Here is a 1,028,833-nt window from a genome sequence, read left to right as displayed (position 1 = left end):
ATTTTTTTCAAAAACATGGAAAAAAACATAATAAGCAGCCTGGCAAAAGATGTCCTGCAAACCACAAAAAAATAATAAAAAAAAGTTATTTGAAAATTAGCATTGGGAGATTATTAAATATTATCAAAAATGGGGAAAAATATCAATGAAACTATATTTATTATCCTCTTGATTATATATTTTAAATTACATTACAGAAAAAATGACAACAATAAAAATCTATTGTTCTTCAGCACTTTCTTGAAGTAATTTCCATGTTTTTTGTTTATTTGTTTGTTTACTTTTCTTTTAGTTTATTTTTCTTGCTTATTTTTTGTGTATTTAAAATTGATTTTAAAAAAAATTGAAAAGTACTTTATTTACTTCTGAAATGTACTGGAGTAGAAGTATTATGTACTTTAGCAGAAAACAGAAATTCTCAAGCAAAATACTTCCAAACTGTACCTACCTTACTTATTGTAAGCCTAAACAGTCTACACACAAGTGTCTGCTATATACCTGGTCTACGGAAACATGCAAATGCACATATATCATTAAATGAGGATCATATTTTTGTCATTAAGGCATGAAACACACACAGACTATTTATTTCATTAGGCAAAGTTATTTATCACACCCTGCTGTCTCACACAGGAACCACACAGACAGCTGAGGTATGAAACAAGCCTCACATAGATTTCCATAATCCCACAGTTCCCTTTGCTTCCCATGGAGCCATTCCCAGCATCAGAGCGCCGCTGCTCGTTGCCAGACTGCCCGGTGTGGCTGATGTGAGTCTGGCAACCTGTCAAGAAAATGCGGAGCGGCTCTCTATCCCATCATGCAGCAGCACATGAGAAGTCAGTCTGTGCTGCGGGGATAAGGAGGTAGTGTTCACTGAAAAACCAGTAACCACCTCTCCCCCTTCTCCTCATCTCCTCTCTCTCACCACCTCTCACCAGCATCCAAAAATCTATTTTTTTGAACACTTGAAATTATGTAATGCGTTTCTAAAAAAAATTGGTATGCTCTGTGAAGCGCCCTGTCTTCACTGATTCAATGGGCACACTATCATTGATGGCCATCTTAGATTTTGACAAACAAGTCCTTGTCCACTTCAAGTCACAGTCAGCTTACAAGGAGACAGAAACAGAGAGGAAACAGAGGTGAAAAGGTCTTTTTAAAGTATGTAGTGCTGTAACATTTAACTTATAACACTGCCTGCAATCAAATAATATATATGCACCTATGAGAGCTAGTTAAAATGTGTGCACTATGGCCAAAGTTAGCTCCGTGCCCAAATAAATGGATAAAAATACAGGAAATCTTCCTTCACGAAGTTTCCAAGGATGAAGAGTGAGCAAGAGAGTGAGAAAGTGGTCTTACTCTTCAGTCTGATGATGGATAATAAGGTGAACGGGTTCAGTAAATGTCTCTCTGTGTTACTTTCTCTGCTTTCTTTCCTTCTTCCTCAACCCCTCTTGCTCACTTTCTCCAACAGATTTCCTGAAAAACAAGGAACTATTTACTGTTTTTATGACTCATAAACTCTGCAAAGTTTACTGACACTGATGGTGCTTTATACAAAACTGCACCTACATTTCTCACGGTGCGGACAACGTTTCATTAAAGAACTAATTCAACACCCAAAATGACCATTTGTATGTCATTTACACACACTTATATTTAATTTATTTTTCATGCTTGCCTCTACGATGAACAAAGAATCCAAAAATTGAAAAGATTCTTGGGGAATTGAAGTAATTGGGAACCACGTTTCACAAAAGGAGAACTGCAGTATATCGAAACATCCATTTACAAAGTCTCACACAACTGGTGCAGTATAATCCAAGTCTCAACTACATAATTGTATGCTCAAAACTTCCTAAACACAAGTATTTTCACTAAAACCTTACTGTTTAAAATTGAACATATTTATCTATGCTCTCTTTAAAGCCAGACTCCTCCGACAAAAGTAATAAGTTTACCTTTACAAACAAGGGAGCTGCTTGACCACTGTTGCCTCGATCGGTTAGTTTGTTTGTGTAACTGTGTGACATTGTAATTTTAAATGTTAGTTTGGATTTACAAAAGTCACACAACAAGACAAAGCTGCTGGACCAGCAGCTCCTGTGTTCAGTGAGGTAAAATGACTGTTTTTGTAAAAGGGGTCTGGCTTTAAAGACAGCATAGATAAGTTTCACTTTCTGTGCAGTTTTGATGTTTTAGTGAAAATATATGTGTTTGGGAAGCACAGAGCATATGATTTATTAAATGGGACTTGAATTATACTGCAGGAGTTGTGTGGGAGTTTGTTAATGGATGTTTTGATGTAGTTTTGCTGTTGTTAAACACAGATTCCTATGACCTCAATTCATTAACGACTTATTTTTTTCCATTTTTGGTTTCTTTGTTAACCAAGGCCAATGCATCAGCAAATACCCCACTCACAACCGTAGTGTAGTTACTTTATAGCCTAGAAATAGCTTTCTACTTCTGGCAACGACATTTAGGCTTCAAAAATCCTAAAAGTGGTGTTCATTTGTGAAGATTATCTTGCTGAACAAAACATGTAAGTATCATAAATGTTTGTTTACCACAGAGCTTATTTTCTGCAATGATCCAAAATCCAGTGGAAAAATCCCATAGGCTTTTTGACGAGGGAACCAGGGTGATGTTAGCTTCTGGGTTGGCTTATAAAAAAAACACATCACTCCTTGAGTTCTCTGTCTCTTCATGGTTCAAAGGTTTTAAATACTTGTGAAAGGCGTCTGAATGCAGCACAAGAAAAGTGATGTCAGTCTAATTTCAAAGGGTTTAGGTTTCTATTTCCTATTCTGCAAAATATAACTGACAGTTTTAATGAATCTCAATTGCTGGTAGTCAAATCCTTTTTTTGTGCCTTCAGGCTGAAATGTAAATGTAACTTGACTAGATTCCTCTGCAACTGTCATTAGTGTGTACATATGTCTTTGCATCAATGTCACTGAGAGGAATTCCTGCACACTTGGAAGTTCAGAGTAAGATTACAGCTTCCCAATGCCCCCAGAGGCCACTTGAATCATTTCCTACAACCCTGCAAAACTTCAATAGTCTCTTAAAGATAATCACACAATGATGATACTCATCCGTTTAGTCCAGATCCGCTCACCAGAGCTATCACTGCGGCTCATACATCCACACATATACACATTTATATATAGTGAGCGAGTCCTGACAGCCATAAAGCGACTATTCACCTCTATGGAGAGGCTGTAAAGAAAAAAATGTGTAGCCCTCTAATTTGATAAACTGCCAGAGACTGTGTCAACACACACACACACACACACACACACACACACACACACACACACACACACACACACACACACACACACACACACACTCACACACACTCACACACACTCACACACACACACACACACACACAGAGCCCCCTTCCTTAACGGATAGCAGGACGAGATGCCCAGCCAGGACTAGTTGAAAGAAGGCCTTATGACAGGAACGAACACACACACACACACACACACACACACACACACACACACACACACACAGTACGACAAGCTCCTTCATATTAGTGTTCTGTACCAACCACCCTGCACAAAATAAGGGAAGAAACTTGACATCAGAAAGTGATTTTACTTGTGCATTTAGTACCTGCAATTTCATATAATATTGCATGATCTCTTTTTAACTTTTAACAGATTAATGCATATACAGAATACGTTCTTGCTTGAAAGAGTCAGTGCCCTCTTTTGGTCAAGGAAAGATGCTGCAGGTCTCACTACAACAAATGTTCACACTTTAGTCTTACAAATGCATACACCATCATTGTAATGTAACTCTGTATTCTGCGCTTGGTAACATACTATAAAAATACTCAAGTTAAAGTAATCCCTCTCTCAATCATCATGTATGACTCACTTTGATACCCATTTTCCACCAAATTAGCTCTAGGTCTTACTCTGGTTCCGTTCAGGACTCGGGGAACCTTGCAGTTATCTAGTGAACCAGCCTGCATTTCCATCAGTTTCAATTAAATTTGAATTGTGCAACGACTCTATCCAATAGAGAGCTTCATCAAGTATTTTTAAACTTTTCAAAAAAGAATTTGAAAATGCTCAATGAAGATCTATGTTAGATTCAAACATTGCACAATTCAGATTTACCTAGAGCTTTTAATACAGTGTGCAGATCTTCTGTTTGAATCTTGCCGTCATTTATTTATTTTTGATCCATCACCTGAAAAGTTTTTTGAGTGCATGCGCCCTTCACTTTGCTTATGCCCACTGGTGTTGCCACCATTTGCATTCAATGAGGGTGGAAGAGGGGAAGTCATGGGCGCAAATGATGTCACACAATTGGGGTACAGCCCATGCACAGTGAAATCTGGTCTGCAGTTCCCGGGCAATCAGCCAGTAAGGCCCGGCAACTGCAGACCTGCTTTCACTGTGCGTGTGCTGTACCCCAATTGTGTGACGCCATTTGCACCTGTGACTTCCCCTCTTTCCACTCTACTTAAGTCAAAAAAACCCTGTAGTTTGTCGAGGTACTGAGCTAACTTATTTTTGGTCGAAATGATCTGATCAGTCCAAGATTAGGTTTTCAGTGTGTGGCAGAGTACTTATCTGCAGAGACTGTCCCCTCTGCCTGTATCTTTTTATTTTCTTCCTATTTTCTTTGTTCTGGACATTTCTGGGCGTATACCCCGACAGCACTCTGAGGAGGTTGAGACTTACAAAAAAGGTAGTGACACAGCACCAGACCTAAAGCAGCACCCATCCAAGAGACACAGTGCCGAAAAAATGCAAAAAAATATTGAGACAAAATGCCAAACAAGAGTGACACTGGGGTTCGTTGCATACTTTTACTTTTGCTGCAGGTGAGTTAACAAACAGTACGAACAATTCTGCATAGTATACATTTAAATTAAAAACTGAAATACGGTGAGAAAACCACAAATTACATGTTATGACCTTAAAACTGATCAGATCTACACCGAAGTGAGTGTGAGATTTTGAAGCCATGTGTAAGATAGCCATTATGTCATCATCCAGGTGCAATGGCTGGATATCTTTATTTTTTTTTCATCTCTCCAGTAAAGTTAAAGATACTCTATAATTAAGGCCAACTCAAGCTGTTCTGACAAAACCTTACATAACACTTTATGATTGTTTTACTTTAATTTCTAAATCATGTGTAGGTTTAACAGATTTAGAGATTTGTTATAGTCACTAGATTTATTTCAGAGGGTTTTTAAAATACTTGCCCAAATAATCCTCCTTATTTTGGACCTGAGTGACAATGAGGTTCTAAGTGCAACATCAAGTTGGAGAATTGTTTTCAGGTTTGTGCCCACTATTATATATTTAGCAACAGAGGTGAACTGATCCCCGTGTCCTGAATGAGCAGCTTCATTCTCTGTGTACTTTTAGAGAAAAGTAAATATGAACATGAATGTATTCTAGCCAGAAACAGTGTCAGGACAGTACGTTACGTTTAACATTAAATAAAACTAACAATAACTGTATACAAGCAGCCACAAACTGAACTGCTTGACTGAGAGTGTCTATTTCAGGTTTAAAACACAGGAAAGAATTTTCTCGCATCTATAGGATGTTGATGTTTCTCCAACTGGACCTTAAGGATGTTGCCGAGACACGACCGGTTAATGATATAAACTGTCCATTAGACTGAATAGACAGAAAAAGTCTGTGTGTTTCTGCCGGACTTATTGTCAGACCTGTCTGCCTGCCTCCCTTCTTGTCTGGTATTTTTCATATTTATCGACTAACTTGTCTGCCTGTTTCTAACAGCCTGTCTTTCTCTCTGTATGTTCTTATTTACAGTCAGCAGAGCGTACAAAATCATCTAAAACAAGTTTTTTCTGATGTACAGACCACTGACATTTATATGGTTATATATTCTGATATGGCATATTTGCAGTTGCAAATTAGGTGGTCATGTGTAACATGTGTGTGTGTGTGTGTGTGTGTGTGTGTGTGTACGTGTATGTTTATGTGTATTTGTACTCACCCGGGTGCTGGCTGTATATTCATACCCCTAGATTCTAAATCCGTACGTGTAAATCTGTTTATTTAAGTACAGCTATGTCTTTTTATTCCCTGACTTCTATATTTTTGGGGAGCTATCAGGTTGGCTTTGGGAAATTATTTGCAAATCATATAAGAGATTCTATTTTAATCTACAAAAGTGCACTCATGAGAGTGCATATCTCAACTGGGTCGCAAAGTGGCCACCCAGGCTGATTGCAGCAACTCTACATAATTCTTTTAATTCAAGTAGAGGCATTTCAGATGCTCCCAGGAGCTAAAGAAATGCCGGCCTTTTTATTTTTCTAAGTAGGAAATTACAATAAACAACAAAAATGGAAAGGGAAAATAAAACGTGTGACTACATAGCCTGCTTACTTATGGTAAAAGCACAAATATCAAGGAAATATGACAAAATTAACAAAATATGAAAAGCTCCGAAACATGCAGACCAATTGATGAAATGCTCCGGGGGTGGTAGGACGCTGTGCGGTGAACAGAGCAAAACTGGGTCGCAGCTAGACCACGGAGAGCTGTGGTCGGTATTATCCATCTCAGCTCACTTACAATCAGGATAGGAGCAAAGATAATAAAAATGGAGACTAATTATTCTTGTATCGTGAATGGAATTAATCAGCAGATGTTTCTCTTTAAAATAAGACCAAACTTTTCTATGGATGTCAGTTTTTTTAGAAACAACAAAGACCAAAATGTGGCCTGCAACAGATGGTAAGGCTCGTTGTATTTAGCAAAGACAGTTTCTAGAAAACTTGTGGCCCCTACCAGCATTAGAGCAGTGAGGATTCAACAGTGAATGATGGTATAGTACAGTTCATAAAACTTGCAGACAGGCAGATACACACCTACACACACACACGACCAAAACCATGATCCCTGCCAGGCTTAGGGAGGCGAAGATAATACACACATTGGTGCCGTTAGCTAAATGCAAACACATTTCAGTTTAGCGTGTCAGCCTGTCGACATTTGCGAATAATTAGCACTGAAAATAAACTGCCCGAGGATGATGCAAAGTATGAGTTTTGCAAGGAAACGTCCAGGGATCATTAAAGTTATTGTCTTTTAGCGGGACATAAATGTCTGTACTTAATGTGATGGCAATTCATCCAATAGCTGTTGAGTTTGTAGCTGTTTTCACCCAAAATCTCAAATGTGAACCTCAAGGGGGAAATGTCGGAGGAATCTGAGCCGTTAGGATTCATCGCTGGGGACCATGAACATTAGAACAAAATGTCATGGCATATAATCTGTAGTAGTAGCTGTCAAGACATGTCAAAAAAAGATAAAAATGTCAGGTCAGGTTCTGGTGGCGCTAGAGCAGCACATTCTCATTGCAGTCATCAAATATTGCTGCTTTGTCGGTGATTTTGACATAAAATATCAACACCAAAAGCCACCATTCTCTTTGGTATAATACACTGCGGGGCAGCGTCAGTTCGTAACACAGCCGAATGGAACCTTTCCCAGTGTTAGGACACACCAGTGGACGGTTGGACAGCACCTGTCGCAGCAGTGTGATACGTGGAAGGGCTGCATCAGTTGATAATGTGGCTGGATGGCACATGTAACAGCAGTATCATATGCCACTGGACGGCATCAGGTTGAAACACCGCCAGTAATAACATAACATACAGAGCAGAGAGTTCCCTATAGGGCAGGCGGGACGGGAGGGGGGTGAATGGATCCAACGAACCCTGGATTTACCTGGAAAACTATGTTTTTTTTCCCCCTAAACCTAACCATGTGATTTATGTTGCAGTATTGGTTGTGCTTTCACGGAAGGTCAACAGCAGATGAAGAAGGATATCTAGACCATACTATGTAGATGCAAAAGTCCACTCACAAAGTGATGATATGTGTCAACTTAGGATGAGAACTTGTTGGCAAAAGGGAAGTCAGGGGATCACCATCGTCTGGGAATCCTCTGGAAAGTCCGTACAAACCTCCATCTTAATCAATCCAATTATTATTTAGATATCTCAGTATGGACCAAAGGACTGACGCACCGACTGATGCCTGTGTGGCTAAAATATCAAATATGCTATACTTTTGTGCTGTGGTTTGAATAATGTGACCAGCTGTGAGAAAGAAGCCAGAATCCACAACACTGAATTTGTCATCATATGTTTTCTATGCATACTGTCCATGCAGGTGTGTGTGATGTCTTTGTGTCCGCGTGAGTGTGTTCATACAGTAGGTGGGTGTGTTTGCTTTTGTGAACAGAAAGTGCTTCAACCCATCAACCGAAACAGACACCTCAGCACTTTCTCTGTGCTTGAAATTTGTCACCCTCAAGAAAAAGCCCCAGTCTGGTTGATCCAATCCAAACTACATGTGTCAGCTATATTCCAGCTTGTTTCCAGCATGCGGCTGGCTGCCCATATTTGGATCATTTGAGGCAGAGAAGAGAGGAAAGACAAGCGTCTCTGTGTTGACCTCTACTCTGAGAGGTCTTTCAGGTGGACTCTGCTCTCTTGTAAGTCAAGTCTGCACTCACAGAGACTGTAAATGAGCTGAAATCAGTCATTACAAGACATAGTTTGGGTGTGTCGATAAAGGTGCGCAGAGAAACACACACATTTAAATACAGGAGGAACAACTTTGAGTGAACGTGAGTCTTAAGTAAACTCTAGTTAACTCATAAAACTAACTAAAATTCTTAATTTTCATGAGAACAAAAGGGTCATTCATGCTGGAGTCAGCATGCTATGTTGTAGAAATCAGTGCGCAAGAGGTTTTCACAGTCATTTAACTATTATTATTATTATTGATTTTGTGAGTCAGCTCAACACCGTGTCCCTATACCCGATTTCTTTACGACCCAGACTGTGAAAACAGATTACACGTCTGTTTCTAGAGACTCATTGTGTGCCTTAATATATAGTTTGCCCAACACATAAAGCTTATACATTCAACACTTTTAACAACCTATGTGCAATTTAAGGCCAATGACACTATAACATACTGGAGGGTGTTTACCTGCCGCTACAGACAAAGAAGTTCAGTTTTTCGAGCCCCACAGGACAAAATTACTGATAGTCTCTTGTTCTGACTTTGACTGACAGTAGTGTTAAGTGCCAAACTGGAGAAAAACTTGTTGCTATTAATAATGTGTCTCTAAATAACTTGGCAGTTCAGTATCCACTCAAAACCAGAATTTACTTTTAATATATTATATGTTTTTCATTTGATCATAATGTAGCAAAGCAGTTTAAAGCCATTACCATGTCAACATGGAAACTTCAGCAAGATTTTAACTAACAAGACCAACAGTCAAAAGCAATCTCCAGCGCTTGTATTGTTGCTTTCAACCTACAATACAAAAGTGTTGTGGTTAAATTTGAGGTTACAGATGTTAAATTTTAGCCGAGGATGGGGGTAGATAAGTAACTGGCATCATTACACCCAAAGGGCTCATCCTCTGAGGAGTATGAATTTGTTTTGCGAGTTTCATAGCAATGTGTTTTGCATGTACATTGCAATTAGTTTTTGATGTTTCTTGTGCCCTTGAGGAAAGATGAAGCACAGAAGATGAACAAGGGGTTGATTCTCTGCCAATTGGGAATATCCACAACAAATCATATGTAAGCACAGTTAAAGTCTTGGTCAAGGCAATAAAAGGTCAGATTGCCTTGAAGAATTTATGCCTACTTTACACTAAATGACTTAGCTCTGATTTTTTTGCTCGCAAATAGTTTTTGGAGCTCCCTGACAAAAGCCCCGAAAGACCTTCCTCAGATATCCAGCATGCAAAATATCTTGATTTGTTGGGGAGCTACAGCAAATGAGAGAGCAAGACGTGGGATGAAGACATAGACAAGGATGGAGCTCTGCAGCTCATAAGGTGTGTGTGTGTGTGTGTGTGTGTGTGTGTGTGTGTGTGTGTGTTTGAGAGGGAGACAGAGGAAGAGAAGGTGGACTAATGCCATGAATGTACTGTTGCATGCAATGTTTCTGTAAGTTATTGATAATCTCTCAGAATGCTGCTGTGTCACTTTTGACCAGCCTGCCAAACCTAAATGATATTTTCTAGACCTGCGTGTTGTGGCACATGACATGCTCATTGGGGATTCCTTCTGGTAAAAGATCCTGAAGTGTGTAACACCTGGTTGCTGGTCAGTTGTGTAGTATAAAATGCACAATGACTTGTGCATGATGACAAATGCAAGTTGTGTAATGTGAACAGTACAGCCATCTGACGACTTTGAAAGTTGTGTACTGTGATCTTAGTTTAATTGTCTATAATATCCACAGATGGAAAAGTAGAAAGACCTACATATGGGCAAACAGACCTGCAATGCCATCCACAGATAGGCCTCACCACAAATGGACCCCAGTGACAATGACAAATAACAACTTTTAGGTTTTAAATTTCAGTGGGCTGCAGCTCATTTAATGTGTCTTAAACTGTCAACGCCGTAGGTGTACATCTTTGAAGCCGCTAGCAGGTTTGTGAAAGTGTGATTTGACAGCAAGTTGGACCACTGCCAGAGTCACAAATTCACTTAGAGTGAGCACATACAGTGACATGTTTTGTTGTTTTTTTTTTGTTTTCCACGTCCACGTTTATAATGTCCCACTGGAGACTTAACCTGACAACAGAAATTTATATTTATAGTGTTCACTGAGGTAAGGGCTGCAGAGACACTTTGTGATTTGGCTGATAATGGCAGTGCTGCTCTAAGACAGAAATATTTATGCTTTAACATTATGAATAGATGAGCAGAGCTGTAGAAGAAATTACCTAAACCAGTCCAACTAAAAGGTAAAAGCAATTGAACTAACTGGTAGTTTAGATTTGTGAGAGTTATCATTGCTGGCATTTACAGCATACCTTTTACAAACTGAGTCAAAGTCTGAGTCATAATCTTATTTCTGTTATCTTAACAGATGACTCAGTATGTGTGAAAATAAATAACCCCTTTTTTTCAGAGAAATATGACGCAGTGGTTCTTCAACAGTGTGTGCAGTGGAAAAAATGGCTACAGCCTCATAGACTCGACCTATATACTGTTCTTTTGTCTGACATTTAATTTTTCTTTCATGGGAGCAACTGTAGGGTTTGACTCACCAACAGTCTTGGCTGTCTTTAACTTGAGAGAGACACACTCAGAGATCAAGACTGTCTGAGATCACAGCAGCAGGAGTGAGTTACTTTGTGGTTATTAGAGAGATTTTCCATGTGACTTAACTGCCAATGAGTGGTTCACTCTTTGGTACTTGGAGTTTTAACACTAACTGCTTGCACTCCTTTATATCCTCCTATAAATAAATGTATGACAAATTTTCAGGTCTTTTGGCCCTAAGATTATGGATGCATTCTTGTGACTTAAAGAGTGCCAGTTGGAAACCCCAGACCTGCTGGCTTTGACAGTGGGAAACACCTCTCCCTCTTCAGCAACTCCTGTTGAAGTTTGCCAACATTACAAGTTTCTAGTTGTACAGGCAAAATAACTATGAATTTATCTTAAAGAAAATGTGGATAATAATAAAGCATATATATTAAAAAAAAAAGCTATAACATAGATATTTGGAGTTGGCATGGTCTAAAAATGATCTGGTGCTTAACTTCCTGTGCTGCTCTTGAAATATTACCATGCAACAGCTGATTGACATGAATGATGGTGAGTAAATCTGATGTTTCTATTTCATCTGTGTGCAGCTGCCGAATAAACATCGAGTCTGCAAATAAGCACAAAATTAGAGCAAATCGGGTGCTAATACTTTCCCCTTTGAAGATGCAGACGGTAAGTGTGCGTCAGTGAGTGCAAGCAGCACACAGCCAGTATTTACACCTCTGAATAGAGTTTGGTGGGAGACGACCGTGAGACACACCTTTCCTCAACCTCAGGCCAACATTAGCATGTTTAACTTTAAACTGAATGCACACAGAAACCAGCGGCAGACACATGTGGCAGTATACAGTATATGTGTGCTGAAATGGGCATGCACATGTACTCAAGCACGTGCTCACTCAAGCACTCACACAAACATACCTCATGATTTTTGCCTCTTTAATCAGCTACTTGGTAAACACACAAGTACGGAAGCCGGAAAGGGCGATACCAGCACACATGGATGGCATCTTGGCAGCTGTAGCAACAGATTTGAGCAGAAAATATCAGATCAAGGAGTAACCATTACTGTTAAGACTTAGACTGTACTTCAATTAAGGTCTAACAAAGGCAGAAATTGCAATGTGTCTTTCTGTTAGAGATAACTTTCAGATCAGTCTTGACTGATCTCAAAGGCTGAAATCAGAGATGATCAAATAAACCAGACACTCATTTCTTGAGTTCTTCATAATTATCCTGATCTCAAGAAAACAAAGGTCATTTTCTGTGATTGATAATCTTGTAATCTTAAGATATCAGCCTTTTGTTTTCTTTCTGTTATCACAAAAAAACCAAGCTTTGTTATCAAGGGATGGTGAAATAATTAACCCATGATCTCGAGTAAATGGCATCAAAAAAAATGTAGACCTTGCAACTTTTTAGCACAAACAGTTTAAATATTTCACTTCTGAGGCATTACTAAAATGATGCTCATGGTAGTCTTTTGCATTGTATCTTAATGTAGAAGGAGTCGGCAGCAAGAGGGGTTGGCAGTCAGGTTAAGGCAACAAAACTACTTGGTTATAGTTAGTAAAAGATGGCAAATGTTACTGAAAGAAAACACCTGGCTTTATGTGGCACAAATGTGTCTGGAAAGACAGTATATGTCACTAAAAAAAAACACCCAGCTTTGAGTAGCACAAATGCTGCTATCAGTGTTGGTTTTTGTTGGTCTCCTGGGTCAAGGTCAAATGTTTGACTTTCATACTCTTTAAACTACTGCCGTTGCACTGAGCATCTGATAATGATGCAGATGGTATTACTTTGGAGTTGGTGGAAAGCCCAGAGCATCATTAAGTCTGAAGTGTCACCAGGGGCACTGCCCAGGCTGTGTATTTTGATGACCAGGTTTACACAGTAAAAAGACACCTTTACTCAATACCAATGACAGTTGACTGCAAATATCCTGCAGATAATGATCTATTTCATTTATTCTTTTGTTTTCAGGCAGCATGAACTACAGTATAAGGTAAGGAAAAATGTGAGTAAAATCCTGGTTAACTTCTACAGAGGAGCAGTAGAAAGCATACTGACTGGAAACATCGTGAACTGGCATGGTTGGTGCACGGCCCAGGTCAGGAAGGCTCTACATCACTGGTACCCATCTTGAGAGCATCAGTGACATCTGTGAAGTGAGGTGTCTGCACAGAGCCCAAAGGATACTGAAAGACAGCACCCCACCCAGCTAAAGTCTGCTCACCCTGCTGCCATCTGGAAAAAGATACAGAAGTATCCACTACCGTACCACCAGACTACAGAGCAGCTTCTTTTCTCCGACTCTGAGACTCATCAACCACTTCTTCAACTCCAGAAGATGTAGCAGGATCAAGGACAGATTTCAATTTCACTTTTTAAACTATGTTTAAATTAATCTACCCTGTACTTTGTACCTTGGACCTTATTAATTCAGCACAAGGAAAATCTTGGACTCACAAGTTGATATACAGTAATTGATACACTTTTTGCAATCAATAAAAAGCATAAGACTCTATCAGGATGTGAAAAACTACAACCATTGCCCCAAGCTGTAAGTTCTACTGTAGCAACAGCCATGCCACAAATACCTGGATGGATAGATGGATGGATGGATACTGCAAGATGCATCTGACTTTCTGTCTGTGATAACTAAAACTGAAAGTCACTCTGCAAATTCACTTCTGCTTAACATGAAATGATAGCAAGTTATGGTGTACTCGTTTAGATTCCTCATGTCCTATAATTGCGACAGGTTAGAGGAAAGACCAACCCCACACCGTATACATGGATACTTGTTTAGGAGGAATGTCCCACTGAATTTGATAATTTAACTGATGGTTTTACTGATCATAAATAAAATTTGTCAACATGCATATTAACCAATGAAAGTTTTTGAACTACTTGTCTAGTGCCTTTATAGTTTTACGGCATTTTGTGGGGGTATAACAACATCTATCGCCATTCAAACTGATTTGACGAGCAACTGCAGAAAGACTGATATAAACTTTGACATTGGCCAGGAGCAACAAGAAACCTTTCTTTTGCTTTGACATCTGATTCTGAGCCTCAGCTTTGATATTTAAGGCTGTTGTATGACCTCACCAACTGGCAGGAGAGAATCACATCTCTCTCTCTCTCTCCCTCTCCCTCTCTCTCTTCTCCCTCCCTCTCTCTTTCCAACATCTAAATCTGTGGTGGAGTTTGAATAAAGCTTCTTTCTGCTCTCCTACTCAGGCAGGAGTGAGAGGCCCCTGGAGTCGCTGGCACTGGGAGCTTTGCAGCATCAACGGTACGTTTCCGACTCACAACCGGAGTCTCTAACAAGGAATATTGTGAAGGGGTTTAGGGGATAATCTGACACTTCTTCATCCTCTGACTGGGGGCAAAGGTATTGGTGTATTGTACTGAAATGGCAAAGCAAAGGCATCTGAAGTTTCTTTTTTGATATTAAGCATTTCTGATCTCTGGGAAGTTAAATTATAAGTGATGCAAGTTATATTTGACAAAACAGATCACTTTAGGTCAGTTTTTGTGCTCGTGGGAGTTGTGATTTATTTGCTGGAAGTCTGAGATGGTTTCTGAGTTTTGCTGAGTTGACTTTAGTGAGGTGTTAGTGGAGTCAGCTTCTTTTTTGTTTGATTTGTTGGTTTAATCTTACTGCACATTCTGCACAACTTTGTTCTGTGTGTGATTTCAGATGTATAATGTTGCTAAAATAAGAATTTTAAAAGTAGAAATGTGTGTAAATTCTATGTAGAATATAGATATTAATCATATGTATTAATGAGTTTGCATTCTTGATGGCTTCCCTGGATGGATGAATGGATGGATGGAGACTGGCATGTATGAAATTGCATGTCATTACTGAATGATCAAATTTACTCAATGATTTGTGGTCTAAACCTTTCGGACTTGGGACTCCTTAAAATGAGGCAATATCTACTTGTCATCACTCGTTGCATATGTTTACCAATTTTGTGTACTTCAATCACAGAGCAATTTGAATTTGTTCTTTTTTATTACTTGTATAGTTTTTAGAGTGCCAAAAAGTTAAGACTAGATAAAAATTTACATGAAATAAAGCAAAACTTCAAGGAAAATCTGAAAAAATTAAGTATTTTGTGTAACAGAAATATATTTTTTGCTTTTCCTATTTTTCAATCATCTTTGCGATCCCTCAGATATATTCCACACCCACAACTGGAGGTCCGATATCTAAGGAGGTACTGATGGGATTATGTAGACTAAAATACAGAATGTGCAAAGCGTACAAATCTTTAATTATATATCAGATATAGCAGTCTCTGTGCTGACTGGTGAGAACGAAAATATTTTAAAGTACTGTCACACTCTCATATCAGCAGTTTCCAAACTAGTGCCAGACCTTAAGTCTTAAATTGAAAGAGGGGAAAAACATTAATTTCTTTTAGAATTCAAACTCAAGCATCTGGGCAGCAGAAAACAGTGTTTAAATATTGGGAAAAACATATAACTTCTTGCAACATAGGAAACTACTGTCAAGAGTGACACCCTGTTACTATGGTAACATGAGGCTGTTGGAGCACACGTTGTGAATTGTAATTTTGGGATGTCGGAAAATACAAAAACGAACTTCATTCATTTTTAGGTAAACCATGAAGTTACTAAACGAACATTTGAGACATGAGATTTAGATGGTGTGTGTCTACCTGTGAAAATGTCTGACACATTTAACTAATGCTGCTCAAGCATGTCTTTGTTTGTAGGCATGTACTAATGCACCTAAAAGCACCTGCAAATATGAATTTTCCCCTCCACCCACTTAACTGTACAAGAGTCTGTGTGTGTTCTCAAACACAGGTCTTACAGTATGTGTCAATGGCGACATATGCACACACACTCCCGTGCGTTTTCTTTACCAGAAGCATAGGACGTGCGCTCCCTCACATCCCCATGGTAATCTATGAGTGTTGGTCTGTGTTTCTGTGTGTGTATGCGTATCAATGTCAACTCTGTTCTTGTGCGGAGGGACTCTGGAGGGTTGGAGAAGAGTGGGAGGTGGTGAGCCTCCCCTGGATGGCCGCCTTTGTTTACCTTGGCAGGGTCGCAACCCCCAAGACCCTGCCCCTGTACGTTGCTGGAACAGACCAAGGCCTTATTGCCCTCTACCTCAGCTAGGAGCGGAACATACCACAGCGGCCTAACAGGGGAGTGAGCAGCCACCCCACAGACTGAATGGGCACAGTGTGGAGAGAGGGCTGATTGGCTTGACCTGGCCCGGTGTGGCTTGCTCATGAATGCTGGTGCACGTTATGAAGTGGCCACAGTTTAAATGATGCATTTAAAGAGAGCCGAAGGTATGCTCAATGATTGGCTGTAAGCAATAAGGAGTCGAGGTTTTGGTTGGCTTGCTTGCAGAATTGGGGAGAGTTTTGCCGGCGTTCTCTGTGTACATACATTGTGAGAGCACTGTTTATTGCAAACTCGTCATTGCCATCTTTATTCATTCTTAGGGAAGCTCATCATCATCAAAAAATATAAATGACCTTGTCATGAAGAGACCCTTTATATCTACTCAAAATATGATCTCTCTTGACAAAAAAAAAAAAAAAAATAATAAGATTTTGACATTTTCACAGCCCTCTCTGGTTGAGTTTCACCATCACTAATTGGTGTGATTAGGTGCAGCCAGAGGTGTGATCTATTATACTTATAACCACACCCTACAATGAAATCACACTGTGCTAACACCCCACACTTCTGCATCACTGCAGCGAGAGGAGACGTTAAGGCACTGGGTGTCTGCAAAAGCAGCTGTTAAGTTGCTGTTAATTTGAGATAGAAGTCTAAGGTTTTTAAATCAGGGACCCACGTACACTTGAAACTAGAGTCCAGTTCATTTGATTGGTGTGAACCCTTTACTGTACCTGAGCATAGTTCAGTCTGTGAAAAGTGTTCTTAAGTACGGTTCATGTCTAACCTGGTATGGTTCACATCAGGTGTGAAAACCAAGTGTACCAAAACATGGAAGCACACAAGATCTGCAAAGCCAATATTCAAAGACTGGCAGCACAGACAGATTACTGCTGATCTAATCCTCGTGACTGCACAGCCTTTGGTGATAAAGATGGACAGGGGTCAGGAAGGTCGTTCTTGACATTGTCTCCAACAATAAAAAAAATAGGAATAATGTAAAGGTTGACTGCATTGGGCCTATGATCTTGCGATTCAACTCAATCGTCGGAAAAAAAATGTTCACATTGTACACTTTTGCAAACCATGGATATTTTACTTTTGTACATTATTTTCTATTGGATAAAGTAAAACTTAACATTTCACGACAGCGCTGTGGTGAAGGTGTGGTTCATTTTATACATAAAAACCATTTGGTTATGGTTAGTAAAAGATAATGTTGTGGCTTAAAACGCCCATGTTTGGATGGAAAAAAGCCCTGGGAAAAGCTGCAATGTGTAGCTAAAAATATTACAATTCAGTGTCGCAAACACTGATGGAAATGCTGCAAAAAAACCCAACTAGTTTTGTTGTTTGTGGTCTTTAACAATGGCAGGCATCTTGCCTCAGTGTCACGCCATCCACCACCCCCCCGACCTACCAATGACAAAATCAACTCATATTCTACCTCAGTAGCGTATCCATGGTTTACAGAAACTTCCTCTAGCGACTGGGCTGTGCGATTGGCGCTTATTTCTACACTGTAGTGACAACATAAATGCTCAGCATCCTCAGGTTTAATACAAGTCAGTTGTACCAAATCTGAAAATCCACGTAAGTATTGCTTTTGTATGGTGTCCATATTGATCGTTTAATACATTTTTGTAGACAGTGAGAACATTTTTTTGGGAAAATATCAATTCAAAAAGGCAATGACAAGCAGGATTTCAACATTCTGGAAAATACTCATTTCTTTACTCACAAAAGACTATTTAAGGCGTGTTGTATTATTTCTCACTTGTCGTCGTTGTCTGGGAATATGCCGCTGAGCACAAGCACTTCATTGTAATTTTTTACACGACAATAAACTTGAACTCACTTTACTCTTGATGCACATGTATACAGTAAGCAATGTCTTAAAGGAGACAACTCGAACTCTGAGTTCACAAGAGTTTGAAATGTGGTATATTCCAGAAAATATAACCTGAAACTAAATAATATAATAAAAAATGCAAAGAAGTCAAAAAGTCTAAAAAAAAAAAAAAAGCAAAAAAATCAGAAGCCAGGAATCACCCCAGAAACTCCATAACACCATAAAATGTAAATGAGTCACAATACATCATCACAAAGAGGTTTCTGGGGCTGGACTGCACATCACAGACCAACAGTGCAACAGTGTGTGATTATTCCAGCGTGGATTTGTCCATCTGTCTTCATATGCTGTGTGGTATTCTGTGTTTCCTCCCAAACTAAGCAAACATTCACTCTCAGACAGATCTGAGACAGCAAGGCAAATATTAGTCCTACTGTACTGTATGCGCTGATCTGTGGAACTCCGAGAATGCTAGCAGCGCCCACACACACACACACACACACACACACACACACACACACACACACAGTCATGCAGTTACACACACAGACATATCTACAGTCTACCAGTGTGTTCTAGTAAATGTACTGTATATGATAGTGGGATTTTTTTTTTTTTGCGGAGTCGCTTCAAAATCAGAACTGTTAGGAACTCCATTTGTGTAGAAACATCAGTTCATACACAACACATTACTGAACATACTACAAACATATCTGACAACATGGGGTGCCTGGTGGCTCCATGGATAGAGCGGACGCCCCATGTACAGAGGCTGTGTCCTCACTGCAGCAGCCGCGGGTTCGATTCTAGCCTTTGCTGCATGTCCCCCCCCCTCTCTCTCTATCTCCCCTTTTCACGCTTAACAACTGTCCTATCAATAAAAGGCAAAAATGCCCCAAAAAATAATCTTAAAAAAAACAAACATATCTGACAACATGAACCTTGAACTTAAAAGGTCACTGCGTTTCTCTTTTGCTTTTCACTTCACTGCCAACCTCAGGTCAGCGCCTGCAAACGCCTTGTGGCTGTGAGCTCCAGGTTTATTGGCTGTAAATGTCTCTGTGTGGCTGTTTGGATTGAACTGAGTGCATTCTGCAGCCTGTCCTGGGGCTTGTGAACGCAGCACAATGAGGTTTCAGTTGGGACTCTCAACGGTTTCCTACATTTGGACTGTGCGGCACGTCACAGCAGTGGAACGCTGAGAAAAAAATAAGCAAAGTGGTCATCAAGGTCTGACAGATGTGGGTTTGTGATAGTGGAGCTGATGTTTTTGGAAACCTGCCAATGGCTAATATTTGAGGTGAAATTTGACTTTTTTGACCAAAAAAGGGCTGATAAAAAAAACAGAGTTTGGAACACATAAGAGCTATATAATTACTTCTAGTGTGTGTAAAAAAAAAAAAAAAAAGGTGGACTAAGAATCTATTTCTATGCTGCCACTGGTGCTTTGAGCCAAATGCCAATGTCAGCATGCTAAAATGCTCACAATGACAACGCTAACATGCTGATATTTGGCAGGTATAATGTTTACAGGTCCAGTGTGTAGGTTTTATGGGGATTTATTGGCAGATATTATGTATATTTATAATTATAATTTTATTAGTGTAAAAGTACCTGAAACTAAGAATTGTGTTCTTGGTAGCTTAGAATGAGTCCCTTTATATCTACACAGGGAGCAGATCCTCATCCTTGAAGTCCTCTATATTTGAACGGTAGCCAGACAAACCAAACACTTGCTCTGGAGAGGACCTTTTGCATTTTTCTTGTAAGTATATTTTGCTCAAGCGGCAACCTCCAGGGCAACACCAACACAAAGTGCCATAAGCTGCAATTCTTTTAATGGCCACTCGAGGCTGACTCAGAGACAAGTCAATCCCCATATACTTCTATGTTGTAATGCCTAACTTTACCACAAAAATAAACACGTTTACAGCCTGGTATGAAAAAAAATGTTTTAGTCACTGCACCAAATGGCAATTGACGCAGTTTTGAACACATCTGAACACAGTCTGGACCAAAGTTGCAAATTAAGAACTCAATTAAATAAAAGTACAAACAGATTTAAACTCAACAGTTTTTAAGTGAGAATTATGGGCTACAGCATGTCAAAAACAAACACACCACGCACATACATTGGTTCTAGATATGACTATACTGATACTGAAAACAATTTGACAGCAGCTGATTGTACTTTCATACATGCACTGACACTGTGAGTACACTGTGCACAGGCAAACAAAGAGACAAAGAAAGAACAATTTTAGGGTGGAAAAAAACCCCTCATTTAAACAGTCATTTCTTTATTAGGTTTAAACAAACGGAAAAGCATTTGCGATGAATGAATCATACCTCTCCCTCTCAGCCTGAGCTTAATTTTAGTACTAAAGACATTTCCTGTGCCTGGAGACAGAGGGGCTTTCATTCCTCAGTGAACATGTATGGTATTTCCAAATGATACTAGAGACTCTTGACGTCCGCTTTCCATTTTAGCCAGTCAGGCTGACGTAATAACCAAATGCACTGAGTATCCAGGATATCTTGGAATATGACTGTAAGCGCACAGAAGTTAGGAAAAAACACAGTGGCATTCAGGGGCAGAGGAAATTACAATAAACCCACTTATTCACTCTAACACTTACTTCACTGTTCATTCAGTGAAGTTAATCCCCTCTATATACTGTTCATCTTCTGGTCAAGCTAATTTTAGCCAATATCTTGACTCGAAAAGGCTAAATATCTGTCCTTTCTCTCAATAATTATCTCGTCCACACAAATTTGATCACACTGTTGTTAATTTGTCTGTTTTTTAGGTAACCATGAGCCCCCTGCTTCTGCTGTGCGTGTCCTTGCCCTTCATCTCAGCAACAGTATTGTTTGAACATGAGAGCCAAGACGGTGAGTGTGGTTTTATTAGATGGATTCTTGTCTTCATCGTCACTGTGTCAAAATTAAAAATCCATCTCCAGACCCTTTGGGAACCTGACCATTTGAAGATAATGAGAAATTCATGTTAATCAAAAGCTATTCATCAGTTCTGTCATTATCTTTTGTGTAATCTATCTGATTAGAACTTAATAAAATATGCCGCAAAGACATTGTTGTAGACAGTGAGATCTTGGCCAAGTCAGATTTTTTAAAATAATTTTTGCTTGTTTTTTTATCCCACCTTCAGAGTTTCTCTCTTTAACCTTTTTTTACAAATAATTTTGAGTTGCAGAACTCTCCCAAAACACGACAAGCAGTATAACAAAGAAGTAGTACCAGCCTTCTCTTACTCCAAACTCATCAAATACCACAATTTTTTCAGTGATCTCTGCATCAGACACCAACGTAACAGGCAACAACTCACCACATGCTGCTGCTCTGTCAGTGGACATTGGCATCACACAAGCAAAGCATGGCAGTTTTTGATGCTGCCAACAACAACCACAGTATCAAGAGCGAGAGCCTCTGCATAGGAAGGAAGTGGGGGTGGCAGAGGGGTCAAACGAACTCTGTATTGACAGCCAAAGCCCACTTTTCACTTCTTATGTGAAACCAAAAGTCAACTAACCTTTGAATAAGAGCGACAGTGCACTACTATGTGCAGCATCCAATGTACTGATGTATGTCACATGACAATGACATGATGTTGATAACGATCACACTTATTTTAAGGCAAACCATAAGGTTTTTTTTTCTAAATCTGATCACAAATGTTTGTTGCCTAAACATGAGGAAGGAAACTTAAAAAGGAAGTGTTTAAATATGTTGTAAGTTGGTTTTGAAAAAGACTGTATGCATGAAATCACCAGAGACTATACATTTCCTGTGAAAATGAACTGTAATTTGAAAAGATGCATGTAAAAATTGCAAATTAACACTGTAATGATGTAATTGTAAAAAAACACTGGACCTGCCATACATGCCATCTTGGACGGGTACCCCCCCTGCCAGCAAAACTGCTGCTGGGGCTTACACATCATATTTTTATGTGTAGGACCATAGACAAAGCAGTGGTATTTGACCGGTTGGGATGAGAACAGTTTTAAATGTGTTACTTGGATCAACTGCTGTTCACACTGGTGGAGTAAATTGTTCAATAGTTAGACGTAGGATTCGTGGAGCAAAACCTGGCTCTCCATTATTTGCTGTTGTCTTGAATGAGAGTTTTGCCACCACTGATGAGTGAAAATGTGTGCATCTGTTGTATCCTCATTAAAAATAAAGAGACTTAATTAACCTTTAATTTAACCTTGACCTATCTTTACCCCAGATTTGGATGGTACATTGCGTGTGAGCATCCCCATGGAGATGCCTCTCCGTCCTCTGCTGGGTAGCAAGGTTGTGGTACCCTGTTACTTCCAGGACAACACAGTTGACGACCCCGGAGCCCCGACCGTTGCCCCGCTTTCCCACCGCATTAAATGGACCTACGTCACCAAGGAGAAAGTCACTACAATCCTGGTGGCGACAGAAGGGAAAGTTCACGTGGAGACGGAGTATTTGGACAGGGTGACAATGATCAACTACCCACTGGTGCCCACCGATGCCACCATAGAAATAACAGAGCTGAGGTCAAAAGATTCTGGCACCTACCGCTGCGAGGTGATGCACGGCATTGAGGACAACTATGACTCTGTGGACATCCAGGTTCAGGGTACGCCACAGAAACACAGTTTTGTTTAAGTTCGTTCACTATGCAACTAAAGGTATTTTCAATTCACCACATCCAAGTCAAATTTCTATCAGTGCATAGAACAACTCAGCCCCAGCATTTCTATCTCAAAGGTTCTTTTTAACCTTAAGAATGTCAGGATCATTTTAAACCTCCATTAAGTGCAATATTCTATTAAAAAATATATTGCAGCAAAATCAAAGTGTTAAACATGTACACTAGGAGAAAACCCTGGTCCAAAAGTAAGTACATAAACAACGTTTGAAATTCTGAAACAATAATTCAGTGATTCAATTATGATTATCGAGCCCACTGTCTCATCTCGCAGAATTCAAGCACAAATGTTGTTAGACGAGACATCATTGAAATCGGTGTAATAAATTCATATCTCATCACAGTTCTTCTGTCCTCTGCTCACTTTCTGTATCTCACAGGTATTGTGTTCCATTACCGAGCCATCTCCACCCGCTACACCCTGACATTTGAAAAGGCAAAGGCCGCTTGTATCCAGAACAGCGCCACCATTGCCACTCCAGCCCAGCTTCAGGCTGCTTATGATGACGGATACCACCAGTGTGATGCTGGATGGCTCTCTGATCAGACTGTCAGGTAGTGTCCACCCATCCAGCCTTTCTTAATGTCTAAACTGCTTATTTAGAAGCTATGTAATACATTTACAGTCCCATCTCCATGCAATTAAAAATTACTAATTCACCAAACCAGCAGGTCTTTGGACTGTGGGAAGAAATGGCCAAAATTAAAAAGTGTACTGTCATAGAGAAGAATAAGATGTGATTAATCTACAAATATGGATTATGGTGCACACTTTAGGACAGTCTCTCCTCTGAGGTATTCATGGTGCCATTCATTGTAGGCACTTCATTGTAAATGGACTTAGTAAATGGATTTGCACTTTTCGAGCCAATTTCCCACTCTAAGCACTTTCATAGTACTTGCCATATTCACCCATTCCAATACACTGACGGCCAAAGTCACCTTACAAGGTGTCACCTTGTGACCCCTATTCACACCTTGTGACACCTAATACACACTCATATATCAAAAGCAATTTGGGGTCGAGTAACTTTCCCAACAATACTTTGACATGGAGGAGCCTTCAATCGAACTGGAGCAGCTTTCAATCGAACTGCTGATCTTCCAATAAGTGGACAACCCGCTCTACGACCTCTGCCTCTCACACAGTATGAAAAGTGATGTCAGTATGACAAAAGAGCTTGAGAATAAAATGCAAAACCTTCCTCCTTTACAAATTCCACACAAGTCATCAAATGCTTCATAAAACTTGACAGCCTTATTAACTAACACAAAGAAGTCAAGTCTTAATGTGGTTTTCTGCGTACCAAAGGCCTTGTTGTAGTGTGGCAGCAGAGTAAGCAAGGTAAGGAAGGGTGCCCCTTCTTTGTCCAGATCCATCAAGGGAATCCCGAGGATGTTCATACAGTCCAACCAAAATGATGCTTTGGTCCTTGGTGTCTTTTCCAACTTTGAAAGAGACAATATAAAACAAGTGAATGCCTTTAAAAAGACTTGAAAGGGTGCTCAGTAGCTCAGTTGACCAAATAATCTTTAAAAAGACTTAAAATAATAACACAGTAAAAAAAAACTGACCTTAATTCTATCTGCTGACTGACATCTCTCTTGACCTCTCAAGGTACCCCATCCATGAGCCACGGGAGCGTTGCTTTGGAGACAAGGAGGACTTCCCTGGCGTGAGAACCTATGGTGTGAGAGACGTCAACGAGACCTACGACGTGTACTGTTTTGCTGAGAAGCTGTCAGGTACACTTATCTGACAAGGGTAGCAACAAGCTGCCAAGCCCACATGAAACCTTTATACTGTGGACAGGACTGTCATGTCAGTGTGTGTGCTTCATCTCCCCTCTCTCCTCCCAGGCAGGGTCTTCTACTCCATGTCTGTTGAGAAGTTTACCTTCTATGAAGCAGGAGATCAGTGTGCCAAACTCGGCGCCAGGCTTGCCACTACTGGAGAGCTTTATCTGGCCTGGAAGGCTGGCATGGATGTGTGTAACGCTGGCTGGCTGGCAGATAGGAGTGTACGCTACCCCATCAACATTGCCAGGCCTCAGTGTGGAGGGGGGCTCCTGGGAGTGAGGACTGTCTACCTGTTCCCTAACCAAACAGGATACCCCTACCCAGACTCTCGCTATGATGCTGTCTGCTTCCAAGGTAAATCTTTCATGGAGACTTGAAGATACTTGATAACATGCTCGGAGCAATAATGATACTTCAGGAGTGATTTCTAGAATTTCTGTGATCCTTAAGACTTTAAGTCCGTCAATTTTGTCAGGGAAATATTCAACCTTGTCTTCTCAGCTGGTGAGGATGACGGTGCTGTGCCAGTGAGGACAACCCCTTTCCCAGACATCATACGCATAACACCTGCCCCTGGGATGTACCCAAGCCTCACCCCCGCACCTGGGGGAGAGGAGATCAAACGTGGAGAAGTTGACACCCTCTCCCCACTTCCCATCCCACCCAGTATGACAGACATATATGCTGCCATGGGTCCCACAGGTAGGTTGGTTATGTTCTTGATCAAAAACAAAACCCTTTGGAATATTTTTTTAAACTATGAAAGCACATTTCTACAAAAAGTGTAGCCTTCTGAGGACTGGAATCCAAGTCAGAGTATCCCCCTTGGCATGTGTGCAAGCTCTTGCTTTTGGAGAATATTTAGATAAAAGTTAGCTGCACATTTGAACACATCTTAAGAGTCTCTGGAGTGGGACAGCTTTGCAGAACCATTCCAATGATCTGTTTAAAAATGCCTAACTCAACAATTATATTTATGTTTCCAATTTAGGTTGCAACAGCTGGTTGTATCCTAACCAAACACAAACACATTGAGTATTCACGCAGCAGAATCCAAGTCCACCTTGTTATGTTCAGTACTTTCCTAACATACAATTTTACTTAGAAACTGCTTAACGTGCCACTTCCACAAAATCCTCTCATGCATGCTTGTGGCTTGTTTATTAGCCAGTAGTCCCACTGCCTCAATGCTGTCATTAGTTGACTTGACATTACAGAACCACAGGGCCAATAAATGACTCAAACTATGAGTAAATGACCACAATCTGCATCTGGAAAAAAAATGCATGAAATAAAGATGATGAAACAAATCAAGCTTGAAGACAAATATAGAATTAGACTTTTTCCTGTCCCTTGCATTTCCCAGGTGTGGTTTTCCACTATCGACCCATCACCGGCCGGTACACTCTGACATTTGTGGAGGCTCAGCAGGTCTGCAAAAACATTGGGGCAGTAATTGCCAGCCCCCAGCAGCTGCAGGCAGCCTTCGAGAAAGGCCTGCACCAATGTGACGCTGGCTGGCTCCGCGACCAGACTGTCAGGTGAGCTGGAGGCATGTGTACACCAATATCAAGATTCCTTGGGGATATTGTGGCAAAGCAAAGCCTTAATATACTGTACCACCCTTCTCTTCAATGCTCAGGTATCCCATCGTGTCACCCAGAGATAACTGTGCTGGTAATCTGCCACACCTTCCAGGAGTCAGATCCTACGGCCTGCGACCTGCTAACGAACGTTACGATGTATTTTGTTATGTGGAACGTCTGCAAGGTGAGCAGCCCACTCACTTTGTTATCTTTCTACTGAATCTGACATATCTGAACTCTTCTGAATGTTTGTGAATGCTTCTCCCAGGGGAGGTCTTCTTCACCAGTGACTATGATAGCTTCTCCTACGAGGAGGCCGTGCAGCACTGTCAGAAACTCAACACCACCTTAGCCACCACGGGACAGCTATTTGCTGCCTGGAACCAAGGGCTTGACAAGTGCCGCCCAGGCTGGTTGATGGACCGCAGCGTCCGCTACCCTATCACAACACCCAGGTCCCACTGTGGAGGCGGCCAGGTTGGGGTCCACATCATCTATGCCTATCCCAACCAGACCGGATTTCCTGATGAGCACTCGCGCTACGACGCCTATTGCTTTAAAGGTAGGAAAGGGTTAGGTGTTGTTACATTTAGATTTTAGAGGTAAAAAAATATACTCATCAAAATAACAAAGTCTCCTAAACATGACTCCTGAACCAAATTTATTAACAATAAATGTTATTGCTATTTCTTAAAAGTATAGTCTACTATGCAAGGACTGCGGGACACTGTTTGTAAACAGTCCTCCCCCTTACACTGCTTCTACCTCAGTGCAAGCTTCTATTGAAAGAACGTAGCATAAAAAAAAGAGACCAGCTCTGCGTCGCTCTTTAACCCCATCCTCTCCTTCAGTGCTAACCAGCAAAAGTGAAACCCAAACCCAAACACAGATTAATTCTCTTTTTGGAACAAGCTTTGTCCACTTGGCATTTTGCTTCGCTATATTTGTGTATTTTCTGCGCTGTGTACATGATTTTTGTAGTTTCCTCTTCCTTGTGCTGTTACTACATGGTCATATCTTTTTATCCAAAGTTTAAACTCACTAGCATGCTATGATTAGCTGGGGCTACACAGACAGAGATGTGCTAAAACAGCAAAGTGAGAAGAAAATAAGAAAATACAGGCATAGGGCAGAGTCTCAGCAAATACATTCACACTCTCACACACTTCTATTGGCACAAAAGTGATTATTGAAACAAATTACTTGATTGTTTTTCCTTTTTTTTACCAGATAAATTCGACATAGTATACCTTATCAAACTAATTCTGGCTTGACTAATCTGTCATTTACTTTTGTCCTTTTGCAGCTGAAACTCCTGTTGTTCACGTTGAAAATGAAACCAGTGTGGATCTAACAGTTGTGACGGAGGATGTTATCAACAGGACAACAGTGACAGTTGATCACTTTGCTCCTACAGGTGAGGCAGAGGCATGGCATTTGTTTTAGTTGTAACCCTAGTTTGGTCATGCAGTGTTCATTTTTCTCAAAATACATGGTCTTTAATATTATCCTAAAGGTTAAGTGTAAAGGATCTAGGGGCATCTATTGGCAGAGATGGTATAATATTCACAATAATGTATTCTTTGGTGTATAATCATGTGAAAATATTACTCACTGTGTTTTCATTACCTTAGAATCAGACGTTTATATATACGTACATACCTAGCAGTTCCTTTTCCACACAGTCCACCATGTTGTTCTACAGTACCCGGGAATGGACAAATCAAACACTGGCTCTAGATAGGACCATTCACATTTTTGCATCAGCCAGCATAGTTTTCCTACATGCTTGGCACCCACAAGAAGTTTTAGTTCTGCAACTGCACCGATGCCACTAAATCCTGCAAAGTAGATCTTTTTATTGTTTCATTCAAGTATTTTGTTAATTAATTTTATCATTATCGTATCTTTATCTAGCTTTATGGTCTTCTGTTTGTTTGTTTTAGTTCAAACTACTGTACACTACACCGAAACTGAAACCAGGGTGAATATTACAGAAGTGGAGGAGTTCATCAACAAGACAACCATTACAACTCACGAAGTTGCTCCTCCTGGTAAGACAACTGTAAATAACTTTGTAAATGGCCACAGCTTTATCATTTCAGTACAGCTAAACACAATGTTACTCTTTGCAAACCAGATAAAGCAGTGTAATTAATGTACTCTGGATTCTTCATATTTCCCAAAGTGAGACCCATTCTACCTCCAGTCCATGTTGATGAGTCCGGCTCTGGTTCAGGTGATCATTCAGCTACCTGGGAGATCTCCGGGGAGTCCAGCACCTCCGGTACCAGTGGTGATGCCTCTGCTTCAGGACAAGACATCATCTTCAGCGGACGCACTGATGTCTTTTCTGGGTATACGTCTGCCTCTGGAGGCCCACAGGAGGCAGAGGGGGGAGATACTGTCATCGTCCCATCTGAAGAACTGGGTAGTGCATCTGGATCTGGGGAGGGCTTGGACAGACAACACAGTGGTTTCGGTGTATCAGGATCAGGTTTTACCAGTGGAAGTGGGGACATTGATGCCAGCGGCAGGGACCCTATTATCATGGTGGATGAGAAGATGGAGGAGGTGTCTCAAACTCACCAAAGACCCTCTGAGCAGGAGTTAGGCCAGGGTGGGATTGATACCAGTGGGGCTTTCTTGGAATCCGGATCTGGAAGAATGTCCGGGTCAGGATCCGGATTTTCTGGCATCTCATTTGTCGACCATGGTGCTGTTGACCTTACAGTCCAGCCATCCGGTGAGCAGGAGGTGTCTGGTTATCGCCCCTTTGAATCCGGGTTCCACAGTGGCTTTCCAAGTGGTTTTCCATCTGGTGTCTCAGGTAGCAGCTCTGCATCTGGGGACTTTATCTCACATCGTGGTGATGTAATCTACCTAACTGATAACGAAATGATGGAGGTGACCGTGCCGCCACTGGTGCGCCATCCTGAGCAGGGCCGTGGGGTGGTGGAGGTCAGCGGGGAAGGAAGTGGGTCAGGGACCCATCATGAAATCAGTGGCACTTTGGACCAAAGCTGGCATCTTTCAGGAAGTGGAATGCCTCAAGAAAAACCAGAAACTGAGAAGCTTTCTACTGCCCTGCCACCTGGAATGAATTACTCTGAGTACATCGCCAGTCTCGGCCAATCAGGAAATGGGGAGGAGGGTCAGGAAAGCCATGCGGGACCTACAGTGTATGTAGTCACTCCAGATGCAGCCTACACCAGCCCAACCACAGCACCTTCAATGTCTTTAGCAACCCCTGCTGTCGTGGAGCAGCCTGACGTAGTGGAAGGTATGTGGTTAAGGTGCTTCTTTGCCGTAATCTTGTTGATTATAAACGGTTTTATCAGGCCTAACAGTTAATTGACCAACAAAGCATCTTTAAAATTCTCCCCCTCCTCTTTAGACCCCTGTGATCCAAACCCCTGCGGTTCAGGAACCTGCTCTGTGCAGGGAGAGCTCGCTGTGTGTCAGTGTCCTAGTGGTTTTACTGGTGAAGACTGCTCAACACGTAAGTCACCCAATTACCATTAAAGAACACATTATTGTTTTTAATGCCATTTGCCTTGTGTTAGATACCAATATAGAAATTCCATTTTTACATATGTTATGCTTTAGTCCAAATGTGTTGATGTGTGATGTGTGTGTGTGTAGCTGTACAGGGATGTGCAGAGGGCTGGCTGGAGTTCATGGGCAGCTGTTACCTCCACTTTGCGGAGAGGGACACCTGGGCTGAGGCTGAGCAGCGCTGTCAGGAGCTCAACGCCCACCTGGTCAGCATCGGCTCCCAGGAGGAGCAGCAATTTGTCAACTGTGAGTAGCTCTGTGTCTGTGACTGTACCTGGTCAGGGGGAGGTAAAGGGCATTTAAGTGTGTGAAAACTTACAAACACGCAAGTGTGATTTTTTTTAGCACCTATTGCAATAGTCATTAGAGAACATTTAAAAATATACGCTTGTAATAGTTATAAGTAAAGGAGAGAATTCATCACTGCTAGAAGGTTTTTATGCTACATCACTGGTTTTAGAAATTAACAGCTGACAGTGTTCATGGGTGGGAAGCCAGTTAGGGATCAAGTCCCTGACATTGCACTGGTGACCTGGGGGGCATGCACACAGTGGACTGGAATCTGGGAAGGTATTAACCTCTATGTAACAAGGACTGCAGCAAAGAAGAATTGGCCTTTCCAATTTGGGACGAAAAGGGTAAAAAAAAAATGCAAAAAAAGCAGATTTTTCAGAGATAATGCCTCTTTACATTACTTTAAAAGGGAGATGAAAAGGGTACGATTTAGTTGAAAGTCAAAGTTTAACAATACATCCATCTCTTCCTATGCATGCTAATACTTTTCATGTTTATCCCCACCCCATATGTTGGGTGAGTGGCAGGGTGCGACCTAAGAGCTGCCTGGGTTGGTTTCAGATTTGGGACCTTACTGCACTGAGCTGCTTTGCCTCAGAAAGGGATGACGCATCATGTTACTACTATGACCATTCTAAGGAAAGAAGGAAGCATACCGTGAGGAAGGACATGTATATATCGTTTCAAAGCTAAAATATCTTTTCTTTGCGATGCAGCCAATGGCCAGGACTACCAGTGGATTGGACTAAATGACAAGGATGTGCAGAATGAGTTCCGCTGGACAGATGGTAGTCCTCTGGTGAGTTTGCTTGCTTTAGAACTGTATCTCCATCATTTATATTTTTTAGGTCTGCATTGATCCTATGTGTAACTTCCTTAGACCTTCGAGAACTGGAGGCCCAACCAGCCAGATAACTACTTCAACTCTGAGGAAGATTGTGTGGTGATGATCTGGCACGAGGGCGGACAGTGGAACGACGTGCCCTGCAACTACCACCTTCCTTTCACCTGCAAGACTGGACCTGGTAGGCTTACTGGGTTTGAATATGTGTTTGTCCGAGAAGTGATTCTGAGAATTTGCTCTAGTAGGAAACATTGCTTGGGATGTGGAACAGTTGGATTACTAAAAAGTGGAACACTAACCATGATGAAGACAATGAAGACAAGTTTGTAACTACCAACTCTCACTTAATGTATATTTATCAATAAACTGTTGTCTTTTCTTTTCCAGTCATGTGCGGAGCTCCCCCTCAGGTGGAACATGGTAGACCGATGGGCAGCGGCAGAGAGCGCTACCCAGTCAACTCTATAGTTCGCTATCAGTGTAACTCAGGCTACACACAGCGCCACCTGCCTGTCATACGCTGCCTGCCAGATGGACAGTGGGAGGAGCCACAAGTGGAATGTACAGAAGGTGAGCTGAAGTGTGGATCGACCATCCATACTGTTAAAAAGTTTGTGTCTTAAAACAACATACAAGTGTGGCAGACTTAACAGATGAATTTAGCAGCATTAGAAAAAAACAATCAAAACAAAGTAAGACCAGATGTTATGTAAAATATTAACATAAAACCCAAAACAAACAAAAATAAAAAATATAACAAATATAGTGCTATATGGGGCATTATCTAGGGCTGAGTATTGTCAACCTCACAATTCAATTCAATTTCGGCGCTTTGGGTCATGATTCGGCTTCAGTTCAATTTGATATTGATCGAGATGCTTCGATAGCGATTTGGTTATGTGTCTTGATGTCAGAAATACCCAGATAATTCATTCGAATACCTTCTGATATGTGTTCAATGAAGAGTGCATTATCTGTATTGATTGAGAACAAACTGAAAAAAAAAACGTATTTTACCATTACTTTATTCTTTATTAAATAAAAATTGAAACTAAAATAAATTTAAAGTACAGAAAAGTGCACATTTTTGCCTGAGCCAAACTTAACAAAAGTGATAAACATTTATGCAGGATGCATCTACCTGCATTTGTGTGTGATCCACAGCTTTAGCGTTAGCAACAGGTTGCAAAACATCTGCGCTGTGTCGGCTAAAATGGTTACGCAAGTTCGTCGTATTGTTGTAGTGTTTTAACACTGACTCACAAGGCTCACACACGACGTAACTACTATCGACTTTGTGCATCCAAACGGCTTTTAATGTTGTCGGCGCTGATTTTAACACACTGCTACCTCGCGCCACTGTCGCCATTTTAATGAATAAACAACAGACATTGTTTGCCACGGGAGCAGGTCGTCATTAAAACGGAAATGAACGATCTCAGGATTTTATGAATCAATATTGAATTGGCAAAAAAACATATTGCAATGCACCGATGAATTAATTTTTTTACCCAGCCCTAGCATTATCTGTACAGTCTACAAAACACAAATGCTGACGTTTTCTACATATTATAGCTAGTGGATCCAGGATATCTGTTCGATAACTGAAGGGTTGCAGCATAGCTTCAGAGCTAGGGTGTAGTCAACATAGCTAAACTAATAACAAAACGGAAGCAATGTAGCTGCCAGTTATGCCGTATCTGACATTTGCCTCCTCAAAGCTGTAACTACATACAGCAGCTACAGCTACTACAGAGTGTTAGAAACCACAAAAATTGTGCCAGCATTGCCTGCTGACTAGCTAGTATGATACACGACGCCTCCTGCGGAGGTTATATCTCGACATTTCACTGATAAAGAGCCCGGGGCAAACAGACTCACTTCAACGTAGTTTACAAGTCTATTGGCAACTCATGTTTAGATGATGTCATCAGTATGCGTACTTTTTCTCCCCCAGCCGGCGCCAATAGTAACAGGCTACACAAAAGATCCCTCAAAAGAAGAAGTAAAGCGGTGAGCAGCCAACAGGAACAGAGGAAGCTGCTCTGAGCAGGAATGAAAAGGACAGAGAGCCACAAAGGACCCCCCTCTTGTAAAGAAGCATGGACACCAATGCAAATGCCCCACCAAAACGATAATATTCCCTATCATGTATATACACACTCACTAAAGCACATTTATACAGAGATTGACTGATGTTTTGGATCTTTGTGTGTCACCCTGCACCTTCTGAAGGCAGTTTTTGCTATGTATTTATACTGTCTAATTTATAGCTGTGATCTAGTATTTGGAAGCATTATCTCAATGTACGTGGATGACATTTTCTGCAATCGCTTGCCAGCACTGCACACAAAGTCAGGTAGATAAAATGGTCAAATAGTGATGTACGAGGCTTTAGAGTGACACGCAAAGTCCAAAACAGCCCAATAAAATAAAAGTGTTTTCGATTGCAGCTGGATTCTCTGAAGTCAAACACATTGATAAATAGACTTTTGCTATATTTTAAGGGTATTTTTGTAGATCTCTGTGTTGTCGTAGTTTTTTAATTTCTTTTATTTGGTCTCTAAGGACTACAATTGTGAGCTTCAGACTGGTGAAACAATACTGTTTCTTACATTAAAGGTGAAGACAGTGATTCTTAAACCTTTTGGTTGTGACCCCTTGAAGGTCTAGTGTGTGGGATTTAGTGACATCTGGTGGTGAGGTTGCAGATTGCAACTAAGTGAAACTTCTCTCCTGTGCCAAACTTAAAGGAGCGCTACAGTGGTCAATACAAAAACACAAACGGCCCTAGAGTCAGTATTTGGTTTGTTCATTCTGGGTCACTTGATTTGTAGATATAAAGTGCTCATTCTAACAAAGGATCTTAACCTCAGGATTCTTAGTTTCAGATGACAAAGAAAAACATGCATTTCTGCCTATAAATCCCCCTAAATCTGACACACCTGGCCTTTACAACACAGCAATGAGCACATGATACCCTTCACATCCCACAATATGGAGAATGGTGAAGTTTGGTCTGAGGGAGGCCTTGAGGCTTACAGAAGTGCATAAAATTCCAAATCGGGATAAAAGCAGGGTCAAAGACATGCCAATATACTGGTGAAATGTATCGCCATCTTTTGTCACAACCTCAAGTTTGAGAGCCACTGTGCAACAACACCACCACCATGTCAAATATACTGAAATGATTGTGCTGTTCCAATCAATGAATATAGAAATCCAAGTTTGTGACGTGATTGAAGTCACTGCGACACACCTGGGTTGAAATAATCAGCACTCATGCACTTTTGTCACTTCTGTGCTAATCATTTGAATCCAGTGCACCTTAAACATAACTTTAAAAAACCTTCATCTGTAGCAGACAAACTTTAAGGAAACTATACTGAATAACGAGTGAGATCTGCAGTGTGACACTGAATTGGCCGGCTTTTCTGCCAGGAGAAGAAAGTCCACCTCATTGGGTCATCTGTTGCAAAACGATACACACCCGGTTTTGAGGTTTGGGGTTTATATTTGTGACTTCTCAAGAGCAATCGATGACTTGTGTCGGCACCATCTGATGTGAGAATCATGCTTTTATGAGATTCAGTGCTTGCTGAATGAAGTTTCTCACTGTAAATATTCTCACTACATTCTCTGAGCAGCAGGATCTGTCAATATCGACCGCAGAGCAGACAATTTAATTGTTTGTTTGATTCATCATCAACCTGTTTGTTGATTTACTTTATAGTTTAATTAGATGGTAAGTTGCAGTTATGATTTACTTAACAAGTGGGTATGACTTAAATTTTGAGCGCCAGCTGAGCATAAAGCCTCATCTTTTGCAGAGGTTTCTGGCTGTGATTTGTATGACAGGGTCTTTAAACAGAAATGTACTTCTTAAAACTTGAGATATGAAACAATTTTAGGGAAAGAAGCTGTGAAAGCAGGGAAATTTTGTATAAAAAAATATGACAGCGAAGATGAAGGTGAAAGTGATAAGATGTTGACCATGACCTTTTAAAAAGGTCAAGATTTACTTTTCAACTCTGAGTACAGATACATGTGTCTGCCTTCTCTTTAAAAAATATCACAAAATCTGAAACAGCAAATACACACAGTCACACCGGTACTCTCATGGACACACACACACACACAGTCAGCATATGAAAGTGGAGGAGTAAGAGTGAGGACGCCACCAAGTGAAACACCTAGCCTGCTAAAAGTTTGTGCATTTTGTACAAGTAAATAAATGAACGAAGCTGATCTGGATGTAACTGGTGTCTGCTGGAAGTCTTTTACATGACAGAATTTGCACAAATTTCAAGCCAACATTTGAGTGAATAATATTTGGACAGTTGAAGAAAATCAGTGCGTCATTGTTCTGATTCTTCAACAAACTTTTGACAAAAGAACGCTGCACGCAGAAACGTCTGTTGTGACGTCAGATCCCAAAATCCTGATGTGAACATGCAGTATGCTGTACTGTGCTGTACCAAATAAAACTTGGAATCATCCGTCTCTGTGATATTATTGACTGAGTTTGCAAAATCACTTTCTACCCAGGAGTCACTCACATATTAAATTAAGGGACTGTACTATCTGACTTATGAATAAATCACACACTGAGATTTTCTGGAAACATCATCTTTCCCCAGAGCTGTTAAATTTGAGGTGAACTCGACGAGCCAGAGGAACAAACCTGGCATTTAGTTTGTTTTTACCTTCCTGTGGAACCCAACCGTGAAAAAACACACAGTAAATAGTCCCTTCATCGGCCTCTACAGCAACTACCTTCATCACTACAAACAGATCTGCTCTGTGTGTGCAGCCATGTATGGATATAAGTACCCGTGTGGTTGCATGTGTGTATGAAAGTGTATGAATCTACGCTGTGTGTTTGTGCAGTCAAACTGTACATGTGTGTACATCAATCTGATATGTGTGTGTAAGTATGTAAACCCTGTGTGTGTGTGTGTGTGTGTGTGTGTGTGTGTGTGTGAGTGTGAGTTCACTCATGTTTGACCAGCAGGTGTAAATAGGACGTTTATAAAAACCTGCTGGCCGTATAATCACTGGGACCTCTGTTTACACCTGGATGCAGGAGGGCGTAGCAACGTGTTCAACCCCACTCATCTAAAAGTGCATCATGCAGCCAGACAGAGTGACGCTGTTTACATACAGTGGCTGTTTTGTGTGGGTTAGTAACCAATCTCACCTCCCTGCCCTGGCATTCCTATTTGGACTGTCAGTGAAACTACATCGGACCTCGAGAGCAACACGACTAGTGGTCGGTTATGAAAGTTAGTGAAAAAATCTGAGTGTTTCCTCTGTAGAAATCCAACAATTAAAGGGCATCCAAAACTATTTCTGGACATATTATTCATTTAAGAACATTTTTAGCCTTGCCTGTAGGAATGTCTGTAGGTTGTTCAGTCAGTCCAACACATTTCCATGCAGACATATCTCAAAATTTGGCACAGACATCTATAGAAATTCTACACTTTTCATGTAGCGCCATCAACAGCTCAACATGTCAACCAACACTTCAGGTCTGGTTCCAGACTTCCAAATCACCACAAACAGATCTCTGATTTGTTCATAATAATTCGGGCACTTTTAATCAAGGGCGGAGGTTTCATTTCAGCCCACGGAGGGGTGGGGTCTCCTGACATGAGACAGCGGTTATTTGGTTAACCCTTTGAAACATGGAGTGACATCACTTCTTTTGTGTTGCTTTCAGACACGTTTTAGAAGTATTTCAACCTTTAAGAAACTTGGTATGAAATGTTTCACAAACTGCCAAAAATTAGTAGCTTAAGAAAATGATCTTTTAAAAAGCTAGGGAAAAAACAAGGGGCCAAACAAAAAGGGAAAAAAATACATATATACATACATATTGATCATGATTACATATTTAAATTGTGTTACAAAAACATTAGCAATTCCCTCCTTTTTTTATTTTCTTCTTTTTTGGGGAGGGGGTTGTTTGCTAAGTTCTGGGTGATTTTCTTGTGCTTTTTTCTAAATTCTGCTAATTTTGGGTAAGTTCTTTTTGATGCCTACTTCCAATTTTTTTAAAGAAGTCAAGCTAATTTGCTCAGGAGATCGGTTGAAGTGGACACAATGTCAGACTATAGATGGAAACAGAGTGTAACAAGTTGACAAGTCTTCCTGCATTGCATCAATTACAATTACAAATATCTTTAACTTTGTCAAATTTCTCTGCAGTTTTCATGTTTTTATTGGGGGGATAAATGTACATGCTCTAAATATTGAAGGGGGACATGGAGAGTCTTGACATTACCAATCAGAGCAGTCTGGGAATTTTCAGAAGGGGGCTCAAAGCGACAGGAGGTAAAACAGAGCATCTGGGACAGAGGAAAGTATGAGAAAACACTGTTTTTTGATCATTAAAGCATGTAGACATGTTCTAGTATAAACCTAAAAATTAGCATTATAGCCCCCCTTTAATGATAATGCTAACACCTATTATCCCAATATGTTAGCATGCTAACATATTAAATATTGGATTAAATGTTCATATTTCATTATCTGAAATATTGTGCTGACATGTTTGCCAATGTTAGCATAAACAAGAGATGATTAAAGTAATGAAACTTGAGCTAATACTGGTTTTAAACAGCCACTGTTCAAGTTATGCTATGATACCAAACTTCGAAGCTAATGTTTCTGCTATGTTGCAGGCTAGCAGCCTCACAGGGGCACAAGCATGAATGCAGAGTTTTAATCTTCAGTCTTTAGACTTTAAGTAAGTGCTGACTTCATTCAGTTAAAGAAAGTCGGGTTTGGCTCACCTGAGGCTGCAAAACTGGACTCGGTTTCACCCGTGCAAAGCACCGTCCCCTGGGCTGGTGGTGACAGTAGCTGTCCGGCTAGTAGGCCAGATTTGGGAAGAAGTCTCCTCTCATATTCCAACTTTTTACACGGTCCGAAACAACAGCAAAAGATAAAAATGGCGATATTGGCGAAAACATGGCGAAAATGAACATCTCCACCAGCTCTTGTGGCCTCTCCAGGTGACTCCTCTGTGACATCACTGCTAACGTCCTACACGCGCTCTGATCTAGCAGGGGTGTAAAACCAAAATCTGGGCACCGTGCACCAGCTGTCCTGTGGGCCACCTGCCCTTCCTCTCTTGATTCATGGCTTTCTCACACACCTTTTGATTTTTTTTTTTTTTTTTTAGTCAATTCTATTTCTTTCCCTTTGCTTTATTTTCTTTTTTTGGAATCCCAATTCTGCAGTGTTTATTTTGTGCCAAAATAATAAAACAAAACTTGTGAAAAAAAATTTTTTCCTTCTGCCTCTTTCTCACTGATCACAGTTTTGTTTTGCAGTCACTCACTTGGCATTAGCAACATTTCAGGATGAATCCTAGTGCAAGGGCGGACTAAAATATTTTTACATCTTTAAGGGGTGAGTGGGGCCTCAGAGAGCTCCAACTATTTTGTTACACAAAGTTCAGTCTTTAAACCAATTTATTCCACAAATTTTATATTGGTTATGGCACTTACTTAAAAATGAAATATTGCAAATAAAACCAAAATTTTGATTCCATGCTTTTCGAGGGCCCTCCTTCCAATGAGGCCCTGGGTAATCAATCTCCACTATTACAAAGCCCCTGTAATCAAATACACTATTTGTAACAGTTTCTAATGGTTGTACAGAATTATGACATTCTCACCCTCAGACTGTAAGTTTGTGCTTGTCATAAAGTTGGTTATCTAAGTGCAGGATTTAGATAAAAAATATATATAAAGTTTAGTTCCCCTGCATACTTTTATCTCTTTTTTAAATCCATATTTCAAACAAAAGTACCTCACATTAAAAAAAATGTTTCTATAGTAGTGTTTTTTAATTTATTTATTCATAGAAAATAGTACAAATGGGTAGACATATATCATGAAAAAAAGATACATGTAATGAAACACTTTTTTTCCTCCACAATGGATGTAAACAGTTAAATATTACAACAACACACAGATACTCACTCTTCTGCTTTGTCAATAAGAGAGCACTTAATCACCCAGAAAAATGAAAAAGAGATGCATTATACTTCATATAACAGGATACAAAGACATTTAAGGAGACAAAAAAGGGCATATTTCACAGTGTTAGAAAAAGTGAGAAAGTAATGTACAGTGAGTGTGCAATTGTGGACTGACTCGTAAGATCTGACAGGATAATGTTGAAAAACACTCTATTCCCTCAACCATACAGGTGCCCTTTAGTAAGGCACTTAACCCAAAAGTTTATGGTTGTAGATGGAAACTACCAAGATTTAATGTTAACATGTTCTCGAGGGCACTGTTAAGAGTTTTGTTGAATAAATAAATGGGAGATGAAGGATTAATTAAAAATTTTCTGAGTCCGAACACCTTCTCTGTGTTTGAAATTATCTGTGAGGAAAAATAATTAAATCTACAAACAAACTGTGGGAAGATGTTGTCTTTTTCTGCAGGATTACATTGTGGTTGAGACATTATACACTATATGGCCAATAACATGTGGACACCCCTATCTATGTAGTTTTGATCTGGAGTTATGTTTCACGGTAAGGGTTTGGCCCCTAAGGTCCAATTAAAGAGTAACTTTCATTCAACCTGGACCCTGATTTCCAATAGCCGCATTTACACTGCCTGTTCAAGGCGGGAATATCATGCCATTCTGCTACCATGGTCAGCCAATAGCAAAACTCAATTGCAAAAGCCAGGTTTCAACCCTTAGAGGGCAGTCACTACACATATTTATCACACAATATGTAGAAATGTAATACTTTGCACTCAGATGTCAAGAGTTGGACCTGAATCAAACAACAACACTACTAAATACCAAAATACATTGCTTTTCTACTGAAAAAAAGTGTTTTGAGGTTTAGTTACTCTTTAACAAACATTATTACGACAATCTGAGCCTGTCAGTGGCAAAAACAAGCACTTTTAGTGGTGGTAAATTGATGGGGCATAACTGTAGTCTGCTTCACTGTGGCTGTATGCAGCAGTCTCACTCAGTACTGGACCAATTTCAAAAATTGGTGTTTCTACTAGTCAGTTAGACACAAAACCATTAGCATTAAGGTTGCCCTTAAAGGGTAACCTTTACCCTTAAAGGGTAACCTTAATGCTACTGAAAAAGATGTATATTTTAGACAATGGTGTGCTTCCAACAGTTTAGGGATGGGACTGTCCTTGTCCTGTTTTAACATGAAAACGCCCCACACATTCACAGTTTGGTCTGGAAGGACCTGGCTGACCTGCACCTGACCACAATCCCATCCATCACCTTTAGGATGAACTGTAATGCCATTAGTGAGCCAGACCTGATCATCCAATATCTATGGCCGACCTAATGAAGACAGACAGGCTCCAAAATATTGTATCAAGCCTCCACAGGAGAGTGATGACTGTTGTAGCGGCAGATGAATGCCCGTATTTTTGAAATGAGCCACGGGTTTAATGTTTGTGTGTCCACATACTTCTGCCCATTAAGTGTAGACATTTTGTTAAAGCGGCATCACCTGATGGATATACATGACTTGAAGTAAAGTTCAATACTGATCAGTTACAGTCTTATGGAGGTGGAAAGCAAATGTCTTCAAAAAAGCGTAGAAATGAACAAACTGGCTAACTGCTAACGTGCTTCCAGGCTACAGCTGATGCTAACCTCTTAAGCAGAGCTTTAGACCAGTGCGCTGTTAGAACGGTTCGTTTGTGACTTGTGTTGAGCCGACGCACCTACCGATAACAGTAGACGCCAAATTTCAGGTACAGAGGAGGGAACCCAAAACTACGCACCCCTGGTTCTGGTGGTCCGCAGTTAGCGCGGGCCTTCGTGATAGGATAACGGACACTCCCATCAGCCAACCAGCCGGCGTCACAGCGGTCCAATCCCATGAGTCTCCAGGCGGCGTACATGTGTCCCACTTTGGCAATTTGACTTCCATCACTGGCACAGGCCTGGACCGCTTCCGTGAAGTTGAGCTTCTTCTGGTGCTTTAAGAAGTACACGGTGCCTAACCCAGGAGAGTTTAATTAAATAAAAAGAACGTCATGTATATTTAGGTTTAAAAAGTTCACACACACTCTTACTGACCTTTGACAGAGGCGGAGAAGCAGAAAGCATCATAGCGGTTGAGGAAGCGATGTCGTTGTCCATAGCTGCGTAGACCAGGAGCTAAGTCCAAGCCGCCGCAGCCGTCACGCGGGGCTGTGATTGGATACTGCACTGTGCCATCAGCTAACCAGCCAGCATTACACCAGTCTAGCCCCTCCTCCCACGCTGTGAAGAGCTGCTCAAATGTAGCCAGAGTGGCGTCCTGATCCTGGCACGCTTGTTGGGCCCCGAAGAAGTTCAAATGGTAGCGTCCTTTCTTAGAGTAGTAGGGAAACACCACACCTGTAAAGAGAGAAGTGTGTTATGACCGTGTGTTTTTTATGGTCATTCAGAGCATTGTATACAGGCAGGCGACCTGGCGCTTTGAATGACCATCGCATTTAGAGCTTTGATTCTCTGCCTGAGCCCAATTATGACAGAACGAACCTACCGGGCCGTAATTTCTTAACAATCCCCCAGGGTTTTTTTCTCAAGCAAACTGATTGAGCCAAATTTATGGTAGGGCACTCGACATGAGATGAGTGCTGCTCAACAGAGTTATGCATTTTTGACAGAAAAAAGTGTCGCTCAACTCTGCATTTACAGACATGCACCTGGAGAATTTGTTATGACATGTATGCTGTCCAGGGGTGTAAAAAACAGCCATGACAGCTGCCGTGTGAATAACTAGCGGCGTATCAAAACACCCTGAGAGTTTCCATCAAGCCACGGGGCCCCCAGATTATTTTCACTCCTGGGCCTTTTCATGGATGAATCCAGCCATGTGTTCATCTACTTTAAGATGTATACTTCAAGAGGGAGGGCGGCACGGTGGCTTTGTGGTTAGCACTGTTGCCTCACAGCAAGAGGGTCCCTGGTTCGAATCCTGGTTGGGACGGGTTTCGGTCCGGGCGGGGGCACTTCTGTGCGGAGTTTGCATGTTCTCCCCGTGTCCGCGTGGGTTCTCTCCGGGGTCTCCGGCTTCCTCCCACAGTCCAAAGACATGCAGCTCAGGTTAATTGATGACTCTAAATTGCCCTTAGGTGTGACTGTGAGTGTGTATGGTTGTTCGTCTATATGTGTCGGCCCTGCGATAGTCTGGCGAACTGTCCAGGGTGTACCCCGCCTTCCGCCCGATGATAGCTGGGATTGGCTCCAGCCCCCCCGCGACCCTTACGAGGACAAGCGGTTACAGAAAATGACTGACTGACTGACTTCAAGAGGGATCTGCTTCATCATGTCCCCTCTTCAACCAGCATGCTGCATTATTTGTGAAAATTAAAGTAAAAGATGCTGGTAAAAAAAATATATATATATGTTGCAGCACCATCACAAAACTGCATAGTTGACATCCCACTCTCATCTTCAAAAGGATTTGAAATGACAGAAATTTCAAATTTCACTGCATAGAAACTTACTCATGAGTTGAGTGTCCCAGATTCCTCACATAGCATGTCACCCTCATCAATATGCTTCACCCTTAACACACACACACACACACACACACACACACACATCCATTCCTCACCCCGCAGCTCCAGGTCCACCGTCACACTCTCGTCCTCCAGCCCATCAATCACCTCACATCGGTATCTGCCCGTGTCGTTGAGCTGCAGCTCATTGATCACGAGAGACATGTCCCCTGGCGCTGAGCGTCGCAGGCGCACGCGGCCTCGGAAGCTGCCATAGCTGCGATGACGGTTGCCCATGGCGACCATCACCTCAGTTTCCCTGGCGAAGGCCTCGGGGGAAGCAGGTGCACTGACGGTGTTGGCAGGCAGCCAGGACCATTTGACCCGGGTCCTGCGCGGCGTGGTCAGCTCAGGCTCGTAGTGGTAGTGACAGGGGAGGGTGACGCTGCTCCCTCTGGTGGCTGACACTGAGAGCTGCGGGGACTCCACGTGGAGACGGACCCCATTAAAGTAGACTAGAACAAGACACAAAAACCAAAAATAGAAATTGTATTTAGCAGTAACTTTGTTCTCTCCATTTAAAGCTGAATCTCTCTGGTCTGTGCCTTTAATCACTGCTGTGTGGAAATGTAGTGCACTGGTCAGAAATGGAGTATTTGCATGGTTGTTTTATTTTATATTCTTTGAGATTAGCCCATCCCAAAATGGACCTTTTACGGATTTTTAATATCTGTATCTATATCTGTTGATATATTCATACTTACACCTCTATTGATTCTCTGTATTTGAGCTCTTTTTACTTTCTACCACAACTGCTGCACAATAATTTCCTGCAGGATAAGTGAGGTTCCTTCTTATTTTATCTTATCTATAAGTATCTATCTATAAATTGGCAGGGGAAATAGCAGGGAAAGCATTGCTGTAGCTAATAGCAGTAATGATGGCTCTGTTCCATTAATGGGTTTGCTGTAAACCATGCCAATGAGTCTGGATGCACAATATCAGGACCCTGAAGTGAACACAGTGACACTTAATGCAGACATTATTTATGTTATTTGCATCGATTTTGAGAGGGACACAAGGGACTAATACTTTTCTTCTCCCACAGTTTGTAATGTACCCAAATGAACCATCGAGTTGATCTGTGTCTCACACTTGTAGAGGAAGTACTTCAATTTACTAAGAAGTATTTCTGTGCAAAAATACTGTTACAAGTGAAAATCATGCATTGAAAATCTTACTTAAGTTAAGAAATATTTGCATGAAAATATACTAAAAGTAAGGAAAGAAAAAGTAATAATTATGCAGAACAGCCAATTTCAGAAAAAAATCTATGTTGTAATAGCTTCTATTATATAACATTGTTGGATTACAATTAGTGATGCATTAAAGAGTACATCACTCACTGCAGCTAGTAGGTGATGCTGATTTTGATTGCTTTCTATCCCGTTGAGTATCTTAACGTAATACTGCATCCATCCTGAGACTTTGTTAATGTTCCCAATCAATTCATATATCAATATGCTATGTTCGCCATTTTTAATGGAGACCTTTTAAAAAACAAAGTTTTCTCTTATTTGAAGGTAACGCATCATTGACTAATGGATTTGCAAATGGTCATTTTGTGGGTGAAGTACTCCTGAATTCTACATCATTACCAATTTGATTATTATATTTTTATATTTTGTATAAATGTCCTGGATTTGCAATGTAACTAATGGCTAAAGTTGTCAAATAAATGTAGTGAAGAAGACTTACTCTCTCCGTTTCCGTTTCCGTTGCTGATGTCCTGGTAATAGAAGCCGTTGTTGTAGCCAGGGATCCAGCCCTGTCCGCCGGGCGGCAGCAGGTACAGGCAGACGACCAGTAGGGGGCGCAGCAGACCGAGCATGATGCTGTCCTCTGTTGAACCATCAGAATAAATAAATACTGTTTTATTCTGTTCGGCTGTCATACATAAAGCCTACCAGGAGGAGGAGGACTCTGTGAGATCACACACTTTGTTTGCCATACTTATTAGAAAGGATAATAAAAATCAAATTAACCTTTGCTCAAAAATGAAATTGCATTGATGATACTCCAGCTGAAGATTTTTTTTTTTTTTTTTTAAAGGGGGTTCATCCTGTTTTAGCCACAAAAATGAGGTGGAAACCCTCGAGCGTCTTCTTTTGTAGCATTTGATGTTGTTTCTTTTTTGCATGTTTGTTTTTTAGTGGGTTCACAGTTGTTCTACACATTCCTTCATGCTAAATACAAAATGTCTTTTCAGAGCAAAAATCTATTACTTCCGTTTAAATTTACTGTGACAACTTATTAAATCGATGATGTAGGCTACCATGTAGAAACAGAAGAAACTTTTCATAATCAGTACCGGCAATGGTCTGTCATGTGTGTTTATTGTCGTTTCTTCGGTAATTTTCTTTGCATTTTCCTCCTCCCGTTCTTTCTCCATATAAAAATGCAACCCTTTTATGTTTCAGTGAAACGATTCTTATCATGGCTGTTTATTTCTACTAAATGTATGTTTTAAAGCGGGTTATAAAGTATACGAGCCGCGTTTTAATAGTTGTAAAAACACAATCGCTCTGAAACTGTAAAGCCAGCTAACAAATATCGATCAAGCAAGCTACCTCCGCTTTAGATCTGCAGTGTGGACATCTGTCTGTGGTAAAGAAAAAGTCTGAAGACGTAAAAAGTCACTCACAGATAAGCAGTTGTCCGCCCAGCGTGTCTTCAGCTCTCCTCCTCCTCATCCTCTGCTGCCTCTCTGCGCACCGGACCCACAGTCATGAGGAGCGCGCGCCTGACGTCACGGGACGAGGCATCCCCTTTGAAGTGAACAGTGACCTCATCACACACAGCAGATACTATATCAGTACTTAATACAACATCAGAAATACTAGCAGTATAGGCAGAGGGGGAACTTTACTCAAGCGCTGCATAAAATCTGAGCTACGTGTGCTTTATTTGAGTCTGTTTCTTTAACACACTTTTCTGATGCTTTGTTAAAAAATAAACTGCCCAACAATGTAAAATGTTTGACTGTATATATGCAATAAATTGCTATTTTTCACAGTAAGTTACTGTATCATTGTAACAGTCATTTATTGTGAAATATTACATACACATTGTGTGTAAGCCTGGAAAATAATAACAGCAACTTGTACACTATTCATTATTTGCAGAGTTTTAAAGGATATAACTAATATTTCACAATATATTATTGTAAAAATGATACCATAACTTGCTGTGAAAGTAATGCAACTAGTAGCCAGCAATTTACTGTAAATGCACAGTCAAACACACATACATATATACATATCTATATCTATACACACACACACACATACATACATATACATATATGTATATATCGCTATAATTATGCAGTAATTTATTGCACAATATTACAATAAAAATAAATGTTACATCCTGTAAACCCTGGAAATAATCACATCTTCATATCTATATCACTGTAAAATTTTTAAAAGTAATTTATTGTGAAATGTTACAGTTACATCCTATAAAAGCCTGGAAATAATCATAGCAACTTTGTGCACTGTAATATTTCACAATAAATGACTGCAAAGTGACACAGTGACTTACTGTGAAAGTAATAGTAGCCAGTAATTTATTCTAAATGTGTAGTCAAACATTTTACAGTGTATAAATTGAAATTACTGGATGATTACTTAAATTAATTAGCAAGTATTTTGATCAAGTCACTTTTTATGCAAAAACATGTCACGATCCCAGTACCAGAAATTGGAAGATTTGTCGATTTTTCTTGTAATGATCTCAATGTATCTTTAATGATGTTAAGGTTTGCACTACTGGTTTGACAAAACAAGCATTGTAAACAAAGGTGTAGATGTCAGGGGGTACGCAAGGGACACGTCCCCCTTTTTCAACATGCGTATTTGTCCCTTCCAATAAAACATGAAAATAGCAGAAAAAAAAATAATACAACAAAACAATCATTAGTTGCATTTTTTGGACAAAACAACTAAAAATGAGCTCCACACCAACCAGCTTCAACAGTAAAATCCCACTTTTCCATAAATTCATGCAATTATCTTAACAATATATAAATCAAAATAAAAGTCACAGGGGCATTTTTCTGCATTGAGTACTTTTACTTTTAATACTTTTCTTGAATTCTATTAACAATTATGTTTAAAAAAAAAAAAACAAAACAAAAACAGCAATAGCCGACTAACACCTGTGCAGAGGCTATAACCACATTGCCACATCTTGCTCACAGATGTAACCTGGATTCTAATAGCGTCATTGTTTAAAATGAATGGGGGTCAGGTCAATCAGTTGACCCCTCTCTTGACCTCTTCTCATTCCACCAAAAATGTGGTCAAACCCGACTGATGGCCTCTTTCTCAATCTTTTTTTTAAACCATTTTTGGGTGTGCAATGAAGAGACACATACTGCAACATCTTGTTTATAAGTGCAAATATAAGGCTGAAACATGTAGCTTTGTGTAAGTGAACATTAGTTTCCTGGTTATTTTAACAGCAGAGGAAAATCCTCACTAACAGTTAACATTGCAGGTGTATTTTTATTGCCTTTTGTTTGTATGACGCTACTCAGAACGATCCAACTCTGACTCTGGAGTTTTAAAATATAAACGAGGGATATAAAGTGTTTTTCCACTGGTAAAATTCATTGTAAACTCTGGATGGAATCTTAATCCAAACCCTTAAAATGTAGTGCACGTGACTAAGAAACCAAGATACACTGCAAATTTGATTTATTACAACAAATAACTGAGATTAATGGCAGGGTTGGGGTTTTTTTTGTTGTTTTTTATTTTTGCAGAACTAAGTCAAGAGTTAAGAGTAAAAGTTGTCCTTTTAAACAACAGCACTGTCAGTGGTGGCCAGCTTCTGTATTTCTGGTATGTTGAAGCTGACAGAGCGTATTCCATGCCCTCTGTTTTGCCATGGCCTCAAGTAACACAGCAAATATTGCCACATGAACTCATATTTCAGTCATTAGTTGAAATAATAGCAGCAGTGGTGGAAAACAAGAGCAATTCCAGTTCTCCGCTGGGGCCCGAGAGAATGTGCCACTGCTGCGCTGCCTGAATATGTGAGTGACAGGCTGGTTATCACAGTGCAGATGGAGGCTGCCCTCCTGACACAAACACACAGTGAATCCTTGCACTGTACGAGGTATTATGGTCCGCCAGCCCCAGAAAAGCCACAACGCTCAGAGTCCCCCAAACCAAGACTTGAGCCTCTCTTTGTCCTGCATGCAATGCTTTCCCTCTGCAGCCACTCATGTTTTTCTAGTGACTGACTGACACCAAGCCGACATAACAAAAACCCAAAACCACCACCGTTTCAGCGGGGGGTGAGGGGGGTGGGTGATTTTTGGATACTGAGTAAAAAGCTGCCCTAAACCTTCTGGAAGACAACCAGGATGTTGAGGGTTTCACTTTAAATTACTGCTGTGGTCTCTGATCAAGGATACAATTTATTTCTTTACCACATTCACATATTTCTGCCTTTCGCCTTTTATTCAAACATAGAGCTACATTAGAGCAACTACTCCTGCGTCACAATACAGCAGCTGTGAGAGGACAACGGCAAAGTAGTGCATCGAGCTACATGCTAACAATAGCACAGTCATGAAGTAATGTTCAAATCTTTTACTTAAAAAGTGGCAATATCTCAGAAATACTACAAGCAAGAACTCTGCATTCAAAATTTCACCTAAGTCAAGTACAAAAGTATTACCATCAAAATATACTTACAGTACAAAAGGTAGAGGTACATTAACAAACATTGATTAAAATTATTTATACATTCATTGTGTATATAATACTGCAGCTCGTAGATGGAGTTTTAATTTTTTTTTATTATTATTATATATACTGCTAAGTAGCTTGTGAATTCCACCAAGGGATCAATGAGCTGTTATCTTTATCTATAATAACATTTTTTTTTTAATTATTGGTTTGATTGGTTTGGTATTTGCAAAGTAACTGAAGTTATCAAATACATGTAATGGAGCGCAAAGTAAAATAGTTGCCTCTAAAGTCTAGTGAGTGGAAGTACAAAGTAGCAGAAGATGGAGATACTTTAGTAAATTACAAATACCTTATAAATTGTACTCGGAGTAGAGTAGAGTAGAGTAGAGCAGAGTAGTAGAGTACTTGAGTAAAAATACTGGTGGTGCTGGGTAAGTTAGCAGTAGCTGCATTCCTCCTCGTGCGCAGTGATACAGTTAGTAGGTGTAGTTTGTTAGATGGAAAATACATGAAACTGATGACAATAAAGTCTGTGGATTATCTTGAGTGCCTGGATCATGATTTCTGGAAAGAGACGATGCTGTTGCGATTTTTGTGTTTTGTTTTTGGTGCTTTGAGCACCACAGGCTGAATGCCATCGAGTTCCATTATACTGAAGAGAAGATAAACATCTCTAAAGCTGATATCTCCAACACTCGACAACTCACAACAAAACTATTACACCGAAAATACTACAGGTAAGAGGAAAAATGTGTATTTTTGATTTCAAGATGAACACTTTCTTGAACTTCAGTTTGTAAATACTGTAGTAACATTTACAGTCAGCGGCTAAAAACAATACTGAATCCAGATCACCACCAAACATCTCATTAGCTGTGGTTTGCCCTAAGATGAACTCCTCATGCCAGTTAACCTTCAGTATCCATCCTGTTGTGCTGCTCCTCCCTTCATTCTTACTTTTAGTCTTTATATCCGCGAACCCACAACTACTGTCTGTCTGCAACTGCTCCTTCGACTACAAACAACAGTTTTATTGTGCTCTTCCCAACAAACCTACAAAGTGTGGAAATTCAGACGATGACTCAATGATTCGTGTTACAATCACATTATCAGACAGAGTCACAAAATAAAAACATTATTTTCACATTCATCACAAAAAGAGGTTAAATGTTCTAAATTAAAACACTATCGGTTGAGTTTTTGGTAAAGGTTTTAAATATTTGTATTTCACTTATCATCGCTGACACAGAATTCCCTGAATTACAGCTTTGTTTGAGTAAATTCCTCACGCTCACTTCTCTTTCCATCTCCTTACACTGTCTTCATTACCATCTAAAATATGTGTTTTGACAGAAAAATCACTTCCTTGCCTGGGATTTCCTTTTTAGCCACAACACTAGCATCTCTCTAGGGACAGCAGTGTTGGTCAGTCAGCCCACCACTTTAGCCCAGACTGAAATATTTCAGCAAATATGGATTGCCAAGACTACCATAATTTATGGTTCCAAGAGGAACTGACCTTAATAATCTCTTGACGTTTCTCTTAAGGTTAACATTTGTGTTTTGGGTGAAATGTCTTACCAACTATTGAATGGATTGCCATGAAATTTGATAAGAAATATTCATGGAGCAGAGAAGGTGTAACCTTGTGGCTTTGGTGATTCTAGGACTTCTAGCAACACCAGCAGGTCAAAGTTTTCACTTATCTGGTGAAATATCTCAACCCAACCAATCCTGTCAACTTTGGTAATCCCCTGACTTTTTAACCTGTGGCCAAAAAATCACAACGTAGTCTGAAAAATGAACAAAGTGGCAACCTCCGAGGCTGAAATATGAAGCCAATTTGGAAGTGCCAAAAAACGCAGTTCCGCTAATGGCCACTTGAGGCTGACTCCGAAACAGAGCACATCCCCATAAACCCCCTTGTTAAAATGCCCAACTTTACAGCAGGAATAAAAATGTTTACAGTCTGGTAAGAAAAAACGGTTTTGTTCTCTAAAGCTAAATTTCCCATTTATGACAACTGCACAGAGGGTACATTTTCATATACCTCATTTGTTTACATTTATGCCTTATAGATATGCATACTAAAAAGTGGCTATAAACATGGTTGCGTTGCCAGCACTACAAGGCTGTAAAGACGTATTTGTCACGGTAGGGCGTAATGACATTCTGTAGTCTAATTTAGCACTTGTTATCAACTGCCTTTTTTAAGACACAAAAGCTGCAGAGGTCACAGCTGGGTATTTACGGACGTATTTTATGTCATAGAACAAAACACTAATGTCTCATTAGCTTGTGTTAATCACAGACTTTATTTCCGACTTTGAGACAAGGGAACCGGAGGTGCTGAAATGCTAGCTGATTTCCGGGTTTTAGGACTGGGATACTCTATAGACAGTATAAATAATAGATCTAGCTACCGTAACGTCATGAACTGCTTTGTGGACTGCCATTTTGAAGCCTTGGGATTTGCATTATGGCCCTTGCCATGTTGTTTTACTGGAGCCAGAAGTGACCATATTTGGATGAGGAGATGGAGCTGTGGAGACGTGAGGAGTGGAGTGGACTTAGAAGCAGAGGACACCATTGGCAGACAGCTTGTGACTCCAGCGTCCCTGCATTTGTCATGAATGTTGAAATTAGCTAGAGAACAAAAATGTTTTTTGCATCTGGCTGTAAACATGTTTATTTCTGCTGTAAAGTTGGGCATTCAAAATAGGGGTCTATGGGGATTTACTTTTTGGAGCCAGCTTCAAGAGGCCACTCAGTGAATTTCACTTTCTGACTCTTCTCAATAGGCTTCATTTTTCAGTCTCGAAGGTTGTCGGTTGGTTAGCACACGTGCACTGTTTATTTCAGTGCATACAAAACACATGAACATGTTAGCATGATGGCATTAGCATCTAGTTTAAAGTTAAATCCAAAGTTTTAATATCTTTTAATAATAATGTCCTGAAGGATTTTTTTGAAAATATCCAAAAATGGCTCATAAGACAAAATGCAACCATGCAGACGACAAGCAGATAAATCTTGAGTATTGTGATTTCAATAAATAGATTTCAATTTCTTTTTCCCCACTTAAAATTAAACATCATTAAATTTTAAGAGGCAGCCAGATAAGTCATTAACAGCTCCTTAACCCTTGAAACCTCCCCTCAGTGTCTGTTAACGGCTGCAGCCCCCACTCTCATCGGTGTGACAGCCGTTTCCCTTCTCTGTGTGTCTCTAAGCCATTATCTCCCGATGTGTTTGAAGAGACCAGACTGGTGCTCTTCCCAAAGCCCCAGATGAAAGGTTTTGGCCTGGGGCCCCAAATACCAGCAGCCCCTCTGAACTGCAGGGTTGACTGCGGTGTTGGAAGGGGTGTAATTTCTGTAAGGCAGCCAAATTCAGGCCCAGAGAGGCCAGCAGAGCTTGGACCTGGAGCCCAGAGAGACCACATGAAAGAGGAAGAGATGACTGTGTGTGTTTATGTTTGTGAAGTTTGACTGAAGAGCCGAGCAGGTGATCGTGTCAGGGTGTGCAGTCACACGCTGTCATTAGCATAGTCGCAAAAGGTGTGTGTTTGTGTGTGTGAGAGAGAGAGTGTGGTTTCAGTGTGATTAGAGAGGAAGACTTCAATAAAAGACCAACAGGAGAGTGAAACGCTGGGCAAAGGGTGACAGTTTCCAGACTGATTAAAAGATAGACGTCAGAATGAGCTATAATACCAAATAAACACTACAATTTAGCATCTTTTTCTTACTCACTGATGTAAATTTAGCACCAACTAAACATACAAAACGCCAAATGAGGGGTGCAGTTATGATAAGAACTGCTCATCAGCTGCAAATCAACAGTTCCAGCATTTATTTGAGCAGAAATAACATAGGATTTCCCCTCTTTTAGATGATGTCCCTTGAGATGGTGTCTGTGTTGGCACGTACCTGATCTAAAATAGTAGTTGTTTTCCAGGAGTGGATCCTTCCTTTCTGAACCCGCTGCAGAGCCTCCGGTTTCCTGCCTCCTTTGGCTCGACACCGGTCCGTCCCTGGCCAGCTGTCAATACCAGGAAACCAAACAGACAAGCTCTGCACAGAGCTAAAGGAGATGCAGTGAGACAGATTAAATGCCTCATACTTTCAAAGACAACTGAGAGATTTATGCGGTTTACATAAATAAAAACCAGCAGCTTTGTGTTAAATGACCCTGGTAATGGCTTGGTTTGGATAACATTTAATAACATGGCAAATGTGGGCAGTAAAGACACTTTTGGAAATGCTTTATGAGAGAACCAGAAGAGCAAGTGTTGCTATACGCTGTAGAGACAATCCGAACATTATGGGCATTTCCGCATTTTCACGGGGTGTCATTTCCTTTTCCTTACAGACTGAATTTAAAGATCTAGTTTTTGTGCACTGATAGTGATAAAAATCTTTATTGTCCACAAACATAGCTTTAAATCTCAGGGGTTGCCACAGGACACAAATCCCCCATAAATATTTTGAACAAATGCATTTGTTCCCCTACCAACAAAAACATGAAAGGAGAAGAGGACTTTATTTTGACAAAATTGAATACATTTACACCATAAACTCAGTACATTTACATGTTATTAGAAAAAGTCAAATTATTGTGTTAGTGTGACTAAAACTGGATTTTAAAAATACATGTAGACTGAAGTCAAATTTCTTGAAGTAGGACTAGCACACCTAGATAATGCAGTTTGGGTTTGATTAACTCTTTCGTGTAAACACCTCAACTGGACCTGAACTGACCAAGCCGATCTGCGCATGCTCCATAGTCCCTGCACAAGGTTTTAACCCAGAAGTCAAACAGCATAAATTCACAAAAGACAAAAGAAGAAGATGGTAAGAAAACAAGACTAAGGTAAAAAGTAAGGGGTGAAGCGTACAAATGAAATGTATAGCGCCGAAAGGTTATTAATATTTTTGCCGTTCGTTATTCAACCTGTTTGACGCTTGCTATCTTGTTTGGTATGTGAAGTAATGGGTCCAATAGCAACTAGCTGAAAGGGGGCATATCACCACCTACCGATTGAATATACTTAAGTAAATAAATCGATTCTCCCCTGGTGCTTGGGACAAAGACATTAATCCTAAAATGGCCTTATCTAGCTATACCGTAGCTTGACTTAACTGTGCACATAAATGTAGTGAGTGATGCAGAAAAGGCAAAAACTGGTAAATAAAAGTTCACCAGAATGCAGGAAAGTAAGTGTTTTAATGTTCAAACCTTTTCTAGGTTAAGTTAATTTGTTATTATTATTATTATTTATATATATATATGTATTTATTTTTTATTTGTTCCTCAGATTTGTTTCTGAGAATTTCTTGCTAATATTTGGGTCATTTCTTCTTTTAGTATCCTTCATCTTCTTTTCATGTTTTTGAGAGAAATCAAGCCAATGTGCTCAGGTTTTAAAGGGTTAAGTACAGTTGACAGGCAATGGGGAATCAAACTTTAAGAACTGCAATGTAAAGGAGCAGTACAACGAAATAGAGCAATCATTTTTCTGAGAACTAGAGCGGTAAGAATCTCTCTCCTCAAGCTGTGCAGAGAAAAGGACAATAGAGGGAAGACAAGTTAGAGAGTTTTATTAAAGAACAAAGAGGACACAGAGGAGAGAGCTGTCATTAGGCCTTCAACACTTTAAAAAAAAACAGCAACTCCAAAAGGGAAAACAGCTGTTCTACTGGGGAGGTCTGGTAGATGAGATCATCATTTAAGACAACTGTTGTCTACATGATAATTAGCTGGTATTCACTAATTGAGCACAAACTAGAGGTACAAGGGATTTTTTCCACAACTGTTGTGCTGAAAACCTACAGAAACATTAATCCACACTGAGGTCCCTCCATCATTTAACCTTCACAGTGTCACAGTATGAATCCATTTTCTCATGATTCAACGCTTACAGAGGGATTTCACCACTTTAGTGTGACCTTCATAGACTGTAATGAGGCTGAGAAGGGGACGTGCCCTCCTCGGGTGAAGATACCTTTGGAAGATCGTATGGTGGTATAAAGAGAGATTAGGCCCCTGGGGGTGTTTAAATGCTAAACAGGCAAAACGACCCTCAGTGCTCTTCGTCTTTTGATCCTCCACCTTTTTAAATGGAAAACAGCTCCAATTAATTCAGCAACACGACTAATAATATTATCTAAATATTCCATCCTGTGATATACATAGAAGTACAGGCTACTGCTATATAAAGAGTCGATTTAAAATATTGTGTTTTAAATTCTTTATTTCTTCTTCATTTTAAGATACAAAGGCCAAACATAAAGGAATCCTCTTAGAAACACAATACTGGAATAAAAAAAAGCTTCAAATCCAGTAAAACTTCTATGAGGTCAACGGTCAGTATAGCAAGAAATCATATAATACCATAAAAACACATCAATTTTTGAATCAATCTTAGAAAACCGCTGGGAAACAAGATATCTACAATACTTTGAATGTGGATGAACACAGAGAAAAAAAGAAGCTATGTCACCAATAAATCCAAAAATCTGTTCAACTTTAAAGTACTAGTCGATAAAATGCATGCAGACGTGGATAACAAAGGCGACTGCTCATGGAATCGTCTGCAACAATAATAAATATTGTACAGTGTTTGACACCAACATCCCTCCTCGACCTCTCAGTGGCACCGCTATCCCCTCATGCATTTTTTAAGGATCTTGATTTAATATTCATTGTTATCAAAACTAACTCAGTATAATATTGCACGAGCCCATTATTCATAATTCATGGGGTAGAAAGGTTTAGAATACTGTGACGGGGGCGGCAGAAGCGGATGATATGGCGGGTCGTGTCACTTGTCCGTTGGAACCGTAAAAATCAATTTTTATTTGGTTTCTCTCTTACAGTCTTATCAGCGGGGCCTCAGCTTTCAACCGGAGGCTTAATGTTGGACCCTAAATAGATGGTCTGCAGCAAACATTTATATCTACCAATACTGACGGTTCGCAGTACAAACGTACTGTATATATGCATCTCACATATTAACACTAAACAAAGCAAGGGAATACCCTAGACTTTCAGTTTAACCTAACAAAGAAACTATATTTTCTTTTCTTTCTTTTTTACTTCTACATTTAATAATGAACATGTTTACTTGTTTATTTGTTCTTCAACGCTTCAACAATACTGTTTTTTTTTCCTTTTTGGTTTTTGAATATTTCAAATGTCAAAACACAAACATCAAAGTGCCATAAAAAAAACTGTGTGAACACAACTTGAGACACAGCCGAGCGCGCGCATGTGTGTGTGTGTGTGTGTGTGTGTGTGTGTGTGAATTAGTAACGTTTCAGTAGCATTAACTGTACATTGGGAGCAGATCTGCTTTGACCTGAGAAGATAACATCAATCATAAATTTTAAACTTGCTGTTTCTACACTATTGCCAGTCTCTATGTTAGCAATGCTACCCAACAGGGCTGGCCATCGTTTCCAAAATGACAATACCAGTACCAAAACCAGTTCCCTAAAGTGATGTGACTGGAGTGGCGTGTAGTATAGCCATAATTTTGAACGTTCTGGTGGCATCTGGGCACATTGAAGCCCGTTCCACCGCCAACTCCTTCAAACAAACATCTGTGAGAGTCTGCCCATCCACACACAGTGACAGGGCTAACTTTTAGCACCACAGCTAACACTACCAAACAGTTATCAACTGCTTAACAACAGCAATGAGCCGTTTCACTGAGAATTTGTGGGCACCATTTGGCAGCTCGGTGTTGGATGTTAGCCGCTGTGTTAGATCGTGGTTATCAGGCTGATGTTGAACTGAATGTTTTTGCTGGAAGAGCAGCTCCACAGACAGCAGTAACAGAAACTTTGTTCATCCAGCAGGGAGTTGGGACAGTCCCGGATCAGAGCCCCGTTGATAAAAAAAGGGTTAAATGCTGGTATCATTTGACTGGAAATGATTTAACACCATTTGGTACTGGGTTATTTTGGTTGACATCTTTAAGGTAATGGTACTGATACCCAGCCCTATCAACCATTTAATAATAAACAAAATTCCTAAATTATCTTGGATATTGAATACTGTCATTCAAGTTATTCTGAGAATCTGTCATCAATTAAAAAAAACAACAAAAAACTGAAGTCCAGATCTGAAGTGGTTCTGGTCAGCAAAATCTCAACACATGGTTAGTTCTATAATCATCCCATAGCTTATTAAAGCAAAAATAACAACAGACTGATCATAAACCCCTCTTTTTTATTATATAAAATTGTATAATGCTGCAGCAGACAATAACATGTTAATACTGCAATAACTAATTTCTCTTTTTCTGAATGAATTTTACCAGCTCGTGACATTATTCTCAGTCAACAGCTATTATTCATTTCCTCAAGAACAATGAAGAGTCTTTTCTCTTTTGGTCAACAATGACCTAAAACTCTTTTAGCCTTTTGTTTATATTCCTGTCTTCAATGAGGGCGCCTCCTCCAGCTTTGAGATCACATATGTTTGGCTGCTAAACTGACTGACTGACTGACTGACTGACTGTAATGGTTCACTGACCAATTCTACTTCACAATGACATGACATTAAATATATAATATGTCATTCTTTGTGTGCATCTATGCCAGTTCACTACATACTGCATTTTTCTAAATAAACCCAAAGAAAAAAGAGTGCACCGGCCCAAGAGGAGTAGATGACTTACTCTGATTTGGCCTGAAGTCTCAAACAGAAATAGAACAAGCCTGATAAAAGTTTGCTTTCGTGCAAATGATCAGTGAAAATGAGAATTTGTGTAAATAGTGGCATGTTCACTCCTTTCTTGTTGGCTGCAGAGTGAATACTATGTTTACATCTTGGATGTTAACCCACTAAAGCAGTTAAAACAAATGCGCTGTTGGAAACATGGACTGAGGATTTTACTGCCCAAACCACTGCAGAGAAATTTTAGGAACACTGAAATATACACAGCAGGACACCTTCAGATTTTGAGTCTCTTATATTTGCTCAACTATTCAGTATTACTTGCTATTTTTCCCACTAAAGAACAACAAGAATGTTTTTATTTTACTAGATTTCACTTTTTTGGTAAAGAAAAGTAACCAATGTATCCTCTGCAGATAACTTATATTCTGTGTGTCATGAAGTGAAGTGTTTGGTTACAGGATGTGTGCAAGCTGTTAAGTGAGGCTTATGTACATCACCAGCCATGGGTCTTGGAGGTTCAAATGTTCCAGGTAGAACTGATCTAGGATCAGAGTCTAGGCAGCACCAACTGATACAGCAGCAGTCCTGTTACCCCTGACCTCAGACACAGGGAAGAAGGAGTCATTACCTTTTATTTAGCAAATAGGTGAGATAAAAAAAAATCTGACTCCAGCTCTGCTCAGTGACAAAGAAGATAATACGATCGTTTCTAGAAATGATCACAGATTTGGTTCAGGTGGAAAAGAAGAGTGATCTCTTCAGGAAACGAACAAAGAGAGGATGCTGTGAGCTAAACTCAGTCAGAGCCCTGGTAACAGTGGTTAAGGGTAACATCTCCCACCTCCAACCAGCCAGGGTCAGTGGTGTGCTACTCTGGTGTTTGCTGCCCCCTAGAGCTGAGAGCAAGGCAGTGCAGGTGTGGCTCAGGAGGGAGAAGGGAGGGAAAGGGAGAAGGGAGGGAAAGGGAGAAGGAGGTAGAGAGAAGAGGAGGAGGAGGAGGAGGGTGAGGGTGGCTGAACCAGAGAGCCGCTACTCATCACAGCCAAGAAGCTCCATTCTCAAGGTGATGCGCTCGTGCCACTCCCACGGCAGGATGCGGACATACCGGCTGTAGAATGGAGGCTCAAAGATGTTCTTTTTGTGAACGTTGTTGTCGCTGTTCCCCGGGAAGATCTGCATTGAGAATAACAGCCAATCAAAACGACTCAGATTGCAGCTGCTGTTGGCCTCAATGATCCAGGTAAAAAAAACAATAATATATGCTTCTCTTGTCCTTCAACAATGAAATAACTATGTTCTTACACTACACTGTGACTTTACTTCTTGTATGTCATACCTATCTCATCTATTTTAGCTTGTGTTTATATTCCTCTTGACTCTATTGTTTTCAATTCTATCTAAATGTCCTTTTACACTACTTCTTTTGTACTTTACCTCAATGTTTTGAATGTTTTGTGTAGAGCCCTTTGAATTGCCTTGTTGCTAAAATGTGCTATATAAAACTTTACTTTTACCGACTAAATACAAATGGAGGATACTGGTGTCTTTTGGAGTTAGAGACAATGGATCACTTGTTTATTTAACCCAATTATTTTTTATCATGTCCCTCATCTGCTCAATTTAAAACTGAAGCAGATGAGCATGTTTATGCTCTTTTCAAGTGGTATTTTTCCTTTTTAACCAACTGAAGTCAGCATATCAGAGTCAACAACACCCTTTCAGAATCCAGATTATTCACCACAACAGGGCTGTGTCAGCTCCCCAGTTCTTTTTACACTACACACAAATGAACGTACAAACAGCGACCCAGGGAACTTTGTAACATTTTCTGAGGATACCTCTATCCTCGGCCTTCTGCACACAGACACATGCCCATCAGCCTATTTCTCTGAGATACAAAAACATTTTGTGCAGTGGTGTGACGTCAGCCATCTCATTTTAAATGTTGACAAAACAAAGGAGATGGTTCTGGTCCTGTGGTCATGTAAAACGTACACATCGATCACTTGCTTGTACAAGTACCTCAGTGTCCATTTGAAGGACGAGTTCAGCTGGACGGTCCATTTTAAAGGTTTGTGTTCTCGCTTACAGCAGAGGCTGTACTTGCAGACTCAGAGTGTTTGGACCAGAGGATTATGTTTTTATTTTATCAGGCAGAACCTGAGAGCTTAGTATGATGTGGTATGTCAGCATGGTATGGCAACCTCACTGTACATCAAAAAACTAAGCTCGCTTGTCTAGTACACACCGCCATGACAGTGATAATGAGGAGTAAATACCAGCCCCTCCAGTCAACGTATCAGCACTCTGTTCTTCAGCAAGCTCAGAAGACAATGACCAACCAATTACATATCCACGCAGAATATGGGCTCTGGCCCTCTGGCAGACGATACAGAGTTCCCCACTGCAAAATCAACAATTTTAAAAACTCAATCATTCCTACCTCCATCAAACTTTTAAAAGTCTGCAGGGATGTGGAATAGATCCTTGATGTTTTTAACAGCGTATGTGCAGTATTTTATACGTGCAACTTGGACTATGTGCAATTTATTGGTGTGATTTGGTACAGCTATGCTGTTTTATTCATATGTGTTTTGTTTTATTGTGACTTTAAAGGCATTTATGGGCACAGCATCTGAGTCCAAGACAAATTTCCCTATATGGACAATAAAGTATATCGTATCGAATCGTATCGCATTGTATCGCATTGTATCGCATTGTATTTGACGTTAAAGAAAGAAATAAAGAAACAAAACAAAACAAAGAAGAAAACAACAAACAAAAACAAAACATGACTGATCAAGATTTAAGCACATTTTAAAACAACACAGCTTTCCCAGCTAAACACAGACAAAAACGCACATCAATAAAATGTTTAAATCATAATATATTTAGGAATTATTTCCTGTGGATGTCAGATGACTGAATGAATGTGAAAAGACGCTCTGGCAGTTTGACATTCTGGGACGATGAAATGGAAATAAAATACAGTAAACGCCTCAAGCTGGCAGAGCAAAAGCAGAAAATCCCCAACTAAAATGAACCAAAAGAAATCATGACAAATAAACCTTGATAATTAGTACAACCTCATAAACAAACTCAAACATAATCCCATAAAAGAGTAAAACCATAAACTAAACCTCAATTACAAATGTTTCATCGATTAAGTCAGAAGAAACTGTCAATGCTTCACATCCGTAATTCAGTGACTTCATTTGGCTGTTCTTTAGGGCACATCTGGCAGGTAAAAGGATTTTTGAATATATTATGTTTCAGTGCATACAGAAAATTAACCCGGTGTCGACATTATTGGTTCCAGGTGTGTAGATGAGTGAGTCAGATACAAGCTAAACTCTTACTAATTTTTTTTAATAGTTTCCATTAAGACCACACACATGCAAAGCCCTCGCCGAAACCTTTATGTGTTCTGTCAATGATTGTTACTATTATTTTGATTAAGTGCTTATGTTTTTAGGGCTGTCTAAGTCTGAGTGAGAGTGAGATGGAGGGCAGATGGAGGAGGAGAGGCTTTGCCTGCTCAGACTGCGAGATAAACTTTTCTGCCTCCTTCTGCTTAGAGGTTCAACTTAAAGCTTGTTTACAAAATTATATGAACATCACTGTCACCCTGAACTTCCAACCAAACCTTGTTCAAACTTTTCACAGAAAAACGTGAAAAACACTTGAATATTTGAATTGAAAAGTACAATCAAATTCAACTAACTTAATTCTGAGTTGAGTACAGCTCCATCAGATTTATGTTTTTGCATGCACTGCAACAATGCTCTTCAATGAAATGATTTTTTTCTTTTTTAAATTTACATTCCTTTTTCCCCTTATTCTTAAGTTTGTGTTTGGTTTTGTTTGGTTTTGTTTTGTTTTGTTTTATAATTTCCACATGCGTCACTTCATTAGGTATGTTTTTGACTCAACATTTGTGAGCATGTTTCTAGCCGTAGCGGTACTGACCTTATCCATCTTTGTGTTCTCGTCCTTCACGATGGTCCAGAACTGTCCGTCATCACTGTGAGCCACTTTGAAGGCTGTGACAAATTGGACGGAGCCAAAGTCTTTGGCGCCCTGTGTGATGACTCCTGTGATCTTCTTGGTAGACCCCAGGTCCACCTGAGGACACAGAAACAACTTCACTTTAAAAACAAAGCAATAGGAAAACTAAAAAACCAACAATATGCAGCTCTGTCCGTTCCTCCTCTCCTACCTGCAGCCACTCAGACTGGTTGTTGGTAGCGGCGGTCCAGGCGTTGGTCTTGCCCTGCTTGTCCAGCCGGGCGTAGTGAGGGTGCCAGGTGAAGGCCTCGATGCCCCAGGTGCGGAAGGTGCTGGAGGATGTGATCTGCTGGTCGGACACCAACCGGGACTTCATGCCCATCGGCTCTGAACAACCTGAAGTGTTTGAATATACTGTGGAGGTGAGACAAGGCAGAGAGACAGAGGAAGAGAAAGAAAAGAAGAGGAATGGAAAGAGAGAGAAAGAATGTATGATAGACAGGGGACGGACAGGAAGCGGCCCAGGCCAGCCAGTGAAGCAGCAAACAAACAGCCCGAGATGATGATGCAGATGCAGTGGACAGAGACGTGAACGTGAAGCCGTGAATGTGCAGTTTTAGGATTAGATGAGCTCACATCCATAAACCGCCATCTGTGGTTCAAGTTGCTCACACCCACATTATTAAATTATACAGTGATCCTCCACAGGTTTGCAGCATTATCATACTTTCTGTATCATTTCATAGATTCAGTGTGAGTAGATGGCCAAACCTAAAGTAGAAACAAACTTGTGGAGCTCATTATACAATTTATAAAGGCAACAGACTTTGTAATGAGTGTTGGTTAGTGAAGCAGCTGCGCATGAAGGTTGGATGAACAGAGGGTCAAACATGCATGAAATATTTTCAGCTGTACTGTTATGGCATGCAAGTCCTTATGTAACATCCTCTCCTTTTCATAAAATATATTGCACTTCAGTTGATTCACTCAGTGAAGTGTAATAAACTGCGTTTGAAGTGCAGAACTATGACCTTCAGAGAACAAACTGTCATGTTAACATCTCATAATGGGTATTTTACATTAAAGCAAGTGCAGTGAAAATGTGTTTCAAGAAGGGCCAAAACTTATACATGCTGGCTGTGATCTCATGCCAGACAGACAGGTGATCCCAAATTTAGTGCAACATTGCTGGAGCTACCCCACAATGCAACAGCACTGGAGAAAGGTCTGGATGAACCCTTCATAATTCCACGCTAAAACAACTCTCGGTTGTTTGTAATAATTTAAACCAATCACAATTGTTTTGGGTGATGCTATGCCCAGGCTACAGTGCCCTTGAAATTTAGTGATGGCTGAAAATTTGTGAGACATTTGCATGTGTGAAGCAAGCCCTGGCATTTAAAGGCTAAATCACTGCAAAAGAAAACACCACATAAAACATTGAAAGGTATTTTAGCGTGTAGGTTGCTAGCTCTGAGTTTGTTTCATTCTCAACACTAAAACAAAGTGTGGAGATAAGTCTGGCTATGTGAGACTAGTTTCACACAGCGACAGGGATTCTGAAAACTCTTAACATGCTTCCTGTGTGTTACTGTTTTCAAAATAGTTGTCCCCTTCTGACAGTGGGCAGCCAATGACAGGCTCATATCCAAATTCTAAATTCAATGAGCCGGACTTACCCAAAACAAAAAAAAGCCCCAAAAACAGCAAGTTGGGAATCATGCACAGATCAAGAAGCATGACTGACAGACGAAGAAGAGACACTGATCTGATAAATGAGACAACCATCAAAAGAGATGAATATTCAGCAGTGTAATGCGACTGGTGAGTTCTAAAGAACCACACTGGCTTTACATAAAAGGAGCTGAAAGATGAAGAGACAATTGTTGCACCACAGAAGATTTAAATGAGAAATACATTTGCCCTAGGGAGTGACAATTATTGGATGATAAAGATGACCGAAACACTCTCTGCAATATAAAATTCTCTGAATCATTTTAGCATCAAATGTGCATTAAGCCTGACAGTATCGCTACAGTAGATTATGATCATATGGTTTTGATAAGTGTGCATCTGTGTTCAAAGTTACTAAGTAGTGCAGTGCTCTGAGTAATATCCTGAAATATGATCAATCACAGTGCGTAGGGCTGAAAATAATTAGGGAGGAGACATAATAAGGGTTAAATGATGGTTTAACTGTTGGATGACAAGTTTTCCCAGCTGGAGTTTGAGTGATGTGAAAAAAAAGTTTGAGTCACTTTCAAACATCTGTATACCAAACATCAAATGTGTGTACTGTGTACACAGTGTGTCTATGTTGTGTGTTTTCAGTGTCAGTTTACCGTTGAGCTCACAGCCGACCAGCTCCATGCGCATGGTGCACGCCTTGCGACACACCACAGGGATGATGCGGATGTACTGGGCAATGATTGGAGGGTCAAACAGGTTGGTCTTGGTGCCGTCATTGTCCACGTTTCCAACAAACACCTACAAAAAAACTAGGGGTTAGCAAACTGTGTCAAGTGCAAAATTGATTTGTTATTTCTTTACTTAATATTTAGAGACAATTTCTAATTAGATGTATGTATTCTGAAAAAAAAGCAATGAAACTAAAACATGTTGCAAAGCCCTCCCGACAGAATCCATCTTTGCTGCATCTGTTTTTAAGGAAACTTAAACTGTGTTTGTATAACACACACAAGCATGACTTCTCTCTCTGTTTCACAGCTGGTGTTTTGGTCACAGTGAGGATACAGTAAAGTGTGTCACTGCTCCCTCTAGTGGTTCATTTCTTATTTTTTAGAAACAGTGGGAAGTTGTGTGCATTGAAGATCAACATATCTTGGTTGGGTTAGGGTTAGGGGATCACTGTCGCTGAGGGGTCAATTAATCAGTTAAAACAGATGTAGTGCACTGTTTTTTACTGTGTTATGTTTCATCTCCTCACATTGTCCTTCCTCTGCCCGTCTGTTCTGTACATGGTGTATGTCCTGCCATCCAGGCTGGAGGCCACCTTGAAGGCCTTGATGAACTCGGCCGTTCCGATGCGACTGGCACCCTGCGTCACGATACCTGTGAAGCGCATCTTTCTTTGCATGTTAATCTGAAATTGAGGAAAGAGACAACATTAGCAAATAAAGTTTCCAAAAGTTCAACTACAACATAAAGTGATAAAAAGTAAAGGTGGGCAGTGTGGGGACAGCCAATAGTTTTCAAAATGACAAAAACATACAAGTTCTGAGCAAAAGCCTCTTCATATTACTTAAATTTATCAATAAATAAATTAAATTTTTTCATACTTTATGAGTTAAAATTATTTAATGGTGGGAAAAGTATTTCTAGCCTGGTAATTTTGCAAAAAACAATGTAATATGTCTGGATTTAGAACACCATCCTAACAGTCTCATCTTCGCACAATATCCATGTGTATGTGTTTCTGGTTTCACCTCTATCCATGGGTTCCTGTCATGTGCAGCGGCGCTCCAGGCATTAACCAGTCCCTTGTTATTGAGGCGGGCGAGCTCAGGTCCCCAGCGCTGCAGGCCCAGCAGGCTGTAACGGACTGATGAGGCTGAGATCTGGGACTCAGCGATGCCCCCTCCCTCCATGCCGAGCAGAGAAATACAGCCTGTGGATGGGGGGGCGTATTCTGACGTCAGTGTGAGATTCCCCACTGTGGATCTTATGCATAAATATGTAATACAGTAACAAAAAATTGCTTTTTTTACCTGCACTTTTTAACTACAACTTGAAATATTTATGGTGACATAGTCATAGCAAAGTCTGATACACATTTAACCACTGCCTCTGTGTGCTTTAACGTCACTCGGCTGCGTAAAGCATTAAGTGATGCAGAGCCTTGAATCAGTTTAATTGAATTGAAAGTATCGATTCCTCATTTGGCAGGCTTTCCATATCATCCTAAAATGGAGCAGTTTGGCTGCCTTCCCACTCCCATCATCTTCAATGTCTTCCTTAAGTTCTACTTCTTTAATTGAAATATTTTTTATAGCACTGGCAATAGTACATCATTTCAGATGTTCCTAACTACTAATATCCCTGAAGTTTAATCGGAAGTTTTAAAGTTTAATCGGAGGTTTTAAACGTAGACTAGTCGTCTAGTCTAAAAGTAAGAAAACACTCAGAAAACAGACAAAGTTGAGCACCATCCAATTTACAAGTTTAAACATTGTCCAAGAGTCATTATGACGTATTAGAAATCGCTTATCACATTTTCCAATAACGAAATCATATTTTAAATGCTGGTGAAATGTGTGGTACTTTGCACCGTGCATTATGTACATTGCACATTATCCTACAAAACATGAAAACAAGTCACTAAATAAAAGTTAACAAATAACATTTACTGAAAACATTATTCTTATAAAACATGCCTGATAATTACAGCATTTTCACTGGGTGAACACACTCACATAAAATAATAATCATTTAAATAAAAGTTTAACTGACTAGTATCTGCGGTGCTCACTAGCAAGGGCCAGAGCTGCCCATAACAGGGTGTAAAGCTTTCTGGGGCCCAGCTGCTGGGGAAGGAGGGGGGCTGCAATAATCAAGTCCATCTTAAATGATATTCACCATTAAATATTAAGAGTACAAAAATAAACATTGTGTTAATCCTTGCTTTAGTAAAATGTTGCTAGTTTCATGATGAAACATTTGTTTGGTATAAAGCCTTTGCTAAAAATATTTTTAAATCCCTGGACCTTTCTAGGGATTCAGCCATTTCTGTGGGCAGGCCAACATTTTATCAACTAGTTCATTAATTGCCAACATCCCTAACATCATGACATTCGGATCGAATGTGCTTGTATGTGTATTTTTGCTTACTTGAAAAAATGTAAAATAATTTTTAAAAAAACAACAACTTATGTGTAGCAAAATTAACTTATCTTATATGACAGTGGGTAATATGGCAGTAATTGTTCATGATTTATTCATCAATCTGTCCAGTAATGTTGACTCTTGTAACACTTACGCAGCTGGCAATGTTTGCCCACATAAGGGGATGGGCAGTTGCATTTGAAATCTCCCTCCAAGTCCCTGCAGGTGCCGCCATTCTTGCATGGCTGGCCGGCACAGTCATTCACATCTGGAGAGAGATAAAGCACAGCGTCACATACTGTAGGCATCAACAAAAACAGCTCATTGGTCAACTGTTATCAGCCAGTCTGAGAGCAGATCACAGATATTTAGAAATATGAGTGAAGATCAGATGTCATGCTTAGGAGACGGGGTTGGATATTTCTTCTTCTGCCTCACACTGATGTTAGTTGAAGCCATGCCAACAAGACTGGAGCTGTAGTAGAGAGGAGGCTAAGAGAGGAGCTTTTTTCTTGATGTTGGACAGCAGCCTTGATCAAAATATCGGGAAGAGCCAACTGCACCAGGAGATCATGCGGTCCGGATGTGGAGTATTAAATTAAAAAGATTGTAGGAGTAAATGTATTTACCAGAAAGAAAAAAATATATAAGAAATTTCATTATACATGCTAATTTCACAGAAGAGTTGAGCATCACTTCGGGTCATGTTAGTGCAGCATGTAGCTCTTTGTATTCCCTCTTGTATTGATTGTATTGACCAACACCAACACTGTGTCCAGCTCAAAGTCTGTATCAGATGAGTCAGAGATGAGGAAAACGAATCAGCAGAATGAAACGGGAATAAACTCAAACTCCCTTTCATCTCACCCTCACAAGAGCTGTCAGTGTGACTAAACCAGCTTTCAACGTGCTCTATATTGACCGCATACACAACGAACAAGGCACAAATTTAGCTGCTTTTATAGATGACTGCACACCAAAAAAAGAGGGATTTCAGTCAGTTGAAGCTTTAATCCTCAGTGGCTGTTATTATGGAGGGAAACGCACGCAAACAACCCAGGCACACTAACATGTTATGTTTCTATCCAACAAACACACACATGGCAGCATCTCCCTACCCACATGCTCTCTCCATAAATAGCTCCGTGTCCAAGCATTTATTTTCACACTGTCACAGGAGGAATGCAGTCATTTTGAAATGTGCATCCAAGTCAGGATAACGAGGTCCACAGTCATGACATCTGTGGCTCTGGGAGCTCATACTAAAATCACATAAAACATACTATTTATAGCAGCAGTGGCTGGATATTTTAAACTTCAAGCTTTCTATACTTTGCAAATAAGCTTTTTAATTGATTTACTGTCTTGGAAGAACTCAAGACACTTCCGTCTGTATATCTGCCAATATATTCATCATATCAAGGTATCATGGGGTTTTAAGAAATTGTAAAATGCTTTTTTTAAGGCTATAGGAAATGTAATCTAAGTTTGAAGTATTCTGAAAAAGAATACTGATTAAAGCCCTTACACATGGGAGTAGTATTACCTGGGGACCTCATTTGATTTAGAATTTATACCCCAAAATCTGTGTTTCATGTAGCGCATTCGCACGGGTTTAAGCAAAGTCTTCCTTTTACAATGTACAAGGTAAAAGTAGATTTATTTGCCATTTTCTTAAACATGGTTTAAGAAGAAATGAAATTAAAGTTGATTCATTGAGATTATCCACCAGATATGATGCTCACAGTCATTTCTAACTGCAGTCTACACAACACAGAAACACTATCGCACCATATCTGTTGTTGTTGTAACCTTTTGTGTGGGTTAAAAAAACAAAATGGATTTTGCCACATTGTCACATCGCGTCATCCATTTCATCATCCTTTGAGATTTCACTCTTTTGATTTATATTATCTTACTTTTTCTTCAAACAGGTCTCCATGCTGTGTAGTGAGATGAGCTGCTACTGTCAAAACTTTATTTATGACGCAGCCTCCATAACTCTCGACCGGGAAAGAAACTGAAATGAGGCATGGAGAAAACAGAAAACCGAAATATAAACCCAAATAACTAAGATGCATATTTGCATGGGACTAATATTATCACATGGCCTCGGTGTTTGGCAAAATATGGAAGGTAATTTGGGATGGAATTTTTCCTTGATAATCCTGTGCTAATAGGGCTTCAGAGTAACAGGGAGTAAAGTAACGATATTATAAACTGACATAGGCAGACTGTAGCAAATACTTATTTAGGTCAGTTGTATTTAATAACCAAATCAGTTAACATGATGAAAAAAAAATCTAAAACGTTAAAGGTTCCTCTTGTATTCAAGATTTGTTTGAGTTTAATCAAAATCAAACAGTTTTTTCATTTAGATGGTTGGAAACATTCAATACTCATTTGCTGCACAGGCCCCAAAGAGCTCGTACATGTACTATTTGAGTAGATTTCTAAAGCTAACTTCAGACTAAAAGAGGTCGACTGGACAAAATGTTGACATGCTCCATTATGTCGTCACTTCGTGGCATACAGACCAAGACCTCTTTTCCATGTCAGAAAATGCAACCCAGAGACCTATATCAGTAATTTATGACAGACTGATGGAAGGAAACTCCTGACATGCGTCAGCTGGTGACTCCTCCAGTAAGAGGATTGGGCACTGGGAGGACCTTACCGTCCCGTCAGCTCCAGGTTCTAATCCATTTATCTGAACCAGAGAGGGGGTGTCAGCTGAGGGAGGAGTCTTAAGACAGGTAGAGGAACGGGTAGATGCCCTATGACTGCAAAGGATTGTAGGGCTGTTTTTTTTTCAGGGCAACGCATGCATGAATTAGGGCAACACAGTATATTGGGATTCTTTTGTTTTGTTTTTTATCAATGCGATGACAACTTATGCAACAAACACAACACCTCATGAGTGACTGCAATATTGCATACTGCAGTTAGGTTGAAAGAACATATTAGAAGCATTTGAAATTTGTAACTATCCTTTTTTATAGGCGCCTTTTGTGTTCAGTTCAATGCTCAGTAAAGTTGAAAATATTTCTTTTTTTTTTCTATGCTAAAAGCTACAGAAAAGTAGAACTGAGAACACTTTAATATCTGTTTATACACCGCAAGTAATAATATCACAATGTTCTACAATGTTATGAGTATATTGCAAATTTCTGCTCACAGCCCTACCTGAAATGTATACACTTGTGGTATTCTAATTTACTGCAACAATGAAATACCTTATAGAGATGTTTCAGAAAGAAAACCTTGTTACTCTCAAATAACAACACATCTAAACAGCTACAATACTGACATCTATTCAGCTGTTGCATATTAAAGCAGTATCCGCTATCAGTACACTGTTTGCATATAGATTTTGGAGAGCAGAGCACATGCCAGACAGATCACCACTTCATGGCCTGTATGCACAAAACCCTACAGCTTATAAAGGAAACAGCACACTACCACAATATTCAGAGCGTCAATATCTGTCTCAGCATGAAGCAAAAACCAATACAAATCTCATGTGGCTTGTTTGAAACCTGACTCTGATCAATGCAAAGCCAAGGTCAGCTGCTAGTGCATGTGGTGATCAGCAAAGCTATCTACGTCAGGATCTGTGCTGTAGCCAGCAGGATTTGGGCCTAAAAAAAGGCCTCAGCCCACAAGGTACTCAAACTACACAATGTGCAAAGTTTACGGTTTGACAACAATGCCTAAAGCCAAAGAGCAGTAACTGTGTATGAGTCAAACTCAGAAAAGTTTTTTAGTATGGCTCTTAAAGAGAATAAAAGTATTCTATTGCAACCAATGATTACATGATATCAGGAAATTACAGGTTTTTAATCACAGCTCTCACCGTTGCCACGGTACAGCAAGGGGGAGCTCTAAAGGCATACTGGCTACAAGATAAAACATTATTAAAGTAAAAAAAAAGGCCCAACACTTTCCAGATGTGTAATTTGCCGTGCACTGTGTGGACTGGCTGCAGTACACCAGAGAGCTCTAGCAGCAACCCGAAATAACTCTGAACCGTATCCCTGCCACAGTGCCGCTCTGCTGGAGGGATGCAGGGCTCCGAGATGAAACTTCTGATGTCATAAAGTTTATTTACAGAGCATATTATTTAAAGCTGTGTTTCTAAGCACTCACTCTGAACAGATCACAGCATGGTGACATCAGATCCTGTGCACTGGTAAATGATAGTTGTGGTACTCTGCACTGCAACATCTGAAGCATTTTAATCTATACTATTGAATTTCTGCAGTTTGAACTGTATTATGTATTACTGTAAGATCAGCTCAACTTAACTCAGAAATTATATTTGCGACAGTAAGTAAAGACTCCTAGGTTGTATTTTTATTTGCCCTCTCTTTCTTTTTGACAAATGTACAGACAGAACCTCAAAAACATCTTAGTCATAGAAATAAAGTGCCATCAAACTGACAAAGTCATGACTCTTATGTCCTTGTGGTTCAAATAAAAGAGGGTGCTGGATTTCCCCCTGCTGAACGTCAAGTTATTCAACACCACATTATGGTCACATACTTACACAAATGTGGTTGTTATTGTTTTTGGAAGAATCTCAAGCAAGGCGCTCAACCCCCAACAACTCATGGCCAACAGAATTGGAGTTACAGATGTGAATGTGCAGCACGCAACTCTATGAGTGAATAATACAATGCTGATGAAAAAGAGCATACTTGTAACGTTCCTGCCAGATCACTAAGGTCCTCCCCCGCTTTACCTGTAAATATTCCTTTTACATCCTGTTTACAACTTCTGTTTTTTTGCCCCTAAACTGTGGAGATCACTACCTCTGAATATTAGAATAACGAGCTCTCTCAGTACTTTTAAAAGGGAATTATAGACCTATCTTTTTAATCTGACTTTTAATTTTGAGTAATATTACAACCTTTATTTTGAGCTTTAATATCTTGGTTTTTAATTCATTTCATCCCTGGTGTTCACTTTATTTTATTATGTAGACTTTTAGACTATTTATTGATTTTTAATTGTTAATTGTAATTTTCTAGTCTTACAAATCTTGATTAATTATTTTTTAAGATTTTTTTTGTCTTTTGCCTTTATTTGAGAGGACAGAATTAAGCATGAAAGGGGAAGAGAGAGGGGATGACAGGCAGCAAAGGGTCGAGGTGGAATCAAACCTTTGGACGCTGCAGCAAGGACATAGCCCTTATAAATGGGGTGCCCACTCTACCAGGTGAGCTACTGGATGCCCTGCAAAATGTGACTTATAATTGTTTATGTTATTCTTTATTTTCTGTCTTTTGATTCAGTTTTGCTATGTGAGGCACTTCGAGCAGCATGTTTGTATAAAAGGTTATATATAAATAAAGTTGAGTTGAGTTGATCAGCAAACCAATTTCTAATCTTTTAGGAAGAAAGGAGATTTTAGAAATAAAGATTTATTTTCACAAATCATTAGTTTTGCAGAGCTGAATATTCAGAATCTACTCTTGAGCTAGTCTAGATTTTTGTTTTCTATAGTGTCTTTGCTTATTGAAACCAACTTGATGGCAGAGCTTAATTAATAATTTCTTTTACAGCACATAATTTCAGTTTTCATGGTTAGAACCTGTTATATCAGCTGTACTGATTTTATATCTACAAAAGCAAACTGTGTGGGTAACTGTTTTCTCAGCCTCTGTAAGTGTGTTGTTGTTTTCATGTTGATGTTTACCAGTGAAGGTTCAGTATCAACAACCAACAGCTGCCTCTGTTATTTAAGATCATGTTGTGATCCCAGGTAAGCAGCTTTGGGAGTCTGATTGGACAATCTAATTTAGTTTATTGTGGAAAATAGTAAACCAGGGCTATTAAATAAAGGTTGGGACAGGGCCTTGGGAGCTTTGAGGTACGACACGTGCAATGTAACTGAAGCTTCGATGTTTGAGGGTTACAGCAGACAGTACGAGAAATAAAGGCATGGTGTCTGCTCGGGTGCTCTTTGGGCACGCTCTTTTTAGTCTCCTTGGATGTGCTTGGCATGGCACAAGTTTTTGGATACTCTGGAATGGATGGTGGACGATACACAATATATACACAGTTTTATATGGAAAGCATTTGAGGTTTTTTGAGGAACTTCTCAATAATTGCAAAATTGTAATTCTCACCCAAATCCATTTTTTTCATAGTTATTCTGACCAGAGGCTGACTGCAGCCTTTTTTTCTTTTTTTTTTTGCAGATCATACTAATCATACTACACAATCTGATTCCATGACTTCTCCTCTTTTTAACCTTCTTGTAGTAAACCAGAAAATGCATACCAGACAACACAAACACAGACAAAAACACACATATATATTACATACACACACACCCTGTACTCCATAGGGGGCATGGAGCCCAGTCTGCCCACATAACCACATCCTGGGAGGAACTGAAAACTCTCCCAAAACAAGTGAAAGAGCAGCACATACATACACACCCCCTTTGCTGACTTTCAAGAAGCAAATAACTGCCTTAATCTGTATGAAAATCTGGGATTTAGACCGTAACTGGAAAAGACTCCTTCCCTCTCTGTTTCCATCCATCTGCTTTGGCCCAAAGTGAAGTGAACAGCTATTGACAATTCTCTCTCTCTCTCTCTCTCCGTACTTGAGCCCCCCATACACAAGCACACAAACACACACTTCTTCTCTGCAACCCATAAAGGCTTTTAGGGCAATTTGAAAGGACAGTCAGAAGTGCTGCAGTCAGACCTGAGTAGTGAGTGTGACATTGTCAGGAGGGCAGACTTAATTCACCGTTCCGCCTCCGCCTTCACTTTTCCGCCCGGCAACAGTAGCAGCGCTGACGTTGCGAGCGCTCAGCGTGGACTGCTACTTTCTGTTGGCTAGACTGGCACGAGGGAAGAACCATGTGTGTATGTGTATGCTAAACAGTCTGTATATGAGATCATGAGCTATGTGTGGTTGTTAGTGTGGGATGTGCAGCGTACATGTGATTAATCTTTTCCAGTAGAAATTTTCTTGCTCCCTTAATCCATTTCTCAGAGGAATTCTAAGTCCTTTAAGGAGAAATATATTCAGCAAAAAAACAATACATGTATTAAAATTAGCTTTTGATACATATTGATTAAAAATGAATTAGTTGTTTTTAAAAACTTCTTTCCCATAACTGACAGCAGGCCTCAAAGGAGAGGATGGTACTATTTCTACCCTTACTCTGTTCTCAAATAGTCCATCCTCCACTTACTGTTGTGTTTTCTATTTATAGTTTTGTAGATGCAGTGGTTTGTGCGAGAACAACATATCCTCCTACATCTGACTCAAGTTTTACACCTCCTTGTCCGACTCTGTGTTTGGCAATTTTCTAATTTACAAAAAAAAAAAAAAAAAACAGTTCATTCTCCAATCACAAGCCTTCTTTACAAAAGACGGGAATATCGTGCCGTTATGCTGCCTCACCACTCTGTATAAAGTGTACCATGCTGGAGTGGGGGGACAGAATTGTCTCTCCTTTATGCCGTTCTTATTGTTTAAAGTTTACTACCGAAGTGTATGTTATATGTCACACTTGAGGCCGATGCTTTTGTGTAAACATTACACCTATCATTCCACTTCTGCCTCTGAGATGCAGGCGTGCTGTTTAAAATCACAAACTGGAGGGCTACAGTCTTCACAGTTTATCAGTGGAAGATTGCAGTTACATTTATGAACTTTTTACTCAAGTTCTGTCCTCAAATGCCTGCTTTAGTATGCGTTTTCATGTGTGAAGTGAGCGCAAGGATGCTAGTTAAATGTTTCATGACACTACGCCTCCCCAGATTCACCACAGTCACTGGTTTTCTACAGCTTGTCTCCTTCTCTGTTTCACACAAACCATAGGAACTGGCTGCCATGAGCCTCACTCGTTGCCCACACACACCAACACACAAATTAGAGAGCACTTAAACTGTCACAACACAGTCATCAGTAGCTGTGAATGGAGGGGTACCTCCCTGACCCAGTAGTCCTCAGGGGGGGCTCTCATAAACCAACACGGTCAAATAAATTCCCCTCATCATTATCCTTGAGGCATTATCTAATTAGTGTAAATGCCTGCTCTGCAGAGGCCTCATTTTCTGGCAGCAAGCTAACAGGACTTGCCAAGGGAACTTGTGAATGTATGGATTTTGATGAGGTGTGATTTTTGGTGCTAGGGGGTAAAAGAAAACTCAAAAACTGTTTTTAAAGTCAAATGGTTATGTTTGGAAGGTTTATACGAGGTAGTTAAATTCTAAATAAAAATAGATGGTTGGAAACAATTTTACCTTGCTCAAATGGCATGTCTATACTTTCAGTAAGGCATGAGGGAGTTGAATGACATCTTTTCGTGTGAAAGGACGTCTTCCTGTCTCAGTGGGCGAGCCCATAAAAAGGTGGTGTATCTAACACTGACATGATCTCGCTGCCGGTTGTGCTGATAGCCTTGACTCATAAACAAGGAGATATAGTGCTGAACTCAGCAGTTTCTCTGTCCCTGAGTGTGTGTACATGTGCATGTTGCGTGTGTGCCTCCGCATGCAGCCAAGAGAGCAGAGTGCACCTGGATCCAAGAGGGAAAACAGACCACAGCGCAAACATACACAAACCATTCTGTCCTCAAGTCCCACTCCCACTGTTACCTTTTCTCGAACTTAAATCTGCCCCTTGGACACCTAGGATAAAAAGGCATACATGATCAAACAAAAAAAGCAATTAGGCTGTTCCTAAAAGTCCCACTTGATTCCTGCTAAATTACTTCTTTGTGCACACTTGGCCACTGTTATTCTGCCGCCTTCTCGCGCAAACAGTAGCCACCTGTCTCTGTGTGCAGGGCTGCGGGCAGTTGGAGGAGCGCAGCACATGTTCCCACCGTTGCTTCCCTCTCTTGGGCTGACCCTGATTGAACCTCCCTGGTCTGAGTGACGCGTGAATGGAGCTCCCATAAGGACGACAGCTGTCTGTCTGGTGGCCATCACTCACAGCAGCTGTCTCCATGTAAGTGTGTCAGGTTAGACAGATTAACGGGGACCTCATTACACGCGTCAACTAATTATATAGGAATGTACTTTAGATCTGCACTCTGTAAAAGAGGGATACTGGCATATAAGCAGTACTGAGACTTTTAGTTTGGCGTGACACTGTGTGTGAAAGTAGTGAAGATGTTCTACAGAGATTAGAATGATCAAGAATAATGATTATGATTAATAATTGTTACAAAAATAAAATGTATCATTTTAAAGAATAGGTGTTTTCGGACCAATTGACCAATTCTAGCACTGCAAGAACTAGGAACCATGGTGGTTTTTAATATACTGTTTTGAGGGCATTTGTTAACTTCTTTTTTGGATGGTGATTGGTGAAACATATGAGCCAATGCAGCACAAGCAACTGGCATTTAAAAAACATTTTAGCTGTGTAAGCAACAGATGACACAAACAGCAGCTGGTAATGAAAAAATGTAAGAAAACATGGACAAGTGGACTGACAGTGACATCCATGCTTTACCTGAGCATATACTGTATATGACAATGGAAATGAAGCGCCAATTTGACTATCACAGCAAAAGTGACGTAGCTTTGCCAACCGCCGGCCATGTTACAGTATGTCATTTCAGAGTTCTTAATAAAAAAATGAATTAAAATTTTTAAAGCCCCTGAAGGTATGTAGTTTCTAGGACAGCTCAACAGTGGGCAGTTCCTCTCAGAGAATTCCCAGAACAGTTTGGTCAAAAAAGAAAAAACACCAACTGATCTCCATTGATGTAATTCTGATAAAACTACTGAGAAGGAAGAACAGACTTACTGTTTTGGCAGTGGACTCCGTCAAAACCTGGCTGGCACTTGCAGACATACTCGCTGAAGACGTCACCTCGACGGGAGTGGCCCGTCACCTCGCATATGCCGTCATTCTTGCATGGGTTGGGGTTGCAGGGCCCTTTTGGGGAAAGTCACAGAAGAGGAAGGAGAAGAGTAAAACAAGTTTAGCAGTGGTAAAGCAGTACCATGCGGTGCTAACTGGGTTAGGATGAAGGTCAAGGTTGTTCTGTGTAAAATCTAAATTAGATTAAATTCTGTTTGTTCTCATTTAAATTTACAGGCTATTTTGCTTTAGAGTTGCAACAAGTCAGGCATTTTCTAAGCACACCACATTGAGTACCAATAAGTGATTTATTTTTCTATATTGTCATTGTCCGACAAGCAAACTGGGGGGAAAAACTCAAATCTGACCTCAGAGATGGATTGTCTTACCAGTCTCAGTCTCATTGCAGGTTTCTCCAGAGAAGCCATCAGGGCAGATACAGATGAAAGGAGCTCCTGCCCCAGTCACGCAGGTTCCACCATTACTGCATACATTCACCTCACAGTAATCACCTAAAGAGAGACAGCATTATGTCAAGTTATAAAAAAAACTGATCAATTCACAGAATGTCATGAAACTCACAAACACAGAAAGAAACTCATAGGAATTATTGTGTGTCCCTGCCCATTTTCATTTTGTCCCTACCACAATCAAAGACAGATTTTGGGTGTTTGAGTTTGGCTTAAAGACTCATGACTGATAAGATGTTTGTTGGATAAGTCATGATTATTGCTTCCTATAATTAAAAACTGAACATAAGAAAAAAAAAGGAAATGCAGGCCCATATTTCAGGACAGAAAGAAGATGATCAGATACCATTACAGTAGTGACTTGCAATCTATTACATTAAAACCAGTTTGTATACCAATTTTCAATAAGAAACAGGTAAACCAAGTTCTGACAGGATATCAGCTAAAGTCGTATTTTCTTCAATTATTACATTTTCCACTCATGTCATGCTGCTGAATAAAGAGTAAACAGCCTGCTGCAGGTTGGATGTGATGGTCTGAACAGCTGAGTAAGCCATCACTACACTGTAAACACAACACAAACACTGGATGCTTCCACCAGCATCCCTGCTGCCTGGCCTGAATCAGACAATCTGGCAGCTCTCTGGGCACGAGGGAAATCATGTCAGTGGGTGGGGAGAAAAAGAGGAATCGGGAGGCGTGTTGTGGTTTTCAAAAGCATACAGACCAAACGAGCTATGATTTACAGTCAAAGAGTTTGATTCCAAAAGGACATTTCTGCCCTTTGGAAACTCTGACGACATTGCTTACAAAGTAAAGAACTGGAAAACTGGAAATGAAGCACAACACATCAGTGAGGTAGCCTTGCTCCTGATAAAATGACAGAATTTTAGCATCTAGTTTAAACAGAACATAGTCAACAATTAACCAGTAATTACATTTTTAAATACAGATACAGTGCAAAGCATTTTGGGGTTGAAAGTTACAATTATAGCCTGTCTCACACTTTGAATATGGAGGAAGTGAATAATTGGGAGCATTTTAACACCCGCAAAGGCAAGGCTTTTCCATGTCAACACGTATCATTTGGATAATTGTTAAGGAAATTGAGGCTAGACCCCAAGTGTGAAATTGGAGGTTTAAGTACCACAGTGTCTGCCATAGAGGCTAAAAGGAGCTCAGACCCATTTTTTAAAGTGTTCAAGCACGGTACCTATTCCCTCCTCAAACTTAGTAGACTCATGGGAGCAGATCAATATTTTTTTAGACTTCTACAGGCATTTTTAGTCCTGCTGAGGGTATAATTCACAGAGGCCAAAAGGCCAAAGTGGCATTTTAACGAGACTGCTAACTTCCTGTACATGTGTATGTCCTCTCCATTTTTCTAACCCGAAATAATACACACACACACACGCACGCACGTACGCACACACACATAACACACACATCTTTTCCTGATCTTCAAAATACTCAAGCATGGGAGCACTCTGTGTAGCACAGTGAAGCTCTCTGGAAAAACTCACTAGCTGGTCTTCAAAGACAAAGGATTAAATAATAAATAATACTTCAAATGTAGTTTGTGGGTTGCACTTAGCAGTTTTGTTACAACAAACTCTGGATTATTATTATCAATTAGCTATGGAGGAGATGAAGAGCAGATTAGTGTCATGTTAGCTGAAAGAAAAGCAAGAATGCAAAATGAAAGAGATCTCCTTTGCCAACATCCTGTTTGGCTGTTTATCCACTGATCTGCACTTCCCATGGATGTCCAGTGTTATCAGTGCTGTATCCAGTGTCATGGCCTTCAAATGCTTTCACATATTATGGGACGGTTAGGCAACAGGCTCTGCTGGCACTGCCAACACATTCTTATCCAGACGTTGCTGCGTGTTTATCTTTGGGAAGGAACACGGCCTCCCTTCCTACACTGGCAGACAGCTCCTCTCAGGAAACGCTCTTAAAACTGAGAAATAACAATTCTCAATACATGACTGTCCAAAAATATTTTAATGGAACAATCTAACTAATGAGCTTGAAATAAAATAAAACATGAACTGTCTCTTTAATCAATGCCTGTGGTTTTAAGGGTAATTCAGTTGGGAGCCTGCCTGGGTTTATGAGGAAATAAAATTTAGCGATGTATTAGTCAAGGTGGTCAGCCAACAGGCAGTGGGCGAACCACAAGAGCCTCTTTGAAAATCCCCTAAGTGATGCCACTATCTCTAAAAACCATGTCTATGACATTACATGGAAATGAAGAAAAGGGTGCTTTTTTGCCTTATTGTCCCTATTCACAGTATATTTGAAATACAGTGGGATTTGAACAGGTATTGCTTTGCACAAGGGTCATGAGACAGACTCAAAACGAGAAACAACTCTGAACTCAACCAATTTAAAAAAAAGAAAGTGGTTTCAACCCCACAGCAACTGTAAACTCTGCTGCTGTTTCAAAGGGAATCAGAGATTTGTTCTTCCCCATTATCTTCAGCTTAAATACCAATACAGTTTCAGATAAGCAGGAGTTTATATTACAAAGGAAATCTGTGGCCATAGTTTCAGTTAAGTTTATTGAGAAATCACAGCAGAAATAAAAGGCTAGGTTTTGATTTAATCTACTTAAAAAGACATGCCAGACACACCACAGTTCAAAATGGTAGATTTGCTCATGTAACACTTAAAAACAATTAAAAACTAACCTCAACAGTGATATCTAGCTTAGGGGCCTGTTTCAGCATGACATAACTCCTGCTCCTTTAGTTACTCTCTATGAACAGACAGAAAAGCCCATTTGTGGGAGCAGATGTGCCGGCAGTTTTGCTTTACATGCACATTTTATGAGATGTTCCTCCATGACATTTCTGCCTCCACCATAACACAATGCAGATGAATTTAATTTTGTGTGATGTGCTAACTGCACTGAGAAATTATTTATCCGGTCTTTGTTACTCAGTGTTCCCTGCAACTACTCTACTCCAGGTGTTTCCATTAAAACTGTTGTTGACAGAAACAGAAATGTTGCTGTTGAATTTTTCAAATGCCACTTTAAAATGCTGTGAGCAGAAAAAATGTGCGTTACATGACCATAGAAAATAGAGAGAAAGGGCTGTGGCATTTGCTTTTGCTGAAGAGGTAGAAAACCTACATCTCCCAGAATGCACTGCGCTGCATTGGACCAATAAAATGCCCCCACTGGAAGAAGAAATAGGTAATGCAGAATCATGTTTCATACTTAATTAGCACTATCTAGACTGTTTTTTTAAACAATATGCTTATTAATTTTGATTTTTCAAGGCAAAACAATGCACACCATTCAATGGATAATACACAAATAACAAGACACAAACATCTATAAAGGAAAGAGGAGAGGAGCATGGAGATGGGGGCACTGGCAAAACAGAGGAAAGTCTACTAAAGTTAATTCATACAGAGTCCCTATATTGTTATGATACAAAGCTGGTTGAAAATAAGCAAAGTGTCACTTTGAGTTGCTGCAGCTTCTATATAAGGAAAATACATCAAACGTGGGCACAACATCTGAACTACTTTTTTTCCCAAGAGGTCTCACTGGCCCCTGTATTAACTCTCTTTCAGCTGCATGTGCCTGATGTGAGACACTGTTAAAGTTGTGAATCCTTTATTACAAGAACCCAGATGAAAACAAGCCTTAACATGTTACGTTGTTTTGATATTGTACTAACTACTGTTGGTGTGGACCTGTAACCTGTAAACTCAGGCTGAATTCCAAAAACAATACAGAACGTGTTTTTACATAAACACTCTGATAAACTCTCTATGGTATTGTGATAGCTATGAGTCATCTGAGAGTAAAGCCACAAACACATCTATTTTGCAATAATACTTTAAAAAAATGTAATACATTTGTGAAATTGTTACTGCAGTGCTGACCCAACAGGGTGCCCCACTTTGCCCTCACTACAGTGACAGATTAGAAAGGTATGTGGAGTTATGTTTGGCAGGACAAACAATTTCCAAAGGGTATTGTGCTGTTTCTCACTCCTTATGAGTCATGGTCTGTGCCTTTCTCATGATGCCTCAGTCCAAGAATGAGGTTCAAATACCAGGCAAAAAAAATAACAGAGCCGTTAGAGCTGGATTCATATAATGATCTAGTGCCCAACAACAATCACAAAAAAATAAGAAGCTGTATATGATTCTGCAACAGCCTCATATATATAAGGACACAGCTGAGGTTTGACTTTACTTCAGTGCATGTAGGAATATTTCTTTTATTGCACACACATCAAAAGGTAGCAAATATCCCAAAAGAAAGTTAATTATTAAACTGAATTTTTTTTTAGTATCTTGTTATAATTTGTTATTATGGTCTGATCACAGCAGCTACTTAATGTGCATACAGCCAATAAAACAAGATTCAATAGGCCTAAATGTTGAACATTTTTTGCCTCTGTATGTAGGTTTTAACATATGCAATTTGGCTAAAAATCTCGTAGAAAACCAGCCACATATCACAGCATCTGTTGTTTGCTTCAGGGAGCTGGGTCTGGCATCAATGACCATGACAAGTCTTGTGTTTAGTTCTCTGAAACAAATGAAGTGAAGCAAAAAGACATGGTGCACATGTTTCCTGTGTAAGCCTAACAGAGGAGTTAATCGGCTGCTACTGAGAGGATCAACCAGCAGTCTGAGTCAACAACACATTTGCCCTCTGACCATATTAGAGGCTAGGTGAATAGAAAAAATGCAACAAAACCTCCAAGGCTAGGCAGACATCACAACAAGAGGGTAAAACACCTCCGGACTGTGTGATAAAACCATCGCTAGGAAGTCACTTAAGGACTCTGCGCCATGACTGAGGATGAAGACGAGGGAGCCATTTCAGGACGTAAGGGTGGGGGCAGAACTAATGAGGGAAGTTACTGCAGCCGGTATTAGAGAAACTGTGACTACGGACATAAAATAGCCCTAAAAATCGCCTTGAGAAATAAGCAGTTCATGCGAAAAACAAAATGATTTCTGGGGGCTGCAGTGTTAGAGAGAGGGTTCACGCTATTTGCTATGTTAGGAAAATACACACAGTGAGCCGCCATGGGCTGACATCTCTTTCATCTGAATTAATTTGAGTTATCAAAGATGACATGGGATGAGTCTGCTGTATTTGAAAAAAAAAAAAAAGACAATGAGACAGTTGCTGCTTTAGAGGATTTAACGTCAAAAATACAATGTCTGCCCCATAACTGGTAGCTCTGCTAAGGCTGATGGATGCATACATGTGAATGAACATGTGCATATGTGTGTTGGGGTGTGTGTGGTTATGTCAGAGCTCATATCTGATGTGTCCTAAGGCCTGAAAACAGTAAACGCTCTGCCCTCTGCTTTGTCACGCACACACTGGCACGCTGGAGCATATAGGCTGGCAGGCAAGTGTGGGAACTCAGTGTTCCAAAAAGAAAAGGAGAGAGGCCGACGTCAGACACACACACACACACACACACACACACACACACTTGTCCGGCCCTTGTTAAAACTGTTATGGATGTGCTGGAGCATAATAAAAAGGCTCAGGACCTGTAGAGAGCTCATCTAGTTTAAAGACTTGCCACTACTGAGTGCTGGAGACACTGGGAGAGGGGAACCTGGACAAGTGTAACAGGAAGTGGATTTATCAAGGCCAGGCCCTCCCGAGTGAGTCCTTAAATAACCTGAGTATTTTCAATGTTGGGATCAGCAGGACTCCAGCTGCAGGTGAGCTTTCTGTAATCTCCGAGTTCTACTCCAAAGCAACACAGCCATCTGCTACTGCTCCAAAAACATATAAAAAAGGGCCTGCCACTAAAAATACACACAGGCGTCACACACCATCAACCAAACAACAAGCTTTTCTCCTAAGTACTGTAACTGAAATAGAGCCTGGAGTGGTGTCGCAACAACTAACTGAATGGAGTTGTACCTATTGTACATAACAACACTGTCTCTGCACTGATCATATGAATATAAAAATACTGCATAAATATTTCTTGCTCTTGGATTTGACTACCTCCACTTTTGTCCTTGCCTCAGTATTTAAGTTCACATGACAGCGTGTAAAATATTCAACATGGCAGATTGGAAAGTGGGGCGACAGACACTAATAAAGCAGCCTAAATTAGAAGACACTCCATATTGCAATGAAACATTGATTAAGGAAGCTATTCAAAATTCAAATGGAAGAAAAGGTCCTTGGGGATTCAGTGGGAAAAGTAGTGATAAAGTCATCAGATCGGAAGAGGACAGCAGCCTGAAAGGAAGACCAAATATAGGCAGATGGTAAGAGCAACACAAACACTCATATTTCATTCACACATTTACAAAGTTACTGACAGAGGAACACTGGATCAGAGCTGCCTCTAGCAATGTTTTCATTCCATTAGTCTGCTAGTTATTTTCTTGATTAACTGATTTATCTGTGCGGCTGTGGCTCAGGGAGTGAGGAAGGTCATCCACTAATCAGAGGATTAGATTCCCAGCTCCTGCGGTGCGCATGCTGAAGTGTCACTGGGCAAGCTACTGAACCCCAAACCGCTGCAAACTTCCTGTTTTATTTCACTCTTGTGTGTCCCCTCTCTAAAATCAGACATTTTTGCAGTTCTGTAAATTAACTCATCTTAAGTTCTTTCTTCCCTCAGTATCAGTTTGAAGAGTTTGAGTGTCTTGTTGAATAATTTATTCATCGATGCTGTAAGAGCTGATCAGATTGATGAATGAGAGGAGGAGCTGCTGCAGCAGGTGAAAGCAAACTTTTAGACCCAGCACAACGAACTATTACGTTTCACTCTACAGCTCCGTCTGTGCCCTGAGTGCGCTTTACACTCCAATGCAATATTGTTATTTGTATTCCAATAGCACTTCTAATGAACCGTCCAACTCCAAAAATATAAAATCACTTTGTGGCAGCAGGTGTTTTAATTGTGGTGGGCCACCACAATTAAATGAATGCGTGGGGAAACTTGCTTGCCATATTCAACCAACAGTCCAAAACTCAAAGATGTTCAATTTATTATCATACGTGACAAATACAAGCAATAAATCTTCACATTGAAGAACCTGGAGTAAACTTGACCTTGTTTGCTTGAGAAATGAGTGGAACTATTTGTTGATTTTTAGAATTGTTGATTATTCTGTCAACTGATTAATGAACTAATTATTCAGCTTTAATGTACTCTTTGGTCTGATTTTATGGTAGAAAGTCCTCTAAAATTACATTTAAAACAAAAAAAATGAATATTTTAAGGCAGAATGTGCCACAACACAGGTTCAGTAATTAAGGGAACCTGATTAGTCAAACGAAATACTGTAAACAGAGGAAAGGGGCAAGAGGAGTTGATAAAAAGTATAGTTTCTCTCTCACATTAAAAGTATCTTTATGTATTGACTGTTGTAGTGTTACTGTGGAGGAGGAACATCCATCACAATTGCAGGAAATTCAATTCCTTGTTAATTAAGTCAAACAACTGCCTGACATACTGAACATTAAACCTTGTCTAACACCCACAAGTAAATTTGTATCAGTTTCAACTGAAAAGTTTTCATATGCACCTGCCTACATCCACAAATTACACATACACACATTCATGGTACGCCATTGGTCCAGCGTCTGGCTATATTTAGCTCTGGTTCACTCAGTTGCCCTAAGTGGTCTTGTTGTGAGAAAAGTCTGCCTCAGCCCTGATACAGAACACCATTTTCCACTTCTCTCCCCCTCAGCAGCAAGCACACAGGGCAAGTAAGCTATAACCCACTGAAATTAGCGTAATCAGGTAAAACACAGGAGGGAAAAACCCTTCCCTCAGCTCTTACCCTGCTCTGTAAACATTTTGCATGACACAGCAGCAACAAGTCCTGCCCCCCCCCCAGCTCCCTGACAGTGTGGAAAGGTCTCAGCGAGTGTTGTGGGTGCAAGTTCACTGGCATGCCTGTGTTGGCGTCTGCATCCGGAAAAGTGACTCAATGTTGTGGTCAGTGCAACCACACCTATTCTCTACGGCCGTCCTGTCCATGAGCCTCTAGGAACAAACATGCTGGGGCGTGTGCTTCGCTTCAGGCTGCCTGCTGTTTCAATGTCAATTCAAAAAAAAAAAAGGTAAACAAAAAGTATATTAAACATTTATGTAAGTGATGCACTGGGAAAGATTTGGCAGCCTCTCTGTCACACAAGTAAGGATGCTACAGGATAAGGAATGGAAATAAAGTCAAACTTTTAGTTGAGCAGAACAGTTTTGGATACCTATGAAAATATTTGATTCAGTAACCTGGTTGTAAGTTAGGTACCTGTGTTAATCTCCAAATTGAACAAATCCTCTAATCATCCTAAACCCGTGATGAAGTCACATGCCCACATCTGCAGCCTGCAGTGAGTTTGTCAACAGCAAAAGCTTTAAACATGTGCACACTGTGATGAAAAGCTCTATTTATTGTCCTGTTGAGGCTGTTGTTTTCAATTCTACTGTTTATATTTTCATGTGGAGTCAATTCACTGTTTTCTGATCTTTTTATTCGTCATTTCCTGCTTTATTGATACTGTGTAATTTAAATGTTGCTGTTATTTCTTGTGTGATCCTGAGTGAACCCCAGTAAGACTAGTGACCACTTTATGAGAGTTAATGGGGATCCAAATAAAGAATACAATGAATTATGTAAAATAGGATTTCATAAGCAGATATAATGCTGACGTCAGATTCACTGATTTTGAACCCTAGCAAAATGTCCTTATTAGAACACATATTTAGTAAAATATGATTTGTGCCTTAGTGAACTATTGTATGCACTACCCTGCAGATTTCCAATGCATCTATGAAAGACTGAAAAGGTTAGCATTGCTCCGTAAGGCATTAACTGTCATGAGCCCAAAGTCAACCATACAAAAAATACACAATGTCTTTCACACTTCGCACCAAACCAAGCCATGAATTCTTCTCTTTGTTAATGTGCAAAAAAAAAGCTCTAAATGGAAAAGAAACTTTCCTACATTTGGAAAATACATCATCACACCAAGAAAAACACTATTGTGTGACATGTGATGCCTTCTCCCTGCGCAGAAAATGAAGGTAGGAGAATCGCGACGTTTTTACCCTTTGTCCATCGGCCTAAATATGTTTGATGCATAGAAATGCAAACAAAGCCAACTGCCAATGGCACTGGGTTAACACTGGACAAGTATAATAGCCAGCCTATGTTGTGCTCCTTAAAAGGGGCACTCTGCACAAAAAATGCCCTAAGGTTCAATTTCTGCAAACATGCATACAGAACTAAGAGTATCTGGCCTACAAAAAAACCAATACGAATGATTATTTTCTTATTTTCTTGAATTATAAAACATCTCTGAACATCTGAGTGACTAATTTTACAGTTTCAGAGCCAAACACTGTCTCACTTGTCACATTCCCACACGTCCTGTCCACTCATTCAAAACAAGGATCGCTTGAGCACCAAGCTACAAATACCCACTGCTCGGTTACTTTGGTGATGAATTGACGGTGTCACTTGTGCCAGGCTGACATTTAAATGACCGCGTACCAAACACACACTTGGCGAATAAGAAAAACAGCAATTCAACCACTGCATTTCCACTCAGTAATTGTAAAACGAGAGTGAAAAAGAGCCGAAAAGAGGGCAACTTTAACGTACAACTGAAACAAAACCCCCTCAACACCAACGGACGTGTGCGGCGGCGCTTTGAACTGTAAACAAACAAAAGAGGCAACTTACCGTTCACCCCAAACACCAGACACGCTGTGAAAAGTTGCAGCCAAAGGAAAAAACTTCTCTGCTGCTTCATGGCTGCTGTTTTTCTCAGGCGCTGTTGAGCTACAGTCAGTTAGTTAGTTACTGAAAGGGACGGCAGGAGGACAGCGGTGCTCCCGGACGTTGGTGCTTCTGTGGCTCGAGCTCGTTGTGCGGCTCTAAAACTCCCAGGCAGCAGGCGTAGAGCAGGAGCACGTGCGCCTCGGCTCTCAGCCAATTGCAGCCTGGCATTGTAATTGTAACCCCGCCCCCCTCCTTCCCGCTGTCGGTGACCAAAAAAAGCACACGCACTACTGAGGGCAGTAATCACCCTGGAAACAAAAGAGGCGTTTATGGCTAATGTGCTGCATTTAATTAAATGTCTTGATTAAGATCTTTGATATCAAACCGCTGAGAGGAAAATAATTGCTCCCCAGTTTTGGCAAAAACCTTTGACCTAATTTTGTGTTTCCATGGGGCTAATTAATGCATACTTGTTTTTGTGAAAGACACCTGTGGTAAAAATTTAACACTTAATGTGCTAAAGGCACACATAGGCACACAAGTACTGTACTGCACAAATATGAGGTAGGCTACAATATGTCCATAAGTAGGCTATTTCTATTTAATGCCTCTTTATTCCAGAGGTGAAAGAAGTAGCTAACTCATGATTTCTACTTAAATAGCAATACAGCTGTCAAATATTATATCCTACGACATGGTAAAAGTCATGCATTCAGTGTTTTACTTTATTAATAAAAGTACAAAATCATTGGCATCAAAATAGCCTAGTTAAGTAGCAGTATGATTGTATTTTGTATGATTGTATTAGGCCCCATAGGCATAAATCGTATTTATGAATTAATGTGGTCATCACTTTGATATTGAACTACTTTGTTTTAAACTATTTCATATACATTGCCTGCTGCATAGCTAGTGAATTTCCCACAGGATGTGAATTATTTGTAACATCATCCTAATGTGTTGATCATGTTTTGTATCCCATTTTTAATCAGAATCTGCAAACTAGTGAGTAATACCGTCAAATAACCTAAATGTACTGAATTAAGAAGAGCAATCTTTGAAGTGAAGTGGAGTAGACATTTAAAGCCGGAAATGGAAAGTAAAGCACCCCAAAGTACCACTGCCTTGTACTTGTACTTCACTGTAGTGTAGAGGAAAATATATTTTGAATTTTATCTCTCCACGCTTATTGGATAACCATAGTTAGAAAGATTTTACTCAGCCTACAAAACACACAAGCTCAAATGTTAACATTTTTAAATGTATATCATTTCAAAATTATATGTCCCTTATAGAGAGAAAACATTAATTTTATATTTTTAAATGTGATGTTTTACACTTTACATAAATTCTCTGAAAACTACTTTTGAATTATGTTATTTATTTACATGTAAAATATTTACTTGAGTAATTTGTATTTCACATTTACACATGGCTGGATTACACAAGGGGGCAACTGTCCTGGGGCTACAACCCTAAATTCATACAGAATCTCTCTCTCTCTCTCTCTCTCTCTCTCTCTATATATATATATATATATATATATATATATATATATATATATCAATAATTTTTTTATTTTATGTATTTTTTTCCTTTGAGCTGCTATTTACGATGGACTTGTGTTGTTGGCCTATTTCTATAGTTCTGGGAAAATTCCCATGATGGTGCCATGCATGAAATCCTCCTCTGAAATGTAGATTAGGGCCAATGTTTTATTGTGTAAAAGCCAAAAGGTTCATCTGTGGGCGTTTCTCGAACAGAGATCCAGCAGTGGGTCAGAGTTGATTTCTGTGCTCTCAGAGGGAGTGGGCGTGAGGCGAGAAATTGTTTTTAATGGGTGTGAGCTTGAGAGGGATGTCCAGCACTGTCAGACCCTTTCAGTCTTCACATCATTCCTCTTCTGTGGATGAATATGATTTAGTTGTAATATTTCACCCTGCTCCAAATTTAGAAGACAAAAGCAGACTAAACATAACTACTGTCACGTGGTTGTCAACTTCAGAGGATATGGCACCTGCTTGGAAGTATCTCTCTGCCTATAATCATTACACTTCTTACTCTGTGGTTTAAAATGTGGCATTTACAGTAGCAGCAACAACGTTCTCAAATGAACTCTACACAATTTGATTGGCAGTGTAAAATTTACCCTTCTGTAGCCTAGTAACAAGCCAAAGTGATTTAAATGCAGCTTAAAGCGGTGTCAAACTAGGTGACTCACTCACATATACAGATCACAAATACTCCTGTGCCTCTATGGTCTTTTTTTATCAGTCGTCTCTCTGATCTCATGCACGTTTGGGTCAAACACAGTTGAAAATGATGATTCGAACTTGGACATATGCTGCGTGAAATCTATAGCTCCTCCTCTCACATGCTGGACCACAAGAACAAGAGAATTATTCAGCCAGATGACCTTTCTCCTTTAAAGCTAAATCTTTGCTATACGGAGCAATAAATCTCCTCTTACATTCCTTCTCATTAGTTTGATGAGCAGTAGGTCAGACAGAGGGTGAATATACTGTACGATGGGAACTGAAGGACTTCATGAAATGAGGAACATGCAAAAGAAATTAAAGTGCATATTTTGCTTTAGGAAGTCAAATATATCTCATACAGTGTTGTTATTTATATCCTTTATATTCAATTCAAATGGAAAATATGTTTTTAAATGGTCTGCCCATAAGACCCTTCACCGGGACAACATTAGTGCTCCAGAGTGAAGATGGACATCCTAACTGTATCAATGTTTTTTTCCATCTCTCTGACAATATCTATGTTTATTATGTATTTAACGTATTGAAAACAATAAAACCTATATAAAAAAACAAAAAAAAATCAATTCAGATGTTATTTGAGGTATGAAGGCAAACCAAGGATAGCTATGTAATCTTAAAGCAGCAGTATCACACGCTTATTTTGTTTATGCACATACTGCATGTTATGGAAATGAGTAATTAAGGGCTGGTTAAAAGGAATTAACTCGCTTATTAACCATTTGAAACCTCAGCAATTTGGCATGATTTCTTTCAAAAATATAAAAGAGCAACCTGACAAGAGACCTGCACAAAAATGAGCAGGAAATTAGTAAAATAAATAAATTACAAGAAAATTAAAAGTAAAAAAAAAAGAAAAACAGAAATACATTAAGAGAATATTTTTAGAAATTATTTTAAAATGATTTTAAATAAAATTATAAGAATTAAAAATAAATATAATTTTCTGGAATTTCTTTGCACATATTCGTTATGTAATTATATACTTTACACATTTTATTCACTCAGCATAATATACATATTTTACATCAAAATCTTTACATACTGGTGTGAATTTGAAGCATAATGCACATAAATGTTATTCTGTTTTTTAACTAATGCATATTCTTATTTAATTAATTAATTAATTAATTAATTAATTAATTAATTAATATACTTATTTTCTTATTATATATATATATATATATATATCTTTGTTTCAATTTATATTTTTACTTAATACCTCTTATTTCTACTTATATCACTCTTTATGCTTGGAGTCAAAGCGATTGCACTAAGCACAATTTCCCCTGGAATTCAATAAAAGTATTGCTAAACTCATACACCTCCCAGCATCCCAGACAGACACTCATCCTGTCCTGAAGACATTTAACATGACCAGCAGGTAACAACCACCACAAGCCCCTAAAATGTCTGATAATACTTTATAAAATGTGAAAAGTTGATGTGGACAGCAAAATTCAGGGATAGAGGAGATTTTCCCATCCTGTAGTGACAGGGTCACAGTTTCCTTTCCCTAAAATGCAAATGCTTCCATCATGTTGACGTGTGCTTCAGCAGAGTTGTTCAAACCCCCTCTTGGATTCTTTATTTTTGCCTCAGAAAAAGAGTGTCAGCAAAATCCCATAAACTGTGAAACTCCACAAGCAGAAGAAGACTTTATCTGTACAGTCATGAAACCATAAGAACAGTCATGTGCACTGTGGGCTGGGTGACGAGAAGCAGCCGTCAAATGTGGTGAGACTCCACAATGGCAGCATCCTCTGATGTTCCCTTTCTATCAGACAAAGCTTATTCTCATGACCACCCTGCACTGATTCTGAGCCACAGGATGAGGTTTATGACGGTTAGTTGGAGCCTCAGTGTGACAGAAGCCTGTTTGATGCTAATCCTCAATGTGGAGCGCAGAATAATCCTGCACACTCAAACCTTGTGAAAATGTGGTTTACCTATAGGGGACTCAAGATATGTGCCATATATTTCATAAATCTATAGCTGGTGTGTCTGTGAAATTTCACTTCTGTCTCCCACATCAAAATGAGGCCAAGCTCTTTTTCACTTCTGTCCTCCATCTGGAAACATGAGTGACGACTTCGAAACAACATCACAGATAAAGACGTGACAATAATCAAGAAGGGGAGGGAACATTCCTGTGGTGATATTTCTTTGGAAGAGGAACAGTTACAGTTCAACGGAAACCTCATATGACATCAATAGTTCAAACAGCTGTTTTTACTCAAATCAGTACGGAGCCAAACCAAATGGGTGCAACAACACAAACTGTCGTGTAGCGTCTCTAGTTTATAACTAAAGACAGGAGTGTCCAAACTTTTATGAATGGGGGCCTGATGAGAAAATGTGAGAATGCCTGGGGGGCAGCAGCTTCTCCCATCATATGGTTTATTTAACCCAATGTAACCTGAGCAAATTGACTTGATTTCTTTCAAAAACATGAGAGGAAGGTAGCAACAAAATAAGAATGAAAAGAAGAAAAAGGATTAAAACAATTTTAAAATAACAATAATAATAATAAAAAGGAAATTACTGGGAAAAAGTGCTTAAAAATATAATTCTGTAATGTAACTTAAATAATTAAATACGTATTTATGAGAATTAACTATAAACATAGTTTACCCTGTTTTTTTCTAGACATTTTTCCTTTGCTATTTCCATATAATTTTTTAAATCTACTCATCTCTTGTAGTTTGTGGAACATTTCTTACCAAGTTGCTCATGGCCTTTATTCCCATCTGCACCAGTTTGCTCAGGGTCCAAAGGTTTAAATAATTTTGAAGGCATCTGAATTTAGCACAAGGAAAGTGATGTCACTCCAGGTTTAAAAGGGTTAAAAAAATTATCCCATACAAATGATACACATGCAACTGTATTATCTTCCATTGAAAAAGCATTCAACTTTACGCCACCCCCTCACTGTCGACTTTACGCTTCTTTCTTTGTTTGTTTGCTTGTATCAGTCTATGAAAACACATAACTTTTACATGCATATTCTTTTTGGTAAACTGTATCATAGTGCTGCCATCACGAGGTGAACACAAAAAGTGCAAAGTGCTCTTGCTTGGTTAACCAATAATGTGGAATGGGCCACATATATCTCAAAAGACAAGTCCTCAGCTGTTTAAAATCTGTCCGCAGGCCACAGTTGGCCCCCAGGCCAGACTCTGGACATGCCTAACCTATGATGTAGACTGCAGTGTATGTTTGTACTGGACTGATTGGATGCAAAAATAAAGTAGGTGTGGACTCATGTTGCATGTCTTGGACTCGAGTCACAAATTCGATGACTTTAGACTAAAGTCAAAATTTTTTAAAAATCATTAATTGGTCGATGGGTCGGTCAATCAATTGGTCAATCGATTACTAAAATAAAATGGGTATATGGATAATGGTATCATAATCGGCCAAATTAGTTGTTTTATATCAGCATATCGGATATCAGCAAAAAAAAATCCAATATTGTGCACCCCTAACCTGCACTGGAAATAATAATAATAATAATAATAATAATAATAATAATAATAATAATAATAATTCTAAAAAATTGTCATATGACTGGCAGCAGCAGCTGTCAAGCAAAACCCCCAAAATTTAAGTGAAATATCCTTATTCAAAAAAAGAAAAGTGCAAAGACAATAAATTAACAGAAACTTTCATTGATGGTTTTGCAAAGAAACAGTCATTTGACCCCCCTCCCCCCAAAGTATTACAATCAAACACTTTCAATAAAGTGATGGCATTAAAAGATAAACAGAAAAACAATGTTCTCCAAATTTTTCCTGAATTAAAACAATAACATCTTAAAATGGAAAATGGAAAATTGTCAACTGTGTGGCAGCAGCGGCTGTCAGACAAAAAACATAAAATCAAAGTAAAATATCCTAATTCAAAGATATAAATAAATTTAAATACATTGTCAGGGGTTTGCAGAGAAATACTGTTATTTTACACTCTTTTCCAACACTATACCACACCTCACACTGTACTGTAGTATATACTATTAGTGGATGGCGCCCTCCAGTGGTTAAATACTCAATGAAAGAGAGTCGGACTGATCACTGAAAGCTGAGGTGACACCAATTACTGCTCTAATTTCAACAATTTCCCTTCTAAACATATAATAACCAAAAAGGCATCTGTTGATCTTACTGTTTTGTCGTCACTTCCCATAAAAACGTCACCCTACCTATAACCTATTTTTAATCTCTTGTGGTATCACAAACACTCCTATTTGTGTAAGCACTGCCTGTGAGATTATGCAAACTAAATCAGTTATAATTCCCAAATGACATTGCTGAAGCCATTTGGACACAAGACTCAAAAAAATGCACTGCAGGAATCAAATGATGCCACCAGTAGCAACATGCCCAAGGAACTGGGTGGATTATTCAAAGTAGCTGCTGATTTTAATCAACTCATCCTACTCCAAAGGTGTAGCAGGATCAAGGACAAAAAAAGAAAATTGGTTTAAAAAATGACCAATAAATCTACCTTCTACCTTTAAAAAGCTGCCTAACACAGTGGGAAGTTATGTCAGTATTTTTTATCATCATTACATTGTTTGACATCTGCCTGTTTTTGTCAAAGGTAAGCAAACAATGGTCTACAACAGACGGCTCTGAACAATCAAACCACAGCACACTGTGTTACTGTAAATTAACAGTTTCTCTAAAGTAGGAAGTAAGCTACACCGCTGTTTGTCATGCTGCCTTCAAGTACTGTCGGATTTCAGGAGTACGCTCGACGAATAAGGACGCTCAAATAGCCTCGGATATGACTCAGAAAACGGAGATTTCATAATAGATGAGCAACGATAACTATTATAACATGTAGGTTACAGAATTTAAACAGCTCAAGTCACGTAAAGAATAAGCTTAAATGCGTTAGGCTATTTCTAACTTGTTTTCGACTTGCATTTTCAAAAGTCGGAGCTTTATGGGTGTAATTGAACGCCCCCTGAGTTCCCCGCTGGTTAGTCACTGCTCTGCTGTAAACAGACGGTGTTCACAGACTGAGCTCAGCTCGGGGTGGATCCGACCAGAACCCGGACAGGCTGCCAAAAATCGCCATGGTAATGTCCTTTGTGTACTTTGTGTACTTTTTAGCACAATTTCAAGTACTTTATGTAAAGTCTATGTTGTGTCTGCGTTTGTTGAAGCCCTCAGCTTCACCTCGACTTTCTTCAGGAACAGTTTTACCTGAGTGACTTAACGAAAGAGTGTGAGGAACTTCAACCAAGGACACTTGCTGCACACTTAACCGCAGCCCAGCTGTCTATTCTATTCTGTTCTATTCTGTTCTACTTTTTTATCGTTTGTCGTTCATGCATTAACAATACTTTTATAGGTTATATTACACCATATAACATGGTGGTTTCGTATGTATTTGGTGTTTGCTTATGTTTTTTTTTTCCTGAGGCAACGAAACCAGTTAGTTTTTACAAATGGGATGAATTGTTTGTTTTCCAGCGCTGAGTAAGCATCATCCGACAAGAAGGAGGGACCACTACCACTGTACTTTCTTCAAAGTCAGATAACAAGGTGGTTAAAAACTTTTTTTTTAAGTCAATAGAGGGTATTTCTGCAGGTTAATACTGTAATTATAGTAGTTATTTATAGTAGTTGTATTGAATGTTTCGATTCACACTTAGTGTGAATCGAAACACTTAATACAAAGTAAAGGGAAGTGATCAAGTAGGTACTTGTACTTTACACAAGTATTTCCGTTTTTTCTGCTTCACCACACTTCAGGGGAAATATTGTACTTGTTTAGTCAATCTGTAGATTCAGATTAATAAAACAAAAATGTGATCAGTGAACAAATTATAATGTAATATAAGACTATACGTATATTAAGATAGAAATGTAGTAAATCACCAGACTCCAATATTCTCGCAATACTACAATACTACAATAGTGACAATAAAATATTATTGCGAATATGAACTTGAGTGTTGCTATAACATATATTGCAATTTATGACCTTTTTTTAAAAAAAATATGTCTGTTATGGAAAAATTTGTCAACATAGCATTTCAAAGATTTCTCACTTTAATATTTTTTTATCAACAAAATATATTTAGTAGACAGAACAAGCAATTGATTTTATTATTCAAGTAGCTACCAAAAGTTAATGTATATTTTAGATATTAAATTAAATTTATAAAACAAAAAAGAATACTTCTTGTTCGAGAATCAATACAATATTGGCACACAAAGTAACACAATATTATGCTGTATCATTTTTTCCCCTTTCCTAAATGCACACTTGAATGCATTACTAATTATAATCCAATCACATGATATACATTATGCCAATGTGGGCCATTCTATTTAGTATTCTGATGCCAGCACTTTTGTACTTAAGGAAACATTTGAATGCATGACTTATACATATAAAGGCACATTTCAACATGGTGGTATAGCTACTTTTACTTAAGTAAAGTGTCATAGTAGTTTTTCCACTTCTTCCTGGACCTGATATTTTGAGCCTACAGACAGTTTTTATAAATTTTGTGCCACGTATTCTAGGTTTGCTTTGGGTAAACTCTTCAAACAGACTTCAGAGTAACAAGAGAAAGTAAAACTTTCCGTTGACACCAGACCACAGATATTTTTTTCAGGGCTTGCAGCTCGCTAAAGAGAGTCAAAACAGCACACATCCTGAGGAAGGCAGACCCCAAAACCATCATGGGCAAACTGACGTACTGCATATATTGGTCTAATTCTATTTTTTTTTAATTATAAGGAATTTTTCTTACTCGATAAGTTAGATAATCCAGCGCCACATTATTGTATAAACAACACTCCACCTCCTCTGAGCTCATAATGAGTCATGAAAGTTAAATGCTTTTAGGTCCTGTCCTGTTCACAATGGCTACCCTCGAGGACGGTGACATGAGCACCTTTGGCCCGGAGCTGCCGGCCATGTTTGATGGCGTGAAGTTGGCAGCTGTGGCAACTGTCCTCTATATTATCGTCCGCTATCTGAACCTGAAGAGTACCACATCCCCGCCAGAGATCATCTACCAAGATACACCACTCAGCCGGTTCCTGCTCAAATCCTGCCCGCTGCTGACCAAAGAGTGAGTCGTTATTATTATACAATCCCAGTTTTACAAACTTGTGATGCACCTTGAACTGGATCATTGAATTACTTCAGTAATATAATTTTAAATATATAATTAAGAGAATCATAACTCTAGGATTCTTTTGGACATTTTTCCTCTTCTCTTTTTTTGTCTTTTTTTCACAATAGCCACTAATGCCCCCAAAGAGAGTGGCCTTTTGTTTATCTACATAGCAATGTGTGAAATAACATTAATGTTGTCCTCTTTATGCCAAACAAACCATTGCTGTTTGCACATGGATGAGTCTTATGTTGAGTTGCTCATACAGTACATCTTGATCTTGAGACTTGATCACTTAAGACAAGTATATCATTTTGAAGTTATGCTAAATCTTGTTGGCTGGAGACCCACTTATTTCTAACACACTGACAAGAACATGGGAGTAAGGTGTCTAGTTACATTATTTGGTGGTATGAAAATGTCAACCACAAATGAGTAATTTTCTCCAGCTCAAATCCAACTCATCTGGCTGGGCTGATTTGTCTGCCACCTCCTCTAGCTGGAGTGGTATGTGGGCCCATCTGTAGTGAGAAAAACTTTACTAAGACTCAGCTGAAACATCGTCAGGGTAGAGGTTATAGCCGTGATATGTAATATGAAACTTTTCTTTAGATACATTCCTCCCTTGTTGTGGGGCAAGAGTGGACATCTCCAGACGGCCCTGTATGGCAAGATGGGACGTGTCAACACTCCATCACCCTGCGGGGTCCGCAAGTTCCTCACCATGCAGGATGGGGCCACAGCAAGCTTTGACCTCTTTGAAGCTCGTGGAGAACACAGCACAGGAGGTCAGTGACAAAAGCTAGTCTGTCTGTTAAGGCACCAAAGCAGTTGGCTTTGGATTTACTGTATATTAAAGGGATAGTTCAGTTTTTTTTAAGTGGGGTTATACTTATCCATAGACAGTATATGACACACAGTAGGTGTCAGTTGGCGTGCCTTCAGTTTGGAGAAGCAGACAGGAGTCTGACATGGAAGCTAAGCAATGTACAGCTGTGGATGGAGTCAGCAACAAAATGCATTTTAGCCACCAAAAAACAGTCCCAACCAAAAATATCGATGTCTGTTTAACAGCACTCTGTTGAGAGTATTTTTTTACCTTTATGGTACACAATGGTTTCCAATGGGAAAATGAAGCCGATATATCGCTTTCTTTCATGCCAAACTCCATTGAGAAAAACAGTGATTTAACATCGCTGAACACAGGAGCTGCTGGTCTGCTGCTGCCTCATACAGTAATTTTGTTTGTGTTACTGTGTGACTTTGGCGTTTAAAGGGTTATTTCGGATTCACCAAAGTCACACAATAACACTTATTTACTGATTAAATTAGCGGTAGACCAGCAGCTCCTGTTTTCAAATTGCTGTTTTTGTCAGTAAAGTCTGGTGGCCTTGATGAGAGCATAGATGGGGAACTGAAGCCGCTAATTACTTTCAGACTCCAGCCTGCTTCTGCCAACAGACATCTAACTATATGCAATACACTGACTACCCCAAACAGCTCCACTTCTTCCCCAACACTACTGATCCTTTGTCATACTACGAAGATTATTTGTCTATGAAGACATAACTTATTATTTGTTATTTGTTTTGTTTTTGATTTTCCCGTCTTTCCTCCTGAGTTTTATGTGCTTGTTTGGATCGTGAGTACACTGTACGAGCAGTAAGACCACTAATGAAATCCCTATAGAGCGAGGATGCCATGCATTTCAGCAGCCAATTAAATCAACACACAAACGCAAACAAACACACACACACACACACACACACACACATCACACAACATTCAATTTTACACTCACACATGACTCCACTTTGTATGTGTTCCCTCTTGTTTGTCTGTGTGTGTATGTCAGATGACATTACCATGGTAATCTGCCCTGGGATCGGTAACCATAGCGAGAAGAACTACATTCGGACCTTTGTGGATCACTCCCAGCGGCAGGGTTACCGCTGCGCCGTCCTCAACCACCTGGGAGCCCTGCCCAACATGGAGCTCACCTCGCCACGCATGTTCACCTACGGTAATGAGGGAAACATCACAGGGGAGACTTAGAAGAAGGGTTTGATTACATGTTACAGCCCAAACCAAAGTGGGAAAGTTCACTACTAGTTCACTTTTAAAATGAGGGGAAGCAAACCAAAATGAAATACAACAGAGAATGTGGTCAAAACACAGAAACACACTGAGAAATCAGAAAAACAGAATTTCGAAAATCTTTTTTATCTAGTGTCATACTTAAATATTAATCACTAATACACAGTTTTTAAAGTGTCTCTCTTTCATACAGGTTGTACCTGGGAGTATGCAGCCATGGTGGGCTCCATCAAACAAACTTTTCCTCAGACTCTGCTGGTGGTTATCGGCTTCAGTCTTGGGGGGAACATCGTTTGTAAGTTCCTGGGTGAGAGCCGTTCCAATCAGGAACGAGTGCTCTGCTGTGTCACCGTCTGTCAGGGTTACAGCGCCCTCAGGTTGGTAGAATGAAGGACAAACAAATGTATGTAACCAGGACCTGGTATGACTAAAAATGCATAGCTTAATATGCTGATGTGCAGCTTTAAAGGTTAAGTGTGTGAGATTTAGGGGAATTTGGTGTTGTTTAGCAGTGAGGACTGCAGAATGCAACCAGCTGAAACTTCTCCTGGCTAGAACTTATTCAGTTTTGGTTGTTCAGGTGGTGTTACCGGTAGCCGAATTATCAGCAGAGGTCTCCTCCTCTCCAAAACAAACAAACCCTTTGATTTAAACTAGTAAAAACAGTAAATAAAGCATTTAATGTTACAAATATGTGTTTTTCCAATGCTGTTTGGTATGTTGGGGAAAGGCAGCTTGTCTGCCATATGCTATTGTGTGGTTACCCTTTTTCTTTATCTGTGCTCACATTTATTCTGATCCACTCACTCAGGAGATTTTTTGTGGGAGTTGAAGTAGCCGCAGAGGTCTCCTCCTCCCCAAAAACAAACAGACCCAGCGATTTAAACTGATAAAAACAAAGCAATTTCGCATTACAGATTAGTGTTTCCCCAACGCTGCTCGTTGCACATGGGCTTCTAACAACAGTGGCCAACGCTGAAATGCGAAAATGCAAAAAGGCAAACAGTCCTTTCTAGAGCCAGTGTTTGGTTTGTTCCTTTTAGCTTACTGTAGAAACATGGTGGTGAACATGGCATTTTCCATAAACGAGGACCCACTCCCTAAGTAGATATAAAGGACTTATTCAAAGGTAACAAAAAACCCCAATGATTTTAATTTTCAGGTGATTATACACTATAGAAAACATATTTATTATATTATATTTTATTTCTGCCAATATATTCCCCTAAATCCCACACATTTGACCTTTAATTTCAGCCCCAGTATGCATTATATTGTATGTTCTCATCAGAAATTAAGCTATAGTATCTTAGAAGTGGTCAAACACACTTTGTGTGTACATACATTTATGTGTCTGTATGTTTGTGAAGGGCCCATGAAACATTCCTCCAGTGGGATCAGTGCCGGAGGCTCTACAACTTTGCGTTGGCGTACAATATGAAGAAGCTCATCCTGTCACACAGGTGAAGAAACACAACAAGAGTTTCTGTTGTTAGTGATGTGATAATCCCTGCAAGTCTATGATAGTGTCATTTTATCATACATAAACTGCAGCATTGTATTATTCTTTTGTGTATTTCAGAAAGCAACTTGATGAAGCTTGAATTCTCCTTGCTTTCACATTTCACATTTAGTTGTTGCCGTGGATTTCTACAGCACCACACCAAGATAAACATCCAATACTTCCTTGACTGTCTATCAGTCAAGTATAGACAAGAAATCATTCCTAGACATCAAGCAGATGCTGAAAAATTTGGTTAATATTGTGAATGATTTGGAGTTGCTGCATTAAAAAACGTGTGGCATTTAGGTGTCCAGGCAAACACAGGTTTACCTTCTTGCCATGATTTATCTAAATACCTTTATTGCATCGTTCCTCAGGAGCACTTTGCTCAACTTGAACTCCACTAACATTGGTGACGCAGACCTGGGCAGACTGTATGCAGCCACATCTCTGATGCAGATCGACGACAGCATCATGAGGTGAGGTTTGGGTGAATTTTATATTTTGATTTTGATTCTAATGGCTGCCACAAACTCTGCAGCTTGTCACTGATGTTATCACACAATTTGTTCTGCAGGAAATTTCACGGCCACAGCTCGTTAAAAGAGTACTACGAGAAGGAGAGCTGTGTGCACTACATCAAGAACGTAAGTGTGTACAAGTTTGGACAGAAAGCTTGATAATGTAGTGCTAATATAAATACTACTAATTCTACTTTTACCTCTAATTCTACTTTTACTGCTGTTGATACCACTAAAGTACTCCAAATTTCACTAGTAGCACCCTTCTACCATTTTTCTACTTTAAGACCATCTTAGAGTGTTTTATTCAAACAGATTTAAAGTAACCCTGACACAGTTTGACAAGTATTAAAAAAGGTTTGCTTAAGTCATTTTCATTGGAACCTTATCTATATAGGAGTATTGCTTCTACAGCAGTACTACACTGACAAATCCACCACTACATCTCCTACTAACACTACTTCGACTGCTGCTCCGTACAAAGGCATTCACAAACAAACTGCTGTTTTATCTCCAGGTCACTGTGCCTCTCCTCCTGGTTAACTCCTTAGACGACCCACTCGTTCATCAGTCACTACTGGATATTCCACGCACGCTCGCAGGTTTGTGTTAATAGACAAGATTCATTCATTAATGGTGGATAATTAGGAGTATTTGGCTGTGATGTGAAGTATTTCATTTACAGCAGTATCAGATATTTCATGTGTTTTATCCAAATGGATTTTAAAAGTAACCCTGACACAGTTTGACATAAAGTATTAAAAAAAGGTTTGTCTAATCATTATGGTTAAGTGATCTTCACTGACACATAAAAAAAACGTGGTAGAAAAGTCTTCAGCAGATTCTCATGATTAAGAGACAAAGGCTGTTAAATAACTTTCAAACCTGCCTTAGTGAACCAATCAGATAATAGATCACACTTTAAAGCAATATATGATAATAAAATAATAATGTTCACACCCTTTAAAAACAGCCACATGAAGGTATGCAAGTATGATCTCCTCATAGACTTTCAGTTATGCAGCAACATGTGGAGGAGTTAACGAAACTGCTGCTATGACAACTCATATTTTGTTGTAAATGTTTTGTGTGTTTCCTAGAGATTGAATGACTACAACAGTGACACATTGTCCTCACAGTGACACAGATTCAGACCAGTGTAGAGCAAAATGAACCCGTTGTCCTTCCTCTGCTCTGGAGCTGGACACTGGAGTCGGAGTCTTAAGTGTTGATAAAGTCTTGTCGCAGCTATCTGCTCAACGCCGCCCAACCCAGACGGTCTTGTTGAATTTTTCAGGGCCATGTGATACGACTGGGCTGCTGGATTATATATATAGAGCAGTGTGTGTGTGTGTGTGTGTGTGTGTGTGTGTGTGTGTGTGTGTGTGTGTGTGTGTGTGTGTGTGTGTGTGTGTGTGCGTGCGTGCGTGCGTGCGTGCGTGCGTGCGTGTGTGTGTGCCCGTGTGTGTGTGTGCCTTGTCTTGCCTCAGTGGGTCACATGCACGGGCCCTTATGTGTGTAAATCAGTGTGAGTAATGACTCAAAGCTTGACAAGTGAAATTCTAAACCTGTCCTCACTGGTGCAATGTAACTAAGTAAATTTACTCAAGTACTGTACTTAAGTACAAATATGCCACATAATGCTACAGGTTTTCTTAGATCTTGACAATTCTTGAAACATTTTGGGATTTGGTGATTATATTCTGCAAAACATTTAAGATAAGAGTTAGAGACACTTTAGTGCCTAATAGAGCAACCCCCAATATCTAGTTAAATTTCAGCGTGTTAATGTGTTTGTGTTTGCATCTGCAAAAGTGTTACAGTAGGAGAGAGTGTGTAGGTGTAGAGTAACAGAAAGGGAAAGGAGGACGGCGTGTTTCTTTGTGGAAACCGAGCGTCTTGGCCAGTGGCCTCACAGTCAGTCACCTCCGCAAAGCAGCAGAGCTTAATTATTTACCTTCACACTGACAACATCATGAGGCCTTTAATTACCAAAGAAATGGGGATGCTTGACGGGGGGAAAAAAGTTACACAATGAAGTGCAGAAAAATAACAACCTCTCAAATAATACAGCAAAAATATTTCTGCTGTGCAGTCTTTACCAGCTCTATCCGAATCTGTATCTGTGATTGTGCCAAATAAATCCCAAAATGTCCTTTAACTTCCCTGTCAATGTTAATGCAGTGGTGGGTAGAGCACTAAGAATAAAGTAAAAGTAAAAGTACAACTACTTCCATAGAACATGAGTAAAGTGAAAACTACCATTTGAGAAACCTACTTAAGTAAAGTTTGTAAAGTAAAGTGCCTGGTTAATAAATCAAAGTGTGTAGGCCAGTGCAAACTAATGAAAAAATAAAAATGAACAAAAACATCATCTTTTTAACCAAAACATAAAGGTAAGAGGCAATGATTACTACAGCAGTTATTAACCCTCTGAAATCTGCACAATTTGGCTTGGTTTCTTTCAAAAATGTGAAGAAGACAATGAGCAATGAAAGAAGAAATGACCCAAAAAGTAGTAAGAAATTACTTTAAAAAAAAGAAAGTAAAATAAAATTACCTGCAAATTAGGGATAAAGAATGAATACAAAGAAAGAGAAAAACTAAAAATAAACAAGGAAATTACCCAGAGAAAGTGCTTAAAATTTATAATCATTTTGTCACATCATTTTAAATATGTAATTATGATAATTATATAGTATCTACTTATTTTTTTACAGTTAGTAGAATATTTCTTGGTAAGATGCTCATTGCCTTTTCCTCCATGTTTTTGAAAGAAACTGCACAAATTTGCTCAGGGTTCAGAGGTTTAAATACTTGTGAAAGACAGGGTGAAAGTAATATCAGGGTTTCCTACTTATTAATTTCTTTGTGGTTGCCTGCCATGATTAAAACATCTGCCGCCACCTATCGATTTCATATTTTTGGAGCTAGATCGTTTAAATGGATCGTTTTGTTACTCATGGCATCACACTTAAAGAGTGCAGAGCGTACTCAGACAGAGCAGCAAAACGCCAGAGGCAGTGACAATGAAACTTAATCGGGTTAGGTCTAAAAGTTTGCTTTCACTTCCTCTGCAGCAGCTGCTCCTCTTATTCATTTATATGATCAATTATTAGAGATAGATCAATTATCCACCCTGCTACTCAAACTCCTCAAAATGATGGTGAAGAACAAAGAATTCATAACGAGCTCCGCCTGAACTGTGTTCACAGACCTGCAAAAATATCCAAATTTAGAAACGGGACATTGAATAATAAAAAAGGTACACACACAAGCTAAAAAAAGGGAATCTTGCTGACAACAAGCCCCAAGTTTTTATCCTGTTGCAGATGTTTACACTACATTTCAACAGTTGTTTAGATAAATAGTGGGAGCAAATAAGGTGTTAGCCATGCTATAATAATTAATACTGTTGAGTAAAAAAGACAATCATCAATCCTCTCCCTCTGTTTGTAGAAAAGATGCCCAATATGATTTTTGCCCTGACCCAACATGGAGGCCACCTGGGCTTCTTTGAGGGAGCCGTACTGTTCCCTCAGCCCCTCACCTGGATGGACAAGGTCATAGTCGAGTATACCGACGCCATCTGCCACTGGGAGAAGAACCGGCCAGCCTGCCAGAGGAGCAGCCAGCAGGACATGAACTCCTGCCTGCAGAGCACAGAGGGGACACTCAGTGGGTAACATATTGTACATGGTAGTCTGGTGACAAAATTACCAAAAATACAAAAACAAACACACTCTTCTGCCTTTGCTCTGCTAATGGCCTTGCAGTATATAAATGATTTTGGGGGAATGTAGGAAATCACTAAATGGGTTAGAAAAAGTTGAGTGGAAGTAGGTACACCAAGTTGTAAACTGAAACTCGCAGAAGATACCTGAAAATGTAATATGAGCCCATGGTGAACTGGTCCTTCCTCTTGTTCCCAGTTAACCTCCAGTGTAACATGAGTTCACCCTCTGCTGGTTTTTGGCAGCTGGTGCTTCTTGAGTCTGGAAAGCACAGTGATATAATTAGTGGGGGAACATACTGCTGTCTGAGAATAAATTTGTGACCTTTGACTTGCATTTAGAAAGAAGAACAAGATGTATTTTTCTACATGAATTACATTTGACAACTTTTGAATATGCTCAAATATTCATAAGTGAGTGCACAGGCTTATGAGGCAGCTTGATTAGATTAGATTAAACTAGAAATGTATGTTATTGTGAAGGACACAGTCTAAAGCCTAAACCCTTAACTAGGGCTGGGCAATATGGTGAAAATCAAATATCACATTTTTTTTGTTACCAAATACCTCGATATTGCAGGATTTATTGGTTTTCTAGCATTAAGTCTAGTAAATTCATAAAATTACATCACTTTACTGTAATGTAGCACTTAAAAACCGGAAAAAGACAACACACTAGACAACACAAAATTTTATGATATCCAAACTTTAAGATGATTTTAGGTCTCACCACAATATCACAATATTGACAAAATATCGATGTACAGCCTAGCCCTAACCCTTAACCAGAAAAACTTTGATAAATGCCTGAAGACCCACATCAGTTATACAGTTATATTTTGAGACATTTTATTTTATATTTAAAAAAAGCCATTAAGATTTTAATTTGTTAAGTTTGTTATTAGATTTAATGCCTTAATATGAATGTAGTTCTGCAGCAGTTTTGGTTTCTGGCTTCTCATGAATCATTGAGCTACCTCTTGAAGCGGCAGTATGACGTGATTTATGGTTTACAGTGGTGATCTGCAGCTGTTGCTTAACAAACACGTCTACTGTGTTTAAACTGTACATTTACTTTCCTTAATGTTGATATACAGCAGTAACATCATCTTGTTTGTTTCCATTAAAAGAAGTTTGCAGTTTTATTGCAGGAAAAAAGCAATGTCTTAATAACAGCCAGTTTGGTTTATTTATGTAAATACTGAGGCATAATTTTGCTCAATTTGACTTTAAATGAATTTGATTTGAAGTTTTTTTTATTTTATATTTCTATTGTGTGCAGTGGACCATCAGCATGCATTGTTGCTGCTGACATTCAATAAAAGAATCAGGGTGTCAGGTTTTAAAGAGATTATAAAGAGGTTGTAGAGAGCTATAAAAACACGGACCGATTTTTTTTCTTACAGTCCTTTCTGTGTTGTTGAATGGAAATAAGGTCTCTTCATGCAAACTAGTGTTAACATTGTACTGCGTCAGGTCAGCTTGTCCCATTCCATGAACTGCTGCAGTAGCATGAGGATGGGAGTCAGACGATACAGTTTTACTAAATGCTGCTGTCAACTTCGATTATTACCATCAGAAAAGGTCCTTTTAGAATTTAGGACACAAATATTGAAAAAATTGACATGACTGTTGAGGACACAGCCGGGTCAAACTGTGTTAACAGAAACTTTGAACAGGGAAGAGAGAAGAGAATGCATGTGGAACAGTGAGTGTGTGTAATAGCTAATCCAATTGTGGATTCTCAGTCTATCTACACTGCTTACCAAACCAATGGACCAAAGCACTCTTCACTTTTCAATAAAAAGTAGCTCAACTGTGTTTTTTAGTGATTCTGGGGCATTTTGGCACCATTTGAGTCCCTAAAATAGGTACATGGCCTTGGCTTTAATACAATGGAGGTCTCATATCAGACATAACTTTGAACAAGGGCTAATTGATACGTTTCATAAGTGACCACATTTTTTAAGGGGGGGGGGGTTGGCTTTAAGCTGCTTATTATTGCTCCATACCAGCAGGGTGGTTTGTCAGGAAAAACAAACAAGTAAATGCAGTGAAGAGAAAAGAACAGACTGAAATCTTTGTAACAATAAACAGTTCATCCCCAAATCAAACATACATATTTTTCCTTTTACCTGTAGTGCTGTTTAGCAGTCGATATTGTTTGAGTGTGAGTTGCTGAGTGTTGGAGATATCAGGTGTAGAGATGTCTGCCTCCTCTCTAATGTAATGGAACTGGATGGCACTCTGTTTGTGGTGCTCAAAGTGCCAATAGAAATCATTTGAAAAAATCAACAGCATTGTCTTTTTCCAGAAATCATGATCCAGCTACTCAAGATAATCCACAGACCTTGTTGTAAGTAGTTTCATGTAGGAACTATTTTCTTTCTGCCAAATTACATCCGACAACAGTATCATTGCACAGAGGGTGTATCTACTAACGTTACAGCTTAGCCGAGGAGGACGTCATTAATGTTTAAATCTTGAGTTGTCATGAGCACGAGACTCATGTCCATGTGTAGATGCACGCTTCCTTGTGCGCGGTTATCCAGTTGGTGAGTGTAGTTCTGTAGAAAGAAATTAGTTCCTACATGAAACAGCCCACAACAAGGTCTTTGGGTTATTTTGACTAACTGGTCATGATTTCTGGAAACAGTCATTAATGTTGAGTTCAAATGTACTTGTTTCGAGCATCACAAGCCGAGTGCCATCTACTTCCATTATGTTGGAGAGAAGACAAACATCTCTATGGCCGATATCTCCAACACCTGACAGCTCACATTAAAAAAAAAATCTAGATTGATAAATAGCAATATAGGTAAGGCAAAAAGATGTTTTTTTGATTTGGGAAGAAGTGTCCCTTTAAAACACAGAATACATGAAAACTATCACACACAACTTACCTCTGTTATGTCTTATGATACAGTATATTTCAATAAGAAATGTTCTTACAAATATCTCAAACAATGACAAAATAAGAATTTCTCTGTTGCTGTAGTCTGCATGTTTGACATGAGTCACAGTTTCCTGTGGGTAACATCCTGTCAGACACTGTTAAATAAATGCAGAGGACTGCATCCGAGCTCATGCACGTCTTAATAATCAACATGCAAACATCAGACTTATTACAGTTTTAACTCCTTTAAAAGCTTAATTTCACCTGCAACAGTATCACTTCTGTGTCTGTATGTGCAATATGTCCCAGTTGTTTGATAAATGGACTGCTTTGCTTGCACTTTACTGTCTTAATGTTCTGTGTGGCACTATAGTGGGTGTAACATTTAGAGTCTAATCTTAATGTTTTTCCGATATGGTGCACAGTCATGACTGATTATTTAAACTCAACCATTAATAAATATTTTTACAGTATTTTTTTAATTATCTGATTATTGTGTCCTATTCTACGTTTTCTTCTTCAAGCCGTCCTCAGTCCACCACTTTAGTCTGGACTGAAATATCTCAACAACTACTGAAAGGGTTGCTGGGAAATTTTGTACAGACATTCATCGTGCACAGAGGATGAATACTCATGAGTTTGGAGTTCCCCGGACTTTTTTTCTAGCACCACCATCAGGTCAAAAATTACATTCTTTTTGATCAAGGACCTGTAAAACTACAGCCATCAGCCTAAGCTAAATGTTATCATGTCAATATGCTTCGCTAAAATCATAGGCGTGGTAAAAATTACACCAGCATGTTAGCACTGTCATTGTGAGCAGCATTATTTTTCTCCCCAAAAAAGTGGGTGCGCTTGTTTTCCTACAGCTTGGGCACAATCCAGCAAGACTTGGGATGAGAAAGTGTTGCAAATGGTCACTCATTTCTAGGTTTTAGGAGTATTTTCTCAGATACTCTTTTGTGATGACAATGTGTTTTACCTAATTCCACCCTACTGTGTTGTGATTGGCTCATACTTGTCACGCTGATGCATCGAGGAGAGAGGTTTCAGGCAAAGAAGCAAGTATACAAAGAATGACAGCACAGTAGAGCAAAACGGGGGGAAACACTCTTGGTAAAAGTGATGCTTGTGAGCATGTAAGCATGTTGATGCATTCAGCTCAAAGCACCACCATGCCCAAGCACAGTCTCACAGAGCCTCCAGCATTATTGACGCTTTCTCCTGTTAAGATTTTCAAATTGACGCAAAGACTACAGCTTATATTTATATACAGTTTATTGTACATTTATTGACATTCTTATTGGTGCACCAGGTAGCACAATGGGTAAACTTCATAAAATTTATATTATTGAAGAACAATCTAAAAAACACGACAGACAGGCACTTGTTGGAATATCAGCCTTGTACTTCAAGGAGAGCCGACGGAGGGCCAGAGGGTGGAAACTCAGAAAGCTGGAGCCTGCCAGTGTTCAATCAAGCTGTGCGGGTGAAGATCAAAACTAAGCACAATTTAAAGGTAAGAGACAGAGAATCTCAAGGTAAGTGCTCTCATTTGGCTTAACGTGGGTCAGCTAGAGTGCTTAGACTGAAAATCTGATCAATTTCTCATTCATTAAAGGGCATTAAAAGACTTTTGTGTATCTGAATGGTTGAAAAATCAAGCTGGTGCTTATGAAAATTTAACACATGAACAACAAGTTATGTATACTTAACAGTAACGCTGACTTTTTCCCAAAGCATGCCACTTTAGATTCTGTACTGCCTCCGAGACAGTCGCTGACTTCCATTCGTTTGAGTTTGGTATGAAAATCAACCTGCAAAGCCTTGAAATCTGCTTAAAATGTGTAATCCACCATCAAGGACATGTGGTCTGTGTTACTTTTTGATCAGTCACAGCTCAGAGCAGGAAAACTTCTCTATGTTGGTGACTGTAAGTGAGATCTAAGATCTTGTGTTTGCGAGTCGTTAAAACGATGGACGCAGGTGATAAGTTTGCAAATTTTGTCTTTAGAGAGTTTCTTTGAACACCTCAACAGCTCCTACTCAAAACTGCTTTACTGTGCAAAAACACCTAATGAGGCAAAAAATTAAGGCCTCTACATGTTCATCATGATGATTTGTCTACTTCAAGCCAGTCTCGAAGGTTAATTTAACACCGTACTGGTGCGAAGTGAAGCCTATGGTTGTCTGGAGGGTATAAAATCTGACATTGTCATACCAATGCTTTGGGAAAAAAATCTGTAAGTTAAGTATATGCAGTCTGTAGTTAATGGTGTAAATCAGACAGTGCCTCCAGGCCCATGAAAGGTGGAGATCTGGCTTTGGTGCTAAAAACTGAGGAACTGTAAAGTGTTTGAGTGTCAACCAAATGGTTTATAGAGGGTGACTGGTTTCCTGTTGGACTGTGCTTTGTCAGGCCCTCATTTGAACTTCTCGCATACTTTTCTTTCATTACTTCTTTTTTTTTTCCTCTACAACCACACAGCTAGATTTGGGCTTTGAGTCTCCACAGCCTGTGGGGGATTTGTTACACATAAAGGCTCTTTGCCTGGTTGGCGTGGAGGGAGGAAGGAGGCTTTAGTCGAACAGCTTGGCTGCTGTGCCCTTGCCATCATACTTGGAACCTTTTCCATCAAACTCAGAAGGGAGGATGTCAGCGTCAAACTCTTTGTAGTAGTTTTCCAGCTCATCTCCATGGACGAACACCTAAAGCAGAGACAGGGGCTGTTAAAGGCATTTACACAACCATTGTGTACTTTGACAGCAGGTGCGTTTTTATTTCTCAACCTGGTCTGAAAGAAACTTCTCAAAATGCTTTGGAGCTTCATTTATCGTCATATAACATGAAATCAGTGTGATCTTACATGCAAGCCCTGCACTTAAACTAGTTTGACTGTGTCCTCTGCCATGTTTGTATCTTATAAACTGAAGGATGGCGCAGCATTGCTGCAGTCTGTCATTATTATTGAATCATCTCAGTCTGACTCACTCTCTCTAGCAGCTTGCTCTTCATGAGTGGTTTGACCACGTTGTAGGTGGTGGTGAAGTACCAGGGCTGGTGGATGAAGTGCACAGCTTTGAAACGGGCAGGGAAGGAATCCTGGTGAACAAAAGAAACAGTAAGATGCTTTTAGTGATAGAATTCTTAATAAATACTTCCCTGAGGATGATTCCTGCAGAGAGTACCGGTTGATCAGTGAGCAGCAGAACATTACGACAGAGAAGAGCCCTTTCCTTAATCTAAACACATCTGATTCTCTAACCTCCAAACTGCATACAGACATGCATCTGAAACTCAAATGCAAAGTTGGTTTTCTACAGTATTTCTCCCAGCTGTCATTCCGCCTGTGGTCACACAGACCAGTTCAGGACATGAGTTTAGATTTTCCCACCTGCAACATGTCCACCATCTTCTTCAGCTCGGTGGGTTTGATTCCTGACGCCTGCTGCATGGTGAAGCCCTTAAAGTTCTCAATGATGCAGAACCCGTTGATCTGAGTCTCCTCGTTCTCCAGCAGCTTCTCCAGGATCACACAGTAGGCACGCAGGATCTGTACACACACACACACACACACAAACACACACATTTATTAGCTCTTTATTGATACTAGTAATCACATTTTATGTCTTCTGTTCATGTTTGAGTAAAATGGAGTGAGATGAAGAACAAATATTAAGAGATCCAATGGTGGAATGTAACTAAGTACATTTACTCGAGTATAGTATTCATCACTTACATCACTATACATCACTTTTCTTATGCTGCATTCAGACACAAGTATTTAAACCTTTGACCCCTGAACAAACTGGTTTGATTTATTTCAAAAACATGGCGGAAAAGAAGACAACGAGCAATTTGACAAAATTGTTTTGGAGATTTATATATTTATCTTTTAATCTAAGGAAAAAATTCCATAGAACATTATTCAAAATTAGCATAAATATATATTTCAAATCATTTGTAGTTTTTTAGCAGTTTTTTCAGCATTCTTTTGTTTGTTTTGTTTTTGCTAATTTTTGAGTAATTTTCTTGTATTTTTTACTAATTTCTTCCTAAACTGCTCATTGCCTCCCATGCTTCTGAGAAAAAAAAAGCAAATGTGCCTAGATTTCAAAAGGTTAAATAAAAGTGAGTTTGGAATTATTTTTCCAGGTGCATTGTGGGACATGAGGTCACACAGAAACCATCCAGTTACCTCATCAAAAGTGATCTCCTCGTAGTCCCAGTTCTCAATGTTGAAGAGCAGAACCACGCGACCGTATTTGTCTCTGCTTGGCAGGATACCAGGGTAGCCCGCCTCGATGGTGCTGCGTACGGCCTCTGGGGTCAGATTCTCAAACAGCTCGGGGTATTCCTTCCTGAAGCGCACGTAGCCTGGGTGGAAACACAGGACAATACTGTCACACCAGGCTGTAAATATGCCATTTCTTTTTGTTATCAGCTATTAACTGGGTTTTATATTTGGTGTTCAATAACACTTTGGAAGATTCATTCATAAAAATGCTGTCAGTATATTCATGTCTGCTTTCAAACATACCCTTCATCAGGTCGAAGGCTCTGGGCACGTCGTACTTCCTGGCGCGGATGAAGCGGACCAGCAAACTGTCTGGTTTTTCCCCAAACGTGTCCTGCACACCCTTAGCCAGGTCGTCACCTGCATCTGCCTTCTCCTTTATCATTCCTCGCAGCTCTTTCACTGCCGACACCCGCTTCTCATCTGTCTCGTTCAACTCGTCCTTGGCCTGAGGGGGGGAGCAGGACCAGACAGTTTGGAAACTTTTATACAGCTTAGTGACATAACTGTCCAAACCCAAATGAAACGTTATATTTGTTAATGAGAGGAGCACAGTGTGACAATGCTATCTAATCAATTAGGTTTAATCTGACTCCCTAGTTACGCTGATATTCAGTGCAATGTTGCCAATTAGCCATTCTCTGTTTGATAAACCCGTTATCCTAGGTTTCCTAAACAGGTGAAACGATGCATGTAATGCTAACCAGCTAGCCTGTTTTTCTAGAGTTTTTTGTACATTCTTTCAAAGAAATGAGTAAAAGAGCTGCAGGTGCAAAAGACAAAGCCTGCAAATGCACATGTCAGCATAGCTAAGCTTCAGTTTCCTGTGTCTGCTAATATTGCATTATAACCTCAACTCTCTCCTAGCTTCATTTCTTTATTTATCTCATATACACATTATGATCTGTGATACACTGTAGTATAGTGATCTCTTGAATGTAACTTTTTGTCTCCTGAAATTTCTGACTGATAACAGGTCTGGTTACCTTCTGCTTGGTGTGGTCCGGCAGGCTTGCACAGGGTCCAAAAACCGGCCCGTGGTCTTTGACGGTGAGACGTTCCAACTTGGCCCTGAGAGCCTGCTCCTCCTCCGACACCATACGGTAAGTTCCACTCTGAAAAGAGAGTATTCGTGTAAAAACAGACAACTGGCCATGATCAGCAATAGAAGTGGGTTGTGCACTTAAAGTCGTGAGTGTTGCTGCAGTTGTAATACTTTTTCACAGCAGCCATTTTGAACCTGATGATGGCTCTGTTGTGTGTCCCAGCACCAGTTTGCACACACTGAAACTGGGGCTGCTCAACTGCCACAGTTAATGAATGTAACACCCTTCACTTGTGTCTATCAGGAGTTTAACAGATGCAATATCTAGGACCAAAGCAAAGCATTTAAGCAAAAGGCAGCTTGCTATCTTGTTTACATTTTCCGTCCATTGTAGGATTTCATTATGGCTCTACAATGTGCAGTCATGTTAGGCGAATACGTAATTCAGAAATTGTATGGAGTCAAACATTCTGTCACCTGACGAACAAATAAAATCGACTTAAATTTGAACAGACCTTTTTATTCAAACATAATTCAATACCAGTTAAAATACGGTGGTTTGAAACCAAGCCCTACAAGCTACAAAACGTACTTTGTTTCGTTGTTGTCTCTAAAACACATTTGTGCATGCGAGTAAACAGCCCGTACTCATTCTGATCTCATCAATTACTGCCGCTTTGATAATGCTTTAGTGTACAATCCTGATGTCAAAAGACACCTTTCGCATTTGCATGATACGCCCCTGGACGTCTTCAGTTTACAACGCAGCCGGACATAACTGGTTTTGTTGTTAATATACACCGGCAGACAGCTGGACAGCACATGTTGCGTCAGTCCGATATGCTGATGGTCAGTGTTATTTGAGAGCACACAGTGTTAGTTGGAAACGCTGCCAGTAATGATGTAATGAAAGGAGTGCAAGGGCGCCTATAGGGCAGGTAGGAGAGGAGGTGGATGGGTCAAACAAGCCCCAGACTTTCATGCAAGAGTCCGGCGTTCACTTCCCTTCTGAATGTGAGGTTTTTTTCTACACCTTTCCATGTGCCTCCTTTGCCTAATCCTAACCATCCGTGCCAGCATGTGCTTTTGTTGATGTTACTGTGTTGGTTGTCATGTGATGTTGCTGCCTAAACACAATCACATGTTGTGTAATCCCACCATGTGTTTGTGTGGACATCGCGGTAGCAGCATCCCGAAATGTAAAGAGCAGATGCCAGCTCCCTAAAATCTAATATGTGGATGCAGAAGTCCACTGCAAAGCAGCAACATGTGAGGACTTGGGATGAGAACTTATAGGAGTAAACGCACCAACAGACATGCAGCATTGTCTGGTTGCTGTTCTGACTGTAACAATGACCAATGAAACATATATTAAAAATGTATTTTGTTTTGCTGGCCCTTTTTTTTCTGTGTCAAAAAGTGGCCAAGAATTGGTTGCCAAATTGTCAAAATAGTTGCTAATGGCAACCATTACTGTCGAGCCCTGGAATCCCATTATTGTCTATAATAATAACAATTGTCTCTGCTCAGCAGGCTGTTACATTATTGGCTTCACCTGAATGGATCGTTTCGACAGTAGGCAGTTTATAATAGCAGGAAAAGCACAGGTGTTATTAATAACATAAATAATGGATGAATTCTAGCTGTGCCAGTTTGAGGGCCTGGTCACATGAATGCTCTCTCACTGGCAACAGCTTTGTGCATTTATTGTTTCTGCAGAACCCCTGTACTCCTCTCTGCTGACTGCTACTAAATCTTTCTTTGTGCACGTGCATGTTGCTTTAGGTAAAATAAATGTGTTAATGTCATTTTTTTTAAGAAGACTGTTGTGCCGCGTGAAGTTTAAGATGTATCCACGTGAGACAAATATCCTTGAAGTGTTGCAGGAGCAATAATCAATAGGCCTCAGTGTTTGATTAATCTCCCTCACATGAGTCCAGTAAAGCCTGTAAATACACAGCCAGGACTTGTAGTGGAGATTAGCAGCTAAGGGCACTGTAGCCATTGACGGCATTCATAACAACTGCTTTTGGTCTTGTGAAATGTTGAGCTGCAGCTGAGTCCATGTAAGGGAGGATGAATAGGTATTTGTGTTGGCAAAAAAAAGTTTTTCCTCTGCCAACACTTCAAAAATCCATGTAAAATATCAGAATTGATCAAATGTCTTTGAGAAAAATCAACAGCTTTACACAGTTTGAAGAGCAGATACTTACAACCACAGCCATTTCTTCTGCTTTTTATATCAGCTTATCTGAAGGAAAAATAAAGGGAGGTAAAACACAAATTGACACATTGTACTCCACTTTAATCCCCCTTCATCCCACCCGCTCTGCCATCACAGGGTACCTTGATTCAGCTATATTTAGCACTTCAGCCATTCCTGGGTGATTTGTCAGGAGATTTAATATTGACAGTCTTTTAGTTTCATAATCGACAGGCTTACTGTTTAGTTTTTTTTGTCAAAGTTTAAACCCCCAAGAATCATTGCCAAAATCACTTAAAAAATCACTTTGTATATTATGTATTCAACAAGTTGAGCTCTTAGTTTCCCTTAAATCTACTGAAAAAGTAGATTTAAAATGGATTGAACATGTTTTCCTCAAAGTACGGTTGTAGCATCTGTTGTATCTTTTTATCTAATACAAATATAAAATACTAATAGAATTCTAATTTCTCAAGTAAAGTTCACCTCACTAAATTTGCATTTTAAAGACCAAAACTAATATCCAGCATATAAATCAATAAAAATAACAGTTATAGTTGCAGCCCTAACGTAACGTAAAATATATCCCGTAATTGAGTGTAAAAACTACATATTGATGTAGCTGCAACATTTTTTTAAAGTAGAAATATCTTTTGGATCATTTTAGACACATTTCCCATCAATTTTTTGATGGGTTTGATGTGCAGACATTTATGACTATCTAAAATAACTACTCCATTACTTTATACTGAGTATAAATTACATTTCCACACACTGCAATTTTGCAAGTAGGTTTGGAGAGACTAAAACCTTCCACTTGCTGTAGTATGACTTTATAGCATATTTCTAAAGACTGCAGATGTCTTTATATTATAACATAATAATGTCCCGCTCAATCGACATTTAAAACTGCAAAACCACGAGCACTTGCATATTTGGGATTGTTGGTCGCAGTACGAATGCAGCCCTGAACTCTTGCTAGAGTTAGTCCCATGATGCACATACTCAGCCAACAGTAGTCTTCACTCATTGAGATATAGTATTCGAATCCCTCAAAATACCAGAAAAACACATTCTTTTGATTTGGTTAAAATCTCTCTTCCAGTACCAACTAAGGAACCCAAAAGATCTGCGTGAGTTTAAAATACGAACAACATCTGAGGAAAAGAAGAGAAGTGAGGAGCCACATCAGTAGAGGAGTCTTACCTGAGGCAGATGTGAAGTTGCTGGCGGGGAGTCGCAGGGAGTCTGTGTGGAGCGAAGTGGACGGGAGCTGTGATTTGTAGTGTTGGGATTAATGGCGTCACACCAGATTACATCTGACTTTTTTTCACCTTTTCAATCAGTATGAAAGTGGCAGAGGGAGGGAGGAAGTGATGGTGAGGGTGTTTGGCCAATGGTGGAGGTGCTCCTTTGATGAAAGGCAGGGCCAATGCACATTTTGGATGATGTAATTTTGAGTGCATGCTTTAGGTAAGAGTGTTTTTAAGGGGGGGTTGGAGGGATTTTATTGCATTCCAAGGAGACTTGAGTGAAAAGTGACCATTGTGACCGCTGAGTCCCAGTTCGATTAGTGCAACGTGATCGCACTCGGGTGAGAGGAGGCCTGTATTCAGAGGGTTTGATTCACATGTTTAGACGATGAGAGTTCAGTGTAGTTTTAATGTTGTGACATTTAAATGGGACCAGCAACAATAGGAATGACTTTCTTTAATTAGTCTTTAATTAATTTGTACTCTGCAAACAAGGCACTGAGATTTAGAAGACAGTCTCAGTCTCTCTGACTAAAATCAATATTCTTCCCACCCTGATCAGCAGCTAAAGTCTAGTAAGTAAATCTAGTCAATCAAATTTTTATGGAAATCAGACAAAATCTATCCTAGTTTTTGAGACACTGCGCTGATAGAATAACATAACACATAACTTACAAACATGTAACAACATGCATGAACTTAATCAGCTGATGGTGGCTAACATTGTTTAGAGAGGCCGTTTAAGTCAGAGCGAGAGGTTTTGTGAAGGTGTGCATATTTTGGAGTGACGCAGCTGATCATATTCTGTAAACATGCTCTCAGTTCTGCAACATGATCGAGCTTAAATTCATTCAGCGACCGCTCAGTTTATCGATTATTTGATTATTCGATGGGCAGAAAACGAATCAGCAACTATTTGAGAATGAATGACTTATTTCAGTCTTTTAATGGAGCCGTTTGAAGGATTTGTCGGCATCTCACAGTGAGGTTTGCTTCCCACAAATCTTCAAACAGGCAGCACAGATTTATACAATCAACAGTTTCACACAAGATTAGTGTCATCAATTCAGTATCGAAACAAATGTTCCTGTTCTGTTCCTTCGACCTTTGACTTTCTGGATATAAAATGTCATCACTTCATCATTGAGGACATTTGTGTTAAGTTTTGTCATAATTAACGAGTGTATTCTGTTATGTTTTCTGAGGTCACAGTGACCTTGACCTTTGACCACCAAAATCTACTCAGTTCATAGTTAAGTCCAGGGGAACACCTGTGCCAAATTTGAAGAAATTCCTGCAGGGCATTAAAATAATGCATTTGAGAGAGTGAGACGTATGTGCCAACAAACACGATGCTTCTGTCCGCAGCCGTCACCAGTCTGTGGTCATACACAAGAGCAACTGTTTCCTTTTTATGTCATTGTTAATTGAATATCTCTGGGTTATGTACTGCGGGTCAAAAAGACAATTTGAAGACATCAAATTAGAAAAACTGTGATGGTAATTTTTTCCTCTACTTTAAAAAACAACAAATTTAACAATTTTATTACAGATTAATCAAAAATACTAATTATTAGTTCACGTGATGATGAAAATAATCAATAAGTGCAATCCACAAGGGAAAAATAATTAAGCAAAACAGAAGGGAAAGCAAGCACGACAAGGGAGAAAAGGACGCTTTTGACAGTTCACCAAAAATAACCTATGAGTCAAAAAGGTTATAAAAGGTTTCATTAATTCTAAACTAGAAATGCATCTGAGGAGAAAAGCTTCAAAATGTACTTCTCTCTTTTGTATTGTAAACCAGGAAAACCTACAACATGCACGTTCACACACTCAAGCAGCAAGGATTTGGATTTAGACTTAGGTGCATTCATATCAATAAACACGGACCCTAAACTATCCGCAATTCCCCGTTGATCAGATTAGTTCTCACACATGCACACATTATATCAGCATTAGGAGCTGAGAGCGATATAAAGCTTTATATAATGTAATCAGACTGTGAGCACTTCATCTAATCATCTAAAAAATAAAAAAATAAAAAATCTCCAGATTAATCTCAAATAATTAAACAACAGCGAGGGGTGCATGAAAACACATTCATAAAGACAGTAAATACACTACGATACTGGAATCATAGCCTTTGACATGAAATTACTATGTTTCTGCCCCATCAACAACTGAAATGCTACCTGTCCCTCACTGGGCTGAGAACACATTTGGTGTTTTGAAACGTTTTCATTAACTGTGGAAACATTAATCGCTGGCTTAAAATCAACATTCAACGTTAAGTCAACTATTTTTGTTGTCGTCGTTTTACCGGAAATCGACTTTAACTGTTCAAAAACACCCGAGAGCATTAATTTACTCATCATCCTCAAACATATCCGAGTTGCAATCATGGCGAAAATTCGGCAAAGCTGGAAAAAGAAAAACTTTCACACATTTTTGTAATGTAAATTTACTCAGGTACTATACTTGAGTACAATGTTGACATATGTGTACTTTACTTGAGTATTCCCATTTTCTGCCACTTTATACTTCTACTATACAACACTTCAGAGGTAAACAATGTACTTTTTACTTACTGTATTTATTCGACAGCTTTAGTCACAAGTTAATTTTTGAATAAAAACATGTGATACGCTTATATATGATGCACTATTAGACTACTATTTTACCCAGCAGTATACAACAAAGAGCGGGCCAAGCAGGCACAGACCCAGGGGCCCGAAATGTTAGGTGGATATTTTTTTAAATTTCTGTTTTCATTCCTCATTGTTATATTGTTGTTGAGTAATTCTTACATTCTCCAGCTGTAAAAAATTTATAGCTACACAACAAATAAGTTTTGATGTTTTGTCTACTAAAACTCCCGTTACACATCTACAGCCTGGTGCCTGTTCATCTAAATTTGACTAGCTATCGATTCAAAATCCCAAAAAGTTCATGTCTTTTTATTACGAGGCTTAAACATATTTTGCAGCCCCAGTCAGCTTCTTTTTTTTGGCTAAAAACATCTATTTTAATAAAGTTGTCGATCCCTGATCTCAACATCAAGGCCACCAGGACGTTTCTGATTGATTTTTATTTAAAGATCTCATTTCTTCCCTGAATGTGAGTCCTCTCTTTCTCTACATTCAACAGTTCACAGACACACAGACCTAGACAGTTATTTTTTTGCGTGGTTAATATTTGGAAGTTGTCTATTTTCGTCCATCCTCCCTGGCAGCGCTGCCGTCACTAACACACGTTTTCCTCCTGATGCAAAAATGAAAAAACAGGCAGCCGACTGCTAATCTGCTAAATCAGGCCTGATCTTGTTCAATAAAGCGATTTGGGGAACAAAATTAGATGGATTGGGCAAAACAATGCTGCTCTCTGTTTGCTCCCTTTAGCCTAAGCTAAGGGGGCCAAGTTCAGGCTTTAGAGCGTGTGTTCACTGAGCGACAAAGACAAAGCCGGGGTCGAGAGTTGCGGGGTGAAACAAATGTGCAGCTCCACCTGCAGCTCGCTGTGCAGTGAAATTCTACACTACGATATATCATAATCTAGTGTCACGCTCACATATTTAGACATTTACAAACGTACATCCATGTGATGAAATGCTGCACAGCTCTATGCATGTATTTTAGCTACTGGGCTTTAACTGGAAATGCTGGGAGAAAAGAATGAACCACCATAAATAAAAATGAACATGGTGCTTTTGTTTGACGATATTTAGTGATGTCAGCCCACCTTCACCGCAGTGGATTTTGTAACCTAATTGGACGTGGTGCCATTAGACGATTTCAGATCCTGATCCAGTGTTTGTGCCGGACTCTTTCCCAACACTAACAGAGCCGTGGTTTCTTAATATGCTGCTAACAATCCTGCCGTTAATGCTGATCTGGCACTGGAACAAGTGGGACGACTGTGACGCCACGGTTGTGCAGATTTTTCTTTGCAATTAGAGTGGCCCTTAATGCAATGAATCAAGCCGTAGATGTATATGAATACAAATGATACGTCGTAAAATAACGCGGCTGTATGGATAAGTATATCATCAGAATACGGTTTGTACTTCCTGTAACTAAAACTTTTCATCATTTTAACACAAATGTAGTTCATCAATTTGTAACATTTCAATAACGCGCAACACAGCAGTGATGTAATTTCACATATCCAGGGTTCCCACACATTTAATTTTTTTCCCTTAGTTTTCAAGGACTCAAGGACTGCAGGAAACACCACAAACACTGCCACTCTACGGGATTATTCATAGCACATGAAAACTGGGAACGTTTTCCATTTGTATCAATCGGCAAATAATTTGACATTGCGCGGCCTCATTGTGCATCACAGTGTTGATGCTAAAACGATATAACATGCTGCTCTAACGTGATATCAGAGCTACGTTATGTCCGCACCCATCACACCCTGGACATTTCCTGTTCAAACTGCTGCCTTCAGGCTGACGTTTCAGGTCCGCAAGAACAAGAACAAATAGACTCAAGAACAGTTTTTACCCAACAGCAATAACTGCACTTAACACTGCCAAAATTTTGAAATAATCTATGCAATGTCATGAAGATGAATCGTGCAATGTTTACCTGCAGAACGTGATACGGTATGAATGGTTTGAGGGTGTTTTTTTCTAGATCTTTTAAATCTGTCGCTTATATATATATATTTTTTTTAAAATTTATTTATTGAATGTGCTTTGCACTTTGCAGGACTGCATCCAATTTCGGTGTAAGGACAATTAAGACATTTATTCATTATTCATTCATTCATTCATTCATTCATTCATTTAACCACCAACTTAAACTTAAACATACGTCACATTCACTCACTGAGGGCAAACAAAGTGATAGTTTTTCATTTGAACAGGATGCCATTTTATTAGGACATTTTAAGAGTAACTGCAGCAGTTTTAGCTAGTTTTTAAAGTTGTTTCCCTTTTGCACGGTGAAAAATATTTTATAACTGTAACTTTCTCATAGCAGCCACATTTCAGTCGTCTCCGTGTCAGAGACAATTTTAAAACAACTGAAAAATACAGCAGTGTTTTCCAAAATAGCTCCATCTGTAGCCTTAGGGTCACTCTTATGTCATATTTTTAAACAGTTTTAAGAAACTTTCAAATAAGAGCAAATACTGATTGAGCTCTAAACTCACTTCGTGAGTTCATAACCCCAAACATTAAGAGCACTGACATTTATCACCCTATAAACATCATCCAATCTGTCAAAACCAACAACTCTGCAGGAAAATGTCTGGTATCACAGCAGAAACAACAAAAAAATGCTGTTAAGAACTCCAAACATGTTTAACATGTTAATAAGTAATAAGTTAACGTTTTCATTTCGGCAAAAAAAATGACCCATTTTCTTTTACTTGCATTACTTTTCATTCAGACTTAATTCACTCTCTGGTTGCTTTTTTCACATTTTTTTTTTTTATCTGAATCTGCTCTGATGACTCTGAATCACCATGTAATGTAATCTTCTGAGGTATTTTACTTAGGTCATAAATACTTTCCTCTCATTGGCTGTCAGCTGTGACATCATCCGGCCAGTACTCGTCGTGCATGTAGTGGTTTGAGGAGGCGAAGCTCGGCTCACGCGGAGCGTCGTCGGCCCTCAGCTTGTTCTGCAGCTCCTGCTCCCACTCGCCCTCCACCAGCTTGTACAGATCGAGGGCGGCCAGAGCGTCCTCGACGGAACAGTGACCCCTCCTCCCCACCTGTGCAGGTAGACACAGACGCCATCAGTGTGGTTAAAAACACTCCAAACTGCAATCAGACTTCAAAAAAGTGTCTCATTTGACTTGTTTTGTTTGTATGGAAGATCCAAATAAAAACAAAAATAAACAGAAAAATGTCTTTTTTTAAACAATTTTTTAACTGAATTTACAGAACAATTACTGTATTGCAATATGAAACTTTATATACAGAAATCGATTATCTTGGCCATATTGCCAAACTCTAGCAAGCTTCAAATAAAATCAACACAGTAAACTGGATATGTGTAAAAGGGTACAGAGTCACCAAAAGCAAAAATCACGAGCAGGACTGCTCGTCCACGGTAACAACAACACATCAGGAGATTTATGATAGGCACTTCAAATTTGGTTATTTGATAACTGTCTGTCTGTCTGACCAAGATAAATTGCGTATTAAGCAGCAGATTTCAGAGCAGAGAAATAAACCTGTCAGTGCTCTCTGGTGGACAAACATCATAATTACACTTTAAACTACATCCCAGATGTCTTTTGTTTCACTGTACTGCAGTTACTAATCAGTCCTTATACGTGATACAAATATATATCTGTAACTGGATAATATAAGTCAGTGATTCTGGCCATGTATCAATTGGGTTTTGGTACCCAATTTACCGGCATTTTAAATGTCAAATTAAATGTTTTAATGCTGTTCTTTGACGTACACTTTCTGCTTTGAACAAAAGCAGACAGACTTTGTCTCAGCTGATGAGGCAACTGGTTCAAGAGCTTTTTAACAAGTTTATGACTTTTCACTTAAGATTTCTCTGGCCACGATGTGTTTGATTCTGAGGGACACAACGTCCTTACACACGTTTGTGCTGCAGGTCTCTCTGTAAGAGTTCTCATACAGAGCTCCTCGACACACTGCAAATAGCCCGTTTGGTCCATTACTGCTAAAACAGATGAGATAAACTAACTTTAGAGTATGTGGGAACCCACATCTCTGCAAGACTTTTTCTTCATAAGTTGGGTCTTAACCTTGAGAAGTTCAAGTTTGCACGAAAAGAAATGTTAATGCACATTTTAAAAAAACAAACAAATTTTAAGTCATTTAAATGAAAGCCTTATTAATCATCAGTCTATGGAAACAAAAACCTGTGACTTTGTCATTTTAAAGCAGAAATAAGAATTTATAAACAAGAATCACATAATAACAGTGCATCAGGTGTGAAAAGTCTCACCTGTATCCTTCTGTTCAGCAGCTTACTGGCCAAAATTTTAAGGGAGAGGCAGCGTTCACGGGGGAAACCGGCCAACCGGCTGAGGTGGCGCGTTGTGCATGTGTCCCTGACCATGTGACCCGGATGGAGCATGTCCAACACTTCAAAGTCATTGTAGACGGAGTGACCGACAACCACTTTGCCCTCAAGTATACTGAGGATCTACGGGAGAGAAGCCACGCAAGCGCAGAGGAGGACAAATATTAATTTACCCGACATTGATAACCATGAATGATTTGAAATGTCAGCTGCGTTCAAACCTGGCAATTCAAACCAGATTTTAATATACTGGAGCTTAATGAATAATTTAAATGAAGAGACAGCGCAGAAGGCATCTTAAATAATTCCCAGACCCGTCCTCAGGCAGAGCAGGATTTCTACATTCAGAGCGACTCTTTAAAGCTGCTCTACAGCTTCACATTTTTCACTGTTACTTCCCCTCAGGTGATTTCGGCCAGATAAATTCATACCGTTTCATTACTTAGTTAGCTCCAAACTTTAAAGTAACATGCCGTAGACCTTTCATACAAACAGTGCTAAATGTTCCAATAAAATGATATATTTAATAACATGGGTGAAAATGACCTTCTTTTGACACATATGCTTTTTGCATAAACAAAAAGATGAAAATAGCCAACTACCTTTGTGAAGAATAAAACTACTGCTGCAACAATTAGTCGATTATCAGTTAGTTGATCAACAAAAGTATCCGTCAGCTATTTCAATCATTAAATCTTTGGGATTTTTTTTAAGCAAAAATGAAATATTTAAAGATGTCATGATCCTTAAATGTGAGAATGTGATGCTTTTCTTTGTCATACGTGGTAATAAACTGAAAAGGTTTTGATTTTTGGACTTTTGGTTGGATAAAATACATTTTGGGCTCCACAAGGCCTATTTCACAATTTTCATACATTTTATTGCAAAATTAAAATAATGGGCAACAAATCATGAAATAATTGATATCTGAAACCCTAAATATTCTGGTTACCAACTGTTAAATTCCATCTCAGCATAATGAAAAGGGATTCAAAAGCAGCTTATTATGATCGATGAATTTGCTCGGCGGTCGTCACTGCAGATCTACTGAAACCATTTTCATTTCATTTCATTTACTGGCAGCACTTTAACACGGCACAACAGAGGTGTGCTGAATAAGCTCTTCGGTGCTCGTCTGTGTTCACTTTGGACTGACACAGCAGAGAAAATTATGAATGCATGCTCATTTAAAGCCTTCACTTTTGAAGCATTTCAACTGAAGACGCATGTGTGTGTCTACCTCCCCATGTATGAACAAATGCATAACTATCTGTTTGAATATGCTGACCGTTTGGCAGGAAGATAACTTAAATAAGGCCTGACAACAGTGAGTTATCTTGCATTCTTGTTCAAAACAGAGGAGCATGTTGGGAAATAACTATATAGTATATGGATGACTGAAAAAAAAGTTTATTTAACTCAAACTAAACAACTCTGCATTTACCAACACTTTTTGTACTAAACTCACTTCCTACAGTGACTTTAATGAAGATTTTGGGGGAGGAGATAATCAGAAAATCAATGAGATCTTAGAACCATAAGTGGAGTGGGCCTCACCTCCTCCCTGGCCTGAGCAAAGGGGACGGCGTTGTCCAGGTGATGCCTCCTGATGCCGCTCCAGCGAGTCCTGTAGTCTGTGACGGGCTGACACGGTTGCACATATTTATCATACAATACGTTGCCATGATAGTCCAGGATGCTGCAGCGGGCCAGCTCGCTGCGGCACCCGCCAGGCCCCGTCCCAACCATCTCACAGTCCAACGCCACCACCGTGGTCGGGCACGAGCTGAGACATGGTGAGCTCCGACCGCTGGCCGGGGGACTTGTCTCAGAGGAGAAACCACTGTCCACCTCCCAGCTGTCTCTGAGAGCCGCAAGCAAACTGTGTCGCTCAGAGGCTTTCAGCTCAGAGAGTCCAGGTTTAGACACGTTAGTGCTTTTGTTTTCAGGGTTCAGAGTGTTTGCGTGGCTCGATTTTGTTTTTTTCACCAGTTTATCTGTATCCAGTGGTTCATTGTGGTTATCTATTGTTTTCCTCTTCACATTGGCAATAATGACCTTCTGCTGGCATTTCTTCCTGACTCTGGCGCTCTCCATGGCGTGAAGCATCATGGACTTCTTACACAGATACCGATAGTTGCTGAAAAGCCCCCACGAGGCCGCACTATTCATTTTTGACATCTCTGCCAGCATCAACAAATGAAACCGGTCCTGCTGTCATTTTCTGAGGGAAAAAAAACCAAACATCAACATCCTTATTATTTTTATTATTATTAGGAAAGAAATTCAATGTCTTGTTTCACTATATTATAATTACAGAAAAGAAAGAAAAAAAAAGAGTACCAACACAAGCAGAAAAAAAACAAAGAAAATCAGAAAACAAATCAGTGGGTGATCACTGCTATACACTATGCAGAATGACATTTCTTATTGTCACTGGGGTTGTTGCATAACCTTAGCTCTTATCTCAGTGAGTGTGCACATGCAAAGGGTAACATACATAAAGTGCACTGCTAATGAGACCATTCTTAGACAATAAAGATGAAGGACATTGACAATAGATACAATGTTAACAGATGTTTTTATAAATCTTTATATGTTAACAGGTCACATGGCAGTGATCACATCAGTGATTTTAAGAGACAGCCGGTGACTGACAGCAACAACTTACAACACGCCAATTCTGTGGGACTATCGTGTTTGATCTGTGAATTTAACAGTCATATGATCCTATTAACAAACAATGCCACCAAACTCCATTCAAAATTCTCTCGGTTTAATGTTAGGTTCCTTATCGGCCAATATTTTGTACTTAATCTAGCCTAAAATGTATTTAACCATCGCTAGACTTCAGTGGTGCATTTAGTACACTTGCAAACTTACTATAGCTTAATTTACAATCCACGTTTACAGCAAACAAGGATGTCTGCCTTCTCGTGCAGGCTGTGATGGGAGGTAACGTGAGCGAACAACGAGGCCCAACTATTGCTTACAGTTATCTATTAAGACGTGCTTGGTGAGTTGCGATTAAGCCGAATTAAACACTAACCCTAAAGATTAAAGGAAAAGCTCGGACTCATGTTTTATGGAGTGATTAAGTTTGTCGAGAACTAACACCATCTATAATTGGCAGATATTTCAACGGAGTTTGGTGGTCAGTTGTGAGGAACCGACTGACATTTGGCTAGCTAAAGAGAGCTACGTCAAATAAGACACTAAACGTCAATCCTCGAAGAAAAACGTTATGTAAGACTATGGCGACGAAAGACACCATGACAATAAAAAACAATATTCGACTGTCAAAAAGATGTGAGTTAATATTTGCGACATTACCTTCTCTGGTAGTACTCAGGGTAGCACGTGTACAGTCAGAACGTGCCTGGACTAGTCTGCTCTGCTCGCCGTCTGATTGGCTCTTTCTCTTCTTCGCTTACTGTTATTACAGGAAGCTTTCAACTCCCAAATATCTACAGAGTCGCCGCCTATTGGTCAGATGCGCTGTTGCCCAAAATAATGTTCCACAGACGCAACATAATTTAAAATTTAAACACGCGAACAACAGTAATCATAACCATTTGAAATCAGATTTTTCCCAAATTAACTAATTAGACATTTAAGATTTTTTCAACTATAGTGTGCAGCCAAGTTCCATTCACAAAAAACGGAACTGCACCTGACCTGATGGACCAAAAAAAAAACAGCAACAATAAAAAGAAGAAAAGCCTCTTTCTGAATTTATCCCTTAAAACCCAAGTGAATTTGCTGAATTTCGTAGAAAAAAAACAAGGAACAAGACAATGAGCAACTTAAGAAGAAATAACCAAGAAATTTGCAAGAAATTTGTAAAAAAATAAATAAATAAATAAAAACTGAAAAAGGAAAGAAAGGAAAGGAAAACATAATAACAAAAAAGCAAGAAAATGACCTGGAAAAAGCTCTTAAATTACCATAGTTATTCTGTAGCATCATTATTAATTATCATATATAATTGTGATAATTGTAACCACTGTTTCCTGGACATTAAAAGTAGTTTTCTAAATGTACAAATATCTTGCATTTTTCAGAATATTTCTTGACAAGTTGCTTATTATCTTATTCCCCCCATATTTTTGTAAAGAAATCAACTAATTGCTCTCGGTTCGAAGGTTTTAACACTTGTGAAAGAACACTGATGTCAGTCCAGATTTCACAGGGTTAAACACGATTCTTTAAAAAGACGTTTGATTTAAATGTACTGACAGTTTTATATAAGGCCCAAAAATTCAGACAAATAAGTTGAGCATAGTTGGTCTAATTAATGTGAAACTTATTACATTATGGAAAAGGTCTTAAGGCACCTAAATGACAAAATATTAAAAACTGGATGAACTCTATTACGCATTGCTTTGTACTATTCTTTTCTTTATCCCTTCAGTTAGGTGCAGTTTTTTCTCACATCCACAAAATTTATAACAAATGCTAAAAAATAAAAATGATCAGTCGATTGACAAAATAAACATTGCTGTTATTCAGGGTCATAGTGATCTGGAGCCGATATCAGCTCTGCACCAATTTCGAATAACTTAATAATTGTTCTTCTCTAAACTTCTCTAAACATGGCAAGCTTAAAAATTATTTTCCCCTTTTCTCTGTTTTATATCATAAATTGCATATCTTTGGGTGGAAAGGTTTTGTTTGTAAAACAAAATGTTACAATTAAGATTAAAATGTTAAAAAATGTATGTTTATAGTGATACACATCTTTTGCGTAAACACAAGGCTGAGGGAAGCCCCCTCAGTTTTGAGATTTATTAAGGGGGAAAAAAACTAAACCTAAGATTCTAAAATGTAAAGCTTTTTTTTTACTTTTCTTTGTTTCATATCATTATAAATTAATCACCTTTAAGTTTCAGACTGTCTTTTGAAAATAACAAGATATTTGTAGACCTTAGAAACGGGAAACTTTTGGACATTTTTTTTTTTTTTGCCATTCTGTCATTATATAGACCAGTAATCAATAACCAATAATCTGTTAAATTAATAAAACTTCTTACAGATTAATCAGTAGTTACAGCCCTGTATGTCTGTAATCAGTAATGTCTTGATGCAGTATTAGGAATTACAGGAAAAGTTGCCATTTCTGTTCATGAATGAAGATCACACAGCTGGATTTGGTTTTGTGGGCCTTTTTATTTCACAATCCTTCCAAATGTACAAAAACAAAGACGTGTTACAAAAACAAACAGAAAAAAAAAAAAAGGAAGTCACCATTACCATTATCCCCTGTGACGACGACAACAACAAAAACCAAAGCGACAGATGACGGGAGACTGGTGTCAAACCAAAGTGCATCAGCCTGAGGTGTAGTAGACAGACCAGGGGAAATAAAAATCTCAATTTTCAAAAGCCGTCCCCTCTTCCCTAAAAATTTGTTTTTGTTTTTAAACATTGGGCAGGCCCTGGCCACCACCTCTCCACCTTCCACAGTTTTCCCAGAGCAGCGGAGGACCTAAAGGGAGGGCCGTGTCTTTTTCGACTTGGCCTCAGAGCATTCGGTAGTTCACTAAGAGAGTGGAATATAATTTAGTTCTTTCTTTGCATGGATTTCCCCAATCTTCCTCCTCCTGTTGTGGCGGGGGCGTTGAGTTCCTGTTTGGAGCTTTTATAGCTCTATCTTGTCGTCGTCCTTCTTCTTCTTCTTCTTCTTGGTCTCTTCCTCCACCACCAAGGGGTTTGAGGCCTCCCTCTTCAGGTAGGAGATGAAGTCGCTCACCTCGCGACCTCCCTTCAACACGAGCAGAGAGACGGGAGCGTTAGCAGAGCGGATACAAAAATGAACTGTTTCAATGATCATTTCAAATCGATTCTCACCTCGTATTTCTTTGGGCTCATCTTGCGTCCGGCTGGGGCGAAGTAAAGTGTGGGGAAACTGGAAAAGCAAAAGTTTCGATAAGAGATCGGTAAGAATTCGTGGCATTAACATGTCGTACTTAACCATCAGGCAGTGTTGTTCCCTTTTATTCGAAATCTGCAATCACAGTGAGCAAGAGGCCAAAAATGACTCCTTATCTGGAGTTCCTACGCCCATGAACAAAAGTTTACTTTGAGCGAGACAGGCATCAATATTTGGGAGTTTAAAAAAAAATCCAAAAACAATACCTTGGCCAATAGTAATAAAAACTATTATTATAAACTAACTAAAAAAACTAAAACTAAAAAAAAATTAACACATAAGCAAAAAATCGTGATACACGTACCTGATGGTAATTAGGTATTTTTCAACCTGGACCCTATTTTCCCACATTTTATGGTCTAAGTGACTAATGGGAACAAACATTTTTGAATCTGGTCCAGTACTGAGCAGGAGCGCTGCTCTGTAATCCCTCTGGGCATGTGTTCACCATCAACTTATGACAACTAAAAGAGCATTTTTTTGCCACTGACTTTGTTTTGACCTTTTGTGTAACCAGAATCAGCCCCAAAATTACCTTCACTAAACCCGCCAGTCTCCATTTAAATAAACAGTCATTTTAGCATGTATGGAGCCAGCATATTTTCACATCTAACTGGGCGAATTAAGGGTTTTTTTTTTCAACCAAACCAGAGTTGGTGATTGTTGGAATAACAGAGAGACGAACGAAGGCGCTTTGTCTAAGTTGTACTTTATTTCAGTGGACTTTGAATTTAGTTTGTTTTGCCGTGGTAAAATTGCTGTCTATTTAAACGGAGTCTGGTGGCCAATATCAGGGCTGTTTCTGGTTTAAGGATTTTGCTCTTCAACAGAAAGAGTCCATCTCTGTAGGGCTCCTTTCCATAATGTTTTCCCACGGTAAAATATCTGAGTCTGTCAGCGGCAAAAACAACAAACAATGTAAATTATGCCCAGTTACCTGTTAAAGAATCGTACTGAGCCGCACACTTTAAAGGCGAAAAATGTGCTTGTCACCACGCTCTGATGGAGGAACATCATCAGAGTGACAGCGTCCCTGTTTTTTTCAAATTTCTTCAAACCTAATTTGACATTGCTGTGCTTAAATTCCTTGGTATTTATTGGCCGACATACAAAGCGATATATCTGCAACACCCTGATATATCCGCCTGGATGTTTAAACCTCAAAGAACTTTCATATCAGAGACGCATTTTCAGGAGTGTCGCTCCATCATTCAATTTCGAAGGGACGTGGCGAGCGACATTAATAAGTCCGGGTGTTAGAATTTGAAAATGTTATGTTCTTTTGTTTGGTTTAAGGGGAAACTTGCATATTACGCTGAAATAATGGCGACTCACCCGCTGACTTCATATGGAGATGGCACATCGTTAGCTGTGGCGTCCATCTTGGCAATGACGACGTTGGGATCACCGGCAAGCTTCAAGGGCAGAGGAGACAAACTGTTAACTGTTTGAAAGCTTGTTGGCAAAATCTACTTCTAGACAGTCTGTCAGTTTTCTGCTGGACAAAGCAATCCCGACAACAGCCAAACCAACGTTTATCTCAAGGCTTGTAAAACAGCACTGGCATAAAATGTTTTTTTTTTTTTTAATGGGTTATAGAAATGATTTTAAAAAATATAAAAGTACGGAGCTAAAACTAATGAATAACAAATCATTTAACTGTTTCTTTATGCCAAGAGTTTGATGCTGTTTAATCTGCTCTCTTATGGTAAGTTGACGTAAACACTTTAAGGGTCGACCGATACCGATTATTAGTAGTTTATGTGACCAATAACTGATATTTGGAATCGATATGCATTCACATTAAAAATGAAAATCTTTCTGTCAATATTTAACTCCAACACTGACCTTGTTTAAATGCCTTTGGCAAATGTTTAAGAAAAACTGAAACTTTCAACATCACATACAGCAATTTCCCGGCAAGTCAAATGAAGCTTTGAATGAAAATGAATAAATAAAAATAGCTCCCTGAGGTTTAACAAAGTAAAAGCTCATCCCAATCAGACATTTTCTTTGCACTTTTTAATTAAGCAGATTAAATTATTTGTCGACCCCTTTAACAGTTTGCTTCAAGCCATTTGTTGGTTAAGGTCACTAAAATGCTGCTTTCATTCAGAGTGTTGTCTCCGTTGGCTCACCTTCTCTCCCAGCTCGTTGAATTTGGGCTCCAGGTTCTTGCAGTGTCCGCACCACGGAGCGTAGAACTCTATCAGCACATCTTTGCTGTCGTCGTTGACTATGGAGTCGAAGTTCTCAGCCACGACGACCTGAAAAAACAAAAGACAGACGTCACGCATTTCCACATTATGGTTTGAAGAGTAGCTTTATCTTAACTTTGAGTCCCTCTTTAAGATAGTTTTTGAAGTCGTGACTGCTTTAACTTTACTTTTATACTTTGTTAGCAGCATCCGATGCTTGTCAAAAATCAAAACTGTACAAATCCGTGAAGGCAGCAATACTCTTAAAATGTTACATTTTGATAGACAGATAGATACGTGATGGTTAAAAAAAAAAATCTGTATTTTCTACGGTATTTTAATTCTACAAAGTTTTAGCTACATATCACGTTTAGTAACGTTTTTCATGCTTTACTGCAAAAACAAAATATAAGATCTTGGTGGAAGCTCTAAATCATTCAAATATACATTTTTGTAGCCAGGCAACACAAAACTTGAGACAGACTAACACCCACAGAGGTGTGGGGCTGAAGGACTAAGGACTTTTGTGTATATTCTCATAGCCATTACAATTATTAAATGTCATTAGTTTTACACAGCAGGAGTGTACCTATTACACATAAGGTATGAAAATGCAGGTGCAACACTTGAAAACTTTTCCCTGGAAAATCAAGAGGTCACATCTGGAATAAATAAAAATACAAAACAACACGGCACATATTAAAAGAAAATTAGGAAGTGTTCTCAATGTTTCATCTCACCTTGACGGGTCCGTCATTATTCTCTGGGATGGGCTCTGATTTGAGGTAACGCTTCAACTTGCCGTCAAAGTAATCCTCCAGGAAGCGCTGCAGAGCTTTTCCATCCGTACTGTTAGGATGACAAAAACAGAAGTTATTTAAGTAAAAAGCAGGGAAATTGAATGTTTGGGGGGAAAAGAAAACACTAAATCAATACATTTTTTTAAGTTTTCACTTGGATTAGAAGCCATTTATCAGACTTTAATGTGAAAGTCCTCATTTTTCAGCTCCCACAGGCAAATGAAAATGAGTGACTTGTATTGTATTTCTGCTCATCTGTTCGTGGTTTAATACTCTGGACATGCACCTCCGCACTGTGTTTAATCTGCATTTACTTGTAGTTAGACAGTGACAGCTTACAGAGAAACATTTTTAGCTCAAACTTCTATCCAAAGGGAGGGTGCGTGTGTATAATTACATGATCATTTAATTAAACGCAAACGAGAAAAGTAGAATTCCACTTGACTTACGAGAACTCCTCGGTCATGACGTATTTGTCTCCCTTGCTGGTGCGGATGGCCACCAGAGGCACGTCTGAGCCTTCATCCAAGCCGAACTCTGACAGATCGTCCCTGAACGCACCCTTGTTAGCCACCGCAAAGTTCAGCTTCTTGCCCTGATCCAGGAAACTCTTGGCCACCTTCATCACTCTGTGAGATGTTGAAGTTTGGTTCATTTTAAAGGTCATGCTTTTGACATTGAAGATTGAAGTGGCATCTCATATCAAAGGCTTTATTTAGGGGGTGAAGCGTTTAGCTAAATCCAGCTCTGAGGGGGACAGAATTTGTGAAAGGTGAGGGGAAAACAACACGCAGTCTCCAGCCACTGTACAGTGATCTGAAGAACAACACTGGGGTGCGTTCAGAGACACGTACCTGTTCCTCCAGTAGTTGGAGCCCTTGGGGTTTCTGTGATAATCGACATCATAATAAGCCACGAGCAGGTCCTTCCCCCTCATTTGGTCTCTGTTGTCTTGTGTCATGTGGGGGCAGATTCCAAAGCTGAGATGAAAAAGAGAAAGTACAAATGAATTTATTTAGACGAGCATTTAAACCGACAAGCTGTACTCCATTAGCTGGTCATGTTAAAAACACACAGTGAGTGCCACCCATGATTTACAGCAAACAAGAGTGGAATCATTTCGTTTGTTTAAAAGGTTCAGATCTGAACACACCCTCCAGACCGGCATAATTCTGTTCTGCAGACACCTGCGTCGCAGTGTTTACACAAAAACCGAGGCTAGAGCAAAGTGAAAGTAAAAGTACAGTCAGTCCAGATATCGTGCATCAAGTGGAAAAAAAAAGTTACGGTGAGATTCCTCTACAAGCTTTGTCACATGACTGTCAGTGGTAACCGCATGTAACTGACACATGCATGCAACTACCTGTGCTTGAAATTCCAAATGAAAAGCTAAATACATGTGATATTTAAATGTGACAGCAGAAACATTTTAAAAAGCACTGCAAAGTAGATTCATTTTATGCCATCGACTAAAAACACAATAACACATAAAATGCACAAATATGTGTCTGTGTATTGAATGCATTAGTTCTATACGGGGCTGTGTCTGCAGGCCTGGAGACAGAAATTGGATAGCAGCTAAATCTGCCACAACACATCGCTAGTCCTTGTGTGAAATCTATTTTTTTAAATACATGGTCCCTGAAAAACAAACAAAACAAACAGAAACTTATATGCAAGGTTTCCCACACATTAATTTATTTGTGGCAGCCTGGCACAATAAAAGCAGCCACATTTTAATTATCTAATTTTACAGTTGGAGCATTCATAAGAGAGCTGCTGACACACACACACACACACACACATATATATGTCATTCGGTTGTTCATTGCACTGAACTCTGAGTGTGAATGTACTGTGGGCAGCAGAGACCCAGGCACAGTGAAAGTGAAACTTTTCATTGCACTAGTGCTTAATCATCTCGCCAGCAGCCGCTCCTCTCACCCATCGAGCTGATCAGAACAGCTCAGATTGCATCGACTTACAAATTGTCCACCCTGCTACTCAAAACTCCACAAACACCTACGCTGTGTTCACAGACCCAAAAAACCTCTCAAAGTTAAAGAGAGGACAGACGCTGATACACGAGGACACAACAACCGAAAAGAGGCGTCACTCTAATGCTCTACAGTCTTATCTGAGTAGTTTCAGTGTGCTCCTTGGATGATGATCATGAGCACTGTCAAAGCCTACAAACAACACGGGCTTTTCATTTTCCTTTTCTGTAAGAGCCAATCAATTACCTTTATGAAACCTCTGATGTCATGACACCAGATTACTATTATTTGTCATCACAATAACTGAACACCGTTCGTTGCAGCCTAAATGTACACATTGCTCAGAGCTGCGCGAGCACTGACTGTGTTTGCAGAGTGGACACCTCACCTGCCACACAAGGTCCTGTTGGCCCTTGGCCATGAATGTAAATATGTGCTGTTACTATGCAAGGTTACTGTGTGTGTTTCACAGGAAGTATTAGGAGATGGACGGAGATAACTGTCTCCACTCGAGAATCGACACTCACATGTTGTCCTGGATGAACCTCTTGATTTTGGCGCTGCTGTATTTGTCCTCACTGTATTTAACGGTGTTGTCTTCGAACTTGTTGTTGAGTCTCGGTGGGCGGAACAGGATGACTCCCCTGTACAAAGACAAAAAAAAAAAAACAGGAAATGTCACTTGAGTGAATGCAGCACTAAGAGCAGCTACACTGGTGATATAAAATGTATGTATGCAGCGCCAATTATGTGTTTATCGGTCACACTTCTCATGTTTTGTCTAAGTATATTGCCGTGTGCTTTTGTTGTTTTATTTTGAAATGTAATCAGGGCGTCCTTTTGAAAGACAGCTTGCTCCCAATGGCCTTCCCTGTTTAAATAAAGGTTTAAAAAATGTGTATGGATGCAAGTTATTGGACTTTTTTTTGGAAATGTCTGCTCCCAAGGACACAAAGCAGGAACGATGACTGGGCCAAAGGCAAAAAGAGCTGCTTACTCTCCATCGACTCCGTGGCTCTGGAGGAGAGCCTCAGAGTTGGTGTGGGCAAAGCGGTAGTTGTCCCTCAAGGCGCTGGCTGCCTTCAGGAACTCTGCCTGTGCTGTGCTCTTATCATCAGCAAAGAACCCTGGGAAGGAAAGGTGAATGGTGTTCGGATCAGGATGCGATCGCCACAATCCCACTGCTTCCAAATGTCACCAATAGCAACTGAAATTTAAACAGGAACTCACCAACAACACTTGCGTCTTGGTCTGAAATGAACTTCTCCAAAGCTGCTTCATCCTTGAGCTCCACTGAAGCTGGTCCAGCCTGCTTCTTCAGGAAACTGACGATCCCATCTACAGAGGGCAAGACGCAAGCAGACAAACAACACAGAGGGAGAAGACGGAGAGAGGAAGGAAAGATAAAAATGACCATGAGGTGGCAGGAACAAGCCGATAAACTGAATATTTTGACTAGTGTGAGGCATTTTAAATGCATAAATAAATGACATCAGAGGCAAATACCTGCAGTTCTGGGTCCATCATAGGGACCACTTTCCTCTCCATCCCTGAAGATCTTTAGGGTTGGGTAGCCATTGACACCATATTTGCTGCATGTGTTGCTGTTGGCTGTGCAGTCAACCTAAAAGGAAGAGAAAATCATTCACCCTCTGGAGAGACACAGGGAGTATGAGAGTACAGAGTGCAGAAAGTCATGCTGAAGTGGACAAAGTTAAGTGAACTGCATTATGTAATACCTTGGCCAGAGGGACGATGCCTTTCAGTTGAGTGGCAGCTTTCTCGTACTCAGGTGCTAGCCGTTTACAATGGCCGCACCTAACGGACAGAGTCAAACAGGAGAAGAAGTTGCAGAAAAGCTGTATTCAAGTTTCAGCGTGGCAAAGATCCTGAGGGGAATGATTTCACAGTGTGGAATTTGACACTTCTGCGTAATTCAATAGGAATTGCAAAAGACAACCAGTTTGTTTAGTGTGGAAGAAAAAATGTGAATCACAAGATTTAAAATAATTTATATTTAATGAGTTAGTAAACAATATAAAGGGTGCAACTAACTTTTACTTTCACTGACTGTGTTGATCATATGCTAATTTGTTTAGTCCTTAAAATACGACCCCCTCCCCTGATGAGTAATGAACAGTCCCTAAATATAGCTGTTTCAGCATAGACAATTTTAAACCAATATTAAAGATGGACCTTTTTCACTTGCTTTTACTTCTATGACTTAATTTCCCCCCCTTTTTTTGTTAAAGCTTCTTAGTTTTAGTCCTGCCTTCTATCTTTTATTGTATTACATGTTTATATATAATATTGCCTTTTATGAATCTACTACTTTTTAATCACGTAAACTTGTGCTGAGGCAGATCCTAACCTACCTGCCTTGACCAGAATGCTTTTTGGCTCAACTCCTGATGTTTTTAAATGTGCCTGACAAATAAAAATGACTTGACTTACAAAGTTGCCATCACAATTTTCAAAAGCCTCCCTTGGCATATTTCGTCTGTGTAATTGTGGAAAATCAAACGACTTTTGGTTTGTTATCACAGGCACCTGGGAAAAGCAGCAGATATTCACATTTGATCAGATGAACCTGTTTATATATGCGAAATGTTTAAACATTTCGACAAACACTATAATGATTAACTTCTATTTGGTTCAAGTTTGGCACAGTGGACCACGTCACAGTTTCTCTGAACCAATCAGACGTGGACACCAAAACTTCTCTGGCCAATCAGAGCGTTACAACGGTGAAGGGACACACCTCTAACTTCCTCATAGCCTCATTAGCACGCAGTTTCCATTGATAATGAACCAAACCACTTATGAATACCTGTCAATACTAATTGTCTCTAATTTTGGCAGTTTATTGTTTAATGTATTGTCAATCTGTGGCATTCTTTGAATCACTGGTTCACTTAAACAAAAACTATGAATCCAGCCAGTTGGCGTACGCCTTCCGTTTTTAGCTAACATGCTAACGTTTGGTCACTAGCCAATAAACCGAAGACAATTTGACATCACTGCTAATATTAGAGGCGAACATATGTTTGTGCAACTAATATAAATAATTAAATAGGTTCACTCGAGACGTGTTCACAGTGTTGTGAGTTCTGCAAGTGAACGTCAGTTAACGTTAGCTAAACTGTTATCCACGAAGCATGTAAGCTAGCGTTGAATAGCGTATTTCCCGTTTAGAGGCAGTTTGATTGCCCTAATACTCTTTAAAACGTCTAAAAAAAGACTCACCAAGGGGCAAAAAATTCCACAAGAGCGAGTCCATGATCTCCAATCTTGCTTTCGAAATCATCGTCCGTGTAGTCAAGCACATCACTGGCCCAGGTAAAGCCGGTGAGAGCGGCCAAAAAGATTACCCTCAACATCGCACACCGCACTAGCTTAAAAGTCTATTTCACTTTGTGTTTAACCTAGAAAAAAAGTTGCCCCTTCTTCAGCTCTTCGGCGACGTGAGAGCCAAGGCTGCAAACTGCTCAGACAGGGCCAAATGCAGTCTAGTCGATAGAGAAAGAGAAAGGGAGAGACGGAGAGGCGGTGAGGATGTTCACGCAGACAGCCGGACCTCTGCTAACCACAGTGTGGCAGCCTCCTATTGGTCCATCCAACGTGTCACTCTGCCTCCTTCAGCCAATCAGATGCGGCCAAACAAGATACAATCATCTCTAAACCAATCACAACACGACAAAATCAAAACTCCTCTATCGCATTCAATATCCATGTTACCTATATTAGGGACTGTTCTTTATTTGTAAGAGGAGGGGGGTGGCTGGCGTGTGACTTTTGTTTTTATTTTTACTCTTCCCCTAAACTGCAAATGTTTTCCCTTGAGCCTATGTGAGTAACTTGGGGCTATCTGCCCGACCCGCACTTTACCATCGTTTTTTTTTAAAGTTAAATGTTGAAGAATTTAACTTTCAAGAAATCCTGGAATTGAAAATCAAAACAAAACTATGTTTTACTCTTGTCCTGCATACAGGTTAGTTAGTGCTAGCAGTTTATTTTTGGCAAAACACTAAATGGGACATGCAGAATAAAGGGATTTTGATGAAATATCTCTCATTAAAACTCAGATTTTTTTCTTCTGACAGATGCATTCTTCTCACATATGCCTAATATGTTCAAGGGCTGTAGAAAATTTGAAAATCCAACAATATTTTTTTATTTTACACTTTCTGGCTATGATAAATGATGTAATTTTGACATTTTTTAAAAGAAAACACGCCAATGCAGCCATTTAAAGTTGTATGTATGAAATATTCCATTACACCACATCCCACCCAGAGAAAAGAGGTTAAGCCTGTGAAAAGTTGAATTGAATATTTAGGGTTTCTTGTTATCTTTTACATCATACATACTGTTATACATATAACAATATTCAACAAGTCTTGATGGGGCCCACATCTTATTGAATGTATTTGTTGACCCTATGACCATATGTCTGATCTTCTCAAGTTTTATGTGGATGGCAACATGAGCAATCCAATGCATGAGATTTCCATTTTAGCATGATCAAGCATCTGGCATCTATGTGCAGTCAAAATAAATTGGCCCTAATGTAAAGCTAATGTAGGCTGCATTGCCTGTGTGGATGCAACTAATTTCAGATATTCTGGAGGGCAAAATGTGCAAACATCAGTACAGTGATGCATCAACAGGTGTCAGCAAACATACTTTAATGTCTGCTTGGAAATCTCTGACTCTCCTAAACAATATGTGGTTCAATGGCTAAAATCGCTTGTCTGACTTAATCCCAAAGGCCCTCCTGCATATTGCATTCTTATTTCTTAATATTGAAGACATAAAGCCAATAACAGGCTTCGTAACACAACCACATTCAGAATATGCCAAACAATTTTCCTTCTTGATGAAGTTATGCAGTTATATTATTTCTACACTAGAGGGAGATCTCTGACAGCACAGTGTGTTCCTTTATCACTGGTATACAGACTGAGGCACATGATTTAAATAACTTCCAGATAGATTAGTTATTTTTAAAACATTAAAGTCCATCACTGTTATATTAAGAGTCATACAACACCTGAGACAGTGTAAATGCCAATGAAGTTGTACTTTAATGGTTTCCCTTATAGACTTTTGAATAATTTGTAGTTCTATATTTTTTCCCCCAAGTGTTGTACTCCAGATATATTATACAATTAAAACAGTTACTATCACAACCTGTAGATTAACATGCTACTCTGATGCCCAGTTAGGTGTTCAAAAGCAGGAGGAACAAGCCTGATGCTGCAAAATTTAATACGTCCCTTTCTGTTACCTGCTTTCTGTTGTCTGTCATCTGTCAGCAATATGTCCTTTCGAGCTTAGGCCTTCATGACCTTTTCACTAGATTCATATTCCTCCAATGAAAGTGTGAATTTTAAAGCAATTCAAATGTTCATGTACCAACGTAACTTCAAATTTCTTGGTCATGTTTGAAAAAGACAGTTACAAACTAGTAAGATCTTGAAAATCAAAGAGACATAAAGTCACAAAATTAGGAGGGATAATATCCGGAGATCTTTAAGATTCACTCACAAACTCAAAATGTTTCTGTTCTGCCACATTTTTTTAAATGCACAGAACACCTGCCGATGTTCAAAGAGCTGTATGATCTTATTTTAGGTATCTAGAACATAATGAATAAGATGTCAGTCATAAACGCTGCTTTTCACTTATGCAGATGAGAGGAAGAGAGACAGATCAGAACTTCTCGCTCAAAAAATGGTGCACATCAAAAGTACAGTAATATCATATTTGACGATAGCAATGTGAAGTCTTTAAAATAAATTTAATTTAATTATTATGTATAATTTTGCATTCAGTATGTATTATTTGTATATGACACTTTTGCCAGAAAAACACATCCTGCAGGCCCTGTGTTAAGTCCAAGTTTAAATGATCATCTATGCACTGATTTACTCTCAACTTAAATAAAGCTTATACATTTAAAAAACATGTGTAAGAGGGTAGAGTATTCTGCTTTCCATTATTCTAAACCTTGCTTCCTAAAAAGACCCGTTTCTTTCAGAGACACCTCAGAAAGTCTCCTCATCTCTGTGTTGACTGGTGAGCCGTGCTAATCCTTTAAAGCAGAGCTGTCTTTCTTCCAGACCAGCCACCGTTTACTGTAAACTCACAGCTGTGATGGGAATGGCAGAATTAGATAATTTAGGGACCAAATGAGGTGAGAGGATCTGCTTGAGTTTTTTCTTTTTTGGGGGAGGGGGCTGACTGTTAAATGCTAGTGGAGCTGCGAACAGTGTTGCACTAAACAGCATTTTGTGAAACATCAGTGCTGTTTCAAGGGCACTGATTGGTCATCCACTGGCATCTTATTACACACTGCACGAAATACTGTAAAAGCATTTTATCATCATTTAATCACTTTCTCCCCCAGTATCGTCATCATGATGCTACCAACATTTTATCCGTAGAATCTGTTTTTTTGTGGCTGTGCTCTCTGCAGTGCTCATCTACACTGTAGAGATTTGTTTTCCGTTTTCCTCACAAAGCCCCTTCACTCACAAATCGGAGCCCCCATTGCCTCTGCGAAGTGGTTGCCACGGCAACCTGCTTGCTCCTCAGCCATATCTGGAACAAGTAGGAGGAGAGAAGAGGTCTGCAGCATTATGCTGGTGACATGCTCCGAGTACTGTGTACTGAGATACATAAGGAGGGAGGGAGGAGGAGGAGGAGGATGTATTCAGGACATCAGAACCTTCCTCCAAATCCGTGAAGAGAGAGAAACAGATTCCTCACAACAGCCAACACTTGACGTCTCAGCTGTGTCTCCTCAGAACACTGAACGCCTTGTTCATGTCAGCGTCCGGACCAAAACACTGGAAAAAACTGTTGCCTATTTCATCAGTGGAGACAATAAAAATCTATTCATCCACAATGGTACAAAGCAGTTGTTACATACTCCCTGCTCTGCAGAGAAAACACTGACGGCTTTGGACTCGCTTTTAAACAACAAGACAGTGACATACTGAGGTTCATATTCATGCTTGACTGCAGATGAGACACAATTTATTGAGCATATTTCCTGCTGTGGTTGCATACTGGGTGTTTGCATGGGTGGTGTCACAATTCTGGATTTTCCAACTTTAAAACAATACGTTAAAAAATATTGATATTAATTACCATTTTCAATAGCACAGAGAAAACTGTCATTGAGGGCCTACAATTACACATTTGTATCAAAAGTCAAACCTAACAAGGCTATAACATGACAACAATGACTCTTCTTGTCTTAGGTAGTAGGAGAGAAGAGCAGAATGACTGTAGCAAACATTAGCAAGAAGAGAGAGCTAGAAAGTGCAGCTGAGTACCAATAATAGGTAAAAATAAGTAAAACGGTAAAATGAGTAAAACTGTTATATAAATGCATATCATTTAACAATAGTTTGCACCATACTACGCATTTAAATTTAGATTTTTTAGTAATTCATCATGGAGCTAAAGTGATTAGTCTATTGATACTCTATAATTTTGTTGTCAGATCTTCCATTTCTATACAATTCAGCTTGGGACATTCAGCCCAAGAACACTGGTTCTTACATAACACATAAATCTTTTCAAAAATGGGTCACAAATATAAACTTAAATTTTCATTAAAGGCGAAATAATTACATAGGCTAAAGCTAACAACTGTTTTCATTATTGATTTGTGCGTTTCATTAATTATTTGGTCTATAAAATGCTAAACTATAGTGAAAAAATGGCATCCACAATTTCTCTCTGGCCATGATTATGTTGGTAATTTGCTTGTTTTTTCAGAATGGCAGTCTAAAACCTTAATCTAGTCAATATACTGACATATTTTTTTTTAAAAAGAAAAAAGAAAAGCAGCACACTGTCACATATCAGAAGCTATAACCAGAATAAGATATATATTAGGCTTTGGTGATCCAGGATAAAATCATTGTAGGAATAAGAGGAAAACTTTTGGCCAAAAAAAAGAGAAAATGGCACAAAAAAATCCAAGTCCAGGCACTCAAGTAGGTTTGAAAGGGTGCACCCTGAAGAAGGCGCAAGCCGATACGCGTTGGTGTAATTTTAATGAATTTAGCCCATTAAATTAAAGGCCTTTTACATTTTTCAAACCTACTTGAGTGCCTGGACTTGGATTTTTTTGTGCCATTTTCTCTTTTTTTTGGCCAAAAGTTTTCCTCTTATTTTGGACATTTTTCCTTTCCATGAGCACCGGTGGTTTGAGGGACACCAGCAGCGCTCCAGTCTCCTCTCTCTCTCAAAATCATTGTAGGTTTTGGTCTTTTTATGGGACTTGTTGACAAGAGGTCTGTCTTTGCAGTATAAATGAGGGTCCTGAAACTTTTAATTAAGTCAAGAAAATGTGACATCTCCCAGATTTAAGGTTCTTTGATCTGTGTGAAAACAAAACCCAGAACACAAGCCTTCCAAGCATAACACAGTTTTGTTATCTCTCTGACTGAACATTGCAACATGACACTCTTCAACCACGGTGATCATAATCACGCTCCTCAAGCTCGGTCACCATAGTTACCTAAAGCTTGGACTTCGGGCTGCAGCAAAATCGTCTTGGATATCAAAGAGTGACGCCTGGTTCATGTGGAAACTAAAAAAATGCAACGCTCTGTCAACAAATGAGAGGCAGGCAGAGAAGCTACTGTTAAATAGATGATGTCTTTATTAAAAGAAATGACACTGTGACATTCATGAAGAGCTGGAATGATATTGCTTCAGTAGCTTACAGTACAGAACCCAGCCCGGCCAGTGTGTTATAACATTACATTTTGACACCCGCGTGTCATCAGACATACAAATCTTCAACCCTGTTAATCTACATTCAAATCCACTCAAAATGGTGAAAATAAACTGTGTACACACGATCCACGATGGAAAGTAAAGCACAAATGGATGGGCTATAAAAGCACCAGATATTAAGGATGAGCAGTCAACACACAGGAATGACAGGAAAAGACAGGCTGAGTATAGGACGTGCGGCAGGAGGGGGATGAGGTGAGGTAAAGCCAGGTTTGGTGGGCTGAGGAGGGTTTTGGGAGCAGAGCCATAGATACTGTTTGGACATGCAGACGGGCATGCTGGCAGCCATCTTTACTCCGTTACAACAGTTTGTGCATCCTTCATTAATGTTTGCTGCCATTTTAGAGCAAGGTTAGAATTTGAGTTTGATATAAAACCCTTGAAATTCATCCGAATCACAGTAAAGCCCATTGCAGTATTGTGGGACTCTGGTTTGGTTTAGTCAGATAGCCGCGTATAATATATATACAGTAGATTATACTATAATATCTATGGGCATGGGGCGAAGGGGGGGTGGGTGGGTTTGTGCATGTGTGTGTGCCCAAAGGTTTGTAGGGTAGGGTCAGGGATCTGTGTCTACTTAAAATACTTGACAGGTGGGGGCACCTTGATGTCCTGACCTCTTTCCAGTCTCTTCTCACACTCGATAAGGTAGTTGACGCCATCAACCACTGTCTGCACCAGCTGGACCTGAGGGAAGGGCACATGACATTTTAGTTAATTTATCCATTTCTGCATGAGAAAAATGATCCCACACAAATTTTTACACCAAAAAAAAGAAAAAAAAAGAAGAAAATTTAACGTATCCCAAAACATGACTGGATCTATTATATTTTTAGTTCCCAAAAACATTTTTTTAGCCCTTGTTAAAGGGATAATTTTGATCTTTTGAAGTGGGGTTGTATGAGATACTAAGGTCAATGAACTAGCTGCATTAGTTGTCTGTTCGCACGCCCTTGGATTGCGGGAGCTGGCTGGAGTATCATGCGATAGCTAAGCGATGTACTGCTGTGGACAAAGACAACAGCAAAATGGATTTTAGCACCTAAAAACAAAGCCCCCTACAAAAATCAGTATCAGTTTAAGTGTTTGCTGCACTGAGAATATATCGCTGCTTTACCTTATCACAGACAGACCTTTCTGACAGAGAAGCCATTAATGGCTTCAGTTCCACATCTATACTCTTATCAAAGTCACCCAATTCTACGGAGAAAAACAGTCATTTAAGTTGAATGTGAAAGCTGCTGCTGGTCTACCGCTGCCTCAATCAGTTAGTTTGGGTTATTTTGTGACTTTAGCGAATCCAAACTAACACAGTGCTACATTATGAACCATCCACACCTCTCGGATCTGCTGGAACAGGTCTGCTTTGTGTCCCCAGAGTCAAGGACACCACATACCTGGAACAGACTCCGGTGAGCTGCAACTCTCGCTTCTTTTGAATCAAGGCGGAAGGCTTTTCTTTACCGCTGCTTTTTATTAAATCGATTATTTATTCATTTCTTACACTGCACTGTAATTTTTATTTTTGTATTCGATACCCGGCTTTATTATTTTCAGCTTGTTTTCTATTCTCTAGCTCTTCTAGTCTATAACTACATTTAAATGTCCTTTTATAATGTTTTGCACTTTGTCGCAATGCTTTTGATTTTTATGTAAAGCACTTTGAATTCACCTTGTCACTTAAATGTGCTTTAGAAATAAACTTGCCTTACCTTTGAAACATTAAGGTCACACAGTAACTAACAAACTAATTGAGGCAGCGGTAAGCAGGCATCTCCTGTGTTCAGTGATGTTAAACTACTGTTTTCTCAATGCAGTCTGGCCTGAAGAGATCAATATAACGACTTCAGGTCCCTGTCAGAAATCGCTGGTGGCTAGCTAACGCTATGAAAATAGTCTGAATTCAGACTACACTTAGATGGCTTAAATATGTTTTGCTGCTGCTGCCATCCACAGCAATGCATTCCCAAGCTTCCTTGACTGTACTGCTGACGTAATGTACTACAACGACTATGGAAAAGTACCTCATAGAACCCCACTTCAAATGATGCACACTATCTCTTTAAGAGTAAAAGTAGCAGAGCTCTCTTCAAAAATGGTGACCGTCAGTAACAACAGACACAGAGCAGTCTGTAGCCCTGACATCTGCAAGCCCTTCACTTACACTGTATGTTCATCACAACCACTACATTAACCCAAGCAGTCTGCACCCTTCACCAAACTGTGAGACATTATCAATTCGAGGGCGATAACCTGAGGAGGAATGCCTTATCCAAACTATCTTGAGCAGTACAGCCCACCTCCAAAACAGACTGCTGCTCTCAGCTACAACAACATCTGTAAGATAGTTTATAAGCTGTAGTTGCACAGTTTGGGATACAGAAAGCATCAACTGGGATTTTTTTATTTCTCATGTCTTCAACTAGCATGTTTTTCACATCCCGATTTAGATACTATTCAGATAACGCAACAAGGATGCAGTCGCAATGTTAATGTGTGTAAGGACAACAATACCACATTTTAGAAACAAACGGCCTGAAATAAGTTGTAGGGGATTTTTCTTCTGAGGAGCATGTATACTGCAACATTTAATTTAAGGTAAATATTTAGTTAATCATGAGGATATTTTAAAAGACTGATGAGTTCTTTCCCTAAGTTTGAACAGAAATCGAGATTTTTGTTTTACACATCCAGGATACTGGAAACCTTTCATTTATTGTCCTCCTGCACTTTGCTCCAGCTGTCCCTGCTCTGCCTATTCCTCCATCTCTTCACTTGTAGACTCTTAGACTCTCTAGACCTTCAGAGTGCTCCTCTCCTGAGTGGTCATCAGTCAGTATGATGGAGGACCAGGCAGCAGTGAGCACCCCACGCTCTCAAAAAACACAACAACAACAACAAAAAAAAAAACACAAGTGAAATTTGGAGTCATACTGCTGCACTGCTCCACTTCCCCTCCAACACTTCAACCTCTTTATGTCAACATCCTGGACATTTTTTGCACAGAGCCACTGTCTGTGTTCAGTCAATCACAGAGTCACATCTCCACATTACGTAAGAGTAATAAAATGAGATGAATGATTCTTTATCTGCACCAAATTAAGCGCTAATTTGTTCACTGTGCTCCATCTAGACACAGTGAGGAGAGCTATCACCACTCTGCATGTAATCAGAATAAAATAGGTGACCGAACGCTCACAGCAACAAAAGAGAACAGCTCTATTGTACTGTATGACTCTGTCAGGCATGACAGCATGAGACAAGGACATAACAAAGACAAACTACATGTGCAGCCTGGACAAGAACTCAACTCAACTCTCCTCTCCTCTCCTCTCATCTCCTCTCCTCTCCTCTCCTCTCCTCTCCTCTCCTCTCCTCTCCTCTCCCTATTGTAAAAAAAATTTAGCTCCATTTAGCTCCATTTGCTCTAAAAGAAATTAAAAAAAAAAAAAATCAAGCCTTCTTTGGGGCCATATTTAAACTGCTGCACCAAATAGTGCACTAAAAATTAAACTTGTTAACACAAAACATTTGTTTCATGATGGTCCAAATGCTTTCTGGCACATTAATAATATAGCCAATGAGACTTGCTTTGTTTGGGGATCACTTTTGCAAATGACAGGCAGCCAGGGGCCAGTTTATCAACAAACATTAAAAATCATTATATGAATAATTCACCTAAACCTCTGTTGGGGGTCTGGGAGAGCATCTCATGGCACAAGGTTTATTTTGATGGTTTTTTTCACTCTGGCACCTTATTTACAATATAATTTACACCCCAGTACCAAAAACATACCAATGTGAAGCAATTTATTTTCAGTGAATCAGAAAATGGTCAGCGGTCTGCTACTACTGCTAACACTACCATGCAATAAATATTCATATTAAATCTTTGTTTGTATAAGGATGATTTACTGGGCAAGCTTGCAATGTTCCTGCCAAGCCCTGATTATGACTGATATGTCTCCACACATTCACGCCCAAGGGACAACCATAGGCATGTACTGTCAGTTAAAGAGCAGCTCCAGGAAAGAAAAGCAGCAGATGAATGCTTTGCAGTGTCGATTTACGGCAGAGAATTACTTACACCCTTTGTCCTCACTCAGGTTCCATCCTTGCATTTTTTACAAAGGTTTCCCTACCTCAGACAGTCCCAGGCGGTCCAGGTTGGAGATGTCAAACACACCGCCCACAGCAGCCGTGTCCACGCCGCCAGTTCCTCGCTTCTGCAGACGCAGGTTGTCCAGGATCTTACTGAAGCGAGCATCCTTGGGGTTGGGTACAGAAGTTATTCTTCACAGTTTAAAAGCACTTCAATCCCCATATTAATCAATATGCAATATTAATTTACTTTTTTTTCATTCAGACATTTTGAGTTCACAGCCACAAACATTTAATAAATAAGAATATTATAAACATCGTATTTCTAGGTAAATATAACCAGTAAAAGTTCTGAAAAATGTTATTTGGCAGAATAAACGGTTGCACTGTATCATTTTCTAAGAGTAGTATGAAAGACACAATGAAAAACTAACTATTTAGGATTTTATAAGAGCCGTGCCCAGTAGAAAAATTGTAGCTGACGTGCATGTGGGTCCAAAATAAGCAAATCATATTTTAAAACAAGAGAAAACAGAACTAACTCTGCTGCTTCCCCCATTCTCATCTTTTCTGGAGAAAATACTAAAGAGCAAACATTGAGATCATTTTATGCTTTCTGAAGGTTTAAACTTTTCTAATTTAATACTTTATTTTTTATAGGCCATGTAGACGCTCTATTATTTAATGGGTGACACAAATACAATAACACAAAAGATCCCCCATTATCTACCACCTATTTTGACTGTTATCAGCCCATTAAATGTTCCAGTATCAGTTGTCATCACTACCATCATAATAACTACCAGTAGGCCAAAAGGTCCATATCTAACACATCCTAATACATGGTTAATAATGTGAAACTGCCGTAGTTCGGTTAGGTTTATGAAAACATCATGATTTGAGTTAAAATAAAGCAGTGACTTAGTGTGGGCACAATTATTCTGACGGGAGTAAAGGAGAAGGTCAGTAAAAAAGAGATACAAAGTCTGTATGGGGATGTGGTCCATACTACCACTAACCTAAGCTCCCTATAACAACTGGTAACAGCCACTTAATGGGCTGATAACATTCAAATGTATGTATGTTATCTACTGCACTATGAGCATTAGATTATTTTCTATATTTTCCAATTATTGTCTTACCTTGCTCAGCAGGGGCAGTTTGACGTGTACCCCAGCCCTGAGACCTGTGCCCAGGTTAGAGGGGCAGGTGAGGACGTAACCAAGCCTCTCATTCCACATAAACTCCCAGCCTCTCTCCTGGATCAGATGCTCCACCTTAGACAGGGAGAGAATCAGTTGCAACAAAATGAGTGTGTGTTTCATTCATATTATCTCTGACCTTTGGTATGTTTGATGAATGTGTACATGGTGTTCACACACAGCAAACAAGTAAAGAATGGAGAGCTGTGGACTTTTAGGGCTGTTGAATGAACTCTGGTGGAAATGGACTGACACAAACACTGGCACAGCGTTAGTACATAGTTTAACTGACACTAATGTAGCGCTGAGGTGTTTAGTCATCCAACAGTGCAGTGCCAGATGTTGCATTGCTTGTCCTTTGCTCTTGTTTTAATGGGGAACTTGGACCACTTAGATAAATAATTTATTTTTGCACTACCATGTTTGGTCTTTAGTCTTTATTTTTGTGGCAAGGCAAAGACTAGTTTGAGCAGGTTTTTTTTGGCTCTTGCAAGCATACACTAGATGCTTTTACACTATAATAGTGGCCTCCCTTTTGGCTGTTTGAACCCCTACAGCCATCTGATGACAAGGTCTGTTCCAGCTGCTAACTTCAAGATGCTGTGCCCAAGTACACAATGGCCCATTATGGTCCAGTTACTTGGTTAAATCATACACAACTGACAGCACACTGCTGTAAAATAACTAAACAAGTGTATGTGCTTCTGTGCATATCAAACTGGTTGGTGGTATTTTGGTGTAGTCCTTGTTTATGTGAGATCCTGCAATGCACTGAAAACATGGTGCTGAGTGAAAAATCTTTCAACGTTAAGTATCCTCTTCCTCAATCCAATACATAAACAATCCACACACAACAGCAGCTTCACCTCCTTGAGGCCTCTGCAGAACCTCTCAAAGACTCTCTTCATGTTCCCTCCCTTCTCCATGGAGATGACCCTGGTGTGATCCTCCTCATTGATCCAAATCAGGAATGTCTTCTCATTGTTGTGCCTACACACAGAGAAAAGTTATATCGAGTTATACAGTATTGATCCCCGTGGGGTTAGGGTTATTTGTCCTCTGCGTTTGCACCATCATAGCTATCACTGAGGAGTGGAGGGATGATGCAGCACCCAGGGAGAGTGATTTATTCTGATGCCGTAACTAGTATACTTAAACACGGAGCTGATATTCCTTTCTTATCCACAGATAATACATTAATTAAAATTTGAATCCTTTTTTTCCCTAGATTTAATCAGTATGTCTAATTATTTTTGGAAGCCTAATTGTAGAGTGTAGAGGATAAGTTAATTAATAGAAATTGTTGTTTGGTTTTCTCTACTTAAAGAGCATTACGATATTGGTCAGCTGAGAGATGGCCATTAACCATCGATCACTGAGGATAATGCTGCCACAGGTCAATGACTGTTGTGTTTCTCCGATTGGTCTGCAAGGCTGCACTGTCCGCATACGGCGTTGGGGTTCTGATTTAAGACATCGGATAAAACTCAGCTCAAACTAAAATATGTTGGATGGAAACATCACGACTCATGAGGATCCCTTTGTCAGTTATGGAGAGAAAAGCTTACAAGAAAGGCTTTTCTCTGATGGTTTAATTTCTGAAAATACTTCAAACAAATCAATATTTGAGTAAGTGTGCAGAAAGCGTTGTATTGACATTCCTATCTTTGGCCACACTAGCAGTGGGGCTCTATGGATGCTGGTGTCAGTGTTCATTTGTCTATCAATTGGTCCTACAAGAGTGTTCAGATTGAAAAATTTCAATAATTTTTGGATTAAATGGTACAAACTTTCATGGTCTTCAGAGTATAAATCTTTAAAACAAAATCCCTGACTGTTTAATGTTGTGCCCTTAGTAGGTAAAGCAGTTCACTTGTCTGACACTTTACTTGGGCAACCTGCCAGAAGGAATAACATGACATGAACGATATCTATTGAAAATTTTCATAACTGCAGCACAAAAAAAGCAATCACTTATAATTGGCTTCAAGCTGACCCGCCTACAGTAGATAACTGGCTTGAAATCATCACAGAAAATCATGACATGGAAAGACTGACTTTCCTACTAAGACTGAGAAAGGACGCTTACATTACAAGATTTTTGCTGTCTGTTCTGATAATTAAGGTAAATTATCTGTAATTTATTAAGTGCTGTAGTAGGCCTTCTGTTTACAACCCATAATATGGTCAGTCTGTTATCTGGATATGACAACTGTCATAATGCCCCCTATATCTTTGTTTCTTGAAAAAAGAAAAAAAAAAAACAGGAATTCTCTTGTCACCCACACAAAAAACTCATATAACCTTTATTCTAAGTCCCATTAGAGTTTAAGTAATATTGAACCGATATAAAGAGGGACCTCACTTAAAACTAGGCCGTCTCCGCAGTAGAAGGACACAAATGCTTTTTAATACTACTTTTTTGACACAAAGCTGATTGAAAATCTGCAAAGTATACCTTTAAGGGGCAGAGACCTGAGTAAACATAAATATACTTCAATAAAGATAAAAACAAGATACTGCAAAAACAAACATCTAAATTGTTGTGACTTTTGTAGTAAATATTCATGTCAGTATATTAATTATTAAGATTTTGATACCTTCTGACTTTCCCTCAAGTGCCACAGTTGGGCTAATATCTCGGCTTACACATATTATAATTAAAATGAAAATTAAAATGAGCACATTCATGCTCCCCAGAGGCAGTATCCACTGGATCTTGATGACGCAATGATCCCTCCTACCACCAGTCTCAAACCAAACTGTCAAACTTTTTTCACATGACATTTTTTAAAGTGCACACAGCCACTGCCAGCCTTTACAAAGACTTTTTGTCCACACTGACCTCCTTAATATTGTTAGATTTAATAATGTAATGGATATGTTACGGAGGCAGCAGGTTGGGGAGATGAAGAGAGAGAAGGGATTAGACAAGTGCAGGATACTTGAATAGCTAGGGAAAAAGAGCACGAAGGAGGAGTGAAACAAAAAAATGAGTATGGAAGGGTAGGGGGTGATAAGCATAAATGAGATTAAGCAGAACATGACATATGGGAGGTTAAAAAATGAAAGGAGAGAGGCGGGGAATGAGCCAGAGAGGGAAAGGAAAGCTGCCTGTGGACCTGACAGAGGAGAAGATAGAGGGATGAAGTGAAGGTGAATTATTAAGGAGAGGAGAGGCTGATACAGCTGGCAGACGAAGACAGGAGGGAGGCTGGTGATTGATTTTGGCTGGCTGACGCGCTGCATTTGGCTATTCCTGGGTACAAGCTAAAACTCAGGGCTGAGGGAGCATTGTCTGCATTGCTAATACACCACCACCACAGCTCAGCAACAGGGAAATTATATTACTGGTGCCAGCTACAAAGTAATCGGAAAGTTCATAAAACACATGTAAAACTGAAGATAATAGCCCCTTTTTTAGTATTTTATTTGCTGACGAGTTAAATATGAAAACTAAACAATTCAACAAAAGACTGTCTTGATTTGGGACAGAGGGATGTTTACTGTTCTGTTGTCAGGTTTCAGCAGTGCAGGAAAAGGTTCATACAAATCCTAAAAGATCTAACCAATCTCAGAATTATCCCCCAAAACTTATCACTACTCACTGTTAACCCACTATACCACTGTCACCCACTGTTAAAGAATTGCAGCAAATACCCCGCGTCTCACATTACTGACCATGTCCTGTCAAAACATACAGTAACAGTTATATGAACAGCACCTTAGAGAAATGATATAGAAAAAGGATGCCAAAGAGAATCTGATGAAGGGCTGAACATAAATATTGCAAAACAAACCCACAAGTTGATCAAACACACTATAATAACAACAAAGAACTGAAATCAGTGAGTCTGTTTACAATAATGTTACATCTTTTTTAAAAGGCCTGTCCTCAAATTCAGATCGAAGCACTGCTATACACTGTAAGAGTTCACTGTGTAATTTCTCCTCCAATAAATGAAATAATACAGAAGATAGAGTCTTCCACCAGCTCTGTGCAGCCCACTGAAATTAGAATTTCTTTCCTTACTAGTTTATTTATTGATATCTCATTCTAAGCCAAATGGTCACTCTTTAAGGAGGCATGTCATTTCCCTGCCTCTCATAAGCACGCTCACTTTTACTGAACAAACTAACAAAAAAACAAACAACACGAAAACATTTGTATTTTGTAATTCGATTTCAAATATCTTTATTGTGAAGCAACCTTACAGTGTTAATGTATGATTCCATATAAAGGACATATGGCTTCATTTTGATATCCAATAGAAAACCCCCAAAAATACCGCCATCAACCCCCTATCAACCCCGATCCCAACCCCGGGGTAGTGCTTCTTAGGTCTGAAAGAAGCTATGTACAGACAGTGCATCTGAACCATCCGTCCTTTCTATGTATGAGATCACATGATTCCAAATCCTTTCAAATTCTTCTGATCTGTCATTGAGGGTATATCGAATCCTTTCCAAGTGGAGGGTGTCAGTCAGTGTTGTTATCCAGGCTTTGAAAGTTGGTACGTCTTTCTTTTTCCAGAGCAAAAGAATTAGTTTCTTGGCGCAAAGGAGGCCATAGAAACGGAGGTGGTGCTGTGCAGATTTTTACAGTTTTCTGATGCACCCCATATAACTAAAAGTGGATCTGGGCTTATTTTAACCTTAAAAACATCTGTATAAAATGAAAAAATTGCAGCCCAGAATTCCTCAAGCTTGGGGCATAGTACATAACTATGCAGTAAATCTGCATCTGCCTGGTTACATTTTTCACAAATCGGTGACATTTCTTGGAAGATTTATGTATTAACCCGTAAATAATGTAATCTGTGTTAAGTTTTAAACTGGATCAAACAGTGTCTAGAATTCTGGGAACATCTATTCACATATCTTAGGCCCTTGTCCCAAATGTCCTCTGCTATTTCTCACCCTAGGTCTTTTTCCCATTCCCTCTTAATTGTATTTTGTAATTCAGAGATTTCTAGATTTGGTTGGTCTGTTGGGTTCTGTTTCCTCCTGTTTTTACTTACAGGATAGGAGTTCCTGTAATTCCTTTTGAAATTTAACATATGTTGAAACAAAACCTTTTTGAGTAGTTCCACAAGTGTCAATCCTGGGACCTCTACTTTTTTAATTTCTTAATGCTCTTGCTCAGCAGCATTAAAGGGAGATTTAATGTGTATCTTACTATTCATATAATGACACACATGCTGTATCTCCTTCTCCTCTGATGGTCCCAATTTAATAAACAACCCAGTAAAAGACACAGGAAATCTATTTACACTTAAAGTCACCATCTCTAAAATACAGTGAACAAGACAGCCTCAGTTATTTCAATAATATAAAAAAGTAAATAACATAACAATAGCAGCTACTAATTTGTTGAAGTTACAGAATTCAAAAAGATTTATGAAAGTGGCTAAATCACCCATCACAAAGAGGTCACAAATAACTTAATGTTGTATGCCTAAAATCTACTATGTTTACTGGTAATCCAGTGCATTATAATGCAAATAATAGAAACCTGTCTTTCCTTGAATAAAGAAGTTTATATGATCAGCTTTAATCACTTACCAGATACCACGGGCATCGGGCCAGTCACGAGCCATGCCTGCACAGGTCAGGAGGGGTGACACAGGCTTGTCAAACAGGAAGTGGTCCTTTTGTAAATACAGAGAACAAACATTTTATACTCAAAGTACCAACAGTGGCCAGCTTGGACAGTACTGCCATAGTGAGACAGAAACGCGGGTGTGAGACTTGAGAATTCAATAATCTGGTTAATCTCTCTCATTGTGGGCAGGAAAAATGCCATGGAAGGCTCAACCCACATCCATTTTGATTGCATGTGATAGAATTGTCTGCTCCTTATTTTGTTTTTTGGTTTTTTCTTCTTCTGGAAACTGTAGCATTTCCACATCCACAGTATGCTCCATGACCTTACTATGAGTGCAGTACAGTATGTTTCTACATAAGGAACCTCATTGGTGATCACATCAGCACACTAAGCACTTTGCATGTTGTTGCTGTGAGTGTTTTCAGATCCAAAAGTGTTCTAGCAGGTCTGCTGACACATTGTGTATAACCAATGCTGCTACACTATTAAAAAGACTCATTGTGAGATGGATATTGCAATTTATATGACAGTTTTGCAATAATAATAAATAGTTAACTGGTATTTTATATTTTACTAAAATTTTAGCTCTGAATGAGATTAAACTTGTACTTTAAGGGAATCTGCTTCTGTGATGAGATTCTGTTTACACAAAAACAAAAACCAAGCTCTCAGCCACACAAGGTAAAATACCCATGTTTGGAACATAACCAAACATAGCAATATGCTATGTTTTTTGTCTTTCTTTTACACTGCATACTGAGTAGGAATTTTGTGACCCCCTTAATAAGTGTTACCTGTCTTTCCTTTATTCTAGCTGAAAGACATTAATTCTGCAACTGTTATATGCCACTGCACCCCTCTTTTCCTCCTCAAACTATTTCTCTGCAAAACTGTTGCATTAGCACTGCAAGTGAAAGTGGTACCTCAGTAATGTATAAAATCATCATGTGCAAACAGCAGCGTCGCTGCATCACTCACATCGATGAGCTGTTGCTGCTCCTGATCTGTCATGTGGGTAAGACTGTAGTACCTCCCGGCTAGGTCGTCCTTCAGGCCGGCGAGGGCATCCACCACCACCCTCTCAACCTCCCTACGCTCTGCCCGGGTGCAGGCAGGGGGCAGGCTCAGCCCTCTGATACTGCGGCCTGTTCTCACTCTGGATGACAGCACGTAACGCGGATCAAAGTTGCCAGACTGGATCTGAAACAAAAGCAGGCAGGGAAGTATTTCTACATTTATCTTTGAAATCCTGATTTGAGATCTCTGAAAAAAAGATGCCCTGCATTGTCAGTGAGACTATTACCTTACTGGCATCGAGGTCGGTGGGGTGCTTCATGGTGCGGGGGTTGTAGCCGTTGTGCCTCTCTTTGATGATGGGGTCCAGCAGGTCTGCAAATACCTGGAAAAGACCAAAATTTTAACAATTAAAAAAAAAAAAAAGTTTTTATGCATTAATAATTTGTGCGCTGCAATCTAAACTTAATATTAGACATCTGACATTGTCCACATCCATGAAGTCAGAGGCTGTTTCTGGACCACAAGACTGTTAGCCAATCAAAAACTACCTCAAAATACAGTGATTTCTATCTCAGTTTGACAAAGATGCTTTACAGAGGTCTTTTTTTTTGGTATAATGCTATCAATGCACCTTTCCATCCTAATCTTATGCTTTATTATAGCTTTTACACAGGGTATATCTCATATACAGCATACTAAAGTTTAAAAATATGTTAATCTGTTAATCTACATTTTGTTGACTTGATAATTGTAAAGAACAGTTAAGCGATGGATGAGGACTTTTAATTGGATTCACCTCATTAATGTATGTCATGGAAAGAGTATGTGTCTCTGATAGTTTATAGCTTTAAGAGACGTGTGTATCAAAAATTTCCCTAAAATTACCATTGCTTGAATGACTTTGATGACAATAGCATGGAGTGGTCTGGAGGCTGGTCTGTATTACTATAAAGTCCAGTTATAAATCTGTACATTTCCAAGCTGCACTATCACAACTCTTACTACACACTGTAGGACAGGCATGTCAAACTGGTCCACAGGGGGGCCGGTGTGGCTGCAGGTTTTTGTGCCAACCAACCAAGAGCACACAGTTTGACCAATCAACTGTCTGAAGATGGAGATCAGTTGATTAAATGAGTCAAGTTTGGTGTGCTGCTACTTGGTTGGAAACAAAACCTGCAGCCACACCGGCCCCCCTGTGGACCGGTTTGACATGCCTGAAGGATCACTCCCTGCACTTCTGTGGTTGCCAGCACCAGTAATACCACACCCATATGACCAAGAACAAAAAAACACCCATGCATGCAAAAAGCAGGGAGTACTGACGAATCACACATTGCATTACATTTTAGAGATACTGTATGATGACATTCGCTAGACTACAAAAATGATGTATCAGCTAAAACACAACCACCAGGAGAGGAAACTGTAAAGAAGTCTTTCAGTGTTAATTCTGACTTGCAACACATATTTTACAGAGACTTGAGTTGCACCTGCTCCCTACACACTCCCACTGATTGGTGATTCGCGATCAGGGCTGGAAATTAAAAGCAGCCAAAAGCCAAATGCTGGTAAAATATGCAAGTGGCTGCTGGATTTGGTTCACTTACAACAAGCCAACAAAACCATGATAATCTATTGACTGGCTGTTAGATTTTGGGATTGAACAGCTACTGTGGCAGATAGACAGAAAAGTTCATTTCCAACCCTGCTTGTGATCCATAGTTAACATCAGATTAAGAAAACACGCAGACTACTGGAAGAAGTCTTCAATATTTCTGTGGCCTCTAAAGGAAGTACAAGAGTAAATGGAGATATAGTTAGACCCTCACTATAGATAGACACTCAGACATCCCAAAAGAGGTGTCCTAACCTAAAATTCTCCCTCTACTGTCCTGTAATACTCCTTCCTCTGAAACAGGATAGGGAGGATGGGTGGATGCATTTTTTTTATTGTAAGAAGACAAATTTCCCAATTGTTTTTGATGATTCAAGTGTTTTCGCCGATGATGAAATTGGCTTGACAGTAAAGGGAGGTTGAGTTAGTACCGAAATGTGAATACCACTATTACTTTGCAGTACTTCTATTTGCAATGTAACTATCTCTAGACTGGACTTTATTTATGTTGTCCTTGTTACTGTTAACTTCAGCTGGTGGCCTGAAGAGGCTGTGGTCACTGCCATGACTCTTAAACCACATACAGCGAGATATGATCTTCTTGTGAACAGTGAGGAACTTGAATGTGTGTGTTTCGAAAAGTAAAATATCTGACCTCGTATGACTCCTCGTCTCCTGCCACCATGCCAACAGTCTTGATGAAGGGGTGCCCAGGGTTATCCACACCTGTCTGGATGGCCTGGTCCAGCGTGTACCCGTTGGGAGTGGCCTTATCACACAGTTTGGCATAGATGGCAGGTGTCAGGTTGCTGGCCATGCAGTTGTTGTGTTTGCGCAGGTCAGGGTACTCCGCACTGCACAAATATAAATTCATGATAATATATTGCTGCATTGATCTTTGAGAGAGAAAAAAAATCCTTTTAGTTGTGTGGACACAGCTTAACCATGGAGCTGTGCCCTTGGAGCAGGCTCGGAGTAAGTGACTCACTCAAGGACACTTCCGAATGGCACGTACACAGGTAACTGGGTTTAATCCTGTGACCTTATGGCTATCAGACACCCTGCTGTAAAATATGCCAACTAATTATAGACGAGGACAATAGTGTAGGACACACTGGGACACTGTGAATAAAAAATCAAATCTAAATGATTAACATTAGGGACGAAAGAATCATATGGCTCAAGGCTGAAACGTGGCTGATTGACAGGCAAAACAGTGACTGTATAGTGTTTCAATTCACACGAGATGCTAAAAGTGCAATTAATTTAGTGCTGATGGGTAAAAAAATATTGTCTATGTAAAATAAAGCTGCTGAATTAACAAAAAAAGTAATCATTAAATCATCTCTATCTTTAAATTAATTATCCTATTTAGACTTTGAGGCAAGCCAGAATGGGAAAAAAATGCTGTCAAAGACTGGCCTTTATCCAAACAAAATACCTCCTTCAAGCCAAAGATGGAATGAAATTGGGTTTGGTATTACACAAAACTGCAGAGGCAGTACAGAGTAAGTATGGATTCTATAATAATCTAGTCTCATATCACGATGTTGATATAATATTGAAAAAAAGCCCTACTGATGACAATATGGGTATAAATAAAGATTTTAGTTACTGTGAAACTTCGCAAAACTTCCTCCACAAAAATGAGCTGAGAAGATGGCTATCATTATCAGTGCTAGCACGCTGTCTGTTATAACGATGTTTTCTTTTCTGTTTTTTAAAAATATTTTTTCAGGGCATTTGATGCTTTTATCATATAGCACCAATTGAAGGATTACAGGGAATGAGAGAGAGCGGCAACAAAGGCTGCAGCCTATGGTCAGCATCCCAACCCCTAAGGCACGGGGGAATCACATTACATCGTTTTCAGAGCCAGGAAAACACAGGTGGTGGCAAACACAAAATATGTGTCTATATTCAGATAGGTATAGTCACACTGAATGTGCATCAATATTATCTGCATATTGTACAATACGCTTTAGTGTCTATTTTCATTGCAGGATTTAACAAAGCCAACAAGCTGCCTGTTTGGGGGTCTGCTGCTTATCAGACAGGAAGGATGAATTTATTGCTGGATACCGCTGAGGTACCATGCTGAGCAATGCAGTCAACAGTATATCCCAGGAACTATGGAGTTTACAGATACAGGATTATTTTAACCAATGCTGCTGCAGTTACAAATCAAAAATAAACCTCCCCTATGGGCTAATGCTGTATAGGCTTGTAACATATCTGATATTGGTGCTTCTATATCATTGTTTGACTTTTCATATTTCTGATACACCAGCATAACTATAAAGTCTACATTTTTTTGTGAGCCTTATCTTTTCCTTGACATTACATTAGTTTTGATGATTAGGAGTTTGGTGTATCAGGTTGGCAGGATGTGGGGTATGACATCATATTATGATTAGTATTATGCCTGTTAATTATAGCAAGACTTTATAAGAAGAAGCCATAAAAGGCAGTTTGGTTACTCCCGCCACTGAAATACAATTGAAGTGTGTCCAATAAACCATTGGTGCCAGAGGACTAATCTTTAAACAAATGTCAACAACTTAACAGTCAGTGAAGGAAGGTAATTAGGTGCATTTCATCAAGTACAAACTCTAGGCAGTACTTCAGCTTCTTGATCAGTTTCATAATACTTTGCACTTTTAGTCCACTGCATTTCAGAGGGAACCACTGTAGGCCACTTTTCCCTCCACGACATTTGACAGCTATACTTTACTTTTCAGATCAACATTTTATACATCAAACTTGTGATCAGTATATAAAATATAAATCGTTATGGACAAAAAACGACCTAACAACATATAGAGTTGTTAAAATTATCTTTTATCATTTAAATGCCACTTAGACAGTAATGAATCCAGAATAAAAAATTCCAGTGATAATGTAGTATAATATATACAGTGTTGGGAAGGTTACTTTTGAAATGTACCAGGTAACAGATTGCTAGTTAACCTATGATAGTGTAATAAGTAATGTAACTATCTTAAGTACTTGATCAAATTAATGTTACTTATTACATTTGATTTCTTTGTGATCATGTTTTGCAACAAATGCTTTAAATTTAGCAATAAAGTTCAGGAATGGGCTGCGGAAAATACTTAATACCTGCAGTGAAAAGATGCAAAGCAACAGAATAATGTTATATAGTCTAAATATAAACTTTTCACCAAAAAGAATATAGTCAGATGTAACCACTTTTGTAATCACAATCATTTTGATTTTTAAACTGTAATTTCCTTACTGTACATATTTTTTCTCAGCAACTGTAACTGGCTGCATTTACATTTATTTGGTTAATTAATTACATCTAACTAGTTACTTCCCAACACTAATAATAATACGTTAAATTAAGATCTAATGACCTTTACTTATGGCATTGCTTATGCTGCCTTTACAGTTTTTGACAAAGGTACTGTGCGTAGGATTTAGGGGGACATATGGGCAAAACTGGAGTATAATAAAGTGAGGATGTTTTCTTAAGTGTATAGAGACCTAAAATACAAACACTTGTTCTAGATACTCCAGAATGAGCCAATTATATCTACACAGGGAACGGGTCCTCATCTACAGAGTTTGACACGTTGCACCAGCATGTTTTTACAGCGGCCCAGAACGGACACCGTGGTAAGAAGCCCCTCTGCAACAAGAGCACTGTAAAAATACCTATTTTTAACTGGAAAGTGCTTTATTTGTTGTGTTTTATCGGTTTAAATTACGTGGTGCACTTGTTTAAAAGAGGGAGAGATCTCTGCAGATAATTTGGCTTCTGGTAAAAACCTCCTGAACACTGGGTTCTTATGTTATCCATGAAAAAAGGTGAGAACACATAGCAGGCGCTGGGCAAGCAGCCCATCTGCAATGTGCCTGACAGCTTTGTAAACACCATTTTTTTTTTAACATGAGACTGCTTTATTCAGCATTTTTATCAGTTTTAATGACCTGGTCTGTCTGTTTTGGAGAGGAAGAGACCTCTGCAGATAATTCAGCTCTCAGTGAAAACCTCCTTAACAACGAACACAGAAGAAAATCTAACCAGGAGAAATTTCAGCTAGTTACAATCTGCAATCCTCATCCTTGATGCCACTAAAACTTACACCTGGACCTTTAAGTAACATTTTGAATGCCATACTTTCAACTGTAATTGTTTTTCATAGTGCACTTGCTACCTTTGCTCCAATAAAAAGTCAGAGTACTTCTTCCACAGCTCTTTATAATTAGTAACATTTAGCAGGTGAGTATTTGATTGCTTTTAGCGTGAAGACTCTGATGGTGAACTGTATGTGCTCTCTAGGTGTGACCAGTGTGTGATCATTATGCAACACACCTGGCAGGGTTTTATCTATCTGAGCAGCAGATAACTATCTTCACCTATGCACTGCCTTACACTGCCGCATGTAGTTGTACACGTACACATCACCTCAGACTATCTGTTCCCATTCATCAGTATGTCATCCTACACAGCAAAACCTATGAGGCAAACCAACTGTTTTTTATTTGTCTAATATGAGCCAGAATTATTTCTGATAACATCTATGTCATAGCATATAAAGTCTGTATTTTAGGAGCAGGTGTGTGTACGCCAAAACAAGAGCTGTAGAGCTATAAGGTTGTATCAAAATGGTGCGTTTAAAGCGACTGTTAACTGCTTTGATTCGTATGGCATCCAATATAAATATTCCTATTATGTAAATAGATGTTATGACAGTCTAAAGCAAGGAGTGGTTTTACATTCATACATTAGGTTGCACTTGTTTAAATGCCAAGGTTATTTAGGGTATTAGAGTGGCTAATCTGGCTGGCAATAGAGTGGCGAAGGAATGACATATTTTTGTAGGCCAACCAGGAAGGAGGCAACGCACTGGTTCCCTACGCAAAAAACCTAAGGGTTTTTTTAAATGGGATTTTCGGTTATCGCCAAAATAAGCTCTGTGACGAACACAAGTTTATGAGACTCAGAAAAAGTAATAACTCCATTCACTCCATGGATTAATTATAGTGATGTCGATTCACACCCAATAAATTTCTCCTCACCATTTCCATTATATGGTTGTGCTTATTAAAGGATGTCTGGTGTCATAAATAATTTTGTGGTTTTCCACCTCCATAATTAGCTTCTCTTCGCCCGTGTTACCGGTAATGACCTCCGAAAACCTCTGACCTGTTGACTCCAAGCCTGGATCCGCTCATTTTGACGTTTTGTTGATGTAGTTATGTGAAATACGATCAGACATAAACACAGAGTGTTTTATTATGAGAATTAACCGGGTGTTTTAATGTTGCATCGCGGTCTGATTTCCTACCTGCTCTATGTTAAATTCGGCTGAATTTATGCAGAGTGCTCCGGCGTCCGGTAAAAATAGCTTTTTTCATCCGCAAGCCTCCGGACTGCCGGAGCTGAGACGCAGCGGCATCAGTGGAGATGAACACAGACTACAGTGTGATCTATTTGCTCCGTCTGCCGTGACGGAGCGGAGCCGGACCGCACACGAATCTGGTGGAAATTTGGGGTTACATGTTTTGTTCAGCAAGGACTTACGCATTTTAGGACTCATCACTTCACCTATCTATTAAAATCAATCCCCCAGGAAGTGCGCCACCCTCTGAAGCAAAATCTACATAGTGGCAGAAAGTGCAACTACAGCGTCACATGATGCACACTGGCCCATAAAGACTTTGCTACATTTGACTTCTTTATATTACATGATTAAAATCCCTGCTTTCGATTTCACACCCCGCCTGTTTTCATTAAATTACTGAAAAACGCAAACAACGTAGCCTAGGCTTAATTTACGTTAAATCATAATGTATCAGCACTTCTCAATTAATGACCATACTGACATACAATGTGTTTATGAGGGGTCACTTCACCTGGCGGGGTAGCTCCTGCGGACGGGCACTGACGCGTTGACATGTTCCCGGTGGAGCAGAAATCCAGCCGTTACGGAGCCCCCAACCATCGACAGGATCCCGATTTTCCGTTTGGAAGATAAGATTCTTGAGAAGCTGCTTGCCATTTTTGTGTTTTCTGTAGAGGTGTTTAAAAGCAGGTCTTTTCCACGGTCACAGGGAGGGAGACGGGCAGGTTGATGGGAGCGTCAGTGATGAGGAGCCTCTGATGAGAGCGACGTCAAGACGGACGGAGAAACACAGCACGAGACCGGAACTGTACCTGCAGCTTCAAAATAAAAGTGTGAAAGACCAAGGCATTTTTTTAATGCTATGTAACAGGGAAAAAATGGAAAATTAGGCTAATTTTTTGTTTTGTTGGCCTACCTATGAAGACATACGGGATGTACTTTCCAGTGAAATGGCCTCAGTTTATGTTGATTTCTTTTGGGTGGGTAACCATGAGAAATTTGAGTTACATATTAGATGGGAACCTTTTTTGGGGGCGCCTTTATTTGCAGGAGGAGGAGTACTTCCTTTAATCCTAATAAGTACAAACATGCTCATCTGGTATACACAAGGATTATTATACTTATTAAACATACCTGCATCGTCTACAGACAGGCTCTATTACACAGCCACATCCTAAACCTGGAACAACAGGCAGATCAACAGCAGCAGGTAAAACGTCAGTAGACTACAAAATATAAATATAATACACATTACACAGTTAAAGAATTCATTAACTATTGGAGTTTTTACTATTCAGCTCATCCGGTTCCATAGACAAAATGAAGCTCAAAACTAAACTAAAACGACAGACTTGCAAATGTGAACCAACTTATATATATACACACACACACACACACACACACACACACACACATATATATATATATATGGATATAATCTTATCTAAAACTTAAAAGATAAAGTTAATCATCTTATATCAGTCACACTGACAAAAAAAATGACCACTGATGGCTTTATTGTGAAATTTTCATGGTAAAGGAAATGACACATCTTGTTTTGGCAGTCTTGACAGTGGTGGTGAGGAGCGTGGTGTGAATACTGAAGGACATGAGTGAATAGGGCTGCAGCACTGAGGTTTTACATCACGGTGGGTTACTCCACAGCCCAAAAACGCACAATGCAGCCAGTCATTCTTTTCTCTTTCACAAGAATAAATGAGTTTTTTTCTCTATATAAAAGCTTATCACAAAGTTAATCCAGTGTGTCCAGTGATTCCTAGGCTACCATAAAAACTGCTGCAGCTTCCTTACAACCACGCCTGATTTGAATTTACTCAAGAGGAAATTAAACGCACGGAGGCCTTTATTATCCAATCATACAAGTGCATATCACTAAAGGTAGCTATGACCTCCATGCAACCTTTAGCATTAGCAATATCAATATTTCCAGAAAATATCTGGTCCTAATTCACATCGTTCTTATATAATCCAATATTTTTTAAATATAATTAAAAGAGTAATTAAGCTTTACCAAAGCAATAGGCTAACTGAAAAATACCTGACAACACCTTGAACTTAAAGCTTGTCATAACAGACCTAATACCTCCTCTAAATTGTGAGCCTATAGGATCTATCCAGACTTTTCTATTACATTTGGTGTATGTTGTTTATGCATGTACATAACTATGTGCACCTTCCCAGCAGCATGGGGATATGTGGTAAGATTTTATATGGCTTATTTATGTCAAAACAGCTTGTTATTTGAATTGTTTCATCAAAAGGAAGTAATAAGATCTGTGCAGTTACAGACCTGTCCACTTAAGTCTGTAGTTCTCGGACAGAGGCCATACTGTTTCATATTGGGGGCCTGAGCTCCTTATGGAGGATCACTCAGTAATCTGTGGATTAAAGAGGAAACAGTGGGCATACAGTACTCGGATCAAAGTTCACATTGCATTTCTGCAGGACAAATTAGTTTACAATACGCTGCTGAACTTCAACTGCATGCATGATATTGGGAAGAGGTACTTACAGAGTTACTGGGAAAAACCTGTGGTGGTAAATTTACAGTGCCTATAAAAGAATTCATGTCACTTGGACTTGCATTATTGTTTTACAACATTGACACATAGCAGATCTAACTAGGATATTTTTTTTTAACATTAATACACATGAATAAGAAATCACATTTCTACACATTTATTCAAGAACAAATATAAAACTCATATACTGATAGCTCGAGTATTTACCCCCTTACTACTTTAGTGTTGGCCAAATTACATCTATAATGTGAAATGTATCAAAATAACTCACATGAAGTTCGACTTTGTGTAATCAGGGTGTGACAAGTTGTTAAATACAGACACACCTAGGAGCTGATTCATTTTATCAAAGAAAAGAAGAAGCAAAAGAAAAAGCATCAAATTCTCAAATTTAGGAAGCATGAACCCAGCAAATACTGTTTTTTTTGTATAAAAAAACTAATTGATAAATTGACTAATTGCTGTAGCCCTAGAGTACAGTAAGGTTCACATTAGAGAAATGGGAATCGCTATGACTTTGCCTCAAGTGTCCAAGCAAGAAAGTGAGAAAAGCCTGCCCCCGATGCCTGCAGCTTCATTCTGTGGGAGAAGGTCCTGAAAGGCTCCTGGAAGCACACTAAAGTACAGTACAGCATTAATGCTATAAAGAAGTAAAGTCAGAGTAAAGACCAAAGTACAATCCATCATTTGTTGCAGGATTTCAAAGCTGCTGTTCATTCATGACCCCTCTTGCAACATCACAGACCTCAAACAGTAAGAGGGGGAAATTTAGTTTTCATATCTGCAATGCTGCTACAGAGCAAGAGACTTAAGGCTGGACAAAAGGACATTAACCTGAAGTGTGAATACTTGTGCGATCAATACTGTTGTTTCATGCATTTAACTGAGTTCCATTTCTAAATGTCTCGTCACCTTATTTTTTAAGGGTTAATAATATTTGCCCAATGTGATTCAACGGGACTTTTTCTAGTATACATTTGTATTACTTGTCATAATATAAATAAAACGTGTTACTAATAGCATCAACAATGGCTCTGTTGTATTCTCGAGTAAGCCAGTACAGCTACAGTGAGCCAGCATGCACAACATCAGGACCATGAAACTAAAGCAGCTTCATAGCATTCAGTCAAGATTAACTTTATATTTTTATTCTTACCAACATATCTTATATTTTATGTAAAGAACTGCGTTGTTCACAGGGTAGAATGGTTTTCAGTAGCATTGTAAAATAGCATTGTAAATGCCAAACTGAACTGGCATACTAACACAGCATACCTAAAGGGTGTGTCACCTCACCTTATCAGCACACTGGTGCTTGATGCCAAGTTAATCTTGTGAGTAATAATAAACACATAACATATGACAGTTAACGAATTTTCCCTGATAACAGGTAGCAGTTCTGATGAAACAAAATACAATTTCAGATCAGATCATTATCAGGATAATTACATTTGGGGGTTTTAAGCAGCTACTAAAATGTAATTTCCCATGTGCAACACCTCCCACTGAATGCACAGGAAGAGTTTTATACTGACCTTTGAACAGGTGGGTGACTGCAGGACAAAAGTATCAGGTTTCCTTTTATTTGCTGGTCGCTGATAAAATTGAGTTGGAAGTTGCACTCAAACAGAGGAAAGTCCGTACAGTAAAGTGAAATGTTTTAGGTTACTGAACGTTTTTTTTAGTCTTTCCCTGCTTTGCCAAATGTTCAAAAACAAGAGTGAATCCTGACAAAGCAGGGAGAGTACAGAATTAAATAAAAACATTTTTAATAACTTAATTAAGAAAACTGATATTTATTTACATAAAACTTTGGCAACATAATATATTTACAATATGAATCACTCACTAGGCCTTCCCTTTGACTTAAAAGCAAGTTTATGACAAAAACAAACTAATAAATAAACATGAATAGTATTTATATCAACAAATTTAGGTTTAAACTTGATTGTAATATTGCTTACTACAATTTTGAAAAACACAATTTTCGAGCGTTTCAGCTTCAAAGACACCGATGCAGAAAACATGGTATATGGTGAAAGATAAAATCACTAATAGAACGGTTTTTAACATCTTGGCAGAACTGCATAGCTTTTCAACTCAGTGTTGAACCTCCCTTTAATCTTACAGGCGTAGCTTGGATGTTTTTTGAAGTGGGGTTGTATGAGGTACTCATCCACAGTCACTGTATTACAAGCAGTAGATGTCAGGTGGCACACTTCCAGTGTGGAGAAGCATCGACAGTGAAGTTGAACAATGTATTGCTGTGGACAGGGGCAACAGCAAATATTGGCTGCTAAAAAAAAAACCCATTATCAGTTGAAGTTTACGCTACATGAAGAAGATTCTGACCGCGTTACTTTGCTGTCAGACAGTGCTTTCCGACAGGGAACAATTACATCCATCTATGCTCTCTTCAAAGCCTCCACACTTCTTTAACAGAAACAGTAATTCGACCTCACAGAACACAGGAGTTGCTTGTATACCGCTCCTTGATTGGTTAGTGATTTTGGTGGATACAAACTAACCCAATTAAAAGTCAAAGTCGTACAATACAATAAAAAAACTAAGCAAATGGGGCAGTGGTAGACCAGCAACTCCTGTGTTTTGTGAGGTAAAATAACTGTTTTTGTCAAAGGAGTGCAGTTTGCTCAAGAAGGTCAACAGAGCACTGATGGATATAACGGCTTCGGCTCTCTGTCAGACAGGGCTGTCTGACAGCAAGGTACAGCGATAAACATATTCTAAATATAGTGTACACTTCAACTGATATATATTTATATAGATATTTTAGGTAGCTAAATATGTTCTGTTTGCTGCCCTTGTCCACAGCAGTACAACACTTGGCAGTACATCTTAAAACTTATGCCAACTACTGTACATGATACACTGACTATGGATAAGTACCTCATACAACCTCACTTGAAAAATCGAAAATATCCCTTTAAAATGTTGCAATTAAAATCAAAGCCACTGGTTAGAACAATAAATGTCAGGGTCAAAAGTGTTGGTGGAAGAAACTCAAAGGGACATTCGTTGTTCTGCGAAGCCTTTCAAGTGGTGCTTGAAAGACATCTTTCAGATCTGCCATCAAACGCCCTCCTGACAAAACACGCCTCAGAAAGGCGAAGTACAACACAGAGTGGACAATCTTTTCGCTTTGCTTGCCAGTTTTGCGGATCAGTGGAGCAGCCTCTTCCTACTGTAAGTCCTGCCTGTGTTTGAGCGTTTGATTGGCTGGCTGAAGGGAGAGACGTCCACTCCATCGACTTCTATCCTCCTCCCTGATGCAGCCTCATCTACAAAGTCAAGGAAATGAGGATTGTTAGTTTGGAACTTACAGTAAGGAGAAAGTCAAATTCATTTTATGTATCATGCATATTTTTGTCCATTCGTAGATTTTAGGCCACTGAAAAAACTTGAGCGCTGACGTACTAACTCACCTGATAAGCAGAAAATACACGACATGACCAAGAGTATGACAAGGCACACCTCACACCAGTGTGTTACAAGGGCTGCAACTAGCAATTAATCTGTCTGTTATTTTCTGTAGTTAGTAATTTACAGATAATCTGCAAAAAAATACATATGCTTCCATCTAATTCATTGCCTTGTCGTTCCTCTAATTGCCTTCCCCCGTGTAAACAAAAACGACCAATCGGAGCAGAGGAGTCTCTAATCCAGGTGCCAATCACGTCAATCACTGCTCATGAACTGCGGTCAAAATGTCAAACTAGGCAGCGCTGATAAAAGAGAAAACACACGACAAACAACAACAACAAAAAAAACTTACCTTTGAAATTTGGTGTTCTCTTACTAGCAGAGCCTGTTTTGCCCTTGAACAACAATGGAGAGTGAGTGAGGGCCAAAATCCCACTTGCTGTCACCGGCTTCCTCACCTTTGAGCTGGGCGGCGTCGCTACTGTGAAAATGTAGAAAACACCAATGATAAAATCATAACTTCATGGAATCAATCTAACAGCCAAAACATCATATCCATTTTCAAATGGTAATAAGTGCATCTGATATTTGACCATTTGAAAGTTAAATTATTTAAGACATTTAGGACACTACATCGAATTTCAGTCATTTACTCGGCAAAACTACAGAACATGTGCTCGTCACAGCTTGTTTTCTCTTGCTTTCCTCTCATATCATCGCAGACAAAATATTTGGTCAGAAAGCTATTTTAAGTCCACAATGAAGGTTTCTCATCTGACCTACTGTTGTCACGATTCTGGAATTTGAAAAAATGAAAAATATTGATATTCAGCATCAGTTTTCTATGCCACTGAAAAATGAGGGAATACAATTTAAAATTTTTATTAATGGATATATGTTACCATGACAATGACAAGCAGAGAGCAGCAGAATGACTGTAGTAAACATCAACAATAAGAGAGAGCAAGCAAGTTCAGCTGGTAACAGTGTATCGATACTGCAGAAAATGAGTATTGAAATGGTTAGGTATCGATTCAGAATATTTCAAATAATAAATCAATATTTTTGACAACACTAAGCTGTAATGCGTGAACCACTACTCACTTGACTTGACATCTCCATTTCCAGCGGCCCATATGACGTCTTCTTCAGCTCTCTGAGGATCAGCACGGTCAGCCTGCTGACCTAGCTTCTCCATCCAGAACAAGTCCTCCAGTGGAGACAGAGGAGATGCATCTGCTCCAACAGGGGGGGACTGTTTGGAAGTCAGCGCTGATATTGCAGCTTTGCTGTTTGAGGGTTCCTCCGTGTCCTCAATGTCCTGCAATCTACTAACTCCAAGCTCAGCCTCCTCCAGCAACTCCACCAGCAAAGGCTCCCCCTTTAGGCCACGATCCTTGCCTCCGACCACTCCAATCTGAGCTCTCTTCCTACGAGGCCAGCTGTTGAGGTTGTCAGGGGTCACTTTCCCGACACTCTGAGGTGAAGGAGTCAGAGGAACGATGTCTGTAGTTGCCACTGGAGACAATGTTCCTGCAGGATGGCGTGTAGGTGTGTAAGACTGACAAATGTAAGTTTGGACGCTTCCCCCTTTCCCAGGCGTGCTCTTGGCGGGGGTGACGTGAGTGCAGATAGATGGCGAGACACATCCAGGATCTCTGTGCTTTGAGAACAAAGCCAAGGGGCTTTCCAGCTGAGAAGGTTTCACACCAACTAAAGGGCTCTGAGCTCCTGATCGAGGACCTCCATCTGAGGCCAAATCGCCCGCATTCATGGAATCTGTGCGTTTGATTTTGAGCTTGGGAAGTCCTGATGTTTGCATTTCCATTTCCACCTGGTAAGTGAGAGGGTTCGGAGTGCCCGTGCTCTTTTGTCGACCAGGTCTTGCTGGGCCTCTCGGGGTTGAAAATCGAGGGGGTTCATTTGCGTACCCCAAACGAGCAGCAGCTTCTCTCTGTTGGCGGTCAGGGGTCTGCCGGAAGCCATAGCTGCGGGAAGGTGTGCCTTGGGGTGACACCCGTGTTTTAGGACAGACTGTGTTCGACACAAAGTCTTCGCTGGATTTTGAAGGCCTCCGTGAAAAACTAATGTTCATCTTGATGCGTCCACTAAACTGTGTCTTTACAACTGCAGCATCTACAATGTCCATACTATCATCGTCTGTGGATGCAAAATGTGAAGAGTTCAACTGCTGTGAGTCTGAATGGGAACTCAAGTCAGTTTCAGAGGTTTGGGAAGGTTCATCTTGTACCTCGTCTTTTGTATCTGACTGCGTGTTCTTTTCCACAAGGTCACAGTTCTCAGCAGAATCTGTGATCAGTTTGGGAGGAACACTGTTACTAGACTGGGATCTTAAGTAATGTCTGGTGGATCCAGCATCTTGACCAGACCTCTTTCTTGTCAGGGACTTTGCTGGAGACTTTATTGGAGTATTTTCTGAATTACTCGTACCTCCGACTGGTATAAAGGCTGGCTTACATGGGGATGCAACATTTGAACTTTTGCCTGGAGTTCGTCCAGAGCGAGTCATCATCATGTGAGTGGGACTAGGGGTCTTGGACTGTGTCCTAGTGTTGGGTTTAGGTGAAAGGTGGTGGTCTAGAGGTGGCGTGGATTCTGGAGGAGGAACAGTTTCACCCTTTTCAGGTGTTTTCACCATGATGGAGAGTTTTTCAGAGGGACTCTCATTTTTATCCTTTGTTATAAATACACTTTTTGCAGTCTTTTCTGGGGACTTGAAAATATCTTTCCTAGTGTTTGTGCTTTTGACAGGGCTACTGAACTTGTTGAGTGTTTTCATCAATCTTGGAGAACTGCGGGTTGCAGTGCAAGGCGACTCTGGCACCTTGAAAGTAACGCTGCTCTCTGCCACTCTACATTTTCGAGGGGATGGAGACCATGTGACGCTCTTCTTGGGAGTCTTGGAGATTGGGCTATTGAGAAGACGTAATCCAGGAGAGGATTGGCATTCAGCCAAGGCCTTGACTGGAGTCCTAAGAATACCCTTCAGCGGGCTCCTCACAGGGCTTTCCTTCGTAGGTGTCTCTACCACAAGTGTCTGTCTGGATGGAGATCTGAAAGGACTACCTCTTAGAGTCATAACAAGCTCACAAGAACTGCCTGCTACAGGGCTCTCTGCAGCAGAGAAAACATGCTTCCTAGATGGAGGTGGTGTTTTGGGGGACCCGGGGGTTCGAGGGGTCTTGGGCGTCCTGGGTGTTGAGATCCCATGCATGGCTCTCCCACGTTTGCCAGGTGACTTTGTTGGTGTTTTATTTGGACTCTGAAACAAGAATCAAACACAAACAAAAAAGTCAGAAATAAGTGATGTTTTTAGCCACTTGTGGGCAGCAGAAACAAGCTGTGAAATCAACATCTACTTATCTTTACCTTAAAGTAGTTCTAGTTATACTTGCTAGCAAACAGCTGCTTATTTATACACATCAAATAGTTACAGAGCAACATACCCATTTAATTGCAGCATTGTTTCTGGCCACTTAGTAAGGTTCACAAGTTCAATAATGGCACTCCTTTAGCTCTGTTATTGTTATGTACCAACTCCCAAGGTAAATATCTTTTTCTTTAGCAGCTTAACGCTGCACTATGTTCAGCAGCTGGTCACTAACTGCATCAGTCTGCTGATTGGTGCTGAGCAAGTAGTGTACAGTGGATCTCTTTCACTGAAAACAGCTGCCTAATGCTGCCAAAAACTGCGCAGTGAGGGCAGTGAGAGTCAAACAAAACTGTGGACTTGAGGGCCGGAAAGCTAAAAAATGAGCTAAAACTCACAACAAAGCTCAGTAAAGCTGAATGGAGCTGCAGTTTTGGGTGATAATTCTCTGTAGGTCATCATGAGGAACCTCTTTCACATCATCACATTGTTATTCGATATGGTTACTATAAAAATATCAATTAAAAGCACTTGAAATCAGACTCAAGTGTGACCTTAACACAAATTTAGAACTCTGTCATATGAACTATAAACACTTACTGTAATTTTTCATGGCACTGTAATTTTTTACTGGACTCAGTAAAGTAATAATTTAGCTTATGAGGAAGACACGAAGGAGCAATTGCATAGATGCGGTATAAAATCGATGTTTTCAAATATTTCTTGTACAAGCTGTACAAGCTGTGTTATATAACATTGACATGAAAATATATTTTTAAGATACATGCAAAAAAAAACTATGATGTGAAAATAAAACGTTTTTTTAAATTTTTTGTTTTTTGCACTATTTCACACTACTATTACAATCTTATCAAGATTCTGTCAGTGAGTTTAAGTGTTTAGGTGGTGCAGCTCCCAATGTATATGATTCATTTTAGTGAACCCTATTATCCAAAAGAGAACTTACCTCAAAGACACTCGAATCTGTAGACAGACGCGACCTGGTGGCCCTGGTTGCACAAGACTGCTCGGAAGGACGACTGGGGGAATCAGCTGCCCCAAAAAGCAGACGCATAGGAGACCGAACTGTTTTTACATTAACCCCACTGATTTTGCTATCGCTGAGAGTAAGCTGGGATCCAGAGAGAGCTCTGTCAAGGTTGCGGGAGCGAGGTTGAGAGCTTGAGTAGAAGACGTTTGAGTGTCTTCGAGCAAACTTCTTTATCCTTGGGCTTCTTCTGAGGTCTGAAAATCCAAGTGCGAAAAAGATGAAGTTATGGATACTGTTTCAAGGAAACAAAGCATAATTAAAATTAATTCCACAATGTACCAGTGTCACATGGAGGATTGAGAAGCATTCAAAAATACTTAGCAGTAAGTATATTTGACTTTTAGGTGAAATGTTAATGTTAATTAAGTCAATTGCTGTACACAAGTAAAAGCTATAATTCTTAAATTCACGTCGGTATATTTTGAGTTGAAAAGCAAAACAAAAATTTGTTTTCAGAGAAATACCTTCTGCAGGTTTTACTGGTGACTCTTCCACGATGCACTCCTCAGTTGGGACGGATCTCCTGGAGAAGAATAGTCAAAAATAAAAAAGTAAACATTTTTAGTTTACAATAATTCGCACCTGCAGATGATTTGTGTGTCATAAAATATATGTAATAACTAAAGAGCTGCAAAAAATGGCACTGTTGATAAATAAACGTACCTTCCCATTTTCTGCCGGTATAAGAGGCGATTGGACACTTGCTTGTGGAGGGGTGTTTCACAAACTTTCTTTGTTAGAAGTTTGTGCCTCTCTGAAAAGGAAACATTTTCTTTGAGATTAAGTGCTAAAAATTGAGATGAATGTGGTGGAACAAACTATCAGTGAAAAAATACACTAAACTTTAACAACAGTTTTCCCTATAATTAATTTGTAATAACAATTCAGTTTACCTTCAGAGTCAAGAGATCGCTTGCGTTTCAATCCTTCCACAGCGGACACAGACTGGCTCCTTGGCAGCTTGGCTCTCTTTGAGGGGGAAACAACCTCCTGGTTGAACAGGTTTCTTCTCACCTTCGTCACCTCTGTAGACAATAAGTACATGGTCTCAATTAAGGACTCTCATCTCGTTGTGGTCAAAGGCGATACTGCTCCCAAAATCCAAGGTATAAAATAATCTCCCCATCAGCTTGGAAAGAGGATGTAAAAAGTATCTAGCTTGCTTCTTTGTGAAAAAAGAGAGACTCAAGTCTCTTCAACTTAAACTCGGTCAGTTACAGTGCCTCGCCCTCTTTAAGGTCCATCAGAGGTTGCAGGTTGTTTTAGCCACAACTACAAATCATGATGACATACAAACTAATGGACAGCAGAGGAGTGGATTTTTTGTGGAAGTGGTTTACATTTTCAGAGGATGTTTAACATCACAACATAACATTTGAACCAAATTCATTCAAGCTGTTCACAATTCAAAACCTTCAGAGTTTCAGTTTCTTATTCAAAAGGATAGGATTTTGGGTTGAGTGGGCAAGTGGCTGTGATTGGATATAACAAACTTAGATGTAAAACATAAAATACCTTGTGTTTCTTGTTTCTGGGGTTGTGGTTCTGCAACAGGTTTCTCCAAAGCAACACAGACCTTTGATTTTGACTAGTGAAAACACAAAAATGCAGGTAAAATAATCTGGATCAGACATCCTAAATAACTATGAAGCATGTACAAAGGTCATCTCAGGTCTCTTCTCTGGATGATGGCTCTTCATACAGGAAAACACAGTGAGTGTTTGAGAAATCTGAATAACACATTTACAAGTTAATATTCCTTTTGATGACTGAAATAAAGGTTAAATCCTGACAATTATAAAAATAATAATCCTAATTAATTTAATAATGTGATAACGGTTTCAGCAGGGATTAATTATCCATTGTCATCTTACAGCTCTTGTAGTCTTTTTAGGGATCTCTATTTGGCGAAGACTTTGTGATGATTCGGTCATACTGCGATGACGAGTAAGCATCCCACTCCTAAAATTAAACAAAAACAAACAGACCAAAAAATTAATTAAAATTCTAGACTTATAATATATTCATATATATGTCTTGGTTTAATTATAGAATTGTATTCAAGATTTTTTTTTCATTCCCGCCCCTTCCTGATTTTCTGTAACCACACAAGTGTCCAGCTAACACACTGCCTCCCCTCACCTCCTCTTGCTAGCGGAGCGATTTCGCAGATCCTGCAGGCGATCTTTGCCATCTGAAACCAGGCTCTGTGTGGAGAGGGGAGGGGAGGAGGCTGAAGGAGAAATGCTGTCCTTGGCAACTGACTCGTCGCTGAAGAAGTCAGCAGGCAGAACAGCCACCAAAGCCTCAGGGAGCTGGGTGCCCAGACTGTGGTAGATATCTGCGAGCACTCTAGGAATGGCGGTCAGGAACCTGCCATGACACAGAAAGACTATATTAGAAACCAACAGCTATAGATGATAAATACTTGGCTTTTTAAAAAATTACTGTTTCCAATTACAATTTAACATTGAAGCTGTGCACCAACTTGGTGTTAAAGCTAGAAAACTTTTCATCACTTTTGTATTTAAAAACTAAAGATTTATGGCAATTAAGAAGGAGAAGTATGTTATTAAAATAAAGAGTGCATGAAATTTTGTACCTAAATATATGGTAACTCCTACAAATACCTTCAATAATTATTACTTCCATATATGTTTTATTACTGTTATTTTACTTTGTTTTCAAATGCTTTCCTATCAATTTTTAGCAAGAAACTTATTAAAAATACCAGGCTTTTATTATACATCCTATTCATCTGGGAGATATGCATTCCTGCAGCTCTAACACTTACCCTGGGAGGACTTCATCTTCAAGGAACCTTGCAAGGCAAACTGGGTCTTTTGTTAGAGAGATTATTCGGAGCATTTCAGCCACCTGAGAAAAAAGAAGAAGAATTGAGAATTTAATAGGTTTAGGTTTACTCAGTTGTGCCTTGTGAGTCAGGCTAGTTAAATACTGACAGAGAAGCACTTATTTTTTATTTCACGACTGACAATGTTAGACAACATACTCTATAGGCCCATAACAGACAAGATTCAACTGCAGCAGTGACTCAGTAGTGAGCATCTCACCTCCTCTGCCATCTGGTCAACATCCAGTGAGTCAGACTGCTCCGCCGAGAAAAGCCTGCACAACTGCAGCCTCAATAACACCTGAAGCTCGCACCTAGAGGAGACAACCTGTGTTAGGGCTGACCTCAGAATAGAAATAATCAAGGAGGACGGGCACACACGTTTGTTAAAGTAGTGGTCAGTGGACAGAGTTTTGCATGTTTTATTGACTAGAAAAACAAGGTAACACACAAAGGTAGAAGGCACTCACTCTCTGACTTTGCTCTCAGCATCAGCAGCTGTGCTATAGAGCTGCCTGATTGATTTGCCGGTCTTGAGTAGGTGTTGCTGAACAAACAGTGAGATCTTTTCCTGCAAAGAACGTTTTAGTTATGCATAGCAATCAAAGTCCTGCTGTTTAATTTGTCTTTAAACTACACTGAATGCTTTCATTATCCCGATAAGAAAAGTTTCAGCATCTTTACATCAACATCTTGTTATTGTTTTTCCTACAGAAGGCACATAAAAAAAATCAATCGACCAAATTTAAAAAACTAACCAAATTTGTACCTGTATAAACATGATTATCCACATGGTGCAGCACAATTATCTATTCAACTAACAAATAATAACCAGTCTGCAGTAATGATGAAAATAGGTCAGGTCAGAATCCTGCAGTACATTTAAAGTTGCCACACGTCTTACCTCAAGGTCTGATTCTGTCATGAGGAAGGTCTTGACAGCAAACAGGAGCTGCTGGACACCAGTGAGAAGGGGTGAGTCCCTCTCTTCCAAAGTCCTCTCATACCTTGACTTCAGATGGGACAGCAGCTCTGCCTCACTTGTGAAACCTGGACAAAGGGAGAAAATACATTGTTTGATTTGTTACTATATCAAAGGCAAAGTTTGATGTGTTGGGAAGTTTGCTTAAATGCTGTAGCACGGTGATAATTTGAGCAGGAGTGCTGTAAGTTTTAACAGGGACACTCACTGATGGTGCTCCCTCCTCCAGATTTGTTCCTTTCACTTGACCGTCTCTTCCCCTGTCTGTCTGTCCCCCTGCTGTCAGCCCCCTGCTGCTCAGCCTCTGTCAGGTTCTTTTGGGCTTTGACATTCAGCCGCGCGACATTCAGCATCTGTAAGGAGCGGCTCATGGTCTTCATCTTCTGTTTCACCGGCGTGCGCTGGGCGCCACCTGTAGATCAAAGACGGGAAATGATAGGACAAATTTTTTTGTGTTGCTTTCACTCTAGTCAAAATTTCAATAAGATAATAATTAATAATGAACAATTTTCTTCAGTTTTCTCACATTTTAAACTTGTGTTTAAAATGATAATTAGTGATTGCCAATATCTTAAATATGCTTTCATACTTTTTAAAAATGTCATGACCTTCATAGAAACCCTGGAATATGCTAAAAACTGAGGTTTCTCACGTTTCTTGCCCCTCTTGGCCTCTGCACCCTGGGATGCTTGATACAATTCAGCCAGACCACTGAGCAGCTCCTGCTGTAGGACAGACTCCTCCTCTTCTCTCTGCTCTGCTACTGCATGCAGCAACCTGTTCAACAAAGCCAGTGAAACATCAGGACTACATGTCACCTGAACTCTGTGCCAAAAATGAGTTTGTTTTAGGTTGCCTATGACTATTTTTGTGTTTAAATATTTTATAATTCTTACTTATTAAGCACTATATCAGATATCAGATACATATCAGATAAAAAAATAAATAAATCTTACCTCATTGACTCCATTAAATGGGAACTAACTCCTGACTGATCTGATTGAGGGAACCAACTCTCCAACACGCCTGTTGTCAGGGGGTAATGGCTGATTTCCTGCTGAGCCCATTCAGGAACCTGGTGATCTTTTGGTTGGTGTGAAGAATAATAAAAAAAATCAACAATAAAGGACTAGCAATACAATAAACTATCTATCTATCTAATCTATCTAATATATTTAAAGGTTTTGCTGTTGGTAATATTTGCAGTTTCACTGAGGCATACACATAGTCGAGCAACATAAAGATGTGGAAAAAAACAAAACGCGAAGCAGGCATTTTGTTTTGAGCTGAGTAAAACTATTCTGTCCTCACCATCAACACTATCACCATCCTCCTCCATTATGTCATACACTACTCCCAGAACGCTGCTCACAACATCTGGCAGTTCAGCTGAGGTTTCTGCTGTCGCGGGGGCAATGATTTCAGTGGTCAAGAACTGGTTCTGCTGTGTGACGCCAGACTGGAAGATGGTGAGCAAAGCTGTAGTGTGTGACAAGGGGGAGAGGACAGCCGAGCACACTGAGCTGCTGTCATTCACCTCAGAGAGCTGGAAGAACAAGCAAAAAAGTGAGGAAGATGGGTGAATGATAGGTGAATCAGTAAATGCACACAGAAAAGAAGGACATTCAGCAATGATGATGCAGCTGTATGTCTTAATTCCACTGAGCTACTCGCATGCTTATATAGTGCACAATCCACTCCCAACCCCAGATCTCTATGCTCTGTTAGGGCGTTCAAAAAAAATTAGTAACTGGATACTAAATTGATGCCATTAATTATAAATATTAAAAAAAATCTGTTCATTAAGAGTTATTGTGGGATAACGTGTTTAAATCAAATCTTTTCTGATGTGCCATGTGTCCCTCAATTTGTCTTATCTATTTGCTATGTTTCATAGAGTGTGCTGTGTTCTTCCTATTGAGATTTTGTTCAACTAGAAATGTATCTCAGCGCCTTTTCTGCAATGTCGCTTTCACTCAACTTTGCTTCTTGACTCTGAGGTAATGACATGAAAATCTGCAATGTACTGGGTTAATATTTTGATAATGACTTCTAAAAAACTTTAACAAACCTGATTGTAGCAGAGCAAAACAAACAGAGTCTGGAAATGGAAACGCATCTCAAATATTCCCTTGTTCTGTTAAATGAATGCAAAACTGGGGAGCGCCATCACACCAGAAGAATATAAAATATAAATTCCCCCAATGGTTTCTGACTTTTTTTCTCTCAAAGGAAAACAAAGGACTTTGTATTTACAGAGCAGATATGTATGCTGTGGCAGCAGCCCTTAGCAGTGTCAGCTGTGCTGTATAACTGAAACACAATTAGCTCATCAGCAGCTTGTGAAAAATACCACAGTTGTTTTTGGATGTCTCACCATGTGCAGAGCATGAGCAGACAGCTCCATTAGGAGATGCTGGAAGGCGGCCGCCCCCTGGTCACTGCTGCTGGAGCACTGTAGCACCCATGACTCTGTGGAGGTCTGCGTCAGTGAAGAGGTATCCCAGTTCTGCAGCACTCCCTTCAGACACACTTGAAATGACTCTGGGAGAGACCTTTGACCACGAGACACCGGTTCAACCATGACGCCACAGCTCTGTGTCACATCACCTGATTGGGTGAAGAATGACACAACACGTGTGAATAATGGCCGTTCATTTTTAACATTTTCCTCATGTTTGATGTGCTTTACGTCTCCTGCCTGGCACTAATGCATGTCATTTCATTTCATTTCTGCTGTTGTGTCTGATTTATGTTCAGATTTTGTTGTCTTCATGGTGTTGATTTGTTTCTTTTGTCAAGATATTATTACAAAGTTTTCTCTTCATCTGCATTTCCAAGACAATGCGGAGTACAGTTATAATGTCTCAAGCTAATGGAGCATCTGTATAGATCACACCAACAGTTTTTACACCTGCACTTTTTCAGAAACGTCTAAGTCATAACAGAGGATGATAAGAGTTCATTTCCAGGTCACCAACCTTGCTCCCATCGCAGAACACCGCCTATGACGGGAAAAGCCAGGCGGTGGAGCCTTTCAGATGACAGCATGTATGCGATGCTGGACTTGAATGCGAAGGTCTCTCCCTTGAAGCTTGAGTCTGGCTTCTGAGCAGAGCAGAGGTTCAACAATGCAACCACAGGAATCACTCTGCCACCCAGATGAGCTAGGATCTCAGACATCTTGTCAAAGCTGAGGTGATCCTCACACCTCATGACCTGCAAGAAGACATAAGATCAAAGTTGCTTTCATCAGTGGAAATGGGAATTTGTTTTAACAGCCACGTTAGCAGGTAGTTATCTGTAACTAATGACTGGATGTGTATAGTCATTCTAGATTTCACACCGACTAGTTAAACAGTGTAGAGCATGAGGTTAGTGTGATTTAATGCCTTTATTTTAAAATGTTTGCAAATGTTTAATTCCAAAAGATGCTGAAGAGCTTACTGTTTCTGACATATGAAAAGTAAACTTACATTTTAGATCTTAGTGACAGTGGTTTTGGGAAAAAATGAGAAAAACAACAAAGTTTTAGGTGAGTGACACATTAAAGCGTGTACTGGCTGGCCAGCCCAAACACCTACCATCAGAAAAGCACAAATGCATTTTGACATTCTTCATGCCTCTGCTGTAGGGATGGGCATTATTCTTCTAAAAGAGATTCCCTCATTTTGGTGTTTTGATGACAATGGAAGACAACGCAACCCAACTTTCAAAAATCTCCCATAGATTATCAATTTATATCTAATGACCAAAAAGGCCAAAGCAGAATGTGCCCTGTACAGACACATCTGTGGTGTTTGTCCACTCATCTCGAAATGGTGAAAAGTGTGATAGACACATTAGCCTAAAATATTTATGGTCTTAAAAGCTGCTTTACAATTAAGTGGAAAAGTTATATGAACTTCTATGACAGCTACTTTAAGAGTGAGTGACATTTATCTGCTATTATACTTACAATACTGATTATTTTGTTCTCAAATGCTATCATCATTGGGTTACGCAAGATTTATAACTCGATTGTTTATCAATAGATTTCCAAATAGTGATTACTCTGTGCTGTACTCACCTGAACATGTGATCTACTGTCAATCCAGTGCAGCACCACCTGTCTCTGAACCAGCATGTCATGAAGGGCCCTGGGTATTATGTGCTCCGTCACATCTGTAGGTAGGTCACTGTCTCCCAAAGACAGATAGTCCACAAGCTGTAACCTAGACCGTGGACACTCTGAGACCATAAACACCACGTTCCTCCCGTTGCTTGAAATCTCATCCTCATGAGAAACACTGGTCTTCCCAGGTTGACTCGACTTCCGCGGCCTCAGGGACAGTTTGGTGGGAGAGGTGATGTCTGGTCTGTCCCACTGGAAGTCCAGCAGGGTTTCTTTGAGTGCATTTTGAACTAAGGCAGATTGATTGGGTTGCTGTTTCTGCTTAGAAGGGCACGGTTTATCCTTCAGATCAAACTTGGCTTCAAACTCTATTTCAAAGTCATCAAAAGTTTTGTGGCGGAGCTCCTTGAAGTCTGACCCCCTTGATAGGAGACTTGCATTGCGGCCAGTCTTGGACTGAAAGAACTTATAACCCCAACGCACTTTGTCAAATCCATATTTGTAGCCGAAATGCAGCAGGGTTAATAATATTCCTCGTTTTACGAGATGATTTCTGACATCCAGCTGATCTCCTGAACAGTGATCTTCATAATCCACATCGATGACAAAAACCAAGTTGTGCAAAGCCATAACGTCAAACGCACTGAGCCAGAGTGGCTAAACAGCCCTATACTCACCGATAAGCCATGAAAACAGGTAAGCCTCGCTCATAGGTATTCAGGTCCAGTGTTATCTCACCGTGTGTGGGTACCTTCCCTATAATGCATCCATGGTGGGCACAGGGACGCCATTTACAGCTGCGACACTTTGTATTTCCAGCCAACAGTTAGTTGTCTTGCTAGCTAGCTATCATAGCTAGCGTCACTCAAGTTAACCTGATTACAAATTAGCCTCGGCTGGTGTGACATAGGTTTAGCACTCGCCGTTGTTCGACTTGGTACCTAAGGTAAAACAATCAAACACACACGGTCTCATTTAGGTATCAAAACAGCTTAAAGTTTCCATATAATGTTATTCCACAACCGAAACTCTTCTCTGTTCGCCATTTTCTCGTAGCCTCAACCGTTCGCGCTCCTTGAAGGAGAGCCCACCCCTTCGCCGTGATTGGTTACATCCTGTAACAACAACAATCTAATTGGTTCAAAATATTCCGCAAACTGGGCGGTGATTCGTCAAGAGCCGTAGGTTAACTTGTCATTGGGCAAATGCACTGTCAATCAAACTTAACCGACTTCTATTATAAGAAACATGAAATAAGAATCACTGCTCGCATTTAACTTTTAAAAGCTACTTGGTAACGTCAGGATCAAAGAAATAAGTAGGCCTGGTTTTCCCCGACTTGTATATGAAACATAATATTGTTATTTTTTGAAAGTTAACAGTTCTATATATTTAACTAACTGACATATCTGGCTACTCAGGTATAACATGACCTAAAAAAACATACAAAGTAACAGGGGCGTTTCTAGAGTTTAAGGACATAGGGGGCTTGGTGTGGACCTTTTCTGGAGCTGTTTTGTTTGTTTGTTGATGTTGTTTCTTTTTTATTAACAAACTCTTTATAGATGCTTTATAGGCACTCCAGCGTCTCATTTAGCCTTAAAATGTTCTTTTTTGTTTGTTTTTTACTTACTGGATTACTGATCTGAAAACTGTTTTGCAGTAGTTCCAGTACAAAGTAGAAAAGAGTGCAAAAAATATGAAATATCAATAAATGTGCAATGTCCATTTTGTCTCAACTGTCTGCTCTGTGTTCTTTTAAAGAAAAGAGACAAAACAAAAAATGGGCAACAGGCTTGGCGTGTTTTTTTTTTTTGTTTTTTTTTTTTGGTTGTTGCGTTTTTTATCACACTGGTCCTCAGTTGACTATTCACCTGCTCTGGTGTGCCAAGTAAAGCAGTGAGAATGAGAGCTTGGCATCCTCAACAATTCTGTCTCTCACTGCCTAAAATGGAAAAACTCTCATTCAGAGCAATGTTTGGCTTTGATCTGGAAGTCTGGGTCTTCTCACTGTTTTTTCTATGTTTCCTCAAGTTTTAAGCAAAGTAGGATGCTCTGTGTGGGTCTGCAGACCAGAAAAAAATCACATGGTGTCCTCAGTATGTGGCTGGTCATACAAATTCAATGATAACACAAGTAAAAATTAGATTCAGTGCGATATTTTGAGAATAAATACAGGATAATTAAGCACAATAAAACAGCAATGAGCAAATCCTTGACACAGGCAATATCATCTTTAAGTAGCTGTATGTTCCCGGCTTCTCTGCTTTTCAGATTATCTGTGGACAGTGTAAGGGTAGCATGTTCCTCCTGTACTCCCCAGGGCTAGAGGGCAAACCAGAAAAAGAAAGATTTAAGGAAATAGAACACTGGGAGAGGAGGTATGTGGGTCACCTTCTGTTTTGCATCCGTAATCACCTATTTTCTACAGCACCAGGGGGAGATGAAGAGCTTAGAAAAGCTTTGAAATAGGGAGAGATGAAAGAAGCATGCTGAATGTTCTAGACGGCTTTTTGTGTCCCACCAGACACCCCCTAAGTCATGAGACCAGGATGTAGGTCATGGATGCTTTTGGGAGAATGCTGCTGCCAAGACACATAAAATGCACAAATATTGTGTGCATAAATATGCACACACATGCAAAAGTGTAATACTTGTACATGCAATCCTACCACTGTTACCTTCAGGTCACTCAATACTGAATAATCTTTATAGTGGTAAAACTTCATGTTTAACAAAACTGTAGTAAGAGATGATTATAGTAAATATTATCAGGGGACTAAAATGAAAACAAGGGGAGTAGGAAAAAAAAGTTTGGTGGACATTTTGTGGGTTCACACACAAGAGGTATTTACAGTGTTTCGCGAGAAGTTGCAAGTCTTGGTTTCTGTGAGTTTAGTCGAAACATCTGACTACTTTGTCTCTGATCTCGTTATTTTAGATTTTATATGATATTTTAGTCTTTTTTTATTCTGTGTTCAATGTAATTCTTTCATCATTCTTAACTGAGTGCATCAGATTTAATTATTTTGGAAAACACTCTGTGTGCCACATAAAACGGGGAGAAAATGTCCCCAAAACAAGCCAGTTTGCCTTATCTGTAATATAAACAGAAACCAGGAGGCTGGTCCATAGGGACCGAAAGATTTATTTTTAGGGTCAGAAGGATCAGAAAAGCTTTTTCAATATGGCACTGATTGAAGACTGCCCCGCTGCGATGACTTAAAGAAGACTCCGTTTAGATCTTGGCATGACTATTCTCGTGATGTGCACTTGTATACAGGTCAGCATGAATAATGTCCACTACCATATTTGCTTTGGAGCACGAGTCATTTCTGCCAAGCTGAGAGCATCTGCTCAGTGATTCCACCCACAGCCTGCAGAACATTATGCTGAGCAGCCTGTCGGATCTATTGTGTGTTTGTACTGTTTCTGTCTCAGAGCTCACATCCGCACACTTGCCCTAATTGCATTTTGATGGATCTATTGACATTTATAGCAGCGGATGTATGATGACCAAATGCCTGGTTAGTGTCCATTGAGGTATTCAGTGAACTCCAAAATGACCTGCTGAATACTTTGGAACCCCTTTAATGTTTTAAAAATCAAACAAAGCTAAACATAAAACAAAATGATGGTGGTAAAGTTAACAGACAGCTGTGGTAATTACTACCACAAAAATAAAATAACAGTCACTTTCAAAAAGTACAATGTGCTTTACAAAGACATAAAAAACAAAGAACAATGAAAAGATCATAAATATATGCATTATATCAAAGCTTCTAATGTCACATTATATATGATATACATATATTTACTCCAGGATAGTGCCGTGAAAGGTGGTTGTATTTGACACCAACATTGCTACATTTCCTGCTGGGATACTGGCACAAAGGGTGGCTGTTTTTTTGAGTGAGGCATGGCTGTGTTTCAAGCAAGGATTGTGCCACCAAAACCATGAATTTTATGACAGAACATAATACATCTTTTCCTAATCACGGTACCCCAGTGTTGTTTTTTTATCCACACGTTAACCACAGGATTGTTGAAACGTAAAGAAAAGTTAAGTTTCAGTTATCTGCTGTAGAGCAACAAATGTAATGGATCAGTGATTTGCAGACACACACAATGTCGACATTTTTGAGGCAATTAGGTTGATTTTAACAATTCAACATCATGTCATTAAAAAGTACATGCTACTTTTAGCATGTAATATAAAATATTTGTCAGTTCTTGTAGACTACCACAGAGTGCCTCCTACAGTTCATTGTGTAATTCACAGCTGTTGATCCCTAGAATAAGATAAGAAGATGTGTTTACACTTTGACTTGGATGAATCAGAATGTTAGGAAACACGAACAGGAAGAGGCTGTGCATTTGTGTGTTTGCTGTCTGTTCTGTCTCGTACTGTCAGTCTGGTCAGACTCCAAGTAACGCACTGTCATCACAGTAGTGCACTTAAAGCAGTGATGTTTCCTTTCAAACATTTTGGCATCCCACCTTCAATAAAGGAAAAAAAAGGCACTTTAACAAGATTACACATATTCAGCCCACATGTACTCTCAGTCGCACTAAAGCTTTGAGGTTTTGTCGCTTTGTTAGCTGGCCAAACATGGTGTCTGTACAAATTGTCCCATGTGCTACAGGTTCTATTTAACAGATGATTGCCCTTTTAGGCAATTCTGTCTTCTGCCAGGTTGTTAACAAAGACACCATGCACATCACAGGGTCACATGATCCCTCTTTGAACTACTCTACTGTTGATTTTAAGATGTAACTGATTGCTTTCAGGGTTTGGCTCAGGTCTCGTCCCTACCTTCGATCTTGCAAAGGGTGAAGGTTTAACCTTTAATGAAGTGCAGTGTAATTTGTGTTTAAACTCGGATTTTAGAAAAAAAGGTGAAAAAGCCATTCGTGTCCTGGCACCAGGTATTATTTTTTTAAGTCGAGAAGTGTACAGTTAGTCATGCTCTTCACTCAGAAATTGGCTTATAATCAGTCTCTATAACATGCATTTCAAGCTTTAGGACACTGAGCATCTGTCATGCAGTCAGAATCAGAGTGTGAAGCTAATAAGGAGGGCAATATCCTCATACATAAGATTAGGTGGGGACAAAATCATTTTTGATTCATTATAGTGATGCTTTTGCACACTCTTTAATCTCCTCTGCAACATAAGAACTAGGTTGCTGGAGGAAGTAGGCGGAAAATGGAGGCATAATAAACTGGATCTATCTGTCACCCCAGAACGCAATGACAAATCTCTCTCTTTCTAGAAACGCTCTCGCTCTTTAGTGAGGAAATTCAGAAATTTCAGTGACGCAAATGCTTCCAGAGTTGTGTTGTCACACATAGAAACAGACAGTAATTCTGCTGTGGATGTGATGAAGTATGACAGCTCTACAAGCTCTAGATAAACACTGACTAATGTATGAGAGATGAGGAGAGATGTATGGAGACCTCTCATGTGCTACCAGTTGGGTTTTGTCTTTTCTCCCTATTGGTTAGGAGACAGGAATTAGCTGTAGTTAATAGAGGGGCAGTTGTGCTTTGTTTCATGTCAGGTGCAGTAGCAGGGTCAGCTGTCATGACGATTTGCTTTTCTTGCTGTGCACATATTAGTATGCATGATAGTCAGGAGAAAGGCCACCAAAAGACCAAAATAAATCAGGTAATGGAAACAGCATATTCCGTTTGGATATTCCGAATAAAGCCTCCAAACGTAGCATTTTCCATGTGGGATGTGCCAATATTATTCAGCTTTTAGGAGCATTCTTCTGAGCGCATTCACAAAATGCGTCTCAATTGGGGTTTTTACCGCAATTTGTGACACACGGCCTCTTTCTGTTTACACTCTGCTCTGTCAGTTATATACAAACAAGCAAGCCAGGAGTGTGAAAAGATGGGTTAGAGATCCATGTCCAAAAAGGAACGCTCACATTTCTGGTTGGAAAGAGAAACACCCCGCTTTTAAATATTATGAAAGACATGAATATCAACAGGTTTTTGGATATGGACGCAAATATCTCCCACTTATACAAGAAGGTTGTTTAAGGGATGAAAGAAGGAGGCTGTATGTGCACAGTTGAACAAGTCAGCCACCAGTGGAAAACTTTGAAAAAATCCTATTTTTATGTAAAGAATCACAGTGGCACAGGTGGCTCCAGCTGTTGCAGTTTTTCTATATTTTGATTCATCGTGGGGGCGCTTTATGTTAATTGCAGTATGCACAGCTGCATGTAAACACCAATACTAAGTCATTCATGAGCCATAACTGCCTATACTTTAAAGGCCTAACCACAGTTTCGGACCTAGAACCCCGTGGCCATGAGGCGACAGCGCTAACCACTACACCACTGTGTCGCCCTGGAAATATCAGTGGAATATTTATCGTCATTTATTTATTACTATCAGCCGTGTAAAAAGCTGGGAAGAAAAAAAACATTATTTTTTGCATGTAAATTGAACCAAAGAAATATGCCTATAATACCCAGGTAGCCAAAACGACCTGGCCCAGCATCAACCCGAAAATCGAGCCGTATCCAGTTCCCCAAATTGGCTGACACTTGGGATGAATGACACCCCAAAATCAGGTCAACTAAACTGGCCCATTTCCAGCTGGTGACACTGTTATCACTGAGCCATTATCTAAAATGACCTGACCCAGTACCGCCCAAATTTGGCATGCCGGAGGAAATAAGTAGGGCTTGCCCGACTCGGCTGAATCTTGGGATGAATGACGCCCCAGAATCATACCAAGGTAAACTGGCCCGAATCCAGTTTCTGTCACTGCAATCACTGGGTACTCAACACCAAATGTATATTAATGCCTGATTGAAAATAGTCCCAGTGAAATGCACAATTTACTCTTGTTTGATTAATGTTTGCTAAAATCAACAGTACCCAGCTGTTTTAAGAAATTACTTAACCTGTAAAAATGATAACACTAAATATTTGTGTCATGTTTTTAAAACAACAGGTTTAGGCTTAGTGCTACAGACAGGACCGGAAAGTCGGAAAGTGTGACGGACTAATGTATTGTTGGTCTTTTAGTCTTCTCCTTGGATTTCTTGACATTAAGTAAAACAATCATCTCCAGTCCGTGTCTCTCTGTCATTACATCTCCTTATGGCACAAGCATCACTGTCCACCTTTAAGCCATCATACGTCCAGAGAGAACGTCTCCCTCATCTTGTAGATTTACTTAATCAGAGTGTATTTTTAGCCAAGCCACATGCAACCCAAGCAGGTTCTCAACTAAAGCCCATGCAGCATTGTCTCCATCTGCAACAAGCTGCTGACTCGCACTCGGATGGAAGTCATTCATCACGTTTCTCTTGTCACCAAGTGGATTAGGAGAGTGGGGTTATTAGCAACAGGAGTGATTGCTGCAGAGGGCACTTCTCTCAGCAGGCTGGTGGTTGTTGTGGCTGAGTTCACTGATGACAACCTAACATTACTGAAAGTGCGTCACCAGGCCAGCAAGCATGCAGTGGACACAGCTCAAGTATTGCATGTTTACATATGGGTCAGACGTCAGTTTATCTTAACAATAACACTGGAGATGGAGAGCCAGTAAAGCAGGGACACTCAACATGCTCTGCTGTGGGTCACTCTTGCAAAATGACAGAAGGGCAGGGGCTAGTTTCTAAACAAACATTAGAATTAATATATACATAATTAGCCCATATCTTTGTAGAGTGGGTTAGGGGAATCATTCCCTAGCACTTTTTATTAAAAACGAGCTCTATTTGGATGTTTTTTTTAATGCACAATGGAACCTTTACATTCAGAGCACAAAGGGAATCCCAGTGTGAATGAATTTACTTTTACCACAAATTAGAAAATGATTAAAACATAACAACAACAATGATAACTTTGTTTAAATAACACCTTAAAAATAGAGTTTATAAGGTTCTTCTTTCTATATAGCAACAGGAAGCCAAACAGGCCTAGCAAACATAAGAGAGACAAAAAACTAAGGTAAAGTTAAAACAAGAAAACAAACAACTGCAAAAGGCATGTCACAAAAATGCCAATATAAACAAATACAAATAAAATGAACTAGAATTGTTGGTTCACAGTTGTATGCTTCTGTGCACCAATTAGGTTGCACTTACAGTTTACATCCATATCTGTGAAAATGTGGATGCTTCACACACATCTTCTCCCCAGCAGCACAGAAGATATATACAATAAGTACCATTTCAAGGTGGGGACTCAACCTAAGTGTCACCAATTCAATATCTTACCAAATGTTATGTTATGATGTAGAGTCATCGCCAGAAAAGTGTTTTTGCAGAACATTATGATGTCACAGAGCATCTGACCTTTGACTTTTTGGACATAAAATGTCATCATTTCATCATTTCATCCTATTAGACATTTGTGTAAATTTTGATCATAATTAGCGCATTCATTCTTCAGGCATGGCCAAAAGGTCACAGTGACCTTGAGCTTTATCCACCAAATTCTGATTAGCTGAGTCAAAGTGGACGCTTGTGCCAAATTTGAAGAAACTCCCTCAAGGCATTCTTGAGATATTGTGCTCATGAGAATAAGACAGACGAGGTCACAGTGACCCTTGATTACTAAAATCTAGCTGGTACATTGTTGAGTCCGAGTGGACGTTTGTGCCAAATTTGTTGTGTGTTCATGAGAGTGGGATGGACAGACGGATAGACAGGCAACCTGAAAACATAATGCCTACCTGCCTACATCAATGTATCGCTGCAGTAAAGGCCACATGACTCCTTTCTCTGTTATGTCATAAGACTTTGTGGTGGGATTTTACCTCTTCATCCATCTCCTCAACATTTTAGGGTCGGTATTGTTTTCTCAAACTGTTTTGATGCTGAGACATATTGCCCTTTCCATGTCCTCTTACTGTTAACTTATACTAGTTTCTATTTGTTTCACTTGACTGAGTGTAAATCAAGTTGGATTATAGTTTCAGCTCAGTTGATGTCAAAAGGAAATTTGAAAAGAAATGGCAACAGAAAATGACTCAAAATACTTGAAAATATTTATTAAAGTACATATAACAAACATTGTAACATATATGTATAAAGTAAAACAAATATAAAGTATAAAGGTTATGATTTTCTTTGAAAGTCAAGGTGACTTTAGAAGTCAGAAAGAGCAATAAAATATCACATCTACAACTCCACTTGGTTATGAACAAAATAAGAGAATAAATAAAGACATATAGAAAGGCATTTTCTTTTGCTCAGGAATCAAAGCAAGAGCAGAGATTTCATCCACTGTGAAGCTGGAAAACAAGAGACTGAACTCCTGACAAAGCTTTGCAACGGTACTCTGTTGCTTCAGTGACGGCCAAGTCACTGCTGACGCTCCGCACATTGCTACGTCAAATTATTTACAGTGTGGTAAGTCACAATACTAACTTAACAGTCCTTTATATGATGACTGGTCAAGTAGAAAAATCTGGATTGAAACGAAAATACCCATACAACTTTAAAATGGAAAAATATCAACCAACTTACATCATTCAAGTTTTCCTCATAAACATCTACAGTAGAAAAGGAATACATCTGAAGAGTGGTGTGTTCAACACAGCGTCATCTGCTACTTTCACACTCATCATATCTATACAGCAGTATAACCAGTTTGTGGCACTGGTAGAGATCTTTACGGATGTGCACCTTCGAGCTATACACTGTATGTTGATATGTTAGTATATATTAAATGCAGACTTTCAGCAGCAGCTTACACACACAGGCAGGCTGGCAGACAGGCCAGTTTGGTTCAGTTCAGTTGGCCTCCATTCAAAGCGGCGTCAAGGCGAAGCAAGGAACATGGGTGCCAGGAGAAGAGCACCCCTCACTGAGTGGAGTCGGAGTCACTGGAGTCCAGGCTGGCCTGTGTGGGTGTTGGGGTGCAGCTGTGGTGGGCAGCCGGTGGGCAGTGGAGGGTCTGTGTGCTCCGCCGCAGGTTCTCCAGGGACTGCAGGAAGGAACGGCGTGCCCTCTCCTCCTCAAGTGGTGAGGACCCCTCCTCTTCTACTTCTGCAATCTCAGCAAATGTAACGGGCTGTGTTTTGAAGCGAGCCTCACGAGGGCGACGGGAACGGCTTTTGCCCCTTGCTGGGCACTTGGGGACAGGCAGCTGCTGGGGGAACTCCTCCATGGCTGAGGCCATAAGGTGGGCCGGCAGGACGTGGAAGCCAGAGGCCTCCATAACCATCTGACGCACAGCAGCCATTAGTAGAACAGAGGCCCAAATTGGTACGGAATTAGTTGAAATATAATGCACCACCAAGTATGGGCACAGCTGGAAGATGACAGCTGACTGTCTGTGCACGTCTCAAACTTCCCTTTCCTTACTCTCTCTGGTGCTTTGTCCGGTTTGAAGAAGTCTTTGTCTCAGAAGCCGCAAAGCAAGAGTTTGTCCAAAGTCAAGCCAAACACTCCTCAAATCTCCAAGTTGAGTCACACTGACGATGAACAGTCTTAAAGGAATAACTGCTCTTGAGCTGCTCTGGTCAGCCTCTGTCCTTCACTCCTCGATGTGAGTGCTTCTGTTTCAACTCTGCTCTCCCTTTCCTCTCTGTCTGGGTCTCGTTTTGTGTGTGTGAGTCTCTGTCTGCTGAGGTTAATGCCAGCGACAGCTCCGGCACTCTCTTTTATAGTATCTCACTACCCACTCAGTGTCTCTCTCTCTCCCTCACTCCCTGCTCCCCGTGTTTGCCAGGTCCCTCCCTCTCCCCTCCTTCCCGCTCTGTCACGGTTCCGGCCTTCACAGTAGTCAGCCAGTCAGAGTCACCCCACCAAAATAAACACATGAGGAGAGAATATATGTGTGTATGCTTGATTGAGAGGGCTTTGACGAATTTATATGGGTGAGAGAGATTTAGAGACAGATGGAGAGAAAGAAAGTTGAGGGAGAAATAGAGATGTAAAATGGAGTGAGACATTCAGGATTCAGAATTAGAGCAGGGAGAAAAGTGGACCAAATTCAAGGTTGAAAAACTCAAATGCTATTCACAAAATGCAGGACAGAGTCCTTGGGACAGACATGGGTGGGACACAGCTCGACAAGAAATAACTACCTTTGTAAAGCTGAGTCTGTTACAGAGGTGTTGATTCAACTCTGTGGTAGTTTTGGTGTCTGCGAGTTGTGGTGTTTTTGTAATTAATAACATTATTTTGGGAGATGTTCTTTATTTTACGACTAATACATTGGCACATATATAGGAACAGTTTACCTGAAGTTTGAGCGCCTGAGTGAGAAACAAACAACCAGCCAAATGAAATAACATCAATCAATATCAATTAAAGTGCCTTCAAAAGTAACTAGATATACCGCCATGCAGTTGTGTGCCTCCGTGCACCAGTCCTGTTGCACTTAGAGTTGACATCCATATCTGTAAATACATGAATGCTTCACACATCTTGAGGGTTCTTGAGTTATGGCCGAAAACATGTTGTATGAGCTCACTGTGACCATGACCTTGGGCCACCAGATTCCATTTAGTTCATTCATGAGTCCAAGAGGAAGTTTGAGTCAAATTTAAGGAAACTCCCTCAAGGTCATCTGCAGATATTCATTCCTGAAAATGAGACAGATGCAAGGTCACAGTGACCTTGACCTTTGAACACCAAATCCTAATCACCACATTGTTGAGTCCAAGTGAATGTTTACATCAAGGTGTTGTTGAGATATCACTTTCACAATAATGGGACAAATGTAAGGTCACTGTGAGCTTGACCTTTGATCACCAGGATCTCATTAGTTCATCTACTTGAACATTTGTGCTGAATTTGAGGACATTCCCTCAAGGTGTTTTTGAGATATTGTGTTCAAAAGAATGAGACAGACGAGGCCACAGTGAACTTGAACTTTGACCTATGACCACCAAAAAAAAATGTACAAATGTAGCGTATCCTTTGTTTGCAAAAACGTACAATGCCAACATTTCTTTTTTGTGATTGTGTTGTTCACCAGCAAATTCTTTTGTCAGGAGGATCAAATAAGTCTGTTACTTGCCAAAGTTACTATTGTCTAGTTAGAAAGACTTACTAACAAGCCACCGTAGATAGCTTAATTTTCTCTCATATGCATTAGAAGATGCACATTCTGTTTGCTCAAATGAAATGTAGTTTAAAAGGGTACGCTAATGTGTGTCTGGATGGAAACACGTCAGGCAGCTGTGCTTACAGTGTTCATATTACATATATGTAAACAGGACTGCAGTAGAGATAAACAAAGTCAAGAGGTTTTCACAGTCTCTGTGTTGGTACAACCACCTCATTCTTTACCTTATGTATGTACAGTAAGATGGATGTACAATAAAATGTAGACATCTGGAATGGGTGTATTTGGATTGTGGGAAGAAACTGGAGCACCCAGAGGAAACCCAGAGAGAACATGCAACAAATGTCCAGGCAAAAAGCAGGACATTCTTGCTTAGCATCAATTAATTATTGAGACTTAATTAGTGTAATAATTGTTAAAAAAAAAAAAAAAAAGACTATCACTATCAGCCTTTGGCACTGCGGGTTCCTGGGTCAGACAGGAGAAAATCGAAATTTCTTTATCAAAAAAATAAAAAGGGGATAATGTTCCTCCAGCATAACTAAAGCATTCAGAGTATTCTGTCATCACTTATGGTGTTCGTCGGCATTCCCATGAGACATTTGGCATCCGTCACATTCACAGACAACCACAAACTAACAAGGCTATAATGCTGTGGAAGTGTCTCAGTGTACCAAATGAAGTCTATGAATAAATTATGTCTACTTCCACTTATTTGATGGGCTGGGTTGTGTTGTTTTCTCACACTTAAGTCCTAATGAATAAAAGAAAAAAATATCAGTGACAAGTTTGTAATGCCACGGAGGGAGAGGTGCAATTCGACTGAAAGCTGCTGGGGTTTGTAAAGGAGATGAATTATTTTCATTCTGGCCTATTTGTTTTTATAGTAGTCAAGACATCCCAATTAAGTTTGAAAATGACATACTGATGTCATATCATAGCCTCTTAATTACTTCAGTCAAATGTCACTCAATCTAATTTCGGCCAAAATATAGTTAAATCTCAAATTCTTTTAGTGATACATATATAATAGAGAAACAATTTCATGAAGAACAGCAAACCTGCGCCAAAAAAGTGCCTTCTCAGTCGCTACTGGACATCTGTCTGACTGACAAGTTAACACACTCACACACTTTCTTAAGCCCCTTTCCCACTGGACAAAACACCTGGCTTTTGTCTTTTGTGGGAGAGTTTACAATCAGTATTGCTTACCGGGACAAGTGACTCAAGAATTTAAGATTATTTAATTTAAAGACAACATTTTAAAGACTGTAGTCAGGACACTTGGTGTATGTATTTGCTAAAGTTTGTCTCTCAAATACAAAATGTAACTAAAAAATACTATAAAAATACTATATAATATAAAAAATAATAATAAATAAATAGATAAATGAATAAACAAATAAGTTCCCAATGAGACTAACACAGTAGGTCGTGGACAGTCACACAGGATGCACCAGAGACACCAGAGACTCATCAGCAGTCCCATCATCATCCAAAAAGTCACATCATCTTCACTGTAATCAGAATGTCTAAATTTATCAGAGTGGCATGTCGAGTTTGGTGTAGACTGACTGGCTGCTGCTGACTAACCCCCACTCACGTGTCACACAGGTTTTCTGATCAGAGGGACATAATTCAGTGTGGGGTCACATTTTCCCCACTCTCATCTTAAATTGATTTTTGATACAAAATGACATCCTGACTTTGTGACTTTAAACGCTCAAGAAAGAAATCTTCACTGCTACTATGAAAATAAACAACCCTTGTTTCTGCATGTGAGCTCGGTCAAAACCTTGAAGAAAATACATCCTACCAACATGTAACCGAGACACGGGACAAGCGTCTCAATAAAGTGGTATTTTATTAAGTTTGTTTTCTGCTCAATTGCTCTGCAATTTCTCAAAAAGAGATGGTTGTCTCCGGTCACACCTATCACCGTCACATGCAGTAATAATGTCATGTGCGACATCAAGGGTTGACGCACTGTGTGGGTGTGACAGTTCATTTACCACTTCCACAAACAAGTCTGGTAAAAAAAAAAAAAAAACAAACATGAAGGTATTGTTATTTCAAGTAATGAAACAGAATTCAAAGATATATTAGTTTATGTCTTATATTACGTATATTACGATGTCTACCTACTGTCACCAAGTTATGAATTGAGGATGTTGTAAGCAACAGGGTCTTTGAGAAAGTCAGTTGTTTAAGCATAAATGAACTTCCCAGAGTAGTAGAGTTCTGTCTGATGCCATTATAAACCTTTCAGTGTCTGATAAGGCTGAAGACTTATGGATCTATTGGTCAAATTGGCTGTCATTGTCTCACCAATATCAATATCCATCAACATGCCTCCACAAGTGCATACTGGACTTTTTATGGTCAAAATTTATGGTTACTTTGCAACTGCTTTATTTCCATGTTTGTAAGTTAATACTGATAACAGAGAGCGGTCATGTCCTTAAACAGACTTGCAGTGCAAATATGCCTCTGACACTTGAAAGCAGAAGTTAAGCTCGGAAAATTAATTCAATGAAGGAAATGGACAATATAATAACACCTTAAATGGACAGTTCACCCCAAAATCAAAATACAGTGTTTACTCTTACCTGTAGTGCTATTTATCGATCTAGATAGTGTTGGTGTGAGTTGCAAAGTGTTGGCGATATCAGCTGTAGAGATGTCTGCCTTCTCTTCAACATAATGAAACCATTTGGCACTAAATTCATGCTGCTCAAAGCGCCACAACAAAAACCTCAACAGCAACGACTCTTTCCAGAAAACATCACCTGGTTACTCGGGATAATCCAGACCTTGTTGTGAGCAGTTTCTTGTAGGAACTATTTTGTTTCAACTGAGCTACAGCTACCAACCACATTACCAAGCTGAAGAAAGGCGAGCATCTAATTATGGGCGTGAGGCTTGTGCTTGTGACAGTAAAAGATGTAAACATTAACAACTTCCTCCTCAGCTGAGCTGTAACGTTTACTAGCTCAGTGGTGCTCAGTGAGCTAGCAGCAGATGCACACTTCCTTCTGCGCAGTGATACGGTTAGCAAGTGCAGTTGGGCAGAAAGAAAATAGTTCCTACATGAAACTGCTTAAAACAAGGTCTGTGAATTATCTTGAATAACTTGGTCATGATTTCTGGAAAGAGACATCGCTGTTAAGTCTTCCAAATCTATTTTCAGAGAGAAGGCAGACAGCCAATATCTCCTACATTCAGCAACTCACACAAAAACAATGTAGACTGATAAACAGCACTATAGGTAAGAGTCAAAATATGCAGTTGGGATTTGGGGATGAAAATCTCAAATGCTCATACATGGAAGCAATGTGATAGATAAGTCAGTGGCACACGCCCACAAATTGTATCATTATCTGTAATCGCAGTCAGTGTCACAGTGGGCAAGGCAACATGTACACAAACACCAGAAACTCAGGGGGTAAACCCTAAGAGTCATCCACAGTTACTAATATTAACTTGTAGTATTACCAACAGTGGCATGGACATCATGCAAGGTACGATCCATCGAACCGAGGTGACAACGTTTTTGCATTTCAAGGGTTGACCTCACGGGCTTTCCTTTGCCATGTTTGTGGAGGTTTCAGGCATTACGTTATGGCCTAAAATGGCTCCCCCATTTCATCATGCATTCCTGAGATGACACCTCAGGAGGGTGAGACGGAGACCAGGTCATCCTGTTACCTCTCTCTCTCTCTCTCTCTCTCTCTCACACACACACACACACTCAGCAGGGCTGTAAGTCATGGAAGTGAACTTGTGAATACCTCCTTGCTCTATTTTGAGTAGATCTAAGGTCACCCACGATCGAGCCAGCAGCTGCTAGTCAAGTGACATCACATGACATCTGTGATTCCTGTTTAACCATATATGTGTGTGTATGTGTGTGTCCATACATGCATGTATAACCATGCTAGATTTTTTTCATTTCATAACATCACCCGTTTGATTTAGCGTACGTGTATTGCAACACGCTGCTTGCTGAGAAGCTTATCAAGCAGAAACTGTGTGTGTCCTTGGGGATGCCTTGTTTTCCAAAAAGAGTCTGCCAAGGCTGCATGTGTAGTACACAAGGACATCGTTTGGCAAAAACAATGCCCAGAAAAACACATTTGCACTGCACTCATCCTGTAATCATGTTGTTAAAAGCTTTATTTAAAATGAAGAGATGAAAAAGGACAAATTAACTAAAAAAATATCACAGGCCATGTTAGAATACGGTTCAGTTTTTAAAGCAATTATGTGTAGATGTTTTCTGATTTCTTATTTTAGAATTTATATTATTTTCTATTATTTAAGAAACATTTAAAAAACGATTGTTAGAGTCCTTTTTTTTTTTCTTTTTTTTTAGAAAAATTTGGAAATTCTGGTGAAAATCCTGATGTACATTGCATTGCTGTCAAAGAGTCTTTACAGACACTACCATAGCAGTCAGAGACAGAAATGTCATCAATAGCAAAAGGAGCCTAACAAAATGTAAAGGTAAAAATCTATAAAATTCTAGTGTTCTGGCATGCTTGTTTATAATGTAAAATGTTGAATTCAAATAACATTTTTGGCACTTTGCACTTTTGAAAGTCGGAGTTGATCACAACATGTCATCCTCTCTATGCACAAAAGCGAAGTGGGAGCGTAAGGGTTGGTTGAAAGTTTAAAAGAATCTTTAGAATCAACTAATGTGTGCAAATGGGATCACGTCTTCAGTTTATCATGGTTTCTTTGTTTCTATAGAACATAAGTATTTAATAAGCATTATCTGTATTGCTCTATGTCATCCTGTATCCTGAATTCAACAGCTGATGGCATTTCAAGTAAAATACTTCCAGCAGGGAGCACGGGCAGAGGCAGCTGAGAAATAATCCCCTCCAATCCTGTCCTTGATCACCTACACTACTGTTGTCCCGCCCTAAACATACGCACGCATGCACACGCATGCACACACACACACACGCACGCACACACCTATTAAAGATGGTTTGAAATAGACTGTCATAAACTATATATGGATTTGACTGTTAACCGAGGCAATATTTCACATAATAACCACAGACTGTTAAAATAATGCACCGTGACTTCATCATTTGTTTTGACTCCTGTTTTGAAGTCTTGAATTTGGCATTTTGAACATTGTTGGCTTGGATTTTTGGAGCCAAAAGAGATGAGAAGTAATCATATTTAGACGTAAGGAACCTTAATGTTAAATCATTTACAGAAGACCTGTTGGGTCCATGCTATTGAAAATGGCCTTAAAACCATTTAAACAAAATGTGCCAGAAAAACTGAACATTTGAATCCTTCTTTTACTCTTTTAGTACAATCAAACGCTGAACAAGACTATTTCGACTGTCATGAACTGAAAACTTAGTTATTTAAAAATACATCCCCTGTAGAGTTAATCATGAATGGGAAAATTAGCTATAGAGACCAAAACTGTTCTTTGTACCAGGCTTTATTTCTGCTGTGAAGTTAGATATTTTAACATATGGGCCTTTTCAATTGATCCTTTTGGCCATGCCAAGTCAAACCATGCCATGCTGAATTGTGTTTCCAATGTGAGTTTTAACATGTTGACCCGTGCCAGACATGGACCTTCTCTGGAGAAGGCTTTTGGAGCCAGTCACAAGTTGCCATTCAAGAATTGCAGTTTTTGGAATTGCAGTGTTGCTTCATTTGTCAGTTGCCGCTTTATAATTACAAATAATACAATTATTACATTCAATTTAGAAGTGGCATACTGCACTAATTAACGCCCAGAGAATTCACGTGTGTTTAGACCATCTAAGCATATTGTTTTATTATTACTTCACATTTACTGCATGATTCTCACTCACTGCTCTAATAAACCAACTGTTCAATCTGTCAAACCAAACAACTTCAATTTAGCTAATGGGAAGTGTGATGAAAAATGTCCTGATTTAAACCATGAAAACTATGCCACTATGTCACTGAGGCGAGTTCTTCAAAAGACGCTCACAAAATATGCTAGAAAAATAGATTCATTTCTTATTTGCATGTAAAAGTTATACAAAGGTGTTATTATTAAATCCAATATAATATACTGATGTTTAAAGAATACACCTACAGTATAGGGCCTTTAAAGGTTCTTGCAACAGTATATTCCTGATGAGATCTTAACTGGAATATGAACCAGTATCAGTGACATAATATGTATATAAATATTGCAGCCCTGGTTATGAAACAAGGGCATATGCTGGAAAAAGAATCAGGTGGAGTCATTGTAATTAACAAGTGGGCTCGACTTTCACTGGGTTCCACTTCAGTGGTGTGTAAGTGTGAGTGTGTATTGTATGTTTGTATGTAGTTGGTGTGTAGCAGGTAGAGTTACATGGCTAAATGTAAAGGATTAGTTTATGGGCTGACAGTAATTGGCATAGACGACACACAGCTATAGATGCACACCATGATAAGGATTTGGCAATATAGATTGTCTCAATATAGAAAAGATTGTGACTGTCATAACTTGAAGAACATTGCGAGCATTACTGTGACTCGCTGCATGTTCATTATTGCAGCTTAATCAGGCATCAGTGATAGTATCTGAAAAACAAATGCATAATAAAATGGACAACACTGCATAAGTAGCACTAAACAGTAAAAACTGTGCGCAAACACACACAGTTTGTCGTGACATGATTTCTTTTCTTTTGTATGTTTTTCGGGAGGTTTTTGGGGTGCTTTTTGTGCAGGTGGATTTTGGAGGGAAACATCTGTGTGTGTTTGTTGGTTTTTCTTTGTCTTTTTTGTTGAAAACTGAAGCATAAATGTTAAAAAAAGGACATACTGAAAGAATTTTCTGCCAAATCTTAGTGTTTTCTACAAGCTGTTTAAACATCCAATAATGCACAGTATTTACTATATGCAGCCTGAGCTAAATGAGACCACTCAAGACCAGTGTTGTGCAAGTTTGCATACAAAAAACAAAATCACAAAACTGTATATATACATTGACATTAAATGTCCGAAAGAATTACTTCCACTCAGTGTTTGTGTGGAAAAAGAGAATGAAAAGAGAAAGAGAGAAAGAGAAAGATTATCCAGAAGCACGGGTCAGGAGGTGAGGTACACACCACAGGCTACATTCCCGGACTGGCAAATCACCCTGTTCCCTACTGCAATGGGACGCCCCTGTTACCATGGCAACCCAAATGTCAAGGGACAGTGGAGAGGAGGGGAAGAAAAGTTGGTAAGTCACACAAAGCAGCTCAGGTACTGTATGTGTTCTCTACATCCTCAGCAACTACAAGTGAGCGCACTTAGGAAATTTTTTGCACACTGACAATGAAGTTTCAAATATTTATGATTATATATAAGTATTTCTTCTGTGGGAACAGTGTTGAAAAGAGATGCTGTTTAAATTGTATGCTTTTTAAACCAATTTACTGTTAATATTGATTTTGCATCAAGGTATATTCAAAGGTGAATCTAATGTCTTTGTTTTTGTACCACGTAAAACTGTAACACTATAATAGCCAATACCAGGTTGTATTTAATCAGTGTGTATGACTACTGTGTGACAGATATGTTCTTGTATGTGAGACTGCCTTGAGGAATTACTTAAAGTGCACTTTATTTTATTTTAATTAATTATTTTGGCACCAGCAGGCATTAACCAAAGCAACATTATAGCAAAGGTAGTAGAATGGGATAACTGTCAATGCCTAATTACGAACAGCTAGCTTGTTTTGCATTAGCTTGTTGATTAATCAAGTGCAAATTCACAATAGCTGCAACAGGCTTCAGGAAAGCTGCTCAGTCTATCTTCATTTTTTTTTCCCAATGCAGCACAAAAATTCCTATGTGGTCCAAAAAGCATTTACTCCATAGGCCACCATTGTTAAAGGGCAATCTGTAAAACTGTGGATACCTCAAACTGCAAACATTATCATTTTTTTTCTATTATGAATTTTGGATCCATGGAGGTTTTATAGTTGTCAAACTTTTCTCAAGCCAAGAAAAACAATTTAATAATTTGTGATGTCATTACAATGTAAAGTCTATGAGCCAAGACAGAACTCGTGGGGCGGGTCCAAGCAGGGGAAACGCCACTGCACATATTCAGTGGGCCACAGAGGTAAAGCTGGAAGGTAGAAACTTTCTTTGGCGTATGCACCAGGAGTGCAACTGCATTGGAATTAATAGGCGCCATCTTAGCATCTGGTATCTGGGTATTATTATAAATCTTTGCCCCAAGCACACACATGTATCCATGCGTTGTATCTTTTTGCCAATGGCCATGAACACAAACGTTTGAATGTCCTGCCAAATATCAGCCTCCTAGCACAAAAACTGCCAAAGGGATGGGGAATGTTTGTGGACTGACAGACAGAGTGGGCTATAGTGCTGCAGGTGACTAATGCAGCTAAAAAATATATTATTCACACGTTTCATTAAATGCATTAGTTATTGTAACAATAGTTTCCATTTATGCAGCTATGTTCAGTGCAGTCGTCAGTATGATAATGACTCACTCACGCTCGCTGGTGTTGTTTTATAAAGAGAGGTAGCTTTAAAATCATTTGAAAATACACAAGGTGGCAACAGAGGCAGTGTTGGTGTAAATCGATAGCCACGTCATCCTCTGGGGGTTGGCGTGGTTCCCCTTCCCTCCCTCTCCGGAGACTGAGTCAGTAAGACACCATAGGGACAACATGGTTATTTATAGACTAAGACTTGGACACTGGGAAGGGTTCCCATACAGGAACACTGTGTCTGTTTACGCTGCACAAAAACATCCATCTACAGAGAAATGCTGTTTAAGTGTCGCAGAAATTTAAAAATATTCTGTCACTTTTTGTTCGTAATTCTTTTTAAGGAAGATGTGTCAGATATCTTATTTACTAAATGCACAAGACCTGAAGCCCTGCAGCTTTTGCCACATTGGCAATGTATCAAGTCTCTGTTAAATATGGCGTGTTGATTATTATTGATTTGAAGTGCAGCTTGTTTGAACTTGGGGTTGCACTATCCAACTTCTTCTTCACAAGACATGTATTGATAGACAAGATACTACAGTCTAGACTGACCTGAATCCTGAATTTAGGTCAGAGGCAGTTTTGTCAAGGGCATACGGGCAGTGAAGTTTCCATCAACCACCGCAAAGCCTAGGGCTTTGATTCCTGGTAGCTGCCTCTCTGTCTTTGCCAGGCAGTCACATAAAAACAGTTTCTCTTGTTCACAGGTGGGAAACGGCAAATATTTCCTGTCCTTGTGTCAGTACGACGGATTCCTTAAACTATTTGTAAAAGAAACGTCTTAAATATACTAATACAAGTCTAAATGTCTCCATAAGGCAGATTTATTTCCATTGTAATTGTGGCCGATGATTGGTTAATAAAAAATTGCTGTTAATGGACCACAGCTGTGACTTCCTGGTTTCAGGACTGTCTAGTGAAATACTCTCCCTGTATATTACAATCATAGCACAAATAAAATGCATTCCTCCTGAATCAGTCTGCGAAGAGTTAACACACTGACGATGCGCTACAATCAGCTGTCATGTCCTCAAGATGCCTCTAATGATGTGTGTATTAACATGAGATCAGCACCAGCTGCTATCACACCGGAAGGACTTGTTTTCACAGGGCAGGGGGGCGGATATCAAAAAACAGTGGGAGAGACACACGAAGACCAGCTGAGGTCATATTTTCCATTCAATCCAGAATTAGAGTAAGGCATTCAAAAGAAAATATGAAAGACTGGCACATGAAAATGCTACTGCTTTTATCCAAAAACTGCATTGCCTTAAAAGACTGATAAATTCCACCCATGTGCGGTGAGGTTTAGGCACAAAAACCTTTGGTTGTGGTTTGGAAAAGATCATGCTCTGACTTAAAATACTGTGTTTTGGGGGCACAGCGGAATCGATACAAAACCTAAAGAGCTGCTGGGAACGCAGAAATGACTTGCTAAATCATAACTGTTTTTTTATTGGTGGTCCTGAACACTGGTCTGTAGCTTGGCAGATATCTCCAGCCACCATCCCCTCCATCTGGCAACGTTTATACATTACTTCACCTTACAAATATTTGTAAGTATGTGTAACGTAACATATTCTTGGTTTGCATATTCTTGTGGCAACTGGGCTGGCAGCAAATATCGTGGGACATTTAAGCAGCAAACTAACACCTGTAGTTAGAGTAGTAGAGGAAACAGAACTTTTAGCTTGTGAAATAATCAATGAAGTTAGGCTGTTCCTCATGTGGAAATGTGCACAGCATCTTCCTTAATGGGGAGTCCTACATGCCCATGGGCGCACGGCGCAATTTGTTACTTAAATGATGTGGATGCTGGCCATAAAAATGACAGATGTAAGATAGGGCACTTAATGTTATGTAGAAAAGCACACCTAATGTACAAAACAGGCTGTGATGTTTTATATTAGATGGTTTGACAATCCAATAAAACACGTTTACTTCAAACTTGAACAAAAGACCAAAAATGACAATGGTGGAAGCAGTGTAGTAAATACCAGGGAAAGACTGTGATGTATCCAGCAGCCGATCTCAAGTTAATACATTTCAGGAGAGAGACACAAACCTATTGATCTCTATCAGGGGTTGACTAAAGAGAGGCAGCCGCAATATGACCCGACCGACAAGACAACTTGACCAAGCCGGATAAAAGAGAGTAGCTAAGGTGAAAGACGACAGGGATGGAGAGGTGACGATGAAGAGGCTAATGGGTGGAGAAGGGTGAGAAGGAGAGGGAGAGGAGGAGAGGAAGAGGAGGAGGGGCAGAGGGCACATTAAAAAAGAGTGAACTTAAGGAATGAAGCCCAGGGGGAGGAGAGAGGAGGGAAATGGAGCTGGGAGGGTGAAGTGAATCGGTCAACTTGTTCCCAGAGCAGCTTCCCAACAAATCACAGCATGACTTCAGACAGCTCTTACGACTATATTAAACAAACACACGCGCACACAGCCACACAGCCACACACAGCCCCACACACACACACACACACACACACACACACACACACACACACACACACACACACACACACACACACACACACACACAAAGATATTGTATTGTATCGTCTTAGATATTGAATATTGTTTTATCGTGATATGGAATAAATTGTGCTTTTTGTCCTGATTTTAAAGGCTGCGTTACAGTTAAGTGAAGTACTTTTCTCAACTTATCACAGTTCTACTTGTTTTAAAACTTGCCTTTACCTACTTAGTCATTATATCTACATTATTAATGATTATTGATCAAAAATGGAATTTTTCACTCCTACAATATTGTAACATCATAGAGAGACTTCTGTAAAAATAAACAAATAAATAAATAAATAGTAATGTTCAATTTTTTCCTCTAGTTCTAGCATTAAAGAAGTGCTTTTGAGGAGATTAAAAAATAACGAGATATACATGGTGTACTGAGATACAGCCTAAAAATGTCGCAATATAATTTTCAGTCTATATCACGCAGCCCTTGCACATACAGACACAAAACATCTCACTGACTGCAGTGACACGTACATAAATAACCTGTTTTTTGGAATATGGTGTTCACATTCTGTGTATACACCTCTTCTTTCAGATTAATTGAGCTAGCATGTTCAGGTTTTTCATAAACAGATATGCTGTTTAAATGCTCAAATACATAAAGTACTAAAAAACCCAATCATAAACGGGTTATTCACGTCTATGTAAATGCACTGACTCATTCATTACACGTCATGGAAGATGCACTTGAGGCTATGTTTTTTCAAAAAGCCTCAATAGTGACACAGTCCCCAAAGCTGGGATGTTTCTGACCTGCTAACATCCTGCCTGCATACTCAGAAGCTCGTGGGCTGTTTTAAAAGGACTCTCTGCCATTCAACTTGTTGACAGTGTGTTTAACTTTAGGGCTCAGCCCCACCACGAAGGACATTACATGACCAGAATTTATTACTGTTCAAACACCTGCAGCTTTCCTGGAATACAAACATGACAGCATGGTCAAGACGGGCCCGCACAGAACAGCTATGTACTTCAGGGGAAAAATGCAACTGTCGAACTGTGATATGTGGCATAACCCATCCTTTTAACAAAAGTAAAAAAGCATAGCATATTCATTAAATGTGACAATGAGGTCTCAAATCTGCTCTTCCCTGCAGTATTTTGTTATCTCTATATACTGAGACTGGCTACAACAAAGAAAGAAAAAAAGCTTCAAGCTCAGTGTGATAGCGTGCCACAATACGGGCATCCCAGACAACAAATCAAAATGCACAACTGGTTACACTTTGGACATCAATGATAACTGTGGACTGACAAATGCGAGGCGAACGGCAACAACACTCTCACTGAGGGTGTACCGTACTTTAGCAGTTAATGTTTAACAGGTTAATAATCTTAATTTAGTGCTTTGGCATGTTAACATTTGCTGATTTGCAAAAAAAGCTGAGGAATTTGATCGCAAACTAAAGTACTGGGAAAAAAGATTCTGACCTGTTGATGCTGCTATAGGAAATGATAGGGGATCTCCAAAGTAATTATATTATAGTAATTTAATGGAAATTCCTTAATTGCAAAGACATTTCAGTGAGGAAAATAAAATCTGGAACTCATTGCGGTGCTGGAGGAAAACTCAGTGGATCAAGTCATTAGTATACATCCTCTGTAAACCTCCAACTAATGTTTCTTCAAAAATCTCAGTCTGGACCAAAGTGGTGAATCGACCAGTGTTGCTGATAAAAAGGCATCACTTCCTACAAAACACTTCAGTTTCATCAGTATACCACAAATCGAAGTAGGCAATTTTAGCATCTCAAATCAAACTAATTTTTTTTTTCACTGCTAAAATTAAACTAAAAAGGAAGCTTGGACCTGATTTTGAGTTGCTTCAGATAAGTGAAGGTCTGTCTCCGTCAGGCTGCTGCTGCTAAATGCATGTAATGGAAACACAGTTTGTGTGGACTCTGTATTGTGGTGTGTGTGTCGGCGGTTTGTTGATGTCAGTGGACTTCAGTTCCCAACGTTTGCTACTGTTGTACACTTTCAGCGCTGTAACGAAGCTGAAGAGAGGCAAGGCACTTGGGAATGTGAATAGCGTCACATCCTTTGGATTTTCCCGAAAGTCGGCGTAAAGTCACAATTTTTAAGTTACATTACAAACTTTTCACCTTTTGCCAATAAACAACAATGAACACAAGCAAAAAAAGTTACATACACAACCTTTAACTAAGATTAATTACACAAGTCAGACGTAATAGTGTTGCATCTATACTTCATGTACATAACTATATATTCCCCACTGGATTAATACGCAATTTATCTTAAGCTCTGTAATCAAACATGGTCCTATAGTTTACAGTTCCCTGTCCTCTAATGTGAGACTTAAGAGGCTGGTGGCTGGAGATCATGTGGCCACAATAAACAGCATGGACAGGAACATCGCTGGACTGAGGCCTAATCAGGTGTGATCCTTACAGTGGCTCCAGTGGCTCCAGAGAGAGCTAAAAAGGAGTTAACAGCAACCGCAGCTCTGAAACAGCTCCCGTAAGCCCACGTTAGTCGCACTGCACAACAGGTGTCGGGATTTGGAACAAGCAAACAGTGGCTAACACAGGAATGCCGGGCAGCTTGTTAGTTAGCTATCATGTCACATGCCAAGTTCCTTTCCAGGCAGAGTGGAAAACATCCGCAATGACAGGACAGAGGTGGGAAAGTGCTGCAGATACAGGAAGACAATGGCTATTTCTGAGTATATAGTGGGAATTAAAATGACCACATGCATTACAGGAGTTATTTTCTCGAACATTTTAGTAAGACTTCATTTATGTGAGTGTTTGTTGCTGATAAAAAAAGGCATCACTTCAGTTTTATTAGTATACCACAAATCGAAGTAGGCAATTTTAGAGTCTCAAATGGCTAAAATGAAACTAAAATGGAAGCTTGGACCTGATTTGTCAGGAGTTATTTTCTCGAACATTTTAGTAAGACTTCATTTATGTGAGTGTTTGGCAGTATGGCTATCTGCAGCTGTAATTCTTCATAAAACTTAAAGGGACAGTTCACGCCATCAAAAATACATATTTTTCCTCTTAACTGAAGGTGAAGTGCTATTTATGAGATTGTTAAGATTTGAGATGCTTCGTGTTGGAGATCTCGGCTGCAGAGATGTCTGCCTTCTCTCCAATATAATGGAACTGAATGGATTTTGGCTTATGGTAAAGCGCCAAAATAAAATAAAATAAAATAAAAAAAAATGCAATGTCTCTTTCCAGAAATCATGACCCCCTTACTCAAGATAATCTACAGACCTTATTGCGAGCAGTTTAAAGTATTTTTTTTTCTACTGAACAACTACAGACAACCATAAGACAGTGCAGAAAGAAGCAGGCAACTACCCATAGATGAGAGGCTCGTGGTTGTGACAGCACGAGATGTAAACATTAATGGTGTCCTCCTTGGCTAAGCAGTAACATTAGCTAGCTCAGCGGTGTTTTAATAAAACCACAGTTACATGATTACTCTTATTGTCATGTCTACATTGTCTTGCAAGACCCTAAGTTTGTTTTTTTGTTTTTACAATTATTGAAAAGCACTGACAGCAACTTCAGTGTCCACCTGTCTACAGCAGATGCAAAGGCAATGCAGAGTGACAGAATGAAGGATGTGAAGTGAGTGTTGGGTAGGGAAGATGGATATTTATTTTGATCATACTGATTTTATGTAAGTTACTCCGAGGTGTACCTATCAAACTAAACACCACTCGACACTGACAAGACTGTGTAAACTCACTGCTGCCTTAATTTTCCAAGTACCTTTCCATCAGTACAGCACTCAGAGTAACCATGACAACTTCTTCAGCTGCCCCATCTGACTCTTGCCTTACATTTGTCTGCTGTGTTTCGGTCTTACATGCCAGCTGTAATCTTGTCATTACTGAGCAAACAGATTTGGTAACACATAGTATAGAATAGTATAGTAACACATAGAATAGTATAGTAGCTTGCAGGATGTATTTTTGAGTACAAAGAATGGTTTTCAGGGACTCATACTGTGTTAGAGGGTCAGCAGCAGACACCCTTTCTCCTTGAAAGGACCCTCTCTATGTGTGTGTGTGTGTGTGTGTGTGTGTGTGTGTGTGTGTGTGTTGTGTGCGTGAGAGTTAATGAAGACCCATAGAAAGTGCAGCAGGTTGTGTAACAGGTCCTCGGCCTTTTGTTGGTGCGGTGCAGGTGAGAAATGTGCCATACTGTGCCCCGAATTTACAGGCTTTCCTGATACTGGGCCTCCAGAGGCACAGATTGGGACATGTTGTACCAGAAGACAACGTCGCACCACTGTACACGACATAGGTCTGAGCTGAACATTTTAATTTAGTTTTGGGGACAGTGCCCTCCTGTTCAAGATATCAAGACTAATGTGTTTGTATTTGGAAATGCCTTGTGCCAAATCTTGCACCTGCTCACTGATTACATGTTGTTTTGGAAGATGTTAAGATTCATAATTAGAATAATCATAGCCGAACTAGGAACTACAGGTCTTTCACATTTGTAAAATAAGGTTGGTAAAAATGAGTACGATATATTTGCTGTCATCTTTGTCCCTCAATGGCTCACACAGATTCAGCACATTTTTATTGTACCGTGCTGTTTGTTCTAAATCAAATATCTTTAAAACTGTACTATTCAATATCTTACATCAACAAAAACTCAAATACAATGTCTAATATGAAAGCTGCAAAATCACTGACTCTCCAGTGTCCCTTAGCTTTAGGGAGCATTTTAAAAGTATGTTTCAGCACTTTAACCTTACTGTTTCAATTTAAAGTGAATGTGTTGGAAGGAGCCTCCTGACTGCCCTGTAGCACATGATTTTAATAAAACTACAATATGAGCTGATCAAGTACTGTTTTCCATAAAACAGCCTTATCTTTTGGGTAAAGTTACAACAATGGTTGCATAACTTTTCAGGTCTCAGAGTTCCTTTCACTCTTCCCTGTATTTTGCAAACATTGTGCACAGACTGCAGTATATTTTTATGACACGCTTCCTATCACAACGTGGTATGTGGTTTGAACTTGCCTGTCCCATATAAAATTTTAATGCTGATTAAAACTAAGTGTTTAAATTCAATTGTATGTGTTAAATAAGGCATGTTATTTTTATTTGAGAACTATTTTTTTGGAACATAGTACACAATAGAAGATAATTCAGAGAAGTAATTATTTATTTTAGAACCACAGCAATCAAGAACACCTCTTGTATCTCTTTACTGTAACAAAATAAACAGAGCATCCCATCATGTGGATAATAAAGTAGTGTGTATCCCCCCTTATGTTGGAATAGATCCCAAAGTTGGTTTTCCAAAAGAAGTAGCTCCGGTAATCTGTCAAAGGGCCAATGTTGTTGCTCTTGTTATCCTGTCTGTTACACTAACGTCACATTTGAACTCAGTCAGCATGGAACTTATATAACTCAGGAGTCATATTCAAAACATCAAAAAGCCGTTCCCATTTGTTTCTAATAAATGGGAAGATCAAAATTAGGAGTTTTTAACTACAAACTTTGGGCTCTATTTGTCTTGGAGTCCTTGCTGAGAACACCAAGTTTTGTTTCATTAGTTAATTATGTTTATTTCAGGCTTTTGAAGCTCCTATACCACTGTACACGTCACTATGGCTACCTTAGCCACTTTTTTTTGTTTGATGTCTGTAGGTTGTTTCTAGTATAGTATATCAATGGCCTTTTTTAATTTAGTTTGCATTGTGATATTCCTTTTGATCAACAACAGAGTGTAGCATAGATCAACAAATCATTCAATACAAAAAAAACAACATGCAAATTAAATAAGTTATTTGGATTATTTAGTTGCTTCGCTGTCTTCAAGTATATATTTTCTACATAGTGTATGCAGTTTTTCAGCCCCAATAGCAACCAAGTTGAACAAAGGTAAACTGCATTTACTCTGTCTTAAAACACTTCACTCACTTGAAACACGCTCGCCTCAGATGAACTTTGACGATTCTGGTTCAGGACATATTAGAGGTTCTAAAAAAAAAAAACCCAAAAAACTGAACTACCGCCTTCAGAAACTGATAGACAAATCTTGTTCTACAGGACAATTAACTAATTCTAGTCCCAAAGGAGCTGTAATTGGACTAAGTGGCCACTTAACTTGTTCCTCCCCCTTTATAGCAACTATGTTCTCTCCAAAAACGCTCCCTGAGATAAACAGGGTAGAAAACCACTTACGTTTTCAGGCATTTCACTGAAAGTCACATCAACAGTGACTCACTGTACTGTCAATGGGACACTGTCTTTCACACAGACACTTTCATTGACATGTCATTTGGGCCAAAATGAGTGTTTAGCATAATAACCAAAGATTTTATCAAAAACACTGACTGAAACAAACAGAAACAAATGTCTGTGCTAAATAACGTCAAATTAATATGCAGAGCTGACATTTTATCCAGCCTTTAAACCTTTATTATCACCGTTCTTCTGTTTAGCTTCTCTGAAAACACTGATATCCTATAATCACCACTGGTCACGACTGCAGTGTTATTATGGTTCAATTATCCAACAGCTGAATTCAGGCAAAGTTGCAAATCTCTTTGTTTGAGTGTTGAAAAAAACTGTTATTCAAACTGGGGCCTGTGATTCAGTGATGTGTTTGTTAGACTTGTTTTAAAAAATTGCTTGCAAACTTTCTAAGAAGGATGATAAAATCTCTTCATTGCTTGCACTTCAACCATCAGATCTAACACTGTGTGGATCAGTATTTGAAAACACGGTTTCTTCAGCCTTAAGTACCTGACTTTGAGGCGAGTTTAACGCTGCTTGGGTGTGAATTGCAGCTTGGTTCCCGGCCTCTGGCCCTCTGGCTCTGGGTAGATGGTTCTGAAGGTTAAGTTGATGCGTGGGCCTCTGTCGTGGTACTCTTTAGCCACTTGATGCTAGTGGAGAAAAGAAACAGAGAAAAGCATATTTTTAATTTTCACTGCAAATATTTACATGTTGGTCTTTTATTCAAAAAGATTTATTTATTTATAAAGTTAAGAGGTTGAGCCTCCAGTGCCACATTTCCATTGCATAGCTTTAATCAAATTGTTTTTTTGGTTTTCCTTTAGCAGAAGTTGTTGATAGCACCTGGCACTTGTTTCAGTACCACCTTGGTCCAGGTATGGTATTCACTTGCCCAAGATTTTTTAAAAATGGCAGACTGCAAAACTACACTGCACAACTAAAGAAGTGTAGACATAAGCATTTTCAAACCAGATGCACTTTTTCCACTGTTCCGCTTCTATTGTGACCGCGCTGCAACAACGAGAAACAACATTAGTTCTTGGAACGCCGTTTTGAGGGACCTTTTAGCTGCTCTTTCAGAGTAGGCACCTTTTACAGCACAAGAGGAACTATGAGTGTTGTAAGTGCACAGTGACTGGTCATACACATGAGCCAATGCAACACTGGTAACCGCCATTTAAAAAAAAAAACAGACAACACAAAATGCAGCTTTTAACAAAAAAATGAAAAGGAAAAATGGACAAATGGACCAACTGTTAATTCTAGGCTTTACTGAGCACAAATTTTACTTTGTCAAAGAAGTATATAAGAATCATTGACAGCTGGCTTTCAGCACTTTAGCGCTCCTATTTGTGGTGCGAATGTAAACAAAAACAAAGTGCTCAAGGGTAGGTAGTTCTCCCAAGTGGACACTTTTCTCAGGGAGTCCACAAAACTGTTTGGTCCGAAAACACCCTGCTGTTGCAGATGAAAGAATCAAGTTTTACCCTGGTACCAAAAGTTAGACGAGTTGATTCAAGTTGAGTTCTCTGCTTTTGGGAAGGACATCTTGAGTCATTAGTTTTTCCCACCAAAAACATGGGGCTGACATGAGACCAGTTATATCTTCGTTCTAAATTAATCAAATTGACATTCCTTGTCAAAGGATCAGTACATGACACAAGTACAGGCACTCCTTTATGAATCTGTAATAGAAATATTTATCAATAATAGCTTCAACACAAAATAAAAAATAAAATATAGAGTATAGCCACAAAATATACTTTAATTTAGGAAATAAAGAGTAAAAGAAACAAAAAATGTTGTTTTAGGCCAAAAAATCTGACTCATAGACTCATGTGCCTTAGGTTAGAAAATAAACAGATCTGGAAACACAGATAAAGAAGATCCACATTTTGAGGGGTTTTCCGAAAAAGAAGCATATTTTTGTTTTGTGGCTGACTTTTGCTCTGCACTCCATACACAGGTCAACCAGAAAATGTGAAAACAGACAAAAGCCCACTATTGTGTCACCGTTTGACATATGGGTGAAAGGCAAATTTATTCCCCTTTGCAAAAACAATGATGAAACATTTTCTCTAATACCACAGACAAAAAAATTCAACTTATTTATGTGCAGACCTTTTGCATATGCGAATGACTTCCACGTGAGCATCCTGTGTCCTGAAAGCACAGACACACACTCCTCCCTCATCTACATCTGAGGAGGAGGTGAAAGGTTTGCTTCTTCACAACAGTGTCAAAAGAAAGAGTCCAGAACAGGCCGGTATAACCCCGTATCCTTTTTCAAACAAGAGAAGTACTTTAGCAGGATTGACAGATTTAGTTAAATATTTAGCACTCACTTCCAAACCTCTCTAACTGAGCCAGGGAGGTTTTATTTGGCAGAACAGGGCTGCAGTGACACAGGAAGAATTAATGGATGGTGTGATCTTCTTTTTCTGGCCAGATCTTTAAAGGAGAGATGAATCCTTTGTTAAGATACTCAGCAAGATGTCTCCATAAAACACCTGTGACCTTCTCCCTTTTTTCTCTTTTAAGCTCGAACCTCTGTCACCCTCTCTGTAGTCTTCCCTCTCTTTATTTCCCCTCATCCCATTTGTTTTTACACACACTCCTTTTAATTTACACTAGATTTTTAGTGTGACAAGCTAGATTGTTTTAACTTAAGATATTGCTAAAGCAGTGTCTAACGTATAAAAAAAAAAAAATCAAATCAGTTTGACTCACTATGTGCAACTGATGGACATATGATGTTTTCTGTCCTGATGCTGACCATTTGTATACTAACTGCTCACCCCCTGTTGATTTGAGTTTGAAAGGAAACTTTTTTTTTTCTTGCATGGCACTGGTGAACCAAGGCTACAAAAACGGATACAATTTTTGATGATCACGGTCTGTGTTTGATCAAAACTATACCAACTCTATCATCTATTCACAAACTCTCACACAACTCATGGGGTCTGATCCAGGTCTCATATATCCAGTAGCGTGCTCAGTGCTCTTGTGATGGGGAACTGAACTAGAAGTGTAACTTACCTATGCTTTCTTTAAAGACACACTGTTGACAAAAACAGCAATTTTACCTCACTGAACACAGGAGCTGCTGGTCTGCCACTGCTTAAGCTAGTTTGTTTGTATTATTCTGTGACTTTGCTAAATCTGAACTAACACTATAAAACACCAAAGTCACACAATAACGTTAACTAGCTAAATGATCGAGGCAGCGGTAGACCAGCAGCTCCTTTGTTCAGTAAGGTAAAATGACTGTTTTTGTTGAAGAAGTCTGGTTTTGAAAAGAGCATCAAAAATTTACACTTTTATGTCAGTGCCCTGAAAATGGCTGTTAGTTTGGGAAGCAATGAAAAAAGAAAGTGTCCCTCACACAGTCATCATAACACATGGTGAGTAATTGAAATAGAAATGGTCATTTGGGAGGTGAAGCGGTCCTTTAAGTTCTCACGGTGTTCCTCTCCTGCACAACTGTTTTGTTATGCATTCTTGTTTCTATTTATTTCTATAGTAAGTTTCAAAAAAGGTAAAAATAAATAGTATTACCTTTTTAATCTACTCTTCCAAAGACTGAAAACATTTAGTGGATATTAAATTCAAACTACTTTAATATAATATATTGTCACTGTCGAGTGCAACCCAATTCTTTTTAACAGAAACCAGTTATGCACTACTTCTATTACATCTATTACACACACAAAGACATTTCCTCCTCTTTCATGCTCTCATATAAACCTGGCCGCTGTCCCTGCTTTTAAAAACAAATGACTCATTATGCTGACACTATACTGCTTTTCTCTCAGGGCCGCTTCATCCATCTTTGCTGCCTGTCGGTCAGGGAAGGAACCTGAGTGCCTTGAACAAAAGTCTATCCTCTCGTGTGTTGACTCAGAAGCACATACACACCCATACGTACAGTTACAATGACACAACACAATCACACACAAACATGAGCAGAGCAGGTGAGGTCAGTCTTTACCTGACCTCAGCCAGCTGAGGCAGATGAGGTTTTCAGTACACAGCTATTTACTATAAATGTCAAAGATTACATGAGGTAATGGATTCATTTGTGTCAAGGTTAAGATTTTAATAATAGACAACATTTTGGATTTAAAGCCAACAAAAGAGCTGTGCTTACTGGCTGTAAGCGCTACTGTGAGCTGAACTTTTGCTGGACGCTGTGTTTCTACATATATAGATATATCTGATGCTCGGTTAGAAAGCGCCACAGTGGGAGAAGACTGGCTGATTCGCGAAGATGAAATGAGGACTTTTTTACATGAAACCTACTTTTTTCACAAAAAAAACCTAAGCACAGTGTCAGCTGGCTGAAGTGAGATCACCGGGAAGCTAAACTATTCCGCTGAGGTAAATGAGCATTGCACAGCATTGCTTTAGCTATCTTGTATGTAATATCCATTAAATATTACAATATAAAATGTGTGTTTTCTAATTTAAAAAGTAACATTATAAGTCGGCTTCTCAGCCATCTTTTAAGTGTTTACAGCTATGTGGTTTGTTTCCATAAAGTAACAGAGTTGAACATTTAATGGAGTCAGTGTGGACACAGAGCTCCAGTGTTACCCGATGCTACGTGATAGTTAGACACTCTCTATTGGGACACTGTGTCATTATGGTTCTGTCAGGATTGACTGTTGAATCATGTCAGTCCCCTGGCAAAATTCAGTCAACCAGTCTGGTCTGGTGCGGTCCGGTGTTTGGCTCAATATAAAACTGGTTTGAAAATGTTCATACTGGCCCAACCCTATTATGATTACACAGAAAATTAGGATTTTCTAAAGAAGGGGCTGCTTGTGGCTGAAACTGAGAGCCATTCAGCTTTTTGATTATTCCACAGCCAGGTGTGTCCCATAATGACTTGGGCAGGTCTGGCTCATCTCGAACAAGCCTAATTCATCTGTGTCAGCACCACCAGTGATGTGGACATCAGCTTGAGGAGTGACTGGCAGCTATGGGTGTGAATTAGGTGTGTCTGACAAGACACGGAGAGTTGACTGTTTTTTTAAAGCAACAATGGCAGCTTCAAAAGAGGCTAATATGGAGGCCACGACAGCATCAGTTATATTAGAACTGAAGAGTATTTCTTAGTTGAAAGACAAACAAAGGTGGTACCGAAGGCTTTTTTTGTATTTGATTGTTGATGCCTACCTGCCAATCATCTTGTGTGGCTCCTTCCATCAGCAGAAGCGTCCCGTGACTCAGAGGAACCCGAATCCGCTCCACATAAGTGTAGTCACCATTGTCCTCCTGACACATAAACATAAAGGGAGTAACGCTCAATGTACTACTGTCAAATGCACACACACAAACACACACACAATTGGTACAACAAACTGTCACACAACTAAACACACATTAATGTGCACAAAGGAGAACTAAAAGCCACAAACTAAGTTAAAGGCACATTCTGTTACTGCAAATCAAAATTACATGCCACTACAACTCGTCTACATTGTGACTAATGAAGCCTGCCTCCTAGGAAGTGTATACTTAAACACTTAAAATAGACAAAAATAAACACGGACCTCTAAATACTCTGCTGAGTCTAAACACAATACCTGACTTAAGCCTTCCCCTCTGTGTCCAATTTTTCACTACCTCAATTTGGCTGCTGTTCTGCACTCCACTGCCCTCAGTCACTTCTTTTTATTAAGATTTGCAGCAGCTCTGCTTTATTAAGTACAGTAGCGTGCGGTAGAAGCAGGAGATAGCCTTCTTGACTGTGAGCCAAGTCGTAACACCAAACTAACTCATGAGAAACAGCAAAGGTCAGAAAGAGTGTCTGCAGGTTTTAGAAGGCCAAATCAAATACTTTATGAGACCACTTTAATGAATACTGGGAGCTGGAGGACGAAAACATAATAAAACAAGACTTTTTTCTCCCTAAATTAACAAAAAAGGCATATAAGCAGGTATAATATTCTGAGATATTCAATGTTCATAATAAAGTTATAAAGTATCAAACAACACATTTCTTTTGCCACATATAGTCAGAGTATAGTCAGAATGAAAACCAATTTTCATGCTCTACTATCATCTCACAAGTGGAGGCTGTTTGCGGAGGCTGAACACTCTGGTGTCGCCGAGACTGAGCGAGGCGATGGTGGGCTTGTTACCCAATGAGGCCTCGTCGTCACTGTGCCAGCCAATGCTGTCATGGCCGTCCCGATACAGGTTACACAGCAGTGAGTTGAAGCTGTGTCCACTTGCCTGCTCTACTGCATTGCGAAGGGTTAATAGCAATGGATGCCACTGAGGAAAACAGAAAAGAAAGCGATTTCAGACATTAAGAAGATAAACAGTAAAATAATAACAATTTGAACAGAGGCAACATTGAAACAAATGAGACAACGACACAAGGACAAAAGTATTCTTAAAAAAAAAAGTTAACAAATGGAAATGGTGATCAATTAAGAAACACAACACAGAAACTAATGTAAAATAAAAGTAGGGATAACTTTAACTTCTTGGAGTTGGGACTTGGAGGTTTAATGAGTGAATCCAACCTGTGTGTTAGCAGCCATGGTGGAGCGGGCGTATGTGTAGGGCAACTCTCCATACCAGCAAGTCAGCCTGGGCTCCTCGTACGCCTCACCTGGACCAACGAACACAAACAAACTTTTACCTCAAAGAAGCCAGTTGAGACCATGTTCAGGACATTTTGCAGCCTCCACTTGTATCTAAGTCTATTGTAATTGCAGTTAGTTCTCAAAAACTAATCCCCTAAAATTCATTATTTACAGTCACTAAGTGGATAATACTACTGTACACTGTGCATGCTGAGTATTGTAAGATTGTAAAAACTGGTGACCAGAGTTTTAGCACTGATACTAAACACTTTTTCATGCAGTATTTTGGGGAATATAAACAAGTTTAAATCCCTTTTCCCCATTTAATAAAAATATGCCGAACTGTTCAATACATACATTGTAAAGAGTAACTTAAAGGAGCAGTTCAACCCCAAAGTGATCATTTGTATATCCGTTACTCACCCTGTGTTACATTTGACTCAAAAAACTGTTTTTCCTTCATGCCTCCATTAACAAAGAATACAAAAACTGAGAACATTCCCAATGAACTGAAGTTGTAGGGGTCTCATTTATTCAGTCATATGCTCAAACAGACAGCTCAACAGGGAGCTGAACAGAAACTCAGACTTGTCTATCTTGTCTATCTCTTCTCCAGACCAGCAGCTCCCATTTTCAGACGTAAAATAACTGTGTTTGTCAATGGGGTCTGGCTTTAAAGAGAGCATAGCTCAGATTCATTTTCCATTTAGTTCGCTGTCGGAGAGGGCTGAGAACTGAGCATACAACTAGATAAATGAGACATGGATTATACTGCTCAAGTTGTGTGAGAGTTCATAAATAAATGTTTTGATAGAGTTTTGGCTGTTGAACGCACACCACTATGACTTAAATTCCCCAAAATATTCCCCTGTTTTTGGACTCTTTGTTCACCACAGAGGAAAACCAGTGCCCTCTCTGGTTGAACTCTGACCTCAGCCAGCAGCACTGCTGTCTAAGTGTCTTGATTTAGATCATGAAATATAGAGGTAAAACTCTGATTGTGCAAAGCAATATTTCATACTTGTCACTTTTTCATACTCTATGCTACTGACAGTCTCACATCTAAACATTAATGTGGTAAGAGAATGTATCCAGTCTGTTTTCACTGCTATTCTTTTTTTTCGCTCAGTGACAATAATAAGTAGGGCAGAAAGCTGACATGGTTTTGTTCTTAATAGATTCCTTTCCAACTTTAACACACATGTACAATGATAATCTGCACCACAATCTATTTCTAGTAGAAGGTAAGGTAGGGTTAACTACTAAATCTAATTCCTATCTATCTGTTTTACCCTGCTGTTCTTGGTGTGTCTTTCTTTCTCTGGGAACAAGATCTCTTCCAAGAACCAATTCCCTGCCATTAGTGTATTTTGGCCGGCCTTCTGGTACGAGAACACGGCGAAACCAAAACAAACTGCTCCAGCAGCCGTTGCTTTTTATGGCGATGAATTATTCGGGCACCCTAGAGCTTAAACTAATAAATATGTGTGGTTATTTATCAACTGTCAAAAGTCCTACCATGAAAAGACGTTATCGCAGGAAAAGATTAAAAGCTACAGGATCCAATTTGGAGTCGTGAGCAATGGTCGGAAAAACTGAGTCAAGAGGGTTTTAAAAAAAAGACAGGATACATGACAGGGAACGAAGGAGAGGTGACTGGTGAGGGGTTAACATCCATTTTCCACTACTCCTTCTTTAACCCAAACATCACATGGACTTTGTTGACAAAGTCTCAAAGGGGAAGGATTAAGATTACACAACTTTATGTTCTGTGTTTAGATATCATCTCAGTCCCTTGTCTTTATCGTGCTGTTTGTCTGCTGCTGAGCTATCGCAGAGTTAACACACGATGGACGAGAGCCAGCTGAGAGAAAGGCTGATTCTGAGGCAAGTCTGGCTGCAGATCAACAGGCTCGCTGTATAGACTCTGTCTGGGTACAATGTGTGTTATTCTTTCCTCTTAAAAGGAAAATGCCAACTGTTTGCACAAGTTATGCACGTGCAAGGAGAGAGCGGCTGCAGTTTTTCTGTTTGGCAACTTTTGCAATCTCTGAAGATATATGGTTCTGTTTTTATTATTATTGTAATAATTTGTAGCAATGGTGGCAATAAGAGTGGGATTAGTATAAGCATTATTGTACTCTCTTTTTATTAATACAAATTTTCAATGGAGACAGACAGATAGACAATAAAAAAATGAGATGAAGTATATATATATATATATATATATATATATATATATATATATATATATATATATATATATATATATATATATATATATATATATAGTCAACTATTGTCACTATTGTTAATTACTATATTTTTTTATTATTTATTTATTTTTCTTTCAAATTTATTTACTTCGCTGGTGTCTGGGGAGGGTGAGGTGTGTGTGCTTAAATGTTTTCTATATATTTACTGAAAAAAGGTATAAATAAAGTTGAGAGCACTGTTTTTCAGTTCCTAAATAAAATAAAATAAACTCTTGATGACTGTTTAAAAATATATATATATATATACATATATATATATATATATATATATACACACACACACATATATATATATATATACATATATACATATATACTGTGCTAGCTTGAATGAAAGAAAAAAATCCAAGCACTTTCTAATTTTTATATGTTACTTAAAAAAAGTCTCAAAAAAAAAAACTCGAAAACAGACATGAACACAAAAATACACCTGCTGCAGCGGGGTAACTTTGGTCACCCTGCAGCTTACATCATAGGCACACATTTCACCCTTTCCATGCTGCTCATCCATAGGCTTCTGGTACCCACCCTGTCTGTAGTTGGTCTTCTGAGACCAGGGAAGCTCTGCCAACAGCTTACTGAACATCCAGTCAGCCTCTTCTGGGGGGAGAAACCCAGGCAGCAGTTGCAGTCTGGACAGGAAAGACAAAACACAGACAGACTAAGTACCCGAAAAAGTACAATGGATATATACAGCATGTGGCTCTTACATATTGAAGGTTTATACATGATAGTCAAAAATAGGGCACCTATGCGGCCGATGGATAAAGGGCTCCAAAAAAAAAAAAAAAAAAAATTCACTGCATCAAGTCTGGGCATGGATCTTTTTCTGTCACATCTATGATATCAACTGTCTGATAGAGGCATACAATTGCAGCTGATTTCTGAAGGTTTCTAACTGGTCCAACAAAAAGAGACTGCATTACACCAGTACTAGCATCCCTGCACTAACTCCCTGTCTCAAGACACACATGTTTTTGACAGCATTTTTTGCTCTTAGTGGCTGTAATATTTTAAGATTGTTTATTTTTTACAGATTGATCTTACAAGTCTAATTACGTTTTTGTTTGAGACGGTTGCCCTCTATTTTTTGAGTGCCATTTATTGCTGTTTTTGTTGTTTTATTTTACTTGCTAATGTTGTGACATTTATTTCTAGCTGTACAACCCTTTGGTCAACTGTGGTTGCTTTAAAATGTGCTATAAAAATAGTCTTAGCTTGACAATATTTCCCAAAAATAATATCAATGGTTAGTCAACAATACATAGGCTGCTTGCCTGATCCAGCGAGGACTTGGATGCAAAGCAGTCATAAAGTGCTTATTTTCAGTATCATGAAGAGTAAAGATCAGCAAAACAGCAACATTCCTGTTCTTGAGAAATGAGGTGTTAGGGAAACACCACAGGTTTACCTTTCCTTTTTCTTCTTTTACACGTCTTTCCAACGCTCTTCATGATGATCGATTACAGTCACAGAAATACTGACTGCTAGCCTTCTTTGGCTCAAAGCCTTAGTTTCATGCTCTCAGTTTTCTGTTATCTTATTGGTTCTGGGTCTTTATGTCCTGCTATAAGCATCAGATCAATGCCTAACAAGTATATGAAATTACCTAGATGTCAAAAATGCTATATGTATAACACATGCTACAAAATATTCAGTTTCTATTAACTCTTTGAAACCTGAGAAAATTAGTTAGATTTTTTTTTCCAAAAACATGACGAGAGGGAAACTTAACAATACCTGGTCCAAATAATAGCAAGAAATTAGTAAAAGATTTTAAGAAAGTTACCTGAAAATAAGAAAAAGAGTAAGAAATAAAACAAACAAACAAGAACATGACTAAAAAAAGTGCAGAAAAATACATATAAGGGTTTTTTTCTGTAACATAATTTTAAATATATAATTATAATGATTATAAATATGATCTTCTGGATATTTTTCCCTAGTTTCTGATACTTTTCTAATAATTCTCCCCACTTTTAACAACTATTTTTTAAAGTTTTTTTCTTCATCACCTTTCACTAATTTCATGCAATTTGAGGGAAATTTCTTGCCAAGTTTGTCGTTGCCTTTTTCCCCATTTTTTGAAAGAAATCAAACCCATTTGCTCAGGTCTCAAAGGGTTAAAACAATCCTATGTGTGCTAGTGTATAACAAAGGTGAGGCAGGACATTCACCTAGAACTACAGTATACTGTTGCTTGTAGGATGACTGCCATCTAGTGGATTTAAATATCAATCACAAATTTGTAATCATCAAAAATCATCTGACCAGTGACGCTGTACTCACCTAGACACTCCTGACGGTCCATGGCTGATCTCATAATCACCTGCTTCTCTATCCAAAACAAAATGATGCATGTTAGCCAACCAGTGAGTAGGATACAACCAAATAAAAAGACACAGAAACACATTTAAAAGAGAAAAGTCTATCACGTGAAGACAGCAATGTGTAACTTACTCTATCACCTTCTCGGGTGGAACATCTCTAACTGGCTGTGATGAAGAAGAGACAGATCAGAAAAAGAGTAAACACTTTTTGATTAAGCATTCGAACAGGCTGCTAGAGACAAAATTATACAAAAATTCAACTGTGACTTTCTAGGTTTACTGTCTACCTTGGTGGGTTGGTGAAACTCAAATGTCTTAGGAGTTTTCTGTGGCCCACATCCCCAAGAATTAGGGACTTGGTTGAGATTTTTGGGTTGTTGGTTGTTTGGGGCTGCTCCTAAATAAAATAAGAAAAATAAGATGCTGTTTTCTACAAATCAGGCAAGTTAAAAGGATTCTAAAAAATATGTTTTTTGTTGTTTTTTGCTTCACAGCAAGACACAAATGTCACGTTAGGGGCATTCCATTAGAAATAAATCACTCTCTGATCTAATCCCTTCACACTGCAGCAACTCAATGTATTTACATGACTTTGAAGGTGACATGGTTGTTGGTGCCAGACGGGCTGGCCTGAGTATTTCAGCAACTGCTGATCTACTGGGATTTTCACACACAGCCATCTCAGAGGTCAGAGGAGAATAGCCAGACTGGTTGGAGCTGATAGAAAGGCAACAATAACTCAAATAACCACTCGTTACAACCGAGGTACGCAGAGCATCTCTGAAAGCACAATACATCGAACCTAGAAGCAGACGGGCCACAGCAGCAGAAGACCGCACCGGGTCCCACTCCTGTCAGCTGAGAACAGAAAACTGAGGCCACAATTCATACAGGCTCACCAAAATTGGACAATAGAAGATCGTTGGTCTGGTGAGTCTTGATTTCAGCAGTGAAAGCATGGGTCCATCCTGCCTTGTATCAACAGTTCAGGCTGCTGGTGGTGGTGGTGTAAGGGTGTGGGGGATATTTTCTTGGCACACTTTGGGCCACTTAGTACCAACTGAGCAAATGCCACAGCCTGTCTGAGTATTGTTGCTGACCATGTCCATCCCTTTATGACCAAAGCATACCCATCCCTTGATGGATACTTCCAGCAGGATAAGTCACAAAGCTCAAATCATCTCAAACTGGTTTCTTGAACATGACAGTTAGTTTAATGTACTCAAACGGTCTCCACAATCACCAGTTCTCAATCCAATAGAGCACCTTTAGGATGTGGTGGAACAGAAGATTCACATCAGGGATGTGCAGCTGACAAATCTGCAACTGCACGATGCTATAATGTCAATATGGACCTAAAACTCGGGGGAAATTTTCCAGCACCTTGTTGAATCTATGCCTTTAAGAATTAAGGCAGTTCTGAGGGCAAAAGGGAGTCCAACCTGGTACTAGAAAGGTGTACTTAAAAAACTGGCTGGTGAGTGTACATGTTGGGGGAGTGCTAGAACTGGGTTAGATTATCTAAAATGACCAACCGTTAAGGAGAGCTCGGGGTTGGCCCATATTGGCCAACCACTCCACCTCACAACACAGATATCCACTTCAGAAATAAACATCAATATGGTTTTATGATCCTTTAAAAGTTAACAAAACAAGTTTATCCACAGTTTCAATACTAAAACGAGAAAAATTCACACCCATGTTCAAATCGAAAGGGGTGAGGCCAGAAAGCGATTAACCTCTGATGGAACTCCCCCTTCAGCATCTGGGGCCTTATAAACAATGATCTCATCCAATGCGGAGTAGGCAGAGGAGTTGTTTACAACCAATATAACAAATATAACAGCATATACATTGATTCTTAAATTACCCGTTGGTCCAGAGTGTTTTGGCAGTTGTTTGGCCCAGGAGCCCTGGACTCTGGCACGCTGACGCTTATCAGACATCACATCACATCTGCGAGGTGAGAGGGGAAGAACAAGCTGTCATCAAATTCTTCCCAAAACACAATAAATACTGAAATAAATAATGAGAACACAAAATGTTATGTCTAATATGTCTATTTTATTTCATTTGTTAACAGGTTAAAAACAACACCAGGTTTAAAGGTGGCACATGTCTTTTAGCAGTAAAGTTATCATTGACGCGGACTCAAGTGACACAGACATTTAGGTAGAGCCATACGATTAACTGTACAGTCATGAACTTTCTTTTTTTTTTTTTTTAAGTGCGTGTCTTTGTGTCCTATGTGCCCTTTGGTGGTAATACTCTAGTTTTGTAGTGTTTTGTATAGCTTGGTCTATTGATTTGAATTACATCTGAACTACTTATTACATTTGCAATTTTCATCCCATTTGCACAATTCACTGCATAATAGAAAATAGCTCTTTTTTCCATTTAACAGTAATTGTATTGCTTTTATTTAGTGCTGACTTACTTTTCTACTTTTTGTATTATTTTGTTTGTGTACTTGCATGTTTACAGCAGGAGTCTTTCAAACCCATCTAAGTCCTGTACATTTGGCAGAACTGACAATAAAGTTGACATGGACTTTGAAAGTTATAGTATATATGTTTAACTATGACTGGTTTATGATGGCTTTCGATAGGGTGGTTTTCATTTATGTTGTGCTCCACTACATGAGCTTTGATGAAGTTTGTCTGTCTGCTTTTTGTCTTAAAATTTTTGTTTGTTTTTTATTATTAACATCAATACCAAACAGCTACTAACAGAAAACACTTTTGGGCAAGATCTTGCACAATATACATCTTAAAATATAATTGAATTTGTGCTGTTCCGTTAAAAAAAAAAACACGAACAGTTACTATGAACTCAGCGGTATTTGTATTATCGTCCACACCGATCTTTTCTACACCATCACCGAGTTGTTGACTCGTAAAATGTATGTTTTTATTTTATTCTTTAATAAAATATGCACCAACTTCAAGACGATTAATTTACTGATAATTGCTTACGTTAAGTTACATTTAAGTACCACGTTGACGAACAATAACAAGTTTTTCACTCCTAATAATATTAATAATAATAATGATAATAATTTCTAAAGCTATCTATCAAATAGTATTTTAACGAGCTAGCTTGTCTCACCGAAACAAACAGAGGCTAATTTAGCTAGCTATGCTCACTTAGCCAAACCTTCGTTAAGTTACTTCAGTAAACTCTCTGCTAAGGTCAGAATTAAAAAAAAAAAACCCATTAACTAATCTTTAAACGACTTACCAAAATTGCTGCTGCAACGCAACACAACAGCTGAGAGAAGAGAGAAAAAGACAACTCTACATTTCTAAAACGCCTGTTTGACAGCCATGGTGTGTTTCAAGAAAACAAATCCTGCCTGGAACTGAGATGCCAAATATAGGTTCCGCCACGTTCTTAATTTTTTTCCCCTTTAAACTGTATTTGTAATGAAAAACTGGCTTTTACATTCATTAGTGGGTACATCAAGTAAAATTACAGACTAAGCGTTATTTGATTAAAATAAACAACAACAATAACAATGAATTAAAAATTTAAAAAATAAATAAAAAAGAGGAGACAATAAAAACAGTCAGAGATCTAGTCAGGAATTAAGATATGGGTCAAATTATTTATGTGCAAGGCCTGTTTAGTTCTAATATATTTAAGTGCTTTTTTTGAAATTCATCAACTCATTCATAAACTGCCACGTTTTTTAATATCTTTCTGCCCAAAATCTTTGGTTAAATTATACAGAGCCAGCTGTAGAAAGTAAATACGCATAACTAAAGTTTGTCTTTAAGTATATTTAAGTTCGGCTATTAGGTCTTTACATTATAAACTACTATATACTCCTTCTCCACTACATTTCAAATGAAATGAAAAGGTTTTTTTTACTCTTGTAATTTATTTGTCAGCTATTGGGTAACTAGTTTCCTTTTAAATTATTTTTTTTCATTCAACACATATGATCAATAATAAAACCTTGAAGCAACTAATGTACACATCTTTACAATACAAATAATCTAATATCTACATTACAGGTCTACAAAGAAATTACACGCTTTGAAAGAATACATTTTGTATGATCCGTATAATTATAACTATAAATTGTTTGTGTATTTTTATTTAATTTTTATTAATTATATTAATTAATTATATTAATTATATTAATTTTACACTGTTATTACTGCTACTTTTGGGCTACTTATAAATATTAGTACTTCCCTCCACTGTCCAGGTATTATTGGGTTTATTGTACCACTACACACAGTACAATCCAAAAAAATCTCAAAAGCTGTAATTTTAGTCAGCTATTTGGGAAAAATGAATACAAATACACAACAATGTCCTGTATGCAAGAGCTTTTTATTAACAAACAGTAGAAAACACAGGGTATGATTCTAGCTACAGGAATGTAAACAGTGCATTTCACAAGCAGAAATTTTAATTTTAATTTCCAAACACATTAAAAGTATTCTAACAAAGGAAATGCATTCACAAAACCGCCTGGTTAAGGCACAGGTCAGATGAAGTCATGCAGGGTATTCAACTGTTCACCAACTGTGCACAGAGGAGCAGTCCTCCTGTTTTTAAAGCAAACTTTTGACAGCATGTGAACCACGCTGTAGGGAACGATGTAAAACTTTCATATTTTGTATTTGCTCCACAATGACAATCCTTCCTGAGAAATCCTTTGAAAAACACACTGGAAGAACTTCTGTAAATGTGCAGCAATAGAGATTTTCCTTTGTCTTAATCCGTTTACATTTGGATTAAGAGAGAAACAAAATGGAGCAACTGCATAGTTCACATGGATGTGGCACCAGCTGAATTACATCCTTTCAGGATATGTTTTTAACCAGTCGACACCCGCTCATTGAATCTGACCATTTCCAGCATTAATGTCAGAAGGAAGGCACTTATGTTTAATGTGACAGTAATGCGAATCATGTGACAAACTTTGGTTTAGAACAAGTGATACACTGATGCAACAACAACCCACCACTAAGTATCATTTTAAATATACCAGAAACACACAATATTATAGAAAAGGGGGAAAAGGAGCCAATGCACGATGACAGCAGTTCAGTAATGCAAATAAACTGACATGATAGAAAGCACAAACTGACATTTTTAAAAGGTCTCGGTAATTTGTAAACAGGAGGTTGAAAGGTGAGTTTGGCTCATGTGTTCATACAAATATGAAATAAATAATTATACACATATAAACTGCATATTTAAAAAAAATGCCCACCACCGTTTTCCACTGCTTATAACAGCAGGGTTAACAAATAACTCATTTTTTGGTTGTATTATTTCCACCATCAGTGTCAGTGACAAAATGTATGAATGTCCTTTACCAAGAGCAGCATTTTATTACCATTTCAGCCTCCTGCCTTTGGTTATTCCTCTCCAGACAAATCATATCAGAGCAGAGTTTGCCGTTTTAAATACAAAGTCATACACATGCTTTGATGTGCACATTTATCGAAAGCACAAATGTGAAATCGCCGGCAACCCTGGAGGACCAACCACACAGATACAAACACGGTTTCTCCTTTGTTTTAACCACTGCACCGGGTCAGAGCAGAGTGGCTGCCTGCAGATTCATCTTCTGTTTTCCTAATCACTCTTCAAAATTTTGCCATTCTTCTCTTCTCGCAGCTTCCTCCTCTGCAGGTATCCAGTACGCTGCAGACGGTTCATCCTGGCTCCAAAGAAGATGACAAGGCTGCTTGGCACCAGTTTGGTGGTCACCCAACCCTGCGTGGAAAGAAACAACACAAAAATAGAGGTGTGTGGGTTTGGAATTGATTTAAAATATAGCTTTTCGGCTCATCTTAAAACAAAAACACACACAAATAAATTAAAACCTTTTCCAAGATCTTGAAAAGAGTAGGTTTCATGTCAATTATACTGATTTTGTTGCATCTAAAATATTGTTTTAAAAAATGCAAGTCATACACCATAAAATTCATCAAATGCTTAAAAACTATTATTTTACAGCATTATCAAAAATTTCAACATATTGCTTTAGACAAAATCCTGCACGGATGTATCACGATACATGCAATTCATTTAAAGTCCTCAAGGGGAATTAAATCAACTGCTCAGCAAGATAGTTCAGTCTTAAGGGGAAAGTTGGGGAATTTTTAAACCTGTATCCTATTTTTTTGCATGTTTTTGTGTTTAAGTGACTAATGAAGGCAATGATTTTTTTAAACTGGCCTTGTATTTAGCAAGACTGCTGCAGCAGTGAAACAGGCTGCATTGTAACTACTGTAACTACTAGCATTTGTGCACATTCGAGTTAAATCAATTTAAAGTGCTTCTTTTTGCCACTGAGAAGCTCAGATTGTGTATATTATTATGGAAACGATCCTTCCAGAGAAATCAAATGTTGCCCTTTTTGTTATTGTGACCAAGTCTCGCAGAAGGAGAAGTATCGGTGGTGGGAGCATTAGCGAGTTGGAGAGAGGAGTGCCAGTAAAAGTGTGTTGTGTTAAAGTACACAAAGTATAGCTTTGTGTTGATCTAAATTCTTGCAGACTTTTCCACACAACAGCTACATTTTCAATCATGACATTGACAATCTTCTAAATGGGACTTCTCCTTGGGCGTGACTTGGTTACACACAATAGCAGACAGACCAGCAAAAGATGAAGAAATACATTTAATTTCTCTGTAGGGTCCTTTCCGTGATGTTGTCAGACTCTTTCCTTTGTGTCATGGTTTGGCAGTCTCTCTGTAGAGAACAGGAACTCTCTTAATCAAACAGTAAAATGGTCAAGTAAGCTGATCAGTGAGACAGGGCTGAACTCAGCGTCCCTGTATACTAGACAGTGACAGCGGATAGCCAATGCCATTTTAAATGACCTACACCCTTTGCACAATTAGCTTCAGCTTCTCCCCTCTGGACAGGTTTTCAGTCGCAAGGTGTAAAATCAAGCGCCATAATAACATTTTCGTTCCAGCTGCCATCATAATGATGAACAAGGTGTAGAAAAATTCATTTCATCACAAGATCATTTTGAAGTCTGTATTTATGATTTATCTATTATAGTTTTTAGATTGTTATTATTTTAGGGTCTGGTCATGTACTTTAGTGGTTTCATTGGTATTTATAACATGTTTAAGAACTTGATTATCACTGGGGTAATGTTATCTTTTTAGACTTTATCTTCTAAAATCTTTAAAATGTTACTGCTTGTCTATAAATCACTCTGTGGCTCAGCGTCCAAATATATCTCTGACATAGTTGTGACATATGAACCTTCAAGGGCCCTCAGAACATCTGGGGCCGGCCTACTGACTGTCCAAAGAGTCAGAATTAAACACGGTGAAGCAGAGTTTTGTTATCATGCAGCACAAACCTGGAATAACCTCCCCGATGTTTTACAAGCCCCGACTCTGAATGCTTTGTAGTCAAAGCTAAAAACGTTCCTTTTTTACACTGCTAACTCCACCTGCTGTTTTTAATCATTTATAATCATTTGACCTTTAATCTCTTTTCTATTTTATTATAAATCTGTATATTTTAATTATGTTAATTTTTATTGCTCTGTAAAGCATTTTAAATTGCCCTGTTGTACGAAATGTGCTATATACATAAAGCTGCCTTGCTTTCTTGTCATGTTTGATCCAGCATGTTGTCTGTGGTGTCTGAAGCTGTGTTAAAGGATGCCTTGTACTTTCTACTACAAACCAAATTTACATCCAGGTATAAATAAAGTAACCTGAGCCTGAACCTGAGAATAACAATATGAGCTGCTCTACTGCAACATGCCAAATTCTTCCTGGCACTCCTTTCTCCAACTGTCACTAAGATTTCCACCATTGTTTTTCATGCAACAATTTATTTTGCGTGAGATTTCCGAACGAGAATTATCCTTGAGCAAGACAAACATACCAGCAAAAGGGTAAGGAAAAACATTTTTTTTGTAGGGTCCTTACCGTAATGTTTTTTAAAATAACTAGAATAATCTGAGCCGGTCAGTGGCAAAATGAGTACTTTTAACAGACGTAAATTGACGATGCACAAATGATCATAATGATTACATGGGAGCCAGTTTCGCTGCAGCGCTTTCTTTCAAGGCTCCACCAATTTCAAACATTGTTTTCTCCATTTGTCCATTACATAGAAACATGATAAAATAGTCCAAGTTAAAAAATACCAAAGTTTACCTTGATGTCTTGACATCTGATAACTACGAGCAACAACGAAGTTTACTTAATGCATTTCTGGAGAGGTATTTGAAAGTTGCCACTACTTACCATGACGGCATGGGGGAAATAGCCATTGGTCTGGCTCTGCAGACCCACAGTGGTGAGCTCAGCTGCCACATAGCGCTCTGGGGTGGGTTTGTCCAGTGTGGGCTTCCTGATGCGAGTCATTTTAGTGGCCACGAAGAAGGGCAGCACGCTCTGCATAAAGACAAGGGGAAAACACATGAGATTAGTTAAAAAAGCTCCTGGCCTAATCACAAATTAGGCATTTTTGGATAAACAAACTCCTTATTCCTTTTCAGGTTAGCATTAAGTTTCCTAATTTAAATGACAAACTTCCACAGTTGAACTCCAGATTTGCAGCACAGACAAAAGCTGTATAATGTGCACTCCTGTGAGGCTGACCAGTGGCACTGTGATGCACTCAAAATACATCAGATCTTTGCAGTAAACTGGCCTGATGCCTGTGGTTTCATCAGGTGAAAACACTCTCAGGGTTTGCTGAGGTGAAACTGCTGTGCACACTTCAACCACAGGGTGGCACATGAGTCAATACTACAGAGGATGCTAAAAACAGAACAAACAAGCCTTATGTGGAGCAACATTTTCAAAAATACCTCCTTTGTTAAAAATGCATATCAGAGGTATAATTGATGGATGTGTTGTCATTCCACCAGCCAGCGTTAGTTGGGAGTAACAAGATTTTCTTTTGAGTCAAAATTTCATTACGAAAGCATCTGACGGGCAGATCTCACATCCTTTGTCACAGAGTTTAGAACAAAATGCATCTATAAAATGAGTGATATGTAGTAAAACGAATGCGTCACGCACTTCACCCATTTTACATTGTTGTACTTAAAAGTAAAGCAACAATTTAAGTTTAGTCCACAGCACCACTCCAGTTGTCGCAGTCCAGATGTTACGTGGATCACACATACTCTACATGAAGGGGTGAGGTGTAACTGCTGTGTATAATATTTTCAGCTTTAATTGGAATAGCTTCACAAACGTCAAGTAATCAAATGACACCATGGTAAAGACTGGGCTTAAAGTGGTATGGTCTATGCTAATGTCTGTCAAAGTTAGTGTTGGGAAACAATGTTGTTAAGCTTCCTCCAGGCATCTGTCAGGCTCAAAGTGTTCTCACAGTGAAGGACACCTTCTTGAAAAAAAAAGAAAATCCTATCCCAAACTCACCTGAATGATGATGCCCTGACGCCTGTACTCCTCCTGAAGGCCACGTGAGAAGAAATCCACAAAGGCCTGCACACAGAGAAGATTGAAAGATTTGAACATATCAGTTTATAAAATGTTGGACTGTTATCACAACCTCTACATGGGGCAAAAAGGAAGGGTTGACCAGATTAAACAAGCTGGCCGATATTATGAAACAATTTGGGTTTTTTTTTTCGAGAAAACTCTTGCCTGTCTAAAGGTGACAGACAAGTACAGATGTTGCACATACCTTTGTGGAAGAATAGACTGTCAGCAGAGGGACGGGGTACATGCCGCTAGCAGAAGAGATGTTCAGGATGACACCTTTGGAACTGAGAAAAAGCACAAGGTTAATTTAGGACTAAAAACTTGATCAATTTCCACTGGAAACATCACAGGCAGCATGAATTGGGTACTGGAATCACAGATAAAGTGTAGAAAACCTGTGTTGAAAATATTTATTGTAGTTCAATAAATGCTTGACTTGCTATGATATAAATTAAAAGCTATGCCCAGATTGCACTGCTCTCCCTCTGGATCACAAAAAAATATTCAAATATACTTCACCCCTCTGTGGCAAATGGTCAAAAGACCAAGGAACCCTGCCTCACCAATTCCTGCAATGCCATAGGTTGCAAACTTTTTGGGGCCATTTATTTGATTTTTGTTGCCAAGGCTTTTAAGATTGAGTTTCCCCCTCCCCCTGTTTTGGAAATCTGAGAAGCTCCCCACATTTTGGGTCTGCGAGGGACACATATGTAATGGGGGGTTTGGAGGTCTTACAATGCTTTGCATTTGAGAATAAAACAGGCAATTTCCAAATGTTTACGCACCAATGTGTGCCTTTTTTTCCATATAAATTTGTGGTGTGACCATTTTTAGATTTGCCAAAAGTCCTCTGCTACTTTTTTATTTTATTTTTTTTAAATGGGGGCACACATGCACATCCCCTAAATCTACACCTATGTCACAGAGGCTTCATCCTTCTCTCTGAATTATGTCAAATTAAAACGACTAGCTGAAAATCCGGCTGCCATAACAAAAATAGACATAACGGGGCTTTCCTCAAGACATGGAGCACTAATCCCAGAACAGCACAACACATTTATTTTCAGGGGATCCTTATTTTGTCTTCAAATCCACAAACTTTCAGATTTTCCATGCCAATGGGAACCCTGTGTCTATACAGATTCAGCACACTTACAAATACACACAAAGGGATGTTCCCCCCACACACACACACACACACTAAAGCAGTGTGGTAGTGGCCGTGTGTGTTGCCATGGCAGCCTGTTGCTGCAGTGATGTAGTGGAGCGACGCTCCAGCCTCACACGGCACCAAATGTGCCTGCTCTGCAATTGGCCAGCAGGAGTCACATGGGAACAGAGCAGCCAATCGGGTGGGAAGAGCACTTTGTGTGAATTGAAAGCTTGTCAGCATTGCGAACAAAGGAGGAGAGGAAAAGAGAGATGCAGTGATGGAAAGGGCTTGGTGAGGATTTCTTGTCCCCCTTTCCATTAAAAAGAGTCACCTTTATGAAGTGTAACCTCCTAAATATTGGTCTCAGACAACAGAAAGGGGTTGTGGTTTAAATTTGGGATTCCTCACACAGCCTCTGTGCCACAATCCCTCATTCAAGACACTGATATTTGACTGCAGTCATGTCGCAAAACATGGAAGCCTATCATCTAACTCACCTCTCAGCCATTCTGGGCAACACCAGGCGGGTCATCTGGAACAACAACAACAACAACACAAGCTCAGTTTACATCAGCTGTCACACGAAACAATGATACAACTCATGAAGGAGAACAAGGGGGCTGGGGTAAGAAGGGAAAGTTTTATTTTAAAAAAGAAAGACTAAAAGTAAGAGGGAGAGAGAGAGAGAGAGAGGCAGAGACCGACAGGAAGAGAGGGTTGCGTGGGTGGCGAGTACAGACAGTGTTGGTGTAGTCCACCGTTGCTTTGGGAACAACTGAGACACTGCAGGTACCATGGTAGAAACAGCAGAACAGGAGGAGGGAAGAGAAGAGGAGGAGGAGAACAAAAGGGGGGAAAGTGAGGAGGAAAGTGATAATGCATGGATCAAACTTTGTTGGGGTGTGATGTAAATGGGTAGATTGCAGTTACTGGGCTGAAGTTTTTGGAATATTTCCTCCCTGGAGAGCAAAAGTGTGAAAACTTACCTGGCATACTGAGGTGATGTTGACGTTGATCATGTTTGTGATGAACTGAAACACAGAAAGCGACACTCAGATGAACATTCACATTTATAAGAGGATTGAGCAGAAATATAACAAAGGATATAAAAAGGAAGCAGATAATTGGTGTAAATATCATTATGAAACTATTGGGCAAGAGACAATGAAAGTACATGCTGAAAAACTGGTAATGTGATTTTTTTTCAAAGTCTAAGAGGAGTCAGCTCAGTCATTGAGAGATATTTATCTGCAAATAAATATAAAATGAGGAAAAACTCACATTGTCCAGATCAGGAATATGAAGGTAGTACTCAGGGTAGGGGTAGGACACACCAACATTGTTGACTGTTGAAGTAAAAAGGAAAATTATTCTACTGTTTTCACAAATAAACCTTATGCTGGAGAAATAAAACTTGTTGGAATTTCTAACACTAGGTGGCAGCAAAAGCAAATTAGATAGAAACAGGCATTTTACTCCACACAAGAAACAGCCACACCTTACAACCAGCAGAGCACAATTGGTATCATAAAAAGAGGACAAACAGTTCCTTAAATGTTTGGCTAAAAAGTACAACATGAACTCTTAAGTCTAACTGTCTGAATTACACCAACATGCCATGAGTCATGATGTCGGTGTCAACGTAATGTTTTCTGGAAAATCTCTAAAGCTCAGGACAGACTTTAAAAAAGGTCTTGAAAAAAATAATAATTTTCGCAAAAAAAAAAAAAAGTTATTTGTGTTCTGGTAACATGTCTCTTTCACAACAAAGTTGTGTAATTTAAACAAACAAAAACTCAGCAATATGCACATTGTATTTTTACTGTCAGGCAAAAGTTACCAGAGAGGTCAAGTATCCAGTTAGTGGGATTTCAAAATGGATCAAATGACCCAACTGTTCAGACAGAAACAGAAATCACATCACCTTACATTTCCACAATAAGAGTTGTACATTCTGCTGATGTATGTAATAAAATCCAGTGGGGAGGCTGACTCACAAGAAATAAGAAATCTGTCTGCAAGTTTTTGCACTCTACAACACGCTTCAATCCATGAATTATGCCCAATTTATAACATCAGCGACTCTTCAAGTGTCTCCCATTCTGCTACAAACGCAAGGCATCTCATGCTACTTATTACATGAGTGAATATCAAGTGTTTATTAAGTGATGTACACCTTCTGCTGTCACTTTGCTCTTTAGAATTGGTCTTTTCATTGTCTGCAACACACAGTTAACTGCACTGAAGAAAAAAGAAAGCCCAACATTATTTTCAGAATATGACAACATGCAAATGGTGCCTGTACGTCATCACTGGAGAGAGTTGTAGGATGAATAAATACTTGGTCCAGACCGAAAAACAGCTCTTACCGAGAACACCAATCTCCAAACCGACCAGCCCTTCCTCGATCTTTTCGTAGATGTCCGCCCTTCCAAAGTCAACTGCAATGGTCTTGGTCTCCACTTTAAACTGCTCCTCTGTGAAAAGAAAAAACAAGTGTCCATTATCTTTTAGGTTACACTGATATTTATGCATAGCAATGAACAAAAAGGGTTTAAACTGTATAAATGAAAGTTACATTGTAAAGTTTCTGAGGCTCAGAAGGAAAGCATGTTTTAGATAACTTATCTTTACACCACACTCTCATATCATGCATTCATGTGTCACAAATCAGCCAGCATTACATGGCTCAACAACAGAGCAATCCCCCTGTTTCAAAACCCTGGATCTATTCAAATGCATGAAGCATGAAAGCAACCACGGTCAGATTCAAACTGAAGAGGGCACTGCGTACCAACAAACCAGCCAAGCGTTCTTCTCCCCTCCTCCTCCTCCTTTTCTGCCCTCCCTCCACTCCCTCGTCATGTTTGACGCCTGCTGCAATTAGAATTTATTGTCCAAAGACTCGTTTAGCTGATAGGTGGCGGAGAGAGTTATAAGAGGAAAATTCCTGGGATGTGCCTCGGCTCAGACCAGGAGTGTGTCAGCGTAGTTGAGAAAAGATTAAAAAGGGGGAACCTGAGAGGGAGTTAAAAAAAAAAAAAAAGGGTGCAGCGTTCCTAAAATTTATATCTAGTTCAGACTATTTTAACTCCTCACAACCACTTTCAGTCCATGTCAAAGAAAATGATAAAAGCAACTTTGGACACAGGAGGAGAATATTAAGGCTGCCAAACTGAAGGAGACATTTGGGGTGGCCGATTAGGAGTCAAATGAGATGTTTGCATAAGAGAGGAGAAACATTATTGAAATTATAGATGGGACAGGGTGGCCGGTTACATGCTAAGGAGGGTGGGTTTGTCAGACTAATCGTGAGGGAGGAGTGCCAGAGTTTGGCACGCTCCATCCCGCTCGTGACTACCCATCAGCCCCCTCTGTGGACTTGAAGCACGACAGGGGAAATTGCGCTGTGGGAGACGTCACAGACAGATGGAAAGAGAGCGAGTCAGGGAGAGGGCACTATTTGAACAGAAGGGTGGTGGTGGGGGCACTTACCATTCAGTCTCTGTTAAAATCTGGAGACGGGCCAGAAAGGAAGAGGAAAAGTTTTTTTCCCCCTTCATATGGATGCTCAGTTTCTGTCTTTTCAGACTTGAATGAGGAAAGCCTGGTCAGTTTCTAACAAATATTTCAGGAGGAGGTTGGTTGACAAGTTTCTTTAAATCAGGCCAGTTACTTGATCTGCCTCTCTTCATAGTGACAGTGAGGAAGTAAAACACAGCATGCATTGTTGGCTGAAATGTTTCCAATTCATCAGCTCCCAAGCTAAATGGAGGAATGACTTAGCAGGTGCAAAAGAGCATGAATAATCAGATTTAGAGGGTAAATCTGAAAGGTGAAATTACTCACAAAATGACTCTGTAAAACAAATGAATTCTGTTTTTGAATAAGGATGTCCTACACCTCTGTTGCAATGCTTTGTGCAGAGTGAAACATCCCAAATTAATGTATTTTGTCTTCAAAACAGATCATTTTCTCTTTTCTTTTTTACTATATTCTAAATCCTTATGTCGAGAATATGCGCTCTTATGAAGGCCTGGGAAACCCTGTAGCCAACGGGGTGGGAGGTTGCACGTCACCACCTGCCCTTACACACATCCTCATCAGCCCACTCATTGTGCTCTCAACCCCAAACAGGTTTCCATGATGTGCAGACACGCAGACACACACACACACACACACACACACACACACACACACACACTTTTTATACACACTTACCAAGTGACCTGGCCACGTCATCCAGCTTGTCCTGGGAGCGACTGATCAACATCATGGCAAACCCTCGACGAGCCAGCTAGAAAGAAAATAACTAGTTAGTAACTAACACACAACTTTTCCATGATTTAAAGGACAAAGTCACACACAGTGTTGGCAACTATGGCAGGAGGAGACAGAACAGTTTGACTTGAACTTGTGTCTAGAAATCAAAGATAATTTTGTGTCTCATCATTTTCATCTCATATACAAACTCTCTAAAGGGTTGACAGTGCTGTATGTTACTCTGGAGAAAGACAGTGGATGTTAGTGTCATTTTCAGGTTTTCAAATACTGACACTACAACCCGAAAGGTCGCTTTTTGATGACTTTGGAATAAGACTCAACAATCGTCTTTCAATAAGTGTGCTTCAACTCTGGATCAGATAATTGAGAGGGAAATGGTAACATATGATCCAAAATGTATCCTGCAGCTGTAGAGTGATCATTTATCTCTATCTGCATGTGCAGCATCACTTGTTTTTCTCACTTTGTGCCAAGCATGCTTCCAGAAGAGACTTTGACAGAGGGCTGGTGAGCTGTAAAGACTTCTAAGATCACACTTTACTTAATTGTCTTCAACTTCTGTCCTATTTAGACCTGCAACGACTAATCAGTTAGTTGTCAGCTGTTTAATAAATTGCCGATAAATCTGATGACTGAATAATTCCCAAGTGTGAATATGTTCTGGTTTCTTTACTCCTCTATGCCAGTTGACTTAATACATTTGGGCTGTGAGCAAGACATTTGAGAATGTCAGCTTGAGGTCTGGGAAACACTGCTCAGCATCTTTCACCATTTTAGCACATTTTACAGACCAAAGAACTAATCAATTAATCGGGAAAATAATCAGCAATGAATATAATCTTTAGTTACATCCTTAGTCCCATTCTGCAGCTACTTTGGATGCACAAAAGACTCAAATCAACATGTGTTTCTTCAGCCAGGGTTGATCTCTGGGTATGTGGGCATGTTGCTGTGCAGAGTGAGCAAATCTGCTTATGCAATTCAAATGTTTGGAAATGATGCACATAGGTAGATTCATCATGTTCCATGTTTCTGCATAAATGTGAACATACAAAAAAACCTTTGCATGGCATAAAAGACTGGGCAAAATGGCAGCCTAGCATTGCGTGACAAGCAGCGAGTCCCACTGTAGCACCGACAGCAACAGTATGAGTCAAAGGCCCTACATGACTACATTATACAGCCAGCACACCCACATTAGTATGGGCCAAACACGTGGCAGGGTAGCCCCTATTCAACGTGTGCTTGTTACCTCTTGTTGAGGAGCCTGTATTGAAGTGTGTGTGCATATGTGTGTTGAGGACTCTCTTCCACGTTAATAGGCCTATAAGAGCTCTCCCCTACCGTGGCCTATGAGTGAACACAGTGTTTATATGTGTGTGTGTGTGTGTGTGTGTGTGTGTGTGTGTGTGTGTGTGTGTGTGTGTGTGTGTGTGTGTGTGTGTGTGTGTATGCATGAGTCACAGCTTTGCCATGAAAGAAATGAAATAAATAAGGGTCCAGAAGCCTCACCTCCTCCGCATAGGATTTCCCGATTCCATCCGTGGCTCCCGTCACAACTGGAGGGAGACAGAAAAGAAGAAAAAGAGGTTAGTACTGGTTCTTTTTCCAACACATTGACACTGTGTAGCAGGGCAGGGGTCAAGTCAACTTCTGTTCAACTAATGAGGGAGCAGGTGCTCATAAAAGTCCCCAAAAGTTGAGAATGAATGATTAAAATCATGGCTTCGCTTTGTATTTGGAATATGGGCAGACTTACTTGAACCCTGTCCAGTGGCACATTACATCAGTGACATCTCACTGACAAGTCACGCTAGACTGACTCATTATTCTGGCACATCTATTATGCAATCATCACTGTATCTGTTATCTTTGCATCTTGCCACAGTTGCACATAAAACACAAATATGACACTCTGTGTTCACAGGCTTGCAACACACCTTCGCATCAGGTTTGACCACTTGAAAATCATAGTTATATTAGCTCAGAGCCCCGACATGGAGTTAAACGCACGGCTCTTTCAGGTGGATATCAACTGGCAGCCACACCCAATACTATTCACCTGCTGTTTAGGAAAGCCTCTCTCTAAGCTTGGTGTCAAGGTGTCCATTCTCAAAGCGCATACGAAAAGGAGCAGATATGCATATACATAACCCAAGATAATATAGATAGGAGTCAATTCACAAAGATGAAGCTACAAAGACAACAGAGGGGATGGAGATTGCATAGAGGCGGAGATAAGATGGTAATGTATTAAAGCAGAACAAAGACAGAAGATAGCCTCCTAATACCTCACTGGAAGCAGCTCCCATGATGCAAAACAATATCAAGATCTCAATCAATCTCAAGATCATTTTTATCTAACTGGCAAGGTTAAATCAGCTACCTGCAGTTTAATTTTTGTTTTTAAAAAGTGGAGAAATGGTGGGAAAGTGGAGGATATATTTCATAGATGCAGGACAAAAAGATGGCGAAAAGTGGTCGAATGGTGGCACAACGAAGACGGAGAGAGGAGCTGATGTTCTTCTTGTGTTCAGAGTTTTCCTCACCTTGTCAAGCAAGCAGGGCTATTTTTAAACATTCACTGCCCATCAACCCCAGCTCCTGCTTGACTGATGGAGGATGGGGGGGAGAAGGGAAGGATGGAAGGAGGCAGAGAGAAGACAAACAAGAATAAAAAGGTGGTGGTGGTGAGGAGGGATTGGGGGAACTCACAAACACACATAGTTGTGCATCATGAATATATTATTAGCATGGCTTGATGAAAGATTAATAGAGGCAGAGGACATTCTCTGGCAAAGAGCTGGAGAGCAGGAAAAAGAGACAAGATGAGAGAGGGGATGCAGAGAGGAGGGAGTGATGACGAACATGGAGCAGGAGAAAGGGAGGAGGGCGAAGTGGGGTAGGGAGGGGAGTGAGGAGGGATCCTAGGGGCGGCTAAAAATAGAACTGGAGCGAAGCAAGAGAACGAATGAGTGAAGGAGAAAGAGACAGAATAGAGATGGCGGTGGAGGAGGAGGAGGAGGGAGTGGAGGTGGGGGGTACAAGTGAGTGAATGAGAGAAGAGGAGTGAGAGCAAGAGAGAGTAGCACAAAGTCAAAAGTGAAAAGAGAGCAGAATCCCTGGTTATTTTTAAACCTCCCCCATGTTAAGAATGAAACGCTCCGTGGCAGAAAAGCCTCAATGGGCGCGGGCTGTACCAAATCAGGCTCTTGTTGCTAATGCAGGTGGGGGCAAACAGAAGCAGGGAGAGGCTATATTCGCTGCAAAGTAAAATGGCTGAGGGGGGGGGGCAACAACCACCTCGAAATAAAATCAGCTTTTTCTGAAATAATCTGGGCAACTGAATGGGGCTTATTTTTGCAAGGAGCTCCATGGCTCATACTTAAGACAAATCCATATCACAGATGTGAAAATAAGGTTGAAAATATTCCATATCATGGCTGGCAAGTGAATATGTCATATTTCTAAGGAACTGTAAAGATCTGCTTCTTTTTTGGTGACAAAAATTTAAGTTTTGAGTTCATCTGATGAGCACTGAAGTAGTGTAACGAACAAAAGGGAGAGAAGACCAGCATGAAACAATTTAGATCATAAAAAATCAACATGACTGGTGTTACAAAGTTTCTAGACAGAACCCAAAAGACAGCCCTCTTCAGAAACAGTGAAGAAAAGCCCTGATTGACAAGGAATACCTTCTTTGACTAGGCCAACTAAACCTTCAGCAAAGAAATGACAGGCCATGTGGGCTGAAACTGAAAAAAGTAAAAACCCATAAAGTATAACAAGAGCACCGGACACACACCTGTCGATAAATATACCAAAAAGAAAAGCAGCTGGGATGTCTTTCACCTGCATGACTGAGATTCAGGTGCAGAGAATTGCACCTGCGTGTAAACATGCATGTAATGCATCTGAACTTTCACCTGATAGAAGAGAGCGTGCAAGAATGCATTATGTGCCAGAACACATGTGCAGCATGACTGTTTGAACTTGAACATGACAGCAAAGAACATATCTGTGTGCTACGTGGCACACAGTCAGTGTATTCAGGCTATGCATTCCAGGCATTATAAGAAAACAATATGGCGTGTCAATCCAAAGAACAAAAGAGACAACTGTCTCATCACTAAACAATGTGTGAAATCCTTCCTATCAGTCAAGTCAGCTGCATGTCAAGTGGAAAACCTCCTCTCTGCAGGTTTATGGTATTTGAATTAGTGGGATGCTGCTGCCAGCCAATCAAGTCCTTAAACTCATTAAATCAATCAGATTTTAGCAAAACAACATTAAAAGATATCGTAGAACTAGAACAAAATGACAGTTAAACAAAAAAACTGAACTACTTGAGCCATGTATTAAAATTAAAACACATAATGAGTGTAAAACTGAAGTATTCACAGGGGATTTTGTTGGAGAAGGCCAAACATGATGGAGACAAATTAGCCTCCTATCCACTTTAAAGAACAGCTGTATTAAAGAAAATGAGAGATAAACATGGAGAACATCAGCAACTATTTTAATCGCCACTTACTTTTTCTAAAAAACACTCTACTTTGAATTGTGATTTTCCACTCTGCATTTGTCAATCCCCCAACCCCCTCCCTCCCCCTTTCCCTCCCCACAACCTCCAAATCCTCGTGCTGTACTTATGAATGACTACACTCCTCCCACTCATTATATAATAGTACCATTTTCTCAATAAACATTGTCTGGGGAGTGAGTGAGAGTGAAGTGTGTGAGGGTGAAGTGTGTGTGTGTGTGTGTGTGTGTGTGTGTGTGTAACAGAGGGCTAGTACAGTGTGATGAGGACACTGAGTTCCTTATGTGTCTTGAGACATTTGCATCATCAGAGCAACTAACACAAAAAGAAAGCAAATGTTCTGTAAAGTAACATAAAATCATTTATGTGCAAAAACACAAATTAATATAAGACATAAATACAGCAGAGTGAGATTTGATGCCAACTGTTTAACCAATAACTGGTGACCCCTCAGTGATGAACACTGATGCATATGTAGCACACAGAATCCAAAAATACTGTTGTAAAGTTCAGTCACAAACACCCCAGAGCTCCCAGCAGGACTTAATTCCCCTCACGTGAACAACGCATTACATCTGTGACACACACAAATTGTATGAGACTGTATGGGGATATTGGGTGGCAGCAATCACTTCAGAGTGTCGGTCAGGACACTTGTTAATGTGCAGGTAAGTGCAGAAGGAAAACAGAGTCCAGGAATAAAGTTTCAGCTCTTTATGAAATCCGTGCGCATGTGTGTGGTTACTGCAATATAAACACAACAATACAGGCTGATTAGAAAATAAATCACCAATTAAACATAAAAATATACTGAGCTGGGATGTGTATCTCTAACAAGATAACAACGGAAATTACAGCTTCAAATGAGTTATAAACTCAAAGTCAGGATTGAACAATTAACACAGAATGATCACTTAGATATGCAACATAAGCAGAAGAGATGGTGCCACTGATCATAGCATGCAGTATGCAATGTATAAACAACAGGGACTAGCAAACAGCAAATACACCTCTCAGGCTATTGCTAGTTAGCAGTTAACTCATATCCAACTCCACTCATTAGCGGCTAACTGTTCATATTACCAAATCAGATGACAAACTATTGCTAAGTCATCAATTGACTCAAAGATAAACAGAATTAACAGTGTACCACATGTACAACATGTCAAACAACATAACTCACGGCTCTATGGACGCACACACTGCAGGGAATGTTCAGCCGACGTCTGCTCTGAGCCGATCGACACGTCTGTGGTGCGTTTAAGGACCTGTAGACGGTCGGAATTTTCAAATGCGGCATAAGCTTTAGTACACACAGATTTAATGTTGTAAAAGGAGTCTACGCAAGCAAGCACGTGACTGAAAGTAGCGCTACTGACGCTCAGACGCACACACTGACAACAAAGGCTGAATGTGTGTTGATGGGGCAACCACGTATGAGAGTGCAATGGGGGGAAAATAAAGATTCAGGAGAGGCCGGGGGTAGAATGTGTGAGTGCATGAATGTATTGAGGGAGGATGTGTGCACCGCTGCCCCCCCAATTCCAAGGCCTCTAAGTGAGCTGCTCCACCATGCCTGCTCTGAAGCGCCCTGACGGGGGCGCATGTGCGCTGCCTCTCTGCTGTGCTTAGTGCTGCACATCACGTCCAGCGGTATTGACATCCCCCAGCCTTTTCTGTCTCCCTCCCTCCTCAGCAGTGGAGCAGCCCCTGCCGCTGCCTGCTCACTATTCCGAGGGTCTAAAAAAAGCAGCAGGAGGAGTAAAAATAGCAGCGCGCCTGCACTGCCTCGTCTGGGAGCTGCCTGCCTGCCTGCCTGCCGCAGCACCTGAATACCAACAAGATCCCCCACCACCATCGCCATGACCACGACGACCAGGCTTGCTGCTGCTGCATCCTCAGCCCCCCCCCCCACCTAAAGAGCATGAGCATTGCAGGCTGGGGAGGAAAAAAACATCATAAGACCTGATCTGATGAGCAGTGGGAAATAGAAGGATACATGTGAGGAATTTAGATGAACTGCATTAGGATGAGTTATGATGAGCAGCAGTCAAAAGACACATCTTGCTGAAGATGGAGATTTCTATGAATTCCCTCCCGAGGTAAAGGTGTGCTGATAAGTTAAAAAAAATAGGAGAAAGCTGGCATGCTCCAAACTATCAGTCATCCACAGTTTTTTTTTTTCAGTTTTAAAGATCCAAATTCCTATGCAAAGAGGGCGAGACAGAGCTAAAATGAGCGCCCCCACCATAAACCCTCCCCACCACCACCAACCAAATCCCCAATTAAGATTCTCAGTGAGGAGAGACTGCGGTCCTTGTATGCCCCGCTTTCGTTACGTACTGTTATGTAATCTGTCGCACCCCAAACTCGCCTATCAACGAGCAGCCCCTCCTACCTCAGAGGGAGGAAAAAAAGATGGAGGGAGGGATGCAGCAGAAGATCCAAAGACAGCACCGCACCCCCCTCCTCCTCCATCCACCCTCACCCAAACACACACACACACACACACACACACACACACACACCATTCTCCATCCGCCCACCTCCCACATTCAAACACACACACACACACACACACGCACACACACCGCTTTAAATAGCAGGGGAGAGAAGTCACATGGGTGATATAAAAGTCGACAAAAATAAAGCTTGATCAGGCCGGGGGAGAGGGAGAAATGAGGGAGGGAGACAGAAAAAGAGAACATGTACTTCAGAGCTGCCCAAGATAGAAGCAGCATCTATATTTGGTTACAGAGCAAAAATAGCCCCCCCCTCCCTCCTCCAATCACATGCCTTGTTTAAAATAAATCAATAGTTTTTCACAATTAGCTGAATTGAGACAAGGTGATTTTTGAGCAAACTTCATTGTGCCATTAAGAGATGGACTGTGCTGTGTGGAGGTTCAAATAAAGCCTACAGCGGGTGATTTCACTTTGTTAGTCCATCTTGTCTGACTGAAGGAGTGTTAATCAGTGAAAGCACCTGCTGGAGTGTTGATTGAAGTTCTGTTGGATCATTTACATCCCGGCACTGGTAACATAACTCAGACTGGTGGATAAAATTACTCTACAAATGTAACAAACTTTGCATCTTTTAATCAATTAATTGTAACGGCGACCATTAATTTAAAAAAAAAAAAAGTAGAAAAAAAAGACACAGATAATCGGCAAAATGCCAAATATCTGCCTCATTCATTGGCCAGGCTGATAATCCGTCAACCCCTTATTTAAAAAGGTCTATTCTGGGGAATGATACCCTGGTATAGTTATGCTACCGATTCCTAACAAGACACCATAAGAGAGTTGGCCGAAAGCTCACATTAAAAATAATTTTTAAATCAAAACACAGATGCCTCTTTCTGGGTCCTAAAACTACATAAATTGTTGCACACCAACTCCATTTTACACACTGTTTGCACACATCTAATAAACTCTTCTCGGGTGGTTTATGTGGTCTTAACTTGCTTGCAGAGATTAGGTGATGACTTTGATCAGAACATGTCTTCATACATTCTTCTCAAGTTTGTCCTACAGAAGACAGACGCAGATGCCTCCAAGTACATTTCAACAGATACTCACAACTGAACAAACTGCCTTTCTGGCATGTCAGAGCGCAACCAGTGTAGGAAGGTGTCACTTTACTGAAAGCAATAAACCACTGACTCCAAATATGTTGGTGGTCCAGTATTGTGTGTTTAGCAAATTGCACTTGATGACCTTGTTATCAGTGTGTGTAAGATGTCGGTAAGCAGGAAAGTTGGCAGTTAAAGTTTGACTAAGTTTGCAAACAAAATTAGAGTAAGTGTACCTGACTTAAAAAGACCAAATACAAATAATAATAAGTATGTTGTTATGCTAGTGCGTAAACGAGTAATATTTTACTTAAAAGGGGCAATGTCTGGGTTGCTCCATCCAAGGAACTTTAACCAGTTTAATTCATCACTCAATGTTACCTTTATCTGTGGAGGCATTTCACTTGTCTTGGGTAGTGTAAGGGCTTCAAACTTCCGTTTTAGACCTAAACATTTAGAGAACTGAACAGTTAGTTTATCTACAGAAAGGTAATCGGCAACTATTTTTGGTAATTGTCTACTCATTTAGGCTCACAATGAAAAACGGAAATCCTCACATTGAGAAAAATGCCTCAACTAAAAGTAATATTGACTGATGAATGATGTTTGCTAGTTTTCAAGCAAAATTACCAAACATTCATTCCACTTTGTCTCAGATTGTAAGTTTTTGCTGCTTTTCTTTGTCTCGTGATGGTAAACCTGACTGTCTTTGAATTTTAGATTGTTGGTCAGACACACAAGTCGTTGCAAGAAGTTAATTTGGGTTTTAGAAAATCGTTTTTGTTTTACCATTCTCTGACATTTCACAGACTGAACAATATATTGAGAAAATAAAAATAATAAGATGATTAAATCAAACATTAATAGAAGTGGGAATCACCAGAGGCTCCATGATACAGTATTATCACTATGTTAAATCACAGTACATTATTACTGCGATTTTAAACGTTTTGCGATATGCAGAGGATTGCGCTAACATTTAACATGACATATTTTGACCTTTCTTCAACTGCAAATTCTGTCCCCAAAGGAAAACTTTGTCAACATCTTTTTTAATCTAAGATAAATTTTCAGTCTCTTCATCTCAAGGTCAATCATTTTTATTATATGTACTGGATGAAAAAGCACCCTAATTATAAGAATAACGGTAAGTTGCAGACCTAGACTATTTAACTAATCAGAAATGTACAAAATAGTCTATTTGTAATTCAGTTATTTAAAAAAAAAACAAATAAAAAATTGACAATATCAGTACTGTTCTTGATGGATAGCAAGCATTTAGGTATTTAAATTTTAAGAGAATACTACACTGATAAAAGGTAAGGATTCAGTCATGAGACAATATAAGCAGGGCTCAGTGGACAGGGAAATGTGCAGATCGATGGAGAATATACGAGAGCTGAAAGTGGAAAATAAGAACAACGTGCTCAGAGGAAGATGGTACTGTAGCCTCAAAGAGAGTGCAAGATGTAGAGAAACAGATACACAGACTGGCTGAATGGAGAGATGGGTGAGAGGAAGGGAGAGAGGGAGAGGAGGAGGGGGGAGGGATTGAGAAGAGCTTGAAATGAGAGAGATGCAGAGGATTTTTTTTTTTTACCCAGCATCCCCAGCTCCAGCACGTGTCATAGAGCGTGTTCATCACATGAACAGCAGTGTTCTCTCTCTCTCTCGCTCTCTCTCCGCCCACACACACACACATACACACACGTACACACACACGTACACACACACACTCTCTCTCATAAAAAACACTAGGGGGAACCACATTCACAAGGATGAAGAAGTGGAGACCCTGCCTCAGTTGATACACATGGATAAATTTCATTCACATATGTGCATTTTCCTTACCATGAATGAAGCCTAATGCCTATTCACAAAAAAAACACTGAAATTTATTTTCCCATAATAATTAAACGCCGCCCTGCCACTCTGATTCGCCCGCAGCTCCTGTTGATAAACTTGCACACCACAAATTTTTATTCCTGCAGTCGAATCAAACTCAACGAAATTCTTGCGTAAGTGCTGACACAAGTCTTTGTCACTCTGGTGCTGTACTGATGAATGGCTGCATCCCTCTTATATAATAGGACCATTTTCTCAATAAACTCTAATGTCAAAGAGAGGAGGGGGGGCACTTCTAAGGCGCATGTGACATCACTATCTACCCCTCCCCACCCTTTGCAAAAAGCTCCCTTTGGTCTAATTTACTTCCCTATAATGGAGTTTTACACACACGCAACAGAACAGACACTAGCTCCCTTATATAATATGAGATGCTGGGGGCTAAGAGTGAGTGAGCAGAGAGGAGAAAACTGTAATACACATTAGCTGAAAAGCTGCTCCACTGGATAAAAGCATAAATATTGAAGACTGCATCATGAAAATATTGAATACTGCATCATAAAAAATGTGCTAAAACACTATAAAATACTAGAGAAGGTTTAAAATTTAGACTAGATGTCTTAGAAATTGCAGGAATCCCCCTTCTTCTAATGCACCCATTAAAAAAAAAGAAATATGCTAAGAAATTAAAGACTAAACAATGTGCTGTGTTCCAGAGGTCTGCACTTCCTTTGCTCAAGATTTTAAAAAAAAACAGGCTGCAGACATGGACTGAGCTGGTAGGCGGTGGGGAGGGTGATGCACTGTGCAGCAGAGAGGCTGGGGAAGCCGCCTTCACCCTTTCTGCAGTGCTGCTCCTGTGCCACTAGGAGTCTCCTCCACTAAGGGGAAGACCAGCAGAGGAACTCCAGAGAAATCCCTGCCCTGCTCTGCATGTCAGAGCTACAGAGATTCAGCACTGAAGCATGGGCAGTGATAACATGGAAAAACTAAGACTTACAAAATCCAGCATTAAATTCAAGTTTACTTGACCTTTCATAAAAGGAGCAGTACTAACTTTTGTCTGAGCTAATTTTAGTGGTTACCAGGTAAACTACCTCAGTCACTTGCATCAAATAAACCTGTCCGACCAGGAAATGTCAGTTGCCTCCTGTGTTGCAATAACAGCCATGTGGATTGCAAGAAGCACATGTTTAAAGGATGATCTAAGTATTTAACGTGGCACATGTCAGGCTGAGAACTTTTTTTCACGGGTGAAATAAAACGTGGCTCATTTCGTTTCCTGGAATGATAATGTAGTGGTTGTTTGACAGGCCAAAATACTTATCATATAAAGGTCAAATAAAATTTAAATACAAACCTACTGGCAGATTATTAGTCCAACTACCACAGTTTTTAAAAGTATGATCTTAAAATGACAATGTGGATGTACAGCTAAACTCTTTCTCCATTCAGGTGAAGCATCAAATGAAGAAGTATCCTTTAAAAATAGTCAAATGTTATTAAATCTCAGACTTTAAATGTCATAAAGTGACTTTATATAAATATGTACTGCCATGGGTGGATACAAAAGCTTAAGGTTTGTGCAAAACTCTAAAATGAGGCATAATGGGGCTGTACAGCTCCAGAGAGAAAGGAGGTGTAAAAGAAAAAATGGTGAAAGACTGCAACTCCTACAAACTCTTACAGTTTCTGTGGAGCAGCTACTTCACGTAATACACTTGCTTTGCTTACTTTGGCATTAAAATAAAGAATACTGGGCCTATTTAATAGTCTGAGATAGTTTAACATGTTGCAACAGGTGCCACAGTCTTTCAGCTAAAGGTGGAGACATGGAGTCACACCACTTGACATAAGTATATGGGCATAAAAGAAATCACACCACTGCCTGAGCAGGCCAGACCTGCACATCTAGTACGACAGGCTGAGGAGGACACCTCATCCCAAGTAAACATCTATCCTCAGTCACCTGTTGACTTCATGTCATAGCTGCAACCGTTGGCTGGTCTGACTGGTGCCAAGAACTGGTTTCAGGGAGTGGCATTCATGTTCACATGTTAAGAAAAGGTATACAAATGTGACCAGTGTGGAAAAGCTAAAGGTTTTCATGAACCCTAAGATTAGATTAAATATGAATATTGTCTAAAAGTGGTGGTTTAGAGCTTTTTCTGCACTCTTTTAACTACAGAATCACAAGTATTACATTTGACCCATTAAACTGGATGCAACAGAAAACCTCTGAGAGAGCTTCTTTCCTGCACCAAAAATATAAAAAAAAATCATTTCTGGTTACTAAGAATTCAGAAAGGACACCTCAAGTGCGAAGTAAGAGCTACATCTGATAAGATACTGGGGCTGCTGGGGGTGGAGTGGAGGGAGGTGGGGGTGATCACAGTTTCTATATGACCAGTGGATGACGAAGCGACGAACAAGCGCATGACTCATCGGTGTGCACCGGTATTCCTCCGCATATTCCAGCAGAATCATACAAAAAAAATGTACATTAGTCATTCCTAAAGGCACCCTACCTTTGCGTCATGCGTTTCAATCCCTCTTATAGCGCACAGAGCATCAATTAAACACTCCATTCATAAAAAAAAGACCATTTGAAGGCAAAGTGCGTCACGGTGCAGATAAACATCTGGATTATTGTGGGGAAAAAAATGACAACAACAAGCATTCAAATCATCCGGGTCGCCTGGTTTAGGGGTGTTGGAGGGAGATTATCAACCTATCCCGATGCGAAGGGGAGCGCTCGGCAAATTGCGCAGCAAGAGGCTCCAGACGCAGCAGTCTTCTCCAAATAGGAGACTGGAGAAGTGGGTCAAGCCAAGGCAGGGCGATTCCTATGAGACTAGTCTATACCAAACCAAAATACATTTAGATTTGACTGCCAGATCGCTCCTTTTTGTCTAAGCACGTTAGAAAAGTACACTATAGTGTCACAATACATTAAAAGACGTTTTAATCGTATCTAACAACATGTAGGGCAAACAGAATGGAACAAGGAACCGACGACACAAGCGAAAGCATGACAAAACACCGCCTGAATGTGATCACACATAAAGTGAGGTCAAAGATTATTAACACAAGTGTGAAAATGTAGGACAATCTGCCCCGGTGAGACATATTTTGAGGAGTGAAAAATTGTGAGAACGATCTAGATGTAGGTCACGTTTTAATTGGGCATATGCGTTTGTCCTATATCATGCGGATGGGTTAATGTGGTTCGGTAGTGCGCTGGCTGAGAGCTCACCCACATAAAACAGCTCTCTAAAAAGTGCGCATAGCCTGCGCAATTTGGCTCCTGGCTCAATGTGGGGCATCCCCCAACCGCTCCAAATGTGGGTGAAAATGCTGACTGGAGCCCCTGGCAGCAGACGGTGCTGTGTTTGACGCGAGGGAAGAAAAAAACCCAATTGAGCTAATAAGGACCATTATCTTGCCAGTCAATCAGCTGCTTACCTGCGCTTGTTACGCAACACCAACCTCCCCTTGAATTAAGCCACAAAAAAACCGTACCAGAATGCAGCTCCTCTTTGTGTCAAAGTGAAGTTTGAGCCCAATAACCTCATTCTGGCGTTTGCACGTCGAGTCCACCTGCCTACTTATGAGCTGCCCTCTTCGTGACCGTGATGTAGGTGGCGTGAAAATTGATGTGACCCAACTCACCTGCCCATTTGCCCAGCTTCGGAGAGAGCAGCTGCCCGTTTCCCAAGACCCAGATCCTAAAGCCTGAGAGCAGCCTGTAGAGCAGCCACAGCGCCAGGGAGGCCACAGTGAACGCGCCGACCCAGAAGAGAGGCGTCTCGGCCCTGCGGAGCATCTCCTCAACGTTCATGCAGTTCATGGCAGCGGCTCGCGGTGACTCGGCGTGTGTGAGAGTGTGTGTGTGGAGACCTCAATTTTAGGCAATGTGCTCTAATTTCCAAGCCACAACGTGAGAGAGAGTCCCTTTATAAGGAGGTTGTAGCATCACACACACTCCCCCAACACTTGTCTAGCCTGATTTAAAGTGCACCGCCCACCTCCTACTCTGCACCGCCCTCCTCTGCTGCTCACTGGCTGTTGCTGCTGTCTCTCGGCAGATCCTCCCCGCTGGTTGGTGTATTTGCATGTCAATCGACTCCAGAGCTTCCCCCATTCATTTGATTTTCTGTATGAAGCAGGGTGGGTCAAAGGGAGACCGGGATGAGGAGCGATTGGGCAAACATTACGGCAGCTCCCATCCGGAGTCAGTCATTGGCTCTCGCCGGAGCAGGTTTGTCGGTTTCAGTCAGAATTATGAAACCCTCCAAACCCACGCTTTCGGAAAAAAACTGCCCACACCACTTTATGAATGAAAGGATGTCCTCATTGGTGAAAAATGTGAGCGTCCTCCCGCCCCTTGGAGGGCGCTTGGAGACACTTCATTGGCTAAAGCGATGCCAGTCTGCGAGGTCAGCTTGCTCCCACTTAGACATGAGTCACTCGTCTATTTTAGGTATTCTGTCTGCATCATGCTGATGAAAACCACAAAAAAAGTGAAAGCGGGTGCAGTCAGGCATCTTGGCGCATACATCCACTCATATTGCGCCGGGTAACTCTGTCACACTCGCCTCTCCTGCAACATGCGCGAGTACAAGCTCCTCATAAAGGAAAAACTACAATCCCCAGTCCATTCTCAAACTCTCGCGAGAGTACAACAATCGTAGTAAGTTTCCCATCCCAAACATTGAGGAGGGGGAGATGAGATGTGATGTGTGCGTTACATAAACACTGAGACAGGCATGTGAATTTCCATCGCTTTATTTTTTATTTTTTCAACATTTGCACGTACATGAATAAGCCAGTCATGCTCACACACGCTGGATGTTTCAGCACAACCAGCTGTCACCATTCTGTGCTCTCTGTTTCCCCACTCCGACCCAGAAAAGCTATTTGCAACAGCATCCCCCCCCGAATCATCCCCTCTGCCGCCATGCTCCCTGTCTCTCTCTCACTCTCTCTCTCTGACACACACACACACACACACACACACACACACACACCCAAACTAAACATAAAATTCTGACACACCGAGGCTCTATGGCACAAAGCAAAGCCTGTCATGTACTCAGCAGAGGGACAAGAGTATAAAAATGTGTCTACATGCTGACAGTCGTCGTGCAGCTGCTCGAATTCTTTGACACAAGTGGAGGAACCGAAGTCAGCGTGACATCGAGAGGAAGGAGCAGCAAGTTGTGTAACAATTTCAAACGGGGGCAAATTAAATGTATTTCTGACCAAATGCCTCTCAGTTACAGTTATAATGTATAGAGTAAAATATGTTTACATGTCACAAAATAATCTTCACAAAATACTTTCACAGCAGCGACTTTATACTGTGGCATCATTGCACATGTCAATATTAGCTATACATTAAAGTGCAATGTTAAAAAGCATTTATCAACTAATATGGACCTAGTTTTTGCACACAGATATTTGCAGACAATTTAAAACTGTAAAAACACAGCAAATGAATGAAGTATAACAGCCATCAAAATGACTATAAATTTGGAAGAGAGTAGCCTCAAAGTGTTTAAACTCATAACATTAAATAACATCAATTTTCACACATGACACACACACTCATATTTTTTGAGACTCCACCTTCACGTATCGGTCGTGTCCTCGCAGCCCAACAGCTGAAAACAAGAGAGAAAATGTGGATTTAGTGGTGCACAATTCCCTGAGAAAATCTTTATACGTGTGTGTATAATCTGCACGATTTTAAACACGCAGAGCACACAGAGAAAGTGCACAAACACGTTAGAACATCAGCTCGTCTACCGCATCTCAACACATTTTTTGCAATGGATCTTTTATTATAAAACACGCACGAGGCAAGATAAAATAAGTAATTTTCTTTTTTCTTTTTATTTCTACAAGGTTGTCCCACAGCGATACCACAAACCACAGGCTCTACTGTTCTTTAATTTCAGGTTCTCGTTTTGTATGCACGAAAAATATAAGCCCATTTACCCCTCCTAGTATCGATTGTCCTAAGCATACACATACACAGACTCAAACACACACACCTCCTCCCCTAAATCCTGCAACACAAAGCCTCTTTCACAGAAAAGTTTCTGCCCCTCCTCTCATCTCTCTCTCTCACACACACACGCTTTCTCTCACCTTCCCAGTCAATACTAGCCCCACGTTTGCCTCCACACACACACACAGACACACACACACCCTAAATCCGACCGTCCACTTTGACACTGCAACATGGCACATCAGTTACTCGGTCCACTGCGTTACTGCTGTCCTCTAAGTTCAAATCTTTTATTATATTAAAAAATACATTTACATATTTTTTTTTCATGCAACAAACGTTTTTAAAGTGAGCAAAAAATCACACAGAGACGGCGTGTCGGACTATACTTTTCTTTGTGCTGATCATTTTTCAAACTGATACAATTATGAAAAAAAAAAAATCCAGATTGTGATCACAGATTTCAGCTACTTTTTTTTCTTGTAAATTACATTCATACATTCTGAAGTTTTGGTCGGCAATAGTATAGTTAATACACACTTTTGTCAGAGTTTAAGGACGGTCGATTTACGTGTTTTTTCTTTTGTGTCGCTGTCCACCCCTGTGGTGCTGAATCGCGCATTTCAGCACCGCAGAAGTGGACGACGACGCACACAGAGACCCTCTTTAAACACATTTAAAGCCTCTCATATGTAAATGATCGACATCTGACTTGCACAGAGGTATCCACATCTGCACGAGCATCAGACACACACCTGTCAGAGACTCGCAAACTCACCACTCCTGCCCTGTCCTTAAGATACAGCTGTCCACCCTGCAGTGACTACTCCTGGTCCCGTTTAGTTCATGATATTCACCGTTAACATTTCAAAAGAGGCAAAACACACAGACAAACTCCTCTTTTACGCAGCAGTAAAGGGGGGAAACCTGCTTCACCTGAGACACAGCAGACCCCTGAATAAAATCACGTTTCATTTTCGTAACTCTAAATACTAACAGCTCCTTCCACAAAAATATCTGCACTATAAGTCATAATCCAAAACCTCAAAAGCATCTGATAAGCAAAACAGCCTCACTGCATCCTCTCAACAATAAGACCTTTACAATTAGGGGTTTTATGTTTATTTTATACATACCTATGGTTCTGTTTCATCCGGAGAACTGCAGTGACATTACAGCAGCTGCATCTGAGGACACAGAAATTAGCTTCAATTTAATTTCAGCATAACGACTCTTAAAAAAAACATTTGTGCATCTTATTGTATATTTTTATGTCTGACAAAGATGACTGAGACCTTACAGCAAATATGAGTTCATTTTTGGCAGCTGCAATTACAGCAAAATATATGTTCTTACTTGACAGATTTTCAGCTTTTTCAAACACTCTCACTCACAATTTTTACTCAATGGCATCTTCAAAATACAATTTAATAAAACGGGAGGTGAGAAATTACCCCATACTGTGTGTTGGAATTTCAAGGCTATTTCAGTGGATCTCACTGGATATATTTTCATATCTGCTGTGGTTTTTCATCATAATTTATGTTACAGTTTTTCTTGTTAAGTCAGTACTTAGGAGTCAAAAATAGATAAAGATGACATGTACAACATGTGTAGGTGGGCACTTTTACACAGAATATACTGTTTGCTGTTATTTGTTTTTGTGTAACATATAACATGTAACGCACCTGTGTGTATTTGTATGTTATGTCCAGTTATACTGCTGCTGCCTCACACGAAGCCTCGTCTTTTTCATCTGTTTATCCAGCAAGAGAAAAAAAAACACAGAGACATTTGAATCTCTTTAAACTCACTGTCATCATGCAGTAGACTTTTTATAAGACACACACACACACACACACACACACAATGACAAAGTGACAACGCATAGTAAGAAAAACACACACTCCACCTTGTGCTGATTTGGAAACAGAGGGGCCAACACACACACACACACACACACACACACACACACACACACACACACACAGAAAGAAGCAAGAATTTAAGACTTAAAACAACCCCCTACACATCCACATTTAATGTGTCTTCATGTCTGTACAATCTGATCTCACTATCATATTCAAAAAATTAAAATGAATACATGTGTAGACCCAACACACACACACACACACACACACACACACACACACACACACACACACACACACACACACACACCTCAACCCTGCACATATGACAATAATAAACTCACTCTTATCAGAAAAATGTGGACACACACACACACACACACACACACACACAGACACACACATATATACTATATATGTGCTCATCTACTCACACACACTCTCTGTCTCACACACACACGGCACCACATGTAACACTCCCTCCAATCTGTGGAACACATCTTTACATTCAACAGCTTGAATTACACTCTGAAGATACCTGCTTTAAAAAGCATCCCATAACATATAAACCATAAATGCATCAAAAATCATATTAAAAAAAAGTAAACTTCTGCTTTGCCAAACCTACACTGACATAAACTAAATAAATGACTTGAAACTCGTCTAAATCTGGGATTAATGAGGATGGAGGGAAAATATCTTCATTATAAATCAGTTTCTCTCAAATATCAAATAAGACAAGGAATAAGAAAATAAGTTTTACAATTGCACGTCATGTTTGTCTCAGTTTGGTGTGTTAGAATTAACACCAGGCGTTAACACATATAACACAAACATACTGATGCAAACACAAGTTGTACTCAATCATTAAATATAATATATTAAAATACAAATGTCTCTTTATGTATGTTTTGATGTGCAGTTGTTGTACGTTAGATAATTGTCTCTTAATTTCATCAGTTAAGGATTACATACTGACATACACAAAGACACACACACACACACACACACACACACACACACACACACACACACACACACACACACACACAAACAGCCGTTACATGTCTGTGACTCTTGGCAGACTTACGTAAGTAAGTGGGTTTTTTTCAGGTATTTTCCTTCACTTTTACAAAATATTTTATTCCAATTTAACTAATATTTTATAAAAATGCAACTGACGTGGATCATATGCATGTGTGTCGCTCAGCATTTACCCTGTGTGTCTTTAAATGAACTTACACTCACGTTTTAGACTTTAAAATATTAACACCTTACACTGACACCCCCAAACACACACAATTTCTTTTTTTTTTTTTTTATATTAACGTAGATGCTCAGAAACAGAGTCAGATATACACACACACACACACACACACACACACACACACACACACACACACACACACAGTCACTCACACTCTTGTGATAATAAAGCTGGTAAATCACACATTCAAACCAAAGCTACTTAAAGAGAATAAATAATGTGTTGAGATGTTCATATGGTTTAAACTAAAATAATGTGCTAAAAGCATTGGCGTTGTGGTCTTACATTTGCGTTCAATAATGCATCAAATGTACATTTAATATAACATTTAATCTGCAGTCTAATATTTCACGTATAGAAGCCTTAAACCCCATAACACTGCATCACCTCCCTCCACTGTACTATCTGTGGTCGCCTCCAAGTCAGCACACACAAGCAAGACAGACAAATAATGAACATACACTCACACATACACTCTCACACATACACACACTAGGACCGCTGAACTGGATGCATCAAGTATCTGGGAAGCTACCACTGTATCCAGATTAGACTCATCTGTCACCTGATATTTGCCTTTAAATGAAAACTGAATATGATCTTGTTCATGTCATCTGTCTTAAATATGATGGACATTTTTTTACTGAACCAGCTTCAAGCTATCATTCTGCCAAACCTGTTATCACACCCAACTTAATTAATTTCATCAGCTTTAAAAAGCAAAACGTTTGGACACATGTAGGTAGTGCGGTGGCAGTGCGTAGGAGAAGAGCATGGGCCGACTATAATGGAGTAAAGAACTCCCGCACATCGTCTACTACACTTGCAATAATCAGAAATTCATTGGGAACAACATTTTAGTGCAAAGACCTTCACCGGGTGATGAAGGGCGCACTGAAATGTTGGGAGTACTTTGCTTTGTCAGTGTAGGCTTCAAATGAAACTTCTTGTAACTTAACTGCTGCAAAAGACACTGGGGGGACAGTGAATATTTGAATTTGTTTGCCATCAGAGTAATCACATTTAAAGGTATTTAATGTATGCTTGGTTGCCAGTTTATTGGGCTAAAACTAATGCAGTCTCATATAAAAAAAAAACTGCAATATATCCTTCCTTTATGGAGTGTATAATGTTTAGTTTTTTTAAGCAGTTTAAGAGAGATGATGATACAAGGCTGCAGCGTTGCGTTATACTGACAGGTTTTTCTTTTATTTTGTCCACCCCATACAAATATACTAATGACAGTAGGCTAAATATCAGAAACACTTGCAATGTAATTCAACAGCACCTCAAACTACAGCTTCCAAAATGATCATACAGTTGAATCAACGCCTCTCTAAAACAGCTTGGCCAAAATTAAACATTATAACCTTCATGACGTATTTATTGCAACACTGTTGCATTAGACTGCATTTGTTTTAGCTAGGTGTATATTAATAATCTGGCAAATGAGCGCAAGCAATCAACAGATTTAATGCTGAAATAATTCACTGCAACTGACCGTAAAAACCCACATCAGAGAAAGTCTTGTCTGAATACAATTCATACAATTTTAGGAGAAAATAATTAATACTCTAGGGCAAGGATTCACCCAGCCTTTTACACTGTTAAAACGGGATGTAGAGCTGTTTTTCTGGGGATGTGTAGGCTCTCGTCTTAAGGAACAAGGTCCTCCTGTTGTTTTTATGTGCAAACCCCTTAACAGAGACACAAGAACTGCAAATGGAAAGCTGTTGTTGAGGAAAACAGATTTCAGATTATATTAGATATTAGGACCTCCTTGAGTCCCCCTTAAGAATTAAGATTAAACCAATGCTAATTTATATAACTATTAAAATTATGATCTGACAAAATTTCTGACTCCAGCAAAGTTTTGGTGACAACAAATGTAAACAGAATCTGCCACAAATGTCACCTGGTGTCACATCAGGCATGCTGGTTGCATCTAATGCTTGCCCTTCAAAAAACCACTCCGCAACTAAAAGGGAATTAAATTAACTTCCATTTTAATTCTTGAACCATTTATGATCATGGTGATTCATAAAACTCACTTATTCTGCTGCTGTCAAGTCGTGATCCGAATGGTCGAAATGTCAAATATCCTGGAGAGGTCTGAAAAGTGTTTTTTTTAAAAAGCTGGTACGAGCAGGGCTGCTTTTAAGCTCAGCTAGAGCAAAAAGTTTCTGCATTCAGGGACACGTGCCGGCTGGTTGACTGAATTTTTTAACAACTGAAATGACTCATTTGCCACTGTACTGTACTTGTTTGAACTTGGCCAGCCTTTTCCTTCTCCTTGCTCCACCTTTCGGCATGTATTTCCAATCTAATTTTCTGTTTTTGATACACAGATTTATGAAGACAAACTAAAGATCATTATAATGCATCATATTTGCAAAAAATTTAACATTTGTGGACAGATTAAATACATTGAAGCCTTGTTGTGGAAATTTTCAAAGTCAGTGTTACTCCACTTTTTACCTTCTGTTTCTCACATACAGTAAGTTTTAAATAAAACATTCATTCATTGATTTTACAGTTAAAAAAAAGAGGTTTAAATTAAGTTTATAATTTTTCTGTATGAATACCCTTTTGATTTAATCTGAAATTTATTTTCACCACCAAGAATAACACCCATTCATACTTAAGCAATAAAAGTCACACCCATTTACCTTGTGGTACTGCGATTAGAGGACACTGTGGCTCTGAGAGCAGGGGTGGAGGTGGACAGGCGTGTCCCACTTGAACCAGTAGACTCTCAAGGTTTTGGGTGGTGCTAATGAAAAAAAAAAAGGTGTCGGTTGATCCAAGCTCTCTCGCCGCCCGTAGGGCTGCCTCCTCCCTCCCTGCTGGGCTTCATTGTTCCTTTCTGCTTCATCAGTGACGTTAGTTTCCATTTTCTTGTCTCCCAAAATCTTCACTTCAATCCTAAAAACACAAAAAATGACAAATTCAGGTGAATAACACACATTTTAGTGGCATGCATGGACATTCACACACAATTGGGTGTAGCAAATGACCCTGTCAATGCTAAGATTTTCATTAAAAACATCTAAAGAGATGGAAAAAGTTAAATACAGCGAGGTTTTTCATATCCTGAAGCACATATTTAACACTGGACTGAGTTAGGACTGTAATTAATAGAAAAACAGTCTGCGTGCAAGCAGGTAACAAGAGTCAGACTTCTTTTTTGGGCGGCACACAATCCACAGGGGTCTCACTCTTTTCAGCCCCTCCGGCCTACAGGACAGACTGTTCACAGTTTCCCTTTTCTGGCAAGAATAATTCTGCATCTGCTTCAACGTTATGGTGAAATACACACGTTCATACACTCAACACATGTTAAATTATGAAGATATATCACGAGGAGACTATACAGTATATGTTAAAAACACACCGTTTAACATGCACAGAAACACAAAAAAGTGAGATAAGTCACAGGAATACAAAATGTATGGGAATCAATACACACACACACACACACACACACCTAACATGTAAATGAATGATGATATATATAACAAGGAGACTAAACAGTATATGTCAAAAACACATACTGTTTAACATGCACAGAAACACAAAAAAAGAAGTGTGGCCCGTCACAGAAATACAGAATGAACGGGAGTCAACAGATAGATACACACACACACACACACACACACACACACACACTTAAACAAGTGTAAATTAATGAGGAAATATTAAGAGGAGACATTATATTTTGTCCAAAACATACTGTTTAAAATGCACAGAAACACACACAAAAAAAGTGTGGTCAGTCACAAGAAACCCAAAATGAATAGGTGGCAATAAACGCACACATACACACACATACACACACAAACTTAAACACATGTAAATTAATATAAAAATATCATGAGGAGACTATCCAGTTTATGTCAAGAACGCACACTGTTAAACATGCACAAAAACACACAATAAAAGAAGTGAGGTAATACCACAGAAAAAAAATGAACAGGACTCCAGACACACACACACGCACACACACACACACACACACACACACACACACACACACACACACGTGTCTACATGAGGGGGTAGGTTTAGTTTCAGCACTGGGCGGGACACATGTAAAACGGAGATCCTCTGACAGAAAATGCTGAGCATCAAACTCTTAATTTCCAACATTCTGGTGAATATTTATGCACCATTTTTTTCCGTGAAAGGAAAGATTTACGGTGTAAATGTCTTTAATTTTGTCCTTGCAAATGAAAACTTTCATGGTTTTATAATCAGGGACAAATGCACATATTCTTTATGCTGAGGGCGATGTGTGCCCTTCATCTTCCCTAAAAATCCTTGCTCCTGCATCTGCACACATAACTGTTTTCTTCTTGGTTTTAATTCTTTATAACCTCGTGTCATTCTTTATATCATAAAAGTACACAACAATGTCGCAATAAATTAAACGGTATTTAGTTTACAAACAACATTCGCTACAACTGATATATCTTAGTATTTATCTCAACTCATTTGACAACTCTCCCTGGCATCATTGCAGACTATGTTCACATCACACCAACATAACTTCACCTATAAACTTTTATATATTCCTTTTGTGTAATTGTATTTTTACTCAGGAGTGTAGGTTTGTTCAACATTGAGGGGGGTACATATGTTTTGGGAGGTTTGGGAGTCCCTTGACAGAAAAGTTTGAGCATCAAATACTTAATTTCTGACATTCTGGTGAAATGTTATGCACCGATTTGTTACTTTTCTGTCTTCATTTTTCTTTCATTGCATCAAAATGAAATGTTACATGTTTTTATTTGGGGGGCAAAAAAAATCTACACCCATCCACCTACAGACATAACTGCCTTTCTTATTATAATTTTCTTAGTTACTCTCATACACACTAAAAACCAACAAGGCTCAAAAATAACAGTGTTGCAATATATTCAATGCTACTTAATATAGAACCAACAGTCAGTGATCACTACAGCTGATATCTAGCATGCCACTGTTTGCACTTAGTATTTATCTGGACTCATCCGACAACTTCACTGGCATCTTTAAACATCACACACTTAATTTGCTGCTTTCTGGTGAATTTTTCTACACCAGTTTGTTCCTTTTCTGCATCAATTTAGGGTGTAAAAGTCTTTAATTGTGTTGAAATAATTGATACTTTTATGTTTTGACTGGGGAGACAAATGCACATGTTCTAAATATTAAGGGGTTGCGTCCCCTGCTCCCCCCCAAAATCTACATATGTGGATTAAGTATGGTTTTGTCTATGCTACCTAATTGTATTTCTTCATTTTCGTGTTCATGACACCTGCATCAAAACAAAAAAAACACTTGTGTATTTTGTGAATTAAGTCTGTAAGTCTCATTAACTTACATTTTCTCACTAAGCCTTCAATTCTTAATATAGAGGCTTACGTCACACTCACAATAAGTGTGCGTGTGTTAATACGTGTGTGTCTGTGTTTGCGTCTCTCAGTGCAGACACAGATTTTGTTACTGTTTTTGAACAAGTTGCTCTTTTTTTAATCTTGTATATCTTTTCATTTTCTTGTAACACTATGTTGTGTTTAATTTACACATTATTTTCTGTTCTATGCATTTTTAACATAAAGACACTGAGTTAACATGCAGTCCGATATGCTAAACACACATGACTGCATTGCCTTAAAATGACCAAACAGATTCAATTTGCAAAACAAAGTTGGGCAATATCTGTAAAGATCAGTTTCCCTCACTTTAATTCAATGTTTTACAGCATATATGATCTAAAATACCATCCATTTAAATTTTTTGACATTTTGTCATGAAGCTCTTTAGGATCCAGCTCTCTGAAGAAACATACTGTGAGACTCAGGAGAGCAGCTCTGCCTCTCTGGAGCTCTGAGCCTTCAGCTGTACTGGCAGCCATTTTCTGTCAGACATAAGGAGGCTTCACTGCTCATGAAAGGAAACCTGTTTCAACCAAATTTGCCGAAAAACACCCCTACATCAAAAAACACAGGTATACATGGTAACAACAGTGCTAACGACATTATCCTTCAGTTATCCTTTAGCAGAAGCCCTAACATGCCAACCCAATAAATGGTCACAACAAGGACTACTTGTATGATTAAAAAAAACATCTGGGAGGATTTTACCTGCATTTGTACCTTTTTATCATTGAGCTGTTTGAGATGCTGTTTGTCAAGTGTTTGTTATGACAAAGTTTTGGACAAGATTTTTCTACAGCGGCTCCTAGGCTCTGGAACAGCCTGCCAGAGACCAACAGACAGACTGAGTCTGCTGATGCTATTAAAACGCAGCTTAAGGCCCATTTTTTATTCTCTTGCTTTTAATTGTGTTTGAGAGTTTGTTGTTGTTGTTTAAACATGTTTTATCTTAATCTTGTTTAACTCATCTATGCACTGTAATGTCTCTATGTGTTTAATTATTTGTCTGTCTTTGTTAAGCACTTTGGTGTTTTGCTTTTTAAAGTGCTATATAAATGAAATAAACTTGAAACTTGATACAATTTTACTCAACAGACTTTAAAGCCCATCTAAAAATGTCACCAGTGTGGGTTTCAAATGAAGGCTTTAGTGACTTATGATGGTGTAAGTGCTGTTGTTGAATGACTGAATAAACATGAATAGGAGACACTGATGTATGACCATTTTAGACATTAAAACAATCACATTTAAAGATACTGACTTTTTTAACCCACAAGTACTAACATTAGCAGTCTTTAAAAACACCTGTGAAATATAAGTTTAAAAAGGTCACACTGGAAGAGTTTAGCTTTATCTTTGTTTTTTTATCCATGGTGAAATACGTTGCATGGTGGCAAAGTTTTGTCCTCAGTAGAGAGATTACATTTAAAGTTATATCAAAACGAATCTTTTTTTTTTTTTGCCAAAATTCCCACAATTAGGCAAGTTTGAAGCATTTGACATTAAAAAGTCACAGCATTCAGCACTCACTCTGAAAATGTATCCAATAAAATACACTTTTCTCTCAAATTAAAGTATTTGTAATGCTTTATCAAGAGTTAATAATCATAACAAAGAAGAAAAATATTACATTTGAAACCAGTAATGTATGACCCTTAAATAAATCAACTTGAAGATAACTACATAAAGTGGTGAAGCAATTACAAAAAATGGTTTTGAATAATCTCAGCGAGACCAGAGAAATGATTCTGATTCAATTAAGAATCGGTTAAAAGTTTGAATTGTAAAGCTTTGGTTTCTCACGAAATAAGAACATCTTAAAAATAAGACGCTGTGTCTAAAAATGGCCCCATTGATAAGAAAGGCGGACTAATGCTGTTTACAACTTGGCTGAATGATGCCCCCGTCCCCCGAACCCCTCATAAAACAAAGAAAAACATCCGGCCACATATCCAGAAGTTAATAAGTGCTTGAAAACCCGCACACACTTACAGATATCCAGGCTCTTTTGTCCTTCTCTGCAACATTCAAACATTCAAATACACACACACACTTATGGACACACATGTACACACACACACACACACACACACACACACACACACACACACACACACACACACACTCACACACACATTAGTCCATTAAATTGTTTACTGAAGCTGCAGTCATTAAATACGAATTTTGGAGATAAAGAATGAGGGCTGACCACCCAGCTGCAGGAAGTCGTAGTGTCATTTTTGAGAGGTTGTAAGGTAACTATTGTTTATTTTTGTCTCTTTTGTCTAAACTTCATCAGATGTGAGATTCAGTACATAGATTAAAAATGAGAACAATTTAAATTATTTGGTATTATCTGCACATTGTTACTTGTGTTTAGCAGTAACATGCACTTATTTGATATGATGGTAAGATGCTTTCCTTGTTCTTGTCTCAGCTTGAGTTACTGACCATAATCATGATCTGTGAGATGAAGTTTTGCTTCGATGATGGCTACATAAATACATTTGCTGTGATTATTAATCACATCATATCACTGCATTAACAAAACAGCTGATTGAGTGCTCACACATGTACGCAGATATGTAGATTTAAAGGTTATGAGAGTTTTTGTGTTTGGTAACACCGTTTTTTGTTTTGTTTTTGTTTTGTTTTTGTCTGCATGCATCTGAGTCCTTTTAAAGCTGCAAATTAAAGAATGACTTTGAATTGCTGCGAGTTTTGACTGTTCAAATCAGTGCAGCACTGCACAGATCATGACTTTTTTTTATTGCAGAAAGATCATAGATGAGAAAACTTGAGATGTTATTGATATAATGATTTTTGTGATGTACATTTTTATTCAAAGCTACTGAATCAGTTTGAAGTAGAGCCTTTTTACTATACAATCTGCAAGAGCTTCCTTTGTGATCTCCTTTGTTTTACACCTCTCTTATGAGAAGACAGAAGGACATAAAACACAATAATGGGGCAGAAAAGGTTGAAACACCATCATATAAACAAACTATGTTCATATTTAACTATTAAAAAAATATATACACAACATTTAATTTGTCCTTAAAATGTTAAAAAGACAAAATTTCTTCATTTTCAGGTGTGCCTCAATTAGACACATAAACAGATCTAATTTAATCCTTAGTGTTCTTTTGTTAAGTTTGGTTAAAAATTTTCAGTGTATATGTGTTTGTTTTTGTGGTGCCATACATCTGACTGATTTGTAAATTGCAAATTCAATCAGAGTAATCTTACATTTCTGCTGTAGAGCATCCTTGATATAACACAGGTTTGTACTGTAAGAGTTATAGCTGGACTGCCCTGATCATGACCCTGTTAATGTGGAAAGATTAAAAGAGAACTGACGCGCTGAGAGAGGACACTAAAGTCGATACATTAGTTTATTTAATCACTCCCCACAATTAATACATGTCAAATTAAATAACCACTATACGTCTAATGGAACATTGTTAATTATAGTCTATAATTTGCTTTTCCATTGAGCTTGTTACAATTTTGATGTCACATCACACACACACACACACACACACACACACACACACACACACACACACACACACACACACACACACACACACACACACTGCAACTGTACATTGTAAATTGCAATTGCAAATAATCTAAAACTTTACATATTGTGTTTTGAGTTTGTTGATTTAATCCAAAATTTTAAAGCATATTAAAGTTGAAAATATGGTTTTGGGTTGAGTTTTTTTTTAAGTTGTAATGCTAAAAACTGCAGATATTATTGTGTGTGCTTTGGTAAATTCACAGCACAAGACAAACTGCCAAATCTCCACTGATCCACTGACACTAACATACCATTAAATCAACAAAGTCTTGTGTAAATGATTATCTTTCCTATATTACTATATATAACTATTACTATTATATTACTCCTTAATGTGTGTCACATTTGTGTGTCTGATTTTGGGAGGCCACATTAATCAGTTTTAACATTATAGAAACTTTGTTGACCTTTGTGCTTAAACTTACTGCATAAACCCCAAAAGCACCTTGTTATACAACAGTAAAAAAGAAAGAGTTAAATTACTTCAATTTTCTCAAATTATCTGAATGCTTCTTGAAATATGTTTTCTCTTTTCCTTTTCTCTTCCCATAGTCTTACTGTTTTCTCCAGATGTTCAGAAGTGAAAATATGAGACGATGATTTAAATGGGTAAGAAAACAGGATTGAAATAAATGTGTTTGTATGTCCTAATCTTTGCTTTAGTCATAATAGACACACCTTGTTATTGTTCTTTCATTAAATATGTCAAAATTAAGTAAACTTAAAAAAACTATTCAGATGCATGTAGCAATTAACTTAATTCAACCATTTCTCTCCATATATATCATGATACTTTACTTAAAAATGGGTTTTGAACTTTCTAGAGCTGCAAAAACATCAAATGTGTAACTGTGCTACTGTGATTCCCTTGTTGTTTCACAGAATAAAGAATATTATATTACCTAAACCTTGAGTTTCTCACAAGGTCATTGACTGATACATGTTTTTCACATTTCTAACTGAAACTAGTCATTAACCGGGGTTTAAAATAGATCTTTTTTCCCATCAATTTCAGCATGCTCCTTATTCTTCAAATCAGAATAAAAATGTAGGTCATTCTCAAAATTCATATCACAACTACATATTTCAGTAATTATTGGAGGAAAGAGAATAAAATGATCTTAAAACTCATGAGGGGCGAAAAACTGTTGAGTAAACTGTATTTTAGCATTCAAATTCTTCTGAAGTTAACAAAAATGTAGATTTTATTTCATAAGTGCTTAAAAGGTCAAAAATTAGCCAGACAGTCACACAGAAAGTTGTCATATACCTCTAATGTCACTAAGCAAATGTGTTTTAAAGCAGTGTGTTGCTTCAAGGTAATGCAAAATTTAAAAAAAAAAAATCCTAATTTAAGTCACAATTACTCCAGAATATACACAGAAAAACAGAAACTGTGTTATAAATTAAAGCATTCAAAATAAATGAAGAATCAGTTACTTTAGTGAACTCAGCTACTTTTGAAGACCCTAAAAGATTTTCTCAGCTCCAGTCCAGTCCTTTGTGTCTTAGCATCTCTTTTAACTTACAAAATATGTGTCAAAAATCGTTTTTGTAGTGTTTTAATATCAAAATCAATTTTTGTTCCGACAGGTTTTATATGATAGGGTGGTAAATGTATCCCATTAAAAATGATGTGTGTACCTATCAGAGTAAATTGATATTAAGAGTTGTACATGTGTTTGGATTTCAGCTCTGTCTACATCTCCAATTTTTTTGTGGTTGTTGTCTGATATATTCATTATTATCCACCTGATCTAACAATGCAGATGAGAGGTGTGTGTGTGTGTGTGTGTGTGTGTGTGTGTGTGTGTGTGTGTGTGTGTGTGTGTGTGTGTGGTAAACAGTCCTGTTCATAGAAACCATTTCACCTGGAATTATAACATACTACTGAGGGTGAAGATGCTATAGTCACTACTTTTTAAAATGTAGCTTTGCACTCATGTTTTTATTGAACTATGGAACTGTTGTGGTTTTACGTGAGTCTCATGGGTGTGAATGCTTGTTTTCATGTTGTTTGAGCCCTTAACAAAAGGCAGTTTTCTGTCATTTTATGATAGACAATAAGAGAAGAAGACAGAATTAAGCAGACTTTCTCTGTCAACACCTTTTTGAACTTTTCTATTAAATAACTGACAATTTGAAGTGTTTGTGGAAACTAAAGTGGATCAATGGGCACATAAAATCCTCTATGTCTCTCTAAAATAAGTGATGGAAAAACAAACTTCTCTTTTAGTTTAATTTATGTCTACCTTTAAGGGTTTATGATAGATAACGTGGAATTGTATCTTTGATATAAAGCGCTTTGCGGCTTTAATTAAGACTTCTGAATAATTTTAGCATCTTTCGGGCAGAATATTAGCTGTAAATTAAAATATCAAAAGTTTGCAGTATATTTTACTCAGCCACGAGTGGTCTGCAGGTATTTATTTATAAAGCCTCAGCAACCTGGACCAAAAAGGGTTTACATTTTTAGGTCAATTGCATGAGTGTATCAAAATTTGTAAGAATTCAAATCTTCTCTCATATTTGTGTTTGGGACTTGACACTCAGAGCACGACTGTGAGAGGAACTGAGAGAACGAAGAAGTAAGAAAATCAACCTGAAGCAATCAAACAGAGCATTTCCGCCTCACTTTGGTGGAGATGGTGGGAAGGAACGAGGAGAAATGCTCTGGACTTTTAGTTTTTGGATGTGGAAATATAAAGCAGCAGGTTAATATAAACTGACTTGTGTAATAATGTTTAGTTTGTCTGAAAATTTGGCAACAAAATGGATTTAGATTTATGTTTGGCTACCAAACATGACCAACAGACATAAAATAAAGCATGAATGATTTCTATCCAACAATTTCATGTTTTAACCTGTTAAGACTGTTTGTTAGTTCATAATAATTCTCAGAAGAGGTCGTTGACGTAGATTGAGGATAACACATTCAAGTTAAGTGGATGCCTGAAAATTTAGAGTTTAATTGTTTGGCTTAGTTGATATTATTTTTTATAGACTTTTAATGTTTTCTTCTTGGTAATATTGTTTTATTTTACTTCTAAAGTTACTCTGCAGTTTCTTGTACCACTCTCTCCCACGTCTTCTAGATGGTTTAGTGTGATTAATTCTTTCTAAAACACAAAAATAAATTTAGCATTAAAATGACCTGTTGTGTTTTTGTTCAGCTCAAGAGCACTCAGATTCACTGCACATGGCTTTTGGGCTCGGATAAACTTTGCCTTTAATCTTCGGCCTTAATTCTGGAAATCAGGTTGTGAATCATTTTCAACAATTTACTTAAGAGGTCACCGTAACACTGATGATTTCATGTGGTGTCACATACACAAGAAAAAAATGTTTTGTGCACAAATTCTCTCTAAACTGAGATGATTAACCTGCAAATTTAAAGTAGAATGCACCAGTGATGTTAAAACTTTCTTTGCTTTAAATTAGTGTTCCAGTTGCACACGACTGTACACATTACTGTGTGTTACTACCTGTCTTTTTATCATGTTCACACTGAAAATGACAGAATTGAATCAATTGACACTGCTGAGAAATAGACCCTGTCTTTAGGTTTTTCAAAGAGGCCTTTAGTTTTTATTGCTATTAGCACAGATTTCCACAAATTTTCATTATATTTGGTTGTTGGCAACAGTTTTAAAGGCAGATATCTTATAACCTGGACACATAAAACCAAATCTCTTGACACTATCTCCTACCAGGTTTAAGGGAACTACAATTAAACCTTAAATATTCAGGCTCTCTGTTGTCTGTACTTAGGTCTATTCCTAACAGCGTTCAGTCTCATAATGCAACATATAGGATTAAGAATCCGCTCTACCCATAAAGGAAGCATAAATCCTCTTTAAATATTAATAATATGACATTTGTTGAAGTTTTACATTTTGAGCTGCTACTGTTTCTCTTCCTCTCTGCAGCCAGTGTATCATTTCCTACACAAAACTTTTATTTACAATATTTTCTTGTAGACTACATACTGCAAAAATCTGTAATAAAACTGAGGTTTTCTTTTATATTAACAATAAAAACAACATGATTTTACCATCACATAGGATGGAAGTGCTTGGAATTAGTTTGGTGTCAGGCAAATGTAGGAAAACCATAAACATGTAGTTGCTTTTTTATTTTTTAATTTGCCCAGTAAGCTTCACATTTATTTACTTACATTTTATTGACATATTTACATCTATATTTGTGGATTTGATTTTCTGACATCAAAGCTTGTGATACATATGAACACACCACAAAAAAAAAAAAAACCCCACTAAAAAGGCTTTTGAAACAATAAGGGCACTAAATTTTAATCAGAGGAAGACTTAATTAATCGGGAACATGCATTTCAAAGTGTGCGATAAAAAAAGAGGGTTTAATTATGAGTGTGTTGCGTCCAAGTGTTGCGTAAACTGGCTGATAAGTGTAATATTGTTGTGGGATGAGTTTTTTGAATGAAGGGTAAATATGAGGATTATAAAATAGTCAATATGCTTTTCAAGCATCTTGGTTGGTCTGTGCTGTTCGATTATTTTGTTTAGACATTTTAGTTGTGGTGCTTTTACATTTGTGTGTGTTTGGGAAGGCTATATTTCTTTTCAGATTTGTGTTATTATATGTTTTATTGTATATTTTTTTGTTTACATTTTCTTTTTGAATCTCTAGCTTTTTTCTGTTGAGCCACTGTAATGTGTGGATCTCTCATGCTGTGAGATTAAGAAAGTGTATCTGATTTTATTTTATCTAAATAAAAACTTATACTTACTTACTGTACAAAGTGATAACAAATAGAATAACAATATTCTGCCATGTGCTTCATTTGGTTTTAAATAATAGTTTTTTACAGAAGGTATTAGGGAGGAAAACAGACATCATGTTTTTTTTATTACAAACATACAGTCAGTTATGTTTTTCAGTTAAAGCAGAGATGATGCTGTTTACATCAAAACTAAATTCTGCCTTCCTGTCGATCATGAAAATAATGTTATTTTGTACAGAATGCAGCAGTTGAACTTATCCAGTTGTTAAAGAGGAGAATCTCAATTTTACAAAATGACAAAGGAAATATCTAAAGAAGTTGGCCTGAAAACACAGTTTTTTGGAGGCAGTAATTCATGAAACATGGTCGTGTAACATTTGATATTTTGTGTTATGTACAAATTTCACATAGAAGATTTTTGATATTCAAAATGTTCATTGGTGTTTCTGTGAGCCTGCATTCATAAACATTACTTTATTCAGGACAAATTCATGATGAAACCATATCTGATGTTTGGAGAAAGTTTTGAATTTGAGAAACAAGATTTTGTTTATCAACAACTGCAGAATCTGTGTGTCTGTGTGTATGTGTGTGTGTGTGTGTGTGTGTCTGTGTTTGTGTGTGCATGCGTGTGACAGAAAATGAAGAGAGATCAAGGAAAAGAAAAAGTGCGAGGGTGAGTCACTAAGTGTCAGTGTGAGTGCGTCAGCATACGAGTGAGAAATTACTTGTGAAACTGTATTCAAGACATATGCAAGTGTGTGAGATTATGTGTTTGTGTGTGTATATATTTCTATGTACGTGTATTTGAGTGTGTGTGTGTGTGTGTGTGTATGTGTGTCTTAACTGTAAAGAGAAAGTGAGGGACAGAGTTTGTGATAACTTTTGGTTCCTCTTGTTCACAAAACCTAGTTGCTGGGAATGTAAAAAAATAAAAGAAAAATAAAAAAGAGATATAAATGAATATAAATAATTAAAGGTATCATGCAGAAATCATTTTGTTTTTTAATTGTAGCTGGAATCAGCTAAGTCTCATGTCATCTTAACAAAACAAATTAATTAGAACTTGTTTTGCTACGTTACTGGTTCAGAAGTCCGTGAACTCGAAGTAACAGGCGCAAACCAAAGGAACTATTATTAGTCGCACATGTACTTGTGCATGTGTGTGTGCCGGCGTGTGTTTATATGTGTATTCATGTAAGCCTTTTGATGTTTTGACCAACAGTGTATGACAAATATCCCTGAAATACAGTCAACCATCTGACGTGTGTGTGTCCACAAATATGATGAAATATTGTCTATTTATGTGTGTGTGTGTGTGTGTGTGTGTGTGTATTAAATGGACTGTATGCTGTGATGCTTCATTCATCTACGTCTATGGAGCCACAGAGGCAGCTCTCACAGCACTGATGACGTCCAGACATGCACTGCTGTGTGTTTTTGTCTCTATTTATGTGTGTTTTTTTCCTCATAAGTGCATGTATTTACCTGTGTGTGTGTGTGTGTGTGTGTGTGTGTGTGTGCGTGTGTGTGTGTGTGTGTGTGTGTGCGCTACTTTAGGGGCCACAGCGTTAGCTCTTACCAAACATTCACTTCCCCTTCTTCCCACTTTCCTGAATCATTTTCCACCACCCTATGGGATGAGCAAGCTGCTTTTTCTTGACTCATACACCTAAAAAGCGCATATGTGTGTGTGTGTGTGTGTGTGTGTGTGTGTGTGTGAGGTGAAATGAAGGGTCAGATTAAAAGTCATATACATATATACTGTACATCTGGGCTAAAAGTATGCAGAGATATCTGCCATAACCAGGAGGGTGGAGTCTGCTACAGGACATCCTGGCAGAGAACAAGGACCTCCGATCCAAACTGACGTGGCATTTTGCCCTTCGGTAGCACACACATACACACACACACACACACACACACACACACACACACACACACACACACACACACACACACACACACACACACACACACACACACACACACACACACACACACACACACACTGCACCACACTTCCGTCCGGAAATGTTCCCCCCCCCCCACCACACCACACCACTTCATATTTTGGTGCAGAGCTCGGCAAGATAACAAGTACGTCTGATTTTCACGCTTTGCTGAAAATATTGACTTTTGTGTGAAAAAATATAATGAAAAATATGAATCACATCCTGAATCTTTATTTATATTTAAAGCTGCTACATAAATGTCAAATCAGGTGTTATATGTAAACCACCATAAAGATGTAAGACAGTTAAGATAATTGTATTTAGTTTTGTTGATTGTCAATGTTAATGTCATGCAAAAGTAGTAAATATTAAAAGGCTTTATCAGGAATATGTTTTGCATGGAAATATATGAGGTATACTAAAATTAAAAGCTTTGTCTGAGTAATGGATAAAAAATGTTTTAAAAATCTGTATTTTTGTTCTTTATCATTAAGATGATCATAATCCAAAGTATCCTGTGTTAACAGACCTGTAAGTCAGCTTGAGAGTCAGATCTTATCTTGTGAGTTTTGGTGGTGAGGTTGCCATTATGTTTTCAGATGACTTTAAATTCATTCTGCCACATGTATGGGAGATATGTCTTCTTAAAGGAATACTTCACCCAAATAAATGATCATTTGCTTATCATGTTAGTCACGCCGTGTTACGCTGAATTCTTAAAGAAAACTTCCCACGCGTCTCTGTGGGAGGCATGTTGTGAACAATGAATCCAAAAACTGAGAAAATTCTAAATGAAGTGGAGTCAAAAGTGGGCCACGTTTCCTAATTTGTGTTTGAACTTTGCTCGTTCATTACGCTGAGCACAGCTTAAACACACACGCTCAGGTGTGCTACTCTTCTGCACGTGAGACAGTCTATGTGGAAGTGTTTTATAAAGTAAGATTTTGTTTTTTAAAAATGCATTTTTTTGGAAAAGAACTGAGCTCACATCTGGATAAATGAGATTTGGATGATACTGCACAAGTTGTATGAGAGTTTGTGAATGTACATCTTGATACACTTACTCCAATTCATTTAGATTTTTCTTCATTTTTGCATTTTTCATTCACTGTGGAGACATGCAAGGAAAAGCAAAGTTGCTTTCAAGAATTCAACAGAACATTAGGTGAGTTAATATAATATCATTTTTTTTTTGTGGGTGATGTATCTAAGCCAGTGCATGACACCACTTAATTATCCTTAAAGTACTGGAGACATCTTGGGGAACAACGTCAGTAGAGTCCTGTAATGCTATGAGACCTTGTATAGCATTACTTGAAAATATGAACACTGTTGTTTCCTGTGCTGCAATGCAAAGAGTATTCACAGTAACTGGGAACTAAATACTACAAATAATTCTGGACGTTGTCTGTGGACCTGATCTGTTCTTTTCAAGTTTTATATGAAACTTAGAAACTAGAGAGGAATCCAACAGACTCTACAGAACTGATATCTAATGTAAGAACGAGTCTGAGTGGACAAAGAAGGTGTGAAAATAAAATAAAGTGCAGCTTTTATGACTGTTGAAATGTATACTCTTATGTTTGGGCAGAGCCAGGCTATCTGGTTCCAGTCTGTGTCAAGCTTAGCTAACTGGCCGTAGCTTTACATTTCAAACACAGATATGAGAGTATGTGGGTATTGAGAGTGGTATTTTCTCATCTTACTCTGCCAAAAAATTTATTTCACAAAATGTTGAACTACTCCTTTAATGGACTCCTTAAACTCTGAGGGGCATGGGTTTGCAGGACACAGCAGTGTATGCTTCAGCGAGCTCCTTGACCAACTGACCTGTAAGTGAACATTTAATTTTATATGTTTATCTGCATGCATCTTATTAAAAAAAAAATACAGACCAAAATACCTGAATTATTTTGGTTTGATGCCAATTAGAATTTGGACTGAGTTGTAAAGTTTGGGCCAGTTTTATTTCCAAAGCTTGTAAAATTAGGCAAGCTAGACTGACTAATACAAAAATAAAAAAAGTGAGATTAGTTTGTTTGATGCATGTCAAGTATGAAGGCATACAGAATATCATTCATGTTTTCTTTTAAATGCTATATTTGGTTTCACATCTATGTCTAATGAAACTGAAAGTCAGCTTTGTAAACCCATTTGGGCATCTATTGATGTCAGATACTACATTGTTTTGAGAACACAGATTTGTTGTTTGCATGATTCAGTCCATCTACATGTAAATATATATTTATCACTATTTAGTTATATTTTAATTGAGATAATTTAATATTTTAATGTGAGAGGTCATTTGCAGTCAGGTAAAAGTCATTGGAAATCTGCAGAATAGTCTAATCCTGGTTGCAGCCAGGTCAACAGAAAATGAGCAAAAACCTAAGCGCATCTTCATAAATTGATAATACCAAAAAAAAGAAAAAAGAAAGTTTGGCCTGGGTTTTCCTGTAGGTTTAATTTTGGGGTTAAGGCAAAGATTACATTAATGTACAACAACAAGGCTACAGTTTTGCTAGCGGATCCAAAAAGGGATAAACTGACAAGAACACACATCAGGTTCACTGGACTCTGTGATGTGATGCAGGATTTAATGCTCTGCAGGTGAAATGGCATTTTTTTAGGGAGTCTCAATCCTTCAAGGTTTGGTTAGATACAAACAGGACTTGATTGAAAGATCATCATCACATTAAAAAGGAGATTTACACTGACTTCTGGTTAGAAATGGCAAATAAACCATTGTCCTCTTTGGTACACAGAAGAAATTGTAAGTGATTTATGGTGATGGTAAAAAACAACTGCCCCCTGTTAACCAAGCTGGTCCTTTTCCTTTCTATTTTCATGTGTACATAACAACATGTTTTAATTAAGTTCCCATGGTCCCAGAAGGAAAAACATGGTTCTTTTTTCTTTTCTTTTTCCGTTGCAATATTTTGTTAATTGCCATTTCAGTCTCTAAGTCATGGTTACACATGAAACTGTTTTAACAGAAAAGTAAGTAGAAAAAAAGGAGCAACTCCCCTGAAAATGTCAGACTAATTGATAAAAATCCAAAGACACAAGACAGGAAACAATAGGTGAAATCTAATACATGTCCCAAGAAGAACTGCAGAAACACTGAATACTGAACATTCAGAAGTTTGAATCAATCAATTTTGGATTTTGGATGAAAGGAGCATTTTGAATATATTATAACTCTCATTCATGCCGTCTAGCATCATCTCAGGAGCAAAAACTAATGAGGCAGATGTAGTTTTAGTTTTGAAATCTGTGATGCTAAAATGAAAAAAAAAAAAACTGACAGGAAACTGTTTCTTTTGTTGTTGCTTTTTTTCAGAAATCAAATTAATTATCTAACAAGGCACATTATCATTTTATCATCTATGGGATGGTCTCTGCTTCTGTGAAGGGTGACATTGTTGTTATTCTTAAAAGGCAAATTTTTAAAGAAAATTTACAGCGGGATCATTTTTACCACAACCAGTGACTCTGCTCAGTTTGTTACTGTAAGTGATGAACTATGGCAGGGGTCTTCAACATTTTTCAGGTCCCCTCACTGACAGACAGAAATAGAGCAGGGACCCTCCACTACATACAATAATGTGAGGGAGGCCTAAAGTGCCGGGTATGGACATATCTTTTTATGGGGCATTCAATATTTGTCTTTTCAAAATAATAATTATTGAGAGACATATTTATACATCATGTTAAACGTACATGTGGAAGGCACAGTGATTTAGCATAGGTTAGCTGGCTCACATGGTTGCAGGAGGATTCATGAATAACAGTTAGCATATTAATGTTGTGTACTGTAAATTAAATTGGTTGTTTTTAATGAATAGGACATTTTTTCTTTGATACTTTGCACTAATCTTAATGTGCATTTCTAAAAAAAAAATAAATAGAAATAATAATAATTTATGGGGAAGAAAAACTTTCAGAAAATGTTCAAACAATAATTTGGCATCCCCCACTTAGGTTACTCAGAGGACCACCTGTTGAGGACTCATGAATTATGGGAATTTCCTGTCATACAAGTAGCTCCACAGTCATACCTGTAGTCGTGGTTAGAATGCACTCCATGGACCACCAAGTGTCATCACTTCAGTGCAGTGGGGGTGCATTCACCGGGTGCTATGTTAAAAAAAAAAAAAGTACATTTTAAAAAAGTAAAAATCATATTGCAATTATTATGAAACTGAAATATGTAATTTATTGTACATGTCATCAACTTTTATTCACTCTAAATTTTCATTTTCAAAATGCACTAAGCACTGCCACACATTATTATTTTGGCTTCAAAACTGGTACACACCCTCAGAAACTACTCACGAAATTCCATAACAAATGCTAAGAATTGAGGTTAAATCTCTATATGGTTGAGTGAAGTATGATAGTCACAAGACAAGATCCACAGAGATTGACTCTATCAACCAAACTCAACCTACGTCAGTGGCACAAAAAAGAGTTGAATCACAACATGTGCATAAAACAAATAAATAAAACACACTGAAGAGGACATACAATTTTGCACCCTCCTAATTTGTATAAGTGGAAAAATTGTATTTCTTCAAAACCACTTCAAAGCCAGCTTCAATAAATGACATTTTCTACTTGTTTAAAAATATATAGAATACAAAACTAAAGCCATGCAGCACATTTACTTAGACAGGTAGTGTATCTGACATATAACAAGAAACCCAAAAATTGAGAAATGCCACTCAGATACAAGCAACCAAAGTCTAAACTGGTCTGTTCACCTGAAACCCCAAAACTTGCTCAACAAGAATTTGGGATTTATCTCATTAGTATCAGACTAGTCAGATGAACAAGTTTGGCTCTAAAATGAGTCAACCATCATAACAAACACAACACTCACTTTTTGAGTTAAAATCTGATTTTTAAAAACCTTGTTTTAAAATATTGCACATTTAAAGCTCACCAGGAGATGATACTTTATGTGTTGAGCTGCAAAGTAGTTTTGCTTTTACAGACACGATTGCAAGGACTTTTCCAAATGGGAAATACTAAAACTTTTTGAGTCAGTCATGTATTATAAATATTAAGAAATTAGAAAAGAAATTGGAAAGCCTGTCCATGCTCTTCGTCAAGTTAATATCCACCCTCTCACCCAGATAAATAGTGGGAGGTACTATCCCTCCATTTCATTCAGACTTTTTTAAAAAAAAAATAAAAATTCTTGCACCTGCTCAATAGTCACACACATACTTTTGTCTTAATCTCTTTTTATTTCTAAGATTTAATAATAATAATAATAATAATAATAATAATAATAATAATAATAATAATAATAATAATAATCGATTTAAAAGCTTCCTCTTGAAAACACACCTGGAAGGGGCTTAACAAGAAAAACACACTAAAGACGCAACAACCATTCAAATAAATAAAACAATATCCACAACATGGAAAACTAGGTTTCATATTTTTTTTAACTTGGGCTCCTGGAATTTCTCACATTGAACAATCCTTAAAATGTACACACTATCTCATTTTAGGACTTGAGATGAATTGTCCACTGCTGCATCAGCCAAGTGAGTGAATCAAAACTCCCTAATTGACACGTGCAAATAGCATGGACATATTATCATTCTGGAAGTATCCATGTATTATCTAACTAAAAGCAAAGTTAATATAATACCAGGAACATGACTTTCAAGTGCAATTATTCCTCTGGTTTAAAAATTCTCCAGAGAAGGACAAGGTTTTAAACTTTTGAAAAAAAAATGTATGTGTCTTTTTAACATTGTGTCTGTTTTTCTGTTTTTTTAAATGCCACATCTTTGTGACACATTTCTGGCTATACTGTTCTTAAAGGGAAATGTTTTTTGTTTTTTTTTTTAAAGTGTGATTTTGATAAGCAAGTTCAATCATAGATCATAAACTAAAGTGTGTGTTTCAGCTACGTCACGTGCATGTATTTAAGAGAGAGAGCCTCTGTAGTGGAAGTGTGGATGTACCTTAATCCTACAGCATGAAGTGGGGAGGATGAGGAGCAGATGCATGTGTTGGAGAGAAGGTGGTGAAGAAGAAGAAGGTGAAGGAAGAGAAGTTGCTCAGAGAGAAGGAAGAGAAAGAGAAAAAGAAGGAGGAGGAGGAAGAAGAGGAGAACTCATCAACCGGGTTTCAGTCAGTCAGGATTTCCCTTCTGTCAATCCTCACCTCGGGCCCCTGAGAGAGACAGAGTGAATGAGAGAGGAGGATAAAGACGGACTGAGGGGGAGAGACTGATGAGAGAGGAGAGAGAGACAGAGGGAGGAATCACAAGTGAGACAGACACTTATAGACAGGAGAAGAGGCGATGGATGAGGACAAAAATGCATAAAGAATTATGGAGGGGAAGCAAAAGGAAAGCAAGCAATTATTTTTAAAAATCAAAGCAGAGAAGATGGTGATTAAGACATACGGGTCAGATGAGAGTTACAGTTTGTGCATCTTACCAGATGATATTATGTATCTCCTTTTACATCAACACTTCAGCTCTTTGCATGTTTCTGCAATAGCCATTCGATGTATCTGAATTCTGAAATTACCTCCATGCGCCTTCTGACTGAAAACAATCCAGCTTTCCGTGTAGACAACAACAGCATACACAGCTAACTTGTCTCCTAAAAATTACATTTGTACGTTACCAAACTGCTTTCGTAATTACATTAATGTGGCAACATAAGCGCTGAAAGGATTTGTCAGAGACAACCGTTCTTTCAGGTAACACAACTAGGGATGCACAATAATATTGGCACATCATCGGTATCGGCAGATACTGACTTTAAAATGTAATATCAGAATCAGCCTACATGCTAATTTCTGCCGATATTGAAAACCACTTTTTTTTTTAAAAAAAGTGAACATGTACAAAACATCGACCCCAAGCTGAAGTATTTTTTCTTATTTTGCTCAGTGAATGAATATTACATACACTGAAAAGGATTGTATTTTAAGAATCCATCTACAGTTGGGTCATCATGATGAGAGCGTGCATAATATAATGTGAATATTACAGAAGAGACTTGTTGATCACTAAAATTAGGTGGGGATATAATGAGTTTACACGTCGATATTGGTATCAGTTATCTGCCAAATGAGTTCTTAAATATCAGCATGTTGAATATCAGCAAAAAACATTACATTCATCAATTGCACAGGCTTTATAAGAAGCGTGGTGGCAAGGTGGTTAGAAAGGATGGCTGGTGTACAAAACTGCAGGTCATCGATACTAAAACTTTGGGTTCTTGTCCAGACAAGGCATCAACTGCACTTTGGTGAAGGATAGGGAAAGATCGTGATTGCAGGTACATATTAATTTTAAAAAAGGTAATAAAAACAATACTGTATTCCTATATTGCCATTTTTGGCAGACAACAATGTTGTTGGTTAACATTTAGTGAACATTTTGCTGCGTCATTTGCAACGTTTAATCGCAAATGATGCATTTGCGACGTTTGCGACGCGTTAATCTCCAACATTTCCTCATTATGTATAGAAAATGTCATTCACTCCGCATTACGTTTCTGCCTCAAAACATTTTTGCTGTTGAAAATTTCTTGAATATTCACATCATTTTCTGGGAGACAGGGCTGTACACAGACGAAGTGGAAACATGTTTCAAAACACTACTTAAAATAAATTGGTTTAAAATATAAACTGAACCCAAAGAGTTGCTGTGCAGTAAGTTACACCAGCCTGTTATAATTCCAAAATCGTCCAAACGCTGCTGCTTTTGGCCGCTGGACGTTGACAGCTGAGAACGCAGTCAGACAAAACCATTTGCAGTGTTATTATACACCACCGAATGAGCAGACGGCACCTGCCGCAGCAGCATGATATGTGGCCAGATGGAATCTGTCTTGTCTGCTTGATACAAGCTGCCGGTAATGACGTAATACAAGGAGCACAAAGGTTCATATAGGGTCATCAGGAGGGGTGGTGGATGGATCCAGCAACCCTGGACTTCAATACTGGAGTCTGGTGTTCACTTCCCATCTGAATGTGATGTTTTCTTCTACACCTTACGATGTCTCTTTTGCCTAATCCTAACCATCTGTGCAAGCATGTGCATTTGTTAATGTCCCAGCATTGGTTGCCATGTGCTGTTGTTGTGTAAACATAATCACATGCAGTGTAATCTCACCATGTGCTTGAACCAACATCACGGTAGTGGCATCCCAGAATGTCAAAAGCAGACACATAAGGATACCTAGAGTGTAATATCTAGTCCACTGCAAAGCAGCAGTTTGAGACAACTTTGAATGAGAACATGTTGGTTGCACCAAAAAAAATGTTTTGCAATTTGTTTCCCTGTCATGTCATTAAAAAAGACAGAATATAGAAGATCTTTGGCTCTGAACTACAGACTACACTATCAGCTGTGTTCACTTTTCATGGAAAAAAAAAATGCTGTCAGATAAGGACAGAAAACTGAAAATGCTGAAAAGCTGTTTGTGTAGGTTAACTAGGCTTTCACGCTGAGGTTTGAATCACATAAGATCTGTGAACATTCACTGTGTCAGTGTAGTTAACATTAGCTTGAGTGGTGGGCTGCTGCAATGAAGCCATACAGGATAGCAGCATTACTGTCTTCTCCAACTTATTCTCAGTCAGTAGATCAAAAAGTTGGGTATTAACAGGCTAGTTGTTAACAGACAAGATTTAGCCTGAAGATACCTGGTGATTCAACTAAATACAGACTCTGACAGGGGAGGTTTGGAGGGGCATGACACCAAACAACCTGAATTTATTATGGTACCTCGAACACTCAGGTTCAGGCAAGTTTGCAAAAAAAGTTATCAGACATGTCTGCAAAACAAACATTAGTTTTACAAGAAATAAATGCATGCAGACATGCCAAAATTATCATCCAAACACCTGTCAAATTGACATCTATGTGATCTTTGTTTTTTTCTGTCCCCCATAAAGGGGTGTGGCCTTGACATTTTGCAAAATACCCATATGTGCTGGTCTGATAGCAGCAGAGTCTGCAATTCCCACACTGGATTCTGACTACTTACACGAGGGATTCAAAACAAATGATGGTACACACACAAGATAGATGACAAAAAAATGCAGAAAAGAGCTGTGAACTTTAATCTTACTGACATCAGATGTACTTTTTCCAGCAAGTCAGAGCTGTTCTTAATTTATTTAATTTTTATTTTTTAATCTACTATTTTGATTTTACTTACTTTAATTTTAACTACTAAATCCAAACAGAATATTTCCTCTGCAGCTGCGCCACAGTTTAAAAGTGTTACACTGACAACAAACATTGACGGCTTTTACTGTGAAGCAGCCACACGAAACAATGCATTTGTTTGCATTAACTTGAGGGCATTCATTAAAAAAAAGTGTCTACATAAAGAGAAAATAGTCATTTTGTCATTTTCTTATCAGCAAATTGTTTTAATTTTTGCAAAGGAGCAAAGTAACAAAAGGTAGCGGCTAAAGTGAGCTGTTAGATGAGGAGCTGCAGGGTGCAAACCTCTAAAAAAGGTTATCAATTTTACTGTGACCTGCAGTTGTGTGGAAAAACTAAAATCAGTTGCTATTGCATTTATTTTTCTGTACTAAAACAATGTAAATTGGTTTGGCTGCATTGTCAACTGATCTACAAGTTGCTCCTATATTTGACAAAGTAGCTGCTTAAAGAGTGCTGTAGTATTAAACCAGGCTTGCTGTTACCATGGTAACCAAGGGTGTCGCCAGATGAACCAGGACCTAACCTTTTTTTTTTTTCAATTTTCAATGATTTTCTAGATCTTTACAAATTTTCTTTACAACCTGAGCCTTATTCTATACGCTCCAGAAGTGTGATATGCCAGCCGCATGTTGGACATTTTTTAAACTGCTTTTACAATTAATTTAATCTAAACACTTATTTATGATACCTTTCATGCTTGCATGACTTTTTAAAAAGATCTCAATTTACCATCTGGACATACTTGCAGATTTGCTTTCACTGTGTTCTCGCTTTAGCTGGGATACTTAAAGGGGCTCTGTATGAGGGTATGAGTCGTCTGGCCATGGAATTAACTGTGCTGGCAGCTAGCAGCTAATGGTGCTCACTCCAACAGCGCAAAACAACAGCAACAGTGCTGACAGAGCTAACCATGTTAACCAGAAGGGAACCTGAGGATGGATGCCTCGCTGCTGTGACGTGGCCATACCGATATCAGAGGCAACCACTGCATGAGCGCAGTGCAAAGCGATGATGATTAGCTAGCCAGTGGGATACATACATGCGCTAACATGCATACATGGATTGACCCACATGTTGGCATTGTACATTTCTTTAAACCACGTATGCTTCACATTTGCACATTTCGTACATATCCTATAGTGTTGTAGTATATGAGCTGATTGTTTTATCGGGAGTTGGAGGGCATGGTGTGACACCTGGGTGAGACACCTACCAAGCTACAGACTAGCTGTTTCTCTGGCGACAATTTATGCGCCAAACATGGTGTTTTTTTCAAAACCCATCGCTGTTTTTCCAATAGGGATAAAACCACAGGAAGTGGTTGTGATTTTACGGAGACATTACTGCTACATTATGCCATCAAACAGTGTATTTTAAGACAAAACATGATCATTTCCTAATCTTACAGAAGCTGAAATTTTAATTAATAAGCTAATTGTGACCAAAATACGGTTGCTAAAAACTGCTGATTAACATTGTGTTGAAGCAAATAGATTTGCTGATACGGTGAGAAGTAAATCTGCATGGTTTTAAGTCTGTTACAGCAACAATTAACCTGCATGTCTTTGAGCTGTGAGAGGAAGACTGAGAACATTGAGAAAACAAGGGATGCCCCCTGAAAGTCAGAGATTCAAGTCATCACTTGCAGACTCCTCACTTAACTGGCATTGCTTCAAGTCAAAAACTCAGTTTTTTTTGTTTGTTTGTTTTTTGCTACTCACTACGCTGTGCAGTGTGCAGATTTTGCTGCGGAGTGAGCGCTCTTGACTTTGACACTACTCTTTGGTATAGGGAGCTGCGGACATGATGCAGCGGCACAGAGGGAGAGTGACTCTGCACCTTAAGGCTTTGATATAACACTATCTTCTCTCTTCTGCTTAGATTGTGGTGAATATACAGCGTATAGCAACCTAATATGACACAGTCAATGTCTTCTCTTTGATATCTAATGTAGGCATTTTTTTTTTTGCAAATTGCCAATCTATTGTTAGCGCCATTAGCTTATTTACTATAATACATGAATGTCACTTTCCCACTGAACGCCCCGCTAGGCTCGTCCAAACTTTTAAACTTTAGGTGAAAAAAAAGTCAAATATCATCTGATTCAAATGACAGACTTTTGAGTCTGGTATGCATGAGGAGAACATGCTTAACTTTAACAACTAAAAATAGGCGCAAATCTGAACACAGCTCTCAAGTATGAATACAGCATACAGACCACTAAGCAACAATTCGATGCTTTGCAGGTTAAAGACTATTTATAAGTCTACAGTCGATATAACATCAATTACATCAACTCTTCTAATCTTGAAGTCTTCGAACTGATCCCTATTTGGAGTCCATGACTACAATCTGAAAATCTCATGTGTTGTATACTCAGATTTGTAGTTTGTTCTTAACTTGAAGGCATGTATTAATTTACAAAGATCACTTAGTATCTTAAGATACAAGTCTGGCCACTTAAGCTTTTTGCATGTTGAGCCACAACAACTTTTAAATTCCTTTAAGCAGCACTGTAAGAATACAGTGCATTTATTAGCAAAAAAATTTATTAGCAATATAAACAAACTCCAGTGTCTGTACACAAGATAAAAAAAGTCAAAATAAGAGTAATTTTTATCAAACAGTAAAGCTGTATAAGAAACGTCTGCTGTATCTGTTTTGACATATTCAGGCTCAGTTATCTGCAGATAATGCAAAGAATGTGGAGATGGACTGCACACACACACAAAGTGAAATGTATACTTTGGTGAGTATCACAGAAAAAAGTCTGCTTGACCACAATGACTGACAGAAACAAAAACAGTATCAAATAAATAAGATAAATGGAAGCATGTTCTGCATCACGCGTGTGCTCGTGAGTGTATGTGAGAGTGTGTGTGTGAGTGTGTGTGTGTGTGTGTCATCTTGTGTGCAGGCCTACAGTTCTGGCGTATAAAATGTTGCTCAGCTAAAAATAAATAAAGGGCTCGGGAGAGGAGCGAAAAGCATTGTGCACTGTGAGTCACGACCACACACAATCACACCTTCTCCTCCCCATTCAAATGCTGACGGGGAGAGTACCGGTTCTCAACACCAAGAGATCAAGACTTCCAGAAACTCCAAAAAGACTTACCGCAAGAGACACGCACACTGACAACAGAAAGCCAAGAAGGAGGCGGACTATAACATCCAGTCACATGACTAATAGTAAACCAAAATATATACATAAAAGTTTCTTTTCAACATCAGAAATCACAGAAATGCATTCCTTCCTGTGTTTTCCACAGAGAGATCCCCATTAAAATAATCTTACCCCCTTTTATGCTATCTAACATGATTTATCACATCATTTTTACATTACACATACATATACCAGGCAAAATATGGATAAAATGTAGTTATTTATTGTGTCTTTTAAAAATTGTGGAGGGTTTACGCTCCACAACATCACTGTGTTCTCCCTGTTTTTTAGACACAGACTTAATTCATGTCCAACATTGATTGAAAATACAAATTATATTACTCCTACTAAAGGATGAGTCGTATTCAACAGATCAGCTGCAAGACAGCATATGCCATTAAGCTAAAGGTAATTATTTGGCTATTTAGTGATTTACTGTGCCATCAATGAAGAGATATTACACCACATTCTTTTGTCTGATAGAATTGCTGTATTTTTAGTTCAACTTGTCTCTATTACCAATAAATACAATATTGTATCAACTGCCGATATCCAGTTAATAAGAGCTTTTACATCAACAGACAGACAAGTCTCACAACCTTCAATAAAAACCGAAAAACAGCTAAAACGGATTATGAACAGTGGACAAGACCAAGTGTGAAGACGTTCACTGAATACATCACTTCTTACGTGTTTGTCATGTGACAGTGTGAGCTTAATATACGAGGTCTGCACATTTAAAACTGTTCAGCAACTAAAACAGTTTGGTTGGGGATACCATAATGATTTGGCGATTAAATATAGCCATGGAGATGAAAACTTCAGAAGTGTTTTGGGGATGTAAAGGGTCAGCCTAGTCACCAGAAGAAAGTGTTGGTTTTGTATATTTCTGCAAACCACGGACATGTTACATTTGTACGTTTCATATTTTAATTTTAATTGTGACGTATGTGGGCTGACTTTGTCATCGGAAGGTGGAGGGGATGGTGGATGGTGTGACATGTAGGAGATAAAAGGTTGTCAAGCTGCAGACTATTCTTCAAAACAACAAACAACACTGGTTGTCTTTTGGTGACCATTTGCAGTGTCTCCAATGCCGCGCATTGCAGAGTTTCCCAGGGGCGTTTGTGGCACTATACCCGAGTGTTGAATCAAACGTGGTTGTTTTAAGCAGCACACACTTTGGGAGCGGCATTTGTGGCACCGAATCTAGGATGTTTTTACTGACACAGCGTTTTACAGCAGCACTTGAGTCACTGTTCCTGGGTGTTTTCACAGATGCATCATAGCATTTTGCAGCAGTGTTCGAGTCGCTCAGCCTGGATGTTTTCAGTGGCATCTGCACCACAGAGCCTGAGTGTTGTTCACCGGCACATTGTGGTGTCTCCCAGTGGTGTCTGAGTCACAGAACCCTGGTGTTTTCTAATGCCCCATCCCTGCTTTTACAGCGGCTTTTGTGCCACCAAACATGGGTGTTTCAAGCCAAAACATAATCTTTTCCTAACCATAACCGAGTGGACTTTCAATGTATTTGCTACGAAATAATGTATAAATGTTAAGCATCCACGGTCTGCAGAAACATACAATGTGCATATTTCTGTAAACCACAGTTGTGTTACATTTCTACATTTCATATGTAACGGTTATGTTGTAACTTTATGTTTCTTTACTTTTCAGTTTTATTTTTGTGACAGTGCTGTGTTTAATGTGTGGTTAGGACAAAGAACAAAAAGTACTTAGTAAGGGTAATGAAAAGACCACCATTGGGCTTGAAATACCTGGTTTGGTTGCTACCACACAGCTGGTATTGACACCAAAGTCTCACTAAAAAACTGCCACTGTTTTTGTGTTGTGGTTTCGCTAAAAATAAAACAAAAAACACACTTTTTTGGCACAATTGCCACTGGAAATGATGCCCATGCCTTGCTAATAAACAACCAGTGATGGTTTTGTCCCAAACTGTTGATCAACTGTTCACTTTTGTTGGTCTTGAACTGTGGTCTGTCATCTGAACTACGTCATACATATGAAACATGCAGCTGTAAAATATTTTGGGTTTTTTTTTTTTTAGAAATGTACAATGCCAGTATTTTATTCTGGTGACTGGGCTGAATCTAGAAACTCGATCCCCCCTCTACCAAAGTGTTGCAGAGATTTTAAAAGTAATGCCACTTGTGTTTGTGGGGGTTTTTTTTACATTTTGGGAGAGCAAATAGGTGATTTTGTTTAACTCCCTCGAGAAAAAAAATAAACTTGTCAGTTACCTCAACTGACTATAATCTCAATTTGCCCCAGGTTTGGTTAATGTCAGACTCCTGAAAAAATGTCAAGCTCTGTGACTAAAACCCTCCACTCCAGAGCCTGTCCTCCTCCAGTTTTCAAAGTACTCATTCTCTGATTTAATAGGAAAATACCACTTACATGAAGAACTCATTTATTACTCAGTTATCCCTGTGCTCCTGGACAGATCAATCTATATTTGTCAGCATGCACATCTCAAACAAGAAACTAGAAAGAAAACACCAGCTTGATTTGGGCTTGTTGCTCATTCTATCTAAAAAAAACCCAACACAGCTAATATCCTTTTAATTTCAGGTATTCCAATTTCCTCTTGTGTGTAAATATCTTTATGTCGGTTTTTACAAATTTAGACAAGTCTTCACCTTCTCAAAATCTTTTGTTTCCCCCTCCAAAATTTAACTTTAAACTTCAACCACCAACTTAAAGAGGCTTCCTCCGGCTACGGTCTAAAAATTAATTAAATATGAATGCTTCATTTTTAACAATGGCTTAAAAATTCAATCAAACACTAAACACAAACTTAACCTCAATATAGCACCGAATAAAAAGCAATTTAAGTGATATTTAAAGCAATACTGAAAACACTTTCTCAAAGTTGGCAGTTTTCGCTTGATTTTGCTCATGCTGGGATTTAGGATAAAAAAAATAATGCTCTTCCTCTTTCCTTTAAATAAACTTTGTTACACACTATATTTAATTAATTAAACTTAAAAGAAATTCAAGTTTTAAGTGCCAACACCAGCACCCCGTCCAATTCAAAGGAAACAAACCTGCTAAGTGGCATGTTATCAGTCAAGCTTGGTAAGGGAGCTAATCAGGAGTGAGTTAAGTTGTGATGCATTCACAACTGTTACAGCCCCAACACACAAAGCCAACCCCATAAAAACAGTGCCAACAAATCCTTATCAAATACCTCACGCTACCTCAAATATTTTTGAAAGAATTTTCCTGAAACTCACTGTAACAATGACAACAAACTGACCAAAGGTTTGCATGTTATTATATAGCCGATACAGTGAAACTTTACATTTCAACAATACTATGGTTAGGTTTAGGCACAAAAAAAAGCTTGGTTATGGTTAGTAAAAGATCATGTTTGGGCTCAAAATATGCAGTTTTGGGGCACAGTTCCAGGTGTAAAAGCAGCAATGTTTCAGTTTTTTTTTTTAAATTGCGTGGTACCATTTTGGAAGGAAGTTCCATGATGTCTTGGAAAATAACTACCGCTATCGTGACACTATCTGTGCTGGAGAGTTTCTCTAGCGTTTTAGCCGCCACATCTGGGGCACAAAAAGTTGCTGGAAAATGAGCCAAGGGATGCTAAAAAACACCCATGTATCTGGGCTAAAAAGCCATTGTTAAAGGGTCAAGGATCACTAAAAAACACATGTTTGGGAGCTGACAGGTGCTGGAAACACAGCAATGACTTCAATGAAAAAAAAGAGTCGATGGTCTGCAGTAGTCTCACCTTAATTTCATGCCATCCACTATCCCATCCACCTCTAATGACAAAGTCCGCTCATTGACTACCTCACTTTAGAAACATTAATATGATATGAAACATACAAATGTAACATATCTGTGGTTTGCAGAAAGGCACAATAATAACATTGTCTTCTGGTGACTGGGCTGCAATATCAGCGAGAACCACCATATGAGCACAGTGCGGAGAGATGGCAATTAGCTAGCCAGTAGGATACACATACAAAACTCACATGCACTCTCATGCATCGCTAAACCATCTCCCACAACAACAAATGGAGAAGCTCCGATTAACTCCTGCAGAGAGGGTGTTACTTTCCACTAAATCTTTACATGGCGAATACTGGTTGCTGCTTTATTAACGTTCCTACTATCATATAGAGCTCCTTTAAACAGTAATGCTGTACGCATGCAATCTCTATGAACAATATCTTTGGCAAAATGCTGTTACTCTAATGTTTTGCTTTCTGTTGCACAGGTGTTGTCATGCCATAGTCCATGGTCAAAATAAAAAGTGAAAGAAGTAGACACCATAGTATATCAACATACCGAATTGGTGGAAAGGCTACAACGTCTGCCTGTGGTGCCAGAACAACAACAACAACAGTGTTTATCAAATAGTTTTGACATTTGACATCTTAATCATAGTAACAAATTTAGCTACCACAATATGGACAGTCTTTACAGTCTTTTGTATCAAATGTAATTTCCACAAATAGGTTACCTAATTTAATGCAATACAACACAACACCACCCCTGAACCTGCCCTAAAAATTACCCTAATTCAGCAACTCTGACACAACAAGAATAAGCATTTTTTACTTAACAAAGGTAGTATCATTTGTTGCAGTGGTGTTAAATTAGAATTCAATTCACTGCACAGGTGTTTCTTTTATTATGTCCAAAACCTGCACATTACAATTGTATAAGAAAAATACATTGTAATATCATAGCAACACGGCCAATAGAGTACAAATATATATATACAATTTCCAGTCCTGTCTCCTAAAGATTAAGCCTCTATATTATTAAGTTGTTCCCACAGTAAATGTGACTGGTGCCTGCTTTAAGTTCACCTGCAATGTTGCTGTTTTTTGTTAAATTTAAATAAACATGCTGTGTCTCATACCTCTCATCACATTTCCTGCATTAAACTAAAACCATTATCTTTCCTAATTTTAATTAGAAAACTTTTTTTGAATGAAGATTTCAAAAATAGAGAATATTCTTGATGAATTGAAATTAAGGGAGAGACAGGATATCAATGAAAGGCATTGTGCTGAGTTCAAATGCAGGCACTTGCCAAACCACGCAACTCATGTGTGTGCTAGTGACATATGTGACATATGTCACGTGACATTACATTACATTAATAACAACAAACATACTAATCTTAAACATGCAGCAACCTCAGGGCCTGAAAAATCAAGCAAACGCAGAGGTGCCAAAAAACAATTCCTCAACAGCCACTTGAGGTTGTCTCCAAAAGCAAGTAAATCCCCACAGAACACTATGTAAAAAAAACCAACAAAACAAAAAAAACAACTTTTCAGCAGAAATAAAAATATTTACTGCCTGGAACAAAAAAAATGGTCTCTAGCTAATCTAGCTACTGTAGGGGTGGGGGGGATTTTTATGTCTCACTTTTTTACATTTTATTTACTTAAATAAATGCTTTTGTTACCAAAATCTAAGGAGTTCAATCTAAAAAAGAAGTTTTTTTAACCTGTATTCTGAGTTAATTTGGAAAAGAGACTATGCATTTAACAAGTGGAAACTGTACATTTCCTGTGAAAAGTGAATTTATTTTGGGATAAACACAATGCATGGCACTCCATCCCTAACTTTCCAAAACTGACGCAGGAGATATACCTAGAGCATCATATTAAGACACGTGGGGCTTCTGACCAAGCAGCCATATTTTAAGAGATGGGAGTGAAAATGTATTACATGATAATATCTTACACACTGAGAACAAAATGAAGGTGGAGTGTAATGGAGGGCATTGTTACGTCCCACCACACACACAAAAACAAATGCAAATAAAACAAAAAAAACTCTCGCTATAAACACACACAAACAATTAATGCTCAAAGGTGACATTAACTTCCACCCAACATACAGGTTTGAGGTGGACTGAGCAAATGTACATTCATTGTGCTTCATTTTTTTAAAAATTTTGAGCATGTGAGTGGGCCATGTGAAAGGGGGTAATGAAAAAAATGACTGCACTCATTGTTTGAGTGGAGTTACGATTAGGTATAATGTTCCACAATTATCATAATTATATATATACAATTTAAGTTGTCTATTGGTGGCACTGTTAACTTTATCCCACAAGATACATTTAAGGAAGAGATCAATTTCACAAATTTTGGCTGCATCCATGTGTGGTCCTAAAGAGACCACAGACTGTGATGTGTCTCAGCTAAAAACACATGCATTCAGCTCTGCATGTGACAATCTGCGACAGACTTGAATAAATATTGTCTACTTCTGATGATAAGTTATTATGCAGCACATAGTGTGTGTCGTGTTGATAGAACCTAGGTTTGCCTTTTTGTAGCCTACATCTTCAAAGCCCCTTTGTCTCATTTTAAACTATGACGTCACCCCCCAAATATAGCTTTGCAACGGTAGCTTGTTTAAAACAAGAAAACAAAATTTTCAGTGGGTATTTAGGAACATGCTGTGATTTATCATACACGGAGGGGTGATGTTATGACAGAAGTGCTCTCTTTACACTTAGAGGTAAAAGAGACTTCATGATATCTATGATGGTGGGGAAAAAATCCCATCAAAGCTGTAATTTACAGTAATTATACCACAGTATATTTAGAGCTGTAGAGCATGTAAATAATCAGTCACGAGTCAATATGGATACTTAAGATTAGATTACTGGTATATCCTCTAGTTTAGTGTTACTTTATTTTGACCTGGAACCAGTATATTAGCAAAGTTTAAAATGCACTAGTTAATCAGCCAAACAATGTGCATTTTTTTAAAGCATTATGTGATGATTTAACGACTGTTAAATGATCCCACAGTGTTACCATAACATCAATAGCTTGGATAGTAGGATACAAAACACACACCAAACAAATGCCACAAAGTGGCGAATAATTTCCATAACACACCAAATAGCTCGGAGACCAAACTACATTAGTGTTCTAAGAAATAATAAAAACCACACAAGCGGATTTTTATAAGAACATTTTCTTTTACAAAAGGAAATTGTCCTTATTCGTATGATTGGTGCAAAAAATGAGAACTCCGAGTCAATTTTCTTTTAACAGCGACATATCTTTCTAGAGTCAGTATCCATGTTACTCTGGATAATAAACAGACCTCACTGTCAACAGTTTTCAGTGGAACTTCTTTCTACTGAAGATATAGTCCCGGAGACAACTGCTGACAGTGTGTTTTGTGGATTATCCTGATAAATGAAGACACCGGAAATAGAATTTTTCATTGCTATGAGCACCATTAACAAAATTTCCTACATTTCCATTGTTTTCCTACATTTTTCAATTGTTGCAGAGATTTACATCTTAAAATCTGGACAAATAAAATATCTGCATGGCCACAGTTGGGGTGGGAATCACCACAGAACCCACCATACAATTTTATCACAATACTAATGTCATGGTACAATATATCGCAATAACTGAGTCACGTTTCAATATTATCACGATACTTGAGTCATGAAACAGTATTATCATGATACTTGAGTCACAACACCACAACACTATATTATTATAATACTTGCGCCACAATACAATATTATTATGATACCTTAGTCACAGTACAAGATTATTGCAATTTTAAATGTGTTACATTATACTGAGTTTTGTGATAATATACATTATGTTCTGATATATTGCAATTTTTTATCTTTTTGGACTTGTAAATTACATCCCCAAAGGAAAACTTTGTCAATATCTGTTTTATTTTACAAGATAAAGTTTTCAGTCATTTAATCTCCCTTCATTTATTTTGATTGCAGCAAAATCTGTCTAGTAGACTGAAAAAGAAATGATAGTAAACTACCAAAAGTTAGGTTTCTATTTGTAATATTAAGAATCTATCTAATTTAAAAAAAACCAAAACAAAAACACTTGGGGTCAGTGTATCGATACTATATTGCCACACAAAAATCTTGCAATTCTACACTGTATCGATTACCCCCACCACCACCACCACCACTAGGCTACAACACATTGAGGTACATGAAAATATACATTTTTGGTTATTTGGGTAAACTGACCCTTTACATAAATCCAAGGCTACTTGACATTACCCTCTTCTAACTTCAGTCATTATCATTCACGGAACACAAATAAATGACCAAAATCTGCTGCCATGCAATTCATTACTAACAGAAAACTATTAAAAATGCAAAACTGTAGCACGTTACAAAAAGCAATGCTTTCCAACTTTCCTACCTTACTTTGAAAATACTACTAGTGCAAAAATCTAGTTTTGTAGGATATAAGATGTTTTATCACACTCATACACATATGCTGAAACATCTATAGCATCGATTTTGTTGCTTTTGTTGCAAGAGCAGTCAAACCTACCCTGATTACCACTTCCTATTTTAGAAGCACGGGCTTACAAGGAGCACCTGAATGCACCATAGAAATGTAAAAGGGATGCAAAATAGCTGCCACTAAATTTCTCCAACTGTCTTCTATGATAGCAGGTCAGTGCGAGCTCATTGACCCCTCCAGCCAACATAACGTGTATAGATCAACATGATCAAGTTTGCTATAAATGTATATTCAATCTCACTCTTTGATATACAGTGGAAAACTATTAATTACTGTAATGATAAAAAACCTTTTGGGAGGGAATTCTTGTTTTCCAAAATATAGACATTTTGGCATGAGCTGCTGCACCACGTCACGACGCGTCTCTCCTCCGCTCGTGCTGGTAATTACAACGTTATTACAAGGGCAAGTATATCTAAGGTGACGTCGAGGTGTTGCCTGAACTGTCGACTAAATGATGACTCACACTGGGAGGTGACATAGCAGGTATTTTTTACTTTACAGCTGCTGGTGCCAAAAAACAAAGAAAGTAGACACAGTGGAGGTTACAGTCAGTGAAAGCCTATGCACGCTCACACCTGCTCAAATAGCATCCATAAATATTTATAATCACTGGATAACTTTAGGCATCACATAGTTTTACATCCAATACTGATATTAAATACACAAACAGCTGCAGTGGGAACGGTGACCCAATATAAAACAACTACCACCCAATTTAAACCAGATTTTTGACTTGATAATCACTATATCGTGTCGAATGGCAAGCTGTAGCCGTGTGTCCGAGTTTCTGCCACGTTACCGAAATATACAACAACATATTTATTGTGTGATCCGAGAAAAAGTTTTGTTCAAGATACAGGGCAACAGCAAAGCACGATTTCAGATAAGAAAACATGCAAGATGTCGCCGAGGTCATCTCATAAATCACAAGAAAGCCAAAATCCTGATTAGAGATGTTATACTGACATGACAAGACCTACGAAATACCAGGAAAACTATTAAACCACTGACACACACCCTCCTATAGATATATTACAAGAAAAGTACAACGCTGTTATTACTCGGGTATAAAATATACAGGCTGCTACCTTTACGCATCATTTTTAGACGTGTGACGACACACACTCTCAAACCATCACAAGAACAAATTTCTCTACAAATCAGACCTTATTCGACTTATAGGCGACACAACAATTGTTAGCATATGCAATTTATAGGCCTGCAATGAGCTGAAATAAGAGAAGGAAAGAGAAGAGACGGAAATCCAGCAGCAGAAGCTCCTGCGCAGACACAACTCCTGCGCTCAAGCACCGAGCAGTCATAACGACCCTCACACGCAAAATGCAATTTAAAGGGTGATTTGGGTTTGACGTCATCCTCATCCTCTAACACATCTCAGGCCGTGCAATTACCTTTCTCGGTTGTGGAACAGGGGGAGGACAAGGAGGAGGAGGAAGGTCGGACGGTTGGTGTCTCTCTCTCTATTCCTCTCCACGCGCTCCTCGATAAAAACATCCAAAGCGTGGGTCCCCCTTTTTTTCCTGTTGCGCACAGCTGGAGGCTCCCACGGCGGAGGCAGGGTCCACCCGGGCACGCAAGTCACCTCATCTCCAACTTGTTGTCATTGTTCTCTCCTGCAAAACAGACAGACAAAGACGCGCATGGTGAGATTTCTGTGAAGTTGACCTGCGGGTCGTGCGTGCAGGCCTGCACGGGCAGGGCAGAGTTGTGATGTACACGAGGATGTGGAGAGAGGTAGGGAAATTTTATGACCTGCAGCCGCTGGATATCAGAGCGCAAAGAGCGTCCACAAACATTCAGAAAACTTTACGCACGAGATTGGCACAAATCCACACAGTAAAACGCACCAATTACGTCACCCTTAAGAGGTGCACGGGTGAGTTTACTTTCAGTCACACCCCAAATCAGAGAACAGAGAACCAGCTTCGCGCACCCTGCACAAAACCGTGGCTTTTGTCATACGCTCCAACAAGAAAGAGAGAAAGACGAAAGGCAGATTCACAGGTCAGAGGTCACGCTGTTTCCCTTTATAAGAAATAACGTCATCTGTTTTTTGTTTTTTTGCTGTTTGCAGGGGTTTGGGGTTTATTTTGTCTTTTTTAAAGTTTATTAATAGCACGTGTCTTGTCCCATAATAACGTGTGAGGTAAGACCTACAAGGTGTTTCTCGGTTGGCCGGAGAGAAACGGATGCAACTGTGTCATAGTTTCGCAGCATGCACTAGCCTCATCATCACAGTGTCTTCCTCACGGGTTAGATTGCATGTCACTCTCTGAAATTACAGACACGTGCCGGGATGTTTTAACAGGGTGTTTTCATGTTTCTCGTTACACGTGGTAAACTTTTTGGACATCTAGGTTTCTTTTTCTAGTTACTCTACGTCACTGTCAAATTTTGATCTCAATACGTCACTTTCTGCTCTCTTTTTCCCACCCTGATAGTACTTTGTCTGGACAAGCTTTAGGCCTACAACCTTAAAAAGGGGCTAATATTTAATAGTGCACGCCATTTAGGGTTGCCATACACCTCCTCGGTCTTCAGACTAAACTTGGCTGCTTTTTGAACATATCTTGCAAACATATTTTAGTATGAATCATGAGGATTCACACCGATGCTGCCTTCAACTGTGATGGGACACCCCAGACCAAACTGAGAACAAAGTTGCATGTTCATTTTTTCCTCGGGGCTGAATTGAATTGCATCTCGTTTTGTTCTTTTTACTCTATCTTTTCAAAGGGGGAATGCTCATCTCTGGCTTTTATTTTCACCGGTGTGATCACTTTGGGTGCACAATAACTCCTCATTCACATGCAGCAGGATAGGAAGCCAGATTTTTGATGTGCTGCAGAACTTGTTAAATCGAGTCGTTAAAAGCTTGCAAAAATTTTCGGGTTGTTTTTGTTTTGGAACTGGTGGGTCAGGCTGAGAGGACGTGGTCGTGTCCGGTTCACTGTGTGCTATTTGTGGGTAACGTTGACAGGGAACAGTGGTGGGCGATGCTTGAGGTGGATTAACTCCTTTTCACAAAACTGGAAGGGAGACACGTGTGCGTTTCCACACTGTGTGTGTGTGTGTGTGTGTGTGTGTGTGTGTGTGTGTGTGTGTGTGTGTGTGTGTGTGTGTGTGTGTGTTAAAGGAAAGGCTGCGTGGATGTTCGCACGGAGGATACACACACGCTCACAGAGATAGATACGTTACACGGTTAGTGTATGAGGCAGCGATTGCAGATGTTCGTTACTCCTCTCCATCTGCAAATCTGGGCATCTCCCTATGTTAGAATGGACTTGTTGGGGAATCCCTTGCATATTTGCTTATAGGGGTGTGTGTGTGTGTGTGTGTGTGTGTGTGTGTGTGTGTGTGTGTGTGTGTGTGTGTGTGTGTGTGTGTCCCACATTATTTTTTGGGAAGGGTTGGGGGTTCAGTGACGTCCCAGGAAAGTGGCACCCCACCCTCCCAAAGACAGACAGACAGACACACACACACACACACACACACACACACACACCACTGTTTTGCCCACGTGCAACTTGATCATTACAAGGGTCTCCCCGTGTTTACACTCTGCTCTGCTGGGGGCAACTGTCACTTATTCAGTGTGGGACGGGGGTGGAGGTGGGGTTGAAATGACTTAGTCTTGCATGGCTCAAAGTTTTGGGTCCGACGAGATGTTTGTTGACTAGAATACCATATTTTTTCTGGACCCTGATGCACGCAAGAGTTGGAGCAAAACTTGAGTGCGACGTGGCTGCAGAGCTTCGCCACAATTTCTAACAAAGAAGAAAACTGTTGACTAGGAGGGAGGGAAAAAAATGACACACGTATAAAGGGCTGAAAAGAAAGCATGACAAAAACGCCACTGCCATGGCAATGACGAAAATAACAAGAGCAAATAAGGACAACAATGAAGCAAAAAGAAAACCGGACCAGAAAAAAGGAAACAAGCCCTTAAAAAAATAAAGATATTTAAAATTCCACGAGAGGAGCCGTCTTCGGATGTCGATGTCTCGGCGCGGCGAATGCGCCCTCCGCAAATGCTTTTTGGGGTAAGGGCTTCCCAGATTAATAGTTATGAACAGCAAGCCCAGACCGCAAAAAGATTCGTGAAGGACATTATCTGCTGCTGCTGCCGTCCGGCGGAGACTCCGTGACACCCGGGGAGCCTGCTCTCTTTTCGCTTCCGTGAATTTATCTCCCATCCCGGCTTGATTGTATCTCCAGCCATCGGCAACCCGAGGCGAGTGTGTCCCTCCAACACACACACACACACACAAACATACACACCACACAAACACGCGCGCGCGCGCGAATGGGGATAGGATGGATGGATGGAGAGAAATAGAGAAAAGAGAAAGAGAGAAAAAAGGGGGGTCTCCGGATACCAAGGCTGCTGCTGCTGCAACTGAGAGCTGTCCAAGGTCCTTTCGCTTTGATTCCCCACTCCTTCTCCAGTTTGAATTCTCCTCTATCTCCCCTCTCCTCCCTCATCCATTCCTTTCTCCTCTCCCCATTCCTCTCTCCCTCATATTTTTTCCTTTCTTTTTTTTATCCAAACGCTCGTATGTGCAAAGCCCGTGTGATCACTGGGAGCTGTGCATCGATGCGTTTTGTTGTCAGTGCTCTCTCTCTCTCTCTCTCTCTCTCTGTATTATATTCCCTGGTCCTTGGTTGTGTCTCCGTATTAGTGAAGCGCTGGCTCTCTGCAGCCGCTCCAGAGCTCTGGGTGAGGAGAGAGCAAGGCTGTAAACTGCTGGCAATAAATAGAGAGCAGGGAGGGATCTTATTGGAGAAACCAAACCTCGTCATCAACCAATCGGTGTCTCGCTCATATAGGGACCCCCCTTTTTGAAAAAAAGGAAAAAAAGACAGGGCTAACCAAATTGTGATCTATACCAGAGAAAGTGCATACTTATATGCATTGATGCAGGGATATGAGCATTTGATGCGGCTATTTGTTAATATGCATTTTCATTTACTTCTATTTTTTTTACGTTTGCAGGGCGTCTAGCGAGGCTGCGAAACTGACCGTCGCTCTAAATGGCTTATATACTCATAAATAAGGATGAATTATAACAATTATAATAATAAACAAGATAGCATGGACGAGCTATTTAAATCTGTCCACAAATGACGCCCCTTACCTCATTTTACAGCCACCTAAAATCGACATCACATGATGGGAATATGCTCAAATCCCAAACAAAATAAAAATAACAGTTGCATGTCGACAAAAGTGTGGGGAGCCTTGCACAGCCCTCAGCATCGCATCACAACATTAGCAAGAAGCATCTGAGGAGACTCATGGTCACCTATGGAGTTCACCGGAGGGTACCAAAGAGGGAGGGGGGTCTCTGAACTGCAAATTCAGTCCGGAGCCACGATGGTTTAGTCATTAACGGCGTTTTTTTGTGTGTGTGTTTTTGTAGGCTGAAACCAAACAGAATGACAATAATATCACCGCTACATTTTGCTGCAACAGTTTATACGGCAACTTAACAAACCAACAACAAATTGCTGAGCAACACATCAAGAGTTAAAAGAGTTCATCACGACCGTAAAAGCACTCGTTCTCACACACAGTCTTTAATTAATTTTAGTCAAATTCAGTAAAGTAATAATCAAATCGAAAAACTTACCTCTTTTTTTCTTGCAACAGTTTCATTGTTTTGTCTCTTTCTCTTTCAGCAGTAATACCCCGCCCCCCCAACGCAACTTCCCATCCATGCAAGTTACTGTACCTAAGTGGAGGCCGGGTCACGATCTGGATCCGGATCCCCCCTGTTTGTACCAGGTTTGATGCCGAACCAAACATACACCCCCCCTCCTCTGCTCCCTCCCTCCTCTCTCTCTCTCTCTCTCTCTCTCCATCCACACCGCCCCACTATCACTGATGAAACTCGTCTGCATTCAAGTTGGCTGCCAGCAAGCAGCAGGGCTCACACTAAAAACAAGCTTTGGGGAGATATTTGGGATTGAAGTTGGTGGGGGTAGTGCATACCCAGAGTCTAAAGCCCACCCTAGACCCCTCCCGCCATGCCCCCACCCCCTTCCCCCCGTGTGGGTATTTTTTATTGGGTGGTCTTTTCATTTGCAACCCAGTCAGTCACGATTCTCCCCCACCGTCTGCACTGCACAGCGACTGCCTATCCTGACGCAGCCAACGCGCACATTACTCACTTTAGCAGTCACGACTCGGGAATCCGTGTTGTTTCCACCGAAATTACACGCTCGATATTGAATTATTGAGCATGATCTGGCCCCTTGAGTCCGTATTTGCGCGTTTTGACCGACGGAGAGTTGTTTTTGTGTTTTTTGTGGAGGTGGAGGAATGCATCGCAGGTGAAGTACAATCGGGATTTTGAATGACAAAGACAGGTGGTCGATGTGGGTATTTGTCCTCCCCCTGTCTGTGGCACGGTAGCCTAGCCTGCATTCAAAATACTGGGAAAATTGGGCAAAGTCGTGCACGGACTGGGATTGGCGGGGGAGGGTGGAGGGGTGATCGCGGCTCTTGTGTCCCAGTCGGGCTGCAGAAGTGTGCAGACGCCCGTAGCCTAATCATCATCTTGCCGGATCGGGTCGCTAATATGACACCTTAATTGAAAGCCCTTTAAACTCTTTTTGGAGTAGCTATAGACGCGATAACAGCGACGCTCCCCTCGACTATTGCGCGCCCTCCTCGTCGCAAAGTTATTGTGATGAGAACCACAGCCTTTAAGCCGGGCGCTGTTTTGGCTACTTTCTCAAACATTTTGCACGCGGTCTGCAAACTTGACTCTGTCTGCACGTCTTCTTTAGATTTTCATACATCGGCAAAAGTTGCTTCATTTCAAGAAAGCCTGGATTGGTGAAGAAATCTGATGAGTTGATGAGGCACTGGAGGAAATGACGACGTGAGCAGAAGAAGAGCTGATCCAAGTCGGTCCGGCTGCTGTCCCTCTCTCACTCTCTCTCTCCCTCTCTCTCTGTCTGCCTGCCTATGGCATCCGATGAGTCCGTTCAAACTACACAGGCGGGAAAAGCTCGGTTATAACAGATTTTCGAGCCAAATGTCTTCCCTCGGTTAGCGATTTAAAAGGAGGCGGGGTGTTTTTCCTCCAACGTCGCTTCAGGAAAGAGGATTCGCCCAGAATAGATGCGGTTGGTTTTCCAAAACAGGAGTAAATAAAGCTTTTGGCTGCCAGGAACAACACCAGCCGCCCCCCTACACTCAGACATGCATACAAACACACAGGCAACACCACCAGCAACAGCCCACTACCGCCACTTGGTGTAGTTTCAGCACCATTGCTGCTGGACAGCTCCCGGGTTTCCCCATGCGGTGCGCCTGGTCTCTGCTGCAGCAACAGCTCCTTCACTTCACTCCCTCCTCTCCTCCTCCTGCTCCTCCGCTGCTCCGCTTCTCCTCTCTGTCAGTATGATTCCTCTTTAAAAACAAGAATACGGAGGGAAAGGCGTCCTTAAGCGCTCATCAGAGAAGGGTTCCCCTCGCTTTCGCGGTTAAGCAGGGGAGATGGGGAGGGAAAAAATAAATATGTGATAGAGACTCAACAGCGCCAACAGACAAAGGGAGTTTTTGCACTTGCTTATTTACCAAAAGGGGTGATTCCTACTCTGCAGAAAGGGTTGCTCTATGCTTCGGCTCTACAGTCAAACATGGCTCGTAAAGCATGCCAATAAAATCCATGCCTACGACCGGGAGTTGTTTTGCGTGCATGAGACAGAGTAGGAGGCAAAAAATGTGAGAGAGGAGGGGGAACAACACAGGAACATGCATTACCAAATACACAAAAGTACACGGAATTAAACATTGCATGTGTCTCACTCACCGTGGTGCAGGCACGTCCTTGCTCTAAACTGGAGGAAAGACAAACAGAGAAAGATTGACATTTTTAGTGAAAAGCCGCAACAAGAGTGTGGAAGAAATGCAACAGATTAAGTCCCCCATTTGTTATTATGTAGGCTTACAGTGGCACGTCCAAGTTTGCTCAGGATCGCCTCCCTTTTTATACAAGTGATACCCGTCTGTCTATTTCTGGCGCACGATCAAAACTATGATGCTATTTTTAGGTCACAGTACGAGGAAGGGAAAAAAAACACTCACAAAAGGCATCGCTTAGGAACGTTACGTGAAGTGCATGTAATGTAAATTAATTTTGCCTCTCCAACTCTGCACAAGAGCCCCGATTCCCCTCCGTTGCATCATTGCAGTGATTTTTTTTTAAGAAGCCAATGTGCCTCCAACAGCACCACCACCTCATTCCCATCCTTAAAATACACTACTTTCACCCCTTTCAACTAAAATCTGGAACTCGTCGTCGCTGGCAATATCATCGACAATATTTGATGTCTTGTCGCCCTCTTCAGAAGCTTCTCTTCCCAGTCTCACTTCAGCAGCTGAAACTCATGAACGCAAAATAGGTCCAAATACTGATGAAGGCGGATTACCCGACGCTCCCTGCGGGATTTTCTTTTTTCTTTTAGTCGACGGAGCACTGTAAAATTTAGTAATTAAGCTTTGCTGACGAGAAGGAGAAAAAAAATAAATAAAAAGCCTTTTTTTTTGTTGAAGGGATGCGTCAGTTACTAGGCATTGACGTCACGTTTAGATTCTCTCACTTTACAGCCCGTAGAGCCTGATTAAAGACACTGCCGCTCTGTGATCAGCTCCGCGCAAATGTGCCATGGAAAAAATTAGTGACAAAATAGGAAAATATTACAGGTGGGTAATGTGGTGTGGACTCGTGGAAACTGCAGCTTTGGAGAAGGTTGTCTCCTGGAAAAAAACCCTCCTCTAATGCTGGAGCATCTGGGTTTCCATCCAAGTCCCCCCCTCCTCCTCCTCCTCCTTCTCCTCCTCCTTCTCTCTCCCTCCCCTCCTTCTCTTGTCTCTATATATCCCCCCACCAAGCGTTGGTGCTGTTTTGGTCTTGGAGAATTTTTATCCCAGCATCCAGTGCATTTGGCGGGCAAAACACTGCATCTCTAACCCGGAGGAGAGGAAAACACAGCGAGCCGAGCCGCTGCCTCCTCCATCTCCTATATACACTGGTCGTGCCCACGCACCAGACCCCGCTCACCCACGGAATAGACCCACGGGAAGTGCACACTTGTCCATGCAAAGGCACACAACAAACCCTGCACAGTATGCCCCCATATCTATAACACCTTTACTGTAAGACCCTCTCCCCGCACCCCACGCCGTTCATCTGCACTCGTGCCGCGTGGAGATTCACGAGACTTTTGGGATGGGGTGGGCTGAGGTGGATAGTATTGGGGGTATAGAGAAGGAGGTGGTGAGTATCTACTGAGTGGCAGCTACCTAGAAAAGTCGTCTCTGAGAAGGGAAAAGGGCTGCGCCCGTCGCATCGGTTTGTGCTATTTTTATCCCTGCCTGTAGGCCAACTGTATGTCCGTGACTGCTGGCGAGTGCATGTATAGAGACAGACACACAGCGGGTTTAGCATGTCTACTACACGAGGAAAAAAAGCACAAGAAATCACAGAATAATAAATAAAACGTTCAGGTTTTATGCTGTGAATGTCATCTGTTACTGTCTGGCTCTCTCTCTCTCTCTTTTTTTTTTTTTTTACAAAACCAGGCCGAAATATGAAAAGATGAGACAATATGCCCAACATCCCCTCACACAAAACCACCACCGCGAGCCACCCTGCATTCACAGACACACATTTACACACGCAATTCCCTGTAGTCCACAATCATTCAATCAAAGAGGGAGCAGTATCAATGGGAGTTGCAGCCGAGGTTTCTCAGTGCAGTGCGCCAAGATCGCCGCGTGGTGTCGACAAACTCGGCCAGAAATCCTCCCTATTCTACAGACCCCCACCCCCCAACCCGTCCAAAAAGTATGCACTCTTTACTCCTGCAAGTTCTTTTTTACTTCTTTGTTGAAGCTTTTGTCTGAATGCATCTTACGACGGAAATAGACGCAACACGACGCAGCTCTCGTTGTCACAACTAATCAATTACAGGAGCTGTTTCTGATGGCTTTAAAACAGACGCTGGCGCAATAATTTAAAGCCAGAAACGGACATTTACCTAAACAAACTGCCCATTTTAAGTCTTCGAGACATACGTTTTTTATATTATATATTGGTGTCAAACTACTTCAACTCCAGAGGAAAACACACGTATTGCCACTTTAAGAAAAAATAATTTAAAAAAGTCCAATTGATTTAGGTGATTATTAACGTTATACACAACTTTTCATTGCCACAAATCAACTTTAACTCCTGTGACATGTGGACCCAGCTGTCATATGCACCGCACCGAGGTGCTGTCCATGGTGCTGAACAGCTCAGCCTGTCGTGTTTAACTTCCACAACTTCCCTCCTGCTACACACAACATGCAACGTGCAATTTATAAAACACGCCTCATAGACAGTTGAAATTAAAGCTGCTGCTTCAGTCAAAGCTTGTGCAAAGTTGGAGGACATGCAGGATTTGCAGATGCAGTTACATCGGGTGAAAAAGAACAAAGTCTAAGGTGGCTGATGGCAACACGTGTGGACTGACGCAAGTCCGCTGCGGAAAGTTGTTTAAAAGTGGAGAACTAAAGACGCCTTACGTCTAAGCTGAGCTTTGTCTATAACAAATATACATGACTGAGGGGCTGTCACGCTCTGTTTCGCTCAAAAGACTCACATTTGCTTTAACAGCACGACATGGAAGAAACAAGTGTTCCCACAAGAGTGAACTATATCACAGATATTTAAAACATACAGAAAATTAAATTTCCCCAAACTTTCATTCTCTCCGTCTCCCTCTTACTTGTTACTAGGCATCTCAGCAGAGCAGGCAGCCTAAAGCAGAGGATCCCCCACACGTGAATACTCCTACACATTACCGCAGCCCGCTTTCTTTGAGTGTCTGCAAAATTCACTCCGTTGTCAAAATGCACACACAAAACCAAAAGACCGTCTTAAATAAAGCATTTGATCCTCATCTAATCCGGAGAGTGACGCTAGACAACACGAGCATGCCATGCAATGACCCTCAGTGAAGTCGACTTGGATGTCTCGTGGCCAGCAAATATGAAAAATGGTTATTAATAGCTTCAGTGAGATTTCTCTATGAGGCAAGAATCCACAGAATAATCACAAAAGCGCTCACATGTACCACGCGTGCTCCCTCAAAAGACCGATATCCGCGCATAATGTAGATCATTGTGTCAAAAAGATGGATTCGGACCAGAAACCTGACTTTGGATGGCGTTCCCCGCCACTACATTCTTGCTCGTGAGAGTGCTACTGCCCTCAGTTCAACCGCTAATCACCGAGACTCCAAGTCCCAAAATATCTACGCATGGTCTGACTGCAAACTTCCCTGACTAGTACAGAACATTCTGGGTCGCGCCATCTACAAAAGGAAGCACTTACCTTCTTTTGATTTAGATTTTTGTCTCTTTTTAAACTCTTATTTAAAAAAAAAAAAAAAAAAAAAGAAGGGCTTTGTGCAGGCTGAGACAGAGAGAGGAGACACAGAGAGGGTGAAAAGCAGGGCAGCCTACAGTCTCTCCTCCTGCGTCAGGACGGAGAAAGCAGGTCAGTCCGATGTGCGTCGTCTCCCACTTCTGTCGGAGACTAAAATATTTGGTGTTGCCATTCAGGAGTCAGAGAGCCAGCTCAAAAGAAATGTGGGTTGGATGGGTGGTGGTGGTAGTGTTGGGAGGGATGAAGGGTTTGGGAGTGGAAAGGTGGCGGTGGTTGGAGAGGGGGGGGTACACAGATTTACAAATGTGAGCCAGCTGATAGAAAGAGCCCGCCAAATCAGGGGGACTTTACGCAATTGGGGAGGAGGCGCGCTGCACGATTCACCTCACTGCATAAGACACTCTCTCTCCTTCTCTGTCTCGCTGTCTGTGCGCGCGCGCGCGCGCGTGTTTGTGTGTGTGTGTGTGTGAGAATGACTTCCAGACAGAGACGGAAAGCATGAATGGGGCAGGAGAAGCGCGACTGAGAGTCCGCGCTATTATCGGTGCAAACCCGCCGGGGAAGAGAACTTAAAAAAAAAAGAAATAACCTGAAGGAGAAAATTATTCATGTCACAGCACAGGGAAGGGCTTTGGAAAAGTGTCTCGACGACGTGCAACCACCTCTCTTTCCCTCTCTCTCTCTCCATCTCTGTCTTTGGCTCTCTATCTGCCCCCCCCCCGCCCCCCCCATCCTCGTCTCCGGCAGTGTGCTATTGACCTGCATTGACGTCATTGCGTCATTAGGTTTCCCTTAGAAACACTGACTTTCAAAAATAGTATCAAATTAATTCAGCTGGCAAGGAGAGAGGGGTGGGGCTTATGAGTGTTTGGGGGTGAAGGGGGGGAGTGGGGCGTGAAATCGTGTTTTATTCTGAGATTTTTACCCCCCCCCAAATAACCCTTCACATCTTCAACGCAGCACCACAATTGCCAAGCCGACTGGGGTGGAGAGCTGGACCAGACACGTCGATATCTGAAGCCTAAAGACCCACCGCTCAATGTGGATCCCCACTGGGAGCGATGCAAAAATAACCCAAATTCTAATTAAATTTCACATATGCATATTAGTCATTGTTGCCAAAGCAAGTATATAAACACACAGACTATGAAAAACGACCCCATAAATATATCAAACATTGATTGATCTCTCTCTCCATCTCTCTCTCTCTCCAGTCTAAAAATATCCAGCCTCCAGCTGACCATGTTGAAAACCTTTTTTCCTCGTTTAACCTGCAGCTCTTAGAGCAAAGGGAGGCAGAACGGCACGCAGACAGACAGACAAGTTGACAGAAAGAGTAATTCTACAGGTTGTTGGGATGCTGGGTTCTTCGGCTATTCTAGTTAGGATAGCAGACCTGTAATGACCCTTCAAAACACTTTAACTCTAAAAATACAAGCAAACGAATCATAATCCAGAACTCATTATTTTTCTAGATTAAAACATATATTATAACTGGAACAAGTTCCACTATTAAATGCTTAAAGGGACAGTTAACTCTTAAATCAGAAACACATTAGGGCCTGTTTGTCCTCTGACCTAGTGTGCTATTTATCCGTCTAGATTGTTTGGGTAAGAGTGGCAGAGCGTTTGCCATACCAGCTTTAGAAATGTCTTTTTTCTCTTCAATGTAAGTGGTGGTGCTCAAAGTGCAGTCAGTTTTGGATGTTCGGGGATGGTGTGTCAATTTACGCTCATAACATGTATTGTCTCTTTTCAAAATTTATTAGAACATGAGTAAAAAGCTTTGTTTTAAGGTTCAGCAACTCAAAACTATCTAGATTGGTAAATAGCACTACAGGTAAGAGTGAAAATATGTGTTTTTGATTTGGGGCTGCACTGTCCTTAAAATGATCTAAATGGTGAGCCTCAGAGGATATGACACCTGGAAGGGAGGTAATGGTGAAACCCAATTTGACAATTATTCTGTTCAGGTGTCACTCTGTACAGGTTGAAAATGGACAGCTGTATTTGGATTCAGAGGACAAGCTCACTGTTTTGCATTGGGAATTGCCTTTGGGAGCTGTCCATGGTGCTGAAGTGTAACTTCAGGCTTAAGACCCTCAAGATTTTAATGTTAAACACTTAATTTATTGTCCACATTTTCACTAATTTATCCAGTGTTGTTGTAAAGCCCCTTTTGAAAACTCTCCAGAAGAGTGGCCTCCATAAAATAGTGTTAGTGCTATTATCTTGACAGGCCTCTGAGTCATCCGCAGTACAGGAATATATCGTGACTGATAATTGGTGATGGGCTGATGAAGCAAAGTGGCAATATGCTCACTAGAATCACTACAGAACAATTTAGATGTCTTTTCACAAGCTAAGGGAGTTAATATGGAAAACATTTACAATGAAAACCATGTTTTTCCTAAATTAGGTGCATTTTTAAAAGGAAAACAACTGAAGAAACTCCATAAAGATTCTTTGTTATTCACATCTCTTCTTAAACTACACAAACTGTTTAAAAACCCTTTGGGTTATCAGAAAAACACTTTTTAAAATGTATTTGTTTATTTATTTTTGCAAATGTCAATTTGCAATTTTTGGGGTTAACAACAAAACAAATAGAAATTATAAATAAATGAATACAGATTTTTTAAAAGCTATGTAGTAAACCATCCAATCTAAGTACAACTTCCAAATTTCAAACCACGTTACTGGTGATTAAAGCAAAGAAGCAATAGTCTAGGTGGTCAAAAGATGCTCACAGTGTTTCAGTATTCGTCAAAGCAAACCCAAATGATGTTGTGATTCAAGAAATAAATGTGTATGTGAGAGTGTACATTCATGTTTTTAAGAAGGTATAGGAAGCTCTAGTTTACTGACATGTGATACTGTATTTAAAATTCCAGTAACAATTTTTAATAGGTTGTAATCTCCGGGGCTGAAAAATGAAGTGCAAACTGCAGTTCCTTGAAAGGCCTCTGGAGACTGGATCCAAAACAGAGTCAATCTCCATAGACCCCCATTTTAAAATGCCTGTCTTTACAACAGAAATAAACATGTTTACAGCCTGATACAAAGAACAGTTTTGGTCTCTATAGCTTACCTCCCCGTTCATGACAACTGCACGAATGGAGAATTTTTATATATCTCAAACGTTTCCATTCTATTAAAACCCAAAGTTATGCCTTTTTAAGGGGAGGGCTGCTTGATTTACAGGCTGTCTGTGAGGTGTCACTACAGGCTATGAGTGAGATCCACCCCTCACTCCTCCACATCTCCAGCCTCTCGTCCAAATATGGTTACTTCTGGCTTGCTCTGTGAACTGCGGTCAACCTAGGCAACGCTGATCAAATGTGAATCAAAATTCTGTTAATTCATTGCCTATTTCTCACCTAAAATGTTCTCAGAAACATATTTAAGTGTCCTGTTTAGCTGTAAAATAAGAAAGTTACTGACCAGTGGGCAATGCTGCTTGTTGGTTCAACTTTTTCCAACATGGCAGCTGGGTCACACACTTTCTCATTTTACAGCTTAATGGTACACAAATACATATTTTTGAAAACATCTGATGCAAGTAATAGTCAATGCAAAAACAGAATCTTCATTCATATTTGATCAGCGATGGCTATTTGACAGTTTACGAGGAGTGACTGACAGACACTCTTTGAAAATGGCTTGTGACTGGCCAAAGTTTTCTTTTGGGAGGCTAGATTTTCTAAAGCCTGAAAACACAGCCAAGTAAATTCTTGCATGGTTTTTGCCCAAATATGCCAAACTTAATCTGCCTACCCCTGCCTTATGTGATTACTGGTTTGATACCACAGGCTACATAAAGGTGGACGACATGATAGTGTCCCAAAAGTGAAGCCAAAAAATCTCGATCGCCCCCTGGTGGCTGGTTGCAGAATAGGCAATAAATCCTGCTCCCTCCATGTTAGTGAATGCGATATGGACCAAACTAAAAACTCAAAGTACACACAAAATACATTTTTCCTAAAGATAGTTTCTGTCATCTAAGGTACTTGTCATCACCTTGATGTTTTTTTAAGTGTTTTTCTGATAAGTTTGGCCTTAATTATTCATTTAATGCTATGAGGGAAAAAAGGGAATCTGACACAATTATTAACAGCTGTGTGTGCCAATCCGTGTCTTGGCATTCAATGGCGCTTTTCACGAGTGGTGAGATGCGTGTTTGGGTGGGAACTCCACCAACACAGAGATAACTAATGCATAGAGTCCAACTCCATGTTATGTCACCAGCGCAAGATGGCAGTGGCTGTTTCCAGGATATTTTTGCTTCACTTTTGCACAGCAGGGGGTAAGTGGGGACGTGTCGTCCATCTTAATATACAATCTATGTTTGATACCCACTGTCAGCACTTAGTTAGGGAAAGCTGTCCCATCCTGACCTTTGACCTATCTGCAGAGTTAAAAGAGCATAAAACAGAATTCAGTAAGCATGTGGCAGTTTTTTCAATTAAGAAACTTTGTTTTGCAGAATTATGAGCCGTTATCTTTATATCGACAATGTACGATCATCCTCAGTACTTTCCATCTTTAATTTAATACAAATAAGAGACATGTTGCTTTTGAAAATAGCTAACTGCACCTTTTCCCAAGACACACACTGTCACTGATGCATGTATGGCTACACAACACCCACATCATATACACAGATGTTGGCTACTGATTGGGAACCTGCCCACCTGTTTATGAATTTTTAGCCTTGCTCCTTTGAAAAGTTGCCCAAACTACTTTAGTCATTGTGTTTTTTGCAGGCGTGCCAAAAGAAGCTGTGCTTCTATGTGTGATGTATGAGAATAGAAAGAAAGGAAAAGGGTGAATAAGAGGAAGGGCGAGAGGCAAGCAGAGAGACTGTGACAAAAATACTTCACCATTAGGACTGAATTAGGCCTTATGATTCATCCTCTTCAATTGAGACACACTTTTGCAACGCTGTAGGATGTTCCATCTCACGTCTGGTAGCCATTTAGCACTACACCTTTTGGATTTTTTGGTGCGAGAATCACGCACCAAACACTTAACAAAGAGTGTGAGTGATGTTTGGGAGGGGTGTGTGATCAACAACAGAGATGACAGATGCTCCGTCTACGCCCCAAAATACAAATATTCCACTAACCTGCAAAAATTAGGCGAGGAAAAGGTGGAAGGTTGAATCTGTGGTTGTCTATCCCAGGTTCAGGCAAATGTGTGCCCTGCAGAAGTGCCCTTGAGGATGTCCTGGTGTTTCAAAGAGGCTCTGTAGCTGCTGCTGACCTCTGACCTCTCTGCGAATAAAGGGAAAAGATGAGTTTTCTCACAGGAATCAGTAAGAAAATCACAATAAACAAGAAAATAAGAGTAAACAAGTGTTGCTGTAGGTAAAAGCTTTGCAGGACAGAGATGTGTGATCGCAGTACAAGGCGGGGGACCCACATGGGGAGATATTTATCATAGAAGACGTCATCAGCACCAATGGAAGTCACGCAGCATTCAGGGGTCAGTGCCAAGGCTGATGACAGAGTTATAGAGACAGAGAGAGATCCTGGGTGTGACTAAGACACTCCGACCATGGAAAAACAGTGTGCTGCTCTCCTCTCCTCCTCCATAATAACATAAACACACAAGTCAGTCAGCCTGTTTGAGCGGAAATGTTAGTCTTGATAACGAAATGAAAATGTCGCTCCCTCCATTCGGCCTATTGAGCTTCAACCCTCCGCCTTCTTTTTTTTTTTTTTTAAAGCATGTCAATACAATAATAATGCCTTCCAAAACATTTGCCTTGGGTATACGATGGCCCCCGTCTTTTCCACTTGGATCTCTGCTCATGTGTGTATGTGTTTGTTGTATACACACAGGTCCTTTTAATTTGTTTGATGTCCCCTCCCATCTGCCTTGTGGCTTTCCATTCCGACTTGTAGGCTGCGTCTTTCTAGGAAACAGTGGGTGTTTTGGTCTGATGTTTACTATTGGGCCCCAGTGGATGAGGGCAAGCGTACACACAGAAAAGAAGGGATTCAAGGGATCCTTTGCCAGGGTAATGCTTTACGTAATGCACCATTCTGACTAAAAAACTAAACAAAGCAGAGACAGCTACAATATCACAATTGTAATGTCTTGTCTTTTTTGGGGGGGGTTAATTTTTCTATCTAATTTTTGCCTTTTCCCCGTAGAAACATGGCAGCGCATCATGGCAAACGTCATAGACAAGGACCTGCTGTGGACCCTATGTAAACATAAACCACTCATTCTGAGGTAGCATTAACATCAACTGTTATGTTTAAGTAGTTATACACTAAACTAAATATGGTAACCTTTAACCAAGTATGTCGTGTCAGATCAATAAGTGATTTATGTTAGTCAATCATTAAGGGCTTTTAGGTGTTGTTATAGAGCGCACAGACCAACAACATATTTAAATGTTTCATGTGGAGGACTTATGGGTTTAGAGGAGTAGAAACAGAGAAGTGAGAGTTGTGGTGGTAGATAAGACTGTAGTGCATCTAACATGCATGCAGGAGATTACATTTACCAACAAGTAGCCATAATCACAATATTTAACATACCCCTATTCACCAAAATCCTATACACCGGAAATTTAAAAGACGAAACACAAAAAAGAGCTGAATTGGAGCATTTCATGCATTATTACTCTGTTAGATAATTTAAACCTTTGAAACCTGGATGAACATCATTTTCGTGCTAGGTACAGATCCCTTTTACAAACAGTTTATCTTTTAACCCTGAGAAAATCTTTCTATAACATGGGGGGAAAGTAAGCATCCTGAAAAGACATGTCCTGCATTTTGCAAGAAATAAGTAGATTTAGATTTTTTTCAGACTGTATTTATATTAACCTAATTGTGTATGGAAATTATGTTACAGAATTATTATTATTTATTACTAATTTTATTTAGCATTTTTTCTGGGGTTTTTTTGTGTTTTTTTTGTTTTTGCCTGGCTTTTGTTTTTGCTATTTCTACATCATTTTCTTGGCTTTCTAAACTTTCCTTTTTGTGTGCAAATTTTCAGATAATTTTCGTGTACTTTTTTTTTTCTTCTAATTTTGTGCTATTTTCCTAGTCATTTTTTCCTATGTTGCTCATTGTCTTCTTACCATGTTTTTAAAAGACAGCAAGCCAATGTGCTCAGGTTTCAAAGGGTAAAGACTGATTTTTGTCCAGTTTGTTTTCTGGCTTAGCTTTATGATAATTCTCAAAATAATTCAAACTAAAACAACATTAAAGGGAAGCTTAAAAATATGGCCTTCAAATCCAGAAGAATCATTGCCAGGTTTACTACGTGGGACCATTTTTGTTGAGAGTGTGTACAGAGATATGGCTGGCCAGGTTTTGTTTGAATTTCAAGCCCAGATTAAGGAACCCTGCGCCCTCTCCTCCCTCCCCTCCCCTCCCCCTATTTATTTTTCCATCTCTCCTGCCTAAATGATGTCAATGGAAGCAGAGCTATAGTGCTATTTATAGAACACCCCCTCTACACAACACACACGCACGCACACACACACACACACACACACACACACACACACACACACATATGCACACACCACCACTACCACTTACATACCCCCCTTACACTCAACACCAGCCATTCTCAGCATCACATGCTTGTTGTGAGCTCTGCTGCACACAATAAACCACCTCAAGAGAAGAATCCGGATGAATCGAGCCGCTGAATATTTATGAACGGCTTTGTCACATATGTGCTCCGCGCGCGCACACGCATGCGCGTACGCCCATCTGCCCCATCACCTCTCCTCGGCCCCCCTTTCATTTCTTGTGTGTGTGTGTGTGTGTGTGTGTGTGTGTGTGTGTGTGTGTGTGTGTGTGTGTGTGTGTGTGTGTTTGCTCCCCATGCTTGGTTATTGCCGGTGCAGCCGCACTTCCCTCTACAGGAGAAAAAACAAAGAAGGAGAAAAAACCATTGAGAGGGACAGGAGCGATGCGCGCCCCCTGTCGTCCTCTTCTACTTCTGCTGCCGCTCTTCATTCACTCATTTCGTGCAGTCATTCATTCATTCATCACTTTCCCACTCAGTCATTCACACAAATCCTCCCGCGGAGTCTGTGAATGGGAGACCAAATGGGATGAATGCAGGGAGCCACCTGTTCTGTTGCTGCACTATTTGCTGCCGTCATTATAGTTTGTTTGGGGTATACAATTGGAATCACCAACTTGTGCGCGTGCTCGTGCATGACGGGGAAGTGGGGGGTTTCTAACAACAATGTAAAGTCTCAGGGGACACCTGAGTACACTGTGTTCCCTGGGTATGAATTTTGGGAGCTCTATGCATAGACCAAATAACCCCCTCTCTTTCTCTTTCTCTCTCCACGACTCGTTCTGTCTCTTGACATTCACATGCTAGATTACGTAACATAGTTGGGGGGGTTTGGAGTTGAAAGCTGGAGGAGTGGTGGTGGTGGTGGTGGTGGTGGTGGTGAGGGAGGGCAGGGGGGATGTTTAAAGTCTCCTTCCATCACAAATAAATGCACGGTTTGCTGCACAAGCGTCTTCGATTGAGAAGAACTCATGAGGTCTGTTTTTTTAGACTGCCTTCTATTTCTGAAAGGCGGCCGTGATAAAAATAAACCACCCCCCCCTCTCCTCCCAAAATCCATCATCCACCCCCACCCACTCTTAGATTCAGAAAAGCTGAATTTCAAACCCGTCCTCCATCAACGGGATCGTGTAAATATCTGGCGGCTGATGATGCGCTTTATCGGCAATATTAAAGACAATTTGTGGGCTCTTTGGCCAAAAATTTGCGTCCAGAAATCAATTTAACCACCGCTTTAGATTTCCCGAATATCTCACCTTAAATAAAATATAAATTATTATGATCTAATTTTTGCTATAAGGGTATAAATCGTTGCTTCTCTTCAAATGTTTCACATTCTTCTTGACTAAAGCGCATCATTTGTCGTCGCTGGAATCGTTTCCTTGTATGTTTGGCCATTTGTGTTTTTGTCGTGCGACAGAAGGAATTTTTTAAATTTAAAAAACCTAAACCAACCCCGGCTTGGTATGCATATAATACACAGCAGCAGATATAAGGTTGGCTGGTAATTATAGCGATACTGTGAGCATCCACAGCGGTCACACGTGCAGCAGCCGCTTCCCTTCACTCCTGCTGAAGTTGACATGTTAACACTCACTGGCTGCTATATTTAGCCCAGCCTCACAGTGCTGTTACTATTCCCAGCATTGTACATGGGGGGGCGGATGGTGCGGGTTTTTTCTTTTTTTTTTTTTTTTTTTAAAAGGGAAGAAAAAGTTCCCTTTCACAACTGATTTATTTTTCGCGTACATGGTGGCCTGCTGCTAGTGATACCTCACTAGTTCAGGGACGCTGCACTTAAAGGTCATCACGATTTCAAGATTGACTGCAACTGTTGGGAAATTAATGCCTGAACATAAACAGCTGATCAGTGCAGAAATCAGGCCATCAATGGTTAGGCAAAGCACTGATTGTGTGTAGCTGACCTTGACCTCTGACCTCTGTGTGGAGCAACAGGCCAAAAAAAAAAAATTTCCTCACATTACTATCAAACTCTATAGTGAACCCCAGTAATGAGTCCTAAAACCCAGAAATCTGTTAGCATTTCAGGACCCTCTGTTCCCATGTCTTGAAGTCAAAATTTTTTATGGGTTTTTTGTTAGAAGCCTGAAAAAAGGTCTATGGTTAAAGCAAGCTTAAGAGAGCTTCACATTTTGTTCTACAGTGTAAAATATGTCAGCAAATACCCCACTTGTGAACTCTGAATCTTTTATGTCTTAAAAGAGGCGTTGCTAAAAAGTGGCTTTATTAGACTACAGAGCATCATCAAGCTGAACCATGCCGAACATGGCTTTACAGCTTCGTAGTGGTGCTGACTGTAGTGTGTTCAGCCTTGCATAAGATTTTTACCTCTGGTGACTGCATTAAAAGAAAATTCTAATAGTGGTGTTCATCTGTGAAGACAGAGATTGTTTTCTGCAATAACCCAAAATCCAGTGGAAGAATCCCATAGGCTTTTTGACGAGGGAACCTGGGTAACTCTAGCCTCCGGGTTGGCCTACAGAAAAACGTCATCCCTGGGGCACTCTAGATCAATATTTTCAAGATTTCCACACCTGCGTTCAATTGGTGTTGGAATTGTTGGAAAAATGAGTTCCCTACTGGAAAAATTCATGTCAATGCTCCCTCATGTCGAACAACAACTCAGAATCTGTGAAAATTTTGGTACATTTTGGAGTTGCTGAGTTGACATCATGCATGCAGAAACACGGTGGACGAAAGTAAATGTTCAGCTGATGACAAACTTTTTAATAATTTCACATATTGCATGTCAGTGTTTTGCACATATGTATTTTCTAATATGGCATTAGGACATAAACTTAATTGCTGTCCACCTAGCGAGGCCGAGATTAGTTAGAGAATGTATTTATCAGCATCAGTCAGGTAAAAGTAATATTTAAAGGTTCAGTGCGTAAGATTTAAGGGGATTTAGTGGCTCAGTGGAGAGGGCTGCAGATTGCAACCAGCTGAAACTTCTTGCAGTTAGACTTCCTTGGGTGTTCATTGTTCAGGACATTTTTACCGGAAGCCAAACTATCCAAGGAGGTCTCATCTTCGAAACAAACGCAAAAGTAAAACCACTGAATAAGGCAGTTTCATGTTTCAAGTAAATATTTCTCCTATACTCCCTTGCATGTAGGAGACGGGCGGCTGCTAAAGAGTGCTCACCTTTTTCCTCTGATAACTTAAGATCCAGATCTTCAGGAGGTTTATTCCAGGAGCCAAATTATCTGCAGAGGTCTCTTCCACTCAAAAACTAATGGACAGAAAGATGGTGGTGCAACATCCCAGTCTCCGTAGATAAGGACCCATGCCCTATGAAGATATAAACAAGACAAACACCTGTTATTTTCAGGTGATTATACACTACACAAAACATACGTATTATAGTATAGGCCCTATACAATGTAAGCTTACCTATCCCCCTTAATCCTACACATGGGATCTTTTAGTAGTTTTGGGGCATGTACTGTGGCAGCAGTCTGGGACAAAATACTTCTTCAAGCTGTTATCGGAGAGTGGTTTAAATGCTCTGAGCAGAAAAATAAAACACATTATCGTTGTGTTGTTTGTGTTGTTTCTACATTATGATTTGAGCTCATGAACACACCAAAGTCAGAACTTCCCAAATCTGGAAATGGTACCATCTGAGGAGCACGTAAATGCAGCATATGATTGGCCAAACTGGACACAACACTATTAAACTCACACCTTACATGCCTGAGTCTATTGAAGGACAAATAACAATGTTTTCATGGGTGTTTATCTATGCTTCAATCAAATGCTGCTGTCACTCAAATTGAATTACATTTTTTTTTTTTTAATCAAAAAGTTTTTGTAAAGCATAGTTCTCTCTGGATGCATTTTGGGTAAACCCTGCCTTGATATAAACTGTCTGATTCGAGTCTTGTAAGATTTAAGCACTAAGGACAGTTCCTGTCCTGTAAGTCCTGTAACCTGCTGCACACCACGTATCTACGGTCCATAAGTGGTGTTTCTTTCCCCTATCCTAATAACCTTTCATGATCATTGATGGAAAACTTTAGGAGGTAAAGGGTGGATGCAAAGCAGACTTCATTAAAAACTACAATAAGACAACTTTGGTGCTAAGAAGAACATGCAGCTTCACTTTCACTGCACAAAACTTTAAAGGGGAACTACGCTCAAGATCAAAATCCCTACATGTTATTTCAATGGTCTAACATAGTCTAAGAATATTAGTAAAATCAACAACTATCTCCAAAATCCAAAAACTAGAGGGCTAGAACTCAAATGTGTGATGTCATCAAGTATATAGTCTGGAGCTGCTCCATCGACGATGGATTTGTAAAGATGTTATAAATTATATATATATATATATACTACCCCTTATCCACCAACATGCAACCAGTTCCATTCCATTTCCCTCAGCTTATTTGGAATCGTTTGGAGAATTTCAACCAAAAAATGAATTGGTTCTTAACACGAAAAGTTGGTTACCAGTTGGAACCGAAAAATAGCAGGTTTTTCTTGACCTGGAGTGCAAACTGTGACAACAGCAGTGGGTATGTCATATTCTACACATGGGAAAAAGAGGATGGAGAAAGCAACGTAGGAGATATCAAGTGAAAAATTATCAGGAGCATACAGTGATCTTACTAACACTTGGTCCATGCTTGTTTTATTTTGAATTTAAAGCGAATGCTGTATCTGTAGTGACAGAACAAAAGCTTGCATGTAGTAAATGTGATCCACCCTTTTGCTACTACAGTTTACGTCAGTGATGCATTTTGCAACACACTGCATTCACAACACATCCATGAGTACAGTGGTTCTGCTCAAAACCGGTGGAACTGCGGGAGTGATTATGAAATAGCACCGAGATGCTGAGAATCCTGAACAGGACTGGCTCAAGAACCAGAGCTAATTTGGTGGAGAGGGGGTATAAGTGCACCCAGGGACTGTATATGGGTACATTTTCTGTTTTGGAGCTGAGACCTCTACAGTAGAATTAAGATTATTTGGGTACAAAAAAGACAATTTCTGTGATTCCAAAAAAGTCAGCCTCCCATTCACTGTCTATGAAGCAGCTCCAGACTTTATACTCTATGACATCACAATTTTGAGACGTTCATCTCTTGTGTCTGGCTGTCAGAGAGAGTAGCTCATGCTCACAAATATTGACTGAATTTTTCTGGGCCATGGAAATAACATATTGGAATTCTTAATTGAGGTGGTGTTCCACTTTAATGTAATGCAAACTGTGACTGATGCAAAACTATGTGCACCATCTAATAAAAACGGCTGAAACAATGAACAGAGTCAGTAGCATTTTCCCTAGATTCCTACATAATGGGTCTAGACTAAAGAGGACAGGAAAGCGGTATCCTCTTGTTGGATGTGGAGAATTTGAGCGTCTCTCTTGGATAATGCTCACATGTAATCGTTAACCTTACGAATGAGAAACGCACTTTATTAGTACTGCTTGTTTCTCATCCCAGTTGCTTTAATACACTCAAGGTACATCTTGAGTCTGTTACTCCGATAGTGCCCCCCCCCCGCCTCCGCCCCGGCCCTCACTAGCAAAATGTCCAATTAACACATACCAAGCAGAGAGAGACTAAAAAAGACCATGAAGATGAAAAAAATACCACTACCGAAAACAAACCACCACCACAAAATTACACAAAAAAAAAATACATGGAGAAAGAGACACCAAAAGACAAAAAACAGACTCAAAAAGACACAAAACAACAGCAAGAAGACACATCATCGCTACAAAGATGCACTAAAATGACAGAAAAACAATGGTCTCCTTTTTGAAACATTATTTTAGGTTAAAGGGCATTATCACAAATAGGGAACAATTAAGGACTATGAAGGAAAATAGAATACATTATGTTTAGAAGACTGAAGATTATGATGACTATATTTTTGTTTTGTTCTTTAGTAATAGTGTCTTTGTCTCTGTTTTTTACTTGTTTTGCGGCATCTGTCTGTGATATGTTGATGGTTTGTGATGTGCATTGTTTTATTGTTATAAGTATAATAAAAAAAACAGTTACACAAAATTAGCTAAAATAGACAGAAAACACAGATAATGAGACGCAAAATGACCACAGAGAAAGAAAGAAAATACATCAAAGAGAAGACACAAAAGTACCTCAAACAGACCCAAATTACTTGAAAAGATACACAAAAATCACAAGGAGATACAAGATGACAAAAAGACACAAAACAACAACGAGGCTCAAAAAAACACACACAAAAAGATGCATAAGACTACAAAAAGACACCAAACAGCCATAAAGTGTGTGCGTCTTGCTTTTATGTAGGAGTGGTGGTGGGGCTCGTTGCATATCTGAGCCCAGGGGCCTCACTGTCTTCTACTCCGCCCATGCATTTAAATGCCTTCTGATTGATTAGAAGATACTTTTCCCTGTGATTCATTTTTTAACACCACTAAAAAGTTGGGAACTAAAGTTGGAGAAAACTTTGCAATCTGCTCAAGAAGTTGTGTAAAAATGAGTAGGCCTGCTGTACCAGAAAAACAGGAACTCCAGAGTGAATGTAATTATGGCAATGAACGCTCTGCTCTGCAGGCTGCAGTTCAGACATATGAAAACAGGAGGGCAGTAGTTTGGCATGAAATTACTACACATATTTGTGTGAATTTCAACAGTTAAATCTGCATGTTAGCCAAAGCTGCATCATCTCATTCAGGAAACAAATCTCGGTTTAAAGTTGTTTTCCAAAATAACAGCACTTAATACAACACATAACTAAAGCAGGCTAACCAGTGACAGCACAACACACAGACAATATTGTGGCTGAGCTCAAACATTAAGATCACTTCTGGGACCTAAATCACCTCAATACAGGCAACAAGAGCATGAAAATCGAAAAGCATGATCTTTCATTGTAGCAAATGTGCAGGAAACAGGCACCCATGCATGCTCAGTGTAGATTTTTGCCTCGTGTCTTTTGGGGCTACAGTGTGCAGGCCTGGTTAGATCAACACCAACACCCCCTCCCAATGGTTGGTAATAAAGTGAGGAAACCCATTGAGTTCCACCAAGTGCTTCAGGACTATTGATTTACCTTCACTTCTACTCTCACATGGACTCGTACAGTCGCTCCTTCCTTCTCTCTTTCTCTCTCTGAGGGTCGTCTTCGCTTCCTCTCCCGCTGCTGCCGCCCACTCCTCCTCCACCACTTGATTATTTTCAGCTCCGTGTGTGTGTATGTGTGTGTGCAAACGCATGTGCAAGGCACTGGCTTTCTTGCTGGCTGACTGGCGGGCTGGTTTGGGAAATACCTGGTCACGATCAATGAGGAGAGGGTTTATCTCGGTTGCATACCGCCCCCTACTGGCCTGAACTGAGAACTTAAACTCAGACCTTAAACGCACCATGCCTGTGCCAAAAGATGTACAGTGTCTCTGCAAAAATAAATAAATAACATACACCATTAGCCTGCCGTTCAGTGAGGATGAAAGATCAAATTAGTGAATAAATAAAAAATGAAAGAGAACTTAATGCATTATGATGACATTCCTGTAATATGCAACACACAATAGGCTATATATTGACTTCACATACAAATATTGCATCAAAAGCATTCAACTAATGGTACATTTTTGTTATTTATTCCCCGTTGCAACACAACGCGTGACAGGTAATTGACAAAAAGGCGTTCAGGAGGCTCTTAATGACTAAATATTGTCGTTCTGGGTCTTAAAGAAAGAAGAAAGAGGGGGTGTGATTTCTGTCTCACGCTTTCTTCTCTGCATCGCTCGCCAGGATCGCAGTGTTCCTCCATGCGCCTTAACCCGAGCAGAAATACAAAGAGAGACAAAAAGACATCATGAAAGCTTTAAGTGACTCGTTCGGTTTGGGGATAAAAATAGATCTTGGTTGCTCTGAGAGGAAAACCCTGGTCTGGATCGCCCTCTAGTGGGGGGACTCTGCTAGAGACCAGAGATGATTATGGATGGACAAGATAGCTTCTTTTATATTTTCTCCACTAAAAAGGGGCTGAATTGTTCAACAAAGCAAAGCATCAACCAGTGCGCGCAAAAATAAATGTTTCTTTCTAATCACTTTATAAATAGGAATCAGTTGTATTTCTGCAAAACCACATTTTTATACAATAACATGTGATTCTCCGATTTAAATGATTTATTTTTATGTTTTAAGTTACTTCCTTTAGATCATTGCACGTCGAATAAACACTCATAAACCTCATGTGTGCATGTAAGAGGACAATAAAATTGGTTTATATGGTTTATCTTCGTGCACATCCTTAATTGCATGCAGAGATTTCTGAAATTGTTTTGTTTGAATCAAAATGATACTGGCATATTACAAAAAACGATCTCTGCACAATGGTAATTCTTATATTTTGGGCATGACCCAAACAAATGACAAGATTCAACCCGTCGTTTCATGTTGCATTCTTGCCATTTCAATAAAATGTCATTTTAATATGAATGCTTTGGTGGTTTCGTTTTTCTAAGTTAAAACTCTTCACAGTTGCCACTCTGCAAAGCGCTTCCACAGTCGATTCAGAAAATTGAGTTTGAGCGCCCCTCCTCCTCCAAAGCATCCACCTACACACACCAGCACACACGTGTCTTCACATGCAGACCTGTAGCACCCACTGAGAGCTCTCTGCGTGTCTGTGAGCGTGGGTCTGCTATCTTTATGAGAACCACTTTTGGACCTTTTTGAGTGCATGTTTTTCATTTCTGCGTGCAGTTTAGGAATAAGATTTGGCTATAGAGCATGTAGTCCAGGTTTAGGTATAGGACTCAAGATTAAGGAAAAATATTTGAGTTAATTTACCGTTTGTGCCAGTATAGGTAGGTTCAGTTCAGTTTAAATTTGAATTCTGGGGTATGATTTAGGCTAGGATTTGGTCTTTATAATCCAGTTAAGGTGTACCCCAGACAATTTACAGTCAAAGACCCAGAATGATACATGCAAGCTGAACTACTACAATAATCAAAAGACAAAAGTTAATGCAAGAAAACTAACATTCAACTTTTAAAAACATGAAATGAATTTAGGCTCCAAGCTCCAGGTTAAGTGCAGATCTCTGGGAAATGACAGAAAATATCAAACTGAATGCAAATTCCAAAAATAGATTTTTAAAATGGATTTCTTTAAAGCTTAAAAGGGATAGTTCAGGTTTTTTGAAGTGGCGTTGTAAGAGGCCCTTATCCATAGTCAGTGTATTACATGCAGTCGATGGCGGCTGGCACGCCTCCAGTTTGGGGAAGCAGGCAGGAGTCCAATATGGAAGCTAAGCAATGTACTGCTGTGGATGAGGTTCAGCAAGTGTTTTTTAACCACCTTAAAATGTCCCACCTTGAAAAATAAACGATATCAGATTTGTTGTATGCAATATTGAGTGTTTTTTCCAACGTCCCGTTTCAATAATCCGCAATTTACAGTTAAAATCCTTTAGCAAAAAAGCACAGAGAGCTTTTACCACCCACCTCCCAAACGCAGACTACTGACAGACTCCTCTCCTCTTTTCCACGTCACTTTCCCTTGTAATACATCAGATGAGTAAACATAAAAAAAAAACATAATATAAATTAACAGAAATACTTAACAAACATATATGATATCAGATCTGTGTCCTACCGTGCCCTGATAAAGTAAATAAATAGGTAACTGAAGATACTGAGTACGACACTCACACAAGGGATACCCTGACTCTGAAGAGAGATAAACAGCTTCATTTCCCCTTTGGGAATCCCTCTCTGACTGTAAGGTAAAGGAAATACTCCCAGTATATCCTATACTTAAACTTTTGTTTGTGTTAGGTGGGTCTTTTTGTAGGTAGCTAAAATACATTTGGTTGCTGACTTCACTACAGTGGTAGATTGTTTAGCCTTGGTGTCACACTCAAGCCTGTTTCTCCAAACTGGTAACTAATCGACCACTATCTACTGTGTGTGATATTCTGTCAATGGATAATTACCTCACACAACCCCACTCCAAAAAATCTGAACTATCCCTTTAATGTTTGTGTATCTCATTAGAGGAATTTGTGTGGCAGTAAAAGTCATAATTTGGGCTTTGCCACTAAACTGAAGTTCACTTTCCTCAAGTAAATGTGGTGGATGGAGACGTTTCTAGGTCTTACATTGTTTGTGTGTATAAAAACGTGCAAAAGGCAAGGAAGAGCCTCCACCACCAATGTGTAAAATAAAGTGTGTGTTCTCAACATGGCAGCAACTATTTATAGCCCGTTCAATTATTGAGAGCCAGATTCTACTCTTTTCTACTTCAAAGCTGACACACCCACCCCCAGCACCTCAACACACACACACACACAGACACAGACACAGACACACACACACACACACACACACACACACACACACACACACACACACACACACACACACACAGACACAGACACAGACACAGATATACACACGACTGAGGGGAGGGAGGAGGCACGGTGTTGATGCAGATATGTAGACAGCCGAGAAGGCACGTTTGTGTGTGTGTGTATTCTAAATGTGGATGCCAGATCGTGGGCTAAAATTACCCCCTCCTCACTCTGCTTTGGTACAGATATAGGTGAGTACAAATAGAAGGAAGAGGGAAAAAGAGAAAACAGGAGGGTGTAAAGGAAAAAAGGAATGAATGAGTGGGTGAGAGCGTGAAAGGATCAGCAGAGGACAGAATGGGAGGAGGAAAAGTGAAGTCTGGAAAAGGTTTTGAACATGCACGTTAAGCTCTGAATTGTGAAAACGGACATCTGAAGCAGTAGCATGTGGGCTTGCATCTTTGTTTTGATACCAGACTAGTTACTGCAAATGTTTACATTAAAAGAGGACAAAAGTTCATACTTCCATACAAGTTTATGATAAAAATCCAATGAAACAACATCATTGATTCATACAAAGTAGCATATTCAGCCAATTCAACTTAAGCTCTAATAAAAAAAAGAAAAACAAGATTAAATAAAAAAAGGTATAAAGAAATGCATTCAACATTTTCCAAGCAAGAGGATCTTCATCTTTTCCTACAACAATCTGACAAAAATATTTATCGGTTACAACTTGGCAGTCTTTTGTTCCACAAAAAAACACAGAATAATATTTTAAAAACGAAGGGGGAAAACATTTAACTTTAACTATAGCCTTGGCCAAGAGGATTATAGGGGGGGTAAATGTTGAAACATCTGAGTCTGTTGTCTGATATTTTGAAGACAGGAAACCAAACCACAATCCCACCCCTCCAAAAACAACACCGAAACTGGATGTGCAAGTTGGAAAGTGAAAAAGACCTGGAGACCAGTTAAAAAAAGAAGAGTAGGTGACAAATAGTCCGTCTTGGTGCGGAAAAGATCCCGTTGTGATGCAGTTCAATGAGCAATATGTACTGTACGTGTGTGGGTTTTAGTAGATTCGGCCTCGACTCCTGTTGCCTCTGCCTCCGAAGCCTCGTCCTCGGCCGCCCCTGAAACCGCCACGCTGCTCTGGAGTTAAAAAAACAACAAAAAAACAAGTCAGTACAGATATATTATAAGTCCAACCTGACCTTACATTTGTGAGGCAGATGCATATGTGACAATGAAAAAAGAACTGTATCTCAGCTCAGTATTCAAAACGATATTTGATAACTTTACCATAAATTGGTGGAAAAATAAACTCTTTCACAACTACTTTGTTTGGTCCAAACTTTAGAACTTTTCTTTCCTCCAAACCACAGTTACACATGTGAAACCTACCCCAGACTTTGTCCAATGAGAAGAGGCGGCCTACACTGTGAAAACATATTTTGGATGGTTCGGACTTTTGAACCAAAACCAGGAGGTTCTGGCAGGTTATCGTCATTTTATACGAGGACCGCAGCTGCTTTAAGGAATAACTCAGTGCATAGTGTGTGTGGTTGACAGAGACATGTTGGATGTGCTCAGAGCAGACAGGTGTTGGTAAAAACAAAGCAACAACTCAAACTGAGTTGCTGTAGCACGTGCGGCGATGAGAGGACCAAGTGTTTAACTGACCATTGGTCTGATGACTGTACAAAGGGCAAGTTTTGGGGAAAAAAAAACACAAACACTCACACACAGTTACTTTCTGAGTCGTTATGAAGCATGGGGAGATGCAGCTCGTGTAGGTGATGATGACAGATGTAGGTATGTCAAATAAAACTTTTTGGTAAACCCACAAAATTGCAATGTGTAACCAAAACTAACCGTATCAAATGTATACATTAAGGTCGTATTCACACCTAATATTCCGGGGACTCGGTTCAATTTCGGGGCTGAAATTGCAACATTGTTGCAATTCAAGTTGGTTTGGTTTGCATTCACACTGCAATTTGTCAAACGAACCAAGAGGAGTAAACATGAGGATCTACTGACTGACAGTTGACTGCTGATTGGACAGTTTTTGCGTTTGTCGTCATGCATCATCAGGACACTCGTGAGGAAATCAGATGATGCGACTGACAGAAGTTCATGCAGCACTTTAATGCTCATCAAGAGTTTATATTTATGTTCTTTGGTGTTGCAAAGAGCTCATAAAGAAATGATGAAACTGATTGTAACCATAATAAGGCAGCTAATTTAAGACTGTGCATCGATCACTCTATCAGGGCTGCTGTGGGTGCTCGATCATAATTGCTTCGATGTGATGCTCACACTCAATTTCTATAAACTCTGCATATATGTTCAACTACAGAAGAACTATAAAACAGGCATTTTTCAGCAGCTGCTGGAGGCTCTACAGAGACACACGTCTGCGTCACCTGCTGCGGGATCGTTAATCGGGTCATTATATGACGGCTTCTGAGTGAGCTCTGCAGTGACACTGATGACAGAGAGGCCGGTTAGACATTCCTGTCCTATTGTTGAACACAGGTATGTTTTAAAAAGCTTAACTTTGGAAAAACTTTGCTCAGCAGAGGCATCTGACTGTTTTAATGACTGATAACATAAAAGCGCACCAGTGCTGCTGTGCGTGCTGTTGTCAGGATCAACTAGGCTATGAGATCGGAGAAATATTTCATGCTCAGCAGATGGATTTATTATTGATTCAGCTGTAGAAATCCTGCTAAAAATCACATTCATCCTATTATAAAGTCCTGCGGTTGGTTCGTTTGCTTTCACAACACAAACGAACCGCACCAGAGTTTACTTGAAAGCGGGCCGAGACCCACGTTTTCAGGCAGACCAGTGTTTGCTTGTTTGGTTCGACTGAACACCACCCCAAACAAAGCAGACTATTCGAGGAAACGAACTCTGGTCTGTTTAAAGCGGAACAAACAGCTCAGGTGTGAATGCGACCTAAAACAAAAACATGAGCCTTGGTTCAGACTATCAGGTTTGAAAAGACAAAATTATGATTTTAGTGTTCATACAAGTTGATCACACAGGTCAACAATGGAGAAGTGGATAAAACCACAGGAGTATTTTGGAAAGTTTGTTGCTTTTTTTGGCTGTGACTTTGAGTTGCTACTGGAATCCATCAGACTTATGAGAATTCAACTGCTGCCCCATGGAAGACAGGCTACACATTTTTCAGAGCCACCTTTAAACCTGCAGAGGGCTATTATTTGAAACATTTTAAGAGATTTTCAGGGAATGGGGTGCCCAGTAGCTCAGTTGGTAGAGCGGGCACCCCTATGTGCAGAGGCTATGTCCTGGCCAACCAACCCTTTAAACAAATCTTTACAGACACAGATGTGATTAGAAAATGCCAACTATAGCTCTATGAACTAAATCAACATTGAGTCAAATAATAATATGCAGAATAAAAATATTTAAATGTGAACATGCTGTAAAACAGTGTCAAAATGAACAGAAAACAGAAAAGTGCAACAGAGTGCTCCTCACCATAGGTAAAATTGCCAATGGTGGCACTGTACTTGCCGCTGGGGGGATTGTAGATTTGCCGTGCGTCTCTCCGTGGCTGAGGAGAGACTTGTTTTTTTGTGCTGCCACCAGAGCCCATCTCCTCGCCTGACGGGCGCTTAGGCCTACAAAGAAGAAGAAAAGTGGATGATGATCTAATGCGGCAACAAAGACACTTAACTGCGGTGTGTTTGATTTCTGATGGCTAAATCAGTGGGAGCAGACTTACGCCACTGCTTCTGACTTCTGGACAGGTTTCCAGGACAGTGTGACTGTGCTCTTGAATGACGGAGGGTTGTGGAAGAGATCCTAAAACAAAAATGAAGATTTAGAGACATTTCAAAAATAGACCTATGCGCTGCGATGCAGAGTGTACCACTGAGCTAACGAAACACAAAAAAAAAATGTTGTTGAGCGGCTGCGGGTTCAATTCCAGCCTTGGCCCTCTGCTGCATGTCACCCCCTCTTTCTCTCCCCCTTTCACACTTGTGCTGTCCTATCAATTAAAGGCCAAAATGCCCAATATATCTTAAAATATATATATATATATAGATATATATATATATATATATATATATATATATATATATATATATATATATATATATATATATATATATATATATAGATATAGATAGATAGATAGATAGATATAGTTGCAGCAGGTACTACTAAAAATTAAAACACGTTTAATTATTGAAATCTGGAAAACACCTTACCTTGATGAGGACGTTGATGTTGTTTGTGATCTTGAGGGCCACCACTTTGATCTTATTCTGACAACACGGAGAAGACAAGTGAGTCTGAGATTGTTTTACAGCAGAACTTAAAATAACTTGCGCTGCTCGGTTTGCATTTGTGTTGAATGTATGCATCAAATTTGTATATAAGATAAGTAATCAAACCATTGAAACAGAAGAAACAGTAGAATGACAGGATGCTACGGAGCAAACTTCCGTATAAACAAACCGATTTGCGGCAGGTCGCAAACTGGTGTGATGTGTTGCAAATGGTTGTGTTTTTTTAATTAAGTATGGACAGTAGGTTCAGGATCAGGCCAAAATAATGTTCTCAGACAAGTGAGTGTGACACTTTAATGCCCCGCTGACGTGTGTGTCACCAAAAGTAACAAAAATGGCCATTTCCTTCTGTGCGGGTCAACTGATCATGGCGAACAGTTTAATGTTCTTTCTTTTCATTTTATTTCTGTGAATCAAACTTAAGTTTATAGCACTCATTACCTCTTCTGTCTTCAGAGCATCTCCTGTCTTGCCTTGCAGTGCTACTCGCAGCTGTCTGATGTAAACCTGCAGGCCTCTGGCAAAATACTGTAACCTGTTGAGACACAAGCACATTTAATTCAGTATGAAAAGTTGCCATTATTACGGATAACATGACCAGGGTAAGCTAAAACATAAATCCAGCTTATTTATTTTACTAATTGTACTCAAGTAGGCTTTCTGTGGTGTTTGTTTGAGGTGGACTGCCAATGATGGGGCCGACACTCAATCTCCCACCACGCCAAATTCTGCTCTCAAATGTAACACTTAAAGGTTTTGCTTAATATATTAAAAAGCCACATAAACGACTCTTCATATCAGAATGACTTAGATCCAATGCACTTATTTTAAAAGGAAATAAGTCCCTTTTGAAGCTGGTTCACCTTTTCTTCTTCTACGACAGTAGTGAAGAAGACAAAGAACAAATGCCAGGAGTTTTCTTTAAAACATTATTATGACTGTTTCACTGCATGTCTAGTTTATTAGAGTACACAACCTCTTAGGTTTCCCCATTACCAATATCTGACAAGGCATTGTAGCATTTCAAAGGCTATTTTTTAGTCTGGCGCAGTGCTCACTCCACATAGGAACAATGAGGGCAAACAGCATCACTGATCTGTTTTACCCAAATATTCTCTGATCTAGTTCAGCGAAAAACACAAAAAAACTAAATCTCTCGGCATGATAGTGTGTCGTTCACCTGGGTTAGGCTTAGCAGCAGGTAGCCTACTGACAACATTATCTTCATGTCACCTGTTCAAATTTAGCGGTTTAGAAAAAAGACGCTCGACTGCTCTGTTGCTGAACTAACTGGACACTTACATTCATTAAAGGACACACTGCAGAGCACTTCTGCAGAATGAATATAAGGGAAACACTGACAGATATTTGGCATTAACAAAATGACATTTCAATTATAGGGAAAATGCTGGTCTTTGTATGCCACCTCTCACCTGATCTTGAAGTCTTTGAGGCGCTCAGCATCCACTTTGTCAAGGAGGAAGTCTGGCAGCTTCTTGCCCAGCTGGTGGAAGCTGAAGAGGAGACATTCGACGTAGCTGAACTGCAGTTTGGGCTCCTCACTTGCTGAGTTCTCTCCATTCTCCGCCTCTTCTGGTGGCAGAGGCATGAACTCCTACACAAACAGAAAAAAACCTTTGTGTTAGCCTTACTTTATCGTCAAATTGCTTGCAGCAACGGGGTTTACGGGAATGCGATGGAGGATTAGGGCTATGTTAAAGAAAAAATAATGTTTTAATGTTTTATCAAAGATTTTGAGAATAACATTAGCACAAGTCAACAGGTTACCTGTTGACTGTATACTGCATGGCGCAACAGCGGGGACAGTGGTTGCCAAGGAGGCTGGGCTTTGCCTGTTTTCTAGTTAGCTGGCAATATGTTTATTTCTGTAATATAGCTACTTTCTCGTAAAAATAGTACTTCATTTTTGTAAAATTACAACTTTTTTTCTCATGAAATTACAACTTTTTTCCTCATAAAATTACAACTTTATTCTCTTAATATAACGAGTTTATTTTCACAGAATTCAGACTTTGTTTCTCATAAAATTACAACTTAATTCTCCTAATATTATGACTATTGCAACTTTATTCTCAAAAGTCTCAAAAAATAAAAATAAAATAAAAATCTTCAATATGGCCCAAAAATTCCATCGTAATCAGAATGCAGGGATGTATGAGATAATTACTCTACCAGTATTTATTATGACAATTATTGTGGAACCTGTTGATTACTATACCATCTTTGTATTTTATAGATCAGTCTATGTGGACATGTTTCAGTAAATTCTCCCTTACTCTGAGTTTAAAAACACTGCCAGCAATTGGAGGATGTAGGCTCTTAAAATTGGAATGTTGTTGGGACAAATATCCAGACCAGGTAAGAAAATCTGAAGAAGTGAGAAAATTATATTCTTGTATATCCCTACAGCTGTTATTAAAGTATCCTTATCCAGAACATGAATCCTCAGTTGGCCAGGGGCCCACTGTAGACTGAGAGGATGTTCAACAATATAAATGAAAAGAAAGGACATGATAAAAGAGCAGTAAAATCTCAGTATGGATTTTGATTTTTAAGTGTGTTTCCACTTGTATTCCTCCATATCCAACACCAACAAGACACTCTGTTCTCACCAGCAGCTTGGTAAACAGCATGTTGAGGTTGGCCTCCAGCTTCTCCATGTCTCCACAGAACGGACTCATCTCAGCCAGCAGCTTCAGCACCTACACACACACACACACACACACACACACACACACACACACACACACACACACACACACACACACACACACACACACACACACACACACACACACACACAGAGAGCTTAGCAGATCCCCTCACACAGTGTAATGTGCATTGCTAATGAGAAACAGTGTTGCGTGGTGCAGACTAATGACCCATTAACAACATGCAGTTGGCTGACACCTCTGACAGGTGGCTGCCACGCTGACTTTGTTTACTACTACAACCGCTCACCAAATGTCAGACATTAGGAGTATCGACCTCACACCAGTGGCCATATTCATCAGGCTTCTCAGGAATCAAAGTGCTGATTCGGTCTAAATTGATCCAGATTGGGAAACTAGTCTTTTTATCTAATGGCTACTAGGGGTGGAACAAAATATTGAAACGGGAACATATCGTATGATTTCCACTTGTGATACATTTGATACACTCACAGAACATTGGTATTTTTATTAAAACACCCCTGTGCTGTATGCAATATCTGTTGTGTGAAAGTAAAGTACATGGGCTACACAACAAACTAGCCAAGTGTAAGTCTTGCAATGTGTCAAGTATCACAGAATCGCTGTATCGTGATACCATAGTAATTGTATCGGGATAGCACTGTATCGTGATCGACTGTGATTCCCACCCCTAATGGCAACACTGGCCTGTAAACTAACACTGAACAGGCAGTGTTAGTTTTTTCTCTACAGGGCAACAAAATTGTGAAGTGGGAGAGGCAGCTGGTTTTATAAGTGTTCAACATTCAGCATTCAAACTTGATTTTTTTCTTTAAACAATTTCCTTCATGTTATTTAACATAGAAATACAGAAAGACAATAAACAACCCAATAGGTTTTTGTTATGGCCACCACTTTCAATCATTTCAGCTTGCTTTCTGACACGAGGAATTAGTCTTACTACTACACTACCCATGAATTTCAGCCATTGTTTACATGGAGGAGGTCAGTCAGGGGTACAAATCAGACAGCAGCAAATTCAAAACGCTTTGATGTTATCATCGAGAAGAAAAAAACAGCGCCATAGGTGAATTCCCCCACAATTAAGCCAGAATTTAAAAGAAATTTGATTTAAGATACAGATTTGAACAACACAAAATAGCTGCAACACACCATTTATTTAGCTAAATTCATATAAACATTCCAGTTATAAGTCAGGAGATGATTATTATTAGTGCGTATGTGACATTTTAAACTCACTTGAGGACCAGGGGAATTAACACGTCTACCTTGAGATTTGACTTAGGATGTGGTTATGGTGGGATCAATAAATATAAAAAGCAAGAACTCACCTCCAGCTGAATATCAAGCTCAGCCACAGGACATGTCAGGGCACTGAGGTTGGGCAGGACGTGTTCACAGAAGTAGGTTACAAAACGTGTGGAATGGACATTTTTCTACAAGACAGGAAAAAACTATGGTTTATTAACACTTCAATGCAATGAGAGTAATCCATGGTTACTCGTCATAAATTAAAATGTGTTAATTAATTGATGATTTGGTCGACACAAAATTAATCAGCAACTACTCTGATAATCACCTGATTACAGTTTCTCAAAAGCTTTTCTTTGTCTTGTGTAATACTTAAGTGAATATTTTTGTAACAAGACATAAATGTGAGCATTGATAAGAATAGTGAACATTGTGAATATAACATGGTTATCTCTGTGAGCATTCAGCAGTGACAGATAATGAAAATCATTTTTAGCACTACATCTTGTACAAAAATAATGCATTAAAAATGGGAATGCAAACTCAAAACTAAAACAAAAGACCAGCACGAGAGCACCAGCACAACAGCAGCTTCTTTTAAGACATTTTAATCAATGAACTTGGTCGGTGTAAAGTGTGATGTTGTACTCACCGAGAAGAGGGGTAAGGCCTGGCGTGTGCACTGCAGCAGGCGGTCAACAGTGTCTGGGTCTGCTGGATTGAGGGCTTGCTCTAAGAAAGCCTGCTCCACCACCAGCTCCACCAGCTGCTGCCGTCCGTTCACTGTCTGCAGCACCCGCAGGCCCGACACTACACGCATCAACAGCACAAACTCCTCACCCGTCACATCCTCCAGCACCTGAGGAAACAATGAACTCTTTATTAACATGTGTTCTACTCAGGATAACATCCACCAAAAAGTAAGTCGTTATTTAAACTCTATCTAGCATTGTGTCAATATGAACACTAGACATGATCCCCTTCACAGCAGATAGCAATAAAATCAGTTAAGTTTCAGTAAAAGTATCACATAAGACAAAAGCTCATCTTCACTTTTTAAATGCTTGCTCACCTCATGATCTTTGATTCAGATAATTACACTACAAATACAGGAGTCATTTTAACTAATTACCAAAAAACTTTAAAACAGAAAAGAACTTTTACACTAATCCTACATGGACAAGTCAACAAAATAACATCCTGATTCCACAACATCTCTGGTGTGATGTCGTTTGGTGTCGATTACCTTTTTTGTTACATTCAGACAGACACAGAAAAAGATCACTCATCCATGATCAAAGATTACAAATCATTTCCACATTATATGCTAACCTTCTTTGTCTCTGCAAAGACATATTCCTCCACCTCCTTTGTCATGACATCCTCTGGCAGGGTCTTAAGTTTGGTTGACAGAAACTTAATGGCCCGTTCTCTCACGATGTCCTCTCCCTGCAGGATCTGTGAGAAGAGGCCTCCGAGGGTACCTGGACAAAAGACAGCGGTAGACAGGATTGTGTCAATGCAAGTGAATAATTACAAACTCAACAGGATCACAACCCCATTCTGAACAACGAAACAACGATCACGAAATGCACAACAAGTTCAAAACAGTACGCACATACAGGATTACATAATATTCTGGTCCCGGTCCTAAATATTATGAGTGGTTAATTTTCAAAATGAAATAAACCCATTCTTATCTAGATAGGATTCAACTGGCTAGTGGCTGTGGTGACTGAATGATGACATTAGCAAAGGCAAGAATCTGTATAAACAAACTGACCATGAAAAGGTACTTAAACAGACCTGATGACATCCCCAGTTTCACGTGCCCAATGAGACAGCCCTTAACATAACAGATGGTTTGTTGATCATCTCAATTAGCAGAAAAAGATCAAACTCTGGGAAATTCATTTTCCCATTGTCCTCTCTAAGCACAGCTTTGAAATGGGATAAATAATTGATGAGCATTTGAGAGAATTATTTTGACTCAACAGTGTGTGTGTGTGTGTGTGTGTGTGTGTGTGTGTGTGTGTGTGTGTGTGTCTGAGAGAAAGTTTGTGGTTGGGGTGGGGGGCACTTACCCTTAGCATCTATCTTGAAAATAGAAATAAGAGCTCCATTCACTTGGTTGAACTCCGCTGTATCATCTACAAGGACAAAAAATAAAAATCAATAGTAAATAATTACAATATTTCCATTTCATATTAGTAAAACTGCCAAACCAATGTGCTGTTCACACTGACAAGCAATGCTGACTTTCAGGATATCAAATCATAGTAATACTGACAATGGATCGTCGCTGTAACTTAAGTAAACAACATGAACCACATCTGTCAATGAGGCTGATTATAAAACAAATTAAATACCATAAAAGGTTAATAAAGCATCTTAAGTGTTTAGCTTGCAGAATCTAATACCTGTCTGAAGGAGCTGGGTGAGAATATCTGCAACTCTGAGGATGTTCTCGCCAGTTGCAAACCGCGGGAGCTCCTTGATGGCCTGCCGTCGGATCTGGACAAGATACACAGAAGGGATTGTTATGATGGACTGAAAATGACTAATGTGCATCTATACAGCCAAAGGAGAATATCCGAAATCAACTCAGGAACACCTGGAGCCTGCAATTTAAACCAAAAGTCTATTTAGGTATTCATGCACAGCACTGTTTTTTAATACTCACGGATACGTCCTCATCTTCACAAAGATCAAGCTGAGCATTGATGGCTGCATCGGCCAGATCCGGAAAACTGCTGAAGAACTTGGGAATAAACTGTGCTGCCAGGCGCTTCTCCTTTGGGCCACCCTTCACGCCATCCAAGATTACTTGGTAGGCATCTTTGTGCTGCAGAATAAAAGAGAGTGCATCACAAAACATGTAAAAGACATGCAACACATAAAAGTGGCATTAGATTAGAATTAGTATGACTTAAGTTCCAGATTGAAAGTGGTTTTGGTCGAAAGCTGACCATTAAGTAGCACTCGCTGGAACAGTGCTGCATACAACTGAAACTTTTAACAGCAGGCGTTGCTGGGATACTATAAACTGAAACAGAAAAACCTACATTTCAAACTGGGGGTGTGACGTTTGAAGGGGGAGAAGGGCATTTACAATACACCCAGGAATATTATGTGGCTAAGCATCTTCTACAACAAGTTAAAAGTCAGGTGATCTCAGACTTTGCTCCACGGATTTTTATCATCAATCAGTCTCTTTTAGGTACCCTAAAGTTATGAAAATGTAACATATTATACCCTCTTTACCTGGAAGCCTGGTAAGAAATGTGCGTCTTTCGTTTATTAACTACATATCTCAAAATAACAAATAAGGAGGTCCCTTAACTATCTGTTACATGCGCAGACAAGGCAATTTAAAGTTAAGTTTCAGTTGCAAAACAATGAAACCGGCGTGCCTGTAGAGGGAGTAACCAGACTTGCAGAACCGGCAAAATATATCCATGCACGCCTGTGCATTTTAACCATATACTCTATTTTATATAAACTTCAATTCACATTTGAGGTCAAGTAAATTATTTTTCACAAATGTATGTATGTATATGTATATTTTGGCCTTGCAAGTCTTTGACAACAGGTCAAAAGTTGCCATCAACATCCAGAGAAACTGTCTCTTCAATGAGAAGCATGATTTTAAGGCATCCACCTTCGATAAATTCAGTCATTCGGGTCGCCCTGATTTCATTTTGACTAAATAAAAAATAGGGTCGCTGGTAATTTTATCATCATTTACTCGACTTCAAAATAACAATTGTCGGGTAAGTACCGCCTTTCGTGAGGGTCTCCATAGCGAGGCCATTAACATTAGCACGGTCACTACGTTAGCTAGCTACAGTTAGCCTAGCACGCACACAACAATGTTATGTGGCTCACAACAAAGTTTACAACAGCGTGCGTAATATAAGGCTCTGCGGCAAAGAAATCAGTTCAATTATGTTTTGAAATGAACACGCTGGCCTTTATTTACCTGGCTGAGGTTGTCCTTAGCATCAGCAAGGACCCCGTAGCTCCGATAGAGATCCTCGATAGTGACCGCCATCAGCGTGAGTCCGGGTGCCTGCCGCTCACAAATAAGACCGCCGATAAAACCACACGAGAAAACCCCTCTCCGGTCGTCGGTTTTGCTCCGTCACAGACGACCGTAGCACAAACAATGCCGTACTATCGAGATGTGTGTTCCTCAGAGAAGGGTAGGGGAAATGAAGTGTCGACAAACCGTGAATGGACACCCCTTACGGTCTGTCTTCCCGCAATCTCTGGTGTGCAGGCTAAATGCTACGGAACAATAGCAGAGTGCATGCGCAGGTTTAGCGAACCGTGTGCAGACTCACAACACATGTGACCGTTAGTGTGCGCAGAACTGGTGCGCAGTAAAAACTACTTATGTTAGCAGTACGTTCAAGGTTCAAGTGACATGTTAACATATGCATGGATGTGGCTTGGTATTGACCGAACTCGCAATATTTTATTTTAGTTTTTATATTTAAATCATTTGTATTCTATGTTTTATGTTCAAGGTTTAAATGATATGTTAACAAATGCATGGATGTGGCTTGGTATTAACAGAACTCACAATATTTTATTTTATTTTTTTTATATTTAAATTATTTGTATTCGACTTTTATGTTCAAGGTTTAAATTACATTTTAACAGATGCATGGATGTGGCTTGGTATTGACAGAACTCACATTTTTTTATTTTATTTGTTATATTTAAATTATTTGTATTCGACTTTTATATTGAAGGTTCAAATGACATGTTAACAGATGCATGGATGTGGCTTGGTATTAACAGAACTCACAATATTTTATTTTATTTTTTATATTTAAATTATTTGTATTCGACTTTTATGTTCAAGGTTCAAATGACATGTTAACAGATGCATGGATGTGGCTTGGTATTGACAGAACTCACAATATTTTATTTTATTTTTTATATTTAAATTATTTGTATTCGACTTTTATGTTCAAGGTTTAAATTACATTTTAACAGATGTGTGGATGTGGCTTGGTATTGACAGAACTCACATTTTCTTTATTTTATTTGTTATATTTAAATTATTTGTATTCTACTTTTATGTTAGAGGTTCAAATAACATGTAAACAGATGTATGTCTGTGTACTACCAAGTTAAAGCTAATATCTGTCATTTCTTTCCAAAATGTGAGCAACAAATGCACTTTTTGTAATTGTAAAAAAGAAACTATTGATCACGTGCTTGTAGATTGATTGATTATTTTCTATTCTTTTATTTTGTATATTCAATTTTTTGGTCTAACTTTTTATTTTCCCTGTTTTGTTATGTTTCCATGTTGTAAATAAAATATTCATTCATTCATACTTTTGAGAACATTTCTGAAATGATGTCACACTAACGTAATTTATTATTTCTCATTTTTAAAAATTCCAATGTCTTAGCTGATGAAAAGTTAATATACAAATTTTATATCATAACACTTTTTTGCAAAATATTAAATACATATATTTGGATTATATAAACTATTCTCCTTTTACATTTTTAAGGGATACTTATTATAGAGAAATACTTGACAATTGAAATTTTTGAAATCAATTTTAAATTGGCAAAAACCATTAGATTATTTAGACATTTCAGTTTAATTCCATCTTTTAAGCAGGCCCTAAAGATTTTTATTTTTGTTAAGTTTCTTTATTTCATCTACATTTTATTTATTGTGCAATTTATTTCTTTTAATTATGAATTATTTGTTATAAAACATTTATTTGAAAATATGTAATGCATGTGTTGAATGTGTCAAAGTTTGAAAAGAAAATGCATGAACGTCACTTGTATTGATAGAATATTAATTAATTAATGTTATTATTGTATTTGTATGTGTTATATTTAAAGTATTCGTATTCTACTTTTTTTTACAGTGCTTCTTACAGACATTTTAATTTTTTTCTAATGAGATGTCAAATGCTTATAGGCTAATTCTCTGAAATGTATAATATGCATTGATTATTCATTTCTGAAATCTTAATCAAGGCAAAAAACAAACAAACAAAAAAGTAATCTACCCAATGTTGGAATGTTAGGTTGACCTTAAAACTCTGTGGGGTTTACTACTTTCTTTTTGTTTTGGATGTATGTATTCAACAAGCATCAGGACCCCACTGACAGACTCTTACCCTAACCCCCTTCATACTGTGGATTTATGCGAATCCACTAGTCATAATTTTGCACATTTTTGCACAAAACTGTTCTACCACTGAAGAAACCGGTGTATTTTTACATATTTCTTATTTTCCACATTTTCTGTTGTTTTTCTATATTATTTTGTGCCTCTTGACTTTTGCAGTGTATTCATAATTATGCACCAACTCCGAGACAAATTCCTTTTATACGCAAACCAACTTAGTTTTGGTTGCTGAAACTTGTTTGTTTTTTTAACCTCCAACATCTTTCCATTCAAGCAGTGGAGATTTTTGATGAATAAATAACATTGAAAACTATATTTTCATCTTATGGCAGACTCAGGCTTATGGGCAACAGTCTGTTGATGTATTTGACTTGCTATACTGTATGGTGTACACAGTAATGTGAGGAAAAAATGTCTGCACGCTACATTATGCTCCCATAAATATTCATCCTAACCACCAAGGTGCCGTCCTGAGCTACATACTCTTCATCAGACAGACATGCTCTTCTCTTGCATTATCTTGTCCAGCACCTGTTTTTTTTTGTCACTTGACTGTGCATGCTTTTGTGAACTTTTTATACACAATGTGACCCTGATTATGAGTTCTATATTTGACCTCTGAACGGATATGATAAAAACAGAGCTCCACCAAAACAGATAATCAGTGCAAACACTTTTATTGAACTAATAAGTCGCAACAACAATTCTGTACAAGCAATTTCCTTTTCCAATAAAATGTTTCTGACATAAAATGCATGTTGAAACACTAGAAGTTCCAGATCCAAGAAATGTGGTTTCACAGGAATCTGATTCCAGCTCCAAACTGGATGCCATCACATATCCTGCAAGGAACAGAGAGAGTTTGTTGAGATCGATATCACAGTAAACCATGAATCAGATTATTCTAAGTGCATGTTATGGATACTAGACATGGGACGTGTCTCTTGAAAGAATGCTCTTATCACGTGAATGTAATGTTATCATTACTATCTACATGATTGTACACAAAGTGCTTAGCACTGCTTAATACTGACAGTATTTGGTTTGATAAGTCCTTAATTAATTCACACATGTAAACAGACGTGTGAGTTACACTGTGTGAGCTGAGCAATCATTTAAACGTGATTGTTTGATCTATGCTGGTAATTTCTGACTTAATTCTTCATTGCCTGTTTGCGCGTGGGCAGGGGGGTCATGATCACCTAGTGTGCCTGAAATGTCTTCAGAGTAAATCATCCCACGTAAAAGCAGCCAGCCCTACCTGTCTCCACTCTGGACTCCCATGGGAATGCAGTAATTCAGCTCCAGCCTGGCAATGTTCCCCAAACGCAGCACAATGCCCAGTCCATATGACCAGCGGATGCATTCTGCCAGTTTCTTCAAATGTGCTTGTGGCCCCTCACCTAAGAAAAAAGGCACAGAACCTCAGTCAGACAGAAAACAATGGTAAAATACTACATCAACAGTTTGAGCTCTTCAGTCGTATAGGTCTGGCGGTCCATAAAACATTGCACTTGCTCTGTGTCCAACTACTCACCATAGTTGAGGTTACAAAGGTTTCCGGCATTCAGGAAGAAATGCGTTCTGAAGAGGTCGCCAAAGCCCCCCCTGCCTGGTCTGAAGGGTAGAGGGGTGTAGAGGTGGAGGCCTCCGGCCCAGTAGCCCTCTCCTCCCAGGTAGTCACCTGCCATACCAATAATTCAAGCACAAAACTTTTCAAATAACTATCAAACTTCAGTCTGGTTACTAAGAAACGGAGCCACTGTTATGTCTCACCTTCACTCTGTGGGCCCATACTGTACATACTGAATCCCCTGATACTGGTGGGGCCACCTAGATAGAACCTGAGAGGCCGACAAAGAGACACAAAACATACAGTGTGTAATACAGCTGTGAGCTGTCGGGGATTACAGAAAGAACCCTAAAGTTAATTAGGTTTTAAATATAATTTACCGTAGGTTGCACAACTGCAGCAATTTGTGTAAAAAAAACTGTACTTAACTCAGTCAAATCTGAACACACATACGTGATACAAATATTTTTAGATTCAATGTGACTTACACTTTTCAGTGACATACAACATGGTATATAATATCTCAATTTCAAATAAATTCACTGAGACATTGTAGAAAAAAGACACTCTTTATAAGTACAGAACTTGCCTGTGAAACACAAAGTCTCAAAGTTATTTCAGTATCAAAGTAACGCAGTGATAGTTGTCTGGATAACCATGGGTACACTGCAAACAGGAACTACTAAAAATTAATTCATACTTTTGATTGTGCCAATTTGCCTAAATGTAAACAAATTTAAGTGAAAAAGGGTTAAAACTGTCTTGAGTATCAAGACTTCAACGCCCCCGGCCCTGTGGATAATGGTAATAGGATGGTGCATTGTTTTGTATTTCTGTACCTGTCTGCTATGCTTGTTGGCTTGTCACCGATGGGTAGGAGCAAACCGCCCCACAATGAGGCAGAGAGGACCTGGAGCAGAAAGTCAAAGGGTTGCAAGAGCTTGAGTCATGCACAAAAAGGCATAAACATTAAAATAACCAAAGAAGTATGTTATGTTTTTGTTTTTTTAACATAAATGTATGCCCAGCTAACAAAGGACCACTTCAAGTTTTCAGAAATTAATCTGCTAGTCATTTAGTTAATTTTTTTTTTTTGCTAATAGACTATTCCCACAAAAAGCCCTGGGTATATTTCTGAATTTTTTTCTAGGACCTTGTGCTTTGGCCCAGTAAAAGTGTTTGAAGTTAAACTGCGTTGTTTCAGGCCTCAGGATAAAATAATCTAAAATGTAGAATCTCACTGAGTCCCAGAAGAGTGTTTTGTTGAGCTGGATCTCAAAGTCCTCCTTCAGGAAACTGGCGTCTCCCCCAGTGTAACCAGCAAGTTCCTAGACAACCACAACAAAAAACATCAACCTGGTGTACGAGGCAAGTCATATTGTTTTAACACATTATTGAAAAAGCTCTGGCTTAAAGGTTAACTTCTGTATGTTTTCAGTATGGACTCTATTTCCCAATGTTTTTGTGACTAATGGGAGTAACAGTTTTTGAAAGTGGTCCAGTATTGAGCGGGCTGCACTGGTGAATAAGGCTGCAGTGTAACCACACGGCACCGTCAGTTTACGTCAGTAGTTTTGGCACTGATAGGCTCAGATTATTATTATTATTAAGTGTCTGACAACATTATGGAAAGGATCCATACTACAACTAATGAGTTTAGTGATGCCGATTTTTGGGCCATTTCTGCTTTAACAAAAAAGGATCTTACTCTTTAACAAATTCGGACCTTTGCAGGGATCTTTGCATAATGTTGTCAGACCCCAATGTGAGACTGTCAGTAGCAAAAGCAAAAAAAAGCACTTTTTTAACCAATGTTATGTGACTTATATGACTTAAGTGGTAACATTGCAGCCTGTTTTACCTCTGCCAGCTGCAGCCCTCTTGCTCAATACTGGAATAATTTCAAAAACTGCTGTTCCTATTAGTCGCTTAGACACAAAAACATGTGAGATATAGGCGCCATGTTGAAAAAATACCTAAGTTACCTTCTAATGTTTGACAACAGACCTGATGGATCTTCAACAGGCCACCTTTCCTGGGAAGGATGGAGGAGTTTCTGGTATCAATGATCATCGAATGCTGAAAAACAGAATGTCACTGTTCACACCTACTTCTAAATGCTAGTTTATTACGACAGCGTCTTCTTGGATATTTAGTCCTATCCCACTTTTTAAACATACATCAAATACACCATTTGTCCCCCACACAGTGTTTTTGGAATGAGGTGTGCGGAAAACCCCCCGAAAACTCTAACATAAGCACAGAATAACAGCTCTGCCGTTAAGTCTCTTACAACAGATTATATGAAAGTCCTCAGTTATTTTCAAAGCCCACAATAAAATTTTCAATGTAAAGTAAGAGAAAATTACCGAAAGAGACGACTTGAGGGAATGGCCGCTCTCCTCTCGGACGGCAAACGAAGCAGTGCGAGCCAGACAGCCGAGCTCTCTCCACACTCCCTCCCACTTCAGGGTTTGGCTGGTCTTCCACAGAGGAAACTGTGGGAGGTAAATTAGTAATAGACACCAGTTTATTATTCTTGTTAAGACAGATCTCATGCAGTAAATGAGCATGCATTGTTTGAAACAAAGCATATGTTGTTTTCTCAAAACATAGGAAAAATAATGGCTCAGCAAAAGGCTTCTTATTTGTAGGCCTATTTTATTATCCTTTAATAAATGGTAAGAAAATATTAGCAATCCATGTTTTTAAAGCAGAAATCTCCAGCCCAGGACTGGACTTTATTGTCCCTTACAAACCGTTTGATGTTTCTTATGGTGAATTTTTATGGATATTTTGTCATTCATGTTTCAATACAACCTAAATGTGTTAATTCACTTCATGCATGTGCAAGGAGGCACAACAACAACATTCTTTGACTGAAAAAAAACACAAATTGTGAGAAAAAAAGGGTTAATGAATAGAAAAACATATTTACGCTAAGTTCTCCAGAGATGCCTCGATCTGTCTCCCTCAGTGAACTCCATGGAAACTGACCTGTTACCTTGTACATGTTTAGTGTGATACTGAAAATGAAAAAAAGGAAAGAATAAATGGCAATACCCCACTCAGATTCCTTTGAATTCCCAAATATATGCATATATAGAAACTGAATTGATTGATCAGGCATATACTGCCTCAATGTTGGACCAAAATCTAAAGTTCAAGTACCAGGAGAGTCACCACATCTGCCTGATGACCAATGCTAATGACAGCAGTAAGATGAACTGCAGAACTTATAGCAAAACAATAAGACTTCCTGCAGACACAGTAGACAAACATGAACACTGTGCATCAAGGTGTGAGACCCAAAAACACTGACATTATATATGAAACTGTTCATGTCTTACTTTCGTTCAAAGTTTCCTGGTTGCGGTTTGAAGAAGGACAGGCCATAGGATGTCTCTTTGGTGCCATAGGAGAACTGAAAAGTCATTTTCTCTGCCCGACCAAATACATTGGGTAACTTCAGACCCAGTACCTGAAATGAAAGCAGGTGAGATGATCAGAGTTTCCATTCTGTATTTAGAGACAGCCAAACTGAACTTTTAACTCAATCTGTCTGAAAAAATGAATGCGTGGAAAAACACATCAAACCAGTGCTTCAAAAGAAAGCACTCATTGGAAATGATCTGTATAGGAAAAAATGGTAAAGTGTCTTTAACTCAGTATGCCAGTGCATAATACAGCATCACCAAGGAGCTTGTTCAGCAAAAAAAGTGACAGTGGTAGATCCCCCGCAACCCCCGACAGACAACCGAACTAAGCACCTAATGTCCCAAAATCCAAGAAATGTCCTAAAATCGTAGCAACATGCTAAAATCTTAGGAATGTCCTGAAATCCTATAAATGTCCTAAAATCTCAAAAATGTCCTCAAAATCTAGAAATGTCCTAAAAGTCAAGTCAAGTCAAGTCAGTTTTATTTATATAGCCCATTATCACAAAACATGGTTTGCCTCAGAGGGCTTTACAGTGTACGACATCCCTCTGCCCTTAGACCCTCACATCACCCAAGGAAAAACTCCCCAAAAAGAACCCCTGTAACGGGGGAAAAAAAAGAGGAAGAAACCTCAGGAAGAGCGGTAGAGGATAGTGAGGGATCCCTCTTCCAGGACGGACAGACGAGCAATAGATGTCATAAATAGCAAGTGAAATACAATCATGGCAAAAAAGGAAAGAGAAAGGGGGGGGCACAAACCTAAAACCCTAAAAATGCCCTCAGAAAGTTGCGTATCCCTGCTGTAGTAGTTGTTGGTTTGCATATTTAGCCTGTATTGTTATGATATTCTACAGATAGACAACTTATTAAGTATGTCCAGTATATGTAAGTTTTTATATACATACATACATACATACATATACAGTCACACACACACACACATACACACACACACACACACATATATATTATATACATTATATACATATATTCATACTGTACATTTACCGCTATCACCTACCTGCTATGCCTGAATAACTTGCTGTTGTAATACAAGAATTTCTCAACTTGGAAACAATGAAGTATGTGTATTTATGTATTTATGGTTGGATTGCTCCCTATCAGAGAGTAGACAGTGGTGTGAGCTATCATGACGCTTACCATGCTTCCTTCATTGTTTCCAACCATGGTGTTGTAGCTGCCCGTCAGCCGTCTCAGCTCAGTGACTTCAAACGTCACGTCGAGGCCGTTAGGAAGAGCATCCTCACCTGAAGAGAAGATTAGACAAACAAAATATTGACACTCAGAACAACATGTCAGATAATGAATGTACATCCCAATTTCACAAAGTGCCTGATGTGTAATCATAAAGCCATGCAGTGATTGACAGTACCTCGTGAGGTATCGATAACAACTTCAACTTTTCTGAAGATACCGAGACGCAGCAGCTTCTGTCGGGCTTCATGGGACTTTCGCATCACCTGCAGAACAGATTACACCAGGTGTTGATGCCATTAACAGTTACTCGCATGCATAAATCTGTACAAACAGAATGAGAGGTTCCATTTCTATTCATAAATCAAACAAGCATTCATTACGCAGCTGTATTAACATGCACCTACATCAATCAAATTCTTCGCCTGGAAAACTTCTGCGATTTCATAAGTCAACAGGTCCTCCTTTGTTCTTCCCAGCCCATCTATGTGGACTCGTTGAACTACAACCTGAAAAACAGAAGAGACAGACAGCATGAGGAACACTAAAAACAGCCAAAAAACAGTATATTGACTGACAAACTCTGAGCCAAATGAATTGAAATGACTGAGTCCAGTTTTATTGTTTTAATAATCTCATTTACAGAAATAATCTTTTTTTTTTTTTAAAGTGGCTATTTCATACCGAATTGTGGTGTGGATATGAACACAGGAATAACTTATTCTTATTCGCCAAAGCGCAGATATTGTGTGGAGACAGGTCTGGTAATGTGAGAGTCCTAGTGTGTGACTGTGGTGTAACAAAACAAATCTTACATCCTTGTTTTCAAGAACTTCTTGCTTCGGCTCGCGATCAATCTCTGGAGCTTCGATGTCGTCTGGCTGAACTCCTAGCTCTGGCCCTTGCATGGGCAGAGGGTCCAGGCTCTGCAACACAAAACACGACGAAAAATAGTTACAATCACAATCAAGAGTTAATAATACGTTTTAAACAAGTGTGATGGATGAATTTAAATAAGCAAATGAGAGACTATAAGATCTTAATGGCTGTATATACCTTTAAGGAAACTGGGGTTATGCTCTTTTTCTGGAAATTTCGGGTGTTCATGAAGAGTTAACCGTCTATATTTACACACATGCTATACATGTTGAGTATTCTTTTGCTGAGTCTTAATCAGTGTGTTTACTCCTGGGACTTAAGTTTTCTCCATAACTGTTAAGTTCCCAGCAGCACAGTAAGGATACAACTAACTATTATTTTTTACTGTCACTTAATGTGCTGATTATTCACTCATTAGATTAATCATTTGGTCTGTAAAATGTTTAACAAATGTCCATCACAGTTTCCTATAGTCCATGACAATATCTGCAAATGTCTTTGTTTACTGTCCAACTACATGACCAAAAAGATCTACCATTTGCAACCAATTAAAAAGAGATAAGCAGGAAATCCTCACAGTGAAGAAGCTGAAACCAGAGAATGACTGATATTTTTTAGTAGAAAAATTACTTAAAATAACTAATAGATAACCAAAATATCTGCTGACTAATTTCCTGTCATCCAAATATTTGCTAACTGTTTTGGATCTTTTTTTTTTAAACAGAAATTATATTTGAGCTGTTAAAATGTGTTCAGTTGGTGACCCGGCTGTGTCAATATCACACATACTGTACATATATATATAACTATTGGGATATTGGTGAGGACATGTGATGAGGAAAATGGAACATGTTACATGGGTTATTGCTTAAATGTGTCCCAAAATCAAAATCAAGTGATTGAAGGAAAAGGACAAGTACAAAACTTTCCATTTCCCCTAAATATTTATGCTGTGATCCATTTGCCTTGGAAGTTGGAGCTGGTAATGACATCACACCCAAGTCGATTACGTTCAGGTTCAACGAGACGTGCCAAGTTGTTGTTAGCAATACTATTCTAAGCCAGGTTAGCCACTGATTGTTAGTAATGCCAGTTGCAAACAACGCATTATGCTGTATTTTGTGCATAAAAACGTTGAACAACATGTCAAAAGATAGAAGTTGGACAGCACTGTGTGTGTATGACTGGTTTAGAAAGACTCAAGTAAGATAGATGTGTTAATTAACAGTATGTTACGACAGCTTTTTGGGGATTTTTTGTTTTGGGCTTTTTACCTTAATTGTGTGGGAAAGCTGAAGTGTGAAATGGGAGAGAGCAGATTGACATGCAGCAGAGGGCTGCAGGCCAGAGTCAAAGCCAGGGCCACCGTGACGAGGACATGCCCCCACTCTACCAGGTAAGCAACCCACCAGGTACCCCAACTTTACTACAACTTTTTACGACCATTGTTGCAAAGAGCAGTCATATTGGACTTTGAGGTCGGGGTTGATGCACTTCCGTTGACTTTCTAAATTTGAAATCCAATTTCAGAGGGTATTCCAGTTGACACTTCTGACTGGGAATTAGGAAATTCAAACTTCCCAGTACAAGTGGAACGCACCATTGTAACGTGCATTTGTCCCCACACCCCCCCAATAAAAACATGAAAATAGCACTTATTTTGACAAAATTAAATACATGTACACTTCACATTAAATCAGAGAATTCATGATTCAGGGAATTAGTTAAGAAAATGTCCCCAGAGGGCAGGAAATTAAGTGTTTGATGCTCAGCATTTACTGGGGGAGGACCCCCAAAACCACCAGTTTTACATATGCCCCCCCCCCAGCCCCAATGCTGAGATGAAACTTACGCCCTTGGACCTCCGTATTGGTAAAACCCTGCTTACAGCTCTGTAAAGAGATGAATGGATAAGAGCAACAAATAAGAACTGGGGTACTTAGTCATAAGCACAAGCTGTTTCCGGCAGCGTGCTGACTGCAGTAGTGAGAGGAGCCACTATAATCTGTCATGACTCCCCTTGCTGTCTTTTTGTGTCTAAAACTAAAGGCACCTTACGTGTTTACATTAAAACTAAATAACCAATAATTAACTGAGTGTGTGGCCACAGAGCTGAAAGCCTGAGCCTTGCTGGACCTTGGTGAATATACAGTATGGCCTTTTCTTGCAGCACAGTCGCCGCTCTGTCTGACAACTAATTGAACACACGGAGAGGTCAAAATCCTAGCTGACACGGTCACCGGACTTTTCCTTACCCTGGCGTGGACGGTGCCCATGCTGAGCTCCGCAGGGTGCTGTCCCCGTGAAAACGGACGAAACTCTGAGTAGAAAAAGACTAACTAATTTAACCTACAAGTAACCGGAGAAAGGCGACGGGGCTCCGTATAAGGAGTCGGCCATGTCACTTCCTGACCACGCCCTCTGCTGCGGCGCGTTCAACACACCAATGCTGCAAAATGTTAAATAAATTTTAAAAAATAAATAAATAAATAAAAAAGGGAAAAGCAGAAAAAAGAAAAGGAATGTAAGATAATAACAATAATAATAAATGTAAAAAAAAATAAAAAAAAATTCTACAATTCTTCAATTCTACTAACACTATTTGTGTTATAATTATGTTATATTATACTCCACTTTATTATACCTTATTATTATTAGATTTATCACCAATAAATATAACTGACAACAAAAATAACTTCATGTTTTTGTAAATAAATAAACACAAACATTAAAAATTAAACAATTATATTAAATGTTAAATGTCTGTGTCTGAACACTTGTGCTTTTTGATTGGCTTGAGATACAGACCCAGGACCAGATTGGATTGTTAGATGGATTTATTACAACAAACAGTATAGTTTAGGAGAAAAAAGTTATAATTACAAGAGTAATCATATAATTTTTTGTAGACCTATTAAAACCATATACCATAGCCTGTCTCTCGTGTGTGAGACTGAAAGTATTGTTTTATTTCAATATAAGAATAGAAATGGAAAATAATCATTCCGAGTTGGATGTGAAGCTGGGATGTAGACTTAGGAAGCATACTGTCAAATGTACTCAGATATCCTATTCGCTGAGAGTTTTCACTAAACACTTGTATCTCATTACATATTGCACCAGGACACTGTGCCATCTCTTGCAGCAACTTCCAGGTTTTAAAAATTTCCACAGCAATGTAACTTTAACAAATTTGATATTAGTATAACAGTTTAATAACAACAATATAAAATGTACTAATTTTACAAAACACAGTTTCACTTAAGGGAGAAAACATAAACGTTCACAGTTTTTCACCTGTTGCTAAGCATTTCTGCAGGCCTTGCATCCTGTAACAAAATGAGACAAAAAAACCTTCATTATAATGGTGCATTTTAAAATCTTAATCTGTGATTAACATCTTTGTCATTCTGTTAAGACTTCACAAGCTGCTCTTACGCCTCTGTTTTGAAAGTCTCAAAGGATATTCTGTCTTCGTTTATACCTTCAGGACATTCATTGATGTCCTTTATGCCCAGTGTGGTCAGAGCTGTGGGGACGGGCAAGGCTCTGTGAGTATTTGTTTTAATCCACAGTGTCATTTTTGCATTTTTCTGTATGAAGGAACAATTAGGCAAGCTAAAACTACTTACAGGTGACATATGAATAAACAGGCTATTCCATATGAAATATTATTTATATTATCGGTTCTAAGAAAAAAAACCTGAATAAATACCTGACCAATAAGTGCATGAAATGACAATATAAATAACAATTTGTTTAGTCACACTGAAAGTGTATACGGTGTCAGTCTTTGTGCCCAAGAAGGCCTTATTGAGTGTTCATGTCCCATGCTCACCGTGCTTGTATTGTTCAAAAGTGATGTGTCCTTGATTAGCAGGGTCCAGTATCCCAAAGACTGCATCCAGGTTGGTGTCGTTGAACAGATTCGGCCCTGGGACACCACTGTCCCGAGATCTCTTCAGCTGTTCCAGCTGCTCAACAAGAAACTCTCTGGGATTCTCTGAAAAACAGCAGATATCATAATAAACCACTGCTACTGAGATGCGTTTTTTTTTGTTTGTTTCTTTTTTTCCTCTTTTTTTGCTGATATCCGATATGCCTCTATAAAAACAACTCATTTAACCAATAACCAATACCGATATCGATATATCAGTTTTTTGCCCCATCAAATTTGAGAGATCATCAAGTTTTTCTGTCGTGGTGATAACATCTTATTATGCATAGTCTTATTGTGATGGCAAACCAGCAGATGGAGACATGATATACAATGCTTTTCTATGTAGGGAATATTAATTTGTTGTGCAAAATAAGAAACATGCTTCAACATAGGGTTGATTTTGCCGAGATACATGCCTTGTGTTTCTAGTAATAGAAACACTTTTTTTTTCAACACTTTAAGGAAAAGTTTGCAGTAACCAAAATATTATGAGTCAAAACAACATCAACAGAATAAAACCTGGTATGAACGATAAACTAGGAAAACACTGCAATACAAAACAGAGATTTAATTAAATATACTTTCTGGGTATATTCAAGGGATAAATAGCATTGTATTTGCGCTGAGTTAACAGTAACCTCAAACTGTGATACACATTACAGCTAAAGGCAGTCTGCCATATGTAATTGTGTCCTTTAAAAAAATAGAATTTAGGTTATTATAGACAATATCCTTTAACGTTACCGAGGTTAATATGTTGCCTATTACAGTGAAGTAAATTCTGTCCATCTACAAACACGTTAGCAGACAGTGAAAAGTATGCAATCAAGCACAGATACAGTTAAATACGGTAAAATTTATGAAAAGTTACATAACACAACGTAACAATTTTAGGTAGCTGTCAAAAACCTTGCGTCTATCAGCACATGATACTTTGTCTATAACATGAGAGATAAATAAACTCCAACCAGGTCTGTAAAAGAAGAGCATGCTGATCAGATTGTCCATGAGCTCCATAATTTTGTGTTTCTTGAGATAATCTGCCGCGTCTTTCTCCCTTTGCGTCGCCATCTTTCCCACTTCACTTTTGTTTAAACGCGTTGCTATGATACACCACATCCAACGGTTGAGGCGCGTGCGCACACAAAGACGCACATTTGCGCTTGTTTATCCTTGCGAGGTCCATCGCTAACGCCTGGCGATTACAGTGAAACAGATTTCAACCATTTTTACAATTATTTACACTTATGAAGAATAAATTTGTGAACTATTTTTTCACCTGATTAGGCGTATACCAGTACTTCTCCACCTTTATAGACCCCTAAATTGATACTCAATAGGTTATCCTACAGACCCCTACTTGATGAGGTTTTGTTTTAAGGACCTCAATCTGAAAAGATTTTGGTTTTAAGATAAAATTGAGATCTTAATTCCATCTCTGTCAACTGTAGTTAAAGAGATAAAGGACTGCTTGTTATTTATGAGAGGGGAGCGGGTGGTGAAAAAGGGGGACGCATGCCAATATTTTTTTTAAACAGATAGGGAAAGAGCATACAGTTTTAACTGGCTGTATTTTGTATTTATTTTAACACTAATTTTTAAATTGAACATGCCCACATGATAATAAAATTGCCAAAATTACACTTTTTATCATAGCCAGAAACTGAAAAAACAGAAATATTGTTGCATTTTCAAATTTCCAATGGTCCTTGAACACATTTTGTAGGACAAACTCTTTCAGCAGAAAGAAAAATACTATGCATAACCCCTGGTTGTCCCCAGACGTCCTGGTTGAGTACCACTACTACATGTAAAATAAAAAAATAAAATAAATAAATACAGAAAAATGTCCATCACAAGATCCTAAAGCCAAAAGTCACATCTTTATGTTGTGAGTTTTGTCTAACCAACAGTCAGAACCCAAAATTTACATTTGATTAACTTACAATGATGAAATAGAGAGAGAAGCATCATTTCTTTCCATTTTAGAGTCTGGAAACAATGTTTGGCATTTATGATTAATAAATTACTTTAAACAATCGATTATCACATATAAGTTTTTTTGCATTTTCCATACAGATGACTAACATTTAACACAAAGTAATGACAAAACTTTAATTTAATATTTTTTATTTCTAACACATTTTATCTGCTATGGGAGAAACAATCAAAAGATGTATTTTTGAAAAGAACAAAAATGACTTCCTGTTTTCAGCAGTTATTGTGCATTCATGTCCTCTTACTGTCACACATATTTCATCACTCGATTAAAAAATGCAAACACATTCCAAAAAGGATGATGACACAAAGATAGAAATGGCTGTATAAATCAAACAATCTTGTTTTAGATAAGATCCTTATTTCAAGCAGCCAGACGCCAGCAGCGTGGCATTTTGTTCCACTCCTATTTGCTCCATTAGAAGAAAACACCACACACAGAAAATATCCACCTGCGGATGAAGCACTTACTTTATTCGCCGGCACGTGGCAACTTCTAACTGTTGGCAATAAATTGGACATAGTCGATTTGATTGAGTGTCCATCATAAAGACGGTGTATAATTCCTCATCAGTCCACCTTTTGTTCTGTTTTCAGTTGCTGTAACGCAGCAGTAGCTTCTTCTCTGATTTTGTAGCCCCGCAGCTCTGTCTTCAGCTCCCCTGGCTTTGGTGGGATCTCTGGTATACTCTGAAAGAAAACAACAGCAATCACTGTTAAACTGGTAATAACTGGTCAGTTAGTTTTCAGCAGTCTTAACAAAATCTGACAACAAAAAACTGTCAATGATATAAAACATCAATTGTAAAATCTAGCTTTGTGTCACCAGAGTTTTGGACCAGATAGTGACACAGTAGAGCCAAATAAATTACAGCTCATAAATTTAAAGAAAAAAAGTATATGAATATATATATATATATATATATATATACACAAGTATATGTAGTATATGGCCATAAGCCCATCTTTGAATAGTATGCATAGTGGGAATTACAGGATAATACTTACACAAAGAAGAATACTTCAGCTATACACTAACCCATACTACACTATAAGTAATAGCAGTACTGACAGCCAGTTGTATGTGATTTCCTTGTGCAAGATTTTCTGTATTCTCCAAACTTTTCAAAAACAAACAAAACAAAAGATACATCATAATAGTTTCAATGCATTCCAGCACTTTGCGAACTTGTTAATGGTTTAGTCTAAAGATCATCTTCAGGAAATACAGACGGGCCACTAGGAGGGAAGATTAATTCAGCCCCTCACCAGATCAGGTAGGTAGTACATGTGGACTGCCTGTGCTCCTGCAAACATGGCCAGTATACTGGCACTTAACATCCTCAGGTACCGAGGCCAAGACACACCGGCCGGCATCTTCTCAAACTTCCTCAACCTGATTAAAAAAAAAGAGGGAAACATTAGTAGACAAATCAAACCTATACGCCATAAAGAAGCATGCCATTGTTGTCTGCTATCTCATATCAATTTGGTCCCAGTGAATGATGTAAATTCCAATTTTATAATCAATAAAAAAATACTGTTGTCTGTTACATTGTCTGTTAAGGTGGTAAATGACAGGGCTGAGCATTAAATAATGACACAGAATGGTTAATAACACTGAATACTGGGACTCCGTGTAGCTTCTATGGATATAGAAGATTTTTAAAGCTAAGTAAAGTTTTTTTTTCCACTTCAAGATCATATATATATATATATATATATATATATATATATATATATATATATATACACACATCATACATGGACTGTGTATACTTTCTGAGCACCTGCGCAGTATAGACAGTGATAGGAAAGCTAACAGTGTTATTTAGCCTTGATGTAAACTACTTGGGCTAACATTTTACAAAATAGAAAACAGCGACAGAGCAGCATACATAAACTGACATAAAAGTGACGCCACTAAGACCTTACCTTGTTTATTTTACTGTAAATTAAATAAAAGACTGCAATGTTAAGCAAATTTTCACCATCTTAAGTCCTGTCATTGGGGTACACAGGTCATGCTGTTTAGCTAACACACGGAGATCGTCTTACAGCGTACGAGCTCTCACTCTGACTTTATTCAACAGCCAACGTCGCTAGGCACATACTATGTATTTAATAGTTTTTTAACTTACATTGCTATACTAACACATTGGGGAAGTTTTAAAAAGTAAATAATATTATTTATGACATGGATAGTTCAGATGTGGATTCTTTAGTATTTGAATGTTGTTGATTTTTTAACTAAAGAGTGACACGCTTTACGAAAATATATTATCTTTGGCTGCTACGTTCGTCTACGGTGTGAATTCGTGCTGGTGCTTCCACGCAAACCGTGTTTTCTGCCATCTAGTGGTGTTTGTATGAACTTATACAGTCTGTGTGTAATTTATCATGCTCCTGTTGCTATTTTGTAATGTTTAAATCAATAAATAATCTCTCATGGAGTAATACTCAACTTCTCATAGGGTGCCAGGTCCCTCCTAAACCATTCTCTAATTCACAATAAAAAAAAACAAGGTGACTCACACTGGGAGCTGTTTTGTACTTAGGTTGGCTAGACATACAGTGGCAGGGTGCACGAAACAGCATAAAACAGAGTTTGCTCATCAAAAAGTGCCAGTGAAGGATCCCCGCGCCCTAAACAAGCCCCCTTAGGTCCTAAAATCTTAGAAACGTCCTAAAATCACAGTAACATCCTAAAATCCTAGAAATTCCCTAAAATCCCAGAAATGTCATAAAATCTTAGAAAACATCCTAAAATCCTAGAAACATGCTAAAATCCTAGAAATGTAAAAAAAAAAAAAAATCTTAGAAATGTCCTTAAATCCTAAACATGCTGAAATCCTAGAAATATCCTAAATCCTTGAAATGTCCCACAACCCCAGAAATGTGTTTAAATCATAGAAACATCACAAAATTAAAGAAACATCCTACTTTCCAAGAAATGTGGTAAAAATCCAAGAAATGTGTAAAAATCCCAGAAATTTCCTAGAATCCTAGAAACGTCTTCAAGTGCTAAAAATATCCTAAAACCCTAGAAACGTCTTAAAATCCCAAACATGCTAAAATCCCAGAAACTTGTTGAAATCCTAGAAACGTCATAAAATCCTAGAAATGTCATAAATCGTAGAAACATGTATGGGGCTCCTGCGACTGGCCTACGGGCTCCTGTTATTTTGCAAAGGTGGCCCCCAAGCAAAGCAAGTTGAATATCCCTGCTCTGCTGTTTAACTTGGTAATAGTTTATGGTTGTAATTATATAGTTGTGAATGACTAAACATCCTGATTGATCATATTAGTCAGACTGGTTTTATTTTATTTTATTTTATATGCAGTCTATGGTCTGACCTGCAGCGGTGCAGTGCACCTCCCAACCGATGGGTGGCGATAAAACTTCACTTAACCTTCGCAAAAGGAAGTGTTGAGTGTTTAAATGCTCTTTGTTTTGGGAGGATTCCCAGCCCCCTCTTCTTCTTATTTGAAAACTAAAGAACAAAAATGTATGACAGGTATGTTAGTTTGCTCCTACACCTTCATGTTTCGTTGATATAGATGTATCTTGCGGTGCACAGACAGCTGTAGGACGGCGTAATGTTGTTGGCTTACTGTTAGCTAAAGCTTCCATGTTCCTGTAGCAGCGTCCATCTGTCTTCTTTGTGCCAGCAGTATGTGCTGCAGCTCACATTTACTCACTGTGTGCTGATGCTTTTGGCAGCAGAATGAATGTTAATTTATTCAAATAAGTCAACAGTTAAAGATGGAAGAAAACCAGTATACATCATTGACGGTTCCTACGGATTATTTTCAGCAGTGGTGAGTTGGTGCTGGAGGTGGTGGCAGGTCATGGGAAACTTCTCATGTTATCTCCCTGACGTCTTCATTTTCATGCATGAGAGGGAGACAAAATAAGTAACATTTGACACACGACTTCATACATACCTGTATACTCTATATTTAGGCTTGAATCAAGTGATAGCAATCACCATTGCACTATTGTCTTACCATTGCACTATTGTCTTACTGTCTACAAGTATCATTGTGTTTCTTGTTTGTTTTTTTTTAATATATACAGATATTTATTTTTAATGTATTTTTATATCCGTAGATAGTAGTCAATGTTTACCTTTTGCAGCTTTGTTGTCCTTGTTTTTTTAGCTGTTACGTTTATTTCTGTGCATGTACAATGAGAGTAACAAACACATTTGGACAATAAATCTGATTCAGATAGTGTGATTCATAAGGATAATAACTGGGGTTGGGGGGGTTGATACAGCATAGAATCGAGATACTGTGTGTGGCATTATCTATCGATATACAGACAGCAAGAATCATTTATTGTTTATCTTGATGCTTTATTGATGTTATAAATACAAATTTAACTTTTGGTAGCTTACAAGAATGACAAAAAATAGTTTGCTTTTTCAGTCCACCAGATACATTTAGCTGCAATAAAAATGCTAAAAATTAGAAACTTTAATTGTCCTTTCAGGAGATAATTTAGCCTCTGTTGATTCCCATCCCTATAATAACCACGTTATAACGTGGTCCTTTTAATGGGAAGATGACTAATATCTTGAATCGGAATTACCCTGAGATATAGTTCAGAGATTAAAAAAACCAACAACATGTAATTATCCAGCAAATGTAATCGACAGTTAATTTTAAAATTTGATGATATTGCATTTTGTGAAGTTTGTAGCCAATTTGACCAATTTAGAAGGCTTTTTTGTTAATGTAAAGTTGCAGTGTGTAGGATTTAGTGGCATCAAGCGGTAAAGTTTGCAGATTGCAACCAGCGGAAATTTTTCAAAGAAAGTACAACTCTTACCCAGCCTAAGAAACTCTTCACGTGTTTGACCTCTAGTGAAATTCATGTTAATCACAATGATTTTGCAAGTCCTATCAATTGTTTGTAAATCTTAATTCCATTCTTGGCAGCCTTACCTGAGCGCACAACAGAACCGGTGTTAAAGATCACCTGTTTGTGATGAGTGAGTGTTCGAGGTTATATGCTCAAACAGAACTAACCTAACAGCTGCAATAAAGCAAGAACAAATGATGCTTAGAGCTCAACTTACTCTACACTGAATGAAACACAGACAAATACAAACAGGTGTACATCAACGCATGTGTGTTTGTAAGTACTGTGTTTTGTGAGTTTGCCTCACCCACTTCTTCACGCACCCCATTGAGCACTAGACATAACTTGTCTTTTCTTGCTGTCTGGATCCTGTTTTGTTTTTTCTGTTTTCTTTTCCTTTTCTTTATTCTTCTTCTTTCTCCTCCTCTCTTCTTCTCTCACGCACCTTCTCTTTTCAAGGTACCAGTCCAGCCAGCAGCACCCCGAGGCGCAGTATGTGATGCCACATCACAACATGGGCTATTACACAGAAGGTCCCAGAGATGAGCCCGTCATGGCCGAACTGTCTGTCCACAGGGAACCACCAGTTAGCCAGGAACCTTTTTACCAAAACTACAACCCTCCAGCCCAGAATCACTATCAGGAGCTGACCTACCAGCCAAATGTCAGGGAGCAGCAGCAGCAGCAGCAGCAGCATCATCCTGCACACCTGCACAACCTTCAGCCTCAACATACAATACAGCAGCAGGAGCCGAGTGTTCAGCACCAACCTCAGCCTGCTGGTCCACCCCAGGGTACAGAGTTATTGTTTAAAGTTATTCTCCCTCACACACTACACAAGTTTGATGTCATATGTACAACATGTCTCTCCTCTCTGTCCTAGTTGTTACGCCAGTTAAGAAGAAGAGAGGCCGGCCTCCGAAGCAGCAGACCGAGGAGGGCAAGATGCAGGAGGAGGAGAATGAGATTGAGGCAGCCAAAAAGGCCAAGAGGGCTCTCAACCGCTTCAACGGCATGTCGGTGGCTGAGGTTATGGCCAAAACCCTACCAGACGTCATTACCTACAACCTCGACATTTTGATAGTGAGTTATTTTCTGGAGAGCTTTTAGGAATTTCTCTATATCTGTTCATTTGAATAAGTTGTGAATTGGTGCCAGTTGTACAAAAAAAAGATGTGTGTATGCTGAAAGGTTTCAGGCAGAAAAACAAATTTTCAGGTCTGCTGCCATGGTGACGCCTTCATGTTTCTCCTCAGATTGGAATTAACCCAGGACTATTGTCAGCCTTCAAAGGACACCATTACCCAAACCCAGGAAACCATTTCTGTATGTTGAATTTTAATTTCATTACTGACTACAGGGAATACACGCCAGCTTTCACTTTTAACTGCCGCCACACTGTTGGACCCACAGTGGCTCTGCAATTACAAACACGCCATGCTGCTCAGATTTGTTTAAACTAATGTCAAATGCAAAAAGAGATTACAAATCATCCAGAGATACTAACATGAGGATGTAACTTTTAATCTGATGTGTGAGACAGTTGTACCATGCTGAGAAATGTTCTTTTTAATATATAGCTTTTTATGGGGCCTGTAAGGGAAAATATCAACATTTAAGGGGTTAATAGAAAATCTATGAATGCCATTTTCAAATGTTTCATCAGTGGGGGTTTTCAAAATAAGAAGTTGCTGAAAGTTCACAATGATTTGGTTTTAGCTCCTCAAAATTATTTGTTTTCACACTTTGTAAAGTACAGTAGACACGCGACTGATTTTTTTAAAAAACATGTATTTTAGTCTTTAATTCCCCTTTTTGTGTACTGTTTATTGTTATCCTGTAAAGGCAACAAACATATTTAATGGTGGTTCTTTCATTCACTTTAGCGGTCTAGGTCTAACACCAGCACATCAAATTCCTTTTTCTTTTTTTTCTTTTTTTTTCTTTTTTTTACTGTGCGACCACAACTGTCATCTTTATCATCAGCTCACTAAACTATGATGGAAAACAAACCTGCTTATTGTCCAGCTGTGTGCTCTTACACAGTCTTTTAGATTCAGTGCATCTACAAATGAAAATGTCCTAAACCTAAATAACTAATCTGGGTCCAGTATTTTGAAATGTATTTTTTGTGTCTTGATAGCCATTCGATTGATTCATTTCCAACTCCTAATTTCTATCCAGGGAAATGCCTGTTTCTTTCTGGTCTAACTAACGAGCAGCTCAACTACATGCACGACCAGAGTCTGCCGGAGAAATATAGCATCGGCTTCACCAACATGGTAGAGAGGACCACACCAGGCAGCAAGGACCTCTCCAGGTGAATAAACTGCTTCTGTACAGAACTATTCAGGGTTAGTGTAACAGTAGACTAGGACTGAATTCTGAGGTCTACAAAGTGAGGTCCATCTGCTTAAAAAACAATTTCAATGTGTCCCTTGAAAAACCATTAATAATATTTTTCTGCTTGTATCTTTTTGTCCCAGTAAGGAGATTCGTGAAGGAGGTCGACAGTTACTCGACAAGCTGCAGAAATACAAACCATTAATAGCAGCTTTTAATGGAAAAGGTAAAAGTATTAAAACACTTAAACTACTTAAATTTAAAGGAAAAGTTCGCCCTTAAATCCAAAATACATAATTTTTCTCTGACCTGTACTGCTATTTATCAGATTGCTAAGGTGTGAGTCGCCAAGTGTTAGGAGATATCCGCTCCAGAGATGTCAGCTTTCTCACCAGTATAATAGAACTAGATGACACTGGGTTTGTGGCACTCAAAATGTCAAAAGAATATATTTGAAAGTCTCTACAGCAATATCTCTTTCCAGAAATCATGACCTGGTTGTGAGGTTTGTTTTCTTTCTACTGAACTAAACCAAGCATCTTATCATTGTGCTGAAGAAAGCATGTGTGCAGGCTGAGGTAGCTCAGTGGTGTGAGGTGAACTAGCAGTAGATGCACACTTCCCTCTGCACAATGGTGTAGTTTGCAGGTTTAGCTCTGTTAAAAAAAAAAAAAAAAAAAAAGTTCCTACATAAAAGCGCCCACAACAAGGTCTGTGGATTATCTTGATTAACCAGGTCATGATTTCTGGAAATAGACACTGATGTTGAGGTGAACACTACAAACCAAGTGCCATCTAGTTCAAGAGACAGCAGACATCACTGCGGCTGGTATCTACAACAGTTTCAACAACTCACACCAAAAAAATCTATACTGTTATGTAGAACTTCATGTACGATGAAAATTATGTATTTTTGATTTTGAGATGAACTATCCATTTAAGACTTTAGATGGCTCATTTATAAATCCATTTAGGTAGGCTTAACAGTTCAGGTTTAACAGTGTATTGACACTGACGTTAATTTTGGCAGGTATTTATGAAATCTTCTGCAAAGAAACCTTTGGTGTGAAGGCAAAGAATCTCGACTTCGGTCTGCAGCCCTACAAAATCCCTGAAACTGACACGGTGTGTTAAGACAGTCCCTGAATTACTCTTTAAACATACTCATCAATACAAACTACAATCCTTAAAGCATATTTCCTTTCACCTAGGTGTGCTATTTGATGCCATCATCAAGCCCTCGCTGTGCCCAGTTTCCCCGTGCACAGGATAAGGTACATTTCTACATCAAGCTGAAGGAATTGCGTGACCAGATGAAAGGCCTGGCACCCACTCTCGAGATAGAAGAGACGAAGTACTCGTTTGATCTGCAACTAGCTAAAGGTAAACAGTACAGCTCCCTTTAAATGTACAGTAGGGCTGAAACATCAGGATTTCAGTTCGTAAGTGTCCTGCATCTTTGTCATTTCAGCTGACATATTTATGTCTTAGATGAAGATCTAACTCCTTGTTGTTGCATTTGTTCTGCAGAGGATGCAAAGAGGATGGCAATCAAGGAAGAGCAGGTGGATCCAGAGTATGAAAGCTGTAGTGGGCTGCATGATGATGCAAGGCAAAGCAGCAACTTCTCCAACTAAAAGGAACCGAGGAGAGGAGAAAAAACAGGCCTCTCTGCTGTAGCTCACAGGTAGAGTAGTTATATGTCGCTCTACTTATATTTAGTTGAAACAAGATGGAATCAGACTTCTGTAACTGTAAATGAATGACTCCAAACCACTGTGACTTATTACCTCTAAAGAAACTTCTGTTGATTTTTATACAACATGAAGTGAACCAATAACCCAAACCATAGATTTGTCAACAAAATTAGGGCCCAAAGATACTGACAATACATCCTGTGTAACTGAATAACCTTTGTTTGTTTGCAAGAAAACTCCACAGGGCACATTTTTAAGTTTACATAATTTGCAGTAAATAACAGAAAATGCCTAAAATGTTGCCACGGTCCTTTGAAATGTCTCGTGGGTGGTTTCTAGAAATGAAATAAATTGCTCATCTACTATCCATGCATTGGTTAATTTCCCCTGCAAGCAGAACAATCTGTCTCTTTGGTTTGTATTGTGCTACCTTACAGAAATGGGCGTTATAGGTCAGTCAGCTGACAACATGATACGGAACCACTGCAGCTGGAGAGGTTCGCTCAACAGATTTCAGCTGTAGTAGTAGCATCATGCATCACTGGGGGTGAGACACCCTCTGATGACACCACAAGAGGAGTCTTGAAGTTTCCCGACTCCTCATTTTGTGACGCACAATGGAGAAAGTGCCCACTATGTTTACGTTTTCTAACTCTCAAGCAGACTGTGCATGTTTTGGTGTTATTTTTTAAATCACTATTTATTGCATTTTGTATAGTACGTGTGTCCAGTGACTTATTTTTGTATTTTTAAAAGAATGACATTTTATGATTTATCAGCTGTATAAATGGATAATTGTACTCTGGAATTTCTAATCTTTAATTACAGAGTTATTAAATCTCTTCTAAAACTGGCTTATTTATTGTCTGATTGTTTGAAGCATTTGTGTGAAGTTATAATATGTAACTTATTACGTAAGGAGACTTACATGAGCCATCAGAGTGCATTTTTTAATGCGTCTTCATGAGTAGAAAGTTGGATTTTTAAAGCTCCATGACAAAAGCAGAAAGATTGTTTATATTTTGACGATTCACTTGCTTATTGATGTGTTCTGTCTCCCAGCCGTGTATTAAATTAAATACATTGATACACAGTATAAATTTAGCATATAGGTGCAGACAAATGGCTACATCTAAAAAGCTAGAAAGAAAAGCTGGCATTAAATCTCAATGACACATAGATTATTTATAGTTACAACAGGGCAACTACTTTGTTTAGTACAACTGTAAAGGACAGATCCACTACTTTTGAACCCAGGCTGCATTAATAAAGAACTTGTATTTATTTGATGTAATTGTGCATTGCACAAAATTACTTTGCGCGGGACAGTACTATGTGGACATTATCAAGCCTTTTTAAGCAGGCCGTGTAAGTCTCAAAGATGGGAAATTCTGAAAGAAAATCAATTTAAAATCTAAACGATATAAAAAGGAATCTCAGTCTTGCAAGATATGTAATATTTTCTGCTGTAAAAATTTTAAAACAAAAAACGCTAATGATGTCTTATCAGGTTTCATTTATTAATTTTGCACAACTATCTGTTTGTACCATGGGTGAAGTCACTAAAGAAGAAATACAAATCAATACAATCATCTCCCTAAAACATTCAGGCTGTAAGATGGCAGTAAAGTGTTTAAAGTCTGAACCTAAAGCCATAACAGGAACTATATTATTATTAACATATTTATTATGATTAATCCTGTACCTATATTTATGTATACGGTATATATTACGTCATAGTAGTTGGAGTCATATATATATTTTTTCCCTATTTTTTTATATTTTTTTTTCACAATTTGCCATACTACAAACTCACCAAGCTGCAAACGTCACAGAAACGTCACAGACTTCATCAGCCAATAGAAAACAAGTCTCGTGGAGTTTAAAAGTCGATCAGCTCATACCAATGTTAAAATAGGTAGGTACCGTTTTGTTGGTTTTAGATTTTATCGTGAAGTTTAAAGTGGACACATTATATTTAACTAGATTTGTTTGGTAAGACATTATAATATTCAATAGTCTCAAACATTTCTTCTTTGGGTCATATTTATATTACTCTCAAATATATTTTACATTTGCACCCCTACTTCTCAGACTTGAGATCTTCCCGTGTCAAAGTTGACCGGCAGTGCTGTCATGTCTTTGTTGCCGCTGTAGCACCTCACATATTGTGAATTGAACAGCGGGATATATGGAAAAATAACACTTATTGGTACAGAAGAAACTAATTCAAACCTTACCCACAAGAGGTACGTCTACGTTTTTAAATACTGGTAAATTGTTTGCAATTTCTTTGCGATGATTTTCAGTGGATGCGAAACCATTCATCCATGCTAAGTTAGCTGAACAGCTAGCTGTTGGCTAACATTAGCTGCACTTGTGGCACAGCTATTTAAATGTTCTGAACAATAACATCCATAGATATCACTCGGAATACAAAACGCCTATTATTGAAACGAGACGGCTACAAACTCATAACTTAACCTGCTCGCAATGTTTTCTAAAACTGTATTAAAATGGATGAGTGATTTTCATTCGGGTTTAGCTTGTTAGTTAGCATAGCCGTGGAAGAAGGTGTAGAAACAGTCATTAATGTGCAGTCGCAAAATTTGGGGTTTATATGCTGTTTATACTTTTCACAGTGGGGCCTGCATATGTGTTTGTTTTTTTTTCCTTTTTGATGTATTCACCATCTTAGTTATCCTCTTGTTGGTATTGTTCATGTTATGGTTTATCTTTTGTTACTAAATCCACAGTTTGTCTACAATGCCCTGCTGGCACATGCATTCAGTTTCACACACTGCCACACACTAATTATGCTAAACCTCATGTGCATCACCTAGCTATGTTTCCTCAATATGCATATTGATTTATTTAATAAAGTCAAACCACCCAAAAGATGGAAGACAAGCTGAATGGATTCCCTGTTGTGTCCCCGGAGTATCTTCAACAGTGGTGAGTCTTCCTCCTCACCAACAATGTGGCCTTACAGGATTATAGCTGCAAACCTCTGAATGGCAAAGTGTGATGAAAATGAAATGAAAGCATGTGTGCCCCTTTTGATTTTGTTTTACCATTGTTTTCATAATATGCCATTTGGGCTGTCTATCATTAATGATGATTTACAGTGCTATGCATTATTTTGTTATACCTTAATTTAATTTTACTTTAGTTTAATACAGGGAAAACATCTTGTTTGTGAATTAGCTTTTTCCTTAATACAGTATTAAGCTTTTCTTCAGTCTCTTTGATTCATTAACCGTTGCTGACTGAGAATTAACAGTGTGGGTTTTCTCGTTGGTGTGAAAATAAGTTGCATGCAAGTCTGCAGAATATTCCCTTTTTTAAATGTAGACATAAACACATGGCTTGTTTTCAGAACTGACATGCAGTTTTTAGGTTCACCTCACCAAAACGACTGCAAACTTATACAACAGGCCTGCAAGCAGCTCTACCTTCATTTAAGGTTATGATGTTCAGGTTTTGTTGAAACTGTTGTAAGGAGTTGTTGATTCAACTTTATGGTCATTTTGAAATGTAGGATGTAGAAGTGTTTCTAGTATATCATTCACTCTTTGAACATAAATTTCCACAGAAATGCCTCCAACTGCACTGGCAAACTTTACACACTTTACCAGTTTATTAAATAATAATATCAGCTTCATCTAGTAAACCAATAAAAAACTCTGACCAAATAAGTTATCACAAAGAAACCTATCATTTATGAGGAATAATTGAGTCTTTAAAGTTAAAGGAGATTTTATCTTATTTTATCTTTATGTTAATTAAATTATCAAACTAAGTTATGCATTGTCACTGTCTCTTAATCAATAAATACAGAAAATCAAAATCAAAACAAGAAAAACACGTAGGTTACATGACACATTGGACTAACTCAGCTTTAACCCTGCAGCAAGAGTTGGAAATTTGCACTAGCCAAATGCTGGGAAAAATATGCAAGTGACTGCTACTCACCAGACAAAATACAGCGTTAATCTATTGAGTGTCTGGTGATAAATGTTTGAATCCATGAGCCAGAGTGGCAGATAAACAAAATAGTTAATTTCTAACTCCACCCACAGCACACCCCACTGCCATTTTACTTATTGTATACTACTTTCCTCTGTTTTTTTTTTTGTCTTCTCATAGGGTTCAGTCTGCACAGCAGTTTCAAGCTCTCCAGGCCCAATACGCAGGCTTCAACCATCAGTCTCACTACCCAGAGGGGCAGACAGGAGAGACAGCCATGGCACACATGGCTAATCCAGAACCCATGATGGATCAGCAGGAACCTGCAGACCTGGCAAAACGTACTACAATCCCTTTTGAAACCTAACTGTATGTTTAGATTGGCTGGTTCTGGGTCAGGGATTACATATCTTAGTTTGTCATAAAGTGTTGACTTAGTATTTTAACAACAGGTCTGCACAGTTATACCTAAATAACGAAATCTGATGATTTTTTTTGTAATGCAGCACGGCGTCAGCATGCTTGCTAGTCTGCATGCTTTTGGAAAGCGTTTGTCATAATGTCAAAAATATATTTTTTAAATAATTTGTAGTATTGTGGTTTGCTTGGAAACTTCAAAAAATGTAATTAAATCAGTAATATTATGGCACAGTAAAATGTAGTTGGAGTTTGTCAACAGTTCAGCAAAGTGCGAGGGCACGGTGAAGGTTCAGACGCTTCTTCCTTTTTAATATCACTTAAATGAACTTTTCTCATAGCCCCACCAAAAAAGAGAGGCAGACCAGCTCAACCCAAGGCACCTAAGGAACCTAAACCACCAAAAGTCCCCAAGGCACCAAAGCCACCTAAGGACCCAAATGCACCTAAAGCCAAACCTGGTCCCAAGCCCAAAAAGGCTGCTGAGGCTCAGGCAGATGGCAAGCAAGAGAAGATTGACGAGAGCTTCAAAAAGGTGAAGAGGAAAATTGACCGCTTCAAGGGAATGTCAGAGGAGGAAGTCATGAAAAAGACTCTACCAGACCTGCTGGATTACAACCTGGACTATGTTATTGTAAGATTCCTTGTTCAGCTGTTTGAGTGGAGCCAAATACACAGCTATGACAGATTAATTTGAGTTTGTAAGCCTCAAAAACATGCACTGTTTTGTTTTGTTTTTTCCAGATTGGCATCAATCCAGGACTTATGGCAGCTTTCATTGGACGGTGGTTTCCAGGTCCTGGAAATCATTTCTGTAAGTCATCTCATAAGAAGGATTTTAAGATGTGTTATAGTAAAAATTGCTCATGTTGATCTTCAGAACTGATCAGAGTGGTTCCAACCTTTTCTTTAAGACATACCCCTGCACCCGAAACAAATTAACTCAAGTACATCTTCATCAACACCACCTGTCACGTTCCAAATGTGTTCTATTGAATGTATCATTGACTGGATATTATTCAACACTGTTACCGAGTATTTTTTTTCACACAATTGTTTTACATTATTTTTTATACAATTTAACTGTCAGTGTTTCAGGTAGGTTTTTCAAGTTTGCATTTTTACTACTACTAGTAGCAGAAGCTAGCTATTTCAACCAATTGGTCATTACTTTTAGCTAACTATTTGAACAGCATATACATATATATCTATATATATATATATCATGTTGCAAGTGGAGATTAATTCTTCAGTTAGTCTGAGAGATGATTTGATTTACTGGGTAACGTTTATGTTTCAGGGAAGTGCCTGTTTCTGTCTGGATTTACTGAGGAGCAGCTCAACCACATGCATGACACCACCCTGCCTGTCAAGTACAAAATGGGCTTCACCAACATGGTGGCTAGAGCAACACCAGGGAGCAAAGACCTTTCAAGGTAGGCCTTACAGACTTTAAGTTGATTGCTCATATGATGGAAGTATGTATTTAGGGCAAAAGGGGGACAACCTGAGTTGTGCTGAAGTTGGATGACCAACAGGAATCTTAATGACTGACTGTATTAGGCTGAGATTCCTGTTGGCTTTGACATTATAATTTTTGTTGCAATACTGTGTTATAACCACTTCTCCTTTTGTTTTCCTCTCAACAGTAAAGAGTTACGTGAAGGAGGCAAAATTCTTGTAGAGAAGCTGAAGAAATTCAAACCTCTTATTGCTGTTTTTAATGGAAAATGTAAGCAATGTTTTACAACAGAGCAACACTTGCAAGAAAATGATTCAATAAAATGAATTGAAGTAATTTTGTTTCTGTTTTTCCCCCAAAGGCATCTATGAAATGTTCTGCAGAGAGATATTTGGGAAAAAACCAAAGACACTTGAATTTGGATTGCAGCCACACAAGATCCCCGACTGTGACGTGGTGAGTATCCAAGTTTTATCTGTTTAGCAAACTAGTTTTATCTGTTCAGCAATACATCAGAATTTGATGGCAGTTGTAATCAGTATCAGTGCTAAAAAAGTGACTGTTAATTATAGGACATCTGAAGTGTTTTTGATCTGACAGTTGTTTCCCTCTACAGGCTCTGTATCTTATGCCTTCATCCAGCGCTCGGTGTGCACAGTTCCCTCGTGCTCAGGACAAAGTCCACTTCTACATCAAACTGAGGGAGCTCAGAGATCAGCTGAAGGGGGTCCAAAGACAAACCGAGATCGAGGAGGTTAACTACTCATTTGACCTACATTTGGCCAAGGGTAAGCACAGTTATCATGGATGAATGGATGTGTGTTTTGTTTAAATAACCCAGGATTAAACCACTGTGTAACATGGCAGGGTTTTTTGTGTGAAACTAGAACACATCATTGTGACATATCAGGGGAAAAAAACAAGGCTATCATTAAAAAAAACGTTAATATGCATTGAAAGTAGTGCCATAATTGGCTTTCAGTAAATTGTGATATTAAAATATTGCTTGAGAAATATCATAGGAGAGGGAGTGTGATATTGCTGTTACAGTTCAACTCGCCTCATTTTTTAAGTTAACAGTAACACCAGGCATCAGATTAGGATTTGGTTGTTCATCTAATTACTATTTTTGGCTTTGCCGTAAAAACGCTAATAGTTCTGCAACAGCTGGAAGTGATAGTTGTTGCCTAGCAACACAAAACTTTGCCGTGCTATGTTGTGTTAGTTAGGTCTACATGTTATTCTAGGGGCAGCTGCTTAGTATCGTGTACATTTATCCGTGTGTTTCCAGTGAAATAAGAGTTTGTTAAATGTAGCAGACTGTTGAATACAGTGTGCTCCTCTTGACTTGCCAAGGCGAGTAGGAAGAGTCCTTACCGGCTCAGAGCTGCAGTCTCCGCCGACTCCCGCACTCACGCTTACGGTCACCTGAGTTTTCTCGTCACCCAGCCGAGGAAACTCTGGCTCCTGTCGCCAGTGAGGGGAGAGGCCAGGTCTAGAGTCCCTGCCGGGCAAACGTCTGTCAACCATCCCAGCGCCCTGCTTAAAAGGGTCCTCGTCTCCGCGCCACATTTTCGAAACATACCGTCGTGCACAGTCTTGAAGCACCATGCGGGGGTTAGCTAGCCAGCTAGCTATACTGAGACAGCTAAGCTAAAACAACAGCGGGGCTAACGGCTCCACACGTCCACAGAAAAGTCCTCAGAGCGGCTTTGTTGAAGAACACCGCTGCCACCAATGTAACCGAGCGTCCTGGGTTCACCTAACTGGATAACTAATAAAACAATAAACGGGACGGAAGACGGTGTGCCAGCTCCAACAGGACCAGCTGCGCTCTTATTTTCCTTAACCAAAACTCCCACACATGAACAAGCCCCAAAAAGAGTAAAAGTTCCCCCTATTACGTTCGTTAATGTAGGCCTAATTTATGGTATAGAAAAGCTATGAGGCGGAGTGATACAGGATGAGTTAAACGTCCCAGTGATGTTGTATGTCAGCGCTCATGGAATGCATCTCAATCAAATTGCTTGATTGGAACTAACTAACATTTAGACATCTGGATCAAGTTCAGGTCATGTTTGGCATTGACTTTTCCCCTTTTTTTACATCAACAGAGGATGCCAAGAGGATGGCGATAAAGGAGGAGCAGTACGATCCTGGTTATGAAGATGCCTACGGTGGAGCGTACACAGAGAGAGGACCTGAAGAGGGTCAAGCTCAAAGCCAGACCAACGGTCACTGTACATTTGCAACCACAGAAAACACAGGTAACACACTCACACAGTTTAAACAGTTGTTTCTGTAGAGTGTATTCCAGTATTAAGATTTTACTTCATCCATTAGAGGTTGTTAAAATTAAACACCTGTTGTAATGATGGACCTTTTTCACAGCAGACATTTTAACTGGTCATAGAAGTTAAGGCACAGGTGAAACTGGTAACACAAACGATGACTCAGTTTCATTCAGTGTCCCAATAAGCTATTCCAATGAGCCATCGTGCACAGTACTAGGACCTCCCCTAAGTGGAATGCAGCCGTCCTTAATGTTATTGATCACACCTGTGCCTTTCCTGCTACAAAATGTCATTGACTGAGCCACTGCATGTATTCATACGTGGATTTACAAAGTTTTCCCAGTATCCTGCGTAACCTCATTTCTTGTGTGCATGTAAACATACTTTGTGAAAGAAAAATGGCTTCAACTTATGATTGATTTATTACAATGGACAGTTTTAGCAGAATAATCATAATAGATATCAGTTGTGTCACGTCATCCTCAGCACAGGGTTTTAGTCTGTGTGTTGTCTGTCTTCAGAAGGAGCACAGGAGGCGACCACGTCACAGATACCAGAGGGCCAGCTCCCAGACGGACAGTGGATGACCCAGTCCTTTGCAGATCAGATCCCAGACATCACCGGTGGACCAAAGGACGGCAGCGTATAAGGAAAAAGACTTATTTTGTCAGGTTTTAGATCATTTTAATAGTGTCCGAGTGGAAATACACAAATAGATGGACTTTTTTGTTAGATGTTTTGCAGAACATTCTTCTGCATTTTTTATTTTGTTTGTGGTCTTGTATACATGTACGATCATCTTCACGGCAGTCTTTTTATATATGTGAAATCAGGGACTTGACAATGATGCTGGACTGTCCTTGGAGAAGGTTATGTATTTAAACATTTGTTTTTGCCTTTGTACTGTACTGTACCTTACTGCACTGTGATGCAGTATGTGAAAACGTTCAATTTCTACTGTTTGGACAGTAGATAAAACTTCAGATGGTTATTTTTTAAGCTTGATTAATCGGCGTGAAGCCTATATTATCCTCTATGTGAATTGAGGAGTTAGCTAGCATTAATGTTTTACATTCATGGTGCTATGAACTGACCACAATGCAAAAAGATCACTGATGAAACCAGACTCTGATGTTTGTTAGAGATTCCACACAGGGAATTCTTCACAAGCCTTTCAATATGTTACGAACCTCAAACCAGGTTATATTTTAATCTTTTTATCATGACTTTTTTGCTTTAGTGATTTTAGAATTCTTTTTTGTATGTTTATGAAAATGTCATTCACAAGGAATTTTATGAAACATTTGTCCATTAAAATCTCCTGATTATGCTTTTTCTATATTATTGGATTACCTTTTAGTCATTTTTAGTGTCACGTGGCCTTACGGGTAAACTTGAAGTATTATGAGAATAACTGAGGTTTTCCTTTTTCTAGGGAAAATATTAGGGAATTTAACAGTACAAAGTAAATTCCAACATAAAAGAGAGGCTGACATGAGTACATAACATCTTATGACAAATCTACCTAACTTTAATATATCTTCAAGGTCCAGTTTGTTGGATTTAGTGGCAGTTACTGAGATAACACAAACACAACAATTCTTATTTTCAGGTGATTGTAAACTAATTAAAAACATACTTATGAAAATTATATACCACTTTTGTCAATATACATTCCCCTAGATCCAACACACTGGACCTTTAAATAGACACTTCTTCATTGATTGGTTTATAATGTACATTTACAAGATTTAATTTCAGCCTAATCTTTAAATTTAAGGTAGCTATTATATACTCACTCTACTGTCACAGGGCTGGAGTTATTTTAAATGCACTTAAAAGGAATAATTAAGGATTTGTCTGCTTTTGATCCTCAATAAGGTGAGAGGATGAAGGTATGGTTAGTTACATAGCACATTTCAGCAACAAGGCAATTCAGAGAACTCTACATTAAACATGAAAAACCCGGAGACAAAGTTCAAAGGAAACACATTTAAAATGGACATTTAAATACAATATCAAACAGTCATTAAAGAGGAAGAGAATACAGAATTAAAACAAGCTGAAATAGCATAAGGTTATATTAAGGTATAAAGGTTACAGCAGCAAAAGGAAAAGTCTTCAGCCTTGGTTTGAAGGACCTAAAGATTGCAGCAGCAGACAACCTGGGAGGTCAGGATGGTTCATAATGTAGCAGAAGATTCAAAAGACAAATCCAAACGTGCATTTCTTCTTCTACACAAAAGTGTTAAGAGATCATAAATAAATATCAGTTAGGTTCTGTTATTTCTATAGGATCTAACAAAAGTGATACATATGCATCGCATTCATCTAAAGGTTTTATATTTGCAAATCTAAACAGCCCTTTCTCTGCCTTGTTGATGTTTGATGAAGTGTCTGTTTACCTCTGTGATTTAAAGTCACCTTGCTGTACGCAGGTTTACTGGAGGCAGAGAAGCTGGATGGAACTGAGAAGGTGGATGCGAGAGAGAGCTCCAGGTTACCGTTGTTGTCCCAGTGAAGAATTTTGTTGGAAATTGGGGGGACTGTTGAGGTCAAGGGTTGAATGTTTTTGTCTCCTCTTGTCTGGCTTCTTAGGTCTGAGCTGCTGCTGCTGTGCTCCTCTGAAAATGTACTGGGAAATACAAAAGAAACCCCAAAACAAACATGATAATCTTCATAAGTCAAGGTTTTGCAATGAAATCATCTATTTATTAATTGTTGTTAGTTTGGCAAAGGCAATTTGTAATCCTAACCCAGTAATTCAGATTAAAATTGATAAACTAAAAACTAAAAAAAAGAAAATTCAAATTCAGAATTTTTAATTGCACCCACCTGTTGGAGTCCTCGTCTCTGCTGCTCCACGTCCGCCTGCAGAGATCTGCAGTCAGCTTCAACATGGATAATATCATGCTGTTGTAAATAAAAGACCAATGTAGAATAAGTTTAGAAAAAAATCAAAGTGAGGCTTAACAATTTGAGAAAAGACATTAAGTGACTGTGAATTGCATGCTCGACTGCCTAAATTCTGTTTGCATCATCAAAACTCTTTACCTTTTAATGAGTATGAAGCTCAGCTCAATGGGCAGCATGACGAGGGTCAGCAGACATAAAACCACTTTCACTGGAAGGAACTCAGTGAGCTGAGACCATCGAGTGTCATCACTATGACTATCCCTGCAAGCCTCACACAGCACTAAAAAACACACAACACACACACAAACACACACAAGTGTCTGTCATTTTAGTAACATTGTCTGTGGTAGATGTAGAGTTTGTGCTCGATCTACATTCAATTAATTCACCACACGTTAATGTTAAATCTTTAACATATATAATCTAACAATCTTTACATGAAACAATAAAATATTCCAAAAAGAGACACTTTTCCAATTTTCAACTAGGTCTGTGTCATGGCAGAATAGGCATGTGTGCAGATGAACGCTGTTTGTCTGAAATGTAGCATTTCCCGTCTTCTGGCTAATTTTTGCTCACAGCACGGCTGGGGATTTCCTACCGACATGGAGGGAAGCCACTGTTCATCTGCATACACTCCCCGTGCTACGGTGACAGGTTTTTTTTTTATTTTCTGGGTTTCATCTGCTAGCTAATAAAATTTCCCTTGCTATTTATTTTTTTCTAATACATTTTAATTTTGATCCTTCATAACAAGTTTGCTTCTTATAAACCAAAACCTTACAATTAATTCGTAAATGGACTTGCACTTGTATAGCACCTTTTAGTCTTCAGACAACTCAAAGCACTTTTAAATAAATGCCACATTCAAACACACATTCCTAGAGCAGTGTCAGAGGCTACCATACAAGGTGCCACATGATACTCGGTTAGCCATTTACATGCACTCACACAATTTGGGGTTCAGTAAGGTGCCTGAGAAGGAGCCGCGGATCAATTCACTGATTTTCCAATGAGTGGATGACCCCCTCTACCTCCTAAACCACAGCCATCGCAGACCCTTTTGGATGCCAGCTAAACCCTCCCTTTGACTCACAAACCTGTGACCTGCTGACACCTGCCCTCCTTACCTTTCTTAAAGCTAACTGGGAGGTTCTCTATGACTTTCAGGCTCAGCCACCAGTGATCTTCCTGATGAGGATTATGTCCATTCAACAGTGTCTTTCTGGACTCTTCAGCTTGAGCCACTTCCCTCCTCGTCTCACAACAAGCAGGTTTGACTGCGTCTGTTTCCGCCATCACACTGGAGGAAAGACACTGTGGCCCAAGCAGATCTATAACACACAATAGACTAATATCATGTATTAGTTGTTATAACATACATGGTGTGAACCAGAAAAATCAAAGACTCAGTCACGAGGAGGAGGAAGATGAAGGAGCTCACCTCTTTCTCTCAGAAAACGAAGAGCATCCATGTAGCCGTTGTGACAGATTTCAGCCAGCTCCTGTTAAAAACAACAGTGTAAAATCATTAAGGCTTGTTTGATCTTCTCACACATTTCATTTGTCTAAACTCCACTGTGTTAAAGAAAAAGCACCCACCTCCAGTCTGGGAGGGAGGAAGGACGTACAAACCCGATGCACATTGCTAGTGTTGACCTTGATGCTAACGTTGCCGTAGTGCACCTCGAGGAAGTTGAATGTACCCTCTCTGGGGCAGATGTCACTCTCGCCGGAGAAAGGGGCCATAGTGATGGTGTTCCTGTGCTCAAATAGAGGCATGTTGTTGCTCAGGGCTCCATCCATATAGAGCTGAAGAGAAAGAGATATAAAAGTAGATGACAGTCAAGCTCTCTGCTAAATGCATGTACGTGTGGCTTTAATCCGACGACCAATTTGTGTGTTCCACCACCTTGTTGCACCGCCATTACTGCGGTGGCACTTGGCTCCTGCCCGCTGACATTGACAGTGGTAGATACAGTATTAAACAATAACGTTATAAGGTTATAGCGACAGCAGCATGGGTATATGATTGTGTAAGTTAGTCAGTGGCCCCCAGTTACAGATGAACATTCATTATATGAAATTATTCAGATTTACATAGAATGAAGTTGTGAGGCGCTGTAATGTGCTGTACTAGCTAACGTTAGCTAGCACAGTCAGTTACTAAAGAGTTGAATTTAATCATTACTAACTTGTTACATTTGGAAGAAAAAATAAAAATATACGATTTTGTGTTGTTTTATAATTTAGTCCTTTTTGTTAACATTTTTGACCCACTTCTGGAAACATGTTGGTCCTTTGCAGGGAATCTATGCAGTCTGTACGCTCTCAGACATCGGCACAAGTAAAGGCATGCGTATTTCACATTTACTTTTTTTTTTCTAAAGTTGACGTTTGCCATTACTGTTAGAGCAGCTGAGAGCTGCAAAGGTTCTTCCCCAACTCCTAGACATCGTTTTCAAATGTAACGTTACAAAAACAGTAACGGTAAAAGCAGAAAATTGTATACTTCTCAGTACAGCTTGCATTCAAACAGATGGGGAGTGAGGGAGATGCCACTGCAGTAAAGCCACCTGGTTATTTCTGGTACTTCGCCAGATTCGTCCATAGGAGGCATGTATGATGCAGTGGAAATGGATTACCATTCATGCATGGTGAAGACGTGTTTGTTCAGTGCATTCAAGATATTATTTTGACATAATAAGTAGCTGTCTTGGTGTGGTTTCCCCCTTAACTTTGTATTCAACTTCAATTAATGATTTCCTTACCCAGAGTACCTTCTACAACTCTTAAAGAGGGAGCGTGAACATTTAGCTGTGACTTTATACAGTCAGGTGAGCTTGGGCTTGTACCATAAACTGTATAAAAAATGGACATAGCAACTGTGACCTCACCAGTTGGTTTGAGGACTCTGGACTGTGGACTTGTGGACTCTCTGGACATTCCGGTCTACTTAGTTTACTGTCGGTGTCGGGGTCCTAGTCTCCATTTTCCCATTATTCTCCCCCTTTGTGTTTGTATGTTCCTGTCTGTCTCTCTCGTGTGTTGTTGTGTGGAGCTGCGTGTGGCCTCACAGTCTCCTGCTGCCACTCAGACCTGCACACCTGCTGCTCGCCTGTCATCAAAGCACCTGCATTCTCTCTGATGGATATCAACCATGGTGCTCTGCCCAGGCCAACTGTGAAACATTTAAGAGTTTTCTCTGTGCACTGTTTTTTGACTCCTTTTTTTCTTCACATAAACTCTGTCCACTTGTTTTAGACTATATAGTGGGTCCTAAAATGTACAGCCATTACAACAGTCATTTAAAAAACTGTTTCTATATCGATGGTCTCCCTGTATGGCTGTTGAGCATGGATGCAGAATGGTAGCTGTAAAGAAAACCACCCAGCTCTTTCAACTTCAACTTTATATGACAGTAAATTATGTTTAAAATTAAGATTATCAGTCCCTATTGCAGCTGTTACAGGAGAAAAATAACCAAAGCCCAATGGGCCCAGAAAACCCCTTTTCCTCTCCTCCCTAAAATTGTGCCAGAAATCCAAACTCAGTTTTTTTTTACTGTCTCATTATAGGGGCTTAAAAGTAAAGAACATCGTTAAACCATATTGTATAGCCATTTTCTTTTAGTCCTCTCACAAAAACATAGCTAAATTTGATTGTACTCACCACTCCACGGTATGAAGGTGGGCTGAAACCACAGTAAATAGGAAAAAAGCAGCTGCACATCAGAACCTGCAATGGTATAACAACACAAAACAAAACCTCATATATATTAGAATTATATCAGAATAGATGCAGTCAAATCAGACAAGGTTACATAGCACTTCAGTCCCTCTGATTCTCCTCTATTCTACCTGAATTAGCTCCTCTCTGCTGTCAAACTCTGACACCAAAACATTCTTCCCATCAGCCAGTCTGGTAAGAGACACACAGAGCCTCCCAGACGCCCGAATGTGGGCGTCTGCTGGGAGCTTCTCCAGCAGGGAGTCCTGTACCGTCCGCAGCAGACTGAATGTCGGGTGGAAAACTCCCAGAGTGTGTTTTCTAGCTTCTTTCGCCACAGCCAAAACATCAACACAGAACTGCTCTGAGGAGGAGAAAGAAGCACAATCACAGATTGGTGTATTTATTATGCAGTAAAGATAAACAAGTGTCAGAATTAATGTCATGGTTAGTTAAGCTATCCCTTCATATTTTCTTCAGCTATGTATTGAAAAAGCCAAAGTTGTACCCTGACTCACTGAGTGCCTTCTCTTGGAGCTGTAAAATGTATTCTGAGTAATGTAGCAAATGAATGTCTATGTGAGGCACTATTTTGCAGATTTGTTTCTTATACAGCAACTGACTGGAATGAAAGGAATACAAGCCTCAGATAACACACACACACACAGACACACACTACAAACCAACTCAGTGACTTACCCCCAGACGGCAGACAGAGGTCACTTCCACCCAACACCAGTCCAGTTTGAGCTCACTTTGGTGCTTGACCCTACTTATTACTTATTTTAGGACATTTTTAAGCATTTTTAAGTGTGACATCTTGAGCTATTTTAGGTCTCATTACACTATATGTTGTCAGCATATCTTTATGTCATTTTTCTGGTTATGTGTCGTATATACACTGACATTTTTAATAAGGTCCCTAATTGGTACATTATTTTAATTCTTTACTTGTCGTTGTTTTATTGCCGTGAGTCATTTCATCATTTCTACTGAGGATTTAAGGTTATTTTTGGATTTTCAAAATACATGGTAAATAACATACACACTATTTTTTTGTTACTGTGTTACTGTGTGTGTTTTATTTTTATTATTATGTGTAAGTGAATAAGAGAAGAAAGCAGAGAGAGAGACAGAGAGTAAGTGATGGGTGTTTCCCCTTGTATGGCCTCCCTTGAATTTGAACTCTTTGTCACTCTGGAATTTGCTCTCATTATTGCATGAACTCTGTGTGTCAGTGAACCCTCCAAGTACAATGCTGTTGTGCTCTGAGATAACACATCTCTCTGAAGGGCCAAACACTTCAGTTACTACAGAATGAAAACTTGCAGTAACGTGTCAGACGTAAGTGTAAGGAGTGTAAGAAAACAAAACATACATTGCTTAACCTTTGAGGAGGTGGACATGGTGTATATTTACTTTGAAAGATGAGGTCACATTTTGTTGATTTTAAACATAGATGTATAAAAAGGAGAGGGAAAGTGATTTGATTACATGGGAGAGTGGTGTACTGGAAAATCATTTGTAATCTCAAAGCATTAGTTCATTATTGTGACACAACAATTGTCACCCAAAAGATCCTCATATAAAATACCCAATAAAATGACAGACCATGATGATTTCAGTCAGCCACTTATCTGCAGTGCACCATTAACTCACCAATGGGAATCCCAACAGTTAGAGCTGCAGCCACCAAACAACCAGACGAAGCTCCACCAATCTTAGCAGCTCCGTGAACCAGCCATGGGACCCGCTCCAGGATACAGCTCAAAGCCCCCAGATAGTAAATACTCCTGAACCCACAGCCTGCAAAAGATATGTTCCACTCCTTGTCCCAGTTAGACATCTTCTCTGAGGTTTCCATCAACTCAAAACCACACCTCTGTAGTCTCCTCAATCATCTATCAGAGTTCGGATGTGCATTTGGATTCCCTTCAATTTCCATTAACATGTAAACACTGTCTTATCTGCGCTACATTCTCAGGTGAACTGGGCAGTGCTTCATTTGGCCATGGTGTGGTGTTGCACAACTTACTAGGCTCAAACGTCACATGTTCCAAAACAAGCTACTCACTTCACATACTAAGGGTAATTGGGCCAGCTGCATGACATGTGATACTGCTTCCATAACTGTGTGGAGAACAGGAGGGAAAACAAGGAGCAGGGGGACAACAGTCTCATTCAGAGTAGGTTTTCTACTTGTACCTTCCCGATTTTGACCTGTACTGTACATCATCATACAAAGTAAAAACTAAGTACAGATTCTGCAAACTATAAATGAAGCAAGTAACTATGTAAAAAGGGATTCTTTAAGAGTTTCCAGCCATTAATCCATAAATGGATTATTACATTCATAGATCCTACTGCTTTTTTTTGGTTGAATGATTTTGGGATAGCCTTACAGACAAACTGAGAACAGTGCATCATAAAATCAGTATATCTAGTCAGTAAATATATAATTAAAAATCAATAAATGAACATAACATAGAGTGAGTAATTGAAATCCAAATGGTCATATATAACCTTTAAAATTCAGATTTCCTTTGTCATTTTCATTACGCACTTCCATACATAAAGGAAACCAAAATATGTTTCCCCTACAAGAAAAAAACAGTGAAAGTCAATAATAAGTTGCAGCAAACACTGGCTCTGCCTCCATGCTGTTGCGCCATGTTGACACACTTATGTTGATATCTGGGGCTAAACCAGCGGGTGAATCCTATGTATCCGTGACGCTGTTATCCTGATATCAGTGCTGCACAAAACAGAGCGGCAGCAGTGAGCTGGTTAGTGGGACTCGCTCTCAGGGAGTCAAATGCACTAACATGCATGTCAGCTGGACCGTCCACAACTATGAACAGAGACGTGTGACTTCATACTCTGCTCTGCCATTATTCTACTTTGCTACCATTCAATGTTCTGGATGTACCGTACAACTCCTTTAGATCAATACATTCGTCTCGTCTACATTCTCGGCGTCAGAAGAAGCTGGCATATTATGGTAAATGGACTGTACTTGTATAGCGCTTTTCTAGTTTTATTGACCACTCAAAGCACTTTCACAGGACATGCCACATTCACCCATTCACACACACATGCACACACTGTACAAGGTGCCACCTGCTACTCAGTAATCATTCACATGCACTCACACTCCGATGACGCGGCATCAGGAGCAATTTGGGTTTCGGATACTTCGACATGTTGCCTAGAGGAGCGGGGATTGAACCGCTGACCTTCCAATTAGAGGATGACCCACTCTACCTCTGAGCCACAGCCGCCCATCATCACCTTTAGAAGTTGCAATGGTACTGTGAGTCATTGTTAATATATAGCTGTGGATTAGTGAAGCTAAGTTCATAAAACTTAAGGAACATTAACAGCTTTTCCAAAAGACAAACGTAAGAGCACTAGAAGAGGGGGCAGAACATAGATGTATGCTTATCTCAAGAAAGGTAGTACAGCGAGTACTACTGGACAGTTGCTTACTGTATCTGATAGATTTATAATAATAATTTATATTAATTTATTTATTTATAATTTATAGTAACCCACTGATATTTTCTTGATAGTTACAACACAAAACACTGAATCCTTTTGCATTCATTTATTCAACATTTTCACTTTCTCCTCTTTCAGTGCAATATTAAATAGATTTACTTGAATGCCGAAAACTTAATTGTCCGTTTTCTTGACATCTGAAGTTTGCTCGGATGCAATATTTCGAATCCAGTCCACCGCTCTGCCCAAACCCCAGCCTCCACCTGCATTCTTGGGTGACTCTGTGGCAGCTTCACCAAACCCAGAGGTGGGGCTGACGGTGGGTGTAGGGGGCGGAGTCAGAGGCATGTGGTCCCCATGTGTGTTCCAGGGGAGGATAAAACTGGAGGTGAGAGTGGTTCCCGGAGTCCTTGGGAGAGCGTCTATGTCCTCTTCTCTCTGGTCCAACAGGTTCAGGCCTGATGGCAGGCTTGTAGATCTGCGCAGTGAAGACTCACTGGAAAAAGTGTTGAGACAAGGATTTGTCTTAAAAGAGAGGTGAGTGCTCCACCAGAGTTTCCACTTGTATAACTCTGAAGTTAACAAAAATGTGAGCATTCAGCTCAAAGTACAGGCACAACCAAGCATAACGGTTTTCAAGACACTCAATTTGCATGTTCTGCACATTTACAAACATGTGACACTGCACACCTGTCATAGTCCTCCCTTTTGTCCTTCCAAGCCTGTTTGTAAATGTCTCCCGCCATGTCGTAGAGCCAGCTCATTTCCCGTGGTACATCTGGAATCCAGCCCACAAGTCTAAAAACGAACATTCAGAATCAGCACTACCACAATGGTGAAAATAATCTGTTACAAACCTTAAAATTTGACTTGAGTGAAAGCTGCAAACATTCGTTAAGAATTCTTATCAAGAATGGAAGTTCTCATTGTGAAAAATGGACAAAAACAGACATGTATTTCTAAGAACGAAGAAGAAAGAAAGAGATGCTATGATTCTAAAGTAGATCCAAGCATATTAGAAATCATTTAGATGTGGTATTGTAACAAGTTGAACACAGGCTAATACACAGTACCTCCTTGCTACAGAGTAGGTCGACTCCACAGGCAGAGTACGGGGGATCTGCAGGTAAGACGTCACCTTCTTTGGCAGGTAACCGGTCACATGGGACAACAGACCACCAGCTGAAGGCGTCTCTCTACAGGCCTCACACAGCGCTGACACAATCAGGGAAAAACAAATATTTTTTAGTTTTGTAGCATTACACTTAAGGTACTGGCACAGCGATATACTTTTGCTTCTTCAGTGTGAATCACAGTCCTGTACTGTTTCCCTGGAGGCTTCCCCTGCTGATCATCTGATGACCATGTCCTTACCCTTTTTGATGTTAACTGGGAGATGTTGTATGAGCTGTGGATCCAGCCATGAGTGCTGATCCTGAGGTGGTATCAGTTCACTGTGTTGTGTGTTGTCATGGGACTCAGCCAGCTCCGTCACCTTCAGCTCACAACAAGCAGGTTTTGGTGCGTCTGTCTCCAGACTCCTTGTGGGAGACTCAGTGCTGATCAGATCTGTGATGGGCATTTAAATTGAAATGGTTTTTGCAACAAGAAGTAATAGTAGTAGCACAAAAAAAGTCATTTTCCCCACCTTTCATTGACATGATTATTTAATAGTAATTATGTCCTTACTGTTCTCTTGCAGGAAGCGGAGAGCATCTATGTAGCCATTATGGCAGATTTCAGCCATTGCCTGTAAAAATCCAAAAGGTGCTTAGTGAGCTGCAGTCAGCCTGTCAGTGGCACTGTGCTGTTAGCCTGGTGAGACCATCCTGATGACTTGAGCTTTACATGTTTCACTCTCTGTACCAGTCTGGACTTTATGTCACCCCAAACACTTTACAGAAATTACCAGCCGTTTCGGCCAATCAGGGACCCGCACCGCGTAAACAGCCAATCAGGGACTGCGTTGAAGTTAATGACGTAGAATACAGGCTGCTGCTGGCAGAACAGTAACGGCGGCTCCTGCATCAACAAATGCTTACTCTAACATTAGTAGGTAAAAACAGCAATAAGTGAAGTTATTACAGAGACACAGTCGATAACAACAATTAAACCGGAACAAGAGTCCAGAGGAAGCTGGGTGCTGAATGAGAACCAGTGGTGTGATGCTTAGTTACAGTACTTACATTTTTTGGGAGTATCTGCACTTCAAATTAAATTTTTATTTTTCTGACAACTTTCACTTTTACTCCACTACATTTCCTAAATTACATGTATACTTGTCCTTCACTACATATCCCTTAAGCATTTTAGTTATTTATTACAAAATAGGGAAGAAACTGAGGAAGGGAGGCGGGGATGGATGGAAGATTGACGAATAGGGGGGAAAGAAAAAATGGATTTTATTTTTTTAAAGCTGCAAAAAAAATGTATGCTCCATTTTCAAGGTAGAAGAAATAGTGAAGAAATAAATTTCATAACTCAAAATTCTGACCCCTTGCTATTTATTACTAGCATTTACTTGTACTTTTACTTTCAATACTTTAGTGCATTTAATATGATACAATTATTTTTGATACTTTAGTATAGTAAATATCAGATACTTTAATGGTGTGTTCGCACTGAATGCTATGCGAGCGTTTCACACGGCGTACGCCTATTTCGTGTCTTTGCGTCCATCAAGCAGTAAGACATTTTTTTAGTTAGTGCTCAATAATGTGGATTTTAACAAATTTGCGAGCAAAGTTTGAGAGAAATATATCTATTGAAAGCATAATAAAGTCTTAGATCTTTAACTAAAATCTGTGGGAAAAAAGGAGCAAAAACAAAAGTGCTGCATTTAAAGTTTTGTTCAGTATAAACATCAGCACTGTATTCATTCATATCAATACTATACTTCATACTTTTTGAAATAAATTGCATCTATCTGCTGCACACAGTTCTGAAACATGGACCCTCTGTGTCTCACCTGAGGCGGCGGGGGGAAGAAGGTGCTGGTCACTCTGTACATGTTCTCTGAGTTGACCTGGATGCTGACATTGTTGAAGCGCACCTCGTAGAAGTTGAGCCTGCTCCCTCGAGGGCACAGATCGCTCTCACCGGCGTACGCGGAGAACGTGACAGTGTTTCTCTGGTGACACTGAGGCAGGTTGTCACTGACAGCACCGTCCACATAATGCTGAGTGGAAAAAGAGGGCGTAGATCAGTGGGTAGAAAGGCATTTAACTCAGGGCCATTATGTCATAATCATGCTCTAAAATACTTAGAATACTGAGCACTGTCTAAGATATTGTGGACTGATTTAATGAAAATAAAATAACTATAGGATCAACCCCTGTGTATCAGAATGCAGCCACAATCATGTACAAATGAATCTATGTGACACAAAGAGCTGCTGATTCGGCTCTTTATATTTTGTAAGCTTCAGTTAGTGGTTAAATGTTTCTTTTTAATGTTTATAATTGCATTACATCAAAATGCACAAGTGTTTATATTTTTCTGGTCACTCAGTTTAATTGAAAGTTACAATGTTTTGAAATCTAATTAAATTATATGTGTTGTGTTTATCATAAAATCTCACTGTGGTAATGTACATACCCGCCTTAACTTCCCCCTGTTTGCCAGAATTTGAATTTTGAGAGCAGTTTGAAGGTTTCTGAGTTGTACACTCTGGTAAGAGGGTATGATTATTACACCAAAACTAAGGTCCACAATGAGGAGAATATAAGGTTGGGGAACAGATGAATCAAATCTGATGCAAAAGCACTTAATATCTTACTTAAATTTCATTTTAATTTAAGCACAGAGAGGCTGCAGTCATTCAGTGCCTGCCTCCTGAACTCAGTCTAGTTGCGATTTCAAGGTAAACTTTACAATTACTAAACAAGTGCTTCCCCATAAACATCCATACATAAGAGACAATTTGCGTATCCTAGCTTGCTGGTTCACTCACCACTCCACGGTAAGTAGGCGGAATAACCCCACAGTAAAAAGGGACGAAACAGCTGCACACGAGGGCCTGGAAAAGGAGGACAAATTATTTACAGTTACACAAACTCCCTGCACAGTCAAACCCTTTGTCAAGGGCAAATACGAGTTTAAAGGGGAACACCACATAATTTAATGATTCCAATATGTTATTTCCTTGGCTTTAGAAAGTTCAATCAATATTTGTGAACATGAGCTACTCTCTCTCTGTCTCTCACAGCCAGAAGACAGAGCAGCAGGTCTCAAACGTGTGATGTAATTAAGTATAAAGTCTGGACCTGCTCTGTAGACAATGAATGGGAGCCTGATTTTGTGGATCCACAAAATGTGTCCAAATAAACTGTTTTCTCCACAGAAATGAAGAGATGGTGATCCCATTCTTCTCCCATAATGACACACAGAGCTGTGATCTGTTAGGTGACAAATAACAAGGAAAACAAATGAGGCACATTTAAATAAAAAAATATTAGTAAGCCTCACATAATGTTTTTTAACTGGTAATAGGATTTTTCAGTCAGAAGTGGAACAACAAAGATAGGATGAGTTACAGTGGGATTTAATGTGCTCACCCCATTAACTTCAATGTGACTGACACCAAGATTTAGTAGATTTTTTGTAAGTACCCATATACTTAAATCATTCCCCGGGGTTCTCTCAGTGTTACCAAGATCATCTTTCACCATTAACTGTCAACAGAGCAGCTCTACACTTTATACCCTATGACATCACAAATTTGAATTTTAACACTAAGTTTTGGATTTGGGAGAGAGTTGTTCATGTTGATTTTTGGACTGTCTTACACCATTGGAATAAAATGTATGATTTTTTAAAAATGGGTGTAGTTCCCCTTTAAATCATTTTTTCAAGGAGGAAGTGAAAATTAGGATGAAATCTGTTACATAAGACATGACAGCAAACTTGGAAGAGTCACTCCAGTTCTGCTGAAAAACTGCACAGCCCCCATGAATCCCCCCCCTTTTCTATAATTCACATCTGTGTAGTCAACCTTTTGAAATCTTAGGCGTATCTACTCTTTTTCTTTTGGCACTGAATCATGTTGATATTTAAAACACAGAACTGTCTCCTCACCTCAATAAAAGGGTCAGCTTAACTCCAAAACTGTGAAATATACCTCAATAAGCTCCTCTCTGGTGTCAAACTCTGACACTAGTTGGTTTTTCCCATCAGATACTCTGGTCAGGGACACACAGAGCTTCCCAGAGGCTCGAACGTGGGCGTCTTCTGGAAGGCATCTCTGCAGGGACTCCTGTACGATCTGCATGAGGTTGTATGCCGGGTGCAGGGGCCCCAGTTTGTGCTTCCTGCCCTCTTTGGCCATGAACATCAAATCAGCACAGCATTTCTCTGCACAGAGGAACACATTACCTTTAGCTCATGCATGGTTGAAAAGCTGATATGGAAATAAAGCTATATTTAAAATTCATATTATTAACATTAGTTATTGCGGGAATGTCTACATGTTTATAAGTTAAAACAGCTGTAAACGGTATTTTGACTGCTGATGCACATTAAAAATAGAAATCCTAATTAATCTTGAAATCATAAAAACAGAAGTGCATATATCGGATCAAAATTGTTCAAATAAAACTTTTGATATCAGGTGTGCCTTAAGTGCCTTAAGGTGATGGAGGGTCATCCTAGGGAAAGGAAACTCTTAACTGTGCAAAAGTTTGGTATTTTTTTTTACCAGCTGTGACATCAGGGTTACTTTTACCTTGTGAATCTTTGTGTGTGTGTCATCATGGAAAAATGTATTCCTGAGACACCTACTGTGGCAGGAACCACCACAGAGGCACTTTTGTGCTTTGCCAGGTGTTTATATCTGTATCTATATATCTATATCTGTCTGTGTGTCTGTCTCTCTGTCTGTCTATATGTCTGTTAACAAAGTGGAAACCTCCAGGTCTGAAAAATGAAGCAGATGCAGAAGTTCCAAAAACTGCAATTTCGTGAATGGCCACTTGAAGCTGACTCCAAAAGCAAGTCAATTCCTATAGAGGAATCCGAGAAAGTACCGGAAGTAAACAAGTCCCTATTACTGTGGTGGCATCTCCCTCCTTCCCACGTTACTTCACAAACAGTGCCTCTGACCAGGATGTTTGCCAGAAGTGGATCAAGAATATTAACAGAAAGGACCAATAACAGCAGCATGATAGGTTTTTGTTCACAGTCAGTCTCTATTCATCTCACAGTGACTAGCTTGCAGCTGCCAAGCCTAACATGGTAAAACAAATAACGTTAGCTAAGATAACACTGCTTCCTGGGGACTATGACGTTGTGTAGGGGCTGCAGTGGTCTCACAGAATAAACTAACCTAACTCAGTCAACTAATTAAGGCTTTATTGTGAATTGTAATGTTATTAGCTCAAACTAGGGCAACTTAACGTTAGCCGGCATCACAAACAGAACACGTGCAACGGTAAATAAAGTAATGCACCCCATTATTGATTGTGCTAGCTCACCTTAGAACCACCACAGAGGCACTTTTGTGCTTTGCCAGGTGTTTATACATCTGTCTATCTGTATGTCTATATGTCTGTTAACAAAGTGGAAACCTCCAGGGCTGAAAAATAGAGCAGATGCAAAAGTTCCAAAAACTGCAGTTTCGTGAATGGCCACTTGAAGCTGACTCCAAAAGCAAGTCAATTCCTATAGATGAATCCGGGAAAGTACCGGAAGTAAACAAGTCACCATTACTGCGGTGGCATCTCCCTCCTTCCCATGTGCGTTTAAATGCAAGCTGTTCAGAAAAGTGTACGATCTTCTACTTTTACCGTTATTTTTTGAGTAACATTACTTTTGAAAATGATGTCTAGGAGGTCAGGAAAAACCTCTGCAGACTGTTCTCGGTCGCTCCAACAGTAGTGGCAAACTTCAGCTTTGGAAAAAAAAACTGAATGTGAAATAGGCTACACCTGCCTTTACTTCACAAACAGTGCCTCTGACCAAGATGTTTGCGAAAATATTAACAGAAAGGAATTTGTTACCAATAACAGCAGCATGATAGGTTTTTGTTCACAGTCAGTCTCTATTCATCTCACAGTGACTAGCATGCAGCTGCCAAGCCTAACATGATAAAACAAATAACGTTAGCTAAGATAACACTGCTTCCTGGGGACTATGACGTTGTGTAGGGGCTGCAGTGGTCTCACAGAATAAACTAACCTAACTCAGTCAACTAATTGTGGCCTTATTGTGAATTGTAATGTTATTTGCTCAAACTAGGGCAACTTAACGTTAGCTGGCATCACAAACAGAACACGTGCAACGGTAAATAAAGTAATGCACCCCATTATTGATTGTGCTAGCTCACGTTAGCTAGTGACTTTAGTAGGGTTACATTACAGCACTTCATCACTTGATTATGTGTAAATTAGAATAACTTTAAGAACACCAGTCATGTGAAGTACCTTCATCAGTAACTGGGGGCCACTGCCTTACGCCGTCAATCCAACTACCCATGCTGCTGACACTGTAACATTATAACATTGTTGTTTAATACTGTATCTATGGAAGTCACTGTCAGCAGGCAGCAGTAAATTGCCACCGCAGTTATGACGGCGCCACTGGATGCAAAACACACAAATTGGTTGCCGGATTCGTCTATAGACCCCCGTGTTAAAGGAAACTAAAGGAGGGGACATGTGTCAAACACAGATGAGGCCAGTGTCCTGAGTGCAGTCATTGACCCCAACTTCAAGCAATTAAATTGTCTGTCTGATGAGGAAAAGGAACAATTGAGACAAATTGTGGACGGCCATCCTCGGCTGGTAATTGTAGTAAGGCACTTACGATTAGCACGTGGTGATGTGGCCATGGTGTTCAAGTCATTAATAACTTACACAAAAATTGCGTGCAATAGTCCACCATTAACTTTCTCTTGGTCTTCTCTATCACTCCTAATACACACACACACATGCACACAGTGGCAATAAATCATACCAAGTTAGGGTCGGTTTGGGTGGTTGATTGGAGAGGGTTACCACAGGCTTTAAATAAAGAAGATGGCAATGGCCGAAATGCTGATGCTTCAAAACGACAGTCCACAAACCAATGGGTGATGGTTATGTTGGCTACGTCCATGATCTTATACAGTCCATACAGTGAGCAGTCAAACAGACTTTGTGCAGGATGCAGATACAAAACTTCACAGGTGTGTAGTTCGAAGTTCGAAGATGTTCATGGTATGAGCAAGGGCCCGACAAGTTGAGGGAGCAGGGAGTATGGAAGGGGCAATTGTCCCCCCCACACATAGATTTTACGCCCCTGGCTCACTTACTGGAGTAGTCTTATGGCAGGATGGTCTCTAGTTGGTCTTGTACTTTGAAGTGTCCAAATAAGATACAACCACAGCAACAATTCTACAGATCAAAACGTCAGCTGAGATTTTTTATATACCCATGAGAAGGCTAATGAGGTAAATGTGGGTACAAGCAGAAATGTCTAATGAAGAGACAGAGTAACCTTGAAGTACAACTGTAAAATCAATATCTCATAGTATCTAAGGAAAAACAAACTTAGCTGCAAAATGTATCTTGAAAATATTCCCCATGGTGTTGACAGACATTAAAATAGGAGATCTATCAAACTACAAAGCGGTTTGTTGCATTAAATCTGTGCCGAATTATACAATAAAATATAGTGATTTAAATGACATCTTGAATATAGTTTAGTTTAACTCGTTACGTTTGCTAATTACCAAGGCAGCGTTAAATGGTAGATTTTTAAAAGAAGTTTGGTCCTAAAGCTCACCTAAGGGGATTCCAATAGTAAGAACAGCAGCCATCAGAGCACCTGCAGAAGCTCCATAGATTTTAGATGCATCTTGTACGAAGCGAGGGAACCGTTCAAGGATACAGCTGCTGGCTCCAACATAGTAAATCCCCATAAAACCGCATCCTGCAAAGGAAATACTCCACTCTTTCTTCAAATCAATCATCTTCTCTTGTCCAACTCTACCACAGCAACTAACTACTGAAGATCTCAACTTGCTGGTATGTAAAATCAAAATGATGGAGATCACTGTTGGCCAACTTTCACCTCCACATCACCTGCAGGCAACATCCAAAGGTGAGAAGATAACAAACTGTTGTAATTTCAGATAATCAAGAACTGTTTTTTTATTGGCTGGAAGCAGTCACATGACAGCAGAATGACGTCGCAGCCACTGTCAGCAACTTTTTAAAACTCTCATGTTGTGCAGGATTTGTAGTTAAATCCTGCAGCTCTACTTCTGGATTCATTCGGATACGTCTTCTGTTTTTTTACAATGAGCATCCCAGTGGTGGACTTTGGCGCATACAGTTTGAGTGTGGAAGATGTATCTGAGGAGCAGATGCGCAAACTGAGCAAAGAGTTGAAAACAGCTTTTACAGAAGTTGGTTTTGTTTATCTGAAGAACACTGGGATCACTCAGGAGGAGGTGAGAAAAGCAAATACGTTTTTTTACTTTGTTGCAGTGGTGGAAGAAGTTTTCAGTTCACTTTCCAAAATAAAATTAGTAGAAGGGGAGACTGGGGTTGAATGTGACATTTTTGACATTTCTGTCTGTCTCTAGCTCTTTGCATTCTAAATGTGATTTAAAATAGTCATTTGTGTCTGCTATTAAATAGTGTAAATATTATTTCTTTAACACACACAGAAGAAGAAGTCTCACAAGCAGTGAAATGTTAGAATTCACTACATAATCTGGAACTGGATATATATGGAAATGTGTTCCCACTTAAAATAGTGTCCCCCCTGTTAATGTGTAGCACACACTGGGTGGTTAGGTTAAGGGCTAAGGGTTTGGTTCAGGTTTAGATAAGAGGTAAATACATAACAATGGGAAAACAGCTCTAGTTGTATAATAACCTGGGGTGAAATGTTATGATATAAGGATTAAGAAAAAAAAACTTAAGACATTGAAAGCTTTTTATTAAACAATTAAATAACTTTTTAACATAATACGTTTTTTTTTATCAGTATGTGTTTGCTTACTTGCCTGTCTATAGAGTGCTGCAGGACTGAGTCCTAATACCTGATAACAAGTTAGCAATTTAGCACTCCCAGTTCCCTCATTTTCAAGTCAATGGGTTATTTAAGTGCTGTCCTGTGAGAACCACTCGCTGAGAAAAACTGCCCTGTTTTCAGTTTTTGGTGCAGTTTTCAACCGATTCAAGAGGGTTTTGAAAGAGTTCATTTAGTGCTAGAAGTAGGATACATTTCCAGCCCATCAAGAAATATCTAATTGTTCATTTTATCAGAAAAATGAACATTCAAAAATCACCAAATTTGTAGATGCATGGTTGTCACTGGACAGGAAGCGTACAAAAAAATGTAATCTGAAATGTAATTAAAGCTGTGAAATTTAGTGGAGTTAAAAGTACAGTATTTGTCTCTGAGATGTAGCCGAGTAGAAGTGTAAAGTAGCATACCTTGAATTTGCACTTAAGTAAATGTAAAGTGAAATGCATCCTCTGTGTTTGGATAGGTGGAATGTGTTATGGCGGTATCCAAGACTTTCTTCCTGCAGCCAGATGAAGAGAAACAACCCTTCAGCAGGAAAGGGTTTGCCATCTGTCCCAACCACGGCTGGGTGTCTATGGAGACTGAGAGGTAGGAACCAAAAGATGAACCCACCACACACTTATTTGCAGTTTAGTTTGCTCATTTTAAATTGAAACAACTGTTCTTTCAGGTTGAATCCTGAGCGACCTGGAGACCTAAAGGAGGCATTCAACATTTCCTCATTTCACCCTGACATTGTAATGGCTTACTGTCTCTTTGACAGACTTTTGTCAAGTACAAGCTCATCTCTAACTTTTTTGTTAACCAGATAAAGTTGTGTTCTATTTACAGTGTGATTCATAAATTGGTCTGTCAATATTGTAAACCAGTTTTGATTTATCACTGATATATCACTATCAGCAAATGTAAGAAACAGAAAATTGTGGCACAGAATTTATTTGAAATAAGTTAAAGGTAATTAAGAAACAGTTTCCCCATTAATTATCTACGATAGAGTAAAGTCAGGTCAGTTTTATTTATATAACCCAGAATCCACAAGGTATTTTTAAAATATGTACAAAATACCATGGGCATTGGTTTGGGGGGTACATAGGAGGCACGTCTTCCTCAATATTTCAGACATGAATTTTTCTCCCCCAATAACAGTCAATAATATTTTTATCTTTCTTTTTCTTAAAACAACAACAATTAAAGCCAATTTCACCATGAATTGATGCAGCAAAGGCCAAATGTGTGTATAAAAATTCACCAAAATGCAGAAAATTAAGTTTTTTTATGCTCAAAATTTCAGGGGAGTGGACTCCAAACCCTCAATTTCTTATGTGTCCCCCAAATGTTGGAAACTTACATCATAACAGCATACAACATCTGCTGTCTGTAGACCTGAAATTCGGACAAAGAAATACTCCTTCACCAAAAACCTGACGAGTTAATTTTTCAAATTGCCTGCTGAGCCCATTTTTTGTTCCTTATCAAAACTGGCTGCTTATAGTATGTGTTAATAAATGTATGTGTTCATAAACATCATAAAAAAGGTTTTAGATTCAGATATTCAAAGACTGTACCCACCTCAGCAACAGCGTGTTTACCCTGCTGCCGTCTGGCAAACAAACTCGTAGCATAAAGGGACTACAGCTTGCATTTTGTTGTGCAGCACTGTGTTGTTGTTGACAATAAATGAACCCTTTATCCTCTGCTTTAGAAATGGCCATCAGCTGTAAAAGGGTTCCAAGAAATCAAGACATCTTTCTTCCAACGCTGCAAAGAGCTGAGTGTGCGCGTGCTGAGGGTGATGGCCCACAGTCTGGGTCTGGACCCTGAAGTGTTCCTGAGTGCACACCAACTTATGGGAAGTATGTACACTTTGCATTACATTACATTTAAAGTACAAGTATGTTGCCTTCGTCAAATATTTTACTTCAAGTGCAACATTTGAAGACAGCATGAGACAGAGAAAGTGTGTTTTTGTTTTAAACTAATTGCTCTTACTGTGGAGTTGCTCGGGTCAAGTTGACCACAGTCAATGGGTCTATATCAGGTGATATGTTGTAACACTGTTATCCTGTTGTTAATCTGTATTGAATTAACAAAATTCTGTTCTGCTGAGTAGGTCAAAATAACAAGATCTGCTCATAGTCACAGTGATGGCAATTCAAATTAAACTTTTGTTGCTCTAAAAAACTTTGGTGGAACAATAACTCTTTAAAAGATATCCTCAGCAAGCCAGGCCTTACAGTGCCTTCTCGATTTTAATCACTTCCACAAAAAGGCCTACCCTAAATCCCAGTATAGTATTGAATCCCCAATGTATAATCTTGTGGTATTAATATACTAGGCAGATAGTAACAGTGTTGTTGGGTCTCTTCTAGCTGAGGAGAATGGCACAACACTGCGGTCTCTGTACTATCCATCAGTAAACCATGAGAAAGTGAAGGAGGGCCAGCTGCGATGTGGAGAACATTCAGATTATGGCACTATCACCCTGTTGTTCCAGGACTCTGGAGGTCTGCAGGTAACATCACTCACATCTCCACCAGTGGCCCACCCACTGCGTGGTCTTCGCCTCTTCCCATGCAAAACAAATTAAAAACCACATTCACCACATTACCAAACTGAAATTGTGTTTTGATATTTGTTTTTGTAAAAGAAATCTTCAGGCAGTGTAATCCAATTGATACTTGTTAACTTTCAGGTGCGTGCACGTTCAGGTGAATTCATCAGTGCTCCTGGCGTCCCTGGAGCGGTCCTCCTCAATATCGCCGACCTTATGCAGCGCTGGACCAGCGATCAGTTTATCTCTGTGGTGAGTTGAGGAGAACTTTTTACAAAAATATATCACATCTAACTGAAAAATGTTTGTTGGATTGTATCTGTCTAATTGAAAATGATATAATAATTATAAAGGGCACATGTATGTACAGGGGGGTTAGCAAGACATATTCAAGATCTACCTACCTTACAAATGTTGGGTTTAAGTTGAAAAACTGTGAGAAAACTATGTTTTATTTGCACGCCCCCACAATGAACAGAGAATCCAGAAAATGACTTATGAATTGAAGTCATAGGGGCCTTGTTTATCAGCAGTAAAACTATATTAAAGCATCCATTTACAAAATCTCACACAACTCTTCTAGTATAATCCAAGTCTCATTTATCTTGTCAAATTCACAGGACTTCCCAAACACACGCAGTTTTACTAAAGCATCATCATTTAAAACAATTAGGCATAAAGAGTGCAGGCACGCTACTTGTCAGAGCATGAGACTTTTTATGCAGAAGTGTTTTATATAATAAGGGATAATAGCATACAAAGTAAGAGCACATGATTGGTCTGCTCATGGTTCTCAACATAGAGGTGGCATAGCTGGTGGCTAGCAGCTAATGGTGCTAACTCCATAAACAGTGTGAAGCAAAGGCAACAATTCTGACAGAGCAGTCAAAGGTGTTAACTTGAGGGGAAGCACAGGGTGGGTGCAACACTTCCGTGATGACAGTGGTAACCATTAAATGAGCACAGTGCAAAGACGTAGTGATGAGCCAGTGGGATACACACATGCACTAATGTGCGCGCAGTGGGACCTGCTCACTACAGCAAACCACAGAGAAGCTCGGATTTTAGCGCACACAAAGGTGGTGTGATTTCATTCTCTGCTCAGGAAGCCATTTCTCTAGTATATGTGCCTGTTACATACAGAACCTTTAAGCAGTATAAATCATTGGGTTACAAAAGCAAAAAATGATTTATAGAATTTGTCCCCTCTCCCTCAGCTCCACAGAGTTTTGCTGCCCCCTGCTGGAAACTCCAGTGCCCGTCAGTCGATGGCTTTCTTTGTCCATCCAGATAATGAGGCTCTGATCATCCCCTGCGATGGCTCCAACAAATATCCTCCAGTTACAGGAAGCGGCTACCTCGATGAGCGCTTCAGAACCTCATATGGACAAAACTAAAACTCATCACGTCATCCATATGCAACTTGTGATGAAATATCTAGAAAGTCTATTTAATCGTGTTTTATCATAGATGCACCTTAGATCCCACACTGTTTTAAACTGTGTTTTTAAGATAATCAGGGAGTGTATGACTAAATTAGAGACACAAACCTCAAACCTGCAAGCTCATTCACTTTATTGTCCACATTCAAAACTTTTAGGCTACAATAGTTTTATATCTCACAGGACACTGGGGGGTGGAAAGATTTAACTGCTTTTTAAAAGGGATACATGTAATATCAACCTGTTTATTGTCCTCAATTTGCTTAAATGACTAACTGTCTCCTTGGTTTTAATTCAAGTTTCTCCTATGTTAGACACCAGGCTAAATTCAACCTGCTGCAGTTTCATTTACAGTGGTGTGATGAAAAATAAATTAAACATCATTCTTAAATTCAAATTAAACACACACCCATACAACCATTCTGACATCCATACAATTGTCACTCTAACACCAACACAATTATATTAAATTAAAAGACTTAAATATATGTAACTCTTTTTGTAAACTAAATATGATCTTCAATCATCTGGTCCAACAGATTTATGCATTTGATGCAGGTATAAACTTTGTAAAAAGAAAAAAAAACTCAGGAAATTTTCAGCTATGTGTACATGGAAGAATTTCACAGTAAAAGGTCTGAAAAAAAACCTCAAACCAACAGCATGATGGCTAATGAGAACCTTGGGTAAATGTTGCTGTCTGGACTCTTCCATATAGCATATTTAAATCAATATTAATAGATGTTGTTGTAATTGATGTTTTAAACCGAAAAAAATTAAATTAAGAAAGAACAATGTTTTTTGGATCCAGAATGTTTGTCTCCTCTAGGTTAATGTGCACAATATATTACAACATGAAAAGTGTACAGAGGACCATTTCATTTCACCAGCCAGCAGCACAACATAAACGCTAATGTTCCTGTCATTCATTTTCATGATAATAATTAATAGCTCTACTTAATAGAATAAATAAATAATTTTCAACGTATATATCCTCTAAGAGACAGTATCAGTGACAATGACCTACAGTGTGCACAAAACAAAACATTCACTTTGCAGTCCAGAAGTCTCCCTCCCGCCATTTCACCCAAAAGCAATTCCCGTGGAGAACAGAGTCCTTGCTGTGAAAAAAGATGAAAATAACAAAAACAAAAGGGTCGATTGTTCACCAAGAAATCTGGAGCAGCTCCCTATTTCTGATTTATGCAGGCCAATCACGTATAATGGACACTGGCACAAAATCTGAAGCCTGAAATCAGATTTTCTTATGTGCTCTTAATATTTAGGCATATTTTTGTCTAAAAATTCTGAACAAAAATGGAATCATGACAAGAGGGACACACACACACACACACACACACACACACACACACACACACACACACACACACACACACACACACACACACACACACACACACACACACACACACACACACACACACACAAACGCTCACTGTTACCCATGCAGCACACAGAGTACCAAGGCCTGCTAAGAGTGTCCGGGCACTGGGACATCTTGCTGCTGGTGACCAGGGGGCAGCGGCTGACTGTTTCCTGGTATAAGTGGTGCTGGTTCACCGTCAGCTACGGGAGCTACCGGCTCTGCAACAGAGTGTCATATTGGTGCAGGTTGATGAGTTACATTCGTATGACTGTGAAACTTCAGATGAGGATGATTTTTTTCCCGTCTCTTTTCAGTTTTTGCTAATGGCACTAAGTTTTTGACTCTTGGATGCTTGTACTGGAGGCACAAAAGTCAAAATTGTTTTGATTGAGGAGTACCAGTCAGCCTGGAAACAGTTGTAAAATCCCTTCTGTGGCTCTGGGGGGAGGTTTCCAAAGTTTAGGGAATTACAGGAATTGTAGTTTTAAGCATTTCTCAAGTTTAACTCATATACGGGATCATTTGGCCTCTGCTGCTTTAATTGTGATCATTTTGTTTTAATGTCTTCTTTTAGTCCTCCAACTTTATAAAAGTGTGTTTTATTTTAAAAGTCTGATCTTTTCTAACTCTCCTTGTTTAAATTTAGACAATCATTGCAAAGTGATACTTACGTTTGACCTCAGCTTTTATCCTCTCCATTTCTTCTACTGCCTGAGAAGACAAAAAACAATTACAAATGTTAGAGCATCTTAAAATATGTTGGAACCTCTGCCCATTTTATTAATGTATATATTTTGTTTTCTGACATGCCTTTAAATCCCCTGAGCCATGATGGAAAAAAAAGGTGAATCTTGTTTTCTTTAACCTGCCCACTGCATCTCAAACATGGCAGCAGTAAATGTTGCTTGCTGTACATACAGAGAATCTACAGAATTTAATAGCAGTTGGGTGCAACTCAACAGTGTTGCTTCAGTGAAATAAGCCTTTCACATGCCAACAAATCATGCATAGAATTAATTATAAATTATTTAAAGGAATACTTCACTTTAGCCAAAAGATTCTTTTTTTGGACGCCGTCGTTCTTGGCTCTTTAGACACATAAATGGTCTCTGGTTACAGTGCATTTTAAAGAAAGTCTTGGGATCAAAGTAATCTGGGTCCATGACTCCTGCCACACTTTATAACAATTACTCCCTGTGTTACGCTGAATTGTTGAAGAAATCTGTTTTTCTCGCATGGCTCCATGGTGAATGAAGAATCCAAAAAACATACATTTTTTTTGATGAATTTGAGTTTGAAAAGTCCATGTTTAACAACAGCAGAAATTGATGTACGAATGCTCATTCTGCAGTTAAAGTATTCCTTCACAATACTTTTAACCATGGGTTACTGTGTGGATATTACTCTATCTAACGCCCCTGTTAAATGACTGCAGACTGATTCTGCATGCAAATAATTTATTTTTTAGCTTACCTGCTGTAGCCCCAACCTCTGGGCATTAAGTTCTTCCTGTTTCCTCTCCAGCTCCTCTCTCTGTTTCTGCAGCTCTACCGACTTCTGGTGGATGTCATTCTCCTCGTTGACTAGATGCTGTTCATACTCTCTCAGCTCCTCCTCGGTGTAAAGGGGATTTTGATCTAAAGTCTGACGAGGGCAAGGAGTTACAGGGTGTCTTTTATCTTTTCAGTGTGCAGATAGTGTAATGCTCTAACTGATGGTTGAATTTAATGTTTGTAAAAATACAGCAACATGTCAACAAGGTCAACCAGTTTTTGACTTAACTCAGTAATCATGATCTTCTCAAGAGGAACCTCACATTTCTGTCTACATCTATCAGACTTTTCTATAAAGCTCTACCTCTTACCTCCCACTCATCTTTTTCCAAGAACTCCTCCTTCTTCGTGGCCGCCATGAACTCGCTCAGTGACACAAGTCTGTCTTTATTGGTGTCCACCTGAGCATTAACACACAACGCTGCTTTAATCAATGTAAGGGTCTATAAAGATTTTAGATTAATTGTTGGCGAGAGGAAAGCATCGATCTTGAAACTCCTTGCTAAAGCAATGCCTTTGTTACTGTTAAGCACAACCCATTTTTATCATCTTGCAGTACCGATAATGTCTGCATAAGTTTGTGTGCAATTTCTCATTTAAGTGTTTTTTTGTCTATCAGTGACAATACAAGTGATATCTGACAAACTACTGTTCTGATTTTGTCACTGCTCAGACTGATGATGTATTTTTGCACTGTTTTGTTTTCATCAAATAGGGGTGCTAAAATGAAGATTAACGACTAAAACATAATATTTCAGATACCAATACTGCATTTGTGACAAAAAATGGAGGTGAAATATAGTATATAAGTATAATATATATATATAAGTATAATCTGGTGTCATAACTAGTTTCAGACTGACGCAATTGTCATTTTCACAGCCAGTGCCAAAGTTGTGTAAGCAGCAAATGTACTTGTACTCGTCTGTGAGCCCATGGGTGTGTAGGCCTTAAAATAAAGTGTGGTCAGGTGCATTGTTGGTGTATTGCAACAGAGAACGATTGCACAATTGACCAACAAAAACCTGGTCTATAGTCAGAGCTGCACAGTATTTTGCTGCTATTTAAAGGGCACATTACTCATGTAGCAAGATGCACTTACATGGGCAAATTCACAAAGCATACACTCCGCTTGTTACACACACAAGGGTGTGCAGATGGATAGCTTGTGGGTGAAATAATACATCATTGATGAGGAAAATACAAATATTCTCTTAAACGTGAATGCAGCCTAGATCAAAGCAGGGCTGCTGTCCAGTTCCATATCAAAAGACATGCTGTGCAAATTTGAACAGGAGGAACAGCGTCACTTTTCTATTTCAGACCTACATGTTTAGTTCTGTTTCTTCTGTTAAGTTAATCACTATAGTTTTTAGTTTTGCTTCTTAACTGTCCCAAGATACTTGCTGCCTTGACATCACTGCTGAATCCACCATGTAAAAAGCAGTGTGCCAGGTGCATCTGTCTTTTAAAGGGAATGAGAGATGACACTCTGAATTCACGTTAAACCCAAAACACACCTATCCTTAATTAACTAAATACAGTCCCCTTCGCACCTTACTTTGCACTAAAATGATGTACCATTTAAACATTTAAAGTGTAATTTGAAGTGCCCTCAATGTACCTGTGCCAAGCACTTTATACTGAGCACCATAGATTGTTTAAATAGGGCCCTGAATCTTTTCACTCACTGGATTTAAAGGATGCTGTATCATTAATGGGGCCAGATAACAGCTGATAATCACTGTATCAATAACATGTATGACAGAGGCTCCAGATATATTAGTGTTACTCACCTCGTTCATAACGTGCTCTCTCATTCGCAGTCTCTCTTCCTCCATCTCCACCATGTCGTCTTCTTCATTTTCGGGGTTATACACCTTCTCCAGCTTGCAGACACATACAGATGCAAATTTTTACCTCTTATATATTTTATTGTCCTAAAACATGCAGAACCAGGGCAGTTAGACCAAAATACATTAATATAAATACCTCTTTTGTGAAGAGGGCTTCAAGCTCACTCTCATCGAAGTAGCCATCTCCATTGGTGTCTGCCAAAAAAAAACAAATTTTTACAAGTATATCAGATTAATATTATGTCAACAATGTGTTTGGCTATCACTGCTCTATGCACAACACATTCGGCCACAAGATCCTATTTTGGACAGAGTTGTTCTTGGCTCTTTCGACACAGAAATGGTCTCTGGTTACCATGCATTTTGAAGAAGGTCTTGGGATCAAAGTTATCTGGGTCCATGCCGTCTGACTCCTGCCACACTTCCTTCAGCTGGTCTTCACTGCCCTGCAAAAAAAAAAACACACACACACACACACACACACACACACACACACACACACACACACACACACACACACACACACACACACACACACACACACAGCGGGTGTCACACACCACCTAGCAGTTTCCTTCAGGGTTTCTTCCTCTCTTCTAAAATTATATTTTTTGGTGTTTGTTATTTGCAGCAATACTAAAGACTTTACTACAGAAGGAGTCTAACCGGGTGGTTAACTTTCGGATGGTCGGCATGTTTCTTTCTCATCTCCTCGTAGTGCTGCTCCTCCTTCTTGCGGTCCTCCTCATCCATGGCCTTCAGACGTTCCCTCCTCTCATGCTCCTTCATCATCTCATACCTCTTGAACTCATCGTGGCGGTCCTTGTCAAAGTTCTCCAGGTCTTTGGTTGCCTACAAACAAAAAAAAAAAAAAAAAACAGGAAAAGAGGAAATTCAAACCTGGATTCTGTAGATATACTAATACGCCCACTTTTCTGGATTCCAAGTGGTGAATCAGAATAATCCTGGGCACAATAACGCAGTCTTCCTGGCTGAATGAATTTCAATGTGCTAATAACGAACTTAATAACATCACAATTAACGCGTTAATGCTGCCAGCCCTAAATCCAATATATATGATTGTTTGCATTTCGCGAAGCAGCCCAAGGGCATAAATAGTAAATAACTAACATTACACAGGACTACACAAATTATTGTCAGGCTAGACATGCATTTGATTGTAAACTTCACCGTAAAACCAGAGAAACATGCAACCACAGTGAGGTGACTTCCCCTTTGTTGTTACTTTTTTAGTTCAGAGGAAACATGTTGTTCTCTCAAACTCGCTCTGACAAACAAAATAAAGCTCTTAAATGCCTCCAAGTTATTACAATTAAAACCTAAAAATGTTGGACAGTAATGGGACTGACATTTGAGCTGCGCTGAGAAACACAGTGTACTGTTTGACACCTGTAATTCTCTACAGGCTCCCCCATCCTAATTATAGCAATAATATGAGGCAAGGTGTTCTTTACTGATTATAGGTTTGAACAAGCTGTAGTTTCATACAAGCACTGAACAGTGTAGAGGTACATGTTGCAGTAAAAAAAACGTCTTAAAACGTCTCTTAAAACTCTAAAAATGTCTTATCCATCCAAGGATCAAACAACATGTAGAAATCTGTATCCATGATAACTTCAGTATCGGTGGGGCGATGTATTACAACAAATTTTGTGATATTTTTAGCTGATGTTTTATGCTTTTAATGCCATTTAAAAAAAACCTTTTCTCATCTGGGTTTGCAATCTTGTGTTAATATTAATGTGTGAAACAACCTCAACTGATAAATTAAGTCAATAGTCAACATTTTTATTAGTGCAACTGCAGCTGTTCAGTATGCATTATTCATTTAAAAAAGTCAGGCCTACTACAGTACAGATCTATTTAGTGAACAGTGTTTGGGTGTTTTTCATCACAGGCTCTACCGATTGGATGAGACGGTCCAGGTCCTCCACCTCGAAAGTGCTGGGGTTTTGGTGATTGAGGTGGTCAAACTGTTTCAGCAGGGCCTGGTGGTCCACAGTCCGGCCTGCAAGGAAGGGAGAAATTTAAAGTTTCATTTCACTGTAAAGGTGTTAGATAAAATGCTTGGAACTTAAAATATGAAACAATGTATTTCATTAAAGATGGCATTCACTAAAAACGACTGTGATTTTATTTATGTGCATGTATCTTTATCTCTTTTGAAAAAGCTGGATGTAGTTAATCATGCTGCCATACATTCTGTAACTGCTGCAAGCTTCTGTACGCTTACAACGTAAATGATATGAAATGGTTCAATAGACTTCACTGTGTTTAAGGAGACAAACCCATAAGTTAATTTTTATTGCAAAAGCTTTACAGGGTAAATTACTGTAGACATATTACTCCAGTAGCTATTAGATAATCAGAAAAAAAAAATTCTAGTCATGGTCCCAAACACCCAAACAGAGCTGGGTAAATCTGCCTTTTCCTTACATGTCCTGCAAGTTTGGAATTTGCCTCTCATGACATGTTTTAAAATACTGAAAAAAGTTTTTACAGATCACTGTCATTGATTCGAACATGTGCCATTATTTGCTATGAGTCTTTTTGCCTCTGATTGCTGCATATTTTGTATTTATTGTCGTTTTTTGTAATGGTATTTGTCTTACTTTGTATTTGCATTTGGAACATTTAAATTTTGCAGCCCATCTTGACCAGGATAAATAAAATAAAATAAAATAAAATAAAATAAAATAAAATAAAATAAAATAAAATAAAATAAAATAAAATAAAATAAAATAAAATAAAATAAAATAAAATAAAATAAAATAAAATAAATAGAAAGAAAGAGATCGTGTCATTCAACTCGTTGGTTGCCATTTTCCTATGTGTTTGCGACAGACATTTTGTGCTTCATTAGTTCTTCAGTACATTACTGACACAGCTGGGCAAGCATCAGCTTTGTTTACTTAAGCTTCAAATCAAATTTACTCTGGAAAAGAGCTAAGTAAGAATAAATAATCGCAAATGCATTCAGGGCATCTACAGGTATCAGACAGTTAAAGTTAATATTTTTAAGACCTTGTCAAGATTATTTTAACTCTATCTAAAGATCTAATGTAATGCAATCCTTCATTCAGCAGCTCACACTGACCAGTATAAGTCACTGATAGCTGAGGTAGGTGCTGTCTTACGTAACGTTTCTGTGTCTAAGAGCAACATCCTACATTCAGAAACCCGACTGCTGATGTGTATTACAAAACTTCTTGTGCAACTTCAAGAAGCAGAAGTTTGTAATTGAGACATCAGCGAGACGTGCAGAGCACTTACCGTTGCCGCCTTGGATGTCAAGTTTGGCTTTGATGAGCATGCGCAGCCTGTTCATCTCCTCCCTCTTCAGCTCGTCCAGCTTGGTCCGAAAATTGTGGTGGACAAAGTTCAGCTCTTTGGAAAGTTTGCCTTGCTGCAACAGCAGAAATCAACAGTTCAATACGAAATGTTCGTGCCAACAAACAGCTTGCAAAATAACATGTTTAGTGAGTGTGCACACATACTTTGATGTCATCCATGTTGGCATTTTTGAGCTTTTCTTTGAAGTGAGGGTCTTTTTCGAGGTACTCGATGACTTCCCTGAGGTAGCGGTCGTAGTGCAGCCCAGTCTCCTGAAGCACAGACCCAAGCACACATAAGTGCATGTTGTTGGATGACTAAAATCTATGTTTAACTTGTTCATATCTAAATTGACTTCAGGCCATTATGTTAAACTTCTGTGCCACGTAACTCTTGTTATTGAACAGTGGCACACTATTTAACCTGATATTGCTCCTGTTTGTTTTGAGCAAATACTCTGAAATGCAGTCAATGAAATTTTCCCATCAACCTTTAACCCACAAGCAAGTGTACTTTCCATGTGAATCCACCCCATCTTAGGCACTGTAAGCCAAAGTGATTCTCTCCAAGAGGTAATTGGTGTAATTAGCTGTAACACTCAGATTTCAGCTTTAAATGCTTTAAACAACACTACCCATCTCACTTACAGCACTCTGTGGTGCCCCCAGATCCTCCTCTTCAGGCTTTGCTTTAGTCTTGTCCACGCTGATCGGCACTGACTGGATACACAGCCACAAACTCAGCAAAACCAGCCCACAGTGAACCAGGGCTTTACTCCTCACCATCTAGTTAAATACACAAAGGAAGAAGAAGAAGAAACAAATGATTTGTGGTTAGGGGCTGTATTTTATTTATCAGAGGAGGTGCATGACCCTCCCTTTGCCATAAATCATTTTTGCCATTGAAAAAAAACTTGTTTTAACTATAGTCACTAATTTCTTTTTCCATGTAGGTGCACAGAATTTAATATTTTTATAGGATCTGTGCAGTGCAAACTGTTTTTTTCTGGCAAAACTGTTAACAAGACATGGAAAATTGAGTGATTTTTAAGACGAAAGGCTACATCATGCATCATACGTTTTTTTCAAAATTTGAAAAATACCACAATAATTTCTGCTTTTACAAATTATGGCTATCGAGTGCCATATGAATGAGTCCTAAAACCTGGAAATGAGTTAGCATTTCATCATCACTGGTTTCCTTCTCTAGAATTCAATGGGTTTTTTTGAATGGGTTTTTGGTTTGAAGCCTGAAATAAGGTCTATGGTTAACACAAGCTTAAGAGACATTCACATTTTGTTCTACGACATAAAATCCATTCATACACAGTGAACTTTGAAGCTTTTATGTGTCTTAAAAAAGGCGGTTTGCGAACAAGCGGCTAAATGGAACTACAGAACATCAGCAAACCGAACTGTGCTGAACAGGGCTTTACAGCCTTGTTGTGATGGGGGTGGTAAGTCAAGCGACTGTAGTATAGTTTGTTTATAGCCTAATGCTAACATTTTACTTCTGGTGATTGCATTTAGGCTTAAAAAATCCTTTGACGTGTTCATTAGCTAAGATTATCTTCCTGAACAAAATTTTATCCTGAAAATAAATGTTTTTGCTATTGACTTTATTTTCTACAATAATCCAAAATCGAATGGAGAAAGCTTTTTGACAAGGGAACAAGGGTGACACTAGTTGTCGGCCTACAAGAAAATATCCCCGGGGCACACTATGGTATAAATGGTTTAATTTTGGCGATTCTTAAATGAAACATGCCTTTCACACCCTCCACCAAGATTCAGGGTTCAGCAGATTTTCTAAATGAATATAAAAAGGACCATTTTAAGTTGTACTGTATGTCCCTCCCCAGCACTCTAGAAATTATTTGATATGCCTCCCCCGTTTCATCACACCTCCCCATCATAAATAACCAACAGTCCCTTGAAGTGTCCAGTTTTTCAGCATGACAGTGTAGGCAGGTGTTTTATCTTTAAAACAGACAACACCCTTAATTTATAATTTATCAAGCCTAGCATTGCAAAAGAGGTACAAACCTCAGCTTCACCTGGAGAGACAATATGGGGTGAGGTTATGCAAGTTAATCTGAAAAGCAACTCTCCACCACAGGCAAAGCGCTGTGCAACACACGTGTTCAGTGGATAAAGCGCAGCACGCCTACTTTAAAAAACAATTTCTCCATCCAAGCCTTATAACTTGAGAGAGTATTGTGAAACTATAACTCACAATTCACGAGAAAGACACAGGCTAACGGTGTCATTCAAAGAGCACGCTGTTTCGTGAAGATGGCAGCCAGTTAATTCATTATCCTGTAGCTGTAGAAAAGCTTCAAACAAGTCTCAGCACATAAAGTAAATTGCAGAAATGAATCACGTTTAGTGTAAAAAAAAAAATTAAGACCTACTTTGAGCTCCTCTTCCTTATTCTTTCACCGTTTAGTTATTTTCCTCCTGAGCTTCCCCGGAGCTTGTTTACAGCTGTCATCCACCACCAATAATACAAACCTCCTATGACCACAACCTACAGTAAAAAAGGTTGTAGTCACCATGGCAACGCCCCTCCTTCGACGCTCCTGATTGGACATAAAAAGTATACTTTCTTTGTAAAACAGTCGCGTTGAAAGCTGATTGGTTGCTGCATCTGTCAGTCAAAGTGTATCAGGCTGTCAGCCCCTGGCTTAAGGTGCGTTGAGCCAAACTGTACGTGGCGTTCAGTCAACCCCTGACGAGGGCGGAGTTAGTGTTTGGTGTAAGAAAACGTAATATTATAATGGTTAGAAACTGGTTTAGAAGCACTTCATTTTATATTTGTACACGACAGCACTGAGTTAGTGCAAAATCAATTAATTGAGAGGGAAAATATTTCGCATTTCAAAGAAATGTATCTGATTACATGTATGTGATCCAAATTGGTGAGTGCACCTGCATTACCAATAATACTCCATAACTATAGAATGATATTAATGTCATTTTATTTCTTTGTGTATAACAGAGAAAAAATGTCCCCAATGCTATCTAAAAAAAATTATGTGCACACTTTGTGTGTTATGTGTGTGGCTATTGAGTCTTGATAAGTGCATAATAATAATAATAATAATAATAATAAGAATAATAATAATAATAATAATAATACATTCTTATTTGTGGGTGCCTTTTGGGACAATTAAGGTCACCTTACAGAAACAACAATAATAAATCAGCACTATATCAGTCATATGTCACCAGACATAACTAGAACAATATACAGAAAAAAAGATAAAAATACATAAAAGGTCAACAACAATGCTTACACAGAATAAACATGTATAAAAATGTGTTTTTGGTCTAAGCTTTATGGTATTTTTTATTTAAATCGTATACAAATTATGCTTTACACTGTACACAATGCTTGTACTTGAAGCTTTACACGGTACATGATCAGAGGATGCCTGTGTAAAACATAGGCCATGGCCTACATAGGGTACTAAGAGTGGTGGCAGAGGTATAGATATTTGTAAATGTGTTAGAGTGTAAAGTAGACTACAATATTTCCCTCTGAAATGTTGTAAAGTCTTTATGTCTGTAGAGTCTGTATAAAGTAGGATTAAACAGAAAAAGTAAAGTATTCCCAAACTTAACTTATGCACAGTACTCGTGTAAATGTATTATTAATAAACAGTTGCCAATATCATGTCACTCAAAATACACAAAGCATAAGTATGTGGTTCCTGTCATTGCTATGTTGTTACATATTTATCTTTGTTTTGGGATCACTGATAAACAGCATTTTAAAGTGATGTCCAGTGATGGAACATAACTTAGTACAATTACAGTGCTTTTGTACAATTTTGAAGGATTTGTACTTTACATGAGTTTCTCCATTTTATGGTATTTTATACTTCTACTCAATTTCATTTACTTAAAATCTAAATACAAAATGCAAATGGGTCAAAAGCACAACCATGTAAACAGTATGCTGAGAGTAACAGTATAAGTAATTTCCTGCATACACTAAATATATAAATGGTAGAAAAAGCTAATGCATTAACATTTTTCTTTATCAAGTGTAAGTGCTGCAAGAACAAATGTCCTGCACCTTTCAGTGGAGCATTTTAGCAATAGGAGCCAGTTGCTCCTGCTAGTCCTAATGTATTGCTAATAATAATAATCCAGTAATATAATATGTATTAGCCTACTCTTTAATGGGCCATTCTGCATATTACATATTTTTACTTTATGCACTTAAATAATTTGAAACCTCAGCAAAAGAAAAGACCAAAAAATGAGCAAAAAATGAAGAAATTTACCTTGAATTAGCAAAAAAACCCCAACAAAAAACAAAAAACAAAAACAAAATAAAGTAAAAGAACAAAAATAGGAAATGACCCAAAACAGTCCTAAAATAAAATAAAAATGCTAAATAGAAATAAAATAATAATAATAATGCATAATAATCATAACAGTAATTATTAGTTATTATCATCCTATATAGTTTTCTTGGTATTTTTCCTTAACTATTTGATAATTTCCATTGATTCTTTCTCTTTTTTAAGTTACTTTTCAGGTCATTTTCTTGTTACCTTTTACTATGTTTTTGCAATTGGCTAGGCCTTTCATACTGACTTGTTGACTACCATTTTCCCCGTGTTTTTTAAAGAAATCAAACCAATTTGCTCACTATTAAAAGGTTTAAATGCATGTGAAAGCCATCTGAATGCAGCACAAAAACTATAAATGCAGGTTTCAGAGGTTAAGAATATTTCATGCTGATACTTTTACTTGAGTAAGATTTTGAATGCAGGGCTTTTACTTGTAACAGAGTATTTCCACACTTGTTACTGTTATTTAAATCAAATATTTGAGTACTGCTTCTATCCATTAGTGGTGTTATGTTGTAATGTTGCATAAAACATGTTGAACTTATCCTGAACTCCTCTGCATATCCCTCCAGGACTTACATAAACACATGTATTTCGACACTAACTACTTTGCTCCACACGGTGTCGCTGCTCTCACATGTCATCTGCAGTAAAGCCAGCCAAGCAGAAACGCTGTGATCCAACTGTGTCCAACCAAAACTCCATCCAACCACCTCGACAGGAACTGACGTCTCTTCGGTGCAAGTGGATGGAAAAAATGCAGCTGCAGGAAAAATGGCTCCAAACACCGCACCGCTAAAAGGTGAGGAATTAACCTTTTTACAGTAAAGGTCTGCGTGTTAAAGTTGTAGCATGTAGCTGGCTAAAATCAGCGGTTACGACTTCGTAGTATCTGACCGTTCCCCGAGTGATAAAGCCCGCATTTCCTTCTTGTTGTGGGCAGTTGGCAGGACCTAAGCTGTTGCCTGGGCACTTTTAAATTAATAAATCAATGTCTCTCAAAGTAAAACAGTCGTGTAAGTTATGGTTGTGTCGCTAAATTCTGTTTATGTGTCTGTGAGCGATATGTTTGTCTCTTTTTGCGCACCGCTTTGTTAGGTTTAGCGGCTAACTTAGCATCCAACAAGTCAAAAGTTAAAGTTCCAGCCGCAATCAAAAGTATCCAGAAGTGGCATTTGAGCAGGCTAGCCGGAGTAGTTAGCTTGTTTACTCTATCCTCATCTGTTGAAAGTCGCGTTTATCTCATATTATCAAACAGCTAGGTCATATTTTAAAATGTTAGACGTGATTTTGTGTGAAAAACAAACGACTTCACAATTCGCAGCGCATCATTTGGTGTCAGGTGAGCATCAGCCGACAGGTTAGCTAGCTAGCAGAGTTGTATACAGATGTGTTGTGAACCGCTAATTATGCATTTCAAAAGCCTAAAACTGTCTGTGTGTTTTTACTAAGTGTTACTAAGACGAACATATTTCCGTCGGTTGAATTTCTATTAAATATCTTATTCTAAAATGTGATTATACAATACCCCAGTGCTAACCAATACCACTTGGGATCAGATGAAACAGTGTTTTCCCCAAAGTCATATGAGAGAAAATGTCGTTTTTGTTGCTAATTAACATACAGGGATGAACATTAAATAGTCTGACATACTTTTCCTTAGAGAGGCAAGTCACACACCTCTCTGAACACAGCATTATTTCAAACAGAATTGGAGCTGCTTGTCTGTAATGATTGCATGTTTCTCAGCTTTTGACAACAAATGTGCAATTCTTTGCTCAGCTGAGGGTGTTACAGTTTAAAGCATAAGGTTATCTTGGAGGTGTTGCATGCATTTGTAAATACAAAGTACAACACCAGTTATCAGATTAATTCACAGCTGGCCAAGTGCGCAACTCTCCCCCAGGGGTTCTTTGTTTCTTTTTATAGACTTAATGTTTTGCACAGGCCAGCCTAAGCAAAAGGCAAGCGAGTACAGAAAAAAAAAAAAAAAGTTGAAGTGTATTGTTAACTTTCCCAACAGCCACACAACATATCTCACAAATCTATAAACTTAACCTGGTTACTTATTTTCTTTTTTTAAGATGTTGGCCTGTACTTTGATCTGCTGTACAGTGTATTGCTTGCACTTTTGCACAGTTATTGAATGCAAAATTCTTATTTGTCCCATTAGGTCAAGACAGGTTCACAGTTTTTGAAGTGTGTCTTAAAAGCAACATTCAGGTGCCCAAGTGAACATTGAATCAGGTTTTTCTTGCTGTAATCTCTCCTCCTGTCACTAAGAGATCCTTCTCTTATGCATTTTCAATGAAAGAGATGAGGACAAATCTGCAGTCCTCGTTCTGTAAAAAAAAAAAAAATGCATTTCACAATTTATGTGAAGCAGTCTGAGTAAGTCAAAACTTGTGTCCTTTTAGTACAAACCCCTCACCCCCAAAGTTTCCCCCTTTATCCCCTTTATTTGACTTTGCAACAGATATACTTTAAAATTGTATTATTTTTGTCCGGAAAAATTTTGGCTTTTTTCCCCATCACTAGCACCAAAATTGCCTCAAGAGCAGGGGGTTATTCCAGAAAGCAGGTTATGTGAAAACTCTGAGTATGTTAACCCTTAGATGAGGAAAACTCTTCCAGAAAGAGAGTCAAACTCTGAGTCAATCACCATGGTAACTGACTCTATGAACATAACCTGCTCCCTGGCAGGTTTTCTATAAGAAACCCTGAGTTTTTGCCTGTCTCCTCTGACCTGGATCAAGCGTCAGACACGGGCTGTCTGTATCTTCACAATCCGATAGATATCGGAGCAGAATTATTATGCAGTGCGATCAGACCTCGATTGGATATGTTCTCATTCCAAGATGAATATCTGTTAGAACGGTACCGTTTTTCATAACACTCAATCATTGATCTTAATAATGTTCGTACATTTCCAATCTCACATGTGCTCTCACATCAGAACAAAATTTGTGCATCAAGCTACGTTTTTATAATTAGTATTTTATTGAGTTTTCATATACGCATCACCACATTTTAGTACACCAATCAATGACTCCGATATGGATAAAAAAGATAATATTTCAAAATAAATATAAAATGAATATATAAAAAATAAAACAAAACAAAACTCCAATAATAAATTCAATTTAAAAAGCATCCAAAAATCCAAAATACCAGCATAAAATAAAGAAAGAAAACAAACTCAATAATCAAATATCAGTTAGCTAAATAAAAGTACCATCCCAACATTTGTATGCACAATAATCTAATACACAATCATCAAAGTAATTCTCAGTCCCATAAAGAAAGTTAATATTGTGTTCACAGTGTGTGCTTTATATCAGTATCAAATGTTGATTTAGTCAGCAGGATATTAGGTGAGAGGACATATATGTGTTAAAATAGCATTCTGTTGGGGGTTTAAATTACTGCATTTTGAACTAGCCACTGAATGGATATTTACTTTATTTAACATCAAATATGAATAAAACCAAAGTGAGGTTGGCCTACAATCCTGGCCTAGCAAAATATGCCTTACCTTTCTGAATTATGTTTTTATATTTCCTTTTCCAGTTGCGTCGGAGGGCTTTTTCCCCTGTGGGATTGCACCAAAATGAAAACAGACTTTATTCAATCCACCACTTTCTCATCTGTATGCTACGGTTTTAATAAAGTGCAGTTAAATGTTAAGTTAGTAGACAAGTGCATTTAAACTTATGCATTGACATGATTGACACGGGCAGCAATTTTCTCCCATGCTGCTTTTCTCTCCTTAGCTGATGCAATGGTGTTACTTTTCCTTCTAAATATGGGCTCATATTCGCCATAGTAAGCACGAGGACCTTTAATTCAAAGTTCCTCTAGTTTTATATAATAAATGCATAGTATGGGTCCCTAACATAAGGAAACTAATCCAGTCAATTCAGTTTCCTCTAAAACATCTAAATTGAATAAAAGTAAATTCAAAATCAGCCCAAATACAGTCAAAATATGCAGACTCTGGTTTAAAACATATATTTTGAATTTTGAAAATATCAGAAATGGATTCAGCAAAAAAAACTAATGTTGGGAACCCATACTATGCATTTATAACAAACTTTGGGGAGCTCAACATTTCCGGGTTCAAAATGGGGCTCCATAGGCTGGCAAATGGACTAATGGGGTAAAGTAACACGGTTTCTTTTCCTCAGCAGTTGCCATGGTGAATTGCGGTATCGGGGCTCCATTGATAATTTCTTTTTATTGACGTTGTGCACGCTCTGAACTCAGGGTGAACATACTCAGAGTTGATTGAACTAATTCAGATCAGCTGTTCTGGAACCGAATACTCAGTTTCCCGTCTCGGAGTAAATCAACTCAGAGTTCAGGGTTAGACTCAGAGTTTGTTGAACCTCCTTTCTGGAATATCCCCCTGATCTCTTCAGGGTAAATATGAACTGGAGGAATGACTACAGCAAGCACATCCAGTTGCATTGTCCATATGGGTGCCTAACTCTCGTTTTAAAACAGACTTGAGGATTTGGAAGGCTATTCTTTAATCAGTAATTCTAGGGGATATCCCAAAGTTTCATATAATAGCAAACATATCTGAATTTTGGCATAAATATTTCCAAAATTATAATAACATATGTAACATTTTTACATTTGATGGAATGGCGCTTTTTGAAAAACATAAAATCAGAACAAACTGATAAAGTATGCATATGTGATGTTGTCAGACCGTGTGTAATAAGATAATTTTACAACTTTCTATCCAATCCAATCTAAAGGACAAATTAAAGTAAACTGTATGTTAAGGGGTTAAAAACATGCTGGTGGCTTCGTCAAACCATCAAGCAAATGATCTAGGAATTCTCCAGACTCTCCAACTTTATCTTTTTTAAATTTATATATTTATTTTATTAATTTGACCTCAGCATCCTTAAATCTTTTCCCTCAATTAGGCATTTTCACCGGAGGCTTATGGCTTCAAACAGTAATAATATTAAATATAGCTCTTACATGACCTGAACTCTGCCATCCTATTTGTCTTGGCTGCAGTTGGCTTTTCTCCACAAGTGGGACTTTCCTCCTTTGTGTGTCGTCTTTCGCCATATATGGACGTTAAGCATATGGCTATCTTGGTTCAGGATCGTCTGTGTTAAGCAAAGGTTTTACTCATCGTAGTGTAGCTTTGGTGCTGTTGAATCTTCTTTGTTAAAACAGCATTACTCATTGTCCCTTTCTCATCCTTCCTTTAACTGGCGCTTGATTTGCCTAATCTGCAATGATTTACAGGGCAAAACAGTTTAAAAAACAAAACTAATGTTTATGAACTCTAATCACATTATGTAGTTTCTCAGATTGGATCAGTGTTTATGGACAGAATCAGGAAGTAGCTGCTGTTTAGTGTCTTGCTCAGTTTTTTAACTTGGACATTTGGCAGTTTACAGTCTCTGATCTTGTGGTTATGGAATAGTGACTTTAACTGTTGAGCTTCAATCTGTCAGAGCATGCACTCTAACTGTGTGCAAAATCAATAATGTACGGATGAACTATTTTGGTCAGAGCATGTGACATTTCTGCACAGAATAAAGCCATCAGTGACAGCAAGTGCCAGAAGACGATGACCTTCCTTTTTATGCATTTAGTGTCCCAAAGCTATGTTCTTGGCAAAGTTAGCGCTAGGCTCTCCGAGTCAAATGCTTAATGAATGCAGCCACATTGTCACTGCCCGCTGGTGTTAGCACAGCTGATAAGACAATCTTGGGCCATGGTGCTAACATAATGCTAACAGAGCGAGAGAAAGCCAGAGGAAGAGAGAGAGAGACCCGTTGGGCTGCTTAGCATGCCAAATTCCTCAGCTGCACAATAGTGCTAGGCTAGCCTGAGCCCCAGCACAGCCAGCCCTCTCCACCACAATGGGAGGGGAAGCTCAGGAGAGGCCGGTGACGCCTGGGGAGGGAAGGAACTCACTCAACCCTGGGGCTGTGATCGCTCGATGAATGGTCGCTTTGAGAAGGCGCTGTGTCATTTCAGGACCACAAGACGCTCTTTGCAGCAATGTTTTTCTCATCTTATAGACGTGGGATGCTCTTGGCTCCTTCCTGTTGTAGGCTAACCATAAGTAGCTGGCATCAACTTTGGGTTTTTGAGGGATAGTTGGAAAAAACAAACAGTTTGATAAATCATCAACTTGGGATGGGAGAAAATAATTGGCAGAAGCACACAGATTGGTATGTTTACTACATGCCAACAGGTGGTGTGAGTCATATGTCACCTTCTTGTTGTAAAGCACTTTGCGCCCTTGTTTGATTAAGTCTTTTTTTTTTTTTGGTATGTGTACAGCCCGGCTGCTTGGTTAAACAATTACACTGTGCACCTTGCAATGTCAAGGTGAACAACAAAAAGGCACACCAGTAGAGGAGAGCTTGCTGTGACTAAGCTGATCAATTAACATGTCAGGAACATGCTAGTAACGTAGCCCATGCTGTGACCTAATTGATGCCCTTGCCTCCAAAACAAGTGCAAGTAATTATTGGCTGTGCATATATGAGAAATGGCAGCAAATCAATAAGCAATCAAAGCCTGGTTTCAGCAACAAGGCAAAGGGAAAACATCAGTTAAGAACTGGCAGTTAATAAATGAATGCATATCACACAGGGTCGGAAGTTAGTACCAGCCACTGGCCAAATGTTAGTGAAATATGCAGTTGGCTAATAGATTTGCTTCACTCACCAGCTAAAAAATCAATGATAATATGTTGTAACTACCAGGAACTGTGGAAGGTGAACTAAAAGTTAATTTTCAACCCTGATATCACACAATAATTAGGCATGCAAGATATTGGATTTTTTACAGATATGCCAATATATAACTCAGTTGGCTAACTGATACCGATATCAATATATCCACTTTTTCCCCACCTGATTTTAGTAATCATCGAATATCTTCTGAAGTGCAGTTAATATCATTTTGTGCATACTCTTATCACGATGGCCCAGTGGCAGATGGGGACATAAAATACAATGTTTTTTCAGTGTTTGTAATATTCATTCATTGTGCAAAATAAGAAAAAGACTTCAAGCTAGGGTTGATGTTTTCTACATGTTCACTTCAGTTAAAAAAAGAAAAATCTAAATTAACATGTCTACAGAAATCAGCATGTTGGCCAATACAATATTTAATTTTAAAGCCAGTATCGGTCTCTACCAATGACGTGCAGATATTATTGTGCATCTTTAAAAATAAACGGTATTTGATATGAATTCTATGTATTTCCAGTAAATACATTGAGATAGAATAATTATATGCTTATCACGCACATGCAAGGCTATAAAAAAAACAGCGAACAGGAGGAAAATAGTAACACCTGCACACTTACTCAATGCCACACAAGTTTAATAGAGACAACATTTACTACTTGGGTCTTTGTCAGGTCAAAATGTTTGAAAAGATTAAACCACACTTATACTTACACATAATGTACACCAAAGACTGATGAGCTCCATGGTCTATTTCAAATTACTAAAAATATTTGTGTGACCTGCTATGATTATTATAAATATTATAATATTTCTGGAATAATGTGCTAGACTAATTTAAAAACTTTTTAAAATGATATTCAGACTGCTCTGAATCTGTTTGACCCGTAGACTGTATAAAAAGATGGACTCTTACAAAAGTGATGCCAAAATATCCCAGATTAAGCTGCTAGATTAAAGTGCTATCTTGCACTGCTGAGTTACACCCGTCCGACCAATTGTGAGCAGCGCCATGGATCGTTAGCACATCGATTGGCACACATAACTGTCAATCATGATGTCATTCTGTACAGCATCAAATAGTAAGTAATAGCCAAATTTATTAGAAAAACAAACCCTTGAACAAACGTCAGCCTGATGAGAACTACCTAAAATGACGGAAAAATTAATTTGTGTGTACTTTGATCTTTGATTTTGGCTCATGTCCCATCATCTAATATAGAGGGGGCGGGCTTTATGACATAAAGTATACCAAGTGGTGATCATGATTTTTTGGCTTCACTTTTAGAGAGCTGTTATATTTTCCATTTTCAAAGACAGTCTATGGTTTAACCACCTTTGAAGGATGTTTATCTAAATGTTTTTGTCTAATTTGTTTGTTCTTCTTCCCTTTTTTAGGTGTTTAAAGAGTTGCCTCTCAACCTTTGAGCCACACTGACTTAAAAGCTGTCACACTCATGGCACTTTCCAGTTGACAGAATGGCCCAGATATCAAGTGGTAATGGGTTCAAGGTGGATGTTTCCCAGCCGAAGGGGGTTGTGGGTAAAGAGGAAGCCCTTCGCATGGAGGAAGAGGCTTTAGCAAAATTGCAAAGGGTTAAGAGACACACTCTTTCGTCTTCAGCACCCTCATCTTCCTCAGCAGCATCCTCGTCCTCCTCAAAACCAAAACCATCTATATCTACCACTACTGCTCCTCTACCTTTATCCTGTTCTAACAGACCTGAAAAAGACCTCATTGTCTTCCCAGAGACCAAGAAGCAGGCAGAGCAGGACAAGTTCAGGGATATTGATGTGGAGAAGCTGACCAATGAGGAGCTTGAAAAGCTTCTACTGGATGAAAACTTCGGGGTTAACAGCAAGGTCTCCCGCCCCTCATCATTACTTGGGTTTAACCTCAGTGCCTCCTACCCAGGAGGCCATGCCTGTAGCTCCTCTCCTTTCCAGAGCAGCCAATGGACGCCTGTTCTGTCCACCCCGTCTAACTCCAATGTGTCCACTCCCACCCATCAGCCTTCCCCAATGTTCCCCTCTGCTCCATACCCCAAACCAGGCACATTTCAGAACGGCCTCACTCCAACCATGTCACCCTTCATGGCCTTGACGGCGCAGCAGCCATCTTTCATGACCTTCACTCCCATCCAGCCTGCTGCTACCATGGTCTTCCAACAGCCTGCAGTGGACCCAGAGATGGCCAAACTGTTTGACAAGATTGCCAGCACCTCAGAATACTTGAAGAATGGCAAATCGGCCAGCACTGAACTGGATTCCTCCCAAGCGGGCACTGCTTCTCTGGCACCCAACCCACCACCCCAGCAGCCAGCAGTGATGGAATCTTCTAGCATCAGCCGTTTTGACTGGCTGGATCTGGACCCGCTTACAAAGCGTAAGGCTGAGAATGAGGAAGCATCCCTGGCATCAGGAGGCACTGTACAGACAGTACCTGTTGCAGGGGATCCTTGGGATGCAGTGCTTGAGACTGAAGGGAGCAGTAGTGGCGGCAGCCCCCCGCAGGAGGCGAAAGCGTCACTGACAGTTCGCACGCAGCACAGGAGAGCATCAACAGGAGCAGCTGTCACAAGGAGCCACTCACTCAACATCCCAGGGACCTCCTCCCAGCACAAACCAAACAATCAGGTAGGATTGCAGTAAAATGTAAAGCTTTGCAAAATGAAAATCTTTTCTTGCCTTTTAAATTGGCGGAAAGCTGCTGTAGGCCTTTTTACAGTACACCTTTTAAGCTATTAACAGACCAAAAATCTATTTCCTCTGTTAGCTTTTTACTTTGTGCACCGTTGTCCTACATAAACACATAATTTTCTGCCAAAGCCTCAGTAATTTTACATCAGAAATGATTTAGCAATATTTGCACCAAGATGCAATGACACCTGTGGGTTTGTGCCGATGATGTCAGAGCGGTGTAACTCAAATTTGATCAAACCACACCCACACAGTTCTGATGAAGCAGATAAGCTGAGCTTTCTCTCTTTATTGGACCACAAATTATACATGAATAAGCTGTATAGCCATGGTACAGTCCCTTCTCCTCACTTGTCAAAGGTGGAGACTGCTGTCCTGGAAGGAGAGCAGGCAGCAGCTCGGGAGACGGATCTTTGATCGAGGCTGTAGCTGCTTGAATTTGCCCAGTGAAAAAAAAAAAGTGGTGTCACACTGGGCTGGTGACCAGCAGCAGTGTGCGAGGTCTAAACTGTGTAATGGCAGCAACAGTAGTTATCCAGTCCCCAGGAGCTGCTGCTGCTCCTCTGCTCCAGGTAAGGTAGTTCGTAGCGGTGAGGAGTGAGATGGAGGACACACTGTGATTAGAGGCTTTTGAAGCTGCAGCCATGAGCCCTTGGCTTCGGTCACCAGAAGGCTAAATTATTAGCAATGTTTTCTGTCCATCTCTGAAACACTTAGCCTATATTGACCTGTGTTTTGTTCTATTTATTATCAGACTCTTTTTGATACAGCTGTGTCCCTTTTTTGGATTGCTTTGCAGTGTAGGCAGTGATTGTTGATGCAAGAATAGCAACTTTCTCTGCAGGATTCTCCCACCATTGAATTAAGCATTCACTGAATGGTCATGCAGGTGCATCTGCCTTTGTAGAAAAACAAATAAGAGTGCCCTCTCTCTTAAATGACCTGTGATTGGCTAAAGACGGCTGTCATGGTCTAAATTTTCTGAAGCCTCAAAAACAGACAACTTAAAGAGGTGCAGTAGTCTAGTTTTCTTTCATATTGCTTGAATATCAATATGCTCAAAACGTTAATCATGGAATTTTTGTCTAATGATGCTAAAATTAAAGTGCCTACCCCAACTTTAATACCTTAAGGCTGTTGTTTTGTAAACTCTCATTAATTTAGTCATGGATATTTAACATCGTAGAAAAAAACTTAAGATTTGAATGTTTTCAGCGGCTTTAATAACAGCTGTATTGCACCAGTTGCAGGATACTGGCAATATGGATGCTGGCTCAATGGCATTCCCTAAAGGAAGATTTAAATCGAATAGAGCTGTGATTAATGTTATTAGTTACACCTGTGTCTCATTCTGTCACTGACAATTTACACTCACATCCAAACCTGTTGTGCCCAACCATATTTTCCTATCCATACCAAAGATTTACTTTTGCCACCTTCAAAAGTCCATTTACTAACAACCATCAGTCTTTGCACACTATTGACAGCTTTTACAGTATGCATTGCAGCATAAATTGCAAAATAAAACCAAAACTCTTACAACATTGGCTAGTGGGAGTGAAGTTTAATCTTGACAGATGCTGGTGGATCTTCTCATTCACCCAAAACACCCATCAAAGTCTCACTTACAAATGCTTGTATACTGCTCATTCACTGACTAGCGCAAGCAAAACATCCTCCTTACTTCTGCTCCCTGTAATTAAGTTTTTCACTGTGGTTAGCTACCCACTGTTTCACCCCACAATTTCCTCTCAACCACATTTCGTGATTAATTTTGCCATGCAAACTACATGACTGAACTAATTTCTTGTGATGAATATTTAGAACCGTCATTTGGGACAGTGCTGTGGGCAAGTGGCATGAGATATTGTTGCCTCTAAATCTTCTTTTCTCCCTGAAAACTAAACAACCATCTGTCATTTGGCTGGAAGCTCAGAGCATCGTAGTCAGCAGTACAACCATACTGAGGAGGCCCACCAGCCAAACATGAATTTGCCATAATGTGCCTTCGTCTTTATTCCGTATTTGAGAGTCAGATTAACCGGAAGGTGTAAATCTTCTGTCTGGAAATGATTGATTGAGTTTACATGGACATGAATTGCCTGTTAATGGGGCTTATCCTGGTTAAGATCATTTTCAGGGTATGGTGTTTACATGAGCACAGAGAAATCCCATTAAACAAACCAATAATGTTAGACCAGAGCGACAGGAAATAATAACATTACACTGTACATTTGCTATCACTTGACAACTTGTTTGCTAGTTTCTTCTCATCTAGGATCCCAAACAGCTGTATATGCTGAATGCAAATTTTTTTCATTACTACATTCAAAACATTAAACATTTTTTTTAAATTAAAGTATGTGCAAAAAGTCTCCCTTTTGTAAATGACTAAAGTACAAGTGACATCCTTCATCCAGTTGCATTTTTTCCATACCGAAGGAAAGCAAGTGTTGACAGTATGATGACCATCAGTTTTGATACTGCGGTATACTTTGAAATAATATACTGCTGCAACACTAATCGGGATAGGGTGTTTACATGCAACAGTATCTGGGTTTCTTTTGGAGTGCACCAGGTAGGATATTCGGGTTTCTGAGAACAGGATATGGTGTTTCCATGCTCAAACACATAAACAAAGACCCAATCATAAAAGAGGTAATTGATGTCCATGTAAATGCGCTCAATAAGTATATTAATTGCTTCTTTATTAGCGATTTTGAAATACTCTCACAGAAGTAAAAAGCCTCTGAAAAGTTTGAGATGGTAAGCCTGGCTGTCGATATGGACCGCCCTCCGCAGCTGGTAGAAATGTGTATAGTCACTTGTGTACGTGAGGCACCCATACACGTGCTGGCAGTGTACAAGATACAAACAATACTTTACGTTCCCACCAGTGGTCAAAAAGTGTACAGACTACTTTTAAGATCTGGGCAGGCCTCTCTGTTTGACATTGTGTTAGGGTTTTGTTTTTTGTTTTGTTTTGTTTTTTGCACTTTTTAAAACGCCCACTTCCTTCTCATTGTGTTTCTCTGTGTCATGGCTTAACAATTGGTCTCTGTGGCATGGTTCTTACACCAGGGTGATGATTAACCTTACAGCTCTGTTCTAGGCCCTTATTTCCAGAATTTCCCATGGCTGCAGAAAACCCCAGAATCTGACACAATTTGAACACATTCATTTGGAAAGATTATGATACAGTACAGTAAAAAAAATAATAATAAGGCAGAGCATGTCATAAACATGCCCTGCCAAGGGTAAATGTAATGTTCCAGCAGATCTGTACTGGACTCTACAAATCTATACTTTGCCACTAATCAAAGGCAACTTGTCCAATCTGTGCATTAAGCTGTGTTTTCCAAGGTTGAGGAATGTCTCTTCCCCTTGAAAGGATGACACATTGTTTGTTTACACTTGCCTATGTGTTATAGTATACAACGTGGAAGAAAGGGTCCACAAAGGGAACAGTAAAAGTGTTGAAAGATCAGGACAGCCTCAAGCTTGTCAGGTCGATTGTGCACCCCACATGCCTAAGGCCATTGCTGTGACCCAGGTTCGAGTCTGGCTTGGGCGCTTTGTTCTGCATGTCATATCCCCTTTCTCCCCTGTCAGGGGTAATAGATCATTTGGTCAATTACAAAAATATATCAGAATGGACAACTTCCTGTACAAATGAAGGTAAATGTGGCGTAGGTCATTCTGTCAGGTACGAATATCATCAGAATGGACGACTTCCTGTATAACTGTAGTAAAATGTGGCAAGGATCATTCTGATAGGTGGCGTAGGTCATTTTGTCAGCTACAAATGTCGATTAGAATGTAGTATTTCCTGTATAAATGCAGTTAAATGTGGCGTAGGTCATTTTGACAGCTACAAATATCTATCAGATTGAACTGTACTACTTCCTGTATAGATAGTCTACTAATGTACTAATCTACAGTACCTAGCACTGTTATTTACTCTAGCATTGTAACAAAGCACAATAATCTGAACACAGCAATAAAGACATGTAAAAATGACATGTAAAACTTGTAAAAATGCTCAGGTGACATTTGTAAGAATGACTGACAGAAGAGATGGAAGCCAACCAGTGAGTTGGCTGGTCTTCAGTGGTGTTACTGGTATTAGGTGCCAACTGCCAACTGAAGAATACAGTGAGAGCTCACAGCTTATATACCCAAAGATGATCTCATGCCTTTAATACTCAAAATAGAAATTCTTAAAATTGAATGGGGGTGTCTGTAAACAGGCAAAATAAAGTGCATACATGAATAACACATAAATAACTGGGCCATGACATATAAAAATCATCTGTGCCACATTTCCTGTGGTATCCACCATCTGACAAAATAAGAGAACAGTCTTTACTGTTTCATGGCACAATATAATGAAAACACAATATAGTGAAATGACCAGTTACTTTGAAAACGTCCACAGAATTTTTAGTGAGTAGTTTATTCGCTTCTCAAGGTCACTAGGATCTAAATCATGTCCATTATTGGATGTGGATCCACAGGGCTAGGAAAGTTTAACCAACTGCTGGCAGCCATTTTTCTTTTTAAAAAAAAGGTCCACGGTAACCAGGGTCAGAGTTTGTGATGGCCCGATATCCAGATTTGTTTCTAATGTATCCATGACCATGTCTGCCATTTGGTGCTTTTATCACAAATTGAGCGATTGTTATGATATATTGAGGTATGCCGCCCCGCTATTATGTCTACCTTGAAGGTTGCATTTGCCGGTCAGACAGTCATGTTGTGTAACTTGAGCCTGTTTAGCTCAGCGTTCTTCACATACCTCCCTTAACACTCTCACTTTTTTATCTGCATCCTTTACGTCTTGGATCTTTGTGTATGCGATGTTGAGATGGTATGTGCTACCTTCTCCCCCTGATTCATCTGCTTTCGTGACAGTCAGCGCCCACGTTGTTATAAACAGGAACAAGCCCGTACAGCTCCTCTATGCCCCAGAGCAGCATCAAAGTGGCCTAAGAAGTTGCCCTTGTAAGTTTCTGTGCCAGCTCCTCTCTTATTTAGACTTTAGAGAAAGAGATGCTGTATTTCCATGAAGCTTGGATGGATAGCTATGGCATGCTGTAGTTTGAGCAGCTATAATTAGACCCTTCGATGTGGGGCAAATAAGACTCCTATATCTGCTTCACAACAAAATACTTGTAGTAGAATGGTGTGAAAATTATTTAATATGTAGCAGTAGCTTGAAATCTTCAGTTTTATAGGAGGAGTAGCTTAAAATGGGAATTTGGAATGTCACAAGAGAATAATCAAAATACTGATGAGAGGGATAAGAACAGGAGCATAAAAGTGAAACTAAACGTCCTACCACAGAGTCAGTAATACCAGGAGCTACTAGAAGAATAGGTACTTTTTCTTCCAGGCAGTTAACAGGCATGGCACAGCTTGTTTCAGGACTGATTGTACAGAGGTTTGGGCTTGCTTTCCAAGAAAGTATTGCATTCCCTATTGAAAAACGTTTTTTGTCTTGCTCTCCTTAAAATACCAAACCAGTGTTTTGCATAGTTTTTGTCTACATGTGCATTTACATCACTGCAAAAACATTTTTCAGAGTTTCCAGTTATGTTGTAGATTGTGAAGGGGATTTTTCTTCTATTTCAAGCAGCCTCTAGTTTCAGTTCATTTGTCTTTGGAGTGAAATGCATTGTCACATACTGTTATACCTAATTATTATGATAATTATTATGATAAAAGTGCTATATATGCCCATCTATTAGTGTGAGCGATGACAGTAAACACCCACCAACTGTTTTTACAACAGATATAAATAACTCAGCTGTTTCCACAAATACGGTCAAAGTGTAGGCTGATCAGTGATGCGCTGGCGTTGAGTTACAGAACAGATCCAGACATCAGACGCCTCTTAACCCTGAATCTAAAAACTTAATGAAATTCTCCACAGCCTTGCAGCACATTCTGAAATACTGGTTTGAGTCATGTTGTGGTTGTAGTAGTTGTGTACAACTGGTAGCTTATACTAGCTTTGTTGCTTGTACTTACCATGACAAATGTGGAGAAATTGATTCTGGGTGCAATCTTGTTTGGAGTAGCATATAATGTCACATGAAGGGGTAACACCTACTGTCTAAAGCCAAACTTGGCTTTGCATGTGGCCAAAGAGAAGTCTTTTAAGAATTGTAAGTATTGAAACTGAAAGGTAAATCTGGAAAAGAAAAACAAGGCAGAATTTGGGAATACACCGTCCTATGTCAGCTCCCCCTCTTCTCTCTCTGTCAGGATTCCTGCAGATCCTTCATTGAAATTTTTTGCCCAGTTGTTTCACTGGCAATTATGTGTCCTATGAAGTTTTTTTCAATATAGTTATTTGCAAGATGAGTGTTTGGATAGCACCAAGTCATCTTGAAGCTGCCAGGCCTTGTTGTGGTTGGCAAGAGTGCAGTGTAGTATGTGGTAGTGTGGGCAGAGGTGTAAAATGGAAGAAATGAACTTGAACTTGGAGACTCAGTCAGAACTGGGCTATCAATTATTGAGTCACGCCACCTCTACTGTGCCGTCTCTTACTTTCTTTCAGTTTTACTCCTTTCTTTCTCTTTCTGTATTTATTGTCTCTCAACGGTCTCCTGGCCTTTATCGTGTTACTGTTTTTTTGTCTACCTTCTTTCTCCCCTTCACCAGTCTCTCTTCTTCAGTTGACTGACTGTCTGCAGTGCCTGGCTACTTACCCCTTGCTTTGGCCTTTGGGTGTAACGCTGTAGGTTAGTGATTATCAGCAGTCAAGCAAATAGCTCTATCTGCAGTTCAGCCGTCACGCCTCACAGCACCAACGCCTGCTCAGACCTGGCGCTTACTGTTTGCAAAGCAACACGAAAGGTAAATGCGTCATTTAACATAAGTTGCCATGTCTTACTTATCTTCACAATTGTTTCAAGAAGTGTAGTTCCACTTCAATCAGTGTTACTTGTTTTTTGGTTCGTGCATTAGATCGACAGATCCAGAGAAGAAATGGTAAGAATTTTTGCTAGATGGACTGACTCCAGCCACAAAGTGTATGACTATGCGAAGAGATGAAAAGGTGTTGGAAAAATGTGACGCAGATTTATTTGAACAACTGATTTACTCAATTTAAATTTAAAAATACTAGTTTTTCAGGAGAAAAGTACTGAAGATGCACATTATAACTATGGTTAATGGAGATTATGATTATGTAATGAGCCAGATAAGACAGTCAGCTAGATTACATTTAATTCGTAGTGTTAAAACACACCCTGAAGTATTTGGCTTGCCCTTTTATTGCAGATTGAGTGAGCATGTCTCTGCCTGTTTGTTCTTGCACTGTTCCCTGGCTAATTTTGTCTGAACTGGCAATTACTATCTGAGCATGTGCTGTTGATTCAAGATCACAGTGTGAACGTGTGAAACATACAGTATACCAGCATGCACTGTACATTTTTGCCATCTGAATACACCATCAAATCTCTCCTGCCCCCGCAGACTTCAAGACCCCCGGCAGCCCTCTTACATCACTCACACCTCCACACTATCCTACTCTTCCCCCATTTTCTTTTATTATCATCTAATTACACCTTTAGCACAAGTATGAGAATTTCGTTCTACCAGGCAGATTGCAGGGTTAGAAGATGTTGTAGTGCAGCTGGGATGTGACATGGATTCCAGTTAGCTGTGTGACTCACTGGGCAAACATCTTTATGTCTCCTAACCTTTGACCTTATTTACTGACAGAAAACAAGAGACACATTGTGGACGATGGAGTGAAAAAGCAGGTAGAAGCCAGATACTAATGCATGTAATAATAACCTCTCTAACAAATGTTGAAGGATGAAGATGTATTGTACAGTTATTCAGAGATTTCAGAAACGGCCTCCAAACAAAAAACTCTTTAATCAGTGTTTATTCCACAGTCAGTCTGTCACTTGAACCACAATTGTTTTCAACCAGGGATTTCAGTTTATGACAGGAAGTATGAGTAGGGTAGCCATCAGTCACTTCCTGATCGAAAGAAGAAGTAGATTTGTGTTTTCTGAGCAGCTGGTTCCTCTGATGTGAACTGTGGAGCTTCTCACAGACACTCAGTCTCATCTCATCTCATGAAGCTGCATCTGTACAGGAGTGTTTAGGAAATGTTCGTGCACAAAGCCAAAAACACTTTAGCTGACAATTAAGGGTTGCTGAGTGTTCACAACCCATTAAAATCAATCTTCATCTCTTCAGTTAAGTGCTGGATCTGCATAACAGCATCACTCAGCATTTCCCACAGATATTGTAAAAAGGAGTCTGGAGCCACTGTGGTACATTTTGCTTGTTCTGTGTTGAGTATTGCAGGTCATTTGCAGATTTAGTGTGAGATGAATACCTGAATTTAGATGACAACACTGATAAAAAAACAACTGATTTATGCTACTCTTATTATTTTTGAAGTTTAGCACTATATAAGTAAAATTCCTTGCAGTTAACTAACCATCATGTGTTGCCGCACAGCCTCTTGATTTTTAAAACCTTGTAGCCTGGTGAAATATTAACAGTGGCTAGTGAATATTTGAGTGCAGGTTTCTTGTGGACAGTCTGGGGTAGTTTTCATTAGGCTGGCACAGAGAGGTACGGAGGTGTCTGATGTCTAGATGTATAGTGTAACTCAATACTGATGTTCGGCTTGGAATTACAACCAGCCGCCAATCGTGGCTGTGGTTGGTTGAGCCTTTCAGTTCTTCCACTGCACGCGGTCAAGCTTTCTGCATGTCTGTGTCCCATGTGAGACACGACAAAGTTCCTTTAAGCTAACTGTGATCTTGTCTGTTAAACTTAAGACAAAAAATCCTTTGTGCTTGCTTTGTTGGGTTGAAGCTGGTAGGACTGATTCAAATAGTGTATTAAAGAGAACTGGATACCACGTTCAACGGAGGTAACCTAATTCATTCCATTGAAGTTGCTAACTTGGTACATGAAAAAGCTCTTTGGGCTTCCTCACTGTTCTGCATGTTTAAGCTCAGTAGTTGATTACCGTCCGAGCCGGATTGAGACTTCTGCTGGCCAATCCAACTGACTTCCTGTTGGCTGCCTGTGCTAATAAATGGGACAGAATAATTGAATCTTACAGCTCTTTTAGACTTTCTAGGATGGGAATTGCTCAAATTCTGATAATATGAAGCGCACTTATGCTAGGACAAATAAAACAGGAACCCAGTCATTACATTGCTTTACAGTGTGAGCAGTGGTCAAAAATTCAATCTCTAAAGTGTTTATCCTTTCATAACGCATTTCTTTCCTACTTCCCTCTACTGAACAAAAATGAAGCCACAATATCTCAGATACAGGTGCTGCCATTTTGCACTTTTGGAGCCAGAATCTGTGCATTAGCAATAAGGAAGTGGTGCCATGGTATATAGTTCCCACCCATACATCCGTCCAACGCAAATGCAAGAAATGCCATTTATTGTAAGTGCACCCATTGATACATGCTGTCAATCATGACATCAGACCTCCTTTTTATAGCGTCAATTAACTAATTAAAACCAAACGTATCAGAAAAGTAAACACTTGAACAAACATCAGCATGACAAGAACTATCAAAAATGACAGAAACAGTTATTTGATGTATACTTTGAGTTTTTAATTTTTGTCCAAGTCCCATCCACAAACGTGATGGGTTTTATACTGCAGCCAGATTGAGATTTTAGCTTCACTTTTGGGGGGCTGTCATGCTATCCATCTTTATATTGCACTGCACTCAAACCTGTATAAATGTGAATTTCAATGTAAATATCAATATATATCTTGCACTCCAACCATTCTTGTATATACTTTAATTCCATGGTTCTGTTTCTTGCACTGTTACACTGTTACTTGTGTTACTTGTTTTGTTTTGCACTGTAAGACTCATACTTTTTATATTTTATATTTTATATTTGTATCTTCTATCTTATCTGTTTTCTTTTTCTATATTTATGTTGCACCAACCCACCAGAACAAATTCCTCGTATTGTGTTAACTATACCTGGCAATAAATCTTTTTCTGATTCTGATTCTGATTCTGATATTCAGTTATGGGTTTAAAGCTGTTTCAAACAGCCACACTTGAGGGCAGGACAAAGTGCCCTGACAAGTACTGAAGCATACTGGCACCTTTAATCCCTGCCTCCAGTACAAGCTACGACTGAAGAGCAGATTTCTAAAATGTTGCATATCCATAAGAGAGAAAAAAACCATCAAAACATCATTCAGTATGTCTAAAATGTTGTGTAACAGTTCTATTGAGTCAGCCATGAGGTTAAGTTACCCTCAGAAAAATAGCACAAATAGTTTTATGTCTGTGTCATTTTGTGGAAGCAGGAGTCGCATGTTTTATAATTGATTATGTCTCACTTTGAGGAATGTGACCAAGTATGTGATGTAGAAAACCCAGGACAAAAACACCTCTTTTCCAGGCATGACTCTTGCCAACATAGATATTTGTTAGGGAAGTCAGAGCTCTCAGCAGGTTTGGAAAGTCTGGAAAAATAACCTTTGACAAGTTCCATGTCTTGTCTGTGTAAAAGTTTGGAAAAATCCACCAAGGAAATCTGTCATGAGAAAGTTGGAAGACAAAGCATTTTAGATTCTGCAGCTGATTTTTGTGGATTAAAGTCATCTTTTAGATTTCTGTCATTACCAGCTCCAACTATGAGTGGCATACCACAGTGCAGCATGACCGGCCATCATCAGGGCTATAATCTTCCTGTATGTTGTACAGTGTGTTCCTTGTATTACCGTCAGTACTGTGACACATCCCCGTACAAGCAGAGAAAGGATGACGGATTAGTCCTTTCTCTGAACGTGTGAATCATATGAAGCCTTTCCCATGACTTCAGACACCAGGAGCTTTCCGTCCGGGTCCAACAAAATCGATAGAGTGAAACAAAGACGGGCCTGTCCCACTGTACAGCCCGCTGAGTGTGTTTGTGTGTGTGTTTTAGTGTGACCATCAGCTAACACGGCCTCATTGGATTATCTGCCCATGTTTGTTTTTGCTGAAGCAATCCTCACTCCAAGCATAAACACTGCTAATATGCTCTGTTAGTTTCTTTCTTTCTCCCTCTCCCCCTCTGTTGTTTAATCTCTCCCCCTCTTTTATTTTCTCTCTCTTCTCTCCGACTCTATGTCGCCTCTCTCTGTTTATTGATTTTTCTGTTGTTTTTTTCTCCTAATCTTCAAATATAGAATGACATGTGTTACATATCTATCAATAGTCATACTGAACCACTAAGAAAAACATTCAGCATTTCTGAAAATAGTTGTGCATGCAGAAAGCCAGTCTTTTCTCTGCCTCACTGGGAGATGCAGGTGGTTTGGTCTCAGGCTTGGCCTCCTTTCCCAGCTCCACATGCTGACTTAAAGATTTTATCTCCTGGAGTTATGTTGGGTCAGTCAGCACTTTGAACAAAGCTCTTGGGGCTTCACAGTTGTGGTCTAAATGTTATCTTGGATTAAGCTGCTTGATGTTGTTATCAGGGTAATTAGGCCTTCGTGCTCTTTTCTTTTTTCATTTTAAGATGATTTTTGGGGAGTATTTTGCCTTCAGTTGACAGGAATCAAGGGGGAGATAGAATGTGGTTTAAGGTGCAGCAAAGACATTTGGCTGCAATCAGGCCAGAGTCATAGTCAACCAGGGTCACCAGGATCATGGTTATGGCATACGTCCTGGCCACCAGGTCAATTAATTTATGAAGAGCAGGATTATTTTACCATATTTTATGAAGAGCTAAAACCATTTCTAGATTAGGCAATCGACAGACTATCAAGAGGCAAATATTTAAGTACATAAGACAAAAGAAACATCACTTTAGACTCTGGAAAAACTGCAATCCCCATTTTTAACAAAAAAAACTATTTTTTGACATTTAATACACCAAAAATGCATTGATCAACCAAGAAAATGTTAGTCAGAATAATCAACAATAAATATTATTGTTAGTTGTATCCCTCATTTTGTGTCTGTCATGAATTCATAAGATCTTCTCAATGTTGAGCACCACACATTTTAGGATAGGGACTTGTGGTAGTTTGAAACTCGTAACATGAAGTCATTTGAGGCATGTCTAAACAGACTGAGGTGTGAGTCCAAAACAAAACAATCAGAAGACAAGAAAAAAGATCTACAGTTAGTACTCAGGCTTCCCACAGATCTTTGAAACCTTTGAAAGTTCAGTTTTATTTGAGGACAAAAATCAAGACCTTGAAATATTTTTTTAAACAGACCTAAATAAACATTGTGAATAGTCATTGGAAGTGCTTGAATTTATCTGTGTGAGTCATTGTTTCTTAAATGCTGTCTGTGAGCTCCTGTAAGCCTGCTAGTTCTCAGTGCTGTAACAGTAATCCTTAACCTTGATCTGTGTCTCAAGATATGCAGTGTTGGGCCCTTGAATTTAAGGGAATTGGGCCTGGACTGTCCTCGGAAGGTGCTTGAATTTGATGTTTAGGGTTTTTGAATCCTGTGGTACAGGCCCTAATTAAAATGTATGATACTGTGCAAAGGTCTAAGGCCTTAAACTTTGTCATTTTCACAAGGTTATAATAATCACGCATATGTTTTTGTCAGTAGTCTCTTGAAAACTATTGAAACACAACCAGAACATACAGGAAATATGTACGCAGTATGTAAAGTAAATATTTCAGAAAAACAACAGGCCACAGTTCCATGCATTTAGGTGTGACCCTTTTTCCCTCTTAGCATGTCTTGAACTCTCTTGGGCAGACAATATGAGATTTACAATACAAATCTTCTGGTAAAGCAGAAGATTATTTAAGAAAATGTCAAGATAGTCTGCCCAAGAGAGTGCTACATGGAAAGGGGGAGGTCACACTAAATATTGGCTTCAGTTTGAAGAAGCCACTTTGTTCTGACTTTTTTGGTGTTGTAATGCATTGTATCTTAATAAAGAAACTATATATATATATATATATATATATATATATATATATATATATATATATATACACTAGTTGTAACTTTGCTAAACGACAGTTAAATGGTGGCCTAAGACTTTTGCACTGTAATGTATAAATCTCTTTTTGGGGGAGTTAAGAGGAACTATATAAGTTAAACTGACCTGACCCTTAACAAGTTGTGGCAAAATAACCGTTAAGAGGTTTTTCTACTCGTCCTGTGTCATCACTGCACATGAAAAATAAGCTGTACATTTCCCACGAGCTCATCAAAAAACACTCTGTTCAAAATCTCCCACAAGTCTTCGAGGTGAAGAATAAACTGTTATTATGACATTCCAAACATTTCCTTTACCCTCGCTCCCTTTTCTTCCCAGAGTGATGTCAGAGTCCCAGAATTCCAAGCCATGACAGAGCACTTTTGCAGACAGCCCAGAGCCTGTTGAAGGAAGGGGCGGGGCCCTTTCACTTCTCATTTCCTGTTCTACAGGAAGTGCATTCCTTAGGAGCTGGCAGTTTAAAAAAAAAAAACAAAAAAAAACGCAGAGTGTTACTGCAAGTTCCCGGCAACAGGCCAGCCTCCAGGAATCTCTTAGAGTAATTCCTACGGGAGTTGTCTCAGGACCTCTGTGTGTGTGTGTGTGTGTGTGTGTGTGTGTGTGTGTGTGTGAGTGGGTGTGTGTGTGTGTGTGTGAGAGAGACAGAGAGAGAGATAGGTCTTCAACTCTTTCAACTAAGTTCTTAAAATATTTATGAATAAAAAATAGATTTGACTAAAGCATTTTCTCCATGTTTTTCAAAACTTTGTTTCCATTCTAAGAGTAAGCCAGCTCAGCCTTTGGAGTGTCCAGTGTTATTTTATGTGCCAAAGACAAAGTTGTAATTGAAATTTACACTTAAAAAGACCTTAATTAAATGTTGAAGTAATGTTCCTTTTAACAATTTAAGAGACAAAGGCATAAAAGAGCTGGAGACCACTGTGTGTGTTTCTTTGTGTCAAGCCTTTGCTCTTGCTGGCATACACACTTTGTAGGGATTCATAGCTCTGAGGTATTTTTAATAAAACTGCTCCTTTTTATCCACAGTCAGACCTGTTAAACTGATATAATGAGCTCATATGTGTTTGACACACTATAAATGCCTCACGGCCACTCTTTGTCTTTGTGCCCTGCCTGTCTCCATCTGGCCTGCTGCTGTTTGACGCATATACCGGTAAGCGTGTTACTCACATGTATTCTTCTAGTTCCTCTAAAACATTGTCTTTGTGTCTTTTGCTCCTGTAGGACAAGGGAAAAGGAAAAGGTTTGGTGAAGAATGCCGCCTTGGAAGAAGAGGACGCTCAAAACCTGGAGGTTGTTGCCTTCTGTGAAGACGTAGCAACGTAAGATCCTTCCTCTTGGCATAAAAATGCAGTTGTTGTTTGTCTGTTCTTGACCTTTTATGCCATTTATGATGACAATTTAGAGATACATGAACTAACAATAAGCAGGTGATGGTGATGTTGCCACCTACAGGCAAGGGAATTAAAAGCAACAGTAGCACTAATGCCTCCTGCAGGGAGAAGGGTCCAGCGACACGCTGCCTTAAAGTCCTCGCAATCCTCCCCCAACAACACTGTACTACTTGTGTCTCACCACGTCTCTTCTCTCCATTCTTTCTCAGTGTCTATGTTAACCAATCGCTTCATGGCCATACAGTGCATTGATGTATTAATGTTAGAAAAACAGGGCTGCTGTGGCTAGCAAACGTGAACTGAGATGCTAGTGGAGGCAAGGTTTTTTTCTCTTGAATGGTGAAGGCATGACCCGCCCTGCTTAGCCTTACTCTGGCTTTGATTGGCTTACCCTTACCCCTGAATTCCACCAGCTCTGTCAGTGGCGCGTTACGACCTTGGCATGGCCTCCGGATCTGACCCCTGACATTCCAGATGATGCTTGTAATTCCACGGGCACGGCTTGGAATGTCTTAACCGCATCCCAGATGTGGCTCGCTGTTCTTCTCCGCGTGAAATACGTAAATACGTAAAATACTATTTTTGCTGGAGATGGACAGCAGCCGCATCAAGCCGCAGACCAGATTGTACTAGGCAGGAAGTCAAGCCACAGTGCATCCAGTCACTTTTCAAAATAAAACACCTTGCCTGGACTCGGGATCATGTTTAACTTAACTAAAACGCTTATTAACCGTATCTGCACCTTTTGCTTCCAGCAGCCCTCTGTATTCTGTCCAGCTGGAGAATCAATGCTCCTGCCAACAGGCACAGTACATGAAATAGTCAGAAAGAAGATAATAATTAAGAAATTTGATCACAAACCCATATATTGTAAACATTGAAACTTTGGCCTGATGGTGATGCTACATGAAAGGTCAGGGGATCGTGACAGTCCATAGGATTCATTCTCATGTGTGCACAAAATGTCACGGCGATATGTTTTCTAGCTGAAATATTGTATTTCAGTCTAGTGGTGGTGGAGCGACATCCCTAGATTGATGACAGTTGCATGGATAAATATAGCATTTTTGTTCTTGTTTGTATGTGAGTGTAAATGCATACTTGTACATTTTGCTGCATAACATCTATGTATAAACTTAATTCCATGTTTTGCAGCTCTGTTCATTTCCTGAGCCTGTACAGAATCTCTTACTTGCTCCAGTAGTTAGCTCTGGGTGGAGTGGTGATGAAGCTGTGCTTAGGGAATCCACTTCCATTACAATAACAGAGTCAACGCCCGCTCTCTGCCTACTTGTTGGTCCACACTCACTCCACATAGTTGCAATTACAGTTACCTTAACCTCTCATAAGAGTGTATATGAGGAAAATGTTAAAATTATTCCAGGCAGAGGCAGAATGATTAATTATTGTGCATGGAGGCTATTTCCAGTTGACATAAATTTTAAATGATGTTATATAACCTCATCAGCGTGCATATGCATACCAATTTTATTCAGATTTGCTTTTCCTCTTCTCCTTCTCTTCGCCTGTTTCCTGTTATTCTGCCCATGATGCATCCAATATTTTCATCCAAGCAATCAGATCCATATGCCAGGTTGGCTCTTGCTGCCCCTCGTGTGTTGTCACTGCATTAGCCAACTTGGCAAAATACTGAAAAAAGTGTTGACTCTTCTCTGTTGTGATTTTTTTCCTACCAGTCTGCGCTCCAAATTCTCTCATGATGACATGTCCACCAACCCTGGCTACGTCCTGAGCCCTGTCATTACCCAGAGAGACAGCGGGGGTGACAACAGCTGCTCAGTCAAGGTTTCTATTGAAATCTCAGAATCTCAGCAGCCTGTAACCTTCACCTGTGATGGTAAGCAGTCAGTTACAAAAATGTCCATTCATCTTTAAACCAGCCCTAAACAGATTTTTTTTAAAAGTATATAGCAGATTTTACACAGAATGTAACCAGCTTTTGACACTAAAACATACTGAGCACAAATCCTAATGTCAAGATATGTCTGATGGACCTCTCAAAGGGTTGGCATTTGAACTGATCAATAAAGAAATGCAATTTTCAGCAGCCTTCCCTCTCTGTAGAGATATTAAACAACAGTTTGAATGCCTCCACACTGGCGTTCGTCCATCCACCAAGGACATTTCTTCAAATTTGGCACAAACATCCACATAGACTCAACAATGAACTGGTTAGATTTTGGTAGTCAAAGGTCAAGGTCACTGTGACCTTACACAATATGTTTTTGGCTATAACTCAAGAATTAATGTGCCTATTATGACAACATTTCACATACGTGTCTAATAGTGTATTATGATGAGTGATATTTTATGTCCCAAAGGTCAGATGTCAAAGGTCAGCTTCAATGTGGCATCATAACATCATGCGAAAAAAAAATTCTGGCATAAAATCATAACTCAGAAACAGATGGGGAGACATTTGTTCAGATACTGAATTGGTGACACTAATCTTGGTTGCCCACCTTGAAACTGTGCTGGTTGTATAGCTCTTCTCTGCTGTCAGGGCGAAGATGTGTGTGAAGTATCCATGTTGTCACAGACAAACTATAAGTGCAACTGGACCGGTACACAGAGGCATACAACTGCTAGGCAGTGATTCTAGTTTTTTTTACAATAGACATACAGTTAATTGCATGAATGGCCCAGTGTTAAAAAGAGTATAATATCCTCTGTACATATGACAAACCATTGCATTGAAGTTAGCCAAAAGAAACCCTATACCCCCCTTGCCTTTAAGAGTGTGCAGCTCAGATTGCAGATATGAGAGCTGTGTAGGAGGAAACAACATTCACAGCTGCCAAACTCTTTACCCCCTCCCCAACCCAATTTTTTTCTTTTTCTTTTCATTTTTTTTTCAGTCGTGGGAAGTACACTACGTTCCTTTTCCGCACAAATAAAGGTTTGTCCCCTCACCATGGAGTACCCATGTTGGGCAAAAGGGACTGGAGGTTTTGTTTTGTTTTTTTCCAAGGGCCAGCTTAGCTCTTTGGTTTCCTTCCCTGGGTCTTTGGGGAGCTGTTATTGGCTAACCCCTCGTTATACACACACAAAACTGCAACCTCCGTGATTAACATGTCTTTTGGTGTCTGAAGCCAAGCTCGCTGGAGGCTGTTGGCCAACCCAGTGGGCTTTTTTGTCAAACATATTATCCCAACTGTGTGACCAAGTTCACTGCTTTCAATGTAGGTCCCTGAGTAGCAGTAGGTCACAAGTGTGTTTTTTTGTTTTTATTGTGTGTGTGTGTGTGTGTGTGTGTGTGTGTGTGTGTGTGTGTTTTTATTTATTTATTTATACATATTTATGACAACCAACCCATATACCTACACATAAGCAGTCTTCAGCGCTCTCTAGTGTGTCTATATAACTGTCCCACTGACCCAGACACCACTCTGTATAGCCCAGTTCAACAACCTATAGGAAATAAATTTACTGCTTTCCTCGTCCTAATGGTACTCTCCAAGCTTCCTGTGTTGACTCCTGGTTTAGCTTGTCTTCCTGCTTCTGCTGAAGTCACCTTCTTTAATCACACTGTCCACGGTCACTTCCTAGATGCATTTCCTTCTTTTCAAGTATGATGTCTTCTTTGTTGGTCCCTGGTTGACTTCCTAGTTGGTCAGTAGCATGTTGACCCACATTGTTGGTGTTCTCAGACACTGCTGGAATCTGCTCCCCGAAACAAGTCAAGTCAACAAAGAGCCTCAGTTCTACTCAAAGCTCAGACAGAAAGCTGGTGAGAGAGTCAGAGGAAAGGAAGGATACTTGCACATTCTTCATTTCTTCTGTCTCCTGCCCTCTTTTTGTTGCTTCTTTCCATTTTACTTTTGTGCTTTTCCCACTCTTCCCGTTTCCCATTGGTCTTTTTTCTCATTTTGTCTGCCCTCCCTTTTTTTGCATTACACTATCTTCCTCCACCCTTGTTTCCTAGCAGCATCGCCTCATCCCTCTTTCTCGCTGTCTTGCCCCGTTGTCCTCTTAAACCTGTCATCACATCAGTCTGTTCTCCTCTCTTGCCTCCCTTTGATGTCATCTTCTTTGTATTTTCTTTCTCATCTTTTTTCTCTCACATTTTCTATTGTCTCTCTGTCTTCTATTTTGTTTTATTAAAGGAATACAACGCCTGCAAAATGACCATTTGTATTTCAATTAGTCACCACATGCAACATTGAATATGTGTAAGAAACTTTCTCTTGTATGCCTCCATATTGAATGAAGAGTCATAAAAATACAAACATTCTTCATGAGTTAATGGGGATTATGTTTGACAACAGCAAAACTATATCAAAACTTCCATTTACAAACTTTTAAACGACTCGTGTGGTCAAATCCAAGTCTCAATCATCCAGTGTATACAAAGTACTTCCAAAACTTGTTCTGGAAGTTCGAAAACTGCATTTTCACTAAACCTTACATGTGGGTTTGAACTTTGGTGTTCAGGCTCAGGCACGCTCAGGGCTCGCTACTTGTAGGAGGATGTTCTTTATATTTCAACATTTTAGTGATTCATGTATTTGTCAAGTACTTAGTATACGACTGGATTATTGAGACTTTGATTATACTGCATGAGCTGTGTGCGAGCTTGTGTGCGAGCTTGTGTATGGATGTTTAGATATAGCTTTATTGTTAAACAAGGTCCCCACTGACTTCTGTTCATGGAGTTTTGGTCACAAATTCAAGTTCGGTAATCGATACACAAATGGTAATTATGCAGGTGAAATATATAATATTTTCTATTTTTCTCTGACTTGTATTTGTATGGAATCAAATAAATTGCACAACTTTCACTCAGTATTGCAAAAGGTTGTTACACTTACTCGACTGATTATCTTGTGAAAAGTAAAAAAAATAAATAAAAATCAGTTGAGTAAAGAATTATGTAGGTTTACAAGTTTGGTCCTAATAAATAGTTGAAATATATTGCCCAACAGTTAAAAAGGGGATCAGGATGTTAAGAAACATCTGCTTTTACTGCTTACTTGCTGCATCTTCGCCTAACCCGTATTTCTAGAGAGCAGTCAGAAGAAAAGACAGTCAATTCTTCCAGAGCTTGGCTGTGAACTACTTGGGATTCTGGAGATTCCTAACATACTGTGGCTGGAGATTGAAGGAGTGAGAGAGGAAGAAAGAGAGAAATGAATAAAAAGAAATACAAAAGAGAGAGAGAGAATGCAGAGAGAAGGAGGAAGGGAGAGTAGGAGCAGAGGGAGAAAGAGAGAGAAAGTCAGGGAAAAAATGAGATGTGAGAAAAGGGGAAATATAGGATTTAAGAAGGCTAGACAGAGAAATAAAAGGATGTAGTTTATGAAGAAATAAAGTTGTAAAGGCGCAGAGAAATATTTAAATGAGACAGATGTGATGTACTATAAACTGATGACAGAGGTAAGAAATGCTGGGAGTTGGGCTCAGGTTACTGTCTGCGGCTTAGAGGGTTTAGAAGAGGAGGAAACACACACACTGTTATGTTCCTCTTTTCAGGCATATAGACACAAATTTCCCTGACTGCATTAGTTTTAGTTAGGCGAACCTAATAAACTGGCAACTGAATGTAAATCAAAGTTAGATTTTAAAAAGCTAAAACAACCAGTCCAACATGCTAAAACTTGATGAAACAATGCATCAAGTTACAATTTGTACAGATTTTTCCACTTCATTTCTCAAGGACAACGTAGCTGATTTGTTTGTGTTCTTGTGGCGTGACATGCTTGAGACTTTGACTGTAGGTTAGAGTTCAGCAGTAAAAAGATAGAAATACATGAGATAAGTTATTGGCATCATGAAGCTATTACAGTATGCTTTAATCATGAATCATTTGTATGCATGTCATCCTTAAACTCTTAATTTTTCTGCTGCAATGTATCGTACTTTTGCTTCTGATTATTGTGTTCCTTTGTCTCTGGATCTATCTGACGGTTGGATAGAAATCTCTGTTTCCTCTGAGTCATGAAGGAATTACATCATTCCTCTTTTACATTTGAAATGTGTTGGTCCTGTGGATTTAACAAGTGCTGAGTGACTTCTGGCTTTATTCTGCCATCTCGCCAGCCCTCCCTTTGTGGATTCCAACACGACACAGATTGGACCTGAAGGACTGTTCACATAACTTACTTATTACATTGCTTATTATTAAAGTATTGTGATAGATTTATTCAGATTTTTTTTTAAAAAATCCCAGTCCCTAGCAAGGTTTTTATAGTTAAGAAAAAACTAAACTAAAATCAGGTGTGAAAAAGTTTTTTAGTTAAAGGTATACTGTTTATACACACACTCGCCAGCAAAACTGAAAGTAAAAGCCATCCCCAGATTTACTTTCCTTTGGCGTTTCTGCCTTGCTATGTTCACTTTTTTTTCTGCGCATTGTCTCCTGGATGCCTGCTGCTTATGGTCTTGCAGCTGGTTGCCTCCTTTATAAAGCCTCAACGTCAACTGAGCACTCTGGGGGTACACACCCATAAATATCCCAAGCACAGAAAATAAAAGAATACAGGCAGAGGGCAGATAAATACACTACCACACATCTAGTAGGTCTTAAGTGACAATTGACAGAAAATCAATGTGAGTGTATACATATTTTTTAAGAAAATCCTGCATAGAACACTTTTAACTAAAATAAAATAAAAAACTAGACTTTAGAAGACAACAAAAGGTTACTGAAATGATATAGTGTATTACAAAACTAACTAAAATGAAATAAAAATTTACAGGAAATAATTTAATTAATTTTTTAGTCTCAGTTTGGTCAAATGTGTCAGCAATCATTAGGAGGTATTGGTTCATAGGTTTATTGTGACGTAGATGTCTACATTACTTTGAGTCAGTTGCCTTCACAAAGTGTTTTTTTTTTTAAATTGTAAAACCTTTTCTTAACTACGTCAATTTTGCCCCTGACAACTGCCCCCCATATTAAATGAGGAAAACTAACTGAAAGGAGCAAACCCACTTCAGTAACTATTTGATACAAAAATTAAATAAAAATAAAAACAAATGGAAAAATATATATAATTACTTGAGGGAGTACCCAGTACTTAGGTTTGTGTCGGATATACCCTCAATATTTGTGCCGTGTGCCTATATGTGACCCCAATAGCACCATTCCCCAACCATGTGTGAAATGGTTGACGGCATGCGACGGAGGAATTTCCTCCTCTTTTAAACAAGTGCCTTCAAAAATGCCATGCTGGGAATTGCCTCACCACCTCAGAGTACTCACAAAACGAGGCGTTGCCTCTCTAATTGCTTTATGACAAAACACTGCAGCATATGTAGAACCTCGGAGACCAACACTGCGTCCACACAAACCTACAAAGCAATGAAGCGAAAGCTACTGGTTTCAGTTGTAAGAAAAGACGCATCATTCCTCTGAAGGGTGGAGGTCTGTTATTGCCTTAGCCAGGGGTGCCCCCCCCCCGTGTGTTAGTGTGAACGCCTGTTAAGTAACCTGAGTGTTTTCCTCATCCAAAGCTGACATGTTTCTGTGTATGAAGTGTCTGTATCCGTCTTTGTATCTGTCTGCTCGTGTTTGTGTGTCTTCAAGGTTAAGAGTGTGCTAAAACCCCTTTAGAAGTAGCTAATCTGTTACGCATCAGGTTTCACTCTCCACCCAGTCTTTCCCTGGCCACACACATCAAATATTGGAGCATACACAAACACCTAGAGCTCACCCCTAAATCCCCCCCAAATTAATATCGTTCCACAACACACTGCTGTAGTTCCTTTGGTTTGAGAACAGGTTTGATACATGAGACGTTCAAAAAACGTCAGGATGGTTTGCGGGCAGAGAGAAATTCTGATTAATGTGAGGCCCAGAGTTCAGTTCCCACAGCAGCAAATGGGTGTCGGTTTTGAGCAAGTCTCTCGCCACGTAGTATGACATGATTGCCACTTGACCTCTGACCCCTATAATAAAATGTGTACATCTGAGGTGCTCGAAAGTCTTCTGTTCGTTTAGCTGTTGATACGACATGCATTGTGTTCCCACTTGTTTTAGTTTCCTCTAATTGAAGTATCTTGTTTTAAAGCCATTTTACATAATTCTGATCATGTATTTGTTTTTTGCTCTCTTCAATCATTCCTTTTCCTTTCCGTCTTTTCATTCTCTCTTTTCACCAACCACTTATCCCTGCCTTCTCTCTGGTTCTTCTGTTTTGCTGCCCTTCCTTCACATCTGTCTCATTTGGTTCCCTTTCCCCTCCATCACTGTCCTCCTCCCTGTCAATCTCTCCATCCTATCTGCCTTCCTCAGTGAGTTCTCCAGTGGAGCTGCTGATCAGCCAGACTCTCTGCTGGGTCCACGATGACCTGGACCAGGTCGACTTCTCTAGCTACCTGCTCAAAGTCTGTGGCCAGGAGGAGGTGCTGCAGAAGTGAGTAAACACATACAGAGGAGTTAGGTTGTTGCATCTTCCTCTCCACGTTATGTTTTGATTAATGAATGAAACCTGTTGCCCCAAGGGGAATTTGCTGGGGACAAATTATCATAAAGTAATAGTATTAGAGTGTCAAAAAACACAACACAAACACAACAACAACACATAAAAACATTTTTTAAAAAGCATAAAATGTCATAAACAAAGCATTTGAAAAAGGACAGTTAAAAAAGTTCCAGATCATGTGATCAGTGCTTGTTAAGCAGTTGAATGTCACATGGGACAAATAAATCATGTGATGCCTCACCTGCCCATACCTATGCCCTGGAGGCATATTCAGACCGTAGAGGGTGCAGTGAATCTGCTATGATCCTATGAGCTAGATTCATTTTACACTGGAACTGGGAAAAACAAAGTTTCCAAAGCTGCAGCTTTTTAAATTACGCACAGGGTTTTGAATAGGTTTAATTTTGTTTTCTATTCCCCTTAACCTCTGCATGTGCCTCTCTCTGTTTTTCTCCCTCCTCTCTCTATCACTCTTATCTTCGCATTCACTCAAAATCTTGTACAAAGGACACTGGCAGATATTTCTATATCTTGCCCCGCATCCCCCTCCTCTGCCAGTGAAATTCTCTTCTCCCTCTAATCTGGGAAACGTGGGAATGGTTACTCCCATACTAGGACTTAAAGGCCCAACACACCCAAGTGTTCAAAGTTGCATAATTAATCTGTCATGACTATAATTGCTGAAGAGATGAACATGTGTATGCTGGGTGATCACACACTGTCACCACTCTTTACAGCCTTGCATTAGCCATACAAGAATGCCCATGAATCATATTATTACCATAAAACTATATATATATTCTTCTTAATTCTTGTGTTAACCATTAAGAAGGTTTGAGATCTTGTTTGCTCTTTTGTTTTTTGTTCTTTGCTACTTTGAGAAAAAGTTTCAGGTCCTATGCATACACTGAGATCTTTTTTATATTTCACTCTTAATTACAGTTTTGAAAATGGATGCTTTGATAAGCTCAACAATTTTATCATTACCTCATCCGTCATCATAGTCAAGCCAGCCCTCTCAGTATGTGGCATGAAGCTATGTATCATCTGCCAAATTCCAAATGTTGGTAATTTAGTCAGAATCCCAAGTCACAATAACTTGCTTAACAGTAGCAACTGAATATTTATATACAGGCTGTTTTTTCTTTCTAAATTTTGCCCCTACTGTAGCCTCCTGACTGGCTGCATTTACGCATGATTAACTCTACACAAATCATCTAAAATTGAATAATCAAGGAACAACAGCACATGCCCAAAGGATGACAATTTTACAAAAATTATTGTTATCATTGTCGGTGTTTGGGAAGTGTTTTTATGTTTCCATGCCAGCAACGGCCGTGGCCAAAGGCGTCATGTTTTCCGTCTGTAAATTCATCTCAATCTCAGGAAGGCGATATCTCAGGAAAACCTTGAGGGAATTTCCTCAAATTTAGTACAAGGATGAGCTGGTCAGATTATGGTGGTCAAAGGTCACTGTGATCTCACAAAACATATAAAAATGACAAAAGGCCATAACTCAGGTATTCGTTCACTAATTATGAGAAAATTTCACAAAAATAGCAATAGGATGAAATGATGAAGTAAATTTATTGTATATCCAAAAGGTCAAAAGTCAACTTCACTATGACATCTTCATGTTTTGCAAAATAACTTCTCTGGCCATTATTCAACACCTTCACTTAGCAACAGAAGGGGAGACATTTGGTCAGATACTTAATTGCTGACACTAATCTTGGGTGCCCACCTAGAAACTTTGCTGATTGTACATTAAGCATCCACGTTTATACCGAATAGACAACGTGGTGGTTTGTGCACATCATTTGTCAAATAACCACAAGGTTCTAACAAGTGACAAAAACACAAAAATAGCACTACTAACACAATGTAAATGGTGTTTCTCCCCAAAATATAGACTAAACAAATATTTTACATTTTTGCGAAGTGTCCGTGGTATAAGAGAGATAATTCACTCTGACTTGAGGTATGAAAAATAACAAAATCCACTGCACTGATAGAGTTATTAGTCCTGCTCCCTCAACCTTGCCTCTGTGTTTCCCTGTGCCATAGTAAACACAGCCTAGGAAGCCATGAGTACGTCCAGAACTGCAGGAAGTGGGAGAATGAGATCACATTACAACTACTCTCTCACTCTACCATGAGAAGAGACTTGGCACGCAGTGTAAGTCACTCCATCAACTAACATATGAGATCTTTTAAACTGTATAGCTGAAGTGATATATATTACATCATATGTTGTGAGATAAGTTTTGGTCCCACTGCTGGAGACCTACAACATGCAATCCTCATTTGGTGAGATGTTGCCTACCTGTCATCTGATATGAATAAATATTAAATATGAATAATTAATAAATCTTGCTTTTGTTAAGGCGGAAGACGACAACTCTCTGATAGATTTAGAGAAGCACCTGGGCCAAGTGGAGAGGCCATTCAAGGAGAATATCACCAGGTATGAGGGTCCTACACTAGATGCAAAAATGTCAGGAAGAACAGGTAGTTAAAGATTGTCTTTTCTAGTGAAGAAATGATGCTATGATGAAACATGATATACAGTTTTGTTTCAGTAGCATCTCTTGTCTGGTCTTTAAAACAATTACATTGTTTGATTTAAGTGGAGAGTTTTGGTTTAGTTTCCTGGGTTGATGCAAAATAATTAATGAGGAATGCTGTGGAAGTTGTCTTTGTAGTTGTAATCTAATTTGTGTTGTGTATTTTCTTGTTGTGTGCTGCCTTGAAATTACAGGATTTTTTTTAAATGTCTGTTAAACATTTTAAAGACCTAATTGTGCTTAAAGGTAGAATAAAATAAAATAAATCCCCCAAAATACAGTATGTAGTATTTTGGGGGATTTATTGGCAAAATATAATAAAATATTCATTCATCTGTAATCACCTTAAACTAAGAATCATTTTGTTTTGTTTCCTTAGAATAAGCTGTTTATATATTTACTTGCGAGGCAGATCCTCTCCCAAAGAGTGCCGTGTTTTTCTACAGTAGCCCAGAACAGAAAAACATAATACTGGCTCTAAAATGGACCATTAGTGTTGTTGCATTGGCCATTGTAGTTATTCTGCACACTTGACACATGGGAAAGTTTCACTTCTGCAACCTCAGTGCAAGATACCAATAAATCCACAGTGGCTCTTTAAGTTATTTTCAGTTAAGCAAACTTTCTACATTGTGTCCCCAAGTCATTTTTCATTATCTCTTTTTGTGGGTCTTCTTGCAGACAAGGCTTGGCTGATTATCTAGAAGGTTATCACAATCAAGTCAACATCTGCCTACAAAACGAGGTACGTGTCGCCCCCGTTACATGTTTTTTAACGTTAAAGCACATATAGCTGCATTGTAAATATTGTGAAAATATCAAAATGCTCAATTCACAGAGAAATCCACAGTCTGTATTAAGAAACTGTGCCTTAGGACTCTGGTGAAGTTGAGATACAACAACTCTACCGTATATGTTACAGTCATTTCCTGAATGCAGTCAGGGAAGGTGGAAAGAGGAGAAGTTTGAAATTATGTCACACAATTAGGGTACAGCACATGCGTAGTGAATCTGCAGTTGCTCGACCACTGCAGACCAGATTGCACTGCCGTGCAACTGCAGACGAGATTTTACTGCACATTTGCTGTACCCCAATTATGTGATGTATTTTCAAACCCTGACTTCTCCTTTTTCAGCCCTTCTTGACTGCAGTGGCAGTGCAGAGATGCCGAGAGCGCAGGTGCGCAAAACCTGGAAACGCTGACTAATCAGTGCAGACGGCTTTCTTGGGAGGGGGCCTGAAAGAGAGAAGTGCTAAGATGTTTCAACCAGAGGCTGAATACAGATGTAGTCAGGTTGACAAAATAAGAAAAATAATGTGTTTTTTGATCAATAAATCATGTGTAACCATGTTCCAGTAGATATCCCAAATGCAAGTAAGAATCTGAAAATTAGCATAATATGGGAGCTTTAAATTTAATTTTGTGTTGCTGCCCTGCATGATAAGACAAATCTAGCCTCTGGTCCCAGCTCTAAAGCCTTATTCCCAATGCACATAAAACCCAATCAGCATTGATGGAAACACAACACCTGGGAGAGCGCGGTAGCCTAATTTCAGTTCCTTAACCAGAGAGATGCAATGACGTGCTGTCACATGTCCACCTAAGCAGCACTTAAATATAATTCAAAGTTAGTCTGCACTGAGTTTAAAAAAGAGACTGAATCAGTGAAAGAATTATAAAGAGAAGAAACCACTGAAAAGTTTTCAAAGACCTCTGTTCTCACTGCTGCTGTCTGTGACATTGCACAGACACACCAACAAAACACCCCCTATGCACACACACACACACACACACACACACACACACACACACACACACACACACACACACACACACACACACACACACAAGCTGTCAGAAAGGCAGACTCTTCTGTTGACGTGCTGCGTTCACTGGCAGTGGGAATTGCCCATATTTAGTGGGTTTACCTGTGTTGCATGTGCTAATTTTTTGTGGGAAAGGGCCAAACGCTTTACCTAAATACAACACTCTTTTATTGAATAGCATAATGGAAGGCTACAAACATTTTTTTTAATTTTCCTGAAGTTTGTTATGTCAATCCAAATACCTCAAACCCATAAAAGCTGGTATACTAGGACATTCCTGGAGAGCAGCCTTTCTAGAGGTGGCACATCTGGTTTCAGCCAGTGTGGGTTACTACGTTGTAATTGAATACAGACTGAACTGTGGCTTAATTACCCCCTGCCCTCAGCCCAACTTAAACCTAATGATGGCATTTATTTGAGTGCACCTTGAAAAAATCATAGCATGCACAGTAACTGATGTACTTTTTAGCATGCAAATGTGTGTTTTATTGAGCCTTGTTACACATACAGTAGGCTGGTTTGAGTTCGATATACTGTTTAGATGAAAGTCTGTTTGATGAATTGTTGGTGGTAATCCTCTCACAAAGACCTCCTGATGTGTTGTTCTTGTGTTAAACAATGGGTTTTACTGTTTAAAAGCAAGCTGAAAACAAAAGTACAAATGAGGAGGATATCCCTTTCCCAACATGTTGGTGTGGGTATATATAGATTGATGCAATTATAACACACATGCTATACCAACCTGCTCTGTGTCTCTGTGTTCAGAGTACCCAGTATAAGACGGTGGACCGAGTGGTGCAGACTATGAAGAACCTTTGCTGTGCTCTTGATGAGGTGGAGACCCAAGCGATTTCAGAGGCTGTCAAAAGGCTGCGACACTCTGTCAATTTACCTAGGACACGATCACCCAAGGTGGGCTCTTGACATATACTGCATACATCACACATTCATACATTGCAATCTTTCAATGCAAAGGTTCTAACACCAACATGTTTTACTTTGTAGTTGGGGTCCACATCATCTGGTCAATCATCAAATGGTATGTTCTCTACACAGTCACACTCAACCTCCACTCATTCAGCTAAATCTTTTTGTTGTCCCTGACAATAAAAATTGAAGAGTTTCACCATTTTGCCCATATTTCTTGTTGATCAAAGACAAGAAAACAACGAAATGTGTTGGCAGTGTTAATGTACACAAACTAATGGCCATAAAACCAACATGGACAGCTTATCAAGTACATGGTAATGACAGTATGTACAGTATGTTGTCACTGTGGTATAAAGATATATTGCAGACAAATAGACTTGTCTGTGATATATTAGAGAAGTCTAATAAAGTGTCTAAAGATATCTTTCTCTGAGTGATGAAAGCTAAATAAAACATATGTGGTTTATACTACATCCATATATTACTAGAGGATGTATACTGTACCAGCACACATCCTCTAGTAATACAGGTGCATCAGTGCACAAAATTCACGTTTCAGTATGTGCCTCGGTTAACAGGCCATGGTTTAGTCCACTTTTTATGCAGCATTTACTTTGAAAAATGTAAACCTTCAACAGTGGCTGATTATCCATAAATCTTAGAGAGAGTTTAGCACTCAAATACTGGTATGTATTTCGTAAGAAAAAATAAATAAATGATGAAAAATGGCAGTAATATAATGTTAATGTAATGCTGTAGCACCATTATGCTTGTCAAAGTGTTTTGACAGATATTCCTGACTTCAGTTTAACAATGTAAGAATGCATTTAGACACAAATCATTGTCCATTAAGCTTTACTAAACTGGCTAACTGGCTAAGCTGACTATCGTGCGACAGCTGATAGACTGTAACTAATGGGCCATCAAAACTTTTAGGGAAAAACTCTAGAATTTATTTTCCGTGTGTGTTAGTAGTAGACATAAATAGTCTATTTTAACTCTTTGGGTCACAGGGCGCACTGAATGTATGTCGTTCAACATCATATACAGCAAGTTCCCCGCATCGTTCTTCTTTATAAAATCAAGTGAAAATTTAAATAAAAAGATGAATAAATGCAAATAGCTCCCTGAGGTTTAACAAAGTAAAAATTCCTCCATGCTGTCACTTTCTCTGCACTTTTTAATTAATTAATTGTATTTGCGATCATTAAAATAAAATGCAGAAACAAAATATCGGCAAAATGACAAATATCGGCCCTGATAATCGGCCAGGCCAATAATCTGTCGACCCCTAAAACGCACACCATCACACCTCTATCTAATAACTGTTTGAGGCTCAAGAATTACCACAATATCTCTTGACAGGTAACACCACTCCTGTGGAGGAGGGCATGGCCTTACTGACGCAGGCTGTCTATGACCTGGCCAAGCTCTACCTGCGCTCCTTCTGCCCCCCATCCACTTCCTTCAGCTCACCACCGCTGCCCCCAGCTGCAGATGGGGAAGGCGTAGAGGGGAGTAGCAGCAAAGAAGCTTCTGGCACCACAGACCACCTTCAGTTCACTCTGTTCGCCTTGCACGGCATCCCGGCCAACTGGGTCAGCAGGTAAACAGAACATGAACATCCTTAGTTCTCTAACATTATTACTAGGGACAGTAGAGACGCCTGAAATGACTTAGATAAATGTCCTGGAAATATCGGTGGCTATTGCTACCTTACAACAGTAAATCACAGTAAAAAGACATGAGGGTGTCCGACCACATGTAGCACATAGTTGGATGAATTTTGCAGCAGAATATTTGTTTATCCCACGTTTTTTTAAGACTTCATGTGAATTCAAAAGTGGTTATAGTGAAGGTGCTCGAAACTTTGCTGTAGGATAATTACAGCCTTTACTCATCCGTTTGTTCTTGTATGATCTCCCACTCGTTCGGTATTATTAGTGCCACCCACAATTCACCTAATTGTGCTTCTGCAAGATAGGGTTTAAAGATGAAGGCAGAAGGCAGAGGAAGGCAGTTCAGAAATCTAATCACCTGTTTTGCTAAGTGCATACAATAAGAGCAACAGCAGAATAAGCCAACATAAGCAAGGTTCCCAAGGTCATGGAAAACATGGAAGGGCCATGGAAATTAGAATTTGTTTTCATGACAGTGTATGGTCACCCTGAATATGATGGTCAAAAAGCATGCTATTGTCTCCAGAATAAGCTTGTATGATTACAATTAATTGTTGAGCAGTTTAGACCAAGGAGAGTAGTATCTTAGTGACAACATTACAGCACAGTCTCGCAGGCTGTGTTGTCACAGCACACAGTCTTGTTTTCTTCTACTAAACAAACGGCTCGGTAGTTGCTCCCCACATCTTATTTTTCCATGCCAGTGTCCAGTTTCACCCTGACTTTATCTCCTGCGTGTGTCTGGGCCACAGGGCTGAGCCAAATTTTCCGTTCCCAGCTCTGTCACGCATCAGTGACCAGGATCAGTACATTTCTGACAAGCCCTTCCGCAGTTGTATAGGTTTGTCAAGTCTAGACACGCATGAGAAATGATATTCATACTTTTACTTTTGGGGAAAAAACAAAAGTGAAATTGCACGGGAATCCTGGATTGATATGGGAAGATTAATTTACGGTCTTTGTCATCGTGAAGAGAAGTTCATGTTTATACATCTGTAAGACTTTGTTGTTTTATTGCAGAAGCACAATCAGTCTATATGTCATGGTGAACAGCAGCAGCACTTTAAAATATAAAGGAACTGCAACCTTGACGTAGAGATGGAGACAGTTTTAAATCTGTAGTTGATCCCTTCCATGGTAATTTTCTGGTCAGCCAGCGAGGCCTTCATAAAGAGAGGAACTGCTTAATAACAAGCCTATTTACTTCGGCAGCCTCTTCCAGCAGCTATTTTAAGCCAGCACCAAACATTGCTGCAGTGACGGTCATTCCAAAGACACCTCCAAAAATATTTAGCTCCTCACAACCCCAAGGCCTGAGGGACACAGCGAGTACAGCATTTCCAGCCCCAGACGAATAACCAGGCCTATCTGTTGTGTTGTGGTGTCACTATAAATCTGCCTTATTGAGGTCTGAGTGTTTGGCGTTGTTGTGGCTGGTGTGTCATCCATCTGGAGCTTCAGTAGATGCCACGACAGTGCGAGCATATTGAGACAGTAACTAGTGGTGGAGCTGCCAACACAGATGGCACTGAGCGGTGGATCCAGCCTGTAGTAGTGGAAATGTGTAACCGCCGTGCCTTTATTTTTACTCTCCACTCGCATGTGTAGCTCTAATTGAAACACGGAGATTATTTTTGGATGTGTGCTTGAGTTGAATTACTAAACTAAATGCTTTATGCGACTGATTTGTTCACGTTTCTTTGCAATGTGTCAGCCTATATTGACATCTTACTCTTATTAAAGTTAATAGTGCTGTGTAGACATGCAACTATATCGAGGTAAGGTAATAAATAGTTGTTTTATTGTATAAGCCTCACAACAGTCACGGTCCACCCACACAGGTGTTTTCACTTATGTTTCCTGATTAGACCTCTTTTCAACTCTGTGTGGAGGTATACAAACTCCCACACTGTCCTATATGCTACACTGTTATCATGGTTGTAGACCTTTTTTACTGTAGACATTTTGACACATTAAAACACAAGTGCAAATTATTGCTCCTTTTAAATGACAGCTATGCCAGGCTCATACATTGATATGACTCACTGTGATTCTTTAATTTAACTTTAAGTAATGCAATTTGTTCTACTTTTGCCTTTTCGGATACAACAAGTCTGAATATTTGGTTTAAAAAAGATCTGCTGGTACATGGAGTTTGGTGACTGTTTCAGTAGAGCTGCTCAGTGACCAGCAGATCAGATTGTGGTTGAACTGGGCAGCTTGAGATGTGAGTTTGTGCAGTTGTTTGAGTTGTTTTGCTCTAAGGCTGCGTTTCATTCAAAATCGTAGGTTGGAATTTCCCTGTTGAAATTTCCAACTTCCAACTCTTAAGCATTCTCGGTGCACAACACAAAATGTAAAGAAAAAACATGACAGACTGCGAGAAACTGGTGTTTCTGTGGCTTATCCATGGACAACTGTCAGCGGGGCTGTCTCCTTGATAATACAAGAATATTTGATACTGATATTATAAATAAATACTAATATTATAATACAAAATACTAATATTTTGACATCAATCTACATGCAGAACAAGCTTTACGATATCAGTGCTGCCCATAGACGACGAAGATAGACGATGCGCCCCCATTTAACTCTGCTCTGCTAAAGTGAGGCTAAAATATCTCTGATACAAGCGCCGCCATCTTGCGCTGGTGATGTCATTGAGAGCCGGAGTCTGTGCGGTAGCGATATCCACAGTGGGTAGTTTGCGGCAAAACACCTGTCCGACCTATCGTGAGCAGTCTAATAGATTGCTGGTTTAAGTCCCAAACTATAACTCTATGAGTTGCCCTTGAGCAAGGCTTTCAGCCCCTGGGATACTTAACTGTAAATATGTGACACAGGACATTGCTGAAAATGATCAAGCATGATATTTGTATCTTTGATTGAAAACAAACTCAAAATTTGCATAGCTTCACATGCAGTACATGCAGCAATATGGCATTCCTGCAGCAGGTTTTTTTGCCCTGCACAGTACCTTTCAGTGCCTGTATGTTGCAACCAATGAGCATTCACGTAAATAGCATTGTCAAGTTACTACTATACAAAAATATATTGTAATGGTTAATCTACTGGCTGTATGAATATCTGACAGCCTCTGATCAGCCACATAGAGGGAACAGTAGCAATTCTTATTGTGTTGTTTTGTTGCAGTTATGAGAAGTACTTCCTGATGTGTTCCCTCACCCACAATGGCAAGAACCTGTTTAAACCGGTCCAGTCCAAGAGAGTGGGCACATACAGAAGCTTCTTCTACCACATCAAATGGGACGAGCTGTGAGTGATTGCCTCAGCTCCTCTCCTCTCCTCTGCTTTCCTATTCCGTCATCTTATCGCATTTCCTTTCCTTTCCTCTCTTGTCTTCTTTTTCCTCTCTGACTTGACCTGACCCAATCCCATATTTCCACAGTCATAAAAATACCGTGTTTACATTGTCCCTCCATCCTGCTAACACTATCCTTGTCTCTCCCAGGATCAACTTCCCCATAGCCGTGGCTGTTCTCCCACTGGAGTCCATACTGAGCCTGACTCTGTTCGGGGTGCTCAACCAGAATGCGAGCGGCTCACCAGACTCCAACAAACAGAGGAAAGCTCCAGAGATGCTGGGCAAAGTCTCTATGCCGCTCTTTGACTTCAGACGGTGAGGAGAGACAAACAGCTGCTTGTGGCTACTGGTCATGTTTTTTGCATATCCTTTGAGTGGATGTCCCGTTTTGGAATATTTAAACTATCACTCATCTGTAAAATATTTATTTAAAAAATTTTACACATTGATCAGTCAGTAGGTTTACATGTTTTATACATTCTCCTCATTTGATGGGTCTCCAGCAATAAGCAGTCGATCATAAAAGTTTACAATTTTGTCCCAGTGTAAGAATGTTGTTTATAAGATTGCCTACCCTGATTATGTAGGTTTTTTTTCTTCTTCTTCTTCTTAATAACCGACTGTGTTTTGCAGGGTGCTTGCCAGGGGCAGCAGGTTGTTGTGTCTGTGGACATCTGCCCAGGGAGCTGCTGCTGCTGTTGGATCTACAGGCAGCCGCAAGAGGATTCCCACTGAGAGAATAGTACTACAGGTTGGTGGTAGTGCTAGTAGCATCTGAAGTAGTGGTATTGGTATTTGTAGTGGTTTTAGTATTGTGACAAGTCATTATTCATTGTCAGAGAAAGTCTGTTAGACTCCATAGCACTTATATTGATCTTACAGAAGTAGCTTATAGAAACGGAGATAGTCATAGTGGTACAGTAGTAGTAGTGGTGTAGTCTTTTGTATTTCTTTCTCGTTCTGCCTTTTATCGTGAATATTATTTATATATAGCCTTTATTTGAAAGACTCATTAAGATTTAAAATATCTTTTCCAAGAGCAACCAGACCAAAAAAGGCAGCATAAAACATTGTTAGAACAATAAATACAAACAGTCAAATACATAAATATGTGTAATTTTCAATTTCATTGAGAATTAGAGTAGCACTCACACTGACCAAGAGTGCTATCTTCTCAGTCTTTTAAAGGTGTCTTAAATTCCCCCATGGTGATCAGATCAGACCATTTTAGGTCCTTCTGTAAGTTATTCCAAGTAGTTAGCCAAGTTCTGTGGAAACCCCGGGGACCAACATCAAGAGAATACTGTGAGAGTGCAGGCCATTTTTAGTTTGTTTTTTAAACATGTATGTATACAAATAAGAAGGAACAAGCCCAAAAGGACTCTTATGTATGCAAAACCCACCAATGTGAGAGTCTGGAGACAGACAGGGAAGGCCATTTAGCAGCAGTGTACAGTGTACAGAGGTGTACGCTGTTTCCACAGTCTGTAATAAAACGTGAAGCACCACGACACACAGTATCCAACTTTTGTAGGCACTGGTCAGGCGCATTCATAAAGAGAACATCACCGTAGTCCAACAAAGGTAAAAATGTTGCAGAAGTCAAGCGTTTCCTTTCCTGAAGCAAGAAACAGGATTTGTTCCTGAAAAAAGAAACTTAATTAAAGTTTCAGCCTGGAACCAAGGTAATGTGGGGTTTGAATGACAAAGTTTTGGTCAATGGTAATACCAACTTACTTATATGTAGGAAGATCAGCTGTTCGCTTTTTTCCATTTGAAAAGAGCATAACTTTGGATGTGTCTGCATATAAAACAAGCTTAAGTTGAATCAGAGATTGAACAACATCAAAGGCAGACTGTAGAAAAGTTAGAGTTTGTACTACTGAGGGGGATGACAACTACTGCTCTATTACTGCATTACCTTAATTTCTGCAATCACTAGAGCTGATGCGCTATGACTGCGACAATTACTGATATATTTTTCAGTACACCAAAATCGTCTCCTGTGCATCTAATACTTATCGTAGTGCTGGTGGTAGAGGTAGCGGCCCTGATTGGTGTCATTGTTAAAACAATAGTCTGGTTTTAATAATAACAGTTTTTTTAAAACTGTGTAATATCGACAGCCTTGCAGGTTATTTTAGACCTAGTCTTTGTTCTCAGTCATTTTTTACAAAGCAGAAAGAACAGTGGGTAAATATAAAAGGTGTCTACTTAAATTACATTGGAACAACAAAATAATCCCAGCTATGTTATAGGTGGACTTCCCTAACTCCGCGTTGGATGTTTTATACGTGGGACCCAAGGAAGAGCCCAGCCCGGAGCCAGCTGTGGAGGAGCTGGACCCCGATCTGCGACGCAAACTGGAGAAAATCTGCAGCCGAGCTTCCAACTTTGGGTAGGAGAACCCCCCCCGCCATCCATGTTCACAACTATGAAGAGGGGATTAAAATCTGAAAGCAAACATCATTCACATTTGAAACACTGACTGTGTCAGCCTTTAATGCTGTTTGCCAACACTTCAGTTCTAAGAGACTATTATGGAAATTTAGTTTGTGGGGCTTAATCAGTTAATGCCACAAGAGAGAGAGGAGGTCTTAATCTTGCTCAGCTTGATGTACAAAACAGACAGGCTACTTCTGCAAACACAGGAAGCTTGAATTAACTGCTGGATAGTGTAATAACTTCTCAGATTGCAATCAAATGTCCATCTGCATGAGTCAAAGACAACAAAATATGATACTTCAGTTTCTCTTTGTAATTCACTACCATGTGGTTGAAGGAGTCTTGAAGGTCATGTGGGCAAGACATCATCACTAAGTTTGATCGTCAGAGTGTTTGCCATTGAATCAACTGAATGAAAACCACACTTCTGAAAGATGTGAATGAGTATGCTGTATGGTCTGCAAAATCATAATTGTAGTCCACTGACTGCTGGCTAGTACTATATGAGAGTACTTCATGAGAGTTTCAAAAACATGCACAGAAACAGTGTTTCCGGTTGGATTTATCCCCTGCAGTGGACAGATTCTTGGCCGCTTCTCAGACCACCCGAAATCCACTGGACTTACTAGATTTAAGAAGAGATTTTAAAAGATGCCCCTGACATTGCCAGCCACGGCTACCCATAAACGCCTGTATGTTGTCTGCTCCAGTGTGTCTGTTCTCTTCCAGCTGCTCCGGGCCCAGCTAAATGCTCTCTTATGCCTGCTGCCAGCCAAATCTCCTCCACTCTGCCAACATCCATGAGACTCACCCGGCACTTTAGCACAGAGCGCTCTCTCACTGGGCTCTCACCGCCTGCTTTCTGTCCTGTCCATTCATCTCTCCAGCCTCTGTGGGCACTAGACTCGTTGGGCTGCAGTTGCACTGAAATGTCGTGTGTTGTTTCAACGTGTGTGATATTCCATCAGTCCCCAAGAAAGAAATGTTCATTTTCATTTCTACAGGGAGGTCAAGTGTAGACCGATGACTTTGAAGAGGCAAATGCTAGCTGACGGAGAAAGCTTTTTTGTTTGAAGGGAGAGCTCACCCCAGAATAAAAAGCAATCCTCTTACCTGTAATGCTGTTTATCAGTCTAGATTGTTTTGTTTTGAGTTGCAAAGTGTTGGAGATTTCAGCTGTAGAGATGGTACTAGATGGCACTCAGTCTGTTTGTATTTTAAAAATACAATTTTTTAAGTCAACAGCATTGTCTCTTTCCAGAAATCATGACCCAGTTATTCAAGATGATCCACAGACCTTGTTGAGAGCAGTTTCATGTAGGGACTATTTTCTTTCAACCAAACTACACACGCCAACTGTATCACTGCAGAAGGAAGCACTGCCTTAGTGACCACTTCCACTGCGGACCACAGGACCCATCATGCAAAGTGCCACAAACATACCTTGAGTTTGCACTGCACACTCTCACAACCCTCAGGGACAGAACACAAGCCAATAAATTTCAGGCTTGGTCAATTGTGTTTAAAAATGTGTTTCTTTTTGTTTTAGTGTCATGTGACTATTAAGTCTTTTTCGTTTAATTTTTAGTGTACATATATAAACTCATACACACATTTTAAAGCCATGCTGAAACAACTCTAACACCTACGACTGCTGAGGATTTCCACTGAAGGTGGAAGTTGTTATGATGGGGGTTATGCACATTACGTTGTTGTTAGTAAGCAAGTATAGAGAATTTAGTTTCTCTGATGTTCTTGTGTGATTCTGTTCAAGTGCTTTTCTCTGATGTCTGTTTTAAACATTATTGTTGATCCTGCCAAGTAAACTTCTCATTTGGGCTCCCTTAATATTTTCCTTTAGTTTCATTTAATTTTACAGTGTCGAAACCTAGAGATATATTTTCAATCACTGAAAGATAAAACATGACAAATTTGAGCTGGTTAGATATTATTGGTTGAAATCTGATTTTAAAAAAGATGCATTGCTCAAAAATCCAGGTGAAAATCTTATTTGAAAGTGCAATTCATTCGCATTATGATTTATTTATTCTTGTAAATACCATCCCATCCATCTTTCCACTCCATCTGTTTTCACTCTTTCTCCAGGCTAAAACGGGCAGATCACCAGCTCCTATGGGACCATCGGCTCCACTGTCGGAAGGACCACCCCAGCAGCCTCCCCAAGGTGCTGGCCAGTGCGCCCAGCTGGGACTGGGCCAGCATGGCTCACATCCACTCCCTGTTGCACCACTGGCCCCCTCTGCCCCCCGTCACTGCGCTGGAGCTGCTTGACTCAAAGTATGCATTGTGCTCAATACCTACGTGCGTTTGGTCTGTGGCACTGCAGGCCTTTCAGAAATTTGAAATCATGTCATTATTACTTTATTCAAGGAATATATTTGACCAGGTAAAAAGTGGGGATAATGGTCTTCCATAACTATATACTGTAAATAATCAAACTCAGTTTTTCTTAACATGGATGCTTGCTCTCTTTTATCATGAAATCTGAACTTTGCTTAACTTTACTTTGCTTGTCATTGTCAAACTGATGTTGTTAGTTTGTGTTTTGGTGTGTGATTAATTTGTAAAATGTGTTATTATTTATTGATGAAGCCAAAGTCAAATTTAAATAGTGGAAATATTGTATCATTGTATTAATTTTGCAGATCTTTGTTGTATGTCTTGTGTCTAATTGTGTGCATTTTATGCGTGTGCAGGTTTGCAGATACAGAAGTGAGAAGTGTGGCTGTTAGTTGGATTGAGAAGAGCAGTGATGATGAGCTGGCTGACTACCTGCCTCAGCTAGTACAGGTACAACTAAAAATACACACAAATACACACTGCATGCAGTTTTTAAATACAGGTCACTTAAACTCACTCTCACAGAGACGCTCACACATTCACTCACTTACTCAGCTTATTTCTCTCATGTTTCCACTCCCTTCATTCACATTTTATTCCATCTATCATCGTAAGTCCTTTTTCTCTTTTGTCTCTGTCCAGGCTTTAAAGTTTGAGTGTCACCTAAAGAACGCCCTCGTCTTGTTCCTGCTATCCAGAGCACAAGGCAATATCAACATCGCCCACTACCTCTACTGGTGAGTTCTCAGCAGCAACCAGCTGTTGTAACTGTTGTTGAACTGAAAGGAATTGTTGCAAAAAAATGGAAGAAGTCTGAAAAGCATGCATCAGGAGTAATCAGAAGTCAAGACATGACTAGCACTTGGTCACCAAAAAAATACACCTCATAATGTGTTTACATTGCTATTTATAGCATTATTTATGATCTTACCACACGTTTGCCTCATTTCCTTTCCTGTGTTATTCTGTGGCTTGTGTAAGTGGTAGCAAAGCTCTTCATGTTATTATGCTTTTATTTTCCTTAACTTACTTATTGTAATAAAGATACCTTGTAATTAATCATCTTTTTTAAATTAATGTATTATCTCAGTGCAGAGTCTCTGTAGAGATTGTAGTAATAGTTGCCTGTTGAATCCATCCCTACTGCCGAGTTAGAAATCAGTACTTCTGCCAGGAAAGATTTATAATTAGACAAACTTTGACAATGATCATGTAAAAACTTAGGAAAAGTTTGTGTCCACAATGATAGTGTCCCTTAAATTTAGGCTGTTGTGGTGTGTGTAATGGCTGCAGGCTGCTGAAGGACGCCGTGCAGGATCCTGCCCATGGACGACGTTATGAGCGGGTGCTGGGTGCCCTGCTGTGTCTGTGTGGAGTCAAGCTCAGGGCAGAGCTGGAGAAACAGACTCACCTGGTCATCCTGCTGGGAGCTGTGGCCGAGAGGGTCCGACAGGCCGGGGGTTCCACACGACAGGTTAGTGTGTGTGTGTGTGTGTGTGTGTGTGTGTGTGTGTGTGTGTGTGTGTGTGTGTGTGTGTGTGTGTGGTTGTGATCTGTGTGTGCATTTTTTAACATTTCTATTGCCTTTTTCCCACAGGCCAAAAAATTCACTAACACCCACTAACATCTTGGCTCTTATCCTTTGGAAAAGTGACAATCAACATTCATCCCCCCAATGAATGACTGCAGTAGTCACAAGTATTTATCGGCTTCAGCTCTGATTGGCTTCAATTGGCAGTAATGTATACACAGCACCTGGGTGGACATGCTACTCTACGCCCCTTTTCCAGCGTGATTCAGTGACACGCCACCACAAATTCCATTCATCTCTGCCCAAGCACTGCATAAACATTTTTCCAAATGAGCCTGCACCCCATTAGAAATAAAGACTAAGTAAGTAAAAGATATAAAAAAGTAGTAACCACCACTTCCACCATTATGTTTTCACTGGCCTCCATGCTGCTTTGACCGTTTATTAACCCTTTTTTCAGATGCATTTGAGACATAAAATGTGGCACATGAATGAAATAAAACAGAAAGGCATAATTGTCTACTGGTAATGAGAAAGAAGTCTGTCGCCTATTTTAAGCGAGTTTTCCTGCGTTAAAAACAAAAATGCATTTTAGTGGAAAAAGGTTATTGACCATTTCACTGGAAATGCATTGCTCTGTGTCTGCCTCCTGCCCGCTAATGTCATTCACATACACTGCAAAGCACTTAAACAGGAAATACAAAGAGACACATTAAGAAAGTTTATGTTGTCATGTATGAAACAGTCCATATTTGTATTTTTGTATTTGTGTGTGTTCAGGTGGCGTTGCAGGAGGGCCTTGAAAATGTTCAGAACTTCTTCCAGAAGAACAGCTGCCGGCTTCCCCTCAGCCCCAGTCTGGTGGCCAAAGAGCTAAACGTCAAGGTACCATACGCACACACACACACAACATGAATAATAAAAAGATGTAACTTAAAGATATTTAGCACTATTCAGCTAGCTTTCATAATTGTATTCAGGACAATACACCTCTTTATCCACACTGGATTTTTCTGATCCTCAAAGAATTAACAGCAGTGAAATCATAACTGTAACACTGAAAAGAAATACACAGAAATACACAGAGCAGGAGAATAAAAAAAACCTCATTTGAACAGTTGGTCAGGAAACACAAGAACAGCTTTATACTCTTTTTAGAACCTCTGTGGTTCAAACCACTAAGGAAATGAGCTCATTAGGCTACACCGAAATATAAAACACATGCATGCGTACATATGCATATAACATCTCATACAGATTTTCATCGAAGATAATGAGCTACTTTTAATGTCTCATGTCTTATATTCTTACATTGTCTTACTTGTTACCCTTCTAAATAAGATGATGACAAGGGCACTACTTGCTATGATAGGTATTATGGGAGATAAACTGGCTCCAAATCAGATATCTGTTGATGCAATTAGTTAATAGATGGTGATGTTTTTGGAGAAGCATAATGATGACATAAAATACATGGAGACAAAAGAACAAGTGCCTCCAAAAACATCTCTTTCAAAAAAGCAAAGACACAAAGAAAACAATAAAGAAAGATGGGATTGGATTCTGTTGTAAAGCTGAACATACTGTAACAGCGCCGTGTGCAGTGCAGAAGGTAAAATGTTACTGTTTGTGTGTAGGCCTGCTCCTTCTTCAACTCCAACGCAGTTCCCCTAAAGCTGACCCTGGTCAACGCCGACCCACTGGGAGAAGAGATCAATGTTATGTTTAAGGTACTGTACCCACACACGGTTTATGAACTGTGTGCAAAATGCTGACGATTGCCACACAATGAAGAATGCCTGAAAATTAACCTTATGAACAGCGATAATCATATGTACCTTTGAACTGGTTACATTAAAACTGGCTTTTGTGTATCTTTAACACACACCCCTCTAGTTAAAACTGTGGAATTGTCTTCAGGTACATCAAAACTTGAGACCAACTGTTGTTTACATGCTCCTTATCTGAACACTGCGCCCCCTGGTGGCTGAAGAGAAATCCAACCAATAATTATAAAATTGCATGGTGTCGCTACAGTTCATCCCTCCGTCTGTTTGTTTCTGTCTGTCTCTGTCAACTCATCCTTCAGCTCCAAAGATGTAGCAGGATCAAGGACTAATTGGAAACTTTGTTTAAAAAATGACTTCTTCTACCTTCTTTTTGTTACAGGTTGGAGAGGACCTGAGGCAGGACATGTTGGCTCTTCAGATGATTCGCATCATGGACCGCATCTGGCTGCAGGAGGGGCTGGACCTCCGCATTGTCAACTTCAAATGCATCTCCACCGGCAAGGACAAAGGTAACAGTCAAACAAATACAGAGGAAACATTAACACCTGTCTATTTAGGTGTCCCGTATCCAGATAAAGCCCGTATACGATTTAATACACTCTCACTTACACTTAGCCAAACATATGCATCTCTGTTGGCCAAGTCACAAATCTAATTGCAGCCTTTGGTTTTGTGGGCTACATGCAAATCAGGGCTGGTCTACCTCTAGTCCAGTGGGAGGTGGAAGTACACCTGCTCAGTCACTACCAACACTACGAACAACTTATGTTTTTTAAAGGTTTCATTACTGCAATGTTCAAAAATGAAATTATCTTTCTGTTGAAAATTTAAAAAAAAAACAACGTAATCATGGAAGGAACAGATAAGCTCCTTACTAAGATTTTTTTTAATATCAATTTTATTAACAAGAAATATTCAGTTACTGACAGTCACCTGAAGTACAATGTGTGCTTCAGGTGCTATTGATACACTAGTAATAAATGTCTTCCATAGATCTAAATAGCTCACACTCAACACTGCACTTCCTTGGGTCCTCAGCAACACACCCACAAAGTGCGTAGTTGATTAGATCAATGGTTGTAGAGAAAATTGAAAGACAAACAGACTCTTTCCGTTTTATTTTGATACGGAGCTGACTGTTGTGGGTTTTCATCAGGTTAATAAAAGTTGTGATGTGTTATTCAGGCATGGTGGAGCTGGTGCCATCCTCCGACACCCTGAGAAAGATCCAGGTGGAGTATGGGGTCACTGGATCCTTCAAGGACAAACCGCTGGCAGAGTGGCTCCGCAAGTACAACCCTGCTGAGGATGAGTATGAGAAGGTAAAAAACACATTAAATCAATTTGTTCACACTCACATTTATAGCCAAACAGCAGTGAATCTACCACACTAAGCCCAAAGCAACTGCTGACGTGGGTTACAAAATAACTGTCTTGCACATAACTCCACTTACTGCACTGCTACTGATAAAATTTTTATTTGACAAAAGTAATAAGTTCTCAGTTACGCCACTGAGCTGTTTTTTTGTTGTCTCATGGTGTAAACTATCAGGAGGAAATGGCTCAAATATTAAAACCATAACTTTTCTTTGACACAACGATTTGGCTCTTGACATTTATAGCAGCTGTAGAACTTTGACACCTATAAATGTGAAATCTTACTCCACACTCACAGCCTCTGACCGTTAAAATCTGCTGCACAAAGTTTGACCCTGAACATCAGCAGGCTGTGGGAATAAACTTGTCATTAGATACATGCTTATACAAAGTTCTTATGTGTTTAGGGCTGGTGGCTAAGCTCTCCAGAGTCTGCAAAACAATTTAGTAATTTCTGGGTTTGCTTGAAAAATCTGGAAAAGTAGAAGTCTCTCTGGTCAGAAATGTACCTTCCATCTTATGCATTTAGGTGTTTGCTCTCCCAAACACTATCAGTCAGTATTACAGTACATCATTGCTGTGCTTGTTATGCAGCCAGCGTAACAATACCTGAAGCCTCTGCCTCACCCTGAGTACTGATATTTGTTCTTCTCTTCTTCCTCTTTTTAGGCATCAGAGAACTTCATTTACTCATGTGCAGGATGCTGTGTGGCAACCTATGTCCTGGGCATCTGTGATCGCCATAATGACAATATCATGCTGCGCTCCACTGGTCACATGTTCCACATCGACTTTGGGAAATTCCTGGGTCATGCCCAGATGTTTGGCAGCTTCAAAAGGTGAAAATTATTTATGATCTTCAGCACGTGTTTGCAAGATAAAACCTGCTTTGGTGCGCTGTCAGGGTTTAAAGGTCTTTCCTTAAGGATGTGTCAGGATGTTTACTGTCGTCATTTTGTTTTTATTACCAGGTAAGTTATCTGATAATAGATGAAACATGGTTGGAATATTGGCCTTTTTTGTTTTTGAAACCTTTACAGTGATGAGAACAAAGCCACTAAAGTTATATGTCCCAGATGTTGTGTACGCTTCTGTGTTCGTGGACCATCAGAGGAAATAATTCAGTGAAGACACATGTATCATTTTGATGTCTTAATTTGTTCTCATCATTTTGTAAGTTAATCAGCTGGCCAGCATCTAAAAAATGAACTGACCCTCGATTCCTTTATGGATCCCTGCGTTCCAGGTGCAGGATTTACTGTAAGATTAATGTGTATATTCATGCATAACCTGGTTCAAAGCTCACACTGCTCTCATTCTCAGCTTGTGGGCTGCCTGATAACCAGACTCTGCTATTTTTAGCAACTCGACTGAAACATTTAGGGGCTTTGTAGTCACTTGCTTAAGGGCGCCCCTGTGGTAGTTTCAGTGTTGTGCGTTCACTAACAAGATTTATACTTAATACTGTCATTCCACAAACTCTTTTTTAATAACTTATTGACCAATCCTCCTTAGGAGAGGAAGTTAAATCTTTTGTCCTCCTCCATGATTCCCATTAGGGACCGTGCTCCATTTGTTCTGACCTCTGACATGGCATACGTCATCAACGGAGGCGAGCGGCCCACCAGCCGCTTCCAGCTGTTTGTAGACTTGTGCTGCCAGGCCTACAACCTCATCCGCAAGCACTCTGGGCTTTTTCTCAACCTGTTATCACTGGTGAGAGAGCACACACACACACCATATGTACACTAGGACTACATGATATGCAAAAAAAAAATCATATTGCAATTATTTTGACAGATATTATGATGTGATTTGCAATTTTAGTGGAAATGGTAAGTTTTTAATTCCATGAAAATATATAAAAAGTATGATGATGGGATTTTTCCTTGGCTCTGTACCAAACAAGCATGTTGTGTTTATGTATAATAAACTCGTACAGCATAGATAAACACAACAGAAATTTATACACACATAATTGACAGCCACAGCGCTGCAACTAATGCTTATTTTCATATTTGGCTTAACTGCTGATTATTTTCTTTATTGATGGTTTTTTTTTTGGTCTAGAAAGTGTGAAAAAATAGTGACAAATATCCATTACAATTTCTCACAGTCGATGGTGACCCCTTCAGGTGTCTTATTTTGTCCAACCAAAAGTTCAAACCCGAATTTATAATGGTATAAATCAGAGAAAAGCAATAAATCATCACATTGCAGAAGCTGGAACCAGTTACTCTGGGCCATTTGTTCTGATGAAAAATTAACAATTTATGCACAGATGAATTGACTTAAGGACCACAACCAAAATAATTTTATATTCTTTATCATGGATGTACAACAATTAAACATCAAGTCCTAATACTGTTCTCTTTTATATGTACTGCAGTATATATAGATATTATATAATAAGGTTACTGTGCAGAATTATGGGTAATAAATAGATAAATCTGCTAAACTACTTTGACTACAAATAACCCAGAAAGTTTAGTTGAACTTGTGTGTTTTCTCTTTCTCTCTCTCATGGTGTGTCTGTGTGTCGTAGATGACGTCCTCAGGCCTCCCAGAGCTGACAGGCTCTCAGGATCTAAAGTATGTGTTTGATGCCCTGCAGCCACACAACACAGATGCTGAGGCAACCATTTTCTTCACCAGGTAAAACATTAACTTTTGTTCTTCCAGAGCTTATTCAGACTAATCTGTCTCCACTGTTGTTTGAGAAAAAAAATACATTGGCAGCTTGGACAACCTTTTAAATGTAATTTTTCCAACTCTGGGACAAAACTGGAAACTCCTCAAGGAAGGGAGAAATCAATCGCTCGATCTTTGCCAAGAGCAGCTGTTTTGAGAAGACTTGAGTTCAAGACTTTTTGTTGTTGTTGTTGCTATAAACTGGAAATCCACCAGGTGGCAATACAGGCATAGGAAGGAAAACGATAGCTGCTGTCTCACATTACAGCAACATGAACTCCTGTCAACTCCTGTTTTGACACAGCATAAGGGGGACGTTGTTTTTGAAAAACCAGTCAGGTTAGATTGTAACAGCATATTGCTAATTGTTTCATCTTCACCTCCCTCCTCTCTCTCTCTCTCTCTCTCTCTCTCTCTCTCTCTCTCTCTCTCCCTCCCTCTCTCCAGGTTGATCGAGTCCAGTCTTGGCAGTGTGGCCACCAAGTTCAACTTCTTCATCCACAACCTCGCCCAGCTGCGATTCTCTGGTTTGCCAGCCAACGACGAGCCTATTTTGTCTTTCTCCCCCAAGACGTACACTCTAAAACAGGAGGGTCGCATCCTCCACGCCTCCATCTTCTCCTTCCAGAAGAGATACAACCCCGACAAGCACTATGTAAGTTTCTATTGTGTCATGCCCATGTTTCATCACATCTCTGGATGTAAAGCACTGACACTTAACTGTCTCCCTCTCCGTCCTCTCTGTGCAGACGTATGTGGTGAGACTCCTGAGGGAAGGCCAGAATGAACCCCAGTTTGTCTTCCGCACTTTTGATGAGTTTCAGGAGCTTCACAACAAACTCACCATCCTCTTCCCCCTCTGGAAGCTGCCGAGGTATGGCGTCACTTCGGCTGTGATCCTCAGCCTCTTAATGTTTCTTTAATTTAACATGTTGTATCCAAAAAAGATGGCAGCAGCAAAACAGACTGCGGTGAAATCTCTGCGGTCACTTGAGCACTGTCAATCTATATCCACTTACAGTACTTGTGTTTACCACTGACAGGCGCAGATTGTGTTTCCCACAGAATAACAGTGTATATGTGACAGTAGCTGGGTTTTTTTGCATCTTTTGAATGCCTGCATGTCTTTTTGTGTCATCTTTCAGTAATTGCTGCCGTTTTTGTGGGTCAGTGGACGCAGAGCAGCAGTAGGAGCTCTCTATGGCTTTTTATTTTCCGCAGCAGCAGTTTGTCACTTGCGGGGAGAGGATAATTGCTTTGTCAATATGTTCACAGCAGATCAGATCAGATCACATGGTTGGATAAATGGAGCAGTGTGTAAGTGAAAGTGAACTTTTAGACCCAGCAGACTCAACTGTGAAGTTTTACTTGCAGTGCGCCTGGCTGTCTCTGCCCTAAGTGAGCTATAAATGACCCAACAGTTTATATTCCAATAGTTCTCCGAATAACCAGTCCAGCACCAAGAAATCTATTTGTGGCGGCAGATGATTTAGTTGAGGCAGCTCGCCACAAATAAATGCATGTGTGGGAAAACCTGCTGTTCGACCTCAAGTGATCCTTTCCATAATGTTGTCAGGCGCTTATAATATTAGTCTGAGGCTGTCAGTGACAAAAACTTTTTAGTGGTTGTAAAATGACGGTGCTCTATAGCCTGCAGAGATAACATTGCAGCCCAATACCTCTCGCTCAACACCAGACCAATTTCAAAAATTGTTGCTCCTGTCACTTCGACACAAAACATGGGAAAATAAGCTCCTGGCTGAAAAATACCAAAGTTACCTTTTGGTTTTCCTACATAATAAGCCCACTGTCACCTACTTAACCTTCCCTCTTTGATCTTGTGAGGTTGCTTTTCAGATGTTACCTTTGTTCTGTAGCTTTGAGGAGAGTTATATCAGGTTCCGGAAATAGGAACTACACCTTGTCTGTTTCCTTATCTCTAGTTTTCCTAACAAAATGGTACTCGGTCGCACCCACATCAAAGAAGTGGCTGCCAAGAGAAAGCTGGAGCTCAACAACTATGTCCACAACCTGATGAGGAGCTCTACAGAGGTCACCCAGGTACACATGGAAATACTCAGTAATCAGTAAACTCAGCGGGACTATGTAGCCATTCTGTATCAGTCAGTGAAGTAATGTCATTTCTCTGTTTATAGTGTGACCTGATCTACACCTTCTTTCACCCAATCGCACGGGACGACAAGACAGAAGGCCTCAATGCCACGCCCAAGGCACCAGGTAAATACCTATTTTTCATCCTCATTCTTCAGGTGTTCGTCACACAGTATCAAATATGCAATGACTGTGACACTGGTAGATTATTACTGAAAGGTTTCAGCTATAATGTTAGTAATAAATACATAATTTTACTTATTGATTGAGCAGCAAAGTCTGCGTCTACCTGAAGTCCAGTTATGATCAAAGATTCATGATTAGAGGAGTTGAAACTTGCAATGCGCCAGTCTGCAATGGTATTATGCCAGTTTACAGCAATGTGACTACACAAGGCTGTGTATCGTCTCTATAGCATCGACTCTCGGTACTTAAATCGGCTTTTCAGGTACAAATAACGAATGTAAGAGTACTTTGATTTTTGAGTGTGTTTGTGTGACATGCCTACATGCAGCCAGCTGCAGTTGCAAAAGACACACTCTGAGGACACAGACAGACATAACATGTCAACAGTTGCAGGTATGTAAATGAGACAGACTCTGGCTCGGCAAGGACTGAAGGCTGTTGTCAGAGAATGTCACAACAAGCAAACACAATGCTGCTGACAGCTTGTAACTGACTTGACCAGCAGACTTCACTACAAGCTAGGGTTGTAAAAAGAATCAATACTCTGATACTAAGAGATTACAAAAATTAGTATTGGATGCAATTCTCATGTATCCCACAGTATTAATAACAATGGCCTCTTGCCTCCTCATTGACACAAATCACACAGCAGCCTACCAACTGTTTGATCAGCAAAGAAAATATAATGCCAAGTCAGCGGAAGCACAGAAAGAAAACAGGGCTGCCGTGGAGTACATATGCATGTTACTGTTGCTGTATTTTTTTCTTTTCGTTATTTCAGACAACCCTAAAGATATTGTTGTAATTGATATCTTTCAGTAAGCTTGCTGTTTTTTTGTTTTTTTTTTTATTACAGTACCCGAGGCAACTTAAAAATATTGTTGTAGTTTGTATTGTTCCTATCTTCATTAAAAACATTTTTTATGCCTCTTAATTTTTTTTGTCATTTTGTTACATCATTTGGTGGTTTCGAAAATGGTATCAAGTATTTTTCTATTGGTGTCCAGTTACAAATTCTAGTATCATAAGGGGATTTCTACATGGACAGTATTTAAACCCTCATATACGGGGGACTGTGTGTGGACAGTTGGCAGCGGTGCGCTTGGAATCTGACAATTGTTTTTTTTCTCATATTATGTTAGTACTTTAATCCTGATTTACATTAGTTCATCGTTCACTAGTGTGCTTGTCTATTTGTTTTTGTATTGTCTTTTGGTGTCATTCAATCTTTTTTTATTTTATTTTAATTATTTATTTATTTTTCTCTTCTTTTGTTTGGTGTTTTTGTTTGGGATTGTGCTATCTGCGATTTGGTTTGTGCTGTTGAAAAAAATGAAATTTAATAAACTTTAAGTCATAAAAAGAAATTCTAGAATGACAACCATACTACAAGGTGATTGGCAACAAGTGACTTGCTTTACGTTCCAAAACCAGCTGCTGGCAACTTGGCAAGCTGAGTCGCAAGTGACACCATCGACCGGCCAGTTCACGCTGCTGCAACTTCTCCCTTTAATGTTCTAACACTGTTTTGTCTCGTTGTGAGTCTTTGATCTGAACTGGGCTTAAGAGAAAAGGCTTTGTTATTACCTTCATTTGAAAATGTGTGTGTTCTTTCGGTAACAACATCATGAGTGTAATATCTGACTGTTGCAGAGCCTCCACTGAGTCCAACGTCTGGTCGGGTGGAAGGAGAGGTGAAGCTCTCTATCTCCTACAGGAACAGCAACCTCTACATCATGGTCATGCACATCAGAGATCTGGTAAACACTGCGCTGATTTCAAACATATCCCAAGAAGCTGCTTTGACAGACAGTCATACTCTTCCATTTGTATTTAGTTTATCTATCTGTTGTCATACTATGAATCCCTCTGCTCCCCTTCAGGTTTCTGAAGATGGAACAGATCCCAACCCATATGTGAAAACCTACCTGCTTCCAGATCCACACAAGACTTCCAAACGCAAGACAAAGATCTCGAGGAAGACCAGGAACCCTACTTTCAATGAGATGGTTAGGAAATACTGAAAGATTATTGCCTGCATTTATATATGTTTATGTCTCATGTTCATTCAGTGCTTCATTCATGGCCCGTGTGCTTGTGAACATGGCCATCAGGACACTTGATTCACTTTTCCCTTCCTTCCCTCTACAGTTGGTGTACAGTGGCTACAGCAAGGAGACGCTGGGCCTGCGGGAGCTTCAACTGAGCGTGCTCAGCGCCGAGTCACTGCGTGAGAACTACTTTCTGGGCGGCATCACGCTCAGACTCAAAGACTTTGACCTCAGCAAGGAGACGGTCAAGTGGTACAAACTCACTGCCGTCCCCTACTTCTAACCCCCACCTGCCTCTCCCGAAGCCGGGAACAACTATGCGTCTCAGATAAAAGCTGCATTCACATCATATGGGAAAGGCGGCAGATGCGGCCTTACTTGAAAATACTGGTCAATGCAGTTTTCAGTTCATTAAATTACTACTTCAGAACTTGAGGGTCTGGAGATGGACCGAGGATATCATCAGGTTTGAAGTGTAAGCAGTGATATTTTCATTTCAAATTGAACAAAGTAAATTGGATCATTTCTTTGACACAAATTATGTTTTAAAAAGCACTCTTAAAGGTACAGTTCACCCCAAAATCAAAAAAACATATGTTTTTCCTCTTACCCGTAGCGCTATCAATCAATCTAGATTGTTTTGGTGTGAGTTGCTGAGTGTTGGAGATATCAGCTCTAGAGATGTCTGCCTTCGCTTCCATATAATGGAACTAGATGGCACTTGGCTTGTGCTCAAAGCACTAAAAAATACATTCAGGAAAAAAATTATTTGATTTCTTTCCAGAAATCATAACCCGGATTCTCAAAATAATCCATAGATGTTGCTGTAAGTAGTTTTATGTAGATACTGTTTTTATTTCAACAGAACTACACTCCAGATCACTGCGCAGAGAGAAACATGCACATACTCGGCAATGAAAGGCTGTTGCTTGTGACTGTGCCAGTTGAAACATAATGGCCTCCCTTTCAGCTCAACTGTGATATTAACTTGTTAGTATTGCCAGGTGAGCTAGCGGTAGATGCCGCTTCCTTCTGTGCAGTGATGTGGTTGGCGAGTGTAGTTCAGTAGAAGAAAAATAGTTCCTCAGTGAAACTGCTCACAACAAGGTCTTTGGGTATCCGGGTCATGATTTCTGGAAAGACACATGCTTTTGTTGCGAGAGGGCATCATCTCTATGGCCGATATCTCCAACACTCAGTTACTCAAACCAAAACAATCTAGATTGATTAATAGCACTACAGGTAAGGGGGAGAGTATGTATTTTTGATTTTAGGGTGAACTATCCCTTTAGGATGTCACCACAGGATGCAGCTGTGCTTGTTGCAGACAAACACGCATCACTAAGTACACATGTGTTAAACAACTGCCAGAAACAACCTGATTCTACAGCAGTTCATCATGGTATCCTCACAGCTTAAAACACGGTTCAAGACCTTCAAGTCATTGCCATATGACAGGATTGCAGACTGATAGATTTTTAGTTCACCCCCAAAGGGCGACTGAACAGGCCGATTCACATTTTTCTCTCTACTTTAACTAATCAAGATTGTTTCTGTGACGAGCAATCTCAACTTATTTTGTCTCTTTCTTTTTCCTAAACTATAACGAAGAGCTGTAATGTTTTGTACATTTTGATATTAGAGGACCAAAACGGCTTACTTTCAGAAGAGTATATATAGATTGACACATTTATTTTTTAAGGATTAGAAAGGGGGGGCTCATTTTTACATTTTCCTTGTTTATTTTCTATATAGACGAATAGGAGACATCAGGGTTTCGTGCTTTGAAGCAGACACTTCTGGATAGAGTAGTCCAACACACCAGATTCCAGGAAATCAACAGTGACCTTATGATTCCCTGAGAATGTGCCAAAAGTAATGAGTGGGACGGCAAATCAAACCACTCTCCCGAGTAGGGAGCTGAACAGGGTGCCTTTGTTTCTGCTCACAATCCCTTTTTAATGCTCAACTTGGCCTTATTGCTATATGTATTTTAATAACAATGTGATATGTCCTTACTACAGAAAAATCTATATTCTTAAAAGCTCTATCAGTAGTTCTGCCAGAGCAGATCTGGTGCCTGGCCGGCAGCATAAAGGTTTTTTGTAAGTGTGGGCTGCCACTAAACGCATGCTACCAGGTCTCTGATGTTATTACTTGACTATTTTCACACAGCACACCTTAAAGGGGAATTTGTATCATAAGCTTTGGAACGTGCTCTTGTCTGTGCTCTGGATGAAGAGATTATAACTGCCGGATATCGCTGATCATAAGACAGTTTGGTGTTTCCTTCAGGTGGTTCAAAACCATAATTCAGACTTTTCAAAATGCATATTAAGGACCGTGTTAAAACTGGAGTCTGGATGTGAGGCTGTCTGAGGCAGCAATACCACGCTCACTCCCAGTGTCTGAGAGTGGTGTCATGACGCCGTGATCTGAGTACGATGTTAGCAATAACTTAAAACTGCCGGTGAAGTCCAGATCCAGCCAGGTTTTATGATATTGAAGTGAGAAAACATTCTGAATTTTTTAGGGAAACGTCAGGCGAACTGAACACAGATTAGCGCAGAAAAGGCAATTTAAACTTAAAACATCTTCGCAAAAAGGGAACAAGATTCTGAGCATTAGCTGCTTTCCTCTCCACTTTCTAACTATAAATCTAAAGATGTTATTAATGTTTAATAAAGAAATTGAATTTATCTGAAAAGGGTTTTTTTTAAGATCTACAAGACAATTATGATTTAAGAGCATCACTCACACTATGAATATTAGTGACTTGATCCACTCTTTTAGTGACTGTACAAAGAAAGCAAGCAGAGTTTGTATTAACATGGCCAGTTATTTATTCTTAATTGGTGACTTGTAACCCGAATGGATCAGTGTGTACTGTAATCCCGCTTTCCTAAAGCAAATTAAATGTTTTTGGAACAAATATGATGTGATGCTTTGTTTCTGTTGTGTAAAATGTGTCGGGTGTAAATGAAATTCATGAATAATAAACACACAGCATTGGCCATCTTAGGTTGTGTTAAAGAGAAAGACACTTTGCACAACATGTAAGCTTTGTTTGAAGTTATTAATGTAGGTGCAAGGTTGGCTAGTTCACTGCTACTGTGATTGTATTTTGCATTTCTGCATTTAGCTGACTGGTTGTCTGGATTATTTCCATGTGTGAAACAGTCATTTCTGTTACGTACTGTTTCACTGAACTCATGAACTGAACAAAATTATAGTTTAAAATTTGGTTCTAAACATTACTCCAGGACACATATCTGTAGACCCACTTACCATTTTCATCTGTAACATTACATTCCACTGACACTTGTGTACAATGCCGCTTTCATTTTTTCCTATCTGCACATATTGGGAAGTTCAATTTTGGAGTTAAGTATTTTGCCCAGGGTTGTTAGTACATGTGGACAGGTGGAGCTATGGATGGAACCAACAACTTCTCCTTACCAGCTGCATCCTTCATTTGTGCATAAAACTGAATGTTATTTCAAGTAATTTGTATGGTATCTTAAACTGATTCTAGCCTTAAAACATATTTTTGCCTAAACGTCACGGAAACCATCCAGTAGTCTTAAAAAGAGACAACACCTGGCCACAGGTTCGACATCTACTAAGTGATGATCGCATTATATTATGATTTTCAAGAAATTTGTGTAAAATAATTGTGACAGGACCCTTCCACAAAAACAGATCTCTCAGTTATTGTGCTTGTAGTAAATAGTACAATATTGTAAAATGTTGCACCCTACACAAAAAACCGTATACATCATAAACTTAAGGCCTCTGATACTCACAGGGTCGCATGGCCTTTCAACCTGCTTTGCTTTGTCAATAATCTAAATTAGTTTTCAGCAATACTTATAATACAAAAACTGTGTTTATTATTTATTTATTATTTTGTAGATTGTTACAAACTTTAAACTTCATTCACAGAAATCCTAAATATGTCTGGTTTAAAAGAAAAGACTGAGGTGAATAACGGTTGGTATTTGGTGGCATCTAACCACAGTAAAAACAAAAATGATCTAAATCAAAATATGTAACGAAGCGGTAACATTTGTAACAGAAACTATACACAAAACTACTGCAGGTCAGAGCCCTGGTTAGGGAGCGTCAACAAAGCTTTTCTCTGCGTCATTGCGTCACTTCCGGCGCAGGCGCAAAATACCATTTTCTGTCGCGTGTGCGGCCTCTCTTCCTCTACCGCCATCATGGGTCGCATGCACGCTCCCGGGTGAGCTCTCTTTTTATCGTTTTAAGTTTAAATATAACGTCGACAGGTCGTTTTTGTCGACTCCATGTTGTTTGTAAACACGTTGTTGGTGTGTGATGACCAAATTGAGTGATTTAATTCAGCAAACAAGCGAGAAAATAACTTAAAACATACGCGCCCGCACATCGGCATCCATCTCCAGCTAGTTAGCTAGCATAGCTAACCGGAGTGGCAGCTCTCCACGATTTTTCTGTTTGACTTTAGCCCTCAATCAGCCTGTGATACATTCAATATTCTACGATTTTTTTCTTTGCTGTTTACCTAGAAGATAAACTCTTGTAACGAAAGCATTTGACATTAAATTTGCAGTGGTAAACGCTAACGCTAGCGCGTTAATGCAGTTAGCGTTAGCTCAGACATCAGCTCTAATTGACTGACAGGATTGTAGAAAACCGTTAGAAATGCACATTTTAATGCTTTCATACTCGTCAGTAATATTTCCTGCTGTGTTTCTGTCTCTAATGAGTCGCATGTCTTTCTCTCCTTCAGAAAGGGCTTGTCCCAGTCAGCTCTGCCTTACAGGCGCAGTGTTCCCACTGTGAGTATGAAAAGTTTCAGTTGCGCACAGTGACGTTATCAAATGTTTATTAACAGAGTTTGATCAGTTAGTAATCAATTAAACATGGTTTAAATTACAGTGGCTGAAGCTCACATCTGATGATGTCAAAGAGCAGATCTTCAAGTTGGCCAAAAAGGGCCTGACCCCCTCTCAGATCGGTGAGTGATCTTACAGACTGTAGATCTAGAAATATAGATACATATTGTTTACCTTTTCAAAGTAATTAACATGATCACACCAAGTGATTTTTTCCCCCAGAGTGAATGTGTGAATACCAAACGAAACATCACTTAGCAAGACGGATGCAGTCATCCTAAGCACTTTTAACAATATGGTTGTATTAAATAACATTTCAGTTTGTGTAGCATTGGCTGAGCATGCAAAAGACTGCAGAACTAGCTTATTTGACAATTGTCTTTCGTATTATGCGTCATAACACAGTACTTAGCCTGCCTTAGTAATTATAGTACAACTGTTTGTTTGAGGTAGGCAGGTTTTTAAAATGGCTTTTCCGAAACTGCTGATTGCTATTGGCTAAAATAAGCAGCAATGTAGTAAAAGTAATTGGTGCATTGCCTCACAGGTGTAGCCGATAAAACATGACTACTGTCAAATTGTCATGTGAAGACAAATTGAGTATTTTACATATCATTCCTGTTGACCACCGTAACAAATCAGCTGTCTCTTAAAGACTATCAAAATAGGACAATTTTGTGCACAATTTACTAATTCTACAGTCAGATTTACTGAGGTTGGACAAAGCCTTAAATGATAGTATTTAGGCTAGTCTTTGTATCTAGTTTTGCTTGCTATTGTTTTAATCTACTGTAGGGCACTGGTACTTTCTGGGGGACAATTTGTCACATCAGCTGTTCTATGAACTTGCTCCACTGGGATGCTAACTGTAGGACTACAGCACAGGCCAGACTAAAGCACAATTCAGACATAACTGTCTGTCTGGTCAGCAGTCTGCCCACACATAGTAACAGGAAAAGAATATGCATCTTCATGAAAACAAAAAAAACTGCTTAAGTACAATGTAGATAATTTATCCAGAAGGAGATTCACACAGATGTGGATGGTTTTGGGTGAAACAGCTTTCTTTATTCATTATGTACTTGAGTGGACATATAAAGGCCTTTGCATACCAAGTCTGTTTTTTTTTTTGTATAAAGTTGTTTTAAGGTAAGAAATAAATGTGAACCTCACTTTGTGACAGTCACGTTTACACACCAACTCTGGAACTTGTGCCATTACTAAAATTTCCAGAAAAGGTTGTTTTTCTTCGGTGGTACACGAGTAACAGAGCGCACAGTGTCCTGTTGATAGCACTACAACAGGTTAGATAGTAATATTCAGGTGGATGATGATGACTAGAAGTATGAGGGCCGAACACGTACGTCGGGATGGTGTGCAGGTGGAGAGGAAGGACAGGTCAGTGCCTCCATGTAGCCCCGGTGCTAAATTCAAGATGTGGGTAGAAAGTCACAAAAGCCAGGGAGGTACTTCCAGAGGAGAGAGGCAAGCGAGCAAATGTCTTCAACTTTGCTTCATTGCAAAATTTTACACCGCTTAAAACAAGACAATGCATCAGACTCGGTTTTCAAGGTTTCCTTTGCGTAACATTTTTTTTATCAAATGACTGATTAAAAAGAACAGGAAAATGCGTACTAAGTGTGCAAAGGCCTTTTTGTAACTAATACAGGGCACAGTAACGTTAGGAAATGTTCTGCCACAAACGACACTGATAAGAGACATTGTCCATTTGTATACAGTGCTCTACAGGACATAGAGGAACAAAACTGTTTGCAAAGCAACAAGAATGAATGATGCTGCATTCAGTGGGAGCAAAGCAAACATTCAGACTACACATAAGTTGGAAATGAGATACAAATATGTATTGCAATAATAGAAAATAAAAGTAGTATATTAGTGTAAAAATATGAATTTTCTCCCTGGCAAATACGTTTTTTGTTTTGGTTTTTTTTTTGGTATTTGAACTCTGTTGGCACACATTTGAATCATGGCCAGCTTTTACAAAGTTTAACATCTCTCGGAAAGATAGTATATCTGATTCCTACTTAGCTTGGCATCCGCTCAGTATCATTACAGTAAGTTTTGGGGTTTGTAAACCTTGGTGTGATTTACCATTAGTTTCTTGCATAATATGTATGAGTTATGAAAGTTTAGATGAAGTAATAGATGCTTCAAGTTTAGCCATTCCATTAATTGAATGTTGTTTTTATTTTTATTTTTCCTCCTAAGTGAGCTAATGTGACAGATGAATAAAGCAAGCAGTTTGTTTGTGAGCTACATGAAATGTTCATTCTCTAAAACTGGTTTGTCACCTTGTTCAGGTGTGATTCTGAGGGACTCCCACGGTGTGGCCCAGGTGCGTTTCGTCACTGGCAACAAGATCCTGAGGATCCTCAAGTCCAAGGGTCTGGCCCCTGACCTGCCCGAGGATCTCTACCATCTCATCAAGAAGGCTGTGGCAGTCAGGAAGCATCTGGAGAGAAACAGAAAGGTATAACACGAGCAGGCCCTGAACCAAGGGGGAACATTTAATGGTTATTTTCAACACATTTTAGAGTACCATGTGGTGTAGTTTGCTACTGTTAGCTGAAAACTTAGAAAGTCAGCTTTTTATGTCTCAATGAAACACTGAATTTTTTTGAGGTAAAATCTCCGCATGGTGCTCTCAGTGAGTAGGTTACAAAAAGTAATCATTTAAAAGTGCCACCAAATGATTTGCCCATCTTAGACTGGATAAACAAGCTGTTTTGAGTTTATTAAAATGGAGAAGAAAATTGCATTTTTGTTGCTTTTCAGCAGAAATGCATTTTTTTATTTGAAATTTGGCATTTGTGTCATAAAATTGGGTGTTTGGTTTTGAAATTCTATTCACTTTAAAATGCTCAAGTAAAAAGATACAAAGGAAACATCAGTGGTGAATGTGAACGTGTCATGGGCGATTATTGGGGTTTACATGGGCGGATGCTCATGTTCAGTAATTAAAAATGTGTTACACTTCACTCCTGTAACATTTTGTTTCCGGACTTGCAGGACAAGGATGCCAAGTTCCGCCTGATTCTCATTGAGAGCAGGATCCACAGGCTGGCCCGTTACTACAAGACCAAGAGAGTACTGGCCCCCAACTGGAAGTAGTACGTATCAGTTCTCTTTGGGAAGCACTTTTCGTTATATTTAGGCAATAAAAAAACACACAACCAGCCAAAGGTTGGGTGGTTTTGTGTGTGGCTGGATGGTTCCTGCCTCATCAGTTGTGTACTCCTTTACTATGGCACAATTTGAGTTTTCAGATAAAATGCAATTTTTTCTAACAATTTGAAAATTTGGTTCGACTTTTGCTATAAAACTGTAAAAGGTTTAACTCAGTGGTGTCATAGCATAACGACTGATCCCAATCGGCTATATGTTTGGAAAAATGCACAATTCATTGTCCTGCTCTTTGCTTTATTGAGAGTAGTGATATTTCTGTTGTGCTAGAAAAAAAACTGGAGGTAAATTAGCAGAGTGGCTACTTGGTGCCACCTCTGCCAGTCCCCTTCACACAGTGAAATTATACATTTGATCGTCTTTTCTACAATGTTGATTTACATATTTTGGAATTGGACAAAAAGCCATTTAGATTTTTTCTTTAATGGGTCATAATAAACCTATATATGAGCTGTTATTAAACACATAAATTACAATTATACATGTGAGGTTTGGAATTTTTTTTCTTCTTACAATGTAAACAAGGTCTCAGTTGTTTCCTCAAATAGGGAACTTTTCTTTTTTTGTACAGATAGTGTGGTTGTAATTTGAGAAGTACGTCCTCTAACGGTATGTTTTCTGTTTCTGTTTACAGTGAGTCCTCTACAGCTTCTGCTCTGGTGGCATAATTGCTACACTTTTTGGATTAATAAAAAGATTTAAATCGGAAATTGTTTCGTCATGTTTTGTTACAAATGCTTTTAAAGATCTTGTGTGTAAAATATATGTTTTATTCTATAAAAACCTGTGTGGAGATAAACAGTTAGTTTTGGCTTAAAGTCAGTAAAACTCTGATATGGCACCTTTTTAAGACAGGGTACACATTACTTTTTATCAACATCTGTACAGAGAGACAAAGTACATGGTGTACATAGTTCTGTTTATGTGGAATGTAAAGTGAATGCAAATAACAGGGAAAATGAAATTATCCCTATAGGGAATTTTTTCCATACCTGTGGGAATTTTTAAAACTGTCTATCATGCAATAACATCAGCGTAATTTCAGTTTCATGTTATTTTTCATTAAATTGTTGTGAAAAGGGTTTTCCTGGTGGTTTAAGAAATTACTGGCATTTTCCGTGCGTCATATGTCATGTGATGCGAAACAGAAACGTAACACGTAATGGGCGGAGACTTTGGTGAGTGACAGCCGCGGTATCCAATCACAGCTCCGCTCGACGTCTCGCTCGTATCGTTAAGCTTAAAAGCGGCGGTGTTGCAATCTGGAGACATTCCACTCTACAAGCCACAACAGCGACGACAGCAGACTGAGAAACATGGAGAAAATACATGAGAGGAACTGACAAAGGAGATCCAAAAATGGCACATACTTGCCGGAAAATGAAGCGACAGCACATCGACGCATATCTGTCACTGACAAATACGCGAAATCTGTTGGTTTTCGACGAGGAATACCAGAATACGTGAGACTTTTTGTCAACAATCCCGCCGTAATCCGAGAAGAAGTGAAAATGGCTGCGGTAGTTGGTACCGAGAAGGGTTCTGAACGGACGGCGATGGAGAGGTTCGGCGGCGGAGGAATGGCGCTTCTGCCTTGGACGAAACAGATGCTCACCGTGCTGTGGGAACAGCTTCGACTGCTGGTTCAGGTCATTTACTACACCTTCATGTCGGGTGAGTAAAAAGCAAAAAATAAAAATGTGTTACTTTGTTGTTCTGGCTGTTTATCTGCTTGTAACGCCCGCCATTGCTGCGGTGTAACGTTAACCGTTAACTTGTTTAAATGTTAAATTCCACAGACGGATAAATCGTTGCTTTCTTTTTTTAATTAATAAATTTAGTTTACTGAACGACGTAACGTAAAATCACAATTTAACTCTATCATGATAACTCTTATGGATGGGATTATACGTAAAGGTTGAATAAGAAGTTTGTTATGCTTAAAATAAGTATTTAAAGAGACATCAGCTAGTTGCTGTAGTGTACTCGTTCTAATCCTGATATTTTTACGTCATTTCCTATGTCGCAATAATGATTCCTGTGAAGTATCTGTGGTACTGCACAATAAATAGTATGTTGGAGGATTGTCTTAATCTTAAAGCACAGTAGTGTTGTCATAAATAACAGGTCAAAACACTTTTTTATGTCAGATCAGATTACGGTGAAATTTTCCATATCATCCAGAAACAAAGAGTCAAAATCTATTAATTGTTTTTTATAGTGTTTTTTTTTTCTATAAATGTGACATTGTGAAATCATAATTACACAGAATGTGACCTTAAATTGTTCTCTTATGTCAGTCAGTCGGCTCTAACCTTTTTTTTCCCCGATTTTCCAGTTTTCCAGATGTTCAGGTTTGAAGTTCACGTGAGAATCACAGACGAGACGGGTCAACACATCCAGCACATGACCACGGCGGCAAATCCAACTGAATCCTTCCTGTTTTCCTCGTTGTTTGACGGAGACAACGCAGTGATGGTTGGAGGTTCAAACCCCCTCTCTAACTTCTGTGCTGACGTGGGCGACTCTTTTGCCGGGAAATCCCCTGCTGAGGCCCTGCTGTCCAGTCTGCGTGCCGACGACCTGTGTTGCGGACTTGTGGATGATTTTGTGTCAAGAACAGCTGGCAAAGAAGACAGCATCTTTCTAGGACACCAATCCAGTTGGAAAATGGGCTTCCCTGGCGACTGGAACATCTTCGTATCGAGCAGCGACAGCTCTAACGACGGCTGCCACAGAAGTAGTGAGAAAATCTTCAAACAGGATATTACAAAAGAGAAAGTTTTCAAACAGGACACTTCAGAAGAGGAGAGAAGTTTTCACTGGAGTAGCGAGGAAGACCAGAACGTAGTTGAATTTGACAGCGAGGAAAGTAAAGCGCTTTGGGAGTCTCTGTCAAGATCTAGTGATCCATACAATCCCTTCTTTTTCTCTGCGTGTATTTCAACAAACACAAATATGGGGAAAAATAAAGGAAAAATGATGGACAACGAAACCGACCTCATGTCGGTGAGCAAAGCCAGTGAGGAGGTGCTGGGGCCTCGAGGCCTCAACATCTGGGTCAGTCGCTCTGACAGTGAGAGCAGTTGGAGCAGCTGGGCCAGTTCGGACGGGTCGAGCCCCGACATCGACGAGGAGAGCGAAAGGCTCTTGGAGTTCTTCAGCAGTCCCGAAGACCCCTACAATCCCATGTGCTTCACTGCGTGTACATTCAGCAGCACGTCACCTCAAACCACCACAGCCTCTAAACAACAGGCCTCACTTCCTGCACCTCCTTCCAAGTCGGACACAGACACAGAGGAGAGGGAGAGCAGCTTTCCTCCTTCATCTGAAGATGACGAAGAAGAACAGCTGTGGAAATCTCTCTGCCACAAGGACGACCCGTACCACCCTCTCAACTTTCAGGCCTGCCTGCAGAGCCCCCAAACAACAACACTCCAGTTTGGAGAAGATCCAGATGATGTCCAGCACGTAAAAAGTCTGCCCACAAAGGGCAAGAATTGCAAAAAGCGCCCCCAAAAATCCAGAGCCACTAAGGCCTCTCTGCCAGAGAGGCAGCACTCCCATCCAGACAAAATACTAGTACCCTGGAAAAGACCTGGACAAACACCTCAGTCACTGCCAGAGGAGAAGAAGGACAGCAAGGCCAGCACCACCCAGACAAAGGTCAGTATCTGCTAACACTTCATAGATGGGACTAGATGAAGCATTAAATGAAACCCTTGTGGGTCATGAAGTAAAAATACTCCACTCTGTAAATACTACAGATCACTGAAATCTGTTTTGTACATCAAGACAAAAGGTTAAATGAACCTAACTTTTCCGCTTTATTCTGCTGTAGATTAAATAACTAAAATGGATAGTAATATATCCAGTTTTAAAAGCATGTTTTTGGATATCAAGTGACAACCAAATTTTCTCAAAACGAAGAAATACAGCTGCTACCATTGAGGTTGACGTTATTATTCCTCTTCAGATTGATTTGTCCATGTCACCATAGAAAAGTATGTGATCTGTTAATTTAGGTAATTTTATGACTTGATAGTGTCTGTTGCAATCTCTTGTGGTAAGTTAAGGGTTTATTTCTGCCTCAGCTGAACCATTACAACACTGCACGGTGCATTAGGCTGAGCTGTTGTTTGTTGGTTAGCAGCGCAGCGGGTTGTCATGACTAAGCTGGTCATATGACTCCAGCCAGTCAGCAGAGACTTCCTCATTGGACTACATGTAAAGTTGCAGCATTATTGCAAAGTCATTTTTAGTACTTAACAGTTAACAAATTGTTGCATCAGACTCAAAAAATAAAGCCTGAAGCAGAAAAACAAGTCACAGCATGATGCTATAACTCACCTGTCTAAAACAGGCAGTGAGCACTGTGATGTTTTATTGTCTGTTTATTTGTAGAGTATTTTCATGCAGATTTTGATCCACATGGAAGTTAGCTCCAAGTAGTAATAGTCGTTTATTTAGTTACTTTGATTTGAAAATAAGACATCTATTTATTAACATCACTAGCAGCTAATAACCCCAAAATAATTACACATTGACATCATATCATCATGTACACATCTTTTAGCAAAATGTACTAAATTTTTGTCTCGTTTCTTCTGGATTTCAGGTGCGGTTTTCTCCTCTGGTCCAAGTCCACGTCATGCGGACCTGGCCGTTTGCGCGCCAAGCTGCTCGTAAAGGACACTGGGAAGAAATGGCACGAGACCGGGACCGCTTCCAGAGGCGGGTCCAGGAAACCGAGCAGGCCATCGGCTACTGCTTCACCCAGCAACACAGAGAGAGGATGCGGGCGTTTGTGGACGGTGCCTTGAAGTAAAAAAATAAAATAAAATCCTGAACACTGAATGTTTAATTTCCTTTTCGGATGAGAACTTGTGATTGGTTGCAATGCAACAGTGATTTTTGATTTAGGCCAATTAGAAATTTGATGTTAGGCCAACTTTAATGTTCGGTGTCAAGTTGAACAACTTTGTACCTCAAAAGGTTTTCTACATTTTGTGACTGTTGCACTGACTGACACTTTCTCATATTAACCTCAGCATTAACGTGTGGAATGTTGTTTTTGTATGCCTTATATACTGACCTAGTAATGTAACTTATTTATGCCCTATGGAGCTTGTTGTTTATTTTTTACCGTTGGTTTTAACTGTTTGTGTTTCGATTTGTGTGAACAAACCCCAGTTGTGATTCTAGAAGTTAAAAGTAGATAATGATGATATCGTAAGAAAGCAGAGTTTTGCGGTACAAAGTGTTTCCAAAAGTGTTTTGTTGAAGCATGATGTGTAGACATTCAGTTCTGGTGTGATTTTTGTCCTGTTCAAATGTTTTGGTTCTTGACGTTTAAGTTTTGTCTTGTTTTTTGTTCTGATTTGATGGCACATAGGTCGTGTGTGGAGATGGATATGTTAATTATTATATCAACTGGATAGATTCAAACACTTTGTCCAATGTGAGTCACTCAGCTTCTCATGGTAACATCATATAGCCAGAAATATGTCAAAAAATGGGCTGTAGCAAATTTTGTCATTAGGTGCTTTGCCAAATCAATAAAAACAATGTGACATTACATCACTATTCTGTGTTTTGCAAGTTTTTCAATGTGCCACAAGATTTGACACATAAGTTGTAGCTTTTAATATTTTTACTTAACTAAAAGTGAACACAGAGACCGAATGTTAACCCTGATCAAAATCGCTTCCTGTTATCATGTCACGCTTGGGTATGCAGAATAACTTGTCCATCTGCCATTTCATGCGTTGAGCGTATCAGGGAAATGAAGACAGGACACACAGTCCCAGAGCTGTGTAAACAACACACACAAAAGGTCAGATTCATGGAACAGCACACGCAGGCTGTCATACAGCCTTTTGTAAGTACACGTTTTTGGAAAATGTCCCAACAAAAAGCTAAAAAAAAAAAAGTGAGATAAAATCAATATGGCTCTTTAGAGGAAATCTTATCTTTAAATGTTGCAAAAGCATTTATGTTTACACTGATGCCTTTAAAATACGATCCAGCACAGTTACAGCAACAACCGCCGAAACATGCAGAGAAGCAGGACAGCGTTCAAAGTCAGGAGATTTAGTAACACAGGACAATGCTACTCCCTCAGCCTCTCTGCGGGGTTAAAAAAACAACAGTTTAACCTCTCGCCTAGTTCTGACACACCCAGGGTGCACCTGTGTGTGACAGCCACCTTTGGTGAGACTAACTTTGTTTTTTTTAAAGAGCCTTTTACATTGGCATTAATTTGGCAGACATCAGAGTGCCAACATTAAAACCGGCCTAATTTTTTTGTTGAAAAGTGGAAGTTTTTGCCTTGTTACTTTATTTTAACAGCATTTTCAGTGGCTTAGCCTGCAGGTAGGACATGCTTGACACTAAAACCTTGTGATAGATGCCATGAACAACACTAATATGTTAACTAGACATCTAAAAATAATTTACTTTTCAAAAATGTAATGTCTAAACCTGCGTAAAACAAGTGTGTCCTGGGTTTTTCAGTATGCATGCAGTCTGTAGCCAGTCTTGCTCCCTCTAATGTGCCTCAAATATTTAAGATCCAGTGAAATGTCTGCGGCATGTGGAAATTATTCAAAATACACATGCTTCATCCATCCTAACTAATCCCTCTCTCTCCCCTCCACACACACACACACACACACACACACACACACACACACACACACTCAGGAGCTTATAATTTCCCAGATGGCTGCGAGTCTCTGTGCAGACTAACTGCTGTAAGGCTGTCGTAAGACAAGGGTTAAAAACACCAAGTATGATGAAATGACTTTCCATAGAGATGAAATCAATTAGCACTTCTCCGACGCTCTCCCCACCCGACCCCTCCCTCCATCCCTCCCTCACACACACACACACACACACAGAGCATGGTGCAAAGGTGAGCAATTGCTGACACTGTTGCTGTGTCAACCCAGCGGTGGGTCTTTCGCTGGTGCTGTCCCCCCCTCCCCGTCTTCCCTCCCACATGCTGTGTGTATAATTGATGCGCAGAATAATGAAGGCTGCTGCTTCAAAATGAGACAGAAGATGCTTTTGACTTGTTTTTTAGATGAAAGAAAGATAAAAAGAGTTCAGTCTACTATTAATTACTTTTTAGCATTTTAGACATCAAAATGAGGGACATACTTGGATCTGCTGGTGCGTGTCCCTTTTAATAAAAGAAATGGAAAAAATAAACTAATCAAAGATCTCTGCTCTGGTGGAATTAAGAAACCCATTTTCTTTTTTAATGATTATTATGTCTGAATAATTGAAATGGGAATTGCTTCCAGTGACATTAACCAGATGTTCAGGCTAAAGTCCAGTCCAGAATATAAAAATAAAGCTAGAATGAATATAGGAATTGTCATATATTTAAATGAAAAATCAAAAATATATATATTTATTGGTAAAAAGGTATAGGTAAGGGTTTTAGGAGGTTTTTTTCCCTCATTTGACCATAGGCTATTGGGGTAGAGGGTGTTGTATGCTGGACAGTTCATAAAGCCATCTGAGGTAAACGCCTAATTTGTGATTTTAGGCTAATTTTACAAGCCTTTTCCAGAACCCTAAACTGATATTTGGACCTTGAGTTACATTTGTGTCTTTCTAACCTATTTTAATTGTTAAGTGTGAAGTTAAATGTGAAGAATTTCTGTTTTCCTGCTGGCTTTTCTCGCATCTTTTCAGCCAAAATGACCTGACCCAGCATCGGCCTAAACTTGGCACGCTTAAAGAATTAAATCTAGCCAACTGCCAAACTTAGCTGAGACTTGATATGAAGGATGTGACCAAAAAAACTGTCCCAGTTCCGGCTGCTGGAACTACCATCACTGGGCCTTTGTCAAAAGCACGTGGCTCAGCATCAGCCTAAATTGACATGAGTCAGGTTACGTCCGGTTGCCTGGCACAGCCGAGACTTGGCCTGAATGACGCCCCAGAATCAAGCTAAATGGACATGCCTGATTCCCTGATCACAGGGCTGTGGTTAAAAATGACCTGGCCAAGCACTTGCCCAAACCTGGCACGTCGGTTAAAATAAGTCGGGCCGCATCCGGTTGCCCGAGTCATCTGACAGCCCAGAATCTGGTCAAATCCACCGAGCCATCGGTGCCATCACAATATGTTTTTTTCCATGATGCAAGCCAGAGGAAACATTTTTATCATGAGCGTACATTTTCTAAATGTCGTGCCTTTCCTCCTGAGGCGTTTGGAGCTGACCTGATGACACTGGCTTTGAGCTGAGAAGTAAAAAACAAACACTAATATATGTTTTTCTCTGGTGTGTGAGGAGAAGGCGACTGGTGGTTTCACTTGTCTGCCTGCTGTCTGTGTTTCTGATTTTGCTGTCAGAGAAAACACCACAGTGCTTTCATCCAGAGCCAGCTGAGGGTTTTGCTCCCTGCTCATGAGCCTACACTGCAACAAGATGCAAATGTCTCTCTGAAGTGACTGTGATTCTCAGTTAAAGGATGAATACACCACTTTCTCCTCCATTATTGCTCCCACTTCTCCTTCTTCAAATCCACTCCTCTGTATCTTTGTCTGCATCTTTCCCCTCCTCATCCTCTCCCTGTATCAATATAGCTTTTGTGGCCTAGGCGACCCCGTCTCCAGGCAACCGGCAGGAGTGGCGAGGCGTTGAAAGGATTGCAGGTGATTGCAGCAGCGGTAAAATCAGCAGCAGCAGTTGAGGCAGTGGGTTTTCAGCTCCACACACACACACACATACACACACGTGGTTGCCCCTCTCACTCGCCTGCCAGAGGAGGGTATCTCCTGGGTCACAATTAGCTGATGATGCAATCTACCAGCAGCTATTGTGTCTGACACCAACTCACACAGACAGACTGCATGATATACAAACGGCTGATCTTTGTGAGTATTGTTTAGAAGAAGGCGATGAGCAGCTTCAGAAGGAATGACCTAAAAATAAGCAAGAAATTAGTAAAAAGTACATTAAAAAAAGCACAAAAAACAATAAAAAATATATTAAAACAACAACAAGAAAATTACTTTACAAATATGTAATAATAATTTTTAGTTTAGTTTTCCATAGACATTTTTCCTTTTTGCTTGTTATCTTTCAAATAATTTTCTAAATCTAGTCATTTCTAACAATTTGTGGAACATGTCTTACTTAAGTTTCTCATTGCCTTTTTGCCTATGCTTTCTTTTTTTAAAGACATCGATCGAAGTTGCTCAGGGTTCAAGATTTAAATCCTTATGAAAGGCACCTGAAAGCAGCACAACAAGTGATGTTGATTCAGGATTCAAAGGGTTAAGAGAACGAGTAAGAAGAAGAACAAAAATAATAATCACCATTATTCCCAGCACCATTAATGTCCCCATATATGCAACTCATACCAGTTACTATGAATTTGACAGTATAAATAGTGTGATAAAGTCATATGTGGTAAACACTCATCTGTTCCAACACATACTTTTGAGGATTAGTGTGTCTGACCAACACCCACACCAGACAGCTATACACACAGTGCACACACTGCTTCATGTATTTCTGTCAGTGGATGAATGTGAATAGGTGTAGTGCTTCATTTGAGCCACCAGGGGACACCCCCCCCCCCTGGTACGTGACACAAAACACACACACACACAAACACATGACGGCAGAAGGGGACACGAAAAGGTCATTGATCAAAGTACAGGTGATTGTGTCTAGTCAGAATTATTAAATGTCAGTTAAAATTCAAGCTGCCTTAACCATGCCGTGTGTCCTTAAAAACCCTTGTTTGCAAGCAGCTTACACACTCAGATATTACTTAAGTAAAAGTAGTAATACTACAGTGAAGAAATTCTCTGTGACAATTAAAAGTTGTGTATTCAAAATTTTGATAAAGTAGAAGTACAAAAGAAAATACTAAGATCAAAATATACTTAAAGTATCAAAATTAAAAGTACTCTTAATGCAGAGTGGCCCATTTCAGAATAATGTATAATATATCATTCAATTAAACCTACTGATGTATTAATGTGTACATTGCAGTTTGTAAAGGTGATCATTTTTTCTCTTATAATTCATAATATTGTACTTATTGATTATATTTTGTCTTTAACAAAAGTTAGAAAATAAATGTAGTTGAGTAAAAAGTATTACATTTGCTTCCAAAATGTAGTGCAGTTGAAGGAATTAGTTTTGTGCTTTATTGCAGTGGTAATCAGTAACTCAGTAGCATTAGATCCCATTAATCAGAAATATATTAATAACTGTACTACCTTTGCTTGGACTATAGTTAATATTATGCTGTTACCATGGCATTGAAATACCACCATTTACTGTAACAGCGTGTGTGATGTATTGCTTCCTTTCACACCCAGAGGACCATATTTGGACATGATGTGTCATAGGTGTGTCTCAGACAGATAAAAATAAAAAACGGTCTAACCACTGAAAAATTGTGTATCTCTGCTGTCCTCGTGTGGTAGAAGCACAGACTGTACATGAAGGTACAGAGTGAGGGCCCCTCTGCTGGCTCCCTCTGCTGGCCCCCTCTGTTTGAGCTGTTTGAGGCTGCTGTGCTCCGAGCACAGACAGCAGAGCAGCAGTCACTTCGTACTGGCAGACCTCCTCAACACACCTTTGCTTTGTGTCTTTTGATTCTTTGTTTTTTCACAGCACCACACCCCTAAAGCACATTTCCAGTCATCTGCTCCCTACACATCTGACACTACAGATTTATCCTGCCTATTTGACCAACTTGTTAAACACTATGAAACCTGAGCAAATTGTTGTTTTTTTTTTCAAAAAACAGTTGAAAAAGTCAGTGAACAACTTAAAAAAAAAAAAAAAAACTTTGCAAGAAATTAGTTCAAAGGTACAAGAAAATGACCCTAAAATTAAGCAAAAATAAAAAATAAAAAATAAGGAAAATATAAAAAAATAAACCTGAAGAAAGAAGAAAGTGCCAAAATGTATGCTTACATTGTATATATATATATGTGTGTGTGTGTGTGTGTGTGTGTGTGTGTGTGTGTGTGTGTGTGTGTGTGTGTTTTCTGGACATTTCTTTTCTTTTTTTTTAATTTCCATTTCCCCCCATATCTTTTATTCTTTTCACTAATTTTCAGGTAATTTTCTGTCACCTTCTTCAATTTTTTTGATGTCTTGCCAGGTTGCCAATGGCCTTTTTAGCCATGAAACTTTAAATACTTGAGAAATGCATCCAAATGCAGCACAAGATAGCTTAACTGATGTCAGTGCAGGTTTCAAAAGGCTAACCTGTTTTTAATACTTTTAGTTATAAGTCACTTTATTTTTTTTATTTACCTATTTACCTCCCTCTCTTTGTCTAGCCTCATAACTGGACTGTGATAATAGTCTGTGAGTTAAACCCACAACATCAAGGCCAATAGATGCTCAGCACGGCTCATTTGACCTTTAATTCAGACTTTACCTCAGAGTTAAAAGGACAGAATCAGCTCCAGTGAAGCTTTATTATCTTACCCCTCACCTCCACAAGAGGAAACAGGTGAACCCATACAAAAGTTTAAAACATGACTTTTTATAACAAAATAAAAACTCAAATGTTCTTAGTTTTCTTGAAAAGATTTTTACAACTGGATAAATATTCTGTTGATGTAGATGTATATATGCTTGAAATAGGTGTTGGACATGATATAACAATAATATTCAATAAGCTTCTGTGCTACATCTGTCCCAGTCAAAGTATCTGGCCTCCTCCCTGGATGCTACTGAAAAGGGAAAAACAACATTTTTAAATAAACAAGAAAATCATCCTAGTGCAGCAGATTGAAGCAGAACAACAATTACACTGTAATCCAATCCAATAAGCTGCTTTTGGGGATTTCATCGCTCTGATCTGGTTGATGGATGAGCTGCTGACTGACCAGCAGCAGCGCTCCTCTCATTGAAGAACTGAGCTTATGATCGTAAAGCTCTGAATTTAAGTTTCTGAAATTCTTGGGATGTTCCAGGACGACGAGGAATTAAATCTGTTGTTGGTTTTGTGAGTAAATCCTTGTTCCTTTTCAGGAACTAAGACCATGCATTCGGGAGTTTATCTAGTGGGGTTGTTTATGTGTTTCATCAGACAACAGCCATGACCAGGTTTCTCAGCCCAGAGAGGAATGTGTTACCATCATCCAAAATTAAAAAGAGTTTTCCATGTGACATCACTGCTGTTGTTAATGTTCCCATTGGTCTGTCAGTCAATGTGAATAAACAAAATTCATCTAGGATGATGTAGAAACCTCAGACTAGTATCTGAGGGTCGACAGATTATCTGAGATTATTGGCCTGGTTGATTTTTTTGGCATTTTGCCGATGATCTGTATTGGTATGTCATTTTAATTATCAGCAAAATTAATTCATTAAAAGAGCAAAGTAAGTGTAGACATGTGGGGAACTTTTTATTTATTCATTTTCTATTTAAATTGTCACTTGACTTTAGAAAAAAAAAAAGTTGCTGGGAACTTGCTATACAGGCGCGTAGCGCACGCGGGGTACGCGTGGGACATGTCCCCCGCACTCCCCCTATCTGTGCCCTCTGTCCCCCATGGATCTGTCCCCTGCACTTTTCACAACCGTTCAAGCCATGTGTAACATGTGGTACCTCGTTTTTCCGAGCGGCCTTGAAACGCACCATGAATACGACATACACGCGATGTCTTGTTGTGATCACGTGACACAGTTGAGGCGCGCGGACAGCACTGCTTTGAACTGTCGGTTTTAGCTAAAGTACCACAAATAATGGACAGCAAACCCCTCAGCGAGACAAAAACCCTGCTCTCCTTCTCCAAAACACACCGTGTAAGTTGAGTAATGCTGTTGCCTGTTATAATATAATGTTAGCTAAATGATGTCAAATTAATTAGATGCCAATAAAGCTTGTTGAACAAGAACACTGACCTTACTGTTACCTGTGGCTGGCTAGCTAGCTTTGTGCTAGGAATAGACCCACTCCCCCTTTAATTTCTGCACAGAATTTGTGCGCACTGTTGCTTTGCACATATTTTTTTAATCTTTAATGCTACAATAGAAAGAGCAAGGAAGAAAAGGTTCACAGGTTTTACAGGCGAGGAGAGATTATATATATATATATATATATATATATATATATATATATATATATATATATATATACTTTATATCCTCACAGGTGAGGACAGATTATAACTAATGGCTATAGGGATTTGTATTTGTAGAATAAAAATGACTTAATGACTTAATCATCAAGATGGTGCCGCGGATGGCTGCCTCGGTACTTTGCTCTCTAGTACTCTGTGTGTTTTTGTGTTCTTGTATATATTCCCTATCTCTTCCTTTTTGTAAATACAATTACATGTCTATGTCTGTCTTTTTTTCTATTTTTCTTATCCCTAACTTATTTCCCTCCCCTGTACTGTGAGCATTGCCAACCCGGAAAAAATTCCTTGTTCCTCATTTGTTGAACTTGGCCAATAAACGTGATTCTGATTCTGATGACTTTGGTATTCATCTCCACAGCTATTTCAGAGCAGAGAGAAAGCAGGGCAGAGAGCAGGCTGCAGCACTGACCATCAGTCTGAGGCTCTACAGGTGAGGACAGATTATAACTGGCTAAAGACATGTTGTCTACAGGATAAGAGTGACTAATTTCCACAGCTGTTACTGAACTTTTCATATTGTCACTTAATTATCTGGCTTCTTACCCTGTAGATGCTTCAGGATCATTCTGTGTCAACTCAGCCAGAGCTTGGCAGCGCAAACTTTTGATCATTTTAAAGAACTTGAGTTGGTCCCAGGGTGCCATACTGTGGCTGTTTGTGGTTATTTGGTTCTTTAGCCGCTAAAGAGAGGTGCAATTGAATGTTAGAGGACGATAAATCACTCATTAAAAGCCGTCTTATTCCTGAACAATCTGTCCCCCTCACTTCTGAAATAATAGCTACTCCCCTGTTGCTGTACATGATGTTGAACGTCTCAGTTTTGATTAAACATATGCTAAAGGTGTTTAAACAAGGTTTTGTGTTGGAGTTGGAGTGTTTTGTGTTATATCCCAAATTCTAAATCCTGACAGAAAGATTTTCATTTTTATTGTAAATGCATATTGGGTCCAAATATCGGTTATCGGTCTCATTAACTACCAATAATCTGTATCGGTATCTGCCCTGAAAAACCAATATCAGTCGACCCCTACTGGTAGCATTAGGCTTTTTTTAGTGGGCCTGCCCAGTGGTAGAGTAACTCAAGTACCAATGTACAATTTTAAGTTACTTTTTTTTTAAACATAAGTTATATTTGTTGTGTTTTTTTCACGTAAACAAAACATGAGGAACAATTTTAAGGTAGTTGTACTTTACCTTTTACTTCTACTCCACTACATTTTAGAGGAAAATACTATACTATTTATTTCACTACATGTATTTGGCAGCTGTAGTATACGAGTTACTATTCAAATTAAGATTTTACATTAAAAACATTTGATTTGTTAACGATTTAAACAGTGCCTGGCACTGGTGTCGAAACACCTGTATTTCATGGCCTGAAAATGTCCCTGTCAGGCTGATAGTTGGTGTGTCAGGCCCCTACTCACCTATATCTTTGACGCTCATCAAAACTGATAACAGCCATTTAATGGCCTGATAACACCCAAAACTTGGAACGAAATGTTTCCAGTAAGTGGTTAAAGTCCAGCAGACACCTGTTCAGTCCTCACTCTTCACTCGGTGGACTCTTTACATCATGTTAAGCGCCAGCAGCTGTGAATGAAGCCCTTCATGTTCACTGTCATAAACACCCAATCTAGATGTGGATGGAAGACTCACAAGTGACCTTTGACCCACATCGTATTTCAGTCGTGTAGACACAATTGTTGCTCCACCTTATTACAAGCTTTTACTGAAATTGCGTGCTCCAGATCTCAGCTTCCCAAATTATTGCAGTTATTTTTAAAGGAAAGTTCACCCAAATGCTCACCCGGAGTGCAATCTGGTGCATCGAGTTTTGGTGTGATTTGCCAAGAAGACTGGAAGATATTGGCTGTGGTTCAACACAGAAGCCCACAAAGCAACTCAGTGTTATTTGATTAGTAGTGCTCAATAGCACAGATGCTCTTAGTAAGTCAGACCAGGCTGTGAACATTTTCTCTTTTCTGTCCAGACACTGACAGTTGGCAGATGTACTTTGTGAGATGGTACTTGTTAGATAAACTGTTTACAGTGTGATCTGTGAATGAATTATCACCACAGACTGTTATTGTTGCCGCAGCTAATATCTCCAAACCTCAGCTAATATCTCCAAACCTCAGCTAATATCTCCAAACCTCAGCTAATCGACAAAACTAGATAGAACTTCAGAAAAATAGGTTTAGTGTGCGTTTGGAGGTTAATTTACCTAAATGCTGTCTTTGTTTTTGTATTTTTGTTCACAAGATTGTGTTCTTGCATTTTCTGCCCACCTTGTTTTTTTTTTTAATTCACAAGTCACATTGCACCTTTTTGCACATCCAAAATTTCGTTGGGACTTGTAAAAACTTGATTTATTTCCTGGTTTGTCGATGCTGTTTTCCGGAGGTGAGCAGCTGGACTGAAAACTGAATCAACAAAATATCTTTTATAATGATTCCCATCAGCAAAGTTTCTCCATGTATTCTGCCTTCATGTATTGTTGATGTTTCATTGTATTTTATGAGGTATTCAAAAAATACCATCAGTACTGTATACTTTTGCTGCTTAGCCAGCTGGACAATGAATTGACATCTGGTGTCCATCAGAGGGAGACAGAGTAATTCACAAAAATGTCTCAGATGTTTATTTATTTATTATTTTTGTTGATTTTTTTTTTTTTAAAGAGGCTCAAGCTGATCTTGAAGAAATAGACATATGAATATGAGTAAAGAGATGTAATTTAAGAAACATGTTTCTGTTTATTTGAAGCTGTCCAAAAAACTCTGTGTGTATCATTTTAAAAAATCTAAACTCTCACATAGTTTTTCTTCAACATTTGACTATATTGTGGTCACCATATTTTGTCATCATTTTATGGTAAGAAAACTGGGTATTTTTTATTAAGACGCTGGGACATTTCTAGCTGTGTTTTTGGTGACAAAATCAGATTTTTTTTTTAACAGTAAGTGATGTTTCCATCCATGTTTGTGGCAACAGAATTGTTTTGGTTTGTGACAGCAACATTGCATATTTTTTAAAGAGACATTACCACATTTCCAGCCGTGTTTGTGTCTACAAAACCAAATATTTTGTAATGAGACGTTGAAACTTTTCAAGCCACATTTGTGGTAATGTTTGTGTTGAGAAACCACATTTTTTGTGGTTTTTTTGCAAGATGTAGGGAGATTTCCAGCTGTGTTTTTGGTGACAAAGTGGCGGATTTCAAGATAAAACATGATGTTTTCCTAACCTTAAGTGTTTTTTTGTGCCCAAATCTAACAACGGTGTTGTCACAACACAAAATTTAGAATTGAAACATTAAGTTTCTACACATTCGCTACATGTGAACTACACAGATTTAACATATGATCGGCTCAAATGTAGCATATCCATTGTTCACAGAAACGTACGATGCCAACATTTAGCTGTTGTGGCGACTGGATTTAATACCTACAAACAGAGAAGGGCTTTGCTAATGCAATAGTGTTTTTGTTTCTCTGATTGATGTTTAGAGTATAAAGGTTGGACTCTGATCCCACCCGTCTCCCTCAGGTGCTAAACTTAGTTCATACATTTAGGAGCAGGAAGAGTAAAGCTCTGTCAGGCCTGCAGGCTGTTAGAAAAGTCACAAGCTCTCTTATGGAGCCCAGCCATGCATTATTCACCCCACATCTACATAAGACACAATGGGGCGAACAGTGCCAGACATGTGTACAGCTTAGCTGTGTATGCACATCTAGTGCACAGCGTGTTTCTCTGAATTCCTTTGCCACCTGAGGTTTTTGCTGCTCTGCCAACGGGTGTGTTGACGCAATACGGACGAGGGCAAAGACCCTCAGACTCTGAATTCCTGAAAGCCTTCGTTACCCATTACAACAAGAGCGGGGGAGAGAGAGACTGCCAGATAAAGAATGATATTGTTTCTGTGCACATTTGTCTTTTTACCCCTCTCTCTCTATCTGAGGGCTCTGTTTGCTGAAGGCTTGAAGCCAAACCAGGCTTTGTGGTATTGTTAAATAAACACAGGTTGGATTAGCCATGAATTATTTCAGAATTCCTTCACCATGATGAAATAGTTTTGCGTAATGTGGCACTCCAACAAATAATGATTAAAAGATTTATATTGCAATTATTGCTTCCCTTTGTGGTAAACTGGCAACAATTTGGATAAAAGTGGTGATCACATGAACTCATTTTAGCTGTATCGCCAGAAGTGCTAAACGGCCCAAGAGTATGATTTAACAGTAACATTGTTCGGTGCACAGCAGACCCACAATACATGGTACATGCAAGTAATCATTTTCAAATGATTATTGGTTTGTGGTGCTTGCTTTGCAAAACAGGTGGAGTTTGTAAAATAACTATCAGTGTATATGGTCAATAACAATTTTCTATTTTTTCTCAGCAGACATTGCAGGTGTAAATTTATGCAATGTCTCGTTTTTCATCTCCTGAAAATACAAAAATGCTGTTAATTTAAAAATATATCATGGCAAAAGAAAATAGTTGACAAGTGAAGCTATTACACCAACACACACACACCCACATCCTACTGTGAAAAGTAGACTGGGCAAGCTTTTTATGTAAAACACATCTAAATCACAAAGGCAAATTGCAGGAAAACATCCCGTTCCCACTGCCCCTGCAGATTAACCCTGTTCACCACAATGAAATTCTGGCAAGAGTTTGGATGTTTCCCTGCCAACAGGAAGCGACTATTTACAATTTAAAATTTAAAAACAAAATGTGAGCCTTGCCCAGTATGTGAGTGTTCTGTGCAGAGGAGCATGGACCAAACAGCCTTTTCCACCGGACTCACAAACTCCTTCATTCATGTTTAGCAGACTGCAGACTTTCCACAAGGGGGAGATGGTCAGTGACTGAGTGAGAGCAGTTCTATACTTAATGACCTTGTGGCTCTAATACACCAAAATATCAGTTTATGGTGGTTTTTAGACCCTTCACCAATAGATATTTCTCAGAAGAAACAACCATCTAGATCAGCTAGATCTAACAATTCTGCAATTTAAGGGTCACTGGTATTTTTCAATCTGGACCCTATTTGTATTTTTCCATGTTTTTGTGTCTATGACTAATTGGAACAACATTTTTTTTTAAGAATGGTCCGGTTTATTTAAGCAGAGTCTTCTGGGCTTAGCAATAGTAATTTTGGGGCTGTTTCTGGTAAACAAAATGGATTCTTGTCTGCAGCAAAAACGCTGATCTTTGTAGAGATACCTCCTTAATGTTATCCAACATTTACTCTAATAATCTGAGTGTGTCAGTGGCAAAAATAAGCACTTTTAGCGGACATAAATTGACGATGCAATATTTTCCTGAGTAGCTACTTTGCAGTATGTTTTGCAGCACTCTTTCCAAATACTGGACTACTTTCAAAAATTGTTGTCTGCATTAGGGTCCAGGTCTTAAAATACAAAGCTTACCTTTAATGGTAAATTATCATTAGCCCCCATGTTATCACGTCCATTGTTTTTTTTCCTATTTAGCACCAATCAAAGGACTTAATCCAACAACAAAAACACAGTCATAACACACATTTTCTGTAGTTGGCACAATTTGATAAATCAGTTATTAAAATTGCACAAACTGGTAATTTTTTGCTTGTAGGTGGTGCAGGTTGGACTGGAAGTGCAGGTCTGGAATTAAATGTTGAAATGTTTTGGTGCTGCCACTGCACAGCTGAATGACATTGACTGAATGTATCAGCATCAGGTGTTTCTGTGTAACCTTGTTGGTATAATGCAAAGAAAAATTGTGCTGCTTTAGCGTCCTTTGTGTTCTTTTTTGCATTGACATCTCAAAATCTAATTTTCACTTGCCTTTTAAGACATCAAATATATGTATTGCAAACAAGTTTGGACCATAACCTGTATCTCCAAGTGAGGTTGAAAGACCCCAAAATGTCTCTGCAATGGCCTCAGAGGGTTCACAGTTTAATGACGAATGCTTTAATTCATGTAGGCTTATACTTTTTGGCATTTTGCCTCAAGTTTGCATTTTTTTTCAGCATACCCCTCTGTCACCCTTTTCTTGTGACTATTTTCAGGCAAAAAATCCAACCATACAGCAAGAAGTGGTAAATGTGTCAGGTCCCTAACCACCTATTTTTCTGTCCTCTGGCTCTGTGTAGAAAGAGGCATCAGTGTTTGCGATGGGTGGGGGGCTAAATCCTCCCTCCTGAATCCTGTTCCTTGTCTCTGTTTTGTGTGTTTGCTTTCTCTTTGTTTTCTTCAGTGTCTTTCAGCAGCTACACACACACACACACACACACACACACACACACACACACACACACACACACACACACACACACACACAACTCAAGACTCTGGATGTCCTGGTGGTTGTTGTTTCCCTGCAGCATCAGTGAAACAGGGAAGGAATCAAACTGCTGCTATTGGCATGCTTTGATAAGAAATAACACTGGCTGAATACAAGGACAAACACAGCTAACATGTCTACAGGAAAATAAATATGTCAGCATTGATGGAAAACAGTACAATAAAATGAATGAAATGTGAAATGAAATTCAGCATCACTGCATGATTGAGACAGATCCAGGAGAAGTGAGTGTGGCAATCAGTGAGAGAGTGTATTTGTTTTGTGAGTGTGTCTCATGTCAAAGGAGGAAAGAAAGGAAAGGGGCAGAATGACAGAGAGAGAGAGACGATGTAGAATCTAGGACTTCTATCTGTGTGGTTTATCTCACAGGATCTAATATAAATTGATTTTGTTGAGATGTGAATATTAAACATTCATCAAAAGTGTGCATGTACCTGCATATATACCCAAATATTATTTAAACCTGCTCTAATCAATATGTTATAACAACAATGGATCAGATGATTTTGTAGAAGGTGTCGCTTGTAGTAATGAAACCACAGAACAATCACCCAGCTCTGCAGTTCTCCTCCAGTCTTACAGAACCAGCAGGCTGCTGATTTCAGTGAAAAAGCGCTGATAAACCCACTATATGCTTTATGTTCAGCACTAAATGGCAGACAGACACAGTTAGAGACTAGCTATAGTGGAGCATTTAGCACATAAGGAGACAAATATTTACATTAAAGGGCTTGTGAAGACCAAAATAGACCTTAAAGATGGTGAATATTGGACTTACATCAATCAGGTGAACACAAACATAACTCTAACTTAATTACCTTATAAACAACCTCATAATTTCATAAAATGATATGTCAAAGATGTGTTTATAGCTTGGTTACACTGCCCCCAAGTGGCCACATAAAAAACTATTAAATGCAGAATGAAGTATATTTTATTGTCTTGTAATTATGCTTAAGGACCCAATATTTTCTTATATATTTACCAGTTTAATTATTTTCACATAATCTTTAAAGATAAGTGCATGATTAACAGGAAATTGAAAACCCAACAGGAAAATAAATATCAGAAGACCTTCACGTTTAGCTGTTGTGTTGTTTTTGTCTGTATGTAAGGCCTATTATTTCAGAGTCATAGCATGTTGCAGTCCAGAGTTCAAAATGTTTAAAGAGTAACTTAACAACCCCATGAAAATCTCGTCCTGTCTGCCTCCCTGTAGTTTAACTTTTTGACCTTGCTGCAGTGATGTATAGGTGTACTGCGGGACCCTATGACATCACTGTCAGGTGTGGTTACAGTTGCAACAGTCGTAATCACACCAGTAGTGATTGCTCTTTAAATTTAGATCACAGGATGTACCTTTAAACCCCTGAAGTCATCTTATATGATCTCAAAGTACTCTATTATTTTTAGAATATTCTCAGAGGTCTGCACTGTACTTACTTTACACGGTCTCTACTTTGATACCATTGAGCTCTCCGACCAGCTCTCCCGTGTGATTGTACCCATTTCAGAAGCTTCGTAATCCAGCGAGGAGCAACAGTGTTCCTTTAGAGACTTAATAACAATGTCAATGAATGTCCTCTGTCATTATTTATCCATTTATTTGTGTTGCTATTGTGATTTTAGGTTTTGAGTTATATTGTGAAATTTGTTTTGGGGGTTTTCTGTTTGTGTTTTCCTTGTTTTTTGTTACTCATTCTCTGTTTCCTGTTTTATTTTGTATTATCAGTCATTATGTGTCATGTCTGTTTTTCTTGCTGTCTTTGTATGTTTCCCTGGTTAGTTTCGCCTGTCTTGTATCAGTCTCGTTTGTCCTCCCTTGCTAGTCTTCGCTGGCAACTTGTTCTGTTTTAGTCTCATTTGTGCCACCCTTGTGTTGTCTGCCACACCTTTGTTTATTAGCCAGTCCCTGTGTTTCCCTCTTGTTCCCTGTGCCCACCTACCTCAGCTGTGTGTCGTCATCCAGATTAGTTCTCTCTGTGTGTTTCCCTTTGTTCCCTGTCAGTTTGTCTATTATCCTGCTGTTATCCTCTCTGTGATCCTACGTGTATTGTTAGCTCCTGTCTTCACCCGAGTTCTTGTGATCCTGTTTGGTTTCTCAGCATCAAAGCTCGCTTTTTGTTTTAATACCTGGCTGCTTGTTGTCTTCTGCATTTGGGTCCTCATCTTGACCTCACCCGTGGCAATTGTTGTCGTTAGCCGTTAGCTTGAACCAACTAAGGGCAAGAATCTATCCCATGTTGCATCAGTCTGAGTCTGTCAAAAAGTCAGAGCCTGTGTTGCAGACTGGGCATGCGTGTGTAACAGCGCTGATCCCAGAGGCCATGCACAATGGAATATCATGACATTTACTCCATCCTAGTAACAGCAGATCTCCGCTGCTTGTGTGACGACCAAAATAATGATTATGCTTTGCGCACTTGGGTAGTATTGTAAGGCAGAAGTCCACAGCATGCTGAGCAATAAATGGATATACAGTTGTCGCTCAGTTTTTACTCGCTTTATTTGGCTACTTGACTGGGAAATAGACAAGGAGGTATGAAAGAAGAGAAGTCACAGTCTCAAATGACGTCACACAATTGCCAGCGAACCAGTGAGGCCATGTAACTGCAGACCAGATTTCACTACGCATGTGCGGTACCACAATGGTGTGACATTGATTGAGACTGACTTCTTCTCTTCCACTATCAGAAGAAAAGGAGCCTTGTGGCATCCTTGTATGGATGCAGGACCTGTGGTCATTGCAGGACAGTCCAAGCAGACGAATCTCTGGAAGTGCAGAGAGTGAGATGTTACCCCCTGTGCTATTGCAAACAGGAACTGCTTTCAGGAATGGCACGACTGACTTTTATTTACTATTATGTTATGTGATGTGAGGAAATATCTTTAAGATTTCATGTCTGTTTGTGTTTTTCTCATGTATTTATGGTTATATAACTATTTATACATTCATGAGACATTATGTTGCCATGCATATTCTGATAGCCCAGTTTGTCCTGAACAAAAGGTGCATTTAACATGATTGTGTATTTCAGATCTGCAGCCTGTGTGTAAGTTCAGCATTAGGACAGCAGGCACCTGAACACACACACACACACACACACACACACACACACACACACACACACACACACACACACACACACACACACACACACACACACACACACACACGCTCATTTCAGTTATTAGCTTTGATTTACTGATCAGTGATATCATAACTTGGCTGCAAAGGTCTTCATTGTTCTTTCTCCTTTGTGAGCACTTTATCTTTTCACACTAATACACTCCAAATGGCAGCAAAATCCCCTGAGCTTTCAGTGGCGCGGCTGTGTGTGTTGACCTCTACCCACCCTTCTCCTTCTGCCTCGTCAGGGGTTTCTTCTGTTGATGTTGAGGTGCCTCCAAACTAAGTGCTGCCAACTAAATCCAAACAAGGCGGAGAGGAAATCAAACAAAAGTCACCAGATGTGAAAAATTATGCTCAGCTCTGGTAAAGTTCGTGTTTTAAATTAATGCTCAAATTAAGCCCGATGACAAGGGTGTCAGGAAATCTGGTGGAGTTGAAAGTGAGAAATGATTACATAACAAAGAAATCACAAAAAGCCATGGGAAGGTCAACATGCTGTAGAAAATGGATGCTTGTGTATCTTTCCATTAAAATCATATGCTACAGGGAGTGGCAGATGAAAAACAGCACGATGAACATAAACACTCTTTCTGATCTTCGTGCTGTGTTCCACCCTTTTGGAAATTACTGTTTTTGGCGAGGAAATTCCTTCCGACTGTGAACTTAACAACATACCAGGTCAAGTGTTTTTGTTCCAAGTGTGGATTTAAAAATAATAGGTCTGCATGGCAGACGTGTCAGGATGTTGTCAGGTTGTTGTCATGAGCACGCCACCACACGTCTCCTGGATGTGGAGTTACTTTGGAAAACGAAATTCCAATGAGCTCAGACTTCCTGACGAGTGACTCAGAGCAAACTGTGTCTGACAGTTGACAGAGGCTCTCGTTTATTTGAGTGAGCTGCATGTTTGCCGCATGTAAACATTACAGCCTGACTGACATACCAGCAGGCTGATAGTATATTGGCTTATCACATGTTGACAAATACAAATTGAAGTACTTAAACGTTGTGGTAGTTCTTTATATCACAGATCTGTAATTAACTTTTAAAGCTGCAGTAGGCATTTTCTGGAAAAGCCCTCTCTGTCCTAAGCCCCTCCCACAAGACAATGCACACACGTCATACAGTAACACAGTGTCTCCCATACATTGATTTATTTAATCTTTTTTCATTATAGAGTTGCTCGTACCTCATTTTCTCAGCCCCTTCTCGTTCTGCTCTCTCTCTTTGTTTTATCAGGCCAAACACAGGATGAGAATTAGCCGGCTAACCGCCCCATGATCCCTCCGCCCTGCTGGGAGGAGGGCAGACAGCAGCTCTGGAGATGGACCCTTGTTCGAAGGCTGTAGCGTCTCAGGTTTTCACATCGCAAACCCCCCAGTGCTTGGTGTCGCAGAGAGCTGGTGGCTAGCAGCAGCATCAAGTCTCATCTGTGTAACTGCAGCAACAGAAAGTTTGCTGATCTGGCTGGTTGTCAGGGCTGTCCTGTCCCCCGGCATGTGGATTGGCCCTGTCTGAATGTGGGTTGCTGTGGCCGCTGACTGGGTGTCCTTCTCTGGAGCCACTGTCCACTCTCCTCCAGGTGAGGTGGTGTGTAGAGGTGGGCAGTGAGGCAGAGGACACACTGTGATTTTTAGACTATGACTTGAACCAGAATTAGCTGCAGCTGTGAGTCTTTGTTTACAGTTAGAAAGCTAAACTATTAACAACATTTTCTGCATCTCTGAAATGCTTAACTGATGTTTTGTTAAATTTATTTAGTCTGTCTTCCTTTTTTTTTTTTGCAGTGTAGGCACTTGCTGCCAGTGCTGGAATAGCAACTCTCTCTGCACAGTTCTCTGCTATTGAATCAGACAAGACAAAATGGACATACACTGTCTTTGCATTTGTAGGACAGCCAACAGGAACGTCCTCTCTCTGAAATGACGTGATTGGCCGAAGTCTTCTGTCACAGAAGTCTAGTTTCTCTCAGTCCTCTTGAATAGCTGAATATGCTGAAAGGTTATTATGGGAGTTTTGCCCAATGACGCCAAAATAAAACTGCCAACCCTAGCTTTAATTACACCAACTTTGAAATGTTATCAACCCATTAATTGCACGTTATCAGTGGTTATCATTTCCATAATTTTGCTTCAGAAGGGCCAATCTACCCTCTGAAGTTTCCTGGAAAGAACAATGTGATTTAGTACTAATTATAAGGTAAAAAAAAAAACCTCTGCAGGGACAGTGCTCAGTTGGTAGACTTCAAATTAACTGTTAATGAAATGTCCATAATCAGTGTACAGGAGGTCACCAGAATGTGCAAAAATACCTACTTGTCTACAGGCAAAAATGGAGTTAATCATATGTAGGAGAAAGGAGTGGAGCAGCTCTGTCCAGGAATCTGTCTGAGAATAAACAAGTGCCTATAAAATAAAGTAACCAAATCCAAACTAAAAGAACGCTTGTCCACATTCTCCATGGTGAGTATAACGTAGTTATTTCAAGGAACCCTCACACATAGGAAAGTTGTCTATTGAAAGAAATGGTAGGCGTCGTGATAATTGGATTTCAAGCATTTTTTCCCCGTTTGTTCAATTATTTATTTTGACAGCAGTCAGTAGAAATGTAACCGTAAATAAGGGGAGTATGAAAAGGGATGAAATGCAGCAAAGTTCCTCTAACTCAAACATTGCTGTCACATGACCTTAGAGACATCAGGACACCTCAATAGTAAAATGTATCTTGATAACAAAATATTATCAGTTGTTAAACACTTTGAAGCCCAGATAGACGTCAGTTTTCTTGTGCTGCATTCAGAGGTCTTTCACAAGCTATTTCATCCTTTGGAAGCTGAAAGCAAAATTGAAAAATCTATTTCAAAAACACGGCAAAGAAAGGCAATGGGCAACTTGGCAAGAAGTGACTCACAAATTGCAATAAATTAATAAAAGGTGACAAGAAAATCACCTGAACAATTAGTTTTAAAAAAGAGGTGAGGATGAAAAAAAACAGGAAAAGTGTCCAGATAACTATATTTATAATTATTATAATATATATTTAAGTTATGTTACAGAAAATATATAATGAAATACATGAAATAATAATGTTTTTTTCAGGGGGCTTTAAGAAAAACTTTCAAAATAAATTTCAGGTAATTTTCTTTTTTACATTTTTTTTGTTGTTTTGTTAAGTTGCTTGTTGGCTTCTTCCTATGTTTTTGAAAAAAAAAAAACAACAAAACAAAAACAAGCCAATTTGCTCAGATTTCAAAGTGTTAATATCCAAAAATGAATCAGTACAGTTAGTATTTTTTATGAGTGTCAGCCTCAAAAGTTCAGTATCAGTTGGATTTAGTAAACATGAAAGCCTAATAAAAGTCCTGAGAGCTTATTTTGTGTCTATCTGTATACTCATGGGCTTACCACTGATGCTGCAACTAAATGAAGGGTCAAACTAAATGCAGGCTGATTTGTATGAGAGTTTAAGTGTGTGTAGAGTAATTAAAATCAAAGCTTTTCTTAATGAGATTCCTAATTGGATGAAGGAAGTCTTTAATCTCTTAATCAGCCTCTTCCCAGTTAAATCACCTAAATGAAAAGGTGGAACACTTTTTAGAGAGCCTAAAATCAGCACTTTTTTTCACTCATGCTCTACAATTATTGCCGTGAGAAAGACTGGCAGAGCAGCTCCTCTCCTCCTCTCTCCTCTCACTGTAGATGCCTGCTGTGTGATGCCTTTAAGTACTAACAAAAACATCATAACTACGAATGACTCACAATAAAAGCCCCTTAAATATAACACAAGGCAAGCCTGGGTTTCCACTGATATCAGAGTTGTGGAAATGTAACGTGGTGAATTTCAATATAATGTGTTACCGTGTTTCACCGATAGACATGAAAACCCTCAAGAAATTTTGTCAGTTAGGTGTATTTACTGCAGCCTACACCTGTGCTACCACACAGTGACTGAATACAGACATGCATTCATCCATTGTAGAAAAAGAAAGCACAACATAATTTTAATGGTATCAATTAAATTTTAAAACGCAGTTGTACTAAGAGAACCAAATACAAAGTAATCAAATTGAATTAACTCTCTTCTGAATATATACGCAAATAAAGCAGAGTTACAGGTGTCTAAACCAAGTTAAACAGGCATGACAAGATGTGAAAACTGTGATGACAGAGCAAGCTAATTTTGGCAGTGAAGCTACAGACTGTATGATAAATGAAAAACTTGTTCTTCCACCTGAGTAGTTTATGAAGGTTTGGTGGCAAATCAACAACTTACTACTCCATGTGCACAGACAGCGAATCTGAGATCATGCAGTATTTTTCTCACGTTATCACATAAACACCCTCCCGTACACACCTTCTTTACCTGCATGTGGAAAATGAACATTATACTAGGACCAATATAAAGAACTATAGATTTGCATGAGCGTTGCCTTTGGGCAAATTTGTCTTTATTAGATAATGGGCAGTGAACTGACAGGAGATGAGAAAAAAAGAGAGATGAGGGATGACGTGCAGCAAAGATCCTTGACTGGGCTTGAACTGGGTGAGTTGCAACGATGGTCAGCATGTTAATCCACCAGTTTGCCCCTATTATCAAATTTTCTTGCTTTTTTATTCATGTTGCCTCACATAACTACGGCAGTAGCACAGATTTTAGACATGCTGAGACCACAAGTGTAAATCCTCAGGCAGATTCTTACCCCCGTAAGGAATTATTCACCAGCTATCAACTAAATTTTGTGCATATTAACAAGTATATAAAGAAAAAAAAGTGAATTTACCTGTTCATTTAGATTTTCTTTCATTTTTTTTTTTTCTATGTAATTGTGATGGGATGTTACTCCCCCCCTAAAAACAAACACATTTAGACTAGAACAGATTCAAATCAGTCTAAAAAGACTGCATGTGCAGTATGTGTTAAAACTATAAATATAGACTCATCTTTATGTCATCATAATTTACTAAATTTGCAGGACTATTACTGAGGAAGTGACCTCTGTGACCTTAATGGTAGCTTCAGCCCCGTCAGTTCACCAAGCGTGTAATGCTTTTAACTGTCACAGAACGATATTGACTGAACTTTATCATCATTTTTGATGATGATAAAGAAAAATGTACTGTCTTATCTTATGATTAGAGTTGTGGTGAAAATGTAAAATCTGTGCATTTGCTGTTGGTGAACATGATTTTCATATTCTGCTGTTGACAAATCTTCATTCACTAAGGGACTGTTCTTTCATTATCGGGGTAGAAAGGGAGGATCAGTGGGGTACTACTTTGTTTTTTTTTTTTTTTTTGTTTTTTTTTTTTAAATATATCATGACTCTCACAAAAGCTATTTTTTCTTGAGCCCCCATGAGTGACTGTGGAAAATGCATGACCCTTCTTCTACCATTAATAACCATATTTTGCAGTTTCTGGCTATGATAAATATTGCGGTTTTGAAGATTTTTAAAGAAAATGTGCCTTTCAAACCCACTTACAGGTTTGAGGATATTTGAAATAAATATATTTAAAGTTGAATATTCTTCCTCTTATCGCAATCAAAAAGCATAATGCTCTCCATAGAGCTCAAAGAATATACATATATATGTGTGTATATATATATATATATATATATACACACACACACACACATATATATATATATATATATATATATATATATATATATATATATATATATATATATATATATATATATATATATATATATATATATATATATATATATATATACAGTATAGCTAGGACACCTACAGGACTATAGGTTAGCTACCACTGAGGACACGGAATAAAAACAAAACCACACATGCACAAAACACATTCTAAAAATGTTTTAGACTAAATTTAATTGTTTCTAGGCACAAAAACATATGTAATTTAAATAAAAATATTTTCCTGCCAGAATTACATACCTGGTACCAGACTATAAATCAGCTAAATTAAACAGGAAAATATAATTAAACAGTTAGATTAAACTTTTTAATTCCCAAAATATTCAGAACTTTGCGCAAAGTTTGGTTGGTGTCTTGTAAAACATATCTTAGGAGGGTGAGATTCTGCCAGGGGATTTGTATTTGTGGCCTCATTGTGTGTAAAATCCTATCCCTAGTTATGTAAGGCTACATGGATAAGAAGCAATAAAATCTGACAATAAGGTGTTTTAACATACTGACCATGTAGTATCAATTTACCCAGTTCAAGTAACTAATCCTGATGCTAACAAAATTATTTAAAGTGCCTTCCCTGTTTTGCACCACCCCCTTTTCATGAATAAATAACGAACACTCCCTAAATTTGCATAAACGATATTAAGATATGACCTCAGTGCTGCAGCCCTGCACGCCACACAGAGCAAAACAGTCACATTTATACGTTTTGGTGGCAATCAATGTGGCAAACGCCGTTTTTAAAAACTGTTACAGTCTGCAACAAATCTTGTCTCTCCTCTGTTCAAGCTCCCGCTCGTGTTTTTCACCTTCAGTTTGTGGTGCTCGGATGTCCGCGCTTCAGAGGCGTCCCTGAAGGCAGCGCCGGCCCTAGCGGTGATCATTGAGCTCCCGGGAGACTCCATGGAGAGGGAATGAGATGAAATAGGACTTCAGACAGGATCATGGCGGCGCCTCTCGGGCGGGACACCTTACCTGAACACTGGTCTTACGGTGTCTGCGGGGACGGCAGGGTCTTCTTCATCAAGTGAGTGGGATAATAAGCGCTTTATCGCACTGTCTCTGCTGGTTTAACGGGAGTTGGCGGGGTCTGCTGTGTTTCCTTCCCGGTGGTGTAACAGGTGTTTTTCTCCTCTCTCGCTCTCTCTGTGTGTCTGCAGCGATGAGGCGCGGACCACCACCTGGCTGCATCCCCGCTCCGGTGAACCGGTAAACTCGGGACACATGATCCGCTCAGGTAGCTAGCTAAGCTAATTCCACCCGGCTGTTTACATTAACCTGTATTCATGTTTGCTTTGCTGTGTTTTTCTCCGCTGCTAACTTCGGTGCTCATGTTTGGGCCCAGCGAGAGGGGAGGGGGGGGGAGAAAACTTTGAGGTGTTACGAACAACTCTGTCGTTTGGTTTAATTTCAGACCTGCCGCGGGGATGGGAGGAAGGTTTTACGGACGAAGGGGCCAGTTACTTCATAAAGTAAGTGCATTTTGACCACGGTTGCTGCCGCCGTTATTGCTGCGGTCACCTGCGCATTACTTAAAGTTACCTAGCAGCTTAACTAACATGGCTCCTGCCTCTAACTCTGCCTAATTACCGCGGGGACAGAGTGGATTTAAACGGGGGAGTGACTGGGACTTACCTGCTGACCCACTAATGACCCCAGAGCTTTCATTTGCTGCAGACAGCCGCTTTGTGTTGCTCATGTTCTGCCTTATGCCATTTAGGCTGCAAATGTGTTACACTGATGCAAAATGTTTTGGTGCTCTTTAAGCTTATATTCAGAAGTCTACTTTGTGGCACTGAGATGTAGTAGTGGAAGAAGTACTAAGGTCTTTTACTTCAGGGATTGTGCTTTATTTGTCAGAGGAGAGGGTCTGCCTTTATTTTTTATAATATTATGACCCTCCCAAATTGCTGCAACTATCCCCACCCAAGCTATGACAGGACATCATGTGCTGGCTACACACTGACCTGGACATATGCCACTAGCACTCAACAAAACAATTTTTGATTAAAAAAATGAAGTTTGGATTAATTCACTTAAAAGGTCAGGACAGTATGACAAAATACTGTTCCTGAAATAAATACTTTCATACTGCCAAAATGTTTTTTTTTTTTTATTAAATGCAGCAGCAGATTTGTCTTCGGTTTTCCTGGTGGGGGAGAGAGTCTTACCGAGCATGTGTGTTATTAAAATCATCACTCTAACATGTTTCTGATCAGAGAAATTACAGCTGTTGCAACTGTCTTCGTTCTCCCCTACAAGGTTCCCGCACATCCTTAAAAAGTCTTTTGAGGAATTGAGTTCATTAATCTAAAAATAAGGCCTTAATTGGCACCAAAATGACTTGAATAAATCCTTCAAACATCTTAAAACGCTCAGTCATGGGAAGCAGGATTTTCTGAGTTGATTTTTTTTTTTTTTTGACGTGTTTTCAAAATCTCAAAATAATTGGTAGCGTTTATTTTTTGTGAGCAAATTCCTCTTCTTAAGCTTGTCATGATGGGAATCCAAGCGGTGGAATCTCAAATGCAGAATAAGAAAGAGAAAATTGACCGTCTAGACATATTTCCTACTTCTGTTGGTAAACCAAATAGATACTTTTCTGATTAGATAATATGATTACTGTCCTCCACTCTTCAAAGTTTTTTTTCCCAATCATTTAACATTTGGGAAAATTTTGGTCTTAAAGTTAAGTCCCCGTGGCATTTAAAAAAGTCTAAAAAGACTTAAATATTACTTGTCGTAAGCTGCAGGAACCCTGAAATACGGCCGTTTTAAGTTAGATGTCTCTCTCCATAGCCAAATCAAAAAACGTGACTTTGCCCCCCCAATTCCATAACTAACGAACTGTCCCAAAGTAAAAGTAGCACAACCACCAGTGCACTGAGTGAGTGCTTATAATGATGGAAGTGTGGCTAAAATCTAAAATCAGTGCATTTGCTGTTGTTAAATGGCTCCCTGTAATAACTGCAACAAAGAGGTGAAAAAATTTCAATTTCTCAAACCAAACATTTGATGCCCGGTCTTTGCTGTGTTTGAAGTCAGATCGTTGGAAAGACTGAACATTTTGTGGCTGCTTTGCTTTTCTCTTTGACCTTGATGTTTTATCTCATTGAGGAAAATGACTAATCCCCTGCATTGCAGAGTCAGGGCTGTGATGTTTTGGCATTGTTTGGCCAATTGCCTGAAAAATAAACCTCCAAATTACAGTGTGGTATACAGCGTGGGCTCCAGTCAAAAGTCGCGTAGGAGGAGAAGGTGTGTTTGTGAGTGTAGAGCATCACAAGAACAACACGCATGTGTACGTTGAATTTGTAGTCTGAACTCGGGACTTGTCTCTGGATGTCGTAGACAAAACTTATACTAAACGACTTTTCAAGCAAGCATACTGTCGCAGACAATTTTCCCGTGTCAGTAAGACACGATGAGAGTTTTTCTAGAGTCGTGGCGTGCCCCTTTGATTTTGATGGTTTGGTGTAACGTGGTCATAATACTCAGTCTGAGCTGTCTTAAGTCAGTATTTTTCTTGTCTAGACATTCTGACAAAATCTAACATGTTCTCTATTATCATAACGTCTTAGTCTCATGTAAATACTGATGTTGAGTGACAACAACCAATAGGCAGCGCCACACAGGATGTAACAAACCGGGTAGCCTGTAAACATGGAGGAAACGCCGCAAGAAAAGGAACAAGTACCAGCTCTCTTGTAATGAGGAGACGGAGGAGAAACTGGTGGAGTTCTGGAGAAAAAAAGGGTCGGTATTTCGTTAACCAGGACTTATTTCAGCACACTGAAATAGTGCAGATAACCAACGTAGGCTTGTAGCAAGTTTGGGAGTCAAACTCTAAAATGTTAGAGTTGTAGGCAGAAATTTCTGAATTATAATTGTGCCGAAGTGACAAGAATACTGTCGACATGGTGCCTTTTATCCTGTGTTTCTAGAGTTATGTGTTTGTCCGCAGACGTAAGGAATTATTAAAATATTTTATTTCTTAAAGGGAGTTTGGCGTAATATTTTCCACCAGGAGCAGTATGGGAAATAATCTCAAAAGTAATCTAGTTGTAGTCTAACGTCTAGTCTACCATATACATTTGCACTACTTTAACTTTGCAATGTCTGTTTTTAATGTGTCATTGTTTGAATTGTACAGTTTTATTTATCTCTTTTTAAATATATATATATTTATGTCTACTCTCTGTCACAGAGAGTTGAGAGTAACGTAATTTCAATCCTCTGTTTGTCTTGTACATACTGCAGAATTGACAATAAAGCTGACTTTGACTTTGACTTTGAAAAAATGATAGGCATTACTTGCAAAACAATGACTTTTCCCACATCTGAAAACATGAATGGAGTATTAAATGTTTTTAGGTGTTTGTTTTTTTTAAATTGCATACAGTAAGGCTCAGCTGCTACTAGAATATGAAATGTTTTTTTTATTACTACCTGAAAAAAGCCCCAAGGAACTGAAGTACATAGGGTGCTGACTTCAATAAATTATCTTGTATTGGTAACTGAAAAGTCTCTCAGCCTCGAGGAAACACAGAAGCAAAAAGATCCCCAGCGTTTAATATTTTTCAGGATGAATTTGAAATCCATGCCTCGACATATCTGCTTGACATTCATGTTTTTTTTTCTCTGTGTGGGTTTGTTTGCTAGACTCCTTGGCGGATAATTGATTTCTATGCTTGTTGAATATTCATATAGAGACAGCACATTTTCGAAAGCTTCTGCTAAAGGCCCTCAGTGGGATTTCATGTTTTTATGACTTGTGCAGAGCTATTGTGCAGACAGAGATTTAAGTGCCATTGCAGATGACTGAGGGTAAAGGTCACTTATGTTGCTGGTAATTGCGATTGCTTCAGTACAAACAACAGTTAATCTTTCTTCTTTGGTGACGGCTGTTTTTGATTTTGAGTAAACGCTGTCAGAATTCAGGCTCATTGCAAAATATCTTGTTGTGTTAAATGTTGATTAGAATTAATCAGAGTCGTTCCTGATGTGCTGTCATGGTTTGTGTCACTCAGTTTGTGTTTTTTTTCTTTTTTTTTGCTGGCACTCAAAAAATTATCCTGAATGGCATAATTTAAAAACACATGAAACTGGCAATTACTGTGTTTTGAGTCTCTGCTTTTAAATTAAACCTTTCATTTAGGCCACAATTTCACATTTTTTTTAGCCTGAACATATAACTCTAAATATAGTCAGTATTTCTAATAGGTTTTCAAGCTGTTAGCAGGTGGTTGTTGTTCTGTCAGACATCGTGTTATGTTTGGAGGCAAAGCAACTGAATTGTCCCCAAAATATTATACTTAGCCTTGATGCCTTAAAGGTGGACCAACCACAGGTGATGAGCTCATGATACAGCCTTGCTCGGCACTGTATGTTCTTGTAGAGTCCATCCTGTTAATCCACTTCACACTTTGATATCAAGAAATATAGTTTTATTCCTGACCTAACGTGTAACACTGTCCCCCTGGAGATGTCTCAGGTTACTGTATGAATATTACCTGCACTGTTACCTGGTTGGTAGCCAGACTACAGATCTATTATTGATAAACTGGCACCAAATATCTATACTTTTATGAAAACGTGCAAGCTCTCTAAAACTGGTTCCTCTGCCAGTTTGACTTAACAGAGTCACTACTTTATGACTTTTTCTGGCGGAGGTTTTCAAATGAATTAGGGAAATATGAACGATGTTAACTAACTTGCAATGAAGAGGAAACTCGCAGGGGACAAATGGCAAACAGTGCGGAGTGTGTGCGGACAGTGAGGGAAAACAAATCAGAAAGGCGCTGTCATCTTTCAACTCGAAAGACAACATCGACTTTAACAGCTGGGACAAATGAAATCAAAATACTACGGTTTATGCATGACAGAGATAAAACGATTATTGTGCTGCATTTTGTTTCACAATGAAGATCTCGTTTTGTCTGTTACAAATCCAGTGTTTTTTCAGACCCTCAAGTGACTTTTTCTGACATGAAATTATTCCACGGCGACTGCTGCAGGTACAGACTACTCAGCTCTCGTTAGGTTACGGGATGGGCTCTCATGGTTGGCTGCTGACATTTCATTTACAGCGGCATCACCCAAATATGTTGATTAGCAAGATGAAGCAAAAACACGCTGGAAGGCGAGTCCTTCACCCCATACAGCCTCACACTGCAGATTCAGTGAATCTGACACAGTTATGTGTAAATTGCGTAATTCCTGATTTTTGCCTTTTTAGGGCTATTTGTTCCTCTTCAGTATCGTAGCTGATTGTTTTGCATTATATCAAGTGTTGCAGAATCGCTAAATTGTGATACCATCGTTATTTTGGGCAATGTGTCGTGATAGCATCATGACGTGTCTTACTCAGGCTCCCACTCACACTTGAATAAAGTAGTTTTATCACTGAGTTCAAGTTGTGTTGAGGAAAAATCCTCATTTTCATGTTTACATTTATTTTGCGAACCTTTGACCACGCCACCCAAATGGATACGCATTCAGTTCTGTAGGACAGAGACACTACATTTTGCAGCATCAAGTGCTAAAATAATTAATGTTTCACTCAAGTAATTTATTAAGATGATTGGTGCACGATTGGTATTACAGAGCAATAAAATATAAAACACATGAAAGGATGGAGACTTATAATAAAAGGGTAAAGAGAAAAGATATGAAAGGTAAAATTGATTACTGACTGACTTACAATAAAAAAAAAAAATAGAAAAATCATCATTAAAGTAGCAAAAGTCCAGACAAGAAGTGCAATTATAAAGAGATTATTTAAAATTATTCAAAATCAAACTTAAAAATGAATTTTCTGTCATTACAAACAATGTAAAAAAGAAACTTTTTTTTAACTTTGACTTAAAAGTGGTCAGAGTCGGGGATTGTCTAATATCATCTGGGAGGTTATTCCAGGTTTGTGCTGCATGATACCAAAATGCTGCTTCACCATGCTGTTGTTCCAACTGTTGGGACCGTCAGTAGGCCGGCTCCAGATGTCCCGAGGGTCCCAGAAGCTTCATATGTCACAAACATGTCAGGTATATATTTGGGCACTGAGTCACAGTTATTTATACGCAAGCAGCAAGATTTTGAAGGCAGTTCTCGGAGTGACAGGTAGCCAGCGTAAGGATTTTAGAACCAGAGTAATGTGTCATATTTCCTAGTTTTTTCAGAACTCTAGCAGCAGCAGCAGCATTTTGATTAAGCTGAAGTTGCCAAACAGCTTTCCCATCAAGGAAAAGTGCCAAAAATTTAGGCCTGCAGGTTCAAGCTTCTCAAACATGACGATGTCCTGCCTTTTTTCTCTTTGATATCTCTGGAAATGATGTGTCTTGAACTACAAATAATAATCATTTTCATGATCATTTACTTGTTTTGTCTGTAAAATGTCACTCAGAGTGAAAAAATCTTATTCGACCAATAGTCCAAACCCAAAAATACTTTGTTTACAATCATGTATGACAAAAAGAAGCATCAAAGTCTCACACTTGAGAAGCTGGAACCAACAAATGTTGGGTACTTTTGCTTAAAAATGACTAAATCTATCAGGGTAGTTGCAGATAAATCTGCATTGATGAACTGACCAAACATGACGGCTGTTCTTTGAACTGTTGGAAAGACAAAAACAAGCATCCTAGTTAATATGACATACACCATTAGTTATGGAAGAGGAAGTGTAAGAATAGTAAACATTTCTGTATCAAATACAGGTCAAAACTTCAGGTGTAAAGTACAAACTTTTCTTCAGCGAGCAGAGACAAAAGTTTTTTCCTTTTCAGAGTTGGGCATTTGTTTGTTTTCTTTCTCCCTCTCTAAACTTTTAATGTGCTTATGAATGGTATTTCTTCAACAGGAATACCATGATGAAGTAATAACAACCTTGAAGTCCAATATCCTATTCAGATCGCAGGGGGACTATTTATCTAGAGGCCATGTTTATGTAACTGCCCCCCAGGGCTCCACCACTGTCTGTTCTGGAGCCTCTTCTATCAGAAAAACATTTTTTCATGTTTTTATTGCATGCAAAAAGAAAAACACAGCTCCCTCTGTGTCTCTGCATGTTTTTCATTGTCTTCGGATGCTCACAGAGTTCTTGGCATCGGTTTATTTCGAGACATGAAGTTTAATTCCGACCTCTGAAGTATGTGTTAATGATGTAGTATTTAACAGTGGATTGCTTTTATTTTTCGATTTTAATGCTGTTAAGAGAAAGATCTTGTGTAAATGGATGGACATAGGAAGAGGCAGTTATGTCAGTGGGCAGAACCTGAAACAGTTTGGCGAAGGTCTAATTCGTTCATCTCTCCTCGTCTTCCTGCTGATCTAACCGTGAGGGAAGTGTGTGTGGAGCCAACAGTACGTATCACGCTTTACTCTAACACAGGATTTATATTTCTGCATAAAATTGATGCCGTACTTATGGTGAAGACTCTGTGAAGACGCATACCACATCCTGTGTACTGGTGTGCACCTCCCCATAAATACTACATACTGCAGCGAAAACTGAAAAGCATTTTGCCCAGTGGAAACTGGGCTTTTATTTACTTTTATTTCAAAGATGAGACACAATAATTGTGAGGACAATAAATCCCTCACAAAATATAATTTTAAGGCTTGAGTGTGATCTGTCCTGGCTTCATGTGAGTTGAGGAAAGTCCACAAGCCTACAGACTAATTTATGCAATGAGATATGTCATAGTCTTGTGCTAGCATGTTGTATATGTGGGGAAAACATGTCGAGTGTAAGACAGTTGTTTTGTTGACAAACCTTGAGAGTTTAAATGGAGCTGATTTTGTAATCTTACAATTTGCTGTTGTTACTGGTGTCATATACATAGAGGGAAACTCTGATGGGCTAATTAATGCAATGCAAAATGTCATAGGCTGGTGTTAATAATGTTAGCATGTTGTCTTTGTGCACTTTAAAAAGAACTATTTGTTTTAACTTAAAGAGCTTGTGTCCAAGTTGCCTTAAAAGCTTAAGCTGACAGAATTTAAGAAGACATGTTGAGGTCATTTTGTGATGATTTTGTCTTTTTAAGTTGACATAACTAAGAAGCACTGTAAAAATATCTGTTATACCTTTAAAATGCTAGCGCTTTGCCTTTAGGTTTATCAGTGATGTGTCGCATTGTATTACATTTGGTGCACTGTGTATAAAAAGGTCTGTATTTTCCAATCCAATCCAAATTTATCAATAAAAGACAATTTAAAGCAACAGTTGACCAAAGTGCTGCACAATCCAAAAATAGCAAAACTAACAAAACAAAGGAAAACACAGACGATACAAAATAAATTAATATTAATAAAAATAAATAATTACAAGTGTTATGTCTGTGACAGAAACCCCACCCAGTATTTTGGAGGTGCAACTGCAGAGCGTAGAGCCAACTTTATTTTAAATCTGCCTTAAGCCTGCCCACTTTTTAGTGGTCCAATCACATGCAGAGGGTTTCCTTTAAATCCCTCTTGTAACTGTACACTATGCAAATAGTCCTTTTCACTGGTAAATTCATCACAGTACAGAAGCTAAAGACGCTCTAACTTCTGTTTCACAGCGGCTTAAACTTTCTGTTAACTGATGAATCGTTTTTACACTATTATTAGATACTCAGAAAGGGCAGAAGCCTTTGAGGTAGTCTGAATAACTGAATCCTCATTACATCCTGAGAGCTCGTACTCCCAAATGTTGCATGTGTTTCAGCAAAATGATCATGATCTAGTGTCTTGATATGCCACCTGAGTGTTATATTGTGACTCCCAGAGCTGGAGATGAGCTCATTGACAATGAAGCAGACATTGTTTGTCAGCCTCTGGCTGTTTTCTTTTTACTTCCCTCTTGTCTATCCGTGACGTTCACACTCAGTTCTTCTTTGCCTGGGCTTGCTGTAATAATCCCCCCTTATGTCCCCGTATGGACAAGTGGGGACGTAAATATAGTTTGTTTGATGACAACCTCCTCCGCTGAGCTAAACCCACTCTCACATCCCTCTCCTCAGAAGTATTACTCAGAGTGTGTAAGACGTTTATTTGTCTGAGTGTTCTGACTCTCTCACTATTTGTGCCCCTCGCTTGTGTTTGCTCACACTCATGCCTACGCACGTGCAAACAGACATGATGTGTGATTCTTTCTTAACCCCCGGGGGGCCCCCAGACGGGTCTTCCTCCTCCTCCCCATCCCGCAGCCACTCCCAGCAGGGGGCTCCCAGTGCAGGGAGGTGGGGGGCAGAGCTGATCAGGTACAGGGAGGGATAAACCTGCTGAAGGAACGTCTGCATGACTGGCTTTACTGACGGGGAATTAAGGAAGGCAGCAGGGAGAGGGAGAAATAATGACACACATACTCACACTCAATGAAAAAAAAAGGGTGAGAGAGCGAGAGATGTCAGTGATGTCTGTCGGTAGTAGAAGACAGCTGGTTTAGTCGTGTTGCCGTCAGACCTGTTCTTAGTCATTATCCTGCAGCTCCACTAATCCAGAGAGGTGTAAGAAACACAGTAACTACCCGGCTGAACCACTGACTCTGTTTGGAAGTACTTTCTGACAGAAGTTACCATTTCATTTATATTAGATCAGATGTAGTGTTGTCAGCTATTTTAATAACAGAGTAATGGTTTAAGGCATTTCTCAAGCAAATACCAAACATTCTCGGGTTTCCGGCTTTTTAGATTTAAGGATTTGCAGCCTTTTTCTCTTTTATATTCTTAATATATTGGGTTCTTCAATATCTTTTTTATTTTTGTGTCAAGTCAACTTAGGTTCTGGGAAATTGTTCTGGGTATTTTTCAAAATGTGTGACATTTTATAGAATAAATGCTTAAACAATCGGAATAGACAAACACATTTGACCAAAAAAAACAAACAAAAATCTGAACTCAAGGGCATAAACAATTAATCATAAAGAACATCTCTAAACAGAGACAGGAAACTCCACCCAATATGCAACCACCTGTTATAATGTGACTGTGAGTTTGTGTGACACCTGAGCAAACTCCATATTGATTAAGACTGTTGCTGCATCACAAATAGCGCATTATGCACTACATACTCAATATGTGTACCATTGTACACAAACTTTTGTGTAAATAAACAGTAGTATTCGGATGCATTGAGCTGTAATTAAACCTGTTGTAACTCCCCTCTAAATTCAGACGTTTAGGGTTGTTGTGGGCAGCATGGGTGGAACAAGTCATTAGTTCTTTAGTGATTAGTTAGTGACTAGATCAGCAGCAGTTTGAATTTTGAGCTGCGGGATGGATAGTTGATCTGTTGATCCTGTCAGAGCTGTTCAGATCGATGGATGAGAGCAACAGCTGCTGCAGAACGTTTTGATTTAGCCCAATGAACAGTTCAGTTTCAGTTTCAGTGCCCTTGACATTTTGCTGCTCCATCTGTGCCCAGAGTGCACTCTGCGCTTGGAATAACACACAGTATATATATTCCAGTATGGCTCCTAATGAATGGCCCAGCTCAAAAAAAAAAAAAAAAAAATTAATAGATGGCAGCAGATGTTTTAATTGTGGCAGGCCACCACAGATAAATTAATTTCTGCGAAACCCTGAAAGTGGCTTCTGGTCTAAAAGAAGTAAGTAAAGTCTTTCTTGCATAAAATATTTAACATCAGTAATGTTATGTCATGTATGACCTCAGTGACCACAGATATAAAATCTCTCTTACAGTAATGTCCTGACCAACAACATAAAATGAGGATGTTTCAATATGCATTATAGAATTATAATTAATTATATTGAATATTAGACAATAATGGTGAATCACGTAAGACTGGAGATAAAAAAAAAAAGTAAATCACACCAAGACATATACTTGAAATTTAAAAACAGATATATAGTATATTACATTTCTTAAAATAAATACATAAAATGCAAACACATGATTCTAAAACCAGTAACATTGATCACAATATACCCGTAAAATTCCAACCAAATAAAAGGTTTAAATAGAGACCGCTATTGTAGATTGCCTTGCCTCTGATTCTTTATTAAAATTTTAAGATGGTATTCTTACTCCTATCTGTTCATAATGAATGAAGTGACACTGAATGACTCAGGGGTTTGCAGTTTTGCAGAAATGATGCTCTTGGCAGAAACCTGTAATTGGTTGTGCAGTGATTTGAACACTGCATGATTGGCAGCGTAAGCACAATGATGGTATCACGAAGCCGTGACAAAGAGGCTTATCGCAAAGAAGCTTATGATAATGTCAGGAGTATGGCCTTGCAAGATTTAAACCCTTTAAAGCTCTGTGTTATACTGACTGCAGATACCATCAAGACCACTGAAGACGTTTTTGTCTCGTAATGTTTTCATAAATGTCTTTGTTAAACCTCAAAACAGTTTGCTGAGCAGGTGGGCTTGTCGTCAGCAAAGTGTGGGTTCACTTTTTTTAACAGTGACTCATATTTTCCTCATTTAAACTGCCCAGCACAACCGTAGTTTTGGTTTAACAGACATCTCCATTAATTTCATGAGAGATACAGTAGCTTACTCTCACTCTTTCTTCGTGCACAGTAGGATGACCTTGAATTTACTGTTTCACAAACCTCTCAAACAGCCAATTGGAAGAACCAGAAAATCACAGATGAGTCATAGCAGAAACTATTCCTGTGTCCCTGTAAAGAATCTGACGGATGTGAGCTGAGCGACCTATTGATGGCTATTTTTTAATTTTCAAATTCTAATGCTTGAGATGAACACGACTCTGAATGGACCAAAATATAGATGTTTTTTTTACAGAGATGGCCATGCTGCATTTGAGAGTGGCTACTTTTGAGGTTGTTTGCTCCATATTTCCATCTTGATGGAAAATATTTGTGAACCTGCTGATAAAACTGATAGATCGTATTAAAGGCGTAAGAACATAGGGTAGGTTTGTGCTCGCCGTCTAACGCTCTTTGTCCTCAGTTGAAAAAGAGGCTTTGTTTTGCCGTGGAGCCATGGCTAAACCAAAGAACCAACAGTTCCCTGGCAGACAAATAAAGGCTGGAAGAGAAAGCTCAGTCAACAATAGCTTCTCTGTTGTTTTCATTGGTTGAAGGTGCTAACCAGTCTCTGTGTTTGCTTTCGGAACAGCAGGAAAGTTAAAGATTATTTCTTGTAAATGTCAGCCCAAGGACAGTGTTTATATCCAGTCTTGTCTTCACTGGCTGTATCCCCTACTTAATGATGTTCCCTCTAGATATTTGTTTCCAACACCTGCTTCACTACCTAAGGCTCGCTTCAGCAACATATGCTGGGATTATATTAAGTGCTTTCTTTAACATGTTTTTGCCTCTTTGACTGTTATTCAGTAGACTTTAGATTATGAGGCTAAATTACTAACTTCCAGAGGTGTTGGAGGTAAGTCATTTCCTCCTCTGTGTTTTGTCACACACACACACATCAAAGCTTTATATTACACTGTATGTATTTGTAAGAGCTTGGCAGAAACAATGCCAGAATGTCCTTTTTATTGAATTTGTCTGTGCCATTGATAACCAGAGGCATTATGTTTTCGGGTTGTCCGTCGGCCCTTCCATCTGTCCGTCTGTACACGATATCTCAAAAATGCCGTGAGGGAATTTCTTCAAATTTGGCATCCACCTGGACTCAAAGATTAACTGATTAAAATTTGGTGGTCAAAAATCAAGGTTAATGTGACATCACAAAACATTTTGGGCCATAACCTGAGAATTCATATGCTAAATATGACAAAATTCCACAGACATGTCTGATGGGACATAATGATGTGATGACATTTATATCCAAAGTGATATAATGACATTTTATTTAGGTCAAAGGTCATCACAAAGGCCAACCTCACCGTTTAATGATATTGTTTTGTCAAAGCACTTTTCTGGCCATTATTTAGCATCATATCTTAGAAACAACAGGGGAGATATTTGGTCAGATACTGAATTGGTGACACTAATCTTGGGTGTCCACCTTGAAACTGTGCTGGTTGTTGCCGGGGAAAGATGTGTGTGAAGTATCCATGTTTTCACAGACATGGATGTAAACTGTTAGTGCAGCTTGACTGGTGCACGCACGACCACAAGGAGGTAATTATAGTTTTAAACTGATCAAATGTGACTTGATAGAGTTTGAAGGTTGTCACCTGCTGCATGGCTGGAATGTCAGGTACGCTTAATGTAACACACTTCACTTGTTGAGGCAAACTCAGAAATCACAGCTGTGTATTGATTCTTTTATAGCTTGTGCTTTGGCTTGATAGAATAATTTCACCACAGTTTGGTCTGCATGAAGCCAAAAGAGTAAACACTCTCTGCAGGAATGTCAGCTCTTGAGTGGATTGAATATTTGATGTTTGTTTGCCTCTGAAGGTGAGAGAAAGTTTTTGGAAGATGAGGTCTTTTTTTGTAGCGAATGACTTTGGAAATAAGATGAGAACATTTTCATCAAATCTAGGAAGCTTCGCAAGAGATAGCATCTGCTGAGGCAGCTTTTGTCTCACTTACTCTTTCCCTGTTTTTTTACACAGTTTTGGTCAGTCATGTTCCTTCACTCTTACTCTGCTGTTTTAGACCTCTCGCTGTACCTTCACCTCTCAACCTCCACTTCTTTTCTCATGTATTCTTCTGTTTTTCTCTGAGAGGTCAAGAGGCTGTGAGACAGCTGCAGAGTCTTCTAATCTGCTCTGAAAGCCATGACTTCAAGTTGCAGATCAGTCATGGACTTTAATGCAAATACACCAGAAGTGAAAAGCTTTGCACAACACTTCTTTGGTCCTCCGTGCTTTATTCACTAAATGTTTTTTGGCTGACTTGCAGCCCTGATTAAGGTTGGCACAAAACACTTCTCTCTGGCTAACCGAGAGAAGTGTTTTGTGCCGTTTTAACATGTCACTCTGGACTTCGGCAACCTCTGATGGTCATTTTTCCTGATCTTTTGATGAAGTTTACCTTAAATGTTATTGAAAAATAATGAAGAGATTATTTGATAATTAAGCCCTAATAAAGTAAAATATCGTTAAATTCATGCAGCTTTGTCTGACGCCAAATCCGCATTTATTTTCTGTGCTCAAAATTGCCTTGATGTGTGAGGCAGACATTGTAACCAAAAACAGCCAGGTTTTTCATAACAAGATTGCAGAAGTAGGGTGAAATCGATTTGTTTTTCAGGTGGCTGAGAATCTGATTTTAGGGGTATATTAATGTTTTAGAAGTACCGGTAAAGTTTTGAAAAAAGTTTCTGATCTAAAAAGCGTAGAAAAAGAACCCATTTGAATTTAAAGCTGTGAGCTGCAGCTGCAGGTACTGAGGAGGGACGTCAGGTAAGGAGAGAGATGAGAGCAGTGAGTCAGTGTTTTCAGTGACTCACTCTATTCATACTGAAACCCTACAGGGATTTAGTCTGCATCACCACCAGTTAATGATTTATCATCAGCTCAATGTGCGTGTGTGCTTAGACACATTTTTCAATTATTGGTTCATCATACTAGATAAACTCAGATAAAAGAGAGACTGCTCGATCCAAGGTAACACAGTATCTCTCTCATTATTCAACACTTAATCTTAAAAAAATAACTATGGCATGTATTTCATGTATACTTTAAAATAGGGCTACAGTTAGTTTTTTTGCAGCTGTTGGATGGTGGGCAAGACGGCTTCTGTTTCCGCATCGGTTTCTGCGGGATGTCAGCAGCCTACAGTGAAAGAAGAGGTAAAAAAAAAAAGACTCAATTGCAATGCACTGCTTGAAGGAGCTGACAGGATCACATTTTACTCCAGTTGTTACTTGTATGATTTCCTGTGAGAAATCAATATTCAATAGATCAACACAGTTATTGTTTTCCAAGTAGTGACAAGGTGTTTAGTTTACATGCAATACAATGGGAGAATGGCACACTATTATACGCATGGTGTTTGTGAGTGTAAGGGTTCTGTAGTGTTTGATGGTGCTCTCTATAAAAAAGTACTCACTATAAAAGTACAAAACAGGAAAGAGACAAAGCATTTCTTCAGATTGTCTAACTGTTCCTTTAAGAGGGAATTAATGCAGGTTTTTTTTATTATTGGCAAATGAATCTCCTCTATCCCTCTCCCGGTTTCTAAGCCCACTTGGACACGATTAATCTCTCTCTAAGTAGGTGTGGTGATTATTAAGCTGTTGGTTAATTTCTGTCTCATGGACTGATGGTTGTGTCAGTGACTTTGCCTCTTAACCACAATTAATTTCTTAACTGATCAGCTGCTTTTTGTCAGCTGGGTGTGGTACTTAAAAGACGGTTCACCCTAAAATCAAAAATACATAATTTTCCTCTCACCTGTTGTGCTTTTATTCTATCTAGTTTGTTTTGGTGTGAGTTGCAGAGTGTTGGAGAGAGCAGCGTTGGAGATCTTTGCCTTTGAAAATTTAATGGAATTAGATGGCACTCAGCTCGCAGTGCTAAAAGCACTAAAAAAAAAAAAAAAGAAAGGAAAAACTGAATAGCAATGTCTCTTTCCAAAAATTACTCAAGATAATCTACAGACCTTATTATGAGCAGTTTTATGTAGGAACTAGGGATGTAAATTTCAGTTTGTTTTGCTTTTCATAGCCTGATGCCCATTGCCTGGTAATAAAAAAAAATATTAAAGACTATTTGCGGCACAAAATTTAGTAACTTTTTCATTATTGATAAATAGCACTAAAGGTAAGAGGAAGATTATTGTTTTGGTGTGTACTGTCCCTTTAAAGTGCAGTTGGTTAGTATGCATTTCAGCTTGTTTGTAGTTGATGTAGGTGTATTCAATGTTTAGGTTTTGCCTTTTGAAGTGGAAACGTACTGATATAAAAGCATTAGAGGAGGCTTTTTCTAACCTGACTCCTGTAATAATTCTCTACACTTCTTCGGAGCCATGAGAATTTGTTCTGACTTTCAAATGATCCTCTGCACACACTGACATTCACATCAAGCAACATTTTTCCTAACCATGCACCTCTGAGCAGCTGATAATTCATCACTGTCATTGCGTTATTCTTCTAATCCGCTTCAAACTAATGTTTTATTTTTGGAGTCATCTCTCCCTCTTGTCTTGCTCTTCTTCTTCCTTTCTGTGCGCTGTGTTGTGGGGTCATTTCAGCACAAGTGTTTTTGTGTGTGTGTTCAATACCATCTTTGAAGTAAGTCTGAAAATGGATGTCTTGAATATTTAACCTTGCCTCGAGGCTACTGTATTAATCCACAGCCTCTCACAGAGGATCTGAGTACAACACAGATCTGTCAGGCTGATATGTGGTTTATCAAGAAGCTCTGTGGGAATATGACGGAATCGGAAGTGCAGACAAAGCAGGGTGACGGACTGCATGTAAAATTGCTGTGCAGTTATCTGTTTGCTCTTTTAATGAACAAATAGTTGAACAGAAGCTGTTGTTTGGCGATACACAAATAGACACTCAGATCCAGAAAGCTAATCAGAAAATGATTAAGAACCCTCCAGCTTTATCTGAGAATGCATTATGAAAAAGACACACAGCAAAATTATTTATGTGCATATGAACAGTTTCAAAATGACAACTCAATAAGTCAAAGTGACCACACGTCCTTGTCTTAATCACTGTTTAATAGTGCAGAGATCAAAACCTCAGTGGCTTCTTTCTCTCATATAAAACAGAAATTTAAAAAAGTCAGGACCGTTAAAGTATTTATGAAAGTCAAATTTCCATGAAAAATTGTACCTTATGAATAAATGTCACTCCTGCGCATCCCGTCAAAGAGAGGTTTCTCACTCACACCATCAAAATGTCAACCACATCATCAAAAATGCAGATTTCTCAGTGTTTCTCTTGATAGAGTGGGAACAGCTGTCAGTGATTTCCTGCATGTTAAGGGAGAAAGCCGAGTTATGCATGTTGTTTCCGCTCACTGTACTTCACCAAAGTTATTTTACATTTTAGAGAACATTAACCACACTCTGCTTCCTGTTTGTGCGCTTTAAATGTTTGACATTGAAAAACAGGATTGTGACTGTAATTTTCAAAATTCTAAAAGGAGACTTATTGTGTTCATGAGCATGAAGCACAAATATGAGGACATGAAAGGATGGAGGTTTTTTTTTTTTTAAATAGATTTACCCCCCATGTATACACCTGCCCTTCTGCCTGTTGGGTTACTATGGTTACACCTGTCACCAAACAGCACATCAATTTTTTTTTTTACTTTATTTTGAATCCTGATTCCCTCCGACATCGTCTCTGAAACTTTTGGTCGCTTCAGGGTGTAATTAAGCACGTCATTTCTTTTAAAATTTAAATTCGGCTGCTGCTGCTGACAATAATAATGGCTGATGGGACATGAAGTTCAACAGAAGTCCAAAGTATACTGATGAAGAAATTCAAAAATTGGCTTAAACACATCAGTCTGCATACGTCAAGACAAAAGGTGTAATATATTTGTGCTGCAGTGTTGACGTCAATTTGTAGGCCAAAGCGAAAGTTAGCTTTACCGTTGTTTCCTCGTCAACAAGCCTATAGGATTTTTTCATTGAATTTCGGATTATTCCAGACAATACCCTCCGCGGCAAACAAACGTTTGATACATGTTTTCTTCAGCGGGATAATCTTCACAAGTGAACTCCACTTTTTTGATTTTTAGAATATCTGCAGTTGCCAGAAAGGCGTTTTAAATGATTCTGGGAAAGCTATTACAGGGTGGAAACATTGAGAGCTTTTTGTGACACCGGCTAAAAAAAACCTTCGTGGCTATGTCCTGTTATGAGATTGCAATCGTCAGAAAGTTACTGTTAAGTGTTTGGGTATCCTGAGGATGAATAATGATAATGTTGACATCACTGGCAGTTCCTCAATGCTTGTCCTTTTAGGTTCTGTCAGCTGTCCATCCTGCTTACATGCCTTAAACTTCACATCACTTCATTTCGTCTGCGTATGCTAGTGGGAGATTCTTCACAGCAGAGGCGGCTTGTAGCTTTGGAAAGGGAAGTAGAGGGAGAAGCCAGGTGTGCTGTGGAAGTGACTTTGTCTGAGGCAGCATTCTGGCCATTTCTCCCATATTTTGCAATCATTTGCTGAAATAATTGACATTGCTATAAATGTGTGCATTAATTTCCTGTGTAATGCAAGCTTTGTGAGAATTGGTGAAATTTTGCATGCTGAAGTCAAAGACCTGTTGTGTATTGCTCTATTGCCGTTGCCAGTTTACATGTTTTTTTATATGTGAGATAGCCTTTGAAAATCCAGCATATGACTTCGTCTTTGAAGCCGAAGAGGACATAACAAAATATAGCCCCAGGTCGGATGATCTTTGATTGAGTGAATTTCTTGAGGGTATATAGCATATGCCAATTTCTCTTACATTGCAGCTATGAAATGAAACCTCTGATGAGCCCTCTGTATGTTATGTTTTTTTCCTTCCAGCCAAGTGTCTATTCAGCCTCACTTCCTAAGGGATTAAAGTCACCTCCTCTTTGCACACCATTGGCTGCTCCCTTACATTCTCTGTTTTTCCTCCGTTCTTTCATTTTTCCCCGGTTCAGTTTCCCCCTTTTTATCTGGCTCTCAAAATAGCAGTTGCGCAACACTTGTGAATACAAGTCACACTATGAACGATGAGCATGAGGCAGACTCACAGTTCATGAAGGAAGCGTGGCAGTAAACAAATCAATGTGATTTAGGCAATCAAAGCATGGATAAATCAAAAATGTCAAAAATACATATCAAGAAACAGGATAGTGTCATCAGTTCATATAACCACAAAATAGGCAGTAAGTTAAAGGTTTACTATGCAGAACTTTTCTTAAAAACAATGTTTAGACTTATACTGAAGTAATATCTCTTAGTCATCACTTATGACCCTCTAGAAGTGTGTGGCGGTGCATTTTTCTGCAGGGACGCAGCCCTCTGCATGTATTTTCTTATTTTCTTCTTACAGGACTTCCCACACATTCATTCATTGGTGCTGGCCTGCCTTAATTAAAACATCTGCTGCCATGAAGGGAATTTCTTTTTTTGAAGCCGGGCTGTTCATTCTGCACATTCTCAGAGTGCGGAGCATACTCTGGGCACTGATGAAGTAGCAGAACGTTAGGCGCAGTAAAAGTGAAATTTAAGTGTTCATTGTACTGGGTCTTTAAGTTTGAATTCACTTGCTGCACTTGCTGGTACTCTCATCCGCTGATGTGATCCGCTGTGAACCGATAGGCCGATCAATTATCCACCTTGCGAGTCACAAACTGCTGCCGAGTTAAAAACGGAACTTGACGGGAGCTCCGCCTGTGCTGCGTTGACGGACCTGCAAAACCCTCCGACCTGGGGTGTCCGGTGGCTCAGTAAATAAAGCAGGCGCTCCACGTAGGAAGGCAGTGTCCTTGCCGCAGTGGCCGTGGCTCATGGCCCTTTGCTGCATGTTGTGCCCTCTCTCTCTCCCCTTTCATGCTTTTTAAATTTCAGACTTGTACATTGGCGTACCAGATAACAATAATATTTGATGTTCTCCATCAAATATAATGGCAGCACATGATGTACTAATAAAACAAAACATTTCAGTTATGGAAAAATGCCTGGAATGTAGAGCCTACAAATGGAAACACGGACCACAGGCTTTCTGCACTCATTGGATTTCTTCACATGATGGGCCCACATGTCTCCACAGCATCGGACCAGCGTGTCTCCACATGGTTGTTGTCCGTGCACCAAAAGAAAAGCTTGGGATCGGAAAGTGCGGGGGGGGTCCATCTGTGTTCCACACTGAGCAAAAGAGGCCAGACACAAAGGAGGGATTGAGGGACACAGATGCAAACAGCGAGTGAGAGAAACAACAAGATGGTTGATACAATGTTGATGGCTCTTAAAGTCTGGCTGGTCGTGGGAGACAGTAACACTTCTGTTAGTGTGAGGAGGAGGGCGAGGCTGCCAGGGCCAGGCCACCAAAACATTAGCAATGCAGCTTGGAAAGAGAGAGAGAGAGAGAGAGAGAGAGAAAGAGATCATGTGAGGAGCACTGGGGAGGTCGGAGACGGAGAGGATAAGGGAAGAAAGGGTGACACTGGTTGGGACGATGGCAAGCAATGGACTGAGTGATGAGTATGAAGAGAAAAGTCTGCAACAGTGAGAGAGAGCTTCGACACATCTTCCATTATCGGGTTTGCTCTTGGCCTTCTCAGTGACTTTTTATTCTCTTAAATGTAAAATTTTAGAAGGAAGAAAAATTGAAAAAATAAGCAGCGGAAGGATTTAGACACTGTGGTAGACATCCACAAGAGATGAAGATCTGTTTAAAAGGAGCTAAATCAAAAGTGCCAGCAACTACAATTGAGGTGTCAGAGAGATTAGGTCTCTAACCAGCCAGCAAAGCAGTCCTTTGTTGTGGAAGGATGGGTACCTGTTGCAGCCGTGACCCCACACGGGAGGCCGGTCACGAGCTGGTTAACATCAAACGTCACACGTCCTGGCCAGCAACGACCAAGGTGGTCACTAAACTTGACGATCATGAATTCTCTACATGGGATCTGACATGTGACGCAAGGTAAGCCTGTGATGAAATATTACATCTTAACCCGGCTGAGCCCCCCCCCCCGTGGAGGCATAGTGACGGCGTGATCCCAGGCAGAGATTCTTTATGGTGGCGGGGGTTTCCTGTGCTGTGCCTGAGGAGCATGAAGTGGATCACAGCTCGTTACCCTCTTTGTTTCCGGGAGAAACACGGCTCCCTCTGGTACAGTACATCGCCCTGCCGGCACGTCATAAAACAAGTTGTGTGTGGCGTAGTTTGTCAGCTTTATGAGATTGTAACGGGACATGAGAGACATAAAAGTAGACACACACACACACACACACACACACACACACACACATACACACACACACACACACACACACTGTGCAAGTTGTGGGTGTGTCTGTTAGTGAGGGCTCTGAATGTACACAACTGAAAATACACACACCCAAAAGCACACACACACTGTGCATCAGTAGTGGCTGTGTCTGGCACCATGAGGTTGTACTGTAAACACACACAAACGTACACACACCGATCCCCAGCTGAATGCAAACATAAGATTAATGCAGCTTGACAAGAGCTGTATGACAGCTTTAGTGGCATGCTCAGCACTTTCCTCAGCCTCACTCAGCTGGTCAGATCATAAAGAAGGTGGATTGCCTCCTGCTGTGGGACAAGGGCAAGGCTGAGGAAACAGAGCTGACAGAGGAGGACGTATTGTCCTAGAAATTATAGACTGTTACGACATTAATCTTCCATTGTATTGTAGACACAGATGTGACTTTATCCCTAAATCCTGACAGGACTTGTCATCAGTTTGGCCCAAACCCAAAATATTTGCTACTGTTTTAAGCGCTTGGATATCTGAACATAAGCTTTTCTTGAAACAGCCCAGTTGCCAGAAAGAAATATTTGCATTATACGTTTCTGCAAACCACAAATATAATATATATGCACAATTCGTACATAGCATATTGACGTCTTTAAAGTGACATCATATATAAGCTGTCATTGGAAGGTGGAGGGGATGGGTCTTAAAGACAGATGCTGTTTTCTTAATAATGTCAGAAGAACATCAATGCCAAATGAAATCTTAGAAACTGAATATCCACATGTTCCCTCAGAACCAATTTGAATTTCATAAGTTCTCTGTGAAGGTTTACATCAAACCGAAGTACCACTGTTTTACATATTGAGAGCTGAACATGGTAAATATATAGGCTAGGCTGAGAAGCTAAGCATACCAGCCGGCATGATGACCTTACTTGGTTTATTTATTCTTAATCACACAGTGGCTGGAAATGAAAGTGTGGTAGAGAGCTGCTGCACAGCAGCAAGAAATGTTTTCTTTTTTTCTCTAGAAATGAAAGCTAAATTAATGTAAATTCTCTCTAAGAAAAACATGTTGTGGAGTGGATGTTGGTTCATTATTCAAAAGCAGGTTGTAAATGACTGCCAAATAAAAATATCTGATAAAAGTAGGAACTTTTTGGAGCTTGAAATGACACCAATTGCTCATTTCTACATTTCTGAATCCAACACATTTTTAATGTGCTTTTGTGACTAAAATCACCACATATATTTTTTTTAACATTGAAGTCTAGATGGTACCACAAAAGTCTGGCTTTTTCCACATTATGCCATACTATGTGCTGTTGTTAGTATCTCAGCTGTAGAGTAAGGTTTGGATAAAATTACAGGAATAGCTAAATCCAACAAATTTATACTGCAAAATTGCTCAAATTTAACAGAGAGCAGGGAGGACATTTTTAGGTGAGGAAACGGTTGAAACAATTTCTCACAGCGTTATAATCTATGTATGGAGATAGCTGACGATGGGGGACAACTTTTCTTTTTCTTTTTCTGTTTGTGTGTCTCTGTCCCTTTGTATCATGCTGTGTCCCCTGTCTAAATCCTGAGTTTTCTGTGTGACCGTGGACGTAGTGCAGGCCAAACTCTCCCGAGTTTGTGGAGTTTGAGTTGTGGGTTGGATAACTGATCAGTCCATCCAGTCAGAGCTGATCAGATTGATGGATGGAAGGAGCAGCTGCTTGCAGAGGTGAATGAATGCTTTTAGATGCATCATAATGAACGCTGAAGTTTCACTATCACTGTGCCTGTCATTCTGCTGCTCCGTCTGTTTGAGAGCACGCTCTGCCCTCCGAGAGTGTGATGCAGTTAATAACCGAACGCTGAATGTATTTTCATAGTGCTCCTAATGAAAAGTCCAGCTCCAAAACTAAAAATAACATGTGGCGGCAGATGTCGTTGTTGTGGGCTGCTACAAATAAATGAATGTGTGGAAAATTCTGGGAATTTTTCCCAATGCTTAATAAACACATGACAACTCTGGTGTTACTCAATAGAACAGACATTTAAAGAAAAAAAAAAGAAGAAATTTGTCAGTGATGCTCAACATTTATAGAGCGCTGTATTATGTTACTGCTTATCGAAACTGAACATTTCCTACTGCTGCAGCTTCACATTAATAGCTTTTAACTGTTTAAACACAAGTTGACCTTCATTATGAAGTGGTCACAGGAAATGGAATATGTTTTTGTGGCATTAGCACCACTGATATTATCCATCATGCCCATCATCCATCAAAATTTGTCTATGAAACAAGACTGAAACAGTCACATCTGGCATTTGTTGACAGCACATCAGTTTGAACTATTGCAGGGAGCAATGGAACAAGGAGAAGCATATTCAAGAGTACTCAACTGTTGCTGTATAATATACAGTAAAAACACACACTAACCTAATTTACATTGTAGGTGTTCAGCTGACAGACCTTAAACTCGGTCAGCAGTCCTTGAAATTACAACAGGATTAGTAATTAAAAATATATGATCCAGTGATCTGCCTGTCACTGCTTTTAGGTTCTCTGATTTCATTGTGAAAATGCAAAATATTAGGGTAAAACAGCAGCTCTGAGCGTATTATAAGACAGCCACTGCCAACACAGCAGAACAAGATGTTTGACACTGGAAACACTTTGTTCTCTGTGCGTGTCTCTGTGCACCGTTGGTGGGAGTAGCTCTCTGGAGGCGTCTAATTCTGTCAGCTTTAATGTCTGTCATGGGCGGAGGGCTGTTGCTTTTGTATCTGGAGATGTAGTCAATTATTCAGGAGTAGGATTTATCTACTTAATGCTGTCTTGATGTGACACCGTTGATTACCACAGAATCAAAATGGGAAGGACTTGCCTTTTGAATCCTCACATTCCCCCACCCTAAATGCCCTTTTGTAAAGCTCTGTGACTCACCCGCAGTAATAATATTGATTTAATCATGACAGAAATGGGAAGCGGTTGTCACTAAGTCTCCATGAGGGGTTTAACCTGGATAGATGTCAGATCTGTTTATGCACTCACTGCGGCGTCTCAACAAAGTCCCTACTGTATGCTGCGTGCGTGGGTGCTGGTAAATTCTTGTGGAAGATCAAAACCTCACTGATTCAGTCTCTAATTTCTTGTAAGGCAAATTTATTTTTCTAACTCAGTCACAGAAAGAGAATTCAGTGATATTCTTACTGCATAAAAGACGTTAAATGCAGGGTAAGACTTTCAAAAGGTAAATTTAAATGGATAAAAGAAATAAAACAAGGTGACTCCACTGAGAAATAAAAAGAGAGAGTGTCTTTGCAGAGTGGATAATGGCCCAAAGTCTTCAGATGGAGTTGAAAGTAATGAAGAACATCAATTTTTTTTTTAAGGTGGAACTGAGACTGTTTCCTAAAAGCAAGCAAGGCTTTGACTGTGTTGCATTAGACACTTCTTCTACTTCATGTAAACATGTCATCTAAACATCAGTTGAGGTAGAAGTTTCTGTATTATTGCAGCAGAACTGTGGGCTTTTTTTAGTCCCGTCTGCAACACCCAGTCCATTCAGTCCATCTATGCAGTTCAAAATATTCTGCCAAGCCATTGGGACGCGTTCAGTTACACCTTTTTGTCAGTGTTTCTGCCTGACAGGCTGTCTACTCATTGGCCAGCCTGTTTGGTATTCAGGTAGTGAATTTGCTGTTTGGTTACCGCCAAGCTCTGTGTGTTTGACTGAATCAGGTTAGCAGTAAAAAGCGGTCCATTAGTAAAAAGACCACTTTTGTCCAATCCCCTGTGGTACTGAAATGATAAACCAGAAATTTTGCCAAGAGCCAGAAAAATGTCCTGTTTTGTTTTTCCCTTGTTTGTTTTGTAGATTGTTTTTAGATATAAGCGAGGTAACAGAGTGTTTTTGAAGACGAGTTTTCATGTTGATGTGACATTCATGAAGATATCAAAGCAGCATTTGGCAATGACAGTTTTATTTATATAGCACATTTCATTACACATGAACTGAAAGTGCTTTACTTTGAAAGGCAACAGATAAAAGAAAATATGAGGACATAAGTAGCATAAACAAATATGAGCAGCAGTTATCAACATCAACATAATAGCGGAGAACTCTGGGTGCAGTTAGAAAACCTCTGCCTGATGACCTAAGAGGCCTCACAGGGTTACGTCAATATGAGTAAACCTACAGTATGTGGTGTTAGACTGTCATGTATTTGCTGACCAGCTTTTAAGGGCCTGTGTCCACCCAGCATGTTTCTTCAGCAGAAAAGCGGTGGCAGAGTACTGGGGAGCGCTTCATCAAACTGCTTCGTAAAAGAGCGCTCTCAGCGCCTTTTCTTAATGATGCGCTTCGTATGGGTTTTGGTTCTAGTACAATGATATCTTGACATTAACATTAGCTGATAAGATAACGTGAAGCCATGTCAATAGTGGGCTGACTACACAGTTAACAATAAACTTGCAACGGTACAGTGATAAAAGCTCTGGAGGTTGCTGCTTGGTGATAACGTTGGGTTTAGACAGGAGTTCCTGAAGCCGGGAAACCGCCCACAGGACTCCTTGGCTGGCTTTGGTGCGCTTAGTGGCAAAGACAGCCGTGCCTCATGGCGGATTTCCACCGCTTGCATGTGCGTTGCGTTACAGCTCCGCTGCGATTTTTCTCTGTGCTCCGTCATCCATCAGTCTCCACCAGTTGCGTTTTGAATCCGGCATGGCGCAGCACCGCCGGATCAGCTGGAGTGGTGAGACCGAGGAGTTCTCGCGGTCATTACAGAATCATGCGCAATATATCATTACAGAAAAATGTAATAGCTCCATTCACTCCGTGGATTAATTATAGTGATGTCAGTTCACTCCCATAACTTCCAATAAATTTCTCCTCACCATTTCCATTCTATGGTTGTTATTAAAGGATGTCTGGTGTCATAAATAATTTTGTGGTTTTCCACCTTCTAAATTGGCTTCTTTTCGCCCGTGTTACCGGTAATGACCTCCGAAAACCTCTGACCTGTTGACTCCAGGCCTGGATCCGCTCATTTTGACGTTTTGTTGATGTAGTTAAGTGAAATATGATCAGACATAAACACAGAGTGTTTTATTCTGAAAATTAACCGGATGTTTCTATGTTGTATCGCTGTCCTATTTCCTGTCTGCTCTATGTTAAATTCGGCTAAATTTGTGCGAAGTGATCGGCGTCTGTGACTTGCCCGGTTCAAATAGGAGGTGGAAGTGCCACATAATGCCAAGGAGCTCCCCTGACATTCCAGCGAGCTGAAACTTTCGCTGCAGTGCTGATAATTTGGGTCTCTGCTCATTTTTCTTTCCCATTTCCTTTTAGAAATAGCTTGGTATAACTGCTGTTTGTAATAGTGTTTTTCTGATTTAAGTACTTATTCCATATAATTGTCAGTTTTGGTTGAAAAAGACTAGAATTGCTTGTTGGCTGCAGCTTGTTTAAAAATTAAATTTTTTTATTGCAGAATGAGAAAGTACCCAAAAAAAAGGTACCATACTGATACCATATCTGAGGTACCAGTTTAGATGTGAGCGGTACCCTAATCCCCGGTGGAAATTGCGGCCTTGGTTTTGTGACATAATTAACGTTTCCTGCAGAAATTTTGAAAGTGCTGAATGCTTGCTAATCTTATGCTGTGAGCATGTTAAATGATGCAGCTTTCCTCTGTATATTGTGATTTTACAGCTATCAAGGTTCAGATGTGCTTTCTCTGTAATGTATGCTATGTTAGGTATCTTAATAGCTTCTAAAACAGCAAATAGCAGAAAACATTTTCACTGTCACACTCATTATTACAGATACGCATTTGTCCCAGCCTGTGGCATTTTCAAAGACGGCACAGATGCCTTTTTATGTGCTCTCGGGTCTTTTGGCAACTGTTGGAGACATTTAAAGCAATGAACCAAGACTTATCCACTCAGCAGTTCTGCTGTTTCAGTTTACCTGTGATTAAAAGTCAACTATTGACCTTCACTGTATGACCATGTGACATTTCCAAACAATGGGACGGTGATGACGGAAAGATGAGCATGTGAAGAATTTCCCTTTTTTTCTCCCTAAAAGCAAGTAAGGCTTTGCAGAGGCTGAATGTCCTTAAACATACTCCTACCTGTTGTTCAGGTATAATTACTACAGCCATCACCCAAAATCATTATAGCACACACTCAGTGGTACTTAAAAGAAACAAAGGGAGAAGACACATGCAAAGTATTGGATATACCAAGTGTACATTTTCCACTTTTTATTGTGAAACTTAAGTGTGTCTTATTTCTTTGTCTCTCTGCTTTTTTTCTGTTTTCACATCAAATCATCCTGCTCTATTATCTAACTGATGACACTCTCCTATATCTGTATGCGTCTGACCTTTTCAAAGACACGTTTTCACACTTAAGCAGAAACAGTAAAAGTATAACCTTGAATTTCCCTTTGTGCCACCAGTGATGAATCGACAGTGAGCTCCTCTTCTGTTCCTGGCAGTGACTGTCGGGCCATTCACTGTCACGGCCCTTTGAAGGCTAACTGAAAGGGGTCACTTTTGGGTGGGGAGGTTGAGCTGCCTCATTCCTCAGTCACAGAGAAGCTGCGAGGGGACCGGTCATTAACATTTCAATCAGAATCCGAGTGAATCCAGTTCAGGAACCAGGCTAAAGCCAATATATGCGATTAAATACCTTGTGGTATTAGAGTTGATTGCAGTTTATATCAATATGAGATGCTCTTACCTACTGCAAATCAAATTGACAATAGAGTCTGATTTTCAGATAGCACCAGCAGAGTTAATAAGCATTGTGAGTAATTGCTTACTTCTCTGTGCGCCTATAGAGACAATATTCAGTGCACAATCATTGGTATTATTAAGAGAAGCAGTGGCAGCTTCCTATAAAAGAGGGATTTTCATATTTCAGTTATTAGCTGACAGTGATAGGCAGTGTACCATAGAATAAGATTAGCTTCAGTGTAATTTAATATCAGTAAAATGACAGGACAATAGTAGCCAGTAGAGCTGAATAGCCCTGGCAGTATCACTAGAATAACTATGCTATCCAGAAGTGCTTGTGAAGTCATTTTTTGAAATAGGTGCTACAATGCAGTAAGTGCATGAAGAGATTTTTTTTTCTTCAGAGATTTTTTTCTTCAGGATAACATCAAATCTGAGATAACAGAGGAATGAAATAAGGGGAGGAAAGTGATTTAGGAGGTAGAGGTTGATGTGAGGTGCTTGACGAAATTTCCGTCAGAGATGGAGGATAGACAGTGACTCTGATGCTTTGTCTTCATCACAAATACAGAGATATAGATACGCTAGAGTCCAAACCAGCAAATACTGAATGACCCTGGGGATATTTGACCCTGGTGGTAGTTATCTAGGATGTTCAGCTGAGCACTACCGATCACCTTCCTGTTGTTACCGAAGGTCTAAGCTGCAAATCTCTTGTTTTTATCAACTCCACTGTCATACTGCAAGGAGCAAGGCCTCAAATAAAGCTGCTGGTTGCTTTTTTTTTTATTATAAAATAAGCGTTTTAAATATGTGGGATAAATAAGGAATGCTTGGTTTTGATTGAGAAGTTTTGATCCATTATTGATAATCATTAAAATCATACAAAATGCATAGATTTTTTTCCTTAATGAAAGCTTCATTTAAAAGTTAAGAGCTGTTTTGCAAAAGAGTCTAAATAAATTTGTTATTTTTAACCACTATGTGAAGGATCGGAAGATCTGACTTTTGCATAACCCAAAGATGGCAATTACAAAGACATGTGGGCAAACAACAGTAGACACTGCTATCATCCCAAACCCTGCAACTAGGGTTGGAAGAGAATGAATATCACAACTATATTACGTTGAAGTCTGTATCTGTTTACTCAGGGTTCCCGTGGATCCTTAGAAAGTCTTAATAGGCATAGTATTAAATAATATAAAAACAAGGCCTTAATAGGTGTAAAAATGTCTAAAATCTATTTTTTTCAAAAGTCAAAAAAAATGTTTAGACATGGAAAACAGTATTTTTCAAGTGTTTTTTTCTGACTTTTAAATAATACACTAAATGCCTCCTGCATGATCAGGATAGTGGAACCAATGATTCTCATTTTTTGTTTTTTGGTTTGGAGTCTGAGCAGAGGATCTACTGTCTGCTAGCTAACTGTCATTATACTTTAGATGACGGGGGATTTCAGATTCATCTAAAGTTCAATCTTTGGATGAAACTGGTACAGAGCAATGCGTATGAGGCTTGGTGTTCTTTATGCAAAAAGTTTTTCAGACTTGGCACAATGGGAATCAAGTCAGTGGAATGAAGCATATTGTCTTCCCAGTTCTGTTCTACACTTTTCTCCACCAAGAGACAAAAAAACAAGAAAGATACCGTATTTATTGTTACAATAAATGTGGACAAATTGTCCTGAACAGTGAGTAATTAAAGTTGTTTCTTTTTTTCTCTCCAATTTAGCAATTAAAAAGTCTTAAAAATCTCAAATCCAACTTGCCTTACGATGAAAAAACCCTTTAAGTGCATCTGAATTATGATTTACTGAATCCATTTCAATTCAGCTTTTAAAGGTGCAGTGGGGCACATATTGTCAGAAATGACATATGATATTCATAACTAGGTTTTCATTACCTTCTGAAGATAAAATGTGTTTGTGTGTTCAACACTCTAGAATTGTGCATTTGTTACCTGAGAATGAGCCGTTTGTACATGTAATGTATTACATTTCACTATAATACATCCATGATTTATACCCATGTGTCTCTCCCCTGGAGTCTGTCATGTTTTTTCTACAGTAGCCCACAACAGACAAACCAGACTCCGGTTCTACTTAGGTCCACTCTTGTCTCTCATCAGCTACCGTAGATCTCTGATGTGCTTGGCACGTGAGAAGTTTTATGTGGTTACAATTTTCAACCTCACTGTAACACGTCACTGAATTCTACACACTAGACGTCTCAAATTTGTAACCTAAGTTAGAAATGACAAAAAATCCATTGAAACCTGTCCGTTTGTTTGCATGAGAGGTCAGAGACACTGCTGTTGTTGGAGGCAAATGCTGACAAATACTTCAAATTGTAAAAGGAAATAATGATTAATTAATAGCATCAGTACTTTGATTCATGTATGCAGTATCTGGAATTAAGTCTTTGACTCACTGGCAAAGGTGACTGGTGGGAAAAAAAAAGTTTCACTGCACTGTTGTGCTTAACAAGACATCTGCAGTGTGTGTGTGTGTGTGTGTGTGTGTGTGTGCGTGTGCGTGTGCGTGTGAGTGAAACTCTGACTCTGACAGCAGAGTGGCAAACCGTAAATGACACATAATCACAGTAGAGACTCTTAGCATGGACTTTTGAATATGACTATTTTGGTTGCAACATGTACCCACTATATTGGCTGGTTGCCTTTTGAGAATTATTTGCCCAACAGAAAAATCAACCCCTACTTGGCGCTTGGCGGGTATTAATTTCAAACCTTGGATACATGTTTTACTCATTTATATGAAAAGGTGAAAGAAATGGTGGTGAGTTTTAAAGTGTCCTTGTTTAATACAGATGGCAGGGTACTGGAGATGGGATTACTTTACTGTGTCGACTGGCACCTGCTAAATGTCACTATCTGCTACCTACAAGATCCAGAGCTTTCACACAATCAGATCAATGCAGCAATAGGTAGCTATTTTCTCAAGTTCTTTGTTTTAAAACTTAATTTAACACTAGTTTAAGTATTGTATCTGCAAAAAAAGAGACTGAGCTCCTGGTGGTTTGGCCATCAGAGAGGGGATCAGGATCTTACGGTGCCCACTTAGCAACCTGTTATTTCAAACAGACCCATCAGTCAAACTCTGAGTGACAGCCAGTGTTGAGAGAAAAAAGGAAAAAGGGGTGCTAACTGAAAAAGTTTTGAGAGTGTAACTTCCTTTATCTTTTGTTCAAGTTTCTCTGTGTAATATAAAACTTTCTAGTTTTTTTTTTTTGTCTGGAAAAAGTAAAATCCTCTTGTCTGTCTGTGTGGCTGTAAAAACGGCCCTGCTTTGCACCTGAGCCTCGTGGTAGAGAAAGAATGAGCTTATGTGCTTTGATTTACAAAAGAGGACAGTAATGGTGTTTCTTCTTTTGTGTATTAGATTCTCAAAGCATAAAATAAGGTGAGGTTTTTTTCCCCTAGAGTGTAGTATTGTGTTTTGTGTTGGACTGGATAAATATAGCGCATATTAGCCTGCTATTGTGCCAGCAGCTGATCTCATTACGATAGCCCATACCTAATAAAGCATTCCTTTTCAAATGCTCACACATACATGCCTACATTTGCAATATCAGTGATACAATTCTCTTTTGTATCTGTTTACAGGAGCCACAGGTTGATATGCTGCTGTTAATATTCTATTTCTCTGGTGTCATTACTATTTACTGCAGCAACAACTCAATTTCCTCAACAGGACACTTCCATTCTGTCTTTGTGGATTGTGCATGCCTTGCATACCAATAGGGCTTTCTAGTGTGTGTGTGTGTGTGTGTGTGTGTGTGTGTGTGTGTGTGTGTGTGTGTGTGTGTGTGTGTGTGTGTGTGTGTGTGTGTGTGTGTGTGTGTGTGTGTGTGTGTGTGTGTGTGTGTGTGTGTGTGAGTGAAGAGCCTGTCGTCAGTACTGCCAGTCACAAATTATATCATAGCAACAATTGAACTTCAAAAAACTAAGAAAGAAGCTGTGTGTTGTTGTTTTTTTCAGGTATAATGCACAAGCAGTCAGAATCATAGCTTACATTGTTAACAGTGTTTTAAGAAGATGGTGAAAGTTTGAGATGGCAATTATTGTCATTATGTTAGGTCCAGTGAAGATAATTAATGTCGAGTGTGAATGAATGAATTGGTCACTACAAAATATAACTTTGGTCAGCATGCTTCATGCATGCTGTTGTGGGACTTTTGATATATCTTTTGAGATGGTGAGATAGAGTGGACTATGTTGTTTTACTGTTAAAAATGGTCTCTCCTTAGATAAAAGATCTATCTGACATAGGCAGCAGGATATTGGCGATAACTGATGTGATTTTTTTCCTGCAAAAAAAAAAATATATACGTGTGTGTGTGTGTGTGTGTGTGTGTGTGTGTGTGTGTGTGTGTGTGTGTGTGTGTGTGTGTGCAGTGATGTGAAGAAATACAGCAATTTTTGCCGGATGTCTGGAATAGTTCTATCTACAAGTAATTAATCACAGAATTAGTGATGTTATTTTTAGAGGAATACATCAGAAAATAATACCACCAATGAGCTGAAAAATGACTTTACTGTGGAGAGTAAAAGTACATTTTTTGGGGGACAGGGGAATATCGGTCATTAAATACACTGGTCCACTCACCATGACACCATGTATTCATATCTTCTGTCAGTCCAGCCTGAAGTCAGTGATGTTACATGTCATATTAATAATGCGTGTGCTTAACCTGGAGGTAAGAAGGCTCCTTTATGTAGCTTCCCTTCTGCTCCTCGATCATTTTCAGGCTATGGTCGACTACTGGCGAGGCGTGCTGTGGATTAATGTTAGTGTCGATGCTCCAGCCTTACGGCTCAGAGCCGTATTTGATAGACCTCTGTTTCTTTAGCCTGACTCAGTTAGCTTTAGCCCGGCCTGTAGCTGGTAGCAAGCTCTGACAGTCTGACAACTCAAGTTAGGAAACATGATAATGTTGCATTAAATAGATGCTGTATTTCTTCTGTGCCGCCACAAAAACATGGCCGTCGTACTGGAACTTGAGCTTATTTATATGCTATGCTATGAGTCTCACTTCCCATAAGGAATGGCACTGGACTATGTCACATATTCACATAATCTGTCTTAAAGGGGAGGGCTTGGCTGGTAACATTTAGTCATGGAAAATGAGAACCATTCGATTTGTCTTTTTGTATCAACAAAAAGTTGTAGTTGATGTCTTTGAGTTAATTTGCGTGACTTGACATCAAATGTCCTGGGATTCAACCCTGAATATTTCAGTGTCAATGCTGAAATGATGTATTGACAGCCCTATAGCTGACCCAACCATGTTAATTTCAGCTAATAAATGTAGCAGGTACTAGCTAGCATGCTAGGTAGTTGTAAAGTATGACTGAATGGTAGGAATGAGTTACAGTTTATAGTTTTAGTCGGGCCGTTGAAAGATGCCTGTCCTGTCAGTTGGTAAAGCTAACATTGGCTCCACCAGCTGATCTATACAGTAAAGCTGTCAACTTTTTTTTTTAAAGATATTTTTTAGGGGCTTTTTTGCCTTATTGGACAGGACGGACATAGCGTGAAAGGGGGAGAGTGAGAGGATGACATGCAGCAAAGGGGGCGCTGCGGCGAGGACACAGCCTCTGTACATGTGGCGCCTGCTCTATCAGCTGAGACACTGGGTGCCCTGAAGCTGTCAACTTTCATTATCTCTTACAACTTAAAGAGAACCCTTGCCAAATTTCAATCAGCTCTGTCATTGCAGTGTGTGCAGATGAACAGTCCAGCTTTCCTTCATGCTGCCAGCTCGCGGTGTTCCCGCCTGCCCTCCCATTTGAATTGAAAACAAGATACTTGTTAGAATATTTTCCATAAACCGTTCATGCCTATTTATCCCCGTTCATTCACAACATTGCATTCAGGGCAATAGCTCAGATAACGCCAACAGACAAGTTTTCTCATTTCCTCTTAATATTCTTTCACTGTTTGATTTGATTATGCAAAGACATGTGCCCCAGGCTGTGTGAATCTCAGTTTGACTCCTGTTGTTCAGCACCAAAGCATGCCTTGAAGAAAACGTTTTTGCTATCCTCTTAACTCTGGATCTGATCTGGAGTATAAAAGAATTGTTCTAATTGTGGTGTCATATTTTCTAGCTCGTAAGATGGAAAGATGTGAGGCTGCAAGGCCTGATGAAAGAACGAGCTCAAAGGAGGTGTATTAATAGTAGGACAGTCTTGTGTGTGTATGTGTGTGAGTGTATGAGTGTGATTGAAGAATCTGGATCAAAAGATCCCTGGGGATATTAACACACACACAGACACACATAAGGATACACGCAGAAGTTATTGCGTCATTCAAGCTGACAGCTTCTCCCAAGACAGACGAGCACGTTCTTGAATTATATGAGCCAGATTATTGTATATCCACCACAGGAGGTTATCCAGCTTTCTGGGTTACAACACAAGTAGCCCCCCAACCCTTTCTTAAATTGGCATATGAAGCTTCTGTTTCTCCAGACCCTCTGTGGACTCGTAAATAGACTTTGTTTGGACTGATTTTTGTGCTTTCACACCGGTGACAGCTGTGGTTGGAGGCATTATATTTTCAGGTTGTCTGTCTGTCACATTCTAGTGAACCTCATATCGCAAAATCCTTGAGGGAATTTCTTCAAATTTGAGACAAATTCAAAGTTCGATTCAAGGATGGATTGATTAGATTTTTGGGGGTCAAAGGTCAAGGTCACTGTGACCTCGTTTACAACTCATTCTCTTGAATGTCACATCTCAGAAACTGAATAAACGGATTAAGATAAGACGAGAGGGAAATCCAGGCACTCAAAGAGTATGAGAATGTGAAAAACGGGGAGGAATTACATTAAAAAGTCTTTATTATAGTGGCTAAATCATTAAAAAAAGCCAACATGTTTCGACCAAACACTGGCCTTCGTCAGGGCTTCAAAAACATATGCATTGTGGATGTAGCCCCGCCTATATAGTGGCAGGACCCAGTAACAAATGATAATGTAGTCACATGATAGACAGGTAAAAACTGAATGAATAACAAAACGTAATGACAAAAAAGGAACATGAAATAAAATGACTCCCACATATGAATAAATATGCATATACATACATACATACATACATACATACATACATACATACATACATACATACATACATACATACATACATACATACATGTATGTGTGTGTGTGTGTGTGTGTGTACATACACATCCAAAAAACATATATGCATATAAACATATATACACATACATACACACATAAACAGACCATGCATCCATAAAGCCACCAGCTGTCCATAGACAAATTACAGGAAACAATGAAAAATCAATATCGTCATTAAGGCCAGGATAACTACATGCATCGTGCTGATGGATCCAAAAAGCCTCCTTTTGATTAAGTTTTTATATTCTGATTAGATTGTGAAGGTCAAATATCAGTGTGATCTCACAAAACATGTTTTTGTCCATAACTCAAGAATTCGTGCACTAAATTTCACACAAATATCTAATAAAATAAAATGATGAAGTGATGACATTTTATATCCAAGACGTCAAAGGTCACTGTGACATCATAATGTTCTGCAAAAACACTTTTCTGCACATAGTCTAACATAATAACTCAGGAAGAGAACGAGAAATATTTAATCAGTGTGTGTGAAGCATCCACGTTGTGGAATTTTTTTCCTTTTTGCAGCAACGCTCATTTCTGAAGCATTTTCTACTGTCGTGACTACATATTAGCCTGGACAGAAATGTGTGTAAATTGCAGCTTTACTGTCTGGTGGATGCATACAACCACAAGTGGTAATTCTAGTTCTGACCTGATCTATTTTTCATCAGAAGACGAGCAGCCTGCACTTCACCCTGATGTTTGACCAGCAGTGTGATTGATCCTACTGACAAAGTTAATATGGAGTCCCACCAGGCAGCGACTGAACGCAGGCGAGGAGGAAATGAGGGAGCTAGAGATTGTGAGAATGTGTCTAATTTTAGAAAAAGAGAGAGCGTGTTCGTGGGAGAATAAAATATAAGCAAAATAAGGGGCCAAAATTAAATTGGCACTTGGCAACTTTTAAAGATGGTAGTGAAAGTAATTTCAAGATTGTGCAGACTTAAGCAAAATGTCATATTCTTAGCTGCGGGTGAGGGGACAGGCGGTTAGGAGGCTTACTGAGGTATATCTTAATGGACCCAGTGCTCTCTCTCTCTGCAGGTTTGTATTTTAATTTGTCAACTTCCTGTGAGGAGAACATACTTTTTTGTGATTTTAGGAGAAAACAGGCAAATATACAGCGCTGTCCTTGAGGTTAAAAAATGTCAGGTCCGTGAGGTGTGGTGTCCTAATGATAATGAGCCGCAGAGTTAGTTTTTAAAGCCAAAAAATCTCAGGTTTTGATGAAATCGATGGTATTGATCAACAACTAGGTTTATTATGTTTTCTGCTGTTGGGCAGTGGTTTGCACTACTGAAAGAAAGATGGAAAGGGTGCAGGTGAACGTTGTTTTTACCGATTTTCAGAAATATGGGCTCAGATGTGACCTTGACAGCAGGCAAAGGGAGGCAGAGGTGTGTGAGGAGGATGTGTGTGTGTGTGTGTGTGTGTGTGTGTGTGTGTGTGTGTGTGTGTGTGTGTGTGTGTGTGTGTGTGTGTATGTGTGTGGGTGTGTATGTGTGTGTGTGTGTGTGTGCATTTTAAAGCGAGCGACGATGAAAGGGTTTAGGCTGTAAAAGCCTGATAAGCCGAACCACAGGCCAAATCACACTCCTGCCATCTCACCCGCTGACACAATGATTCAATGCAGCTGTCAACTGTCTGCAAGACGACATCCGCTGTGTGTGTGTGTGCTGTGCGTCCGGATATATGTATTTGTATATTTGATAGCCATGCGTGTGTGGCTCTGCATGTGGATATATATAATATCTTTTAATATGTTTTTCCTTAATCTGTGCTTCAGTGGGGCTGAGCAGAGTCCAGCTCACATGTTTGTGTGTGTTTTTGCGGGGGTGGAGATGCAAGCAAAGGTGGAGCCGGTCCACCTGCCTCTTCAAACAGGCAGAGTAAAGACAGAGAGAGAGGAGGATAGAGAAGAGGAAGGAGCAGAGTCCCCTGTGTTTCCCAACGCTGATTAGATTGTACTGGAATTAAATTTCACAACAAAAACAAACAGCGGGAGACGGGCAGACCCAGCTCCTTCCCTCCCTCTCCTCTCCTCTGCTCCCTCCCTCTCTACTCAACTGTCCTCTATTTTCCTATCTTTTTTTTGTCTCTTTCTGTGCTCTCACCACAGCACAGAGGCCTGATGTAACCAGCCAATTAAACCACAGATAATGATGCCCCTTCAGGCTGTGTGAATAAATCCACGTCTGTTATGATGTCAGAGGTCAGCAGGAATGTGTGACTCCTCATCCCATACATACTTGCAGTTACCAGGCCTTAAGACAAATAGTGGCACTAATTAAACATTTGTTTTAAAATGTAATGTCCACAAGTATAATAGAAATATGGAGAAACAAGAAGTTAGCAGGATATTTTAGGACCATAGAAATGGAATACATAGAAAGGACACTTAACTGTTTGCCCTGGTCATTTTAATAGTACAAAAGAAAATGGCAATTTTTGTTAATTCTTATGGTGACAACTGTGGGGCCGTAAAATGTGTCAGACTTACTAGTTTGAGAACTCTGTTTTTGACTATTCTTACGCCTATTTTCTACATTGAACCAAAAATACAACTGGACACCTATCCAAGTTTTTCTCTTTCAGCAAAGTAAGACTAATTAACTAATTAACCCTAAACACAATTCATTCAAACTCAACAGAGACAAAATAAAACTCACCAAATCTGTTTTAGTCTTGTTAGTCGTCTTGTTAGTAAGTCCACTGTGCCAACAATCACCAACTCTGGTTTGGTTGAAATATACCCTTAATTTAATCAGTCAGATGTGAAAATATACTTATATATTCACCTGTTCACTGAGCTCTCAGTAACACTCACTAATGTTACGTCATGGACCTGTAATTAATGACGACAAAAGAAACAGGAAAATAGCAGTTACAGTGATATCTTTAAATTAAAAGATTTGGAAAACATAGCGTTTCTCCTCTGCTCATCTGGTGATACCACAAAACCTCACCTCAGGAAGTTTGTCACTTGCTGCAAGTTGGTTTGTTTTTAGGAAAGGTGATGATTGATGATTAGCTTAATGGTAATCAGTCTGAAAAAAGTCCAAATTAGTCAAAAATTGTCTTATCATTTCCATGAGCTCAAGATGTTTTCAAATAACGTGTCTTTGCACCAACAGTCCAATGCTCAAATATGTTCTGCTCACTGTTGTATATGAAGAAGAGAAACAAACCACACCAGAGAACATTTGCCATTTTTGCTTCAAAAATAAGTGAAACAATTACTTCATTACCAAAAACATTGCTGAATAATGTTCCATCAATCAGCTAAGCTCAAGAAGCAATGTGTCCTCGCAAGCGCTGCATCACACTCGTCTATGAGCTGTGATGAGTTTGACCAAGGGGATTTTCAGTTTATAACACACAAGTTAACAAGAAAAGGCTCAAAGAAGAGTCAGAAAAACTTGTGTTCTGTCCTATCCTGTTGATCATCTCATGACCCTCAGGTCAGAAGACACCATGTGAGGGGAATCTCGCTTTTTTAATCAGTCAGAGATCAGAGTTGAATTTTGCCTGGAGTGGACATTTATCAGAGCAGCATGATGCTTTTTGACAACAGGGGAAAGTTTGATAATTGGCTGATGAATGCCATCATGACCAAATGTGACCAACGTGACCAAACGTGACCAAACCTTCCCTGGCTGTGTTGGTGTTTTTTTTTTTTTTTCTTCCTCCAAGGCTGATCAGAATCCGTTTCTTGCATATATAAGTGCCAGAGACTTGTGAAATGAGCCCCTTCTCTTATTAGGCTGAGGGATTTTCACTTCACACAGGACAGTGATGCAAGATGATAGTAAGAGTGTCATAACGGGGTGTAAGATGTCATAAATGAGTGAGTATATACATGCTCTAAAGGGAAAATTCCAAACAGTAAACATTATCTTCTCCGTGTATTATCTGATAACCGTTCATGTCACGCTGCTACACCAATTAACAACTTTCATCATCATATTATCGGGGTTGCAAGGTGAAAATCCCTTTAGTGAATACAAAAAGAAAACAAATACTGATAAAATAATCCAGTGGCTACATGGTTTTATCATTTCAAGCCACTGTGCCTCTCTGTGGGAAGTCTCTTTTTGTATCAGATTACACGTCTGGACTTTGACCCGCAGTGAGTGAAGCTGTCAGTTTGTCAGCTTGGCGGCTGTGTCACCAGCCTTTCCCCAGGTGCAGTGGAGCCGTCTTTTCAGCAGGGTCACGGCCGTGCTCTGCTTAGTAGGGCACTGGAGTAGTCCAGCTCTGTGGGGAGACAGCACATCTCTGTGTAGCTGCACAGAGGTGACCTCTCACCTGCAGGCTTCATGTGCTGATTGGGAGGTCTGAGTCAGACTGCTGTGAACAACCTGCTGTTCACCAAAATAGTCTGTTTTTGCTTTTACCTCCTTTCTCTTTATCTGTTTCCCTCAAACTTTAGAAAATGCAGCTTTCCCAGACTCTTCCATCTTTGTTTACATGCATCCAGTAACATAACTGTTATATATTTAATATTGTTAGACTGTATTTTTTATATATTTTTTATTGTACGGTTTATTTTTCATCAATTTTTGACATTTTATGATAATTTGTTAATTTAATTGATAAAAAGCAGTTATTAGTTGCAACTCTAGTTACAAATTACATCACAAAAATTTTAAAGACTTTTGTAAATAGAAAACATGATATAATCATATTATGGCACATAATTCAATTCAGTTTGTTATTGTGAAATGCGTCTCGTTATCATCTTAGATTCTGGATATTGTAGTATCATAAGAGTTGTCTTTTCATAGTTTTAAAGGCTGCATTACAGTAATGTCAGGGTTTCCCCACACACATCCATTTATTTGCAGCGGCTCAACATGGTTAAAACATCTGCCACCAAGAACTGATTTTATATTTGTGAAGTTAGACAGTTCATTAGGAGCGGTGTAGGTATATATTTATCGTTAGGTTGTGCATTGCACCACACTCTTGGAGTGCAGAGCGTACTCTGGGCACATTAGAAGTGAATCTTAATTGTTAATAGCAAGGGTCTAAGAGTTTACATTTGGCTCCTCTGTAGCAGCTGCATCCATGAACCTGCAAAAACATCCATATTGAGAGAGGGTAAACAGAATGATAAAAAAGCAGCACACACTCAATATTAAAAAACTGAAAAATTACATCATAAAGATAGAAACAGCATAAGTGGGAGTAGTAGTGAGTAGTATAAGTGTCTAGGGCGTAAAGCTAACACAAGTATCTGACAGAAGAAATAGATGATACATTTAGTTAAATTAAGTAAACCAAAATAAAATAGTAATAGTAGCATGATATAGAAAATAATATTTTATATTGCACATATAAAACATCTGAGAACTTTTTGGGTTAAATGTAAAAATCTATTTCATGGAAAAAATGTGTTAGTATATCTCAAAGTAGGATGCTGAAAAAAACCCTCCAGTTTTGATACCAGTTTAGAAACTCAGGTATCATATCCGCACTAGTAGAATAAAACAATAACCAACAGTCGTAACTTAAGTTTAATTAAGAGAGAGAAGATGCTTTATGTCAAATCAACACCTGCACAAACTCTGTGTACAGTAACTGAATAAATGCAATTAAGGTGTATACAGAATCTTTCTTTCCTGTGTTTATAAAACCAGATTACTTTACATACTTTACTGTGCCCACACAATCATAGTTGACGACAATCATAATTGAGCTGCCAAAGGTGAGGTAAAGGTGTTTACGTGGGCTTTGCCAGGTTCACATTCAGGTCTCAAATTCCACTGTAATCACATTTTTTGTATGCATGTAAACAACATCACAGTCTCCCCCTCTTTCCTCCGTTTGTCTCCTGTCCTTCCTACTTCTCTCTCTCTCTCTCTCACACACACACACACACACACACACACACACACGTCTCTCCCTCTCCCTCTCTCCCCCTCTCTCTCGTCCTCTCAGCAGTATGTATCCTGCCAGATGAGCATGAGGCGGGAAAAGGAATGCAGCTCCGCTCTGTTTACCTCTTCCTCGTTTTCCTCGCTCTCTCACCCCTGATACAATCACTCTCTCTCTGCCACCTCCCTCACCCCCCCGTCTCTCTCTCTGTCTCTTTCTGTGAGTATGCTCAGTCATTCAACGCTGTGCACCGCTGTTGTTTCGTGAGGGTGGAGAGCCGGTGGGAAGCCTGTGATTGGGGGAATAAGCGCCTGTGCCGGAGCCGGCTTCCTCAGAGACAAACTAGACACAGTGGAGGAACGCATGGGCTGTGGATATTAACCTGCTCGGTTCAAGAAGAGATGGATTTGTGGCTCATGTGAACTTTGGAGAGAATGTGCTGCACGTGTAACAGACATAAACAGAGCTTGGTTAGCACCTGGGATTGCTGGAGAAACGGAGGTCTCTGAAATCTTATCTGGAACGCTGTCTGATGTAGATCTGCGACCGAGAGCTTGGAAACCCTGAAAGTGCGAGTTAAATCACTGAGATGTGACGTGGAGACACATTACGCGTGATTTAACAGGCAAAAGATACAGCAAGGTTAACCTCAAAGACATCTGTTGTACCTGATTGCACCTGAGACACAAGGGGGAAATGACTGGCTCGAGGTGGGATTAAAGGAGTAACCTGTGATGTCACACTCCACCTGGGGCAGTTGTTGGAGACTCTGCTGAGTAGTTGTGGCGTTGTCTAAAGGGGGGCGGCAGCAACAGACTTAATTTCCAGGTGTGTAAACCGCACCAGACTTGACTCACCTGAGATTATTGCTTTTCTGTTTGAGCTCAGCCCCTCAGCTCATTTCCTCACCTCATCTTTCTCAGTAATCCCTGCTTTCAAACCCATATCCACCACCACCTCTCGTTTCCTCCCCATGGAGCCACTCGAGAGCCGAGAGAAGAGACGCTGATTAATGTGATTCCCAGCAGCAAGTGTCTGATTCCACAGCACTAGAAATAGAACGCAGAGAGAAACAGCGGCGGCACTAGTGAACTGTCATCTGGAACAAGAGGAGCACCATGTGGAATCAGTCTGGGTACTGCAATCACATCCCTCACCATGGATATCCCTTCTACCATGCACCGTGCAGGTACGCTATCACGCATCACTCAACGTGTACCTAAACTCTGCCTCTGCTTTCAATGCAGTTAAGTTGCTGCGTTAAAACCACCTGCTTCTTGCTTTTAGGTCATGTGTCTCTAAGTTTTAATTGTTTTTTATTCTGATCACTTTAAAATTTGGTGTCCCCCAGGGGCCAATGCTTGTCCTGCAGTTTTTTTTTCATTCTCAAAATTTTTGCCAGTCAGGACAGTCGTTGATCTGCATTCTTTTTTTTTATTGTAACATAAGCAGAGGTATTAGTGGTTTTAGTCTTTCCCAAAGCAGAGGATGTAACCAAACTGGTTTGTCAGGAAGTTTTGCTTGGTGCCTGGCCTCAACAGAACCAGGAAACTGGTTTTACCAGTGTGGATAATAGAAGTTAGTGAATAGGCAGGTTTTTGTTGGTCACTGTGACAATAGCGGCAGGCTCTGGTGCTGTTTTTCAAGAACTGAGCTGTGATCATCTTACCTAAAAAACACAGTAAGGATGTTGAGGGTATTGGCCAGACTGTTTTTGACAATAATGACTGTGACTGATTTTCTCTCTCATAAAGGGCGGCTCGGGCATTCTTTCCTTTTTTCCAAATGGTCACTCCCACTCAGCTGTTATCAAAAAGCAGTGATGTAGATTAGACAAGGACCAGATAAAAAAATATCAATATCTGTTTATGTGTATGCTATATTTAGATTATTTTACCTCTTTACCTTGCCATCAAAGTTTCCGATGAGGAACCAAGGCCGTTATTCATGCTCTCTTTAAAGCCACCAGACTCCATTGACAGGAACAGTCATTTTTACCTCACAGCATGCTGGAGTTGCTGGTCCACCATTGACTTCATTGTTTAGTTTAGTTTGTTATTGTGTGACTTTTGGAACTGAACTAATGTAGTATCCAGAGCACTACATTGGTCTGTATGTAGCGGCAACATCATGCAATAACCATCATGTCAAAAGGTTTTTTTAGAAGGGCTTGGGAAAAAAGCATTTTTAAAACACACTTACTGACCAAAATTTGAATTTTTGGACTTGAACACATTGGAACCACAACTGAACGATTTAAAGAAAACCCTACAAAATAATGGAACCTTTCTTTTAAAAATACTGGATTAATACAGATTACATAAGATTTTACTGGTCGTCCACTGTTATATCTCTGGCTCTCCCTTACCTCACAGCAGTAATGACATCATTACATTTATCACAGGGTTTCAGATGTGACCCACTCTCAAATGAACACCATCAATCCTCATTCCCTGAGGGGAGAACAGACCCCTGCCTACGCCTCTTTTTCTGTCAGATACTGTAATAGTCTCTAACCTCTAAAGACTGATGAAGCTCAACCACTAGAATACTGATTCACCATTACTAGTTATTTATGAAATCCTCATGTGGTTGAGCATAATGAGGACCTATTTTGGAAATGAATAGCATGATAAATGATAAACCTATAACATGCAAGCCATACTTCTCTGCAAGTGTGTATGTGGGCAAGTGCACATGCATGGATGAAGCTTAGTTGTATGTATTTTGTCTTTATTTGTCAAGTTTTATGCACATAGTTAACGTGCATTTGCTAGTGTTCAGTAGGCAGGAATGGTAGGGGTGGTCTGCACTGCGGGGCAGGGGGATTTAGCTGATGAATGAGTCATACCTCAGACCACTGGGCAGGTCAATGACCTGTCAGATCAGCCAGCTCATGGCAGAGAGAGAGAGAGAGAGAGAGAGATAGGGAGTACACAGGAATCCAGGAAACAGCCCTGAGCTCCAAAACAAACTAACCATCGCTATTCACTCCCACCACAGTCTCTTATGGTGAAGTACTCTGACTCACGCTATGAATATTCCACCTGTAGCCTCAATCACCTCATGGATTGGAGTCAAATTTAACATTTCGCTGCATAATTGCAATGTTCGACATGCTTAAGATGCAGGAGAAAGAAACTGGATAGCTGCAGGAGATTTACTCACAGATTTATCCATCTTCTTTTTCAGTGCTTTTTTTTTGTTAACAAGCCAGCGTCCTGCTTGCTGCTTCAATGTCATCTGTGCCCTGTTTCCCATCTTCTCATCTTGATTTTTAATCCTCTTTTTGGATTTACAGTCCCCTGTGGGATTTTCTGTTCACCTGCAAATGCTTCCATATTTTGAAGAATGACTGATGGGTAAAATACTGAAGTTAACACCTGCATCTCACTGAAAAAAGAGGGAAAAAGCGTTTTGGTTAGGTGTTAAGGGAATGTGAGGAAGGAGACTGAAATGGACTGAAATGAGATCTTTGTTTTTCCTTGGAGGAGGAAGTGATAAGGCTTCAATATTGCATTTGGCACTCTAATAAAATAATAAAGTGTTCTAACCTTTTTATTTATGAGGCTCCTTCTGTGCTGTCAGATTGCTGCTTGTGTATTTCAAACTCCTTTTTAAGAAAAATAAAAATAAAGGCTAAAAATGTAACATCACATTAGTGATAGGTCGGCATTGTAATGAAGCTTAAACTCAGTAAAAGTTCAGAGATCCTTTGCTGAGGCCACTCTAGTTAATGATTCCCTCACCTGTCAACAGGCAAGACTCCGCCTCCATTCTTCTGCCTAATCCAACGTGTTTACATTCAAATGACGAGGTGCTCATTCGCTGTTTGAGGAAGTCCTTAGCCAGACTCCGTTGTTTGGTCCGCTAATCCAGCATAAGCCAGCAGCGTCAGTCAGCCGTGGAGGCTTGAGGTGAGCGTGAAAGCTTAATGAGGGCCTGCGTGTGTTTGCCTCAGAGTATCGATTGTATTTGTGTGTGTGAGTATTGTTCGGAGGGCTGGTAATTGAGTGTTCATTTGTTGTTTTTTCTGAGTGGGCACATTGACTGTGTTTGACCTATTGATGAAAGGTGTCGGAACATATATGACAAGTGTCAGAACATTACATTATTACATTATTATTTATACTATTTCAGAGATAAATAACTTAAGACAGTTAGTGTATAATTATGTCGCATCATATTATTTAAAGTGTTCATAGGATAAAAGCAGAAAAAATACAAGAGTGACACGTGACAAAGGTCATGACATAGATTCACCTCCACAGCCCTGCATGTGCCGAGTTACCCAGACACTACAGAGGTGTGTATCTGTGTGCACTTAACCTGCATGTGAGGATTTTACTTTCTACATTCTGTAGTGTGTGTGTGTGTGTGTGTGTGTGTGTGTGTGTGTGTGTGTGTGTGTGTGTGTGTGTGCGTGCGTGCGTGTGTACAGGCCTGTCAAACCGGCTCAGGGATGTAAATGGATTTGGGCTGGTGGCCCAGCAGGGGGTGAATGGAGCAGGTTGTCTGAAAGCCTCTGCACACACACACACACACACACACACACACACACATTCTCACACACACAAACACAAACACACACACACACACTCTCACACACACTCACACTCCCATGCCTGTTCCAACACATGTAGTCATTTCAGGTCCAATTGACTCCGCTCTAATGTAAGAGCTACCCTTAACCTGTCTCAAATATTTAGATGGCAAAATGTGTGTGGCTGCCCGCTAATCTCTAAACGTGGACTGAATTATGTGTGTGACAAATAAAACCCAGAAAGAAATTCTATTACAGTGGCACTATCTTTGTCATCTTTACTTTAGGTAATTAAATACATTCGCGTAAAAGGTTTTGCGAAGGAATAAAAACAAGCTTTTAGCGTTAAACTTCATTAGAAGCCAAAGCAGAAAGAACAGTAAGGACACTGGGACAGGTAATAACTGTAAAGGGAAGGACACTGTAATGGTATAAGAAGTCTAAAGGTGAGTGAGTAGCAAAGACGTGACTGTATATGTTCAGAGGCAGTAAACTTAATGGACACTTTGGAAGAAAATGCCCTGGACAATTCTTAAAGTGTCTTGAGAAAGTAAAATTGATGCCCCTGATAATTTGGAGCTCTATTTTTACATTTCAGTCAGAGTTTTCTCTCAGTTAACTACCAAATATTAAGGGACGCATAATATGCTTTTCTGTATTTTGTGTCTTATAATGATACAAGTAAGAATGTTCATTTCAAATATGGCCAAACTTTCAATGACCAAGTTACGTAGATTGAGTTCCTGTGAGCAAAACCTCTCTTAACGATGGGTTACGATGGTCACAGTCTGATGTCATATTGTTCTGGATTTCTTTATACTGTCACCTGCTCCAGGCACACTACTGCAAGTGTTAACAATACATAGCCTATGAAGCTACATGATGCTACATGCTAACGTCAGGGAAACATGTAATCTTGGTTGCTGTAAATTTCTCAACAATTTTGGAACTCTTTACCGCTGGACCATGTCCTGTTGTGTTAAGAAGCTTTATTTGTGATTTTGTTAATTAAGAAAATAAAGATATTTTCCAATTTTCATTCTGAGGCTGCAAGTAGCTTATATTGCTAATGTACATGTAGCTACCTGCTAATGGCAGGGAAACATGTAATCTTGGTTGCTGTTCATTTCTCCATAATTTCAGATTATTATCCTTCTGGACCATTCCTGGTTGTGTTCAGAGGCTTTTATCAGTGATTTTTTTGAATGGTAGAAAGTACCACTATCTATACTCCATTACAGCTATTCCTCGGCTGCTAGTACACTGCTACATATATCTACATGCTGATGTCTGGGAAAAATGTAATCTTGGTTCCTCTTTTTTTACAATTATTACATATCATTTTCCTGCTGCAGCATGTCTGGTTATATTTGGAAGCTTCTATTGGTGATTTGCTCTCTTCTTTGCCGCTCTTCACTGTTACAGGTGGCTGCAGTTGCGGTGCAGAGATGCAGACATACAAACCTAGAAAACGCTAACGAGTCAAAGCAGACAAGGTTTTTTTGGGAAGTAGGCTTAAAGAGACAGGTGCTTACGAGAACGTCTCAGACAGAGGGTGAATATTGGTGTTCCAGCACAGAAAATAGTGTTTGTTTGTTTGTTTTTTTTAAACAATTAATGCATGTAAACAGACATGTTCCAGTAGAAGCTTTCAATGCAAGTATGAACCTGAAATTGAGCACTGAAGGTCTCGAACATGAATGCAGCTGCTCTTTATTAGAGGCCACTGCAAAGTACAGTATAATACAGCTCAGTTCAGTTCAGTTCAGTACAGTACAGTCTGATTCAGGGGAGGAATTGACTGAGATATTTTTGTGTTCTGGGCAAGAAAAATTGCATAGTTCTTAATAAAAGAACAACTGAATACGTTGCCTGAAGCAGCATAAATGTTGGCACCATTCAGCAAGGCATCAGAGAGTGCCAAATTCACATTACCAACCAGCATAAACTGAAAATAAAACAATTGAGGGTTGAGAGCATAGATTATTTTGGAACACAGAAAAAGGAAATGACTCTGCATACAGCCTCTAGTACCAGGAAAGAATATAAAACTAATTTTAGATGCTAGAATGGACCACAAATCTGATTAAATGTGTCTTAAAGTTGATTAAGCACCCTGGTGCACACACACTTGAGTGCCTCTTGTATTTTTTTTTTTCTTCACAAAATTGCACAGGAAAAGGGCACCGTACATTGCAAGCCTCTGAACCAGCACCTTATCGTGGGACTCTGCAGGAGAATCTGTCATTTGGTCTCTGTAGATTTCCTCTTCTGCGACTGACTGTTGACACTCCGCTGCGTCTGGATGTTTGATGCATCTGACACTTTGACAAAATGAATTCCCTACAAGTCACTCTCAGGGAGGGCGCCCTTATGTCACCAAGTGCCGAGCTGTCATAGCAGCAGACACTAAAGAGAGAGACAGCTGTCATGGCTGTGGTCTCTTTGACATTGTGGTTTGTCTGTGGTTGTGGTGAAGAGATGGTGGGTTAACTGTTTATGTCAGTGTGTCAGTTTTCACTGCAGAGTCAGAAATCACAGGAAAGAGATAATTCTGGTTTGTTGTGTGAACAGGAAAACAAAAGTTGACAAACCAGTACCAGAACAGGATATAAGCAGACCTTAACACACTGCAGAGAAGACCAGAGTGGTATGATATTAATAATCATTTGTCTTTTATTGAATTCATAACAGGAGCATGTGATTATGTTGTTTTTTTTTTAATCATAAAAGAGTAGTTGATCAACAGAAAACTGTTCAACAACAACATTTAATTATATTTTAAAAAAAAAGTAATTTACCAGGCAACATTTGCAAATATCTGATGTCTTCAGCTTCTCAGATATGATTATATCTTATATAATTTTGATTTTGATATATTTTTGACTGTGAGACAAAACAAGCGAATTGAAGAAGTCATCTTGGGCTCTGGTAATGATTGTTTATTCTTCAATTTTCTAGCATTTTAAAACTAAAATCATTGTTTAAAAAAATCAATTAAACGATGAATCAGTAATGAAAATGATTGTTAGTTGTAGCTCCAAACATGTCATCATTCTACAAAAAAATGTCATCTGAAGTAATTATTCTAAGCAAATGTTTACAAACAAAATGGGTACATAAAATTTTTCATTGTCACAAGTTGTAACAGCAGAAGTTTGTGTTTAAATGTGATTTTTGGTAACTAAAGTCAAAGAGGGACAGAGTGGGAACAAAGTTCAGCCCTGGCTTTTTCCTCTGGACTGGCCCATTATTGGGAGGGGGATTGATGATGGCCAGTACCACTGACCTAAAAGAACCAAATGTTTGCATCAGTGCCCTCTAAATGCAACTATCTTCAGTGATGCTGTCAAAATTGATAAATTGATTTTCTACAACATTCAAATGGCCTGTCTTGCCCCTGTAGGCAAACAAACTCCGATGTCAAAATAATATCAACATCTTAATATCTATGCCAACTGTGTCACTGATGCCTTCAGTGTGAAGAATCAGAAGATTTTGATCTGTAAATTACTGGACTGTGGAGTTATTGAAGAATAATACTAGCGTGACGATGTGACTAATTAAGCAGCTACTCTGTTAATACGTAAATATTGCATTTTAGGAACAGTCTGAAAATTTCCATTAAGTTGTTTTGTTGTTGTAATTTCCCGTAGAGCTGTAATAATTAGTAGATTAGTCAACAGAAAATTAATGGGCAACTATTTTGATCATTGAATGATTTTTTTCCAAGCAAAAAAAGCCCAAACATTTGCTGTTATCATGCTTCTGCAGTGTGAAAATTTGATGCCTGTCTTTGTCACACATGATAATAAACTGAATAGCTTCGGATGTTTGGATTGTTGGTCGGATGAAACATACTGAAACGTCACTTTGGCTTCTTGGAAATTGCAAAGGGCATTTTCCAATATCATAACATTTCATTGACAAAACAAAAAAGGGCTATACAAGAACAAGTCCACTAACCCTTTTTACCATGGTGTTTTTGAAGGAAAAGCTTGCGTTTCCAGAATGTCAACATTTCAGCGGCAGTTTCATTTGTTTGCATTGTTTTCAACCTTTTGACATTTGCTGTTCTTACTCATCTTTGCCAAGAGGAAAATTCAGGTTCTGGGATTTGAGGACGTTCGGGTCTTAGATCAGACCTCTACCAAGGGGGCCCGGGGGATTCTCCCGTGGCACTTTTTTCTTAAAAAAACAAGCTTTATTTTGATGCTTGTTTACAAACTCTGGCACCACATTTACATTTAAAGTACAAGAAAAAGTCACAGTGTGAATCTATTAATTTTTATGGGAATTAAAATGAATTGTGGGCTGCGGGCTTTAAAGAACAAAATACATTGTTGACAATTTTCTAATGTCAGCAGTTTCCCTGTGCTCATTAGCCAGATTAACACAATTTATCTACAATATTTCCTGCTCGGCCAGGATGTTAAATTAGTATGATGTCCAACCCTTCAGGCTCATTCTGCATTCTTAGTTGGGACACTTTATCAAAATGTCACCCTTCTTATAATTCTAGATGTGTCCTTGTCTCAACCTGCCTAATTCATTAGAAGAGAGAGTAAATTAAAAAAGAAAGTTGTTTTCTCCGTGTCGCAGGGACATGAAGATTTGATTGAAGGTTTGGTGTCTAAATCCAGCCCTGAGAGCCGTTTGGGGTTGAGAGTAATCTGTGTTTTTGAACGTTGGTTTCATCAGATAAAGTGTGTGTGCTGTGGCAGGAGTGAGAGGATCAGGGCTGAGAGGGGAGAAGGCAGCTCTGAACATGAGCAGTTTGAATTACAGCAAGATGACAAGATATCTCTGCCATCCCATAAAAATTGCACCAAAAGTCTTGCTGGATATGGGTTCATTAGAGCCAAACGGTGCAGAGGCCGGACCGTAGCCTAGAGCACCTCTCAAAGGGTGCTAACTTCAAAGGGTTCACTTTGTGGATTGTGGCTGCGTCGGAGAGTAGGCAGGATGCTGAAGACTTGTTGGGAAAGTGTGGGTTTCTGTATGGACCTCAGCCTTGGCAGGTAGGAGAGAATCAGAGCCTGTTATTCTGTCAAAAGCAGTGTGAGTATACCAGGATTTTGTCCTTGTCTCACTGAATGTGTATGTGTTAAAAGCATACAGTAACACTAGCATTCACTGCCATCAGTGAATATTTGCCTTTTAATGGCACAAAAGTGTCCAAAAAAAATCCAATTGGAACAGAATATAATGAGGAACTTAAATTCTGCAGAGTTTAAGTCTTGAATGAGGAAATTGGGTCTTGTGTGTCGTGGAAGAGTTGATGCATTTTGCATTAAAGACACATTTAAAAAAATAATTTTACTCATTCATACCTCTATAACTGTATTTTGTAAGAGATAATATAAGACTATATTTTGACAGGAAGTGTAATTTCCACAGGTAAATCTTCAGCTTGTAAAGTTACAGTGAAGATTCACTCGCTTAAATGTCTTTAACCTCTTACTGTCGAGCTGTCAAAATCCAGATGAGAGAAAAGATTAGGTGATAAAAAAGTAGATGAGTTGTGTTATTACTGTATGTGTGCTCTCATCTGTGAGTTTATTGAGCAGCTGTGAGTTATTGCAAACTTAATTTGCCCTTGGTTTTGCCTCTTAATCTTTCTCAAACCACCTCCCACACCAGGAATATTCAACTTGCTCTGTCCGCGGGCCATTATGCAGAATGCCAAAATGCCAGTGGGCAGTTAATAAACAAACATTAATAAATAATACATAAATAATTAGCCTGGGGATCTGGGGGACCCTCTTTTGGCACATTTTGATAAACAAACTTAATATTTCGATGCTTTTTTTGTGCACTCTGTCACCTTGTTTATGTTCAAAGTACATAAAAGTCCTAGTGTGAATCAATTCATTTTCATTTTGAATTAAAAAAAGTTTGGTGGGTCACCCAGTGGAATCTGTGTCTATGCTGGAAGAATGAATTTTGATTGATATGTCTATTACATTTTTTTCTCAAATTGTCAAAATTTCACTTTTGATATCATCTACATTCCACTGAAATTATCTTTTGTATTTAATAATTACAATAATAATGTAATCAATAAAAAAGTAACAGCAGTAATAATTTAATAATTAATAATATTTGATTTATTTACATTTGGGATGCACTGATCCTCGCACTCCTGACACTGATCTCAGTCCCTAAGTTCAGGATATTGTCAAAGTCTGAGTTGCAATTTGGTTAGTCCTTTTCTTTTTCTCAAATTTGAATTTTTTTAATCCTAAATGTGGGGTTGTGTGCAGCTTTGTTGAATGATGTAATACCTTTACTTTGTGTAAATTAAATTATATATATTTAGTTCACGAAGGTTCATGGTATGTTGTTTCAGTTACGTAACATCACTGACTACGTTGTAATGTCTGGCCAGTTCCTGAAACTTTTAATAAGGCCATAAATTGCACTTATACTGATACAGTGTATTTAATTGGTGCATTACAATTTATTTGTTGTCAGTATTTTTTTAACGGTCTGTAAAGTCATTCTGATGTCTGAGTCTGGATGCACACACACTCTGTCCAAAGGCCATTAGATTGAAGGACAGGAGCTTTCATTTATATTCAGATGCATCATTAAGATATTAAGTATTCAATCTTAATGATAATGTGTTGATGCACTCGGGGGAAATTAGACTAAACTGTATTCTTTTCTTCTATTGTAATTATCTCATTAGAGAGTGAATGCTGTTTACCAGACACTGTTAATGTTCATGGAGTCTACAGAGCCTACAGTCGCTGCAGGTCTTCAGCAGCAGTTTTTAGTGATGTGGGCCAGAGAAAAACACAGCCCCTTACCTTCAGCCCAGAGCTGGATGTGTAGGATTTTGATATCAGCCTTTTTTCCCATTCTCCATCTGTCTGTCACTGAAACCCTTTGAGCTCGCCAGTCTCTCAGGCCTCACATTACGCCCCAGCTGGCCCAGTCCGTGTGGGCAGCACAGCTCTAATCCCTGTCTAATCTGAGACAGCTTTGTGTGTAATCAAAGCATCCACTGTACATGTATGAAGAGGCGGGGCTGCGCATGGAAAAGAAAACTGAGATACAGGCCACACACTATATGGGTCCCATCGAAACACAAAGACAGGTGGTGTTGTCTTGCAGGATATGCATTTAGACATTTAAAACCTCAGTCCAGAACTGATGTACAGCTTCATTTATGCCCAGCTGTTTGATACACACCCACTATCTGACTTGATTACATTAATTTAATTTATTGAGATCATTTGGGATAGGTGCAGTCCACTCCTCCGCAGTGAACAGCACTGACAGAAGCTATTTTTAGCCTAACCACCACCATTGCACCTGCTTTCAAGGGAATAGTTTAAGTGTTTGGGAAGCTGGAGTTGGAATGTGTTTCACCTTGTTAGCATTAAAACTGGAAGGAAACAACTAGCCTGTCTCCAAAGTGAAAGTCATGCCAGCCAAAATCATTTTGGGTGGAGTTACATGTTGAAGCTGTTTCTTGGCAAATGATTTGTTAACCAGTCTGTTGCACACATGACATTCATTTAAGTCATTTTTTTGGCCAAACAAATTAATTTAAGTGCAGTGTTTGGGCTACTTTCCTTCCAGCTTTGTGGTGGACTTGCAGTATCTCCTCAGAAAAAATGTGTTGGTCTTTAGCTAAATACATGGGAACACCCTTGTTTGTCGTCTGTTTGGTGCTGGGCAGGGAGCACACAGTGGCTTTATTAGAGCGCTTTTGTTGGAATCTGCTGTTTACTGGGGTTGATGACTGCTTACAATCAACCTGGGATGTTTCGATTAGTGATGTGAAATACAAGAGGTCTTTTCTTTTACTCTGGTGCTCCATTGACTCTGTGAGCTTTAGGACCCCATTTCAAAGTGCTGTCCATTTCTAGGTTAGTTCTGAAATTGACATTTCTTTACTACAGCCTTTAAAACCAGGAAAAGACAAGGCTTGCAATATACAAAATCGAAATTGATAATTAATATCATGCTAACAGTATAATATTGCTATATTGCCCAGAACTATGTGGGTCTTAGGATAAATTTTATTTGAATTTCTGAAGTTCTGTATATTTTGGAAGGCTTCTTAAAACGACCATTACTCATAATAGCACTTTTGTATTTGACTTTATAGAGTCAAGTATAGTACGCTTGGCATGGCAGTGAAGTGTAAAGTGCAGAAACTATCTGCTGCAGAGGAAAACAGTGAAATAGGACAAATGGGACAACCCAAACACATTTCCATCGCATGTATCTCACTTCCCACATAAGCAACTCCATACACGAAGAAACTCTGTCTCGCGTCGGTCTCAGCGGACTCAGCGAGGGGAGCGTGGGCCGGAGCAGAGCTAGAGTGATTCTCCTTAGTGTCAGTGGGCAGACCAGATTCCTCTCTCCACCTCCTAATGAGGCATAAAGTGCCATTGTATACCTGAGTTTTGCCACAGAGGTCCAAACTTTTAATATTTCAGCAGCAGTTGTTTCCAAAAATACACTCAGACTATTGTACCTGGTAAATTAAAAAAAGGAGCCCATGTGCAACTTGAGATTCAAAGCAAGGATGAATATTATTATTAGTGCCTGCATTTGTCTGCCTGCTGTGCTCTAAAACTTTTTTCAGTTTATAGGCACATTTGCTTCTTGGGTAATAAATGCTGCTGTAGATCTGTGTGTCCCTCGTGGGGGAGGCAGTGTTCACGTCTTTGAAGCCAAGTTTCAGTGAAGTGATAAATGTTGCCTTAGTGGCCAGCCCCAGCAATGCAAATCTAACACTGATGAAAGTATGAATTTCTGAGTTAGTTTTTCTTTTGAGATTTTGTTCGAATATGACTTAAACTTTTTACTTTAACTTTTTTTTTTTGTTTAGGGTTTTATGCTACTTTGTCTGTAATGATCTCTTGGTTGAAATTTGACTTATAGCCTGCAATACACCACTTCTCTGCTTTCTCAGACCAGAATAAGAATAAGTCTAGACTCTTGTATTTGTGTTGGTAAAAATGATTTTAATGTCAGTTTTACTTTAAATTTCCCTAGCTGACTATGGGCTTAAATACCCTAAATTTTACCAAAAGTGACTGTTAATGTTATTTTAATACAGAGCTCAGAAACGTTGAAATTAGTCCGAGAACCTTTTTCACACCACCTTGTTCACTATCCTCCGATGTTCTGTCGTCTGCAACTCTTCAGTTATTTTTAGAGCTTTATTTCCAATTCTGATGCTTCCTCCTTCTTCCTCTCCTCCCCCTGTGATTCACAAGATTGTTTGGTGAGTGATTTTGGCCTGACTCTACATGGGCCGCACAGCCCAAGCACGTCAACAGCACAGCAGCAGCAGCAGCAGCTGTGAGTCCTCATCACTGTTTGCATTCAGAGACGTTTCTGACGACGCTCACAGCACAATATTCAGTGAAAGGCTCAAAGCGTAAATAGATGCTTGGTTTTGTAGTTGTGTGGTTTTGTAGAAATCGTGGGTGAATCATGGGTTAGGTATGTGGTAGGTGTGAACATGAAAGTGTGTTTATCCACCAAATGGACAGAAAAATGTGTGTGAAACATTTCCAGTGTTTGTGGTGGTACATTTGTGTTTAGGAAGATCAGTGGAGTGAAGTGGGTGACCCAATTCAGGCGGAAAACTGGAGCTAAACTTTTAAGTGACTCTCAGTTTATCCAGAGACACTTAACAATAAGTGGCTCCATTTATGCTGTCATGCATCAGTTTATGCCGGGATCATATTAGACAAAATTTGTGTATTTTGATGTAATCATTGCACAGGATGGGGTGATCATAGAGTCCGAAATTTCCCCCAGAATATGACATGAATTGGCTGAAATATATATTAGGCCCTGACCAGTCATGGCTTGCTGTACGACTACGACTAGCATCATGTACATAGGTGGCTGGTCAGGTGTCACCAAATACTATTAAAGGGACAGTTCACCCCAAAATTATTATTTTTTTCCTCTTACCTGTAGAGCTATTTATCAATTTAGATTGTTTTGGTGTGAGTTGCCAAGTGCTGGAGACATCGGCCATAGAGATGTCTGCGTTCTCTTCAGTAAAATACAACTAGATGGTACTCGACTTGTGGTGCTCAAAGTGCCAAAAACAAACATTTAAAAAAAAAAACCAACCAAAACAACGTCTCTTTCAAAAAACCCACCCTGTTGTGAGCAGTAGGAGCTATTTTCTTTCTACAGAACTACACCTGCCAACAGTATCACCGCGCATAAGAAGGCGTGCATCTACTCATTCAACTAGAGGCTGGTGCTCGTGACAGTGGGGGATGTAAACATTAATGGCGTCCTCGGCTGAGCGGTGCTAGGTGAGCTAGCAGCAGATGCTTGCTTCCATCTGCAAAGTGATGTGTCGTTTAGCAGAAAGAAAATAGTTCCTACATTAAGCAACTGCTCACAACAAGGTCTGTGGATTATCTTGAATAACCAGGTCATGATTTCTAGAAGGAGACATTACTGTTTTTCAAATGATTTTTTTGGGGACTTTGGGCACCACAAGGCAAGGGCCATCTACTTCTATTATATCAGAGAGTCGGACGGCCCATATCTCCAAAATATGCATTTTTCATTTTGACTTGAATGTCTCATTGTCACTTGACAGTGAAGATGAGCTCTACTTTTTAATTTCAGTATTGTGATTTTGTGGTTCCAGACGCCCCGTGTGTGCTCCTTTTTGCTGGTTTTGGGCTGATGTTTGGTTGTCTGACATTGGAAGACACTGCCTTTTTATAAATCTGGTCTGTTTTGGTAACTCATAGGACATGTTTCATCAGCTTTTCAGCGGAGCCAGTAACTGCTACTTTTATGCTCACATTGATCAGTTGACCGGTCAAGACACGGATGCTCCGTACTGTGTCATCCCGGCTCGAGCTGTGGCTGCGTCACTGCTGCTCACATATAATATTTAATCAGACCCGATCCACCCAAGCATCCACCTTCAGATCTAATTTCTCTCAAAGGGGTTGTGATTTATTATCCTGCAGGTTTAACTTCATGCTGTGGGGAAACATTAACTGTATTCACATAAGATTATAACCGCTCCCAGTGAGTTGGAGCTAAATGTTTAATTACGTTCAAGGGCCGCAGTGTATATTTGATTTGTTCATGCTCAGGGATGTGTTACTACCACTGTTTAATCACCTGTATTAGCGCCGTATATCACTTAAATTGAACGTGGGAGCCAGTGGTTTGATTGAGTCATATTTAATATCACAGGGTCCTGCGGTGTCAGATCAGGCTGCGCTTTGGTGTCGCTGTGTGGCATTCAGAAGCATTTCCTCAGATGAATCAATAAGAAGCTCGTCAGTCGGCCCAGAGTGGGAAACAGCTGTGTGTTTGTGTGGGCGTGGTCATGTCTGTCTGCTTGTGATTGCGCTGTTTTTACCTCACTCATTGTCGCACTCCACCACTTTGTTGTTGCATCTCAAACTGTATACATGAATCAAACACTGCGTCTGAACACATCTGTCTCTACGATTCCTCAATCTGCCTGTCTGAGGGTACCACTGGTTTCGTATAGAGGCCTTACATGCAGACACAGCAAACCTCCCAGTGTTCAACTGTTTGAGTCGAGCGTCTCACAGACAATGCCAAACTCTGGTGGACCACAGTCGTGGACAAAGAAAGAAAGCCGGAGATCCAACAATGACCGTCCAATAAAACGTAGTGGGAGGATGCTTATCAAGCCGGGATCTGAAGGCCTGACTGCCCCGGTCCAGGTAGAAAGAGGAGCAGGCTGAACAAAAAGAGGAAGACTCCCAGGAGGAGAACCTTTGGTGCTGGTTGTTCTAGGTCATTAAAGGGAAATCAGCCAGAGTCAAGAAGACACTGCAAGTGAGGATTGGACCTGAGGCTCTTTAGATGATGGATACCTCCCCGAGCATTCCCATCTCAGTCAAATGCTATCCGGCAGAGTCTACCACAGTGAAGTGGACTGTGCCAGTTATGACTGCACCTGAGGCTCCAGGCCTCCAGGATGCTCCAAAATTACATAGACTGTATATTACTAACTGTGTTTGAGTATAGGTGTTAAACTTTTCTCAGACCTGCTCATGAAGAGCTTTGTCAACGATTCTTTTTAACCATTATCACATTTTCAGTATTCCGTTCATTCTGTGGTTAGTTCATTATTTATACCGTTTGCTATCTGCTTTTGTTCTTTCTGTCTTTCTTGTCGGCTTTGATTCAATTCCCATTGATACTTGCACACTGACACAAATGCACATGCACACACATACACAAAATCCCCTCCTCTCTCTGAGACGGGGCCCGTCAGGAAGCTGTGAGGTGTTTTGAATGTGAATGCAGCGAAGCCTTGTCTTCGATTAGCATGCCAAGCTGTCAGTCTCTGTGCAGAGTCCCTCGCTGTCCGGCTAAAAGCTGCTCCCCTGTCATCCACACACATTTCCAGAAGAGGTGTTGCTTGCAGTAAACACTCTAATCTCCTTCTTTTGCCATACCAGCCCACCATAAAATCCCACTGCTATTTGGCATTATTTATTGCAATGGACAAGAGTGGGGGCTTATTCGAAGCCAAAGATGGCTTCATCTCCACGTTGCCATAGCAACAAAATGTCCGAATGCCGTCTCTTGAGGGCTGGGGGGGGTGGGTGGTGGGGGTTGCCTCTGCCTTGTGGCATCACCATTAGCAACAGAGGTGGACGCCACTCGGTCTGCTGTCTCTGATTGGTTGTGATGGACATCTCTATTATGCCACCCCGCCCTCCCAAAATACCACAATCAAGACAGAACGGCTCATCAGGGCTGAAGAATCCCAATCCTGCTACTTGATGGAGCTGCAATTAACTGTCGGGGCTGCTTTATAACCCGGGTGTCTGTCTGGGGAGCATCATGGTGGGAGGTGGGGAGGGATGAGGTGGCAGCTGCTGCGAGGGGACGTGAGCTGGGACAGCATCAGAAAGATGACAATGATAAAAATGAAATAGATGGCAGCAGTTTGTCTGAAATACATTCCTAAATTCAGACAAATTATGTTTCGTAAAGGCAGGATGAAAGCAGGAAATGATGTAAAAAAATAAGGAGTGCTCAGAGAAATAGATAGATAGACAACACACTAAAGAGGAGCATAAGTGGCATACTTCACTTTCTCACAGAGAGGAGACAGGAGGTATAATAGAAAAGAAAGGTCATGAGCCGGAGCCATGGCTGTGAGGTTGTGTATAGCTGCCAAGCCGCAAACTCTATAAATAGTCCCACACATGTAGTTTTGAGGGGCACAAAGGTTGTTTTTCCTGCAATCAATGAAAATACAATCACCTCAAAGGGAAAGGCAGCGACAGTGACTCATGTGGCACAAGAGATCAAATTAATTTGGTTTTAGGGTCGACACAAGTTGCTATCTTAAGATAGCAATCGCAGCTAACCTTTGCGATACTTTGTACTTTTTATTTATGTATATATATTTTGTAGTGGTTTGCCTGGACAGTGGAGAGAAGGACAGGATACATTAAGCGACAGTTAGAGAGATGACATGCTGTTGCAGTTATACGTCTTGACCTATGTGAAACATACAGTGTAGCTTCATTCTTGACAAAAATATATTTGGAATTATCAAATTATATTATGCTTCTCATAGGTATTGTACGAGTAAGTAAGTGGTCGGTTTGTCAGTTACATCACATGGCATCTGGTCAGTGATCGCTTGTGTTGTGGTCTTCACCACGTAATGTTTTCAGTCAGTGTAATACAGGATTATATATCTACTAATTAGGGTTGGATACTGTACTCTGTACTTCAGAGTACAACAGAATACTGATTCAGGTTAAATCCATTGGTGCAAAATTTTGGTACCTGAGGGTAGATTCCTGTGCAGGACTGTTTTATTAATGTCCCTTCCAGCGCGTGTGTTCCTCTCCCACCCATTCCCAGAGTTTGCGTGTGTACTACCACCCGCACTCACAGCTTGAGGGGCTCAGTAAGGGCTGATTACGTTTGTACGGCATAGTCGGTTATGGTTGGAGGGGTTTGAATGTAATGTTACGCATGTATTTATTACAACCCTAACCTGCACAAATGCAAATGCTTATAACATTCTGTGTCATGTTTTCAGGTAAGTGGTACTCCAAAAATGAATTGAGTTATTGAATGGGTAGAGCATTTCACAACAGCTGACTGACTGCAGTCATGAGCTCATGGACTCATCATGAGTTCTTTATTCCCTTAGCAGCAGTTTGAGTCGTTTGAGTTGAGGGGTTGATAATTGATCTATCTCTGATTACTGATCAGATGGATGTATGAGGGGAGCGGTTGCTGCAGAAGGGGTGAAAAGCAAACTTTTAGACCGAGTGCAATGAATGGTTAAGTTTCACTTTAACTGCCCCTGGTACTCTATTAGTCCCTCTGTGCCCAGAGTGCGCTCTGTGCTCCAAGAGGTTCAGTGAATAAGTTGTGCCCCTATGAGCAGTTCAAATCCAAAAATATAAAATAAAATGTGGTGACAGATGCTTTTATCTTGTCCAGCTGCCACAAATAAATAAATATTGGGGAAACACTGCACCTCTCATTTATGTTGACTTGAAGTAGAGCTTGCAGGTTATTGGTTTTGTTACAAAATAAAAAATTTTCTAAAAAGTTTTTCTATTTATCCTTATGGAACTTAAAACACAACTAAACTTTCCATATGTCTTATTCGTAAGTTTCATAACATATTTCTCCTTGGGATACTCTCATCTGTTGAAGTATGATAAAAAAACAAAAACAAACTTGGAAAAAAACTCCTTTTCATAACTGGATATGTTTACTAGTATATCTCTATTTTAGTTCATCTTTGTTAATCCTATTATTAATATTTTAATGTCCATATTGAAATATTCATTTATTTACCATTTATTCTTAGTTTGTAAACAGCACTGACTTGTCTCAACATACACGTCTCACGGGGACGATCATTTGTGGGATACCGTCCAGTTATCAGATGTATCCATCTTCTCTCCAGCTTCAGTTATATTATCTACTGTAACAGTTTTTGTTGTCATCAGCATATTTGCGTTCAGCGCCAGCGTTCCTGCTCTGTTTATTTTTTGCCCTCGTGTTTGTATGAACAGAGGAATTGTTCCATGTCCACACGCTGTCAGGACAGACAGGAAAAGAGATGGTGAAAGTAGATACTGTTCAGCAGAGCAACTGCTACCTGTCGCTCTGTCAGGGGGATTGATTGCTCGGATTTAGCCTTTAACAAGCTGTTAGCTGCTGTGTAATCAAAGGAAATTGATCTGCTCTTCATTTGTAATGATGGTAGTGTCACTTATTTTATTTTGATTTCTCTACTCATCCTTCTGCTTACGTCCTATTCTGTGCCAGCATGAAGTATTTTTGTCAAAAGAATTAAAAGGATTAAAGTAGTACTTGCACATGCTTATCCCAGCCTACAATAATCAGCCATAAGGACATTATCCCCGTTATCTCCTAATTCACATATGCATCCTCAACACACATACTAATTACAGATCCATTAAAAGAAATGCATGTTGATGGTATTACTTTGAGATATTCTGACACAAATTATAAATACATTTATATACACATGTTGATGTTAAAGTCTGCAAAAAAATGCAGAAAACCTTTTTTGTAACAGATTTTGACTTGTTATTTTTTACCCCCAAAACTGATGGCAGTGTCAGTCTGTTAGTTGGTCTTTTATATCTCAACTACTGTTGAATGGATTACCATGAAATGTGCAGACATTTATGGTCCACAGAGGACCGGCCAAAACTGAGTTTGATGGTCCCCTGATCTTTCCTTTGGTGCCGACAGCAGGTCATAGTTACTGCATATCCAGTGAAATAGCTCTACATCCACTTGTTGAATTGGCGCAAAATTTTTCAACAGACTTTTTTTGATCCGAGGTGATGTATGTGTTTGGAGTTTTCCTCAAGTAACACCATGAGGTCTCGACAACTGTTGGATAGATTGTCATGAAATTTGGCACAGACATTAGCCCCTTTTACACTGCCTGTTTGACTGCAAGAATGTCATGCATTTATGCCACATGGTTCACACACTGGCATGGCATGATGCTTCCACTGTTTGGTTCGATGTAAAAATGCAAAAGGGGTATAAAGAAGTGACTTAATAGCGGCCCTGTAGAGAATGCCAGAAAAGAGTTCTTAAACCCGGAAATGAGTTTGCATTTCAGAACCTAAAGGGTTTTCTTTGGTGAGAAGCCTTAAATGAGGTTTGTAGGTTAACACAAGATTAAAAGGATTGTTCACCCAAAAATGAAAATTCAGTTATTATGTACTCACCTTCATGCTAATGGAAAGTTAGGTAAAGTATAATAGTTCACAAAACACTGCCAGAGTGTCACCGGAAAAGGTGTTGCACTCATCTCCCAAACAATTGGAGCAAATGGTGACCAGGATTCAAACATAAAAAAACCAAAACAAAATAAAACCACAAAATATCTCTGTACTGCTCGTCCGAAGTAATCCAAGTATCCTGAAGCCCTGACTTGCCAGGTTGTTTTGAATAACTTCACTGGTGCCATGTTTTAGCCTTGTTGTTTAGCCTGTAGCTCCTTGTGTGCGAGCTGCGTACATGCATGTGCGCTTGCACAAGACCAACAAGAGCTCATGGTGTCTGCACAACAGTGTTTACATGATCCTCAGAAGCCTCCCCCTCACAAAAGAGAGACTTGTGGAGTAAGCAGCAAGCAACAAGTCCTTTGTCAGATTTACAACGACAGGGGAGGCCAGCATTGGCTAAAGACTCTTAGTCTTGTTTTGAAGGGGAATTCAGGATTGTCTTATTTTTAGTGATCAGTTAGGAAACAAGTCTGACTTTTCTGTCTTAAGGATTGATTCTCAAATTTTAGTTAAATAAAACTTAATTGCCCTTCTACAGATGAACCCAACAGGCTGAGGCGGAGCTCGTCCGTAGGTGTTCAAACAAAAAGAGAATTTGCTGACAGGGATCAATAAAGTATCACATTATATTATTAACCCTGCACACTGTAGGCAGAAAATCTGCAGCTTTGAGGCTCTGAACAACTGCTTGAGTTACACCAGTGACACATTTTTCCTCCACTTTACCTCTTTATGTTGACCCACGCCTACATCGCCGTGCCACAGCTGAAAAGCAGCCAGTAGATGGGATGCCTTGTTACTACGCTGATTATGTTAACTTTGCACTTATGTTTTACATTCTTGTCCTCCATCACTTTACAGTCCTCATTCTCCTCCAGTAACTTACGGCTTCATTGTCTTAACACTGAAAAAAATTAGAGAATGTTTGACTTGTGCAAAAGTAGTTAATTTGTAATTATACAACACATAGAAAATGCTTCTTTTGCAACACATTCTGTGCCCCCTAAATACCCCCCCAAAATCCTCCCTCACTCAAGCAGCTTTTCAGTGTGCTCACAATGAATCTTATTTGCTGCGAAGGCACAAACTGCGGTGTGAAGGCTAATTTTTAGTGGGTACAGGCTCTGCAGTAATGAGCCTAAGCATTATTCACTCCTCTACATGCTCCTCTGAATCACAGGGCTCCATTCCACTGCCATTCCTGTTTATGCAAATGCAAAATATTTTCATTATCTCTGCAGTAAGACATTTAATAGGCACTCTGCTCCTCAGCCCGGTGAAGAGTGGCTATAATTAGAGTCAGTCAGGCGCTGAGGCAGGGGGCCAAAACGTCACAGTTGATTTAAATGTGGACAAGTGTCAAGCAAGCAGTGATCTGGCTTCTATGGAGCTATCAGGAAATGCTCCTGCGTGTAGCCTGGATAATTAGAATGGGTTTATTCTTAATGTACAATGAATGTTGAAGAATTAACCCCTCGTGACTGTATTGCAAACACAAATTCAGACTAGTCAGTGTAAATGTCACCTTGCTGGTACTAAACCAGCTCTTAGTAGTGTAGCCACGTTTTAATGTTAAAAATGTGTGTTTTAATATAGTCCGAATCAGCAGATGTAGACTCTGGCTATAGGACTGCCGGTAGGCCGGCAGTCCCCCCACTGCGTGTTGCTGTTGTCAAAATTAGTCCTCACTACACGGGAAAAACAACAACAATATCCAATCTAACAACTTAAACACTGAAAAAGGCAAGATTTAGATGAGGATTTTGATCGTGCAACAAGTCATGCCTCCTTTGCTTTTTTGGTGACCTGTAAAGATTAACAACAAGTAAAACAAACGCTGTGAACGCACCTCAGAAAAGCCCAGACTCTGTTTCATAGGACTCTCACGCTTGATGTTAATATGTTTTCTGACACAGCCAGTCAGAGTTGATTTGCTATATCTTCTTATTCTGGCAGCGGCATATACAATTAACATTGACTTCCAATCTTTTCCATTTCATACGAGCTTCTGTAATATCATCGTAATTGTGTTTTGCTAGAGCCAAGCACAGCTGGCAAATTATCTGAGGTTTTAACAGGTCCAGTGCTAATCTATAGTCTGGCTTCATCACAAGGGCACTGATGAGTAAGTTTAGTCTGTATTTTTTTATCAGAAAGTTTGATCACACAGTTGACATCTTTTTTTTTTGTGTAGAATTAGCTGTTTTAATTGAAGTGCTCGCCTCCCCACATGCAAATGTTCCACCAAAACAAGTCCCCATCCTGCACATTTTGCAAAGGCATCTTTTGCTCTAGGTCACCAGCCAACTACAATTCCTTAAAAGAAATATAGACAAGCCTGCGCATTTTATTCCTCATAGCAGAATGTTAATTTGTGACCCTTCCTTGGAATTGACGCAGCACTGTGGAGATAGGTCTGGCTACATGAGACTAGTTTTAATGTAAAACTTTGAAACAAAAGCGCTGCAACAGTCTGAGTCTTGGACCTGGACCCAGTTTTTCGTGATGGACACTGGCTTAAAATCTAGAAATTTGAAAAACTGAAGAGTAGGTCTACTTTAACAAGTGTGTAGCAGCAAGACTGAGTCTGGTACCATGCTAGCAGCTCAGTGAAGCCGTACATAGCACAGTGCTTTGCCTGCAATGACAGCGCTAACAAGATTTAGCATGTAAAATGTTAACCTTGTGCTTTGTCTTAGCTCAGCACATTAGCATGCTGACATTTGCTTATTAGCTTTAAACACAAACTGCAGCTGAGACTGAGCTCATTGTGAATGTAATTAGTTTTACAGGTGGGGCAGAATCAAATGCACATAATTTCAGTCTGATGATGGTGCTGGATGAATCACAAAAGGTATTACATATACCATCGTGAAGGGAACATGAAATTCTGCATCACATTTCATGGCAATTATCATACAGTTGTTCAGGCGTTTAATTCAGCCACACCACCAGCAGCGGGGCAAAAGAGTTGTTGCACTGCAGCCATCTTTATGCACAAACATGTCCCTCATTCACTGCAGAGGACATCAGAAACCATGTTTGTTCACCTTGAAAACTGATGATTTAATACAGAGTTTGTAAAATGAGATTGAGCAGGAGGAAGCTGGTTTAAGCAAAACTAAATTTGACAGAGACAGAAAGTGATGTCTTGCAGATATGTAAAAATTAATTTGTTCAGCTTTGTAGCTGGAACAAAACACTTGAGAGACAGCAAGCTTAGAGAGCCGCAGTAAATAAATAAAAGTGGAAAATACTGCAGCCTTGATGCACTGATATTTAAAATTTTGGAGATATTTTTTTCTGCACCAGCCGTCTGCAACCAAGAGGTGAAGATTAAACTGGCTTGTTAACATTTTTCATTTAAAATAATGAGCACTGCTTGCTCCAAGCTTGTTCACCCATTGCAGGTTGAAAGGTTATTAATAATGAATGCTGATAATTTTACAGATCCATTTTTTGGGTACACTGGAGGGCAATCGTCTTTTCATATTATTTATCAGAATATTCAAACTGTCATTGAGTATCATTTCAGACTCCACTAAGTTGTTTTTTGACTGCTTTACATTTATCTGCATGAAGATCCACTGTTTCACAGAGAGTCAGTCAAACAAATAGCCATACCATTTCAGCACATAACTATGTTTGTAGTAACATGCAGCTGCCTTTGTATAGCGTCAGGACTCATTTTGTCACCATATGGTGCGCTGGAGTTGCAGAGGTGTTGTAGAGCGGCCTGCTGGGCTTCTCTTGTAGCAGCACTGTGAAGTCTTTACTTTTTGTGGGCTGTCAACACTGAAAATGATGCGTTGGTGAAGTGTTTATGTTGTGAGACAAGTGCTACAACTACAACACAGAGGTGAGAGCTGCTCAGTGGAGGCTGAGTGTTTTTCTACTGCTTTGACTTTGGCTGTTGCCAAGTTTAGAGATTGGAGGGGAGGGGTCATCTTTCTCAACTGCTGTCACTATCAAAACTAAAAGGTTTGTACTGGCATGAGGTTCCATCCTGTTTTTTGATTTTAAGTCAAAAACCGCAATGGTTCTTATTTTTAGGTGTTTTTACATGAAAGAAAACATACTTATCATATTATATTCCATTTCTGTCACTTAATCTCCCTAAATCTCACACACTGAACCTTTAAATACTTTGCTATCCAGGTGTATATGGCAGATTCATAGACGACACTGTCTGGCATGTGGAGCTTATGTATCTCTGGGCCGTGGCAGCAGGGTCTTGCCAGTGATGTTAGTGACGCTCGTGTCTGCCTCAGTTATTACTGGCACCATGTTGCTCTCAGTCTGCCAGCAGTGCTGAGCGACTGCCCTGGCTCTGTCAATCCCACCTCATCCCCTCTGTGCTGCTGGAGATGCTCTTTAATTTACAGGGTTGACTGAAACCAGAGATGGGGAAGAGCTGCCTAGCAACATAAAGGCGTTGTGATGTAACGAGCAAAATGATGCTTTATGCATCAGCTCCACAGGCGTCCAGGTCATACACTGGGTTATGGCTGTGCCACTTTACCTATACTTCCTGTCTGAGCCATAAACAATGGGTGTGACATTGGGAGCTAGGTGAGTGGGAGATGAAGCAGGGGCTGAGTCAGTGTTGAGCTGAAAAAGCAAGCTGCACGATGCCAGCTGATGTACTTCTGTGTTTTCTTTGTGTTAAAAACACTGGGTCCTGTTGTATATAGACAGGAGAAATATCTAATTTGGTGCACTATATTTTTTTTTCTAGTAACCACATGGGCACTGCTCTCTAGCCTAACTCTAAAAGCCTTGCACAATATGTGAAAGCTTAGCTGTCACCACTGAAAAGAAAACGTGGCACAAAAGACTAGCATTATGGGTGTTGCTTATCAGCCAGATAGGCTGAAGTATAACAGAAGAGATTTGTAATAACCCTCATTGTAGTGATTTGAGTGCCAATGGGCATGCTGGCAGCAGTCAGCTCACACTTTCCCACAGCAGCAGATATGTCTGGTTTTACCACTTAACCTGGCAAAACCTTATACACCTTCATCTAATCAAACAAGTGGGGCAGTTGTGAATGCTTTCCAGCCTGAGTGGGAGTGAGGAATGGAGTGGTGGGGAAAGTGTGAGAGAAAGATGGACTGTGAGAAAATCAAATGAAGGAGGCTGTTTGTGTTTGTGATGTTTGCTGGATGTGTGGGTGGGTAGGTGGTAGCGGATGGCTGTGAAACCTGAACAAGAGACGGTAGCAGCAGCAGCATGGAGCTGAACCAAATGTGTCACCGCCGCCTCACGCTCACTGGGCCAGGAAGGAATTTACTGTCAGCGGCGGCTTGCTAGGAATTCAGCAGGGCGACTGAGTGTATGTGTGTGTTTGTGTATTTGTAGTGGTCAGATTGTATTCCATCTCTCTACCCCCTGGCCAGTTATAGGACTGAGCTAGCATGCTGGCGCTCACTCCTCCTACAGACAGGAAGAGCGTGCATTTCATGCAGCATTCGCCCACATTCACATGCTTGGAGGGGAATAAATGTAATGAAGCCGCAGCAGTGACCGTGTGGACAAAGGTAAAAAATAAATAAATAGGGGAAACAGTCTGGGCTTTTATGTTTTCTTCGTTTTATTATACTAAGGAAACTTCCTGCATCTTTTGGTAGTTTTATTTTTGCAGTGCAAGGGGGCAGAACAAGGTGGAAGTGGGTTCTAGTGTTACAGCGGCAGCACTAAACTGCTGGCAGAGCTGCTCTGTCTCTACTGACCAGCACAAAGTGTCTCACAGATGTTTCTTGGATGATATAAGTTGGTATGCTTAATAGCCCTGCAAATACAACTATAGGATATTGCATTAATCTGTAAAGGTGCAGCTCAGCATGGCTTTGGTTGGGAAAGTGAGCTCTTCGGTTTGCTAAGTCCTACTAAAAGAAGCCAGAGACGATCCACAGTAATAGGTCAGATTTGGGTGATAAGTGGATTCAAAATTTATTTCATTGCTCTGCAAAATAACCTGTGAAATATTGTGAATTGTTGATCAGTTAAAGACTAAATTGCATTCGGCTTGCAGCAACTGTAATCACATTATTTTCAGCCACAGTTATTTAGAATGGGGCACAAAGGTTTTTTTTGGCAAGGCATTAGGTTTGGCCTCGCTTTCCTCCTCTGACCCAACACTAGCCATTTAAAATGAAATGAAATCAAAATTTGAACCAACCCAAACATTTTTTCTTGTGTGAAACTATTGAGCTGCGGTCTTTATTTTTAATCTACCATAACCCTTTTTATTTATAGAAGTTTGCATGTATTTATGACCAATAATTAATATTGTGTGCTTTGCTACGGTATGTTAGATTATAGGTGGAAATTCTCATTGATTAAATTTTGTAAATCTACAGCTGCTTAATTAATCAAACGTTTATCACAATCAAGATTTTGGCCTCTCACAATTACATGAACATGATCGACTGCGATATTGACATTTATAAAGCACGATTAATCCTAAAATATATGTTAAAAATCTAGCACTTTGTAAATTAACATCCAGTCTCCACTTTTGACGAGCTGTCATTTTGCTTTGCATGTACCCTGCGCAGGTCAGCCTGTGACAAACTCCCCTGAATGTTAGAACTGCAGGGGGGCAAAATGGATTTAGGAGAAAATAACTCACACAGAAACATTGCATGAGACTTGTTTTTTTCCTCACGAAGCAAAACAAATAGCTTGTAAATGAATAATTCATTTAATAAATGAAAAAACACCACAATCTAAAGAACGATGAATGAACTGTATGAAGGCCGAGATGAATAATGTCGGTTAAAGTAACCACACCGGATCCCCGGCCTTGTCCAGCGTATACATCCAGCTATCACAGACTGAAATAACCAGTTCAATCACATTCTATTTGGTCAAAGATACGTGTCCAATAAATGCTGTTTTCATTTGGCTGCATTCTGTAATAGCATATTTATTTTTAGATACCCTGTAGAAAACACACAAATGTACTTAAGGCTGTGCTTTCAATCCTTACAGAACTATTTTAGCTCAAAGTTCATGTTGTTGGTGAGAGCTGGAGGCTGAAAGCATCATCAGGGAGCTCTTCTGACTTTCAGGGGTTGTTAAATAATCAGAGCAGCGGTGCCAGCGGCCCACTCTGCAGGCTGCCAAAAAATCAACACTGATAATGTTTTAACCTACTTTTGTCCTGCAGCCAAAGCAGGACCCCTTTTGCAGCTGTGGCATTGTGCAACTCAATTATGTGATTTTTTTTTTTTGTGATTATTTAAACATTAGGCCGTGCACCAAAGTGTCATTTAGTTCCTGTCACAGGTGTGTGTGTACACATTCATGTGTTTATGTGTGTCTGTTATCAAATTAGTGAAAGGAAATGACTGGAGTTGGTCTGGGCTCTCTCCAATAGTTTTCAAATTACATTTTTTACAAAAAGCACATTTTGTAGGTTTCCATTTAAATTGTATTATAGAGAGCAGCCCATTTTTTTGCAGTGTGGGGTCATATTGCCAAGAAGAGAAGAGTCATTTGGCTTTCTATTGTAATTTCTTCCAATTCAGGTTTGCACTCGGTCCTTTGCTTTTTAGACTTTAGACACAAAACTACAGTGTTCAAAATTACTTCTACTGTGAGTGCATTTTAAATGAGCTTTTTTTTTTTTTTAAAAAAAAGACTTTCTAGCACTGATGTCTGTTCACCTACAGTATAGTAAAATGTTATTGTAGTACAGCTTCTTCACGTTACATCATACATTGGTGTGCTTTCCAGATGAAAGGCAGGCACCTGGAGGCAAAGACTGCCAACACTGTCCAAACACCTATGATTTGTGCTGTTGATGGCTCTTTCAGTCGATCAGACTGGGGGAAAAGTTTGCATTAAGTCCCCAAAATAGCAGTAGCTATTTTCTATGTGTGCCTCCTTTAAAAATCTTCTCTCACCTCTCTAAATTTGGACAGTTTTGTGTGTTTGTGTACTCAAAATTCTTTTGAGTTCTTTTCCTCGGCAGCAGTTTGAGAAGTTTGAGTTGTGGGGTGGATACTTGATCTGTGGATCTGGTCAGAGCTGATCAGAGCGATGGACGAGAGGAGTTGCTGCAAACAAAAGCCAAAAGCAAATGTTAAGAAAACTTTCCTTTTCACTTGGCCTGATGTTCTGCTGCTCCGTCTGTGCCCAGAGTACGCTCTGTGGTTCAAGAGTTTACTGCAGGGATTAACAGAATGGCATATATATTCAAGTGCAACTAATGAACGGTCCAGCTGTAAAAAAATAAAATCAGTATGTGCCGGCAGATGTTTTAATTGTGGCAGACTGCCACAAATAAATGACATTGTGGGAAATCCTGAGCAGTGTATCATGTATCACTACCTGCCCTTCATCTGATTTTCACTCATGATGATAGTCATTCTAAATAAGCTATTAATACTTTACTTGTAGTGTACCTTTTGTGAAATACAACCTTTTGCATGCTCACTGGCACATCCTACACACACACACACACACACACACACACACACACACACACACACACACACACACACACACACACACAACATGCACACTCATGCATTGTTAACATGTCCAGTGTGCTCTGCGTGGCGATGACCTTGCTGTGTTTAGTACTGCACTGGCAGCACTCCTCCCCGCCCTCCCTCACTGCACTTCAAACACATTTCATCTGGAAAAACCCTTTAAATAGACCTGACCTTTGACTGAGACAACACCACCCACTCTCGAAATCATTGAAGAAACGCACTGTCTGCTACACATCTGTTGTAACACAGGCAGGTTGGCGGTGGCAAACGATACAAAGACAAATTCCTGCTATTCATCGGAGATGAGAGTTGTGGGAGAAATGCACAAACATCAGTCGCCAGCGCACGGAGGTGTGGCTTAATGGTGATGGTGGCACATTGATCAGTCCACCATCAATAAAAAGAAATGTCAAAGTGCTGTGTGTGAAGCATTTTAACTGCAGTAAATCATTACCACATTAACGCCAGCCCTGACAGTCACTGGTTAACAGGCCTGGGTCTAGACAAAGAGATGTTGGTGGGTAATGAGTTAATCTTTAGGACTTGATGCTATGATGCAGGCATTTCATGTTTTTTTTTTTTTTTTTAACCAATTGGCATTGTTTTTTGGGGTTTGAGGATGTTTAAGGCTTAGACCTAACCTTAGTGGGGGGTTCTGGGGGGATCCTAATCACATTTTTGATTAACAAACGCCTTTTTGGTGCTTCTTTTAAGCACTCTGGCACTTTATTTACATTTAAAGTACATATTGTAATCTTAGGAAAGTTCAAATGTGTTCCTTAAAGAGTGTGAAGTGCTGTCTGTCCTCTCTCTGTCTGTCCTCTCTCTGTCTGTCCTCTCTCTGTCTGTCCTCTCTCTGTCTGTCCTCTCTCTGTCTGTCCTTCTCTCTCTCTGTCCTTCTCTCTCTCTGTCCTTCTCTCTCTGCTATCACAGAGTCAGAGTTTTCTCTGATAGTAAAATGAATGTGAAGTGCTGTTTTAGCTCGTTTTGCATAACATGTTAAATGACCTCTGATAGAAAGTGTTGGTTGGTTCCATGTTTGGCCCAAAATCTAAAGAGAACAAACAGCAGTACAGTCTTCTGTCTGTTTGTCCCAGTGTGTTGCAGTACTGGACGGGGAAACAGTCTTTGACACTGGAGCCCTGTAAACCCTCTCTGATTGGACCATGCGAAATTACAACATTACTGTTTTCATTAGTGACAATGACTGCTCAAAGTGAGAATTATTGGGGGCTAAAGATGCCTGTGTTTGGCGTAGGTGGGGCAGGCGGTGAATTTGGGGGGGGGCATTGCCCCCTCCTCGCCCATGCCTAGAACTGGCCTTACTGGTAAATATCAGATAAGAAGCATGGCAGCCTTAATCAGGCTTTTTCAAACAGTGTCCCACATGATGTAATCAGCTGGAATGCTTAATCGAAAACATGCTTTTGATTTCTTTTAGTTAATTTGCGAGTGGGGTATTTATTGACGTATTTTATTAAATAGAACAAAACCTGTCTTCAGCTTGCATTAACCACAGACTTCATTTCAGGCTTCTTTCCAAAAACCCATTGCCTTTGAGATGAGGGAACCAGAGGTGCTGAAATTCTAATTCATGTCTGGGTTTTGGGACTTATTACTGGGGTTCTCTATTGGGACTTTGTATTATTAATATTTATGTTGAGTACATAATTAGTTTTTTTTTTTTGTTTAGTGCTAATGATTTGTCGCTTAGCTAGCTGAAAGTATTCTGAGAATACTGCTGATACAGTTGTATGAGATTTTTTTTGTCTTCCTGCTCATTTTGTATGAAATTTAGTGTTGGAAGTATACACTATAATGACCAAGAAATAAATCTCTCATGTCCTTGTTATGTATTTAGGTGTTTTTTTTATGTATTTAGGTTAAGCTTTCAACAAACTTCCAATAAAGGCTGAGTTTCCCACACATTCCTTTATTTGTGGCGGTCTGCCATGATCAGAACATCTGCCTTCACATATTGATTTTCTATTTTTTTGGAGCTGGACCGTTAATTAGTTGGGCTTTTGGAATATACATACTGTTCAGCTGTGCATTGGACCCTGTGCACAGATGGAGCAGCAGAATATCTGGCACAGTGGAATTGAAACTTAATTGTTCATTTCGCTGGGTCTAAAAATTTGCATTTGCTCGTCTCTACTCTCGTCCTCTCATCTATCCATCGATCTGATCTGATCAGCTCTGACCAGATAGACAGATCAATTATCCACAATACGGCTCAAACTCCACAAAATGCTGCTGAGGAAAAAAAGATCTCACGAAGAGCTCTGCCTGTGCTGCGTTCATAGACCCTCAGAAACATCCAGTTTTAGAGAGGTGACATGCAAAATATTTTTTTTTTTTAAAAAAGAAGTTTGCTGACGACACCAAATAAAATTTGGCTGTTTATATATGTAAGTCAGTATGGAGTGCCTTTCCAGATGAAAACACTAAAAACTACATCACAAATACAAACGTAACACCATTTCGAATCATGTCTATCTGTTCTTAAGTGCTCCAAACTGCTCATTTAGGTAATCAAGTTATCAATAGGCAATTACAAAGGCCACTGACAGCCAGTCATGACTCAGTGTGAACCAGTGACAGATTAAATGTCTGAATAATCCCCGCTGACTGTTTGATGTTTGGCTATAAAAGTATTGGCACAGTTTCACACATGCTGAGGGACATTAATTATCAAGATATGCCAGCAGTTTTGGCCAGAGGACAAATAGAAAGCTGAACTCAAACTAGATTATAGTTTGGTTATTAAGCTGTGAGTATTCTTTAGTTATGTCATTATCTTTTGATGATTTTCTGATTTTTAAAAATGTTTTAGTCTATAAAATGGTGCAATTGCCAATTTATTTACCCAGTAAACAAGGTGATGTTAAGATGCTTAATTTATAATGATATAAATACTCTGATATAAATACTAATAACATTTGTTGGTGATAATGTTTCGGTCAGTGATTCATTTCAGCAGCACTGCTTGGTTTTCCAGTAACTTGGCTACAGGACAAACAGGAGTAAAGCAACTGGAGTTCCTTGAGAGACACAGTGACACCCAGGTCATATGACACAGCAGGTGCTGTTTGCCAGCGAGATGCATGTGTGGCATGCATGTGTGTTTGCATGAGAGGTTAGGATGTGTTGTGCAAGGGCTGTCATGGGCAGCATCGTGTTTACGTAACCCCGGAGGTTTACTGCCCGTCCTTCATAAATGTCATGTGGATATCGACAGGGGCAACAAAGTCAAACACAGAGGCACAGAGCTTACCAGCTGACAGCAGCTCACTGGTCAAGATTCTCGTAAGAGGAAGGCTCTGTTTAATTCCCTAATGTCATGCATGCCTTTAAGGAAGGAACAAAGTCTGCTCCAGCTGCAGGAAAGCTGCCGTGATGGGATGGAGATCAATAGAAGACCAACAAATCACAGAATTACTAAACTGTCTTGACAGCCAGAGTGATCTTCGGATCTTTGTTGTTTCTCAGATGACAAACTAATGAGCCATTTTGTCTGAACTGCCCCCTTTGGTTTCTGTGTTTGGTCAAGAATTACTTGGTATGAAAGCAGTAGTTGTAAATCATCTTTAAGATCTTCCAGTCTAATGTCACAAAACCCCAAATTAATGTCTGAGATGCTGGTGTGAAAGGAAGAGATGTCGTCTGTGCTTTTTTGCAGAGAGAAGAGTGGCGAGCCTCTTGATCTGAGCTTTTTGTCTAGATTCTGCGTTACAGAATAAAACAAGCTGTTGTATTAATAACAAACTAAAAGCATTTCAGTTGGCACCTTAGAAGATACTGTAATGAATCTGATGGTTTTGATGAGGCATATGTTCCCTGCTGGGATCAGTGCCGAAACAGGTGCCAGAATCAAACAAAAATAAATAAAAATCTATGTACAATATACAGTGTGTCTGAGCTCAGCTTATTGGTGCAATTAGTCTTGTGTTGGTCGCAACTGAGAAACCCTGCTGAAGCAGATGGAGCTGAATTTGTCCTGAAAAATTTGGCTTCAGATTTGAGAATTCAAACTTACACTAATGGTGAGAGAATGGGCTCGGTTTGATTCATTTGCTGGATTGATGTGTTGCAGACAGTCTGAGGAAATGATTAATACTAACATGTTTCAGTGCATCAAGCTTGACATCTTTTTATTAATGACAGTCTGTCAACGTGCAGGTTAAATGTGAAAGATCTGCTACTCCCTGCATCGACTGTATCAAAATCCATGGAGGGGAAGTCATGTTCTGTCTAAACTGCTTGCTTATGAATCACATTTAGGTTGCATGTTGTACCAGGCTGATATTTTAGCCTTTATGTGTCTCACCCACCCTTAGCAGCTGCAGACTCTGAAAGAGTTCACATTTATACGTTGATGATGCATCAGTACCATTGCATGCAACTTTATCTTTTAGTAGTCCCCTGTCAAACACAATAGGCTTCCTGTAACTTTATCACCATAAAAGCCACTCCATGTTTTGCCAGTTGAATGCTTTCGGTGTGAAGCAGCTGCAGTTGGAAATGCATAAGCATAAGCAGTAACAGCTCTGACACAGCTGTAGAGAGCGAAGAGTTAACAATGAGGCTGCTATCATTGAGATAAAATTACAAACACTAACACTGCAATACATGCTGCTTTATTTCCTGCGAGTCATCGGTGCATACATTACATAGGTAATGTGAATTCAGTTGTGGAATGGCGGACCCCGCCACTAACAGTAAAAAACTTGCTTACTATATCGAAAGGCAATTACTTAATGTAAGGGTTATTCTTTGTTTGTAATTGCTGTTGTGCTGTTCTGTTGTGCTCCAGAATTGGTGACTACTAGATGTATCAGAATGGTATGTCTAGTTAGCATCTTTTATTTGTTTATTTCATTTGTTAGCTTTTTGGCTAACTGGTAGTGGCTGACACAGCGTAAGTGGTGAAACACACTGTAATATCTGCTACGATGGGATGTTGGTAGATAGTGGAAGGAAGCTCCAGCGTCCTTTTTGTATCCAAAAACTGCCACTCTTCTGTGTTTGCAGTCAGATCTTTCACTTTGCTGTGGTAAACTGTTGATATGTGTTTCCCATATAAGACACCGATTTGGCCTTCATATAAGGGATGTACCTAATCTAGCTGCCTGGCCATTTGCAACTTTGCACAGATGCAAGTCAGTATCATTAGACATTTTTGAGGAAATAAATAGAAGAAAAACGCATGTGAGTGGAGTGCAGTTGAGTCTTCCTTTTGTTGTTTGAAAAAGCAGGTTTTTAGAAGAATATTTCTTTCATTTTTGAACAAAACCCAAGTACTGTATCAACTCTAGTATTGAAAAAACGTCAAACTGTACCCCGCCCCATGCATGTGCCTCCTTAGACTCAATCAATCTGTACTACAGAGTCGTCACTGCCGCCCTGCAGGTAAAACAAACACCTTTCATGGAAAGCTGCTTGCATACTGTCAGCATCGAGTCGGCTAATTTAATCAGTGGGAGTTGGGCATGTTTTTTTTTAGAGGCAGCCCTTTTAATGATATGGTTGTTATGCAAGTCTCTCATGGTTGGAGAGCTAACAGGGAAAGGTGGAGTAGTGCCTCAGCTGTCCTTGGAGATTAAAGTTTATGAGACAACAGAATTGTTTGGATGAGTGGGATACATTTTTACAGCTGCACAGTAGGCTTTTAGCTGATGCTGTGTTTCAGGTGCACTTACCTCTCTGCTGCAGTGGGCTGCAGCAAATAATATGAGATATAATACAGGATGATGACGGTGAAAGGCTGACCAGAAGCTTTGAATTTGAAGCCTTCAGGCATTTATATTCTCATCTGACCCACAGGGTCTGCATTTAGATGCCTTTATAAGTTTCTGTTCATGTACATACATACCTCATCACTATCTCTTATAGCTTCACATTGTGAATTGAGACAGTGTACCGTAGTAGTGCTCTAGGTACTCACTCACAAAACCGAAATATCTTTGACTTTGACATTTCAGGATCATGTAAAAATTATATAATAACTGTGTGAAGGGCACGCAAAGGGTTGTACAGAGCATATTTTGCCAAAATCAGCTCCCTGCGGGGGGAATTTTGAACCAAAACAGTACATTTGTACTTTTTCTTGGCATCCCCTGTGACCCCGCCGCCTAGAGGCTCTGCCCACATTCAAATGAATCGCAGAGCTGGTGTTTTTTCCACAATGCCTGATTTGGTATGAATGCAGCCTAACATGTTTTACAGTGCTGAAGAAAACTTCAGGAGTCGGCTGATAATTCTCTTTGGGTTCAAGCCATCCCCTCACATCTCCCATAGTATAGTATATTTATTTGACCCAAGAGAATGGATTTGTGCAGCTTTACCTTTTTTGGTTACCCCCTTTCCCTTTACCTACCCCATCTAATTCTTGTTCGTCATCATCCCCAAAGACAGGCAATGAGCTTGACAAACAGTCGCACATACACAGTATATGCAAATAGCAAAAACATTAGTAATGGCATGGAAAAAAGCAACTTTTCATGCATGTCTTTTGTCTGGATTGCCTTCTGGTCTGTTGATGTTACTGTTGGTCTTGGTTCTTCAATACCTTTGCGTGACTCTTTTTTATGAAATGGTCACTTCAGTGAGAAGCTTTTGCTTTTGAGCAACTGACAAAAATGTGACATTCATTATTTGTGTTTCTAGTCACTTATACTTTTCTCACTGTGAGAATAAGAAAAATCTACAATGGACTCAGAGATGTACATGGTACACTGTGAACATGTCTTTTATTACCTATGGTAAAGCGCATTGTTAATAGGCTGCTTTCTAAAGTGTTAAGCGCTACTTTCAGCATGTTTTCCTTTGTAGTTCAGGACATCGTTACCTCAGCCTGACTGAAGTGACGCTATCACATCTATTACGCCTCAAACTGTTTTTAACTCCACTGCAAAAGGAAATCACCGTTGCTGATAAACAACCTCTCAGGACACTGACACATTGTTTCCATTCTTATTCTGTTAGCCATCAGATGTGGATTTGCCAGACTCCCAGGAGAGGCGCTTCATATATCAGCAGAGAAATAAACAAGCCTTTGTGTTAATGTGCACGATCGATATCAAAATTTACTGCTCAGCTCACTAAGAGGATTTAAGGTGTCCTCAGCGGTCATAAATACCTCTTCACCATTTAATAGTCTGGCAAGGAGATCAGAGTTAAAAGGTTTAACATATTGCATTTAATTTCATAAGCTCTCCATGAATTCTGCATGCAGCTATTAGCTCTTACACATTTGTGTGAATGAAATATGGTTTTATGTCTGTCATCATGGCATGATTAACATTATTTTTTCACCCATGGGTGTCATGTGTTGATTTATTGTACATGTCATAGCATTTTGTTTAATATGTATTAAGGCAAAGGTGTTTGAGCATTGTTTTCATTGCATTAGTAAAACTGATTCACATTAACATAGTAAAGCATTAATGAAATCCAGATGTTAATGGTGCATTAATCTTATTAGCATAATTTTCTACTAATGCAATTTAAGCCCCTATTTATGTAACAATTCCCTGCCAGTGTAATTCAAATTTTCTAATGTAATCCATTCACACGATCCAATAATGACCTCCTCCATGTATATTTATACCTTTTGAAAATGTGTTACTGTAGCCATATAATTTGACAACAACAACCAATGCTGACAACAATGTTAATAAAAAAAAGGTTATGGTATGAAATTTGTGTTTTTGTTTAAGTGGATTACCTTTAAAGACCTAGACACACAAGGACTGCTTGATTATGGCAACAATTATAACAATCATGATTATTTAACGATAATTTAACATGATAACTCACTCCCTCTTTTGTCAGAGCTTTCCTCACTTCAGTTTTTCTTCTCGTGCATTAAGTTAAACTGCCATTTAGATGGATTTTTCTCACTGCAGCAGATGCAACATACATGACATCACCTGCATCGACCCGGGTAGCTGTTTCACTGTAATACAGTGCCGAAACGCTGGGGCTGCTGTTAATCGTGAGCTGTTGGATTTTCTACAGCTCTGCACAGAGAGTGTCTCAGTCATAACTCATGGCTCAGAGGCCTGTCAGGACTATCTGTTTTCCTTCCCGTGCTACAACTGATCGATTATAATTCCATCCTATTCAGACAATTATTAATTCTTGGAGCGCCTCAGACTCAGCCAGAGGGCTCCTTGGTATGTTGAAACAGTGAGCGTATTCCCTTGAGGAATGCTACTACCTAGATCACTGGGTGTTTTTGTCCTATAACACACACAACACACACTCCAGTAGCATGACCAACAGCATCTCCAGTACTGTGCTCCTGTCTTTCCCTTGTAGATTGGGAGCAAAGGTTCTCCATGCCCCATAAGAGTCCCCTGTGGGCCACCGTAGGTGATTCCTCAGGACTTACGAAAGCTATAAATTCTTTGCATTATAATCCGGATGTTCTTTTTTGTGCTGAATACCTGACAATCGAGCACACAACCTGCAGCAGCTGAGAATATCTATATTATGCAGCCAGCAGTCGGGAAAAATGCCAAACTCTTCCAAACCTCCAGGAGAAACTAAATTCAATAACCAATACAAGTTATTTCATGTGTTAGTTGAACCTTCTTTTCTGACACACATTTCTGCTGTTTTCCTGGTGATGTCGATGCTGCAAACCTTCATAACTGCATTTGCAATCCAGTGCAGAGGAGCAGAGCTGCAGGACCGCCCCAGGCCTGCAACAAAATGTGATAAACCAACTAGTATAGTCACATGACTGTCTCAGTTTTTAATTTAGCTTTTTTTTTTTATTTTTTTATTTTTTTTATTAAAAAAGCATATTGGTTAAAGGTGGTTAAAAGGTAAAAAGGGCCCAAAGGGATATGCTTGGGTATTTGATTGACTAGTATGTCAGTCGATTACACCCACATCAGCACCCTCTGGGCTTCACTGTCACTTAATTTGGGGGGGAAAAAAACAAGATAGTGGCAAAGTATGCTTCCAAGCACTCAAGAACTGAAGGCAAAATATCCAGGATCCAGCAGGATTATGGAAAAATTACTGGCCTGATTTTCATGAAATATGGCGGAAGGGTGTAGCATGGGCCAAGAAAGAACATGTTAATGTTGGAGCAGATTCAAATAACATTGCAGGAAAGGGTGTTTGGCCTTAGCGGAAGGCTTTGCACAATGCACAACAGACGTAAAGAGGAGTAGCAAAATTGTGGATTACGTTGATTCCTGACAGACTTTTGTTCTGTTAGTACAAATATTTTGACCCCAAAAATAAGCATGAACCAAAGAGAAGTTCTCACACTTGACCATTTTTGCCTTCTGCATCCTCTTTTTCCAGTCTGTGTAATATGACACTCCCACTGATCTCGTCAAGATTCGCACTTAAGGTTCCAGCTGAGAACCGACGTTTTGGGATCCAAACCAATTTATTTTTAGTCGAAATGCTCTGAACGGTTCAAGTAGAACTGAACCAGTTCCGTGTTGGTAAAAAAAAAAAAGGGGGTATCCATGCCCTTTTAGTTAGTAATGGTAATACCAGCAGTGATGGTAGACAGAAGGCAACACTAACCAACAGTAGTGCATTTAGATGTGACCAGTGTCATGTGAGCTGTTGTGCTTAGGTCTCATGCTGTGAGCTAATATTGGCATTGTAGGTCCCTATTATGGAGCCTGCTGCTATCATGTCACTGGGTCTCCAGGGAAACCATGTAGTCCTGTAGGGTTTGATCTTCTGCTACATCAAGCATCAGTCTTTGCAGTGTGAGTAATGTGAGCTGCTGCAGAATGGAAAATGGTGCAACTACATGTTGATTGTGTTTGGAGACGGGGGAAAGGTTTCTGAACCTTTACACACACAAGGTGTGTTTGCTGAGAGTGCATGGTGTCTCTCATCAATGTGGTGCTTCTGTTGGTGACTGCCAAGCAGCTCTGCAGGGGCATTTCAGGACAGGGGCAGGAACTTTGGTCAGTTTTGTGACTAGTGATTCTGTGGACAACTGCACGCAGCACTAATGCAATTCTTATGTTTGCGGGGCCCTGTTTGTACCTGCAAATAAAATTCTTGACAGTGTGAATACATTAGATTAAAGCAGGTTCCTGACCTTTTTTGTTAAGGGATGACTTTTCTGTCATTGAGTAAACTGGCAACCCCTGACATAGTGACATAGTTTAGGGATATTTCATGTTATATTCAAATAAAAGTCCAGCACAACTGTTGAACTGTATAATTTACCCAAATAGTGAACAAAGGACTGCAGGAAGTTTGCCTAAAATATGCGATTTGGATGATTTTTGAGCAGGTTATTTCCTCCAAATTGCATCAAATATGAGTTTTCTATATTTTTAGGAACATTTAATACAGTAGTTTGCATCATGTATTTGTTCTGAAATTTTAACAAACATAGTTAGGCCTCTATTTAAGAAAATCCTCTGTTGTATCCTCCCTTACATTTGGCTATTGTTGTATTAGCTCTTTGGTTGTATTAACTGCGTACTTTTCAAATGCAGGATGAGTTTGTTAAGCAGAGTTAAAGCTCCATAAATATAGCTTGTACTCAGGTTTTCATCATGCCCTTATCCTGAGATTTTTTAAAATTTATATCTTAAATAACAATCCATAGCCAACTATACTTTTTAAAAATGTATTACACCCCTTAAAAAGAAAAACGACTCTTGACTCTCCCTAAAGCTCTTTAGCAAGCCTTAGTGAGGGTCGGGTGAATTAGTGAACTAAGGGGTATATTTATTGCGTTGGCAGGAGAAGTGCTAATAGTTTAATGCAGTGGCTGTGCATTGTGCTTTAAAAGTGGGTTCCACTTTGAATGGACCACAAGTGACTCGTGAATGTGTGTGTCTTTATTTTGAAATACAAGTTTCCAGCACAGAGCTCTTATGTTGAAGTGCCGTTTCTGTTTATTTTTGCAATATGTTTTATTTTTTTGTGTTCTAAGCCAACATGTTTTTTTTTTGTGAAATAAAATTTAAGTTGTGGTCAGAGTGTGGACCTTGAACTAATGACTCAAGAGAAATTTAGATCCCGTGACTGGACCAGTTGGGAACCACTATTAATTAGGCATATTTTGGCAACCATAACTTTCGGAGCAAACTAGAGGTTATTTTCACTCCTATTTAATTTTCTGGTCAAAGCATTACTTGTTTAGTCAGTAGAATGTCACGCAATAATGCAAAATGTCTGTTAAAGTTTCTAAGAGGTGACATCTTCATGATGCTTGTTATGTGCAAATAAAATTCCAAATTCCACTGGCCTCTCCTGCTTGACCTCTGACAGTCCGTGATAGACAGATCCACTTGAAATAGTGGGAATAGGTGACGACGACTGGTACCACTGCACCTGCCTTACTGACAGTTTTGGGGCTGTGTAACCCCTTATCAGATGGGCTTTTCCAGTCATTTTGATTTCACTACAATTTTATGGGGGTCCACATGGGGGGCAGGCCCATCTGGCATTTGCCAAATTTGCCAATATTGCCAAATGCCCTGTCTCGCAATGCTAATGAAAGTGAAAAACAATCCACCCTATGAATAAGATCTTCCTCAAAATGTAATGGGTTCTACCTTGGCCCATGCTGCGCCCTTCCACCAAGTTTCATAAAACTCTGGCCAGTTTTTTTCCGTAATCCTGAAATGAAAACATAACCACCTTGGCGAAGGTAATTACCCAATATTATATTTCCAATTTTCCTTTTGAAAGACTGTCATCAAGTTGACAGGTGAGAGCAAGACAGCAGCACCACGATCCTTTAAAACCTTGTATTTTTTGTTTTCTTATGAGCTGTCATATTTTGTAGCAGCAGGTGTTTTTTCTATTGGCGATGAACACCTGAGTTAGTCCAATAACCTCTTTGTTTATTCACTTCAAAGCTGTTGAAACTTTAGTCGAAACATCATCATCATTGTCAACTCTCAGCTGTGAAGCATTCAAGCTCCTGTTGAATTGGAAAACAGCTCACACACACACACACACACACACACACACACACACACACACACACACACACACACACACACACACACACACAGTGACCCTCCATGCCACCCGTGTTGTTTACCCTGTCAAATGCTTTCACACCCTGGCTGAGGCTTAGAATGACTGACTGAGTCTATAACTGATGGAGGCCCAGGCCTGCACTGTCCAGCAGTTTGTGCTGAGCCCAACACTTTGGTCTACATGGGCTGCACAGGACAGTTTGGGTGTGGTGTGGTGGGGTGGGTGTCCCGCAGCCAGCCCTCACATTCTACACAGGGCTGGGAAAGTCAGGGACGAAGGCCCATCAGGGTGGAGAAGTTGGACAGAGCTTCTAAGGCCTCTAGTCCTTTGGGGAATGATCGGCTCGTGTCTGCTGTTCTTGTGAACACAGTGGGTGGGGGAATCCGGAGTGATAGCCGCACAGTATTTGCAGTGCAACCAGGGTTGCTAATTTTGTCTCCTCTCTCCTCCCTCTGTCACTTCAGTCATAACCAGAGGACCACCGCGTTTCGCCATCCTGTGAGCGGACAGATTTCTGCAGAGAACATGGATTTTATCCTGCAAGAACAGTGAGTATTTGACTTTGTTACTTCTCTGCTTCCCCCAACAAACAAACAACTTAGCTGTTGATTTAAAAAAAAAAAAAAAAAGATACGTTTCTCAAATTTGTCTATATATCAACACTAAAATTGACTATAATGTTTTTGTATTTTTATCTGTGATTGGAATGCCATGCTGTGAACTGGTTATTTTATTTTCTTTAAAGTGTTGAAGTGATGCTGAACAGTGAGGCAAATCTGAACGGACTAAAGTGCTTTCTGTTTTTGTAGTAACAACTGTTTTTTGGTTTGCTTGACGTTTATAGTTTTGTGACCTTCTATTTGACTTTGAAAACATCTTAACCATGCCTCAAAGTTATCATTTACATATTTGTTCTTAAGAGTAATAGGTTATACTTCTTTATTGAGTGGGTTTGTGGCAGGTTTCTGAAGAAGTTGAGGGTTGCTTTAAGTAAAGATGTGGGCCTTTCATTTCTCTGCTTTTAAAATAAAGAAGTGAAAGGAGAAACTGTTTGTGGATTTGTCAAGGGCATGCAGCGCCGTTGGAGTGTTCGCTGTCTGGTGATGTGAAAGCAGGATTCAGTAAAATGTTTCTCTTCCATTAGAGTTGGAAAGTGCAGCTACATGTACTTTTAGTTGCACCTGCCATTCTCGGTTTTTAAATGTCTTGCTGAGAGTTAGATAAGAAGTATGATACCACTCGCATGTTTGTCTCATAATACTGTATTGGCTTAGATTAGCATAAAGACGGCAGGCAGTAGAGAAAACACCACATGGTGATATGAAGACTCCAGAAGTTCACTTATCCAGGCTAAGAAATGGTCAGGCACCTTACCGCTTGTGAAACTACAACTTGTCACTTTTCACCTCATTTTGTGTATTGATGAAACAAAGACGATCTAACCTGTTCATTACTAAGCTGGTAGCCAGATTTGTTTAGCTTTGGACAAGGGATTTATCTGCCGCACATCAGCCCATTTTGCCTTGTTGACTGCCATTGGCCTGTTGGCAGATAAGACATTCACTAATGCCAGGGGCCGATGTTTTTCTGTTGGGTCACTTCAATTTTGTTGCAGGCTAAAAAGCACAGCATAGCTCAAATCTAAGAGTGTCCCGTCATACTGTTGTCCCAGGGACAATAGAAAACGTAAATGGGACATAGAGATCGTCCCCAGGATTGCTGTTGGGACGAAAGGATGCAGTAAACTCACTGTCACCATTTCAGGGACGACACCCTACAAAGTAAACAACAACAAAAAGACATCTGTGTCTGCTTTCCGCCAGATTGTTATAATAAGTGTCGGTATCGGTATTAGTATCAGCTCAGAGTTCAACAATTCGTGCATCTCTACTTTGGAAAGGACCAGGCTAGCTGTTTACCCCTGTTTCCATTGTTTATGCTGAGCTAAGCTCATCAGCTGTGGACTGTAGCTTCATGATCAGTGAAGCAAGCATTTCCAGGTGCATGGAGAAGGAAAAAGTCCGACTAGAGTAAAACTCCACTTGTACACTTGTAGTGTGCAAAAAAAGCTATATCCTTTAACACCAGTGTGTTTTGGCCTGTGGCCATCGTCATGCTCAGTGGACAGTAGTCATTGACCCACAGCCCGGGTCCTGCAGGTTGACCCATGGGTCAAGCAGTTTAGGTAACCTTGTCATAAAATATTGCATCATTCTGAATAAGTTACTAACTTACAGAAACATTGTGCAATAGTCAAACTTACACTTCAACTTCCAACTCCTCTCCCCGTCTCTGTCACACAACAAGCATGTTTATCATCAGCGCTGCTGAGTGCTGTGTTCAGGTGTTTCCTTTTTCAGCTTCTGGCTAGGAAAATCTGTTAAAGTCCGACATTTTTAAAACTCTCCCAACTCTCCCAATTTTGTGTAATTATTAGGGCTGTGAAACACGAAAGTTTTAAAATCATGATTAAATGCAGAATTTCAATAGTTAATTGCATTTTTAAATTATGAAAAACAATTTTGAAGTCTATATTGAAGCAATTCTTACCAGATTGCCTTGATAGGAATCAAATGACAGGCAAAAAACTAAACAGGACTAGCATAAAGTGGGCGTGTCTGTTAAAGGGAGACTCATGGGTACCCACAGAACCCATTTTCATTCAGATATCTTGAGGCCAGAGGTCAGGGGACGCCCGTTAAATGGCCATGCCATATTTCCATTGCAAAACACTCTAATTATGCAGCTTAATCGCATCACGATTAACATGTTAACGCTGAGAGCCCTAACACCTCTCTGTCCACACTGAGTCTGTTAAATATGCACCTCTGTAAAGTCATGTAAACAAACCACTGTACCCATCAGCTTTGTGCTCATATATATATATATATATAAATATATATATATATATATATATATATATATATATATATATATATATATATATATATATAAATATATATATATGACATAACCACATAAAAGATGGGTGAATACTTGTTGTCCTTCAACATTTGTACTTTTTAAAACAGAAAACACATGTTTTGTATTATGATATTTACTGAAAAATGACATACAATAGAGCCAACAGCAAGTAGGTCATTACCAGAAACTTCTTTTCATCTGTCAGGCAAATAAGTGTGATTCCAAAAATGTAGAGCTATTCCGTTAATCCTAAAATAGAGGGTGTTATTGTGTCAACAGTGCAAGATACAAGGATTCAATATATATCTGTGAAAGATAGTTGAAAATATTGTCAACTTGTATTTTCAACCATTTTAAAAGAGCACAAAAATTTGTCATGATACTATTTTTTAGATTATGGGTTAGCGGTTAGGGTCAGGGATGATTTCACACTTGATGAAAGATACTTGATGAATGCAGGTCTCTCAGGAATAAATGGGTTAGAGTGCTTATTCACGCCTGTTCAGAAGACATTGAACTGCAGGGGCTTTGTGTGGGCAAAGACTTCCTGCCAGTGACTAAACCCAACACCAGACGTTCACCACAAAAGAGACCATATCTAAGGTCTTAGTTACACTAGATGGAAAACTCTATTCTTTTGCTGCTCCAAATTGTGATGTAGGTCAGTAAGACTTTAGACTTTGCATAAACACATCCTCAAGCTTGAAAATAGAAAAACACCTCTGCTATAATCCAAAACAAACAAGAAAAAAAAAAGTTTTGAGGAACGCTTGCACATGGGGGTTTGTTTGTTAGTGGTGGTTTGGGTTTGTCTGCCCCACAAAAAAAATGACTCCACGTCTTGCTCCTGGCACTGTAAACCAGTTTATGTGGAATATAGCTCAGATGGCAGTGATACATTTGACAGTTTCCTCAACGTTTTCAGTCCACCGTCTAGAAACCGACTGTAGCTCTGTGTATTTCCAGGCCTGCTTCCATTTCTCTCAGCTATTCAAATCTACCCGCATACCTGTACACCCTCGGGAGGGGAAGTCGAATTTGAATGTCAGCTTGCAGAATATATTTGGTGAGGCCATGAAACTTACACAAAAGCTCAATTGAATTCATTCCTTTTGCAGCAGTCATGGTGCAGTTGAACATTTATCTGTATGTAGAAATGGAGGGGTCAGACTGCCGTGAAAATGTTTCTGTGATGCACAAAATATCAACGGTAACTAAACAGGGTATTTTCCTGTGACCTTCAAATTTTTGGTCCTTAAGCTGCATATTGTTGTTAAGGCCTGAGAATTGCTTTTTCCAGCCCTAGAATCATGGCTGGAAATGCTTTTGTTGATTATTATGTTTTTTTGACAAGAGGAAACATTGTGCTGCCCTCTGTGAGCATGATGATGCCACCAACCATGTTTTGTTAGGCACGTTGGTTTTTATGCATGCTAAATCCTTTTTCTTAAATGCATTTTTTGTGGTCGGACTTAAATTGGTCTTGTCTTGGTTTCCAATAAAGACCCCAAATGTTGACAAAGCAGTCCAGAGAGGATCAGTTTTAGGAACTGTATGTTTTTGAACTATACATGAATATTATGTGATTTCAACTCAACACCGACTTGGCCATTTTTATGTTGATGATATTATCCTGTTTGCTTTTGGTTGTTTTTTCCACATTTTATGTATTTATGTACTGGTTTTTGCACAATTTAAAAATACACAAAATTACAATGATAACATATGATGTATAGTACTCGGAGAGGCAGAAAACCCAGTGGGCTTATTTGAAGCCTCCACCTAAATATGTTAAAATCAGTCTTACTCAAAAGATAAAAATGTTCGAACAGAAAACAAAATAACAACGTACGAATGGTGGTGAACTAATAACTTAAACATACAACAAAAACAACAGAAAAAAAATTAAACAGAAAAATGTGAGTATGTGAATGGTTTGTTATCGCAGCACGCTATTTCACACATTTGTCAAGAAAACGAACAAAAGTAGACAGATTAAACAAACCAAAAACATGCACATGCAGAAACACAAAACAAACTAAATTAAAAAAAAAACTTGAAACATCATATTAAACAGAAATGTGATGTCACAGGATAAAAACACTAATACTCACATCAGCCTGTTTTCATTGTGGTCTTGGTTTGCCCCCAAATCAAGACAATAACACAGACTGCTGTGCCTCTGCCTCATTACTGACTTAAGCTGTCATTGCAGCGAAATGCCATAAAAATTGTGTAGTGAGCTTTGAAAACAGACAGTTATGATGCCATGTACATTTGCTAATTGGTATTGAAAACAAAATGTGCATGGAGGCTCTCGCCTGCGAATCTCCTTTCCTCCTCCGCTTCCTGTCTGATTTTTAAACACACTAACATTTTAAAAAAACAGTTTAAAGTTTCAAAATAATAACTAATTTATTCAATCAAAAAACACCCGTCTGTTTTCATTTCTTTAAGGGACATTGTAACTAACAATAATTATGCAGTGCCCAATACTGTAATACCGTAATATTTTCCGAGACGGCTGTCATACTGTGCAAATCTCATGCCATTGTAACCCCTCCTTAACTGTACATATAAAAAATGAAACATATTCACCACTAAACCACGCCCTCTCAGGGTTACAATCTAGTTTCGATGCGCTCCATAAAAAACAAAATGTCTGAATTTTACAAGTGCTCAAACATTAAATCCATGCTCTCAAAAAAAAAGGAAGTCTTGGATTTTCGTTAGACGGTATATCCCCATATAACTCATATTGAACACCACACTGATAAGTTCAAAAAATCAAAAGCAGACGTATGCTCATGCTGTTGCTGGTAAAGAACTGTCCAACCCCCTTTTGTTATGAAATGCTAAATAACCTAAAGTTAGAAACTCTTATTTCTTATTCCCATCAGGATGTTTACTTCCTGATACTTAAATGATTGTTTTAATCAGTGTCTCTCTGTGTGATGATTGTTTTGTGTCACTGCCTTGTCCCGCTGTGATCTTGTGTATACATGTATTTAGCTCTAAGATATAAATATATATTGATTTCAGGAAGACTTCCTGAATAAATAAGTCCTAACCCAGTTGTTTTCCCTTATTTTGGCTGATTAGCCCTGTGTGGGTGAGTGCACAACTATCTCACATACTTGTGTGTTTTGTGTGTTTAGAGTTTGGTGACCCGAGCAAAGATGCACTTACAGTTGCAAAGCTCCTCTCCTCTAAAACCTAAAGAAAGATCTTGTCGGCCAGAATAATGAAAAACTTGTGTGTGGGTGTTGAGGACCTTGAAACACTGAACACGTAGTATGTCCGGTGACAAAATAGCTCTTAATTCAAGAGGGTCAGAGGAGGCTTTCATGTGATGGTCTCCTTCAACTTTTACTTCACCTCCTGTCTGGATCTGAAACCCCACAGCTCCATAAGTGGGAGCCTGTGAGGCTTTCACCTTGAGGTAAGGGACCTGAGATCAGTGCTGTCAGCCTACTGGCTTTAGATTTAAGGCTTGATGTCCTTCACTCAGCACCAGAGCTTCAACAGACACATATCGAAAGGGCTTTGCCCTGCAGTAATATTTTTAATTTGACTAAATTAAACTTCAGTAGGGTGAAAATTTTGAGTCCTCTTCAGATTTAATAAATGAGTCTTGCTCATTAACATTCACATAAAGTCACAGCCCAGTGCTTTTCACTGTTTGGGTAGTGGTGATAACAGTTAATGATTTCACTTCATCTGTTTATCATGGAAACAAAAGGCATCACCTAAAAAAAATCTACCTTCCTCTTATTCTCCTGATTTTCATGCATGAACTTGTGATGGGTCACATTTTTATGCCTCCACAGTTGGCACAGACATTATGTTTTTAGCTTGTCTGTCCATCTGTATATCTTATTCTTGGGCATGCGTTATCTAACTACTAACCACTACCTTCGATGTATTAGATTTGGGTGGTCAAAGGTCAAGGTCACTGTGACCTTATGTCCATGTCATTCTCATAAATGCAATATCCCAAGAACGCTTAGTGGAAATTTCCTTAAACTTGACCCAAATGGACTGAGCGGTGAACTGATTAAAATTTGGTGGTCAAAGGTCAAGGTCACTGTGAACTTATATAGCATGTTTTTGGCCGTAAGTCAAGAATTTATATTCGTATTATGACAAAATTTCACCTAGAAGTTAAATGGGTTAACATGATGACATTTTATATCTAAAAGGTCAAAGGTAAACTTCACTGTGACATCATAATGCTTTACAAAAACACAGAAGGGGAGATGCTTGGTCAAATAATGAATTGGTGACACAAATCTTGGGTGTCCATTGTGAAACTATGGTGATTGTGTAGATCTTGTGGTGCTACCAGGTTGAAGATGTGTGTTAAGCGTCCATATTTCAGAGAATGTAACTTCTTTTAAGCAACATCTGTATTTGAAGTATTGTCAGCTGTGATGGGTGTGAACTGTCATTGGACTGGTTGCTGGAGGCATAACACCAGGAGACTAGATCTAGGTTGTGAATTAGCTCTGGCTCAGACTCTTGCATGTTTGCTGACATTTAGCAATAGTGTTTTTTTTGTCTTGTTGCTTTTATTGCCTTAAATTAAAAGTTATTGTCTGGTATTCAGGAACCGCTTGAATGAAAGTGTCAGCATAATAAAGGATACATTTTGGCTCCGCTTTTGGCTACACAACATTTTTTGGAAACAAAACACAAATACCACAATTGAGCTAGCACAGGTACAGGGATGTCTTTAGTCACAATACTCCTTTCTCCCAGAATTTTTATGACTAGACTTAGATTATAACAGCATCTCTTGAAAAGACCCTTCAAGGTCTCCAAGAAAGCATTTCAATCCTTTCTACTTTAATTTCCTCTGACCTCCATCAGAGGATGTTGTTGCACTTGGTGAAATGTTTATATCTTTTTTTAATCCACTACAGGGTCCCTTTTGAAAGTTATAATAACATTTTTTCCTAATACCGAAATGCTTTAAAGCTCGGATGCAGTGCCAAGGTAATTGATGTCCAAATCAGGCTTTGAAAGCTCCATTTTTTCTATACCATTACCACCAAAATCCCCAATAGCCCACAAATGAATAAACAGTAATCAAGCGCAATTCATTAATCATTACTTATGGACATTTAAACTTGTTAATAGGCCTAGTTTCATGACTCAGAAAGTTTGACTATTTGTGACAGGCCTATACATTTGCCAGCAAAATGTCCAAAAAGTCAAGACTCTGGAAGAGTTGCAATATTTACAATGATGACCCACTAAAGGTCAGTGCCAAAGGAAACTGGCATATCAAAGATCTACAACCATCTTGGCAAATCACCTGAAAATTGTAAGTAACAGCTTTTGGCAAAAAAATATTTCTTCACTTATTGTGGACCTGCATGCTAACAAAATAGCTAACTGTCATATTGTTTTAAAACTGAAAAGTTTACAAAAATTTCCTTTTGTTTGCCAACTCATAGCTTCAATGCCCCAAAACTGGTATTCAGGTCGGCCCTTCATCTTAGTTAATAGTGTCAAATATTTTCAAAGCTCTTTTATTCACAGATATCCTGTATCACCACCCATGCTGTAATATTACTAATTCAGTGAAGAGCAATTAATAGAGCTTTTGTAGCTGCTGATGAAGAAACACATAAATATGTAATGAAGTTTCACTGCACAGGCTCCATTTCTAGCAACCTATTTCCATTTTACCTCCTTTTAATTTTTCCGTGTCTGTCTCCATCTCATTCCTTTCTATTTCCTGTTCTGTCATTTTTCATTTGTCCCACCCGATCACTTTTTCTGCTATTCTGCTTTTTCTGTCTTCAGTGTTCTTCATGTTGTCTGTCATAGCTCTATTCTCACAACTCTGATTGTTTCATTCTCTCTTTCTCTTTCTTGTTGTTTATGCGTCTTCTGTCTTCTTTCCCCTGACCCCCTTTTCCCTCTTTTATCTCTCATCTTTCTTTACACCTGTGTCTTGCTGTCTTGTATCATTTTGAATTAGTCAGAAAAATAAATGTGAAGTTGTCACTTCAGAGAATTTATCAAAGATGGAAGCAAACTAGTGTCAGAGACAAACACAAAAAGTGACATGTAGATGCAGTTTCATAGGAAAACGCTGAGAGCTACAGTTGGTAACTTTTACAAAAAATAAAAAAAACTTTTCATCTTTGCTTAAACTGTCACTATATCCACACAGCACTAACACAGACAGATCATCTGGGGAAAAATATACTCCTCTGCCTACTCTATTGCCTTGTTGAACCTCTAATGGCCTTACTGCACACGAATGAAAACAACCAATCAGAGCCGAGTCTCTAAAGCAGTTGTCAGTCATGTCAATCAAATCTCAGTGTTGTCAAAAATATATTTTTGTGTACAAATAAGCTGTAAAATGAGAAGTTTTGTGATCCTGCCATCATACATACCATACAGTTAAATGGAGTATGAAGCAGCACCTACCAGCCAGGCCAACTTTCTCATTTTACAGCTCATTAGTACACGAAAGATATGTTTCTGAAAATATTTGAGTTTAGAAGTAGGAAACGCAGTAACAGAATCTTGATTCATATTTGATCCGCACTGTCTAGTTTGACAGTTTAACTTCAGTTCACATTCAGTAATTTACATTCCTGACAGCTTTGTTAAAAACTCTGTGGCTCTGATTGGTTGTTTCTGCTGTGTGGGCTTGATTTTAGTGAATATTATTAGCGGCAGTGGGATGAAGAGGAGGGACATGAGTTGTGTCACAGACTATCTGTCTCATATACTTCTTTCGGACTGTAGCTTTAAATACAAGTTAAAAAAATTGTGGGAAATGTTGGCCGAAATATAAGTTTATCTCCTATGTCTGTAATATTATTTCTGACGTGGGAGATATTATCTCCTATGTATGGGTCATAAGCTTCTATGTACGGGATATTATCTTCTACATAAGAGATATTATCTCCTGCATAAGGGACATTATGTCCTACATAGGAGATAATATTTCCTACATACGGGATAAAGTTTTAGGTTTAATTAAGCTGTTTGAAGAGTTAGAGGGCCATGCAGAATGATGCACTTATTGCAAGATCCAAAAGGCACTGAAAATTCAGCCAGTGCAGAATAAAGGTTAAGGTTAAGGCAAACGCCAATGTAATACATAATTGAACTGTGTGTGTGCTGGCAGGATTCATACTGTATATTTCATACAAACAGTGCGTATGAAATGTAATATCTAGGTCTAGAGACTGATTCATATTTTTTTGCACTATTTTTAATGATACCACGCGACCATAAAACTCTAATTCACCTAACATGCACGTTTCAAATATCTGTCAACAGGCTGAGTTTACACAATCAATAGGAGCTCTCATACAGTAGCAACAAAATTCAGATAAATAACTGATGAGTTGCAAGGGGGCGAAAAAAATGCATCAATGTTTTGGCCAACATTGCCCATAAAAAAGAGAGAGAGAGAGAGAAAGAGAGAGAGAGAGAGAGAGAGAGAGAGAGAGAGAAACTTGTCTCTCAAGGCTTCTGTAGTTTTAAGACTTAAGGAATTGATTAAAAAACATAAATCAATAAATAAAATGATGGACGCACAGATGCAATCATTTTGTGGCAGACTCTAACATATCTGTCTGCCAGAGAAGCAATAGCAGCATACGCTTTTTTTTTTTTTTCTTAACAATTTAACGTCTCTCACAGTGAAGATTATTTCTCACATGTGGGCAGGAAGTGCTTTTCTGTCAGCCTCCTCTGTCTGGCACTGACCACAGATGCACAGTGAACAGCCTCCTGTTGGTCACTGAGCTGCTTTACCTCTCCCAGTCCGACTCTTGTCTGCATCTCATTTGTTTTTCCTCTGCTTTGCGCTCTCTGCATCACTCTTCCCCCTCTCTTGCTTTACTGTCTTCTTCTCCCATTTTCCCCACTCCCCCTCATTATATTTCTCTCCCTCTCGTTTTAGCACATCTCTCCATTCTACACACAGAGGGACCAGGTTACATTTCTCCTTGCTATGCGCTGATGGATCTGTCATATTAGCAGCTGCGTAGGCGTGAAGCAGGCCTGACCAAGCTGCTATGATAATGTGTACGTCCAACACGCACTGAGGGCACTTTAGCACTGGTGTGTGTAAATGTGTGGTTATGAAAAAAGATGGTGAGTTCTTCATAAGATAGAAGGAATCAGTGGTTTGTTGAGAATGTGCACTTAGAAGCAGACCACTTGCATTATTTTGTGCCTCAGTGTGATATTGGAGTGATACACTCGAGGATATTCTTTGCTGTGATTATACAGCTGAGTACCAGCAGCAGCACTGAATTTCATACAGTAAAAATCGTCCTTGAGGGTAATACATCGCAGCTTTGGAGGATCAGTTAATCCCACACGTGAATATTGACTGAAGAAGCTTCAGGAAAAAAAAGTGCTAGAGGAAAATAAAGATTGTTCATTATTCCCCTGGTTACTTGCAAAACAACTCATAAATCAGAATTCATCAGACTGAAAACACAGTACTTGTTCTATATTTAATTAATTTACTTTTTTTTTGTTTATATAAATATGCATTCAAGGATGTTTAATGATGATGTTGAACAAACTATCTCTGGGCACAAAGTCCATGCTTCTTTTTTAATAAACTTCCGGCTAACTTTGGAAACACATCATTACAGTGCTTCGGCCTTTTAGAGAGTTTCTTTGCTTTTATTTTTAAACAGAATATTAAGATCATTCCCATGGTATGGTTGTCTTTGGTTTATATAAGATACTTAGCATGCAAAAAAGTTGCATAAGCTTGTTTTTAAGAAGCTTCATTTTCTCTTCAAAATCTGTGACGTGTACTGTAACCCAGAGCGGAGAGTGCTCGTGAAGTTTATGGCATGGTTACAGTTTGACCAATTTTGAGTATAAATCTAGGGACATTTTTTTTACAGATGAAAGTGACTTAAAAGTCACTCATTACTGTAAGGATGGGTAGAAATACCCTCCAATAACTACAGTAAGTCCTACTCAGTCAGTACTCAAAGGAATTGTTTGTCATTTTGCATAAATTTCCTTTTTCGCTCTGATGCTGAAATTTTAATTGCATCAGTACAACTTTAACATCTTTGTGTCAAATGTGGAGCTGGAGCCACAAAGCTATTAGCATTAGCTAAGAATAAAAGCTGAAACCAGGAGAAAAAAGCTAGCCTTGCTGTTTGTATCAAAACCTCTAAAGCTCAGTGTAATTTGTTTTGTCCATACACAAACAGAAAACTAAAAATCTGTGGTCTGTAACAATTTCTGTGGGGAAAAAAAAGACAGGCACATTTACTTCCTGAAGTTGCCAAAAAACAGCTAGAGATGCTAAAATGAGGCGCTGAGTTTATGAATAAACAAGAAACAGTCAATAGAAAGAGCTTGTTTTTTATATTTCTGTTTGTGCACATATTAAACAAACGAGACGTTGATCAGTGAGCTTTAGAGGTGATTTTTTTGACTTTGGAGTGAGCCAGGCGGGCCTTCTGTGGTGGCAGTGACACCAAGTTGTAGCGTTGAGTTCATGGTTTGTGTTCAACTAATGTTAGTTCACTTTCATCATCATTCCAGGCAAGCCGAGGACATATCTGAACAAATTGACATTTTACCAATTGTAATTAGGCCAAAGATTGCCAGCAGTTTGTCAAACTGTCCGTGACTCACCCTAAAATAAGCCAAGAAATGTCCATAATCCAGGCGAAGGTCTCATATATCCACAAAGACATTTTGTTCCTTTGGACCAATGCACTATTTGGGAACAGCATCTCATCCTCAATGTGAGCCAGAGCATGTGCCGTTCCCCTGCCCATTTTTCAACAGTGATTTTAAGATGAAGATCTGTGAGCTTAGCTACTTAGCTGTTAACCCTCTGAAACCTGAGTAAGTTAGTTTGATTTCGTCCAAAATCATGGGGAGAAGGCAACACGCAACTTGACAAGACATAGCCTGGAAATGAGCAAGAAATTAGTAAAAAAAATTACAAGAAAATGACTTGAATAAGAACAGCGCTAAACAAAATCAAAGAGAATGTGACCTGGAAAAAAAAAGCAAAAAACTGAAAATATCATATGTATTCATTTTGTTGTGTAATATGATTTTAAATGTGTAATTATGATGATAATAAATAGTTTTCTGGACATTTTGTTTCCTTTATTCTTGGTCATTTTCTAATAACCCTTCCATCTCCCACCTCTTTTTTATACCTATTTTTCACTTCATTTTCTTCTCACCTATACAAATTTCTTGCAATTTGTGGCACATTTTTTGCAAAGTTTGTTTATAAAATTATTCCAACCAATTTGCTCAGATTTTAAAATCGAAACTAGCTTGTGAAAAATCTCACACAGCACAAAAATGAAAAAAAAGGTTTCAGTTTTAAAGGGTTAAGCTAAGGACAGGTGATTTAGTATTTCCCTACCAACAATAAAAAACAAACAAAAAAACCCACTATCACACTGCAAAAAGCTCTCTGTCCGATGGGCAAGCTTCAACCAAAAAAGTGTGTAAAGTGCGCCTTGTGTTTTGCAGCCTGCAAAGTGTGCTTCCTCTGATTGGCACTTGAGTCTCTCCCAATAGTTGACGCATATAGACACAAAATTATAGTAATATTTTCATCTCTTTTTGCACAAAAAAGAAGAGTGAATAAGTGTTTTTCCCAAAATTTCAACCACTGTATAATTTAAGATGACATTTGAAGGGCGGTCTTACAGTCCTAGCTGCAGAGCTGTAGCTAAGATTTCAACTATGTCAGGGTCCAGTACAGTTGGGACCATTCATCAGTTAAGTTAGGCAGGTATTGCAAGAGCCAGTTCTTTTAATCACATTTTAATCACAGCACACCACTGCCAATAACCATTAAAAAACATTGACCTTGTTTGTTTCAATGCAATTGGGCTTTAGTTTGATACTTTTTTTTTTTCCAACTTTTTTTATTGGGTTTTGCAGAAGTATACAATTTTATGCACTTCTATGTATTTTAGTTTGATACTTTTAATGGCCCTTAAAATATTCTTTTTGTCATCCCTTTATCATCCCTTGCTTTTGCCATTCATTATAGTTGAATAATAATGTTTGTAAATATTTACAAAGAAATCACAAGGTACTGTTCAAAACAAAGATTATGTAATTGCTATTAATATATATAGCAAGCTGGGGTTAGATAGCCACCCTCTGCTAGCTGTGAACCCTAAATATCCAATTTCCATTGCACTGCTGCAATCTATACAAGAGAAAGGATTTCAGCTGCTGCCTCAGACGCGATCCAAAACATCCACTGTGGTTCTATTTGAGCCTGCATGAAGCTCTTGAAGTTTTTCACTGAGGTCAAAGCTCTTTATAAACCTTTATATTCATCCAAGGATGCAGTTCTGGCTCAACCGTGCTGCTCTTCTTAAGCTTCACATTCATGAACTTACACACACATTCGCGCCTTTTACTGTGGGCCACCAAGCCTCTCAGCTGGAGCTGCGCTCACCTTTAGATTACTGCCACCCTGTCGACGCCACATGCTGGCACACAAGTGGTGGAATTCACTGGAGCTCATACTCCGGTTTATATCTGTCACCTGCAGCATCGGCTCCGAGCTGCATCAGCCACGCTTCTTTTTTTTTTTTTTTGATGTCAGCTTCAACTTTGATGGAGGCATCAGCTCACAGGCCATCAAAGCAGAGCTGAAACTTCATCCCAGAGTGTTATTAGCAACAGGGTGCGGTGTGTTTGTGTGTGTACGGTGGCCGGCGTCGGCGGGCCTGCTCACTGAGGGTTATCGCGGATTAAAGTGGCTGAAGTGTCAGGACTTTACAGCTCCTAGGAGTACCTTATCAGCTCTTATTTTGGCAGCAGGAGAAATGGAATAACTTCCTTGGCTGCTGCAGTCTGGCTTTCAGTATTTGTCTGCATCTGAAGTGTGTCTAAGGGCCCTATTTAATTGATCCATAGCACATGGCGCAAATGCGTTTGATAGAGCCTTAAGTCTGTTCGCACCATGTCTGACTGTCTTTCGTCTTGTCATCATCTCATGGGTCATGGAAAACCTGGAAATTACTAGTTGAAGGTTGTTTTTCAGGATAATTTTATTTTTTTGTTAATGTGTTCCTATAATTGTTGTGTTATCCCAGGCTTTACTGATAATCATAATTTTAAAAAATTACCCAGACTTCAATTTACCATTCAACTTTGTTGCCCAGCATGACATAAATCTCTCATCTCCTTTCTGTCATACAGCAACCAAAGTTTCAGGACCAATGGTGCAAATTCCCATTTCTCTCATAAATTGTACATACTGTTACATCTATGGTAATTTTTCTGTGCATTTATCTGGGGAATAAAACTGTTTGTCAACTTTTATTGGTGAAAACTGTTCCTCTATAAATGGAGGTAAACAGAATTCCTGACTGTCACGTGGCATGCTTTTTCTTTTGTCACATTTGTTTCTCCTAACTCTTCCTCCATGTTATTTCCCTCAGTCTGTCTTCATGTTCTGCAGAGGCTTTTCCTGTCCTCTTCCTGTTTGTCGGCAAAGTTTTTTTTTTTTTTTTTGGGTCTCTGACCCCTCCTCCGCTCATTGATATGGGATCTGGTGATTTATGAGAAGCTACGCCTGCAATGTGTTGAGTGAACACATGGTGCTTCACCAAGGGGGTTATCATGGCAATGCTTTGGGTGACTGTTGCCATAGCAGCAGTGTGAAATGGAAACAGGGGGATACGGCTGTAGGTGGATTGTGTGGTCTCATACTATTTCAATTTGAGTATCCAAAATATAGTCCGTAAATTTAAACTCGGTTGGTTTAACTACTTGCTTTTTCTGATAATCTTACAATTGGGTACAACAGTTATTAAATAAGCCTGGATATGAGAAGAGTGATACTAATCTCATGTTCATGGGGGAGTCAGGGCGTGTTTAGCCTAGCTTTGCATGAAGAATTTGGTCCCCAGATTTAAGCTGCAGAGTGAGTGTGAGTGAGACGGGAGCAGTTGTCCAGAGGAGGAGAGGCTTTGCCTGTTCAGGCTCTAAGATAGCATCTTCTTCTGCCTTCTGCTTAGAAGTAGTGAATTTACAGCTCACAGCAACTTAATACGATACATTCTCTGGCTTTTGTTTGATATTTAGTGTCGGCAAAAAGTGTTGTTGCACATTTATACAGTGTTAGTTAGACCTTTTTTTTCGAACATGCCAAATAAAAAAGGAGAACAAAATAAAATATAAGCAAGAAAAACAACACCAGAATGTCTATCGCTATTGGGACAAGTATTTTGTGTCCGAAAAGGAGTAGGAGGAATTGAATACTTATGAAGTCCTACCCCAGTTCTTTTCAATGTTATGAATTATCAGTGAGCTGTTAGTGTAGTTAGCATGAATTAGCATGGAGGGCTAACCTGGCTTGTTTACTGTATTATGTGAATTTAATTGTCAGCCTGAATATCTCGCTAAACCCTGTTCAAACTCTATTAAGAAAAAAAGGAACAAATAGTTGAATATGTGTAACAGACAGCCAAACATGATTGTAATGCTTACAGCGCCTCTTTTTCTGGCTTGTTGTTGCCTATTTATGAAGATAGGTACACAATCCAATTCAACTACTCTACAATAAAGTTTACATTTAAGACAATTTTTTCCTGACTTTGTCATAGTGTTTACATTACCTTATATTCAGAGGTGTTTCTATCCCCTCCTGAATGGATGTACAGGGAATAGAGCTGAGCATTGGTCCTCGATGCCTTTAAATTAGTGACAGAAATAACCCAGTGCCATGTTGAAACTTCTCCAGTCCATACTTGCTTTTGATCTTTTTTGGACCCAGATATGAATAAAACGAATAGCCTCCAGCATTCACCGCAAGATTTACTTTGACGTGTGATTGGCCCATAACCACAGCAGCTACAACCCATACAGTCTGTGGTTTGGTGAAGATGTGCACAGCGTATTTTATGAAGTAATTTGTACAGTTATTTAATGAATATTTTAATTTCAACACTTTGAAAATGTGTTCTGGTAAAAGTCATTGGGATGGGGAGGACAGGTGATGGCATTTTAATCAACTAAATGCTTCAGTTCACTTGATGGGTATCAAATGAAGTGCTCTGATGTTATTGGTATTACTTCTGGTATTGGCACTGATATTGTAATTTTTTAAATGACGATCAGCTCTAACGGGAAGGACCTCTCAATAGTCCTCTACAACAGCATCTTTAGCTTCGATCTTAGTAATAAACATATGATTGAGGTGACACATTTTTGACACTTTCAGCAAAAACTAAACATTATAAACGTTGTAAAGGTAGACTTTATGGCAGAGCTGCTGTGATGAAAATGAGGTCAAAATGTTAATCTTTGCCTTTAATTCACAAACTTTGACAGTTGTGACACTCAAATCATCAAATGAACAAGCTGGAAGTTTCACCCAAATATAGAAAATAACAAAACACTTCATAAGCAAAACAGGAAGTCACCCCTGAAAGTCTTAGCTGCAGTGTTACAGACATGCAGCATGAGACAATTTAGCCCCATCTTCATCATGGAGGAAGACCACAGTCAGAGCATCGAGCGCAGTGGAACGATGAGAATTCCCACTCCTCGGGTACGAAACTCTACGTTCTGCCCGCTCGCCAGCTCAGAGGCCGTGCAGGCCGCTCCGCTAATTATGTTGCTGTCAGTCACAACTGGAATCACACACCATTGCATGTTCCGATTTTTCAGTACACTTTCATACTTTTGGTAAATGTGATTCCAGACTGACTCTTTACGGACTAAAATGATGTCTTGTACCAAATTATTGTCATCCTTTACTTTTACAGGAATAGTACACCTGTATGTATGACTTCTCAGCTTCCTTTTTAAAATGCTTTCTGGGTCAGACATGCTTTAGACGCATGGTTTGAGCGGTACCGGAGATAAATCGGAGTGGGATGTAGCTACAGATGAGGTGATGCTCCAGTTTTTCATGAAAGGTGCTCCGCGCTCCAGCCAAAATTCTCCCGCTCGCGCACCCCACTCACTCCCGCTAACATGCTTTGATCACGGTGTATGATTTGTTAAGACAGAAGTGTCAGGAAAACAACGTTTAAATTGGAAGATGAAGATGCAGTAGGTGGATTTTTTGGAGAACTGTTATTGTGGATTATTTTCCTTTGAATATGGGGACAGTGGCTGTCCTTTTCAATATATAGTAGAAAGTTTTTTGTTTTGTCACGACTTAAAATTGGAAGGAAATTGGGTTCAACTATCTGTCAGTGCTGAAATAATGATCTCCACTCTTTGAGAAAGCTGTACCTGCGTTTTCTCTTGGGTGATTTCTGAATATTTTGGTTTACAAAATTCTAGCTGTATGATTAAAGTCTGGCTGTATTTAAATGTCAGCTGTGCCTGTGTGGGCTGCCATTGTGTTGACTTTTGTCTTATTGTTTTGCAGCTGCTTGTCTGTTTTATGCATAGCTGTGGGAGTTTGTCGAGTTTTTAAGTGTCTCAAGTGACTTTTTCCTGTTTTCTTGCGAGAGGTATCATTAAAATGCACGAGTTTTGTGGTAAAATGTCACAATCCTTACGACAATTACTTTTTCTGTGTGATTACATCCCCTTCACGGCCTCTTTGTTTTCAACATGGCTGCCTCTTCCTCCCACAGACAAAACGAGGGGAGGCGAACCGCTTTCCTACTGATACAGCCAGTAAATGCCCTCCAGCCCATTCAGAAGTTACTTTTTTGACTCATGGCCAATATACTGAGAGAGATTAATACGCAGTACTCTTTAGATCTGGGCCCCTGCCTTGTCGTACTCTCATGAGGCTGCTAAGTGCCCATCTTAAGTGTTGGTCCTTGAGTATTAGTTACCTCCTTTTTCCCCCTCTCCACGCAGTAATTTGTTCACGTCAGAGATGGAGAACAACAATTTATACTTTCAGCAAGGCAGGAAATAAAAAACATATTTGCCTTCACTCAGAGATTCCACAGAAGCTGAGCGTTTGTGTTTGAGCCATCATTCGTGATACTTGGTCCCATGTTTCCGTGTATTTTTTTAATGATGAGCTGTGAGTTTGAGGGTTGCACAGATTATTTTTAAGCCTCTTGCTTTTGAAGTTACTTCAAAGGATTGTCTTTGGGTTGGGGGTGAAACAACAGCCCAGTGCATTTTGGGTAGATGAGTTGATTTCTCTGAAGTGATTGCCTGATTAGCTTCCGTCCCTACATCTCTTCCTTTCATTGGTCAAAATTCATCATACAGTGAAGTTTTATTAAAAGGGTACTCAACAATAATAAAGTTGGGGAACTCACAAGAGACAGATGAATAAGTAACTGTCAAAACTGAAGCTGCTAACTTTCATTCTCTTGTACAGTCCAAGCTTAAAATACATGCACACACACACACACACACACACACCTGGAGCTGGGATTTTGAATGTGGTGTAATGAAAGATGCATAGGAGTTGCGTCATGAAAACTGCAGGATTAAGTGTTTTTGAATCCTGATTTACAGTATTCCAAAAGTTAGGATATTTGAATATTTGCTGCTTTGATTTTGACCATTAATCTGCCTTTTTTGAGTGCAGTACTAAATCACTAGAGTAATGTACCTTTTTAATAACAGGTCAGGATGACAACTCATTTGAATTTCTAATTACACCCTCTTCCAGTCAAGTCAAGTCAATTTTATGTATAACACCAATTATCACAAATTACACTTTGCCTCAGAGGGCTTTACAGCATATAACATCCTCCTGTCCTTGAGCCCTCACGGCAAAAAAAAAAAACTCTTGTGGGGGAAAAAATGGTGGAAACCTCAGGAAGGGCATCAGAAGAGAGAGGGATCCCTTTTCCGGGACAGACAGACATGCAATAGCTGCCGTGTGTGCAGAACAAAACAACATAATAAAATTTCAGTTATAATACGACATACATGGGGGTAATAGAACATGGATATTTGAAAATGGAGAGAGAGAGAGAAGGAGAGAGGAACTCAGTGTATCATAGGAAGTCCTCCAGCAGACAAGCCCTGTATCGGCCTAACTAGGGGCTGGTCCATGGCCAACGTGAGCCAACCCTAAGTAGAAGCATTATCAAAGAGGAAAGTCTACTTTTAAATTTGGATGGTATCTGCCTCCCGGACTGAAACTGGACAATGGCTCCACAAAAGAGGAGCCTGATTGCTAAAAGCTCTGACTCCCAAACTACTTTTGGAAACTTGAGGGAATGCAAGTATCCATACATTTTCAGAATGCAGTGTTCCTGTAGGATAAGAGGGTACTATGAGCTCTGTAAGACATGATGGAGCCATGCAGGAGTATGGAATTTTAAGTCTCAAACCCTGGCTTAACAGCCTGATATCACCAGATCACATTGCAGTTGCCAGTGGGTCTACCACCTCTGGTTAATTTTCAAGAGGTTTATCCACAGCAGTAGATCAGAATCCCTATAGATGCAAATAGATAGACCTACAACCAATGAGAGCAACAACACATGCAATGTAGTATGGAGTGATGGACAAATGTAAAGAGACTCTTGGTTGTTTTCAAATATCCTAGTTTTCAAATATCCTAGCCTCAACAGTGATGCTCTTTACTTAACCACATTTTGCGTGCTGTAGTGTCCTTGGCACAAGGGTGCACAAGCCAAAACTGGCTTCCTCAAAATTTCCTGTAAAGCACAAAGGCTCTGCAACTTGTCAGTCATCGTCTCAAAAACACACCCCATATCAGATAAGTGGTTTTAAATGGCTCAGTTATTTTTGTATATTACACAGCTTTGTTGACACCCATAATTTTGATTGGCCAGAGTTCTGAAGGTTAGATTTCATTGGCAGTCCCCTTACCTGATGTTGTTGGGCATCCTAGAATAATGAAAATAATACAATATGTTAAATAGTAAAAAAACACTACATTATGTTTAAATGAGTACAGGGTGTTGACATGAACAGGCAAAATCCAAATAGCAGATGATACAATATAAGCAGTTATATTTAAGGTGGATAAAAATTTGAATCAGTGTTGACATCATTGGTTCTTAATAAACCATTTATTTCACATTACACTTAAATGAATAATACAACGGTTACTCTAATTGATTATGGCGCTGAATTCCACAGATGTGATGCTCTGAGTGAACAGACAGCCTGGTTAAATGCAGTCATTCCCGAGCAACACCTCGAGTAGCTCTGCTTGCAGTACATGTTGGATGTTTTTGATTTCTAAGAATAATAACCAGAGTTACCACATGCCAAAAGAATTTTTACTATGTGTGAAATGCAGACATGGGGGAAAGAAACTGTGCAAATCACTTTAAATTGGCTCTTAACTTGTGTGGTTGTGCTAATACCCTTAAGGTCAGAATTGTTGGATTGCAACAGGGTGTTTGATATTTTGAATAATAAGACCAACTGGGAACATCTTGGCAGGAAAATGAAGTGAATAAAGTGTTTGCCCCCTCAGCTAGTACAATCAGCATGCCCTTGAGCAGAGCACTTTAATCAAAGCTGCCCATGTATATTTAATGCTTTATGTATGTTGCCTTTTTGAATGATGTCTTACAGTGTAAAAGCGAGCTGCTATTGTTAAGTGTTAACACAGCACACAAACTGTTTCAATTCCTCTTCCAACAACAACCCATAAAAAGAATAAACACTATGTGAAGTAGTGTTCCAGAAAGGAAGATACTCCTGAAAAGCCTTTCATGGTAATAAAATACAGTCCTATTGATATTGGCAACATGCCCATTTGATTCATATAGGGCTGCCAAAACTTTAAGAAACTGATGTCCAGTGCATTTTTTTAAGTGACACACACCATTAATCAAGGCACATAAAGTGTCAAATTATAAATTTGTGGTATTTGTTTTACACAAACATATAAACTCATCACGATAAATCAATAGTGAGATTAACACTTCTCCATCTGCTCCTCTTTCACAATAAAAGCGCTCTATGGAACGGCTAGACCATTGATGGGGCTGCATTATAATATGTTTAGTCGAGTGTGACAGTCTCCTTGGTCTCCCTTGAATTACTCAATCTCTTTACCAATCTTAGCAATCTCTTTCTCTATTTTCTCTTTTCTTTTTCCTCACAATTTGATTAGTTTGATTTAAAGAGGTTTGTTGACTTTGTGAGAATACTGAAGTTGTGGTTTTAAAACCAGCACGTAGACTGCAAAGACCATGAAAGATAGTTGTCAAAAAATTATATTATCGGCTCGGGATTGGAATTGTATGCCTGCAGTCTTATCGATTCTTTTCATTAATGCCGGTGTTGTTCTCTGAGAGCTACACATTGCAAAACAATGACGTCAACCTCGTGTCTACGCTGCTGGAAACTTGCTTTCCGACTGAGCAGCATGTCAGTTTCAGAAGATTAATATTCTTTTTTTTTTTTTAAGATTATTTTTTCAGGTTTTTGCCTTTATTGTCAAGACAGCTGAAGTGTGAAAGAGGGAGAGAGAGAAAATGACATGCAGCAAAGGGCCAAGGCCAGAATCGAACCCACGGCTGCTGCAGCGAGGACTCATCCTCTGCACATGGGATGCCCGCTCTACCAACTGAGCTACTGGACGCCCCAAAAGATGAATATTCTGATATAAGAACATTAGAGCGACACAGGCAGGCTTAGCATGTTTTAACTAAAAAAACAGTTAGATGGTGGAGCTTCTGACACACCTGAGTCACATGCGTGTATTTTTATGCCTCTGTGCTTACTACAGTGGTCAAAGGTCATTTCTTCAAATTTTGGACAAACATCCACTTAGACTCAGCAATGAACTGATTAGAATTTAGTGGTCAAGAATTCATATAGTGATAATGACAAAATTTCCACACAAATGTCTAATAGAATAAAACAATAAAGTGATGACATTTTATATCCAAAAGGTCAAAGGTAAACTTCACCGTGACATCAAAATGTTCTGGAAACACTTTTCTGGTCATCAAAACTCAGGAACAGAAGGGGAGACATCTTTTTCCACCAGAAAAATGATCAAGAATCAATAAGGGAATCGTTACAGACTCGGACTGATACAGTATGTATGTATGGGATAGGTTTCTTATCAGTTCCCATCTCTATAAGCAGCTGAAATATCTGTTAAAAAAGCAGCGTTTTAACAGAGAGTTGTGGTATTAATTTAAGGCTGTTGTACTTTCCTTCTCTGCGCCCTCTGTCTTGTGGTTTTCGGTGTTTTTCTGTCATTATCTCGCCCGTTTCTCTCTCTTTCTCAGAGCCTTTGTGTCTCAGTCTCCCATTTACCCCTTGGTTTGCTACAGAGCGGTAAACAGATTACCACAGATGACCTCTTCCTCTTTGGCCATTTGAAGTAAATTAGTGTTTTTTGTCCACAGGGACCTCCACGAGCTTTGCTACTCACTGATTAATTCACAGAAAAGAGAGGTCATGCCTTTGTCCAGCCATCCTGAGCATTAGTTACCTTTCACCTGAACACCAAATTATGCCCCTTGAGCCTCGGGAGCTTGTATCTTTTTTTTCTTTTTTTTTTTACTTGAGTGAAGTAAGTTGGACTCCTGTAGAAAGTCAGGTAACAGATTTCCAGGAGAATCAGTGTCCTTTATGGCAGAGAGAAGAATTGAGCTTTGTGTGCTGCACCTTTCCAATCGGTGTGGTTTAAAATATTAATGTGAAGAAATCAAACGCTGTGTCTCTACTTCATCCTGCTTTCCATGTCAGTCTCTCTTACCTTTTACTCTTGTGATTTCTTCTCTCTTTCAACAAGAAGGTCACAAGCACTGTTGTTGTTCTCCTGCTTTTCAGTTTCCTTAACTTTCAGTCGTTTCTTTTCTTCTTTTATTATGGGCCACTTTTCTAACAGAAAAAGCCAAATGCCTGTTCCTGTTTTTGTCTTAAATTGTAGCCAACATTAGCTCCTAATCAGAGAACAATGACTCTCCTTGATGCCAATCATTTTTAAAAATCATTTCTATTAAAAATCGTTCAGCTGAATACATTATTTTGACTTTGACTTTGATGAAAATGCATCTGATTTACATTTTATAGTTCCTGACCTTTCAAAAGTTTCCATGAAATTCTCTTGACAGCAAAATGAAAACAGAGCCAATGTCTCTCTCTCTCTCTCTCAACCCACCCACACCACATTCAAGAGAATTTACATTATGCATCCATGGATAGAAATTGGTAATGTACTGAAACTGGTGGCTGAGTTGGTGTGTAACAATGAAGCTTGTAATATGGAGGGCAGATATGAGAACGCATTCAGTTGTTTGATTTATATGATATAGAGAGAAAAATAAAGGGAGGATGGCAGCAACACAGACAAAATCATCTCAGAGAAAAAGGAAGACAAAGATGGAAAAAGGAAATAGTAAAAGGAGACCAATATTTAGATTTATTACAGAAATATTTTGAAATCAAGCAAACGAAAGCATAATTTGTTCACTAAAGCAGCAGTTCTCCAAGAAGCACGAAATGTGATGATTTATTTGAAAAAGATAAAGGGGTGTGTGTCAGAGAGAAATACAGTACCAAGTAATTAGGTTGGATTGTTCGATGGAAGAATGCGTTACACTGCCAGTGTTTTCCCTTCTGAAACTAATCAGACAGATTTACACACACACTCCGCCTGGTGTCAGCTTGTTGACAATAAAACATCCAGCATGGAACGTCTCATCTGTCTCACCGCGGTACGACAGCAGCAGTAACAGGGCTGTCAGCATGCAAAGAGATACTTAGAGTGCAGCCAGCAACCAGGCAGGCTCATTGTGTTCAGATGTGTGTGTGTGTGTGTGTGTGTGTGTGTGTGTGTGTGTGTGTGTGTGTGTGTGTGTGTGTGTGTGTGGTTTGTTTGTTTGAGACCTGCACAACAAAAACTCATTCAGTACAGCGTATTCTTCATTATTCTTAAGTCTTTATTTGTATCCTCAGTAGCTTCCACAAAGTTGTTTCTGGTGTTTCAGGGTTAAGGCCTTTACACACCAGAAGTGTGAAAAACAGAATAACATGAAAACGCAAAACACATGCCTGTAAACATTTGACATAAAAAAATATTCATACCAACAGTGGTGCAACTTTGCATGATTTGCAACAGGTCAATCATTGTCGTTATGACGTGGCATCCCTTCTGCACATTGTGGTTAATTGATGCTGTTATTTGCGGTGCTATAAAGTTGCTCTCATTCCCCACAAAAACTTTCAAACCAAGAATTACTCACAGCTTTTTTTTGCCACATAATATTCGTTATCTCTGTGAAAGTATTCATGACAAAACAGTACAAAAAATTATTGAATTGACGTGCAAGTTAAACAAATGAAAAAAATTCCCCCATTGTGTTAAAGCTTTGACACATAAAAAAGCAAAATTAAGAATAAAAATGAACAGCAATTTCAAAATTACACAGCATAAATCAGACAAAGAGCAGAAGATACCAAAGGAGAGCTTAAGACAATAAGCTAACTGATTTAGAAATGAATAGAACAAACAATAAATAGTACATATGATGGATTACAAATAAGAGCAAACAGTTGAACAAAACAAAAAAAAACCCACAGTCATCCATCTGTTTATCCATCTCTGTATTTAAGTTACTTTTCTTAAGAAAGTTCTACCACTTGGTGACCTTTATTAGAGACTGATGACCCCTGAAAACAGGATTTTTGGATATAATAGTTTGTGGAAACACTGTTGGATTAACTGGGGATAATAATAATAATAATAATAATTAATAATGCAGAGCTTTTTACACTGCACTATCAATAAAGAGACAAACATTTTCAGGGAACGTCGCTGCCCGTCTGAATGTGCTGCAGAAATCTCTTGGTGCAGTTCATGCAGATTTTATGAAGGCAACTAAAATAACTGATTAACTTTGCCTCTGAATTGTGTGAATTCTATCAGCAAATCTCAAATATTTCATCCTGTCAGAATGTTTTTGTTTGTCAAAACTGTCACATCTGACAGATGGACACATCATAAGCCCTGCAGAAAAACACTGAAGAGCTGTAGACATCCCCTGATGCTATATTTGACAAACAGGCAGATTATTGTCTTTGACCAGTGGCATATCATCTCGATCTGTGTACAGCTGAAGCTCATTGGCACAAGAAAAAGGATGCGAATCCAAGTATGAGAACCAGTCAGTCAAAACCCTCACACACTCGTTCATTAATCCAAACATTTGGGCATTTAATCCCAATTGTCAGAACCTGGTTAACACACATTAGAGGGGTTGCTCGCTTTCTTCCAACAAGAACTCTGCATTCCTGAGCTTGCTTCACTCCCTTCCTAGTAACTTGATAAAGCTGTCAGAACAAACTGAACCTCAGTGATCTAAGTGAAACCAAGACGACCGAAGCCAAAAAAATGAATAAATAAAATACAGTGTTTTTATTGCCGGAGCATGAGCAGTACTATGTAGTGGTTGAAGATGTGAAGCTGTTTGGTAATGAATTCAAAAGCCTCATGCTGTACCTGTATCCTTGGCAACCTATAAAACACAGCCATCCCAAACCTGCTGCGTGTCTAAAAAATAGATAAGAACATGATCTCCAGTGTGTGCTGCTTCTCTTCTTTTGGAAAATAGTGGTGAAACAAAAAGCCAAATAAACGGTGAAAAAGACTGCAGACAACAAGATGTGTTAATATTTTAATGTTTCAGGTTAGATCATCTGTTTAAGGTGAAGTCTGTTGCATATCGCTGTGAGCTGTGCAAATAAATTAATGTATGTGCAGGAAGCTCCTTTTTGAGAAGCAGTCTGAAATGAATTGCATGTCAGACTGGAACCGAAACCCTGAATAGAAAGATTGTAAACCTGAACTCAGATCTGAATGGTTCTCTATAGCGGAGCATGATTCACGACACCACTGTATGTTTTTAGAGACGTCTGGGGGTTGGTGTGAATATCGCTTTATTGATATTGATCCCTGTGTAGTTTGTTTTGTGGAGGGATTCACTCATTCACAGTCCTTTTATCATAGATGACGTAGGTCTATAGCTCTGATCAGGTCGGGACCCATGCTGTTTTATTGCTGCCAAATGAGGGCTCAGCACTGAATCCGTTAATCACATTACTATGGGCTACTTACTTTGTTATTCTTCATATAAATCACATACTGTGCAATTTGCATATTGCTGCTTTCATGTGACAACCATGGTGATCCAATATCTGACATATTTTACCTTGTGCTACTAAAGATTTACTTTGCTGCTTTTCAACCAACTTTGTATCATAACAATTTGGATAGTAAGTGGGGCTGTTGCTTGAACCAAAGATTATACTAATGCATTTTTAAAGCTACAAAGAACACAATGGACAAAGGACACAAAGAAGCAGAGCAAGAGAGAGCCGCATCTCTCTCTTTCAAACTCAAATCGAACTTTAAAACAAGGCAGTGCTGATCAAATAGAAACCACTATTCTGTTGCTGACTTGCCAATGTCTTGCCTCAAATGATTTTAGAAACATTTTAGTGCATTGTTTATCTGTAATAAGAGATTGTTTGTCACCACCATATTGTTTTTTGTGTCAAAGCCATAGATTGTATATAAAGATGGGTGACATGACAGTTCCCCAAAAGTAAAGGAACCAAACCATAGTCTGTATAAATAATGGACGTAGCTACCAAGAGGTCACCCACTGGTTTGTGGAATGCTGTTTTGAAGACTGAGTTTTTTATTTTGGCGGTTACCAACTTGGTTCTTTGTGGCTGTCAGTGACCATATTCAGGCGAGAGTCTGGTGCTGTGGAAGAACGAGGGGCAGATCTGACTGGAAGCCAAGAACACTTGTGGCAGACAGCCTGTGGCTCAAAGCGGCCCGCCCTTGAATATGTGTAACTTTTTGCCTTGATTAAATGTAAACTGGTTGGCTAAATTATAAAAACATTCAACCCCATTCAGCTGTCATGAATGTTGAAATTAGCTGAAGAGATCAAAGCTGTTTTTTGTACCAGACTGTAAACATGTTTATTTCTGCTGTACGGTTGGGCATTTGAACATGGTTGGTTTATGGGGATTAACTCTGTTTTGGAGCCAGCCTCAAGTGGCGAGTAGATGCATTTTTAGCACTTTTGCATTGGCTTCATTTTTCAGCCTCGGAGGCCCTCTCGGAGGGCCTCTGATCACCCCCTGCTGGCTGGGCAGCAGTATAGGTATTAAACCCCACCCCCTCCGCCCTCCATGGGAGGGCGTGGGACATGGGCCAAAAAGTTCACATCAAATCCATTTTTCCAAAGATGGTTTCTGTCATTTTAGGTAGTTCTTAGCATGCTGATGTCTGTTGAAGCGGTCATTGTATGGTTAAGTTTGGTTTGATTCATTATTTGATGCTTTAAAAAAGGGTTTTGACATTATGATTGACAGCTGTGTGAGCCAGTCAGTGTGCTCACGATAATAGCACTACTCGCAAACGGTCTGCTAGGTGTATGAGCAGAAACTCGATACTCGGAGATCACGACTGCACAGATGACGTCACCAACGCAAGACAACAGTGGCTGTATCTGGGATATTTTGGTATCATTTTCGCACAGTAGGAGGAAGTGGAGACACATTTTCCATCTTTATATGTAGTTATTGGTCAAAACGCACAATTATGTCATCCACCAGTGGGAGCATTTATTGGTTCAGTGCAATACAGGACATTCTATTTATATGTTTTCTGCCACTTAAGTTTTCTGTTTTCTCTGGTTATGTAACACTGATTTTAAGTATTTGTGTCTTTCTACTGAGTGGACAGACCAGTTTTGTGGAGAGACCATCTTCTCAGCAGTGACATAATTCATTAAAGGCTCCATGGTCCTCATGGGCTGAATATGTTGCATAATCATTTTGTGGAATCTTTTAATAAAGTGTTGGATAAGCTTAAATTGCATGGCGGTCAGTCTGAAAAGAGGTTGGTATGTACTAGATACTATACAGTCTACATTTGAGAGTTGAAAGGTTTTAACCCAGCAATGAAAGCATGAACACTTGATCTGGATTGTTGGGTTCATAGTAGTGAAATCTCAAAATTGAACAGCCACTGACATTGTTTTACAAGCCAACTGGAAATATTAGAAGAAATAGACTTTGAAATGATAGGTGCTGCCTGTCAATAAGGCTGTTCAGGTGCATATTTGCTGCCATAGGTTGGAGTAAATCTCTATTCTGGGATGCCCTGGGCAGGTCTCTTTTCACATGTCAGCTCTCCCTTTATCTCTTCATATTTGCTGTTTCTGTCTCCTCAAGGCAAAAAAGGCTTAATGCACAAAAATGCCTCCATCTCCTATCATGTTTGCATTCAATACAAATATTGGGAATTACAAATCTTTTTTAAAGCACTGAAATAATTTCACAAACTTAGTGACTGTTTTATCTACTTTGCATCAGGACCAAAGACTGGTGCTAGTTTATCCTCCTGAAATACACAGTTACGTAACACGGTCTGCTGTGTGTGCACTTTTATTTTCCTGCTATGAATCTGGATTGTAAGTCTATTTATCAACTTCCTGTTGTGAGAAGGTCATGTAAGGTAATAGGTTTGCGCCAAAGTGAGAGTACAAAGAAAAATAGACCTTGCACGTCCACACACACACACACACACACACACACACACACACACACACACAAACACACAAACACACACACACACACACACACACAGAGGAGGAACTTCATTCATTGACCTCAATGATGTGTGTGGTGGGGAGTAGGAAACACATTACTAAATCCTGTCGTTGAGTCATTCAACGGCCTCTGTGTCAGATACTGGTTGCCACACACACACACACACACACACACACACACACACACACACACACACACACACACACACACACACACTCACCTGGGATTTGTCCTAGGTAATCCATCCTTTCCTCCTTAATCTCTCAGTTATTTTACATGCATAGTTACTTTACATGGGTCTTTTAAAAAGGGACTGGATGCCAATAATAAGCTGTAACTCACACCTGTTATAACCAAACAAGAAACCATTTGAAAGGAGTTGGAAGGTCAGACTGAGATTTCACCAACAACAGAGATGCAGATGAATAACAGATGATTGTGAAACTTAAATGGAATTTTTTTTTAGCGCCATTAGGTTTAATGACCACAATGGATTCCTCTCTATCCTTTTTCTCATTCCCTTCTTTCTCAATAATAGACAGTCCACTAAACTGTAATAAAGAATCACCACACCCTCAGAGTTCACAGTCAGGTGCAGTATTGTGCAGTATTGTGCAGTGCAGCATTGTTGCACAATAGGTGTAACCACCCAGCCCTTAAAAAGCAGATTTACTTTATGTAAACGCATTATCAGATTAGAAAAAGGTGTGTTTACCCTATCTGTGTGTGTGTGTTCTTGTCCAGGCCGCAGGGTGCTTCCATGATGTCCAAACCTGGGGGTGAGCAGCTCTCCAGCACCACCGTCAGCGAGGCCTCCACTACCATTACCTCCTCCACTGTGGACACAACCACCGCCTCCAAGGTCAGTCTGTGTGTTTGTGTGGTTTAGGGTCATTTCGCTGTGGTTGTGAATCTAAATTTATGGATGACTCCTTGTAGGGGTCAAATGCTACAAAAGAGTCATGATTCAGTTCAGATCCCAGTTTGGTTTGGGTTTGTTACAGTGGGAGAAAAGACCAAATGCATAGGAATATGTTTATTTTCATTTACCTTGAACAGACAGTAGTAGAGGTGTCAAAGAAACACACAATCCTCCTGCACTGAGGTAACATTTTGCCCACTGGCAACTTTGGTAAACTATTTTCATTGTACAAATACGTAACATTTCAAACACGTCTGTATTACACAAACAATTGACCCAAAGTCAGCAAGACATGGCAGTCAGTAAAACTAAAAAGCATCTTATATGAAAATTCCAAAAAATGAGTTAAAGGTGTTCCACCATGGCTCTATGTAAACATTAAAACCCCCAAACATTTATCATCCTGTTGCTCCGCACATCTGGGTGATGCCGTTGAAAGAGTGCCAGCACGTTGGATGTATTTCTATTCACAGACCCTTCAGCAGTGGAGCAATGCCAACGCACTGTCCTCTTCTGATACACATCTCTCTCCCCGTTGCTGTGGCAGCTGACTGGGAACCTGCCGCTCTGCCATTTTATTTGCTCTCACCATAGTGTGACTGACTCACACACCAATTTGCTGACCTTAGCATGTATTGCTAACAGTTTATAACTTTTCAAGTTTCCGGGCAGAAATCACATTTTTGAACTATGGTTTGTGTATCAAACTACATACGATGTATTCTGTGTGCGGCTAGATGCACTGGACCATGGCCATACACAGGGCCTATCCTGTGTCTATGTTTTCATCTTGATAGAGTACTATCAAGCCAGAGTCAACAGAATTTACACATTGTTGCACTGTACTTGGTCTGCTTTCACAGCACCAAATCCATTTTGCTTAAAAACCTCTGTCTTCCTCACATTATTACATACAGGGTGGTGGTATATCCGCTTGGCCTTAAGCCTGGCGCACCTCCAACGGTGCCAAAGGAGGACTTGTGCATGGCAGGGGCGTCCGCTTCCCTGAGCCAGGCCTAAACCTGACGGCATATCAAGGAACAGGTTGAGCTGCAGGGTCTTCAGCTGGGGACCACTGCTTACTGACGTTTCGCCCCTTAACCCAGAACATCTCCCAGTGGCGGGCCAGTGTACAGGGATGTCTCCCTGACACCCCATGCAGCTCAACCTATGTTGATGTTCCCCCCCAAGACTTTTCTCGTCGTCTCAGCCAGAGCCAGTGGCTGGCTTTCTCTGCTTCCTCCGACAGTTCTTTGGTGGCTTTGCTCAGCCTTGCTCCCCGTAGTCCCACGTCTCTAAGCATGCGTGGCGTGGAGCTGCCAACAAAGCACCTGACTCCCACCTCCACCGGGTACGTCCTTGCTTGCCATCCGCTTTCTCTGCACTCTGCGACCAGGTCTGCGTATTTCGCCATCTTCCTCTCATAGGCAGCTTCCAGTCCCTCCTCCCATGGGACTGTCAACTCTATCAGCAGTACTGACTTCACAGCTGCGGACCACAGTACCACGTCGGGTCTTAGGGTGGTGGAACAGATTTCCTGTGGGAACCGGAGCTGTGGGCCAAGGTCCACTTTCATCTTCCACTCCGCCCCTGGTGTTAACAACTTGGAGGATGGTGCACTCTTGCTGGGGTGATCTGCGGGTTCCCCCTGCCTGTGGAAGTGGATCCTCTGTTGGCTCCTTGATGGAATCTGGATATTCGCCTCCTGCCGACTTTTCTCCAGCACCTCTGCCAGCTTCCTGAGCACTTGGTCATGCCGCCATGTGAATCGACCTTGAGTCAGTGCTGTTTTACATCCTGACAGGACATGCTGGAGTGATGCATTGATGGTCCCGCAGAGGTCACAGGATTGCTCTGTTCCAAACCACTGCTGGAGATTTAGAGGGCTCGGGAGCGTGTCGTAGGTCGCTCTAATGAGGAAACTGAGTCAAGCTTGTGGCAGTTTCCAAAAGTCTGCCCAGTTGATTGCTCGGCTTACGACACCCTCCCAGGTAGTCCACCGCCCCTGCTGCCCCTGCGCCAGACTTCACTCTGAGTTCTTCCTGTGCCACTCTCATGACCTCTGCAACAACAAGGTCTTTCCTCTCCTTCTTGTTTGCCTTGGACCATAACCTGGGTGGATCACTCCATCCAAGGCCTGCCCGCCCTGTTTGGACCATGCCCACAACCTCCTGGTGTTGCAGGAGGTTGTGGGCAGCCCTCCATTTCCTTCCAGTTGCAACTCTGACGTCTGCTCCTGCTACAGTCTTGCCGGCAGAGTCCCTTAGTTCCATCACCAGTCGGGCCTTCTCCTGCCTATAGCCCAGGGTGATGGATTTCAGGGGTAACTGTATTGAGTTCCAACCGTAGAGGCCAGCTGCTAAGAAACACCGTGATAGCCCGAGCCATTTGCGGATGAAGGCGTTGGCTTTTGCCTCCATCTTGTTTACGGCTGATGAGGTGACTTCACACAGTTTTAGAGGCCACATCACCCTTGGGTACAGGGTGAAGTGATAGCACCACACCTTGTGCTTTCCGGGTAACTGGCTTGCGTCGATCTTTGCCAGGCCTTCTGACAACTGCTGAAGGATGGTTTTTCCCATATCCTTGTCTGAGAGACCAGATGTATATAGTCTTCCCAGGCTTCGGATGGGCTGGTCCACAATGAGGGGGATGTCTTCGCCGCCGATGGTAAAGGTGACTCTGTCATTCCTCTCCCCTTTCCGCAGCGACAGGCTCCTGGACTTCTGAGACTTGAACCTCATCCTTGCCCAGCCAATCAGCTCGTCCAGCCTCTTCAGAAGTCTGGATGTGCATGGGGCAGTTCGTAGCAGGCAGGTGATATCATCCATATAGCTCCTTAGGGGGGGAAGCCTCTGACCTGCAGGCAACCGGACACCTCCCACCACCTGCCTGGCCCCAATCAGGATAACCTCAAAGGCTGCTACAAAGAGGATAGGGGAGATGGAGCATCCCATTGCAATCCCGACTTCTAGTTGTTGCCAACCAGTGATGAACTTCTTCAGTGCAAAGCACATGTGCATGTCCTGGAAGTAATTCATGATCATGGTCTTGATGTTATCCGGGATGTAGAAGAAGTCTAGGGCGTATGCTATGAGCTGGTGTGGCACTGACCCGTATGCATTGGCTAGGTCCAGCCATACAACATGCAGGTCTTTCTTCTTCTCCCTCTTGGTGGTCTGAATCTGGTCCCAAATCAACAAAGCATGTTCCACGCACCCAGGGAAACCCGGAACTCCGGCTTTCTGGCAGCTGGTGTCTACGTAGTTGTTGTCCATCAGGTAGGTGGTCATCCTTCTTGCCATGACGGAGAAAAATATTTTCCCCTCCACATTTAGTAGGGCTATGCTCCTGAACTGCCCGATGGTCTTGGCATTTTGTTGCTTGGGAATATACACAGCCACTGCCCTTTTCCACTCAGATGGTATGCTCTGCTTGGTCCAGATGACTCTTAACAGGGTCCATAAGAGCCTCCGCACTCCCGGGCAGTTCCTATAGAACTTGTACGGTATCCCATTTGGGCCTGGTGCTGATGCAGATCTTGCCCTCTGGACCACCTGCGTGACCTCACAGAGTTTGGGTGGTGATGTATTGAAAAGGGCTGATGGTTCTGGGGGCCTGGGCACATACCCTGGTGAGCCTAGGGGCTTGTTCCTTGCCGGGTCACTGTATTGAGCACGGATGTATTCCTCCAGTTCTTCTTTGGAGACATCCAGGGTTCCACTCGTCTTCTCCTCAAGGAGCCCTCGCGCATGCTGGAATGGATTCCTGAAGAAACTTGATCTTTCCTTTTCTTTCCTTTTCCTCCGTCTTCGGATGCGCTCTGCCCTCCGTAGGTGGGCAAGACGTGTTCTGATCTCATCCCAGAGAACTTTCAAGCCCTCCCTCTCAAACTCCTCTGCTTTCCTCCAACGCTTGCGGAGCTGCCTTCTGTTTGCCACCAGGTCATCGATCTCTTTCTCTCTCCTCCCCTTTGTCCTTGGGGCTGCTTCTCTGATGGTCACCTCGCCATACCTGTTGCTTCATTCTTCATACACGATCTCCCCAAACAGGTTTAACTTGGCTTCCACTGACCCACGTAGCGCTCTTTGCAGCAGCCCGCTCAGGTGTTCATCCGGCTTTCTTCACTCCTCAGTTTCGTTGGCCTTTGGCCACAAATCAATATTTAATTACTTTCAATTTGGTTTACAAATAAATGTAAAACGGTCCTGCTTACTAATTTCCCCTTTTGGCTCGCAGTATGTGTTGGAAATTTCCTGTGTAATTTTGAGTGAAATTAAATCTGACGTTTCATTTTATTAGAAAAGCAGAGTGAGTTTCATATGATCACGGCTTTACCCAATAATGAGAATGATTTAGAAAGATAACTCATTTGCATTAAGTTTTAAGCTCTTTAAAGGCAGACCATGTAGTCCTCTAGCAGCAAATACAGTTTCCGATTGTTTTGGTAGATTTTGGTCCATGTCTTCAGCCTTCAGCACTATCACACTGACCACTGGCACTGGGTTACTGCTGTCTAATGGAAAATACCAAGAGCAGAACATCACAGCAAAAGCCATTGAACCTGCTATGAATATTAGTAATATAGCAAACAGTTTGCATCTTGATTAAAAAAATAAATGATATAAAACAGAAAAGAGCAGAGGATGGATAGTAAATGACGGAGGCTAAATGAACTTTGCTTTAACACTTAATCAGTTGTCAAAAAATGCATATCCCCCATGGTTTTTAACTCTTTCATCAGAGATCTCTTTTTCATGTTTTGCCTTTAAATGTGTTCACCCCTGGCTGTTATGAAAACCTCCAAAACCTCAAGCTCTGTCTTTCATAGATCAGCTTTTCTTGTTAAAAGAAATGTTCTTGTTTGAAGAACAAACACACAGTGCAAAGCTGAAATGCAGTCTAGACGACTGCAGGAGCTGACTGAACTCCCCAGGACTGGTCCTGTTTGCTAACATTAATTGTTTTGATGGGTAGACTCAAACGGACTAATGTGGTAATCTGTTGTCAAAATGGTAATCACAGAGTCCTTCCTCACGAGGCAGAGCCCAGTCTGAGATTGTCAGACTCCTCTGACAGACTCTGTCCTGAAGCTGACAGGTGTGCTTTAGCCAACAGGCTATCTAGACTGTGGGGAATCCTGCCTGAGGCATTTAGGTTAGTAAACACTTTCATTTTTAAAATACTGACTGTGAAAGTCAGGAATTAATTTTATTATTACTATTATCATTTTTTGCTCTTGTTTAACCACAATATCATCAATATTTATGCCGAAATATCTTTTCATGCTTGCACTTGTTGTGTTCCATGTCCAGATGAGATCTAAAGTATATGAATAAAGTAGTAGTATTAATAGTAGTAGTCGGGTAGAAAGTAATAGAGCCACTGATCTTATTTGTAGCCACTGATTGACCTGGTTAGCAGCGTTTTTTACCCAAGTCGTGACAGCTTTTGATGGTGGATGATGATGAGTAGGAGATTAGACAGGCCCGCAGTAATGAAAATGTGGGGCTGAATTGAAGGGAGAGTTGGGGGTGGAGGGTAGGAGGCGATGGATGCAGGTTCAGCTCAGATTCAGGCACAGGCAGGTAGTAGTGATGAAATTACAACTGACTCCTACCTGTCTGTCTCACAGAAAGGGGTCCAGAGAAGTTGTTTTCCTTTAGAAGGCGGCATTGTTTTAGACGTTTTATTGATGAACTGGGAATCTCATTATTTTCAGGCATTTAACAGCTGACAATTTGTCACCTTGGCATTAAAGTAACTTTTCAACTCCATCTTGATTAGTAGTGGGGATGCGCTGATTTATATGCCAATATTCCCCTTGTTGACCGCCATTAGCTTATCAGCAAAAAAGACGAGATTCACGGATGGCAGTGGTCGATGTTTTTCTGTTGTGTCCATCAATTTTGTGCAGGCTGGAGGTACGGTAAAGATATTCATGTCCTTCTCAAGATGAATTATAATCACTTTGCTGATGTCTTAACTTTTAAAGAGATTTTTTTCCAAAATGTGTTTGTTTTGTTTGTATTGGGCTTCCTTTTTTTCAGTTTTTTGTGTATGACCAAATACCTGCAAAAGTCGCAGCTGTACTTTGTGTTTACTGCCAGTCACACAATGTATGGCGTAATGAATAGCAAACAGTCTGTCACTCAGAGCAGCAGCGCCCTTAGTGATCCATAACATTAAGCCTTAGTGTATAGGTAGTCTGAAGGTAAGCAAAAATATTTTTAAAAAATTACAAAAATAAGAAAAGGAAAGAAAGGAAAGAAGCAAAACAAGGAGATGACAAAGATGAAAAGTTCATAATTAAAAAAAAATAAATCTGTAACTTAATCTTAAATTTAGAATTTTGATAATTATAATTATTGCTTCCTGGAATTTTTCCCCTAGCTTTAAAAAAACAAAATCTACTAATTTCTAGCAATTTCTAGAACTTTTTTTTTTTGCAAAGTTGCCAATTTCCTTGTTTCCCATGTTTTCAAAAGAAATTAAACCAATTTGCTTAGGTTTCAGACATTTAACTTTTGAATGCAGCTCAAAAAATGTGATATCATTCCAGGTTTCAAAAGGTTTAAAATGTAAAAGAATGCATTATATTAAAAAGAATTATGAGACCTTAGAGACCTTAACTTTTCTTTTTTTTTTTAAACTAGACATTTGGACATTGGGGGGTCTATGATGATTGATTCATTTTTGAAGCCTCAAGTGGCCATTAGAGGAACTGCAGTTTTTTGCACTTCAATGTTGGCTTAATTTTTCAGCCCTGGAGGTTGCCGCTGTGTGCTTATCAGCAACTGTTGCCCTCTTACATGCAAAAAGTGGTGAGCATGGTAAACATTATACCCGCTTAACACAAACATGGTAGTATTGTCATTGCAAGTGTGTCAGCATTCAGCTCAAAGCAGAACTGTGCTAAAATATAACCCCACAGAGCCACTAGAATGGCTGCATACTAAATTAATATTAATTTATAATAATATAAATATAATATAAATTTTGAGTTGACGTTTCAGTTTATCAATTCCTTAGAAAAAATAGAAAATCCTCTGTTCATCTGTTTTGCCTTTTCCCTGGCTTTGACATTACAGGTCTTCATGTTGAATTCTACAATGCTGTTCATGTCAAATTTGCTTTATATCACTGCTCATATTTGCTGTAGAATACAACCCACACACAAGCCAATATCATCCAATAGGGACGTCGTAAAAACGTGTGAAGAGTAACAATAAAACAAGACACAATTACTTTTGTTTAGAAGCCTGTGCTTTTTTTTTCACTTTTCCCTTTGTGTCTGGTTGCCCTTCAGGCTGTCATTGGCTCCGGCATTGTGCTGTTGCCAATAAAATTATGAAATTCACCAAAGTGATTCAGCATAAACAATGCTGACAAGTTCTAATTTGAGCTTCCAAATGCAGATCACACGCAGTTTACACTCTTTGTGATGTGGTTTTATGAAATATGAAGTTGCATAGGTAAGAACTGGAAAGAATCTCTTTCAGTCTTTATTTTTTCTTACATTTCCCTTGGCTCACTCCTCTCTCTGTCACTTTTCTTTCTTTCAGTCTATATCTTACACCCCCTTTCACTCACTCGCATGCATGCACATGCACAGCTCCACAGTGGCGTGAAATCTCATCCTGGCCCATCAACAGGTGCCGCGGGACTAAGATTGAACATGTGTCATCGGATGCAGTACAGAGATGACAGGGCATCTATCACGATGGCCCGTCGCCATTTCCACACCCCATGTTTTCCTGGCATGCAGCCCTCCCAGGTGCTCTGGCTCATCACCCCTGCCATCCAACAACAGCAAAATAGTGCAGAAGCGTCAGCCTGACAGGAAAAACTCTTAACAAAAGAATCTTGTCTCAAAGGAAAGATGAGTCATTCGTGTCCCCCTTGCATAGCACGCCACCATCAAGAAATGAATCCACAGTTTGAATAAGTCACATCCATTCCGCCTCTGTCGAAACATCAGAGGGAGCGCAGAGACAGAAATCATACAATTTCTCCCACGACTTATCTGTCACAATTCTCCTTTGAGCACTTGTGTTCTCTGTCACTGGATGCATATTTAGTGATGTTGTGTTCATAACCAGTCTGCGCAAGATTTTTTTGGGATTTATCAAAGTTAATTTCATTTAGGAGTTCCTGTTGTGTCTCTGTTCAGTTATGAATTTATGCTGCTTTATGAGCCTCCTCAGTTCCTTGCCTCAGTATTTGAAAATAGCTCTCTCTGCTATTTAACATAAAGTGCCACTTTGAGCCAGCACATAGCACGATTAATAATCAGCCTATGTTTCGTTGGATGGTGATAGGTTGAAGGATTAGTTTGTCACTTAAAGGTCTAAAATTTAAGTTCCTGTATTAACTTTATTGCCTTTAACAGAATTTAAATAAAAAAAAGAGTGACTGACACTCCCTCTTAACTAGTGCTGTTAAGGCATCTTTTCTGCCTCCTAATGCAGCCATGTGCATTAGTTTGATCAACACACATCTTTTGATCTCAATCCTTTCGGTGATTTTTCTGTTTCTAATATTTTGATTTTACTTTTCTTCCACTTTGGTGAGAATGCAACTTGGTTTGGGAGGTATGCAATATAAATATATATATATATATATATATATGTATATATATATATATATATATATACACATATATATATATATACACATATATTATATATATGTATAATGCCTTCTGTTTTTGATGCTTAGTTTCAATTTGAGCTTTGGCTAATCATTTCAGCACTAAAAGTAACCCAGATTGACTCTCAGGAGCTGCCATGTTCAGCTACACTCAGCTGCTGTTAACCACTGATCAGATCCACTTGAACAGATTTGGATTAGGTGTCTCGTGTAAGTACACCTCCACCAGGTTTCTAAAGGGAGGGAATAGCACTACCCTTGTTTAATTACCTCCAACTCCCAGATAATTCTCATCTGGCTGGGAATTTGAACCAGCAGCCTCCAGGTCTCAGACTGGTCTCTCCAGGCTCTGAGGTTGTCTGATCGTGTGCCATTAATGTAGCAAATAGCTGCTCTGAAACCTGAGTCGCTCACCTACAAGACAGAGTGCTACTTTGCAGCAGGGACCACAGCCTTTTCCACAGAATTACCCTCAGCCTAAAAATAGCTCACTGCATCACACACACACACACATATACAGGCAGAGACAAACACATTAAGCATGCACGGACATACACATACTGTATATTTACAGATAAGGGACTCCGATGTGACAGTAGTGGAGCCGCTCTGCGTCTTTGCATCATGCTTGGCCAACCAGCTTCCCTCTAATTAGCGAGTGTATTTGCTGTTTTCCAGCTGTGGATGCCTCCCAGTGCTGCTGCCAGTCCATATACACACGCACGCAGCCGTCACACCGAATCTTAAATTATAATAGCAGTGTGACGAAGGTGGCAGGGTATTTGTGTGTTTGTGTGTGTGTGTGTGTGTGTGTGTGTGTGTGTGTGTTTGCAGTGCCAGGGGGAGTAGTCTTTCTTCTGAGGTTTCAGAAAAGAGGATGGTGTAATGAGATTTCATGAATATGTGCACGCTGTATAAGTATGTTTGCTGGCTTATACAACAGGCACGCACACACGAACACAATAATAATGCAAGAATGTTTGCTGAGAGTGAGAGACAACCAGCACCCATGCATTTCTTTAATGTTGGTAATGAAAGACAAAATGATGCCTGTGCCTCAGATGTTGTACATTTATACGGTTGGCAGAATTATATTTTAGTGGGCTGGAACCAACAAGTACTCTCACCCTTATTACCACATAAATCATTTGTTCCCTCCTTTTCATACAACCAGGCCCCCAGGTGCTTTCTCCATAGAACACCATTGTGAAGAGACGTCTGTAAAACTGTTGACGGACACCTTGAACTGCATCAAAGGTCAATTACGACTCCTTTTATGACTTTTTGATGCATAGAGTTATATTTTCCTCGTGCTGGGAAAATCGATTTGGTGTCATCATCACAATATAAAGTCTATGTGCCGAGGGGGAACTTGATGGCGGACTGCGCACATTTAGCGGGCCACATAGCGTGGAACTAATGTTAGAATTTTTCCTGGGTGTATGCACCAGGCAAGCGGCTCATGTAGACTGAAAAGGTGCCGTCTTAGGGTCTAGTATCAAGTTATTATTATACTAGTTATTATTATATATTTATGAGCATGACCCACAGGAGCGTTTTCTAAAATAGAACCCCACTGGTGTCAAACATAAAGGACATAACAGGTCATATATGACATTAACTGTTGCTGTTTTAAACTTGTGGTTAACATTGAGAAACAGTTGCAGCTGCACCAACACTTCCTGGTTAGGTTAAGAAAAAAGATCATTGCTTAAAAATAAGTATGTTGGTTTCTAAAGTAAAGCAACATGTTGTATGTCACGTGACACGCTTTGTTATGTTGTTAAAATAACTCAACATTGGCTTTTGTTGTCTGACGGGACACAAACAGCAGTCTCCTGAGTGACCTCCCTATGCAGACTTTGATGCACTTTATACTGTTCCACCTGACTCCCACCCTTTGCTCCTGTCATTAGACTTAGCCGACCCTTTCAAGGCCGTCATCACATTTTATGACATTTAATACAATGAACAGTTAATTTACAAATCCATCAAAAGTTACCTAATCTCGCTTTAAGGCAACAACTCTGTAATTTCATAATTTCCTTAGTTCAAACATTGTTCTCTAATGAGGCCCTCATTTTTTCAGTTTATTAGGCATCATTAGTTTATAACCACTTGCATTTCCGCGGTTTCCTCTCAGAGGAGGGGCTGAGCCCGACCTGAAAAGGCGCGCCATTGACGAATCTCACACAGAAAGACACGAGTGCTCATAACTTATAGGTAAATAACAAAACTCAACATACTGATCTGCATTTTGCTGTAGTTTATGGTGTGTGGTGTTCGGCGATGGGCAGTGCAGAGTGGAGGAGAGATGGAAAGTTGGGAAATTTGACGACAGCTGCACTTTTTTCGTTGCCTTCATGAAAGCTTGGAAAGGGCTGTATCAGGCTCTCTTTATATAGCTCAATGTAGCCGTTACAGATCAGTTCAAAAATGACTTGATCAGGCCTGAATCCAATCTTTGAGATTTCATCAGTACAAAACTAATTATTATTATATTATTGTTTCAGTCCATACATGATGAATTCACTAAATCAGTTTGTGCTTTACACACTCACAAATCATATACCATTCATATACAGATGAACAAACTTGGGCCAAGTTTTTATTTTTGCTCAGGTGCTACCAGATAGGTTGATCCTGCCTTCCTCTCACTAATTGTAAGCTGGAACAGGCTCTCCAATGACCCTGCACAGAAGAAGCAGATATTTCTTTCAGAATTTGTGTTCTTATATTCCCTAAAATATTTGGATATACAGTTTAACATCTCCAGTGTCATTAAAACGCAAATTTAAATGTGGCAAAGACAGAAAAATTACAATGGTTACCGATCAAACAATGAAGAGATTCAGTGTCTGGGGACACTTGAACATACAGTGGCTATTTTGGGGACGGACTGTTTACCCTTTTATACCATGACCCCTGACTTCTTCATGCAGGAAAAGTTGCCGTATCAGCAATGCTTGTGGTTGCTCAATGCAGCTACTGCTTGTTATTATTGACACTGAAACAACTGAAAGTCTTTGCCTCACTCTCTTTGATGAGAGCTGCTTGGGTTCACCCAAACTTCCTAGCGGGTGTCTGTCTGGCAGTCGAGCCAATAACCTGCAGGTCACTGCCCCACTTCTCTGGCCTCCTACCTGATAATCTATAGAGGCTTTGTTAATGTCTGACAAATGTCATGGAAACCATGGCTGGCACCGTCACGGAGGTCCAGTGGAAAATTGGTTGTGCTCAAATAATGGCTGTGATTTTGGAGCAATTGGGGCAGAAAGTACCTGAAAAAAAGGAAATAATGGTGCGTGTAAAGGTCCATTCAGTTACGAAGTAAGTCAGACTGAATTGTCTGGTAAGTCACTGGTGACCTGTTTCCAAATTTAAGTTACTGTGAAACACAGAAGCTTTTTAACCACAGGTCGCATGTGTGACATGCAACTTACATACAACTTTGCTACTGAGCAACTCAGATAACAAGCTGATAATTCAACATGTAACAGCTGACTGATGAGTAATAAGACCGATCATCTCTCAGTCACCCGTACATTTGTAATAGATTCTCTTTAAATGCAATAAAATCACTGATATCATGTGTGACATTACAAGCTATTCGCAGTTATTGATGTCTTCTTAAATCTTATGAAAGTCACCTGTGTGTCTGTGCGTTTCAGGGCTCCCGGTCCAGTGGCAAAGTGCACAGCTTTGGGAAGAGAGAGCAGGCCATTAAAAGGAATCCCAATGTCCCCGTGGTGGTCCGAGGATGGCTGTACAAACAGGTGAGGACATACACACACACACAGACACACAGACACACACACACACACACACATACACAGACTGAATCATTCAGTATAATCATTGTAGCATAATCACATTTTCAGTGGCTTTTCTGACATTTACTATATTAACTGGACTGCCATATTCCAAAACTAAGACTCTGAATTACCTGCCTGCTAGAGTTTTGTTGTGTTGCCAGTCACGCAGGTTGAAGCCTTGTTGAACTGACTCCTGCTTCAAAAACTTTCCTGGGAGGCAGAAAGTCACCTATAGTGCGGAGGAAGCACCAGTTCTTAAACCAGCTCTTCTCTTCGGCTGCATTCACACCAAATCTGCTGTTCAGGGGAAAAATGCCACTTCTCCCATTAATGTGCATGTGGGTAGTACATTGTGGCTTTGGTGCTGGGGTTGCAGACGTGGTCAGTAAACAACTGCAGTGGCCTGACATGAAAAGTGTTAACAGCTTCAACTTTTGGAGAAATACGACCCGACGTCATACTGCAGTGGTGAATCACACTACTGGTGATCACACTGAAAAGATGCCTGCAGACTAATTGATTACTCAGCTAATATTTCCAGCTCTAAACTGAACTGTACTTTATAGCATTACAATAAATATAATAGTCCTTTAAGATACAGATAATCGTCAAAATGCCACATATCGGCTCCGATAATCAGCCAGACTGGTAATCTGTCGACCCCTACTTTAAATAACTGGTATGAACATCTGTAGTGAAATACTGTCTTTATTTAGCCTTGAGGTGCCCATGTCTTTGAAACACCAAAGGGGTGCGTTCCAGCTCCAGCCTGTATGTTCCAGCAACGTTTCCTCCACTGGCCTACTTTTATTTTTCCTTGATTTATGTCCTTTGCTTTGGCAATATAGAGCACCTGCTGTTGATCACAGACAATCTATTACTGGATACTCTTTGAGTATTTTGAAGTTATACTTAAAATATCTGGAGTTGGCACCGTCCCACTGGAGAACACTTGGCCCCAGTACAAGACAAACAGCGAGCGATGTTTCTGCGATGCAATTATACTTTAATGACCACACACAGAGCCACATACACACAAATACAGACGGGCAGGAATGCACACACAGCTCAATGCACAGCCATACACACTCATATACATGTACAGATTACTTGTGAAGTTCAATTCTATCTTAATTAGAAAAACACTAAATGCTGGCAGGAGCACTCACATTATCACAAACTCCACAGATACACACTGTCACAAACAAATAGACAGGAACAGACATGTTATCCCTCTCAAATCTGCACACATAGTTACAAAGAGGAAGCATGTATCTGCGTTTGAGGTGATTTCATCCTTTCTGGATCTCCTCTCCTCTCTTCAAATGGCACCATTTTCAGCCAGGCGACATAAAAGACAAAGTGGGCAGTAAAGCAGCGGTGGCAGGCCCAGCGAGCCACTGAACAAGGACAAATGATCATCTCTGCTCACATCCACCTCTCTCACTCCCTCATTTTCATTACTTCTGTTTCCTCACCGTGTCCGCTTTCCTTCACTATATTTCCAACTCTCCCTACAGCTTCCTCATTACGCCTCCCTTTCTTTATATTTAAGATATCTGTCCGCTCTTTCTTGTTATCTTCTCCAATCGGTGCTACTTGCTGTCTCATTATTCATTCATTCATTCATTCATTACTTACACTCTTTATCCCTCTTTCTCTGTGCAGGACAGCTCCGGGATGCGTCTTTGGAAGAGGAAGTGGTTCGTCTTGGCTGATTTCTGTCTGTTCTACTACAAAGGTGAGTCTTTGTTCACGAAAAAATGTCTCTGTGTAATGTCAACTGGACCTAGCATGTGGAGAAAATGACTAAAATTCATACTTCTATCTGTATGTATATATATATATATATAAACACCAACACCTACCTACAGTTGCCTCGTACCTGAATGTTGCAGGTGCACAATCTATTGAATGGTCATTCTACTGGTCTGGATTGTATTCTGCAGGTGTCTTACTGGTGTTGTTTGAAAGAAGAATGCACCTGTGATCACAAAAGTTTGCTACCATAAAGGTGGTATTCTAATAATAATAATAATAATAATAATAATAATAGTAATAATGGTATATCATAAGAAAAAAGACAGGGAGGAAATAATAACTGGGTTTAAAGGAAAAATGTAATAATAATAATAATAATAATAATAATAAGCACATGGATAAAAAGCACAAAAAGCTTTAAAAAAGCTATTGAGAAATAACAGACAGGCAAAGAAATAATATAATGGTGAAAAAGATGGAAAATGCAACATTTTTGCAAGGGAGTGCAAAAGGTTCTTTGAAGAACTAAAAAGTACTGATCCTCTTTTTCACTCACCTGATTTTTTGGATTGCATTTGGTTGCTTGAGCTAGATGGAGCAGTCAGATCTTAATGTAAACAACGGAGCCACATATAAGTACCAGGTGTAAATGTGATAAGGTTAAATCATATGTAAATACAATCTGGATACAAGACACATCGTAATGCAAGGTGATGAGGCGGTCAAAGTCACACAAATCTTTTCATTTGTCTTCTTGTCTTTCTTGAAGGAGTCTCCAGGGGTAGACATTGGTCTTCTGAGGATAAAATATATATAGAGAGATGTACTGGAAATATGACAGCCTTTCAGTGAAAAAGGTGTGGGCAAAGTTTAAACGTTTGAGTTGTGCTCTGATGGTGCAGGATTTGAAGTGAACTGCAGCTGACAAAAGAGCCAGTGATTCAATCTGGGCGGGTATTAATCTGATTTCTCTCAGTGGGTTACAGCTCAAACACATGGGAAGATATGGACACACACTAAGCTGTATCACACACTCCATCACCATCCCTCCCTCGCCATCCGTCTGCATCCTCTGGCTGTCTTTATCTGCCTCTCCACGCCTTTCCTTTTCATCTCCATATTTTTAACGGAACCTTTTGGGACACGCTCCTCTGCCTCCTCGCCTCGACGGAAAAAATCAATTCTCTGTCGTTTCTTTTTCTCTTTTTTCCTCCGTCTTTTTCTCTCAGTTCAAAGGTTTATCCTGTCAACATGAAAACACTTGATCTGTCTCCAGCACCACTCATTTCCTTCCTTGAATCGTTGTTTTTGCTCAAACAACAAAACCTCCCATCGCTATCTTTTTTTTCATTATTATTACCTGTTTCTTTGATGGCTCCTGTGTGGGCTGTAGAGGTCATGTCCTTGCGTTTGTTTGCTTGGTTTCTGGAAACTGTAGCAGCCTGGTGTTTACATGTTGATACTGAAAACACACGCATTGTATTTTCGGGGCTGATTCCTTTATTTTATGGACTTAATGGTAGCCAGCAACACATATATAAACATATAAATAGATATAGAAATTAAGAAATAAAGACAGGAAGGGTGGCAAGAAAAAAAGTTAGGTGATTTAATAAAATTAGCGCTTCGTCTGCTTTTTTGGATTTTGGACTGATGGTCAGATAAAACAAGAATTTAAAGATGTCACAGTGACCCCTGGGCAATGACAATTTTTCACTTTCCTTCAGACAGATAACTGAGAAAACCTGCAAGTCAGTCAGTAATGAAATGCTTTTAGTTGCAGCTCTATTTAAAACGTGAAAATTATTGAAACATCAAAGAACTGATCAGATTTTACTAGAGCTGGGTGATATGGCTAAAAGTGTTATCATGACAACAAATGGTTATGTTTGTAGTTATCACGATAAATGTCAAATCATTATTTCTTTTAAGTTTAAGGGCTGATTTTTGCTCCTCCTAATTGTGGTGTAAAATCTTATTTACTGTAGCACATGAAAAACATTTGCCAAACAGTAGATCATTTTACAAATCTGAGGTGGAATCAAAACAGTTATAATCGAAATAATGTCAAATGACAAAGAAATGTTAATGCTGGTCAGGAGCATATCAAACTCTGTGCAGACAGTTTAAAGCATTTTGTTTTTGCTGACAACGTAAACAAAAGAAATGGACAAAAGAAAAATCTTAATTGTGGTCAATATTTTATGTGCTAGTTTAAGCAGGATGCAATTTTTTCTGTTTCTCAATCAAAACATTAAAAAACACTGATTTTCTGATGTTGTGAAGTAACATGCAATCATGTATTGATCATAATTCCATATGACATGACTCAGGCAGAAATTATGTTTACGGACAAGTTAATGCATTGAAGTTTGGTTGCGTTATATAATGTAATTCTGCTGAAATGGCCGGTTATTCAGTCAGTCACGTTAACTTGATAACTTTCGGTAACTTGCTAACACAGTTGAGATTAAATGAGTCGACTCTACAGCTGCTTTAGTTGATGTTATTTGTTGTTATCTGTGGTCAAATACAATTTATACTAAAAGTTACTTTATGGGTGTGCTGAATGTATTTGAAACATTATAACATTACTGTGCATATTTATAGCTAGGCTGTCTTCTTCTTCTTCTTCTTCTTCTTCTTCTTCTTCTTCTTCTTCTTCTTCTTCTTCTTCTTTTCTGCCTTCTTCCTTATCTGGTTAATAGTGGGTGGAAACTGGTATTTAAGGTGCATTGTAGCCCCCTTCCTGGGTGTATGGGAGATTTATCTAAATAACTGTCATTTTATCCCTAAGCCCTACATTTCTTTTTGGTGTTTGGTCAAGATTTTCCAAGGGGAGCTGCTCCACAGTGACTCGAATGCCTGGATACAGCCCTGATTTCTCTGTTTTATTTCTTTCACAGCCCTGTGCAGCACACAACACCCTCTATCCTTAGAATCAATTCATATTAAAAAAAAAAAACTAAGAAAGAGCCTTTTAACGGGGGATGAAATGGACAAAATACTGACAAAATACTGCCATTCTTGTGTTGTTTAGAAGCCATCCAACTTCACTTGTCACGGTGTGGTCTGCTCAGTGTGTGTGTGAGTGAGATGGACTGGGCAATGCAGATAAAACGACCTCACCGTCTCGCCCACCATTTAGGGAATGTCTCCTCCAGAGGTCCTTGAATTATTTTTAACCAATTACCCCTTTAATCCACACTGCGGCCTTATCACCTCTCAGCCACACACAGGCAGGTGCCCGTGCACACATATTTTCATACCATCACTACATTTTACGACGTGGTAATGGTTGTGTGCACATGCATACACACATGTGCACGCACACATTCTAGCGTGCTGTCACGATGTTCAGAGGAAAACAAATACTCTGTAGTTATTTATTCATAGATGTGGGAACTCATTAGGATAGGACATACTCTGGGTGCATACGTGTTTGGTGTGTATTTGTGTTCGTATTTTATGTTTTAAGAAAGTGAGGAATTTTAGCAGCCCTCACTTTGTCAAATGGCTGTTTAGGGATGATTAATTAAGGTTAAGGTGAAGTGTTAAAGGCTGAATACACATTACTAGTATGCATGCCAGTGATCTGGTTTCACTATTTATTTTATTTAATTTTACTTCATTTTATTTCATTTTATTTTATTTCATTGATTTTAACTTCTACTGGCTTATTAATTTATTTTTTGTTGATTATATCAGTGTTATCTTTTATTGGCCTATATACCATATTTTATTGTTTTTTATTATTTTATTAATTTTATTAAATATGTATTGTCTTCTTTTAACGCTCTACTTCTAGTGTTATTATTATTTAATTTTAACTCATTTTTTAACAGTTCTTCTGACTTATGTCTTTGTATCTTTTATTGGTTTATTCTTCGTTTAAATTATTTTTATTGAGGTTTTATTCTTATTTTGAATGCACTTTATTCACTTTCATGGTTGGTTATTTGCTTTGTTTTGTGCCTGCAACTTTTACCTTTCACTTTGTGCAGCACATTGTGCTTCCACCGGTAATGAAATGTGCTGTATAAATACAGTTTTGCTTGCTTTCTCATGTCAGTAAGGGTCCTTACAAATATAGAAGGGCGTGTGTGTGAGAGTCTATGTGTGTGTGTGTGTGTGTGCGTGTGTGTGTGTGTGTGTGTGTGTGTGTGTGTGTGTGTGTGTGTGTGTGTGTGTGTGTGTGTGTGTGTTTGCTATGATCTCAGCATGTGAACCGGATGGGGTAGACACAGGAATGGCGGCTGGCTGCCAGTTGGACCAGGCCAGCTTTAGCTCAGTGACACTCTGATACCAGAGTGGTCATTTACTGTTTGGCACAGCACCGTGGTATAAATGACGGCATACGGGTGTGTTTATGTGAGTGTGTATGTGAGTGTTATGATACTGATGGCAGGCAGTGATGAAATTAGTGGGTGATGAGTGATATTTAATCTCTTGTGCTTTCCTTTCCCCCATATCTCTGTCGCTCATTTTTTCACCTTCCTCACTCTGATTATCCACTCCCTCCCTCTCTCTCCCCATTTCCACCCGCCATCTCTCTCTCTCTCTCTCTCTCTCTCTCTCTTTCTCTCTCTCTCTCTCTCTCTGTCTCTCTGTCTCTCTATCTCTCTCTCCAGACAGCAGAGAGGAATCGGTCCTTGGCAGTATTCCTCTGCCCAGCTATGTCATTTCACCCGTGGGACCTGAGGACCACATCAGCCGAAAGTATGCCTTCAAGGTACGCCTGTTTTTGTTACACAGACTACTGTGTGCTGACTCATATCTTTAAATCACGTTCTCTGATGTGATTGTTTTTTTTTTGGTTTTGTTTGTTTTAAAGTGTCTGTTTGTAGTCACCTGTATTTCTGCTTTTGGATTAAAAACATAACAAAAAAAGGGAATAATTCCCTCTGAAATGGGGGAAGAAATGCACCTCAGGGGAGATAAAGAGAAGGTCATGACATCTAATCCCACCAAATATTAACATGTTAACAGAAGATGCAAACTCAAATAGGAATAAAATATTAAATTGGTGGTTTTTTTGTACCTCACAGCATGAAATGTTCTGTTAAAGCCCATTTGACTTCAAACATTTGTGTTGAATGTTATGACAAGACCGAGACGCTTACAGGATTCTTCTACCAGTGCAATCAATGCAGAGAATGTAGAGCTCGTCTGCACACTTAATTTGATGCTGTCGAGACTTTGACTCAAAGATACATATATCATAATCAATATATTCAGGAGACTTCAAAAAATATGTATTTAATACAGAGACGCTCATCAGAAATTATACACATTGCTTTACAACTGAAATACTACCATAACACCTGTTGCACTGTATGCCGACAAGCAGGTTTGGTGGCACGCTGCAATTTCCCTCCAAGCTATATTGTCAAGCATAATTTATTAGTGTGTATTCATCTCTTTTGAACAAACATCTCTGTTAAGGGTGGCTCACAGCAATCACAAACTGTCTTGAGGTTGCAAGCAGATAAAAAAAAACATCGTGAAGTCAAAAAATTGGTTAAATTACATTTTTGTTTTATTCCTTCACATTCAAAATGTGTAAGAGTTTTTAAATCCTTGCTTTTTCAGCAGTCGTCTGATTGATTTGGCAATTATGGAAAAGATATGAACAGATTTTTATTGATTTTTGAATGGCAGTTAATAAAAAAAGATGAAAATTTCCCTACAACCGTTACCCTGCCTGCCCAGCCACCCCTCAGCTTTACGCAGCACTCACCACCTGTTGTAGCGATGTCTATTACCACTGAATGTCTGTCAGTGTCTTTATTGAGACAGAAAAGCTCCTCTAGAATGGAATGCAGCTTCTCCATTCCCTGAGGCAATGAAGTCTTTTGTATTCGAGCCCAACACGTGTGAAGTTAAGAGGCAGGCAAACTGTGCAGCACCCACAACAGAGTGTTTGCCCTCATGTGCAAATAGGCCTCTACTTTATTCATAGATTAAAAATGTGTGTGCATTTCCAGATAAATATTTGCACAAGGTTTTCAGGTTCCACAGACACAGCAATTTTCTTTTTGTCATCAGTGAGTCATCAAATCTGATTCAATTTTATGCCTGGTTCAAGGCCTGGTTGTTAAAGAAAATCCCTGAGACCAAAGGGTCACAGGTTTGATACCTGCAGCAGCCGTGTTCCCTCATCCATCTGTGAGCGAGACACAGATGCTCTACATTCTCACGGCTTTAAGGTCTTTAGATGAGAATGTTGACTTAGAGTATTAAAACATGTAAACATTTCACTGATGATAAATTTAGTCACTACAAACTGAAAAAGCTGGGTATCTTCCAGATGACCAGGTGCAAAAAAATGGCTGCTGCACTGAGTTCTTATTGATCTGATCAGCAAGCACTTACAGAGATGGTTAAACATTTTCTCCGAGGTATTCCTCTGTGTGTCTAAGCGTGAGATCAGGCCGGCTTCAGATTCCATTATCATCAGAGGTGGAGGAATTTAAAGTGGCAAAGTGTAGAGCTCTGGCATGATTCAGAGATCCACGTATGCAGCTATAAACAAGGCAACAAGCTCTCTGAAGCTGTGCAACATCATCGGCATTCATGGCTCTGGAGGGGAAGGCTCAGTGCTAACAGGCGGGACAGAAGCAACATGATCCAGGAGGAAGTGGAGGAGAAAATCAAGGTGATCAAAAGCCTTGAGCTAGGCACTCAGGGTGTCCCGGACTAAGTGGGTGCAACCCAAAAGGATGGTAACATGGTCGTTATGGAGATTTCTCTGGATCTCATTCCCACTGCAGTATGTATATGGCACTCTGCCCGACATGCTTACTCTTAGCTGTAAACTCTGTGACGGCAAGGGGACTTCAGAACACGTACAAACAACATGCCAATTAGGCTTGGGCGGTATGTTAATACTTCATACCTTCATACCTCCTTGAAATTTCACTGGAGTATTCAGTATACATAAGTGTGCAACACCCGCCCTTCCTGCTGGCTACTTACTTTCAGCTTTTCAGACTAACAATACTTTAAAGAAACCTACAAAATGTAAAAAAAAAAAAAAAAATCAGTTCTCACATCTATTTTCTCTATTAAACAGAAATACAACTGAACACCCCTCTCTCGGTTACGCAAGACAGACGAGGCTTAATCGCTTCGTTAACTCATCATAAAACACACTTCATTTAAACTCAACAGAAACAAAATAAAACTCACCCAAACCATCACTGTTATCCTTCTTACCAGGTTAGATGTAAAAAACATGCGGTTTTTCTCCTCGGTCTCTCTTTGCTGTGGCTGCCCGCTGGCAGTTTACAATCCTGTAATTTATCCGTACACTAGTCGGTGTTGTGGTATCTTTCAGCTCAGCTTCCTGTTCCACCAGTAGAGACCAGAGACTGAGCTCAGGTGGTGCATGCTGTGTACTACATACAATGAGTTTTTTTTTTAAAGTTACTTTTGGGCTTTTATGGACTTTATTTGATAGGGCAGCTCTAGAGATGACAGGAAATGAGATGGATGAGAGCGAGTGGGATTGACATGCTGCAAAGGGCCACTGGTAGGACTCCAACGCGGGGCTGCTTCAACAAGGACACATAGCCTAAACATGGGGTGCATGCTCTACCAACTCAGCTACCCAACGCCCCACTTCAGCATTTCTAAATACCCCGCTACGCTGTAATACCATGATACCGCCCAAGCCTAATATGACAGAAAATAAGGAAAAGCATAATAGTTCCTCTTTAACATCTGAAATAAACTGAAACCCAAGGTAAAACCACACCAACTTGTCAAAGTAGGTTTAAAAAAATGCCTTTTTAGAATAATTTAAAGTGCTGCTAAACCCATGCCTTCAACTCCCACTAGCTGGACCAGCTAGCCACCCATACGAGCCTGATAGAGTGGATATTATATGATGGATGTTTTTTGTGAGTGCTGCCCCCATTGATTACTAAATCGACCTATACACATCTTGATGCCACAAATGAAACCTTCAAGCTTCGACGACCTCCCACCCTCCACCCCCTCCTTCCCCCTATTCACCGAATCCTCTTCCCTCTCTTGTTCCCATTGGTTGGCTGCCCGACTGGGACTTCCCTCTCTCCCTGTGAGTGTGTCGCGTCGCCCAGTGACAGTCTTCCCATAAATAGGTACTCTCGTGCTCTCACTTTGCCACATGTAAACATTATATATCCTTGTTGTCTGCCGTTGGTGTGGCTTTTTTGGGTCCGAACATGATGGAATATACAGCAGCCTTGTATATTCCTCTGTTGGGTTTTGATGCATGTTTTGAGAACGTCGTTTTGGCTGTGTTGTGTTTTACTTTCAGTGTCTTATTCAATTCCCCCTTATTCTCTCCCTCTTCTTCTGTCTTTCTCTCACCCTGCCCTCGTTATCGTAAAATGAATCTTGGCTTATCTGGTGTGGGGCTTATCGTTCATCTATGTGCTGCTCTGGCTGTCTCCTCCATCTGTCACATCTACTGTACCAGCATGCAGCTTTCTAATGGCGTGGAACTCACGTCATCTTTTTAGGAGGTCATTTACTGTTAATACAAGCTGTGCAACCCCTCAGTCACTAAAATGTTGATTTTTTTTTTTCCCAAAGCAGCTGCTGTTAAAGGGAAATTTGAACTGTTATATATTCCAGCTTCTTAACAGGATTCCTTTACAAACAGAGAAAAAATACAATGAATGTTTTGCTAGAAGCTGCCATGATTTAAAACCAAAACACCCTCAAGCAATTGTTGTCTCCATTTGGATGTTTTTTTCAGTGTAAACTCATTTTCTACAAGTTTAGGGGAGCATACCTTATCAGGAGCTGTGTGGTGCTCCGGCAGCTGAGGCTTATCTTTATGAGCACAATGACTCTTTAAATAGCGCCCTGACAAAGTGTGTATGTCTGGGTCTGTCCACGGGAAAAGAGCCCGACACTATTGTAAGCCCTTCTGAGTGCATATAGTGAGTGATATTTATTTAGTTGGAAAAAGAGAGGCCGACGGAGAGAGAACACAGAAAGGGAAGGAAGTGATTAGCGCTGGAAAATAAAGAGAGGAAGCGATAGGTGGAGAGGAAGCGGTGAAATAGAGGGCAGAAAGATATGGGGAGTGGGACTTTTCATATTTTTCCGTCAAGCGTTGTTCAACAATATAGTGGAGAAAACAAATAATCAGGAACACCCTTAAAAAACTCCCACACAGACGCAAAGCACAAAGAGAAAAAGAGGCTTAGCTGTGTATGAATTCAGTGTGTAGGTGTTTCGGTCACGCACTCAGAGCTGAATGACCCACTCAGCATTCCTGCTAAAGAGAGACACAGTCTCCCAGTGTTATTTTAAACTGCTGCTGGTGTGTGTTGGATTGTGTCACAAGTGTGTGTGAGGGCTCTGATGTAACTAAAATAGGGGAAAATCAAAGCTGGTGATTCGAGATTGAAATTGACAAGGCTTTTAAATGAAGGTTTGGTGGAGGTTGCGTGGGTTGTGACATTGTCGTTTTTGGCCAGTCTTCACTCCAGAACACCATGGGAATAGGATTTGGAATTCGGGTTAAGATTAGAGGTCTTTGGTTTAAAGGGCTAGTTCAGATTTTTCATCTGATTCCATAGTTCGTGTATTACCTACATTAGATGTCTGATAGCACGTCCCCAGTGAGCAACAGTAGTGCTGAAACGAAAGCTAAGTAATGTATTGCTGTGGATAGAGAACAGCAGCAAAACTCATTTTGGCCACCTTAAAAAAAGGTCCCACCTAAAAAAAAAACTGAGTTAATGATTAATGCTGGATTTCACCAGCATGGTGATTTAAGTTTAAATTCTGTTCCACCTATCTTTAAAACTAGTTTAAAATTAAGAAAGAATAAATTCAAACCTCTCTTTAAATCCCAATTTATTTTTTTACTCTGAACGTATATTAAATTTAATTCTGTTGCACCGAAACTTTTACCTCCAATTCAAACTGTGGTCCTGGGTTAACGTTAAATCTCACCTGAAGTTTAAATTTTACACTGACTGCCTTCAGACTGGGGGTGTGCTGACCACCATAAGTTATATATAATACAGTGACTATAGATAAAAACCTCATACAGTCCCATTTCAGAAAATCTAAACTATTCCTTGAACTAACTATCCCGTTTTCTGTGATTAGGGTGTGAATTTGGATTTTCAACATATTACAGTACTAATTTGTGTCTGTGTCCCTGCGCTGTGTGTGTACTCACTGCGCATGCATGCCAATATCTCTGCACGTGCCCAAACATCTGACTCCAGGCACAGTGCTCTGTCTCTCTCTCATCAAGAAGCCTTTCCCATTGTAGCTGTCAGAATGTTGATGGCGAGCGAGTTGGCGTGTTTTGACAGCTGCTTCCCAGGGATGCTGTTATTCCTTTCGTCAAGATTTTTAGGGTGTTTTTGGATATAGTCATTTTTAAGATGAGTGTTTGCTAACTAGTTTCCCTGCCTGTTTCCTGTCATCTAAACTCCTCTTAACACCTGAAAGAGACAGGCTGACTGAGCCCTGTGCATGCTCCACATGTTGTTTTTCCTCTGTGCAGCGTGGTGGTCAAAGACGCTGCAGACTTCCATTTTTTACCAAAGATTCCTGCAGCTGATTTCAGTGATCAGAAAGCCTCATCATGGCTTAACGAGTACAAAAAGAGACAACAGTTTACAAGCACTGAACATGCTAACATTCTCCAATGAACCCACAGATGGAGAGCACATTTTTGTTTGCGTTGTAGCAGATTTCGGGTATATTTTTCAAGCATATTAAGTTTGTTTTGTTTTTAATTAACCCTCTGGGGTCAGAGGAACCCACTTGGGTAGGAAGCCCAGATGGATGTATGCATCAAACAAACACAGGACTTTCAACCAGAAGGCTGCTGTTTGTGTCTCATTTGAAACCAAAAGTCAGAGCTGACTTATTTTAACTTGCATGCTAAAGAAGACTTGTGTGCAATATTTAACTTGCATAACTAGTCTAATCACCCGTTGTTGTGTTTGATTCAAATGCAAATGTACATAGCTGTGGATCACGATTAGAAACCACAAGCCAAATTCATTAGGATCCAGGTTTTTTTGTTTAGTCAGTTCATCTAATGTAGAATTAATTTGGATTTCAAGAAAATGAAGTGAACTAGCAGGTAGGGGAAAAAAAATCAGCACCACTGGAGCCCCGAAAACCTAGAACCACTTTGTCAGTTATGTGGAATAGCAGTCATTTCAAAGCACTAAATTTAACATTTTACCATCAATCACATTAGAATAGTCTTTACAATAAAGAGAAAGGCTGAGAACATTACCAGCCTCTACTCACCTCCACAGAGTGTCAGTAAAAGTTACTTAGTGCAGTCATGCATACTTATTCACAATACCCATCCACCTAAGCATCACCGGAGAGCTGGTGCACAAGGTTATTAGGATTTGGACGAATCGAGTGAGCAGTGCAATCAACTCCCGAATCTTTAAATATCTACCAGGATCAGCATCAAGTAGATACTCAAGCATAGCCAGCAAGGAAATTATAGTTTGTCATTTTATTTTTAGTGAACAGCAGCCACTAAAATGAGCCTGCTTCAGCAGCCAGACGGCAGAGCTGTCAGGGGACGGGTGACGTATCAAGCTGTTAGGGAACCTGGAGGGGATGTAAGAATGGGAGCATTTATGTTTGTTTGCGTATATGTCTGCATCTGTGTGCTGAAGTTTATTCACACGTTATAGTAACAAAGACAGAACAGCAGGGGTGGCAGCCTTTGTTTGCATTATTCATGAGCTTGTCTAGTGTGTACGTTGAACTGCACGAGTGGATGTGTGTGTTTCTGACTGTCATGACGCTGCAGACAAGAAGCCAAACTGCTGAGGAATCACATCTCATTTTATTACAATATAAACTAAATAAAGAAATCACAGTGAAATGACTGCAGTTGCTGTAGATCTCACCACAACACGCCTCACACACTTATTATCCTGCATTCATTATTCAGTGAATGAATTAGGGTTGGGAAGATTTAGCGTTTAATTACTTTTCATTTGCATGCATCTGTTGTTGAGTGGGTTCTCTCATTTGTCTTCCAATCCCAACCTATGAATGAAGGAAGGAAGGAAGGAAGGAAAGGGAAAAGTAGGACATTTATAGAGCAGTGCTGTGCTCAGTGGAGTGCAACTCACTTTAAAAAGAGCCTCTAATAACCCCACTTTCACCACAAGGACATCTTTATCAAGGATACAAAACACTTACACGCTATTAATTAAACAGCTGTCTGTGATGTACTCTTCCTTGAATTTCATGGCCATGTCTGTTGTTTGGTGGTGTGTTTTCTTCTCCCTGTGGATAGCTAGGCAAATATAATATCAGTGACATCACGATGGGATATTTTTAGCATGACTAAAAACGAGTTCAGTCGCAGGAATATTGGGCAAGAAGCCTATATGAATTATCAAACAGTGAACGCCTTGATTTCAGCCTCTCAAGGCTTCTCTCTGGACTTGCACAGATTTAAAGGTAGAAATCCATCGTAGAGGAAGCAGATACCAACATCTCTACTGACAATCATCTCAGTAGACTACAATGCGGTGCAGCTCGAAACATGTTGATTTTTGAGAAAGAAGCAGTTTCAAATTTCCTTTGGCTGAAATGCCTACTGTGTTTTCCACCTACACGAACAGCATAACCTTTTGAATATAATTACTTCTAATGTGCTTTCTATGATGCAAAAACAGCACTCTGGTAGATGTAGGAAATTGTTGAGAGAAATTATCAGTTAAAGCTGAAAACAAACCTTTTTTTCCACCAAAATAAGTATGTGTTTCCAGGTGTTCTAAAGCTTTAAATCCATTAAAAGTACACAATAAACACCTTTACATCTGCCAGTAGAACAGAGCCATGTACACAGCTCTGCAGCAGACAATATGCCTTTCTGTTTGTTTGGGGTTTATTTTCCTCCAAACTGGTGGTAGTTGGGTCCGAGGCATTATGTTTTAGATTTGGCTGTCTGTTCGTCCAAATTTTTGTGATTGCAATATCTCAGGAACACCTTGATTTTCTTCAAATTTAGCACAAACGTTCACTTGGACATAATAATGAACTCATTAGATTTTGGTGGTCAAAGGTCAAAGTCACTGTGACCTGGTCTATGTTTTTCTTGTGAATGCAGTATCTCACAAACACCTTGAGGGTTTTTTTTTTTTTTTCAAATTTGGCACAAAGTTTTACTTGGACACAACAAAGACCTGATTAGAATTTGTTTGTCCAAGGTCAAGGTCACCATTCCTCAAATTTACCCCACAATGGATTTTTTTTTTAAAAGATACTTCTCTCTTTAAAATCATAGCCCCTGTTTTTGTCTGAAAACATGTTTTGTATGTTACATTTAGTAGACATTTTTCCAGCCACCCAATGAAAATAAGTTTAACATTCACTCTCTTTAATGGTCTATGTGCACCTGCTACTCGCTAAGGTGATGCTTATCAGTTGGTGCACACAAGATTAATCTGAGCTCTTCTGCTATAATCAGCAGCCTGCTTTTTATATATATATATGTACAGTATATATAGCTGAAAGACACAACCGATTGAAAAAGTTGCAGTCGGATGACAATGCTCTGTGAATTTTTCACTATGAGCAACGTCTTTCTTTCACTTTAAACAATAACTGTCCATTGTTAACATAGAAAAATCACTAAAACAACTACTATGCAAGTAGCTTTCTCATATTAGCTAAAACTGTCATTACATCCACTCAGTACTACATGAAACAGTTAGTTTGTGAAAAAAATCATGTTTCTCCTCGTCATAGCGCCTCTATTCGCATTTGCAAGAATCCACTGTGAATGTTGGAAACAGACCAGTCAGAGCTCAGTAGTCTCTAACCCAGCCGCCAGTCATGTCAGTCATTACTTGTGAACTGTGATCAAACTGTTAAACAAGGCAGCGCTAATCAAATATGAATCAAGATTCTGTTAACGTCATGCTTATTCTCACCTCAGATGTTTTCAGAAACATATTTAGAGTTTGTCCCGGCTGATGGGTGGTACTTTGTTCAATATGGCGGCAGGGTCAAAAATTTCTACATACACACAAAAATTTGTCTTTGAAAACATTTAAGGTGAGAAATAGTCAATGCAATAACAGAATCTTGATTCATGTTTAAAGCGCGCAGCCTAGTTTGACAGTTTGACCGCAGTTTATTAGCAGTGACTGACTATCTGAGTTACAGACTCCTCGACTCTGATTGGTGAATTTCGTTTAAATGTGGTGGATTCTTGTAAATGCCATTAGGAGTGCTAAGAGGAGGCACAGAAGCACGATTTCAAAGATCATCTGTCTCATGTATTACTGTGTGAATATAATGACAGTTTTATCTAATGTGACAAAAAAATATTTTCTCAAAAGTTATCAACTATAGCTTTAAAGCCTAAAAATGTTGGAATGCAGTCCCAATGCAGATGTAAACACAGATATTTTATCACACCGGACTTCAGAGAGAACAAAAAAAACAGTATTGATATATAGTTTGCAGTGAAACATCAGCCAGTAAATCTTGATTTATGTGAGTAACTTGATACATTGAAACCAGAATTTTCTCTACAGGTGCACACAAGTGCTGCCCTTTGTTCATATTATTAGCTCTATAGTATCATTGGGTATATGTCTCATCAGTGATGACTCAGCTTGAAATCTTATTGCAACATCACACATCAAGTGTTTTGTTCAGTCTGATTCTTTTGATATTCTGCACGCTGCATCTTTATATCTGTCTCCGATGATGAAATGGAGCAGATGTGCTCTCGATTGTCACACACCGACAGCCCTGTATTAGATCTGTGACTAATAGCCTTTTTTTCTTTTTTACTGTGCATACAAAGAAATATCAATCTTAAGTTTGAATGTGCCTGTCATGAGCTCAGCACTTAAATTACACAGTACAATTACCTTGTCATGGCGTCTATCAGACTTGCATTTCACACCATGTCTTTGCAGAGCTGCTTTTCCATTTCAGACCACTCTAACTGATGCTGCTTCCTTATTTTCTGAGATATACTGTCAAGAAATATAGCAAGCATGAATGCAGAGATATTATAACATCACTGTTTCTTAACTGTCATTTGACCTTTTATATGTTCTTAGTAGGTTTCTAAGCTGTAATAGGAGGGAAAAAACAGGTTTGTGAGGAGACTCTGGGGCTCTTTTTTCTGACACTCAGATTTCTTATTCTCCATCACGCCAAAGAATCTTTCCTCTCATTGGTCAAAAGTTGTGGCTGTGTTGGTCGTAACTGGCTGGCATTTTTTGTCTCTCTATTGTGTGGTTTCCCCCATTGGCTCTCTCTGTATTGGTGGATGCTTATGTGGCCCTTGATGTTGTTTCTCTTGTCGGACAGCATGAATCCTCTCCATCTCTTTGACCAAAGCTCGAATCTCCTTTTCTCGCTGACGTGGCCTCTTCTCTCTTCCTATAGGCTAGCCACACTGGTATGCGCTCGTACATTTACAAGCAGAGCTCTGTGATTGGCTCGCAGGCGGAGCACACTGGGATGCGGACGTATTACTTCAGCGCTGACACCCAGGAGGACATGAACACCTGGCTGAGGGCCATGAACCAGGCCACGCTGATGCAGAACCACACCAACACACTCATCAGGTAGGACTGCACACAAACACTCACAGAGTACATCTTACTAAACTAGCTGAACACAAAACTTGCAAGCATTTATAGCCCCAAATAAGGCAGCTGTAGAAGGCCAGCAACATACTCAAGAGATCCATTTATTTAGATTTAGTTCAGTCACTAAACACTCACTTATTTAATAATGAAAAGGCTAAAAAACAAACAAACAAAAAAAAAAAACGCTTTCTTTTGGAGCAGTAAGTTTCAGAGGTCATTACATTTTCTGTTTCTACTGTCAAAACATTGATTTCTCACCCCAACACCATGAGCTCCCCCTGGTGTTTATTGACAGTATTTTTAATTTATATGTTTCTTAAGATGAAAACTTTTGTCCTCCTTTGTATTTTTTATTTAGATATAATGTTTATTTAGGCCCCATTCCTAAATGGGATTACACTAGGAATCACTACTGTCAGCCTGACTGAAAACACATAAACAAACTTTGTCATTGAATCACTACAGACGTCTAACACTCACACACACACACACACACACACACAAACTCATTACCCTCAAATTTTTTTTAATTCCATCATACCATATTTGGTGCTAAGCATATTGTACAGTACTGTGTTGACTCTGTACTACACTTCCCCAAGATCACCTGTTAATCAGGTGTAGGTAGAAGTCAAACTTATATATCCCTACACCTTTCTCAGTTCTTTTCAACACATATATATTATGTCAGCAAATTCCCAAATTTGGGTGTGGAGAGGCAAAAACATATAGAAAATACCAGTTTTCAAAAATATCTGTATACATGTAGACAAGGCCTTAATCCTCTTTATATCCCTGGAAATTCATCAGACTGGTTTTCTTACAGAAGGTGTTAAACATATTCTGCACTGCGCTTTTTACAAATACTTGCAAGCACAATCCATTCAACATCATCATCATCATGAATGACTGTGTGACATGACAGTATTTGCAAATATAGCTAAAGTTATTATATCCTATAAATTCTTACTTCCTAGAAAGTGCTGCCATTTGTTTGTCTCTGTTGTCGCTATAGATGATTCCTGGAAAAACATCCCACTCCGCTGTTAACAGCTTTTACAAATATGTGTCAGTCCCGCAGTTATAGCATATACGCATAGTGTAGTTTTTTTTATACGTGTTTGCTTGCTTTCAGAGAGTACATTCTGATGTTGTGAAGATCTGTTTTTGAACAAGCAGCCGCTCTCTCCATGTATTATTCATATGTTGACGGGGGGGAGGTGGCACAGATCAAATACGTACCATCATTCACTGGCAGCCTCAGACACCCGCAGCCCATACTCAGCCATTTTCTTTTTTCTTTTTTTTTTTTGGAGGGGAAATCCCACAAGACTACACTTGTTGTTAATGATCGACAGGAGGGAAACCTAACTCGAGATACTTGGAAAGTTTGTCACTCTGTCTCTGTTTTGTCATTTTCCCATTGAGCAAACTATAACAAAAGGATTACTTTCTGCTGGCATGCAGTACTTCTTTTTCAGTTTCAGTGTTGTTACTTTTACAATATTCAGATACATTTGCATACAGTGATGGCATGCATTGCTAGCAACACACTACTCTTAAAGGTTTTGTTTGGATCTTTTGAAGTGGGGTCATCTTAGGTATTTATCCATAGTCAATATACAGTATCATGCATTGATGTCTGTTGGCATGCTCATAGTTTGAAGAAGGCCACAGAAGCTAAACAATGTACTGCTGTGGACTGGGCAGAAGAAAAACATATTTTAAAACCTTAAAAGAGTCCCACCTAAAAAATCAATATCAGTTTATGGGTACACTATACTGGGAGTATTTTCACTGCTTTATCTTTTGGTCTGACAGGCCTTTCCGACGGAAAAGCTGTAATAGGCTTCAGTTCCCTCTCTATGCTTTTGTCAAAGCCACTACACTTCATTGAGAAAAACAATAATTTAAGCTTACTGGAATCAGGAGCTCCTGTTCTGCCACTGCCTTGATACTTGAGTTAGTTTGAGTTATTGATTTTGTGACTTTGTTGAATCCAAACTAACCCTTCTATGCACCAAAGTCATGCAATAACACAAACAAACTATCAGATTGAGGCGGAAGTGGACCAACAGTAGGCTCATCATCATATGTCATGATATTATGGGAAAACAGCTTATTTAGAAATCCTGAAGGTTTGATTTTCAGCTCCGTCCAAAATACAGATGGTCATCTTTCTATCAACATCATACTGAAAAGGCTGTGATGAGGATGTTTGCATGTAGTGCACATCAGGCAGCTGAGCTGACTGCGAGTGGTGGGGATAATGTTACAGGTCAGACTGTAAACGGCCAGCCCATGTCATGCCTGCAACAGTTGAGAGAGAGCAAAGACAATGCAAGAAAAAAAAGCTATTATTATTTCAACCAAACCAGAGTTGGTTATTGTTGGAACTCTTGACTAAATTATGGAGGAATCATTTATGCTCAACTTTAGCTACGTATACGGGCACAGAGGGAGTCTTCTGTTGGTACTCCACAATCTTTTTGTCCATATTTGTCACATTTTCTGAAAGCTTATGGATACGGACTAAACAAGCAGCACCACCGGAGATTATGGGGGCAGTTTAGCATAGTCCAAGAGAGAAGAGAGAGAAATTCCAGGAAAGTGTTGAGGTATTGAACAAGAGACACCACTGAAGCCTAACCAGCAGCTCCTGTTTTCATTGATGCTAAATTACTGTTTTTCTCAGTGGAGTTTGGCTTCCGAAAGAGTGATATAACAGCTTTGGTTTGCTGTCTCCCACCATCAGACAGAGACTTCCAACAGTGGAAATATTATTAATATAGCGCACACTTAAGTTATAGTGATTTTTGAAAAAATGTTATGCCAGACATTTAAGGCTGCTAAAATATGTTTTTCCCGCTGCTGGCCTCCACAGCAGTGCATTACTTACCCCAGTATCAGTACTTATATCGATACTGCCTGCTGCCATAAACAAGGGACATGCCGACCGATATCTACTGTAGATGACACACTGACTATGGATAAGTAGCTCATACAACCCTACTGAACCATCCCTTTAAACTAAAAGACAGTGCCTTCTATGCCCCATATTACACAATCTGATAGGGACAAATGAGTCATCATAGCGCTACTTTGTATTAAATATCTTTACATACCAGTTGCAGACACCTAAGGCTGTTTAATTCATTTTCTAAAAGTGAACTTTGGTGCGTGGTTCATTGAATTTAAGAGACTTGACTGCTTCTCTTGCTTCTTGTCACAGGGGATTTCATTAACAAGTTTAAAATCTAGCTGTGGTTACAAGGTTTTGCTTGTCATCTGCCCTGCTTTAAAATAGTCTGTGTTGTATATTTAGCTCTGTTTTTTAAAGTTTGCATGACTCTAAAAGTCTGGCTCTATGTGACAGTCATGTAGTTCAAATTCAGTTCAGCACAACAGAACGAAGACTGGGAGCCCTTAAATGGTGGAGCATGATGCTCATGGGATATCAAGGCACTGATCAAATGAAACAGAACTGGTGCTTATCGAGTAAAAGCCGGTGAAATCCTTTGTGGTTTGAGGAAAAAATCGTCTGTCAGCTGTTGTTAATAATTATCCAGTTCTCTTGTGTAGCGTAGGTTTTATCCAAAAATTCAAGAGTCGGGTGCAAGACAGGAGAGTAATCATAAGCCTACCCTTGTGACTTTACTTTCTGCTCTCCTCCCTGCTGCTTTTGTTCATTTTTCCCTTCCCTGAGCTCACAGGTGTCTCGTTTATCTTTACCCCCTCCCCGCTCTCCTCTCCTGTCACTCTCGGGAATGAAACTCTCACAGTGTTGGAGAGGAAGTTACAAACAGTGTGAGAGTGTAAAAGGCAAACATTCACCCAGGCTTTTTATGTAATCTCTCCTCTCCGCAGACCATCAGACAAGTTAGAGACGTTCAACTTGTTGCAGCAGCAGGCTGTCCCACAGACGAACCACGTAAACCACCACAAGACCCCAGACTCTGACACCCTAAAGCCCATCATCCACGAGGTCCTCCTGGAGCCCATACACCGTGACGCAGACGAACACTGCAGCTTCCACAAAGACTCTCCTGCCACCACCACTTTGGAGCACCCCTTAGGAAGCACAGGCCTGGAAATGGACACACACACGTCCCTCCCCTCCAACCCTGCACCCTCTGCTCTCCCGCAGTTAGACCATGTGTCGGCCTCAGCGCCCGTGTCCAGGGTTCCATCGAGGGCGCCATCACGAGCCGCCTCGACACTGCCCTCCAGTGTTTGCACAAGGAATGGCCTCGTCTCTACACCCAGCCCCATCCTGGAGCCCAACGGGATCGCAGCAGGGACGTACCAGAGGGCCCCAGCGCCACCCCCTGCTGACACATACAAGCAGGTGCACAGGAGGAGTGCTCTGGAGCAGGTGGAGCAGTGGGTCAAAGTGCAGAAGGCTGAGCACAAAGGGTAGGTCACTGTCATATGTCTTATTTTGTGAAAACACAACTTTTATATTAAATCACTGTATAGAAACGCATGTGATTATACTTATGTACATTTTATTGCAGTATTTTATGTTTACTGTCTATGTAGCAGAGGACGGGGGACGGGGAAATTTTAAGAGTAACTAAAACCGCACTTTGACTTGAGTGCGTTCTCCCAGGAATGTGGAAAAAGTCTCAAAAATGCCTCCAAACACACAAAAAGTAGGTGGTTGATGAGAGTGCGTCAATGGGCGGCGACAGTCGGCTCAGTTGATGATTTGGATTCAAAAATGATGTTGTTGATGACAGTAACAAGAAGAGAACAGCGGTATTCAAGGTTGGCAGCTCAAAAAATATGTGACATGAACACTCAACTTTATCCAAAACAACAAAACCCTCCCAAAAAAACCCCAAAAGCTAAGTGAATCTGTCTTTTTAGCTAACTTGGTAGCTTGCTGGCTGGTCAGATGTTAGCAAGAATGCTAATGTTTGATCTTTAATACTTGACTTGTGACTTGACCTGACATATTTGAATGAAACTTGCTTGAGATTTGAAGGTTAACAGTGAGACTTGCTCATGACCTCATGTCTGAATTCCACCTCTGCTGTGCAGCAAACAGGTAGATTTACACCACATGTACTTCATAAGTATAGGGTAGAGTTTCCTCTTGTGACATTTGCCAGCTGATTCAGAATGAACATAAATACCAGCCCGTCATGAACACATAAGGTCTTCAAAGCATAATATTTTATTTCTGGCCTCAGACTCAAATTAAAAAATATCAAACTTGTCATTGTTAAAGGGAAACGTTGCCAGTTTTTAACCACGTCTGAGTCACTATGATGTGGGGAGTGTGTACAACTTCACAGTGAATGGCTTCTCCCGGCCGGCGACTCGGGAACTCTCAGCCCGTGCCGTGAGCAAAAGTCAGTTTGGTGATGCAAAATGCCTCATTTCACACCACTGATGACACATTTTTTGTCATCTTATTATCGAACTAAGTAAAAGAAGAAGAAGTGGTGCGAGGAAACACATCAACCGTTAGCTTTTAAGAAATGTTTTAACATGAAAAAATATACATTATAATACAATTTCTTTTTTTACAGTAGAAATTGTGGGGGTTTTTTATCAGACTTGGGGCCCAGAACAGCTGCTGCGGTTCAGGTTCCGGTTGTGCTTGGACAGAAACTGTGCAGGTTCATGTGGGGTTAGGCCTGATTTTGTGTGCCCAATTAGAGCTCTACCCCACATCACGGCGACACAGATGTGCTTGAAAAACTGCAAAGTATCCCTTTGAGAAATACTACAATAGATCAGACTATGTTCTTGTGAACTTAAAGACATTTTATAGGTCAAGCAATTTCATTTGTCATGTTCAGCATCTTATTCAATCATTAAATGAAATTCAAGGTATGATTAGGTAAATCAAGTGTTGTAGTCAAGAGCATCTTAAACAAAAAACAAGTCAAGATTTCTCTTCATTCGTGTCTTTTGTTGCTGTATACATGTGTGCATGTATAAGTGTACCATGAGAAAAGATTTTGTGTGTGGGAATTGTCTTTTGTTTCCTATGAGCTAACAGATACAAACAAACACTAAAGGAGCTGAAATCACCTTAACCATCTGTACTTTAACCTAAATATAAAATCACAAGTCTTTGTCTGAGACTGAGACCAGACCAGAGTAAAACTGAAAAGACCAAACAGACACATAAAAAAGTGTCTTTAGGAAAAGACCACTTTCAGATTCGACAACACTGGATAAATGTGTAGATATCCTGATTATTGGTAATGAAAAAACATGGGTTTGTGTCCCTTTCCTACTCAACAGCCCCCCATCCAGAGAGAACACCCTGCCTCGTCGCACACCACCCACCCAGCACAAGTTCACCACCATAGATACATATCAGACTCTGCCAAAGACTCCTCGCCAGAGCCCCATACCAGCCCGACTTGGTGAGTACAAGTATGCCCAGGACCGCCTCAGCCACTTCCGCCTCACCCCTGACCCAGGCCCCAACACCGTCTGGCAGTTGTACGAGTGGCAACAGCGCCATCAGTTCCGTCACGGCAGCCCCACAGCGCCTCTCTACACTCCGGCCCCGGACTACCCGTTCGGCCCCCGCCCCCCATCCACTGTGCCTCCTTCCTCCTCATTACCCAGGTCGGAAGGGATGACTCGCTGTGTGTCGGTACCACCTTCATCTGCAGACATCCCTCCACCCGGGCCTCCACCTGGCTCCAGCAGGACCCTGTCACCCACACGGAGGCCGCACACACCAGCTGAACGTGTGACAGTCAGACCTGCAGGTGATAGGTCAGTGGTGGACATCCCCTTCACTGTGTCCCCCCGCAGGACCAAGTCTCAGCTGCTCAAGGTAAATAATGTCTGACAAAATAACAACAATCCTGCATGTTTGCAAGTGATTAACTAATAAAATTAAACTATTTTTATTTTAATAGGTAGTGATATTATGCAATGTCATTAAATAATCATTAAATGCATAATGGGGAATGGGATGAAGCTTTGATGTAAGCAGACAGGGTGATGTTTTTGGTATTATACTTACATCATAATTATTTAGCTCACACTAGGCAACTTAAAATTACAGAAAACCCAAAGTCCTAGCAACAACAACAATCATATTTTGTTTCTAGCTCAGAGTAAAGAATCTGCAGTCTGCTAGCTACCTGTTAGGCTTGGGCGGTATGTAATATTTCATACCTTCACACCTTCCTGAAATTTCACCAGGGTAAATGACAGTATAACTGTGCTGTGCTAACAACCAAGAGTATCCCTACTTTTACATAATTCATGTGGGTTCATGTGTTTTTGTAAAATTATTCTTAAATTAAATTCAACTAAGATAAACAAAAAAATCTTAAATGTAACTTGCCTTAAGCTGTAAGCATCCTGATGGATAGATACTGTAATGGTAGCAGGTACAGAGTGTTAATAAGACATAATGAATAATGAGTTATGAATGTCAGCAGATTATTCCCTGTTGCATGGATTGTATGAAATTTGTCCCGTCTTGCCTGTTGCTTGTGCTCTTCCAGAGTTTGGACCATTAACGCTTTTTTCCCTCGACTGTCAAGTGCAAAACATCAAATCGAATGGTTTCTCATCCAGAACAGTGTCAGTCATTCTGACAGTGTTGGGCGAATGTTGGAACTGTGCTCCACTGAACAGAATAATTGTGTCAGTGCTGCGGGGCACAATGGCAGACATATCCTAAAGGCATTCAGTCTCTTAAATTACCTCAACTGTATCAGCAGTCAGTCGAAAGTCAGTCACACTGTTAACTTTAAACTATATTGAAGATGTACACATACCATTTAATATGCAGTACTCTATATTGAACAATAATAATAAGGAATACAGTGTCTTGTTAAGCTCATCAAGGTGAAATGATATTATCCTCTAAAAAAAGAATTGTAGCCTTTAGTGATATGAAACCTGTTATATTATGATAGCAGATTTTTGTGTGGTACTGTAGAAATGTTGCATTCTGTGTTTTCTCTATCACATAATTAGATTTTATTATGCTTTCATGACAGGGGTAGCCGTGTTTTTGGCTTGTCAGTCCATCCTTCCGTCTGTCCCATTCTCGTGAACACAATATCTCAAGAACGACTTGAGGCAATTTCTCAAAATTTGGAAAAAACATCCACTTGGACTGATCAGTGAACTTATTAGATTTTGGTAGTCAAAGGTCAGGGTCACTGTGACCTTGCATCTGTCTCATTCTTGTGAACATGCTCTCTGAAGAACACCTTACACGAATTTCTCCAAATTAGGCACAAACGTCCACTTGGACCTAACAATGAAGCTTTTTAATTTTTGTGGTCCAAAGGTCTCATTCTCGTTAACTCAATATGTCAAGAACACAAGAACAGGCATTTTCTTCAAATTTCACACAAACATCTACTTGGAGTCATAAAAAAACTGGTTAGATTTTGGTGGTTGAAGGTCAATGATCAAGGTGACCCCACAAATTATGTTTTGGCCATAATGCAAGAATTAAACTGCTAATTATGACCACATTTCACACAAATGTGTAATAAGGTATATTAAGTCAAATCTAATTGTGACATCATAATGTTCTGCAAAAGTACTTTTTTTGGCCATTTCTAAATATATTGTACTGAACTGCCCCCCCCTCCAAACGCCAGTGTATGTATATTTAACAATATAAAATGTGTTGTCTGTGTGTTGTCAGGCTGCTACTATCGAGAGACGGTCAATGCCTCCATCTGGCTACATCACTCACACAGTCAGCGCACCCAGCCTTCATGGCAAAACGGTACGTTTTACAAATTAAAACACACTTCACTGTATTACAAATATTATTACTAAACATTACATTAGGCATGGATTCAGTACTTCACTGTGGAACTTAGAGTAGAAACCTTAACACTTGAAAGCTAAAGAGGCCTGCATTTGAAGTGATGTGTAATTCCCTCTCACTGTCTGCTTCTAGAGTCCAGTATTATGTTTCATACAATGTGCTCACTCTGCCAGACACTCAAGAAATCAGTCACCATTCATTCTTCGCTAATGAAATGTAAATAGATATTGACCCAATCTTGATTAGCCTTTTGTCGGTATGGGCCAGTTGGCTGCAGCTGAACATTTGGGAGACATTGCCTGTCATCAACAGAGTGCTGCTGTGAGTTCTGCCTTTTGTTTCAACACCATTAATCCTCCTAAATTTAGCTGCTGTTCTGCTCGTTCAATTTGGCCATCAGCCTGTTGAATAACAAAGTGGCCACCACTGCTGTGAATGCAATCGATGTTTTAGGTTTTATAGTTTCCCTGAAGTTTGGTGTGGTCAGTTTTGATGCCAGATTTAATATCCTGTGGTGCATGACAGCCCGAGGAGCTCACCCTGCTCCTCATTCAGCTGCGCCGGCATCAGGCCAAGATGGCCTCCGCACGTCAGCACGCATTTACCCAGCTCCAGCGGCTCAACGGTCCCAAAGAGGCCTACCAACACAACCACTTCCTCACAACTACCACCACTAGCACCAGCCCCCTCCTCAGCTCCGGCCCCTCTCCTGTGTCCCACCTTGGACATGTGGGTGTCTCAGCTACCCTGGGCCCTTGCAACATCCAGGTGGGGGCCCCATGTGGCATGTCTTCCTGCCTGCCCCTCATTTTACCATGGGCTGATAGAGGTTGCCACTGAACATGTTGCAGGGCATCATTACACTTAAAATCAGACCTAATAAAGTTATTTTCTGTTTACGTTATACAAATAACTCATAAAATGTGTACTGTAAATTTCATTATTTCTCCAAGAAGAAATATAATTATTTTTCTCCATTATTCATGGCTCTTTGGAAAATACTGTATGTCAGTTTGTCTGTCCGTCAATCTGTCTGTCCAACACTTAAGTAAAGACTGAAATATCTGATCAGATGATGAATTTTAATAATTTTTAGGACATCCTCACTATTTCATTTGTCCAATACTTGCAAAAAGTAATTTCAGGATTTACATCAAAATTTGCTGTAGGTAATCTTAGTACTCAAAGGGGAGTGCCAGTGCCACGGCAAGATGTCATTACAGAAGGTGTTTAAACCGTTAAATCACTTTTTGTATATGTTTGTATCATCATGTCTTGGTTATCTCAGATTAGGAACATATAAAAATTCATAAACACAACCAACCATATTTGCTGCATAATGTCACAAAAAAGATAATATCGCCTTTAATTAAAACCTTATCTGCTATGCCTGTAAAAGCTTAAAACTGCTGTATGTAGAATCAGAAGTTAAAAGCAACACATAAGCATAGACTGCATTAATTTTGTGATTAAAGCTATGATTGTCTCAAATTTCTGCGAACACGTCATTACAAAGATGCTCTGATCACAAGAAATCTTTACAAATTCTAAGATATTTTTTATTAAAGGGTAACTGGTATTTTTCCGTCTTGGACCCTATTTACCCGTTTTTTTGTGTGTATGTCTAATTAACTAATAGAAACAGGTTTTGGTGAAACAGGCTGCAATGCACTAGAACCATGTGAACACTGTCAATTTACGTTCAATAAAGTGTTTGTTTTAGGGCAGACTCAGATTGTTATTGTAAGGATCTGACAACATCATGGAAAGGATCCCTAGAGACCTTTTAAAAAAAAGTAAGATCCTTTTGTTCGACCACAAACAGCCGCAAAATTGCCATCATCAAAGCCTCCTTTTAAATGAACTGTCATTTTATCATTGTAAAACCCACTTCATTCAAAGTTGACAAAAAAAAATAAAACTCACACTCAAAAACTGTCTTGGTTTGGGCTTTAATTGACCAAACAATCAGCATTTCTGGTTTTGTTTAAATAAACCCTAAATTAACATTAATCAATAACGAAATTAATTAGATGTGAAAATATACTGCTCTAAACATGCTAAATGTTGCAATATCAATGTTAGGCTGTTTCTGGTAAAACAAAGAAGTTCTTACTCTTTAACAAAAAGGTCTATCCTTTCCATCATGTTGTCAGACACTTGACAATCTGAGCCTGTTAGTGGCAAAAACAAGCATTTTTAGTGGACATGCACTGAGGGTGTCCCCGCTGCAACTGTGTCACTCAATGCTGAACAAATTTCAAAAATTGTTGTTCCCATTAGTCCCTTAGACACAATGGGAATTTAAGGTCCAGGTTTAAACATTCCCAAGTTATACTTTAAGTCAGCAAAACAAAGGCTTCTTAACATGACAGTCATATTCACTGATACAGACATCTCTTCCATCCACATGCAGAAACCATTTTTAGGCCAGACCTACAATTCCCAGTAGATCCTGCACTTGGTTGTTCCCAACTATAAATAAATGTCTTAATGAAAAATAAGGCTAAAAAATAGCCTGACCAGACCACAAAATCTAAAACAACAGCAGCATCACTGGTCAAGTGTCAGTATATCAGTGGCAACCTCTGCCCAACAGCTCCAGTGCTCCAGTGGTGTGACATCGGGCATGGTTAATCTGTGAATGCTGGCCATGCTGCAGTCCTAGAACCATCCGCCTCTTTTTTTCCATGTGCTATTCTTGGCTGGTCCGTTTCCATATCGTGCTTCCAGTGATACTTTTCATAAGCATGTTGTGCTGCTAAATTCTCGACATCTGCAAAGCCATCCCATGCTTTGGCTTACCGGCTGGCTATTGATGTGTCTGTGTGTTTGGTCTTCAGATTTCTGAATCTTTCATTACCGGCGGTTTGTTTTATTGTTAAGTGATGTGTCGCTGAATTGAAACTGAATGGAAGATTAATTCAGCGATGTGTTTCCAGATCTGCTGCTGCTGTAATGCATGTTGGCACAGACACAATAAGGCAGGTCACACTTCATACCTGACACACAAATATCACTGCATCCTAGATGAATTGTCAGTGAAGGTGCTTTAGATTCAGATGACTTGAGTGGTGAGTTATTTGAACGAACAGTGTGTGAGATTTAGGGGGATTTAGTGGCATGTAGTGGTGAGGATTGCATATTGCAGCCAGCTGAAATGTCTCCTGGTTAGAATTTCTTCAGTGTTCTTTGTTGAGGTGGTTGTCATTGGTAGTTGAATTATCTGCAGAGGTGTCATCTAGGCTTGGGCGGTATCTATTTTTTCACACCTTCCTGAAATTTCACAGGTTATATGGTATATGATGGTATATAATGCCCCACTGTTGGAGATGGGCAATTTCACTATGGTCTCCAAGCTCTCTTAGCATTCACAGTCTAATTTATAAACAATACACTAACAAAATGTCAAAAAAGTATAATTATTACAGAATATTTCCCTGATGAAACAGATAAATGCAACAGTACACTTTCTAAATTCAAGTTTCTCTTGAAACTAGCTAGCTTGATTGCCTTATTGACTTATTGTAAAACACACTTCATTGAAACGTGACAGAAACAAAAACAAAAACAAAAACAACTCACCAAAACCATCTTGGTTAGTCTTTTTAGTCGTTTTGTTAGTGAGTCCACTGTTCCAGCAATCAGAACCTCAGGTTTGGTTGAAATAAACCCTCTAATACACAGTTAGATGCTGTTTTCCCCTGCAATGTCTGCTGTTATCGGCCAGCTGTTTACAGTCCTGTAAAGTTATCCCCACCACTCATAGTCAGCTCAGCTAGATGTTGCACCGGACTGACAAAAACATCCTCATTATAGCTTCTTTAGTATTAGGTTAACAGAAAGATCTGTAGTTTTGACGGTATTGAAAATCAAACTTCTAAATGCCCTGGTATACCATTATATACCACCCAAGCCTAGTCTTTTCCTTTCTAAAATGGACCAGGTCATTAAAACCTGTAATACCACTAAGTAAAGCAGCTTCACATTACAAATTAGTGTTTCTCTGACGCTGCTCATTGTGAAGGGGAAGATAACGACAGTGGCCAACATAAAAATGCCCTATCTTGAGCCAGTGTTTGGTTTGTCCATTCTGGCCTACTGTATAAACATGGCGACGTAACACGGTGATCTCTGTAGCCAAGGGTCCGCTCCCTATGTAAATATAATCGGCTCACTCTAAAGTAATGAAACACAGCGATTCTTATTTTCAGGTGATTATACACTAAAGAAAACACACTTATTATATAGTATTCCATTTCTGCCAATATATCCCCTTAAATCCTACATGCTGCACCTTTAATTTCTGGTGACACAAATTAATAACCCAGACTCATATGTTTGTCACCTTCTAGGCTGATGACACCTATATGCAGCTGAAGAAGGACTTGGAGTATCTGGACCTAAAGGTGAGATATACAGATCAGAGTTCAGTTTCAGAGTTTCAGAGATTTATTCTCTTATGTAGTTCTATTCCTGCTGTGCCTTTTCTGGTTTGAAATGTCTCTAGCTCAAACTAACACATTTGGTGTTTCTTACTTACAACCACTCCTAATACTCTCTGGCCCATGTTAAACAGACAGAGACAAAAGTGTGTCAATAAATGAGTAGAGATGTTCAGGCATGAGGTTGTGAGACAAAACATCCCCAGTAGACTTCTAACTCTTCTGACGAAAGCAGCCGCCTTTTTGTGACTGCGGCTCTGTGTCTTTGTGATTCTGACTCCCAGATCAGAGCTCTAGAGCCCCTGATCCTCGCAGTTCACAGTTTACTACTGCACTGCACTGCTGGGCCTCTCAGGCCTCTAATGAACGTAAGCTGTATGTGTGTGTGTGTGTGTGTGTGTGTGTGTCTGTAGCTAGTAATGTACAAATAGATATAATGTTGTATGTAGTGCGTCCGTGACTTTGCGCATTTACGCTTGTGCATGTTTCCCCAATATTTAGAGCAGGGATGCATGTGTTTAGCCTGTATGTGAGTATGAGTGTTTAGAGAGTGTTCTAGAAAGACCAGCCCGTTGCTTACAGCACCGCATTCACGGCTTGAATGGCATCAAATGTCTCCATGTGATCTTCTCCCTTCCCATGTGGTGATGTTGACGATGCTGTGGAGAAGTGGGCATGGGATGGCTCGGCAGTGCATGTGTTGTGGCTGTGGCCCGGTGGTTGAAAAGCCAGCTGCTTCTACCATCGTCTCTGAAACGCTGCACCTCCTTGACAAGAGCACAGGGCTCTACTGTGTCATGTCTCAATTTTTTTTCCCAAAAAGGAGCACATGTAGTCCTAAAATTAATCATTTCAAAGCACAAGAAAGAGCTGTTATCAGTGGAAATTGTTGATTTGGTAAATTTACACGTGCTCTGCTTTAAAGGGATAGTAAAGATCTTTTAAAGTGGGGTTGTATGAAGTTCTTAAACATAGTCAGTGTATTGCATACAGTACATGTCAGTTGGCACCCCTCCAGTCTGGAGAAGCAGGCAGGAGTCTGACAAAGATGCTACACAATGTACTGCTGTAGAGGGGTCAGCAAGGAAAGGTCTTTTAGCCACCTAACTATAGCTATAGCAGTTTAAGTGTAAGTTACATTAAGAATATTTTCACAACTTAACCTTTCTGTCAGAAAGCCCTTTCTGACTGGGAAGCTGTTAACAGGTTTGGTTCCCCCTCTCTCTTCTCTCATCAAAACCAACAGAATCCATTGAGAAAAACAGCAATTAAGAAAAAACTGTATTAGTTTGAGTGCATGCTATGTCTAGAAAATTTTCACTGCTGACCTTAGCGCCAGACAGCGATTTCTGATAAAGAAAAAATGAAGCAGTTTTGTCGCTCTCCTCCGAGGAAGACTATTCGGATGATTTAACATCACTGAACACAGGAGCTACTGGTCTACCGCTGTCTCAATTAGTTATTTTGCATGCGTTATTGTGTTAGTGTTTGGCATTTTAAAGTGTTAGTTTGGATTCTCCAAAGTCACACTTTAACTCAAACAAACTAACTGTTTGAGGCAGCGGTAGACAAGAAGTTCATGTGTTAAGAAAGCCAAAGTTACACTTTTATCAGTGCAGTGTGGTGGTGTTGACGAGAGCATAGATGAGGAACTGAAGCTGATAACGGCTTCCCCGTTGGATAGGGCTATCTGACAGCAAGGTTAAGGTATGAAAATACTCCCAGTGGAGTGTATTCTTAGACTACTATAGATTTTGTTAAGTGGATTTTTTTTAGGTGTCTAAAATATGTTTTGCTGCTGCCCCCCTCTACAGCAGTACATGACGAAGCTTCCATCTGGGCATTCCTGTGACTTTTCCAAACTGGGGGTGTGTGGACAGACAACTACTGTAAGCAATGCACTAACTTTAGATAAGCACAACATAAAACCCCACTTCAAAAAATCTGAATTATCTCTTCAATGTTTTTCATGAAGTTATTCTAGCACTGTGGAACCCTTTCAGTAATGCTGTAAAACTCAAAGTGGGCACCTGAACATAGTCCAGGGTTTGTTCCTAAAACAAATACTTCCTGTTCACAAATAAATTCTGCAACTCTTTTTGTATGAAGGGGACATCATGTATAGAGGTTCAATAGCTAAGTCAAATTGTGCAGGGCTTCAAAGTGTCCATAGCCATTGTGTTCTTCATGGCAAGAGCTGATTTTGTGTGCCAAAATTCAGTCATGTTGTCATATACATGAGGAGAAGAGAATGTGTTGCAGATAGTCTGTCCCAGCGTCATACTACTGTAGTTTGTAGCTGGTCTCTGTGTCCTGTATCTCCTGTATTTCAGCAACATTGTACCACGGTTCAATCATTTACTGCACAACTAACATCTGGAAATGCTTATTTTGCAATTTCTAGGTAGCTGGAAGTCAGACGCTGAAGGATTCAGGGAAACCTGTCAAGGTTGCAGAAAGTGATGTGGATGTAAGTACAAGCTTAATAGCTTCTTAAAAGTTGGCTACATTAAATACAGACCACTTCCATTTTTAATGCTGTCAGGGTGGTTATGTTTGTCTGTGGGGAAGTAAGACAGAATGTCCAAAAAATTCAGTTAAATCTGGTGGAAAGTGAGGGTGTTTGCTATGAAAATGTTTGACATTTAATTTTTAATGTTGTTATTTTCTCATATAGTGAACTTACTTGAATGAAAAATCTAGTGAATGTATCCAAAATAGAGCTGCAACTATTAGTCAGTTGAATAAGTCAATAAACAAAAAATAAATAACCATTTTGATAATCCATTAAAAAAATTCAGTTACTTTTTAAGCAAAAAATGCCAAACATTTGCTGGTTTAACCTCTTAAACTTGAGAATTTGCTGCTTTTCTTTTTTTTCAAAGAATCAGAAATACATTATTAATCTCCAGGGGGGAATGGTGGGAATTTATGATAATGAATGAGGAGTCTTTGGGTTATGGACTGCTGTAATTTAAAGACGTCACTTTGGGCTCTGGGGAACTGTAATGAGCATTTGTCTTTTTTTAAAAAAAAAAAAACAACACTTATTGATTAAATGTGAAAAAGATGAGCAGAATAAAAGCAGAATAAAAACAATTGTTGGTTGCAGCCCTAATCCAAAGATTTCTTTATGACTGTATTTAGTTTGATGCATACACATATTCACATGCAGTTTAAAAGTATACTTTACCAGCAAAATGACCAGTTGTATATCATTTACTTACCACACGTCACTGTGAATTTGTAAAGAAAACTGTTGTTCTTACATGCCTCCTCAATGAACGAAGAATCCAAAAAAGGCGAACCTAATTCAAAATGCATATGTTTGGGAAGTATTGAGCATGTGACTGAATAATTGAGACTTTAGAGTTTATACATTGATGTTTAGATATAGTTTTGCTGTTTTTAATGCTAGTCCCCATTTGCCTCAGTGCATGTAGACTGTTGGCCTTTTTTTTTTTGTTTTATTCTTCAGTAACCGTGAAAGCATTCGAGAAGTAACAAAGTTTTCTTCACATGTTCAACATAACAGTAACAGTAATTGATGAACAATTAGTAATTTTGCATATCTTATAAGTTTTCTATACATTTGCTTTCATTTCATAAACATGACATTCTAGTTTGTTTATTGAGCAGCACTGACTGCTGGAGTTTGTTTTGTGGGAAAAGTGAAGGTGATTAAGAAAAAACAAAATATTAATGTGATGTTTGTAAGTGTGGGAGGACATGATAAACTACTGTCAGCTTCAAGGGACAAAAAGCATGCAGAGAGAGTTAAAAGGTAAATGCCGCAACCCCTTAAGTTTGATAATCCAAACAATTCCCTGCAGTTTTTTCAAGCGGTCTTATTTCTCCTATGAAAATATTTCTCAGTAAAGGCTTCATACACGGCTGTTTAAACAATTTATGAGAGCGTTGTATGCGATGAATATTTGATTAGATCCAATAACAACATCACCGTGGAGACAACAACAAGATTAATAATTCATTTGAAGAATATAAAAACTAGTATGGAATGCAAAAATGCACATGGATAAGCACTTTGTTCACTTCAAGCTGTTCAGTCACAACCTTATTACATGAACGGTGTGTTTGTTTTACCGCAGGATGATAAAGTGATCCAACCTTTGCCTTGAAGTTTGCTGAGTTTAATGGGGGATTAATTAACAAGGCTCAGAACCTCGCTTACTCTGTAATTAAAAGTGTCAGGTGGGTCACACCCACTTTGTGTAATGGGCTCACTCATGGTAATTACACTGGAATGAATCCAGAGAAGCTACAGGACTGTACATATTAAGTATGAAAAAACATGCACGTAAATTCATGTGCAGAAACAGCACACACCATTCTTATACACATACTAATTTATCTACAGCTGCAGAAGCAAGAGGAAGCTGCAATTAAGTAAATGGGACACATAATTACCAGAGGTCAACACACAGACACACACTTGGGTGAGCACTAAAGAAGGGGTTCATCTGAGCGTCCCCGCTCACTCAGCTCTGTGTCTCCCTCTGCAGGTGAAGTTGAGTCGGTTGTGTGAGCAGGACAAGATCCTCAAGGATTTGGAGGCGAGGATCAGCTCCCTGAAGGAGGACAAGGTACACACTCTGCCAGCCACAGCATCTTATTGTACCAGCCAACCTCAGGCCATCTGATGAGTTACGTGATGGTGTCACATTCAAGGACAGAACTGCTATCAAGTGAGCTACAGTGGAGTTTGATAATAGAGGGTGATTCAGCTGTCAAATACAGGATAGCAGTACACATCTATGTTAGTCAGACTGGCTGTTGTCCCAGCAGAAGTCGCCCACTGAGCAGGAGTATATTTAAAGGTCCTACATTACACTAATTTTAAGGTTCATGCATGTTTAAATGCTTTATTATTTTTAAAAACACAGTATTTTCCTCATACTGTCAGCCTGAAAATACCTGCATTTACCCTTTTGGCTTTTCCGCACTGTAATTGCAGCCGGGAAATGACTGTTACAGCACTGTAGCGGCGCATTATACCTTTATATAGTATAGTTGTGATATCACAACTTTACTGAAGTCCTAACCGCTCATTTAAAGGTGCTGTTTCTAAATACAATAATAAATTTTCTGTGAATTGAGCGTTATGACACTTTGACGTTGTTTTTATAGCACCTATACTTGCTTTATGATAAGAGGAAGTAATATAATAAGACAAAGTCAAATGACGTCTTATTGGGGCTCGTGACTGACTGTAGAAACTGAAGCCCCCGTGAAGCATTTTTGAGTAAGTGTCATCTGCTGAATAGTCTCAGTGCACATTTTGAGAGCAGATCAGAGGTAATTAGGTATTATAACTTTGGCTGACTATGGCTTTGGCTGACCTCATGCTGCATGACTCCTCACCCCCTCAGGACAAGCTGGAGAGTGTGCTGGATGTGTCTCACCAGCAGATGGAGCAGTACCAGGAGCAGCCGGCCCACGCCCACAAGATCGCCTACCAGCAGAGGCTTCTGCAGGAAGATCTTGTCACCATCAGGGCCCAAATATCACGCCTCTCCACGGTATGTGTGCCAGTGTGTTTTAGCGTGTGTATATGTCTATTCATTTTGCATAGTAAATTGTGTAGTCTGAAGGACTATGGTTGAAATGTATCACAATATTTATACGGATATTCTTATAAAATCAACACATTTATCCAATTTACATGTACCACAATTGCAAGTGTGGGAAACATTTCTTATTACGTGATGATTAGGTGGTAAGTGTGTGTTTGTCTCTGGGCATGCATGTGTGTTTGAATGTATACAGCTAAGTAGTGCAGGTGGGGTAGGTATGTGACTGTTCGAGAGAGTGTGTGTATCTGCACTCGTGCCTGCAGTTCCCTTTGTTTGTACATATAGAGATCTCTATGAAGACGCATCATTTCTATACATGTATCAAATTCAAATTGCGTGCCCTAACACTCTACTGTATGTGTAATCGAAGACTTTTTGTGTGTGTGTGTGTGTGTGTGTGTGTGTGTGTGTGTGTGTGTGTGTGTGTGTGTGTGTTTGTTTGTGTCATGCAGGAGATGGCACACGCCTGGGAGGAATACAGCCGACTGGAGAGATCAGTGGAGCAGTTGAGGACTGCGCTGCAGGCGCACATGAACCACAGCGCTACCCCTCAGGTGAGATCTGGTACTTCAGCTCAGAGCAGGTTTACCTCCAAACTGAAATCTCTAGTTTTTCAGTCAGAATGGGTTGAATATACTGTTGCTGTGTCTTTTGAAAAGTCGGTATTCAGTTTGTCCTAAAGTCTTCCAGATGCTTTAAATTCTTCCATATATCTTCCACATCTTTTTTTTTTTAAATAATGCGTAACATTTCTTACATCATAAATTTCAAGTTTCAAATTCACCAAATATGTGGCATTAAAAAGCAGTTGAACAAATCAGGAGTGAATAAAAAAAACTTATGAATGGAGTCAAACTGTGTTTGTGTCAAACTTTAGCAAGAGAAGGCCGAGATGAAGCGCGAGTTGTGGAGGATTGAGGACGTGATGGGGGGACTGAGTGCCAGCAAAGCTAACTACAAGATCACCATTGACTCTGTCCAGAACCCAGGTTGGTAACCATAGCAACCTGACTTTTATTACTGAAGAAGGCCACTGTTTTTAGAAAAAAAGACAAATTATTTGTTTACAGTTTAAAATAAAAAAGGTGGAAAGAGTTTTTTACGGTAAAATACATGTCACATATTAACAATTACCAGAGCAGTGAAACATTCACTAAATATACAACTAAAAATCAAACTTGAGTGAAAATGGCTGCATTCATTGAAATCTGCGCCTTTTTTTCTCAGGGCCGAAATAGCCCTTATTTCTGACTATAAATCCATTTCAAATCTGCTTATATTTAAAAGCTAAACCTTGATTTCTCTGTATTCACGCGCCCCACCAGAGAAGAAATTAGTGCCTTCGATGTCGGACCCGGCAGTGCCTTCTCTGAGCACAGGGGTCCAGCCTCCTCCTCGGAGCTCCATCCCCAGCATCCGCTCCCATACTTTGCCTCACAGCACCGTGCCAACGTGGGTGAGTGTCATCCTTCTGCTTAGAAGACAACACAGTGTATTCATATTAAATTTAACCCTTTGAGACCTGGGACAACAGCATTTGTCTTGTGCTGCTTTCAGATGACTTTCACAAGTGCTTAATCCTTTGAATCCTGAACAAAGTGGTGATTTTTCTTATAGAACATGAGGAAAAAGGCAATGAGCAAATTGCATGAAATTGGTAGATTTAGAAAATTATTTTTAAGCGCTGTTTTAAATGTCTAGGGGAAAAGGAAAAAAAGATTGGGAAAAACTATGTTCATAATAGCCATAATTATAAATTTAAAATTATGTTAAGAAATTATTATAATTTTTAAGCACTTTTCCAGGTCATTTCCCTTTTTTAACTTAATTTTTCAAACTAATTTTCAGGTGATTTTTTTGTGCTTTTTACTAGTTTCTTGATAATTTTTGGGTAATTTCTTCTTTCACTGCTCATTCCCTTCTTCCCATTTTTTGAAAGAAATCAAGCCAATTAGCCCATATTTCAAAGAGTTAAATAACTGTCACTGGATTTAATCTGATTGCGTTTAAGAGTACAGAAACCCTCATCAAGAAAGGGTCATCAGCACTACAGAAATACTTATGGTACATCAAAAATACTAAATCCATCTTCTGCCTTGTTGCTGTCAAGGCTGAGGACACCGCCCCACCCAGGCCACCACTGCCTCGCCTCTACGACTACGAGGAGACGCCCCCTGTGGTGCCGCCGCTACCCAAAGAGGCCTCGGTCATCCGCCACACGTCGGTGCGTGGGCTGAAACGCCAATCAGATGAGAGGAAGAGGGACAGGGAGAGTGGGCAGTATGTTGTCAATGGAGACTGTAAGGTGTGTCTTTGTTGGAATGTTGTAAACACAGTTTTGGTGGCTACGTTTTCAAAAATTGCTTTTTTAGCCAAAATGTGGGAAAGTCTACATCCTGTCTCTCTGTCGAACCGCTTGTGGTTTCAGACTGACTTGCGATCATACCTGAGTGAACCAGAGCTGCCAGGACTGAGCCACCACAGCGCCGGGTCTGACGTTGAATATCAGTATTTCCAGAGTAAAGGTATCTAAACAGTCACATGTAAAAAACATACATTAACAGACAACACACAACATTTTTGCACTATTTTTATGGTTAGTGATTACCAACTATCATTCTCTCCTTTTTAGAGGTGCAGTAGATCAACATTTGATTATTGATAATTTTATGCTGATTTTAATATTTCATACTGGAAACAAAATATTTGTAGAGGACGGAAGTATGAGAACTACGCAGCAAACTTTGATTAAATTGATTAAACTTATGAATATGAATAGACAAGTGTGCTTGTGCTCAGGGAGACACATATCTACCTAAGAAATCCAATCTTGTCAGAATAAAAGACTCATCAGTTTAAATGTGAAAAATGTTAATTTATCTTGCTAATAAATTGTCCCCCAGTACGACTTTATTGTCACCCACAAGAGGAGCCTAATGTTTCAATACTCCACCATCTAGAATGTTATTAAAATTCTTCTAAATCCCAAGACATCTTTCTGTGAAAATAATGAATGATTTTGTAAATATTTTATAGTTAAGCAATTACGTTGAATTAATTTCACCAGTGTTGAAACATTTAGTTTTTTTTTTTGCCTGCAGTTCATATTTCTACCTTTATGGAAATGTTTATTTTGGCATTCTGTCACTTTTCATTGTAGCACCTTACCACTTTCTTCACAAGTTTAAGCAAACTGTGCTGATTGTTGTCTTGCTATCAACCAGGTCTGTCAGGCCCCTCATCTCGACTGAACCAGTCCAACTATATCGCGTCCTACGTCACCCTAAGGAGAGGCCCTGGGAGCTCCGCAGCCAGGGTGAGTCAAGATAACAAGGGTGGAGGATCTGTAGATACCTGTGATTAGCTGAAGAAATTTAGGTTACCTCAGATTGCTTTTGCTGCAAATTTGGTAATAAAGAAATATTTCAAAGATATAAAGAAGGTCCTCACATGAAACTAGACCGTCTCTGTGGAAAAACTCAAATACTTTTGAAATTGGTGCTACCTGACCAGAGAAATACAACAACTACCAGAATGCTACGCACCTGTTCAGACCAACAAACACTTCCACAGGTGGGTGACGTAATGTGGCATGGTCGATATAAAACAATGGCGGCTAGATATCTCGTATTACAGTTAAACAGTGAGCTAAAACTTGTTTTTGAAAACATTTGAGGTGAGAAATATGCAATGCAGTAACAGAATCTTGGTTTATATTTGATCAGCGCTGCGTAGTTTTGCCGTTTGATCTCAGTTTTTTCTGCCTCCGTTTTCACTGTGTGGGAAGCAGAGTGGCGCCAACTTCCTGTTCAAAACTCTTGCCATTTCAGCAATTGGGGCATTCAAACAGTCAGTCAGTCATTTTCCATAACCGCTCGTCCTTGCAAGGGTCGCGGGGGGGCTGGAGCCAATCTCAGCTGTCATTGGGCGGAAGGCGGGGTACACCCTGGACAGGTCGCCAGACTATCGCAGGGCCGACACATAAGGACAGACAACCACACACGCTCACAGTCACACCTAAGGGCAATTTAGAGTCACCAATCAACCTGAGCTGCATGTCTTTGGAATGTGGGAGGAAGCCGGAGACCCCGGAGAGAACCCACGCAGACATGGGGAGAACACGCAAACTCCATGCAGAAGGGCCCCCGCCCACGGATTGAACCCCGTTCCAACCCAGGTTCAAACCAGGGACCCTCTTGCTGATGTGCCCGGCATTCAAACATGACTCTGAAAACATTTTAGTAGAGAAATAGGCAGTGCAGTAACATAGTCTTAATTTATATTTGATCAGCATTGCCTAGTTTGTTCGGGTTTCGGTCCAAGTTTGGGAGACGGAGAAAGGGGCGGGTGTCTCGCTTCAACAGACACTCTTTGTGTCCGCACAGGTGGTGGTGGCTGGCTGGTGGCGGGTGGTGGGCAATACAGAAATGCAGAAGTGCAGCCTGTAGTTCAAGCAACAGCCCTAAGAGCCAGCAAAACACCACCAAATGACATCATTGGGGGGGGGGCATATTTAGGCACTGCTTAGATGGAGGAAAGTTTCCCACAGTTCATCTACACGTATACCCTTGTTGTTTCGACACAAAGCTGGTTGAAATTTGGAGAAGTTTACCTTTAATCATATGTTTAATGGCAAGGTTTGGGGAGACTTCACTGCTGCAGAGCCCTAAGGGTAACAACAAAAAGACTATGGCATGTAGTTATAAATATGTGCAGCAGCCATGTGTTCATAGATAACACAGAAGATTTGCTTAAATATATGCAATACAAAAAATAGACATGAGTAGCATCTAATATGCAGATTGTAGGCTTTTTGTGTGACAGGTCTTGTGACAGTCTTTGTATTCAGATAAATATGCCAAGTTTGTAGTGTTAGTTTATGGCAGTTCAATAATTTAATTCACTTTCATTATTGCTGGTTCCTGTTTTTCTCATCATTTTGACCGCGCTTGTCTCCACTCAAAAGTGCCTTAAAGTACGGCCTTACAGGGGCTTAAGTTCTGGGCTGCAGGCCTCATGAGACCTTAGCTTAAAAAAAAAGAAGTGAAAATATATAGATTATAAATCACATAATAAATCTACACAGCCGCAATGGACAGGATTGGTTCAGTGGCGTCGCAGAGGTTTCCCGTGCATAGCCATGGTGGTCAGCGAACTGCAGTGAAGAAGAAAACAGACCCCTGTAATAACTCAAATCACAAATCAGGTAGTGGCTGCATCGCTGGCTGAGGAGCAGGGAAGAGCAGGCAGCCTCCCCCCTGCTGCTGTGGATAAGGAGGACAGAGGACTCTGCTGAGAAAGAGGGAAGAGAAGGAGTGGTGCCAACTCCTGGAGAAGCAGAAGTAGAAGATAGGGTTTTTGTGGGTTTTTAATGGAACAGACTGACCTTCTCATATTGCTGCTGTGCTTGCTTTGTCTTGACTTATTGTTACGGTATTGTTTTATTTTGATGACTTTCATATCCTGTTCATGCCTGTCCTTCTACTTCACAATTTGCCTGTTCATATTTCATCTTTTATTCTCCTTCCTTACTTTCTGCCTGCTTTTCATCTTCTCATAATATACTGTACATCTATTACGTCCCATTCTTATTCTGTTCCCCCCAAACTAACCCCATTAACCATCCGTCCCTTCTTATATCCATCCTGCCCTGGTTCCAATTCTCCCTGCACCTTTCCCTCCTCCCCTGTCTCACCAGGAGAGACCCAAGAGTGCCTTGGAGCGTCTGTCATCTCCTACAGAAGCTCCGCAGCTCCCAAGCAGCCAGTCTCGAGGGCGAATGACCGCGGAGGAGCAGCTGGAGCGGATGAAGCGCCACCAGAAGGCGCTCGTTCGGGAACGCAAGAGAAACCTCAGCCAGGGCGAGCGTTCCAGCACAGGCCTCTCCACCTCCACTGTCACCACCCAGCGCTCATCCTCCTCCTCCAGGCTGCCCTCCAGCACCTCCGATGCTCCGGCCTCCGTACGTTACCCCCCACCCTCGCGCAGCAGCAGCAGACACAGGGAGCACCACCTTCACCACTGCTGCTATGCCACCCTCCAGCCCCCAGCCACATAATAACCCAGCAGGAATGCTAACACACTAGCGCTCTTTGCTTTGTGTAACCGGTGGTTGTTGACGTTAGCACTAACAAGCTAAAGGGCGGGACTGAGTGCGGCTGGCTAGCTAGCTTGGTTAATGCTTTAAGAACAATGAGAGTCAAAGTGAGCACAGGGAACACAGGGGAACACTCGGCTAGTGTTGGACTCGGGCGCAATGTGATTTAGCCAAGTAGGACACGTTCCTTGATCGACATCGCTTATTGCGATCCTGGACCAACATCGAGATCAACCAATCACAGCCTTCTGACGTCATCAGTGTGCTGCTCCTCTGCTTCTTTCAAGATTTCTCTGTGCTTCATCACAGCAAAGTTTTACAAAATTAGGTGAATACAACTGAACAAAATCCACAGTAACACTGAACAAACTCTTTAATGAGCTGTGTAGGGTTTTAGCGATTTAACTTGCCTACTGGGCAGATTATGCTATTAAGTAATCTTGCCAATATGCTGAAATATTGTTCACTAACGTTAAAGAGTAAGGATTATATTATTTTTCAGAAGAAAAGCCCTACAATTTACACCTTTTCATACTTTTCAATACTTTTTTGCTTGTGTTGATTCAGGAACATTACTGCCATGTTGAGCCTGGAGAATTTATGTTGATAGAAATTAGGGATGTCAGCGTCAGCATGCAATTAAGGTCCGTACATTACACGTTTTTTCTCTTTTTTGAGTTTTATTACGTTAATTGTTGACTGACATTCCCGTTTTTAAGGGATTGTACCACACTGAGATTTTAAGCTAGAGCAGGTGCTGGTATCATATAAAACCATTTCTCGTTTGCCTCTCAGGAGGGATTCAAAATTATGCTCCAAAGACAGGCTAAATTTTGGCAATGGAAAAATGGCAAGGCCATTTCACAGGGGTCTGTTGACCTCTGACCTCTGACCTCAAGATATCTGAATCAAAATGGGTTCTATGGGTGCCCATGAGTCTCTCCTTTACAGACATGCTAGTCCCATGCAATTTTTTTGTCGTCATTCAATTCCTAATCAAGAAAGTCTGGTAAGAATTGTTTTACTTTGTCAATATGGACTTCAAAATTGTTTTGTAATGCAAATAATGGAATTGAAAATGTGATTAATTGCAATTAACTTGAAATTCTGCAGTTAATCACAATTTAAAAATTAATCATTTAACAACCCTGATAAAAATGATAACATCTTTATTACCTTGTTAGCGAGCTAAACTGCCAATAATTTAGCCGATTGGCAAACTGACCTTGTAAGTTAACTTGCTAACCCCGCAGTAGCTCATAAGGATTTTTTTTAGTGTTATTTCTTCAATTATTATGAACTTCAATTTGTAATCTTAGCTTACCTCTGAAGAAGCGCAAAGGACTTTTGAAAGAAGCACAGGAGCCGCACACTGATGATGTCAGAGGGCCGTGATTGGTTGATTGCGATGTTGGTCCAGAATCGCTGTGTGGGATGTTGATCCAGGAACACGTTCTGCTTGGCTAAATCACGTCATGCTTGGACTCGGACAGTCGCTCCTTGTTTATTTTATTTTTTTTAAAGATTCTAGGATCGAAATGAACCTTGTTACCACTGCCCCCTGGTGGGACCTCACTGACACAATTCTGAATGTAAACCCATTGAGAAAAGGAGGGAAAGGAAGGCATCACTCTGCCTTCCTTTCTCTGTTTTTATCACCAGAAAGTAGAGAGAGGAGCCCATTTATGTACATCTACATACCCTGTACTTGTACGCTTTTATTTATTTACTGAGGGATATTTTCAGTATACAGTTGTACAGTTATATTTTGTAGAGATTTGGTATATAGAGAATATAGCGGAGTGGGGGAAATATTGAAAAAAGGAAAAAGTATTCAGGTTGTTGAAATGAAGAAAGAGGCAATGCTAGTGGCACAAATCATGATCACACCTCCCTGCTTTCTTTTCTTCGAATGAAATCCAAGTGCCTTGTTTTGCTGACGATGTTTTTGCCTTTGTCCCAAATTTACCTCCTTAATCAACGTTTCTAATTAATCGTGATTTGTTGAAAGCATGCGTCTCCACTTCAGAGTTAGAGAAATAATGCAAGAGCTATCTTTAAGGTTTTCTGTGCAATAGTAGAAGTCAGTCAGGAAGATGTGGGGACATGGCTGGTTTTAACCCCTAAAGGAATACTTTGACATTTGTCGTTTATGTAATTTACCCCCGCTGCCCCTTGGTTTCATTAAGGAATGCTAACAGTGCTAACATGCCTCGGTGAAAAACAGTGATAGAGTAAAATTCAAAATGTCAAAGTCTTCCATCAAGATACCGTGACACATGATAACTACCAGGCTGGTATTATGATTACAGACTAACACACTTGTAACCAGACTGCTGTGAGATCCGCCTGTAATCAGACTACATTTTCCATTGAATTCAATGTCCCTGTAACAGTGAGCAATACATAGTCTGTAATCCTCTGCTACTACTTCTTTTTAGTGCATAAAACCACAACCTCCAGAGCATATTTTATTTTCACTACTCCACCAGCATAAAACATGTTTACACCATTTTATTTTTGAATTAACATCCTCATTAATACAGCCTTTTTCCTGTACAGACTATGAGGTTATTTTTATCGTTTGATAGTGGTTGATAATTAAATTGCCACAATTAATGTTGGAAAAAGAATCTGTACTCATGTCTGAGTACTTTTAAGTGGCCTATGCTGTGCTGTTTTATGCATCATAAATATACAGGACAGGTTCAAGCAACAGGGCGGAAATGCTATAAAAAGATAAGATGAAAGAGGAGCGGACAACTCTGTCCATAATGGAATAGAAATGGAATACATTAACACAAGTTGACTTGATTTCTTTAAAAAAAATAAAAAACATGGAAAGAAAGCAATAACTGACTTAACAGGAAATTGGAAAAAAAAAAATTATAAAAAGTGAAGAAAAAAAAGAACAAAAACAGGAAATGGACAAAAAGTGCATAGTCTAGTGTATATTCACCATAAAATGAGAAATGTGTTTTTGTTACCTTCACGTGAGCTTCTTATATGTACATAGGGAGCGGATCCTCGCCCAGAGTGTCCGCCATGTTGCACTGCCTCATTCTACAGTAGCCTGTAATGGACAAACCAAACACTGACTCGGGACGTATCCACTTGCTTTTTCACGTCAGCCACCATAGTTAGCAGCCAAACCAGATTTTTAACATGAAACTGTTTCATTCATTGCTTTTACTGGTTTAACCCTTTGAAACCTGGATGGACAATGCTTTTCTTGTGCTGCGTCAAAACGGCTTCCAAAAGTATTCAAACCTTAAAATCCTGAGCAAATTGGTTTGAGTTTTTTCAAAAACGTGGGGAAATGCAATGCACAACTTACCAAGAAATGACCCATAAACTACAAGAAAGTAGTCAATTTAGAAAATACATTTTAAAAAAGAATGGAAAAATGTCTATATTGTCTATATTTATTATTATTCTTTTTATATATTTAAAATTATGTTACAAAATAATTACTATTTGTAAGCACTTTTTAGGTCATTCCTTTGGGGTTTTTTCTTTTTTTAATTTTACTTTCCTTTTGCTTTGGCAAATTTTAAATTTGACTTATTTAAAAAAAAATGAATTTCTTGCAAATATTCCTTATTACATTTCCCATTGCCTTCTAGCCATGTTTTTAAAACAAATCAAGCTAATAGCAAATTGACTGGTTTCAAAGGGTCAATCACCAGGTGCATTTATTTTGGAGAGGAAGTGATCTCTGCCAGTAATTCAGCTCCCAGTAAAAACCTCCTGAATAATGAACATCCTAAATGGAAGTTTACACGAGGCACATGGCAAAAATTTCAGCTGTTTGCTGTCAACAGTCCAAAATCGCTAGATGCTGCTAAATTCTACACACTGCTCCCTTAAACAGATATATGGTTATCATTTTCTTCATCAATATGTCATTTTTAAATGGAACAAGTTCTCACATACCAGGGAGAGTTCTTCAAATTCAATGTTTTATCTGACTAACAGTTCAAAACCCAGAGATCCATGTATGTGTGTGCAGTTTTGCTTCTCTATGACCCTGCTGTCTGCTCCTCGTTTTCCTCACAATCTTAAAAGCTTTTCTGCCACATTGCTTGAATCCCTCCACAGCTACGTACAATATATCAGATCAAAGAGAAACTAGTTACAGGAGGTTGCCCAGTTGAAGAGTAGAAATATAGTAGAGAATTTAGAGAAGTGAACTGCTAATCACCACCTAATTCTGTGTTATTGAGAAGCAACGCACAACTCTTTCCCCTTTTCTTTTCTATCATGTAGAGGTTTGCACTCGACAATAAAGAGTTTCTTGCTTCTGAACCTCCTCTTGGCTGTGTTCTTCCTAATCTGGTGGAGGGGTTCGGTGAATCTGTGTCTGCATGGTTTTCTTTCCCTCTGTCTTTCTGTGTGTGATTGATTCTGCTGGGCACAACAAGGCATGGGGATGCAGTGTTTCTCTCAGAGCATGTGAACACATCAGCAGATCAGACCGCGCTGCAGGCTACTGGAGCGGGAAGGATGCATGCATGGCTTTGATGCTCCTTGGATTATTACTCACAAGTACCCCTCACCACACACACACGCTCACACACACACTCCAGACACACACACACACACCCCTAAGCACTCGTCAGAGATATGAATCAGAGTGTTTTTGTTGATAAAAATGCTTGGGCCTCATTACAGAAAATATCTAAACTGTTTCAAAGATAGGAAAAACTCTATCTTCCTATTACAGAATATGTTTCATTCCTAAACTCATGGCTGTGTCCAGTCCTATTTCAGACCTCCTGTCTTACCTTAAGAAATACTAACTATAACTGTAAATTTGATCCTTCAATCTGTACTCATTCTGTCATGTCCTTATGTCCATTTAAATTATACACAAGTCTGCCTGTATCCATGTTTAGAATACAGCGGTAGGATACTCAAGATGAACAGGTCATCATATCAGCAGCTCTCACTAAAAGACAGCCATCGACTTGTATCTATGAGGAGTTGAAGAAACTAATTGTGTCACTTAAGGCCATCGATCCAACGTAAAATAAGCTATTACTGTAATCATTATGCCCTGCACCGACGATAGCTGTAACCAGAGGCATTATCTCTTTGGACTGTACGTATGTTCGCTCATACCTGTCTAGATACCTCACGAAACGTCCACTTTGACTTATTGATGAACTGATTAAACTTTGATGGCCAAAGGTCAAAAGTCACTGTGACCTCACGCCTGTATCGTTCTTAAATATGATATCTCAAGAAGGCCTTGACGGAAATTCTTCAAATTTGGCACAAACGTCCACCTGGACTTGAAAATGGACTGATTAGAATTTGGTGGTCAAAGGTAAAGGTCACTGTCACCTCTCAAAGCATAATTTTGGCCATACCTAAAGGATTCAAACCCTAATCATGACAACATTTCTCATGAATGTCCAATAGAATAAAATGATGAAGGTATGACATTTTATATTCAAAAGGTCAAATTCAGTTTCACTTCTTGTACAGATTTTCTGTGCTGTTGGGTCGAAGGCGTGTGTGAAGCATCCACGTTTTAGAGTATGTAGCTTCTTTGCAGCAATATGTTTACTTGAAGAATTGTCAATTATAATGACTACATTCGAGTCTGGACAGACGTGAATATGATCTGTAAATGCCACTTGATTGGTCGCGAGGCGAGTGCTCTAGTTTTTATTGTTAATTCTTCATGTTATATATAGGCCTCCCCTTTAATTCGTGGTCAAGGTAATTTAAAGTGTCATCATATGGTCTGAATAGCCTTTTAATCATTATATTTCGGTGTTCATATTGTAACCCATTTTCATTGTCATTGCCATACAGACTTAACAACGGGGCTGCTGCCATTTTTGGTAATTATTTTTTAATTTAGGAGAGGGTCCATGCCATCCTCACTTAGGATCCATAACTTGGAAATCAATAAATTCCTATCTTTCGATTAAAAAAAAAAGATTTTTTCATAAATGCTGTGAGGAAACATGTTTCTGTAATACAAGATATTCTGAATATCATCCAAAACTGAGATAATATAGGATTTCAGACTTAGATAGTTTCTGTAATTAGGCCCTTTGTGTTCATGGGAAACACGTATGTGTGTAATTACAGCTTACAGAAACAGACTAATCACCTGCCTGGGCCTTCTCTGAGGTAATGATACTAAACATGATCATTTCAAATCCCTGGAAGAACCTCTTGCTAGAATATTTCCTGCATAAAAACATTAAGTTTATTTTTGCCTCCCTCTACCTGAGGCACGGCTCACTGCAGAGACATATTTTTATACATCAATATACATTGCGGATATTACCCTAGTAAACCCAGGACATCATAGTAGATGCATCAGAGCTTGTACCAATGCTAGTTTTCACATTTTGCCGTCACTACACACTCCCACTGCTCTGTGTGGGTTTGACTTTTCATTCACTTTATTGAAGAGTATAAACATATTATCAGTAGTTTTCTTTTATTAACTTTCACCGATTCGTAAAAAATAATAATTATATATTATATTTTCAGTATCTGCAGGTTATTTTGTCAATTCATCGAATGCAGTGGAAATTTTCAGCCCAATATGAGTTCTTCAAATTTCTTGTTTCCTCCGATCAACAGTCCAAAGATATTTAGTGTACTTTCATAGGAGACAAAGATGAACAGCAAATATTCAAATTTGAGAAGCTGAATCAGTGAATTCTTAGCTTTTTTCTTTTTCTGAAAAAAATTAGTTTCAAAATTACATACAGAAAATTTAATATTAGATGACTCACTGATTCAACTAATAATTTAAACATTAATTGTGCAAAACTCTAAAAGTTTATGTAGATGTAATGTTGACACTTTGTGCTATAAAGAAGGGAAATCTGTGTGTCAGATATCACATAGACACTTGTAGGGGAGACACTGTCCACGTAAAAAAAAATGGTTAATTTGTGTCAATAATTTCAGTGGCTTCTAATAACACCTTTCACACACATCCATAAACACTAAGTTTTTTTCTAATTAATTTATATTTGATTTAACTCTAAAGATTCACTATTAAAATTGATAGCAGCACATCTATTTTTCACAGCTGTGTAATCCTGTCTCCTGCTGTTCCAGGTGTTTGATTGGCAGGAGGAGCGACTTGCTGCAGAGGGTCAGAGCGATGAAGGGTGGAGTCAAGTAAAAGAGAGACGAAGGATCCAATCAGATGAGTGGGTGAAGGCAACCGCAACGACCACGCGCATACGAGAGGTGGATGTGGAGCCTCTGGACTATGACCTGGACATCAGCCGAGAGGTAGATGTCATGAAAAATGCAAGTGGCGTTGCAGCTTGAAGCAGTTCTTCATGAAGGGTCACAAAAAATATACTAATTCTCTGACAGCTCCACAAGATTAATTTGCACTTCTTTTCTCAGTCACTCTTGGATCCAAGAGCTCTCATAACATGGCTGGATGTTTGCATTATTCTCTCTACTTCCAGTCTTACCAAAGAAGAACTTATCCTCAGATTAGGAAGAAATAAGTATAAAGTAAAAAATAAATAAAAGAGAGGAATTTACCTTAAAATTGTTTTTTTTAAAAAAAAAAAAAAAACTTGGAAAAGGTGCTTAAAAATATAATAATTCCATAATGTAATTTTAAGTATTTTATTATAAGAACTTTGTTTAAAAAAAAAAAGAAAAGTTTCCATAGCTTCATTCTTTTTTCTCTGGAAATGTTTTTATAGCCTTTTAAGAAAATTATTTTCTAAACCTACAAGGCGAATTTCTTGCAATTTGTGCACCTTACCAAGTTGCTCAGTGCCCTTTTTTACCATGTCTTTGTTGTTGTAAGAAATGCCACCAATTTGCTCAAGGTTCAAAGTTTTAAATACTTGTGAAGGGCATCTAAAATCAGCACCAAAAAACATGTTGCTTCAGGTTTCAAAGGGTTAACTCAGAACAGGGGAATCTGCTGTTCAAGTTTTTACAGTCTTATCTCACTTTCTTAGACATACTTAATTAAACTGGAATCCAGTTGATCTTTATCATCACATTCTTAGCACAGCAGAGGTCCTCTTTTGCAAATGTGTGAACATTTTTTCAGTGGTTTCACACATTTTTCAAAACAGTTACGACAGATGTCAGACAGACCCCAAAGGTTAAACCAAAAGAAAACATCTATTCACAGTTGATACAAATTACTTGCATAATTATGATTCTCGAATGCAGCTATGTGAGAATTCTTTGCACAACTCATCAATGAGCAATCTGACCTTATTCATCTATAAGAGCTGCCACCTCTGTGTTACTATTTTAAAAACGCCAAAGGCACATAAAAAGAATAATAAAAATGAAGAAAGCTTTCATAGAAAATGTCTCTTTTAAAGCATTTTAACAGGTCATCACAAAAAATTTAAAGGTACAGTGGAGCATTTTTTTTTATCTCTAGTAAAATCATTTTTGGAGAATATGGACAAATGTAGTCAAGCAAATGATAAAAAAGTGACTTCCAGCAGCCTTTTTCAAATCCAATGTGTAGTATTCTCACAACTTTGGTACAAAAGCATCTGTATTTCACTGCATGGCAGTTTATATAATGTAATGATATTTATATGAAACTCAGGAAAGGCATAAATTACGAAATGCCAGATTGAATGTATTGTGAATGGGGAAAAAATAATCTTTCATGGATGACCTTCCAAGCAATATAACATAACGGCAAAATCATTTTCTGAAGCTTTCTATGCAATGTAGCTCTGATATGCTTGGGATGTTTTGTTTCCCATCTCATACCGTTCTTTATTTTTTCTCCCTCTCGTTCCGTCTCTTTCCTCATGCATGCCATCGAGCTGAAATGATGTTTGAACCCAGTTTGAATCTGACATGTTTGGAAAACATCGGGAAAAATTGGGCAAGGAATAAAGTTTTATAATGGGTCCTTGAAAAGTCAATGAAATGTTTTAAAATCTTTGAAATGTGTGGGAACCCTGACCTGTCTGACTGTCCTTGGACTTAAGGATCCTACCTGTCTATCCAACATGCAGCTGTCCAAACCACAAAAAGTTCCCATCCCAGAGCGCTACATAGAGTCTGACCCTGATGAGCCTCCGAGTCCAGAGGAGCTGGAGGAACGCTCCCGCCGGGCCGAGCGCATCAGGAACCTGCTGGCCAAATCCAGGTAGATAAAGCTCCAATAATGAGACTGGGGCTGGGCTGATACGGTTTTTGGTGTTCTACTTTACGACTGGAGCTCTGCTTATATGCAAAGGGCAGATAACTGGAGTTAAATATTTTGTGTTTCTACTTTTAGATAGACAAATGCATTTTTAGTTCAGTTTATTGTGTTTGTGTCCTTTAAACAGTTTTCAGAACATGCAGCCGTCTGCACCTCTGGACTTCAGTGAGCTGGACTCGGCTCTACAGCAGCAGGAGAGGATCATGAACGTGTCCCAGGCACTGGCCTCGGAGGCCTCACGCAAGAGCAAACTGGTCGCAGGTTAGTTTACTCACACTTTCATCATCATAACGAGTCCCGAAGGCCTTAATAAACTAACTTTTCACCGTCAAAGTTCTGTCTTTCTTTAAGCCATTATACTCTAACTGTAATAACCCTAAGTTTTACCCTAAAAGTTCGTATGCCCCCATAAGCAATTAACAACCAACCAAAATGTCCTTATTTTGTAGAAGTGTCCTGAAAACCTGCAAACCTGTTCTTTTAAATATAGAAGTACACAAACATATACAGGAGTCATGTAAGATTGCCATCTCAGAGATGCAACATGTGATCTGTCCCTGGTGTGCAGGGACTGAGTGACTGGAGATTTGGTGAGCATGTCTGCTCCAGGTACCTGCCTTTTCCCTTTTGGGTAGTGTTGTGTTGTACATCCTGTTTGGTTTTGGTCAGGAATGTGCACAGATTAGTGACAAAAGCCACAAAAAAGGTTGCACATGATGTGTTGTAATTCTTCGGTTCTCAGTGAACCTTGGGTATGTGATGCTCTGATGCGGCTTTAGCCAGTTTTTTGGGGGGGTCAAATTTACGTAGTCTACATTTGAAACAGAAAAAATAAATGAATCTGTAGGAACAATTTAAAAGTACAATAATAAAATAATATCTTCTAACAGTGACTAAACTATTTGCAGTGTGGTTCTGGATTTTCAAATCTGTGCACGGTCTTGATTTCTTTGTTTTGGGTGATATTCTGGCCAAAGAGCTTCCACTTATTTTTTCTTAGCTCATATAGAGCTGCTTTGGTGACATGTGGTGGCCTTATAAGTGGTGTTTTGGTGCAAGGTGTGTATATGTTTTCTGTTTGTTTTTTTTAAAGCTTAATTCAACTCTTTCAGAACCAATGACATTATGATACAGAGCGGTTTGTGTGGCTCCTGTATTTGCCAGGAATATGGCATTTTACTGCAGTCTGCATCACATGGATCAATCGCTTGAAGTAAATAACTGATTTGGGTTGTTTTGCTATTTAAAATGCACATTGTATTTGCAAATAATATTTGAGCCAGGTTTCTTCTACGTATCAGATTTGCTACACAAAACTAAACTGCTACAGGGGTTATGCATATTCACCTGGGAGCAGTTTGTCCTTGTGAAATCTATTGGAAACCTATTAAAATAGTGGGAAAAATTAAATCATTTTAGTTTGCTAAAGCACCTCTGAAGATGTGTGCACTTGTGATATCCCGTCAGCAAGAATAAACACGCGTGACTTCACTGTGTTTTCTCCTCAGCCAAAGCTGCTGCAGAGCACTGACCTGCAGGACCGACACAGCAGAAGAGATTCTCTGAGAAGGAGAAGGATCGAATCTTTGTTCAACAGTTGCCAACTAACTGATTCACTTGTAACAAATGTTTTTTTTATGGGTGAGAACATGACACACATTTCTTCAGAGTTTCCTTTAGAGATTTGTAGTTTTGAAATAGAATTAAGTTCTTGCTTTCAGCACTTACACTGCACATTTAAGCAACAATAATTTATACTGAGTGAATAGCTTTTTTTCTGCGGTTAGCTGTTCTGCAGTTTGCTCTGTATTTTTATGAATGAATAAAAAGAGTGAAATGAAAGCCAATGCCAACATGCTCAGATTAGTAATGTTTGACATGAATCCTTTATTTATTACATTGTTTGGCTTGACGTGCTTGTTCAACTTCTACCATATTTATAACATTTTATATATGTAACAATGATCACAGTCCTGTCAATCAAGTAAAATACATTACAATAGAATATGAATGATAGTAAAAACATGACGAAATTAATTGCAGAAAATAAATATAAAATTAAAAAAAAGTTAATTATTTGGTGTCAGTTTCGTTTACATGTTAAGGTCACTTTTGTTTTAAAATATGTTCATTTCTCACATCTTTACACACAATAAACATTTTTGTCATTTGTTGAACATAGCCTAACAGGATAATCTAATGCTATTCATTTTGAATAAGAAAACATTAAAATTACATTCAAACGCTTAAAAAGAATCAAAGAGCAAGAGAGAGAGGGGGGAAGAAAAGTCATTGGAAAGCAAGAGTGAACAAAAATGTTTTAAGCCCCGATTTAAACGAGTTAATAGCTTCAGCAGACCTCAGGTATTCGGGGAGTTTGTTCCACAGGTGAGGAGCTTAAAAACTTAAAGCTCCGTCGCTGTGCTTATTTTTGATCCCGGGAACACAGAGCAAACCTGTCCCAGATGACCTGAGGGGTCTAGATGCATCATATCAACAAGTAAATGTGAAATGGATTTAGGTCCGAGACCATGTAGCGCTTTATATACAAGTAACAGTATTTTAAAATCTATCTTTTGACATATAGGAAGCAAGTGCCGTGACTGAAGGACAGCTGTAATGTGCTCCACTTTCTTGGTGTTAATAAGGACTCTTTCAGTAGCATTTTGCTTAAGCTGATGGAATTACAGACTGTCTTATTTTGAGATTTTTTTCTGAGTAAAAAGAAGCTAAATCATTGCAGGATTTGGTGGATAGTAGTTCAGGAGGCAGCGATGTTGGGGGAGTTTGTCAATCTGTCAACAATAGTGAATAAAGAGTGTGTGTGATTGTTCTTCTTATTAATGATCTCTGAGAAAAAGGACTGCCTTGCCCTCTTCAGCTCCAGGTTGTAAGTTAAGTCTCTCTTTTAAGATATCATAGTGGTTCTGGAGTTTGGTTTTTGGCCACCTGCGTTCTGCTTTTCTACACTCTGTTTTTTGAGCTTTAACTATTGTGTCATTCCTCCAAACAGCAACGGCATTATTAACATTTGTTATATTATAACTGAAACTGTTGCAAGGTTGTTGACAGAGGGTGAAGGCAGAGCTGGTGTAGGTGTAAAAGCCTGGTTGAAAAATGTGCAGGTGTTTTTATGGATGTAACGCTTTTTAATAACCTCTGTTTTAATTCTGTTGGTATCAGTAGCGATGGTCATTGTAAAGAGGACACAGTAGTGGTCGGAGAGGGCAACATCTCTTACCACGACCTCTGAAATGTGTAAATCTTTAGAAATAATGAGATCTAAAATATCACCCTTGTTATGTGCTGGATTTGTGACGTTGGGAAAGACCAAAATAGTCCAGGATGCATGAGTTAATTATTAAGCATTTCCATCTCTGGGGTTATCAATATAAATATTGAAATCACTCACTATAAGAACACAATCAAAAAGAATACACACAGCAGCCAGCAGTTAAGAAAAGTCACCCAAAAAGTGTGGATTATATTTAGGGGGATTATATTTCAAGGTTGCTGGACAGGTGGATCTCAACTGAAACGCAACATATTCAAAAGAGTCAAACTTCCCATATGACAACTTTTTGCATTGGTGGACATCAGTAAATAAGGTGGCTACTGCCTCCCTTTTTAAGTGCTCTGGCCTCACTAATAAAATTGAAGGTTGGGGAAGCTGATGAGATGAGAGCTGCTGTACTACTGTTTTCATTTAACCAAGTTTCAGTTAAAGACAGAAAAAAAGCTTCTCCTTGATAATGAAATAATTCACTAAAAGTGACTTGCCTGACAAAGACCTGATATTTATAGTGCTAATTTTAGCGTGCTAAAACATTATCAGGCAGAGTTTGAGGCTGGTGCACAGCTGGGGTTGAGTCAGGTGAGGAGGCTGCGCGCTGAGAGCGTCCTCTTTTCTGCCTGACGCTACTTTCAATAGGAGGCAGATGTTATGTCTCCTCCCTGCCTGTGGAGGGCGGTGTTAACAACAATATATTACTGCGTAGAAGAAGAACTAAAAGCCAATGAGGAGCGAGTATCCAGAGCGGGTCACAGGTGCCGCTGATTGTAAACAGTCACGCAGGTGAGCTCGAGAGGGCGCCATGAAAAATGTTTGCTGACACCATACATGCGCCCAGCCTTTGTGGGTGAAGACCGTCTGCTGCGAAAAAAACGCGGGACGCTGCCGGAAAAGATTGAAATTGTCGATGAAGCCAAAGTTTTGAGCTCGACGTTGAGCCCGAAGCCACTCGTGTAAAGCCAGAAACCTACTGAAACGGTCCCGGTCGCAGATAGTAACGGTTGCTCGGACCTCAAGTGTCGATGGAGGAGGCGGCGCTGAGGGCCGCATTCACCGGCTGCGGATGTTGGGTTGTTGCCGGGGACTGCTGCAGCGAGGCGGCGGCGGCGTCTTCAGCAGAGGGGCTCCCTGCCATCATCGGCGGGCCACAGTCCAGTGCTCCGGTTGATGCCGGGTCGAGTTTGCCGTTGCTCGGGGCTCAGCTCCCAGGAGCAGCGCTGAAACAGCCTCGAGCTCCGGTGTTCCGGTAATGATGGGTCCGTACCACGGGAGAGTGGGAGCAGTGTCCGAGTGTCTGCAGCCAGAGGAGCCCAGACCTGCGAGGTGTTTTTCCTGGACTGTGGCGACAGAGGAAAACTCCGAAATGAGCTCATCCTTCTCCCTAAACTCAACTTGCAGACCAGCGATGCATTTCTTCAGCCTTGAAACGGTAAGATGGCATGGCCGACACTCGCATCCACACTCAGCCATCAGACTAGCAGTTTGTCCGTAGAAGCTGCGCGAGGTTAAAAGCTTAAAAGTTTAACTAGGAGCGACAGACTAGCCTAGCCACCAGGCTAAAAACAAACTTGCTAAGCTAGCGATAGTCCAGAGAGTCCAGTAGGCCGGATCAACTTAAGAGCCAGAGTGCCAGTGTTCATTCAACATTATACAACAAAGATGCCAGCTTCACAATATTATCAAATTTCATTCAATTTTGTCAAGTTTCACTCAACATTATACAACATATAGTTACAATCAAGCAATCTAATTGATCAACAAGACATTTAGAATGTGGTCAAATCTGACAGTACACCATCATCTGAAAACAGTAATCTGCCATTTTTTTATGCACTGCACTTGCAAAAATTCCAAAATTTATGTAAATGTCCTACTTATTCAGGGTTTGTTGCATTATTCCAACTGTCATTTCATATAATCAAAGTAAACAATACTTAAGGATTTCCTAAATGACATGCAAAAATAGATACACAGACACGATCGATTTTTCTCTACTCACAAGGCTACTTTGGATTCTTTGATCACTGGTAACATCTTCTCAAGACCCTCCTCTGAACGTGAATATTTCCTCAAGTCGAACTCATCGAACTCGTCCTTTGAGGTCAACAATGCAAAGACCAGAGCAGACCATTGTAAAGGTGACAGTTGCGTCTCTGATCTAAAAGTGTAGTATAAGGAGACGCTTTAAAAATAGATTAAAAACATCAACTCATGACAGAGTAGCTGGCGGGACACACAAAACGCACAAAATGCCAACACAGAGGAGAGGCTGTCTTATGGAATAAGGGGAAAAAAAAGGCTAAGTTAATGTATGATTTTTTTTTTTTTAAAGGTCCAATGTGGAGGATTAAGGGGGATATATTGGCAGAAATTGAATATAATATTCATGACTATGTTGTCATTAGTATGTTAAAGGGGGAGCAAATCCCTGCCATGCTGGGCTGATGTGCCGGGTCAAACCGAGTCAAGCCAGTGTATGGAAAGACGCAATTAGTTGATGAGGATAAATAGCACATGAGAAAACAAGGCCCTCTGACATCCTTTAAATTTTGCATGACTGGCTTTTTTTTCACCCAGTCCTTATTTATTCAGTGTATGTTTTATGAAGATACATTGAATATTTGGGATATTTTAGGTTCATTCTGGCTGGCAGAGAATGATTGAAGAGTCTGCATACCCCAGCTTGAACCCTGGATACAGTGGCTCAGAAAAATCAGCGTGGAAAGTATACAGATGAGTCATGGTGTTTGACGATACAGTGTAGAAGGAGAGAGTGCCAGCCGACCAGTCTAAGAACACCCCCACCCTTTTGGAGTTTAAGAAGGGAACAGATATGGAGGTATCACTGTTATCGTACCAAGCTGTGTATTTGCCTTGACGGTAACGCAGACTCCAGGACTGATTATTGTGGCCAAGGCCACCACTATGACCTTTTGTTTTCCTTTTTATTCCTTTATAAGCCACTCCTATCCCTGTCCATTCCCCAGTCCACTCCACTTCCCAGTAGCAACGAGAGGACAGACCGTCTTTCGTAAGAACTTGTCCCCCATCTGTAAATCTCTCTGGGTTGTCAGGATATGGCTGAGCTGTTTCCATTCTCGTCATTCTTTTGTTGTCTTCACAAAAAGACAGAAGTGAATTGGCAGTATTCAGATCCATAGTAAGCTCACACGCATCTGACGAAACACAAATGAGAAACATAATACACACATACATACATATAAAATATTCATGTATAAAAGTTGTCATCAGTGTGTTAAAAGAGAAAAACGTACATTTCTTGAGAGCTGATTTCAAGTAGCACTCGGCACTGTCGTTCAAGCTGAGAAAAAAAAAATCCAAGAACATTTTATAAGTAAAAAGTGCTAAACTGGATTACAGTATAAAAATAAAATAAAAAACTTGAGCTTGAATTGAACTCAGAGTTATACCTGACAGTGAGGTTTTCCATGTCCCTCTGTAAACAGGACAGCAGCGCCATCCCCTGTTGTCCTGGATAATTGTAACTCAGATCCAGCTCCTTCAGGTGCGCAGGGTAGGACCTCAGAGCTGTAGCCAAATAGCCACAGCCAATCTCTGTGACTCCACAGAATGGAAGCCTGAAATTTAAAAGAAAAACTAATTAATTGTCACTCGCACAATTCAATAGAAAATGTTATTCAGGAGATTAGAACTGGCCAGTTTCAAGTTTGTTTCAGCTTCCTGTCTGTCATTGATAGCCTTCCTCATCACTCTTCTACAAACCTCAGTTTTTCCAGCTGACATGTTGGACTTGCCAGTCCAGCAGACAGAAGTTTTACTCCAGAGTCTTGCAGATCATTATCACTCAGGTCCAACTCTTTCAGACATGAATTGCTTAGAACTGCTCCAAGTGCTTTGCAGCTTTTGTTTGTGAGGTTGCATTCTTTAAGCCTTTAAAAAAAACAAATCAAAACATTAGCATCACATGGAAAACACTAGAAGATGCCAGCTTCTCAATATTATCAAATTTCATTCAATTTTGTCAAGTTTCACTCAACATTATACAACATATAGTTACAATCAAGCAATCTAATTGATCAACAAGACATTTAGAATGTGGTCAAATCTGCATGACAGTACACCATCATCGCTGAAAACAGCAATCTGCCATTTTTTATGCACTGCACTTGCAAAAATTCCAAAATTTATGTAAATGTCCTATATATTCAGGGTTCATTGCATAATTCCATCTGTCATTTCATGTATTCAAACCAAACATTACTCAAGGAATTCCTAAATGACATGCAAAAATAGATACACAGACATGATCAATTTTTCTCTACTCACAAGGCTACTTTGGATTCTTTGATCACTGGTAACATCTTCTCAAGACCCTCCTCTGAACGTGAATATTTCCTCAAGTCGAACTCATCGAACTCATCTTTTGAGGTCAACAATGCAAAGACCAGAGCAGACCATTGTAAAGGTGACAGTTGGGTCTCTGACAAACTACCAGAGCTCAGGTAGTTCTGGATTTCCTCCAAAAGAGACTGATCGTTCAGCTCACTGAGGCAGTGGAAGAGATTGATGCATCTTTCTGTGGAGGGATTTTGTCTGATCTTCTCCTTGATGTACTCAGCAATATCCTCATTTCTTGGTGATCTGCTCTTCATTGTGGTCAGAACTCTCTTCAACAAAGTCTGATTGGATGTCTGTGAGAGGCCGAGAAGGAAACGCAGGAAAAGATCCAGATGTCCGTTCTCACTCTGCCAGGCCTTATCCACTGCACTCTTGAGAAGGTCGTTCATGTCGCTGGGAGCCTCCTGGACAGTGATGGTTTCTTGTTGTTCCAGCAGGTTCTGGTTGAAGTAGATGAATCTGTGCAAAATGTACATGGCAGCAAAAAACTCTTGAATGCTGAGATGCACAAAGCAGTAGACCCTCTCCAGATGTAATCCGAAATCGTTGTTCGAGATCTCCGTGAACACTCCTGAATATATTGCCGCATCAGTGATGCTGATGTTGTACTTACTCAGTTCATTTTCATAGAAGATCATGTTGCCCTTCATCAGGTGCTCGTAGGCCAGTTTTCCAAGCTTCAGGATCATCTCTTCATTGATTTTCATCTGGGACTGTGTTTCAGATGCTACTTGTCCTGCTGAGTACTTTTGCGTTCTGATCAAGGAGTTGTATACCAGGAAATACGTGTACATTTGTGTCAGAGTCTTGGGCATTTCTCCTGTGATTGCATCCACCTCTGTTCTCTTTTCTGTGTCTTCTAAGATCCTCTGCAGAACGGTGGCAGACATCCAGCTGAACACTGGTATGTGACACATGATATGGAGGCTCCTGGTTGACTTGACATGTGAGATGACTCTTTCAGCCATGTCTTGATCGGGGATTTTTTTCCTGAAGTACTCTTCCTTCTGGGGGTCGTTGAACCCTCGTATCTCTGTCACACGGTCAATGAGATCAACAGGAATGCGATTTGCAGCTGCAGGCCTGGAGGTAATCCAGATGAGTGCAGAGGGCAGCAGGTTCCCCTGGATGAGATTTGTCAGTAGTGCATCCACTGAAGCCTGCTCTGAGGCACTGCGGCAGCGCTCGTTGCGGTCAAAGTCCAGAGGAAGCCGACATTCATCCAACCCATCAAATATCAGCACAAGCTTGTATTTGCCAAAATCCAAAATTCCTGATTCTTTTGCCTCTATGAGAAAATTATAAAGAAGCTGTGTCAGTGTGAAGTCGCGCTCCTTCATCAGATTCAGCTCCCGAAATGGAAGATTAATTAGGAGTTGGACATCCTGGTTAACTCTTCCCTCTGCCCATTCCAGATTAAATTTATGCACAGAGATCGTTTTTCCAATGCCAGCGATTCCTTGAGTCAGCACGGTTCTGATGAATCTGTCTTGTCCGAGCTGAGGCTGAAAGATGTCTTCACATTTGATTGGCTTCTCTTCTGTCGCTCGCCTCCTGGTTGCAGTCTCGATCTGCCTGACCTCATGTTCATTATTAACAGTCCCACTGACTCCCTCTGTGATGTAGAGCTCAGTGTACACCTTGTTGAGAAGTGTCTGGGTCCCGTGCTGTGCCACTCCCTCATAAATGTATTCAAACTTCTTCAGTCTGTGTCGGAGTTTGCGCTGGCAGACATCAAGCTCACCATAAATATCTAGTTATGCAAAGAAAACAAAATGATGCGTGTTCATTCATTTTAATGCAGAAACCTCAAACTGACTTTTGTCTTAAATGTTCATTTGGCAGTGCAAAGTTAGTTTTCTTTCCTAATCAACATTCTGGTAAAAACACCAAATATATAAATTTTCTTCAAACATAAAATAGGATACAAGTGTAACATATCAGACATTGTGTTTTTCTACTTACGCTTCTCCAGTGTGTTAGCAAGTTCTCTTTGGTCCATTTTATTTAAGACATGTAGTGCAATCTTCAGAGCGCCCTCACTGGCACTGCTGTCTTGCTTTTTATCTTCAGTAGTCAAACTGTCTCTTTCCTGCTTCTCACTTTCAGAGAATTGTAATAGATGTGGAAAGAGCATCCTTTTATATCTTTTCAGCTCACTCAGCAAAATCCTCTTGCAGTTTTCTTCCACCAACTGCAATGAAGAAAGTATAATGAGTAAAGGCTTATACCCAAGTTAACTTAGACTATTTAGCTAGCAGAAAAGTGTTTGCAGAACACTGTAAAGTGACCTTTGATATTGCCATAAATAGCAGATGATTTCTGGAGTTACGGCCAAAAAAAGTTTCGTGAGGTCACAGTCACATTGACCTTTGAAAACCACATCAAATCAGTTCATTCTTAAGTCCAAGTGGGCAGCCGTGCCAAATTTAAAGGAAATCCCTTGAGATGTTCTGAAGATATTGCATTTACAAGAAATGAGAAAGAGGAGCTTACAATGACTTTGTCTTTTGAATCATGACCACAAAAATCCAATCAGCTATTGCTAGCACAGAGGCATAAAAAATAAAGAATTATTAATAATAAAAAAAGATTCAAAACACAGATGCTATGTAGTTAACACGTTGTGATTTCAGTAGACACATAACCTACCGAAAATATGGCATTTCCATCCATCTCTGTCAATTCTGACCAGTCATGTTGGTCCCTTGAGATAAATAGAGAATTCTGTTATTTTACAATGAATCAAGTGTGCTAAAATTCAGTCCGTTTTTCACAGAATATTGCCTATGCAGCATGCAAATATAAGGAGTGTTTCTGTAGTCTGTATCAAGATTTTTAAAGGCACACTGTAGAGGAATTGTCAGTTACTCTTTGTAAACAGTATTGCCAGCCAAAGTTACACCGAAAGTCAACCACCTCGTCAATTGAACTGCAACGAAAAGGACATAACACTTTACAATAAAGTTACGATGCTAAGTGTAATTGCTTAAATCATTAGTATTCATCCTCTTGTATCTGTATCGATTTTTGCATGTTTTTCAGTCAATATGATTTTTTACTGACTTTTTACCAACGTTTAATTGTTGAGAGCTACAATGCTATAACCATGTCTATAATCAAGCCAAATAAAAATGGACTGAAAAACAGAACAGACTTTACCTCTCAGTACATTCCCTGGTGAAGTCATGATGTATTTTACTGGAGAAGGCACTTTTAATGGATTTATCAGATTCTACAGAGCTGAAAAAGAAAGAATGGTCAAAGTCAGAGGGTTTTTTCTCACAAGGCATCTGCAAGTTTTCAAAATAATATCAGATGTCACTGGTTATCAAGTCATTTAACCTAGCACAGCTACCACAGCTAAACCCAGAACAGACTTGTATGTACCCATAAGCCACTTCTTTAGAGAAGTGAAGAGGAATCTCCATGGAGGCATCACTTTTCATGGACAAGCAGGATGAGGCAGCCATGTGTGTCCCATCAGGATAATTTTCAGTCTCTTTTGCAGAGTCCATTTTGAAGGTGTTACCCTAATATGCTTAAGAGATAATTTTGTACAGTGGTTAAACTCAGTTGTTTACATTTTGATTTTGTTCAGCATGTATGAATATTTGTTTGCTCTTCAACACAAAAGTTATAGTTGACATGCTCATTAGTGCTGTATTACCTAGAAGTGTAAACATTTTAAATGCTTCCAGGTAGCTGCATTAAACATAGATGTCAAAAATTCAACTCACCAAAGTAGACCATCATCTGGAAAAGAGCACAGACGCCTACAAAATAAGAACTGTCTTTATTATTATTAATGTATTACTATTGGGACAGAAATGCAGTTGTATGAAGGGTTTCCTACACAGATCCCTCTCTCACCTGGAAAAGGCTCGGAGCACTGTGAGAATCATGTCTTAAGGTTTCTCCAGTGTTAGTTTTATCGTTTGATCTAAGTGTTGTTGGCCTCCGTTTTCACTGTGCAGGGAGCGGTATGGGGCCCACGTTTGCAAACTTGTTGTAACAGCTAAACACAGCACTAAGATTTATTTCCAAGAGCATTTTAGACACGACAAAGGTCTTGCGGTTCCATGATTTTGATTTGATCAGCACTGTCTAGTTTGAAAATTTGATTGGATTTTGGTCCGAGTTTGAGAGACATAGAAAGAGGGGCGGGTCTGTCTGATGCAATTCAAATATACTTTGTGTCTGCGATGGCAGCATAGATGGTGGGCAGTACACAAATTCTTAAGTACAGCCTGTAGTTTGAGCAACAGCCCAGGAGAGCCGGCAAAACTCTCACAGATGACATGTTTTGTATCAATCTGAGTCATATGGTGGAGTTTTGCTGGGGGGTGGGGTTATCTGGCCATCACAGGGAGGTTTATCACAGTTCATCTGCACATACTACCCACACTGTTTTGAAACAAAGCTGATTGAATATCAGTAAAGTATCTCTTTAACTTTACAATCAACGCTGCTCCCAGTGGTAGTTCACGTACACCAAAACTGAAAATCAAAAATTATCACTCACATGCAATATCAGTATATGCTGCATTGTGCAATATCTATACTTTATATGTGCAATACTGTGAATTCAGCAATTCAACCAATAATTATATTTTACTTTTTCTTCTTTTGATGATATTGCTTTTTTAAAAACATTTTTTCTTGTTTTTTACTATCCCCTACTGTAATGATGCAAATCTCCCAGCTGTGGGACTCATAAAGGATCCTTTTATCTAACACATAGTATTGGGAAAATTATGTTTAGACAATAATTATAGGCTTCTAAATAAACTGCTATGTTTGAGTGAAATGGTGGGATTTACCATGCCCATTCAGTAGCTTTTTGTACTTTTGGCTGCACAGCAAAATAATACAAGCCAGATTCACAGAGAGAGCACAGAGCTACATACCGGTGTAAACTTTGCAAAGCCAAGTCCTGTTTGACTGAAGATGAACGTGCTCTGATCTCATTGCTTGCTGGTACTCCGTTTAAGTAACTAAAAGCAGGTGCACTTCATTGTGGGCTCCATCCAAAGCGCTTTGTACTATTATGGTTGCGTACCAAAAATGCAGTAAAGAAAGATTAACATTTCCATTTTCTTTCGACTTTAGAAATGACCGCAATTACCTGTTGTTGATCTTCACAGCAAACTAGTGAAAAACTCATTCCATCAGTATGTAAAAATCCATTAACATGCTCCATTTCTTTGTGCAAAAAGAATATGACTCTTACCTCCAGCGTATTGGTTACTTCGCCCAGCCAGTCAAGCCAGACAGTCTAGATTTTTCTGTGAAGGGGCCGAGAGCGATGCTCTGACGCCTGCCTCACATGTTTTGGGTGGGTCAGGTGGTGAAAATGTATCAGCCACATTGCATTCAGTCTTCTGGTGTGACTCAAATACGTTTTTAGTGGCGTTAAAAATGAACGCTAAATTTTCACCCTTTGAAACCTGAATCAACATCACTTTTCTTGTGCTGCATTCAAATGTCTTTCACTCCTTACATTTCTTTTTCTAAAACGAGAAAAAAGGCAATGAGCAACTTGGCAAGAAGTTTCCTGTCAAATGCAGGATTCTGTTGTTTTAGAACATTATTTAAAAAAAACCATGGGGAAATTTTCAAGAAAACGGTGTTCACAACAATCGTGATTAGTTTTAAAATGTGATCATGATTAAAAATATGTTACAGAACTATTATTATTATTATTTTTATTAAGCACCTTTTCAGGTAATTTCCTCATTCATTTTTATATTTATTTTTTTTTCACTAATGTTCAGGTAACTTGTAACTTTTAATTTAATTTTTAATTTCTCACTAATTTTGGGGTAATTTCTTCTTAAGTATCTCATTACCTTTTTCCAATGGTTTTGAAAGAAATAAAGCCACCTTTCTCAAGTTTCAAAGGGTTAATTATTAATCATCTTGGCCATCAAAATAGTTGTACCTATTCAAACGTGATCAGAAAAATTTTAAGTGTCATCATATGGTTTAAGTAGCCTTTCAATCATTGCATTACATTATTCATACTGTCCGCCTTCTTTATGGACATGGTTGATGGCTTTGTAACTAAGGATTCTTAACTGAAGAATTCCCCAAGTTATTCTTTTGTATTTCAGCAGTTGCTAGATTCACTTGTAAGAAATCTGTTTTCAAGAGTGAGAAAAAGACACACACTTCTTAAGAGTCTGATTTGTAGTTTTGAATTGAGTTCTTGCTTTCTGCACTTAAACTGCACATTTAGGCAACAGTGATTGATAACACAAGTGAATAACTTTTCTTTTTCATCTGGAGTTAGCCTTTATACAGTGTGGTCTGTATTTTTATGAGTGAATAAAAGCTAATGCCAACATGTTCAGAATACAACAGGGATGTTTGACATGAATCATTTTTTTATTACATGGTTTGACTTGACATGTTTGTTTAACGTCTACTGCATATTTTCTAGATAACGATCACACTCCTGTCAGTCAGATATAATACATTACAATAGAATATGGATGATGATAAAAACATTGAAAAAGTTTAATCATAACAGAAAATAAATATCAAGTAAAATAAAAATAATACATCCGTTTCTCACAGTACACTCAAAAACACTTTTTGTCATAAAGTACAACACAGACTGACAGGATAAATAATCTCATGCTATTCATTTTGAAGGCACTTTTGTATTTGATTGCTTATTTGAACATTGTTGGCAGAATGAAGCAGCTATCAGCAGTAGCAGTGACTTCATTTCTGCGTGCAGAGGAGAAGCTGTCTTACAGCGTAAAGGAAAATAAAGAAGCTAAAATATTTCTTTAAAGGTGTTTTCTACAAAATATACACTTAACTGTCACACGGAGATTTCTGCTATAAAAGTAACTTGAGAGGAACATGAAGTACAGATCTAAAACCTTCTGAAATCCCTTTTTTTACCATGATGTTTGCAATAATACCCCCCTCCAGCCTTCATTTAGTCTGTTCATGCTTTATGAACATATACATTGAATATTTGGGGGTATTTAAGGGTCGGGTTGGCATAGAATTAAGAAGGCATCGGCATACCCCAGCCTGAAGCCTGGATACACTGGCTCAGAGAATTTAGTGTGGAAAGTATGCAGATGAGTCATGGTGTTTGATGATACAGCATAGAAGGAGAGAGTGCCAGCCGACCAGTCTAAGAACACCCCCACCCTTTTGGAGTCCAAGACTTGGGGGATATCTGTGGTTGCATCACTGTTGTGCCAGGCTGTGTATTTGCTGTGACAGCAGCGCAGACTCCAGGACTGATTATTGTAGCCAATGATACCTTCAGTGCCTTTTGCTTTCCTTTTTATTCCTTTATAAGCTACTCCTATACCCGTCTTATCCCCAGTCCACTCTACTTCCCAGTAGCAACGAGAGGACAAGCCCTCTTTACTAAGAACTTGTCCCCAGTCTGAAAATCTCTCTGGGTTGTCAGGATATGGCTGAGCTGTTTCCATTAGCGTCACTTTTTTGTTGTCTTCAGAGAAAGACAGGTGTGAATTGGCAGTATTCAGATCCATAGTAAGCTCACACGCATCTGATGAAACACAAATGAGAAACATTGTAATATGTATAAAAATATATACAGTATAGGCAATGTATGAAAAATTGTCATCGATTTGTTTATAAAAAAAACGTACATTTCTTGAGAGCTGATTTCAAGTAGCACTCTGCATTGTCGTTTAAGCTGAGAAAAATCAAAGGAGATTTGATAAGTACAAAGTGCTAAACTGGTTTACAGAACAAAAATAAAACAACTTGGGATGTTTAATTCGCAATTATACCTAACAGTGAGGTTTTCCATGTCCCTCTGTAAACAGGACAGCAGCGCCATCCCCTGTTGTCCTGGATAATTGTAACACAGATCCAGCTCTTTCAGGTGCGCAGGGTTGGACCTCAGAGCTGTAGCCAAATAGCCACAGCCAATCTCTGTGACTCCACAGAACGGAAGCCTGAAATTTAAAAGAAAAACTAATTAATTGTCACTCGCACAATTCAATAGAAAATGTTATTCAGTAGATTAGAACTGGCCATGTGTTATGTTTGTTTCAGCTTCCTGTCTGTCATTGATAGCCTTCCTCATCACTCTTCTACAAACCTCAGTTTTTCCAGCTGACATGTTGGACTTGCCAGTCCAGCAGACAGAAGTTTTACTCCAGAGTCTTGCAGATCATTATCACTCAGGTCCAACTCTTTCAGACATGAATTGCTTAGAACTGCTCCAAGTGCTTTGCAGCTTTTGTTTGTGAGGTTGCATTCTTTAAGCCTTAAAAAAAAACAAATCAAAACATTAGCATCACATGGAAAACACTAGATGGCACAAGCTTCTCGATGTCAGATTTAATTTCAGTATTTTCAAATTTCATTCAATGGTCCAACTGTTATCCCAGAGCTCAAAAGCTCAAACTGGCTGGAGAGAAGATGGGAGCTATCTGCTAAGATACTCCTCATTTCCACAGCAGAGGTTATGCTAAAAATGGGTAATTTGCCTGTTTTTTTTTTTTTTACAGTGAATGAGTGGTTGTGTCATGTAAATGATCCTTCTATATGATATCTGGTGTCAAAATAATATGAAACTTGGTCTGTTTTGTCTTTGTATCTTGTCTGATTCACAAGTTAAGAAAACTGGCATTTTTTGCTATTTGTGTGCAAATCAATTTAAGATGGTTGCCAAATGAACCCCACAGACCATTAGCTTACCTTGGCAACAAGGCAGATTCTTTTTTCATGCAAGAATAGACAGACAAACATGATCAATTTTTCTCTACTCACAAGGCTACTTTGGATTCTTTGATCACTGGTAACATCTTCTCAAGACCCTCCTCTGACCTTGAATATTTCCTCAAGTCGAACTCATCGAACTCGTCCTTCGAGGTCAACAATGCAAAGACCAGAGCAGACCATTGTAAAGGTGACAGTTGGGTCTCTGACAAACTACCAGAGCTCAGGTAGTTCTGGATTTCCTCCAAAAGAGACTGATCGTTCAGCTCACTGAGGCAGTGGAAGAGATTGATGCATCTTTCTGTGGAGGGATTTTGTCTGATCTTCTCCTTGATGTACTCAGCAATATCCTCATTTCTTGGTGATCTAGTCTTCATTGTGGTCAGAACTCTCTTCAACAAAGTCTGATTGGATGTCTGTGAGAGGCCGAGAAGGAAACGCAGGAAAAGATCCAGATGTCCGTTCTCACTCTGCCAGGCCTTATCCACTGCACTCTTGAGAAGGTCGTTCATGTCGCTGGGAGCCTCCTGGACAGTGATGGTTTCTTGTTGTTCCAGCAGGTTCTGGTTGAAGTAGATGAATCTGTGCAAAATGTACATGGCAGCAAAAAACTCTTGAATGCTGAGATGCACAAAGCAGTAGACCCTCTCCAGATGTAATCCGAAATCGTTGTTCGAGATCTCCGTGAACACTCCTGAATATATTGCCGCATCAGTGATGCTGATGTTGTACTCACTCAGTTCATTTTCATAGAAGATCATGTTGCCCTTCATCAGGTGCTCGTAGGCCAGTTTTCCAAGCTTCAGGATCATCTCTTCATCGATTTTCATCTGGGACTGTGTTTCAGATGCTACTTGTCCTGCTGAGTACTTTTGCGTTCTGATCAAGGAGTTGTATACCAGGAAATACGTGTACATTTGTGTCAGAGTCTTGGGCATTTCTCCTGTGATTGCATCCACCTCGGTTCTCTTTTCTGTGTCTTCTAAGATCCTCTGCAGAACGGTGGCAGACATCCAGCTGAACACTGGTATGTGACACATGATATGGAGGCTCCTGGTTGACTTGACATGTGAGATGACTCTTTCAGCCATGTCTTGATCGGGGATTTTTTTCCTGAAGTACTCTTCTTTCTGGGGGTCGTTGAACCCTCGTATCTCTGTCACACGGTCAACGAGATCAACAGGAATGCGATTTGCAGCTGCAGGCCTGGAGGTAATCCAGATGAGTGCAGAGGGCAGCAGGTTCCCCTGGATGAGATTTGTCAGTAGTGCATCCACTGAAGCCTGCTCTGAGGCACTGCGGCAGCGCTCGTTGCGGTCAAAGTCCAGAGGAAGCCGACATTCATCCAACCCATCAAATATCAGCACAAGCTTGTATTTGCCAAAATCCGAAATTCCTGATTCTTTTGCCTCTATGAGAAAATTGTAAAGAAGCTGTGTCAGTGTGAAGTCGCACTCCTTCATCAGATTCAGCTCCCGAAATGGAAGATTAATTAGGAGTTGGACATCCTGGTTAACTCTTCCCTCTGCCCATTCCAGATTAAATTTATGCACAGAGATCGTTTTTCCAATGCCAGCGATTCCTTGAGTCAGCACGGTTCTGATGAATCTGTCTTGTCCGAGCTGAGGCTGAAAGATGTCTTCACATTTGATCGGCTTCTCTTCTGTCGCTCGCCTCCTGGTTGCAGTCTCGATCTGCCTGACCTCATGTTCATTATTAACAGTCCCACTGACTCCCTCTGTGATGTAGAGCTCAGTGTACACCTTGTTGAGAAGTGTCTGGGTCCCGTGCTGTGCCACTCCCTCATAAATGTATTCAAACTTCTTCAGTCTGTGTCGGAGTTTGCGCTGGCAGACATCAAGCTCACCATAAATGTCTAGTTATGCAAAGAAAACAAAATGATGCGTGTTCATTCATTTTAATGCAGAAACTTCAAACTGACTTTTGTCTTAAATGTTCATTTGGCAGTGCAAAGTTAGTTTTCTTTCCTTATCAACATTCTGGTAAAAACACCAAATATATACATTTTCGTCAAACATAAGATACAAATGTAACATATCAGACATTGTGTTTTTCTACTTACGCTTCTCCAGTGTGTTAGCAAGTTCTCTTTGGTCCATTTTATTTAAGACATGTAGTGCAATCTTCAGAGCGCCCTCACTGGCACTGCTGTCTTGCTTTTTATCTTCAGTAGTCAAACAGTTTTTGCCCTGCTTTTCACTCTCAGGAGATTGTGATAGATGTGGAAAGAGCATCCTTTTATATCTTTTCAGCTCACTCAGCAAAATGTTTATGCTGTGTTCTTCCACCAACTGCAATGTAGAAATCAGAACAAGTAAAGGCTTATATCATAGTTAGCTTGGACTAGCTTATTCTCAAAAAACCCTTAAATTACTGCCTCATGGTTTTATGCCTCTGCGGACCAGCCAAGTTGCAGTTACATTTCAAAATCATGTCTGTGAAAAAATGGATGCCTTAAACACATCTTCCCATTGGCAGCACAGAAGATCTACACATTCAGCTCAGTTTCAAGATTAGTGTCAACGATTCAGCATCTGACCAAATGTCTCCCCTTCCGTTACGGAAATCGAATGTTGCGTAATGGCTAAAAAAGTCTTTTTATGGAACATTATAATGTCATCGTGAAGTTGATCATCAGGTCATCATTTTATCCTGTTAGACATTTCTGTTAAATTTTGTCATAATTAGGGTATGAATTCTTGAGGTATGGACAAAATTCTGCTTTGAGAGGTCACAGAGACTTTGAGCTTTGACCACCAAATTCTAATCAGTTTATTCTTGAGTCCAAGTGGACGTTTGTGCCAAACTGTAAGAAACCCCTCGATGTTCTTGCGGGGTTGCATTCATGAGACTGAGATAGCAGAGGTCACAGTGACCTTTGACCACCAAATTCTAATTAGTTTACTGCCTGGCACAAGTGGACTTTTGTGCTAAATTTGAAGAAAATCCCTCATGGTGTTCTTGAGATACTGAGTTCCCAAGAATGGAACAGACAGAAAAACCATAAAACATAATGCCTCCGGCCACGACTATCAGCGATGCGGAGGTATACATAAATTGATTCAAACACAGATACCATAAGGCTTTATGATTTCTGTAAAGACAGACACATAACCTACCTTAAATATGGCGTTTCCATCCATCTCTGCCAATTCTGACCAGTCATGTTGGTCCCTTGAGATAAATAGAGAAAAATGATATTTTCAGATTAATCAAGTGTGCTCAAATTCAGCCCATTTTAATAGAGTATTGACAATGAATTGATGCAACATTCAAGTATAAGGAATGCTTCTATAGTTTACGTCAAGGTTTTTAAAGGCATAATTGTCAATTGCTCTTTGTAAACAGTATCTCCAGCCAGAATTAAAGTGAAAGTCAACCACCTGGTCAACTGAAGAGCACATAACATTTGCGATGCTAAGTGTCATCACTTAAGTCATTAGGATTCATCCTCTGGGAACCATAAGTATCTGTATCAGTTTTTCATGTTTTTCAGTCAACAAGATGTTTTACTTTGACTTTTTGCCAATTTTTCATTCTTGAGAGCTACATTGCTGCAACCATGTCTGTTTACTTAAAGGGAACATTTTGACCAAAATAGTTTTTTAAACTACATATGAATAATTCAAATACATAGGTTAACAAGTGTAACCAACAAAAGAAAAACTGACTGAAAAGCAGAATAGACTTTATGTACCTCTCACTATGTTCTCTGGTGAGGTCATGATGTGTTTTCATGATGGTAACTCTTCTACTGGACACACAAGGCAAGTTTGATTTATGAAAATGAAGATGTCAGTGGTTATCAAGATATTTAACTTAGCATAGCTACCACAAAGACTTGTATGTACCCATGAGCCACTTCTTTAGAGAAGTGAAGAGGATATTCCATGGAGGCATCGCTTTTCATGGACAGGCAGGATGAGGAGGGCAAGCTGATTAGAAAGGAAGACAAGTCAAAGTCAGAAGATCTTATTCTCATTAAGTTTCTGCTGGTTTTCATGGAAATGCCAGATGTACATGATTATCAAGATATTTAACTTAGCAAAGCTCCCACAGGTAAACCCCGACAGACTTGTATGTACCCATGAGCCACTTCTTTAGAGAAGTGAAGAGGATATTCCATGGAGGCATCGCTTTTCATGGACAGGCAGGATGAGGAGGGCAAGTTGGATCTGTCAAAATCACCTGAGCTGATAAGAAAGACAAGACAAATTCAGGAGATTTTGTTCTCATTAGTACAGCAGCGTCCTGCTGCCACACCAGGAAAAAATAAATAAATAAATAAAACTTAACAGTATCGGGTAATTACATGAATTAACAAGTTTCTCATTATAATGTTTTTTCATGTTTAGTAAGATATATTGAAGTTATAACAAGACATGTTTACATTATTACGTCATACAAACTTATCACGTTATAACAAGAAACTTTTCCTTTTATTACGAGATACTATTTACCTTGTAACGAGATATGTTTCATGTTATTTGATGTTTTTCCGTCTCTTTCTTTCTTGTGTTTGCTTAAAAACAACTGAAGTTTCAGTGTGGATGATGAATTTATGAAACCTAATTTATTAAACTAAAATGGTCCAAAATCCATGAACATAATTATAAACGGGAAGTTGGATATTTGATCTATGTATCCCTTTCGCTGGTTGGAGTTGTGGAGCGTTCAGTACAGCAGTAATATTGTGATGGTGATGAGACTTAAGAAGCTACTTATGTTTTTTTCATGAATAAATGGTTGTTTGTTTGGATGGCAGTTTGAGGTGTGGTGATGCAGAGAGGCAGGCCAAATATCAGCTTTGACAGATACCATTTCCTCATTTAAACAGTCCCTTATTAACACAATAAGATAAGCAATTAAGATGTAACATGCTTTATGTTATAACAATAAATTATCATGTTATGACATAAAAAATACAACCAGATAAAAAGTATATTGTAACAAGAAATGTTTGTTGTTGTAAGTTTGAATAATGTAATAATGTGAAAATATCTTGTTATAACATGAAAACATGTTAAAACGTGAAAAAAAAAAAAGATTTTCTTAACAAGAAACTTCTTGTTATTACCTGATACTGGTCAGTTTTGTTTTTTTGTTTCTGGCATTGGCAGCAGGATGCTTTCGTACATTAGGGATCAGTTTTCATGGAAATGTAATCAGACGTCAGTGGTTGCCGAGATATTTCATCCAGCATAGCTACCACAGCTAAATGCACAACAGACTTGTATGTACCCATCAACCATTTCTTTAGTGATGTCATTACGAATCTCCATGGAGACATCACTTTTTCTGGACAGGCAGGATGAGGCAGGGAGCTGTGGCACATCAGGATAGTTTTCAGGCTCTTCAACAGCATCCATTTTGAAGTTTTTACCCTATTTTGTTTCTTTTAGAGACAGTTTGTACAGTGGTTAAACTCAGTTCATTTTAATTTTGTTCAGTATGTGAGAACGTTTGTTTTATCTTTAAATACTCCTATAGTCACAATAATGATAATAATATGATTGTAGGGGCTACATTACTTATAAGTCTAAACATTTCAAATGTTCCCAGATAACAGTGTTAAAACCATGTTCAAAATTCAACTCACCAAACTGGACCTTCACGTTGTACATCTGTAAAAGGTGATGGATGCCTGCAGAATGAGACGTGTTAAATCACTAAAATCATTTTGAGGACAGACATACTACAACACTTTTAAGTCTGATAAGTGTATCTTACTTAAAAAAAGATCTAGGAGACAGATTGCCTTGAAAATGGTAAGTAAATAAAACAGCTGATTTTATATCTAAATGTTAAATTTAGTTGTTATTGTATATTTATGTAATTTTGTGAAGTTGTTGCAACTTAAAAATGACAACTGAATTTGCTTATGATGAAGTTAGGAGAGCTGCAAGTTCTGCTTTGTTAACATGTTTAAAAATATACAAATCTGATTATATAATAGGATTTGCAGCCAGCAGAATACAGATATAGGGCACAGTAAACTTGGTTTACAGAAGTTGCTAACACATAGAAAGTTAATTTCACTTGTCTTTTTCAAGTTGCAACAACTTCACAAAATTCAGCAAACACAACTAAATTTTAAGTAAACCTAATGATTAGATATAAAGTGAACATAATTTAAGATTAATAGTTATATCTTCTTACCTTTTTCCAAGCAATCGCTTTCCTAATGTTTTAAAGTAAAATCAAGTTGTCAAATTCACTGTGAATAAGAATGTCAACCTTTGTAATTGGGACAATATGTTGAAACAGTTACACTAAATAAAACACAAAAGTCAGATTTATTTTGTCCAGCCAGTTTGAGCAAGAAAATAGGATTAAACTACACTCATGAAGTAGGTCTAGCTCTTTGTTGTTCTGGCTGCACAGCAAAATATCACCCCGTGACTGCAGGACAATGCAAAGAGCTGTAGTGACAGCTGCCACCCTGCCCACATCCATCCTGACATCCTCTGCATTGTGCCACACTTGTGTAACATGTAAACTTTGCCAGGCAAAATCTGTTTGACCTTACATGAAAGTGTGCAACAAAACAGAGGACAGTGAGAGTAAGCAGGCACAGTATGTATGCACATGTTGCATATCAATAGAAGATTATGGATTTCACAGTCATGCAAATAGATTTACTCTTATCTTAACCCTTAAATAGGCATATAAATATTTTGGAAAATTAGTTAATTGATTCTTTCTTATGTATCTTGCCTAAATAACAAGATTTTATAAATTGTCTCTTGAGATATATTGCTCATTTAGGGTATAAATTCAACACTTTCCTCTTTATTCAGTAGTTAATATGCCAACTTCTAAAACATTTTATTAACAAGATATTTGCCATTTTTCTTTTATGATAATTTTTTTAAAAAGTGAAAAAAAATCTGAATGCTTGACAAAAATCTCTTCTTAATAATAAATTAAAAATGTAACAACAAAAACCCCCATTTAATTCCTGTTTTTATACTTACATCTTCACTGTGGTGCTCCTACACTATCAATATCCGTTAATGGATAGTTTTGATTAGTAGTGTGCATAATTTGTCTGGTACAGTGTAGTAGTGTAAATCTGATGAACCATCAGGCAGCAAAACAATGAGAATAAAAAATAAACACCAATCAGTGTTTCACACCTTTTTATAATTAATATCTGTAGAGAAAAGTCCTAAAACATAAGTATATCTATGAGTGATTGTTGCTGATTTTATACCCTTATCTGTGTAATGCATCCTCCAGGATACAGACATTGAATGCCTAATTATCTAAGATTTGAAAATGCCATTAATTTATTTCAACAAGAACATATAAAATCATCCATAAATAACAATTTTCTAAAACAAAAGTCCACCCAAAATATAAAAAAACAACACCTATGTCATGGCCATCGACTTTGTTGACGTAGGGTTACATTGATACATTGATACCTATGATGAGAATATATTGGAATATTTGCATGAAGTCACATGACCTGTGTAGTTGACTCATCACCCCCTTCAGTGTTTCACATTATAATTCAGTTCAGCCTCTTAATGCCCCTTAAATGTCTGTATTCCGCAGGAGACAGAAACCATTTCATCCTTTGGTAAATTCACATCCGGAAACTTTCCTCACTTATAAACGCACGACCCACATTCAAACATTTATCCAAACCAGAAATCTTACTTTTAGGTTACACATTGAGTAAATTCTTGTTATGTTAGCGGAGATGTCACAGCGTTTAAGGTGTGTCGCGGTTTCGGTTTCCTGTCGTTAAAGTTCTGACTTAATATGTGCCTAATGCGTTCGCTTTTATGACGTTAATGTAATCTTTTTGCTCGCAGGTGCTCAGTTGAAGTATTTAAAAGGAGATTCACTCCATGAAAATCGCTTTGTAACTACCTACACCTCCGGCATTGCTGCAAATAAAGATAAAAAATTCAGCTCTGTTACGCATGACCTAAGGAAATGACCGCAGCCAACATGCTGTTGATATACACAGCAAATTACTGCAGAACTATTCCACAAATATTAACATGCTCCATTTCTTTATGCAGGAACAACAGGAGTCTTACCTGCTGTGTGTTAGTAACTTCGTCCGACCGGCCGAGCCAGACGGCCCGGTTGTTTGCCCCCGTCGTTCAGCCCGGGTGGGAGCGATATCCGTTATGGGCGGGCCGGGGGGTGTGCGTCAATGCATTCAGCCTTGTGTAACTCGGGACTTTTCCTCGGCGATTAAAATGTAGTCCCACATCTATTATGTTCTGGGTTAACCCTTAGAAAGCTGTATTGAAATCACTTTTCTTCTTGTGTGCTGCTTCAGACGCCTTTTACAAGGAGCTGGGCTTATTGGTGCAATTTCTTTCAAAAGCATAAGCAACTATAAATTGCAAGAAGATAAGTGGGTTTGAAAAAAAATAATCTTTTTTTTTTTGGGGTATTTACAGCTAATTATCATAGTTACATTTAAAATTATGTTACAGAATTATTACAATTTTTAACCACTTTCTCTCAGTCATTCCCATTTTTACATTTTTCTTTCTTATGCCCCCCCACACACCTCCAGTTTTCAGGTAATTTTCTTGTACCTCTTAAAATTATTTCTTTTAAGGCCTAGCTAGACATGGTATCCAATGAGGGCTTCAGTGCATTTTGGATTATTTAACTTGCCACATTTCATATAAAAGGATTTTCTGGCCAATTTATTCCCCTGCGGGATACAGTTAACTGTTCCCTTGATACAGAATTGCTGCAGTCTTATTCACAAAAGCCCTGATTAAATAAGTTGTCTTGCAGTTATTACAAATGTCTATCCTGACTCGCACAGCTTTCTGCACCAAACAGTCACACTGCAAATTTACTTAATCTATCTACGAGGACACTTAATGGTGACACAGTCTTACATAGAAACCCCTTCCTGTTGTCTGCATGCAACTGTAGTTCTGGTGTTAACAGCAAAAATTACAACTGGCACTTCCCTTTATTGGTTAAAACAAGAATTCACACAATTTACAGTGTGTATATCAATCATGCTGAATGACAAAGCAATCCAGTTTCATCCAAAACAATACATGGCAAATGCAGTGACTGCTGAAATGTTCAAACAAAAGAAAAATGGGACAATTTGCCATCTTAATTTGACATTTTTTAACACCACTCAACCAAAAGCTGATGTTTGAGCCTGCAGGCTTAATTCTCTAACACGGTAGACTTCAGAGGCCAGATGCATAAATGTGTGTGTGTGTGCGCACAAAAACCATGTGTACACCTTTTCCCAAACATAAACTGGTATTAACTAAAGGAAGAATGTGCTGTGAGGATGTGCGCACCTCACGCATTCTTCAGAGCAGGCCTACACATGGTTTTAGCTGAGGTAGCTGCGGGTAATATGATCAGAAGATTAAATATAACATGAGAGATGGAACACAATGTTTTAAGGTTGTTTGCCAACTTCAGATTGTTTTATGTTTAATTTTTTGCAGCTTACCCTGCATTCTGTAAAATGTCAATCAAGGGCGCATTCGTTAAGTTAATCTTAAATTACATATGAGTGATACATTTCAGGATTATTTTCATTTACATTCATCTCCCTGTTAGTGATTGTTTCATTTTATCATGTGGTGCATTTTGTAAAGTCAGTTTCAACATAAGCACTATGAACGAGTAACTGATAATAATGAATCCCTCTGACATTTAATACTGTGCATGTTGACAGCTGCTCCGGCACCGTTGGTGAAGCTTGCCGATGCAACGCGGTGAAACTGCACTTTCTTTACCATATTCCTCACTGACAGGCGAAATGAATAGTGGATGGCGGCTCGTGTCAATACGCAAACGGATGTTTAAGGGTGTTTCTAGATCCATTTATGGTGAACTGGGGGTGTCAATATGAGGCTTACGCCCGTGCGCCCAGCGCCACTATGACTGAAATTTAAAACAGAATCAGATGTGCACACCGCTTTAAAAATCTGTTGAAAAGAATGCATATTTCTGCATCTGTGTGTACACGCAGTTTTACTTTCTACACAGAGTTTCATACATCTGGCCTCAGGTCGTCGCCTCAAAGATAAGTGAGTGCTCACATGGAGAACTCATTTCTACACAGTAAAAAGGATTAAACTGCTGGATGTTCGCCTATAGTTAAACAAAAAAACAACAAAATGTACAAATTTAAGATTACAAAACCTAATTCCTCCCCGTACACGCCCCCTCTGCCCTACGCCGACTTCACAAAGGCCATTTTATAGCTGTGTTTCCGTTCGTCATCCCTAGTGTCTGAGCTGGGCTTGGCCTGGTCTGAGATCTGTTCCTTTGGGGTGGGATCGCTGCCTGCGTCCTGGGCGTCTGTGCGTTCTTCTTCACTGGTGGATTTCTCTGGCTCTGTGGCTTTTGTCTGACTGTCCACTTCAGGGGAGGGAAATGAATCTGGCTGTGGGTCCGGCTGTGGGTAAGAAAAACAGAAAATATTTTAGAAGATGAATTTTGTTATTCTTTTTAAACTTCTCTTTGCTGACAACAAGACATTTTGAAATCCTAGAGTGTCAACAGCTGGTCCTACTTTTGTGAATTTTTTTTTTAATTAAAGGAGAGAGTAATTTAAGGACACCTTTGGAAATGAAATTGCCTTTTTGTTTGAGTATTACTTGCATAAAAAAACATTACAGTGCATGTGCTCTTTGCCAGCCACACCCTGCTCTGCACACATAGTTTGACACATTAAAGACAACATAAAAGATGAAAAGAGCGTGTTGCCCCTAACTAAACATATCAAAAACTTAATCCCTGTTCCTGTCTTGTAAGATTTGAACTCTCTTGACCTCTCAGGGCATCTATAGGGCTTTTCCATTGGCACTTTTAGCTGCGCTGAGTCAAACCATGGCACGCCGTTTTGTGTTTTCATTTTTAGTGTAAACATGTAGAGCAGCGCCGACCGAAGATGATGCAACTTCAGCTGTCAGTTCCTTTGTAGCTTCCAAATGAATCTCTGTGGTCTGGAGTTTAGTTTTTCTCTTGCATATCTGTTTGCACTATAGATATCTACATTATGTTATTATTTTATGTTCATTTTGGGCTGTATAAAAGTTGTATTAAGTTTCTGCTGATAAAAACCCCACCCTTATTTTGTTGCTTTTAAATAAAAGCTTTAACATGACAAAATAACAAAGAAAAAGGGGAAAAATGTCCAGAAAACAATATTTATAAATCATTGTAATTATTGGGTTTTTTTTCAGGTAATATGGTTTGTTTTTTACTCACTTATTTTCAGATGATTTTCTTGTAACTTTTACTAATTTCTTGTTAATCTTGCAAGCATTTCTTGTGCTGATTGCCTTATTATGTTTTGAAAGGCCAATTTGGCCAATTTGCTCTGGTTGTAAAGGGTTAAACAATCAACAGTCAGTGGTCTATGCAGCCCATAAGTGGTAAATCCATGAAAGGTTTTTTTTAATGTCTAACAAGATAAAGTTAAAATCTGATTTTTGTTTTTTTCTGCCCCCTCCTCTGGCTCCGGATGACCCCCTCACCTCACTGAAACCCAGGCCACAGTGTCTCCGGTTCCGGCCTGACAGCTTCCCATCCATGCTCTGCTGGTACTGCATCTCTAGCTGCTCGTTCATCTTCTTATCTTCCTGGCCTGCAGAGGAGACACCAGTCACAGCAGGCACACCCAGCCATTACAGGCCTATCCATACATGGATAGATCTGTGCAGCGGATGTGTAGTGGGGAAGCCGGGTTAATTGCATTGGGCATAAGGATGAGACCGCAGGGGTAAGTGGCAAAGACACAGTAGTTTGGACATGTCTTACATTAGCAAACAGATACAGCATTTTACGAACGTTAAGCAAAGAAGCTTACCACTGCGGAAGTGGGATGTCGACTTGTGGTCGCCAATGACGAGGCGCCCGGTATGTTCTCTCTGGAAAACACATATTAGAAATACTAGAATTTGTCGAGACTTCTCGAAAGTTTACAGAGTGACAGGGACAAGCTAAACAAAGCTTTTGAGTTTTATTTATCTTTTTATTATATGGACTACAGGCCACAACAAAGCGCGCTGAAAGTATAGCGATCTCATACGCAAAACAAACCTTGCCAGCTCCCATCAAACGTAAAAACTTCTGCTTCCTTTCGCTGCTTCCCAGATCAGCTGATGCCCACTGTGTAGACCCATTCTGCCAAGGTAAAAAAAAAAACGTTATCATTCGGAGTCATACACACAACAAGAGAAGAACTCAACAAAAACTAAATGCTCATGCCATCAGATAATGACTTTTTTCTTTTTCAATTTTTATTTATTTATCTATTAGACTTTTTTTTAAATTTACAAAATAGTAGAGGCTGTTTGAACAGGGCTAGCCATTCCTTCACCCACTGGAGACTCACACACTCAAACGTTTGTTCAATATCAGATAACTGAAATTGCAAGATTGACCTCATACGTATGTGTAATTCCGATATATTCAGTGTAAAATTAAAACTTAGGACCACATTAAGTGATTCTTTGGAGGTATGTCCGCTGAGAGAGAGAGAGAGAGTGTAAGCAGCTTTTGTTTTTGAAAAAAGCGCATGTAAAGCTTCAAATACTGACATACTGTAGCCACAAAGTGAACTCAAACCGCAACACTAATTCATATAATAATCATGATTAGAAAATTAAGCAACAGGTAGGAGGTCTGGTTGAAACTGGAAAATCATAAGTGAAACTTTAGTGACAAATTTATAATTAGATAATTTTAACACACTGAAAGCGCTTTTGTGTAAGTTTGACTTTTTTCTCACTGGCTGGTTATGTCGAGACAAGTTTTCTATTCTGAGGAAATTATAGGAACAGTGTGCAAGATAATGGGGATTTAGTAGCATCTAGTAGTGAGAGCTGCAGATTTCAATAACGACTGCGTTCATTTTTCAGGAGATTTTAGTGGGAGTCGAATTATCCAGAGGTTTCCTTCTCAAAACAAACAGACCTGCGGTCAAATTCACACAGCTTCCTAGTACTAAGAGTTGCTCCTAGTGAAAAATTCAGAGAAAATTCTTAGAATTGTGAGAATTTGCTGTTAAAGTTAAGACTACGTCCTGATAAAGGTAAAAATTACTCACAAAGCATCTTAGCCCTTAAGAGAGCTCTTTAGAGAGCTTTTTAGAAACTAAAGAGTTTCTTCAACGGAGGAGAAAACGGCAGAAAGACAAAGAGGTTGGAGAAGTATTCTCCAGATGCTGAAAGATGGTGAGTTAATGAAACGCCACAGATTAGATCATGCAGGGATAATGCTTGTGGTCAATCTCATTAGAGATGTGCTCACATCTCCCACCTGAAGCAATAACAGTATAATTAAGGTGAATTACAGAATTAAAGTGATGACAACATATTTGCAAAAATAAAAATGCTACAGTGCAGCAGTGTGATCTCAAACGGTGCTTTTGTCTCATGTTGAGACAATTAATTTGAATTCCACTAGGTGTCCACACTTTGCAGGCTCACAAAGGGGCGTGTCCTTGACAACCAATCACACCTGTGTCATACCTTGTCAATGGGGTCGACCACATCTCCTCACTAAGTTTACATTTTCTGCCCCTTCCTTGTATAGAGTTGCTTTGAAACGTTTCCTGAATCTCTCCTAAGCTAAGACTCCTTGCTAGAATTTTTCGGTGACGTTAGGAGCTCTCATTTCTCAAAATGTTTGTCTGTCACCAGCAAAAACAAGGAAGAAAGCTGTTACACGTTAAAACAAAATCTGCATTTTCCGTCACTGCTTGTTGCAGAGGAACTGATGAAGATGGTGGCAAACACATTTGGGCTTTTCCATTCTGGACTAATGTGGAAACACGGCAGTGCAACACCACAACCTCTGGGTGAGGAGCCACTAAGTGGATATAAAAGGCTCATTTTGAGGTACGAAAACACAATGATTTATTTTTTTCAGAAAAGTATACAGTAAAAAAAACCGCACCTACTACATTATATTCCATTTCTACCACCATATCGCCCTTAATCCTGCACAACGAAATTTACTGATGATATTTCTTTACAACAGCATACCTGTCCTTAATGCATTCATCAACTGTGCACACAATTTGCAGTTACAACTCACCTGAAAGAGTTAATTTAAACATTTTTTTCAAACACAAATTCCCTGGTTTAACGGGATAGTGACTGCACGATGCACTTTTTCGTTTTAGCACCTTAATTCAGCTTCCCCACGTTTGTTTTAATGCTATTTATTAACATCCGAGAGCGTAATGTTAGTAATGAAAAATAACTAAAACGGTGTAACCTGTAATCACTGCTTGGTGAATTACATCTATGAAAAACGGTCCATTTTCAGCAAAACATTATCAAGCGTACTACGCATTTACCCCGAGCCCGTTCACCACAATCTCATCTGACACGACACAATATAATATATATGTTTTGTGTCATGAAAATGCAAGTAAAGTTTGGACTGCAAATAAAAGCCTGCTCCTAATTTCACGCTAAATCCCTTGAATAATAGCGCTAGCAGTCAGGCTAACACGATGATAACGTTTTCTTGGGGTCCCGTAGCTTTACTGTATGGATTATGTCCCGTCTTTATCATTTCACTCACGTCATTTGGAGACGCGGGTCGTTTTGTCCCATGCCTGTCCTCTGGAGAACTCATTATGAACAACAGCTTTAGTAAAAATGTCACTGAAATATCATGCCACCTAGCACAGGCTGGCTGGATTTGTCAACAACATGGATGGACTTTGTGACGCCACTTCCTGTTTTTTTCTTCTTCGTCTTTGCTGCAGTTGGTTATGACACAACGCCTCTGCCACCCACTGGTGGCGTGTGTTGACTACATCAACATCAAAACCCATAACTTTATGACAATATTTCAAAAACCAGTTAGCGACACTGCCACTAACATTATTAGATGACAGTGATACTCACTTTAAAAATAAAGTGATACACTGTGAATTGCTGTCATAGAGTGTTGGCTACATAAGGTTCCAGCTTGTTTATCAAAAATTGAAGATGTAAAAGCATAAAATCCTTGAAATGTCCAGAAATCCTAGAAATGTCATAAAATCCTAACATCCTAAAATCCCAAAAATGGCCCATAATCCAAACATCCTAAAATTCTAGAAATGTTCTTAAATCCTAGGACCATCCTAAAATCCCCCAAATTTCCTAAAATCCTCAAAACGTCATTAAATCGTAGGAATGTCAAAAAATCGTAGAGGTGTCATGAAATCCTAGAAATATTCTAAAATCCTAGAAATGTCCTAAAATCATAGAAATGTTCTTAAATCCTATGCATGGGGCTGCTGCAACAGGCCCCTGGCCTCCTGTCATTTTACAAAATTGGCCCCCAAGCAAAGCAAATTAAGTGTCCAAGTCATATAGCATACTGAACGAGAGGAGAGGTGTATTGAGCTGTAAGACACATTTGGACTACTCTTTTGTCCATGGATGGTTTAGTGAACAGACCTACCGGGTACAGACCCAGGGGCCCAAAGTGTTAGGGGCCCCTTGGCCTTCACAAAATGTCAAATGTCAAAATAGAATGTACCAACTATGGAAAGACTCAAAATGACCACAGAGACACAAAGCCACAAAAAGATTCATAAACACAATGAAGAAATGTAAAAGCACCACAAAGTGTGTGTGTCTTGCGCCTATGTAGAGCCCTTTCCCCACTGCACAGGAGAAAAACATCCAACATCTGGTTAGTTGTTATGATAAAGCTTACAGTCGGCATTCACACCCGGGTCCAATGACTCTGCAGTAGTCATGGGTATTTATCACCTCCCTCTCTGATTAACATTGATGGAAATAAAACACCCCGGTGAATGCGTTAAATATAGCCCCTTTAGGCCTATTGGCAGGATGCAATAACGTGCCACGACAAAATGCCATCCATCCATTGTTACTATAAATGTGTTTTATATGAAACAGTCATTTTGATTGGTTTGAGATAACTAGGATGGGCTGTGCAAAACAAATAGATAAAATAAATAAATGAAATAATATCAATAAAAAAATCACTGGTCTTGCAGGGTGAACCATTTTAATTTGCTCGTTTTGGGGTTAAGAGCTAAAGCCGTAGTTCAAACAATGATGGTAACAAGAAAAATGGTTTTAGGATGTTGCAACCGTTTCACTTGTAATCAAAAATATTTTTTACCATACACTTTACTTTTAATGGATATGCATTTAGAGTGAGTACTTAATGCATTCAGGTAAAATGGGACATTTTTTTTTACAGCGATATCAGCATATTTTTAGGCTTCCAGGTGCAATAAAAATCACAGCCTTAGCAGCTGCGTACCACTATGCGATAGATATTATAGATATTTGTAGTATTTTTGTCACTTTAAAAATATTAAAGATAATGCTGTGAGTCCATGTCAGCTCAAAAAGTCAACAATTAGCCATAAATGTTTTACACACACACACACACACACACACACACACACACACACACACACACACACACACAAACACAAACACACTGATTTAATAATCAGTAATAAAAACCACAAGTTATAAAAGTAACACTTGAGGTAGTCTGCAGCGTTTTAGGTGGGTTTCTTGGTCAGCTGCCTAAAAGTGTCACAAATTAACCTTTTATTCACCCTGATGAATAGCTATTGGCCTTATAAAACTCTTTATTGTATCTTGACTGTCCTTGTAAACATCAAGATGCATTTAACAAAGACTGAAGGGCATTTATTCATGAATCATGTGTTACTGAAAACACAGTTACCATCTCTGAATCAATTAAAGATTTATTTTTCTTTTTTGACGGGACTAATATTTGTTTTCTCAAAGGCTAGCCTTTATGCATATGGATTCTTGCAGCGAAAATAGCTCTGATTCATTAATTAAGGATTAAGATGTTAAAAATACTAAGTGGACATTTATCTGTAATTTCGATTTTAGAATTCAATAGAGAGAATAATTAATTTGGAGCTTGAATCTGGATATTTTACTTTTCTACAGCCTATCCTCAGTTACATACAGTTTGCTATCTAATTTTAAAAACTAGTGGGTCATGGCCACGCATAGTGTACAATGGGCCCTATTGGGTGACCTGCATTAAATCCGCCAAAAGGTGGCGTTAGAGTAACTGTAATAAAGAGGCGGCCCAGAGGCGCTGACACCTCTGACAGGACACTAAAAGTCAATTTCTGCAACACACAATCATTGAGATTTTAAACGAGTATTATTTGCGTTTGTAGTCTTCTTTTAAATTATTAAACTGAATGTGTTTTTTCTCTAATAATTAATCAAGCGGAGCCCAGATACTTTACTGTACAGTGATATGTTCAATACACGGCATTTTTTTTAGCAAAATGAAAAATAATCAAACTTTTTCATACTCACTGCTTCAGAGAAAACAAGAGAGGGCATTTTAAAAAAGAGCAGTTTTTTTAAAGCAGACTTGATCTAATTAAAAAAAAAATCCGATGTGTTGAAAAAAAGATTTAAAAAAACTGGGCGAGTCATTTCCTACATGCAAAATAACCTTTAAGCACAGAGAAAACTTATTTTGCATTTATTTGTTCAAACTGCCCACTAACACGCTTATTAACATCGTAATTATTATGACCAACATAAAGAAAAATCTAGCAGTTTTGTGTAGCCTTTTTTTTTCAATTTGTGGCAATATTTGACACAGAGAAAATATTCGTAAGAAAAATGTAGCCACAATCAAACAAAACCAATAAAACTAATCAATTATTCAGTTTGCATTCAAGAGCAGGTGGCCAATACGCGCGTGCACACACGCGCATTGGCAACATGCAGCCGGCAGAGAGAGAAAGGGGGGTGAGCGTAAAAGTTAAGATGGGGATGTGGGGAGAAAATGAAAATGTAAACCTTTTTTTATCTTCTAATAACACAAAAAGAAAGTGAGACACGCGGAGACAGATAGATGTAAGAGAGAGAGAGGGAGAGAGGGAGCGAGAGAGAGAGAGAGGAGGGGTTATCCAGCCTCTGCCTCTTTACCCGACACTGCCCCGCACTCCCACTTAACCTCCACACAGTGCCGGACGGGAAATAACTTAAAACACGTTTTATTTTTTAAAGTTCTTGCGAATTACACGTCCCCGGGCTCAGTATCACCCCTAACGACGACGCCGAAGTGTTTTATTCTACTTTCTGATCCTCGGCGGAGCGCAAACAGAGAGGAGTTACCAAAGTCCCAGACACGCTCCAGCGATGGTGACTTTACGCACGGGATTTGAAGGCTGTTTGAACTGACTCCTCTTGTTTTGGTCTCAACGCTGAACCTCTTTTGTCATAGCCCGCAAGAGTTCTGAAGTTTTCCAGACACACGCAGCCTAAGAAGTGAATCCAGGTAAGAGAAGTCCTGTTGCATCCTTCACCCGGCGCGTCTTCTGCGGCTGCTTGTTTTGAAAAGTCGGTGCGCACACTTCGGTTATCTCTGCTGCACAACAAGCTGCGATGACAGCAGCAGATTCGGGGTGCATCAGTGTCTTTGAACCTGCAGTTGGACCGTGATTAGACTCAGTCGACCCTAACGTGACCTGCACAACGTAACTTGCAGAATACATTTCTTTTTAAAGAAAAGTTATGTACTATTAGTCTATTGAAATAAGCATAAAAAGTAAGTAGGCTAATAAAGTGATTTGTGGATTTTTACATGTTACTTAAAATGAGAAAAATTACAAAAAAAAAAACAAAAAACAAAAAAAACGCATTAAAGTAATTATCCGTTATTGTTATGCATGGGCCTCTTAGTCACACTCTATGACACACCTGCAACTTATTAAAAATTATGTTATTTTTCCCTTAAAATATCCAATATTAAATTTATAATACGAACGCAAAAAACGTGTTTGTGAGTTCAGGATTTTGCACAACTTTCATCCACTTAGCTGCAGATGTGGTGCGGGAGTGAAAGGGAAATTATATTAAATCTGTGCTCATCCAAACCACACAGATATAAGCCGAAATCGGACTTTCAAACATGTAGTAAATTAACGCATCTCAAACCCCCCCCCATTTCAAGATATACTCCAATTATCTATTTATATATATTTATACTCCATTAAATATTCATGGTTAGTTTCAGCCTAAAGGATATTGTGCAAAAAAGTAGAGGTTGTAACTTCACTGTGTCCACCCTCCACTCCATCCATGTCATGCACTATTAACAGAAATGGTTCAGCGGTTCAGTCACACCAGAAAATGGTTCTATAGGCTCAGAAACCATAAAGAGACATGTAGAGAGTCCCTGAAGCACCATGCGCAAAAATAGATTTGCACAAAAGCAGCAGTTTAAAAACTTTTAAGCACCACTGAAGTTTAATTTTAAAGTACATTTTTTTCAGAGTTTTGTTTGAAGAACTCAGGATCTCTAATGTCATCCCATTCAGACCCACTGTACTCTGTGGGATGATACTTTCAGCAGTTTTCTCTGCGGCCACACAGCGGTAGCCCTCTGTCCAGAATCGTGAACGCTCTGCCGGACACACTGTGCGCGCCCCCGGTCCCGCTGCACCTCTACAGACGCACATTTCAGCGCGCAGCGAGTCTGTGCGTTTCCCGCACATGTTCTGGAATATAACAGAGAGAAATTGACTGTAGACGGGAGGAAAAAAAGTGGGGTGTCTTTAGGGCCAAAGTTAACTTTCGCCCTGGAGGTCACGGCGGCTGACCCTAGAAGAATGCGTGAGTCATAAATTAAAATAGACTCTGAGTCCTTACACTGATCCACTGGGAGACAATACCGAGGGAAAACAAGAGAGCGTCCCAGCACGCCGAGAGAGTTGAGGAATTCATGTGTAAGTTTCTTTTTTCGCTCCTCCGCGATCATGCTTTTCGTTAAAAGTTTGCACCGTGTTTCACAACTTTCTGGCTGCTAAAAAGTGTCAATTTCCCGTGTCCGTTTAGCAGTCCGATAGTGACAACGCTAGTTATGCATGACGTTAATTGTGGGTGTGTGAACTTGAGCCATGCATGCTGGGGGCCAGTTTCCTTTCCGCACTGAGAGGTATCAAGATCGGACAATCATCCGGGGGTTTGTCTCTTATGTGAAAGTTTGCCCTGAGTTCACGGTGAGGATGTGACGGGGGTACGGGAGGACAAGTCGCACGTCTACGGCCTGGAAAAAGCTGATAAAGACACTTCGGGGTGTTCCTCATATTTAGAGCCACACTACACCTCTGAGATAAGCCGCTGCTCGCGTGCAGATAAGGAGCTTTTAGTTAAAAAGACCAAGGAGAGAGAATAAGAGATCACACATGCTTGACAAAAATGAGTCTGAAAAAAGTGGAAACGCACAATAGTTTTTCTGAGCTGTGGAATTTATATCATAATCACTTTTCATATTTGGAGTATAGCGCAATTTTCAAGCATCAGCTTATATTGTTTTGCGCATCCAAATTTTTGTTTGCACATCAAATCTCTCCTCGGTTCAAAGTTATAATTGCCCGGCGTGACAGATCCACCAGTTGCCAGTGTGGAGTTGCCCACACCGGCCTGCGCAGTAAATCACAATTTCCAACAAGTTGTTTAATTGTTTGGACTCTGGCAGAACAATTTATAGACCCCCGATCCCCCTCCTCTCTCTTGTAAGTGAGAGTGTCTGTCTGAAAAACAATCCGAGCGAGGGGGGTCGCCGAAGTTGAGCTCCTATGGCATTTTGTTTTGAGCAGGTGCTGCGGGTTGAAGTTCCCTCATAAGGTAAAGTGGCATTAGAGTGTCCAAATGGCAGACTTATATATAGGCTGCCAATTCAGCACATTGTCCCGGGCTGCATGGTCGCGCTCTCTCCGCTGTCTGAGGGAGACCTGCAGCGTCTTTCTTTTTTTTTCTTCTTCTGTGGCGATCAACGCTGACAACAGGCGGACAAGCCTGAATAGAGCGGCCGGTCACTGTGTGGTCCAGGATCCTGTCAACAACATCAAGACACTATAATGACCCGTGCATAAATTTCGTGCGTAAATTCCGTGCCTTTCATTTCTGTGGCAAATTTGAATCAATCCCAACCTGTGATATGAAATTAATTAAAATAATTCACAAGATAGAAAAAAATATTTATTATTGTTATTAAATTATTTAGTGTAAATTCTAGGGATTCATTTTCTCTGTTAAAATGAAAAGCATCTTAATTTTGGGGCCTGCAGCCTCACAGATAATGGTTTTATTTAATTAATGGTGGTTTAATGGTTTCATTTTCAGATTTAACAAGGGCACATCAGTTTTGTGATTACATTTCACATTTCACTCGTAATGTGCGCGTGTTGTTTTCCAGTCCAACTTTAGCTGTTATTTAAAAAAAAAATCACAACACATTTAATATAAATGCCACCAATTTCTTTTTCTTTGCCTCCAACAGTAAGCCCTTAAAATGTGCACACTGCTATTAATGTAATGCATGGAAGGCCGAGCTCAGGATCTAATTCTCATGCTTAGAAATCTGTCCATTGCTCACACGTTATTCTAATATGTCACATGTATTTTGTGGACTCTGAGAGGCCTTTTTCCTCTGGTGTGGCCCGGAGGGACTCTTAAGTGGCGGAGAGAGGGTACAAGCAGTTGGAGAGACTGAAGATTAAGAGATTTGACGGCTGGGGAGAAAGAGAGGGTGAGATGAAGAGAGAGATTGAAGAGAGGAGGTGGAGGAATGCTCTGAATTTTGCAAGTTTGCTATTTATCAGGCAACATCCTGATATGCAGAATAAAACAGATCTAATTTGAGTTTTAGGAAACATCATCATGTTTAACCCCTTTAGCGATACTGTTATTTTATCCGTGTGTGCCTATCATCCTTCTCAGCACGGTGTTGTAGCTTTAACAGTTTCCATATGGTCTTTTTTTTGTTTTTTTTTTTAAGATGCCATTCACCTTCATCGGAAAACCAGCGCCCCACCATTTTAAGCCTGTGGCCGGTCCCAGAGAGTCCTAATTATTTGTTGTCGGGGCTCTTTGAAAAAGACACCAGCCCCTAAATTGGACATGTGTTGTACAAACACAAATTAAACATTTAGCCCTAAGTATTTCTCCCTGGGTCCTAAGTGCATATTAGTCAGCCTATACTTATCTCTGGCTCAACGGCACACCCAAATTGCAGTGTTGCTGCTGAAAAAGAAAGGTTGAGGCCCCGGAGAATGAGCACTTGAAGCACGCTGGCAGATGCCCATAAGTTTCTCAACCACAATGCAAGCTTAGGTGTGTGTGTACATACAGTGTGCGCGGTTTTATTTATGGACCTTTGTATCTTTTTTTGATTGACGATGTAAACAAATCTGTCATATGCTCCTCTGTGTGTGTGAGTGTGTGTGAGTGTGTGAGTGTGTGAGTGTGTGTGTGTGTGTGTGTGTGTGTGTGTGGGTGCATGTGTGCGTGCGTGCGCGCTTATTTGCATTTTGACATTTTACACAGTGTGTTTGTGCATGTGTGAGTGTGTGTAAGTCCTTGTGCACAGTTAGGTGCGTATAATACAAAAGCATTTCTCTGTGTCTTGTGATGTGTCCTTGTCAATGTGTGTCTATATTGGATGGCCTCTCCATCTGCATGTATGTATGTTCTTGTCTCCAAGTGTGTGTGTGTGTAAGTATGTGTGTCCCGCTGGGTGGGTGTACGTCTCTGTGGATCCCTCCTCTGTTCCCCACCACCACATAACCTTGGAAACAGCTTCCTTATTTTTCCCCAGAGCGGAGAATAACGAGGGGCTGCGTTCATTCTCCTCTCTCCTCTCTTTCAGTGGTCGGGGTAACCTTTCCTTTCTGCCGCTGATTCTCCAGCACCTGCTCCCCACCATCCAATTTCACAGCTCAGAATAAGAGCTTACCTGACATACAAGCTCCTAATGACCACAGCATTTCCTCCACACTCACACACTCCTTTGCATCTTTACATACAGAATTTAGGCAACACCTTTCTTCAGCATCATGCTGTGTCCTCGACGTGATGCACAGAGCATGTCATGAAGTTCATCCTTTTCCTTGGCTCTTTTTGCTCTCTGACTCTTATTTGTTTAGGCATAAGGGTGTGTGTCACTGTCATCTGACGGCTGCAATATTAACAATGGCTATGTACCTGCAAAGGACTGAGTAAGATTCATAAATGAATGGTTTACACAAGAGCCTTTGACAAATGACTGCTGCAGTGCTAACACAGTCACAAACCTGGCGACCTGCCTGGAGAGAAAACAACAAGGGGTGACTTAAATCCACTCTAAACTGAAGCAACTTTTTCTTAGATTGTGATTATCGGCGATGAAAGTTGCCGGCTATGTTCTGTTTTTTTCCTTGATTTGGCATCGTTCTCTCTGCTTTTTCACTTTTCCTCAAGTGGAAAAACTCACCATCACACTCTCCAGCAGCGTGTCACACAGGGCTGCCGTCTCTCCTGGTTACAGAATGTTTTATTTTTTATTTAAAAAAAAAATTTAAAAAGGAAGTCAGTGATCATAGTAATGTTAAATAATTCCTGGAATGTGCTAAACTAATCCAGCTCATCATATATGTACATACAAGGCACTGCAGGGAGAAATTTTCCGTCAATGCTGAAGAATTTTTGGTAAGCCAGGTCATGGTTTGTTCTTGCATCCTGAGAGGGAGTCATTACGAATCACTTGTAAAGAAAAGCTCAAGGATGAGCAGCAAAATGACTTATGCTTTATTTTGCATGTGGCCACATTAACTGCTTCCTAAGAGTCTTTTGGTATTTGAAGCACTCAGCAAACATCTTCACATCGATCTGACACTGAACTGCCCAAAAAATACTGTTTCCTTCTTAGAATAAGACACAAAGAGGGAGGGAAGCATATTGCTTTTAAATTACTTTCCTTGTATTATAAATAAATAACACTGTCTGTTGGCCAATAGTGGAAAACAGAGTTGGGGAGTTTTTAAATTCCAAACTGTAAAAATAAACTATTCGTTTTAACTTTGAAAAGTTAGTGTCTGGGCTGCCTTAAATTTTTAAGTTAAGTTTTAAGTTTTGTAGGGATTCAACGTGTCTTCTCAAATTCAGTCAACTTGAAAATTTCAGGCAGACTTACTTTTTTAAGGTAAAACAAATACTTATTTTTTTCCTTTTTCCTTTTTTTTTTAAATTTGACTGAATTTGAGAAGGTAAATTGAATCATTACAAAATTACCTCAATGCAGTCAACTCAAGATCTGAAGTCAGCCTGGACACTAACATTTTTTTTTTAAGTTACAACATATAGTTTATTTTTACAGTGCAAAGTTAAACATCCCTCTCATGAAGAATACGACACACTTGTAGAAATACTGTATGTAGTATAAAGAGAGAATTTACATATAAAATAGATTTAATTCTTTGAAGACAAAATGTCGACCCGCTTTTCTTGATCTGAATACTAAATCTTGTCCTTTGTTAATCTTTCCTCAAAGAACAATATTGCATTGCAAAAAAACAACAAAAAACATAATTCTTTAATGTTGCTTGCAAAATAGATTAGCCTCATAAGTTGCTATATATCCTTGCATAGTAATGAAAATCCCATTATTGTAGCTTTAGGATGGCCTAGACAATGCTAAAAGACATAATTCAGATTGTTTTTTTCTCTGTTGCACTTGACGAGTACGAATCTGCAGCCTAAATAAATGTTAAAAAAGAAGTCTTTGGAAAAATGTCCTCATCAGTTGATTCTTTGCTAATTCTTGGATGGAAATTACAAGATTTAAGTGTCTGTGTTTCGGCCAATCTGATTGCAGATTTTTGGTATTTCTAACAAGACTATTGGGTAACCAGGTGACTGACACTTGTGCTCAAGTGGCTCTTTATCTGTCTGTCAGTAGTTGTGTCCTTGGATTGCTGCAGCAGCAGATGCTTTGGCAATTACACTGCTCCTGATGATTTTACAGAAAAAGGAAATCACGTGCGAGCATGTCCAAGAGCCTGCAGAGTTTCTTTCTCCTTCCACCTTCCCTCTGTCTCTCCCTGTTTTCCTTTCAGCCTGTCTTCAAGTAGAGAGGTATCTGCAGGGTGTTGCTCTTCAGACAAGTTTTTTTTTATTCTACAGAGAAGTTAGTCAGGAAATAATTAAGACACCAAACGATTTTATCCTCTGTCATAAAAATATTCAAAGTAATGCCCTGAGATGACTCTTGGCTTCAATAACAACCTGCAGTGTGCTTAACATAATGCAGTGAGTCAATATGGGACAGTGGGTGTCATTAGCAAATATCTCGTGGGTTATTTTATCCTGCATAAAAACCAGATGGGTGGGGTTTGATCTATAAGACACACAAATGCCTGAAAGTTTTGACAATCGAATGAAAGTCTTTGATGACATATCTACTCGTCTTTGTGTGATTGGCAGCTAAGCAGACTCCCTCCAAATTGTAGGACACATTAACTCCACCCCTCTGGCACTCCCTGCAGGTTAAAACAAACAAAAAATGAAATTATTTGTACTGCCTCTTGATGAGAAGTCTCATGTTAATGTTACAGCAATCACTCAAAGGTGCTATGCTTTTGAATTTGATTGCTGTTTCTTGCTTTATCTGCTGTTGACAAAGTTCTTTAGGTTGTTTCCAGTACAGCAGGTTTCTTTTTTCAACTTTTATTTTCAAACGCTGTAAGTTTGTCTGTTCAAGGACATAAAAGCAAAAAGTGATGTGCTGAAATGTTTGTGGCAAGGAAAAGGCCTCCTGTGCTGTTTCCATACAAACGCACACACATTCTAAGGCACACAACACATTTCGTGACACATATAAACAGACAGTGCAGTCTCACAATTTACCAAAGGGGAATTAATTTGGCTTTTTATTGAACACGACTCATTTAATTTAATATACAACCTGACACTGGTGCATTGTAAACAAGGTTAGATAGTAATTTAAAGTATTTAGAAGAGAAGCCTGGATAATCAAAAGAGGGCATGTAACCTTCATATCATATCAATCAATGACAATTGTTTGGGAGAGAAGTATGAACTTAATTGGAAAAGAAAACTTGCCAAAGTAGGATTCAAAGGGGCACCCAGAAATTTAATGTTGCACTTTCAAAAAGCTAAAAAGACTTGTGAGGGACAGATTACAAAAGAAATTGTCCAAATTAAAGCAGCTGAAGCTCAGATATCCGGACTCGAGTTCACTCATTTGGGTAAAAACCCCATTCTTTTTCTTAAACGACTGAAGTATCCAAGCCTGATAACCCTAATGTCATCACTGTGATGCCATTAAGATTGTTGTCTTAGATTTGACAAAGCCCCTACTCCTCACAAAATTGGTGGAGTGCCCCCCTTAAATGCCCATCTATGTTTATCTATATCTAATGTTGTTTTTGAATTTTGAGAAGGAATAAAAGTATAGTTATACAGGTATACTGTTCATGAAATTTATGATGTACTCATAGGTGTAGATTAGGATTGGGATAGATAGGGGAGGACACAGGAGATATGTATTTGCTGCCTCCATTGCTGAATCCAGTTCTCTTTATAAATGCATGGCACTGCTCTTTCACTGCTCAGACAAAATTGGTGCAACAGAACCAGAGAAAACAGAAAAACCTACAACTACCAGAATGCAACGCGCCACAGCAGACCAATAAATGCTTCCAATAGCTGATGACATCACGCACAGACTGGTCTGTGTGGTGGAAAACAGTGGTGACTGGTGATCTCGTGTTACAATAAAATAGTAAGCTAAAACAAAAACATTTGAGAAATATGCAACTCAGTAACAGAATCTTATATTTGAGCAGAGTTGCTTAGTTTTAACATTCAGTCTTCATTTTTTTCTGCCTCCATCTTCACTGTGCAGGAAGCAGTATGGCACCCACTTCCTGTTTGCAAACTCCTGCTGTTACAGCTGAACAGGATGTTATAATATATTTCTGAAAACATTTTAGGAGAGAGAAAGGCAGTGCAGTGATATACACTACCTAGCTTTACTGTTTGATTGGATTTTGGTTGGATTTTGAGAGAGATAAGGACGGGTAAGTATCTTCATTCAGCTCTATAGTCTTTGTGTGTGCGACGGTGGCATAGGTGGTGGGCAGTACAAAAATGCGGAAGTGTTGTTCGAGCAACAACCTAAGCACCAGAGAAACACTGCCAGCAGTGGGATATCTAGACACTGTATATATGGGGCGAAGTTTACCACAGTTCATCTACGCATACTACCCTCATTGTTTTGATATAAAGCTGGTTGAAAATCAGTATCCCTTTAAGGCAGTGGTGGTAAGAAGGGTGTGAGGCCAGAGCCAGAATTTCTCAAAGAGGGAAACAGACTAGATGTGCTTCCAATGCCTTTTCAGAGATGTTTTTTTTATTTTATTGGGGAAACTAAAAATTAATCATAGCAGAGTATTTTTACATACTTTGAAACTCGACTTGAAGGGTACTTTAAGAATAGAGCTCATTATTGAAAATGAGTTCAAATTAAATTTTTAATGTTGACAAAGTGCTTTGCAATTTTCTTTTGAGGCATCTTTGGTTATTGCCCCCCCGGCCAAACAAAGTAAAACATTAATAATTGCTTTAGAGTTCAAACAACTGCAAACAAGGCTGTTGTGATTGTACTCTGAGCTCATGTTGACTCTGCTCCCCCTCTGAAAGCAGGCTGGCTAACCTTCACTTTACCACTCGTAGTGGTTTGGAGTAATGGGGCGTGGCAGCAGGGTTCGGGGTGCGAGGCCTCCGAAATGACCCTGTGGTGAAGAAGTGAGGGCCAAGATAGCGTGGTCCCACCCACCGGAATCCCAAATCCAATTGGTCGTTGTCCAGCTTGTCTACACAGGGCGTTGCCATGGTTTCCAGGCCGTAAAGAAGTCTTTAATCGAGCCGTTGTCATCATGAGATGGTGGTGAGTGTTTTGGCTCACAGTGGAGAGATAGAAGAAAAAAAAGAAAGAGCTGGGTATCTACTGTGTGGCTCAGAATAGAAATGCATCGCTTGACGGACAACTCTGGAGGCAGCGAGTCTTCGTGAGATACACACATCAGGTTCATTCCTTGTGTCATGAAGTTCCCAGGGCTATATAATGCCTGGGAACGTATTCATAAATGACATGCTCCTGACACGCTTCTGGCTCAAGTCTATTTGTACATGGTATGCTATGTTCTGTACACGCTGTTGGATTAGCAGAAGTGTGGAGTGTGGTGTTCAGTGATGACGGGGTGTGCAGAGGAGTGGCGCTGGCTCGGGTATCCAGTTGACTGGGCTCAGACCTCAGGTTTCCGCCACGTAATCTAACACACTTTAGATGGCATGACGGGCAGCAGCACTGCGGCCTGCTGACATTTGTGCCAGAGGGTTTCACACACGAGAATAGGTGCAGTACACTTAATGGTAATGGTAGCAGCACTGAGCATGTGTGTGCACGCATGTTTGAGGCATGTGAAGAGATTTTCAGGCTCCTCATGGGACTCACCTGTTGGGCTGTTGCAATGTTTACCGCATGTTTTGGGTGCAAACTTTGTTTTACCAGAGACAAAAATACATTTTGAAACAACCAATCAGGGCAATCGCACTACTGTATTGTCAGAGGTATTTAATTTGTCTTGGCTCGCAGCTGGTGTGTAACTGAATAAAATGGCCCTTTGCCACAGTCCCTCAAGTCGATGGTTCCCTGTAGGAGGGCCTGCTGTTGCAGGAGGGAAAATCGCTGCCTCAGCAAGCTGTTTAGTCTCATTCTCAAGGAGCTTACACTGTGTCTCCCTGTTTAATATGGGAAACATACGTAGGCCGGCCTGTGATGTCAATTGTTATTGCTGGAGGCCTGCTATAGGAAAAATCTCATTTGCCTTTGTACAGCACTGTAGTGAAAAGGAGCTTATGTCATAAAGACGCTATTGTGGCTGCTTCGGGGCCCGCTGTGTGTGTGTATGTCTTTAAGTGTCACAACTTTGACCCACACATTGTGGATTTCACGTGTGTTTTCCTCACATTTGTGCAGGTTTCAATGGACAATGGTTTCTGTGCCTGTTTGTTCATGGTGCACACAAAGGGAGTTAAGCGGCGGGCTTTTGTGCAGGACGTTTATGAATGAGAGCTACTATTGTAGCTGCCATGAATGATTACATATTTCTTCTGGCTGCCTCTCTTTGATTTCATGTGCTCTTTGTCATTGTGCAGCTCCATGCCTTTGGCTGGTGGAGGAGAAGTTACAAGATAATTATGGTGCAGCACAGTTGGCAGAGGAAATGTTAGCATTGTGTGTTTTCGCAAAGAGAGGATATGTTACATTTGTAGGTTTCATACCTGTCGTATCAATGGTTCTAAAGTGATGTAGTTTGTATATGAACTAACTTGGTGGATGGCGTGACACCTAGGCAAGACAGCTGCCAAACTGCAAGACCAACAAAAAACAAAACATGTTATGATTTAGCAACAGTCACTGTTTAACAGTAGCTTTTTACACACTAAAAGTCTATGTTTCGTGGCCACCTGTCACTGTATTACCAGGGCTTTTAGGCACCAAAAGTGGCTCTTTTCCCACTGCCTTTTATGCACCAAACATAGGTATTTTGTTGTGACCTATCACTTCTTTTTCAGCAGCTTTTAGGCACTAAACATGTCTGTTTTTCCATTGCCTTTTATGCACCAAATGTGGGTGTTTTGTAGCAACCTGTCACTGTCTTTCCAAGGCATTTAATGCTCCAAACATGGGTGTTTTGTAGTAACCTATCACAGTTTTTTTTGCAGTGGCTTTAAGGCACCAAAAATGGCAGTTTTCCCACTGCCTTTTGTGTTTCAAATGTGGGTACTTTATGGTGACCCATCACGGCTTTTCCAGCAGCCTTGTATGTTTTGTGGCAACATGTCACTGTTTTTCCAATGGCTTTTAGGCACCAACACCAATGTTTTTTAGCAAGAGATTGTTGCATTTCCAGCTGCAATTGTGGCACCAAAAGTGGGTATTTTAAGCCCATACATTTTTTTCTGCTAATTATAAACATGGAGGGAATTATGATGTGTATCAGCTTGAAGAGAACTAAGCAGCTAATCATTCTGACATAACTCAAATACTGGCATTTGAAATAAATGATGTCTTGACTTACCCACACAATTAATAGGTGGAAACCTTTTTTTGTCACTGCTTGATTTTTCTTATTAAAATCTGCCCAGTTCCACCTGTAGAGTTGCCTTGTTGGCCCACAGGGTTGTACTGTTACAGTTTCCATGTGTGTAAACGTGTCAGTGTTGCTTGAAATGTAATCTCAACTGCTTTCTCTGGGAAAAAAGACATTTTATGATAAAACAGCTCTTAATTTAATTTTATCAATTGTTTATTTAAAAGGGACACAGCACATTAATGAACATCAGTATAAAATACAAATGTAGCCTAAATATGCCAGAGTTTGCAGGACTGGTAATTTACTTCCGTAGTCCCTATGTGTAGCATCATAAAATGACATGGCATGAAAAATGCAGTGGAGATCAGATCAATAACAGTCATGTAATCGCTCTCTCAGACTGAATCTTACTGACCTCTAGCAGCAAGATGTTTCAGCCACGGACAAAGAAGCAAAAATGCTCTTATGTATAAGAAATTAATTGAAGGAAAAAGTCATCTTCAGTAAATGTTATGAGCATGCTTTGAGATGAAATATGTGCATTAATTCTTTAGAGAAAACATGTCACCACAGTGCAACGAGCCCAAGCAGTGTGGGTTGGGGGAGTTTGGGTCTGGCAGATCAGATAAATTGTTTGTTTGATTTCTCTTATGAAAACATCTGGGTGAGGAGAGAAGTGAAATAAAACATTTGATATTTATTGCCACTACAGTTTTTTCTATTCATTTTTTAACCATTCCTGAGGACCACCCCTCCATCTCAGCGAGCCTCCCCTCACATTCAGCCTCTCCGTATTTTACAGAGCAGCAGATTTGTGCGCTGTCCTCTAAATCATTTCCCTCTCTCGCAGATTGCTCCCTGCTGGAATATTGGCCTGACAGCCGTTTTTTTTCCTCCCGCTGCTTCCCCAGTGGACTCATTTACATTTATGCACGCAGCAATTAATTACAGGCTGGCGCTGGCCTTGTAAATTAGAGGGAGCCGAGGTCGCCCTCATTATTGGCCCTGACAGTTAAAGCCTTGTTTGGGTCGTGACAAGGTTGACTTCAGGCTGGGACAGTCTTTGTACATCTGATATCACTTTGCAGCAAATGAAGAAAATTTACTTTCTTGATGAATATGTTATTTTTTCTCTTCCTGGAAACAAAAAGGTTTTGCTAATTTAATGTTCTTTATTCCTGAAAACTTTTTTCTCTCTGCAGCCATAGGTCATCATTCCAGGCCTTGTGTTTTGTCTTTAGCGTAATGCCTTCTGTGTGTTTTGGGGGTCTTTCATCCAAATGCTTGTGCAGGGGGTTTTTCTGTTGACCCAGGAGTCAGGCAGGCGACTTCTCACGGTATTGGCCTTTTCATGCGAAGACGCTCCAACTTTTTCCGGCTCCTTCCCTCACAAGGCCGTCCTTTCTTCTCTGTCACGCAGTGATGTGTTTGTGCATACCTTACCAGCCTGACAAAAGAATGGAGAGATCCTATTCACTTCTGCCTTTGACATTCACCTCTTGTTTTTACAATCTTTCCAAGGCGCGCTGTTTGCACAGTGGAACAGGCTTTGTCTTGAAAAAGTGGAACAATGGCGAGTGCCATAATGTAATCTCCTAAGGGTAGTGAGCAGAGGGGCGAGGTTTAGATGTATGTGCTGGCGCTTGCCCCTACCAACCCTCTCCCTCCCTTCTGCCCTTTACTTGAGCAATATTTCATGTTAACAGGGAGAGAATACATGTTGTCACTTAAGCCTCTCTAATGTTCACCTAGGTCTTTTGTGACGGAAACACAAAGGCTTTTCACTCATGCAAACATCCCCTTCCCTCGTTCTACCTAAGAAAGGTGTTATAAGTAACAGTTTGCCCACCCACATTCATATCTGCAGCCCTTTTTTTTTATCAGTGTGACCACAAAACATTTATATTGAGACATTATATTTCCCCCACATTAAGTAAGTGTTTTATCAGCCTAAGTCCAACCACACATGTGATCAAAGTGCTGCACGTTTATACACCCAACTGATAAAGCGTCCGCTAGTGTAAACAGTGCTGGATCTGGCACATTTGGCCTTCCTTATTGTTATTGTTGATATTATGATTTTTAAAATTCTGTTACAAACGAGAAGAATAGCTAATGGGAAATCAACACAGACTTAAGGAACAAACATTAAAAATATATAACAACCAATACAACAATGCGGTATGCAGAAATTTGCAGATTTTGATTTTTTTTTTGTTTTTGCACTGTTCCCAGATAGCTATTGACTTTGGCTGGACAGAGTTGTTTGCATTGTTATGATTCGCCACCAGATGGCTGGATGGCACCTGCCAGTAACAACGTAATATAAGGAGCCAGAATGTCCCAATAGGGCGGGTAGGAGAGGCTGTGGGTAGATCCAACAAACACAGGACTTTCATGCAGGGGTTCGGTGTTCACTTCCCATCTGAATGTGATGTTTTTTTTCTTCCACACCTTACCATGCGCCTCTTTACCCCTGGACCTAATGATCTGTACCAGCATGTACATTTACTAGTGTCACACCATTGTTCGCCATGTGCTTTTGTTGCCGAAACATAACTATGTAAAGCATAATCCTGAAATGTTAATAGCAGACGCAGAAGGATACCTAGAGTATAATATGTAGACCTGGAAGCCTACTGCAAAGTGCCAATATGTGATTACTTGTAGTTTTTTTGTTCCACCTTTGAGTGTTGACGTGTAAAAATTAGCTCAAACATACCCTGGCACAGTGGTGGATCTTCCCATAGGCAACACTTCCCTGGCACTGGGATGCCACACATTAGGGACTGAAAAAAACCCAACCCATTGTCTTAAGTATAATCAAGACACCAATCACATTTTCTTCAAAACATATTTGGCAAAGCTAATGAAGTATTAGATAAATTAATATCTGGCAACTTTGTTTAAAGTGTTAGCTTTTGGCAAACACATTAGATTTAGTGCGAAACCTCACAAACCTCAAGTGTGACAGTCTGTCAGTAACTATTTCAAGGTGTGAAATGCAGTAAAATAATATCTTGGTGATAACAGGAAGATAAGTTGCTTGCTTGCAGCTCTCAAGACAAAACACAGACAAATAATAACAGAAACATTACGAGGCCTGTACAACATGGCCAGTGGTCCTCTGAGAGTCGATGTGTGCTATAAGCTCATCATTTATGGGTCAAGTGAACCTCATTCTGGTTTAATTGGCCATATGATTAGTTGGAACCATACTCTGTTTCCTATGGTGCAGACATGGAAGTGGCAGCACAGAGCCTCATGTGGCGCTAAGCTCATTGAGAGAGCTTCTGTCTCATAGAGTTCCATTGTTCTTACTCCAGTGTGTCCGCGTCTGCACAAGTGGCACTGACAGCTGCAACAAGACAGCATTTGGGACTGTGCATATTTTGTTGCGTGAATGCGTGCATTCATTGTACAGGTGCAGGCATTACTCTGAATGTAACACAGTGCATCTCCTTGTCATGCGACATATCCCTTACCTCTCTTGTTACTATCTGTAATTCTGTGATGTCACGGCTTCGTTTTTGCCAAAAGCAAGACTTGGGTTTTCAGTTTGCTGTTTCTTTTCTAAACAGGTGCTTTTTTCACCACTGGCTCAACAGTAGGGTAACATGTGCCATTTTTACAGCAGCTGGACAGTGGGCCAAAAAGGTAGCTGTTACTTCCTGCAGTTGTCAGGAGGAGCCTGGAATGGTTTTATAGCCTGGATCTTCTCTGTCAGTTCACTCTCAGGGGTGAATGAGAATTTATCTCACAATATGGCAGCAAAATCACATAATTAGACAGAATGGACAGGCTCTGGTGTGCAGACAGTGATATTCAGTCCGCAAGCTGTGTTTCACAGTTGTGTGTTGTATGTTTTACATCAGAACAAAACTACTTACATGTGTAAAACAAAAACTTTTACAGCTAACTTTGATGTTATAGTTTGCTGGAGTCAAGGGCATATAGTTGTTTTTTTCAACATAGAGTGCTGTGGGTCAGCGTGGAAGTTAACGTCACCCTGGCTCCCTCCACAAAAAGGCCTTTGGGGTTTTTCTGTTGGATTTCGGATTATTGTAGAAAATAAGCTCTGTGATACTGACACATTTTGTTCAGTAAGATAATCTCCATGAATGAGCACCACTTTTAGGATTTTTGAAACCTAAATGCAATCACCAGAAGTCTCATTTAGCCACTTGTTCTTTTTTAAGACACATACAAGCTTCAATGTTCACAGGTGGGGTATTTACTGATATATTTTATTTGGTAGAAAAAAAGCACAAATGTCTCTTATGCATTAAATTAAAACACCTGTGTGACAGTTGACATAAACAAAGGATCAAATCACTTTGTAAGCTAAATATAGCCGATCCCAATCAGTCAAAAAAAAATCCTTGATAGGGCAACATGTCCCCATGCCCCCCCTAAAATCTACACCTAGGACTCGAGTCATTAATTTGAACCCCTGAATTTTGTAAAACAATTGCACAACATGACCATAACGTGAGGATATGATTCCATTTAAAACCAAAAAATGACAACACTAAATTACTGTCCCACCCATTCTCTAAATTTCTTTGTCTCAGCTCTGAGGCCTTTATTTTGGAATAAAAAAAGTTGTTATATGTATAGATGTTGGAGCTCACAGAGGGTTAATATGCACATGTAGGAGCTTGAAAATCTGCAGGGGCAGGTCTCGAAATCTATATTTATGAACTCTTCTGCCACACCCTGCAGCACAACTCCTGCACAGTTAGCACACAGTGACTGATAACACTGTATTGTTTAACATTGTCTTACCCTTATAGATCTTTCCTGCACCACACCTTAATTCTATATGTTAGCAAAGTGGAAGTGCTCCTTTTGAAAACGGTAGTGTGTATATATACAGTATTCACATATATGAACATGTCAGTGTATTCAGAAATGCATAGACTGTTTTGTGCGGAATTCATGCAGTGTGAATACTGTATGTGTGTGTGTGTGTGTGTGTGTGTGTGTGTGTGTGTGTGTGTGTGTGTGTGTGTGACCATGTGAGTTTTGCGACAGCTCTTCTCTACTAGGCAGCCAGCTGTCTCTCTGATTACCCAGCATCCTCCAGGTGTCAGATCTGCCATCTGCAGATGAGTGGCAGGGCGTGTGTGTGAGAAATGGAGGGGAGAGGGAGTAAAAAAAGAAGAGGAAACAGAATAACTGGTTCTGCAGACATCTGGAACGTGTTCAGACGGGTCAGTGAGAGCCGCAGAGTGTGAACGGTGCTCAATTGAAATGGTGGCTTTTAGAGTACTTGGCTTTTTTCAGCTGTTATTGGGTAACACTGCTTCTTCCAGGAAAAAGAAAGAAGTTGCATCGAACAGAAATGTTTACAGGGGTGTTTCACACAAGTGTGTTTTTGCCGACTTTTTGTTATCATTATTATTATCACAAGAAATTCTTAGTGTACAAGCCTTTGAGTTGTTTGAGTCAGAATTGCCCATAATTGTGCCCTGAGAGAAAAATGCATCCAAGAGAAAATCATTTGGTTGATTAAAGACATGAATAAAAGATCATACACGCCCAGTGTTCGCTTTTTTCTTCATTGTTCTCAATTAGCCTCAAATTGTGGAATCAAAGGCGTGTTTGTGTTGTGCTCTTTGTACAATTTAGATGCTGTGATAAGCCGCTGCCATGATGTCAGAGAAATGCTACTGTGGCCTGTGTGTGTTGTTGCCAGTCTGTTTGAACCCAGCTTCTCTCTTTAAGTCTCTTCTTGTCCAGTTCAGGTCCTTCTTTAATTAGCAGCCTCCCATTCTCAATTAAGACTAGCTCCTGTCATCCTCTCTCAATTCAGGGCCCTCTCAAGGCAGTCCCATCCTGAACACCTTCAAAGCGCTCCATCGGCAGTTTGACCTCTTTAATGTCATTATTTGTTTTCTGTGACCCCTGGTTTAGCAAATGCCTGTATGTAGTGGGTGCTTGTGTGCGTGTGAGGCTATAATAAGGCTGACCCCAGGTTAGTTCTTGGAGTGGTCTATTTAAACCAGGCAGCCCAGGAATGATTAGCTGTCCATTTGATGAGTGATTTTTTTCCCCCCATGCTCTCATCGGAATCAACTTTTGAAAGAAAATATCAGGCACCGCAAACTGTATTAAGACAGATTGCTGCCAATTTTTTAACTTCAAAGCTTCGTGCGAGAATCATGCTGTTTGTCGTTTCTTGGACTCTATTTGGCTGTGTGTGTGCTGTTGTTTGTGCAGTGAAAGTGCTGTGTGTGAAACACACAGGTCCTCTGTTGGCTCTGCTGTGGACTTCACACTGGACCTCTGTTCTGTGTTGAACGTCCACTACAGAGGGACCTCAGGTGGGTCCAGAGTGCATTCGCTGGGCGCCAAAAACACTTTTCAATCCACATTTTCAGACTTTGTCAAACCACAATTTGTTGGCGGGATGTGAAGAATTTGGTTGGTGATCATTAAAATGTTTCCTGATGGGCAGGGTGACACACTCTTCCTTTAAGGGGTTGGTTTGCCCAAAATTACAGATGAAAATGTCTCACTTACCTCTTGGGGCATATAGCCATGTATAGTTTTGGATAAACTTTTAAATATCTGTTTAAGTTGTATACATCCGCCCCAATAAATCGTAAGTAAAGGAAGCTGAATTTGTGAGAAATGAAACAGCAATGTCTCCATTGTCCATGCTATTTCTTAGGTGGAAGGTAGTTATAGTTAGGCTGTTTTCATGCACTGATCTTACATATATACTGTATTCGCAATATTTTGGCTTCATTTTTGAACAGTGGGAGCAAATGTAGACGCATTGTCTATCTTTATATATAATACCTAGGTTGGAGGAAGAAATCTGAAAAACAGATAGCCCAGCAACCTTGACAAAGTAATTGTAATTTGTAATTTGGGTGAAACGTTCCTTTAACTGATAGAGATGATGATGCACCATAGTCATAATCACTTTCCTGTGTTTTCCCTCTTTTCCAGGTGACGTTCATGAATTTTAAAGTCGTCCACAAGTGAGAAGAGGGTGTTGGAGTTGAAGTCTCTTATTTCTGTAAGTTTCCCAAATTGATTTGTACAAATGATATTGATTTCCTTGAGCTGTAACCTGCCAGCTTGTGTATGCTTTGTGCCGCTGTTTGACATTTTGGATGATTGCTTTCACCAAACGGCAGATAATAAGCATTCAAAAAGAACACACGATTGTTTCCACAAAGCTTGCTGGTGTTTGAACATTCTACATTTTGCACCAGTGGTTGTGTTAGCAGAACAAAAGTATGTGTGTGTGTGTGTGTGTGTGTGTGTGTGTTAGTCTACGTTAGCAGACTCTGTGCATGTCCACTGCCTCTCTCCTCTCCACCGGCACATACAGAAAGCTTTTGATTTGTTTCACAGCAAATGCAGACCTCCACTCCAGTTAGTATTCTGCCCTGTGCACCCTCAATAGCTGCTTTCACTTGGGTGAAGAAAGGGGTCTTTTAAGACTCTCACAGGCATCACTCCAGGAACCTTTCAGCGCCGGGACCTACAGTATGCCTTTTAATGGACTTTCTCTCTGTGAGCAATAAAGATTATATCTGGAGTCAAATAGTGCTGTAGGTAACACTAGCCCAAATTAAGCTGGTGAGGTCGCAGTGGCTGATCTTGATGGCTTCAGCAGAGGCAGGAGACATGTGAAATGTACAGATGGGAGAGGTTAGAGAAAAGAGTGATCTGACCATCTGGCTAATCCCCCTGTTTAAGAATACTTATTAAGGCCCTCACTAGTGGCCCTTGAGCCGTGTCACTGCTGGGTCAACAAGTGGCCTCACTAGTAACTCGCCCTCAGAGTGGACAGACAAGCCTCAGTGTTCTGCTGAGGGTGATAATCTGTGTCCTGCTGGTTGGTCGAGGAGTTCAGTTTCAAAGCCTTGATTTATGGCTCGTGTAAATCATGTTGTATCACAATCTAGAGTTATTGTTCCTACCCAGGGGGTTCGAGACCCTATTAAGGGGTCACTTAGTGAAGCAGCCTCAGACACAATGTTACAAGAAGACATAGCTTCATTTTAAAGGTGTAATACATACCGTTTCTTTATTAAAATGTCCAAAAACAGCCTGACCAATGTTATATATTCCACTGAGTTGTGTACTTACATTATCCCAAATGTTTCTTACAAAATTTTCATTGAAGACATGGTCTGTGTCATTTGGTTATTGCCTGCTGGTGGTCATTGGCCAGGGTTGTATTTGTCTGCAAGGAGCTGTCATAGAGTTTTTACAATATACTTTTTAGGTCTTGGTTGTTTTGAACTAAGCTATATATTTTAACCAAATGAAGGATTTTAGTCATCAGACATCTGGATCTTAAATTATCAGACAAACAAGCTGAGCAAATGTTTGTGGAAACTCCACTCAACATGCAGAACAGCACTAGAAAAACACTGATTTTTAACACGAAACTGCTTTATTCAGTGTTTCTACTGGTTTATGTCACCAGTTCCATTTGTTTTGGAGAGAAGGCAACCTCTGCAGATAATTCGGCTCCAGGTGAAAACTTGCTTGAAAAACAGTAAACACACAAGTAGGAGCTGGGCTAGCAGCCACTCTACGAGAAGCCGAACAGCATAGGAAAACACTGACTTTTAAAAGTGAAACTGCTTTATTCTGTGTTTTTCCCAGCTTTACTCACCGGGTCTGTTTGTTTTGGAGAGGAACAGACATCTAAGATACCATTGGTTGTTACTGTTTTGACTGAGAGACCCCTTGCGGCTGAAAAATACACATTGTATCTTTGATGGGTCAAAAACATTGAAAACCACCGATCTACAGCAAATGGTGTAACGTCTCACGACACTTAGTTTTTGATCCTTTGGAAGATGATATTTAACAGCTTAAAAGCAATAAAATTATAAAAACATCAAATTAATGAATATAGGCCTCCTACATTTATTTCCTCCGCCTAATTTCACTACGTTTGAAGAAAGGATTCGTGTCATTATTGGGGAAAACCAGACCACTTAGGTCCGCCTTTAACTCCATCAAACAACCTTAATTTCATCAGTTCATCTGGAAACTTGAAATCACATTATTGTGTCTTTTGACATGCAATTGCTTTTCAAATTGAATTACATGGCGGTAAGATGACAAGTGGACCTCCCTAACAAAATTACAGTCTGTATAGGTTGCTGATCATGTCGTGACGGGAACAATTTATGGTATCTTTGTTTTATAAGACTTTGGAAGGAAGTGGGTGCTGTGTGGTGGAGAATTTGCAAAATCTAGGCCTTGACTGTACATACTGTATTTAATGCCTTTGATCAGAGGAGCTGGGGTGTGTCTATGACTAATGTTTCAGATGATATGACATCACTGGGCATGTCACAAAATCTGTCTTGAAGCACGTTCATATTGGTTACACTGTGTTTATTGTGAGAGCGTGGAGAACTAGATCCAGATTTTTATTTGTGCATTCAAAATCAGTTTTTAGGGTTATAGGTTGATAAGGAAAAAAGGGTCATAGATAGTTTAGCTTTCTATTGTGAGTTATTCCAGCATTGCATTTATAACAACCCAATCACTGGAAAAAAGAAGTTGGCATTGTACATTTCTGCACTCTCGAGATGTTAAAGCTGCCACAATATATCTGGGTACAAAACAACCGCTTTCTATTGTTGTTCATTTTGTTTTTTATTGTAAAGAACAAAATAAAATAAAATAAAATAAAATAAAATAACTGTGCAATTCCCTCCCCAATGAATATTTTATATTGCTGTAAAAACATCAACAAATTTACAAGATTATTGAACACAACAAGATTATAAGTTACCTTAACCCCAATACTCACTTTTCCTGAATAGAGCTTGAACGCATCACAATGTAAGTCAGTGTACCGTCCATGATCTGTTAGTTGCTGCCACCGGCTGCTCAGAGCTAACGTGAACTAGCTTTCCTCCTGCCAGTGTCAGCATGGACTTATTGATTTTTTTTTTCTCTCCACATGAACTCCTCAGATGTCCACTTGACTCCATTATAACCACCACCACACCATTCACCATCCCTTTCATCTCCCAATGACAAATTCATCTCATATACTACAATACTTTAGAAACTTTGATATGATGCGTATGAAACATGCAAAGGAAGCATATTCATGGTTTGCAGAAATGTATAATGCCTCACAACTGGGCTGTTTATAGATGGAGGAATTTTAATCTGAGATATAGTTTACAGTACATGCTGAACCTGCAAAGTTAAAGTCTTAAATGCAGCTGTAAGTAGCAGTGAGAAAGACTTGAGAGGAGATTTCAGCCTCTTCATGCATCATGACAGGCTTATTTGCGGAGCTTTGTTGTTACGCATGGTTGCTGTAATGGCAGTCATTTGCAAAGAGTTAGAAAAGTGACCAGACAGCAAGCAGCTGTTGGGCTGATTTGTGGTAAGCTAATGAGCTAATGAACTCACTGAGGTTACCTGTTTGGCTTCCCCAAAAACAATGTCCTTTTCTGCTTTTTACTTCAGCTTTGTATGTGAACTTCAGTGTTAGAGCGAAAGACTAATCAGCGCTACTAATGGGCAGCGTCTAACAAAATTTACTGCCGTTTCTCAGTACTTAACTTTATGTTAACAGTGATCTATTATGTCCTCTTGAGCTTGGACATTTACTTAATTGATCTGATTTGTCCACACATATGAAATGTCCAGTGTGGACAGAATGCCTTGCAAGTTTGTGTTGAGGAGCTTCATGTGGGAAAAGGGAAGAGAACTTCAGCGATCTGCTACAGCCACGCTTCAAGTCAGCACATTCGTTCATGCATGCCAGCTCGCCAGCACATCTGCGACAAGTACATATGTTTGTTTGTCATGTATTTAGTTGTTTTCCAGGCTGTGTCTGTATCAATTTATTTGTGTTTGTGCTTGCATGCATGTTTGTGTTTTGCACACTCATGCCTCATCAACATCCCGTCTGAGGCCCATCTGGTTTGCTTTGAAGAGGCTCGTGGAGCTGCAGTGGCCGGGGCTGTAAGGCAGGGCTGGGCCAGCAGCGGTTCCTCCCCACTTACACATAAATCCACGGTGCGAGGCCCTCTGCCAGTAACAGTATAGACCGACCCTCATGGCTACTTCCCAAACCACCCAAGCTCATACCCCACTTTCTCTCTTCTATTGCCCTTGAAATGGGGCCTGCTCTAAATATTATCTCCCCCTGTGCTTTATCCCTCCGTTTATCCCTAAGTCGGCAGAGAGAAGAAAGGAGCCGTGGGGCTGAGTCACTTTTTCCCCTCTCTTCTCCGCTCTCCAAAACCGCAGGCAGCGGCAGCGGCTTCCTGGAGATGAGCGCTTTTGTCTGTTGTGTGACCGCTGCGGCTTTAGGCAGATCCTCCTATGATGAGGTAATGCACGGGCTAGATGAGGAGGCAGAGTGAGAAAGGAGGGAGGTGAAGGAGGAGAGCAGCCTCTTGATCTATATTTTAACCTTTGATTTATCCGGGGAAAGGGTACTTAATTGGGGTGCATGCTCCCTTTTGCAGCAGCACCCTGCTTCACACGGAGGCCACTGTGCACATTTGCACCTACTTGGAGGTGGCCGGTGTTACTGGTGATCAGCTGGTGCGTGCTGATTTTCTCCACCGCAGCGTCTGTGGGTGATGAGTCAACAGTTGAGGGAAGATAAATCATGATTCCTGTTTTAAAGCTTTTCTCAGGTTATCCGGTTTTCCAACGAGCAACCATTTTAGTGAAAAGACATTTGGGGAATACTGGCGCCAGGTAATCTGAGGTTGATATGTCTGATCTGGTGGTGCAGAGTAAAAAGAGCGAACAATGTTGGCAGGTCGGAAGACAGGAAGAGGGAACAGCCCTGTATGTTCTCTTAGTGATTAGATGAAGTGCCTGGATAAAATGGTCAAACCTTCAAAGACAGTTCTCTCTGGTGGTTAAAATGCTAAAGATCGATTAATTCTACCTTCAGGAGGTGTCTTGGGACAGAGTGTGCGTAAGTGTTTCTTCCAGTTGTTAAGGTTGCAGTTGCCCTCAAACATGATGCTAAAGTTGCTCTGAAACATCTTGACTTGATGTGAGTGTGATAGTGATTGATGTATGGACAAATGTAAAAGAAAACATTAAGGATTCTGAAACATCCTAAAAGGTCTTCATCGGTTTCCTTTTTATTGCCTTGACAAAAAACTGTTAACGTAACAGGAACATATGTAAAGAAAGAGCCGGCAACTCCAGTTCCAGTGCTGATGCTTTAGAAAAAGCACATGATGTGCACACAGCCCAAGCCAAGTGAAGGAACCGGCAGCAGAGTGAGCTGTAGTACACAGGGAATTGGCAAGAGTGAAACTGGAGGGGAGAAAGAAAATTGTTAAATTTGTGTTTTATTTCTTTCAGGAAAGTTTGTTATTTTGTGTAACCTGTAAACAATTAAAAATATAAGACCAAAACCTGAAAAGTGGTCATTTTGATGCTTTATATTAGCAAATACATATTTCTGAATGCCAGACATCACCAGTGATGGGAAACTAGAACGGCACTTTACCACTACTTAACAATGAAAAGTTGTCAAACTACATCTTAACTGCTCTTGAAAAAATGTCATCTTATCAAAGTAAAACTGGTTTCAAAAAGTAGTTGCCACTGAATAATGTGTAGGTGCGTTTAATTTTGGGACTAGTCCAGTCCTCACCTAGGCGGCCAAAGGTTGTGTTTGAAGGAAACGATAGGGAGCAATTGTTGGAGTGGAATCAAGAAAATGCTAAACCTCTGGAGAAATTTGTAGTATTCAGTTGCAGACTTCTTGGTTAACTACTCCCTGAAAGTGCTGGGAGATGGGACACTGTATTTCTTTGTAGAAAGTATAAAAGGTTGATATTATTCTAAGACACAGTTGGCAATAACAAAGTTGGGCATAAATCCAGCTTGTGTGATCTGCATGAGTGCGCACACACACTGTGAGTGTGTATTCACTGACACTGACGGTCTTTCCTGTATGTGCTCATGTCTTTTTTCTCATTTCTCTGGTGACAACTGTTATCTGCTCGGCCTCCTGTCGTGGCATGCCACCAGACTCGCTGACATTCAAGATAATTGCTTCCTCTTTTAACTGTCATGGGTCATGGAGGTCAGAGGTCAGGGTCAATCTCAGCTGTTGTACTCAGGGCTACAGGGGACGCCACCTGGTCCTTAGATCATGAAGATCCTGCACATTATTTTCTCCAAACAATATGCTTCTACACCTTTGGTTGTAGAAGGTTGTTGTAATCTATTCAGCTTCCTTCCAACACTTCATTATGAAAACAGAGGGTTTTAAGTAGCTTGTTTTTGAATTTGCCTGTAGGCCTTGTAGGTAGAAAGAAGGAAGGTTGGGACACAAAACACCACTCTGCAACTCAGTTACTGCTGCAGTGCTAACACCTGTTCCTGAGGGACTTGTGGCAGCTTCTTTTTTGTGAACACCATTTTCCTGACCCTGAATCGAGCCTACAACCCAACACCACATCCTCATAATTACAGTATTCTCATTACAGTAAAAATCCAGCATCTCATTTGAAAGCTGCCATCAGCCAAAATTAACTGGCCTTAATGGCTGCTGATTGCATTCCGACACTGGCCAACCCCCTCCCCCTTTTTTAGTGATCCGATCGTTTAAGTACATGCGAGCATAATTGCGGTCTCTTCCTTGATTAGATTTGCGCCAGCTTTTAACAAAGCCTGCTCGAACTTAATCCAATGAGGCCCATTGTAGGGAGAGCGGAGGGATGACATCGCTCCTGGTTAGCTTCAAAATCAACTGAGCCGTCGAGCAATTAGGCTGCGCTGATAAAGAGGCTGGACAACTAAAACTAATGACACAATGTTTCCTAAAGCTCACAAGATAACAAGTGGGCAATTAAGCAGTAATTCATACCAACGGCAACTTTTTAGAATAGGTTAAGAGATGAAACATAGTGTCTAGTTAGTTGAATTTTGACATGTATTTAGTGCGGAGCATCTGCTTGTTCGGACCAGAATTGTCACTTTCACACTCGAGCCCCACTACAGAGCTCCATCCCTTCTGCTTTTGTCTGCTAAAAATAATAATATCTTTCTCGGCTAAAATTTGGGAATTTCACGCAGTTACACGAACGTCATGCACTTGTCAGACCTGACCCACTGGGACCGGAGCGAGCAGCCTAGCAGGGTGTTGAGGTGTCGGCTTTGGCTGCGTCCTCCGGTGACACCTGCCCGTCCATAATCACAGTTAGAGACTAAACCTCCCTCTGACCTGTGGCTGTGTGTCACACACTCAATCCTCTAATCTTCTCCTTTGTTCTCTGTCACTGTCAATCAGTCATGGACTAGGAGTCAGCCAGAGGAAAGTTTGTGCGTGTGTGTGTGTGTGCGTGTGTGTACATGTGTGAGTGAGGATACAAACTTTACTCACACGTATGGTAAACTGCTGTCTGCATTTATGTGTCTGATAAGTTGGTTGCTTTTATTTATTATTTAGAGTGTGCATGGAAATTAGGGTTGAATCTATTAGTCAATTGACAGAAAATAAACGAGCAACCATTTCAAAAATTGATGAGTCATATGAAAGGGACATTAAGATATTAAGCCAAAAAATTTGGCTTAAAAAAAAAAAAATTTAAATTAATTTTTTTTTTTAAAAATTAAAAAAGTGACCCCAAAAATAGAAAGAAATTTGTAAAAAGTACAAGAAAATTACCTAAAAAAATCATAATAAAAAACAAAACAAACAAAATATAAAAAAGAAACAAAAAATTAATTTTAAAAAATCAAGGAAATGACCTGTAAGAAGTGCTTGAGAAGTTAGAATAATTCTGTAACATAATTATAGATATGTAATCATGATAATTAGAAATTTAGCTTTTTCTTTATTTTTTAATAAGTTTCTTATTGCTTTCTTCCCCCATGTTTTTTAAAGAAATCACTCTAATTTGCTCAGGGTTCAACTGTTTAAATACTTGTGAAAGGTGCCTGATACCAGCACAAGAAAACTGATGTTGCTTCAGGTTTCAATGGGTTAAACATGGCCAAAGTTTCAAATAATGAGGTGAGCGTATGTAAAAGTAACCCCTGTGTGCAGAAACGTTGGCTTCAGACCATTCAGAATACTCAGTTTCCAGTGTTTTTTTTCTACTTTGGCTACAAGCTGACATCAGCTAGTGATGGATTTCTTTACATGCTAATCTGCTCCAGGCACGCTCCTGTAAATATTTACAATACGTGGCCTACAATGCTACATGTAGCTACATACTCACATGCCCACATGTAAGGATCTTTGGTTTAAAAGCCTTTGATTTTTTTCACCATAGTCATACTGCAGTCATACTCCCGCTGCAGTGATAGTGCAGAGATGCCTGGATACAGAAGTCCCTGAAACACAGACAAATCAGAGCAGGATGAGCCATTAGGGCAAGGGGGCTTAAAGAGACAGGTGCTAAAACAGAGTGTTTTAGACAGAGGGTGAATACAGGTGTTCAAGTACAGATAGTATGAACAAATTAAAGAGTTTTTTAAACATTAAAGCATGTAAAAATGTTCTAGCAGAAACCCAAAATACAAATATGAACCTGAAAAAAAGCATAATAGGGCCCCCCTTAAGTATTTTTCCAAGCAAAAGTTCCTCAGATTTGAATATTTGCTCGTTTTCATGGTCCTCTGTGATAGTAAATTAAATATCTTGGGGGTTTGAAATTGTTGTTTGAACAAAACAAGCAAGTTCATTAGCTCTTTTTTCACTAATTTCTATAAACCCATGAATTGATTACTTAAGAAAATAAAAAACACAAATGAATCCATAATAAAAATAAATATAAGATGCAGCCCTTTTTCAAGTCCTGAAAAATATTGGCGATTGAGTTTGTATTATAATATTTATGTTTTAAATTCTGTAGACGGATGTTATCATTCATGCTATTTCTATAAATTGAGAAAATTACTGTTAAAAAAGGAAATGAAAAGTTTAGGAAATCATAGTTTTAAGTGCAAAATGCTTACAAGAAGGCGAAAACGCGTACCTGCGACAGAGTTTACATGTGATGTTTATCTAAATGTCACTTTACAGGCATGTAATTGTCCTTAAACTTGGTGTAATTGATCTCTCCACTGACCAGATCAGTGTGTAGATTAAGAACAGGAAGGGTTTTGACTGAGACAAGACTCTCTCTCCTTCCCATCTCTTCTGTGTCTTCTCTATTCTTAACAATAGGATTTCACACTCACTATAAATAGGCCTGAACAAGTTGCAGCTCACCTGTTCAAGCTCTAACTAATCCAGCACTATTTCTATAGTTCCCCTCGAGGTTCAGTGATCTGGCCCATGAAGTGCCAGGAGATGAGCGGGCATGCTGGTATTTGAGAAAACGTGCGAGAAAGAAACAAATGATTCTGGATGCAGGCCCAGTTTGTGAAGGGCTGTTTCGAAAAAATCAAAAGCTGTTGATTGTGGTTTCAGGATGTTTTTGCTTCGCATTTCTGATGTTAATGTACTTTATTGAACCTAAACATTCAGTTTTGGCAGAGCAGGAATAGCAGGTCAGAATATGTGTGCACGCACTGCACAGCGCACTCACATGAAAGCAGACGTACACCGACTTATCTGGGTCCTGTGTTTACAGGCAGTTGTTGACAGTAGCTGATACGCAGCATGATAAATGCGCTTTGATTTACAGGGGAAACAATGCTGTATTATGTGAGCCAGGGACACTTAAGACTGGAGTAACTGTGATATGAACACAAGCCAAATTCATGTGTGCGTGTTTAAGAAGGCAAGCAGCTCCGGAGTATGTTTGTCAAAGCCTTCAAATGAGGCTCCAAAATGCTTGGCTCCCTCTCAAATCCTGGATCACTCGCTGATAATAGAGACAGATTTTTGATGCTGCCGCCAATTTGTCGTTATTAAAAGATCCACATTCAGATATGTACTCAAAAGTGCTGCGCACAGGCATCGCTGGAGAAATGTTATAGGCTACAAATGCAAATGATTTATCATCTGGTTGCTATTAATTTAACCTATGGAGTCTTACTCAATAATTAATGTCTATTGGCATATGACCCTATAAGCCATACAGTAAACAGCATGTCTCATAACTATGTATGAGATCTTGTAGTCAGCTAATATATGGCTGAAAGGCCCAGAGACAAGCCCTGGGTCTTAATAAATCAGCCATATCTAATGAACCCCCTAATTGTGATTTACAGCCTGCAAGCCCGGTGCTGCGATGGAGAGAGAAATGACTGGAGAGAGAGTGAGCGGGAGAGAGAGAGAAATCAGAGGACAAGAGTATCCTCGTCCAGTGGAGCAGCAGGCAAAAAGAGGCTTTATTAAAAATGTTGCTCCCTTCCAGCAACTGTGAAATTCTTGCGTGAGTCTCATGAGAGGTTCGTCGAGATAAAAATCAGAACAGCTGGATGAGTAACCGTTACACTTACAGTCCAACCATCAACTGAAGAGTGAAAGAGAGGGGATATTTATACATTCACTTTATGGTCCAGTGTGTAGGATTTAGGGGGATGTATTGGCAGAACTGAAATGCAATACAAAAATATGTTTTTAGTGTATAATCAAATGAAAATAAGAGTCATAGTGTTTCCGTCCTTGTGAAATGAGCCATTTATATCTACATTGGGAGCAGGTCCTCGTAAATGTTGCATCGCTATGTTTCTGCAGTAGCGTAGAGTGTAGAAGTGTGTGTAGTGTAGTAGAGTGTGTTCTGTGTTCACGTTTAGCGCCAACTTTAGTCAGCAGCACCTCAAATGAGACCACCTGAAAAACACTGACTTTTTTTTTTTTTTTTTTATAAATGTAAAACTGCTTTATTCAGTGTTTTCACTGCTTTAACCCTTTGAAACCTCGGCAGTTGGCTTGATTTCTTTAAAAAAACATGGGGAGGAAGGCAATTAGCAACTTCAGAAGAAATAACCCAAGAGTTAACAAGAAATTCGGAAAAAGTACAAGAAAATAACCTGAAAATGGCAAAAAACACCCAACAACAAAACAACAACAAAATAAACAAACAAGGGAATAACCTGAAAAAGTGCTCAAAAGTTATAATAATTCTCATGCGTGTCTCTGACATGCCGAACACTGTTCACTCTGTGAATAACTTACCAAATGTCTGGATCGGAAATAAATTTCTGGGCTAGAAGCACGCTGGCGATGTGTCAAATTGCGTCGGAAAAGCATTTTGAAGCAATTTGAACATGAAACTGCTCTTTTCACTGTTTTTACTGATTAAGTCACTAGGTCTGTTTGTTTTGGAGAGGTAGAGACCTCTGTGGATAATTGGGCTCCTGGTAAAAACCCCACAAATTGTAATGGGGAGAAGTTTCAGCTGCAGTCCTCACAGACGCCATTAGATCCCCCAAATCTTACTGTACCCATTCTGGCTCCTTTTTTTTCCTCTTCAATTTGTCGTTTACTCTCTCTGGTAATTTTTGACAGATGAAGTATTGCGTTGCACGTGTCTTTGGACTTTTTTGTCACTGATATTTCAGTCTGTGTTTTGTGTTCTGTTTTTGGTTTTTATTGCTAAACAACTCCTCTCTTATTTATTCCAGTCTAACTGAAAACATGCGGCATGTTGCTTCTGTGCCAGAATACTTTTCTTACTAAAGACCTATCAACATCGGCCCCTCGGAACAACAAATGTAAGAGCTTTTATGAACCATCTGTACCATAGAAACACTACTGTTTTAAATGCTACTGTGTGACTATAAGTGATGAAACACGAGCAGCAACTTATAATTGACATATAAGTTTTATTGCCTGATGCACAAATGCCAGACTTTCCACGCTTTACGTCAGTCATGTTGGACTGAACAACCCCACCTGAGTCTTATATATTTGCCCTGAATCGAGGGCTTAAGTCCATGTGAAAAACGGCTGCTGCGATTGGCTAGATTAACACCCTACATGGTTTAAAGTGAGGCCTTGTGTGCCGTGAACAATGTATATTCGCTGTGGGCCGGTAAAGTACAATGGATACCTTGTGTGGTATAGAGAGGCTCTGACCTCGCAGCACACACTCACACCTCTCTACGCCCAAGAATGTGACTATGTGTACTTGTACATCTGTTTTTACATCTTGCTTATGTTCATATTCCAGAGAAAGGTAGAGCGTGACTTATTTGCTTTCCTCGCCCGTTTTTTTCTCACTGATTTTCAACCAACACAAAGCTGCCTCTTCAACATTTCTCCCCTGCATGTGTTTATTGAGTATAGGCCACTCGTCCATGGTATCAGATGTACCTCATCCACTCACACATAACTGTTTCAAATCACCCAGCCTGTTTCCCATCATACACATACACAGCTAAACACACTCATATACACTCTGTGGCTTCAGTCAGAGCAGGGGACACAGGATTGGAAAGGAAAGGATTAGTCTGGATTGTGACAGCTTGACATGCCGGGGGACACTGACGTGCCTCCAACTGCCAAACAAGACAACTACTGCTGGAGAGGAGAAGAGGTTTTCAGCTTGACTTCCCTTACTTTTCGTCTACCTTCTTTACACTACATCCAAGCCCTGTTATGTATAGATGTAAAACAATATATTGCATAACTCAAATTCTTGTTTTACATCTGGGGGGTTAGGGTTAGGGTTTGGAATATGTTTCGTAGAATTTCTAGTCCAGTGCTGATGAGAGGAAATTTGGTATTAAATCAAACTTGAATTGCATTACAGTGCACATCATCAGAATCAGGCCCAACAGTTTATAGAAGATAAAAAATGAAAGTGTTTTATATTATTGGATGATTTTGATACTGTAGATTACAATAATTCAGTAATAATAATTAAGATTTTTTTTCTTTGTGGCAGTCGACAGTTAAGTTCTTTCTACTTTGTGTTCTTGGGCTCTGTGTGACATCCAGAGCATTAATACAGCAGCAAACTACTATTTGTAAAGATATAATGGAGTAATGGCATCCTGAGCAGAAAATGATACCTTTGAGTGTGTTGTAATTGGAGCTTTTTTGTGTGTTATTTATCTATTTATTTTTGGAAAGCTGGTCCGGTCGTGCGTGCATGTTAGAGGATGTGTTTATTCCACTGGCCAGTGGCGATCCTAGACTCAGGAGGGCCCCTGGCAAAGAAGCCTAAAGAGCTATGTAACCTCCCTTTAGCTAAATGCGTCAATATGTACTGCCATCAGCGGCCCTTTTTCCAATTTTTTTGGTGAGCCCAAACATTTGCATGGTTTCCCACTCCTGATGGTGCACCTCTGCCACAGGCTAGCTCATTGCTGCCATTTTGTACTGCTGATATTAGGAAGTATCACAGAGGTGTAGTGCACGCCCTGCGGTTTCACACCTTTAGCTCCTTCAGCACTGCTGCCGTCGTTTAGCCCTGTGTATGGACCTAGCACTGTTAGCCTCCAGCTCAGCTACCTCCATGATAAGAACCGTGTGCAGGCAACTCAACGACTGAATGTTGCAAAGAGCAGCTTTAACGCATGCACGCACGCACGCGCACACACACACACGCACGCACGCACGCACGCACGCACGCACACACACACACACACAAATTAAAAAAAGAAAGCCTAATTATGACAGCAGTGACTATTTAGCAGGGTGTAATAAAGATAATCAGTACAACATCAGCCTTTGGAGCACAAGACATAACAATACAATGAAGTAGTAGTGTATAGAATATAAATAGTAAATATAAAATAAATGTGTAATATCCATTAAATATTTCAAATTGTGAAATTAACATATTGGCTGAATTTAAGTTTATAGGAGTGCTGCACTCACCATACAACCGTGCGTTAGAAGAGTGTCACATGAACGCTGATGTGCTGAAAAATGTTATTACATTCCTGCATATCTCCACTCTTTCCCCTGACATGTCTGCATATGTGACAGTGTGATACACCGACAAAATGAGCATCAATTAAGTCCTGTGTTCTGAGCACAGATGACTTGTTAGAACCATCTGTACACATTAGACATTCAGGCTGGTCAATAATTGAATAAAAATATGTTGTCTTGCGACTGACTGAAAGTAGCATGCCTCTGAATAATGCAGCCATTTCATGCTAACAAAGCTGAGGAAATCCTCAAAGCTCTTTCTGAGATAGGGAACAAAGCTCATTGTCAGAGGATAGAGAGGCAAGTGGGATTACAATGGGGCCATCCAGTGAAACGACTTGTCAGTCCTAATCTGGGATTAGCAGGCTTTCGCGCCTCCTGGGCGTTCTAAAAGCCACCTGTTTGGACGCCCCTGCAGATGATGTTACACTCTAGAACTTCCTGGTTTATTGTAATTATTTTGTTTGCATCAACATTTTAAATACGCTTTTTTTTCCATCATGCGGATACAATCTTATGTTCACAGCTATTCACAAATCTAGTTTACAATTATACCATTCATTTGAATTTGCTAAAAGGTATGTATTCATGAATTAATGCTCTGATCCTTTGTAAAGCCTTGTAGACATACACATCTGAGTATCTGTCTGAGAATATGTGCATGGTTTGATGACTTTGCTCTTTGTTGTCTCAAATCAACAACTGAAACTAATTAAGTATGAGCACTTTTGTATTTTAAAAGGGGTTTTGATCCTCTGTGCCATCATGTCCTCTCAGATCAACATTTGCTGAATTATAAATAAGGAGGTGGACAAATGGTCTAAATTAACAACATTGCAAAGCAGTAAACATGGATGCCTGATGATTGTTCTTAGATGCCGTGAGACCCTCGAGTCCTGAAATGACTTACTGAAGCTCACTTTGCTGCTAGCCTCAGGGCTAATGCAATCACTCTAAAAAATGTGTGAGGGCAGCTGTTGTATCACCACGAGCTTCTATCATGACTTTCTACTGTTGATGTCACCCTGAAATAGACTTTCCTGCCAATGATACTTTTGAAACTTAACCCTTTGGAAAATTAACCCACTTTGATTGCTTAATCCGCTTAATTTATTTGACATAAAGCACAGTCAACATGTTTGCGTTCCTTTGGTGCTTTATAAGAATATCAACTTACAATGTCTTTTTATATACAAAGGGATGATTTAAAAAAAGTTAATTTCTTTCATTTTTAGAAAAAAAGGCATACTTTCATATTCTTAAGTTAATAGGATTTCCCCTTGTTTACAGCTTCTGTCAATTATATGGAAAGGGTGAAGCACAACAAGGCTTAAGACTTGTGTAACGCGCTTATTTGCGCATCACAGTGGCATTATGTTCGAGGTCAAAGGTACAAACGGTGTGATAATAAGGATAGTGGCTTGAAGTGAGAGGACATGTGATGGTTTGCTCCAACTGATAAACAAAGTATTACCTCCCATAAGGTGTTTGTCAAATGGCAAGCAGAATGCGCTTTAAGCTGATATAGATCAGAGGTGAGAAGAGGTAAAGAGAAAGAGAGATGATAGTGGGAAGGATAGAAGCGTGAGTGTCGTTGTACATGAAAAAAGAGGATACATAAAAAATTGTTTTGACTGTCTACCAGAGTTAAGATAACAGTTGATGGAATTAAAGCTTCCTTCTTTATGTAAGATGTATAAAATATTTTAGTACCTAATGCGTTTGTCAGTTTATAGTGACTACATATCTGCAAATGTTTTTTTTGACTCTGCTGTTGTTCAGACCTTAAGAAACCTTTCTGCCCAAGTTTTTTAATTTGGTCCAAAAATTGCACTGTTAACTGTTACATTTATCTGCCCACACATACTTTGTCTGCTGTACCACTTTGAGCTAACACTGCTGGCTCTGATACCCTTGTTCATATCATAATGATGTAGCATTTTGAAACAGCTCCTAATTAATCTGGGTATTGCTGTGTCCAACTCTAGTATTTCAAGCTACTTGCTGTGTTCCTCAGGGCTCTAGTCTCAGTTATCCTCTGTTCTTACTGGTTCTGTTTGATTCCCATACATGCTTCTAGGTAAAGTAATTTCCTATTGCAGTATTTCTTGTAGTTGTAACGCTGAAGATATAGAAATATATCTGTTTCTAATTACACCAGAACTCACAAGAAACCTCTCACAGACTTCAAGTCTTCAATATCCAGTATAAAAACCAAATATATTCATGGGCTTCAAGCAAATGTAAAGCATGTTAGGCAGGCTATACTAAGAATGATTTAGTATATTTCACAAACGTCAGACTAGAAGTCATGGGACGGTTTTTGACTTTTTTGTGAATTTTGCATAAAAGCCAAAACGCAAAATGACTTACAGAGGCAGGTTCAACTGTTTATAACTATCTATAATGATTTTTGTTTGTAAATGTATGTCTTACATGGATGCCTAACTTCCGCTCAAACTGTTGTTTTTTTCTGTTAAGTACTGTTTAAATTCTGCTGTTTTATTGGCAGAATTGTCTGTTTATATAACTGTATAGCTACCTGGACAATGTGGTCTTCTTTACAGATCAAGAAACAAAATGTTCATACTGACTAAGTCTTCTAACTACCTTGGGCGGGAGGTAGCAGACAAACCGTTCTTTTGAGCCGCCGAGTGTTTACTTTGGTCTTCAATGGTTTCTTCAGTGGTTTACTCTGTATCATTGCCATGAAGTAGATAAATGTATGTGTGTACTGTATTTGTGCTAGGTAGGGGTGTGTTCGCGTGCCAGGAAAAATAACAAGCACAAGGGAGGGTGTTGGTCAATAAGGGCACTTCTGGATTTCTTGGGGTCTGCGGTTTTGGTCCGGGTCCCTGAACACAGAGACCCGGCATAGTAGTGTTTGTTTACGCCCACTGTACAAACGACGCATTCATCTTTTTTTGAGTGTTCCATCATTGGCTTTGATTGAGATTTTCCATCAGCAGGACTAATGGAGACATCAGACCCCATGTTTGCTCCAGGTGTCCATCTGATGAGAGACAAAATCCTTAAATTGCAATGTTTGTGAGTATTGAAATATTCTGTTGACATTGGATGAAGTTGATGTCTCTCCGCATTTTCCTGCATGGAATAGATAGGGAATATGTTTGGCAATTTTATATTTGAAGAGATTTATTTTAGAAGAATAAAACTGTATGGATTGTATGGAACTCATTTATGGGGGATGAAAAATGGCTTAGGTGTAACTAAATGAATAAATAATTAAAAACAGAAATAAATGAATACATTAATGCTAACATAATAAATAAATGCACAATTAAATAAATTATGGAATGATTAATTTAATAAGAAATACATGCTGACATAATTAAATAAATAAATGTAAGTGGACAAAAATATATATATAAAAAAAACAATTAAAAACAACAAAAGACAATTATTTATTTATGTCCTCTTCAATTATGAACTTTTATTATTTTCAGCATTCATTTATTATCACCCTATTTATTTCAGAATTCATGTACTTATTTCTTCATTCTTTTATTTAAACATTAATTTTGCATTTATTTATTTTTGTATTTAATTCAGCATGTATGTTATTTTTTTTATTTTCACATGTACTATTTTGTATTCATTTATTTATGCCTAGATTTATTTATTCCTACATTTATTTCTGTATTTCTGTATTTATTTAGACTTAAATCATTTTCTGTCCTTCCATACTAAGTATTGCAATGTTTTCATGTGCCAGAAAAAAAAGCAGTGAATTTGGCATTTTGTTTAAATAATACACTCCTATTCAATGCTGCCATTCTGTTACATGATAATTGATTTCCATCGGATCATCTGCCCAATAGTCCTTTTCTTCTACTTTTTTCAATGACTGTTGAATGGATTTATGAAAAGCTTCACCTGCCTTAGAGATTTTCTAAACTAATTTTCTTAACAAGGCTGACGGCCATGTCACCAACACAGAATAACAATGACACATTACCAAACCAGCAAAAACCACCATTCATCAGTGCTATCTTTCTGTGGGATCTAGTCTATTGTGGCTGTACCACTGACCCATCGTGTGGTTTGTCTGCACTGTAACTCCCAGACATCTTGTGTGAACCACACAGCGTGGGCAGTACTGTTTGTCTTTTTCTTCAGGTCTTAAGGTCTTTTTTTGTCCAGTAAATGATGGTGACTGTTAGGGGTGGATGAAACATACAATTTGTTATCAAGGGAAATGTAACACATTTAGTATGTTTAGATTTCTTAAAAATTGAATTGAGAAATTTTTAATAAAATTACCAAATGGCAATGTCTGTTCATGGCCAATACAGTACCAAAACTAAACAGAGTATTTACTAATACTAAAGGTTTTTTTTATTTTTATAATGACAGCTGCAGTATATTCTTACTGTTGTAGAATGAATTTACTCAGTTTGATGGGAGTTAACTCAGTTTTGCTCTGTAGCCTCCCTGAATGCTGCCTCTGCCTACCAAATGTGAGGGCTTTGTGCTTGTAAATGCTTTCTAATTAGGTAAATACATAGCTCTCTTCAATGTAATGGACCGATCGTCACACAAAGACTTCTGTTTAGCTGAGAATTTGACTACGATGGCTGATTGATGAACATGCTGTTCTAACCCAACCATCGTGTATGGCATCCGCCTTCTGCTTACCTCCCTCCATTGTTTAACTTAAGTCATGAAAAGGTCAGAGAATACCTGCAGTCGCAAGCGATAAGCACCTACAGCTTTGAAATAGAGCAGCTAATTGTTGGCTCTGCTGGCTACAGAGCAACGGCACTGCCCTGTAACACTGAAATCCATGTTAATGAGTTGGAATTTCACAAAAAAAAAATTGCTTTTCTTGCTATGAAGGCAGTGACGAAATGGGCTGGTTTTGGGGGTAACTGGTGTTTTTACTGAATGTTTCTATTTTGGGCAAAAGAGCCACGACGAGGGAATCTCTGGGAGAAAACAGGGCAGTGTGTGTGTGTTCACATTCCACATGTCTGACCTATGACAGTGCCCTCTCTGTCCAGGCACTCTGCGATGATCTAATGAGAGTCCAGACAGACCCAAGATTTAGGAGCCGTTCTCATACAAGGCCAATTCTCTTTTGGCCTTTTTCATGTATTTATCCAGGGTAAGTAATAATGCTCATGCTCTTTTTACCAATGCTACTCAGTCACACCTGAGAGCTGCCTGGTACAGTCATAGACTTTAGCTGATGACCACCCGAACAACTTCACTGCAGAAATGAAAAGGCTTGAAAGAAGAGGGCTTTTAGGAGGCAGGAGGTCTAATACACTTTGGTCTCAAAAAAATACAAAGAACATTGAATTCTGTGGTAGTGGGCACAAAATGTGTTGAAATTAGGTGCTGACAACATGAAAGCAATTCCAATGCTTAATCAGTCAGGATCTTTTGTGGTGGTGGACACAAATTAAGTATAAAAAACGACAAAGTTAGCATAGGGTGGGAAGAGTGATGACTGGGTCAAACAAACATGGACTTTCAACCACTTTCCAACCTAGTCACTGTAGTTACGTGACTTTACATAACTACATATTATGTCTCTATTTTCACTGAAACCACAGTCTTTTTCCAAACTTGACAAAGTATTTTTTGCATTAGGAGACATTTAGGGATGGTGTGTATATTTTCACTTCTTACATGCATCCTCTCTTTTCAAAATAAAGTTCCATTTTAACTGGAAATGTATGGTTTCTGCTCGCTAAATGCATAAAGTTAAATAAGCTTTGTTTTTAGGTCTACTTCCTTAGGTTTAGATGAAAAGCGAACATGGCTAGGTTTAGAAAAAAAACATCATGGTCTGGCTTAAAAGTATAGTATGTTTGTTACTAATGTAGTAAAACATCATGTAACATATATCACTAGCATAGTATGCTACACATACTAGCACACTATGTTATTAAAATAGCTCGATTGACTTTTGGTTTCATGGTGGAAATGAACAGAGGGCTGTCTCCTTTTGCAGTTCCTCCTGGTATGGACTGTCCAACAGACAAACAATTCAAAGGAAAGTCCTCAGTTTTCTTTCTTCTCTTGTTTTTGCTCTCTTATTTTTTCATCTCTCTGTTTGGTATTTCCCACTTCCTCAGTTCTATCCTGCTGGGATGGCTGGAGATTTTACACCCAATTGGTCGAGTCGACGGTCTTTGTCGAAGCCCTTCTCCCGCTCCACAAGTGGCAGAAGGGACCTGGGTTGTGAATGGCGCTTTGTGTACTGTTTTTCTAAGAGGGGGCCCTCTCTCTCCCGCTCTCATCTGTCACAGGTCCTTCTCCGTCCACGCTCCACAATGCCTGATTGTTTCTGCCAAGTCGCCAGGTTCCAGGCCAGATCTGAACAACGCTTTGCTGCCAAATTCCGACCCCAGTTTTCGTTTTTCTTCCCCTCACAAAGGGATTCTAAGTTACTGTCCACGTTTGAGGACTTAGCTAGCTGTCCACCAGAAACAGTTTGTTTGTTGAACGTGTCTCTGAGCTAAAGGCTGTGAGAATGTCCATAGGCAACAAAGGAGGGAAGGGAATGTAAACCAAAATGCTCAAAGAGAACAGTAAGTAACATTGCTGAGCATTCATTGTTATTATTAATTACATACTGCATTCACTAGTCTTGTTCAGCTTGGATGTTAACCCTACCTGTGTGATCTTCCCAACCTGACTTCACGCAAAAAAAAAAACTACAATGCACGTGGATGAAAAATTAACACTCTTCACTCAACAGTGTGTGCTCTGTTTAGTTTTCAAGCAGCCAATCTCACCAGTATCACATTCCAAAAAATATTTCAGATAGGAGAACTGCTTTCAGGGGAAAGAGCTGATGTTTTTCTAGATGTCTGACAGTATGAAAAGACTTTCAGAAAGCCTCAAGGCGATATTGGTGAAAAATGAATTTGTTTTTCAGCCATCAGTGTAACATTATCGCCATATTACTGTTTCCTGAGAGTGTTTCCACAAACTCATTCTTTTGTTGGTCTCTTTGGGAGAAGGTTGCTCCTTCAGCTATAATCACTCAATTTCTTCCTGAGTCTCAGAGGGAAAGGTCCTGATGTTTCCAGACATAAGAGCTGTGGTCAGAGGAAAAACTAACATCTCCAAAATATTTCAGAAATTAAGACTAATTTATGCGTATTTTCTTAGTACAGAGTTATCCTCTTTAACAGATCTGTAGCATTAAGGGAACGTGTTTCTTTAAGAAAAACTTGCAGTAGTAATGCTTTTCTGCAAAAATAGTTTAGGTGGATATCCCAACATACAAGACCTAATCTTCCTTTTTCTTCGTGTCATGACAATTTTGTTTTGTTTGTCTTTATTTCGTAAAAGTCTTTGTTTTGTTTCTTGTTATTCATTTCTGTTTGTATGTATAATAGGAACCCCTCGAAAACAAGAGTTCATCTCAAGGGGTTTATTCTAATGAATAACTTGTACAACAGAAGCAGCTGTAGGCTGATGGCAACACATAAATGCACTGACAGGGAGTTCCTCCTCTATTTGTTCTTATTATTGTGGTGATTTATGTTAGATATTGAAAAGTATGCAGCATCCTTTAATGGTTATACCCGATGTTTTTACCTTTATTTGGACAGTTTTAAAGAAAAAACTATGCTTGCCTGATATCAGAGAGAATCAACTCTTTATACTGTTTTTCCATCTTCAGTCTGACATTGCTTTCACTGTAAGTGATTTTGGTGGGGGAGGAGGATTTGATTCCCCTAACCAATCATGAGAGAACACTGTATCCACCTGAATCTAAAACCATTTTAACTCCACACTGATGCTTAACCTTGCCAACATACCTGTTTTTTCTGTATTTTGAGAGTGGAGTGTAGTGAAAAACAGAGTCCAGTGTTTTGTAATATTGCAGCCCATTCTCATCCCAAAGCTGTCAAATACCACTGCTTTTGCAGTGCTTTTGGCATAAGATCCTGACGTCAAAGGCCACCTCTCGTGTCTGCTCAATACTCTGCTGGACAGTGTCAGGTTGAAACCCTGCTAGTAACAATGTAATATAAGGAGCATTAAGGTCCCTATGGGGCGTGGGGGGTGGGGGCTGGATCCAACAAACCCCGGACTTTCAGGCGGGAGTCTGGTGTTTGCTTCCCGCCTGAATATGATATTTATTTTTCTATACCTTACCATGTGCCTCTTTTGCCTTAACGTAACCATCTGTGCCAGCATTTGCGTTTGTTGACGTTCCAATGTTGGCTGCCATTTGCTTTTGTTGCCTAAACATAACTACGTCATCCCACCATGTGCTTATGTTGACATCAAGGTAGTGGCATCCTGGAACGTCAACAGAAGATGCAGAAGGATACCTGGAGCGTAATATGTAGATGCAGAAGTCCAATGCAAAGTGGCAATATGTGACGACTTTGTATGAGAACATACTGGATATTGAGAAAACATGTCGATTAAGAACGGCCCTTATAGTAGTCAATCTTGTCTGAAGTGCTCGCCATTGTTGTTATTACTCTTCATTGGTTTCAGTGCACGGTCTCAAAATACTTGACAACAGCATGACAATGGCGTTAGTCCCGCCCATGTCAATGGTCTCTCTTTCTCTCTCTCTCTCTCTCTCTCTCTCTCTCTCTCTCTCTCTCTCACTCACACACACACACTCTCTCTTTCCCTCTATTCCCTATCTGACATTACAACTTTTTAAGGTAACAACACATGTGAACAGTTGTATAATTAATTTTGGAATCAACAATTTTAGCAAAAAAAAAATCAATTCCTCACCATTCATCCTAAATCCAATAAATCGTATGACGAAAAACTACAGCAGCTCTTAAACTTATTCCACAGCAATGAATTGTGTAAAGCTTAACATTTGCCCTGTTTAAACAATGGAGTCATCTAAACATTAGTAATGTGATACTTTGCCTGCTGACGAGCGCATGAGATACACTGTTTTCCTGGCCCGACCAATCACAAAAGCCCCTGTGGCATGCTTACCAACAAACCCCCATACTGTTGCATGATGATACCATATCAGTGGCAGTGAGTTCTGGGCCTGGGCATTCCTGGCCATATGAGACACCAGTTCCAAGAAACTAAGTCTTAAGCTCCCCCATAAACACAGCACCAGCAATATTGTCAGCTAAATATAGGCGCTCCTTTGCCTTCTCCCACCCCGGCTCCCCATCTCTCTCTCATCGCTGCAGTGTGGATTGCAGGAGTTGATCGTGGATTAGTGATTTGCTGTTTGTTGGTTGTCTGGGGTCTTATAATGTCATGTACGCATACCGCTGTGAAAAACATCGAAGGTGTGGAGAAATTTAAACCTCAGGCTGACAGCTGTCGCTATTCTAATCAGTCAAATTAGGCTTTAGGTAGAGCATGGCACTCATTGCAAATTGTGAAAATAAATAAAAACGCAGACTTCACCTTGGCCTTTGGAAAAATGACTCTAACCATTTGTTATCATTCCTAAGACTCACAGAGGTCTACAGCTGTTAGGGTCTTAGCGGTGAATTCTGAAACTCCTTTGTTATGGTGTATGCCAACCCCTGATGGAAATATTTAGCTCCTTAGCTGCTGAATTGTGCAGTTTCTCTTCCAGCTATTGTTATCATTGTCTGACTGTTGTTTGGTGCTGTGCTGGTAGCATGGAGTGGGGTTTTAGAGCTTTTTAACTGAAAACAGCATCTGAAGATGAGAGATGAGAGTGAACCAAAACAGTAAAGATGCTAGAAGATGCTAAAAAGTATATGAACTGGCCTATAAGGCACAGACCCAGGGGCCCGAAGTGTCAGGGGCCTTGATTTTAAAAATAATCATAAATAGACTTAACAAACGTCCGTTATTATTATCACTACTGGTTCTTGTATTACTATGTACTGCTCTTCTGTGTGTGGTGTTGCCATACCCTGGCAGAAGCCGTAGCTCGACTGCTGTGGGTAGGTGTGTGGGCTCAGTATGCAATCAGTGGTGGCCGTATCTCTGGGATTTTTGCTCACAGTCAAAAATGTTGGGTGTAGCTGCTTTTTTGGTAATATTATACTGATTGCTGATTTACCATAACCCAGCTGCAGCTATGGAAACAGCCAAAAACAACTGTTCAAACAGTGTTCATTGCCATGGGATGCACTTTGTTAAGCCTCATATTGATATGCTGCGTGATATTTGAGGAATTTCAAATAGTTGTGAAGTCCAGCTGTCTACTGTAGACTAGAAATGGCATGAGCACTTTTTTATATGTGCGAGTTTTTGTAGAACATTTTAAGGAAAACGTCAATTATAATGAAAGACTTGCATATTAACAAGCATATTATATTTTTTTGTCTGAACCTCTGGATTGATAACTTGTGTTGTTTGTTTTTATTTTTTCCTGTATTATTTATTGATTATTATGAATAACTATACTACTACCACTACAACTACTAGTACTAATACTTATACTACTTATAATACAATTATTTAAAATAATTAAAATTAATTATAAAGTTAAAAGTTAAAATGAAAAGTAAAACATTAAAAATTAGTTTAAAATAAAACACTTTTCAGAAGTAATCATTAGCAAATGTAACCATATTTATAAATAGGCTTATGAAAAGGCCATTATTATTATTACTGCATTTCTTGTATTATATTGTACTGCTGTTCTGCGTTTGGTTTGTCCAAGTGGTGTTGCTGTACCACGGCAGAGGCCGTTGCTTGACTGCTGTGGGTAGGCACAATCAGTATCAAACATTGTACTGTGTCTCTTTTTCATAATTACAAATGTATTAAAAATAGGAAAACTGTGTTGTAGTAGTTGAACTACTTAGGATATGTCACTGTCACTTGTGATAGTTTTTGTTAGGAAAATTATAATTTTCATGTCATATGAGTATAACTCTTCTTACATATGATAAATAATTAAGTATGAAATTAGCTTTCAAATTTGAAAATTTCATAAAGATGATGTTAAAGAGACACACTGGAGAAAAATAGAAATAGAGCATAAATAAGGACTTATTTTGGGTAAAAATTATAGTGAATTAGGTTTTCAAACTAGTAGAAAGTGAGAAAGTGATGTAAGTTACAATGGTTTACTATTAAAGCCTCTCCAACATCTTCAGGTCAGAGCTGAGTGAGTCTCAGTTTTCATGCCATGACACTAAGCAGCCCTCCTCTGATTTAACCTGCACTGGAAGCTGCTTTTTGACACAGTTAGAGATGACATCCACAGAACGTCACGCCCCTGAGAATCACTTTACAGTAATCCCACATGGGAAGACCTCTTTCACAAAAATCATTGCAACACACTTAGATACACTGTACATCCATGTTTGGATCTATGCTTTAACACACACTACATTTTCTCTGTCTATTTATCTTCTTCCTCTCATTGTAGCTCACATTGACATTTGGTTTCAGTCTGTTATCTTACTTTTATCAACTCCCTCTGTAAATTATGTTTTTTCACCTCTTGCCTCCTCCCCACACATGCACTCTGCAGCCGTGCTCTTTCCTTCAGACACATGACCGAGGGTCAGATTTACGTTTAAGGGCACCCAGGAGGCTGCATATTTCAGAGATGGACAGCCTGTTGTGATTTACTGACCGCTAATGCTGAAGTGGCAATCTGTTTTACTTCACAGAAGTTGTGTGTGTGCTCGTGTGTGACTGGTGTGTGGAGGGGAGGACGGCTTTTTGTCAGGAATTAGAGCAAAAACGATTGAAAGCAGTCTGACGCCCTCTCTGCTGGAATTTGCTTTGTCAGTTATCACCAAGCAATTTTGTGGGGGTGTGTGTTTTCCTCTATTTTCCTTTATGGAATTGTTTAGGTGTGTGTGTGTGTGAGATTTTGTGTATTATTATATACAAGGACCAATTAGCCAAATAAGAACAGATGATGTGTTAAAGTGGGCTTGTGTTTAGATTTAAAATAAGATTTTAGATCTGAGATTAGGCAACAAGAGAAGAAGGCTTAAGGAGCTAAATGAGGCCAGTGAAAGTCCTCATAACTACAGTGTAACAAAGGGAAGTCATTACAGTAAATGATGTATTAGACTAATGACTCTCCCAGCCTGAGGCATTAGAAGAAACGGAGATTTTTTCCATTGAAACTCAGTAGCACAGCGTCTGCTATTTCTTAACAGCTCTGAGGTGATGAGTGGCCTTGATGCTGCTTAATAGATTAATAGATTATCCCGGTGGCAGTATGTGCTTAATTTGCTGTGTGTGTGTGTGTGTGTGTGTGTGTGTGTGTGTGTGTGTGTGTGTGTGTGTGTGTGTGTGTGTGTGTGTGTGTGTGTGTGTGTGTGTGTAACATTCAGCATGAATGTGTTGCAGTCATCATAAGCTGCTCAGAATGAATGCGTCCGATACAGCCAAAAATATGATATGTACTTTAAATTGCTTGTGTGTGGCTGAGCTGTAATTACATCTTTAGCGTTCATGCGTCTGCATTTTAAATAAAGTTGTGGTTCTGAATTAACTATTCAACTGCATGGTCCTACAAACTCCATTGGCTTTATGTGGCTTCAGTATGCAATCAGTGGTGGACATATCTGTTAGATTATTGCTCCAAGTCAAAAATGTTGGGTGCACCCAATACACAATACTGATTACTGATTCACCATGACCCAGCTGCAGCCATGGAGACAGCCAAAAACAACTGTTCTAACAGTGCTCATTGCCTGGGCCACAATTTATTAAGCCTCAAATTGATATGATGCTTGATATTTGAGAGATTTAAGATAATTGTAAAGTTATAATACTTATAATACTATAATAATACTTTATTTTTACATGCAGGTTTTATGTCTTTTTTATCTTCTATGTCTTTTGATGTGAAGCACTTGGTGCATGTAATTTCTTTCTTTCTACATTGGGCTGCATTTATTGTATGAAAGGTGCTATACAAATAAAGTTTATTATTATTACTATTATTATTATTATTATTATTATTATTATTATTAACAATAATAATAATAATAATAATAATAATAATAATAATAATAACAACAATAATAAAAATACTACTACTACTACTACTACTACTGCTACTACTACTACTACTACTACTACTACTACTACTACTACTAATAATAATAGTAATAACAATAGTAATAATGCAAATAATAATAAAGTTTGGGGATGCAATGACCCCCCTAAACAAGTATATCATACTTTTACCTTTTTACCTGTAGTCTCTGGATTTATAACTTGTGTTATCATAAAATGAATTTAAGTTAACAAAACAATGTAAAAAATAAAAATAATAAACAACATAATCAGCACAAGGACGAACACATTTGATAAATACACATGAGAAAATTAAGAGGCATACCTACAATAAATATAATAAACAGTTAACAAGTACTAAAATATGATTCAAGTCAGGTAAAAATGAGGGTTTTCTCTAATTGCAGTAATATATAGCTACACTAATTAAATCCAGTTACAACTGTATGTTGTTGTTCCAATATTACAAAATATAAGTTCACTATAAAATGGTAAATAAATATTTGAATTTTATATTTTTACAAATTTTACATGCAAAAATAATGTACTCTATGTATGTAGAAGTGCATACTTTTCACTCGGGGTGTTTCAGTGTTTGCTGTGTTCCACATTACCTCAGCAGTACTCCAAGGTTTTGGTCACAATCAAGTCAATGTCTTTCAGTCTTTATTTTTATGAAATCAGCATCACAAGTTTAGACTTTCAACTGGTCTCTTGAGCTTTACTCCATCATAGGTGACAAGAGTGTGTTTAAGTTTTCTCCTCTACCTTAACTTGAATGATGAATGGTAATAAACCGGTGCAACTGTGGCTCCAAAATTAAAAAAAAAAACCCCTTTCCTATGTTCTTTCATAGAATGATGTCTTCCATGCGAGCAACGCCTCCCTTTCACCCACCGTCTGAAGAAGAGGAACCGATGGGTCAGGACAATGTGGCCTGGCCCAGTGACGAGCGAGACGGCCCAAAGGAGACGCCGTCGCCCTCTTCGCATGAGCGGCCCCACCCGGACGAGCTGCAGCCACTCAGAGAGAAGCTGACGGATGCTGAGTGGGAGAACGCGGTGCCTGCTGCGATGGTGAGATGTGAATTACGCACAGAGCAGAGAAATTGACCATATCTTATCTTGAGACATGTTGCTATAACTCAAATCTATAAAACTGAAAGCGGTTAGTGTGTGTACACGCTCAGGGCGTGTGACTCATAAAACACTCTGAAATACATGCAGGGGTACACAGGGTGTGCAAATTCTCATGCATAATGATAACAGTTCACAGTGCATGCACACACGTGAAAGCACACACACACTCACTCACTCCCATACGACCAGTGGTCCTCTCTGGTCTGTGTGCTGCAGGCAGTGCTGTAGGCAGCCCAGTGAGGCTTCTCCTCTAGAGAGTTATAGCCCTCGATTCTTCTCATCTCCACAGCCTGTTTTCATGTGTGTGTGAGTGGGGGAGAGTGTGTATGTGTTGAGGTGTAAGTTACTTGGCTTCAGGTTCTGTTGGTCCCGAATGGAAGAGGCATGTTTGACTTCAGCCTCTGAGGAAAGTGGAAAGTTCTTAGAATAAAGTTTCCTCAGGTATCAATGTAGTGGCAGAATTCATTTAATGCCCCCCCCCCCAAAAAAAGTCCTATTCACATTTTAGAGGAATTAAGTCTGGATCGTCTGATTTACAGTGTTGTAATGTAACAAAGTAATAATACTTTGTTAAATATTTTTTTGGGGAGTATCTGTAATTTCTTTACTTGAGTTTATATTTATTTCAACTTTCACATTTACTCCACTAAATCTCCTAAATAAAATATGTACTTTTACCCCACTACATTTTCCTTAAGCATCTTAGTTACTTATTACCAAATAGGGAAGGAAGGGAGGAAGAACGGACAGACAAATGAAGGAATTATACGGAAGGAAAAATTAGCTTTTGTTCTTAAAATCCTTTTACGCTGTTGTAAACTTTATAATTCTAAAATTCTGACCACTTGAATTTTTTTCTATATCAGTATTTACTTGTACTTTAACTTTCAAAACTTAAGTAAATTAAATGTCATAAAGTTGCTTTTGATACTTAAGGACAGTAAATATCAGATACATTAAGACTTTTTCTCAAGTACTATTTTAATAGATGACTTTAACTTCTACCAAAGAATTTTCTGGTGAGAAATCTGTACTTTTACTCAAGTATTTCTTTCAGGTACTTCATCCACCACTGCTGGTTTGACCAAAAACATAATCATATTTTCTGTTATCACTTTGAGAGTATGACATAATTTTATCTAACCATTCTCAGTGCATAATGAGAACTTTTAAGGCAATTAGATAATACAAAAAAACTTCACTTCACTTAGAATCAGTGTCGGGGCTCAAAGTGGCCTTGAGGAAAAATGTTCTTAAATACTTATAGCTTGTCAAGTTGCCATATACTCCTTAGTGTGACATCGTTCTCACCATGAGTAACCGGGGAGGCTGATGTGATTTTTAAAGTTCTATTTTTTATTCTAAATTGGAAAAAAAGGGGGTAAATGTTGTTTTTGTCCACAGGTAGAAATCAGGGTTCGCACCAGTCCATGAAAAGCCTTAAAAGCATTGAATTCATTCATCAAAAAATAAGGCCTTACTTGTTTTTAAAATGTCTTAAAGAAACACTTCAGTGCTGGAAAGATGGTCTTTTTCAGTGCTTTATGCAAGATACAAATACTTTTGACATTGGTGCTACATGACCAGAGAAAAACACACTGTAGAATAGAAGTAGAGGTAGAAAACCTGCAGAGGTAGAAAACCTGCAACTACCAGAATGCATTGCACACACCATCCCAAAACGCTCCCACTGGTGAGTGACGTAATGCGAGCTTGGTCACTTTTCCGGATTTTTTTTTCCGGAAACTATAAAAGATCTGAGATGGGTGGGCCTCTCTCTCAATCTGCTCCTATACTCTTTGAGTCTGTTGTAGCACTGTGGCAGGCTTATGATAACCTGAGACACATACATATTTATACATACACACATACATTTATAGTAGCTAAATATGAGGCCTAACATATAATTAATCCACTCTATCCATGTACTTCATTCATTATACACAAAGACAGGATTTAACTTAAAAGTAATGCTGCTGCTGTAACCCTTCTGCTTCTCTTAATCCAAACTGTAAATGCCTAACACTTTATAGCTAGCTAAACACTAATTTAGCATTTTCTTCTGTACCAAGGAGTGAAGGAGGCTGATCGTGAACTGATAAAGCGTGAGTCATGTCGCTGGTAGGCAGGTCATTTAGCTGCTCCAACTGCTGCTATATCTACTCAAAAATGTGAAAGTGTGATCTGTAGTTCAATGCAAGGCATGTGAGGCTTGGTGTATGTTGTGCAAAAGCATTTTCAAACTTGGAACAGGAATCAAGGCAGTGGAATCTCATATGCAGGGTGAGAAGCACAAAGTTGCCAAGATTTACGTGATGTTATCATATACATTTGGGCAAAATTGTCCCTATTCCAAAATAATTTGTCAGCTTGTGTTTTGTTTGTGGTTTGTGCCCTTCAGTTGTAAAATTGGTCTCGATTAGAGCTGCATTATAGAAGTCTTCAGAAGTTTTTAATCTAACATGCATAAATCTGTGTTGACCTTGCAAAAGAGTAGAAAATTTTGGCTCCAGAAAGTTAGCAGGTAAGGTGGTAACACCATACAGAATAGCACTGAATGAAAAAACTATGGAAGATAGACAAGCTACGAACAGAAAATCAGACACGCCATCCTGCCTTTCTTTATCTTGCCAACAGTGAGGGACAATTTCAACTTCAGAGTCCATTGGCCAATAAGTGAAGGCCAGTCTTTTTTTCCCAGATTTTCTTAAATGTGGATTCCAAAAGTCCCCAATGTGAAGGTGTACATTTATACACATCATCTTCCCCATTGTGCAACACACTTTTGAAAATCTTTTAGTTTGCTTCGCCAACTATTTCATTTTCACATTTCAGCATAATGCCTTTGTATTCAGAGTGAGTGTCTTGCTCAAGGACAGCTTATGTCACGGGGGTAGTCATGGACATGTATTGTCTGTTGCACTGATTGAATGTGTGACCTTTTGGTTTATAATATGATCTGACCATCAGGCCTCCCTGCCTTCACTGCACTGCTTGTATAAGTCCTTGGTAGCATTATGAACAGACCTGAAAAAACACACCTGAACAATCCACAAGTGACACAGTATCTGCTAATCCTCATTACAGAGGCATCTTCTGCTTAAAGACAAAGTGCACAACGGGGCCTCCTGGAGCCATTTCAAGGGCGTCTTAAGATCCCGCTGTTAGTTAAAGCCCCTTGTCTTTGAAACATAAGCCTCCTAAAGTTCTTGGAGATCCCCCTACTCTGTAAGGGGAGGAGAAAGCGTCCAGAAATAGCCCCGGTGTTAGAGCACCTGTGCTAAAGTGTCTGTTGTGTGGGACAATGTGGTCGTCTTGAAGGGCTTATCATCTTCTCTGTAAATATAGACTCCTTGTGCCTCTCACTGAACCCAGCGGAGCAAACAGCAGAGGGACAGAAACACTCGGGTCATGTAGCACAAAATAGAAAGGCCCATCAGTTTCGTTCCTGCTACTTCTGTAGTAAGTTAGCACTACCTCAGACAGTGGTCTATAAATGTAGAGTAAGAGCCAAGCTGGTGATAGCTGTGCTTAACATAAAGTGTTTTTGTTGAGGGATTTTGTTCCCCTTAAAACTTTGGAGGACTGTGATTATCTGTTCTTAAAAGACCATAAGACATAAAAAATATCAGTACTAATTTAGGACTGTATATTGTTTGTTTTCAGTCTAGTAAGGGCAGAGATCCTCAGGAATCAATTTGTGCTCAAAGACTTTATTTATGATAACAAATGCCACATTTTCCCTGATTGGTCTAAGTGTTAAAATCTGGTATGAACTTGTACCCTCAGGGATTTTTGTTATAGAACAGAAATGTTTAAATCACATGAAACACTTTTATAATTAATCCTTTAAAACTAGGGCAAAATGGTTTGATTTCTTTTAAAAACATGGGGAGAAGGCAACATGAAAGTTAACAAAACATGGCCCAAATAATAGAAAGACATTAGTGAAAGAGTTACAAGGAAAATACATTATTACAAAAATACAAAATTACATTAATCAATAAAATATAAAAAGGAAAAAACAAGAAAATGACAGTGCTGACAATCAAAAGAGTATAATTATTTATTTTACATATATATTTTTAAATATTTTTTTCCTGTAATCTAATTTTAAACAGAGAATCATTCATCATTTTAAATATAGTTTTCTGGACATTCTCTGGACATTTTTTTATGACACATGACACTTTTGAAAAGCCAGTCATTGCCTGTTTCCCCCATGTTTTCAAAAAAAAACAAACAAGGTGCATATGAATGCAGACCAAGAAAACTGATGTCGATCCAGGTTTCAAGGGGTGAATAGTCAAAGTCAGAATTTGGGAAACTCTGGAAAAATACTACATTTTATTTGAACATTTTATTTTTTTTACACTGCATATCTTTGATACACAACTTTTTTGGAGTTCACTGATATAAAATACTTAATTGTGTTGCTTGCAGTTTCTTAGATACAGCTATTTTCTTATCATACTATATATTTATTAAAACAATAAAAACAGTAGTCCCAAGTGCCCAGAGAATGAATATAGTATGAATAGGAAATGGCTTTAATCCAGTTAAGTTAAGTAAGTGACCTATTTTGATTGTGTTTTTTTTTTTTGCTTTTGTGCTAAGGCAAGCCCAGAGAAAAGCTCCTCCAAAAGAAATTAAAAATTACAGCTGTGGGCATAAATGAGTTAGGTAAAACAAAGCTTACAGTACATTTAAATACATTTTACAAATCAGTGTTTTAAGGCACAGTATTTCTGTGCTGTTGTCATGCTTGTTCTTTGCTTTATGATAGACTTTTTTTTTTAACTGTATTTGAGAGATAACAGCAGACAGGTGACAGGAAATGAAAGAGAGCAGAATGACTTGCAACAAAGGGGCCTCCGCTTTCTTATATTTAAGAACCATTTAACTGCAGCATACACTGATATGTATGTTTAATACCGTGGAATATTATATATACAAGAGTAAACTCAAAGAATGTAAAGGAATGTAATAGGTGGTCACCAAAGGGCTCACGATGACGGATACATCGAGTACTTACTATGTTCTATCAGTAGCAAAATGCAATCCAAAATTTTACCTTTGCAAGTGTCACAGCATGCCAAGGTTAAGTGCTGCTGAGCAAGCCTCAGCTATTTCCAAAACAACATGTATTTGTCTTTTCATAATCAATTTCGCAGCATGCAGAAAAGCTGCGACAGTGCTGATATATTCCTAAAGATCTAAACTTGCTTCTCGTCTTTGCTGTCTCTTACCAGGACAATGAGAGCAGTAAGGGCTGCTCAGTCTACTCCTACCGGACTAACTCTACCTCTCCACCCAAGCCAGAAGAGTGTTCCAGGGATCGCGGGGAGCCAATGACCGGCCTCGCCTTTGGGACGCCAGAGCGCCGCAAAGGAAGCCTGGCAGACGTGGTGGACACACTGAAACAGAAGAAACTCGTAGAGCTGACCAAGACAGAACAAGACGGTAGGCCAAAGTCCTCAGCTAAGGGCATGAGCATTTGTGTGTTTTAACTGTAATGTCTCTAAGGATTTCACACAGGGTTAGGGCTACCTAACGCAGGGATACTCAATACTCAAATTTTTTTTTTTTAGATTTTAGGATGTTTCTAGGATTTTAGGGGTCACAGCATGTTTTTAAGATTTTAGGATGTTTCTAGGATTTTAGTACATTTCTTGGATGGTAGGATGTTTCTCAGATTTTGGGATATTTCTAGGATTTTAGGACATTTCTTGGATGGTAGGATGTTTCTCAGATTTTTGGATGTTTCTAGGATTTTAGGACATTTCTTAGATGGTAGGATGTTTCTCAGATTTTGGGATGTTTCTCAATTTTAGGACTTTTTTAGGATTTTAGGACATTTCTAGGATTTATGCACATTATCTTGGATTTTGGGATGCTTCTAGGATTTAGAACATTTCTTGGATTTTAGGACATTAGGGGCTTAGCAAGGAGCTTTGTCTGGGGTGCGGGGGATCCTCCACTGGTACTCTTTTTGATAAACAAGCTCTGTTTCGATATGGTTTTAAGCGCTCTGGCACCTTATGTATACAAAAAAACCCAAAACAAATCTCAGTGTGAATCACTTCATGTTTTTTGTGAATTAGAAAATAGTTGGGGACCATCCAACACCCTGTTAGGGGCCACATTTGGCCTGCCAACAACTAACAACAGCTCAGACCTGCAGGCTGCAAAGTATGGTCATTCTTCCGCTCAGTAACATCACTGAAAAACTTGCACATTGTTGATTTTCTAAGGCAAGGCAACTTTATTTATAGAGCACATTTCATTACAAAGAAACCCAGACAAACAAGAGAATGGATCAAGTGTCCAGTGACGGGTTTTGGACTGAAGGGCTGCTGTCACTCATTTACTCTTCACTCACATAAAGCCAGAACAGCTGTACCTGTATTTTGTTTTTTCCTTTCTGAACACATCCTCTCCAGAGGGCCTTTGAACATCTAAAATTACACTTGACAGATCCTTTGCTCGTTAGATCACAATATCAATCAGTAAAAACACAGGTTTCCCTTTCTCCTTTCTGCTCTGCTTCTCTGATCTGCACCACGAACGCAGGAAAGCGCTGGTCTCCCAGCATGCCTCCGCCTGCCCCCTCTCACCCCACAGCAAGCCAGATCTAAAACCATCTAACACTCCTCTTTACTGTTATGTGCACATAGTAATCATGATGATATCAGAGGAGCGCTTTATCTCTCTCATTTAAAGGTTTTACTTTGTTATTGATACAGTAAAGTGGGCCAGAATGGGGCAGCCTGAGGCAGAATACAGAGCACAGTGTCTTTAGTTGAAAGACAGGTAGCTTTGCCTCTTATCTACAGTACGGAAATTGGTTTAAAAGGAAAAGCGTGTGTGTGTGTGTGTGTGTGTGTGTGTGTGTGTGTGTGTGTGTGTGTGTGTGTGTGTGTGTGTGTGTGTGTGTGTGTGTGTGTGTGTGTGTGTGTGTGTGTGTTCAAAACTGTTGTGACATCTTCCTGTCGAATCAAAGGGGTTGTGAGTGGAAGGAGATGCTGGGGGACATCTTTAAGTGTGTCTTCTTTTCATGTTTTTTTCCAGTACATGTACAGGTTTCCTATTCTTTCCCATTCAGCTACTTACAGAGCTCGACCCTGCTTTGCTTCTGAATCTGCTCCTTTTAAATCTCATGGCCAGTTTGTGCACACGGTCATTTAAAAACTGTGTTCCTGTTGGCTGCAGTTTGTTCTTGGATAATTCATCACAGTGAATATATTGCTGGACCTAACACATTTGGTGACAAGGGCAAGCCTCTCCTGCCACCCCCTGCCACTTAACTTACAAAAAATAATCATAAATAACAAACAATAGGGTAAAAAAAAAAAAAAAAAAACAGAAACAGAAATTCAGTATGTGCAGATTTCATCAGCTTCTTGTTTTTGTACTGTACCCTGGATGGTTTTTGCCTTTTCACTTTCTCTTATGCTCCACATAAACTCTACATTTTTCCTTATATTTAATTTTTGTATTTTCAAGTTTCTTTCATTTTTTTTTTTTTTTAAAAGGGTGGTCACATGTGGCGTCCTTGCTATTTTTTGGTTCAAGCTGAGAACCAACTTTAAGGGTTCTGAACCAATTTATTTTTGGTCAATAGCTTGGTACAGAGACTGGAAAGAAACCTATCGATAGAGAAGGGGTGTAAGTTACTTGAACACAATCTCATTTATTTTTGTCAGAATTTCTTATTATTTCATCATTCAATTGCAATTATCATTTAATTGTTTTCAGGCCTCTTACCGAACTGGCAAAGAGACTGCAGCAAATTACACACACAGAAAAATCATCAACACCACAGTTCTTTTTTAAATACAGCCTGAAATATTTTATCCAGTGATTCCCAAAAATGACTCAGATTTCCTGCACATTTCCCCTCTGCTTTAGGGGAAAAAACAATGCTTGCCACTGAGTTCAGCTCTACCTTTTGCTAATTAGTGGAGCTGCTATCCCTGAGGACTAGTGGCATTGATCATGCTGCAAACACTTAAAGCAAAGACAAAAACAAATGAGATAAATGTGCAATATAACCAGGTACACTGAATCATTCAGTGTTAGCATGGATAATAACGCCAGGCCTTGTAAACATTCATGTGGATTGCTGCAGTCCTTGAAGATGCATTGTAAAAATGTCTTTCATGCACCGCTGTGGTAATGCATTTCTTTTTGAGTTGTAACCCCACATAAGGAGATTGACACCCCCCTCCATAATGTGTTTAGATTAAATGAGGGGAGTTGATCAATAGATGGCTTAATACTTGAGGCTTAATACTTAATTAAGTGAGTTCTCCTTCAGTGGGTTATATTGAAAACTGTTGAGCGCTAAAGCTCCACACCCTTTTTTTTCCTCTATTTGTTAACTTGTTACAATAATGTTTCCTCATTTCATTACGATGCTCCCTCCTCTGCTGTATGATGATGGGATTTTCTTTCCATCCTTCAACTCCAGGAATTTTTTAAATCAATTTTGCCACATTTTTGGAATCCTTCTTTAACGGGCAACCTTGCTCACATGTAGTTTTAAAGCATTGTTGTGTGTCACTGGCAAAGGCAAAGCATCCAAAATTCATAAGATATCAGATTTTTTTGTATTTTGTGAAAGGAATGTAATTCAGACAGGAGTGGAAGGACAGCCTGGTAAATACGGATTCCTGGTGTAGTGCACATGACAGATCACTTTCAGCTGCACAGCAGAAAGCTCCTCAGGTTTATTTTGTGTTTGCCTCCAAGTCTTTTTATTTCGCACCCTTCAGCGGCATGTGTTCACTACAACTAAAATGCAATTTTGCTCAGAATCCTCTACAACTATGACTAGATTTGATCATTGGCACTCAAATGGCAAGCGCATTAAAGCCCGAACAATACCATCCCTCACCTCGTCCTCCACCTCCTGCTGAAAGGAGTTCAGTCCGCTCAGCTCTCCCAGGTTAGTTTGGCTCTATGATCAAATGTAACAGAGCCAATTAGCCACTGAGCGCTCACTTAGCCTAACATGGCTGACCCCTCCGTGCACTGTAGCCCTGAGCTTAAGTGTGGATGATGTCGCTGTTAGCCTCCAAGCCACGTTCACCCCCTGTTGGCACACTGTTAGCTTCCTGCTACTCACCGGAGACCTAAGTGCCTGTGACAGTTCTAATGAATAGACATGGCCTCGCTATGCTATGTGGGTTTTTTTTTTTACTTCACCCAACTGCCACCTCAGCTTTTAAAAGCTTCATCAAGAAGCCTTTAAAATTGTGTCAGCTACACTTGGCTCTCTCTGCAAATACTTCCTCTCTGCCTGCACTTTAAGTGTCTTAAAATTCTAAAAATGTGCTAAATCCTAGAAATGTGCTAAAATCCTAGAAACATCTTAAAATCCTAGAAATGTCCTAAAATCTGAGAAACGTTCTTAAATCTTCGAAATGCCCTTAAATCCTAGAGACTTCCTTAAGTCCTATAAATACCCTAAAATCCTAGAAATGTCCTAAAATCTGAGAAACGTCCTTAAGTCTTCGAAATGCCCTTAAATCCTAGAAAAGCCCTTAAATCCTAGAGATGTCCTTAAGTCCTATAAATACCCTAAAATCCCAGAAATTTCCTAAAATCTTCGAAATGTCCTAAAATCCTACAACTATCTTAAAATCCTAGACATGTCTGAAATTCCCAGAAACATCCTTAAGTCCTAGAAACTTCCTAAAATTCTAGAAATCTCCTAAAACCCTAGACATGTCCTAAAATCCTAGAGACATCCTAAAATCCTGAAAGATACTTAAATCCTAGAAATTTCCTTAAGTCCTAGAAATGTGCTGAAATTCTAGAGACATCCTAAAATCCTAGAAATATTTTAAAATACTAGAATCATCCTATGTCCTAAAACCCCAAAGTGAATGTTGTAGAATCCTAAACAAAGCTGTCCGCTACTCACCGGAGACCTATGTGCCTGTGACAGTTCTAATGAATAGGCACTGCGTCGCTATGCAGTGCTATGCAATGCATAAGATTTTTGTTTTCCTTCACCCAACTGCCGCCTCAGTTTTTAAAAGCTTCATCAAGAAGTCTTTAAGATTGTGTCAGCTTGCTGTATTACCAAACAGTTGACTGCTGCTGCAAAGACTTCCTTTCTGCCTGGACTTTCATAACAAGCCAAGCAGGTGAAGGCCTGACATTTCCTTGACAATTTTGCATTTATGTTGAGTTGCGGCCACACAGTGTGAAGGTTTATATACAAAGGCTTGCTGCATACAAAAGGCTCTCTCAATACCGTCAAAGCACTTAGTCCTTATTAAACTGGTACGCTGGCTACTGAAAAAAACGTTCAAGGCCAGAGTGAGGGAACATCAGAAGAAAGAATGTGGGCACCAGACATGCTGTGGAATGGAAATGCTCCCCTATCCTCTGTCATTTTGTAGCTAAAAATAAGAGACACAGAGGATGGGAAATAAAAGCCTGTAATAAACAGGGAAATAGCCCAAACAATAATCTGTCTGCTAACATTCATAGCTGCCTCGTTAGCAATCATTAATCTGAATTCACCTTGTCTCTTTGAGCCTGCAGTACAAAAAGAGAAAAGCAGTCAAGAGTCGATGCATTTATCCAAACCAAACCATTATGGGATGCTGGCCGACATTAAACCCAGTGAAGTGTGCAATCAAGCTCCCTCAGTTTTGATGACTGAATTATCATTATCTGTATTGTTTTGCCTCCCGGGGGCCGAGCCACTGTTAACGGGGGCCTGGCATGGGCACAGTGCCCTTGTGCCAACTTAGTCAGCCATCTAATGCGCCTAGAGCGGCTCTGGCGCCTGACGAACACTTAACATCACTCTAATCCCTGCTTTATGCCCGAGCTCGTATGAATTACTGTACAATTCATGTGTTTCATTCGCAAATGAGATCGGGCTCAATTACCGGCACGCTGTACTGCTGCAGAGTGCTTATAAAACGGACACCTGTGTGACTAATTTATGAATTCAACTAAAGTGCTTAAACTGGACACGAGTTAAGTCTCAGGAGATATCTGAGTGCTGGGGATGATTTAAGAACTACACATCTGTTGAAAGACTGACTGAGCTTTCAAGTCAGACAGCATGCAACTCCTAGATTTGATGGGACGTTGCTCTCTCATGTTTTTTCATGATCACTGAACATTCATGATGTTGACAGGCAGTCAGAGACTATTTAACAGTCACCCATCAGTGAGGGTGTTAAGGCATGAGAGGCATGGGAGGGGGACACAATAAAAAAGGGGGGGCTGTGGGTCCTCCCCCGGAGAAAAAAACAGGGATTTAAATCCCATTTTCTCCGTTGCTCATACATTTCAGGCTTATAGCAACAACCAAACATGTGGGAAATGATTATTATAATGCCAAATCCTGTCAGAGTGGTACAAGATAAGCTTAATATGTTTCTCCTCATGACATTTTTACATCATGACAAGTACATCAAAGTAAAATAAGCAGCTAAATTCAAACTCTCAGGCAGAATCTGATGGCGGGACAAACAATAGTGTATGAAATCTTTGAAACCTGGGCAACTTGGCTTGATTACTTTAAAAAACATGGTAAGAGGACATGAGCAAATTTAAGAGGAAATAACCTGGAAAACACAGGAAAGTTTCAATAAAACACAACACGTAGCAAAATCTTAACACAAGTGGTCGGCTGGAGAGGCACGGTAGACCAGCCTGTTCCCATTTGGAATGTGATGTTTGTCAGTGATGTTTGTCAGTGATTTTGGTGCATGATACCAATGGCAAAAGCCCCCTTTCACGGTTGTATGATACACCGCTGGTCGTCCTGATGGCACCTGTCGCATCCATATGATGCGCTGCTGGATGTCGTCATGTTGAAACACTGTGCGTAATGATGTGATATAAGGAGCATGACGGTGGTTGTAGAGTGAGCGATAAGGGCACTAGATGGGCCCAACAAACCCTGGACTTTCACCTGGGAGCCTGACGTTTGCCTCCACATGGATGCACAGTTAAACCATGATGTGACATACCCAAAATAAATTGAGTATATCTCAGTAATTACAAGGTGTATTTGTATGATCTTGGTATCACTGTGAAGGTAACACCTGTGAGATCAATGCAAATTATGTTAGAATCAGCATATATGTTACGGGATACGAGTAAATGATGATAGCACACAGCAGAAAATGATTTTTTTTTCTTTCCGCCTAATTTTTTTTTCACTTTTAGAATGAATATTCCTCTGAAATGATGCAGTTGCAACCCAAAGCCTCTTAAAATCCATAGTACAACATCTGATCATTACCCTTGGGGGTTATGTTTATGGAAGTCGTTGCTATGCAACACAGGTACAGAGTTACCTGTCCATAACCTTTTTTTTGCACATAAACAATGATTATGACCACAAAACAGCAAAGGTAAGACATAATTTCCAGTTTTTGCTTTATGCTCTGCAGCTCTATTTCGGCTGGTAGTTCAGTGAGTTTTGGTCGTATCGTTGCAAGAGATTTCTGGTCTCATCTTTGTCGGTATGCGGCGCTATGTTGTTTTTGCTGTTTGCTCATTTAGTTGCTTGTTATTGAACCTGTGTTCTGTTCATGTGGAAGTGGTCGTTTTAGGCTTGTAGTTGAGATTCTTCTGGTGAAGTGGATATGCAATATGTGTAGGTTGCTACATGATTAGCATGTGCTTCGACCTCATTCTTCTCAGAATCTTGCCCCGCCCCCGTACCGGGGTCTCTCGGGCTTAAGGGGTAAAAAAAACAGCTTAAATACACATCTTGAGCGGCTTTTAAAGCTTGTAGTTCACTTTTCATAAAGACACCTATCGTCAAAGCCATTAAGTCTAAGAAATAAATTGTACTGTGTACATAGTTAATACTCAGTAAAGGGAGACAGGCTTGTATCTGACAGACTGTTTCCTCCACACCAACACTGCCTTGTGACCCCCGCAGCTTCTTGTGCAGCTTCTGTTTTATGAGCCTTGTCCTTGTACTGTGTGTTTAAGCCTGTGTTGTCCAGTTTGGAGGCGTCTGCACTGTGTCTTGAGTTGAAGCCAGGCCAGAGCTGGGCACCCAATCACCCATATAATGGCTTCCCCAGCTGGAGGAGGTCAGAGCGAGGCCAAGCCTTCCTCTAACCCTGCTCCTCTGTGACAATAGAGACATTCTGCCAGGCTTTACTTTGTTCCCCCGTGCTGCTGAAAGCCTGTTTCAACATCTCTGCTGTTACCGCCACTCAAACTGTGGAAAGTATGTTTTTTCCCTGTGGAGGGGGTCAAGTTAGTTGGGAGTAATCATGTGCATCCTCGCCCAGTGTAGCTCTGTGTATTAAGCATCAACACCTGGGCTGCAAAGATTCAATGATGCCTTACCTGAAATTAAACATTAGCTGTGAGATTCCTTTTATTTCAGGGGAAAAAAATATTTCTTTTATAATTCGTAGTTTAGCTACCGACCCAGGCCTGTCAGTAACAGTCTGAAGGCTAAGTCATCTGTAGGCTTTTTAGCTAAGCTTCACATGAAGCTATAAAGCATGACCAAACCTCCAGCCCTGTGAGCCCTGTGGGCCTGACCTGCTTGTGTGTAGTAGAGGACTTATGGATTCATACACTCAGGTAGAAGTAGTTGTGATGACAGCTTAACAGGCGAGTGGGGTCAGCTACAAGAGTTAAGCTTATTGGCTAATTAACGAAGTCTTGGCTCTGGCACTATGTTTGCCTTCCTCTATGGGATTGGCAGCTTGAGCTGTGATTGTGTGCCGGTATGAGCTTTGTCTCTGTTTGTAGCCCTTTTTTTTTTTACACAGAGATCGAACTATAAGGCCACTACTCAGTCCCCTCTATATGCCTCCTTTGCATTTTTACACAGAACCAACAGCAGCATCGTGCCGCTCCAATGTGTGATTTTAGACAGCATGCCAGCAATGCAGAACTAAAAGAAGCTTGACAAGTGTGACGTTTAACACAACAGCGTCTGCCTTTCATGTGACTTGTAAGATATACAGCGGCAGCGCTTCTTAAACAATAACTACAGCATAACATGTCAATAACAATCATTTACCTTCTCTGAACTGAGTCAGAGCTCGTGTGGGTGAGGACTGTTCAGGGAGTAGTGATTGACAGCTATGTTAGAGGCCCTGATTGGTTGTTCAGGCGCAGTGGATTTTTGCAAATGCCATTAGCAACACTAGGAGGAGCCAGAGAAACCAGATTTTTTTCTTGTGTACTGCTGTCAGAGGAGAGTGACAATTTCAGCAAATATAAAAGATATTTACTGTAGCTTTAAGGCGAGACATCAATGTCCCCTTGTTCCACGTGCCGACCTTTTATACCGACTGGCAAGGCGGATACTGGTGCATAAACACTTATTGAACTTGAACTGTGTGTGTTAAAAGACATTTGTTCCAAACATAAACTTCATTTTTAAAACTTGAACTTTAAATTGACTTTTGTGCATCTGTGCATTTGGTGGTCAGTGCTGCTCTCCTTGGCTCTGCCAACAGGCCAGCTCCCCCTGGACCTCTTGTGGTTGGTTTCAATCTCTTCCTCTGTAATTGATAGGGATCTCTTTACTAATGATCAGCCACAGCCTGTGGGTCTTGACTACAAATACAGTCAGTGGGATATGCCTGCTCAGTTTGGCTGCGGGCCAACCAGCATATGGTAGGGGTGCATGCAATGTGGTTTGCCGGAACAGTTCTGAACGTCGTCCAAAAGAATCAGATTAAATAGTGATTTTATCAAGTCCTCACTTTTGACTAGGGTTTCAGTTAAATGCCAAATTGTTCACCTGATAATTTAGCATCTGGCAGAGGCCGACATGATATAACTGTAATGAAAAAAACAAGATGCCGCCTGAGTCAGAGCCAAGATGGATCATGTTTGAAGCCAGTGGAGCGTGTTTGACACAGCTCTTCAAAGATGCGGACTGTGATGAAAACTGTTTGTCTCCACTGAACCGTCACACACATGGCTTTGATATACGCTGCACTGCATCTCTAATTAACTTGTCTGAAAATGTTGTTTTTTTTCCTAAAACATCTGCCAAAATGGTTGAAAAAAATCACTTGTCCTCAACATAATTTGATTTTTGAGATTTTTAGAAATTTTCTCAAAAAGAGGTCATTATTTATCGTTATAATACAAAAAATATCCACAACTTTATCTGTTTTTATTCTGAATATTAAAAATACATTTGCAGCACAAATAATATTTCTTTTTAAGTAGTCTGAGAGACTTTGGTGCACAACAAGAGCCTCTTTTTGCATTTTGCTTTTTAGTTTTTCCTCTTTTCTAAAATGAAAAAGGAAACACTGCAACATTTAGATATGTGGAAACAAACAAAAAAAAAAGATAAAGGTGAAAATCTATTCTAAATTGTCCGCTCCTTAAACCAGGGGTCTTCAAAATTTTTCAGGCCAATGACCCTCAGATGGAGCAGGGACCCCCTGCACGTATATTAAATTGAGTTGCGTATTAAACTGGGCCTACATTAAAGTTTAACGTATTTAAACATATCTTTTGATGATGCATTCAGTGCTAAGCTTTTAAAATAATAGTTATTGACAAATTCATATATTAATACAGCAAATAGATCATTGGAGAAAGGATTCATGGGTAGCTTTTTACTCTAACATCAGTGACCCCCTGTTGAAGACCCATGATTTTAATCAATGAAAAAAAGTAAAAACCAAAAATGAAATGATGAAATAATGAAATAGAAGGACAGTACAGTGTTTGACATTGATTCCTCCCACAGCAGTCGAGCAAATGAGACAATCTATTGCACAAACTGCCGTAATTACAGTCGGCAGTTAAAATAATGGCAATTTGTTATTCATAATTCTGATTCCATGTGCAAGTGAATATTTTGGACAATGGTTCATGGTTTCCTGTTGTGGCATAGATATTTTTCCTTTCTTTTTTAATCAACATATTGGGGGTGACATTTTGAGTATTTGAATTTTTTTTTGAATATTACAGGGGAAGTGTCCCCAATATATGTATATATATATGATATATATGATTTTTAACAGCCTAGAGGTCAGTTGCAAATAGAAGAAGTTCCATTGTCTTAATCAAACTGATGGCTGATGTTGATTAGCTCAATGTTTCCTATTGCAACACTATTCTTGGTGCATTAGGCCTGCATGGTGATGGTCTCTGATAGTGAACTGCATTTGATGATCGCTCCTATCGTCGATAATATGAGGAGCAGCTGTATAACTGAAGTGTTTTCTCCCTTTTGCATCCTGCCTACATGGCTGTTATGGAGGTGCTGACAAATTCGGGATCAGTGCGGTCGGGGGTTCAGGTGGCCATTTTGGATCCACTTTCCTTTTTCTCCTCTTTGGTCAGCTGTGGAGTGGTTTGTTGGCTCGGCCCAAACTCACCACCGACCCTCCTCGCTGATATTTGGCTTGCTGACCCCCCCCCCATTTCTCCTCTGTGACCGAAACCACAGGGTCCGCCCACATCAGCTCCCCTGAGGGCCCGACCCAAAACAACGCTTCTATTGTGTCTGAGCCACACATCATGCTGTGTGTATGTCTATGTCGCTGTGTGTGTGTGTGTGTGTGTGTGTGTGCGCTAAGTAGGGTAGGGTTTCATATATCATGCCTAAAGTGGAACCAGAAGCTTGGGTCTTGAACTGGTGTTTTGGGAGCGTGCGTTTGACAAAGAAGTAATTTAGCACTCTGGACGTGAGTGTATTCAGGTTCCACTTGTTTTATTGTATCTAAAAGTAGACACTTTAATATATGTATAAAATAAGCTAAAATAAGACTTTATTAATCCCATGACAGCAGTTGAAGAGTCAGAAGCAGAGAAAAATTAAGAAAAAGTGATTTGAGTGCCAAAAAAGATAAAATATTACAAAAACATCAAATAGATAAAATAACACTAAAATAATGTAAAATCTATATATGTTATACACCTTTTGATTATACAGATAGTGTTTGTTCATGATTGATTTTTGTACAGGATAACTGAAAAACACACACACACAACATATAAAGAAATATAGCCTATAAATAATTTTGCACAGTAGGAAATGACACATTTCACACAGTATACATACAACAAAATAATAAAAACATTAACAAATAATTCTGAAAGTATACTGATATATTAACTCAAGTGTGTGCAAATTTATCATACACTCTATGTTATTGCACATCTCAGTTTCACAAAATAACGTACAACATGCAAAAAAGTTTTGTTCCATTCAATCTATATACAAGGATTTCACAAAATGGATTTTCTTTGTATTAAAAACCCCCACAAAACTTTGTTCTTAGAGAAAAAGGTCATTTCTATTCATAATCAGACCATTTAAGTTTCCTTTATTTTCAGGAAAAAAGAAAAGGAAGAAAAAAAATGAAACCCTGAAAAGTACGAGAGCAGAAATAAAATTTGAAAGCACTGCCATTAACCAGTGAATAGATGTTTTACTTTACATTTTAAATTAATTAAATCCAAAATGACCTTGTTGCTGCTTCGGTGCATCATACACCCTGGCTCTTACAGTTTTTAAAGCTCATCAGTCAATCTTGCTTGATTGTTCTCCACCTCACGCACAAAGAGCTGGTGTGGAGAAGTTAGAAAAAATCTTAGGGCTTTTATTCCTCCTTAAAATGAGAAATATTTAAGGAATGAAATCAGTAATGAGATGTGCCATCTGCCCTAGCTCGTCTCGAGCATCCTCACCAGGCTTTTTGAAGTCTGAGATTTTTACCGTAGCTCCATTGGTGCAGAGTGTCATTTCTAATGCAGTGCCTTTTTCTCAATGGCCAAACAATGTTTCCAAACATTCACACAGTTGGGCAGCAGTAGTTGTTGATGTCAGTGCAGTAAAGCAGGACAGACCTGACCTCTGTGGCTGCACAGCAGGGATCAGCAGCCGAGCTTTTCTAGTATTAAGCTCACACCTTCAGTAGAAACACTATCCTTCACCTAATTCTAGGCTGCAGGGTTTCGACCCGACGCCTTTGGCAGCGTGGCCACCTTATATCACATAAAGTACTTTACACTGCAGGGAGGGAGTACTGCGGGAGTATTTTTAGCACGGGTAGCCTCAGTGGAAATCAAAGCCCCACCCAGGCAAAAATTGGGACCCGGCTGAATTCTCTAAACAGCAAGTGAAGTAGAATATTAATTTTTGTACGTGTTCACGGTCAAAGGTCAGAGTGTGGGTTTAAGTTGTGTGCCATGTAAATATTATTTATTTATTTATTTATTTATTTTTTTTTACCAATAACTGTAAAATTCTTGCTGCTTCTGAATTGTGTGTGTGTGTGTGTGTGTGTGTGTGTGTGTGTGTGTGTGTGTGTGTGTGTGTCAGGACTGAAGACAAAAATTATGAGTTATTCGATTACTTTGTATAACAAATTCATAAGTTGTAGAATTATTTTATTGCTCCTAAAAGTGGATAAGTTGCTTGTGGTTTTTTCAGAAATGAGGACTGAACATTTATTCTGTAGAGCGCATTACAAATCAACATTTATCAAAGCACCAGTTTCCCTTTGCTTAATTCTTCAAGATCAGCTCCAGCTTCAGGTCCATCTTCTGGTTTCACCTGATGTTCTGACATTTTGTAGATTTCATATCAACTGAATTTATGCATGCATAAAAACAAACTATGTTTCCATCACAGTTTTAGTCAGGACAGGAGTAAAAATGCACCTTCATTTCATTTACTCACTCCAACATGCTCTCTCGTTTTTTGAACAACACAGCAGTGTCTCCAGCTTTTTTAATGTGAATAATTGCTGGTTTTCTCAGTATCCTATGATGTCAGACTGAATGTTTTTTGAGTTTTGGACTTTAATAACTAAAAAAAAGCAATTAAAATATATTTTTTTGTGGAATTATGCATTTTCACTAATTTCTGACATTTCATAGATGAACCGATGAATCCAGTAACTAAGAAAACAGTCTGCAGAATCACTGATAATGGAAAGAAAAAGTTAACTGCCACTGATCTGTTTACAAAAATAGCAGCGACTACTCTATCTCTATTATTAAAATAATTTTTTTTTCTTTGTAATTAAAGGTAAAACTTTATTCTACATGCACAATCATAATTTAGTTGAGCTGAGCTGAACTAATCTAAGATTGTCTAAGATAATCTAAATTAAGTTAGGTAAGGTAAAGTAAAGTATCGGTTTGGTTTATTTTATTTTATTCTATTCTGTTTTATTTTAGTTCATTTTAGTTTAGTAATACAAACTAATACAAAATACACATTAGTTGTATTAGTTAATAGCTATTAATTTTGAAGCCGTGACAAACCAAAACAAGTTTATGCTGACCAAAAAAAGCTGTAGGCTGAAGCCTTAGCTTACTGCTTTGACCCTTTTTACAGTCATTGTTTTTTACTTTTCCCTTTCGATTATAAATCAGTAGAAGTCAACCTGGATTAGAGTATCAGTTTGACATCAAAATTACGAGCTAACATGTGGCCCCTGCAGGTGGCTGCTGCTCTGCTGGAGTAGGTTGGATGTTTCACCGGGTAGCAAAAGCCAAAAAATGTGTGTGCGTGTAAGTGTGTGAAGTTGTGTGAAGTGGGTGATGTATAGAAGAGGGTTACACAGGGCTACTATCCCTCAGAAACACCCCACCCCCCACCCCCACCCCAGGAAGGCCGGCTGCTTTCTCAGGCCATGTTCTGCGACAAGAGAGTCTGGGTGTCATCTGACAGATGAAAATAGTGTGTGTGAAATGGACACCGTGCTAACACGCAGCCAGGCTAACCACTCTGCAGTTTAATGGTTTTACAACACTGAGCGAGCAGTGATAGGCCATTGAAAGTGTGTGTGTGAGTGTGTGTGTGTGTGTGTTATAGGGTGTCCGTGCAATTAAATGTCTCAGCAGTGCCCTGGCATTCTTTAATCAGCGTGTGTGGTGTGCATGTATGTTCAAGTGCTTCAGAGTGCACCAGCGTTCTCATGTCAGTGTGTGTGTGTGTGTGTGTGTGTGAGTGAGTGTGTGTGTATGTGTATCTTTTTCCTCCTCTTGGCCGGCCTGTCTCCTCATGTTTGGACATATGTTGAGTTTTATTTCACTGAGACATCAATCCTGCTGGCCAGCTGTTAGGACAGCTGCTCTCTCTGTGCCTCTCTTGCTGTATTCACTCCGTCAGTCGCTCTCACTCTATCTCTCTCTTTCTCTATCTTTCTCTCTGTCAGTCTGTTTCTGTCGCTCTCCCTCTCTTGTCTTCCTTTTTTTCTTTAACATTGCCATCTATCTGTCCTTTGTCTCTGTTGGTTTCTCTTTATCTTTCTGTGTCTTCAGTTGCTCTCCTGTTCTTTCTGTCTGTCCTCTCTCTGATGCTGTGGGGTCTACAGCTGAAGTCACACCACTGACATAAATTTGGAAGTGCAAAGTGTAGCTGTCAGCTTCCATTTACCCATGTTCAGTAGCGAAGTTAAGACACGAAATGTTTTTTTTCTGCCGTGGGTGTTTTACACAAACATCAGGCGCCCACTAAAACATTGGCTTTTGTTATTTCAAACATTAACTAATTTTTCAGATTAATGTTTTTTTCTCTTTACCTTGGCATTTTGACTGCAGACGTAGAAGTTCCAGAGCTTTGCCAAGTGCATATTGTGCGTGTGTGAAGAGGGTGAAAGAGACGCTATGTTTCCATCCAAATGTCAAATGAATTGTAAGGAAACTTTTGAAATGTCATCAAATATAAAATGTGAATTAAATATGGTGCTTTAAAGCAAACAAACTGGCTTCTCGAATGTAGACCCACAGCATGTCAGGAAAACAAACGGAAAGATTCTCTCAAGAACTGTTATTGTTCTGCTGTATATTTTTAATGATAGTCAAATTTCACACTTAAAGTCAAACAGAAAATATATATTTAGCAAATTACCGTAGAACCTTAATGGAGACATGTCCTGTTTTGATAATAGAAACAAGATGTGAGATATTTCACAGAAGTTGGTGATGATATGTTCTTGATATCTATAGACATTTTTCAGACACTTTTCAAAGAGAGTCAACAAGACAACATTAGATGATGGATTTTAAAGTTTTATGGTGGTATTATTAGTAAAAAAAAAAAATGGGCAGCTGCAAAAGAAAATATGAGATTCACTGATAACAAGCTGAATGTACAAGCATGTTCACATAGAAAAGATAAAGAGAGAAGTTAAAGGAATAGTTTAACATTTTGGGAAATACCCCTGTTCTCTTTCTCTCTGGGCGCCATAGGCATAGATTTCATGGGATCAGGCATTATGTAAAACATGTTCATTTGCTCCTCCCCCTCCTTAAAAAACATGAAAATAAATATTTAAGTCATTTGAATCATGAATTGATGCAGAAAATGCAAAAATCAGAGCATAAATGTTCATTAGAACGCAGAAAATTAAATGTTTGACACTTTTTCTGGTGAAGAACCACCAAACCCCCTTTTCATATGTGTGTGCCCCAAAGTTGAAACCAAATCTACGCCCCTGCAGGGCTCAATGACTTTCTTGGGCCTTGTTGTCACTTTGAGGTTGTTAGCCAACCAGGAAAACTCCAGGAAGTCACTGGCCGAGAAACAGTTCTAGCATGTAACCTCGTAAAACCACAAATTGCAGTTTACATTTTAGTTCATGTGTGGATTTAGCGACCAAAATATAATGTGTTAATTATTGAGATTTAGAGATGTTGGTAAATTTCTGGCGTCTCTAGCTTCAGATCCAGGCAGACATGAAAAGACATGACAGTAGTAGTATGGTAAGTTTGGTATTTTTCAGTTTTTACCCCATTTTCCCATGTTTTTGTGTCCGAAAGACTTCTGTGAACAGCAACGCTTGAAACTGGTCCAGTAATGAGCGACACCGCTGCATGCAGCAGCCACGACACAGGCTTCACTGTAACCACTTGGGGTATGCTTGCAGCAGCAATTTGCATCCATTAAAAGAGCTTGTTTTGTCACTGACAGGCTCAGATTATTATTCTAAGTGTCTTACAATTTATGAAAAGGATTTTTACAGAGATAGACCTTTTTGTTTAAGTGTTGATCCTTTTTGTTTTACCAGAAACAGCCCCAAATTCACAATCCCCAAACCCACCAGACTCCATTTTATCATTGTAAAACACACTTCATTCATACTTGACAGAAGTAAAATAAAACTTACAAAAGCCATCTTGGCTTCTCTTTCCAATGTTCCAACAATCACTAACTCTGGGTTGGTTTAAATAAACCATCAATTCACCCAGTTAGATATGAAAGCTGGCTGGCTCTATACACAGTAAATTGGCGAATGCTGGGCTGTTTCTGGTTAAATAAAAATGGTCATACTCTTTTACAAAAAGGGTGGATCTCTGTAGGGTCCTTTACATAAATTGTAACAATCTGAACCCATCAGTGGCAAAAACAAGCTATTTGAATGACAGTGCAAACATACACCTAGAGGTGATATTGCAGTCTTTTTTACAGCTTAATACTGGACCAATTTCAAAAGTTTTTGTTCCCATTAGTCACAACAATATTTAACCATTGCTTTAATCCTAAAATATAGGATCCAGGTTGAAAAATACAGAGCTTAGCCCCTAAAACTATTGGCAAGAAAAAAAAATTGAAGTGCTGAACTATTGCCTTGACTTTACCCAAAAATACTCATGAACATTTTTGTTAAGAAACAATCTGTCACCTGGTGTATGTGATAAACTTCAGTGTGCTTGTACAGAAACTTGATAGAACATCCAACAATATACAACAACTTGCACGCTCATGATTATTAGTAGTATATTGAGCCGTCAGCAATATCAAACTGGTCAAAAAATCTGAACATGAATCTTTATTAAGTATAGAAAAGTATAATTGTTGACCATAAAGTAAATCTTGTTACTTATACAATTATCTAGTAGACTTCTGTGTTTCTACTTTGCAGAACATTGAGGATATCATTTAAAGAAATCTTCGAATTGGGAATATACTCCCACTGCGCTCTATTGAGGGCCTTTTATTAAAAAGTTCATTCCATGAGAAACTTTTAAACACATGGAAACAGAGAGAGTAAAAGACAGAAAGAAGGAAAAAGCGGGAGACGCAGTCTGAGTGGAAGCCTGTGGCACACTGTGTTGTTCTTGGCAGTGGCTGTTTGGGAGTGTTGATGCTTGCCTGCCACGCGCACACACACATACAGAAACACACACAGAGAGTTGCCTGTGGCTCGTGTAAAACACCCAAAACACTGTCTCTTGGCAGGTTGGCGTGGGGACAGGTGATAAAAGTGTGTTTACCCCTAAACACTCGCCAGCTCGCCGGCTGCCTCGGCGCTGATTTACTATGACTCTCTCTCGCTCTCTCTCTCTCCATATCCACTTCTTATCTCCTTCACCTTCCTTCTGTATTCACTTCATTTTATTGCTGACTCATCGTTTTGCTCTCTGTCTCTCCTCACAGTCTTTCCCAGCGTGTGTTGAAACCACCTGGTTTACAGCCAATTACAAACTCTGTTCTCAGGGCCAAGGGTTAGAAAAAGTATCATGTACAACAGTGTCAAAATAATATCAATAAAATACTTTAATCATTAGTATATATCCACAATTCAGTATTTATACATCAGTTGGATTTAAACAGTTTTGGAAAGGTTCAGTTGCTCTTTAATTTTTAAGGCTTTCCTCTTTTCTCTTGATTTTCTCATTTCCCTGCATCCTTACGTTTCTAATCTCGATCTATGTTATCTTCTCATTTGGCCAATTTGCAAGAAGCAAAATGTTGGTATTGTATGTTTCTGCAAACCTCAAATACGTTTGGCTCTATTTGTACATTTTATATGTGCAATTTTAACATTTCCAAAGTGAGGTAGTATTAAGCTGATTTTGTCATTGGGAGATGGAGCGGACCGTCACTGTTTTCCAGTGGATTTTTTATGTACTAAATTCGGCTCATTTTCCAGTAGGGTTTTAGACACTCAAGGTGGCTATATGTATCAACCAATCACTGTTTTTCCATTATCTTTTTATGTACTAAATGTGTGGGTTTTTTTTTTATAGCAACCCATAACGGGTTAATCCAGCAACTCTATGGGCACCAAACATGGTTGTGTTTGTAATGGCTTTGTAGACAGTGAACATTTGTAGTGATCCAACGCTGTTTGCAAGCTCCTTTTTATGTTCCAAACACAGCTATTTTGTAGCAACGTGTCACTTTTTTTCTGGCAGATTTTCAGTCAAGTCAAGTCAATTTTTTTTTTAAAGCCCATTATCACAAATCACAGTTTGCCTCAGAGGGCTTTACATCATACCACATCCCTTTGACCTTAGACCCTCACATTTAGGCAACAAACATGGTGGTTTTGTAGCGATCATCACTGTTATTCCAGTGGGTTGTTCAGAAACAAAATTGGGAGATAATTGCCACTTTTTTTCAGCTGCCTTTTAAGCAACAAATTTGGTGTTTTGTAGTGACTTGTTGCTATTTTATCAGAGAGGTCAGTGTCAGAAAAAAAGAGTTGTTTTATACATTACTTGCTGGGATAGTGACACAAAAAACTTTTTTTTTAAACCGTTTTCCAGTGGGGATTGTGCCCCTCAAGCTGGTGTCAACATTTGCTGATGGAAACACTGGAGCCAGTGTTTTGATTTGTCCATTTTGGGCTACTATAGAACAACATGGTTGATCCAATGGAAGAGGACCTGTTCTGCAAGTATATATAAAGGAAGAAAAACACAGCTCCTTTTTTCAGGTGATTATAAACTAATGAAAACAAAGTTATGAATATTATTTACCATTTTTGCCAACAGATTTAGCCCCTAAGTCATACATGCTGGAACTTTGAGCCAAAACATAATCTTCGCTCAGCTATAACCAAGTTGTTTTTGTGCCTATAACCACAAGTTAACAGCATTTTTGAAATGTAAAGTTGATGGTTTGAATAAATGCACACTGCCAACATTTTTTTCTGGCAATTGGCATGTTCATTCAAACTCATACAACTCTCTGTACTTACAGAAGATGAAAAAAGTGTCCTCGTCACAGTGCTCCTCATCTCACCTTCCCATGTTGACATCATCTTTCCTGCTTCCCTCCTCTCCTGTCTCTCACTCTTTTTCCTTTTATCTACCTTTCCTTCTCCCCTCACCCCATTCATCCACCCTCTCGCTCTTCTTTAAAGCATTCATCTTCCGCATTTCTCCTTCACTTGATAAAGGAGTTAGTGTACGGACAGCAAGGAATTTTTATCCACCCTCCAATCTAAACAGCACTTGATCCCCGACTGGGTCGCGGGGACAGATAGAGAGCCATCTAGGGTAAAACATCTCCATCTCATCCTCTCTCATCCCTCTCTTTTCTTCTCTTCCTCTTTTCCTTCCCACTTACACCTCACCCCTCCCACCCCCACTGTCTGTGTGTCTGATCTGTTTATCGGTACAGGGGGTATAAATTGTGCATCAGAGTACACACATGGTTGACTTACGCAGATGTATCTTGGAGTTACAGGTTGTATTTTCTTCCCTAAGTGCTCCCATAAATTTTGCTCCCTAATTTTGTTTTATAAGAGGTCTGATGAAAGAGAGCACTTCGGCGTCTTTGGGTCTTGTGATGAGGGAAAAAAAGCATCTCATCCCGACCCCATACTCCAGTTTTCCCTCTTTAGCAGCTGTAAATATCACCAGTTGAACCAAATGTACACAAATTCATATCCAGTGGAGCCACTTGTCCAATAAATCGATGAAAATTTGGATGGATTCCTTTGTCCTGAGGGTGGGGAAATTTTATTAATTACCTTATTTTACTGAAATGTGGACCATCTGTCTGGAAATACCCGCTGTTGGGAAATCACCATTATTGCTGTAGATTTTAAGTTGTTTCGTTGTTTTGTAGCTGTCTGCCACCCTCCCTCCCTCACTGCCATTGCACACCCTACCTCACCCCCACACCCCCCTGTTTACATTGATCCCATGTGATCTGCACGGCTGCATTAGCTTATTTACAACAATCATAATCCGACTGTAAACATGCAAGGCTTTAATGGACTCAACGAGGAAGTTGTGCTCGACCGGTGGACGGCATCTCTTGACCACACAATGGGCCCATATGCAGAAACTAAACATTAAGCCATTCACAATAGGCCATGTGCCCTTATGAATGCCTGTAGCGCCTTTTGTCAGGATAAAGGCACCACAAATGAGCTATTGTCTGACTTAACCATTCTAAATCAGGCAAGCCCTTAGGCGCATGCTTTCCACACAGCGCCCAAGAATGTCTCTTTTTTGTGTGTGTGTGTGTGTGTGTATGTTTTTTGACGTCCTTGGTGACTGAAGCTCCAGCACGGGGCCCTGCTTGACCGTGACACCATCTGTGGCACGTCTGCTGGCACGAAAACCAGAGAATATGCACAAATTCTGTCATTTGAAGGACTGTGTGGAAATGTACAGTATTTAAAAGGGAGCAGTTTCACATGCAGACACAACCACACAGGTATTTTGTACCTGAAAGTCATGGAGGAGGTATTAACTGTGAAAAGGTGTACAGTATTTGAGGCAAAAGTATTCAGTACACAGCAGACTCGCTCCTTTCACAGTCATCTTCTCATATGATCATTATAAGTAACATACAGTATAAATTTAGGCAGAATTCTAGCTGGTTGAGATGGAGCTGATTCAGCCACTTTATATAAAGATGGGTAGTTCAACTTATGTGACTTATAAAACAGTCACTGTTTTATAAGTCACAAATAAGTCACAAGTCTTAGCAATCAAGTAGGGCTGGGCCAGTGAGAAAATCAGTTTGATATTAAGCCATACCGGTTTACCAAATTTTACCAGGTGTCCCACATGATTCAGCAGTCAATCCTGTGTCCCAGAAGAAAGCGAGTGTCAAACTATCAAGTAGCATAGTGTAATACAGCACTCTGTGTCCACACTTAATCCATAAAATATGCACCTCTCTTATTAAACTATAAAGCTATCAGCTGTGCGCTCCAGATCAGAGTTCAGACGTAAACACTCAAAAGATGGCTGAGTAACCTAAAGGCTGTCTTCCTACATTTGCAGCATCACTTTTTAAATCAGAAAATTGTGATATTTACTGGAAATTACGTACAATATAGCCAACAGCAAGTAATGTTAGCCAAGCTTGTGTTTAGCGATGGCCATTTACCGTCGAAGAAACTTTCAGCTTCCCCACAAAGCTTCCCAGCCAGCTGACACTGCGTTTATGTTTTTGTAGTGAAAAAATTAGGTTTCATATAAATGATTTCTCAATTTAACTTCATGAATTAGGTTGTCCTTTTCCACCATGGCACTTTCAAAGCAAGAAACATATATTTATCTCTCTCTCTCTCTCTCTCTCTATGTATATATATATATATATATATATATATATATATATATATGATTGAAATTATTGAGTGATTTGTATACTACAATTGTTTTTTTTGTTTTTGTTTTTGTTTTCCACCCCATAGTTGTTCCTTCAACTTTGCTGGATGCTGTCAGATTGGTTCAGACAAAGTGGATCTGAAAAGCGTCAAATTGCTGGCATTGAGTCAGAGTAACTGAGACATTGTTTTTGGAGTAATATGTTGAGCGTTAACTTTAGTTAATTCAGGAAATGAAGGGAAATTAATTGATTCATAGCAAACTTTAAAAAGAAAATGTTTCAATCTGTGGGCTTGGAGGAAGGTGTCAAGTACTTTCAAATCAAAAGGTTCAAATCCAAGTGAAGTAACAAGTTATTGGTCTTAAATAACAAGTTGAAATGCAAGTTTTTTTTTGATTTTGTCAAGTCAATCTCAAAAATTTGTCACTGGAGTCTGACCTGAGGCCAAGTCATGTGACTCAAGTCCACACCTTTGGTAGTTAATTTGATCAATGATAATGCATCATGTATTATAAATTGATCCCTTTTGCATGTAAAATACTTATTTGCAAAGAACTGGTTACTAGCTGTCAAATAAATATAGTAGAGCTAAAATGGTCTCTCTGTCTGAAAATCTGCATTAAATGGATAAAAGCACTAGTGCCTTATGACTGAACTTCAGTAAATGTACTTAGTTACATTCCACCATGGACACCTGGAAGCATGCATACTTTACTCTGTGCATTTCTGTCAAAAGTTGCACCAAAATACTCATGCTTGCACATGTGCAAATATCTCTGTTTGTCTCTCTCTCTCTCTCTTTGCTATCCGCCTGATGAGAAATTGAAAAGTTCCCATTGTTTTACTAAAGTTCACAGCAGGACTCCAATTGAACAAATGAGACCTTATGAATCTTATGAGACCACGTGCCTCTGATGTCTATTATCCTGAGGCTATGAGACACATTGTGAGAAAGAGGACTGCCACAAATAAGACCCCATCTCAGAACAATGCAGACATTCTGAGCTGCTCAGCTGGATGGCAACTGCAAATTCTTTTTTTTAAATATATTTGAAATGATCCCTTGTTCTCATTTTTAGAAATTTAACAATCCAGACAAATGGGTACTTTTCTCTTTCTTGTGATTTCCCCTCTGTCTGTTCTTTTTGCTTCTTTTCTTTTCCTGGTATATATCTCATAGTTCAGGCTTGTTTCATCTGAACAGGTGATGCATGCATTGTTTTGGAAAGTTCAAACCAGAAAAAGTTATTATCATCTCAAGAATATGACAATGAGATCATTTTACCCTATCTTTTTTGTTGCTATTACACTTTATGGCCCTCATTTAGATTCTTGATGAGTCTGTGTAAGAAAACATTAAAAGTGAAGGTGATTATTTTTTGTGTTTTTGTAGAACCAACTTGCATGGAGAGGCTCCTCTCCAAGGAGTGGAAGGAGCGTGTTGACCGCCTGAATGCCAACGAACTGCTAGGGGAGGTCAAAGGTAAGGGCATCTGCATCAAGCCCAGCATCCACATAAACAACTGCAATTAAATCTACATTCACTTTCACAGCCACAAACAGTGAGATGTCAAGGTTTACTAGAACCAGACAAACTCTTTGCACAATTGTAGCTAGGACCTTTGAGACAGGAGATACAACAATACATGCCGTAAAAAAGGGACAAAAAATAAATGGCCAGAAAGCAAACTTCCTTTTTTTTTTTTAGAATAAGTTATACATTTCTGAAACCTGCAGATCCTGAGCATCTAAGGGGATCTATTATAAAACAAACAAATGTGTGCCAAGAAAAGGACAGACTAATTATGTGAATGGTATTGAATGTGTATCACTATGGATTCTTCAGTGAACTTCTACGACTACTTAACGTAACATAAACATAAAGTGTCTTTTATTATTAACCTATTGTACTGAACATCACACACGCCTGCAAAAGGGTAAGTGGTCGGCTGGTCTACCTGTCAATGAAAAAACAGCAGTTAAGGCCGGTTTAGTCAGCCTACAGATTAGAATTGTAACTTTGATTAAAGGGCGTGCATAAAGGGAGAGGCTGCACTTTCATGCAATGTTTTGTTTCTTGCAATCAATCAATGTACTCCTTCAAAATAAAGCTACATTTGTCTTTTTAAGAAAAAAGGACAACAGCAGAAGGACAATTAATTAGTAGACTATTAGAATATTAGTCTATGCACATCAGATAATTAGTAACATTAATGATAAAATAAGAAACCAAAATTTAGGATTATGTGTTTCCCATGGGGTGCTGGATGAATGACATAAGCAATTTTTTGATTTTTCTTTTCTTTTAAATGCATTTGTCCCTTTGTATCATTCTATGCCCCCTCTCTAGATTTGGAGGTTTTTGGGTGTCTGTGAATGCAGCACAGGCAAAGCTCTTCGTGAGTTCTTTTTTCCGTTAGAGCAGTTTTTGAATTGGGGTGTGGATCGATGGGTGTGAGGAACAGCTGCTGCGAGTGAATGTAAACTTTTAGATCACACAGAATGAATGATAAAGTTTCACTTTCACTGCGCCTGATGTTCTACTGCTCCACCTGTGCCCAGAGTACGCCCTGCGCTCTGATAGTGTGGTGCTATTAACATCTAAATGGCATATATATTTCAACAGTGCTCCTAATGAACAGTCCAGTTCCCATAATAGAAAATCTATTTTTGGTGGCAGATGTTTAAATAGTGGTTGGCTGCCACAAATATATAAATGTTTGGGAAACCCTGTTATGTGATTCCTTAACTTTTATATTTACCTAGCTTTCCATTATCCTTATATACTACACCAATATAATAGAATTCCTAAAGATAAGTCATGGTTTTTCGTTTTCATGTGCCACCCCAAGATTTTCAGTGGCTCAATCTGGCTACACCTTTGAAAATTATCTGAGGGCTCCATTGCATTTATGAAGCTATAAATCGCACCAAAGCAAATGTATTTTCAGCTGTCTCTCGTATTCAAAAGTAGAAATAGCAGCATTCTGGGGGGATGCTTTATTAAAATATAATTTAGCGGCTGCAGAAAGAGAGAAAGCAAAGGATACTCTCAGTTTTAATGATATTACCAGAGACAGTTTGATGTCATGCAACTCTTCATTTCTAAGAATTGCATAAAAATGTTCTGTGATGCTCACTGGATAGTAAGGGATAGTAGTGACAAACAATTTATCCCTTTGACTGTACTGCGTGAACCAAATTGTCAAGTTCATGTTTATGTAAACACAAGTGAGCAGATTTATGAGTCAGTGTTGAAAAGAGAAATAGAATTTCCTCAGTTTTGAAAGTGATACAACATAGTCTCTTTAATGATTTGATCCAATTAATTTTACAAATAAAAAAATCATAGATGCTGGCAGATAACAAGTAACTGGTGAAAACTGATACATTTACTTGTATGCTCTCTTTCTCCTGAGCCACAGTGAATTCTGTTTGTGTGCCATAACATTAGTTGCTAACGGCTCTCTAGTGGAGCTCCTCTCAGTGAGAGAGACCGTTTGTGATCGCCTCCTGTTGAAATGGCAAGCATGGCCTCTGTGGAAAGTGGAAAAAAAGGGACGACAGAGAGCCTTCTACAGCAGTACAGCCCCAACATTGACTTTCACTCCAAGACAGAGATCTGACTCTGTCTCTCTCTCTACATCCTAACACCCTCCATCAACATACACACACAGACTATTTACATGCAGAAACTTATCTTTAACACCTTTTGCAAAGCATCACAGGGCATAAACACGTACGTGCCTGATCACTCATCAAAAGACAGTCCACAATTGTGAGCTGGATAAAAAGAGAAATTAAAAAAAAAGTTTTGAAAGACTAGCAGGCTATTGAGTGATTTAGTTGAACATACACTTCATGACGTCATTTAATTCCCACTTGTGGAATATCTTTTCTTTGGATGAAAATCTGTTTTACTGAGAATTACAAAATGGGATATCTGGTCTATATCCAGGTCAAGTGCTCAATCCATCTCATTGCAGACCTTTACAACTTCAAGTTTCTTTTTCTATTTTAATTTCTATGCATTTGACAAGAAGACATAGATTTAAAGATAACAAAGCTCTTTTGTTGCAGTGGACTGTCAACTGAAAATGAGAAACCAATCGAATAAGCTGTCCAAGGCCAGTCAGTGTTTGCCTTACATTATGTCGAATCTGTTCATATCTTACCGCTTTTGGTTTTTATTTCCTCATTTTATTGGAACTAACCCTCGGTCACTCAGCTTTTTTGTTTTTGTGTTGATCATCTGTTAATTAAATGTTGCTTTTCAATACAACAATTTTTTGAGCAATGCTTCTATTAATTGTATCTCCTTTTCCACTGCTTACATTTTGAATCTGTCATTTTTCTAATGATAAAGGTCCTGTTATTTCTTGCCTCTCTAAAAATGTTCTCTCTCAAATTGCTGTTCAGTCAATTTAAACACCCTATTCAGCAAACATTATCAGGCTTAGTCTTTTCTCAAATCTAAAAACCAGAAAAAGGCAACAAAAACAAAAGCAGCATAAAAGGGGAAAATGTGATCAAGTTCACTTTCTGCTCTGAAGCAAGCCTCTCAGGCAGTATCCTGTCACAGGGAGAGGCAGAGCACCTGTAGACTGTATGTCTAACTTTAAGTACATACAGTTTATCTTAATATCTTAACACTGTGAGGAGTGAAGCATGTAGATAAGTCTGTTTCTTAAAAATGATGCTTCTATACAGCTAATTTGCAACAGAAAATATGTTAAGAGGAAAACACAATAACAGCAAACTATTTTCTATTACCATGTTACTTATTTAAGACAGTAATGCATTTCTTTATAACACCCTGTAGAAAGTAATTCTTACACTACTCATTACATTACTTTTGTGTTACTCCTCAACATCGCCTCAGATGCATTGTCTTGTAGCTAATTGCAAGTTCATGATGATGTATAGTTAAATCCTGTATATTCCCACGTAACCGCACAAAGCAAGGATCAAGAGAATCAACCTAGCAGGGACCATACATCAATATGACATCAGAAAGACGTTGGACCCTTACACTGGACAGACATTTCATTTTATTTGGAATGAAAAATTGGGTTTTTAAATGTCAGTGTTAGAATTTCACGCTGTGTGGACGTTGACATTATGATGCTTTGCATTCATTGGGTTTTGCTCTCCATATAAATGTCATTTTCTATGTCAAGATGATGTTGGCACGGAAGTTTGGAAGACATTGTATTTTGATTTTCAATACATCTTAAAACCAACAAAATATCAACTTCATTTGTTGTCAGAATTTTGCATCAAATGTGTTGACATCAGACACTGTCCTGACATTCAAATTTGGTCACCCAATGTCACAACCTAAATTCAAACATATATAAATGAGACTTTGGCCTTCCTAACTCCTTTTAGTACGGTTTCTGCCTCAAAATAATATTTTAATAGGCCTAAATAAAATAATATAAGCAACTAGCCTTCCTAACACAACTACATGATGATTGTTGCATATGAACTGCATTTAATGGACTAAACACACTCATTTGAGTCACTTACCTACCAACCCATGGCTTTATAGCAGACTAGTCTAGCTTATGTCTTACTTTGTAACACATTACCCCCAACTCTGTTTAACATAAGGAGGGAATGTTGTTTATTATTATAAAAATCACAAAAACTTTGATACTAAATATATGGAAGAAATGTTTATGTACAGTGTATTTATTCATTTCCACCAAAATATCCAATCTTGAAACATGACTATCACTGGCCATGACTAAAGCATTTTCATGGCTATGTTTAGGCCATGGCAGCACTTGGTTAAAATTTGGGAAATATTTGTGTCTGGTTTAATACAGAAAAAAATTACAGTCACTTGACATTTTATCAGCATTTAGCAGAAACCAAGATTTTCCCTACACAAAAGCGCTTTTGTTGCCTAAATGTAACCACAGAGGAGTGTCTGGATGCAAATCCTGGATTCTGATGTCATGGTCCTGCACTTTTTATGTCCACCAGTGGAACAGTGTGACACCAGTGGTAGAGCTGTGTATTCTATTAGCTTCACGTTCCTAAACAGGGAATCCCTGAACAGGGAACCCTTATTAATAGCTGACATGAAAGGCTCACACTATATTTTACCCCAATTAAGATGCAAAATTGTGGTAAATCATAGCTTTGTGCATCTTTTATTCAATGTATGTAATTCAGTATTGCTGACAGTTAAAAGTTGGTATGACATTAGCTTTTCATTTTATTTATGTGACAGAAAACCCCGTTAAGATCTTAGAGGTTCAGCGGAGGCGACCAGAACCAAGACAACAGCATGTTTGTCCTATACATAAAGTTGGAATGTGCAGTATATTAATTTCTTGTGTGTTAGTTGAAGACACTAATAACATGCATAAATATAGCATGCACCAGTACATGCATGCACATAAAGGCTCACACACACACAGATGTCTCTGTTCGTCCAGCTGCGTCCTGACCAAAGAATCACTCTAACTGCATTCAAGCGTTGTAGTCTTTTATTTCTTGACGGCTGACATAAAGCCCAGTTGGACTGACCTTAATACACACAGACAACTGTTGCTCTGTGTCTTCTCACACAACAACTTGAACCTATATGTTAAGTTGCAGTTAATTTTAGGGTGAAGAAAACTGATGACCTCCATTTATTTTCCTGGAACATTCATTAGCGTTCAAAAACACACTCAACATGCTTGAAATGTACAGCAGATATATATATTTGGTTTTCTTAAAGAAATACTTCACTCGCCAAATGACGATTTGTAAATCAGTGACTCACCCAGTGTTACATTGAATTTGTAAAGAAAACTTTGTTTTTCTAGCGTGCCACTGGTGAACAACGAATCACAAAACTGAAATAATTCTTGATGAATTGAAGTCATGGGGGTCTGCATTTAGCACTTTATCAAGTCCTATGCTCAGAATTTACAAAACAAGACAGCGTTTTCTGACAGAGACCTGAACTGAAAGTGAAATGTATCTATTCTTTCAGTAAAGCCAAATTCTAGTGACAAAAACAGTCTTTTTACCTCGCTGAACATGGGAGTTGCTGGTCTACTGCTGCCTCGACCAGTTAGTTAGTTTGTGTTATTGTGTGACTTTGATGTTTTAAAGGATTAGATCAGATTCAGCAAAGTCACACAATAACACAGATGGACAACCTTTTTGAGGCACTGGTAGACCGGCAACTCCCGTGTTAAGCAAGGTAAAAGTAATATCCTTGTCAGTACAGTCTGACTTTGAAGATAGCATAGATTCGTTTCACTTTTAGTTTAATACCCTCTCTCTCTCTTTCTCTCTCTCTTTTTTTCAAATAGAAGGTAGAAGGTAGATTTAGTGGTCATTTTTCTAAACAAAGTTTAAAAAACAAAATTACTTTTGTCCTTGATCCTGCTACATCTTTGGAGTTTAAGGATGAGTTGATTAAAATCAGCAGCTGCTATGAAAATTCCATCTGGGTCCTTGGGCATGTTGCTGCTGGTGGTATCACTCAATTCCTGCAGTGCATTTTTGAATTTGCATCAGAGTCTTGTGCCCAAATGGCTCCCACAAGGTCAGTCCATCCAGTGCAACAGCTTGACCTGGGATAACCATGTCTCTGTGAAGATGTGTGCAGAGCATTCTCTGATTTCACATTGCTGAGTGAGCCATAATTGCATCTCATCCACTCCACTCTCCTGCGACCGGACATTAGCCAGAAGAAGGCTTGGTAGAGGAGAGGCTCTCGGTCCAAGTCGGGTTAGCCTCGCCCTGATGCCGGCTCACCTCCCACTCTTTGTTCGGTTTTGTGTCTCCCCCCTGGTCTGACTTGCGGCTTGGCACATGCCACCTGTGGAGAACCTCTCGCGGTCTTTCAGTTCAAAACCCACACAACTTTTCTAGATGTTGATAAATGCTTCTCTATCACAGAAAAGTTGTGCTTCAGCGGAATGGGTCACAGTGTTGAAAAAAAAAGAAAAATATAGCAAAAAAAGAAGCAAGGATTTGCTGCTGGCTGCTGTATCTACATGTGCTGCTCTATGTGGGCATTTTAATTTTTTTTTCTCTTACATTCTTTTTAAGGACAACAAGGCTTAAAAAAGCAGATAAATATAAGGTTTCTAATTATAATGTTAGGTTTAGGAGCTGACACATCAGACAGACATTCAAGGGTCACTTAAATCAGGCATATTATCCATTAAAATATTTTATTTTTATACGTATGCTGACTATCTGGTGAAGTTGTTTACAGTAAACCTGAATGTTTGCTGATTGAATATGATATCTTTGTTTACACTACATTTACACTTGTTACACTTGTTTTGACAAAATGTAGTGACCTTGTTTGTCTTGGGGCCTGTGGGCTGATGGGAAGTTGAGTGTCAGAGTGTTTGTGGTGCTGTGATGTCTGTAAGTCATCCAGAGGAACGCTGGGAGTTTGGCAGATAAAACATGATGGTTTGGCAGGAATCCAGGGCCACCATGAGGTGTCATAATGTGAGTGTGTTCTCGATCATATTTGTGTTTGATTTTTCGTGTCATTGCATGTGTGTGTCATGAAATGTGTTTAAGGGAAGTGGCTGGGACAAGATCTTATCTTATATTGTGTGACTATAGTAAACAAATACATAAATATAAATGATAAGAATAATGGTAAAATAGTGATTTATTTTATTATCTATTTATTTTCTGTGAAATGCCTCACTCAGTCACATATGCAAGCAGGCATGTATATACACTGAAGCCCCTTTACCACTGCACAACAATACACTAACGCGTGCTACCGCTCAGCTTTTGTATTCATAGCTTTCAAACCTGAGCAAATTGCCTTGACTTCTTTCAAGGCAATTAACAATAAAAGTTGTAATGACCCAAAAATTAGCAAGAAATGTGTAAAAAGTACAATAATGCTACATGAAAATAAAAAAACCCCAAAACAAATGAACCAACAGAACAATAAGAAAGTTAAAAAAAAAAAAAGTGCTTACAAATTAGGTATGGCTATTCATCAGTTTCTGCTCCAATCGGCTTCCGTCGACAGTGATGGAAATGTAACACTCTGATGGACTGTGCACTAATTTCAGTGCCATGCAATGATGGGTCGCCAGAATACTGTCCATCTCCATCCAAGCAGTGCTCAAATATTGTTCCAAATTATTCTGCACCGAGTTTGAAAGAGAGACTGAAGTAACCACCTTTATATTTTCGCTGACCCCCATTCAGCTTTCTGCCATTTACTGTCCTCTTCTCTGGCCCGTTTGTGTAGTTTGACATGACACACCTGTAAAAAAAAAAAAACAACACACACACACACACACACACACAAAGAAAGGCATACTTGTCTGCTGCAGGGCCGTGTACACGCTCTGCTCTATTGGCAATGGCAAAGGAGTCTGTTGCCTAATTTTTGCGTGTTTTCCGTATTTAAAAACAATGCTTACACATGCTAATTTTGGTGGAAAAGGATGTAACATACACTTTAAAAATAGATAAACAGGGTAATACAATGTACAATATTTTGCTGTCCTATGAAAACATTTATCTGTGAAACTGCTCATTTTATTTTTAGATTAACTAAAAGTGTTTCTTTATGGTTTGGTTAAATAGTGCATGTAGTGTCACAAAACCTACTCCTAGCTCATAAAATATGACATTTTGAATATATATGGTTTTCACAAGACATTGCTGTACCTGTCTGTTTTTTTTTTGCTTAAGAAAAATCTGGGAACATTTGCAAAACAATTGAGAAGTAAAAGGAAAATACATTAAAACAATTAATTAATGCATTGACATACAAAAAGATTGATTGAATTCATTGATCCAAACATCCACAAATGACTAACAAATAGCTCATCCAGAAGTAAAAGTTTTGACACCATGCTCTGGTGTCGATTCAGAAACAGATCCTCCAAACAGAGTAAGAAAACACTTAAAGGCTTTGTGTTTTGGCTGGTGCCCTCAGCAGGTGTCGTGAATAATCCTGATGGATGGAAAACGGAAAACGTCTGAGATGATTATTGGTGCCAGAAGCATTGAAGGAACGCAAGGCGTCGCGTTTGGAATGCACAGCCAGTAATCCACAAGGATGAATCATGGCGCTGTAATCACAGTTGTTGCAATTACACAATAGACTTTACTTCACTGCAAGAAATGTAGGGGAATAGGAAGAAGTTTGTGTGTGTGTGCACATTATACAATGTCCATCAGTGTTGAAAGACTGAAAAGAAGGAGAGGAGAGGAGAGGAGAGGAGAGGAGAGGAGAAGAGGAGAGGAGAGGAGAGGAGAGACACCACAGGAAGATTCTGGACTTGGAAATAGAGTAACTGATGGGGAGGTTGTTTGGGGAAAACCAAAAAAGAATAAAAGCATGAAAAAAGAGAGACAAGAAGAGGAGAATGTTGCCTTTGATACAGGGGTGCTGAGGGGTAATTTGTGTGTGAGTGTGTATGTGTGTGTGTGAGAGACAGAGTGTGTGTGGGGCCAGTTTGGGGTACAATAGGGGCCTGACAGAACTACAATGGAGACTCTGTTAGTATGCAGGTAGTGTTGGGGCCACCCTGCAGTCTCCCTACATGGCCCCAGGGCAAGACCTTACACACACACACACACACACACACACACACACACGCACACGCACACACATACATATACACACACAATAAAGAACACCCTGAGACACAGAAAATCAAAAACGTTTCATCAAGTTGGCCATGATTATGAGGCATTCTCTAAATGAGACAGCATCACAACAGCTGCTCCATGGTCAGGGTATGTTGGACTGCCTATACTGGATGTAAATACCCTTAATAGACGTTATTGTTCCTTCGTCAATGTGGATTTTAGGTAAAAGGAGTAGTCCAATGTGCAAGCGGTTGTGGACAAAGTAGCTCTCATGCATGTGTTTATTAACGGTGGGGTTAGTCCTCCTAGCAGAGTCCTTGTTGCTGCTCAGATTCTTGAAGAGATCCTTCAAAGATCAGAGCCTTTTACAGGGGCTTAAGGTATGATGGGAGCAGGCACAAGCTATTATGTTAGGCCTAGTTAGCTGACCCTAACCCTGATGCTGATGAAAAAGTAAAAGTTGTATATCATTGCCCTCTGTTGTGATGTAGTACATTCAATACGTCTCTCTTGTGCTGGCCCTCCTTTCTGACTAAAACCTCCCAAGAATGTCTACATCATAAACCTGACAAAAGCCTGTGACAGCTACTCATTTTTATAGGTTAAGTCAAAGTGGTTTTATTGTTCTTGGGTGCAGACACTAAGTGATAAACACTGATGGCATGTAGAGACAAGGCAGAAGATAATAAGTACTAAGATGTAACGACAAGGCAGATGATTTATGGGAATTTGGGGATGGGAGTTTCTACAGGTTGTCTGTGTTGAACAAACAAATTTGATTTGCTTTGTTTTGATTTGTGAAAAGGAAAACTTGTTTCAGTCATGGCTTTCTTCTAGAAGAATAACTGGTGAGATGAATATCATCATGGACTTTGAGTAAATTTCTAAAAGTTGTTTTCTTTGTTGTTTTTTGAAAATCATATTAACAGATAAAGCGTGACTTTGAGAAAACTCTTAAAGTTTGTCGAGCCTGTAGTAAGATGGAATTGAATATCCAAACCATGCAGTGTTTAAAAAGTTTCTTTTGGCCTCTGCTAGGTGCTTTCAAGTGACACTGGGGTACTCATATCCATGCTTTATTTTATTGGAACTTTAACTATGCTACCTCATACTTGGGAGTTTTACTTGGCCAAGAGCTATTTTGCAGCTGAGCTTCTGTCAGCTGACCTTTTTTTCATGCTCATCAGGTCTACTTTATTTTCAGAAACTGTTCATTTTTGTGAGTTAGTTCTAGCTAACTACATACTAGCAAGCCAGCCAGCAAAATTTCACGAGCAGAGCAGCTGCATGGCTAGAACAGTACACATTACCAACTCATCACTGACAGCTTATGACGTATTATTTTAAAAATTACTTTTAAATAAAAATACAATAATAGATAAAAAATGCTATGTTATTAAATTTTTCTCTTTTCTCTGGGAACCCACTTTAAAAATTGCCACTCTCGCAAATAAGCGACACAGAGAATTACACTTTTATTTATGGCTTCAGATTATCCTCTTCTATCGCTAACTAAATACTATATCATGTATTTTGAACAGACATCCAGTGTGAGCAGACCTTTCCCATTTTCAAGGTCAAATTAAAATCACTTCCTCTCTGTCTACCTGTGCAGGTACACCAGAGTCACTGGAGGAGAAGGAGCACCAGCTTTCCACCATGATTGGTCAGCTGATCAGTCTGAGGGAGCAACTCCTCTCTGCCCATGACGAGCAGAAAAAGATGGCGGCCTCACAGCTGGAGAAGCAGAGACAACAGATGGAGCTGGCCAGGCAGCAGCAGGAGCAGGTAGAGAGGGTTGCATGGTGTGATGACATTTTACTGACTAATCTGATTGCAGATATTTGGAGATGCAAGTCCAACAGAATAGAGAACTTGAGCAGTCAAATGATCAGACAGGTTGGATAAACTTCCAGAAAGTTTATTTAGAAGAAAAGAACCACTTAATTCAAAGCAGTTCCTTGGTACTGACCTCTTTAGCACATCGATAGGGAACCCCAGGAAGGAGTCCTAAAACCTGGAAATAGCCTGGAAGATAGAATATAAATATAATTCTATCTTGTATATAAACTTCCACAATAAGACAAAAGTTATGAACTAAAAACATTTTTATTTATAATATGTGTGTTTGTGTTAATCTGTATTTTTGTGGGTAGCTTTAAAAGCTGTAGATAAAGTTCCAGATGCTGATGTGTGTGTCTTCAGGTGTCAGACGTAGAAAAAATAGCGTGTGACAGAGAGAGAGAACCTCAGCAGAGAGGTGTTTAGGTGAGCTGCTCTTTGTTTTCGCTGTTTGCCGACACGTTACTGTAGGTCGACGTACGACAGGCTCTGTTTGGACAAGTCCACACCTCCCATCACAACACATTCCACCTTTCACAGCTTCACAAAGGAACGGGGAAGATGGAGAGAGTGAAAAGAAAGACAGATTCCAATATCAGCCAGTCATTTGGCTGTTGAGACTTGATAGGATAATGCCCTACAGACAAACCCTGAGAAATCTGCCTTTAATGAAATATGACATGTGTGCAAATGGGGCGCCGCCTCCCATTCAGCAGCCTGTAATTACATTTCAGAATAAATATACTAAACGACTCCTCAAGAAAAAAGAGAGGCAGCTGCTTTACTTTTCTGGTGCAGGAGTGGGCGGGATCAAACAGTTGATGTGCTGCCCCTTTAAGGATTTTCACCTCATGCGACTGGCCGGTCCTAGTTGTCCATTACTAACTGAGGCTCAGCCCTGTAATGTTTCACTTCAGATGTTTTTTATTAGACGATCTTACATCAAAACAACAGAAAAATTAACTATGATTGCCCCTCCTCTTGATGAGCACTGATGTGTGTGTGTGTGTGTGGGGGGGGGGTCCAGAGGCGTGCTCGGTGTCGTTGGTTGGCCTAGTAAACATGTCAATCTCACAGATTCAATGTACATTAAGAGATTTGTTTAGAAACTCTCCACTCTGCTAAAGGAATGTTGATTGTGAATGCAGCATGACTATTAACCTGCTGCACCATGCCCACACCAGACTAAAGTCTGAGTGCCTCTGAACATTTTTGCCTTAAACACAGCTTTTAGCATAGCAGTAATACATTCTTTTCTGGCTTTTCTCACTTTCTCACTCAACATAAGAACTCTGTGTTTATGCTCTAACAATTTTCACCCCAAATATTCTTCAACAGATCAGCTGGAATTCATTTATCTCAGATTTTAGGTCTCTATGCACCCAAAAGTTTGCAGCAATAACATGCTAGGAAAAGCAACAACTGGTTAAAATACAGCACAGTGACTGGTCTATTGTTGGTGTAATTTCGAGGGATGAGCAAGTACACCATTATCCTTATCTGTGTCTGTAACTATTCAACCAACAAAATTTTCAAGCCCATTCTCATTCAGAAATCGTCAAAAACCGCTGCTGTTGTGGAGCTTTCAGCAAAAGATCCCACGCCACCTTTTGCGTTCACATGATGCACTGCTAGATGTCGTCAGCTGACAACGTTGGTGGACAGAATTGTTTGCAATGTTATGTATATACCACGGGCACCTGGCGTATCAGTGGCAGCATGATACACTGTTGGACGCTGAAAAGTAATGAAACGTACTGTATTTGCCTCAGCCCTAATATTTTCAAGTGAATTTTCATCCAGCAACAACCCTCTTGGTCATATGGGGGGCATGCCTGTCGGAGATGTAATGCCTAATCATAATCACTGTGGTAAATAAAGTTTATAATGGGGTTCTAAGTAAGAGCCATGCAAGCATTCTTTGAATTATTGATTCTGACCCATATTTTGGCACTATTTTAAAACAGTTTTTCTCCTATTAAAAAGTAAAGAAAATAAGTCAGATTCTGCCAGATGTACAGGACATAGACAGGACTGAAATGCAGTTTCTCCCAGACCAACATGCGATTACACCAAGTAATAAAAATACTGTTAAGGAAGGCACAAGGAAGAAAACATACAAGCATCAACTTCAAGTATAGAGCAGCAACTTCAAGTGTAAATGGGAAATGATCTATTATTTCTAATAAGCGGTGAATTATTATTGCGCAAATGAGATGAACAGTGCAAATATAATAATAAACACAAGAATTTGCCAGTTTTTTCAAAAAACAAAACATCGAGTCTTCCCCACTCTTCATCTTCTTGTCAGAGTTAATGAAGACATTATGGTTTATTAGTTTTAGCCAGATGTATCTTGAACTGTTTGGCATTGGAGGCTGAAAATCTCCAGATTATTTGTAATTCTTTAAACCAATCACAATCATCTTGAAGCCTAGGATGCAACAACAGTGTCCTTGCAAGATAGTGTCTGGAGTGAACATGCTTTGGGGGAGAGGCGAGTGCTGGCATTAAAGAGATTAAATCCCTGCAGAGGAAAACTCCACAAAAAAAACCACTAAAAGATGTTTTAGTGTGTAGGTTGCTACTGAAGAGGTTTTTGTATCATGCACAGTGCAAAAAGAAGTGTGGGGATAGGTCTGACAAGCGTCGTTTTAGGCGGGCCAATGACAGGCTTTACACCCTGTGAGTCTGACAAATGTTTTAACATGTTCTCTCTATCTCTTTGTGTGTGTGTGTGTGTGTGTGTGTGTGTGTGCAGATCGCCAGACAACAGCAGCAGCTCCTGCAGCAGCAGCACAAGATAAACATTCTCCAACAACAGATCCAGGTTGGTATAGGCAGACACACCTTCCCAACTACCCACACACACACTCTCATAAACACACACACTTCTTCCATTAATTCTTCACATTTTTTAGCTGACTCCCCTTGTTTCTTACTCATTGTCTCTTCTTTGTGAGGACACTGTAAACTTCTTGTCTTTTGTCCCCCATCTCGATGATCTAATGTCCATTTTCTGCTGCTCCAATTCCATTATTATTGAGTCGAAAAACAACAATACAGTGAGAGGTCATGACCTTTTCTTTTCTTTTTTTGCTGCTATTGAGAGGTACAACAGTTACACCGCAGCAGTCTTGCATTGTTACAGAGGCATGCACACACACACACACACACACACACACACAGACACACGTGCATACACACACACACACACACACACACACAGGCACACAGCGGTGAGCAAGTAATTGCCCTGGTTATGGCCGGATCATTCACTGTTGCATTGATCACTGAGCGATCAATATCCCAGCATCCTCCAGGCTTCCTCCTTCTACTCTTTCTATTTTACCAGTTGTCTATTTATCAACATGTGTTTCCTCTCTTCATCCCAACATGCACTCCTCTCTCCGTCTGTTTCAATCAAATGTTCAGCTCTCAGCTAATGTTGCGCCTCTGTTGCTATTTCTTTGTTCTATTGACTCTTTTTGCAGCTTTCATAAATCAAGCAGATAACAATGAATTGAAACGATGACAAGAAAAAATACCTAAACAGACACGTGCAGATAAAAATAGGATCATTTCCTGTTTAATTCACTCTTCTTATTTTTCCCCAGAATCTGTTTATTTCCTTTTGTTTTTCTCTCATTCTCCGTCTGTTTCATTGTGCCACCTGATGCACTGAGACTCATGATCCCTGCACTCTTTTTGCAAATACTCACAAGAAATTACCATCAGCTGTGAGCCAAATGCTAGTAAATTTGCACTCTGTGGCTGATAGCCATGTGGGAAGTTAGCCAGCTTGTATTTCATCAGTATGTTTTGTTAAGTGGTTGGATTGCTGCTTTTTGAGACAATCTGAATCCACTTGCCGCTGTGACCGGTTCAGTGTTTTCCCGCTTACCCCCCATCGGTCCCAAGCTTTGGATCTCCCTGTGCTCCGGAGGTGTGATCTAGTTAACGAGAGCTTGTTCCCCCCCCACCTTCTTCTTCTGCTTTTTTATTACGAGGCCCCACCCTTGGATCTTAATAAAGCTCGGATCGGACTTCATTAGGCCTCTGAGCCCCAGGGGAGAGCGAGGCCATAAAAACCAGCTCCTTCTCGGGTCCTCTTCCACGCTGTGAAGCATGGATACTGTGTCATGTTTGGTTGTTGAGGATGAAGGGACGTGCAAAAAATAGCTCTTGAGAGCAACATGTTATCATGTAGAGCTTCACAAGAATCTGCTGTAAATTCAGGTGAAACTATATCTCATGGTTCACACTTATTCTCTATGATGAACTTAATTGGAAACGGCCTATTTAGTAGAAATTAACCCTTTGAAGGCTGAGCACATTGGTTTGATTTCTTTGAAAAACATAGAAGGCAATGAGCACATTTTGCTGAAGACTTAATAAAAAGTTAAAAAGAAAATTGCTTTTTTTATTTATCTTATTATTCAAAGTTAATAAGAAATATATATCATATTATATTTTTTCTGTAATTTATATTTTTTTTATTTAACTTAATTTAAAAAATTTTCTGATGAGTTTTTGGACATTTTCCCTGTTGTTTGGGGTAATCTTTTAATAACCCTCCCCCTCTTTTTTTTAGTATTTTTAGGTAATCTTCATGTCACTTTTTACTACTCTTTTGCAATCTGTGTGACATTTCTTGCTAAGTTGATCACTGCCTTTTTCCTCCATGTTTTTGAGAAAGGCATCTGAATGCAGCACAAGAAAAATTATGTCAATCCAGGTTTCAAAGGGTTAATGCAAGAAAGGATTTGTTTTCATTGCAAGTTGCTAAAATATTGAATGGATCGCAGCTGGGTGTGTGGTAATGTCTTGTTATTTTTAAAACAATGGCATTTCTTGGTGAACCAACTTAGTAAGGAGCATATGGTCTATCTACTGTACAGAGGTTTAGAATTATTATGGCTAAGCTCCAGGGCTTAGTCACTGGAGTACGGGCTGTTTACGCTGTGTCGGATGTGTGTTGGCTTTAAACACACAGGCAGCGCTGCACCGGTCTGTTTCCACTTATCAAATCCAGACCTGAGCTCCTCTCAGGCCAATACTCTAAGGAGCTGACCAAATGCTACTGTTTCAATTGAAAAGAATAGGCCTTAGTGTGGTAAAGACACTTTTTAGAAGTGCCGCTTGTTGTTCATATCTTAATTTGAAACACTAAATGTTGTCCAGATGGAAAAAATAAGAAAGAACAGTGGAACAGTTGCAATTCCCTTATGTGCAGCTTTCCGTGTATGCATGCCATCTGTTGCATCATCAGGGCAAATAAAGTTAACCAACCTTCAGTGATTAATTAGCAATAATTTTATGACTTAGTATCATAAATTTTGAAAGTTTTATAGACTTTAGAGTCTTATCTGTATCTGATTTATGAATGGAGACAATGAAATGTCAGCGGGGAGCTGTTTTCAGCCCATTTTTCCATTTCATCGTTCCTTGTCTCTCTTCTGTCTGTGGATGGTGTCAGTGTGTTTGTCAGTGACTGTGGTGTTATGTCGGGGGGGGGCTACTGCAGTTCAAAGTGACCCAGGTTTCCTGTCATGTGGTTTTAAATGGTGTGGAGAGCCAGCGGGGGATGTCCATGGGTTAAAGAAACGCTTCCGAAGGCCCCATTCTGATAGATATGGTTACACACACACATACAGGCATACACACACACACACACACACACACACACAAACACACACTCACACATACAGGCATGCATGCACACGAGAAGAAATGCACTGAACAGCTGATATTTACACATAAAAATGTAAATAAATGCATGTAAGCGCACACATATATGTACTTACACGTTAAAAGGCATCTGATATTAACTTAAAGTAGAGACAGCTGATACTGCAATGCACACATGTTGACTGTTCATATATCCCCTGACACACGCACAAAAAAGCACACATACACATGTACAAAAACATATATAGACACATGCACATGCTTACGCACACGGTGGTGGTGGGCCCTTTGTGTGCCGTAAGCAGAGCGGCCCAACCCAGCCTGGTGGCTGACAGGCATGTGTCTTTGTTAAGTCAGTTCCTATAATGGCTCTCATATGTGGCCCATTTCCTTCGGGCCCACAAAGGCGCAGGCCCTAACCGCACCGCCCGGGCCCTAGCTAACGGGCTAATTAATGACTGCAAAGCCGCACTCCTCCTCCTTCTCCCCCTCCCTCTCTCTGTTCTTCGTTTATAACTCCTCTGTCTCCTCCTTCGTCTGCCCTCCTCCTCCTCTTCTCTCTTTGAGTTCTTGTTGTTTTCTGATTGTTTTTACTTTTTAATTTTATCTTGTATTACTTTCATCTGTGGATGATGTAGCCTGCTCCAAAATTACAGTATGCTGCCCCCTGTTGAAACGCCATAAGCCCGTGATACTCAACTTATGGCCAGCGGGCCAAATCTGCTCCCCCCACCATTTTCTAATTCGCAATGAAAATAAAGTAATTTGCATTCTTAGTACAGGCCGACATATGGTGCCAAGGTGCATAAAAAAAGTATCAAAATAGTGCTTGTTTATCAACCATAGTGAAGAAAATCCCCCTGCTACCACTGGCAGAGGTCCTAGCAAAGCCCCTAATGTCCTAAATTCCTAGAAACATCCTAAAATCCTAGAAACACCCTAGCACACTGGATATTTCCTAAAATCCGAGAAAAGTCCTCAAACCATAGAAATGTTCTAAAATCCTAGAAGTGTCCTCAAATCCTAGATATGTGCTAAAATCCTAGAAACTTGCTTCAATGCCAGAAATGTCCAAAAATCCTAGAAATGTCCTAAAATGTAAGACATGTCCTAAAACCTTTGAAATGTCCTGAAATCCTAGAAACATGCTAACATCCTGGAAACATGTTACAATCCTAGAAATGCCTTAAAATCCTAAAAATGTCCCCAAAGTCCTAGAAATATCCTAAAATCACAGAAAAATCCAAAAGTCCTAGAAATGTGCTAACATGCTAGAAACTTGTATCGGGCTGCTGTGACTAGCCCCTGGCCTCCTGCCATTTTGCAAAAGAGGCCCCCAGTGTAAGTTGAGTATCCCTGCAATAAGCTCACTGTTTTTGGTGTTTATGTTATGACTAATTCAGGTAAAGATACGGTTTTGACCAACATTCATAATCTGAGTTTTTGATGCAGAACTGGCAGTATGTGACAGCTCAAGAAAAAAACATTTATTCATGAGTCAGGATGCATGACAAACTGCTTTACAGCGTCTTCCTCTCTGTAAATTCCTTATTTCATTATTGTCCATCTGAATCACAGCTGAAAGGTTTTCTCTCGTCAATAAAGTGCTGACGTTAGGTGAGGTTCTCAATAGTCTGGATTGCTAAACCTGCGCTAAGACAAACAGGCACAAACACAATAATCCACACACACACTCACACACATGCATAAGAGCTAATGGAGCAGGCAAATGGCTGTTAGATGGACAGGCAGCTCCTACGTCAGCACATACAGCTTCAGACACAATGACTCGGAAAGCCATGGAAGGCCCATAACGTCGATTGGACTCACCAGCTATGGAGAATGGCAAACTCTTGACTTTACAATGGCCCTCACTTCAGTGTATTAACCTGTGTGTTAGCCTATAGAAAAATGCTATAAGCATACAGTAGTTCTGAATGCTTTAATTAAAATCACCTCTAGTATCTGCATTGTGTTCACATGGGTGTAGCAAGATGGTGGAAGAACAAACTGAGCACTGTAATAGTTTGTGTTCTTACAGCTGCAGTAAGAAAAGTTTGTCCACTAGGGGGCAAAAGGACACGATACAAACTAAAAGCACTCATCACATTAGCTTATCGAGTTGCTATGGCTGATGTTATTTGAAGCTCGTGTTAAATGCTGTGTTCAATTTACATTTGTGTTTCTATGTGCGTTGGAAGTCGGAGATCAGAGCTGGGAATGATGGTACACCCAATCAAGTACAAGTCATTAAACCAAAATGTTGCTTTAACCAGTTCTAGCCAGGTTGGCCAGTGGTAGCAATACCAGTTGATAACAATGCGTTATGCTGTAGTTTGCGCATGTAAACACTGTAGCAACATTTCAACAAACAGAAGATCGACAAAAATAGTTGTTTTAATGTTACATAAATAAGACCAAAAGTGCTAATAAGCAGGATATGACTGAAGCTTTCACTACCCTCGATGCATGGAGCAGCCATAGTGGATCTTGAGGTCAGGGTTGGTGAAGTTCCTCCGACTTTCTGAGTCAGAAATCTGACTTCAGGGGTGCTCCAGTCAAAACTTCTGCTTGGAACTTGAAAATTCTGACTTCCCAGCGCAAATGAGACCATTACTCCTACGGAAAAAAATGCCACCTAAGTTAGCATAACACTTTAATCCATAGCTACATGTTACACGTTACTTCATCTCACTGCTGTTTCAAGTTGAGTAGGTAGCACACTTTCCTTAACTGAGCTTGTTTACTGGAAACAGCTGCCTACAATTTTATATAAGAACACTGATATTTGGCCTATCTATCTATCTATCTATCTATCTATCTATCTATATGACCTGGGAAAAGTGCCTAAAAATCTGAATTTTTTAAACAGAATTTTAATATGTAATTATGATAATTATACGTTTGGAACATTTCTTACCAAGTCCCTCATAGCCCTTTTCCCCATGTTTTTTAAAGAAATTACACCAGTTAGCTCAGGGTTCAAAGATTTAAATACTTGTAAAAGGTATCTGAAAGCATCTCAAGGAAAATAATTTTGCTCTAGGTTTCAAAGGATTAAAAGGGGAGTCCACAAACCAGTGGATGATGTCACGGTGGCTACGTCCATTATTTTTATACAGTCTGTGGTTTTCACGTTAAATTAAATCACCCCTAATATAACCTATCATCATACTGCTTATTGGAGAACTGATAATACAAATAGTGGAAGAAAATTGCAGTTGATTGAGAGATAAAGAGAAATTGATAAAAGTAACTTAAATTAGTGAGCCAGTGAGATTTTGCATCCATCCAAATCATGCTTCCAGCGTTCACTCATTCATCCAAAAGTTTACATGGCACCATCTGGTTTTGTCCTTGTGGATGTTCTTGGTGGAATCTAATTTACAGATTTTTTTTATATTTATATGATATTGGGCTTTTTCAGTTTTTTATTTTATGCTGGAATCCAGAACAAGTCTCTATACAAATAATTTTGGCCTTAACTGTTTTTTTTCAGTTAGGTAAACAGTGAACAAAGCACAATTTAACTGTATGAATTTGCAGATTGTTACCTCAAGTGTCATGTGTCCATACCTGCCAACTGCACAACCAGACGACTACATTTCTTTCTTTCTCCTCTCCCCATTCGCACACACATCAACATAAAGACACACCACATATATACTCATTGCCCCCTAAGCCTGCTGCCCATACACAAGAGGACCATTAATTCTGAGTGTGTGTCTGCGCGTGTACACATGTTCCTTGTGCCTAGGTGTGTATGTTGATGTGTCTGGTGGGCAGTTAGAGGAAGGGGGCCTTGTGTTTTCTTAGGGGCTGAGTAGAGTGGGGCCCCCGCAGCACCACCTTCCCCAGTCCATTCATCCAGCGCCCTCTCCTCCCCTCGGTAAAAGAAGATCTTTGTGTGTTTGCGCGAGTGAAGCAGCCCCAGTCAGTCCCAGTGTTCCCAAAGGAATACAATGAATGGGAGCATTTTGTCCCACTCTATAACGTCCACCCCCTCCCCACTTCTCTCTTCTTCTTCTTTTTTTTTAGTCATTTGGACAGACAGACTGTTTTTTATTCTCTCTTCATTCCCTTTTCAACATGTCACAAGACGTCGGACAGCTTGTGTCTGTGTGTGTATGGGAAAAGTACCCTGAACTTCCAGCGTGTGTGTGTGTGTCTGTGTGTGTGTGTGTGAGTGTGAGTGAGATGAGGGCCTCCCAAGCAATCAGGCTTTTTTGTAGTGTGACCTAAATGACCTTGTCTGAAGAACTGATCAGGTGATGTACACATGTAACTGCACGCTTACCGAACAATGCTTATTGTGGGTAACACTGATATCTGATGCCCGGTTGTGACACAGACATGTGCTTGTACACACACATACACACCACATATGTTTTTTTCTTCTAATATCCTTCAGTACAATACTTAAAAATGGTGACAAGTGACTGCATCATAATTTTGACCACAACTTAATTCTAATGTTACTTAATTTGATTTTACAAAAATATTTCCCCTGCAATGCAGAATCATTCAATTTAATCTCCAGGACTGAACATAAACACACAAATAGAGGACCAGTCCTCTCGGCAGTTATGTTCATATTCGTTCATGTTCATTTTATTTTAAATAAAAGTGGAACTTGTGTAATGCATCACTCTGAATTTCAATAGTAGCATGAATGTGATGTTTTGTTTCCTTAAAGAAACATTGTCTCTGAACATAATCCAGACAATGATTATGTTGCCACAACAATATAATTAATTAGGCAGTTTAGTAACACACAGACATAATTTCTAGAAGGCTGGGTTGATTACTTTTAAGATCCAGCAAATTATGTTTTTTAATTGGCTAATGAATTGCTCCATCTATCAAATCTCAAAAAATATTTGAGAAAAGCCCACAACAAGTCCCCAGAACCTAAAGCCATACCTTTTATCCTTTGAAACCCGTACAAATTGCTTTAATCCTTTTTAAAACATGGAAATAAAGGCAATGAGCAACAGAAGAAGAGATGACCCAAAAATTAGGGAGAAATTAGTTAAAAGTACAGGAAAATTACCGAAAATTTGTAATAAATAAAATAATGACCCAGATAAAGCGAGAATATAATTATTCTGCAATATAATTTTAAATATGAAATTAGGATAAAAAGCTATAAGTAGTTTTTTCAAATACTTTTTCCCTAGCTTTTTTTACACTAGACATTTCTAAATCTACTGTTTTCTTAGTTTGTGGAAAATTTCTTATCAAGTTGCTCACTACCCTTTTCCCGTGTTTTAAAAAAAAAAAATCTCACCGATGTGCTAAGAGTTCAGAGGTTTAAACACGTATAAATGGTGCCTGAAAGCAGCACAAGAAAACTGATGTTGCTCCAGCTTTCAAAGGGTTAAGCTGCCTGTTATGTCTAACCAACAATCCAAAACTCAAAGATATTACAATGAAAAGAAGTGGATCCACACGTTTTAGAAGCTGCAAATGCTTTATTCTTGCTAAATTTGTTACATGATTAATATATTATCACATTTGCTGTCGATAAATATTCTGTTAATCTTCTCATTGATCGACTAATCTTTCCAGTGCTTCAGCAAACACAGGCAAGCCAAAGATGGTCCCGTTCGTATCTCTCTCTTTATTTAGTCATGCTCTTTGAACCACCCAACCACAAACCATTTCATCCACCCTCACATCCCAGAGGACGGTCATCCAATTCAACCACGTAACCCTGCAGTACAAACGCAAAGAAATACTATAACCACACAACATGCTGATTGCGTAAATTTAGACTCTAATGATGAACTGTCCCATGAGGACAGTGGGAGGGGTGGTGTGGTTAATGTATTGGTAGTAAAAGAGATGAATGGAGGTGGATTGCATTGAACATAATGAAAGAAAGATGACTTAACCGTTAAAAACCTGAGCAAATTGGTTTGACTTCTTTCAAAACCATATGTAGAAAGGAATGAGCGGTTTAACAAGACAAGGCCCAAAAATTAACAGGAGACCTTTTGCTAATTCCTTGCAATTTGCAGGACATTTCTTGTCAAGTTGCTCATTTCCTTTTTCCTCATGTTTTTGAAAGATATCAAACCAATTTGTGTATAGGTTTCAGGGGTTAAATAGCTTGTAAAAGGCATCTCAACAAAGCACAACAAAACAGATATCTATCATTTCTAAGACATTTCTATAAGCCAAGATAATAGTGTGATTAACTGAAAAGAAATGAAGTGAGAAAATAAATCTAACTAAAAAAGCTCTAGCTAAAGAAAGCTAAAGAGCAAAAGACAGTAGACAAAAAGGAGAGACTGTTGAGCAAAATGTGAAATGTAAGTGGTGAAAGAAAAAAGAAACAAAGAAGTCACTGGGAGAGAAAAGAGGAGAAAAATAAAAACACTACATAAGTGAAAATGGGGGAAAAAAGAGGTGGATGAGAGTTGCAATTACCAACTGTTAGAAAACCTTGATAAAAATGTCAAAATTAATACATTTTTCTGTATAAGTAAAAGATAAAGAAATTGAGATACAGCAAATTGCAAATAAATGCATTGTGAACAAAAAAATGTCCCCTAAATTTTGTTTGCTTATTTTTTTCAGCAAGTGTAAAATATGACTGATATAAACTGAGTTTTCAACTTGTTTAAAAGCACCTAATCTGCACATCATTTTTAATGCCTTTAACGTGAGTAAAAATCTTCAAAATCTGATGAACTTTCAGACAGGAACTTCACGAGCAAGAAAGAAGAAGAAAGAAAGCAAAAGGAAGCTCAGCAGAGAGACAGACAGAGAGAAAGACGAGAAAGGGAGATACCAGTGGGAAAAAGACAAACAATTTTACAAGAAAAAAAAATTAAAGAAAAGGACGAGCTAAAGGGAAGGGAGCGAGACAGTTCGGTGGTTAAGTTCAGCCAGCCCTAATAGATTCCCGCAGGCTCATCTTTGATATGCTCTCCTCAGTTGGAGCCCTCAGTGTCTTAACTCAGCCGAACACACACTTTTTAAGACTCTTTCAAGCTGACATGAAAGGCAGCTGTTAGCCTCTCTGTTGTTTTAAAGGCATTTTGTTTCACATTTTTACACTTGTCTCGTAAGAACATATGTCTTTATTTGTTGTTTAGTCTCCACTCTTAAACTTTGTCTCTTCCACCCAGCTGATCTTTTATCTTTTTCATGTCTATATTTTGTCTTTTATGATCTGTGTCTGTTTTTTGCCAGCAGTAATTCTTCAGCTAACTTTATTTTTTCTTATCACTTCCTCCTTATTCAGTCACTCTTTTATTTTCAACCATTCTGTCTTTCTTCTGTGCTTCTTTCCTTCACTGTTTGCTTTTTTCCCTCTTGTCCTTCTTGACCATCTCTCATATCATCTTTCTATTTTGTGTATTGCGCATACACACACACACACACACACACACACACACACACGCAGCATTGCAGCATTTGTTGAACATCTTTTTCCTCTCTTTTTCACTCACTATCTCCCCCGGTCCTTTTCTCTCCCTCTCCTTCTCTCAGGTCCAGGGTCACATGCCTCCTATGATGATCCCAGTGTTTCCTCACGACCAGCGGTCTCTGGCTGCTGCCGCTGCTGCACAGCAGGGCTTCCTCTTCCCACCGGGCATGTCCTACAAGCCAGGTATACAAACACACACACAAACACACACTGAACAGTTGATAAAGATAAATTAAACACTGGCAAGTGTTAAGAAAATATGTTTTTTGGATAAACATCCCCCCTCCCCCCCCATCTCTTTCCCTCTCTCTCTCCCTCTCTCTCTCTCTCTCTCTCTCTCTCACACACACACACACACACACACACACACACACACACACACACACACAAACGCAAACACTGGGATCCCAGTCTATGTTAATGAGGTGTGTCAGGTGAGGAATGTTCTGGAAATGAGCGGAGAGATTTACAAGCTCTGCTTGTTCACATCGGGAACAATACATTGGACACAGCGAGGACTGGAATGTCTCTTTTATGGTGTGCTGAAAGCATGTCAGTTGCACAACACATCTGCAACATGGAATTTCACACTTTCAGAAACACTCACACACACACAAACACACACTAAAGCATGTTTTCCTGCTATACACAAAGTCAACATATACACTGAAGGATGATACAGACAGCAAAAGTACATGCATTCCCTAAAACACACTTAAAGGGACAGTTCACCCCAAAATCATAAATACATATTTTCTCCTCTTACCTACAGTGCTATTTATCATTCTAGATTGTTTTGGTGTGAGTTGGCGAGAGTTGAAGAGATAACCCACAGACCTTGTTGTGAGCAGTTTCATGTGGGAAAATAGTTCCCACAGGTAAGAGGAGAAAATATGTATTTATGATTTTGGGGTGAACTGTCCCTTTAAAGGATTGCATGCATGTTGCATGTCTTTAGCAATCCACAAGGATTTGTACAAACAGGCACAACAAAACACTTGAAGACACACGCACACAGAAACACATTTCAAGTACACAGTCTTCTTATTGTAGGATTCACGGCACCACCTGCTTTCTTCTTCTCTCCCCGTCTTTCACACATTCCTTTCTTCCATGCATTCCTCCAGGTGCTCGCCTGACACCGCGTGCCACTGACCCTCCATACTTCATACAGAATAATCCATGTTTATTCCTACTGCGTGAGCATACACTCCCACAAGGCCGCAAAGAGAGGCAGAGATGAAAAAGGGATTAACAAACCATTATTCTACACTCTGCTTTGACTTTGGTCTGTTTTTTAACAAAGGCTCGGACATGGAAAGCCTTTTAGGGACAAACAGTAGGGGTTATACACGGTACTCGTATATGCATTTATGAGTGCATCCCAATGAGGGAGTGCTGGACTTGAACTCTGATCCCCCGAGTCTCAAGCACCCGTTTGTACCGACAATGACCGTTATTAACCTTTGAATACAAAACTGGTGACCCTTTATGTTTCATTTGCAATGAATAAAAACATGAGAGGAGGAACAAGGAAAGAGACAAAGAATGAGACAGACAGAAAGAGACAGACAGGGCCTGGGTGAAGGTAAAGAGCAGGTTAGTTCATGTGCAGTAATCCCCCCCTCACCTCACTCTACAGTATGTTTTGTTTTGGTTTTTCAACAGGTGAGAATTACCCCATGCAGTTCATTCCATCGACAATGGCAGCTGCAGCAGCGTCTGGACTCAGCCCGTTACAACTACAGGTAAGACGCAAACACCTGGTCTCCTGAAATTACATCCAAAATGATCTCTCGTTTCATAACAAAAACAAATCTGCATGGCTGCCACTAAGTTAGTCAGCAAATGTATTTTTTTTTGGAATTTTGTTGAACCAAAATGAAATTGCACAAAATGGTGAGTAAAGTCTTCCCCCACCAAAAGCTTCAGATTGTGGAGACAAGAGCAGAGACAGACTGTTTAACAAAGAAGTGTTGAAAAGTGTGCGGAGGCTGGTGGGCATGTCTGTTTGTCTGAGATATGTTTCAGTTTCACCTGCATTCTTTCCTCAGATCAGGAAAAACCCAGGAAATATATGACTTTGTTATTTTTTTTGGTAAAACCTTTTCACATTTAGCCATGACTAAAGCCGGACCCTTTTCTCATCTTTACCCCTACCCTTCATTTTTGAGTTCCACTTTGCCCTTTGGTTATGTTTGAAATCTTTTCTCATGAAATGGGACAACCCTTCAAGACCCTGATAAGACATAGGTAGTCGGCCAATGTTGGCGATTATGTAAACAGATGCGACGAGTGTTGCCAGATACTGCGAATGTGCTGTTTTTGGCTGTGGCGATTTAAGTTAAGTTAAATTTCAGATGTCATATGCCATCAGTTTTCCTCCAGTTTTCCTTCTGCATCTGCTATTGATGTTTTGGGATGCTACTACCATGATGTCATCACAAGCACATGGTGGAATTATGTTGCACATGGCATGTTGAGGCATCAAAAGCACCACTACCGAGACATCAACAAATACACATGCTGGCACAGGTGGTTAGGATTAAAGGAAGGAGGCAAATGGTAAGGTGTAGAAAAATAAAACATAACATTCAAACGGGAAGTAAGCACCAGACTCCTGCATGAAAGTCTGGGGTCTGTTGGACTCATCCACCACCCCTTCCGCCCCCTCTATAGCTATCCTTGCGCTCCTTATATTACATTGTTACTGGTAGCGTTTCAACTTGACGCCGTTCTACTGCGTATCATGTACACACGACTGTTTCTGTACAGCTGCATTCTCGAGTGACACTACACATCTGCATATTGTGCTGCCAAGGCAAGTGCCATTCATACCTGCCGCCAGCGTATAATAAGACTGCGGCTGGTTCTGTCCGTTTTCAGCTAACACCATCCAGCTGCTTATTATACAGATTTAGCGATGGGATCTTATACCAACAGCACTGACAGAGGGGCATTATTTGATGCCTTGGGGATGAAAACTGGCTGAAAATATAGGGTAAGGCCTAAGACCTCAAACTGCTATTGTTCCTACCTAAACCAGAACTGTTTTTTAAATCAAAACTAAAGGAAAGGCTGTGTCCTACTTATAGTTATCCTTTCACAATGCCATTAAAAATGAGGGTACATAATTTTAGAGTTGGGGACCGTGTCACAGCTAAGACCAGCAAAGCAAACTAAAGAAGTGCCTCTTCAATATCCATGATGATATCTTGAGTGAGTGTTTCACATCAAATTAACAATGGTAGCAGGAAACAAACTTCAGAGCAGCAACAGGAACAAAGACACAGGTTGAGGGTTTGCACACTGAGATAGTTCATATGGATCTGATCCTGAGGGTGTAACCAGCAGACCACAACTCGAGACAATTGCACACAAGTGAGTAGATAAATAGAGAAGACACTAAAGATAAGGAGCACTGGCAAACTAAATGGAACTCCTACTTGTTACTTGCTAACCTCGCCCTGAGTTCAAGTAGGTAAAAAAGAACCTGAAACATTTTCATAAAATAAAAACACTTTTCAATGCTCCATATCCATTGCCGACTCAACTACACAATTGTGATTTAATCTATACCTGGTGCATGAAACCTTTTATGTTTTGTATATGAGATCTAGAGGCCAAGGCTGTTAGAAAACCTTCTGAGTGTCTGGTAAATTTTATGTGGAGAAAAAACCCCCACCAGAAACAGTTGCAATAAAAAAAGAACTGGCTGTTTTGCATGAGAAATGATAGATGTCATGACTGCAACAGCAGAATATCAAAGAAAAAAGTGACACCCTGTGTGATTGACAGTGATCTTTGGAAAGTGCAGACGTTTGGCCACAAAAATACCAAGAAAATTAAACATAAAGTTGCCACTTAAATGATAATTTTCCTGCTGCTATTATTATTTCCTGACTCTGATTCTTTGTACAATGAAAGAGTAGTCTCAGCTGCGCCATGTTGCAGTATACGTTAATTGCACACATCTAGAGGAGGCCCCTCAGCACTGGAAAATTTATTTATTACTTTATATCCAATTCTTCACTTAATATGTGGTTACATTAACTGAATTTTGTAAAGTTATGCAACTTAAAAATGACAAGTTTAACAAAATCAAGTTTTAGCATCTTCAGTAAACCAAGTATATATCTGTATTGTGCTGGTTGTTTACTAATCAATCATAGTTCTATATTTTTAAACATCCTTTGTCATGATCAAGTTAAGTAAGAATAACGGTTAAAAGAAGTTGCTAACACGTAGTAAGAACAAGGTAATTTCACACATCATTTTTAAGTTGCAACAACTTACTTTCAAGTAATCTTAACACTAGTTATTAAGTAAAGTTTTCCGAGATTATTTAAATACGACCAACTTCTCAGATCTTACAGTGAGACATTAATCAGCTCAGATCACAGCCTTATTGCTCTATGAATTTTAATGGAGTTCACTTTTTTCAATAAAACAAAGTGACGCATTGGTTAAAGATGACGCTCTATATGCCGACGCTAACATGCCAGCCCGCTTATCTGCTGCCTGTCAGCTGTGTCAGACAAAAGCTGTTATGATGAATCACGGAGGAATTCCGCCCCACCAGCACAACACCTGGCCCGGGCAATTCATCAAATATTTTATTGCTGCATGACACCTGTGGTTTGAGAATAGCACTTATCCATAATGGTTATCATAGAACATATTTGCAGAGAAAAAAGTGAAACAAAAAAAAGAAAAGAAAAATGAAATTGCGACTCCTTAAAGGCGGTTTGGAATTTCAAAACACAGCCCTGTCACCCCTCCTGCTATACCTACTATCAGTGAAAAGAACAAAAGCCCTCAAAAGCTTTTTCACTGGCAAACAATATTGCATCACCATGTCAGTCATTACTATAGCATTGCTTTTGGATGTTACAAGAATCCTTATCTCCGTTTATTCAATTTACATTGGGGTTTGTGCTTATCAGGTCCCTCATTAGCCACTATTGACTTAGCGAAGCGCCATGCTGCGCCGAGAGGATTGGAGCCGCAGTGCAGCCTATCTCCTCTCCTGGCTTTGAAATGATCAAAAGACTCTTACCTCCCACACGAATGAGAGGTAAGAGGATGAATAATGTCGGAGATGCAAACTCATTCACACTGAAACACTGCCTCAGACGCGGAGAATGAGAGGCAGAGAGGAACCTGAATGAAAGAGGAAGCTTCTCATCACAGCGCTGGTTGAAATTGAGGAGGAGACAGGGGGAAAGGAGGAAGACAGAGAGTGTGGGGAAGTGCTCATGAGAGAAAAGAAAAAGGGGGTGATTATCTGAGGAATTTTTGTGAGACGGAGGCGCTGGCTTCCAGCACATGTTTGGACATTGTTTTGACAACAATGCCCATGCCAAAAGCAATCAGGATGAGATTTATGAGTTGTACTTGTTTAGTTATGTATCTGTGAAAATTTGCCAGTAGCATTTTTGTGTGATGTTTCAGGAGTGCTTACAGGATCTTGATGGGATGGATACATAAAGACACCTGCACAGTTTATTACTTTCTAGTCCAACAGCCTCTCAATTAATGCTTGTGAAGTTGATAAGGTTCAGCTGCTTGGAGTGAATCAACATGTCACCTTAACCCAGGGTTGCTCAACTTGTTTTGCTTGGGGGCCAGTCGCAGCAGCCCAAGGAGTTTTTAGGATTTTAAGACATTTCTAGGATTTTAGCAGGTTTGCAGGATTTTAGGATACTTAAGATTTCAGGATGTTTCTATGACTTTAGGACGTTTCTCAGATTGTAAGACTTTTTTTTTTTTTTTTAGGATTTTAGGATTTGGTTTCCATGATTTTAAGATATTTTAACGATATTAGGATATTTTTAAGATTTTAGAACATTTCTTAGATTTCAGGATGTTCACAGGGTTTTAGGAGGTTTCAATGATTTAAGAATGTTTCTAGGATTTTAGGAAATTTCTTAGATTTCAGGATGTTTCTTAGATTTTAGGGCATTTCAAGGGTTATAGGACATTTAGCGAGGACTTCTGTCAGCGGATGCGGGGGACTTTTTTTTTTATAAACAAGCGCTATTTTGATGCTGTTTTATGCACTCTGGCACCATATGTATACCAAAAGTATAAAAACAATTCCCAGTGTGAATCACTTTATTCTTCTTGTGATTTAGAAAATGGTTTGGGGGCCACTTGGCACCCTATTGGGGGCCAGAATCTGCCCATTGGCTGTAAATTGGGTATCACTGCCTTAACCCCTATACATCTGTACAGACATGTATCATGTCAGCCCGTTTTAAGTGTGTCAAATATAGCAGCTTTGTCAGTGGCCACTGGCATCTGATTCCAAAGCATGAGGCAAGGTTTAGCTTTGTATGACATGATCAACTCTGCTGTAAACCCATCCATGACAATGACATTGTATAAAGAGTGACGGAGTCTGTGTGTGGAGGGAGAGAGGGGCGGTAGTTGGGTCAAACAAAGACAGGATTTTCAACCAGGAGGCAGCTGTGTGTGTCTCATTTGAAATGCTGAGTTTTTGTGAAACTGCACATGGTAAGGTGACAAAATGTTGAACGTGTACAATAGGTTGCATCTTTTTTCTTTGCTGTGTTTGAGCTGCATGTTTGTGTGTCAGAAAGCTTGGCAACTATGGGGTTTCCCTCAGGAAAATTGTTAGCAATTCAACCATTTGCCTTTACTTTTCCCAACAACAAAATACATTTTTGTGTTCCTTAAAATTACAGCAAATCTACAGTGTGATCATCAATGACAGCTGAGTTGAGTCTGACAGTATCTTAATTCATGATATTTATGGTTAGGGGGTCCACCTCTGCCATAAATTCTGCAGGAAACCCTGAACTAGCATGTTTTTGATGTGAGTTTTACACTAAAACTATTGATCAGAAACATCCCGCACTATCTTAAGCCCCTTGGCCTTCATGTAGCCATTTCGGGTTACGCTGTAGTGCCACAGCGTCTTTCTCTCTCTTTCTCAGCTCTGGCTCTGCTTTCGTTATGGGCTCTGCCTTTTTGGAGGTGAGGGACAATGACAGCATGGAAAATCTCACAATTATTGTGAGTGGATGTTTTTTTTTACACAGAGCCTTGCTAGCATACCTCAGCTAACTTTTTGTCCTTACTCATCACTTATTTGTCCTGCATGACAAGTGTGTGGCCTGTTTGTAGCTTGTCATGTTGATGATGTGTGAACTGGGGCCATTATTGCACTTATTAAAGGATGTTCGCGTACAGTATACAATATGGAAGGTGTCTTATAGGGTTATAGGGTCAGTGCACATGCTGTAATCTGTTTTCAAGTGTTTTTAATTATTAGTTTCAGTTATGCTTAGCGTCACAATAGCCTTATCTCCAGTGTCTATAATAAAAAGCACTGTAAATACACTTTTACACCGTGTTAGTTGTACGTTATCTCCTCTGCTACATACTGTAGTCAAGCACGCACCAGCTGGCATCAAAAACTTTTAATGCCAGATCTGTACTCAGCACAGGATCGACAGATGTTGTAGCCAGACTCATCCAGATGTCTCGTAGTTCTGCCCTGTAGGAAGTCTTCAGACAGCTGGCTGGCACTGATGGTCAGCAGGCATAGACTGGCTCACAGAAAGAGTTTATTCACAGGCAGTTAAAGGAACAGTGTGTGAGATTCAGGGGGATTTAGTGGCATACAGCAGAGAGCATTGCAGTTAGGTAGCAAAAGCTACAAGAGGGTTACCACTTCTCCAAGTTATTCGAGAAAACAGTAACAGCAGTAATCATTTACTTTATTTTATGCCCTAATCAGCTGAAGAAACCAATCAAATCTCAAGGAAGATACCAGAATTTTTTGGCAAAATCTGTCCTATTGTGCTCCACCTATCATGAACCAACCTAAAAGTTCTGATAGCACAACATTGTGCTATTGGCGTGGGAACTTGATGGGTCCAATTGTTTCCAGAGCCTCGGAGCAGACCCCTTCACAAACAGTGGATTCCTGCAGAAGAAAGGCCCCCTTTGTCGCGGCTAATGCGAGCGAAATACAGTTGCTTAGCAGACATTCTTGTTGAAATCATAAGACATCTCTTGCTCTCTGTCTCTCTGTTCTGCCTATTTCTGTTTCTGTGTCTGAGGCATGGAGATGTTGGTAAGGAACAAACTTTTGTGCCCCGGAGTCATGATTTGTGCCCCCAATGCTGGCTCACAGTGATTATCCCAGAATGGCTTTCTTTGTTATAAAATGAGGACAATGATTGGGAGGCAATCAGATTTGGTTTGAGTTGACTTAAAAAAACTAAGCATCTGTTCCCTAAAAGAGAAGTGGAAGTGAGATAATGGTTGTCTTTATGCAGCCTGCCTCTCTGTGTATCTCTGCCACTGTCTTGGACGTGGCTAACCCTGCAAGTGCAATATTTAGTCTCCGTCCTCTGTGTAGGCCAGCTCTGTGGCAGTCGATCCTTTTCACCCCCCCGCAAACCTGCTGAAAAATACAAAACCCCATTTGTTTTGTGTACTCCTGAGATCGATAGCAGCTCGACACTAAAAGAGGCCAGCTAACGGGATTCTCCACTTTGTCCTAATGGGACAGGCTGCTCTGAGCACAGAGGAGGCTGTTGGCAGGCTACAATACAACAGTCTGGACATCGCTGCCCACACCCGGACCACAACAACATCACCTTTTCTCTGCTTTCTTTGGGCCAAAGTAGACTGAAAAACCTGCTGATGATCAGGAGGGCCAAAAATGACAGACTAATCATTTGGACTTTAGTCAAATTAGCACTAATGTCCAAAGGCCAGTCAGATAGTCTGGACAGCTGCGGCGCAGTTGAGACCCTCTTTGTCAATTTGTAATTTAGGAAATTGCGGCATTGTCTTCCCTTGGGGTTTGACTGAATGGCGAGAGCTCTTGTTGGGGTTGTTTACGCAGCACATTGGCCTCCCCAGTCGCACATCAATCTCAGAGTGTCTTTAAGAAACAGAGAAAAAAAATAAGCTCTCATTCTCAGTCTTTTGTTTGTTCAACAGTTCCTCCGTCTTATGTGGAATCGCTGACAGAATCGCTGCTAATGGCACAATATTGTGTGTGTGCGGGTGCGAGAGTGAGATCCTGACTGTGTGTTTTACCTCAAAGACTCGTGTGTCTGCCCCAGCCCCTGCTCCCCTCAGAGCTGTAAGAATATCAGGCATCACCAGAAGTAACTCTGCGGTCGGCTTGATTGACGCGAGAGGCCTCACCACCAGCCATTCAAGGCACATTCTTACGGGGATCTCATATCGCCAGGGGTTGGCCCGAGCACTCCTGGTGCCTTCCAAGGAAAATAAGCGGCGTGACATCAGGGCTTTGTTTCAACGGTGAGGCCCCTTCTGTTTGTGTTTAATATCGCTCCGAGAGAAGTGGAAAGAGGGCCAGCCAATTTCTCTGGCCCCAACCGCTGAGCCTGGCGCTTCGGCGGTGAAGCGACGGTGGTCTCGTGTGTCTGCAGCACAACACTCTCTATCCCTCTTGCTCTCTTTTTCTCTGTCAAGCACTCTTTGCTTTTGGACCTCTGCTCCCAGGAGTCTTTGCAGTTTTGACTACAGGGAAATCAGATCTCACAACACTGGGGGCCGTTTAGGCTGAGGGGGCAGAGAGTAAAAACAGACAGACAGAAACAGAGATGGAGATGGTGGAGCAGATATGAAGAGGGATTTTGGAACAAAGCTGACAGACATAGGAAAAAGGGAGAGAGAGGGAGATCAAAAGAGAGGACAAAAGAAAGACAGAACGAGGTTGAGATAGATGAGGTGAGAGTAACGAAATGAGAGGAAAGACAGAAAGAGAGGAGGGAGTCTAAGTGAAGGCCATCCACGTCTGGGTGGTTTTCCTGAGGACAGGCTCTTTGATACTCCAGCACTCACACTCCAATGCATTTAGACAGGGGTTGACAGTGGTTTCAGGCAGCGGTTTGTCTGGCTAGCTAGCTTTGATTTAGAAGACCCTGGACTGTGGGCTGAGTATTTGACTCTTTGATTTTTGTTGGATGGAAAATCTGTAACGTTTTTTCTTCTTTTTTTTTCTTCAAAATGTAACGTTTTTGTCCAACCCTCAAGGCAGATGGCTTACACTTTCCAAAGCTTTTTGTTAAAAAAAAAAAAAAGAAAAATCTTTTCTACTATAATTACATTATTTTCAAATGTTTCTCAATTGACTCATGACCAAGATTGAATTGTTGTATGACTACACCTACTTAGTAAAGGTTTTTTTTAGATTCATGAAGAATTGTTTGCAGTCCTAATTTTTTTATTTTATTTGACTGTTACTAGGCTTGAGCGATATCTATTTTTTCATACCTTCCTGACATTTTACCAGTGCGAAAAGGCCTTAAGTGGGTATTTGTGTAACAGGTGTTTGTACTATATGTGCAGGTGTGACATTAAGTATGTTTACATGCACATTTAAGTTGAGCTTTGATAAGCCTGATAAGGTCATTTAATTGGACTTATGTCCTTGTCCCAGTATTCAAGAATCGATTTATTGATGTGAGTATGTTCGACTTCGCCAGAGTAGTTGGCAATATGCCCTCTGTCAGCTAGTTGCTATTGGACCTTCTTCTGGTTGAGCTGTAACATCACACAATAAACAAGTTAGCAAGTGGCAAACAGGTTGCATGTTGAACGGCGAAAACACAGATAACTTTTCAGTGCTGTAGATTTCTTACATATTCTACACTTAAATTGTTATCCTCCTCTTATTATGTTTTTTCCCTTCTTCTTATTTTGTTTTTCCTGGCTTTCTTCTACAAATTTATGCTGTTCTACTTCCGGGTCAAAGCCCGGCATGTGGATTATGGAGCATGGGCAGGATGCCTAAGCTAGTTCAGGTCAGGTTGAGGCGCATACGTGAAGAAGTAAATCAACCTTACTAACCTTATCAACTGCATTATCTAGATGTGTTAGTCTGACTTTGATAAATACCGCTCAGTACAATTTAAGTCAGACTAACATCTTAACATGTATTTTAAAAGTCCAGTTTTAGTCAGACTAACACAGTAATTTGACCTTTTCTAACATCATTTAAAGCTGCTGATGTGTAGCCCACGATGCTGTGGGTGTGACTAATATGCTGTTAGCGTACTAACACAAGTCTCACTGGTTTTAAATACAGACAGATGGACAGAGGCATCTTTCTTTTTTCCTAGTCCTGTAATGTTATCCCCACCAATTGTAGTCGCCATCTCTCTCCACTCAGCTGTCTGCTACACCAGTAAAGACTGACCCCTGGTGGTATGTGCTGTGCACTACATCACCTCAATACAGCATCCCCATATCAGTTTAATAGAAAGAGAAGTGTCTGTATTTTTGATGGTATTGAAAATGATACCTTTGGGATTTCTGAATACCCTGGTATACCATAATATCTTGAAATTAACCTGACCTTACAATAACCAGTTATTTAATTTAGAAAAAAAGCCTTTAAAAAGGTCAGAATAGCAAACCCAGCCATGTTTTTTCCATCGTGGTCCTAGGCTTTTATTGACAGCACTGCTGAGCCAGACATCGTGTAAAATTTTAATTTCCATACTTAAATGCTTATATTTCTCCTTAACCAAGTAAAAAATATCAGGTTTTATAGATAGTCACTATTAAACTTAAGTAGGATTCAAGTGAAGCATCAAAAGTGTCTTTACCTATTGTTTGGATTTATTTCTGGATGCAAATCGAGATACAAGCTGCTCCCAGCATCTGTAGAAAGAATAAGTGTCAGAGATGGATCGTAGATAATTTAAAACAAAGATGTTTGGCTGGAATGCCTTCCTGATAAATATTCAAACAAAACGTCTATTTGTGTGGGACACTCCCGTCAACTTCAAATCTAGGTGTGTGTTCTTTTTCCATATGAGTTTGGCTCACACGCATACATTCATCAAACCTCAGAAGATGTGAGGAGTACCAGGGGAGGATACAGCCAAAAAGACACAACAGGATCGGGGTGGGGGTGTTCAGAAGAAGAGAGGAGAGAGAATGAAAGAGGAAAGCCACTGACTAGCTGCTGGCGAGCGATGTTAATAGCCTGCCGGTTTTTCTGGTTTCTTCCCTTTTTGCAGCAGCTGTATGCCGCCCAGCTGGCAAGCATGCAGATCTCACCAGGAGCCAAGATGGCTTCCCTCCCGCAGGCTCCCAACTCCTCTGGTCCCCTCTCCCCCTCGGCCCTGAAGAGCGAGAAACGAGCATCCAGTCCTGTCTCTCACATTAAGGTGAGTCTATGTTACAAATGTGGTGAAATGGCTTTTGTAGAGTGGCGGAGTTGTTTATAGAATTCAACAGGATTTAGAAAATCTGGATGGACACATTTGTGATTGATAATATTGCAGTTCAGAAGATAGGGCCAACCAGCAGCAGGTAAAAACAACAATGGGCGATGAGATGAATGTATAAGGGCTACATGTGGGAAAGAAAACAGGGTCTCTATGGTGTAAAGTAACAAACAACCTAGTAAGTCAAAGGAAAGAGTGAGTTCAGAATATGATAGGAAAACACACAAGAATAATAATGATGACGATCAGCTCAAGTAAAAGTGAGAGGCTGGAAATTTGGAAGTTGTTGAAACAACAAGCTGCGCATGGCGCTGTACTCTTCACCGACAATTAGAAACAGCTTATTTAAAAGTCACACACTGATTCGCACACACAACACACTCACAAACTGACACTGGCGCTGGCTGCTGTTTGGCAGGAGCCCAGACCCCTTCACTGGAGAGAGCGTACGCCTCATCTTTACTCAACGACGAGGCAGTAATGGAAGCCATGTGTGTGTGTGGGGCACAGCTGCAACCAGCGTCACAATAGACCGGCGTCAGAGCTCACCACACTCAAACAGTAGTGATGTGCCCTCCAAACTCCCCATCCTCTGCTAACCCCCACACACGCTCAGCCCACTCCCCCACTTTGGCATGCCACCCGCAGCCTAAACCTCCCCATCCCTCCCGTCCACCAAAGTCCTCTCCTTCGCAACACTTCCTTCAGCTGAAGCTCAGCTTCAAATTAAATCCACGTTCATTAAGCATTTGCTGCCAACACAAGAGCCGCATTGAGGCTGTTTTGACGTGCGCTCCACCACTTTTCCTTTTCCAGGGGATTCCGTATGTGGATCAATGTGGTCGGGGACCTTTGATTAGAAATAGAAGCATTGCACAAAGGTGCCTTTGTTTAGATAAGAAGTTACGCTGCAAAATTTTTCCCCTGTCAGGTTCACAGAGGTTAGCAGTGGAATTCATTTATTGAAAAACTTGATAGGGATGACTGATCAGTGGGAGCATCACTTAACTACTGAAAGCACTTTAAAGGATACTTTGGACAAAATTAAATATCAGTGGCGTGGTCAGTTCAAATTGAGTCAGGTACACTTCAAATGACGTCCAGTTTTCACAGCAGAAACATATACTTTAAGTGTCTACCAGGTGAAGCTTCTAGTGTATTTAGCAAGAATAATATTGGTGAACTAACAATTACTTGGAACACACTGTGCCTATCAATGTGTTTAATTTTTTTTCCCCAAATAAAACTTTGACAAAGTTGATTTTTGCCAGAATTTGAAACCTACATTGTCCATTTTCATGTATGTATAAAGAAAACTGATACAGTTTTGGGGGCAGGGCCTTGTTCATTCCTATGAAAGTTGCTGAGTGGTGCATTAAAAGAAAAAAAGTTTGACTTCCTGGGTGTAGACTTACCAGGATTTTCTGTATCGTGTGGCCCATAGAGCAACCACACAAGAGACGTTCATGGGCCAAGTGGCCAACTGCGGGTGTAGACCTCTCGTAACTTAAATGGGGATAAAGGGATGTAAACCTGTGGCTCTTCTAGACTTAGGAAAGTCTATAGGAAAGTCTTCTTGGGCCCAATGCCGCCATGTTATGAACTTGGAAGTCTTAATTCCATGCTTTGCCACTTTGAAATTGGTATCAAAGCCCAGTGCTGTTTCAACGGACCTGTTTATATCTATGTTTGGTAACTAGCAGTCTCCTTCTTTCTTGCCTTTGTTGCTACATTCCTTTGTTTCTTGGTGAATTTACTTCCACCAAAGGACAGTAGTACGAGACCATTTGGCCCACGAATGAGGTACACTCAATTGTCATTGAGGTTTGTGCATTGAGTCCTTGCTGAGCAAGAGTGATAATTATCTCTTGACCAATGAACGTACTGCAGTGTTTTGAACTCCACATTTTGGAGTCCTTTTCAGTGCTCTTCTGGGCATCTTGCTAGAAGGGTGACAAAAAAACGGGACAGAACAGGGCGGTTGTATTGGCACCATCCATAACTTTTAACATTGGAAATGTAAAAGATAACTGTTCTAATGTGTGATGAATAGACCTAAATTGGATTGCTAGGTGAAAATGAGGCTTTAATAACACAGAGTTATAAGCAGCACCACATACCAATGCCAAGACACACAGAAAAATCTCAGGGCCATCACTTGTTAATATGGTTTCTTTCTGGTACCTTTCATACAGATTGCAATCTGTTTAACACTGTTGTATCTGTTTTGCTAATAGGAGGAAGGATCCACGCAGCCATTGAACCTCTCAGCCAGACCCAAGACAGCCGAGCCTCTTCGCTCCCCAACGTCTCCATCTCAGAGTCTCTTCTCCGGAAACAAGACCAGCCCTACAGGCATGGGCAAGGGCCGCATCCCAAGCCCCATCTCCAACATGGGCAGGAACACCTCTTTGGGTAGGTAACAAACACACACATGCACGTTTACACCAGTGTTTCCTTTACCCATGCAGCAGGACCTTAACCTAGCAGCACAGCTACTCCGCCTAAAATAAATACATTAGAACTGGCTTCACTGTCATGTTCAATAAGAATCACAGGGTCCAAATGCTGCTCCACTACGCCAAGACAAAATTTTGAGGGGAAACACTGACGCACTCCACACATCCATGCTGTTTCACACACAAACAAACACTCATACACCACCGTATTGTTCACATCTGTACTGTACATCTATCCAGAGCAAACATGTCCTCACTCCAGTGTAAAACTGTGTCTGCCCCTCAACCGGAAAAACAAAAACATCACCCACCCAAACACCTCCCTCCTCCCCGCCACACACAGGCAAACCAAGCAGCGTCGCATGCGCCTGATAGACTGCAGACACCTCAACCCCACGACGAGACCTGTGTGTGTGTATTCGTGTGTGTGTTTGTGTTTTACAGGAGTCCAAAGCCCTGTATTTAGCCCCAATGAAAACCCCAGCAGCGGAAGCAGTGAAATCCAGCACACGTTATTTGGTTTTTAAGAGCTTCCTCACATCATTGTCTGCCCGCGCTAGACCTTTTATGCCCCTACCTCTGCTATCTGTTATTAAGGCCAATCTAAACCCTCTCATTATATCCCCCCAGAAAACAATTTCACCAGCTCCTCTGGAGTGGCTTTGAGGACGCGACGCTTGTGTTCCCTGCAAAGTTATTTTTTGCCCATTTTAACGGCCACCCAAGCATACAGTGCTTCCTACTTGTCTGCTAATTAAACAAGGAGGGCGACGGAAACTTTGCATCCTTTTATTTATTTATTTTTTTTCTTTTTCCTCAAATGTAATTCAAAAGTGTAAAGCGCGGCACATAAACATGGGGGAGGAGGCTCTGTCTTGTTTAGACACAAGTGGACTGTAAAACAACTTCAGCGACTTTTGGCCCCAATAAGAGTTTGGAAAAATCACAGTTTTATACGGATGTTAAGATATTGGTTAATCAGAACTTGTGTGCAGCCATGCTGATTATTTGGTTCTCAACACTTAAGCATTACTTGCTTTCAAAGCTTGATAGTGTTCATGAAGTAGTATGAAACCACAAACTTGCACCAAGCTGGGTTCTTCAGTGGTCAGACTTGTGGTTCAACAGCATCTGACTCAAAAGCTTATGGCTTGTTAAAACTGACAAATAAAGAAAATCAGAATTTAGACACCAGTTGCCTTGCAGATAAAATATTTGAAAACTGTGGATTGGAGGGACAGAGTATTATTCAAATATTGAACTATTACACAATGGGGCCATATAGGACTTGACATGTTGTCTGCAATTGCTCACGTTTCAAGAACCAATTTCTGGTACTTGTCTTTCAAAAGGCGACAAGGGAATTTAAAAGAAATAACATGGCATGATATCCCCATACTTTAACTGTTTGAAACCTGTGCAAATTGGTGCAATTTCTTTCAAAACCTTGAAAAGGGCTAGGGAAAAACTATATTTATAATAATCATAATTGTATATTCAAAATTATGTTTCAGAGTTATTATAAGTTATGATCATTTTTTTCCAAGGGTTTTTTGTTTGCCTTTTTTGATTTTTTATGTATTTTTCATGTTTTATTTTGATTTGTAACTAATTTTCACGTAATTTTATTGTACTTTTTACCTGTCTTGCTATTTTTTGGGTTATTTCTCCATTTATTTTTCATAGTTTTTTTCCCATGTTTTTGATTCATATTTGATCAGTGTTGCCTAGTCTGATAGTTTGAACAAGCAGTAATATGACTGACAGCTGCCTGCTCTGAAAATGGCCTGTGATTGGCTAAAATATCCAGTCATGGGCTAGATTTTCTAATTGCTGCTTTGCTGTGGACTTCCTTATATACATATTACACACAAGGTATCCTTCTGCGTCTGCTGTTGATGTTCTGGGATGCCACTACCGTGATGTCAAAGCTAGAACATGGTGGGATTGCATTACACGACTCAACTGACGCTGCAAATTCGTGTGTCATGCTGCAGAGACAGGTGCCATCCAGCGGCGTATCATAACACTGAACAGTTCTGTCTGGCCGTGGTTTCAGCTGACTTGCCTGCCGCCATATCTTACAGCTGCGAAAGGTAGCTCAGGATCTTAAACTGAAATCACTGCAAAAGTGAATATGCTCGAAGTTGATAAAGGGATTTTTGCCCATTGACTGCAAAATTAAACTGCCATACCCCAGATTTAAGTTTTGGAAAAGCTAAAAGCCCTGAAAATGTATTTCTCAGCTTTTCTATTAGAGCAAGGGTCCTACACTTGCATATACTTTCCTGCCAAAGTTGGGTTCCTTTTATGGGGTTTTATGTTGTCTTTGAAGTTTGAAGTGGCTTTGCTGGGGTAACGTGGTGTCACAAACAGCTGTGCACAAATCATATCTTGTTAACTTGAATGACAATTTGATGACAGTTGCTCATCTTCTCTGGGTATTGTCAATCAAATCTGATTCATTTACTTTTAAGATTTGCCATAGTTTTTAATAAATTAATATAAACTTGATTATATATGAACTTTTTTTCTTCCTAATTTAAACTTTGGTTGTTCTCTTTAGACATTAATATCTGATGGTGATGAAAAGATAGATTACTGACATTGTTAAAGGAAGACAGAAGTGAATCTCTTGTTTTGAAGCCACACGCTCTTTTCTTTTATTCAAAGTAAAAGACAGTTGTCCCTCTCCTTTACCCTGTCCTCCCCTCCCAGACATCCTGTCTAGCCTCAACTCCACAGCTCTTTTTGGGGACCAGGACGCGGTGATGAAGGCCATCCAAGAGGCCAGGAGCATGAGGGAGCAGATCCAGAGGGAGCAGCTCCACCAGCAGCAGCAGCAGCAGTCGGGACACCACAGTCTGGAGGCCAAACTGTCAGCCCTCAGCAGCATGAGCCTCAACAACGGCAACAAGGTTAGAGGGACAGACAGATCACATGCGGCTACATAAGAAGATTCACAGAAACACTTCACTGATAAGGTCTATAGGAATCACATGGTCTAAATGCGGTTTTCAAAGGCATTCACTTTCATGTGAAGAAAAAATTCTGACTGAAACACTACACGCACACACATACACAAAGTACACAAATACAAAGAAACACACGTACTGGACAGTTCATGTGACACACACCAACAGGCAGTAGGCCAAAGTGACATTCACCCAAGTACTGTACGGATCACCATAGAGATAGACCTGTTGTTAAAGCGTAAGATCATGTTCATTTATCCAGAAAGAGCCCTGAAATCGCAATCCCAAAACCCACAAGACCTCTTTTTAAATAAACAGTAATTCTATTATCCTAATAAAAAAAAAATACCCTGTCAAAGCTGACAGAAACAAAATAAAACACACACAAAAAAAGTCTTGGTTTGTCTCTCCACTGTTAAAACTTTTACAAACTCTGGTTTGGTTAAAAGCTCTCTCTCAGTAGGAATCCTTTCCATAATGTTGTGAGACACTTAGAACAACAATCTTAACTGGTCAATGGCAAAAACAAGCACCGTTAAACAGCGTAAACTGACACTGCACAAATGCTTTCAGCGGTTACATTGGAATAGGTTTAGCTGCTCAACACCAGACCAATTTCCAAAAATTGTTGCTCAGTCACTTAGACAAAAACAGGAGAAAAATGAGTACAGGTTGAAAATACCAAAGTAAACCTTTAATGCCTCTGTTATAATAATGTAATTCTTTAGAAGAGGCCATCTTTCATAATAAATATAATTACTTTTGATACAAACAGTAAGTACATGTTGCTGATAATAATTTTCTACTTTTACATAACAGTGCAGAAACAACTCAGCAACACTAACTGCCTTGCTCCAGAGTCTGCACTTCATTTAACCAACATATTTTGATATTTTTATTTACCAGCCCTCAAAAGAAGCTATGCTTGCAGAGGAAAAAAAAAAGAAATTTAGAAAAAGTACACAACAAAATCTCATATTATCAAACACTTACATAATTTAAAGACGTAACTAATTAGATAACCAAATTTCAAATTACCATCATTTGCCAATTTCTAAAGAACATAAAGCCTTGTTTCGAAGTTTTTCAGCAGCTGGGCAGTACACTCTTTCTATATAGTTTTACATATCAGTAAACTCTGGAAGGCAGGAACTTAACTGAGAGTGTTTTTATATGTGCGATCACAACTTGTCCTTCAGTGAAAGATGTGAACACATTTTGCATACAGCGTTCAGATCTACGCCGGACTCTCTCTTAGTCTACATATACACAGACAGTGTTGTGCATTTATGTGCTAAAAGAGCCCCTTGATTGAACATGATCATGTTTTTAGTAAACAGTGAGTCTTATTTTAACTCTGACAACAGGTAATGCTTCTAATGCAGTATGTTTTATGGCACCTGAGGATTTACTGTATCTGGCATGCTGGTGTTGTGTTGAACACTGTTTCACCGGTGATATGTGTGTGCCCCCACCTAAATCTGGACCATATCTTATCCCTAACCACGAAGGGGAGCACAAAGCATTTTACACTGGCGTGGCCAGTGAAACTGTCAATTCAGACAGTGCAGCTAACGGAAAAGTTACTGCTAAAGCCTGTTAATCTGAATGTTAGAAGGAGTTTTATTGAGAAATCAGTGCAGATTCCAACAGAGAAAAACCTCACATTTTTATGCAAATTGTGCCCAGGTCTGAAAAAAACTAATCATAACATCAGCCTCATTGGCAACAAATTTTTAAATGACACATTGAGTCGAAGCATCTCACCATTCTTGGGAAATATCTGCATGTGAATGATGATCAGACACTTTATTTCATTTTTAAAAAACGAAATGCACAAAAACTAGTTGGATTTTTATGGCTCTGTTCAAAATTCGAATTGTGAACTATAAACGTAAGCTTATTTCTTTTAACCCTTTGAAATCTAGAGTGACATTGCTTTTCTTGTAATACTCTCAGATGCCTTTCGCAAGTATTTCAACCTTTGAACTCTAAGAAAATTGGTGGGATATATTTCAGAAATATGGGAAAAGGGCAAATGAGCAAATAGGTAAGAAATGTTCAACAAATTGCAAGAAATTGGTACATATAGAGATTTCTTAAAAAAAAAAATAGGGAAAAATGTCTAGGAAAAAAAAAATAAGCCAGGGAAAACCATATTTATAATTATCAGATCGTATCACATTTATCATAATTGCATATTTAAAACTATGTTACAGAACTATTATATTTTAAACGCCTCTTCCAGGTCATTTTCCTTTAAAAGAAATCATCTATTTTAAATTTAGATTCTCAGGTATTTTTCATTACTTTTTACTAATTTTTTTGTCATTTTTGAGTCATTTCTTTAATTGTCCATGTTTTTGAAAGAAATCAAGCCCATTTGATCAGGGTTCGAAGGGTTAATGTGTTTAAACTGAACTTTGAGTTCACTCTCGTGAAGTGTGAACATTCGCATCACTTCACACAGACAAACCTCTGTAGATCTCCTCGCTGCTGTGTCTTATTTTCTCTAGTATTTCATTGGCCAAGTGTTTGAGTTCTCTGCTCAGCTTGTGCTTGAGTCTGAAGAAGGTTCATAGATGATATTTGGTGTTGTTTGGCTCGGGCTGCAGCTCTTGAGGACTTCTCTTTTCTCCTCTCTTCTCCACGGCCACCCAGAAGCCAACAGCTTTGAAGAGGGAGCAGCTGGGCCAATGACAAGTGATGGTTTTGGCGTGTGAGCGTGTGTGTGTGTGTGTGTGTGTGTGTGTGTGTGTGTGTGTGTGTGTGTGTGTGTGTGTGTGTGTGTGTGTGTGTGTGTGCGCCTGCCTCGACTGAGACTGAGTGGGTGTTTTTTTGGGAGAGGAGATGGTGTTAGCATTAGTGTGTGTGTGTGTAATGGAGTCCAGCTCTCCACTTGCCCCAAAGGGGGGGATCCCGGCCTTGGGGTTTTAGCCCAATTAAAGGGCCTTTCTTGGGGAAGGGACCCCCCCATGCTCACCTCTTCCCCCGCTCACGTCTCCCCCCTTTGTGCTGAGGGAGACAGAGCCTTTGTACCGGGATCTCATATCCAGAGGGACATCCATATTCCAAAACATCTTCAATCAGTCTGATCGACCAATCACAGATTCCAGGGATCAGACATTCAGTAAAATGGGGAACATGATTAGTCTGGCTCTCCTGCGCAATTGATCCCATGCTGCTTGCAAGGATGAGGAGAAGGAGGAGGAGAGGAACTCATGAATATTTTAGGGGAGGAGACTTTGAACCCACCAACCCCAAGTAGGTCATGATTGGTGCACTCCAAGGATAGGCTGTTTTGAATTTTTTGGACTTGTTTGCCTTGCATCTTCAGGAGGAAAACATCCAAAAATCTGGCAAAATATATCTCTGCTGAACTTATCCTCAGTCCCAAGTCGATTTTTTTTATAAGTCATTATGCTAGTAAACACTTAGAAACTCATAAATATAAATTATACAACAGCCTATACTAATAAATTGTTTATTAAGATTTAATTTGAGTTGTCTGCTGCAGGTCTGGCGAAAAACCCCACCAATGATCCCAAATCAGTTTATGCTTAAAAGAGCGTTTTGCACAAAGTTAACTTTAAAATGATTACAGATTAAGGTGTGCATTGCAGGGAGAGCCCTGTGTGCTTCCCGAGCTCTATATTTTCCAACTTTATAAGAACAAAACCAAAGCAATGCAGTAATTTGGTTTATAGCTCCATGCCTCCTAATAAAAAGCTCATTTGGAAAGTCTCAAAGTAATTGTTTCCGGTTCGAGGACGACAGCAGGCTGTAGTGTTTGTTGTCAGTTTGTTATTCGTTACCTAACAACAGCAGCTCAAAGACTCTTTCTCTTAGCTTTAAATACATAATTTTTTCTTTGGGACGGAGACGTTTTTTGTGTGCTTTTTTTCTGAAGCACTCAAAGGCTTTGCTCTGTCTTAAACAATTCATGGATGGAACTTGCTGGATACTGAGAGTGTGACTCAGCTGCTCCACCTCGGGAGGCAGCGAGACCGGCTCTTTTTCTTTACCTTGGATTTGTGTGTTGTTTTCTGTTCATCAAAAAAATTTGTCGCTCAAATTCTCTGCTCAGAAACTTTGAAGCTCCAGCCAAGCCTTTCTGTTTTATGGCATTGTACTAACATGGTGTATTAGGGCTTCTTTGCAGGGAATGAGACAACTGCTGTAAATGGGATCGTGGTGTAATATTAAATGTTGAGCTATTTATTGCCCGTGCTGATTCGACTCGAAGGACGTCATCGTGGTGACGTCTGAGTGTGTGTGTTTGTGTTGATTTCGCTTTCTGTTTGTGTATTTTTGTCACACAGCATTCATTTTAAGCATAGACGACATAGACATTTCCCTGAGAGCTGAAAGTGATCCTGTGCTCCTTTGTGTGTGTGTGTGTGTGTGTGTCCTGGCTCTGCGCTGGCCTTGGCCATGTTAATGTCATTATAGCTGGTGTACAGACGCATGGCCTGGCCAGTTAGTGGCATTGTTGAGTATCACCTTACGCTTACGTTGCTTCCAGCTGGCCTGCGGCTGCCAAAGCTCACTGAAATAGCCACTGTGTATGACTGTGTGGGTGTGTGCATGTATGTTTACGTGTGTGTGTGCGTGCGTGCATAAAAGCTTGAACCTTTTTTTTTTTCATCTAAACAGCCACAAAACACTCCCCAAACCCACTTAAAGGAAAACACCAAGTTTTTTTGGAGATTGGCACATCACTCAGCTGACATGTTTTGGATGAAAACACCAAAATCAACCATGTGTTTCTGGTAGATTGGTCACCCAAGCTCTAATTCAGTTGAATATAAAGCAAGAACACGTAAAAGTCTGCATGGTACGTTTTCTAAAAAGTGTGACAGCTGTGCACAGGAGCTTGGTAAAGTTTACATGCAATATGATAGAGAAATTACACACCCCTTTGAACCACGAGGGACTAGTTTTCCTGTTTCCAGAGGAGGTGAACATGGTGGGTGATGGCAGACGGAGTGCAGGTAAATCTACAGGCCAAAAAAGAACGAGCACACAATTTTTTTCTTCTAAATAATTCTGGGTTTGCAAGCGATCACTCCACAGCTGATTCTAAACTGCAAACATTGAATGATGGGGACGTGGATGTTTTTGGTGTCTGTCTTGGTGTCTTAAACAAATATTGATTTGGATCTGTAAGAAATAAGCCAGATACCTTCATACAACAAAAAGAAAGAAATGAATCTTAAGACAAAGTTTCACTGAGCAAAAAAGTAAAGATTGAAACTAGGGCTTATACGGCTACCCTTTAATACAAAATTAATTTGCCATCAGAAGCGGCATCAGGAGTGAGCAGAAGTTCTGACATATTTTTATTGTTCTTACCATACTGTTTATCAACCATATCATTTTGTACTTGTTAATCAAATTGTTTTAACCTTCAGAGTTTTCGACAAAGCATCCAGTAGCGCCCTCATCCTCTATTTCTTGAATATGCACATTTCTTACTTACCAGATCTCTAAATTTTAGGGTGCGTAATTTAATGACATCCATTATCAAGAAAAGAAAGATGTATTTTGTCTGTAGCCTGTCGAATAAAGTTGGTCAGCATGCTGTTGGTAGAGCGGAGTAAGTCTTCAGGAAGGCGATGAGGGAGGAAATGGTTGTATAAAAGTTTATATTGGCTCTGCTGGGTTAGTTTGAGTGAGTTTGGGCTTTGTAGAAAGTACGCCTGGTGCACCGACAGCTCAGACGCTTCCAAGTCTTGATTAAAGGTCACCGTAGTGTTGCCGTATTTGAAGCCTGAATGATATACATTATAATAATGTACACTACAAAGCTGAGTCTGGCACCTGCAAATAGACTGTTGAGTGTCTACTTCTTTGGGGTTGGAGCCTCAAGGGGTGGTGGCGGGGTGTTAAGGGCTATGAATAGGAGGAATGGTGAAAGGGAGAAGGAGGGGAGGAGTGGGGAAGAAACTGAACGGGGCTGACTGACAGCTCTATCGGCACAAGTCTGAAAAAGGAAAGAGAGCGAGAAAGATGAAGAAAATAGGAAGAGAGAGGGAACGCCGGGAGGGGGATGGAGGAGGTTGCCAAACTTGATTGGTCCGGGAGGAGACAGTAAACGGTTGCGGGTCAGCTGGAGGCAGGCCGTGCTGGCGGTGGGCGAGTTGTAACTGTGGTAATGAGCTCAATACGGTGCGGATTAAAAAAAAAAAAAACAGTCATGTTTGGAAGGTTACCCAGGCAACACACACGCCAAGAAGAGGAGAGACCAGGCGGAACAAAAAGAGTCGGGTGTCTCTTAAATTTAGAAATATACATTCAGCAGCAATATTGGACTACAGGCGTAGTCAAAACATCAGTGTTAAAATCCACAGTTGTGATTTGTTTCTGTTGTGCTTGTTTTAGTTTTTAAAGTGAATGTTGTGCTCTTACTTCCTCCAGTTTTTGTCATTATACTTGATATTTTTAATTAGTTGTCAAGCTAAATCTTCCACTTGGTTTAATTCATCATTGACTGTACCTCATTGTGTTTAATTAATTTAGTCCGTGGTTCGTCAACTTGCCTGCTTTGCAATCAAGTGCTACTCTACTCTTTGCTCCAATTCAGACCAGCGTTAATGTCATATGGAGCGTGTGATGGGTGGATTTTACAGTCTCAAAGCCATTCAGATAAAAGGTTTTCCTGAAACATGTGCTCCCTCTTCACCGTAATTGCCTCAACATCAAGACCCCAGAACCTCTGACATTGACTGGTTTTTAACCCTCTGTGATGAAGACAAAAGCATTTAGAGAAGCACAATCCAGCACAATACAAATGGAGTCTCATAAAAGAGGAAAAAAAGTCTTATAATGCTGCTCCAAGAGGCAGCAGTCCAGTATCAAACCAGCAGGCGCACCGGCCAAACCTATTTCAATCTTGACTAAACAAAGCAAAGACAGCTCCTTATTGCATTTGCCACAAGAACTTTCAAGTAGACCAAAAGTAGACCAACCACAGGGAATATTTGCAAATTATGACCCAGGTCTGCTGTTAATCTGTATTTTGGATCAGTCTACCTCTATTGATGCTGTCCTGGTCCATTTTCCAAAACCCTAACTCTACTGTGCATTAGTTTTCCATCAGTCTCCTCCCATTTACCAGCCACATTTGTACGTCTCTAACTACTTAAGATGTTTATGAATTATACTCTGTAGCAGAACTAAGAAAAGTATCGCAAAGCAGTCATGTATAGCACCATTTTAAGAATGATAAATTTAATCTATGTTAACTTTAAATCTTAGGAGCACTAAACTTAAACTCCCAGAGGTCCAAAAGCATCATCATGTGCAATCGCTGCTTTCGCCAAGCTATTGTTTAGCAGTACAAGCTTAAGAAGAACTTTGAGCACTTATTCTTGTCTCTGGTCTAGTTTTCCACTCCTTTTGCTCCCTCTATCTCCCTCTGTCTCTCCTCCTTTCTCTCTTTTCTTTAGTCCTTTGTTAGGCAGTTGCTTCCTGCGGTGAGCATGGCACTGCCCAGGCACATGTTCTGTGGTGGGCCTGATTACAGCCCTGCCGTAGTGCTGACATTGGCCCGCGCCGACTCCTCATCTATAAACACACACACACACACACACACACACACACACACACACACACACACACACACACACACACACACACACACACGCCGGCCCCTAAGTTCCACCAACTCTGCCAGCGGCTACCGCGGCATGACTTCACCCGGCAACCATTCCTTGCGTCAAACAAAATTCCTCTGTCACCAGAAAAAGAAGGAGAGCCGAGAGGAAGGGAGGCAGAAGAGAGGAGAGGAGGAGTGTAGATGTGTGGTAGCTGTGCAGAGGGTTCGATGTTTTCCACCACAGTTTGGGAGCGTGGTGGGGTAATTTTAGGTGGAAGGCCCCAAGGCAGGCTGCTTGTAGACGTTATTTGTCTCAGCAGTGGAGTGGCAGCAGAGAGAAGAATCAGAGAGAGTGCATGGTGGTGGGAGTTTGGGGAAGACACTGTTGATTAGCATGACCCTGAAGGGGCTATGACTAGTCTGTTAGTTTATCGCATAACCAACATCATGACTCATTTCCCTCAAATGTACTGTAAATTAAAAAAAAAAGTAGTGCCCCATTTTTGGGGGCTGTGCTGGACTTCCCGCTTTGCTAACTCAACCCTGCAATTAGTTTTATTGTCATTACCATGAAAGTCATCCCTAGTGACCCAATTTATAAGATGCCAGGCATAGACAGGGACATGATCCAGATGTTAAATAATATGGACTAAATTGGAATTTAAAACTTAGAAGCATTTTGGCAGCTTGCGTCACATTTCTCAAACTTCAGCAAATGCTGCAGCCGAATCCTGATTATTTGCAGCTTGTTTTGAATAGTGTTTTATTTTTCTTCTCATGTTGCAGGAGCGACTGCACTATGAGACACTGGGCCAGCACCTGGGGAAGCTCGGGGACGATGCTGGGAAGATGGTCCATCGAGTCATTGACCTGACGAGACCAGAAGATCTGGATGGTAAGCACATTTTCTGTGCCAAAAGGGCTTCTTCAGTTTTGAAAGAGGAATAAGTTCCTCTTTCAGAGCTAGTTGCCTACAATATAGCTCTTAGAATTACTATGCCCTGTATGTCTGGCAATCTTCACAAACTTATTCTTCTTACAGGTTTCCTCTTCTTCAACCACTCCTCTCATGGTTTGTTACATTTGTTTTGCTTTCTTTTCTGACTGCTCATTTTGGGTTGCTATAATCTTATTTTAGAAATGTATGCAGATGCACGAAAGACGAGATAAAGTGAAGGGCTAGAGGGGCTGAAAGGAACGAGTAGCTGTTTCTCAGAAGCAGAGTCTCAGAAGCAGTCACATCCTGTTCTAACTAAATTGATACCAGTGACCCTTAACTCTGTGGGCCCCACACAAAAGAGGCCCTACTTCTGGTGGTCTGCCATCTCAGAGAATCCACCATAAAGAAGAATGCATCTCCCAGAAAGCCAGAACATGCAGGTATTCAGAGAATACAAATGTTTATTGTGCTCCTAAGGAAGCAACATTTAAGGACACCCCAAAACAGCTAAATAGAGTGTTATATGTTAACATTATACACTCTGTAAAAAAATGACGCTCGTATTATTACTGCAAATACATGTCAAGTGGCTGAATCTGCCTTTTTTTCCACAATGAGTGTTTGTGACATGAAATCCCACCCAGTACAAGTATGCAAACAAAAGCATGCAATGACAGGCAACAAGTCCGTTAAAGGGATAGTTCAGATGTTTTTCTAGTGGGATTGTATGAGTTACCAGTAGTGTAGTACAGTAAATACCAGTCAGCACATCAAACACACTAAAGCTAAGTAATGCTCTGAGCTGGAAGGGTCAGCAACATAGGTATTTTAGCCCGCAGTGTAATGTAACAATATTTTATGGTATTTTCCTTTGAGTTTTTATAATTTTGTAAACTTTAACTTAATCTGTTACATTTCCTAAATATGAAAACCGGAGGCAGAGCATGTGAGCGGAGTGGAGCGCACGGAGTTGTACGTTCTGCCCACTCGCCCGCTCAGAGGAGATGCAGGCCGCTTCGCTAATTATTGCTCCACCCTTCAATCAGATTTCACCCGCTCCACTCAAATCGCTCAGCACTTGATCCAGAAGAAGAAAATAAAAACATCTGCCTTGTATTTTAATTTTAGCTTGTTTGACTTGTGAGAGCGCAGGTGGTCCCTCATCCTCCTCTTCCTCATGTTCAGCACTGCCACTGCTTCTGGCACCCGCGGTCACCTCACTTTCCTCTTCCTCACTGCCAGGGAGGAGGTTAAATGCTTTTATCATGTTGCTGTCAGTCACAATCCAAATCACATGCCATTGCATGTCCAGTTTTTCAGTAAACTTTTGTACCTTTGGCAAATGCGATTCCAGATTGAATCTTTTCCGACTGAAACAATGTCTTGTGCGAAAGCACTTTCATCTGTTACTTTTACAGGAATAGTACACCTGTATGTATGACTTCTCAGCTTACTTTTTAATATGCGGAGCGAAATTGTGGTGGGATGGAGCGAAAGATAAGGTGATGCTCCAGCTTTTTATCAAAAGTGCTCCGCTCCGCGCTCCAGACAAAAATACTCAAGTAATATTTTAATAAGTGACTTTAACGTCTACCAGAGTATGGCTTTCAGGTACTTCATCTCTCATTGATGTTAGCCACCTAAAAGAGCATCACTTTAAGTGTATGTTACATTTAGAAAATTTTCAAAGCTTTACCTTGCCGTCAGACAGCGATTTCCAACAGGGAACTAAGGCTGTTATGTCGCTCCTTTCAAAGCAAGACTCTATTGACAAAAACATTGCTTTTTGCTCACTAAACACAGGAGCTGCTGCTCTACCACTATCTCAATCAATTACTTTTATTGTGTTATTGTGTGACTTTGGCATTTAAAAAGTTAGTTTGGATTCGGCAAAAACCAGGCATACACACAAACTAACCAACTGATTGAGGCAGCAGTAGACCAGCAGCTCTCTTGTAAGCTAAAATTTGTTTTTGTTAATGGAGTCTGGTGGCTTTAACAAGAGCATAAATGGGGAACCGAGGCCATTAATGGCTTCTCGAAACTAGGTAACTAAGTCATATTTCAAAAAGATCTGAGCTATCCCTTTAATAGCCAGTGAAGTTTACTGGAAAAATAGTTCTCAAAATTTGTAATGAATATAAGCAAAACTTCACGTACTGTGTGTTGTATGTAGTTGGCAGATACTGTTGCTTAAAATACCTTCTGTGAATGTAGTGTGAGGATTTGACTTGGTGTTAAAATCTTTTTTTCTTTCTCCCAGCCCACCTGTAACTCATAAAACACCACTGTTTACAGGCAATGAGGAGTTGAGGGAGGCTCATTGTGGTTTAGTTTAGCATCAGAGGAGTAAACACAGGAGCATAGACACTGAGATACTATCGAGCGGAAGCAAACTGACGATGGTGTGTATACTTCATGTGTGTTTGTGTGAGCATGTTGAGGGCATCCCAGCAGGACCCCCATCAGACATTTTGTTATACTTTTGTTATACATCCTCTCCCACGGATGAAGCAGTGACGAAACAAGCAGGAAGGACTCGTCTATATCAGAGCAGTAGCCTGCATTTCAAGCGTGACAGTATGTAAGATAAAAGTGTCAATGATGGGCATTCAGAAAATATCATTCCTTTGTGTCACACAGGGAGTAACATCACAGAGGCGCGAGTGTTCAGGGAGGCGCGGGGAAGGAACAGTGCTGAGCCCCACATCAAGAGGCCCATGAACGCCTTCATGGTGTGGGCCAAAGACGAGAGGAGGAAGATCCTGCAGACCTTTCCCGACATGCACAACTCCAACATCAGCAAGATCCTTGGTGAGATTTTGGGATTTCATCTTGACAGAGGGTGTTCAACACTTAACCTAAACTACCAGCATTAAAGGGACAGTTCACACCTAAAATCAAAAAAGCATATTATTCCTCTTACCTGTTGTGCTATTTATCAGTGTTGTTTTGGTGTGAGCTGCAGAGTGTTGGAGATATTGGCTGTAGAGATGTCTGCCTTCTCTTGACTTGTTATTACATTTTATTTTTCCCCCAAAAAGCGTATTGGTGTTTGTGATAAATATTCAAAAATAGGAGAAAGCAGAATTTTAAAAAATCGATGATACAAACACTCTGATGAAAATAGAATTTTCCAAATGTACCTTTTGTCATCAATTATGGGCAGATAATTGCAGCATATTTATCCCCATTTTCCTCCAGACTTTCTGTTCTGTAAGTATATTCTGGGCTGCTCTTGCCACACCTGTACTATGAACTCTATAATCAGTTTCCTATCCCAGCAAACTCATCCCTTTTTAGATGATATAAAATCTGTGCTTAAATCCATTTGAAACAACTTTTTCATTTTTCAGAAAAAAAAACTTTGTCGCTACAGAAGTGTTATTGCCTCCCTCCACTATCTTGTTCAATAAGCACATTTGTCAGTTGATGATCTTCAGTCCTGTACCTCTGTACTCTACAGTTCACAGGGTATATTACCAGCAGGCTGCGGACTATAAGAAGGACTAGTGTGCTTTTAAACCTGGAACACTTCACACACAGAGCTCCACTGTGTCAGTCTGACTGGTGTGATGGATGCATTCAGTTATAAAGTGGCCATGTTGATACTAACCGCCTCGACACAGATAGCCATTCACGCGGTGCTGAGCATAGAGGTTGTTTGCGAAATGTTCTGAAGACCTCCACTGTCCGATGCAGGGCCGTAGTGAGCTCCAGGGTTGCTGGATGTAAATTCTCTTCCTGAGCAACATTAACAAATCACTTTTTCTGTGGTGGGTCTGTGTTGCTGACTCTGAGATTAACATGGGCTCTGATGAAGAGGCATTTTGTGTTTGATGGCATGCTTCCTGCATTTATATGATGTATCATTCTTATAAAAAAAAAAAATCTCACCAAAATCTAGTTGGGTAATGTTCCCGTATTATAATGAATTATTATTGTGAAATTATTGTATTAAAATATTATTACAGTCAAATGCAAATAGTAAAATCCAGTTTGTAGGAATCATCAAAAATTGTTTTCCAGTAATACACAACTGTGTATGTGTGTATGACTATATGTGTACAATGCATGCCTCTCCAAAGTAATAACACAGCTGGACTTTGGGGAGTGGGTGGCAGGCTTGAAAAAGCTCCTTTCTGTTTCCTGTGTAACAAAAGCACAAGACTAGTTTGTGATAAACCTTGATAAACAGAGAAGCGAGGCAGAGTGTGTATAGTCAGTTGTCAGAGTGCTTCGCAGATGTGCTGCGTTCCTGCAGTAATGGCCCTGTCCACTTGTTCAGAAGGTCCTCTTACCGGGGAAAATAAAAAGTACACAATGTATCATTCTTCCTGAGCCAAGAGGGAGCAGAGTGTAATCCACTCCTGATTTTAAACAGCCTCCTCGCTAAAATACTTGATGTTGTCTGTTCACATGACAACATGCAACCTTAGGAAACCACCAGAAACGCTGACGTTTTTATGTATAAACCAAGGCTCTGTGACCCTGTTAAATGATTGATGTAATGTGCAGCTGAGGTGACAGTATGTTAGCATCATTTGATCACTGATTCAGTGCTCATTACATAAATTTGATCACATACTATGTGTTCAAACACTATTACTGAAACAATTTATAAAAGCATGTCAAAACCTTTTTCATCAGTCTCTTAAATCCTTAAAGGTAAGGAAATTAAAGTTTTGTCACTTCCTAAAATTCCTATTGTGTCTCTCCATAAACTCTGTAATGCTGAATTTTTAAAAGAGTGCTACACATGATTTGTTGGTATCTGTTTGTAAATAGTATAGTCAGTAAAAATGATTATCGCAAATTCTGTAGCTTCCACTTAGATATATGTTGTTTTCGGTCTGGAGCTTGGTCATTACCTTCTCATAAAGTACTGACCTCAACTGTGTGCTGCATCCACAAACATCTGTAACATAGCAAAAAATAGGTTACTTTTGTGTGAGACTATACATTGTTTTTAAGAAAATCCTGTATACATTCAAGATGTATACAGAGAGAGATGTGTGAGGAGATATGTATTATGACAAAGCTAAGTGAAACTTAGGGCAAAGGAAAACAAAAGACAACAATAAATCTCAATCATTTTCTCTAGGCTCTCGCTGGAAATCCATGACCAATCAGGAGAAGCAGCCATACTATGAGGAGCAGGCCCGCCTGAGCAAGATCCATTTGGAGAAATATCCCAACTACAAGTACAAACCGCGGCCCAAGAGAACCTGCATCATTGACGGCAAGAAGCTGCGCATCGGAGAGTACAAGCAGATGATGCGGTCACGGCGTCAGGAGATGAGGCAGTTCTTTGTTGGGTGAGTGCCAGTGTCAGTCCAAATGGCAACGTCCGCACCTAAAAAATAAAGTCAGTACACAAGTGCTAAAAACTGCAGTTCCTCTAAAGGCCACTAGAGGCTGGCTCCTAGAATGAGTCAATCCCCATAGACACCCGTGTCAAAATGGCCAACTTAACATTAGAAATAAACATGTTTATAACATGGTACAAAAACTTTTATGGTCTTCGTAGTAGGGCTGGGCAACAAATTATTATTGACATCATCTTTTGAGACTAGATATCATCTTAGAGTGAGGATATCGTAATATTGTAAGAATTGTATTTTCCTTTTTTTAACGGCAGTGTTACAGTTGTTTTATATACAGTATACTACATCAAATTATATTATGCATTATTTTGGTCACTTCTGCCTCCAAAAATCCAAGATGGTGACAGCCAAAATGCCAACTTTGAGTTTTCAAAACCAGAGTCCAAAAGCCAATGGTTGTTGTCACAGTGGCTACATCCATCATTTTCATACAGTCAGTGGTGTCAACAGAAAGGTTCACCCTAAACATCAGTTTGCTTTCTGTCAACGGTAAGTTCCCCCTGGGTGATATGATGAATGCACAATGTCTCATATACAGTTTGCAATCAACCTCTATAGCATGATTTTTTTTTTACTACGAGGTATCATTTCAAAGAAATAGCTTGTTCCACACATTTTTTTTCCATCACAAGCCTTGGATCATGCATATGCTTTCTGTCTCTCTAACACTGACTAATTTTCTGTTGCAGCTGCATGCTTTTAGTTTAAACATCCCATCATACTTGCCACCTCAGCCTCAGTGTGGGTATTTATTTAAAATTTAATGTTATTCATGAAGACATTCTGGGGGCATATCAGTCAGGTTTTATTTTTTGATTATGTTTTTTCGTAGCACTTGTGTCACAGTATGAATATAAAAGAAATACACTCACCAGAGGTTTGTGGGGTGACTACCGAGGTTTATGGACCATTCATGAAAGGTTTCTTCTTGGAGCCTTCTGGTTGTATCTGCAAAACCTTTTAAACATTTGCTGAAGAGCATTATATTTAGTGTAGTCGGTGCAGAGAGGGGAAAAACAGTGGCATTGTCTTAATAGGAACCAGCCATGAATGTGTTTAAAGCCATCACAGTGGCCTGTACTTGAGATGGATTTACCAGAGGCCACGGCTTTGAATAGGAGCGATTTTTAATAGCTTGTCATTTATTAAATTAGGACAATGCTGGGCGCTTGCGGGCAGTGAAATTGGACACAGACAGACATAGTGGAATATGAAATGTAAGCAGATGTTTGAGAAGGAACTAGAGCCAGGCAGACGTCACGGGCTGAATGCCACATTTACTGTGTGTGGTCAAGTAAATGCAGAAAAACGCTTATGATTCTCTGAGCCTGGTCTTTCAATCAAAGCTAAATCAAATAGCTACTGGGAGCCAGTACACAACGAGTTTCTGGCACATTCCATAGAACTAAACCAGTGTTGTTTTAAAGTGTTTAATGTGAAAATGAGTCTGTCAGAGCATATGGTGGTAATTGTTTCAGAAGACAGAGGAGGGAAAACTGTTAGGTGAGAAAAGTGACAGCAATTTTCCTGCTTGATGTGGCTCATTTGAGGAGCCAGAGGGTCTGTTTGAGTGATGTGCGTTTACCCTCATTCCATTTATATCTTAACAGGTTATTTAGCTGATGCTGCCGTGAGCTGGCAGTGAGAACTCTGTGTTAAGACATGCCCGACCAGATGAAAAGTGTTGCTGTTTAACTTTTGTGGCCTCAGAATCAATGTTTTGTACAAAGCAGTTTGTTCAAAGGATCTGCCTGGTTTGCCTCTGCTGACGGTGTGCCCCTGTATATCAATGTTATCTGCTGCAAGGAAAATTTATTTATATAGCACCTTTCACAGACACCAGTCACAAAGTGCTCCACAAACACAAAAAATAAAAGCAAATATGTCAAAATCAAACCAAGATAAAAGACAAAGTGAGAGTAGATAAAAGCACAGGATTAAAACACTGTATGTTGCTCAAATGCCTGTCTGGGCAAGAAGGTTTTAACTGCTTTTTAAAAGACTACAGAGTCCACTGACCTCAAACTTGCTGGTAGACTATTCCAAAGTTTGGGGACTGCCACTTAGAAAGACAGATCTCCCTGAGTCTCGAAATGTGTTCTAGGATCACTTAGAAGACCCAGAGAGGTGGATCTAAGAGCTTGCTTAGTAGTGTATGGAAATACCAGGTCACTTACTGTATATATTGTGCGGCCTGGCCATGTAGGGCTCTTAAAGTGAGCAGCAGGATTTTTGAAATTGATTCTGTACTTATCAGGAAGCCAGTGCAATGAAGCTAGAACTGGAGTAATATGTGACCATTTATTGGATTGGGTAAGAAGAATTGCAGTAGTCTTAGCATGATGAGATACATGCATGTATTAGCATCTCCATGTCGTTTCTTGATACTACAGACTTAAGTTTGGCTATGTTCCTGAGATGAAAAAAGCAAGATTGGGTCAGTGTCCTAATGTATCAAAACTCATCGAATGATCAAAAAATACACCAAGATCACGCAGACTAGATTGACATGAAGTTGATAGGGTACCAAGGTTATGTTATGTTTGATTGTTGACTGGAGGATGTCAGGGGCAATAATCAATACTTCTGTGTTATCTGCATTTAACTGCCGAAAATAATTTTCCATCCAGCTCCTGATGGCAATTAAATAGTTTTCCGATATAAACAGTTTGTGGACCTCATCAGGTTTATATGAAAAATACAACTGGATGTTGTCAGCGTACAGATGATAAAAGATGTTGCTGAACTCACTGATTATCTGTACAAGAGGCAACATATACAGAAAAAATAAAATGGGCCCCAAAACCAATCCCTGAGGAATCCCACATGACAAAGTAGCAGAGTCTGACAGAAATTCCCTAACAGAGACTGACATGGTTCTATCTGAAAGATAGGAGGAGAACCACTCTAATGCCATCCCAGATATGCCCACCAGGTGCCTTAGTAATGCCAAGTCCCACAGAACAGAGTCCTGTAGGTCAGCACTGAAATCGGCGATCCTTTTGGACTGCTTGGTGGCTGAAGCTCGACAGTGGAGTGTCCTTCCCCAGCTCACATGAAAGCCGTTGAGTATCCTCTTTAAGGATTAGCAATCTTCTTGTTTGCTTTCTGGACAGGCACAGTGTCCTCATCAGGCAAAACTGGCATGATTTAAGTCCAGAAGGTCTAAAATCCACCGTAAAGCTACAGTGGCCAGTCTAGCTATCCGGCTAAAATCAAACCAGGCTAGGCTAGTGGCAGCCAAGGACTCGTAATATCAGTCATGTACTTAAAAAATCAAAAGATTCGATTACTAAGAAACAAAAACTAGGTAAAAATGCTTACTTAAAACGACAAGGCACTACAAAGAGTATCATAAAATAATGCTTTAAAGCTGAATAAAATAGTGATTGAGCCTCTGTCCAACCAAATCCAATCCCAGTAATAAAGTTCTGCTTCATACCCTATTGTTTTTTCCTTGTTTTTTCTATTCTTTCTTGTTTCTCAGCCCTCAACCACCGATGCCTCTTGGCAACAGCCCAGGTGGAGTCGGCGTTTACCCGGGTGCCATAACCATGGCAACAACAGCCACACCATCCCCACACTTGACCTCAGACTGCTCCAGCAACTCCGCAAGCCCTGAACCTGCCATCCCAGTCATCCAGAGCACGTATGGGATGAAGTCCGAGCCTGGTGGTGGAGGCAGCAATGGCAGTGGGGTGGGAGCTTTGGATCTGCCCAGCGACCCCACCAATGGTGATGATGACATGGACATGTACGAGGACTTTGAGGATGAGCCCAAGTCAGACTATAGCAGCGACCACGAGACACAGGAGGCCGTCAGTGCCAACTGAGCACGCTCAGGATGTCAGTTGTAGAAAGAGAAAAACAGAACTCCTGTTATACTCAGAGACACTTTTTAAAAACACAGTTTATTAAAGAGACCTTCAGGCAAACTTTCAGGACATGTTTCATCATGCACTGAGCATGCCCAGACAGGATTCAGACTCAGCAGACATGCTCAAAAAGTTCTTGGACAGTAACTCCATTGATGTCCGTTTGAAGACGACGGCTGACAGAAACAAATGTGACTCGAGCAAACAACCCGAACAGACATTCAGACATCCAACTGACAATGAACTTCAGTTTCCTACACTTTGACAATCTTATCAGGAGTGATAGAGGAGAGAGAGCAAGAGAAAATGAGAGAGTGGGACAAAGGACAAATGAGCGACGAACACATTGCTGTGTGGTTTGTAAAGAGCATGCATGGATTTTGAAGCATCAGGAAAAGGTCTTCAACAGCTATTTGGTCTTAAATGTGTAAGGAGTGATTTAGTTTTTATCAATATGTATTTACTTTTTTGTGTTTTTGTTTCCTTTTTGTTCTTTTCTTACTGTTTTTTTTCTTTTTCCTGACAGGTCACTGCCTGTACAAACTCTGGACTGTCGGAACTTGAAATTTGAAAAAGTTTTAATATAAATCCTAGCTATTGTAATCTTATAGTCTTACTTTTGTTTCTTACGAATACAGTGCATCTACATCTTGTTTTCTGACAAACTGCTTACATTACATTTTTTTTTATATCCCAGCTCAGGTATGATGTGCCAGCTTGTGAATGTGTTTTTTTTTGTTTGTTTTTGTTTTTTGTTTTTGTTTTCATACAAAAGAGTGGTAGGACTTTTCAGACTTTCAATGAAATAAAGGGAGTTAAATCCCTTATATCACATTATTATTATTATTATTATTATTATTATTATTATTATTATTATTATTATTATTATTATTATTATTATTATTATTATTATTATTATTATTATTATTATTAAGGTAGGTAAGTAAGCAAGTACCCAGGCATTGTACAGATTTACTTTGTAATGTGCCAAACCTACATTCACATTTACTCGGGATGTTGTAGTCTTAACTTCCAATGCTGCAAAAAAGTCTTATACAATCAGCTTTTTCTATCAGATGAGATGAGTTTCTACTCGATAATTGCTGGCTCCCCTCCTGGCCCAATCACAGGCAGAGCTCAGGGAGGTTTTCATCACACTCGCTCAGTCAAAGACACACACACACTTCGATCTGTGGCAGCCCCTCCAGATTAAAGATGTAGTGAGACGAGTTTGTTCTTCAGTTCCACTGCTTTGGTGCTTTGATGAACCACATTGCCCATAGTTCCTTGAGGCAAAACATCAGCACATTGTGATGTTAGTGCAGTAGGGTGAAACCAAATGCCAATCTTTGACATTTGAGTCTGTCCCTTTCAACCTGGCCAAAGATATAGGAGTTTTTCTGGCTTAATTTCTGCTGAGACACTTAGACTTTAAAGAGTTCTCTGTTCATTCAGCATCAGAGGAAAGGGGATGAGCAGCCCCAGAATTACCCTACTGTAGGAAAAGGTATTCTAATATTCTGGATCCCTTCACTGTATTTTGAATCGTGTTTTGAATTGGTACAAAAGTGTACAAAATGTTACTATTTTTATTAGCCAATATTTGTAAATGTCTTCTCAGCATCACATGGGAGAGATACACCAAACTTGTGTTTTAAAAAAAAGAATTTATATAGTTGCAAAATAAGAGGTCTGTTATTTCAAAAAGGGTACCTTTTTCTACATTGCATGTATATTTTGACGTAAATTATTAAGAGAAGAATGGAGGTAAAAAAGGTGCATAGTTCTCAATCTGCTTCTCAGTCAAACACCAGTCAGAGCAAAAAATTTCCACAGTCTGAACTGAGATGTTCCTCTTTCGTCTTGGTGTGGCCCAGTGGTCAGCACCATGCTGGGTGTGCACACTTTTTCCTCTCTTTTACTCCAATGTCACATTCTTTCTCCGAAGACATGTTTTGTTTTGTTTTGTTTTGTTTTTTGTCGCTTTTCACTACACTGCATTTTGATTACTTTCAACATCGGGGCGCTCTGGTGGTTTCTGGGCACTTTGTTTAGCTGTTAGCCGTTTCACACATCTTCTGACTTCCTATTTCTGACCATATCTGGCAGTTTTTACTTGGAAAAGCTTCACAAGCTGGGACTGAACATTGGTTTTTGCTTGCATCACAGTAAACAAAAAGCCTCATGCATAGACATTTCTGTTAGTGTCATACGCATCCTAAGCACTGGATATAAATTCTATGTTTTTTAAAGTATTGACTAATGTGAAGTTGTTGTTTGATTTTCAACATGATAAATTAGAACAGTCAAAAGTCACGTTTGGACTCTATAGGAAGCCTCGTACATGCCAGGCACAAGTAAAATGCCATTTCATTAGAAGCATTTCATTTATCGAAGCAAGTTTTGCTGCCGCAGCTCTCGTGGGGTCACGCCACCTCTGATCTTTTAAAACCTCATGCTCTTGTCTGTTGTGACCTGCAGAAGCGGGACATAAGTTTCCTGGTCACATACATTTTGTGATGAGTATTGTATTTGAAATTAAATTGTGCGTTTTAACATTTCATTGTATTTATTAGCCAGCTTTGGCTCTAAAAAGTGTCAGTACAACTTGGTGAGAAAGACAATCAAAAATAAATAAATAAATACAAGTTTAAGACTTGGGATTTTCCTTACAAATCTGTTACTTCATCATTGCTTTTAAAGTATTTCTTTGACTTTTGTAGAAGAATAAGTATATTGTATATTTTACAGAACTGTACATTTACAGAAAAGCATTCACACCTATTGTGTTGTGCATGTGAAAGGACTGTGCACAAGTTACAGGTAGTGCTGCATGAATTTTTATTTCCATTACGCCAAATAGCACTCTGACTTTCCAGGCATCTAATAATTTCCAACACAAGGCTTTCTGTTTCAAAAGTCAAGCTATTCCACTTGGTCTTTATATTTTGGTGGCCCATTACAGTATATGTGGCCTATTGTTCCATTGTGTGTGTGTGCGTGTGTGCGTGTGTGTGTGTGTGTGTGAGGTAACACCACACATCCTGACTGTGCTGTGGTGTATACGCCTCGGCGCCGGTGCTTGCTGCAGCCAATCCCAGTGTTGGCTGTAGAGAGAGAAACAGAGGGCTCAGCCATATGCAGCCACATCATAAATCTAATTGTAATTCCCAAATCAACTGTAGCGTCACCCTGCGAGGCGCGCCGGCAAGTTTGTCACACACTCCTTTGTGTGCACTTGTGCGCGTGTGCGTGCGTGCATGTGCACGTGATTTAGCATTTAGTTGGGAGGGGTGTTTGAAATCATACTTGTGTTGTTGCCATGCTAATCTCGTTAAAAAAAATCATAATTTACATTTCCTTTTTCCTCTCTGCAGGATGAACATTAGCTGTTTTCAAGTTGACAGATTGTTTCTGTGTGTGCACAGCTGTGCATATATGAGGCCCTCAGTGCTTAAACAGAGGAAAGTGTATGCATTTCAGTTCATAGTCATAATTTCATAGATTGATACATTCACTACAAACTTCAACAACTTCAACTACAACAATCGTCACACTATAGTATGCAAAAAAACCCAAAAACAAACAAACAAACAAAATAAAAACGTCATAGTATAGCATGGTATAAAACCTTAATAGTGTAATATGGCAGAAAAAAGTCATTGTATGATATGCCATAAAAATGTCATAGTGTCGCAGGCAATAAAAAAAATTAGCATAGCATAGTATGGTATGAAAAGGTCATAATAGGGTAAGGTATAAAAGCGTCATACTATGCAGAAATGCCTTACTATAGTATGCCATAAAAATGTCCCCTAACATGCCATCTGAAAAAGTAAAGCTCATACTGTAGCATGTCATCCAGAATGGCAATACAAAGGCAGGCTATACCAAGTTGTCCGAAATAGCCTTAAAAAAGTCATAATATAGTATATAGTGTGAATTAGAGTAAAAATAAAAAGTCATTGTATGAACTATTCGTGGAAAATTCATACTAAAGTTCTGTATCCAAATAGCATGAAAACAAATCAAACTGGGGTTTGTGATTTTTTTATGCTATTTTGGTTGACATAGCCTACCATAGTATGACTTTGTCATGCTATTTTGGTTGACATACTATAGGATCAATTTTTGGTGCTATTTTGTATGGAAGCAATAAAAGGACTGTCTTCTTCTTCTTTTTTATTTCCTCTGTTTTCTCATCATAACGACATATTTGCAGCTGTTTTCTCGTGATAACGACGTATTTTTCTCGTTATTTCGGGAAAACAGAACTTGTTTTCTTATGATAACGGATTAATTTATCTCGTTATCTTGTAAAAACGATGCCCATTTTGTTGAGATAACATCATTTTCTGGTTATTAAGAAAAAAAACATGCTGGTCACTGTGATAAGCAAGAGGAGGACATGCCATGCCGCCATCCCCCACACTAATGAGGTAAGTTAAGTATAATTTTGCTTGTTTTGTGCTTTTTCACATCTGAAGATGCTACTTTTGTACACAAGCCGGATGTCTTGCTAATTTTTGAGTTTTTGCGCCATTTTGGGATGTTTTTTCAACACTGTGTACTATAACATGACTCTACATGCTTTGCTAAGTGGTTTTCAGCAGTTTTTTGGACATGTCAAATTTTGACATTTTCGCCATACTATAGCCTTGCTTTTTTGTAAATTTTTTTCAACATGCTATTTAATGGGTTTTTGCGCCGTTTTTGGAGGTTTTTTCATTACTGTGTACTATAACATGACTCTACATGCTATGCTAAGTGGTTTTCAGCTGTTTTTTGGACATGTCAAATTTTGACATTTTCGCCATACTATAGCCTTGCTTTTTTGGTCATTTTTTCAACATGCTATTTAATGGGTTTTTAGGCCGTTTTTGGAAGTTTTTTCATTACTGTGTACTATAACATGACTCTACATGCTATGCTGAGTGGTTTTCAGCTGTTTTTGGACATGTCAAATTTTGACATTTTCGCCATACTATAGCCTTGCTTTTTGGTCATTTTTTCAACATGCTATTTAATGGGTTTTTAGGCCGTTTTTGGAAGTTTTTTCATTACTGTGTACTATAACATGACTCTACATGCTATGCTGAGTGGTTTTCAGCTGTTTTTTGGACATGTCAAATTTTGACATTTTCGCCATACTATAGCCTTGCTTTTTTGGTCATTTTTTCAACATGCTATTTAATGGGTTTTTAGGCCGTTTTTGGAAGTTTTTTCATTACTGTGTACTATAACATGACTCTACATGCTATGCTGAGTGGTTTTCAGCTGTTTTTTGGACATGTCAAATTTTGACATTTTTGCCATACTATAGCCTTGCTTTTTTGGTCATTTTTTCAACATGCTATTTAATGGGTTTTTAGGCCGTTTTGGAGTTTTTTCATTACTGTGTACTATAACATGACTCTACATGCTATGCTAAGTGGTTTTCAGCTGTTTTTTGGACATGTCAAATTTTGACATTTTCGCCATACTATAGCCTTGCTTTTTGGTCATTTTTCAACATGCTATTTTATGGGTTTTTAGGCCGTTTTGGAGGTTTTTTCATTACTGTGTACTATAACATGACTCTACATGCTATGCTAAGTGGTTTTCAGCTGTTTTTTGGACATGTCAAATTTTGACATTTTCGCCATACTATAGCCTTGCTTTTTTGGTCATTTTTTCAACATGCTATTTTATGGGTTTTTAGGCCGTTTTTGGAAGTTTTTTCATTACTGTGTACTATAACATGACTCTACATGCTATGCTAAGTGGTTTTCAGCTGTTTTTTGGACATGTCAAATTTTGACATTTTCGCCATACTATAGCCTTGCTTCTTTGGTCATTTTTTCAACATGCTATTTTATGGGTTTTTAGGCCGTTTTGGAGGTTTTTCATTACTGTGTACTATAACATGACTCTACATGCTATGCTAAGTGGTTTTCAGCTGTTTTTGGACATGTCAAATTTTGACATTTTCGCCATACTATAGCCTTGCTTTTTTGGTCATTTTTTCAACATGCTATTTTATGGGTTTTAGGCCGCTTTTTGGAGGTTTTTTCATTACTGTGTACTATAACATGACTCTACATGCCATGCTAAGTGGTTTTCAGCTGATTTTGGACATGTCAAATTTTGACATTTTCGCCATACTATAGCCTTGCTTTTTGGTCATTTTTTCAACATGCTATTTAATGGGTTTTAGGCCGTTTTGGAATTTTTTTCATTACTATGTACTATAACATGACTCTACATGCCATGCTAAGTGGTTTTCAGCTGATTTTGGACATGTCAAATTTTGACATTTTCGCCATACTATAGCCTTGCTTTTTTGGTCATTTTTTCAACATGCTATTTTATGGGTTTTTAGGCCGTTTTTGGAAGTTTTTTCATTACTGTGTACTATAACATGACTCTACATGCTATGCTAAGTGGTTTTCAGCTGTTTTTTGGACATGTCAAATTTTGACATTTTCGCCATACTATAGCCTTGCTTTTTGGTCATTTTTTCAACATGCTATTTTATGGGTTTTTAGGCCGTTTTTGGAGGTTTTTTCATTACTGTGTACTATAACATGACTCTACATGCTATGCTAAGTGGTTTTCAGCTGTTTTTGGACATGTCAAATTTTGACATTTTCGCCATACTATAGCCTTGCTTTTTGGTCATTTTTCAACATGCTATTTTATGGGTTTTTAGGCCGTTTTTGGAAGTTTTTCATTACTGTCTAATATAACATGACTCTACATGCTATGCTAAGTGGTTTTCAGCTGTTTTTTGGACATGTCAAATTTTGACATTTTCGCCATACTATAGCCTTGCTTTTTTGGTCATTTTTTCAACATGCTATTTTATGGGTTTTTAGGCCGTTTTTGGAGGTTTTTTCATTACTGTGTACTATAACATGACTCTACATGCTATGCTAAGTGGTTTTCAGCTGTTTTTTGGACATGTCAAATTTTGACATTTTCGCCATACTATAGCCTTGCTTTTTTGGTCATTTTTTCAACATGCTATTTTATGGGTTTTTAGGCCGTTTTTGGAAGTTTTTTCATTACTGTGTACTATAACATGACTCTACATGCTATGCTAAGTGGTTTTCAGCTGTTTTTTGGACATGTCAAATTTTGACATTTTCGCCATACTATAGCCTTGCTTTTTGGTCATTTTTCAACATGCTATTTTATGGGTTTTAGGCCGCTTTTTGGAGTTTTTTCATTACTGTGTACTATAACATGACTCTACATGCTATGCTAAGTGGTTTTCAGCTGTTTTTGGACATGTCAAATTTTGACATTTTCGCCATACTATAGCCTTGCTTTTTTGGTCATTTTTCAACATGCTATTTTATGGGTTTTAGGCTGCTTTTTGGAATTTTTTTCATTACTATGTACTATAACATGACTCTACATGCCATGCTAAGTGGTTTTCAGCTGTTTTTTGGACATGTCAAATTTTGACATTTTCGCCATACTATAGCCTTGCTTTTTTGGTCATTTTTTCAACATGCTATTTTATGGGTTTTTGCGCCGTTTTTGGAGGTTTTTTCATTACTGTGTACTATAACATGACTCTACATGCTATGCTAAGTGGTTTTCAGCTGTTTTTTGGACATGTCAAATTTTGACATTTTCGCCATACTATAGCCTTGCTTTTTGGGTCATTTTTTTCAACATGCTATTTAATGGGTTTTTGCGCCGTTTTTGGAGGTTTTTTCATTACTGTGTACTATAACATGACTCTACATGCCATGCTAAGTGGTTTTCAGCTGTTTTTTGGACATGTCAAATTTTGACATTTTCGCCATACTATAGCCTTGCCTTTTTGTTCATTTTTTTCAACTTGCTATTTTATGGGTTTTCGGGCCGTTTTGGAGTTTTTTCATTACTATGTACTATAACATGACTCTACATGCCATGCTAAGTGGTTTTCAGCTGATTTTGGACATGTCAAATTTTGACATTTTCGCCATACTATAGCCTTGCTTTTTTGGTCATTTTTTCAACATGCTATTTTATGGGTTTTTAGGCCGTTTTTGGAAGTTTTTTCATTACTGTGTACTATAACATGACTCTACATGCTATGCTAAGTGGTTTTCAGCTGTTTTTTGGACATGTCAAATTTTGACATTTTCGCCATACTATAGCCTTGCCTTTTTTGGTCATTTTTTCAACAAGCTATTTTATGGGTTTTTAGGCCGTTTTTGGAAGTTTTTTCATTACTGTGTACTATAACATGACTCTACATGCTATGCTAAGTGGTTTTCAGCTGTTTTTTGGACATGTCAAATTTTGACATTTTCGCCATACTATAGCCTTGCTTTTTTGTTCATTTTTTCAACGTGCTATTTTATGGGTTTTAGGCCGTTTTGGAGGTTTTTTCATTACTGTGTACTATAACATGACTCTACATGCTATGCTAAGTGGTTTTCAGCTGTTTTTTGGACATGTCAAATTTTGACATTTTCGCCATACTATAGCCTTGCTTTTTTGGTCATTTTTTCAACATGCTATTTTATGGGTTTTTGCGCCGTTTTTGGAGGTTTTTTCATTACTGTGTACTATAACATGACTCTACATGCCATGCTAAGTGGTTTTCAGCTGATTTTGGACATGTCAAATTTTGACATTTTCGCCATACTATAGCCTTGCTTTTTTGGTCATTTTTTCAACATGCTATTTTATGGGTTTTTTGGCCGTTTTTGGAGGTTTTTCATTACTGTGTACTATAACATGACTCTACATGCTATGCTGAGTGGTTTTCAGCTGTTTTTTGGACATGTCAAATTTTGACATTTTCGCCATACTATAGCCTTGCTTTTTTGGTCATTTTTCAACATGCTATTTAATGGGTTTTTAGGCGTTTTGGAGGTTTTTTCATTACTGTGTACTATAACATGACTCTACATGCTATGCTAAGTGGTTTTCAGCTGTTTTTTGGACATGTCAAATTTTGACATTTTCGCCATACTATAGCCTTGCTTCTTCGGTTATTTTTTCAACATGCTAATTTTTGGGTTTTTCTGGCGTTTTTGGAGTTTTTTTTCATTACTGTGTACTATAACATGACTCTACATGCTATGCTAAGTGGTTTTCAGCTGTTTTTTGGACATGTCAAATTTTGACATTTTCGCCATACTATAGCCTTGCTTTTTTGGTCATTTTTTCAACATGCTATTTAATGGGTTTTTGCGCCGTTTTTGGAAGTTTTTTCATTACTGTCTAATATAACATGACTCTACATGCTATGCTAAGTGGTTTTCAGCTGTTTTTTGGACATGTCAAATTTTGACATTTTCGCCATACTATAGCCTTGCTTCTTTGGTCATTCTTTCACCATGCTTCTTTATGGGGTTTTAGGCCGTTTTGGAGTTTTTTCATTACTGTGTACTATAACATGACTCTACATGCTATGCTAAGTGGTTTTCAGCTGTTTTTTGGACATGTCAAATTTTGACATTTTCGCCATACTATAGCCTTGCTTTTTTGGTCATTTTTTCAACATGCTATTTTATGGGTTTTTAGGCCGTTTTTGGAATTTTTTTCATTACTATGTACTATAACATGACTCTACATGCCATGCTAAGTGGTTTTCAGCTGATTTTGGACATGTCAAATTTTGACATTTTCGCCATTCTATAGCCTTGCTTTTTGGTCATTTTTCAACATGCTATTTTATGGGTTTTTAGGCCGTTTTTGGAAGTTTTTTCATTACTGTGTACTATAACATGACTCTACATGCTATGCTAAGTGGTTTTCAGCTGTTTTTTGGACATGTCAAATTTTGACATTTTCGCCATACTATAGCCTTGCTTTTTTGGTCATTTTTTCAACATGCTATTTTATGGGTTTTTAGGCCGTTTTTGGAAGTTTTTTCATTACTGTGTACTATAACATGACTCTACATGCTATGCTAAGTGGTTTTCAGCTGTTTTTTGGACATGTCAAATTTTGACATTTTCGCCATACTATAGCCTTGCTTCTTTGGTCATTTCTTCAACATGCTATTTTATGGGGTTTTAGGCCGTTTTGGAAGTTTTTTCATTACTGTGTACTATAACATGACTCTACATGCTATGCTAAGTGGTTTTCAGCTGTTTTTTGGACATGTCAAATTTTGACATTTTCGCCATACTATAGCCTTGCTTTTTTGGTCATTTTTTTCAACATGCTATTTAATGGGTTTTTGCGCCGTTTTTGGAGGTTTTTTCATTACTGTGTACTATAACATGACTCTACATGCTATGCTAAGTGGTTTTCAGCTGTGTTTTGGACATGTCAAATTTTGACATTTTCGCCATACTATAGCCTTGCTTTTTTGGTCATTTTTTCAACATGCTATTTAATGGGTTTTTGCGCCGTTTTTGGAAGTTTTTTCATTACTGTGTACTATAACATGACTCTACATGCTATGCTAAGTGGTTTTCAGCTGTTTTTTGGACATGTCAAATTTTGACATTTTCGCCATACTATAGCCTTGCTTTTTTGGTCATTTTTTCAACATGCTATTTTATGGGTTTTTGGGCCGTTTTTGGAGTTTTTTTCATTACTGTCTAATATAACATGACTCTACATGCTATGCTAAGTGGTTTTCAGCTGTTTTTTGGACATGTCAAATTTTGACATTTTCGCCATACTATAGCCTTGCTTTTTTGTTAATTTTTTCAACATGCTATTTTATGGGTTTTTAGGCCGTTTTTGGAAGTTTTTTCATTACTGTGTACTATAACATGACTCTACATGCTATGCTAAGTGGTTTTCAGCTGTTTTTTGGACATGTCAAATTTTGACATTTTCGCCATACTATAGCCTTGCTTTTTGGTCATTTTTCAACATGCTATTTTATGGGTTTTAGGCCGTTTTGGAAGTTTTTCATTACTGTGTACTATAACATGACTCTACATGCCATGCTAAGTGGTTTTCAGCTGATTTTGGACATGTCAAATTTTGACATTTTCGCCATACTATAGCCTTGCTTTTTTGGTCATTTTTTCAACATGCTATTTTATGGGTTTTTTGGCCGTTTTTGGAAGTTTTTTCATTACTGTGTACTATAACATGACTCTACATGCTATGCTAAGTGGTTTTCAGCTGTTTTTTGGACATGTCAAATTTTGACATTTTCGCCATACTATAGCCTTGCTTTTTTGGTCATTTTTTCGACATGCTATTTTATGGGTTTTTGCGCCGTTTTGGAAGTTTTTTCATTACTGTGTACTATAACATGACTCTACATGCTATGCTAAGTGGTTTTCAGCTGTTTTTGGACATGTCAAATTTTGACATTTTCGCCATACTATAGCCTTGCTTTTTGGTCATTTTTTCAACATGCTATTTTATGGGTTTTTAGGCCGTTTTTGGAATTTTTTTCATTACTATGTACTATAACATGACTCTACATGCCATGCTAAGTGGTTTTCAGCTGATTTTGGACATGTCAAATTTTGACATTTTCGCCATACTATAGCCTTGCTTTTTTGGTCATTTTTCAACATGCTATTTTATGGGTTTTAGGCCGTTTTGGAAGTTTTTTCATTACTGTGTACTATAACATGACTCTACATGCTATGCTGAGTGGTTTTCAGCTGTTTTTTGGACATGTCAAATTTTGACATTTTCGCCATACTATAGCCTTGCTTTTTGGGTCATTTTTTTCAACATGCTATTTAATGGGTTTTTGCGCCGTTTTTGGAGGTTTTTTCATTACTGTGTACTATAACATGACTCTACATGCTATGCTAAGTGGTTTTCAGCTGTTTTTTGGACATGTCAAATTTTGACATTTTCGCCATACTATAGCCTTGCTTTTTTGGTCATTTTTTCAACATGCTATTTTATGGGTTTTTAGGCGTTTTGGAAGTTTTTTCATTACTGTGTACTATAACCTGACCCTACATGCTATGCTAAGTGGTTTTCAGCTGTTTTTGGACATGTCAAATTTTGACATTTTCGCCATACTATAGCCTTGCTTTTTTGGTCATTTTTCAACATGCTATTTATTGGGTTTTTGCGCCGTTTTTGGAGGTTTTTTCATTACTGTGTACTATAACATGACTCTACATGCCATGCTAAGTGGTTTTCAGCTGATTTTGGACATGTCAAATTTTGACATTTTCGCCATACTATAGCCTTGCTTTTTGGTCATTTTTTCAACATGCTATTTTATGGGTTTTTAGGCCGTTTTGGAAGTTTTTCATTACTGTGTACTATAACATGACTCTACATGCTATGCTAAGTGGTTTTCAGCTGTTTTTTGGACATGTCAAATTTTGACATTTTCGCCATACTATAGCCTTGCTTTTTTGGTCATTTTTTCAACATGCTATTTAATGGGTTTTTGCGCCGTTTTTGGAGGTTTTTTCATTACTGTGTACTATAACATGACTCTACATGCCATGCTAAGTGGTTTTCAGCTGATTTTGGACATGTCAAATTTTGACATTTTCGCCATACTATAGCCTTGCTTTTTGGTCATTTTTTCAACATGCTATTTTATGGGTTTTTAGGCCGTTTTGGAGTTTTTTCATTACTGTGTACTATAACATGACTCTACATGCTATGCTAAGTGGTTTTCAGCTGTTTTTTGGACATGTCAAATTTTGACATTTTCGCCATACTATAGCCTTGCTTTTTTGGTCATTTTTTCAACATGCTATTTAATGGGTTTTTAGGCCGTTTTTGGAGGTTTTTTCATTACTGTGTACTATAACATGACTCTACATGCTATGCTAAGTGGTTTTCAGCTGTTTTTTGGACATGTCAAATTTTGACATTTTCGCCATACTATAGCCTTGCTGTTTTGGTCATTTTTCAACTTGCTATTTTATGGGTTTTTCGGCCGTTTTTGGAGGTTTTTTCATTACTGTCTAATATAACATGACTCTACATGCTATGCTAAGTGGTTTTCAGCTGTTTTTTGGACATGTCAAATTTTGACATTTTCGCCATACTATAGCCTTGCTTTTTTGGTCATTTTTCAACATGCTATTTTATGGGTTTTAGGCTGTTTTGGAGGTTTTTCATTACTGTGTACTATAACATGACTCTACATGCTATGCTAAGTGGTTTTCAGCTGTTTTTTGGACATGTCAAATTTTGACATTTTCGCCATACTATAGCCTTGCTTTTTTGGTCATTTTTTCAACATGCTATTTTATGGGTTTTTAGGCCGTTTTTGGAAGTTTTTTCATTACTGTGTACTATAACATGACTCTACATGCTATGCTAAGTGGTTTTCAGCTGTTTTTTGGACATGTCAAATTTTGACATTTTCGCCATACTATAGCCTTGCTTTTTTGGTCATTTTTTCAACATGCTATTTTATGGGTTTTTAGGCCGTTTTTGGAGGTTTTTTCATTACTGTGTACTATAACATGACTCTACATGCTATGCTAAGTGGTTTTCAGCTGTTTTTTGGACATGTCAAATTTTGACATTTTTGCCATACTATAGCCTTGCTTCTTTGGTTATTTTTCAACATGCTATTTTATGGGTTTTAGGCCGTTTTGGAAGTTTTTCATTACTGTGTACTATAACATGACTCGACATGCTATGCTAAGTGGTTTTCAGCTGTTTTTTGGACATGTCAAATTTTGACATTTTCGCCATACTATAGCCTTGCTTTTTTGGTCATTTTTTCAACATGCTATTTTATGGGTTTTTAGGCTGTTTTTGGAGGTTTTTTCATTACTGTGTACTATAACATGACTCTACATGCTATGCTAAGTGGTTTTCAGCTGTTTTTTGGACATGTCAAATTTTGACATTTTCGCCATACTATAGCCTTGCTTTTTTGGTCATTTTTTCAACATGCTATTTAATGGGTTTTTGCGCCGTTTTTGGAAGTTTTTTCATTACTGTCTAATATAACATGACTCTACATGCTATGCTAAGTGTTTTTCTGTTTATTTTGGACATGTCAAATTTTGACATTTTCGCCATACTATAGCCTTGCTTTTTTGGTCATTTTTTCAACATGCTATTTTATGGGTTTTTAGGCCGTTTTGGAAGTTTTTCATTACTGTCTAATATAATATGACTCTACATGCTATGCTAAGTGGCTTTCAGCTGTTTTTTCGACATGTCAAATTTTGACATTTTCATATACTATAGCCTTGCTTTTTTGGTCATTTTTCAACATGCTATTTTATGGGTTTTAGGCCGTTTTTGGAGTTTTTTTTCATAACTGTGTACTATAACATGACTCTACATGCTATGCTAAGTGGTTTTCAGCTGTTTTTTGGACATGTCAAATTTTGACATTTTCGCCATACTATAGCCTTGCTTTTTTGGTCATTTTTTCAACATGCTATTTTATGGGTTTTTGCGCCGTTTTTGGAGTTTTTTTCATTACTGTGTACTATAACATGACTCTACATGCCATGCTAAGTGGTTTTCAGCTGATTTTGGACATGTCAAATTTTGACATTTTCGCCATACTATAGCCTTGCTTTTTTGGTCATTTTTTCAACATGCTATTTTTTGGGTTTTTAGGCCGTTTTGGAGTTTTTTCATTACTGTGTACTATAACATGACTCTACATGCTATGCTAAGTGGTTTTCAGCTGTTTTTGGACATGTCAAATTTTGACATTTTCGCCATACTATAGCCTTGCTTTTTTGGTCATTTTTCAACATGCTATTTTATGGGTTTTAGGCCGTTTTTGGAAGTTTTTTCATTACTGTGTACTATAACATGACTCTACATGCTATGCTAAGTGGTTTTCAGCTGTTTTTGGACATGTCAAATTTTGACATTTTCGCCATACTATAGCCTTGCTTTTTTGGTCATTTTTCAACATGCTATTTTATGGGTTTTAGGCCGTTTTTGGAAGTTTTTCATTACTGTGTACTATAACATGACTCTACATGCTATGCTAAGTGGTTTTCAGCTGTTTTTTGGACATGTCAAATTTTGACATTTTCGCCATACTATAGCCTTGCTTTTTTGGTCATTTTTTCAACATGCTATTTTATGGGTTTTTGCGCCGTTTTTGGAGGTTTTTTCATTACTGTGTACTATAACATGACTCTACATGCTATGCTAAGTGGTTTTCAGCTGTTTTTTGGACATGTCAAATTTTGACATTTTCGCCATACTATAGCCTTGCTTTTTTGGTCATTTTTTCGACATGCTATTTTATGGGTTTTTTGGCCGTTTTTGGAAGTTTTTCATTACTGTGTACTATAACATGACTCTACATGCTATGCTAAGTGGTTTTCAGCTATTTTTTGGACATGTCAAATTTTGACATTTTCGCCATACTATAGCCTTGCTTTTTTGTTCATTTTTCAACATGCTATTTTATGGGTTTTAGGGCCGTTTTGGAAGTTTTTTCATTACTGTCTAATATAACATGACTCTACATGCTATGCTAAGTGGTTTTCAGCTGTTTTTTGGACATGTCAAATTTTGACATTTTCGCCATACTATAGCCTTGCCTTTTTGTTAATTTTTTCAACGTGCTATTTTATGGGTTTTTGCGCTGTTTTTGGAGTTTTTTTCATTACTGTCTAATATAACATGACTCTACATGCTATGCTAAGTGGTTTTCAGCTGTTTTTTGGACATGTCAAATTTTGACATTTTCGCCATACTATAGCCTTGCTTTTTTGGTCATTTTTTCAACATGCTATTTTATGGGTTTTTAGGCCGTTTTTGGAGGTTTTTTCATTACTGTGTACTATAACATGACTCTACATGCTATGCTAAGTGGTTTTCAGCTGTATTTTGGACATGTCAAATTTTGACATTTTCGCCATACTATAGCCTTGCTTTTTGGTCATTTTTTCAACATGCTATTTTATGGGTTTTTAGGCCGTTTTTGGACGTTTTTTCATTACTGTCTACTATAACATGACTCTACATGCTATGGTAAGTGGTTTTCAGCTGTATTTTGGACATGTCAAATTTTGACATTTTCGCCATACTATAGCCTTGCCTTTTTGTTAATTTTTTTCAACATGCTATTTTATGGGTTTTTAGGCCGTTTTGGAAGTTTTTTCATTACTGTGTACTATAACATGACTCTACATGCTATGCCAAGTGGTTTTCAGCTGTTTTTTGGACATGTCAAATTTTGACATTTTCGCCATACTATAGCCTTGCTTTTTTGGTCATTTTTTCAACATGCTATTTTATGGGTTTTTAGGCCGTTTTTGGAAGTTTTTTCATTACTGTGTACTATAACATGACTCTACATGCTATGCTAAGTGGTTTTCAGCTGTTTTTTGGACATGTCAAATTTTGACATTTTCGCCATACTATAGCCTTGCTTCTTTGGTCATTTTTCAAACTTGCAATTTTATGAGTTTTTAGGGTGTTTTTGGAGGTTTTTTCATTACTGTGTACTATAACATGACTCTACATGCTATGCTAAGTGGTTTTCAGCTGTTTTTTGGACATGTCAAATTTTGACATTTTCGCCATACTATAGCCTTGCTTTTTTGGTCATTTTTTCAACATGCTATTTTATGGGTTTTTGCGCCGTTTTTGGAGGTTTTTTCATTACTGTGTACTATAACATGACTCTACATGCTATGCTAAGTGGTTTTCAGCTGTTTTTTGGACATGTCAAATTTTGACATTTTCGCCATACTATAGCCTTGCTTTTTGGTCATTTTTCAACATGCTATTTTATGGGTTTTAGGCTGTTTTGGAAGTTTTTTCATTACTGTGTACTATAACATGACTCTACATGCTATGCTAAGTGGTTTTCAGCTGTTTTTTGGACATGTCAAATTTTGACATTTTCGCCATACTATAGCCTTGCCTTTTTGTTAATTTTTTTCAACATGCTATTTTATGGGATTTTAGGCCGTTTTTGGAAGTTTTTTCATTACTGTGTACTATAACATGACTCTACATGCTATGCTAAGTGGTTTTCAGCTGTTTTTGGACATGTCAAATTTTGACATTTTCGCCATACTATAGCCTTGCTTTTTTGGTCATTTTTTCAACATGCTATTTAATGGGTTTTTGGGCCGTTTTTGGAAGTTTTTTCATTACTGTCTAATATAACATGACTCTACATGCTATGCTAAGTGGTTTTCAGCTGTTTTTTGGACATGTCAAATTTTGACATTTTCGCCATACTATAGCCTTGCTATATTGGTCATTTTTTCAACATGCTATTTTATGGGTTTTAGGCCGTTTTTGGAAGTTTTTCATTACTGTGTACTATAACATGACTCTACATGCTATGCTAAGTGGTTTTCAGCTGTTTTTTGGACATGTCAAATTTTGACATTTTCGCCATACTATAGCCTTGCTTTTTTGGTCATTTTTTCGACATGCTATTTTATGGGTTTTTGCGCCGTTTTTAGAGTTTTTTTCATTACTGTCTAATATAACACGACTCTACATGCTATGCTAAGTGGTTTTCAGCTGTTTTTTGGACATGTCAAATTTTGACATTTTCGCCATACTATAGCCTTGCTTTTTTGGTCATTTTTTCAACATGCTATTTTATGGGTTTTTAGGCCGTTTTGGAAGTTTTTCATTATTATGTATTATAACATGCTTCTACATGCCATGCTAAGTGGTTTTCACCTGATTTTGGACATGTCAAATTTTGACATTTTCGCCATACTATAGCCTTGCTTTTTTGGTCATTTTTTCAACATGCTATTTTATGGGTTTTTGCGCCGTTTTTGGAGGTTTTTTCATTACTGTCTACTATAACATGACTCTACATGCTATGCTAAGTGGTTTTCAGCTGTTTTTTGGACATGTCAAATTTTGACATTTTCGCCATACTATAGCCTTGCTTTTTGGTCATTTTTCAACATGCTATTTTATGGGTTTTAGGCCGTTTTGGAAGTTTTTCATTACTGTGTACTATAACATGACTCTACATGCTATGCTAAGTGGTTTTCAGCTGTTTTTTGGACATGTCAAATTTTGACATTTTCGCCATACTATAGCCTTGCTTTTTTGGTCATTTTTTCAACATGCTATTTTATGGGATTTTAGGCCGTTTTTGGAAGTTTTTTCATTACTGTGTACTATAACATGACTCTACATGCTATGCTAAGTGGTTTTCAGCTGTTTTTGGACATGTCAAATTTTGACATTTTCGCCATACTATAGCCTTGCTTTTTGGTCATTTTTTCAACATGCTATTTTATGGGTTTTAGGCCGTTTTGGAAGTTTTTTCATTACTGTGTACTATAACATGACTCTACATGCTATGCTAAGTGGTTTTCAGCTGTTTTTTGGACATGTCAAATTTTGACATTTTCGCCATACTATAGCCTTGCTTTTTTGGTCATTTTTTCAACATGCTATTTTATGGGTTTTTGCGCCGTTTTTGGAGTTTTTTTCATTACTGTGTACTATAACATGACTCTACATGCTATGCTAAGTGGTTTTCAGCTGTTTTTGGACATGTCAAATTTTGACATTTTCGCCATACTATAGCCTTGCTTTTTGGTCATTTTTTCAACATGCTATTTTATGGGTTTTAGGCCGCTTTTGGAAGTTTTTCATTACTGTGTACTATAACATGACTCTACATGCTATGCTAAGTGGTTTTCAGCTGTTTTTGGACATGTCAAATTTTGACATTTTCGCCATACTATAGCCTTGCTTTTTGGTCATTTTTTCAACATGCTATTTAATGGGTTTTAGGCCGTTTTTGGAAGTTTTTCATTACTGTGTACTATAACATGACTCTACATGCTATGCTAAGTGGTTTTCAGCTGTTTTTTGGACATGTCAAATTTTGACATTTTCGCCATACTATAGCCTTGCTTTTTTGGTCATTTTTTCAACATGCTATTTTATGGGTTTTTAGGCCGTTTTTGGAGTTTTTTTCATTACTGTCTAATATAACATGACTCTACATGCCATGCTAAGTGGTTTTCAGCTGATTTTGGACATGTCAAATTTTGACATTTTCGCCATACTATAGCCTTGCTTTTTTGGTCATTTTTTCAACATGCTATTTAATGGGTTTTAGGCCGTTTTGGAGTTTTTTCATTACTGTGTACTATAACATGACTCTACATGCTATGCTAAGTGGTTTTCAGCTGTTTTTGGACATGTCAAATTTTGACATTTTCGCCATACTATAGCCTTGCTTTTTGGTCATTTTTTCAACATGCTATTTTATGGGTTTTAGGCCGTTTTGGAAGTTTTTCATTACTGTGTACTATAACATGACTCTACATGCTATGCTAAGTGGTTTTCAGCTGTTTTTTGGACATGTCAAATTTTGACATTTTCGCCATACTATAGCCTTGCTTTTTTGGTCATTTTTCAACATGCTATTTTATGGGTTTTCAGGCTTTTTGGACGTTTTTTCATTACTGTCTACTATAACATGACTCTACATGCTATGCTAAGTGGTTTTCAGCTGTTTTTTGGACATGTCAAATTTTGACATTTTCGCCATACTATAGCCTTGCTTTTTTGGTCATTTTTTCAACATGCTATTTTATGGGTTTTTAGGCCGTTTTTGGAGGTTTTTTCATTACTGTGTACTATAACATGACTACATGCTATGCTAATGGTTTTCAGCTGTTTTTTGGACATGTCAAATTTTGACATTTTCGCCATACTATAGCCTTGCTTTTTTGGTCATTTTTCAACATGCTATTTTATGGGTTTTAGGCCGCTTTTTGGAGTTTTTTCATTACTGTCTACTATAACATGACTCTACATGCTATGCTAAGTGGTTTTCAGCTGTTTTTTGGACATGTCAAATTTTGACATTTTCGCCATACTATAGCCTTGCTTTTTTGGTCATTTTTTCAACATGCTATTTTATGGGTTTTTTGGCCGTTTTTGGAAGTTTTTCATTACTGTCTAATATAACATGACTCTACATGCTATGCTAAGTGGTTTTCAGCTGTTTTTTGGACATGTCAAATGTTGACATTTTCGCCATACTATAGCCTTGCTTCTTTGGTCATTTTTTCAAAATGCTATTTTATGGGTTTTTGCACCGTTTTTGGAGGTTTTTTCATTACTGTGTACTATAACATGACTCTACATGCTATGCTAAGTGGTTTTCAGCTGTTTTTTGGACATGTCAAATTTTGACATTTTCGCCATACTATAGCCTTGCTTTTTTGGTCATTTTTTCAACATGCTATTTTATGGGTTTTTGGCCGTTTTTGGAAGTTTTTCATTACTGTGTACTATAACATGACTCTACATGCTATGCTAAGTGGTTTTCAGCTGTTTTTGGACATGTCAAATTTTGACATTTTCGCCATACTATAGCCTTGCTTTTTTGGTCATTTTTTCAACATGCTATTTTATGGGTTTTTAGGCCGTTTTTGGAGTTTTTTTCATTACTGTCTACTATAACATGACTCTACATGCTATGCTAAGTGGTTTTCAGCTGTTTTTTGGACATGTCAAATTTTGACATTTTCGCCATACTATAGCCTTGCCTTTTTGTTCTTTTTTTCAACATGCTTTTTTATGGGTTTTTGTCGTTTTGGAAGTTTTTTCATTACTGTGTACTATAACATGACTCTACATGCTATGCTAAGTGGTTTTCAGCTATTTTTTGGACATGTCAAATTTTGACATTTTCGCCATACTATAGCCTTGCTATTTTGTTAATTTTTTTCAACATGCTATTTTATGGGTTTTTGGGCCGTTTTTGGAAGTTTTTTCATTACTGTCTACTATAACATGACTCTACATGCTATGCTAAGTGGTTTTCAGCTGTTTTTGTGGACATGTCAAATTTTGACATTTTCGCCATACTATAGCCTTGATTTTTTGGTCATTTTTCAACATGCTATTTTATGGGGTTTTAGGCCGGTTTTGGAGGGTTTTTCATTTCTGTGTACTATAAAATTACTCTCCATGCTCTGCTAAGTGGTTTTCAGCTGTTTTTTGGACATGTCAAATTTTGACATTTTCGCCATACTATAGCCTTGCTTTTTTGGTCATTTTTTCAACATGCTATTTTATGGGTTTTTGCGCCGTTTTTGGAGGTTTTTTCATTACTGTCTAATATAACATGACTCTACATGCTATGCTAAGTGGTTTTCAGCTGTTTTTTGGACATGTCAAATTTTGACATTTTCGCCATACTATAGCCTTGCTTTTTGGTCATTTTTCAACATGCTATTTTATGGGTTTTTGCCATTTTGGAGGTTTTTCATTACTGTGTACTATAACATGACTCTACATGCTATGCTGAGTGGTTTTCAGCTGTATTTTGGACATGTCAAATTTTGACATTTTCGCCATACTATAGCCTTGCTTTTTTGGTCATTTTTTCAACATGCTATTTTATGGGTTTTTGGGCCGTTTTTGGAGGTTTTTTCATTACTGTCTAATATAACATGACTCTACATGCTATGCTAAGTGGTTTTCAGCTGTTTTTTGGACATGTCAAATTTTGACATTTTCGCCATACTATAGCCTTGCTTTTTTGGTCATTTTTTCAACATGCTATTTTATGGGTTTTTACGCCGTTTTTGGAGGTTTTTTCATTACTGTCTACTATAACATGACTCTACATGCTATGCTAAGTGGTTTTCAGCTGTTTTTTGGACATGTCAAATTTTGACATTTTCGCCATACTATAGCCTTGCTTTTTTGGTCATTTTTTCAACATGCTATTTTATGGGTTTTTAGGCCGTTTTTGGAGTTTTTTTCATTACTGTCTACTATAACATGACTCTACATGCTATGCTAAGTGGTTTTCAGCTGTTTTTTGGACATGTCAAATTTCGAAATTTTCGCCATACTATAGCCTTGCTTCTTTGGTTACTTTTTCAACATGCTAATTTTTAGGTTTTTGCACCATTTGGGGAGTTTTTTTCAACACTGTCTACTATAACATGACTCTACATGCTATGCTAAGTGGTTTTCAGCTGTTTTTTGGACATGTCAAATTTTGACATTTTCGCCATACTATAGCCTTGCTTTTTTGGTCATTTTTTCAACATGCTATTTTATGGGTTTTTAGGCTGTTTTTGGAGGTTTTTTCATTACTGTGTACTATAACATGACTCTACATGCTATGCTAAGTGGTTTTCAGCTGTTTTTTGGACATGTCAAATTTTGACATATTCGCCATACTATAGCCTTGCTTTTTTGGTCATTTTTCAAACTTGCAATTTTATGAGTTTTTAGGCTGTTTTTGGAGTTTTTTTCATTACTGTCTAATATAACATGACTCTACATGCTATGCTGAGAGGTTTTCAGCTGTTTTTTGGACATGTCAAATTTTGACATTTTCGCCATACTATAGCCTTGCTTCTTTGGTTATTTTTTCAAAATGCTAATTTTTAGGTTTTTGCAACATTTTGGAGGCTTTTTCAGTACTGTGTACTATAACATGACTCTACATGCTATGCTAAGTGGTTTTCAGCTGTTTTTTGGACATGTCAAATTTTGACATTTTGGCCATACTATAGCCTTGCTTCTTTGGTCATTTTTTCAACATGCTATTTTATGGGTTTTTAGGCCGTTTTTGGACATTTTTTTCATTACTGTCTAATATAACATGACTCTACATGCTATGCTAAGTGGTTTTCAGCTGTTTTTTGGACATGTCAAATTTTGACATTTTCGCCATACTATAGCCTTGCTTTTTTGGTCATTTTTTCAACATGCTATTTTATGGGTTTTTAGGCCGTTTTTGGAAGTTTTTTCATTACTGTGTACTATAACATGACTCTACATGCTATGCTAAGTGGTTTTCAGCTGTTTTTTGGACATGTCAAATTTTGACATTTTCGCCATACTATAGCCTTGCTTTTTTGGTCATTTTTTCAACATGCTATTTTATGGGTTTTTGGGCTGTTTTTGGAGTTTTTTTCATTACTGTCTAATATAACATGACTCTACATGCTATGCTAAGTGGTTTTCAGCTGTTTTTTGGACATGTCAAATTTTGACATTTTCGCCATACTATAGCCTTGCTTCTTTGGTTATTTTTTCAACATGCTAATTTTTAGGTTTTTGCAACATTTTGGAGGCTTTTTCAGTACTGTGTACTATAACATGACTCTACATGCTATGCTAAGTGGTTTTCAGCTGTTTTTTGGACATGTCAAATTTTGACATTTTCGCCATACTATAGCCTTGCTTCTTTGGTCATTTTTTCAACATGCTATTTTATGGGTTTTTAGGCCGTTTTTGGAGTTTTTTTCATTACTGTCTAATATAACATGACTCTACATGCTATGCTAAGTGGTTTTCAGCTGTTTTTTGGACATGTCAAATTTTGACATTTTCGCCATACTATAGCCTTGCTTTTTTGGTCATTTTTTCAACATGCTATTTTATGGGTTTTTAGGCCGTTTTTGGAAGTTTTTTCATTACTGTGTACTATAACATGACTCTACATGCTATGCTAAGTGGTTTTCAGCTGTTTTTTGGACATGTCAAATTTTGACATTTTCGCCATACTATAGCCTTGCTTTTTTGGTCATTTTTTCAACATGCTATTTAATGGGTTTTTGCGCCGTTTTTGGAGGTTTTTTCATTACTGTGTACTATAACATGACTCTACATGCTATGCTAAGTGGTTTTCAGCTGTTTTTTGGACATGTCAAATTTTGACATTTTCGCCATACTATAGCCTTGCTTTTTTGGTCATTTTTTCAACATTCTATTTTATAGGTTTTTGGAGGTTTTTTCATTACTGTCTAATATAACATGACTCTACATGCTATGCTAAGTGGTTTTCAGCTGTTTTTTGGACATGTCAAATTTTGACATTTTCGCCATACTATAGCCTTGCTTCTTTGGTCTTTTCTTTAACATGCTAATTCTGAGGTTTTTGCAACATTTAAGGAGGCGTTTTCAACAATGTCTGCTATAGCATGACTCTACATGCTATTCTAAGTGGTTTTCAGCTGTTTTTTGGACATGTCAAATTTTGACATTTTCGCCATACTATAGCCTTGCTTCTTTGGTTATTTTTTCAAAATGCTAATTTTTAGGTTTTTGCAACATTTTGGAGGCTTTTTCATTACTGTGTACTATAACATGACTCTACATGCTATGCTAAGTGGTTTTCAGCTATTTTTTGGACATGTCAAATTTTGACATTTTCGCCATACTATAGCCTTGCTTTTTTGGTCATTTTTTCAACATGCTATTTAATGGGTTTTTGCGCCGTTTTTGGAGGTTTTTTCATTACTGTGTACTATAACATGACTCTACATGCTATGCTAAGTGGTTTTCAGCTGTTTTTTGGACATGTCAAATTTTGACATTTTCGCCATACTATAGCCTTGCTTTTTTGGTCATTTTTTCAACATGCTATTTTATGGGTTTTTGGGACGTTTTTGGAGTTTTTTTTCATTACTGTCTAATGTAACATGACTCTACATGCTATGCTGAGTGGTTTTCAGCTGTTTTTTGGACATGTCAAATTTTGACATTTTCGCCATACTATAGCCTTGCTTCTTTGGTCTTTTCTTTAACATGCTAATTCTGAGGTTTTTGCAACTTTTTTGGAAGTTTTTCAATACTGTCTGCTATAGCATGACTCTACATGCTATTCTAAGTGGTTTTCAGCTGTTTTTTGGACATGTCAAATTTTGACATTTTCGCCATACTATAGCCTTGCTTCTTTGGTTATTTTTTCAAAATGCTAATTTTTAGGTTTTTGCAACATTTTGGAGGCTTTCTCATTACTGTGTACTATAACATGACTCTACATGCTATGCTAAGTGGTTTTCAGCTATTTTTTGGACATGTCAAATTTTGACATTTTCGCCATACTATAGCCTTGCCTTTTTGTTAATTTTTTTCAACATGCTATTTTATGGGTTTTTAGGCCGTTTTTGGAGGTTTTTTCATTACTGTCTACTATAACATGACTCTACATGCTATGCTAAGTGGTTTTCAGCTGTTTTTTGGACATGTCAAATTTTGACATTTTCGCCATACTATAGCCTTGCTGTTTTGGTCATTTTTTCAACATGCTATTTTATGGGTTTTTAGGCCGGTTTTGGAGGTTTTTTCATTACTGTGTACTATAACATGACTCTACATGCTATGCTAAGTGGTTTTCAGCTGTTTTTTGGACATGTCAAATTTTGACATTTTCGCCATACTATAGCCTTGCTTTTTTGGTCATTTTTTCAACATGCTATTTTATGGGTTTTTGGGCCGTTTTTGGAAGTTTTTTCATTACTGTCTACTATAACATGACTCTACATGCTATGCTGAGTGGTTTTCAGCTGTTGTTTGGACATGTCAAATTTTGACATTTTCGCCATACTATAGCCTTGCTTTTTTGGTCATTTTTTCAACATGCTATTTTTTAGGTTTTTGCAACATTTTGGAGGTTTTTTCATTACTGTCTAATATAACATGACTCTACATGCTATGCTAAGTGGTTTTCAGCTGTTTTTTGGACATGTCAAATTTTGACATTTTCGCCATACTATAGCCTTGCTTTTTTGGTCATTTTTTCAACATGCTATTTTATGGGTTTTGCAACATTTTGGAGGCTTTCTCATTACTGTGTACTATAACATGACTCTACATGCTATGCTAAGTGGTTTTCAGCTATTTTTTGGACATGTCAAATTTTGACATTTTCGCCATACTATAGCCTTGCTTTTTTGGTCATTTTTTCAACATGCTATTTTATGGGTTTTTACGCCGTTTTTGGAGGTTTTTTCATTACTGTCTACTATAACATGACTCTACATGCTATGCTAAGTGGTTTTCAGCTGTTTTTTGGACATGTCAAATTTTGACATTTTCGCCATACTATATCCTTGCTTTTTTGGTTATTTTTTCAACATGCTAATTTTTAGGTTTTTGCAACATTTTGAGAGGTTTTTTCAACACTGTCTACTATAACATGACTCTACATGCTATATTAAGTTGTTTTCAGCTGTTTTTGGACATGTCAAATTTTGACATTTTCGTCTTGATTGTTTGGTCATTTTTTCAACATTCTATTTTATGGGTTTTTGGGCTGTTTTTGGAGGTTTTTTCATTACTGTCTAATATAACATGACTCTACATGCTGTGCTAAGTGGTTTTCAGCTGTTTTTTGGACATGTCAAATTTTGACATATTCGCCATACTATAGCCTTGCTTTTTTGGTCATTTTTCAAACTTGCAATTTTATGAGTTTTTAGGCTGTTTTTGGAGGTTTTTTCATTACTGTGTACTATAACATGACTCTGCACGCTTTGCTAAGTGGTTTTCAGCTGTTTTTTGGACATGTGAAATTTTGACATTTTTGCCATACTATAGCCTTGCTGTTTTGGTCATTTTTTCAACATTCTATTTTATTGGTTTTGGGGCCATTTTTGGAGTTTTTTTTCACTACTGTGTACTATAACATGACTCTACATGCTATGCTAAGTGGTTTTCAGCTGTTTTTTGGACATGTCAAATTTTGACATTTTCGCCATACTATAGCCTTGCTTTTTTGGTTATTTTTTCAAATTGCAAATTTTTAGGTTTTTGCAACATTTTGGAGGCTTTTTCATTACTGTGTACTATAACATGACTCTACATGCTATGCTAAGTGGTTTTCAGCTATTTTTTGGACATGTCAAATTTTGAAATTTTCACCATACTATAGCCTTGCTTTTTTGTTAATTTTTTCAACATGCTATTTTATGGGTTTTTACGCCGTTTTTGGAGGTTTTGTTATACTGTCTACTATAACATGACTCTACATGCTATGCTAAGTGGTTTTCAGCTGTTTTTTGGACATGTCAAATTTTGACATTTTCGCCATACTATAGCCTTGCTGTTTTGGTCATTTTGTTTTGGTCATTTTTTCAACATGCTATTTTATGGGTTTTTAGGCCGGTTTTGGAGGTTTTTTCATTACTGTGTACTATAACATGACTCTATATGCTATGCTAAGTGGTTTTCAGCTGTTTTTTGGACATGTCAAATTTTGACATTTTCGCCACACTATAGCCTTGCTTCTTTGGTCATCTTTTCAACATGCAAATTTATGGGTTTTTCTGCTGTTTTTGGAAATTTTTTCAACACTGTCTACTATAACATGACTCTACATGCTATGCTAAGTGGTTTTCAGCTGTTTTTTGGACATGTCAAATTTCGACATTTTCGCCATACTATAGACTTGCTTTGTTGGTTATTTTTTCAACATGCTCTTGTATGGGCTTTGGTGCCATTTTGGGATCTTTTTTGAACACTGTCTACTATAACATGACTCTACATGCCATCCTAAATGGTTTTCAGCTGTTTTTTGTTCATGTCAAATGTTGACATTGTCGCCGTATTATATTTTTGCTTTTTTGGTCATTTTGTCAACATTCTATTTCATGGGTTCTGCCATCGGTTTTGTCATTACTGTATACAATAACATGACTCTACATTACTCAACATCGCCAAACAAAAAAAACAAAAGCACGGTAATAGTATGGCGAAAATGTCCATGTCCAGTTATATTATAGTATTAAGTGTTGAAAAAACATCGAAAAATGGCTCCAAAACCCACAAAATAAAAGGGACACAAAATGACCAAAAATGCAATAGGATAGTATAGCAGAAAATGACATGTCCAAAAAACAGCTGAAAAACGAAGTAAGACCACATAAAATAGCATGCGGAGTTAAGCCATAGCATAGGCTAAAAATAGCCAAAAACAGCCTAAAACAGCCTAAAACAGCATGTTGAAAGAAATGATCAAAAATTCATTACCATAGCATGGCAACAATGTCAAAAAATGATATATCCAAATAACAGCTGAAAACCATATAAAATAGCATGCCAAGAGAAGCCATAGCATAGGATTTTGCAAAAAAGTCCAAAAACACCTTAAAAATGCCTGTCGAAGAAGCCACCGAAAATGCCATTCTATAGTATGGCGAAAAATGTCAAAATATAACATGTCCAAAACACAACTGAAAACCATATAACGTAGCATGGTGAGACATGCCATAATATAGGATGTTGCAAAAACAGCCAAAAACACCATAAATTAGCATGTCAATAAAACAACCGAAAATGCTTATTACATGGGAAAAATGCCTTAATTTTTTTACAGGGAAATTAAGGTCATAGTATAGTATTCTAAAAAAAAAGAAGTCATAATTAAGCATGGCACAATGACATTATAGTATAGTATGGCATATGGCAAATGTATAAGTTTCAAATGGCATCAAAACATCATAGTAGAGCAAAGTATGACATAAAAATATCACTAAATATGTCACAGTATAGTACGCCCTGAAATTCTTAATGAAACATATCAAGGTATACTATGATCTGAAAATGTCATTAAAAAATTTTCATGGTGTTGTATGACATTAAGATGCCATAAAATATGTTATGGTACAATATGCCATAAAATTATCATAAAACATTTCATGCTATGCCATGAGAAATTTGCTACAAAACCTAATAGTAAAGTATGACATGAAAATGTCAAAAAAAGAATGCCATAGTATACTTTGTCAGAAAAACATCACAAAAAAGGTCATAATATGGTGGCATAAAATTGCTATCAAAAATATGTTGTGGCATCTTATGCCATATGAAATTCATTAAAAAGTTATAGTATACCATGCCTTTAAAATGTTATTTTTAGAAAACCATCTTAAAGAGTTAAGACAACAAAATCCTTTCTTTTTTCCTCCTCACTGATCAGTCCTCTTACATCAAGAGAATTATAAATTGTTGTTACAAAGGAGGGCCCCCCTTCAGATGTGTTAGATAGGCTTTTTCAATGAGGCATCAAAGCCTCCCTGTTTATGATCATGGAGGCTACACTACTCATTAAAAGCGCACAGAATGGTCCTGGTGCTGCAGCACACTACCCTTCCTCTTTGAGCTAAGAGCTTATGATACTTAATCATTCAAACGCTTGAGAATAATTGACCCTTGCTCTTCCATTGAACTGACCATGTTTCACAATGAGCACTGTTTGTGTCATTTTGCAGGTAAAAAGTCTAAATTTAATAGAAGAGTGAACTTTTTTTGTTCATCAAATATTATCCTCTAAAACAACAAAAATATTCTCTGATAAGTCTTTCCAGGGAAACAACAATAGAAGCCTACAGCCATTCTAGTGACTAGAATATCATGATTATATATATATATATATATATGTATTTGCTTCAATTTGCTCTCAAATTGGTGGCGGTACTTTATATAATACAAGGATCAAAAACGTATATTAGGGAGGGCATTCAACATTCTACTAAATTTGAAAAATGTACTGTACATTAGCTGGTGCAATGTAAAAGCTTCCTTTGACTATATTGTTGGACTGTTTTTAGTAAATGAAAATTGATAACAATTGTAAATTGGGATATTAGAATTCCAGGGGTCAGAAGCCTTGGTAGGCCTTGAGCAATAACTAAAAAATTAAATGCAAGAGGGAAATCGAACAAAAAAAGCCCTTTAAAAGGAATTACTTTAGCTGCGTTCGTGTTTCAGTGTCTTTGAAACAGTGCATAAAGGCCTATACTTCGTTTTTAACGCAATTAGAAGTGAAAGAAAAAATCTACAGTACTTTTTGGATGGGCAATGGACAAAAGGGCAATTTTTCCTTTATGAGGCAAAGTCCTTGGGTCTTTTTAAGTGCATTAGTCCGCTAATTAAATATTATATGTTAAAAGAAAAATGCACATTGAAAGCAGCTGGATTGTTTGATTCAAAGACAGGGCTGCAGCCTTGATGAGCGGAACTGTGTATGGCCATGAGGAGGTAAACAACGTCATTGTTGCCAATCCTCCCCTCATTTCATCTGCCCTAATCCTTTCTACTGAAGTTTACAGTCACACTCCCTTTTGTGCTTTCCTTGCAGATACAGACACTAGACGCAGTTATGCAGAGGAGGGGACTCACAGATTCGAGCATGTTGCCTCCATTTTGCTCGGTCTGATGTGTTTGTTTCATTGACAACACGCCAACTAATTGTTCACTATGGTGTGAAGTACTGAAGGCTACCAGTTTGTTTAAAGGACAAACTGAACCACGTGAGTTAAAACAACACTGCAAGTGTTTGATATTAGCACAAACGGGTAAAAGTTTCAAACTTGAATCTATCTCAACTCCATGCAGGTAGGTCAGTTTACCTTTTGGTCATTGGATTTTCCGTTCAAAAACGGGGAATTAAATTAAAAAAAACAAAAAAAACAAGCGGTTATTGGACTTTCGTTTAAAAGTGCAAAAATTAAAATAGAAATACAAGGCATTTTTCTTTGTCATGGTCAAAAGGGATAAGCGAAACTGAAAAGTTGGTTTGACTTTTATTTTCTATTTAGTATATCAAAAAACAAAACCACTTAGAGGCAGAAACAAAATAAATGCCCATTTTTTCATTTTCTGTGACCAGATGTCGCCATAGCCAGAGCGCCAGCAGTGTACCAGTGAGCCCGAGATAAAACAAGACTTCCCTGTAATACATACATGGGGTGAACACATGGATGTATTATACCGGAGCGGCTTTTCCCAACGGGAAAACGGGACCTGAAAGAACTCCAAACGACGGTGAGTTGGCCTCATTTCTGCTTCACAGCTAAATTAATGCGCTGTGGACTTTATGTTGCATTACTGTGATGTTGCGGTGAAGCTAAAGTTAGCTTCTTTCCAGTGCAAGGGTTGGTTGGCATTTATTTATCGCAGAGTGGTTTAACATGCCTTGAAATGACCAAACAGTTTTGTAAGTGTGGGTTTATTACTGATATTTATATATGCACTCGCGGTTTAAATTTGTCATCACCACTGTTGTGCCGCTTAGTTAGCTCCCTGGTTACAGCAGTCTCTGTCATCAAACACCTGCAGTGCAAAAAGCACGGTAATGTTTTTTGTTTTGCCAAATAGAAACTGTTGTACCTAAGTTTTCATTGCAAAACCATTTATCCATCTGGTAATTATTTGTCTGTCAACATGCAGGCTGCAGTTGTTGTTAAACAATGTTGTCTATCAAAGCTGTAGTTGTAGCATTGTCGCTGACATTGACACGTAGCGAAATAGCCGAATACATCTGGTGGTGAATAAACTGTCAGATCACATATCTGAATATTTTTGCTTTCTACAGGCATCACCACCAAGAGAAAGGCTGCCCTCTGCATCAGGGATCAAATCCTCCAGCACTATTTAATCCTTTTTTAGCATATTATAGTCTTGTTTTAATATCAAACAAACTTTGTAGCATGATGCACACACTTCAATAACACACTTAAGTAAATAATTTTACTTTCTATTTCATTTTTTTCCGAGCATAATGCACATATTACTGAATACATTTTTTCATTTAGATTTATTATTCTCTTTGCTTATATATAGGATGAGAGCAAACTGTAAAATGTGATGATTTTATCCTGGGCATCAGTGAGCATTTGTGATTCTATTCCAGCCGTAAATTTGCTATTTACCTATGTATTGTACTCACCTACCTTGTATTTCAGTCATCTACCAAATAAACTTGAAATTATGTGAAGTGTCATTTTTTTTTCATAAGCTTCTTCTCAGGTATTACTTTTGAGACATTACATTCTAGCATTGACTGTGAATCTCAATGCTACAAATGTAGGTATTTATATTGTTTAAATTTGGCGTATTGTGATAATATAATATGATAATGTGTTGTTTGATTTATGCAAGTAGAAACTAGTCACTTTGTAAAACAAATTTAATTATAGGTAGTTACGTTGCATACATTTTATCTATTTACAGTTCAGCACTCAGAGTATTTACAAGAAATAACAGTAGTAGTATTATCCGTGAGGATCTGGAAATCGGAAAAAAAAAGACTTGACCACCTACATTAGCCTCTGACCACTTAAAGGGGGCCAAAATTGTCATGCAACATGGCAAGACTGGCTGCTGCCGCCCCTGCATCTGCAGGGTCGGCTGCGGGCCCCCCGGCAGGCGCGAAGCTCCCTCCTGCAAAGGTCAAGGTCCTCGAGTGTTGGGTCCACGCGACGACCCGGCTCCCTACTCTACCACTCGTCGCATCAGTTGTGGGGGTGATTTCTTCAGCTGAGTCCAGTGCCACCCACTCAAAATAACTGTATCAACACAGACAACATGTCAGTGAGCTTGTAAAGCGACAAATGTAAATAGGCTAAGCTGCTAGCTTACAGACCGACCTTCTATCGGTCTGTAGAAGCTAACGTGCTAGCTAACGTTAGCTAAACAATTCAATATGAAGCTAATGCTAAGGCACGTTCAGAAACACTGTAACGGAACCGGCGCCACACAGACTACAGTGCTTATTTATAAGTACGGTAATGAAGACCACATCTCTAGCTGAAATATAGTCGTAAACAGTTATATTAAAACACGCTATATCTGGTTTTATTACTATTTTTTTTATTACTATTATTTATCTGGTACTTTGTTCTTACCGGTATGTTCATCATGTCGCCTCTCTGGCCGCATCGGTTGCCATATTCACGAGCCTGCGCTTGCATGAGGGCCGATGAGGGCCTCTTCTACAGGGGAGGGACTGTAGAGCATCGTGAAATCGCTGTAGAGGCGGTGTGGAGCATAGATCCATGTAGTACATCCATGGTGTGGAGGCAGATCCACCCTGGCATACTGCTGCACCCGGTCACAGAAAATAAAAAAACGGGCCTTTTTCGTCTCTGCCTCCAAGTGATTTCGTTTTTTGATATACTAAATAGAAAATGAAAATCAAACCAATTTTTAAATTTCGCTTATCCCTTTTGACCATGAAAAAAGAAAAATGCCTTGTATTTCTATTTTAATTTTTGCATTTTTTAACTAAAATCCAATAACCACCCATTTTTAAAATTTTTAATACCCGTTTTTGAATGGAAAATCAAATGATCAAAAGATACACAGACCATTATGTCATGTTTTAATCTCTATAGAGCTACGGTTTTTTGGTTACTTACCCCCTAACAATGTCCAACTAGGTCTTAAACGTAATCTACCAAAAACTTGCTAATTACTACTGTTTCTGTGTCTAGATCTGGGAACATCCAGGAATATCTTATTAGCTGACCTCAGTGCTTCAACTGGAGTGCACCAGCCCAAACAAAACCTGAAAAAAGAAGAAATAAAATATCAAAAATCAGTCTTCTGTGAGGAAACTGTGAGGAGAAACAGTGGAGAGAACAATACTGGTGTTATGTGGTCACACTTACCATTTCCATTTATAAGACAAGCAGCTGCATTTTTTACTAATTGCAGATGACGAAAAGATGACTGTTCTTAATTCGCATACAAAAATTTCAGCAATCTAAGAGGTAATAAAAAGACGAATGACGCTTTCAAGATATTTTGGAGAAAGATAGGCCTTTGCCTTTATTGTCTTAAAGTCTTTCCTGGAAAAAGCTTGTTTGTCAACTGTTTTTTAGATTTGAAGGAACTGTCAAAAACACACCAAGACTCTCAACAATAGGTTGACTGTAATAGGCTAGGGGGCTCCAAGAATACCATCAGAATCATCTGTCAAGTCAAGTCGTCCAAACATAACCATTCGAGGTCCCTGGAGTGTGCAGAAAAAATGGATTTGTGAGCATCCAATTCCATGGCAAATGTGTTAAATGATGTAATCAAAAGCTCCAAAACAGCTACTAAACCTTGAACCCTGTGGTGAGATTGATCGGCTTCACTCTCAAAGTTTTTCACTTGTTTTCCCTGAAATATCTGCTCCTGGCAACTAAAGCATGACCGAGAGCTTCATGATTATGTTTGGGCAACTCAAAGCACTTGGTGAAGATTCTGGAAATATTGTGGTAATGGCAAATACATCACAGGGGTAGGCAACCAAAGCACTTGGTTAAATTTTGAGAAAGGTTGTGGTCTTAGTTAAACGCTGAAAAATTCAATGCTGATTTGAGGGATTAGAGAGTTGAACTAATGAGCATTGTATGCTCTGCCATACACCCGCCATCATCTCCACAAATATTCACTGCAGTATTACAAAGTCTCAGTACTTTGTATTGGAGCAATATGTCGCAAATGAACATAATCCAGGTGGAATTACCTACAGAATGTACTGTGTAATGTAATTTAGTTGTGTTTACACACCATTTGTGGGGCACAAGGTTGTGTTACTACAGTAAGTGAAATTCATTTTATGGTGTTACCTGAACTACTGTACCCTGCAGTTCTGCCTCACATGAAAATATGCACAGCTATTGATCCAAGGTGGGATCAGCAACATTAACCACATTAGAAACAACTTTGATCACTTTGAGCCACCTTCAAACAAAGAAGAAGCTTTTGATCTTAAAACATCTTGTAGCCTCAGATCACCCAGTGAAATGTTAAATTTGACATGTGTGGAACCTATTAATTACGCTGCTCATTTTTGTCTCTTGATATTGTTTTGTTTGTGATATATAACCTTGCTTTTATCTATGTTTGAAGCATACACTGTAAAATCTAACAAGTTGATATTATGTAAAAAATCTTGCAAACAGAAAAAGTAAAGTAAGTACAACTAAAACTCTTTATTATGTTACATTTATATCTAGTGTCATGGTTACTTGAAGTTTAGTAGTATTTACTTAATTTTGTGAACTTGAAAATGAAAAGCAAAATTTCCTTGTTCTTAACTTGTTCATGTAGTTTCATACAGGTTTTTAAGGAAAACCAACGTCAGATTTTACAATGTAAAAATGTGAAACACCCATTTCAGATGCTCTAGTTTGAGGGCACTACTTCAGAGGAGAGGGGGAAAGTTTGGTTGCAGTGTCTAGTTTGTTGTTTAGTGTTCATGAGCAGAACTTAAAAATAACAAAGCTAATATTCTGACTCGATTTTTAACCAAAATCTACTTAATAAAACATAATGCAATATTTGTCAACACAATGTTTGCAATGCAAAAGTAATGCTTCTGCTTTCAGCTCTTTGTCAGTAACTGCCTGGAGACATTTATTTTTTAATTTACACGGTGCCTTAACAAACTGCACTGCTAGAAATAAACGTATGTATTAATGTATATGACAAAGCTTTGACATGTGAGTTCCTCTCAGGTTAGATAAAGACAGCAGCATTCGTGGAGTCCGGCCTCTAAAAGAAAAAATATATATATCTTTGTCTCTTTGTCCTGGATCTTTGTCGATGTGCATTATGCTCATCCATGATACTTCTACCTAATACGATTCTGCTGAGTTTGAGCCCCTACGTACTTGTTCAAATGCTAAATGTACACGGGATCACATTTGGCAGTTGCTACATATTTTAGGCATGATCTTGATTTCCTGGCATCACCCCTAATGTTGGAGGTGTGGTCCAAGTAGTATTATTAATCTGCCACTACCCTAATTGACTGACACTATACGCCTTTGACATGTTATAGCAGGAAAAGCACGTTAAACTTTACTAATCTTTGCTACAGTGTAATCTATGAATGTATTTCAATTCTAGGTTCAAGGAATGTGTGCTTGCTTCCTAGCATTGATCTGGATGAACATAAATGGAACAGAGCCATTGTTATTGTTATTAGCCTTCCTGCAAAGACAAGCCAAAATGTCTGCTGCAAAGAAAGACCTCCCACGCTGTAAATCATTTTAAGATGGTTACGTACAGAAATATTGTATGAATAAATTATGTAACCAGATAAATGTACGTTTGATTACTGTCCTATAACAAAACCATTTTAGAGGGCAACAATGACAAAAAAGCAACTGCAGCTTGTTAAGTTGTTGTGTGAGTTTAATATAGTTTTAAAAGTATTGACAACAGTATGTCAGCTAAGTAGCACCATTAAACCTATTGATTCCATAAGCTGCTATAGTGTTTTCCTTGCTATGACACTGTGGAAAGGGTCTGTTAGAGGTTAAATCAAACTGAAGTGCAGTACAGCACTTTCAGTCAGCCAGTGAATATTTCTGGGTGCTGCAATCATTCTGTAATTCAGTCAAATGTCTGGCTTTGCGCATTTACCTATCTAATAAAATCAAGATCAGTTTATGACATGGTTCATAAATTGCTCCAAAGACCTATTTCAGACTCAAACTTTGCCTTAATACACTTAAATAGTGTCGATGAATTTGGAAAAGAAAGATCAAAACTGCAATTTACTGTATGATGGGATTATATCCTGTAAGGTTTAAAAAAGCAGCTTTACAACAATAGTCCTGAGGAAAGTGAGCAATTTAAAATAATGCACTTCTTGGTCCAGTAAATAACTTGAAATGGAAACTTGTTTTCCATCAGAGCTGTGGTACACACTGAATAAGCATGCAAATAACCCTCTTATGGGTTTTATGATCAGGCTTAGTTTTTGTGGCTTCATGCGACTCGGTTAAATGTGGGAACAATTAATGTCTTTCTGGCACAGTATTCATCTCAATTTGCCAAAAAGGCTTATCGGCATACTGACTGTGGTAAAACAAATATTTTAAAAATCACAGTGATAGCAAAACATATTATCTGACACTACAGCCTGAAATAACACAAAGGGGAGCACATGTACAGTATAAGCTTATTCTACGCCTTCATTTCCACATTTGATTTGGAAAGTAGTATTGTAGGATAGAAGAAGGACATTGGCCAAATCGCTGACGTCTAACAGTACAGAGTTATGCTGCATCTGATTTTAAAAAATGCTGGTCCTTTAGTCTTGGTTTCTAGATTATAGACAGTCCAAAATATTCCTCTTTCTTCTCAAAGTAGTAGTTGAGTCGTGCCATGGCATATCTGGGGAGAGCAGAGAATAGCAAAAAACTGATCAGAGAACACAACAGTTTTCTACAAAGGAGACGTAAAAATACACCATCCACCGCCCTTGGATATGCATGGTGCAAGATCACAACTTAATGGAGTGAAATGTGACCGTGGACACAAAAAGAAAGCTCTGTCCATTCTCTGGCGCACAACTCCTTGTATTTATGACATGGAGAAGATAAATGGAAGTATTAACTGAACCACCATTTAACTTCACCAGGTTTGAGCAAAAGAAATAGAATTTGAGCAAGAGAGTTTAGATACAAAAAGTCAGTAACCTTTCATCTTCTCCTTTGGTTGACTTGGTTTTCAGGCTTCTGCAGTGTAATTAAATTATATAATGTTTTGAGAATGAATTGAAAACTTTTTCTATCAATGTCACCTTAATTAAATGGTTTATGTGTATCAAAGGTGGTGATTTAGAGAATTTAGAGAGTATTCAAATTTCTGTTTTCACTGAAATTTGAGCCAATGCTGGATTAAACACCTGTGAGTGACCCTGAGTTGAGCACAGTGAATGGATAGACGGATAGGCGCATGGATGGATGGACTGATAAATGGACAGAATAACGGACGGACAGGTGGATTTTAGCAAATGTATGAGACGACCAAACTACAGAATAAACCCATCAGCATCTTTAGTAGACGTTCGAAATAACACGTAGTATGAAGAGCCAGGAAGTCAACCTAGGGTGGTTGGGAGGGGAGGTGAATCGGTCCAACAAGGATAGGAGAATGAACCAGGATTCCAGTGTTAATGTCCCATATGAAACTTAAATCAACTGTGAATTATTTGGCTGAGTTAGTTAGTTTTGTTAGTTTGTTGCCTAAACCTAACTGCTGACTGCCTGTGTCAAGATTTAATCAAGCGGCAAATGCTGGGGCCAAAAAAATTAAGCCTACGCGTAGAGGGAAGTCTGGGCTTCCCTGCTTAGGCTGCTGCCCCCGCGACCCGACCCCGGATAAGCAGAAGAAAATGGATGGATGGATGGATGGATGGCTTAAGTGCCGAAAGCTGCACCTCCTCAAATGACCACTTGAGGCTCACTCCAGAAGCCATCAATCCCCATAGACTCCCATAATAAAATGCCAAAAAACAGTGCTGGTCTAAATAGCTGATGTTCTCATTTACGACAACTTTCAAGTAAAATTCTTGAGTGACCAATATTGCGTTATGCCTGTGAGAACGGGCAGAAAAGTACAGTGCCTGCTTTTTCTTGAAGCAACTTGTCTGAATAATTATAATAATTTAATATCCAGTCAGCATTTCATGTTTATTGCAGATATTGAAACTACTCGCAGTGCAATTTGACATATATGTCCAGTCCATTCAGGATTTCACGACATTGCCAATCCCAATCCCGGCCCAAGCCAATGAATTCGGCAGGATTTTGCAATAAAATCCAATTAACACAACTTTACTGCAAATTTGACTAATTTCATTGTACAGCTGCACACAGCATATTGATCCACTCAGCCCCTCTCTTTGTCTCCAGAACACAAACATAGGAGCCTCAAGGTATAGCTCAAGGTGGGCTATAAGCAGGGTTTCTATTCAATAAAACACAGAGTCTGAAAGCAGTGCCAAAGCCTCAGAACTTAACTGCGAGAAAAGTGGTTTTGTATTTTTTCAAACCATATTATCGAACGCTTCAATAAATCTGATGTCTGAGTACGCTGTTGCCCTTGGCCATTATACTATACCCTTTGAAATTAAGTGAAGTTTCAAAAGCACAGAAAATGGAGGCACAGAGAGGAGTTTGTCCTTTAATCAGTGCTTTCACTGAACTCCTCAATGCTGAATCAGTTTTCTCTTCTTTATTGCTCAGAGAGACAAAAAGATAATTCAGACACATGACTTTTAGTTTCTTGTATTCTGTCACTCTGTTCCCTACCTGTATCTCTGGGTAAAACTGCTCTCTAACTATTGTGTCATAGTCTGACTTCTGTTACCTGCACTTTTTCTTGTAGTTCTTTGCTTCACTTAGGGTCACCTTTGGATAAAGAGTACACACCCGTATCTTGTTTATAGAAAAAGATGCATCACTGTGTGTCTAACCTTTGCCACTGGAAAGAGTTAATAAAAAAAGAGGGAATAATAGAAATTGGTATTGGCCTGTTGGAGCCAGCACAAATTTTAACTTCTCCCATTGTAGTTTGGCTTCACTCAAAAGGCATTTTCTCTGGACAGACTTCATTTTAAATAAACCAAGTGCTGCAGTGGATGACTGACAGTTCTCTCACTCACTCACATAGAAACACAAAGGCTTCCAAAACCTGACTGGATGAAACTTTTTTATAATTCTATTTAGCCTTAGTTTAACCTCGTTTGTCCCATCAACAATCATAGGTCTCGTTAACAAGGGAGACCTTCCAAGAATAGAAGCAACACAGAGTTTCATAAAAGAACACAGAAATGAGTAATATTAAAAATGTTCACATAAAACATTTGCACAAAGACAACCTCAATAGATGTCACCATAGCTTTGAACTAATTCAGGGTTACCTGGTTATCACTGTGTAAACTCTTTGCTTCTGCTTTTCAAACTGAAAAAAGTATGGTGGTTGTTTGACTACAAACATTAAACCAGGGATACTCAACTTGCTTTGCTTGGGCGCCACTTTTGCAAAATGACAGGGGACTAGAGGCCAAGCACGACTTCTCCAGACATTTCTAAGATTTTAGGATGTTTCCAGGATTTAACAACATTTCTAGGATTTTAGTATGTTTGTAGGATTTGGGGATGGTTCTAGGATTTTAGGATGTTTCTTGGATTTTGGGATGTATCTAGGATTTTGGGATGTTTCTAGGATTTGGGGACATTTCCAGGATTTTAGAACATTTCTAGGATATCAACAAGCTCTCTTTTGATGCTGTTTTATTCACTCTGGCACCTTATTTATACTACAGGAGCTAAAACAATTTCAAGAGTTCATCACTGTTTTTTTATTGTGAATTAGAAAATGGTTTGGAGGCCATCCAACACCCTAGCAGGGGCCATAACTTGAGCATCACTGCATTAAACTTTTCCATGACTATCCCTCCGTTAACTGTTAGCCAAAGAATGGCTATGTATTGTGTAGAATCGTGTTTCATTATAAATCTATAATACAGTTTAAGTCATTTTACAGCCAAACAGTTTCATGATTCTTCCGAGTGCAATTGGGAGCAATATGAGGAAGCAGGGGAGCATGTTTTTCCCCACAGATTATAGATAGCTATGATTGTCAGGATTACAGTTACAAAATCAATAACTTTTGTCACATTTGCTAAAAAGTCACCTACTGTAGCTTTAACGTGTCCCATGTGAAAACACTAGTTTATTTATCATAACTATGTCATGTAGAATGTCACATGACATATGTGATGTATGTCACTCAAATGCATTATGTTACATTATATTAGAAACAAATTAACTTATTTGTCTTTTTTTGTTTTTGTTTTTTCTACACCTAACCAAGTAGTTTTGGTGCAGCTGCGACCATTTCTCAACATTAACCACGTGTTTAAAGAAGTAAATCACCAATATTAAAAGAGCCCTCACTTAAAACTGGGCTGTCTATGCAGTAGAAAGACGCAAATACTTTAAAAATTGGTGCTACATGACCACAGAAAACAGACAAAAATGACTACGCCATTGGCTTTTGCTCAAAAGGTAGAAAACCTACAACTACCAGAATGCATTTTGCCAGTAAATGCTCCCACTGGTGGGTCACGCAATACAACCTTGTGTGCATGACACAATGGCACCTGGCCGAATCTTATATTACAGTGAAACGGTAAGCTAAAATATGTTACTGAATACATTTGAGGCAAGAAATATGCAACTCAGTAACAGAATCTTAGTTTATATTTGATCAGGGCTGCTTAGTTTTACTGTTTGATCTCCGTTTTTATGGCCTCCCTTTTCACTGTGTAGGAAGCAGTATGACACCCACTTCCTGTTGACAAACTCTTGCCATTATGGCAAAATAGGGGATAAAAACTCATTTCTGAAAACATTTTAGGCAAGAAAAAGGCAGCGCAGTAACATAATCTCGATTTATGTGCTATCCGCACTGCCTAGTTACACAGTTGGATAGGATTTCAGCCTGATTTTAAGTGAGAGAGAAGGGGCGGGTCTGTCTCTTGATCCACTGTGTACACTTTGAGTCCATGATGACAGGTAATAGGAAAGTGCAGAAACACAGGCAAGTCAGTCAGATGATTTTTTTTTTTTTTTTTTAAGAAAGGCAATATGTCCTACACTGTAATGTCAATAAATTGCCCTCACACACATTAACACTACCTCTACACAAATAGGGGGAAAAAACAATAAAATACCACTAGGTTAATCTCAAAAAGTACTTAAACGGATATTCAGTCAATGAAAATAAAAGCTAAGAGTTACAGCTATAAGCTATCCAAAACAGTAACACAAAAAACTCACTATTCATAGCATTTTGTTATGTTAATCTAATTACCTGTCAGACCCACACCCTAAAATTATACCCATTTAAAAGAACAACAGCCTTCACAGGTGATCCCATTCATCCCTATTTTTATTAAGACTGACACCTAAAACTAGTGTGCTTAACATTTATCATCATCACAGATGAAACTGAGATGTCTTTCTGTTTAGCAGAAGTGGGGGAAAATGAACTCACCAAATCAGGTATTCCATTTCACAATGTGCTTTTGTGCACAATTTCCTCAATTTTTGCAGTCAGGCTATTCCAAACAGTGGGCCTCCTCCTCATTCATTTCCTCATAATAATGTCTTTGTCAAATAGTGGCTCACCTTGCCAACATATCCACAAATCTAAACCGCTGACTCACAGACACTTTCAACACATGAATAAAATCATATAAGGAAAGTAAATATGGATGGTGGAGGGAGGGTGGGTTTGCATTCCCCTTGTGGCTCCCTATTGTCACATCTACATCTGGCCCTGGTTAAAGCACAAGGCCTGGGAGACGCCTGTCACTCGTTGGGAAGTCTGAACAGATTTGGCTCATGGGGATAACAGAGGGAGGAAACCCACACACACAGACACACACAGACACACACAGACACACACACACACACACACACACACACACACACACACACACATTCAGGGATTCATATATAAAGGGAAATTAAACAGTGTGGTCAAGCTAAGGGTAAGATTGTGTTCATGACAAGTAAATGATGGTTAAAACTGCATTCATCATTATATTTTAAATTACATGAAATGACAGCATTTAATGTGAAAAGGGTCTTGCAATTCTAAACCCATAGAGAATTATCTCCCAACTTTGAAACGCTAACTGCCCAGCACCAAAAGTAGACAGAAAAAGTTAGCTAGTTAAGTAGCTCATTAAAAAAAAAAACGAGCATACAGAGATATTTTCTTTGTGTCAGTTTGTGATAGAGAAGTATTCCACTTATAGCAAAACAAGTAAATCAATAAATAAAAATAAAACATCTAATTTGTGAACTTCTTAAAGGTTGGGTGTGGATAATTTTGTGACATCTAGTGGTGAGTTTGCAGACTGCAACTGAAAAACTGAAACCGCTCTCTTTATGAAATTAAGAATGAAAAAAACAACAAGATTCACTGTTGCAGGAGGCAGTAATTGACTGGCTGATGAGAAAAACAACAACAAAAACAAAAAACAGGACAATGCAGCTAAAGAGCCAGATGTTATTTTTAGAAGTTGCTGTAAACTGAAAAGAGAGTTACAAGGAATGTGATTACAGAGCTGCCCAATGAGACTAGCTTCTGTTAAGCTAACAAACGAAAGCCCACGCCATAAATGTGTCTCTGTTAGGCTGTTTAACCCCTTGAAAGCTGAGCAAAGCGTCTTGATTTCTTTCAAGAACATAAGAAGAAGGCAATTAGCAACTTTACAAGAAATGACCCAAAAAATAAGTAAGAAATTAACAAAAGTTACAAGAAATGTTCCTAAAAAAATAACAAATTACAGTAAAACAAACAAACAAACAAAAAGTAAATTACCTATCAAAGTGCTGACAATCATTCAAAATAGCTTTAACTACATAATAATAATAATAATAATAATAATAATAATAATAATAATAATAATAATAATAATAATATATGTAGTTTTCTGGGCATTTTCTCTGTGTTTTTTAAACATGGTTTTCTAGAAATTTTCTCTCTTTTCTCTCTTACACAAATTTTTCTTGTCACCTTTTACTAATTTCCTGAAATGTTTTGGACATTTCTTGCCAAGTTGCTGATTGCCTTTTTTTTTTGCAAGTTTTAAAAAGAAATCAAACCTGTTGCCTGTTAAAGGCAACTGAAAATATAGCACACAAAAACTGATGTCGATTCAGGTTTCAAAGCATTTAGATAAAACTTCTCCCAAGTGGCCAATAATCTATTTATAAACTACATGAAACTATTACTTTGTGTTTGGTTAATGGAAGCCAGTGTTGACTGTTGGTTGTAGGCAGAAATCTGGTGTTTTAACATTAGATGCTTTATAACAGAAAGGCCCAGACCCACCAAACCAACATCAAGAAACTTGCAGCCACGAAGACCAATTGTTGCATCACCTCACGTTGCCTGTGTCTCTGCCATAGACTGTATAAAAATATTTGACGTGGCCCCTGTGATGTCTCACACTGCTTTGTGGACTCAAGTTTTGAAGCCTTGAGTTTGGCATTTTGGTCGTCACCATCTTGGGTTTTTTTTTTTTTTGGTGCCAGAAGAGGCCCAATTTGGACAAGAGCTCGAAGCTGTGGGGAGTGGGTAATTGAGTGGGTGATTCATAGACTTTGGGGACACTTCACAGACAGCCTGTCACTCAAAGCAGCCACGCCCCTAATTATGCATAACTTTGAGCCTTACTTATATATATAAATTCAACCCTGTATAGTTGTCATGAAAGGAGAAATTAGCTATTGAGACCAAAACTGTTTTTTTTTGTACCAGGCTGTAAACGTGTGTATTTCTGCTGTAAAGTTGGGCATCTTAAGAAGGGGGTCTAAAGAGTACCATAAACTATAGACATAAAAGACACAAAAAGTCATAAAACCTGGAAATAAGTTGATTTCAGCACCTCTGGTTCCCGTATCTCAAAGTCAATAGGTTTTTGAATGTTTTTTTTTTGGGTTAGTTGCCTGAAATAAGGTCTGTGGTTAACACAAGCTGAAGAAACTTTCATGCTTTCTAATGCGACATAAAATAAGTTACTAATGAACTTTGAAGCCTGTATGTGTCTTAAAAAGGGGGTTGCTAACAAGTGGCTATATTAAACTACAGAATTTCATCACCTTGAGCAATGCCGAACACAATTTTACAGCCTCACAGTGGTGGCAACTCGATCATAGAGTAGTTTGTTTATAGCCTAGCATTAGCTTTTTTTTAACTTCTGCATTTAGGCTTCAAAAATAATCAAAGTGGAGTTTGTTTGTGAAGATTATCTTGCTGAAAAAACATGTAAGTATTTTAAACATTTATTTGCCACAGAGCATATTTTCTGCAATGATCCAAAATCTAATGGAAAAATCCCATTAGCTTTTTGATGAGGGAACCAGGGCGAAATTAAATTCTGCGTTTGCCTACAGAAAAATGTCCTCTGTGGGGATTGTGGCCATTAGAGTAACTACGGTTTTTGGCTTAATTTTTCAGTCCTAGATGTTGCTGCTTGGTAAAAAAGTTGAACTTGGACACACCATGTACATTCTGCGCAAGAGAATATAATTCTCCATTTCAGCAGGTTGTGGAAGTCTATGTGTAGTTGTCATCTAAAGGAGGGAAACCCAAAGACCTAAGACCGCATATACAAGCCGATATTATGGTACATACGTGAAACAGCAGCAGCGTTTACCGACCATATTTACACTCTTGCTCACCACTTGTTGGTCTTCAGTTGCGTCATTCCAGATGGCCATATTGTTTTGAAAATATTCACGCTAAGGAATGATCGGATGAGACAAGGATGAAAAATGAGAGGAGCCTTTTGACTTTGGTCGTTTGTTTGCTTTCCTTACTTCCGTTTCTCTTGTACCGATAAGCTTAAGCTGAACAGTAGTGAGTGAGTGACAGGAGTGATTTCTCTAACTTCTGTGCTGTGGCTATTTGTTCCAATGGTTGTCCACAATTTCAATCATTATTTCACACTGAAAACAGATTTTTTTTTAAAAAGCTCTCGGAGCGAAGTCAGTACGCTATTGTAAATCTGAATGTGACCTGGCCCTTTATGCATCCAATTAAACCTCCTCAGCAAGATCATTCGCAGCAAAATAAGAAAAGCACGGTAACATTACTTACCGCTTCGCTATTGAATTTAAATGTAGATTGCTTTAAACTATTTAAACAAATGACAAGGACAGCCTCATAAGGTTATGTGCAATGACTGTGGTGCTCATTGTCACTGTATTTAAATGAAAAGATGAAAGCAGGGACAAACTTGACCGTTGCCATCTGCATTGTCTCTTTCTCTACAGCACGAATGATAGAGAATCTTAAAAGTAGTGTTGGCAATGGGAATACATATGTGAGTGTGTGTGTACTGGGGGGCAGAGGTTGGGTAGCGGTGCCTTCAGACCTGGTTCCCCATCGTTACAGTCGCTCTCTGAGCCCATTTAAGTCTAACCCTAAAGTTGAAAAAAGGTAACCTGACCCTCACCATGCACTTTAGGACAACCTCAGCCGGCAGCTTAGAGGAGCAGACGTCTAGCAGGCGCATGTGGCCCAACCAGGGATGAGAGACGTATATGTAAGGGAGGACCGACGGCACAGGAACAATAGTGCCTCTGTGCCTCTGCACCCCTCTGGATCACATTTCCTCCGAGGTCCAGATCGAAATGAGGTGGGGGCCCTGTCGCTGATCTAGCAAGCGAGCAGAGAAAGCCACACAGAGGGGAGGGTGCCGTATGTCAATAGTGATTAGGATCATGATCACAACTATGGCGGGTGTGGGGCGCACTGAGAAGGGAGAAAAAGTGGGGGTGAAGGGAAACATTTCGCCCTCCTGAACTTTATTGTCTGGTCGCTGGTAGTGAGGAATGTCTCCTGGACTTGTTTAAAGATAACTACATGGATCCTGATACATTTTAAACTAAAAGAAATGTCTTTTGAAAGTCTTTGTGAAAGCTAAGCCTTTCATCTTTTCAGGATCTGTGGTTTAAGAGTAGCAACAGCAGAGAACTTAATGTGTAAAAAGTCTTGAAATACTGGTGGAAAAAAATGAAATATTTCCAAACCCTGTGCTCAAGTTCCCAGTTTTTTAGTGCAATTTCTCCGCCAACAAATTCTTTGTCAGGCAATCCTAATGAAGATCCTGTTTGTCTACACATTACACAAGTTCAATGCATGAGATATATTTTTCTATTTGTGAGTATTTAAATAATGCATGATGATGTAAAGTAATAACATCTTGTAAAAAAGGTTCTACTTTTCTTTGTGGTTTCATGTGCTTCTATGTTAACCCTTTGAAACCTGAGCAAAGAAAGAAAGAAAGAAAGAAAGAAAGAAAGAAAGAAAGAAAGAAAGAGATAAAGAGATAAAGAAAGAAAGAAAGAAAGATTAAAAAACCCCAAAAAGAAACAGGAAAATTACCTTAAAGAATGCTGACATTTTTCCCCAAATTTTGGGCATAATATCTAATAATCTCCCCACAACTAATTTTCAATTTACTTGTTTTTTTTTTGTTTTGTTTTTTTGTTTTTTTTAGAATTTGCTGGACATTTCTTGAAAATTTGATTATAGCCTTTTTTTCTCCACATGTTCAAAGGAAATTAAACCAATATTGTCAAGTTCCTGCAGTACAAATGCTTGTGAAAGGCGTCTGAATGCAGCACAACAAACCCCATGTTGATCCTGGTTATAGAAGGTGGAACAGCTGTTTTAATGTGAAGGTGGTGCTTAAGATGTTGATTTGAATATTAATTTCAAATGTGTCTATTTTGTGCAGCATTTGATAGACAGAATGTCACAGCAACACTGCTTTAAGAAACAATGTTTATACAAAGTGACATCCAGACATGCTCCTCCAGCTGTGGACACGAGGCAGCCACATGGAAAAGCCTTTTTTCTTTTTACATCATGGGACCTTGGAGCTGCCTGCATCAGAAAAACATACCTTTGGAAGTCAAAATCAATCGAGGAGAACCGTGACTGCAGGATGGCCCACAGACCCCAGAAGAAGTTGGATGCCTGGTGGAAGAGAGAAGGAAAAACAAATTAAAGGGTCATACTGACAGCTTTCATGCTTTAGACCATTTATTACTGACTATTTTGCAAGGCATGTTGCAGTGTTTTAGATTGTTTTAAATTGACTGCATGGGGCACCCAGTGGCTCAGTTGGTGGAGTGGGTGCCCCATGTGCAGAGGTTATGTCCTTTTTTTTGCCACAGGTTTGATTCTAGCCTCGGCCCTTTGCTGCATGTCATTCCCTCTCTCTCCCCCTTTCACGTTTAGACTGTACTGTTATCCAATAAAGGCATAAAAGCCAAAAAAAAAATCTTTAAAATTGCCTGCATTTCCAGGCAGCCATTAGTTTTCATTCATTCTATTCCAAAATTAAATATGCTTGACTTGCTTGGGTAATCTAGCACAGTAAACATCATGTCTGTTTTTATTGTTGTCAGAGTTGCTGAGAACATGTACTTGTGTTTTATTCATAAAAGGTACAACAGAAACATTAAAGAAATGATGCACAATTTGATGTGATCATTGTTTTTGCACACTTAGTGAGATACATAACCCTTTGAAACCTGGAGCAACATCACTTTCTCGTTCTCCTTTTATACGCTTTTCTCAAGTATTTAAGCCCTTGAACCCTGAGCAAACTGGGACAATACTTACAAAAACATGGGTGAGAAGGCAACGAGGGACTTTATGGGAAATGTTCCACAAATATCAAGAAAATAGTGCATTTAGAGTATCATTTTTAAAAACTATGGGAAGATGTCTTGGGGGTAACAATTTAACTATTTATTTCAGGTCATTTCCTGGTTTGTTTATTTTTTGTATTTTCTTTTCTTTTCTTTATTTTTTATCTATTTTATTTTTCATTTTCAGGCAACTTTCATGCCTGAAAAAGTCATTGCAAAGCGAATACGACATCATATTAGAGCAGTAATGGGAGCATTATTCATTGCTGGAGGAAGCCATGGTAATGGTAAAGAAGTACTCACACGAGAAGGATAAAATCACAAAATGCATGTAGACCTAGCTATAATGCTCTGCACTGACACGCTGTGACCATAGACTGTATAAAATAATGGACGTGGCCACCAAAACGTCAACCATTGGTTTGTGGACTCCCTCAAGTTCTACATTTTTGCCATTGCCATCTTGGATTTTTGGACCAAGAAGTGACCAAGTTTTGGCGAGATGCTGGTGCTGTAAAGGAGTGAGGGGTGGACCTGATTGAGAAGCTGAGGACACTGTCTGCAGACAGCCTGTCACACAAAGTGGTCCGCCCTTAATCATAGGTGTCAATGGGGAGAGAATTGCCTCCAGTGCAAGCCTCAAGTGGCCATTCAATAAGCTGCAGTTTTTGGCACGTCCTTGTTGGCTTCATTTTACAGGCCCCTAGGGGCCAGCTTGGTTGTGACGGATAAGATCCAATCAGGAAGCGAATGTGGGTGCCTGTCTTACAATTTTCGAAAGTCTCAGTTTTTTCCGTCCATGTTAAAATACCACAGAACAATTTTCAAACTGAAACGGGTTCAGCAGCATTTTCAAAAGTCTTTGTTTTAGGGGTTCCAGGGTAGTGTTGATGCCAGGGGCAAATGTGGCAGTAGTTGTGCATTTTAATATGAAAATGTATTAGTGTGGATGTTGCCTAAGAGAATGGCAGCAAGAACTTGTAACTGGCACGTAAAGCATCCCTCTTTTATCCAATTAAAGCTTTGAAAGCACACTTGGTGAGGTCACAGTGGGAGCAAATGTCAGTGTCTTCAGCAAGGCATTGGCTGACTGAGACAGAGGATCAAATAAACTGTGCGTTCCAATACCCATACTACTATATAGTATGTAAAGATTTAGTATGTCACAATACATAGTGTGTCAAATGCAGTATGCCAAAAATACCAGGATGTTCTTCTACATCCAGTCAGATTTTGCAGTATGAAAGCCAGCATGCTTTTCTGGCTATTCTGACCAACAGTCCTCTGTGCAGCGTAAGATACATCACATCGACTGCGCTGCAGACAGATGACAGCTCTGACGGCTGACTGACCGCTGACTGACTGCTGACAGCATTGGCATTGATGGTTGGCAGCACATTCAAGCAACTGATGACAATTGGAATGGTAATATTAGGAATACAAATTGTTTAAGTGAACAAAATAATCGTAAAGTTTACCAACAACAAAAAATGAAAAGGAAAAACAAAACACATTGATAGAGAAATGCTAATGTAGAGTAATGAATATAAAATGTAACGCGAATATAAAATGTCTGCAGTTATAACCTAAAAGTTAAAACTACACGTATTGCAAAGTAACAACAACAGAGCTCTCCAGGTCGAGCACTGTCTCTGGTGAGCGTGGCAGATGGTATTTTGTTTATATCCATGGTAACACATATATGAGCAAGAGGGTCAAATTGCGGGGCGCAATATCATGAATAAGTAGTATGGCCTGTTCATGTGCATACTGCATGCAACAGTACATGTTAAGTAAGGGCAGCCGTAGTACCTACTAAAATCAAAAAGAAAAATTATGCAATTTGTAACGCACCCCAAATGACAGATGCATTAACTACATGTAGTCTATGATACTCTGCAGAACTGGAGTATGTTAAAAAACTGTAAAAATCTGGATTAGATTTGTGGTATTGACACACAAATATGTGGTGCTGATTGTTCTAAATCAAATATCAGAGGTGCTGTTTAATTTAACCAGCTTTGTTTTTCTTTGATGCTTTGCAACATTTTCCTGTGCCGTAGAGCAGAACTGTAAAAACACACTTCAGTGACCTCCAGTTGTCGTGCTATAACAGCTCCCATAACTGCTGCTGCTGCATGCCAGCTGCACGCTGCTCAGTCAGAATGACAAACCTCTGTATTGAATGGTTCCCTCCTTAATGGCTTTGCTCACTTAGGCTTGCGGACTTCCATGCCTCCATAAATTTCTGTTGTTCTCCACCCTTATTGTAAATCTTCATGGTAGGACCACTAATAGCAAGTCCTAATAAGATCCAGACAGGCCTCTGTTCTGTGGCCCAGTGATATAATCACATTTTTATTTGATAATCAAATAAAGGGTGGAATGAAATACTTGAAGAGCAATGTGTGGTTTTCCCTTGGCTTTTCTCTTACTCCCTGGCAGATTTTCATCTCTAATCTCTGTCTTTAGTTGGAGAGAGAGATTGAGCGTGTTTCCATTATGATTAATAACTGCTCTCCATTAAGAGAGCATTAGTCTAACACTGAGCAGAGACCGTCGGTGACAGGGAGCCATTGAGAAAAATGGAGATGAGAGACGGGCAATGTGACATCACAGAGCCACAGGCTTTAGCCTCAACATCCCTGTGGAGGAGGCGAGTCGTAAAGACCCCACTGCGTCTTGGCACAGTTTGCTAGGGATTAAAATTCGAAAGAGGCAGCTTCACGCCGCAGAGCTTTGGCAAGTGGCCAGGCTTTGTCGAAGCCACACAGCTTCCTTCAGTGCAGACTGGTTTTCTTGGTTTTGACTATTCATCTGCATCATCATTTACAGAGACTTAACTATAGTGTGAATTCAATGTGGTTTGATTATTCCAAGCAAGTACGAAGTGATATCACCATGACACAAAAAAGGTTAGAATGGCATTTAATGCAATTCATAAAAAAAGCAATACAAAAAATCTCACAAAAAAATTAAAAAGCATCAGACTGAACAGATGATTATTGCTGTTTTGGAAAATTTCCAAAGACAGTTACACATTAGCAGCTATATCATCTGGTTTTACCAGATGTGATGAGAACCAATTTTATAATCTTTTATCTCTGTTCCATGAGATGAGACAAGACAAGACAAGACAAGACAAGACAAGACAAGACAAGACAAGACAAGACAAGACAAGACAAGACAAGACAAGACAAGACAAGACGAGACAAGATGAGACAAGACGAGACAAGATGAGACAAGATGAGACAAGACTATTACTCCCACACTGGGGAAATTCATACGTTATAGCAGCTCAAGAGTCAGAAGCAGGAAAAAATGCAAAAAGTGATTAAGTGCTATAAAAGGATAAAATATTACAAAAAATACAAATTAGCTACAATAAAAAACTAAATAATATAAAATCTATATACACTATATATGCATTTCACTTATACAGATACTGTATGTCCAAATTAACACATATGTACATTATTTTAATGTGGGAAAGCCCATTAAAAATTGCCAATATAGTGCTTTGAAATTTCTAGTAGAACAGAGCCATGTACATGCCTTAGCAGACAACTGCCTTTCTACGTTTCTTTGTTTTTTTTTCTTTTTGTTTTTCTGGCATGTTACATCATACATCACAGCCAGCTTGATACTGGAAAACAGGTCAACAAACAATAGAAGGCAGCGTGGAGGCTAGCGTAAATGTTACAGCGGTTACTTCTTTTTGATTCCTCTTAATTATTTAGTCTCTCTTTCATACTTATTACGATTAAATTTCAAATGATGTTCGAGTGCTGCTCAGAGGGAGACAGACATCTGATGACTGGTGACGTATTTCCATCCCTACTGATTGAGGTTGAAGCCGATATATACCCATAACTTTTGCAGAGTCATTTTACTTGGGAGTGAATGCTGATTGTAATCTTTCATATGAAATACAGAAGCCAGATGTTTGTAGGTGTCACTGGGTTTTTTTGTCTGGTGGGAAATTGGCTTTACTATTGAGATCTGTATGCTGCAAATAAATGGTTGAAAATTGTGTGGACACAGCTTTTATTGTGCATGCTGAATTAGAGCTGCAAATAATCATAGTACTCATCAGCAAATAATCTAAAAATTATGTTTTATAATTCTGATCACAATTTCCCAGGGTCCAAGGTGATGTTTTGATATTGTTTGTTTACTCAGTTGAAACCGTCGAAAACCCCAAATCATGAATTCACTATACAGAAAATATAATTGAGAAGGTGGAATGAGTAAATCTTCAGCATTTCTGCTCAACAATTCTTAAAATAATTAATCGATTATTGAAATTGTTGCATTTACGTTTTAGTTTTAAGGAATCCTGTTTTCAGGTCATCATGATGCTTCGCATTATCATAAGAGAAACATTGGATTTTTATTTCATTTAATTTTGTCTTGTGAAAAAGGAAAACAAGCAAAGAGAGGCTCTGAGGATAAAAGTTAATTGAAAGAATTCATGTTCATAAATGCAGCATTCATTGGGGTGAATGTTGCTATTTGTGAATATTTTTAAACAGAGGTATTTCAGCTCAGTTGCTTGAAAACAGACCCTGTGATTTATCACAGACTTAGTATCCCTCATTTTGACACTGACTTGTCAAAATGAGTCGAGCTGGAAACTTGGCTTGTTAAGCGTCAGTGATCAATTTCTCCCACTTCCCTCGAGTCAAGAGTCCTCCTCGGTTTGTCATAGAAAATCTGATTTCAATCAACATGATGTTATCGCCTCTCCCGCTCCATTCCAGGCTTTATTTCCTTTCCCCTGCTCTCACTTGTCCCTCTTTGCTTCTTGGCCGAAGCACAAGTTATTTTAAAAAGTAATATGCTTTCTCATCATTTCTGGGCTATTTCAAGAGACATTCACACCAACCCCTAAAATTGGCCCGGACAATTCTGCATATTGTGTTGAGCTATGAAAGCGCTTTTAGACAGATAGCCCAGCGCCATTTGAGCCACCAAAGAATGAAAATTGTGGTCATAAGAAAAATAATTTTGGCTGCTGTCTTTCATTTTTCCCTGCGGCAGTTTCTAATCAACTCAGATGGAGTCCATCAGACTCTGAGCAGTGGTGGGTCAGCTGTGGATCGGGTTTGGTTTTTCTTTGGGGAGGTTTTTTTTTCTGTCTGGGAGCTGGAAAAGTAAATTGTTAAAATGTGATGGTGAGGTGTTGCCGCCCTGTCATTTCAGAGGTCTGCACACATATGGATATTGTTGAAATGCACACACTAATCTCATAATATTGAGATATTTGAGTTCCTCCAAGACCAGAACTTAAAAAAAGGAAATAACTGTTGAGAGATTTGTCACTTTCCAAAGTCTTTCCAATGTGCTGAGGCACTACATAATGACATATTTCAACATTTCAACAAAGCCAGTGGGAGCAGACACTCACCAGTGAGAATTTGCAGACTTGAACGTAGAGCTGCGTAACTTCTGCCTCTGTGACAGTGACCTCATGTCCTGTGCTGTGCTTGTAACTCTCCAGATAGGCCGTCAGCCAGTCCCTCTGCAGCTCCCAGCTCGGGTAGAGGTTGTAGTTAACATCATTCACACCTCGGACACAAAAACCACACATGTGCACGTTAGTGGAACTACTGTTAGTGTTATAATACAACACAATGCTTAAACTAACTGATAGTTTTGTAGATTTGCCACAGAACTACATCATCTCAGCTCTTCAGTCAACACTTGTCAGTTTCACATGGACTGTTCCAGTTACTTTTCAACATTTCTGTATTAAGTTACAACACAGAATCACGGGGAGTGGAAGACAGCGCCATCCGTTGAGCATGGATTTTTAAAACTCACATTGATGTCGATGTGGTGCAAATAAATAATCAAAAATTGCATCAGCTCTGGGAGAAAGGGAAAAGGGCTCCAACTAATGATTATTTTCACTATGAATTAATCTGACAATAGTTTTCCCAATTAATTGTCTAGTTTGAAAATGGCAGATAATTGTAAAAAATATTCTTCCCAATTCTGATGTTACAAACTCAAACTTGTGTAATGTAACTACGTTTCTGTTGTACTTAAGCACAAACTTGAGAAAACTGTATATTGCTTAAGTATTTCCATTTTATGCTACTTGATACTTCTACTCCACCAAATTTCAGATTTACACATACATCTGCAGAACCAAAATCTGAACACTCTTGTTTCATTTTGTTGTCATTACTGAGTCAATAGCTTTTAAAGGGGGGTTATATTTGTTTTATAATTAATCCGTAAATCAGAAAATACGGTCTAAAGCCAAAATAATAATAATAATAATAATAATAATAATAATAATAATAATAATAATAATAATAATAATAATAATAATAATAATAATAATAATAATAATAAAAGAGGAAGAAGAAGAATGGAAACCCATCACTATGTTTTCAGGGATAAAGTGTTCAAAAAATCAGGATACAAATAAATTATGAACGAATAAAAACTCTCAGAACATAGAATGAAATGAAAGTAGAAAATTTTTGTGTATGTAGGATGCTTCCTGTATCAAGAAACTAATGTTTCACAGTGTTCAGGTGGGGTTTGGGCCCATTCATTCAAACAGTCTTTAAATTTTGAAGGTTTTTTATAATCTTGTGAAAGAAATTTCTATTTTGATACATCACCATTTAGTGTCCACAGTTTCCAAACACTTACAGAGTGTTGTTAAAAGAAAAGGTGATGTCACATAGCAGTGAACATGCTCCTGTCCCAACATTTTTTTTGGAATGTATTGCAGTGATCACATTCAAAATGAGTGAAAATATTTACAAAAAGCAATACATTTTTTTCAGTTTTAATTAACATGAAATATGTTGCCGTTTTACTGTATTCAATTGAACGTAGGTCAAAAAGGACTTGAAAATAACTGCACTCTGTTTTTATTCACATTTTACACAGCGTCCCAGCAGTTTTGAAATCCAGGTACTTGTACACGAGAACATTAGGAATAAACATCTCTTAATAAAATCGTATAACACTCAAAGTGGGTAGTGTTATGCAGTACTTTTTATTTTTACCGTATATATATATATATATACTTTACCGTGTATATATATATATATAGTATGTATGCACTGTTTTTGTCTGGGAGGAGGTACAGGATCCCTCTAAACACAATCAAAAATTAAATCAACAAAAATTCATCCCTCTCTCACTCAAATTCATTAATGGGCATACAGAGGACAGACAGAAACGTGGGAGGTTCCTGTTGGCAGTTCATTTAATTTGTTCTTTTGATTAGTGCATACTGCAGCATGTACAGTATTTAAATATGAAAGAGAATCTGTGAGTACAACAGTATGCCAGTGAACGTGTGTCTGAGTACATGCGCGGCAATAGTATGCCCCATAAATCTAATTTGAAGTGTTTTATCACAAGCAAATGTGTCCATTTAATATTTAATGTTTTCACTGTGTTGTTTCTATTGTTTCTATTTAATGTTTTGTACTATTATTTCTGGTTTAATGCAGTAATTTCCCGTCATACAAGGCAATGGTCTCCCAACGAGAGACAAATAAATTATACTTGGACCTTGAACTTTTACTAAGTCAAATTTTTAATGCAAGACTTTGACTGTATTTACTGCAACTTCATTTAAGGCCCTCAGCCACTGCATATTGTATATTAAATTGCACACAGTACCAGAAAGTAAGACGCATGGAAATTGGATGACATTTTAAACTCTTAGTGAGATTTGTACGGTGCAAATAAAGGAAAAGTGGTTGTGCAGTTTTGGTAATTGCCTGCATTTTAACTGTAAAGTCTCTTTATGAACAGGAAATAAAAGAGGGATTTATATGTTGTCATCAAAAAAGCTCCAACGTATAAAAAAATGTGCATATTTGTGAAGTTTGGCTAATTCCAAACACAATTTGGCATCTTGATAATTTAGTGGTTGGACCAAGTATGGACATGAAAACTGAAATGATGATATGCTTATTTGAAACGATCTGAAAGTAATAAATTGATGACTGTTCCACAAATGTTCAAATAAAGCTTTGCTGCGACACAGCTGGTATATCAAAGCCCACGCAGAAGACACACTGAATACAGCAATTTGACTTGGCAGCGTCAGAAGAAGGGCAGTTTTATGGTGCATAATGACAGAAAGATGAAGTGATATCACAGCCAGAGAGACAGCACAAACTGGACAATGATTTCACATACCACTTACTATATACAACCTCTATTTACTCAATATTCCACATTAGGTGTATATTTTCTTTGTGTGAAAAAAAGAAATGGAAGCAAAATTGAACTTTTTTTTTTATCACAAAACAGACCTACCAGCAAATTCATTGAAGTGATTGCCAATATCGAAGGCCTGGTAGTTGTAATCGGCGTACTCGTAGTCAATGAATTTCACTATCCCTGACGGAGGAGGAGAGGGAAAGAAGCAGTGGTTACCAAGACAACGTGACTAACACATCCTAGGTATGGCCGTATAACTGACGACTCTCCTTTTATTCAAAGTGCAGAACCGTGTGTGAGTCAAAGGAACAAGGCGTCTCTTTTGACAGGGAGTCACCCTGGACAGCCTTGTAAAATATGCAAGAGAAATATCATCATAGTAAAAAGGATACTATGGATGAGATAAGATATTTAATTAAGTGGGAACACATTTTCAGTGGTGCAAAGGTTTGCCTGTGTGTGTTTGGAGGTATTAAGACTCTGGGAGCTGCATTATTTCAACTGATGAAAAGACATATTCATCTAGTTCAACATTAGCCTCCGTAACAGAGTGAGACCCGTCAATCACAAACCCTTCTACAGTATTCTGTCGATTTTATTGCCTCTGACTGATTGAAATGCCTCAAAAAAAAAAAAAAAGAAAAAGAAAAAGGTTTTTATATGCAGTGTGTATCCCAGCGTCAATGATGTGCGTGTCTGTTTCTTACCTTCTTTGTGGTTGTAGATGATATTTTTTGTGAGAAGGTCGTTGTGGCAGAGGACAGTCGGAGAGTCAATCTGTGAAAGGTGTCTCTTCAATGATTCCATCTCGGCCGACAAAGTCTCAAAGCTGGGCACCTCTCGTAGAGCTGCGAAGCTGTAAGAGGTAAAACCACTGGAATTACTTTTTTTTGCAACAGAGAAGGCGAAATTGTATGTGAAGAATGTTTCATGAAAGAGGGGTGTAATTGGGCGCATTGGCGGCCCGGTTCAACATTCATTCACTTAACCAGTATGTGATGGTTTATACCAAAGGCTGCAAAAAAAAGACTAGAGCTTCAGATTTTAGTTTAAATCACTGGAGCTGACAAATGTATACACCACCAGTGAGTTTCATTTAGGAAGCAGGAGCATTTTTCATCATCTCACATCATGTTTTTGATTTCAACTCATAAGACAGATGTCATCATTATTCAGCAAATATCAAATACATTCAGTCAAAACTCTTCTCCCTTAAAGGTCCAGCATGTGGGATTAAGTGGCATCTAGCAGAGAGATTGCAGAACTGAAACTTCTCCCATGTGTCAGGTGTGAGAATTATGGCTGAGTGAAAAGGTGAAAATGCAAACATGGTGGACGCTACAGACCAGGAACTGCTCCATTTGTAGATTTAAATGGTTGATTCTAAGATATTGAAAACACAACAATTCTTATTCTCACATGAAAAAAATACTTGTGAATATTATTTCTGCCCTAAATGCCCCTAAATCCCACACGCTGGACCGTGAAACTAACGCAGCTTAATTGTTGAGGCTGTACTCATACACTGTTAGTACCAGTGCAGGTGATGGGAGAAAGGAGGACGATAACCAAGCCGTCCTCCATGCTGGAGAATGACTCCCACCCCATGCATGACACTCTGACTGCACTGTAAGCTCCTTCAGTGACAGACTGCTCGATCCAAAGTGTGTGATGGAGCAGTGCTGCAGGTCCTTCCTTCCTGCTGCTGTCAGACTGGACAACTAGCACTGCTCCCAATAAACCACACACACATACCAACTGGACTTATACCAGAAGTGCAATTCTTCACAAGTGCAATTATCCTCCATGTGCAATTGTTGTACATATTTTTTATATATTTTTTTTTTTCTAGACTGTTGAGTTGTTGGCACCTTGTAATTTTATGTTACTCTTTTTGCACCTGTTTTTTTTTATTATATTTGGCACCTTGATTTTTATTATTTAATATTTTTCATATTTTAAATTATTTTTTACTATTGTATTGTTCTTTTGCTGCTTATACTGTATTTCATAGCTGCTGTAACAATGCAAATTTCCCCAGTGTGCGACTAATAGGGGATTATCTTATCTTATCTTACTTATAACTACGAAAAACAATGCACCAACAGTTGTGTATAACTGTCCTCCCTCATATTACAGAGACGGAGGAGGAGGTCAGTTGACGTAATATAAAGTGTGGCAAAGTTCTTGTTTAAAAGAAACACGCTACGCCATCAAGTTGTTGCGTCATCACGTCACGTTAAGTATATAATGTAACAATGCCCTACCATGCTTTTCTTAAACATTTTGTTGCATTTTGTTGGCACAACTTCACAAAATTCATTAAAGTTTGCACCCTCTGTTTACATGTGGTGAAGCCCCACTACGCGCGACCATTTATTGTGTATCGGAAATAACTGATTTGACGCACATAGCATATGATACCTGCGATGTGGACAAAGGTGCCTGTGCAGTGAGAGGGAGTGATAATGAAAACGGTGCTCACATCAAGACAGCCACTCCAGCTGTAGCACTTTTCTGAACAATGTGTAGTCTGTGTATAACCAGGAAATACTACAGTGAGATTAATAATAACTGCATTGTAGGTGATAATCTGTTTAAAAAAATAATTTGTTGTTGTTGTTTGACAAATGTATTTCCATTTATTTCCAGTTGAATTTGTTAAACATTACAGAAAATGGTTAAACTGGGGGTTGCAGAATGGACACAAGTAACCAGCAGGACACGTCAACATGAGTTCATGCAAATTGGACGCCTGTAGTGGGTATTACATATTTAGCTTTTTTGTGACTTCATAAACATTCATTAAGAAGTGTTGGCTTTTACACAATATTGGTATTGACAGTAGTAAAAAAAGTTGTCACATCTTTGATTTACATAGAAGTAGTTTACAACAGTGTAGAAATACTCAAATGCTAGTACAATACTATAGTCAAAATCTAATTTTAATCTTACTTTTAAAAAAAAGTAAAAGTAAAGAAGTATTATCAGCAGAATGTAGGCCTACTTAAAGCTTTGTTTCGTTGTTTCAGCATACTGTGGCTGACACATTAATGTGGAAGTAACAATATGTGATTGGTCAAGCTGGTGCTAATTTTGACTATAATAAATACTGTTTTGTGGTATGACCTGTAACAATATATCAAATAGCATATAAGATCATCGGGTGTTTTGTTAGTTAACTTTAACTGGCAAGGTGACCAGTATAGTTTTCTGACAGATATATGGAGTGGAGTAAAACGTATATATTTTTTCTAAAGTAAAAGTAAAAGTACAAAATATCAGAAAACAGAAGTCCTCAAGTTTCTCAAAATTGTACTTAAGGTACTTGGAGAAATATTATTAAAAAATTACACAAGTGGACGTGGATAGGCTATAGAAGTATGAGACATGAGAGGGACCCTTCTTGCAAATAGTGAGCTACTTAAAATGAGAGGAAAAGACATACCTAATAATTAAGGTAACTAGATGGACTTCTTAAAAATGGTATGCCTCATTATAAAGTGATGGTATTATGGGTTTTTCTTTTCTCACTACTTCTTCAAATGTTATTGTAAAGGCTCAATTACCCCAGAACTTCCCCTTACACATGGTGACTCACCTGCCACTATGAATTGTTCACCCTAAGAGAATTTGAATTGTCTGGATTTCAGCACAGTGTTAGCGTCCTGATGTCTACTGTAAATGCTGTTTCAGAGAGTTGTCATCCATGGAAAAATACTGCAAAGCTTTGAAAGGGCAATGTTTAAAGTTAAAATTTAATCACAAAAACTATGTTCGCTACAGGAGTCTGAAATTATTGGCCTTCAGAAATCCTCATGGGTTGATGGGATGTTTTGAACACTTACAAAAGATACTTTTATATGAAGAAAGCATGTGTATAAAGTAGCTAAAGGCACTAAACTTGTATAAATGAGAGGAAAACAAGACTTTTGTGGCTCAGTTGTCGGAGGGAGAAAGAAAGTTGAGTGCTGTTACAGAAAACCAACTTTGTCACAAACTCCACACTTTTCTTCCAGGAGCAACATGTTTGTAAACTGAAGCCTCTTGGCGTGCCTCATTGAGAGGTTACATGCCTTGTTTTCACTCTGTTGATTACTCGATTCATCAAAGGAGGCACTAATGTCCTTGGACGTCAGTGCAAAATGCACCTGGAAGAAATGCTGCGCAAGCATCCATCTCCCAATTAATTTTCGTGTTTCCTTTTCAGTCGTCAGGGCACGATAAGAGGGTAATTTAAACAGTGTAATTTAAACACTACCTATTTATTCGAGGGGGAACAAACAGATGCTCCGGTATTATACACACTTGCAGACATAATTTAGTGAGGCCTGTTAGGAACGCACAATAAAAGCAGAGGAGAACAGCCTTGTTTATAGTCGTGACACAGAGCCTCTGCTGCCTCGTACAACTCCTACACATCCTCAACAACACAAGCCATTTTTGTATATCTCCCTCATTCACTTCCTTCCTGCTGTGGATAGACAGATCAAGGAAGGGTTGATTGAATAAAAGCAAGAATCAATCTCTGTACCTGCATACAAATATATGTATATATATATATATGTATATATATATATATATATATATATATATATATATATATATATATATATATATATATTCTTTTTAAAATAGCTTTTTCCTGCCTGAGTTTGGATCTTTTTTTCATCTTATTTGACTTACTGTCAACTGAAATAGCACAAATCCTGTTTAACTTAATTCCAAAGTGCTTTTTTAGAAAATCACAGCCCAGAATATAGCCGTCAGAGCATATCGCCTATGAAATCTTTGTTATTTCAAATCGACCCCCTCCGACATGCATAATTTATCTATCCCCTCTCTTATATGAATTAAAACACACAGTTGAATGGTGAATCACCCTGATTCCTTTTCAACCCGTCCATTGCTTTAACTTAACAAACTGACTTTACCATAGAAAACCCACAATTACTCGGAGTCAAAAGCTAAATGAAAGACCTCCATTGACTTTAAATGGAAACCTGTCGTCTTGCCATCAGATCTTTTCCTCTCTTTTCTGTCCTTTTCATGAGAAACAGTACGTCAAGTACATTCGCCTCCTGCTCCTTGTCAAGTCTCTGTAAGGTAATTAGTGGAATTTCCTCCTCTGGCGCTTCATTATCAATGTGCCTTATTTACATATGATTTCAAACACCAGCCGAGAACTGATCTTTCTCTTTTTTTTTCTCCTTTCTGCAGTTTCATACGATTCGTGCAAGTGCAAACGGGAGACATAGCAGGGGGCCTTTGGGAGAAGAAGAGGTTGCACTCTTGCTTTCCATTGCTTTTCTCTCTTTTCTCTCCCATCTCTGACTTCTACTGTGCACTCTCTCTCTGAACCTTGCAGCTGCCACAGCCTCTTTCGCTCTCTCTCTCTCTCTCTTTCTGTATCTGTCTCTCTCTCCCTCTTTGCACAGCGGGTGGCTTGAGAGCTGAAGACCTCCTCTGCAGGTGCAGCCTCTTCCTGCTCTCTCTCTGCCTTTCTTTTACCATTTCCTCTGAAGATCACATTCATAGCAGCACTTATACATGCTCAAGTACAAAAGTTTCTCTGATGCCTGTTTAAAATCACTTTTGCTTTTCTTTGTCTCTGTCTATGCCTCCGTGTGTGTGTGTGTGTGTGTGTGTGTGAGCACGCATGTGTGTGCATGTGCGGCATTCAGTTGCACACTCAAGAGACCAGTGAATATGCAAACAGACATACACACACCATAGACACAACTATCAGCCATAAATGAACCATTTACATCTAATAATTTATGCTGTAGGGTTCCTCCCATCACTTTATTGCCCGCAACACTCTCTTATTATATATCCTAATTATTGATATTTTCCTGATCATTTTGAGTTCCTCTGCATGTCTGTGTTTGAGCGAGCAGCAATGGACTGTGTCCCCTTCATCACACAAATGCCTCACAATATAGCACCATCTATTGGGCCTGTATATGTGGTGCAGTCTGCTTTCTGTGGACGCCTAATAAGGTGTGTCACTACTGATTTATCCGTACACTGATCACTTTTGTAATTCACTGTATACAAAATGACTACTTGTACAAAATAGGAGTTTTATTACATAATACTCATAAATACTAATACTCATAAACCTTTTTGTGTAAAACTGAAACATAAAAGAGCAAAACGAGTTCAATGGAGAAGTAGATGTCGGTTGATAAAATAAAACTTCATGTAATCTCCTGAGAAGTTGAACAATAGAGCTCAAGTAGTAATCCATTATTTCTCTGTGCTCTGATTCACTCTCTTGACCTTGTATTATCAGTGTATCTTTTTATGCATTTCTTTTATAAGTTAGACTAAATACATATTCTTTTAGTTGTTTAAGGTAATTTGAGGTTGTTTAAATGCAATAAAGACAATCATATTTACTAAAAGCACAATCATTATTATTTTAAATGGATACTTTATCTCATAACAACCAAAAAACAACAAAACAACACAAAACAAAAAAAAAAGTTCCACAGATGTATATTCTGAACCAGACTAGAAAATATAAATTTGCTCAAAGATTTTGGGTCAGATGCCTGAGTTAAGTTTTCAAGCTGCCTATACCTAAAGGACGTTGTCTTTGGCTGGTAATATTGCGTCCAACCCCTTTCACACATTCTCTAAAGAATATTACCTTTTGCTATCACAGAGGAAATTTAGAGACTCACAGGCTTGACCAAAAAATAACTTTTGTCCCCTCAGTCTGTCAACTTACTAAATCACAGTGTGGCTTCTAATTAGCTTCAGTGTGCCTGGGTAGAAAACTTAATGCCACAGGGAATGATCAACATGCTGCACTGCATCCACTTTTTGTAATGTCTCATTTGATTTCAAGCATTTGTTGTATGTTTTTGGTGGTTGGTTATATTCGGTATTTTTTATTTGTATGTACCTATATGAAACAGTGGATGCAGAAAAAAAAATCAGATTTCTTTTCTGAAAGTAAAGTAAAATCAAATCCAATCAAATAAATCTGTGGATTTCTTATGGGCTTTGTAAAGTTGTACACAAACCAGAAAATACTGGCTTAGAGTGAGAGTAGTTGGGTAATACAGTAACAGAATATTGGTTTATATTGTATCAGCTCTGCTTAGTTTTACCTGTTGATTGTGGTTTCTTTAGCCTCCACTTTTACAATACAGAAATTAGTATGACACCCACTTTCTGTTCACAAGTTGTCATATTACAGACAGACATTGCACTACAATATGTTTCTGAGGACACTAGGCAATTAAAAGGCAATACAGTAACAGAATCTTAGTTTATATTTGATCAGTACAGCCTAGTTTTAGCAATTTGGTGTGAGTTTAACAGAGAGAGAGGAATTGGTATCTATCAGTCTGCTTCTATCCTTTGGTGATGGGCATGCAAAAATATGTAGGTACAATCTGTAGTTCGATTCATCTTCATCTACCATGGTTCACACTTTTTGTCCTTTCTTTAATGCATGACTCACTCTGGTACCAAATAGCTGGCTCATGTGCCGAAACTCAAATAATCCAGTTGTTCTAAAGTGACTCGGACACTCTTTGCCTTCCAGCTTCAGTTTGCGTGGACTTCCGACCCCTCTGCTGCATACATAAACAAGGTTGAACGTTTGACTGATAAGAGAGAGCTCTGCAGGAAGCTTGTGGGCCTAGCGTCTGTTTCTTTGTAGTGTCTGGAAGGACCCCTCTCACCTCTCACCCCATGACCCCTGTCAGAGATGATGCAATGTCACTGCCACGCAGGCCACTCCCCCGCCTCGTCTCTCTGACCAATGACAGCTCACAGCGACAGCCTCTATCCACATGGTGAGAGAGGTGAATGTGCGATTAAGCTGCTCATAACTGTTCAGTTACTTCAAAGAGAGTATAAGGGTGGAGAGGAGCAATGTGGGCTGGTTTAACAAATGTATGTTTGGCATGTGTGAAAATGATAAGACATCAGTGATTGTGCTGCTGCCTTAAAGATAAAGATGTGCAAAATGTTGCTGGTTTCTATCAAAGGGATGACTTTGAAAAAATCTACCTCTAAAGTATTTCACCACTGAGGTAGCCTCCCAGCACAGGCTTAATAAGTATTTGTTTGAATCTGACGTCAATAAGAGGAAAATTGAAAGGCCCTCTTCTTTCACTCATACATTTATTTTAACCCTTTCCAACCCTGGTAGACCAGTTAACCATTCATAGTTCTTGTTGCTACGCCTGCAGTTGCCAGTAGTAATGGTGGCAGATGATGCCTCTAAATTTTTGTAAACACTGCTTTCATGATTTCAGATGGCGGTATACAAAAGCACACTTCTCATTTCAAGTTGGCCACCATTGATTTTACAGGCAGAAATGACAACTGTTGCAGGCAGTTCTTATCAGCTGTAAATATCCTGCTGAGCAAAAGTTAGCACTGTGAGTTGGTTGAAAATGTCACTGCCAGCTGACTTTCTAAGGGTATGGTAAATGGACTTATATTGGTATAGTGCCTTTTGAGGCTTCCTGCCTCTCAGAGCGGTTTACTAGGGCTGCCCCTTGAAAGTCGGAGATGTCAGCATGCTGTACAGTGTACTTCTTGGGACATTTTGGAAACCAGATTTTGCTGCGGAGTGAGTGCTCTCGACTTTCATGCTACTCTTTGGTACAAGGAGTATCGGTTATGCAGGCAGCGCCACAGAGGAGGAGAGAGGACAGACTTTCTGCCTAGGAGTGGTGAATTTACAGCTCACAGCAACCTAATACGACACAGTCTCTGGCTTTTGTTTAATATCTAGCAACAGCAAAAGATGTTGTTCATGTCCAAAAAGTCATTAGTGCAGTTAGCATGTTGACTATATTTTACTATAAATGTTAAAAGTTTGTATGGTAAACAAAACGAACTGGAGAATATTCATATTGAATAGCCAGATCCGATTCAACTGGCATAATTCTGAGTCGGGTGCAATCCTAGCTTTTACACTATATGCCACATGCATTCATGCACTGGTGGCTGAGGCTACCATAAAAGGTGCCACCTGCTCATCAGTTAAACATTCACCCATACTCACATAGCAATGTCACTGCCATCTAAGGTTATTTGGGGTTCAACGGCTTGCCCGAGGATACTACCACTATCACTACCACTCAGGCCAAAACCCAGCATCCCAGTTTCTGCATGACAGAAAAATACTACACAGTGGATATGCTAGCTATTTTTTGATGTAACCTGCATCCCTACAAATTAATATTGTTTGCTGATGATGTGCTCCTCTGCCTTCAAAGTAACTCTGGATTAAGTCAGCACTGTTGGTATTAAGCTTGTAGATGCCAGGCATATTATGTTTTTTTAATTATCTGAGTTAATAGATAATAAGTTGATAAACAAATTGTTTAATCCAGCTCCTGACCTTCTGGTCTTATGTTTCTGTTTTTGAAAGGCTACAATCCCAAAGTACTTTCTATCTTCCTATGTCTGTGCTTTTAAAAACAGATCATGTTTTATATAGTGGGGTCTCTGATTAACACATATGTTTATGGGTTGTTTGGAGCAGATTGGCTCTCATAACAAGCTGGGCTAGTATGGGATTTGAAAAAGCCCTGACCCATGTATCATTACTTATTACAGTTGCCATGCATGGAGTGAACAAACAGGGTCAACAGATTGGCTGGGTTTTTGCAATTTGGGACAAGAACGATATGGGACACATTTCCAATCGTAGAACAAAGTGCACCCCAAAACATAGAGGTTAATCCTCAACATACACATGGTAGATGTGGTTTTACACATCCTACAGATTACTGCTGTCCACCAAAATCATTTTGTAAATGAATCTAAAGTGCTAAATATCAAAGGTTTGCTTTTGAGCCCGACAACTTACTAAAAACAAACTGATTCTCCTGAATTCACTTTAAGATGAAAAAACTGAGCTTGTAAGATGCATTTTTGATGAGAAAAGTTACTGCTAAAATGCTTTTGAGCAGTGCAGTTAGTTCTTACTTGTTCCAGTGCTGCTACTCAGTGGCTAATTGAAAGAGTTTGTGGGTGCTGCAGAGAGAAAATGTGCTAAGGTGACTATTGTATGATATCTAAAATACATCGAGTTGATTTTTAGTTGTACCTTTTTGTGCAGCGTTGCTCAACCGGGCTGTTGTTTATACTGCTGCTCTCTACCAGTGTGAGAAAGTGGGACATTTTTGTCCAGAGAAAGGGTTCAACAGTCCGACCACATTTTGGCTGGATAGAGTGGATTCTCCCCATCTCTGCTGCGATCAATCTGCGGACAGAAAACATTTTCTCAGATGAGCCTGGCAGACGCTGTTATTGCACAAACAACCATTATCAGAGTAGAAACACAACTCCCTTTCCATTTAGCACTCTTATCTTGTTCTTTTTTTAAATGAAAAAAAAAAGGCCTTGTTGCATTCGTGACCTTTTGACTACTTGAGTGCTCGTTCTTGAGGCATCTTAGCGGTGACATAAAGTTTTCTGGGTATTCCCCACAGAGGGTATCAGGCAGAGCAAGGTTGATTGATGTGTATCACGGCCCTGGCTGCTCAGCCTCGGCTGGCTGTGTTGTGTCCTACTGTCCCGTGGAGAGAATAATGATGCTGGCCTGTTATCACGAGGATGATGAATGAAACCGGGGGCATGACTAAACAACATTGCTCAACATGAAACACGACTTAAATAATTGAAAAAACACCTGCATCAGCACAATTGAGATGGTCAACATACATATATATATATATATATATATATACATATATATATACACACACACATGTGACCTCTAGCTACTGCTGACTGTTGTCTTAGAAAACAATTTGTTAAAGTTTCAGACTACTCTAAATAAACCTGAATTATTCAGTTAAACCCAGAACGGACCTAAAAATGATAGCCATCGATTTTTTTTCCTATAATATCAATGGCATGGCCAGTCTTGACAAAAAATGTAGCTGTGGTAACTGTTTGGCTTGGCTACAGTAGAAACACGGGGATACAACATCGTCAATCTCTGTAGACTAGGACCCGCTCACTATGTAGATATAAACGGTTCATTCTAAGGTGATGAAAACAGTTATTCTTATTTTCAGGTGGTTATACTCTAAAGACAACATACCTATTAGACTCCATTCCTGTCAATATTTCCCCCTAAATCCTACACACTGGACCTTTAAATGCTAGCAAGACTTGTCTCAGATTTAATTCTTTGACAATGAATTCTGAAAAAAAGTTAACATTTGTATTACCTTTTTTCCTTGAATGACAAAATTACTACCCTGGGAAATTAGGGAGAGCAATCCAGGACATTCCAGATAAAAGCACATACATGCTCTTGGCACACCGACTCTGATCAACTTAACAAAAGATTCAGTGAAAATCTGAAAGCGGTTCTGGCACAGACCTGTAGATGGAGGGTTGCCGGAGCAGCTCATCATCCAGCACCGTCCCTCTGACAAACTCATAGCAGATGCCATTTTGGAAGCTACAGTAGATCTGTGGACCACACCCGTGGGCGTGGAAGACCTGGAACATCTCCACCTCCCGGTCCCTGTTCACGTAGAGCTCCGTCTTTCTGCCGTATAGTCGCACAAGAACACAGCCGGGCTCCTGGAGAGACACCACGTAGCAGCCAATCAGCTGGTTGGTGATGCCCTCTGTGAAGGTCTGGAAGGAGGGAAAGTCAAAAGGAAACAAAAGTCATCAAACAAAAGTCAACACTGCTTTCTTAAAGGATTGTAAACTGGTGCTTATGTATCACTTTACAGATAATAATCATAACACTGACAGCACAACCACTTGTAAATACAGGGAATTTTCTCTTTAATAGTATCTATAATACAATAAAATTACAGCACGTATTATCAAAGGCAGTCCTTTGTGTAAGTGAAAATATGTGCAAAGTTTAATGTGTCACTCTTCTGAACCTCAGTCTGAGTTACTGTTTATCCATGACAATCTTGGACAAATCCCACTAAACATGGTTGCACTCAGAGCTTTAGAGGGTAAATAAAAGCAATATGTTTGGTTTCAGGACTCTTTTGGTACCGTATCAATTTACAGGCTGCTAATTTGCCGCTGTTATGGCTCATTGACCTTAAATTTCATACTGACATTCCATTAAAGAAACACTGTTGTGCAAAAAACAAACAATAGAAACAGAGAGATCATTTACCAGCTATTGCTCATTTGTGTACTTGAAAAGAAACTTGAGAAAATAGTTGTATACTTTGTTTCACAACATATTTAATCCAAAATTTCTCAAATATGTAAGGATCCTCACAGATATTAATATGGCACCACAACGTGCAGGACACAAACGATCAGCAGTGGTGGAAGAAGTTTTAAGGTCCTTACAATAGTGAACACAGCAAAACTGCAGTATATAAAATACAGAATACTTATTAATACTTAAGTTCAAGTTCCACATTTTAAAAAAAAATACTTAGGTATATGAACATAAGTATTAGTATTAAAAGTACCCATGTAAGCACAATTCTATTTAAATATAATATTGTCAAAGTGGCACCAAATATGAGCAACCTTTTGTAGTTTTTATTCTATAAAGTGATAGATCACCCCCAAACCAAAAATATAGGTTTGTCGTCTTATCTGTAGTACTATTTACCAATTTATATTTATTTTAATGTGAGTTGTAGATTGTTGGAGATATTGGCCATACAGATTACTGCCTTCTCTCCAGTATAACGGAACTAGATGGCACTCAGCTTGTGGTGCTCAAAGCGCCAAAAAAAGCAATATTTCTTTCCAAAAATAACAATCTTCTGCTACCTCACCTAGCACCACTGAGCTAGCTGATGCTAAAGCTCTGCTGAGGAGGACGCATTATTGTTTACATCTTGTGCCGTCACAAGCTCCAGCGTCTCGTCCGTAAGTAGATGCACACTTCCTTCTGTGCAGCGATGCAGTGAGCAGGTGTAGTTCAGCAGACATAAAGTAACTCTTGCATAAAACTACTCAAAACAAGGTCTTGAATAACCAGATTATGATTTGTAGAACAAGACATTGCTGTTTTTTAAATTATCTCTTTTTTTTTTGGCGGTGCCGGCGCCTTGAGCTGCACAGGCCGAGTACCATATAGTTACATTAAATTGGAGAGAAGGCAGACCTCTGGCCGATATCTCCAATGCTCAGCAACTTGCACCAAAACAATCTTGACTGATAAATAGCACTATAAGTAAGCAGGAAAATATGTAGTTTGAATTTTGGCTTGAACTGTCCCTTTAATACTGGGGGCAGGGTTGTAAAAGAAATGTAACAGGGTAAAAAGTACCATTTCCATTTGAAATTAAAAAGTATTAGTTTAAAGTATCATTGCATTAAATAAGTAAAATATACTGTATATACTAGGTCAATTCCACCACTCAGCATAACATATTTATGTCACAAATATACTGTATCTACGGGTTATTCTGATTTTAAAGTGCTTGAAAATGTACAGAATGAAGAACGTGAAAGCAATGTTTCAGTTTATGATGTTATTTTAGTCATAATGCAAGATATCATGTAGGGCTGGATTAATAACTGGGCAAAGTGGGTAACCACCAAAAGTCTAAGGTTCCCTGTGTGTCAGTTATTTTTCAGAAATTTGATTCATTTTATATTTGAAAAAGAAAACACACATTTTGTAGAATATTAAACAAGAGGGTACCTGAATTTTCACCTATGTTGCGCTGATGTCTTGTTAAGGGACTATGTGGTAGGTAGAAAAAAAAAGAACCAACAGTAGGTAGATGGCGGATCTAGATGTGCAGCTGCAGTGAGCTGCAGCCTGAACTTGTTGACGTTAAAGATCACACTTGCAGCACAGCGTGTGCTGCTCTGTATGTGTACACAACAATCCCACAGTGACCACTGTTTGCCTGCATAGGGCCCCATCCGACATTTGTTGTCATTCAGTGGTTTCTCAAAGTCTCTCATTCTCAGCCACAGTCTCCACGGCATTTTCTGAGCCTCAGACGGGCCCTGCACAGAACACTTTTTCATCTGGATGGAAAATGAACAAACATGCCCACCTTGACATCTGATCAAGTATTTATGTAGTGAAGAGAGGGCCACTTGGATACTTTCTACTGGTTTTGATATTGTTATCATTTTTTTTTGTCTATGATTTGCACATAGTATCGTTACCTGTTGTGTTTAATATAATTTATTTATTGCTATTTGAAATCAAAAGCTCACTATTTATTTAGAGCACGTGCTGAAGTCAATTGGTATACAGGTTTATCCAGTCCTTATACCATGATGTATTGGAAGCTCCATAGTCTTTAAAAATACCACAATACACATTTTAGGTCATACCGCCCAGCACTACTAGCAAGAGTAACAATGATGATGGTGGGGTTGGTGCTGCACACTTAGATTGCCATATACCAAATACCAGGGGGAAGTTTCAGGAAGGTTTGAAGGTATGACATAGTGCATACAGCCCAAGGCCTACTTGACGCTCAAACTTTTCATATGTGTTTCCCCCAAATATTGAAATTAAATGTATGCCCTTGGCTACAAAATTTAACAAAAGATAGTAGTTTAAAAGGGAGACTTTCACATACAACACGGTTAAAAGTACAGGTATAAAAGCAGGAACTATCTGTCTATAGTCTGTACTCTCCAAACAGCTGAACACAATACATCATTGTTGATCCTGTTGGGATCTAAGGGCTGGAGGGAAGCATCTACTCCTTTGTGTACATTACTGGACCTGCTGTAGATTGAGAGGTCACCAACCCAATGGGCTTTCACCTGACAAACATAAACCCTATTTCTGTGAAAGATTGGACCTTGTGTTTGCACATGGGACCAGAATGGAATTGTCCTGTTCTAAACACTATACGCATTTGTTCTTAGGATTAAATAAATAAAAAAAGTCTACTTTTGTTGTGCAGGTACCTTTGCTTTTCTACAGGTTTTATATATATGTCTTTCTATATAGTCTCATAAATACAGAAGATGAGACATTTTAATTTTGTGTTACATTTTATCACAGCGTGTGCTTTTAATTAATCGATTCCGTGAAGTGCTTTATTTTGAAAATGAAAACATGTATTGTCAGCTGGGTGACAAGCACGTAATCTGTTTTTATTTTAATTTTAAGGCACAGTAATGTCCTTAATCAGCAAGGATGTGCAAGTTTCAATAAACATTACTGAAGACAGAGAAAGTAGTGTATTTGTTGGTTAACTGTTTTTAGCTGCAGGTTTGGTGATCCAGTGAGTATTTACAGCAGCAGGATCAATATGTTCTCACTCTGAACTCGTGACATGGTGCCGCTCTGACAGTGACCTTTCGCATCAACCCACACACATTGCATGTGGACGCACCCGCTGCCATCCAGCTGTCCACCAGCGTATGACAGAAACACCACCGGTTCATAAGCACTAAGCCACAGCCAAGCCTGGTCAGTTCAGACCCACATAGTCCTGAAAAAAAAGGTCTACTCAGCCTGAACTTAAAACAACTGGAGTGTTACTATATGAGCACTTTCAGGTGTGGGTTAACTAAAGCTGGGCAGACACTCTTTATTAATCGTGTATGTTTTGTTAACTCACATTACATATTGAATCTGCTGCATTGCCAGAACCTGCAACATCCACACTGATCAGATCAACTGACCGGCCACGACATGGAGCTCACACTGAACATAAGCACAGAACACGGTCGGTTTTCTCCACTGACAATAGCATTAAAAATAATTCAAACAAGACAACTGCATCCTTAACAATGTTTGTGAAAACATGGATGCTTCACAGACAGAGAAGATCTACACAATCAGCACAGTTTCACACAGTGGTCCTCAGTGTTCTTGAGTTCTGGCCAAAAACATGTTGTATGAGAACATCGTGACATTGACCTTTAACTTTTGACCACCAGATTCTAATCAATTCATTTGTGAGTCCAAAATAGATGTTTGTGCTACATTTGAGGAAACTACCTCAAGGCCATCGTCAGATATCACTTTTACATGTATGAGACAAATGCAAGGTCACCACCAGAATATACTCAGGTTATAATGAGTCCACTGAAATGATGGTGCCAAATTTGAAGAAATTCTCTCAAGGTGTTCTTGAGATTTATTGCGTTCGCAAGATTGAGACTGACAAGGTCACAGTGGCCTTCACTTTTGACCTCTGACCACCAAAATCAAATCAACTCACTGTCAACTCACTAAGTCCAAGTGATTTTTTTTTGTGAAATTTTAATAAATTCGGAAGGACAGGTCTCAACTGACGGACGGATGGACTGACAACCAGATAACACATTGCCTCCGGCCTCAGTGTTTGCCAGCACAGAGGCATAAAAATACGGAGCCGTGAATGGCTGGAAAATGCATATGGTCTGTCTGCTCTGCATCACCATGTATTATTTTCTACAGCTAACAAATGGAATTTTATTTCCCTAAGCCTTACCTCTGCGACTTCATGTATATAGCTCATAATTCAAAACAAGGTGTGTGCATTTTTGTAGGATATGATACGAACTATTGTTTGAGAATACGCCTCATAAACATGAGACACAAACACTGACTTGCCTTCATCTGGATTTCCTGTGCCTTCCAACAGGGACGGAGTCTGCTAAGGAGCTCTAGGATTCCTCTTCGAGGTTCGTGCTCATCAATACGGAGGTCCACATGGAGAAGCTGATTACCAGTACCAGTACCAATACACCCACTTTCCATTTTCAGCAAAGTAGATGGAAAGATAGAAAGAAGGTGAAAGAGATTTTACCTTCAAAAAGTCTGAGGTCCAGAACTTGTTTAAAAACTCAGCTCAAAGTCTTACTCTGTTCAATCATCAAAACATCCTCCTGTCATGGACCACAAGGATCAAAATTCCAGAAAGCCAAATGTGGGTTTAGTCTCAAAACACCACAGGTCAAACTTGAGGTAGACAGAATTCTTAATGATGGTGATATAATCCACAACCGGTTTATTGCTTTGTTAGAACAATTCGAGAGCCATCTGCGGTATTTGCAGGTCATTTAAACTGTCCACTCGTGTGTCCAGTGACTCAGCAGTCCAGTCTGCTTATCAGGGGCCAATGTTCCTATGGGCATCTTGATCCTCAGAGTTTACATATTAACCACTGGTGGTTGGAGCTCTCAGAAGGCACGTGTAGTGTTAAAGCATAATTCAGTCAGAAAAGGTCATTGGCTATGTTTACACATTCATTTTCAACTATTTTTCAGAATATGAGAATATTCCAAATTTGACACAGTGCATATAAACAGCATATTCTGTTCAGATAATCCAAATTAGACCTTTGTGCAAATCTCACATTTTGGAATTAGGACATGGGAGATATGCTGATATTATTCTGGTTTTAGGAGCATTCTGTGGACATATATACAGCCCATTTAGCATTTACATCTCAGTTGGGGTTTTAACCACAGTTTGCAACACAAAGCCTCTTTTCTGTTCATGGTCAGCTCTGTTTGTAATGGATATGTTACACACAAACCAATTCATCAACAGTTTGCAAGACAAGAATTGTGAATATATGCATGCCCAAAAGAAAAGCCTGCATTGCTGGTCAGAAGAAACACACCTGCTTTTAAACACCATGAAAGACTTGGATATCAAAGGGTTTTTGAACATGCACAAATATCGCAACGCCAACCTCTTCAAGGGGGATAAAGGAATTAAAGAGGGAGGCTGTGTTCACCAGTCTGCGATGCCAGGGGTCAGCACACCTAGTATCACGAACCTGCCTGCCACCCGGCACACACTGCACCCAACCATTATGGCTGTCCCTGCAGGTGGTGGTCCTACAGTGTGGCGGTACCAAGTTGTTTATTCAGGATGAGCCACACTGGGCCCCATGGCCTAAGGCCCGGCCACCAGACGTTCACCAGCGAGCACCAACTTTGCCTTGGTAGACCCTACCAGGAGCTGTTTTCCCCAGACAACACGTCTCCCAGGATCAGAGGGACATGCAAACCTCTTCACCACGTTAAGGATGGGCTGTGTTCACATGGTCAAACAAGTCTGCCACCGCTAGAAAATCTGAATTTGATGCAAAGAAGAAAAATGGCACAAGCAGTTCTTGCTGTTACACTATTTGAAATTTTGACATTAGAAACGACACAATTTAAGGTATATAGAAGGTATATAATGCAAGGAATATAAATGGAATATTAATTTTTATCAGGCATGTAAACAGATTATTAGGAATACTGTCTTGGAAAAAGGGCAAAAAATGGAATATTTTGTGGATGTAAATTTGGTAATTGAAAGAAACATGTTTTGAAGCTCTGTAATGACGTATGATGAAATTAAGTTTGTGCTTCAGTAAACCTCTTCTGCTAACATATTTAATCATGTATTATGCTCCATCAGAGTCTTTTTGGGCACAGCTAATAGAAAAATGCCTGCTAGTATAACTTCAATATTGTGAACTAAAAATGTACTAAAAGATGTAAATAAGTCCCTGAAAATGAAAAAAAAAAATCACTTCAATCACTTCAATAGAAATTACCACTTAATTAAAAAAATCTTCAAGTGTCCAGTGAATTGCAACACAAGGATGACAAGCTGCAATTAATTACATTTTCATTATGGAATGAATTCAGACAGATGTAAGTCAGCCACAAAGACGTGACACTTGTGTCCAAATTGAGTTCAGCATATTTTCTATCCAAAAACTGAGCTCTTTTTCCAGGCAATTTCAGCACAGTTCTCTGATACTCGATGCCCCACCAGGCTGCTGTAACATTAAAACTGAGAATGCTGCAAACATCACTGTAGCACAGTCCCAGAGGCCGCATGCAGAATTTAGATCACAGTTTACTTTATTGAACTTCATTCAAGCTAAAAAGTAAGTATACAACAAAATCGGGCCAAAGGAGATGACTTTTTGATTCTGTAAATAATCTTCAGATGCATTACATTTGGCTGCAGCAGTAAAGACTTAAAATGGGTGGAGTCTATTGTCTGATCGGAGTCACCGTGTAATCTGGAGGACCCATTTAAATATCATAGAATTAGTTCATTCAAACATGACCTTTCATGCTAGCTCAATGCCATGGAACATTTCAACATGATCACTCTGTAAACACAAAACGAATTTCATAAACATTGGAGCAGCATGTTTTCAGTCTGTTAAATTATTTAGATGTTGGGCCAATGTTTACCATTTTGCATCATTACAGTAATTGCCTAGAAGTCACGAATGTGGTGATCGTCTTGAACCGAATACTTTGCAAGCTTTTAGACGAAAATGAAATTCACTTGCCATCAAAGAGCGTCTCATCATCAAAGATGTTGTGTATTGAAAGAGAGATGAGTGTCTCGATTAAAAATGTAAGGGTCAGGCGGTAGAATGGGGTAGTGGAGTCAGTGTACTGCATATACCTCTCAAGTACAGCTGAACGAGAGGGCTTGATGAAAAAGAGATGACACACACAATAACCTGCATACATATACTGTTATGACACTTTTCAGACAGATTCACTTACTGTATGTCTGGCTTCTCTTTCTCTCGTCTTCCTCGTGATTGTTAATATGAAGAATGCAGACATTAACATTTGGGCCTTTGAGCCTTGAAAATTAATCATTTATGAAAGGATCAACAAAGTACCAGCTGTGTTGAAGACAGCATGAAAGAGTACCAGAACTGAGTTAATGTTGCTGGAGTTTCGCTTGACTTCTTGACACCATCTAGGCTATGAGTCTTTTTCACTTAAGTCATTTAAGCATTGGAACCACGAGCTATTCAGCAGAATGGGGAAATAAAATGGGTAGAGGGAGAATGGAGGATGAGAGGAAGATTTCATTATTTACAGATATTTTGTTGCAGATAAAGGATCATGTGTCCATACTTTTCCTTCTCATGGAAACGGCTACAGCTTTTCCAAAGATTTCTGGATAAAGAATCGATTTCATGGGGAGATATTTTACTCTAAACCATAAATGTGGACCTCATGGTGGCATCCTAGAGCAACGATATTCTACTTACAGCCTGCAGGCCAAATCTGGATAGGTTGCCATTTTCTAATTCACAATAAAAAAATAAAGTGATTCACACTGGGAAATGTTGTACTTATAGTATTCATAAGGTTGCAGAGTACATAAAACAACATCAAAATAAAGCTTTTTTATCAAAAAAATTGCCAATGGAAGGTCCCAAACACTCCCTGACCAAGGTCCAAGCTAAGCCCCCGATGTTCTAAAATACTAAAATTGTCCTACAATCCTTGAAACATCTGAAAATCCAAGAAATGTCCCAAAAATTAACTGCCAAAAATCACTGAAAGGTCTTAGAATCCTTGGAACATGTATGGGGCTGCTGGGACTTGCCATTTTGCAGAAGTTCCCCCCAAGCAAAGCAAGTTGACTATACCTGTTCTAGAGGAAAAATCAGGGGATAACCAGTCAACACGATTCATCCTCTGGGTACAATGCACAAACTATAATGGCAATCCATCCAGTATATGTTGAGATATTTCACTGGATACATGAAACCCTGGTGCAATGTGTTCTCATTCCAACTCATCAAATACCTCCACTTTGTCCGTGGAAATACACGTCAAAATATTATGCGCTAGGTACCCTCTCGCACCCCTTTTTGAACATTCAGGGACATCGTGTCAATTTATGCTTGCAACATGAATTGTCTTTTCAAAACACACTTCTGTTTTCACATACAGTTTCTGTTTATTAAATGCAAGTCTTTTTTTTTCAAAATTAACTTACAACATAGGTAAGACACTTCTTTTTGAGCCTTAGTTCTTCAAGTTTGAGCAACAAAAGTCCATTGTTAGGTTTAGAAAAAACATCGTGGTTTGGATTAAAATAAGTGTGGTTGTCATTAATGTCATGTAATGACAGGTGACATATGTATTTTGACATACTCCACTACTCTGACATGCTACTCATTCTAGCATACTACATCATTATTAAAATAACTTTTGGTTTCACATAGAAATAAAAAGAGTTCCATCTACCTCCTCCCACCTGACCTATAGGAAACTTTCTCGCTCTTTACGATAGAGTAACGAGTACTTACAAACTGCCGCCAGCCAGTGCATTTTTATAATGCCTCCATACCGACTCTGCGTCAGTAGTTGAAGCTGGCGTCCAATGACAAAGTGGCAATATTTGATGAGTGGTGTTGTTGCTGTCTGCTTCAAAATCTGGTGCCACCCAGTGCGTATCAAATCGCCACAAAAGGGGCTTCTATGTGTTGCTATCTAACATGAGATCACTGACAAAGCAGCAATATTTGGCAAGTTGGCAGTGAGAGCGGGCTTACATTCGCAGCCTCAACTTCCTGGCGTAACTGCTGTTTTTTCTCCTAGTATTTCCACACCTCCACGTGTTGTGTTTCGATGTGGTTTTGTACCACTACTGGTTCAGTTCAGCAACTCTTTGCTTGCTCCAGCAGAGACTGTCAAGCTGTCTGTTAGGTCACTGGGAATACTGCTGGTTTCCTCATGAGAAAATGGGAAGTGTTTTCTCTGTTTTTGTTGAGGTTGGTTTAAGTGGTTGTAATTTATTTCAGTTTGTTTTTTTCTTTATTTTTAAGACCTATTTCTTGTGTTTTTGTGTTTGCAATGTTGATTTTGTTATCTTGAAAGTCTTGAAAACCATTTTACTAACAAGAAAAAGTAAAAAATACAATGAAATAATTTTAAATGTGTATTTTTGGAATCCTGTCTTCACCTAGACATGATTTCAAACCTGTGTGACCTTGAGTCTTAAAGTGGTTAAATTTGCTAGAATTTTTCATGGGATGAAATTGCCCCAGATGGCGCCGTCGACAATACTGTTAAAATAACTAAGAGTTCCAGCTGTTCCTCCCACAATCTCAAATAGTTTTTCTTTTGTAGTATTTGTTGAACTGATAGTAAAATTGAATGAGGCAAGATTTAAAATGCTGTGAATTGTTGATACATTCTTTAGAAAAAGTTCCTTACATGTTTTCAAGAACTCCAAACTTGTTCAAGGAAAGGTTTCATTCATTAATGTCAACAAAGACTCTATCTGATGGAATAATGGTGAATAAAATACAGAAGAAGAAAGTGTGTGATTCAGTGGGAGTTGGGGATAGGTTTAGGGGAAACTGATCAGAATTTAGTAATTTCAAAATAAGAAGCAGATTTATTTCTAATGAGATGAAGAAATTACTATTTTGTACAGCAAAATTTCTCTCTAGAAATAAGCAGTCCAGTTCCAAAAATAGAAAATCAATCTGTGGCAGCAGCTGTTTTAATTGTGGTGGACCATCTACTGTAAAAGTGTACACTGTCTTATGAAAATTGACATACCAGGAACATAAGCTTATCTATAGTCTTGCAGGATGGACAATCTCACCAGGTCATCCAAATCTCCTGCCTGAAGGACTTTTTATATATACTTCCATCAAGAAAATGGTTTCAAATTTCAGTACAATAAAGCACGTGTTCAGGAAACAAACCTTCTGTTTTATTCTATTGTAGCTGATTGTTTAACTCACAGGGAACTCAGGGGGTCTCAGGGTCCTGTGATAATTTTGGTACTTTCTGATGTTGTTGTAAATTTTGAACAGATGTAAGCAGTATTTTCAGTCACGTGACAGTTTTGTATTCAGCACAAGTTCAGCTAGAGTAATAAATAGTATGTAAATGGGCACAGCTCTGCCAATGTTATTTTTCTCCAACAGAGGATTAGAATATATGCAGTTTACATTATCCGGTCGCAATTTATATACATTTTTTCAACACTTGAAGTTCCGCTCATTACTAAAAGTGTATGTCATCCAAAAGAGACAGTAAAACCAAATTAAATGGTGAAAGTTGCCATGTTGAAATTTTAGATATTTTTATGGATTCACGTCATAAACTCATGCACTGAGTAACATTACAAGTAAACGTTTCACCTTAAATTATTTTTTCTCAGTCTGCAGCTGCTGCTAGAGGCTTCCAAACATCCTTTTATTTTATAGCTATGGTTTACTAATGTATGTGTAAAAACATGTCAAAAGTGGTTAACCCAGCCGCAGCTCAGCCTTGACGACAGAGTCCTGATTTTCTACTGACAAATCAACGGACTGCAGTGTTTGTATCTCCACCTTTTAGTACCTGATCTGTGTGCTAGGTACCCCAACCAGAGGGGTGATCAAAAACAGGGATGGTTCCAAAGTTACCAAAGGTACCATCCACAATTTTTCCCGATGGAAATGAAAAAAAAAAAAAAAAAAAAAAAAAGCATACCACAGTCAACTGAACTGACTTGCTGGTGGAAATGCAGCTTTTGTGGCATTGACTTAAATCACCGCACCATTTGCAGTATCTACACAGACTCACACTGCGATTCCAAACTGTTCCATAGTTTTTGTGTTCAGCACAAAACTCGATTTCAGTTATATGAATAGTTTTACTTACAGATGAGTGTCTGTGCTCTGACATAATGTCCTCCTGACAGTGAAAACCACCAACAACACACACACAACCACACACTCACTGTTGCTCAAGCAAAAGGTGTTACTCTCCTAGTTAGAAAAAATATATTTTATGTAATATGTAGTTATTTTTCATATGTATATAGACTACTTTATTATTTTGAAGTAAACTCTTATAATGTAAACCCTCATGGGAACTGACACAACACACAATACTAATACTAACTTAAAATATAGATGAGATGTCAATGTATTTTGCAATTTTACACGTGGACAACTGATTTTTTTTTTTTAAAGCTGAAAATGCAAATATTGTTATTATTCTTGAATTCCAATTGTTTCTAAAATGACAAGAAAAAGGTGATTTTATCTACCACTAAGAGAACATTAGGGTAAATTTATCAAACCACTTGATCAACTGTCTTCATAATTTCAAATCAATGCTTCCTTCACGGTGCAACACTCGCAGGACTTCTTGCTGTCTTTCATAAGTTTTTGAAAGAGAAAATTTCCTTTTATTACATGGCAAACAGTTGTTGGTGTCCTTTATCAGACAGCTCTTTGAAGAGAAAAAGAGAGCGGGAGCTATGCAGACATTTAACCTTTTTATATAGTCTCACAATTGGGGCTCTCAAGGCCTTTCATTTGTGAAGTTCCTGTGGAAAAATCAGAGAGCTTGGACTCATTACATCTACCGGTACAGTATATTTATATTTCAGCTCCAATCAAAGCTAGCCAATATGCCATCCCTATGTATTTTCTCCTCTGAGCCCTGCCTCCCCACTATAATTTCCACCGACATTTTGTGTGCAAATGTAGTAATAGACACATTTATCACATCAAAAGGGATTCAATTTTCTTTTCAATCATCCACCGGTATGAATAGCGCCACATCCTCTGTGGCCAACAATGAGGGGCCATTACCGTGAGCCAAAGGACGGCTTCGCCTTCTCTTTGCATTCAAGAGGGAAAGTGTGTCAAACTGTTTGCTGACGCCAACGTTTGTTCTAGGCAAATGGAGACAGCTTTCAGACAGGTTAGTATCCAATTTTATTGTCAGACAAATGTCATTTTTGTTTGGGGCCGCAGTAATCATTGGGCTCAGACACCGGTGTTCCTCGACAGTAAAGCTGGCAGTTAGTCCATTTAATACTCTAACTCTCATGTCAGTAACAGATTGCCAAGTCCAGACATGACACCCGCTGTCTCCTTATTATGTGAGGAGGCTGACATGCAGGATTCAGGCCTCAGCCTGCGGGGAGAGGGGGTGGAGAGTCTGATTGCCCGCAACACTGTTGATCTACATTTGGAAAGAAAATACTTTGCAACTGCAATTAATTGTTCCCTTGCTCTGCTCAGAGATGTGGACAGGATATTTTCTGTCAGATTTCGTTACAATGATGTGCGTCACACCTCCGGGTGGCTGCAGGAGTGTGGTGATTGCAGTTACTGCACGTCATTTAACCGACATTTACTGCTGCACTTAATGCCTGCACTGAATTGCACTGCAGGTTTATCAGTGTTGTGCAATAGTGTAGCTCCAAAGGGAGTTTTGCTCGGAAATTATAATACCAAAATCAAAAAGTTTAGTTATAGATTGGACAAATAAGTTTGGGATTTGGCTTTTGGACGGTATCCCAATATACTTATCAAATCTGACATATTTTAGACTTTTTCTAGGATAGAATAATAAAGTCCAGAAACCTTTATTAAGATGATGACTGGTAATCAGTGGTTGATGTTGACAAATATCAGAAAATTTGGATCTATTTCAAAGACAAAATGGTCGATAATCAATAATTCACTCTGTGATTTCATTGAATTTATGAAGAAAATGCTTTTCTCACATGCCTCACTAGCTTAGGTTTCTTCCCCCATTAAACATCAAAAAGACTTTTTTTGCCAAAATTAAAGATATTGACACTGTAAATTAATGCAGAAAAGGCTGAAAGTTTCACCAGAGTACAGCAAATTAAGTCCTCAATGATCAGAGCTTGATTTAGATGCACGACACCCAATCTCTCCATTCCCACCCCAGTAATACTTCAACCACAAAGTAATCTTTTGTATATTATTTACTTATCCTGTGTTACATTGAAGTTGTGCAGAAAACCTTGATTTTCTCACATGCCTTCATGGTAAACGAAGAATCAAAAAACACAGAAAATACTTGCTCAGTTTTAATAAAAGGAAGCCACATTTAACAACAGCAAATCTACACCAAAACATCAATTTACAAACTCTTACACAACTTGTGCAGTATAATCCAAGTCTCATTTGAATCCAGATGAATTCTCAACACTTTCCAAACACCGACATTTTTGCACTTATTCAGTTTTAAATAGGTTTTAGTACAAATGTATGTGTTGAGACTTGGATTATACTGCACCAGTTGTGTGAGAGTTTGTGAACAGATGTGTTAATATAGTTTTGCTGCTGTTAAACATGGAGCCCTGTGACTTAAACATTACACGGGATGAGTAATTGAAAGATCATTTTGTGGGTGAAGTATATGTTTAATGAGAGGAGGCAAGCTAAAGGATATTAGAGGATGTAGTAAAAAAAAAACCTTTCCTTTTAAAACTTTCTTTAGCCGACTTATAAAATCTATTGACTCAAACATGATGATTGACTTGGCATGATGAGTTTTCCCATCAGCTCACCATTTAAATATTTTAATCACTATACTTCTTTTTGCCTTTAGTTGAATTGTAGTCTTTGTTTTCTTTGTTTATTACTGTTTGATTTTTTAAAAATGTATTCTTTTTTCCTCTTTTATAAACTTTGTGTCTCTGTAAGTTTAAGGACTTTTTAGATGGTCAACTATAAACAAAAGATACATGTGTCACGACTGTAGTCCAGAGGGTTCATGATGACTTTATTTTCGGTATATCATTTTCAGTGCATAACGCGTTAAGTTCAATCTTGGTTGATTATTCTTTGCTTGCATTCACACTGGGAGTAAAAGTTTAGGTTCTCCAAACTACTGTCGCGTTGCACAAAGCTTTCATATACTGTAGCAGGCACATGAATAACTAGTTTTACATGTTCCTGGTTCTTTGAAGGATTTAGCCCCCCAGATGCTTCCAAAGCATTACTCTTGTTGACTTAATTCTATCAAATAAAGCATTTAAAAATCAAACCGTTGCCAATGTCGGCACCAGCGCTCTCTTTTTTGCAGAAAACATCTCTGCTGTGTTTTCTGTCATCTGCTGCCACAGCTTATACACGGTCCCTCGCTGCCAAACCACCCAAGCCACAGCTGATGAGGTCATGCATGTAGCCAGCACCGGACGAGGCCCTGAAAGCTCTACTTAATCTGATATCATTGGCAGAGCGACGCTTAACCAGCTCCATCTCTCACCACACCATTTTGAGGGTGTTCTCTGTCCAACAATGCTGTCTTGTCTTAGCCTGCGTAAATTCTTAGGGGCCGCTCATAAAGCTAAATCGTTCTCAATTCATATGTTTGAAGTCTACGGAGCGCTTGTGATGCCGTTTGCAAGGAGTGCAGTGGTTGGGATGAGGTTTATGGAGCATGGCAGCAACGCTGAAACGATCTCGAAATGAAGAACGAAACGACGTCAGCGCATGAGGGAGAGGTAGCACATTTGCCTTTATGTTAAGTGGAGTGTTTTCTAGTTGTGGTCTGGCCACCAAATTACGTTGGAAGTTGAGGAAATTTACAATAAAACTCTGGATTGCACACTGAAAAGAAAAACCTTGTTAATGACACATTGACAATTATAAATAATGCAGTGTAAAGATTAATTTATTTCACAGGCTGAAATGAGCAGCTGTGGATGATATTTAAAATACAGTAAGTATCTAGTCACACACTGTATGTCTCTCTCCATTAAATATGTATTGCATAGGCTCGGGCCTCTGACCTTGGCTTGGGAGAGCGCTCAGCATCATTTCATCTTGAAATAAAAAGGGAGACTGCCAGCAATTACAGCGTGTTAATCACATATTCACTTTCATCTGCTGGAAAATCACACAGATCTGCCCCCAATGCTGCTGTTGGGTCTCTTTTGATGGGGGGAAGAAAGCGCAGTACTGTATTTGAAAAACATCTGTCAAGTGCCCTGTCTAGTTAATATCTACTTGTCCTCACCTGTTTTGGTAACGCGTGCTGCTCTGGTTTAATCTTTGAGAGACGAAGCGGATAAAAAAAAAATGTAATGTTGCTTTGACAAGCGTTGAATTAGCCCTGACAGGCTGAGGATAGCATCGTGATCTTGTGTTAAACATATACTGTAACATCTGGGGAGGAAACATTGGCCCTTTGGAAAACACAGACACACACTTAAACACACACTCGCTTCCCCTCTTAAAGAAAGAGTCTTTATTCTGTCTACAAGTGTCTCTAACAGAGGAGGCCAGACGGGCGCTCCGTGCAGCGGCCGCTGTTATTTCCCCTGTCAGGGTGTATGAGGAGGAGGTGGAGGGGTTTGACAAACACTCTGCACCCTCTTGTCTGTGTGTCAAAGAGCAATTTACATAGAGATGGTAATGTCGCTGCCATGTTAGATCGGAGGGCAGCAGCGCGGAACGGTGCGGCGGAGGAGTCAGTGTAAGAACAGAGACGTTTTACTGGGAGAAATGGAGTTATGCTGGCATTTAGCTGTTTTACAGAGCAGGAGAGGAGGATGGAGAGGAAAAAGAAATAAACATTAGGATATGAAGTTAAATATAACCAATAAAAGATGATGAACATTAGATGGAAATGTTATCTCTTTATATGAAATGTGAGACGTGTTTTTTTTTTTGGTAAGACAAAGAGATGGCCTATCCTGCTCAGCCGTTTGGTCGAGCACATTTTGAGTCACAATATCATAATGAAAAGTGTGTTTAATTTAACTCAACCTGAGCTAGTTCTACCATTCACTATAAAAACAAACTACTTGTTTTAATGTTAAAAAAATAGTGTCCAGGCTACCTTAAATATTTTAAGTTGACTAAATTTGAAAAGAAAGATTGAATCATTAAAATTTTATTAAGCTTGTCCTCTCAAATTTAGTCAACTTAAAATTTTAAGGGAACCTGGACACTAACTTTTTTTAAGTGAAACCAATTAGTTTCTTTTTTCAGTGCTCAGTTCAGGTATGTTATGCTAAAAAAAATCCACTAGATGTCGCTGTGTCCAAGAATAGTTTGCTTTATATAGGAAGTGTAACCTTATACAAAAAATAAAATGTAATTAAAACTGAGTATTTGCTACAAAATAATAATAAAAAAATATTCTGATTGTTCTCATTGTTGTTAAATGATACATTTAAAGTTATCCATTATGGTGAAATACATCTGTAAGTATGATTTTTTACTGTCTAAAGTCATGCTCAACCAAACGGCCGAATTGGCCCTCTATGGTAAAGGTACTGATGCTGAGGTAACAAATTCACATTGTTGTTAATACCATATAGTTAATGTTATTCCATCATATATTTGATGAAAATATATCAGTACAATTTTTCACCATTTCTGAGATTTTTTAAGTGCTGTAATCTGTATTTCAACTGTTTGGTAAGTACTATATTTTAATACTATATTTTCTGCTAAAGCCACAAAGAAACGCAAATAAAAATATTCTCCATTGCTCTTTTCCGAGTGAGAACATAAAGGGTTAAAGCAGTGTAGCTGCAGCGCAGTGTTTGGACAGAATATGACTTTTGATGTGTATATTGATACAGAGGTGATGAGCTCAAATGAGCTCAAATCCAGGCCAAAAGGAAAAGCTGGAATCCTTTACAGCCAACAATTTCATTAACTAAAGCTAAACGCTGATTTGTTAAATGAAATGACTTGATGTAACTGACCTGCCATTGGTAAAAAGGTAAAAGCTTTAAATAATAGATATCACAATTAAACTTCCCCACTTATTGACTTAGACAATTCCATTTTTGTAGTTGTTTTCTGAACTTTTATGTTCAAATATGCAAATAGCTTTATCTAATTAAATCTGCATTATTTAAAAAAAAACTTTTCTTTCCACTAGTCTGAAACAAGATATGGTATAGAAGCAAATTAGCCTCAAATCTCAAAACTGACCAGTGCAAAAAATCTTGTCAAACTCACCCAAAACTACCAGATACTGCCACAAAAGAAAAAGACGCCTGGTGCAAAAAAAAAAACAGCCATAAAAAAGATTGAAATATAATCACCAAATGTACTATATAAGCTATCAGTAGCAAAGACCTAACTCTGAGAAAGTTTTTTTAATCTTTTTTTTTCAGTTTCAAGTTTTAAAGAGCTATTCAGTCACGTTATTGTACAACTTTGTTCTCTCCTAATTTGTAACAGCAAATACTTTTTTTTAAAAGACAGAATCAGCTATTTTATATATATGCCACATAATGCTGCCTAAATACATATTTTTTTTATCAGTATAGAGAGAAAACATTTTTACTGTCAGTTATATAATAAAGGTCTTGCTCGCAGCAACTAAAGCATGATAAAGGTTTTCTAGAGTTACATTTAGGGCTACATTAACCCTAACCCTCAAAGCACTTGGTCTAGGTTAGGAACATATAAGGATTTCACTTTAACATTATTACAAACGAAAGTGACTTGAGACATGAGCAATGTTATGTTATTAACATTTTTAAAAAGCCCACAGTCTTTCCCGAACCTTAAACCAACATGACCCAGAACACGTATCCCAGACTCCTGTTTTTAAAGTCTTGCGCTTCCGGCCCCCTCGCCACCTCCCCCCTGCATGAGTGCAGCTGACATGGCAGCATTTCCTTCACTTTAGGCCACAAACCATAGTCAGGGCAATTATCAGCCCCAAAAACAACTTAACAAATGGCCCAAAACTTAGCAAGGTAAATTTTAAAAGAAATAAAGAAGAAATGACCACAAGGAAGTGCTGAAGATGTATTTTTTCTTTACGCTGTGATATAATTTTAAATATATAATCAAGATAATAATGAATACAGTTTTCTGGACATTTCTTCCTAGTTTTTGATTATATCCAAGTTATTTTTCAGATAATTTACTTGTCACCTTTTACATTTTTTTTTTTGCAGAACATTTGCAGAACATTTCTTTCAAAGTTGCTTATTATGGTTTTTTTTCCCCCGTTTTTGAAAGAAATGTAACATATTTTCTCAGGTTTTAGAAGTTTGAGTGCAAGTAAAAAGCGTCTGAATGCAACACAAGAACTGATGTCAAACCAAGTGTTAAATAACATTCCTGCTGATACAGAGACAGATCTGTTTTTTTGGTCTGTTTTTTTTTCCTTGTGTGAAGATACCTGCACACACAGACACACGCAGAGTTATTCATGCTCACACATCAGCTCAAGAGGGCAAAATCAATAAGCCACTCTTCTTAATGTTTACCCAGGAGTGTCAGGTTAGGACACAAGGAGTTACATACGTACATGCAAAATTGTATTTGCTTTCAGCATTTAAATACGAGTGTGATGTTAAAAAGTAGAAGCCAAACGTACCAATTTTACCTTGTGTGACCTTTGACCCAGTGCTAATGAATTGCATTAAAAAAGGCATTCAAATCCTAAGGCAAAGAAATGCCTGCTGGATCTGGATGAGGTAAAAAAAAACAACAAAAAGCCACTCGTATAACACATGGGCATTTTTAGCAACGGGCATTTCCTCACATCCAGAGCAATTTTGGAAAAGACATCCCACAACATGTCACTCAGAATATAAATACCCTGAAGACCAAAAACTGCTGCTGCCAATCCAAAACAGTGTCAAACACACTCAGGCTTGTTGGACATATAAAACCTAAAGGCTACAGATACTCGGGCTGTTACATGATACACTCCGTCATAACAACTGTGGACACAGACAGTTAACACACACAGCGCGGCGGTTTGCTACTGTCTGCAGTTACAGGCAGCGCTACAGAGAAAACAAATACAATTCTGCTGCCTGGTCGTCTGCAGGAGAAAAAAAATCCCTCCGCAAATCCTCCGAGACGCTGGATAGAGAGAGAGGAGTGTGTGTATGTGTGTGCGTGCATGTGTGTACGGAGAGGGGGGGGACTGGAGGACCTAAATGGAGAAGCCGTGCTGCGGTGGCCTTAATGGTGAAGGGGGCTCAGAGGACCAGAGAGGGAAAAGAGTGTGTCTGTGTGTGTGTTTCTCTCTGTGTGTGTGTGTGTAGGATTATTGATGTTTGATGATTTGCAGAAGAACAGATGAGTGTGTTAACAGAGGTAGTGAACAGGGGTTATGTAAGGCTGTTCTGTACAGGCCTGATGGCTTTTAAAAGAGACAATGGAAAAACGTTTAATTCAAATCAACTAAACAGCTTTTGTGAGAGTGTGTGTGGGAGAAAGTGAGCGAACCCGTCTTGTCTTTATGTGGGTTTAGACTGTATAAAATACTGGACGTAGCTACTTTGACGTCACCTGGCGGACTGCGGACTTGAAAAATCAAGTTCAGCATTTAAGCCATCACCATCTTGGTTTTTCGGAGCCGTGTTTGGGCGAGAGGCTGGCGCTGTGGAGGAGCAGGCGGTGGATCTGACGGAGAAGCTGAGAGGACTCAAAGCAGCCCACCCTTAATTATGCATAACTTTAAGTCTTCATAAAATGTAAAGGGCTGAGTTGTATAGAAAGTCACCCCCATAAAGTTGTCATGAACGCAGAAATTAGCTACAGAAACCAGAACTGTGTTTTGCACCAGGCTGTAAACACGTTTAATTCTGCTGTAAAGTTGGGCCCATTTTCGTAGGGTTCAATGAGGACTGACTCTGTTTTGGCGCTAGCCTCAAGTTGTCATTAGAGGGACGGCATTTTTTGGCATCTTTGTTAAAACCAGCATAATCTCACAGAAACACTTGAAATGACCACAACTTCTGAAAACACATTTCGAGGTGGCAGAGCAGCTAGGTTTAGGCACCACAACTACTTGCTTAGCAAAAGATCATGTTTTCAGTTAACATAAGTATGCTTGTTATGCACAGGATGCAAGTAACTTTATGAAGTGACTTCAGTATGTCACATAAAGTGACAATACTACATAAAGGACATTCAGGGTTACAGATCAATTATCCAGCCCAGGACTCAAACTATGCAAACTGCCGCTGTGGAAAGATAAGAACACACAAGAAGCTAAGCCTGCTCTGCAATCACAGGTGTCCACATTTAGAGAGGAGACACAGAAGGATTAAAACGGTGGGACATACAAGATAAAAAAAGAAAAAACAGACGTACTGCCATACAGTTGTTTGCGTTTGCGCACCACTCAAGTTGCACTTAAAGTTTACATCCGTGTGTGTGAAAACATGGATGCTTCACACACATCTCCCCCGGCAGCACAGAAGATCTGAACAATCGCAGTTTCAAGGTGGACACCCAAGATTAGTGTCAGCAGTTTAGTATCTGACCAAATATCTCCCCCTCTGTTTCTAAGATATGACGCTTAGTAATAGCCAGACAAGTTTTCTGCAGATCATTATGATGTCACAAATGACCTTTGACCTGGATATAAAATGTCAGAACTTCATCATCCTATTAGACATTTGTGAACAATTATGAATGATGATCTCCAGTTTTATGTTTTGGGCCATCTTCAGATATTGCGCTCCCTATAATGAGACAGATGCAAGGTCACAGTAACCTTGACCTTTGAACACCAAATTCTTATCAGTTCATCATCGAGTCAACTCAAACATTTGTGCCATGTTTTAAAGAAATTCCCTCAAGATGTTTATGAGATATCGCATTCATGAAAATGAGACCGATGAGGCCACAGTGACCTTGTCCTTTGACCTATGACCAGTAAAATCGAATCAGTTCATCACTGGGTCCAAGTGAGCATTTGTGCTAAATTTGAAATAAGTCCCTCAAGGCGTTCTTGAGATTTCACGTTCACAAGAATGGCACAAAGAAACAACCATTAACTACATAATTCACAGACACTATCAACAGTTTAAATCAGTTTACACTTAATTACTGTAGTTCCAATGAAAACTAGTTATGCAGGTTCATTTACCTGCACTGTGTCGGGGCGGCACCTGGACACATAAAACAAAAACTGTCTGTGTAGACAGATGATTATTTTACCAGCTGTAAGTGAAAAAAATGTGGATTTTGTAATGGATAAAATACATATACTGCCCAACCCCAGTTCTTATGTGATATTCCAGGCAGTTTTTCTGCTGAAATGCCCCAGTCCCTAAAGAGGAGCAGTGTCTCTCTTTATCTCTGTCTGTCTCTCACACACACAAGCACAGAAATGCATAAACACAGACTTAATAAAAACACCCTTTGACACTAACAAGACTGTGGCTGCTCAAATTTTAATCACCACATTTCATTAATTCATTCCTTCTTCCACAAGCACACCATCCTCTTTCCAATGAGCTACTGCACACCACGCTCCATGGTTATTTCAGTGAAAGAAAAAGATTCAAAATGTTCATTCTCTGTCACTGAAAAGTAATCACCATTGTTTGTCCTTTACTTTACGGCATGAAAAATAAATTGCAGCCCTGAATGTGCTGAATGTTTTATCAAGGCCACACGTCTTGGGACAAAAAGGAGCTGTTTGAGCCTTGCTGCTGAGCATTTATTTGAGAGTCAATTCTGACCCATACAGAGCGACCTCCCACCGTCCTGCCTGGCACGCACAAATTAAGGTGCACTCAAGCAACAATTGAATAAATTCGTGGCAGTCCACCAGGAATGCTGCTGAACACAAAGAAGAAACAGGTTCTGTTTTACCTTGAAGGTCTGTGAAAGTAAAGTTTACTGTATACTGCGCACTGCCTGACTCCCTTTTGTGGTAGTTTCAGCACTAATCAACATGTAGATGCCTCTTTTAATGTTTTTGTGTTTCATCATAATGACTTTTAAATGCTGCATTTTGTTTTGTCAAAATTAGCTGTAAAGAAAAGTGACTGGGTGATGGCTAAACACTGTCTGAAAAATAGGGTGTGCTTGCCATAATTCTGTCGGCTACATACAGTACGCTACTGGAGGATGGAAAAAGGTCACTGGATCAGATGTGTGCAATGATACACTCTGTACATGTTTTTTGAACTAATTGCAGAGAACATCAAGTCTCCCCCTGTAGTGAAATTACGTCTACTCGTACCATAACGGCCCACTAGTGGCCGAAGCAGACCTAAAACACAATGTTTTTCAAAGTGTACACATTTACTGGGCAAAACAATAACATTACTTAAACTTACATGTAAAACATGCCATATTTGTTCTTGTGTGACAGAGTTTAAACAAAACTATAAAACTAATCCCCAAGCTTGGCTGATGCTCTCCCAGAGACCACTCTGACAACAGAAGCAGCGAAAAATTTGACCTCTTTCAACTAATTAAAGTCACATAATTAGCAGTTGGCAGAAATGCTCATTTCAGACCTATGCCAATATTTCATTTTAAAGCATTATCTGCCAATACCAATGCTGTGCCGATATTATTGTGCATCCCCAATCATCAGTTTTATAGGAACAGTTCACCCTGAAACAATATAAATATACAATGTTCACCTCTTTAGGCTCCCTGTGGCCCCAGAGTGAGTTCTCTATCAAATGGCATTAAGGAGCAGCCCTGTTTCACAAAAATGTTATTTGTATAAACTTAACCTAACTTAAACTGTCATTTACCATACCACCCCAGTAAAATTTCAGGAAGGTATGAATTACTAAATACTGTCCAAGCCTAATTTTTACATTTTGGTCCCATTTGCAACAACAGAGTGACTTAATAAAAACTGACTGGCTTCTGCTCTGTACAATTAGCTGCTGAGGCTCACAGCTGATGAATCCAAGTCAAACAGGCAGAAAAAAACATGATTACTCAGAGACTAAGTTGTAGCTCCATGTCCTTGACTTACAAGCTGATAACACTATTCAAACCATATCTTTGAACTGAGCATTCAAGAGTCATTTGTTGCTTGTTTTGTAAACTTGAAAGCAAAGACTAGGGAAAAAAAACTGAATTGTAACAAAACGTTTACATTCAGTCTTACTCACCAGAGGCTGTTGTGTGTCCTTGAGCTCTGGGAAACATTTTGGAAGTATTTCCTCTCTCATCAAACATTTTCAAGTCCGTTTTCTGATTTTTTTTAATCCAACATTGGTTGCATCCATGTTGACTAGCTTGCAGTCTTCTTCTTCCCTGTCTCTGTTGAAACATTTATGCATGTATTGGTGCATGATCGCCACCTGCAGGTCAGTGGAAGAGCTAAAAAATTAAAAAAAAAAAAAAAAGCTTCTCTGTGTGGGAGACTGAGTGAGACTTGGTGTCACCAGTGTTTTCAGGCAGTAACCATATTTCAAAATAACTTTGTCACTTCATGACACTCAATTTAAATACTTCCAATACCACACAGAGGTATTCATAATTATTTTTTATGTTATGAATGTTAAATGAACTCCTGCTTCACAACAACCAATGAAAAATTCAAGTTACTCAGCTAGTTGTGATTACCTTTTACTGTGTAGCATTTCTTTGGTATTTATGTTTCTGCAGAATCAAGGTCCATTCAGAAAAAAAAATCCCCAGAACAAGTGTTTCAGACTCTCTGATGCACTGGTGCATGGCAGCTACAAGATAAAGCCATATGACCACCATACACAAACCCCCGAACATTTTTGGCATTAAACTTTTACCCTCCACTGATTTTAGCCAAAAGCTTTGAATGCAAAACTATTGATAATAATTTATGGCCATTTTTTTGTGTGTGTTTTACCAATTAAAATCTCCACTTGGTCCTCTAATGGGAGCCAGCTGGGGACTAGACTAGCGATATCAGCAAACATGAATATTACTCTCTTAATTGGCTGTCCAACAGGTGTCAAAACTTGAGACATAATTAGTCTTTAGCCTACACTGTGAGGTCTATATGTGCTGCAGCAGGATGCTAATGTTGGACTGGGGTTTATGTGTGTCTTTAAACTTTTTAGTTTTACACTTTCACAGAGTTTGAAGCTGAGAGAGTGTGAAGTGAATTCTAGAGGCAACATGATCCATGTAAGTAATAGCGCTCTCTTTTCTGTTAACAAAGAAATAGATAGTTTCAGCAGCAACAGAACAGCTGCAGATGTGCAATTTAAATGTTGCCTTTGTTTTTCAGAGGCAAGGAATATTTGCACTTTGTTAATTTGTCCCAAAGTAAATACTATTTGCAAAATACAGCGTAGTAGTGCTATGTAGCATAGTGCTTACAAGAATAATCCATATGAATAATACAACCTACTGATGTGGTATTCATGATCGTTGTGATGTATGTATATGTGGACGTTTTTGACAAAGGTCAGAGAACATTAAGGTTTCATTTAAAAGTGAATGTTCAGTTGTTTTTTGTTTGTTTGGTTGTTTTTTGTAGTGGGGCTGTATGAGGTACATATCAATAGTAAATTTATTTTATACACTAGATGGCAGTCAGCACAGTTTGGAGGAGCAGGCTGAAGTGCAGCAATGTCTTCTGTGGAGAAGGCAAACAAGAGAACATATTTTAGGCACCTATGGGAAAATTAAGCCATTATGACGCTTTCTCCAAAGCCAGACTCCACTGGGAAAAACAGTGATGTAGCATTTCTGAATACAGGAGCTGGTCTACTGCTGCCTCCATCAGTCAGTTTGTTTGTGTTATTGTGTGACTTTGGCATTTAAATGGTTACTTCACCAAAAGTCACCAAAGTCATTCAATACAAAAACACAAGCTATCTGATTGAAGCAGCGATAGGGCAGCAGCTGCCATGTTCAGTGAGTTAAAATGACTGTTTTTATCAATAGAGTCTGGTGGTAACTAGAGCAGCGATGGGAAACTGAAGCTGTTAACATCTTCCCCATTGAAACAAACAGTCTGAAGGAAAGGTAAAGCAGTGAAAATACTGTAAGTATAGTGCACACTCAAACTGATATTGAGATTTTCTGTAGGGCCTTTCTAGTGTGGCTAAAATATGTTTTGTTGCTGACCCCCATCAACAGCAAAACGTTGCTTAGCCACCATGTTGGACTTCAGCCTGCTTACCAAATTGGTCCTTGTTCAGGGAGCCGCTCCTTTTTGGGGCACTTTGAAAATAACCAACACGCTCTCATCCCAAGTCGTCAAAAATTGCCACTTTGTAATGGACTTCCGCGTCTACATATTATGGTATAGGTATCCTCCTGTGTCTGCTCTTTATGTTCCAGGATGTCACCACAAGCACATGGTGGGATTATGCTGCACTGGACTCCTGCATGTTGGATCCATCCACCAACCCTCCCACCTGCTCTAGAGGCACCTTCATACTCCTTATATTACATCGCTACTGCCAGTGTTTCAAAAAATGCGGGGCATATCATAACACCGCAAACGATGTGTCCGACGAGTCAACTGATGAGCTGGACTTCAGACACACTTGATCAGAGGCCCAACAGTGGAAACAGGGGTGCATTCAGTAAATGTGTGAAGACTTGCATCACTTTTCATCTCTTGACCAAAGACATTTGACTTTTAAGTTTGGCCAAATTATTTCATCCTAATTTGTGAGTTTTTGCAAAAGTAAAGACTAATGTATCAACTTCTGAAAGCAGTTTCAAAGAAGAGGAAGAAGTTTCACTAATTTCTGGCCCTCTGAAAGAAAAAGAATCAAACTTTTCAGTGGCAAAAGCAAAAGATGTGACCCATAAAATATTAAAATCTCACGGGAGTCACAGAGGAGTGTCTTCTTACATTAGACTACAAGGCCTCAGATCCTTTTTTTACACAAAGTGTCTGTGATTTATGGTTTCACATTGTGAAAATGACTGGGGTACTGTATGCCCTTTTATTATCGAGTTTTATATGTAATGTGTACTACCTATATTATAAGTGATACTGCTGATATTCTGATAGCTGTTCATGAGAGACCTTATTGACTGCATAATTAGATTAAACTTGTTTTTTTTTAACTATCTAACCACCCCCTTGAAACTCTGATAATACAGTTGGCAACACCATACTTGCAGAGGAAGATGGAGAGGGACGAAAATTAAAGTTGAAAAGCACAGAAACTAAGAAAAACTGAAAAACCCAGAGCTACAATACTCGGCATCATGGTCATGGTTGGACCAAAACAATATCAAAGGAACCTGTGTTTTTAGGCCGTCTGTTTAGTTCTCCTCTGCGTCAATACATATTTCATTGGGTCTCAACAAAGCGAGGCAGGAGCATATTCTATCACAAAGGCCTCTGAACACAGTCCCACGTGTATGCTGGACAACACACACTCATGCACACACAAAGCAGCTCAATTGTCTCAACTCTGGGCTGGAGTGTAACAAGTCCAGGCTCAGCGTAAGTGCCCTTAGGTTAAAAAGAAGCTACAGAGAAAGCAAGAAGACCCTCAATTGTCTCTCCAAGGACAGGAAGGCTTATGGAGGAGGAAAAAAAACCTGAGTGTTTCTATCAAAGAGATGACAATACAGAGGACAAGTTTGGCAGATCGGCCCTCAGATATTTCTTTGTAATCACTCACTACATCATGTCCCAATCACTCAAAATGTTGTGAAAACTCTGCAACACTTACAGTTTAAGAACCCTTCTCTAATCCATTGTGAATTAATAAATTCTCAATGTGAGAAGCAGACATTTTGATGACAAGTTTTTCTAATGCACACAGCTGCACTCTTCTCTCCTCCCAACGAGACCTAATGTTTATCTGGAAAGTTTGAGGCTTACAGCAAATGTCCCTCCTGGTTTTATTTTATTTTTTTATTTTTTTGAGAGGACCTGGCAGTTCACGGAGGACCAACAGGTAGACCTTTGGGTCCACCTCCTCTTGTCTGTTAGCCTCTTTCTTTCTCTGTGAGCCTTGTTCAAAGGCTTTTCTCATCCCCATGCCTGCGTTTGTGCAGAAGAAAGACTGTGAGAGCGCAGTTCCTCTGAGATACCTGGAGGTTGGGGGGGCCCTCCGAGGAACTTAAGCTGCAAGGACCCCAACTGCACTCACACTGCAATAAGGTGGCACTGTGTGCTGACTGTTCTGAATTTGGTGTTTGCCTGCTGTACTGGTGGTGGTGTAGCAATGCTCCATTGACCACAATAAATATGAACAGCAGTTGAAATGCAGTCTGTATTGCAGGAGTTGGGGTGTGGGAGTAGAAAATAAGACTCAAGACTTTAAATTACAGCATGAAATGCAGACGGTCAGCATCAGTTGACAACGCAGCCAGACAAAACCTAGCACATTGGCATGATACTCTGCTGGATGGAGTCCGGTTGACACACTGTCGATAACGATGTAATATAAGCAGCACAAAGGTCCCAATAGGACAGAAGGGTTGATGGATGGATCCAACAAAATGTGGACTTTCATGCAGGAGTCCAGCATTAACTTTCCATCTGAATGTGATGTTTCTTTCTTCACCTAACAATGCACTTTTGTTGCCTAAACATAACTACATGCTTTTGTAGTATAATCCAAGCACACGCTTTTGTTGACATCCCAGCATTTGTAGCAGCCTAAAGGAACGTCAACAGGAGATGCAGAAGGATACTTAGAGAGTAATATGTAGACACAGAAGTCCACTGACAAAGGGGCAATATGTGACGACTTGGGATGAGAATGCGTTAGGAAAACCAGCTATTTTTTGTTTCCAGCTTACCAAGTATTCAGGTTCTGAGCCAATTTATTTTGGTTGAAATGCTCTGGATGTTTCACAATTAGATGTGGGATGTAGTACTCCTTTGATTTTCTATTTGGTTGTGTTAGTGTCTGGATTCTTCACCATGTTAACTACGTGTTCTTGTGGGTTGCTCATGTTCTGAGTTCTGAATCAAGTGTACAGCTTTGTGACAACACATATGGCAGCATTTCACTCAAATGATAAACTGAACATTAACTGATTGCCTTTATTCCGTGCAAGGCACACAATAATGGTTACTCTTTAAATAATACACCAAGACCATTTAATAGATTCCTTTTCCAGTGGCAAATATAATATTTGATATCAATGGCAAATAAGTTTAAGAGAATAACTCAACATGCCATACAATGCACTTTAACAACATATTGTACACCAGGACAAATAGATCATGTTGCCACAAGCCTCCGTCAGACATTTTAAATACTAATAGTGCCCTTTCAATGTAAGTACTTGAATAGCAACCATGAAAACATGTAAAAAGTTAAAACTGAAGGTAATAATTTAATTGTAAATGGTTATCCAAATAAAGTGACTGCCTGTTGAAAACATAAAAAGGTAATATATCTAAACAGATGTATATCTTTTGTATTCAAATGCTTAATACTTCATGTGAGCATTAGTTTCAGAAGCATTTCATTGTATTATCACATATGTAAAGGCTATCACATATTTCTTTCTCTGTTCTCAACATGCTTTGGACACAATATCATCAGACATCGCACAAATAAATTGCACAGTGGTAGCATTTAAAGTGTTTCATTCTAGAACAGGTTATACTTTCATTTTTAAAAAGAAGCACCTACTCATACAAAATAATTACTGATAGAGTCACTGATATGAAATTCCCAGCAGAATACAATACACTAATATGCCTTTTTTTTTGTTTTTTTTTTTGTAGAAAATTGTACACATTCATTGCAGTTAACTCTCTTGGTATGCATAATGATTCCAGTTGGTAAAAAAGAATGTTTGTAATGTTTTGTTTTGTCATAAAATAGAGTAACTATAATTTAAAGACATTTTCAAAAAATGTTTTGTACCAAAAACTGTCATGGTGGGATTCCATAAATGTATGGTGTTGCTTCAAGGCACCATTTGCATTGCAAAAATTATCTATTACTTAAATTATCAGCGAATTACATTACAAATTTTAAAATGAAATGTTAGTCATCTACTATTGTGTATCTGTTTTCTTTCTCTTTTTTTCCAGATTGTAAAATGACACAAAAAGAAATTTTCATACCATTATTATGGAGGGAATTGATGATGCTGAACCATGTGAGGAAGGCCCCGGAAAAAGGGACTCAACTCCAGAAAAGTAAAAAAAATGTATTGTGTGTATTGTGTATATGGCCCAAAATGGTCAGGTTACCAAGAGGCAACACAGTTGCACTAGGCATCACATTTCTATACATATAGAAGTCTTCTGCGTTTGTCCAACACGATACAGTTTCACTTCATTTGTCCAAATTCTTGTCTTGTACGACATTTAGACAAATAAAAAATCTTCTCAGGAAACAGGAAGTGACAAATCAAAGCTCCAATGTTTTGCTGCTCGTTAGTTCTCTCTGTGTCATGAAACTGTACATATATGTGACCTTGTACATGTATTCGGCTCTCCACTATGAGTGCTCGCCGTGCAGGCCGTCATACAAAGCTCTCCTCCATGTTGGAACACAGCAGGAAAGAGTCGACTAGTCGCGGTTTGATCAGCTGCTGGTGGTCTGTTGCCTCAATGCTGTCTGGACACCCCGCTGCCAGCCTCCTCAGGGCAGCCTGGACACACACACACACACACACACACACACACGCACACAGATTTGCACATTAGTATGTATGTGCACAAACCCAAAAGGCACACAGACACATGCATTATTACAGATCATGATGTACTGCTGTAAATACATGCATCAAAATCATGTTTATACATAAACAATCACACATGCAGACAACTGTGATAACTGTGTACATTATTTCTGGTGCTGCTTTCAGACAGCTTTCACAAGTATTTAACCCTGTAAAACATGAGCACATTAGCATGATTTCTTATAAAAAGATGGGAAAAAGGTATTAAGCAATTTGGTAAGAAATAACACCCACATAAAAAGATATTAGTAAATTTAAAAAACGTAAAATTACGTAAAATTATTTTTGAAAAGCTAGGGGAAAATGTTTTGGGGGCAAAAAGCCAGGGAAAAACTATAATTATATATATCATAATAACATATTTAAAATCAATTACAAAATTATTGCAGTTTTTAAAACTTTTTCAAGATACTTGTGTGTTGTGTCTTGTGTTTACATGTTTTGGCTTTTATTTGTTTTTAGACTCATTTTCTGGTAATTTTGTCGTACTTCTTACCAATTTCTTACTCATTTTTGGCCATTTCTTCTTCTTTGCCTTCTTTCCGTGTTTTTGAAAGAAATTAAGCCAATTTGCTCATGTTTCAAAGGGCTGACATTAATAAAGAAAAACCTTTATGTATCTGTTACAGTAAAAAAAAACCATTCTGTAGTGATACTGTGATGAATTTAGTCGTACCTGTTTCAATAACACGTGATTTTTATTTTTATTTTTTCAAGAGAACACGAGTAACACGTGTGACGTCTCAAGCCAATTCAGCAGGGAGAGCCTTCGACATTTACATTTAAGATTACAAATGATCTGCGAAAGCTCAGCACCCTTTGAAGGTAAAAACTCAACACCCACAAATGCTCTACTTGACCCTTGGCTAAAAGGATAAAATAGAATCACATTAATTTGAATAGACTGACAAGTGTGGGTACAGTGAAGAGGAGGGCATTTCTCAGTGCAGCGCAGCAGCCCAATTAAGCTCCTGAACATTATGGGCTTCAAATCCCCTCGTCGACCCTACGATCTGGTCTTAATAATTATGACCAGAATGAGAGAATGATAAAGTACAAGCATGGATATTATTCATGATATGCACATATTTAAACATATGATGCTTGAGATGATGTGAACCGGTCAGCTATCTCAACATGGCTTAAAGATACTGAGGTTGTGATGCGTTTTCAATGTTCAGATATTGCCCTGTGGATGTAATTAAATTGGACAGTCCATTTGGTGCGCCGATGTAACACATGCAGGCTTGCAGTATAACGCCCTACCATTTAAGTGCTGTATAGCGAGTGTAGCTGGAAATGTATAGTACTTAGGGGGCACGACAGAAAAAGGCAGTTTGAATGACATATTTGTATTCAGGACATGGAGTCATTTACACATATCTAAAGGTATGCATGCACACACATACACTTTATACCTACCAGGCAAGCAACCAGCACTGAGTCACTGTTATTTCTCTCAGTAGGGGAGCGGCACAGTTCAATAAGACGAGGAACAGCTAAAGACAACAGAGAAAAAATCACTTACAAGCTCTCCCCTTTCTTAGATATATCAAGTCTCAACGCTGATGCAGAGAAAGCAGTGATGTTCAGGAGACATTCAGAGTAAAACCACTTTTTTGTCATGTTCAGGGAGGAACCATTACATTTAAATTCTGACTGTTTATTTGGTAAATTTTCTAAAGTCAGTGAGTTGCACCAACAACAATTAATTTAATCAAGCTCTAGTCAGTGTTTAGTTAAACTTCATTTAAAATTAGTAAATCCAGATTTAAAATTAAGCACAGCTCTGTTGCACCAAAATTAATCTCAGTTTAATAATACTGGGGGTTTAACAATACTGATGATGGCCTGGCAGAGAGGCTCAAATTTTGCCCCATTTTGGGAAAAACTGAATAGAAAAATACTGCCAAATCATAGAAGATAAAAAAAGGACGACAGCACAATATTTCTGTCACTACCATGTTTGACATTTGGCCCAATCTTCCTGTTCAGCTCCAAAACAGTTTCCTTGGTGAAGCGTTATCTTGACAAACATTCATCATCATCATCATCATCATCATCATACAAGTCAAGCTGAGTTGAGGCTGTCTCTCACCTTTCTTATAGGAAATTATTATTTTGCTTAGTCAATCTCAAAAGGGAAGTTTTTAAATTTAAATCTCCTCTAATGTGGGTTTAAAGTTAGCCCTGGATCACAGTTTAATCTGTGCACCTTGCCATTATGGGTGCAAATTTACAAAGCCTAGGATAGCGAAGGAATAACTCTCCCTATAAGTGGCTAGGAGTCGTCACCTTTGGTGGTTGGTTTGGTTAGGTTTAGGCAAAAAGGAGTGTGATACTTAGAGTAAGAATGTAAAGGTAAGCCAATCAGAGCCAGAGTAAGGTGAGCCTTTCTTTAACCATCCCAGCATTCACAAATTTGTGCTATGGGCAGGTGCCGCACAGTGATTTAGTTTAATGTGACCGCAAAAGGATTCATGGGTAACAATTTTTTTTAATTTAATTTTCTTCTGTACCCTAGTGTTATCGAGTCAGTTCTCCTGAAAGGTGCCTCTGTTTTTTTCTATGTTCTCAAAGTCATCATTAAGAATTAACTCTTCATTTAAAGAAAACTCATTTAGCCAGCAAACTTTTAGCTCATTGTGTCAACTCATCTCATCCCTGATCTTCAAAGAACTCACAATCTCTCCACCCAGATCATACACTCCACTTGTATCTTGTTCTGCTTTGGTCTGATGCAGGTTCAGACTACTGATGTGCAGAGGGGCCCATTTCAGTAAGAGCCTTGTTCCCAGTCAAAGGAGCTCTAAGTAAGTACGCTAAACTCCCCTGCCAATCCATGTCTTTGTCTCCTTTGTATTAGATGTCTGTGATATGCACTCTGTATGTCTTTTGTGTGGTACTGTGGAAAAAACAATTCCTTCCCAAGAACAAATACACTATATACATCTCAGTGCATATATATATATTTTTCAAACAGATATTATATCACGTCTACTTTAGTTAAAATAAAAACAGTACTTTACATCTCTGGTTTCTGTTTTGGAGCTAAATATATGTTACTTTCCACTAATCATATTATGGGAATTCATGGAGCATTCATAGAGAGTTGCTTCCCATGAGACAAAGAGGGCCTCTAGAAAATGCACCTGAAGTACATATACTACATGTATTTATTAGAGTACGAGGAACTCTGGCCTTTGAAATGGTCTTGTGAGACATTTTTTTCTCGTTGAGGGTATAGCCTATAAGATTTTGTTACATCTAGCAGTATGTTGGCAGATATTGACTGACTGACTGAAACTTCTCTGGCTATGCTGATTCCCGTGAACAACTATTTAGTCTGTGTTGCTGTTTACCCGGTTTCTTTATACCACTTGTTTTTCAGCACTATTTTTGTTTATCTTAAATGAAATTCTGCACTACCTTTAAGCTGGATGGCTGTTTGGGCCACATCAGGGTCCCTGCTCAGACGAGCCAGAGTGACAGCAGCTTTCTGCTGAACGCGCTCGCATGCAGCACCCTCTGATGGACTGGATGAGGACGGCTTTTCTCCCAGCAGCAGCAGGAGACGCTCTATTCCTAAAAGAAATGATTTGCAGTAGAGAATAGCCAGGCAAGAAGCCAAGAAGGGCGTCAGAGACGATGGAAAGGGACAGACACAACAAATAGCACAGTCAGAAAAAGACACTACCAAAGTTACATTGAAGTTACAACACTTTAAGAGATTGTCTGTTTCCTGCTGACAGGAAATTCATGAAGTTGCTTCAGGCAGAAACTTAGGAAAGCAAACAAGTAGATGAGTTAGAAACATGAAGTTACACAAGACTCAGACACAAAAGAGTGCTCAGGTGAATTAGAAAGGTACACACATTACTGTCAGAGAGGATTTTCTCCAAAAGTGGAGTTAGAAATAAAAATCAACAGTTCAGAACCACTTAATACAAAAAAAAGAAAGAAGAAAGATGAAATAAAAATAGCACAGTCTATCAGTCCTTGGGTGGTTACACAAATTCCTTCAAATATGCTGAGATTCACAGCTTTTGGACAATTGCAGGACAAAAACTATGAGGAACTGACTTCTAAATGCATTGTGCAGATTGTAAATGAAAAAAAATGTTCTGGCAATTGTATTTATTTTATTGTAATTATTCTCTGACGCAATAATTATTGTCTCACACAATAACCGAGAATCTTATGGAAAACTTTTGTGTCTCGTTCATCCAAACATAGAGACAATGGAATAGATTGTACAGGATAGACTCTTATTGAATAGCAGAAAATATTAATATGTAAAATAAAGGAATAAAAAACATGTTTTTGAAAGAAAATTTACATACACCCCAGTTGTTCAAAAAATGCATATTCTCAGGGGTTGATATTTTATTTCAGCTTTTCCAGGCTACTTTATTGATATTATCTGATGCTGCCATCTTGAGGATTAAAGTAGAATTACACCATTTTTTCTCTTGCTTTTACAACAACATATGGGTAATAGTGAGACACTTGATTCTTTTTGGTGCAGAAGAAGAAATTTAGAGTACTGCACTGGGTCAGCAAAGTTGGTGTAAGGGATGTTGAAGTAAAAAAAAAAAAAAGGTGCTCTTCAAGGATAGGGTAAGTAGTCAAGTGGTCTAGTGAAAAAGATGGCTGTCCAGCTTACTCCTGTTGGATGTCCATGGTTTTGGTTGTGGTCTTAAATAATAATGATCATAAATAATAATGAATAAAAAGCATCTGAGGCACTTGGATAGTAAGTTAAAAAAGCTTAATTGATACATGGATATCAAAGCATTGCAGCCACAGACTTTCATTTACAGTAAGCTGGACAGTTTTTTTGTTTTTAATTTTTAAATGCTGGTGTATGCCCTTCACCCAACAACAGTCTTGCCCATGAAAAATAATAATGTGTGGCATTCAATTACAAATAATAGTTGTAGAATAGTTTACCTTGGTCCTGCAGGACTTCAGAGGCACACTGCTCTAGTACTGATAGGTTTGCCAAGATTGTTACTACCTGAGATTAAAAAGATAAAAGTAAAAAAACATGATGAATGATCTGAAACATGTACTTTTGCTTTTTCCATCCTAAGTGCAGAAAGTGACACATAAAAAGCAAACTGTTTTCTGTATCAGTATATACCATGTAGTAAAACTAAATTCTTGGTACAATGGTTTGATCCAAACACACTCCCAGCTACTGTTAGAGCTGCCCTGTATGATCACAACCTTTGGACCCTCAATATAAGTTAATGCTGTGAGTACTCATTACTAAGTTATTATTTTGTAATTTATAATACTTAAGATTTTGTGACCAGCACCCAAATGCAAATGTCACAATCAGAGACAATTTTATTGCCATGTAGGTTTGCACATACAAGGAATTTGTGTTTTAATGCATAACTTAAACAAATACAACATAAAAGTCACAAAATATAATAGAAAATAGAAAAATGTACAATAGAAAATATTTTAAAACTGTAAGAAATATGTAAAATTATATCTGTTTTGGGCCAGGTATCAGTGCCAACACAATTTTTTTTAAAGAAATCAGGCCAATTTGCTCAGATTTCAAGGGGCTAAAGTGGAAGAGCTGCACAGTTTTGTGCAAAAGTGTGCATGATGTGTACTTGGTCTTTGGAGTAAGGTGTGTCAACCCTCTGGCGGTCTCTGCAGGCCTGCAGCAGGATGTGGATGGCATTCAGCTGGAGCAGAATCTCACAGGCCATGCTGTCGAAGAAGGTGATATTGGCCAAGGCTGCAGACGCTAGGAGGAATACTTCACCACAGGAGGCGCTCTCGCACAACTCTGAGAGAGTAAGAAATCACTCATTCAGTACAGTGGTTATAAATAACACAACAACACATGCAAAGCAAAGAAGTGCACTGATTGACTGACACATTATTTGCTCTTGCATTCATTTGTCTGCGTGGTTTTGGGAGACGTTTGAGCTTTATAGAGATCTAATGCCATGATACTGTAAACAACCTTTAGTTTTTAATTTGGACAGGGAGAGCAGCAGTGTGCAGCAGTGGAATGTTAAAATGGTGGAAAAAAAGTACAATTTCTTATATTTTTTTATTTTAAACTCTGCATTTTTTGAATCCATGTTTACTAGCTTCTTCTTCACAGCCTTTGCAACATATTTTTACCTGTACATCAACTGGAGGGACTGCATATTGCCCAACTTTCCATAAAGTTTCATAACACTACTGGAGGTCTGAAACTCCTCACTTTTAAACAAAAACTAAATAAAATGAATAAATAAACAATAAATTCAGGTATTGTAACTTTCTTTACAATGAATACCAACTGTTTGTTTTTTTGACCTAATAAAAAAAAAACTGTTTCTCCAAACAATTCTTGGTCAGGTCGACTATGAGTGAAAGGTCAGGGTTTCATCATCAGTGCCACCCCCACTTACTGATGAGGGCCGTGACAATGTCGTGCATGCTCTCTAGGAAGCTGGCGAGGTGCTGCGTTGACGTGTGATGAGGCGAGGTGATCTGAGCCACAACCGCCGCTGCCTCGGCCCTGGCTGCTTCCACACTGCTCTCATCAGTCAAGATGTCAGCAAGGCACAAGATCCCATCCACCTAAATATCAGACAACATAAATACACATTATGCATCGGTAATATGGCTAACTGTGATAAAGGTAGCCAGAGAGGGCAATGAGTAACCTGACAAGACATTATTCAAAATTAACAAGCAATTTGAGTAAAAAAAAAGTTTTTTAAAAAAAGGGTAAGAAGATAAATAAAATCAGAGAAATTACATCTATGACAGTTTTAAATATATATTTAAAGTAATAAATAGACTTTCCTGGACAAAACTAAAAAAACTTAAAAAAAAAAAAAAAATTTTCTTATCACCTTTTCCTAATTTGCAATTTGTGAGCCATCTCTTGCTCGTTGTCAATTTTTACAAGTTCTAAAAGAAACCAAATGAATTTTCTCAAGTGTCAAAGGTTTTAATGCTTGTGAAAGGCGTCTGAATGCAGCACAAGAAAACTGATGTCGATCCAGGTTTCAAAGGGTTAATGCTTTTTAAGGCCTTATATAACGTTTTAAGGATCAAGTATAACGTTACATAGGTATCTGGGTCCCTGCGTCTTTATTCTTTTTATATCAAGGACCACACTGAAAACAGGTTTTGAACTTTATTGTGTCGTCCTTGACATTTTATAACTTGTCTGATTTAATGGCCTTTTTTAAAAAAAAGAGCTGAAAGATGCAAAGAACGAGAGTAGATATAGCAATTCATTAAAATATTCAGTAGAACAAATTACCTTCAGTGGGATCTGTCTGCAGGCCTGATTGCTAAACTGAAACATCACTTACAATTTCATCTCAACACTGCAGGGATGACAAAACATCTGCAGCATCACTGGCCGTCCAGACAGACAGTTAAGTGTCCATGGTGTCAGCTTGGCTAAAACTTACAGCTCTGCCCGTAAAAAGCCATCACAATTAAAACACACCACTCTGATTTAATGACTCAGAAAACTCTTGTATGTCTGGCTGGCATTGACCCAGAGTGTGTGCATCATCAGAGCTGAGGATGAGCTCAGAGTTTTAGAGTAGCAGGAAATCCTCTTATGTTTGAAGTTAAGTTCACTCAGGGCCAGGAGGTCATATTTATCTCATCTGTGTGTTTGTGCTTCTTGTGTGTGCAGGTTTGGTTGTGCCTGTAGAGACTTCAGGATAATATGGGGACGTGAAAATGATTTTCTTCCACTTGGGGGCAGTATTGCACAGCTCATACAAACTTTACCACAGCGGCTCAGTGATGGAAGACGTATTCAGATCCTTAATACTTTTTTAAGTATTAATACTACACTGTAAATATACTCTGATACAAGTTAAACTCCTAAAAATATTTAACTTACTTAATTAAAGTGAGTAAGTATATTCAGGAAAAGTACTGAAAGTATTAAATCCAAGTATCCAATACAGAAAATTCTTTAAAAAAAGCAAACAAGCAACCAAACAAAACCCCTAAAAAAACAAAAATAGAAACAGACTTAAATGTTTATCAAAATAGTTGGCAATCAATTTTCTGGCAATCGATTGATTAATCAACAAATCATTGCAGCTGCTCTTGTATAAACTGTTTGGTAATTTAAATTTAAAAGTATAAAGTAACATGAAAAGGAAATTCTCCAAAATAAACACAATTTGTGCTTTAGTACAGTACTTGAGTAAATGTACTTAGTTACACTTCACCACTACAGCTGCTGAGTGTTACTCTGCATCTGTCAATGTAGTTCTTATCCAGTCTTTTATGTTTAAATGTGTTGAAAATCAGCACACATTCTGGAAACCATCCATATTATCAATTCAAATTTAATTTGAAACTGCAGGATTATGTTTTCCATGGTGGTGATGGACACCTATATTGTATCCACCAGAAACATTTTGTTTTCTGTCTATGTCACTTTTCAACTACAGTCATTACTGCTATTATTTATGGGAAAGAAAAAATAATATTTTTGATGCTCAGGCACCAGCCAGCACTCTTGAAAACAAAACTTTAGAGCATCCAGAGTGAGGCACACCGTCAGCTCTCAGCCCGCCACACCTGTCAGTCTTATCTGCTGACGAGCATCAGTGCACTGAGCTTCACAGGCCAATTCCCTATTTTTGTCTCCGTGGACGTCAGCAGCACTGTGCCATCGCGACCCACTGACGTGGAACAATCCACTCTCCGCACCCCCGTTCATCTATGGCCCCCCTCCCTATATTCCCCCCACCCTCATCCCTACCTGCACCTCCTCCCTCCTTAAAATAGGATATTCCCCAACTCCTCATTTACCGTTCACCGGATGTATCTCATTCAGTTTATTCTCTGAGCCGACGCCAAATAACTTTACTGCATTTTTTGGAGTCACAACAAAGTTTACCATGTCTGCTCACGGGAGGTGTTTGCTTCACCATCCTGTTGAAAATGTTTTAGCCTGTGACCATAGAAAACAAATTATGTTTAGGAACAAAAGTGCAGAATTCTAAACGTGGCCACATATTAAATGTGTCACTTTTCTCCTCAGCTGACACTGAATGAACACTTAGCAAAGAGGCAGCAATTATGAGTTATTAAAGTGTCTTTAGTTTTTAAACCCATAAATCATCTGTTTGCTAAAATAAAGCACCCTGGAGTATGGATTAACATTTTTCCCTAAAAAAGGACATTTGTTGTTCTGGGAGCAGGAGCACACTATTATTGGAATCCTGGGACATTGCCTTGTTTTAAGGTATAGCTGCAGCTTCAGCTACAGTCAAACTCACTCGATATATTCATGCAGCCACATGCATAAATCTTTGGGTTTCCAACCTGGCCATTTTACCAACTTTACTACCTTTACCTCTGCTGTGAGGCTGAGTTTAGCATCCCTGCTGACTCCAAACGTTCCATCCAAATAAAAGGACGTACAAGAGTTTTGTATTCCTGTAGTGTATATATGTAATATATGTGGTTTGCGTCTAGAACTGAAGTAGTTTTTCTTATTTTACTATTATTATCTTATCTTAGGAACTAGGTAATAGCTTGCATGTGTATTTCCAGGAAGCCCTTTTCTTGTGATTAAACCGTACTCTGGTGTGATTGGATCTGGAGTACTGGAGTAGCCCTCATGACAGTCTAAAGAGGAGTGGTATGTGTAACAGGTACCGTCATTTTCATGTTGCATTCATTGACTATGTAAGCAACGGTGCATTCCATAACAGTAGTGCAGTGCTGAATTTCAAGAAATTGGGCGTAAAGTTGAATCCAGGCAACTTCATGCAAATCAGGAGCATCAAGCACAATTGACCACATCTGGAGCTCCCAAAAAACATTTATACTAACTGTTGTTGATCTAAAATAAAGACAGATTCAGCAACTCCATGGTTTATTTCTCAACTCAAATGATTTCAGAAACAAATTTCAAGGATGTTTTCTTAAAGGTAAAGTGTGTAAGATTTAGATTGCTCTCTAAAAACAACAGACCTGGTATCTCCATCCAATAATACACTGAATAAAGCCATTTCATGTCACAAATCAGTGTTTCTCCAACGCTGCTCATCGCAGAATGTCTTCTTATTAAAACTGCCGACACAAAAATTTGAATGGCTATATCTGGAGTTTTTGTTTTGTACATCCTGGACTACTTTAGAAACATGGTACTCAACATGGCAATATTTGTGGTCAACCCTAACCCTAACCCTATAAATGGCTTATAATGAAAACATGATTATTATTTCCTGGTGATTGTTCACAAAAAAAACCCCATTCCTATTATATTAACCTCAATTTCTGCCAATACATCCCCTTAAATAGTACACTCTGGACCATTAATGTAAGAGAAAGTTTCCAAAAGAGCTGCAATGTTAGTGAGGTTTAATATCTACAAGCAGACAGCCACCATTTCTAAAGGCACACCCAACAACTGTCCAATGCTGGGAAGCAGCACCACCCCCTCAGTCCAAAAACAACTCTGTGGACACCTACCACAGCACACATAAGCAAGCAGCATGACTGATGCATGTCAACGTGTCAAGATGTGTAACATCAACACTTCCGAACATACTCCAGAAAAGCAGCTTTTTTATCATATTCATTCTTTGATTTGTCACATCCAGGCTACTGTATCTTGTCTACTTCCTACGCTGCATCAAATGATGCAAATTAAATCCAACATTTTAGAATTATACTCTAGAGCTAATCTTTTTCAGTAAAGTCTGATGTTTTTCACATAAAAACATGATTGTGCTGAGAAGTTTTAACTTTTAGTCTGATACAATATTGCCGTCACTAAACCTCAAAGTTCTTTTTTCTTTGTTCATTTGGAGCAGCTGCAATCCTAATCAATATTCTTTCCATTCACCATGTTATGATTAGATAATGCTCAAGTTGGGGATAAAACTAAGTTGGTATACAGTAAATCCACCAATGAGCAGTGCAGATGCATGCCGGCCCCTTTTCTCGATCACCCTTCAACAGTGACAGTTGTGTTTCTCAAGCCTCAGTGATCGCTGGTAAGCGGTTGGTAGCGTAGACTTGCCTGACAGCCTCTCTCCCGGGATGGGGCTGCTAATCTGGGGCGGACTTTGGTTCCCGTTAAAGAGTTTTCACACTTGGATGATTCACGCTGTCCCAGCTGCTCTATATGTGAGCACAGACGCCGTTGTGGCATCATTATTAGCCAGAATCAGGTTATATTTGTCTTTCTGTAAACGCTTGCTTGAGACAGGTGCGTCTGTTGTTTATTTTGGTTGAATTCTCGACAGGGAACAAACGAGGACAAACAAAGAAGGATGTGTCATTAGCTTCCTCTCTCCCTGTCTCGCCTTATTTTCTTCACAAACACAGCGTGGAGTCATTCAGGTCTAAATGTTTGACCTGTCAGCTTCAGCAGTCAGGAGGTCCAATATAATGATCTCATCTCTGTGCACCACGGAGACACACTGTAAATCATGACTCATCTTTTAGTGTGTACTGTATAATTCTGTCATCAGGAAATAAGCACAGTTCACAGTAAGATGCCTATTTTCTCACTGTCTCCAATCCTTAAATTATACAGCGAGAGTTTAATGGCGGCTCCCCTTGCCCTGAGGTAACTGAACTTGGTGAACTTATTCATGAAAATTTAATCAAGTAAATAGAAAAGTGGAGAACTCAACTGCTGCAGCCAAAAGTCCCCCCCCCAAAAAAAGCAACAATACAGCTACAGAGGCTGTGTGTGTGTGTGTGTGTGTGTGTGTGTGTGTGTGTGTGTGTGTCAAATGCTGCCTGCTAGACACTGTAAAAGTGCCACATGTAACATCAATTATTCATTATGAGACATAAACAAAGGACCAGCACCCTGTTAGTTTCTACACTGCGTTTTGTAAAAAAAGTCTGCCTGTAGAAGATCTAGAAGTACCTGCAATATCGGTCTCCTTAGGGGCTGTTATTTTTAAGAGGGGAGTATCGGAGATGCAAAACTGGGGAAGTACATAAAATATTTTTTCAAACACTGGGGAGGGAATCATGTATTTTATTTTGGCTTATGGCAAGGCCATACTACTTTAAATGGTTGTATTTTGTGTATATTTGAAATACCCTCTGAGCCCAAAATATCACAGGCATGTTTGAAAGACTAGTTTTCTTTTTAAAATCTCTAAAATTAAATTATTCATCATGGCCAGAAACGATAGAAATTATGGTCTGATTTTCAGATTTTGAATGGTTCTGTCATATATCATGTGAAATGAATGCCTCTGTCAGGACACAAAACAAAATACAACATCTAAGCTTAAAGTAGTGATATTGCATCAAAATCAGTTCATTCTATATATCTTTAAAATTTGCCTAAAAATTCAAACATCAAATTCTACACTGTTGCATCCTTGAATTGTGTGTCTGGCTGGTGGGTGTTGCTTTGGTCTGCTATTTCCAACATGACAGCCGTGTCACAAACGTTCTCATTTTACAGCTAAACAGTACACTAAAATATGTTTCTGATAACTTGTCTGCCTGATCCTAACAAATGCTTTAAGAAGTAGTAGGATGAGCAACTATTTTCATAAAAGTTTCCATATGTAGATTTAAACCAAGGTAAGTTGAACACAATGTAGAGATATTTTAAATATTTTCTAAGTGCAACATATTACAGGGAATATATAATTTATTTTTCCAGTAAAAAAAACCAACAACCCTCCTTTCATTTGGTTATCTCCTGATTTCACGATCACAAACTGCACACAAACACAAACTTTCTGTTAAGCTCTCTATTCCCCGACTCCTGCTGCTGCCATTGTTGGCCCATATTCACTGTGAAAACAAACGAACCTCCCAGTCATAACACAGAAAGTGAGAGCATGACTGAATATGTCCAGCAGTAGTGCAGACTATACTGTGCTGCTGCAGAGAAGAACAACCTCTTGTCTGAGCCACAACTTCAGCTGATCAACATAATCTGTCTGGACTGCAGGGAGGGAGCCAAGCTGTTTTACTGGAAGTACTGTACTTAGTTGAGATTAATGTCATCTCACTTTCTCCTTCCCTCACTCTGAGTTATAAAGATCCACATAACCATTTTTCTATTACCAGAAAATGTAGATTGATGCACGTGTGCCATTTTCCTCCCCATTTTAATTGATCTGGCCACAAAATACAAATGAAAATTCTGTAGATAAGTGGCCATTGTTCCTCATTAATAGTCAAATATATTAACCCTTTGAAACTTGGATTGGCATGCCTTTTCTTGTGATACATTCAGAGCCCTTCAAATGCTGAACAAATTGGTTTGCTTTAAAAAAATTAAAAAAAAACATTGGAAAAAAGGCAATAAGCAACTTGGCAAAAAGTGTTGTGTGTTTGTTGCAAAAAAATTAGTAGATTTAGAAACTAATTTATTTATTTTTGTATTATTATTTATCAAGCACATATTTAAATTACAGTATATGTATTGATTAGCTTATTTACTCATTTTTAGGTTTGCTTCTTGTACTTTTACAGGTTTTTTTTTTTGTTTGTTTGTTTTTTTGCTACATTTGGAGTAATTTCTTCCTAAGTTGCTCATTGCCTTCTTCCCATGTTTTTCTAAGAAACCAGGCCAATTCTCTAAGGTTTCAAAGTGATAAATTAAGTTTTATAATGGATATAACTGTCAGAGCTTTACCTTGTCCAGCTGGTTGATGCCCTCCTCCACACAGCAGATGGAGGCCACTGTCCTCAGAGCGTGAGCATACAGGTCTCTGAAGCGGTCCTGCCTGCAGATCTTAAACAGGGCAACCACAGCTCCTTCCTGTGGAGGAATAAAAGTTATTAGATGTTTGTGCAATATGAAAGATCTACAGTGCTTCATAAATCTGCACTGATGCTAAATTGTAAAAAGTTCAGTCCATTTCAAGCATCATTCACAGTGTGGGTCTTGATCCGGTGTCTCTGAATACACTAAAGCTGCTAAATCTTATTTGCAAAAACATATCTTCATGTGATTGTAAAATACATTCATTAAATAAAAAGGGAAATTTGAATATTGTATCCCACAAAAAGGGAGAATAATTATTTGTTTTTTAGGCCTATGTAATATGTTGTAAGTTTCTGCAGCTCTATAGTTTATTGTAATCTGCTGTCACAATAGCTCTGTAGTTGTAGTTTTAGGCTGTAGTCATATAAAACATGTTATTCCAGCTGGATTACATTTTCTAGTAACATAAAGAAGAAATGTTGTTTATTAACATATCTGGCCAACAAATGTTGATAGTAAACACATCAATTACATTTTCATTAACAACATTTTTTCTTACATTTTCTGCCAAATATCTGATTTTGCATTATCTGCTTGTAGTCACTACTTCATTATAAAACTTTTGTATGGTTATGTTTAGACCCTAGCCGCATTTGATTCAATTGTGGGAAAGATTGCAGTGTTGGTTTAGTACAATATAACTCACTTCAGATGTAAGATTTTTTTTTATAAACTTTTAGCAGAAACTGTAATCTTCCCCAATCCTAAACCGAAGTGCAACTATTGCCTAAACTTAACCACAGACTTACGTCTTTACACAAAGTCTGAATTCTGGTCTCACTGTCTGCACTTTGTGTCCACCATCCATCCCCAGCTACCTCCCTGCAGTACATAAAATAAGTACTTACAAAAAGAACCTCTTGCCTCTGAATATACTGCAGGCCACAATGACACCACACATTTGGGAAAACAATTCAGTAATATATAAACATTATTTATAGAAGACAGGGCTGCGTATCTATACATTGTTAATTTAAAAATAGTTAGGAAGACCTTTCCATTAAGAGCATCCACCAACACCACATGATAAGAGACCAAAAGTTATATTCTCAAATGAAGGTTATTGTTTTATTTGTCGAGTGGACACTGTGTTGCAATTACTTCTATGTTTGTGAGGAAAAAAGGGTGGTTCTGTTGGGAAAACAACTTTCAGTGAAAGCAAAGCTCTTTTGAGGCTTCCACAGACCTGACATTATTGTCCAAACATCCAAATTATACACCATACGTCATCATCGGCTCTTGTCTTGAAGCACACATGATTGTGCAGATCAAATTGCTCCGTGCTACAGTAGACGTGTGCTGTGAGAGCCAATAGCAGCATCTTGGTGTTAAAGAGTCCACGGGACCCGATATGACCGATGGTTTTGGCCATTTCTACTCAGCAAGCCTGCCAACCACAGAACCAAAATGGCTTGCACAATTCATCATGTCAGATAAAAACAGCCAAAATATACATATTTCATGAATGGAAAACACTGAGCTGAAAAAAGATGATTTGCTATCCATAATAGCTGAGCATTTTCTGTTGGATTATGCCCGGTGTAAACAAACAAAAATAGCTCCTGTATTGGCTCTATGTCTACACCAAAGCACCTCTCTGACAAAAAACACTTGCAGGTATTGAATTCTATTCAGCGTGCAGATAGATAGAATTACCTGGAGGAAGACGAAGCCTGTAACTACCACCATTATCCTAACAAGGCTATTATACTGGGCTGGTATGTCTCATATGCTGCTAGGGCCATGCTGCCAGGGCTTGGAGTGACTAATCATTCTGCCCTCCAGCCTGACCGCTCTTCCCTGTTCGCCGCCCACACAACATTGCTCTGAAATACCTGGAAAAATGGCGAACACTAACAGACAGTTTTCAGTCAACTTTCTGAAACTCCAGAGACTCAAAGGCTGATTCAAGCGTGTGTGTTGTGTTCTGGCAGGGATGAAGGGGTTTTTGATCCGGTTGTTGTTATTCTGTGACGCAATTGTTAGCTTTTGAAATTAATGTTAAGAATGGGTCTGTCTAGAATCTACTGCGCTTTTGAGATTTAGATGTATAGTCATATTTTGTGACATTAAAAAATTACGTTTTAAACTTTACTCCTTCTGTACTATTATCTGTGTACATTGCAGACATTATTTTTACACTTCATACTTTAAACTTTTGCACATCTCCTAGACAGTATGCCCCCCAAAAAGCATTAATTGATATAAACTGTTGAAATCCAGCGATAAATCAAGATTTAGAAAATGAATTGTTTGACAGTCCTAGTATTGACTTGACAATTCTGTCTGACATGAGGCAAACATTCCTGCACAAAACTAGTGCTTCACAAACTGCAAAACTAAATTAATTTTAAAACATATATATTGTACATAACATAACTTTAATTGTGACTTTTTCGATTCTATATTTATGTTTGCATAGTGTATGATGTACCTGTATGAAATGACCAGATTTTTATGGTTGTCTGATTGGATAATCTAGCTGCAACAGCATGTACGTTTATGTACAGAATTTGAGTGATACTTGTACCAGGCTGTTTACATGGACTGTTTGTACATATACCGACGAATTCTGAACTACATGAAAGCCATGTAATCTGGAGGGCTATGTACAGCTGAGCAATAGGATGATGAAAGTGTATAAGGAAATAATATAAAGAACAAAAGGCCATGTAAGAAGGCAGGTTGGGGTGGTGAATGGGTCAAGCAAACCCAGGACTTTCCCCAGGTGACTGGTGTTTGGGTCCTGTGTGAAACCAAGTGAACTTTGAATCATTTTAAGGCACGTCTTCCCCATTTTTCTATCCCTAAACTTAACCTACATAGCCTTTCTTACTTAAACCTAATCTACATAACTTTACATTAAGTATTTAACTTTATGTTAAGTACGCAACTTTTTGTTAAGCACGTAACTATACATTAAGTACTTAACGTGACAACCAGCACAATTTATTTTCCTAAAGCTAACTTACGTAACTTTACAATGCTGCTTATACATATGCGTGGTAAAAGTCGACTAGATATGAAATAAAGCAGCACTAAATGTGGAAATTTTCTTTACTTTATGACTAGTGCTTATCATATAGCATTTAGAAATCTGTCCTTATTCAGTCTAAATCAGACATCAATAAGAGGAAAGCCTCCAGCCTGACTACCAGTACCAGACAGTTTTATTCAGACATTCATCAGTTTATAGTAGAAGTGTCTTTCTGTTTGTTTCATCTTTACAGACTTCTTCCTCCTGCTTTTTCTCTTCACAGATCATTGGGCTCGTCAGTTGTATCTTTCCCTTCCCCATCAAACAACTTGCAGTTCTATTGTTTCCAGTGACTTCATCCCCATCTCTTCAGTGAAGCCCATGGAATACATTTATCCTCACACTCATGCATTTTGGTACTTGCTGCACTAACACCATCATGTGAGACTTGACTACTCGTCTAAAAATGCCTCTCTATCCGTTTCTTTGCATGTGAAGGCCAACACAGCGTGTAATTTCTTTCCATCTCATCATTTCCTAAACTGAACTCTGGTCTGTTGTACTTGCTCACACGATGCCTGCAGCCTCTTCAGGTTGCAGCCAGTTTACTTCTTGACATACAAACAAAAGGTTGTTAGTTAAGATTTTAAATTTCTCAAGGACCTTATTGTGTTCACAAAAAGGTTGGTGGACAAAGCTAAATCATTATGTTTCTTAGACTAAGAAAAACATTTACCTTTGTGTTGTCTAATTTCTATTGAAACATCTTTTTGTACATCTTCATCTGTTGCACTGTATTTCAAACATTCCAGCCACCACAATGAAATGTTGGCATTATACGTTTCAGCAAACCACTGTAAGAGACATTTGTCATTTCCAAATGCATTATATGAGTGTTTCTAAAGTGACATAGAATATGAGCTGACTATGTCATAATGAGGTGGAGGGGACGGTGGATCATTTAACACCAAGGTAATACACCGGCCAAGCTGCAGACCACTGTTTAAGACCAGCACATAACAAAACAGGTTGTTTTTTAGGAAGTCATTGCTGCATTTCCAGCAGCTTGTTACAGTTTTTTTAGTGACTCCTCACTGTGTTTCCAGGAAAAGTGTGTGGTTTTATGTTTCCTGCCAGGACAATGTCACAAAAAGCGGTTGTTTTTTATAAAGCCTCTGCTGCTTTTCCAGCCAAGATTGTGCCACCGAAAGGTGAGGCCTGCACATTGTTCAGATGACCCAAAAGTCAAAAGCCCAATTAATCCAAAAAATATGGACCATTGGACCTGACGGCCATTTAATGTTTTGGCTTAAAACATATTTTGTGGCTCAAATGGCACTGGGAAATGCCACAAACGGTCAGTAAAAACAAGCGAGATCAGTGGCTCAGTTGCTGTAGGGAAAATGCCACTGGGAAATACTGCAAATGGTTGGAATGGTGGTTCAAATCAACGTATACTCATACATCGGTTACTATGAAAATGCACACATAACAGTTCATATGATATCTTACTCATTACTGGCTCACAATGCTGGGAAACTGAAACTTACTGCATTCAGTGAGTATTTTCTGAGAAAAGGGACCAAACCAGAGCAAAAGGTGTTTGTTTTTGGGATGACGGCCTGTCACAGAAGTGGGCTTTTGTTCCAAAGAGACATCTTCCAGACTAAAGGGGCTTCGAAATTTTGGGCCATCAGAACAATGGCATTTCTATATAAAATATAATGAAATGTAAAATTTCAACATATCTATAACATAACAACGTATAAAACTAACGTATCTGTTGTTTGCAGAAAGATACAATGCCAGCATTTATGTTGGTGATTGATTTTGATGTCTTTGCCCTGTCTACCCAGGTAGTTGTGATTACACGCTCGGCTCAGGCCAGAGTTATTGCCGCGTCATTCTCTCACACCCTACAGTTTAAAGCTTTCAGTGTTAGAGGACCAAGGACACACACATGGGGAGTGAGCCAACATGGACACATTTAGATCAGTATCCACCATGACAGTAGGTAAACACTGAGACAGCAAACTCCCCTGTACATCATGACACAGTTGCTCTCTAATACTCCAGCTGTTTGATTTATGAGGTGGCACACGGCTCAGTATTAAACACTGTCAGCTCATATAACATTTTTCTCCATAGTCATCTCAGCACTGGCCTTTTCTGTGAGAGGTTTCCATGTTCTCACTCTGTTTGTTGGTGCCTCTGTTTCCTCACAGAGTCCAGTTTGGTGGATTGAGAAAAAAATATTAAAAAGCTTTTTTAGATAAATGTGTAAAACATTTATTTTTTCATTATGAGTGGGTCATCAAATAAAGGCAGACATGGACTATGTTTGACAATCATCTGTATGGTTTGTTTTGACCAGCTTTGTACACCAAATGGATGCAGTTCATTCAGTTGTGACAAATCAGTCACAATTATGTGGTTAGTAGTCAAAGTTTGATAAGCTGTGAATTAACAGAAAAGTGCTTTCAGGAGCCACGTCCTGCAATAGTATACACAACGTATATTATGAGAATAAAACACAGAATAAGTTTTTAGAAGTGAGAGATGGTAGATGTTACAAACTTGTTCACTTTACTGGCATAATATACACATCTTGTAATTCTCTTGAATTAGATCTTGCGCTGTTCTTTGCATTATTGTAATGCATACATTTAATTCAGTATATGCAAACAAATTAAACAGCTTCTCCACAACTTAATGAAATGTATCGTTTTAAAACATATAATTGATTTAGCTCCGACAGAAAGTTTTAAATAATCACTTTGAATCGAATATATTACACAGTTTACTGAAAGCTTCTAAATCATTTTTTTTTTAAAAAAATTGATCAAATTATTACTTGTACTTTTTAAAGGGTTGCTAATGCCAACAATTATGTTGCACCACAATTGTTCAGGGGGTGTTCGGGGCTCATCCCCAACACATATGCTATACTATATAGCCCGCCAAGGGAGATACAATCCAAATTCCAATTTAAACAGTGGGCTGGTGGTTAACTGTATTGCTGAGTCTAATTTGTGCAATGGTAGCAACAGAAAGTTTGCTGATCTGGCAGGAATTCGAGACGGTCCACAATCAGACTCCCTTTGTGCTTGCTGAATTTTTGCATTGCTCTAGAAGAAAGGTCAAAAAATGCCGCTGGATGATGGCAGGCATCAAAACAGCTGCCCCTATTATTGAGTCATACACAGCAGCCAAAGTGCCAAATTCATTAACATTAATGTGATTGGGCTCAAACCACCACAGTCCTATTTCTCAAAACAGCGAAAAAAAACCCCAAAAACAACCAATTCCTACATGGGCCCCTGACAGCCTCTGGACCCCATGAATCTGGACCAGTTGCACTTTCGACATTTATGTCACTGGCTTACACCGACAAACCCACAGAGAATTAGCACTGAACTCTGTTGTACCTGTTAATGGTAATGAATTCATTGTTTTGGTTTAATGGCTTGCAACTTTACAGTTTTACGCTCACAGTTGTCATTAGTGCCATTTTCAGCTAAAGACAGCTGTTTCCAGCAAAGAAGTTTTGATGAACTCTGTGCCACATGTGGCTGAGAAGTGAACTTAGTGTTGCACTTAGCAGGTAGGGTCAGATAGTTACCATGGGAGTTGGTGGAGACCAAATCAGATGTAAAACTTAAAGAAATAAGCATTGGTTTTACATTCATCAAGTGGCCAAATACATTCAAAATCGATGCTCATGTTAGATGTGTAAAAATACAACTGTTGGCTAAACTAGATTGTCTTCCTTTAATAGTGTAATATACCAATATTGTGTTTATAGCTACACTGTCGGCACTGATTGTAAGTGACACACACACTTAAATTAAAAGCAGCGTCACCACATTTACATCCAATGACTTGTTTTTAACCAAATTTGTTAAGAAAAACATTAAACATAATGCCAAATGGTAAATCTAAAGGTTAAATTTTAAATCTAAATGTTAAATCTCTATGTTTAATTTGCATAATAGAATAATTTGCATAGTAAACTACTGTTGTTTAGATGTAACATTTAGATTTAGACTGAATACTGAGATTTAATATTTAAATGAAGACTGAACAATTAGATGAAGACTTGATATTTTGATTTAACATTTAACAGATTTAATACATATACGTACATTTAACATTTTAATTAATCATTTTAATTTAAGTTATGTTTAACAATCCTCAAAGTATGACTTCATTGTCTTCTTCAAAACCCAGGTGCTGACTTAACAAAAACCCTGACTTGATGTGGAAGTCAGTGTGTCAGCAACAAATAAGCAAAATGAGCAAAAGGATCTACTGTTGTTATCATGCAAGTTAGATGGATGTAAATGACAAGTTAAAACCTAATTATCACACAATACTCCCATTTTCCCAAGGAGCTGCCTCTGCCTTAAACTGTCTGGGATCCATTATGCTTTTTAACATTGTTAAACCCATCTGGTACTTCTAGCATATATACACAATGATTCATCTCTATTTATCATGCTGCCTGCTTCACTACCACACATTTAACGCAGAGCCCTCCTCTCCACACACAGCACATCACTCACTAAACACCATCTTTAAAAAGCAACACTGGCAGAGAGATGGAAAAGGTGGAACTATCAGGTGCCCACCCAAATATTTAAACGCCTCATTGCAGTTTTTCAAAACAAGTGCATGAGTAAAGTCTGCGGTAAATGATAATGAGTGAGGAGCTCGGATATGGGCCAAAGGATACTGTAACAGGGTGTGTATGTGACAGTGACTGGTGCTAGTTAATTAACTCTGATGGCAGGTGGAGGATGTTTCGTATTGGGGATTCATTAGCAGCCATTGGCAGGCATGTTTCCTTCAGACGCCTCTCTGAGGGCTCGGCCAGCAGCATTACAGAGGGAGTTAAGAAAGGTGGATTGAGAGGTAAAGATGCCTGAGCAACCTGCATTTGTAACCAGTGTTCACCCCTAATGGGAGCTGACAGTATTGATCTGACAATCTGGCAGCAAACAAGGTGTGTGTGTTATTCTTTGTGTGTTGGCCATCAGGAAGCGTCTTATCAAGAGGATCCTGGAAGCAGTTGGTTCACTAATGGCCAATTGAGACTTGCTGTCTGGTCTGTCTTGTCTTATCTCACAGTGAAATGGCTTTTTAGAGGCATGTATAAAGAGATAGCTGCAGGTCTGCTGGCCTGGACGATGAACACTGGCAAAAGGTGGAGCTGATCATAACGGGGTGTGTCTAGAGAGAAGCGAGGGGTGGAGACGTAATATCAAATGAAGCTGCTTCTGCCAAAGGCTGGGTGTGAGAAGAATATAATACATCACACTGCTGACTTGTCACTGACGTCAGGATCTCCTGGCTCACAGGTTTTTGCACAATGAAATGCGTCAGTGGAGATGGATTCATCTCAGGCACATTTCAATAGGCGTTGGTGGAAATTAATCTTCACCCAAATCAGACTCATGGCCAAGGTGGTGTAACTAATGAGAACACAGGATCACTACATCAGTGCAGAGTGCACTCCACAATACCTTGGCTATGATGCTGCAGAGCTGAGGTCCGTCCTGGGTGAGGGACAGCAGGTTGCTGATGGCACTGCCGATGGTGTGAACGTTGTCTGATGAGTCAATCTGTTTAATCAGGACCTGCGAGAAGATCAAATATTGTGCAATATTTTATCATGAACCCAGAAATTAAATTCTCACTGTCAGCAGCTGCTGCTTTTAAATGCTTTTGAAGTGTCTTTAAAGATATTTTTAAGTGCATTTAAAGGAACAGTTCTCCACGAAATCAAAAGTAGAGAGTAGATTAGAGGCACACTTTCCTCCGCACAGCAATGCTGTTAGTGGGTGTAGTTCAGTAGAAAGATAAGAGTTCCTGCATGAAACTGTTCACAACAAGGTCTGTGGTCAATTGGAGAGATGGCAGACTTCTCTGTGGCCAATATATCCAACACTACTTGTGGAAATTTTCTGTAATCACAGCATCTTTTAAATAATTGATAATTATTTCAGGGCTAGGAATTATGATTAATTTACATACCCTTATCTCGTTGGCTAGAGCCATGTCAATCATGTTGCTGAAGGAATCACTGACATCTGTGAGGATCTCATGGATGGCCTCCCTCATGGACTTCAGGAAGAACTCATCATCGGTGTGAAGGCACCTGTAGGTGAAGGGATATTTAGGATTATTTTCCACATAAACCCAGCTGTTGACTATTTATCATAGCATTTTAGAGTTTTACCTTTCTGTAATATTGGTCAGTTCCATACATTTTTCCAGAAGAGACTTCTCATACTGCAACGGAAGGAAAAGGAGAAACATACTATGTATACTAAATGGCTATTAATATACAGTATATTCTGTATAACCTGAGTTCAGTTTTATTTAGGAGTGTCAGCATTCACACATTTATGTCAATGCAATTAACATCCAAACATGTCGGCTGTCAACCGATTAATTTCTTTAATCATGATTAATTGATAAATTTCAAAAGTTACTCCCAATAAACTGCATTTATAAGTTACTTGATTGGGAATCAAATGAATGCAAAGAAATTTACGTCATGATCTTGAGACAACTTCAAAGCACTTATTCTGTGAAATACAGTGTTTGTTAACCTGGAGACATCCCTTAGACCAGAATCTTTAACGATGACTTGTCTGCAGTCAATTGCCACCCATTTAGCAGTGCTGCAGCTAACTTCTTCGATTTAATTTAATCCAAAGGTCTGTGGCAAGTTAACCACACTCTAAAATAGTTCTTTGTCTGCTTTGGGGATGTGTTTGCCCTCTGACATCAGTTTGATTAGCTGTACCTGTATGCTCCGTTTGCAGTAGGCAGTTGAAACTCAAAGTACCTCAGTGATATTTTTTTCAAAGTGAAATGAGCCATTTAAAAACACAGTGGTGTTATTTGGATCTCAGCGTCCTCTGATAGAGTTGATCACTCCATCAGCCTGGACCACCATAAGCATGTTGTTGACATTCAGGGACTGGCCCTACAGTGGTTTGCCTCCTACCTACAGACATATCTGCCTCTGTTTCAGTTGACGTGTGTAGTACCACAAGGATCCATGTTAGGACCTATTTAATTTCATTGTACATACTTCCTTTGAGTTCTATTTTCAGAAAATATAATACCACTTATCGTTTTATGCTTATGATTCCCAGCTGTACCTCCCACTCAAACATTTCAATCCATGCAGTATCTACGTATTAAATTGCATTGAGGATGTAAAATCCTGGATCATGGACTTAACCAGGTTAAAACAGAGGTCTAATCTTCAGTCTAGCAGTCAAGTCTGCTTCCACAATCAATGCCCATGAGCCTCTGTCCTTAAATGTTAAGTCACACGCCAAAAACAAATCGTCTCAGTTCTCAGCACTAGCTTCAACCATCTCAGATCATTTGCAAATTTGAAACCATTCCTGTCCATTAAAGATTTAGAGATTTTAGCCCATGCTTTTATTTCTTCTTGTAGCAACTTCTGTAATTCCCTGTGTGGGATTTAATCGGTCAGCCCTTGCTTGCCTGCAGCTTGCTTAAAATGCTGCAGCAAGACTCCTCAGCAAGACTCCTCACTGGAATCAAGATGAGAGACCGGATCCCTTCTGCACTGGCCTCTCTCCACTGGTTACCAGTGAAATACAGAATTGATTTTAAAATTTATTATTTTTTATTAAACTTTATTTGTTTTTAAAGCACTGCATGTACTTTCACCTTGTAATATCGCTGAACTGCTCATTCCCTATTCCACCTCCCGACCCCTCAAATCTGGTGACCAATCACTCCTCTCCATCCCATGCACCCTGTTAAGAACTAAAGTTGTTGGTCCTAATCTGTGGATGGATGGATGGATGTCATGAAACTGAATGCTCTTACTGATTTTATTTACTTTCTCCTATGTATGCCTGTTTTTATTTTATCATGTCTCTGTCTTGACTTATTTTCCATCATAGTGGCAGCACGACACAAAAAAGCCACTGCAGCGGCTCCACTAAACATAAAAGGTTGCATCAAAGAGACAAAATAGCGGCGCGCAATAAATATATTTTTTTTTAAATGACATTTTATGTTGACGTGTAAATGCTGACAGCCCAGAAGTAAGTTTTTAAAAGCTTGTAAGGACCATGCCAACAATTTCCAGAAACAACACTCACCTTCTGCATCTCAGGAGGTGTGCTTCGGGCGGCGCTGTACTCGTGCACCAGTGAACGCACATGGCAGTTGGCCCTCACGGCGGTGCTGTGGACCCTCTGCCAGCGTCCTTTCTCCAGTCGTTGAAACATCTTCCCCAGCTCCGTGCTGACTACCAACGCTCGGCGGAGCAGCGTCTGCAGGTTGTTCCTAGCCACGTGGTCCCCTGCGCCGACCCCAGAGGCCACAATCAGCTCTCCCTGCTGGGTGTCCTCATCCACCCCAATGGGTTTGGCCTGGAGGACGCACATGCACTCTACCTCTGTCATGTGGCGGAGGTCCTCCATCCAGCGCTGAACTGAGTCGACCTGGAGAGACTGCATGCGGGTACTGTGGGAGAAATTAACACAGTCAGAGCTGGGTTGTTCTTTTTGTAGATGTGTACCAGGAGTTTAATTGCAAAACAGAGCAGGGGTGTGAGGGTGTGAGCACACGTCTGCCAAAAGCTGAAGAAACAATGATGTGGATTCAAAAATTATGGGTTGGTTTTACAGACACACATCAAAATGCAGACATGCATGCAGAAACCAAAAGTTAGAGAGGCCTAGATTTTTAAAGGATTGTCCTTATTTGGATTTTTTTCATATTTGTATGCAAATTTTACAGTATAGTATGTCATATCCATGGCCCACATCAAAATAAGGTCAAGTGGCTAAGACCACAGTTCATTGGCCACTATTGATTGGTGTATGCAGACTAATTTCATTCCTGCTTCTGAATTGATTTGTAGTCAGAAAATCAATATAAATTGGCTCTAAGGTTTCATAGCAGTTTCTCATTGTTGATATAAAAGTACAATTACTGCACAAACACAGTGCAACAAATGGATCCAGTCTGAGGGCAGTATTCTCGGACATACTAAAAGTCATTTGCGCTGTCCAGCCTGCTGACCAAAGCTTGAAAGTGATTTATATGAGAAAACCTTAATCATCTCCTCCACAAGAAATAACATGCTTAATCCTTAGGAAATTAAGGAAGTACTTACTCATAAATTACGACTGGTTGTTCGGACAATGATAGATCATTTAACTTGGCCGTGCCACCCTTTTTACTGTCTCTATATTGGTCCTCCTCCTTTTATTCCAATTCTTTCTTCCTTTTTTATCAGAAAATATGAGTCTATCATGATAAAACAAAAATTAAAGGAGCTATTTGGTATTCAAAGAGTTTTGAGTCGAACAAACTATTTATTATTGAAATAAAATGAACTACACTGCTTGAACATTTAAAAATGCTGTTTTTGATGAATAAAGGCTCTGCGTGAGTCTACAGTCATACTAAAATTATCATGTGAGCTTTTATATATTAAAAAAAACACGCTCTTCCTCCATAAACTGAAAATTCCATTACTGCTATGCAATATAACAGCAGCGCTCAAACTACCACAGCAATCCTAAAATCAATGATGTGTATTAGAGGTCATTTATCCACCAATATCTGCCAGTTCCAACACTTGTTAGTTTAAGCATTTTTCCAAAGCATAGAGACGGCTTTGACAAAGGGCTGCACTGAGCAAACGCTCCTACCCACTTCAATTTCCCCCAGCACCAACCCTAATGAACGCAGGCTTAAGAGTGCCATCCAGAATCCTGCACCCGGTGAGTCAAACCTCCCTGAAAGTGGATGGGTCGATGGCTACAACAGCCATCTCTGCTTTGAGTCAACACAAGGGAAAGGATCTCTAATGACACTTGATATTCTCCTCCTGGCTCTCTGGGTATTGTCTTCACTTTGTGAGAAATGGCAGCTCACAGGAGACAGTGTGATATTGCATTGGAATTGAATATTGGTTGACATGGATTAAGCACTATGGCTATGTGTAGAGTCATGAACACAGATCGTTGTCATTGATTGTCATTGATCAGCAGCAGCCAACACCATTACAAAACATCTTCAAGGCAAGTAATGAGTTACAGCTTTAAGCCAAAGCTGGTTACGGACTGAAACATTAGAAAGCACATTTTTAATTTTATCTTATCTGCTATCAGACCATACAGAGAGCAAGTTTTGTTGAGATCAGAAAAAGGTCTCATAAAAGTAGTCTCATAAAAGTAGTAGCAGTTAAACCAATCCATTGCCAAAATAATTCCAGAATAAAAGTTGGCATTCTACATATTTGGCCAAACACAAATATGTAATATTTGAGGCTATATTAAGTGGATATGTTGAAACTTAACATTTTCTACATTTCTACAATGCTGTGATTAATGTGTAATGACTTGATTATGGTTGGGAAAAGACCTGTTTTGGGTTAAAATACCTGGTCTTGTCGCCGCAACTGTAGCTGGAAATGCCCCGATGTCTTGCTGATGAGACACTTGGTTTTGATGTCACAATTGAGGCTTGAAATGCCCCGATGTCTCCTTACAAAAATACCCAGCTTGGTGCCACATAGGCAACTGAAAATGCCAAGATGTCTTGCTAAAAAACTCCCGGTATTGATGCCATAACTATGGCTGGAAATGCTCAATAAAAAAAACCCAGTTTAGGTACCAAAATCACAGCTGAAAAAGCCCCAATATTTTGCTCAAAAAACCCAGCAAGTTTTGGTGATAAAACTGCAGCTGGAAATGCTTCAATTTTTGTTGTTTTGTTCAACTTTTGGCTCTTCAATTGGAGCTTGAGATGCCTCAATGGCTTAGTAAAAAACACCCAGTTTTGGTGCCAAAATCCCAGCTGATAATGACCCAATGACTCACAAAGAAAAACAGGTTTTGGTCCCCAAATCAAATTTGCAATTGCCCCAATGTCTTTCTATAAAATACCAGATTTTTGTGCCACAAGCACAGCTGGAAATGCCATGGTGCCTTATTTTTTTTTAAAAAAATGTTTTTGGTGCTAAAATAGCTGCTGGATATGCCCCAATGTCTTGTGGGAAAAAAGTGCACATTTTTGTTGTTTGTTGGTTTCCACATGCACTGATGCACCTTCTCCTGTATTCATATACATGTAATTGTACGTAACTGTAGAAACATTAATATGCTACCTATGAAACATACAAATACATATCCATTGTTTGCAGAAATATACAATACCAAGATTTTCTTGGCGACTGGGCTGGAATAACTTTGATGCCAAACTGCTCCTTTTAAGATGCAGATTTTTTCTAAAATAATGTACATAAATGTTACATTTATTCAATCATCTGTTAGGTGAGGAGATGGAATAACAATGAAAAAACAGTCAAATGTGAAAGTTGCAGAGCTAAGAAACTCACCAGTTCAAAAGTCTCTCTCTAGCACATAAATCTCTGTCAATTTGGAAGGGGATGATGATGTAATTAGCAGTGGATGTAGACTGGAATAAATAACTGTGCCGTGTTACACGGTGCAGTAATCATTAATATGGAGCTTGTTCTGCTCCAAGTGGGGTAAATGGCTTCATAGTGATCATTGTGACTTCTGAAAATGAATTAGATATGAGTTTTAGTTTAAATCTGAGCGATAAAAGAAATTAATTTCTCCTAATTTTTTCTTACAAATAAAATACTGCTGAACCTTGCTGCAGTTTTTTTCGTCTCCCATTCAGAAAAAAAAAAATCTTAATAACCACCCCAGTTCTCGTATTGTTAAAGATTAATCACACTGTGGTGAATAACACAGTGACTCAAACTAAGTGAGTCAAATTAGTCACAAGGAGTTAGATCACCAGCCACTGAAGCGGAGATGAAAAGAGCTCTCACGTCTTAATTAGCATCATCTTCCTACATTTCATCCAATTAATCGATGTTTTTAGTAAAAGACCAAACTGAATGACACAGAAACAGAAAAGGTCCAGATTTAGTTATCATTAATTTCTACCGTGTTTAACAGCTATCCCGCCCCAAAGTGACACTCTGAGTTTGAAAACGTACAAACAAACAACCAATCTAAAATGTCCAACAACATGAAAACAGTCTCCCCATATAAGACCCAATGTGGCCATTTCAAACCATTTTCCCCAGTTATATAACAGCATCACATAAGGATGAACCCATCTTGATTTACACGCCCATCAAACCACAAAACGTTCCCCTCACCATGGGGAGAAAAAAAGATGATAATAATAGGCTTGTTTTCCAAAGGAGGGGAAGCGGTGCACTTCAGCTTACAGGGAATGACAAATATTTACATGCGGGGCCAAGAGAGGGTCAGGCGACAGCAGCTCTATTATCCCAGACAGGGATCCCGATGTGGAGATGAAGCATCCCGCGCTCTCATCTGCTGCTGGCTGTCATTGAGCTGGTGATGACAGCAGCGACAGGAGCGGCTTCACAAAAGATGTCCTTGTTTTTGTTTGTAAAAATGGTACTGCAAGATTTAATAGTGTTTTTGAAACAGGTTTGAGGGTCTAGCAATTTCTCTGCCTGTGTTGAAAACCAGTGTTCTCTCTGCACGACAGTTAAATAAGATTAGATTGAATCTAAATTTCAAGTCAAATTTATAGTTGTTTAACCCTGTGAAAACTGGATCAAGATCAGTTTTCTTGTTGCATTCGCACACCTTTCACAAGCATTTAAACCTCTGAACCCTGAGCAGATTGTTGTGATTTCTTTCAAAAACATGGGGAAAAAGGCACCTTCATAGGAAATGTTCCACAAATTGCAAGAAAATAGTAAATTAGATTTTTTTTTTAAAGCTAGGGGACAATGTCTACGGAAAAAAAGCAAAAAGCTAGTGAACAATATTTATAATATAATATAATATAATATAATATAATATAATATAATATAATATAATATAATATAATATAATATAATATAATATAATATAATATAATATAATATAATATAATATAATATAATATATTTATAATTATCATAATTACATATTTAAAATTATGTTACATAATAATTGTAATTATGTATGTCCTTTATACGCTTTTTTTTTTTTTAATTTCAGGTAAGTTTCTTGTACTTTTTCGTAATCTCTTTTTTTTTCATTGCCTTCTTCCCATGTATTTGAAATAAAAAAAATAAAAATCAAGCCAATTTGCTCAGGTTTCAATTAAACAAAAGTGAATTTAAATTACTTTTATGGTCCTGTGAATTGCACTATGGTCCTGTAAAGTCAGTCATAAAAAGGCCAATTTTTAAGGGGATTTCTGAAAAAAACTGTGGTTCTTTCATAACAACAACTTTCTGATCCTACACAGCTGTCAATAAAACTTTATGGTGTGCAAGGACTTTGAGTGCCTAAGACATGAAAGGGCAAAATATACATAAACCAAGAAGAAACAATTTTGATGTTACGGAAGAAAGATCAAAAGGCAGAACATTTGTGTGGATACATGCAGATATTTGACTGTTATAAAGGCTGAAACCTGTACAGATTTACAAACAGAATCAGGCTGCTGTTAGTGTCCTAGTGAGCTCTGTCTTCCTGTAACACATCAGGTGAAAATGATAACTTGAGCTTTTAGATGATTCACTTTTTTCAACTTTTCATATGCTTGAGAGACATAAAAGTTGTTCTGCTGGATGAGTCACTGAGAGGCTGCTGCTGTGACTGTTCAGCTCAATAATCGCCTGTCACTGAACTCAGCTCCACATTTACAAGAGAGGTTTGTGACTTCATACTCAGTGTGTGTGAAACCTCAGGTATAGTTTCTGCACGGATGGTCGCATGGACATAAGCTGATGCACAATTGTAATGGGGAAATGTTTAGTTCTTTCTCCTTGCTGGTATCTCCCTGCAGCAAACCAATATTTTCAAAAACTGTAGGCAGTGAATTCAAAACCCATGTCTAGATCCAACAAATTGTCATCCCAAGTCATCACATATTGCTGTTTTGCGGTGGACTTTTGCAACTACATATTATGCTCTAGGCATCCCTCTGCATCTATACTGTTGACGTTCCAGGACGCAACAAAAGCACACGGTGCACGTGGTTATGTTTAGCCAACAAAAGCACATGGCAACCAAAAAAAGTGCAAGCTGGCACAGATGGTTATGATTAGGCAACAAGGGCATGGGTGGATAGGTGAAGGCATAAGCGTACATGGTAAAGTGTAGTAAAAAAACATCACTTTCAGACAGAAAGCCAATACCAAACCCCCACATGAAAGTTAGAGGTTTGTTTTGATCCATCCACCTCCCCTCCACATCCTATAGGGACCTTCGTGCTCCTCACGACCTGCAGCATTTCAACCTGACTCCGTCTAGCAGCGTGTCATGTGGCCGTGGCAGGTGCCGTCCTGCAGTTTGGCCATATCCAGGATTTAAAGTATAAACTCTCAGGTTGCAGCCAACATGAATTCAATGAAATTAACAAACAGCACACTTTCCATTAAAGTGTTAAACTGATATCATGGCTTTCTTGTAAATGCAGTGGCTCATCTCAGATATGATATTCAGACATCCTCCAGACCATAAAGAGAAAGATTTTCTAAACCATTTTCGAGTGTAAAATGCCAATCATATGAACCTATCAGTAACCCAGCACATTTTCAAAGAAACATCACTCTGTGACATCCAGCTGCTTGAAAGATGGAATCATCGTCTGACAGCTAAGGGAAACCCTCCCCGAGCAACAAAAAGGAAAACACCAAAGTAACACTTGGTGTAGCACAAATGTGGACTTCTTACAGAATCCCTCATCACAAGATGTGAGTCACTTTGAGGCTAAAAACAGCATCCATGTCTGCATGATAACACACTGTGAATCTCTGCGTGTGTGCTGACTGTGGGTCATTCACTAATCGCATCATGAAGATAATTAAAATAAATGACAATATAAATGTGCTTCATACCATAGTGGTAGTCACATCTTTATCCAACATACTGTATCAGCCCACAGTGTGGTGTCACGAGCAGCAAACGGGTAGGTTAAAAAACCAAGCACCTGTTGTCACTCAAGTGTAGCAGTTATTGCACATCAGGAACTGGTTTGTTCTTCAGGGGTGGTTGCCCATTACAAGGCTTGTTCTACATATCACTACAGGCTTCAGGAACCATGTACAACACTTCATAGATCATGAGCACAGGTTAAGTAATGCCTGCTTTACTTTGGCTGTCCGCTGATGTTTTGAATTAAAGTGGAGACGCCCTGTGTGGCTAAGTCAGTCTGGTTTAATGAAAGTGTGTCAAATTAACATGTTGTAAAATACAGATAATGGACTCCATGCACAGGTATGGGCTTTGTGGAAGAGGAGGTTTTACACTGAGTTATACATATGCATACTACACACTAACAGATTAAATTCAAGAACAACCAGGTTCCTGACTCTCAAAACCAGATATCAAAATTGCAACCAAACGTGACTTTATAGTGAACAAATATAGTGGCCCATTTGTAAATTCTCAGTTGTTAAATCTAATACATTTTCATCCAAAGTTGTCAAGTATTGCCGCTTTGCTGTGAACGTCTGTGTCTACATACGCTCCAGGTATCCTTCTTTGTCTGCTACTGTTTTTTGGGATGGCTGTACCCTGATGATAACAAATGCACAAAGTGGGATGACACTGCACATGGTTATAATGGGCAACAATGGCAACCAATGGTAGGTCATCACCAAAAGCTGATGCTGGAACAGATGTTTAGGATGAGCGGAAGGAGGCACATGGTAAAAAAAACAAAACATTACATTCAGATGGGAAGTGAAGACTCCTACAAGAAAGTCCAGGGTTTGTTGGATCCACCCACTGCCCCTCCTGGATGCCCTATAGAAACTTTTGTGCTCCTCATATCACATCATTAATGGCAGCGTTTAAACCTGACACTGTCCTGTGGCGTATCAAGCTGCTTTGGCAGGTGCCATCCTGCTATCAGTATAAAATTACTACGAATGGCTCTGTCCAGCCACATTTTTTGAATTTGCATCGGAGTCTTGTGTCCTGTCAGTTCTGGACAAGGTCCACCCATCCAGTGCAACAGCTTAATATGAGATGTTAGGGTTAACCATGTCTCTGTGAAGATACAACTTGATCCGGGACTATAGGGGTTAACCATGATTCTGTGAAGATGTGCACAGAGAAGTCTATGATCTCCTGTTGCTGAGTGAGCCTCAGTCGAATCTCATCCACTTTATTCTCCTGCGACCAGACATTAGCCAGAAGAAGGCTTGGTAGAGGAACAGCTCTAGGTCTAAGTCAGATCAACCTCACCCTGATGCCGGCTCCCCTCCCTCTCTTTGTCTTTCAGTTTTATTTTTCCCCTATAATATAGCAAAAAAGCTATTAAGTATCAGGAATCTGAGGAACAACTGGCTGCTACATCTACATGCGCTGCCGTAGTCTCTGTGGTTGGATCCTCTGTATAACAATCAATATTACAAATCCATGCATTTATTGTCCAGTACAGTTTGGGGGAAATAAAATGTTTTATAACGACATCTAGAATTGTCCACTGACTGAATGCAGTATCACTAACGGGCAAAGCAGCTTGTCTGAAAAACAAACACTGCAACATGTGTTTGTTCATGTCATTATTTCTGATTTAAATGTGCCTGCACTCAGTTTCCAGTGTGCCTCCCACAGTTTTCTGATATGGAAGTCATGCAGCACACTATAAGCCTTCACTGTCGTCCAGTGTCTACTTTTCATGAAAATCACATTCTGACGCCTGATGTCACTTATGAACAAATGGAAATCTTTCTCAAATACCAACAACAGAACCGCAGTCCAGCGGGGCCGAGTTAATGGAAATGTGGGCAGAATGAGCTGCGAGATCTGGAGGACCAGACCATTGTGGCTTTGGCTTCGACTGAAGGAGGAAACAAGGACACTCTTGTCCCAGGAAGAATTAAATATGAAGGGATATATACAGAGAGACCAAATAGGATGTTAATGCATTCCATTTCTGCTTAAAAACCAGAACATTGCTCACCAAAAATCTCCATTTACACACTAAAAATTTCTGGGAGTTTGGACATATTGCTGCCTCACTGACAGAGGAACTCAGAAAATGGTAAAAGCATATGGCTAATGGTACTTCTTAATGTGTAAGTCACGCCTTGATTTTCTGGGCAAAGGTCGGGTCTGTGCTCCTCCCGAAGTAGCATGCTGTAACGGAATACTGTGGCCTCTGACTGGTACAGTTGGATCCTGGCAAAGGGGCAGACATCTGACTTCCAGATGTTTCAGATGGCCTCTAATGTGCAGCCAAGACCAGGCTCACCTAAAACAGCTCAATCTGAGTCTGTTCTTCTCTTGTTCTCTGTCTCTTTGTCTCTCTTAACTTAATTCTCTCTGACTCACAATCCAGCCCTCACACATCCTTGGTAACATGCATCAGAGTACACACACTGCAGGCATATGCACAGGACATAAAACTGTGGATTCTTCTCTTTCTCTGTATTAAACCATCTCCAGCTGACTCCTCTCTCACTTTAGTTTGTTCCATTTTTGTCTTTCCCCTCACATCAGCAAACCCACACTTATGCAACTTCCAACATTCCTACATGGGCTGCAAACACAAATCCGAAGCTTAACAAGAAAAATACACAGACAAATGACAGCACCAGTGCTGTAACTGACTCAGAATTATGTCAGTCAAATCAGATTTGGCTGTTTAATACAAATATTCGCCGATTCATTTTTTTCCCCATGTAAAGATTTAAAGTTTGAACAGAGCTCATCTGGACGTTAAATGTGACAGCAGCATTCACGTTTTATAGTAAACAAGCTAACTGCACTAACGGTGGGTGAATGTGAATCAACATTCTGTGCCAACACTAGATATCAAACAAAAGCCAGAGACTGCATCGTATTAAGTTGCTGTGAGCTGTAAATCTACTGCTTCTAAGCAGAGTAGAGAGGATGTCTTGCCTCTTCTCTCCTCCTCTGTGCTGCTGTCCGTATATCTGTAACTCTCTTTACTTAAGAGTAGTGTTAAACTCAAAATCGCTCACTCTACCACAAATCTGGGGGCCAAAACATCCCCAGAAGTACACTGCCCAGCACACTGACAAGGAAAAATAAAAACAAAAAAACAAAACAACTACTGCCCCACTTGAAGCAGTCTCAGTTGTGTGGTCTCCGACTGATGATTTGAATCTCCGACTTTCAGGGGGCAGCCCTAGAAGTCACAGAAACTTGGTTAACCTGAATGCAGCGCCATGGTCGAGCCTTTTTTTTCAGACTGTAACCTGAGGCTCACATAGTCTGGACAAGTGGTTCTGTTGTTGAGTTGTTTGTCAATGGAGTTCATATGTGCGTTCCATCTGTGTTTGCAATTTATTTTAATACAGTTCAGTCCTTTGGCTCCTTTCATCAGTTGATTTACTGAGTCATGCACTGCACAAATAGGATTTATGTTTGAGCGTGTGTGGATGAGGGACAGACAAAGAAAGCAAGTCAGAGATGATCTGTTTGTTTATGTGTCTGGTTGCGTATGTATGGCGTGACAGCTGTGCTGATTTGAGATCCAAGGGCATTCATTGCGTGTCTTCTGCGACGCTGTGTAAGCATTTGAAAGCAAAACTGTCGGAAGATATATATAATATTCAAATGTGTTATCGATGACTGAAGTATTTCAACCACAGCAGCTGATGAAGGGGCTTTCCCCGTTGAAAAAAAGAAGAATCAGCAACCCACACTTAACAACAAAGATATAAATCACTGCAGTGTGGTAAGAGTTTTGTTTTGTGTATCTCCAAAAAAGAGACTTTTCTGAAAGACAGCAGCGATGGCTTATTTAAAGATTGATAGCCATGAAGGTTTGAAAACAAACAGTGGGTTTTAGATAAGTTTCTTTGGCCCTAACTTAATAAAACACAAGCAAAGAAGGATGCAAAACATCTATGAAAGTGAAATAAGCTGGCAGTTTCTGATTTAAAAGACCAGGCCTGTCAGCTTGTGATAAAGGAATGGATGATTACTGAACAGGACAACCAGGCACAGGTCAAGGGGCCCCCTAACCTTCACTGGCCTTGAAAACACTAAAAAAGAGCACAAAGAGATGCAAAAGAACTGCAAAGAGACACAAAATAACCGCATAAACAGGAAAAACATCCACAAAGGGACACACAATGTCTACATATGACACAAAAAGAATCCCAAGGAAACATAAAATGAATGCAAATTAACAACTAAAAAGAAACCAAATAACCTCAAAAAGGCACAACATTTTGTCAGATAACCCAATAACTACAAAAGACACTTAATAACTACAAGGAGACTACAAAGAGACATAGAACGACCCAAAAAAAGAACTAAAATTGCATCAAAGAGAACAACCATAAAAAGTCACAAACCCCCCACAAAGTCTGTGCGTCTTAATCCTATGTAGGAGAGGTGGTGCAGCCCTTGGCATAGCTGGGCCCAGGGGCCCATTGTGTTATAATCCACTAATGCATGAAGGTTGTTAAGATGATGGTTCAACAGTGCAGGGAGTCCAGTTTAGTTCAGGTTGGAAAGGTATGTGCTCAACTTTTCGGCCTGGAAGCAGCTCTGTTTCTGCTTGAGTTTCTGATTTTTTGTTATGTGCACACCTCTCTCTTGACCACATCTGTCTGGCAGATTTTTCAAGATTTTTGGTTTCAGTCTTCAACTTTTGTGTGCAAATATTCACATCAAATATAAAATAATCCCACTGTGAACAGATTTTTTCAGGTCACGTATGTGTGTGTGTGTGTGTGTGTGTGTGTGTGTGTGTGTGTGTAAGGGGTGTGTGTGTGTGTGTGTTTGTGTTTGTGTTTGCACTGTTAATAAGGGGTTGACCTCTGTACCTCCTGCTATTGACAGCCTCTTAATTTGTCGATGTAGGATCCTGACTCAGAGCGATATATTGGTTTGGCGATGTTGAACCAACAGGTCCAATCAAACATCAGCTGGTAAATATTTCCCGAGACAGATATGAGGGAGGTGAGGATGTGATTTCACTCAGCATCCTCTGGGATATCAGTCTAGAAGACCTGGCTCACCCTTTTTCACCATACACAATAATCATCTAGTTAATTTAGTCTGGGTTTCAGTTCAGTCTAAGGCTGTCAAGCGATTAATGTTTTTAATCACAGAATTTCAGTTACGAAGACCATATTGTTTTTGTCCTCTGACCTGTCCTCCTTACAGCAGCCACTTGCATCTGTTACCACATATCTCTGTAATACATTCATCTCCTCACAAACCAACCGTGACAATAAATGATAAAGCCAGACCCCGCCACCACTGTAAACCTCAACATCTGCATGACTGCGCATCATCAGAAGGAGATTGGGGCCAAAGTGTACTGCATTTTGGGGTGCACCCGTCTGCAGATGTAACAGGGGGGTTATTTCTATCTATGATGGCTATTATTGTCAGTTTGTTGTTTGTGTGTTTGTGCATGAACGTGAAATGTGTGTCTTGACCGACATGAAGTCAAAAGTGTTGTCAACAGGGAGAACATTTACATCACAGGCTTTATTCGTAAGGAGCCCTCTTTCCCTACACAGCCACAGTGACCCTTCACAGGTGTTTTCACTTATTTTTCCAGATTAGACCTTGTCTCAGGAGTTTGTTAACATGCGCAGATCATGCTCGACATCTCACCACAATCTCCTGTCAGTGACGTTTCACACTGGGGTTATGATAGGACAAATTTACACCTTCAGTAGATTTAAAAAGTTGGCAAAAAGTTTGGAGTAACTCAGAATCTGTGCATGTTTTCTTCTATCTTCTGCCTTCACACAAATACACTGAAGAAGACCTCATAAAATACACAACTAAAAAGCATCTGTAACCCTGACAGTCACAGTTTGTCACTTCTGATCAACCTAGTTAGATATAATATGGTGATAATGAGAGATGCAGTTTCATCTTTTGCAGCTTGTTTTTTGGCTCTCCGGTAGAGTTAACGCATACAATCTCAATGCAACCGCATCCCTACTTGTCATATTTTGACACAGCTTTTTGTTTTGTATCTTTGGGGGGGGTCAGCAGTTAGGTTTACACCAGGTTCATACTGGATGCAGAAATGCTGTGAAGCATGACGATTTTCCATGGAGCACTGCTCGCTTCCTTTTGGCATACATGTTGAGCGATCAGACCATTCAAACTAGACGCCCCATGGCCATAAGCTCCATGGCAGGCTCCCGATCTGCAGCAAAAGTTTTATCATCTGGTCTATTTTTTTTGTGAGCCATGAGTGAATCTGGCAGGGAAACCCACTAAATACTCTATTATCAACAATATAAAGGATATAATGGATATATATGATGCGATATACGTCGTCTGGTTATGATAAATGATAAAATATGCAAGTGCTTTCATAATGCTTGTCAGTTGTGTCTAAACAGAGAGAGAGTGAGACATGCACACACACAGACAGACTCACACACAGAGATGCAAACACACAAGCATGCAGCCAGAGACACACAAGCAAGCAGCAACAGAGATACAAGGGGCAGAGCTTTCTGTGTGATTAGAAAGGAGCAGAGAAGGACAATTGCTGCCGACCAGCGCGGAGAAATGCGTTCCTAGTGTGAAGAGCTGAGTGACAATTAACACATCATAGCGCTTCTGCAGCCAGTGTAAAGCCAGCGTTAGACAACAAAACTACTTGGTTAGGGTTAGGAAAGCATTGTAGAGTCGGCTTACTTGACTAACAACTAACTAATGAGTGACTTACGACTTATGTGACTAAATAACTTAACGTTGACTCTTAGTTTCACACGGGACACAAGCACCAGGCTACCTGGTCAAAGTCCTGTGTCTAGTCACCCATCCACCTCAGGTGGACGTCCTTGCTCTTTGAACAACATTGGTTGCTCCAAACGTCTAATAATGATGCAGATGGGTTTACATTGGCGCTGACTGAGTGTGTCTCATACAGACTCTAAAGGGTGTACTTTGCATCGATATCTAACGCCAAGAGCCACTGACCAAGAAACGTGTTTTGATGCCCTGCATGAAAGTAGACTGAAATTATGAAATAGTGAATAGCAGCATGACATGAAAATGTTGTCTATGGTAAAAGATCAAGATGTTTGGGTTTTTTTTTCTCAGCCTTTATTGCATCATGTCAATTTCTCCACCTCAACCAAGTATAGGGCTGCCCCTTGAAAGTCTGAGATTTGAATCATCAGACAGAGACCCTCAGTTGACTGACATTGCTTCAAGGCGAGCAGTTGTTTTGTTGTTGTTGTTGTTGTTGTTTTTCTAGTAAGCATGCTTTAAAGTGAACTTCTGGGGATGCCCCTCAGATTTTGCTATGGAGTGAGAGCTTGTGACTGTCAGGATATTCTTTAGTACAAGCTGTGGACATGCAGGCAGTGGCAGAAAGAGGAGAGAGGAGATAACTTCTGCATAGAGGTGGTGAATTTACAGCTCACAGCAACTAAATACGCGACAGTCTCTGGCTTTTGTTTGATATCTCGTGTTGCTGCGCATTCACGACCCATTGTTAGTGCTATTAGTTTGTTTACTATCTGATGTGAGTGCCACTGTCACACTGAGCGTCCCGTGGAGCGGGATGTGAATGAATGTGAAACTTTGTATAAAAAAAAGCGAATAGTCGAATATTCGCATTGAGCTGCCATCCGATTTGACTGGCATTATTATGAGTTGGATACAGGCCTAGCCAAGTGTAAAAAAAAAGTTTGTGACACTTTTCAAATTAAAAGGCAATCTGAAATATATATAACAGCTTCATGGTAAAATATATTGCTGTGAGGTTTGAACATACTTTAAAATGCTTTGAGCAGCAAACATGAAATTCAAATCCTCTACTGCTGCACTAAGAAGTCTGCAGACCTCTCATAAGTATTTTCGTAAGAACCACAGTAAATATAATCAAAGCTAGCCCCCTGACTACCACCTGAAGCAAGTGGGAAAAATGTGTTGTTTTAGTGATTTGGATCCAGCCAGTGGTGAGATTGTGCTGTTACTTGCCTCGTAGGGGATGAAGAGAGCGAGCTGCTCTGTCTGGAGCTGCTCTGAGGAGTTGCCATTCTGTCCGAAGCCATCTTACTTCAGCACAGCACCTAAAACACAAGACATTTAATATAAACCTCAAGGTCACAAGACATGAAAGTATCTTTCTTTATCCACTTATTTTCCTGTAATATTTGAAAAATAGTTTGAAAACACATCAGATGTATCAAAAGTATTCTACTTCCATTCATCACTGCATAAAACAGCCAAAACACACACAGTGAATCCAACACACACACTGCATCCTCCTGGCTGTGTTGCTTGCCTCTGCAGCGTTATCCACTACAATATCTCCTTATTGATCCGCCTCCAAGCATTCTATTCTTGTCTTGTCTTTTTTTCTTCCAAGTAATTTAATTATCAATAAACCTCACTGTTTTAAATAGCTGCAAGCCGCTGGTGTGCCAGTGGAATAATATTTCTTATCTTCTAATTTATTGGCTGGCTGCCAGCCAGTGACTCTCTTCCCCTACTTTGAGCCTGAGCAAAAGAGGCTGACGCTCTTAAGTGCCCGCAACTTTATTCCGCCGTTTTATTGATGTATCCCATTTAGATTCGTCCATTTTCAACTGGGAGAAGCTTCAGACGCCCTCCTGCCTGAACCACGCTCTAATCCTTTTAGTTAATGATATCCTGCAGTGGTGTGGTTACAAATTTCATGTTTACTGTGGAGTATAATTAGCAGGTAGTTACAAAGTGAGACCATCTCTTTCTAACACACACAAACACACACACCCTCAGTGTCACAAAGCAGGTTTCAGCCGTGCTGCCCTGCTTTTTATAATATGCCTCCAGAGTGTTATGAGATCGATAAACGTAAACAGGAGAATGCACAATAAAGAAATTGGGATGTGTGATGCACGTGGGACGTCACTGGTTTGCTTCCATGTTGACCTGCTTTTTTCAGTGCCGCAGTGTTAAAGCTGACAAAACAACTGATCCATTCTGTAGAGTTTGAAGATGGAGAGGCTCAGGCACAACAGCGCATCACCGATTCTGTTTTACTGTTTGCTTCGTTTGCTCCGAAAACCCAACGGGTTACATAATTATGAGCAACTTTTTGATGATGGATGAGGAAAAAAAAGGCGGAAGGGGGGGTGACTGAGTGAGTTGCTGCGATTAACAGATACCCAGCCCGATGAATAGGTGACAAGATAATACAGATAGAAACAGGGAGAAGAGGGTGACAGCAAGAGGAAGAAGATGCAGAGAAAGGGGGCGGGGGGTGGCGGGGGTTCGGGGGGGTCTTTTAACTGCAGTCTTGGCATGGCTCCTCCATGGCCATTTTCAGGGAAAGCATCACAGCGAATCAGAAATTACACCAATACTGTGCCAGGACCACGGACGCCTGGCAGTGAAAACCCAAATCTTGCACACACAGTGTAGTTAGAACTGAGTACCATAGAATGAGGGATGATATAATTGCACTGTTAGATTATTACAATAGAGGTGTAGTTGAATTATACTGGCCCTAAAATTGAGCAAAGGGTCACTGCCAATGAGACACAGATCCAGCAGATTCCATTACATGTGCCTCTGGCTGGTTACAGCGCTCTTCTGTGGATTACCATACAAATGGAGAGGAGTTGTCCAATCAAGCAATTCAGTCCTGAGCACTTAGAGTGTGCCACTAAGTGCCGTGTTAAGGGCCATTGCGCTGAAAGTGATCTCTGTCATTTTGCAGTGAGTGGCCACCAACTGCAAAACGATGCATGAGAGAGGAGAGCGAAAAGGTTGGGTTTTTTTTGTTGTTTTTTTTTAGCAAAACGTCAGTTTACAGCAGGTTGTCAATGTTTCTACTGTTTCTTTTAAGCTTCCTGGACTGCCTTGGTGCAGACAATGGCTTCATTTACATTCACAATACTATTCCACTATTATTTCGAAAATGACAATATTGTGAAATTGATGCAGTTTCATATAACCAGCTTATTTGGATATATTCCAAACTCTGCATTTTTCCTAATAAAGCCTTTTCAGAATAAGACGTGGGATATCAGTCACTCAATCAATCATTTATTTGTCACATGGAATTATACAAGGTACAACTCCAGTGAAATGTGATCCCATCAGCTCTTTGAACTTGTGCTCTGTAATTTAGTCCTTTATTGCATCTACTTACATTGCTGGCAACAGTGACCATGTTTCCGGATGGTTCTGGTAATCCATGGTGTCTGGTTGTGGAATGATTTAATTGGCTTCACATCCAAATACCAACAAGATGGCCACGTGGTCACGCCCAGGCCCCGGCAAAGTGCGCCAGGCTTTGAAGCCCATTTTGGTAGTGGCCAAGAAGCGGTACTGCAATTTCCAGGGTCTGCCACAGCTTCTTTTCTGTTTTGAGGTCAGCTCTGTGCGATAATCAATGCGCTGTCCACAAATTAGCTCACCATTATAGTCTACAAGGTTGTGGGATAGAGATGCATGCCCCAAAGAAAAGCCAGCATTTCTGGTTGGAGGTAGACACACCTACTTTTAAATGCTCAGAAAGACTTTGATATCAACAGTTTTTTTATGCACAAATACACAGTGTTGACCCTTTCAAGAAGGTGTTTTAAGGAATAAAAGAGTGAGACTGTGTTCATACAGTGAAACAAGTGGGGAACTCTAAAATGAGGGCATAAGCAGCAGTCTCATTTTTCGATATTTTGACAGGATAAATGACATGTTAGGGTACGTTAACAGAAATATGCGCCGCTGCATTTAAATGTGTGGAATATAATTTTCATTAGATGCTTAGAAGGTATAATGTCTTTTTTGATAAATGGGACAAAACCGAATATTTTGTGCATGTAAACATAGTCACTGGCCTGTAGTGTTGTAATCATTTAAGAGTTTAAGGTGTACTTCTATTCACTTCAAAACAAGACTGTATTTCCATGGAGCTGCAAGCACTGTAAAAATATCCCTAAGCACAGGAAGGCTGCAAGTGTTACAGAAAAATGAGTTTCCTATGCAGATAGTCAGCTTTGACAGGATCCTTGGCTAATTTTCTTGCTGGGGTGGACATTTCTTTATATGTCTGGGCTGAAACCCGAGTGGCCCTGTGGGTTTCCCCACTCGGTTGCTGTGGAGAACGTGTTAGTTGTAGGTAAGCCAAACAAAGGACACCTCTGTCTCAGCCTCATGTCACATGCCGGGTAAAATAACAACCACTCAGGAACTTGTGTGTGTGTGAGGGAAATGGCTTCGAAGTGTGCTCCAGATTTACTGCAGCACTTGTGTTCATTCTTTGCATGTGTGTCGAGGGTGATTTAAATGTTGGTGTATGCATGTTTCTGTCACTTGCAGTTTTCCAGCCATGTTTCATGTAATGTCTGTCCCTGGTTTGTCACGCCAACTCCTGCATTTAACATAACAGTCATCTTGATTCCCTCTAATGTGCTCAGTGGCCTTCATGTTTTCTGGCTCTATAGTTCAACAGCTTGACTATAAGCTTAGGAAGAGCAGTTACTGAACACAGCAAAAGGCCTAAATAATAAGCCAATGTTTAAAGGTTCATATGATAAAGAACCAAATCACGAAGGAAGTAGCAGTAGGAAAGGAGTTCCCACACAAGGATAAGATCACAAAAAGTATGTAGACCTAGCTATAATGTTTTGGCTTAACACTTGCTAGACTGAAGTAAGGGTCCAAGCAACATGGATGTCTGCATAAGCATTTAACCCCAGCATTTCCAAACTAAAAAGGGGTCAACAGTATTTTCAAAGGTCCCCGTTTGGTGGTCAACATGCCAGAGTAGTGTGGCGAGGCTTAATAGTGGCAATAGTTATGCATTCTAAAACAAAAATGTAGTAGTGTGGATGTAGCCTATGACAATGGACTGTCAATTTCCATAATACACTACACATTCTCATTCTGAAGTCATCAAATATCGCTGCTTTTGCAGTGATTTCAGCATAAGTTCCACAACACCAAAAGCTACCTTTTGCAGCTATATAATAAAGTCGCTGTGCAGCATCAGCAGAGAACGCAACAAGACAGAACCGCTCATGTTGTTGTAATACACCACCAGCACCCATTCGCCTGATATGCTGCTGGACAGCATCAGGTTGAAACGCTGCTGGTGACGGTGTAATATAAGGAGCACAAAGATCCCTATAGGGTGGGCTTTACATACAAAGTTTTAGGGTTTAAAAAGGCCCTGCAGGACATTCAGTGTGACAGTCGCATTCATGTCATAAAGTAAGCAAGCTCACCGATTCACATAGATTGCAAATGTGCAACAATATATTCGCCAATACTAAATATCCAACAAAAGCTAGAGACTGTATCCTATGAACTTGCAGTGCACTGTTAATTTACCACCTCTTGACCTTACGGTGCAGTCTTTCTCTCCCTTGGTGCCACTGCCTGCATGTCCATAGCTGCAAAGAGCAGCATGTCAGTCAAGAGCACTCTCTCTGCAGCAAAATCTGGGGATCAAAATGTTCCGAAGTACGCTGCACAGAAAAAAAAAGACTGCTGGGCTTGAATCTCCCACTCTCAAGGGGCAGTCCTATTAAAATAACAGACAGCAAGTATTTAATTCCCTTTTTCAAGAAAGACTGAAGCTAAAATGAAACAGCAGCAACCACATAAGTAACATCAGGACTTTAGCTCTCTATTATTCTCTGATATTGACATTAAGTATCTCAGACATTTGCTCGACAACTCTTACAATATTTTTATAGCAGGTACGACTGACTTGTACATTTACTGTTTGCTGTTTTGCTGTCAAGAACTGTTAACTAATACTGTAGGGTTTTTTTCAAGATGTCCTTCCTTTTGGTCTCTATAGACTTGTTTCTGTCATAGGCTTTATTCTTAAAAGAGCTGTATGTAGATGTAGTGGCATCTAGCAGTTAGTTTGCAAATTGCAAACAATTAAATACATCTCCGCTCACCCATCCTTTTCAAGCATCTGGCCTTCAGGTAAAGTAAAATGCTACATGTTCTCTCTACAGCTATTTTTTTGTTTGTTCTTTCTGTGCTTATGTAACATGGCGGTGGAAGATGGCGAGCTTCTTGGAAGTAAACCCATTCTAAAATACACTATATGGACAAAGGTATGGGCCACCTACACATTACACCTACAGGAGCTTTTGTAATATCCCATTCTAAATCCATAGGCATTAATATGGAGTTGGTCCCCCCTTTGCAGCTATAACAGCTTCCACTCTTCTGGCAAGGCTTTCTGCAAGATTTTGGAGGGTGTCTGTGGGAATTTTTGCCCATTCATCCAGACCAGCATTTGTAAGGTCAGACACTGATGTTGGACGAGAGGGCCTGGTTCGCAATCCCAAAGGTGCTCGATAAGGTTGAGGTGAGGGCTCTGTGCAGGCCAGCCAAGTTCTTCCACACAAAACCCATCCAACCATGCCTTTATGGACTTTGCTTTGTGCACTGGGGCACAGTCATGCTGGAACAGAAAAGGACCTTCGCCAAACTGTTCCCACAAAGTTGGAAGTATAGAATTGTCCAAAATGTCTTGGTGCGCTGAAGCATTAAGATTCCCCTTCAGTGGTACTAAGGGGCCTAGACCAACCCCAGAAAAGCAACCCAATAGCATTATCCCTCCTCCACCAAATTTTACAGTTGGCACAATGCAGTCAGGCAGGTAACGTTCTTCTGGCATTCGCCAAACCCAGACTCATCCATCAGACTGCCAGATAGAAAAGCTTGATTCGTCACTCCACAGAACACGTTTCCACTGCTCCAGAGTCCAGAGCTCTTTAGAACGACCAACTTTTCACAAATGTTTATAAAGGCAGACTGCATGGCTAGTTGGTTGATTGTATACCCCTGTGGCAATGGGACTGAAGGAAACACCTGAAATCAATGATTAAGAGGTGTGGCCCTATACTTTTGTCCATGTAGTGATGAAAAAACACACTGAACAGTTTCTTAGTTTGAGGTGCTTATAAACTAATGAAATCATAGTTCTGCCAATATAATCTTCTAAATCCTACACACTGAACCTTTAAATAACAACTTAAAGTAGCTAATGTGCAGTTATAATGAGATTTCAAAAAGATTTCAGTCCGCTGACCTCATTGTCTGTGCTCTCTGTAACTGCAAAATCATTGGATAAAAATACATCTCCAGCACTTTTTATAATATTCTGTGGTGAAGCAGAATGCCTTTTGCAGATTCTGGGTAAAACCACCAAATGAATACAAAAGCTGGTCTGCAGAAAACAAAATACCAAACCACCATGGCTTTGCTTCAGTGTCGTGCCAAAAGCAATGACTTTCAGTTTGTCAAAAGCAGAAGAAATCAACCTCTTAGGAAATCAGGAGAAACAAGCAAAGCCACTCACCATTTTTTGAAGGCCAAAACCAGCTTGAATCTATGTGATGGAGTTCAGGATGGAGTGGGTTAGGCTGTGTACTCCAAGTTTATTATCCTTGTTGTTTCAGGAGTGCCTCATTGTGTAACCGATTCCTTATGGTTTGGCTTTATTTAAAAAATGCCAACAAATAAGTACAAATACTTCTTCCTCTGCTGCTCTCCTAACTCCCATGGACTTAAGGTGAAAGCATCGACTAAAGTTTTCTCTGGCCTTTGGCTTTTAAATACAGTGGACATGCTCTGCATCGACGACTCGGCGGTGCCACGCTGCTCACATCCTATCATTGAGCTGGAGACTGGGTTCACAGGAGGAGACAGTGGTCACAGTCTCACCACAGAGCTGTCATGTAGGGAGGAAGGCAGAGCAGCATGGGTACTGCATGGGTGGCTGTGTGGGAACAAGCAGGAGGCAGGCTGTGCTGAGCCATGTACCCGACATTCCCATCCCACACACAGTGGGCTGGCTCAAAGTGGGCCCTTGTACTTGGACACAGAGATCCACACAGGGCAGCAGATAATGCCTGATGTGAACTGCTACTGTCTGAATGTCTGGTGAGTCAGTTTGTTTCTCCTACTGTGTGACGCTGAACCTACACTTACAACATGCCAGGCAGCCTCTTCAGTTTTAAAGAAGCTGCTCTGAAGACTTGGGATGAGAATGTGTTGGCTTATAAATTCTTTGATCATTACACAAAGTAACTTTAACCACTGCTTATTTTAAAGAGGCCACTGCAATAAAACATGTTTTTCGTGTACGCCTAAAATGGGGAATAATTAACTTTATGCAAAAAAAAAAAAAAATCCAACTACAATAGAAGAACATACCTGTTATCTCCAGACACAACAGCCTCTTGGTCATTATCTCAGTGAGTCTAAAAGCAGTGCATTTCACTGATAACACTGGAATGTGAAACTTATTTTAAGTTGGATTATGTTTTGCTGGGCTGACACTCAGCTAAAATAGGCATTTGGTATGCCAACAGAGTTATCTGTATCAATCTTAATAATTTGGAGAGTTTAAACATTTTCAACATGGTTAGTATTTTTCTATAAATTCTAGCTTGGGTTTTTACTTATTAAGCGTTTTTTGTCACATGATATTGACTGATTCTTCTTGTACACTGAGCATCTTTGTGAATGAGATTTCTTTTAGTTTGTTGGGTGCCAACACACTGAATCAGGACAGAGGAAGATTTTGTTCCTGGTCCTTTCCCAAGTTAACTGGATGGCAGTTTGCCGATCCAACCTACTTGAGAGTTTTCCTGTATACAAACATATTTGATTTATTTAAGTTGTCTAAATCTTACCAAATGAAGCTGATGTATTTGGTATTATTAAACATCTTGCAGCTACACATTCAAGCAGATCCACCAACACCTGAGAGCTGTTCAATACAGTTAGTGAGTAGAGCGATTATAGCACAACTGGGATAACTGGGGGTCACTGCAATGCAGCAACCCACTCTCTATCCCAGCCTGTCCAGGGGTCTGAATTACCCTCTGAGCCATTTTCTTAGCCCCAATCCATCCCTCCAGGCTACCATCACTACCTTCATCTTTGGTGACATAAAACTTACAATGACAACCAAGAAGAATGTCAAGACAGAGGAATAACTGTAAGTGGAACTACAGAACATTTCGGTTTAATGTAAATATAAAAGCCATAACATTAAGCTGATTGGTCGGAGACATTTTATGAATGCTTTAAAATCACCTTTTACACCTACAAAACGGGTTCTGTGTTTTTGTCCGAGACAGTTTATCACTGTTCTTATGCACTGTCTGTACTTGCACCTAGGTTAAAAAAAATGCATAAGAATTAACCTACATAATCATGAGCTAGTAATGCGTATAGCCTATAACCCACACAATCAGCAAGCTGGGATCCCATGACACCTGACCCCTGTGCTGATGGAAGTAAAGAAGTAAGAAGTATAAACATAATATAGTATAAACTTGAGATGGTGGATGGGTCACTAAACACGAGACTTTCGCCCAAGAGACCAGCAATCATGACCTGTGTAAAACCAAGTGAACTTTGTGTTATTTCAACATGTAACATGCTGCAATACTACAACACAGTAGCAAGTTTTTTGATTAACAGTGAGAGAAATTACACTTTAAAATCCACAGACAATTAATGCATTAAAAAAAATATAGAGTTTATATTATAAAGCTGTCAGACTGTTCCCCAGTGCGAATGCATGCAATCTGCTGCAAACTGTGTTGAAAGTTGATATTTTGTCCTTGTTTTGCCATAAAGATGTACAGTAATATAATCCCTGTTTTAAAATAGCAGCTGTGCCATCTTTTAACCTTAATTCCCTCTGCCCACATACAGGTCTCACAGTGGTCTGCCAGATAATACATCCTGCAGATTTCACCTCAATCATTTCTGACACTGAAGGCAAACACTGTGGGAACCACCAATAAAATCACTGACAGCTTCCATTGTTAACTCCAGATTCCTTTGATCACTTTTTTCTTTGCAAGTGAGGACGTACATAATTAAAACAAAACAAAACAAAACAAAACAAAACATCATACTGACAGCACTTTATATTTATACTTAGTCTGCATCATTATGAAGGCCTGTTGTAGTTCTTAACAGCATATTCTATAGCTGCACCACTTGGCTAATGATGGAAAACCTGTGTCAATATCTTGACATGTCTCAGGGTGATGGTGACAGGGGCTTCAGGAGTGTCACAGGTTTGAGTGTGACACACCATGATGTCAGGAATAAATGTGTCGGAGGAGGGAGAGGGTGCACCAATCCCTTTTCCATATATTTTTACTACAAAAACTGGCTGTACAGTGTTTGGGAAGGAGATTGAAAGAGTTGAGAAGGAAGTGGGGAGGACAAGAAAATGACCAGGGGAAACATGGGAGATGGATTTGTGGGAAGAGCAGGTAACAACATAGCACTGTACAAACATTGCTGTAACATGACCGGTTCTCCAAATACAGTCAATGGGCTTTTCAGAGTAAGAGTTGTCTTAACAGTAGAATATTCACTCAACAAGGGGGGGTTACTTTACTTTGAGAGTACAGGGTCAAGAGTAAAGAAGTGCTACTAGAGCTGGTAGATATTAACATAGAGTCTTGCTTTATTAAAGTTCAGCAAAGTGAACATATAGTATGTGATCTTAGACATTTTATCTTTAGACTGAATGCAATTCTAAGTACTACAATAAGACACACTGCCATTCTTATGATTAAACATTTAATTGGATGTTGCTTCCTGGTAGCTTAGGTGTTAAAGATGTCTAAGACCACTTAATTACTTAAAAGTACCAATCTCAAATCTGGCTTGGGACCATTATCGTGTGACATTCTTTCTCCCTTCATTCCCTCTCAGCTTCACACTGTCTGTTGTTGAGGCAAAAAAGCCTGAAAAGTACAGAAAGGATTGCTGAAAATGGCCTGTCCATGGGGCCACTATTTAATCCACTGGTCAGTGATTGGAGCTGGATGATGTTAATTCCACCTGTTTTGATCCAGACGGGAAGTGAGCACTTCACTCCTTCATTCACCCATTCATACACGGTTTCTCAAATGCAATTCTTTTGAAACAGACTAAAGTGTAAGTATATTAACAAGAGGTCAATATAAGTCATCTTTCCTTTTTTTCAACAATTTACTAGTTGGGTAAAAAATTGAACAATACATTGTTACAAAAAAGTAAGGTGAATTAGAGGTTACCCAAAGTTTCCAACACAGAGCTAAAATAGTTCTACTACTGATAGTTTTGTGAGATGAAAGTATTCGAAAGTTAACACGGGTGGAAAGTGAGGGTGGATGTTGCGCCGAGGATAACTCCTTAATGGATCATTTAAGTGTTCCTGACTTTAAAAATCCATTTGGGAGAAAGAGAGAGGTTATCATTCAGGGTCTGTCACCCACTGCTATGGAGAAGATGGACTTGCTTGACATGTGAAATGCTCCCCTAACAGTACAGCTGACAGCAGAGCCACAGATGTGCTTCCATTGTACTTCTGTCACTCATACCGCACACATCCACGGTTACCCAGGATGTACGCTGGATCTCAGGTCAGGTGGGAACATCTCACTTTGGTAAACTTGTTTTTCTTTTCTCTTTTGGAGTTTTCAGCTATTTAAAGTATTAATCTCAAACAATTTCATTTAAACAAATGTCGTTAAATGTCATCCATTCTCATTCCAAACTCATGAAATACCGTAGCTTTGACAGTGCTTTTGATGTAAGGTTGCAATTCCTAATGCCACCTTTCATGGTTACATGAAACATGAAAGGATGGTGCCAGGTTAAAACGCTGCGGGTAAAGATATAATATAAGGAGCAAATAGGCCCCTATAGGGCAGCTGAGAGGGGCAGTCGATAGATCGAGTAAACCCCAGACTTTCATGTGGGAGTCTTGTGTTTTCTTCCCATCTGAATGGTTTGGTCTTTTTTCGCTACACCTTACCATGTGCCTCTTTTGCCTAGTCCTAACCATCAGTGCCCTTGTTGTGCATGTGCTTTGTTGACATCAAGGTGTTGAATGCCATGTGGTTTTGTTTACTCAAGGTAGCGGCATGCCAGAAAGTCAACAGCAGACACAGAAGGATACCTAGAGCATACCATAGAGACTCATATATAGTTGTGGAAGTCCCCTGCAAAGCTGCAATATGTGACAACTTCAGATGAGAAGATGTTGGTCCTTCTGTCTGCTGAATTATGCCATGTGCAGCATAAAATCAGATCACGGTTGGTCAAAAATAATGGGAAAATCCCAGTATATCCTAAATTCCATAGTAAAACAACAGTAGTTTATTTTGCTGCCCTAGAACTCTGTGACCTGTAATATTAAAACACCAGTAACTACAATAGTCACCAAATCAACCAAGACTGAAATCTAGGAGACTGTCACTTTAAAATGTTAAGAGTAATCTCAGCCACAACCTGATAACAATAGCATACAGTGCAATGCTTTTTTAGACATACTTATAGCTATTCTTAGCAGTGCATACAGTAAATGCACTCTGTAAAAGGTTTACAAGAAATTGGGCCTGTTTTGGTTTTGTCTAGCATGCCATAATTGCCCTGCTGTCTCTGTGTGCACCAGTTTGGGAGATGAAAACTTCCCCAGCACACTCCTGACTGGACTAAATGAGAAGATTCCCTTGTAAGGCCAAAAACTATTTGGGTCTGGGAGCATTCTTTCCTTTGGCATAATAATATGGAAGTTAAATGCTCTGCCCTCGTAGGGTTTCTAGGCAACCTGCGCTTATGGAGATGAGATCAGACGGGGTCAAGTTGCACACAGACATACAGACCAGTAACCTCAACATGAGATAAAACCAGCCACCCTGGTGAATGTCACACTAATAAAAGTGGACAGATTGCATCGACTGATACCACTTACACTTCAGCTCCTCATTCCTCAGACACAAAAGGAGCCTGGGAAACATTTTGCACCCCCAAAAATGAAATTCAGCTGCTTAAATATTGCTTTACCACAAGTCTGCTAAAGTGAACACACTGTCATCTTGGTACTTTATGATCAGCTATAAAAGTCCCAGTAATTCTCATTTTCAAGGAAAAAAAAAACACAAAAGCAGCACCATACCTCCTGGGAGCTCAAATAGCCCCAACGTCACGCCAAGAGAAATATCCAAATGCATTTTAAGCCTCCCAGTTCCATCGAGAGTTAGCCAGATAAATATCGTGGGGGAAATCAGCCGGGGATGAGACGACATCCAGAGCTAACTAAAAGGTTTTGCAGTGGAGCTCAGTCACTGCAGGGACAGCTCCAGCCAGCCAAAGAGACTGGAACTGGATCCTGGCTCAGTGTGGTTCAGTGAAGGGGATCGTGTGGGTACCTGACACCGGTGCAGTGACGGCCAGCAAAACATCAGAAGCTGCTTAATAATGAATGAGCGAGGCCCTGCAGAGAGGCACACACACATACACCACATGGCGAACAGGGAGTCACACTGACATAATTGGAGACAGGCTTACAGTGTGGTCAGGTAAAAGTAGGGTATATGGCCATAATAAGTTGGAGCAACTTGACACATGTTGCTAACAAAGTACTCTGTCGTCAACCTGCAGCAGTCCACACTTTACATACAGCGGGTCAGAAGTGTGTTTAATGTTAGTGTATACTCAGGCAGATTCTGTCTATTCTCGTAAAACTTCCTTTTGTTGCACAAAATTTTAGTCAACAGCATTTAAAAAGAGAACCGTGATTGAAGGCATCAAGTAGGACTGAAATTGTGAGAGATCAGTCAGTTACAACCCAGTGTGGTGTTCAAAATTACAGGATTGATGGGTGTTGTCAAGTATGACTTAACCTCTACCACACCCACCTCACAAACAGAACACAATTGGCTGAGATGCAGTCCTCGTGGCAAAAAAGAAGGGGAATCAAATCAGAGCCGAGCACCGGCCCAGCTCCAGGCAACAAAAGTAGGAACCACTTTTCTCCTATGAAACATCAGCTGAGTAACCTCGGAGCCGAGAAATATCAACAAACACTGAGGTTAAAACCAGGAGACAGGAGTGCATCCATTTGAAAACTTGTGGTTTTGACTGACTGGGCCTCTGTCAAAAGATTAAGTCAATGTGGAACACCAAGCCAAAACTGAAATCTAAACACAGCTCAAATGGAACCGCAGTGTCATGAAATATGTGGCCAGAGTCCCTGAAAAGTACTGAGAGATTTGTGCAAAAAATAAAAACCTGGCAACACAATGAGGACCACAGAAATAAACATCATTAGAGTTGGTTGTATTGCACAACACAGAGGCGCAAACACAGCAGGTAAGGACTCCATGCTGTTCTACCTTTAGGTGCGGTTCATGCACGTAAGTATCTTGGTTATGACTAGGTTGTGTGTTGCACATGGTTTAATCTCTATAAACAGATATCTGCATATGTATACCACAGACTGTATATAAAGGTGGATGACACACCCCCACTTACCCCTGCTACTCCTGTTGCTCACTGAGACTTATTGTCAGTCCAATAGCCAAACGGTTATGAGATTGCGCATGGTTTTAAGTCACCTGGATATGCAAGCTGGAGAACTCCAGGAGAAACCAGGATACTTTGGCTTGTAAACACTTATCTGTGTTTCTGATCATCCTGTGATGATACATAGAGGAGTTGCTGAGATGTTAGTGTTTGGAAATCAAGAAACAAATGCATCACATCCATAGGCCATTTCGATGGCATGGTCCATGTGACATCATGTGAGCCATGCAGAGAGGATAAAAAGCCTGGCACACAGTCCAGGATCCTTAAGAATAATGTCATTATTCTCATTATTTACACCCAGTGCCAACATTCAGTGCCAATGCAGCAAGAAGCATGCCCTACATGTAGCGAGGTGGAAAGTAAAAAGGGTGAGTGGGCATGTGGTGAATTACTGTATGAGACTGGAGTTTGTTTCCCGTCACGAACTGCAGTTAATGGCTACATTTTTATTAACTGTCTTTCCAAAATCTGAGCCAAGTGTTTCAGTTACCTAACCCTGGAGATCCCTGAATATACATTATTTCTGATAACTACAGCATTTCCCTAACCTTAAAGGAATACTTCACCCCCGAAAATGACCATTTATTTATCAATTACTCACCACATGTTACGCTGAATTTGTGAAGGAAACGTGCTTTCCTTGTGTGCCTCAACAGTGAACCAAGAATCCAAAACTGGGAAAAGTTCTTGATAAACTGAAGCAAAAGGGGTCTGCATTTAACAACCATGAAACTATATCGTAACATCTGTTTATAAATTCTCACACAACTAGTATAATCCAAGTCTCATTTACCCGACTATATGCTCAGTACTTCACAAAAAGACAGCCCTTTTCAAGGGGGAACTGAACTGAAAGTAAAACTTATCTATGCTCTCTTCAAAGCTAGACTACATTGAGAGAAACAGTAATTTTACCTCATTGAACACATGAGCTGTTTGTCGACCACTTACTCGATCAGTTCAATGTATCCTCATACAACGGTTTGTATAATATCCTACAAATTTGAATGAATTGGTCAGGTAAGTTGAGGAAAAGAAACATGGAAAGGACTTGACTTGAAATGACTCAGAGTTGACATTAATGGCTTATGATTACATATATGTACACATTTTGTTGCATTTTTTACTAACAGTGGATGAGAACAACCTGATTAGCTATTATTTGGTGTTATTGCTTGACTTTGGTGAATCCAAATGAATCCTTCCAAACAGTAAATCGTTAAATGCAGCCCCCTATGACTGCAATCCATCAAGAAGGTGAATGCAGTTCCTTTAGATATTCAACGTAACACAAGGTGAGTAATTGATGAAAAGAGCTGATGAGACCCATTGGATGAGTAGAAAAACATCTTCAACTCACCAGTATATTTCTACCTGGTACCAACAAGAATTCCCAGTTGCTTTAGCAGAGGTGCTCAGACTCAGAATGAGTTTGAATAAAACAGCAAGACCTCAGCTTCCCTGCGTGAGAAAGCTCCATAAAACAACCACTGAACATGTTTATTTGGGAGCGTAAAGGTAAGGAAGTCTATCAGAAATCTACCTGAGGAATGAATGAAAGTTAAAGTAATTCATAGAACCAAAATGTGCTGCACAAAGACTAGCAAGAGCAGATGTATGGTTTAAACAAGGTGTAGCAATAATTACAAATTTATTTTAATGATTTGTTGGATGTGTTCTTATGTATTTTGATAAAGCTATATTTACAATACATCCAGGTTATTTGTTGCTGTTTTCTCTGAACTTAATGATCTTAACACCTCTGATTCAAACTTAGGACTTAACAACATTGCAAATAAAGCACTGTATCTCCAGCAATCTGAGCACACAGTAACATCAACATTGTCTTAAATATTGTGGCTGAAATTTTTTGGATTAACTTCTTGAAAAATCAGCCTCCAGGTTGGACTTCAGGCATGTAGCCAGAGCAATCCTTTGAAGCAGATTCCCGACAGCAGCTGGAGCTCTCAACCCTCAACACCGTTGCCTGATTTTCCCCTGTCAATCATGTGGAAAATGACGTCATTGGCATTTATGTCACGCAGCTCCTTCTGTTAGATGGAATGCCTTGGAAATGGCACCGGCCCAGTTACGGCCCACCTTAACATGTCAGAGAGCTCAGGCCACTGCATAACACAAGAGTCTAGCACGATCTATATGCGCAATTTATAGCCAGCTGTCTATCCATCTACGCCCACGGGCACCTACAATGTAAATCCATGACCTCATGTCCAACAGCCGGATCATAAATAAATCTTGAATAGATACTCGGTTCAGACACCACATTTGGGCTTGTGAGTGACCTGATATTAGGGGCCACACACAAAATGACTGAGAAAAGGGGAGCAGAGAGGGAGGGGGGTAGCGTAATAGCAGCAATTCCTTGCGAGTCAACTCTACAGCTGTTTGACATTAGGAGGTGGGAGTAAATTAGGTGGGCTGGGTCCGTGTGTGTGTGGGTGTAGGGGAAAAGGGAAGAGTAGGAATCAGGGGTGGAGAATAGGTCTACTTCCCAGATCTAAGCTGAGGAACACAGGCACCACTTCAGGGCAGGGTGGAATTTTTCAAGGCGTTGTCCTCCAACTGTTATTCCACCACTGAACTAAAGGCATATGCGAGGTAAATGGGACACACATGAGGAGCTGCAGAGGGTCAGTGTGATAAGTAAATATCAGCTGCAAAAATCACAAGGTATGCAGGAAAAGCTCCAGCAAGCACACACGTGGCACATCAAAAAAAGCCATCTCAGTGCTATTTTTTCCACTTTAGGCACCAAAAGTAAACACGTGTGAAAGTTTTCTGGGTAATTAGGTCTGAAAAAAGCCTGCCATGTCTCATTTGAGATACACAGAGTATTCTCTTAAATAAATACTGAAAAAGTGTGATTTCAAAGTGAAGTAGTTATTGTTTAAAATGTGAAACACCCACTGAATTATTGCTCTCATTGAGCCATGGTTTCACAAACCATTTGAGTTTGTTTATTTTCACAAGTGAAATCATTCAAAGGAGATAAAGATAGCAAAGGACAGTCATGTGTCACAGATAATTAATCAAGTGTTTTGAATGTAATAAAGTAATTGTTTTAGTCATATTGTTGTGCAAAATTTAATATAAATAAATAAATATATTTGGGTTTTTGATAGTTGGTCAACAAACGTATAATTTAAAGACGTCCCCTTGGTCTCTGAGAAATTGTTACGTCCATTATTTCCAAGCTGCAACCACAGAAGCTGAAAAATGAAGCAGGTACAAAGTGCTAAAAACTGCAGTTTCTCTAATGGCCACTTGGCCCAACAGGCTCCAAGAGTGAGTCAATCCTCTTAGACTCCTAATGCATAACATACACTATTCTTCACATTTGCACTTTTGATTTGTTTGCACTATTATTAATTGTCATTGATTATTGTTTGTGGTGTGCTGTACATAAGCATTTCACTGTGAACTGTACATGTATGATCGTGCATGTTATAAATATACCTGAAATTTGAAACATGCACAATTTTACAACAGAAATAAGCATGTTTACAGCCTGGTATAAAAACAAGCTCTAAACAGCCAATAGCCAATTTCCCCATTCATGACAACTGCATGGGTTCAACTCCACCCTCTAATCAAAATATGGTCACATCTGGCTTCGAAAAATTAAGATGTAGCAGCTATAATGCTGAACTCAAGCCTTCAAAACGGGAGGCCATAAAAAATGGTTGATTTCAAAGAAGCCATGTCCATTATTTTTACAGGCCATGATTATTTCTCTACTTTTTCATAAAATAAATATTTTTTTCAACAAAACGATCAGCAACTTAATCAATAATAAAAATCATCATTAGCTGCAGTCCTCATTGTGCTATTATGAATTATTAAACAGAGGTTAAGGACATTGTCATATTAGGTACAACTGATTCAGCTTTTACAGTAGAAAAGTAGGCCCATATCTCAGTCCGCTTGCATCATCATCTGTATGACATTTTTGTTGTGTTACAGTGAAGTACAGGGCACCGCAGACAGACACTACGGGCAAAGGGATTGTTATCAGCGGAGAATGGAGAAGCAGCAAGGAAAAGCTGTGTTCCTGGCCAGAGGAGGAGCTTGCTGTCGAGGGCAAAGCTCTACAACTCACACCAGAGCTCCTACTGCAGGCTAAAAGCGGCAGAAAAGATGGTTCTGGGTCTATCCACAGTGGACTGCGCTGCTGTCTGACACTGAGACATCAGCACTAAATTTAGCCTTTCTTATAACTGGTTTGAAACTTCTTGTAGTTGCATTAATAGCAGTCCAACTCCTTGTTTTGGTATGGTTTCTGTTCACACCTGATGCATACCGTACTGGAGTACAGGAACCGTACTCAAAACTTTGTTTTTTTTTTGAGTGGACTGGGTGTACCATTTCAGGGTACAGTACACAGTGTTCAAACTAATAAAACGAACTTGACTTTGTGGTCAAGTGTACTCAAATCTGGGCCCCGTTCCTTGATATGAAAGCCCCCTAATTATTTTTAAATATGTCCTGTAGGAAAATATTAGAATCCATACATCTGACTGATGGTTAGGAGATCATAATGGCTTTCATTTCAGAAACACATGCTTTAATAAAAAACAGTTTGGTTTTATATTTACAAACACCTCCTCTGAGTCGCTATCACCGCTACATGAAGCAGTCTGAGCCATGAGACAGACAGTAGTAGTAAGGCTGAGGGGGTGACCCAAACAGAAAATGACACCACTAGAGAGAGGAAGTAGTAACTCCTCACGACTCCCTAAGGTGCTCTCAACAGCATCAAGAATTTTTCACAAGGAGGAGGGAGTGGTGAGCTTTCTATGTTCTTTGAATTACCAAGCAAACAAAAGCGCAGAAGTACTGAAGCCTCCATTTCCTCTCATGATCTCCCCAATGAACCGTAACAAGGGCCACAGAGCAAATATGGCACTCACTGAAAAGACAGATAAACAGACTGAAGTCCACAGAGCCATGGCCTCCCTCCAATTAGTAGATGAAGATGGAAAGAAAAGAAGAAAGCAAAGAAAAAGAGGTCAACACAGGAGAAGCTTCAAGCTGATGCTCTAATTCAACCAGTCTGATATTGATTTATCTCCCACCCTGGGGCCCCTGAGTGGCTGCCATATTGGGCCCACCTACGCAAAAATTTATACCTGCACTCTCCTAATTGAGTCCCCACTTTGAAGAGAGAGCCTCCACTGAGTCATGAATGCCATCACAGTGACTAGTGTGTCAACAATTACCGTTATCTTCAATGAAGTGGCATCAAAGACCCACACGTGACACATGTGCAATGTCCATAATTTTTGATGCAAGAAACATTAATGTGGTGCTTTCTCATTCATGCTTCTTAATGTGATCCAACATTATTGCAAATTGTTTGTCTGTGAGAAAGGCTTGGGTTCCAGCCAGTTTTAAATATCCAAACTTACCACAAAAGTTTGTTGATTAAATTGTTCAGTATTGATTATTATCACATTTTATTCCTTAGATGGATGAATGTTTAAATTAACAGCAGAGGGTTTTACAGACACAACTACTTTTTAAAACATTTTTACGTTTCTTTGATCACTGTTGTTTTGAAACAATAAAAACGCTTCTTTGATTAATGTCAGAGACAGGCAGCTGGCTCCATGTGGAGGAAGATGTTTTCTGTACTCCACTGAGGTCATAGGTCAGCAACTCAAAGGTAGCAACCTGATCCACTGTTGCTGTTGTTGTAGCCATAAAAGTGTATGAATGTACTACATTCATCACAGAACTACACCCCTGTTCTGAATAGCTCTAAAGTGTAGATAAGAGTTTGCCTGGGGATTATGTATAAATTTACACTCCTTACATGCATTGTGTCTTAAAAATAAGCTTACATATTTTTTTTAAATTAAACTTACAACCGAGATACAGAACATTTTTGGCTTATTTCATTAGGTTTAGGCAACAAAGGTGCATGGTTAAGTTAAGGCAACAAAAATGGGTGGTTTAGGCTAGAAAAGTCAGTGGTTCGGTTTAAGCAACAAAAGTGCGTGGGCAAGTTTAGGCAATAGAAGTATGTGGTTCGGTTGAGGCAACAAAAGTATGTGGCAAGGCTTAGAAAAAAAACATCATGGTTTGGTTTAAAATAAGTATGTTTGCTACCAATGTAATCACATGACATACATCACTAGTAAAGCATGCTACATGTGCAAGCACACAACAGTGTTATTAAAATAACTCGATTAACTTTTGGTTCCAGAAGGGACACAAACAGCAGGCTCTCAGGTGAAAGTCCAGACTTTGTTTGAGTCCAATTACCTTTATCATAAGACAGTTGTCCGGAGCATCAAAAACTGCTGCTGCCCAGTATTTGTCTCATACCATAAAGAGTCCATCTGTGCGTCTGACATTGAGGGTCCGCCAGGCATCGGTATTTGATGAGTTTGGAGTGAGACCAGGTTTCACAGCCATATGAAACAATTGAATTTCCGGGAAGTCTGTTGTATCTGGCTTTTTTCCTACATCTGCAGAGTATAGATGTAGATGAGTATCGTCCAGAATTTGGCCATCTGTACAATCTATGCATCAACATTTTTTTGTATTACATTAAATTCATACATCTGCGACCCTTGTGACGACAAGCGGTTACAGTCAATCAATGACTGAATGAAATTAATACATTTTAAAAGTCATCCTGAATGGCCTGGAAAACAGACACATGTCTGCAGTACAGGTGGCTTGTGGCAGCAATGGGAGTTCAATGTCTTGCTGAAGGATACTTAAACACACGGACAGCTGGAGGGGTTATAAAACCACCAACCTGCTTTAGCTCCTGAGCCAGACCCTCCCCAACCTCTATGACACAAACAGGGGTAACCCTTTGAAGGTTTACAGCTGGCACATTGAAGAAAATGTCTTCAAGGTTATGTAAGGCCATGTAACCAACTTACTTGATAAACTCCCAACTAAATACCCAACATCACACATATAGTGTTATTTGGTATGTAGTTGTCATTGGCTTTTTATAGATAATCAAATATATCTTTACATTTGTTAAACATTAGGTTTATTTGAAATAAAGGCAAAATTGATAAAAGAAAAGAAGTGTACCGCTGTTGTTTTTCTGAAGAAAATGCAATTAGTGGGCATCTGGATCGAAACCGTCGGAGGACAGGCCAAGCTGTGTGAGAAATAGCTCGTGGAGAACACCAGACCCGTGGGAGGTGAACCCAAATGACCCGGCCCTGACTCCAACATCGCCACACAGACACAAAGAGGATGGATGGGAAAATAGCAAAGAAAGATTTTACCTCATCCAGAAGAAAAAAGCTCTAATGGAGAATGACAGATGCACTGCAGAGTCCAGCTCCCAGTGTGGGACCTTTGAGTGGGAAGCAACTTGCTACCTCTTATAGGAGCAGCTTTACAGGATGGGTTTGTCTTTGATGAGTGAAAGAAGTCTTAATGTTAAAGCCAGTATGAGCATATCGGGTTTGAATACACAATGCTTTGGCACTGACTTCTCAAAAACCAGACTCATGTGGAGCCCAGTGCTGCTTCATGTTTCCAACTTTAGCTGTGGTCACAAGTTCAGTCACACCCTCAGTGATAGTCACTAAACTCTCTCTTAATGTCTCAGACAATGACTATAGGGGTGAGACTGAGGAGTAAAGATATTTTTTAACAGCGGAAACCCTGACATTCTCCACCCATGGAGGAGAGACCTAATTAAATAGTGTGACAGAACAGTGACGGCCACACCTGCATGTGCGGTTCGTGTTAACCACGCTATGCCCCTGTCAGCTGTTCACCAGGCAGGCCAGAGGAGAATGCATGACAGAGAGTAACTGTGCTTCTGGATTTATCCCGAACCAGTCATGTATTATTAGATAGTGCTCAGTAGATGCTTACAAGAAGCAGTTGTCTTAGCTTGTCATCAGCTGATGCTAAATGACCTGTTCAAACCAGTTTGAAGCTCTTTTTCAGTACAACTGATGCTAAGCTATCATCAAAGCAGCAAACATAAGATTATTTCTTTTACAAAAAATGGCTCCAGTTATATTGTGAAACTTGTTTGACGTCATCAGATACCAAATACAGTGCTCACTGGCGTGGTGGGTGGAAGACAGGCCAAATAAGCTATAGCAAGACACAGAAGATGTTTCAGCTGCTTCTTGATATATTTTTGTGTTTTTGGCAACTTTAACATCCCTAAACAGATTAAAGCAGGGCTTATTTACAGTTTTTCATATGATACTTGCTTGTTGTCAAACTGAGTCTATGCTGACCAATGTACACTCTCTCTGTGAGCATTTAAATCAAAGCACAGGCTTCTTAAGGCTGTACTTAAGGCAAAATTGCAAATCCTAGGAAAGCGAAGGAATGGCCCGCCGTATTCTGCCTCTGATTGGCTTACCCTGACATTTTTACCCTTCCCACACGCAGTCTCTCTCGTCTTGCCTAAACCTAACCAATCCCACCAACAAAGGCAATGAGTGCTGGCCAGTGATAGGGAGAGTAGGACAGGTGATTCCTTTGTTATCCTTGGATTCACAAATTTGCGTACCGACACAGAGGTGCTATAATTAAAAAGTTTTATATTGCAGTTTCACCTGTTCTTCTGTTTTGTGTCTGCTTCCAATCACTTGTTTTTATCTTGTGCTGTTGCCCAAAATTAAAAAGTTTTATTGTAATGGAACATGTGCTGGGTAGATTAAGATCAAATAAAACAATGAAATATACAGTATAAGAGGATCGCCAAAGTCTGAAGGATTCATCCTCTTGGGAACACTGTTGTCTGTGCAGAATTTTATGGCATTCAATAGTTGCTGAAATACTTCCGTCTGGACTGAAAGTAGTAAAAGCAGTAGAAAGTAGAGGACTGATCAGCATGTTACTCTGTCTAAAAACAATGCATACAGGGACCAGAAAAAGTTCATATATAGCTCACTCACCAGCTCTTCATGTTATTGTTGTTTGTCATATAATTTAGTGACAACTGGATTATTTTTGGTCTTTGTGACTAATTTGCTGCTAGTCTGTTTCTATTCAGAGCCCCTGCACCTTTTTCCACTCATGCATTTACACTGAGCACACAGGTGATGTCAATTAAAGCCTATCAGTGAGGGGTCACTGCCTGAAGGGTGACACTGAGATTGAGCAAAAGAAGCACAGGAAAGAAGGGAACTACACAGAGAAAGGGAGCACACCTCTCTTGTAATCTCTAATTGTCCCCTGCTCAAACACACTTATCCCCCCCACCACATCACTCACACAGAAGCGTGTAGTAAAGACATGTGGGAGCTGTGTCCTCATCACCGTCAGCCTCACTGTAATCTTTGTTGTTTTCCAAAGTCCCAGCTTCCATCACTCCCACACAAACCAGATCAGCCTACTCCAAACTGTTATAGCCAGCAGGAATCGGCTCCAGCGTGACTCAGAACAAAAACATAAAATATTTTCCGATTGAGAACACTGAGCAGTATCCCAAAAGGACCATTCACATTTATCCTCATAGCATCAACTGGCAAGTGCAAATTCCCACACAAGGGATGCTAAAAGACATGCAAGACATCAGATTCAAAACATTTTGTGGACATAGTTAGGTGTAAAAGTCATGCTTTGTTTGTATGCCTGTTTGACAGAACTGTGTGCAAAAGCATGGATTTAATTTTACCTTGTTGTCACTGTATTCAGCCCTTGAAACCAGAGAAAACAGGAAAGAACAGCAACTTAACAAGAAATTACCTAAAATTAGTTAGAAATTAGTTAAAAAGTTGCAAAAATATTACCTGAAATTAGCAGAATAAATTATTTAATGAAAAGGGTTTTTTTAAAAAAGAGAAGAAACACACAAAAGCAGGAAATGACCTGGAAAAGTACTAAAATAAAAGGAGTAATAAATAATAAAAACAAATATATGTGTTTTTTCTCTAATCTAATTTTAAATATATCATCATAATAATTATAGATATAGTTTTTTCGATATTCTTTATTATTTTTACTATTTTTTTTAGCTACTTTTCAGGTTATTTTCTTGTTACCTTTTACAATTTTTTGCACTTAGCAGGACATTTTCTGCCACGTTGCAGATTGCATTTTTTTCCCATGTTTTTGAAATAAATCATACCAATTTGCTCACATTTCAAAGGTTTAAATACATTTTTTTAAGTTTCAAAGGACTAAGGAGACCAACTGACTCAGCTAAAAGTTGGTACAGTCCTTCGTGTGTAAACGCTTTACATAATTTAAAGCCTGACCTCTCTCTATTTTTATAAAAGCAATAGAAAGAATTACTATTTGTAATGTAAAAGGTGGCACTGACTCTCTCTTGAGAGTTTTGAAATCTCAAAATTTAAGGTCCAGCTTTACTGTTTTGGTTTACTCTCACTTTTATCATCATTTCCAGGTGCTGCAGGCAACTGTTTAGCATAAACTGTACAACCAACTGTACACTATCTACCCAGCACTAAAGAGCAGACATTGTAGAGTATTTAGCTGCTAAAGGGACAGATAATTTGCTCAGGAAAGGTTGGAGACCAAAGGAGCTAAAAGAGGATAAATATTGGGACTTAAGGCTCATTCCCACTGCACAAAAAACCCACTAACATCTGGCTTTTAAATGCAATGGGAATGACACCCAGGTAAAATGACTCTGCAGTAGACACAGGTTTAATTTTGGGTCCTTAACGGGCGAGATGCAATGACACGCCGTCACTAATTACAGTCTGTGTCTTCCGATGCACAGCTAAAAGATTGTTCCAAATTAGCCTGCACAGAGTTTGAAAGAGATACTGAACAAGCAAGAGATATTTAAAGAGAAGAAATCATTCAAAAGTTTCAAAAAACTTCTGTTTCTGCTGCTGTCTGCTGTTACCTGTTCTCCTGCCTGTCTGTGATGTCACACGGACACACTATAAACAAAACAGCTCACACGCCAGCTGACAGAAAGGCCGACTTGCTCTCCAGAGGTGAGTTCAGTGGCAGTGGGAATGAAGCCACTCGCTCATATTTAGCTGGTTTACCCGTGTTTAAAAATCCAGCCTGCACACCATGCTAATTTAGGAGGGAATGTGGTATTAGATTCATCAGGTGACAAAAAAATGACTCCAAATGAATGCTAATGTTGCTGCTAGATGTGTAGAGTTATATCAGCATTGATGGCAGGGTGTGTTACAGCTCATTGTCCCCTAGCTCTGTGTTTTCTGAACTGACATAGGACAACAACAGGCAAAGAACCATCGCTGTATAAAACCAAACACCATACACCGTCAGCAATGAACTAGAATTTGAAACTGAGCATTGCAGGGTTGCAGACTGTTACTGGCCTGATTTAAGCTGTAGTAGTCTGTCTCAATGACAGCTGGGAGACTACCTCACTGGAAGGAGAGTGAGTGGCAGTTCCAGAGATGGACCTTCAGTCAGCGACTGTAGCAACTCAGATTCAGCCAGCACATACCCCAGCGTCAGGATCACAACGAACCGGTGGCCAGCAGCAGCACTGGGTCAAACCTGTGTAATGGCAGCAACAGAAAGTTTGCTTCACAGGCAGGGAGTTGAGACTGTCAGTTCAGATCCCTGATGCAGAGATTTGCGCTGGCTGAATTTAAGTTGCTGTCTGTTGTGACAGGCTTGTACCACCCTGAAACTGTAGGGGCGCTGAAATAATTCCTGCATAAGGTAACATGGCTTTGATAGCTATTAAAATAGTCAACTTTTCACTGTTTTAACTGTTTTTGGATTACATGTCCTCTGTAATTAAAACATAATTTAATAGTATTGCACTCATCTGTAACTATCTAAAACTCCAAAACCCAAATGTAACTTTAATCAATTATTTTTTGCTTTTTTAATTTAAGTACCTTAAAGCCTCCTACAGACTGTGGGATTTTAGCAATCTCATAACTAAGGTTCTTATAATCTTTAAGTTTTGTGCGAAATTGGGTGTTCAGTTGACCAGTACCACCATCCTTTTTTAACCCCGAAGTTTTTAGTTAGACTTCTACTAAAATGTGTAGAAAATCTTCCAGGTTTCTGTGATTAAAAAAGCAGATTTGGGTGATAGTCAAGAACACTTTCATTAGAAAAAGGGGCTCTGACATCACTGAAGTTGCCACCCATTTAAATGCGGGAGTTTGAAAGCAGTGAGAGCACCTTACACAGTAACAACTGCATCGCCAAATGGAATATACACTCTTGTCAACCTAGTGGACAACTGCAGCTGTTAAAGAGACTATGAGTAAGTTCTCTATTTAAATCAGGTACATGCTGCACAATTCATGCTTAAGTTATCTGAAAAACTTTGTCTTCAACTTTGATTTCAAGAAAATAGTTCCTCACAGCATCGTGTCAACATTCCCAGAGATTAGAAAGAAGTGGTTGCCAAACTTACCCGGTCAGCAAACTGAAAGGTTAAGTGTTCCCAGGAGGGTTCATAGTAACAGCTCAAGGTTCTCTTCGTCTGTCTCTGTCCTCTCTTTCACTAACTCTAACTTTGTCTCGCTCTGTCTCTCCCGTCTTTGAGCCCAGCTGGGGCTAACCACCACCAAAGGCTGCTGGAGTGGGACTGCTCAGAGTCTAAACGTGACTGGCCTTAAAGGTTTTTCTTGGGGAGAAAAAGCCCACATCCCACTGTCAGTCATGCAGCGGAGCATAGTTTCAGCTGGGCCGCCATCCAAACAGACATGAAACTATTCTATTTCGGTCTGCCATATGAGCGGCGGTGCAGCTCAGAGGAGGGGGAGAGAGATTCTGTGGTGGGGCATGTAATTGCAGAGTGACCAGTTATGGTGAGATGTAATTGCAGACCTCATCAGATGGAGAGAAACTGCCAACAAGACAAGGTAAAGGACTTTTAAATAAGACTTTGAAAAAAAAGAGAAACAACACAGACCACATAAATAAATGAGGAGCTGGGTTCCAGATGTGGCAGCAAAGGGAGGGAGGGGAGAAGAAGAAAGAGAGGGAGGGACACAAAAGAGGGGGAGATGAAGGAACTGCCGTGGCAGCAGAATGAAATCCCATTTCTGACACGGTGAAAAGGTGTTTACCTTCCCAGAAACAGTCGCATAAGACGGAAAGGGGAATTGGGAAAGGTGAGAGGATGTCGGGCCAGCCTTATGTTGTTTCTGGACCTTTACCATGAGTGCTCCTGGGTATCTGGTTTCACGTCAGCCTTGGAAATGACTACCTTATGGAAAAATTGGGAGCTTTAAAAACCAGGAAGGAAAATGAAAATATAAACGGCAGTCGGCTGGTTCCCATTACAAGCAAGACTCAGCTGGTCTGGGTAGCTGAAGTTAATATCGCTACGTATTCTTGAGTGAATAATTGTCATGTGATTATGTGAAAGGGGCGGCACCACACTCACTCCAATGTGCACATAAGGGCCTGTTACACTATATAAAGTCAATAAATATTAGCTTTAGTTTAAATCTGAATGTAAACAGCTAATTTCCTCCAAATCTTTACCTCATTTCCTGGCAAACACAAAAGGGGTTTGCTCATTGAAGCACATTTAGACGCACATTGCTATGTGTGAAGGTAATTCTCAGCCAGACACGTATTTTTAAAGGACTAGATCTACATTTTAAGAAATATGCCTATTTGCTAACATACCAAAAGTTGGGCGAGAACATTGACACCATTCTTCAGCTTCCCCACCAAATATGAAGCAAGAGACAAAAGGCAGTTAAATTAGCTTAACATAAAGAAACAGCTTGCTGTGGAAAAAGGTAAACATAATTAGCTACTAGCACCTCTGAAGCTCACAAATTAACAAAATCCTATTATTCAATCCATAGGTTGAATTTTTTTTTTAGTTTTTTTTTTTTTTTTTTTTTTTTTTTCAAGAATCAGGCTAGCTTTTTCCCCCTACTTCCAGTCTTTATGCTAAGCTAATCTTATTTAGTATACAAACATGAGAATGATTTCAACTTTTTCATTTGAGTCATGGCAAGAAAGACAATGAACCAAACAGGAACATCCAGATGGAACATAATCTGGATGAATAACGAAAATCCTATTGACATTTAAAATAATGCAAAAAACTAAAAATATGGCCTTGGAACAGAAGCTTTCTCAACAATATGTTGCAACAAATCGCTTCAACCAAACAGACGTCATATGTTCATACCTCTATTACCACCTTAAATTAGCATATCTACCGGTGGACTAGCTTGTATATAAAGTTTCATTTTGTCCTCTGTTTTTTGTTTTATTTTATACGCTTTCATTTCATAACATGTAAAACAAACAATCACTAGAAAAGTGTGATCACTGATAAATATATCCAGTCTTTTAAGACAATTCTGGTTTAATGTATCTATATCATACTTTTACAATGTTAGCGCCATTAACAAAAATACCAACAAAACAATCAACAAAATATCATAAAACTTAGATGGTCTTATTCACTTAAAATCTTACCTTTGCTCCTCACATGTTCTTTCAGTGTCCCATCGAAATCTGGGTTCCAGCTGTTTTCCTGGTGGGTCAGTTTGAGTTGCAGCACGGTTGGATGTTACAGTCTAACGTGATGTACCCTAAAGGATTTTAAAAAATAAAAAAAGAAAGAATCAATGAATCAAGGACAACATGTAAACAAGTAAACACACAAAACTTGTCACATTAACAAAGGAGACACAAAATCATATTCTCAGAAGCACATATGACACATTATGTAACAGTGTGTGTGTGTGTGTGTGTGTGTGTATCACAGCAGGCAGGGAGAGCTAACATTATCAAACTATATGCTGGTCTGAATACCTTGTTTTCAAGCCACCAGCTACACAGCAAGCGGCCCAGTTTAAAGCACTCTGTCCAGGCTGGAGGCTCCGAGCTTGGCGATGAAGACTCAGGGCTCCGACATGGCCAGACCAGAACACTGGAGTCCGCTTTCTGTGCAGCCGGTTGCATTTAGAGCAGCATAGCATTAGCTCCTCTTGCCTGCTGCTGTGTTTTAGTAGCTAAAAATCTTGTAAAATTGCTGCAACTACTTTAACCAAATAACAAACCTTACACAAATCCTTTCACCAGCTCCACCATACAGTGTCTAAGACACACAATGCCTGAGCAATGCAGATTAGATGGATTTAGCAGTTAGCATGAGCTACAGTTAAGAACAGAGTATTTAGTGTGCCTGCCTCTTACTTTAGACAGTGCCCACGGTGACAAAGGATGTAAAGTGATCAGGATCCTGTTTTGACGTCACTTCAGGAGTGATTTCTAAACGGCTAGTTTCAGCACAGCACTACAGAGCAGGCCAGCCCATAACTGAGGACTGGGTTGTTTTATTTCATAGTTTGTGTTAGCAGGAACACCAGAGACCCAAAGATTCATATAAATGCACTAAAAAAGTAGGTTTTACATATCAGGGGCTCTTTAAGGGTTGCAATTCTTAACATAATTAACATTGTGAAATGGTCACAGATGAACCAAAAAGGATGGGTTGGGTTTAAGCAAGGGTGTCCAAACTTTTTTGAATGGGGGTCAGATTAAATAATGTGCAAATACTTTGGTTCTACTTGCTTCTTGCATCATATGGGTTGTATGGGTAGAATGAGACAAACGCAACTTTGAAAATTGGTTAGGTTCAGAAAAAAAGATCACGGTTTGGCATGAAATAGGTATGTTTGTTACTAAAATAATGTAATGTGACATATCTCACATGGAGTATGTCAACAAACTACATTACATTGTAAAGAATCTCAACATAGGGACACAAACACCAACCTCCTGGATGAAAGTCCTATGTTAATTTGACACATCCACCTCCATGCACTTTCCACCTTCCCATTTTAAGTTGACTTTGATGTCTTTCTACTGCTTTTACTTCCTCTTTGCTCCTGTTATGATTACTACAGCCACGAGAGGTTGCCGCCAAACAATAAACAGAAAAAGGGTTTGTAGCTAGTGATTGTCGGATTACTGAGGAGGATAGTGTTGTGTGTTACTTCCCTCAATATGTTTAGACAGTCACTGTCATTTTTCTAAACTGATACCTTTGTTTAATAATCCTTTTTTCAGCTGCCTTTGGGAAACACCATTTCCCATAAGCCCTTTTGCAGGTTAAATGTCAAGGTTTGACAGAAGAAGTGGGTTAAGGGAAGTTGTAGAAGTTTTTACACAGCAGAGATTACAACTAGAAAGCTGAATAAAAACTTTGGAGAAGAGCCTTCATGAATTTTATAGAAATGAATGAAATTAAGCGACAATTTTGTTCCACAAAAAATAATTAAAGTTTCTTAAATTAACAAAGGTTTAAATTTCTAGCAACTGCTGTAGTGGATAGGTCAGCTATAGTGCCATAATGTGTCTGTATGTTAAAATTGTAGACTATTGACAATGAATATTGTTAATATTGAATTATTTTAGTTGAGTACCCTTGGGATAGAGGATTAATGCTCATAGAGATGTTGCATTGAGTTACAGAGGCTCATGGGACAGAGGCCAGGTAGGATGTGACATCATGAGTCAGGCTCTCTATTTCCCTAAAATGTCAAGCTATTCCTTTAAAACATTAAAAAGCTCTCAGCTTTTGAAATTAGTTTGTGGCATAGGTTTCTGGGAACTGGACTTGCGACACGTCTCCTCGCTAGAGATGGGGGTCTTGGTTTCTCTTATACGAACCATCTAATTTCGAACTGGAAGGGCCCCATTCAAAGCAGCTGTGTGCCATTAAGACTGCTATTCTCATTGGCATCGTGGGATTGTTAGATTACTGCTGAGAGAGAAGCTTAAAACCAAACCAACCCACGAAATCAGCGCTCAACCTCCCGTCCCCCTCAATTATCAGAATATGGGGGTATTTTTCCCTCCTCAGTCATGCAGGAAAAGTTTCCGTGTGGATTCTTGTATGATTCCAGACAGACAGATAGTAAGACAGAGAGAGAGCACGAGTGGAAAGACTGTAAAACCAACTGACAGAGGAAGGTTTTAAGGCTTCGGGGGAAAAGAGCACAAGTCCCCCTTTTCTGTTTATACTTTGATAGCATAAGGTCACATATTTTTATACATCTCCTCTCATCTGGGAATTAAGATGTCATCCAGTTGAACAGTTTCTTTCACATCAAATTATTTATGGCTTTAAGTTTTTAGCATGGACACGACACGGTCCGGTCTTAATGGTTTCTCACATAATTCTTTGACTTTACTAAATGACATGTTTTACAAAAACCTTGGTTCCTCGTGTGATGCAAACTGTGACAAATGTCCTGTATTTGCTCTGTTGCACACTTGGCATTCATCCGTGCAACCAAATAGGATCCACTGTATCCTGTTTTTCAATTTCACCCTTATTAAATGGGCTCATTATCCCCTCAATTTCCAAAACTCACATCCCATATTTGTCATCCAAACAACTGAAGGGCCTTTATTTATCCCCCCTTCGAGTGCTTTTTTACCTCTGTGTGTGATTTTTCTGGAAACACAGCACCTTAAATCCATACAGGGAATGTTACTGTTGGCTAACTAAAACTGTAATTATGCATTTGCATGTTCTGCTCTAGTTTGTGCAATTAACATGATTTATGTGAAATAAATGTTTTGTTTCCTGTTGAAAGTCTTTCTAAACACATCAAGTTTCATGTTTTATTATTCACTAATGATGTTCACCTTTTTCTTTTTGTCTTTTTCAGTGGTTTTCCTGTACCCTTTACTCAACCCTTTTCTCAATGATCCTGCAAGTAGTACACGTAATTTCACTCTGTAAGAAACCGACTGAAGCGCTGCCCAGTACAACCAGTTCTCCCCTGATGACTGGTTGAAGCAGATAATGGTTCGGAGCCTTGCTGAAGAGCACCTCAGAGCTAATTTTAAAAGAAAAGAGAAAAAAGGAACAATTTTCCATTCCTTGAATTCTGCAGTTGGTCCATATTACAGCCTTTACAGAATGCATACTTTACAGATTTTCAACCAGATATCCCTCCTTCTCCAACTGACCCTCAGGCTGTTGCTCAATGTACAGGCTGTACTACGACTTTTTTTTTGTATTTACTGCCACCATGGACAGTGCCACCTCTCTCTCTTCAACTCAGACCAAAATCTGATCAAATGGTAAAACTAGACAGTGCTGAATATAAGATTATGTCACTGCACTGCCTATGTCTCCCCTAATATGTTTTCAGAAACGCATTTCAATGCCCTATTAAGCTGTAATAATGAGAGTTTGTGAAGAGGAAGTGGGCACCATACTGCTTCTTGCACAATGAAAATGGAAGCCAAAAAGCTGAGATCAAATAGTAAAACTAAGTGGTGCTGATCAAATATAAGCCAAGATTGTGGCGGCATTAAGTGATGTGACTGTAGTGTAGTTTGTGTATAGCCTAACTTTTCAAATGACTTGATTTGATTTGATTTATGTAGCACACTTTTCAGGGACCCTCAAGGGGCTTTACAAGTGATGTTCCCTACGAAACTACCAATCAGTGCATACAGTCTCTTAAGATTGATAAGAAAAAACAATTATAAAATGTTTTTTAAAAAATGTATATCTATAGGCTATAATAAATAATATCAAGAATAAAGTATGAAATATTACATTAGCTTTTTACTTCTGCTGATTGCATTCAGGCTTCAGGAATCATATACGGTGTTAATTAAAGATAATCTTGTTTAACAAAACATGTAAGCATCATAAACATTTGTTTGCCAAAGAGCTTATTTTCTGCAACAGTCCAGTCCAAAATCCAATGAAAAATTCCTATAGGCTTCTTGATGAACCAGGGTGATGCTAACTTCCATGTTGGCCTAAAGAGAAACATCATCCCTGGAAAACTCTTTGACAGCTTGGTTTTGTTTATAATTTTTTTTAAATTTCTAAATGCTTAATGTGGTCATTAAATTAAAATTGGCTGAATAAATAAGTTGAAAGATTGAACTTGAATAAAAATTATAGTGACAGTTCTCTGAGATGCTCTCACCCCTTAAAGGTGCAAAATGGTTTAGACTGCTTCTGCTCTAGGATTCATTAAAAAATCCAGCTAAAGCCGAGTGAGTAACTACAAGTGCACCACCATTGTCATGTCTTTTCCCAAAAAAGGGCAATCGGGGTTTCAAAAAAGAAAAAAGAGAAATGAAGAGAACGGGGAAAAATACTATGTAAAAAAGAAGAGAGGAAGGGCAGAGGCCAACAAACTGCTCAAGCATATAGGCCCAGAATTCAGTGTGACACCCCTGTCAACAGGTCACTGTCTCACGCCTCATCAGTGTTAAAACAGCCTTGATGAGTGACACTGTTCAAAAATCATCATCATCATCGTCATCATCATGTGAATCTTCACTTTTTTTAATATTTTAATAATATTTTTTTCACATTTTGTACAAATAAACAAACAATAAACAGACCACCTGCTGGGGCCAAGTGTTCACGTTTATCACCACTTGAGACACCTTCTTATGCTTTTGTAACTTGAGTCACACCTGTGAGACTCTGCAGGACTCCACGGGAACTTTAGTCAAGATAATTATGTTGCCATCTATTGGAGTGCTGCTGTAAAAACCAGAGAATCCCAAAATGTTACCCTGCATGTGATAGAACATTTTCAATGATTAGAAATGAGCCGGCTGGTAATAATGCAGTGTGTAACGGCAGCACATTCTTTAAGCTGTATCTGAAATAAAGAAGACTATATTTTGTATTCTGTAAAGCTCTGAAATGTGTGATTTCTCTGCACAAAAAGACCTCAGATCTCTTGCATATTTGTAAATCGAAGCTTTTGGCTTCTGATGAACAATTATTGCATAAGTGGCTGTCTAAACTGATTCTGATTAAAAGTGAATGTTGTGCATTTCCATTTACTGGAGCTAAAGAAGAACAAGTCTGACTGCAGGTTTTGCTGCCTTTTATTAAGCAATTACCCATGCAGTTTTTTTTAATCTTGTATCATCTCAACATGCCGCTGTGGTGTCAGTCTGAAAATTACTCCCAATGAATCTGATGTGTTTACACCCACAGACTGTCGCTGCATACAAAGTGACCCAACCTTGGATTTGGTATTTTTGCAGAATTATATATGTGTGCTACAAATTTTCAGCATGTTTGTATGTATCACTGGGAAAGATTGTCATTGACATCAATATTCCAGCAATTAATGTACAAATATAAGCTACTTATAATATAATCGTTCAAACGTCTTTCTTAAAACCTTTTGAAGAACAACACAAGTACCCCAAACCCGAGTGTATCTAAAATACATTTTAATCTTGCTGAAATTTGTTTTCACAATATTGTTTACAATATTAATCTGTCGTCATTCTCTTCATCCTCGCTCGGGTCTTCTTTATCATCTCAAAACAGAACTGTACAATCATGTTCATGTAAATTGTTCTACATCAAGGCACAAGACAACAGCCGTTGTGGGGGGGGCCTTGGGTAGGCTGATCTTTAATGGCGTCCCTCTGGCACACAGAAAAACAGGGTACCCTCGGGAAGAGAGGAAGTTATGGAGGATGTATGGATCTCACATGGGGAGGCAATAGAAGAAATGTGCTCTAACGAGGTGAAAGGAGGAAAAAAATAAGTTGATAACCACTGCAGCTTTCATTTTATTTTCCATTGACACTCATGTATAAAAAAGAGGAATCATCAGGATGTTTTTTTCTTCAGAAGTTCATTTGTTCATGTACATAAACTAAAGTGCTTTTTTTCTCTTTTTTTTCTCTTATTTTGCTGAAAGCAAAAGGTTTCACTAACAGGATGGAAATGGGGACGAGAAGTCCTGTGGTGTTGTTTTTCTTTTCCAGTAAGAACGTGAGGGAGTGGATAAAGGGCCAGTTCTTTTGGGAGGGTTCTGCTTGATTTTGTTTTTGTTGATTTTTGTTCTCAGGGTTTTTTTTCTGATGTTTTCTTGTCAGGTTACAACCTGAGAAAGAAAGAAAGACAGAGACACATTTATTTTAATTACTGGTGTTCATCATTCATAAATTACAAGTCATTATGAGATGAGTGCAAAATGTTTTAACCCTAACCATTTTTTTTAAAAATCACATCACAAGTCAATTTAGGTATTTTGGTCTAAATTTTAATCATGCTGCTTCCATTTTTTTTAAATTCAAATTCTTTTGTTGCAACTTTTTCTCACTTTTTAATCAGCACTTGTGAAGGATTATATTGATTTGATGATACACTTCATTATCACAGGTGCTGGATTATAAAAATTGAACAAAAGCAATGAAGAAAAGGTGAAATTCACAGTCAAAGGGCAAAAACAGAAGAAGAAGAAACTTTATTTACCGTGTCCCTGAAGGTTTTTGGAGTGCTCACATCTGGACGCTTCTCCTTCGTCTGCCAAAGGCCTTGGCGCCGACGTTGGTTGGGACAAAGTTGCTGTTGCCCATTCCCCCCGACCGGCTGAGGAAGTCCGCCAGGCGGTGAGTCACGCAGGTTGCCGTGTTGCAGGCTCGCTTCTGTGCTGTAACGCTGCTTCAGGAGAGCAAACGAGGGGTTAATGCCACCAAGATCTGGTGTGACATTAATACAGTGTAAACACAGACACAGTATCTCTGCACACATTGATTTAAAGCACAGAAAAAAACACAATGTACAAGTTAAAAATATGCATCAACCATGCAAGGTTTAATTGCATATTTTCTTTGTCATTTTCTTACCTCTGAACTCGATGAGAGCTCCACAGGTATATTAAAGATGCTCTAAAATGCTATTTTTGGCCATATTTTCAAACATTAAGTACATACTGACAGTTTTAATTAAAATACCCCTAAGAATGAAAATGAGCTAAGGCTTCCTGGTAGAAAAATACGTTTATTGAACAAGAAACATGGTGTCGCATGAGTGGATCATTTATTTATGGTTTCGATTGAGTGATCTCGCTTAACTCTTAAATTTCAGGGGCTTTGAAATGCCTTCAGATGACTCCACGCACAGTACACAGAGATGGATGTCTGAACTGGCTCCTGATGAAAACTAAGTCTGATTGTCTGAAATCATAGGGACAAATCATTCTCTGCCAAAAACAGGGGGAGAAGGAGGAAAGAACTAAAAGTTGCTTGCAGTTAAAGGTCGTATTCTTCTCAGTCAAGCAGGTCAAATCAACATGCACTTGCACAATCCAAAAACAATAAGGTATGAGGAGGAGGAAGAGGAGGAGGAAGAGATGCAGTAAAGGTAAAAGAGGGGCTGAGGGGGGATGAGGAGCGGTTAGATGCTGTCAAACGTCTCGCCGTAGCTTGCATAGCTGTCGCTCTCAGGCGCACTGCGCTTCTTGCCGGGCGTTCCTGCTCCCACGTTCGTGCGAGGGAACGTCTGCAACTTGTGCAGCTCCTGAGACAGTTTGCCCAACACGCAGGTGCTGAGGTTGGAGCACCGCTTGGTTAGGGGCCTGTCCATGCTGTCGGGGAGGGAACACACAAAAAAAACACATGCAGAGAACAGGCTCATATGGAGAAAAAAAACATGCACTTTCTTTATCTCTTTCTTTTTCCTTCCATTCACGCACCATTCCTCTTACATGCATTTCATTCTCATGCCATCGCAGGTATACAAAAGTAAAAATAAAAACACCCCCCTTTCAACAGCATCATGCTTCTGCTCCCCACCAATTCAAAGAACCTGTCCTCCATCCCTCCATGCGCCAAACCACCATCCCCACCCCCATCCCAGTCAATCCCCTCGTGTCACATCTTTTACACCCACAGAACAAACCAGTCGCTTCCCACTGTCATGCAACTCCACTTAATTGACATCATGCACACTTATCCGTTCCGTTAGGCTGTTCACATGCCCGGCAGGCAGGCTGGAAACAGTAGTCCGTTCCAACAAAATCAAACTCATCCATGCGGGAGTGGGATCATGACAGAGAATAGGGATTTTTATTTGTGTATTTACATTTTTACTTGGATGTTTTTCTCTCTTTTGGTCAGCTAAGATGTACATACCTCTATGCCTGACTGAACCCAAGAGAAGTGCTAAAGGGACGCATTTTCAGTGAAACCAGAATATGATATGGTCCCTAAAAAGATGCCCAGACTACCATTAAATTTCACTGTCCATTTTTTAAAGGAAACTGCATTTTAAAAAAGGGGTTAACATAAAGAGTCATGTGTTTGTCGCCTGCGTACCTGTTTCCTTCAGTTGCCTGCTGCTCCAGCTCCTCTGCCGTCATCTGCACAAACTCCTTGACAATGGCGTTGAGTAACCTTCGCGCCTCGTAGTCCGTGAGCGTGACTCGGTCTGACATGGACTCTAAACCCGGTCTGTGAATGAAGGGGTGAGCAGGGCAGGTTTAGGGTTCAGAAGGGATGGTGGGGGGAGGAAAAGGCACTGAGATTAGGTATTAAATCCTTCCATAGAATTATCACCTGCAGTTAAAAGGAGGGGTGTTAGGGTGGGGTAGGGTAGCGGGGAAGTGGCTGGATGGATAGGAGGGGTCAGGGGGGTTGGCTGGGACGTCACCAACTCGGAGAGGAATGACGTCTGAGTTGGAGGGCCACTGGCCAACGCGGGGAAACAATCTGCGGAAAGTGCCCCATCGGAGAGAGGGGCTGATGTGCAAGCAGCTTAAGATTTATTACAAAATCGATAGCTTCATGGGTACAGTGTGGGGAGTGGCTTGAATGGGGCTTCATATAAATATATAGATCTCATTTATCTCTCCCTGAGTGAGTTATAGCTTTTTTTCTGTCTTTTTTCACTTTTTGGTTCTTTTTTGTTTTTAATAAGCTTATACAGAGAGAAAAAATGTGAGGTATTATTGTCTAAATTTATACAAAGTATTGGATCTAAATTCCTTTTTCATATAAAACTATACGGTTAAAGACACATTTTGAGCCTTATAACTCTCAACTGGAGCCCATACTTAATCCTGCTCATTCAAAGGGCTAAAAAGTAGTATCATAAATTATTCAAAGAAACCAGAAAAAATATATTTAAAGTTTGTGTGCATGCACATCATTAAATATCATCTGCTGTAGACTATCTGTGGATGAGTTTGCATTTCTTCATGAGTGTAGATTTTTGTGTGGAACGCGGGGGACACTCAATATTTAGAACATGTGCATTTGTCCCCCCCAAATACAGAGAAGCAGAGGACTTTTATTTTCACAAAATTAAAGAATAAAATTATGTGTAAAATTTACCAGAATGCAGGAAATTAAATGTGTGATGCTCTAAATTTTGTGAGCAAGAACTCCAAACCCCCACTGTTTCATGTTAAAAGAAAAACTTACACCCATGTATCTCTTTCGTTCACTAACCTCTCACATTTCTATTATCATATTTTTCTAGCAGCACAAAACATATTGTGATTACTTTTTTTTAAGGTGTTGTTTCTGCATCGACTCTCCTCTCCATGCCACTGGTTGCTTTTAATTCTAACAAATTTTACCCCCGTTTTTTTTTTCCCACATGTGTCAACTTGCTGGTGAAATGCATGTCAGTAGGAGTGTGTAGAGTGTAAAATGTGAAGCGTCTCACCTGGCAGGGGCAGCTTGTGAGCAGTACATCTGGCAAATGACCAGGGCGTAGGCAACGAGGAAAGCAGAGATCTTCAACATAACCATGGTCCCCTACACGGCGAGAAAGACACCCTTCGTCAGCTACTTGTGCACAATACTGCTGTTATTCACACTCTGAAAAAAGTTTGCCAAGAAAAACTACAAAAATTGACATACATCTAGATTTTCTCTCTTGCTTGTGTCTGATCCGCTTGTGCTGTTTGGGAAGAAGTTGCAACAAGAAAATAGGGCTTCCTGTCACTTCCCAGAGACTTCAGCACATCTTAGCTTGCCACTGTTTAGCTCTGTTCTCCTGCTGCACATGCTTTTAACACAACACAACACCCCTTTAAATCTGAGCCACATAACAATCCCCCCTCCTTTGCAAAACGCACTGTTCCTCCAAAACATCCAGCCAAGAGCACAGCACAAGTAGTTCTCTCATGTCGTACGCTGCAGGTCGCAGAGAGTGACATGCCTGCGAGTAGGTGTGTGTGTGTGTGTGTGTGTGCGTGTGTGTGTGAGGGTAGGTGGGGGTCCTAGACTGTGCAATGCATGTAGCTTGTGCTGGAAGAGGTGGGGTGAAAAAAGAAGAGAGGGAGGGGGGACTCCAAGCTTGCCAACTCCCTAAGGGACCAGTGCATTAGTGTAATGAGCTGCCAGCTCTCTCTCTCTCTCTCTCTCTCTCTCTATCTATCTCTCTCTCTCTCATACACACACAAACCTTGTTCCTTCTCTCCATCTCTTCTTTTCCTCTTTCACTTGCTGTCGATCATTTTAGTCCCTTTTTTCTGTCTTTCTTCCCCTTTCCACACATTTTTCTCTCTTTGTCGGTCTTTGGCCCTCAAGTATTTAACTGGACCCTCACAAAATGGTTGGTGTTGATGCTGGTGACCCCAGTGGCCACACTCCAATCCCATTACCAACACTCTCACGTCACCACACTCTAACGCAGTGACTGTCAATATACCCCCTCTGATCCACACACACATATGCAAACAGCTTATCAGATACATTTATAGTTCTGACACATCGCCCCAACATTAAAAGTCAACACTTACCTTCAGTGATAATCACCCAGCAAAAAAAAAAATATATATATCTCTATGTATCTCTATGCAAAATACAACAAGTTCTCTCAACTTGCAGAACAACTCTTGATTCTGTTGCATGCAGCGCCAACGCACCAGCCTATATATCCCACCACTTGGATTTGTGCATTGACTGTGTAGGTGTTTAATTATCCACTGGTAGCCAATCGCGTCGCTCTGATGCTATGGCAAGCCAATGGGATGCCCCCTTTCAGCAGTGGCTCACTAATAAGGGATATGGCTTTGCGCTGACGTCATTCCCCAGTCAGTAAGTGCTCCATTCACAAAATCCTTCAGTCATTTGGACGATTTGCTTTCCCCCCCCCCCCCCAAATTTGCATTGATGTCATTAATTAAATAGGAGGCAAAGCAAACTGGTGTCCGTGGAGAAGCATCACCAGCAATAAATATTTTAAGAACCTTCCAAAAATGTTACATTGCATGCTATATCTCAAATGCCAAATCGATAAGGGGGGGCCCCCCACCCCAGTGCCCCACCGCCACCCTCCCAACTACTAAGCACTTGCAGGCGGAGCCATCTGCTGGGGAGGGATGTATACTACACAGTGACGCACTCCTCGGCCCTTCATTCATAACACTGTTTGGATAGCACTACGCCCACTGTCAGCTCAGTATAGACCATAAACACACAATCAGCTTATGTAATCTTGATTTGATTTGGGCCGATATGATGTGAATCCCAAATAATGAACTCATGGCACTTCACCTATCATGCACCAAAACATACGAGTCAACTCTAATGAATTACTTTCAAACTCTGAAGCATTGTGCAGTTTTTATCTTCTCCAACTTAAATTGTGTGTTTGTTTTCTCATATTTCTTGTCTCACAGCTGCTACTGTATGTAGCATGACAACCTCCCAGTGAAACATCAAACCACATTGAGTTAATAAAGTGATACCACAGTCAGTCCAGTAATGATCACTGCCGCCCGGGCCTCCACCCACACACTGAGTAAACGAGTTGTCCTCGGCAAAGACCGATCGATGACAGCCTCTGACAAGAGCCGTTTCTCAAAAGCAATTACACAACTGTTTGTCGTGCACCATCGTCTCAATTCCCTTCCTTTTCATTAGTGTGCAGAACACCATGTGTGTATAGTATTTGTGTGTGTGTGTGTGTGTGTGTGTGTGTGTGTGTTTGTTTGATCTGTGTCTGTGTGTGTATCTGTGTGTGTATGTATGCACTCAGACTCTCTGCACAGTGGACAAAATGAATGGGTGTACAGTAGGTGTGTGTGTGTGTGTGTGTGTGTGTGTGTTCTGGATATGTCAGGGTAAGAGAAGGGGAGGGGTTCTGTCTGCGTCATAGAGGAACCCCATTAGACAGGATGAGCCTTTTAGTGCTATTGAGCCACAAGGCTCACCCATGTCAGACGCTAAATCATTGCTGAATAGACAGCTGTTGGGTCTCAAGCCACGACTACAGACCTACATCACTACTTTCTACCTGCATATCCACAGTGCTGCCTAACTTTTTGCACAGTGTGGAGCAGAGTGATACATTCCAGGAGAGCACTAACTGTTTAGATATTTTAACTTTATCCTAAGTTAAAATATTTAAAAAGTATCAAATATCAAAAGGCATCAGCCTTTTGATATTTCATCCAAAACTGTTCATCCCAAACTGTTCCCCCTTCCGTGCCCTGCACAAATGGTTCATGGTAGACAGTGATGTCGTATAGTGTCAATAATGTAATTTTATTTAGTCTGTTCTGCATACACAACAACTATTGCATGTCTGTCCATCCTGGGAGATGAGGGAGGGAGAATGCCAACCCAACAGGTAGCAATATAACCCTGACCTTAAAGCCATGTTGGCCAATCACACAATCACAAATCTAAAAAAAAATGCTATAACCAGCTGTCCACCTCACCACAACATTTTTTCAAATTGGCTTCAAAGCCCAATGCTTTTCTTGGGGGCTCAATTAGAGCCAGCACTTTTTTGGCCATGTCCGTCATTAAATGAAATATCACCTCATTTGATGCTGCCTCGGAAAAGGAGATACCAACACCAAAAACTCCACTTTCCCTTCATGTCAACAATGAAAACAGAGCTTTTGAACATGTTTACTCTGGACAGATTTTCACAAGGTCCAGTGTCAGTGACCTAAAACAGAGTTTTTATTTGGACAAAAGGCCAGAACACACAGAAAAAATCCGAAGTCATTCAGTACTACCACTTTTGCAGTGCTTTGCCCTTAGATCAAGACCCAATAGCCACCTTCCACATCCGCATGATGCGCTGCCAGATGGTGTCACCAAACAACATGGCTGGACATAACCATTGCACAGCTGACAGCACTTGCTGCTACAGCATGAGAGTCAGTCAGTGACAGTTGAGGACACAGCTGGACAAGAACCTGTCACATCAGCATGACATGCCACTGAATGGTGTCAGGTTGAAAAACTGCTGGTACCTACATAATAAAAGGAGCACAAAGGTCCCTAGAGGGCAGGTGAGAGCAACCCTGGACTTTCATGCAAGAGTCTGGTGTTCACTTCCTGTCTGAATGTGATGTGTTTCTACACCTTACCATGTGCATCTTTTGCCTAATCCTACCTATCCTTGCCCTATCTGCGTAATCCTAACCATCAATGCCAGCATGTGCGTTTGTTGACATCCCTGCATTGGTTGCCATGTGCTTTTGTTGCCTAAACATAACCATGTGCAGCGTAATCCCACTATGTGCTTGTGTTGACATCATGGTTGTGCCATCCTGAGCATCAATAGCAGATGCAGATGGACACCAAGAGTGTAATATGTACACATGAGTCCACTGCAAAGCTGCAATATGTGACGACTTGGGATGAGAACATGTTGAAAATCGCCATGCATGTGTTGATCATAGGCTGCATTAGTTCTGGCTAGGTGTACTTAACTTTGCAATTGCTAATCTGCCACACCAAACTCTCTGAGTCTGAGATTACATTAATAATTACTTTTGCATTTACTTACCTACCTACAAACCTAAATATGCCACCTATATACCCATTTATTTACATCGTGTATTAACCTACCAGTCTTACTTTCTATCAGCTCATTTAATGCTTTTAAAGACGGCATAAAGAGAACAATAAATGTATGACCGTAGGAGAGTGTGTTTATTGCACAGAGAGAAAACCAAAGGACAAACAGCTTGTAAGAGTTCAGTCTTAACTCCAGTTGAAGGTCTATATGATCATCTACTGTATGTGCGGAGTGTTTAAAGAACTCACTTAAAATTGATTGGGCAAACCCCACCACACAGTGGGCTTATGTGTGAGCAGGTCTCTGTGTGCGTCTGTGGGTCTATAGATTGTAATCCTGCGTGTGGGTGACTGTATTTATACTGTACGTGCATGCTCTCATATAAGTGCTGCTTGTTCTTTCAGTGTGGGTGTTGCTTTTGGGTCATCTAGACCCCAGGGAGCTACACAGGCCATCCTGACTCCTATAAAGTTTTTCCTCAGTTCCTGAAAAAACTTTTGAGTCGTGAAGTCGATACAGTAACCTTTGAAGCCAGGCCTCCCCCAGCTGACATCAACACGCCCACCCTTGTGTAAGTTATTACTGGGGACACAATGACAGCAGCATCTGCGTCTGCTGCTGCTGTGGTCTTATTGGCTGTGAACTAACATTATGTTATATGTCATCCTAATAGCTAAGCTCTATTGGGCCAATCAAGCAGCTCATGTGTAAATGTATAAAACAAATAAATGAAAACACTTGTAAAAATGTTGCTAACACACATGAACTGTGTTGGTCATATTACTGGACTGCTGTGCCCTTAGTCAATGTAATGACGGAGCTCGTTGAGGGATGGTATAGGTTTGTTTAATGTAACGCACACACGTTCATGTAGTATTCATACACATTTTACACATATTATTGCACAACATAATATAGGCCTATTTTTACAGTACAAATTCAGGTTTTTAATCTGGCTCCAGCCTAAAACTGAACAGAGCAGAGCACATTACAAATTAAAATTGTAATTCCTAATAATGAAAAACAATATTTATGTGCATTCATTATTAACACAAGCACTATATGCATTCAGAGGCATGTTTAGATTTTTTTTAGTACCTACGAAAAGACTGGTGCTACAAATATATTGATGAATGCCAGAATACATGTAAATTTCTTAATAGCTTTTAGCAAAGCCATACAAGGTACAAGGTACAAGGTACTTATGGAGCAGATCCTCTTCCAACGAGTCCAGAACACATTCTCATCCCAAGTCGTCATTTATTGCCGCTTTGTAAATGGACTCCCGTGTGTACATATTATGCTCTGGGTGTCCTTCTGCATCTGCTGTTGACGTTCTGGGAAGCCCCTAAAATGATGCCTTGATGCCAACAAAAGTACATGGACACATGGTGGGATTACACAACAAAAGTATGTGGTTATGTTTAGGCAATAAAAGCACATGGCAACCAATGCTGGGATGTCAACTAAAGAATATGCTTAGGATTAGGCAACAAGGGCATGGATGATTTAGGCAAAAAAAAGGCACATGGTAGGGTGTAGAGACAATATCACAGGAATCATCACAGTTTATCAGTTTATTTAAAGACATTACTTTGGGCACTGGGAACTTGTGATGGATGTTTTTCTTTCTTTTTTTCTTTCTTTCTTTCTTTACATTTCATTGTGGAAATAGTTCCTCATTCTTTGGTTTTCCTTTGCCCCATTCATTTTCGCTGAATGTCACACTTCCCCTGAGTTAATTGACGAGTTATTCAGATCATCTGTTGCGCAGGGTGTGGGGACTGACTCCTCATTAGGAATTGAGAGCAGTTAGGTGCATTTCCCCTCTGGGTCAATCAGTGTGTGACAACGCCCTTTCTGAAGGCTTAACAGCGTTGAGGAATTGCACACTCAGGACACTCTGATCTTTCTTTCCTCAATCTAATGCAGACCTCATGTTATCAGATACTGCCTGCCACTGATGTTGTGTTTGAAGGTGATTTTGTGCACTCTGAAGCCTGAGCAAAGGGAATATTAAAAAACACCTTTTCACTAGGTTACCTGCATCAGGGCAGTTCTTAGTTTTTGTGAGGAAGAGTTTTTGTTTGCCTAACAGTTATGTAACACCTGGAAGCTTTGTTTATTGTTTTATTTCATTGAATCCCTATATAACCCCTACTACTATATTAAGACACGTTTATATTTTATTTGTTTATTATCTAAGAGGCATCTCTATATTATTATTGTTTAGGGGGTGTTTTTTTTTTATTGTGAAGGCTCTTGTGAGATTTGTTTTTACAGATGAGTGTGTTTTATATTATGTGGTTGGGGATTGGCTCTCAACATGGTGGTGGCCACATAAATATTATATTGTTTGACCAGCAAAACAATGAATCGCATTACACTGCCGTAGTAGAATATTAAGGCTCAATACTCCTTTATGAAATGAAACCAAAGTACACGATGATGTGTTTGTAGAAGAGGCACGACTCAGTGTTTCTCAGCAGACAGCTGCTGTTATGGCTCTCTCCACCTACACAAAACAATTAGAGTGAAGTTAGCTTTATATTGGATATTGGATCTGGGATCCAATATTTATAGTCATTGTTGTTTTACTTTCAATAACTTGTAAAGCAAACTATTAAAACCAGACTAATGGGTGCTTTCGTGATTCTCAGAAAAGGAAAAACAATTTACAACCACTGATTTCAATACTTGAAGTGCCGCCTACATAAAATGGAAACAGTTCACGCCAGATGAAGGACGTTCTGGGAAATGCAGGGAATAACTCAGTAGCTGATGGACACGGATGACTGACCAATACTGTGGAGATGCTCCTTGCTGTCACACTCCGATTATTCTACATGACACTTAATAGCTTGTGAATCACTACATCCTTAAAAACATCTTGCATTGTTCCTATAAACAAGCCTATAAAATATATATATATGATTATCTGTTTTACATTTATCACATTATTCTTTATGGTATCTTTATAATGATTCATTTTGCACATGATTTGCACAAGATTTTCATATTCAAGTTTCACATTCATATCAGCTGCATTTATTCTGTATCTATATATGTCCAAGCATCGCAGAGAGAGCTTTCACGCCATGTTAACGCTTTACATATAGGTTATGCATAGTAGACAGAGTGCTTTATTCGAAAAACTATTATAAAACAAGTTGAAACACTATAGCTGTATCCATCATTGATTCCATTTTTGGGAGAAAATCAATTAAATTATCTGTAATTATCAGACAAAATTAAAAATGAAAGTATTTAAGTGTAACAGGTACTGAACTGTCAATTTAATCTATTGCATGCCCTGTTGTCCCTAAATAATGAAATTTGTAAGTTGATGTAAGTCTGCAACAACATTTTTAATTCTACACTGTGGATAGAAAAATCACGAATAACTGCTGATTGCTGCCTTTTAAAAATCCCTTGCAATAACATCTGAATTACAAAATATGAAGTAACCTAGTCGTTAATCAAATGAGGCCACAACAGTGCCATAAAATGATAGATTTAAATAAATAAATAAAAAGGTTGCAAATAATGATCACTTTCATTGTAGGTTAATCTGTTAACTATCCTAATTTGAATACATATATATATATTAAAAAATATCAGAAAACTGTGAAAAAAATACTGAACCCTGTGTCCCAGAGTCAAATATGAAGTCCTTAAATGCCTGATCGACTGTCAACAACCCATTGTCATTATCAGTTTTTCAAATACAGCGGTCTGTGATGCCCCTTGGCGTCTGATAGTGGAGCACACGGTGCCTTTTTGCATCTCTATGTGACACATAGAAGAAGCACTTTGTAACATGCAGTTAATTTTGTGAAATAGTTAATGGTTCAATCCCCGGTTCCACTCTTTAACATGTTGAAGTATCCTTGGGCAAGATACTGAACCCCAAATTGGTCAAAAATTACTAGAAAAGTGCTATACATGTGCAGGTCCATATACTAATGTAAATTACAAAACGTTAGGTTAAAAAAAATGACTTTTGGTTTCACACAGGACACAAACTGCAGTCTCCTGGGTGATAGTCTTGTTTTGTTTGAACCATTCACCCCTCTCCATCCTGTTCTAAGCAGATTTCTTTATACTACATCAGTTGCTCTTAGCATCAAGTATTGCCACAGATGGGTTACTCGTGTTAGTTATAAGCCCAGTGCATCTCATAAAGATGCAAAAGGGTGCCTTTGGTGTCGACGTCACATGCTGAGGGGTGTGACAAAGTATTGGTATTTGACAATGGGGGAATGAGAACTGGCTAGTCAAAAACCTTCAGATAGTGGTAACAGGATTATGTTCAGCACTTTTCACAGCTGTTGTTTTAAAATGGCTGTTATGGCGTTATTAGAATAGTTGCAGATGATTCTTCTGCCAATCTATTGATCAAAAAATTGTTTTAGCTCCAGCCTTATCATGTCTAAAATTACACAAGACAACCAACACACCAAGTGAACGATAAGAACAAGAGAAAGGAAGATCCCATTTCACATTCTTTGAATAATACCAGAATCATAATGTCAGACTTTTCCACATACAGAAAGCATAAATCACCATTGGAAGGACAGTGACTGTTGATAGGGTCAGAGCACAATGATATGATCTATGAATGGCACTGCTCACCATTGGGCACCTCACAGTCAGTTAAGGCCAAGCCCATCCAGATAAATCACTTCCTGGAGAGAAAGGAAGGCAACAGCACTTAAGTCATTATCCAACTGCAGCCTCCTGTAATGGCTCTCAATCTCCAAATCTAATCAGTGGCTTGCCACCACAAAGCAGGCTCGCCACCTGATTAAATGCAAGTTCAAGTGGTGGAACTGGTGTCACTTTGTGGTTTTACATCAGGGAGATGGGGGATTGTATTTAAACACCTGGGACTGGAGGAAGCAGTTTGAGTGGAGGATGTGTGGTTTCAAGCAGGTGTTACACTCATGAAAATGTTGTGTGATTTGTTAAACTGTCAGGACAAGTGGCTGAGTAGAAGGTCATGCTAACATTTGGGGACAGGTCATCAGTTAAGGAAGCATGTAAAATGTCAAGGAGCACACTCTAATTTTTCGTGGTTCATGCCCTGACTTTTGGGAGATTACATTCAATCTCTAAAACCTATTACTCAGGGGCTTTCAACATTGCAGTGTGGGAGGGATGTCTGAACGGCTGGGCTTACTCCACATTCATTCAAGAAAAAGGAGCAAACGAGAAAAAGAGACCTCTCAGCAATCTATAGCCAGACACTTACAAATGCTGAGGACTGACAGAGCAACACTAAAGAGGGTTTGTGTTTCCAAAAAGTGCCTACAGGGAGTCCTATTTATCATGATTACACTGGAATGAATGAAGTGACCTGACAAGCAGAAATATGGTGGAATTGGATTTGGGTTGTGCAGTGGTCATGCTTGCCAGCTCTACTATATAAAACATTATTAGAATCATTCAATCATTTATTTCATCCACTCACATTTTCTAATAAAAGGCAAAGACCTCTTGAAGTCATAGACGCTGATGCATAAACAACTTAGATCCAGTCTGGATGATTTTTTGGGGAGGACATTATAGACAAACACTAAAGCTAACTGAGCATCGGTTGAGATGTTGAAATACTGACATGTAATTGCAGGACAGCAGTTTTCATAATATGCATGCTGAACCATTCTAAAAAACAGATTTTCCATTTATGGCTTAGGAAAGGTAACTCGACTTTCTCAACATGTGTATATTTTACTGTGGGGTGATGTCTTTGTTTAGCCTTTCCAAAACACATGAGGAAGTGTCTAAAAAGTAAACAGAGAGTTTGCTTTAACATAAGGTACTGTACAATTGGAGGTAGTGTTTTTCATTTGTCTGTTTCTTTAGCAGGATAACAGCAAACTATGGACCCAACTTTTATGCAACTTGGTGGAAGTCTGTAGCAGGGGCCAAGGAAGAAACCATTTAATTTTGGAGTTGATCCAAATAACAGGGCAGATATACATGCTATTTTTCATTGTCGTTAACATTGTGGAAATAAATAGACAAAGTTCAATAGTGACGAACTATACCCAACTGCAGTAATATGATGACTCCATTACACAATCCACATAAACGGGTACCAGTAATCTTCTGGGGAAGCCCACACATGTAGTTGCTCAAACTTCATACAGATAGCAGTCATTACTGAACACTTGTTGTAATAGTTTTGTAAATACTATATGCAGATATAGTGGTTGTGCTTACAGATTTGCATAATATAGAAGACTGGGCTATTGGCCCTTTTACTGACCACTGCCAAGGAGGTATTCACTTCCATTTGTTGGTTTGTTTGTCAGCAGGTTTACAGAACAACTACTGTCTCATGTTAAGGAAAAACTACTGTATTATGTTGAAGAGAGTCGGGTCAACAGAGTGGATTCTCAGCCAGTATACATTGGACAGGTGTGTGTTGATGTGTGGACAACACTAACAGGCTTTGCCATGGTTTCTACACATTTTCAGGGAAAAAAACAAAACTTTTCCATGATTTCTCAAGGAACCATAACATTTCTTTTTTTAATTTCTTGCCCTATTTACCCTACGTTTGTCAAACATATCAGAATCAAATGCTATTCAAACATAATTTTAGCTAGCAGAGATAAATATACCTACCTATACCTTTCAAATAAGACAAAGG

At 39.3% G+C, this 1,028,833-nt stretch overlaps 33 protein-coding genes, 2 long non-coding RNA genes and 1 other non-coding gene across 86 annotated transcripts; 12 read left to right on the top strand and 24 right to left on the bottom strand.

The window, feature by feature from the left end:
- The first annotated feature begins 14,379 nt into the window (after positions 1 to 14,379).
- Positions 14,380 to 35,462, top strand: acanb (aggrecan b). Its single transcript, XM_042496041.2, has 19 exons — positions 14,380 to 14,435; positions 20,981 to 21,065; positions 22,426 to 22,809; positions 23,262 to 23,436; positions 24,500 to 24,627; positions 24,742 to 25,035; positions 25,183 to 25,383; positions 26,048 to 26,222; positions 26,324 to 26,451; positions 26,536 to 26,829; positions 27,574 to 27,684; positions 28,214 to 28,321; positions 28,456 to 29,550; positions 29,665 to 29,769; positions 29,913 to 30,071; positions 30,836 to 30,918; positions 31,000 to 31,144; positions 31,351 to 31,533; positions 32,921 to 35,462. The coding sequence occupies exons 2-19, from the start codon at positions 20,987 to 20,989 to the stop codon at positions 33,010 to 33,012; spliced, it is 3,939 nt and encodes a 1,312-aa protein (XP_042351975.2). The 5' UTR covers positions 14,380 to 14,435; positions 20,981 to 20,986; the 3' UTR covers positions 33,013 to 35,462.
- A 3,341-nt stretch (positions 35,463 to 38,803) lies between these two features.
- Positions 38,804 to 54,341, bottom strand: hapln3 (hyaluronan and proteoglycan link protein 3). The gene is made up of 6 exons (XM_088080244.1): positions 52,171 to 54,341; positions 45,178 to 45,301; positions 44,232 to 44,375; positions 42,590 to 42,988; positions 41,062 to 41,364; positions 38,804 to 40,981 (listed from the first exon to the last, which is right to left on the bottom strand). Exons 3-6 carry the CDS (start codon positions 44,362 to 44,364, stop codon positions 40,704 to 40,706), a joined length of 1,113 nt encoding a protein of 370 aa, XP_087936370.1. The 5' UTR covers positions 44,365 to 44,375; positions 45,178 to 45,301; positions 52,171 to 54,341; the 3' UTR covers positions 38,804 to 40,703.
- A 135-nt stretch (positions 54,342 to 54,476) lies between these two features.
- Positions 54,477 to 86,017, bottom strand: mfge8b (milk fat globule EGF and factor V/VIII domain containing b). Of its 4 annotated transcripts, none has more exons than XM_042495604.2 (11): positions 85,822 to 86,017; positions 76,018 to 76,140; positions 75,572 to 75,703; positions 74,410 to 74,442; positions 65,934 to 66,047; positions 64,384 to 64,565; positions 63,885 to 64,040; positions 63,280 to 63,424; positions 61,149 to 61,351; positions 60,899 to 61,054; positions 54,477 to 58,102 (listed from the first exon to the last, which is right to left on the bottom strand). In XM_042495604.2, exons 1-11 carry the CDS (start codon positions 85,889 to 85,891, stop codon positions 57,959 to 57,961), a joined length of 1,458 nt encoding a protein of 485 aa, XP_042351538.2. In that variant the 5' UTR covers positions 85,892 to 86,017; the 3' UTR covers positions 54,477 to 57,958. The 4 variants fall into 4 exon arrangements, with proteins under 4 accessions (XP_042351538.2, XP_042351539.2, XP_042351540.2 ...); XM_042495605.2 differs by having other exon boundaries at positions 61,149 to 61,333; positions 85,822 to 86,016; XM_042495606.2 differs by lacking the exon at positions 74,410 to 74,442 and having other exon boundaries at positions 85,822 to 86,016.
- A 7,032-nt stretch (positions 86,018 to 93,049) lies between these two features.
- On the top strand, positions 93,050 to 106,504 carry abhd2b (abhydrolase domain containing 2, acylglycerol lipase b). Of its 2 annotated transcripts, XM_042496298.2 has the most exons (11): positions 93,156 to 93,222; positions 93,620 to 93,691; positions 95,007 to 95,235; positions 95,893 to 96,068; positions 97,136 to 97,303; positions 97,571 to 97,754; positions 98,748 to 98,840; positions 99,259 to 99,360; positions 99,459 to 99,528; positions 99,920 to 100,004; positions 102,862 to 106,504. In XM_042496298.2, exons 3-11 carry the CDS (start codon positions 95,024 to 95,026, stop codon positions 103,086 to 103,088), a joined length of 1,317 nt encoding a protein of 438 aa, XP_042352232.2. In that variant the 5' UTR covers positions 93,156 to 93,222; positions 93,620 to 93,691; positions 95,007 to 95,023; the 3' UTR covers positions 103,089 to 106,504. The 2 variants fall into 2 exon arrangements, with proteins under 2 accessions (XP_042352233.2, XP_042352232.2); XM_042496299.2 differs by lacking the exon at positions 93,620 to 93,691 and having other exon boundaries at positions 93,050 to 93,222.
- Positions 106,505 to 107,291: 787 nt separating this feature from the next.
- On the bottom strand, positions 107,292 to 114,899 carry rlbp1b (retinaldehyde binding protein 1b). Its single transcript, XM_042496354.2, has 8 exons — positions 114,784 to 114,899; positions 113,588 to 113,625; positions 111,316 to 111,444; positions 110,573 to 110,777; positions 110,231 to 110,409; positions 109,427 to 109,585; positions 109,024 to 109,134; positions 107,292 to 108,740 (listed from the first exon to the last, which is right to left on the bottom strand). The coding sequence occupies exons 2-8, from the start codon at positions 113,597 to 113,599 to the stop codon at positions 108,612 to 108,614; spliced, it is 924 nt and encodes a 307-aa protein (XP_042352288.1). The 5' UTR covers positions 113,600 to 113,625; positions 114,784 to 114,899; the 3' UTR covers positions 107,292 to 108,611.
- A 4,790-nt stretch (positions 114,900 to 119,689) lies between these two features.
- Positions 119,690 to 125,330, bottom strand: isg20 (interferon stimulated exonuclease gene). Its single transcript, XM_042496353.2, has 4 exons — positions 125,192 to 125,330; positions 123,416 to 124,082; positions 121,781 to 121,981; positions 119,690 to 120,560 (listed from the first exon to the last, which is right to left on the bottom strand). The coding sequence occupies exons 2-4, from the start codon at positions 124,049 to 124,051 to the stop codon at positions 120,360 to 120,362; spliced, it is 1,038 nt and encodes a 345-aa protein (XP_042352287.1). The 5' UTR covers positions 124,052 to 124,082; positions 125,192 to 125,330; the 3' UTR covers positions 119,690 to 120,359.
- Positions 125,331 to 127,007: 1,677 nt separating this feature from the next.
- pdia3 (protein disulfide isomerase family A, member 3) lies at positions 127,008 to 136,335 on the bottom strand. Its single transcript, XM_042496246.2, has 13 exons — positions 136,032 to 136,335; positions 134,525 to 134,603; positions 134,292 to 134,409; positions 134,016 to 134,123; positions 133,783 to 133,912; positions 133,313 to 133,429; positions 131,643 to 131,768; positions 131,238 to 131,417; positions 130,729 to 130,837; positions 129,929 to 130,057; positions 129,126 to 129,205; positions 127,709 to 127,766; positions 127,008 to 127,622 (listed from the first exon to the last, which is right to left on the bottom strand). The coding sequence occupies exons 1-13, from the start codon at positions 136,163 to 136,165 to the stop codon at positions 127,500 to 127,502; spliced, it is 1,491 nt and encodes a 496-aa protein (XP_042352180.2). The 5' UTR covers positions 136,166 to 136,335; the 3' UTR covers positions 127,008 to 127,499.
- Positions 136,336 to 141,448: 5,113 nt separating this feature from the next.
- LOC121950298 (creatine kinase U-type, mitochondrial) lies at positions 141,449 to 161,311 on the bottom strand. The gene is made up of 9 exons (XM_042496245.2): positions 161,044 to 161,311; positions 155,813 to 156,011; positions 153,826 to 153,921; positions 153,501 to 153,722; positions 152,480 to 152,565; positions 147,781 to 147,904; positions 146,855 to 146,989; positions 145,754 to 145,879; positions 141,449 to 142,298 (listed from the first exon to the last, which is right to left on the bottom strand). The coding sequence occupies exons 1-9, from the start codon at positions 161,187 to 161,189 to the stop codon at positions 142,185 to 142,187; spliced, it is 1,248 nt and encodes a 415-aa protein (XP_042352179.2). The 5' UTR covers positions 161,190 to 161,311; the 3' UTR covers positions 141,449 to 142,184.
- A 3,544-nt stretch (positions 161,312 to 164,855) lies between these two features.
- Positions 164,856 to 179,988, bottom strand: ticrr (TopBP1-interacting, checkpoint, and replication regulator). Its single transcript, XM_042496858.2, has 21 exons — positions 178,864 to 179,988; positions 177,776 to 178,013; positions 177,172 to 177,404; positions 176,106 to 176,340; positions 175,751 to 175,877; positions 175,447 to 175,571; positions 175,003 to 175,206; positions 174,717 to 174,862; positions 174,283 to 174,383; positions 174,033 to 174,126; positions 173,753 to 173,835; positions 173,101 to 173,331; positions 172,833 to 172,920; positions 172,474 to 172,546; positions 171,852 to 171,983; positions 171,622 to 171,712; positions 171,423 to 171,481; positions 170,875 to 171,152; positions 167,621 to 169,799; positions 166,869 to 166,997; positions 164,856 to 166,374 (listed from the first exon to the last, which is right to left on the bottom strand). Exons 1-21 carry the CDS (start codon positions 179,536 to 179,538, stop codon positions 166,256 to 166,258), a joined length of 5,640 nt encoding a protein of 1,879 aa, XP_042352792.2. The 5' UTR covers positions 179,539 to 179,988; the 3' UTR covers positions 164,856 to 166,255.
- A 7,933-nt stretch (positions 179,989 to 187,921) lies between these two features.
- c7h11orf96 (chromosome 7 C11orf96 homolog) lies at positions 187,922 to 189,541 on the bottom strand. The gene has a single exon (XM_042496543.2). It carries the CDS (start codon positions 189,130 to 189,132, stop codon positions 188,752 to 188,754), a length of 381 nt encoding a protein of 126 aa, XP_042352477.1. The 5' UTR covers positions 189,133 to 189,541; the 3' UTR covers positions 187,922 to 188,751.
- Positions 189,542 to 207,161: 17,620 nt separating this feature from the next.
- Positions 207,162 to 222,835, bottom strand: alkbh3 (alkB homolog 3, alpha-ketoglutarate dependent dioxygenase). The gene is made up of 10 exons (XM_042496210.2): positions 222,710 to 222,835; positions 221,340 to 221,425; positions 219,757 to 219,866; positions 219,600 to 219,634; positions 219,429 to 219,476; positions 217,668 to 217,771; positions 214,801 to 214,889; positions 214,337 to 214,546; positions 213,443 to 213,541; positions 207,162 to 208,911 (listed from the first exon to the last, which is right to left on the bottom strand). Exons 2-10 carry the CDS (start codon positions 221,413 to 221,415, stop codon positions 208,786 to 208,788), a joined length of 897 nt encoding a protein of 298 aa, XP_042352144.1. The 5' UTR covers positions 221,416 to 221,425; positions 222,710 to 222,835; the 3' UTR covers positions 207,162 to 208,785.
- A 959-nt stretch (positions 222,836 to 223,794) lies between these two features.
- Positions 223,795 to 248,339, bottom strand: hsd17b12a (hydroxysteroid (17-beta) dehydrogenase 12a). Its single transcript, XM_042496179.2, has 11 exons — positions 248,009 to 248,339; positions 235,887 to 235,933; positions 234,312 to 234,387; positions 232,460 to 232,567; positions 231,372 to 231,436; positions 231,077 to 231,121; positions 230,588 to 230,622; positions 229,140 to 229,221; positions 228,872 to 228,937; positions 227,723 to 227,872; positions 223,795 to 225,211 (listed from the first exon to the last, which is right to left on the bottom strand). The coding sequence occupies exons 1-11, from the start codon at positions 248,184 to 248,186 to the stop codon at positions 225,071 to 225,073; spliced, it is 993 nt and encodes a 330-aa protein (XP_042352113.1). The 5' UTR covers positions 248,187 to 248,339; the 3' UTR covers positions 223,795 to 225,070.
- A 769-nt stretch (positions 248,340 to 249,108) lies between these two features.
- Positions 249,109 to 316,269, bottom strand: LOC121950683 (uncharacterized). Of its 12 annotated transcripts, XR_015777019.1 has the most exons (13): positions 316,056 to 316,269; positions 312,393 to 312,507; positions 312,144 to 312,290; positions 306,538 to 306,685; positions 297,786 to 297,813; positions 297,242 to 297,382; positions 291,351 to 291,572; positions 275,201 to 275,519; positions 273,275 to 273,353; positions 256,160 to 256,415; positions 252,041 to 252,108; positions 251,489 to 251,539; positions 249,109 to 250,002 (listed from the first exon to the last, which is right to left on the bottom strand). It is a non-coding gene; the product is annotated as an uncharacterized LOC121950683 (long non-coding RNA). The 12 variants fall into 12 exon arrangements; XR_015777022.1 differs by lacking the exon at positions 312,393 to 312,507 and having other exon boundaries at positions 275,201 to 275,467; XR_015777028.1 differs by lacking the exon at positions 312,393 to 312,507 and having other exon boundaries at positions 275,201 to 275,411.
- A 3,551-nt stretch (positions 316,270 to 319,820) lies between these two features.
- On the bottom strand, positions 319,821 to 331,924 carry api5 (apoptosis inhibitor 5). 2 transcript variants are annotated; one of them, XM_088080243.1, is made up of 14 exons: positions 331,589 to 331,924; positions 330,290 to 330,451; positions 330,027 to 330,120; positions 329,691 to 329,756; positions 328,939 to 329,090; positions 328,259 to 328,465; positions 327,687 to 327,791; positions 326,275 to 326,364; positions 325,075 to 325,256; positions 324,083 to 324,176; positions 323,561 to 323,617; positions 323,071 to 323,150; positions 322,860 to 322,966; positions 319,821 to 320,459 (listed from the first exon to the last, which is right to left on the bottom strand). In XM_088080243.1, exons 1-14 carry the CDS (start codon positions 331,658 to 331,660, stop codon positions 320,380 to 320,382), a joined length of 1,548 nt encoding a protein of 515 aa, XP_087936369.1. In that variant the 5' UTR covers positions 331,661 to 331,924; the 3' UTR covers positions 319,821 to 320,379. The 2 variants fall into 2 exon arrangements, with proteins under 2 accessions (XP_087936369.1, XP_042352697.1); XM_042496763.2 differs by having other exon boundaries at positions 322,824 to 322,966; positions 331,589 to 331,922.
- A 2,517-nt stretch (positions 331,925 to 334,441) lies between these two features.
- Positions 334,442 to 343,285, bottom strand: samm50 (SAMM50 sorting and assembly machinery component). Of its 2 annotated transcripts, none has more exons than XM_042496588.2 (15): positions 343,144 to 343,285; positions 340,825 to 340,935; positions 340,417 to 340,518; positions 340,188 to 340,275; positions 339,956 to 340,062; positions 338,705 to 338,835; positions 338,293 to 338,380; positions 337,724 to 337,852; positions 337,362 to 337,433; positions 336,596 to 336,682; positions 336,194 to 336,264; positions 335,558 to 335,625; positions 335,319 to 335,465; positions 335,043 to 335,184; positions 334,442 to 334,623 (listed from the first exon to the last, which is right to left on the bottom strand). In XM_042496588.2, exons 1-15 carry the CDS (start codon positions 343,162 to 343,164, stop codon positions 334,578 to 334,580), a joined length of 1,410 nt encoding a protein of 469 aa, XP_042352522.1. In that variant the 5' UTR covers positions 343,165 to 343,285; the 3' UTR covers positions 334,442 to 334,577. The 2 variants fall into 2 exon arrangements, with proteins under 2 accessions (XP_042352522.1, XP_087936368.1); XM_088080242.1 differs by having other exon boundaries at positions 335,319 to 335,475; positions 335,559 to 335,625.
- Positions 343,203 to 346,788, bottom strand: efcab10 (EF-hand calcium binding domain 10). Of its 2 annotated transcripts, XM_042496589.2 has the most exons (5): positions 345,797 to 346,788; positions 344,727 to 344,891; positions 344,327 to 344,417; positions 344,186 to 344,217; positions 343,203 to 343,337 (listed from the first exon to the last, which is right to left on the bottom strand). In XM_042496589.2, exons 1-5 carry the CDS (start codon positions 345,945 to 345,947, stop codon positions 343,324 to 343,326), a joined length of 453 nt encoding a protein of 150 aa, XP_042352523.2. In that variant the 5' UTR covers positions 345,948 to 346,788; the 3' UTR covers positions 343,203 to 343,323. The 2 variants fall into 2 exon arrangements, with proteins under 2 accessions (XP_042352523.2, XP_042352524.2); XM_042496590.2 differs by lacking the exon at positions 343,203 to 343,337 and having other exon boundaries at positions 343,695 to 344,217.
- Positions 346,789 to 346,941: 153 nt separating this feature from the next.
- Positions 346,942 to 348,918, bottom strand: uqcc6 (ubiquinol-cytochrome c reductase complex assembly factor 6). The gene is made up of 3 exons (XM_042496592.2): positions 348,762 to 348,918; positions 348,096 to 348,222; positions 346,942 to 347,516 (listed from the first exon to the last, which is right to left on the bottom strand). Exons 2-3 carry the CDS (start codon positions 348,201 to 348,203, stop codon positions 347,397 to 347,399), a joined length of 228 nt encoding a protein of 75 aa, XP_042352526.1. The 5' UTR covers positions 348,204 to 348,222; positions 348,762 to 348,918; the 3' UTR covers positions 346,942 to 347,396.
- Positions 348,919 to 350,222: 1,304 nt separating this feature from the next.
- LOC121950720 (G/T mismatch-specific thymine DNA glycosylase-like) lies at positions 350,223 to 356,589 on the top strand. 4 transcript variants are annotated; one of them, XM_088080241.1, is made up of 10 exons: positions 350,312 to 350,344; positions 350,580 to 350,648; positions 352,156 to 352,490; positions 352,580 to 352,779; positions 352,953 to 353,022; positions 353,881 to 354,016; positions 354,183 to 354,265; positions 355,070 to 355,164; positions 355,251 to 355,422; positions 355,570 to 356,589. In XM_088080241.1, the coding sequence occupies exons 1-10, from the start codon at positions 350,334 to 350,336 to the stop codon at positions 355,674 to 355,676; spliced, it is 1,278 nt and encodes a 425-aa protein (XP_087936367.1). In that variant the 5' UTR covers positions 350,312 to 350,333; the 3' UTR covers positions 355,677 to 356,589. The 4 variants fall into 4 exon arrangements, 3 of the variants coding, with proteins under 3 accessions (XP_042352738.1, XP_087936367.1, XP_042352737.1); XR_015777016.1 differs by lacking the exon at positions 350,312 to 350,344 and having other exon boundaries at positions 350,351 to 350,648; positions 355,570 to 355,726; positions 356,174 to 356,589; XM_042496804.2 differs by lacking the exon at positions 350,580 to 350,648 and having other exon boundaries at positions 350,223 to 350,344.
- A 1,257-nt stretch (positions 356,590 to 357,846) lies between these two features.
- LOC121950771 (G/T mismatch-specific thymine DNA glycosylase-like) lies at positions 357,847 to 365,219 on the top strand. Of its 2 annotated transcripts, XM_042496877.2 has the most exons (11): positions 357,847 to 357,985; positions 358,620 to 358,691; positions 359,886 to 360,046; positions 360,464 to 360,756; positions 360,867 to 360,936; positions 361,423 to 361,558; positions 361,772 to 361,854; positions 361,946 to 362,040; positions 362,201 to 362,372; positions 363,699 to 363,851; positions 364,400 to 365,219. In XM_042496877.2, the coding sequence occupies exons 2-11, from the start codon at positions 358,636 to 358,638 to the stop codon at positions 364,525 to 364,527; spliced, it is 1,347 nt and encodes a 448-aa protein (XP_042352811.1). In that variant the 5' UTR covers positions 357,847 to 357,985; positions 358,620 to 358,635; the 3' UTR covers positions 364,528 to 365,219. The 2 variants fall into 2 exon arrangements, with proteins under 2 accessions (XP_042352811.1, XP_042352812.1); XM_042496878.2 differs by lacking the exon at positions 358,620 to 358,691.
- Positions 365,220 to 365,855: 636 nt separating this feature from the next.
- On the bottom strand, positions 365,856 to 372,528 carry LOC121950639 (patatin-like phospholipase domain-containing protein 2). 3 transcript variants are annotated; one of them, XM_088080240.1, is made up of 10 exons: positions 372,183 to 372,528; positions 370,655 to 370,887; positions 370,467 to 370,532; positions 368,397 to 368,606; positions 368,239 to 368,299; positions 367,925 to 368,128; positions 366,933 to 367,074; positions 366,714 to 366,791; positions 366,284 to 366,513; positions 365,856 to 366,113 (listed from the first exon to the last, which is right to left on the bottom strand). In XM_088080240.1, the coding sequence occupies exons 1-10, from the start codon at positions 372,385 to 372,387 to the stop codon at positions 366,052 to 366,054; spliced, it is 1,491 nt and encodes a 496-aa protein (XP_087936366.1). In that variant the 5' UTR covers positions 372,388 to 372,528; the 3' UTR covers positions 365,856 to 366,051. The 3 variants fall into 3 exon arrangements, with proteins under 3 accessions (XP_087936366.1, XP_042352643.2, XP_042352642.2); XM_042496709.2 differs by having other exon boundaries at positions 365,856 to 366,043; XM_042496708.2 differs by having other exon boundaries at positions 365,856 to 366,513.
- A 1,587-nt stretch (positions 372,529 to 374,115) lies between these two features.
- On the bottom strand, positions 374,116 to 383,123 carry LOC121950525 (patatin-like phospholipase domain-containing protein 2). Its single transcript, XM_042496552.2, has 9 exons — positions 382,785 to 383,123; positions 379,144 to 379,376; positions 377,977 to 378,042; positions 376,993 to 377,202; positions 375,714 to 375,774; positions 375,399 to 375,593; positions 375,098 to 375,239; positions 374,715 to 374,822; positions 374,116 to 374,520 (listed from the first exon to the last, which is right to left on the bottom strand). Exons 1-9 carry the CDS (start codon positions 382,969 to 382,971, stop codon positions 374,199 to 374,201), a joined length of 1,524 nt encoding a protein of 507 aa, XP_042352486.2. The 5' UTR covers positions 382,972 to 383,123; the 3' UTR covers positions 374,116 to 374,198.
- A 53-nt stretch (positions 383,124 to 383,176) lies between these two features.
- LOC121950112 (uncharacterized) lies at positions 383,177 to 389,500 on the top strand. The gene is made up of 7 exons (XM_042496030.2): positions 383,177 to 383,454; positions 384,505 to 384,629; positions 384,712 to 384,778; positions 385,744 to 385,894; positions 386,411 to 386,553; positions 386,734 to 386,844; positions 387,810 to 389,500. The coding sequence occupies exons 1-7, from the start codon at positions 383,302 to 383,304 to the stop codon at positions 387,987 to 387,989; spliced, it is 930 nt and encodes a 309-aa protein (XP_042351964.2). The 5' UTR covers positions 383,177 to 383,301; the 3' UTR covers positions 387,990 to 389,500.
- LOC121950111 (nucleobindin-2) lies at positions 388,151 to 398,745 on the bottom strand. 3 transcript variants are annotated; one of them, XM_042496028.2, is made up of 14 exons: positions 398,598 to 398,745; positions 396,832 to 396,969; positions 396,349 to 396,456; positions 396,125 to 396,257; positions 394,756 to 394,859; positions 393,497 to 393,682; positions 393,186 to 393,276; positions 392,967 to 393,025; positions 392,771 to 392,863; positions 391,286 to 391,375; positions 390,895 to 391,065; positions 390,093 to 390,132; positions 389,498 to 389,639; positions 388,151 to 389,155 (listed from the first exon to the last, which is right to left on the bottom strand). In XM_042496028.2, exons 2-13 carry the CDS (start codon positions 396,967 to 396,969, stop codon positions 389,527 to 389,529), a joined length of 1,326 nt encoding a protein of 441 aa, XP_042351962.2. In that variant the 5' UTR covers positions 398,598 to 398,745; the 3' UTR covers positions 388,151 to 389,155; positions 389,498 to 389,526. The 3 variants fall into 3 exon arrangements, with proteins under 3 accessions (XP_042351962.2, XP_042351963.2, XP_087936365.1); XM_042496029.2 differs by having other exon boundaries at positions 389,518 to 389,639; XM_088080239.1 differs by having other exon boundaries at positions 388,151 to 389,639.
- Positions 398,746 to 401,208: 2,463 nt separating this feature from the next.
- pik3c2a (phosphatidylinositol-4-phosphate 3-kinase, catalytic subunit type 2 alpha) lies at positions 401,209 to 462,631 on the top strand. The gene is made up of 33 exons (XM_042495616.2): positions 401,209 to 401,352; positions 408,689 to 409,927; positions 424,207 to 424,304; positions 426,074 to 426,234; positions 432,634 to 432,754; positions 434,891 to 435,002; positions 435,211 to 435,290; positions 436,072 to 436,135; positions 437,984 to 438,130; positions 438,224 to 438,257; positions 439,514 to 439,754; positions 442,984 to 443,106; positions 443,303 to 443,470; positions 443,789 to 443,906; positions 445,414 to 445,553; positions 447,707 to 447,898; positions 448,318 to 448,411; positions 448,604 to 448,698; positions 449,255 to 449,435; positions 450,273 to 450,377; positions 451,130 to 451,222; positions 451,662 to 451,791; positions 452,468 to 452,604; positions 453,329 to 453,498; positions 454,219 to 454,375; positions 455,205 to 455,314; positions 455,798 to 456,005; positions 456,100 to 456,224; positions 457,294 to 457,411; positions 457,507 to 457,588; positions 459,302 to 459,408; positions 459,532 to 459,657; positions 459,800 to 462,631. Exons 2-33 carry the CDS (start codon positions 408,770 to 408,772, stop codon positions 459,980 to 459,982), a joined length of 5,178 nt encoding a protein of 1,725 aa, XP_042351550.1. The 5' UTR covers positions 401,209 to 401,352; positions 408,689 to 408,769; the 3' UTR covers positions 459,983 to 462,631.
- Positions 462,632 to 463,808: 1,177 nt separating this feature from the next.
- rps13 (ribosomal protein S13) lies at positions 463,809 to 468,493 on the top strand. Its single transcript, XM_042495805.2, has 6 exons — positions 463,809 to 463,945; positions 464,474 to 464,522; positions 464,623 to 464,701; positions 466,901 to 467,070; positions 467,610 to 467,710; positions 468,418 to 468,493. Exons 1-6 carry the CDS (start codon positions 463,923 to 463,925, stop codon positions 468,449 to 468,451), a joined length of 456 nt encoding a protein of 151 aa, XP_042351739.1. The 5' UTR covers positions 463,809 to 463,922; the 3' UTR covers positions 468,452 to 468,493.
- Positions 467,992 to 468,123, top strand: LOC121950821 (small nucleolar RNA SNORA19). Its single transcript, XR_006106350.2, has one exon. It is a non-coding gene; the product is annotated as a small nucleolar RNA SNORA19 (small nucleolar RNA).
- Positions 468,494 to 469,044: 551 nt separating the features above from the next.
- On the top strand, positions 469,045 to 473,366 carry LOC121949935 (uncharacterized). The gene is made up of 3 exons (XM_042495804.2): positions 469,045 to 469,457; positions 470,122 to 471,449; positions 472,402 to 473,366. The coding sequence occupies exons 1-3, from the start codon at positions 469,295 to 469,297 to the stop codon at positions 472,609 to 472,611; spliced, it is 1,701 nt and encodes a 566-aa protein (XP_042351738.2). The 5' UTR covers positions 469,045 to 469,294; the 3' UTR covers positions 472,612 to 473,366.
- A 7,088-nt stretch (positions 473,367 to 480,454) lies between these two features.
- On the top strand, positions 480,455 to 493,251 carry LOC148189185 (uncharacterized). Its single transcript, XR_015776890.1, has 4 exons — positions 480,455 to 480,591; positions 481,288 to 481,359; positions 491,665 to 492,007; positions 492,213 to 493,251. It is a non-coding gene; the product is annotated as an uncharacterized LOC148189185 (long non-coding RNA).
- A 3,715-nt stretch (positions 493,252 to 496,966) lies between these two features.
- Positions 496,967 to 675,485, top strand: LOC121949780 (pleckstrin homology domain-containing family A member 7-like). 7 transcript variants are annotated; one of them, XM_088080226.1, is made up of 29 exons: positions 496,967 to 497,123; positions 497,257 to 497,333; positions 497,511 to 497,568; positions 579,515 to 579,598; positions 609,255 to 609,372; positions 621,756 to 621,860; positions 623,568 to 623,640; positions 628,292 to 628,392; positions 639,087 to 639,268; positions 643,160 to 643,708; positions 645,557 to 646,103; positions 647,949 to 648,032; positions 648,603 to 648,845; positions 652,433 to 652,486; positions 654,337 to 654,411; positions 654,927 to 654,992; positions 657,046 to 657,126; positions 657,913 to 658,062; positions 658,569 to 658,670; positions 658,994 to 659,105; positions 659,442 to 659,572; positions 660,227 to 660,421; positions 660,545 to 660,641; positions 661,341 to 661,432; positions 663,815 to 664,078; positions 671,312 to 671,491; positions 673,222 to 673,355; positions 673,540 to 673,673; positions 674,921 to 675,485. In XM_088080226.1, the coding sequence occupies exons 1-29, from the start codon at positions 497,041 to 497,043 to the stop codon at positions 674,941 to 674,943; spliced, it is 4,194 nt and encodes a 1,397-aa protein (XP_087936352.1). In that variant the 5' UTR covers positions 496,967 to 497,040; the 3' UTR covers positions 674,944 to 675,485. The 7 variants fall into 7 exon arrangements, with proteins under 7 accessions (XP_087936352.1, XP_087936355.1, XP_042351473.2 ...); XM_088080229.1 differs by lacking the exon at positions 648,603 to 648,845 and having other exon boundaries at positions 496,968 to 497,123; XM_042495539.2 differs by lacking the exon at positions 654,337 to 654,411 and having other exon boundaries at positions 496,968 to 497,123.
- An 829-nt stretch (positions 675,486 to 676,314) lies between these two features.
- LOC121963292 (NLR family CARD domain-containing protein 3-like) lies at positions 676,315 to 686,319 on the bottom strand. Of its 2 annotated transcripts, XM_088080237.1 has the most exons (11): positions 686,213 to 686,319; positions 684,825 to 684,860; positions 684,475 to 684,625; positions 684,247 to 684,327; positions 683,737 to 683,791; positions 683,050 to 683,278; positions 681,013 to 682,837; positions 680,449 to 680,616; positions 680,136 to 680,303; positions 679,980 to 680,026; positions 676,315 to 679,880 (listed from the first exon to the last, which is right to left on the bottom strand). In XM_088080237.1, the coding sequence occupies exons 3-11, from the start codon at positions 684,600 to 684,602 to the stop codon at positions 679,342 to 679,344; spliced, it is 3,240 nt and encodes a 1,079-aa protein (XP_087936363.1). In that variant the 5' UTR covers positions 684,603 to 684,625; positions 684,825 to 684,860; positions 686,213 to 686,319; the 3' UTR covers positions 676,315 to 679,341. The 2 variants fall into 2 exon arrangements, with proteins under 2 accessions (XP_087936363.1, XP_087936364.1); XM_088080238.1 differs by lacking the exons at positions 684,825 to 684,860; positions 686,213 to 686,319 and having other exon boundaries at positions 684,475 to 684,745.
- Positions 686,320 to 687,453: 1,134 nt separating this feature from the next.
- Positions 687,454 to 697,997, bottom strand: LOC121949781 (NLR family CARD domain-containing protein 3-like). 4 transcript variants are annotated; one of them, XM_088080233.1, is made up of 13 exons: positions 697,893 to 697,997; positions 695,435 to 695,479; positions 695,077 to 695,230; positions 693,921 to 694,028; positions 693,687 to 693,770; positions 693,533 to 693,589; positions 692,955 to 693,009; positions 691,898 to 692,126; positions 689,866 to 691,690; positions 689,192 to 689,359; positions 688,878 to 689,045; positions 688,734 to 688,780; positions 687,454 to 688,630 (listed from the first exon to the last, which is right to left on the bottom strand). In XM_088080233.1, exons 3-13 carry the CDS (start codon positions 695,202 to 695,204, stop codon positions 688,089 to 688,091), a joined length of 3,411 nt encoding a protein of 1,136 aa, XP_087936359.1. In that variant the 5' UTR covers positions 695,205 to 695,230; positions 695,435 to 695,479; positions 697,893 to 697,997; the 3' UTR covers positions 687,454 to 688,088. The 4 variants fall into 4 exon arrangements, with proteins under 4 accessions (XP_087936359.1, XP_087936360.1, XP_087936361.1 ...); XM_088080234.1 differs by having other exon boundaries at positions 693,533 to 693,586; XM_088080235.1 differs by lacking the exon at positions 693,533 to 693,589.
- Positions 697,998 to 698,778: 781 nt separating this feature from the next.
- Positions 698,779 to 704,563, bottom strand: c7h11orf58 (chromosome 7 C11orf58 homolog). Its single transcript, XM_042496237.2, has 5 exons — positions 704,404 to 704,563; positions 701,908 to 701,991; positions 701,675 to 701,735; positions 701,343 to 701,452; positions 698,779 to 700,258 (listed from the first exon to the last, which is right to left on the bottom strand). The coding sequence occupies exons 1-5, from the start codon at positions 704,455 to 704,457 to the stop codon at positions 700,034 to 700,036; spliced, it is 534 nt and encodes a 177-aa protein (XP_042352171.1). The 5' UTR covers positions 704,458 to 704,563; the 3' UTR covers positions 698,779 to 700,033.
- A 2,704-nt stretch (positions 704,564 to 707,267) lies between these two features.
- LOC121950463 (transcription factor SOX-6-like) lies at positions 707,268 to 845,742 on the top strand. Of its 7 annotated transcripts, none has more exons than XM_088080223.1 (18): positions 707,269 to 708,147; positions 726,776 to 726,845; positions 738,338 to 738,427; positions 754,417 to 754,636; positions 759,952 to 760,162; positions 783,406 to 783,495; positions 794,233 to 794,405; positions 797,221 to 797,289; positions 807,654 to 807,774; positions 809,260 to 809,339; positions 819,636 to 819,785; positions 822,083 to 822,260; positions 825,023 to 825,222; positions 833,666 to 833,774; positions 833,922 to 833,951; positions 836,463 to 836,633; positions 838,924 to 839,137; positions 842,694 to 845,742. In XM_088080223.1, the coding sequence occupies exons 4-18, from the start codon at positions 754,418 to 754,420 to the stop codon at positions 843,037 to 843,039; spliced, it is 2,361 nt and encodes a 786-aa protein (XP_087936349.1). In that variant the 5' UTR covers positions 707,269 to 708,147; positions 726,776 to 726,845; positions 738,338 to 738,427; position 754,417; the 3' UTR covers positions 843,040 to 845,742. The 7 variants fall into 7 exon arrangements, 6 of the variants coding, with proteins under 6 accessions (XP_042352404.1, XP_087936349.1, XP_087936350.1 ...); XR_015777015.1 differs by lacking the exon at positions 738,338 to 738,427 and having other exon boundaries at positions 707,270 to 708,147; positions 842,694 to 843,508; positions 843,608 to 845,742; XM_088080224.1 differs by lacking the exon at positions 738,338 to 738,427 and having other exon boundaries at positions 707,270 to 708,011; positions 708,094 to 708,147.
- Positions 845,743 to 877,421: 31,679 nt separating this feature from the next.
- On the bottom strand, positions 877,422 to 934,188 carry LOC121950465 (ethanolamine kinase 1). Of its 3 annotated transcripts, none has more exons than XM_088080222.1 (8): positions 934,048 to 934,188; positions 910,087 to 910,349; positions 908,800 to 908,955; positions 899,417 to 899,565; positions 898,806 to 898,889; positions 895,912 to 896,072; positions 889,748 to 889,821; positions 877,422 to 879,639 (listed from the first exon to the last, which is right to left on the bottom strand). In XM_088080222.1, the coding sequence occupies exons 1-8, from the start codon at positions 934,105 to 934,107 to the stop codon at positions 879,570 to 879,572; spliced, it is 1,017 nt and encodes a 338-aa protein (XP_087936348.1). In that variant the 5' UTR covers positions 934,108 to 934,188; the 3' UTR covers positions 877,422 to 879,569. The 3 variants fall into 3 exon arrangements, with proteins under 3 accessions (XP_087936348.1, XP_087936347.1, XP_042352407.1); XM_088080221.1 differs by lacking the exon at positions 934,048 to 934,188 and adding an exon at positions 918,156 to 918,222; XM_042496473.2 differs by lacking the exon at positions 934,048 to 934,188 and adding an exon at positions 915,232 to 915,715.
- A 4,686-nt stretch (positions 934,189 to 938,874) lies between these two features.
- Positions 938,875 to 1,006,417, bottom strand: insc (INSC spindle orientation adaptor protein). Of its 3 annotated transcripts, none has more exons than XM_042496374.2 (13): positions 1,006,030 to 1,006,417; positions 980,295 to 980,386; positions 965,469 to 965,835; positions 963,551 to 963,603; positions 963,346 to 963,469; positions 962,835 to 962,948; positions 954,201 to 954,326; positions 946,984 to 947,155; positions 946,189 to 946,367; positions 945,509 to 945,575; positions 943,985 to 944,140; positions 941,978 to 942,054; positions 938,875 to 940,465 (listed from the first exon to the last, which is right to left on the bottom strand). In XM_042496374.2, the coding sequence occupies exons 2-13, from the start codon at positions 980,366 to 980,368 to the stop codon at positions 940,337 to 940,339; spliced, it is 1,638 nt and encodes a 545-aa protein (XP_042352308.1). In that variant the 5' UTR covers positions 980,369 to 980,386; positions 1,006,030 to 1,006,417; the 3' UTR covers positions 938,875 to 940,336. The 3 variants fall into 3 exon arrangements, with proteins under 3 accessions (XP_042352308.1, XP_087936346.1, XP_042352310.1); XM_088080220.1 differs by lacking the exon at positions 1,006,030 to 1,006,417 and adding an exon at positions 1,002,593 to 1,002,708; XM_042496376.2 differs by lacking the exon at positions 1,006,030 to 1,006,417 and adding an exon at positions 986,635 to 986,994.
- A 7,395-nt stretch (positions 1,006,418 to 1,013,812) lies between these two features.
- On the bottom strand, positions 1,013,813 to 1,019,303 carry LOC121950511 (calcitonin gene-related peptide 1). 5 transcript variants are annotated; one of them, XM_088080218.1, is made up of 5 exons: positions 1,018,813 to 1,018,837; positions 1,018,069 to 1,018,160; positions 1,016,715 to 1,016,849; positions 1,014,871 to 1,015,059; positions 1,013,813 to 1,014,499 (listed from the first exon to the last, which is right to left on the bottom strand). In XM_088080218.1, exons 1-4 carry the CDS (start codon positions 1,018,828 to 1,018,830, stop codon positions 1,014,897 to 1,014,899), a joined length of 408 nt encoding a protein of 135 aa, XP_087936344.1. In that variant the 5' UTR covers positions 1,018,831 to 1,018,837; the 3' UTR covers positions 1,013,813 to 1,014,499; positions 1,014,871 to 1,014,896. The 5 variants fall into 5 exon arrangements, with proteins under 5 accessions (XP_087936344.1, XP_087936345.1, XP_042352467.1 ...); XM_088080219.1 differs by having other exon boundaries at positions 1,014,871 to 1,015,056; positions 1,018,813 to 1,018,836; XM_042496533.2 differs by lacking the exons at positions 1,013,813 to 1,014,499; positions 1,014,871 to 1,015,059; positions 1,018,813 to 1,018,837 and adding exons at positions 1,015,072 to 1,015,984; positions 1,019,150 to 1,019,303.
- Positions 1,019,304 to 1,028,833: the final 9,530 nt, after the last annotated feature.

This window comes from Plectropomus leopardus, chromosome 7 (assembly GCF_026936395.1).
Source record: "Plectropomus leopardus strain MGB_pleo_1.0 chromosome 7, ASM2693639v1, whole genome shotgun sequence".
Classification (NCBI taxonomy): domain Eukaryota; kingdom Metazoa; phylum Chordata; class Actinopteri; order Perciformes; family Serranidae; genus Plectropomus; species Plectropomus leopardus.
This window is presented reverse-complemented; position numbering and strand designations above follow the sequence as displayed.

Coding starts and splice junctions, on each gene's coding strand:
- pik3c2a (XM_042495616.2), top strand. CDS start 408,770: ATGGCCCAGATATCAAGTGGTAATGGGTTCAAGGTGGATGTTTCCCAG. Junction 439,755..442,983: donor CCGGCCAACTGGGTCAGCAG/GTAAACAGAACA, acceptor GTTTTGTTGCAG/TTATGAGAAGTACTTCCTGA. Junction 450,378..451,129: donor CCAAAGAGCTAAACGTCAAG/GTACCATACGCA, acceptor GTTTGTGTGTAG/GCCTGCTCCTTCTTCAACTC.
- LOC121950639 (XM_042496708.2), bottom strand. CDS start 372,387: ATGGAAACCTCAGAGAAGATGTCTAACTGGGACAAGGAGTGGAACATA. Junction 368,607..370,466: donor CACCTTCATACCGTGGAGTG/GTGAGTACAATC, acceptor CTTTCTCTTCAG/CTCTATATGGATGGAGCCCT. Junction 366,514..366,713: donor AGAGACGAGGACTCCAACAG/GTGGGTGCAATT, acceptor TGTATTTCCCAG/TACATTTTCAGAGGAGCACA.
- acanb (XM_042496041.2), top strand. CDS start 20,987: ATGAGCCCCCTGCTTCTGCTGTGCGTGTCCTTGCCCTTCATCTCAGCA. Junction 29,551..29,664: donor GCAGCCTGACGTAGTGGAAG/GTATGTGGTTAA, acceptor CCTCCTCTTTAG/ACCCCTGTGATCCAAACCCC. Junction 29,770..29,912: donor TGGTGAAGACTGCTCAACAC/GTAAGTCACCCA, acceptor GTGTGTGTGTAG/CTGTACAGGGATGTGCAGAG.
- rlbp1b (XM_042496354.2), bottom strand. Junction 109,586..110,230: donor AGGAGATCACTTTTGATGAG/GTAACTGGATGG, acceptor GTGTGTGTACAG/ATCCTGCGTGCCTACTGTGT. Junction 109,135..109,426: donor AGATGGTGGACATGTTGCAG/GTGGGAAAATCT, acceptor TTTGTTCACCAG/GATTCCTTCCCTGCCCGTTT.
- c7h11orf96 (XM_042496543.2), bottom strand. CDS start 189,132: ATGGCTGCTGTGCGTCAGATGGTTATGGAGGCCTCTGGCTTCCACGTC.
- mfge8b (XM_042495604.2), bottom strand. CDS start 85,891: ATGAAGCAGCAGAGAAGTTTTTTCCTTTGGCTGCAACTTTTCACAGCG. Junction 74,443..75,571: donor CGGAGTCCACTGCCAAAACA/GTAAGTCTGTTC, acceptor TTTTTATCCTAG/GTGTCCAAGGGGCAGATTTA. Junction 64,566..65,933: donor GGGCAAACATTGCCAGCTGC/GTAAGTGTTACA, acceptor CCCCATCCACAG/GCTGTATTTCTCTGCTCGGC.
- LOC121950111 (XM_088080239.1), bottom strand. CDS start 396,969: ATGGTGAGGAGTAAAGCCCTGGTTCACTGTGGGCTGGTTTTGCTGAGT. Junction 393,683..394,755: donor TGGACCGTCTCATCCAATCG/GTAGAGCCTGTG, acceptor TTTTGTTTGTAG/GCAACCAAAGACCTGGAGAA. Junction 393,026..393,185: donor GACCTTCTTCAAAATGCATG/GTAACCAGAGAC, acceptor TTTTTTTGGCAG/ACACCAATGGAGATGGCTAC.
- api5 (XM_042496763.2), bottom strand. CDS start 331,660: ATGGCGGTCACTATCGAGGATCTCTATCGGAGCTACGGGGTCCTTGCT. Junction 330,452..331,588: donor CTAAGGACAACCTCAGCCAG/GTAAATAAAGGC, acceptor TTTATTCTGCAG/CACAAAGATGCCTACCAAGT. Junction 328,466..328,938: donor TCTTTGCAGAGACAAAGAAG/GTTAGCATATAA, acceptor TTGTTTCCTCAG/GTGCTGGAGGATGTGACGGG.
- LOC121950771 (XM_042496877.2), top strand. CDS start 358,636: ATGGAAGACAAGCTGAATGGATTCCCTGTTGTGTCCCCGGAGTATCTT. Junction 361,559..361,771: donor GGGAGCAAAGACCTTTCAAG/GTAGGCCTTACA, acceptor TCCTCTCAACAG/TAAAGAGTTACGTGAAGGAG. Junction 363,852..364,399: donor TGCAACCACAGAAAACACAG/GTAACACACTCA, acceptor GTCTGTCTTCAG/AAGGAGCACAGGAGGCGACC.
- LOC121950112 (XM_042496030.2), top strand. CDS start 383,302: ATGAGCATCCCAGTGGTGGACTTTGGCGCATACAGTTTGAGTGTGGAA. Junction 384,630..384,711: donor GTGTCTATGGAGACTGAGAG/GTAGGAACCAAA, acceptor CTGTTCTTTCAG/GTTGAATCCTGAGCGACCTG. Junction 385,895..386,410: donor TGCACACCAACTTATGGGAA/GTATGTACACTT, acceptor GGTCTCTTCTAG/CTGAGGAGAATGGCACAACA.
- c7h11orf58 (XM_042496237.2), bottom strand. CDS start 704,457: ATGAGTTCTCCAGAGGACAGGCATGGGACAAAACGACCCGCGTCTCCA. Junction 701,453..701,674: donor GACATCCCACTTCCGCAGTG/GTAAGCTTCTTT, acceptor TCTCCTCTGCAG/GCCAGGAAGATAAGAAGATG. Junction 700,259..701,342: donor GTGGCCTGGGTTTCAGTGAG/GTGAGGGGGTCA, acceptor TCTTACCCACAG/CCGGACCCACAGCCAGATTC.
- uqcc6 (XM_042496592.2), bottom strand. CDS start 348,203: ATGCCGGCCGGTGTGTCTTGGCCTCGGTACCTGAGGATGTTAAGTGCC. Junction 347,517..348,095: donor TGTACTACCTACCTGATCTG/GTGAGGGGCTGA, acceptor GTTTTCTTTCAG/AGTATACCAGAGATCCCACC.
- ticrr (XM_042496858.2), bottom strand. CDS start 179,538: ATGGCTTTGCACAACTTGGTTTTTGTCATCGATGTGGATTATGAAGAT. Junction 172,921..173,100: donor CGCTCCGCTAGCAAGAGGAG/GTGAGGGGAGGC, acceptor GTTTAATTTTAG/GAGTGGGATGCTTACTCGTC. Junction 172,547..172,832: donor CTAAAAAGACTACAAGAGCT/GTAAGATGACAA, acceptor TGTTTTCACTAG/TCAAAATCAAAGGTCTGTGT.
- isg20 (XM_042496353.2), bottom strand. CDS start 124,051: ATGCTGGCAGAGATGTCAAAAATGAATAGTGCGGCCTCGTGGGGGCTT. Junction 121,982..123,415: donor TTGCTCAGGCCAGGGAGGAG/GTGAGGCCCACT, acceptor TCTCTCCCGTAG/ATCCTCAGTATACTTGAGGG. Junction 120,561..121,780: donor TGCTGAACAGAAGGATACAG/GTGAGACTTTTC, acceptor CTACCTGCACAG/GTGGGGAGGAGGGGTCACTG.
- insc (XM_042496374.2), bottom strand. CDS start 980,368: ATGGCTTCGGACAGAATGGCAACTCCTCAGAGCAGCTCCAGACAGAGC. Junction 965,836..980,294: donor CTCTCTTCATCCCCTACGAG/GCAAGTAACAGC, acceptor TTTCTCCCACAG/TACCCGCATGCAGTCTCTCC. Junction 947,156..954,200: donor GCATCAACCAGCTGGACAAG/GTAAAGCTCTGA, acceptor TCTGATATTTAG/GTGGATGGGATCTTGTGCCT.
- LOC121950720 (XM_088080241.1), top strand. Junction 353,023..353,880: donor AAACCCAGGAAACCATTTCT/GTATGTTGAATT, acceptor ATTTCTATCCAG/GGAAATGCCTGTTTCTTTCT. Junction 354,017..354,182: donor GGCAGCAAGGACCTCTCCAG/GTGAATAAACTG, acceptor TTTTTGTCCCAG/TAAGGAGATTCGTGAAGGAG.
- LOC121949935 (XM_042495804.2), top strand. CDS start 469,295: ATGGCTGCGGTAGTTGGTACCGAGAAGGGTTCTGAACGGACGGCGATG. Junction 469,458..470,121: donor TTACTACACCTTCATGTCGG/GTGAGTAAAAAG, acceptor CCGATTTTCCAG/TTTTCCAGATGTTCAGGTTT. Junction 471,450..472,401: donor CCAGCACCACCCAGACAAAG/GTCAGTATCTGC, acceptor TCTGGATTTCAG/GTGCGGTTTTCTCCTCTGGT.
- hsd17b12a (XM_042496179.2), bottom strand. CDS start 248,186: ATGAACTGCATGAACGTTGAGGAGATGCTCCGCAGGGCCGAGACGCCT. Junction 231,437..232,459: donor TTTGGAGATTGGTGTTCTCG/GTAAGAGCTGTT, acceptor TTACTTCAACAG/TCAACAATGTTGGTGTGTCC. Junction 225,212..227,722: donor ATTTCCCCCATGCCGTCATG/GTAAGTAGTGGC, acceptor CTTTCCACGCAG/GGTTGGGTGACCACCAAACT.
- pdia3 (XM_042496246.2), bottom strand. CDS start 136,165: ATGTTGAGGGTAATCTTTTTGGCCGCTCTCACCGGCTTTACCTGGGCC. Junction 134,410..134,524: donor GCATCGTCCCTCTGGCCAAG/GTATTACATAAT, acceptor TCTTCCTTTTAG/GTTGACTGCACAGCCAACAG. Junction 131,769..133,312: donor AGGTTCATCCAGGACAACAT/GTGAGTGTCGAT, acceptor TTTTCATCTCAG/CTTTGGAATCTGCCCCCACA.
- abhd2b (XM_042496299.2), top strand. CDS start 93,087: ATGGGTGTAATTGAACGCCCCCTGAGTTCCCCGCTGGTTAGTCACTGC. Junction 97,304..97,570: donor GCCACGCATGTTCACCTACG/GTAATGAGGGAA, acceptor TCTTTCATACAG/GTTGTACCTGGGAGTATGCA. Junction 98,841..99,258: donor AAGCTCATCCTGTCACACAG/GTGAAGAAACAC, acceptor ATCGTTCCTCAG/GAGCACTTTGCTCAACTTGA.
- LOC121949781 (XM_088080233.1), bottom strand. CDS start 695,204: ATGGATGCTGTTGAAGAGCCTGAAAACTATCCTGATGTGCCACAGCTC. Junction 689,046..689,191: donor TGTCAGCTGGAAAAACTGAG/GTTTGTAGAAGA, acceptor TTTAAATTTCAG/GCTTCCGTTCTGTGGAGTCA. Junction 688,631..688,733: donor GAAATCAGCTCTCAAGAAAT/GTACGTTTTTTT, acceptor GTGTTTCATCAG/ATGCGTGTGAGCTTACTATG.
- samm50 (XM_088080242.1), bottom strand. CDS start 343,164: ATGGGCACCGTCCACGCCAGG. Junction 337,853..338,292: donor GCATCTCTGGAGAACTTAGC/GTAAATATGTTT, acceptor TACCTCCCACAG/TTTCCTCTGTGGAAGACCAG. Junction 335,626..336,193: donor CCAACAAGCATAGCAGACAG/GTACAGAAATAC, acceptor TCGGCCTCTCAG/GTTCTATCTAGGTGGCCCCA.
- hapln3 (XM_088080244.1), bottom strand. CDS start 44,364: ATGCTCGGTCTGCTGCGCCCCCTACTGGTCGTCTGCCTGTACCTGCTG. Junction 41,365..42,589: donor GGTGGACCTGGAGCTGCGGG/GTGAGGAATGGA, acceptor CTCTCTTTACAG/GTGTGGTGTTTCCCTACTAC. Junction 40,982..41,061: donor CTTCTCCGCCTCTGTCAAAG/GTCAGTAAGAGT, acceptor CTCCTGGGTTAG/GCACCGTGTACTTCTTAAAG.
- LOC121950511 (XM_088080217.1), bottom strand. Junction 1,016,850..1,018,068: donor TCACAAGCTGCCCCTGCCAG/GTGAGACGCTTC, acceptor CTTCATTCACAG/ACCGGGTTTAGAGTCCATGT. Junction 1,015,985..1,016,714: donor CAGGCAACTGAAGGAAACAG/GTACGCAGGCGA, acceptor CCTCCCCGACAG/CATGGACAGGCCCCTAACCA.
- LOC121950465 (XM_042496473.2), bottom strand. CDS start 915,378: ATGGAAAGTGGGTGTATTGGTACTGGTACTGGTAATCAGCTTCTCCAT. Junction 908,956..910,086: donor CGGCAACCCTCCATCTACAG/GTCTGTGCCAGA, acceptor TTCTGTCCGCAG/ATTGATCGCAGCAGAGATGG. Junction 879,640..889,747: donor ATTGATTTTGACTTCCAAAG/GTATGTTTTTCT, acceptor TGCTCTCCCCAG/ATATGCCATGGCACGACTCA.
- LOC121949780 (XM_088080226.1), top strand. CDS start 497,041: ATGGCGGCGCCTCTCGGGCGGGACACCTTACCTGAACACTGGTCTTAC. Junction 652,487..654,336: donor TGGAGTATCTGGACCTAAAG/GTGAGATATACA, acceptor CCCCCTCTACAG/CAGTACATGACGAAGCTTCC. Junction 671,492..673,221: donor ACCTGGACATCAGCCGAGAG/GTAGATGTCATG, acceptor TCCAACATGCAG/CTGTCCAAACCACAAAAAGT.
- efcab10 (XM_042496589.2), bottom strand. CDS start 345,947: ATGTGGTGTATCATAGCAACGCGTTTAAACAAAAGTGAAGTGGGAAAG. Junction 344,418..344,726: donor TTTTGAACAATACAAGCACG/GTGAGCATGGGA, acceptor CCGTCCCCACAG/CTCTGACCACACTGGGCATA. Junction 344,218..344,326: donor GAGACTTTCAAAACAGAGGC/GTAAGAGCAGCT, acceptor ATTTTGTTACAG/GATGCAAGGCCTGCAGAAAT.
- alkbh3 (XM_042496210.2), bottom strand. CDS start 221,415: ATGTCTGATAAGCGTCAGCGTGCCAGAGTCCAGGGCTCCTGGGCCAAA. Junction 214,890..217,667: donor GAAGACCAACTACAGACAGG/GTGGGTACCAGA, acceptor TCGTTGGTCCAG/GTGAGGCGTACGAGGAGCCC. Junction 213,542..214,336: donor TCCGCAAACAGCCTCCACTT/GTGAGATGATAG, acceptor TTTATGTGTCAG/GAGGACAATGGTGACTACAC.
- LOC121950463 (XM_088080223.1), top strand. CDS start 754,418: ATGATGTCTTCCATGCGAGCAACGCCTCCCTTTCACCCACCGTCTGAA. Junction 797,290..807,653: donor TTCTCCAACAACAGATCCAG/GTTGGTATAGGC, acceptor TCCTTCTCTCAG/GTCCAGGGTCACATGCCTCC. Junction 833,952..836,462: donor CTTCAACCACTCCTCTCATG/GTTTGTTACATT, acceptor TGTGTCACACAG/GGAGTAACATCACAGAGGCG.
- LOC121950298 (XM_042496245.2), bottom strand. CDS start 161,189: ATGGCAAGCAGCTTCTCAAGAATCTTATCTTCCAAACGGAAAATCGGG. Junction 153,922..155,812: donor GAGACGAGGAGTCATACGAG/GTCAGATATTTT, acceptor GGTCTTTTCCAG/GTATTTGCAGACCTGCTGGA. Junction 152,566..153,500: donor AGCAGCAACAGCTCATCGAT/GTGAGTGATGCA, acceptor TATTTACAAAAG/GACCACTTCCTGTTTGACAA.
- rps13 (XM_042495805.2), top strand. CDS start 463,923: ATGGGTCGCATGCACGCTCCCGG. Junction 464,702..466,900: donor CCTGACCCCCTCTCAGATCG/GTGAGTGATCTT, acceptor CACCTTGTTCAG/GTGTGATTCTGAGGGACTCC. Junction 467,071..467,609: donor ATCTGGAGAGAAACAGAAAG/GTATAACACGAG, acceptor CCGGACTTGCAG/GACAAGGATGCCAAGTTCCG.
- LOC121950525 (XM_042496552.2), bottom strand. CDS start 382,971: ATGATTGATTTGAAGAAAGAGTGGAGTATTTCCTTTGCAGGATGCGGT. Junction 378,043..379,143: donor CCAGAGAGGAGCTTATTGAG/GTATATTTCACA, acceptor CTCCTTTTCCAG/GCCCTCGTGTGCAGCTGTTT. Junction 375,775..376,992: donor TCTTCCCCCCGCCGCCTCAG/GTGAGACACAGA, acceptor GGATTTTTACAG/GCAATGGCTGAAATCTGCCA.
- LOC121963292 (XM_088080237.1), bottom strand. CDS start 684,602: ATGGACTCTGCAAAAGAGACTGAAAATTATCCTGATGGGACACACATG. Junction 683,792..684,246: donor ACCAGGGAATGTACTGAGAG/GTAAAGTCTGTT, acceptor ATTTATCTCAAG/GGACCAACATGACTGGTCAG. Junction 683,279..683,736: donor ATGGAAATGCCATATTTTCG/GTAGGTTATGTG, acceptor TCTTCATTGCAG/TTGGTGGAAGAAAACTGCAA.